This window comes from Rhipicephalus microplus, chromosome 4 (assembly GCF_043290135.1).
Source record: "Rhipicephalus microplus isolate Deutch F79 chromosome 4, USDA_Rmic, whole genome shotgun sequence".
NCBI classification, from domain to species: domain Eukaryota; kingdom Metazoa; phylum Arthropoda; class Arachnida; order Ixodida; family Ixodidae; genus Rhipicephalus; species Rhipicephalus microplus.
Window position 1 is genome coordinate 8,714,022 of NC_134703.1, and position 869,933 is coordinate 9,583,954.

Here is an 869,933-nt window from a genome sequence, read left to right on the forward strand (position 1 = left end):
ATGGGGTTTCTGTTTGGCCTATGTATTGCATATGGCAGGTGCCGCACTCAAGCAAATAGACTACATTGGATGAATCACAAATAAAGCTTCCCCTAATTGTGAAAATGAATTGGTTAGATGTGCTGGTGGCTGTTAATGACGGTTCCATATGAGGACAAACTTTACAACGGGGTTCGTCGCAGCGGCTACAACCAGTACGGTTAGTGGTAGCAAATTTAGATGACGTCAGGCAGTCACCTATGTTTTTTGAGTGCCTATACACTACTCGAGGGGGCTCAGGAAAGACCGCTTTTAGTCTGTCGCTTTGGGTGAGGATGTTGTAATGGTTATGCAGTATACTTTGAACTTTGGGGATGGACGCTGAGTGTGTTAGTACTAATTGGCTGACTGGAGCCAGTTGCTTTTAGGAGCGAAGCTCCTTAAGGCGTGGGCTGTGCGTCCCCTGTATGTAGCCACCTCTCGTTCAGTTCTAAGTATTACGCTAGCCACCGCCCGATCTAAAGGGTACAGCCATATCCATCCGTCCATTCGTCCGTCCGTCCGTCCATCCATCCATCCATCCATCCATCCATCCATCCATCCATCCATCCATCCATCCATCCATCCATCCATCCATCCGTCCGTCCGTCCGTCCGTCCGTCCATCCGTCCGTCCGTCCATCCGTCCGTCCGTCCGTCCGTCCATCCATCCATCTGTCCATCCGTCCGTCCGTCCGTCCGTCCAAAAGATGCAAGATGTTAAAAACTAGACGGCGGTACGTGTAGTTGATTATGAAAGATGCGAGGTGTTATAAAATAGGAATGATGCCACATATGGCGCGTGTCATCGTTCGATATAGTGCGGCGACGTACGCTTGAGGGAGCGTTGCAATAAAATCGAGTGGGCAAAATGTACGGAGGATTCATTGTTTACCAGGTTTACCTCCGGAGCTTCGCCCACTCATCATCATTCACTTCGTGGATATGGCGGCATTTTTTATGCTACCTTTTAAACAGTCCATTCGATCGCGTCCTCTGGCTCGGTGTATCTCGTCGTCAATAATTTTCTCCGGATCATTTCGCTTAAGAAGCTTCTTTTTGAGATCATCGCAGCAGGAATTGAAATCTTGATCTCCCGAGCATATGCGCCTAAAGCGCTGTGCCTGGCTATATGGAATTCCAGTCTTCCAATGGTGCACGTGGCTACTTTCAAAATGAAGAAACTGGTGATTATCGGTTGGCTTTTTGAAAATCTTCGTAATTAGGCGTCCATGGGAAATGGTAATCGTGACGTCGAGAAAGGCTACAGGCAAGGGTGAGAAAGTATGGGATAATGTTATAGCGGGATGTACCTGGTTGAATTTCGCTATAAAGTTTAGAAGTTCTGTTTCACCATGTGTCCAAATAAAAAAATGTCATCGATGTAGCGTTTGAAATGCCCAGGCTTTAGTGGCACACTCTTAAGAAACGAGTCTTCGAGCACTCTCATGAAGATGTTTGCAAATGTAGGGCGTAGCTTTGTACCCATCGATGTTCCACGGATCTGTACGTTATGAGAGCCATTGAATTCGAAGTTATTCAACTAGAGAATGAGCTTCAGCAGTGTGTCGAGAGTTGACGTGTCAATTGGCTTGTCAGATTTGGAGTGGTCTTATGAATCTAAAACAGCCTGTATACCGTTTTTGTGGGGTATGTTAGTGTAGAGGCAGGTGACGTTCATCGTCACCAGAAGCGAACCATCAGGCACGGTTAGGTGTGATATTCCGTTGAGAAAATCGTTGGTATCCTTAACAAAGGAAGTGAATGTGGGCGCAAGAAATTTTATCGAACTCTCAGTGTAACGAGATATCTTTTCTGTTACTGTTCGAATGCCCGAAACAATGGGACGGCCTGGATTTCCTGACTTGTGTATCTTTAGGAGCAGGTTAAATCTTCCGGCAACAGGGCTAAGCGGAATGGGGCTTCGTGCTGTCTTATCGTCAACCCTTTTCTTTTTACCAATGTTTTAATAGTGTCTCTTACGATAACAAGAAAGTCAGTGGTAGGATCAGCGGGGAGTTGTTTGTAAAAAGAAGTGTCAGATAACTGTCGTATGCCTTCTTTTATGTAACTTTTTTGCCCATTATCACAATGAGCCGCCCTTGTCTGCTGGTTTTATGATAATATCATCACGTGCATTCAAACATTTAAGAGCGCCAAATTCACTGGCAGAAAGGTTTTTTTTGAACGGGCTACGCGTTTTGTAAGCGTTGAGTACGTCACGCGAGACAGCTTTGATGTAAAGGTCTAGGCATTTATCCCTTTGCGAGGCGGACGTCCATTGTGTCGTGGACGGTACAGCCAGGCGAGCTCCCTTGTTGCTAGCATGGTCGTGAAAATACTCGTTTAGCCTGAGATTACGAGCAAAATTATCTATATCCTTCATCAACTGAAATTCATCAAACCCACCAGAAGTTGGACAGAAATTCAGGCCTTTTGAAAGAACCCTTTCCTCTGCAGGGAGGATTGCAACGTCAGAAAGGTTAAGTATATTGGCGTCCTGTTGGCTTATCTCAGGCAATGTTTCAGGTTTTCGGAATGAAGCAATTGGCGAATTCCTAATTTTTTTCATGTAGGGTGCTGCTGGAATATCGTCCCGCAATAGTTTCCGAGCATTTACTTTGCCTAAGGCGTTTACGTTTCTTTCTTCATGTACACTCAGCAAATGTGCTTCGTGAGGGACGAGCTGCTCAGATAGGGTAGTTTCTTCTTTCAGAAGCTTAGAAATTGACGTTTGATAGTGATTTATGACAATGCGAATAAGCTCAAGTGAAGCATTGGTCAGCACATTCCGCCACCTAAGCTTATTTGCAGTTGACAGTTCAGAGGTAGCAGGGTTCACATAAAGCCTAAGACCTTTGGGAATTTTGGAAGCATTTACACATTCCCTGAGGCACGCAACATGCAGTTTCATTTCATTTCACTTCCACGCGAATGCATTTTGCAGTCACCTTCCGGCACTTCAGACAACATGCAGAAGCAGTACCTAAATATTGATTACCAGAGAAGTCCTGTAGTCACTGGCTACTTGCGGCTGGATTGTTCGGAGACTTGGAGTTCTGAACGTAGGTTGACGCTCTGTCTCTTGATCTTGAATTCTGTTTCGGGGAGCTTGGGGGGCTGTTCTGTCGAGTGGTCACACCAGGACGACGTGGCGTTAAGAATTCTCCTGGCGAAAACTGGCGGATGTGGCTTGCTATGAGGCTTGACCCCTCGAAGCTGGCATGTAGTTCATCGGCCGCGAGGACTCGATAGGCAGGTATCCATTCGAAACCATGATCGATGAAGTAGACTGCACTTGATCGATGACAGAAGTTGCGCAGCATGCCGTTGAGCTTGCAGGTTTCCAAGTTACATCGTTGGACAAAACCTCGATTTCTGCCACCATATCTCCAATTAGGGCTTCTTGGTAATATCAGGCTGACATAAATCCGGGATATCTTGGGTCGCTCTATCCGAATGTGGTCAATTAATGAGTGCTATTTGTGGAAAGCTGTTTCACCACTCGCGGAAGATAAGTCGTTGGTACCGACATGCAGTACGAGGGTCCTTGTGGTGTCAGGTACGAAGTCTAGCAGAAAGTGCACATCTTCAATTCGGGCACCAGGTTGAGTTATGGAAGCAGGCGTACCTTGTTGATGTGGATTAAAGTACTGATGCACGTACTTCATTTGCGAGTCACCTATGATGGTTGTGTTGGCGGGAGTCTTTGGGTACTGCCAGAAAGTCGTCTTTGCAAAGTCCATTGCGGTATATATACCAGATTCATTGAACGTCATTCACACTGAACCTGACGTATTGTATGCAAGAAAGAGGCGACGAAACTTTCACGGAAGCGTCTTTACTTAACGTTTTCAGCTGGTCGACCAGCCTTCATCAGAGTAATGTGACAAGAGTTCATACACGGCTTTAAAAGCTCATTTCAATAACAGGTAAGCGCCATCTGCGCTGGTTAGCATTACAATGCGCATCAAAAAATGTTGTGTGCGTCAGAAAAATAAAATAAAAATAAAGAGACAAAAATGGGAAAACCAGAAGGGTACACACATACTGAAGACATAAGCGCAGTGGTGTAATGACATTGCATGGCAGCATAAGAACAATCTTAGTGATATGTGAACGCATAATGGAAGCCACTGTGAAATGATTGCATTTACAGTATAGAAGATACATTTTAAAAATAAAAAAGGGCAGACATAGAAGGCGTGATTTAGGTCACTCTTTATAAGCCTGTTTGCCGTCACGTAGAACATGAACTTATTAGTACCTGGCAGCTGACCAAATAGTCCCTCGTATACAACGTAAAGGCACCAAGTCTGCCAGTACGAGACCCTCGTTAATGAAAAAGGGAAATAACTGTATACTTAAGGGCTTGTTTTTTCGTGTTTACACATTATTATTGAGATCTAACAGACAATAATGCCAAGGAAGGTATAGGGGAAGTTATTAGGCCAATTTTATTGTTAATGAGAAGAAAGAAAAGTGGGTGAAAAGATAATTTGCCGTGGGCAGGATCCGAACCCTCGACCTTCGAATAACGCGTTCGATGCTGTACCATTGAGCTGCCACGACAGCTATCCCCACAGCCGCTTTATCGGGTATCTATGTCAATTTAAACGTAGGAGTATCAGTCAGCGCCACTAGTAGCCACGGGGGCGAGTGTGGCACACTTTTTATGAGCCTGTTTGGCGTCACATAGAATGTGAACTTATTAGTAACTGGCAGCTGACCAAATAGTCCCTCGTATACAACCTAAAGGCATCAAGTCTGCCAGTACGAGACCTTCGTTAATGAATTAGGGAAACAACTCTATACTTAAGGGCTCGTTTTTTTTGTGTTTACACAATATTAACGAGATCTAACAGACAATAATGCCAAGGAAGGTATAGGGGAAGTTATTAGGCTAGTTGTAATGTGAATGAGAAGAAAAAAAAGTGGATGTAAAGATAACTTGCCGTAGGCAGGATCCGAACCTGCGACCTTAGAAATATATATATATATATATATATATATATATATATATATATATATATATATATATATATATATATATATATATATATATATATATATATATATATTGTAGCGATGCTGACGCCGACAGGTTAAAAAAACAAGTGTCTTTATTACGGCGAACTTGTGCCCACGATTCTAAAAACTATGGTCGTCAAGTTCGAGTAGCCGAGTGTTGTTGTTGTTGTTTCCCTGTAGAAATGGCTCGTACCCAAAGAAGGGGATTGGCCGATTTTAAGGTGAATTTGCCCTAAACTTTCAGCATTGTGTCATTCCTACAATTTTTTTGTAACTTAATTTTGATTTGAAATACCGATATCATGTTTGCAGAAAAAAAATAAGAAAAATTTTGAGACAGCAATTTAGCAAGAAAATCGTTTAGTCGCAGTGATGTATTCTTGAACGGCGAATAAAACATCCCTGTGGCTGAAACCCAGTGTAGAGGCTCCAAATGAAAGAAGATCAGGCTGTGATAGTTGCAAGCCCAGTCTTTGAAGAGGTGGTGCTAGTATGCTTTGCCTGAATAAATCGAAACGGCGACAATGTAATAAAAAATGACTGATCGTTTCCTCTTGATTACAGTAAATGCACATAGGGGAATTCAATATGCCTGATCTATGCAAGTAAAAATTGAGGGAGGTAACGCGGCAACGAAATTTCGTGATGACAACTTCCATCATCCTTGATTTAGTCAGTTCACTGCGCCAGGGAAATAACAAGTGTTTGTACTCTGGAGAAGCCGTCAGTGCAGGGTCAGATAAATTTTGCCTGATTTTAAGTGTGCGAAATCGCGCCACCGTAATGTATACTGTATGGGGGAAAATAGGAATAATTGGTGTCGAAAGGGATGCCTTCGCAAGAGAATCAGCTATTTCGTTTAACAACAAACCTTTGTGCCCTGGTGTCCAGATTAAATGAATACTTCGGAGATGACAGGGGATCAACGATTTAAAAAGTTTCACTATAGGTGAGTGACCAGATGCGGACAAAGAAGAGCACACTGATAATGAATCAGTTATGACTGCTACAACTGGAATGGAAATATTTACCTTTCGCAAAGCTAACATTATTGCCATGAATTCAGCCAGAAAGACAGGAAGAAAGTCCGGTAAGCGAAGTGAAAATGACCAATCAAGTACGGGGCAATATATTCCAACGCCTGATTTTTCATGTGATTGAGATGCGTCCGTTGCTATAATGACATTTGTTGGCATAGTACTTAAATGGTCCTGCAATAAACCATTTAAAATGCCTGTAGGTAATAGCTTTGCGTGAGTTGGGAAGATATCATGGTAAACAATTTCTGGAGAATTTTGTTGCTCAGTTAAAGGAATCAGATCACGAACGTGTACATTTAGGGGCTCAAGTAACGATTGAACAAATACTATTTGTGGTTTGGCAAATCTGGGCCAATGCACGGAGAAGAATAGGTCAGGATTGGAAATAAAAATAATTTGTTCAAGGTTAAACGGTGCTTCATATAGTCGTAAAAAGGTCTGCACAGTAAGAATGTTAAAGCGACATAATAAGGTTGGTATTCGTGCTTCAAGGTATAACACTGCATTTGAAGTATACTTTGGAAGTCCTAAGCAGAGCCGTAAAGCCTCTCTTTCCAACAGAACGAGCGGCCGAAGTTTGTAGGCTGGCGCACCAGAAAAAAGAATGCAGCCAAACTCCAACACAGGTCGGACATACATTTTATATACAATCAAAAGTGCCTTTCTTCTCATACCTGATCTGCAATTGCTCAACCTCCGCAATACCCCCATCGCACGTACTGCTTTTGTCGCGATGTATTCAATGTGAGGGCGCCAATTTAGATGCTCATTATACATAACTCCAAGATATTTCAATGATTGTACTTGTGGGATATCTTGAAGCTTGTAATTAATAGATATGTGCACGGGATCTTTGATTTGAAAAACGAGAATAGCACATTTACTGGTATTGAGGTTCAACTTCAATCCATCCAACCAATGTTCTATTTTATTAAGATATGTTTGCAATATAGTGTAGAGACAGTGGAAGTCATGTGACATAGCAAAGAAAGCAATGTCATCGGCATAAACATAGGTTTTCACTTCTGGATGAACGGGGATGGTACTAAGCAATATGTTGAATAAAACCGGGGAAAGTACTGACCCCTGAGGTACACCTCGGGTTTGCTTGTGCTTACAGGAAGAGAAACCGCCTTGATAACAATAGAATTCTCTTCTACTTAAAAATTCCGTCACCCATGCTACTATATAAGGTGGAAGTCCATGACTCCATAACTGATTAGTCAAGATAGAATACTCTACACTATCATATGCTTTACATATGTCTAACGTTACTAAAGCCGCAAAGTGCTTTTTGTGACGGGCAATATGAATACGACTTTCCAGATCTACATGTGCATGCCATATGGAATATCCAGATCTAAAGCCAATTTGGGAAGAACTCAACAGTTGTTTCTCGTTAATAAACCTAATTATACGACCATGAAGTACCCTTTCAATAAGTTTTACTACATTAGATGTTAAGGCTATCGGTCGTATGTTGTCTAAATTATAGCCTGCCCCCTGTTTCTTAAGAAATGGTATAATTTTCGCAATCTTCCATTCGGAAGGGATCCATGCTCTTCTAAGGGAATAATTGACGAGACCTAACAGATCATTCGGATATTCCCTGTGAAGTATTTTTAGCATTGTATTTGTTATTCCATCGGGGCCTGGTGCTGCATTTGGCAATCTTTCCATAGCCTGATTTAATTCGGAAGTCGATACTTCTGTGTAGTCATAGATGGTTGTTGTGTAAGCCGAATTAGGAAGATGCGTTGAGAACCTGTTTTCTAATTCTTTAGCCAACTCATTCAAAGATTCCTGTAGTTCCTGTGAGGTGTAAACTACTGAGTCAACGTTTTCTGGTATAGGGGTCTTCTTCCTACCACGAAGGAAGTTGAATAAAGCACGTTTGTTATTTGATTTAGACAGGTACTCGAAATGTTCTTGGTCATATTGCTCTTTCGCTCGCGATACAGTGCGTTTAAATGTTGCCGCAATGAACTGATAATCATTCCAATTTTTTGGACTCTGATTACATATAAGTCTTTTCCATGCGGCTTTTCTTCTTCTATAATCTCGTGTGCACTCATCATTCCACCATCTACTAGGTTGGGCACTTTTGGATGACGACGAAGCAATTACAAATTCTGAAGTGTTCTTGGAGATTTTTAAAGCAGAACAGAGATTTCTGCCGAGGTCTTCATTTTGACCACTGGACACTGCCCTGATGTTGGAACGCAAGCAGTCTTTAAATTTTTTGTAATTGATCAATGTTTTCTTTGTCCTTTCAATAGATTTCACAGCACATGAGATTTCAAAGTATACAGGAAGATGGTCACTGTTTGAAGAGAAATCAATTGTTTTCCAAGACTTTATTGAAACACTTGGGCTGTCGGATCTGTGCCGAGTGGCACAGATCCGACTATCTTCCTCTTCCTCGTTGTTGGAACGTACGAACGCGTGGCGCATGCCAGCCGAGCCGGTTCTTGCTGGTGGTGGTGCCACGATGATTGTGGCGGGCTACTTGAATGTGGCGAACCTGTCGCAGCAATATATTGTCACGTGCACCCATACCTTTAGTCAATCAAGAAGAAGAGGACGATGACGGTTTCCTGGGCGCCCTTAGCTCATCTGACTTGAGCAGACGCCAGCGAGAGGATGAAGAGATTCGACCGCTCATCGACTATCTGGAGGGTCATAGCGCCGTTATACCTCGCCATCTATCTCGCGTCGTGACATCTTTCTGCCTCCGAGATAATGTCCTGTACAAAAAAAACGCCCGTCCTACGAGCCGCGCTAACCTCCTCGTCGTTCCGAAGGACATGCGGGATGAAGTCCTCTCTGCGTGTCATGACGAGCCCACATCTGGTCATCTAGGTTACTCGCGAACGCTCGCCAGAGTAAGTGAGGCGTACTACTGGCCCGGACTTTCTGCAAGCGTGAAGCAGTACGTTAAAAGCTGTCGTGAATGCCAGCGTCGAAAGTCGCCACCAAGCAAGCCGGCTGGATTACTTCAGCCAATTGATCCACCCCACAAGCCATTTGACCAAGTTGGCATGGACATTCTCGGCCCATTTCCTTTATCGTCTGACGGCAACAAATGGGTCATTGTTGCAACTGACTATTTGACCCGCTATGCTGAGACACAGGCGATACCACGGCCACGGCTTCTAAGGTAGCACAGTTCTTCATGTGCCACATTGTTCTGCGCCACGGTGCTCCATCTACAGTGATAACCGACAGAGGAACAGCGTTCACTGCACAACTTATTGATGAAGTTTTTCGACTAAGTAACACTAGGCATCGAACGACGACTGCTTACCATCCGCAGAGCAATGGCTTAACCGAGCGACTAAATAAGACAGTCACAAACATGATCTCCATGTACATCGACGTCCAACACAAAACATGGGATCGCATTTTGCCTTATGTGACGTTCGCTTATAACACCGCCGTTCAAGAAACAACCCGATTTACACCGTTTCGCCTTCTCTACGGCCGCGAAGTTCAGACGATGCTGGATGCGATGCTTCCTTGTGAAGGCGCCGATCAATTAACAACTGACGCAGAAGAATTTGCAGAGCGTGCCGAAGAAACTCGCCAGCTCGCCCGGCTACACATTGGTCAGCAGCAAGAGGTTGATGCACGACGTTACAATATGCGTCACAATGACGTATCCTACAGACCGGGAGACCAAGTTTGGATTTGGACCCCTGTTCGACGCCGTGGCCTCTCCAAAAAGTTGCTCAGCAGATACTTCGGTCCGTATAAAGTATTACGCCGCGTGAGCGACGTAAACTACGAAGTGGTTCCGGACGCTACGTCGTCACGATGGGTACAACGAAAACTACCGACCTCTGACATAGTTCACGTGGTGCGCATGAAGCCCTATTTTGCGCGTTCCTAAAAGACCACTTTTCCTGTGTTTTTTTTATTTGTGCTCCGACAATTGCCTCATCATTGGTGAACTTATCGCGTCTAACATTTCATTATTGGTGCCCTTTTTCATTGTTTAAACTACTTTGTTTTGTTTTTTTTTCAATAACTTTGCAGCATCGGGACGATGCTCTTTTTTTGTTGTTGAGGGGGAATATTGCCACCTCTTTCTAGTAGTGGGTCGTATGCCAAGGTGAAGGCACACACCACAGAAAAGAAAGAAGTGCACGTGGGCCTTCGCTCTGGCAAACAAGTTCAACCCACGCGCTTGGTTAGAGCCCTGTTGCTCAGACGTCAGTAAATCTTGTCGACACCCCCTGGAGTGACGTGACAATATATATATATATATATATATATATATATATATATATATATATATATATATATATATATATATATATATATATATATATATATATATATATATATATATATATATATATATATATATATATATATATATATATATATATATATATATATATATATACATATATATATAGTGAGGAGGTTTATGAGTCGTTTAAGACAGCGACGAGACAGCGTGAACAACCGTCCAGTGATCGGCACAGCAACGAACCGCAGCACGAGCCAAGAGAGCCGGGCGTTGGCGATGCTGCTCGCTGCAGGCACATCTTCTTCAAAATCGCCCCCGCTGAAAAAGGAGCCATCCTGGCGACTTAAGAAGTTTCAGGCAGAGGCTCATGGTACGGTTTCAGTCGGGAAACATGGACGATGTCACGTGAATGCCGGCGCATGTCGTCCGATCGGGAAACTGGTTCAATTAGAAAATTAACCGGAGATGTTTTCTCCAAAACGGTGTAAGGCCCCTCGTACCGGGGGACAAGTTTCGAGGAGAGTCCCGGTGTTTGGTGTGGGATGGCAAGCCACACAAGAGACCCTGGGGCATAGATGGGATCCGGAAGAGAGGTGCTACGGGTTTCTTTCTGGCGTTGTTGCTCTTCCGAGGTGAACGCACGGGCGAGCTGGCGGCACTCTTCGGCTTGTCTAGCAGCATCGGAGATAGGGGGACACTCGGAAGCATCAGGACGGTAAGGAAGTAGGGTATCAATTGTATGGGAAGGCTCGCGTCCGTAAAGAAGAAAGAAAGGTGAGAATCCCGTGGTGGTTTGTATTGCGGTGTTATACGCGAACGTGACGTATGGGAGAACACGGTCCCAGTTGCTATGATCAGATGCCACGTACATTGAGAGCATATCACCTAGCGTGCGGTTGAACCGTTCCGTTAGTCCGTTAGTCTGCGGGTGGTATGCTGTTGTTTTCCGATGAATGACGTGGCATTCCGAAAGCAGAGTTTCGACGACCTCGGAAAGGAAAGCGCGGCCTCTGTCACTAAGGAGCTCTCGAGGTGCACCATGTCGGAGGATAAAGCGTTGCAAAATGAAAGAGGCGACATCTTGAGCTGTAGCGCTCGGCAAAGCGGCTGTTTCGGCGTAGCGTGTCAGGTGGTCAACCGCCACTATAATCCACCGATTACCATCTGGTGTCAATGGAAGGGGACCGTAGAGGTCAACACCGACGCGATCAAATGGCTTGGCAGGACATGGAAGTGGCTGCAATGCGCCAGTCGCACGTGGCAGTGTTGATTTACGTCGCTGGCAGTCAGGACAGCACTGCACGAATTTACGTACGAAATTGTACATGCCGCGCCAGTAGTAGCGATGGCGAAGGCGTTCATATGTTTTGAACACTTCGGCGTGGCCACATTGCGGATCGTCGTGAAGGGAGGCACATACTTGCGATCGTAAAGTGCGTGGAATGACCAGCAACCACCGGCGGCCATCGGGAGCGTAGTTGCGGCGATGAAGAAGTTGATCGCGGATGGCGAAATGGAAAGCTTGACGTCGGAGGGATCGAGGTACTGGAAGGTTGGGCGTGCCAGATAAATATTCGATAAGAGAGGCGATCCACGGGTCACGACGTTGTTCGGTGGCAATCGAGTCGAGATTTAGTGATGACAAGGTCTGGAGGCAAGTGTTTCCGCACGTCTGGTCTGGTGGTAAAGGTGAGCGGGACAGAGCATCCGCGTCAGAGTGTTTGCGTCCGCAGCGGTATACGACGCGAATGTCGTACTCCTGGATGCGGAGTGCCCATCGCGCAAGGCGGCCAGAAGGGTCTTTCAACGTGGAGAGCCAGCAAAGCGCGTGGTGATCAGTTACTAGATCGAACGGGCGGCCGTATAAGTACGGCCGGAACTTTCCAAGCGCCCACACCAGAGCTAAACACTCTTTTTCTGTCACGCTGTAATTAGTTTCGGCTTTCGTCAGAGTGCGGCTAGCGTAGGCTACAACGCATTCTAAATAGCCGGGCTTTCGTTGAGCGAGGACCGCGCCTAGCCCGACGCCGCTGGCGTCGGTGTGCACTTCGGTAGGAGCCGTCGGGTCGAAGTGGCGAAGAATAGGTGGGGAAGTGAGCCGACGGCGCAGAGTAGTGAAGGCAATGTCACATGCAGGGGACCAGGAGGTGAGGTTCACGTCACCGCGAAGAAGCTGGGTTAACGGTGACATGATAGATGCAAAATTGCGAACAAAGCGCCGGAAATAAGAGCATAGGCCTACAAAACTGCGAAGTTCTTTCATGGTCGTCGGCTTGGGAAATTCTGCGACTGCTCTATGTTTTGCTGGGTCTGGTAATACGCCGTCCTTGGACACGATGTGGCCTAGGATGACGAGCTCGCGTGCAGCGAAGCGGCATTTTTTCAGGTTAAGCTGGAGACCAGCGTTGGTCAGGCAACTCAAAACGTGCCTGAGGCAAAGGAGGTGCGTAGGAAAGTCATGGGAGAAAACCACGACATCGTCGAAGTAACAGAGGCACATATTCCATTTGAGGCCACGTAGCGTATTATCCATAAGACGTTCAAACGTGGCAGGCGCGTTACAAAGCCCAAAGGGCATGACGTTAAATTCATATAGTCCGTCTGGTGTAATAAATGCCGTTTTTTGGCGATCGGCTTCTGCCATTGGGACCTGCCAGTAGCCAGACCGCAAATCTAGCGACGAGAAAAATTCCGCTCCGTGAAGGGTGTCAATGGCGTCATCAATGCGCGGCAAAGGATAGACGTCCTTGCGGGTTATCTTATTCAAACGACGATAGTCCACGCAAAATCGAATAGATTCGTCTTTCTTACGCACCAGGACGACGGGAGGCGCCCAGGGACTGTGAGATGGTCGAATGACGTCTCTACGAAGCATATCTTCGACTTGATCGTTGATGACGCAGCGCTCTTCAGCGGAGACACGGTATGGTCTTTGACGCAGTGGCTGGTGTAGGCCGGTGTCAACATGATGTTTGACTTGTGATGTGCGGCCCAGTTGAGGTTGCGACACATCGAACGAACTCCTGAACTCATGCAGAAGATCCAGCAGGTCGGCATGTTCGGTGGGAGTGAGAGTGTCGGCGATGGCGCTGGAAAACGTATCATTGGATGACTCCCCGAGTGCCGATAGTGCTTTTGGGTGGTCGCAGTAGTCGTCCGGGGCATCAAACAAAAACGAAGGGTCGAGATCCTGCACGCGGCCGAGACATTCCCCCGCAAGCAATGTGACAGGTGTGGAAAGCGGATTGCTAACGAACATGTTGCTTCTTCCGGCGGCAAGGTCAATTGTTGCGAAAGGCAGCGGCAAAGCTCGACGACATTTGAAGATATCGGAAGGCATAAAAAGAACTGTAGTGTCAGTGTAGGCGTTGCATGAAACGGGAACAAGGGCGCAGTTTTCAGGCGGAGTATCGGTATCTTCATGAACGAGCAACTTCGGCGGCTGATGAGGAGCGTCCAGTAATGGGACATCACACAAGGGTGAAAACAACTTCGGCGCGTGCGCAGTCTATGACGGCATTGTGGTGGGATAGGAAGTCCCACCCGAGGATGACGTCATGCGAACAGACAGGAAGAACAATAAACTCCACGATGTAAAGAATGCCTTCGATGGAGATTCTTGCAGTACAGGCTGCGAGAGGCGTTACCTGCTGTGCGCTTGCGGTGTGAAGCGACAGTCCGGAAAGCGGCGTCGTTACTTTGCGTAATAAACGGCAGCGATTAGCGGCAATAACAGAAACAGCGGCGCCAGTGTCCACAAGGGCGAAAGTACAATAACCTTCAACAGTTACTGCGACCACGTTAGCAGGAGAGGAGCGAGGGCTTAGACAGTTCGAAAACGGCGCAGTTCTTGCCTCTTGAACTGCGTTGCTTAGTTTTCCTGGTCGGAGGGTCCGGGCCGGCGACGCATGGGAGAGGGCGATCGCCGACGAGGAGAGGGAGCGCGTTGCGGCTGGAAGTCAAGGTGGTCAGTAGGCGCATAGCGAGGTGGCGAGACGGGCCCGTATTGGACAAAGGGTTGGCTGCCGGGATGCGACGACCGGGCATAGTTTCCGAACGTCTGAGGTCGACGGCGGCAGTAGCGAGCAACGTGTCCGGGAGTGAAGCAAGCGTAGCAAATCGGTCGGTTATCGGGCGTCCTCCAGGGATTGGCGACTGGTGCTGCCGCCCAAGGTGCAGTATAAGCAGCCGGGTGTGCGGGCTGTGAGCGCGTGGTGTAGGGTGGTTGCGGGAGCCTAGGTACAGCGTCTGCATATGTGAGTGGCGCGGCTACGGGCTGCATCTCTTGCGAAAAGGCGACAGGAGGAGCCACAGGCTGCGCTGCATACGTTAGGGGCGCGGCCACAGGCTGAACGGCTGGTGGATAGGCGACAGGAGCGCCTACCGGCTGTGCGCCACCCGGGCAGGGACCACGGCTAGGTAGAGGTGGCTCGTAGTGCGCAAGAGGAACAGCTTGTGCAACCTCTTCCGATATAGCAGTGCGAAGCGGGGCAGGTAGACGGGTGGTGGTCTCGTGAGTAAAGGGCACTAGGGAAAGTTGGCGGGCGACTTCCTCATGGACGAAGGCTCGGACTTGCTGGAGCAATGGTGAATTGTCCGGCATGGAGTCGAAACTGGACAGCGACTCATCACCAGGCTTAGGCTGCCTAGTCAGAGTGCGTTGCTTTTTCAACTCGTCGTAGCTCTGACACAAGCTGACGACTTCAGAAACTGTGCTTGGATTCCTTGCCAAGAGCATTTGAAATGCGCCATCGTCGATGCCCTTCATGATGTTTTTCACCTTGTCAGATTCGGGCATGGTGTCACTCACACGTCGAAAGGTCGACGACGTCCTCAATATAGCTGGTAAAGGTCTCGCCAGTCTGCTGAGAACGGACGCGCAGGCGCTGTTCTGCCCTCTGCTTGCGGACAGCCGGCCGACCGAACACTTCAGCACATGACGTCTTGAAGACGCTCCATGTGGGGATGTTGTGTTTGTGGTTATTAAACCACAATTCGGCGACGCCAGTGAGATAAAATATCACGTGGCCCAGCTTGTCGGCTTCATCCCATTTATTCTTGGCGCTCACCAGTTCGTAGTGCTCGAGCCAGTCTTCGACGTTGGTCCCATCTGCACCGCTGAAGACCTTCGGCTCCCGTAGCGTAGGATGGCCAGGGCAGTTGAACTGGAGCAGAGGCGTCGATGTAGTGGCGTTGGCAGTCATGACAGGTGGTAGCGTGCGGCTTCGCAGCTCCAGGGTGTAGCGACGGGGATTAACAGCACCTTCCACCAAATGTGAGAAGGTTTATGAGTCGTTTAAGACAGCGACGAGACAGCGTGAACAACCGTCCAGTGATCGAGACAGCGTGAACAACCGTCCAGTGATCGGCACAGCAACGAACCGAAGCACGAGCCGAGAGAGCCGGGCGTTGGCGATGCTGCTCGCTGCAGGCACATCTTCTTCTTCACAATATATATATATATTCGAAGGTCGCAGGTTTGGATCCTGCCTACGGCAAGTTATCTTTACACCCATATACATATTGCCACGCTGTGTTGGTGGCAGAAGACGAGAGCAAAGAAGTCAATGGCAGCTCTGGCTGAGTAAACAGCCCTCCACTTCGAGTTCCTGCCTATCGTTTCCTCTCGCGACAGACTGGTGGACGTGCTGGGTACTGTACTGCAACGTCTTATGCCTGCTGGTCCTGAACCAGAAGCTACCACCGCCAGTGCACCAGGAACTGCTGATATCTATCGAAGCAGCCGCCGCCTTCAAGGACTACCACCACAGTACGGCCCCTTGGCAAGTTCCGTGAGGACAATGTTTGCCACATCCGCAACCCAAACCGAGCATGACCCACTCGCTAGCGTACCCTGTGTCATCAACACGCCTCGCACACCCAACCCATTCCACGGGGATGCCAGTGAGGATGTCGAAGACTGGCTTGACCATTTCGACCGGGTCGCTGCCATCAACGACTGGGACAATCGCCGTAAGTTGAAGAACGTGTATATCTCCCTCTTAAACGCGGCAAGAGTGTGGTATGAGAACCACGAAACCTCATTCACAAGTTGGCAGGAGTTCCATCGGCAGCTTCGCGAGGCGTTCAGTAACCCCGAACGGAAAGAGAGAGCTGAGCAGGCACTCTCTTCGCGATTTCAAATGCCGAACGAGAGCGTCGCCATGTTTGTCGAAGAAATGTCGCGATTGTTTCGACGGGCTGCCCCCCACATGCCAAAAGACAAGAAAGTGCGCCTGCTAATGCGAGGCGTAAAGGAGCAACTTTTTGCGGGCCCTGTGCGCAACCCTCCTACGACCGTGTCCGAGTTCATACGTGAGGCCACAATTATGGAGCGCATGCTTCGGCAGCGGGTGTCGCAGTATGAGCGTCAGACGGCCATGTCCGCTGCGTGCTCGCTTATACCAGGAGGTGATAACAGGGAGGTCCTCACAGAACTCGTACGGCAAGTTGTACGAGAAGAACTTCGGAAATTTTATGCAGCGTCCCCTCCCAGTAGCGCTGCTCTTACGGACGTCGTTCGGAACGAAATCAGGCAGTTCGTTCACTCTGCACCACCATCGCAAGTCGAACCTCCCACGCTTTCCTACGCGGATGCCCTACGCGTCTTTACGCCACCGACGGCACATATTGTTCATGCACCTACCGGGACCCCCAGACGCTTTCAAAGTCCAGCCCGTCGCCTTCCTTCTCAGACCGATTTTAGTCCTGGCCCGCGGAAGTCCACCGTCTGGCGTGCACCCGACAATCGTCCTTTGTGCTACCATTGTGGCGAAGTTGGACACATGTACCGCGACTGTTACTACCGACGAATAGGCCTACGCGGATTCCACCCAGATGCTCGTTGTCCACGCTATGGTGAGCGCCCACAGGAAATTGCGGATTACTTGGAGAGTAGTCATCACGCCCCTGTCCCGCCGCGACGACCGTCACGGTCACCATCACCCCGTCCGTCCACATCAACGCACCGCGCCCGACCCGCCTTTGGGTCCCCTGGTGTCAGTGGCGCAAGCCCACGCCGGGGAAACTGAAAACGGCGACCTCCGGAGGTGAGGCCGCTGTCACGCGAACCGACAAATACCCTCCGCCGCTGCCTTACGACGTGCCGTTAAAGCCTGTTTGTGAAACCGCCAACAGAACGTCCGCTGCCATTACTGTTTCCGTCGACTGTTATCCGGTGACTGCGCTTGTCGACACGGGAGCTGATTACTCGGTGATGAGTGCTTCATTGGCCACCCGTCTACACAAGGTGCTGACAACGTGGGACGGCCCTCAACTAATCACCGCTGGAGGACACCTCGTATCCCCAATAGGAAGGTGCACCGCCAGGCTTGAGATTTGTGCGTCGGCTTTTGTAGCATCATTCCTTGTACTGCCCAATTGTTCTCGGCCGGTCATTTTGGGCATGGATTTTCTGCAAGAGTATGGAGCGATAATTAATCTGCGTGATTTGTTCGTCAGTTTTGTTAACTGTGTTTCTCCAGATTCCGACATCGAGAACGAACATCGTGGCGTGGCCTTACGCGTAGTCGATGATTGCGTCACGTTGCCACCTCGCAGTAGTATCTTCGTGCTTGTTGAGTGTCCACGGGAGCAGTCGATTACGGGCATCGCCGAAAGTAACCTGACGTTATTGCTTGATAGGGAAGTGGCAATTGCTCGAAGCCTCATTCAACTGCGAAATGGCCAGACTATGGTTTTAGTTACGAACTTCAGTGGAGAACACAGGCATTTTGCGAAACGCACAACCATAGCTTACTTGGAGGCATTGGATGATTTGGACGCCTTCCCTTTGATTACTACGATCTTGACTGAGAACAGCTGCGATACTGACGTGACTAGTCGCCTCAACGTCAATCGCCAGTTGGAAGAACCTAAGAGGGCAAGGCTCCTCAGTCTCCTCTCATCCTTTAGTGACTGTTTTGCCACTACTTCGAAAGTCCGGCAGACTCCTTTAATCAAGCACAGAATTATCACTGAGCCCAACGTGCAACCCGTGCGCCAACATGCTTACCGCGTGTCGCAGAAGGAGCAAGATGCTATACGTCATCAAGTAAAACAAATGCTCGACGACGACGTAATTCAACCATCGACTAGTCCTTGGGCGTCACCAGTTGTTTTGGTTAAAAAGAAAGATGGTTCATTACGATTCTGCGTCGACTACCGCAAACTGAACAAGATAACGAAAAAAGACGTATATCCTCTTCCTCGTATCGATGACTCCTTGGATCGCCTGCGACACGCCCGTTACTTCTCTTCCATGGATCTCCGTAGCGGATATTGGCAGATTGAAGTAGATGAACGGGACCGAGAAAAAACAGCGTTTATTACACCGGACGGTCTCTATGAATTTAAAGTACTCCCTTTTGGCCTGTGCTCCGCTCCAGCTACGTTCCAACGAATGATGGACACAGTTTTATGTGGCTTGAAGTGGTACTCTTGTTTAGTGTATTTAGACGACGTAGTCGTTTTTTCTACAACTTTTGAACAGCACATTGAGCGGCTTGAGGCGGTTCTTCTGGCTATTCGCACTGCCGGCCTCTCTCTGAAACCGGAAAAGTGTTGTTTTGGATATGAGGAACTGAAATTCCTTGGCCACATTGTCAGCAGCAGTGGTGTTCGCCCCGATCCTGACAAGGCTATGGCAGTTGCTTTGTTCCCGATACCGAAAACAAAATATGATGTACGCCGCTTTCTGGGACTTTGTGCTTATTACCGCCGCTTCGTGCCAAACTTTTCGAAAATCGCCGACCCTCTACAACAACTCGTCAAGGATGACGTCGCCTTCGTCTGGGGTCCCAAACAATCCAGCGCTTTCCGCGACCTTCAACAACGCCTACAAACGCCACCGATCCTAGGTCACTTCGACACCGAAGCAGACACAGAAGTCCGCACTGACGCGAGCGACCTTGGCCTCGGAGCTATTCTCGTGCAATATCAAGATGGCGTGGAACGCGTTATCGCCTACGCTAGCCGCACGTTGTCATCTGCGGAGAAGAACTACTCGACGACTGAAAAAGAATGTCTGGCGGTTGTATGGGCCATAACGAAATTCAGGCCCTACTTGTACGGACGCCCCTTCCGAATCGTAAGTGACCACCACTCTCTCTGCTGGCTAGCGAATCTGAAAGATCCTTCGGGCCGTCTCGCAAGATGGAGCCTTCGGTTACAAGAGTTTGATATAACGATGGTTTTCAAGTTTGGCCAGAAACACACCGACGCTGACTGTCTTTCCCGCGCACCCGTCGAGGTCGCTGAAGAAGGCAATGATGAAGACTTCAGCTGCCTTGCTATTCTCGCATCATTAAACGGGGCTGAGCAGCAACGCGAAGACTTAGAATTGCAACCACTGATCGAATACCTTGAGGGACGTCGCCCACAACCCCCACATCAGTTCGCGCGTGATTTGTCATCTTTCTGTTTACGCCAAGGCATCCTCTACAAGCGCAACTTTCACTCAACGAAAACTGTTTACCTCCTCGTCGTTCCTGCTGCTCTCCGCGATGATGTTTTGCGTGCTAGTCACGACGAGCCATCGTCAGGGCATCTTGGCTTCGCGCGTACTCTGGCGCGGATCAAGAACAAATACTACTGGCGGAAACTTACCAAAAACCGTCCGGCAGTACGTCAAGACATGCACAGCCTGTCAGCGCCGCAAAACTCCAACGACGAAACCAGCCGGTCTGCTTCAGCCTTTGCGACCCCCCACGAACCTTTTGAAAAGGTCGGGATGGATTTACTCGGCCCATTTCCGAAGTCTACGGCTGGTAACCGCTGGATTGTGGTTGCCACCGATTACTTGACCAGATACTGCGAAACACAAGCCGCCCAGCGAGCAACTGCTTCCGAGGTGGCTAACTTCTTCATCAAGAACATCGTTCTCCGCCACGGTGCTCCCGCTGTCGTCATCACAGATCGTGGTACTGCTTTTACGGCACAGTTGCTCCGACAGATCCTGTTGCTGAGCGGCACGACGCACCGAACAGCAACTGCGTACCACCCACAGACTAACGGGTTAACCGAACGTCTTAACAAAACGATTGCAGATATGCTTTCGATGTATGTCGCCAAGGATCAGAAGAATTGGGATGAAATCCTCCCGTATATAACATTTCCCTACAATACGGCTTTGCAGGAAACCACTGGTTTTGCTCCTTTTCGTCTCGTTTACGGCCGCGACGTCACCACAATGCTTGAAACCATGCTGCAACCAACTCTGCCGGACACGATCACCCCGGACGCAGATGTATTTGTTCAGCGTGCCGAAGACGCCCGGCAGCTGGCGCGCTTTCGCATTTTATCGCGGCAAAATCAAGTCAAGATGCTCTCCGGTACAACACCCACCACAGAGCAGTAATATACGAACCCGGAGACCTAGTCTGGGCTTGGACTCCTATACGTCAACGTGGACGCTCAGAAAAATTGTTATGTCGGTACTTCGGACCCTACCGAGTTCTTCATCGCCTCGGCGAAGTGAACTACGAAGTTGTCCCAGCAGACACGTCACACCGTTCTCGCAGACCCCGCTCCTCGGATGTGGTTCACGTCTCCAGGATGAAGCCGTACTATTCTCGTTGACTGCAAGACAAGAACCTTGTGATGTGGCAATATCCTTCAAGACAATTGCACATTACTTTCTTGCCTCTTTATTTTTCATCTCGTCCTTTTTCTTTTCAATGGACACAGACATTTCTTACTACCTTTCGTTGTTTTTCGGAGCCATGGCATTCATTCGATGCTTCTTCTTTTTTTTTCATTGGGGAGAGGGTAATACCACGCTGTGTTGGTGGCAGAAGACGAGAGCGAAGAAGTCAATGGCAGCTCTGGCTGAGTAAACAGTCCTCCACTTCGAGTTCCTGCCTATCGTTTCCTCTCGCGACAATATTGTAGTGGAGCATACGCACTAACGTGTATGCGCCTTCCAAAGAGAAGGAAAAACCCCGTGCTCTGATTGCACGAGAACCTGGGCCGCCTTTTGCCAGACTTGTCGTACGGCCATTTTTCGTTGCGACATCGTTGCGACTTCTCCGGTTCAATAAACGTCATCACATTTGGTGGAGGCTGCCGAGATCCCCAAGCAGACCTGGAGCTCCGCTCTCGCAAGTTGCCCGAGAGACCACTGCAAAACATGACTGACGCAGTCGCCAACCAGCCCATCCCAGCCCAGCCAGCACCACCGGCTGTCCCGTCTACCTGCCCCGGCGCTACTCGCCAACGGGACCCACCAATCTTCAGCGGCAGTGGTGAGCAAAACGTCGAGGACTGGCTCTCCTTGTACAAACGCGTAAGCGCCAGCAACAAGTGGGACAAAGACTCTAAGCTCGCCTACGTTATATTTTACTTGGCAGACGTAGCTAAACTTTGGTTTACGAACCGCGAAACCGCCATCGCCAACTGGTCCTCCTTTAAGACACTCGTCACTGAAGCGTTCGGCCGACCAGAGGTCCGCAAGCTCCGCGCTGACCAGCGCCTGCGCCACCGAGCCCAGCAGCCTGGCGAGACATTTACTAGTTACATAGAGGACGTGCTCGACCTCTGCAGGCGTGTGAATCCATCTATGCCCGAAGAAGAGAAAATTCGGCAGATTCTGAAGGGAATCGAGGATGGCGCATTCCAGATGTTGCTAGCGAAAAGCCCAAACATGGTGGCAATCCTCGTAAGCCTCTGCTAGAGCTCTGATGAATTGCGCCGTCAGCGTTCCATCGCCCGACAGAGTGTCCCACCGCCGGATTCGATCTCGGCCGTCACACTCACAAATGCCTACGTTTGCCAAGAAAGTCTGTCCAACCAGATCAAAGACTTCATCAGGGAGGAAGTCGCCCGACAGCTCTCCCTGCTGCCGCATAGCGACGCGCCCACCGCAAGCCTGCCTACGACACTGCAGCAGGCCATGCGCACGGAAATTTGTGATGTCCTCCCTACAGTGCAGACCCCTTACCCATGCACTTCAGTAGCACCTAATCTCTCAGCTGTCGGCTACGCACCACCTGCACCACCTTCACCTCTCAGCTACGCAGCTGTGGTCGCGCGGCCCCCACCGCATCCAGTCGCCTTATCAGCTCCACCTCCTCCGGCGTCGCCTCCAGTTTACAGGCCCTCACCTCGCTTTTTCCATCGATCTAATGAGTGGCGCACCCAAGACAATCGTCCTATCTGCTTCGCCTGTGGCATCGCTGGCCGCATTGCACGCTTCTGCCGCCGTCGCCCCACACCTGCAAACGCATACTTCGGAACTCCTACCTACGCGCCGCAGCAGGCCACCGCATCTGCATATGAACAGAGGCACTCAGACTCGGATCGCCGCCCATCGACTGCTCGTTTCCCATCCCCTCGTCGCCGGTCGCCATCGCCTATGCGTCGTCGACCACCTCCTGAGGAGGGAAACTAATCATTGCAGTTCCGGAGGCAAGAACTGCAACTTGTGCGCAATTCCCAAGGCCTCCGTTTTCGCCGAAAAATGTTGTTGATGTCGATGTTGAGGGAGTCGCCACATTAGCGTTAATTGATACCGGGGCCCCCGTTTCTGTAATGGACGCCAAATTTTGTCGGAAACTGAAGAAAGTGACCACATCTCTCTGTGGCATGGTGCTTTCCACGGCTAGCGCGCAACGCATTCATCCCTCGGCTCTGTGTACGGCGCGCGTCGTCAACCAAGACGTTTTGTACGTCGTACAGTTTTTTGTTCTGCCATCTTGCTCTCATGACCTTATCCTCGGTTGGGATTTCTTATCAGGTCATGAAGCTATTATCGATTGTTCCCGTGCCGAAGTGTTCCTTGTGCCAACATATGAATTTCCACCAACCGACCGGTCTCCTCGGCTCTGCAAACTCATCGCTGACGACGACATCACCTTGCCCCCGGAAGCTTCGGTCCCTGTAAGCATTTCATGTGTGGCGCAACCTGACGCCACGGTGGTGTTTATGCCATCTCCTGTTTTTACTGAACGCAAGGGCATCATTCTCCCATTTGCCATTCTTACAATTGCATCTGGTTTAACCGTAATGCTGGTTACCAACCACTGCAACTACCCCATCAGCTTACTTCGTGGTGAAACGTTGGGATATGTGCTACCTGTCGACCATATCGATGATATTATTCTTCCCGACGAAACGCCATGTCACATTGCCGCAATAACTCATGCGTCTGAGCCATCAAGTTTGTCAGCCTTCGACAATGCTATTGACGCAGACCTTCCCCTCTCGCATCGCCGCCAACTTGTTGCTCTCCTTAACAAGTTTCGCTCTTCTTTCGACTTTCAAGAACCTGCTTTGGGCCGCACCACGACTATCACTCATACTATTGACACCGGCTCACATTTGCCTGTGTGACAGCGTCCTTACCGCGTTTCCGCCGAAGAGCGCCGCGTCATTACGGAGCAAGTAGACGACATGCTTAAACGTGGAGTGATACAGCCTTCTCAAAGCGCTTGGTCATCACCTGTCGTTTTGGTAAAGAAAAAAGATGGCACCGTTCGATTTTGCGTGGACTATCGCCGCTTAAACAAGATTACGAAGAAAGATGTCTACCCGCTACCGCGAATAGACGATGCTCTTGACTGTTTACAAGGCGCCGAGTACTTTACATCCTTGGATCTGCGTTCTGGGTATTGGCAGGTGCCAATGGCTGAATGTGATCGCCCTAAAACAGCCTTTGTAACACCAGATGGCCTATATGAGTTCAAAGTGATGCCGTTTGGGCTCTGCAACGCACCTGCCACATTTGAGCGCATGATCGATACCATCTTGCGTGCCCATAAGTGGAAAACTTGCTTGTGTTACCTGGACGACATCGTAGTCTTTTCGTCTGATTTCCCGACACATCTTGTTCGCCTCCACGAGATTCTGACGAGTCTAACTTCTGTGGGCCTACAACTTAACTCCAAAAAGTGCCACTTCGCAGCACGAAAACTAACCATCTTGGGACATGTCATCACAAGAGACGGTGTTCTTCCGGATCCCGATAAGCTTCGGGCTGTCGCTGACTTCCCGTTGCCCACATCACTGAAAGCCCTAAGAAGTTTCGTCGGTCTCTGCTCCTACTTTCGTCGCTTCGTGCCCAACTTCGCGTCCATCATCGCACCTCTAACAAGTCTGCTCTCCAACAACAAAGGTATATCTGCATGGTCACCTGCATGTGACGACGCATTTCGCCAGCTGCGCCGCCTGCTGACCTCACCACCCATTCTTCGTCACTACGACCCCGCTGCTGCCACAGAAATTCACACCGATGCAAGTGGCATCGGTCTTGGTGCAGTTTTGGCACAACGGAAAGGCACCCAAGCCGAATACGTAGTCGCCTATGCAAGTCGCGCTCTCAAGAAGGCTGAATTGAATTACTCCGTGACAGAGAAGGAGTGTTTGGCCATAATCTGGGCTTTGACGAAGTTTCGCCCGTACCTTTACGGCTGCCCTTTCGACGTGATCACAGACCACCACGCTCTATGTTGGCTGTCCACATTGAAAGACCCGTCCGGACGCCTGGGACGTTGGGCACTTCGATTGCAATACGACATCCGTGTAGTATATCGTTCCGGTCGCAAGCATGCAGATGCCGATGCACTTTTGTGATCGCCTTTAACCCCAGATGTGGCTTCTCTATCACCACTTTTTACCACCTTGTCACCAATAGACACCACTGACATGCTTTCGGAGCAGCGTAAAGATCCATACCTTGCATTGTTACTCGACTACCTTACCGATTCGTCTGCTGTCCCTTCCACGAGAGCGCTACGCCGACAAGCAGCCCACTTTTCCGTGCGAGACAGCATTCTGTACCGCCGCAACTACATGCCTAGTGGTCGGAAGTGGCTCCTTGCTGTCCCAACTCATATGCGCTCTGACATCTGCATGAATTTCAGTGCAGACCCTCAAAGTGCTCACGCAGGTGTCCCGAAAACCTACGAAAAGCTGCGCCAACGATATTACTGGCGAGGAATGTATCGCTTTGTGCAGAAATATGTTCAGTCTTGCACCACTTGCCAACAGAACAAGACACCTCCGCGGCACCTTACTGGCATGTTACAGCCGCTTCCATGCCCGGCTCCCCCATTCGACCGCGTGGGTATCGATCTCTATGGCCCCCTCCCATATAGTCGCTCTGGAAACCAGTGGATTATTGTCGGCGTCGATCATCTGACACGCTACGCTGTGACTGCAGCTCTACCAGCAGCGACCGCCCACGAAGTTGCACTCTTCATTCTCCGCAGCTTCATTCTCCGCCATGGGGCTCCACGGGAATTACTCAGTGATAGGGGTCGAGTGTTCCTGTCGGAGGTCATCCAAGCTATTCTCGCTGAATGCAACATCATCCACCGGAAATCTACCGAACCATCCACAGACGAATGGTCTCACTGAACGGTTCAACCGCACACTTGGCGACATGCTGAAGATGTACACCTCCTCCGACCGCACTAACTGGGACGCTGTCTTGCCTTTTGTTACCTTCGCTTACAACACCGCGACGCAAGCGACTACCGGTTTTTCCCCGTTCTTTCTGTTGTACGGCCGTGAACCATCCCACCCACTCGACATCATACTCCCGTACTGCCCTGATGTATCGGAGTGCTCCCCGATTTCGGAAGTCGCCAGATATGCTGAAGACTGCCGTCAGTTGGCTCGGTCTATGACAAGTGAGGCTCAAGGTCTACAAAAAACCCGACATGATGGCGCTCATCACATAGCGCCTACGTTTCGTACTGGCTCCCTCGTGTGGCTTTGGGTGCCCCCGCACGTTCCTGGCCTGTCTTCTAAACTTCTGGCCCGGTACCATGGTCCATACCGTGTCAATGACGCAACCTCACCAGTGAATTACATCGTCGAGCCCCTAACACAATCGCCAGATTTGCGCCGTCGAGGACGCGAGACCGTACACGTCGACCGTTTCAAGCCCTACTACGACCCCCTCATTGTGCCTACTCCCTGAGTCGCCAGGATGGCTACTCTTCAACCCGGGGGGTATTGTAGTGGAGCATACGCACTAACGTGTATGCGCCTTCCAAAGAGAAGGAAAAACCCCGTGCTCTGATTGCACGAGAACCTGGGCCGCCTTTTGCCGGACTTGTCGTACGGCCATTTTTCGTTGCGACATCGTTGCGACTTCTCCGGTTCAATAAACGTGATCACAATATATATATATATATATATATATATATATATATATATATATATATATATATATATATATATATATATATTGTTACGTCTACGAGAGGGGTTTATTCAGTGGTGGAGGTGCTGGGTACGGCACGTCGACGTACTACGGAGCCACAGTTGTTCAGAATTCGCCGGAGCCGTCGTCTTGCCGGTCTGCCACCGACAACAACCGTCATGGCCGAAAGAGAAGTTCAGGAATCAACTCCCTCGACTTCGCGCATGTCTACGCTGGCTACACCTAGGCATCACTACATGGAACCTCGCCCGTTCGCGGGAATGGCAGGAGAAGATGTGGACGCGTGGTTAACGCACTACAAAAGGGTGAGCCGGTACAACCACTGAAACTCTATCGATCAGCTGGATAACGCAGCACTGTTTCTGACGGACACTGCCCTGGTGTGTTAATAAAGCTATGAAGAGTCCTTGACAACGTGGGCTCTTTTTTCTCATGAACCGAAGAAGTGTTTTTGTGACTCCGACTCAACGAAGAAAAGCGTGGAGCGGACTCTTGCTGGAAGAGCTCAGACTGCTGGAGAAACGTGCACTGCTTATAAAGAGGGCGTTCTTAAGCCTTGCACGATTATAAACCCAAAGATGTCTGAAGAAGACAGGGTCGGACACCTCTTGAAGGGCGTAGCGGAAGACGTTTACAAATTTCTGATAGGCAGGGATGACCTCACCTCTGTCTCCGACGTCCAACAGCACTGCCGCACGTTTGAAAAACTGAAGACTCGTCGCATTGCCCCGAAATTCGGTAGGCCGGCAAATGTGACAACGGTCGCCAGCGTCGACGTGAGCCCGCCCACCGACCTTGCCGCTACTATTCGGGCAATAGTGCGTAAAGAGTTGCAGCGACAAGGTGGTGGGGTTGAAGAAATCATTCCTCATCCACCTACCAATCCACCCTACTACATGGCGGCGCCATTAGCTCCTTTGCCACCATCGGTATGTGTGACAGACGTTAGCGAAACTGGAACTCCGTGGCCACGTCGTGACTCATTTGCGGCCAACCAGCGCTATGGCCAACGCCTTCGTCATGGCCCTGCCACACAGAGGTGGGCAGCCCCTGCTCAGCAAGGTCGCCACCGACCCTTCACAGCTGAGTGGTCTCAGCATTGGTTCGGTGGGCGTCCTCTACCAGTCTGCTACAACTGTGGCTTCGAAGGCTACATTGCCAGGTATTGCAACTACCAGCAGCCGCCAAGGTACGACCGATCACCGAGATATAATCGTTCCGGCGTTACCAGAACACCGACATTCCCGCGAAGCGCGTCTTACGAAATATCAGGACCACTACGAAATCAATCTCCGGCCTCTGACCGCAGTGTGACACCACCGCTTGCCCCTCGCGCCAACCGATCACCGTCTTCTCAGCGCCGCCACTCCACGACTCCTACGAAAACTAGCCGGCGCGGCCGTCGGAGGTGAGGTCGCCGGACAGTCTTCGATTTCAACAGATATACCTCCGTTAGCTTCCATGTTTAGAAATAAGGTTCGAGCGCTTATCGATGGTGTACCGACAATGGCGTTTGTGGGCACAGGTGCAACCGTGTCAGTGATGAGTTGAGTTTTCACCCGCCTCCGTGGACGAAAAGTTATGTTTCGTTGGGACCGTCCTGATACGTTTCGTGGAGTGAGCGGAGAGGTGTTACAACCTGTTGGTGTCTGCACTGTGACTGTTAGTTTGGCGTGCCAGAACTTTGTTGCAGAGTTTGCTGTTATCCCTCATACTACGCATGACGTAATTCTGGGACTCGATTTCTTGAATCTATGTGGTGCCACTGTCGATTGCCGCGCAGGACAAATTACAGTAGATTCCGATATCATAGTTGGGTTTATAGAAAACTCGTCCTGTCAGGAAAGTGCTCTTTGCGTGTCCGTGGACACAACTATGCCGCCATTGTCTGCGAAATGTGTCCCCGCTGTCTGTTCACCTGCAAGCGAGAAAACATTTGACGCAACTGTGGAGCCCATGCATCTCAGTTGTATAAAGAAGGCAGTTTTAATACCCTACTGCTTGTTATCGGTTGCGCAACAGCATAGTGATTTATGGGTGATTAACTGCTCTGACGAACCAACCGTGCTGCCAGAAGGTCTCAAACTTGCAGAGATTCGTGAACACCAAGTCTTCTCGCTTTCCATTCTTGAAGAAAGCAGCAAATGCCAGGATAAGACCACTTGCGATAATCTGCACGCCAGGGACACCACTATTATGGCTATGATTGACAAGTCACTCAGCACCAAGGAACGTAATGGACTGGCGAGTATTCTTCGCAAACATGCCGGAACCTTTGATTTCGCTCAGCACGATGCACCGTCACTTCCTGCTTCTCGTATAGAGCACCAAATCGACACGACACCCCACAGACCTCTCGACCTCGACACGACACCCCACAGACAAAAAGCAGTCTTTCCTGAGCCCCCTCGAGTAGTGTATAGGCGCTCAAAAAACATAGGTGACATCCTGACGTCATCCAAAAATTGCTACCACTAACCGTACTGGTTGTAGCCGCTGCAACAAACCCCAATGTAAAGTTTGTTCTCATATAGAACCGTCATTAACAGCCACCAGCACATCTAACCAATTCATTTTCACAATTAGGGGAAGCTTCAATTGTGATTCATCCAATGTAGTGTATTTGCTTGAGTGTGGCACCTGCCATATTCAATACCTAGGCCACACAGAAACCCCATTCAGAATACGTTTCAACAATCACAAATGGCATGCTAAAACCCAACAAAACCTTCCATTATCAAAGCATGTGAACATGCCCGGCCACTCATTTAGTAACCTCAAAGTCACGATACTAGAATCGGGATTCCGCACCAGCCATGATCGTCAACTGCGGGAATCATATCTCATTCATAAATTTAACACTGTTTCAGCTAGAATCAACAAAAACAAAAAAAACTGACCTGCCTTTCACTAGATTAAGAGCGATGATGCACTGGTTTTAATCTGTACCACCTAAATCACGCCTTCTATGTCTGCCCTTTTTATTTTTATTTTTAAAATTTATCTTCAATCATTTCATAGTGGCTTCCATTATGCGTTCACATATCACTAAGATTGTTCTTATGCTGCCATGCAATGTCATTACACCACTGCGCTTCTACATCTCTTCACTAAATATAAGCATGGTATCACGTCACAGTACATGTAAGGGAATCTTCAACCATGTCTTCAGTATGTGTGTACCCTTCTGGTTTTCCCATTTCTCTCTTTTTATTTTTATTTTATTTTTCTGAAGCACATTACATTTTTTATGTACATTGTAATGCTAACCAGCGCAGATGGCGCTTACCTGTTATTGAAATGAGCTTTTAAAGCCGTGTATGAACTCTTGTCACATTACTCTGACGTAGGCTGGTCGACCAGCTGAAAACGTTAAGTAAAGACACTTCCGTGAAAGTTTCGTCGTCTCTTTCTTGCATACAATACGTCAGGTCCAGCGTGAATGACGTTCAATGAATTTGGTATATATACCGCAATGGACCTTGAAAAGACGACTTTCTGGCAGTACCCAAAGACTCCCGCCAGCACAACTATCATCGGTGACTCGCAAATGAAGTACGTGCATCAGTACTTTAATCCACATCAACAAGGTACGCCTGCTTCCATAACTCAACCTGGTGCCCGAATTGAAGATGTGCACTTTCTGCTAGACTTCGTACCTGACACCACAAGGACCCTCGTACTGCATGTCGGTACCAACGACTTATCTTCCGCGAGTGGTGAAACAGCTTTCCACAAATAGCACTCATTAATTGACCACATTCAGATAGAGCGACCCAAGATATCCCGGATTTATGTCAGCCTGATATTACCAAGAAGCCCTAATCGGAGATATGGTGGCAGAAATCGAGGTTTTGTCCAACGATGTAACTTGGAAGCCTGCAAGCTCAACGGCATGCTGTGCAACTTCTGTCATCGATCAAGTGCAGTCTACTTCATCGATCATGGTTTCGAATGGATACCTGCCTATCGAGTCCTCGCGGCTGATGGACTACATGCCAGCTTCGAGGGTTCAAGCCTCATAGCAAGCCACATCCGCCAGTTTTCCCCAGGAGAATTCTTGACGCCACGTCGTCCTGGTGTGACCACTCGACAGAACAGCCCCCCAAGCTCCCCGAAACAGAATTCAAGATCAAGAGACAGAGCGTCAACCTACGTTCAGAACTCCAAGTCTCCGAACAATCCAGCCGCAAGTAGCCAGTGACTACAGGACTTCTCTGGTAATCAATATTTAGGTACTGCTTCTGCATGTTGTCTGAAGTGCCGGAAGGTGACTGCAAAATGCATTCGCGTGGAAGTGAAATGAAATGAAATGAAACTGCATGTTGCGTGCCTCAGGGAATGTGTAAATGCTTCCAAAATTCCCAAAGGTCTTAGGCTTTATGTGAACCCTGCTACCTCTGAACTGTCAACTGCAAATAAGCTTAGGTGGCGGAATGTGCTGACCAATGCTTCACTTGAGCTTATTCGCATTGTCATAAATCACTATAACGTCAATTGCTAAGCTTCTCAAAGAAGAAACTACCCTATCTAAGCAGCTCGTCCCTCACGAAGCACATTTGCTGAGTGTACACGAGGAAAAAAAAGTAAACGCCTTAGGCAAAGTAAAAGCTCGGAAACTATTGCGGGACGATATTCCAGCAGCACCCTACATGAAAAAAATTAGGAATTCGCCAATTGCCTCATTCCGAAAACCTGAAACATTGCCTGAGATAAGCCAACAGGACGCCAATATACTTAACCTTTCTGACGTTGCAATCCTCCCTGCAGAGGAAAGGGTTCTTTCAAAAGGCCTGAATTTCTGTCCAACTTCTGGTGGGTTTGATGAATTTCAGTTGATGAAGGATATAGATAATTTTGCTCGTAATCTCAGGCTAAACGAGTATTTTCACGACCATGCTAGCAACAAGGGAGCTCGCCTGGCTGTACCGTCCACGACACAATGGACGTCCGCCTCGCAAAGGGATAAATGCCTAGATCTTTACATCAAAGCTGTCTCGCGTGACGTACTCAACGCTTACAAAACGCGTAGCCCGTTCCAAAAAAACCTTTCACCCAGTGAATTTGACGCTCTTAAATGTTTGATTGCACGTGATGATATTATCATAAAACCAGCAGACAAGGGCGGCTCATTGTGATAATGGGCAAAGAAAGTTACATAAAAGAAGCCATACGACAGTTATCTGACACTTCTTTTTACAAACAACTCCCCGCTGATCCTACCACTGACTTTCTTGTCATCGTAAGAGACACTATTAAAACATTGGTAAAAAGAAAAGGGTTGACGATAAGACAGCACGAAGCCCCATTCCGCTTAGCCCTGTTGCCGGAAGATTTTACCTGCTCCCAAAGATACACAAGTCAGGAAATCCAGGCCGTCCCATTGTTTCGGGCATTCGAACAGTAACAAAAAACATATGTCGTTACACTGAGAGTTCGATAAAATTTCTTGCGCCCACATTCACTTCCTTTGTTAAGGATACCAACGACTTTCTCAATGGAATATCACACCTAACCGTGCCTGATGGTTCGCTTCTGGTGACGATGGACGTCACCTGCCTCTACACTAACATACCCCACAAAAACGGTATACAGGCTGTTTTAGATTCATATGACCACTCCAAATCTGACAAGCCAATTGACACGTCAACTCTCGACACACTGCTGAAGCTCATTCTCTAGTTGAATAACTTCGAATTCAATGGCTTTCATTACGTACAGATCCGTGGAACATCGATGGGTACAAAGCTACGCCCTACATTTGCAAACATCTTCATGAGAGTGCTCGAAGACTCGTTGCTTAAGAGTGTGCCACTAAAGCCTGGGCATTTCAAACGCTACATCGATGACATATTTTTTATTTGGACACTTGGTGAAACAGAACTTCTAAACTTTATAGCGAAATTCAACCAGGTACATCCCGCTATAACATTATCCCATACTTTCTCACCCTTGTCTGTAGCCTTTCTCGACGTCACGATTACCATTTCCCATGGACGCCTAATTACGAAGCTTTTCAAAAAGCCAACCGATAATCACCACTTTCTTCATTTTGAAAATAGCCACGTGCACCATTGGAAGACTGGAATTATATATAGCCAGGCACAGCGCTTTAGGCGCATATGCTCGGGAGATCAAGATTTCAGTTCCTGCTGCGATGATCTCAAAAAGAAGCTTCTTAAGCGAAAATATCCGGAAAAAATTATTGACGACGCGATACACCGAGCTAGAGGACGCGATCGAATGGACTGTTTAAAAGGTAGCATCAAAAGCAACGGGCTCCAGTCAGCCAATTTAGTACTAACACACTCAGCGTCCATCCCCAAAGTTCAAAGTATACTGCATGACCATTACAACATCCTCACCCAAAGCGACAGACTAAAAGCGGTCTTTTCTGAGCCCCCTCGAGTAGTGTATAGGCACTCAAAAAAGATAGGTGACTGCCTGACGTCATCTACAATTGCTACCACTAACCGTACTGGTTGTAGCCGCTGCAACAAACCCCGTTGTAAAGTTTGTCCTCATATAGAACCGTCATTAACAGCCACCAGCACATCTAACCAATTCATTTTCACAATCAGGGGAAACTTTAAGTGTGATTCATCCAATGTAGTGTATTTGCTTGAGTGTGGCACCTGCCATATGCAATACATAGGCCACACAGAAACCCCATTCCGAATACGTTTCAACAATCACAGATCGCATGCTAAAACCCAACCAAACCTTCCATTATCAAAGCATGTGAACATTCCCGGCCACTCATTTAGTAACCTCAAAGTCACGATACTAGAATAGGGATTCTGCACCAGCCATGATCGTGAACTGCGCGAATTATATCTCATTCATAAATTTAACACTGTTTCAGCTGGAATCAACGAAAACAAAGGAAAACTGACCTGTCTTTCACTAGATTAAGAGCGATGATGCACTGGTTTTAAATTGTACCGCCTAAATCACGCCTTCTATGTCTGCCCTTTTTATTTTTTTTAATTTATCTTGAATCATTTCACAGTGGCTTTTGTTATGCGTTCACATATCACTAAGATTGTTCTTATGCTGCCATGCAATGTCATTACACCACTGCGCTTCTACATCTCTTAACTACGTATAAGCATGGTATCACGTCACAGTACATGTAAGGGAATCTTCAACCATGTCTTCAGTATGTGTGTACCAACGTTACTAGAACGAGGTCAGTTTAGGAGCTCCCCGTAGGCGCGCGCTCTCTGAAGTGGCCGTGGTGGCCGACGCGAGAACAAGTGGCGCTGCTGTTCCATTTTGCTTCAAGCCGCGCGCGTCGTCTGCTGCAGCGCGAGTGATTCGCATTCTCGTCGCAGCTCTCGTCAGTCGTGATAACCGAGATTCGCCATTGACACTTGAGCGGTAAACTCTACTACTTCAAAAACGAAAATTTGTAAAACATCTGTTTCATAATCACCACTAAAGGTCGGGAGCCTTCCCAAGCGGGAAAGTAATTATTATTTATTTCGTTACTTATTTATTTACAAACAGTGCGCGGAACGCTGTTTTCGGGTGGAATCGGCTGTGCCCGAGAAGCTTGTGTTGGGCGCTAGTTCGCAATACATTATAAAAATAGAGTGCTCGAAACACAAGACGCCAGAATAGAAGTACACAGGACGAGTTGTTAGTATGTGATCGTCCTTCTATATTGGTGGCTCATCTTAAGTGTAGTTTATTTTGTAATCAGCTGTGCATCTTTCACGTTCTTTCCAGTGTTCGTTGGCCTGCAAAATTTTTCAGCTAAATGTCTACTGTGCTATAATGAAAGTACTTTTTAGAAATACAGTTTGCTCAAGGTGGCATTTTTTTATATTGTGCAGTTATCAGCCATCTTTCTCACAAAAGAATTCTCTCGTGAGGGCATTAAAAATTGTAGTTATCATGCCAACTCTCGCGCGAAAGATGGCTAAAGTATTAGCCATTTTTCTCGAATAATTTCGCTGGGTTATTGCCGAACACTCGTTACATTAGTGATGTCATAAATGAAAGCAAATGAGGAAGCTCAGCAAGGGTATTTTCGATTCCCTCATTCGAAACTGCGGAAAGCTTTCGCTTAAGAGCCAGGATCTCCTTATGTTTCTTCCTTTTTGAGGCAGCCGCACGGGCAAACCTCTTCGAGAGGTTGCGAACCTTTTGTTTTCTGGTTTTCACCACCTTTGAAGGCTTTCTGGCTAGCAGTAGCCTCCGTAGGACAGGCAGAGAAAACTAGTAGGCCGCTTTGTAAACACTGTACAGTGTTTACGATGAACACTAATAGTCGTGGGCACAATCTAGAGCTACCACCTCGTTCCACAATAACAGTTTTTTGTAGTAGCAGCTCTTGGTGCAAGATTTCTGCAGTAGAAAAACACCGCACGTCATCCCTGACCCGGCATCATTGATTCATTTTCGGCTCCTGCACGCGGAAGGCAACGAGAAGTTCATCGCTTCATTGAGCGCGAACGGTGCAGCTGACGAGACGTCTGATCTGCCCGGAGATGCGTCGTCGCTAAAATCACTCGACCGACTCCATGACCATAACTTCCATATTTCATTTTCTGGCATGAGCTCATCCCTAGCACGTGTGTGTGTGTGTGTGTGTGTGTGTGTGTGTGTGTGTGTGTGTGTGTGTGTGTGTGTGTGTGTGTGTGTGTGTGTGTGTGTGTGTGTGTGTGTGTGTGTGTGTGTGTGTGTGTGTGTGACCTGCTTGTTCTTGTCGTCACATGTGCCTTCGATATGCACTCTGGCAGACCGGGAAAAAAGCGAGGTAATGTCTTAGGCACTAGCGCCCATTTTCCTCGAGGTGGAAGTATTTCATTTTTCATTTATAATGTACTTATGATATTTGACATTATCGTCCGCCTCAAAATGTTACTCACATAGAGCGGACTTGTGAGTCAGCCGCCCATCCTTATGGCACAGTATCTGTGCCCATTTTTAACGCGACAGCGTGAAAGAGTTCGTTTCGCAGAAATTCTCGCGTCGGCGTTGGTTGTGAGCGAAAAATAATCATCTTGGGCGCGACTGGAAAATTGAGCAAGATGCAAATATAAAAAGTTCTAGGTCTGAGTGGGGGTCGAACCTGGGCAGTTTGCGGGGAGAGCGGGAGTTCTACTACACAGGCACGCGTGTGCTTTTTAGAACCTTTTTATTGAGAAATAAATCAATACATATTCATCAAAACCATTTTGGTCTACTCGAACTACTTTGACGGTTTAAGAACGGTTAATTTTCACCAATTCATCAAAGACCTGCATACGATTTTGAGGCTATATAAACGTTCGATCTATCTTGTGCACATATTATGCATTCAATGAAGTTTCCCGTGCCGATTTTGCTTTAGGATCCATGTGGCTCACGGCCATGCGCTTTATCCAGAGACTGTAAAGGCCCAGTATCCGCGTCATATTATATGGAACACCACCCTCATTCTGTATTGAAGTATAACGTATGCCATGAGGTGTTATCGGCAGATATTTCTTCAGGGTCTTTTGTACCACACCCCAAAAGAATATCGGATCCCAGCACTCACTCACAGCATGTCCAACCGTTTCCGGCTCGTTACACAGAGTGCAGTTTGTGTTCATGCCAGACATAGCCAGGAGGTAGCACACCGCCCCCCCCCCCCGGAAATGTTTTTAGCGATAGCATAAAGAATAACAAATGACCATTTCAAGGAAGTGCCTTGCCCGAAACGAAGCAGGTGCCCCCCGCCCCATTCCCCCCGAAAAAAATTTCTGGCTACGCTTTGCTTGACTCGAGTAGATGCGTTGGAAGCAACAGTACCTTCAACCAGTAGTGGGGCACAACCCAACATCACCCTCCAAACACTCCTCCTTGAAGGACGCGCTTCTTCATCATTTCGTAAATAAGATGAAATAACAATACCCAATTACGCAACATACACGCGATACCCCCCCCCCCCTCACTCTGCGACGCATTTACTCGACTTCTTTCCGCGGGAACATGCGGGAGGCTTTTTTTTAAACTCATCGCCATCCCAGGGTGGCTCAAAGAAATGATGATCAATGTCATTTCCGTAGCCGCTTTTGCGGCCCGGGGCTTAACAATAAGGCATTGTTTATTGGCGCTCTCGTCACATGTTAGAACTCTTTCGTAAGGAACGACAGTTCACTAAATAATGGCGCGAAGAAGCAACCGAGCGCCGAAAACGTGTTGTCGTGTCTAAGCGGCAACACGCGCGTCGCGACGCGCGGCGTGGTATGTGAAGGAAGACGGAACAGCAGCGCCATTAGTTCATGCGTCAGCCGCTCGTGCCGGCGCGCGCGGGGAGCTGCGAAACTGACCTGGTTCAAGTAACGTTGATGTGTACCCTTCTGGTTTTCCCATTTTTGTCTCTTTATTTTTATTTTATTTTTCTGAAGCACATGACATTTTTTGATGCTCATTGTAATGCTAACCAGCGCAGATGGCGCTTACCTGTTATTGAAATGAGCTTTTAAAGCCATGTATGAACTCTTGTCACATTACTCTGACGAAGGCTGGTCCACCAGCTGAAAACGTTAAGTAAAGACGCTTCCGTGAAAGTTTCATCGTCTCTTTCTTGCATACAATACGTCGGGTCCAGCGTGAATGACGTTCAATGAACCTGGTGTATATATATATATATATATATATATATATATATATATATATATATATATATATATATATATATATATATATATATATATATATATATATATATATATATATATATATGCGTTATACGTATCTCTGTATTACTAAGGCGAGAAAAGGAAGGGGAGAAGTCATAGCAGCTTTTTTGGAAGAAGCATGCCCCCCCCCCCCCTCTGGTTTCTAACCTGTGGGAGCGACAGGCCCAACTGTCGCCCCCTTTTATTTCCGGAGCCCCTGCTTTTCGCAGTTGCCCAAAGAGCGTTTACAAAAGGCTCTCTCTCTTTGTTGTCGTTTTGTTCTCGCGCTATAACTATCGTCATGTCATACCAACTAGCCCAAATTGCCACACTTTTAAGCTCTGAAAGACCGCTCTTCTAGCTTTCGCTGTGACTGTGCTGCGCCTTCCACCCAGCCCTGGCGTTTTTTTTTTTGTTGTTGTTTGTCGTATATGGGTCGCTCCACACCAATAGTCTCAAGCATGGCACCATCTGTGGTTTGTTTTTTTTTTTTTTGAAAAAAAATTTAGACCGATCTATCTAAACCCAAAAGTGTTGCCCCAAACCATTTATGACAAAAAAAAAAAGAAATTTGCAGTACTGCGTGCCAGACGTGAATTCTTGGGGAAAGCTCAAATTTATAGCTCATAAAACACGTTGTCAAAAATACATTCCTTTTAAATTAGGTTAAGACGAAATTGTACCCTTAAAACAATGAAAGGCCTTATTCTTAAAATAAGTTTTACAAACATTTACGCTTTCGTGAATTTTTCATGTGGACTCGAATAAGGAGAATATGGTTCATATTTGAAATTTTTTGATAAAAATACAGCAAAACGTGATAGTTCATGTCAGAATATTGTCAGAGTATTTTACTACAGACCACAAATAATCTCAGGCGTATATAATACGAAATAAACTCTACAGGTGGTGACAAGTTTGCTGAAATGTCAACTTTTGCACATGTTTGGTCATGAATTCAGCATTGAGGTGGTCCTAGTAAAAATATGCTCAATAGTAGATTTACTAGCAACCTTTATTGCCTACTCACTCAGCAAGTTTTATTAAAATAGTTTCTGTTTTAAGTGAGAAAACTTTTTTTGAATTTGTGTTACGGCTTTCAGTGTTTGCACGTGTTTATGCGCCATAGCAATGCGTCCTAGTGGTAACTGCACACTGGACGGACGTGACGATCATCTAGACAACATAATCTACTTTTTCCGTGCTTATTTAACTTATTTTCAAGCTAGTATTACCCTACTGGCTAAAAGCTAGTATTACCCTAAAACAGGTCTCGCGTTCTGGTTGAATGGTTTCAGGTAGCATGGTTCATGGTCGCATGGTGGATGGAATTACTGAAAGGTGGCGTTCTTCTTTATTACTATTCCAGTGGTGTCCGTGCGATACATTGTTTTCAGTGGAGTACACACTTTGAATTACTTTGCGTCTCTTCGAGGAACGTTATTATTGCAACTGAATCTGAATCGTACGGCTGAGAGGGGGATACATCCTGCTGCGAGAACCAAATCTAGCCTTCTTTGGTTTGGGGTGAGCTTTCCACGCATGAGTTCCGCGACAGTGCACCAGCAACCTAGTTTAGCACCCCTGCTCGATGTTTCATGTCATAGGTGTAGCCTTGCAGTGAGATGATCCAGCTGGTGAACTTCAGCTTCAGGTGCTGCTGGGCAAACATCTATGCAATACCACAGTTGTACGTCACCACCGGAAACTTGCAGCCAAACAAGTAGTGACGAAACTTCTCGTCCATGATACAGACGACAGCAAAGCACTCCAGCTCGTTCGAGTGATAATGGCGTTCTGTGCCTGACAACTCTGCTATTGCATGAATATCCATATTGCCACGATGTTGGTGGCAGAAGAAGAGAGCGAAGAAGTGAGAGAGAGCTGTGGTGGAGTTAACAGGCGTTCGCTTCGAGTCCCTGTTAGTCGTTTCCTCTCGTGACAGACAGGTGGATGTGCTGGGCACAGTAATGCGACGTCTTATGCCAGCTGCTTCTGAACCAGAAGCAACCGACGCCAGTGCACCAGGGTCTGCTGATATCCATCGAAGCAGCCGCCGCCTTAAAGGACTACAACAGTACGGTCTTTTGGCAAGTTGCGTGAGGACAATGTTTGCCACGTTCGCAACCCAAACTGACCATGAAGCATTCGCGAGCGTACCCTGTGTCATCAACACGCCTCGCACACACAATCCATTCCATGGCGATGCCGGTGAGAATGTGGAAGACTGGCTTGACCATTTCGACCGGGTCTCTGCTATGAATGTCTGGGACAATCGCTGTAAGTTGAAGAACGTCTACACCTCCCTCTAAGAGGCGGCGTGGGTGTGGTACGAGAACCAAGAAGCTTCAATCACGAGTTTGCAGGAATTGCTTCGGCAGCTTCGCTAGGCCTTGAGTAACTCCGAACCAAAATAGAGAGCAAAGCAGGAACTCTCTTCGTTGTTTCAAATGCTGTTTCGCTGTTTCCGGATTTGAAAGAATAAGTTAAACTCACTCGATTGATGAAAACTGGGTCATATATAAAGGTAAGCTAGCCACTCTTGTCGAGAAGTTTATTCCAAAAATCACGTTCCCCGCAAACCGAGATAAGCCAGGGTTTTCCTATACATTTAAGAAATAAAAAAAAAGAAATGTCTATTTCGATCAGCTATACAGTCTAAGCTATCGTCTGCATGGGACAAATATGCTGCTGAAGATGATTATCGAAGGGCTACGCGAAACGCCAAGCACTCTTTTAAAGACGATAGTCTTTCTTGGGGACCTTCCACAAAAAAAAAAAAAAATTTTGGTCTGTCTGTCTGTACATTTGTCTGTTTGTCCACCCTAACGATACCTCAAACGGCACCAAACGGCCAACCCCATCCGCAGCGCCCACCAATGTTTCTCAAGGTTTAGCGCTCATAGTTGTGCGATCGTAAATTAAAAAGCAATATTGCGCATGTCTGAGGCGCCACAACAACGCTTTGATGTTTTCTATGTCAGGAACTGCCTTCCTTACGCCATAGCTGCCATGATTAACCCATCGATGTTTTCCCGATTTCATTAAAAACATTGCATAGTTTTAATTAACACCACTCCATATGTAATATCCTTGAAGGGAGACTTTAAGAAAATAAAGTGAAGTGAACGAGAGCGTCGCCATGTTTGTCGAATAGATGTCACGATTGTTTCGACGGGCTGACCCCCACATTCCAAAAGACAAGAAGATGCGCCTGCTAATGCGAGGCGTAAAAGAGCGGCTTTTCGCAGGCCTTGTGCACAAACCTCCTACGACGGTGTCGGAGTTCATACGTGACGCCACTACTATGGAGCGCACACTTCGGCAACGGTTGTCGCATGGGCGTCAGACAGCCATGTCCGCTGCGTGCTTGCTTGTACCAGGAGGCGATGACAGGGAGGTCCTCACAAAGTTGAATACGGCAGGTTGTACGAAAAGAACTTCAGAAATCTCATGCAGCGTCTCCTCAGAGTATTGCTGCTCTTACGGAAGTCGTTCGGAACGAAATCAGGCAATCAGTTCATTCCTCACCACCAACGCAAGCTGAATCTCCCACGCTTTCCTACGCGGATGCCCCACTCGTGTCTATGCCGTCGACAGCGCCGTTTGATCACCTGCTGAGGCCCGTAGACGTTTTCAAAGTCCAGCCCATCGCCCGGCTTCGAAGGCCGATTTTTGTCCTGGCCCGCGGAAGTCCACCATCTCGTTCACCCGACAACCGTACTTTGTGCGAAGTTCTACACATGTACCGTGACTGTTATTACCGACGAAAAGACCTAAGCGGATTCCACTCAGATGCCCGTTGTCCACGCTATGGAGAACGCCGGCAAGAAATTACGGATTACTTGGAAAGTAGTCATCACGCTCCTGTCTCTCCGCGACGACCGTCATGGTCACCATGAATTGGTCATGGTCACCGTCCGCATGAACGCACTACGCCAGTCAGTGGTGCAAGCCCACGCCGAGGAAACCTAAAACGGTGACCTCCGGAGGTGAGGCCGCTGACACCTAGGCACAGCGCACCAGCACAATGAAAATGTCTTGTTCTTCGCTTGAATCGAACTTGACGCTGTTGGGAACGCTGTGCGAGAACGGACGAAAATAATAAGTGCGGCGCACTCAGTTTGCTTCACTCACTCAGCTGGCTGCGACCAGCTGATCTACAGTATCTAGAAATATACTAGCTAGTGCGCTGAGCGCGTGCATTTCGTACGAGAGAGGGGGGCCCCCATGTGATGACTGCACTCAGATGCCACAAGCGGCGCAGCGTGTCAAGAGGGTGTCGGGAGCCTTCATGTGCGCGCGTCTCCGTGTTTTAGGGTGGTGTCAGCCTTTGACTCACCACTTTCCACCACCCGCTTAAACACAATATTGCCAGTCCTGGTTTCCGTGGTAACAGGCGCCATGTTGTTTTTTTGCGGCCAGGCGTTCCTGCTCCGTCGCATTGCGCCAGCTGCATGTTGGCGCGGGTGTGCAAGCTGCGGTATGAGCTGCGTTTGATTACCCCATAGACGTAGCTTCCACTACGACACCATCCTCGTGCTAACCACACATAAAAGAACTTTGAAGTCTATATGCCAGGGTGCTGCGTGCCACAATGCAAAACCATCTGGAGACCTTCCCGCTTCCCGACTTGCTCTAGCCAACGGAAACGCTGGGCTACACAATTGAAGTGAGACTGCTTGGAGGCGACTACTTCTCGCCGTGTTTGTGAGGTGAGTACCCGTTGTATTGCGAGTGGGTTGAGTATATCACCGCACACTTCCTGAAATGGCTGACTTAGCCATGCAACGAAAAGCAGTTTAGCTAAGTGAGCACGACAACGTGCACAGTATATTAATGAATTAGGCTTCCTTCAGCTACGCTGTGAGAGCGGAAGATGGTTGAGTATGCCTATTTATCCCTGTAGTCGAAGCGCAGTTCCTCAATCGAATGATGTGACTAGTCGAATGTGTGGTCCTGCATGCATTCACTATCTGCACTTTGTCGGTTTCCAAAGCCGTCGCTGCATTCTTTCCGGAAAGCGCCTGGCCCGTAAACCACCTACAGACGCTCCCGTTCGCTTTTTCCTTTTCAAGCAGATGTTCGCATTCTTGCAATTTTACTTTGGTTGCTGATAAAGGGCATTTGGAGAGGTAGACAGACGAGCCGATGAATGCGTTCCCTGTAGGCGCTTGTCTTGCACAGTTGTGTGACGCCCCCGCAAACACGGACGGAACCCCAGCCATTTCAAGATGTTTACGTTCACTTCTTAAACCCACAAAAAAGGACAAAAAACCGTCTTGGTAACGAATAGGCATTCCGGAGTGGAGTATCTGGAAGGATTATTTCTTTTGTCCTCGCCCCTCCCCCCCCCCCCCGCCGCGCAAACACGAGGACCGGGCGGCGCCTTGTTGTCTACAGACAGTGTGACAGTGTATGGTGGCAATAATCCGCGCGCACCCTTCAGATCTTCAGATTTGTGGCATGGGAGAGCAGCAGAGTACCTTTTGATGGTTCGGTGAATGTGACTCTGCTGCAGCGCCTGTGCCGGGTCCGGCCTGACTTTCCGTCAGCCTCCGTGGCTCCAGGGCTCATTACTGCGTTCTGCGCAGATGGCCACCCACGGCGTTGAATGATGAAGAAGCGGCGGCTGCGGAGAATTTCGCGGGAGACACCGAGATGCATGGAGACGTTGAGACTCGTTCTGGACATCGGCTCATCATACCAGAAACCGGGGCAATTGATTCGACCGAAAACATTTCGGCACAACACTGCAAACTCTGGACGTTGGCCATTACACACGCCGCACTTTTTCGGAAGCATCGGGACCATTGTTCGCCCGTAGTTCACGTGTCTTGGGACAGCTCGCCCATCTCTCTCTCTGAGGCTTGAGTTTGTACATTGTTACTTGCTTGGCTTTGTTTGGGAGAGGGTTTTCTACTAATGCGGGCCGCGGGGGCGGCCGTCGAAGATGATACACACCGACTGACAGAGAAATGTGTCGTGTCAACAGTGGTGATTGGTTAGGTGCCTCAGAGGGGCGGAGTCGTGTCATACGAAAAGGGACTACGGAACGGCGATTGAGGAGACGATGTGAAGAGGTACGATGCGATGAGCTCGAGATGGTAGAGAGACGGAATACAAAAGGAAGATAAGGGTGCGAAGAGATAGCGATGAGAGGCGATGAGATGATGACTAGGGCTAAGGACGGTACGATGAGGAACGAATGTTAGGGATATGAGGCGAGTGAATGGAACGTTACGAAAGAGGGCTAAGATGGAAATCACTGAGAGGCACGACGAAGGCGACGATGACGAAGACGATGAAGACGCTGACGAATTGGACAATGTCCCCAGGAAGAAGCCCTGAGCCCTGACTCGAACAGCCAGCTCCGAGGCCCCCGTCAACATGGACCTTTCGTGAGACGGACTTTATGCACATTATTTAGATTAGCTTTGCGAGAAGGGAGGTGGCGTGTTGAGACATTGCGGTTTTCGGTAACTGATAACTTCATCATGTTTGTCGTCATGCGTTTACTTTGTATCGTCGCACCATTGTATTGTCAAAGTTATTTCCCTTATGTACCCTGCGTCGCACGTCGCGAGTGTCTCAACCATGTGCTATAATTTTGTGTAGCGGTTGTTGTAAGCGGGCAGCATGTTCGTCCGCCGTTTGCATTTGGTAGTAAATGAAATGCATCAGTAAACAGAAACAGATCGTAGCGTCTCTTACTTCCCGGCCCCAGCACGGATCCCTGTATGTGGGAAGTGATTGAGACACATAGCCAAGAGGGGACCGGATAGACAAGGGGTTGAGTGGTCTTCCCTCTCTTTGGCAATCGGTGGCGTAGCGGGGGACGTCTCAGTTGCAACGCAACTAACTTTTTGTGTGGCTTGCCATGGGGTATTCGTTCTTCGCTTCTATGACACGCGCAACCACACCGAAACTCGCTCAATAATTGCTAACAGGACTTCTCTTTAATAACATAGAATGCGACAGATTTACTGTTCATGTCCGTCCATCCTTCTGTCCATCTGTCGGTCCTGAACGGAGCAGTATATGTGCACTAAGCAAGTCGGTTGTCAGCCCATAACTCAAATATGCCCTATGTGATGCATCGTTATTTGTGTCGTCCTTTTGTTTCATAACCAGACACACAGATGATTTGATACCGTAAACTCCGCTTTTATTTAGTGCTTGTAGAGAAAATGTGTGTGGACTCCGTATATGTGGTCAGAGCCGTGTATGATTTTTTGTCTTATTGCATTACTCTATGCCCACTGCGAGGACACAAGCTTCCAGCAAAGGAGGCAGGGTGGTTTGAGGACACAAGGCCAGATGCCGTTTGGATGCTGTTTGCAATAAAATCTGACATGGAAAAACTTGATTTGTCCCTTGTTGCTCCCCTTTGCTTTTCGTCTAGCCTAATATATAGGCTTGTGGGCATAGGGGGAGGGCGGTGTAATGTGATTGAATGCCCTACTTTTTCGGGCAATGCTTACAGCTTGTAAGGTTTTTAAGCAGTCATTGTACAGATTTGTTCGAAGGAACTAAACTTGCTGTAGGAAATTATATTACGGAGAAACACAATGTTTAGAGTATGAGAAACAGGCTAGCTAAGCTATTCGGCTTACAGAGAACATCGCGAGCTACCCGGTTGTTTTTTCTGCCTTCCCTGTCGTTACGAGTTCCATCATATAAACAGCATGGTTTCGAGCCTTGCACTAAGAGGCCTTTGAGGTATTTGCAGTGCTAAGGTGAATATGCTTCATGAATGGCGCGCAGGCATTGAAGTTCATTCATAGTGACGTCGAGGTTCTCCCCCTCGCAAATATAGGCTCCCTAAATAACCTCACTCCGCCAATGCGGGGGGTCTACCAATTGGGAGAAACGAACTGTTTTAACAGTATTTTATACAAACTCGAGTCACGAACATGTCTTTTCTGTTCTACCAAACCATGGCTAACTTCAGAACCCTTCAGCATTCAGCACTTGCTATACAAAAAAAAAAAACCCTCTTCTAGTTGGAACCCACGCTGCCGTCAATGTCAATGAGCGACCACTCAGAACCAACATGGCGGGCGGCCCGTCAAGTATGAGGGCCGTTTTAGCCAGTTGTAAGCAACCATTATCGGAATGGTCACCACCCTAAAACACGGAGACGCGCGCACATGACGGCTCCTAAAGAGGGTGCACGAACGCGCTAATTTCCTCTCGTCATGTTGCTGCCGGAGCCTCGCCACGTTTAAAATCGGTCAGTGAGTGAGTGACAACAATTTTATTATGGCCCAGTGCAGACGCTGCGCTTGCCACGCGTCACCCGGCTACTCCCATGTGGAGAGCGGCAGGTCTAGCCTGCTATCTGATTTACTGTTAAGTTCTACGGCGCCATATGTACACTGCGACACCCTGAGATGTTAAAAGTTAAGTGGAAATGCGAAGAAAGGACGTGTATTGTGCCGCTGTGTCGAAGAAGTTTTCGGTCGGACAAGGAAAAGGTGTCTTGTTCCCCGCACTAATGGATCCAGCACAGTTTCCTGGATGAAAAAGTAGGATCAAGAGGGCAGACAGAAAGCTGAATCCGAAGGCTGTCGTGTGAGAAAAGCATTCCGAGAGGGACTCCATCGAACAATCTTTTCGGATTAGGATGAACGGTGTAGAGAACGAAATCGCCGTTTAGGCATAATTTCAAATATCAATTTATCTAGAAAAATTGAAAATACTGTTTCGAATTTCATTCACACAGTTTTTCTCCTATTTCAACGTCGGACTCCCTTTCCAACAACGTTTTGAGTATCATATGCGGCGAGTGTCAGATTGTTCATTGGCATATTATCATTCTTTGTTTTCACTTGAATCCTAATAGAATGCAGGCTAAGAGGTAAAGTTTTTTGGGTCTTCTTTGATAATTCTCTCTCTCAAGAACAAAGCACATTTATAAAATAACTCTAGTAGTTATACTGTCAATGGTTTATAAAATGAATTTCTTTCCGTACTACAACCCCTTTGAGCACCTATCTATCTATCTATCTATCTATCTATCTATCTATCTATCTATCTATCTATCTATCTATCTATCTATCTATCTATCTATCCATCCATCCATCCATCCATCCATCCATCCATCCATCCATCCATCCATCCATCCATCCATCCATCCATCCATCCATCCATCCATCCATCCATCTATCTACCTGTCTGTCTGTCTGTCTGTCTGTCTGTCTGTCTGTCTGTCTGTCTGTCTGTCTGTCTGTCTGTCTGTCTGTCTGTCTGTCTGTCTGTCTGTCTGTCTGTCTGTCTGTCTGTCTGTCGATCCATCTGTCCGTCTGTCTGTCTGCCTGTCTGTCCATCCATCCGCCCGTCTGTATGTCTCTCTGTCTGTCCGTGCGTCCATCCATACATACACCCGTATGTCCATCCATCTGTCTGTGTCTGTCTGTCCATCCGCCCATCCGTCCGTCCATCCATCCGTCCGTCCATCCATCCGTCCGTCCGTCCGTCTGTCTGTCCATCCGTCCGTCCGTCAGTCTGTGCGTCTGTTTGTCTATCTATCTATCTATCTATCTATCTATCTATCTATCTATCTATCTATCTATCTATCTATCTATCTATCTATCTATCTATCTGTCTATCTATCTATCTATCTATCTATCTATCTATCTATCTATCTATCTATCTATCTATCTATCTATCTATCTATCAAATCGCCTACGTCTGGGTGCCCTCACGATCATCCCCACCCCTTTAACTTCGGGTAAACCAAAAGTGTGGGCAGGTAAGATGGTTTGGTGAGTATCACTCTCTAGTCCTAACATGAATAATTTCACAATACCGTGACGTACGCCATCAAACCCTTCTCGCCACGTCTTCTTTTTTAACGCGTGAGCATTAAGCTGGTATTGGCAACGTTGACCCTACGAATGTAAATAATGAACGTTTGTGTCCTAGCAGAAGAATCAAAGCCAAGCAATCTGCGTAGAAATCAAGTATTCTACTACAGTGCCACGCCAGGTCTTCAATATACTTTGCAAAAAGAGCCAAATGTTCGCGAAACGCCAATGCTGCTTCCTGTGTTGACTATCCAATTTTTAGCATATATTTAGCGCCACTTCATAATGTTTCACTTAATAAAAAAATTGGCCCCGTATCTGCATGGAATCTGCAAATGTCGTCGAAAAGCGATAGTCTTGCGTGCGGAGAGAGTGAACAAAACATTTATTTGATGTTCTGCGTAAGAAAATCGGTGAATGGTATTCCGGAGGCGCTGCGTTGGAGTGCGTCGAGCGTGCAGCGGAGGCGAACGAGTGCATCAGGTCACGTCACACGTAAGGCATGAGCGCCATCTGGCAGTTTCTTTTGGAAAACAAAGCGCGTGACCATGCGCGCCCGTCTCAGAGGCAATAAGCTGTAATACACGAGGCGACGGGTAGGTGCTATCACCATCTCGTCTTAGGAAAGCGTTGGAAACACTTCCCGTTCCGTGCAAGTGTTGCATGGTAAGCGCAGCGTGATAAGCGCTACGGTCCGTAAAATTACTTATGTATGCGTTTTCTAGTAAGATATGCATATGCAGAATATATGCGTGTTGATATGGTGCCTCAGACATGTGCAATGCTTTCTTTTTAATCGACAATCGCACAAGCATGAACGCTCAACCTTGAACAACTTTGGTGGTCGCTGCGGATGTTGTCAGCCGTTTCGATTACCCGATGACGGTAAAAGTGGACAGACAAATGTACGCACGGAACGACAGACAGACCAAAATTTTGCGTCAAATGTCCCCAAGAAAGACTATCCAACAGAGTAACCTTGAATAGCATTGATTCCCTAGTTACTTGGGATCAGCCTGTTTTTTTTTTTTTTTTGCGGGCAGTAGCAGATGGCGAAATGTATGCCACAAAATGATCTTCATTTGGTATTGATTGATTGATTGATATGCGGGGTTTAACGTCCCAAAACCACCATATGATTATGAGAGACGCCGTAGTGGAGGGCTGCGGAAATTTAGACCACCTGGGGTTCTTTAACGTGCACCCAAATCTGATCATTTGGTATTGCAAAGCGCCAGTTTTGTGAAAGCAATCGAGTAGTTCTTTACAATAAAGCATTATGTAAAAAACGCCCCGAAAATACAGGAAAATAATAGTTGGCCTCACGCGGCTCGACCTCCTGAAAGCTTCGCAGTGCTTGCGTAGCGCAAGGATTGAACGCAAATGCACCCACTCGCACACCAGCGCACCATGCGGGCGCCGCTGGCAGTCATCAGCTGCGGGGCGATCTCCTAGCCCGCGCTCAGCACACAAGGCACTATATTTCTAGACACTGGCTGTGTTACAATTTTTAGAGAGCACGCAGGCAGTCTACACAGACTGCTTAGAAAACGGCACCGAACCATGCTGTCTGAGATTTGAAACACGTTTAGGCAGCTTTTAAGCGACGATGCGCCACCTCGCGTCGAGAAGAAAAATCTAAAAGAAACAAACGTAACAGTTGTAATTTCTGGCTTATTTTGGGTTGAAATAAAGAAGAAATAAACTTTACTCACATAGAGCGTCTTGGAGAGCGTCTGTTTGTGTGCAGACGGCCATTCTGGCGAGATTTGATCTATCTGGGCGATTTGCTGAGCCACCATCCTGTTTAGACAGCAAAGTAGCCTGCATCGTTTTGTCTACGATGAGGTCTTCTCGGAGCTGTCTACTTTGCCGGCTACGTGAGAATTGGAATGGGACTTAAGATGGCCGCCGTCCATTTAGCTGTCTATTTAGCCGTCTGTGGTGAGTATTGGAACACAGCAACTGTAGTCGATCGGCGCCGGTCTCCAAAGTTCTCGCTGATAACGAGATCCGGACGTAATCCTCCGGTTTTGCGACTTCCGGTCGCTCGCATGCACCCTCTGCCGGTGTGAACATCAGTCGCAGAAGCAGCAAGTGTTTTCACGCAAACAATAAACAGCGACGCTTATCGGGTGGGTCGATACCAGACTATGATAGGACGATTGCGCTCCCAAGTGTCGCACCGCCGTTCAAAATGCGAGAAAGTAAAGTGATTGCTGGAAGAAAAAAAAATGCGTCGCATTATTATGAAAGCAAGCACCACACATGCGTTAAGGAAATCACAGCAGATGCCCAGAAAGAACAGAAAAAGGTCGCGTATCTTTTGGATCAAATAGAATGTGACGGAAGAAAGCATTCAGTGTACCCAGACAATTTTGTAAGGTGGATGTGGTATGCCGCTTTCTGTCACGAAGAGGCTACGATCATGCGCGCACTTCGGGGCTTGTGACACTGCCAGCAAAGTGCACTTTTCATAAGTGTATAGGTTCAAACCCAGCATCATCAGGTATGAGCAATGCCATAAACCATTTGTGCGTCTTCAATTAATAAGAAACTTCTTTTTCACCGCGTGGTGAGTAAAGAAGCGCTGTACGGAGCGGCGGTAGATGGCAGGGTCGCAGTGCCCCCCTTAAAGGAGTGGCGAGAGGCCTGTACTACGGCCGTTGCGAAGGCTGTAAGAAGAAAGCACGCAGGCGAAGCGTAGCCCGGCCATGTAGGTGGCTACCTACAACTACATACATCGAGGATGCATGACCCACGGTTAGGGAGCTTCACCCCTGAAAAATGCTCCCGCTGCACAACCGTTCACTGGCCAACCCCTATATATAGGCTCTAGATCTCGACCTCCAAGGTAGTGCCAATGAGAGATTTCTTCTGTGCAGTGTTGAACAATAGAAATTCGTGGCGTGCACGTTAACTAAAAGTAAACTGCTGTTCTCTGTGTCCAATCCGAGTCTTCTGTCTCATTGCCATTCGCTCTGATTGAAATTTTCCAGTAGGAAACACTGGTCCATCCCTCCGTGATTTACTGCCTCCCCAGGTTTTTCTCCTGCACAACGCCGCGTCAATGAGCGTTAACGCTGCCGCCAGTGTAAGCGTTAGCGACCGCTCTTTCGCATCTACACATGGTTGCCTTTAGCAGGAGATGGTTTAATTTTTATTTCATTTTATATGCTTCCAAAAGTGTTTTCGATTTTGCTTTATTTCACTTTCGATTGTTTTAAAATACGCTGAATTCATTTGGGATGTGGCATTATTTACATCATACGTCACCAGCTTCAGCTTGCACCAATTCTTTTTCGAAGGGCTCTTTGCCTACGCTTGACTCAACATCGAGGTATTATTTAAATCAAGGCTTACTTTCATTACGTCTCTTAGTCAGTACGCATAATGGAAGAAAATGGTTTCACATCTCGAAATGCTTGTCTTAAAACAGAATTCTACACTCTTCTATAACCTATACTCCGCAAGACGCTCGCTGGATTCCGTGCCGATCGGTTGTGCCCTCGCGATCTCCGACGACAGCGCAGCTCTGGCCAACTAGACTTGCTCTACGCCTTCTCCTGACGCCGACAAGAGCTCTCGCAAGTGGGGCCCCGTTCTAGAATTCCTGTGATCGTGTTTCCATCTTTCCTATCTCTCCTATCCTCTCTATATGTCCTAACAATAAATCACATTACGCTGCTAAAGAAATGTGCACACTATGGATTTCGAGGTGTTTTCTTACAACTCATTGAATCATACCTAATGTTTCGGCAGCAGGAAGTAGTCGTCGGCAATTGTACCTCCAATTTACTAAAGATTTCAGCGGGTGTACCACAAGGTAGCATATTAGGGCCTCTGCTTTTTGTATATACATAAATAATATTGTAAAAATTGACACGTCTGTAAAATGTATTATATACGCTGATGATACAACCTTGCTTCTTACTGCTGAAAATTATACAAACTTAATTAATGACGCAAATGAGGTACTGGCGAAGTTGGCCACGTGGACATGCGTTAACTGTTTAAAACTTAACACATCAAAAACAAAAGCTGTATATTTCAGGCCGAAAAATAAACAAACCCCTTGTCGTGTCCCATTAAAACTTGGCAGTTCAGAACTTGAGATAGTACAGCCTATTAAGTGTCCGGGAATAATTTTCGATCAACACATGTCTTGGAACGCACACACTGAAAAACTATGTGGCACTATATCAAGGATTTCGGGCATATTATCCCGGGTGCGTTTCTCGCTACCTAAGGCAGTTAAACTTGTCATCTATAAATCCCTGTTTTTATCTCACGTCAACTACTGTCATCTGGTTTGGGGTACGACAACTCCAACAAATATCCGAAAACTGCATGTCATACAGAAAAGGGCTGTTCGTGCCGTTGCAAATGCTCCATATCACAGTCACACCACTCCCATATTTCACGACATGAAGCTGCTACCTCTACCTGAATACTACCGCGCAATGCTTGTGAAACGCTACCAGGCAGGATTAAAAGGCGACAACCTTTTAGGAACCATTGCCAACCTAAACCACCGCAAAGTTCTTTATAACACGCGTTTCAATCACACATGGCTTATCCCGCGCACGCGCACTAACTACGGCAAAGAAATGCTGCGCTTCCTCCTGCCGTTTCACTTGAATGCCATATCGTCTTCCATTTGAGTGACTGTTCTGATTGTAAGTGTAGTAAGCGTATGGGCACATGCCCCATATTTTTTTTTTTTACTTTGGTGCTAATCTTGCGATCTTCTTTTCTTGCATCGTTACACTCTCTTATTGATATCGTATGTGTGAGGAAATAATTACGGTCATTTTTTTGAGTTTATTACTTTTCAATCTTCATGCTTTATTATGCTTATGCTTCATTATGCTTATGCTTATTATACTTTATGCTTTATGCTTGCTCAAATTTTTGTACATTGTCACTGCAATAAAAGTGTTGCCTATGCTGCCCATTTGTAAGGGGTCGTGGTCCCAGTCAAGCCCATTAGAGGCTTTTTGACCACGGCCCTCAGCATCCCGAATGTTGAAATAAATAAATAAAAAAAACTCACTGAGTTTGCGCATCTTTCTCTATATATATACCTTTAATCTTATCCTTTTAATCCCTCCTCACCCCCATTCCTTGTGAGCTACTGTTGAGGTGTCGCACCATGATGCAGACTGTTCCGGGGCTCACTTTTCTCTTCCTTTCTCTCTTAGAACCACTCCAGAGTTTTAAAAACGACGAACTATGCTTCCATAGAAGTTTTGATTTTGCTAATATACCAGCTTCGCATATACAGTTGCACTCTTCTCACTGTAAACACTTGCATACGGGTTATAAACACTTATATAAACACTTATATATTATAACCACTTGTATGTTTCAAATTTATTTATCTTAGCAGAACGTTGTGGTCACTTATCGCTGCAAATATTTTAATATATTCTACGATTTCTGGCATATTTGTAAAAAACTGATCCAGGATATGACTTCCTCCATTAGATTTCAAAACCGTCTGTCTTAATGAAACAGGCTCATAAATTTGGATATTTCAAATGTGAAACTCGGGGAACTTCCGGAAGCTATGTAGGCTGTACATTCCATTTGAGATCAGGCAGGTGAAAATACCCACCCACAAAGACATAATCAGAAGCAATTTTTGCAGTTGTAGCGATGACTTCACTCGATTTCTCAGCTGATCCAGTTGGCGGCCGGTAAAAGGAGCAGACCGATAGTGATTTAAATTTCAGCTGAGACCAGACTGCTTCACTCCCATCATATGTAATATTTAAGCGGATAGATGGTAGGCGCTGCTCTACCAAGATAAATACGCCACCTCTGTGGTATATGCTGTTCTTTCTATAACACGTAAAACTGCCAGGAAATAGTTCAGCGTTCGCTACATCTTCAGCGAGCCATGACTCAATTACGCTTTGTTTGACCATGCGCGCTAAGTTATCGAAAAGGTCATTTTTAATGCTCCGACAGTTGGTGATGATTCAAATGTGGGGTTTAACGTCCCAAAACCACCATATCCTTATGAGAGACGCCGTTGTGGAGGGCTCCGGAAATTTTGACCACCTGGGGTTCTTTAACGTCCACCCAAATTTGAGTACACGGGCTTACAACTTTTCCGCCTCCATCGGAAATGCAGCCGCCGCCTCCGGGATTCGATCCCATGACGTGCGGGTCTGCAGCCGAGGACCTTAGCCACTAGACCACCGCGGTGGGGCAATGCTCCAACAGGTGACTATCAAAAAGAAATGTGAGGTTAATAAGAGGTTTGTCACTTACACGAAACAACCTTGCCTGAAGGATCCTCATAGGTGTACTTGATGCCGTCTATGTAAATGGTGTCTTTTTTAAGTTGCACACGTGTGCCCTTGCCTTTGTTTGCCTGAGCAAACTGCCACAAAATTCGCCTTCTTTTTCGCGCTGTCTCAAAAAAGTCTTCCTATACACTGACACCTGAATCTTTTAAATGCTTGCTGTTTCTTAAAAAAGAACAGCTTTTCATTCAGTGACCTAAACCCTTCGATCACGGGACACGTTATTACTTTGAGAAATTTCCCACGCTGCTGTGCTTTTTCTATGATTTCGGCGTTAACTCTCAATTTCGTCGAGTATGCCGAATTCTTTCAGAAGCAATTCATATTGTTACCAAGATTCGTGGACACTTGTTGTATTAAATATGCCGTAGAGCACCAGGTTGTGCTGTCTGCTATGATATTCAAGATGATCGATCTTGTCTTAAAGTAACTGTATCACCCTATGCTCAGTATCATGGCGTGCAGTATACACTCAGTAATAGCGGCTTCTAAATTGGACAGCAATGACATTTTTTTTCCCACCTGCTGATGACACTCGTTCAGTGAAGTAATTTATAGCCTCTTTCTGTTCCACTTGATAGGTCAAAGTGGTATTAAGCTTTCGAATAGTTACGTTTAGGTACGAGCGTACATTACCATCAAGCATCAGAACATGTGATTATTATAACGGCTTCGTGGTCTAAAGCCGGCCACCTATTACACATAATGCAGCCATACACGAAAGCTACACGGACGCAAGGCACTTTATATTTTATCGACTAAATTGTAGTAGTTCAAGCTTTGAACTTCTCGAGGAACGTCATACAATAAAATGTACACATTAACTGGTTGAAATATGCACTAGGAACAGGATATCGCACTCAACATTAAATTCCAAGCTTGATGATTGATATGTGGGGTTTAACGTTCCAAAACCACCATATGATTATGAGAGACGCCGTAGTGGAGGGCTCCGGGAATTTCGACCACCTGGGGTTCTTTAACGTGCACCCAAATCTGAGCACGCGGGTGGGGCGAAAGGCCAAGCTTAAGGGTCCTCCAATTTTTGCTTAGTTTTGCAGAACTGCGCCTTAAATCGCTTTTGTGCTGATAGCTAAACAAAAATGCAATTGTGGATGAATATAGAGGATTGAAGTGAATATAAATGATTGAATATGGACATTCCCTGTTGTCTTCACTTCCTGCTGATATATGTACCTTGAGTCATTAGTACTCACATGTAACTTGTGCAAAAAAAAAAAAAACTTAAGAACCAGTTCATGTGAGCACAACGATTTGAGCGTGTAGTGTTATGCAACAAAGGAAAAAGTTAATAGGCAAAAACAGTGTTTTTCATTAGAATGTTCTAACGTGTAATAGATCATGGTTTCATCTTAAAAATTATGAAGTAGAAGTGATAAAATAAACACCAGTGAAACGAATTAGCACGCAGGGTAGCCTGTATAAACGTACAGCTTGTTCACGAAGCTTAACTCGGAGGAAGTCGAGCTTCGCTATGTGGTAGCAGTGGTGACAAATGGAACCGATTATCTAACGAAAAAGTGAGAGAAAGGGGAAAGTAGGTATCAGGTCTGAAACGCTTGTGGCAAGTTCCAGTATTACGAAAAAAAGAAAAAAAGAAACAAGAACGCGGCGTACAAAAACTGCGCAGCGAACTCCTTCCTACCTGGAAAACGCCGGACTCCCGTGAGTGATCCGGGACCCACGGGGTGGCGCCACTTTCTACGCCACCAAGGCGGGTCCCAAAATGAACGCGCTGCTCGATGCTCGAAGCAGCCCGGACTCTGAGGGCCGCAGCCACGGCTGACAGCCGCCTCCGGTGCCGCTGAGCATTCGCCGTCCCGCGCGGCGCGCTTGCCGACTTGGAAACATGCTGCTCCGTATGCAAGCACTCCTGGCTAGGCCGCGTTTCACCTGTGGCTAACTCACGAAAGGAATATGACGTCGATTGCCGGAGTGGCCGTCCGTATGACGGGCACATTGCTGCTTCTTGTTATCTCGATTTCTTGCCCCCGTGTTTTGTGTGAGGTGCTGCAGCACACTAAGATCGCGCTTCCTGGAGCTGCGTTAGCAACGAGGGAAGAGGCGCTCAAACTCAAAGGGCCGCACCGTCCACCCGAGCTATTGGTTCTCGCGCCGGATGACGACATGTTTCCGTACTCGTTGCACAAGGTCGTTCCCGCTGTGATGGTGGCCGTCGAGCACCTACAGCACAGCAGGAACCTGACACTCGTCGTCAATTACAACAACACCAACTGTTCGTCGTCGCACGGTCCACTACTGGCGTTCGACCACTACATCGCTGGAAAGGTGGACGTGTTCCTCGGGCCCACCTGCTCCTACGTGCTGGCGCCGGTGGCCCGCTACAGCGCCGAGTGGGACTTGCCCGTGCTCACGTCTTCCGGCCAGAACGACAACTTCGACATGAAACACCCAAACTACCGGCTGCTGACGCGCATGAACGGCTCTTTCACTCAGGTGGGGCAGCTTTTCATCGAGACGCTGCGTCGCTTCGGTTGGCAAGTGGTCGCCTTCCTGTTCCACGAGTTCCGCGAACGCACCAAGGGCCACTCGGATTGCTTCTTTAACCTGGCCGCCGTTTTCAACGCTCTCGGAGGTGGGCACATGTTTCACCAAAAGTTTGACGAAGAAGATCCCGGCCTGGAGCTCGAAACACTGATGCAACAAGTGGCACGTAACGCTAGAAGTGAGTACAGTTTCTTCATTCCTCGGAGGCAGACTTGCTCTGTGGTTATTACAAAGCTGTAGGCTATGCACCCTGCGTATAAAGGGGTAACTGGGAAGGTAAAGATTTGAGCAAAGTATGCAAGAGTAGGAAGTATGCACCAACAATGTGTATATTTTTATGAATCGTACCCCTCATATTTACAGCCGTTGTGCAAAAAGCTCATAATTGACGCCTTAATGTTTTTGCTGGTGAGTTCCAGTTCGAAAAAAGACGTGACAATTTGTCTCTACTTCAACTACGCACTTTGTAGAGTGGCATTAGTCCTACCGTATACTAGGGCCTGCTCTTAATGGAGAAGAGGAGGGCGAGGTCTCATTCTTTATCATGATTTTTTTTATAAGCAAATGTGTGTGCTTCCTGCCCGCGTGCCCATCGCGTACATATACAGATAAAGAAAAAAATATAAGCCCTGCCATGAAAAGGGAAGCGGTGGAGGAAAATCTGCTGTAGAGATTTGGGTATCCTGTAGTGCCGACTGCTTGCTTAGCCGTATACGTCGTATCTTTTCAAACATCTAGCACAGACAGGATCGATAAGTTAGACAGTCAGGAGACAAAAACCCAGTTTGGCGAGCGCACACAAAGAAAAAGGGAAGGACCGACAATCGCAAACTCTACCGACCTGGTTGTCTGTCTCGGTTCTCACAGACTACAATTTGCCTAAATATTATACCAACAAGATTAAAGGTAACAGAAGGCCACAGTTCTAGTATTTCAAGAGTCTCTTTCCAACGCATGTTTCGATTTTAATCCTAGAGTGAGCTTCTCATGCCTTCGAATGTCTTAATCGTGCCGGTAAATTTTGGGTTTTGTTAAAAACACTGTAACGAGTTTGTCTTCTGCAAAATTACTCGATATGATCGCCAACCATTCATACGTTCATTGCGCAGCTTCCGTATGGTCTCACCGATGAAAATCGCAGGGTTCTTGCGATGTAGATTTTTCTCCAATTGTGTCATGTTGTGTGTTTTTATATACCTATTTTTTTCCTGGTATAGTTTACTACAGTATACCGCCAATTTCGTCGAATATTTTTCTCTGCATTTTTTTTATTTCGGTGGCTAGAACACGTAGTTGAGGAGGAGCGTTATCTTATGATGGTGAACTAAAATTAAATAAGGATCAGGAAATGGTGACCACACTTTATCTGCAGTTCCTAGATATAAAAAATTCAAAACAAGTGACATACCTTCCCTACAGAAATTCTCGTATGACAAGTATGCCTCGAATCTTATAATCTTGTGTGGACACATATCAATCGTACGTGTTGTCGTATGAGCGTAAAAGATTATCGAATATGTGTCTCTTGTAATGCGACATCTTTCGGCAGGCAATATTGTATTCCTTTCGTAAGGTTTATTTGCGACTCGTCAGGGCATGTTTGCTTTCCCGAAAAAAAGACATATAACATTGATGTTCAGGTATATCTTTCATCAATTAGTTTAGAACTCAGCAGTGTGCTAAAGCTTTCTTTTAAAAACCACTAAGTACTCGATGGGCGCTTTATTAAAAACCTGTCGTTTCAAAAAAAAAGGGGGGGGGGGGAGGGCAGGTAAATGAGTATATATATATACATATATATATATCATCAGCAGACAAAGGTCTCTCCCATGTTCCGCCAGTTAACCCGGTCCTGTGCTTGCTGCTGCCAATTTATACCCGCAAACTTCTTAACCTCTTCTGCCCACCTAACCTTCTGTCTCCCCTTAACCCGCTTCCCTTCTCTGGGAATCCAGTTAGTTACTCTTAATGACCAGCGGTTAACCTGTCTACGCGCTACATGCCCGGCCCATGTCCATTTCTTTTTCTTTATTTCAACTATGATATCCTTAACCCCCGTTTGTCCCCCAATCCACTCTGCTCTCTTCTTGTCTCTTAAGGTTACACCTACCATTTTTCTTCCCATTGCTCGCTGTGTAGACCTCAATTTAAGCTGAACCCTTTTTGTAAGTCTGCAGGTTTCTGCTCCGTAGCTAAGTACCGGCAACATAAAGCTGTTATATACATTCCTCTTGAGGGATAGTGGCAATCTACCTGTCATAATTTGAGAGTGTTTGCCGAATGTGCTCCACCTTATTCTTATTCTTCTAGTTACTTCAATCTCGTGATTCGGCTCTGGGGTTATTACCTGCCCTAAGTAGACATAGTTTTTTACAACTTTAAGTACACTATTACCTATATCTAAGCTTTGCTCTTTTCCGAGGTTGTTGTACATTACTTTCGCTTTCTGCAGATTAATTTTAAGATCCACCTTTCTGCTCTCGTTGTCTAACTCCGTAATCATGAGTTGCGATTCGTCCCCTGAGTTACTCAGCAATGCAATGTCATCGGCGAAGCGCAGATCACTAAGGTATTCTCCGTTAACTCTTATCCCTAACTGTTCCCATTCTAGGCTTCTGAAAACCTCCTGTAATCACGCGGTAAATAGCATTGGGGAGATTGTGTCCCCCTGCCTTCCACCCTTCTTTATTGGTATTCTGTTGCTTTCTTTATGAAGCACTACGGTAGCAGTTGATCCCCTGTAGATTTCTTCCAGAATGTTTATATATACTTCATCTACGCCCTGATTCCGCAGTGTCTGCGGAATCAGGGCGTATATGTATATATATATATATATATATATATATATATATATATATATATATATATATATATATATATATATATATATATAGTGTGTGTGTGTGTGAGTGTGTGTGACGCTATGATGAACAGCAGACGTGGCCTGGTTCATACGCCATGTTTATTCTATTCTCCCTTCTTCCTCATATACTTCTAACTCCTAACCGTCGCTACCTTCTTACGTTACAGGACTCTCCCTCCCCCCGAAAGAATGCGTGTGTTGCATATTACAATGCATGATGAACAAGCAGTCTTAGAATACACAAAAAAATGTCCAAATGGGCTGTATTTCCACACCAGATTGAAGGTCCGTAAATTCGCACAAATATTTCACAGGAGAGGGCAGCAATCCGGGGTTAGTACAGCTCTGGTGGGCGAGGCTGACTGTTGCGTTCTGGAAAACACAAGTGCACCTTGAGCGTGGAAACTGATGATGACACTGCTTGTGTTCTTTCGAGGAATGAACGTGGTGTGGTGGCTTTGGAGCACCAGCAGCATAACTTGCGTAGGCGTCGTGATTTTTGTATTGATTGGTACACACGTGGCGCCACCCATTTGTGTGTTTGTTGACCGAGGTTGTTGCGGGGATTTCCGCGTCCTTTCGGAATACAGGGTGTTGGTTTACGCCTTTTCCGTCGACGTATGTCATGTTCTCTGAGCATTGATCTCTGCTGGAGAAAACTTACTCAGCGTCCATTGGGAAAACGTATGAGATTCGATGCTTTCTTTGTCTTTAGCGAGACATCTTGAAAATGGCGCTTTGGTTGAGTCGTTTGTAAACGTCTTTCTTTAAGTCGTGCGTGTTCTTCCGACGCCTGTAGTTGTCCATGTCGAATAACATGGCGCTCAACTTGGTCGATTTCATTGTGCTCGCCTTGCAGATGTTGCGAAAAGTGTTGAGGTGGCAGCCCTTTTGGAATATGACAATTCTTTTCTTGTCAACTTGACGTAGTGTTCAGTTGGTAGCTGTTGCAACGCTTTTCAGGCAGCGAAGTTTTTAAGGCATATTTGACTGAAGGAACATCAGAGGCGCCTGAAACAGCATTCATTACGTAAGCTTCTGGCACCAGACAACCTGTCAGAGTTGTTTCCAAGCCTCTTGTGTTTGGGCTTTCAGATGGATGCCCTCTCAATGGCGACACCACAACAGGCATGGTTTGGTAGAATTCTAGTTGGGAATGGCTGCCTTTTTGAGCAACGAACGATGCGAGTTCTTCTAGTGCATGAAACTGAATGGTAGATCCCGGGCTTGACTGACTATGCCCCGAGCTCCTCTGCTCTATTCCGACCATACTGAAAGTGCGAGACGTGAGGTGGGCGTTGTGAGCGACCGAAGATCCACGCGATGGAAAAGCAGGAGGTGGTTCAATGCGTGAAGACTGCTTTTGACTGTGACGACCGAGTGCGGTTGTCTCTGGATGGTGGGTTATATGCAAGTCTTCGTCGTAGTCATCATTGTATTCTTTAAACCAAACGATCATTTCTTGTTTTATCTTTTCCCATGACTCGTCGTTTTGAAATATGTGGCTGAGGTAGAATTTGAAGGCCTCACCAGAGACGTAGTCGGTAAACTTGGCGACCATCTCCCGTTCCAACCATGATGGAGCGGTAGCGTGGAGCTCGAACAGGTCGAACCAGTCCTGTACAGGTCCATCGTCCGCTGCTCCGGTGTACTTGGGGATGGGAAGGTCAGTCGATGATTCCGTCATGATGCTCGTCGATGTGTACTGCTAGGTGCTGGTTCGGTTGTTCATTTATGGTCAGGGTGTGTTGCGTAGAACCTTGTCGATCATGTACGACTGATGAAGGGGCTGGCAGGTCTCCATCCTGTCGTCTCGTGTGACGCTATGATGATCGGCAGACGTGGCCTGGCTCATACGCCATGTTTAGTCTCCCTTCTTCCTCATCTATTTCTAACTCCTAACCATCGCTACCTTCTCACGATATATATATATATATATATATATATATATATATATATATATATATATATATATATATATATATATATATATATATATATATATATAACCCCGGTCGTCCTATAGTGTCAGGCATTGGCACTGTCACCGAACTACTTTCAAGCTATGTCGATGGCCTGATTAGTATACTACCTCCAACTTGTCCATCCTATTTGAAGGACACTTCTAATTTCCTCGCTGACATCATCGACCTCAATATACCTGCTGACTCATTTCTGGTAACATTAGATGTTGCGTCATTTTATACTAATATTCCCCACAAAGACGGCATTCGTGCAGTAGTGGATGCTTTAACGACTCATCAAGTGACAAATATGTTGATAGCTGCACATTAGCCACATTATTAAAACTCATCCTGGAGCTTAACAATTTTCAATTCGGCGGTGTTCACTACGTACAAGTTAGGGGCACTTCACTGGGCACCAAAATTAGTCCAAATTACGCGAATATAATTATGGGCCAATTGGAAAATCATTTTCTTTCAACGTGCAGACTACAACCATACTACTACAAACGTTTTATAGACGACATTTTTTTTATCTGGCATAACGAAGAAGTGGAACTCATGACTTTATTTGCAGACTTTAACAAGGTTCATCCATCTATTTCATTGTCACAATTGTACTCGAAGGCATCCATCTGTTTCCTGGATGTAACAGTATCCCTTTGCGGCGAAAAATTATCTACTTAAGTATACAGAAAACTCACCGACGCTCACCGATACCTTCACTTCAAAAGCAGACATGTAAAACATTGTAAGACGAGTATACCCTACAGTCAAGCACTTCGTTTCAAAAGGCTTTGCTCTGAACACTCAGACTTTGTTGAAAACTGTGATAAGCTTCGTGATGCCCTAACTGTACAACAGTACCTGCCTCAGATTATCGACAACGCGATCATGCGCGCCGATGCAATGGACCGAAGAGCGCTTCTAAAATCAAATAAAGAACCTGCGCACCGGAAGCACAACAATTTAATTCTGACACATTCTCTGTCAATTCCAAATGCTAACGCGATCCTCAAAAAGCACTACAATATACTAATGCATCCCGGATCGTCCACGAGCAGTTTACCGCCGATCGACAAACCTACAAGACATACTTACGTCATCCAAAACATCAACGCCAGCCCATGTGGGGTGTCACCCATGTAACAAGGCACGCTGCAAGGTGTGCTCCCACATGACCACGTCGCGTATTGTTAAGAGCTCTGCGTCAAACTTCACTCTCTGTATAAAAGGCAATTTCGACTGCGACATGAGCAATGCAGCTACTTGCTTCAATGTTCATTGTGTGACCTCCATTATATTGGTCAAACGGAAACAGCTTTCAGGTTGCGCTTCAATAATCACAAGTCACACGTCTTATGCCTGCCTAGCCTTCCCCTGTCCAAACACCTCGCTACCTCAGGCCACTCTTTCGGCAACATAACTGCCACAATACTCGAATCTGGTTTTAAATCGCACTACGAAAAGGATGTTCGTGAATCTTTTCTTATTCATAAACTTAACGCCATAGCGTCTGGAATAAACGAGAACCCAGGGAAGCTTACGTTTTTACCAGCAAAACAGATAAATCAACCGCCGTAGCCCACATACACGTTTGTTCAAGGCCGTGATTACCTTGCGGTGTCATTGGTGACACATTAGTTAGTTGACCAGAACGCATGCACACTCTGTTACCACATTGTGATATCAATGGTGATATTATGCTCATGTATATTTCATTGACAACGAACGTAACTTAACATGACATTGCCTTCTTTTATTGTTTCTATTCATTCACAAATGTTGCGATATCACAAGTGTCCGTCATATTATTTGTATCTATGTTTTCAAGTCACCTTGCCCTACCATATTCTGTATAGTGCACTGCTGCTCCGCTATCAACAAAATGCTGCGCATGTCTGAATATCTTTTTGTTAACATGTATGTCAATATTGCTAAGAGTGATTATTCACAATTGGGGCCCCCATGCTATGTCCTTAAGAAGTGCGCGTTAGTGTAATATGCACGTATGCCCTGACGAAGCCGGTCCCCGGCCGTAACGTTGGCAATAAAGCATCGTTTTTCGTTTGCTCGTTCGCTTCTTCTGGTGACTTATAACTCGACCCAAATCCAAGAAGACTTTCAGGAAATATAATTTTATATATATATATATATATATATATATATATATATATATATATATATATATATATATATATATATATATATATATATATATATATATATATATATATATATATATATATATATATATATATATATGCCCCGCCGCGGTGGTCTAGTGGTTAAGGTACTCGGCTGCTGACCCGCAGGGCGCGGGTTCGAATCCCGGCTGCGGCGGCTGCATTACCGATGGAGGCGGAAATGTTGTAGGCCCGTGTACTCAGATTTGTTGTCATATTTGCTGTCATATGTTATTGTTGTCATTTGTTGTCAGATTTGTTGTGTGCTCAGTTGTCAACAAGGATAAATATATTTGAACACGTGAACGTGAACAGGAATGATATAATTACGGGACCAAACAGAGTATCTAAAAGGACTTCCCAAACGAACCTAGTACTAACATACTCCTCATCAGCGCCACCAATCAACAAAATACTTCCCCGCCATTTCAACATAATCAGGCAAAGCAAACGACCAACTTCTACTTTCGCGGAGCCACCTCACGTGGTGTACCGCAGGGATAAAAACCTGAAGGACATTCTTGTCAGAGCAAAAATAAACACCCGCAAAATTTAATCAGGGTGCCAACCCTGCGGAAAAGCTCGATGCAAGGTATGCCCACAGATGGTCACAACACGTGAATCCAAAGCGAACTTCTCGGATTTCAAATTCTGCATAACTGAAAGCCTTAACTGTGACTCCAGTAACGTAATATACATGCTACATTGCAACATCTGCGGACATGAATAGATCGGCCAAACAGACACGCCATTTCGGCTGCGGTTCAATAATTACCGGTACCACGCCACTTCACTGCCGAAGCTACCTTTATCTAGACATCTGCGCCTGCCAAACCACAGTTTTGAAAATATCAGCGTAACTCTTTTGCAGTCCGGTTTCTCAAACAGGCGCGAGCGCGAACAGCGTAAGGCATATTTTATTTTCAAATTTCGAACAATAGTAGCCGCCATCAACGAGGACCTCGGAAGACTTTCCTGCCTCCGAGAAGTAATTGGTGACAAAGATTGATAGCTGGAGACCATGCTTGTTTTTTCTGACTGACTCGTACCTGTACACTGTCCCTTCTTTGTTTTTTCTTCTTTTTTTCTTTTTTTCTTTTTTTCACTTGCACATACAAAGTGTTTATGTTCGCCTACCACTTGATGACCATTAAAGGGAAACGGACGAAGTTGAAAGGTAAAGAGCCGACCGACCCATTAAGAGGAAACCCTTTCCTTACGCACGCCGTCACGGACCCCTCCTGCCACCGCGGTGACAATCTTGGGTGGCCCGACACACGCCGAGAACTGACCAGCACGGGATAAGAACCAGATGTGGACGTACACGGACATTTGGTTTTGTTCTAAGTGTTGACAGTCGTTCTTCCTCTTTTTTACCTTCCTTTTTCTTTTTCTTTTTCTCTTCTTTTTTTTCTTTTCATCTTTTTTATTCTCTCTTTTTCTTTCTTTTTTTTGGTTCTCTCTCACTCTCGCAAACATGTTTCAAGGCGAGAGGTACGCGGCACCAACGAAGTTTGGAAGTTCATGTTGGTATAACTCATCCCCTGATGAAGGGAGGACCCCTCCCAAAACTGTTGAGAAATAAATATATTTATCCTTGTTGACAACGCTCCCGTTGTGCCATATCCTATATATACATACATATATATATATATATATATATATATATATATATATATATATATATATATATATATATATATATATATATATATATATATATATATATATATATATGCTCTGTGATAGCTCTAACCAGTGAGCTATCACAGAGCATCGAACGCGTAATTCGAAGGTCGTAGGTTCGATTCCTGCTCACAGTTGGTAATTTTTTCATCCACTTTTCTTTCTTCTTTCTTCTTATTTACATTCCATTGGTTCTAATAACTTCCCCTGTACATTCCTTGGCATTACTGTCTGTTATATCTCATTAATATTGTGTTAAAACACGGAAAAACGAGCCCTTAGGTATACACTTCTTTCCCTTATATATATATATATATATATATATATATATATATAGTCCAGTAGATCCTCCGTGAGCGGTCACAACGTGGTTTATTTCGACGTATCGGCCTAGAGTCTGGCCTTCATCAGGATTAAAGATACAGTTTGTTGGTGCTCAGCTTTCTACAATCTCAAATCAGAGGGCAAGGAAAGCGGAAAAAAGACAGAAAAGAAAAAAAGAAAAGGAAAAAGAAAAGAAAAAGATGAAAAAAGAGAAGAAGAGGAAAAAAAATAACATACAGTGGACTCCCCTCGAGCGCCCCCTTCCACTCTTCCCTCCACTTCTCCCTCATCTCTCTCCCCCTTCTCCCCTTCACCTTTCTGGTGTCAGCGGTCTGTGTAAGTTTCCTTTCACTAGCGCATTCCTCCCAGCCAGACGGCGCTTCCTGGCACTGGCGGTTGGGTGTGGGGCAAAAAAGAGCTTTTTTAGGAAGTTCTAAGCTTTAACTACTCGGAGTCCCGTAAACAATTCTTCGTAAAAGAGGGGGGTGCCGCGTATTTGTGGCAGAGGCTGGTAAGCGGGCATTTTAGGAAGTTTTAAGTTTTTAACTACTCGGCGCCCTGTCAACATTTCGTCGTAAAAAGAGGGGTGCCCCGTATTGCGGTAGAGGCTGGTAAGCGGGCGCAATGCGAATTCCTTACCCGCTTCTGGATTGCGCGTGTAGTGGGGGCCTCCCGGCTGTCTACAGGGTTGCTGTTGGGCATGTCATGCATGGCACAATTGATTGGGTAGTAAAATAAAACAGAAAACAGACGACAGCTGCACTTAGGAAGAGTAGTTACACTTGGAAATTTTTGGGTTGTTTAGTTCTCTTCGCAGCTGCAGTGCCGTGAACTCAGTTACTATTTTCATTGTTGCCGTTATTGTTTTCTAATGCTTTAATTGCTGCAAGTGTACCAGGATTCTCATTTATTCCTCTGTCGAGGGTGTTAAATCGGTGGATAAGGTATGACTCTCGTTGTTCACGTTCTCGATTTCATTTAAATCCCGTCTCTAAGAGCGTTACTGATAGTTTGTCGAATGCATGGTCGGGAAGATTGAGATGTTTTGATAGAGGTAGACTTGGGGCTGATTTCGCATGGGCTCTGTGATTATTGAAGCGAATCCTAAATGGTGTTTCTGTTTGTCCGATGTACTGCATACCACACACGTTGCATTCGAGTAGGTATACCACATTAGAGAAATCGCATGTTAGGTTTTCTCGTATGTTAATCGAAAACTTGGATTGCGTGCTGATTGCTTTGTCTGTTTCTCGCATCGCCTTACATACAAGACATCGTGGCTTTAAACAAGGGCGGCATGAATTATTGGGGGGTGATGTGTTAATTTGGGACTGGACAAGGGTGTCTTTGAGGTTACGTGGTCGTCGGTAAACGACGCCTGGAGCGGATTGGAATGCGCGTTTCACACGTTCACTTTGTTCCAGAATGTTGTAATGTCGTTTAGGGATTTTGTTTACATTGGGGAAGTTTGTGCTGTAAGTCAAGCAGAGGTTTGTTCGTTGTGGGTCTTCTCGTGGTGGTCGCTTCATAAGTAAGTCTTCACGCTTTAGTTTTCTCGCTTTTTGAACAGCGTCATTAATTACATGTGGGGGGTATTTTTGTTTCTCGATCATAAGTTTTAGCCTCTGTGAGCTCGTGTTAAAGTCAGCGTCTCTAGAGCAGATTCGCTTAAACCGGTAAGCCTGGCTGTATGGAATACTGTTTTTGCAGTGGCGTGGGTTATCGCTTTGGTAATGGAGGTATTGTTGTCGATCCCTTGGTTTGCGATATAGGGTTGTAGAGAGCTTCTCTTCTTCTATCGTTATGGTAACATCAAGAAAATTTACGGTAACTTGCGAATATGTGTGTGTGATGATGATGATGATGATGATGATGATATGTGGGGTTTAACGTCCCAAAACCACTATATGATTATGAGAGACGCCGTAGTGGAGGACTCCGGAAATTTAGACCACCTGGGGTTCTTTAACGTGCACCCAAATCTGAATATGTGTGTGTGAAGTGTATGTTCGGATGTACAGCATTGTAAGTGTCGATAAAGCTGAGAAGTTCGTCCTCGCTGTGGGTCCAAATAAGAAAGATGTCGTCTATGTATCTTCTGTATAACATTGGTTTCAGGGAACATTGTGCAAGAAATTCAGATTCTAGCTTTCCCATTTTGTCCCAATTTGGGAGTGGACCCTTGTCCACTCCCAAATTAACACATCACCCCCCAATAATTCATGCCGCCGTTGTTTAGAGCCACGATGTCTTGTATGTAAGGCGATGCGAGAAACAGACAAAACAACCAGCACGCAATCCAAGTTTTCGATTAACATACGAGGAAACCTAACATGCGATTCCTCTAATGTGGTATACCTACTCGAATGCAACGTGTGTGGTATGCAGTACATCGGACAAACAGAAACACCATTTAGGATTCGCTTCAATAATCACAGAGCCCATGCGAAATCAGCCCCAAGTCTACCTCTATCAAAACATCTCAATCTTCCCGACCATGCATTCGACAAACTATCAGTAACGCTCTTAGAGACGGGATTTAAATGAAATCGAGAACGTGAACAACGAGAGTCATACCTTATCCACCGATTTAACACCCTCGACAGAGGAATAAATGAGAATCCTGGTACACTTGCAGCAATTAAAGCATTAGAAAACAATAACGGCAACAATGAAAATAGTAACTGAGTTCACGGCACTGCAGCTGCGAAGAGAACTGAACAACCCAAAAATTTCCAAGTGTAACTACTCTTCCTAAGTGCAGCTGTCGTCTGTTTTCTGTTTTATTCTACTACCCAATCAATTGTGCCATGCATGACATGCCCAACAGCAACCCTGTGCACAGCCGGGAGGCCCCCACTACACGCGTAATCCAGAAGCGGGTAAGGAATTCGCATTGCGCCCGCTTACGAGCCTCTACCGCAATACGGGGCACCCCCCTTTTTACGACGTAATGTTGACAGGGCGCCGAGTAGTTAAAGGCTTAGAACTTCTTAAAATGCCTGCTTACCAGCCTCTGCCACAATACGCGGCACCCCTCTTTCTACGACGAATTGTTTACGGGACTACGAGTAGTTAAAGGCTTAGAACTTCCTAAAAAAGCTCTTCTTTGCGCCACACCGAACCGCCAGTGCCAGGAAGCGCCGTCTGGCCGGGAGGAATGCGTTAGTGAAAGGAAACATACACAGACGGCTGACATCAGAAAGGTGAAGGGGGGAAGGGGGAGAGAGATGAGGGGGGAAGTTGAGGGAAGAGTGGAAGGGGGTCGCCCGAGGGGAGTCCACCGTATATATTTTTCTCTTCTTCTCTTTTTTCTTTTTCTTTTCTTTTTCTTTTTACTTTTTTTTTCTTTTTTCTTTTCTGTCTTTTTTCCTCTTTCCTTGCCCACTGAGTTGAGATTGTATAAAGCTGAGCACCAGCAAACTGTATGTTTAATTCTGATGAAGGCCAGACTCTAGGCCGAAACGTCGAAATAAACCACGTTGTGACCGCTCACGGAGGATCTACTGGTCTATATGCAACGCTACGGCCACTCAACCACCATGCCTGCCTATATATATATATATATATATATATATATATATATATATATATATATATATATATATATAGTGGGCATTCGTCATGCACTTCTCATATATTCATTATCATAATCATTATCATCCGTCTGGGTCTCCGTTCTCATCTTCACAGGGTGTCACCACTATCATCATCGGACGCGTGCGCGCTTGGTCTCAGACTGCCCGTTCGCTGCTGAGCCCTTGGGCTGATTAAACACTATCTCAACCCAGACGTCATACGTGGTGGAGGTGGATGTTTGATCCTCGGTACTCTCCAACGTCGCTCGACTCCCTGGAGCTGCGTTCAGGCCTCCGATTGCCCCACTGTCTGGCAGCATGTCACAGAACGAGCCTGCCGGCGCTGCTGCCATCGCTGCTGCCATCGCTGCTGTCATCTCTCCACCGCGTCTTCAGCCGCGCCTCCTGTTTACGTACACAACCACCTGTTTCTCGCCCCATATCAACCTACGATCAAGTAGCTGCCGCGCCTCGGAACAACGTACACGTGACATTGCCGCAACCATCCTATGCGTAGGTTGCTACCTCTCCCACGGTCAACTGCTGTTCGATGCCACATGACCCTTCTTCGGTCCACCTGAGCGCGCTATCTGCAGGTGCCTATAACGCCTTCTACTCCCCACCCTGGCGCTCGTCCCGCCCGGTCCGCTATTACTGCGGCTATCGCGGCCACATATCTCGTTTCTGCCGAAAGCGCCAGAGTGATGAGCATCGGGGTTACAACGTGCGTGAACGGGATTGGTCTACCGGGGCCTCTTATTAAGGTCAGCGTTATTCGTCTTCTCCGCACCGGTCTCCATCGCCACCGGCATCGAGTGCATGGCGGAACAGCCGGAACACGAGACGCCGCTCGCCTTCGCCCTTGTGCTTTTCGTACAGCCCGCGTTTTTATTGATGGTATCCGCCATCACATTCAGTTTGCCGTTCTGACTGACTGCTCTCACCAAATAATTTCAGGATGGGATTTTCTTTCATTTGCCTCTGCGGCAATTGGCTTTGGCCAACGCGTCATCCACCTCACTGACGCGGACTGCAAGCTCAATGACGACACCCCGAGGCCACTTCGTTTGACAGCTGCGGAGGATACCAAATTACCACCAGGTCAAGAGCGAATTGTAACTAACTATTACCTCCAAAGACATCGACAATAGCGACGTCTTGGTCTCACCAACTATTAGTTGCGTCGGTAAAGGCATCGTTCTCGCTTCCGGAGTAGTTCGTTTTCTCAGTCGTTCCGCACTTGTCACTGCCGTGAATACATCTAAAAAATTCTACTTCCTCAGAACCCCACGGTGGCCTGCGTGACCGATCCCCAGCCTGCGTGCGTCGTGCCACTCATGTCGTCTGTTCCAACGACCATTCTAGTGGTGAGCCTGCATCTTCTTCCGCATTTGCTGCAGCCATCAGCGACTACTTGACACCTTGACAAACGCAACAGCTGCTTGCTTTGTTAAAAAAGCACGCAAGTTCTTTCGATCTTTACTCCTCGACGTTGGGCCGCACTACTACTACAACGCATCGAATCCACACAGTCGGAACATCTGTGGTACGCCGCCGGCCCTACCGCGTGTATCCTTCTGAGAGAAAAATCATCAAAGAAAACGTAGCTGACATGCTCAAACGAGAGGTAATTCCCCCCTCATCTAGCCCTTCGTTCGTAAGAAGGATGGTTTCGTGCGCTTTTGCGTCGATTACAGGGCGCTCAGCAAGATAACTTGCAAGCATCTGTACCCAATGCCTCGCATTGACGACGCTCTTGAATCTCTACAAGGTGGGAAATACTTTTCCAGCCTTGACCAGCGTTCCGGATACTGGTAAATTGCTATGCACGAAGAGGATGAAGAGAAAACGGCATTCGCAACCCCCGATGGGCTATACGAATTCAACGTTATGCCTTTAGGGCTGTGCAATGCGCCCGCTACTTTTGAGCGCATGGTTGATACCGTGCTGCGCGGCCTCAAATGGAAGACCTGCCTGTGCTACTTGGACGACATCATTACTTTTTCGACAACATTTTCTCAGCACCTGCGACGTTTAAATGACGTTCTGATGTGCCTTGCCGCCGCTGTTCTCCAACTCAACACCGGAAAAATGCCATTTCGCCACAAAATTTATCAAGGTTTTGGGCCACGTCGTGACCAAAGACGGAATTCGGCCGGATCCGGACAAAATTGCTGCGGTGCTTTGCTTTCCGTGTCCCGAAAGGCTGAAGGAGTTGCGAAGTTTTCTTGGTCGCGCCTCCTATTTTCACCGTTTTATACGGAACTTTGCATCAATAGCGGCTCCACTGCACCAGCTTCTTGCTTCCGACGTGCCCTTTCTGTGGTCGGAAGAATGTCAAATGGCATTCGACCTAAGTGTGCCCTCACGTCCGAACCTATACTCCGCCACTTTGATGAGGCCGCACCGACTATCCTACATACGGACGCTAGCGGCCGCGGTATAGGTGCCGTTTTGCTTTAACGCGACACCTTTTCACGAGAGACAGTATATGCATATGCCAGTAGAGTCCTAACTGCGACCGAGAAGAACTATACCATAACTAAGCAGGAGTGCTTGGCTGTGGTATATATATATATATATATATATATATATATATATATATATATATATATATATATATATATATAGATGAAATAGATGATCAGAGTTTCTTCCGGCTACCGTAATAAAAGTTATAAACTTCGAAAATAGTGCAGTATAGGAAACAAAACAATAAAATATTTATTTAATCCTAACAGTTTCGGCTGGTGGACCAGCCTTCTTCGGAGGATGTAAGTTAAATGGTACAAGTTCCCGTAGCAGAGGGTCACCCTCACAGAGGTCACCCTCACCTCCAAAACAATAAAAAAAACGATACAAGCGGGCGAACGAGGTAGCAACAGACAAGAAGCAGAAGAAGGAGAGGAACTAGAAAGGAGCGACGGAGAGCCGCCGGAAACGAGCGGGTAATTCTGGCATTGTTACTGCCAGAATTACTGCCAGAATTACTGCCAGAGTTACTGCCAGAATTGTTACTGCCATTGTTACTGCCAGAAGTAACAATGCCAGAATTACCTGGTCGTTTCCGGCGGCTCTCCGTCGCTCCTTTCTAGTTCCTCTCCTTCTTCTGCTTCTTGTCTGTTGCTACCTCGTTCGCCCGTTTGTCTCGTTTTTTTATTGTTTTGGAGAGTCTTCAAATTGTGAGGGTTACCCTCTGCTACGGGAACTTGTACCATTTCACTTACATCCTCCGAAGAAGGCTGGTCCACCAGTCGAAACTGTTAGGATTAAATAAATATTTTATTGTTTTGTTTCCTATACTGCACTATTTTCGAAGTTTATAACAATATATATATATATATATATATATATATATATATATATATATATATATATATATATATATATATATATATATATATATAATGTTACGGGCAATATACACAATGAATATACTGGCGAGCAAATGCGTAACACGCTGCTGCAGTCCGAGCATGTTCCCCACAGCACTTCGTCGTCGTCATCCTCAGGCATCTACTTAGCCCGTGACATTACCCGCCAGCGGCCGAAGCACCGTCCCGGTGCGATCAATTCTCGGGGAGTGAGTAGTATGCTTTAAGCCATGAGACGTGCGCTATATCGGTCGGGACTGAAGCTGGTACTGACGTGGTATGGCGTGGAGCTATCTCATAGGTCACGCTGGTGACCTTGCGTATGACGCGGTAGGGGCCAACGTAACGGGACATCAGTTTTTCGCAGAAACCAACACGACGCGATGGTAACCACAGCAAGACGAGTGACCCCGGAGAGTACTGTACGCCGCGGTGCCGGTTATCGTAAGCACTCTTTTGGTTAAGCTGCGAGGCACATAACCGATCCCGGGCGACTTGGCGGGCGATGTCAGCTTGGGCCAGGGCATCACGAGCATAAGCAGTCGATGAGGGGGCGTCTGAGTGGAGCATGGTGCCCATTGGCAAAGGCGGGTCATAACCAAACAGTAGGTAAAAAGGTGAAAATCCAGCTGTATCGTGACATGAAGTGTTGTATGCGAAGCTAAGGAAAGGTAAGTAGATGTCTCAATCTTTGTGATTCTTGGAGGCGTACATCGCTAACATATTCGTCAGGGTACGGTTGAAGCGTTCCGTGAGGCCGTTGGTTTGTGTGTGGTACGCTATAGTGAACTTGTGGTGGATAGAGCAGCATCGCAGGAGCTCGTCGACTACTTTAGATAAAAAACAAAGGCCGCGGTCGGTGATCAACTGACGAGGAGCACCATGACGCAGAATGAAGTCATGAAGAAGGAAATCGGCTACATCAGTAGCGCAGCTGGTGGGGAGGACGCGTGTAGCGGCATACCGCGTTTCGTAGTCGATAGCAATAGCAATCCACTTATTACCGGTGGCCGACACGGGAAAATGTCCTTGAAGATCGAGGCCGATTCGGAAAAATGGCTCATCTGGTACTTCAATGGGCAGGAGGGTACCAGCAGGTCCAAGAGCAGGTGTCTTGCGGCGCTGGCAGGTGTCGCATGCCGCAACGTACTGTCGCACAGAACGGTGGAGGCCAGGCCAAAAGAATCGGCGGCAAACGCGGTCATACGTGCGTGACACCCCTAGGTGTCCAGCGGAGGGGGTATCATGGAGCTGGGCCAAAACGTCTGAGCAAAGATGCGCAGGAACAACGAGTAAAAGCTCAGCACCATCTGGGCGGGCGTTGTAGTGGTGCAAGATGTCGTTGTGAAGAACGAACAGTTGTAAGGAGAGGTCAGGGTGGGGGGAGTGCAGACCATTGATAATAGCCCGCAAAGAGGGGTCGCGGCGTTGTTTAGACGCTATGTCGGTTAAGTCGGTAATTGAAAGAACGAGGACCTCTTTTCCATCTTCCATCATGTCAGGGGGATCGATTTGGTAACGGGACAAGCAGTCGGCATCCTTGTGAAGTTGTCCGGATTAATAGGATACGGAAAAAGTGTACTCTTGTAAGCGCAGCGCCAAGCGACCAAGGCGTCCCGTAGGGTCCTTGAGTGAGGAGAGCCAGCAAAGCGCATGGTGGTCCGTAATAACTGAGAGTGTTTGGCCATAGAGGTACGGTCGGAATTTCGCAATTGCCCAGACGAGAGCTAAGCACTCGCTTTCTGGGATCGAATAACTTTGTTCTGAGCGTGACAACAGTCGGCTTGCGTACACGACGACGCGGTGCATTCCTTGTTGCCGCTGCGCCAGCACTGAGCCTATGCCGTGGCCACTGGCGTCAGTACGAAGCTCCGTGGCGGCAGATGGGTCGAAGTGTGCAAGGATTGGTGGATTGGTGAGAATGTCAACGAGCGACGAGAAGGCGTTTGCTTGCTGTTTTCCCCAGGTGAATGCGACATCCGCTTTGAGGAGGCAGGTTAGAGGACGGGCTACTTCAGCAAACTTCTCGAGAAAACGACGGAAATAGGAGCACAGTCCCAGAAAACTTCGGACGTCCTTGGCCGAGCGGGGTGTGGGGAAGTCGCGAACTGCTCGCACTTTCGCAGGGTCTGGTTGAACGCCCGCAGCGTTAACAAGATGGCCGAGTACGCAGATTTGGCGTTGCCCAAAGCGGCATTTGGACGAGTTAAGTTGCAAGTTGGCACGTCGGAAAACATCAAGCACTGTGGTCAGACGGGTAAGATGGTCGTCGAAAGTAGTCGAAAAAACAATAACGTCGTCAAGATAGCAGAGACAGATGGTCCACTTCATGCCTCGAAGGAGAGAGTCCATCATGCGCTCAAAAGTCGCGGGGGCATTGCAGAATCCAAAAGGCATCATATTGAACTGATAAAGTCCGTCAGGAGTCACGAAGGCCGTCTTCTCTCTGTATTTGTCGTCCACAGCGATCTGACAGTAGCCTGAGCGAAGGTCTATTGAAGAGAAATATTTGGCACCGTGTAAGCGATCGAGTGCACCATATATGCGCGGTAGGGGATAGACATCTTTCTTGGTAATATGGTTGAGATTGCGGTAATCAACACAGAATCTCCAGCTATTGTCCTTCTTTTTAACAAGTACAACGGGTGAAGACCAGGGACTAGACGAGGGTTCGATTATGCCCTTATGAAGCATTTTATCTACTTCTCGCTGTATAATAGCACGCTCCGGGGCTGACACACGGTAGGGTCGTCGGCGAATGGGTCGAGCGTCACCGGTGTCGATGCGATGGGTTACCACGGATGTCTGGGCCAAATTGCGGTCGCCGAAGTCAAAGATGTCCTGATAAAAAGCAAGCACACGGCAGAAAGCAGAGACTTGTTCAGAGGTGAGCTTAATTGTCAGATAGCATTGGCCTGGAAAGGTCGGAACAGGAACGTGACGAGAGCGACGTTGATGAAAAATCGGGTGGCGAATCGGTGGTTAAGGCGGAAACTGTATGGTCGACCAGTGGTGTCAGATGCGCAAGTGACATGCCGCGAGGTATAACTTGCGCTGAGAAGCCAAGATTGAGGACGGGAAATGAAGTTCGGTTGTCCTTAACGGTAACCACCGTGTTGGGTAGTGCAATATTACGTGTCATGGCCACGTCACAAATTGGGGCAGCAACATAATCACCATTGGGTACTAGAGGATATGGCGAGAGTTGGGCTTGGACTGCGGCTTACAGCAGAAGTCTGAGGGAATCGACAGAGCGTAGACGAGGTGGGCTGGTAGAGACGGTCTCTGAGAAGGATGGTAGTTCGAGCCGAAGAAGACCTTTGGAACAGTAAATGAGCGCAGCGTGTGAAGTCAGAAAGTCGAGTCCAAGGATGAGGTCATGAGGGCAATTTTTTAGTACAGCGAACAGAACTGAAGTTTGATGCTCAGAAATCGTTATTCGCGCAGTGCACATTCCAAGGACAGCAGGATTACTCCCATCCGCTGTACGAAAGGTAGGTGCAATCGCAGGCGTCAGAACTTTTTGGGGGCGGCGGCGGAGGTCTGAGCTCATCACAATTTTTTGCGCACCGGTATCAATAAGAGCAGTTACAGGTAAACCATCAACGAGAATTATAAGAATGTTGCACCGCTGGTAGGGAGTAATCAGAGGATTTGCAGTCCGAGTCGTGTATGCAGCGTCACCTCCGGGGGCTGCACCGGCTAGTTTTCTGAGCGAGGGTCGTAGGGAGACCGAGAACGGCGGGGTTGGGGCGAGCGGGACTGACGACGCACGGGCGATGGCGAGCGGCTGGTCCGACATTCTGAATTATGCTCTGCACCTGTCTATGCACGGTAGAACGGGGCATAAGGTGCACGTTCGGAGCGAGGTCCCCATTCATAGAAGCTCGGTCGAGGTGATGAGGTCCAACGGCTGCGGCAATGCCGAGCGATGTGTCCTATGAAACATATGGGCCGATCATCATGAGTGTGCCATTCAGCTGGGTTTCGTCTTGGCGCGAACGTGCTGTTCGGAGTGGCAGCCGCAACGACTGGAGCCGGGCTGGAAGTAGCAGAGGCATTTTGATGAGGTGGCGAAATGCCCATATTCGCGATCTCTTGGCGAACCATGGCCTGTCTCATTGAAACAGCATCGAGCTTGTGTCCTGGCGCGCTGACGCTAGACATAGCGGGTGCCATAGCCTCGAGTTCCCAACGGATTATTCTGGTGACATTTTCAGGCGCTGGTGGTTGATGTAGTGTGGGCAAATCTTCGCAAGAGGACGTAGCCGCCGTGTTGGGAAGGCAGTCAAATCGGTGAACTATGCGCCTACTTTTCGCCTGTTCGAAGCGACGACATGCTTCGATGACCGACTCCACCGTCGAGCACTCCTTGCACAGCAGAAAATTGAAGGCGTCATCGGCAATTCCTTTCAGGATGTGTCCAACTTTGTCCTCGTCGAGCATGTCCTTGTCGACCTTGCGGCACAAAGCCAACACGTCCTGGATGTACGCGATGTACGGCTCTCTGGATGTCTGGGCACGAGTCGCAAGCTCTTTCTTTGCGGCCACTTGACGTCCGATGGGTTTCCTAAATAGATAGCGCAATTTCTGCTTACAGACGTCCCAACTGGTCAACTCTTTTTGATGTGTGTCGTACCAGAGTTTCGCTGTGCCGTGCAAGTAGAAGATGATGTTCGCCAACATGAGCGTCGGATCCCAATGGTTGCTGCTGCTGACACGCTCATATAGAACCAGCCAGTCATCAACGTCTATGCCACTTGTGCCGTTGAATGGGCCTGGGTCACGAGGTTGCACCACAACGATCGGTTGCGGGGCTGACGGATCTTGTTGACATTGAGTAGCCTGGTCAGTCATCGTGGTAGCTGCAATGCGCCGTCCGCTGTGAATATCCAGCTCGTGGGGCTGTGTAGCGAGTTTTACCCCGCACCTTCCACCAATGATGTTACGGGGAATAAAGTATACACAATGAATATACTACTGGCGAGCAAATGCGTACAACGCTGCTGCAGTCCGAGCACATTCCCTCAGCACTTCGTCGTCGTCATCCTCAGGCATCTATTTAGCCCATGACAATATATAAAGGGAGGTTTATTGGCTATATATATATATATATATATATATATATATATATATATATATATATATATATATATATATATATAACAGCGCAAGGATCAAGATTGCCTCACTGATAGACTTGCAGACTGATCCATCCATTCCATCCACTCGCGCGTTGCGTCGTCAAGCCCACCATTTCGCCGTTCGCGACGACCTCCTCCACCGACGCAATTACAACGGTGACGGCCGCCAGTGAATACTAGCCATACCCCGCAGTCTGCGCTCTGACATATGCGAATTCTTTCATTCTAATTCACAATGTGCGCACTCCGGGGTATCGAAGACTTACCACCGCATTCGCCAACGGTACTTTTGGCGCGGCATGTACCGCTACGTGCATAAATTCGTTCGCTCCTGCATAGAATGTCAGCGCCGCAAAACTTTAATGCACCTGTCGCCGGTAGGTCTGCAACCTTGCCCTGCCAGGCCGTTTGGGCGCGTTGGCATCGATTTGTATGGGCCACTTCCACTAACGTCAGCTGGTAACCGCTGGGACATTGTTGCTGTGGACCACCTCACGCGATACGCCGAAACTGCCGCTCTTCCCGCGGCTACAGCGAGCGATGTGGCCTTTTTCCTGCTCCAACAATTCATGTTGCGACACGGTCCACCTCAGGAACTGCTCAGTGATCGAGGCCGCGTCTTCCTGTCTGAAGTCGTCAAAGCCATTCTCAAAGAGTGCAACGTTGTTCACCGCAAAACTGCTGCTTACCACCCGCAGACGAATAGCCTCACTTAACGCTTCAACCGTATGCTCGGCGACATGCTCTCCAAGTACGTCGCCGCCGATCACACAAATTGGGTAGCCATTCTACCCTTCGTCACCTACGCATATAACACCGCCCCTCAGAGCACTACTGACTTTTCACCTTTATTTTTATTATATGGAAGGCACCCGTCGCACACCATCGACACTATACTTCCGTACAAGCCAGATCCGTCCGGGTGGGCACCTATTCTGCTACAGCCAAGCTTGCTGAAGAGTGTCGAGAGCTTGCAAGAACCTTTACAGCGCATGATCAAGAGCGGCAAAAAGGCATTCGCGCTGACGCCAGCACTACTGCGCCCACTTTCCTCCCTGGAGCGCTCGTCTGGCTCTCGATCCCTACCACATCAACTGGCCTATCTTCAAAACTATTGGCCAAATTCGAAGGCTTCTACCGTGTCGTCGAACGCACTTCTCCTGTAAATTACTTGATCGAACCCTTCGAACCATCTTCGGACATGCGCCGTCGAGGGCGCGACATTGTCAACGTGAAGCGCCTCAAAGCCTACCACGACCCGCTCATAGTAACCAGCTGTTAGGTCGCCAGGCGGCTCCCTCTTCGTACCCGGTGTAATTGTGTCGAAGCCTTCGAACAATGGGTCGTCCTCTCCAGCGCCTTCTAGTGTGTCGTCCTTTTAGCAAAAAGAAGAGCAGCTCGTGCAGAGAGTCGGTACCCGCATTGACTGTCGCTGTCAAGCATCATCGACAAGTGTCCACCAATAAACGTCTCAACAATATATATATATATATATATATATATATATATATATATATATATATATATATATATATATATATATATATATATATATATATATATATGGGTGCTGTCTCTTTTCTGACCGTTAGAATATATATATATATATATATATATATATATATATATATATATATATATATATATATATATTCTAACGGTCAGAAAAGAGACAGCACCCAATCCTGGGCCAGCTGTTCTTATTCTGTACTTCGTCTCCCTCTGCTTTGCTCTAGCTACACGCGCGCCGAAGCGCCAGCTTCTTTCTTGGTCATGACACTCGTCCATGACTGCGCGCGCGCGAAGCTGGCGGCAAAGTTTCTGGTGGGCAGGCTTGGCTGCATCGTGGTGGTCAGCCCGGACCACAATGCAAGATGGAGCGACGGTCTGGGAAAGCGTCTCTAGTGGACGGCACTGGCTGCTTCGAGCCGGTCGCTCTTTTGCACGCCACGATGTCTCTAGGAAAAGTGCTGTGGACTCAGGCGGCCGGCACTGGCTGCCCCATTGCGGCCGACGCTCTCGGCCATGCTGCGATTTGGTCCGGGTATCTGCCAGAAGTAGGTCTGGTGGTCGATACTGGCTGCATCTCGGAGGTCGGCCTCGACCACGTTGGAACTGGGTTCCGGAGTGTGCCATAAGTCTATCGGGAGGTCGAGACTGGCTGCATCGTTGTGGTTGATCTCGTCCAAGGCTCGACGTGTTCGGAAGACCCGGTGAAAACAGCCCTGGTGGGTGGCACCGACCCCCCCCGCCCGGGCCGGACCCATCCAGGCTGTGACCCGGCACGCTCAGACTGCATCTGTTGCCCCGGTCGGCCACAGCGTCGTTGTTGACGTTGGGCATTGGCATTCGCTCGCACCTTGGTCGATGAAGACCCGGGGGCATGAAACTGGCCGTACCACGGTGGTCTGTCCCCACGATGCTGCAACATGGTGTAGAGACCTGGTGGGCTACAGTGGGTGTGTTGGAGCAGTCGCCGCCCGCCGAGTAGACATCCATGTCGTCCGAGTGGGGTGGTGAGGTCTTCATGCACATCCGAATGCCGAGCTGGAAAATGCCCGCACAACAGAGGGAGAGCGCGAGTACCCACCGGCCACCGGACACAATCATGATGCGAGGTGCCCGCAGCCTCCTTGCTGCCATCGCTCCTGTTCTGATAGAGCCGGTCATGTCCCGAACAATCAGGGGTGATCTCCATGGTGACGACTTCATGGGGGTCTGCGCGACGTTCAGGCCGTACGCTGGGAGCCAGAATGGCGTGCTTGTCGTCGTCGGCAAGATCGTACATTACGTTGCCAGAAAGGCAGATGCTGGCTCTCTCCGCCCTGAACGCATCGACGCAGCTCACACGCTCGGCCAATGACTGCCGATGTGGCACACACTGGTCCAAGACTGTCTCCGACAGCTCTCTCTTGGAAATAACATTGGCTGCCGGCACGGAAGTTCGTGAGATGGGTCCCGTTGTGGAACCTGGCATCGGGAGAGCGACGCCTGCATTGGAGCCTGTTTCAGTGTACCCTGCGGAGTGCTCAGCCAAGAGGTCATCAAAGCCCATGCAGGGCACAGCTGCACATTCGGGATGGTTCAGTGTGGGTATGTCGTCTGAGTGACGTCCCTCACGAGGCCCGTCTTCGATAGTGGTCCCTGGCTGAGCTGAACTTGAATTAGACGATGGCAAGAAGTCCGAAAGCTCAAGTGAACTGCAACGCATGACTGCAACCTGGAGGCAGAAACCCTCCTGCGCCTTATCCTCGGTAGTCGTCAGGTTGAACTGGGTGGTGGAAGGGAGATTGGAGAGCGTCCGGCCGAAGGCAGCTATAAGCTTGGAGCTCCACTCCACCCAAGACTGCTGCTTGAAGCCTTCATACCGGTGCCACGCCGCTGCACCTTCCCGAAGACGGTCTACAGCCACGGTCCATCTCTGAGATTCCATCCAGGCCTCGCGCATTGCTAGCGCGTTGACGGTTGCCACCCAGCTGTCGGCGTCGTTCCGGACCCCGTCGAATTCCGGCAGTTCGTAGGTGGACGGCGATGGTGGAGCGGCACGTGAGAATGCGGATATCACTGAGGCAACGCCGTCGAGCTGGTCTGAGAGCTGCAGGAGGGTGCCCCAAAGCTGTCTGCGTTGCTCCAATGGGCTTGCCTCAAGGTCGTGCGAGGCAGCTACGTCCAACACTGCGTTAATGTGACACAATGCTGGCAACATTGTAGGAGCTCGCTCGGAGATTCACGCTGTCAGTTCGTCAGTCTTGACGCGGAGTAGCGCGATGGTACGCCGCAGGTCCGCGGTGCTGTCGGGCATTAAGCCCAAAGAGTCAGTGATCGTGGTCTTTGAGTAAGTAGCAATTGTAGCACTCACCCCGGTGTGGTCGACGAGCAGGGAAGCCTGGACGGCGTTCCGTGGCAGCTCGTTTGTTGTAAGAGTACCGCAACGGGAATGTAGGCCATGGGAAACGTGAGCGGCATTCCCAAGGGACAGGAGCCTGTGTGGATCTCTGCCGTGAAACGGTGGCCGGGTTTCAATCTGGTCACGTCCTAGAACCACAAGGGAGGCCTGGACGCCGTCCACAGGTGGTCTGAAGGGTGGCTGAAGCGGCGGGTGGGACCCTATCGCTAAGGAAGCGTGAACGGCGTTCCTTGATGGAGAAGCTCGCGCTGCCGACGAACCACGAAGACACGTACCGGTGGCTTTCTGCAGAGGGTTCACTTGTCGGACTGCGCCATTGTAACGGAGAGAAAAGAGACAACACCCGATCCTGGGCCAGCTGTTCTTCTGCACTTCGTCTTCCTCTGCTTTGCTCTAGCTACCCGCGCGCCGAAGCTCCAGCGTCTTTCTTGGTCATGACAATATATATATATATATATATATATATATATATATATATATATATATATATATATATATATATTATAAGGAGGTTTATTGACTAAAACCAACTGCCTGGTTCAAGGAGCGTCAGTCAGTGTCACGAGCTTGCTCTTCGTCGTAGTCGTCTTCCAGGCTCTGCGACTAGATACTGCCTCTCTCCCTCTTCCCCACTACATTTTCCCCGGTGGTAAAGAGGAGCCATCCAGGCGACTCACGGCTAAGCAAGCACAAGGGGGTCATAGTAAGGTTTTCAGTGGCTGATGTGGACTGTCTCACGGCCACGGCAGGTGTCACTGGTTCAAGGTGCATTGAACCAAGACGTGCATTGAACCATGCGGTACGGACCATTGTACTTGATTGCAAACTTTCGAGATAGGCCGGGGGACTGGAATGGAACCGAAAGCCATATAAATGAGCTTACGGGGAAGCTGTCAGCAGGCTTGTTTAGGTCAAGTCGTTCTTTTTGGAGACCTTGTGCGACGGACGTAAATGAACGCGCTAATTGGAGGCAGTATTCGGTACACTGAACTACTTCAGAAGCTGGGGGGTATTCTGAAGCATCTGGGCGGTAAGTAAGTATCGTGTCAAGCGTAGAAGAGGGCTCACGTCCGTACAGTAGAAAAAAAAAACGTGAAAACGCAGGAGTTGCTTGTGTAGCCGTATTATACGCATACGTCACGAAAGGGAGCACCAAGTCGCAATTAGAATGGTCGGAGAATATGTACATAGAGAGCATATCACCGAGCGTGTGGTTAAAGCGCTCCGTCAAACCGTTTGTCTGTGGGTGACAGCTTGTAGTGGTGCGATGAATAATATAGCACTCACTGAGAAGCTCCTGGATGACTTGCGATAGAAACGCACGCCCACGTCCTTTTTAACAATGCCCCATTGATGTGCTATACTATCGATGTTTACCTCAACGAACCGTAAATATTTTTCGCGGGGTCATAAAAGTGCTTTCCATAGTAATCCTTTCTTTTTACGCGTACCCTATTTTAATTTTTACGTGGCACTGTAGAGTACACCATCTCAACGCTAGATGGAGCTACGAGGGCTCGACGGCTGTCGCACTCTGAACAAAACTAGCCAGGGAACTTTTTTTCACCACACGACTCAAACACGCTCTATACCATCATGAACTGGACATATGGCAGTACCTAAATCCCAGAAAGCAATTAGACGTATCCAAGCAAGTCTCCACGGTAGCGATTCAACTGCGGTAAAACAGCCGATATTTCCGAGAGCGCCCATAGGCGCTGTGCTTTCTTCTTTAATAAGCTGGGGAACTCGCACTATTGCAACTACGATACTGTAACTCCGGCAGAAGAAAGGTTAATACAGTTGCTACTTGAAACCGTGAAACCATGAGAAAATCAGAAAAGGAGAGGAGTTATGATCGGTTGTCTCTCCGATCCCATAGAGTGACGTGGGGCGCTGCCCCAACCGTGCGGGAAAGCACTTCTCCTGCTTGTCCCGCCGGAATCCTGGGGATGCGTCCGTCCGTGCATCCATCCATGCGTGCGTTCATGCGTCTTTCCGTCCGTCCGTCCGTCCAGCCGTAGGTGTGTCTATCCGTCCGTGCATGCACCCATGTGTCCGATCGCTTTCGAGAATGCAGACGCTGCGCGGGTAACACTGATGAGACGCAAGCCAGAAAGCCGAGCGCAAGGATCTTCAACACGCCCGCCGCTCTGCTTCGTCCATGCCCCACCAACGACCCGCCAGTGCCGCCACGTACGGCGACTACCCAGGAGACTGGGGGTGGCACTCCCTCCTCGTGCAACCAGGCACAACCCACGCAGCAGCCAATTGGAGAGTAGTGGTACAACACCATCTGGAATACCCTCACTGAACTGAAGTTTTTTATGCACTTCTATGAGACAGCGCCGTCTATTATAATGTTCCAAAGATACTGCCTTCTTTTCTTTTTCGCCTCTTCTCTTGGTTTTTCGTCTCTTCTCTCGGTGATGCCACACGCAGGACAAAGTTAGTCTAAGAGGAGCTTCGCCCCTAAAAGAGAAATCAGAGTGCATTTCTATAAATACACTTGTTCGTATCTGATAATAGGGACGCCAGTTAAAAAAATTATGACGCAGAAAGCTTCGTACTTATTACTTTTTGATTGAAACGGATTAAATGCGGATGCAAGTACCTGGCATTTACTAACCAAACACCAGAGTGTCGTTGGTCTGGATGGAGGCTACCAAGCACTTTCGTTGCTCGATGAACCGGGGACCACGGATAAGGGCAAAGGAAATGGCTAGGACTTGGTCGTACGCCGTTCTATGAAGCCCCGTGTGAGCTAGGCTTTTTGCGTGCTCACGTTAGATTAAACGTCGGGCGTAAACGAAGGGCGTGCACCCTTACGGCTCTTTGGTACGCTGCTTCTTGTCCCAAATGGTGTCGTCTTCTCCAAGCCTCTCTGGCGTCAGCAGACTGAAAGGAACTGATGACAGCGGCCATTAGCGCACCCGGCGCCGCCACCCTGGCCGGCCGTAGCCGCGCCCGAAGATTAGAAGATCGGGGCATGTACCACCATAAGCACTCGGGTGGCGTGCGCAATAACCGAGAGGGAGAAAAGAAGCCGCATGAACGTGAGACGTATTTGGCTTCGTAGCGTCAGAAGCCAGAGGCTGCCACAGAACCTGCTCCTCGCTAAGCTTCGTGTGCGCTGCGACGTGACGGCCAGCAGCGCACGCTTAGCACGGAGCGGAGAGTATTTATCGGAAGACCGTATTTCACGCAGGCTCTGTCCGTTTGTTTTGGTTAACCCCGTGGTTCAGTGGTGTTCTGGTGGCTCGTTCAAGGAGGCAGCGATCTTTCCGGCCACTAAAGTGGGTAGTTTTGCATAGCAACGTAGTTCAGAGGTAAATCAACCAGACGTGGATGGACCATGTCTTTGTTGAAAAAAAAAAAACCTGCCAGGTGTAGTTTAGTGAACAAAAGTGAGACGCGAGGCTCACAGGATTAAAAATACACAAAAATTGATGTAGTAAACCTTGAGTAAAGGTATACACTGACCACTTGGATTGCTTAACTTTGACTCTGCTTAGACTGCATAAATCAATGTTGAAACGAAACACCGATGAGCTCTTTTCGTGAACATCCCAGGCTGTCGTTATTTCTTTATTTACTCTATTTTAGAGAAAGTAACGACCATTCCCAAATAAATAATCGCTTCAAGTCAAGATGCTTCGTGTTCTTATAGTCGCCTAACTTACATTTTTTTCACCTTTTTTTTTGCTTTTTTCGAAGTTCTTTTGTGGCGGTCATGGAAAGCCGTTATACAACACGAACTCTGTAATTTTTGCCCCGCTCTCCCGGCCGGGCTCGATGGCTCTTTTGTAAAGATGAAGCACGCCAGCCAGTCAAAAAATGGACGGCGCAAGTCGAAATGATGGTATTGTTTTTTTCCTGAAGTGCTTTAGAGAGAGCCGGCCATTGCAGGCTGTTAGACACACCACGCTTTATCTCCACAACGGTTGCTGCGGCGTACAGAAGGCGTTTATAGCCATGTATGTTTAGGCAACTGTGCATCGTTTCTCAAAATGGCAATCTTTTTAATCAAGTCTGGAAAAAAACACAGCTCACGAAACAATAGCTTTCTTTCTTGAAAGAGCTTGATTTCATCTAACTGTTCCACTTCTTCATTTGAGCCTTCGCTGTAAAATAGAAAGCGATATTTACCAGTTCAACTTGCAGTCGGCTGATCGTACTTCTTATGTGTGCATACTATTTGGAAGAAGCTCGAAAAGAGATTGTTCTTATAAAATGGCCGCTGACTGCGAGCGTACTCTCTTTATCAGGTCGCGCCTAAAGTGCTATATATAGCTAAAAGAAACGGACATTTTTCGCCTTTATTCCTGAATATATCTAGCGCCTCATTAACGGTGCACATAAGAACACACACTTACACTCGTTCTACATTCGTGTGCAAAATAACGGCGTTTAGTTTTCAGACTTTCTTTTAGTTGTGCGTCAGCAAAACATCGGTTGCTCTTCTAATAAGGAGCTTCGGTATCCTACAAATGGCGCACATGGCTAATGAACCTGCTATTCTGCCTCATGCTTCGGGTGTATTAAATTCGTTGTTTGTTGAAATGCTGACTTTCAATTGATATTTTACACCGAAAGCACTTATGAGATCAGAACACGGGTCACCTGCGGAACCGCAGCTGTCCGCCGCCACCGCCGCCGGTGTCCGTTACAAGTATCGCAAGAGCTCTAAGGACACAATAGGATTTGAACCCGGGTTCGCTGCATGCAAACCCAAAATTATACCACTGAGCCTCGCCGGTGCTCGGAACCTGTTCCTAAACTGGCTTTAGGCGGGCTTGATGTCGGGAAATGAATCGCGTTAATATGAGTAATAAAACGTTTTAGAATATCAAAGGAACAACCGGGCGGCACACTATGCTCATTGCGTAACAAGTAATTGTCCAATGCTCCAACCCGTTAAAAAATATTGTTTTTATCACCTATTAACTGTGACCCATACCCACTTCAGGCATAATTCTTCATCGTCGCCAGCCATTGCATAAAAAAACGCCGAAAATTCTTGGCAAGTCTGTAGCGCAAACCAGGTTTAAACGAAGAAGGACGAAAGGTGACAAATGAATGCTGGTCTCTATGGCAGAAAAGTTATGATTTATGGCGTAGGGGGTATCGAGCAAGTGTGCTTTTAGTCAGGGGCTCCGGAAGTGTATGCGAAGTGCGGGGGCGACGAATAAATAATATATATATATATATATATATATATATATATATATATATATAAGGGAAACAAGTGTATACTTAAGGGCTCGTTTTTTCGTGTTTACACAATATTAATGAGATCTAACAGACAATAATGCCAAGGAAGGTATAGGGGAAGTTATTAGACAAATTGTAATGTAAACGGGAAGAAAGAAAAGTGGGTGAAGAGATAACTTGCCGTGGGCAGGATCCGAACCTGCGACCTTCGAATAACGCGTTTGATGCTTTACCACTGAACTACCGCGACAACTATCCCCCCAGCCACTTTATCGGGTATCTATGTCAATTTATACGTGGGAGTGTCAGTCAGCGCCACTAGTAGCCATGGCGGCGAGTGGGGCACACTCTTTATGAGCCGGTTTGGCGTCACGTAGAACATGAACTTATTAGTAACTGGCAGCTGACCAAATAGTTCCTCGTATACAACCTAAAGGTACCAAGTCTGCCAGTACGAGACCCTCGTTAATGAATAAGGGAAAGAAGTGTATACTTAAGGGCTCGTTTTTTCGTGTTTACACAATATAATGAGACCTAACAGACAATATTGCCAAGGAAGGTATAGGAGAAGTTATTAGGCCAATTGCAATGTAAATGAGAAGAATGAAAAGTGGGTGAAAGTATAACTCGCCGTGGGCAGGATCCGAACCTGCGACCTTCAAATAACACGTTCGATGCTCTACCACTGACCTACCATGACAGCTATCCCCCCAGCCACTTTATTGGGTATCTATGTCAATTTAAACGTGGGAGTGTCAGTCAGCGCCACTAGTAGCCATGGCGGCGAGTGTGGCGAACTCTTTATGAGCCTGTTTGGCGTCACGTAGAACGTGAACTTATTAGTCACTGGCAGCTGACCGAATGGTCCCTCGTACACAACCTAAATGCACCAAGTCTGCCAGTACGAGACCCTCGTCAATGAATAAGGGAAACAACTGTATACTTAGAGGCTCGTTTTTTCGTGTTTACACAATATTAATGAGATCTAACAGACAATAATGCCAAGGAAGGTATAGGGGAAGTTATTACGCCAATTGTAAAGTAAATGAGAAGAAAGAAAAGTGGGTGAAAAGATAATTTGCCGCGGGCAGGACCTGAACCTGCGACATCCGAAATATATATATATATATATATATATATATATATATATATATATATATATATATATATATATATATATATATATATATATATATATATATATATATATATATATATATATATATATATATATATATATATAGTGGGAGTAATTATTCATAATTATTCAATGGGCCAGTTAGTCTTCTTGAAGGTATGGGATATGGCACAACGGGAGCGTTGTCAACAAGGATAAATATATTTATTTCCCAACACTTTCGCGACGGGTCCTCCCTGCATCAGGGGATGAGTTATACTAACATGAACTTCCAAACTTCGTTGCGGCCGCGTCCCTCTCGCCTTGGAAGATGTTTGCGAGAGTGAGAGAGAATTAAAAAAAGAAAGAAAAAGAAAAAGAGAAAAAAAAAGACAAAGTAATAAAAGAAAAAAGAAAAAAAGAAAGTAAAAAAGAGGAAGAACCACTGTCAACACTTAGAACAAAACCAAATGTCTGTGTACGTCAACATCTGGTTCTTATCCCGTGCTGCTCAGTTCTCGGCGTGTGTCGGGCAACCCAAGATTGTCACCGCGGTGGTGGGAGGGGTCCGTGACGGCGTGCGTAAGGAAAGGGTTTCCCCTTAATGGGTCGGTCGGCTCTTTACCTTTCATCTTCGTCCGTTTCCCTTTAATGGTCATCAAGTGGTAGGAGAACATAAACACTTTATACGGGCAAGAGAAAAAAAGAAAAAAAGAAAAAAGAAGAAAAAACAAAGAAGGGACAGTGTACAGGTACGAGTCAGTCAGAAAAACAAGCATGGTCTCCAGCTATCAACCTTTGTCACCAATTACTTCTCGGAGGCAGGAAAGTCTTCCGAGGTCCTCGTTGATGCCAGCTACTAATATTCGAAATTTGAAAATAGAATATGCCTCACGCTGTTCGCGCTCGCGCCTGTTTGAGAAACCGGACTGCAAAAGAGTTACGCTGATATTTTCAAAACTGTGGTTTAGCAGGCGCAGATGTCTAGATAAAGGTAGCTTCGGCAGTCAAGTGGCGTGGTACCGGTGATTATTGAACCGCAGCCGAAATGGCGTGTTTGTTTGGCCGATATATTCGTGTCCGCAGAAGTTGCAATGTAGCATGTATATTACGTTACTGTAGTCACAATTAAGGCTTTCAGTTATGCAGAATTTGAAATCCGAGAAGTTCGCTTTGGATTCACGTGTTGTGACCATCTGTGGGCAGACCTTGCATCGAGCTTTTGCGCAGGGATGGCACCCCGATGGAATTTTGGGGGTGTTTGTTTTTGCTCTGACGAGAATGTCTTTCAGATTTTTATCCCTGCGGTACACGACGTGGGGTGGTTTCGCGAAAATAGAAGTTAGTCGTTTGCTTCACCTGATTATGTTGAAATGGCGGGAAAGTATGTTGTTGATTCGTGGCATTGATGAGGAGTAAGTTAGTACAAGATTCGTTTGGGAAGTCGTTTTAGATACTTTGTTTGGTTCCTTAATTATATCATTCCTGTTCACGTTGCGAGCACGTTGTATGGCATCGTCAATAATATCTTCCGGATAATTTTGCTTCAATAAGGAATGCTTTAGGTGTTCTGCGTGGTTGTCCAATTCCTGCATATCGGTGCATATTCTTCGGTACCGGTAGGCCTGAGAATATGGAATACCCGTTTTGCAATGCTTTGGGTGGCTGCTGTTGAAATGTAGGTACATTTGACTGTCTGTAGGCTTTTTGTAAAAGTTTGTTGACAAGCGGTCATTTTTGACCGTGACAATGACGTCCAAGAAGTTAATGCTAGTTTTGGAAATTTTGTGCGTGAATTTAATTGACGGGTGGCACTTGTTAAAATCCACTATGAAGCGGAAAAGACTTTCCTCATCGTGGTTCCATATCATAAAAATATCGTCTAACTATCTTCTATAGTAGAAAGGTTTTAAGGTGCGTCGCTCAATGAATGGAATTTCAAGTGAAGCCATAAAGGTGCTCGCGAAGTTTGGGGCCATTTTCGTGCCCATTGCAGTGCCACTGACCTGAAGGAAATGCTTGCCATTGAACTCAATATGGTTATAATTTAGTGCAAGTTCAAGAAGTGTAAACACTACCTCGCCACTTACACTCGTTGATGAGTCAGATTTTACATATTCAGAAACCATAGCCGCTATTCCGTCATGGTGGGGTATGTTGCTGTACAGTGAGCAGACGTCCATGGTCACCAGAAAACTACTGCCTGGGATGTCGATACTTGAAGTTTCGCCGATGAAGTGATTTGTGTCCTTTAGGTAATAGGGAAAGTTTGGGGGGATGTTTTTTATTAAGGAATTGATGAATTCTGCTATATTTTTTGTTGATGTGCTGTTACTGAATACTATCGGACGTCCCGGATTGCCTGCCTTGTGTATTTTGGGGAGCAAGTAGAATCGACCGGGAACAGAATGGGCCGGTAACATTGCTTTTAACATTTTGCCGGTAATTTTCTCGTCCCGGCGGAGATTATTTAGGGTTACTTTTATATCCCTTTCAAATTCGGGTGTCGGGTCCGTTGGAAGTTTTTTGCAGAATTTTGTGTCTGATAGTTGTCGTTCCCCTTCCTATAAGAAGTCCGACGTGTTTAGAATTACTACGCAGCCCCCTTTATCACCCGGTTTGATGGCAATTTCAGTGTTTTTTCGTAGTTCATCGAGTGCCCTTTGTTTTGACTTTATGTGTTGTTTCGAGATGGCCGATTTTTTTCATACGCTCTGATGATATCTTTTTGAACTGCTGATATATACATATCGAGGTGTTTGTCCCTCTGCTCAACTGGACACCATGATTTGTTACCACCAATCAATCTATTCTCGTCCGTACAATCCTTGCGATCATGAAAGTATTCACGGAGGCGGAGATTATGTGCAAAGTTATCGAGGTCTTGGTACAGTTCAAATTCTTTGAATCTACCGGATGATGGACAAAAGGTGAAGCCTCTCGACAAAAGTTGAAGCTGAGTGGGTGTGAGCGTTGTGTTGGACAGATTGAGGACATTTTTCTCATAAGTTTTTGGCAGCTCTTGGCTATCACGTGGCACGGAAGTGTTAGCGTCATATTCGAGAGTAAGGTTATTTTGATTAGGATTGCACTGTAGTTTCCAGTTCTCATTTTGCCAACCGTCATGGCCGGTCGGGAATCAACTCCCTCGACTTCGCGCAGGTCTACGCTGGCTACACCTAGGCATCACTAGATGTAACCTCGCCCGTTCGCGGGAAGGGCAGGAAAAGATGTGGACGCGTGGTTAACGCACTACAAAAGGGTGAGCCGGTACAACCACTGAAACTCTATCGATCAGCTGGATAATGTAGCACTGTTTCTCACGGACACTCCCCTGATGTGGTACGGAAACCATGAAGAGTCCTTGACAACGTGGGCTCTTTTTTTCTCATGAACTGAAGAAGTGTTTTTGTGACTCCGACTCAAAGAAGAAAAGCGTGGAGCGGACTCTGGCTGGAAGAGCTCAGACTGCTGGAGAAACGTGCACTGCTTATATAGAGGGCGTTCTTAAGCTTTGCTCGATTATAAACCCAAAGATGTCTGAAGAAGACAAGGTCGGACACCTATTGAAGGGCATAGCGGAAGACGTTTACAAATTTCTGATAGGCAGGGATGACCTCACCTCTGTCTCTGACGTCCAACAGCACTGCCGCACGTTTGAAAAACTGAAGACTCGACGCGTTGCCCCAAAACTCGGGAGGCTGCGAAATGTGACAACGGTCGCCAGCGTCGACGTGAGTCCGCCCACCGACCTTGCCGCTACTATTCGGGCAATAGTGCGGGAAGAGCTGCAGCGACAAGGTGGCGGGGTTGACGAAATCATTCCTCATCCACCTACCAATCCACCCTACTACATGGCGGTGCCATTAGCTCCTTTTCCACCACCGGTATGCGTGACAGACGTCAGCGAAACTGGAACTCCGTGGCCAAGTCGTGACTGATTCGCGGCCGACCAGCGCTATGGCCAACGCCTTCGTCATGGCCCCGCCACACAGAGGTGGGCAGACTTGCTCAGCAAGGTCGCCACCGACCCTTCACAGCTGAGTGGTCTCAGCATTGGTTCGGCGGGCATCCTCTACCAGTCTGCTACAACTGTGGCTTCGAAGGCCACATTGCCAGGTATTGCAACTACCAGCAGCCGACAAGGTACGACCGATCACCGAGATATAACCGTTCCGGCGTTACCCGAGCACCGACATTCCCGGGAAGCGCGTCTTAAGAAATATCAGGACTACTACGAAACCAATCTCTGGCCTCTGACCGCAGTGTGACACCACCGCCTGCCCCTCGCGCCAACCGATCACGGTCTCCTTGGCGCCGCCACTCCACGCCTCCTACGGAAAACTAGCCGGCGTGGCCGTCGGAGGTGAGGTCGCCGGACAGTCTTCGATTTCAACAGATATACCGCCGTTAGCTTCCATGTTTAGAAATAAAGTTCGAGCGCTTATCGATGGTGTACCAACAATGGCGTTTGTGGACACAGGTGCAATCGTGTCAGTGATGAGTTTAGTTTTCACCCGCCTCCTTGAATGAAAAGTTATGTTTCGTTGGGACCGTCCTGATACGTTTCGTAGAGTGAGCGGAGAGGTGTTACAACCTGTTGGTGTCTGCACTGTGACTGTTAGTTTGGCGTGCCAGAACTTTGTTGCAGAGTTTGCTGTTCTCCCTCATACTACGCATGACGTTATTCTGGGACTCGATTTCTTGAAGCTATGTGGTGCCACTGTCGATTGCTGCACAGGACAAATTACAGTAGATTCCGATATCCTGGTTGCGTTTATAGAAAACTCGCCCTGTCAGGCAAGTGCTCTTTGCGTGTCCGTGGACACAACTGTGCCGCCATTGTCTGCGAAATGTGTCCCTGCTGTCTGTTCACCTGCAAACGAGAAAACATTTGACGCAACTGTGGAGCCCGTGCATCTCAGCTGTATAAAGAAGACAGTTTTAATACCCTACTGTATGTTATCGGTTGCGCAAGGGCATACTGGTTTATGGGTGATTAACTGCTCTGACGAACCAACCGTGCTGCCGGAGGGTCTCAAACTTGCAGATATTCGTGAACACCAAGTCTTCTCGCTTTCCATCATTCAACAAAGCAGCAATTGCCCAGATAAGACCCATTGCGATAATCTGCACGCCAGGGACACCACTAATATGGCTATGATTGACAAGTCACTCAGCACCAAGGAACGTAATGAACTGGCGAGTATTCTTCGCAAACATGCCGGAATTTTTCATTTCGCTCAGCACGATCCACCGTCACCTCCTGCTTCTCCTATAAAGCACCAAATCGACACGACACCCCACGGACCTCTCCGACAGAAACCATATCGTGTATGGCCTTGGGAACGTGCAGTGATCAATGAACAGGTTTTCGAGATGCTCAAGAAAAATGTAAATCAAGAATCATATAGTCCGTAGGCCGCTCCAATAATTCTATCGAAGTAGATTAAGGATGGGACATGGCGATTTTGTTTTGACTACCGCCGTCTCAACGCCATCACTGAAAAGGACGTATATCCACTCCCGCGGATTGATGACGCTATCGACTGTCTATCATCTGCCTCTTACTTTTCATCTGTGGATTTGAGGTGAGGCTACTGGCAGATTCCAATGCACGAGAAAGACAAGGAAAAAAACGGCATTTGTTATAACAGATGGACTATTCATTTTAATGTGATGCCATTTGGACTCTGAAGCGCACCTGCAACTTTTGAGTGCTTTATGGACAACATTCTGCGTTGATTGAAGTGGGAAGTGTGTATGTGTTACTTGGACGACGTTGTAATTTTTGGGCGCACCTTTTGTGAGCACAACACGCGCCTCGGCCTCATGCTGGACTGCCTAAGCAAAGCTCGATTGGTGCTCAACTCAAATAAATGTTGTTTTGGAGAGCGCCAAACACTCGTCCTTGGACACTTAGTAGACAAAGAAGGCATACGACCAGATCCCGCCAAGACGGTCGCAGTGGTAGCAGTTAAGCAACCTCACTTGGTGAAAGAACTGTGCAGCTTTTTGGGGCTTTGTTCATACTTTCGCCGATTCATCCCTGGCTTTGCCAATATTGCATACCCGCTCACTTGTCTGCTTCAAAAAGGTGCGCAGTTTGACTGGACCCCTGAATGTGAGTCTGCTTTTTCGGAGTTGAAGTTTCTTTCGATGTCTCATCCGATTATTGATCTGAAAAAGATGCTTCTTCAGCGAAAATATCCGGAAAAAATTATTGACGTCGCGATACACAGAGCCAGAGGACGCGATCGAATGGACTGTTTAAAAGGTAGCATAAAAAGCAACGGGCTCCAGTCAGCCAATTTAGTACTAACACACTCAGCGTCCATCCCCAAACTTCAAAGTATGCTGCATAACCATTACAACATCCTCACCCAAAGCGACAGACTAAAAGTGGTCTTTCCTGAGCCCCCTCGAGTAGTGTATAGGCGCTCAAAAAACATAGGTGACATCCTGACGTCATCAAAAATTGCTACCACTAAACGCACTGGTTGTAGCCGCTGCAACAAACCCTGTTGTGAAGTTTGTCCTCATATAGAACCATCATTAACAGCCACCAGCACATCTAACCAATTCATATTCACAATTAGGGGAAGCTTTAATTGTGATTCATCCAATGTAGTGTATTTGCTTGAGTGTGGCACTTGCCATATGCAATAAATAGGCCACACTGAAACCCCATTCAGAATACGTTTCAACAATCACAGATCGCATGCTAAAACCCAACCAAACCTTCCATTATCAAACAATGTGAAAATGCCCGGCCACTCATTTAGTAACCTCAAAGGCACGATACTAGAATTGGGATTCCGCACCAGCCATGATCGTGAACTGCGCGAATCATATCTCATTCATAATTTTAACACTGGTTCAGCTGGAATCAACGAAAACAAAGGAAAACTGACCTGTGTTTCACTAGATTAGGAGCGATGATGCACTGGTTTTAAATTGTACCGCCTAATCACGCATTCTATGTCTGCCCTTTTATTTTTATTTATTAAAATTTATCTTCAATCATTGGCTTCCATTATGCGTTCACATATCACTAAGATTTTTCTTATGCTGCCATGCAATGTCATTACACCACTGCGCTTCTACATCTCTTAACTACGTATAAGCATGGTATCACGTCACAGTACATGTAAGGAAGTCTTCAGCCATGTCTTCAGTATGTGTGTACCCTTCTGGTTTTCCCATTTGTGTCTTTTTTATTTTTAGTTTATTTTTCTGAAGCACATGACATTTTTTGATGAGCATTGTAATGCTAACCAGCACAGATGGCGCTGACCTGTTATTGAAATGAGCTTTTAAAGTCATGCATGAACTCTTGTCACATTACTCTGACGAAGGCTGGTCCACCAGTTGAAAACGTTAAGTAAAGACGCTTCGGTGAAAGTTTCGTCGTCTCTTTCTTGCATGCAATACGTCGGGTCCAGCGGGAATGACGTTCAATAAATCTGGTTTATATATATATATATATATATATATATATATATATATATATATATATATATATATATATATATATATATATATATATATATATATATATATATATATATATATATATATATATATATATATATATGACGCTATGATGAATGGGTGACGTGGCCTGGCTCATACGCCATGTTTATTCCATTCTCTGGCTTCTTCCTCCTCTGCCTCTACCAACCATCACTTCATACGTCACACGATTCCCCCTCCCCCCGAAAGATGGCACTGGTTACAAACTATAACAAATTAAAGAAGTGAATGAGCTAAACAATGCCCAAATTCACAGTTTCACGTCCAGACGGAGTTCTACAATCTCACTAAATCTTCAAGGCCGACTGAGCAGTCCGATGAATTTTATGACAACTCTGGTGGGCGAGGTTGACTGTTGCGTTCTGGCCAACTGAAGCACGCCTTGAACGTAGAACTTACTGATGACACAGCGATTCTTGTCATTAATGAACAAGGGTCGAAGTACTTGTAGCATCTGAGAGTCGGATGTCGTAGGCACGAAGTTCTCCGTCGTACAAAGGGAGCGACAGGCCCCACTGCCGCCCCCTTTTATTTCCGGATCCCCTGCTCTTAGCAGTTACCCAAAGAGTGTTTACAGAAAGCTCTCTCTTTGTTGTCGTTTTGTTCTCGCGCTATAACTATAGTCATCTCATACCAACTAGCCCAAATTGCCACACTTCTAAACTCTGAAAGACCGCTCTTCTAGCGTTCGCTTTGACTGTGCTGCGCCTTCCACGCAGCCCTGGCGTTTTTTTCTGTTTGTCGTATATGGGTCGCTCCACACCAATAGTCTCAAGCATGGCACCATCTGTGTGTTTTTTTTTTTGAAAAAAATTTAGACCTATCTACCTAAACCCAAAAGTGTTGCCCCAAACCATTTATGACAAAAAAAAAAGAAATTTGCAGTACTGCGTGCCTGATGTGAATTCTTGCGGAAAGCTCAAACTTATAGCTCATAAAACACGTTGTCAAAAAACAGATTCTTTTTAAATTAGGTTTAGACAAAATTGTACCCATAAAACAATGAAAGGCCTTTTTCCTAAAATAAGTTTTAGAAACATTTACGCTTTCGTGAATTTGTTATGTGGACTCGAATAAGAAGATTATGGTTCCTATTGGAGATTTTTTGATAAAAATACAGCAAAACGTGATAGTTCATGTCACAATATTGTCAGAATATTTTACTGTAGACCAAAAATAATCTCAGGCGTATATAATACGAAATAAACTCTACAGGTGGTGACAAGTTTGCTGAAATGTCAACTTTTGCACATGTTTGGTCGTGAATTCAGCATTCAGGTGGTCCTAGTAAAAATATGCTCAATAAAAGATTTACTAGCAACCTTTATTCCCTACTCACTCAGCAAGTTTTATTAAAATAGTTTTTGTTTTAAGTGAGAAAACTATTTTTGAACTTGTGTTACGGCTTTCAGGGTTTGCACGTGTTTATACGCCGTAGCAATGCGCCCTAGTGGTAAGTGCACACTGCACGGACGTGACGATCATCTTGACAACATAATATACTTTGTCCGTGCTTATTTAACTTATTTTCAAGCTAGTATTACCCTACTGGTTAAAAGCTAGTATGACCCTAAAACAGGTCTCGCGTTCTGGTCGAATTGTTTCAGGTAGCATGGTTCATGGTCGCATGGTGGATGGAATTACTGAAAGGTGGCGTTCTTCTTTATTACTATTCCAGTGGTGTCCGTGCGATACATTGTTTTCAGTGGAGTACACACTTTGAATTACTTTGCGTCTCTTCGAGGAACGTTATTCTTGCAACTGAATCTGAATCGTACGGCTGAGAGGGGGATACATCCTGCTGCGAGAATCAAATCTAGCCTTCTTTGGCTTGGGGTGAGCTTTCCACGCATGAGTTCCGCGACAGTGCACCAGCAACCTAGTTTAGCACCCCTGCTCGATGTTTCATGTCTTAGGTGTAGCCTTGCAGTCAGATTGATCCAGCGGGTAAACTTCAGCTTCAGGTGCTGCTTGGCAAACATCTATGCAATACCCCAGTTGTACGTCACCACCGGCAACTTGCAGCCAAACAAGTAGTGACGAAACTTCTCGTCCACAATACAGACGACAGCAAAGCACTCCAGCTCGTTCGAGTTGTAATGGCGTTCTGTGCCTGACAACTCTGCCATTGCATGAATATACATATTGCCACGATGTTGGTGGCAGAAGAACAGAGCGAAGAAGTGAGAGAGTGCTGTGGTGGAGTTAACAGGCGTTCGCTTCGAGTCCCTGTTAGTCGTTTCCTCTCGTGACAGACAGGTGGAAGTGCTGGGCACAGTACTTCGACGTCTTATGCCAGCTGCCTTTGAACCAGAAGCAACCGACGCCAGTGCACTAGGGTCTGCTGATATCCATCGAAGCAGCCGCCGCCTTAAAGGACTACAACAGTACGGTCTTTTGGCAAGTTGCGTGAGGACAATGTTTGCCACGTTCGCAACCCAAACTGACCATGAAGCATTCGCGAGCGTACCCTGTGTCATCAACACGCCTCGCACACACAATCCATTCCATGGCGATGCTGGTGAGAATGTGGAAGACTGGCTTGACCATTTCGACCGGGTCTCTGCTATAAATGACTGGGACAATCGCTATAAGTGTAAGAACGTTTACACCTCCCTCTTAGAGGCGGCAAGGGTGTGGTACGAGAACCACGAAGCTTCAATCACGAGTTTGCAGCAATTGCTTCGGCAGCTTCGCTAGGCCTTGAGTAACTTCGAACCAAAATAGAGAGCAAAGCAGGAACTCTCTTCGTTGTTTCAAATGCTGTTTCGCTGTTTTCTGATTTGAAAGAATAGGTTAAACTCGCTCGATTGATGAAAACTGGGTCATATATAAAGCTAAGCTAGCCACTCTTGTCGAGAAGTTTATTCCAAAAATCGCGTTCACCGCAAACCGAGATAAGCCAGGGTTTTCCTATACATTTAAGAAATAAAAAAATGTCTATTTCGATCAGCTATACAGTCTAAGCTCTCGTCTGCATGGGACAAATATTATGCTGCTGAAGATGATTATCGAAGGGCTACGCGAAACGCCAAGCACTCTTTTAAAGACGATATTCTTTCTTGGGGACCTTCCACGGAAAAATTTTGGTCTGTCTGTCTGTACGTTTGTATGTTTGTCCACCCTAACGATACATCAAACGGCACCAAACGGCCAACCCCATCCGCAGCGCCCACCAATGTTGCTCAAGGTTTAGCGCTCATAGTTGTGCGATTGTCAATTAAAAAGCAATATTGCGCATATCTGAGGCGCCACAACAACGCTTTGATGTTTTGTATGTCTGGAACTGCATTCCTTCCGCCATAGCTGCCATGATTAACCCATCGATGTTTTCCTGATTCCATTAAAAACATTGCATAGTTTTAATTAACACCACTCCATATGTAATACCCCTGAAGGGAGACTTTAAGAAAATAAAGTGAAGTGAACGAGAGCGTCGCCATGTTTGACGAAGAGATGTCACGATTGTTTCGACGGGCTGACCCCCACATGCCAAAAGACAAGAAGGTGCGCCTGCTAATGCAAGGCGTAAAAGAGCAGCTTTTCGCAGGCCTTGTGCGCAAACCTCCTACGATGGTGTCGGAGTTCATACGTGACGCCACTACTATGGAGCGCACACTTCGGCAACGGTTGTCGCATGAGCGTCGGACAGCCATGTCCCACTCGTGTCGGACAGCCCCACTCGTGTCTATGTTGTCGACAGCGCCGTTTGATCACCTGCTGTGGCCCGTAGGCGTTTTCAAAGTCCAGCCCATCGCCCGGCTTCGCATGCCGATTTTGTCCTGGCCCGCGGAAGTCCACCATCTCGTTCACCCGACAACCGTACTTTGTGCGAAGTTCTACACGTGTACCGTGACTGTTATTACCGACGAATAGACCTAAGCGGATTCCACTCAGATGCCCGTTGTCCACACTATGGAGAACGCTGGCAAGAAATTACGGATTACTTGGAAAGTAGTCATCACGCTCCTGTCCCTCCGCGACGACCGTCATGTTCACCATCACCCCGTCCGTCCGCATGAACGCACCACGCCCGACCAGCCTTTAGGTCCACTGGTGTCAGTGGTGCAAACCCACGCCGGGGAAACCTAAAATGGTGACCTCCGGAGTTGAGGCCGCTGTTACGCGAACTGACAGATACCCTCCGCCGCTCCCTGACGACGTACCGTTAAAGCCTGCTTCCGAAACCACCAACAGAACGTCCGCTGCCATTACCGTTTACGCCGACTGTTATCCGGTGACTGCACTTGTCGACACGGGAGCCGATTACTCAGTGATGAGTGCTTCATTGGCTCCCCGTTCACACAAGGTGCTGACAACGTGGGATGGCCCTCAACTAATCACTGCTGGGGGACACCTGGTATCCGCTATAGGAATGTGCACCGCCAGGCCTGAGGTTCGTGCATCGCCTTTTGTAGCATCATTTCTAGTACTGCCCAACTGTTCTCGGCCGGTTATTATAGACATGTATTTTCTTCAAGAGCATGAAGCGGTAATTAATCTGCGTGATTTGTTCGCTGGTTTCACTGACCGTGTTTCTCCAGATTCCACCATCGAGAACGAACATCGTGGCGTGGCCTTACGTGTAGTTGATGATTGCGTCACGTTGCCACCTCGCTGTAGTATCTTTGTGCTTGTTGAGTGTCCACGGGAGCAGTCAATTACGGGCATCGCCGAAAGTAGCCTGACGTTTTGCTTGATCCGGAAATCGCCATTGCTCGAAGTCTCGTTCAACTCCGAAATGGCCAGACTATGCTTTTAGTTACGAACTTCAGTGGCGAATACAGACATTTTGCGAAACACACAACCATAGCTTACTTGGAGGCATTGGATGATTTGGACGCCTTCCCTTTTATTACGATGATCTCGACTGAGAACAGCTGCGATACTGGCGTGACTAGTCACCTCCACGGGAATCGCCAGTTAGAACAACCTAAGCGGGCAAGGCTTCTCAGTCTCCTCTCACTCTTTAGTGACTGTTCGGCCACAACCTTGAAAGTGTGGCAGACCCCTCTAATGAAGCACAGAATTATCAATGAGCCCAACGTCCAACCCGCGTGCACCGCGTGTCGCAGAAGGAACAGTGTGCCATCCGTCATTAAGGGAAACAATCGCTCGACGACGACGTAATTCAACCATTGACAAGTTCTTGGGCGTCGCCAGTTGTTTTGGTTAAATAAGAAAGATGGGTTCACCACCATTCTGCGTAGAGTACCTCAAAATTAACAAGATAAAGAAAAAAAAACACCTTATATTGTTACGAATAAATATAGCACCTCGTACTATATAAACTCTTTACTTAGGGCGAACTTGTGCCCGTAAACTCAAATTTTAAAATGGTCAGCCAAAAATGTCTCTTGCTCGCTGACTCCAACTTCGTCGGTCTCTTTCTCTGCCCCTCGAGTCTCGTGCCGGTCCCGTGGCGTAGCATCGTGGCGCGTGCAGGATGGCGTTCCATGGCGTGGCTTTCTTGCTACTTGCTTGGCGGCTGTTACGAACGCGAATTGGTACGCGTCTTCTGCGATGGTCGAGCTGTGGCATTAGTCCCCCTCCTAGCACGCATCGCCCCGATGCGTAGAGCCGGCTGACAGTTTCTAAACAATAGGACTTGTCCTTGTGTTAGACGACGGGAGTCAGTTCACTTGTTCAGTTCCTGCCGTAGTACGGTTTCATCCGTACTACATGTACAACTTCCGGGAGATTCCTGCGTCATGTTGTGCATACTTGATTTTCAGGGATCACTTCGTAGTTTAATGGGCCTAGCCTACAAAGAACCGTGTAAGGGCCCAAATAGCGCCGCATAAGCTTTTCTGATAGGCCACGTGCACGTACAGGCGTCCAGACCCACACTTGGTCTCCAGGGGAGTACTGAACGTCCCTTAGTCTTAGATTGTAACGGTGCGCGTCGACGTACTGCTGTTGAATGATGCGGTTCCGTGCTAGTTGTCGCGCCTCTTCTGCCCTTTCTACATATTCGCTTATGTCAGGGTCCTCTTCATTCGTGCTGTTGATAGGCAGCATCGCGTCTAATGTCGTTATTATTGTCCGACCATAAACAAGTTAAAATGGCGTGAAGTGGGTTGTCTCTTGTGCTGCGTTATTGTATGCAAATGTAGCATACGGTAATATGGTGTCCCAAGTCCGATGCTCGACGTCCACATACATCGCGATCATGTCAGCAAGCGTCCTGTTCAGTATTTCAGTTAACCCGTTAGTTTGCGGATGGTACGCGGTAGTTCGTCTGTGGTCGGTGTGCGTTAGTTTCATGACAGACTGTACTAGCCTGGCAGTGAACGCAGTTCCTTTGTTAGTTATAAGTACTTTAGGTGCGCCATGTCGCAGCACTATCTGGGTCACAAAAAACTGAGCCACTTCATTTGCCGTTCCTTTTGTGAGAGATGACGTCTCGGCATACCGGGTAATGTAGTCGGTTGCTACAACTATCCAGCGCTTCCCAAACAATGACATAGGAAATGGTCCTAGCAAATCTATTCCGACCTGCTCAAACGGGACTTTCGGTGGCTCTATCGGTTTCAAAAGACCTGCTGGTTTTAGGGGTGGTACTTTGCGTCTTTGGCATTTTCGACATGATCTTACGTAATGCTGTACTGAATCCATCAATTTTGGCCAGTAATACCTGTTGTGGATTCTTGCCAAAGTCCTACTAATTCCCAAGTGACCTGCCGATGGGTCATCATGACACGCTTCTAAAATTTCCACTCGCAGTGATGATGGTATCAGAAGTAGGAACGTTTCACCGGTGTGTTGAAAGTTTCTCTTGTAGAGAACGTTGTTGCGGAGGACGTAGGAACGTAGTCCACGGACGAAAACTCGCGATACTTCGACTTGCTGCCCCTCTAAGTATTGAATGAGCAGAAGTAATTCTGGGTCTATTCGCAGATCATGAGCCATCTCCGACACATTCACAGCTCCAAGAAATGCGGAGTCTTGTTCATGCTCAGGAGACGAGGTCTGGACTGGTGCTCGTGACAAGCAATCCGCGTCATTGTGCTTGTGGCCAGACTTGTAGACTATGATGATGTCATATTCTTGTAGACGCCGGCTCCATCTAGCAAGTCTTTCGGAAGGATCCTTGAGGTTCGCAAGCCAGCACAATGAATGATGGTCACTGATGGCTCGGAATGGTCTACCGTATAAATATGGACGGAACTTACTGATGGCCCGTATAACTGCGAGACATTCCTTTTTCGTAGCTGAATAATTATACTCAGCTTTCGACAGAGTGCGGCTTGCATAAGCAATAACTTTTTCTTCCCCGTTCTGCCATTGAACAAAAATAGCACCGAGGCCAACGTTGCTGGCGTCCGTATGAATGTCTGTTTTGGCATCTTCGTCAAAATGAGCGAGTATGGGAGGTGACTGCAAACGCCGTCGTAACTGAGAGAAGGCGTCTTCTTGCTCTTGGTGCCAGATGAATGGCACACCTTCCTTTGTAAGCCGTGTCAGTGGTTCCGCAATCTTGGAGAAGTTTTCAACGAAACGCCTTTAGTAGGCACAAAGCCCCAGGAAACGTCGCATAGCTTTTTGTCTCTTGGTTTTGGGAAATTTTCAACCGCAGTGATTTTATCCGGATCTGGGCGGACACCATGATAACTGACAATGTGCCTGAGGAACCGAAGCTCCCGGAATCCATAGGGGCACTTTTCGGGTTTGATCGTAAGTGCAGCCATACGAATAGCGTCCAGTACCGTTCTCAATTTCTGTACGTGCTGCTCGAACGTAGTGGAAAAAATTACTACGTCATCAAGATAGACAAGGCATGACTGCCATTTGAGGCCGGAGAGCACAGTGTCCATCATCTTCTGGAAGGTAGCGGGAGCAGAACACAAACCAAATGGGAGTACTTTGAACTCGTAGAGTCCGTCGGGTGTCACAAACGCCGTCTTTTCACGATCTCGTTCGTCGACTGCTATTTGCCAGTACCCGCTCTTTAGATCCAACGATGAAAAAAAAGTGAGCATTGCGCAGTTTATCCAACGTATCGTCGACTCGTGAGAGTGGGTACACGTCTCGCTTCGGGACGAGATTCAGTTTTCTGTAATCAACACAGAACCGGATGGTGTTGTCCTTCTTGTTCACCAGTACTACCGGCGATGCCCATGGACTTTTGGAGGGCTGTATGACATCGTCGTCGAGCATCTCCTGTACTTGCTTCTTTATCGCCTCCCTTTCTTTCGAAGCTACTCGGTATGGATGCTGACATACTGTCTAACATGACCTTCGATTACAATGCGGTGCTTTGCTACAGGCGTACGTCCGACTTTCGATGAAGAGGAAAACACTCTGCGAATTTCTTGATCAACTCCACAATCTGGTCTTTCTGCAGAAATGAAAGCTCTCGGTCAATATCTATTTTCTCGAGGACACTGTCCACTTTTGAGGGCGTTGTGGGTACTTTTTCTATGGTGCAAACACCTGAGACTTGTACGTAGTCATGAAGTGATACTATGGCTGCTCCCTTCGCCACATGCTGTACCTCGTTGGTAAAGATAGTCAATAGCACATCAGTATATCCGTTCCGAAGGTTCACTAGACCTCTCGCCACGCGTATCCCCTTTTTGAGTAGCATTTCGATATTTCCATCAGCTAGTCCGGCATATTCACAAAAAACGTCGCTTTTCACAGAAGCTGTCATGCTGCTACGTGGCGGCACTGTCACATCTTCATCCACAATACGAAGAGACAAAACAATTGGTTGCTCCGCATGACACACGGCAACAGCGTTCTCGGTAGAGAAAGAAACTTGGGATTTCTGGAAGTCAATGATGGCACTGTTTGCTTGCAAGACGTCCATGCCCAGAATTGCCTCCCGGGAACATTCGGGGAGAACAATAAAACTGCAGACGTACACATAGCCTCTTATTTCCACTCTCGCAGTGCACAATCCTACGGGGCTTACTAAATGCCCTCCGGCGGTGCGTATCTGGGGTCCGGTCCAATGAGTGAGCACTTTCTTCAGCTTCTTTGCGAGCATGCTACTTATTACTGAGTAGTCTGCACCTGTGTCTATTAACGCTATGGTTTCGACGTCGTCGATTCTGACTTGTAGCTCGGATGTCACGTCACCATTACTGCGCTTGTCCGTCATTGTGTCAGTGTCGTTGACTGATCCGGTTAGCGATGAAGAGTTTTCAGTTTTCCGGAAATCGGCGGCCCTGCCTCCACAGGTCGCTGATTCTAGTTTTCCCGTCGCGGGCTTGGTGAACAACGCCTCGGGAAATTAGATGATGGGTGTGGACTCGGCGACCTATTGCGCATTGGTGCAATCGACCGCGATTCATGTCGCTGAGTGTTTGGAGAGGCATAGCGCGAAGGTAAAAATTCTTCGATTTCGTAAGGGCGCTCACCGTTACGAGGGCAGGGTGCATTCACTGAGAAGCCACGTAGCCCGACCCGACGGTAGTGGCATATCCGATAAATATGACCTGCCTCCCCACAGTGGTAGCAGAGGGGCCGCCGGTCTGCCGTGCGTCATACATCACTTTTGCGGGGTCTCGCTTCTGGCATCGGCGGTGGCGTACTGCGAGGAAAGGTCGGTGGCATAACGGGAGCTTGTGCAAAGCTCGGGCGTCTCATGTCTTGCCGTACGACTTGCGCGTACGACAGCTGTGGCTGAGGTTCCGGTTGCGTGTGGTGTGGCACCTGAGGCTGTGGTTGAATAATTGCTTGCCTGTGGTGGGCTTGGAATCATACCCAGCACCTCCACCAGATTGTTACGAATAAATATAGCACCTGGTACTATATAAACTCTTTATTTAGGGCGAACATGTGCCCGTAAACTCAAAACTAAAAATGGTCGGCCAAAAATGTATCTTGCTCGCTCTGCCCCTCGAGTCTCGTGCCGGTCCCGTGGCGTAGCATCGTGGCGCGTGCAGGACGGCGTTCCATGGCGCGGCTTTCTTGCTACTTGCTTGGCGGCTTTTACGAACGCGAATTGTAGCACGCGTCTTCTGCGATGGTCGAGCTGTGGCAATGTCCTCTTACTCGCATCGATGACTCGTTAGATGGCCTGCGACGCGCCCGTTGCTTCTCTTTTATGAATCTCCGCAGCAGATATTGGCAGATTGAATTACATGAACGGGACCGCGAAAAAATAGCGTTTAGTATACCTGACGGTTTCTATTAATTTAATGTTCTCCCTTTTGGCTCCACTCCAGCCACATTCCAACGAATGATGGACACAGTTTTTTGTGACCTGAAGTGGCACTCGAGTTTAGTGTATTTAGTCGACCTAGTCGTTGTTTCTACGACTTTGGAACAGCACATTGAGCGGATTCAGGCGGTTCTTCTGGCTATTCCCACCACCGGCCTGTCTCTGAAGCCGGAAAAGTGCTATTTTGGATATGAGGATCTCAAATTGCTTGACCATACTGTCAACAGCAGTAGTGCTCGCCCCGACCCTGAGAAGGCTATGACAGTTGCTTTGTTCCCGATACCGAAGACAAAGCATGATGTATGCCGCTTTCTGGGCCTTTGTGTTATTACCGCCGCTTCGTGACAAATTTTTCGAAAATTGTCGACCCTCTACAACAACTCGTCAAGTACAACCTCGCCTTCGTCTGGGGCCCCAACACTTTGACGCTTTCCGCGACCTTCAACAACGCCTACAAACGCCGCCGATCCTTGGCGACTTCAGCACCGAAGCAGACACAGAAGTCCACACTGACGCGATAATCTTGACCTCGGAGCTAATCTCACGCAATATCAAGATGGTGTGGTGTGAGTCATCACGTAGCTAGCCACACGTTGTCATCGGCGGAGAGGAGGTTCTCGACGACTGAAAAAGAATGTCTGGCGATTGTATGGGCCATAACGAAATTCAGGCCCTACTTGTACGGACGTCCCTTCCGTATCGTCAGTGACCACCATTCTCTCTGCTGGCTAGCGAATCTGAAAGATCCTTCAGGTCGTTTCGTAAGATGGTGTTTTCGGTCACAGAAATTTGATATAACGATAGTTTACAAGTCTGGCCTAAAACACACCGACGCTGATTGCCTTTCCCGTGAACCCGTCGAGATCGCTGCAGAAGACAAAGATGAAGACTTCAGCTGCCTTGCTATTCTCGCATTATTAAACGTGGCAGAGCTGCAACGCGAGGACTTAGAACTACAACCAATAATTGAATACCTTGAAAGACGTCCCCCACAACTCCCACGTCAGTTTGCGCGTGATTTGTAATCTTTCTGTCTACGCCAAGAGATCCTCTACACGAGCAACTTTAATCCAACGAAAACAGTTTACCCCCTTGTCGTTTCTGCTGCTCCCTGCGATGACATTTCGCGTGCTTGCCACGACGAGCCATCGCCAAGGCATCTTGGCTTTGCGCGTAATATGGTGAGGATCAAGAACAAACACTTCTGACGGAAACTTGCAAAAAGCGTCCGGCAGTACGTCAAGGCTTGCAGAGCTTGCCAACGCCGCTAAAATCTAACAATGAAACCAGCTGGTCTTCTTCAGCCTTTACGATCCCCTCTGTCACCTTTTGAAAAAGTCGGGATGAATTTACTCGACCCATTTTTGAAGTCTACTGCTTATAACCGCTGTATTGTTGTTGTCATCGACTACTTGACTAGAAACTGCGAAACACAAGCTGCCCAGCGAGCAACTGCTTCCGATGTGGCTAACTTTTCAGGAGCGAAGCTCCTTAAGGTGTGGGCTGAGCATCCCGTCGTAATGGTATGTAGCCACCTTTTGTTAGTTCCGGCCACTCTGGCATTTCAATTTTATCTTCACTTCTCAAGTGTGAATGCGGCGTCAGTGTGAAAACATTCTGGAGCAAACTGATTGGGCAGTGGACACGTACACGTTGCAACTATTATAACGCCAACGGTCTATGGATGAGGCTTTTAGAAATACAGAATTTGAGAACTGCAATAAGTGGAGAATCAACAGGAACAACGCATCTAACTGGTTGAAATGAAACATAGATTGAAGACGGAGCATTACACCAACATTATTAGCCGTAAAGGTAGCAATACAAAAGGACATGCCAAGTAGTCGCAGGCATGCATGGGCCAAACCAAACGCGTTCTTCCAGATAACGTCTCCTTAAAAGTTTCCTATGATTTCAATACATATTTCAATTGCATTGGCGCTAACCTAGCTGGTCAGTTTCGCTTGTCAATATATCCTCCCCCTTTCCCAGGCTGACTGACTGTGATTTCAACCTTGCAGAAATCTCAACAGACAAGGTCTAATGTATTGTGCTTATGCCAGTAAACGAAGCATCTGGTGATGATAGAATACCAGCTAGGTTTATTAAACATGACATCAATTTTCTTTGCGTTCCAATATGTCGTATTTTCAATCATGCGTTTGCCTGTGGTATGTAGCCATCTATAGATTAAAAACTGCCGCAGTTCCTTTGTACAGAATTGGGGACAGATAATCCTGAAAACTGTGGACGAATCTTTGTTGTAAGCAGCCTTAACACACTTTTCGAGAAGCTAATCTTCGTTCGATGAACACTTTTTCTAAGCGAAAGCGACATCATATGCAGACATCAGCATGGATTCGTTCCCGCTAGGTCTACAGCACCCGCTATTCTAACACTCTCGCACAATGAAAACACCACTCTTCACGATGAGAAAATAGCAGTAGCAGCCTCCCCAGAAAGTTATACACTCAAGGTTGTATGATTTCGCACATATCACCATGATACCAATGAGAACATATGTTAAAAGTTTTATTAAAGTCTGTGAATATCAGAAAATTCTCGTGGATTGACTTATTACGGAAGACCATGAAAGTGTACACCATGTCACCCAGCGCATGACGCAAGCAAGTGCGACACTTCTTTATGGTAAATAACGTCTGATTCGCCGAGAGTGGCAGCTTGGCCGCGGTGATCAATCGATTCGCGCGTGGAAAGCCACTAATTTGATCAGCAGCGCTCGCGACAAGACATAGCCCCGAGAGACGCGTCGAGTGCGACATCTGGCGTGAGTAAGCGGATTTGCAACCTGACATGAACCAACTCATTGTCGTTTGTGGCGGGCTGATGGACGACCGATATATACTCTGGAGGGACTTGATGCTGCACACAGCAGGAGGGCTTTTTTTTTCATACCCTTCCTCTGAAACAAAGTACAGGAAGTCACACGCTGTGCGTCAGGGTACTCTGTTATGGCAAACGACACAGCCCCGGCTCTGTTAATTGTGTGCGATACGAAAATTCACTGAACGAAGTTTGGGAATTGACTCATGGTGTTTAACTTGTACAATGCGACGAATAATGTTTATTCAGTTGTAAAATGTCAGCCTTTGCCTGTGCAAGAAAATATTTTCAGTGTCGACCTGCTCAGTCTATTCTGGTGTCCCCGGGCGTAACAAATTTAGGCATTACCATAAAACGAACGACATACGCACGATGGACTAAGGTGTGAGTCATGTCAATATGAATTCAAAATCGAAACATTGATGGTCGTCGCAGCAACAGTGCTGAACTATAGCGCTGATAGCTAAAAAAAAACGAGACATATTGGGTCTCAAGCGCTAAACGTCGGGAAGAGATTGGAAGAACTATGTAATACTTGTGAGAGCGTCCACTGTCTGAGGTTGTAACTAACATCCCCGTGCACACATCTTTAGTCACAGTTGAGGCTAAAACAATGGACTAGCTGAAGTGTCATTGCCATAGTATCGTCAGCGCCGTGGCGAAACTTGCTTATTTAGAGGCGCTAGTTCTCGCTTACAAGATAATAATAATTGTTGGAATTTAACGTCCCGAAATATATATATATATATATATATATATATATATATATATATAGTGGATCTGGTACGTATAAAAAAAAGCGGGTACACGTACGAGAAAGCAAGCAGTTCCTTTATCGATTTACGTTTCGGCCGTGGCATGGCCTTCGTCAGAGAATGAAAAGTGAACAAAGCATATTCCGCTTTCAAGGGCCACTGGTATCTCAAAAAAAAAAAAACGTCAGGAATTCAAAAACAAACATCAGTGACAATTTATTTTGATCTTTTGGCATCACTTAACAGTTCGAGTGGAGAATACAGCTGTACTAGCCTGACATCAACGATTTGCGCCCGAGGAAGCCTTCCTTTAGGAAAATCTTTTAGCTAGTGTAATTGTGTAATCCTTTTACTTTGGTGGTTCAGGTTTCATTGTGGTGATGGTTATTTCTTGTGTTTTCAGTTATGTTGGCATTCTTGAAATCATGTACCTGTTCTTGATCACCTCTGCACATTTCCACTAGATTAGAATACCGTACGAGTCCTTAGTGCCAGTTTACTCTTCTTGGTGTCTTGCTCTACCCACGTGCGGAAATGTTTGCAGAATTAGACTATCCTGTGCTTCCCAGTCTGCAGTTATTTATTGCGTCCGTAATAGATTGTGTAATGTGGAGAACAACTGGAAAAAAGTAGCCGAAATGTTTCTACAAACTTACCTCTTCCACAGCATGTGCGAGTAAAAATAATCGAGTCTGATAATCTTGTTTGCAATCTATACGCGTCTTTAAAAGCAGCCAAGCATAATAAAGTGCAGAATTTTTTTTACAAGGAACCGCGTAGTAAGCTGCCCACTTTATTGTGTTGGTTGTTAACACAGAAAAAAAGAGGCTATAGAGAAGAACATTACTGTCGTTACTGTTTAAATGGAACAACATGACGTAGAACACAGTGCAGGCATGTAAATGCAAGCTCTACTGGTTAAATGAGTCATGCACATGTGCTTGCGTTGTTCCGAATTCGCCTGTGTTGAGACGGAAGGACAACTCAAGGATGCCCGTGTCTCCTTGTGCAGCGTCGTTTTATAACGTATGGCACGGAGAATGCTGAATATACATATTTTTTTTAGGGGCGAAGCTCCTTATGGCGTGGCTTGTGCGTCCCTCGTAGTACGTAATCACCAGTGGCGCATACCCGAAATAGCGGTCCTTACGATTTTGACCTCCAAGGTGGTTCCGGTGAGAGATTTCTTCTGTGCGTTATTGAACAATAAAAGATAGTGCTCAATGCACATGTTAATGGCTACTAAGGGGGAATAAAAGACAGGAGCATTCGGCCTTTAGGTAACGCGCACGCTGCGATCCCCATTAGCAGCTATTGGCATGTACATTGAGCACGATCTGACAAGAAAGGGTTGCTACTTTATACTCGCTGGATGTAACCTCCTTGGTTTTAGAAAGGTTTAGCGAGCGTTGGGCCGCATAGCCATGAATACAATGAACTAGTATATACCATGAACTCGAGGTGGTTAAAGGTGGGAAGTAAACCCGAAGCGCAAGCCGTAAGAAAGTGTGCATGTGCCACCTCCCGTTTAGTCATTGAAATGTCCGCTGGATGGCGGTGCTTATATATGGAGAATATATGATGAAAAGATGCGAGATGGTGGTACTTGGAGTGCTGAATAGATGGACAAATGGACACACAGACGGATGCATGGATGGACGCATGAACAGACGCAGGCGCGGATGCATGGACGAACGCAGGGACGGACGCACGAACAGACGCACGCACGGACGGGTGGATGGACGCATGGACGATTACACAGACGTACGCAGGAACGGACGGAAGCAAGAACGAATGGACGGACGAGTTCTTCGCCCCGCTCCCCATCATTCACTCCGTGGATATGCGGCCATTTTTTTTTCTTTTTGCCATTGTGCGCTGCATGGTAGTTTTGGCGTCATACTTGTGCTCCTAGCAACAATGGTTCGCCACTGATTTCGCTCATTGTTCGCCATGTCTGCCACAAGAAATTTCTCGCGCAAGAAAAGAGAAAATGGTTCATTGTTGCCTTTTGTCGCACCAACGCATTCGTACCGCCACTTTCACGCCCATTATTTAGGCGTTTATACACGCGAGGTACAAGACCTCTTACAACGAAATACGGTGTTGAAAAGCCTCTAGGCGACCCCACCCCTTAAACTGTGCTTAGGCTTTGCCTCAATACTAGCTAGTCTAGCCATCGCACTTCCATTTATCGATGAGTCCCCAATTGTTACTGCTCGAACAACAGCATCCTATCAGCATCGACAAGGCCGGCACCAATGCAGATATTCTCAGGGAAGTAAGAAAAGCTATACTATACATACAAAAATGAATATTCTATAAGATGAACGCTCAGAGGATCTTTTTTTTTTTTGAGAAACGTTAGAAGATGCACACATCGACCGATGCCTTATATTGTGCGTCGCTTGATCCGACCACCCGTCCAAGAAAATTCTACGTAAAGCGAAATTTTAGGGTGCCTATCCGAGAACACGTTTATGTCTCATTTGTTCGGTTCTTTTAAATGTCTTACGTTTTAAATGTGCAGCATTTCTTAGTCACATGATGTCGTGCTTCAGTGTTGGCGGCGCCGTCCACAACGCCACTGCGTATGCTCGCGTCTAGCGTCTCGTGCCACATGATCGCGTCTCGTGCCGGCACAGGAAGATACCCGCAATACTGTCACTTCAGGAGCCATTAAAGTATAATACACCACCGGGCGTTCAGCAAGCCGAGCATGAGCAGTGGGGATGCGGACCTATTCACCTTACCCCTTTCTCTAGAACGCGGGTGGTGTGTATTTAGATGGCGGAGCGCACGTTTGGAATTTAGTCAAGGGTGTCTCTACTTGGCTTTCGCTTGACTTGACGCATTGCTTGACTCGAGTAGATGCGATGGAAGCAACAGTTCCTTCAACCAGTAGTGGGGCACAGCTACAGTGAACTAAAGCCAGGCACAGCCTCAGACCACTCGTTGAAGCAGTGCTTCTCCTTCATTCAAGTAAATAAAAATAATAAAGACGAAATAACAATTCAGCATTCCCAAACCATACCCAATTACGCAACATTCACGCGATACACTCACCACTCAGTGACGCATTTACCAGAGTTCCCACCGTGGGAAGATGCTGGCGGCTTTTTTTTTTTTTTGCATCAGAGGTTTTGTAGCGTTATACTACTCATTATTATAGCGCCCTCGGGTGCTTGCGTGCATGGCCCTGCTCGTCCAGTTGCCGGACCCCTTTATTGTAAAAATCAGTAAGGAAAACTAGAAAGTTGTTATGTAATAAATGAGCATATTTTACTGTTTTATCAACACGAGTATAGGGCTGCATAGAAAATAGGCTAGGGCTCGCAAATTTCTTGAACTGTGGAAAGATAATTTGTGAACATTGAAATATATCTTATTAACAGCCTAGCAGTGATATGTGTTTGCCAAGTTACTACGGCTGGTGTTTGCCCTGTTTTCTTTACCGGTGTTTTTTTGTGCTACAATGACTTCATCAACTATTTCAAACTAACTCATACGTCAGTTACCTTCCATGCAAACAACTGCATTTATTAGATGCAAAGCAGCTCTTTGAATAGCCTATGCAACGCTGTCCCTCCGTCCGCACCGTTCCCCTTGCCGCAGGTGTTGGAGTGGTGCCAAGTATTCCACGGCCTTCCATAACAGTGCGCGGTGACGTCTCTCTTCCTCGCCTGCCGCGAACTTGCCGCATATCAGCTCTCTTTCACTTCACCCTCTCCACCACTCGCAACGCTCGAGCCCACTCCTCACGCAGGAATCATCTCACCTACGCCGCCTTTCTCCATCTGTCGGTGAGAAGAAGCCGTGAGCCGGCGGATGCGCGCGCTGCGCCGACAATGTGGACAGCCTGGATCGGGCACGTGTGATGGTGAACACCACCGCGCGCGCCCGATCCAGGTGGCCGTGGGACAGCGCATAGAGTTTCCTAAAATTAGAGAGTTTTAGTGCTGGGTACCCAAGCGGCTTGCGTACCCAGGACGTTCGAGCGGCGGTATTAGGGAGTTTTAGTGCTGGGTACGCATTCTTTTGGGGCGATGCGGGCTTGGGAGCGCGCGGCGTTGCGTGCCCAACCCATAGCCAACCGGAATGCCTTTTAGTTGGCGCCACGGTGGCACGCACGCAAACGCAAGCCGCACAAAGTTCACACACGCTCGCAGAGCCATAGCGTCTTGTCGAGTAAGTATTATTTAAGTCTTTATATGATTTAAAATGTTAAATTAAACATAAATGGTGATCAGGACACTTTTTTTTATTGTGTACAGTAATCTGGTATACGCAAAAAAAGTGAAAAATACAAGTTTACTGTAAGGACAGTGTCGACATCTTGTGACACTTCGCGCAACCGCAGCCATGAACATGTTGGCCTACACGTAATGTTTATGAGGTGAAAATGCATAAAGAGGTTACTCATTTGTAATATTGTCGCAGCGCAGTTTTTGCACCAGATGTACAATGCACAATGTTTCTGCAATAACAAAGTTGTGGTTGTCTGTTTCACTATGGCCGCGCTAGATGACGCCTCCTATTCAGCTAATCTTGGGTTGGCATATGTTTTTTTAGTTTCTATGTTCCAGGCCACTCTAGCTTTGGAAATCTGGCTGAAACCGTGTAATCGCTATAAGTGCTCGCACTTTGGCTTATTTTAACTCGACGGCTAGAGTATACGCAGTGCGGATACCGTGAGTTCTTGCGAAGGTGGACCGCGTGGACGCATGGCTCCATCGCCCCAGCGATCTTGCGACGCATCTCTTTGGGGTTTCGCGCATGCGCAATACCGCCGCCCCAACGTCCTGCGTACGCAAGCCGCTTGGGTACCCAGCACTAAAACTCCCTATTAGAGAGTTTTAGTGCTGGGTACGCAAGCTCTTGGGGCGTTGCGGGCTTGGGGGCGCGCGGCGTTGCGTACCCAACCCATACCCAACTGGAATGCCTTATAGAGGCGCGCACGCAAACGCAAGCCGCACGAAAGTCACACGCGCTCGCAGCGCCATAGCGTCTTAATTGTCACGTAAGTAATATTTAATTATGTTTACGATTTAAAATGTTAAATTAAACTTACATAGTGACATGAAGTAAACTAATTTCAATAATTCATTTTAAAATAATATGACAGTCATCAACACAAAACAACAAAAAACTTTTTCGTATGCGCCACACTTGCGACTGAAGCCGGCGCCGTTGATGCCAAGCAATCCAGACGGCCGGTCGTAGTCCCACAAGTGCGACGACGAAGCAAAGGTGTAACGTGTAAGTCTTTGTAACTTTTTGCTTGTACGTATATACTTCTTTACGTTAACGTGTTACCGGATACCAGTTTGCGTTTACCGTCCTACCGGAACGTGCCTCTACCAATGTTTTGAGCTCGTCATCTGTAAACATGTATCCCTTTATGTTTTCGCAAACCATAAATGGTGATGTTAACTGCATTTAAACTGCATTTAACTTACAAAGGAATGAACCACCGTTGCGGCAGAATCACGAGACTTCTTTTATCGCAAAAAAAGTGAAAAATGCAAGGTTGCTGTAATGATAGTGTCGACATCTTGTGACACTTAGTGCAACCACAGTCATGAACATGTTGGCTTATGCGTAATGTTTTTGAGGTGAAAATGAAGAAAAGGGTTACTCATTTGCAATAACGCCACTGCGCGGTTTTTGCTCCAGACGTACAATGCACAATGTTTCACTGCCTTCCGACTGCGTGCACGCTCCGACTTCTAGTTTTGACCTCTGTGTTAGAAACCTTATGTAACCCTCTCCTGCTAGGATGGTGAAAAACTGTCTGCAGTATTCCTTAAATAAATAAATAAATAAATGTTGTGATTATCTGTTTCACTATGGCCGCGCTAGATGGCGGCACCTGTTCAGCTGGTTGGGGGCTGGTATATTAGTTTCCATGTTCCTGGTCATTCTAGCTTTGGCAATCTGGCTGAAACAATGTAATCGCTATTGGTGCTCGCACTTTGGCTCATTTCAACTCGACGGCTAGAGTTGTCGCAGTGCGGATACCGTGAGTTCCTCCGAAGGTGGACCTTAAAAGGTGGCCTATGCATGCTATCCCAGGTTTGGCGCCTTTGTGCCATGATATTTGTATAGTGGCTATTTACTATAATATTTGTGCTTAAAACTTATAAGTGAAAGTGGTGGCGCTGGCCAGCCTAGGCTTTGCTCGCCATGAAGGTGGGTGACTTCACAGGCAACATGATGCGCCAGCATGTGCGCGAGGGCAGCTTATATCCGCTAAGAGGCCAGTTGTCGCAGCGTTGTTTATGGCCGCGCGGACGCATCGCCCCATGGGCCCAACGATCTTGCGACGCATCTGTTTGGGGTTTCGCGCATGCGCAATACCGCTGCCCCAACGTCCTGGGTACGCAAGCCGCTTGGGGACCCATCACTAAAACTCACCGCCGCCCAAACGTCCTGGGCACCCAAGTGGCTTGCGTACCCAGGACGTTAGGGCAGCGGTATTACGCATGCGCGAAACCTTAAACAGATGCATCGCAAGATCGCTTAGGCACGCTGGGGCACGTGTCCTTCTTGTCTCTCTGTCGTCGTTTTGTTCTCGTGCTGTAACTATCGCTATAACTATCGTTATATTCTTTCAGCTTTTAATACAAAAGAAAAAAAGTTGCCTGTGTGCCGCAGTTGCGACTGAAGCCGGTACCGTCGCTGCCAAGCAATCCAAACAAGTGCGACATCAGAACAATGGTGTAACGGGTACCTCTGTGTAACTTTTAGCTTGTACGTATAATTCTTTACGTTAATGTTTTACCGGATACCAGTTTCCATATACCGTCTTACCGGAACGCACGTCTTCCAACGTTTTGAGCTCCCCATCCATAAACTTTTACGTAAATACCTAAACGCGTATGCCTTTACGTTATCGCAAACCATAAATGGTGACGCTAACTGCATTTCAACTGCATTTAACCTACAAAGAATCACCGTTGCGATAAAATCACGAGACTTTTTTTATCATGTACAATATCTTGATATACGCAAAAAAAGTGAAAAATGCAAGGCTGCTGTAACGATGGTGTCGACATCTTGTGACACTTCTGGCAACCAAAGTCATAAACATGTTGGATTACGCGTAATGTTTTTGAAGTGAAAGCGATTAAAAAGGCTACTCATTTGTAATAACGCCGCTGCACGGTTTTCGCACCAGACGTACAATGCACGACGTTTCTTCAATAGGGAGTATTAGTGCTGGATACCAAGCGGCTTGCGTACCCAGGACGCTGGGGCAGCGGTATTGCGCATGCGCGAAACCCCAAACAAATGCGTCGCAAGATCGCTGGGGCACGTGTCCTTCTTGTCTTCGTGTCGTCGTTTTGTTCTCGCGGTATAACTATCGTCATGCTATACCAACTAGCCCAAGCTGCCGCACTAGGGCCATGCGTCTGCGCGGTCATAAACAACGCTGCCACCACTAGCCTCTTAGCGCAGATAAGCTGTCTTGTAAGGTCCACCTTCGCAAGAACTTGCGGTATCAGCACTGCGGATACTCTAGCTGTTTAGTTAAAATAAGCTGAAGTGCGAGCACCAGTAGCGATTACATTGTTTCAGACAGATTACCAAAGCTAGAATGGCCTAGAACATAGAAACCAAAAATATGCCAGCCTCCGACAAGCTGAATAGGTGGCGCCATCTAGCGCGGCCATAGTGAGTCAGGTAATCACAACATTGTTATTGAAAAAACGTCGTGCATTGTACGTCTGGTGTGAAAACCGCGCAGCGGCATTGGTACAAACGGTTAACTTTTTTAATCATTTTCACTTCAAAAACATTACGCGTAATCCAACATGTTCATGACTTTAGTTGCCCGAAGTGTCACAAGATGTCGACACCATCGTTACAGTAGACTTGTATTTTTCACTGTTTGCGTATACCAAGATACTGTACATGATAAAAAAGTCTTGTGATTTTGCCGCAATGGCGGTTACTTTTAAGTTAAATGCAGTTGAAATGCAGTTAGCATCACCATTTATGGTTTGCGAAAACGTAAAGGCATACGCGTTTAAGTATGTACGGAAACGTTTACGGATGAGGAGCTCAAAACGTTGGAAGACGTGTGTTCCGGTAAGATGGTAAACGCAAACTGGTATCCGGTAACACGTTAACGTAAAGAATTATACGTACAAGCTTAAAGTTACATAGAGGTATCTGTTACACCATTCTTCTGTTGTCGCGCTTGTCTGGATTGCTTGGCATCGGTGGTACCGGCTTCAGTCGCAACTCGCAACTGCGGCACATAGGAAAATTTTTTTTCTTTAGTGTTAAAAGCTGAAAGAATAATTAGAATGGTTTATTGAAAGTAATTTGCTTCATTTAACTATGTGCGTTAAATTTCACACTGTTAATTGTAAAAATAAGTAAAATATACTTACATGACCAGACGCTATGGCGCTGCAAGCGCGTGTGACCTTCGTGCGGCTCGCGTTTGCGTGCGCGCAACCGTGGCGCTACGGAGGAAGAAAAGGTAAGGAGAGGCCATGACGTCACTCGTTGTGAAGCCGCGATGAAGCCGGAAGTCGGCCATATTGACTAGGCAAATTCTCCTCTCTTGTTTACATGTGAATGCGAAGCAGAAGTCGCGACTCTCTCTCTGTCTCAAAAAGCACGTGGCCTGCGCGCCGCGTGCGTCGGTGCTATCTGAAACCAACGGAGCGGATTTGAACGCGCTGTCTTGCCGCGATACGGTTGACGGAATCTCTGCGTATGGCTGTTGTACTCTTGCACTGTCGGCGTTAACGATAAACACGGCAATTGCACGTTAAGTTTTTTTTTATTTTATGTGTTCTTTGTTAAAATGAAGATTATATTTCGGACATTGCCGCGTGACGAACCAGGCACCAAAATTTGTACAGCTTCTTTCAGATCACTTTTTCCCCTTTTGCGCTTCTCTTTGGGTTTTATAAAATTTCCGGTCAGGCTGTGGGCTAAACACAACGATAAAAAAAAGAAGAAAATGTCTTCCCTGCAATAAACCCGGAGGTCCGTAATTATGCCAGGAAAGTCGGCGTCGGTGGAGCTTGTGTGTGTGGCAGCCCGTTGAGTTTGCGCCGGCCTCTTTGTTTTCGCCCCTCTTTTGTCTGACGCTCACTGGTTCCTACGGATATCCCAAAGGCTATGATTTCATTAGGACAAAAGCAGCGAAGACCACCCGAAAGTACGTGTGAACACGTCTCCAGTATGATTCACGCGCACTAGTAGCTATAAAGAACGGAGACCAGGATCGCGTTAGGGCGAAAGGTGGGAAAGTTAGCCGAAGGAATGCGTGAGAAAAGGTCTGCGGGAAGCTTCACGCGTCGACACAGCCGCCAAGGACGACAGGGAAAGCTAGCCAAATGCGAGGGAAGATGTCTCCGGGATAAGTGTCTAGTCATTAGAGGAAAATAAAGAGAAGGCACTTGTTTCTGTCTTCCTTATCTGGAACGGAGCACAGCGCCAACCGCCAACCGGTAACTGTACAGGAACATGAAAAGCAAGATTAGATTACAGTCTTATTAAGGGCCTGTGGACCGCAAATGCATCGTCCGTTGTCATAAGAAGCAACACCGCATAACTGTCACTAACCTGCAAGGCATTCATAGAACAAATTCTTGAGCACAGTCGTTATCTTCTATGATGGTTTTTCAGCATAATTTTGACGGAAGCTGCAAATTGGGAGTACGTATACGCGCGTTCGTTCCGTGGTTTCTAGTTCAGACACTTGGTTACAACCACCACCGGGGGAAAATCGCGTAGCTAACAATGCGGCACAAAGAATGGATGCTGTCGAACACCTGCAGTACGCCACGGCTTGGTGCGAGGCCCATGAAAACGCGCACAGCACACCGCCGCTGGATCGCCTGAACGGTGCCGCACTGCACTACATCAATAATAACAAAACGCCGCCATTGTGCCTAGTGAATATGGCCGCGCGTGACGTAATTTCCGCCACATTTTTTACGCCCTGCGCTGGCTGGGCATGCCCTCTCCTTACCTTTTCTTCCTCCGTGCGTAGCGCCAACTATAAGGCATTCCGGTTGGGTATGGGTTGGGTACGCAATGCCGCGCGCTCCCCAGCCCGCAGTGCCCCAAGAGAATGCGTACCCAGCACTAAAGCTCTCTATTGAACATGCGCGAAACCCCAAACAAATGCGTCGCAAGATCGCTGGGGCGATGGTGCCATGCGTCCGCACGGCCATAAACGCTGCCACCACTGGCCTCCTAGCGGAGATAAGCTGCCCTGGCGCACATGCTGGCACATCATGTTACCCGTGGCGTAACCGACCTTCACGGTGAGCAAAGCCGAGACTGGCCAGAGCCACCACCTTGACCCTTATGTTTTAAGCACAATATTATACAAATATCATGGCACAAAGGCGTCAACCAAATCTCGGACAGCATGAATCGGCCGCCTTGTAAGGTCCACCTTTGCAGGAACTCTCGGTATCCGCACTGCGGATACTCGAGCCGTCGAGTTAAAATAAGCCAAAGTGCGAGCACCAAAAGCGATTACATTGTTTCAGCCAGATTACCAAAGCTAGAATGGCCTGGAACATACAAACCTAAAATATGCCAGCCCCTGACCAGCTGAATAGGTGGCGCCATCTAGCGTGGCCTTAGTGAACCAGGCAATCACAACATTGTTATTGCAGAAACATCGTGACTTGTACGTATGGTGCGAAAACCGCACAGCAGCGTTATTACAAATTATTACCTTTTTGATCATTTTCACCTCAGAAACATTACGCGCAATCCAACATGTTCATGACAGTGGTTGCATGAAGTGTCACAAGATGTCGACACCATCGTTACAATAGCTTTGTATTTTTCATTTTTTTGCGTATACCAGAATACTGTACACGATAAAAAAAAACTCCCAAGCATTTATTTCCTCGAGGGTGAACATGGTTAAGTGCGAATGCACGGGGTGATGCTATGAGGGGTATTTAATAATTCGCACTATTATATTTATTAATCACCCTATGGTGCCTTTATGGTGTAATGGTTCGTGGGAATCGATATTTGATCACACGGGGGAGTTTACGTTAACTCACTGGCGAATGCCAACGGATTTTAACTTTACTCCCCCTCACAGCATCACCCCGTGCATTCGCACTTAACCATGTTCACCCTCGGGGAAATTCTTGGGAGTTTTATTACTGATGATGATGATTAAAGTGTAATTAATGAATTTAAGTGTTGTTTGTCATGAAGCATTAGTACACAGGTACATTATATACGAAGTATTATTTATTTACACTTCACGATTTTCGTACGATGCATTAAATGCACACATAACGAGCGCGTCACACACACACACAAACTACACTACAGATTAGCACCTATTCGTGGCTCGAACGGCTTCGGGAACGTCCACTCGCCGTTGACGATTGCGGGCGGCGTCTTGACGCCGGCCTTCATCGCCCTTCTCCGCCTGACGCTTGCGTTGTCGTTCCGCTTCTTGGGCCGCGTTCGCGGCTCGATGCTGACGCCTCATATCGGCCTCGCGAGCGCACAGTTCACCATCCGCTGCACGCTTTGCCCGCTTGTCCTCGGCCTCGCGAGCGCGCAGTTCGGCATCCGCTGCACGCTTCGCCCACTTGCACTCGGCCTCGCGAGCACGCAGTTCGGCATCCGCTGTACGCTTCGCCCGCTTACGTTCGGTCTCACGAGCCCTTTGCAGCGCCGCCTTGTCGTCCAACGTCGGCGAAACCACCGCGGTACCGTCACCTCCAACGACGGGTGCAGTGCTGGCATTCGGTTGTACTGCATTCGTTGTTGATGGTAGCGTTGCCTCCGGGACATCCATCGCACGACCCGCTCTCGACGGGAGACTGAGAGAGAAGGCGGGCACGCGAGAGAGAGGGGTGCGCGCGCAGCTGCAGCGAGCGAGGAGAGCGGAGGAGTGAGCGAAGGGGGAGGGGGACGCGCGCAGCGGCGTTAAAGATATAAGGCGCGTTACTGACACCGATATCAGCGTCGCGTCCGTGGCTTATTCGGTAGAGCGTCGCGCTGCGGCCCGCCAAGTCCTCTTTCTTTTAAAGATAGAGAGAAGACTGCGGACGCCGCCGTCGGCGGTGGATGGTTTGGGGTCGCTTATAATGTGTATTCACACTTAAAGGTCTCGTGATTTTGCCGCAATGGTGATTCTATGTTAGTGAAATGCAGTTTAAATGTATTTAGTATCACCATTTATGGTTTGCGAAAACGTAAAGGCATACGGGTTTAAGTACGTACGTAAACGTTTACGTATGAGGAGCTGAAAACGTTGGGAGACGCGTGTTCCGGTAAGACGGTAAACGCAAACTGGTATCCTGTAACGCGTTAACGTAAAGAAGTATACGTACAAGCTAAAAGTTACACAAAGAAACACGTTAATATAGCGCACCAGAATATTCTAGTACGCTATATTCTTAGTACATATTCTTGGTCTACATTTAGTACCCCATATTCTAGTACACTATAACGTTACACCGTTGTTCTGTTGTCGCGCTTGTCGGACTTGCTTGGTATCGGCGATACCGGCTTCAGTCGTAACTGCGGCACATACGAAAAAAAAAGTTTTTCTTTAGTGTTGAAAGCTGTCAGAATAATTAAATTGATTTATTGAAAGTAATTCACTTCATTTCACTGTGTACGTCAAATTTAACACTTTAAATTGTGAAAATAATTAAAATATACTTACGTGACCAGACGCTATGGCGCTGTGAGCGCGTGTGACCTTCGTGCGGCTCGTGTTCGCGTGCGCGCCTATAGGGGAGACCCGCTCAAGTTTGCCCGGTGACGCCAGCGCTTGCCTTTCCCCTGCCAGAAAAAGCGCACAACAGTAGCGTCGTCCGACCCTTCCGCTCCCTTTGGCTTCCATGCATTTGCGAAGCGCGCGCTGCACGTGAAACGTCCCTCGTTCCGCGATGTCACCCCAACAGAAAAGGGGGAGCTATTGCGGCGTCGTCAACAGTCACAATGACCATGCAAACACGAAGGGGTCGACTCCACCAGTGAAATTCTACTGATTCCCAAACCGATGGTACGAAACAAGCAGACGACAGGAGTGGATTAAAGCAGTGCGCCGAAAAAAGTAAGTAAACAATTTTTTCATAAAAATTAGCAGGCGCAAAATGCATTAAAAATAACAGGTGTTAATTTCTGCGTCACCGTTCCTCTAATCTATCGAGTTATTGGGAAATCCACGTCCCCATCTTAAAAATATAAATTTTGAACGTCCGTCTTTAGAGCGCTGTTAAATATAGCGAAGAAATATTTTATGCTGCTACTATTATTCGATATTGTTGGGGATGTAGTAGTAGTTGAAGCTGTGTACACATGTGGTATTGGTGATGTGTTGTTATATATTTTTATATCTACGCAGCGCCGACAGAAGTGTGTGGTTGCCAAAAGCTTGGACAACGATTTGTAGCAGACATTTTGTGAGAAACTGCAAAAATGACTAAAGTCTGCACCCGTCTTATGTGCCAACAGTGTTTCCAGCGGCTTACAAGAAACGGGCACCTCACGCGGAAACGGCGCAGAGGTATGATAGCCAGTGAAGCGCATAACTGTGCATTTTAAAGCATTTTCTGAAAACTCTTGATTCCTCGTTTCAAGCTCAGCGAGAATTCGTTCCGCGTATGCGCAATTATCAAGTCAAGCGAAAATAAAAAGGTTTTGATCGAATATGGCACTTTAGAAGGGCAAGAGTGGGGGCTAGTTGGTTGAACATTGTTGAACTTTTTTACGTAGACATTTTAGATAGTTGACAAGGCTGGATTTGATTAGCACTGATGGGCGCTTTATCTTGGTGGGCAGTGCGCATGTTCACGCTCTTTCTTTTTCTTTTTTTTTTTTTTTTTTTTTTTCTCTCCTTTCAACCTATATATGTGTGTGTCACATTTCCATCGAATAAACAGTTGTTAGTTCGCGCTCGTGTGTGTCCTACCTGTGCTTCAGTGTGTCTTTTATTTGTGTGTTTAATTCCAGCGCGGTGTGAGTCTCAACAATGTTCAACCAACTAGCCCCCACTCTTGCCCTTCTAACCGTCATTTCAAGTACATCGGGCTTCTATGTTCCTGACCTTCCGCCCCTTCAGCGGTTATACTTCTTCGTCAACTGCATTGCTCAAGAGAGAGCCAGAACGCGCACCTTTACTTATGCTTTGTCGCATGGGTTGTCGATGCCCGTCTTGTCCTCATTGCTGGGCAGGATTGCACCCACCGAGAAGACGTCGAGACGACTGTGTAAAATTTTGAGGGCTGAGAGCTGGAGACAAATACGGATTTTTAGGTTGCATATCAAGGCTACTTGTGCAAGACACCTCGTTCCGAATGCGTCAAGCCTGATGTACGCTTTCTTCATAGACACGGCCGAGAACCTGGGGGAACGGTTATGGAGACTGTCCTTCGCGTCGCTTCCCAGGAATAGGAGGAAGTCACCCAGTGTCGCATCGACAGGGCACATCAACGTTTCTGATGTAGAGCTACCACAAGAGGTACGGTCCATTCTTGACAAAGGTCCAAAATTTGCGATACAACCTTGTTGCAAACCTTCAAAACTTTTGAGCTTCGTTCACGACGTGGCACGCAGGGTTCCAGAAGATGTGAAGAATGCTTGCATTGTAGAGGGCATCAAGTGTGTCAACAAACACCCTTTGCGCAGACCGAGAGGCGAGAATGTGAAAAACGTGGTAAAATTTTTAAAAGACCAAAATTTGACGCTACAATTGTCGGACAAGACGGGAAGATTTGTAGTTATGGCGGTAGACCGACACCTGGTTAAGGCTAGAGAAGCGGTTGAAAAGAACTTCTCAATAGTGGATCTCGATGGCGCATCGTTGCAGAATGTTCACAAAAAAGCCGTTAGCTTGTGTAAGCGACTGGGACTACAGAAGCTGGAAAAGGACCTTAAGGGTTGCAACGGGACCACATTGAGACCCTTCTTCACTACCAAAACGCACAAGCAAGACAATCCCTTCCGGATGATCGTGGAAGATAAAGGTACTTGGCAGCACATTTTAGCTAGATTTCTCAAAGGAATGTTGGAACTCATCGCAGTGGAAGACCCTTTTGGGGTGAGCAACTCAAACGGTATTATTGAATTCCTAAAGAAGGGACAATCAGTGACGTGCATATCTATAGACGTCAAGGACATGTACTACAACATCCCACAAACTGAGGCCATTACTACGGTGCAGGAAGGCATTGACACTTACGGGGTTGTTAGATTTCAAAACGAGTGTGGGATTAGTGTTCGTAGTTTTTTGGATTTGCTGCGCCTTTACCTTCAGTCATTGTACGTGGAATTCAATGGATCCATTTTTGTTCAGAACGACGGTATCTGCATCGGCTCGTGCTTGGCGCCGATCTTATCGAATTTGTACATGGCGAAAGGAGATCGTGAATTGCAACCCCGATTGCAAGGGTACGGCGTTGTGGCATGTTTCCGCTACGTTGATGATTTTTTATTATGTTTCCCTAGGTCGAAATGTGCCAACATAAAACCCGAAGTTTTTGTCGCGATGTTTAAAACAACATTTCGTGGTCTTGATTTCACTTATGAGTTGCCCACAAGTTCTGGCATAAAGTTTTTAGACATCATGATTTCGCAAGGTGAGGGACACATGTGCTGGGAATATGACGTTAGAGGTGATAAAAGTTTGTTAAGCTACAGCTCGGGTCACTCCAAGCTTGTGAAAAGAAGTGTTGCATATGCGTGCATGTTAAACAGCTGCCAAAAGTCGTGTGACCACATGGTTGCACGTAGTTTGATGAAGCAGATTGATAGACTTAGGGACAGTGATTACCCTGATGCCTTAATCACAGCCTTGGCCGAGAGGCTTTTAAAAACCATCGGCAGCACGCACAACACGAACGTAGGAATAAAAGAGAAGCCAGAGGAGAGGCCTATTGTTATGCCTTACGTTCACGGCATTTCGCATGGACTGAAAAAAAATTGCAAGTAGGCATGGCATACCCATGACCTTTACGGCACCTCACAAATTAATTTCGCTTTGTCACCAAGTAAACAGCGGCAACCAAGGGAACAACCACATATGTTCGGTTAGGCATGTTAACAAATTTGTTCCATGTGAAACAAATGTTGTATATGGTACTCCTTTGCCTTGCGGAAATTGGTACGTTGGGCAAACTGGTAGGTGCCTTAACTCACGTTTACGCGAGCATGATTATAACTGCAAGCAAATCAGTCACCCCAGTAACTTAGCTACCCATTGCATGAAGTGTCATTGTAAGCCGAACTTTGAAAAGACCATTGTTTTATCCAGATCAGAAGACAAAAGGGAAAGAGAAATCATTGAAGCTTTCATGATGCGCAGGTTTGGTGAGGACAAATGTGTTAGTGTGCCATCTATTCATTTGTCAAACAATGAATATACTTTTTTACGTAGACATTTTAGATAGTTGACAAGGCTGGATTTGATTAGCACTGATGGGCGCTTTATCTTGGTGGGCAGTGCGCATGTTCACGCTCTTTCTTTTTCTTCTTTTTTTTTTTTTTCTCTCCTTTCAACCTATATATGTGTGTGTCACATTTCCATCGAATAAACAGTTGTTAGTTCGCGCTCGTGTGTGTCCTACCTGTGCTTCAGTGTGTCTTTTATTTGTGTGTTTAATTCCAGCGCGGTGTGAGTCTCAACAATGTTCAACCAACTAGCCCCCACTCTTGCCCTTCTAACCGTCATTTCAAGTACATCGGGCTTCTATGTTCCTGACCTTCCGCCCCTTCAGCGGTTATACTTCTTCGTCAACTGCATTGCTCAAGAGAGAGCCAGAACGCGCACCTTTACTTATGCTTTGTCGCATGGGTTGTCGATGCCCGTCTTGTCCTCATTGCTGGGCAGGATTGCACCCACCGAGAAGACGTCGAGACGACTGTGTAAAATTTTGAGGGCTGAGAGCTGGAGACAAATACGGATTTTTAGGTTGCATATCAAGGCTACTTGTGCAAGACACCTCGTTCCGAATGCGTCAAGCCTGATGTACGCTTTCTTCATAGACACGGCCGAGAACCTGGGGGAACGGTTATGGAGACTGTCCTTCGCGTCGCTTCCCAGGAATAGGAGGAAGTCACCCAGTGTCGCATCGACAGGGCACATCAACGTTTCTGATGTAGAGCTACCACAAGAGGTACGGTCCATTCTTGACAAAGGTCCAAAATTTGCGATACAACCTTGTTGCAAACCTTCAAAACTTTTGAGCTTCGTTCACGACGTGGCACGCAGGGTTCCAGAAGATGTGAAGAATGCTTGCATTGTAGAGGGCATCAAGTGTGTCAACAAACACCCTTTGCGCAGACCGAGAGGCGAGAATGTGAAAAACGTGGTAAAATTTTTAAAAGACCAAAATTTGACGCTACAATTGTCGGACAAGACGGGAAGATTTGTAGTTATGGCGGTAGACCGACACCTGGTTAAGGCTAGAGAAGCGGTTGAAAAGAACTTCTCAATAGTGGATCTCGATGGCGCATCGTTGCAGAATGTTCACAAAAAAGCCGTTAGCTTGTGTAAGCGACTGGGACTACAGAAGCTGGAAAAGGACCTTAAGGGTTGCAACGGGACCACATTGAGACCCTTCTTCACTACCAAAACGCACAAGCAAGACAATCCCTTCCGGATGATCGTGGAAGATAAAGGTACTTGGCAGCACATTTTAGCTAGATTTCTCAAAGGAATGTTGGAACTCATCGCAGTGGAAGACCCTTTTGGGGTGAGCAACTCAAACGGTATTATTGAATTCCTAAAGAAGGGACAATCAGTGACGTGCATATCTATAGACGTCAAGGACATGTACTACAACATCCCACAAACTGAGGCCATTACTACGGTGCAGGAAGGCATTGACACTTACGGGGTTGTTAGATTTCAAAACGAGTGTGGGATTAGTGTTCGTAGTTTTTTGGATTTGCTGCGCCTTTACCTTCAGTCATTGTACGTGGAATTCAATGGATCCATTTTTGTTCAGAACGACGGTATCTGCATCGGCTCGTGCTTGGCGCCGATCTTATCGAATTTGTACATGGCGAAAGGAGATCGTGAATTGCAACCCCGATTGCAAGGGTACGGCGTTGTGGCATGTTTCCGCTACGTTGATGATTTTTTATTATGTTTCCCTAGGTCGAAATGTGCCAACATAAAACCCGAAGTTTTTGTCGCGATGTTTAAAACAACATTTCGTGGTCTTGATTTCACTTATGAGTTGCCCACAAGTTCTGGCATAAAGTTTTTAGACATCATGATTTCGCAAGGTGAGGGACACATGTGCTGGGAATATGACGTTAGAGGTGATAAAAGTTTGTTAAGCTACAGCTCGGGTCACTCCAAGCTTGTGAAAAGAAGTGTTGCATATGCGTGCATGTTAAACAGCTGCCAAAAGTCGTGTGACCACATGGTTGCACGTAGTTTGATGAAGCAGATTGATAGACTTAGGGACAGTGATTACCCTGATGCCTTAATCACAGCCTTGGCCGAGAGGCTTTTAAAAACCATCGGCAGCACGCACAACACGAACGTAGGAATAAAAGAGAAGCCAGAGGAGAGTCCTATTGTTATGCCTTACGTTCACGGCATTTCGCATGGACTGAAAAAAATTGCAAGTAGGCATGGCATACCCATGACCTTTACGGCACCTCACAAATTAATTTCGCTTTGTCACCAAGTAAACAGCGGCAACCAAGGGAACAACCACATATGTTCGGTTAGGCATGTTAACAAATTTGTTCCATGTGAAACAAATGTTGTATATGGTACTCCTTTGCCTTGCGGAAATTGGTACGTTGGGCAAACTGGTAGGTGCCTTAACTCACGTTTACGCGAGCATGATTATAACTGCAAGCAAATCAGTCACCCCAGTAACTTAGCTACCCATTGCATGAAGTGTCATTGTAAGCCGAACTTTGAAAAGACCATTGTTTTATCCAGATCAGAAGACAAAAGGGAAAGAGAAATCATTGAAGCTTTCATGATGCGCAGGTTTGGTGAGGACAAATGTGTTAGTGTGCCATCTATTCATTTGTCAAACAATGAATATACTTTTTTACGTAGACATTTTAGATAGTTGACAAGGCTGGATTTGATTAGCACTGATGGGCGCTTTATCTTGGTGGGCAGTGCGCATGTTCACGCTCTTTCTTTTTCTTTTTTTTTTTTTTTTCTCTCCTTTCAACCTATATATGTGTGTGTCACATTTCCATCGAATAAACAGTTGTTAGTTCGCGCTCGTGTGTGTCCTACCTGTGCTTCAGTGTGTCTTTTATTTGTGTGTTTAATTCCAGCGCGGTGTGAGTCTCAACAATGGCACTTTAGCACCATTACATTTTAAGGGTAAGATTAGAATGCGGTTAGTAACAAGCACATTACTTTTTTGGTAGTTTTAGTACAAAGTAATATGAGTCAAGCAATCAATAAATTTTCATACGCAGCTATCTCCATGAAGTTCTTGTATGAAGTTTTTCTGTGCACACAGATGGACACAATTGTAGTTTTTTTAGTGGGGCGTTTTGCCATCGTACATGTTTTTATAGAGTTTGATTTCGTATGCAGTACTTGTTTTATTTTGTGAATGTAAGGCGTTACTAACAGGATCACGGAAACCGCGTCTACTCATTTTCAGACTTCTCGTACATTTTATACTTGAAGATGATAAAAAAAACTATTATTATCTGCCGCACTACATATATGCTCAATGATGATTACCGTATAATATCTGCATAAAAAACAACAACGTATGAACGTTGTTGTGAACGGAACGACCTAATCTCTGCCACAACTTTATTTTGCTTAGATGGAAGCGTCATTCTGTGAGAGCAGCCGGATCATCACAAAATTCTGTGGAGCAGGCTGTGCCCCAAGGTATTGCTCAAGACGACCCAGCAATGCAAGATGAAGAGAACTCTGTTTTCCTCGATGTCTATGACTCGCTTTCAAGTGATTTAGAATCGCTAGAGACGCCAGCGACGCAATTACATTTGCCGCTGGAGATGCGATGCTCCCGCTTGAGTGGACACGACCAAGACAACTATGAAAAAAAGAAAAAAAAATGCATTAGCCGTTGTTGCACGTCCGTTGGCAGATACAGTGAACTAGTTGTTACTGAGTGTGCAGGGGCAGCCCGAACAACACGGTGCATTTTTAATACGTGACCAAGATAAAATGCCTTTATAGCAATGCGCTCTTCCCCTGCAGATTAGACACACACAAAAAAGTTTCTCTGAAAGCTGGGCGCTCATCATGATGGTACGCACGCTGTTCGTGAACTCAAGGTACTCGCGATGAGAACGGTGATAATGCAAGAAAAGACACGCGAGATAGATGTCAATCATTGTTGTGGGTATGAAAGAAGCCCCAAATAGACTATTTTTAAAGTGCTGTGTATATACCGCACGATAACTTGGGTGGGTGCTAGTAAATTAAGGTATCCCAACTAATAGCAGTCACAGCGCAAGAACCGCTTAACCTAAAACACGAGAAGCGGCCTTACCCATGCATCCAGTAACATAGTGCATAGTACGCACATTAAACCAAATAAAACAGGTATATAATTATGAACGTACAGAAAGTTTTATTCACCTCTAACGTCGATACGTCTCCTGACCTCACGTTTACTAAGAATATCATCGAACCTTATTGGCTTAATACACAAGAAAATATGGGCAGTGACCACTATATAATTGAGACCACATTTAAAGCAGGTCCACGTAAAAGAGGAGGCAAAGAATTAAGGATGGTTGAATGGGATAGCTTTAGAAAAATCAGAGAGAAGGAAGCATGCGATGTCATCGAAGACTTAGATGAATGGCTAGGGAACCTTAAGCAAAATATTCAAATCGCAACTAAGACCATACCAAAAACAGAAGGACTAGAAAGCACAGACAGTAAGCTCCTACATGTGTGGGAGGCAAAAAAGAGCCTAGAAAAACGGTGGAAAACACAAAAACACAACAAACGCCTTAGAAAAAGGATAGCCACCCTCAGTAAAGATATTGAGAAGTACGCGGAGCAACTATGCAGACAACAATGGGAGGAAAAGTGTGATGCGATGGAAAAACAAATAAGTCTTTCTAAAACATGGAACCTGTTAAGATGTCTGATAGACTCGGAAGCGAGCAAGACAGCACAACAACAAAACTTTATTAGACTTGTCCGTAAATACAAAGGCACGGAGGAAGAACTGATTGAAGAAATCAGACAGAGATACATTGGGGATACAACCAAAGAGCAATTAAGCTCGTACAAAGGTAAAGAAAATGATTCCCTAGACCGACCCATATTAGAGGCTGAGGTACGATCGGAACTAATGAAACTGAGCACAACATCAGCCCCGGGCCCCGACGGGATCACGAATAAAACGCTCAGGAACTTAGACGACAAATCTATCACAGCCCTCACCGAATATATGAAGAAGTGTTGGAAAAAAGGTAAGATACCCAAGCAATGGAAAACGGCAACAATCATAATGATTCCCAAGCCAGGAAAGAAACTAGATCTTGATAATCTTAGGCCTATTTCCCTGGCGTCCTGCATAGGAAAGTTATTAGAGCATGTCATCCTAACTCGCCTGTCTAATTATATGGAAGACAATGAGCTCTTTCCTCATACGATGGTAGGCTTCAGAGCGAAACTGTCTACACAGGACATTATGCTTAAGATTAAACACCAAATAATTGATTCGGGTCTCAATACACACGACACAAAGGTAATAGTTGGCCTAGATCTTAAAAGGGCATTCGATAATACATCCCATAAAGCTATACTTGCCAATCTTCAAGCGTTAGGGGTAGGAAAAAGAGTATACGATTATATAAAAGACTTTTTAACTGACCGTACTGCAAGAATAATACTAGGCGAAGCAGAATCCCAAGAGTTTAGTCTGGGCAGCAGAGGTACGCCGCAAGGCTCAGTCTTATCCCCCTTTCTTTTTAACGTGGCCATGATAGGTCTCCCTGCCAGACTGAAGGAAATTCCAGGACTCCACCATAGCCTCTATGCAGATGACATTACCTTATGGATAGCAGAGGGTACTGACGGATACATAGAGGAAACTTTACAGACAGCAGTGAATGTTGTAGAAAAATATGCCATCCATACAGGATTACAATGTTCACAGGAAAAATCGGAACTTCTCTTCTATAACCCCACATGTAGGGGTCGGAAAAGCATCCAGGAAAAACCTAACATTAAAGTCTTTGTTGGAAAAACGCAAATACCTACGGTCGAAAGCATAAGAATTCTGGGACTCCGAATCAGCTCAAACGGGCACAACGGAGAGGCGATTAGAATACTTGAAACCAGTGCGCAGCAAACTATGCGTCTACTTAAACGAATTGCAAACCGGCACTATGGTATGAAGGAAAATAATATGATAAGACTGGTACAGGCTTTTGTCATCAGTCGTATTGTATATGTGATTCCGTACCTCAGACTGCAAGTGGCCGAGAGAGAAAAGATTGACAGAATCATTAGACGAGTTTTCAAACAGGCGATCGGACTTCCAATTACTACCTCTAATGATAAATTACTTCAATTAGGGCTTCACAACACATCAGAAGAGCTTATAGAAGCTCAAAGAATCGCACAATATGAAAGACTAATGCAGAGTAAAACAGGTAGAGCTATACTAGAGGAACTGGGTATAAACTACGCAAATCAATTTGGAGCCAAAAAGGATATCCCGTATGAAATCAGGAAATGTTTAGTAATCTTACCGATTCCAAAAAACATGCACCCCGAACATCACAAAGCAAGGAGAGCTGAAAGAGCGAAAAATATACATAACAACGTAAAAGATTTACCAGAAACAACATACGTAGACGCGGCCAAATACAAAGGAAATGACAACATGACTATAGCAGTAGTGGACTACAAAGGAAATCATAAGGTCAGCGGCTCGGTGAGAACGAGCTTTGCAGAAGAGGCGGAGGAAGCAGCTATTGCAATAGCCATAGCATCCACCTCGACTTCACTCATAGTTAGCGACTCGCAGACGGCTGTGAGAAACTTTGCACGAGGGCGAATATCCCAAATAGCTTCAAGAATATTGGTTGGATGCAAAGGCCAACGAACAATAGAAATACCCTGGGCACCCGCTCACTCCTCCTTGCCCGGCAATGAGGCTGCACACCAGACAGCTCGAGGACTTACAGACCGAGCCTCTGGATTGCCCTGGTCGAACGGGGAGGACGATGAGAGATTTGAGCGGATGACCACTTACAGAGATATTACGCAGTATTACAGGCTAAGCAGGAAAATTTATCCTCCCGCACACTCGTCATTGAACAAAGGACAGGCGGTGGCGTGGCGCCTACTCCAGACCCACACGTTTCCCAGTCCGGTAACAATGAACCGCTGCGTGCCGGAACTTCAATCGGACAAGTGTAAATTTTGCCACAACAGGGCGGACTTGAGCCACATTTTATGGGCATGCCCGCAGGCCCCCATGAGAGGCAAATTTCCAGACGGGAGTGGATGGGATGCCGCGCTCCTCAGCTCTGACTCTCAAATACAAGCCCGCTTAATACGGCAGGCCGAAGACGCCGCCAGGACCCATGGGATCATGGCCGTCGTCTAGGTTTGGTCCTCCCTTCTCCTCTCGCACCTGAAAGGGGAAGAAGACCTCTCTGCTAATTAAATAAAGTTTGTTCATCATCATCATCACCTCTAACGTCGTAAACAGGGTCGTCTTTCACTTGCGAAACGCACTTCGCTCTGACGAGGACGGCGTCTTCTGCTACAACTTGCTTCGCTGCCCTTTTACCAAATTGCTGCCATGAAAAAAACTCCCAAGCATTTCCCTGAGGGTGAACATGGTTAAGTGCGAATACATGGGGTGATGCTATGAGGGCTATTTATTAATTCGCACTATTATATTTATTAATAACACTATGGTGCCGTTATGGTGTAATGGTTCCTGGGAATCGCAGTTTGATCACATGGGGGAGTTTACGTTAACTCACTGGCGAATGCCAACGGATTTTAACTTTACTCCCCCTCACGACCCGCTCTCGACGGGAGACTGAGAGAGAAGGCAGGCGCGCGCAGCTGCAGCGAGCGAGGAGAGCGGATAGCGAGCGAAGGGGGAGGGGGTATAAGGCGCGTTACTGACACCGATATCAGCGTCGCGTCCGTGGCTTATTCGGTAGAGCGTCGCGCTGCGGCCCACCAAGTCCTCTTTCTTTTAAAGATAGAGAGAAGACTGCGGACGCCGCCGACGGCGGTGGATGGTTTGGGGTCGCTTATAAAGTGTATTCACACTTGAAAAAATCCTCAATTGCGGCATCCTATTAAACACGGAGAGAGAGAGAATAAACTTTATTGAAGAATTAAAATTACGTGACTAATCCCGGGTGGAGCCCTCTTGTAGAGCCCCACTGGCCACAGCGGCTCGCCGGGCCTGGTCTAGGGTCACCAGTTGGCTCCCCAGTGCCAGCTCGGAAAGCCGTGCCTCCCAAGACCACGTTGTGAGTGTTTGTAGTGAGCGCACCAACCTAGATACTGATTTGGCTGGCCGCTCGGTACATTGGTAGGTTATGTGTGTAAGTGTGGCTGTGTGGTTACTACACCATGGGCATACCCCTGTTGTGTATATTTGTGGAAAAATTGCGTGTAGTTTTGATATGTGGGGGTATGTGTTCGTTTGGAGGCGGCGCCAATTCCGGGCTTGTTGGCTGCTTAAGTTCGGATGTGGAGGGGCGTACATGCGTCTTGTAAGGCGTTGGTTTTCCAATATCTGCCTGCTTGTTACACTTTGCTCTTCATGATGGCCTGTGAGGTGTCCTGAGGAGAGTCCTGCGTCTCGGCCAGTAAGTCCGCGAGCTACGCAGTTTGCCTCCTCGTTCCCCCCCCCCCCCCCCCAGGCCGTCATGCCCTGGGCACCAAGTGACGCCATGTGCCTCCATCAACATGGACCCCAAAATATCAGTGACGCACCTTGGAAGTGTGCCTCTAAGGTATAAGTGACATGCAGCTTGTGAGTCTGTCAAAATATACGCTGAGCGCCCCCTTCTTTCGGCTTCTCTGATTGCCAAGGCTATGGCTGCTGCCTCTGCGGTGGCACTTGATCTGGTGCGTAGGGACGCGCAGGCCAGGACTTTGCTTTGGTTAGTCACTGCCAATGCATATGCTTGTTTTCTGGAGCCTTGTGGTGGCGCGGGATAAAGACTGACGTCGGTAAAGTAAGCGTCTGGATCGCTACTTCTCTGCAGGAGTTTTCGTGCTCGCGCTTGACGGCGCTTTTTGTTGTAGAGCGGGTGCATGTTTTTTGGAACTGGTTCCATGATTATTTGATCACGTATTTGCTTGGGTACAATGACTGTCTCATCGCCACAGTATTGAGGGGTGAGAGGGTATCCCAGCCTCTGTAGCAGTGTTCTTCCCTGGGGCGTAGTGGTGAGTCGTTCTCGCTGTGCGATTAGCGTGGCGGCGGCCAATTCTTCATACGTATTATGCATGCCGAGTCCCATGAGTTTTTCTGTGCTTGTGCTGTTCGGAAGTCGCAATGCTGCTTTGTACGCAATTCTGATGAGTCTGTCAATCTGCTCTATTTCGGGCTTGCGTGTTGATTGAAAGGGAAGAGCGAACGTGACTCGGCTGAGAACGAAGGCATGTACAAGGCGTACCGTGTCGGCCTCTGTCATCCCATCATTACTTCGCGCAATTCTAGCTATAAGGGATGCAATACTCTTTACGGTGTGTTTGAGTTTGCCTATTGCAGTCTTTACGCTGTTGTTTTCTTGCACGTGCATGCCTAATATTCGAGCTACTGGGGTCCTGTTGATGATCTGTCCGGCAATTTCTAGCTGCAGCGCGGGTGCACGGTTGGACCGAGTGCGTGGGGGTCTTATTTGCAAATATTCCGATTTGATAGGTGCGCACGACATGCCTGCAGCAGTGAGGTAGCCTTGAATCATGTCTATAGCGGTTTGCAGTACATCTTGTCGTTCTCCATAGGAGCCCTTTGCTGCCCATAGCGTAATATCGTCCGCGTAAAAGGCACAGCCCAGGTTTGGTAGAGTCTCCAGCTGGAGGACTAGTTTCCGGAGGCCGATATTGAATAAAAATGGAGACAAGATGGAGCACTGAGGTGTGCCTTTCAGTGGGAGGTCATATGGTGATGATTTGGTACCAGCTATGCCAATCTGCGCCTTGCGATTTCCAAGAAAATCAGAGGCATAGTTGAATATGCGTTGTCCGCATCCTATGGCTGCAAGACCGTCTAGTATGGTAGAGTGCGCAATATTATCAAATGCTTTTTCGATGTCGAGTGCAACGAGTAGATTGTTGAGACTACCTGGCGCTGGGTTAAGCACTTCCTCTTTGAGCAGTAAGAAGATATCCTGGGTAGACACTCCTCGCCTAAATCCGTACATAGATGTTGGTAGAAGCCTCCGTTCTTCTGTGTATTGGTCAAGGCGAGTGAGTATAACTTTTTCGAAGAGCTTGCCAATGCATGACGTTAAAGAAATTGGTCGTAGCTGATCAAGGCTTCGCCGTTTGCATGGTTTAGGTATGAGTACAACCTGTGCCAGTGTCCATTCTGCAGGTATCTTTCCACTCGGTGTCCAGACTTCCTGATTAAAGTGGTCTGTGATGGCTTGTAATGCTTCATCGCTGAGGTTCCGTACCATGGCATTTGTAATGCCATCCAATCCGGGCGCTGTATTTCTTTTGAAGCTTTGAGCCGCTGCATAAACCTCCGCAAAAGTTATGGGGGCGTCGAGCTCAGTGTTGGGTTCTCCATTGTATTCTTGACTGGTTGTTGGGCTAACGTTTCGCTTGCGTTCTCCTGTGTAGCGTTGTTTCAGCTCTTCTATTAACTGATCCGAATCACCTTGAAATTCCCCAGCTAGCCGTTGAAGGGTAGCGTTTGTTTCGGTTCTTGTTGCAGAGGGATCCAAAAGACTCCGTAGGATGTACCACGTCTTTTTCGTGCTTAATGTGCCTTTTAAGGAATCGCAGAAGGTGCGCCAGTTGTTGTAAAGTTCCTTTGAGTATGCGTTTACTTCCTCCGTGATTTTCGCTATACGGAGTCTGAGTTTCTTATTTAGCTTTTGTCGGCGCCACCGTTTCGTGAGGCCTCGACGAGCTTCCCAAAGATGTGTCAAGTGGGTGTCAATGGCAGGTGCGTCGGTAGTTGTTTGATATATCTTGGTGTTCTTGTCATAGAGACCCTTAATGTACGATGTCCATTGGGCTATAGTTGTTGGCTTGGGCCCGTCTACTTCCTGTTGCTCTCTATATTTAGTCCAGTTAGTCAGTCTGGCTTTTCCGAGCAGGCGTCGCCGTCGAGCTGTTTCATATGTTATTTGCACAATATTGTGATCGCTGCCCAGATTGTCGTCCAGCACACTCCAGCGCATGGTCGTGGCATTGTTGGTTACGGTAAGGTCGGGAGTGGTGTCCCTGTGGACACTGTTTCCTATACGAGTCGGTATGCCCGGTGTCGTGGGGAGTGTGTAGTCGTAGCGCTGTATCGCTTCTAAAAGTCGCGTACCTTTGGGTCTGTCTGCGCTATAACCCCATGTGGTGTGCCAAGCGTTGAAGTCCCCAGTGATGATCAAGCGGTCGCGTGGTTGAAGCTTGTTGTTCAAATAGTGGAAGATATTGCTGAATTCTGCTTTTCTTTCTTGTGGGGGACTGTATATGTTACATATAACCTGCTTCGGGCATCCTTTCTTCGCTGGCCAGAGCGTTACGATAAGGTGTTGCGTCTCTTCGTTCGGTGCCGTTATGCATGTAGCTGCCAATTCTTTCCGGACGAGTGTCGCAATCTTAGGTGTATTTGGATCCATGTACAGTTTGTAGCCAGAAACTGTTTTAGGCCTGGCTCCCACCTCTCGCAAGCAGATTACGTCAGGAGGAACCAGCGCCGCATTTATGTATAGAGTGAGTGTAGCGTGCTTGTTGTGCAGGGAACGACAGTTCCAGGACCATATAGCGAGATTCTCGTTTGCTATGCGTCGGTTAATTGCCATGATGCGAGGAGGTGGGTGTGCTTTCAGCGTCCGAGGTAAGCATGCTTTTGGCGTCGGACTCCTGGGACCGCGGTTGGCTCTGCTTACGTCGACGCTTCGTTTCTTTGTCGAGGCTTTCATGAACGTATCGCTTCAGGTCTTGAAATTCGACAAAGAACTGTTTCATTTGGGCTTCTGTTTGCTGCAATATGTGCTGTTGCATTAGCTGCAGTTGTTGTTGTAAAGTGAGGTTTGTCGCTGTTTGTTCTCTTCCTATATTGGCTACAGGATCTCGTGGTGGTGTCGATTGCGGTTGGATGTGCCCATTGTCCCGTAGCTTTTCGCTTGGGTGGCTAGTTAGATTTTGAGAGGCCTGGACTGTAGTTTTCGGGGTGGCTCCCATTAATTGGGCCAGCTGTTTTTCGAGCCACATTATTTTGTTCTCGTATTTGTCAAGGCGTTGCTTAAGCTGTTTGTTTTCAGTGATTACTGCTTGATAGTGTACGTTTTGTGTGATGGGGGGAGTACATGCAGACTTGGGAGCCACGGCTTCCGCCCAGCTTACCGGAAGTGATGATGCCTGTTGGATGCATCCTTGATCCCCGCCGTTGCCTTTGGCTCCCCCTCCTGGAGGACTGCGGTGGAGGTTCTGCTGAGCCGGTGCTGGCGCGTGCTTCTTGGATGGCGAGTGCGGCTTTCTGCCCGGGGACCGTGAATGCGACCGGGAACTGTGCTTGTCATCGGCTGACTTGTAGGCGTTTTCTTCCTCTTCGGAGGAGAACCAGCGGAGATTCTTGGTCGTCGGTGGGTCGTTGCTAGTGCCCTGTTGAAGCTTATCACTGTGGCCTGCTTGTACTTGCGGCTGTTTAGGCTTCGGCGGCTTAAGTCTTTTTTTGCAAGTTGGATCTCCTGTGGGGTGAGCCTCCCCGCACGAGGCGCAACTAATAGAACACGGATGTCCATCCGTTGGATTAGTCAGTCCGCACAGCCGGCAAATGGGGCGATCCGGATGCGGGCAAACGTCCGCGCGGTGTCCTTTTTCTCGGCAGACCTTGCAGACTTGAATCGTAGGTCGGAAGGGGTAGCAGCGGAGTTCACCCCCGTAATAGTAGACGGTACGAGGTAGCGTTGGACCGAAAAATGTAATGGCTGCGCTTTTTGTTGTGCCTATCATTCTGGCAGTGATGATATCCACGCCGTGCGTTCTGACACGTAGGTGCGCCATGAGAGTTTCGGTTGAGGTGTTCATCGGTACGCCGTGAATCACCCCTCTCAGAGTATCGTCTCCATTTGCGGCGTAGGCACGGACAGCGTGAGCCCTGCCGTTAAGCACAAGGGCGCGTATCAGACGCACTTTGTCCGCCACTTCCTCATATTTGGTCGACAGAATCGCTATGTTTGACCCTGGGTTGATTCTAAGGATGAAATGGTCATCTCTGATGCCAGCTTGGCATGCCTCGATGATTGCTTGTGCAAGCGTAGGAGTCAGAATGTTTCTCAGCGGGAGGCCCTGGTTTGGACGAATGACGATCTTGTAATCGTCCTTCGGCAACGGCGGTAGCTTTGGCAATTTCTTGAATGTTGGCGTGCCTGTCTTAACTTGGTCCTGGAGCCCTGCGCTGCCGCGCCTCCGCTCCAGTGCCTCTTGCTTGCGTTTTTTGGTGGATTTCGCTGCCTGCCAGCTAGCGTCCTCTTCTGCATGCGATTGAGCGCCGATAGCGTCTCGGCTCACCGTATCGTGGTCGCGCTGGAGTTGATCCATTTGGTCGTCTGCTGTACCATCCTGGTCTAGGAGGTGGTATTGTTGGTCGGTCGCCGCGTTGAGAGCCATAGCTGGATGAAGCTCCGACGCGGGCGTCCCCAGCGTCGGTGCAGCTGCCGGCGGCTCCCCAGGTCAGCGTTTGGTGAGCGTCCTAGGGGTGACGAGCTTTCTGAAGTCCTTTGGCACCTCCAAGTGGCAAGAAATCCTCTTGAGTGGTGCCCAGGCATTCCTCGGAACTTCTTGAAGCTGATAGTAACGTTTTCGAGTGGTTGCAGACGGAAAACACCACTCATTAAACACGGACAGAGCGCATACATCATAACCGCGCGTGACGCAAGACTCTCAAAAAAAATTGCCCGCAGCTTCCCTCGGGGGAACACTGAGGAGGATGCGGACCATATAATTGGTTAACGGGGTGTTAAAGTGCGACTTACTTGGGTCGATGGCTAAATTGGTTAACGTGGTTGTGAAATGGGGTGTTAAATTGCGACTTACTTGGGTCGATGGCTAAATTGCTTAACGTGGTTGTAGGAGGGGGTGTTAAATGAGTGAACACGCACACACGTATGCGAAAGGGCGGCGCTGGTCGAAGGGACGTCGATCATTGTGTTTGTGGATTCGTTGGAATTCATTTCACCGCGACCTTGGACGTCGACGCGCCGTACAAACCAACCGACGAGCGGCAACTGAGCGAGCGAGCGCCGACCTTGAGTATATATACAGCTCGACGGCGCATGCACTGTCAGCTGTTGAATGTTCTCGAAGCGCGACGCCACATGCGCGTCCACTGGAGAATCAGGAGAATTGTAGATGTCGAACGCGGTGTGTAGAGGAGGAAGGGTGCACAGATGGTGGAGGAGTGAAGCGCGCGCGGTGTGTAGAGGAGGAAGGGATGCACAGATGGTGGAAGAGTGGGCGACGGCGCGACGGCGCATGCGCGCGCGTCAGCTGTCGATTGTTCGAGAAGCGGTGCGGACGGCGCGGACGGCGCGGACGGCGCACTACAAGGCGCGAGTATAAGATGCTTCCGCATCTAAAACATGTGCAGAACGCGTGCAGCGTGCGAGCAAAGCAACGCGTTTTCAAGCAGGTTGAATGGGACAGCGGAGAGGCCAACACTCGAGTAACCAGTTTTCTCCCCACATTGACTGACAGCGCCACGCTCCGCAGCGCCTCCCTCGGCGTGGGTCTCGCATGCTCGGGCCGCGCTGCTTTGCTTTGACGCATGCGCGTTTCTGCGCGTCCGGCGTCCCTCCGCCACGAAAAGAGGGAGACGCAGTGTTGTCAGGTTAACGCATCGACACAAAATGCTGCATGTCGCATTTCGCGGTGGTAGTCGTCGGGCCGCGCCGACGGACACTGTTCGCGCCGGTCGCACCTGGCGTCAGACTATAGAATGCTCGCGCTTTGCTAACGTGGCGTCGCTGTGCCCAGCGTGCGCGCACATCAATGCTACATTGGAGTATATTGGGTTCTTCATGATGCGCTCGCGGACATTTCGCTAGCTCCACATATACCAAATTCGGTGTTACGTGACGTCAATGGATGACGAAAGTGTATGACTGGTACAAACATGATAATCCTGGCACGCGCGTCATGTAAGAGCATGACAACATACCACGCTCATAGCGTGCTCGCAGTCGTTTGGCTATCACTACATAGACTAGTTTGGTATCACGGGACGTGAATAAATGACGAAGGTAAACGACACATCCAAACATGATAATAATGACATGGAAGTCATGTACGGCATCATCTACTTCCACCTCGTGCCGTTGCGCTAACTTTAAAGTGACCCATCAAAGTTTCTTATTCATGCTTCGCATATCATCGATTCCCACTGTACGCGGGATCTGCCAATTTTTTTTATATTTATCGACAACTTTTTTTTTTTTGGAATGAAACACCGTGTAGCACAGAGAAACGGTAGCGCTATATTCCCCTTCATATCTAAAGGATGCATAACGTCGAATCGGTATCATTTCTACTGAGGCACCAATGGGCAGAATTGGTCCTGAAGTCGGAGAGAAGGGCAAGGGAGAGTGACGCCGCATTGTTTTTTGGAATCGAGCGACCGTTTGTAGCCGGTACTATGCTCGCCGCTGCCATGCTTGGAGCTTCGAGCAAGGCACGCACAAAGCGGAATGAAAGAGCTGGGATATATCGAGACGGCCAAAGAAAATATCCCTTCGAATTAGCTCAGTGATGCGTTGTTGCGCGATACGTAGTGAGTGGAGCCCAAACGGGATTTGGTGCCATGAATATTCAACTGCTGCAATGTTTGAAGTATGCATTGAGCGATAGCGAACGTTTTGAGTGTATTGTGACAGAATTTCACGCCATCGAGAGCCTAAAAAGCTTCCATGTAATACGAGAGGCGCACATCAAAATAAAGGGCGCGCCCACGGGAGTGCAGCGAGCGAGGCTTCTTCGAGCAGCAGCCCTTTTTCGGTCATGGTTTCCGCGTGAAGAGCTTGGTGAGCAATACTGACGTTGGCATCAGCGTCGCAGTTGCCGTTGTCTGAGAGGCGCTGCCATTTCTACGCGTTCGGCTGAAATCACGCCTTTTGAATATGAGAGAGAGGTGAACCAAAACGTCAGTTGCGATGGGTGCACTCGCTCACACACGTCTGCTATGGGCGTTCTCTAAAGGAAGGTTCGTATACTTATCTTGAACACTTCATTATTAAAAGAGTTTGCATTATTTCAACGACTGAAAACTTAACATTTTAAAGGAAAAGACGAAGAAGACATTCTTGGCTTGTTGGATTTCGCGTGTTTCCACACACATTCATATGAAATACAACAGCCGTCGTTTTACGCCTCGACCAGATTAACAAGCATATAGTGAGGTGGCATGCACTTTCATCACTATATTGTCCGTTAAGAAACCAGTTATTGTTGCTAAACGCCAGTACGTCTGCAGTTGAATGCGCGTAGCCTAAACGGTTGCACAAGAACTCGAGTAAAAATGCTGTTTAGGTTCATAACCAAATGTTTGCGTCTCACATACAAAATAACATCGCATTTCAGCCGCAAGAACGATCTCATGACTGTGATAACAACAAATTGCAATTTTATACAAAATAACGCCTCAAGCTTTTTTAGAAAGTGACCTCAGCGCAAGCAAACGTCTTTAAATCGAGCGAAGCAACTTTTGTGCTATCTGTGCGCTGTTATGAATTCACTGTGTTGCGATGGTAGTGGTAGCCGAGAGCGGCGCAGCCGAACGGAGGTCGCTGAAGCCTTCGTTCAGAGGTGGAATAGGGAGGCAATCGTTTTTAACACAGCCACAAGTGAAAACGTTTACTATTCACAACTTTCATCGCCTAGAGAGGGCGCTAGCGCAAGCCCAACATGGCTGTTTGGGGGATCGTGCAGCCGGCGCACCGGCAGCCGCCGCCGGTGTGCCCGTCGCTTCGAACTGCGTAGTATTTTCAGCTGCAGCCACCATGTTGTCAAGGATTTGCTGAGAAGCTCATTGACTCTGGCATGCATTATATTCGACACTGCGTTCTGAGAAACGCGTGCGTGGCGTATATTGAAGGAAAATAAGTTTTGAACGCCGGGCACATCGTCTGCTGCGGTGTGAAGGAACGCACGTACAGTTTTGTGAACGCTGCTCGTGCCATGGCCGGGGAAGATCAAGCGGCCGCGCTCGTGCAAAGCAGGAAACCTCGCCTTTGACTGCATGGCGTCCGCACAGCGACATCCAACACATTTCGTGATTCTTCTAGCTCAGCAAGCAAACAATAAAGAGTAAATCATTGCTACTACGACTCGCAATACCTGTCCTACTTCAGAATAACCGTAGTAGAAATTGTCAGCGACAAAATATAAAGCACCAGCGAGCCACCTAAGTGAAGCCGACTGAACAATGGCATGGGCTGGCTGCGTGGACATCCCCCAAACGACAGTTACGACGGATGCCGCATGGTGACGCCACCATCTGTGAAAGTTGCAAATAGCAGGTTATAGTTTGTACCAAGCCGGCGAGCACGACGAAGTCAGCGGGGGCGAAAATCCCTCAACCGTGGGGTCAGTACTGCCTTAAATAACGTTTTTGGTTCTTTCTCTGAGAGCAGTTCCCAGTGCTTGGCGGAGAAAGAGAAATTTTTCCCGGAACTGCACGATGGCTCTGTGGAGGAGGCGACGCTTTCCCCGTAACTGCATGGTGGCTTGCCGCTGTCGGCGTAGAAGGTGGCGGCGGGAGGGGGGAGATTTCGCCGGAACTGTGCCCGTTCTCGTAGGAAGAAGCGCTCCCGAACGAGGACCATGCCTGTGGCATAACAGTACCCCCGCCGCCAGACAATGCATCCGGAGTTTCGAGGCGTCTAGCGCGACTCGGAAGGAGGGATGCTGGTTGACTGTTGAGAATAGTAGCTGTTCTGCTCTCTCCGCTCGTGGTGACTTTCATAGCCCCCATAGAGGATGACTGAACGACGAAGTCGAGCATAAAGTCAAACCACTCTGGCCAAATCAAGTGCCTTCTAAATGCTGATCAAATCGCCTGACTAGCAGAAACGAAAATAGTTCTTCGAGATTACGCTGAGCTGATAAATAGCATCACGAGCAACGTATCTCAGGAGCAATACACAATGCGTACACACCTTTTGCTAAGTGTCAGTGCATGAAACTGTTAAACCAAACAGAATTTTTTTTCGAGTGATTCTCAATTTTGATTTAGGCAGATTGGGGGCGATCGAAACATCTGAGCTTAACTTAATTTGGCCCCGAAACTACAATTTAGAATACCAAGCATTTCTGAATCACGCACATTAGCGTCACTTGGAAGCGTCAGACTTTTTAACATAATCAAGTTAGTCCTCCTACAAGCTCTCACTTCAATGCGCGCAGCCAATGATCATCATAAGAGCAAGAACGCTCGAAAAAAACAAGACAATAGTACTGAAAATCAAACTTGCGTGCGTTACACAAAACAAAGTTAAATGTTGACCTACACTGATGCGCTTTCCAACACATAATGCCCAACACAGAGGGTATTTTAAACAGGGACTTTTACTCAGCCTTCTTTGTTAAAATAAATCACACTGTTATGTTATGAAACAATATTAATGAAACAAACATATCAACACCTGCTTCTCCGGTGAAAAGGAACGTAAAACTTACAAAAATTCAGACGTGTTCCTTGCTCATCGGCAGACAACAAAACTAGAAAACCAATTTTCAAAACTAAACACACAATACACTCTCGGTAATGGCAAGATGGCACCCTCTCAGTCGAACTCTGGGGAGTCGCGCACTCCATAAGTTACGAGGGTTGCGGTCTGGACAAGGGGACGACAAACCAACCTGTTCGCCGAAATCAGTAGCAGCGACTTTGGACCTGCAGCCACGGAACTCGAAGAAACAGCCATCTGCGCTGCATCGTTTACTCCTTCCGGTAAACCAGTGACCTTTTTGCCGTGGCGGGGAAGAACATCCTGTGTTACGGCTCAAGCGCTCGCAACGTTTTCCCCACTTGCTTGCGTCTACGCGGCCATGAAAATGGTGAGACCGGGCGATTAATCTGGTGTTCTAATTTCCTTGAAATTTGATTTTTATCGACGTGCTTTCTGCCTAATCTTGAACTCAGTGACAGTCTGAGCTTCAAACATTTCTCAGAGGGCCCTTTCGCGATCCTACGCTTAACCCTAAAACTGGCGTCTTGACTGATGACGTCATGGCACCTAACAGTGGCTTTAGCGCACTTGGCTCCCGTCATCTTTTCGGCGTTACGCTTTCGCCGACGCCACCTTTTGACAGAATGGGTAGGAACACCAGCTGCTTCTTCACACTTAATTTCAAATGCGCTGCTTTGACATTCACTGCCAAAACTCTAGACTGGTTAGCTAGCTTTTCTTCGGGTCCGTTGCTAGCTGTCTCTGCTTGTGACACAACGGGATTCCCGATGCCTTTAAAGCCAATCAACTCGCCTGAATGTGTCTCTTCAGTTCATAAGGGTTCTATCTCCCTTTCCAGGATAGCCCCTGTTCTCAGGCTTTCGTAGTCGGCCTCCTGCTCTCTGACGCGAGTCATCCTGATCACGTGCGCTGCGAAGTGGCTCCGTCTTGCTTTAAGATGCACCTCAGCGTCCTTAGCTACGCGATGGGCCTTGGCCCTACCTTCTCGCGATGCACCTCAGCCTTTGGCTGTGTCCGACACACTTCGGGGTCTTGTACCTTGCGACGGCCCTCAATGTAAAGCGTCTCGCAACTCTCCTCTACGTCCCGCTCTTCCTGGCGCACTTCAGCGGCTTGTGCTTCGCGATGGGCCACAGCCTCCATAGCTTTTCGGCATGCCCAATCTTTCCGCGCTTCTCGACTCCCTTCTACTTGTAGCGTTCTTCGGCGAGCCTAGTTTTCACGCGCTTCCACCTCCATCCCCTTACGCCACGCCTCACCTCGCTGTCTGTGACGCACATCGGCGTCCTGCGCTTTGCGATGGGCCTCAGTTTCAAGCGCTTTGCTGCGCGCTTCAGTGGTGTACTTGTATTCTCTACTTTAGCAGTCGGCAGGACTCAGGGCAACAAAGTGGCCGAACAAAGCATGTTTACCTTATCAAAGTCATGAGCTTCCTCGGCGGATAAGCGCTCCAAAATGCTTGCGACTTTGCACGGAAGCAACGTGGCAAGCTTCTCCGGCCATATGTCTCACCCAACACCAACATCGTCGCAGACCTTTTCAACACTAACAAGAAAAGATAAGATGTTCTCATCCATTCTAAAAAGTTCGAGATGGTATTATGCTCGCTGCCACTTATTCGCTTCAATTTTACGATCAAGCTCTCTCATTTTGAGAGAATGTTCACTCTAAGCCAAAAGAGAGCAACGGGGGTATAGGGGTTGCTCCTTTCAAGGAGGAATCGCATTGCCACTCCCATTACTCCCCTAAAAGGAGTAACTGCACGGGGGCGAACCGTTGCTCTCTTTTCAGTTCCTTATCCGGGTGATAAACAGTTACTCCCTCCAGTTGCTTCCTGCGGACCAAATGTTAGATCCACCAGTTGCTCCCTGCGGAACAAGCATTACTCCCACCAGTTGCTCCCCTAAGACACACGGTTGCTCTTTACCGTTTTTCCCGCATGTACGCAGTTACTCTCTAGGACCAACTGCACATGGTTCCAGTTACTGCTTGTGGATATTACTATTTATCTCGAGTATGCTTGTCACACGCTTAACATATGGCGAGAGCTCCTTGGAAGAGCACTTCTTGGGTGCTTCTAACACAAAAAGTGGACACTATTGAAAGAAAAAAAATGCTTCATTGTTTTTTTTGTTTGTTTTTTTTAGGCCACGTGTGAGCACACGTTGAAGTAGACTTCGCCAAACCAGAAATGCCTACGGTCGAAGGCTCATAGAATTTCACGGCGCTCTCATATGGAATGCGATACCAACTGATGTGAAAGAGGCTAGAAATTTTCCATTGGCCATGAAGCATGCACTTCATGCGAACTTTCTAAATAATACGTCTGCATAGTCATTTAGTATTATTATTATTACTACTATGATTAGTATTATTCTAGTGCTATTATTATTCTGTGCTATAAGTATAGCTATGTTCTGTGCTATGTTTCTTTGTATAGTTCAATCATATGCTTTTTGCTTTTTTCTATTTTAAACATTGTACCCAGGTTGATGTCCTTTGTCGCTGTGTAACCGCTTGCGCAAGTATGTAGGTATGTCACACAATTGGTCCCTCTACTAGCCAGTTAGGCTATGGGACTAAACAAGTGTTTGCGAAGTTTTTTGTTACATGGATGTGAAAGTTACAATAAAAAAAACCACAGCCAGCAGTAAACAAGCGCCATAATACATCAAAGGTTTTCTGCATCTTCCGTGGAAAAACAATCTTGATTTTCTAGCATAGGGAAGTCTGTGTTATCATTGGTGAGAGAAGGGCAACTTCTCCAATTCTGAAGGACTCGAGTTTCGCAGCTGGTGTTTCCATCAGGCTAGCGCAGCGGAATGTCACCGCAGGCATATGTGAAGCATCTCATTGCTGCAAGAAAAAAAAAGAAGTGTGAAGTTTAACATGCCAGAATCAATACATAACAATGAGTCACACACACTGCAGCAGCGCTTACACTCTAGAATGTCTACTGCAAAACGAAATGTGAAAAAAAAATGGTAGGTTCGGCCAAACGTTACTTGGCAAGCCATATAAATGCTGATGTGTATGACGCTCTTCACATGATGTCTCAGATAGCAGTATTCTGGAAGAAAATGTGCAGCACCTCAAGAAGGCATATTTGTAGCAGTTAAAAATACCCTTAGGTTCAGTTAACTTGTTTCCTATACACAGCTGAGTGGCTGAGTGACGATTTCTATGAGCCCACTCACCAATAGGCATTCTAAGCGAGATCATGTGTGTGGCAAATAACACGTACCGTCCGCTCATGTTAAAATACATATTTAGCTCGTGCACATAGTTGCTCTCGATTCTACTATTCTATCATACGCTGCTGCGCCTTGAATTGTGCAATACCTGTAGGCACAAGCCAAGCATGCAAAGCCTGCTTGAAAGCAACCATTTGCAGAGGCTACATGATAATCTTCAGTATATTTCCTTGTACCTGACGCAACCGGCAGGACAAAATTATAGACAAATAAATGTAGACCGTGCTACCTTCAAAAAATGCTTTAAATTTAGGAAACTAGGGTGCACTTGTTCACTCGGTCGACGAGTCACAGCCACGAGATATGTGAACGAAGGAATATATCTTAAGGCATGCATAAATATTGTGATTCTTTATTTGACAGTGTCACAGATAGCTTGCCGATACGTATATATCTGAGCGCAACAATATGTGAAGCTTTTATTAGTGCAACGTCTTGTTGGTTCACAGCCGAGCAGGTTACTGCTCTGTTAGACAAATTGTAATAAGCTCACGGTGGTTTAAAAAAAGCATTATAGAAGTTAGCGCCTGGTGTGAATGTCTGCCTATTTATTTTGTACTGCCTTCTACATGTGCCATAAAGACATTTGTTGAGGATGTGCTAACATTCAAGCCAACATCGCATGCTTGGTCAACGTGATGGAAATATAAACATTAGGAACACTGCCTCCTCTAGTAAGAGCATAACACTTCAGGATCTTGGAACAGCAAGGAGGTGCACGAGAAAGTTAAGCCCACTCTTGCATAACTTTGAACGAGAATTTTTCAGAGTTGGAGAGGTCAACATGCTGTGGCACTTTCTAAACCCACGAAACATCTGCAGAAAACAGGGTAAAGGCGAGTCAAGAAACGCTGTTATAAAGGCCTGCGCATGGACAGCTTTGTGAATGTAGGCCCAAGTGTTATGCTTTCTGCAAGCCAAAACCCGTGTAAATAGGGAAAGCGTTCTTTTAGTCAACGTTTCTAGACTAGGTAAGTTGCAAAACTCCCCGCGTCAGACTACTCGTCACATGGCGCCGGGACGGCTTCTGGTTTAGTGGCGCTGTTGGCGCAACAAGCTTCCGCTAGCAGACGAAAACGCGTAGTCGTCGTGGCAAGACGCCGTGGCGGCCGTTCTGAAAGAGCTTTGCCAACAGTGTATTATCGAGATTTGTTGTGCTGTCGCAGAAACTTAATACTGCGCAATATTTAGCGGTGTAAGGCAAATACAGTATAATTATGGTTCTCTGAACTGCCCACAATAAACAATGCTTGATATATATAGCATAACATGCGAGTTGGTCGGTTAGTTGCTAGTTTAGTGGTGCACGTTCGCAATAGATTTTTAGACGCGAAAACCCAATTACAATGTCTTGCATCCTCTTTTGTGGCTGTGTTTTTCGTGCTTGAAAATAAATTACAACTATGTGGCGCAATCTCGAGGCTTTTGTCTGGTTATGTAGTCAGCTTTTTTTTTCATGTCAGTCACATTTTTTAGCAACTTAGACCGTCGAAAAGCTACGCGTGCGGCCATTTTCTTGAGCATGTCTTGCCTCTGCTTCTTCTGGATTTCCTCTAATGAAACCTGTTAACACAGCTGCAGCCAATGCTTCGAGCAGAGACCGCACTTTGGGGTACCGGTGAGCACTTCTTAGTCATTACTCACGAGTCTGCCTGCTGACGCATGTGACAACATGAACACACTTTCAGCTTTTCTATGTCCTCCAGAAGTTTGGCCAATCGGATGATGGTATCTGCATTGCCGGGTGACTTGGTTAAGCGATGGTGACGGCTGCTAATGGTGACTGTCATGTCTTTTGCGACGACAACGCATTTCTCCACAAATGGCGCTCTTTTTTTTTTTTTCGAGCCCTAGAAACACCACGTCTTGTCTCGCCATTCTCAACAACTTTCCGCCAGCATGCAAACAAGCGTTTTCTATGTCTTGAAGCGAAAGGACGCCACTAGTTGACGGCATGTCGGGTCTTATTTCACTGTCTTCGAGCTCAGTGCTCGGAGATAGTCTATTTTTTTTCGCCGATTATATTCTGGAAAATGCCGGCCCACTCCTATCGGGCAGCTTTCGCTTCTTTGTCATTGGCCCCGCGACAAATGTAAGTGGGGAAATTCGGGAATATTCGTAGAACGCATCTTTTGACGAGGTCCCACTTTCCTCTTGTGATTTGTACCATCTTACCATATGACGTGTGTGAAAGTCTTCAGGATGTCCTTCTCATGAAAGTGCATATCACGCACACGTGAGTAGCTGGGCAGTTTCTTATCCGCAGGAGGAATAGCGTGGTCCCATACCTCTCGCTGCTCAGGTACACGTGGGCACAAAATAAATGCCGTTCTGTTTCTCATTTCCCGTGGCTACTCTACAGCCGAGAACGCAACATATGGGCATGATGGAAGCACGCAACACATACAAAGCAGAACAGGGCGCGATGAAGCACAAAACTGTTCACGCAGAAAGAAGCCTCCACAGATATCGACGCACTGCAACATGCACAGGCGATGGAGGTTACGGGAATGCCACGAGTGAGCATGCAGTGAGTGAATCCGGATGCGACAGCAGCGCCACATTTGTCGCTGGCAGCAGCGGCGCCGCGCAACATCGCTCAGTTTTGCAACTTAGCTAGTTCTAGAAACGTTGCTTTTAGTAGCACCAGCGTAAACAAATCTTGGCAGTTGGCTTTCTAGTACAAACAGCAATCCCTGCAATGAAAGCATAAACATTTTATCTAAACAGTAACAGTGTAAGCACACACACGGGCCAGCGGAGCCATTTCAAATTGTCAGTGCCAGTGTAACCATGTGGCACGATAAACTATTCGCTGGCCAACACATGCGCAGTTTGCCCCTAAAAAGCGATGCTTTCATATACATAGTACAAAAAGTTTGCACTTACCAAAATTCACTTGCTTTCTGTACTTTAGCATCATTGGGGGCATCATTATCTGCAGTATAACCAAATTTGTGTCATACACCTGAAAAAAAGTAGTAAAGGACATGCATCAATAATTGTTTTATTTGGTAGCAGTGAAGTCTGGTTTAGAACAGCCAATTAGAAATCAGCCTAATTATGTGCGCTATTCCGAGTCTCTTCTTTCGTCTTTGAAGTTTGCGCCAACGATGTTCTGCACACTAATTATGTGCATGCAGCAAATCCCAAACGGCGTTATTGAGGTTGTCGAAATTTTCGTCGATTGGTATTAACGTCAAAATGTGACTTCAACGGCTTGCCAAGTTTTCACAGCGCATAAAGATTTCATGATGCAGAATAATGACAACGCTAACGTGAACCTACAGCATTTATGATTGTCTTTCACAATATTCAGTTTTGCGAAGGTTTTGCATCACTAAAGAAATCTGAAATATTTGGGTCATTCCTCCTCCAATTGTTCTGACCACATGTAAAGAGCTCGCTTGATGGTGCGCTTATAAAATAAAACGTTCAGCTTAGAGGTGAAGCAAGTGACGCAGTGATGTGGGCAGGGTTCTTTTTTTAGGCGTGCGGGGAGGGGGGGGAGGGGTCCGCTTATCTGAATTGGAGGCCGGGCAAGCAAATATGATCGTCATATTGGGCTCCCTACGCCAGGCCTAAAAAATTCTGTGCGCCACCTCACGGCTATGCCAGTGAAGTGATGCGACAATGATTTGTTCACTTACTGATTTACATACACTTTACAGCTCTAAAAAATGCGGCCCAAGGCCCCAACACCCAGCCGTTAACGTTACATAAAACTAATAGAAAAGTACCAGTATGAAGGCAGCTACAACCCCGCCCCAATGTTTTTTCAAGCGGGGTATTGTTGCGGAAAGGAACTTTTAACTGCAAAAGTACACTGGTACTTCAGTGGTGACAGAGGAAGCAAGAGGGTGTGCAGGCGGTAATAAGAGAGGTAATTTAGTCCGATACGGCTAGCAATGGATACGGTAAATAAGAAAGAGCAAATCATTTCTCTTTTGATAGCGCAACCACTCAACAATGTATTTGGAGAAAAAACAATGAGCCAGCTGTTCGAAAACTCAACATTTTATACAAACTGTGAACAAGCATGAATTTGGGGTTCAAAACGCCCCAACCAATGTTAGACTGTAATGACCAACACTGTAAGAGCATTAAACGTTGCTGGAAATGCCACTCACCTGCACGCACATGTGCACAGTCCTTTGTGCGACGAGCGAACAGGCTTGCAGATAGCTGAAGACGTGTTTATGTTGTGTTTGTTCCATCCAGCAGCAAAATCCACAACATTGCACTCTCTAAAGATAAATATACACTAACTTTCACCACGATTAAGTAGAAACGCAAATCTGCGACACATACGCATGATAAAAACATAGCACACAAGCTCGTATGTACATGCGCTCGCCGACCACAAACCATATGAATATGAGTAGTGCGAACGCGAACCTAGTTGTGCCGAAAAAAAAAAAAAAAACGTCGAGCAGTGGCAGCACAAGCGTCAGCGCAATGATTTCAGTGTGTTCTTATAATACACCTATAAAAAAATATTTAGGTATACTGAAGCTTATATTTATTTATATAAATTGATTTTAATTTTTATTTAGCGCTTGTACACATAAACATAGAATAATGATCAATTTGTAAATTACATCTCTTGCTATACTAGCGCCACACCTGTCGTGCAGGCGCAGATAGCGCAGATTCGTCATTCTGCCCTCAAACTACACGTTGAAGCGTGCTACTAAGTTTGAAGGCTGATGAAAAGTGCGTCTGGGTCTGTTTTTTTTTTATTTGCTCCGATATATTTGGCGGGGGCGGGGGTCCTTTAGCACGTTTTTGGTGCTTGATCGGCTTTGACGCCCTTCCCTAGCCGACGAAGGGCGTGTCTAAGCTTTTTTTTTTTTTTTACATCCTTGTTTCGCACGTGTTTCGGCGTTTGGTAAGCTTTGACGTGCCAACTCACCATGCTGCTGCGGCGTGTATTAGGCCCTTGCGGCAGCTGTATCCTCAGGCCTTCTGCGTTCAGCCAGCGCTGCTATTTTATTATCTGCGGATGCTAAAATAAACCACTGTTTGGTTTGGTGAAGTTTGGCACACAGAACAAATAATAATCTGGCCCATGAATATCAATGTTGGCGGTATGCATATTCGTGTGCGGTGTCCTCCAGGGGAGTAACAGTTGCTTGACGAAAGCATTTACAGTGGTTCCTCCTTCCGTTGCTCCCTTAGAAACTTCAGACGAACAGTTGCTCCCCCGTTTTCGAACATGTCGGCCATCTTGTTCTGCTTGGTCCTCTCGGAGAGTAACAGTTGGTCTGAAGGACTAAAACAGCTGTTGCTCCCATTTCGGCCGTTTTTTGGCTTAGAGTGTTCCCTCATTTTCCGACTCTCGTTGGCCTTCCATTGTTCGTGCCTTTGAGCTTTGAGCTATTCACGGCGTTTCTCGGCGCTTTGCTCTTTGCGACTCTCCTCGGCCTTCTGTTTTTGCTCACAAATGAGCACCGAAAACTCGTCAGCTTCCACGACCATCACATTTTCTGCCCGCATCACTTCGAGAATAGCTTTCCTTGTTTAATGGACCCTGCGGGAATCCCCGTGGCTCCACAAATGTCAAGGAGGTCCTGCACAAGGTACTGCTTCATCGTGATCTCGTCCTTTATGATGCTCTACTACTGATATTCACCGTACTCTAAAACTAATCTCACGGTTTAAACCACGTGAATATCGATTTATAACCAACAAAAACACAAAACACTCTCCTAACATCTATCTGCCTGCGTTAGAGGCGTTTGGCGAAATGAACAGTAAACGTTGGGCCCAACCAAAGTAACCCAACCAAAGTAGCCGAAGATGGTATAACTCGTGGCTGCCTTCGAACAGTGTCGTAGGAGTCCTCTGGCCTTCAGGGATCCGGTCCAACATCTCAATATTGAGATCCAGGGTAGCTTGCCAAACGATGAGAACAGGGTAGCGTATCCCAGCGTGTCCTAACGCTAATATCAGGTCGGTTGTGCTCGAGCTTCCAGGGGTCCGATCCGGCGTGCCAAACGTAGGGTAGTGTATCCCAGCGTAGCGAAACGCTATCACGGTGGTCGTCATCGTGCTCAGAGATCCGATCAGACTTGCCAAACGTAGGGTAGCGTATTATCCCGCAGCTGCCAACCACCGTCAGGAATGTGGGTTCGATGGCACCCCACCGCTGCCACCACTGTTAGAAATGAGGGTTATGACATCCCACTGTTACCACCACTGTTATCATTCGCTGTGCTGCGATGGTAGTGGTAGCCGAGAGTGGCGAGCAGCCGAACAGACGTCGCTGAAGCCTTCGTCCAGAGGCGCAATAGGGAGGCAATCGTTTTCAACACAGCAACAGGTAGGAACGTTTACTGCAGCAGGTTATAGTTTGTACCAAGCCGGCCAGCCCGACGAAGTCGGCTGGGGCGAAAATTTCTCAAACATGGGGCCGGCACGACCTCAAATAACGTTTTGGGTCCTTTCTCCAGTGCTTGGCGGAGAAGGCGAAACTTTCCCCGGAACTGCATGGCGGCTCGGTGGAGGAGGTGACGCTTTTCCCGAAACAGCATGGTGGCTCGCCGCTGTCTGCGTGGAAGGTGACGGTGGGAGGGGGGAGAGTTCGCCGGAACTGCGCCTGTTCTCGTGGAAAGAAGCGCTCCCTATTGAGCACCATGCCTGCGGCATAACGGCACCGAAAACAGGGCACGCAGTGCAAAAAAAAAAAAAAAATATTCCGCCTAAATAAACGTGGCATGGTCGCGAATAATCGCGGAGACCACGGATGCTTCCTCTCCGCTTGAGACGCGATTATTGGCTTTACTCGCACGCTTTCACGCCGAATACATCATACTGCATCAAGACTTTGTAAGGAACCTCTGAGATGACAGCGACGGCAAATTTGCTGTGGGAGTGTCTTTATTAATGCTATGGCAATAAAAAGTAATTTTCTTTATCTGAGGATCACTCTTATGAAGTTGGTGCACTTAGTAGTTGCATATTGTAAGATATTTAGCGCAACCTAGACTTTCGCAAACACTCACGCAATCACTCATACAACCACCCGAGTAATACAGACAGCTTACAGCGCTCACTACCAACTGTTTATTGCACCGAAAAGACCTTCTTATATACATACAACAGAGTGCGCAAAGCCAACAAAGAACAACAACAAAAAGTACAACAACAAAAATATCTAACAATATGACGAATAAACAACTAGCCCAAAAACAAGTTTTATTACTTTCAGTAGCGTTGAGGCGACAGGGTTGGTTCAATTTTTATTTTGTGGTTGCTCGTCACTCGCTTTACAGATTAGGCTGCCGTGTTATAAATGAATGCCTATACTGCTCATAATGATGCAATGCTTTGTTCTTTTAGCAGCGACTAAATTGTCGCACGATACTGTGCTTTTGTCTCCCTTAAAAATTAGCAAACAAGCCATGACGTTGTTTGAGATCCAAATTTAGGGGTCGAATTAGCGCGACCTGCTTTGTTAGACTTAGCTCCACGAGCAGAGTCATTTAGCTGACACTTCACAAAAACAGTACTTTTATCACTCTTACTGCTCCCACCTCTCTTATTCCAATAAACTTTCCCACAGACATATTCTGAAATTATGGCCTTGCCTTATTTCAAGCTTCTACAGAAAGGCAGGAGCGAATAAAAAAGGAGTCTGTTGAATTTCAATACTTTTTGTCTGTTTGCGTCGAATGTATTTGATTGCAAAATATACTCACTCGCTCATGCGCGTTGGCATTACTGCAAAGTGAGTCTGGCGATTAATACAGCATCTTGTCCGAAAGTTGGCGGTTCAAAAAAAAAATCGCCCTTAGAACTCCACTTACGAAACCTGACAGAAATGAGCTGGCTATGTAAAACTCAGAAGTGATATCCCTTTTGCGAAGACGAGGCGGCGGACAGCTGGATAGATGACTGTGACCTAACTTTTTCTCACTATTTGCATTTTCAAGCAAATATCTTGCACATCAAGACTCCTCTAAACCAGCTCACATACCAAATCGCACATTCGCGGCTGCGCGCGCACAAGAAAACAATAACGTGCCGTGAATCTTCTCTTTCACTCCGGAAAGCTTTAACGCAATGCCAAGCCGGGGGACTCCGAATGTGGCCAGCCGGCGTGGTTGGCGCACTTCGAGGTCTTGGGAACGCCATTTTTTTTTCTGGAATGGCGGGAAGGATTGTGTGGGGCGCAATAAATCGTCTCCTTTTCGCCCCTTGCCTTCTTAGCTGACCTTATAATGCGCGGCAGCTCCTCCGTTCCATTGCCTTATATCCTCATGACCGTGTTCAGCGTGCGCAGCAAGGCAGTTGTGCAAGCTGGGACGCTCGCTGTCCCCCCGCTTTAGTCAGGCGGCTGCACCCGAGGCCGTATTCCTTCCTCTCACCGCCGAGTTCTTTACGGCGCAGTCTGCGGGCACGGTTCGACAGTGGACGCGCAGCACTCTGTTAGCGCTCTCTCCTTCTGCTGCCTCTCTCTCGCGCGTGGCATCATGGAGAGGCCAGCCAGTGCGTGCCACGCGTTCCTGACCGTTCGATAACCGCTCGCAAAGCTTGTTTTCGCACGACGCCACCAGATCAACGTCTATATGAACGGTGCCTCCCGAGATTTGTTGGCCTCGGGGCGTTGCTCTGCAGAACCGGCTCTTGGTTTATTTGAAGCCAACGGCTAGTCAAGTCCAGCGGCGAGGTACTGAAATTGGCGAATATAATCACCCAGCGCAGGCTGAGCACTTCTCAAGGGGCAGCCTGAAAAAAAAAAAAAAGAATGGCCGGATTCCGCGCATAGAGGGAATCGATGATATGCGAAGCACGAATGAGAAAGGTTGACATGTCACTTTAAAGTCAGCACAGTGGTACGAGGTGGAGGTAAATGATGCCGTACATGACTTCCGTGTCATTATTATCATGTTTGGATGTGTCGTTTACCTTCGTCATCTATTCATGTCCCGTGATACGAAATTAGTATATGTGGAGATAGCCAAACGACCGCGAGCACGCTATGAGCGTGGTATGTTGTCATACTCTTACATGACACGCGTGTCAGGATTATCATGTTTGTACCAGTCATATACTTTTGTCATTCACAGACGACACGTAACAACGAATTGGGTATATGTGGAGCTAGCAAAATGGCCGCGAGCGCATCATAAAGGGCCCAGTATACTATAATAGAGAGTTTTAGTACTGCGGAATGGTGCTACGTACGCATCACGCAAGCGCCTTGCGTTACGTGGCATCATTTGCCACTAATCGGCTTTTAGTACGCCGTAGTACCCGCGTACGTAACGATCGTGAAGCGTGTTGCGTCATCTGGTAGATCAAAATAGAAGCACGTGTTGTTGACAGCCAATGTGAGCCAATCCAAGTGTTATAGCCAGATTACGGCCATATTTTAAGCCACAGAGCCCATTTCTCTATGCAGAGCCGGTCGGTGCTTGCCTTCGATGCCGCCATTTTGCAAAACGAGGTCTCGCGCTGTCCCGAACTTGTTCGAGAGCGGCGCGATCAGCTCATACGTACGCACGCACGCATCTCATGCGTGCGTACGTAGCAGCTGCGTACGTAACACGATACGTGCGCGTTGCGGTCTGCGCATGCGCACTACGCAGAACCTGACGTCCTTACGTACGCAACGCCGCCACATACGCAGCGTACGCAGTACTAAAACTCTCTAATGTAGCACTGACGTGCGCGCACGCTGGGGACAGCGACGCTACGTTAGCAAAACGCGACCACTCTATAGTCTGACGCCAGACGATACCGGCGCGACCAGCGTCCGTCGGCGCGGCCCGACGAATACCGGCGCGAAATGCTACATGCAGCATTTCGTGTCGATGCGTTAACCTGACAACGCTGCGTTTCCCTTTTTTCGTGGCGGAGGGACGCAGGACGCGCAGAAACGCACATGCGTCAAAGCAACGCAGCGCGGACCGGTGATTGGCGTGGCGACGCCGGCGTGACCCGACAAATCGAACGCCGGTGAGCACGCGCACCGCGTCACGTCGAAATGTATTGGCGCCTTGACTGTGGCATGTAGCCTTGTTCTCACACGACACGCATCTCATAATGCCTGGCGTGGTGACGCCAGCGTGACCCGACAAATTGAACGCTGGTGAGCACGCGCACCGCGTCATGTCGAAATGTATTGGTGCCTCGACTGTGGCATGTAGTCTTCTTCTCACATGACACGCATCTCATAATTATCATGTTTGCACCCGTCACATAAGTTCCTCATCCATTGACGTCACGTATTACCAAATTTGGCATATGTAAAGCTAGCGAAACGGCTGCGAACGCATCATGAGTGCGGCATGTAGTCATGTTACATGACACGCATGCACGTGATTATTGTTTGTACATGTCATTTACCTATGTCATCCGTTCGTGTCGCGTAATACCGAGTTTGGTACATGTGAAGCTAGCGGAACGCCCTTGAGGGCATCGTGAACATAGGATGTAGTCATGTTGTTACATGACACGCATCTCATGTTTATCATGTTTGCACCAGTAACATACCTTCGTCATCTATTCGCGTTCCGTAATCCCAAATGTGGTATAAATAAAGCTAGCGAAACGGCCGCCAGCACATAATGAGCGTGGCATTTAGTCATGTTGTTATAGGACACGCATCTCATGATTATCATGGTTGCACCAGTCACATACCTTCGTCATCCATTCACGTACCGTAATACTAAACTTGGTATATGTGACGCTAGCAAAACGCCCGTGAGCTCATCATGAGCTTAGCATGTAGTCATGGTGTTACATAGGACTACCGGTAAGCCCTTCAGATCACGAATACATTTTATATATTCTACGTTGTCTCTGCTTTCCGAAATTGATGTGTCATCTTTTGATTGAGCAGAGTGACTTGTTGGGCCAGTTAGTTCATTGATGGCTGATTGTATTACAGAACCTGACAAGACCACCAGAGGAAATATATAACAGTAAAAACATTCCCCACGAAATTGCTATGTAATGGACAAAAACGGAGACAAGTGCCAAGATATAGCAGGCAAATTATTTATTCTGACGACAGGGAGTAAAAAGAGGAGAGCTGTGGCCTCCTCACGAAGCTGTGTACTTGAATGTGTTAGCAGTGCTGGATGGATGGCATATGGCTACCTTTCATTTGTTCTATATTCCTGAGTGGGTAGTGCAAGCCTATTTATTAAATAAAAGCCCATTTCTTCCAAAAGGCAAAGTATCAACATAACGATGTCAGCACAATCGTTGGCGTGCTGTCAATTTGACATTGCGTCTGCCACAACGGAACAGTGGGCTATTACTGTTTCGCAAGAAGCTGTATGTATGTAGAGTTAACTGAAAGCGCGAAAAGGTACAAAAAAGGAAAAAAAAACGAAGCACCGTCTATCGCAAGCTTGTAAAGAATCGAAAAACCGCGTGATTCATCACCCTGGCCGCAGTATTTAGCGTTGAGCTTTCGCGTGTGCGACCATAATGCAGCACGGCCCTCAAGAAACCTATAGCAGTTTTCCCGCTTCCATAAAGAGCCTAGACCTAAAGATTGAAGGGTTGAATGCAGGCGTGGGAAAAGATTGGACTTAATTTTGATTATCTCCTTCCTATTTAATGTGGCGATGCTTGGTCTGCCCTCAGAGCTGAAACGCATCGAAGGGCTTCAGCACAGTCTGTATGCAGATGACATCACCCTCTGGATTACGGGCGGGAGTGACGCTCACATCGAAGAAATTTTACAGCAAGCGGTAAATGCGTTTGAGTGACACGTTGAGACCAAGGGCCTAAAATGCTCCCCCCAAAAATAGGAGCTTCTACTCTACAGACCTACAAGCAGAGGACGCAAGTGAAGTCAAGAACGGCCAAACATGACAATCTTAGCAGGCGGTTACCCAATTCCCAAGGTCCAACAAATCAGAATACTGGGCCTCCGCATATCCGAGAACGAACATAACGGGAAAGCAATAAACATACTGAATAGCAACACCCAGCAGACCATTTATTTATTTTATTCGGTAATACTGTCAACCCTCATAGAGGGCCATAACAGAGAAGAAATACGTAAAGAATGTACAATGTTCATAAAGTTTTTTAATACCTTGACAACTCACAATGAAAACGGGTATTCTCTTAATTAACAACTCAGCATTCAAATAACAATTCAAGAACAATTCAAAATTCACAGTCATTTTTCAAAATATTTGCTATGAACATGAAGTCGCTTACATCACTTGGCACTGAAAAAAAATTAATTTAGCAATCACGTAAATGCGCTTCTACAGCATTTTTGAAGTCACTGACATCTTTCAAAACAAAAATTTTGTTCGGCAGTTTGTTCCACATTTCTATGACATCTGGAAAAAAAGAATATCGAAATGTGTCAGTATTAGAACGGTATGGTTTTATGACGCAATCGTGGTTAGTTCGGGGATTTGTTTTGCCTAGAGAATGTAAATATTTGAGCTTATCTATCTTCAGTTGATCGTGCATTATTTGAAACAATACTTTCAGCTTATATTTATCTCTACGTAGTTCAAAAGTATCTAGGTTGCATCTCTGTAACATCAGTGAGACTGATTCCTTCCTTCGGTATGTTAAACAAATAAAGCGCGCCGCTAGTACTGTATTCGTTCTAGCTTCTTCTTAAGAGTGTCTTGATGGGGGCTCCAAACAACGAATGGATATTTTAGTACTGTCCTAATGAAGGTGGTGTATGCAATATGCGTTACATCGTGCGATGCATCCTGCAGTTTCTTCCTCAACAAATATAACTTTTTATAGGCTTTCGTGCAAACGTTATCTATATGTTCATTCCATGTCAATTTTTGCGTAATTGTTACATCAAGGTACTTGAACTGGGTCGTATTTACCAACAAGTGTTCACCGATTCTATACACAAAGGAATGGATTGTTTTCTTGTTGCTGATTTGTGTAAATGTAGGTTTAGAATAATTTATTGCCATTTTCGTTTTTCTACACCAGTTATTTAGGTTTTGCAAAGAATTCTGAATTTTGATTTGGTCGTCTAGTTTGATAATTGCGGCATAGATTAAGCAGTCATCTGCGAAAAGTTTAACATGAACACCCTCTTCTGCCACACTACCGATATCATTGATGTACAAGAGAAACAATAGTGGTCCCAACACAGAGCCTTGGGTCACTCCGGAAAGTACCGCCAAGGTTTGTGATAAGTGACCATCCGGTTTCACTACCTGCGTACGATGTGTTAAATAAGCTTCAATCCATTTTCTTACGAGTTTATTTATTCTTGCATGACGTAATCTGACGATTAATTGGACATGAGATACTTTATCAAACGCTTTCGTGAAATCCACATATATCACATTAACTTGTTGTCTTATATCTATAGCACTCGGAAAATCATAAATTGTTTCTAATAGGTGGGTCGCGGTTGATAACCCCGTTCTGAAGCCACGTTGGTAAGGGTACAGCAAAGCGTTCTGATTCAGAAATGCGAGTATGTGTTTTGCAATTATGTGTTCAAACACTTTTCAAGCAACGGAAGTGAGTGATTTTGGGCGGTAATTCGTTGCCAGTTCGCGATTGCGGCCTTTAAATACAGGAATGACGAATGCAGTGCGCCAATCTCGTGGCAGTGAGTGCATTGTATAAGATTTCCTAAATATAAAAGTTAGATAATGTGACATCCATTCTGCGTATCACTTGAAGAACACAGTTGGTATATCATCGGGACCACTCAATTTTTTCGTATTTAATGTGAGTAGCTGCTGAAATACCCCATCCCTAACTATTTCGAGTGTTTCCATTGAAACAGTAGGACAAATTATCAAGGCTTCTTCCGTACTTGCTTTAGTTTCTGGCAGATTAAATAAAGACTGAAAAATTGGTTAAAATAGTTTGCTATCGCATCTTTTTTTCGTTATAATATTACTGCCGACATGTATTTCGCCTACTACATCTTTCCTATCGCTAAAATACCCCCAGAATTTCTCGGGCAAAGATTTAAGGAGATCACTGAGAGTTTTTTTTTTAGAATGTTTTTTATTTAGCCAAAGCACGCTTAAGATTAATTATTAGATTTTTCAGAGCCACTGGCAACTTGCTCTTTTTACGCCGTCTCTTAATTTTCCTTTTCATATGAATTATATCTCGGGTGATCTGAGGACTTCTTTGTTTTGTTTTTTAACACGTTATGGAACATAATTGTCAATGCAGTAACTTTTAACACATTTAAATTCTTGCCATAGCTCTTCTACCAATTTCAAACCAGAGGTGGTCTCGAAGTTTTCGAAGTGGACCTCCAAATAGTCAAGAATTAATGTATCGACGGCCCGGGCATAGTTTTTAACATTTACTTGTGTATAGCTCTTCACATATCGCGTTGCTCAAACAGGCAGCTCAAGACAGATCATCCTGTGATCCGATATACCATCTTCCACCGTAATTTTGTAGTTGTTTAACTTATTGTATAGGAACACCAAGTCTAGTAACTACCGTGACGTCGGCGTAATTCTGGTATCCTCAAGCACTATTTGCTTCAGATTGCAGGTAAACGTAATTTCTAGCATTTTTTCAGCGTTTACTGGTTCCCCACCACTCCACGAAAAATGTTTCCAGTTTATATGTGGAATATTAAAATATCCGGTCATTACGAACCTGGTGGTCCCATTTACATGCTCACATAAAAACTTGTGCAATCATTTCAGGCACTCAGGGGAGCTTGAGGGTGGTCGATATACAAATCCAATAAGGAGAACAGTACTGTCACAAGTTAATCTGCACCAGAGAGTCTCTGGTACTTCACAATCAATCAGTGAAGCGTTTATAGAACCTTTAACAACTATACACCCCCCACCTTCCCGTGAGTCTCAGTCCTTTCTAAATATATTGTAACTGGGAGGTACAACACAATCATTCGGCACATTTTCATGCAACCATGTGGATTAGACTGATCCGCAGAATCGCCAACAAGAATTACGGAATAAAAGAACAGAACTTGGTGCAGCTCATGCAAGCCTTGTCAGCTGCATAGTGTATGTGACCACAGACCTAAACTTGCAAGCAGCGGAGAAACTAAACATAGAATACATAATCAAAAGGCATATAACCAAGCACTGGGCTTACCAATCACCACATCTAACGAAAAGTTTGAAGCACTAGGTTTGTATCACAAGCTAGACGAACTTATTGAGGCTCATATGACTGCACAATATGAATGACTATCACAAAGCGACACAGGAAGAACCATGATGCACAAACTGGGCATCACGTATGCAGGCCAAAGTGGAGATAAATACGATATTCAAAAAAAAAAAAATAAGAGAGTGCATCATGATACCGCCGTTACCCAGAAACACGCACACCGAGTATTACCACGGGAGCGGAGGAACGCTTGGGCGAAAGCACTACACAAGAAGGTTCAAAACGATATGGATGTGGTCTAGTGAATACGACGGAGTATTCGAACGGTCGAAACATGGCGTTGGTCGCTTCAAATCAAGCGGGCCACCTGCCCGCCATCAATTCCATTAAATCGGGAAGGTCTCAAACCACTGAGGAAGGAGCCATAGCGTTTACACTTGTGTCTACAACAGCCAGCGTTATAATCGGCGACTTTAAAACCACAGTTTTTATTTTGCTCACGGTAGGGTCTCGAAAGAGGCAAAAAGCATTCTTACCAACTTTCATGGAGAGCGCGACGTGTATGTCTTATTGACGCCCGCTCACTCTTCCCTTCCGGGCAACGAAATGGCGCACACTCTAGGTAGAGAGTTAGTGAGCCGAGCAGGTGCAGGAATGATGGGAAGCCCGCGTGTGGAGAAAGAGCGCTTGGTCTCATGCAATGAAATCCCTAAACGCTACCGATTAGGAAAGCATTATTGCCCTCCACCACATTCCCTATTAAATAAACAGCAGGCAACAGCATGGCGCTATTACAAACAAGCACCTCCCCAAAGCCAATTGCTTACAGTCATTGCTATCCAGATCTCTACTCCGACAAATGTAAACTTCGCAACCAGCGAGCGGACCTCAAACACATTATCTGAGCTTGTCCTAACGTAGTGAAGGGGCCAAACACCAAATATTTCCCTGCACAGCAGTGGGAAACCGCGCTGCTTAGCTCAAACATCCAGGACCAGCTACAAGTGATCAGACAAGCCGAAGATGCCGCTAGGGCCTAAGGACTCTTAGCTGCCATCTAAGGGAGAAAATATAATGCATCAGAAACCTGCCGTTTGGAATAAAGTTGTTTCTCTCTCTCTCTATTGCAATGGAGCGGAAGTCCACTAAAAGAACCTTTTATGTGGGGTGAAGTAAATTATAGAATTGTGTCTGTTCTTTGTGAGCCAATGGGCCCTATTCGCAGAACTTAACGCAGCCACACAGAAGAACGGATATGTACAGGTTTGTGAAGAGCTTGTTGCTGTGGGCTTCAGCGTCCACGTAAGTCATATGTCAGGAATTCGTTGCCTCGAAAAGAAATACCCGACATAACCAGCGCGATTCGCTTTTGACAGTTCGGACATATAATGGGGATACAATGTTTTGTTTTACGCCTTATTGTGGAGAACCTGTGCATATGTGAATGGTAGTAGGTTTTTTCGTACCGAATTTTCGCAGTTGATCTTTTAAAAGTAGGCCTCGTATTTGCGGAACTAGATGACCTTTTTTCCGAGATTGAATACTCAACCATTGCTTTATGACAAGATAAAAAACTTGATCCTGTGACATCACATTATTCCCAAAAACTTGTTTATCGTATATGTATACGGAACCACTACCCCCTCCTCATGTGCTAGCCTTTTCTTGGAACCCAGTCTGTTTGCTTTAATGACCAGTGGTTATGTTGCCTTAGCGCAACTTGTCATACGCATGCCACCACAGCCTCAAGGAAAAATGCAAAACGTTTTCAGCACGTCCAGAAAACACTGCCGATAGGTTGTCGAGGGCTCGGGGAACACGCAAGTCAAATAATATGACGCAGCACGCAGCCTGGAATTCGAAATTACTCAAGTCAGCTAGAAACCGCTCTCATTAGCAAATGAGAGAAATGTCAACAAACCCGCTGTACAGCCTTAAACAACATGAAGATAATGAAATATGGTTTCATTCACTTTGGTAGAATCAGAACCGTGAGCGTCATGAACAGTTTGCGAGGGGGGGGGGGTTGTTGGCATCGCTATCAGTATTAATGAAGGACGCCTTCTCGAAATATTAGAGGACTTCGGCTGGCCGTACTGCGTGCTTCACTTAAAATATCGTCAAAAGACGCCGGCCGTACTACTGGAGTCCTGGTCTCATCCGCGGTCACCCGTGATGCTATTTCCGTCCAGGCATGCAACGGAGGCTTGTTTGAACAAATTTCATTTTACAGCAATACCACTGCTGGCATGCCATGTGTTCGTACCTTTACGACATCTCAGCAATGTTTTGGCCGCGTGTAGTTTTGTATATTCAGAAAGTTTGCAAAGAAAAACCATTTGTGAGACATGAATGTATCGCGTGGAAGGGCTAGTGGCTGTGCGCATGCACTGCTGGGGCGTCGACATAGACGCCTGCCGAAGTAGGCAGCACCATATCGTCGGCACAGGGCTTTTTTGTGCATAGAGTAGCATTTTCATCGCAGCGTAAAAACACTACGACATTTATGAATACGTATCTATGTAATTTCAATAAAGGAGCACACCACATAATACTTACGCAGTGATGTTGCAGTTCAGATATGCGTAATATTTGCTTTTATTGCGATAGCAATTATATGGACACTCTCGGCCGAATTTCACCACCAGAGTTGTCGATGTCGCCGTCACTCAGTATGTATACGTATCTATATATATATGAAAATGCAACAAATAAAAAAAATCCTGAAGAAGACTCCGGTGCGCGCAATTGAACATCGAAAATCTAAGTCATAAACACGAGGCGTTAACGACCGAGCCACAGAGAAGCACGTTCTTCAACTTTCAAACGGCAAGCTATTTATATCTACCACTTGCCTCTGGTGACGGGCATTCCGGGAGGAGACAATTGTGTTTTCAGCATTACCAGCAGGATGGCGCAATGAGCGTGCGGCAGCTCGCGCTCTCATCTCCTACGCGTACCTTGCCCTGCAGAGAGAACGTGGACGCCCGCTCACGCACCCTTATCTCGTGGTGGGGAGTACCGTACGCCTTGGCTTGCCTATGGCTTTCACCGAAACGATTCTGTTTCATTAGTTACTAGGTGCACAGGGGTCACTGCAATCGTTACGCATTTTCTGTTTGCGAAAAGAGCGCGCTTTTCAGACACAGCGAAGTAACAACTGAGCCGCTTATTCGCGTTCATCTGTACATCCCTACTGAAACATTCCGTATGCGAGTCCAATAATTCTATATGTTTCCATATAGAATACATATGTTTCCTATATATTTTCTATATATTTCCGTAAGATTCTTACGGAAACATACGGATTTATTGGGCATCGCATACGGAACGTTTCAGTAGGGATGTGAATGCATTTTGTGCGTTATTTGTGCTTGAGAAACGTGGGACACGCTTGGATCTGCTTGCCACTCTGCGCGTGACCTTCCAATTTGTTGCTATCGCGTTCATTGCATCGTCTTTTCCACAAAGCTGTGATTTTTTTATAGATATGGCTAGATGTTCAGCAAGTGCTCAAACTTGGGGCATGTGGCTGAGTGGATTGACCTGACAGACAGACAGACAGACAGACAGACAGACAGACAGACAGACAGACAGACAGACAGACAGACAGACAGACAGACAGACAGACAGACAGACCAAATTTGTTTTCAAGTATCCCAAGAAATACTATCATCTCTATAAACCCTCGGGGAGTGTTAGGGTCCTCAGTTTGGCGATATCGAATAATACAGATGGTTGGTATTTGCAAAAACAAGTTACTTACGTCTTTATGCTATTAGCAAGGCAATTAATTAAAACTTGAATTGATAAACTGACAAATCTGGTGTTTTGATGAAATCTGGTGTTTTGATGATAAATATAAGTGATGGGTTATCTTAAAATAACTTTTTTCTTAGCTAAAGTGAAGGCGCAGATTCAAGCGACTTTGAAGTAAATTAACTATAGAGTGACGTGTCTGACCTAATCCATTTAAGAGTTCTGATGGGTTTTGTCGAAAGACTGATTTATAATGGGGAATGAAGAGTAACGAACTGAGTGAAAATGTTTTTTTAGCGTGAAAGTGTTTTATGCTGAGATCCACCACGGTTCTGCTGACGTACTTCCGTCACGGAAGTGACGTTCAAAAAGATATACTAAAAATCGCAAAGAAAAAATGTGATTTCGAAGCCTTTCGAAATGACCTCAACAAGAATCCTCGTTGGTGCGACCTCTGGAAAAAGCAACATAACACTTGTAAATATAAAGCAATGAGAATTTCCCGCAACCGCACACATTTATCTAACTACTCACATTCATTGAATTTCGTCCCGCTCGTATACGTCAGTTCCTATAAGTACAGTCGAGTGCATAATTTTAGAGACCACGGGAGCGCGTGCCGAGGCGCGTCGCTGCGCCTTCTGGCGGCTGCACGGCTCTGTCCGAGAGCGCGTACTGCGCACGCTCGTCCCATATCACCCGGCAGCCTGCCCTTTCGCTCGTTTCAATGGCGCGCATCTCGAAATGACGCGGACGGTGCAAGGTGTCACTTCTGTAGTTGCTGTGAAGACAATGAAAGAGCTGAGCGCTAATGTGACGACAGCACATCATTTGCGGGCTTCGGCGCGCTGTACATAGTGCACGTTACTCCTAGGCGATCCGCGGCGTGATCACATTTTGAATGTCGAATTAGGCAATCAATAAGCTCAGCAAGCAGTGTTGCCTTTTGTGCCCTCATTCGCCGAACTAACGCACGTAGTAATACTCAATCCAAATATCATGTGTATATGAGCATGCATGAAACCACCAAACGTCCAACAGCTGCAGAAAAGAGCCGAGGAAGAAAGGTGAAAACAAACTCGGTTTATTAAGGATAAATCCTTTATTAAGGCCGCTGCGGTGGTGCAGTGGTTTCGATGCTCGGCTGCTGACCCGAAAGACGCATCTTCAGGTCTAGTCGCGCATGCCGTATTTTGATAGAGGAGAGATACTTGAAACTAGTATACTGAGTGGACGTTGAAGAACCCCGATTGAGCAAACATTCCCAAGACGTTACTTTGGTGGACCTCTATGTCATATCTATATAATAAAATTTATTTCTCTCTCAATATCGTGGTTCTGTCACGTCGAGAGCCCGCACTTATTATTGGTAGGAGTCGAGCCTCGACACAAGAGTTTGTGGGATTCGAATTTCAGATATGCATGTGTCGTCTTCTACTACTGGAACCATAAAGCCCGATTGAAGTCAACCCATTAATTGGATGCATTATAGTAGATTAAGACAAGTAAGCGTGAATAATGTGGATTGAGACGTGCAAGGGATGTCATAGGCTTTCACTTTCGAGTATTTTCATATTTGGGGGTATCTGGGAATGTTTTTTTCCGGAAACCAGAGAAAATCACGAAGGTTGAAAGGGGCGTCACCGCTTTCAGAATTTCAATAGAACTCTATCCATGACATATGCATGGAACATTCTCGAACGCGAAGTAGTCGGGAATTGAGACCGCCTCCATTAACATCCGTTGCTCGAGCATCAGCTTGTATTCTGGTATTCTAGTCACGTTGTTTTGTAAAATACTGCAGTGAATTACAGGCGAGCACATTTCAGTTCAAAGTGCTCAAATGTTGGAGGCCCCACAAGGAAACAAAAGTTAATTCCTTAAGCTGTTTGACCAAATACCTTGCACGGCGGCCCACCGTTTCTTTTGTACACATTACTTTCTGCGTGGAAATGCGATTCTTTACTATAACTCTCTCAGAAAAATTGGGCACTCAGAAGTTTCATGCGTGCTTGCGACGCAGGCGCAGTACCATTTTGTCATTTTTGTCAATTCTTTGCCTTATTTCGTGGTCTTTCGGGCTTGGTGACGATAAGAAATTATCACGTACAGCAAATGTTGCATGTCAGAATATCGCGGCACAGCCGAGCTATTAGACAGCTATTGGACAGTGCCATTCTCGAAAGATTATAAGATCGGGGGTTTCAAGGCCCCCACATTCGTCTTCAAAAATGTCGCCACGAGTACCAGCTGATGGAAGGAGACGCATCGTAGAGTTAAGCATCGAAGGCTTTTCTCAGCTGGTGATCTGCTGGCTCCTTCAAAGGTCAAGAAATGCAGTGAGTCGTGCCATTCAAGCGTACCGACAAACAGTGGGGATCAGTGACAGAGACCATGCTGGAAGGTCAAGATGGACAGATGACGAAGTTCACAGGCTAATTATCGCCGCCGTTGTAGCTGATCCCCATATAACAGCGAAAGGCATAAAAGATGCATTGCATCTCAACGCGTCCGTCTGGTCTATCCGTAGGAGGTTGGCAGAAGCAGGGCTTGCCAACTGCGTCGCGGCCCAGAATCCCCACATCACGGACAGGCAAAGATTCATGCGAGTGCAGTTTGTGCGTTCTGTGCAGACATGGGGATCAGAAGAGTGGGGAGAAGTCGTGTTCAGCGATGAATCAACGTTTTGAAGTCGCTGGGATCAGGAACGGCGAGTATGGCATGCAATGAACTCAAGGTAACATTTGCGATTTGCCTTCTACATTAATGTCATCCTTGTACTATTTACCATTGAATGTGTAGAAAGAGTAGTGCACAGGGTAAGTGACCGCAGCTGGTAAATGTTAATGGCAGGTCACCCACTGCAGTGCGCCTTAATTACGTTGTGGTTAAGGCAAGTGAAGCCCAACAATTTATTGTCTTCGAACTTGTTGTGGAACGTTGCTTAGCTTTGATTCTCTTTAAGCTGTGTTACTTCTTATCGTGAGCAGTTCGCCAAACTTAAGCAGCTTAGCCTATGTTTGTATATTGTACCTCATTACCTTAGAAAAATACAGTTGAGTTTGCGAGGCCTTCTGGAACGCACTGAGGGTGCCTCACCAACATGTCGAATATTTCGCACCATCTTGGCGATCTCGCATAATTCAAATTTCATTATATGGATCTTAAAGTAAGACGAAATTGTTCGGGGATAAAGTGACTATGTGCCATTGTCGTTCTTATAAATCCGTGTAACCAATCCAGAATTTCCTTCCTCGCCAGGTATTCACCACAGTACACGCAGTCGGTCTTTGCCAGTTGCCGATGCTCTGTGACTGTCTGGGCCGCCATGACCAGGGAAGGACTTGGACCACTGGTTCTTATCGATAGGAATCTTTCAGCCTCCACGTACTCCCTTATAAAAGAGAGAGAATTGCTTCTTTATGTCTTGCATGGACCGTTCAAGAATGGTTGTTTTGTGTACCAGCATGACAGGAGCCCGATTTACACTGCTTGCAGTGTGAAATCTTTGCTTGAGGGCCTTGCTGTTCGCACATTGGAATGGCCACCTGTAGGAGCGGACCTGAATCCCATTGAAAACGTCTGGGGTCATGTGAAACGCCGACTTGCGGCGCGGAATCTTGGAAGTTCAACGTAGGAGACCCTATTCGCGGCCATACAGGAGGAGTGGGAAGCACTTCGTTCACGCCCCGGGATCGTGGCCGCGCTTTACAATTCGATGCCATCTCGTGTGGCGCAAGTGATTGCCGCCGATGGGCGTTTGATTAAATACTGAAAGTAGTGGTCTATCCTGGATATCAGTTACAGCTATCGTTTTCTTTTTTTTACTGGCTTATAAGAATAAACTGTTTATTTATCGCGTTTTCTGGCTATTCATTCTGGACGCGCGTTATTCAGTGGTTTACTGCATACCACTGCACGCGCGATATTAGCACCAAGAAATGGAGCTGGCATAACGTCTCCGAGACAGAGCACGAAATTCATCACTGCAAAATGAGCATATCACGCAACTCCGTTTGAGAAAAGCTGAGAAACTGCATGTTTTGCGCGCTGCATCAAGGAAGAAAGCGTATTGCATGGCACGGTCGAGCCATGCTATTACATTAGAGGCATTTTCGCCGCTATATTATCGCTCGGGCGTACCGGTGCTTGTACAGCGACTGCAGAAGTGGCACCTTGCGCCGTCCGCATCGTTTCGAGATGCGCGCCGTTGAAACGAGCGAAAGGGCAGGCTGCCGGGTGATATGGGACGAGCGTGCGCAGTATACGCGCTCCCGGAGAAAGCCGTGCAGCCGCCAGAAGGCGCAGCGATGCACCTCGGCATGCGCTCCCGTGGTCTCTAAAATTATGCACTGGACTGTACATTGGCATCAATATTACTAACACTCTGTCCTGGTCCGATCACATTGTCTATGTAATATCTAATGCCCCGCCGCGGTGGTCTAGTGGCTAAGGTACTCGGCCGCGGACCCGCAGGTCGCGGGATCGAATCCCGGCTGTGGTGGCTGCATTTCTGATAGAGGCGGAAATGTTGTAGGCCCGTATGCTCAGATTTGGGTGCGCGTTTAGGAACCCTAGGTGGTAGAAATTTCCGGAGCCCTCCATTACGGCGTCTCTCGAAATCATATGGTGGTTTTGGAACGTTAAACCCCACATATCCATCAATATGTAATATCTAAGTGTAATCACTCGTTAGGCTACATTGAACGTAACTTCCCTGTAGCGCCATCATGATTCAAGAAACGGTTATTTATTGGGTCATTCCACACCAAATGTCCCAACTAGGGCGCTCGCCAAAAATCAATTTCAATCAAATAGAATTTAAAAATCACACACATATAAGCATTAGCTCTCAAGTATTTTCCCGAAATATTTCGAGTGTCAAAACTATTGGCGCCCGTGACCACCATTTGAAATTTATGAAATAGGGCAAAACGAGGTACGAAAAGAAATTCCCCTAAAGTTGACCGTTTTGCGCATTGCTTCATTAATTATTTTCATGCGCTTTTAGAGAAATGCGCTTTAATTAGAAAACAGTTGCTCATGACAGCTTGAAAATTTTCGCATCTTTAGAGCGTAGACAAAACTGAGTAAATTGTAGTGTTTTCGAATAATTAAAAAAAAGTCGGCAGATCCCACGTACCTGGGAATCAACGTTATTCGAAGCATGCGATGGCAAGGGGACCGTGTTACAATCTTTTATTGAGCGACACGTCATGAAATGACGCTAAATATATGTACAAATGTTGCGCGTACAGACATATGTTGAAGAGTTGCAGGTGTTCATATAACCAATTGTTTGCACTTGCGCAACGATGCCAAATGGAACACTCGTATTAGCAACACCAGAAGCTAATATAGGCTGATGCTCGCGAGGATGCTGGTCCTGCACACTGCTACATAAACCAACTTCAGCGCATGACAACTAACTACAATCGACGTTAACCCGACGTGATAGCTGTATCAAAGAAGTACATGTGTAATGTTTATAAAATTGGGTAGGCAGCACTGCAACCACTATTTGACGAAGACTAGCGTCTGTTTGAAAAGTAGTTCCGATACCTGGCGTATCTCTATTCAAAAATGCTTTATTGCCACGCAGAATGCTTCAGTTCGATTCCAGCTGGGACTGTGACATTTATTGTTTGCATTCGTCGGGTCCATGCTAACGATGTCGGGTATTTCTTAACGCTCGCGCGTTGAAATTGTCCATGCATGCTCTCGTCGTTCCTGGGTAATAACTAGCTCTGAATAAGCTGTGGCACATACCCGCATACCAGCGGAACATACCCTCTCGTTGGCATGTGCCACTGTCTGGTGGAAAGTGTTTGACGACGTACGTGATGGGATTGTGACATTATTCATTGTCTTGACCAGCGCGTAATATTCGTGAGACCATCTTGCCCTCCTATGCTAATTTTGGTTCACATTAAGTAAGGGCGTGACCACGAGAGCACCCAAACATAAGCGGCTACATTGATAGATAGACAGATAGATAGATAAATACGCTCAAAGTTACCGAGGCTCGCTAAGAAATACTTCGCATTTAATAAATCCAGAAGGCAAGCACCTGTCACGCAGAATCGAACCACCGCCCTCGCGTTTACGATAGGGGCGCGCTACTGACACACGACGCAGGAAAAAATGTGACAGTTGTTCGCGATTGTCCCGCGCTCGTTTCGTGCGTCTTTTTTTCTGGTTGAACAGCGCACTTTAAGTGTCAAGCTGTGGCGGTTTTTGATCCGCGCTTGTCCTGTGATGGTAATTTTGTGTGTGCTTTCTGCTTGAGGTGTGCACTGCAAGTTTCGAGCTGCTTGCCGTTCCTAACGAGACTTTGCAATTTATTGCTTTCGCTGAAACAATGCACAATAAACGCTCAACTACCTCTGTAAAAACACGTTTCATTTTGATGTTATACCGATTCTTATATAGGGGGATCAGCCACGTTTTCCCCCTTTGTCGTCAACTCCCTTCAATAGCGCCAAGCAATCATTAAGCATAGAATGTGAATGCGCAGTGTTGATTCTTGCACGTGTGATTCATTTCTTGTGTCCTTGTTTCGACGTTCTGTCCTTTTTAACGACTGCTTACCAACAACCTTAGGTCTCAGTTATCGCCTACCTAATCTCGCGTTTGATTGAATCATCAACTCTCTGTTATTGTCTAATTATTATTAAATCAAATACTTGATTGATCGATATGTGGGGTTTAACGTCCCAAAACCACTATATGAACTCAACTACCTCTGTAAAAACACGTTTCATTTTGATGTTATACCGATTCTTATATAGGGGGATCAGCCTCGTTTTCCCCCTCTGTCGTCAACTCCCTTCAATAGCGCCAAGCAATCATTAAACATAGAATGTGAATGCGCAGTGTTGATTCTTGCACGTGTGATTTATTTCTTGTGTCCTTGTTTCGACGTTCTGTCCCTTTTAATGACTGCTTACCAACAACCTTAGGTCTCAGTTATCGCCTACCTAATCTCGCGTTTGATTGAATCATCAGCTCTCTGTTATTGTCCAATTATTATTAGATCAAACACTTGATTGATAGATATGGGGGGTTTAACGTCCCAAAACCACTATATGAATATGAGAGACGCCGTAGTGGGGGCTCTGGAAATTTCGACCTCCTGGGGTTCTTTAACGTGCACCCAAATCTGAGCACACGGGCCTACATTTCCGCCTCCATCGGAAATGCAGCCGCCGCAGCCGGGATTCGATCCCACGACCTGCGGGTCAGCAGCCGAGTACCTTAGCCACTATACCACCGCGGCGGGGCTATTAGATTATATACTGACGTGTGTTACCGTTTATATATAAGACAGAAGCCGGTAGTGTTTTTTTACGCATATTATATGGTGTACATATTGTTGTGCTTCGGCGTTGTCTAGCGCATAGTTGCTGCTAGAAATTTTGTGATATTAGTGGCTATTGCTAGACTGCCCGAATTCATTTGACCGGTGATGTTTCAATGGAGGTTAACATGAGCTTTTTCCGGTGCACATAGATTTGCGTGGTAGTTTGGTTGATCAGATGAGTGACGATTGCGATGCGCGCCATTTAATTAACATTGTAACAAACTTCATAAGACATTCGCTGGTGGCTAACTATTATGCTACGTTCCCCTCAAGTCTTACCGCCTACTGTTCACACGTTAATCGTCGTGACGGCTTATGGAAGAACGTGTTTCTCTGCAATCCAAGACGTCAAAGCGCGCCGTCATCAATATGCGCACAGGCGTAGTTGCTCGCAGATTTGTGCAAATAAAACTGCGTCGATAATGGATGGCTTGTTTTTTTTAACGTGCCTCTAATTTATAGTACTCTAACTGCTATACGTCATTTATCCAGGTCCTTCAAAAATACAGGTGATAAAGCAATGACAGTGTGCTCTAAAGAAGCTGCATGTGCTTCACTTCCTCGCACCGTTTACCTTTCAGATAAAGTTTTCCCCTTGCTTTTATGCTGCGTCCTGTTCTCTGACTCGCGTCGGCGCATTTTCTGTGGTGCAATTTCGTTCTCAAGTTATCGGCGCAACCGTGAAATATTTCATCTTTGATATTCTTGTCGCATTCATGCACTTCATCAAACCCTCTTTCATCAAAATATGTCAGCGCAAAGTGAACTTTAGTGTTTCTTGTGATTTCGAAGCGAAGTTGCGGGCATGTTTTCTTTTACTGTGTTATATGTTTTTGTTATGTCGCATTTTTTCTCCGAGCACATAATTTCTCAGTAAGAGCACTCATGTTTTCATTCTCTTCATATTTACATACGCATTTTCCCACGCCATGTTTATTGAGACATTTAAAGGAGAATTTCAATTTATACAAGTCTGTTATTGCTCAGTGTCATGTGTCTTCCCTGTCTTTTTGCCCTCCGCAGTAAGTGGCGTTGCGGTTTTGCGGACCCAAAATATGGTTGATGGTTGTGCAACAGATGCGCAGTTACTTTTAGCTAGCTGACACCGATAGTGATTGCAGTGTACCTGGTGGTAGAAGCAAGTCTTTGAATAATGCATTTGTGAATTTTAAAATGAACGAACTGCCGCTAAATCTAATAATGCAGTGCCTATGATGATCAGCATCATGCTTGTTAGCAATAATTTGTGGACTGAGTTTATCCGATTTTTGTTAACTGAGACAATCAGCTGTGTGCTGTACAGCAAACTAGTTAATAATATCATTTTATTGATTGGTATGCGAGGTTTAACATCCCAAAACCACCATATGATTATGAGAGACGCCGTTGTAGAGGGCTCCGAAAATTTTGATCAGCTGGGGTGCACCGAAATCTGAGCACACAAGCCTACAGCATTTTCACCTCCATCGAAAATGCAGCCGCCGCAACCGGGATTCGATCCCGCGAACTGCGGGTCAGCAGCCTTAGCTACTCGACCACCGCGGCGCGGCAATGATATTATTTGATGTGCACCGTGAAAATACAGGAGCAGTTGTTAGCTGGTACTCCATTACCACTGTGAATTAAAAGAAGCTATTCATAGAGCATGCCAGCGACCGCGTGGTCATATGTTTTTTCATGTATTTTTGTTCCTCAAGTGCTGGCTCTTTTTCTAACCGGAACAGGATCGCGTTATTATCTTTTTGCTTTATTGAAGAAAAAAGTCGCCAGGGGGCTGAGGTGTGTAGTCGCACCCAACATGGGCTCCTGCTCTTATTGCTATTTTCTGTGCAACCTTGCCTGGACACTGCTCGCGTTTGGTGACCTGGGATTCCTCACATTGCAGGCCATCGTTTGACACCAGACTCATCGCAGTGAGTGTACTTTTTTACTATATATTGAACTCTAAACATATTGTACCTGTTCGCTGGGACGCAACATCGCCAAGGAATTCAGAGGCCGCGCTGTACGCGAACGCCGCTGTGGCACGAGGACGAGCCTGCGAAACGAGCTGGACGCCAGCGTCTCGTAAGTGCATGAGCACGCTGCTCGCGCAACACAGAGACGCAGCGTCTGAGGTAAAGAGCTAACGCTCTCATAGAAACGCAGACGTCTAACCCACGTCAAGAAAGACCAAGTACGATGCAAGTGAACAACACGGAGGGTAACTCAAGAACGGCATCACAATGGACGTTTGATAAAAGTAGTGGCAAAACGACAGGCAAAGCCCACATTGAGTGGCTTCAAGCTGGCCGTAAAGGCAAGTCAGCCAAAGAAGATAAGTCAGCTGAAGAACGAGCTACGCAACCTGTGAAGCCAGACGTCGAATCTCAACCGCAACGTCAACGCAGCACTATGATGCGGCCATTCCCTACTGATGACTTCAAAATTGTATTCCGCCCGCAACCAGGACTGGATCTTTCAAAACGAACACTCATCGAGGTTACACATGCCATCGGAAGATCCAGTGGCTTAGCCCAGCAGGACTTCTATGACCATGTGCGAGTGCAGGTGCAGAAAGTAGAGAATGTGATCATCGCAAGCACAGCGAGTACTGAACTAGCTTCCAAGCTGCAAAGTATAAATGCTATACAGCTCGGTGGAGTACTATATAAAGTGAATCCGCACATTCGACACCCCGATGATGTGTGCCGCGGAGTGATCTACGGCCTCGAACCAGCAACGAGCCCCACAGAGATCGTTGCAGGACTTCGCGTAGACCCATGATACCACGTTCTTGGCGCGCACATGCTGGGATCTTTCACAGCTGCAGTTATCACTTTCAACGGGCAGCACGTTCCTTTTTACGTAACGTACCTCAGTGGAGACTACCGGTGCAAGCCATACCGGAAGTCCATCCAATATTGCCGAACCTGTGGCGCCCTAGGTCACCGACAAGACATCTGCCTCAGCCGAAAGCAAACTTCTGCTACAAATGCGGCCATGACAAGGACACAGAACCACATGCCTGCCAACCGATGTGCAAGATCTGCGGAGAAGACCATGAGACTGCTAGAAAGGAATGCACGAAGAAACTCCGCACCAACCCCCCTCCCTGTCAAGTAAGACGCCAGCAGCTCGATAATGCCCGCGCCCGTGAGAATCACTGCAGTACTTGCACCAATGATTTACCCGGGTCAGTTATCACATGAGAAATTTCACGGGCTCCCTCTTTTCTCCCAAAATTTGACCAAAATCGCTCTCGCTCTAAGAAAAAAAGGTCGCTCTGGATCCCGCACGCCATCACGGTCTCGCCCCGTTAGGGGAATCAGTTACGCCGCCGCGGTGACCGGTAGTGACGGGCCCAGTTCTCTAAATACTACAAGTGCCTCGACCATCTCGCCTGCTCAGACAGCGACCATCCGGGCTCTAGAAAATAAAGTCCAAGATCTACAACGGAGGGTACAACAACGCCCACCAGCCGAGTGTAGCACACTAGAACTTGACGACATCATACTAAAACAGATGGAAGCCAGAATAATCAAGCGGGTAGAAGAAAGGCGGCAAGCACATGAAGCGAAGATGCTCGACCTCGTCGAACGACGCCTTGAAGCTTTCGAGAAAGCCCTTACTGCGAAACTCCTCGCATCCATAGACATAACCATAGAGAAAGTGGTTACTAAAATTATAGAAAAGGTAGGCCCACTGACCCGTACTGTAAGCACGCTCGACGCCAAGCTTGATGGCTTCATGGCACAACAGCATAACTTCATAACATATGCATACAAAAATTTCGTTACCCATGGGCAGCTGGTGGAGCAATCAGGGACCAAGCGGAAAGAGCGGAAGGCTTTAGGGGATGAAACTGCAGTAGAAATTCGATCGACAGCACCAAACGACCGGCACCAGGCGGGAATCAACTGCCAGAATGGCAGCTCCCACACATAGACAGTCTGAGCCACTCCACACTCTACGAATTTGGCACAGATCTTACAGACCTCGTTCTGCAAACTTGCAAGAATATGTTAAAACAAATAATCCAGATATGATCGCGTTGCAGGAAACCCACACAGAAAAAAATCAAGCTCCCTGGCTACAGCACTCTCACATGCTCACCCCGCGCCGCAATTCTAGTCAAGAAGACTAACCACACAGGCTCATGAAATTGAAGACATTCGTATCGAACACACCATCGTGGAGATAATTCCCACTCGGAAGACTCAACAAAGCTAATACCTGGCCAACCTTTACAGCCCTCCGCGGGAGCAGTTACACCAATACGACCACTTCGTCCACGAGCTCTGTCAAATGGTTAACGGCAACCGACTCGTCATAGTTGGGGACTTGAATGGTCCACACGCGGCCTGGGGCTATCACAGCACCACCAAGAAGGGGGCGCGTGTTCACGACGCTGCACAGCAACACGGTGGAATGACTGTGTTGAATGACTGTGTTGACGCTGTGGAATGACTTGCTCCATCCAACCCGAGTTGGCAACAGCGTGTCGAGGGATACTAATCCTGATATCACGTTCACTAGAGACGTGCACAACGCAACGTGGACAAGGCTACCAGACACTCTAGGTAGTGACCATCACATAATTCAAATAGAGGCCGAACAGGCTCACCGCTCGCTCAAGACAGGAAAAGCTCGGCTCACGGACTGGACCGCCTACGGGAATGACCTTGATGATGACTCGAGTATCGAAGACATTGAAGCCTGGTTAAACAGTATTGTAAGTGTTGCTGACGGACATACCAAAACGATACATTTGAACGAGGACAATCTGGCAGTCGATAATCATCTCCTTCACCTATGGGAAGCTCGAATATCGCTTATTAAACGATGGCAACGACAAAAGCTCAACCGCAAGCTGAAGCGCCGCATTGCCGTACTCACTAGACAGGCACAGGAGTACGCCGAAAACCTTGCGAGCCAGAACTGGTGGTCCTTCTGCGACAAACTTCAAGGGACATTGAGCAAAAAGAAAATTTGGCGCATTCTTGGAGCCTTGATCGACGACACCCACACCAAAACTAATAAAAAAATACCATTCAGCGGCTCATACACAACTATGAGGGCACAGGGTATCAGTTACTCAAAGACCATGAAGCAAAACTGCGTGGCTCGGTTAACCAGCAAGGTACCTCAGTCAACAATCTGACACCCAGGGAGTACCTAGGGGCACCGAACGAAGCACTAGACCAACCTTTCACGCTGGCAGAGCTACACGCGGCCCTCGCTAAGCTTACGCGCAACACGAGCCCAGGAAAAGACGGAGTGACCAATAAGCACCTACGACAGCTACCGCCCCGGGCGTGGACGGCGCTCCTTCGGCACTATAACGATTGCTGGAGGAAGGGCGAGCTACCACAAGCCTGGAAGCACTCAGTGGTGACCATGGTACCCAAGCCAAACAAGCCAATCTCGATTGCGAATCTTCGTCCCATTTCCCTTACATCTTTCGCTGGGAAACTCTTTAAGCACATGGTAAACGAGCGGCTCACCACACATATCGAAGACAATGGTCACTAACCGAACACCATGTTCGGCTTCCGCCAAATTCTCAGCACACAAGACGTCCTCATGCAGATAAACGAAGATATTCTTCTCCGCTTGAGCAAGCACAGTAAGTCATCTGTTCTAGCTTTGGACCTAAAGGGCGCATTTGACAATGTGAGCCACGAAGCCATTCTGCGTAGCCTGGAAGATGTCGGCTGCGGTGCCAAGACATACGCCTATATGCTGGCTTTCCTCACCAACCGCACTGCCACTGTAGGGATCGCCAATATCACGAGCGACCTTTTTCACCTCCCTAACAAAGGCACGCTGCAGGGCTCAGTGGTATCACCTGTGCTTTTCAACTTGGCCCTCCTTAGGCTCCCACGTCTCTTGGACGCTGTCCCTGGGATACATCAGGCGTTATACGCCGATGATATCACTATGTGGACAAGAGGTTCAGGCACGGGTGAACAGGAGGACTGACTTCAAGAGGCGCTTAACATCACTGAAGGATATCTTAAGACCTGCGGCCTCCAATGTGCTCCAGAAAAGTCGGAACTGTTAGTACTTGCGGCACGCACCCGGGTTAGACCACCAAGCTACGACACTCTTGACCCACAAGTCTTTCTACAGGGAGTCCAAATACCACAAGTTGACACGCTTCGAGTCCTTGGACTACATATTGCCACGTTCCATTTCTCAAGTCCGAGGAGAAGAAGGTCCGTAAACTCATGCGAGGAGTAAAACAGGAACTCTTTGCCGGGCTGATCACAAACCCGCCAAAGACAGTCGCCGAATTCTTTTCAGAAGTATCTGCAATAGAGAAGACGCTCGAGATGCGCACGTGGCAATATAACCGTAGCTTCTCGTTTACCAGCTACGCCGGCATTCAAGCGCTTGGAACCACTGACTTGCGTGAGATGATCCGAGCGATCGTGGAAGAAGAGCTGCGAAAATTACTTCCTTCAGCGCAGCCTCACGTGGAATCCTTCGCGGACGTCGTACGCCAGGAGATCCAGCAATCGCTGGGCATTCCTCAGCCTCAAGAGCCTCAGCTGCAAGCCATGAGCTATGCTGCTGCATAGCTCATGGCTCACCTTCAACGCACCGAAGAAGCCCGACAACTCGCGCGTCTCCGTATCAAGAATCAACAGACGACCAGCAGCCGCAGTTACAATCTTCGACGACGCTCCGTGGAATAGCAGCCCGGTGAACGTGTTCGGGTATGGACGCCGACACGCCGACGTGGACTAAGTGAAAAGCTTCTGCGACGGTACTTCGGACCGTACCGGGTGGTTCGACGTCTCGGCCCACTTGATTACGAGGTTGTCCCCGACGGCATCACGAACTCTCAACGACGCCGATCGCGACATGAAGTCGTCCATGTCGAACGCCTCAAGCCGTTTCATGCGCGTTAACAAACTGAAACAGTGTTTTTTTTATTGTATTGTAATTTATTCATTCTAATTTCTTGCATTATTGCTGTACCTTCATCTTTAGTTAAAGCATCAGGACGATGCCTTTTTCAGAGGGGGGCAATGCCACGTTCCATTTCTCAAGTTTTGTTATCGCCCCAAAACACTACACAATTCTCAGCGCAAAACGCGCGTGCAGTTTTAGAGAAGCTTCCGGACTTTAGTCGATCATTTCGATAAGATCACGCCCACTCTGCGAACTGTACAGATTATTCTGGAACCTACACCACCGCCAGCGATAACGCTAGAACATTCGATGGCAAGAGTATAAATGCCGACGCACTTCGCCGCTTGTCTGTAGTTTATCGATGGCCGACGCTCCATTCGCCGCTATCAGTCCAAGACTGCTACTGTAATCGGACTTTCCGTTTACAGGGCACAGGTTCGCCCAAATAAACAGTTAAATTCCAACACAAAGTCTCCTGTCTTCGGCCACGTCACGACCCCGTGACAATATACATAAAGATGGGTCTGGCTCCGCTGCCCTACCCCGGCTTCAGTACGCTGTGACACAGCTCACCCACTTAATCCGAAGGGTGGCTAACCGCCGCAGTGGCTTCAAAGAGCACGACACCCTAAAAATGGTACAAGCTCTCCTTTACAGCCGCACAACGTACGGAACAACCTGCCTCAACTTGAAAACAGCGGAGAAACAAAAACTTAATCTGCTGATACGAAAGGCTACAAAGCTTGCCCTAGGACTGCCGCCAGCCGCCTCCACTGACCGACTGCTTCGCACGGGACTTCATAATACGTAGGAAGAACTCACCGAAGCACACCTCATCAACCAGGTCAAAAGACTCAAGCTGTCACTCACAGGGCAAGCCGTCCTTCGACGCACAGGATACCAGACCAAACTAGAACCCGACGAAGAACGCAAAGGCAAAATACCGGCACAGCTGCGAGAAAGCCTTGAAATTAATCAGATCCCTCAAAACATGCACCCTCAACATCACCGAAAAAGGCGACTCACTAGGGTTAACATGATCCGGAAAAAGCATGGCAATGACCCGCAGGCGCGATACGTGGACGCAGCCAAATATCTGGGACGTGATGCCTTCGTGATTACCATCGCAGATTACAAGGGCGTGGTACTGGCATCGGCGACTATCCTCGCCAAACGTGCGGAAACAGCTGAAGAGGCTGCTATAGCACTCGCCACCCAGACGAGTGAGAATACCATCGTGGTCTTTACCGACTCACAAACAGCGGCACGGAACTACCTGAAAGGCAGGACCTCCACGGTGGCGATTAGGCTACTAAAGCGCATGGACAATCCCCCTCCCTACACATGCATCGTGTGAATCGGGTCATGAAGGTCTCGAGGGAAATGAAGCGGCACACAACGCAGCCCGCGAATGCGTCAATCGGGCATTCCCATACGAGATCCGAGGCACCTCCCACTCAACGGAATCAGAGGCAAGAGAAGCCATACTACTAACGTACCATGAATTACTGCAACATTATCGGCTCGAACGCAGGTTATACCCTCTGCCATATCCAAAACTCACAAGAGACGAAAGGACTGACTATAGGCGTCTTGAAAGCAACACGTTCACCCACGGCGTACTATTGCACCATATGAGGCCAACGTTGCACAGCTACATCTGCCCTAACTGCAGTGTGGCAGACACTCTGGTGCACCTCCTACTGCAGTGCAAAGTAAGCGTCCAAAGACTACGAGCAGCAGCACCAGATGCGGACCAAGACCTCCTCAGTGAAACTTTGGAGGCTGCGATCTCCCAGCCAGACCTGGTCGAGCAGCGTCAGCTCGTCGCACCAGCTGAGCGGGCTGTCCAAGCCAGAGGGTTCCTGGATCAAGGGACCCTCCCACCTTCACTCACAAGCTTCTTTCAATAAATGTTTTCTCTCTCTCTCCCTATATTGAAAATCTACTTGCCAATAATAATTCTGCAGACCTCACGTACCATGGGAATCAATGTTATGTGAAGCATTCGTACGGAAAATGGCAGTGTTGTAATTTGTTTCTTCAGCGAAGCGTTAGATGGGGAAGTGGAGCTAAAGAGGCGTGCAAATTCACGCGTAGCCGTAAACATTAAACAGGTGTATTGTAAAATAACTTGTTGTTGGGCTAGTTGGTACAACATTTCTAAAAGTTAATTCGAGCGCGAACACACGACACGATCACTCACACACGCACACACCCAGGCATCAAACACACATAGCGCTCACTTCCAACTGATTTATTCATAGCTCAAAGGCTCGAATATATACAGGACACATGTGCGCACTAACACCATAAAAGGCCAACAACATACATTATCAATACTTACAGTTAATCAATGTCATTGTCTAAGAGCGATAAACTGGAATTCGCTAGGTGAGAACTGATAGCGAAGAGGCGCTTACACAGTGAACTTTATTTTTTAGGGGCGAAGCTCTTTATAGCGGCACCCATTCGTCCCCCATATCCGTTGTAGTGTGTAACAAGTCTAACATTTTGACCTTCAAGGTGGTGCTGGTGAAAGGTTTCTTCTGTGCGTTGTTGAACAATGAAAAATAGTGCTCAATGTACATGCCAATAGCTGCTAATGAGTAATGAGAGACAGGAACGGTCGGCTTTTAGTCAACGCGCACGCTGAAATCCCCATTAGCAGCCATTCGCATGTACATTGAGCACTACCTGACAAGAAAGGGTTGCTACGTTATACTCGCTGGGCGTAACCTCCTTGGTTTTAGAAAGGTTTTGCGAGCATTGGGCCGCAGTGCCATGAATACAGTGAACTGGTATATACCATGAACTCGAGGTGGTTAAAGGTGGGAAGCAGACCCGAAGCGCAAGCCGTAAGAAAGTGTGCGTGTGCCACCTCTCGTTTAGTCTTTGGAATGTCCGCTCGATGGTGGTGCTTCTATATGGGGAATATATGATGAAAAGATGCGAGATGGTGGTACTTGGAGTGTTGAATAGATGTACGAACGGACACACAGACAGATGCATGGATGGACGCATGAACGGACGCAGGGGCGGATGCATGGACGAACGCAGGGACGGACGCACGAACAGACGCAAGCAAGGACGGGCGGATGGACGCATGGACGGTCGCACAGATGGACGCATGGACGGACGGAAGCAAGAACGAATGGACGGACGAATGCTTTGCCCCACTCTTCGTCATTCACTCCATGGATATGCTGGCAATTTTTTAGCGGATGTAGATAGGCACTTGGACAATGCTTTTAAAGGCGGGGGGGGGGGGTATAAGGTATTTAGGTACGTTGATGATGTTTTAATTCCTTTAGATAAGCAGGGCGACCTTACATCCCCTGATATTATTTTGAACGTTTTTATAAGGCTAGGACAAGGGCTTTCCTTTGCTGTTGAATTGCCACAAGAAGCTTGTCTGCAGTTTTTAGACTTCAGCCTCACATGGAACAGTGAGCATTTTTGCTGGTCTTATCATACTCGCGTTGAGAAGGAGTTGTTGCCGTACGATTCTGCCCACTCAAGGATTGTGAAGAGGGGCGTTGCGTTTCTTTGCTTGAAATCAGCGCTAAAGAGGTCGTGCCCACACAGCATGAAACTTAGTTTCCTCAATCAGGTGAGCCGATTAGAGGCTGTTGGGTTCCCTCGATCGGTCATTACGACCGTTGCTGAATCACTTCTGGAGAAGTTCAAACGTGAAACACGGGAAGCGATGACTGCTACCCAGCCCTTAAGGATTAGGCCACAAGTTGTGCCACATATCCATCAGTTCTCGCATAAGCTCAATGAAGTCGCGCCCAGCACGGCGTACCGATAGTGTTTTCCGCACCCGAAAAAATAGGAAGACTGTGCCAAAGTGTGTGCGATAGGATGAAGCGCGGCTGCGAGAAGAAACATGAGAGGGCCTTTGTTAAGTGTTCCATGGGGATCGTCTACTCCATACCCTTATCCTGCAGAAAAGTGAACATTGGCCAAACTGAACGGTGTATTAATGGCCGATTTAGGGAACACGCCCAAAAATTAACAAAACGAGATGACAAGTATGCGCACCTGGTTGCGCATGTCATCTTGTGTGGTTGTGACGCACGATTTTCTGAAACTAAGATTCTAGGCAGAAGCGCAAGTAAAACTGCACGTGAAGTGTTAGAGGCCCTTTTCATTAAAAAAAAAAAAGTTCACTGTGTAAGCGCCTCTTCGCTATCGTTGTTACCTAGCAAATTCCAGTTTATCGCTCTTAGGCAATGACATTAATTAACTGTTGATTGATTGATATGTGGGGTTTAACGTCCCAAAACCACCATATGATTATGAGAGACGCCGTAGTGGAGGGCTCCGGAAATTTCGACCCCCTTGGGTTCTTTAACGTGCACCCCACATTGATTAACTGTTCGTATTAATAACGTATGCTGTTGGCCTTCTATGGTGTTAGTGCGCACATGTGTCCTGTATATATTCAAGCCTTCGAGCTATGAATAAATCAGTTGGAAGTGAGCGCTGTGTGCGTTTGATGCAGAGGTGTGTGCGTGTGTGAGTGATCGTGTCGTGTGTTCGCGCTCGAATTAACTTTTAGAAACTTTAAAGAGCCGCACGAATGTTATATATAACCAGTTGTTTACAGTTGCGTAAAGATTGCAGCAGCACCACGAATATTAGCAACAGCCCCGCCGCGGTGGTCTAGTGGCTAAGGTACTCGGATGCTGACCCGCAGGGCGCGGGTTTGAATCCCGGCTGCGGCGGCTGCATTTCCGATGGAGGCGGAAATGTTGTAGGCCCGTGTGCTCAAATTTGGGTGCACGTTAAAGAACCCCAGGTGGTCTAAATTTCCGGAGCCCTCCACTACGGCGTCTCTCATAATCATATAGTGGTTTTGGGACGTTAAACCCCACATATCAATCAATCAATCAATCAATATTAGCAACACCAGAAGCGGTAAGATGGTGCAAAGCGCTGATGCTCGCAAGTGTGGCAGCCCTCGAAACTGCTATGTAAATCAACTTCATTGAACGGCGCCCAACTACAACTTGCATTAACCCGACGTGATGACTGTGTCATAAGATTACACATGATTTGTTTACAAAATTGAATATTCAGCACTGCAACCCCAATTGAAATTTGTCGAACGTTAGGGTCTATTTGAAACGTACTTCCGAAACCTGGTGTGGCTTTGTGGTATAATACTTGATTGTCACGCAGAATGTTGGAGTTCGATTCCTCGTGGGACCCTGACATTTATCATGTGAATTCGTCTGGTCAACGCAGCCTCTGTCATCTTTTTTACGCTCATGTGTTAAAATTACATATGTTTGTTCTCGCCGTTCCTGGGTAGATATAAACTGTGAATCACCTGCGGCACATAATCGCCCGCGGGTATGTGCCACACATCAGGTGGAAATGATTTGACGACGTAGGCAACGGGATCGTGACATTATTCATGTCATGAAGAGCGAGTCATATTCGAGAAAGCATCTCGCCCTTTCATGTAAATTTTGTATTACCCTAAGCGAAGAGGGTGATGACGAGAGCACCCAGGTGTAGGCAGCTAGATAGACAGATACGTAGGTAGACAGACGTTCAAAGTCACAGTGCTGGGCGGAGAAATGCTTCGCATTTAACAGTTCCGGTGCTTCCTTTGACAACGTGGTAATAAGAAAATTTCTTTTGCAAGCACGAAGAAAACATTCTTGCTCTCAGCAGAAGGAGTATTCTTGTCTCTTAACCATGGCTCAACAGTAAACAAAATACAGCGGACGTGCAGGCCTGCTTATTCAGTTAACTATCCAATTATGTCACTACATTGCGCGCTTTTTCATTGAAGGTTCACTCTATTTATCAAAACAGAGCTAACAAGCTTACTGAATGCTTTTGAAGAAACGACTTGTTAAGCAGTTTTTTTGATATTCTTGGTTAAAACGTTCTTTATTGTTTTGGTGACTTACTGGTCTTCTCATTTCGTTTCATTTTTCACAGTCGTCGTCATATGCGCGTCCCCCGACACGGTGCGGGAAATAATGCTCACGGCAGACGACCTCGGCATGGACAACGGGGACTTCGTCTTTTTCTCCGTGGAATTATTCACCACGTAAGTAGTCACGTGTACGTTTCAGTATACGCGTAGGTATATTGCCACGGGCATGGAACGAGATCGATCCATTCCAATGGCTCAATTGGGCTCGTTCCATGCCCGTGGCAATATACACACTGAAGAACTTTTAGGGGCGAAGCTCCTTACAGCGGCACCCGTTCGTCCCTCGTAGCCATTGTAGTATGTAACAAGTATAACATTTTGACCTCCAAGGTGGTTCCGGTGAGAGATTTCTTCTGTGCGTTGTTGAACAATAAAAGATAGTGCTTAATGCACATGTTTATGGCTGCTGAGGGGGAATTAGAGACAGGAGCATTCGGCCTTTAGTTAACGCGCATGCTGCAATCTCCATTAGCAGCCATTGGCATGTACATTGAGCACTATCTGACAAGAAAGGGTTGCTACGTTATACTCGCTGGGTGTAACCTCCTTAGTTTTAGAAAGGTTTAGCGAGTGTTGAGCCGCAGTGCCATGAATACAGTGAACTGGTATATACCATGAACTCGAGGTGGTTAAAGGTGGAAAGTAGACCCGAAGCGCAAGCCGTAAGAAAGTTTGCGTGTGCCAGCTGTCGCTTAGTCTTTGAAATGTCTGCTGGATGGCGGTGCTTCTATATAGGGAATATATGATGAAAAGATGTGAGATGGTGGTACTTGGAGTGTTGAATAGTTGACGAACGGACACACAGACAGATGCATGGATGGACGCAGGGGCGGATGCATGGACAAACGCAGGGACGGACGCAGAGACGGACGCACGAACAGGCGCACGCACGGACGGGCGGATGGACGCACGGACGGTCACACACACGGACGCATGAACGGACGGAAGCAAGAACGAATGGACGGACGAATGCTTCGCCCCACTCTCCATCATTCACTCCGTGGATATGCTGCCAATTTTTTCCCAATTGCCCAAACGTACTTGGGAAGAGATGCAACACAACTTAGCAGTTGTTTTAATTTTATTGCCAACAGTATTGACCAATGGAACGTTCTTTGTCAGGTTTTGTGAACAAGTGCATATGGTCGCAGTTCGCAAATCGCGAAACCTGACGAGGACTGGTCCAAACGAACCATTGGAAATAAAATAAAGAAAACTGCTGAGTTGTCTCATATATATATATATATATATATATATATATATATATATATATATATATATATATATATATATATATATATATATATATATATATATATATATATATATATATTGTAACGCGGACTGAAAGAGCGAGGAAGAAGAAGAGATCGGACGCTCTCGAGCGATGGTGATTCGGCAGTAATGGTAGAGCGCTGACATTTGTCAGTGTAAATAAACCCATCACATCCGTAACAGCTCTGGTGGAGGTGCTGGGTAACGTGCCACCCTGGACCCCGCAGCAGAAGTTCTTCGAAGAAGCAGATGCTTAGCTGGCCTACCCCCGGACAACATCAGCATGAACGACGACACAGCAATTCCACTGACGTACTACGCTGCTGCATCCACCAGTGCCACCGACATGGCACAAGGTGGCCGTCGACCTCGACAACCAGACTACTGTGCACCTGAGCCACGAATTTTCTCAGGTAAAACTGACGAAGACGTGGACGCTTGGTTAAAACACTTCGACAGAGTGAGCCGCTACTATGAATGGGGCGCATCGGCGAAGCTCGTGAACGTAGTATTCTTCCTTGCCGGGACAGCATTGCTTTGGTTTGAGAACCATGAACATGTCCTCCCCACTTGGGATATATTTGTTAAGGAACTGAAGGCCTGCTCTGGGGACACGAGTTCCATGAAAAAGAAAGATGAGCAAACGCTGTCACGTAGGGCTCAGTTGCCCGGCGAGACGTGCACAACCTACATTGAAGAAGTATTGAAGCTTTACGGGATTGTCAACGCAAACATGTCTGACGAAGACAAAGTCGTTCATTTGTTAAAAGGCATCGCCGAGGACGTGTACAATTTTTCGATAACAAAAGAAAACTTGAACACTCCTTCGATTTTCAGGCAGCAGTGTCGCGCATTCGAGGCGTTGAAGACCCGGAGAATTCTACCCAAGTTCGGGCGCTTGGACAATGTTCCCACTGTCGCAAGTATGGACGTCGCCACCTGCGAAGACATTCCGTTCCTCGTACGTCGGGTAGTTCGAGAAGAGCTCGCACGACTTCAAGCAGGTGACGTTCACTACCAATGCTCGTTCGCCGCGTGCCCCGAGCCACCTCCCTACTGGATGCGAGAGCGCCACGTCGAAGACCGACCACGCACAGAAACTGCAGATTTTACCCCGCGGCTTCCGTTTTCCCCGATGGGTCGTGGCCACCACCGGATGTCATCATCTCGACGTGCCGCTGCGGACCTCCGACCGTCGTCAACCAGGCCGCTACCAGAAGATTACTACGCGTCATCACAAAATGTTCCTGCGGAGCACGACCCGTCTCCGCGTACTTCTGCCACCTCTGCTCCTGCTAATGTAAGCCGACAAGTCCCCGTTTGCTACACATGTGGTCTCCCAAGGCATATTTCGCGCTTCTGTCCCAGACGGCCGCCTGCACCGCCACGGTTTTCAACGTATCCGGCTCGTATGTACGAAACGCCTGTGCCGCCACGTTTTAGGGGCGAAGCTCCTTATGGCGTGGCTTATGCGTCCCTCGCAGTACGTAACCACCAGCGGCACATACCCGAAATAGCGGTCCTTACGATTTTGACCTCCAAGGTGGTTCCGGTGAGAGATTTCTTCTGTGCGTTGTTGAACAATAAAAGATAGTGCTTAATGCACATGTTTATGGCTGCTGAGGGGGAATTAGAGACAGGAGCATTCGGCCTTTAGGTAACGCGCACGCTCCGATCCCCATTAGCAGCTATTGGCATGTACATTGAGCACGATCTGACAAGAAAGGGTTGCTACGTTATACTCGCTGGGTGTAACCTCCTTGGTTTTAGAAAGGTTTAGCGAGCGTTCGGCCGCATAGCCATGAATACAGTGAACTAGTATATACCATGAACTCGACGTGGTTAAAGGTGGGAAGTAAACCCGAAGCGCAAGCCGTAAGAAAGTGTGCATGTGTCACCTCCCGTTTAGTCCTTGAAATGTCCGCTGGATGGCGGTGCTTATATATGGAGAATATATGATGAAAAGGTGCGAGATGGTGGTACTTGGAGTGCTGAATAGATGGACGAACGGACACACAGACAGATGCATGGATGGACGCAGGGGCGCATGCATGGACGAACGTAGGGACGGACGCACGAACAGACGCACGCACGGACGGGTGGATGGACGCATGGACGGTTACACAGACGTACGCAGGAACGGACGGAAGCAAGAACGAATGGACGGACGAATGCTTCGCCCCACTCCCCATCATTCACTCCGTGGATATGCTGCCATTTTTTTTTCGACGCTCCCGCCTCGTATGCACGAAACCTGGACCTCTCACCCGGCCGACCACCGTGCCCGACAGCAATGGCCTAACGAATTTCGCAGCGAGTCCCCCGCCTCCGAGCGAAGCCTGACGCCGCCTCCGACATGGTCCCGCCGGTCGCCGTCTCCGCGTCGTCGGTCACCTTCCTCGCATCAGCTGGGAAACTAACTGGTGCGACCGATGGAGGTGCGGTCGTGGGACGGTCAGTTTCGCCAATTCCTCCTCCTGCTGTGATGTTCATGAACAAAGTGCGTGTGTGTATAGACGGTGTAGATACTCTTGCTCTTGTAGACACTGGTGCTGCTGTTTCGGTTATGAACCTTCGTTTCAAACATCGTTTCTTAGGTCACAAATTATGTTCGCGTGGAATCGTGAAGAAACTTTTCGTGGAGTTGGAGGCGAATCGTTATGCCCTGTTGGTATTTGTTCAGTTGTACTCGCGATTGGTGGACAAAATTTCCGAGTTGAATTCCCTGTACTGGCTCGCGCAACTCATGACATCATTTTAGGGATAGACCTCCTTCATGAATGTGGCGCTACGCTTGATTGTGGAACTGGAGAGATTCTTCTACAAAGTACGTTGCCCGCTGCAATAGTTGACGATTTTCCGACTCTGCCCATCGATGCTCTTTCGTTGTCTGAAGATGTGACGATCCCTGGTCGGACAGCAGTGTTTGTACCCGTATGCTCTTCTCATGTCCGCTCAGGACCCTGCACTGGACTTTTTTTATTTTATTTATTACATACTGTAGCCCTATAAGGACCAAGCAGGAGGGCAGATGGGAAAGTTACATGTATCGTATGGTAGCGGTGAATACATATCAATTACCATGCTTTGGTCATACACACGAACAGTATAGATATATAAACAAATACACACATACATACATTTATACAAACATTTTCAGGTAAAAAAAAACGTTGCACAGTGCGAAACTCATTCTAAACTAGAAAGTTGCAACGATCACACTGTCTCTAGGTCAAGCAAAACAAAACCATTATACAGTAGAGATCGTACATTCAGGGGCTTGTGGAGCCTGATCATGCAAACGCCATCAAGAAGAATGTGCTGGTCCCACGGTCTGTCCTTACAGCCATCGACGGACATGCTTGCTTGTGGGCGCTCAACGCAGCCTCAGAGCCTGTTGTTCTACCAGCTGGATTCAAACTGGAAACGTTCGAGGAGCAGGCCACAATTGACGTCAGAATGGTCTCAGAGTCTCCATCTTTTAGGTCAGACTGCACCCAACTACTCAGCCGAGATTAAACGTATGATCAATAAGTCGTTGCCTTCTTCCGAGCAGAATGTCCTTGAGGAGGTACTTACACGCTACGTGGGAGTCTTTGATCTCGCTCGAAACAAGCGTTGTTCCATGTTGCCCGAATCCCGTATGCACCGCCGCATCAACACGGGAGATGCTACACTGATACGCCAGAAACCCTATCGCGTATCCCCGTCAGAGAGGCAAGTGATCGCCGATCAGGTCAACGACATGCTGCAGAAAAGCGTTATTCGAAAGTCAAGCAGTCCCTGTGCAGCTCCGGTTATATTGATAAAAAAGAAAGACAACTCTTGGAGATTTTGTGTAGACTACCGCCGTCTCAACGCCGCGGCAAAGAAAGACGTGTATCTGCTACCACGCATCGACGATGCTGTTGATTGTCTGCACTCGGCCGCATACTTTTCGTCCGTCGACCTAAGGTCTGGATACTGGCAAATACCAATGCATCCGTCTGACAAAGAGAAGACTGCTTTTGTCACGCCCGATGGGTTATTTGAATTCAACGTTATGCCGTTTGGCTTATGCAATGCCCCAGCTACCTTCGAGCGATTCATGGACTCCATCATTCGCGGTCTCAAATGGGAGATATGTATGTGTTATCTCGATGATGTAATTATTTTTGGCAAGACAATCCACGAGCACAACCATCGGCTTAGCGTTGTTCTAGATTGCATCAAACAAGCTGGTCTCGTTTTGAACGCGAAGAAGTGTCATTTTGGTGAGCGTCAAGCCCTTGTGCTTGGATATCTAGTCGACAGGGACGGTATACGGCCAGACCCGCACAAAATCAGTGCTGTCCGAGACTTCAAGCAACCGACGTCTGTGAAGGATCTCCGTAGCTTCGTGGGCCTGTGTTCCTATTTTCGTCGGTTTATCAAAGACTTTGCCCAGCTTGCTCATACCCTGACAGAGTTGCTCCGCAAAAACGCCCCATTCCGATGGACCGTTGAGTGTGAGGCTGCTTTCGAGCAGCTGAAGTATTTGCTTACTTCCGGGACCCTCTTGCGCCATTTCGACCCGGAGGCACTCACAGAACTGCATAGAGATGCTAGTGGTATCGGTGTTGTTTCCGTGCTAATTCAGTATCACGACAACCGTCAGCACGTCGTGGCGTATGCAAGTCGTACTTTGACTAAGGCGAAGAGGAATTATACGGTCACCGAACTGGAATGTCTTGCAGTTGTTTTCGCCGTCCAAAAGTTCAGACCTTATTTGTACGGCCGGCAGTTCAAGATCGTCACATATCATCATTCGCTTTGTTGGCTTGTCGGACTACGTGACCCAGCTGGTTGGTTGGCTCGCTGGGCCTTACGGCTTCAAGAATATAATTATTCCGTGACCTACAAGAGCGGTCGATGTCATGCAGATGCCGACTGCTTATCTCGTCTTCCATCTCCGATTGTGGATGCTGATGAGGATGATTTCGACAACTACCTGGCCGCAATCTCATCCAACTTCCCAAATTTGGACGTCTGCCGTCGCGAGCAACAGCGTGACCCTTCACTGAAACCAATGATTGATGTGGCTCGTAGCTCTAAACGCGCCACGCCATTCGTGATTCATGACGCCCTACTATATCGCAAGAATTACTCCAGCCATCGGTCCACACTACTCCTCGTCGTGCTAGAATGCCTGCGTCTTGCGGTATTCCAAGCCATGCACGATTACATCACGTCTGGGCACCTTGGATTTGTCCGAACGATTCACCGTATCCGACAACGTTTTTACTGGCCTCGACTCTGGAAGACCACCAAGCACTCCGTCGCAAGTTTTGATGTCTGCCAACGCCACAAACAACCTACCACACCATTGGCCGGCCCACTGCAGCCGGTTAAGCCACCGACATCACCATTCGAAAAAGTCGGCATAGATTTACTGGGCCCTTTCCCCAAGTCTACCACCGGCCGCCGCTGGATTATTGTGTGCGTAGATTACCTGACGCGGTATACTGAAACAATGGCGGTTGCTTCAGCCACATCATCTGATGTGTCATGGTTTCTTCTACACACGATCATACTTCGTCACGGGGCCCCTCGTGTGGTGATAAGTGATCTCGGCCGACAGTTTACCGCTGACGTTGTCGAAGAGTTGCTACGGCTTTGTGGGTGTCAGTATCGCCATTCCACGCCATACCACCCTCAGACCAACGGCCTCACTGAGCGCACCAATCGTACCATCATCAACATGCTTTCAATGTGCGTCGCAGCGGATCACAAGAACAGGGATGCCGTATTACCTTTTGTTACATACGCCTTTAATACCGCGAAACAAGAAGTCACGGGTTATACGCCTTTCTTTCTTCTCTATGCTCGTCATCCCCAAAGTTTCATTGACACCATGCTTCCATTTTCGATGAACGAAAACGCCAGTGTCGCGCAGACTTTGTGTCGCGCCGAAGAAGCTCGTCGACTTGGCTCCGAACTCTTACCGCCCACGCACGCGCGAAAGACCGTTACGACGCAAAACACCCGCCCGTGACTTTCGCTACAGGTGATTTGGTCTGGCTGTGGACGCCTGTTCAAAAGAAGGGACTTTGCCAGAAGTTTCTTTCTAAGTACTTAGGACCATTCGTCATTACTCAGTGCTTAAGTGACATCACTTACGCTGTTGCGAAAGTGACAGCTCAGAACCGGCGTTCGTGCAAGACGCAAATTGTGCACAATGCCCGATTGAAGCCCTACAACAACCGATCGCTTCTACTCGCTCGGTGAGCTTCGTCTGGCCCGGAGGGAAATGTAACGCGGACTGAAAGAGCGAGGAAGAAGAAGAGATCGGACGCTCTCGAGCGATGTTGATTCGGCAGTGACGGTAGAGCGCTGACATTTTTCAGTGTAAATAAACCCATCACATCCGTAACAATGTATATATATATATATATATATATATATATATATATATATATATATATATATATATATATATATGTTCTAGAGAAGCCGCCGAACACTGAAATGGGTCGAACTTTCAAGTGCTTTCTAGTGGGTCTGCCCAAAAAGAACGCCGCTCGCGCGGAGAGTCCGTGCTTGGCTGTTACTGTCACCATTGTGTAGACTCGTTGTGTGCCGGCTAATAAAGGCCATAACGAATTGATGGAGAGTGCTACGATCCCCTTCGATGCCCTTGGAACTACGCTCACGTACCCTGCAATCTACCATGTCCCACGACGCCTCTCAACAAACGCCTCCTCCCATACCACCCCCTTGTCCCGGTGTCCCCAGGATCCGCGATCCACCCATCTTCACGGGCACCGATGGCACTGACGTGGAGGACTGGCTCGCCATTTACGAGCGCGTGAGCGTCCCCAACAAATGGGACGAGGACGGCAAGTTGACAAACTTGGTGTTCTACCTTGCGGGCGTTGCAAGCTTGTGGTACACCAACCGCGCGGCCGAGTTCGCATCCTGGTCCGATTTCAAGACTGCTATAACCAACGTTTTTGGCCGCCCTGCCGTTCGCAAGCTGCAAGCCGAGCAGCGCTTACGCGAAGGCGCTCAGCAGGCCGGTGAATCATTCACCAGTTACATTGAAGATGTCCTGGACCTGTGCAAGAAATCCAACGACAGCATGTCCGAATCAGACAAGATCCGGAACGTCATGAAGGGCATTGACGATGATGCCTTCAAGATGCTGCTAGCCAAAAACCCAGGCACAGTAGCTGAGGTCATCACGCTGTGCCAGAGCTACGAGGAGCTCCGCCGGCAGCGTTCGATGACCCGTCGCTCTACACCACGAGAAGCACGGCTTGCTGGCTTAGAGCCGAGATGTGATCAGGTGGCGCTGCTGGCAGACCTAAAGTCCTTCATCCGTGAGAAAATCGCGCGCCAGTTCTCTCTCCTTCCCTTTGTCCAACCACCGGCTGTTCAACAATCGGCAACTACTATTCTTCCACCCATCCGCCGAGCGATTGAGCAGGAAATAGCGGAGGTCATGCCTGCGTACCACCCACAACCACTTGCAGCCCCTGCGCCCCCAAGTTACGCCCAAGTGGTCGCAAGGCCACCTCCAGTCGTTGAAGCGCCTGCACCACTGACTTAGGCCGAAGCTGCCGCACGACCTCCGTTCTTTGCAGCGGGTATGCCGGCTGCGTATGTTGGCGCAACCCCTCAGCCTCATTTTCAGCCCACCATGCAGCCTTTCCAGCCACCGTTCCGGGCGAGACCCACCCCGGCAAACCGATGGCGCACACCCGACAACGGGCCCATCTGCTTTGCTTGCGGTTACGCCGGTCACGTAGCCCGTTATTGCTCTCGACTACAGCCGGCTCCCATTTCTTCTCCTGTTGCTGGCCACCTTAGCCGTTCGTATAACGACGAACGGCCGTCTGTGCCACTGTCGTCTCGCCCAGGTCCGTCTGCTCGAAGGTCGCCGTCTCCACGACGTCGGTCTCTGTCCCCCATGTGGCCAAGTTCTTCTGCTCATGAGCGGGAAAACTAGTCGTCGCAGTCCCAGAGGCAAGGACTGCGACGCTATCGCATTGTGAAAGCCCTCATAGCCGCCCATTCAATGTCATTGACGTGCTTGTGGACGGTGTTCATGCATCTGCTCTTATTGACACTGGAGCTGCGGTATCAGTTATGAGCGAAAACCTTTGCCGCTTGCTTCGAAAAGGGACGACGCCGATTTCTGGACTGTCCCTTCGTACCGCTAGCTCACATCGTATTATTCCTACAACAGGCTGCACAGCTCGCGTTGTCGTTTAGGACGTTCTGTATGTCGCCCAATTCATCATCATTCCTGCATGCTCTCATGACGTCATCCTGGGATGGAATTTTCTCTCCCGCAACGACGCCGTCATTCATTGTGCCGCCGCCGAAATTGAACTCTCGCCCTTCTCGCATTTGACGCCAGAAGACGGTCCCTCGACACTGAGCAAGATTCTTGTGAAAAACGATACTATAGTGCCTCCAAGCACGACGATGGCTATATCGGTCTACTGCACCGGTCTCTCCGACAAAATTGCACTCGTTTCGCCATCCTACCATGCTTCCAGAAGGAGAGGGTTGCTAGTACCTTTCGCGACCGTGCAAATCACCCAGGGCAACGCCGCTATTTTCGTGACCAACCCATCCCCGTACACTGTTACCTTGGTTCGAGGGGAATGTCTCGGCAGAGTGGAACCAGTCGACGACGCACAAGTCCTGGACGCACCCGAAGACTCGCGTTGTCCCGATTCGCGTACCATCAGTGCTGTTTGTACTTCTGACCCATCATCTCCTGATGTATTTGGCCCATACATTGATGACGACCTAACGTCAGTACAGTGTTCCCAGCTTCTAGACCTGTTGCAAGAATACCGTTCTTCTTTCGATGTCGGGCGAAGTTATCTCGGTCGCGCGTCCACTGTTACGCATCGTATCGACACTGGTGCCCATCCACCATTACGGCAACGTCCGTACCGCGTGTCGCCTGCTGAACGCCGTGAAATTAACGAGCAGGTTGACGATATGCTCCGACGCGACGTCATTCGGCCCTCGGACAGTCCATGGGCGTCTCCTGTTGTTCTTGTTGCGAAGAAACATGGTTCTGTGCGGTTCTGTGTGGATTACACACGGCTCAATAAGATCACTCGCAAGAATGTCTACCCACTGCCGCGCATCGACGACGCAATTGACAGCCTTCGCGGAGGCAAATTTTTTCTTCTCTCGATCTGCGCTCGGGGTACTGGCAAGTACCCCTGGCTGATGACGCTCGACCGAAGACTTCCTTCATCACACCCGACGGCTTGTACGAATTCAACGTCATGCCGTTTGGTCTGTGTAATGCACCTGCGACATTTCAGCGCATGATGGACACCGTTCTGCGCAACTTGAAACGGCACACGTGCTTGTGTTACCTCGATGACGTTGCTGTCTTCGCTCCAGACTCCTCCACCAATCTCCAACGTCTAAAAGAAGTTTTCGCACGTGTGAGCAATGCCGGCTTGCAACTAAATCTGAAGAAGTGCCGCTTTGCAGCACGCCAACTCACCATCCTAGGGTACATCGTGTCCAAGGATGACATTCTTCCTGACCCAGCCAAGCTTCGGGCCGTGGCCGAATTCCCAAAACCTGCGTCCGTCAAAGAACTGCGTGGTTTCGTGGGCCTGTGCTCATACTTCCGACGCTTCATACGAAACTTCGCCACGATTATATCACCGCTGACGAAGCTCCTTGGTAGTAACGGGCCCCTCAATTCGTGGTCGTCAGAGTGCGACAACGCGTTCTTGAAGCTCCGCCATTTGTTGACGTCTCCTCCCATTCTCCGCCACTACGACCCTACGGCCCCAACAGAGGTGCACACGGACGCCAGTGGTGTAGGCCTCGGCGCTGTCCTGGCGCAGCGCAAACCAGGATTCCCTGATTATGTTGTGGCATATGCAAGCCGTACGCTCACGAGAGCCGAGACAAACTGCACCATCACGGAAAAAAAGTGCCTGGCGATCGTCTGGGCTCTTACAATATTTCGACCTTATTTGTATGGTCGCCCACTCGATGTCGTCACCGACCATCATGCAATATGCTGGCTGTCATCATTGAACGATCCCTCAGGCCGCCTCGCCCGTTGGGCTCTTCGCTTACAAGACTACGACATCCGCGTGCTCTACCGCAACGGACGCCAGCATGCTGACGCCGACGCCCTCTCGCGCTCCCTTCTGCCCGAAGCTGGCGTGCTCTGCTCAGTATCCTCGGTTGCTGTTTCTGCCATTGATGTTGACATCATCGCTACCGAACAGCGAAATGATAATTGGATCGCCAAACTGATCGACTTGCTCTCTGATCCGTCCGCAACGCCACCCACGCGTGCCTTGCGTCGTCGAGCTCACCATTTCGCCATTTGTGACGGCCTCCTACACCGGCGCAATTACGACGCTGATGGCCGGCAGTGGCTACTCGTGATACCCCGCAGTCTGTGGTCGGAGATATGTGAATCCTTCCATTCTGATCCACAGTGCGCACACTCTGGGGTATTCAAAACCTACCATCGCATTAGACAACGCTACTTCTGGCGCGGGATGTACCGCTACGTCCAGCAGTTCGTTCGCTCCTGTCTCGCTTGCCAACGCCGCAAACCGTTCGCACGCATGTCACCAGCCGGTCTGCAACCGTTACCTTGCCCTGACCGTCCGTTTGGGCGCATAGGTATCGATTTGTATGGACCACTCCCTCTGACGTCCACTGGCAACCGCTGGGCCATCGTCGCCGTAGATCATTTAACGCGATACGCCGAAACCGCCGCTCTCCCCGCGGCTACTGCGCGTGATGTTGCGTCCTTCCTACTACATCGATTCATACTGCGCCATGGTCCACCCCAGGAGCTTCTCAGCGATCGAGGCCGTGTCTTCTTGTCAGAAGTCGTTGACGCCATTCTCACTGAGTGCCATTCTGTCCATCGCAAAACTACTGCTTACCACCCGCAGACGAATGGCCTGGCCGAACGCTTTAACTGCACCCTCGGCGACATGCTGTCGATGTACGTCGCCGCCAACCACACGAATTGGGATACCATACTGCCCTTCATCACCTACGCCTACAACACCGCCCCTCAGAGCACGACTGGTTTTTCACAATTCTTTTTGCTGTACGGAAGGCACCCGTCACACACAATCGACACAATACTCCCGTACACGCCGGATCCATCTGAGAGTACACCTATTTCCGAGACCGCCAGGCTTGCTGAAGAGTGTCGCGAGCTTGCGAAGACTTTTAAGACGCATGAGCAAGAGCGGCAGAAGAGCATTCGTGATGGCTCCGCCACTTCTGAGCCCACGTTCCTTCCTGGATCCCTTGTATGGCTCTCAATCCCGACCTATGTAGCTGGCCTTTCTTCCAAACTACTCCCGAAATATGAAGGTCCCTACCATGTGATTGAGCGCACATCTCCGGTCAACTATCTTATCGAGCAAATTGAACAATCTTCGGACATGCGCCGCCGCGGGCGTGACATAGTCAACGTGGAGCGCCTGAAGGCTTACTATGACTCGCTCGTAGTGACAAGCTGTTAGGTCGCCAGGCGGCTCCCTCTTCGACCCCGGGATAATTGTAGAGAAGCCGCCGAACACTGAAATGGGTCGAACTCTCAAGTGCTTTCTAGTGGGTCTGCCCAAAAAGAACGCCGCTCGCGCGGAGAGTCCGTGCTTGTCTGTTACTGTCGCCATTGTAGACTCGCTGTGTGCCGGCTAATAAACGCCATAACAATATATATATATATATATATATATATATATATATATATATATATATATATATATATATATATATATTATGAAGTCTTGGTAGTCTTGGCTGCGACAGCGTTTATTTGAGGAAAGACCTCGCAAAACGAACGGGCAGAGCCAGCACACAGACAATGAAGATGACCCAGAGTGGCAATGAGGGCAAAAAGACAAGCGAATGATGGTGATTGTGATTATGCAGGGATGGGGACGATGTAAGTGACCAATTCCCACACTAATTCTCCCCACTTGGAAGCGGACACCCTGGCCGCCGTAAGTCAAAGTGACGGGGAACGTCGTGTGAAAGGTTTCATGCGACAAACGTGGACAATCTCTGTGCTGCGGTAGCGGCGGTCTGTTGGGGCGACCAGTGGTGTCACACGATAATTAGCCGGCGAAGTCTACTCTAAAACAATGTATGGCCCGATGAAGCGTGGTTGGAATTTGTCACAGAGACCAGGAGTGCGAATAGGTGTCAAAAGCAGCACCTCGTCACCAGGTTGGAAAGACACAACGCGGTGGTATTCGTCATAGATGATCTTCCGCTCGTGCTGTCTCGCTTCAGTATTGATGCGAGCCTGGTGGCGAGACTGGGCCAGGCGGGTAATGTATTCTTCGCTAGAAGACTGACATGAATTCCCATGGCTGCTAAATTAGGAGACGTCGTGAAAGGTAGTCTGGGTGCGTCCGTACACGAGGTAAAACGGTGAGTAGCAAGTTGTTCGCTGAACGGTGGTGTTGTAAGCGAATGTCAGGAATGGTAAAAGAGTATGCCATTTTTGTGGTTGGGTTGCACGTAAACGGCTATCATGTCTGCAAGAGTTCGGTGAAATCTTTCTGTGAGACCATTTGTCTGAGGGTGGTAGCTTGAAGCTGTCTTGTGAGTAGTTCCAGAAGCGCGCAGTACTTCATTTACAACTTGTGACAGGAACACTTTGCCGCGGTCACTAAGCAGTACACGAGGAGCCCCATGACGCAGTATTATTGCGTGAAGAATAAAGTCTGCAACTTCCACAGCTGAGCCTGTAATAACAGAGGAAGTCTCAGCGTAGCGTGTCAGGTGGTCCACGGCAGTCACTATCCATCGTTTGCCAGCAGATGTGACGGGGAGAGGCCCGTAAAGGTCAACACCTACAACCTCGAACGGCGTTGAAGGGCACGGAAGTGGCTGTAGAGGTCCAGCAGGTGCCGACGTGGGGAGTTTACGACGCTGGCATGGGTAGCAGGAAGCGACGTACCGAGCTACACTAGATGAAAGGCCAGGCCAGTAATAACGACATCGAATGCGGTCAAGAGTTTTTTTAAAACCAAGATGACCAGCAGTCAAGTCGTCGTGGAAGGCTTCGAGCACCTGAAGTCGAAGAGAGCGTGGCAGTACAGAAACCCAGCGCTGACCGTCAGGGTGGTAGATGTGGCGGTAGAGAACGCCATTGTCCAGCTTAAAGTGCAGGAGTTGACGACGGAGTCGCGCGTTTGGTGGATGAGAAACTCCCAAAAGGTGGTCCATCATGCGTCTGCAGTATGAATCGGACCGCTGGCGGGAGATAAATGTTGACTCGTGGTCCGAAAAGGGTTGCGTTATTGATGCGAGTGCATGAACTTTGGTAGATGTGGCGGTTGAGTTCTCACCAACGCTCATATGGGTAGTTGGAAGCGGGCAACGAGATAAAGCATCGGCGTCTTGATGTTTTCTGCCTGACTTGTAAGTTATGTCAAAGTCGTACTCTTGCAAGCGTAGTATCCACCAACCCAAGCGTCCGGACAAGTTCTTCAATGTAGAAAGCCAGCATAAGGCATGGTGGTCCGTAACGATTGTGAAGTGACGGCCGTGGAGATAGGGACGGAACTTCTGGACCGACTAAACTACAGCCAAACAGTCTTGCTCAGTTATGGTGTAGTTCTTTTCAGCAGCGGTGAGTACGCGACTGGCATATGCAACAACTTTCACTAGGGAAGATTTGTCGCGTTGTAGAAGAACGGCTCCTATACCAAGGCCGCTAGCGTCGGTATGGAGGATAGTTGGTGCGGCTTCGTCAAAGTAGCAGAGCAGAGGTTCAGACGTGAGTGCCCGCTTCAACAGGTTGAATGCCGTTTGACATTCTTGAGACCACAGAAAGGGGACGTTGGAAGCAAGTAGTTGGTGTAATGGAGCAGCAATAGAAGCGAAGTTCTGGATAAAGTGGCGAAAATAGGAGGCGAGGCCAAGGAAACTGCGAAGCTCCTTTGGTTTTTCGGGGCGCGGAAAGTGAAAGGCTGCAGAAATCTTGTCAGGGTCGGGCCGGATGCCATCTTTGCTAACGACGTGTCCTAAGATCTTGATAGATTTGCTAGCGAAAGAGCATTTCTTCGTGTTTATTTGAAGCCCGGCGCCGGCAAGGCACGTCAAAACTTGATCCAATCGTTCTAGGTGCTCAGGAAACGTTGACGAAAAGATAATAATGTCGTCCAGGTAGCAAAGGCAACTTTTCCATTTCAGGCCGCGCAGCACGGTATCTATCATGCGCTCAAAAGTCGCGGGTGCGTTGCAGAGCCCGAAAGGCATCACGTTGAATTCATATAGCCCGTCGGGGGTTGCGAATGCCGTTTTCTCCTTATCGTCTTCATGCATGGGCATCAGCCAGTACCCAGAACGCAAGTCGATGCTTGAAAAGAATTCCGCGCCTTGTAGGGAATCAAGGGCGTCGTCAATGCGTGGCATAGGGTACACGTCCTTGCGTGTGATCTTATTGAGCGCCCGGTAGTCCACGCAAAATCGCACAGAGCCATCCTCTTTATGAACCAAAACAATAGGAGACGACCAAGGGCTAGATGAGGGACGGATGACTTCTTGTTTAAGCATGTCCGCAACGTTTTCTTCTATAATTTTTCTTTCAGTTAGAGACACGTGGTAGGGTCGGCGGTGTACAATAGATGTCCCAACAGTTTGAATTCGATGTGCTGTAGTATTAGTGCGGCCCAGCTTAGACGAGCAAATGTCGAAAGAATTTGCATGTTTCTGTAACAATGCGAGCAGCTGCTGCCTCTGTGAATATGTCAATTCGCTGCTGATAGTGGTGGTAAAGGCGGAGGAGGAAACATGCTCACCGAGGCAAGGTGCTTTGGATGCGATGGCCTGAAGTGGCGTGACGAGTACAGGCTCGAAGTCAGCAACACGGGCCACAGTAGTGCCCTGTGGCAGTAAGATCTTCTCCGGTGTAGAGTTGACAGCGGTGACAAGTGCCGAGCCATTGCAAAAACGAACGACACCGGACGGAAGAAGTATACCTTTGCGAACGCAAAGTGGTGACGGTGAGACCAATACGTCCCCGCGATAGATGTCGTTGGACGTAATGCTGACAATTTGCTCTTGTAGTGGCGGGAGATCGATGTCTTTCGCAGCGACCAGACGAAGTGGCTTCTGATTATCGTCGTAAAGCGTGTAGTCGGTGTCAGTGAGGTGAACGACGCGTTATCCACAACAAATCGCCGCGGAAGCAGATGATAGAAAATCCCACCCTAAAGTTAGTTGGTGAGAGCAGCGGGACAGGACAGCAAACTGGACATGATGGCGGATGCCGTCGATGAAAACACGCACAGTACAAAGCGCGGAAGGGCGAATGACGTTCCCCTGGGCAGCAACTAACGTGGGGCCATCGTAAGGCGTCATTACTTTCCTTAAATGTTCACACAAATCAGCACGTATCACAGACAATGTCGCATCTGTGTCCACTAAAGCATCGACTCGCACTCCTTCCACTTCCACAGAAACCATGTTACACGGGCCTAATGGAGGAATTTCAGTTCTAATTCTGAATGCAGTTTTACCTCCACAAACTGAATCACTTAGTTTTCCGAATGAATATCAGAGGTGAATGAAGCGGGCCAAAGTGGAGAAATGGAACGGCGGAAGGGCGAAGGCGAGCGGCGTCTCGTGTTTCGGCTGTTTCGTGGTGCAGCCGATGCAGGAGGAGACGGAGACCGGTGCGGGGGGACGAATAACGCCGACCTTGATAAGACGCCCCGGTGTACAAATCCCGTTCACGCACATCGTTCCGACGCTCATCTTGCTGGCGCTTTCGGCAGAAACGAGATATGTGGCCGCGATAGCCACAGTAGTAGCATACAGGGCGAGACGAGCGCCACGGTGGGGAATAGAAGGCATTCGGGGCACCTGGAGATAGCGCGGTCAGGTGGGCCGAAGGGTCAGGGGGCACAGAATGGTTGTTCACAGGGGTAGCGGCAGCAACTGACACGTAGGATGGACGTGGCAATGTCGCGTGGGCGTCGCTGGGAGGCACGGCACCAACTTGAGGGTACGTGGCTATAGGGTGAGAAGCAGGTGGCTGTACAGGCGCAGAGCCAGTCAGGGATGTAAGTTCCTCCCTGACGATGTCACGTAAGGGCGTTCCCGAAGGCTGTGTAGGTCGCGGTGTAGGAGGTGTGAAGCCCATGGACCGCAATTCTTCGCGTATAATGTCCCGGATGAGGTCACGCAGATGGCCATCTGACGTGGAGTGGTGGTCGCCGATGTCTGGTTGAAGGCGAACGGAGTCCAGCGCATCAAGGCGCTGGCATGTCGCCACGACGTCAGCGATGGTAGCTGGGTTTTGCACAGCGAGGGCATTAAAGGCAAGAGGCCCAATGCCTTTCAATATGTGGCGCACTTTGTCCGATTCCGGCATGGATTGATTGACACGCCGGCAGAGTGCGAGGACATCCTCGATGTATGAAGTATACGATTCACCAGGATGTTGTCGGCGAGTATCGAGTGTCCTCTTCGCGACGGCGGATCGAATGTCTGGTGTCCCAAAGACGTGGCGCAGCTGCTGCTGGAAGGTAGCCCAGTCGGGTAAGTCAACGACGTGGTTAAAATACCATGTCTTCGCGACTCCGACCAGATAAAAAGGCATGTAACGCAGTTTGGCGGCCTCGTCCCACCTATTAGCGGCACTTACGCGGTCGTAGTCATCAAGCCAGTCTTCTACGTTTTCTCCCCGAAGACCAGCGAAGAGCGGGGGTTCCCGCTGATGTCCGTGTATGTAAGTAGGAGGGGCAGCTTGCGGCGGTGCGTGGTTGATGACGCCCCGCCGCGGTGGTCTAGTGGCTAAAGTACTCGGCTGCTGACCCGCAGGGCGCGGGTTCGAATCCCGGCTGCGGCGGCTGCATTTCCGATGGAGGCGGAAATGTTGTAGGCCCGTGTGCTCAGATTTGGGTGCACGTTAAAGAACCCCAGGTGGTCTAAATTTCCGGAGCCCTCCACTACAGCGTCTCTCATAATCATATAGTGGTTTTGGGACGTTAAACCCCACATATCAATCAATCAATCAGCGTGGTTGATGACATCAGTACCGGCAGGCTCGGTCTGGGACATGCTGCCTGACTGTGGGCGCAAGCGGCGGCCTGAACGAAGCTCCAGGGGGTATAGCGGGCTGCGGGAGGTCAGAGGACCGAAAATCCACCTCCACCACGTATGAAGCCTTGGTAGTCTTGGCTGCGACAGCGTTTATTTGAGGAAAGACCTCGCAAAACGAACGGGCAGAGCCAGCACACAGACGATGACGATGAAGATGACCCAGTGTGGCAATGAGGGCAAAGAGACAAGCGAATGATGGTGATTGTGATTATGCAGGGATGAGGACGATGTAAGTGACAAATTCCCACAATATATATATATATATATATATATATATATATATATATATATATATATATATATATATATATATATATATATATATATATATATATATATATATATATATCACCGCGGTGGGGTGCAGTGATATTACTTGATGTGCACCGTGAAAATACAGGAGCAGTTGTTAGCTGGTATTCTATCACTATTATGAAGTGAGGCTATTTTGTACTTTTCCAGATAACATAACTAGTTGTTGAATCACAAATATATCTGTATTGATCAGAGCGCAAATATATAGCTCACCCTATTGTAGGCCATACAGTACAACTACCTATCTAGTGTTCTGTTATTTTTCCCTGGCTTTGCAATATTGCATTATGAAGATGTCGTTCACAGTGTACTAAGATGTGCCACACAGCTTGCTGTGCGCTTTTACTAAACCTTTCAGTCACGGAGTGTAAAAATGTCAACGGCCCGGGATGCCCCGCGTGTTTCATCAAATGGCCTTAGTGTCCACCTTCGTGCAGGCCTCCTGAGCGGACGACGTGCGATCATTTAACTTCATTACGCTGCCTGCAGAAGATCACTTTGCTGGATACATGTTCGACAATTCTTAGACGTGACGCGCTGCAGGACCATTGAGAAAAGTATTTTTTTTTTCACTCGAGACAAATTCAACAAAAAAAAAACTGTGCATGCATTTTTGGCCTAAGAGTGGATTCTTTTTACGCAAGTACTGAAGCTGATTGGTGGCCGAACAATTGAATAATTAGTTACAGACTGTGACGTGGTGTCAGGTTCTGGGCCCAGGACCGCTAGCCAAGAAACAATCGAGCGACGAGTGCGCACACACACACACACACACACACACACACACACACACACACACACACACACACACACACACACACACACACACACACACACACACACACACGCACACACACACACACACACACATATTTACACGGGAAAAGCAACTATTAATGGAACACTTCTACACATAGTCTGTCACATGCAGTTCTATGGGAAATCTCTCACTAATTAAAAGTCCCTCGCCGTTTTTTGCTTGGGCTTGGACGCTGATCGCTCGGGGTGACGTGCCGTCTGTCTCGTTAGCGTCTTCAACGTGAGTTGGCCCACGCCATCTCACGGCCTTCTGCCGCAGTAGCAGCAGGAGGGTAGCGGTCGCTTGGAAGCTCCGCCCTGGAGCAACAGCTCTCAGCCGCCGCGTTCGTTCCAGTAGCACAGCTGGGTCGTGCCAGCCACCCAGAACGGCAGCAGGACCAGCGGCCCACAGCAAACGGGTACTCGTAACCACTCGGAATGGCAGCCGGAATAGCGGAACCTCACCTGGTCCCTGGGCCAGTCACCCAGCCGGAGTCCAGGCCTCGTTCACTGGTTGTGCAGCTGTCAGGAACGGCAGCCGGAACAGCAGCGGATCGCCTGGTCCCTGGGCCAGTCACCCAGCCGGAGTCCAGGACAGTACAGCACCTAGAGGACGCCTCCTAGTTCACAGGACCGGTCGTCCAGCCAAAAACCGTCAGTCCCTGCCCGCTTCGCTGCTTCCAACGCTATCACGCGCTTCCCGATCCCATGCGCTCTTCTTTGTCATCTTCACTCTTCTGCCCATATTATCACACAGACTCATCAACTGTAAATATTGCAACTCGTAGACATCAATTATTGCTTTCATTTTCTTACTTTGAATGTAATACTTAGTGCCTTGGAATTTGACACGTTTCTGAGAGCGCATCATAATTCGTGACTGCAGGGGCTACTTTTACAGATGAATCTGTTGATGCAATGAGGCGAAATGCGAAAAATACTTTGGCTTGCTCTAAATATCGGTGAACAAAGTTATACTGGTTTTGTCAAGCAAACTTGACGCTTCGTATACCTATTTATTTACTTACTTATTTGTTTGTTTATTGTAGAACTGTCGTAAGGCACGCAGCATTATCGAGACTCGTCAGTAATTTACTCCTCCAGCCCAGGGAAACTTGCAACCTTCAGAAAGTGGCCGTGGTGTGGCTTTCTACATTGAAGGAAATGGTCGAAGGTCTGGCATTCCACACTGTTTTATTTTAATTTGCGCTAGCGTGTGCAGATATCTTACAAAAAAGGCGGCGTGCATCAAAGAAACCCTCCATAGCGTTTCACAGTTTAGAGCGCTATACGTCAACTGCATTAACGCTTAGTTTTTTTGGCGATATCCTTAAAAACTATCCTCATTTAGTAAAATCAGTAAAAATTTTTTTCAAGTCTCGTGCGCTTGCGCTGGCCCGCCCAGTATGAAGTTTCTCTTTGATCATTTTTTTTCTATTTGTGCATGTGGTAGTCATCAATACGCGCACAGGCGTCACCAATATGCGCACAGGCGTGGCTGCTCGCAGGTTCTCGTTATTAAGGTCCGCTGTCTTCATGGATGAACACTTCCGTGTGGGTGCCGATCTCTTTTGACGAACAATATTGTTTTGTGCATTTCGATATCTCATACATTGACATTTTTCGACTCCGATTGATAACGCAGAGGGCTTTTTTCTCTGTTCTCTTATGCTTCATTGTATGGTGATCTCAAAATGCTGTAATAAAAATATAAGAATTCTTCATTTCGGCTCTCTGATTGGTTCGCTTCAGGAAAACATTGATAGCGCAGAGATTTTTTTAGAAAGAAACTGTTTATTGCTAATTGTGGTCTCGCATGTGAGCTTTGTTTATTCTAGGTGACCTTATTGTTAAAATACTACTCCATTGAACATTGGGCACTGTTTATTTTGCAGAAAAAACATACAAAATTTCCCTGCGATAGGAAAACACTAAATGTTAAAAAGCCTGATGAGGTCTTGGCCTCCTGATAACATGGAATCGTAACGACATGACAAAGAAGATCACTATCACACACAACACACCTGCCGGCGTATGTGTTCGTGTGATAACAGTCTTTTCATCTGCTTTATCGCGCCGTTCTAAATCCATGCATCCGTAGCAACTCATTGAATTTTCACTGCTGCTTCTGATAACATATACACTCTGCACTAGTGACATGGTACACATATTTTGATAACATATACACTCTGCACTAGTGACATAGTACACATATTTACACATCAGTAACATGTACATGCACAGATCGGTGACATATTTCACAAATATTATACAAATTTCATTCATATGGGTTGCTTGCTTGGTTTCACAAGCTAACAATATTTTTATATATATATTTCAAACGATCATAACATTTAAAAGTTATTTCTGTGACATAAATGCAAGATCACTGCACGGGCCGATTTTTCTGGCTCGGGCCCGATTCGGTCCGAAAGCGCCATTATTCGGCTCGCCCGGGCCCGGACCCTAAAGCATTAGGCTCGGCCCTGCCCGCTTCGGCCAATTATGCCTCGAGCATAAACTAGGCACAATTCGACCTTCAATTACTGCGAAGATACCTGCCACGAACAAGATATTATCTAGAGTGTTCTGAGAACCTGTTTGAGTGTCACGAATCTCAGTGGTACTGTGTATACTTTGAGTTAATTACGCCTGTAACATTATTGTGGAATAAATGCAGGGAAATATAAACTATAGCTGGAGTCATGGTTGTTGGTCTTACGTACTCAGTGCTAACCGCGCAGTATTATTTTTTTGCATTAAAGAAAACGGCTAAATGTTGTACCCCCATAAAGTGAAAAAAATGGCAAAATTTATAGTTTGAGTGTACATAAATTGCATATGAAAAGGCGTTGTTGAATAAGAGTATCAAGTCTTTTGCAAACTGGATTGATTGCACAATACAATAAAATTAAAAGTCGCAACTTTGCCGCAAAGGCGAAGCAATGAACGCGATAGCAACAGATTGGAAAGTCACGCGCAGAGTGGCAAACAGATCGAAACGTTCCCCGCGTTTCTCATGCACGGATGACGCACGAAGCGTACTCACAGGTACAGATGAACCCGAATAAGCCTCTCAGTTGTTACTTCGCTGTGTCTGAAAAAGCGCGCCCTTTTTCGCAAATGGAGGCTGTGCAAAAATTGCTGTGACCTTTGTGTGCCCCGTAACTACAACAAAATTGTTCCGGTAAAACCCAAAAGCTAACCAAGACGTACGATCCTCTCCACTGCAACATAAGGGAGCGCGATCAAGCGTACACCACCTTATGCTCTACGCGTGCCAAAGTACACGTGAGAGATGATAGCCGCCGCGCGCTCACTGTGCCATTTTTCTGATAATGCTCAAAACACGGTAGATATAAATAGCCTGCCGTTTGAACGTTGAGGGAGGTACCTCTCGGTGGCTCAGTGGTGAACGCGTCGCATTAACGATGCGGAGATCCCATGTTCGATTCCGCGCACCACAAACATCTTCCTGGATTTTTTTCTTTCTAGCGACCAGCGTGCCCTCTCTGAACTCCAGTGAGTTTCATTGCTTTTTTTGCCCACCCCTATCTACTGATCCCCAGCATTACTACCAGTCTTGCCTATAGATTAACGTTTACACTCACGTCTACTAAACAGTGTCATTCACTTAAACTCGTAATCGAGGGTTCAGTATCAAAAGGCACCCAGAAGAGCACCAATGGCTTGAGATATTCGTGTTAAAGATCACCGACGCCTTGGAGGACTGATGTGTCGATTGGTTCACTCAGATTCAGATCGATCCGTGAGTGTGCATCTGAATGAGTCCGGATGAGTATTATTTTGGTAAGTTTGAGTCTGAGTGAGTCCTGTTGAAGAACATTTTCGTGAGTGTGAGCCCTGCTTACGGAAATTTTGTTGAGTCGGAGTCAGCCCTGAGTGCAGTGTGAGCGGGCTTCACAATTTTGTCAGCCTATGGTGAGGTAGGTGACTTATCATAGAAGATGACACCAACGGCTCGCAATTTGGTTACAGTTCGATCAGCCGAGTTTAACACGACGCATCACAGACTTGCGCAATCAACCACTTACCTTCTTATGCTGAAGAAGCCTCACTAAGTAATAGCGTTGGCCAGTGGATATTTTAGTGCGTGCACTTAACACTTAATTCAGTCCTTTGCAAACAGCTTTTGTCTCATTTTTTTATGCTGTCTCACCTCTTTTTTTTACTGTAGACCTATGACGCTACAAAAACACCTTGAAAATGAAGTCGAAATCGAAACTTGTGCACTTTCGATTTCGACTCACTATCACCATTATCATAACACAGTAGCATCGAGCATCTTCTTTTCGTGTGTTCCCGCTCTGCAACCTCAGTCAAAAGCGTCAAGTTAGAGTGGCCTAGTCAAGTGTGAGGAGTCGTTCAAGTGTGACCGATAACGACAGCCTCTAATGAAAAAAGCGGAGTACCTCCACGCAACAGCTAAGCATCATCAGTGAGCTCTTGATGCGGATTTTCCTACACAAAATAACGTCCACAGCAGAAACATCTGAGTTCGTAAATGCATTATCGGCGATTTATGGGCGCACTGCATGCTGTTCATTCAGCAATTTCAGCTTTATTTCACCGCTACAAGTCAAGAAACGGCATCTATCAAACGGACGATGATCCTCTGACTTTTCGTAGCCCGTGCACCTGTTGCTCTTATCTACAACAGTTTAGATTTCGTTCCTACAACTGAGGTGACTCAGCAACTAGAAATGGACCTTCCTATTGTGCAGAAGACGCTTCATGCGCTATGCGCTGACACGCAAAAAAGCGTATATGTGCTACACCCTTCGCTGCTAAAGCGGCAAACTAAATGACGTCTCGGCTCTTCCCTACTACCTCAATCCTAGAAGTGCATGAATGTAACAATTAGCAGCAGCACGGCAAGATGATCAGACAACAGACCTCCCCAGGTATGAATCACCATTTGTGCGAACTAGCGACAATAGTCCACAATTGTCATGTACAGAGCTCGCCAAGTTCACCAAGCAGTGGCAGCTCGCACACGACTTCCAGCTCAAACCACCCTCAGTCTAATTGAATAGTTGACAGTGTGGCAAATGCAGCTAAGCCTTCAGTGAAGGAAGCATTGGAAGTTGTTCATGAGCTGCACTTATGCATATTGAATCACAGATATACACCACGCTGGAGCAGAAAGGGAAGCCCGCCTAACTGCTGACAGGCTACCATACCTACTCTGTCGACAACAAACATGCTGCTTAAAAAACCTACCCTGCACTTGCAGACTTAGTAGGAAAAAATAGAATGAACAAGTAACTACTACAGAGAGAAAACATTGGAGCTGCCTTTACTGAAGAAAGAAGACTCCGTTAAAACTGCAACCGTCCACGCCTCGAGTGCCATAGAAAAAAAGCGTTGTTGTGGGACCAATAATTGCCAGATCTTGCAGCATTGAAGTGCACAGTGGCATGCCATAGAGAAAGGAGCACACCTGTGACATGTGCCTCAGTCGTTTGTGTTGTGACCAACGAGAAAAACACTGCAGTTGACCAAATTCATCAGTCGTCCAGACAGTTGCATAAACGTGGTGCTACTTCTACATCTACTACAGAGAAAGCTGCGTTAAGCCATGTGAAGAAGGAATGGCATCTCATTAGCAGCGTTACCTCAGTTGTGTGTAATCTCGCTTGACCTACTCGAGAAAGGGAATCGCAATCGGTAGGTGCATTTGTTCAAGCTGACATAAGGCATACATTCAAAGTGAAGCTGAAGCTAGGCCTTAGACAAATGGCAAGATGACTGCAGTGGTTGGTGTAATTTGTGTTGTGCACAGTGCGTTGTGCAGGCTTGGCATCTCCTTGTTGGCGTCTCCCAGATTTGGTGTGGATGATATTGCGTGTAGATTAATTACAGTGCCCTTTCACGATACTGCAATTTGTGGTTTAGGTTTTCTTACCAACAACACAGTGTGTTTAGCAGGCCTGCTTTCTCCACGTTGGTGTCTCCTGCGTGTATTGTGAGTGATCGTCCTTGTGTATTAGTGTGGCCTTTCATCGTGGTCCAATTTGATGTTTTTATTTGCTTGCAGACAGTATGTTCTGCAGGCCTGATGTTTGCTTTGTGTGCCGTGAATAATAGCTCTGGCAGTAACAGATTAACACACTTTTTTACCATTGTTTCATTTTTCGCTGATGTTCACTTACACACAGTTCTAGAGAAGACATGAAATGCTTTCTTGACGATTCGAGCTCCCAAAAAGGTGTAAGTACAGAGCACCTAAAATAGCTGCTCTATCGCATTTTCGTCAGTCACAGATGCTATCAGATACTTTAGTACTGCAAACAGTTGTCAAGGCAGTTTCGAATCCGAATGGGCACCCTTTTTTGTCTGAAAGCTCAGCCTGTCTATATATTTATTGTGAGTTTGACCGTCCTCCAGAAGTTTCTGCGATCGACCCTCCTCGTCGAATGTTTGTGAAATTTTAGTGTGTGTGTGTGTGTTTTCGCTTCCTCACACTCTTTTTTTCTCTCTCATTCTGTTTTCCTTACTTTTTTGTCTCCCGTCCCCCTTCCCCAGTGCAGGGTAGCAAACCAGATACTTGCTTTCTGGTAAACCTCCCTGCGTTTCTTCATACCATATATCTTTCAAGACCCTGATTTTATTTATTAATATATGCAGTCACAGATTTTCGTCTTTGTATCTTTTGCTCAAATTATTGGATTGTTTTTTATGTTCCCCAAGAGTGAGGTTCTAGCGCCATGGTTCCTATTGGTCCCACTTCCATAATTCTTGCCAATCGTAGGGTTTGTTGTGGCTGTCGCCTTGCGTCATGCAAGCATATAGGTCCCGTTTTAGTAGATCTGTTTTTTTGTATGTTTAACCTCAAGCCACTCTTTAAAACATAATTGAGGTGATGCATCAAATTTCACGCACAGTTTGGTTTCACAACTGCTTGCTCACTTCATAATGCAATGGTTCCAATGCTATTTTTACGAACGCAGTAATAAGTAAAATGTACAGGTAATTTGTATTTTCCAAGTCTGCATGTTTACATGTTGAGATGGAGCCTGTCTACAGCAGGCATTTTGTAGCCTGAAAATTCGGGGTCTTAACCCTTTTAACGGGGGTCCAAAAGGCTTGCCCTTGCAAATCTCTTTCTCACATATAAATTCACTTTGTTTAGTGTATTTAGCTACAGACATAACAGGACAACGCAATGTTTACCACCATGTGATTGTGTTCTCGTGTTTCTTTTTTTTCCAATGCAGTCACTCTGTGTGGAAAATGTATAGTGTAAAGCTATAGAGGCCTAGTCAGGTGACTCATGATGCTGTTTTTCGTCTCCTGCTCTACGGAAATTGTGTATTGTCAAACAAATAAATAAATAAGAACATGGGGTGTAGCTATATAAAGAAATCAGATTCATAGAAGAATTGGTGTATGTTAAGAACATAAGCTGAATTGTTGTTTGTATTGTTCGTGCTTCCTCCTTTGCTTACTCAACCACACTAACTAGCCACTGTCAGCCATTGTTAAAATGAGTACTCAAAGTTGAAGAAGTTTCCATGTGTGTTATTGGATGTTTCAGCGATTATGTTCTCCATGTTGTGTGTATGTTCACTGTTAAACATGATCTTGATGTCTATATATAATGTTGATGCATTGTGATTATTTTATTATCGTTGCCACATTAAAACCATCACGTTAGGTCAACGTGATTACTTGAATGTTGTTGCCTCAGTGCAAACATTACGTTAGGACAACGTGGTTATATCAAAGTTGCTACAACATTAAAACACTGTGTTATGGCAACGTAATACTATAAACGTCGGTGCAATATTATATTTTACTTTCTAACGTTGCCTCACATTCGTACAGTGCATTCAAACCACGTTGATTTAATGTTCTGCGTTACTTGGGGGAAGGGGCGAGTGTGGTGGCCACGTCTCGGTCAAAAGCGTTGAACAGGGTGAGTGTGGGCGGCACCGTTGAAAGTGATGTTTGTCCGGTGGTTGGACAGTGAAGTTTAAATCCATTCTGCCATCTAAGGGTGAGATCAAAAAGGACTCTTCAAAAACAGCCACAGTGGGCTCCTGCGAGAGCCTTCGACGAAATCGTCAAGATGTAGGACGACATTTTCGTCAGGTGGCAATGAATGCTCGCTTGTAAATAATGTAAAATAAACATTTGTGCAGTTTTCTTCATTACTCCTTTCATGCTCGGCGTCTTCCTCCCTAGTCCCCAGTTCCGGTAACGGCAAAGTCCCAACACCTCAACAATGGATGGCAGGTGGTGGGATCTTGTCAAACCCTGAGTTTCAACAACTGTTAGCAGCGGTGGGATGCTGCTGACAATCGAGACTCAACAACAGGCGGTCAGCAGATGGAGTGGACCTAGTGGCATGGCACTGCATTTGCGGGTTTTTGCATTGAGATATACCGGGCTTTAAATTCGGAGTTAATAATTGGAATACCTTGGAAGTAAAAAATCTTTTGATGAAAAGTTCGGTTAGCATAACTAAGAGGGCAAAGCCAACACTTAAAGCACTAACAATGAACCTAATGATGTTCTGGATGGCGGAATTGTTGATGTTGTGTGAGTAGTTGGAACTTGAACTTGATAAAGCGATGAAAAAATCACAGCAAATTTATGGAGTGAATGGTGATGTGTGGTGATGGTGATGTGATGTGATGTCCGTCAGTCCATCCGCGTTTCTGTCCATCCGGCCATCCGTCCGGGCGTCTGTCCATCCATCCGCGCGTCCGTAAGTTTGCGGGTCCGTCCATCTGTCCGTCTGCTTATCTGTCTGTCCATCCGTGCGTCCGTCCGTCCTTCCATATAGTGAACACTCCAAGTACTGCCATCTTGCATCTTTTCATTGCGATCGTATACAGCCGTGCGATCGTCTCTCTCCTTCCCGTGTGGCACATACCCGTCTATTCCCTATCAGGTATGTGCTACCGGTGGTTACGCATGACAACTTTGGACGCAAAAGTCCCCCTAAAAGTGTGAGCTACCGAAAGAAACAGACAATCGTGTTGGCAGTGCGAAAAGCATACAAATCGCTTGCTTGTACCCTTCTTATGGGCCGGTGCGTGTCCGGCGGTGAGGATCGAACCACGCACCTCCCGCAGTCGAGCCAGACGTCCTACCCGTTAAGCCACGACTGTGGTAGAACTTCTTTTAAACAAAGGAGTGACAGGTCGCGAAGTGTGAGAACCTCTTAGGCAAAGATGTGTGTCGCAACGAATGGGTTATTGTAGAGCATGTACGGAACGAGGCCATCGCTAGTCCAGAGCCAAGCAGGAAAGTGTTCCTTGCGGGGCCGAGGCTTGTCTCAGCAGCTCTAAAAGGGTTAATACGGAGCTGGAGACATTCCTCGTGCCTGAGCACAAAACTTACCATCCGAAAATGCAGAGAAAAGCTAACATTGAGCACATCGAGAATGTGATGCTTCAAGAATGTAACAGTACCGTCGAGGAGCGCCCACCTTTAGAAGACACCAGTCATAGTGCAGATAATAGGATTCGACAGTATGGCGGAGCGGAGAGAGGTAGGAAAAGACTAGTGTTGGCTAGTAGTTATCGTGGTTTTGAGAGGCTTTTGCGAAAGAACAGAGATTCACAAAGTAGCGAGCAAAAGAAAGACCCCAGCCTGATGCGTTAGCAAACAGCAACCGAAGAAGTAGTGGCTAGATGTAACGTCATTGTGCACGGAGATGGTTCAAAGAAAAGACCAGAGAGTGGTCCTGAAGAAAACGAGACTGTTTCCAGCAGTCATAAAGGGGTCAGAAGCCAGGCGGACGTGCCTAAAAATTTAGTGGTTCTCTGGTATCCCCTAACGACGCGAATAGGTTAGCATCTAGGCCAGATAAGTGCCCGGTGATTGATAGACCCTAGATTACTATCGCGAAACTTGTAACATAAAGGACTGTGACAACCCCCCCCCCCCCCCCCAAAAAAAAAGGAATGGTATGACCCAGTCCACACAGCAGAGACTTGCGAAAAATTTCTCCCCTCAACCAATAGAACCAAACAATTGGACAGCTACAGCGCGTAGCTCGAGAGAACGTCCATTGACGCGTATGGTCAGGCGCAAGCGGCGGAAGAGGTGAAGCGTCGAGAAAAAATCAACTCGACGACGAAAAGCCACACTACAGGGGAGCGGTGCGCGTACAAGTAAAAAGTGAGGTGAAGGAATTGTTCTTGCCCCACACAGAAGGAACGTGGCATAACTGCCGAACAAAGCGCGGCAACATAGAGAAAGCAAAGTTGAGTGTTTTCTGTAGCTGCGAGCGAACTCGAGCGTCGCCCGGACCAAGACCCCATTTGGTGCGATTCAAAATAATTTGCAAGTTAGGAAGCGGGGCAGGGTCCAGCAGGTTAGCACGCGTGCATAAGGGAAGTTTTGTATTAGTAATTTGAGCTCGACTTCATAAAGTTGGTCATTTAAGATGCGGAGTGAGGTTTTAAGAATAGAGACCGCATGGCACTCAAGTCTGATGAGAGCATTGTAGTCGAGCTGATCATTATACTAGTTTATTCAGAAAGTTTGATATCGCGAAATTCTGTATTTTTTAGAGCTTTAAGTGTTCATCAAACGTTTATTTAAATTGGGTTGTGTTGTCAATGACGTATCCATGCAATGTGATAGATCATTTCGAGAAAAGTTTTAGAATAAAACCGAATTGAGCAGCTAAAATGAGTTAACAACCGCAAGCTTCTCAGAGATGGTTGTAACCGAATTTGTTTGTTCTTTTCTGAATTGTTGTTTGATTGTTCATTTCGGTTTTAAAATAGTTTTTGTGGTATTTCGGCTACTAGATAGTGTTTAGGTGACCATTTTTAGGCTATGACTACTTCTGGTGCACTATATGCTTTTCTGCAAAAGATAACTGATGTGCCATTGCATAATGACACGCACCGGGGCGTGCTTCAGACATGTCCTACAAATAGGTTATGAAGGCAATGTTTACGAGTGGATTTTTCTAGTGATTTCAAACAAATAAAGATATTCATTGCTTGTATTTTACAGGGATTCCAGCGAAAGATTCTTGCTTGTTTATCGTTTTAATCGCATTTGTCCTGAGTGGACGTGAGTAGTATACGAGTTAAAAAGCTCAAAAGAGCTTTGGGTCATTTCTAATTAAAAGTGGTAAGTTATAAGTGTAATGAGACGTCCGTGTATGCATGCATATTATTCCCTCTTGTTTAAATATGTTTGACGATCATGTGATCACATAAGCCGGGAACTGCAACATGTGTCAGTTCAAAGGGGTGGAGTTACGTACAGAGAATTTTACCGTCAGATGATATCGGTTTCGCTATGTGCCCGTAATTGTCAACGTACTACAAGATAAGCCGAGTGCAATGGCTTTCTGAAAAGAAAGAACGCTTGCTCCGAGGGGGTCTTTCCTCCAAAGGTACATCTTTTTCGTCCGGCACAAGAACGGAACAAAAGTAAAAGAACTACCGACGAACGTTCTAGTTTAGTTTTTAATTGTAAAACTGTAGCCTTTTCCTTGATAGGTGGACCGAATGGTTCCCATTTGCGGCTAAGCTATTATGTGTCCTTATGGTTTTTGTCTTGCGTAAGCTTTAATGGGGAACATGGTCACTTGTTTTGTTTGGAGTGCCTCTCAGGTGTCAAAATTTAAGGGGGCTCTAAATTTTGAGTGCTTTATGGACATCCTGTTCTTGACAATTCTGGTGAGTCGAAGACAGGTACAGAGCGCTTGTGCTTGGTGTGGTGTTGTGGCGCGGGATCTGTCTTTGTGCTGTATCCCTTTGTGTTAGGTTCTTAAAGTGGCACGGCTACCGCCATAGTAGACTCCGACACCCCCTCGTCATGAGTATGAAGCCTGGTCGACTAGCAGTGAATTACTGGCGCTTGCACAAAGGAAAAAAGCAACGAGGAGCCAGCGGGAAAGATTTTGTTGAACGTCATCGGCAGTGATTTATCTATATAGATCTATAACATCTATATCATAACATTCATGACATGCACGTCATGATTTTCATGTGTTAACTAGTCGCTAATGCTCCTCATACAGTCATGTTATGTCATACCAATTTTGTTATAAATGCCATTATCCAAACGGCTAGGAGAGCTAAAAGTCGTAGGCAGCTAGCAGATAGATTGATACACAGATACGGCAAACCCGCCAAAGTTCGCAAACAAACGCTTCACATTTAAAACACCTCAATGCTGACAAGTCTGATGTCCACCTGCGGCAACCCAGATTAGTCCTCATGTCTCTGCGCACTCATTTCCAACAGACTTTAAGTGAGGTGGGCCTTTACCCTCTCTCTGCTCGCAGGCGAAACTCGAGCAACACGCGTCCCTGGTACCGGGAGTCGGACACAGCGGAGCGCAACCAGCGCGCACGGAGAGCCTACGAAGCGCTGTTGGTGGTGCAGACGCGAATTCCCGAGACGCCAGAGTTTTCGCACTTCAAGCACGCCCTGCAGGTGACAGCTCGCAAGGAATTCGAGTTCGACTACAACACGGACGAGGTGAGGCGGCTTGCTGTTTCATACGCGCGGCCACTACACACGTGAGCAGCTCGCCCGATGCCATCGGTGGCCGTCACTTAGTCTGCAATTAGGCACCCGCTAACGACAGCAATTAAAGCGCAAAGCCTGACGGGCTGGCTAGTGCGTAACGACTGTTGTGCGTCTAGCGATCATATTTTAGATGCGGAGCAGGTCTTTGACCAGCCTGTGTAACGCTGTCCCTCCGTCCGGACCGCTCTCCTCGCTGCAAGTGTTTGAGCGGGGCCAAGTAGCTCACGCCTTCGTAGCAGTGCTTGGTGACGTCTCTCTCCCTCGCCTGCCGCGCGCTTGCCACGTGCCAGCTCTCTCTCGTTTCACCCTCTCCACCGCTCGCAATGCTCGAGCCCACTCCTCACGTGGGCATCACCTCACCCGCGCCACCTCTCCATCTGTCGGCGAGAAGTAGCCGTGAGCAGACCGGTGCGCACGCTGCGCCCTTTGAGAATCTCGCTGCGCCGACTATGTGGACAGCGTGCCGCTGCTTGCTGCGCGATCACGCCGACGGGCGGGACGCCGTCGTGGCATGCTTCCCGCTAGTGTGCGCGTACTTTTCCCGGCTGTTGTCGTTGCGAGGGTTAGCGAAGCCCATCGCGTTCGCGAATTGCGACGTCAACACCGACGAGGCGCGAGCCAGGGAATCTGAACGCAAGCGTCGGCAGTGGAAGAACAGCAACACCGACAAGGTGCGAGTGAAGAACACAAACGTGTTTGAGAGTACAGATTGCGCGCGGGTAACACCGACGAGACGCGAGCCAAGGAAGCTGAGCGCAAGCGTCTTCGACGCGTCCCGCCTCTCATGTTCTTGCGTTTCAAACAAACGTATACTCGAGTAAACGCTACACCGAGTTTCGTTTCAAACCATTCTTCCAGCAACCGCGTCGACGCCCGTTTCAACCGGGTCAACGCCGTGCGTACCGCTGATGCTTCGCATCCCATCAAGGTTGCTTTCTGGGAGATGGTCCATAGGTTTGTTTTATATAGTACCATCTTTGAATGTGGTTGCGGCAGGTTGGGCGCGCCTTGCCTCTCTGGCGTGCTCCATGATTGCGAGCTCGTCATGCAATCAGGTGTGAAAGACTGGGCTGTGACTGTGTGCTACCATGAGCAGCCTTTCAAGATTGGTTAGTACAAGAGAAGCTGTAGAGCTTTCCGAAGATCTTGTATTCAATGTTACAGAGAAAGGTAGTGAACATTGTGGAATTCGCCTTGTTATAAACGAATGGGCAACTTTCAAGTGTATATACTAAAGATAACCAAGAAGGTTGATTGAGCTTCTTTCATTGAAGTGGGTGGATTATAACAATATTGTCCGTTTAATATTTGGTGCTGATGTAGTCGGGGATTACCCCTTAGAACCGAAGTCAGCCAAAGCTGGCGGGAGATGACGAGCGGAGTAACCGGAGCTGTTAACAGGAACTTTTATCTACAATTTTTTACATTTTAAGGTAGCGTGATTACATTATGGTGGTAGCGTCATCGAAGCTCTCGATGGAAGCTTTATAGAAGCCTCTGGGAGATGGTCGGGAGCATCTCGGCTCTAGCGTTTTATGCTCTGGTCTACCCAGGATTCTCTTTAGGGAAAACATTTGAAGCCAGGACAGTCCAATGAAATTACCATCTTCACCTCCGCCCCCAAAAGAGGAAGGTGAAACACCGCCTCCTTCCCGACTCAACAAAAAGGGAGGAGGCGCGCCCAGCTCGTCTCACGGTGAGGGAGAGACGCTGCTCAATACAAAATTCTATAATATGCACGACACAACACAGCGCCAATATATTGGGTCCTACGTGCAGATTAATTCGGTGATCAGGGCTGCAGTTGTGACTCATCGATAGGTCAGCGGCGCCTGGCACGTCACGGCTTGAAAAAAGCTTTGGCCATGAATTCACCATGGAGTACGTGGCAAACAACCCCGAAGATGGCGATGGGGCATTTTGAGGTACAAAAGCAAGTAGCCTCGACTGCCAACAGCTCTTCCTAATCGGTCTGTAGGTCAGGTGTGTTCAAAGGATTTTACGAGGGGCGCGGAGAGCCCTAGACAACTCGAAGAACGACTTTTGTGTGTTCGCCACTCTTGGCGCATCTCTGGGAGCACTGGCCCGAAAAAATCATGATAGGCTCAACCACAATGCCTAACGCATCCCTGCCTTTCTTTTCTCTCCTGTTCCTTGCCTTTCTTTCTTTCACAATGAGCTGTATGCACAGATGAAGGAAAGAAGCAACAAAAGGGAGAAGGCATGGAAGTTCATCGGAAAGACGTCCGGTTGGCTACCTTACGCGGGGAGATTACTGTAGGCGACAAGAAAGATGAGAAAGATGGGAAAGGAGGAAACAAAGAACAGAAAAAGAACAAGACCGACGGTAAATTCACTGCAGCGTGTAGAACTCCAACGCAAGTCAGAGGCGTTCACACAAACCCATCGTCCTCAAAAAACACAAGACAGCTTTTACTGCATTGTGGGCTGTCGAAGGATGTGGACGGTGCTGTAATAGCACCTGCACATAAAGAGGCTGATCATCCAGTCACCGCAATGCGTTGGCAAGTACTCGCTGTGAGGCGAATAAGCTCTGTGCGCAGGAGAAAAACAAACAAAACTAGTGGGCATGGATGGCAGGGTGGAGAAGGCTTTGTTTAGAAATGCTATTCAAGAGAAAGCGCGGAATGCGAAATGGGTCATTCTTTGCTGTCACCATGTTATAGGCCGCTCAAACCCCGAGAGTACAGATAGAATCACACCTCTCTAGATCAGGGGGGCGCGTGGCTGTTGGCACTGTTGTTGGCCGTGGCTTCTCCCTCGTGGTAGCTACAAGATTACATCATCATCATCAGCCTGACTATGCCCATTACAGGGCAAAGAACTGTCCCATTATACGTCAATCAACTTGTTATTTTGCTTTCTGTTGCCACGTTATACGTGAGAACTTGATAATTTCACCAGCCCACCTATATTTCTGTCTCCCTCTGGTCCGTCTGCCTTCTCTGGGAATCCAGTCAGTTACTCTTATTGACCAGTTGTTATCCTGCCGACGTGCTACGTGCCCGGCTCATGTCCTTTCTTCTTTTTGGTTTCATCTATGATATCCATAACCCCGGTTTGTTTCCTGACCCGCTGTGCTCTCTTCTTGTCTCTTAAGGTTACACCTATAATTTTCCTTTCCATCGCTTGCTGCGTCATTCTCAATTTAGGCCGAAGGCTCTTTCTAAGCCTCCAAGGCAGTACTACAGTGTTTGATATTCGCCTTACGCCGGGTACCTCATGAACAACTAGTGCTGAAAATTAGAGCTGCTTCACCACCTCTTCGACGAAGGACACAAAATCACGTTTCAGTGGCTTCCAAGTCACTGCGGCATATTGGGCAACGAACATGCCGATGCAGCTGCTCGATCAGCCCACGAAGATGGTGAAGAAGAATCTATACCATTTTCAAGGACTGATGCTGCAATGACAATCCGAAAAATCAATAATGCAGAACTAAAATCCCTGTGGAACGCCGAGCGCTTACGGCACACGCGACTGCATAGACTGGACACGTCTCGTCGACTCCGACCTCCGTCTGGACTCTCTCGACTCGAGACAACGGTGCTTTGCCGACTATGGCTTGGTGTCGCCTTCACCAAAGCTTTCGCCTTCCGAATCGGCATGGAAGACAGTGCTGCTTGCGGTCATTGCGGCAGCGCTGAAACTATAAAGCACGTTCTCTGTCACTGCCCTCGTTACAGCGTGCAAAGACAGCAACTAGCTGCTTCGTTAGCTCGCCTTGACGACAGACCTTTGTCTGAACAATCAGTGCTGGAAAGGCGACATGATTTGTGTGCTCACAGAAAATCAGTGAAGGCCTTACTGAACTTTTTGCGTGGCATCGGCCTATTGTATAGACCGTAGCACCCCAGCCCTCCCCCCTTTTTTTTGCGCGCGCGTCTATTTCCCTCTTCGCTTTCTTTCTCATCTTTCTTCCCCATTACCCCTTCCCCTAGTGCAGGGTAGCAAACCGGACGTTCCATTTTCTGGTTAACCTCCCTGCCTTTCCCTCATTTTATTCTCTCTCTCCAGGTTTTCGCTCTGTAGGTACTGCTGACCCGCAGGTTGCGAGATTGAATCCCGGCTGCGGTGACTGCATTTTCGATGGAGGCGAAAATGCTGTAGGCACATGTGCTCAGATTTACGTGTACGTAAAGAATTCCAGGTGGTCGAAATTTCCGGATCCCTCCACTACGGCATCTCTCATTATCATATGGTGGTTTTGGGACGTTAAACCCCACACACTTATCTATCGCTTTGTAGGTAAGTACTGACAAGATGCAGCTGTTATATACTTTCCTGTTGAGGTTTAGTGGCAGATTGCCATCTATGATTTGAGAGTCCTTAACAAATGTGATCCACCCAATCCCTATTCTTCTAGTTATTTCGCTCTCACGGTTCAGCTCCGCGGTTACTAAATGTTTCAAGTAGGCATACTCATTAACAACTTGCAGCGTCTCTCCACCTATCGCGAAGTGCTGTTTTCCGCCGAGACTGTTGCACATTACATTACTTTTGTGCATATTAATTTTCAGACCTACTTTGCTCATTTGTGTGTCCTTTTCAGTAATCGTGAGCTGTAATTAGTCCCTTGAGTTGCTCACCAAAGCAATGCCACCAGTGAATCGCAGGTTACTAAGATGCCCTCTATTAACTGTTGTCCCCTACTCTTCCCAGTCTAAGGTATTGAAAACCTCCAGTAAACATGCGGTGAATAGCATTGGAGATCGGAGAAACCATGTTTTCCTCCCTCGCACCCTTCTTTTCTTGGATTCTGTCGCTTTTTATATATATAACTTTGGTGGCTGTGGATCCTCTGTGGATTTCTTCCAGTATGTTGATGTAGGGTTCCACGATGCCCTAGCTGCTTCCGTAGTGCCTGCACTACTGCTGATGTCTCGACTGAGTCAAACGCCTTCTCGTAATCTATGAAAGCTACGGATAGGGGTTGATAATATTCAGCACATTTTTCTATTACCTGATTGAAAATATGAATATGGCCTATTGTGGTGTAGTCTGTACGAAATTCTGCTTGGTATTTTGGTTGATTGAAATCTAATGTCACCTTAATTCTATTAGGTATTATTTTTGTAAATAGGTTTTGCAGAGAACGGAGAGTAAGCTGATGGGCCTGTAAGTTTTTGAGTCCTTTACGTATCCTTTCTTATGTATTAAGATGATGTTGGCGTTCTTCCAAGATTCTGGTACCTCGCCGTCAAGAGACACTTCGTATATAAGGTGGCTAATTTTTATTACAATTTCTCCGCCATCTTTCAGGAAGTCTGTTGTTACATTATCCTCACCGGTGGCGTTGCCTCTCTTCATTACATTTAGGGCTTTCCTTACTTCCACTGTTGTTACTGGTTGGAAGTCGAATTCTTCAAAAGTATTATTGTTTTCACGATATCATCCTGGTTGTTTTGGCTTCTGTACAGCTCTCTGTATAACTCATCTGCCACCTCGATGTCACACACGTCCCGTTAGTTAGGGAGGCGATCACCGGGCTAATTCCAAGGGCCGAAGTATTGGCCCCCCGAACCGCACCACGAAAACGTGGATAATTTAGAAGTGGTCCTTTTTGGCGCGCCAGCGGATGCCGGTTGTAGCCCAAAGAACAAGTCAGAGCCGAGAGTTGATAGACAAAACAAATATTATATTCTCCCAAAATGGCAGATCGAAAACAATACACAAGAATGCACACTCCACAATAGTTACATACAATACGTCACCAATCAAACAACGTACTACACAGTACAATCAGCTACACTCAAAACAACGGACACAGACAACGATATGCTCTACAATGCAGTCGCATGCATTGAACAACCAAGACACTTAAAAACTAAAGAGATAGAAAACCTATCCAGTCCAAAGTTCTTGGGACAAAAGTCTGGATGATACTCTTCCGAGAATCACTCACTCAAAGTCCAGCGTTGTTGTCGTTCCGCAGCCCTCGAAGTTTCTCTTCCAGGAAACCTCACGTCTTCAATAGGCCACTCTCCAAGCTTCAAACTTCTTCGCCCGAAACACGTCGGCTTCACGCACGCAGTTGTTGCCACGCGTCTTTGCTCGATAGCGGTAGACACACGCTCTTGCCTGTAGCTCGAGCCTTCACCCCTCAGGTGGAAATCCTCTTCATCTCCTGCTTTGTCTCTACGGACAAAACCTTCGCCGACTACACGGCGGTATACCCTACGCGCTCTGGCGCTAACTTCCGTCTACTCCTGCTCTCTCGTCTCGGTTGCTCGGTTAAATACCTTCCGCGCGACATTCCAGAAGGTTCTCGTCATTTCGTCGGCGCGATACGCAGCGAAGGTTGGGGAGAGGCGCGAGACTGTACGAATGCCCTCCGCGATGGATGACTCAACCCGGCGTGACCACGCCCCTTTCGTTCTGGAAATTTCGCGGCCTTGCTCGGCCGCCGATATGGGGTGAGGAGATTCGTCGGCGAAGCCACGCTTCCGAGGGGAGAGCGCGTGCCCGGGGAGCCTTTAGATGTTTGTTTTCTTTTTCTTTTGACCTCGCGGCGCCACTCCAGCGTTTCCTCGCGACAACCCGGCGGCGCGCCCATCCCCAGCGCTCGTTCTGTGACACTGCCCCCCACTTTAAGAATATTATCTCATAATATTCAAAACCACACAAACGAGGAGCGCGAACAGTCACCACACACTCCGAAAGACTGTAACACAAACCGTCGCTCATGACACTTCACATTCGGAATAGATCCTCAATGCAGCTGTACATTGTAATTCAATTCCATGACACATGAAATATAGCCACAGGTACATGACTACAACACTTCATCACACATTCCGAACAATACGAACGTACAAAGTTCTCTCATTACAACAATTACTATACTTACATTATTACTATACATGACATCACCGAAACAAACATTTTGACTCACTCAACATACAGTTGCGACACAGGACAACAAGAACATAAACAGAACATATGGCACTCAGCCCTGCCAAACACAATCCGATTCTACCTCAGCACCTATCCTGTGTATTTCGAGCGGCGTTTGCGCCCTTTCTTGCGGTGCTCTCTCGATCTCTTCTTATTGTTTTTGCTCGTTTTGTTCCGGCGAGCCCCTTCCAAAGACGGTATCTGAGGCGGCGTCTCAGCCATCGTTGTCACTTCCGACACCGTTAACGGGTCATAACGTTCAACGGGTGCTGTCGGTTTATTTACCAGCTTGTTCATGTCACGGTATTGGGCCTGGCTGGCCGACTCCCTCATTTTTACGCTCTCGGTCAGTTGGGGTCGTGCCGACGTACGTCCAGCTGCGCACCACGCGAACTTATTCGACACGATCGTCTTCTCCTTCGCTGTCTCTAGCGCCGCGGCTTCACCTTGGGCCCTAGTGAGATCCGTCACTAAATGTTCCTCCACTGTATCTCGCGGTCGCTGGGTTGGCGAGGGCTCTATCTTAGGGTCTTCTCCCAAACTTTCCAAATCATTCGGTCCTCGCGCCCCGTCGATGGTTCCGATGACAAGGTCGTAAAGGGGGCTCGTCATACATAGAGCGGTAACCTTCCCGCTGAAGTATGGGGTTTCAACCTCAATCTCTGCTTCGGGAAGCATACGAACTGTAGGGTCAATTAGGCAAACCGGTTTTGTTCTGCCTGTCAACTCACTTTCCCGTACCAAATTTCTCCGCACGATGACAGTGGAGCTGCCGGTATCTCTTAACACTAACCTTTTTGTCCGCAACTTTTCCAGGCAGCGTTGGCATTCCCTTCGAAACACCGGTTGGCTGTTTTGCCATTACCGCACCCACAATAGGAATTTTCTCCCCACTTTTCAACTCTACGAATCTATCTGTGGCGGCCTTATCATCGGATTTCGGTGCTGCTAGCACACAGGACACCTGGTGAGTTTGACTCGCTGCGTTTCGACATGCGTCTGCTTTGTGCCCACTCTGACCACACTTAAAACATTTTACTGCCATAGGGCTCGTAAAGTTCGTTCGACAGTTTTTCGCGCGATGACCCACTCGGTTGCACAGAAAACAACGCGGAGTGCTCTCTGGTGCACGCTTCTTTTTTTCGCGAGCCAATTTCTTCGAATCATCGGGACAATCCTTCTTGACCTTGGCCAAATTAGTTCCACCTTGCGCTTCCAAGAATTGATCAGCCAATTCAAGCATGCCTTCAAGTGACTCAGCCTTCCTCTCTTTCAAGTACAGCGACAGGCTTGGGTGGCAACTAGCAAGAAATTGTTCTCTAATTAGGAGCTCTCTAAGTTCATCGTACTCCTGCGCTGTCCCTGAAAGTTCAATCCATCTGTCGAAATAATGGCTAAGTCGGGCGGCGTACTGTGTAGCCGTCTCACCATCTGCTGGCTTTCCTGTCCGAAATCTGTCCCGGAATCCTTCTACGGTAAATCGAAATCGCTTCAGCAAAGCAGCTTTCACCTTTGCATAGTTGGCTGCATTGGTCGGCGTCAGCCTACCGTACACACTGAGCGCTTCACCACTCAAGCAAGTACTCAAAGCAGTTGCCAATTGATGTTCCGGCCAATTCTGGCTCTTCGCAATCGTCTCAAATCGGTGAAGGTACGCGTCAAGGTCGTCCTTCCTTTCATCAAACGCCACGAGCAGCTTGCTTGGGTTCAAGCGGAAGCCATGATCTTCCCGTTCGCTGTTTTCAACTCTAGGTTGGACGGGAGTTTCACTTCGCTGTTGCAAACGGAGTCGCTCGAGTTCTATCTCGTGCTGTCGCTGCCGTTCCCTTTCCTCTCTTTCTTCTTTCGCCCTCTCAGTTGCCAGTCTTTCTCTCTCCAGCTCCAACTTCAATTGCTGCTCTCTTTCTTCTCTCGCCCTTTCGGCTGCCAACTTTTCTCTCTCCAGCTCCAACTTCAATTGCTGCTCTCTTTCTTCTTTCAGCTGTCACTCCTTTGCCTCTCTTTCTTCTCTCGCCCTCTCAGCGGCCAGCTTCTCTTTCTCCAGCTCCAACTTCAATTGTTGCTCTCTTTCTTCTTTCAGCTGTCGCTCCTTTGCCTCTCTTTCTTCTTTCTCCCTCGCAGCTGCCAGCCTCTCTCTCTCCAACTCAGCTGCTTTTTCTTCCTTGGCCCTCTCAGCTGCGAACCTCTCTCTCTCCACCGCCTCTTTCTCCTTCTGGCTTACCCATTTCCGTAGTTCGGCGCCAGAAAGACCCATCTTCTCACCAAGAGCGACTAACTTTTCGAGATCCATTGTGTCTCGCAAATAAAACCTTGCCGCGTGTGAAAAGTATCTGCCTAAATTAGTCTATCGGAACACTCCCCTGCACTGGGTCACGAGAACACTGAACAACACACAAAATCGTTCCGATAGCACTATCAACAACTCGAGGCTCTTTCTCACTACTTTGGACACACTGTGCACCAAAAGGTCCTGTCGCGGACGCCAGATTAATTGTCACACACGTCCCGTTAATTAGGGAGGCGATCACCGGGCTAATTCCAAGGGCCGAAGTATTGGCCCCCCGAACCGCACCACGAAAGCGTGGACAATTTAGAAGTGGTCCTTTTTGGCGCGCCAGCGGACGCCGGTTGTGGCCCAAAGAACAAGTCAGAGCCGAGAGTTGATAGACAAAACAAATATTATATTCTCCCAAAATGGCAGATCGAAAACAATACACAAGAATGCACACTCCACAATAGTTACATACAATACGTCACCAATCAAACAACGTACTACACAGTACAATCAGCTACACTCAAAACAACGGACACATACAACGATACGCTCTACAATGCAGTCACATGCATTGAACAACCAAGGCACTTAAAAACTAAAGAGATAGAAAACCTATCCACTCCAAAGTTCTTGGAACAAAAGTCTGGATGATACTCTTCCGAGAATCACTCACTCAAAGTCCAGCGTTGTTGTCGTTCCGCAGCCCTCGAAGTTTCTCTTCCAGGAAACCTCACGTCTTCATTAGGCCACTCTCCAAGCTTCAAACTTCTTCGCCCGAAACACGTCGGCTTCACGCACGCAGCTGTTGCCACGCGTCTTTGCTCGATAGCGGTAGACACACGCTCTTGCCTGTAGCTCGAGCCTTCACCCCTCAGGTGGAAATCCTCTTCATCTCCTGCTTTGTCTCTACGGACAAAACCTTCGCCGACTACACGGCGGTATACCCTACGCGCTCTGGCGCTAACTTCCGTCTACTCCTGCTCTCTCGTCTCGGTTGCTCGGTTAAATACCTTCCGCGCGACATTCCAGAAGGTTCTCGTCATTTCGTCGGCGCGATACGCAGCGAAGGTTGGGGAGAGGCGCGAGACTGTACGAATGCCCTCCGCGATGGATGACTCAACCCGGCGTGACCACGCCCCTTTCGTTCTGGAAATTTCGCGGCCTTGCTCGGCCGCCGATATGGGGTGAGGAGGTTCGTCCGCGAAGCCACGCTTCCGAGGGGAGAGCGCGCGCCCGGGGAGCCTTTAGATGTTTGTTTTCTTTTTCTTTTGACCTCGCGGCGCCACTCCCGCGTTCCCTCGCGACAACCCGGCGGCGCGCCCATCCCCAGCGCTCGTTCTGTGACACTCGACTATACCATTCATATTCGTTATGACATTTTGATCTGTGTTCCTTAATCAATATATCCAACTCTTGCCTGTGCACAAGTCTGCCTTCGCAGCTTTTAGGCTTCTGCCACTTTTTACAGCCTTCTCAATTCTCTACATGTTATATCTTCTGATGCCGGCTACCTTACGCCTATGGATTAATTTCGAAAAAAGCTCCACTAGCACTGTTTCGTCGGTTGCATTTGGAGCTTTCGTTGCTTGTCGTCTCTTAATGAGATTTTTTTTGTCTCCTGAGATAGTTTTCCAGTTTCCTGTCTAGTGACTGCACCTCCAACTTAAAATGCACACTCTTTGATGATACTAGTAACATGATCGTTCATTGTGTCAACGCAAACGTCGTTTATCTCATTTAGTGCCTCGAATCAATTCTGAAGCGAAACTCTGAATTCCTGTACTTTCCATTTCACCCCTAGTTCATTATTGGCTTTTTGCGTACAAGTTCTTGTTTTTTGATATTTTGAATATAGGTGAATACGAGCTCATAGCATTCTGTGGCCACTGCATCAGATCTTGCCAACAATTACTACATCCTGTACAATGCCTGGGTGCGCGCACAGAATACAGTATATTTTATTTTTAGTTTCGTCATTAGGACTTCGTGACGTCCATTTATGGTTAAGAAGGTATTTACGGTTAAGAAGGTATTTAGGATCCGTAAATTATCACGTTCTGCAAACTCTACTAATAACTCCTCTGGCGTTTCGAGAGCCGATACTATATTTACACACTACATGGTCTCCGCCTTCAATCACACTGGTAGTCCTGGAACAACAGGTGGTCACAGACGTCGCAGCAAAAGCCAAAGTGCCTCTAGAGAAACACACACCAAAAGCCGGCGTTCGCCCCTTTGAACGTGCTTCCGCAATTATCGCGTTGGCGCTTTCGGAGCCACCACACCGCTTGTTCGACGCGCGTTGCTGCAAACTTTTCATATCGCGACCTAACTCGGTGGCTTTGTTTGCAGGATCCACCGACCAGCGGCACTTGCATTCCCGTTCGCAATTTGGCGCAGCATGGAAGGCTGCCGGATCATCGGTACGCAGTTTCTGCCGGCACTCGGTCCCTCTGGCCTGTTTTTATGGCCAGACTGCAGCATCGGCCCGGAGAAGTCGTGCACTTTCAGGTTTCCACTGACGGCGTTCTTGTAAAGTTGCCCGTGGCTTACCCACGTGGAAGCTCTCAGTAGAAACTGTGCGCGCGTGCTCACCGCCACGTCTGCGACGGGATGGATGACGTCACTGACAACGCAGTCAATAGCGTGCGTGCTTGGGTACGACGCTGATTTTGGCGTAACTGATAGTACAGCCGATGGAGACCACTCGTGGCACCGATGTCGAATTGTTTTTCGTTTCTCCTAGCTATTAACAGCTTTCACTGTAATAAGAAAGGAACCCCTGTAAGAAAGAAAGAAAGAAAGAAATAAAGAAAGAAAGAAAGAAAGAAAGAAAGAAAGAAAGAAAGAAAGAAAATGAAAGGTCGCACATTGTTTCGGACCCTTCGGTGGATTGTTGCATGCATCGCCTGTCCTGCCACCTTGATCGCCCTGCCTGTAATTGGGTCTTCCCTTTTCCCCCCTTCAATTTTCTTGTTTTGGCATTTTCACCGCGCTCGCTTTCTTTTCCTTCTTCTTCACTTATCTGCTCGTGAAGCACAAAAAGGTGGGCCAAATGGATTCGAAGCTGCATACAACTGACAAGTCGCCATGGAGAAGCACTCGCTTGCCTCGTCGGCGCCATTGCATCTCAGTGGGCTTCGTTGATATCGATCTCAGCTAAAGAACCCTCTCCACCTGCCCTCACGTCTTTCTTCCCTGAAAGCGGAGTGGCAGCGGAAGCATTTTGCCTCGCCGTTCTACTTCGTCATCCTCGTTCCCACCACTGACTCACCGCCACCTTTACTCTTTCTACACTCTCACACTCGGGGAACGTCCATCTATTGTCCAAAGCTTTATTATCCTTGCACTTGTTTCGTGTGTTTTTTTTTCTTTTTTTCTCCTAACGTTCGCCTACACGTTCTTTTATTTCTTCTGCAACCTACAAAAACCATCAGCCATTACGAAGTTTTCTGTTTTCTAACTTCACAGGCTCGCGAGACGTGTTTTTTAGTTGAGCTTGCTATTCACTGCAGTCGCTCCTTTTCTTATGCAGCCAATTCAGTGTTACCTTCCTTTTTTTTGTGCTTTTTTTACCGTGTTGGGGCTATTCAGAACCGCACTATCTGAGCACTGACACTGTCCTACTTCGGACCTTCTACGACTCCTCAGAACGTTTCATCTCCTCCGCATTTTTGATTCCTCGGCCTCGGCGGGGGCAGTATGCTCCTATTTCTGAACTTTAAATCAAAGAACACACACACACACACACACACACACACACACACACACACACACATATATATATATATATATATATATATATATATATATATATATATATATATATATATATATGTGTGTGTGTGTGTGTGTGTGAGCTGCCTGGGGCCTCGCTTGTAGTTTGTTATTGTCCGGTCGTTGTTAGAGGTTAAGGGATCATGCTGTATTGCCATATATGGCTGCGGACTGCGGTTTTATTGAGTCAACAATGGAAGTATCTTTCATAGACTGTATGTATCAGTGCCTCTAAATCAATTGAGACTGTTGGTAATTATTGGTGTAAAAAACATAATTGATCCATCCGCCATAGGAATCGGTAAAGCAAGGAAGTAAATCGCTCCTTACAGAGTAGTTTGACGTTTATTCTACATTGGCATAAGAAAGCCTGCGCAACATCTATTGTTGTTCGACAGCTATAACGCCGCTTGACGTGGGTGTATCCACGTTAACGCTTAGTCATACATCTATATCCCGATGAATAACATCCGAGAATAATGATTAAACAAATCCTTGTGGGTCATAGCTGAGTTCGATACCTGAGACATCGATCTGACAGACAAAAGAACGTGACTGATAGAACGCCTAACTTGAGCTAAGGTCGCCTACTCGCCGCTTGTTGGATTTATTGAACGCCACGGCCTGACCAGAAAGAAATGCAATGCGCGTTTATTGGCCGGCAACGATTTTTCGCGGGGCGAGCGTAAGCGGCACACGCAAGGTTGGTACATCCAGACGAAATAGGCGCGTTGTTCTTTGCGTTGCAGAGCTCTTTTCTGGTATGGATGTATGCTATGAGTGACACCGACGCTTGGGGTCAGGTCACCACCTGGGGGTGTGTTTGGCGTAGACAAACATTGCACATGCTCCTATTAGAAACGCGCCGAATGAGGCGGACGCTTAGAAACGACGCGTTGAAGAAACTGTTCGCGGATGCCATGGTCAAGAGGCATTACTGCATTTTACCAAGAACGCAGAGAGGAGTGTGGTAGATATAAACGGCGCATACTTGAAGGGTGACCAGGGCGCAGTGGGTGGCTTGCCCGGAATCTTTTGCCGCGGACCCAGAGGTCGCGGGTTTGACCCCCGATCATGGATCTTTTTTTTTCTTTGTGAGTATTTTTTTCGGCGTCACTTTCGTGACGGAACTGCGTCAATGAAATCTTGGTGAGCCCCGGCGTAAAACACTTGCGCGTTTAAGAAATTGGTCGATACCACGTACAGTGGCAATCGGTTACATAAGCGAAGCACAAAAGAGGGAGGTTGAATTGTCACATAAAGTCAGCACAAAATTACGAGGCGGATGTAAATTGTGTCGTATATGACTTGCATGTCATTATTATAGTGTTTGCGCCTGGCATTTGTGCTTGTCATTCATTCACGTCCCGTAATACCGAATTTGGTATATGTGAAGCTAGCAAAACGGCCGCGAGCGCACTATGAGCACTCGCGGCCGTTCTTACATGACACGTATGCTATCATTAATAGGTTTCCACCAGTCTCATACCTTCGTCATTCATTCACGTCTCGTAACACCAAATTTTATATATGTGAAGCTAGCGAAATTGCCGCGAGCAGCTTATGAGCATAGCATGTAGTCATGTTACATGGCACGCCTTTAATGATCATTATGTTTGCACCAGTTACATACCTTCGTTTTTCAATCACGTCCACATAATACAAAATTTGGTAAATGTGAAACCAGCAAAACGACCGCGAGCGCATCATGAGCGTGTGGCCATGTTCCTACATGACAAGCACATCAAGAGTATCATGTTTGCACCTGTCATATCTATTTCTCATCCATGCGCGTCAGGTAACATAATATTCAGTACATGTGAAGCTAGCTAAATGACCGCGAACGAATCATGACCGTGGGCTGTAATCATGTTCTTACATACTAAAATGGGCCGGTTGGTACATGATCAACGAAGCGAAAAAACAGTGCGTAATGCTGGACAGAGACGGAAGAAGCGCTGAACTTACAACCCCATTTTGTAAGTTCAGCACTTGTTTCACTTCAATATTTTTTACATGACACGCATGCAGTGATTATCATGTTTGCAGTAGTCATGTACCATCCTCTTTCACTCCCGTCACGTAATACCAAACTTGGTGTATGTGAAGCTAGCGAAAGGACTGCGAGCGCATCATGAGGAAAGCTTAAAGTCATGGTTTTACATTACACACATATCATTATTATGTTCGCACCAGTCACATACACTGTAAAAGTTTTTTCCGGTGTCGACGCAAAACGCTTGTCCTCTAGTTACCCCTATAATTGGAGTAATTTTTGCTCCAGACCTCCGGAGCAAAGTGTTTACTTTGGCTGACCGGAGCAATTGCGTGGCGCCACCGGAGCATTCTTTGCCTGCATTTGCTCCGGTTGGCCGGATTGATTACGTGGTACCTTCGGAGCATCTTTCGCGGGCTTTTCACTCCAGCTATCAGGAACTTTTGCGGGGTACCTCCTGAGTATCTTACGAATGCCTTTACTTCGATCAGATTGAATTTCAGTAAGATGTTTCAGTATATATTTTAAGTGTTTTAAGTATATATTTTAAGGTGTTGACTGGAATGCACAAGTTGCTGGGCCGCTTAACAGGCCTCTTGCAGAAAATCTGCTTGACATCATGATCAAGTACGATTTGGTTCAGGTAGTTGACAAGCCCACTCGAGTTCAAGGACAAACCGAAACATTGTTGGACTTACTATTTTTGTCACAGGAAGTGTTTGATTATGAAATAAGTATCGAGGATGCAATCTCGAATCATAAGGTGGTCGCAGCAACTCTTAAACCAAATAAAAAATTAGAAAAAATAACCAGAGTAAAGGTGTGCAATTTTCAGGCCGCAGATGATACCTCAATTCTCGATTACTTAGAAATGGCTTTTGACGCTATCCCGCCTACAGATGATGTAAATGACCTCTAGGAATACTTTAAGAAGGTAGTAAACGACTGTTTGTCACGTTTTGTTCCCCAAAGAAAAAAGAGAACTGCAAAAGCTAACCCATGGATTACCAGAAGTATCATTCACCTAAAACGACGACTATGTCGCGCCCGTCAGAAAATACCAAGAAACTCGTCTGTTATTGCTCACATTAGTGCTCAGGTACGAAGAGAAGTCAAGCAATCTAAAAGTAATTTTCTAACTAATATATTGTCTGAATACATATCCAACTCTCCCCAGAAATTTTGGCGGTACCTGTCTAGTTCGCAGTCTGAAATAACTGGGCTTTCTATAGACGGGACCTCCTATAGCGAACCGATTCAGATTGCCGAAGCACTCGATCATTACTTCAGTACTGTTTTTTCTCCAAGTATTGATCATTCAAAAAAGGCTGTACGTTCGATGATACTAGTTCCAATCTTCTTACCGTATCTAAAGAGGGCGTAATGGCATTACTGCTTGAATTGGATCATAAAAAATCACCTGGTCCGGATATGATTCCCAACGAATTTTTGAGGCGCTACTCTGATTGGGTTTCTAGTTTCTTAGTTAAAATTTTTAATTTATCTTTGTGTACTGCCGCTGTTCCGATTGATTGGTTATTAGCAAGAGTTGGGCCCATTTTCAAAGCTGGTGACCGCCTTAATGTTTGTAATTACCGTCCAATTTCTATCACATGCACGGCGTGCAAAGTAATAGAACATATAAATTCAAAATATATATTTCATTATATAGAAAACAATAATCTGTTTTATAATAAGCAACACGGTTTTAGAAAAGGCCTTTCAACCGTTACTCAGCTTTTTGAATCTGTTCATGCTTTCGCTACAGCGATAAACTCAAAAGAACAAGTCGATGTCATAGCAATTGATTTCTCTAAGGCCTTTGATAGAGTATGTCACCAGAAACTTATTCAAAAAATGTTAATACTTGGTATTGATCCCGCAATTGTAAGATGGGTTGAAGCGTACTTGCTCAATAGGTTGCAGTTTGTTGAAATAAGTGGCGCATGTTCTTCTCTTTTACGCGTATCCTCAGGTGTGCCACAAGGCTCCGTGTTGGGACCTCTACTCTTTTTAATTTATGTGAATGATATTGCAACGGTTGTGCCCCCTTTTGTTGATGTAAGGTTATATGCAGATGATTGTCTCTTGTTTTGTCATGTGAAAAGTGTTTCTGATCAAATGCTCCTCAATGATGCTCTTCGATGTATTGACAACTGGTGTGAAAAATGGGACACGAAAATTAATTTTGATAAAACTGTTTGCATGACAATTTCAAATAAAAAATCCCCCCTTAACTATAAATACACAATAAACAATAGAGAAATTAAGAGTTCTAATGAGTTTAAATACTTAGGTGTTACTATATCCAGCAGTTTAAAGTGGGACAAGCATATTGACAACATTACAGGACTGGCGAAGCGAAAGCTGGGTTTTCTGAGAAGGAAACTCCGTAATGCAACGCCCTCTGTTAAATTGTTGGCGTATAAGACTATTGTTAGACCAACGCTGGAGTACGCAGCTATCATCTGGGATCCGCATACTAAAACTGAAATTAACAAACTTGAACGAGTACAAAGATTGGCCGCGAGGTTTATTTATTCAAATTACATGAGAACACAGTCTGTATCACTTTTGCTTGCTAGAGCTGACCTTCAATCGTTAGCTACACGTAGAAAAATAGCTCGCTTAAAATTTATTTATGACCTGTATCATAAGAACTACAAGCTGGATCCCAGTGTATACCTGCGCCCCCCAGGACGAGTGTCGGCTCGTACCAATCACTCATTTTCTGTCCAAGCTTATGTACCGCGGGTGGATGTATTTAAGTTTTCGTTTCTGGTGCGATCTATTGTTGACTGGAATGCGCTTCCTCCCGAGGTACTTACAGGATGTAGATCCTCACAGGATTTTCAACGACGGCTGGACTTGTTTTTTGCCTAACATTGTTTGTGTATTGTTCACCTGTTCACCTCCCACCCCTGCTACAGCCCGCAAGGGCTAGCAGTATTGTAAATAAAATAAATAAAAAAGTGTTTGCTCCCCTCTTTATTTATTCTATGCTATGTCACGCGTCGGTTAGATGAAGAAATTTTTAATTTTGATGCAAGCATTGTAGAGTTACTGTCTCTTTTTTCCACAGAGCTCTAGAAGATGACATTGAAGAACTTCACTTGACGCCTAATTCTGTGATTTATTCAAACTAAGCTGCCATTTCTGGTTGATTAACCAGCATTTTGAAAAATAAGACAAGGAGAAAAGAACACGCAAAAAGCCACGAAAAATAAAATTAAAAAAAAACAGATCACATGAAATTGACAGCACTCAAGTTTGAAGTGCAATGCTTTAAAATGAAGACCAGTATACTGCAAATCGATGCATGACAAACGAAGAAAGTGGGGCCATTGAGAACAACTGTTCAGCATCCCCGAAGGACCATTCATCAGCTTCATTGACGACGCAAGGGTTCAGCTGACTTCTTCCTGCACAACTTAGCAAAACAGGAAATATACATAAGAAATGGAAGTCATGCGACAGGCACAAAACCTGAGGACACTGAAGCCATGGGTACTAGTTAAATCCTGTAAAGTCTGCGAGTACAGGCCTCGACCGGGAACCGACTCCCCCCCCCCCCCCACACGCACACACACACACACACACACACACACACACACACACACACACACACACTTCCGTAAAAACACACTTCCGTAAAAACACACTTCCGTAACGCGAACAAACGTCAAAACGGAGGAAAGCTTCCCATATATTTCTAAATCAATAGCCATACTCTTGTTGAAGCATTTGAACTAATTCTTTTCACTAAAATGAGCGAATTTTGGTATTCTTGAAGACAACATCGGGAATGTCTCTCTACAATTTTTTAATTTTCTCAGATATTGTCGCTGATATTACACGCGCATATTAGTTGGTACTCATCATCATCCTTCAAGAAAATTAGACCCTTTCAGTTTGTATGTTTTTGGCCTGTCTTTAAGAAAAACGTACCTTCATATTCCTCTGTAAAATAACCTTCGAGAGAAGTTGGCACAGTTTCTTCTTTATTTGTACTGCCCACTCTGTATTGCTACTTGGCATAGTGAACATTTTTCAAAGTACAGTTACTGCATGAGCATGTGTTGCTTCAAAACGAAACGCCTCAATCACAAAATAAAGAGGAGTTCACTACAACGTAAAACTATTAATTAGCAATAAAGGTACTAACATCAGACCACGTGTGCCAATCGCATTTTCTTCATATACTGGCAGAATAAGCGAAGGTTGACCAGTTTACCCAACATACACGTCCGTAAAAACACCGTGTTCCGGAGGTAAAAAAATGGCAGCATATCCACGGAGTGAATGATGGGGAGTGGGGCGAAGCATTCGTCCGTCCATTCGTTCTTGCTTCCGTCCGTTCCTGCGTACGTCTGTCTAACCGTCCATGCGTCCATCCACCCGTCCGTGCGTGCGTCTGTTCGGGCGTCCGTCCCTGCGTTCGTCCATGCATCCGCGCCTGCGTCCGTTCATGCGTCCATCCATGCATCTGTCTGTGTGTCCGTTCGTCCATCTATTCAGCACTCCAAGTACCACCATCTCGCACCTTTTCATCATATATTCTCCATATAGAAGCACCGCCATCCAGCGGACATTTCAAGGACTAAACGGGAGGTGGCACATGCACACTTTCTTACGGCTTGCGCTTCGGGTTTACTTCCCACCTTTAACCACCTCGAGTTCATGGTATATACTAGTTCACTGTATTCATGGTTATGTGGCCCAACGCTCGCTAAACCTTTCTAAAACCAAGGAGGTTACACCCAGCGAGTATAACGTAGCAACCCTTTCTTGTCAGATCGTGCTCAATGTACATGCCAATAGCTGCTAATGGGGATCACAGCGTGCGCGTTACCTAAACGCCGAATGCTCCTGTCTCTCATTCCCCCTTAGCAGCCATTAACATGTGCATTGAGCACTATCTTTTATTGTTCAACACGCACAGAAGAAATCTCTCACCGGAACCACCTTGGAGGTCAAAATCGTTAGGACCGCTATTTCGGGTATGTGCCACGGGTGGTTACGTAGTACGAGGGACGCACAAGCCACGCCATAAGGAGCTTCGCCCCTAAAGGGTGATGCAAGGCAGGCGTCATGACGTGTGTGCCAGGATTCTAGGAATTCTTTTTTTCCTTCGTTCCGTTCACAGGCAAGTGTTCTTGCATTGTCCAGTCAAAACTATTCTCGTATTCGAGCACTGTTCATCAGAGAGAGAGAGAAACGTTTTATTTGAAACAGGGCTCATGAAGGAGAACATTTTCACAGTTTTACCTGTTTGGTAGGGAAACAGAACTTCTGTCTCCACGTCGCCCTCTAAAATAATAAAGACTGCATTCATGGCCATTGCAGCAGAATTGGTGGTGGTGGTGGTGGTGGTGGTGGTGGTGGTGGTGGTGGTAGTTAGAAGAAGAAGGCGCCTAATTTCTGCAGCCCTGTAGGAAGCACGTCGCAGTGCCTGTAGTTGGGGAACAGTGGATAGGAAGAAGATTAGAGGTGTTTTTTCTCCCTTCAGGACTGAAAAGCGAAAAAAAAAGCAGCAACGTCGCACTATTCCCTCCCATGATGAACACGGAAAATACGGCTAGTGTATCGAGAAGGTGACCTCTCTTTTGTCTCTTTCACTATCATGTGCCCTCCGTCGAACGACGTTCAACCGTGCTGCCAAATGTGTTTTTTTCTTTATTATCCACCTTTACATGATAAAGTTGATTTTATGTGATTCTTAAACATAAAGGAAGAGAAAAGAAGGCCGCGTAACTGTCTGCATCAGAGTGCGACACCTCAACAGTAGCTCACGAAGGATGTGGGTAAGGAGGGATTGAAAGGATGGGAATTAAAGTATAGAGATAGCGAGGGGGGAAGAAGAGAGCGTGGCGCAGGGACAGCGACAGCCAGAAGCAAGGAGAAGAAGGAAAGATGAACGCGGTCACAGGAGTCCGAGGACGGGGCACCACTCAGCGAGCGCTCTTGTCGGCGGCAGAAGATGGCGTCGATAGCTCCCCAACCCGTCCTGCCAAGCAAGAGTTTTACCTGTCTGCATTGTTTTCGCATTCCTCGTCACTGGTCCTGTCCGATCCTTTCCTCTCTTCCTGTCTTTTACTGAGTTATTTTTTAGGGGCGAAGCTTCTTATAGCGGCACCCGTTCGTCTCTCGATGTCGTAGTAGTAGTCGTAGTGTGTAACCATTATTACATTTTGACTTCCAACGTGATGCCGATGAGAGATTTCTTCTTTGCGTTGTTGAACAATAAAAGATAGTGCTCAATGTACATGCCAATGGCTGCTAAGAGGGAATGCGAGACAGGCGAATTCGCCTTTTAGTTAATGCGTACGCTGTGAATTTTTTATTGTTAAACAACAAACAGAAGACAAGAAAGGGTTGCTACGTTGTACTCGCTGGGAAAAACCTCCTAGATTTTAGAAAAGTTTGGCGAGCGTTGGGCCGCAGTGCCATGAATACAGTGAACTAGTATATACCATGAACTCTAGGTGGTTTAAGGTGAGAAGTAGACACGAAGCGCAAGCCGTAAAAAAGTGTGCGTGTACCTCCTCTCGTTCAGTCCTTGGAATGTCCGCTGGATGGCGGTGCTTCTATATGAGGAATATATGATGAAAAGATGCGAGATGGTGGTACTTAGAGTGTTGAATAGGTGGAAGAACGGACACACAGACAGATGTATGGATGGGCGCACGGATGGCTGCACGGACGGATGGAGGCATGAATGGACGCAGGAGCGGATGCATGGACGAAAGCAGGGACGCACGCGTAGATGAACGTGCGGACGCACGAACAGACGCACACACGGACGGGTGGATGGACGCATGGGCGGCCACACAGACGCACGCATGGACGGACGGAAGCAAAAACAAATGGACGGACGGATGCTTCGCCCACTATCCATCATTCACTCCGTGGATATGCTGCCATTTTTTTCTTGCATTTACATATATGAGTGAGTGAACAAACTTTATTTAACCAGCGGATTGAGACGTGGGCCTAAGCCGTGCCAAGGGCGGTGGAGAGACCCTGTCTCTCAGCCGCCTCCCGTGCTCGCTGGAGATGGCCCATAGTTGATCCGCCCCATCTGAGCTGATCAGCGCGGCTCTCCACCGCGCCCCAAGCTGTTCTGGGGAGACTGCATTGGCGTCCTCTATATCTGGGCGCATTCCCATAAAATTTGCTTTAGGGTGGTGTGTCTCATGCTACATAGCTTACTCGAGTCATCTGGGTATAGCTCGGGGTAGATGCGATTTAGGTGCTTCGGGTTGGGAAATGTTCTACTTTGAAGTCGCCTCCAATCAACCTCCTCAGATCTATCTAATGTGGAGCTAGGTTGTGGAAATCTGTGCCTCGAGCTTTGGTAGAATTGGATAATGTCGCAGAACCTAAACATTCTGTCCTTCTCCCACCTCTCTTCTCCTCCCGGTACCTCATGTGAAGCACCATTGCGAGTGCGGAAAGTGAGACCTCGCGCTATGCGGCGAGCTTCCTCGTTGAGGTTGGGAATGGGGGACGCACACGGGGTGTGGGCTGGGAACCATATAATATACCTTTCTTCGAATTTCTCAAATGATATGAGCTTTGACTTGCGGAGGAGTATGTTGCCTCGGGAGATATTCTTCCTCGTGCATAGTTACGGATTGCCGACTGCGAGTCGCTGATGACCTATCTACACTTTGGGTAATTTATGGCCTGTGCTATAGCCACCTCTTCCGCAATTTCTGAATTATCAGAGCGTATGGAGCACGCGCTTGCGCATATGTGGGCGGTGTTTATTACTGCCGCAACGTAGGATATGTAACTAAGGTACTTCCGCTGCGTCTACGAACAATGCCTCCTTGTCTCTGCCGTAGGCCCTAAGTAGAGTTCTTGCGCGACTTTCTCTTCTGCCCTGATTAAGCTCGGTGCGCATGTTTTTGGACAGATTGGGGACCTGGATCTTTTTCCTGATTACCTTTGGAACCGCCACTTTAGTTCCTTGTTGGCTATGGTAGTTTATCCCTAACTTGTCAAGGATACTCCGGCCTGTGTGCGTGCTGGCTAGTTTCTCCAACTGGACAATCTGTTGCGCTTTTATCAGCTCCTCTAAAGTGTTGTGTAAGCCCAGTTGAAACAGTTTTTCGGTGCTGGTGCTATCTGAGAGGCCTAAAGCTTATTTGTACGCCTTTCTTATGTGTGCATTGATCTTGAGTTTTTCGGCTGTATACCAGTATATATGTGCCGCTACGTATATATTATGACTTATGGAGAATGAATAAATAAGCCTGATGACGCTAGCCTCTTTCATTCTCTGGTGTTTGTTGGTGACTCTCTTGATTAGCCGTATTGCGTTGGTGACTTTGGTTACTAACCTCTTGATGGTTTCGCTGTTTGTACCCTTAGACTCGATGATGAGTTCAAGGACTCTGATTTGTTGCGCTATATGAATAGTCCTGCCGTTTTGGTGTGAATTTGGATCTATTCGTAAGCACGGTCCAGGTTGTATCCCTTGGGTGGTCTGCCTTTAAGCGTGGGGCGATGGAGGAGGAGTTCGAATTTATCTGGCGAGCACTCGAGGCCAGTACCTTCAAGATACTCCTCAATAGTGGTTACGGCCTCCTGTAGCCTCTGCTCTATCTCTCCGTCACTACCTTCACACGCCCAGATGATGATAGCATCTGCATATATTGAATGATGTATTCCGTATATTGAGTTAAGCCACGTCAGGAGTCCTATTATTATGAGATTGGCGATATGACGGAACCCTGCGGGGTACCAGCACTGCCCATAAACCTTTCCTCAGATCTCAGTTCTCCCATTACAATGGATGCTGTTCTGTCTGTTAAGAAGTCCTTGACATAGTTATACGCTCTTAATCGTACGCTTAATTGGCAGATCTGATGTAATATTGCCGTATGCGACGCTTTGTTTGAGGGTTTTGTTAAGCCTAATCCTAAGATCACACGGGTAGACCTTGTTTTGTTGTCTAGCACCTGCTGCTTAATTTGCAGCATGGCGTCTTGCGTGGAGGGCCGTGTGCGGGACCCCAGCATAGGATGTGGGTAAATTTCGTTTTCCTCAAGATAGGTGTTGACTCTGTCCTGAAAACCATGTTCCATCAGCTTCTTAGCACAGGACGTTAGTGATATGGGGCGTAAGTTCGATAGATCGGGGGGTTTCCCGGGCTTGGGGATGAGGATTATTTTAGATTTTGCCCACTGTTTCGGAATAGTGCCCTCGGTCCAGCACTCGTTAATATATTTTATGATGTTCTCTATGGCTTGATTGTCAAGGTTTCGTAGTATTCTGTTGGTGATCCCGTCTGGTCCTGGTGCAGATTTGGTGTTTAGCTTATGTAGCGCAGCCCTGATTTCAGCCACGGTAAACTCCTCATCTAGGAACTCGTTCGGGCCTCCGGTATACGGTGTGTGCTCTATGACGGGCATGGCGGGAATGCACGCGTTGCTAGTGTCAGCGATAAAGTCCTCCTCACTGGCGTTATACCGGCGCACCAGTTTGCGCTAGTTTGTCTTGTGTGCTGATTTGGTGTTATCTGGGTCTAGCAGGTGTTAGAGCACGCGCCATGTTTGGCCAGCATTCATTTGGCCGTCGAGATTATTACAAACTTGGTCCCATTACTGTTTGCTAAGTTGCTTACAATGTTCTTCGATCTCTTTGTTCAGCTTGGCTATGTGCTTGCGCAGGGGTGTGTTGTGACTCTTTTCCCGACATCTATTCTGCAGTGATTATTTGGCCTCCCACATGTGCGGGACGGCTATAAATATGCTCTAGGGGTGGATTTGAAGTGATAGTTCGCGTTGCCTCGCTGACATTGCTATTGACATCTTTGATCCAATCTTCAATATTGCTGATAGGGTCTTGTTTTTTCGCGTTTCTGACTTTGAGAAATATATCCCAGTCGGTCCATCTCATGTGTCTCTGAATTTCTGTGGCAGCCATGGTTTCTATCTTGATGTCTAATATCCAACCATCGAATGTGTTTTTTCATTTAGCGGTCCCCGCGTCACGAACTAACGTTAAGTCTGGAGTGGTGTCCTTCGCGAGCCCAGTTCCCCTACGCGTAGGGGAGTCGGGGTATTGATGAGAGTTAAGCCTGTTTCTTGAATATTCTGCCATAGTGTTTTTCCTTTGGCTCTTGTGTGTCCGTATTCCCAAGCGCTGTGCGGAGCGTTAAACTCTTCACCGATGACGAGTGAATTGGGTCCCGATATTTGTACGGCTTTCTTAAAGAGAATAAGGAAGCGTTGTCGTATGTGTGTGAAATTCTGTACAAATTCAGAATAAATTTGCTCGGAGATTTTTTTCTTGTAGGGGCAAGTTGTTCGAGTACATGCTCAATTTCTGTGATGCGGGTGTCGTGGCAGATTGCTACGAGTCCCTTCCTTACAAGAGTGATTAGTGTTCTAATATCCCCTGTTGTGGGGCCGATCGCCTGATATCCCGGTAGCTTAGCTAAACCATGGGTTTTTTGCAAACTTACAACATCCGGTTTGGTTCTGTCCCTAAGGTGTTGTAGCAGAACTGCTCTCTTCCCCTCATAGCTCCTGCAATTCCACTGCCAAGTAATCAAGTCTCTTTTTCTGGGCTTTTCTATTTTGAGTTGGCTATCGAAGAGGGAGGGGGTGAAAGGAGGCAGGCCTCATGAAATGGTGGATATAGCCGCTGATGTGGTGCCCTGAGATAAGTGTGAATTGCCTTCAGTGCTCATCGGAAGGTTGGTAGCTGGAAGTGCCGGAGGTGTCCTAAGGTTGAGATTGGCTACGTTAGCTTCGAGTTTATCTAGTCTATTCATGATCATGGATATTGCAAGCGAGAGGTTGTTGGTTGCCTCTGCCTGTTCCTTAACTGCTTTCTGTATTTCAGACAATGCTTGATCAAGAGTAGAGGTTTGCGCCGTAGTTTTGTCATTATACGCCTGAGCTTTTCTTTTAAAAGGTGGTGGGGTACTGTCCTCGTCCATTTGGTTATCTGGCATTCCTTCGAGGCGCTTTTCGGCCGTGGGACGCATTTGACTAGAAGTTCTCTCTGTGTAGTTTTTAAGACTTTGAATTTCCCGAGTGAGCTGTGATATCAATTCTCCAAGCTCAGCGTTTTCTTTTTTCAGTTCAGCTGTATCACTGACATTATGCAGTCTCCCCCGAAGGCTCAGGGCGCGTTCCTTTAACCACGTTTCACCAGCTCACCGTGAATGCCGGGTTCCCTTGGTTTAGACCGGGATCTGGAACGGGATGGACTGCGCCTTCTCGATCCCGGAGACTGGGAGGCGTGGCCGCGTGGTGTACTGCAAGACCAGGATCTTGATCTGGACCTAGGCGTTGCCCTCGTCCGGAATTCGGACATCCCGCGTTCGGTTGGCTTCGTAGTAGGGGGGTAGTTCTCCTCGTGCATCTCTTGCAGTTGTCGGAATCACTGGCGTTGTTTTACGATGTAGGGTGTCTTGAACTTGGCCTTGCAGAGTTTGTCGGCTATGGGATGATCCTTGCCACACAGCTTACATCGTGGCTGACAGTGGTGGTCCTTGCTCGGATCTGGCGTTCCACAACCCGCACATAGCTTGTCGTTTGGCCTCCAACACGCGTCGCTCCTGTGCCCAAGTCTGCTGCTCTGTTTGCAAAAGTCCACTTGCTTCATGTATAGCGAACAGCGTGTGAGCACTCCTCTGTACATGACGTGCGTCGGGACTCTGCTGCCGCCAAAAAGAACTATCACTGTCATGGTGTTGCCAAGACGTTTGGCTACGATATCCGTAGGATTTCGGGCCGTAATAATTGCTACGGTGATGTCCCGAGGGGTTTCGGTCAAGGGAACTCGCTTGATTATACCTTTGGCAGTGAGTTCCGGGGCCGTCTCGCATGCTCCCACCTCATACAACTTGCCATTGGCTTTGATGTGCTCAATACCTTGGTATTTGTCTGCATGGTCTTGGTTTGGGGTGCTGACAGCCAAGATTCTCTGTAAGTTATTCGGACAAATCGTGTCCGTCTCTCTTTCTTCATAAGGGATACCGGCTGCTAGCTTTGTCTAGTTCCGTTAAGCTGAGCTTGGATAGCTGCCGTCCTCCTCTTGTCCTAATAACTATCTTGTAGTCGCCTGCCGGCACTCTTGGCATTTTGCTGGCTCTGGTTATCCGGGATATCACATTTGCACCGCGTGTTCTGGGCGTTCTAGTAGGGCTAAGGCTGTCACGGCGTTGCTGGCTACCTTCGTTAGCAAGTTCTCTCTTTCGAACTTCTGTCCATCCGTTACCTATTTCATCTTCCCGTTGGGTGACGTCTTCATTCTGCTGAGATACCTTCATTATTGATGATTACGGCCTGTATGGCGCGAACGCCGAGGCCTGGCTATCGTGAGACCGTCCCAGTCGACGCGGATCGCCGGTTGTAGGAATAGTAGACGCTTCTTGGCGGGAGCTGGTTTTTGGTCTTAAAATATCGAAAAATGATCACCCACCTTAGAATATGGTCTCTTCAGATTCTCGGTGACGAGAAGAATCAAATGGTGTATAAATGGTGTATAAATACGAGCGGTGCCTGGCTGTATTCGCAGCGAAATCATTCGATGAGAACGGAGCCGACGTGAAGGGCGTCCATTCATTCAAAACCGCCTGCCACACACGCGCGCACCGACGAATCATACTCGATCACAGGAATCACATCATTACAGGATCACATGATCGTGCATGGGCGGCAAACTGCCCCCCGTGCACGATCGCACACAAGATAACCAGGATAAAGCACACGAAAAAGCATGCGGACACGCAGAAATCCTCACGCAACCACATTGAAACACGTGCTATCCGCTTCGACGGGTGGAGCGTCAGCGCGCTCCCCCCAAAAAAGCGGCGGAAACGAATTCTGCCCAGAAGCACTTGCCCATTGATGGCGACGCGACGCAAAAGTTTATTTCGCGTAAACGACACCACGTGGCGTATCGAAAGCCCGCCATAACATATGCATTGACTTGGAACAAAAAAAGACAATAAAAAAAAGCGGCACCAGTTCTGCGAATTCCGCTTAATCTTAGTACGCAGAAGAGATAGCGCCTTGTATAATCCAAGGAAGTTTAAAATTCTTTTTAAACCTCCTTACTATAGTCATTATCTCGATGGCATAGAGTTTCTCACAATACTACCTAGAAGGAAAGATGGCGCCTCCGTTTATGCGAATTTCTTAACGGGCACTGTTAGCGCACTGGGAATGACGATATGTGTGTCCGGGGAGGCTTGTGCTGGCTGGTGTTGATTGAAGCTTCAGCTCAAAAGCGGATGCGACTGCGTGAATTAAGCTATCCCAAAACAATACTCTTAGGTGGATCAAATTCACCCATAATATATTTTAAAATAAAAGCTCACGGACCTCCATGGCATAACTAAACGGCGAAAGGAAATACAGACGATGAACGGCAGAATGAACGCTGGTTTTGTCGTCTGGCTTCGAAGTTTAGTAACCATTCGTTACTTTTTACGATTAGTAAAGTATACATCAAAGCAGAAATTTCCGTTGTTAAATAAAACTTGTTTCTGTGCAATTATAAAGAATAAATAGCTTACTGCGTGTTCCTTCGGTAAAAAATCAATAGTTTTGTCGAAAGGAACGCGCGGAAACCACACGTGTCTTCCAGGTGTCCGGGCTCTGCGTTAACCTTGCAAATCTGGGTTGAGTTTGAAGCTCCGATATCCCAGCATTCCAATGCGTCCAACAGCCCGCCGTGCCAGTTTTTTCTCTAGGGAAGTGTAAGAAATTCTGTCGGCGGCGGCCACGACTTGCAATGAATTGACAGTTTTTCTAGACGCACCATGTCAGACAGCTCGCAGCGTTCCGCGTGGAATGTCTGGCTGTGATAGACGCACCCGCGGCGTATCAAGAGAATCGTGTTTTATTTATTAGTTTGCTTGTTTGTTTTTAGTTGCTGCGTCACCGCATCGGTGGGATATTGGAAGAGCATGCTGTTTTCAGAGTTTCTTGTGTGAAGCATTATTTTTGGATATGAACAGGATACTAGAGATTTTTAAAATAATGTACGCAAAGCTTTGCGTTTGTGGCCACAGCGCATATGTCATACGCCAACCTCTTTCGGATTCACGTAAGGTGACCGAAGCTAGCGGGCGACAGAAACGCGCGCAAGCTTTCCGTTGCAATATTCTAGAACTCCCTATTGTGGTTGCATAACAAGCTAATTTTTTCTAGTGTACAACTCAGGTGTTCCTCGTTATCTTTTTGCGTGACGTCAAAGTAAAACTGGATAAGTTTGAGAACGCTAAGAAAGATATATATATATATATATATATATATATATATATATATATCATTACTTTTTTACCGACACGTCGCTGCCACCTCCATCTTGGCGCCGTTGAATCGGGGGTGTGGCTCAAACTGGTGCACGCCGTCAACGCAGTCAAGCTTGCTTTCACACCGTGCCATCATCTCGGTGTCGTAAGGACACTTTATCACTATCAGGGCCAATACGCATTGATTTTGAATCGAAGGTTAGCGAAACAGTGATTGAAAGGTGCCAGACAAAAGCATCTCAGACTACGTCGTGATCGAACCTGTCATCAAGTACGCCCGTGTCAGGAATGTCAAGTTCGTGAACCACATAATGTTTTCCCTAGCCGTGCGAAAAACAGAAAAAAAAGAATACAATGATAATCTCCTCAGCAAATGTGCAGCTATCTGTCGCAAAAAAAGGAAGAAAACACGTAAATTACGTTTCAAAAGAAACTATAGCAAACAGAAAAGTGGCTTCACTCCCGTACCTCTCCGTAAAGAGAGAAACGACAGAGTGCAAGCACCGGAATGTTTTGCCAGCTTCGTGATTGTTATAAACTGTTGTGTAAAGATTAAACGCACGACACAAGTAGTCGAGCTTTTTTTGAAGGTTACGCTAGCTTAAATAAAAAAAAGCGATTGAGCCTTTAAAAAGTTCGATCACTGATGTACAGACGCTGAGATGTCGGTGCTGCCACCACGGGATATTAAAGGGACACTAAAGAGGGAAACGCTTGTTCCTGTATCAGTTAAGTACAGTTTCACAATTCCGGTAACACAACTCTTTCCGGTAAGCGAGAAAACAAGCGAAAACAAACTGCGGGTGGAACGCCACCTTAATCACCACTGTGCCGTCATATATTTTATTTTCCACTAGGTCCGACATAGCGTCTAATCAATAAAATTAAATGCATCGGAATCTGTGGGTGCTGTAGGCTTAACATACTAAGTTTCAGGAAAACTCATCTAGGCAATGTCGCGAAAACACTAAAATACTTTGTGAAATTTGTTACGTCACGCTCAGAGATCTCACGCGAAATTTATTAGAGAGACTTGAACCTTGGTTTTCTCCGATAATAATGAGCTTATGACATTAGAGTTCTCGAAGCGCAGGTTACCAGTGTAAAATAACTCATTCTTTCTCTTTAGTGCCCCTTTAAGTGATGTTTTGCCCCTTTAAGTGATGTTTGTGCCTCTCGTGACGTGCACTTATGATATTGCCAGGAAACATTGAGTGTACCTAACCACCCATACGTCAACTGTAGCAGCGTTGGTTTAGTTGTTCAAGATACAATATTACTAGGTTTTAAATGGATGGATGAACGAAAAACTTTTATTGGGGTCCTTAAGGATTCCACCCCCGTTTTATAGGGGTAGCACCGCGGGCCGCTCCCACGTTGGGACGGGGAGGCCCAGCCTCACCGCCGCATCGTGGGCCTTCTGGACAGCCTTGAGTTGTTGTATGAGAACCGGACTCGTGAGCTATAAATGAAAGGAATTCTCAGAAAATTCTTCATTTTTTCTTTGTAAAAAGGGGTACCTCCAGAGCATGTGGTTAAAATCACTGCGATTCTGGCAGTCCGGACAAAGTTCTGAAATATCGAAGTAGTGGCTATAGGTTTCGAGGCTAGGGTATGTTCCCGTCTGAAGCATGCGAAGAGATATTGCCTGTGGCCTAGACAGCTTCTCGTGCGGCAATGGAAAGGACCTACGGCCTTATTGATAATGCTTCGTGATCTCGTTGAAGGTAGTCAAAATGTCTCTAAAATAAAGGCTGGGGGCTGACTCGTCTGTCTGAGAAGCACAAGTCCCGGCGCGGTAAGTGAAGCTTCGCGCCTTGGAGTGGGCTAGCTCGTTGACATTGGGAAAGCCTCTGACCCTCAAGCCAAGGTGAACAGGGAACCAAATAATAGTGTGGTGGGTGAGTTCCTTGTGAGCGAGAGTTCTCAAAACTTCCTTGCACACGGAACCAGAAGCGAAGGCCCTTGCAGCGGATTTAGACTACTAGGTTTGAAAAGTAAAAAAAAATATTAAATGCGAAGCATTTTTTAGCTAACTTCGGTGACTTTGAGCGTATTTATCTATCTAGCCGCTTACGTTTGGGTGCTCTCGTGGTCACCCTCTTGGCGTGAACCAAAATTAGCATGGGAGGGTAAGATGGCCTGACGAATATGACGTGCTGGTCAAGACATGAAGATTGTTACAATCCCGTCCAGTACGTCGTCAAACACTTCCCGCCAGACAGTGGCACATACCGATAGGGAGGTATGTGCCACTGGTATGCGGATATGTGCCACAGGTGGTTGGCACTTAGTATCTAGCCAGGAACGACGATAACACACACGGGCAATTTTAACACGGGAGCATTAAAAAATACCCGATATTGGTAGCTAGAGCTAGGGCCCAACTGGAATGGAACCCAAGCATTCTGCGTGGCGATGAAGCATTTTACCACAGAGCTATACCAGGTTTCGAAACTACTTTTCATATAGACGCTAATCTTCTTGAAACGTGAATTGTGGTTGCAGTGCTGCCTATCAAAATTTATAAAAATTACATATGCAGTCATTTGATACAGCCTTTATGTCTGGTTAACGTCAATTGTAGTTATTTGCCGTGCGCAGAAGTTTATTTATGTAGCAGTATTCAGGGCCAGCATCATCGCAAGCATCAGCGCTTCATATCAGCCTCTGGTGTTGCTAATACGCATGTTCCAGTTGGCATCATTGCGCAAGTGCAATCGACTGGTTATATAAACATCTGCAACTCTTCAACATATGTGTGTGCGTCCAACATTTGTACATATATTTAGCGTTATTTCGTGGCTTGTCGCTCCATAAAAATATTTAACACGGTCACCTTCCCTTCGCATGCTTCGCATAACGTTGATTTCCCGTTACGCGGGATCTGCCGATTTTTCTTTAGTCTGATATCGCAAAACCACGTTGTGATTGAGGGATGCCTGTGAAATTTCGATCAAGTGTGCGTACAAGGACATCGCGTCCATCTAAACCGCCGCAGCCGCTATTCAATGACATTCACGTCAGCACCCAAGCAACGAACGTACTAGAACATCATGGCGCCTAAAATAAACGGCAAAGTTGACAGGTAATTGTCCACGTTTACCGCGTCGACGGATGTCTGTCATGACATAGGCGGTAGTCCTGGCTCATTGCCTCAGGAGTTATCCTCATTTAAACGGCTGATTTGTGGCAACGGAGCGGTAAAATCTGCAGTGTCGTTGACGGAAAGAGTGCTATACGATGCATCTTTGGGGCTTTGAACGTGCGGAAGTGTTGCATTTATGCGCACACTTAAGTCAAGTTTTCTTTGGCAATGAGAAAGCGATACATATTTTGGCTATGTCTTTAAGAAGATGCCTCACCTGATCTTCTTCAGACACTCTTGGGGTCACGAGTCTGCAGCTTAACAATCTCTTCGATGTAATGTTGGCAGCCAGAGTTCGCGGAATCTGCAGCGCGTTGCGTAGTGACGAGAAACGGCATTACTGCGTCACCTATTCAATGTGTGGTCTTTGACACGTTTGTGTTTCATCATCACTAGCCTCATCGCCGCTTGGTGCTTCGTCCTTAAAAGAACGCCGAGCACACGGAAGGTGGCTCCGCTTTGCACGAGACGTGTAGGGTTAACTCCACACGTCACAGTTTTAATGAATATATAGTAGTGTCATGTTCTGCGTGGCCGAGACCTGCAGAGCACAGCTAAAGACGTAACATAGGTAAAAGTTCTTAGTTCGTGCTTGTATGCATGTGTGTTTTTTTCAGCGACGCGCTGAAAGCACTTCTCGTGTGATATTCCAATTTCTTGCCATCGCATGCATTGCTTTGCCGTTGCGGCAAGGCATTTAGAATTTTTTAACTGTATAAACGCTGATGTTTTTTCATTTTCTTTTTTTCTCATTGAGCCTAGGTGAACCCATTTGTATCAGCATTCTACGAAGCTGTAATCCTGTATGCCTTGGCCATCAATGAAACCATAATGGACGGCATTTCTATCACAAATGGAAGTTACATTACGCAGAAAATGTGGAACAGGACATTTGAAGGTAGGTACACGCTAGTTCATTTGCATTCGAAAGCGTTGTTATCTATAAAGTGTGCTCCTTTGACTGCCCTTTTAGTATTGTGAGATTAATAGTTTCTGCTGGTGCTGTTGTAGTAAATGTAGTAAAGACAAAGGTATTTCTTGGGTTGCGTTGTTTTTAATGTAAGTTTACGTAATTACAGTAATCCACGTAAACGAAATGATTTCTGTGCCCTGGATAAAGAATGTATTTTTAAGAACAAGTAAAATACAAGCTGTGCGAAAGGCAGCTCTTACTGCGGCCTCAAAGATGTCATGCGTGAATGCAGAGAATACGCATTAAAGAGAGTTTCTGAAGGCTTTCTTCTATCTAAAAGGGGACTCGCGCTTAAAACTGACATACCTTGGCAACATGAGAAAACCGCACATGTGCGTAGCTCGCCACGGAAGCACCGCTGACTGTCTTGCGGGCCACGAGCGTCAATGTGAACAGTGTGATCTATGTGCATGCGGTTTGATTGAATGCGCTGTTATGTGCATATATTTATTCATCAATAGGTAAAAACAGTTTGAAGTGCACAAGGACGAGCATTGACACTCAACCAGCACTGTGTAACATCTCCAGCTTAGTATTAAATATTTATCTTTTTTCCTTTAAATGCTAAATAACGTGCATGCACTCCACCAAAACTTAGATATGAGGCAGTACAAAAGTTTTGTTTATCAGCCGCGTTCTAACAAAAGTAATGAAGTTCACCTAAATTCATTAGGTCAAGGGTCGGCAGCCTGCGACACGTGTGGCAGTATTACATCAACCCCCTCCATTGCACACTCCATATCAGATCTGTGCACCGCCACTGAATTCCCGAAAGTGACCACGCTGTCGCCGCTGCCGTGCAATAATTGCGGTGTACCGCCGCTAGTGTTCCCTTTAACCTCTACAGGTAAAATAAGTAGAACAAAATCCAAGGACCCTTCGCCTTTACGCGATTGCGATGTGTTGTCTGTAATTCAAACACTTATTGTTTAATATTTGCTAGCTAGTGAGCCCTGATGTCTGAAGAAGCAGCGCACAGAAGGGCACAAAACAGATAAAAGACGCAAACACCACTGTTGTACTGCAACTGATGATTTATTTCTGAAGTAACCGGCATACACGCACAAGTTCTTATGTTTAAGAGCAGGCGCTTGTGCACAAGTTCTTACTACTTATAAAGGTATCGGTTTTTACGCTGTGTCGTTTATCACACTGAGAAGCTGCTGCACCATGCAGTGTATGCCTTTCATGGTGAAATAATCCGCTCACAGCAGTGCCTGTATGTTGCATTATTGGTAATAACAACGAATTCTGGCTATTGGGTGTGCATGCCTGAAGGTAGCGCAATGCTAAATTCTTAAATATAAAGAAGAAAGCGGGCAATTGAACCTCGTTAGCCATTGTTGCAATGTGCGCGCAGCCGCGTTTCTGATGTACGATATCTATATTTCCAATTATTTTATTAAAGATTGCACGGAGGGTTCAAGAATTCTCTCAATCAGTTCCGAGCAAGCTCCTGCATGATAGAATGAAGGAGATTGCTCCGAACTGATTGGGAGAACCCCTGAACACTCCGTGCAAGTTTTTTTGTGAAAGAATTGAAAATGTAGATATTGTACATCAGAAATGCGTACTCACGATACTCACCTGAAACTACTCCCTTAACTCATAATGAAGCAGTGTCATTACTCAAGACTTGAGCCACGTGCGAAGCCAGTGAAAACTTTCAGACATTAAAATTTTCAGACGGTGCGCAAATGCAATAAGGATATACATACCACAGTTTAGTTTTGTTGCTTGTTATATTGTAGGAATCACGGGAGCAGTGAGAGTAAACGAGAAAGGAGACCGAGACTTGGACTACTCCATTTTAGACATGAATCCAGAGACAGGACAATACCAGGTCAGTGTTTGTCTGCGTGAAAACAATGTGGACAAGTAGTTGTGGCCGTAGTACAGTGGTAATAACTTGTGGCTAAAGTACAGAGAGATTCCTAAAAAAGAAGCTTGTGAATAAGTTCAGCATCGACTGTGATACATCCAGCCTGTTACGAAAGTTTGTCAATGTAACATGTGCACTTGCTTTCATGTGCTGTTACAGCACTGTTAGACGCCTGTCAGGATAACTGTGTGAGTGACTTGGTAGCACAGTTTATACAGCAAAACAAAAGGAACGAAAACACCGTCACTTTGTGTGCTAGATACAGAGCAATGTTCGATGGTATACCCACAGGTGTTGGCGTGGTTTATTGCCTGAAACGAAGTAGTATGAATAGCCATGCGTGTTGCGTACGTGGCGTGTTTACGAGTGCTGTGTGTGCTTGCGTTGTGAACGTGTCCTGGCTGTATTGTTGGGCGTGCGTGTGATATGTGTTTTCTTGCGCGTGTTATGCGAACCTGCGAGTGTGTGTGGCTGTGGAGGTGGGTTGCGTTCTCCTATGTGTTCGCTTACGCGTGTGTTCCCTTTATTTGTGTTGCCTGTGCATTTATTTTGTGTGCTTTATTTTATTCGAGCAGGTTTCTTCATGACATTAAAAAATAATGCTTATGCGTCTTTCGTTTTCTTCTTCACCGCAAGTGTTTTTTTTTTCAACATTTGAGCCTGCTGATTACTAACTAATGGCTGAAATTCTACCCGCCATTTACTCTACGTGCTGTCTTTCCGCCTGTATCCTGATTATGCGCGGCATTTCCGCATGCAGATTAAACTGGAGTTTTCGCTCTTTGGTCGTTCAGTTTTGTATCTTTGAAGCTGTGTTGAAATCGCAAATATTTCTTTACTATTTCTGTGGGTCGCCACAAAATTACGAAGACACAGCACTGAAAGTTTTTCTCGTTCTGCTACCAGGCAACTTCTTCGCTCTTTTTTGCGTTCCTTCTCTTAGAAGGCAAGCGGGACTGGGGCATGCATAATGCATTCTTAATCCCCGATCAAATTTAGATTGCCGCTCAGCGTGAGCAAGCAGCGGTCCCTTGTTTTGTCGCTTTATCCTTATTTCTCCTTCAAGCAGAGGCCTAGACGCGTGAGCCCACATTGGAAACAAAAATTTGCTTTTCAGGGCTTGCTCGAGTACATTCTTGCCCAGTCTCTAGAGGGTCACATATAATTGATGTTTCTCGGCGCCAAGAAGTTGCATGATCTGAATTTTCGGTTTCGCTATGTTGTCATATCTCTTCGGGTGCTTCATTTTAGCGTAAAAACATACAAATGCACGACAGACGAAGAATTTCGATTCCGTGTTTCTTTTTACTTCGGCTAGCGTCAGGAGCATTTCTTGAAGGGGAGTTTTTGATAATTTTCGTCCAACGCATACATGACTGCCAACTTGCAATCTTCCATTGATTCAAGTGGTCGTTGAAGGTACGGGAATGGCCACTAGCATGAATGATTCATTAGCGATGTGCGGCTTGTTTGTTTTAGATGCGCTACTTTAAAGGACTAACAAAATATTTTGCTGCATTCTTTTATATTAGTACAGAAAAATTAAATAGGCTGCTTCCTACGACTGAAATAAACACCTTTTTACGGCAAAAGAAGCGCTTGTGTGCATAGTGTGGTATTACACGCAATACATTTGCAACAAGGGGCGTATATCCCGTCTTCTTGTGATAAAGATGCAATTTACACTGCCGACGTCGTAAGAATCCAGTGGATTGTGTAAGATGATCTAGTATGTAATACGTTTGCACAGCTATCTAGAAGCCACACATCTATCTCCCCTCAATAGCAGCACCGATTTTCCAGCATATGTGCCCACGCCTATGGTAAGTTTTCATACAATTCACCAGCGAGATTCCCTCTCAAGCCGTCCTTATATCACAGCGGCTGGAAGGAAGTGACCATTAGTTTTTTCTTTTTTTTATTCTAAGCATTTCTTCTTGCGTACGGCAGGCACTTTTAGCGTCCGTCTATCTATCTATCTATCTATCTATCTATCTATCTATCTATCTATCTATCTATCTATCTATCTATCTATCTATCTATCTATCTATCTATCTATCTATCTATCTATCTATCTATCTATCTATAAAACAGACAGACAGACAGACAGACAGACAGACAGACGCCTACGTCTGGGTGCTATCGTGATCATCCCCCTAACTTAACCTAAACCAAAATTAGTATGCGAGGGTAACATGGTGTGACGAATACGACTCGCTGGTCATGACATAAATAATGTCACAATCCCGTCGCGCACGTCAACGAGCGCTTTCCGCCAGACACAATATACATGAAAACTGATGGAGAATTATCCAAAGAAATGTATAGGCGTTTTTATTGGAGGTAATTGGAATGGAATTGTGAAGAAGGGAAAGCGGACGAAGGGATCACTCGCCGTGGGGAAGGACCGAACTTGTGACCTTTGAATAACCCGTCCGATGCTCTACCAATTTAGTGGTAGCAGGTTCGGTCTCTGCCAATGGCAAGTTATTTTTTCTCCCACTTTTATTTCTTTACAATGTCATTCCAATTACCTCTAATAACATCTGTCATGCTTTCCTTGGCATAACTGTCCTTCAGTTATCATTGATATTGTGTCTAACAAGAAAAAACGAGATCTTAAATTTGCCCTTCTTTCCTTCCTCCAGACAGTGGAAAATACCCGCGGGCGTGTATGTGCTACAGCTACACGGATATGTGCCACAGGTGGCTGGAAGTTTATATCTACCCAGCAACGGTCAGACGAGACATGAATAACTTTAGAGCGTGCGCGTTAAGAAAAAGCTGATCCAACGTATTCAAAAAATAAATGTCAGTGTCCCGGCGGAAATCTAACCGCAGCATTTTGCGTGGCAATCAAGTATTCTACCCCAGAGCCATGCCAGATCTTTTTTTTTCTTTTACAGTGTAATTATTATAAATGCGGATACGTATATACATAGCGTAGAACATGCATAACCCGCAACGACAGATGCACTGAGTGTTACAAAGCAAATCCCCCCCAACACAATGTTTAAAGGGGTATTGGACGAGCAAGCACACTTCATGAACTCTCTATATCAGCGCGGCTGGCACTGCAGCTGGTCATAAAAGGCTTTTAGCTGCACAGTCATTTGTACAAAGTGGCATCACAAAGACACTGTTGGGTTCGCATGTCTGTCCAAAATGCGAATTTTTCGTAGCTATGCATGTCCATTAGCAGCAGCGTGTCAACTGGCTATCATTGCATTTCGGTAGTACAAGATAACGATTACTATGATAATTTAAATCAAGATGCCGAACTACTTTTCAAATAGATGCTAATCTTCATGAAACGTCAATAGTGGTTCCAGTACTGCCTTCCCAATCTTATAAACATTACACGTGTACTCGTTTGATACAGCCGTTACGTCGGGTTAACGTCAATTGTAGTTAGGTGTCGTCCGCCGAAGTTGATTTATGTAGCAAGTGTCCAGGGCTGCCATCCTCGCGGGCACCAGCGCTCCATATCAGCTTACCGCTTCTGGTGTTGCTAAGATCCATGCTGTTGTGGGCATAATTACGCAACTGTAAACAACTGGTTGCACAAAACATATGCGGCCGTTGAACGTATTTATGTGTGTGCATTTACACATATCTTTTGCACCACATCGTAATGCTTCACTGAATAAACAAATGACATTACGGTCCCCTTTCAACCGCATGCTTCGCATAACATATATTCCCAATGCACGTGGGATCTGCAAAATTATTAAATCACGAACTTATTGATCTTTATAGAACGTGTATGTTACTGCAGTTTATAATGTTACGAATTCGTTATTAAATCTAATGTTTTGTAACGACACATGCGATAGCTGTGAGGAGACATACAAAGATTGCTAGCATCTGTCATCCAGGCTATCACCTTATGAATGCGAACTAAGAGATAATGATACCAAAGAAAGTATAGGGAATGTTATTATAAGCAATTGTAATGCACATTTGAAGAGAAAAAAAGTGCATGAAAAGAAAACCTGCCGCTGGCAGGAACCGAACGTGCAACCTTCGAATAAGACGTCCGGTGCTCCACCAACGAGCATCGGTGGCGGTTATCCTTCCGTCCACTTTATAGTGTGTATAGGGTCGTTTAAGGGTGGCAGCGTCAGTCGGCGTCGCCAGTAGCGACTACGGCGAGCGTGGAGCACTCTTTGCCTGTTTGCGTCACATATCACGCAATGTTATCATGAGCTGGCAGCTGATCAGTAATTCTTTGTGCACTACGTAAAGGTCTGCCAGAAAAAGAATGACTCACACTCACCACCCGGTGCTGCTAGCTAACGCTCCCACGTTTAAACGACCCCATATACCCCCCAAAGTTTACGGAAGGATTCTCAGCGGTGGAGCATCAGACGCGTTATTCGAAGGTCACAGGTGCCTAGCAGGCAGCAAGTTATCTTCACGTGCACATATATTTCTTGACATTAAACGTACAACGTATTAATCATTGCCTGTTAGTTTTCATTGTTCAAGCGTCTTACAACAAAAATGAGGCCTTTCATTTACACCCTCCAAGCTATTACGGCCACACTAAGTTTTGTAAGCAAACGTTGATTGCTCGTGACCTAAAATCAGTCACTCCACAGGTAGTGGCCAACTACCTGGGTGTGCGGCACGAGTTTGTGGACGTACCAAACCGTACCATCCACTGGGCCGGAGGGCGCAACTCACCTCCTCCTGACGTGCCCCGCTGCGGATTCGATGGATCACAATGTGCAGACGGTGAGCGTATACTACCTAGAGCACTGGATAAACCCGCATGCCTACTACTGCGTACTTTATGACTGAGCTCTACAGATGCTTTACGCAAGCGCTACCATGAAATATCTGAAGTTGCCAGGTTGTTTCTCCATATAAGACGGCTTTATAAGTTCTGCACCACCTTTTTTATTATTGTTATTGCGATAGCAATTATATGGACACTCTCGGCTGCATTTTTCCGCCAGCGTCGACACGTCACTCACCGTATATGTATACGTATATATATATATATATATATATATATATATATATATATATATATATATATATATATATATATATATATATATATATATATATTTATATAAATGGGGTAAAGAAAAAAATCCAGGTAAAGACTGGGGCGCGCGAAATCGAACTTGCGTCCTCTGAATTGTGAGTGTGAGGCGTGAACCACTAAGCCAGCGAGGATCACGTCCTTCAACTTTCGAATTCAAAGCTGTCTATATCTGCCACTTACCGCTGCAGACGGGCATCCAGGGGCGGTGGGTGTCGTGTTTTCAGTATTACCAGCAAGATGGCGCAATGAACACGCGTAGCAACATTGTCACGACGCGGTGACCGTGCTGTCATCTTCCACGCGCGCTTTTCGCCGCAAAAAGTAGGGGGTTGACGCACCTCTCGCGCGCTTATCTCGCCGTTGGGAGAATCATTACCGGGCGCACAATCGTTGCACAGTTCACGTGTGCGAAAAAAGCGCGCTTTTCAGACAGAGTGAAGTAGGAACAGAGACGCTTATTCGCGTTTATCTGAACCTGAGAATACGTTTCGTGGGTCATTTGTGCGTGATAAACGCGGAGCACGTTTTAATCTGCAGGCCATTCTGCGTGTGACCTTCTAATTTGTTCCTATCGCGTTCATTGCTTCGCTTCAGCGGCAAGCTGCGACTTTTATTAATAAATCATGAACCTTAAATAACCACTCCTCTCTCTCTCTATCTCCCTCTCCACACAGACACACACACACACACACACACACACACACACATATATATATATATATATATATATATATATATATATTTAAGGGAGAGAAGTGTATACCTAAGGGCTCGTATTTCCGTGTTTTAACACAATATTAATGAGATATAACAGACAGTAATGCCAAGGAATGTACAAGGGAAGTTATTAGAACCAATGGAATGTAAATAAGAAGAAAGAAGAAAGAAAAGTGGATGAAAAAACTACCAGCTGTGAGCAGGAATCGAACCTACGACCTTCGAATAACGCGTTCGATGCTCTAACCACTGAGCTATCACAGCGGCCGTCCCTCCATCCACTTTTTTGGGGGGTTTATATGTGAATTTAGAAGTAGGAGTGACAGTCAGCGCCATCTATAAGCCAAACAACGAGTGTGAAAACACTCTTATTCGCATGTTTGGCGTCACGTAGCACGTGAACCTATTATGAGCGGGCAGCTGATTAATTGTGCCTCTTATACAACCTAAACACACCAAGTCTGCCAGTACGAGACCCTCGTTCAATGAAATAAGGGAGAGAAGTGTATACCTAAGGGCTCGTATTTCCGTGTTTTAACACAATATTAATGAGATCTAACAGACAGTAATGCCAAGGAATGTACAGGGGAAGTTATTAGAACTAATGGAATATAAATCAAAATCGAAAATGCAGCCGCCACAGCCGGGATTTGATCCCGCGACCTGCGGGTCAGCAGCCGAGTACTTAGCAACTAGACCACCGTGGCTGCGCAAGGAACAAAGGAAGACATGTCCACCTAGGTTTACGACGACAAAGTACGCCTCCTAAAACTAAAAGATTAAGAACAGCTGGCCCAGCATAGGGGCGTTGCCTCTTACTTCTTCTTATGACAACATATATATGTGACGTAAGAAGGTAGCGATGGTTGGTAGGAGCCGAGAGGAAGAAGTCAGAGTAGAATAAACATGGCATTTGAGCCAGGCCACGTCGCCCAATCATCGTAGCGTCACACGAGCGTCACACAAGTTGACAGGATGAAGACCTGCCAGCTCCTTCATCAGTCGCTCATTATCGACGCAGTTCCCCACAAGACGCCCTGACCATACATTGACTACCGAATCATCTCCAACCAGGACACAACGACCAGTACCATGATAGATTCATCGGTCTTCTTTGACATCCACAAAAACACCGGGGCAGCGAACGATGAACCTGTGCAGGACTGGTTCTACCTGTTCGAGCTCGACGCTACCACTGCATCATGGTCGGAACGGGAGATGATCACCAACTTCACTGACTACGTTTCTGGTGAGGCATTTAAGTTTTACCTCACACACATATTCGAAAGCGACGAATCATGGCAAAAGATTAGAAAAGAGATGATTGCCCGTTTTAACGACTACGACATGGACTTCCTCATTACCGACCATCTGCACACAACACTCGGCCGTCACTTTCCACGCTCAATTCTCAAGGAACATAGCTTTCCACCAGGCTTCCCTTCGCGAAATCCGGTGCTTTCAAAGTCGTCGCTCCTGCACACGACAAGAGACGTTGCTTACCCACCTAATGCACATCATTCTGCGTCTCGCCTACGTGGTCCACCACCCGGGTTTCAATCACGCGGCTCTTCAAGCGCTCCTGACGCTCACCGTTTGCCTCATAAGGACGCCGCGTTCGCGATAGACGAGCTGACGCACCGGAAAAATACGCTGTCCAGCAATGCTCCTTCCTCACGGGCTCATGCATCGCCGTCCGGTGCATACACACTCAACAGTCGAAGCAACACCGAAGGCTCAGATGCATCGAACGTCGCACGCTGCAATGCGCAAGAGCCTCTCGAAGTGAACAAGGTAGAAGAAGCTTCTGAAGAACTTTCTACCAACTCTGAAGCATTATCTTCATTGCCCGAGCTGCATGACAACAGCCCACAGACTACCAGCTACCGACTGGGCACCACATCAAGTTGTCAAAAAAACCAGCACGATGTTCAAGAGGGGATCCCACCGCAATACGTTCCACAGCAACATCAGCAACGCCAGCAAAAGCAAGTCCAAGAATCGCAGACACTCCAACGGATACACTGACAAGGACGACGATGCAAAGTAAGCTTCTTAAAACAAATTCAAGACGTGAGGCATCTTCGCATAAGGAATCGGCGCCAAAAACGCATTTGGTGCAATAGATCCAGACTTCCCCTACGATTACAGCTCCGAAACCACAAAAAACGATGAAAGAGACGAAAAGGCATCATCTGCAGAACGCAGAGACTAAGACACCATTCCGTCAGCCGCGACCATCGCACTCGCAAACTGGAAGCACATCGTCTGTTCCCGCCACGACACACAAATCGACGCCTTCGACATCTCAACCTGAAATACAACAGGGACTCCCAACTTTGTCCGTTCTTCACAAGAACTCAACCGATGTCATCAACAGTGCAGATCTCCAGGGTGTAGTTATGCCATCCAGGACACAACAGCCAGCCTCCTCCACCCGAGTTCTTTTAGTTATGGACAGACTGCTTCCCTCTGCTGTGGATTTTTTGTGCGAGTTAAGGCACCCCCTTCTGAAATAGAACTACGGTGCATTTTTACATTTTTCGCTTTAAAACGGCGTTTTTCTGGTTAAGTGTCTGACGCGACTTCTTCTGGGGGGAGGGAAAATCATTTGACGTAAGAAGGTAGCGATGGTTGGTAGAAGCCGAGAGGAAGAAGCCAGAGTAAAATAAATGGCGTATGAGCCAGGCCACGTCACCCAAACATCATGGAGTCTCTCTCTCTCTCTCTCACACACACACACACACACACACATTATGGGGTTGGTAACTTTACTTACTACAAGATGCATCTACAGAGGAAAACCGCGCTCGGTGGTCTTGTTACGGAGATGCAGTAAAGGAAGAAGCAGGGCATACGCTGACAAGCGTGGCGAGGCAGTGTCGGGTTCAGCGACTCTCTGAGGCAGCTCTAGCTGATGGACGCCGGTAGCACAATCGATAATAACAGAATGATTCGAAAAAAAGTTCAAGCCTAGGATAACGCCGTAAGGGCAGTGGTCAATCACGGCTAAAATGACAGTAGCGTGGTCGTTTATGCTTAAGCGGGCAGTGCACAGACCAAGAACTATCGGCGTGCCGCCATCGGCCACATGGATCGTTTGTGCAGCCGCTGGTGTCAGAACTTTCTTTAAACACGTGCTTAGGCTTGAACTCATGACCGAAATGCTTGCACCAATGTCGAAAAGTGCTTGTACAGGTACACCGTCTACTTCAACGCCTATTACACTTCGTCTCGTGGGAACGGAGAGAGGATTTGCTGCGGGAGTTGTCAATGCAGCACCACTTCCGGGGGCTGCATCTTTCAGTTTTTCGAGATGGTGCGGCCGGAAGCCACAGGGGAAGAGAAGCGCCGTGACTGCGGCGAACGGGGCGATGGGCGACGTGTTTGCGGAAAACGAGATTGGTGCCCACGTGGTGAAGGCGAGTGGCTGTATCAAGTGTTTTGAGAATGGCCAACGACAATGGACTCATGGGCAGGTGGAAAGGTGCAGGCAGTGCCGTCGAAACGGGTCATATTGGTCGTTGCACGAGGTGCCGAGGACCATGTGTTGCGGCAGTAACGAGCAATATGTCCAACGCGGTAGCAGTTGAAATATATGGGGCGGTAATCTGCAGTTCGCCACTCAGGCAGGTGTCGAGTACGTGGAGAAAACCGTTGGTCGGAGGAGGACATCGCGAAAGCGCGTTCGTTGACTCTGGACGCGGTGACAAGGCACATGGAATGCACTCCGATGTTTTCAAACTCCTGCCGCACGATGGTTTGAACAAGAGGAACAGTAACAAAAGTGGCATAGGTGCTGTGCGAATAAATGCTGAGGGCGCCATTGCTTCCAGTTCGCGACAGGCAATGCGTGTCAGGTCTCCGGGCGGCGATGGATGTCGTGGTGTGTACTGGTTTTTGCAAGTCGATGTTGCAGCGGTGTTTGGAAGTCGGGCGAATGTCTGCAGCAAATGTTTGCAGAATGTGGCGACTTTTCCCTTGCTCAAACTGACGACACTCTTTGATGATCGCGTCCATGGTGAATTCGCCCTTGCACATGAGGAGATTGAACACGTCGTCGGCAATCCCTTTTAGGACATGCCCGACCTTGTCACCTTCTGTCATGTCGATTTCGGCCTTTCGAAGACGGCCAGCACGTCTTGAATGTATGCGATGTATGATTCCGTGTGGGATTGGGCACGGCAGGCCAATTCATTTTTGGCAGCGATCTTACGGCTGGCGGTTTTGCAAACATCTCTCGCATATTTTGTTTGCATTGGTACCAGCTTGTGAGCTCTTCTTCGTTGTTTTCATACCACAGCTTGGCCGTGCCTCTCAAGTAAAACGGCATATTAGCCAACTGAAGTGTCTGATCCCGTCTGTTCGGCACACTCACTCGTTCGAACATGGCCAACCAATTGTCAATGTCGACGCCTTCGGCAGAATGTACCGGGACCCTTAAGTGGTGTGGAAACGTATGGTTGTTATGCCGTGGTCGTCGGAGACGCTGACGTGGACGCGGAGGGCTCAGCATTCGCCATAGTTGGAAAAGGGATGCGACGTCCACTGCGGAGCTCCGTTGCATGATGTTTATCCAGCACCTGTTACCAATATGTTACGGGATCGTTGACTTCTGTACAAGATGCATTTACTGAGAAAAAACCACAGGCAAGAGTCGCAATAGCTGATGGGCACACTCGTGTGCCTGTGAGCTCCTTCTGCCCTTCGTCTTCTTTTACTTCATCTCTGTAACAATATATATATATATATATATATATATATATATATATATATATAAATATATATATATATATATATATATATATATATATATATATATATATATATATATATATATATATATTGTAAGAATACTGTTAGACGCCACGCCAGGGTGATGCAACCGTTTAATGGGCCGAACAGCAGCGAGACAGCAGCCAGCGGTTTCAGCAGCAGCTGCAGCAGCTGCAGCAGCACGAGCCTCTGCCACAACAAACGGCTTCTTCGTCGTCTCCAGCAAGCCCGTATTTTTGTCACTACATTGACTCCCCGGTGGAAAAGGAGCCATCCTGGCGACCTATGGCACAGACACGACTGGTGGGTGGTAGTGATGTTTTAGACGGTCCACGTGCCCAGTTTCACGCCCGTGGCGCCGTTGATCTGTAGGTGGCTGGATAGGTTACACCATGTAGTTGACTGGTGATGTCTGGCGCAAGTTCCTGTACGGACCGTCATGCATGCTTGGGTGTGAACTTTGAGCAAAGGCCTGGGGCAGACGATGGCACGCGGAGCCTCACGATTGTTCCTGGCGCGTATGACAATGGAGATGAGCGTTGGTCCTGGGAGTCCTTCTGGCGAGACTGATCGTGCGTAGTAAGCGCACGTGCAAGCTGCCGACATTTTTTCGGCATATGTGGCGGCTTCGGCCAAAGTCATCGATTCTGAAGGGTCTGGATGGTACAGAAGGATAGTGTCCAAGAACTATGAAGGTTCCCGACCATAAAGAAGAAAGAACGAAGAGAATCCAGTTGTAGATTGAATTGCGCTGTCGTAAGCGTAAGTAACGAATGGCAGTACGCGGTCCCAGTTCGTATAATCATCGGAAACATACATGGAGAGCATGTCAGACAGCGTGCGATTAAATAACTCGGTCATCCCGTTGGTTTGGGGGTGATATGCGGTGGTTGTTCGATGCACGATGTTGCGTTCGCGTAGGAGGGCTTCTACAGCTTCCGACAAGAACGAACGCCCACGGTCACTAAGAAGCTCACTGGGTGCACCATGAGGAAGGACGAGGTTGTGCAGAATGAACAAGCCGACTTCACGCGCAGTGGCCTCCGGAAGCGCCGAAGTTTCGGCGTAACGCGTAAAGTGGTCCACGGCTACGATGACCCAGTATTTTCCATTTGGTGTGTATGATAGGGGACCGTACAAGTCGATTCCGATACGGCCGAAAGGCTGAGGACACGGCAGTGGCTGGAGTGGTCCTGTGGTTGTGCGAGGGGAGCACTTCCGGCGTTGGCACAAGGTACATGAACGGACGTACTGCCTAACAAAGTGGTACATTTCCGGCCAGTAATATCGAATTCGTAGGCGAGCATACGTCTTCACTACACCTGCGTGGGCGCATTGTGGATCCGCGTGGAAGGAGGCACAGACGTCTGAGCGCAAGTGGCGAGGTATCATTAGCAACCATTTGCGGATAGGTAGTTTCGCCGGTACAGAAGACTGTCACGGATGGTAAAATGGTGAGCAGTTCGTCGAAGTAAATGGTTGTCAGTACTTGGAGACGTCTGAGACAGGTACTCTAAGAGAGACGCTATCCATAGATCCTGGTGTTGCTCAGAGGATATGTCGACATGTTCAAGTGAAGAACATTCGCAGCGCGAAACAGACGCTGTAACATAATCGTGGGGAAGTGGCGAGCGAGAGAGAGCGTCGGCGTCCGAATGCTTGTGGCCTGACTGATAAATTACACGAATGTTGTAATCTTGGACACGTAGTGCCCAGCGAGCTAGGCGACCAGATGGGTGTTGTGCCACAGACATGTTCCTCGTTCGGGAGCACGTCTCACAAGATCGAGCCCTGTTTCGACGAACTGTCTCCCCCCCCCCCCCCCTCAGAGCGCCGCCTTCCATGCAGAAGAACCGTGCAGTTCCGGGGATAACGTCGCTTCCTCCGCCGGACCACTTTGCAGTTCCGGGTATGGCTACGTCTCCCCCTCCGAGCCCGAGAACTGGTCTGAGAGAATGGACCAAAGACGCTATTTAAAGCCGAGCCGGCCCCATGTTAGAGGATTTTGCCCCAGCCGACGTTGTCGTGCTGGCCGGCTCTGTACAAACGACAACCTGCTACAGTAAACGCTACTTTTGTTGCTGTTTTCAAAACGGATTGCCTCCCTGCTTCGCCTTTGGGCAACGACGGCTTCAGCGAAGTCCGCTCGACGGCTCACCGCTCTTCGCCACCGCTACCATCGCGACAGAGCAAAATTCGTAACAGTGGTTGGCAGCTTCGGGATACGATATCCTACGTTTGGCACGCCGGATCAGACCCCTGTCCTCAACGTTTTGCTGCTCTGGGACCCGCTACCCCGATCTCAACGGCTGAAAAGTTGGATCGGATCTCCGAGCACGAGGACGACCGCCGTGATAGCGTTTGGCTACGCTGCGATACGCTACCCTGTTCTCATCGTTCGGCAAGCTGGGACAAGCAACCCCGGATCTCAACATTGGCAAGTTGGACCGGATCCCTGAATGCCTGACACTGTTCGACGGCAGCCACGAGTTGGACCATTGTCGGCTACTTTGGTTGGGTGAGTGCTCAACGTTTACTGTTCACTTCGCCAGACCTCTCTAGCACAGGCAGATGTTAGGAGATTGTTTTGAGCTTTTTGTTGGCTGTAATTCAATATTCACCCACTTTAAACCATGAGATTAGCTTTAGAGTACGGTGAATATCAATAGCAGAGCATCTCGAGAAACGAGATCGCGATGGAGCAGTACATTGTGGGGGACCTCTTCGAAATTTGTCGAGCCATGGGGATTTCCACCGGGTCCGCTAAAACAAGGGAAGCGATTTTCGAGGCGATGCGGGCAGAGAATGTGACGGCCGAGGAAGCTGACGAGTTTTGGGAGCTCATCTGTGAGGAACAGCGGAAGGCCGAAGAAGCTCAAAAGCACGAACAATAGAAGGCCGAGGAGAGCAGAAAAAGGAGAGAGCATGCTCTCAGAATGAAAGAGCTTGATCATAAAATTGAAGTAATTAAGTGGCAGCGAGCACAATACCGACTCAGACCCTTCAGAATGGACGAGAACATAGTGTCTTTTCTCGTTAGTTTTGAAAAGGTCTGCGACGATATTGGTGTTGGGCGAGACTTATGGTCGGAAAAGCTTGCCGCGTTGCTTCCGTGCAAAGTCGCAAGCGTTTTGAAGCGCTTATCCGCCGAGGAAGCGCATGACTTTGATAGGGTTAAATACGCTTTGTTCCGCCACTTTGCTGCTCTGAGTGCGGCCGACTGCGAAAGTCGAACATGCAAGTACAGCACTGAAGCGCGCAGCAAAGCGCTAGAAATTGAGGCCCATCGCAAAGCGCAGGACGCCGATGTGTGTCAGAGAGAGCGGGACGCCGAAGAGAGTCGTGAGGCGCCGGACATTGGGGCTCGTCATAAGGTACAAGACGCCGAAGTGCGTCGGATAGAGCCAGATGCTGAGGTGCATCGCGAGGAGTTTGGGGCCGAGGCCCATCGCACGGCTAAGGACGCCAAGGCACATCGCGAAGCGCTAGAGACGGAGCCACTTCGCAGCGCACATGATCCAGATGCATCGCGTACAAAAGAGCTTGACGACGAGTCGCGTCGCAGGGCGCTAGAGGTTGACGCCTGCCGACAAAAGCTTGATCAGGATGCGCGACATAAAACGCTACAGAATAAAGCTCGTGAAAGAGAGCATGAGGCCGACTTCGAAGGCCAGAAAACAAGGGCTATCGACGACAGCGATAGACACCCACCGATCGAAAGCTCTGTAAGCGCGCTTGTTAGCTTCAAAGTCATCGGGACTCCCGTTCTGTCACAGACAGAGACAGCTAGCAACGAGCCCGAAGAAAGGCTAGCTAACCAGTCTCGATTTTTGGCAGTGCGTGTCAAAGGCAGCGCACTTGAAATTATGTGTGTCGAAACAGCCGGCATTCCTAGCCATTCCGTCAAAAGCAGGCATCGGCGAAAGTGTAACACGGTGAAGACGACGGGCGCCAAGTGCGCTAGAGCCGCTGTTAAGCGCCGTGACGTCTTCATTCGAGACGCCAGGTTCAAGGCTAGGCGCACGAAAGATCACCCCATAAAATGCTTGAAGCGCTGATTGTCACGCAGATCAAGATTTGGCGGACAGCGTGTTCAGAAAAACCGACTTTCGGGAAAGTTCGGACAACGAGATCTTCGCCTGGTCTTATCCTTTTCACTGCCGCGTAGATGCAAGCAAGTGGGGAAACGTTGGAAGCGCTTGAGCTGTAACACAAGCGGTTGTTCCCCACCGTGGCGAAAGGGTCGCTGGTCGAACGGGCGGCGTAAACGATGCAGTACAGGTGCCTTCTTGTTCGAGTTAAGCGGCTGCACGTCAAAAGTTGCTGCTACCGAGTTCGGCAAACAGCTTTGTTCGTTGTGTCTTTGTCAAGACCGGATCCCTCGAAAGCTATGGAGTACGCGACTCCCCAGAGTTCGTCTGAGAGGGCCCCTGTCTTGCCATTACTAAGAATGAATATTGTAATCAGCTTTGAAAAATATTTTTCTAGTTTTGTCGTCAGCCGTTGAGCAAGGAATGCGTCTGAATTTTTGCAAGTTTGACTTTCCTTCTCATCGAAGAAGCTGACATTGATATGTTCGTTTGATTATTTTGTTTTTATAATATTTCAAAAGTAACAGTTAGTGTGTTTTATTTTAACAAATAAGGCTGAGTAAAAGGCCTGTTTAAAATGCGTTCTTTGTTTGGCATTACGTGTTGGTAAGCGTGTCAGTGTAGGTTAACTTTCAGTTTGTTTTGTGTAACGCACGCAAGTTTCATTCTTTCGTTCTTATTTCATTCTTATTTCATAATGTCAACTCTTATTGTCTTACTTTTCAAGCGTGTTTTATCTTGTTTTGATCATATTGGCTGCGCGCATTGAAAAGAGAGCTTGTAGGAGGACGGAATTTGTCAAGTTGACAATATGACGCTTGCAGGCGACGCCAATGTGCGTGATTCAGGATTGCTCGGCGTACTAAATTGTAGTTTCGGTGCTAAATTGAGCAATCCTCAGAAGCTTCGATCATCCAGAATCTGCCTAAATCACGATTGAGAATCGCTTGCAATCAAAAAAAAATTCTGTTTGGTTTAGCGGTGTCATGCACTGACACTTAGCTAAAGGTGTGTCCGCATTATGTATTCCTCCCGAGATTCGTTGCTCGTGATGCTATTTGTTAGCCCAGCGTAATCTCGAGGAAACATTTGGTGTCTGCTGGTCTGGCGACTTGATCAGCATTTGGAGGGTGCTTGCTTTGGCCGGAGTAGTTCGCCTTTGTGTTCGACTCCGTCGTTCCAGTGAACCTCTGCAGGCCTATGGAAGTCTCAACGGGCGGAGAGAGCGGAACGGCTACCGATGGTCAACCAGCATCTCTCCTTCCGATCCGCGCTGACGGCTCAAAACTCCGGATGCATTGTCTGGCGGCGGGGGTGCTGTTGTGCCACAGACATGTTCCTCGTTCGGGAGCACGTCTCACAAGATCGAGCCCTGTTTCGACGAACTGTCTCCCCCCCCCCCCTCCCAGCGCCGCCTTCCGTGCAGAAGAACCGTGCAGTTCCGGGGATAACGTCGCTTCCTCCGCCGGACCACTTTGCAGTTCCGGGTATGGCTACGTCTCCCCCTCCGAGCCCGAGAACTGGTCTGAGATAATGGACCAAAGACGCTATTTAAGGCCGAGCCGGCCCCATGTTAGAGGATTTTGCCCCAGCCGACGTTGTCGTGCTGGCCGGCTCTGTACAAACGACAACCTGCTACAGTAAACGCTACTTTTGTTGCTGTTTTCAAAACGGATTGCCTCCCTGCTTCGCCTTCGGGCAACGGCTTCAGCGAAGTCCGCTCGACGGCTCACCGCTCTTCGCCACCGCTACCATCGCGACAGAGCAAAATTCGTAACATGGGTCTTTTAAGGACGACAACCAACACAATGCGTGGTGATCAGTCACGACGTCAAATGGGCGGCCATATACATAAAGTCGGAATTTCGAGATTGCCCAAACAATGGCAAGGCATTCTTTCTCGATGACTGAATAGTTCTTTTCCGCTTTAGTAAGGGTGCGACTAGCGTAAGATACAACATACTCATCTAAGCCAGATTTACGCTGAGCAAAAATAGCGCCGAGGCCTACTCCACTAGCGTCCGTATGGATTTTGGTTGGAGCGTCTGGATAAAAGTGGCGTAAGATAGGTGGTGATGTCAGAAGACGCTGTAACGAGGCGAATGTTTCATCGCATGCTGGGCACCACGCCAAGATGTCTTGGTTGTCGGCAAGTAGCTGCGTCAGGGGTGCGATTATGGTGGCGAAATTGCGCACGAAACGGCGAAAGTATGAGCAGAGGCTAATGAAGCTGCGGAGTTCTTTTAGTGTAGCTGGCCTGGGAAAGTCGGCGACAACGCTAAGCTTGGCTGGATCAGGACGAACACCATGCTTGCTAACAACGTGCCCTAATATGGTAAGCTGGCGGGCAGCGAAGTGGCATTTCTTCAAATTCAGCTGCAGTCCAGCGTCTGAAAGACAAGTCAAGACGCTTGCGAGGTGGCTGAGGTGGAAGTCGATGTCCTTCGAGAAAACGACGACGTGATCCAAATAGCACAGGCATGTGTCCCTTTTAAAGCCTCTAAGGATGTTGTCCATGAGACGCTCGAAGGTAGCAGGCGCATTACAGAGGCCGAATGGCATCACGTTAAATTCATACAATCCGTCAGGCGTTACAAACGCAGTTTTAGGGCGGTCGGCTTCATTCATAGAAACCTGCCAGTAGCCCAATCAAAGGTCTAAAGAAGAAAAGAACACTGCTCCTGTTAGGCAATCTAGGGCGTCATCGATTCTTGGCAGCGGATAAACATCTTTTCTCGTGATCTTACTAAGACGCCTGTAATCAACGCAAAATCTGATGCTACCATCCTTCTTTTTCACCAGTACAACCGGAGAGGCCTGAGGGCTGTCTGAAGGTTGTATTACGCCACGTCGTAGCATATAGTTCACCTGATTATCAATGGCACGGCGTTCAGCGTGAGAAACTCTACATGGGTGCTGGTGCAAAGGTGCATGGCCACCGGTGTCGATTTGGTGAACGATTGCAGATGTGCGACCCAAGGAAGGTTGGCTATGATCAAATTACATCTTGAAACGATATAGTATGCCAGGAGTTGGGTGTGCTGAGCAGCGCGAAGTTTAGGGTCAATCGATAGGAAAAAAGCCTCCGGAGATGAAGTGGGAGCGGTATCAGAGGTAATGGTCTTTAAGTGAGATAATGGCAAGTCGTCAGGTAGGTGACTGGACGAAACAGAATCAATTTCCTCAAGGTGACCGAGGACTTCGCCACGGAATAATATGGCTGGGGAATGAAGCGAGTTCGTTATATAAATGGAGCCACGGGAGTTTTCTACGGTGACAACTGCGAACGGGAGAAGGAAGCTTTTGCGAGAGCCAAAGGCGTCGGAGGGGTAAAAGAGGACGGTGACAGACGGCGCGTCGTCGCAGAAGAGTGGCTCAAGAACACAGGATAGAGGAGGGATGTGAGTGTCCGCGGCCACGGTGACTCGGGAAGATAGCGGCTTGAAAGGTCTTTCAGACGTCGGCGCTTCACACAGGGGCAGTTCAGACATCGTCGACAACTCTAGTTCAGCACGCGCACAATGAACGACGGCATGATGAGCGCAGAGGAAGTCCCAGCCTAAGATGATATCATGCGAACATGGGGAAAACACAACAAATTCGACTACATACAAAATATTTTGGATGACCAGTCGAGCTGTGCACGCCGCAGAAGGTTGGATGTGATGCGCAGTGGCCATGCGGAGAGAGACATCGGAAAGTGGGAGTGTAAGCTTCTTCAACTTGCGGCACAGTTCACCACTTAGCACAGACACGGCAGCACCAGTATCAACGAGTGCTTGCACCGGTACACGATCAATATGCACAGTTATTTCATTAGCAGGTAGAAACGGAGGCCTTGAAAGTTTCAATATGTGCGCTGCTGTTGCCTCGGGAACTGTGATGGTCAGTTTTTCGTTTTGGCGGGTGCTGATCGAGGAAGCATAGGAGAAATCGAACGGCGCCGTGGTGAGGATGACCGATCCCTCTCGAAGCCGCGGCGACGTGGCGGTGACTGTTCCGACGTGAGCGGGAACGAAGACGACGGTGGTGGCTCTGGACGATAGCCGTACGTCGCCTCACCAGCAGTTGGATTATAATCCCGACGACGACAGAGCGTGCAACATGACCGGGAAGATGGCAGAAATAGCAAATCGGCCTGTTGTCCGGAGTGCGCCAAGGGTTAGTTGATGGTAGTGCGGGGTGGCGAACAGGAGGTGGGTGGGGGCGGACAGGAAGACTTGCTGTATCTGTTCTGCAGCGACCTTAATATTATAAGAACTAGCAGTACCCCAGATGACACCCTACGAGTAATGAAAGAAGAAGTCAGAAAAGCTTTGGAGAGCATACAAAGAGGCAAAGCTGCTGATGAGGATCAGGTAACATCAGATCTGCTTAATGATGAAGGACAGATTGTGTTAGAAAAACTAGCCACCCTGTTTACGAGGTGTCTCTTGACGGAAAGAGTACCAGAGTCTTGGAAGAACGCTAACATCATCCTAATACATAAGAAAGGAGATGACAAGGACTTGAAGAATTACAGGCTGATCAGCTTGCTCTCTCTAGTATACAAGCTATTTACAAAGGTAATTGCTAACAGAGTAAAGAAAACATTAGAATTCAATCAACTAAAGGAACAAGCAGGATTTCGAACTGGCTACTCAACAATTGACCACATTCATACTATCAATGAGGTAATAGAGAAATGCTCAGAGTATAACCAACCACTATACATAGCCTTCATAGATTACGAGAAGGCGTTTGATTCAGTAGAAATATCAGCCGTCATGCAGACACTGCGGAATCAGGGCGTAGATGAAGTATATATATAAACATTCTGGAAGAAATCTACAGGGGATCAACTGCTACCACAGTGCTTCATAAAGAAAGCAACAGGATACCAATCAAGAAGGGTGTAAGGCAGGGGGACACAATCTCCCCAATGCTATTTACCGCGTGCTTACAGCAGGTTTTCAGAGGCCTAGAATGGGAACAGTTAGGGATAAGAGTTAATGGAGAATACCTTAGTAACCTGCGCTTCGCCGATGACATTGCATTACTGAGTAACTCAGGGGACGAATTGCAACTCATGATTATGGAGTTAGACAAGGAGAGCAGAAAGATGGGTCTCAAAATTAATCTGCAGAAAACGGAAGTAATGTACAACAACCTCGGAAAAGAGCAGCGCTTCGAGATAGGTAATAGTGCACTTGAAGTTGTAAAAGACTATGTATACTTAGGGCAGGTAATAACCGTAGAGGCGAACCACGATATTGAAGTAACTAGAAGAATAAGAATGGGGTGGAGCACATTCGGCAAGCACTCTCAAATTATGACAGGTAGATTGCCACTATCCCTCAAGGGGAAGGTATATAACAGCTGTATCTTGCCGGTACTTAGCTACGGAGCAGAAACCTGGAGACTTACAAAGAGGGTTCAGCTTAAATTGAGGACCACGCAGCGAGCAATGGAAAGAAGAATGGTAGGTGTAACCTTAAGAAACAAGAAGAGAGCAGAGTGGATTAGGGGACAAACGGGGGTTAAGGATATCATAGTTGAAATAAAGAAGAGGAAATGAACATGGGCTGGGCATGTAGTGCGTAGACAGGATAACTGCTGGCCATTAAGGGTAACTAACTGGATTCCCAGAGAAGGGAAGCGAGTTAGGGGGAGACAGAAGGTTAGGTGGGCAGATGAGATTAAGAAGTTTGCGGGTATAAATTGGCACAGCAAGCACAGGACCGGGTTAACTGGCGGAACATGGGAGAGGCCTTTGTCCTGCAGTGGACGTAGTCAGGCTGATGATATATATATATATATATATATATATATATATATATATATATATATATATATATATATATATATATATATATATATATATTTGTAAAAAGTTTGTTTAGCCTTTTGACAAAGGTGTCCATTAGTCAAAACATCAGGAAGTATACTGAGCCAAACCAACGTGCGTCGTACTCTACTTTTCCTTATTCTGAAAATTGGTAAATGGTATTTTGGAGGCGCTGCGTTAGAGTGCCTCGAGCGTGCAGCGAAGGCGAACGAGTGCATCTAGTCACGTTACAAGTGATACATGAGCGCTATCTGGCAGTTATCCTAGAAAACGGGGCGCGTTGTGTGCGCGCCCGTCTCTGAGGTGATAGGGTGTAGAACGCAAGGCGATGGGTAGGCGCCACCACCATGTCGCCTTAGCAAAGCATTGGAAACCCTTGCTGTTTCGTGCAAGCGTTGCATGATCAACGCAGCGTTATAAAGGCTACGATCCTTAAAATTTCCTATGTATGCCTCTTCTATTAAAAAATACACATACATAATATTGACGTGTTGTTATGGTGCCTCAGATAAATAAAATAATTGCTTTTAAATTCTACAGGGGCCAGCGTTACTTTCTTGCTGCAACTATATATTTATTGTACAGAAATGAGACAGAGAGAACGCCTTCGCTTCAGGTCGGCTGTCCTTTATCTGCTTAGTCTTTGTCTACTTCGCGCCAGCTGCCCGCATGTGAACAACTCGATGTCGATCTTCGTCACTACAGTCGTCCATCCTGCGTCTTTGCATTGGGAGCTGCTGAAATTGTCTGTTGTGGGCCGCACTCCTTGTGCCTCTGCTGTCGGTGTTGTAGACGTCACAGCTTCTCCAGCAGGCGTTGGCACCGTTGGTTGTGAGCGAAAAATCGAGAAAGAAGCAAATAAATAAATTGGCCCCGTACCAGCATGTTACATCGCAAATGTCGTCAAAAGACAATAGTCGTGCATTTGGAGAAAGTGAACAAAATGTTTATTTGATGTTCTGCGCAAGAAAATTGGTGAATGGTATTTTGGAGGCGCTGCGTTAGAGTGCCTCGAGCGTGCAGCGGAAGTGAACGAGTGCATCTAGTCACGTTACAAGTGATACATGAGCGCTATCTGGCAGTTATCCTAGAAAACGGGGCGCGTTGTGTGCGCGCCCGTCTCTGAGGTGATAGGGTGTAGAACGCAAGGCGACGGGTAGGCGCCATCACCATGTCGTCTTAGCAAAGCGTTGGAAACCCTTGCTGTTTCGTGCAAGCGTTGCATGACCAACGCAGCGTTATAAAGGCTACGATCCTGAAAATTACCTATGTGTGCCTCTTCTAGTAAAAAATACACACACATAATATTGACGTGTTGTTATGGTGCCTCAGATAAATACAATAATTGCTTTTCAAATTGTCAATCACATAAGTATTAACGCTGAACCTTGAGCAATATTGGTGGGCGCTGCGGATGGGGCCGGTCGTTTGGAGTATCGTTTGGTCACTTTGGTGTTGTTTAGGCTACCGTTGAGGGTGAACAAACAGACAAATGTACAGACAAACCGACATACCAAAATTTTTTGCGTCAAAGGTGCCCAAGAAAGACAATCGTCTTTAATAAATGAAATTTCCGGTCCCATTGAGGATCGAGCGCGGGTAGTTGGCGTGCCAAGCAGGTGTCCTACCGGAAAGCCATAATGTTGCTTGCAGCTGATGTGGGAAAAACACTACATAAGTATTATGTAGTGGAAGGCGTCTCCTTAACGTATTTTGGTCGACAGGTGTCACGACGAAAACGAGCCCATTCGACGATTTGTAGGCGAATTTGGGAGGCCATCAAAATACGTCGAAAAAGGCGGGGATAGTGCAGCCATCGCTGCTAAAAACACACGGGAACTTTCAAACAGCTCTAAAAATGGACAACTATGTCCATCTAGCGGAAAAAAATATTGTGAGGGACCTCAAGGTCCGCTGGCTACCTGGCTGTCGTGCAGGAACGAGAGACGGAACGTCCGAAAGGAACGCTCTTTAATATAACAATGAATAGAAAAAAAAATACTGATGACTGTGCCCTCGAGCGAGCGGCAGCTCGCGAGGAGCACTCGCGTTGATGATGAACGGCGTGTTCTCCGTTGGTGAAGACGACGTTACAGCATCTTCCCGGGCCCGACAGATGGAGTCACTCTATTTCCAGTGGTTAGAGCATTTGAACAGGGTGGTTGACTTCTGCTCCACCCGACTACTAGAGGAAACAGTAGCGACCTTTCCAATCGCGTCCGCTACGGAGGTATATTATTCTTGCCATCACCCAAACTTGCCAAGGGCGTTGTTTGTCTCTAATGAGAACTAAGTTTCCTTCATTCAACAATTCATTGCGTTTCGCTTCGTTGACGGCGAAGTTTCTCAGTTCGTCCAGAAATTCCTTCAGCCAACGTGCCCAAAAGGTTCGCAAGTCTTCTTCTCGCTTCTGGAAGAGGTGGTTCAGCTGGTTTCCGTTTTTATTATCCTTTGGCATTTCGTAAGGTGGCAGAGATGTGATTCTTCGCTTCACTAGAAAACTTGCTGGGCAAAGTGGGTAGGGCTCGTCAACATCACTGTAAACAAATGTTAAAGGTCCTGAATTCAGCACGGCCTCTACTTCCGTTAAAAGCGTGCTGAGCTCTGTGAAACCCACAAGTCTCCGTCCAAGCATTTTTCTCAAGCATTTCATCTTAGAGCATACTAATCTCTCAAAGAAACCTCCTCACCAAGGAGCACTTGGGCACAGGAACTTCCGCTGAGTTTCCGATTCTGCAAAAAACGAGATTACATCTGGGTGTCGAACAGACTTCCACATTTCTTCAAGCACATTTGGTGTCCTCATAAAGGTTCGGGCGTTGTCGCTATATGTGATTCTACATATTCGTCTTCTCGAAAGAAATCTTCTGACGGCACACAGAAAAGTTTTCCGTAGTCAGTACTGTGGCGGTTGAGCAGTGAATGATTTTTCCTGAGGGAGGTAGTGGACCTTGCAAGTTCATCCCAGTTTAGTGCGCACAGCCTTTAGGTCTTTCCATTTGTTGCACAGGCCTCTCACGTCACCAGTCACAAAACGCCACTAGTAGTCTGAACTGACAAGCAAATAAACAGAGTTATCGCTTTCTCCCTTTTGACAAAAGGGCCGCGTGTCCAATCCAATTTCCTTCATTTTGCGTGTGTCTTCACCGTCTGGAGTTGGAATGTGCTCGTTACAGATGTCCTCCACTTCTAAAGCTTCGATCACAACGAGTTCCTTCGCATTTTCTTCGAAAATGCTCACGCCCTCTCTTCTCATAGTTTTCTGCATCTTGTGACCTCCGAATACCCCAACGGTCACATTTTCTACTTGCAACAGTTGGCAGCCAACTTGGCGAGACGTTTAGATGGTGATGAAGCCACGCTGACTTCCTCCGTAAGAGTATTCTGTAGTTCCTTGATGACGCCTTTCCTGCTAAAAGACTGCAATAGTATAACAGGGCTTGCTTGTTCCGACAGGAAGTTGACCGCTGTCGCTAATGTTTCTTCTGCCTTCTTCCGGAAGCCTGGGTTACATATGGACATGTCGTCAAAAACATCTGTCGCATTTTTAATTTCCTCTACAATCTCTTGCCACATGTCCTTGCTTCAAACATCAAAAACATCGCCCTGTCTTGCTGATCATTTCTTTCTTTTCTGTCAGCCTCATTTTGCTGTCACAGACCTTGGCACGATGCTTTGATGATTCGCAAAACAGACATAGGTCAGGCTCCCCCAACACACTTTGTAGAGACGATATTGACATGGTATGATCCCCAACTCGTCTTGACATCTCTGCAGTTTCCTGACGGATGTCTGGTCTTCTTGGAGACGCATATGTCGCGACAGTTTCTGGTAGTGAAGCTGATGTTCGAGAAAGTCGAGAAGATTTTGTAGCTCTTTCTTGATTTGGTCGTCATATTCTCCGAGTCCATTTGTTCTTGCATCGTGAATACCGCAGCGATCGTTGTCGTCGTCTTGTGGCTCTCATGAAACTTCAGCACCAAGTCTGATGGCATGACACGTAAAAGAATCTCCCGTAACATGAAGGAGTAGGTGGAAGGTTTTGTTCCAAGTGCTTTCAGGCTCCTTACATGGACTTGAACTTCGTTACAGAACTCTCGAAGTTCGGTGGTGCTTGAAGACGACAAAACTGGCTGAAGATCTAAGAGATGAAAAGGCACCATCTGTAAAACGCAGAGACCAAGGCACCATTCCGTCAGCCGCGACCACCGCACTCGCAAACTGGAAGCACACCGTCTGTTCCCGCCCCGACACACAAATCGACGCCCTCGATTTGTGTCGGCTGGAGATCTAAGAGGGTTCGAAGATATTGCTGTATGATAATCCTCTCGCCTCCGAAGCGTCTCTCGAGGATATCCACTGCGTCTTCACAGCACATGCCCGATGCTTGAAGTCGGGATATGGCTGTGGTGGCAGGTCCAGTGACAAGCGTGCTCAAGTAGTTAAACTTGTCGGCAGAGATAAGGTCGTCGTTCTTGTGTACTACCGTCGAGAACTGCATCCAAAATTGATGTCATTGCTGTTGACTGCTATCGAATTTCTGTATCTGTAGTTGCGGCAGCCACGACCACCCACCGATGGAAGCCTGGCTCGTTGTCGGGCGCGATACTTGGGACGCATGATCATTCTAAATAGCAAAGCGAAGATTTGATGTCAGCGTCATAATCTTGTCCCATCAGCCGGTCACGTCTATCATTTTTGTCTCGATCAGCTCGTCGGGCGTCTCATCAAGTATGCTGTCACCGATCTTCGTTATCTTTCCGTATATCGCGTTAACTCGGCCAAGTGAAATGCTAACCTGTGACGACGACAGCTCTTGTTCCCGTAGAAGGCCTTTCGCTTCTTGTATGGCGGCATCCAGTTGCGAGCGGTGGCACTTGCGTTGTTGTAGTAGCCGTTCCATGGTTCAGTCGGCAGCTGGGAACTCCACGCCAAAGGTTCAGGGGTCACAGAGCGATGCCTTGAATCGATGAGGTTGGTGTAGTTTCGACGATCCCGGGTTTCGGCACCATGTGATAGACCTCGAGGTCTGCCGGCTACAGGGCTGTCGTGCAGAAACGAGAGATGACACGTCCGAAAGGACGCTCTTTATTAGAACAATGAATAGAAGAAAGGCTGATGGCTTCGTGCCCTCGAACGAGCGCAGCTCGTGAGGAGCACTTGCGATGATGATAAACGCGCCTGCTTCGTTGATGAAGACGAAGTTACAACACATATCATGCCTTTCCAGAGACGTTGATCAAGCAAACAGTAAACGCTAGATAATGTGCGGCCATCTGTGAGGCATAGACTCTTTATGGCGGCTGAGATGGCGAGTGCGTGGCATTTATCTTGAAGGCCATGCGACTGTTGCTTTAGATCAAAAACCTGTATGTGCCATTCGCGCGCGCGCGCGCGCGCGCGCGCGCGCGCGTGTGTGTGTGTGTGTGTGTGTGTGTGTGTGTGTGTGTGTGTGTGTGTGTGTGTGTGTCATCTGTGAGACATTGTGAACGACATGTCTCGACTACAGCAGAGCGCCGTTTTGGCAGAGAGAAGTGGCCACATTGCACAGTCACTGCATTACTATAGATACGTCGGGCTTGCGCTAGCACGCGTTTGTGTGTGTGTGTGTGTGTGTGTGTGTGTGTGTGTGTGTGTGTGTGTGTGTGTGTGTGTGTGTGTGTGTGTGTGTGTGTGTAACAAAAATATTAATAAGTATGCACGTAGTGGTTGATGGACGCATTAGAGGCCAGATTTTGCTATCGTGTTCAACGCTTAAAGGCGAAGCTTAGGGGTCCCCCAATTTTTTTGCTCTCTTTTCAGGAGTGCTGGGAACTCTCTCCTGCACAGAGTAAGCACACTCTCTCGACTGAGTGCTGGTACTCTGGCTGAACGAGAGTGAACAAGCTCCCTCGCCAGAGTACAGTCACGCTTCTGAAATAGAGTTCATGCAGCCTCTGCGGGAGTAGCGCTACTCTATGACTGAGTTTTACAATCTGGTGAGGCTAGAGTGCATCAACTCTCTCCGAGAGTAGAATCACTCACTTCTGCTGCGCTAGGAGTAACGTCTCAAAAAGAAATGATGTCGCGTATTTTTTAAAAGCAGTGAACTGCATAGATTGCTTCAACCTTATGTCACATATGCAGGACGGACATCGGCATACACATTATAATTCGCAATGCTAACGGCCTATAGGTGGCGCGCTGTGCAATCCAAGATGGTTTTGGAAGGATGATAAACCCGTGAACTTGCATAAGAAAAGATAGGACGCACGAATGTACTCTCCGTGCCGCGTTCACTGGATTAACTCTTCACATTCAAATGAATGTATATCGTGCCAAAGTACTTTCTTAACTGATAGCAACTGCGGATCGATTGCTACATCATTTCTTGCCGCAGTGCAAGAAGTGGTGGTGTTAGCTGATCGACCGTGTATCAACGATGCTTTGCGTAATCCTGTGCGTGCTACAGAAAAATGCGCGAACCAGAGTTCAAGTATGAACTGAACGGCACTCTGAGATTACATGTGTCGAGCCTGTCTGGCGGATTTGCCGCAATAGTAGGTCACTATCGAATAGCGCGCCATCGCGGCTGCACAGGAACGAATGTTCAACGTAACGATGGTTTCCAAACATATTACGCCGTCGTTACTTGCGCTGTGCGCATCATGTAGCTGCTTCTTCAACGAAACACAAGCATTTAACTTCCCATTAAGTATCACTTCTGTCACAGCTATTATCAGAATCTAATGGAACGCCATATCCTGCACTTGGATGTTGCAGGTTTCATCATCGTGATCGAAACAAGGATATTGATACGAATACACGTGTACGCTTTTCGTAACGTCTAAATTGCGAAAAGTTGTCGAACAACAACGTCGCTCGGACGGCACCAGTGAAGTGCAGGAGAATTTAGCATGGACTGTAGCCGTAACTGCACATTTAATTGCTTCTAACCATTTCGCGTCGCTGGTCGAGCTCGAGCGTGTTGGCGGCATGCGGCGTTTTGTGGTATCCACTGCAATTTGGATACATTCAATGCACAGAGAGAGACAAACATCTTTATTATGTAGGTAGAACAAAAAGCATGGGAGGGACCCCTAGTCCGGGGTCCCTAGGACGACTCCGGCGACGTGTCGAGCCCGTTGTATGATGGCTCGCAAAACCTCGGGAGGTCCGTCGCGGAGGGCGTCGTCCCACAGCTCTTTTTTGCGCAGTGGGCGGAGGAGGGGTGGTAATGGAGGGAAAAGGTTTGCCGTGCACTCGATAGTGACGTGGAAGATGGAGGGCGACCCGCCGCAGCCCGGACAATTGTCGGCATAACAGTGTGGCCAGAATTTGTTCAGGGAGACAAGATTAGGAAAAGTGTCGATTTGCAACTGGCGTAGTGCCACTGCTTCCTCTCTCGAGAAGGATGGTGGTGGCGCACGGTGAGTGCAGCGAACGCTTCTATAATGACGGAGAATCTCTCCGTAACGCAGCAAGGGATGCCCCCACCCTGAACTGGTCATTTCACCACACCGGGCCGCCTGGAGGGAAATATCGCGGGCTACTGCATGTGCGCGTTCGTTGCCCGGCAGCGAGGCATGACCAGGGGTCCACATTAAGTGGATGCGGGAAGGTGTGACTGAATAATTTTTCGGGATCTGTTTGAGAATTTGTTGTGCCGCTCTCGGAATGCCATGTCCTGATAGGAACGCCCGGCATGCCTGTTGCGAGTCCATCAGTATATACACTTCCCCTGGGACACGAACGGCGTGTCGAATGGCGAGAGCAACGCCGAGAATTTCTCCGTACGTGGCATTAGTGCCGCGCATTGCAGCAGAGTCCTTCAGGGATTCAGTGCCATCCAACACTACGGATGTATAGCCCTCTTGAGTGCGCGCCGTGTCTGTGTATAGAGCCTGGGATTCTGGGATGTTTTCAAGCATGCGGTTAAGGTATCGCACACGAGCTTTACGCCGTCCTTTGTCATGCACTGGGTGCATATTACGCGGCAAGGGATGAATATTCAGTACCTTATGTAGGGCGGGTGATAAGGTCGTTGGGCGGGCTTCCGGTTCAAGTGGTGGGACAGAGTGCCCTAACCGTGCAAGGAGATAGCGGCCAGTACGTGTGAGCAAGAGGCGCTGGCGGTGACTGACCCAATGCGCCTCTAGTAGTTCTCCTAGTGTGTTATGCATTCGTAAATTAAGGAGACGGTATGTGGAAGTATAGTGCGGTAGGCCATGGGCTAGCTTCGTCGCTTTACGAATGAGGGCATCAACGCGAAGTTGTTGCGCTTGGGTCAACCGCTGAAAGGGAAGATGGTATGTAAGACGGCTGATGATGCATGCCTCCACCAAGCGCAGCAGTTCCTCTTCTCGAAGACCCGAGCGCCTGTTAGAGACCCGCCTGATCATGGCCAGAATTTGCCCAGTTTGTCGGGATAGAAGGGAAACAGTATAGTTAGACCCGCCATCCGCCTGGACGTGTAGGCCTAAGAGGCGAGCACGGCTGACCTGTGGTATGGGCATACCATCCACATGTACAGTGATGAGCGGTATAGGTAAGGGGCTGCGGGAACGAATGATTATGAGCTCCGACTTTTGCGGAGCACAATTTAAGCCCCCTTTTCTCGCATACTCAGAGACAGTGTCGACTGCTTGCTGCAGTCGCTCTTGGATAGCACCGTCGCAACCGCGTGTACACCAGATAGTGATGTCGTCCGCATAAATAGCGTGAGCGACATCGGGGATCTGATCGAGAAGCCGGGGGAGCCCTGCAAGCGCGATATTGAATAGGGTGGGGGAAAGAACAGAGCCCTGTGGTGTACAACGCCCTACAAGGCGGATTGTACCTGATCGATGCGGCCCGATTCCGATGGTAGCTGTGCGATCTCGAAGAAATGCGCGGATATAGTTGTACATACGAGCCCCACAATGCGACTCTGCAACATTGCGAAAGATAAGTTCATGTGCAACATTATCGAACGCCCCTTCGAGATCTAAGGCGACAAGTGCTCTCGTTTGGGCGCGCGACGGTGGTCCTAAGACTTCCTCCCGTAATTGTAAAAGGACATCTTGGGCAGACAGATGAGCTGGATATCCGAATTGTGTGTTAGCAAAGAAAGAGTGTTCTTCCAGGAAAGGTTGCAGGCGCCGCAAGAGTACGTGCTCCATTAGCTTACCAATCCATGATGTTAGAGAGATGTGCCGTAGATTTTCAACTTTTATAGGTTTACCCGATTTGGGGATAAGTGTAATGTCAGCATGTCGCCACGCTTGGGGAAGTGTGCCTTCGTGCCAGTATTCATTAAAGATATGGGTAATGTGGTTGATATCCGCGTCACTCAAGTTACGAAGGGTGGAAAATCGAATTTGTTCCGCTCCTGGAGCCGTGTTTCGTCGTACGTCTTGTAGGACCACCCGCACCTCGTCCGGGGTTATGTCGGCATCCAGCAATTCATTCTCCTCACCCACATATGGGTAATCAGGGTATTTTGGTGGCGGGCCTATGGGATTGAATTGATGTTCTAGTTCTGTGAGGAGCAAGTCAGGATCATCCCGGTACTCGTGCATTAAGATGTGCAGCTGCTGAAATGTTTTTCTCTTTGATGTGTTGGGGTCTGTGAGCGAACGTAGAATCAACCACGTTTTAGCTGTGCTTATTGTGCCTGAGAGGCGGTTGCAAAATTGTCGCCAGTTATTACTAGTGAGGGACGCTGCGTACTCCTCGGATTCCCGTGTAATTTCTTCTATACGTTTCCGAAGTTTTCTGTTGAGGCGTTGTCGCTTCCATCGCCGCGTCAACCCTCTCCGGGCGTTCCAAAGATGAAGTAAATGCGGATCTATGTCTGGTGTCTCAGTTGTGGTACGCACTGTACGCGTGGTGGCCTCAAGATCGTCAGCGAGAGACTCAAGCCATCGTTCGTAGCCCTGGCCCTCAGGCGGGTGTTGGCGGCGTTCCCTGAATTTTGTCCAATCTGTAATGCGCACATTTCGCTCTGGCCTGCGAGCGCCTCGTAACGACAGGATGGTTGGGACAATATAGTGGTCACTGCCAAGGTGCTCTTCTAAAGGCCCGTGCGCTACGACTGGGCCAGTATTGCGGACAAAGGTAAGGTCAGAACAGGTGTCGCGAGAAACACTATTGTTTATACGAGTGGCGTGTTCTGGGTCGGTGAGCAGTGTGTATCGCATGTTACAGATGGAATTCCATAAGCGGGGTCCCTTGGCATGCGATTTAACGTAACCCCATGCGACATGTGGAGCGTTGAAGTCACCACATACCACACAAACCCGTCCAAGGCTGCCAAATTCTTTTAACAGACGGTAAAAACAGTGTGTACACGAACGAGGGGAACTGTATACATTTAGGATAAACAAACTGTCGCCGCGTTTTCCTTGCGTAATAACTTCCAATATTTGATGAGGAATGTCGCTACTCGTCGTATGCATGCGACATGTAACGCGTTTCGAGACTAGGGCTCCCACAAGAGGTGAGACACCCGAGAGCGGGCTGTAACCGGATAATGAAGGGGTGCAATTGGGTTCCTGTAAGAGGATGACATCCGGAGGGTTTGTGGATGTGTCAACGTACTGTTGCAAAGAACCTCGTTCTTGACGGAATCCCCTACAATTCCACTGCCACACCACTAGCTGTGGCGGGTCACGCGACGCCATCATCATCACGAGAGGAAGCAGAGGGGCGTGTATAGGGATGCGCGCGTCGGTTACCCCCGTTAGAGTTATCCACGTTTGAGTGTTGCGGCCGAGAGATGTGGTCGGGTGGCATGCTGGCGCTGTAACTGCTAGGTTCAGGAGTTTGTATGTTATTATCTCGCGTGAAAGTACGTTCTATACATAATTTTACTTGCTCCGTAATTCCTATACGAAGTTCTTCCATCTGCCGTTCGATTCGGTCGAGAGCCGCCTGCATACTTGTACCCATGTCTGCCACCAGCGGGTCCATTTGTTTTTGCAAGTGCTCACAGCGCGCCTCCACGTCACGGCGTAAACGGGCGATTTCTACCAGCGGATAGGGAGCAGAGGAAGAGGTAGTGAGAGGGGACGGAGTAGAAAGTGAAGTATGGGCTATAACGAGCTGTGGGAGATCCGCCGCTCGACTTACCTCTCGAGGTGCCTGTGTGGATGTTTTTTGCGCCGAGATTCTCTGCGTCTCCGTGGGGGCCTGGGCCACCTTGGCAGAGGCGTTGGTAAGCAGGGCCTTCTTGTAGGGTTGTTGTGAGGGTGGTGCAGTTTGGTCAGGAGGGCGTTTCTCGGGCGGCCGCATTGATGCTCCACGGGATCTGGACCGAGACTTGGAACGGGTCTGGGATTTCCGATGGGATCTCGGGCGAGACTTCGAACGCGCTCGCAGTGTCCCCTGAGTCGAGACTTGTGAGTGTCCAGTCGTTGCCTTATCTTTGGAAGCAGTAGATGTGCTGGGGGGCTGCAGTTCACGCTGTTTTTTCTTCAGAGCTTTGCGCACCCACGCCTTGTTCGGTGTCTGGCGAGCGCGCCGTGCGCAGTTTGGGTCGGATGTAGGATGGCTTCCGTCGCAGGACCTGCAGTGAGGGGTGCACGGGTGCGACGGGGCTGGGTTGTCAGTCCCGCATGTTGCACAAATAAGCACGTGTGGCGTGGGACAGTGGTCAGCCCAATGACCGAGCCAGTGACATATCTTGCAAACCAGTTGGCGAGGGCGATGAAGATAGCAGCAGAGTTCGGCGCTGTAGAATCACACATAGCGAGGCACTTTCAATCCTTCAAAGGTGACTAACGCAACGTTGGTCTGCCCCATCATACGTGCTTGAAGAATCTGGGTTACAGGTGTCAAAAGCTTGTCCACTAGCGTGGACGACGGCGTGCCGGGTACAAGACCGGGAACAATGCCCTTGCATGAGTTGTCTGGGGCAGCAAAATACGTTGTCATAGGATACACTCGCCGACCAAGCCTCAGTTCCCGCACCTTGTATAATGAGTCGGCAACATGTGACTTGGGTGTGCTTATGACTGCCAAGTTCTGCTGGGGCCGCAGGCGATCTGACGATCTTCGGTGCTCAAGCCTGCCGCACTGCATAAAGCGTTGGCGAGTTCTGGGGGCGTCCAACTATCGAGGCAAAGTCCGCCGTGGGGTCGCAGAATTATCTTTTCATCGCGTAAAGGAAGCGGAGGCGGATTCTGACTCTGGCTCCGCTTGCGTGTGGTTTGCTGAGGGGCATAAGGAATGCCCGATGTATATTCGGGGGGTTGCGCCTCGACGTGCATATGGCGGGCGCGTCGCCTGTGTTGGACCGTCTAGCAACAACCTCCCGCGTCGTTGTCCGTGTTGTCGCAAAGAGTAGTGTCCTCCTCCATCCTTTCTCTGGGTGGAGTGTCGACTTCAGGTTGTTGGGAGAAAGAATTGGAGACAGCAGGAACAGTTGCCGGCCTCGCATTATTCGCCTCGGGTGTCTGCCCTGCTACCGAGGGACGCGCGTCGGCGTTCGCCGTCGACCACGGCGTTTCATGTTCGTTGGAAACTGTCGTGGAGGCAGTCAAATGCTCCATCGAAACAGAGCGGGTAATAGGCCAAACGCCCTTGGCGCTCAGGTTGAGAAAACGTACCTTGGACGAGCTGGTGGATGGGCGTTCCTGGCTCATGGTAGGAAAAACACGCCTGGACAGCTATGGCCCCAACAGGGGCAGCTGCCTGGGAACCGCTCCAGAGCTGCAGAGACGTGGGCAGCGGCAAAAAGCAAACGCACAGCAGCGAAGTCGTTGGCTGCTTGCGACGAGGAACGCGGCAACGTCGTAGATTCACAGCTGGGGAGCGGGCACGGCGGAACGCGCCGTAGTCGAAGGAGCCGAGAGACCTTCAATGCACAAGAAAAGTATTCTTTTATTTTCAGCTCGATGAAGGAAATTGATACGCAACAGCCGGCACAGCCTTGCTGCATGAAAGAGAAAGACGATGTCGGTTGCTGGTCGTTGATGAACTGTCGTCATCTTGTTCGCCGAGCATGGTCCATCGTATATAATTTTAAAATAAGTTACTCGTAACATCATTAGTGGAGGTGGACGACTCCCGTACCTCGATGAAGACACGCAGTGGTCGCAACACCGGGGACTCTTCGGCTACTTCAACTGCCAGTGCCTCATCACCACCAGCCTCTCCAGCCGAGTCGACAGCCTACGTCACCCTGCCACCCCTGCGAGATCCTGACACTTTCTCCGCTGACGGTACCATCGACGTTGACTCCTGGTTGCACCAGTACGAGCGTGTCAGTGCTACCCACCGCGGGAATCGCACGCTCATGCTCACCAATGTTGTGTTCTACCTCGACGGCACGCCGCGGACATGGTTCGAAACCAATGAAGCCGAAATCACAAGCTGGTATCTCTTCAAAACGAAGATGCGTGGTCTTTTCGGTGATTCATCTGGTCGTCAGCTCGCTGCCAAGAAGACTCTCGCCACTCACACCCACACGTCTACTGAGTCGTACGTCTCATACATTCTTGACGTCTTGGCGCTTTGTAGCAAGGTCGACCAGCGCATGTAGGAAGACGAGAAAGTTAATCACGTCCTCAAAGGGATTGCTGAGAATGCCTTCAACCTGTTGGTTTTTGATAATGTCACGAGCATCGACACGATCCTGACAGAATGCCACCATCTTGAACAGGCTAAAGCCCGCCGCGTCACCCACGGCATCATGCGCCTGCCGAACACAGCTGCTACTTCCTCTTGCAATGACGCCATCCGCCAAGTTCCCCGATGTGACAACCTCACCCGTATCATTTGTCACGAGGTCGAAGCAGCTCAACCAATAGTCTCTCAATTCCCAACGCCTGATCCTTCACCAACCACGATCTCACTGATACAAGACGTCATTCGTCAAGAATTATCGAACGTAGCGCTACACCCCGTTAAACCAGTCTACTCTCCTTAGCCTTTTTATCGCCGTCCCTCCGCTCCTCGCTGTCGTTCCAACTACTGTCGACAGCGCTATTTGTCCGAATGGCGTACACTAGACGACAAGCCTATATGCTTACACTGCCGTGGAGTCGGTCATATTGCTCGCAACTGCCGCAATCATTGGGCTCCGCCGGCACACTATGGGCCTCCTACCCAGGCCACTTCTGTCCACCAGTCATCCTCAGCATTTGATTTTGATTCCCCTATGTCGACACATCCTCTGATTCTGCCGCACCTCTGACGAGACCTCGTTACGCCCGCTCACTATCCCCTGCTCGCCGTCAATTTCGTTCGCCTCCACTACGCCGTCCTACCTCTCTGATCTATTCGCAGTGCCCCCGACCGGAAAACTAGGCAGCGCCGCTTTTGGAGGTGGAGCTGCATTGACAACGACCTCGGCAAGAAATCCTCGTGTAACATTACCGACCACCCGGAATCTGTTGAACGTTACTCTAGACAATGTACCTGTGCTCGAGTTGATCGATACCGGCGCGCATGTGTCCATAATAAGTGCTGCTTTTCGCCGCTGTGAGACGTCCCCGCTATGCCACCGATCGCCAAAGAAAGGGAAGAACACTCAGGCCTGTTCCTATCCGGTTCCCTCTTGGCTACGTGTCTCAATCACGTTCCACATACAGGGATTCGTGCTGGGGCCGGCAAGTAAGAGACGCTACGACCTGTTCCTGTTTACTGATGCATTTCATTTATTACTAACTGCAAACATCGTATGCCCGCATACATCAACCACTACCCAAAATTATAACACATAATTTGGACATTCGCGACGTTCGACACAGGGCAGGCACATAAAGGAAGTAACTGCAACAATACAAGGATATGCATATATAAAGGAGACACATGACGGCACAAATGATGAGGTAGTCAATGAATAAAGCCACGCAATGTCTCAACACGCCACTTCCCTTCCTGCAAAGCTCGTCTAAATAAGGTGCATAAAGTTCGTCTCACGAATCGTCCGTGTTGTCGGTCTTCATCGTCTTCGCCGTCTCTCTCAGCGATTTCCATCTTAATCTTCTTTTATAACGTCCCGAAATCACTCGCTTCCTCGTTTCCCATCTCTAACTCTCATTCCTCGTCATACCATCCCTGCCTCAGTCATCATCTCCTCGACTCTCATCGCTATCTATTCACACCGTTATCTTCCTTTTCCATTCCGTCTCTCTACCATCTCGTTCTCGTCACATCGTCTCCTCGATCGCCGTTTTATAGTCCCTTTTCGTAGGACACGACTCTGCCCCTCTGTGGCACCTAACCGATCGCCACTGTTGACACGACACATTTCTTTGTCAGTCGGTGTGTGTCATCTTCGATGGCCGCCCCCGCGGCCCACACCAGTGGAAAATCCTCTCTCAACCAAAGCCGAGCAAGCAAGAATGTAGACCGTGCTCTGCAAACAAGATGGCGACAGTTCATCAACAACCAGCAATCGACGTCGTCTTTCTCTTTCATGCAGCAAGGCTGTGCCGGTTGTTGTGCACCATAACCCCCCGACAGTATAAGCACCGTCTCGGTGCTTGAGCTACTCGAATGCGGTAGAAGGAGAGTGATAAGGCTTGAGTTGAGCTATGTGCACGATGTCGCTCGAAGCAGACGATGATGACGTTGTATCGGCTCGAACAATCTCGTATGTAACGTCAGTCACCTGACGAACGACGTGGTATGGTCCAGTGTAGCGTGAGAGCAGTTTTTCAGAAAGACTTACACGCCGAGTGGGGGACCAGATATGGATAAGAGAACCCCGTGAAAAGTGCATGTTTCGATTATGGGAATCGTAGAGCTGTCTTTGGTGTTCCTGTGAGGCCTGCAGACGGCTGCGGCCAAGTTGGCGTGCGTGGTCGGCTCACGTGATGGCTTCGCTGGCATACTCAATGACCGAGGGCAGCAAGGTGTCAAAGGGTAGGGCGGGTTCTCGGCCGTATAGAAGATAGAATAGCGAATAGCCGGCAGTGTCGTGACGTGACAAATTATATGCGAACGTCACAAATGGCAAATGAATGCCCCAGTCTTGGTGGTGGGCTGCTACGTATTTAGAAATCATGTCGGTTATGGTGTGGTTGATGCGCTCCGTAAGACCGTTCGTTTGGAGATGGTACGAAGTGGCAAACTTGTGCTTGGCAAAGCAAGAGCGCAGGATTTCATCAACGACAGCTGATAAGAAGGTCCGGCCCCGGTCAGTGAGAAGTTGGCATGGAGCTCCGTGTGCTAAAATATTATCATATACCAGAAAGACCGCCACATCGGTTGCGCAACTCGTCGGAAGTGCTCGTGTGATAGCGTACCGTGTCCCATAGTCAGTGGTGACAGCAATCCATTGTTGTCTGAGCTGGAGATCGGCAATGGGCCAAGCAGGTCGAGGCCAACTCGAAAAAAAGGTTCAGTGGGAATGTCGATCGGCCCAAGAAATCCAGCTGGTAGGGAGGGTGGTTTTTTTGCGGCGCTGGCAGCGCTCACAAGCGGCGACGTAGCGTCGAACGAAACGGGCAAGACCACACTGAAAGAAAGGACGACGTACACGGCCGTATGTGCAAGAGACGCCCAAGTGGCCCACCAAAGGAACGTCATGAAGTTGGTTGAGGACAGTCGCACGAACATGTGCTGGTATGACGGGGAGTAAGTCATGGCCATATGGAACGAGGTTACGGCAATACAGGATCCCGTCTTTGACCAGGAACATTTGTAGAGATGCGTCACGAGGCATTAACTCAAGCTTGTCAATGATGGTTTGCAGGGAAGCATCCCGGCGTTGTTCGTGGCCAAGGTTGAGTAGCTGCGTCACAGCCAGAAGGTCTGGAAAGGTGACAGTATGGGCAGCTTCTTCTACAGAGTAGCGTGATAGAGAATCCGCATCTTGACGCAACCGCGTTGTTTTGTTCGTTACGGTGAACGTGTATTTTTGTAAACGTAGGAACCAACTAGCGAGGCGTCCTGTGGGATCCTTGAGTGAGGCCAGCCAGCAGAGCGCGTGGTGATCGGCGCTTGCTCGCAATGAACGCCCGTATAAGTATGGGCGAAACTTGGCGACTGCCCTTAGAAGAGCGAGACACTCACGCTCCGTGATTGAATAGTTGCGCTCAGCCGTAGATAGCAGTTGGCTTGCATATGCTATAACACGGTCATGTCCACGTTGGTGTTGCAATAGCATTGCTCCTATTCCGTGCCCACTAGTGTCAGTGTGAACCTTGGTTGAAGCTGATGGATTGAAATGAGCTAAAATCGGCGGTGTTGTAAGGAGGGTCGTTAGCTGGGAAAAAGATTAGACTTGATCAGCGCCCCAGAAAAACGGGGCGTCCTTCTTCAGAAGGTTTGTGAGTGTGTGTGCAATGATCACGAAGTCCTTAAAAACCGTCGAAAATAAGAGCACAAGCCCTCAAAACTGCGAACGTCCTTTGTTGACTTCGGAACAGGAAAGTCCGTGATGGCGAGAATTATCTCGGGATCCGGGCGAATTCCTGCGGCATCGACGAGGTGGTCAAGTACGGTTATTTGACGATGAACGAGCGAAGTGGCATTTCGGAGAGTTCAGTTGAAGTCCGGCTCGACGAAAAACTTCAAGAATGGCTGATAAACGATCGAGATGGGAGTCAAATGTGGGCGAGAATACGATAACGTCGTCTAAATAACATAAGCAGGTTGGTTATTTAAACCCTTAGAGCAATGAGTCCATCAATATTTCGAGTGTGGCCGGCGCATTACAGAGACTGAAGGGCATAACTTTGAAGTGATAAAGACGGTCAGGAGTGACGAATGTGGTCTTCTCACGGTCCATCTCGTCTACAGCGATCTGCCAATAGCCAGATTGAAGGTCGATAGTGGAAAAAATTGGCCGCGTATATGCATGTTTGTGCAAATGGCGTCGAAAGACGATAGTCTTTCGTGTGGAGAGAGTGAACAAAACATTTATTTGATGTTCTGCGCAAGAAAATCGGTGAATGGTATTACGGAGGCGCTGCGTTAAGGTGCCTCGAGCGGGCAACGGAGGCTCACGAGCGCATCAAGTCATGTCACACGTGAGCCATGAGCGCCATCTGGCAGTTTTTTTTTTCGAAAACTAAGCGCGTGGCCGTACGCGTCCGTCTCAGAGGTGATAAGTTGTAGAACGCGAGGCGACGGGTAGGTGCCACCACCATCTCGTCTTAGCAAAGCGTTGGAAACACTTCCCGTTCCGTGCAAGTGTTGCATGGTAAGCGCAGAATGATAAGCGCTACGGTCCTTAAAATTGCTTATGTATGCGTTTCATAGTAAGAGATGCATATGTACAATAAACGCGTGTTGTTATGGTGCTGCAGACATGCGCAATAATTGCTTTTTAATTGACAATTGCACAAGCATGAACGCTCAATCTTGAGCAACATTGGTGGTCGCTGTGGATGGGGTCGGCCGTTTCAAGTACCCGATGCCAGTAAGAGTGGACAAACAGACAAATGTACAGACAGACAGACCAAAATTTTTGCGTCGAAGGTCCCCAAGAAAGACTATCGTCTTTAAAATACGTAGCACCGTAAAGGCTGTCTAAAGCGGGAGACACATGGTGCGCATTCGGATGCGATTTGCCGTACGGCTGTTTGTGCCAACAGCCGCATCCGACAGGCGTCCGACAGGATGCGGCGACGATTCGAACGCCGCGCGTGCATCCAACTTGCTGAATGTAGCCGCACGGCAGCCGCGCCGATTTGGCGTCCGCAGCCAATGGCAGCGCCGGAATGTGACAAGGGGTGCCACAGGTGGGCGCCGTCGCAAGTTTCTGCCTCGCCGCTCCGATCGCCTCGTATTTGTGGATAACGCCGTTGCCAGTGGCATAAAAAACATTGGATAGACTGTTTCTGACATGAAATAACTCATCATTGGATAAAGTGATGCTTGAAGTGTACTATTTCTGCAAGGCAACGCCGGTTTCCGAACCAACGACGAGATGTCGAGCCGTGATGGAAGTCCATTTCGCAGGTAAACAAACAGTGGTACCGGCGGTCTCGGCGAACCGGCCCACTTCGTTCCCACACTTGCTTTTTACATCGACGCCGTTGATTAAACCATTGCACGGGCGAAAGCGTCATATAAGTGTACGAGGTTTTATCGTGTAGGTAAAAAGGAGTGCTGGACAATTAGCTCAAGTCGGAAAGAGAGCGGCACTATCGAGAACGTCGGCCTTACTAGGGCTACGCTCGGAGTCGATAACGGATGTGGGCTGTGTCGATGTTTGTCGCTTGCGAAGGCGTAGCTTTGTTGGCGATGTTATCAGACAACAAAGCATGGCTGCTTGAGTGTCTGTATTTTTCGCCTAATAAAAAGGATACAATGTCTTCCGAGCGTGCGAGCTGAGGGGTCGTATGTGGACGGAGCCTGAGCGCTGATGGCTGTTCGCCCCATGTGTCTTGAAACGTCATACGCGGCGTGCGGTGTCGCGCGCCGCATCAAATGCCGAATCGCACCATGTGTCTCCCGCTTAAGGCATCGTCGATTCTAGGCAACGGGTAAACATCTTTCTTCGTTATTTTGTTGAGATGCCGATAATCTACACAAAAGCGCCATGTTCCATTCTTCTTTCTGATCAGGACGAATGGAGAAGCCCAGGGGCTCCACGAGGACTTGATTATGTCTTTTGCAAGCATCTTTTCGACTTTCTGTTGTATGACTATACGCTCGGACGCGGAAACACAATGTGGACGTCGGTGAATGGGACTCGCGTCAGCAGTATTGATGCGATGAGTAACAACACTCGTTCGGCTTAAGGCGGTGCTGGCGAAGTAAAAAATGTCACTATAGGACTCCAGGACGTGACGGAGGGCTTTCGATTGACCAGGAGTGAGGTATGATGGTACCATGTGGTCAACGTCGACGCCCGATAAACGTGATAAAGTTGGGTTATGGTCTGAGGTGCAGCAATCATTCACTCTGAAGGGCTCAACCGTATGGTCTTGTAGGGCAGTAATTTCGGTCATAGAGATACCTTGAAGAAAAAATTGGGCAGTGAGGGCAAAATTGACAATAGGAAGGCATGTGCGGTTTTCAACAATTGTCAAAATAGTGTGCGGAACAGCGACGCCATACGTAATCATCACGACATGAATTGATACCACCATGTAATCGCTGTCAGGTAGAGGTGGCGTAGAGAAGAGGTCGATGTGTGTAACACAGTTAGGCGAAAGGCGTACGAAATCAATGCAGCAAAGACGACTTTGGGTTGTGTTGGTCGGATCAGAAAGTGGAGGCATCTCAAGGTCAAGACAGCCGGCTGAACAATCTATAAGGACCGAGTGAGCGGTTAGAAGATCCATACCTAGAATTAGATCATGAGGTCAATTTTCTATAGGGTTAAAAGAGCAGTGCTTCTATCGGCAATAGTCACACGGGTATAGCACATGCCAATAATGGCAGCAGTTCCCACGTCGGTGACTCGAACGGCTCGGTTCAAGGCGGGTGTGACAATTTTCTTTAGGCATTGTGACGTCCCCGCAAACACGGACTGAACCCCGCCCTTTTAAGATGTTTAAGTTCATTTCTTAAATCCATGCACTGGAAAAAAAGAAAAAGAAAACTTTCGGGGTAACGAATGAGCATTCCGGAGTAAAGTACCTGGAAGGATTCTGTCAACTGTTCTCGCCCCCCCCCCGCTCAAACACCAGGACCGGGTGGCGCTTTGTTGTCTATGGGCAGTGTGACAGTGTGCGGTGGCAATACTCCACGCGCACCCTTCAGATTTGTGGCATGGGGGAGCAGCAGAGCACCTTTTGTTGGTTCGGTTAATGCGACCCTGCTGCAGCGCATGTGCCGGGCACGGCCTCACTTTCCGTCAACCTCCCTGGCTCAAGGGCTCATTACTGCGTTCTACCCGGATGGCCACCCACTGCGTTGAATGACGAAGAATCGGCCGCTGCGGAGAATCTCGCGGGAGACACCAAGTTGCAAGGAGGCGTTGAGACCCGATCTGGACATCGGGTCATCGGGTACCAGAAACTGGGGAAATTGGTTTGGCCGAAAACATTTCGGCCAATACTGCAAACTCCGGACGTTGGTCATTAAAGACGACGCGCTTTGTCGGAGCATTGGGATCATTGTTCGCCCGTAATCCACGTGTCTTCGGACGGCTCGCCCATCTCTCTCTCTGTCGCCATCTTGTTTGCAGAGCACGGTCTATCGTATATTATTTAATAAATAAGTTACTCGTAACAATATTATACAATAAATCAATCGAGGTGACTTACGGGTGCGAAAAAAAAAAACATTAACGCACGACGGGACGTGAAGTTCAACTCTCTGCTCGTGAGCTAGCAGCTGATCGTTCATCGTCGCTGTCACTTTCAGCTAGTCGACAACCATCTACGTCCAGTGAAAAATCCTCGACCTCGAGATGGTTTCTTTGAACATCACTGCTGAAAGTAATCTGAGGAATTCTCTCCGTCCAACGACTTCGCTAGCACCAACAACTGAAATGGTCATACGTTAACATTTAGCTATCCAAAGTGGCTGAAGAAAATCTCGCGAAGCCGATATGTGTACTCTGCGGGCTATAATCGAAAGCGCGAGTGGCCACGTATTTTCACGAAAACTTCGCGTCTTCAAGAACGACTCAGATTTATCGTGTCACGGACCGTCCGGTATATTCATTGATCCACGAAACATACAAAGTGGTTTGTGTTGGTTGCTTGCTAACGCATTAACACTGCGGCTACCACCGCCGAACGAGGAATCATTGGGAGCGTCTGCCTACCGATCATCCTTGAGAGGACGCTCCTGAATTCCGCTAGGCGGCTCGACAGTCTATGAACATTGCGAATAGTACGCAACAAAGCAAACAGCACTGAACATATACTTCTCGTACTACGGACAACCATTTACACAACAACCGGTATTTATACTCATGATGACTAGCCCCTTTCTAGTGCGGGTGGCGCCACATTACTATTACGCGTTTTAAAGAGCAAATATATATCTAGCATGTGTAACTATCTGGGGATCGTTAGGTACTCTGCATGCACATCGACGTTTTATCTTAAAATCACATGAGATACAATGCCGTTTCTAATACTAAATTCCAATTATCTGTTGGTATTCTGTCATATCGGCTAATTGCGGTGAAGTCACTTGTGCACAAGCCCGAAAGATGAATTAGGCGCTTGCAAACACAGTTGGGACGATCTGTCAGCAGCGCTGGCTGAAAAATTCTACAAATGTTACGAAGCGGCGTCCGATCCGACTGGCGATGCCGCGGTGTGTACGTGTACGCCAGAAAAACAATGCTGGTCGGCAAAACCACAACTCAAACGCATCACTGGCAATCCTTATAGTTTTGCTCTCCTCGTCTACAATTTGATACAACAATGGGAGGCTTGCGGATTGCACAAGCGTCAACCTTTGCGAGCCACCTGCGCTGATATTGGTCCAAGTATTTATTAACTGTGATTCGTACGAGTACAACTCCCAGCGAATGTAGGTGTAGCTTACCGGCCGAGTCCATCATATATGCCATCGGCGCTTCTGGGTTTAGTAATATGTTATGCCGACGAGTAAGAATGACTGTACAGTAGACCCTTGTCATCGGTTAACTTAAATGAACCATTGTTTCTTGCGTACGGTGTGTGCACAAAGAGCGATGAGCATCGATGCGACGTGCTTTCAACCTGCGACGCACCGCACACGGGCCACCGCCGACAGCCGCCGAGCGCACTCGTCGCTGCACTTCGCTGACTCAAACGTGCAAACACAGGCTTGTCGTTCAGTGCGCGTTCATAAAGTAACACGATGTGACACTTTCGTGGACATGCAATTCGGTTTTCAGCTATCGGCTATGTATTTCCAGCTATCGGTTTACAGATGCAAATCAGCACACTAACACGGCCGCTGCACTATAGCATATCGTCGCTTGCACACGAAAATACACCTAGTGCAATCAACTACGCGCGTACTTATCGAGCATTACAGTCGATATAAAACTTGGGCACACGTCAGCCAGTAGAAAAAGCGAGTAACGGTTATTGCACTCGGCAGTAAGTCATCTGCCACAGGTTCTCAGTCATTTTTCTATATCTTATTTTCTGTGTTGTGAATTCTGATAGAAACTTGGTGTCTTGGCATTAGTGGCATGTAATGCGTGGGCGCCAGTAGTTCCCGTATCACGAAGACGGAAGGTTTAGTTAGAAACGAAAAGCGCGTATGTGTTCAAACTATGACCCGTGGAGCTGAATGGCGTCTTTTATTTTAATCATTTTTTTAGCGCGCTGTGATCGTGGCACAACGTGGTGTAATGGTAGACTACCCACCTCGTCATACGTAGGTGGCGAGTTCGAACCCCACTGTAGAAGTTCTTTTTAAAGCTTTCTTTACAATATGTGCTGAGGTTTACCTTACCCGATTGATATGTGGGGTTTAACGTTCCAAACCACCATATAATTATGAGAGACGCCGTAACGGAGTAGTAGAACCCCAGGAGAAATTTACCTTACTCACGTAGCAATTACTTTGTGTGGTAAACTAACTCTTGGCGATGCTTCAGATGTTGCCGCTGTTTCTCGCTTAAAAAGTGTTAATAGTGTTGCTTTGGGAACTAAGCGTCCATGATCACACAAGCATGCTTTAGTTATCACTGACAGTAATTATACAATTACTTGACGCATTAAACTTAATCTGGGGCGTCTACGCTCAGAGGCGTATGGCTACGAGACAGTTTTATTGCTTTTTGGCGTCGCTGGTAACATGCAAGCGCTAGGTCAGCAAGGACGGAGCGCCAGATCTCATTAACGTCTCATCGTCACGAGAGTTGCATAGATTGGGAACTCCACTTGAGTAGCAGGGAGTTCGCAGTCTATCTTACTCTGCATTCAACGAAAGAGTATGTTCCGCGGCCAACTCTGCCCTACTCCCCCATGAAGTTAAAGAACTCTGAGGAGCGTAATACAGTCCCGCAGCTCTTGTAGTACCACCTCAAATTCTGTGAGTGTGGTAGCGAGCCTGGCTAGGATATGTACCTCAGCTTCTTTACTGGCAACGGCGCTTAACACGTGGGGAACGTGCGCATACTCGGCCAATGACTGCCATGATTTCGCAGGATGTGGCTTTCCGCTGAGGGCCAAATCTTTAGTGGTTGGTTTTCCATTGTTTGCAGTTTGTTGCGATGAAGCGGGCGTTGTCACAGAGCTGGCCGCCGCCTCCGTAAGTTGTAGAGTTCGTCAACCTGGAGGTCGCGTTGGTGGCCGCTGCGAATAGGAGGTGGTTTCTGCGTCTGTCCGGTATGTTAACGTTTTAGATACTGACGTGGATTCTGAGACTGCAACTGATGAGCCTGGTCATTGAGGAATGGGGAAGCCAGGGCAGGTTGTGGAACTGGCTTTCGGTAAACGGCAAAGTGGAGTTGCAGCCTCGAGGTGGTTCTCTTCCTGGGATCCATCCTCGGTAGCGGTCGTGGAGGTCGCGGTGGTCGTGGAGAGGTGGTGGTGACTTCGCCCAAAAGCAGCTATGAGCTTGGCGCTCTAGTCCGCAAAGGACTGCTGGCGCACGCCTTCGTATCGACGCTACGGCGGAGCACCATTCCGATGGCTGTCTATGGCCATGCACCACTTCTTTTGGTACGCCCAGGTTTTGAAAACTCCCAAATCAATACCTCACCCCCTAATCATTCATGTCGACCTTGTTTAATGTCACGATGTCTTGTATGTAAGGCGATGCGAGAAACACACAAAGCAACCAGCACACACTCCAAGTTTTCGATTAACATACGAGGAAACCTAACATGCGATTCCTCTAATGTGGTATACCTACTCGAATGCAACGTGTGTAGTATGCAGTACATCGGACAAACAGAAACACCATTTAGGATTGACTTCAATAATCACAGAGCCCATGCGAAAGCAGCCCCAAATCCACCCCTATCAAAACATCTTAATCTTCCCGGCCATGCATTCGACAAGCTATCAGTAACGCTCTTAGAGATGGGATTTAAGTCAAACTGAGAACGTGAACAACAAGAGTCATATCTTATCCACCGATTTAACACCCTCGAGGAATAAATGAGAACCCTGGTACACTTGCAACAATTAAAGTATTAGAAAACAATAACGTCAATAATGAAAATAGTAACTGAGTTCACGGCACTGCAGCTGCGAAAGGCACTGGACAACTCAAAACAATTCCAAGTGTAACTACTCTTCCTAAGTACAGCTGTCGTCTGTTTTCTGTTTTTACTTTACTACCCAATCAATTGTGCCAAGCATGACATGCCCAACAGCAACCCTGTGCACAGTGGGGAGGCCCCTACTGCACGCGTAATCCAGAAGCGGGCAAGGAATTCGCATTGTGCCCGCTTACCAGCCTCTGCCGCAATACGCGCATCCCTCTTTCTACGATGAAATGTCGACGGGGCGCTGAGTAGTTAAGGGCTTAAACTTCTCAAAAAAGCTCTACCTGCCTCACATTGAACCGCCAGAGCCAGGAGGCGCCGTCTGGTCAGGAAGAATGCGTTAGTGAAAGGACGCATGTGATATCACCGTATCGCGAAGCGCCGAGTGATAAGTCGGACCGATCCATGGACGGGGAACCACTGCCTTTATTTTGATGGCAATCGCTTATATACAGATGATAGCATTGACAGCGCCCCCTATACACTACACAACACATTCCCCCCTCATAAAAATTAACAACACAACTAAAGTCAGTCTACTTTCGCGCACTCACTTCACAGCACACGTTCACTTCACCACACTTGATGTTCTTGTAGTCAGGTCAGCTCGTAGTCTTGATACCGTGTTGGCATTCTTCTTGTTCGTTCCGGCCTGGTGCGTGATGGTGCTGTGGCTGTGGCCAACTGCGACCGAGATGTGTCCTGCTGATCGGGAACCTCTAATATGGGCTCCGTTACCGTGGTTTGTGCACTGTCAGAATGGTTAGCGCTTCCCTGGGTGTCTTCTGATGGACCCACTTCCGATTCATTCACGACTATAGGGTTTTGTGGCTGAGCCATCTTTCCTATGTGAAGATCCATGTCGTAGGAAAACCCCGAAGATGCATTGCGTCGCGCTGTAACCGCGTCAGCTAGTGCTTGTGCCTGTCCTGTCCTTCCTTTACTAATTACTGTTAACTTTGATGCGTTCCATTTCGTCCCGTTTGCCAGTAGAAACGAATTCGTGCCCACACGTCTCTTCACCTGGATCGGCAAAGAAAACTTGTGTTTCGTCTTCGGTCCGCCTTGTTTTACTTTTACGAAATCTCCTGGCTCAATGACAGACGCTCTGGCACCTCGTTTTTCATCGACGTACTTTTTTGTTCGTTGTTGCTGCTCCTTAACGCGCTGTTTCAACTTTTCCATGACGACACGCGGCTCCTCAAAAAATTCCCTTTCTGGGAGGCCAACAACATCCAATCTCGTTCTGGGTTTTCTTCCATGCAGCAGGTAAGCCGGCGACGCTCCTGTAGTTGCATGCGGGGTGGCCCTATAAACACCCAGGTAGTCCCAAATTGCCTCCTTCAGTGGTCTTCGCTCCAATGCCGCAACCTGCATATACTCCTTGAGAACGCGGTTGAACCGCTCAATTTGCCCATTGCATTGCGGGTAGTACAATGTTGTAACACAGTGCTGAATTCCCCGGTCTCGTAAAAACTGCTCAAAACATGTCGACATGAACTGACGCCCATTGTCAGTCACAATGCTTTTCGGGTACCCTTCTCTCGAAAAAATTTCCACGAGTACTTTCACTACTGCCTGTGCAGTTATTGTGGACACAAATGCCACCTCAGGCCACTTGCTGTGGTAATCAATAATAGTGATTGCAAACCTGCACTCTGGAGGGGCTCGTTCCATCGGCCCAACGATGTCAATTCCAAGCTTTTCCCACGGCTTCTCGGGCCACTGCACTGGCTCCACCGGGGCCCTTACAGTTTTTGCAGATTTATCTGATGCTTTGCAGACAGCACAATTCCTAACCAAAGATTCAACATCACTGTCCATTCCGGGCCACCAGTACTGTTCCCTCAACCATTGTTTGGTCCTTACAATGCCTGGATGCGATTCGTGTGCCATCATGACCAGCCTGGAAGCAAGTGCTGCTGGGGGAACGACCCGTTCAGCGCGAAACAATAGTCCGTCTATAACCGACAGTTCTTCTTGCATACGAAAAAACAATTTTATGTTTTCAGCTAAACAGCCCTTTTCCGGCCATCTGGACATAACATACTGTGCCACCTCATTTAACACTGAATCCTCAGCTGTCGCTGCTTGCAACTCACTCTTTGTGATCATGCTGGAAACCACAGCAACTACTTCCTCCACAGGGTCGTCCTCTGCAGGGGTCAACGGTAGCCTAGAAAGCGCATCCGCAACGACATTGGTGCTCCCCTTTGTGTACTGCACCGTGAAGTTGTATCTCAGAAGTCTAGCAGACCAGCGTTCAATACGCAGTGGCCGTCTTCCAACCCCATTTGTGGACAGCAGTGTCACCAAAGCCTGATGGTCAGTTCGTAAGACAAACTTGCGGCCCCACAGATAAACATGCCAATGTTCGCACGCCCATAAACATGCCAGCGCCTCTCGTTCCCCGGTAGAGTACTTGCGTTCTGGTGGCGTTAGTGTCCTCGAAGCGAATGCCACTGTACGTACTTCTCCGTCGACTACCTGCTGTAGCACAGCTCCCAGTCCATATGCCGAGGCGTCAGTGGTCACTTGTACAGGCAAAGACTCGTTGAACATGGCCACCACCCCACATGACGACAGCATCTTCTTGACCCTGCAAAAACTCTCCTCGGTGCTCTGGTCCCACACGAACTTCTGTCCTTTACGAAGAAGCCGTCGCAGCGGCTCCACCACCTCTGCATAATTGGGGAGAAAATGAGAGTAATAGCCTATGAGCCCAAGGAAAGACCGCAGCGAGACTACATCGGCAGGCGTTTGTGCTTTCATCACAGCATCCACCTTTGACTTAAGTGGGGCCAGACCTCTTGCACTCACGTGATGACCCAAAAAGGAGAGTTCCTTGACAGCGAATAAGCATTTCTGATTCAGCTGCAGCCCCGCCTCAGCGATCCGATGCAATACCTCGCGAAGGTTACGGTTGTGCTCGTGCTTAGTCTTTCCAAAGACTATAATGTCGTCGATATAAAACAACACGCCCTTGCAGCCCTTCAATATTTCTTGCATCATTCGCTGAAACGCGGCAGGTGCCGATGCGAGGCCAAAACAAACTCTGCAGAACCTAAATAAGCCTTCGTGCGTAATAAACGTCGTTATTTCGCGACTCTCTTCGGCTAATTCCACTTGATGGTAGGCTGCAGCAAGATCCAGTTTCGAGAACCATGCTGCTCCGCTCAGCGCATGTAACAGTTCCTCCGTGTGCGGCAAAGGGAATCCATCAATGACTACTGCTTTGTTTGGCTCGCGCAAATCGACGCATAGGCGAATAGTTCCATCTTTCTTCTGCACAACCACTATAGGAGACACCCATTCCGCAGCGCTAACCCTTTCTATAATGCCTGCATCCAATAATCTTGTCAGTTCAGCCGCTACTTTATCTCGCAGCGTCAGGGGCAAGCGTCGAACTTTCGCTGCTACTGGTTTTACGTCTGCGCGCAGCTTTACAGAATGTACAAAGTTTTTCGCTAAGCCCAACTTATCAGCGAAAAGAAAAGAAAACTCACACAATTCAGGAGGGAGCGACTGGGGGCTGGCCGTGACTTGTAGACATTCCAATGTAGAACCGATGATGTTCAACTGTAGCTGGTGCACCGCGTCTAGTCCCAGTAATGCCACGCCCTGGGGAACAACGTAAAAGCGGAGGCAAGCCGAGTTTTTCCCGCGTACAACTCTGGCTGTGAACCATCCCAAGACTGGAATTTTCTTCTGTGAAAAATCACGCAGCGTCGCTGTAGCCGTAGTCAAAGGAAACCTGTTGGCGAACTTGTCTCGGTAGACGTGGTCGGGCAAAATAGACACCGACGACCCAGTATCCACCAGCAACTGAAGTGGCTCGTTCTCAACAACGACGTCAACTACCAAAGTCCGTCGTTCCACTTGTCTGACCGCCAGCACAGTGAGCACGCCTTCTTCGCTAGCGCCGTCGTTCCGGACCGTCCGTACGTTCTGCTCCCTCCTCATGCCACAGACCGCTTGAAAATGTCCCATCTTGTGGCATTTGGAGCAACGTTTCCCCCGTGCTTTACATTCCTGTGAATTAGCGAGGTGCCTTGTAGAGCCGCACCGGTAACACTTGCGCACCGACGTCGCTGTCGAGTCGCCGTCTGGGCCTCTGCCTTGGAATACGTGCTGTACTATGTCCGTTTGTGGCGACCCTTGGTCATAGACCGCAGCGCCCTCCGCTGCCTGCTCGTACGTCTGCAGCATTTCTACAGCCTCTGCCAGCGTAAGTTGGGACCCCTTCACGAGCAGTTTCTGTCGCAACTCAGTGCTCCGTATTCCATCAACAACCCTGTCTCGCAGAGCCGCCTCCAAGAAATCCCCGAAGTCACACGTCTTCGCTAACTGTCTGAGGTTACTGACGAACTCCCGTATAGGGAGCTTGACGACATATTGAGCGCTAAGAGACAGGGACAGGAGAGAGTGGACACCACAATGCGCTAGCGCATTGTGGTGTCCACTCTCTCCTGTCCCTGTCTCTTAGCGCTCAATATGTCGTCAAGCTCCCTTTACCAACACGCCCAAAAAATGGCACTGCTAAAATTTATTCCCGTATAGGCTCATTCGGCAGTTGCCGACGTAAAGTGAATCGACGTCGCTCTACCAGTACGTTGACGGTGCTTGAGAACTGACGCTCCAATAGGCCCAACGCCTCGATGTAACTATCTCTTCCACTTGCCTCCGTCTTATCTTCTGTCGTGCCTGGCGTCCGCGCCGGCTCTGGGCCCAGTGTGCGAAAAATACGGCGTCCCTCGACCCCGAGACATTGCAGTAGAATGGCCTTTTTCCGTGGTGGCGGTTGCGCGTCCATCCCCGTTGCTTCAAGGAAATTTGTGAAATCATCGCGCCACTGCTCCCATGGGATTGTCGCATCTCCAGGAGTCTCCAGAAAAGGCGGTAATGGCGGTAGTCCGTACGTTGCCATCTCGTAGGCGACGCCCCTTAAAACGGCAGGAAACGGTTCGTCGCTAGCTCGCTAGCTTCGCCGACTGCGCCAGAATGTGATATCACCGTATCGCGAAGCGCCGAGTGATAAGTCGGACCGATCCATGGACGGGGAACCACTGCCTTTATTTTGATGGCAATCGCTTATATACAGATGATAGCATTGACAGCGCCCCCTATACACTACACAACACGCATACACAGACCGCTGACATCAGAAAGGTGAAAGGCAGAAAGGGGAGATAGATGGAGGGGGAAGTGGAAAGAAGAGTGGAAGGGGGGCGCCTGGTGGGGGTCCACCCTATATTATTTTTTCCTGTCTTTCTTTTTCTTTCCTTTCCCTTTTCTTCTTTTTCTTTTTTTCTGTCTCATTATATATATATATATATATATATATATATATATATATATATATATATATATATATATATATATATATATATATAAATATATATATATATATATATATATATATATATATTAATATATATATATATATATATATATATATATATATATATATATATATATATATATATATATATATATATATATATATATATATATATATATATATATATATATATATATATATATATATATATATTATGAGACCACCCACGTCTGGTACGGCAATAACCAGGTTATATTTTTAATCCAGACGCACCAGAGCCAGAGAGCCAGCCCGCGTGACATACGATGATGAACACTACAATGGTTTGGTCATACAGATGAAGATGAAGTGCATAGTCAGTGCTCACATTATTTTCCCCCTTCGCGAAAGAGGGCAGCAAGTTAGAAAGGGTTGGGACGCAGAATATATCGTTTCAGTCGAAAGACGTGGGAGATCTCGGTGTGGCGGTGACGGCGATCAGGAGCCGCGTTGACAGGAGCAACGCGATAGTTGACTTCAGATATTCGTTCTAGGATGGTGTATGGACCGAGATATCAGTGAAGGAATTTTTCGCAGAGCCCAGGCGCATGAACAGGTGTCCACAAAAAGACTTCATCGCCTGAGCGGAACACAACAACTCGACGCTTTGCATCAATGTCGATTTTTCTCTTGTCCTGAATGGTAGCAGTGTTGGCGCGGGCGATTTCACGGCAGCGGGTGACGCGAGCGGCGAACTCTTCCGGGAGATATGAAGATGGATTGGAAGATATGGACAAAAAGGTGGTGTCCCGAACAAAAGTCGGTACACGGCCATACACGAGAAAAAAAACGCTGAAATTTGCCGTAGGCTGTATCGCAGTATTGTATGCGAACGTGACGAAAGAAAGCATTGTGTCCCAGTTTTTGTTATCCGGTTGCACGTACATAGAGATGATTGACGGACAAAGTTCGGTGAAAACGTTCAGTCAGACCATTAGTTTCTAGTTGATGTGCTGATGTTGTCTTGTGGATGATGTTAGAGGCCTGGAGGACTTCAGCAAGGACATGTGAAAGAAATGTTTTGCTACGGTCACTAAGAAGCACACGCGGTGCGCCATGTCGTAAAATAATGGCGCGAAGGAAAGAATCGGCTACTTCAGATGTAGCATCAGACGAAAGAGCTGCCGTCTCCGCGTAGCGAGTAAGGTGGTCCACGGCAGTAACAATTCAACGGTGACCGGCTGGCGTAAGCGGAAGTATAAGTCTATGCCCACAAATTCAAAGGGAGTGTATGGGCACGGCAGTGGTTGCAGTGGTCCCGCGGGAAGAGACGTGGTACGTTTTCGGTGCTGGCATGACGCGCAGAAAGCGATGTACTTGGCGACAGAAGTGGGGAGGCCAGGCCAAAAGCAGAGAGTCTTGAGGCGGTTGTAAGTCTTGTGGAACCCTAAGTGGCCAGCTGTTGCATCGTCATGAAACGCTTGTAAAACTTCCAGGCGAAGTGAGCGAGGAATGATGGGAACCCATTGGTTACCGAGAGGATGGTAAATTTGCCTACATAATGTTCCGTCTTGAAGCTTGAAACGGGCAAGTTGTCGTCTTAGGCGGCTGTTTGGAGCACGCAATAAGCCAGTGAGCCGATCGATGATTGTGCTGCAGTAGGTATCGGCATGTTGAAGCGAGGCGAGATCTGTGATGAAAGAAGGTCCGCCGAGGCAACTAACTGTTTCGAAGCAGCAGTCGTCTGTTTGGTTACTTCGGTGGGCGGTGAAGAACATATGAAAGCTGACACTTCGGCGCTTTGCGAGAGCGGGCCACGTGAAAAAGCGTCGGCATCTTGGTGCTCTTCACCCGACCTATATGTGACGCTGTAGTCATACTCTTGCAATCGTAGTACCCAACGGCCAAGGCGTCCCGACTAATTTTTGAGAGACGATAACCAACAAAGAGCATGATGGTCAGTCACTATTGTGAAATGCCGGCCGTATAAATAAGGGTGAAACTTTTGTACGGACCACACTAGATGGCGAGACATTCTTGCTCAGTGATGCTGTAATTTCGCTCAGCAGGTGACAGAGTAAGGCTCGCGTAGGCCGCGGCTTGTTCTTCGGAAGTGTGGTTCCGCTGAAGAAGGACAGCACCGATGCCAAGTCCACTTGCGTCAGTGTGTAGCACAGTAGGTGCTGCAGGGTCGAAATGGCGAAGCACTGGCTGTGATGTGAGGCATCGCTTGAGGGTGTGAAAAGTGGCTTTGCAGTCATCCGACCAGACAAAGGGTGTGCTCGTGGTGAGACGTTTGTGCAGAGGAGCCGCAATAGTAGCGAAATCACGTACAAAGCGGCGGAAATACGACGCCAAGCCAAAAAAGCTGCGGAGGTCTTTGGGTGTGGTTGGTATAGGGAAATGCAGTACCGCGGACACCTTGTCAGGATCGGGCTCAACGCCATGTTCACTGACGACGTGACCTAATACCTTGATGCTGTGACTGGCAAACCGACACTTCTTAGTGTTGAGCTGGAGACCGGCCTTAGCTATACACGTGAGGACTTCATCTAGCAGTTCTATGTGCTATGAGAAGCTGAACGAAAAGATGACAATGTCGTCCAGGTAGCAAAGGCAGGCTTTCTATTTTAGTCCCGCAGTAACGTATCTATCATTTGTTCGAATGTGGCTGGGGCGTTGCACAGGCCAAAAGGCAACACATTGAATTCAAAGAGCCTATCTGGTGTAGCAAACGTAGTCTTCTCTTGATCAGACTAGTGAATTAGAATCTGCCAATAACCAGAGCGCAAGTCGAGGCTTGAAAAGTACCCGGCACCTTGTAAAGTATCAAGAGCGTTGTCAGTGCGAGGAATTGGGTAGACGTCCTTACGAGTAATTTTGTTGAGTGATCTGTAATCAATGCAAAATCGTACCGAGCCATCTCTTTTTTTGACTAGCACGACAGGAGAAGACCATGCGCTTGTCGAAGGCCTGATGACTTTGCGCGCGAGCATGTAGTTTACTTGTTCTTCTAGAAGCTTGCGTTCAGAAGCCGACACACGGTAAGGGTAGCGGCGAATGACACGGGACCCGTCGGTGTCGATACGATGGGCCGCCGCTGTTGTTTGACCCAGACTTTCGGAACAAACGTCAAAGCAAGTTTTGTGCGTCATTAATAACGTTAGCAAGGCATCAGTTTGTGTTGGGCTGAGATGTTCACACAAAGTGGCCTTCAGAGCAGGAGATGAATCTTCCGCTGGCATCCACTTTGAGAATGGCGAAGCAGATGAACCAATGACGACACAAACCGGTGCTTCTTCGGTAATGCTGCCAGCAGTCACGGGAGAACCGCACTAAACAAGATGCGATGGTGATCCCTCGAAAATTGCAGCGCTGTCAAGAAAGAACCACAGCGTCACCATTTAGAATGTCTCGTGACTTGATCGTAAGGACACGTTCTTGTCCGGGAGGCAGGAGGAAATCTGCAGCTGTCACAAGGTTGGGCGACGAAAGGTCGGCAGCAGAAGAAGGCTCAGTGTCCGTAATACGAATGAGGGGCCGACAACACAAAATTACAGCAGACGCCACTGACAAGAAGTCCCAGCCTATGATTATCTGATGAGCGCTCGAAGACAGCCCAGCCAATTGTATGTGATGACGGATTCCATCGATGAGAACACGAGCAGTGCACAACCCGGTCGGGCAAATTGGACTGTCATTAGTGCCGCATAATATGGGACCGGCATAAGGAGTTTGCACTTTACGCAGGCGAAAACACAATTCACGGGAGGTGGACGGATACGGTGCGGGATCGTATACATCGGGTCTCGGGGCAAAGTCTCTTTCGTAGGCTGGGTAACCACGTCGTTAATCCTGCTGACGGCGGCGGCAAAAACGGGATATATGACCCCTTATGCCACAGTAGAAGCAGATGGGGCGCGGAGTACGCCATGTAGAATAGTGGCGTGGCCTTGGCACTTGCGTTGTCATCGCAGCCACATGGTCGCATCCGACGTCCGCAGGCACGGTTGGAACTGGTGCTGGGGCCCGTGATGCAACTTCTGCGTACGCAGGCACTGGGAAGCGCACAGGAGACGGGGCATGTGCAGCGCTTGTCATTGATGCCAGTTCGTCCTTGATTATCTCTCGCAGGTTGGGAGGAGGTGTGTGGACAGACGCAACGGTAGGGTTGCCTGGAATAAGGCCGTGAAGTTCTTCTCTGACAATTGTGCGGATAAGGGCCGCAATTCATGCTCTTTGGTAAAGCGAGCGTCGCAGGAGGCGTGTGGAAGGCGCATGGAATGAAGCGCGTCCAGGCGTTGGCATGTAGTGATGACGTCCCGGACGGTAGTCGGATTCTGAATCACGAGAGCATTGAAGGCCACAGAGTTGATACCTTTCAGTAGATGTCGGATGCGATCGGCCTCCATCATGTCATTTTGTGCTCGGCGACAGAGAGCCGAGCACAATCTTCAATGTAGGACGTATACGATTCGTCGTCCCCATGGATGCGGGTTGCGAGCTTCTGTTTCGCTACCGCAGAGCATCCTGCAGACGTGCCAAATACCTGACGGAGATACCCCGTGAAGGCCGACCGATTGGAGAAGTCGCTCTCGTGGTTGTAATACCAGGTTTTAGCGACGTCATCGAGGTAAAAAGGAACGCAGCGCAGTTTCTGTGCCTCGTCCCGATAATTACAAACGCTGGTTCAATCGTAACTGTCCAGCCATTCTTCAACGTCTTTGTTGCGAAGGTCGGAAAATACCGGAGGGTCTCGGTGAGAGGTATTCACGGTGTAGTGAAGCCGCGTGACATACGATGATGATCACTACAATGGTTTGGTCATACAGATGAAGATGAAGTACGTAGTCAGCACTCACAATATATATATATATATATATATATATATATATATATATATATATATATATATATATATATATATATATATATATATATATATATATATATATATATATGCAGAAGAATAACTTCGGTTGCCGCAAGGTTATAAATATGAAAGTAGATGCGCTTTCACATAACAACTGTTTATTGTGCCGACGTTTCGACAGGAACCCTGTCTTTATATATATATATATATATATATATATATATATATATATATATATATATTTATATATATATATATTGAAGCGGTATGAGCCTTTGGACAGAAGATGAAGAAGCGCGAGGGCCGGGGCAGGAAAGAAGAGGGGGAGGAAGTGAAAAATAAAGCAGATTAAGATGGACGCCAGTTCCATACTGAAGCTTTAATGCTGTTCCGTTATTTTAAGTAGGAACACTACATTATTTTGGCGCAGCCGGCCATCGAAGCCATCATGTGGGTGACGTTCTTCATAGACGAGACCTCCGAGGAGATCATCTTTTCGAAGTACCAAGTTCAAGACGAAGCAGCGGTAGACCTACCTCGTGAGCTCAGCTCGGAAGAACTCGTAAACCTGGTTGTGGAAAAGGCAGCCGTAGACACTACTGAACTACGACGGAAAGGTGCTGTGAAAGTGAACTTGCGTGTGGCGACCTTCAACGACCTAGTTCTTGAACCAGCGCGTCGAAAACACTCAGGATCACGATCTCCGACGGAAGAGGTGAGCCTCGTTTTGAAAGCTTTTCAGCTGCAACAGGAACAGATGCTTCAACAAAACCAAATAATGACATCTCTTATAAGCTCTCTGAATGCTGAGAGACCGACACCTAATTTCGTAGAACCTGATGCTTTCGACGGTGTGTCTTCAAATCCAGAAAGTTGGCTTGATTTCTACGAATATGCCGCTGGAAAAAACAAGTGGCTCTCTGATGAGGCTAAAATCACCAACATGCGCGTTTACTTGAGAGGTGTTGCGCGAAAGTGGTATGAAACATGCATTCTGGAAGACAGTGACGACTCTTGGAGCCAGTGGAGGAAAAAGTTTTTGACTGCATTCCGAAGCAATCCAGTAGAAAGATGGAACACGGCGCTTAATTTCAAGTCTGAGCAAAGCTGCCTTGTCGAGTACTTCTTTGAGAAACGCCGTCTTTTAAAGCTGGCGGAGCCTTTGCTTCCATCTACGGCCGTAGTTGCCTTAATAATGCATGGATTGCACACTAACGTGTTGAAGCAAGTGCAAATACTGTCACCAAAGACTCTAGATGACCTCCTCGCGTGTCTTCAGAACATACCATCAGCTTCGGAAACAAGCATAACCGCCGAGTCAAGCAGCTGTTTCAGTCGGAGTAAATCGGACTGGTCAAGCCGCGCTCAGCGAGAACCGAGCCACCTCGCAACTCGCACAGATAACTTGCCCTGGCGTGTTCCAAGAGGTCGAGTGAATAATATCGACACTGAAGCTCAGGAGTATTCGACAGAAAAAAAACTAATAAACGAGGGTGATCAGTCCCACCCGATGACTCCAAATGAGACTGTTTATTTAAGTTGCTCTAGCCTACTTCACATTCCCGTCAAAGTAGGAAACAAACATATGATGGCTCTGGTAGACAGCGGTGCTTCTGTGTCCATTATAAATGCCAAGCTGGTGGATGCAAATCGCTTGCATAGTGGAAGAATTCTACGAGTACAAGGCTATGATGGAAAAGTAACGTTGCATGATCAGTGGGCCTTGGTAAACATCGAGTTCCAGGGTCAGCAAATAGAGAGCGAAGTGTTGGTGATAGAGGGGGTAACGTACGACTTTTTGCTATCAAGACCAGATATAAAGAAACTAAAGATCAACGTGTACTGGGACGATGTGGTTCTAGTAGAAGGAGTAGCAAGGAACGAGACAAATCAGGGTAGACAAGATAATCTACGAGGTGTCAAGTACACAAAGTCAAGTATAAACAGCCTACGGACACCATGATACTACCTTGCCACTCGAACGTGCCTTTTGAAGTAGTTCACCTGGATTTCGCCGAACTTAACAAGAAACGGGAAGGAGTCAGAAAAACGCAAGCTTTTCTGCTGGCCATAGATGAATGCACCAGGATGGTCGCGGCACGAGCAGGAAAAGAAGATGCAAATAGCGTCATAACCCTTCTCGAAAGGGACATGTTTAGAACTACGCGGACAATCGTATGCGATAACGGCCCCGCGTTCAAGAGTGAAAAGCTAGTAAGATGGGCTCGAGATCACAATGTATCGATCAAGTTCTGTGCGCCATACCATCCTGCGGCGAATGGGCTTGCAGAACGTGCCATACGGGACGTGAAACAATACATCAAGATGTACGATAGTTTTCCTGGGGGATGGAAATGTTCTTTAGAAGCAGCCGTAAAACATCATAACCGATCCTACACAAGTGGCTTGGGGTGCAGTCCACAGTACGCTTCTACAGGAGAGACCCCTATTCTGCAGGCAGACCGTGAGTTGGGACTCTTGGAAAACCTCAAGATTGTCGAGGAGAGGCAACAAAAATCACAGGAGGAGAGGTACCGAAAACGAATGAAAAAGAATTTCGACAAGAGGCATCGAGCAGACATGCCAGACATTCAAGTCACCGACCTCGTACTAGTGAGAAAAGGAATAAGAGATTCCAGTGCCAAATTTTATGGGCCTTACTCTGTGACCAAGACAGCCACCCAGAACGGAATTTTGAAGACTGTCTGGTACACTGGTGAACGTGGATCTGTTGAATGTGCTTCAATTGGGAATGTCTTCAAGTATTACCCCAGGAGGGGTAATTAAAAGAAAGCGGGAAGGGTGAAGCGGTATGAGCCTTTGGACAGAAGATGAAGAAGCGCGAGGGCCGGGGCAGGAAAGAAGAGGGGGAGGAAGTGAAAAATAAAGCAGATTAAGATGGACGCCAGTTCCATACTGAAGCTTTAATGCTGTTCCGTTATTTTAAGTAGGAACACTACATATATATATATATATATATATATATATATATATATATATATATATATATATATATATATATATATATATTGTAACGGAGAGAAAAGAGACAACACCTGATTCTGGGCCAGCTGTTCTATTCTGTACTTCGTCTTCCAGCCATTCTTCAACGTCTTTGTTGCGAAGGTCGGAAAATACCGGAGGGTCTCGGTGAGAGGTATTCACGGTGTAGTGAAGCCGCGTGACATACGATGATGATCACTACAATGGTTTGGTCATACAGATGAAGATGAAGTACGTAGTCAGCACTCACAATATATATATATATATATATATATATATATATATATATATATGCAGAAGAATAACTTCGGTTGCCGCAAGGTTATAAATATGAAAGTAGATGCGCTTTCACATAACAACTGTTTATTGTGCCGACGTTTCGACAGGAACCCTGTCTTTATATATATATATATATATATATATATATATATATATATATATATATATATATTGTAACGGAGAGAAAAGAGACAACACCTGATTTCTGGGCCAGCTGTTCTATTCTGTACTTCGTCTTCCTCCTCCTTGCTCTAGCTATCCGCGTGCCGAAGCGCCAGCGTCTTTCTTGGTCATGACACTCGGCCATGACTGCGCGCGCGCGGAGCTGGTGGCAAAGTTTCTTGTGGATGGAACTGGCTGCCTCGAGCTGGTCTCTTTTTTGCACGCCACGATGTCTTTTGAAAAAGTGCTGTGGACTCAGGTGGCCGGCACTGGCTGCCCCGTTGCGGCCGACGCTCTCGGCCGCGATTAGGTCCCGGAATCTGCCAAAGGTAGATCTGGTGGTCGATATAGTGCATGCATCTCGGAGGTCGGCCTTGGCCACGCCGAAACTGGGTGCCAGAGTCTTCCACAAGTCTATCGGGAGGTCTAGACTGGTTGCTGTTTGCATCTTGAGCGCCAACTTTCTCCTCATGATCTTGGTCAGTGACACCAGCAGTGGTTACCTTGGGCTCTACCGGCGCCATCACCGTAGGCGGTTCAAGCATAGGCGATGCTGGTGTCTCCACTTGCCTCAGTAAAGGTGATATTGGGGCTGGCTTGTCTAACTGAGCTGTATGAGGACTGGTATCAGCATCTTCCACTGACAAGATGGCATCCTGCACCAGCGCGGGTACTGAGAGCAGCAGTGGCGTGTCGCACCTGCGTCTGACGTCATTCGTAGGACAAGTGGCGAAGCTTTCTGTCGCGCGGCTGGAGGGCTCCGAGGAACCTTCGAGGTGTTGCTCCACTTCAGCTTGGTGTGCGAATGGGATTGCGTCGGTGAAGGGCAATGCAGCACAGTCGAAATGATTCTCTGCGGCTGTTTCGTTAGAGCAACGCCCTTCAAGAGGTCCGACTTTGGTAGCGGCCTCTGGCCGCAGTGAACTTGCTTCGGGAACTTCTAGTGTGGTAAGCTGCAGCGCACAGCTGCAGCCTCGAGGTGAAAAGCCTCTGGAGCTTGCTCCTCGATACCAGCCAGGTTGGACGGGGTGGTGGTGGAGAGGTGGTAAGGATTACGACCGAAAGCAGCATGAGCTTGCAGCTCCGCTCCGCCCATGACTGCTGCTTCCAGCCTTCATACCGGTGCCACGCCACTGCACCTTCCCGAAGACGGTCTACAGCCACGGTCCATTTCTGAGATTCCGTCCAGGCCTCGCGCATTGCTAGCGCGTTGACGGTTGCCACCCAGCTGTCGGCGTCGTTCCGGGCCCCGTCGAATTTCGGCAGTTCATAGGTGGACGGTGATGGTGGGGCAGCACATGAGAATGCGGATATCACTGAGGCAACGCCGTCGAACTGGTATGAGAGCTGCAGGAGGGTTCCCCAAAGCTGCCTGCGTTGCTCCAATGGGTTTGCCTCAAAGTCGTGCGAGGCAGCTACGTCCAACACGGCGTTAGTGGCACGCAATTCTGGCAACATTGTAGGAGCTTGCTCGGAGATTGACGCTGTCAGTTCGTCAGTCTTGATGTGGAATAGCAGGATGGTACGCCGCAGGTTCACGGCGCTGTCGTGTGTGAAGTCCGAAGCGTTGGTGATCGCAGTCTTCGAATGAGTAGCGGTTGCAGCACTCACGCTGGTGAGGTTGACGAGCAGAGAAGCCTGGACGGCGTTCCCTGGCAGCTCGTATGTTGAAAGAGTGCGGCAACGGGAATGTAGGCCATGGGAAGCGTGAGCGGCATTCCCAAAGAACAGGAGCCGGTGCGGATCCCTGCCGGGAAATGGTGGCAGGGTGTCAATAAGGTCATGTCCTACAACCCCAGGGGAGGCCTTGTCGCCATCCACTGGTGGTTTGAAGGGTAGCTGAAGCGGCGGGTGGGACCTCATTGCCAAGGAAGCGTGAATGGCGTTCCTCGATGGAGAAGCCCGTACTGCCGACGAACCACGAAGACACGCACCGGTGGCTTCCCGCAGAGGGTTCACTTGTCGGCTTGCGCTGACGGCAGAATCCTTAGCCAAGGACGCGTGGACGGCGTCCCTTGTGAAATGGTACCGGTAACGGGTACTGCAGCCGCCGAGGAGGCCTTGCCGCCGTCCCCGAACGGTGGTGGCAGTGGCGGCAGGTGAACAGCTGCCAAGGAGGCCTTGACGCCGTCCTCAAGCGGAGCTTATCGCAGCTGTCCTGGATGACGAAGCCGGGACGTAAGCCTACTTCTTCGTCGACTGCGCCATTGTAACGGAGAGAAAAGAGACAACACCTGATTCTGGGACAGCTGTTCTATTCTGTACTTCGTCTTCCTCCTCCTTGCCCTAGCTATCCGCACGCCGAAGCGCCAGCGTCTTTCTTGGTCATGACAATATATATATATATATATATATATATATATATATATATATATCATTACACGTGTGTGTCGAAGGATTTGGTCTGCAGAAAGACGACGACGAATTCGCGCTGCTCGACCGAAGCTCTTCCACTGTTTGCTACAGTGTTACTTGCACTGATTTTATTACCGTGACAAACTGGTGGAGCTGCTGGGTACCATCCCGATTCGCTAGTTTTTACTCAAGCTGCTTTAAGCTTTTGCCACCATTTCAACAGTTCTGGAGGAAAATCTGACACTTCGCCTCAGCTGCCGCTTGCTAGGACTACCTCCTGAATTTAGTCGCTTGAGCTCGGCAAGAATGACCACTACAGCGGTAAGTCAGACGCAAGAGATCATTGTAGGCCAACTCACGTCCACCACAGGCGTTGTCTACACAGCCCGCACCCCGAAGCCGTTTCATTGTGATGTATTTGACGAGGTAGATGACTGCCTAGACCACTTCGATCGGGTCGCAGCCGCCAACGAATGGAATGACACCAAGAAGCTTCGCTACGTCTATATCGCACTTGAAGACTATGCTCGCATCTGGTATGAGAACCATGAGCCGTCTATTACCAAATGACAAGAATTTCAGTGACAGCTATGCCAGGCATTCAGAAATCCCGAAAGGAAAGAAAAAGCCGAGCAGGCTCTGCAGAGCCGGGTTCAGAAGCCAAATGAAAACGTGGCTATGTTTGTCGAAGACATGTCACGCTCGTTTAAGTGCGCTGACTCAGGGATTGGATGAAACAAAATACGTTCCATCCTCCTGCGTGGTGTCAAGAAGCAACTTTTTGCTGGACTCATACGCAAGCTCCCAACCGCTGTCGATGACTTCATTTCGGAAGCTACTACCATGAAACGGGCACTTCCGCAACCCTCTCTACAGTACGACCGCCAAGCTTCTATCGCCACGGTGTCACTTTCACCTGTAGACAGGACTTATCAGCACTCCGCGAGCTTGTGCGAAGCGTAATCCGCAAGGAGCTCGAAAAAGTTCGTCCCACTTCTACTCACCCAAGTGCAACAATTTTGGGAGACGTTATTCGCGACGAACTCAAGAATGTGAGCCAACCATTGCTCCCAATGCGTACGGAAGTTCCTGCTCTGTCTTGCGCCGAAGCATTGAGGAGTCCTGAACCTTCTATCGGGTGCCAGCCACCCTCTACTTTTTCACCATCGCCCCATCAATTCGCATCTGCAAACAACTACGAGAGCACTTTCCAGTATGACGTTCTGCGTGAAGCCACCCGTAAATCTGACGTATGGCGCACCTCTGACAACAGGCCTTTTCGCTACCACTGTGGCTCAAGCGGGCCATCTGTACCACCAGTGTGCGTATCGCAGGACCAGCCTTCAGCAGTTTCACCATAACGCGTGTCGACCCAGCAACGAGGAGTGTCCTTGCGAGATTCAGCAATACTTAGCAGCGCAGCAGCCGTTTCCTCCTGCACAAAGCCACCGGCCACGCTCACGTTCTCCTCGGCGCCTCGGCTCACCTCGACGTTACGCCGGTGTACAAAACAGGTCCACAAGTCCTGGACCACGCCAGGAAAACTGAGGGCAGTGGCCTTTTGGGGTGGAGCCGCTGTTGACCGAACTGACAAACATCCTCAGCCACGACACGCTGACGACGCCGATATCTGTCACGAAATTTTCAAAACGCGCCGCAGCAATTTCCGCCGATATTTCTATAACCGTCGACAATCACTCGGCCACCACACTCGTGGATACTGGCGCCGATTACTCCGTTATGAGTGGTGACTTCGCGGCTGCTCTCCGAAAAGTCGTGACGCCATGGACTGGTCCGCAGCTCCGTACCGCGGGTAGTCATCTAGTGACGCCAGTTGGGAGGTGCATTGCCTGAGTACATGTTGGCGCTTCGACCTTCATCGGAACTTTCGTTGTACTGCGGGAATGCTCCAGGCAGGTCATCTTGGGATTAGACTTCCTTCGAGAATATGGGGTTATTATAAATCTCCGAGAATCGCTGGTGACGTTTTCACGTAACGAACATTCTCAGGATTGTGAAGCGCGTATGATGGCGTTGCGCGTATCCGATGATTCAGTGACAGTACCGCCCGTCCCAGTGTTCTGGTTATTGTGCTGAGTGACATCAACCGAACGGCTCTCGGAGTCGTGGAAGGCAATGTGTCTGTGCTCTTGTCTCGTCAAGTATGCGTCGCCCGTCTCGTCAAGTATGGTCTCATAGAACTGACAGAAGAGCCTGCGAAAATTCTACTAACAAATTTCAGTCATGAATACCAGCACTTAATGAGGCAGTGTGTCATCGCTTACTTCGAAGAAATCAGAGATTCGAAAGCCAGCTTATCACTCGCGCCACTCTCTTCCGGTCTTCGCGACGACAAACAGTCTCCGATTAAGCTTGATGTGAACTGCGGACTGTCGACTTCACAGCAAGAGAGTCTTCGCTCTCTCCTGCTTTACTTCAGTGATTGCTTTGCCACGACGTCCAAAATCAAACTGACAGCCGTTGCAAAGCACAGGATCATAACAGAGCCCAGCGAAAGGCCTATTCGAAAACACGCTTATCGAGTTTCTCGCATACAACAGGACACCATCCACGACCAAGTAAAACGAATGCTTGCTGACGACATCATTCAGCCTTCTACAAGCCCATGACATCACCGGTTGTGTTGGTGAAAAAGAAAGACGGCACATTGCGTTTCTGTGTTGATTATCGCAAACTGAACACCGTGACAAAGAAAGACGTTTATCCGCTTCCCCGAGTCGACGACTTATTCAACCACCTTAGAAACACCCGATAATTTTCATCCATGGATCGACGCAGTGGTTTTCAGCAAATTGAGGTCAATGAGCGTGACCGGGAAAAGACCGCCTTCATTACTCCTCACGGGCTCTTTGAATTCAAGGTGCTTCCTTTTGGACTGTGCTCTGCTCCCGCGACTTTTAAACGAATGATCGACACAGTTTTGTCCGGTCTCAAGTGGAAATTGTGTCTTGTCTATTTAGATGGCGTCGTCGTTTTTTCATCGACTTTCGAGCAGCACCTTCAGCGTCTTCGTGCAGTACTTGAGGCGCTACGAACAGCTGGCCTGTCGCTGAAGCCCGAAAATGCCACTTCGGCTATGAGGAGCTCAGTTTTCTCGGTCATGTCATCAACAGTGACGGAATTCGCCCAGACCTTAGGAAAACACTGGATGTCGCTGCCTTCCCAACTCCAACGAACAAACACGACGTACGCCGTTTTTTCGGCCTTTGTGCGTATTATAGTCGTTTCGTTCCGAACTTTTCAAAAATAGCAGGACCCTTAAACCAACTCACGAGAGACAACGTTACTTTTGTGTGGGCCCCCGAACAACACGAAGCTTTTTGCGAGTTACGCGACGCCTCGAGACTTCTCCAATCTTGGGTCATTTCGACGAAAATGCCGACACCGAAGTGCATACAGATGCAAGTAATGTCGGCCTCGAATCCATCCTTGTGGAGTGGCAGGAAGATATCGAGCAAGTCGTACGCTAATCGTACGTTATCATCGGCTGAAATGAACTACTCCACCACAGAAAAGGAATGCCCAGCTGTCGTGTGAGCCATAGCCAAGTTCCGATCGTATTTGTACGGGCGACCGTTCAAAGTAGCCACCGACCACCTTTCTTTGTGCTGGCTTGCAGGCCTCAAAGACCCCTCAGGCCGCCTAGCTCGATGGAGTTTCTGCTTACAAGAATTTGACGTTACGGTGGTTTACAAGTCAGGACGCAAGCACACCGATGCTGACTGCCTATCACGTGTTCCAGTCTAGTCGATTCCTCCTGACCAAAGCTGACGACGAAACTTTTTTCTCATGGCCGTCACAGCCATCGACTTGGCTCAAAAACAGCGTAGTGACACAGAACTTCACCGGATCATCGACTATCTCGAGGACACGCTTGTACAGCCACCACGAACATTCAGGCGCACGATTTCATCATTTTTCCTCCGTGACAACGTCCTGTACAAGTGGAGCTGTGATCTTAACGCTCGAACCGCTCTATACTGGTCGTACCATCTGTGACGCGAGACGACATCCTTAAGGCGTGTCATGACGAACCATCTTCCGGGCATTTAGGGTTTACGCGTACTCTGGCTCGTATCCGCCACACGTCCAAACTACTGGCCACACGTCTAAACTACTGGCCCAAACTGCCCATACCGTCAAGCACAACGTCAAAACCTGCCGAGACTGGCAGCGTTGCAATACTCTGCCAATAAAATCTGCTGGTCTTTTACACCCTGTGGAGCCACCCCGAGAACAATTTCAACAAGTTGGCATGAACCTGCTAGGTCCATTTCCAAAATCTTTACCGGGGAATCGCTGGATAATAAGTGCGACTCACTATATAACCCGTTACTGTGAAACACGAGCACTCCAGCGCGGTACGGCAAGCGATGTCACAGATTTCTTCATTCATGCTGTCGTCCTACGCCATGGTGCACCGGCCGTGGTTCTAACAGACAGAGGCACGGCCTTCACTGCCCAACTGCTGGAAGAAGTGATAACACTCAGCGGCACCATACATGGCCGAACGACAGCTTACCATCCGCAAGCTAACGGATTAACAGAATGGCTCAATAAGACCACCAGAAGCATGATTTCCATGTATGTCGACGTGGATCATAAGAACTGGGACAGTGTCCTCCCTTTCGTAACTTTCGCATATAACTCCGCCGTGCAAGAAACTACAGGATTCACACCTTTCCGCCTGCTTCATGGTCGCGAAGTTACTACGATGTTAGACGCCATGCTTTTACCTGACGCATTTACGACCACTACCAAAAATGCTGACCAGTATGCGCAGCGCGCCGAAGAAGCTCGACAACTAGCTCGCTTGCGCATTCGAACTCAGTAACAGCACGATGCTCATAGGTGCAACCTTCGCCTCAGAGAAGTCACCAACCGCCCCGGAGAAAAAGTATGGCTCTGGAGTCCCGTACGCTAACGCGGCCGCTCTGAGAAGGTCTTGTGTCGCTATTTCGGTCCTTATCGGGTTCTTCAGTGCCTCAGCGATGTAAACTACGAAGTTATCGCAGAGCCCAGCATGCGGTCCTCCCGTCGTGGTGCCCAGCTAGACATCGTACACGTGACGAGGATGAAGCCGTAGTACTCACGCTGAAGACTTGCTCTAGCCTTCATACATCTGAAAGCATCGAGTCGATGCTTTTAGAGAGGGGGAATAATGACACGAGCATATCATGGGTTTCTGGCTGTCCCATGCCTAGTGTCATCATTACTTGTGCGTGTCGAAGAATTTGGTCTGCAGAAAGATGACGAACTCGCGCTGCTCGATCAAAGCTGTTCCGCTGTGTGCTAGTGTTACTTGCACTGATTGTATTACGTGACAATATATATATATATATATATATATATATATATATATATATATATATATATATATATATATGTGTGTGTGTGTGTGTGTGTGTGTGTGTGACGCTACGATTAATTGGCGACATGGCCTGGCTCATACTCCATGTTTATTCTAATCTCACTTCTTCCTTCTCGGCTTCTACCAATCATCGCTTCATACGTCACACGATTACGTCATGCGTCATGTGTCACACACACACACATATATATATATATATATGATGTTACGGGGAATAAAGTATACACAATGGATATACTGGCCAGCAAAATGCGTACAACGCTGCTGCAGTCCGAGCACGTTCCCCAGAGCACTTCGTCGTCGTCAACCTCAGGCATCTATTTAGCCCGTGACATTACCCGCCGGCGGCAGAAGCACCGTCCCGGTGCGATCAATTCTCGGGGCATGAGTAGTATGGTTTAAGCCGTGAGACGGGCACTATATTGGTCGAGACTGAAGCTGGTACTGACGTGGTATGGAGTGGAGCTATCTCATAGGTCACGCTGGTGACCTTGCGTACGACGCGATATGGGCCAACGTAACGGGACATCAGTTTTTCGCAGAGACCAACACGATGAAATGGTAACCACAGCAAGACGAGCGACCCTGGAGAGTACTGTACGTCGCAGTGCCGGCGATCGTAAGCACTCTTTTGGTTAAGCTGCGAGGCACATAAACGATCCCGGGCGACTTGGCGGGCGATGTCAGCTCGGGCCAGGGCATCACGAGCATAAGCAGTCGATGAGGGGGCGTCAGATTGGAGCATGGTGTCCATGGGCAAAGGCGGATCATAACCAAACAGTAGGTAAAAAGGTGAAAATCCAGCTCTATTGTGACGTGAACTGTTGTATGCGAAGGTAACGAAAGGTAAGTGGATGTCCCAATCTTTGTGATCCTTGGAGACGTACATCGCTAACATATTCGTCAGGGTACGGTTGAGGCGTTCCGTGAGGCCGTTGGTTTGTGGGTGGTACGCTGTAGTGAACTTGTGGTGGGTAGAGCAGGATCGCAGGAGCTCGTCGACTACTTTAGATAGAAAACAGCGGCCGCGGTCGGTGATCAACTGACGAGGAGCACCATGACGCAGAATGATGTCATGAAGAAGAAAATCGGCTACATCAGTAGCGCAGCTGGTGGAGAGGGCGCGTGTAACGGCATACCGCGTTGCGTAGTCGATAGCGATAGCAATCCACTTATTACTGGTGGCCGACACGGGAAAAGGTCCTAGAAGATCGAGGCCGACTCGGAAAAATGGCTCATCTGGTACTTCAATGGGCTGGAGGGTACCAGAAGGTCTCAAAGCAGGTGTCTTGCGGCGCTGGCAGAGGTCGCATATCGCAACGTACTGTCGCACAGAACGGTAGAGGCCAGGCCAAAAGAATCGGCGGCGAACGCGGTCATACGTGCGTGACACCCCTAGGTGTCCAGCGGAGGGGGCATCATGGAGCTGGGCCAAAACATCTGAGCGAAGATGCGCAGGAACAACAAGTAAAAACTCAGTACCATCTGGGCGGGCGTTGTAGCGGTGCAAGATGTCGTTCTGAAGTACGAACAGTTGTAAGGAGTGGTCAGGGTGGGGGGAGTGCAGACCATAGATAATAGCACGCAAAGAGGGGTCGCGGCGTTGTTCAGCAGCTATGTCGGTGAAGTCGGTAATTGAAAGAACGAGTACCTCTTGTCCATCTTCCATCATGTCAGGGGGATCGACTGGGTAACGGGACAAGCAGTCGGCATCTTTGTGAAGTTGTCCGGATTTATAGAATACGGAAAAAGTGTAGCCTTGTAAGCGCAGCGCCCAGCGACCAAGGTGTCCCGTAGGGTCCTTGAGTGAGGAGAGCCAGCAAAGCGCATGGTGGTCCGTAATAACTGAGAATGGTGGGCCATAGAGGTACGGTCGGAATTTCGCAATTGCCCAGACGAGAGCTAAGCACTCGCGTTCTGTGATTGAATAATTTTGTTCCGAGAGCGACAACAGTCGGCTTGCTTACGCGACGACGCGGTGCATTCCTTGTTGCCGCTGCGCCAGCACTGCGCCTATGCCGTGACCACTGGCGTCAGTACGAAGCTCCGTGGCGGCAGATGGGTCGAAGTGTGCTAGGACTGGTGGATTGGTGAGAATCTCAACGAGCGACGAGAAGGCGTTTGCTTGCTGTTGGCCCCAGGTGAATGCGACATCGGTTTTGAGGAGGCCGGTTAGAGGACGGGCTACTTCAGCAAACTTCTCGACAAAACGACGGAAATAGGAGCACAGTCCCACAAAACTTCGGACGTCCTTGGCTGAGCGGGGTGTGGGGAAGTCGCGAACTGCTCGGACTTTCGCAGGGTCTGGTTGAACGCCCGCAGCGTCAACAAGATGGCCGAGTACGCAGATTTGGCGTTGCCCAAAGTGACATTTAGACGAGTTAAGTTGCAAGTTGGCACGTCGGAAAACATCAAGCACTGTGGACAGACGGGTAAGATGGTCGTCAAAAGTAGTCGAAAAAACAGTAACGTCGTCAAGATAGCAGAGGCAGATGGTCCACTTCATGCCTCGAAGGAGAGAGTCCATCATGCGCTCAAAAGTCGCGGGGGCATTGCATAATCCAAAAGGCATAATCTTGAACTGATAAAGTCCATCAGGAGTCACGAAGGCCGTCTTCTCTCTGTCTTTGTCGTCCACAGCAATCTGCCAGTAGCCTGAGCGAAGGTCTATTGAAGAGAAATATTTGGCACCGTGTAAGCAATCGAGTGCAGCATCTATGCGCGGTAGGGGATAGACATATTTCTTGGTAATATGGTTGAGATGGCGGTAATCAACACAAAATCTCCAGCTATTGTCCTTCTTTTTAACAAGTACAACGGGTGAAGACCAGGCACTAGATGATGGTTCGATTATGCCCTTATGAAGCATTTTATCGACTTCTTGCTGTATAATAGCACGCTCCGGGGCTGACACATGGTAGGGCCGTCGGCGAATGGGCCGAGTGTCACCGGTGTCGATGCGATGAGTTACCACGGATGTCTGGCCCAAATTACGGTCGCCGAAGTCAAAGATCTCCCGATAAGAAGCAAGCAGACGGCAGAGAGCAGACACTTATTCAGAGGTGAGCTTGTCAGATAGCATTGGCTTGAAAAGGTCGGAACAGGAACGTGACGAAAGCGACGATGATGGATAATCGGGTGGCGGATCTGTGGTAAGGGCGGAAACTATGTGGTCGACCAGTGGTGCCAGATGCGCAAGTGACATGCCGCGAGAAGTAACTTGCGCTGAGAAGCCAAAATTGAGGACGGGAAACGAAGTTCGGTTGTTCTTAACGGTAACCACCGTGTTAGGGAGTGCAACATTACGTGTCATGGCCACGTCAGAAATCGGGGCAGCAACATAATCACCATCGGGTACTGGAGGATATGGCGAGAGTTGGACTTGGATTGCGGCTTGCGGCGGAAGTCTGAGGAAATCGACAGAGCGTAGACGAGGTGGGCTGGTAGAGACGGTCTCTGAGAAGGATGGTAGTTCGAGCCGAGGCAGACCTTTGGAACAGTCAATGAGCGCAGCGTGTGAAGTCAGAAAGTCGAGTCCAAGGATGAAGTCATGAGGGCAATTTTTCAGTACAGCAAACAGAACTGAAGTTTGATGCTCAGAAATCGTTATTCGCACAGTGCACATTCCAAGGACAGCAGGAGTACTCCCATCCGCTGTACGAACGGTAAGTGCAATCGCAGGCGTCAGAACTTTTTGGAGGCGACGGCGGAGGTCTGAGCTCATCACAGATATTTGCGCACCGGTATCAATAAGAGCAGTTACACGTAAACCATCAACGAGAATTGTGAGAAGGTTGCACCGCTGGTCGGGAGTAATCAGAGGATTTGCAGTCCGAGTCATGTATGCAGCGTCACCTCCGGAGGCTGCACCGGCTAGTTTTCCGAGCGACAGTCGTAGGGAGACCGAGAACGGCGGGGTTGGGGCGAGCGGGACTGACGACGCACGGGCGATGGCGAGCGGCTGGTCCGATATTCTGAACTATGCTCTGCACCTGTCTCTGCACGGTAGGACGGGGCATAAGGTGCACGTTCGGAGCGAGGTCCCCAATCGTTGAATCTTGGTCGAGGTGATGAGGTCCAATGGCTGCGGCAATGGCGAGCGATGTGTCCTATCTGATGGCACGTGAAACATATGGGCGGATCATCATGAGTGCGCCATTCAGCTGGGTTTCGTCTTGGCGCGAACGTGCGGTTCGGAGTGGCAGCCGCAACGACTGGAGCCGAGCTTGAAGTAGCAGGGGCATTTTGATGAGGGGGCGAAATGCCCATATTCGCGATCTCTTGGCGAACCACGGCCGGTATCATTGAAACAGCATCGAGGTTGTGTCCTGGCGCGCTGACGCTAGACATAGCGGGTGCCATAGCCTCTAGTTCCCGACGGATTATTGTGGTGACGTTTTCCGACGTTGGTGGTTGATGTAGTGTGGGCAAATCTTCGCAAGAGGACGTAGCAGTCGTGTTGGGAAGGCGTTCAAATCGGTGAACTATGCGCCTACTTTTCGCCTGTTCGAAGCGATGGCATGCTTCGATGACCGACTCCACCGTCGAGCAGTCCTTGCACAGGATAAAATTGAAAGCGTCATCGGCAATTCCTTTCAGGATGTTTCCAACTTTGTCCTCGTCGAGCATGTCCTTGTCGACCTTGCGGCACAAAGCCAACACGTCCTGGATGTACGCGATGTACGGCTCTGTGGATGTCTGGGCACGAGTCGCAAGCTCTTTCTTTGCGGCTACTTGACGTCCGATGGGTTTCCCAAACAGATAGCGCAATTTCTGCTTACAGACGTCCCAGCTGGTCAACTCTTCTTGATGTGTTTCGTACCAGAGTTTTGCGGTGCCATGCAAGTAGAAGATGATGTTCGCCAACATAAGCGTCGGATCCCAATAGTTGCTGCTGCTGACGCGCTCATATAGGACCAGCCAGTCGTCGACGTCTATGCCACTTGTGCCGTTGAATGGGCCTGGGTCACGAGGTTGCACCACAACGATCGGTTGCGGGGCTGATGGCTCTTGTTGACATTGAGTAGCCTGGTCAGTCATTGTGGGCTGCAATGCGCCGTCCGCTGCGAAGATCCAGCTCGTGGGGCTGTATAGCGAGTTGTACCCCGCACCTTCCACCAATGATGTTACGGGGAATAAAGTATACACAATGGATATACTGGCGAGCAAAATGCGTACAACGCTGCTGCAGTCCGAGCACGTTCCCCAGAGCACTTTGTCGTCGTCAACCTCAGGCATCTACTTAGCCCGTGACAATATATATATATATATATATATATATATATATATATATATATATATATATATATATATATATATATATATATATATATGAGATATAACAGACAGTAATGCCAAGGAAAGTACAGGGGAAGTTATTAGAACCAATGGAATGTAAATAAGAAGAAAGAAAAGTGGATGAAAAAATTACCAACTGTGAGCAGGAATCGAACCTACGACCTTCGAATTACGCGTTCGATGCTCGAACGCGTAATTCGAAGGTCGTAGGTTCGATTCCTGCTCACAGTTGGTAATTTTTTCATCCACTTTTCTTTCTTCTTATTTACATTCCATTGGTTCTAATAACTTCCCCTGTACATTCCTTGGCATTACTGTCTGTTATATCTCATTAATATTGTGTTAAAAACACGGAAAAACGAGCCCTTAGGTATACACTTCTTTCCCTTTTATATATATATATATATATATATATATATATATATATATATATATATATATATATATATATATATATATATATATATATATATATATATATATAAGAGAACTAATATACACTGAAGGATAGTACTTGTACGAGATGCACATGTCTTTTCAGTAACAGCATCTACTTTATTCTGACAACTCCCGCTATAACGCCCTCGGATGCTACGGGGCGTTTCATGAATAAAGAACCAGAGAGTCGAAATTAGAGCAGGTGCAAGCAGTGCACCGGAAGTGGCAAGAGTGAAAGAGACGGAGGAGAAACAGAAAGGAGAGCAGCAGGTTGCTTGGAATGCTGCTCCGCAGGTAAAATTTTATGACCGCGGGGTGCGTGGGGGCGGCCATGTCGCTACAGATTGCTCCCCCCATAGAGAGGAAGCTGGTGTGACGAACGATTCTCAGTTGAAGGGTCATCCTAGTGAACGCGCCGCAGAGATGGTGACGGGAGGAACACTGGCGAGGAGGGGCTTTCGTGTCCAGCGGAGGAAGGAACGGCGAGGCAATTAAGATCGGGTGCTTCACTCAACGCTGGCTTGAGCTGCTCGAGTGCGATTGTATCGCGTGCCATTCATGTCGACGAAGTTAGCAGGCCAGCGCTCTAATACACAGAAGGGGCCGAGATAATGTGGTTGAAGCGGGGCGCGTACAAGGCCGTACCACACGAACACGTGTGTCGCTGTTTTTAGGTCCTGAGCTATGTACGATGCACGTGGCTGGCTACGTGTAGGCTGCGGACGAATGTGTCGAAAGACGTCGCGCAGATGGTCGACGTGCTCTGTTGCTTTTAGCTGGGTGGCACTGCCGCTTTCTTTGAAGGAATCGGCAGGCAGGCGAAGCGAAGGGCCATAAATAAGATCGGATGTCGAGCAGGAGAAGTCCTCCTTGAAAGAAGATCGAATTCCGAGTAGCGTGAGCGGGAGGCGGTCAACCCACCTGTCGAGGCAACCGTGTGCTTTGAGTGCTGCTTCCAGGTGCCAGTGGAATCTCTCGTCGAGGCCGTTTATTTGCGGATGGTATGATGCTGTACGCAGGCGTGAAACACCAAAAATTTTCAGGGGCTCCGAAAAGAGGGAAGATTCGAACTGGTGACCCCGGTCCGATACAATCGTTGTCGGGCAGCCAAATTGGGATATCCAGGTAAAAACAAAAGCCACTGCGATGGTAGCTGCAGACATGTCGAGCACAGGAGTCGCTTCGGGCCAGCGGGTGAAAAGATCTACGCATGCGAGAAGGTAGCGATAGCCTTGACATGGGATTAGCGGTCCAACAATGTTAATATGCACAACGGCTAAAGGTTTGTCGGGTCGCAAGGAGGGCTTTGATGGAGGAACGGGGTACCATTGAACTTTGGCGCGCTGACACGATGCACACTCACGAACTCACTCCCTGATGTTGGCGTTCATGCCGGGCCAGACAAAGCGTGAAGAAACTAGCTTTTGGGAAGCACGAATTCCGGGGTGAGAATGACTGTCATATGCGTCGAATATTTTCTTACGGGAAGGGTTGGTTAGAAATGGTTTGGGTGTGCCGTGGAGGTGTCACAAATATTTGGCACATCTTGAAAGGTGACGAGTTCGAGCTGAAGTGATGTGGACGCTTCGCGTAGGAGCTCGATCTTGGAGTCTTTTGATTGGGCTGGAGCCAGATCCTGGAGTTTGAATGAAAAGGATGTTGAGGTGGAGGTTTTAGAGCGACTGCGGGTGATGGCATCAACGCGACTGAGAGCGTCAACTGGAGCGTTGTCAACACCGCTGATGTGGCGTATATCAGTTGAAAACTCCGAGATGAAGGCGAGCTGGCGCACCTCGTGCGGTGTGTATAGTAAGTCAGATTGGCCGATTGAATAGGTGAGAGGTATGTGATCAGCGAAAATTGTAACAGAGCGGCCTTCAAGTAGGTACCCAAAATGGCACACGGCGAGAAAGATGGCGAGCAACTCACGGCCGAAAACGCTGTAGTTTGTTTAGGCAGAGGTCATACGCTTGGAGAAAAAGGCAAGGGGCTGCCACTGATTGTTCACTTTTTGCTGGAGTACGGCCCCAAGTTCAGAACAGGTTGCATCCGTCATGAGCGCTAAGGGGTAACTGGTATTGGTGTGCATCAGTAGAGTGGCTTCTCCCAAAGCGTTCTTGATGGAGTTGAAAGCTTATTCCGCAGTGGTGTTCCATGGTAGTGCAGTTTACGAGGCTTCGCCACAAAGCAAATTGTCGAGCGGCTTCGACAGCATAACACAGTTCCTAATAAATCGGCAGTAGAAATTTACAAGCCCTAAAAACTGGCGCAGCTTGTTTATTGATGTAGGCTTGGGGAACTCGATGATTGCTTGCACTTTGTCAGAAAGGGGGCTAATTCCACTGCTGTCCAAGCGATGACCAAGAAAATGAAGAGTTGGCGCTCCAAACTCACTTTTCGCAGTGTTCACGAATCCGTTGGCTGACAGGTACACGAGAAGTTGACGAAGCTGTTACAAGTGCTCCTCGTGGGAGGAGCTTGCCACCAGAAGGTCGTCGACATAGGCGAACAGAAATGGCAGATCACGTATGACCGTGTAAATGAACCACCGGGACATTTGTGCAGCATTGCGGAGGCCGAATGGCATTCTCAGGAACTCAAAAATATAAATGTGGTTGTAATTGCTGTCTTTGTAACATATTATGCAGCAACAGGAATTAAGTTGATTTTAAAGGACACTGTTGTGCCATGTAGAGCTGATGTGAAATTCTGAATATTAGGCAGGGGATAGCGGTCGGGAGTAGTTTTTGCGTTAAGGAAACGGCAGTCTCCGTAGGGACTTGAGTCACCTGACTTTTTGGGGACGAGGTGGAAAGGAGACCCCCAGCTGATTGATGATGCTCGTATTATTCCGAGTTTCAGTATGTGTTCGAACTCAGCTCTGGCTACTTTGAGTTCATCTAAAGCAAGTCGCCATGGGCGAGCGAAAACCAGTGGACCAGTGATGATGATATGGTGGCGGACGTCATGTTGCACGGGTCTTGTCCAGTCAGGTAGTTGCGTGATGTTTGGGAATTCTCGAAGAAGTGTTGCGAAATGGTCATCGGCCACTGTTATAGATGGGGCGATTATGTTTGAGTAATGGGAAACAACACCATGGATAGATAGCAGTGTAGTAGTGCCTAGCAGGCGTTGTCGTTTCCCGTAAACCAAAAGTCCATGGTGGTTTCAGTACTCGACACCAATGAGGGCACGGCATACGTCCGCGACGAAGAAAACCCAACTAAAGACGCAGCGCAAGCCTAGGTTCAGAGTGAGCGACTACGATTTGTATATGAGAATCTTGCTACCGTTGAGAGCTTGCAGCTAAGAGATCGGAGGTATTGTTCGGTCAGATTCTTGCGCCGGAATAATGCTGACCTCTGCACCAGTGTCCACCAGGTACTGCTGGCCTGTGATTTTGTTCATGACGTGAAACAGGCGACTTTTGGGTTGGCCTTGGCCAGTCATCGCCGTCAATGGTCGGCCTGCCTGTTTCACTCCGACGAGCAAGGTTGGAGGCTGTGACGCGCGTCCTGTCCAAAATGGTGATGGTAATAGCATAACCCAGGTGGTGTGGGGGACCGAGAGCGTTGTGCGTGTCCATAACGCGAGGAGCTTCGGCTGCGGTTTCGGTGACGTGGAGTGATGTAATGACGCTCCGCGGCACAAACCAGTCGTTCTAGGCGATGGCAAAGCGCGTCGATGGGAGTAGCAGGGTCAGATGGTGTTTGTGGAGCGGCACTGACGTTGTTGAATGACGGCGTGAAGTTGCACACAGACGGTGTGGCCACCTCTAAGACCTTGTCCGCCAAGCTGGCCAAACCGTTGAGGTCCAACGTGCACGCAGTGGCTAGTACTATTTGCACATTGCCAGGAAGGCGCTGCAGAAACAGTTCTCGCAACAAGTTCTCGCCAGTAGTGGTGGTGTAGCCGCTCATGAGTTGACGCATATGACGAAGAAGCTGGCTGGGCCGTCGGTCGCCTAATTCCTCCGCGTAGAGCAACTGCTGCATGCAAGAACGCTGTGATGCCGTCGTTCGCTCCAGCAAAACAGCCTTGAGAGTGCTGTACGGTGTGGTGGAGGGGGGTCCGGAAAGCAGGTCAGATACTTCTTCGGCAGCAGGTGGTGACAGCGCCGAAACAACGAGATGGTACTTGCGTTGTTCCATGCGCATGCATGCCAGAAAGAACGAATTGTGACTCAGCTTGAATGAACCAGATCGAAGGTTTGTGGTCTCAGTAAGCTGGTACTCGGAAGGTGATCGCAGAGACGTCATGATCGGTCGTTCCAGTAGCTTCCGTGTTTAGGTGCGTCTCGATGCTATGCATGACTTTACAATGCTTTGGCAGTGCCGCGAAAGACTATGGGTCCCCACTTTGTAGAGCTGGGTTGTACGAGGACACGTCTTTTCAGTAACAACGTCTACTTCATTCTGACAACCAGAAAGTAAAAAATAGAGCAGGTGCATGCATTGCACCATGAATGGCAAGAGTGAAAGAGATAAAGAAGAAACATAGAGGAGAGCAGCACGTTGCTTCGAATGCTGCTTCGGAGGTTTCTATGACAGCGGAGTGCGTGGTCGTGGCCGCGTCGCTACATGTTAAACACAGAAAAAACGAGCCCTTAAGTATACACCTTTTTCGCTTTTATATATACAGGGTGTTTCAGCTGAAAAGCACCAAGCAATAAAACATTAAAAATGAGTGCTACGCGTCTCCGACTAGCACAGCATTGTTCTTAGCTGTGTGTAGCTCGTCAGAATATGTTGTTTGATCTGCCAAGCACAGTAATTAACAAAGATTGCTTAATAAACTTTTAAAATACTGACTGTAGAGAAAAAATTAAATACATGACTTGCAGCTCTTATTCAGAAATAACAAATTTTCAAGTTACGGCAAAATAATAACACTGGTTAATATTTTTTCAGGGGTTCTTTAATGTGCGCAAAAATGAAAAAAAAAATACCACGTGAATGCTGCTTAACGCGAAGCGCTTTTAGTGTCCTCGAATGTAAGTTGAACGAATTAGCAAAGGCTTCTTATGCACGAAGGTCGCTTGAACAGGCTATCGGGGACTGCGAGGTACATTAAGCGATAGTTCAGTGGTACCATTTAAAAAAAAGGGGGGGGGGGGTCGACAGAACCCCCTTTTACGAGACCGGAGGCAGCATTCGGCGAAGCGCAGACGTTTTCTTTTAAGGCCAACGACACCAATTTCTTTTCGGGCTCTCTCCCTCACCATCATGTTTATGTCAATTGCAGTCCATTATATACTAGTAAAAACATATACGGTTAGTCTAATAACGTAAAGTAGTGCATGAATAGGTAACAAGTGGGCAGTAACCGAACCACGGCAGTTATCTTTTCACCCACTTTCTTTCTTCACATTTACATTTTATATATATATATATATATATATATATATATATATATATATATATATATATATATATATATATATATATATATATATATATATATATATATATATGCGTGCAGCAAGGGCGTTGTCTCTGATTTCTCTACAATATATATATATATATATATATATATATATATATATATATATATATATATATATATATATATATATATATATATATATATATATATTGTAGAGAAATCAGACAGAGACAACGCCCTTGCTGCACGCACGCTGGCTGTTCATCTGCCTCGTGTGTCCATTCTTCAACACGTTTCTGGGCCCTATTAGCCCAGTGAAAACCCTTTAATTCTTCGAATAGGATAGCTAGACTAACCTCACTAGATAGCGTTCTAGCGTTGAAGGTAGCTAAGTTCAGATTCCACTGGCGGCCTGTCCCGACCGAGGTATTTTGGGCACCCTCCGCTGCGTCGCAAGTATGACCACCGCCTTGGACAGTTGCTTCGCAGGCGCTGGGGACTGAGGACCAAGGGTGAATTGCTTTAGACATGGGAGGTAGTGGCCAAGTACTGCACCAGGGCGACCAATCCTGCTCTGCTGAGGAAGGGCATTACTGGCAGGTAGCTGCCAGTGAGGCCGCACCCCTGACCTGTGTAAACAGTGTAAACAGATTTATACATCATTGAAGCATACATCTTTATCCAATGGTTTAATTGGAAGGGAGGGGCGAAAAGGACACTAAATGCCTGATAATGCGCCCATCCCCGCCCAGACCAAAATAATGCACAACACTCAGTATAACTGTTTATTCCTTTCGATATATACGATTGGCAATAGTACGGCATCTGCATTCGAAAGAAATTTTGTCATTCTATGCTACGCTGCTGCGCTGTCTCTAAGTAGGGGGTTCTGTTGCACTTTCTTGGCACTGCAGAATACCACCTGACAGCCTATCATCTTCCAACGTCACCTGACACGTACCTTGCCTGACACGTAGCTCGCCTTTTCTCAACTGTCTGAAAGTCGATTAAAAACACGCACGTACACACACGGCGCTGTTTCGAACCTCTGACCTTGCGAGCTTAGCTCGGCTTAGTGCCCTAGATAACCCTCCTTCTCACGCGTTTATTCTGTCCTAATTTCTTCCTGTCTCGTTCAAATTTGACATTGTTGGTTTCGAAATCTCCACAATATCAGAATTTCGCTGATTTTGAGACGTCGCAATCTTACGTTCACATTTCCTGTCAATTGACGAATTGCGTGCCTGTTTCGCGAACTAATCAGCTACTTCTATGTGATTGTTACTTTAAGCGTATACGTCCCGGGTGGTCGCAGTGCATGAATACTAAATGTGGAAAGTTTTTAACTGCTAAAGAATAGACAGGCGCTGCCTTTAAGGCTGCATCCTATTTCGTTGGTGTTTGGAGTAGTAATTATAAGGCTGGTAAATAGATATAGAAGCGGACAGTGGCCCTCAGTCCGGAGTCAAATATACATACTAGTAATTACATCTACGTTTATTCCAAGAACGTAAAGTAATCCATGAAAAGGTAAAGAGTGAATTACTTCCAGTTCTAGCAAGCGGCGAAAGGCAAAGAAACTTTGTTCGAAAGTAATGACGTGTCTGCATCACTCACCACAAACTTGAATTGCTAAACCCCGACGATTTTCTCGGCACCATACTGATACACAAAGATTAGTCCACGTGCCGATATATATATATATATATATATATATATATATATATATATATATATATATATATAGCCGAGAAGGAAGAAGGCACAGTGGAATAAACATGGCGTGTGAGCCAGGCCACGTCACCCATTCATGATTGCGTCGCACGTGTCGAAAGGATGGAGACCTGCCAGCCCCTTCATCAGTCGCACATTATCGACAAGGTTCTTCGCAAGGCACACTGACCATAAATGAACTACCAAACCAGCACCTAGCAGTACACATAGACGAGCACGATGACGGAATCATCGACTGACCTTCCCATCCCCAAGGACACCGGAGCAGCGGACGATGGACCTGTACAGGACTAGTTCGACCTGTTCGAGCTCCACGCTACCGCTGCATTATGGCCGGAACGGGAGATGGTCGCCAACTTTACCAACTACGTCTCTGGTGAGGCTTTCAAATTCTTCCTCACCCACATATTGCAAAACGATGTGTCATGGGAAAAGATTAAACAAAAAATGATCGCTTGGTTTGAAGAATACAAAGACGACAACGACGAAGACTTGCTCATAACCCACCATCCACATACAACCGCACTCAGTCGTCACAGTAAAAAGCAGCCTTCATGCATTGACCAACCTCCTGATTTTCCATCGCGTGGATCTTCGGTCGCTAACAACGCCCAACTCACGTCTCACACGTTCACTATGGTCGGAATAGAGCAGAGAAGCTCGGAGCATACTCATACTCAGTCAAGCCCGGGACCTACAGTTAAGTTTCATGCGCCAGAAGAGCTCGCATCGTTCGTTGCTGTGTTTCTTCTCTTCCCAAGTACGTTTGGCCCATTATAAAACCTTCTTCAGTATATATATATATATATATATATATATATATATATATATAAAAGGAAGGAAGTGTGGACTTAAGGGCTCCAAATTGCCAAATTGCAACGTAAATATGAAGAAAAGTGGGTGAAAAGATAACTTGCCGTGGGCAGGATCCAAACCTGCGACCTTCGAATGACGCGTTCGATGCTCTACCTCTGAGCTACCACGACAGCTATCCCCCCAGCCACTTTATAGGGTTTATATGTGAATTAAACGTGGGAGTGTCAGTCAGCGCCACCAGTATCTATGGCGCCGAGTATGGCACACTCTTTTGAGCTTGCTTGGCGTCACGTAGCACGTGAACTTGTTACGAGTGGGCAGCTGACCAATAGTCCCTCGTATACAACCTAAAGGCACTAAGTCTGCCAGTACGAGACCCTCGTTAATGAATGAGGAAAAAAGTGTATACCTAAGGGCTCGTTATCTTTTCGGCAACTTATCTTTTCACCCACTTTTCTTCATATCTACATTACGATTTGGTCTAATATCTTCCCCTATACTTGCGTTGGCATTATTGTCTGTTAAATCTGAATAATATATATATATATATATATATATATATATATATATATATATGTATAATGTAATAGGAATGTAAATAGGAAGAAAAGTGGATGAAAAAATAACCAGCAGTGAGCAGGAATTGAACCCACGACCTTCGAATAACGCGTTCGATGCTCTAACTACTGAGGTACCACTGCGGCCTTCCCTCCATCAACTTTTTTGGGTTTATATGTGAATTTAGAAGTAGGAGTGACAGTCAGCGCCATCTATAAGCCAAGCAACGAGTGTGAAAACACTCTTTTATGCGCATGTTTGGCGTCACGTAGCACGTGAACTTATTATGAGCGGGCAGCTGATTAATAGTCCCTCGTATACAACCTAATGACACCAAGTCTGCCAGTACGAGACCCTCGTTTAATGAAATAAGGGAAAGAAGTGTATACTTAAGGGCTCGTTTTTCCGTGTTTTAACACAATATTAATGAGATCTAACAGACAGTAATGCCAAGGAATGTACAGGGGAAGTTATTAGAACCAATGGAATGTAAATAAGAAGAAAGAAAAGTGGATGAAAAAATAACCAGCCGTGAGCAAGAACCGAACCTACGACCTTCGAATAACGCGTTCGATCCTCTAACCACTGAGCTACCACAGCGGCCTTCCCTCCATCCACTTTTTTGGGTTTATATGTGAATTTAGAAGTAGGAGTGACAGTCAGCTTCATCTATAAGCCAAGCGACGAGTGTGAAAAAGAGAGGGGGAGTCTGTTCGCTTGTTGGGACACCCTCTGAGCAGGCATGTGGGTTAACGATACCTCTTCGATTTTACAGGCTTTATTATCGAGTCGGGATAAATTGCTGGAAACAGTCTCTGTAACTGAGCAGGGCTGGGAAAAGAAGAAATCTGTAATTTGCCCCAGTCGGTGTTTTTGATGTAATTTTGGGTGATGTGGAGAAAAAATCCGCCTGAAGTCATGATGATACTTTGGGTGTTCTGTGTAGGTGATTCTATATTTTAATGAAGGTTCGATTTCAGCCGTTGCATCTCCAGACGAGGGTACCCTTTGGGCTGCGCAGCGCGTTAAATCTCGTGATAGCACATGGACCCTCTTGTTCGGGTTGTAGGTGGCGGTGTTTGTGTGTGCCGAGAATGAGATTAGATACTTACGTTCCTCCCAACCCATCAGTTCCTGGTTCCTCGCAGGAATCTTTAGGATACTTTGCGAGATGCGTGCACACTCTAAATACCTAATCGCGGCATCTGGGTCGCTAAAAATGAAGCTATGTTTTGTGACGATGGCTATATCGTCAGCATCCTCAATTCGTGTCGTTAAGACATCACAGGTATGTACGCAGTTTCCGGTCGCGTCTACAGCCGCTGCAACATGCGCTCACTTCTTGGAGTACGGGCTCGCATCCATGAACACAGACTTTTCACTAGTCCCGTGTGTCTTGAGTAGTGCTTTTGTTTTGTGGCATCTGCGTTCTGCAGTCGTGGTGGGGTTCATATTTCTACAAAGTGCATTTATCACGACTTTAGAGCTGATACGGGTGGGGATGTCGCATTTCTCGCCACGCTGAACGGGGTCTGTGATACCCGATTTTGCTAATGTGTTCCAGCCCGTTTTCGTTGGGGACAGCCCTTATAATCTTGAGACGCGCTTGGCTTCGGCGATTTCCTCTGAAGTGTGTTGTGAGCGTCTAGTTGCAGGAGTAGTTCCGTCCTTGCATATTCTGGCCCGCCTAGGGCTTGTTTCTACGTTGTCCTGATCAGGGTGTTAATATATTGTTTCTCTTTGTGGTATGCCAATTATGAAAAGCCGCTACGTATGCAACATAGCTACTTACAAACGCCTGTATTAGGCGCATGACACTGGCCTCGCTCATGCCTCGGTGTCTGCAATCCTGCGCACTAAACCCATAGCGTTGGCGACATTGGTTTGTATATAGCTTGTGGATTGTTTTCCCATTTGTTCTATTGGACCCAATGATGAATCAGAGGACTCGTATATGCTGAGCTATGGGTATGATTTTGCCATCGGCCGTGCTCACTCTAATATCTTCGTAATCACGACTATTTACGTACAATTTCGGTGATCTAGCTCTAAGCGTGGGTTTATATAAAAGGAGCTCAGATTTTTTGGCGAAAATCTCCGCCGTGGCTACTGCTTTTTGAAGTCTCTGCTCTATATACACTGTAAACAAAAATATACCCAGCTGGTAGGAATTAGGGAATTATGCTCCTGCTCTGTTCCGGTGACGTCACTTAAACCGGAATGCACTGGAACATATACGTTCGTTTTCCACCGTTTTCCTTCTGTGGGTGCCGGACGAAATAAACCAGAGAAAAACAGGGCCAATCCCCTGATTATGCGCCCGTGGTTGCTCCGGAAATGCTCCAGCACATCGCTTTTACCCCGAAGGATGCTCCCCAATTGCTCCCGCTGATCGCTCAGCTGCATTTATTGGCTGTTCGAGGAGTGACGTAGGCAGCCTCGCCGCCGGGAGGCCGTTGCCCACAAACCAACATGGCGCAGACAGAGCCCGTCCAGTGAGGATTGTGTGGACCATTCAGCCGCGTTGGAGAAAGGGAAATTATTCTGAACACCTTCTGGATATCACAAGCTACAAGCAGCAGCGAAGGTTATCATCGACATAAGCGAGTTGTGCGAACGGTAATCGTGTGATGGTTCCTGGCAGCGAACGACACATTGTGGTCTCGCGAGTGTTCAAGGACCCGGCGGTAGGTGGTGCGGCGAAAAAATGGTGAGTGAGCTCTCTTTGAATTACCTGTATTATTCTTGTCAAATAGTGTTTACATTTGGATAGTGTTGGGCTCATAAACCAAACATGTGATTAATATATGCCAACTTTACAAAACATCAGTGAAAAGACAGCAAAATTTCGATAATGCGTTGTTTGGACTACGGGTTTTTATTTTTCTTAACATAGCTTCGGTAAAGCAAATCGATGAGGTGAGGGAGTTTGTACTGATTCATTATGACATAAATGTAGCATTAAAAAGAAGAGATAAAAGAAAGTGAGCGCCAAAAGCGCTTGTCGTTGTTTACTTTATTGTCCACGTCCTTTTCTGCGCTACATTTACGCCATAATAACTTCGGTGAATTGCATCAAGTGACTGTAATAATTGCATTGCTGATTATATGTGCAACAATGCAAAATAGCACAGTTTCATGTTGATTCTACCAAACGTTAATAATTTGTATAGGTAACCCTGACTGGTTAAATATATTGTGACGGGGCGAGGTCTAGGCTTATAGGATAGCGTCCACCGAGAATCGGCAGCCGACAAAGATGTCTGAGTTGCCTCTCGCGCAAGCGCCTAACGCACAGGCATCTTCTTCAACTTCGCAAAGTGCCACGCTTGCTCCTGTCGATGATGCACCGTAACATCACTCCCCTGCGGCGGAAGCGCCGTCACGGCGCTTAGTACGGCGACGACGAACGAGGAGGGTGATACGGTTTGAGTCTGGAAACGTGTACAACGTCTGTCTGGAGTGAGGGGGTCGAAGAGGCATTGTTTGGGGGTGCGATCTCGTAGCTCACGTCACTAAGTTGTCGTAACACTTTGCAGGGGCCATGGTAGTGTGATAGTAGCTTCTTTGATATGCCGACTTGGCGGTTTGGTGTCCAGAGAAGTACCAGAGACCCCGACGAGAAGTGCACGCTTTGGTGCCGACTGTCATAGCGGTCTTTTTGGTGCGCTTGCGACAAGTGCAGCCGATCACGGACAAGCTGATGGGCTGCATGGGCTCGAGAAACGACATCGCTGGCGTACTCGGTAGACAAGGGGGCAGCCGAAGGAAGGAGCGTGTCAAATGGTAATGCTGGATGTCGGCCAAATAGCAAATGAAACGGCGAATAACTAGCTGTGTCGTGCCGTGAAGAATTGTACGCGAACGTGACAAAGGAGAGTGCTTTGTCCCTGACACGGTGATCTGGCGAAACGCACATTGACAGCATCTGCGTCAGCGTTCGGTTCAGACGCTTGGTCAATCCATTGGTCTGTGGATGATAAGCGGTGGTAAGCTTGTGCTCAGTGGAGCAGGCGCGGAGAATGTCATCCACAACACGTGAAAGAAAGTACCTTCCTCGATCAGTAAGCAGCTGCCGTGGAGCGCCGTGATGAAGAATGACTTCATACAAGAGAAGGTCAGCGACGTCAGTGGAACAGCTTGTCGGCAGTGCTTTAGTGATGGCAAAGCGTGTGGCGTAGTCTGTGGGGACTGCAACTCATTTATTTCCGGAGGTGGACGTAGGAAACGGGCCCAACAGGTCAAGGCCAACACGGAAGAATGGTTCCGTCGGTATGTAAATGGGCTGTAGGAGGCCAGACAGTCGCACAGAGGGGCGCTTGCGGCGTTGGAAGCGGTCGCAAGCAGTGACGTAGCGAACCACAGAACAATACAGTACGGGCCAGAAAAAGCGACGTCGCACACGATCGTAGGTACGAGAGAAGCCTAGGTGACCGGCTGTAGGTACGTCATGTAGTTGTTCGAGAACGCTGGTACGCAGGTGATGGGGAAGCACGAGTAGTAATTCCGGGCCATCAGCGTTGAAGCTGCGACTGTACAGAATGTTGTCGTGCAGTTCGAACAGGCGAACGGAAGGGTCTGTTGGAGCAGAGGTCAGACGCTCGATGATGGAGAGTAACGACGGGTCACGTCGTTGTTCGGTGGAGATATCATCCAAAGCGTGGATGGAGAGAACGCAGGGTCTGAATCAAGGTCTGTCAAGTCGGGCGTTTCAACCGGATAACGGGACAAACAGTCTGCGTCTGTGCGCAGGCGTCTCTACTTGTAGTGGACCACGAACGAGTATTCTTGCAGACGGAGCGCCCAGTGACCTAGACGTCCAGATGGGTCCTTTAGCGATGACAGCAAGCAAAGAGCGTGATGGTCCGTAACAACGGAAAAAGTTCGGCCATACAGGTAAGGCCTGAATTTCGCCACGGCCCACACTAAAGCTAGGCATTCACGCTCAGTGATGGAGAACTTCCGTTCGGCAGGTGAAAGAAGACGACTGGCGTAAGCAATCACGCGGTCCTTCCCGTGCTGTTCTTGGCCAAGAACCGCTCCAATTCCATGGCCACTGGCATCGGTTCGAAGCTCTGTAGGTGATGCAGGGTCGAAATGAGCCAGTATTGGTGGCGTAGTCAGCAGATGGATAAGAGCCGAAAAGGCGTCCGCTTGCTCTATACCCCATGCGAAGGGAACGTCCTTCTTTAAGAGATCAGTAAGTGGTCGAGCGATGTCGGCGAAGGTGCGGACAAATCGACGAAAACAGGAACATAGCCCTACAAAACTTCGGACGTCCTTGGTAGAGCGTGGTTCAGTAAATTGTTGTACTGCTCGCACCTTTTCGGGATCTGGTTGAACACCATCGGCACTGACAAGGTGGCCGAGTATGGTGATTTGGCGACGTCCGAAATGGCATTTTGTCGAATTGAGCTGGAGAGCAGCTCTTCGGATAACATCCAGAACGGCTGACAGGCGTGTTATATGGCTGTCAAAGGTAGGTGAAAAGACGATGACATCGTCCAAGTAACATAAGCAGACGGACTACTTATATCCTCGGAGAAGGGAGTCCATCATGCGCTCGAAAGTTGCCGGCGCATTACACAGTCCAAATGGCATGACTTTGAACTGGTAGAGGCCGTCTGGCGTAACGAAAGCGGTTTTTCACGATCCATGCGGTCGACAGAAATTTGCCAATAGCCGGACCGAAGGTCGATAGACGAAAAGTATTGGGCACTATGGAGGCAATCGAGGGCGTCATCAATCCGAGGCAAAGGGTAGATATCTTTGTGGGTCACTTTGTTTAAATGGCGATAGTCCACGCAAAAGCGCCAGCTGCCATCCTTCTTCTGAACGAGCACGACTGGGGAGGCCCAGGGGCTGGATGATGGTTCCAGTACGTCTTTAGTAATCGTTTTGTACACTTCATTCTGAATTACTTGGCGTTCCTTGTGAGATACGCGATATGGACGCCGCCGTATAGGACTGGCATCACCAGTGTTGATCCAGTGAGTCACTGCAGTTGTTTGGCTGAAAGGGCGGTGGTCAAAGTCGAAAACGTCTCTATATGATGTTAGCAGACTATGAAGGCTGGCAGCTTGCACTGCAATGAGGTCGGGAGCAATCATCTTGTTAATGTAATCTGCAGGCAGAGTGTAATTGAGGCCAAGACAGGGGGATGTAGTATCGGTGTCCGAACAAGTAACGTTGCAGCTGTCAAGTGGAGATAGGGTGGCCAAAGACATGTCTTGCGAAATAACTTGAGTCAAGAGACTCACGTTGAGTAGTGGTATAACCACTGTATTATTAGCGACGGCGACAACAGTGTGAGCAAGGGCGACGTCTCGGGCCAACAGTACGTCGACTATAGGAGTGACGAGGTAGTCACCATCAGGCACATGACGTGAGCACGACAAAGTGACATATGTAGCAGCTTGCGGAGGCAAGCGAACGTGGTGACAAGAGCATAAACGGGGAGAATAGTCAGCTGGAAAATCGGCAAACTGCGGCAGTTCAAGCTGAAGAGCACCAGTGGCACAATCAATGAGTGCAGAATGACGTGACAGGAAGTCCAAACCAAGTATTAGGTCATTAGGACACATTTCAATAACGGCAAACTGAACTAATGTAGGATGACCGGCAATGGACACACGGGCCGTGCACATCCCTTGAACGTCAGGGGTCCTCCCATCAGCGACACAAAGTTAGTGGGAAGCGGCAGGCGTGAGCACTTTATGTAGGCGTCGGCGAAGGTTCGCGCTCATTACAGAAATGTGCGCTCCAGTATCTATAAGGGCAGAAATAGCCACACCGTCAACGTCAACGTCTAACAAACTTTGTCTCGTCGGAAGCGTCAAGAGAGGAGTTGTGGAGGGAGTCGAAGGTGCAGCGTCACCTCCGGGCTCTGCACCGTTTAGTTTTCCGGGTAGGCAGGAGCGGGGTTGAATGGGGACGACGGCCTGCGAGTCTGCGGTGAGCGAGATGACTGGCGACGTCCTGGAGGCGAACGCGACTGACGACCATGCGGTGACGGAGATCGGCTGTTGAACCTTCTGTAGTTGTTCGGCGGAGAAGGCTGCGCGGCAGATGCTAAGCGGGTGCTGTCTTGTCGGTAGTGAGGTTGAGATGAAGTCCGAGGTAGCGAGGACCAGAGGTAATTGCAGTAACGGACAACATGACCGATACGGTGGCAATGAAAACAAATTGGTCGATTGTAGACGGTTCTCCACGCAGCAGGGTCGCGAGATCAGGCCGTAAACTGCTGCTCGTGATAGGACGAGGATGGACGCCATGGAGCTCGCTGTGGGCTGGGCAAAGCGCACAGCGAGGGAATACCTATGCTGGCGAGTTCTTGGCGGACGATGGCTTGAACCATGTTAGCAGTGAGTGGGGTCGTGTCACTTGCAGCGGTGTGAGCCGGAGCAGAGGCAATGGCTTCAAGTTCGCGCCGTACGATTCGGGTCACCTGATCCGATGAATCTAGAGGTGGCGGCTGTGTTCTTGCACGGTCTTCGCAAGACGACGTTGCAGCCGTATTCGGAAGGTGAATAAACACGCTGTTATTCCGCCGGCTCTTCGCTTGCTCAAAGCACCGACATTCTTTTATAATGGTGTCCACTGTAGAAAATGTTTTGCAGATGAGGAGGTTGAATGCGTCATCCGCAATCGCCTCAAGAATATGTCCGACCTTGTCAGCCTCTGGCATCTCGGCATTGGCGTTGCGACACAACGATAACACGTCTTCTAAATAAGAGACGTAAAACTCGGTCGAGGTCTGCGCCCGAGACGCGAGCATTTTGTTCGCGGCCATTTTTCTTCCAATTGACTCTCCGAACAGGTAGAACATTTTCTCCCTGCACACTGCCCAACTCCCAAGTTCTGTTTCATTGTTCTCATACCATGATTTGGCGGTTCCCCTCAGATAGAATAACAGGTTCGCCAGCATAAGAGTCAGGCCCCATCGGTATCGAGTACTCACACATTCGTACTCTGCCAGCCAATCTACAACGTCAACTTCATCTGGATCTCCGGAACCACTGAACATGCCAGGATCCCGCGGGGGTTCGAGCACGAAGGTTGTGGTTGCAGAAGGAGATGTAGTTACCACATCATCTCCGGCCGCAGGAACACCAGGAGCAGATGCAGACGCCGTAGTTTCCGTCATCGTTGTAGAATGACCCTTCAAACGACGGCCGCTGCGAAGTTCCGTTGCGAGGCGCGTACCCAGCACCTCCACCAAATGTGACGGGTTGAGGTCTAGGCTTATAGGATAGCGTCCACCGAGAATCGGCAGCCGAACAAGATGTCTAAGTTGCCTCTCGCGCAAGCCTAACGCGCAGGCGTCTTCTTCATCTTCGCAATGTGCCACGCTTGCTCCTGTCGATGATGCACCGTAACAATATATTAGGGGCGAAGCTCTTTAAGGCGTGGGCTGTGCGTCCCCTGTATGTAGCCACCTCTCGTTTAGTTCTTGCAGTGTCCACTAGATGGCGGTACCGTCTCCCGTACGTAAGAAGAAAGTGAAGGAAACGGAGACTGACATGTGGAGAATAGGCATGATTAAGAAGTCCGCACTAGAGATCTATCGAACTTTTAAGCAGGAGATTGCCAAGGAAAGGATCTATGATAATACTCGGGGTAGTTCTCTACTGTTTGAGGCCAGGACGGGAGTACTGCGAACCAAGACATATCGGGCCAAATACGAAGGGGTAGACACAGTATGCAGTGCGTGTGGAGAGGAAGAAGAAACGGCCGAACACTTGATAATGTTCTGTAAAGGGCTTCATTCACCCTATAGTTCAGGATGATGGCGCAGAGTTTTTCAAAGCACTGGGATTTAGGGACAGCGAGGGCAAAATAGACTTTAAGCGGGTAGACTTAACTAGTAGGAGGTTATCTGATTGGTGGCTAAAGTCAAGGCACGAGTGAAAATTAAACCCTTCACTGCGAAGTACGAATCCTCAACTTCATTATTTAAAGGAAAAAAAAAAGATAAATGTAATGGTTAGTTCACTAAGTATTACGGCTAGGTGGCGTTAGCCGCTGCCCGATCTAAAGGGTACAGCCACATCCATCCATCCATCCATCCATCCATGTCGCCTCCTCTCGTTTAGTTCTTGCAGTGTTCACTAGATGGCGGCACCGTCTCCTGCATGTAGCTACCTCTCGTTTAGTTCTTTCAGTGCTCACTAGATGGCGGGACCTGTAGCTGATGATGAAAAGATGCAAGATGTTATAAACTAGACGGTGGTACTTGTAGTTGATGATGAATGATGCGAGATGTTATAAAATAGGAATGATGTCACATATGGCACGTGTCATTGGTGGAAGGCAATCGTTCGATTTAGTGCGGCGACGTACGCTAGGGGGAGCATTGTAATAAAATCGAGTAGGCAAAATGTACGGAAGATTCATGGTTTACCAGGTTTTCCTCCAGAGCTTCGCTCACTCATCATCATTCACTTCGTGGATATGGCGGCACTTTTTTTTGGTCTTGTCGGTACTTATAAACGGTAACATTTGTCCGCTTTCCATATGAATAAGCGCCAGGTCAAACTCAATCACTGCGTAAAAATTATTTTGATAAAATATGTGAGCTGAAGTTTAAAGTTTGACGGAAGCCTGTCTGGTTGGGATGATACATAATTAAAGGTAAAAACCTAAAAGCACTGTGCCGACCAAAGTAAAAGTTTAAAAAGAAAAAAAACACAGAGAAAAGACGTTTTGACTCCCACACAGAAGCTTTGTTCACAGTGAAATGAAAACATGTGTAAAGCAGTTCGCCTTATGTATGTTTCAGTACATCACGCAGGCAGCGCGCATATACTCACGGCAGATTATAATCGCTCCTGTTTAAAATGCGCGGAGTGGCTTGTATAACGAGTTACTCAAGATAAAGAAAACATGATTTACACATGTTTTCGTTTCACTGTTTCACTGTGAACAAGGCTTCCGTGTGGGAGCCGAAACATCTTTTCTCTGTTTTTTTTTCAACTTTTACTTTGGTCGGCGCAGTGCCTCCAGGTTTTTTACCTTCAACTGAATATGTAAGCGGGACTAATAAAACTTCAATAACTGAAATCAGTGTTAATTTTTTGTAATTGTAGTGAATTGAGGTAGGGCAATAGGTTTTGTGCAGGTGTTTAGAACGCAAACATACACTCATACTGGTGAAAAAGTTATTTTGGTTGGATAAGTGGTATCTGAGATATTGATCTAGACGTATACTGGACTCTTCGGGTGATGTGGTGCTTTCAGGAAAATAAAGAGGGGGACGAAGGAAACTGACAATACTGGGGACGAAGAATGCAAAAAAAGAGGAGTTGTTTGGTAGAATAAGCTGTGCGGCGCTCGACGTTTCTGTGGAAGTGGAGGGGGGGGGGTAGTGAACTTAACCCATATGACAGCCCCGCAAAACATTCCAAGATGAAGGGGACATTGTAGTGGACATTTTAGTGAAAGAGAAAGAGAGAGGAGGAGGCACCCTATTGAAAAACTAGCCGCATTTTTTGTGTTGATGATGGGAGATACTTTTATGCTGCTTCTGCATTTTTTTCTCTTTTCAGTCGTGCTGCCGTGGCTATGACTGCAGCTTTTTTTTTGCGTAAGATGTGGATGTGAACATTGTTGAGACATAGTTTTGACCTGGACAACACAACAACGCTGGCCTGTGAACAGGAGAGGGAAAAAAAAAACTTCTTCAAGCCTAGGACGCTCGTCGTGACCCTTGCACCTGCATCACCTTCTTTGGCCTCCGAAGATTTGCAGGGACCTTTGTGTTGGAATAAACTGGTCGGCCTTTTCTTATTTCTGCGGAAATGCAGTTGGCTTTGGTGGTGTAATGTTGGTGCCTTTTATTGCTTATTTATTTTATTGCGTTGTAGTGAACTTTTCCTTATTTTTGTGCTCGAAGCTATTTGTCTTGAAATACATGTTCATACGATAACTACTTTGAAAATGTTCACAACGACATTCAAGTATCAAAACAGAACGGGCAGTGCAAGTTAAAGCAAAACAATGCCAACTTATCACGAAAATTATTTTCCAAATGAGATGAAGCTACGCTTTCTTCAAGGACAGGCCGCAACAATTCGCACTGTAAGTATGACAATGAGCACGCACTAAAATGCGAATGTAATAATCAGCAATATTATTTGATAAATTTAGGAAATGATAGGGAGGGGCATTCCTGGTGCGATCTGCGAGAGTACCGGAATAAAATTATTTTAGTCTAAAATTGCTTTTGAATGTTTCAGCAAAGGTAGAGCTGTCAATCCAAAAATAAATAAATAAATTATATATATATAAATATAAATATATATATATATATATATATATATATATATATATATATATATATATATATATATATATATATATATATATGTGTGTGTGTGTGTGTGTGTGTGTGTGTGTGTGTGTGTGTGTGTGTGTGTGTGTAAGTGCGTATGTGTGGTCACTTTTAGAAGTTGGTTCTTCTCATAGACTCGCAAACTGTATAGGATTTATTGAGTGTCCATGGCTTCAGTGTTCTCAGTTTCCGTGCCTCTCGCATGATTTGCAGTTCTCATGTATAATAATTTTTTTGCTCAATCATGCTGGAAGCAATCAGCTCAACCCTTTCTTCGTCAATGAATCTGATGGATGGTCCTTCGGGAATGGTGAATTGTTGTTCCCGGTGGCTGCGCTTTCTTCGTTTGTCGTGCATCGTTTTGCAGCATTATGGGCTTCATTTTGAAGTGCTGCACATTAACCTAAGTGGTGTTGATTCAATGGGATCTGTGTTACTGTGTTTTGTTTTTGGCGGCTTTTTACATGTTTTTTTATTCTTGTCTCTTTTTGCCAAATGCTGGGTAATCATCCAGAAATGGCAGCCTATTTTTAAGAAATAAAAGAATAAGAACTCAAGTGTTAACTTGAATTTCATGTGATATAGCTCTGTGGAAAAGAATACACAGTAACTTGGCTGTGCTTGAATGAGAATTGAGAGTTTTTTCATCTAACTAATGCATGAAATGATCAGCATACAATAAATAAACAGCGGAGCAAACACTTTAAAAAATACTGATCCACTTCACTGAACTTCTGTCCGGACGAAGCAAGTACAATCGTAAGATACTCCGGAGGTACCACACAAAAGGCCCGGATATCCGAAATGAAAAACCCGCGAAAAAATGCTCCAGAGGTGCACGTAATCACTCGGAACAGCGGAGGAAAATTCCAGTGAAAATACTCCAGTGGCGCCACACAATTGCTCCTGTCGGCCGAAGTGAAATATCTGTTAAAAACACTCCTCGCACGTCACACAATTGCTGGGCGAGCCGGAGCAAAAATTTCGCTCCGGCTGTCCGAAGCAACAATTGCTCCGAATAGGGAAGACCATAGATGATAAGCGTTTTACAGTGTAGCCATCACTATACCCTCGGCTATCCAGATGGTAAACGCATTTGCGTTTATGGAGTGATGAACTTGGTGCTTAAGTTGCAGCATAGCGTTCTGTGTAGACAAGTGCCGTCTAAAGCCTACCATTGTATCTGGGTAGTGACCGCCATCCTCTAGGTAGTCGTTTACTCTACAGAAAAATGCGTGCTCCATTAGCTTTCCCACTGACGGCGTGAGCGAAATTGGCGTGAGGTTAGGTTTGTGTATCGGTTTGCCTGGTTTAGAAATTAAGATTGCTGTAGCTTCTCTTCATGACTCGGGTATCTCGACACTGATGCAGCACTCGTTTATATAACTCGATTAAAAATTCTACAGAGTCCTCGTTCAGGTTTCGCAGCATGCGGTTCGCTACACCGTCCGGCCCCGTCGCCGATTTTAGATTTAATTCGTGAAATACCGCTCTTATCTCAACCGTTGTGAATTTCTGGTCTAGCATTGAATTGGCGCCGTATGAGTAATCTGGGTGTCGCACAGGTGGAATCTGTGTAAAGGGCATTTAGATACTCGATTAACTGCTCCTCATTTCCCTCGTGATTTCACGTTAACTTGCGAATGACATGATTCTGTTTTGTTTTAGTATTTCTTGGGTCCAAACGGAACCGAAGCAACAAGTTCCACGTTTGAGAAGCTTGAAGCTGCCTGCCTATGTCTCTACAGATATCTTCCCATTGTTGTTTGTTTAGTCGCGTGCAATAAGCCTCATGTCTCTACTTCTTCCATCTCGCTTGAAGTGACTCTTTCGCCTGTCGTAGGCGTAAAATCTTACTGTATAGCCTGTCTATGGGAGTGTCCGTCGTCGCTTCCTCCGTTGCCTGGCGGGCACTCCTTATCACGTTTTCACACCACCTCTTTATATTGGATGTCGGCGGGGAAGATGACTGCCATCTTATCGCTCTGAATTTGTCCTAGTCAACAAGGCGTTTTGTTCCATTAAATGATCTAGTTGCGTCGTTATCGCGCGGTATGGTCGTCCTGAGAATTCTGTGTTCACTACCCAGATCGTTGAAGGTATTGTGCCACGTCGCTCCCGATGCGTTTTAAATGCAAAGCATTTCGTGGCGAACTTCGACGACTAAAAATACTTTGTGAAATTTGTTACGTCACGCTCAGACATCTTGCGCGAAATTTAATAGAGAGACTTCAAATTTGATTTTCTCCGATAATAATGAGCCTATGACATTAGAATTCTTGAAGTGCAGTTTACCATTGTAAAATAACTCATTCTTTCTTTTTAGTGCCCCTTTAAGTGATGTTTTGATATGTTTGTACCTCTCGTGACGTGAAATTATGATAATGCCCGGAAACGTCGAGTGTACCTAACCACCAATACGACAACTGTAGCAGCGTTGGTTTAGTTGTTCAAGACACAATATTACTAGGTTTGAAAAGTAGAAAATAAAATAAATATTAAATTTGAAGCATTTCTTAGCGAGCTTTGGCGACTTTGAGCGTGTCTGTCTATCTAGCCGCTTACGTTTGAATGCTCTCATGGTCCCCCCCTTAACTTGACGGGAACCCAAAATCAGCATGCGGAGGTAACATGGCTTGACGAATATGAAGCGCTGGACAAGACATGAATATTTTCACAATGCCATCGCGTACGTCGTCGAACACTTTCAGCCAGACAGTGGCACATACTGACTGGTGGGTATGTACCGCTGGTATGCGGGTATGTGCCACAGGTGATTGACACTTAGTATCTACCCAAGAACGACACAAACACACATGAGCAATTTTAACGCGCGAGCGTTAAGAAATGCCTGACATCGGTAGCCAATGTCAGGGTCCCAAGTGGAAAATAACCCAAGCATTCTGCGTGGCAATGAAGCATTTTACCACAGAGCTACGCCAGGTTTCGTAACTACTTTTCTAATAGCTGCTAATGTTCGTGAAACGTCAATAGTGGTTCCAGCACTGCCTACCCACTTTTATAAACATTACATATGTACTCCTTTGATAAAACCGTTACGTCGGGTTAACGTCCATTGTGGTTATTTGCCATGCGCTGAAGTTGATTTTTATAGCAGTGTCCAGAGCCAGCATCCTCGCGAGCATCAGCACTTTATATGAGCTTATGGTGTTGCTGGTACGCATGTTCTGGTTAACATCGTTGCGCAAGTGCAAACAACTACTTTTCTAAACATCTGTAACTCTTCCACATATCTCTGTGCGTGGAACATTCGCCGATATATTTAGCGTCATTTAATGACGTGTCGCTCAATAAAAAATTACAATACGGTCACCTTTCCTCCACATTCTTCGCATAACGTCGATTGTCAGGTACGTGGGATCAGCGGAATTTTTTTACGCATGAGCGGTTTTTACACGAATAAGACTAATTGCTGGTAAATATCTTATGCCCTGTTTTGTCAGTGACATAGTTTACGGCACGCAAGCGCCACCTGCTGCACTTAATGCGACCTAAGCTCAAACCATGTTAACTTGGGCCGTGTAGCAGAGGTCATAAATAGTTTATCGCGATCAAGAAAACGGATGCAGATCGCCCTGATCACAATTAAAAGTACCCGTGTGACATAGGTATTAGAGTGCCCTACATTCGTTGTGAAGTGATCACTGCTTTAAAGGACTATGGACTGGTTCGACTTATGTGCACGACCCTTGACGATTCCTTGTTCTCCGCCAGATGTGCTTCTTGGGGTGACTATATAGGCTGATTGAGCCCTTTCAACTATCGTAAAGAAAACAGACTTGGCACTGCGCTTATAGACATTTTTCACGTGACGTCTTATTTGTGGTTGCGTGTTTGTGATTGCTTTTTTTTACTTTGCTCCTCTTATTTTTTTGTTTCCTTCAGCCTTCCTTTCCTCTATGCCTCCCCTTCCGAAGGAGCAGGCAGGCGTTGTGCTCTGTGTCTTTGTGTTTTCTGTGTACACAAACCGCAAATAAATCGCTTCGTTTCGCTTGCTGGCTGTTGAGATCGTGTCAATCCTGCGTTTTTGTTGCACCGCTTGGAGTAATTTGTCGGAAGCGTTAATGCGATTATTGAAGATACGGTCATCGCAAACAAGCGAGATGCGTGCAGTGTGTCTAATCAGTGAGCGCGGCCCGAGCGTGCGTCTCCAGTTGCCTCGTCGCTTCTTGGTCCGGCTTCGATTTCAGAATAATTGCCCAGAGGAAGGTTGAACCGAAAATGATTCGCCGCGGTGTGAATCATCGTGATTTTATATTCCTCAGTGTTTTCATCGTCGCTTGTGGACGGTGATGACAGCAGCGAAGACAATAGGTGGCGAATACATGCCTATACACGAGTGCGCCGAGCATACGAAATGTCAACTAAGAATCGCGTCACCATTTCGTGTGACCACGTGATCAGATGGGGTGGGACTACTGAGGTAACTGCTTGGCAGCGCTGAAAATTGGTGGACTTCGCAGCAGTTTTTAATTGGGTTCGATAAAGGTCATACTGATCAATACATTGATTGTCATCTAGGACAAGCCAGGCGAAGCCGGTCATTGCGTGTGCTTGAGGTGCGCCTGGCGCATGGCTGGGCTCCTAGGCTAGAACGCGGTTCTGGAATAAACCTGTGTCCACGTAACCCAGCCTCCTGCCTTCTCGCTCGTCTCTAACGACTTCAACATCATGAATGAACTCTACATCATGAATGAGCAAGCCGATGAAATCTACGCCACCTTCGCTTTATCCGAAGAAAACTCCAAGAAATTCGACGCCGTCGTGGAGCAGTTCGACAAGTATTTCACTCCGCGATGCAACGTAATCTTCGAACGAGCCAGATTCAACACCAAGCTACAACAAGATGGTGAGTCGGCTGAAGATTTCGTCACTGCGCTTCACACGCTTTCGAAAGATTGCGAGTTCGGTGCTCTTCGAGAGGAGTTCGTTCCTGACCGCTTCGTGGTTGGGATAAAAGACAAGCAGCTATCCGCCAGGTTGCAGCTCTACGCAGAGCTCATACTACAAAAGGCTCTGGATTCCATTAGCCATATCAAAAGTGTCCGTCAGCAACGATTCGAGCTCCAACAGGAAGTGCCATCTTTGAACAAAGTTGCATTCAGTGCGCAAACCAGTCGACGGGCTTCAATGCAAGACAAAAGCGGCAGTTATCTACACGGGGCCAGCAAGCCATCTTCACTCTCCGGTAAAAACAGAGAACAGGAGCCGTGCCGTTGGTGTGGTCAAGAGCGTCACTCCCGCACTCTCTGCTCAGAACGCTCGGAAGTCTGCAGGAACTGCCGGGAGAGATGTCACTATGCCTCGGTATGCCTCTCGCGACGCCTCGATTGTGTCGAAACCGAGCACGGAACTTTAGAAGCAGGATTTCATGTAGCAGTCAAGACGACAGATACTGGAAACTGGGAAACAACAATCTTGGATCAAGGCCAGCCAGTAGACTTCAAAATTGACACTGGTGCCAACGAAACCGTCTTTTCGACGCACGTATTTCAGACGCTCAAGGACAGGCCGCTTCTATCAGCTGCTCCTCGTCAACTGCATGGCTTAGATGGTAAGCTTCTTCGAGCAGCAGGAGTGGCTCAACTTCACCTCATCTACCGCAACCACGGGACTATTCAGGATATATACGTCTTAGATCAGATCTGCACTCCATTGCTAGGCAAGCCAGCCATCAAAAAGCTACAGATTCTGACCTTTGTAAACGCCGTTACGAACAAAGTGAACCCGAAAGAAGAATTTCTAGTGGTGTTCCAAGGACTCGGCAAGCTGCTCAAAAAACACAGGATTCAGCTTCAACCAGGAGCAAAACCTTTCGCACTCAGCTCCCCGAGCTGCATGCCAATTCCATTGTACGAGGAAACAAAGTTGGAACTTCAAAGGATGCAGAAACTCGGTGTCATATCACCTGTTGATGAGCCGACCGAGTGGTGTGCACCAATGGTAGTCGTCCCAAAGCCCTCTGGAGACATGAGAATATGCGTCGACTTTACAGAGCTGAACTGCCACGTTCTCAAAGATTGGCATCCTATTCCTTCCGTGGAGCACACTCTCGGACTTTTTCACGGAGCTAAGGTATTCTCCAAAGTTTATGCCAACTCTGCATTTTGGCAAATTCCACTTTGTGAAGAATCAAGGAAACTCACCTTCATATCACCGTTTGGTGCTTATTCTTCAACCGACTACCATTTTGGATTGCGTCAGGTTCTGAATAAACACTTCCAGGTGCAGATGGCCTACATATTGCAAGACATCTTTCGAGTTGCCTGTCATATGGACGACATCCTCATTCGAGGTTCCAACAGCCAAGAGCACAATGAGACGCTCCGAAACGTGCTGCAGGCCCTTGCAAAGGCTGGAGTGACACTGAACGACAGCAAGTGCGTGTTTAATGTTCGGCGCCTAACATTCCTAGGACACTAGCTCGATGAATACAGAAGAAGACCCGATGAAAAGAAGGTTGAAGCCATAATAAAACTGGAGAGTCCCAAAAACAGAACTGAGCTGGAGAGAGTTCTCAGAATGGCAACATACCTCACGAGATTCCTTCCTAATCTCTCTGATATTCTGCAGCCGCTCACACTCCTGTTGTCAAAAAAGCAAGAATTTGTTTGGGGTTCTCCACAAGAGCAGGCATTCAGCAGGTGGAAGTCGGTGCTCTAATCTCGTCCTGTTCTTGGCGTCTATGACCCATTAAAAGAAACAGTCGTCACCGCCAACGCATCATTCGAACTGGGAGTATTAATCTGGCAGAAGCAAACCAATGGCAAGTTTTCTGTGATCGCTTACGCCTCGAGGTTACTCTCAGAAACTATGAGAGGCTACTCTCAGATTGAAAAAGGTGCTCTTGCTGCTTTAGTCTGGGCATGCGATAAATTCAGCGATTACCTTGTTAGTAAGCTGTTCAAGCTAAAGACGGATCACAAGCCGTTGGTTCCAATCTTCACTTCAAAGAGTTTGACGACTTGACGTCTAGATTACAGTGGCTAAAGATGAGAATGACGCTGTGATGGTTAACGGGACGTTCGTCACTATGCTTGTTGATAGCGGACGAGAAAGCATTAACATGAACTTTTTATTTCATGGCATGGGTGGAACGGCTGACGACGCACGGATACGCTACCATGTGCAGCGCCGTTTAGTCGGACGTCACGGCCAACCCAGCAGTCAGGGTCGCAACTCCGGAGGTCCTGGATCAGGCCACGGCTCACGACGACCACACCCGCTAGGCCTCGCCACGAACCTGCTCCCGGCCACTGCACCCAGGCAGGAGCCGTTCAGCAGGTCTCGGCCTTGGACCTTGAACAGAAACACCGGAGCTCGACCTGGCCGACACGTACGGGTCTCACGTCCGGCTCAGGAACGCTGCCGGGAACTCGTCCTCTCGAGCGGCGCACCATTTCGTCTGCCTTCGTGGCCTCAACTCTCGAGCTGCAGTGGCGGAGATGCCTTGACCAGCGCGACCTCGGACCTCGTTTCCAAGCTTTTGATCACCTTCCGGGCGTAGCGGTTCCACGTGCGGGTTCTGGCCAGCACAGCACCGTCTGTGCCGTGCTGAAATGCTGCTCGCTACAGCTGCGGTGCGGCAGCTCACTCACCGGCGTTCGTCGCCTTGGCCAGGGCACAGCCAGGTACCCTCGGGTGCGCACCTCGTGAGCTCGCGGCCCACTTCCGAGGCTGGCGCGTCGCTCGGTACGGCTCGGCACCACTCGGCGATCCTCGATGCAGGCAGCAACTCTCCTGGCATCTGAATCCTCGGCCACCCTAAACCTCGCCCGGCTCCATGGTCCTCCGTACACACGCCCGCGTCTCGCCCGGCAGAACATCTCGCTCGTCCCTTGCCGAAGTGCGACGCTCTGGTGACACTGGCGCTTGATGGCGTAGGTGCGACTACGGAGCAGTCAACCCGCATAGGAGACGCGATGCTCCATGCGGGGAATAGCCAGCCCGTCCAGCGAAGAGCGTGCGCCGAGACGCGATGCTCGACGCAACCGTGACCATTAGCCAGGCCACGTTCATCGCTGTGTTCAACGGCTGACCGCGGAGACGCCTCGCCGAGATCCGCGATGCCCTCGGCAAGGAAGAGAACAGTAGGCCAGGCCGCGCCCCGAGATGCAGCACTCGTGCCGGCAATGCCGCCCAAGCTGGTGGTTGGACGGCAGCAGCGTGGACGGCCGCGTTCCCTGGCCGGGACCTCGATCGCCTGCGTCCGACGCTTCGGCCCGCTGTCTCCCGTCTGCCGCTGCTCCGGCTCGTCCCCAGCCACAAAGCCTACTGCCACGTAATGGTCGCACGTGGCCCAATCGTGGCACGCCACCTCTATGAGCCATCACTGGTCATCAGCTGATTGGCGCACAGTTGCCTCGTAATCGCACGTGCCTTCTTCTCTTCTTCATTTCTTGTTGTCGCCTTCGTGCCACCTGCTCTCCGCTCGTCTTCTTCGGTTCTGGTTTGATGCTCCTCGGCGTCTTTAAGTCCTTTCCTTACAATATCCCCCTGCTCAAGAAAGTTGTTTAGGGGGAAAACAACTTTTCTCACACAACAATGAACAGACGTTGCTCTTCGAGGAGGAGCCTTTCAGCCTCCATGCGAGCTATTTCACGCTCATGCTCCGCCTGTGCTGCTAGACGTGCCTCCTCTCGATCTTTCGCTATCTGGTTCCTCATTTCTTTTTTTTCTCAGTACTCACCCATGCCAGTAAAGCCTCTCCACTCAGTTCCATCTCCTTCCCTAGCTCAACTAGCTTTCTCTTGTCGTCCATTCTCGTCCGCCACACACAAACAACGTGAGGCTCTCAGAGGTAACGCTAGAGCTTAATCCTGGCAGGCTCGCCATTTATTGTGATGGTTAACGGGACGTTCGTCACTATGCTTGTTGATAGCGGACGAGAAAGCATTAACATGAACTTTTTATTTCATGGCATGGGTGGAACGGCTGACGACGCACGGATACGCTACCATGTGCAGCGCCGTTTAGTCGGACGTCACGGCCAACCCAGCAGTCAGGGTCGCAACTCCGGAGGTCCTGGATCAGGCCACGGCTCACGACGACCACACCCGCTAGGCCTCGCCACGAACCTGCTCCCGGCCACTGCACCCAGGCAGGAGCCGTTCAGCAGGTCTCGGCCTTGGACCTTGAACAGAAACACCGGAGCTCGACCTGGCCGACACGTACGGGTCTCACGTCCGGCTCAGGAACGCTGCCGGGAACTCGTCCTCTCGAGCGGCGCACCATTTCGTCTGCCTTCGTGGCCTCAACTCTCGAGCTGCAGTGGCGGAGATGCCTTGACCAGCGCGACCTCGGACCTCGTTTCCAAGCTTTTGATCACCTTCCGGGCGTAGCGGTTCCACGTGCGGGTTCTGGCCAGCACAGCACCGTCTGTGCCGTGCTGAAATGCTGCTCGCTACAGCTGCGGTGCGGCAGCTCACTCACCGGCGTTCGTCGCCTTGACCAGGGCACAGCCAGGTACCCTCGGGTGCGCACCTCGTGAGCTCGCGGCCCACTTCCGAGGCTGGCGCGTCGCTCGGTACGGCTCGGCACCACTCGGCGATCCTCGATGCAGGCAGCAACTCTCCTGGCATCTGAATCCTCGGCCACCCTAAACCTCGCCCGGCTCCATGGTCCTCCGTACACACGCCCGCGTCTCGCCCGGCAGAACATCTCGCTCGTCCCTTGCCGAAGTGCGACGCTCTGGTGACACTGGCGCTTGATGGCGTAGGTGCGACTACGGAGCAGTCAACCCGCATAGGAGACGCGATGCTCCATGCGGGGAATAGCCAGCCCGTCCAGCGAAGAGCGTGCGCCGAGACGCGATGCTCGACGCAACCGTGACCATTAGCCAGGCCACGTTCATCGCTGTGTTCAACGGCTGACCGCGGAGACGCCTCGCCGAGATCCGCGATGCCCTCGGCAAGGAAGAGAACAGTAGGCCAGGCCGCGCCCCGAGATGCAGCACTCGTGCCGGCAATGCCGCCCAAGCTGGTGGTTGGACGGCAGCAGCGTGGACGGCCGCGTTCCCTGGCCGGGACCTCGATCGCCTGCGTCCGACGCTTCGGCCCGCTGTCTCCCGTCTGCCGCTGCTCCGGCTCGTCCCCAGCCACAAAGCCTACTGCCACGTAATGGTCGCACGTGGCCCAATCGTGGCACGCCACCTCTATGAGCCATCACTGGTCATCAGCTGATTGGCGCACAGTTGCCTCGTAATCGCACGTGCCTTCTTCTCTTCTTCATTTCTTGTTGTCGCCTTCGTGCCACCTGCTCTCCGCTCGTCTTCTTCGGTTCTGGTTTGATGCTCCTCGGCGTCTTTAAGTCCTTTCCTTACAGACGCGATATTGATATGAGGTTGCATACGTACCAGGCAAGGAACTTCTAGCCGCAGATGCACTTTCGAAAGCGCCTCTGCGAGAGACGGGAGACAGCGAGCTCAAAGAAAGTGTGGAAGGTTTCCTGTGCTCTATGACAACCTCTATTCTGTTAAAGCGACATTGTTCACAATGGTTAAAAACATCCCGACATGGATACCCTATTTGCACACAACTTCGTCTGCTGTGTGAGAAAGAATAGCCCTCCATCAGAGACTTAGGACTTAACCTAAAACCATTCTATTACCACCGACACCATTTCACTGTCGAGAATGATTTACTGCTCTATCCATCGCGAGTTGTCGTCCCCGACTCATGCCGAAAAGAAATCATACGACTCTTGCACGAAGGACACTTTGGCATAACGAAAACATTGGCTCGAGCTAGAGCCTGTGTCTGGTGGGGACCATAAGATCTGACGTCTCGTCCCTGGTGAAGCGATGTCAGCAATGCATCGAAACAAGAGTAAACAGAAAAATGCCACTATTAAGCTCCGAATTCCCAAGAGGCCTTGGCAACGCATTGCGATGGATTTGTTTCACTTCAAGAATTAGTGGTGGTTGATAGCTACCGACTATTACTCAAGATACCTCGAACTAGTTCGACTTGAGAAGCGTACTTCTGCAGCCATAATCAGCCACTGCAAGTCAATTTATGCACGCCATGGAATTTCCGAGGAAGTGGTTTCCGACAATGGCCCACAGTTTTCGTCGACTGAGTTTTCACTCTTCGCCCAAAACTATGGTTTCAGGCACATTACATCTAGCCCTCACTATCCTCAGAGTAATCGACTTGCAGAGGCTACAGTGAAAATCATCAAGACATCCATGACGAAAACCAAGGACCCTTACCCGACACTTATAGCTTGCAGGTCGACTCCTTTAAAGAATGGATATAGCCCTGCCAAACTGCTCATGGGTCGTCGGCTGAGATCCAGGCTTTCTCTGTGTTCCACCAAGCTGACACCCCAATGGCCAGATCAAGACAGCCTCCGGAATTTTGAGGAAAGGTACAGACAACGTCAAAGGAAAGACTTCGACAGACGTCATGGAGTCTGTGACCTGCCGGAACATCTTTATGGAGATGCCATGTGGGTGACAGACCTCAAGAGCAAAGGGACAGTACAAGCCCCAGCCGATGAGCCTCGATCTTATTAGGTCAACACCGACACTGGTGCTCGGCGTAGAAACCGGGCGGAGCTAGTCCCGTATTCCCGAAGTGATAACAACGCAGATAGGGCCAGTATCAGTGATTATTCTATAGACACTCGCTCGCGTTGCCAGGACACTTCCCACGGGCATACCAGAAGTGGCAGGAGCGTGAAGCCACCTGCTGCAGCGAACGTCACTCGATTTCATTGGTAGATGTTGTAGATGCTGCCATTTAGGACAAGCCAGGTGAAGCCAGTGACCGCGTGTGATCGAGGTGTACGTGGCGCGTGGCCGGGTACTAGGCTAGAACGCGGTTCAGGAATAAATCTGTGTCCACGTAACCCAGCCTCCTGCCTTCTTGCTCGTCCCTGACCACTTCAACACAGGTCATACTGATCGATACATTGATTCACCCAAACTCGTCCCTTTGTTGTATTATTAGTACCACATCGTCTCTAGGGGATAGGCAAATATGCGGTGGAAAAGCTAGCATTTATTGGCGCTGCTCGCAATTCCTTCCAAACATGGCGTACCTTCGAACTATCCAAGAGCACAAAACAGCATCTGTTCCACTACCTTTTCTTCTTCATCTCTTACCGCAATTTCCTACATCCTCCGCCGCCGTCAATTTCACTTGCATAATTCCAGGGGAGGCAGGAGTTGTATCGGCCTCGTAATCTCGATGTTGTTTGCTCATTGGATTCTGTGTGCCCTAGCATGTGCCTTCGTACCCTCGTATAGCTTACAAATCCTTTCTGTTTCCAAAATGCTATAGGCACTTTGTCATCGCTTATCAGTACAATGTAATCAACACTTAAATCAATTTTCATTGCTTAATCCTTTCTGAAGTGAGCGCATCTGCTGGTAGGTATTCTTTGTACCAGTGGTTCCAGCAAGTGGTTAGCCTGCGCTGACGTTCTCTCCACAGGCGCAGTGTACCTGTGCGTTTCATTTGGTGCAGAAGACTGAGGCGAAAAAAACATATCGTGAAGCAGGAAGAGCAGGAGAGAAGACAGTCCTTTTGGAGTGCGTTTCATTACCGTTATCAGAACGTAATGGTGAAGTAGGCTAGTTTTTCATCGAAGAGCTAACAAATCAGCGGGTGTAAGAACTTCAGGTTCTTTCGCCTTAGCTTAAATGTATGTTAATGGTTTAAAATTGACCACGGTCTTGACTTCTGCTAAAGATGTACTCAGTTGCTCAAAGTAGAAGCTGCACTGTCCTAATGTTTTCCGAAGGCAGCCTTTAACCGTTCGCATAATCTTTCCCCAGAATCCTGCCCACCATGAAGCACGCTCAACAGTAAATTTTCACGTGATGTAGCACGTCGCACTAAAATTCTGGACTTGAACGTCTCGTAAAATTTCGTAGATGGACTCGAATTACCAACTAGCTGCTCTAAACGTTAGAGCGTTATCAGAATATATGACACTTGGTATGCCCCGTCGCGCTACAAAAGGCCGAAAAGCCAGCAGAGATGAATGAACAGTCATATTACTACATGACTCCAAATGAACGGCTCTCACTACTGCACACGGGAACACGACAATCTAGGCTTTCACAGTGTAATTTTCTTTCCCAAACACGGGCCCAGCAATGTCAACGCTGCTGACTTGAAAATGTTGTGACTGGGAAACACTGTCCTTCGGAAGAGGAGCTGATGATGTCGCAGTAGAATTTACACAAAATCGCACGCACACAATACATTTACTAATCACTTTCTTGACGCACTGCCGTTCCCTGAGGAGCCGAAGCCTATCACGTAGCTCAGTTAGTGTAGCACTAACGCCATCATGATTGTCGTTCACGATGAGGAGTGTGCAGTGTTGGTCTTGTGGCAGCAATGCGGGGAATTTCATGTCCGAAGTTTTGCATGATCGAGGCGAGTTTTTATGCGAAGGGTAGCTAAATCGAACTACTGGGGTCTCGATAAGAAGCTCTTCCACGTATACTTCGCCCTTTAATACGGCGCGAAGACGTGGTTTATCAACCGCGAGGCAAGATTGATGACATAGCAGGAGTTTTGCCATCGGTTTCCTGACACCTTTGGTAACGCGGACCAACGCAAAAACGCACATCTTCTTGAGGCACGCACCCAACAGCTGCATGAAATCGTCGCCATGTTTGCTGAGGATATGGTGCGTTTATGCCACCGCGAGGACCCAAACATGCCCGAGGTCCAAAAGCTAAGCCATCTCATAAGGAACGCCTGAGAGCAGCTGTTTGTTGGTCTTGTGCGCAATCCGCCAACAACAGTGGGTGAGTTCATCAGAAAGGCCACCACAATAGAGCGTGCGCTGCAGCCATGGTACCGTCATTGTTATCGCCCGGCCACCGGCGCAGCTGCAGGCGCCGCCGCACTTACCGCAAAAGACGAGTTTTCGCTACGCCACCTGATTCGACAGACTGTGCGTGAGGAGATTGCGAATTTACACATTGCAGCCACAAGCGCTCCCGCAGCAGGAGTTTATGGCTGCCTCCGTCGCTGAAGTCGTTCGCCTTGAACTTGACAAGCGTTTGCCTCTCCTGAGCAATATTCCGCTCCTCCGTACCATCCTAACTCGTATCCCTACGTCGACGCCATTGGCTCTAGAAGTATCCTACCAGCCGAATGGATATAGCTATGCAGACTTTGTTCGTCGACCCACGCCCATGCCAGCGCCGCAGTACCTCGAACCGTATCCTGTGGCAGCCTGGGCTCAGCAGGATTCTGTCAGGCCAGCCTATATGCGGAAGATCGACATCTGGCGCACTACGGACCACCGACAACTCTGCTACAACTGTGGAGAGCCAGGCACAATAATCTTTTTCGCCCACATCGCGGAGCTGAATACCGTGAGAGTACACCTGCCGCTACGCGGCGACAGTGTCACGAATGTCGTGCCCTCATCGACGACGACCAGGTTGGCTGGCGGAAAAGCTCGGCTACCTTCCGGACGCGCTCACCATATCCAGCTTGTTTTGCTTCACCAAGCCACCGTAGTTTGGCTGTCGCCGTCAGAAGTCGGTCTTCCAGCCCACGGCGGGGAAACTGAAAGCAGCAACTTCTGGGGGAAAGATTGCAAACCATCGAATTGCCGAAAATCCCCCACTGCTTCCGAAACACGTGATAGACGACAATGAGGATGTCGCCGAGAAAACTGTGACTGCCGACCTCACTGTCATGATTGATGGCTTTGAAGTGACGACCTTAGTCGACACGGGTGAAGACTTTTCCATCATGAGTGAACAATTGACAGACGTACTCAAGAGAGTCAGGACGGAATGGACGGGTCCTTATAGCCGAAATGCTAGAGGCCAGATAATGAAACCCACGGGAAGGTGTACAGTAAGGCTCACGGTTGATAATCTGGCTTTTGTAGCCACATTTCTGATCCTACCGGAGTGCTGCAAACCTCTGATATTGGGAATGGACTTCTTAAGATAGTACGGTGCTGTGTTTAACACTCGTGATGGTGGGATTACATTCGCCGCTAAAAAGCCTGTGACCCATAATCCAGACCAAGAACACAGGGTGTCACGTGTGGTCGACGATGACGTCTGCGTGCCACCACTGTCATGTGGTCTTGTTTCCGTGTGCTCTGGCATGCGCTATAATGAAGACGCCGTAGCCGAACGCATCACTGCCCTTCTTGTTCGCCAAGGCATTGCCATTGTTCAGAGCATCGTTAGCTTCGTGGATGGGCGTGCAGAGGTGCTTTTGACCAACTTCAAAAATGAGCGCAGGCACATCGGTAAAGGCACGGTTGTGGCATACCTCGAGGAGCTCGACAACTCTCATGACTGTCTTGTTATGCAAGGGGAAGCCACAGCCCGTCCAGCTCCACATACACCACCAGTCGACATCGGTCCGAGTCTAACACCGACAGAAAGATGCCGTCTTATGTAGATGCTCAACTAGTTCAAGGACTGCTTCTCATCGATGTCACGAGTGGGTCGAATGCCTCTGACTAAACATCGCAACATTATGGAAGACACAGCAAGACCAATCCGACAAAACTCATATCGCGTCGCTCAAAAGGACGTGAGGTAATCCAGCAGGAAGTCAGGAAGATGTAATCACCATCAAAAATTCATTGGGCATATCCAGTGGTACTCGTGAAAACGAAAGATGGCAGCTCGCGTTTCTGCATCTATTACCGTAAGCTGAACCACGTTACGAAAAAAAGACGTTTATCCGTTACCACGGATCGATGACTCTTTGGACAGGCTACGGCATGCGCGCTACTTCTCCTCAATGCACCTTAAAAGTGGGTACTGGCAAATATAGGTAAATGAGTGCGACCGAGATAAGACCGCCTTCGTGACGCCAGACTGGCTTTATGAATTCGAAGTCCTCCTTTTCGGTTTATGCTCAGCCCCAGCCACGTTTCAGAGACTCATGGATACCATTCTCTCCGGTCTGAAAAGGAAAACATGCCTTGTGTGCCTCGACGACGTAATTGTTTTTTCGGCCACGTTTGAAGAACATCTAAAGCGGCCACTGTCAGTTCTTCAAGCCATATGGTTCACTGAACTCGCACTAAAACCGCAAAAATGCCCCTTTGTGTTTGAAGAACTCCAGTTTTTCGGACACGCAGTCAGTCGCGAAGGTGTGAGGTTTGACCCAGATAAAGCTGCAGCCGTCGCAAGGTTCGCAAGGCCTCTTGAGAAAGCGGTCATATGTTTCCTTGGTCTCTGCGCATAATACCGGCGATTTATAGCACACTTCGCACACATGAATTCTCCACGCACCCGCCTTACAAGGAAAGACGTTGCGTTTGTATGGGCTGAAAAGCAAGAAGCTTCGTTTACCAGCGGCGGCAGCGTCTACAAACTCCGCCCGTTCTCGCTCACTTCGACGAGGATGCGCCAACAGCCATCCATACAGACGCCAGCAATGTGGCCCTAGGTGCTGTTCTTGCCTAGTGCCAAGATGGTGCGGAGAGGGTAGTTGCCTACGCTAGCAGAACGTTGACACGCACCGAGTCCAACTACTGAACAACGGAAAAGGAGTGTGTGGCTGTCGTTTGGGCAGTTGCGAAGTTGCGCCCGTACTTATATGGCCGCGCTTTCCAAGTCGTAAGCGACCACCACTCTCTTTGTTGGTTGACCAACATGAAAGACCCATCTGGAGATCTCGCACGATGGAGCTTACGGCTCCAAGAGTACGATATGACCGTAGTTTACAAGTCCGTAAGGCAACACTTAGACGCCGGCTGTTTATCAAGGTCACCGATTGAACCCCTGGCTACACAGGATGACAAATGCACAGATTTTTTAGGAGTTGTTGACGCGGCTATCATTTCTCGGCAGCAACAAGATGATCAGTAGCTTAACTCACTTATAGAATTCTTGAACGAACGAGCTGCCAATACACCGAGAGTGTTTTCGAAGACTTTATCATCATTCTGTTTACGGGACGGAATTCTCTACAGAAATTAATTCTCATCAATAGGTAGACGCTATCTGCTGGTAGTTCCTGAAAACCTTCGTCGCGAAATTTTACAAGCCTTCCATGACAAAGCCACGGCTGGCCACCTCGGTTTCATAAGAACACCGACATGCGTAAAAAGTACCACTGGCCAAGAATCGCAGCAGAGGTGAAACTTTACGTCTGAACGTACATTGTCTGTCAGCGGCGCAAGGTACCACCTGTCGAACCCGCTGAGCTAATGTGCCAGTGCCAGAAAATCCGTTTTCTCAAATCGGAATGGATCTGCTGGGCCCATTTCCAACAACGGACAGCGGCAACAAATAGGTTATAGTGGCGACGGACTACCTCACCCGATACGTGGAGACCAAGGCGATTCCAAGTAGCAGTGCAGCTGAAACGGCCCGGTTCTTCATTGAGAACATTGTCCTGAGACATGGTGCTCCAGTTGTGGTCATAACAGACAAAAGTACCACGTTTACAGCCGAACTTTTGCACACTGTGCTTACGCTCAGTGGCACTGCGCATAGGAATACGACAGCTTACCACCCACAAGTGAATGGACTTACAGAACAACTTAACAAGATGATTGCTGGCATGCTTTGCATGTACGTTGGCGTGGAACACAAGAATTGGGACCGAATCTTGCCGTACATCACATTCGCGTACAATACGGCGCCAGGAAACAACGAAAATGACGCCGTTCGCACTAATTAATGGCAGAGAGGTTACTACAATGATTGACGCCATGCTGCCTTAAGATTGCAATGATTCAAAGACACACGCCGCAGACTTCACTGAGCGTGCCGAGGACGCAAAGCAGCTTGCCCGCGTCAGAATAATCAACCAGCAGCAACTCGATGCCCAACAGTACAGCCTTCCCCATCGATTCGTCGCCTATCAACCAAGAGAAAGAGTCTGGGTTTGATTTCCTAGTACGACGGCGAGGCTTCTCAGAAAAATTTTTACGCCGATACTTTGGACCCTACAAGGTTTTGCGCCGTCTTAGCGACGTGACGTACGAAGTCGTGCCCGACGCCTCCTCCTGTTCGAAATTTTGCCAGCAACTGCCTGAGACAGTAAACGAGGTCCGCATGAAACCTTACCGTTCTGAGTGATGTAAACACATGCTAGCCGCATTTCTACCTGGTGACTGGCAGGAGAGTAATACCGCGTGCATAGCTGCGTTTAGCTGTGAGATAGCGACGACAATGAAGATCGTGGATTTGCTCGAGAGGCGCAGCGCCTCTCGACAATCTTAACGTCCTCTTTCTAGAGCATCTCTACAAGTTCTATTCTCCGTGTTCCTAAATAAACCCCCTGTATTTAATAACCCACCGCAATACTAACAGTACATTTTAGGGACACTGCGGAAGAGTTTGGCTTATCCCGAAACATACAGATTTTCCTCCCAAAGCTGCTGCTCTTAGTTTTGTGGGTGTTGGCCCGGGGTCCAGGTAGCTCGTGGAAGGGGTGAAGAGGAGCGGCGCATCGGTAGTGAAGAGCGGCGACGCGGGAAACGGGAAGGATCAACTCCTTTGAGGTTTTGCGGGAACGGCGAGTGGTGATCGTACTGTCGTTATGGTCGACTGTTTGGTATTATCGGATCAGGCATCTCGTATCTTTCTTAGTAGTCGTAACCCCGCCTTTCATCATGTTGACGGCGTCGGCAAAAGTGGGCAATGTGACCACGCATTCGAGAGTTATAGCATACAAATGGAGCTGGGAGGCGGAAGCGACGGTCGTGGTGAGAGACCCGTCATCGACTCGTGAATGGAAAACGTATGGGATGGTGTCGGAGAAGGCACCAGTGCCAAAACCTGTGCATAAGTTTTTATTTTACTTTATTTTTTATTTTTGTTACCCTCAATCGCCAAAGCATTACAGAGGGGAGCGAGTTACAAAATGAAAAATAATACAAACAACAAAACGAAACGTGCTATATATGAACAAGACTGAAGTAAAACAACATCTCTATTCAGTGAAACGGAACAAAATAAATAGAAATGAGAGAATCACAAAGAGAAAATAGTGAATGTGGTAAACTTACACAATACTAGAAAAAATGTAAAGTTAAAAGGGGTGACACAAAAAATAGGAAAATCAAGAACCTGCTGGAAAACGGCAGCATCTTGACCTGTGTAGACAGAAAGTTGTGTGGAGGGGAAATATATGGGATGACTAGGAAAAGCTATCGTGAAGTAGGTGAGCTGATAAAGAAGGAGGAAAGAGGGAGGGATTAGAGATGGAAACGATGTCACCTGGTAGAAGATTCCAATCGTTTGATGTGACCAGTATGAAGGAGCAAGAAAATGTGTTCGCGTAGCAGAAAGTACCTTTAACCTTATGTTTGTGGTTAATGCGAGAAGAATGACATGTATAAGGTATAATGAGGTATAATGAGGTATAATGAGCTTACTACGCAGTACTGGATGATGGTAGGTCTTATGGAAAAGGCAAAAGCGGAAGTACTTCTGACGTAGTGATAAAGGTGGCAGTGATAAATGGTGTTTCATTGCTGCTACGCTTGATTTACGGTGATACTGTAATAGAATAAAACGTGCAGCGTTATTTTGAATGAGCTCAAGATACCTGCACAAGTTTTCGTGGTGAGGGTTCTATATTGCAGCAGCGTACTCCGATTTCTAGCGCACAAACGTTTTATAAAGAAGCATCTTGAGTGAAAGTGGGGCTTTGCTAAAATTAAGACGTATGAATCCTAATCTATGGGTAGCACTGTTCACGATGACGTTAATATGAGCATCCCATGTTAGATTGAAAGAAATGGTAACGTCCAAGTACCGGTATGACGATACTTGGTCAAGAGAAACATCACCCAGTTTGTATGTTGAGGAGCTATTGAGCTGGCGGGAGACTGTTATTAGCTTGCATTTGTTGGGATTTTTTCATAAGCCATTTAGTGCACCAATTCATAAAGATATTTAGGTCTGTCTGCAAGATGTTCTTATCATCATTTGTACGTATATCCTCGTAAAGCACACAGTCATCGGCATACAAATGAACGGATGAAGAGACGCAGTTAGGTAGGCCAATAATATTGTCACGGGGTCGTGACGTGGCCGAAGACAGGAGACTTTATGTTGGGATTTGACTGTTTATTGGAGCAAACCTCTACCCGGTAAACGGAAAGTTCTATTACAGTTGCAGTCTTGCACAGATAGCAGTGAACGGAGCGTCGGCCGTCGATCAACTACTCACAAGCAGCGAAGTGCGTCGGCATTTATACTCTTGCCATGGAATGTTCTAGCGTTATCACTGGCGGTGACATAGGTTCCGGAATAATCTGTACAGTTGGCAGAGTAGGCGTGGTCTTATCGAATTGATCTACTACAGTCCTGAAGCTTCTCGAAAACTGCAGACGCGGTTCGCACTGAGAATTGTGTAGTGTATTGGGGCGATAACAAAACTTGGAAAATGGAACGTGGCATTGCCCTCCTCTGAAAAAGCCATCGTCCCGATGCTTTAACTAAAGATGAAGGTACATGAATAATGCAAGAAAGTACAATAAATAAATTACAATACAGCATTATTACAAAAAGCACTGTTTCAGTTTGTTAACGCGCGTAAAGCGGCTTTAGGCGCGCGACATGGACGACTTTCGGTCGCGATCAGCGTCGTTGAGAGTTCGTGGTGCCGTCGGGGAGAACCTCGCAATCAAGTGGGCCGAGACGTCGAACCACCCTGTACGGTCCGAAGTACCGTCGCAGAAGCTTTTCACTTAGTCCACGTATGCGTATCAGCGTCCACACCTGAACACCTTCACCGGGCTGGTATTCCACGAAGCGTCGTCGAAGATTGTAACGGCGGCGGCCGGTCGTCTGTTGATTCTTGATACGGAGACGCGCGAGTTGTCGGGCTTCTTCGGCGCGTTGAAGGTACTCACTCACATCGAGGTTTTCTTCGTCTATGACGTTGGGTAACATGGCATCGAGTGTCGTTGCGGGCTCCTTCCGTAGATCAATTTGTATGGAGATATCTGCATCGTCTCCTACACCGTCGTGTTGTATGCGAAGGTCACGTATGGAAGAATGGCGTCCCACGTATTGTGTTCGACATCGATGTACATTGCCAGCATGTCGACGATCGTCTTTTTTAGCCGCTCGGTGAGGCCGTTGGTCTGTGGGTGGTACGCTGTAGTCCAGCGGTGGTTTGTCTGGCTGTATGCCAAGATCACTTGAGTAAGGTCAACAATAAATGCCGTTCCTCTGTCGGTGATAAGGACCTCCGGGGCACCGTGACGTAAGACGATATTTTTGACGAAGAACTTAGCTACCTCGGACGCACTGCCTTTGGGCAGGGCTTTGTCTCGGTGTAGCGAGTGAGGTAGTCGGTAGCTACCACGATCCACTTGTTTCCGAAAGCCGACGTCGGGAACGGTCCCAGTAGGTCCATACCAATCTGCTGGAATGGTTGGCGAGGTGGTTCGATTGGCTACAGAAGTCCCGCTGGCCTTGTAGGCGCTGTCTTGCGTCGCTGACAGTGCCGGAAGGCCCTCACATAACGAGGGACGTTGGTGGAAAGACGTGGCCAGTAGTACCTTTCTTGTATCCTCGCGAATGTGTGGGAAACACCGAGGCGCCCTGTCGTCGGATCATCGTGCAGGGCCTGCTGGAGTTCTGGCCGCAGAGCTAAAAGCAGTACCACAAGGAGGTACTTGGCTCGGAGCGGTGAAAAGTTTTTATTTTGGAGAAGACCGTTTCGCAGGAAGAACGACGAAAGTGCGAGCTTGTCATGGGGTCGTGACGTGGCCGAAGACAGGAGACTTTATGTTGGGATTTAACTGTTTATTGGGGTGAACCTGTGCCCGGTAAACGGAAAGTCCGATTACAGTAGCAGTCTTGCACATATAGCACAAATGGAATTTTTATTCAACGAATAACATGTCAATATACACATACACTTCTCGTAACATAGCACGAAGTTGATTTTTTTTAACTTATCAGGAATATTGACAGGGGCGCTGTGGCCGTACATTGTTGCTCAAATGAACAGGGCATGTATTGTTATTCGAGAAATGGTACAAAATAGCTGATCGGTACTGGCGATTCATACTGATACAATATATTGGAGTGTGTCATTATACAATGGCGAACATGTATATAACGACTTAGCATGCAAGCATGCCCTTTCTCTTAACAGTGTTCACCCCGCAGAGTACACTCATGCACAGCCTTATGGCTAACTCATTTAGACTTAGTAAAAGGTGGGTTTGCCACTCTTTTGCCCCCCCCCCCCCAAAAAAAAGGAAAAGAAAAAGAAAAGCCGGGTGGGGAGGGGTTAATAAGGCGTGACTGGGCTCAACAGTCTGCCGTTGTTTAAAAAGAAAAACCTGGTATACCAGCGGCGGAGGAACTTCTCCTCGCCGCTGGTCTCAAGCTCTCTTGTGAAGTGCTGCCACACCAAAAGTCTAATGCGAGATACCGCTGGGTAGGCCGCTCTAACGGTCCTGTGCTTGGCTTCCGCTAGGCATCGCCTTTGCCATATTAAGTAAAGCGTGCAAGCGACCACCAACCTAGCGAATGCACCTTTGTTACGGTCAAGAGCCGGCGTTGGCCGTATGCGGAAATCCCTTGTCACCAGTCGCCAGATAGGCCTGGCCGCAGGGTATTCGAGGAGTGTGTGCTCCGCTGACTCGTCATCACGGCAGTTAGGGCAGCGTGCGCATGGGACTACCCCAAACTAATGGAATGTGTCCCTTGTTGGGAGGACCCCTTAATTCCTCTTCCAAACAAAATCTTGGATCTCCTTTGGTAGGCCGCCCCCAAGCTTCGCCTGTTTCCTTCGCCATTTCCGTACTTTGCTTCTCTCCTCCTCCGACATCTTGCGTCTCGTAACCTCCTCCACTATACGGACCGGTGGTTCTTTGTCGACGTCGCACTCCGCGACCTCCTTGTCGAGCATCTTATTGGTGTTCGCCGCCGCCTTGTAGAAGGGGGAGGGGTTTTCCGCCAACGGACCTGGGTGCCTGTCGGCTCCTAGAAAGCCAATATTGGTGCTGGACCAGTACAGAAGGAGGTTTTTCCCCATGTAGTCTCCCATCTGGTGCAGGGAGCATGCCGTTTTTAAGGCGAGCACTTTGCTGGTAGTTAGCACGTGTGCCAGTGCTAGGCCTCCTTCTTTCGCGGGCAGCTGTAGGAGGCTTCTTTTTACCGGTGCCGGCTTTTCTCCCCACATGGAGCCTGTAATGATGCTGTTCAGCTTACTTGCGGTTGCCGCTGGCATCACTGCCACTCTACTCGCGAAGAACGCGAAGGCACACATGGCAGTTTTTACAATAATGGCCTTTTCTCGGAGGGTCAGCGTTAAATGGTTGGCTCTTTCAGTAACGCTTTGAGCTCTCTCCAGGGCTTTCTGCCACGTTGTGGGTGCTATGCCTTCCCTTGAGAAATAGACACCCAGGACCTTTATTGTAGCGACTACTTCCATGTTACCCATTGCATTCGATAGAAACAAACGGAAAGTCAAAGCCTTGCTTTTCTCCTCGTTGATTCCGGCCCCCACGCTTCGGCGTAGCGGCTGTAGGTGTGTCGAAACCGCTCAAGGCTGCTTCTGTCCCTAACAAACAAGGAGACATCGTCGGCATAGGAAAATACCTTCAATTCCTCATTTCCAGTCTGTGGTAGGCCCCTGAAGTGCGCATCACCTGATAGGCTCGTCAGCAACGGCTCGATAGATAGGACAAAAAGAGTGGGGCCCAGCGGGCACCCCTGCCTTATGCTTCTGGTGTAGGCAAAACTTGCCGTTGCTATGCAATTGACGGCCACGCAGCATGTCAGGTCACTCAATATACAGCAACTTGATAACGTGGATGAAGTCCTCTGGTAGGTCAAATTCCCGCGAGACCACAAACAGGTATTCGTGCCTGACTCTGTCAAATGCCTTTGCCTGGTCAAGCGACTGGAAGGCACCCGAGAGTCTCTTGCTGGCTGCACACTCAAAGGCATCTCTAGTTACTGTCAGGTTTGCGAACATGGATCTTCCGGGGACAGCGCAAGTCTGGCTTAGAGAGATGATTTCTGGTAGGAACCATTTCACACGATTGTAATAACTGTGGCCACAACCTTGTAGTCGATATTGAAGAGGGTTATGGGGTGCCAAGACGATGGTAGGGCCTGGGGGGGGGGCGTCTTTCGGCAGCAGCGCAATTCGACCTACACCGAACTAGGCTGGTTTCCGGTGCTATTTTAGCACCTCGTTCACAAGTGCTACAAGCGGTTCCCCTAAGAGATCAAGAAAGGCCTGGTAAAATCCGGCCGTAATGCCATCCAGTCCTGGGGCCGAGTTCGGGGACATGTTGGCGACTGCGTATCGCACCTCCTCAATTGACGCTTCACCGCACAGGGTCTCGTAAGCGCCTTCGCCAAGTCTGTGGAGGTTCCGGCAGAGATCTGCAACCGGTTGAGAGAGTGAGTAGCCATCTTCAGGGGCGACTTCCTGAAAGAGGGACTTGAAATAGCTTCGTAAAATGGCAGCTATTTCCGCTTGATCATCCGTGGTCGACCCGTCCGGACGCATGGCCTGTGTTATTCTAGAGCTTCCGTTACCGCAAACCTCGCGCAAGTCAGCCGTCACGTCCGTTTCGCCCTCCATGCGTTCCTGACGTCTTACGCGTCCTCTCTTGTAGGAGTCGTTTGTATTCGACTTCCAGGGATGACAAGTAGTCCCTTGTGCAGGAGGTAAGGGTATCTGCGCCTTTTACGATTCGCATTCTGCGTAACACTTCGGCCATTTGTGCCGTCAGGCGGCGCTTTCTGTTCCTTCCTTCGCTCTGCAGGAACCCCTTCCACTCTTTTTTCAAGCTCTCTCAGACATCTGGTGTTATAGAAGGGGCTTTCTGCGCCGACTTTTCCAGGAGGGACCTGATATTTTGCAGGCTGGGTTCGTCCTGTAACAGAGTGGGGTCAAGTCGCCATGCTGAGTCGTCGTGACGAGGTCCGGCTGACCCTTTCACTGTCAACACGACCGGGGCATGATCCGTCATTCTTTCTACCCTGGAGGATAGGGTTGCTGTTTCGCATGACACCACTGAAGGTAGCAGGAAGTCTGGAACATAAATCCTGTCGATCCTGCTCGCGGTGGTCCTGGATACACGGGTCGGTACAAAAAGATTGTCATGAAGGTGTACCCAAGCATCCGTGAGCCCGAGATGACGCAGGATTCTGACTAATTCCATAGCATTGAAAGTAGACCTCCCACTGCCCGGGCCTCTGATGTCCCGTGTCGAGTCCACCACGCAGTTGAAATCACCTAACAGAACGTGGGGTAGTGGTTCCTGCAGGTTGTCGTGCAGCCCTCTGAAGAAGGCATTCGTGTCCGTTCGCGTGACTGGTGCGTAAATAGACATGAATCGGACCCTCCTGCCGTGGATGTAGACGTCGAGCATCAGGGAGCGCCCATCCTCCCCAAAGATACAGTGGGCCTTGCGATGGAATCTTCCCGAGATAAAGATGGCGCCAACACCGCATGACCTGGCACACGTCAGGGAAAAAAAAGCTTTAACGCGGCTTTCTCTTTTAAAGACAGCGACATCGAGTGGGGACCTGAAGTTGGTCTCCTGAATAAAGAGGATGTCAATTTCAAGTGCTTGGGCCACCGCCAGAAGCTCGCGCTACTTTATCTTATCACGAAACCCGCTCATCACGGAATCCACTCACAGCCGCCTTGCCACCATGATGCGAGCGCCCCTGGTGACTTCCTGTCTTTATATTTATCTGCAATATTTGATAGAAGCGAAACGAGCAGCACGAGAGTGCTGCGTGTGCACCCTTACTGCCTTCGAGAGTGGAACTTTCCACGCTGCAGCTGAAACGAGAAAACCTGTTCGAAGGAAGACATACGCCCATGAACACGCCTGTGGGATGTGCGTGTTGAGTTAAAATGCACTGTTAAAGTTTTCTTGATTGGCTGTGGTGACGTGTTCGCACGTGGTGTTTCTTTAATAACTCTCGCAAATGCCCCACATGCGTTTTCAACGCCACGCGCCTTACTTTAGCCATTTTTATCAACGCTGTTATCACGTGCACCGCACTGTCTTCATGCCATGGCCGCTGCAGAGTGAACTCGGAGCAAACTCGTCTGCCCGAGAAGCTCGGGCCATCCTGCATAGCACCCCTAGTTCCGTGACATGCTGAACCAGAACGTTGCTGATGATGGACCATGCACGCTCTGTTGCGCTAGATCTGAGGTAGGCAACAATGCTGTCGTTTATTTTTTTTAAATACGGAGCAATTCTTAGCCCAATGCCTCCTAGAAAAACTATGCCTGGAACGTCTCTCTCTTTTCAATCGGGAGCTTCCTGCCAGCACAAAATCTCGGAGGCCATGCCTCCTGCCGCGCGTTGCGACCGGCCGTCGCGTGGAACCACTCCCCTCCGTACTACTCAGTCATGTGACATTACCGCACTACTCTGTCACGTGATATCAGAGCTGCTTGGAGGCAACTGTGAAAGCAGCGCTGTGCTAGTCGGGGGCGACCACCAAAGGCGTTCGCCTTCGTACCAGAGTAGGATAGTAAAATTCGAGGGTAGGGCGGTGCGTTTGTGGCTCACGTTCCAGGCATAATTTTTCTAGGAAGCATTGCTTAGCCGCACAATATCATTCATCGTCGGCGTCCACACCCCCACTGCGCATGCTCGGCTCACCTCCCCTCCCCCTCCCTCTCTCCCCTTTCATTCCCTCTCCCTTCGCCTTTATCGTTTGACTTTACGCTTTGCTTAATTCGAGTAGATGCGATGGAAGCAACAGATGGCAACAGTGCCTTCAACCAGTACTGGGGCACAATGCAACATTATCGTCGCACCACTCGCTCAAAGCAACGTTACCCTACCCTCACCGTCTTCAGCGTAAACAACAGCAAGCAACGCAGAAGACAAGGCTGCCAAGAAACGAGCATACGACGCTGAACGCAAGCGTTTCAAGCGAGATGCGGATCCCTCACTCGGGGAGCGAGACGCATCTGCGAAACAGCAACCCAGAGCTGTGGATTCCCAACTTCGTTCACGAGAAGCAGCGAGCTTTAAGACCAGAGGTACGTGAGCGAGAAGCGGCGTGCAAACGTCGTCAACGAGAGGCGGCTCCAGAAGTTGCTCGTGAACGCGAGCGCTCGACAAAAGGGGCGGGATGAGCCAAGCGGTTTGCACAGCCGGCCACTCGTTTCAAACGCGACATCGAAGACCGCAGCTTCGGACACAGCTGTAAGGTGTGCGACCACCTGTGCTTCTACAACTATTTTACGCTGGTCAGGAACATGAGAAACAGAGCGACGCAGACCAACGCGCTACGGGTTCTTGGGAGCACGTTTGGCAACGTCGGCTTGAAGGGTGGCGGCGTCAGCGACAACGTTAACGACAATGATGATCACGAGAGACTGCTGGAGCAGTTCAAGTCGTAATGGTGTGCGCATAGTGTAAGGACTCGTTCGTAAGTGGGCACGTACCGTCGATGAGCTTGACCTACGGTTACCGTTACCCGCCTCGACCCGCACACTTACCCGAGATGAACGCTACCCGGTAAGTCCCGTACCCAATTACGCAGCATTCACGAGATACCCCCACCACTCTGCGACGAATTTACTCGTGTTCACCCCGTGGGAAGATGCGGACGGCTTATTTTTTTATTTTGAGGTTTTTTCTACTGGAGTGGGAGTGAAAAGAAAAGCGCGGAAAACAGCCACATCAGAAGTAAAAATAAACGAAATTTGGTCGTAGCGGGGTTGTTGAACAAGTACAAATTAAGAAGGAACTACATACTCGAATAAAGTGGTAGTGGACGCATTAATAATTTTATACAATTGTAAAAAGGGTAGAGAAAAGTAAGCACATTTGTAACAGTTGATGTAAATACAAATATTGGCAAACAACCCAATACTAGGAGGCAATCGTAGAATGAAAATAGAGTGCATTATGTCACCCAGCTTATCATTAAGTGCTAGGTGCATTTTGCAACATTTCTATGAAGCAATCAACTGCACGCTGTTCGGCTATAAATCGGTCAAGAGCATTTCCTTCTCTAATGCATCTAGGAAGAAAGAGAATAGAATATATTGTTGTTACACGAGCATTCTTGAAGTGTGTGATCATTTCTGTGACGTGTTTCTTTCTTCGCCTTGGTTTTCACGTATCTTGCGTGGTCTATCTTAAAGCAATTGTGCAATAATTGACATAACATTTCAGGGGGCGAATTTTTGCTTGACTCAAGAGTGTGGGCAGGTCAGCGTGGCGTAGTAGTTCAGTTGGATGGTGGAGGCTGCGATACTGGTGTAAAATAAATCGAATCGCTTTAAGCTGTACATTTTAAAGCGTGCTGAGATCACTACCTGAGAAGGGGAACCAGATTATGTTAGCATACTCCAAGATTGGCCTGACAAGTGGGACGCATGCTAGATTTTCAGTGTCTTGGTCGGTGTGCTTCAGCGTCCTCTTTAAGAAAAATAATTTTAAGGCCTTTTTGGTTTCTATGTGCACTGTCCAACTGAGATCGTACGTTGGTGAAGCCCTTAGCGGAACGTCGCAAAGCGTCGATGAGAAAGACTACCTGCTAACAGCAAGACTCTCCCATCCGCAGCTGTTAATTAGCACTCGGTCCTACAGCTTGGGGAGTTTGGCTTCTTTGTTGGAGCAAGCCTTGATGAATATTCCTGCTTCAAGCGCTTTGTATCACCGAAACGTCTTCTCTAGATTGCCAACGCGTCTTTGTAACATGCTTCGGTTGCAGGAAGCGCCGCTATGGCCACCGTCATGTTAGCTTTCAATTGATTGATTGATATGTTAGGTTTCACGTCCCAAAACCACCATACAATTATGAGAGACGCCTTAGTAGAGGGCTCCGGAAGTTTCGACCACCTGGGGTCCTTTAGCGTGTACCCCAATCTGAGCACACGGGCCTACAGCATTTTCGCCTTGATCGAAAGTGCAGCCGGGATTTGATCTCACGACCTGCGGGGCAGCAGCTGAGCGTTGGCTTTAAAGAAGAGCCTCGAATGATTAATTTTTTTGAGTCGAGGTAAGGTTTGCGTTACGGTTGATGAGCTGCTCCCATAACGGTTTCCACGTGCTCACGTCCCTATGTGAAGGGATTAATCCTGAACTTTCGCAGCTTGACTTTCAGGCCTTTCAGCAGCTTTTATAGGCGCCCTCCCGATGCGTACTTCGACGGGTGGTGAAAGCACGGATGTATCACTGAGCTGTCGGCGCTTGCTCACCTACTTGCCCACCTTTCCTCTACAAGCCAATCAGTGGGCATTGTAAACAGTAGTATGCTGGTGTCCCTAACTCAGAATGCAGAGCAGTCAAGCCAAAACTTTTGCTGATGGTTAAGAAAAAAACTTCGGTTCGTTGGTAAAATAGCTTCACAATTTTCGTTTTCTTAATTTTCATGTGACGCCTTTTCGTAGCAACTTTCTTTGTGTGTGTTTGTCTATGACACGCGTGATCGGATTTAGCATTCACCTTATTATTCGTCTTAGTTCATTCTCGTGTTTTTTTTATGCATAGCGTTCATCTCATGTGTTGAAATATTGTACGTGCATATTTATCATTTATAATGTTGTGTATTTGTTACTGCGAAGCATATTTATTTATTCATTTTCTTTTCCTAGTTATTTGCTGTTTACTACTTAAGTTGTCGACAGTTCTAAGCTTTATTGTTGGTATTGTTTTTAATGATATTCCCACTCCTGTTTGGGCCCGAGTAGGGTCTGCAGTATTTTTAAATAAATAAATAAATTACTTCTTGAGTCGGTGGCCCCCTGACAATCATGATTTATGAGAAGTCAGCGTAGACACATACGGTCACGGAAGCTTCTGTAATCAAATGACTTTCAGCACTGGTTAAGTAAAAGGTTTGTTATAGAGCGTAGATTTGGATACACGATGGTCTTACCGCGCTTCCCATCCAGAGCGACCTGTTCAGTTTTTTTTTAGCTTTATCGCCTATTTCGCCTGATGACTTTTGAAGCTGCCTGTTTGGCCAGTTCTCTGTTCCTGTAAAAACAAAATGTGTAGTCAGGTGCTAGAAAGATTATTATTTCATTTTTTTGTGCCATATACGTATGTCGAATTCATTTCGGCGTAAAAGGGTAGACGCTCATGAACAAATTTCCCGAGGGAGTCTGCAAGGAGCTGTGATTATCTCGCCTGCACTTTTCTGAAGAAATGGAACGCCAACAGAAAGAAGGTGTAGCGATAAGTGGAGAGTGGCTCTCGATTGCCGCATCCGAAGTTTTCGCCCTGTGTTTTTACTACAAGGACGGTTCAAAACGAAAGCACGAAATGCATTAAAGTAGAAGCTCCTTATTGGTCAGCCAACCCTATCTTTAAAATTTTCTTCTCGTAGGTTTGCGTGTAAATGAAAGTGAATCGCCCATTCCTCTTGAAACGTGCTTGCATCAGAATTTCGGACTATAGTACATTTCTCGTAATGTTCTTTCTTAATGTTTGTACGTGACGGCTGCTAGTTCTGAACAGATGCGTATGACGGCAGTGCAAAGGAGACCCTGCTTTAGAAGATAACTTGGGGTGTATACACCTGCTCAAGCACCACCTGACGTGTATGCGCAGAGCTAGCGAGGATATCATGAAGCTGGAAGTTACGATTACACGATGAAAGTCTTTATTTTTATAGTTAAAGAGAACGATCAAGGACAGTACATACTAGTGCGTCTTAACGACAAAGTGACAAACAAGAAAAGCAAACACACACGTGAGACGATATGAGGTTTTAGTTCTCTATATTATGCCAGCTTTATTGGTACATGTTACATTGCAGTGGGTGTTATAGCAACGTGCAGGTTCTTAGTTAATGGGTGTCCGAGCCGTCGCCCCAGACTCCCACGAAAAGACGAGGCCGTTTGTACGCCACACTTTATACACACGAAAAACGAACACACATAACATGGACAGGCTATTTAAAGAATCCTTCACTGTCTCTGTGAACTATCAAAGTCCTAAACTAACCGTCCCTCCTTTTTAACATGGACACAAGACATGAGGTCGGTCTCACCGAGGTTCGTTGCTACGTCTTGAGCTGGCTCGCGTTGACCGCACGGTCAACCAGGCGACTAGTTGATGGGTAGGCTCCGCCCCCGCAGCCACGTCGCGGCTGGACCCATCTGCTGGAGCTCGTGCCCGTAGCCCGACAGCTCCGCGTTGCTCGCACGGTAGACGAGGCGGCAACTTGAAGGGTATACGCACCACCACCGACCACGTACAGGCCGGACACCTCCGCTGGAACTCGTGCCCGTAGCCCGACAGCTCCGCGTTGCTCGCACGGTAGACCAGGTGGACCAGTTGGCGCGGTAGACCAGGCACTACCACCGGCCGCGTCCCGGCCGGACACCTCTGCTGGAACTCGTGCCCGTAGCCCGACAGCTCCGCGTGTCCTCAAGCACAGGATGCCTTGAAGCCGCAGCACGTCAGCGACACACGGCCGTGGCAGGTAGAACGTGGCAGGTAGGCCGGGCTCGACTGTTACTAGGCTCGGGTCCGGAACCCAACGGCCGAGTCGAGAGCCCCGTCTTCCTCGTTCCTTCTCGTACCTTCGCCGCCGCGCTACTCAGCCCTCGTGCTACCTTCGTCGTTGTCTGCTTCAAGCGCGCACTTTGTATGGCGCGCACTTTGAATGGCGCGCACTTTGAAGCTTCGCGCACGACACATATCACAAAAGCCCCCCCTTAAATGAGTTTTTTTTTTTTTTAAAAAAAAAAAAAACTGCTGACACGTGCGCGGTCTGTAAACCCCTTCACTGTATATGTCCTCTGTATAGTTCACATGTCGAGGTCCAATATTTACTAAACACACAAGAACACCGTTAAATACACTGACATACTTTGAGTGTCCAACACCCAATATCACAGTGCATGAAGTCCGAACTCTTGGCTCACAATCTACTCATGAAGTCCGCACCGGTATTCTCCGACCCTTTTATATGCTGAATGCTAAATGAGTATTCTTGCAATGCCAGGCTCCACCTCAGGACCCTACTGTTCAAGTGTTTGGCTCGGGCTAAGTACTGTAGAGGTTGGTGATCTGTTTGTACAACAAACTGGTTCCCATACAAAAAAAATGTGAAACCTCTGTACCGCCCATACCAATGCCAAACACTCCCTCTCTATGGTAGAGTAATTCTTTTCCCGGGGCAGCAACTGGCGGCTTGCATAAGATACAGGGTGTAACAATCCGTCATGTTCCTGCATTAATATCGCTCCGATGCAGGTGTCAGATGCGTCCGACCGAAGTACAAACCTTCGCTCCGGATCAGGAGCCTTTACAATTGGTCCAGAAGCAAGGGCTTGCTTAAGTGTTTCGAATGCTGCCTCTCTTTCAGGATTCCAACAAATCTTATTTCTCTCCTTTTTCCTAGTTAGTTCGGTGAGAGGCTGAGCTTTCTCCGCATAATGGGGAATCATATCGCGGTAATATCCCGCCAATCCAAGAAACGATCGAAGCTGCTTCTTTGTTTGAGGTTTTTGTGCATTGGCAATCTTCTCGACAGTACTATCCACTGCTCGGATGGTCCCTCCTCCTAAACGATGGCCTAAAAATACGACGGAAGTCATAGCGATTTCGCATTTCTGGGGTTTGATAGTCAATCCTGCTTCTCTCACTCTGTGCAGGAATTGCTGCAATGTGTCTAAATGCTCTTTCCATGTCATAGTAGCGATGAGAACATCGTCGATATAATGCGCTACGTTCGGGAGGCCTTGGAGAAGTGTTCTCATCAAACGCGTGAACACTGCAGACGCAGTTTTGATTCCAAATGGCATGTAGATAAAGTGGTAATGTCCGGTCTGAGTTGAAAATGCGGTTACCGATCTCGACTCCAGTTCCAGTGGAACTTGCCAGTATCCTTTGGTAAGATCGAATTTCGAGAAAAACCTCTTGGTCCCAACCTCTGCGAACATCATATCCGTCCGTGGTATGGGTTCCGCATCTGATATCAACACCTCGTTGATGCGACGAAAGTCTATGCATGTCCGATAAGTTTGATCTGGCTTCTTAATTAGCACCAAGGGGGAATTGTATGGCGAATTGGATCGCTCAATCACCCCGAGCTTGAGCATATCTCGAACTTCCTTTTCAACCACTTCTTTCATCGCCAGTGGTAGTGGGTACTGCGGAGTGCAAATCGGATCCGGTGTTGTCAGTCGAAGCGGGCATTCCAGCAAATTGGTCTTTCCTGGCATTTCGGAAAACACATCTTGGTATTTGGTCAGAATCCGCTGGAGCTCAGCAGCTTCCTCTTCAGCCAGCCCTTCACCTATATTAATTGTCTCCACCCCAGTCCCTTGGTCAATAGTGTAAACTGGTATAGGTGAATCTGCCTCCTCTTCTTCCATCACTACGAATGACGCTGTTTGTGTAAACCTCTCCGGTTCGCGATCCTCGTAACGCTTTAACATGTTGATGTGGAACAACTTGGTGTCACGTCCCAAGTCCAACCAGTAGTCATGACTGCCCTTTTTCCCTGTGACCTTAAAAGGTCCTTTCCATTGCATGAGTAATTTATTTTCCGTAGTAGGGAGTAGAATAAGGGCCCGGTCGCCTACTTCAAGCTGACGTTTCGTGCTTCGCTGATCATAGTATTGCTTCTGTGATTTTCTTGCTCGTGTCAAGTTCTCATGAGCCAACTGCAGTGTTTTTTCAAGACGATCTCGCAGATCCAATACATATCCGTAAGTTGTCTTCGCCTCGTCGCCGATGTGTTCTCCAATCCATAATTCTTTTAACAAACTAAGTGGTCCTCTGACGTCACGCCCGTAAATAAGTTCGAAGGGAGAAAATCCCGTGCTGGTCTGAGGCACTTCACGATAGGCAAAAAGGAGTGGGGCAAGCAACCGATCCCAGGATCTTGGTTCCTCCTGGCAGAGCTTCCGCAACATCTGTTTTAACGTACCGTTAAATCGTTCCACCAACCCGTTACACATAGGATGGTAAGGTGTAGAACTGAGGTGCTTAATGGCCAGTAACTCGTTGACTTCTTTCATCAGTTCGGAAGTAAAGCAAGATGCTTGATCACATAGAATTTCACGCGGGAATCCTACGCGTGAGAACATCTCCACCAGGCCCTCTGTTACTGTCGCCGAATCGAATGCTGGCAGGGCCACCGCGTCCGGGTAGCGCGTGGCGAAGTCCACCATGGTCAATATGTAGCGGTTTCCGTTTCTCGACACAGGTTTTAAAGGACCGATAATATCGATTGCCACTCGCTCGAAGGGGGTGTCGATCAACGGCATTACGCCCAGAGGCGCCTTGCCCACTTTACCTTTTGGATATGCTCTTTGGCAAATGTCACAGGATCGCACGTATCTCTTTACTTCTTCCTGAACTCCTGGCCAATAGAATGATCCTAGTACTCGGTCAATTGTCCTCTTGATGCCTTGATGGCCCGCCATCAGACTTTCATGAGCTAGCTGCAGTACTTGGCTCCGCAGTTTGCGAGGAACAACTACCTGCTGTACTATCTTGCCGGAGGATAACCGATAATGGCGATATAAAACTCCCTTTTGCATAACAAACGAATATTCTGTCGATCCTCTCCCAAAAAACACCTGCCCAACTTTGTTCCTACAGAGATCTAGGCTCTTGTCCTCCGCCTGCTCAATCTTGAAGATTCGTTGGTTGATATTCAAAGCGGTTGCTTTCACCGAATCCAACGAAGTACTTGAATTCTTGACTACGCTGATCATTGGTCTCTCGTAGCGATCTGCTTTCATCACCCCTAATCTCTCCTTGACGCTTTTAGACTTCGTCTTCCTTTCCGACAGTCCCTCGCTCCACCTGCTATCTGGATCATTGGGATCACGGGATCCTGGCACGTTTCCCACGATGACGTCATACAATGGGGAAGTCATGCATTTAACGATCACCGTGCCAGAAAAATAGGGCGAAAATATCTCCACTTTTGCTTCGGGAACTTTTATTCTGCTCCCATCGGCTAAAAATACTGTCGTCATAGCTCCTGTCAGCACTTCGTCGGGCACGAGGGAACGTCGCACAACCGTCGTGTTACTTCCTGTATCCCGAAGAACAGAGACAGGCTTACCAAATAGGAGACCCTGGAGAACTGGCATCTGATATTTCGTTGCCATTTGTTGCGTGTTTACTGCCCCCGACACATTATTCTCGGGCCCGCCGCCGGATGCGTTATCATTGTCTTTAGAGTTCTCTTCGGACAATATACATGAAGCCTTTTTATACGTGGCGGGTTTCTTGGTGCAAACTTGGGTATCGTGTCCTGCCCTACGACAATGCCCACAGTAAGTTTGCTTCGTCCGAGCGCGACAATCTGAGGCTTTATGGCCGATTTTGTTGCAAACAAAACATTGCACTGAAGTTTTTGAGGTCGTGCTCCCACTTTTCACAGCCATGCCGTTTTCAGCCTTTTCTCGGAAAACAAGCAGGTTAGACTGTCGCTGTGCCTCTAAAAACTGATCTGCCGCTTCAGCCATTTCTTCAAGTTTACGGCAATTCTTTTCACGCAAAAAGAGCGCCACTCGATCATGACACTTACTGATGAACTGTTCAGCTACAATCAGGTCACGAACTGACGCGTATTCTTTGTCTACTTTCGACATTTCCACCCATCGGTCGAAAAAACTCATTAATCGTGCAGCGTACTGCCGGCCGGTTTCTCCCTCTTGAGGCTTACTGTGCCGGAACTTCTCACGGTACCCTTCCGCTGTGAAGCGAAATCGCTGAAATAGAGCCAGTTTCACTTTCTCGTAATCAAGTGCATCTTCAGGGGATAGGCGACCAAACACTTTTAGCGCTTCTCCGCTTAGGCACAAACTCAGAGCCGTGGCCCACTTGTCTCTAGGCCACTCTTGCCCTGTCGCCACATTCTCGAACCTTTTTAAGTACGCATCTAGGTCATCCCGGTTTTCATCAAATCCTGGTATAAAATTATGAGGATTGACGTTGGAAGACACCCTTGATGATCGACCTATGTCTGCCCCGACAGGCTCTCTGGCGGTTTCAGTCTGAGTCAGTTGAAGGCGCAATTGGATCGTCCTTTGGGCCTGCTCCTCGACTTGTAATTGCAACTGCATTTGTTCCTTCTTCGCCTCTCTTTCTGCCGCCCTTTCCTCACGAGCTCGAGCTTCTCGCTCATCAATCCAAGTTTTCAATTCCGCACCTTCCAAACCCATGCGCATGGCCAACGCCATTAAATCTGTCGAGCTCATCTTTTCCTCACTAATCGTCAGCCTGACTCAAGCGATACAAATGGCCTCGTCCTGTCACAGCGGACGCCAGTGTTACATTGCAGTGGGTGTTATAGCAACGTGCAGGTTCTTAGTTAATGGGTGTCCGAGCCGTCGCCCCAGACTCCCACGAAAAGACGAGGCCGTTTGTACGCCACACTTTATACACACGAAAAACGAACACACATAACATGGACAGGCTATTTAAAGAATCCTTCACTGTCTCTGTGAACTATCAAAGTCCTAAACTAACCGTCCCTCCTTTTTAACATGGACACAAGACATGAGGTCGGTCTCACCGAGGTTCGTTGCTACGTCTTGAGCTGGCTCGCGTTGTCCGCACGGTCAACCAGGCGACTAGTTGATGGGTAGGCTCCGCCCCCGCAGCCACGTCGCGGCTGGACCCATCTGCTGGAGCTCGTGCCCGTAGCCCGACAGCTCCGCGTTGCTCGCACGGTAGACGAGGCGGCAACTTGAAGGGTATACGCACCACCACCGACCACGTACAGGCCGGACACCTCCGCTGGAACTCGTGCCCGTAGCCCGACAGCTCCGCGTTGCTCGCACGGTAGACCAGGTGGACCAGTTGGCGCGGTAGACCAGGCACTACCACCGGCCGCGTCCCGGCCGGACACCTCTGCTGGAACTCGTGCCCGTAGCCCGACAGCTCCGCGTGTCCTCAAGCACAGGATGCCTTGAAGCCGCAGCACGTCAGCGACACACGGCCGTGGCAGGTAGAACGTGGCAGGTAGGCCGGGCTCGACTGTTACTAGGCTCGGGTCCGGAACCCAACGGCCGAGTCGAGAGCCCCGTCTTCCTCGTTCCTTCTCGTACCTTCGCCGCCGCGCTACTCAGCCCTCGTGCTACCTTCGTCGTTGTCTGCTTCAAGCGCGCACTTTGTATGGCGCGCACTTTGAATGGCGCGCACTTTGAAGCTTCGCGCACGACACATATCACAGTACAACGTCACATGCGCCTAATAACTAAACACAAAAAATAGCCTTCTGTTCCATTTCGATTTGAAAGCCTTAAGCACGCCGGCAAAGGTTGGACTGGGGTGCTTCGATTGTGCTGCCTTGTTCTCTTCGCTGAAGTACTGGTAATTTCTGTAAACGCGGATCCGCATGTACACCGTGGGAAAAAGAATTCCATGCTTACATACGCTTTAGATTTCACTCTTCGTCCCAATTTTCAAGGCATCGAACTTTCACCGTTCGATGGGCGACAGAGAGGGAAGAGTTGCCGAGCTCTTAAAGAGGGGTCGCCGAGACACGAATTATAACCTGCCCATCTCCAATCTCATTCCACCTGGCCCATAGAATGAGTGCAAGTTCATTAGGGGAAGCAAAATTTTTGCGGCATCGACCAATCACAGCAGGACAGGAGGTGTGTGAATGGGAGCCTGCCTTTTGGCATCTGTTGAATGATATCTCTGCAAGAATTTTATTTTCTATGCGGTCGCTTGCGGATTACTGTGTTTTGTACAAATAATTTTTTATCCCAAAGATACAACAGAACTTCAGAAAGACTTACCACTGATTCATAGCTGATGTATCAAATGGAAAATGAATATAAATATAACAAAGTGTGTACATATTTAATTTACTAAAAGATGAAACCATTTCAGTTATGGTATCATCTGAAGAATGAACAGTTGAAACAAGATAGTACGTATAAGCATCTAGGGGTGCTACTATCATCTGAGTGTTCATAGAGGCCTCAGGTGGACATTCTCATAGCGAAAGCTTGTAAGGCCTTAAATTTTATTCAGAAAAACCTGCGATGTTCTCATGTGAATTTAAAACGCATGGCATACACTACTTGTATTAGACCTATCTTGGAATACGGTTGTGTCGCGTGGGACCCCGCCGAGGTAACCTTCACTGCCGCTTTTGCACAAATTCAGAATCGCGCTGCTAGGTTCGTCTTAGGACGGTACGGAAGGTGGGAGAGCTGCACTGCAATGGAGGCTGAGCTAGGATGGAAGTGTCTTGGTGGCCACCGGCATAAACAGAGATTTAAGTTTCCTTATTTGATCTACAATAATAAAACTTGAATTAATAGAGACATTTACCTACATAAACCTCATTACATATCAAAACGTTTTTATCATAGTTGCAAGATTCTGGAATACCAAGCTAAAACGAACATGTATGCCACTTCATTTTTTCCCTATAACAATTAAACAGTGCAAGAAGTTAACTGAAAAGCAAGCACGCAGTCCGAATGAAGATGTATTTTATTCAATGCTGTAATCCCTTGCTGTAAGCTGAACGAATATGCATATATCTGTGAAAATAACTGTATTATGTGTGTGAACAAATGTGTATTTCAGTTATTGATGTATTTTGTGTGCGTACGATGATATACGTCATTCCTTCGGGTGCTGCGGGGTATTCGATGAATAAAGAATAGAGGAGAGCTGACCGATCATAAAGGAAATCTTGCATCCCCTGCTTCGCGCCCCCGATCTCTCCAGGTTAATCTCGTTAAGGCATCCTCGCTTCTTCTGATGTTCTTTGCGAATGAAGCTTTCGGCATAGGCCATGTGGTATGGCGCGCAACGCGCGTCAAGTCGTACTTTCTCCTCAAGCAGACTTTGATTCCTGCCCAGTTAATTTTTGTAAGTGAGAAAATTGAAAGGTAAGCGATTTGTGAATGCATAGCTTCCCCCTCTCCAGTGCAGGTCAGATGTTTCTCCATCTCGTATATCCTCTTTTTCATATCGATTTGCCATGCCACTAAAAATGGGGAACGGAAACGTTCGTGAGCAACCTCTGAGTGTATATTCTCTAAGGAAACATCTTTCGAGTAAACTAGGTATTTTACAAAAGCAAGCTTCCTCATATAATTTCATTATACAAAGAATGCTTGAACCATTCTACCTGGCTTTGTATCCAATATGATCACATGATACATATTTTTTTGTTAATTTCACCGAACGTTTTTCTTCTTGCTTTCAGAGAGCCAAGGCAAATACGTGATCATCACATCAGTACTTGGAACTCTCATGATTATAGTATGCCTCGCTTCATTCTTCGTTTACAGGTAATTACAAAGTGCACCACTCCTGTTCGACCTTTATGACACGTTTCAGTTTATTCTTGCCGAGGTACATTGTTTTCTAGTTAAAAAAACGATGATGAGACGTGTAACGAGTACTTTTTGCAAAAGTTCAACTTTTTCTTCCAACAGTGATCTCTTTTCTAAGCCATTCACACTATCCGCTTTATTGAAGTGATGCTTTTCTGCCTTGATGCACATTTTAAAATACATTCGTCACGACAAGTGGAACTGTATTCGGCTTGCTAAAGATTAACTTGGATGTGTGCGAAGTAAGCATTGTATTGATTATTCCTAATTTGTCGGTTTGTTGTAGCGCATATATTTGACTGTAGTGCAGGTACTGTTTCTACTTTCCCCCGTCTGTTGACTTTTCTTGGATTAAATGTAAAAAAATTATGAGCAACAAGCAGATGGCTACAGCAGCAGTAATGCATGACGAACAAGAGGGAAAATAGACGAACACCCATTCTTGCACCTCTGTATGTTACAAAATAATAATCTGGGGAACGTGAAAATTTACACAAATATAACCGCGACGTCACTTTTTCACGTAAAGAATTTGTACTGAGATAAGTCATGCCCCCATTTTATGCTGCTGTCTACATGTGCACGTCTAATTGGAGCAAATTCACTTTATTGCTGCATAGCGGATAATTATCTGAAGATGTGTCTTCACTCTCATATCGTATATCCCTTTCGGGGGTGGTGCCTGCGTGCAGAAATTTTTATGCTTGTTGTGTCAACGTGTGGTCAAAAGAGAGCAACATGCATTGCTCATTTGATGTACTGAGTCATCTACATAGTCTGTATGTATTGACTAACCTTTAGTGTGCTGAGTGTGGCGGTAATAGAGCATTTTTCTGAAGGTGCTGAGATATTGGATGGGTCGTTCGAAGGGGCTTGCTTTAGGGCCAAAGTCGAATATTTTGTCCCTGAAATGGGTACAACCAAAACCACTTATGCAAGCAGTTTGGTGCAAATGATTTTTTTTCGTGTGAAAATGAGGCGTGATTACTTGAATGGAAATTAAATGTTCAATTGTGCACTAATTTGAAAATTACTGAAAATTGCACAAAACAGCACATTGCTTCATTTTCTTTCTTAGAATGAAATAATGAGTGCTTTGAAAATATGCTGCATGATTTTGACACATTCGCAGACAGTGCCTTATGAATGTCGCCTGAAGTACCAGTCGTCCTGCCCGTAGCATTTGAAATAGGTAACGTCGAATGTATTGTTAACAACACGTGTTTCTTCTCTTCGAATGAACGCAGGCATTTTAAGTTGGAAGCTGAACTTGCGTCGATGACATGGAAGATTCGGTGGGAAGATATTAATGAAACACTCTCCAACAAGCACGGGGCGTTTGGATCGAGAATCAGCTTGGGAAAAACAAATGTAAGTTGCGTTGACCGTTGTACTCGTGTGCACCTACAATGGGGTATACATTGCAACGTTTTGGAGCTTAGAAGCGCCTCTTTCCTCCACGCGCTATTAGATAAATGTTTCACCTACAGCGCCGCATTATGGCAATACGGTGGCCTTGCTCGATAACGCCATTAGCAGTCGCTCAACTGTTGGTGTGCGAATTTGCAATCTAAAATGTCACTACATTTAACAATTATTTCTTTTTTATTTACTTTGTCTTGCTCAGAGGCCACTTAATTTATAGCGATATCACTGCTAATTTTTGTTACATTTTCCTTGCGAAACTCATAAACTGTAAACTTTTTTATAATATCGCATCCTTGTATTGCACTGCAAAAAGGGAAAAAAAAAGATGTAATTTGGCTACTTCTATGCCTGTGAGCGCACGCGCGTGGTACTCTCACTCTCTTCAGAAGAGACGTGAGCATCCCGCGACAGCCGTAAAGAGTCAACGTGCTTCCCTAAAGGAGGCGCTACGCGCGTGTCTCTCACAGGTATAAACGTGGAGTCAATGTTATTATAGTGTAAAGTTAGTCGACTAATGGAAGCACCACATACACTTGCCGCCTGAGACCCTTAGGTCCTGAGACACCGAAAATTTTAGTCAAATACCATATTTTATGAAAAGAATGTCCGAGGAAGGGGTGCTGTAATGAGGTTTGTTTTTTCATCATAAGATAGCTGTTTATTTTTGACGCACGTATAGAATTACGATCAGTGCCGGCATGCATCTAACGTGTGGAATTTAATACAAACGTAGTCAACTTTTGATTCCTCTTTTAGTAGTGGGTGCAATGAAAGTTATCATTATACTTCTGTTAAATACATTGTTTGAACATCTTTTGAATGGAAAGCAAGAGTTTTAATGAGCAAGTGATGCGTTTGAAGTGAAGTAGTGGTCCGTTCGTGCCAATATGTTCCTCGTTCCATACTTCGTTGCATATACTCGTGCTTTTCCCCATTTTGTTCACACCTCGGTTATTGCTGTAAGGCTTGGAACCTAACATACAAAACTTAATTAAGACCTATGTTGCAGGTGCAAAAACATGTTTAAATACTAAGTCTCTCCCGCTAATTACTTCAGTAGCATCCTATTCAATGATCTTCATGTTCCCTCATTTACGGCGCTAATAAATTACAAACTAACTTGCCAAGTTCACAAAATACTGTACACACACTTTTCGCTACTTAACACCATATTCAACTTCCCGCTTGCAAACACCAGGAAAACAAGTCAGTCTAATTTAAATACTTTTCCCTGCACCAATATCTATGGCGAAAGATTGTTAGAATTTTTCGAAGCTCAAACGTGCAACATTGTGCCTCAAGAAATAAAAACTATGCGTAACTTTAGCCTTTCTTCTAAACGCGTTTTCTTGTCAAGTCAATCATAGTCCCCTTTCCATACGTACATTTTACATTGTTTAAACTTCCATATGTAGAAACTAATAATTTTCATGACCAAACATGTGCGTTGCAGACTTTTATGTGCTCTCTGTATTGGATCAGCTACTATAGCCACATAGCCTAAGGGTCTAACTATTATGTACGCATCTTTTTTGTGTGCACGTCTTAGTAAACTCTTTTGATTTGATTTGACAATTTCAGTAAAACTCGTGTTGGTGATGTTTATGTTGTGCAGAGCAGCACGTCGTCAGAAACTCTGGCGCTGCGAAACGACAGACAGATGTTCATTCGAACTGCCTACTACAAGGTAAGAATACAATTATTGACCGGCTACTATGAAGTGGTGTTCATGTAACCATTGCTCGATAAATCGGCACTTGAGTCAACATACTTGCTTCACACCAGACACATCAGTGCGAGCGATTACACGTTCGTTCGCCAAACATTTGCCACTGTTCGAGAGTTTTTCGTGCCCGTGGTGTCTGTTGTACGCACTTTGTCAAAGTGAAAAAAAAAAATCATTCGCAATCTGTAGTGAATATGTCCACGTTTTGCGTATTTACACTGCGTCGCTGTTCGCAGGACACTCTCGTGGCAATTAAGCCATTGAACAAGGCGAGAATAGACATCACCAGGTCCCTTCTACTGGAGCTGAAATACGTGAGTGCTCGTGAATGGTATTATCTAGCGAGAAGAGAAGCCGAAGAAAATCTTATACTTCGTCTTACAGATGGGGGCTCTCCGACTATCAACGTCTACTTTTCTTTTCCTTTTTTCTCTTCCGAGAGTGAAGCCATAAGCGTTAAAAGGATGTGTCTGAAGCCAGCCAGCCGGTTTGCGTCGGCGGGTTTAATTTTTGGCTCGCTGTTTGACACTCATATCAAAGGCGCGTCCTCTATTTGTGTTTATGCAGGATTTCGTAGCCTGGTACCCAAGCTCACTTTGTTCAAGTGCTAACTGCTAGAAAAGTGGAATAGCGCACCCAACAGTTCTTTTAAAATAATAGATTTAAAAAAAGCAGCGCTAGAAAAGTTACCCTTCAATTTTGTGCGTATGTGCGTGGCATGCACTTGGGTTGAAACAGATGCGACCCTCGCTGCTGCGCAAAAACGCGAGCTTCTAACGGAAGTTATCCTTCCGCTTCTCTCGCGTGAAGGACTTTTGCTAGCTGTATTCAATTTCAGAGCTCGCGGGCGACCGACTTGATAAGTGAATCGAACTTTTTTTCCGGCACGTGATGAATTTTAAAATCAAACATCAGGGCTTTTGAATGCTTATTTGAGCTCGGATAGTAAGCACGTGGAAGAATAAAATGAAAAATTTTTGAACGATTACAGCGGCTCCTTATTGTTTGTTACATTAGCTCGTATCTTGCACTAAGTACTTACTCTTACTACCGAAAACATCCCCGCCCTTAGCTAAGGTGCAGCTTAAGCATACAACGTTGTCTTTACATAGCTCTTGTGCTATTCACGGCACCAGCCTACGGTCACTCGTACAAGTCTGTTGTCCTTAGACACGTTAGCAATGCCTTGGTTGCTTCAATTTCCGAGGAATTTTCGAGTGGCATTGGCTGCTGCTCTGCGCTGTGACATTTCTCTCTCCCTGTGTGTGTGTGTGTGTGTGCGTGTGTGTGTGGGTGTGTGTGTGCGCGCGTGTGTGTGTGTGTGCGTGTGCGTGTGCGTGTGTGCCTACTCTCTTTGTTCACTCTTCTTTTCACCTGCGTAGGGTAGTATACTGATTATGCCGAGCTGGTTAACATCCCTGCCTTTCCTTTCTCTTTCATGTTCTTCTTTTGCGCACTGCAAGCATTTTTGTTGGAATCTATCTATCTATCTATCTATCTATCTATCTATCTATCTATCTATCTATCTATCTATCTATCTATCTATCTATCTATCTATCTATCTATCTATCTATCTATCTATCTATCTATCTATCTATCTATCTATCTATCTATATATCTATCTATTTACCTATTTATCTATCTATCTATTTATCTCTCTATCTATTTATCTATCTATCTATTTATCTATCTATCTATTTATCTATCTATCTATTTATCTATCTATTTATCTATCTATTTATCTATCTATTTATCTATCTATTTATCTGTGCGCGCGCGCGCGCGCGCGCGCGCGTGTGTGTGTGTGTGTGTGTGTGTGTGTGTGTGTGTGTGTGTGTGTGTGTGTGTGTGTGTGTGTGTGTGTGTGTGTGTGTGTGTGTGTGTGTGTGTCTCTGTCCGTCTGCCTCTGTCTGGTTGATCTCGCGATCACTAGTAAAATACATACCCACAGGCAGGTGCTCGAGTCCTTCTGAAACAATAGGGTTTCATTCCTACTGGGACCCTGACATTTTTACTTTACATTAGTCCGGTCAACTCAGCCATTGTGAGGATTACCTCAATGCTCACGCGTTCAATTACCCATGCATGTTCTGACCGTTCCTGGGAAAATATCAAGTCTTTATCACCAGTGGCACATACCCATGGGCGATATGTACCACTAAGGATACACTTCATATCTACTCAGGAACGGCGAGAACATACATCGGTAATATTATAGTGTGAATGTTAAGAAACCTTGGTAAATCCCACGTACAGTGGGAATCGATGGTATGCGAAGCGCGAATGACGAAGATTGAATTACCACTTGAAAATCAGCAGAACGTTTCCAAGTGGACCTAAATTCTGCCGTACATGACTTCCATGTCATGATAATCTAGTTTGCGCCTGGCATTTGTACTCGTCGTCTATTCATGTAAAGAAATACCGAATTTGGTGTATGTGAAGCTAGCTAAACATTCGCGAGAGCGCTATGAGCGCATCATGTAGTAGTCATTTTTTACGTTATACGCATGACATGATTATCATGTTTGGACGTGTCAGTTATCTTCGCCGTCTGTTCACGTCATGTGCTGCCAAATTTAGTATAGGTGAAGCTAAAAGGCTAGAAGGGTTGGGCTAGGGTCGTGAGCAGGCGCCTCTTGGGTCGCCGTTGTGAAACGTGTTTTTATAACGCCGCTAGGCGGCACTGCGCTAAGTAGAAGGGTAAAGCTGACATAAACAACTACCGTCCTATAACAGTGACATCAGTGGTCTACAGACTGGCGATGCAGATTATAAAGGAAAGACTGCAGGCATGGATAAAGGATGAGGGGGCGCTGGGGGAACTGCAGAATGGGTTTCGGAAACACAGGAGGTTGGAAGACAATCTGTTCTCACTGACGCAGTGCATCGAAATAGCAGAAAAGGAACACAGGCCCCTGTGGCTAGCATTTTCGGATATCAAGGGAGCGTACGATAGCGTGGTTCAAGAAGAATTGTGGGGAATACTGTACACACTAGGCGTGGAAGATGTAGTCACTAATCTATTAAAGGATATCTATGAAGGTAACAAGGTTATTATAAAGTGGGAAAAACAGGTATCCAAGCCTGCAGAGCTAAAACGGGGGCTTAGGCAGGGGTGTCCCCTGTCACCCTTATTATTCATGATGTACCTACAAGGATTAGAAGCCAAATTAGAGGGAAGTGGACTTGGCTTCAACCTCTCTTTTGTCAAACAAGTAAAACTCATTGAACAGGCACTACCAGCATTGATTTACGCAGATGATATAGTGTTATGGGCGACAACAAGGAAGATTTGCAGAGATTGGTGGACATCTGCGGTGATGAGGGAGATAGGTTAGATTTCAGATTCAGTAAGGAAAAATCAGCAGTCATGATTTTGAATGACAATGAAGGTAGTGAGCTTAGAATACAGGAGGTCACGCTAAAGATAACAAAGAAATACAAATATCTGGGCGTATGGATAAGCAATGGAACCGCGTATCTGAGGGAACACGAAATATACGTGACAACTAAAGGTAACTGGAATGCAGCAGTCATGAAAAATAGGGCACTGTGGAATTACAATAGGTATGATGTTGTGAGAGGAATATGGAAAGGGGTCATGGTTCCTGGCAATGCGGTTCGACAATGCAGTCTTGTGCATGAAATCAGAAGTTCAAGCAAGATTAGAAATTAAGCAACGTGGAATAGGTAGGCTTGCTTTAGGAGCTCACGGGAATACACCAAATCGGGGAGTACAAGGTGATATGGGATGGACATCATTTGAGGGCAGGGAAGCTAGCAGCAAGATAAAGTTTGAAAAGCGATTGAGAGAAATTGGGAAGGAGCGTTGGGCTAGGAAGGTATTCAGCTACTTGTACATGAAGAATGTCGATACAAAATGGCGGAAGCGAACCAGAAAATTGACTAGTAAATACTTGGAAAACAGCAGGGGGCCAAACCAAAAAGAGTTATCAGTTACGAAGAAGGTGAAGGAAGCTGAGACCGAAATGTGGAGAATTGGTATGATTAAGATGTCCGCACTAGAGATCTATCGAACTTTTAAGCAGGAAATTGCCAAGGAAAGAATCTATAATAATACTCGAGGTTGTTCTCTACTGTTTGAGGCCAGGGCGGGAGTATTGCGAACCAAGACATATCGGGCCAAATACGAAGGGGTAAGACGGTATGCAGTGCGTGTGGAGAGGAACAAGAAACTGCCGAACACTTAGTAATGTTCTGTAAAGTGCTTCACCCTATAGTTCAGGATGATGGCGCAGAGTTTTTGAAAGCTCTGGGGTTTAGGGACAGTGAGGGCAAATAAACTTTAAGCGGGTAGAATTAATTAGAAGGAGGTTGCCTGATTGGTGGCTAAAATCAAGGCACGAGTGAAAATAGACCCTTCACTGCAAAGTGCGAATCCTCAACCTCAGTATTTAAGGAAAAAAAAATAAATCTAGTTTTTGATTCATTAGCTATTACGACATGGTGGCGCTAACCACCGCCTGATCTAAAGGGTACAGCCATATCCATCCATCCATCCATCCATCCAGCCATCCATCCATCAATCCATCAATCCATCAATCCGTCAATCCATCAATCCGTCAATCCGTCCGTCCGTCCGTCCGTCCGTCCGTCCGTCCGTCCGTCCGTCCGTCCGTCCGTCCGTCCGTCCATCCATCCATCCATCCATCCATCCATCCATCCATCCATCCATCCATCCATCCATCCATCCATCCACATCCATCCATCCATCCATCCATCCATCCATCCATCCACATCCATTCATCCATTCATCCATTCATTCATTCATTCATTCATTCATTCATTCATTCATTCATTCATCCGAGTTAGAGACGCGCTGACGATCTGGCCCCGCTGCCGCTTGCGATCATTGTTTGCTTGTGCTGGTGCCTGGTTGTGTGTAAGCGCGAGTTTTGTTCGTCTCTGGACGTGGTGAGTCAACGTACGCCTCTTTTCTGCGCTATTGCGGCTTACATGGTATGTGTCCACCGAACATCAACTATGACATTACCGTGATTTCTTCGTATTTTCGAATATGCCTGCTAAGAAAGGCAGGACATGCTTCGTGCCGCAGTGCAAAGACGGGTACAAAACGTTTGCCGAAAAAGTTTTCCTGTTCCGTGCTCCGGCAGACGCTCTTCGTCGAGAAAAATGGGCGAGGAACATAAAACGAGAAGACAGAGTGCTGGACGAGACATGCGTTGTGTGTTCTCATCATTTTGACGATCGGTTCATTGTGAGGACCGTCAAGCTCATCAATAATGGAGAGCTTGTAGAGATAGATCGTGAGCGGCCATCTCTTGCTGAGGACGCCGTCCCAACTATTTTTCCAGACGCACCCTCCCACATGTCTAAGAGCATACCGAAAAAAAGAAAAGAGAGGAATCTAGTAGGGAGTTCCACTCCGGCATCAAAACGCCGAGCTGGAAACAAGCACGTGGAAGACGAAGCTGATCAGGAACCCGAGAATGACAGCTGCCCAGAGTCAACACGGCACCCGTTCAGCGACATCCCACTCCCTTCAGCGCTCGGCAACTGAATGATGCTGCAAAATGACTCTTCTGCGTTATGCTTTGGGCGGCATAACACCACTGGTTTAGACTCTCTTCATGTATAAAGCACATCTTCACGCCCTGCAGAGATAACGTGCATGCCGATACAGCTGGGTACCGTTGCTGTGTGTTCTGTCGCAGCGTAAAGGTAGAGGAAGCTTGCGTCAAAACAGCTGACGAGGCTGTGGCTGCGTTGACAAGGGCTGATAGCATAATACCATGCCCAGGATTTGAAATAGAGCCAGTCCGCGCAGACCAGTGTGTTCGCACTGGAGGCAGAAACTTCGCAAAAAACTGCATAGGAGCTTCAACTCGCGGAAGGCTCTGTTTACGGTGTAAATACACCAAGAAGCTGGTGCAGAACAAGTCATACCGGCTTAAGTAAAAACCTCTAAGTTCCTACAGGCAATGCAGTGCGAAGAAGCCTCTCCAATTAATGCGAACAAGAAGAAAGCTCGCAAGCGTCGAGAAGAGTGTTGCAGAACTTCATTTGATCGACTCCATTGCATACTCTGTTCTAGAAAGAAAGATTAGTGGGCTTCCACCCAAATAACGCCTTGCCGTGAAAGCCTGCTTTGAAGCCGCCCGCAGAAAATCAAGCCGTGGCATGCAGTGTAAGAAGCTGTAGATACTAAAATGCATACTTGTGCATATGCGAAGTCCCAGACTATACGAGCATATCAGGCGGCAGGAGATAATGACACTGCCGAGTAAATGCTGCCTAGATAAGCATATGCAGTGTTTCAAGAGTGCATTTGGCTTCAATTCTAAGATTATTTCAGCTCTGCAGCTGAAGACACAGGGCATAGACAAGTTTAGTTGCCGTGGTGGTCTTGCGTTCGATGAAGTAAAACTTTCAGAAAACATCAGTGCAAAACCATCTGGCGAGCTCACTGGCTTTGTGGACCTTGCTTCATTTACGGAATATTCTACGAAGTCTACAACAAGTGACCATGGCCTTGTCGTCATGTTCCAGCCATTTCAAGGTGGGTACACCTATTCTACAAAGGTTTCAGCACTCAAGCATTGCATAAATTTTCGCGTAGTGTTGTGTCCCCAGATAATATTGTCTTGTTTGTTTTGTCATTTTTTTACAGAACAGCAATAAGGAATGCGGGTGTTTTGCCTTAAAAGCAGCACTTTGCTCCCAACTCACTCTTTTTGGTGCTGCCTCTCACTTTTGCAGGAAAATGGACCAAAATATTGGGTGTATTTGCTACCCATGAAAATGTTAAAGTTCCTGTACTGTCCAAAATTTTGCTGGAGGCCACGCTACTAGCTGAAAGGCTGGGCTCTTCCCCGACTTTTGGGTCAGTGATGGTGCTTCTTGGAATCGCTCCCTCTGGAAACGATTTGGCATCAAAGGTGGGCACTTCAAGTGGTGCGGCAGAATTCGCACTAGCTTGATCCAGTTATTCACAAGGTGCCAACGTGTTGTTGCATTATTACTTTGCAATAACTTCGGTATTCAAACAGCATTATTGTTTTTCCAGCTTCATCGTGGGAAATGAAGTGCGAGGTTCCTCATCCCGTAGACGGAGCAAGAAGCCTACACTTCATTTCTGATTTTCCGCACATTGTCAAATGCATACGGAATGCATTTGTCTCTAAGGGACTCCAGATTCCAAATGGCAATGCACTTGTTGGCGTTATAAAAGAAGCATGGAAATTAGACGAGGACGCATTGACATTGAAAGTCATGCCACACTTGACATTAGTCCATTTGCAGCCAATTTTTTTTTTATAAAATGCGTTTACATTTAGAATTTCAGCTGTTCAGTGAAAAAGTATTGAAAGGGCTTTTTTTTACGAAGACAAGTTGGACAAGGCTTATCGTTCATTTCAACCAACAGAGCAATTCGTGCAACTTATGGAACGATTAATTTTTGTGATGACATCTTGAATACCCTCAAAGGGACCTAGGGAGAAGTCCAAGAGTGCGGCATTTATTGAAGAATATATAGCATTCTTGAATGACACGAAGAAATATGCCGCTCAGCACGAGGGTGGTTTCCTCAGTGCAGGGACTGCACTTGGAATTCGTGTGACACTTGCGAGCACCTTGTCACTACTCGCGTCGTACATAAAAGGCACCGCACATTTTGTTCGAGACATTGCACGTCTGTGTGTGCCGGAAAACTTGTACTTGGTTGCTCTTGATGTGTCCTCATTTTATACAAATATTTATCGCGATGATGGCGTAGCTGCATTAAAAACATGTACACAGACCATAGACAACCTGACACCCCAGATTTTTATACCATTGCAACATTGACGAGGATGGTCCTAGAATTAAATTTATTTGAGTTTGTTCAAGAGTATTTTTGACAAATTAGCGGGACCTCTATGGGTACCAAAATGACACCCAATTATGCCAAAATATTTATGGGAAAGCTAGAATCTTGAGCTAGAATCTTGAACAAAAGTCCTCGAAACCACTCTTATATAGAAGATACATAAACGACATCTTTCTTGTTTGGAGCCACAGCGAGGATGCCCTGCCACGGTGGTCTGGTGGCTAAGGTACTCGGCTGCTGACACGCAGGTCGTGGGTTCGAATCCCGGCTGCGGCGGCTGCATTTCCGATGGAGGCGGAAATGTTGTAGGCCCGTGTGCTCAGATTTGGGTGCACGTTAAAGAACCCCAGGGGGTCGAAATTTCCGAAGCCCTCCACTACGGCGTCTCTCATAATCAAACGGTGGTTTTGGGACGTTAAACCCCACATATCAATCAAATCACAGCGAGGATGAACTTCTCAACTTTATCGACACTTACAACGCTGTACATCCGAACATACACTTCCTACACACCTACTCGCAGGCAACCGTAATTTTTCTTAATGCTACCATAACGATAAAACAAGGCAAGCTTTCTACAACCCTTTATCGCAAACGAACATACCGACAACAATACGTTCATTACCAAAGCGATCACCCTTCCCACCGTAAAAACAGTATTTCATACAGCCAGGTTCACCGCTTTATACGAATCTGCTCAAGAGACGCTGATTTTGACACGAGCTCACAGTGGCTAAACTTATGCTCAATAAACAAAAATAGCCCCCCCCCCTCCAACATGCAATTGATAACGCCGTTCAGAAAGCGAGAAAACTGAAGCGTGATGACTTATGAAGAGACTACCGCAAGAAGAGTCGCAACGTACAAACCTGTGCCTAACTTACAGCACAAACCTCCCCAATGTAAACAATTTTTTTAAATTACATTAAAACATTCTGAAACAAAGTGAATGTCTGAAACGCGCCTTCCCATCCGCTCCTGGCGTCGTTTACCGACGACCAAGCAACCTCAAAGACGCACTTGTCCACCCTCAAATTAATACTTCACCCCCTAATAATTCATGGCCACCTAATTTAAAGTCACGAAGTCTTGTATGTAAAACGATGTGAGAAACAGACAAAGCAAACAGCACACAATCCAAGTTTTTGATTAACATACGAGGAAATCTAACATGCGATTCTTCTAATGTGATATACCTGCTCGAACACAACGTGTACAGTACGCATTACATCGGACAAACAGAAACACCATTTAGGATTCGTTTGAATAATCAGAGCCCACGTGAAATCAGCACCAAGTCTACCTGTATAAAAACATCTCAACCTTCCCGACCATGCATTCGACAAACTATGAGCAATACTCTTAGAAACGGAATTTAAATCAGACCGAGAACGTGAACAATGAGTCATACCTCATCCACCGATTTAACACCCTCGATAGAGGAATAAATGAGAATCCGGGTACACTTGCAGCAACTAAAGCATTAGAAGACAATAACGGTAATAATGACAATAACTGAGTTAATTGCACGGTAGCTGCGATGGGCACTGGACAACTAAAAATACTTCAAAGTGTAACTACTCTTCCCAACTACAGCTGTAGTCTGTTTCTACCTTACTCCAATGAATTGAGCCAAGCATGACAAGCCCAAAAGCAACCCTGTGCACAATCCCTACTGCATGCGTAGTCCAAAAGCGGGCCAGAAATGACATTGCACACGCTTGCCAGCCTCTGCGGCAATACGCGGCGCTCCACTCGTATTTCGCACCAGACGTACAATGCACGATGTTTCTGCAGAAATGTTGTGATTGCCTGGTTCGCTATGACAGCGCTAGATGGCGCCACCTGTTCAGCAGGAGGGGGGTTGGCATATTTTTGGTTTCTATGTTTCAGGCCATTCTAGCTTTGGTAATCTGGCTGAAGCATCGTAATCGCTATTGGAGATCGCACTTTGGCTTATTTTAAATCGACAGCTAGAGTATCCGCAGTGTGGACACCGAGAGTTCCTGCAAAGGTGGGCCATACAAGGCGGCCGGTTCATGCTGTCCGAGATTTTGCGCCTTTGTGCCATCATATTTAAAACATATTGTGCCATCATATTTAAAACGTAAAACATATTGCATACACCACCTTCATTAGGACGATACTAGAATACTCAGCCGTTGTTTGGAGTCCCCATCAAGCGACCCTTAAGAAGAAGCTGGAAAGAATACAAAGACTGGCGGCGCGTTTTATTTGTTCAACATACCGAAGAAAGGAATCGGTCACGCTGATGTTACAGAGATGCAACTTAGATACTCTTGAACTGCGGAGAAAAAAATATAGGCTGAAGGTATTCTTCCAAATAATTCACGATCAACTTAAGATTGATAAGTTCAAATATTTACACCCCCCAGGCAAAATAAATCCCCGAACTAACCACGATTGCGTCATAAAACCATACCAAACAAATACTGACATGTTTCGATATTCTTTCTTCCCGGATGTCGTAGAAATGTGGAACAAACTACCAAACGCAATTGTTGTTTTAAACAATGTCACCGACTTCGAAAATGCTGTAGAGGCACACTTACGAGATTGTTGAGTTTGATGTAAGCGACCTCATGTCCATTATTTTGTAATATGTCAGTGAATTTTGAATTGTTATTTTGAATTCTGAATTGTTATTAATGAAATACCTGTTTTCATTGTGAAGTGCCGAGTGTTACGCAACTTTATGTACCTTGTACATTTTTTATATATGTAATTGTATTGTCCTCTCTGTTATGACCCTCTTGGAGGGTTGACAGTATTATTAAATAAATAAAATAAAATATTTGTATAGTGGCTAGCCACTGTAATATTTGTGCTTGAAACATAAAAGTCAAAGTGGTGGCGCTGGCCAGCCTAGGCTATGGTCGCCGTGAAGCGGGTGACGTCACGGGTAACATGATGCGCCATCATGTGCGCCAGGGCAGCTTATCTCCGCTAGGAGGCCAGTGATGGCAGCGTTGTTTATGGCCGCGCGGACGCGTGGCCCCAGCGATCTTTCGCCGCATTCGTTTAGGGTTTCTCGCATGCGCAATACCACCGCCCCTACGTCGTCGGTACGCAAGCCCCTTGGGTACCCAGGACGTTGGAGCGGCGGCATTGCACATGCGCGAAACCTCAAACAGATGCGGTGCAAGATCGTTGGGGCCACGCGTTCGCGCGGCCATAAACAACGCTGCCACCATTGGCCTCCTGCTGGTGCACATAATGGCGCATCATGTTACCCGTGACGTCATCCGCCTTCCCGGCGAGCAAAGCCTAGGCTGGCCAGCGCCACCACTTTGATTTTTATGTTTCAAGCACAAACATTACAGTGGCTAGCCACTATAAAAATATGATGGCACAAACGCGCAAAATCTCGGACAGCATGAACCGGCCGTATAAGGCCCACCTTTGCAGGAAATCTCGGTGTCCACACTTCGGATACTCTAGCTGTCGAGTTAAAATAAGCCAAAGTGCGAGCTCCTATAGTGATTACATTGCTTAAGCCAGTTTACCAAAGCTAGAATGCCCTGAAACATAGAAACCAAAAATACGCCAGCCCCCGACCAGCTGAATAGGTGGCGCCATCTAGTGTGGCCATAGCGAATTAGGCAATCACAACACTGCTATTGCAGAAACATTGTGCATTGTACGTCTGGTGCAAAACCGCGCAGTGGCGTTATTACAAATCAGTTACTTTTTAAAAATAATTTTCCCCTCAAAAACATTACGCGTAAGTCAACATGTTCACGACTGTGGTTGCACGAAGTGTCACAAGATGTCTACGCCATCGTTACAGTCGCCTTGTATTTTTCACTTTTTTGCGTATACCAGGATACTGTACACGATAAAAAAAAAGGTCTCGTGATTTTGCCGCAATGATGATTCAATCATATGTAAGTTAAATGCAGTTTAAATGCAGCTAGCATCACCATTTATGGCTTGCGAAGACGGATAGGCATACACGTTTACGTATGAGAAGCTCAAAACGTTGGAAGACAACCGTTACGGTAAGACGGTAAACGCAAACCGGTATCCGGTAACTCGTTAACCTAAGGAAGTACACGTACAAGCTAAATGTTACATACAGTTAGACGTTACACCGTTGTTCGGTTGTCGCGCTTGTAGGACAATGACCGGCCGTCTCGATTGCTTGGCATCGTCGGTGGTGGTTTCAGTCGCAAGTGCAGCGCATACCAAAAAGCTTTTTTTGGTTTTGTGTTGATAATTGTCATAATACTTAAATTGATTTAATAAAAGTATTTTACTTCATGTCACTTTGGGTGTTTAGTTTAACATTTGAAATCGTAAAAATATTTAAACAATAGTTACGCGACAAGACGCTATGGCGCTGCGAGCGTGTCTGACCTTCGTGCGGCTCGCGTTTGGGGGGAAGTGATTTTAAATGAAGAGAAAAGTGAGCCCAGTAACTGTCTCTCGGGGGAGGACACCTCAACAGTAGCTCACGAGGAATGGGGGGTAGAGAAGGGAATAAAAGGATAGGATAGGTATGGTTGGAATAAATCGCGAAGACATTTGCAAACAGCATGATTGGATGGAAGTTCAGCAACTGTAGCAACTTTACTAACTGCTAATTAGTTGTAATCTTTTATCTACCGACCAACACCTCCTTTATTTCATTCAATGCTAGTGCAAACGCGTGCTCTTCAACGGGAAGATGATGATGAAAAGCTTTATTACACCTTTTGAACAATGAGTAGAGTCCCTAGTACGGGACCCCATTGGCTTGCGTCCCGGTCCTTGCGTGGGCTACTAGGGCCTCTTGGACCCCCCGGTCCGGGCTGGGCAGGGTGTTAGGTATGGCCAGGCGATTCGTCTAGGCAGACGCCATTGTGCGTACGCCGGTCTACTAGGGAGGCTTTCAACCCCATCGGCGCCCAGTCTGCAAGACGCTGTCCTGTATATGTTCCAAGAAGCAATCGGGTCTCGACGAAAGCTTCGCAGGACAAGCCTTTTGTTGAACGGGCTCGAACAGCGAGAGGGGGGGGGAGGGATGGTACCAATGTGGCGGGTCTCATTAGGTCAACCTCTTGACTCGGCTTTTGTCATCTACGCGAGGCCATTTCAATGCACCGACAACCCGGAAGCGTGGGAACGTGTCAAAAAAGCCATTCACCGGGATCGAGCGTTTGGATTGCCTGGAGCTGAATTTTGAGCTGAATCATGGGCGGAATCATGAACTGAATCTCTGTTGTACATAATGCGGGATCTTTTGAATCTCTGTACAATTCCTATATTTCATCTATAATGTAAATAAGTCTTCGTTCTACTTCTCTTACGCACGCGTCTCCTCACTGGTGGAGATCTGCTATGTGGATGACGGCGGGGTGCCAGCTACCCCAACAAAAAACCCGCCGTACCTGCCATCGACCTCGAGCTCTTAACAACTGGTGGCAGCGTTGGCATGCCATCATCAACTTCCTTACCTTTACAAGGGCCGCGTCCCGCCCATCTCTGCTGAAATCCTTAAATCCATCTGTTCTAGATGTGTTTCTGTGGCACCCTCATGCTATTTGATAGAGTGTAGCTAGATTAGTGTTGCATAGCCTACATGTGGGTGATGGGCACTTGTCAGAGTCTATTTTGGACAGTACGTGTAGGTTGGGATACGACAACGAGACGCCAGGACACCCGTGCAGCTTTACTGAGTGGAGGATGTTGTGGGGGATATATTCTCCGAGCAAGCTCTTGGTTTTGTCATTGTTCAGTGTATGTGGTCAGGTGGGCCGTCTGATCTGGAAAAACTGGAGTCCATGCGCTGAAGTTGGAGTTGCGAGGTAAAAGATCGCGGGCGGAGACATGAGCTAGTTCGTTGCCTCTGACTTCACAGTGGTCAGGTATCCATATAACTTGTTTCCATTTTGCCTCAGAATGACCGCCTGTTGCTTGTAAAACGTATTCTGTATGATAGAGGACTGATTTTGCCTTTAAGGTAGTTACAATAGGCTGCCATTGAGTCCGTAAGGACGAATGTGGACGATGGGTTTCTGAGCGCGAGGGCGATAGCGACCTCCTCTATGCTTGTGACATCATCCTGTGTGGTAGATATGCAGTCGACACATAGCCCTCTGTTTACTACTGCCACCATGCATTTTCCTGTATGTAACAGGGCGGCGTCCACAAAAAAGGCGCTCTCGTCGTCGGAGCATTTATCATAGGCCTTGGCTCTGGCTTCGCGCCTGCCTGCATGGAATGTGGGGCTCATATACCGAGGAAGAGTCTTGATGATGATGCCTTTCCGCCAAGCCTCCGGCAGCCTGTGCTTGTTCCTGACATGCGTTGGTGGTGTGATGTTCAGCTTAGCAGGCACCGTCATAGCAGTTCTGAAGAAGGCTAGTCTGATTATTTGATTTTTGAGGTGAGCTTTGAGTAACTCTGCTGCGGTGTTGTGAATTATGAGTTGTTGGAGTCGTTCTGCGAATGTGCACCGAGGGAGGTTCAAAGCCTTTTGAAGTGTATCGCGCAACTCGGGGCCGATTTTTCGTTCATATGTTCTGGTTATTCAGAGGATAGCTGTATGTTACCAGGCTGACCATAATAGTTTGAAACTGGCGCAGTAGGTCCAGTTCCTGTGCTTGTTGGCAATCCTGCTAATTATGCGTGAGATTCCCAAGTTTCTGAAGTGGCATCGCGTTGTTTCCCTTGCTGTTAAAGGATGCTCCTGGGATTTACATGTTTCCGACTTCCTCAACGTACGATTCTGACTTCGAAGGTGAGCACTTTAGGCCCACGGCGTTACCAATGAACTGAGAGTCTCCGCCGATGGAGGTTGTAGTGACTCCTAATATCGTATGGTCACATCGTCTGCGTACGGGGCGTGGTGGATCCCCGAAATTTGTTGCAAGGCACGCGGTAGTTTAAGGACGACAATATTAAATAAGAGTGGGGATATCACTGCGCCTTGGGGGGGGGTGCCATGGTTACCCATGGTTGTCAAGATAGATCACCTATGTGTATTGTAGCCGTTCATCTTTCTAAAAAAAAGCATTAACGTATGTATATATTCTTGGTCCACAGCCAATTTCGACCAAGTTTGTCGTGATGGTGTGGTGCCTTACGTTATCGAAGGTTTTTTTAAATATCCCATTGCTAGAATGGCCTTTTTCTTGTCCTCATGCAGATGGGATGATTAGGTCGATTATCTCATGCTTGAGCTGTAAAAAAATGTCTTGAACCAAAAGATGCTGTCGGAAACCAAACATAGTGTCAGGAAGAATACGTTGTTCCTCTATATATTCTGTTAGGAGGAGCTGTGTGGCTTTCTACGTGACTTTGCCTGCGCATGACGTAAGAAATACAGGACGTAGATTGTCTATGCAAACAGGTTTACCTGGCTTGGGTCTCTTCAACGGGAGCTGTCGTTCCTCTTTTGTTCATAGAGTTGTCGTGATGCGACGCCAAAGGAGGAGTAGGGATGCTTGCATCACACGCGCTTTCGAGTGATTTTTCACGGAAACGCGATAGACGTGTGTCCCTCTTCAATATCATGAGTCCGTCAGATTTGTTTCTTCGTGATCCTTTTTTGTGGCAGCAAGCAGTGCCAGTGCCACCTCACAACGCTATTTATGCAGTGGCCTCACGGTGCCGTGTCCTCATTGTTACCCGCATAGCGCCACGAACGGTGGCACGCTATCTGAAAACACCGTATCACTTACAGAGTAAGCGTGACCGCCAACATTGTGTTAACGAGGAATGCAAGACGCCGCCCTACGAATCTGTGCACAACTGAACACAAGATAACTTTATATTATTCCCGTCTGGAGGCACTACATGAAGGGCTCTCTTCCCCATGACCGCAAAGCACAGGCGAAGGCTAGGTGATGGGCTTGAGGAAAAGGTGGTGAAGAGCTACATTGGGCTCATCTGGCTGGCATTGGTAAAAATTAGGAGACCTTAAAGCTTGAGCGCGATAGTGACCCTAAAGCATGAGCGCGATCGTGACATCCTGTTTCAGGTGCGTATTTTAACCACATAGTGCATAAAGCTTTTCGAAATTGTTATGCGTCCACTATCCTTAAGGGAATGGGCACAAAAGCGTGTGTGTCTTTTGTAGTGAGATACCATCTTTCAACCGTGGAGCCATTATGCCAATCACATATTCGGACATCCGTTGGCAATGTATGCTTGTACCAAGCATTATTAATGCAGTATTTTCTGTTGCATTGCAAAGCATATATGCAGGTCGCGTGCGTTTATTAAAAATGAAAGCTACTTTCACTGCATTTCGAAGCAGAGGAAGTTCTTTTCACTGTTTTCAAAAGGAGAGGCGTGGCTCAGTGATAGAACACCCACTTGTTACGCAATTGACTCAAGTTCGATCTCCACTTCGACCTAAACAACCCTGGTTCAGTCCCCACTTTGCTCCAGAGTTCTTTTATCATTTATTTTTTTTATTTGCATCATTCTCAATTTTTCGGTCACGCATAAGATGATAATTTTTTGCTCACAACCAACGACACCGACGCTGATACCGGAATTTTCGCTCACAACCAAGGACGCCGAAACCGAAATCACGTTAAAATAGAGTAGGTGCTCCACTAACATTCGTAGAGGCTGCTATGTTACGGCATGGCTTGTTTTCAGGCGGGTTAACGAAAGCAGCGCTCAAGAACGATTCCTCGATAAATCGATTTAGTTCGGTTTTCGAGGTACACGAACAAAAGGAGTGACTTTATTTCCCTCTGCCTGACTGATCGAGGATATGATTGGGTTGCTTGATGAACCTGCACTAATATTTAGTGTGCGGCGTCCTTTTCCGAATGAGACGACAAAGAGACGTCAGCGCAGGGCTTCAACCCACACATCTCGCTAGAGAATTGCAGTGAGCGCTGGCACACTGTGGGTGGGAGGAGGAGTAGTAGGAGAGGCCTTCGATGCGATCGATCGACGCCGAAGGTATCTCGGATCTCAATTTTCGTGCTGCGGCTACGAGCTACGAGCAGGAGTCGTCAGATTGAGTCCGGAGGGTGAGGGGGTGACTGGTTTCACTTTGTATGGAGATGGTGAGATGCCACCGGAAGGTAAGTCAGGCTAGGAGATGTGTTACGCATTTCTTGCGTCGAGGTCTGGCGAGTGAAGGCGGAGATGGAAATGTAACGGGCAAAAGACGACGAGGTATTAACGTTATCGACAACAAACTGCAGGAAAAGCTACATGAAAAAACACCGGAGCCTTTGAGCCCCGGTAGAAGGGTACCAACCAATCGCTAGTTTTTGTATAACAACGCTCTGCCGCGGTGGTCCAGTGGCTGACCCGCAGGTCGCGGGATTGAATCCCGGCTGCGGCGGCTGCATTTTCGATGGAGACAACAATGGTGTAGGCCGGTGTGCTCAGATGTGCGTGTACCTAAGAACCGCAGGTGGTCGAAATTTCCGGAGCCCTCCACTTCGGCGTCTCGCATAATCATATGGTAGTTTTGGGGCGTTAAACCTCACATTAATCGATCATTTTCTTATAGTGATGGCAATAAATAGAAATCGTTCGCTCAAGGTCTCACTGACGGTCCTCACTGATGATCCTCACGCGATCATCACGCGATCTCACTGACGGTCCTCAGTGCGATATCTCTGGAGGCCTGCTCATGCGTAGGTTTCCTTCGCTCGGGCCTAAAGCACTGTTTTTGTATTCGTCGTGGCGCTCACTTCACAGAAGCCTGTCACCACGTCAACCTCTTTTCGCGTAAACGCCTCCGCTTTGTTTGCTGTGTTTCCTGCTTCCCTTTCGTTGAAACGATTGCCCTCCAGGGCGCGCCGACTCCAATCCCCAATTGGATGTATCAATCCCGAGGAGGCCTCATTTGTTCTGGTTTTCTGATCAAAAGCATGCTTCCACTTATTTTTTTTAACAGTGGTTTATGTAAGCAGTTTTCTTGGCTGATAAAACAAGCTTAAGTTGTTACAGGCTGCCAACATGTATTCCACATTTATCCATTTTATCACTTGATTATTGAATTGTTTCCTTAAGTTTTCTTTCGTCGCTTTACATAGTCATATTGCGAGAGTTTTCAAGCAAGAGCTGCACTGGGCCGAGGTTCAGAAGTTTCACGTGGCTTAACGAGAACAGGGCTGTGCATGAGCGAAGAGCAGTGACGTCACTCAGCGCACAGCTGACGCGCTGAAGCCACTACCACCGCCACGCTCCTCTCTGATCTGCGTAATAAAAAGTAGTGACGTCATATCTATTTATTTATTTATTTATTTATTTAAAAATACCTTACAGGCTCTATTACGGAGCATAGAGTAAGGGGGTACATAGGAAAGAATGCTATAGTGGGTGATACCTCTGTCACAATACAAAGCAACTACAAAGCAAAGCAACTACAGAGCAACTAATAACTAATAACTAATAAAAATACAAAGCAAATAATAACATTGGAACTAATAACAGTGGTTGCACAAACGACAAAGAGGGGCTTCAATTAAGCAACAACAAGAATTTCCCAGCCGCAAAAATGAACAAAGAACAAAAACAGAATTCAAAGAGGTTATACAATGCTATTGAGATAGATGTATCATTAATTGCTCGCGAAAATTTTCATGATTAGTTAGATTGACAATGACGTCGGGTAGTTCATTCCAGAGTGCTATGGCGCGAGGCAAAGCTGATGAATTGAATGATTTTGTTTTTCCAAAGATGCGTGTGATGCTTCGCTGATTGTGAAGTCGTTTAGACACGCGCAATGGTGCCGTTAGTCGGAAGGGTGGTGGCCTGGACGCGTGAATATATTTATGAAGCAAAGACAGGAGGGCAACTGTGCGCCGTATGTCTAGATGCTGTAATGAAAGGTCACGTTTTATTTGTGTGACGCTCGAGGGGCGACTGTAAATACGTGAAATGAACCGTGCCGCCCTGTTTTGCACAGCTTCTAGCTGGTTAATGAGATATGCTTGGAAGGGGGACCATATGGGTGATGCAAATTCCAGCTGTTGGCGAAGAAAGGTTAAGTAAGCTTGTTTGCGGACGTTATTTGGCGCGTTTCGTAGGTTTCGACGTAAGTATCCCAGTGTTCTTGATGCGTTTGCAGATATGTAGGTTACATGTGCCCCCCAAGTAAGATTAGAAGTGAAGTGAACGCCGAGGTACTTATACGAAGACGACCGTGACACGTTGGAATTATTTATGGAGTAATCAAATTCAACAGTTAATTTTTTTCGACTAAAGGATATTACATTACATTTTGATAAATTTAAAGTCATTTGCCATGCACCACAACAGTTGGTAATGAGATTAAGGTCTTTTTGGAGGGCAAGGTGGTCATCAGTACTAGTTATAGAACGGTATAGAATGCAATCGTCAACAAAAAGCCGTATTGACGAAGAAATATTAGTTGGAAGATCATTAATGTAGATTAGAAAAAGTAGTGGCCCCTGAGGCACTCCGGAGGTGACATCGCAAATTGGAGAGGAAGAGGTATTAACCAGAGTGAACTGCTTTCGAAAAGACAAAAGGTTACGGATCCATGATAAGGTTAGCGAATCTAAACGAAGTTCTGTTAACTTTGAAATCAGACGGGAATGAGGTACGCGGTCGAATGCTTTAGAAAAATCTAGGAAAATGCAGTCAGTTTGTAAATTATTATCCATATTGAAGTGAAGATCAGTGGTAAATTCTAGTAATTGGGTGTCGCAAGAAAAACCTCGCCTAAATCCATGCTGATTCTCAAAAAAAAAAATTTATTGGTTTCCAAATGACAATAAACGTGCGAAGAAATGATATGCTCAAGCATCTTGCAGCAAATGCATGTTAGTGATATTGGGCGATAATTTTCTGGTGAGTATCTATTGCCACTTTTAAATAAGGGAACTACTTTACCTATTTTCCAATCAGCCGGCAGTTGTCCTGTTGATAAAGATTGCGTGAAGATGTGGTACAGGATTTTACTTGAGCATAATGACGTGTTTTTGAGCACCTTGGAATTAATGTCAATGCCTGAAGAAGTTGATAATTTAAGTTTTCCAATAAGATTCACAATTCCTTCAGTGCTGACGGCAATAGGTTCCATTAATGTAAAATCAAACTCGGGAACTTCTGGCACTCTGGAATGATCTTCACACGTGAACACAGATGAAAAAAATGAGTTCAACACTGAAGCGCTATCTACATCTGATAGAGGCATATGGTTAGCATCTTGTATACTGACAGATGTGGTAGCATTGTGAGGGGAAATTACTTGCCAGAATTTTTTCGGATTAGTATTTAACATAGAAGGCAAATCGTGTGTAAAATATTTAGATTTCGCTTTGCTTACAAGAGAGCAGTACTTTTTCAAAGAACCCTTGTACTTTTCTCAATCTGAAGGGCTCGAAGTGCGTTTTGCAATTTTGTAGAGCCGCTTTCTTCCTTGATCTATGAGACTTAAGCGTTTTGTTAAACCAGGGATTTTTATGGTCGTTAGAGATAGAAATTAGGGGAATATATTTATCAACCAAACTGGTTTTGTTTTTGAAGAGAATCCAGTTTTCGTTGACTGATCGGTACGGGAAAGATGGAAGAAAAACCTGATCGTAAAAAGCCTCCAATTCATCATTTATACCTTCGTAATTACCTCTGTTATAGTCCCGAATTTTTTTAACAGTGCTATGTAATACGTGGGTTGGGAGGCTAAGTGTTATTTGAAGTAGCTTATGGTCACTGAAACCATCTACGTGCAGAATAGAACTAACAGTCTCATGAGCGTTAGTTAAAATTAAGTCTAAAATGTTCGTACCACGAGTCGGTTCCTTGACAACTTGAAACAGGTTATAATCTAGGGTTAGGCTTACAAATTCCAATGCTTCGTGGCAGGTAGAAGTTAGGAGAGACCAATCAATCTGGGGAAAATTAAAGTCGCCGAGTAAGTATATATTATCAGGAGAGCATTGCCGAATTGCGGAATCAACGCTTTTGCGCAGCTCTTCTACAAACGAGTTATCCGAGTCGGGAGGGTGATAGCAGACACCTATCAATATTTTTGTTGCTGATGTGATGCATGCAGCCCATACAATTTCAATAGTGGAGTCTATATTGACGCAAAAGGATGAAAGTGTTTTTTCAATAGCTAGTAGAACGCCACCGCCTCTTTTTTTATCGCGGTCATGCCTAAATATGTTGTAGGCGCTGTTATCGGGGAGAAGCTCGTGGTCGGGTATATCAGAATGAAGCCAAGTCTCTGTTATTGCTAAAATGTCAGGGTTACTATCTTCTAAGAACGAGCAAAGCTGATCGCATTTGGGTATAAGGCTGCATATGTTAGTAAAACATAACTGCATGAATGGTGACTTGTTATAGTAATCTGAACACTTAGGTTCCGTTGCGTGTGCATGCTTTCTTTGCTATGTTTTGTGAAGTACAACGGAATCCGTTGCGTGATCATACATGTAGGTCTCGTCATCAATGCGCAGTTTGTCCACTGACAACTTTATTGGCTTCTTTAAGCGTTTGGTGAATTCAATTAACTTTTTCCTACAATAACGTGTAGATGGCGAGAAGTCCTCACCAATCGAAAAGTCGGTACCCTTTAGTTTATGCGCGGCAGAAAGAACTTTTTGTTTGTTTTTAAAGGAACTCATTTTAGCTATGATTGCCCGCTGCTTATCAGTCTTGTACTTTCCTAGTCTATGTACCCGTTCAAAGTGGTCGTTTGTTAGTGGGATGCCAATTTTTTGAGAAAAGAAAGTTATTATTTTTTCCTCGGATGTTGCCCAATTTTCTTCGTCTTCGTCATCTATACCAAAAAAGAGCAGATTGTCCCGCGGTTGCCTGTTTTCCGCGTCATCACATCTCATCGTTATAGACTGTAGCCTATCAGTAATATTGCGCAGACTCATTAGGCACAGAATCGAGTACAGTGGAATCAACTGCATTCTTTGCGGTTTCCAAGGCAGTAACTCTTTCCGCCAATTGCTTAATCTGCTGGTAAGCCACATCTTGCCTTTCCCGAACACTTTTCAATTCACTGAGTATTATGGCCTGCCCAGCCTCAAGCCTGCCGACAACCTCCAAAACTGTGGCGACCTTGTTTTCCAAGGTAGGCCCAGGGTTCATCTCGACATCGCCACAAACGATGAGCAACAGTTCAATCAGAGCATGGCACAGGCGTGTCGGAAGACAGCATGCTCGCCTCACAGAATCGAACAATGTCGCTGGGCACGACACCGCAATCAAAAAAACGATTGTCGCTCTTCACACAAACAGCACACTCAAGGTAACTAACCTGAAAATACAGTAGTGGTAAGCGACCCATTCTCGATGCGGTGTCGTGCCCAAAGGAAACAGTTGTAGGCGGGCGCTTATAACCGGCGGCGGTGACGATATCAGTTGACGATACCGGTAGCCAGACGAGGGAACTGTTTCCGTCCAAACGTAGCTGTGCACAGAACGATGTCGACTGGAACGAAGCTGGTTCTGATTGGCACTGCTGCCAAGAATCAGGAGACCACGAGCTGAAGCCCATGAGCAGTACAGCCTGAAAATACAGTAGTGGTAAGCGACCCATTCTCGATGCGGTGTCGTGCCCCTCAGCTGCAGACGCTCTGGCGCCGGCGTTGTGCCTAGATGTGTGCCTCCATTGCGCAGTGACCATTTAATGTCTCGCCGGAGCCGCTTAATAGCACCTCTTATTTCGCGTGCATGTGGAGAGATATCAGTAGGTGTGTATATATAGCGGGGCGTTTGCCAGTGTGGTATTCACTAGAGTTACTGTATATGCTACCTTTAGGTAGCAGAGTTGCGCCAAGGTGCGCCAGCTTGGGTTCAAATGTCTTGCGGGAAAGACCCTCACCACCCACGTAGGAGCAGCGCTTGCGCTTACAGCGTTGCTTTCTTTTTTTCTTTCTTTTCTTTATATTTTTTATGATGGTACGAGACAAACTCAGTTGCTTTGCTCACGCCTGGAAGCATTGATTTTATATGTACGCTTTTGGTAAGTAATAATGAAAAAAATAACGTGCGGCGTCAGCTCATTGAACCAGCCACACAATAGCTTCGGCTTCTTTTGCACTGTTTTTCCCATTTACATATACAAAATTATTTTTCACTCTTGATCGCTATCGAGGCAGGGATCGAATATTTTCATCGCGTTGGGCTCATTTGTTAACTGTGTGAGTTAACCAGCCAAAGTTTTGTCGTCTTCAACTGAACCGAGCTGGATAGCGATCGAGAGTGGCCGTGCTACACTCACGTTAGGCGCGCATGTCGTATTACGATCGTATTACAATCGCGGCTCACGACAATTGATGTGAATCGTCGTTCAACAACACTGTCGTGTCCAACATTCTTTTCGATTAAGGTTTCGAAGCTGCAATCAATTCACGCTGTAGCAGCAACACCTTGCCGATTCAAATAGTTCTAGTTTACAATCTCTCTTTATATTTAGCGTTTTAACCGCCAGAGTAATTTTGACGTATGCAGCTGACACACGCTGGTCAGCTCTGTATATATAACGTATTCACAACTGCATCTGTGGTTAATACAAATAGAGCAAGTTTTGCAGTGCCGTGGACAGATAAAAAAAAAAAAGAAGCTAAGAGCATGGACGTCGGCAGAGAAGTGTAAAAGGGGCCCTTGTCCCCCTCAAAGCACAACAGCACTTGCCCTCACCCAAGCTAGACTAGTGCTCTCGCTCTCCCTAAGTCGCAATGCTACAGTGGTTTGCACCACCAAGAGAAAATCCGGCTGACGGCAATGGCCAAGCGTTTATTCCTTCCGAGTGAACACTAATCTTTCTATAGCAACACCCGCTGCACTGGCGTTTATTCGCATGGGCTCTACGAAGTACAATTCAACACAGAATGAATTTGCTACCGTATTTCTCGTGACCAACAGTCAGCATGTATACATTACCGAAAACGTGCGGCGAGAATGACAACAGCCGTTGTCAACCCCACTTGATCTGCCCGGAATCTGCGTAGCGTTGGCTTCTCCGCAGTGCGTTTGAACCACTTATGACCACGTGATGGCGCTCGGCGAATAGGGGCGCTGAACTCCTGTAGGTGGAGCGAGCAGTGCCCGGAAAACAGTGGCGCAACTCTGCTACCTAAAGGTAGCATATACAGTAACCCTAGCATTCACGAGTGAGCGCTCGCCACCTAGCGGCCGTGCCTAAAAACGACGCTAACAGGGTTAATCTTGAACGGATATTCTTACCACGTTGCGCGCGTTGAGAAGCGATCACATAGATCCTTTATTGCACCATGCCGCGCGTGTGAGCCCGAAAAAGATTAAAGTGTTGTCCAGAGACCATTCCAGTGTACCGCAATGTGTGGCATGGTGGTGGAAATTAACGTATGGTTCTCTCACTTCCGGAAGGATGCAGAAGACGCGCGACGGAGAAGGGCGCAAATCAGAAACGCATTGGAAAGAAGGTGATGGGCACTGCGGTAGTTTGTTCCAACAATTCCCTCCCGATGACTTGATTCTTCTCGGTGAGTACACCACTAATTAACGTGTGCGCATTCTTGGCAATATTCGGCGTCTCTAAGCGCATAGTGTCGTTTATATTGTGACGGGGCGAGGTCTAGGCTTAAGGATAGCGTCCATCGAGAATCGGCAGCCGATAAAGATGTCTGAGTTGCCTCTCGCGCAAGCGCCTAACGCACAGGCGTCTTCTTCATCTTCGCTAAGTGCCACGCTTGCTCCTGTCGATGATGCACCGTAACATCACTCCCCTGCGGCGGAAGCGCCGTCACGGCACTTAGTACGGCGGCGACGAACGAGGAGGGTGATACGGTTTGAGTCTGGAAACGTGTACAACGTCTGTCTGGAGTGAGGGTGTCGAAGAGGCATTGTTTGGGGGTGCGATCTCGTAGCCCACGTCACTAAGCTGTCGTAACACTTTGTAGGGACCATGGTAGTGTGATAGTAGCTTTTCTGATAAGCCGACTTGGCGGTTTGGTGTCCAGAGAAGTACCAGACACCTCTGCGAGAAGTGCACGCTTTGGTGGCGACTGTCATAGCGGTCTTTTTGGTGCGCTTGCGACAAGTGCAGCCGATCACGGGCAAGCTGACGGGCTGCATGGGCTCGAGAAACGACATCGCTGTCGTACTCGGTAGACAAGGGGGCAGCCGAAAAAAGGAGCGTGTCAAATGGTAATGCTGGATGTCGGCCAAATAGCAAATAAAACGGCAAATAACTAGCTGTGTCGTGCCATGAAGAATTGTACGCGAACGTGACAAAGGGGAGTGCTTTGTCTCGGTCACGGTGATCTGGCGAAACGTACATTGACAGCATCTGCGTCAGCGTTCGGTTCAGACGCTTGGTCAATCCATTGGTCTGTGGATGATAAGCGGTGATAAGCTTGTGCTCAGTGGAGCAGGCGCGGAGAATGTCATCCACAACACGTGAAAGAAAGTACCTTCCTCGATCAGTAAGCAGCTGCCATGGAGCGACGTGGTGAAGAATGACTTTATACAAGAGAAAGTCAGTGACGTCAGTGGAACAGCTTGTCGGCAGTGCTTCAGTGATGGCAAAGCGTGTGGCGTAGTCTGTGGGGACTGCAACTCATTTATTTCCGGAGGTGGATGTACGAAACGGGCCCAACAGGTGAAGGCCAACACGGAAGAATGGTTCCGTCGGTATGACAATGGGCTGTAGGAGGCCAGACGGTAGCATAGAGGGGCGCTTACAGCGTTGGCAGCGGTCGCAAGCAGTGACGCAGCGAACCACAGAACGATACAGTCCGGGCCAGAAAAAGCGACGTCGCACACGATCGTAGGTACGAGAGACGCCTAGGTGACCGGCTGTAGGTACGTCATGTAGTTGTTCAAGAACGCTGTCACGCAGGTGATGGAAAAGCACGAGTAGTAATTCCGGGCCATCAGCGTTGAAGCTGCGATGGTACAGAATGTTGTCGTGCAGCTCGAACAGGCGAACGGAAGGGTCTGTTGGAGCAGATGTCAGACGCTCGATGATGGAGAGTAACGACGGGTCACGTCGTTGTTCGGTGGAGATATTGTCACGGGCTAAGTAGATGCCAGAGGATGACGACGACGAAGTGCTGAACGTGAACGTGCTCGGACTGCAGCAGCGTTGTACGCATTTGTTCGCCAGTATATTCGCCAGTACGCATTTGCTCGCTTGTGTATACTTTATTCCCCGTAACATCATTGGTGGAAGTGCTGCGTACCACTCGCTATACAGCCCAACAAGCTGGATATTCGCAGCGGATGGCGCATTGCAGCTACCACGATGACTGACCAGGCTACTCAATGTCAACAAGATCCGTCAGCCCCGTAGCCGATTGTTGTGGTGCAACCTCGTGACCCAGGCCCATTCAACGGCACAAGTGGCATAGACGTCGATGACTGGCTGGTTCTATATGAGCGCGTCAGCAGCAGCAACCATTGTGATCCGACGCTTATGTTGGCGAACGTCATCTTCTACTTGCATGGCACGGCAAAACTCTGGTACGAGCCACGTCAAGAAAAGTTGACTAGCTGGGATGCCTGTAAGCAGAAATTGCGCTATCTATTTGGGAAACCCATCGGACGTCAAGTGGCCGCAAAGAAAGAGCTTGCGACTCGTGCCCAGACATCCACAGAGCCGTACATCGCGTACATCCAGGACGGGTTGGCTTTGTGCCGCAAGGTCGACAAGGACATGCTCCACGAGGACAAAGTCGGACACATCCTGAAAGGAATTGCCGATGACGCCTTCACTTTTCTCCTGTGCAAGAACTGCTCGACGGTGGAGTCGGTCATCGAAGCATGTCGTCGCTTCGAACAGGCAAAAAGTAGGCGCATAGTTCACAGATTTGACCGCCTTCCCAACACGGCGGCTACGTCCACTTGCGAAGATTTGCCCACACTACATCAACCACCAGCGCCAGAAAATGTCACCAGAAAAGTCCGTCGGGAACTCGAGGCTATGGAACCCGCAATGTCTAGCGTCAGCGCGCCAGGACACAACCTCGATGCTGTTTCAATGATACAGGCCGTGGTTCGCCAAGTGATCACGAATATGGGCACTTCGGCACCTCATCAAAATGCCCCTGCTATTTTCAGCTCGACTCCAGTCGTTGCGGCTGCCACTCCGAACCGCACGTTCGCACCACGACGAAACCCAGCTGAATGGCGCACTCATGATGATCGGCCCGTATGTTTCACGTGCCATCGGATAGGACGCATCGTTTGCCATTGCCGCAGCCGTTGGACCTCATCACCTCGACCAAGCTTCTATGATTGGGGACCTCGCTCCGAACGTGCACCTTATGCCCCGTCCTACCGTGCTGAGACAGGTGCAGAGCATAATCCAGAACGTCGGACCAGCCGCTCGCCATCGCCCGTGCGTCGTCAGTCCCGCTCGCCCCAATCCCGCCGTTGTCAGTCTCCCTACGACCGTCGCTCGGAAAACTAGCCGGTGCAGCCCCCGGAGGTGACGATGCATACAGGACTCGGACTGCAAATCCTCTGATTACTCCCGACCAGCGGTGCAATCTTACAATTCTCGTTGATGGTTTACCTGTAACTGCTCTTATTGATACCTGTGCACAAATATCTGTGATAAGCTCAGACCTCCGCCGCCGCCTCCAAAAAGTTCTGACGCCTGCGATTGCACCTACCGTTCGTACAGCGGATGGGAGTACTCCGGCTGTGCTTGGAATGTGCACTGCGCGATTAACGATTTCTGAGCATCGAACTTCAGTTCTGTTCGCTGTACTAAAAAATTGCCCCCATGACCTCATCCTTGGACTCGACTTTCTGACTTCACACGCTGCGCTCATTGACTGTTTCAAAGGTCTTCTTCGGCTCGAGCTACCATTCTTCTCAGAGGCCGTCTCTACCAGCCCACCTCGTCTACGCTCTGTCGATTTCCTCAGACTTCCGCCGCAAGCCCCAGTCCAAGTCCAACTTTCGCCATATCCTCTAGTACCCGAGGTTCGAATCCCGGCTGCGGCGGCTGCATTTCCGATGGAGGCGGAAATGTTGTAGGCCCGTGTGCTCAGATTTGGGTGCACGTTAAAGAACCCCAGGTGGTCTAAATTTCCGGAGCCCTCCACTACAGCGTCTGTCATAATCATATAGTGGTTTTGGGACGTTAAACCCCACATATCAATCAATCTAGTACCCGATGGTGATTATGTTGCTGCCCCGATTTCTGACGTGGCCATGACACGTAATGTTGCACTCCCCAACACGGTGATTACCGTTAAGGACAACCGAACTTCGTTTCCCGTCCTCAATTTTGGCTTCTCAGCGCAAGTTATTCCTCGCGGCATGTCACTTGCGCATCTGTCACTTGCGCATTATTTAGAGTCGTTCCCATCACGGACATACCGTAAACAAAAAAGGGTGCACAAACCGTGGATCACACATGAATACATCAAGCTTATTAAACATAAGTGTGCCGTCCCCTCTCGAAGAGAGCGGCCAGGAGCCGTGTTTGCCTTTCAAGTGCCGCCAAACGAAGTTGGGGGGACGTTTAAGCCCTTAATAGGGGCTACTTCTACGTTTTGAAAATGCTTTTTCCTTTGTTATGGCCACTTTAAATGGGCCCCGCAAACGACCTTCAAAGCGTCATTTGTCATCTTCTCTGTCGGCTCACGGAGAAAGTGAAAACACCGGTCGTCGACGGAAGAAGAAATGCCAAGCGGCCGGCAGACTCACCCTACCAGCCCGAGCAACAGCACCGCTTTTTTACGGGGGACTTACTGAGTGCTTGTGAATGTTTGTTGAAATGTGACCCCAATTCCTGTTAATTAAAGTTACTTTTGTTTGAATGTTCACGAGTGTTCGACTGTTAACTGGCTGGATAGCGGACGCTTTGACCCGTCAAATGCGAGCTGCGAGACCAGCATAGTAAAAAAGCGCTTCAACTGCCATCGGCCGCCAACTCAACGTCCACCGGCAATGGGATACGTCGCCACGGCAAGACCCCCGGTTGAACCCAGACACACGCCCATTGCAAGGATTTCATCGCCAAGGAGTTGAGCAGCTGACAGCAGAAGGGCAGCAACAAGGTGGGCTCATTTCATCTTTCAACGCTCAACGCGCAGCTTAGCACCATTGTTTCACATACGTCCGCTCCGAGACAAAACGTGCAAGCAAGAATGGACCAGGACGAGCTGACGCATGAGTGTCCAAATGTCACACCACAAGAGGAAGCTTCCGTATCAAATATTCGGCCGCAAAGAAAAACAACCTTATCGACGAGGGCTAAAGAAATGTATCAAACGAGCCGCGAAGAGCACTGCCGTAAACTAGATTCTGTTTGAAAAAACGTTGAAAGCGCTCTTCAGGCACTGTCACGCGCTAAAGGAGGACAGTTTACTGGCGCCAAAACGCACCTTCGTGCAAGTTACAAGTGCTACGAACGTGCTACCGCAAAATACTCGGCCTTTCTCGAGAAGGCGAAAACGTCTGAAGCCAGGCACGAATTACGGCTCCGACAGGCAATCGATGAAGACCGTGAGGCGATCGTGAGCAAAAAGTTACGAGAGGCTACGCCACACGAACGCGACAAGGCACATAAAACAGCATCGCAGTTCTCTCTATCGGTTCACTCAAGAGCTTCTTCGCGATCACGACGATCGGGCTTCTCCACGATTAGCCTGGCTGCTGTGCAGGCCCGCGCGCATGCAGAGGCCGTCAAAGCAAGAGCTCAGTCTGGTCGTAAAGAGGCCGCAATGCGCTTAGAAAAGGCAAGAATTGAGGCCGATCTTGAGGTACTACAACATGAAAAAGGCAGCTGCTGCAGACGCTCAGGCAAGTGCACTCGAGGCAGCTGTGGAACAGGATGGCGGGGAGTGTGTGCGCCCACACCCACCTTTAGACCGGACACTACAGGTTTCGAGCTACATCACTGAGCAAGCTGCCATACGTGATGCCGAGCTTGCGTCTCTTCAGGCGCCTGTTATTCATCCGAGAAGCCAGAGCTTGGAGCATGCCAAAGTAACCAACCACCTCATGGACTTGCGTGACTATCATCAGCCGCCTGCGTACACGCCGGCACCTAACCTGTTCGAGACAACGCGAGAAGAAAACGAGCGTTCCCTGTCTATAGAAGATTGAGCCTTCCTCGATATCATGGATAGGGAATTATACAAAGACAGGTCAAACAACTGGGCTGCCCCTCTACCTTTCCGCTCACCAAGAAGACGGCTTCCGAATAACCGAGAACAGGCTCTCTCTCACCTGTACTCGCTGCGACACACGTTGCGAAAAAACCCCGCGACAAAAGAGCGCTTCGTGCACTTCATAAAAGGATATAAAAGAAGGCGACGTCGTGCTCATCAGGGACAAAGAAGCAAATCGCAACGAGTGGCCCATCGGCGTTGTCACCCAAAGCCTGCCCAGTGCGGACGGAATGGTGCGCAAGGTGGAGGTGAAGATTGCGAGGAATGGCGCAATAAGGAAACTGCCGACCGATATCGGAAGTGGTGCTCTTGTTTTCGCCATCAACAAACTGTGGCGTCTAACAAGCAGACACCAGACGGGGAGTGTGCCGTCCCCTCTCGAAGAGAGCGGCCAGGAGCCGTGTTTGCCTTTCAAGTGCCGCCAAAGGAAGTCGGGGGGACGCTTAAGCCCTTAATAGGGGCTACTTCTATGTTTTTAAAATCCTTTTTTCCTTTGTTATGGCCACTTTAAACGGGCGCCGCAAACGACCTTCAGAGCGTCATTTGTCATCTTCTCTGTCGGCTCACGGAGAGAGTGAAAACACCGGTCGTCGACGGAAGAAGAAATGCCAAGCGGCCGGCAGACTCACCCTACCAGCCCGAGCGACAGCACCGCTTTTTTACGGGGGACTTACTGAGTGCTCGTGAATGTTTGTTGAAATGTTACCCCAATTCCTGTTAATTAAAGTTACTTTTGTTTAAATGTTCACGAGTGTTCGACCGTTAACTGGCTGGATAGCGGACGCTTTGACCCGTCAAATGCGAGCTGCGAGACCAGCATAATAAGAATAAGCTTTTTGCCAACTTTCTTAAGTCTCGTAACTCGGAAGAATTAAAAGAGTTTAAGAAATTTCAAAATAAGTTGAATAAAGACGTAAAAAAATAAAAAAACGAATATTATAAGCGTGTATTTGACAACGATTGCTTGCGTAGTGGTAACAAAGTGTGGAAAAAATTAACGAGTTGCTAAACCAGAATACCAAAGATTATACGATCGACAACCTCGTCATAAATGACAAAACGATTGGCGGGAGTGAACTCGCCAACCTTTTCAACAATTTCTTTGTTGAAATTGGAAGTAGCACCTACTGTCACGAAGGTGCTAATCGTATCCCGAGACTATCCCACACAATGTACTTGCAGCCAACATCTGTCCCTGAACTAACAATGCTGTATCAGAAGCTTAGGAACAGTCGTAGACGCGATGTGGATGATTTAGAAATAAAACCAATCAAATACGTTATAGACTTAATTGCACCAGTGCTTACACACATATATAACGTCGCTATCTCTACTGAGCTTTTTCCAGACAGCATGCAGGTGGCTAGAGTTTCAGTTATTTACAAGAATGGAGACAAAAATGGCTTAAGCAACTATCGTCCTGTGTCAATATTGCCTATCTTTTCAAAGGGACTCGAGAAAGTAATAAATTGTCGTATTGAAAAATTTATTACAAAATGCAACCTATTAACAGATCACCAATTTGGCTTCAGAAAGGGACGTTGCACTGAGACAGCACTTCTTGTTCAAAAAGAGGAAATATTGCACAACTTTGAATATAAGGTCATGACACTGGGTATATTTCTAGATTTTAGTAAAGCTTTCGATCGGGTAAACCACTCAATCTTATTTGAAAAGTTAGAACATTATGGGTTACGTGGGACAGTGTTACAACTTATTAAATCTTATTTGAAAACGCGCTACCAATACGTTGAACTAAGTAAATGTAAATCACACCTTAGGCCTATTGAATATGGGGTTCCTCAGGGTAGCATACTAGGACCGATTCTTTTCCTTTTCTATATTAATGATATTGTAAGAATCAATGAGGATTGTAAATATATTATATATGCCGACAATTGCTCGGTACTTCTTGAGGGAAGAGACTTGGAGACCATAACACGAAAGGGTGATACATTCTGTCATAACTTACAGATCTGGTGCAAGTTCAATAGGCTTACTTTAAACGAATCAAAAACTAAATGTGTGTTGTTCCGTGCCCCGGGCATTTTAAGGAGCATCGACGATTATATAACTCTTGGGCCATCTCAAATCAAAATCGAGAAACATATTAAATTCTTGGTGTAATTTTTTCAGAAAATATGTCCTGGAAAAAACATGTGAGAACCGTATTGCCAAAATTAGGCAGAGCAGCCGGTGTATTAGGCCAAAATTGTCACACTTTTCCTGTTAGCAGTAAAAGAATGTTATATTTCGCGCTCTTCAACTCTCACTTATATTATTGCACGCTAATATGGGGAAACACAACATTATCAAACTTACAGCAAATATTCTTGGTCCAGAAAAAAGCACTTCGTTCAATAGAAAACGTCTCGTTTCTAGAACACACAGAACCTTTATTCCACAAACATAAAATTATGAAGATTCACAACATATACAAGCATAAACTACTGAGAACATACAAAAATGCCACATTAGGAAGAACACAGCTATTCGAAGAAATTTCAAATCTTCGAGCAAATACTATTTCCTATCCTTTCAGGTATCACCCACCATACCACGTTCCTTCCTCGCGTACCCATCATGGGAAAGAAAAACTTGATTATGTATTCGCAACTACACTAAATGAACTAGAACAAAGAATTGTTGACGTTCTTAACTTTACTAACAAAACCTTACTAGATCTGTTTATGTAGATGTCTTAGAACTACTCATGTTTGTATATTTACAGTAGCTGGTTTTAATAAAGTGATTGTAACTTAAAACATACATTAATGTTTTTTTCATTAGAACACCGAAGTCTACATAACTAATTTTGGTAATCGCATTGTATATACTGTGGCTATATAGGCTTGTTATATGTTTTGCCCTGTCATTACTGCTGTACGGGTGACCAGAGCTTAGTCAAGCTGCGCAAGCGCAGCTTTTTTCTCTGGTCCCCTATTTTCGCAGTGACAATGCGCTGTATTGTCTGAAGCGAAAATAAAATTTGATTTCATGATGATGGTGATGATGACACCACTGGTCGACCATACAGTTTCCGCCTTAACCACCGATTCGCCACCCGATTTTTCATCAACGTCGCTCTCGTCACGTTCCTGTTCCGACCTTTCCAGGCCAATGCTATCTGACAATTAAGCTCACCTCTGAACAAGTCTCTGCTTTCTGCCGTGTGCTTGCTTTTTATCAGGACATCTTTGACTACGGCGACCGCAATTTGGCCCAGACATCCGTGGTAACCCATCGCATCGACACCGGTGACGCTCGACCCATTCGCCGACGACCCTACCGTGTGTCAGCCCCGGAGCGTGCTATTATACAGCGAGAGGTCGATAAAATGCTTCATAAGAACATAATCGAACCCTCATCTAGTCCCTGGTCCTCACCCGTTGTACTCGTTAAAAAGAAGGACAATAGTTGGAGATTCTGTGTTGATTACCGCCATCTCAACCATATTACCAAGAAAGATGTCTATCCCCTACCGCGCATAGATGATGCACTCGATTGCTTGAACGGTGCTAAATATTTCTCTTCAATAGACCTTCGCTCAGGCTACTGGCTGATCGCTGTGAACGACAAAGACAGAGAGAAGACGGCTTTCGTGAGTCCTGATGGACTTTATCAGTTCAAGATGATGCCTTTTGGATTATGCAATGCCCCCGCGACTTTTGAGCGCATGATAAACTCTCTCCTTCGAGGCATGAAGTGGACCATCTGCCTCTGCTATCTTGACGACGTTATTGTTTTTTCGACTACTTTTGACGACCATCTTACCCGTCTGACCACAGTGCTTGATGTTTTCCGACGTGCCAACTTGCAACTTAACTCGTCCAAATGCCGCTTTGGGCAACGCCAAATCTGCGTACTCGGCCATCTTGTTAACGCTGCGGGCGTTCAACCAGACCCTGCGAAAGTGCGAGCAGTTCGCGACTTCCCCACACCCCGCTCGGCCAAGGACGTCCGAAGTTTTCTGGGACTGTGCTCCTATTTCCGTCGTTTTCTCGAGAAGTTTGCTGAAGTAGCCCGTCCTCTAACCTGCCTCCTCAAAGCGGATGTCGCATTCACCTGGGGAAAACAGCAAGCAAACGCCTTCTCGTCGCTCGTTGACATTCTCACCAATCCACCAATCCTTGCACACTTCGACCCATCTGCCGCCACGGAGCTTCGTACTGACGCCAGTGGCCACGGCATAGACGCAGTGCTGGCGCAGCGGCAACAAGGCATGCACCGCGTCGTCGCGTATGCAAGCCGACTGTTCTCGCGCTCGGAACAAAATTATTCCATCACAAAACGCGAGTGCTTAGCTCTCGTCTGGGCCATTGCGAAATTCTGACCGTACGTGTACGGCCGACCATTCTCAGTTATTACAGACCACCATGCGCTTTGCTGGCTCTCCTCACTCAAGGATCCTACGGGACGCCTTGGTCGCTGGGTGCTGCGCTTACAAGAGTACTCTTTTTCCGTATCCTATAAATCCGGACAACTTCACAAGGATGCCGATTGCTTGTCCCGTTACCCAGTCGATCCCCCTGACACGATGGAAGATGGACAAGAGGCCCTCGTTCTTTAAATTACCGACTTCACCGACATAGCTGCTGAACAACGCCGCGACCCCTCTTTGCGTGCTATTATCAATGGTCTGCACTCTCCGCACCCTGACCACTCCTTACAACTGTTCGTTCTTCACAACGACATCTTGCACCACTACAACGCCCGCCCAGATGGTGCTGAGCTTTTACTCGTTGTTCCTGCGAATCTTCGCTCAGACGTTTTGGCCCAGCTCCACGATGCCCCCTCCGCTGGACACCTAGGGGTGTCACGCACGTATGACCGCGTTTGCCGCCGATTCTTTTGGCCTGGTCTCCACCGTTCTGTGCGACAGTACGTTGCGGCATGCGACCTCTGCCAGCGCTGCAAGACACCTGCTCTGGGACCTGCTGGTACCCTCCAGCCCATTGAAGTACCAGATGAGCCATTTTTCCGAGTCGGCCTCGATCTTCTAGGAGCTTTTCCCGTCTCGGCCACCGGTAATAAGTGGATTGCTATTACTACCGACTACGCAACGCGGTATGCTGTTACACGCGCCCTCCCCACCAGCTGCGCTACTGATGTAGCCGATTTCCTTCTTCATGACATAATTATGCGTCATGGTGCTCCTCGTCAGTTGATCACCGACCGCGGCAGCTGTTTTCTATCTAAAGTAGTCGACGAGCTCCTGCGATCCTGCTCTACCCACCACAAGTTCACTACAGTGTACCATTCGCAAACCAACGGCCTCACGGAACGCCTGAACCATACCCTGACGAATATGTTAGCGATGTACGTCTCCAAGGATCACAAAGATTGGGACATCCACTTACCTTTCGTTACCTTCGCATACAACAGTTCACGTCATGATACAGCTGGATTTTCACCTTTTTACCTACTGTTTGGTTATGACCCGCCTTTGCCCATGGACACCATGCTCCAATCTGGCGTGGCCCTCATCGACTGCTTATGCTCGTGATGCCCTGGCCCGAGCTGACATCACCCGCCAAGTCGCCCGGGATCGTTTATGTGCTTCGCAGCTTAACCAAAAGAGTGCTTAACCAAAAAAGTGCCACGCTTGCTCCTGTCGGTGATGCACCGTAACAATATAAACAAGTGCTTTAGAAAATTTGATGTAGCGCTGCGGAAGACGCGCAAAAGGATGAGAGCCGCGTGGCTCGTGATGAGCGAGCCCCGTGGAATTAAGAACGCTCTGGCTCTTGGTCCCGTTGGACGCGTCAGCTGCAGTCGCTTGGTTTTGTTTAGAAAAAATTTATTACCACAAACGGCAGTAACACTCAACAGAACATTTCCGTCTTAGACATACTCTAACGATGATGGGCGAAGCTCCTTAAAGCGGCACCCGTTCGTCCCTCGTAGTTGTAGCTGTAGTGCCTAACAATATTTACATTTTGACCTGCAAGGTGGTGCCGGTGGGAGATTTCTCCTGTGCTTTGTTGAACAATAATAGTTCTCAGCGTGCACGTTACTTAAAAGCCGAATGCTCCTGTCTTTCATTCCCCATTAGAAGTCATTGGCATGTTCCAGTAGGAAACGTTAGTAGAAGCAGAAGTGTTAAAAGCCGACTTCTGCTGTCTCTCATTCCCAGTAGCAGCCATTGTTTACCTCCAACGTAGTGCCTGGTGAGATTTCTCCTGTGCGTGATTAAAGAATAAAAAGCTTTTGTTCAAAACGCCGTTGATTGATGAAATAAACCAACTAAAAACGCTAGATATTTTCTAAAAGCAAAACAAAAAGACGCCAGATGTTTCTAAAGCAAAACAAAAAGAAGGCACCAGCTGCTTAACGAAAGATGCCAGGTGTTTTTTATCGGGCGATTTAACGGTAGAAAATTTCACGGTATTACTTCCAGGAGCTTCGCCCAATCTCATCATCATCCACCTCGTGGATCTGCCGTCAATTTCTTTCTCTTCGCCCGCGTCCCAATATAAAGCTGCGACCACGATATGGCCTCCTCCGCCATCGTCTCGTCTCGTTCCTCTACAATGTGTAGCGTGGGTGCCTCTATTTTTCACATATGTCTTTCTGCGCAAGCCGTAGTGCTACCCATTCTCAAATTAAGCTGCTGTAATTCTTGCTTCCGAACATTTTTGATCTTACATGTGTGCATAATCACGCACACACGCGCATGTCGCGCGCACGTAGCGTGCATGTATGTAAGTTCGTGCGTATAATATCATGTCTGTGCATTGGTGCCGTGCGTAGTGTGCATGAATATGTCTGCTTTGAATATCAGCTACTGCCAACACGAACAAACTAGTCTTCGAAAACACGCAACATTATGTATTAGAAACCTAATATTGCAGATCGGCGAAAGAAAAGAAAAGAGCACTCCTATGACAACCGAAACTACGATTTGCCTAAGACACAGTGGCCCAGCCATAGCTCTGTTTTGTAATCAAGTGAACGGCATGCGTATTCAGCTCCTTACAGGGAAAGGAAACTCAATGAAATACATGCAATCGGCAGCACCAGTCGCAGCGTAGTTACCTCGAAAACTGTTAAGGCCGTGCTTGTAGCAACTCAAAAATTGCTAGCACCTTTTGGAGAGGCCCGCTACACATCAGCAGTTGCCTTCTTCAACTTCGGGCTCGCTAGACAGTTCTTCAGCTAGAAGTAAATCTGATGCTATTCACCGAATGAGCGTGATATTTGCGCGCACTGCGCAAATATATTCGCTGTTTCTCCAGTGAATCCTTTATGTCGACGAAAATTAGTCTGCTTTCGCCTTCGTTGAAGCAACGCGGTCCGGCTCCACAATAAAGAAACTTCAGCTCAGCGCCAAGCGGAAGTACCGCGTTGACCCTATTCGGTGTGAAGCCATCTTTGTTTTTTTTTACTAGTGTAGCCAGCACATAAAGCTTTTTCTAGAGTTGTAAATAGTCATGGAGAGGGAGAGCGAAGTTGCTGTTCGCGTAGACACGGGAGCACCTTAGCGCACGCTGCGTATGTTATTGTCTACTTTGGCAACTTTGAGCGTATCTATCTATTTATCTATCTATCTATCTATCTATCTATCTATCTATCTATCTATCTATCTATCTATCTAGCCACCTACGACTTTTAGCTCTCAAGGTCATTTCGATAATGTTAACAATATCATACTTGGCATGCCGTAACATGGCGTTATGAAGAACATGATTAACTAGTCATAACATGAAAATAAAGACATATATATGTCATTGTCACAGGTCCCGTTAATTAGGGAGGCGATCGCCGGGCTAATTCCAAGGACCGCAATACCGCCCATCCCCGAACTGCACCACGATAGCGTGGACAATTTAGAAGTGGTCCTATTGAGCACGCCAGCGGACGCCGGCTGTGGCCCAAAGAACAAGTCAGAGCCGAGAGTTGATAAACAAAACAAAATTATATTCCCAATTATGACAGATCAAATCGATACAAAAATATGCACACTCGACAATACTTGAATACGATATGTCACAGATCAAACAACGTACTACACAGTACAATCAGCCACCCTCGAAACAACGGACACAAACAATAATACGCACTACAATGCAGTCGCATGCATCGAACAGCCAAGGCACTTAAAGACTAAAGAGTTCGAAAACTTCTCCAGTCCGAAGTCCTTGGAATAAAGGTCTGAATGATACTTTTCCGAGAATCACTCACTCAATGTCCAGCGTTGTTGTCGTTCTGCTGCCCCCGAAGTTTCTCTTCCAGAAAACCTCGCGTCTTCAATTGGCCGCTCTCCAGGCTCCAAACTTCTTCGCCGGTAACACGTCGGCTTCCCACGCGCAGCTGTTCCCACGCGTCTTCGCTCGCTGGCGGTAGACACACACTCTTGCCTGTAGAACGAGTCTTCACCCCTCAGGTGGAAATCCTGTTCTTCTCCTCCTTTGTCACTGAGGACAAAAGGCTTCGCCGAGAAGGCAGAACACCCTACAGCACTCTGGCGTGAAATTCCTTCTTATCCTGCTTTGTCACCGAGGACAAAACCTTCGCCGACGACACGGCGGAACACCCTACGCACTCTGGCGGATACTTTCTTCTCCTGATCTCCCATCTCTGCTGCTCGGTTAAATACCCTTCACGCTAGATTCGAGAAAATTCTCATCGTTTCGTCGGCGCGATACGCAGCGAAGGCTGGGGAAAGCGCGAGACGGTTCGAGGGCCGTCCGCGACAGATGACGCAACCCTGCATCACCACACCGCTTTCCATGGAGAACCTTCCAGGGCTTAATTGCTCGGCCGCCGATGTGAGGAGGTTCGTCGGCGAACCCACGCTTCCGAGGAGAGAGAGACGCGTGCCCGGGGAGTCATTGGATGCTTGTTTTCTTCTTTATTGTTGACCTCGAGGCGTCTCTCCGGCGCTTCGTCACGAGAATTTGGCGGCGCGCCCTTTTTTGAGCACTTGTTTTGTGACACTGCCCCCACTTTAAGAATATTATCTCATAATATTCAAAACCACACAAACGAGTGTGAACAGTCCCAACACTTTCAAAGACTGTAAAACAGTCCGTCGTTCATGACACGTCACATTCACAATAGATCATTCAATACAATTGTACATTGCAATTCAATCTCACTACACATATAATATAGCCACAGGTACATGGATACAACACTTCATTCCATATTCCAAACAATACAAATATACATGAGTCTGTATAAGGAGCTAAATTCCCCTCATGTCGTGGATGCACTGCTATCTATATTTGCACGCGTCGGATTTCCTTCTGAAATCCAATGCGACAACCGTAGTGTCTTACCAGCTGCCTGACCTCTACCTTTTTGGATAAATGTGGAATGAAAGTAGTGCACAGCTCGATCCGTCACCTGCAATCTAGTCTGGTAGAGCGTATGCATTCTGTTCTGAAACGGATACTGAGAACTCTTTGCTACGAGCACAAATACGACTGGGAAGCGTGTATTCCTCCCGCTGTGTTCGCTTTGAGATCAGCTCCTCATGAGAGCACTGATTTTAGCCCTGCAGAGTTTGTGTATGGCAGGAGTTTGAGAACACCATTGCGAATGCTACGTGAGTCCTGGGAGGTATTCGATGAGGCCCCTAATGTAGTTGCGTATGTTCTATACCCCCTTCAGAGGCTTGGCAAGACGAAAGATCTTGTGTAAAGCCACATGAAGGCTGCACAAGTGTTGTCGAAGGAATACTACGACAAATCGGCGAAGAAGCGCAGGCTTGGCAAGACGAAAGATCTTGTGTAAAGCCACATGAAGGCTGCACAAGTGTTGTCGAAGGAATACTACGACAAATCGGCGATGAAGCGCACCTTTGAACTGGGTAGTCAGGTAATGCTTCTGTGGCCGTCCAAAAAGAACAAGCTTGAGGTTCATTGGGAAGGGCCCGCCAAAGTAATGTCGCAGCTTTCTGATACCAATTATGAAGTGAAATTAGGAAGGCGGCCGAACAAAGTTTACCACTGTAATTTTCATACGTTGAACGTATGAAACGATACGTTCAACGTCAAGCAGTCGTAAATCTGCTTTTGAATGCTTCTGTGGAAGAGGGAATAGACGTTTTGGCCTCCAGTGATGTAATTGAAAGGGGATCGGAGGTAATCTTGAAGTAGTTGAACCTAGAGCCTAGGTTAAGTGAAGTCCAGAAGGAGGACCTGAGAAGGATTGTTTCCGAGTTTAAAGACGTGTTTTCAGACCGTCCCGGAAGCACGACGGTGATTGAACACGATATCGAGCTAGCTTGTGAGAAGCCAATCTGTAGCAAGCCGTATCGACGTTCCCCTTTGCAAAAGCAGGTCATGAAAGAAGATATCGATAAAATGCTAGATTTGGGAGTCATAGTACCGGGCGATAGTGACTATACATCTCCTATAATATTGGATTAAGTGCCGGGAAAAGATTTGCGGCCATGCATCGATTATCGGCGTCTTAACGCCATAACTCGAGACCAAACTTACCCAATACCAAACCTAGAGGAAAGGGTAGAAACTGTGTCACAGTCTAGCTATATTTCAACGGTAGACCTCGTGCGAGGGTATTGGCAAGTACCTCTTACGGAGCGCGTTAGCGGCTATGCCACATTAGTTTCTGCATTTGGAATGTATCATCCACTTAAGCTGAGCTTTTGGATTGAAAATTGTGCCATTTTGTTTTTCAGGCTTACTGGACCGCGTTCTTAATGGCCTCTGTGAGTTTGCTCTGCCGTATGTTGACGATGTCGCCATCTTCTCAAACAACTGGGAAGAACATGTCGAGCATTTACGCGTCGTGCTGAACAGGTTGAAAGAAGCTGGTCTTACCGTGAAACCTACTAAATGTCACCTAGGGTGCGGCGAGGTGTCGTACCTGGGACACGTTGTGGGGCGTGGCCGGCATAGACCTTCACAAATTAGGGTAGCCGCCGTCGTGATCTATCAACGACCAAACACAAAATCTGAGATAAGGGCATTCTTGGGCCTAGCTGGATACTATTAGCATTACGTGCAAAACTACTCTACCATTGCCAGCCCTCTAACTGACGCACTTCGAAAGTGCGAGCCGGTTAAAGCAGTATGGGACTCAGAAATGGAGAATGCGTTTTGCCAGCTGAAACAGGTCCTAAGCAAAAAGCCCGTTCTCATGGCACCCGATTTCTCTAAGAGATTTGTGATTCAATGGGACGCGAGTGATCGCGGCATGGGAGCCATATTGTACCAGGAAGACAGTGCTCGTAACGAAAGGCCAGTTTTGTATTTAAGTCAAAAACTCAGCTGCAGGGAAGAGGCATGCAGTACCTCTGAAAAGGAACGCGCTTGCCTCGTGTGGGACGTTCAAAAGCTAGCCTGTTATGTCTCCAGTCCGAGGTTTGTGGTCGAAACGGACGACTGTCTTCTAACCGGGTTAAATAACATGTCGCCTAAAAATGGCCGGTTATTGAGGTGGCGCATGATACTCCAACAGCACAAGTTTGACGTTCGCTACAAAAAGGAAAGCTAAACGCTAATGCAGACGCATAGAGCCGTGCGTTTTAGTTAGTACCTTCTCCACCTTTAGGTTTCTCGCTGGTGATTCGGGGCAACATTTTGTCCTCATCATGGCCTTAGCTGAGCGCTCTCGTCCAGAGTCATCTCAAGCGGCCAACTTGTATTCTATTTCATTACGTTGTTGTACGTGTAAAAATTCGAGTTCTCATTTTAAGAGTCTTGTATCCCACATGTGCCTCTTGATGTAGAGGGAACGAAATTGCGATAGACACGTAGCTAGGTATATGTTGTACTATACTTTGTCTGGTGTTCTGTCGGGTGACCGAGGGCACTTGCTTGTGTCATGCGTCGTCTGTGGCCGAACCGTTCTTGACAAGTTGCAGAACCAGCGACAAGTGCTGACGCCAAAAAATCGTCAGAAGAGACGAGTGATGCTGGCTGACAAGTTGTGGCAACAAGCCAGTGGAGCTGGGATCTGTCCTCAAAGAATGGATGTGTTCACGGAATTGAGGCTAGAGCTACGTTCTCTCCATGGCCCCTGACGCAGACCTGGAGGGACCTGGCGAAGGAGCGTGCCCGACATCCGAGCCATGTGGAAGCAGCTCGTCGTTCCGGTGCATTGTCTGGCGGCAGGGGTGCTGTTACGCCTGCGAGTCCACAACACACATCAATGCCTCTGCAAAGGCAATCTGTGTCAATGCCAGCGGTCGAACCCGCCTGACGCGATCAACTCAACGATGTCATCAAGCGGCGGCGCCGGTGTGTCATGCAACGCACAGCGAGCTCCCTCAGCCCACGAGCCCGTTGAAGCCGTCGGCGCTTTCCAGTCTGGCGAGTCTTACGCAATGCGTGAAAACGTCACTCGTCCTTGGCTGCAACCATGCGTAGCGGCTCTGGATTTGATGAGCATGACGCGGCCTAGCGGTGGGCCCAATTGGAGAATTCTGACATTGCGGCCACCGGCGGTTCTGGTTGGACGGTGGTGACTCAGAGATTCGACCCGGTGCCTATGAAAACAGCCCTGCGGCGCGTCGCCAGCAATAGACCTATGTGTCAGAGAAGCCTTTCGTTGCTTCGAGCCCCTTTCGCAGTCGGCTTGGCCGGTGTCCTTGGAAGCCGCGAGTTACGTGGCGCCCTTCGTAACCTCGTCGGCGGTGCGCTTCGTAACAGGAGTTGAGCTATGCTGCAGAGAGAAGTCAACGGATGCGTACGAGAGAAGACTTCTCGGCTCTTCGAGTCCCTAAGCTGTCGGCCCCAGGGCAGAATTTGTAGCGCCTCTATTTCTATGCTGTACATAAACCTTGCCTGAATTCACTGTCGTCTCGTCCGCTCGTCTATCAGCTCTGTGCAGAAGCAGTCGCAAGCTGAGTAACAATCGCTACCAAACGGCTGGTGACCTTGGCGGCGGAGTACGGAGCAGTGGCGCCTTCGGAACCGTAATGGCGTCTCACCTTCGTAACAACATGTATGCCATGAATGTCATGATTCACATTTCTTTGTCCTGCAGCTTTTGCGGTGGTTTCGTTCACAGGGCATATTTTAAAACTGGTATGGTATGACATGATTGCAATGCGAGCACAAGCGAGAGAGCCTAACATAAATATAATGACATGCGTGTCATGTAACAACATGACTACATGCCATGCTCATGATGTGCTCGCGGACGTTTCGCTAGCGTCACATATACCAAATTTGCCATTACAGTACGTGAATAGATGAGAGGGGTATCTGACAGGTGAAAACATGATAATCATGAGATGTGTGTCATGTAACAACATGACTACATTCCACGCGCATGATGCGCTGGTGGCCATTTCGCTAGCTTCACTTATACCAAATTTGGTATTACGGAACATGAATGAATGACGAAGTATGTGACTGGTGTAAACATGATAACCGTGAGATGCGTGTCATATGAGAGCATGACTACTTGCCGTCGTCAAGGCGCCAATACATTTCGACCTGATGCGGTGCGCCTGCTCGCCGGCGTTCATTTCGTCGCGTCATGCCGGCGTTCCACGCCAGGCGCCGGTCCTGCCATATATTCGCATGCGCGCGCCACGTTGCGTTGCTTTGACGCATGCGCGTTTGAGTGTGTGCGGCGTCCCCCTGTCATGAACACAGGAAGACGCAGTGTTGTCTAGATAACGCATCGACGCGAAGTGTAGCGTGTCGCATTTCGCGCCGGTTTCCGTCGCGTTGCACTGATGGACGCTGGTCGCGCCTGGCAATAGACAATTTAGTTCTTGCGTTTCGTTGACGTTGCGTCGCTGTGCCCAGCGTGCTCGTGCGTCAACGCTACATTGCACTCTATTGGACCCTTCATGAGGCACTCGCCGTCGTTTCGCTAGCTCCACATATACCGAATTTGGTGTTTCGTGACGTCAAAGGATGACGAGATATATGACTGGTGCAAAGATGAAAATAATGACATGCGTGTCATGTAAGAACATGACAACATACCACGCTAATAGCGTGCTTGGTCGTTTCACTAGCTCCACATATACTAAATTCGGTATCACGTGACGTGTATACATGACGAGGGTAACCGACACATTCAAACATAATAGTCATGATATGGAAATCATGTACGACATCATTTCCCTCTACCTCGTAATGTTGTGCTTATTTTAAAGTTACATATATCAACATTTCTCATTCGTGCTTCGCATATGATCTATTCCCACTGTACGTAGGATCTGCCATTTTTTTTCTTGCCACACGAGACTGCTCAACCTCAGCCAATGTAGCTTACGGTACAAAAACAGACAGGCACATTTCAGCACAAGATAACCCGACGACCTTGAGGTTATTTGCTAAATTTCACTCTATACAATAAGGGTTACCTAAATAATGTGCCTCTTATTGATTATTAGGTAAACAGAGGATTTAAACTAATACAGAGCAGTTAGAAGCTCCCAGAGCCCATGGTTTTTCTAAAACTTGTTATGAGAATTACGTTGACCATTTAGTATATGGGATGGCATGGGATAATCTATAAGTTGGTTCACGCTGTTGCCCATCTTCCTATTAGCATGTTTGTGCTGCTGCCTAAATCATGGGAAAAAATTCTCCCACGAAATGTTTGCTTTATGAAATTCTTCATTTTTGCCAAGAGCAGAGTTCCAAATGCGACGTAATCACACGAACACACAGATTATCGAGTAGCAGTACAATTGAGCTCAGCGTCGCCCTTAGTGGGAAGGCGGGAGAAAGCGGTGTTATGCATATTTGAAAATCATAAGAGATTATGACGGCACCCACATATGAGCCACACCTCTGAGCCCATGTTTATGTGTTATACGAATGTTTTTTCCTATACTCCGTTTTAGGGGCGAAGCTCCTTATAGCGGCACCCGTTCGTCCCGCGTCCCGTCGTATTGTGTTATCAGTCTTGCGCTTTGACCTGCAAGGTATAACATTTGACCTCCAAGGTGGTGCCGGTGAGAGATTTCTTCTGTGCGTTGTTTAACAATAAAAAATAGTGCTCAATGTACATGCCAATGGCTGCTAATGGGTAATGAGAGACAGGAACATTCGGCTTTTAATCAACGCGCATGCTGCGATCCCCATTAGCAGCCATTGGCATGTACATTGAGCACTATCGGACAAGAAAGAGTTGCTACATTATACTCGCTAGTTGTAACCTCCTTAGTTTTAAAAAGGTTTAGCGAGCATTGAGCCGCAGGGCCATGAATACAATGAACTAGTATATACCATGAATGAATTCGAGTAGGTTAAAGGGGGGAAACAGATACGAAGCGCAAGCCGTAAGAAATTAAAAGCTGAATCCTCCTGTCTCTCATTTCACATTAGCAGCCACTGGCATGCACATTGAGCACTATCTGACAGGAAAAGGTTGCTACGTTATACTCGCTGGGCGTAACCTGGTTTTAGAAAGGTTTAGCGAGCATTGGGCCGCAGTGCCGTGAATACAGTGAACTAGTATAGACCATGAACTCAAGGTGGTTGAAGGTGGGAAGTAGACCCGAAGTGCGAGCCGTAAGAAAGTGTGCGTGTGCCACCTCTCGTTTAGTCCTTGGAATGTCCACTGAATGGCGGTGCTTCTATACGGGGAATATATGATAAAGAGATGCGAGATGGTGGGACTTGGAGTGTTGAATATATGGACGAACGGACACACAGACAGATGCATGGATGGACGCATGAACGGACGCAGGGGCGGATGCATGAACGAACGCAGGGACGGGCGCACGAACAGACGCATGGACGGTCACACAGACGGACGCATGGACGGACGAATGCTTCGCCCCACTCTCCATCATTCACTCCATGGATATGCTGCAAACTATTTCTACATCAAGTGCAACGCTGTGTAGGCTAGCGAGAATTTTCGCAATGAATGCGTTCGCACTAAGAAATAGTACGATTACTTTTGCATCTGAGACATGATTTATTTTATTTTTTTCTGATTTGTGAGTTCGAGATAAAAACGCCCCGTTTTATGGCTTGTCTTAGTTCTTATTTCTTGATGTTTTACTTGTATTTTTTCTCAACGCTCTGCAGGCGCGTTTGTGCTTGTCTCGCACGAGCGTTTACAGCGATGAAAGCTAAGTGCGAAACGCGTGAAGTCACACATGTTTATGGTCGAACTTCTTGCATAACTTTCACAGTGCTGCACCTGATGTAATCTGTCAACATAGGCGTTCACACGAGGGGGACGCAGTGGGCACCCCCCCCCCCTTGTCCCCTAATAGTTGGTGCGCGAAGTCTGTCCCGTACTATAGTGCCTAGAATGTGCACCCACACAATGTACTGATAGAGAGGGGGGCGCTGTTATTAACCATTGACCCCACTTCGAAGGGGAACCCTCTGCACGTGTGTGTCTGCCAGATGACGCCAGCGATGCTAAGATTAACATTAAGGGTTACGTAGCACCCTGTAGTCACTCAAGGGTGCTTATAAAGTAAGATATATGGTCTAAACATGCAGTGGCTGCATAACGTATAGTTATTTGCTAAACGGAACAAAATAGGGAATTAGCTACTCCACTTACCCCATAGGCGTCTAGCTTATGGGGTAAGTGGAGTAGCTAATTGCTGAGTAAAATGGGCGGAATTAGTTATAACTACGAAAAACACTAACAACGCTAATAAAAGTAAGCAGTTCGTCAGTGGTCGTGTACCCGCACAGTTACTGGCCACAGATGCATGCACGGACGGATGGATGCACGAACGGATGGAAAGATGGGTAGACGCATGGATGAACCGATGCACGAACGGATGAATGGACGGACGCATGGACGAATCCATGGATGGACGGATGGATGGACGGATGAATGGACGCACAGACGAACGGACGGGCGTATGGTCGCACAGATGATGAACGCACGGGTGTACGGAAGCAAAAACGAACACATGGACGGCAGCGCAGACAGACTGACGGATGCTTCAGCCCACACATCATTACGCACTCCGTGGATATGCTGTGATATTTTTTGTATATATACCTTTATTGTTTATGGGGGTATTCATTTAACATCGTGCGACTGGTTGGTTGAGCTACCTGACAGCGGTAATACACGACCGCCGATCTGCTGTGCATGCAATAAGCTCGAGGCCAGACTCTTCTGGCGCGTGAGCCTGCAACATGGTGTACCTCCGCGTGTTATTGGATGTCATCTTCATGTGCATTATTTGCGCCTGTCGGTACGCAATTTCCAATTTGGACGCAAAGACCAAGAAACCTGATACAGGGATCATTAATCGCCAAGTGTTACGGAAAGACGTGGGTCTTGAAAAGTTTTTTATTGTTCATCTGAATTTAATTAGACTTAATACATTTCTTCAGTGATTACTGCAGATTTTGAATCTTTGAGTAGGTTTTCAATAGCTGCATAAGAACAGAAGAATACTAAATATTTATAATATAAAAATAAAATATTTCCTACGGGGCTTTTTGGAAATTTCAACGAGTCCAGCACAAAAAGAAAGTATATATCCAGGTTTCCAGAGAGCTGGTCTAGCCGGTGATGCTAATTTTATTGTTTGAAACAAACTTGATATGTAAAATAAATGAATACAAACATGAGTAAAACTTTCTGCCTTATATTGTTGACAATCATTGCCCCGCCGCAGTGCCCTAGTGGCTAAGGTACTCGGATGCTGACCCGCAGGTCGTGGGATCGAATCCCGGCTGCGGCGGCTGCATTTCCGATGGAGGCGGAACTGTTGTAGGCCCGTCGGCTCAGATTTGGGTGCACGTTAAAGAACCCCAGGTGGTCGAAATTTCCGGAGCCCTCCACTACGGCGTCCCTCATAATCATATGGTGGTTTTGGGACGTTAAATCCCACATATCTATCTGTTTACAATCATCATACATTGCGATTTGGTCAACAACATATAGAAGAAAATAAATAGCATCATCGGTTATATCTATTCAATACGAATGCATTGGTATCAGACTTGTTATTGTGAGTCAATAAAAGATGTCGAAATGCCCGTAAGGCTACGTGATACGTCTAAAATCGTGAAACTGAGATTAATGCATTTAAAGTTTCAGTTTTTCACAAATCCATGTGGAATTGCAGCATAACTATACAATTGACATTATTATGCATCTTTGCCTTTCAGGAGCAAGATAATTTTATAATTACTGCAACAATGTCACAAGAACCATAAAAAATTTGTTGTATTAGCATGCGTAGCCCTTGTAAATAGTACGAGAAAGCTACTACCAAATACTTCACCGTTGTATTTAAGCTTGTATGGGTACACTGTTCCCAGAAATGACACGCTTATGTGGTCTGTGCGGTCGCTATTTGCACATAGGTCAGGGTCACAAAAATAAAAAAGGCGCAAAATAATACTTAACTATCACAATGACAAGGGCTTGAATCTACACTTTACAGCTGGCCAGGACTGCAGGTAGTGTTTGCTGTTGGCTTGCGCCTATTCACGAGCTTCTTTCTCGTGGCATTCCTGGCTGCATAGTCTTGATTGCATATCTAAAATGACGTTATTGATGAATCTGTAGTCACCCTTAGTGAAGCGAATCGCTTATCGCACATGTCGCGCACTGAGCATGCCATCACGAGTTTCACACTTAAGTCCTCTTTTTTTTTTGCTCCTTTGGCACTGTCGCCGCAGTTGGCGCAAATGATAAGTCCGAGAAGGTAAATAAACATGCTCAAATGTACGATCGAGAATTATGTTCCACTGTCAGTGAAGTTCCCTTGTTCCGTGTTGACACCGAAAAGTTCAATTTTTCGTTCAGTTTCCGACTTGAGACCACTTTTTCACGTCGGCCACATTTGCTGCACACTGGCTATTTTCTTCAGCCGATAAGGAAACGTTATCGACGCGTTTTTGATGACACTCGAGGCCTGGACCAACAAAATATACCCGCTAAACGTGCCAAGTTACGTTTTTGTACACAAACTGCCAACTGACGATCCCTGATGCGTTCCGCGGCAGCTCTCGAGGCATGGCTGAACGAGGCGCACGCTCTCGATGTAGTGGACTGCGGCGCTGTATTTGATGCGTCAACAGGTCATTCGGCAATTATGAGGAGTTCCGCACTGGAATTCGAGGCGTCCACGCTGGATGCAGCTGCTTGTTCAATCTGTCCATCGACATGACTCACCGAATTTCGTCGGGCATTTTATGGTCACCGTCGTTTCTTGCCGAATACGCGGCGTGTAGTTTTATTCAAACGAATGTCTTCGGACATTTCAGCAGCTCAATAATCGCAGTAGTTCAAACGTGGTAGTGAAATTGCAGATATGAAGAACGTCGCAGAGGAGCTCAAATCCCGAGCCGAGGGAATGCGCGATCAGAACGCGAGATAGGGCAAAAAAAAAAAAAAAACGTGGTGGAACAGTAGGAGGCCAGCGCGCAGGGTGGGTGCGCGCTTTGACCAATCACGTGCGCGCAAGTGACTTTTGTAAAAGTATAAGTAGCGTCACTTTCGCTGCACCAGTGCCATTTTTAAGATAAAGAAACGACGCACAAAGAAAGCAGCTTCAAAATGACATTAAGATGGCAGCGCCCGGTCGCCGCGTTCAGAAGTTATGAGCACGCGAACTTAGAACATAATTAGCCAACTTTTGATCATTCCGCCTGCACTTAGGCATGCAAAACGCCGTCTTTTCTTAATATTTCTAGATTGAATACGGCTTTCATATTTCAGAGTTTTAGTACTGCGTACGCTGCGTATGTGGCGGCGTTGCGTACGCAAGGACGCCACGTTCTGCGTAGTGCGCATGCGCAGACCGCAACTCGCAGTTATCGCGTTACGCACGCAGCCGCTGCGTACGCACGCATGAGATGCGTGCGTGCGTACGTATGAGCTGATCGCGCCGCTCTCGAACAAGTTCACGACAGCGCGAGACTTCGTTTTGCAAATTCCTCCGTGGCAAGCACCGACCGGCTCTGTGGCTTAAAACATGGCCATAATCTGGCTATAACACTTGGATTGGCTCACATTGCATGTCAACAACATGTGCTTCTATTTTGATCTACCAGATGGCGCAACACGCTTCATGCTCGTTACGTACGTGGGTACTACGGCGTACTAAAAGCCGATTAGTGGCAAACGACGCCACGTAACGCAAGGCGCTTGCGTGATGCGTACGTAGCATCATTCCGCAGTACTAAAACTCTTTATTATTAAATGCTTGAATATCGCGATACTGCACTTTTTTTTTAATTTCGCTTCCTTGCGATGTTTCGTCATTTCAAGACCCGCGTGTCCCCTTAAGTGATTACCTGATGCATACTTTTGAAAGAGCATGCTTTATTCGTTCTTAGCTACATTTGTCTTGCTTTGGAAATGCGACGACCGGCCACGGACGATGGCAAGTAACACTGGTCGAAAATCATGCCGCCTTTTCTATGTTTCTGATAAGATCACTGGCGCTTGCTTCCTAGTCGAGACAGTAGCCCAGGATAGCAGTGTGGCAGCTTGGGCTAGTTGGTATCACATGACGATAGTTATAGCGATCGTGTCCTTCGTGTCCTTCTTGTCTCTGTGTCGTCGTTTTGTTCTCGCGCTATAACTATCGTCAACCCAGATTAGTGTCATCCCGGCCACGTGCGCAGATCGCCGTCGCAATGAACAGGCCTGCCCACTCCAAGCGATCAACAATTCCGCCATTCACACATACGGCCAACGCCATATTACACCTGACCTTAGACTACGTTGTACGTTCTGCTGGATTTACATCCTCACTGACGTCTCGCAAGCCGTTATTGGAGCTGACTTCCTGAGTTTTTTCAACCTTGCTGTGGACATGGTTGCTCATCGCCTCATTGATCTCAACACCCACCTCTACATCTACGGTCTACTCTGTACTTCCTCTCCAACGAGACTGCGAGCTTTCACACCGGCTTCGCCGTATGCAAAAATACTCGCCGACTTTCCCAGCATCACGAAACCGCACACCAGAGAGTCACCGGAGAAGCATTTTATTACTCACCTCATTGTGACCACTGTACCTCCAGTTTTTACACGACCCCGTCGACTATCTGGAGAATGCCTCGCTATCACCCACCGTGATCTTGAGCACATGCTTGAACTCGGCATTGTGCGGCCTTCCTCCAGCACTTGGGCGTTGCCATTCCACATGGTGCCTAAGAAAGGTCCTGGCGACTGGAGACCATGTGGGGATTACCGTGCTTTCAATGCCCACACCTTATCAGACCGCTATCCACTTCCTCAAATACAGGATTTCACGTCGAGTTTGGTGGCTGGGTGCACAATCTTCTATAAGATTGACTTAGTGAAGGCTTACCATCAGATTCCTGTAGAACCCGCCGACATTCCGAAGATGGCCATCACCACTCCATTCGGTCTGTTTGAATATGTGAGGATGCCTTTTGGATTGCGCAACTCTGCACAGACCTTTCAGCGCACTATCAACGAGGTCACGCGAGGTCTCGATTTCGTATTTGCCTACCTTGATGACCTCCTTGTAGCAAGCTCATCCGGCCCTGAGCATGAAGCCCACCTGCGCACCCTGTTCCACCGCCTGGATGATTATGGCCTCGTAATTAATCCCAATAAGTGCCTCTTCGGCGTCGCTACAATAGAGTTCCTAGGCCACCTTGTCACCCCAAAGCGTATGCAACCACTCGTCAGCGAAGTGAAAGCTATTCAAGACTTTCCCCCCCTGACTTCACTAAAGTGACTCCGAAAATGTCTGGGCCTATTAAACTTCTCTCGCCACTTTCTTTCAAAGTGTGCCACATTCCTAAAGCCCTTGACCGACCTATTGGCTAAAAAGAAAGACCCGGCTGCCCCACTGGAGTGGACCGAGGACGCTTCATCTGCCTTCGTTACTGCCAAGAAGGCTCAGACAGATGCCACCATGCTCATACATCCCGTCCCTGATGCCCCAATTCGTCTCATCACCGATGCATCAAGCGTGGCAGTTGGCGCCGTTCTTGAGCAGCATGTATCCGGTTGGCAGCCCCTTGGTTTTTTTTCGCAAAAACTGAAGCCACCGGAGGCAAAATATAGTACATTTTCCCGAGAACTACTCGCAATATACCTCGCCATCACACATTTTCCTCATTTATTGGAAAGCCAGGACTTTTACGTCATTACAGACCACAAGCCCCGGACGTTTTCCTTCCATCGCAATCACACCAATTATACTGCACGGGAGGTCCGTCAACTATTCTTTATTTCCGAGTTTGCTGTGGATCTCAGACACGTACATGGGCCGGTAAAATTTGCTGCTGATGCACTATCCCGCATCAATGCCTTGTCAACCCAGCCACCACTAAACATGGAAGCGCCTGCAGCTGCCCAAAGCAACGATTCTGAGCTGCATCGTCTTCGTTCTTCATCCACGTCTCTATCGTTCACTGAGTGCCTGCTTCCATTTTCTACCTCATTAATAACGTGCGAAATGTCTACTGGTGTCCCTCGGTCCTTCGTGTCTTCAGCTTTTCGTCGTGCAATTTTCGATCATTTGCACATGAGCCATCCTGGTATTCATGCGACGCAGAAGCTAGTCACATCTCGTTTCCTTTGTCCAAGCATCGATGCTGATATCCGAAGCTGGGCGTGAACCTGCCTTGAGTGCCAGCGGGTTAAATTTCATCGTCACGCAGTCATGGCAACATCCCCCTTTCGGCCTCCAGACGCAAGGTTTTCCCACGTCCACCTCGACATCTTCGGCCCTCTTCCATCATCGCAAGGAGCCTGTTACCTGCTTACATGTGTAGATCGCTTCACCTGGGGGCCGGAAGCGTTTCCCATTTCTGACATTACTGCAAAAACAGTTGCCAAGGCTTTCACAAACGGCTGGGTGTCGCGCTTTGGATGCCCTTTTGTCGTCACCATTGATCGCGGTCGATTTCAATCGGCCCTTTTCACCACACTTGCATATATCCTGGGCATTCGACACATCCACACAACTGTCTACCATCCTTCCGCCATTGGCATGGTCGAACGGCTTCATCGACAACAGAAAGCTGCCCTCACTGCTCACCAGCCAAGGCAACGTTGGCACGACCACCTCCCCTTCGTACTTCTGGGCATCCGATCAGCATTGAAAGTGGATCTCGGCTACTCATCAGCCGAACTAGTCTATGGCATTTCCCTGCGTCTTCCAGGAGAATTTTTTGAGCCACCATCGCCACCTTTCACTCAGGATGCCTCCACGTACATCCGAGAGCTGCGCACTATGATTCGGGACCTTGCTCATGTAATTCCTGACGACCGACACCCCCAGTCCGTCTTCATCAGCCAGTATCTGTATGACTGCAGCCACGTCTTCGTTCGGCGTGACCAAATACGGCCACCACTCACACCAGACTATGATGGCTCATTCTGCGTACTCCATCGTACACCTAAGACGTTCACGCTGGACATCAATGGCCGTGAAGACGTCGTGGCTGCTGATGGACTGAAACCTGCGTATATCGCCGCTCTCGCGGCCGCGCGGTTTCCATCTGCAGTCTGGATGCCCACATTCAAGCATGTCCACTGGGCAATTGCTCTGGTGACTCCTACGGCTGTAGATTTACGGGGGAGAGCCCTGTAGTGCCTCATAATGCGGCGCTCGTCAAGGAAGAAGAAGTTTACATTGAGCCGCGCGGTGGGTGCGGCGCGATAATAAAAAAATTGGCCCAAATCTACATGTTAAACTGTAAATGTCGTCGAAAGACGATAGTTTTACGTCTGGAGAGAGTGAACAAAACGTTTATTTGATGTTCTGCACAAGAAAATTGGTGAATGGTATTCTGAAGGCGCTGCGTTAGAGTGCATCGAGCGTGTAACGGAGGCGAACAAGCGCATCTAGGCACGTTAAACACGACCGCCATCTGGCAGTTATCTTCGAAAACGAAGGCATGCGCGACCGCGGAGAAAAATATGCATGCGCCAGTCACGGAGGTAATAAGGTGTAGAATGGAAAGCGACGAGCAGGTGCCACCACCGTGCCGTCGTAGCAAAGCACTGGAAACACCTTCTTAAGCATCGTGTTGCACTGTCAGCGCAGCGCGTTAAACGCTACAGTCCTTAGATTGTTTTGTGTGTGTCCTCTTCTGGTACAAAGGCAGACAAACAAGACATAGACGTGTTGTTATGGGGCCTCAGACATGTGAAATACTTGCTTTTTTAACTGACAATCGCACAACTATGAGCGCTAAATCTCGAGCAATATTGGTGGGCACTGCGGATGTTGTTGGCTGTTCGGTGCCGTTTGAGGTATCGTTAGAGTGGACAAACATACAAATGTACAGACAGACAGACACACCAAACTTTTTCCGTGGAAGGTCCCCAAGAAAGACTATCGTCTTTAAAAATCAGTTCGAAAACTGAACGCTGTCAGGGCTGGATTCCTCGTGTTAGCTCCTACAAGCACATGTAAATTTTCACGTTACAGTATCAATGTTTATTGTTTCTTTAGCTGAGTAAAAGTCGCTCACGGGCACTGCACGGGAGGTCAAAATACTGTGCTATATATATTGGATAGTTCGTTTCCTGTAGTATAGTGTAGCGCGGACGGTCAGTGCTTGCGGTGTTTTACTTTGAAACAATAGTGCATATATATATATATATATATATATATATATATATATATATATATATATATATATATATATATATATATATGTATGTGTGTGTGTGTGTGTGTGTGTGTGTGTGTGCGTGTGTGTGTGTGTGTTCCATGATCAATATACTGCGTTCTTCAGTGCTGATTAAATTGGAATAAACATAAAATACACTCCACAAGTGCAGAATCGCCATTTTTTGCCATTCGTCCTGACGGTTCAACTGTTAGTCCCACTGGATCATTCTACTTGGACCAACACTTAAACCAAGTGGAGTAAGTGCCAGGGGTAATAGTTGAACACTTTCAGTTGCTCCAGCAGTTAGTCCAAAATTGGTTCAAAATCTGTGGCAGCCCATTTAGTCCCCTTGAGGACCAATGGCATACCCCCCGTTAGTCCTTTCCGGCTTGGAGTATAAAGGGTAAATTCTGTGTTGGCGAACCAGTTGGGTTTCACTGGCAGTACGAGGCCTCTTCTCGAGGCCGGGGCTATTCCTACCATGTGCCTTGCTGCAGCTGAAAGCAGTGATTCACTTGCCAAACGTCCGCGACATGAGGTGCGTAGTTGGTGTTCCGGCTGGCACTTATAAATACATTGCATTGAACGTGGAGCTTGTTAAGCAAGGATCGCAGCGAATTGCGGTGATACCCAATTCCAGGTCGCTATCATCATCATTTGCCGATGTTGACCGAGACGACGGCGGCGGCGATGATGTTGGTGACAGAGGCATGTCTACACCTTCAGAAACACAGCTGGACTGACTGCGCTCCTAGCAGACGTGCGCTCCTGTTTTTCGAGGGTAATGTAATCAACTTTATTGATTCATGAAAGAATCATTTGAGGGGGGGGGGGGTAGGGGAAGTGGAAGCAGGATGACGACGGGCCCTCGGGTTGCTGTAGGTGGCCGGACACTGTTGTGCTTCGGCGACCCTTATGGCCCAGCTCACTGTTGGGAGCTATAAACCCGGTTGCGAGCTGTGCAGAGAAGCCTCTCATCGCTCCTGGTGTTCTGAGCTTTGCCACGGAAACTTGGGTTCATTTGGACAATTCAGAAATATGTGCTGGAATTCGGTTCTGGTGCTAGAAAATAAGTTGCGATGAGGCGAGGTTTCGCCATGTGTAAAAAGAGAGAGAAGAAAAGAAGTTTTCACTGTGGCTGTTTGAAGTCTGCGCCACAAAGCCTGGTCACTTCTGAAAAGAGATTTATGTGGTGGGGGATACGTTAGGCAGGAATTTCGGTAAAACAGCGTGATATCGTGATAGCTGAGGAGTCGATCTCTGGCACCTCGAAGCGAGGGCAGGTCGCTGTGAGCCCATACATGACATATTTTTTTATTTGGACACATGGTGAAACAGAACTTCTAAACTTTATAGCGAAATTCAACCAGGTACATCCCGCTATAACGTTCTCCCATACTTACTCGCCCTTGTCTGTAGCCTTTCTCGACGTCAGGATTACCATTTCCCATGGACGCCTAATTACGAAGCTTTTTAAAAAGCCAACCGATAATCACCAGTTTCTTCATTTTGAAAGTAGCCACGTGCGCCATTGGAAGACTGGAATTCCATATAGCCAGGCACAGCGCTTTAGGCGCATATGCTATGAAGATCAAGATTTCAATTCTTGCTGCCAAGATCTGAAAAAGAAGCTTCTTAAGCGAAAATATCCAGAAAAAATTATTGACGACGCGATACACCGAGCCAGAGGACGCGATCGAATGGACTGTTTAAAAGGTAGCATAAAAAGCAACGAGCTTCAGTCAGCCAATTTAGTACTAACACACTCAGCGTCCATCCCCAAAGTTCAAGGTATACTGCGTAACCATTACAACATCCTCACCCAAAGCGACAGACTAAAAGCGGTCTTTCCTGAGCCCCCTCGAGTAGTGTATAGGTGCTCAAAAAACATACGTGACATCCTGACGTCATCTAAAATTGCTACTACTAACCGTACTGGTTGTAGCCGCTGCAACAAACCCCGTTGTAAAGTTTGTCCTCATATAAAACCGTCATTAACAGCCACCAGCACATCTAACCAATTCATTTTCACAATTAGGGGAAGCTTTAATTGTGATTCATCTAATGTAGTGTATTTACTTGAGTGTGGCACCTGCCATATGCAATACATAGGCCACACTGAAACCCCATTCAGAATACGTTTCAACAATCACAGATCGCATGCTAAAACCCAACCAAACCTTCCATTATCAAAGCATGTGAACATGCCCGGACACTCATTTAGTAACCTCAAAGTCACGATACTAAATCGGTATTTCGCACCAGCCATGATCGTGAACTGCGCGAATCATATCTCATTCATAAATTTAACACTGTTTCAGCTGGAATCAACGAAAACAAAGGAAAACTGACCTGTCTTTCACTAGATTAAGAGCGATGATGCACTGGTTTCAAATTGTACCACCTAAATCACGCCTTCTATGTCTGCCATTTTCATTTTGATTTTTTATTTATCTTCAATCATTTCACAGTTGCCTCCATTATACGTTCACATATCACTAAGATTGTTCTTATGCTGCCAAGCAATGTCATTGCACATCTACATCTCTTAACCTCGTATAAGCATGGTATCACGTCACAGTACATGTAAGGGAATCCTTAACTATGTCTTTAGTATGTATGTACCCTTCTGGTTTTTGTACTTTTTGTATTTTTTCTTTTTTTCTGAAGCACTTGACATTTTATGATGCGCATTGTAATGCTAACCAGAGCAGATGGCGCTGATCTGTTATTGAAAGGAGCTTTTAAAGCCATGTATGACCTGTTGTCACATTACTCTGACGAAGGCTGGTCCACCAGCTGAAAACGTTTAGTAAAGACGCTTCCACGAAAGCTTCGTCGTCTCTTTCTCGCCCATATATATATATATATATATATATATATATATATATATATATATATATATTGTGGGCATTTGTAACTTACATCGTCCTCATCCCTGCATAATCACAATCACCATCATCCGCTTGTCTCTTTGCCCTCATTGCCACTCTGGGTCATCATCATCGTCATCGTCTGTGTGCTGGCTCTGCCCGTTCGTTTTGGGAGGTCTTTCCTCAAATAAACGCTGTCGCAGCCAAGACTACCAAGACTCCATACGTGGTGGAGGTGGATTTGCGGTCCTCTGACCTCCCGCAGCCCGCTATACCCGCTTGCGCCCACAGTTAGGCAGCATGTCCCAGACCGAGCCTGCCGGCACTGATGTCATCAACCACGCACCGCCGCAAACTGCCCCTCTTACTTACATACACGGACATCAGCGGGAACCCCCGCTCTTCGCTGGTCTTCGGGGAGAAGACGTAGAAGACTGGCTTGATGACTACGAATGCGTAAGTGCCGCTAATAGGTGGGACGAGGCCGCCAAACTGCGCTACGTGCCTTTTTATCTGGTCGGAGTCGCGAAGACATGGTATTTTAACCATGTCGTTGACTTACCCGACTGGGCTACCTTCCAGCAGCAGCTGCGGCACGTCTTTGGGACACCAGACATTCGATCCGCCGTCGCGAAGAGGACACTCGATACTCGCCGACAACATCCTGGTGAACCGTATACTTCATACATCGAGGATGTCCTCGCACTCTGCCGGCGTGTCAATAAATCCATGCCGGAATCGGACAAAGTGCGCCACATATTGAAAAGCATTGGGCCTGTTGCCTTTAATGCCCTCGCTGTGCAAAACCCAGCTACCATCGCTGATGTCGTGGCGACATGCCAGCGCCTTGATGCGCTGGACTCCGTCCGCCTTCAACCAGACATCGGCGACCACCACTCCACGTCAGATGGCCATCTGCGTGACCTCATCCGGGACATTATACGCGAAGAATTGCGGTCCATGGGCTTCACACCTCCTACACCGCGACCTACACAGCCTTCGGGAATGCCCTTACGTGACATCATCAGGGAGGAACTTACATCCCTGACTGGCTCTGCGCCCGTACAGCCACCTGCTTCTCGCCCTATAGCCACGTACCCTCAAGTTGCTGCCGTGCCTCCCAGCGACGCCCACGCGACATTGCCACGTCCATCCTACGCGTCAGTTGCTGCCGCTACCCCTGTGAACTACCGTTCCGTGCCCCCTGACCCTTCGGCCCACCTGACCGCGCTATCTCCAAGTGCCCCGAATGCCTTCTCTTCCCCACCATGGCGCTCGTCTCGCCCTGTATGCTACTACTGTGGCTATCGCGGCCACATATCTTGTTTCTGCCGGAAGCGCCAGCAAGATGAGCGTCGGAACGATGTGCGTGAACGGGATTTGTACAACGGGACGTCTTATCAAGGTTGGCGTTATTCGTCTCCCCCGCACCGGTCTCCATCTCCTCCTGCATCGACTGCACCACGAAACAGCCGAAACACGAGACGCCGCTCGCCTTCGCCCTTCCGCCGTTCCACTTTTCCACTTCGGCCCGCCTCATTCGCCTCTGATATTCATTCGGAAAACTAAGTGATGCAGTTTGTGGAGGAAAAACTGCATTCGAAATTAGAACTGAAATTCCTCCATTAGGCCCGTGTAACATGGTTTCTGTGGAAGTGGAAGGAGTGCGAGTCGATGCTTTGGTGGACACAGGTGCGACATTGTTTGTGATACGTGCTGATTTGTGTGAACATTTAAGGAAAGTAATGACGCCTTACGATGGCCCCACGTTAGTTGCTGCCCAGGGGAACATCATTCGCCCTTCCGCGCTTTGTACTGTGCGTGTTTTCATCGACGGCATCCGCCATCATGTCCAGTTTGCTGTCCTGTCCCACTGCTCTCACCAACTAATTTTAGGGTGGGATTTTCTATCATCTGCTTCCGCGGCGATTTGTTGTGGACAACGCGTCGTTCACCTCGCTGACACCGACTACATGCTTGACGACGATAATCAGAAGCCACTTCGTCTGGTCGCTGCGAAAGACATCGAACTCTCGCCATCTACAAGAGCAAATTGTCACCATTACGTCCAACGACATCTATCACGGGGACGTATTGGTCTCACCGTCACCACTTTGCGTTCGCAAAGGTATAGTTCTTCCGTCCGGTGTCGTTCGTTTTTGCAATGGCTCGGCACTTATCACCGCTGTCAACTCTACACCGGAGAAGATCTTACTGCCACAGGGCACTACTGTGGCCCGTGTTGCTGACTTCGAGCCTGTACTCGTCACGCCACTTTAGGCCATCGCGTCCAAAGAACCTTGCCTCGGTGAGTATGTTTCTTCCTCCGCATTTACCACCACTATCAGCAGCGAATTGACTTATTCACAGAGGCAGCAGTTGCTCGCATTGTTACAGAAACATGCAAATTCTTTCGATATTTGCTCGTCTAAGCTAGGCCGCACTAATACTACAGCACATCGAATTCAAACTGTTGGGACATCTATTGTACTCCGCCGACCCTACCGCGTGTCTCTAACTGAAAGAAAAATTATAGAAGAAAACGTTGCGGACATGCTTAAACGGGAAGTCATCCGTCCCTCATCTAGCCCTTGGTCGTCTCCTATTGTTTTGGTCCATAAAAAGGATGGCTCTGTGCGGTTTTGCGTGGACTACCGGGCGCTCAATAAGATCACACGCAAGGACGTGTACCCTATGCCACGCATTGACGACGCCCTTGATTCCCTACAAGGCGCGGAATTCTTTTCAAGCATCGACTTGCGTTCTGGGTACTGGCAGATCCCCATGCATGAAGACGATAAGAAGAAAACGGCATTCGCAACCCCCGACGGGCTATATGAATTCAACGTGATGCCTTTCGGGCTCTGCAACGCACCCGCGACTTTTGAGCGCATGATAGATGCCGTGCTGCGCGGCTGAAATGGAAAAGTTGCCTTTGCTACCTGGACGACATTATTATCTTTTCTTCAACGTTTCCTGAGCACCTAGAACGATTGGATCAAGTTTTGACGTGCCTTGCCGGCGCCGGGCTTCAAATAAACACGAAGAAATGCTCTTTCGCTAGCAAATCCATCAAGGTCTTAGGACACGTCGTTAGCAAAGATGGCATCCGGCCCGACCCTGACAAGATTTCTGCAGTCCTTCACTTTCCGCGCCCCGAAAAACCACAGGAGCTTCTCAGTTTTCTTGGCCTCGCCTCCTGTTTTCGCCGGTTTATCCAGAACTTCGCTTCTATTGCTGCTCCATTACACCAACTACGTGCTTCCAACGTCCCCTTTCTGTGGTCTCAAGAATGCCAAACAGCATTCGACCTGTTGAAGCGGGCACTCACGCCTGAACCTCTGCTCTGCCACTTTGACGAAGCCGCACCAACTATCCTCCATACCGACGCTAGCGGCCTTGGTATAGGAGCCGTTCTTCTACAACGCGACAAGTCTTCCCTAGAGAAAGTTATTGCATATGCCAGTCGCGTACTCACCGCTGCTGAAAAGAACTACACTATAACTGAGCAAGAGTGTTTGGCTGTGGTTTGGTCGGTCCAGAAGTTCCGTCCCTATCTCCACGGGCTCCTTATGCTGGCTTTCTACACTGAAGAACTTGTCCGGACGCTTGGGTCGGTGGATACTACGCTTGCAGGAGTACGAATTTGATATAACTTACAAGTCAGGCAGAAAACATCAAGACGCCGATGCTTTATCTCGTTGCCCGCTTCCAACTACCCATATGAGCGTTGGTGAGAACTCAACTGCCACATCTACCAAAGTTCATACGCTCGCATCAATAACGCAACCCTTTTCGGACGATGAGCCAACATTTATCTCCCGCCAGCGGTCCGATTCATACTGCAGACGCATCATGGACCACCTTTCGGGAGTTTCTCATCCACCAAACGCGCGACTCCGTCGTCGACTCCTGCACTTTAAGCTGGACAATGGGGTTCTCCACCGCCACGTCTACCACCCTGACGGTCAGCGCTGGGTTCCTGTACTGCCACGCTCTCTTCGACTTCAGGTGCTCGAAGCCTTCCGCGACGACTTGGCTGCTGGTCATCTTGGTTTTAAAAAAAAACTCTTGACCGCATTCGATGTCGTTATTACTGGCCTGGCCTTCTAGTGTAGCTCGCTACGTCGGTTCCTGCTACCTATGCCAGCGTCGTAAACTCTCCACGTCGGCACCTGCTGGACCTCTACAGCCACTTCCGCGCTCTTCAATGCCGTTCGAGGTTGTAGGTGTTGACCTTTACGGGCCTCTCCCCGTCACATCGGCTGGCAAACGATGGATAGTGACTGCCGTGGACCACCTGACACGCTACGCTGAAACTTCCTCTGTTATTACAGGCTCAGCTGTGGAAGTTGCAGACTTTATTCTTCACGCAATAATACTGCGTCATGGGGCTCCTCGTTTACTGCTTAGTGACCGCGGCAAAGTGTTCCTGTCACAAGTTGTAAATGAAGCACTGCGCGCATCTGGAACTACTCACAAGACAGCTTCAAGCTACCACCCACAGACAAATGGTCTCACAGAAAGATTTCACCGAACCCTTGCAGACATGATAGCCGTTTACGTCCAACCCGACCACAAAAACTGGGACACTCTTTTACCATTCCTGACATTCGCTTACAACACCGCCGTTCAGCGAACAACTTGCTACTCACCGTTTTACCTCGTGTACGGACGCACCCCGACTACCTTTCTCGACGTCTCCTTCTTTAGCAGCCATGGGAATTCATGTCAGTCTTCTAGCGAAGAATACATTTCCCGCCTGGCCCAGTCTCGCCATCAGGCTCGCATCAATACTGAAGCGAGACAGCACGAGCGGAAGATCATCAATGACGAATCCCACCGCGTTGTGTCTTTCCAACCTGGTGACGAGGTGCTGCTTTTGACACCTATTCGCACTCCTGGTCTCTGTGACAAATTTTAACCACGCTTCATCGGGCCATACATTGTTTTAGAACAGACTTCGCCGGTTAATTATCGTGTGACACCACTCGTCGCCCCAACAGACCACCGCTACCGCAGCACTGAGATTGTCCACGTTTGTCGCATGAAACCTTTCACGCGACGTTCGCCATCACTTTGACTTACGGCGGCCAGGATGTCCGCTTTCAAGTGGGGGGGAATTAGTGTGGGCATTTGTAACTTACATCGTCCTCATCCCTGCATAATCACAATCACCATCATCCGCTTGTCTCTTTGCCCTCATTGCCACTCTGGGTCATCATCATCGTCATCGTCTGTGTGCTGGCTCTGCCCGTTTGTTTCGGGAGGTCTTTCCTCAAATAAACGCTGTCGCAGCCAAGACTACCAAGACTTCATAATTTATATATGAAAGAGAGAGAGAGAGAGAGCAAAGCGCTTGACGTATGACTATACTTAGGAATTACATCATAAGTATAGCATTATGTTTACATGTTATTAGCCGCCTCCATTCTTTCTCGAAATGAATCTTCAGTGGATAGATCGCTTCTGTCAGGATGTGTTACGTTATAGAGGGTGGTAGGAATAACATCAAAGGAGATCCATAGCTTCATATGATGGCCACTGTCTAGCTCACACTACAACTGAATAGTGGCCATCAGTCAAGGTAAGAGAGCGAGAGAGGGGATCATTTACACATGTGCACGGAAGGATATAACGTCTCATGGCTCACATTTGATTTAACATCCACGATAGAAGTCGTCACTGAATCTTGAATTCCGGAAATATTTGTCATGGAGGGTAGCTAGCGAGGTAGCCTACGTGAGTGGTTTGCAGCGTGAAAAGCAAACGGTCAGCAGAGGACAAGTGAGCGACGGTTTCTAGAGAAGACAAAGGTTTGTCAATCAAAGAAAAAAAAAACCCTGTTCAGCGCTTCATTTCAGCGTATTGCGGCACTTTTCGCAGCTCCTATTCGACCAGTTTGGCGCGTCCGCACAAGTTTTGGGTGGCACAAGGGGGGCTTTCCGTCTTTATCTCGATCCGTCACCATTTCATCCCCTTTCCCGTGTGTGTTCCGGTTGAGATGTCCTCTTCGAGAGGCAGTTATTGTTGGTGGCGTGGTAGAGAGTGATAGGAATGAGTGAACGCTAACTTGAGAAGCTACATGAATAAAATGAAAGGGTGATTTGGTTATGATGACCGCTCTCAGGCTCAACATTATCACAACTGGAAAAATGACCATCATTGAATGAGGCCAAAGTAAGCTACAGTGGGAGATTATTTACACATGTACACCGAAGGATGTCTCATGGTTCGATTGTGATGCGACTTCCACGAGAGAGTGTGTCAGCCAGCCGCTGAGACAGGACTCGTCGACAGCCTCCAAATAAAAAGTAAACTTGAGTGCTATTGAGCGCCATTGTTCGTCCCTGAAAAGCACCGCGCCGCAAGGGGCAAGGACACGTGAGCACGGTATTTAGAGGCAAATATAGAGGTGTTTAAGTGGAGAAAATATAGTACCTGCTGAATGCCTCATTTCTCCGAACCGTGACAGCCCGCTTTCCTACTCCTAATCCAGTGCGACGGGCCCGCATATGTTGGGGAGTCTGATCTCCAAATCGTTGTCCTTCTATTCCATACTAAGTGGCGGCGCCTTCTGTCGTTTTCGACATTACTAGCAAGATGGGGACAATAGAATCACCACCTTCCGTATCCGAGATCATCACGTTAGTGTGCAAGGTACCCGCGAGTAATTATACATGTGTGCACTGCCGCGAAGTACTATGTAATAAATTGAGAATATTTGTACTTACTGTAGCACAAAATTACAGTGACCTTCAAAACTATGCTCAGGCATTTACATGTCACAAATAAAAATATGTTTCCTTTTAATTCATAAATATGAGATTCTGGGCTCCTCGTTAGCTTCACATCATGACCGGTATTATAGAGTACTTCACTGACGCACCTTCACGTGCAGAATTGTTTCTACAGAACATGAGAACCTTGATAATTTTTCACACGCCAAAAATTGTAGTGTAGAGTCAAATGAGCATCAGTATTAAAAAGCTGGCGCTCGTCACCGATAATATCTCCAATATCTGCATCATTCTATCATACTTTCAGATGAAAGACCTCCAGCACGACCACATCGTTCGCTTCATTGGAGCCTGCATTGACCCGCCGCACTGTTGTCTTGTAAAAGAGTACTGCCCTAAAGGAAGTCTTCAGGTGCGTATTTTCAGATTTTTTAATGGCAATATTGTATCGTAAGGACGAAATCAATTAGCCAAAACTACAGCTGAAGTTGGGCAGTTGGAAAATAGCGTTTGATTTGTGTTAAATAGCAATTATTCGTCTCCTTTACCGTATTTTTGAGCAAAATTTATCTTTACCAAGACACCTGATATAAATCGTTCTTATTTATATGGGCTGCAAGTTTTCCGCACTTTTGATGTCATTTAAAGGTTTTACGTCTTCAACCATACACCCGGGTCTTTTTCCAGCTGTGTTTTGTTTGACACTCTATCAACCGTTTATTTTCCTCAACTCTTGCTTTGTTGGTGTTTCGCACCAATGTTGTAACGAGAGAAAAATAGTGGGTTGGGGGGAGGGGTGAACGGTTTTATTTAGGCACTCATACAGACTTAGTCATAAGATAGTAACAGCGCGAACACTCGCAACAGAAAAGACACGGACACACGAGTGTTCCCAAAAAGATACGAATCAATTACAGTTGCTAACGCGTAATATACAGTTTTTCGCTTTCCATTAAAAATTTGTTGTACTGTGAAACCATCGTTCCTTGCATGACATTTGCGCAGCACAATGCGATCAATTAGGCATTGCTTGATTGAATTTGCAACTTCCGTTATCTTTTCAAACACTAAATTGTTTTATGTCGGAATCCAAGGCTATAACGTATTCCGCAAGGACCGCGACCGAAGAGGAGGAGGAGTTGCGATACTTTTCAAGAACTCATTACATCCGCAACAATTGCCTGATATATTAGAAGTTGAGGGCATATTTTGCAAAGTCTATATAGGCGAAGTTCGTTATGTTATAGGTGCGGTTTATCGTCCCCCGAACTCTTCTGATAGTGTTCTGGATAAGCTTAGAACCTACTTGCGGCAAAATATAAAGCCACATGACAAACTCATCTTGTCAGGAGATTTTAACTTGCCTAATATTGACTGGGAAAATTTTTCTTCTCATTCTACTAGCAATGCTAATCATGAAATGCTAGATATTGTTTTTTCGTTCGATTTACTGCAGGTTGTTAAAGAATACACTAGAGAACTAAATGGTTCAAAACCTATCTTGGACTTATTCTTTTTGAGTGGCTCAATCCAAAACACGGCAATATGTGAAGTCATCAGCGGTATTTCGGATCACAGGGCAGTTTTGCTAACTTTTTTAGATGTGTGTGTTGATCGCTGCTGTACGAAAACTTCCTTTCCGAATTTTTCCCGAGCTGACGATGAATCTATTCTGGATATCCTTGATTTTCATTACGATGATTTTAAACACTCGGGTAGCAGTGTGAATGATCTGTGGCTTACTTTTAAAGATATTGTTTTTGAATGCGTGGAGCGTTTCATACCGAAAATTGTTAAAAAAACTGAATGCCGGAACCCCTGGATTACAAGAGAAACGCTACATTTACAGCGAAAACTTAAACAAATAAAAAGCAAAAGAGCGAAATCTCATGATAAAGCTGCTTATACACCGCTGATAGCTAACCTGTCGGGCGAACTAAAACTGCAAATTGTGCGCGACAAGAAAAGATACCACGAAACATCGCTTCCAACTTTTATCAAAACATCACCCGAGAAATTTTGGAGGCTGATAACGCCAACATCTCGCTCGATTGACTCATTGAGCAACTCAGCCGTTGTTACTAACACAGTGGAACTGCAGAGGTCTCAAGAACCACAAGAAGCGGGCTCATTTCCGCCTCTATCTTGAGACCTTTGAGTTCCTTGTTGCCGTGGTTGCCCTTCAGGAACCCGGCTCGGACGTCAAACTCACAAATTACACTACATTTCAACACAACCCGGAGACATGTATACTTGTTCACAAGCAATATACCGCCCAGGAAGTCACACTCCCCACAACACCGCCTTTCCCATACACAATGGTGTCGGTGCTGCCTATAAGGCGATCTGACCCACCTGTTCATATTTTAAACATTTACTGTCCCCCAAAGCTTAAGAACGTCACGTTCAGCGAAACTTTCACACAAGCTATGCAGGTGGCAGGACGGGACCCCCTCCTGATCGTCGGCGACTTCAATGCCCCAAGCAGGTTATGGGGTTACCCACGAGAGGACACGCGTGGAAGGAAGCTTGCGGAACTTCTTTCTACACTTGGACTCACCCTCCACACTGATCCCGCCAGCCCAACACGTGTAGGCAACTCTGTTCAACGAGATACTTGCCCGGACCTCACAATTACACGCAACATACGCCATGCCGACTGGCTGAACACACAGGACACTCTCGGTAGTGATCATTGTGTATTAAACACAACTGTGTACATGCGTCCCTTAAAACGCCCACTTACACAAGCTCGTATCCCAGACTGGACAACTTTCCGCACCACTCTACCTATTGTAGACCCTCTCCAGTCGGGATACGACACCTGGTCTAAATCACTGACGTCTACACTGAAACAACACGAACAGCTGATACAGCTCACGGAAACTCAAACGGACGTGGACAACCACCTCCTCCATCTTTGGCAGGCCCGCCGCAGCCTCACCAAACGATGGAAAAAACAGAAACATAACAGACGCCTTAAGAAACGCATCCTAGAACTCACGGAGCAAGCTGCGGAATATGCTGCTCAGCTAGCCGACACTAACTGGGTGGACAGGTGCAACACGGCTGCACGCCAGATGTCTGGTCGGAACACGTGGCGCCTGTTTCGCGCTCTCATCGATCCAACACAAACACGCACGGAAACTCAACGTCACTTACATAAGGTCATGCACAACTTTACAGGAACGACAACACAGCTGGCAAACACGCTCAGGGACCGATACCTGTGCACCACCAAGGACCCCCGGACGGCCGCATACTCCTACGCAGGCAAAATGAACACGCAGTTGGACACCCCGTTCCAGCTCCACGACCTCCAGGCGGCCTTACGCAAGATGAAGCGTGGCACTGCACCAGGGCGTGACCAGGTTACGGTCAAACTGTTGGCCAATCTTCCCGACGCAGCCTACGCCACGCTCCTCAAATACATCAATGGCATTTGGGACGGAGAAACTCCTCTCCCTCTTGAATGGAAATCAGCTCTCGTGACCTTCATCCCGAAGGCAGGTAAACCTATTGACGTGGAGAACCTTCGCCCCATCTCCCTCACGTCTTGTGTCGGCAAGCTGATGGAAACGATGGTGCGCGACAGACTCTCCGAGTTTCTAGAAACACAGCACACTTTTGCGGACACCATGTTTGGATTCCGCCCTCAGAAGTCAGCCCAGGATATACTTCTACAGCTCCACCATGACATATTAGATCCTGTTGAATGCCCCCACAATGACAAGGTAGTCCTGGCCTTGGATCTTAAAGGAGCATTCGACAACGTGAAGCATGAGGTAATCCTTGACCACCTCAGTCAGACCAACTGTGGTTATAAAACATTCAATTATGTTAGACAGTTTCTTACAGACCGTCGAGCCTACATACGCATACAAGATGAGGAAAATGGGCCTTACGTCATCGGCTCGAGGGGAACTCCTCAAGGCGCGGTCCTCTCTCCCCTCCTATTTAATATAGCCATGCTTCATCTTCCCCCCAAATTGGCTTCTTTACCAGGGATACATCACGCTCTTTACGCGGATGATATCACGATCTGGGCCGCGCAAGGTAACCTGGGTCACATGGAGTCATGCCTGCAAGCAGCAGCGACTGTAGTCGACGACTACGCAACCTACTGCGGACTCCAGTGTGCCCCGGCTAAGTCAGAATTTGTGCACGTACGTCCCTCCCCTCAGGACACAACTCAGCTCCATATCAGTCTTCCCTCGGGACCGATCCGTGAGGCCAAGGAGATCCGCGTCCTTGGCCTCTTCATACACCACCAACGCAAGGCCGACACCACAATAGCCAAACTTCGCACGGTGGGAGACCAGGTGGGCCGTATGGTCCGCCGGGTCTCCAACAAGCGGGGCGGATTACGAAGCAGGGATGCAATGCGGCTTGCCCATGCTTTCGTAACGAGTAGAATACTCTACGCGACTCCCTACTTGCACCTACGCAAACACGAGGATGATCAACTCGAGGTCATCCACCGTAAAGTTATCAAGCGGGCTCTCGACCTCCCTATCACCACGTCCAACCAGAGACTTCTGGCCCTAGGCGTGGTGAATACCTACCGGGAACTTCGAGAAGCCCACCTCGTTAACCAATACACGCGCCTTGCACAGACCCATTCCGGTCGCCGCCTCTTGGACCGAATACACATCAAACACGATTACTATATTGAGGAAAGGGTGAGAGTGCCAGAACCTTGGAGACGCGCCCTCCGGGTCCGACCCCTTCCCCGCAACATGTCCAAAGAAAACCACAGTGGTCGCCGCCAGGCGCGCGCGGAAGCGTTGCAGCGACACTTTGGTCAAGAGGAACACGTGTGCTACGTGGACGTTGCCGGCCCGCACCATGGGGGGTGGTATACCGCCGCAGTCATACACAACGCAAACACCGTAAACGGGCTCACTTTCAAAGCCTACAGCGCAACACACGCGGAGGAGGTTGCCATCGCTCTGGCTCTCACCTATCCCTCTTCTAAACATATTGTAGCGGCCGGGAATGTCGGCTGCCGGAGGCAGCGAGAAAGGAGACGTGAAGCAGGTTTGGAGTTGCAGGGCAAGACTGTTTATTTCCTCTCCGTGCGAGTGACGAGAGCTCCCCTCGACGAGGGAGAGAAGGAGGCACCCCCGCGTTCTTCTACAAGAAAAAGGAAAAGGGGGCCACCGAGCGAGCAGACGTAGCATGCGGCCGGTCTAATCCCCGGAGCCGGCCCCGACAACACGTTGTTCCCCGAACACGGAGGAGGAGGCGCTGGCGCCGCGAGTAGGCGCGCTGTCGACGGCCGGCTGCAGACGGGATAGAAAAGAATGCGGTGGTGCTTAGCAGCTTCCGCTACAAAGGCTCCCCCCCTAGATTGCGGAGCTTTTAAAGAAGGACAGCAGTTACGGGCTGAATAGTGAAAGGTCACAGTCCAATGGTTAGCACTGAAATCGTACGTGAGAGGCTGCTTGAATGGAAACTTCAATATGAGCAGGCTTGGCGCGGTCAACGGCGACGACTTCTCGTTTCCCCCGCACGTCTATTGCGATGGTTTTGTTAGTACGTCCCAAAACTTTGAATGGGCCATCGTACGGCGGAGTAAGGGGCGGCTTCGTTGCGTCGTGTCGCACGAACACATGGGTAGCAGAGTCCATGTCAGGAAAAGTGAAAACTTTCCTGTTGCGGGCGATGCGAGGTGCTGTTGGCCTGAGTTGCGCGAGCCATGCGCGCAGCTTCTCGATGTGATCGGAGGCTGTTGGGGCGGAAGGTGTCTGGTCGGAGAAGAATTCTCCCGGGAGGCGCACTGTTGAGCCGTAGACCATTTCCGCTGCGCTGAAGCCGAGGTCTTCCTTCACCGTTGAGCGTAGGCCAAGAAGAACGAGCGGGAGCTTCTCCACCCAGTGCTGGCGGTCGAGTTTCGCTGCCAGTGCGGCTTTGAGTTGCCGGTGGAAGCGCTCAACCATTCCGTTGCTGGCGGGGTGGTAGGCGGTTGTATGCTGCAGCTTCGTGCCGAGGAGCGTTGAAAGTGCGGAAAAGAGGTTGCTCTGGAATTGCCGTCCCCGGTCAGTTGTTATGCGGGCGGGGCAGCCAAAGCGGGACACCCATGTTTGAATGAAGGCCTGCGCGACGGTCTCAGCTGATATGTCCGCAATTGGTATAGCTTCGGGCCACCGGCTGTACCTGTCGATGCATGTGAGCAGGTACCTAAATCCTTGGCAGGGCGGTAGTGGTCCCACGAGGTCGAGGTGAACGTGGTCAAACCGCGACTCAGGAGTCCGAAATTCCTGTAGTGCAGCCCGATTGTGGCGAGTCACTTTCACTTGCTGACACGTTTCACATGTCCGAGCCCATCGTCGCACGTCCGCGTTGACTCCGGGCCAAACGAAGCGTTGCGTTATCAGCCGCTGGGTGGCACGGACACCTGGGTGGCTGATGGAGTGGAAAGTGTTGAATACCACTCGGCGAAAGTTCAGTGGGACAAAAGGTCGTGGTGCTGCCTGGGAGGTATCGCAGGTTATCGTGCTCTGGACGTAGGGAAGTGCAACCTCCGAGAGCACGAGTGAAGATCCCCCTCCCTTCAGTCTTGTCAACTCGGGGTCGTCCCGCTGGGCTGCGGCCATAGCTTCGAAGTCCAGGACTTCTGTGCCGGAAGCATTGACGCGAGCCAAGGCGTCAGCTGCTTCATTTTCGACCCCGGGAACGTGGCGGATGTCTGTAGAAAACTCGGAGATGAATGAGAGCTGACGGATCTCTCGTTCTGAGTAGGAGGAACTGTTGTTTTTGAATACGTAGGTGAGGGGCTTGTGGTCTGTCAAGATGTAGAACTCACGGCCTTCGAGGAAGTAGCGGAAATGCTTAATGGAACAATATATTGCGAGCATCTCCCTTCCAAAAGTGCTGTACCGTGCTTCTGCAGGCTTCAGACGTTTCGAAAAGAAGCCCAGTGGCTTCCACTGGGCGCCCTCCTGTTGCTGCAGCACTGCTCCGACCGATGTGGAGGAAGCGTCCACCATGAGGCGTGTAGGAGCTTCAGGCCGTGGATGAATGAGGAGGGTAGCCGCGGCTAGCTCGTCCTTAGCTTTCTGGAAAGCGTTCTGGTGTTCGTCAGACCAACAAAATTCTGGTGCCTTTTGGTCGTCTCGGCGCAGCAGGTCGGTCAATGGCTGGAGCACTCGAGCACAAGACGGAATGAAGCGCCGGTGGAAGTTTAAGAGCCCGAGGAACTCCCTCAGCTTGCGAAAAGATGTTGGAGCTGGAAACTTCTTGACGGATTCCACCCTCGATTCCAATGGCATAATGCCTTCAGCAGTGATGTGGTGGCCGAGGAAGTTGAGCGCCTCTACTCCAAACACGCACTTTTGAGGTTTCAACACCAGACCGTGCTCATCCAAACGCTGAAAGAGCTGGCGGAGGTGCTCTTCGTGCTCCGCAGGCGTTCTGCTGGCCACCAAAATGTCATCCAGGTAGACAAAGATGAAAGGAAGACCCCGGGTGACCTCATCCATGAACCTTTGAAAGGTCTGTGCGGCATTTTTCAAACCGTAGGGCATGCGGACAAACTCAAACAGGCCGAACGGAGTTGTTATGGCTGTTTTTGGTATGTCCTGCGGTTCGACGGGGATTTGGTGGTATGCCGCTACGAGGTCGATCTTGCTGTATATTTTCGTACCTGCCAGCCGCGCGCTAAAATCGTGAATGTGTGGCAGAGGATACTGGTCCGGCGTTGTCGATGCGTTCAAGGCTCTGTAATCACCACACGGGCGCCAATCGTCGTCCTTAGGCACCATGTGTAGCGGCGATGAATGGTTGCTAGACGAAGGGCGAACAATTCCCAGCTGCAGCATATGCTCGAACTCCCTGCGTGCAGCTTGAAGCCTTGTGCTGGACAGCCGTCGTGGCCGGGCGGTGACTGGCGGCCCCGTGGTGACGATGTGGTGAGTCACGTTATGTTTCACCGGCTGTTCCGTGTTGCGGGGCTTGGTGAGCGAGGGGAATTTGGCCAGGACGTGGTGGTAGGCTGATACTGGCTGGAAGGCGCAGATGCCAGATGAGCAGATGTTTGACTCCAAACCACGTACTTTGAGGGATGTGTTGTTATCCTTGAGGCAACGGTCACGTACGCTCACATCCAGGTTGAAGTGGATGAGAAAATCTGCTCCGAGTATGGCGAAATTAACATCCGCCACCACGAAGACCCAGCGAAACAGGCGCCTGAGTCCGACGTCTATTGTCAGCGAGCGGAAGCCGTACGTAGCGATGGCAGTGTTGTTCACTGCCTGCAGCGACGATGTGTTCTTGCTACGTCGGCGATCCTCGGGGGTTGCCGGGACAATAGAGATTTCGGCTCCCGTGTCGACTAGCAGGCGCGAGTTGCTTACGCGGTCGACTACGAAAAACAGGCGGCTGGGTGGAGGGCCGATGTCGTAAGCCGCCGTTAACGACTGGCCGGAGCGTTTCCCGGAAACGAGCAAGGTTGAGTGCAGCGGCTAGCACCCGTGCCGAAACGACGGTGGTACCAGCAAACTCCGTCCTGTGTATCTCGTGCATGGCTTCTCTGGGAAGAGCTTGGATGTCTTGAAGGGGATCGGTTGCGTCGTTGCTCGTCCTGTTGGGGAGCGCCAGATAGCACAAGTTTCTGCATGGTCTCGGTAAGGTGTTGCAGTTTCTCCTCAAGGCGCGACAGTCGATCTGGTTGCTCATGTGTTCTTGCAGCAGCTATGGGCGCAAAGGTTGGAGTTGAGTATTCCGTGATGCGATCGGCAAGTTGCGCTAGTCGATCAAGGGACGTCTCATTTGAACCCGCGAGAACCACGCGCACCGACTGGGGGAGCCGTTGCAGGAAAAGTTCACGAAGAAGTGGGAGCTGGCCGTCCTGACGCGCGTGCACACCGAGTAGTTGCCGCATACGGTGCAGCAGTTGGGAAGGTCGTTGGTCGCCCAGCTCTTCGCGACACAAGAGCTGCTGCAGTCTGCTTTCTTCAGGCGCCTCGAGGCGGTCCAGCACCGTCTTTTTGAGGGTGTCATATTCTTCTTGCGCGGGGGGTGAAACCAAAATGTCGTCGATAGCGTCGGCGATTTCGGGGGGCAGGGCTGCGACGACGTGAAGGTATTTTGTCGACTGCGAGGTGATGTGCCGGAGTTGAAAACGGGCCTCCACTTGGCTGAACCAAACTCTTGGACTTTTCGGCCAAAAATTTGGTAGCTTCAGTTCTGTGGCGATGACCGCAGGCGTGGAGGCAGCAGCGTTGTCGTCGGAGCTCATCGCGGCGTGTTTGTTGAAGCGTTCGGGTCACCAATTTGTAGCGGCCGGGAATGTCGGCTGCCGGAGGCAGCGAGAAAGGAGACGTGAAGCAGGTTTGGAGTTGCAGGGCAAGACTGTTTATTTCCTCTCCGTGCGAGTGACGAGAGCTCCCCTCGACGAGGGAGAGAAGGAGGCACCCCCGCGTTCTTCTACAAGAAAAAGGAAAAGGGGGCCACCGAGCGAGCAGACGTAGCATGCGGCCGGTCTAATCCCCGGAGCCGGCCCCGACAACACGTTGTTCCCCGAACACGGAGGAGGAGGCGCTGGCGCCGCGAGTAGGCGCGCTGTCGACGGCCGGCTGCAGACGGGATAGAAAAGAATGCGGTGGTGCTTAGCAGCTTCCGCTACAATATCATCACCGACTCACGAGGGGCCTGTCGGAACTATCAGCTAGGGTGGGCTTCACCGCTTGCTCAGCGCATACTGGAACCTAGCTGCCGATACGTTAATCCAACTCCGCGAAATCTGGTTTGGGCACCCGGTCACCAAGGACTCAGGGGTAACGAACAGGCCGATCAGGCCGCCCGCGCACTCTCTTCCCGGGCTATCTCCCTGTCTTTGGAAGCCTACTCGCAATCAGACAATTCGGCCCTTTCATTCAAAGATATTACCAATTACTACAAGGAGGAGCACCGGCGCTATCCAGACCCTTGTAAGGGACTGCATCGCGCTGACTAGCGCCTCCTTTTAAAACTGTTTACCAATACTGTACTGTGCCCGGCGGTGCTAAAACATTTCAATTCATCCTTTGATGGCACGTGCCAGTTCTGTGGTGAGGTGGCTGACACCTTTCACATCGTCTGGGCGTGCCAGTCTAATCCATCTATCCCCCCCAACCCCAATCCCACGAGACAGGACTGGGAGGCGGCCCTGCTCGGCTGTCAAGACCTGAAGGCCCAAGAGGCTCTGGTTCAACGTGCGCGGGCGGCGTTGCTTGCCAATGGAGCCCCGGAATAGGGGTTCCACCTAGTGCTGTGAGGGTAGGAGGCCAATAAGGCCCCAACCCAATTACCTCTCTGTAACCATTTAATGGTTATTAAATGTTTTCACCACCACCCATTGACTCATTCACGATAAGCGGCCAAAGAACATGCAATGAAGAAATAGTTTGTTCCGCCTTCAACAACCACTTCAAGTCTGTTTTTACTTGTGATAACGGCATCCTTCCTGATTTTTCAATATCGCTCCCACCTATTCCGGACTTAGTCATTTCCGAGAATGGCATTTTAAACTTACTGCTGAATCTGGATGTTAAAAAATCAACCGGGCCAGATGGCATTCCAAATGCCTTCTTGAAGCGCTACGCTGAATGGTGTTCTCGCTATTTGTTTATTTTGTATACCCATTCGTTGAATGAGGGCCAACTGCCAGATTACTGGAAGATCGCCAAAATTAAGCCTTTACACAAAGCGGGAGACAAGTCATCTATTCCGAATTACCGACCGATTTCCCTTATATCAACATCATGTAAAATTCTAGAACACATTATTCATAAACATATAATTACCTTCCTTAATTCTCATTAAGTATTGACAAACGTTCAACATGGGTTCAGGCGGGGCTTTTCAACGAATACTCAATTAGTGGAAATCACGCATGACTTTGCTCAAGCAATTAACGAAGGGAAGCAGACGGATCCCATATTTATGGATTTTCAAAAAGCCTTCGATAAAGTTTCGCATACTAAATTACTTCACAAATTAACTTGTATTCTACAAAACAAAAAGATCCTTGACTGGATAACAGCATACCTAACAAACAGGCGTCAATTTGTTACGGTAAAAAATACATCTTCTAAACAAGCTCCTGTAAACTCAGGCGTTCCTCAAGGATCCGTCCTTGGGCCTCTTTTTTTTCTGTTATATATAAATGATATCGTCACTGACCTTTCTGTTCACATTAGGTTGTACGCCGACGACTGTGTCTTATATGAAAAGATCACCTCAGTTGACGATCAAATTAAACTAAATCGGAACTTTCTAAAAGTAATTTCGTGGTGTGACAAATGGCAGATGCCTGTTAATTTTGCTAAAACAGTTTTTATGAGAATTACCCTTAAAAAAGACCCTCTTTCGTTCCAGTACTCCATCAACAATACAATTCTGTCAGAAGTAACTCAATACAAGTACCTTGGTCTCTGGATTACAAAAAATCGATCCTGGTCAAAGCACATAGATTTTGTAGTAGCTAAATCTCTCCGTAAACTTTTTTTCCTAAGGCGTTCTTTAAGATCAACCACACCAAGTATTCGTCTCCTCGCTTACAATGCCATTATCCGTCCTATACTGGAGTATGCTGTGGTCATATGGGACCTGTTCACTCAGACTGATATCCAAAAACTTGAAAGGGTGCAAAAAAAGGTTGTTAGGTTCATTTATAACTCGTACGGTCCTACTTCGATTACAAAACTTCTCTTGAAAAGCAAATTTCCAAACATTCCGGACCAAAATCGAATATTGCGCCTAAAATTTTTTTTCCAGTTAATAAAAGGTCACTATGCAGTTGACACATCACATATCGTTCACTTTTCATTGGGTTGCGGAACAAGACAGAGACACAATCTTACTATCTCTCCATTGATGCAACGAACAAATTGTTTCAAATATTCTTTTTTTCCGAGGACTATCGTGGATTGAAACAATCTACATAACGATGTTGTTACCCTAAATACATTGTCTGCATTTGAAGAGTCACTGCAGAAATGATTGTTATCTATGTTTGTACCTTGCTTTTTGTTGATTCTCTTGTCTCGAAGAATCACTGTAGCTATCAGTTACATAAGTTTGTATTACATTTGTTTTTTGATTGTTTGTTTGCCTGTTTCCACTGATGTTTATGTTTATGTTTTGTACCACCCCTGCTATGATCTTGTAAAAGATCGCAGTACCAATAAATAAAATAAATAAATAAAAAAATTGAAATCTCAGTGACGTATTTGGGTCACATCAATGACGTTGAAAAAACACACACAATCAAAACACAAATTTAAAAAGTCCTATCTTATCAATGTGAGTCGAATTCATCACTTCTCTTTCCGCGACAGTAGATGCTGGGCACGCTATCCATTGACTTTTTTGGGGGTTTAAAAATAAGCCATTTATATCAAACACCGTCCTTTCATGGTGCTCTTGGTAAAATGAAGTAAGGTATCATAGCCTTTAGATCCACTATTATTTTCTTCGATGCGTCATTTCGTACTCGTCCGTCCCATTCAGTAGGAAAAACGCATTTCTAATAGAAGTGTGATTTTGTCAACGCCTTAACACACCGCCAGGTGACGACCTTACCATAAACGTCAGCGTCACTCATAGCAACCATCCTTACGACAAAAAAAAAAAAAAACATCAGAGCGTATCCACGGAGTTAATGATAATGAGTGGGGCGAAGCGTTTGTCAGGCCGTCTGCGTTTTCGTCCCTTCGTTCGTTCTTGCATCTGTCCGTCTGCGCGTCCGGCCATCTGTTCGTCTGCGTGTCTGCCTGTCCGTTCGTGCGTCCATCCGTCGATCTAATGAACACTACAAGTACCACCATGTGGCATCTCTTCATCATATATTCATTATATGGAAGTACCGCCAACCACTGGATATTCCAAGGACTAAACGAGAGATGGCTACCTCCTCCCCTCCTCCTCTTCCTACTACTACTACTACTACTACTACTACTACTACTACTACTACTACTACTACTACTACTACTACTACTACTACTAATAATAATAATAATAATAATAATAATAATAATAATAATACTGCTACTACTACTACTACATACATACATTGCGGACGCACGACCCACGGCTTAAGGAGCTTCGGCCCTAAAGGAAACCAGATGTAGATGCGAAGCAGCGGGTGCTAACGCTTGCAGTTGGGCTAATCGCCGCATTGCGCAGGTCATAAACCTGGGGAGGCGCAAAGCACGCAGTCATGTGTCAGTGTTTCCTACCGGAACATGCGATTCGTTGCTAATGGTCCAAGAAAGACGGAAGACTGCGACTGGACACAGAGACCCGCTTTTAGTTAACGCGCACGCCGCGAATTTTTATTGTTCAAGAGCGCACAGGAGAAACCTCCCACCGGCCCCAACTTGCAGGTTAAGATCCAGTGTCTATATATACGGGGTCGCCAGGCAATGGTTGGGCAGCGCGAGGAGACGGTGCCTGTGTCGGCGTTGTGACGCCAGAGGTGTGGGAGCATAGGTGATGAGAGAGAAGGGCAGGGGACGTGCATGCGCTATGTGGGTGCTAATGCAGCTGGGATGGATGTCAAGTAGAGAGAGAAATTGGGAGCAAGCATAGAAAATAAGGGGAGGGGCATGCAGGATGCTCACGCTGTCAGGATGCTCACGCTGCTCACCGAATTGATCGGGATCATAAGAAGCTTGGCGTCTAAATCAGCTCTGCGACGGGTACCTACCTCTATGCTTGCTTCTGGTTTAACTTCGCGTTCCCCACTTACAGTCGCCTTGCGAAAAATCGCGATTGGCCATAGGGAAGACACACACGCGTTGCGTTTCCTTTCCGGCAGTGGTGTTGAATAGAGAGCTTTAGTGCTGGGTACCAGAGCGGCTTGCGTACCTAAGACTTGGTGGTGGTGTCGCTGCGTAAGCGCGAAGAACGAAGCACATGCGTCCACGGGTCACCGGGGCCAAGTAGGGAGGGAAACGAGCTCGAAGACGGATCCCGGATGCTCTCGGCCAATAATTTAGTGCGTCTCGTAGCACGCTGAACAAAGCAAGCAGCCTCGTCTACAAAGAGCTCTTGCTAAGCCGCAGAAACGTCAAAGTCGATCGGGAGTATCGAAATGGTCTGAAAATGCGCGCTGATAGCCTTCATGGGTTCAGAACACGACTGCCACGTCTTCGCTCCTCTAGATGCACTTTGGGGAGCTTTGACCCGAAATGAAGGGCGAAGTTTGCCGAAATAATTTCCTACGTCCAAGCGGTGCCAAGCCGCGAAATAAGATAAATAATAAACATTTAGGTTCACCTTTGTAGGGAGCCCATAGTTGGGGTACACGAGGTACGCAAGAAAGAATCCCATTACACAGTCGCTGCGTAGTTTAATATAGCGCTTCCTACGAAGATGAAGTAAGGTCACTGTTAGGAATGAAGTGTCAAGACAACCCACCACGTTCATGATTGTGGCGATCTTGGGTAGCGTGGTCCTGACTAGAGCCATCCGAGTCCCAGGAGAAGACGAGTGGAGAAGCCGGAAGAGGTAGAAAGAAGCGTTTATGTGCAGTATTTACATCTGTAGAGCAACGTGGAACAACATGAAACAGATGAAGAACACCCGAACGTCTCTGCGCTCACGTTTCATACTCTTCGTTTTCCCAGGATTCCTTGCGGTGGAAGACAATTGAGTCCAGGTCCCTCCAATATGGCGTCTTCTTTCACTCCGCCCCCGGAGAGGCAGTCAAACCTCCTTCTAGGAAAGTGCCAATCACGCAGACCTTGTACAGGGAGGAGCAATACGTCACCTTTGGCTCAGTTGAAAGACCTGGAACTCCTCGCGTAGAATCGACTCCTCCGGTTGGCAAGATTCAGGTTTGACTAGCGCCCCCTCTACTTTTTTTTAGCGCCCGAGCGAACACTCTCTTCAGGCCGTCGAGCGCGCGCTCCGCCTCCGCTCACAGCTGCCGCATGAAGGCGCTGCGCGAGTAGACTATGGGATGCTGGCGCTGAACGGCCGCGCGTATTAGGAAGCTCGCGAATTCATGCTTTCATGCGAGTTAATTTGCAGTCTTGCTTCTTGACGGCTTTCACGCGTGCAGGGAGGATGAAAAGTAACGCGAACATAGCGGCGCGCTGTACTCACTTGGCTCTTAAGGCCGTGCTGCCGGTTCAATATTTCGGAGTTCGAGTTTTATAGAATTAGCGTTTTGTTTTCTCTTTCAAGCGAATGCAAGCTCATCATTTGCATGACTCGGTATATGATACTGCTGTGTACCACTCTGCATATTTCTTGCATAACTTGTGTCCACGCCACGCATGCGAGAAAACGCTGCACGCCGCCGGCTACCAATTTTCGCTTTTGATGAGGCACTTAAAGCCACCGCCTTATGCACTCACTGTATTTCTGTATCTCCTTGAAATTGCACCTTCCGCTGTTGTTCGGGGAGAGCGTGCTTGCAGTAATCAGGCAGAACAATTGGTCTCCTAATGAACCTTCGTGCTACACTCTAATATGTAGCCGTCATTTACAACCCGAGTATTCTATAGATTATAAGCAGTGGTGGCTGAAGACTACCCGTCACGTTTGGCAACATGTCAATTGGTATCACTAAACAGGAGTGCGCTGCGTCCGAACAGTCAACAAATCAGTCTATCAGTAAAAATGCTGCCTCACAATCACTGCCGTGTGCAACACGAACATTACGCCCCGAAGCTGAATGGGAGCCCATGGGCACCAGACAGGTATTCGATCTGCTCTACTCTGCTCGCTACTGAATTAGGAGTCCAGAGGGAAGAAGAAAAAAAATTGAGCTCAGCAGCTGAATATTAAAGCTACAACAATCCGTCCACGAATACGCAGACCAGCTGGCTCAAGTTGAGAGTCGGCATTAGCCTTCGGACTGTTGTGAAGTGTAATCAGAACTGTGTAATACGTAGGCAATGCCTGTTCAAACATAGTGCCTGTGCCATGATCGCAGAAATATGCAATGATCGCAGAAATCGCGCTGCATGATGCAGCTGTTCTTCTTTATTTCTCGATGATTTCATTGTTTTAGCTTTGAAATCGCGAAATCCCCTGCCATAGTTCCTCATTTTCTGACACTTGCTTTTCCTCGGTGGCAACACATGTAATGCTTTGCGAAGGGAACGGATGATGACCTATATACCTGGAAGTAGTCTAATGGCATTTTGTGCTATTTATTGCATAAACTCCTGGCTTGCGCATAATGTGCTGCGCCACTAGATAGTAGCAAGCATCGGAGAACACTAGGGACCCAAGCTTTTCTTATTAGCTCCTGACAAAGGCTTCTTTCTCTCAAAAATCTACTTTCAGTTAGTAAAAAAAAAAGGTAGTCCCACGTACAGTGGGAGTCGATGATATGTGAAGCACGAATGAGGAAGGGTGATATGTCCCTTTAAAATCGGCACAATGTTACGAGGTGGAAGTAAATGATGCCGTACATGACTTACGTGTCATCATTATCATGTTTAGATGTGTCATTTACCTTCGTCATCTATTCACGTCACGTGATACCAAATTTAATATATGTGGAGCTAGCGAAACGGCCGCGATCATGCTATGAGCGTGGTATATGTTGTCATTTTCTTAAATGACACGCCTGTAAGCATTATCATGTTTGAACCAGTCATAGACTTTTCCAATGACATCAGGTAACGCTAAATTTGCTATATGTAGAGTCAGCAAAACGGCTGCGATCGCATAATGAAGGGCCCAATATACTCCAATGTAGCGTTGACGTGCGTGCACACTGGACACAGCGACGCTACTTTAGCAAGCGCGAGCACGCTATACTCTGACGCTAGGTGCGACCGGTGCGACCAGCGTCCGTCAGCGCGGCCCAACGTCATTGGATTGGATAAACTTTTATTTGGTCCTCCAAAACACAGATCACTGTGTTGTGGGCAGCTCCCACGTTGGGACTGAGAAGCCAAGCTCCTCAGCCGCTTCGCGGGCTTGGTGGACAGCCCAGAGCTGATCTGCCAAGGACGAGCTGCGGATTGCCACCTCCCATCTGGCAGAGGTGATGTGCGATAAATGAGCGAATTTGGTGCACTGCCAGAGCATGTGTTCTAATGAAGCTATTTCCCCACAATGTGGACAAAGATTACTTGGGTATAGGTCAGGGTACATGATGTGTAACATTTTTAAAGTAGGGTACATCCGCGTTTGCAAAAGCCTTAATGTAAGTGCTTGGGGCCGGGTTAGATTTTTGTGAGGTGGAGGGAAAATCCTTCTAGACAGGTAGAAATGTTTAGTGAGCTCGTTATATGTTGTATGAATTTCCCGGTTATCCCCTTCACCGGTAGAACGCATCCCCGGGGAGGCGCGGTTGGAGAGTTCTCGCGCCGCCTTGTGTGCTGCTTCGTTGAGATTGGGAGGGGAATCGCTGATTTGTCCAAGGTGAGCTGGGAACCAACTCAGAAGATGATGTGTTATGTTCTTGCCTTGCAGTATTTTCAGCGTTTGTTCACAGAACGTCCCCTTGGCGAACGCCCGTAGTGCTGCCATGGAATCACTGTAGATGACTTCAATGTTATCCATCTTGAGTGCTAAGGCGATGGCCACTTGTTCCGCAATGATTGGGTCTTTCGTCCTGACCGTCCCTGAGTTGACGACATGGCCAGCCCCATCGACTACCACTGCCACAAACGCTTTCCCATTGGCGTGGGAAGCCGCGTCAACAAATACGAGCCCTCGTTCCTCGTTTGAGACTTGACGAAGTATAGTCCTGGCCCTCGCTACTCTTCTTCCGACATTGTGTTCTGGATGCATGTTTCTCGGTATAGGAGATACCGTGATAGTCTCCCTGATGTTGTCAGGGATATCATTGTAATTGCGTCTGATTGCTATTGGGTGTTGGCCCAGCTCCTGCAGGATCATTCTCCCCGACTTTGTAGTAGATAACCTTGCAAACTGTGCTCTCTCTTGGGCTTCTGCTATTTCTTCGAGCGTGTTGTGTCTGCCAAGCTGAAGCAGACGCTCGGTGCTGGTATGTATGGGTAGGCCCAGGACCTTCTTGATAACTTTCCTGAGGAGCACATTCAGTGTCTCGGACTCTGCTCTTGACCAGTCGTGCATTGCTGCCTCGTATGTGAAGTGACTTAGAACAAACGCATGCATCAACCTGATGAGGTTGTCTTCCTTGATCCCATTTCTTTTGTTGGCCACTCTGCGTATGAGGTGCACCGCACTGTCTGTTTTCCGAGTTAACTTGGCTATAGATTTGCTGCTGGCGCCGGTAGACTCTATCAGCATTGCCAGGACTTTGATGGAGTCGACCCTCTGGATGGCATCCCCTTGATTTGTACGGAGGTGGATGTCTATCTGGTTTAACGGCATCCATCCCCTGGGCTTCGGTCCCCGGCGTGCAGTCCGATAAAGCAAAAGTTGTGACTTACTCGAGGAGCACTTGAGCCTGGAAGGGCGAAGGTAGTCTTCTACGGTGTCAATCGCCTCTTGCAGAGCGCTCTCAATCTGCCCCTCGCTTCCACCTGTGCACCAGATGGTAATGTCATCTGCGTAAATGCTGTGCTTCAATCCTTCAATGCTCGATAATTTCTTTGACAGTCCAATTATGGCAATGTTGAACAGCATTGGTGAAATCACTGCCCCTTGCGGCGTGCCCTTTGCTTCTAGTTCGATTGCTGCGGTCTCGATATCTGCAATCTTCATCACGGATTTCCGATCTGTAAGAAAGGACCATACGTAGTCATAGAAGGCTTTCCCTAGACCAAGCTTGGAAATTGCTTCGAGTATGAATGAGTGGTGGATGTTGTCAAACGCTTTTTCTAGATCTAGGCACAGAATGGCTCTCACGTCTCTGGTTTCATTGTCAATGACCTGGTGTTTGATAAGCTTCAATGCATCTTGTGTGGATAGCCCTGCCCTGAATCCAACCATATTGTGTGTATATATGTCGTTATCTTCCAAGTACTTGTTTATCCTGTGCAGTATGGCATGTTCTGCGACCTTGCCGATACATGATGTCAAGGATATTGGCCTGATGTTGTCCAAGTTAGGGGGCTTTCCTGGCTTAGAAATAAGGATCGTGCTGGCCAGCTTCCACTGCTCTGGCACCCTGCCTTCTTTCCATGCTGAATTGATCATATTCCTCAGGGTTTCAATTGAATCGTCATCGAGGTTACGCAGGGCCTTGTTTGATATACCGTCCGGGCCGGGGGCCGACCTGCCGTTGAGATCATGCAAGGCTCTTCTGATCTCCTCGATGTTAAAGTCGCCCTCAAGACCTGGATTTGGCGTGCCCTGGTACTGTCTACTTGGTGGTGCCAATCCTCTTTTGATTGGGAGGTACTTATGCACGAGCTCCTGGACAACTTGCTGTTCTGTAGTGCGCCCTATCTCTTTATGCAGAATTCGAGCGATAACATGCTTTTGATTTGTTTTGGTGGTGTTTTCGTTGAAGAGATGCTTTAACATATTCCATGTCTTGCCATTGCGCATCTGACCATCGACGGAGTTGCAGATTTCGTCCCATTGCTGCCTCGATAGGGCGCGACAATGTTCCTCGACTGATCTGTTTACCTCAGCTATCTTCTTCCTCAGTCTTCGGTTCAGGCTCTGACCCTTCCAACGGTTCAGCAGTGCTTGCTTTGCCTCAACAAGATGAGCGAGCCAGCTATCCATTCTTTCAACCGGAAAATCTGTGGTAATGGTGGAGGAGACGGATTTGATGTCATCTTTAATCTGTTTGACCCACTGCTCTAAGCCTTGTCTGTGGTTATCTTGTTCCCTTTCCATCCTTATCTTCCTGAACTTATCCAAGTCTGTGAAGTGGAATTCTCTCTGCTTTTTACGCTCCACGGAGAAGGTAGTGGCAAGAATGCAGTGGTCACTCCCTAGGTCTACAGCAAGGTTCATCCACTGGGCCTTCTTGATGTTCCTTACAAATGTAAGGTCAGGGGTGGAATCCCTGCAGCAAGATGTACCAAGCCTTGCTGGTAGGTTGCGGTCTGTGATTAGGGTGAGATCAAGTTCACTGGCACTTTGCCAAAGTCGATTTCCTTTCATTTCCCAGTGTTGTACTTGTAACCCCATGTATGATGAGGGACGTTGAAATCACCTGCTATGACGAGTGGACATTCCCCGGCGATATTAACAGCTTTCTTTAGAACCGTCTTGAACCCTTGCTTTTGTTCCTTTGGACTACTGTATATATTAAGAATGAAAATGCTCTGACGGTTGCTGGTACCCGGCAAGATCTCTACCAAGACGTGTTCCAACCGGCCTGCTTCTATCTTGAGGTCGTGGGTTACGTGCGTTAGTTTGTTGCATACGAAGGTGCAGACTCCCCTCCCTTCAGTATCTCCTATTACAGGCCGGAATCCAGGCAACGTTGCTTGCGGTGAAAGGGTCTCTTGTAATAATATAATATGAGGCTTTTCTTGGCTGCTCCTGATATACTGCTGCAGGGTTACCTTCTTTTTAAGGTAACCTCCACAGTTCCATTGCCAGATACGAAATGCTTCACCTAGCGCTGCCATCATGGTTATTACATGGGTGGCCAGAGCCTGATGCTGCACCTGTCGACAGGTTTGGTACCACTAGTATTGGTGGCCGAAGGGGTGAGCTTGGTGCATGAGGAGGCCTTGCTGTGTTGTGCAGATATGCTTCGACCTTTGTAATGCGCAAAGTCATATGCTCTTCCAGTGCCGCCACGCTTGATTGTAGCCTACCCATCTGCTCGCTAAGATTGGCTACTATTTTGCTGAGCGTGTCAAACACCTCTTTCATATCTGACATGGTCGTTTTGTTGGCTTCCACGTGTTCTGCCATGACTGCCCTCTTTTTCGTGGTTCTCGAGTCTTCCACGTTTTCAGCCACAGGGACATCAACTGGCTGAGGCATTGGCTGTGAAGATTGCGCGCTGGTTAGCTTAGTGAGAAGAAGTTTTATTTCCTTTAACTCAGCTGATAGCCTCTCATTCGATTTTGTAAGTCTCGCGTTTTCTTGCTCTAGCTGTGCAATGCTATCATGCTCTGGCAGCTTACCTGTCATCACCTCTGCCCCGCCGTTGCGCACTCGCTCAGCCCAGCTGCCTTTCGAAGTAACTGCAGGCGTCCTCCCCGGGTGTGAAGCCGTGATCTCGAACTGAACGCCAGGCAGCTGGCCATTCGGGTGCCGCCCAGGCTGATCCCGACCCTGATGGTGACCTTGAGAACTCGAGCGCCCCCGTGATTGGGAGCGGGCCTTGGGTCTAGAACCTCTTCTGGAACGCGACCTCCCCCTGGAGTGGGGCCGCCTTTCCTGTTCTTGTGTAGTCTGGATGCTCTGGGTCCCGTAGGCTGGAATAAGCTGCTTGTCGTTGATGTCTGGACTCGATGTGATTGATGCGTCCCGGGCTTCTGCGGCTGCTCGCGATCTTTCCCAACGTCTGCGTCTGACGACGTATGGCACTAAGAACCTGTTCCTGCACTCCTTGTCTGCCGTGGGGCTCGATGTGATTGATGCGTCCCGGGCTTCTGCGGCTGCTCGCGATCTTTCCCAACGTCTGCGTCTGACGACGTATGGCACTAAGAACCTGTTCCTGCACTCCTTGTCTGCCGTGGGATGGTGACCGTCACACAACCTGCATCTTGGATTGCACTGGTGCAGGCTATCTGGGTTCTTGATCTCGCAGCCTCTGCAGATTGTTTCAGCTGGGTTCGGACAGACGTCAGACCGATGTCCCAGCTTTCCACAGACGTAACAAATATCGATGTTCTTGCGGTAGAGGGAGCACTGCAAAAGTGAAGGTCCATATCTCACGAATCTGGGCACCTTGTGCCCTTCGAACGCTATGATGATTGTCCCGGTTTCCTTGATTCTCTTGGCCTGCAGCGCGAGCGGGTTGTTTGCGTTCACAATCTTTCGGGTCAAAATGTCCTGAGTATCGCTTACGGGGATCCCGCGAATCGCTCCTTTAAAAGTATCGTGGGGTGCCGCGGCGTACGCGCTAACCTCGAAAACTTTGCCTCCAATGTCAATTTGCTTGACCTTGAGGTATCTTGAAGCTCTGTCTTGGTCCGGAGTGCTTGCCACCATAATGTTCTGCTGCAAGTTGGAAGAGATGATGTCCTGCATGGCCTCTTCCTCTTTGACGCCGGCCGCCAGTACTATCGCGTCTGCCACGGCTCCAGTGTCTATTCTCGAGATATTTAATCCTTCACGTGGTCGTAGCACAATTTTGCTGAAGTCCTTAGGTAGTGGCGGCATGCGTCCAGCTCGCACGATTGTATGCTTGGTGTCATACCTACTATAATTGGCTCGAGCGTCTCCCGCAACGCCAGCCTTGGTCGAACCCTTGGCAGCAGGAACGCTAACCGCGGTTTGCTTATTCCTTGAGCGTCTCGTTTCGGCTTCCTTCCAACCCATGTCTTCCGTGCAATCCTCTGGAGAGATGTCCTCTCCATCTACTTGGTATTCCATTCTCAGTTGCAGATCCTGTAACGTGCAGAGCGTTGAGTCGCGTTGGCGCCGGGCCGGCGCATCGGCGACAATCGCCTCCTTGGTTAGGCTTAAATCCCCCGGTGGCGTTGCCGTGTAAAAATGTTCCAAAAACGGTTTAAAAGTCCACTCACCAGCACAAAGGTGGTATCTGCTGATTTCTTGAGAACTTAGGCACACGATGGGACTAAAAACTCGGCGACAAATTCGTGAATACCACAGGAAAGCATTCTTGAAAGCAGGAGCCGATCTTCGCGCGTCCGCACTGGTCGGCACCTAGAGCGTCCTCGGCCCAACGTCAACCGGCGCGAAATACGACATGGTGCGTTTTCCGCCAATGCCTTACCCAGACAACACTGCGTCTCTCTCTTTTCGTGACGGAGGGATGCCGGACGCGCTGAGACGCGCATACGTTATAGAAACGCAACGCGGACTGGTGCCTGGCGTGGCAACGCCGCCTTGACGCGACGAAATGAACGCTGGCGAGCACGCCCAACGCGGCACATCGAAATCCATTGCCGCCTTGACTGTGGTATGTAGTCATGTTCTGACATGACACGCATCGCATAATTAACATGTTTGCACCAGTCACATACCTTCGTCACCTATTTACGTCACGTAATACAAAATTTGGCATATGTGAAGCTTGCGAAGCGGCCGCGAGTGCATCACGAGTGTGGCATGTAGTCATGTTGTTACATGACACGCATGTCATGGCTATCATGTTTGAATGTGTCATTTACCTATGTCGTCCATTCGCGTCGCGTAATACCGAGTTTGGTACATATGGAGCTAGCACAAAGGCCGCGTGCGCTTCATGAGCGTAGCATGTAGTCATGTTGTAACATGAAACGCATCTCATGTTTATCATGTTTGCACCAGTATCAGACCTTCTTCATCCATTCACGTCCCGTAATACCAAATTTGGTATATGTGACGCTAGCGAGACGGACGTGAGCGCATCATGAGCGTGGCATGTAGTCATGTTGTTACATGACACGCATGTCATGATTATAATGTTTGCACCAGGCGCATACCTTCGTCATCGATTCACGTACCGTAGTTCCAAATTTGGAATATGTGAAGCTAGCCAAATGGCTGCGAGCAGATCATGAGCGTGGCATGTAGTCATGTTGTTACATGACACGCATGTCATCATTTTCATGTTATCGTCAGTCGCTTGTGTTCGTCATGCAATCATGTCACACTATACCAGTCTTGCAACATGCCATGTCAACTAAACCACCGTAAGAAATGCAGGATCGTGAAATGTAAATCATGACATTCATCACATACATGTCATGATTTTCATGTGATGACTAGTCAAATATGTTCTTCATACTGTCATGTTATGCCATACCAAGTTTGGTTTTGATACCATTATCTAAACGGCCAGGAGAGCTAAAATTCGTAGGCGGCTAGATAGATAGATAGATAGATAGATAGATAGATAGATAGATAGATAGATAGATAGATAGATAGATAGATAGATAGATAGATAGATAGATAGATAGATAGATAGATAGATAGATAGATAGATAGATAGATAGATAGATAGATAGATAGATAGATAGATAGATAGATAGATACGCTCAAAGCGCCGAAGTTCATCGAGAAATGCTTCGCATTTAAAACAAGTCTCAGTCAAGTAAACGCCACGGAGACAAAACGATTTTCCGCCCCGCCGTGGTGGTCTAGTTGCTAAGGTACTCGGCTGCTCACCCGCATGCAGGTATGGAGGCGAAAATGCAGTAGGCCCATCTACCCAGATATGGGTGCATGTTAGAAAACCCCAGGTAATTAAAATTTTCACAGCCCTTCACTATGACGTCTCTCATAATCATGTGGTGGCTTTGGGACGTTACAATCCACATATCAGTCATCATCATCACGAAATGATCTTCCGCGGATTACTGGCATTACTTACACGAACTGAGCTAGGTGTCTAGAACAAGTGCTTTATGATTCTCGTTTCCAAGTTTCTGTTACATCTTAAACAATGCAAATACAGCCGAAAACCGAGCCGTATAGCAGCTTCGAATGCAGCCGCGGGATTCGTTCGCGCGAGAGACGACGTGGTGGCATCTCTACTCCATTTGCGACGCCTGGCGGCGAAACGCTGCACTGGCATCGACGGCCGCTTCCTATTGAAATCAGCTCCTTCACCCGGGCACTGAAAAAAATAAAGGAGGTGCTGGTTTACTCACTCCCAGCTGCTAGCTCCTGGCAGGCAGCGAAGACAATGCACAACCGCCGACCCAGGAATGTGGAAGCTCAGACTGTAATCGTCCCTCCAGGCAGTCCATCGGTTAGGCGTGTCAAAGGGTTTTCAAAGGGTTTTTGGTCTGCGAGCTGACGGCCCATCAGAACTCGCCGCACCACTGCTGTAGTTGAAGCTGCCCATGAATGTCGTTTTACACAGGATGATGATTGCCGGTAGCGACCAGCAGGGCTGTGGCACAACAGCGTCAACGTGGATTCATTCACGGGAAGCGATGCTTTAGGAGTCAAACACCAGTAGACATTGCGCAAGCTCTCTTACATCAGAGTAAGTATTCTACTACCTCCGTGAAGACTCGTGTTACTTTCGTGTCATTCGCAATGCGCACGGGCTATAGGTGGCGCGCCGTGCATTCCAAGATTTCCAAGATGGCTGCGAGAGAAAGATCACATAGGAAAATATAGGACGCACGGACGTACGCCCCATTTCGAACTCTCCATCACCCGGACAAAAAAAAATAACATAAAAATTGGGGGACCCCTAAGCTTCGCCTTTAAGAGTTGAACGCCATAGCGAAATCCGGCCCCTAGTGCACTTTTCAACTGCTAGGTGCATACTTATTCATACTTACACACGCACGCACACAAACACGCACACAGTAGACTGGACCAGCGCGCGCTATTATCGCAGAATAGGCTCGTTTTTGTCGTGACACTTGTCGAACAAAATGCGTTAAAGGGGCCCTGAAACACTTTTTCAAGTAACCATGGGATGAATTCACTGGAAGAGCTTATCGCCTCACGAATTCAACGCCACAAAATTTTAAGAATCCGTCCAATGCGAGTGAGTTACAAAAGGTTTGTCGCATGCTGCAATAGCATTATCTCTTCTCTCGCCATGATGAAAGCGCTGGAAGCTAAGCAAGGAGGGGTGGCAGGGTAAAAAACTACCGCGCCTTGTGGCCTTGACCACTTTTTTTTCTTCGAATGCACAGGCGATTTTTTGCTCACAACCAACGGGGCCGACGCCGGCGGATGTTTTCTGCGAAACGAGCTCTTCAACGCTATCGCGTTATAATACAGGGGGTGACAAGCCGGCTCCTACGTGAAGCAATAGCAGGTGTAAAACCAATTAAACATAAATGAAAAGTGGTATATGAACTACCCATAACGCAAATTTGTTTTTTTTAACACCAATCGGAAAAATAAAGAATGGGCATGGTAACGCATGTGGGTTCTGGGTCGTTGGCTCAGCGAGCACAGAACGTACTCGCATGGGCCATTTATTACACAATCATTGATGGTTCGACGTAGGTGCTATGATATATTGTTGTCCCGAAGTGCCCGAGAGGAAGTCGTGTGCCTTGAACCATGCCTGTGAGGAATCGGTGACTGGTTAGGACCGGCCCCTTGAGCTGCGATGTAGTCTGAAAAACTGGAAAAATATGTGAGGCACACGTAGCATGAAGCCTGGAACATGTAAAAACTATTCCAGCCCCCATATATAAGGAGAGCTTGAGGTGGCCATAAACCTCTAACCCAGCCGGTCATGTTCGCGTCGCGTCTATTTCACGGGTTGTCGTTCTTGAGAATATATTTGCCACCTCATTGATAAAGGTGAACAATGGATTGGTAGTATGGATGATGTGAGGATGAAGATGTGAAAATGATGATGAAAAACTTTGTAATGAATGCAATGTAATAAAAAAAGCACAGAGTTAAACGCGAACAAAAATAAAATTTAAAAGAACGGTCACACCACAGCAGAGCCACACTTGCCCTGCAACGAAAAAGGAAGCAGTGGCGTAGACCATGTGTTAGCCGTTGTGCCTGTTTGTCAACGCACTAGTCACGCTTACTTTAGCACAATGAGGTTGACCCCACCTGTATTGTGGCATGGCGTGTCAGAGTGCATTGCTGTTTGTTCATGCTGTTTCTTTGCGGAACAGGCAAATGTCAATCATTGAAAGAAGTGCATGTGGCATGCAAAAACATTCACAAGTGGAGAAGGTAGCACGCTCGAGATCGGCTGCTGTAAGCACGCACACTCCAGCCGCCTTCCTTGTTGCATGAATAGGAATCAGCTACGGTTACAAGGTTCCGTACCAAGTTTGGTGTGAGACGTTGTCATTGAGTCTATAGTGGAACCCGTCCTAGCGGCTGGACTGTGTGGCAGCCACGCCACTCAGCGGCTAGACTATTAATAGCGAGGCCACGTGGGAAACAGTGGTTACAATCTCCACTGTATAGATAAGCGGGCAGTAGGCCCTTGAGGAAGGCCTCTGCAATAAAACCAGAAGTGCCTGTTTTTGGCCCGAGAAGGCACTTAGATTGTGTGATCTTACAACAAAATCAAGATCTGTCGAGTTCAGGCTGTGGGCGGGCATAATCAGGCATCAGCTGGCCAGTGGTGCACTCAACTCTGATGAGCAACGCCCTATTATTAACTGCCAGAATCGTAGGTAGTCGTCTGGTGTTATAAAGAACTGCGAGAGTGGGCAAGTGCGGCTACCAGTGGTGTAGTGACTGAGTATGCAGTCATTTAGGTATTGAAAAAAGTCAGCGGACCGCGTGCCGCAAGGACACATAGAAATAGGGGCGAATTTGAAACGGTGCAGGTAATAACGGAACCTTCCGTGTCCCGCTATTATGTGTGTGATTAAACGATGCGGTGATAAATATGGCGGTATTTTTTATAGTTTGAAAACCAATGCAACAGTGCTGCATTGGAACGATTTCGAAGCCAATCGGTATACCAAAAGTGATAGATCTGGTCATAAAATTGATGTGATTGATAATTTGGAAAACTGGGTTATACTGAATTTTGTTGCGGACTCAGCGGCAGCATCTGCAAAATATTTACCATACACGTTGCTGTGCCCGCGAACGTGAAACAGGTTTACAGAAAGGTGGGCTTTTAGTTTGCTGAGCTCCCTAATTATTTGCGCCTCCCGTGCGTCTGAACATTCGGGGCTGGCAATAGCCGACAGTAGCAACAGGCAGTCCGTGTATACACATGGACCGGTAACTTTGTACTGACGGTGAACAGATAATTAAGATCCTCTTGAAAGGCCATTGCCTCTGCACAGTAAGCGCCACTGGCACCAATGGCCTTGAATCGGTCCACTGAATAGGAGTCTGCCTTGTCCCAAGAACAACAAATCAAGTGCCGGCAGACCGGGTGGTCTGAGTACACGTGCAGTGCACGAGAGGTGGTCACACGATGAGCTTCTCAAGTTAAACATTGAAATGAATGAATTCAAACATGGTCTGCCGGTTGGTCTCCACAAATGTCACGCACATATTGGATGGATGTAGGCAGGAAATAATTAGGGCCGTAACAATTGGGTTCGCGTAACACGAATAGAGAAAACTCGGCACACACGCGCTCAATTGCTGTTCGGGAAAACGGCATGTACACCCCGTGCCGCTTTCACTGGTCAAACTCTTGATCGTCGAATGAATGTTTATCGGACAAAAGTACTTTTCCAAATGATAGGAACTGCTAAATGTTCGATACCTCACTGTTTGCCGCAGTGCGAAGGGTGGTGGTGTCAGCTGATCGACTGTGCTTCAACAACACCTTGCGTAATCCTGCGCGTCCCACAGAAAGCTGCGTGACCTCAAATTGGCTATGAACTTGTAGTGCCATCATCATCGCCATCATTTCTTGATCACTGCGCCGCGCCTCTCGCGCAGCTAATGCTAGCTCGAGCTGCGCGAGAATTAGAACGAGCTTCTGGCCTGGCGGTTTGGACGTGGACAGCCACCGCGGCTCCACTTCAGGCCTGGAATAAAGTGGCGAGATCGGCACGGCCCCATCGGCCGACTTCGACGTCATCTCACGTCTCTCTTCTCACGCCGCTACATTGGTGACCCGGAGAACACGCCCTTCGCCGAGCGGCCCGCGGCCATGTTCCCGCAACTCTGCCCGCCAGTGCCGCCGTTCCAATCGACCTACCCCAAGGTATGGTTCATGCAGCTCGATGCCGTTCTGGCGGTGAATGGCGTCACGGACCAGCCGCTGATGCACGCCATTCTTCATGACGCCCTTCCGGTAGAGTTGCGTCATCTCGCTGCCACTTCAAGCACCAGCCCGCAGCCTTATGATGCCCTCTGCACTGCGGTGCTCGCCCGCAATGGCCTCACGTACCAACCGCTTCCAGGGGCCCGCGACTTTGGGGTTGTCACTGCGTCGCAACGTGTGCTACCAACCGTGGCCCCACCAGACTGCATGACGGCCACCTTGCCGCCCGCCTCGGAGCCTGGCACAGGTGACCTTTCACCCGTTATTGACCTCCTAACTTCCTCTCGTCTGGCCACTAGCGACGCGTGTCCCGCGTACGAACTGCCTACACCATCTGTCGAGCCAACTGAACTATCTACGACATCTCTCGAGCCAACTGAACTGTCTCCGACCCCTGTCGAGCCAACTGAAGTGCCTACGACATCTGTGGAGCCAACTCAACTGCCTACGACATCTGTTGAGCCAACTGAGCTGCCTACGACGTCTGACCAGCCAACTGAACTGTCTATGACGTCTGGCAAGTCAACCGACCTAACTACAACCACTGTGGAGCCAACTGAAAGCATGGGAACAAGCACTGCCACCAGTCCACCATCGTCGAATACCTCGACAGTGACTGAGGCGACAACTGAACCCGTCTTTCCTGCACAGCCTCCCATGACGCCATTTCCCGTGGTCCGCGTATTCGAAACGGCGACGAAAGAGTCGCAGCCGCTGCCTGCGGACGGCGTGTGTGACTACACCTTCTACGACGGCCTCTACGACACGGGCCCGTTTGACACGCTTTACAGCCCGCACTTTAGTGCACCAGTTGAGCACGTTCTCAGTCACGCGTCGCTTCACAGCGTCACTGAGTACGGCCTCTCTTTCGCCTACAGAAACGCATCACAAGTGGCGCGAGACCTCGAAATTCCAGAGGTGCTTTCCACGATTGAAGACCTCTGGGACCGAGCCATCCGTCATTACGGATTTCTTTCCATCGAGCGCTTACTTCTTCGTCCACTGCGCAACTCTCAGTGTCGCCCACCAGAGGCCCACTGGTTCCCGATGGTCACTACACGTTGACAAACTGGACGTGCCAAAGGAACACTTTATGGACTGCCGTTCATGTACATAGCATTTGTCGCCCTCTTTCTTTTTTTTATATGCCTTCAAATCGCGCAAAGCGCTAGGGGGGGGGGGAGCCCTGTAGTGCCATCATCACCATCATTTTTTCCATCACCGCGCCGCGTCTCTCACGCAGCTGGCGCTAGCTCGAGCTGCGCGAGGATTAGAACGAGCTCACGCACCTGGCGCGTCGGACGTGGACAGCCACCGCGGCTCCGCTTCAGGCGTGAAATAAAGTGGCGAGATCAGCACGGCCCCGTCTGCCGCCTTCGACGCCGTCTCACGTCTCTCCTCCTCGCCGCTACATTGGTGACCCGGACGTGATAAAGTGGCGAGATCAGCATGGCCCCGTCTGCCGCCTTCGACGCCGTCTCACGTCTCTCCTCCTCGCCGCTACAAACTGAATGGCACTCCGAGATAATTTGTGCCGAGCCTGCCTGATGAATTTGCCGCAGTAGTGCGCGCGCCAATAGATGAAAGGGGCTTTACCACCAGCGAGTAGCGTGCCGTCGCGGCTGCATGGGACCGAATCTTCAACCTAGCGGTGGGCTGCAAACATATTACTCCTGCGTCATCACTTGCGCTGTAAGCACCATGGAATCGCTTCTTCAATGGAACACAATGATTTCACTCCTCATTAGGTAGCGCTTGTGTGACAGCCAAGATTGGGCTCTGACAGTGCGTAATTCACTGCACTCGGATGTTGATGATTGATTGATTTGTGGGGTTTAACATCCCAAAACCACCATATGATTATGAGAGACGCCGTAGTGGAAGGCTCCGGAAATTTCGACCACCTGGGGTTCTTTAATGTGCACCCGAATCTGAGCACACGGGCCTACGACATTTCAGCCTCCATCGGAAATGCAGCCGCCACAGCCGGGATTTGAAGCCGTAAGAAAGTGAAAGCCGAATTCCCCTGTCTCTCATTTCCCATTAGCTGCCAATGACATGTACATTGAGCAATATCTGACAGGAAAAGGTTGCTACGTTATACTCGCTATGCGTAACCTCTTTGGTTTTAGAAAGGTTTAGTGAGTGTTGGGCCGCAGTGCCATGAATACAGTGAACTAGTATATACCATGAACTCGAGGTGATTAAAATAGGAAGTAGACACGAAGCGCATGCCATAATAAAGTGTGTGTGTGCCACCTCTCGTTTAGTCCTTGAAATGTCCGCTGGATGGCGGTGCTTCTATCTGCGGAATATATGATGAAAAGGTGCGAAATGGTGGTACATGGAGTGTTGAATGGATGGACGAATGGACACACAGACAGATGCATGGACCGACGCACAGATGGCTGCACGGACGGAAGGATGCATGGATGGACGCTGGCGAGAATGCATGGACGAACACAGGTATGGACGCACAGATGGACGTGTGAACGTACGAACAGACGCACGCACGGACAGGTGGATGGACGCACGGCCGGTCACACAGACGGACCTATGGATGGACGGATCAAGAATGAATGGACGGACGGATGCTTAGCCTCACTCTCCATCATTCAACCCGTGGGTTTTGTTAAGTTTGGCCCGGAAATTTGTCTGGGCAGACGCCATTGTGCGTAAGCCGGTCTACTGGGGAGGCTCTCAATCCTTTCGGCGCCTAGTCTGCCAGACGCTGTCGAAGATTTGAGCAATTACCCAGACCATGCGGCAAGCGAAGGCGAGTTCCGGTCTTTCAAATGCGGGCCCTTTCGTCGTCCGTTCAAGCAGCAGTGGTGCCTGATGACCTCGGCGACTCATCTGGAGACAGGGAAGCTGTTGTGACCCGCGCCAGAGTTGACGGGGGAGCGGCGCTCTTTTAATCCTCAATCATGTAGCCGACCAGCCGGCTGCCTATGCCCGCCAGGCATTGTCCGGAGGATGAGATGTCGTGTCGCCACGACATCGTAAACCGTTGCAGAGAGGAGGACAAAGACAGCATCTTCCTTAGAAGAGACCGTGGCGGCCGCCGCAAATCGCCCCGCTAATTAAGCGAACAAATCGGCGGACCCTTTGATGTATGCTGTCAGGATCGTGGGACCTCTCGACTAGCGGCACACACACGATGAGGAAGAGCCCCACAGGCGCCACCTTGCAGTGCAGTGTTCACGACTCAATATTGGACGTTCACGTGGGCCGTGCATGCTCGTCCTCCTCACCTGTTGTGTGTGTGTGTGTGATTGGTGTTCCACTCGGAGAGGAGGAGCGCGACAGGGCTTAAAACGATGCCGCTGAGTGCTGGACGTCGCTCTGAACTATGTAACGTTCAACCAACACGCTCGTGGTTTGGGAAACGCCTAACCTTTCTTTGCTGTAAATATGTGTAAATAGTGGCATAAACCTGTTTGTTTTTGGTATCCTCTTTTTGTCAGCGTTCGTTTCCTCTACCCGGTTACACCACGCTACCACAAGAGACCGGGTAGACCCCCATTCGCAACAACTGGTGCCAGCGGTGGGATGCCATCGTCAGCGAACTTCCTCCTTTCGACCCTTAACAATATGCTGCCAGTTTTTTTTTCAACCATCAGCTAGATTTCCCAGACTGGCCTACCTTTAAGCAGCAGCTCCGTCAGATATTTGCCAACCGTTCGGTTCGTGCAGACATAGCCAAACGGAAGCTTGCTGAACGTGTCCAGCACTACAGCAAGTCCTATACCTCGTACATTGAAGATGTCCTCGCCCTATGCCGTCGCGTCGACAGCTCAATGGTGGAGCATGACCGCGTTCTCCACCTGCTCAAAGGCATAGGCGCCGTCGCATTTAATGCTTTAGCGGCAAAGAACCCCACTACGGTCGCGGATATCATCAGTACGTGTCAGCGACTCGATGACCTTCAACTTGTACGTTTACAACCTGACACAGCAGATCTCATGCCAACGCATGACAGTGAGCTCCGTGCATTGATACTATCCATGATCCGCGAGGACCTGCAACTCCAGGCCACCTGGTCGTCTTATGAACTCCGCATGACACCTTCTTCAGGCAGCTTCCGCAACATTGTGAGAAAGGAACTAGCGTCCATGACGTGTGAGCAAGTCCCGAGCTCGCATACCACTCCAAAGCCGACGTACGCTCAGTTGGTTGCAGTGTCACCTTCTCAGCAATCGCTACAGTATGAGTCATTTACGCAGCGTTCACTAAATGCCCTCGCCCTAAAGACAATGCCTCCTTCTTTCCATGTCTGGCGTGAATCTCGACTAATTTGCTATTATTGCGGAATACGAGGCCACATCTCACGATTCTGTCGTCGATGCCAAGAAAACGAAAGGCGCGGCTATGGTGACTTCGAGAGGGATGAGTTTGCCCCTACTCCACAACATGACCACCCCTTACCAACTGTACCAACGCCGCTCACCACCTGCACAGCACTTCGATGCAGCCAATACCTTCCGCTCCTCTACCGTCGCTCCCTGTCGCCTATGCGCCGTACCTCGTCACTACTTCGTCCGGCTAACACGGCGTCTGATCATCGCCCAGAAAACTAAACAGTGCAGCTTCAGTGGGGAAAGCTGCATTTTGCGGACTGCATCGAACTCCTGCGGAATGCCCCTCAAATGTACTTTCAGTGTGTGTTGAGGGTATATGGACTGAAGCCTTGGTGGACACAAGTGCATCGCTCTCAATTATTAATGTGGACTTGTGTTCCCGTTTGCACAAAGTGAAGACACCGTATGATGGCCCTCGCCTTCGCTGTGCTAATGCGGTTTTTGTTCAGCCTTCTGGTGTTTGCACGGCACGAGTTTTTATTGAGGGCATCCTCCACTATATACAGTTCCTTGTTCTCTCATCGTGTACGAATGCGCTCATTTTAGGATGGGACTTTCTCTCCTCAGCTTCAACCGTGATATCTTGCCGTCAGAGGGTCATTCACATGTCAGATACTGCGCTTTCGTATGATAACTATGCCCATAGCCAGCGTTTCGTCACCGCTGATGACTGTTTTATTCCTCCAGGTAATGAACATATTCTCACCCTGACATCAGATAAAATCGATACTGGTGATGTGTTCCTAGCACCGTGTGGACGTTACATCTCTGGTGGACTTACCATCGCTCCTAGCCTAGTGCGCTTTCGTGATGGCAGAACATTAGTTACGGCCGTTCACCATACTTCTTTGCCTGTTGCACTGTCCCAGGGCACTAGTGTGGTTTGCTTCACAGATACCGAACCACTTTCTTTGGTGCTCCTTCACGCAGACTCACCATTTTTCTCTACGGGTACTGATGACCATGCTACAACGGCTGCTTAAACAGCTGCAAAAATCCCGATCTCACGTCAGCGCAAAAACAAAAACTTTTGGGTATGCTTCAAAAACGCAGCGCTTCATTTGATGTCAATTCCAAGCTTTTCGGTCACACTTGGGGTCCTTGGGGTCACCCTTAAGCTATTACAAAACTATTTGCATAACCGGTACCAACTAGTACAAATGAAGACAGCCACATCAAGTCGGCTTCAGTTGACCCAAGGAGTTCCGCAGGGTTCTATACTGGGTCCTTTGCTCTTTTTGCTTTATGTTAACGATATTGTATGTATACCCGCCTCACCACAGCTTATTATGTATGCAGACGACACAAATGTATTTTTCACATCAGATCACTTAGAAATACTAGAAAAAAATGTAAATGAATATATGACGTCACTCTCAAACTGGCTTAAACAAAACAAGCTACAGTTAAATGCCAAGAAGACGACATATATTATATTTCGCCCAATAAATAAACATGTTAAATATGACATAAAGATAAGCTTTGACGGGAACATCATAAAACGAGAAAAACATCAAAAATTTCTTGGGGTATGGTTCAGTGAAGACTTAACGTGGAATGTCCACGTTAATCATTTAGTTAGGCAACTTGCGGGAACGGTAGGATGCCTGTACAGAATTGGTTCCCTCATTCCTCAGTGGCTGAAGAAAAATTTGTACAATGCCCTATTCTATTCGAGACTCTGTTACGGCGTACTAGTATGGGGTACCACAACAGCGAAAAATTATAACAAACTCATAATGCTACAAAAGAAAATACTTCGCTGTTATGAAAATTACCAGGGTAGAATAGACCGTTTGAGCACTTCAGTGCTCTTTGATAAACATGAAATCTTAAAGGCAAACCAAATATATTATTTTAAACTGCTTCAAGAGGTACACAAAAATAAGTGGTATAAACAAAAAGAAAATGACCAACGTTATCCTGCAAGAAGAAACTTACAGCGTTTACCGAGAACCAGGACAAATTACGGAAAGCAAACACTGCATTACCAATCAACGCGAATAGTAAATGAATTCCAAAATGGCTTGCAGTTTGACGTCAGCCTAGGGACATTTAAAAAACAAGTTAAACAAATTTTGATCAAAAGAGAAATAACTTATCATCACTAATCTATATTGTGTAAAAAGAGTAGGTAGAATGTTAATGTTAAGAAAGTAAGTAGTTCATTATGGTATACGATGCATCTATTTTATGTTCCTGTTGTTCCTGTTGTTTTATGTTCGATGCATCCATTTTATGTTCGTTTTATGTTCCTGTATTTCTTTTGTTAACACTCATGTGGTACATGACATGTTAGTTTTTGTTGCTTGTTTGTATCTACAAAAAAAAAGGGAAAAAAAAAGAGAGGAAAAAAAAAAAAAAAAAGTGCATCTGTGACGAACTACAGGTGCAGAGGCCTTTGTCAGGCGTATGAAACGCCTTTTGCTTCTGTATCCTTTTTCTTGCCTTTCAAGAAATAAAATAAATTACTACTACTACTACTACTACTTCCGTCGCCGTGCATTCAATTGAAACGGAAGGCAATACAATTGTACGCCGCCGCCCATATCAAATGTCGTCTGCAGAGGACAACGTTGCTGATAGGCTCAAACGAGATGCTATCCGGCATTCGTCCAGCTCGCGGTCATCACCTGTAGTGCTAGTCTAAAAGAAGAATGGTTCCGTGTGATTCTGCGTCGATTATCGAGCACTTAACATCACGCACAAAGACGTGTACCCGACGCCACGTGTCGACGACGCACTTGACTCTCTGCAAGGCGCTGAATCTTTTCCAGCCTCTATTCACAGTCTGGTTATTGACAAATACCTATGCACGAAGCAGACAAAGAAAAAAACTGCCTTTGCGACACCAGACGGGCTGTATGAATTCAACGTCATGCCATTCGGTTTATGTAATGCTCCTGCCACGTTTGAACGCATAATCGCACAGTTCTACGCATCCTAAAATGAAAAATATGTCTATTTTATTTAGATGACATCGTTGTTTTCTTCTCTTCTTTTCGTCAGCACCTTGATCGTTTTGACAAAGTTTTGACATGTATTTCTAATGCTGGACTTCAGCTAAACACAAAGAAATGCCATTTCGCCAACAAGAACATCAAAGTGTTCGGCCACCTTGTCAGCAATAATGGTGTTCGGCCGGATCCTCACAAGCTTGCTGCCGGGATACGCTTCCCTCAGCCAGAAAAGCAGAAACACCTACGAAGTTTCCTGAGCCTGGCATCCTATTTCCGTCGCTTCATCAGTCATTTTGCTGCCATCGCGTCGCCACTGCACAAGCTGCTGACATCCGGATTAACTTTCGCTTGAAACGACGACTGCGAGCACGCCTTTCAAGCCCTCAAGATGCTTTAATATCCGACCCTGTTCTGTGTCATTTCGACGAGAACGCACCTACATGTCTGCACACCGATGCGAATGGCCATGGAGTCGGTGCAGTTCTTCTACAGCGGGATGCCACTTCACGGGAAAAAGGTATTGCGTATGCTAGTCGTGCTCTTATGGCTGCTGAACAGAACTACTCCATAACTGAGTAGGAGTGCCTCACTGTCGTTTGGGCCATACAAAATTTTCGACCGTATTTTTACGGACGCCACTTCACAGTTGTTAGAGACCATCACGCCTTGTGCTGGCTATCGTCACTGAGACAAGTGTCTGGTCGCCGCGGTCGTTGGGTGCTCCGCCTACAAGAGTACGATTTTGACGTCATCTATAAGTCTGGCAAAAAACGCCAAGATGCAGATGCTCTCTTTCGCTGCCTCCTTCCACTGTCATCATCGAGTACGGCAGCTGATTGCTCGTCTAGTGGGCAAGACACTGCGTCACCCCTCACATTATCACACCTTGCAGTTATCGACAAGCCGGCTTCAAATCACTACACCGAGTCCGCCACACGCCAGCGTGATGATCCATATTGAAATCGCATTATCCAACGCCTAAATGTCATATCACCTACTCCTAAAGCTAGATTGCGGCGACAACTACGGCAATTTAAGCTCGATAATAATGTGCTCCATCGTTACATTTACACTACTGATGGACACCACTGGGTTCCTGCACATCCGCGTTCTCTACATCACCAAGTCCTCGAAGTTTTTCACGACGACCCATGCTCAGGCCACTTGGGATTTCACAAAACACAAAGCCACATCAGGAAACGTTTCTTCTGGCCGGGCATCTCTACTTTTGTGGCCAAGTACGTTGCATCTTGCCATCTGTGTCAATGGCGGAAGCGACCAACTTCGTCTCCTGCTGGCCTTCTCCAACCAATCCCGGGTCCCGAGCCTCCTCTCGCCATCGTTGGCATGGACCTACTCGGACCTCTCCCCATCACGCCAGCAAATAATCGTTAGATTGTGACTGTTGTCGATTACCTGACACGGTACGCAGAGACTGCTGCACTAGGCACAAGTTCGCCATCAGACGTCGCAGACTTCTTTCTCAACGCCATTGTATTGTGTCATGGTGCATCTCGCGTCCTCCTGAGTGATCGCGACAAGACGTTCCTGTCAACCATAAACTCTACTCACAACCTATGGCACTGTACATAAGACAACGTCAGCCTACCACCCCTTAACTAATGGGCTGACAGAGAGATTTCATCAGACACTAACAGATATGCTATCGATGTACATCGCACCAAACCATGATAACCGGGATACGATTTTGCCTTTTGTGACGTTTGCCCATAACACCGCTGTTCAAAGAACTACTGGCTACTCGCCTTTCTACCTCGTGTACGGCCGTTCACCGACATTCACCATCGACATCTCTTTCCTAAATGTTCCAACTGACACCTCGGCAACTGTATCAGAGCAGTTCATCACAAGGCTCGAGGAATGTCGGCAACGAGCTCGCCTTAATACAAAAGTCAATCAGCAAGATCGCAAGCAACGCTACGACAGCTCGCATCGTGACGTCTTCTTCAGTCCGGGGGATGAAGTGTTGCTTTGGACGCCCATTCGTACTCCAGCATTGTGCGACAAGTTTCAGTCACTCTTCATTGCACCCTATAAATCATTAAACAAACGTCACCAGTGAACTATCGTGTCACTTCCACCGACCTTCCTTCGGATCGTCGCTGTCGTGGTTCAGAGATTGTCCACGTATTGCGTCTGAAGCCATTCGTTCGACGTTCGCTTTCCATCTAAGACGCGTGCGGGCTAGCCGCTCACGCGTGGGGGGAAAATAAGTGTGAGCATTATTCATACGCCTCATCTTATCTTATCTACATACTCATCATCATCAGTCTGACCTGTGTTGTGGGGCAGACGCTCCGCAAGTAAAAGAAGTGTCTTACAGCCAAAACGTTGCCTTACAATACAAAATTTGGCATATGTGAAGCTAGCGAAACGGCCGCGAGTGCATCATGAGTGTGGCATGTAGTCATGTTATTACATGACACGCATGTCGTCATTATCATGTTTGGATGCGTCATTTACCTACGTCGTCCGTTCGCGTCACGTAATACCGAGCTTAGTACATGCGAAGCTAGCGAAATGGCCGTGAGCGCATCATGAGCGTAGCACGTAGTCATGTTGTTACATGACACGCACTTCATGTTTATCATGTTTGCACCAGTTACATACCTTCGTCATCCATTCACGTACCATAACACCACATTTAGTATATGTGGCGCTAGCGAAACGGCCCCGAACGCGTCATGAGCGTGGCATGTAGTCATGTTGTTACATAACACGCATGTCATGATTTTCTTGTCAGGCTCTGTCGCTTGTGTTCGCCATGCAATCATGTCATACCATAAAAGTTTTGCAACATGCGATGTGAGCGAAACCATCACAAGAGCTGCAGGACCATGGAATGTAAATCATGACATTCATCACCTACATGACATGAATTTCATGTTATGACTAGTCAAATATGTTCGCCATACAGTCCAGTTATGCCATACCAAGCTTCGTATTGATATCGTTATCGGAGCGTGCAGGAGAGCTAAAAGTCTTAAGTGATTAGATAGATAGATAGATAGATAGATAGATAGATAGATAGATAGATAGATAGATAAATAGATAGATAGATAGATAGATAGATAGATAGATAGATAGATAGATAGATAGATACGCTCAATGTTGCTGAAGTTCGATAAGAAATGCTTCACATTAAACAAAACGGTAGGGAGGGGGAGATGGAAGCTTGCAATTAAATATTCTTGAACAGTGATTCTGTCGAGTTGACGTTTTAGCCAGCAGACTTGTCTTCTTTGAGGCTAGAAGAGATTTTTTCAATTATTCAGGGTCCTCAACTGGCCTTCTGTTTTAGCCTTCACAAGACAAGTCCACTTGCCGAAACGTATGTCGGCGTGACAGAACCCGAGTTGACGAATTTTTACTGCGTTCAATGCTGGACAAACGTGCTTCGAACGTGCTGTCTTTACGATTTGACAAGCCAGCACAAACGCGCTGCCTTTCGGCAGGGGGGGGGGGGGGAGCAAATCAAGATCAAAACATGGAGCGTTTGTGAATATAATGCAGGGGAAGCAGGATATTGAACAGACGTGCACAGTGCTCGCGATGTCTCGAATGCTGCACCGTTCATGCCGCAGAAAGCAGTACGTGCATCGCGGAGCTCATCATAGAACAGAACGTGATGTCTAGCCTTTGCGTTGTTGTCATACAGAACGGCGCACTGAAGGGCACAATCAAAAGACAGGAAAAAAGTGCAGACCCTACGTACAGTAGGAATCGATGATATGCGAAGCACGAATGAGGAAGGTTTATGTGTCACTTTAAAATCAGCACAACGTTCCGAGGCGGAGGTAAATATGCCGTATATGACTTCCACGTATTGATTATCATATTTAGACGTGTCATTTACCTTCGTCATATGTACACGTCACCCGACACCAAATTTGCTATATGTAAAACGAGCGAAAGGGCTCCGAGCATACTATGAGCGCTGTAGTCAGGTTTTACATGACACGCGTGCCATAATTATCATGTTTGGACGTATCATTTACGTTGCTCACATAGAAAGGGCAGCGCAAAAACTCGGAAAAAAAAGGACAGTAGGGACAGAGCACTCTGTCTCTACTGTCCTTCTTTTTTTTCCCCGAGTTTTTGCGCTGCCCTTCCTATGTGAACACTATGAACCAACTAGCCCAAACCAAAGTACTTCTCATTTACCTTCTTCGTCTATTCACATCACGTAATACTAACTATAATATATGTTGAGCTAGCAAAACGGCCGCGAGCGTGCTACGAGCGTAGCATGTAGTCATATTTTATATGAAATTCATATCATGATTATCATATGGACGTGTCATTTACATTCATCGTCCATTCACATCACGTAATACTAAATTTGGTATATGTGGAACTAGTGAAATGGCCGCGAGAACGCTATGAGCGTAGCATGTAGTCATATTTTGCATGAAACTCATATTATGATTATCAGGTTTGGACGTGTCATTTACCTTCGTCGTCTATTCACTTCCCATGATACCAAGTTATGTACACGTGGAGCTACCGCAACGGCGGCGAGCGCGTCATGAAGGGCCCATTATACTCCGACGCAACGTTGACGCAGGCACAGGCTAGGCGCAGCGACCCCACGCTAGCAAAACGCGAGCACTCTGTAGTGTGACATCAGGCGTGACCGGCACGACCAGCGTCTGTCGGCGCAGCCCGACGGCAACCAGTGCGAAATGCGACATGCTGCATTTCGTGTCAATGTGTTACCCAGACAACACTGCGTCTGCCTCTCTTCGTGACGGAGAGACAACGTGGATGCTGAAACACGCATGCGTCAAAGCGACGCAGTGCGGCACGCGCCTGTGAGTATATGGCATGCAGATTCACAATGAAAGTCAGTGAGCAGATCCACTGACTTTCATTTTACTCTAGTAGGGAGAAACCGGCACCTGGCGTGGAATCGCCCGCGTGACGCGATAAAACGAACGCAGGCGAGCACGGGCACCGGCTCACGTCGAAGTGTATTGGCGCTTTTAGTGTGGCGTGTATTAATGCTCTTACATGACACGCATCTCATGATTATCATGTTCACACCAGCCACATACCTTCGTCGTCCATTCACGTGACGTAATACCAAATTTTGGCATATGCGAAGGTAGTGAAACGGCTGCGAGTGCAGCTGAGTGTGGGACGTAGTCATGTTGTTACATGACATGCATGTCATGATCATCATGTTTGGACGTGTCATTTACCTATGTCGTTCGTTCGCGTCCCGTAATACCGAATTTGGTACACGTGATGCTAGCGAAACGGCCGTGAGCCCAACATGAGCGTAGCATGTAGTCATGTTTTTATATGACACGCATCTCACTATTATCATGTTTGCATCAGTCACATACCTTCTTCATCTATTCACGTCCCGTAATACTAAATTCGGTAAATGCAAAGCTAGCGACACGACCATGAGCACATCATGAGTGTGGCATGTAGTCATGTTGTTACATGACACGCATGTCATAATTTTCATGTTAGGGGCTTTCGCTTCTGTTCGCCATGCAGTCATGTCATACCATACCATTTTTGCAACATGTCATGTGAATGACACCACCTCAAGTGCAGCAAAACCATGACATGTAAATTATTACATTTATGGCATACATGTCATGATTTCCATGTTATGACTAGACAGTTAGGTTCGTCATACAGTCATGTTATATCATAATAAGTTTTGTATTGGTACCATTATCCAAACGGCCAGGAGAGCTAAAAGTTGTAGGCGGCTAGATAGATAGATAAATAGATACGCTAAAATTCACCGAAGTTTGGCAAAAAATGCTTCGCATTTAAAAACTAGTGTCATTGACACAGTGGGGCTCGAGCCCGGCTCCGCTGGGTGCCAGCCCAGTATTCTACCACTGAGCTACGCCAGTGCTTTTTTTTTTAATGAATGACATTATCACCAGTAAAGTACACAGAACATACTTCATCAGAAGTCAGGCAAACACACACAAGCGTGAAGAACGGGAAGCCACTCCGGAACGGGGTCAAAAGTCTCGACAACACTGCGCACTTGAGCAGTTGCTTTTCGGAAGACAGATTTCGTCGACCGTGGTGGCTCCGCGTGTCTATCGATCATGTGACTTTTCCATAATGAATAAAGTCCTAACAACATAAACAGGTCGTAAGGAGTACTATCAGTCAGACTCTTTTTGAACGGAAGGAACCTAACACCATGCTTGTGAATTGTGACCTTCACCTTGCTCACTGCCTCTCCGTATGCATGCGTATGCATAAGTTGGCAAACTAACCTTAGGCAGGCTTGATGTCGGGAAAGCAATCGCGTTAATGCGACTTTAAAGCGCTTTCAGACAGCGAAAAAACGTCGTCGCGCAATGCGAATAGCATAACGAGTGGGTCGTCCGATGGTCCAACCCAGTACAAAAGCTTGTTCTTGTTCCCCTATTAACCGTGGCGCATGCTTGCTTGCTTGCTTGCTTGTTCCTTTCTTTTGTGGCTCTCACCCACTAAGGGGGATTGGCCAAGAAGCCGGCGGTTAATGCAAGTAAATACCTATAGATTTTCTAGATTAGGGGAATATGAATACTGTGTTTTGACTGTGAAATTAATTTGGCGCAATGTTAAAAAAAAGAAAAAAAAAGAAAAAAAAGGGGGGGGAGAAATAATAGAATTTGTTAAATATCTGTGGTGAAATCGTTATATGAAATTCTCCTGAAAGTTGAATCATTGCAGTGTATCAGCTAAATAGTAAGTGGTAGTGTGACTAGTAAAATTCGAGAGGTGATGGCTGACTCAGCAAGGTAATCTTCTTGTGTTATATATGAAATCGCAGAGAGCCCCGCAGATGTTCCTGGCACTATGTCCCAATGAAATGGCCCCAAAAGACAAAATATTGGGAGTATTAAGTGATATTCCTAATTTTCTGAATAACATTTCGAAGCAGTTTTTTCTTTGATTTTTGAATCGGTGACATGTGATAAGAAAATGGTCGATATGTTCAGGTTCGTTACAGCTTGAGCACAGAGGGGATGGCACCAGACCAGACCTGTCCTCTTGAGCAATAATTCGTCATCGTCGTCAGCCACTGCATGACGAATTGGCACAAAATTCCTTTGAAGTGTTAAGCGGATACCACGATTCTCTGAAGAATGACGAAAAATAGCATAGCGAATGCCGGCCCACTATCGAAAAAGTTATTATTAATGCCCTAGTGGGTATCGAGCAAATGTGCTTCCAGTATAGTTACCCAATGAAGGTTTCGAAAAGGCTCGGAAAGGCCGTTTTTCTAGTTTTCGCTGTGATTGTGCTGTGCCTTCCGCGCAGGCCTGGCGTTCTTATTTCACAAGTCGCCTTTAGCAAGCTGTCCTTGTGCTTGGGGTGGAGTTTGTCGTATAGGACGGGGCAGTCACTCACGAATTATAAGAGCACTTATAATAAGCGCATGTTAATTACTTGACTATGACATGACAAGTGAGTCTGACATGGCCGAGATTTTCCAAATATCTCGGCTAACGCTCCTATTGGTTCGTGGCGAGCTGGTGCGGTGGCAGACGCCGCAAGAATTGGTCCGAGAGCGATTAGGAACCTTCATGAGCGTGCCAAGGAGGCGGCTTACACATGAAGACTCTCTTAGAGTGCACTAGAACTAGTACACTCTACTTAAAGGGCGCGTTCACACTGAGCGTTCTGGCCACCCAAAAGTGCGCCGAATCCAAATCGGCGGCGGCGAGATCCGCCGAAAGGGCTCTCTCTGCGCGCTCTCGGACCAATTTTTGCGGCGTCTGCCGCCGCATCGGTCGCTCTGGACCAATAAGAACACTAGTCAAAGAATTTAGAAAAATGGCGGCCAAGCCCTCTACTCGTCATGTCGCTGTGCCCATAACTCAACATTGTAACCAACAGGAGTTTCACCCACTCGGTGCCTAATTCTTGTCCCTATTTTGTGAAAAAGGTGACCGAGCTTGTTGTGGTGTTGCAAAGAGAGACGAACCCCAACGCCACTAGCGTCGGCGTTTTTTTTTTGTGCTCCTAATGCATTACAAGACAGCGAATCGCCAGCAATGTAATCACTACTGCTTCTTGTTGCATCCTGCGTACCAGAATCATCCAAGTCTAGACCACCAGAGAGGAGGAGAAAAAAAAACTTTAGTTATCCCAAGAGGGAAAGGTGCGCTGGTGGAGTGTCAGAGGAGCCTACCCAGCGTAGGTCTCCGCTACCCTCTTGGCCCAATTCAAGATGTGGTCCTGGGTAGCGTAGTGGCGTTTGCGAGCCGCGACAGCAACCGCCGGGTGACAGCGCATCCACCCACGTTCGCCCCGTGGTAGATGTCATACTCGGCGGCACGGGATGCGTACAGTGCGAGCGACACTGCGTTTCGGCGGCTGGAGAATTTCGCTTGCTGTAGAAAGCGGATGCTTCAGTGTGAACTAGGAGTAAGAGCGATCGGCGTGGAGAGGGCCCTTTTGGCGAATCTCGCCGCCGCCGAATCAGAACCCTTTCGGTGCCTGGAATGCTCAGTCTGAATGAGCCATTAGGGAGTTCGTAGTATCTGTAGCTTAACCATCTGGAAGCTTTCATGAGAAACTGATGCGGGCGTGCTTGGGTATACGCCGCTGAGAACGGTGTAACTTATAGCACAGCCAATGAAGACCATGCGTAACAGCGATGCCGAATGTTTTTTTGTTTCTCTTTGACTGAAGGCCCCGCCTCCGCTCAGGAGGGTCACTTAGCCAAATTTGCAATGCCCGAACCAGCAACGCAGGGAACGTGAACCGTATTTAACGCATGATTCAAAATATTGACGAACAGCCTTCCGATCCGGCTCAACACGACACTGACGCACAAAGAAATACCGAAAACCCGGAACAAACAATCCCCGCAGACTGGTGGTCAATGGGACATACACAGCAAAACAACGGCAGGAAAGCCAGCACAAAACATAACAGCAAGAAATAGCACTCACACGCAACTCACCGTAGACTATGGGCCCCCGGCTCACCTTATAGCCAAGAGGGACTCGCTCGCTGGATTTCGTGCCGACCGGTTGTGCCTTCGCGATCTCCGACGTCAGCGTACATCTGGCCTACTGGACTTGCCCTACGCCATCTCCTTACGCCGAAAAGAGCTCTCGCCAGCGGTGCCCCATCCTTGGACTCCTGCAACCTTGTCCATCGTTCCTTTCTTCTGTTTACTTCTGCCGTTCGCTGTCCCTGCGCCTCACTCTCTCCTTCCTCTCTCTCTGTCTCTTTACCCTTTAATCCTATCCTTTTAATCCTTTCTCTACCCCCATCCCTCGTGAGCTACTGTTGAGGTGTCTTCCCCCTGAGAGACAGTTACGGGGTTCATTTTTCTTACATTTTCATTTGAAATCACTTCCCCCCTTATAGCCGACGTCCCCAAAATCGACGAGGCCTCGCCTCTGTAGTACGCGCGGCAGAAACATCCTTCGCGCCTAGCGCAACCAACGCCGCATCCCCTGCCCCGCCGCAGTGGTCTAGTGGCTAAGGTACTCGGCTGCTGACCCGCAGGTCGCGGGTTCAAATCCCGGCTGCAGCGGCTGCATTTCCGATGGAGGCGGAAATGTTGTTGGCTCGTGTGCTCAGATTTGGGTGCACGTTAAAGAACCCCAGGTGGTCGAAATTTCCAGAGCCTTCCACTACGGCGTCTCTCATAATCATATGATGGCTTTGGGACGTTAAACCCTACAAATCAATCAATCAATCAACGCCACATCCCATCGCTTGCCTGCCACTATCAAAGCCCCTGGGCTCGTCTCGCACCCCTTTTTGTCTCCAGCCGTCTTTTTGCCCCCTGTGGCCTTTTGGATGCTGACGCTCGTCCCGCGCATGTGAAATGCGCCTGTATTCTCCTCGCCCAGCTTCCACCGTGCGTGATACAGATAAGGGCCCATCGGCCCGACACTCCCCCTCCGCCACAAAAATGGACACTCCCCTGAGTGTCATAATCCACCGACTACTAAAGAAATAATCAGCCCTTTAAATAATACAAGGTAGTAAACTAAGAAGCAGTGGCTGATTAGTGTACACAGTTCGTCGGTCATCACAACACTTCATTATTAGCCGCGTGTCCGTGTCGACGCAGTTTGTCAGGTACCACAACACATCACCACTCGTCGCATGTCTTTGTCATGAGTTGCACCGACAGAGCTTGCGCACACATCACATAACTCTTGGTGACCTGTCTTTGTCCTGTTATGACCGTCGTCAGTAGGCGCCATGCTGTCGCTGAGAAGCGTAGCCGGGCAGCGCCCCCACGCTTGGAACCCCGTTTTCTCGGAACCAGCGTCCGGAGCATACGGGGGAGCGGCGCTCTTTTTAATCCCCATACAAGTAGTGGACTGGCCGGCTGCCTATGCCCGCGAGATATTGTCCATGTTAGCCGGAGGATGAGACGTCGTGTCGCCACGACGCCGTAAGCCGTTCTAGAGAGGACAACACAGACAGCATCTTCCTTGGAAGAAACCGCGGCCGCCGCCACAAATTGTCCTGTTAATTGAGCGAACAGATTGGCGGACCGTTTGATGTCTGCTGTCAGGAGCTCGGGACCCCTCGATCAGCGGCATACACACGACGAGGAAGAGCCCCTCTGGCGCCGCCTTGCAGTGCAGTGATCATGACTCAATATTGGATGTTCACGTGGGCCGTGCATGCTCGTACCCCTCGCCTGTTGTGTGTGTGTGATTGATGTTCCACTCAAGAAAAAGGAGCCCGACAGGGCTTATAACGACGCCGCAGAGTGCGGGACCTCGCTCTGAACCATGTAACGGTTCAACCACCACGCTCGTGATTTGTGAACTCCTAACCTCGTGCTGTAAATAAGTGTAAATAGTGCCATAAACCTGCTTGTTTTTCGTACCCCATCTTGTCAGCATTCGTTTCCTCCACTCGAAGTTACGCCACGCTACCACAAAAGACCGGGCAGACCCCGGTCGGCAACAACGGGTGCTCAGCGCTGGGATTCGAAGCGACAACTGGTGAACAGCGCCGGGAGCCGCAACAGTGCCGACGGTTGCACAGAATGTAAAGGGCACGTAGCGCGCGGCGGTGTTCGCAGCGGACTGGGCCGGCGTTCCACGACTTGTCAGCCTTCTGCTTTGTCACTGGCTAGGTAGAAAATCACTAAAGATGCTGCGGGTGATCTGTGAAAGGCAACATTATCACAGCAGTACAACAACAACAACAAGAACAAGAACAACAACAACAACAACAACAACAACAACAACAACAACAACAACAACAACAACAACAACAACAACAACAACAACAAAAGGCACCGCATCCTGATTGGCAAAGAACTACTACGCCGGGCAGCAATGTCGACGATAGTGGGGGAATGGGTATACGCGTCTGGTGGGCACTCGTAGTAAGCTTTGCGGTCACACACGTTTACAGGGGCTGTTACTCGACCACCGCGTTTGTTTTTGAGATGGTATGCTAAAGATTTGCTTTCCAATCACGTAGGGACCATCCCATCGTAATGCGAAGGAGGCAGCAAACGCTTTTGCTGCATTACTGAGTGGGTGCGTGCGGCGGACCACCGCATCAGCGATTGCAAACTCTAGAGGTCGCCTGCCCTTGTTATATTGGCTGCAATGTTCCAGGCGGGCTAGTTCCAAGTTCTCCCTGGCTTTCCGCAAACTTTTGCCCAAGCAACTGCAAAGATTCTGTGCAAATGCCATGTAGTTGCAGCGCGGTGATTTGGAGTTATGGGTGAGCGCATGTTCGATAGGGAATTTGAGCTCGTGACCTAAGAGAATGGCTGCCGGAGTAAAGCCAGTTGAACGATTCATTTCATTTCATTTCATTTATTTATACTGTTAGCCCAGAAGTGGGCCGTTACAGGGTGGAAGTACAAACAATTATTTGCAAAAAAGAAGTACCGTACAGGTCTCGAGATAATTTCTCGGTATTATTGTGACCAGCAACTCGAAGTTATACATAACATACATAAATGGAACACACATGCGATGCAATACATACGCGCAGAACAGCACATGACACATTTGAGGCGGCACTTTTGCACCGCGCTGAAGATTTGAAAGACAACTACTGCAGAATCATGCAACCAACAAAAAGTACACACACACGCAAAAAAAAAAAACATATGTCACTGTTATTCGGAAAATAAACGTTTTAGATTCTGTTCAAATGATGTAAGCGAGGAACAACCAATTATAGACTCTGGCAGCATATTCCAATCTTCAATAGCACGTGGAAAGTAACTGAACTTAAAGCAATCGTTACGTGGGACTAGGGGTGGTATATACATATTATGGCGATGTCTGGAGTGTTCTTGTGTGTTGACCTGGAAGTAATCTGAATAGTTTAGTTTAAAATGATTATGAATTAACTGGAAGAGGAATTTCAGACGCTCAATCCTCGTACTAAGTTCAGGACTATCCAGTCCAGCTTTTTTACAGAGTTCAGTAGGAGAATGATGTCGGCGATATTTATTAAAAATAAATCTCGCACCAAGTCGCTGTATTTTTGTTATTTTATTGCAGTTTGTCTTTGTGTAAGGGTCCCAGACAATTTTAGAATATTCGATAATAGGTCTGACAAGAGTTTTGTAAGCAAGACACTTTATATCAGATGGGGCGGTATAAAGGTTACGTCTAAGGCTATACAATGCCTTGGTAGCCCTGGAGCATACATTATCAATATGAGTGTTCCACCGGAGGTCGGGCGTGAACCATAACCCAAGATATTTATAGTTTTGTACACGCTTGAGGAAAGCATTGCCAATCTGGTAGTTGTAATCTAGAGGTGCTTTCTTTCTAGTTATAGTCATAAAGACTGTTTTTTCTGTGTTCAAACTCATTTGCCATTCTTCGCACCAATCCTTTATTCTTTGAAGATTGTTGTTTAGATTAACTTGGTCATGTTCAGTCTCAATTCTGCTATAAACAACACAGTCATCGGCAAACAACCTTATCGGGACCGTAACGCGGTTTGGTAGGTCATTTATATATAACAAAAATAAAAGGGGACCCAGCACGCCCCCCTGGGGAACTCCAGAATTCACTGCAACTGCTCTAGACTGTTTATTTTTTATTTGAACAAACTGCTGACGGCAGCTGAGATAGAATGAAAACCATTTTGTCAAGTGATTATTTTGAAACGTTAAGTCAATTTTAAACAATAGCTTTGAGTGCGATACTTTATCAAATGCCTTTGCGAAATCCAAATATACCACATCAGTTTGACCACGCAAATTGATTGTTTTTGAAAGATCATGAACAAATTCGATTAACTGAGTTGTTGTAGATAAGCCTCGGCGGAAGCCATGCTGCTTCGAAGATAATAGATTGTGCGTATCAAGATAGGACATCAAGTGTTTGTTAATAATGTGCTCGAGTATCTTTGAACATGTACTGATAAGTGAAATAGGACGGTAGTTGCGCTCGTCCCGAGAGGAGCCACTTTTGTGAACAGGGGTAATTTTAGCCTGCTTCCACGCTAGTGGGAAAGAGCCACTGCGCAGGGACGACTGAAATATTTTTGTAAGGAAGCGAGCCGCCCATTCAGCGTATCTGTACAGAAATTCGTTTGGTATACCATCAGGGCCGGGGGTTTTTCTTGTATTTATATTAAGTAAAAGATTTAGGACACCCTCTTCGCTAATTACCACATCATCGATCGGCCGCTGCAATGGTGACGTAGAAAACTCGGGCAAAATGCCATTATCATGAGTAAACACAGAAGCAAAAAAAGAATTGAAATCATCAACACGTTGTTGAGTAATTTCAGGTGGCCTCGGAGAGCTTGCTGGGGGAGTTACAAAGCGCCAAAACCTTGAGGGGGCTTCCTTCAAGTATTTCGTCAATGTCACATTGAAAAACCGATCCTTGGACTGCTTGATCAGACGTTTCAGTTCTTGTCTCATTGAAGAAATGCAAGCTGTTCCTTCAGGGGTACAATTTTTTGCACAAGATTTCCGTTTCCGTTTTAGTTTTCTTTTTGTGTGAATGATTTCTCTGGTAATCCAGGGATTGGTTTTACAAATGCGTTTTCTAATCCTAGGTACATAGCTGTCTATGCACTTCCCTACAACAATTGAAAAGAAATGCCATAGCCTATCAGTGCTGCAGTCAGTGTTGTAAAGGACCTGAAATTCATCAAAGGACCTTTCAAGATAGTCCAAAATAGACACATCATCAGCCGCCATAAAATTCAATACAGTGCTAAGTGTGGGTTTACCCAAGGTGTCTGGGGACAATGCTAGGTGCGTTACTACCATTCTGTGGTCGGATAGGCCTTCTACAACTTCACAACGGCTGAGTAACGGCAACAGCTTTGGGGACACAAAAACCAAATCAAGGATAGATGACCTTGTAGTCCCTATCCGAGTAAATTCAGTGACAGTTTGCGTTAGCCCGTAGCAGAATGCCAGCTCCAGTAGTTGCTCAGCACTTGCAACCTGTTCCGATCCAGGAGACTGGGATAGCCAATTAATATCCGGAAGATTGAAGTCCCCTAATAATAATACGTTATCTTGGAGGCTAAAATTAGAATCCATAAAATTTCTTAGCTTTGCGATTATATCAAGAGAGGAATTCGGCGCTCTATAAATCCCTCCAATATACACAGTTCGCTCGCTGAACCCACACCTAATCCACAACATTTCTATGTCATAGTTATCATCCAACACTGAAAACCTAATGTTGTCTTTAATAAGAAACGCAACACCACCACCTCTTCCTTGCCGGTCTTTTCTAACAATTGTGTAACCTGTAGGTGTTACTTCAAAATCTGCTACATCCGTGTGTAACCAAGTCTCTGTTACGACCATTATATCCGGTTCATGCTCCAGGATTGCGGCTTCAACTGCATCAGCTTTATTCAGCAAACTTCTGGCGTTTACATTAATAACCTTAACAGATGCGGTCGGTCTCGATTTGCGTCAGTCAGAGCTGGTAATACCTGGGCTAGCATACCTGAATCGCTCGTTGGTAGCCTCATTCCAGCCATAGAGAACGTTGTTTACTTTCAATTTATCGATGATTAGTTTAACCTTTGCTTCCTTTGCTCTTTCATCCGCTGATGAAATCCATAGTTGTTTTCTGATTTCAACTACTCGTTTAGAGTAATCTTCGCTGATACTGAATTGTGTCCCCTTGAGGTTGCGGCAGTTTTTTTACTGCCGCAACCTCAAGTGAATCTGTTGTTCGCCACGCGAACAACAGATTCACTGTTGTTCGCGTGGCGAATGCCATTTCCTGTCGCGGGCATCCAGTCCTTGTGTCGGTCGGTGAAAGCCACTAACGTTGTCTTGAGGTTTCTGTTGAGGCGCTCAGTAATATTGGCCTGAGGGTGGTAAGGTGTCGTTCTTTTGTGCTGTACACCAAGAACTTTGCAAGTGTCCGCAAATATTCTACCTGTGAAATATGCAGCGTCGTCTGTTATTAGCACCTTTGGAAAACCGAAGCGAGTGAATTTCTGCAGCTGACAATTCCAAATTAGCTTAGAATCGAGCAGGCATAACGGAAACACATTTTGAATAATGATCAATGACTACTAACAAGTACCGACCCCCCCTAGCTGATCTAGGGTACGGGCCCATTGCGTCACAGGCAACGATTTCCCATGGGTACCTGCTTTCCACAGATTGCGTGAGGCCCGGTGGTTTGCCTACCCTCGGTTTTGTGGTCTGGCAGCTAGGGCAAGTGCGAACTTGAGATGTGACGTCCTTTCTCATGTGCGGCCATGTGGCGACGCGACAACTTCTCGAAAGTTCTCTTGTCATCACTGTGACCAGCGAGGCCTGTGTCATAAAAGTATGCCTAGAAACTTTTGCGTAGAGTCCGAGGAATGAAAATGCGTAACGGGGGCTCGCCATCACGCGCATCAAAAGAGGGTACATAACGCATAAGCAGGCCGTCCTCGGCTTTTAAGCAGCTGCCTTAAGTGTTTGTGGACCGTGTGTTCCCGGTGACACTGGCTGTGACCAGGCCACTGCATATTTCCATGCACTGGTCGTCGCTTCTCTGAGCGTCAAGAAGCTGTTGTTGTGAGACCTGTGTTCCCCATGCATCTTCATGCATTGTCACAGCCAGGACCTAGGTGGTGGGTTCACCATCTCCGGACAGTGGCGCTCTGGAAAACGCGTCAGCCACTTTGTTGCCGGTACCTTTCTTGTACTCAACTCTGTAATTATATTTCAGAAGAGGAAAAGCCCACCGGGCCAGACAAACGGATGTGTTTTTCATCTTCGACAGCCATAACAGCGCCTGGTGATCGGTTTTAATCGTAAATGAGGCTCCATATTGAGGTACATGTCAAATTTCTTCAGCGCGAATACGATTGTGAGGCACTCTTTCTCTGTTACGGTGCTGATACTTCGTGCGCCCGAGAGCGTGTGGCTCGTAAATGCTAGTGGGTAAAGCATCTTTTGATATTCCTGGAGCGAAACTGTTCAAAGGCCATAGTCACTAGCATCGGTCGGCACAGTGAAAGGCACGTTTAGGTCAGGGAGGCGCAACCGTGATGTATCAGCGATAGCCTTTGAAGGAGCCTGGAATGATGCATGCTTCACGTTAGTCCAAGACCAATAGACACCCTTGCTGGAGAGCTGGTGAAGTGGTCTGGCCAGATCATTACAGTGGGGAATGAAGTGGTGGTAGAAGCCTACCATACCCAAAAAACGTTGCAAGCTCTTGACACCCGTTGCTGGTGGATAATGCAGGATTGCCTGAAGTTTCTGTTCATCTGGTTGTACTGTGCCTCGCTCGATAACGAGAATTAAGAGGCTGATTTGTTTGAGACCAACTGAGCTTTCTAGGGGTTGATGGTGAGCCCTGCTTCCTGCATTCTTTGAAATACAGTGGTTAGGTGGATCAGTGCTCATCGAAGGTTTGCGAAAAGGCTACCACGTCGTCCATGTACGCCATTGCATAGTTGAATTTAGCGTCTCGAAGCATAATGTCCATGACGCGCTGAAATCTGGCGGGTGAAATGCACAATCCGACGGGTTATCTCGTAAACTCAAACGATCCCCTGTGACAAGTAAATGCTGTTTTCTCAGCATCGCACTCTGCTAACGGAATTTTCAAGAAGCATCTGCTGCAGTCAAGGGTAGTGAAGAATTTGGCGGCCTTAAGGGAGTGCATAACAGAGTCTATTGATGGGAACGGGTAGGAGTCTCGAAGCATGATGGCATTTACCCACTGGTAGTCTACGCACAAACGCGCAGAGCCGTCCTTCTTTGGAGCTAAAATAACTGGAAACGCCCATGAACTGTTAAGTGCTCTCACGGCACCAATCATTATCGTCACCAGCCTGACTACGTCGACTGCAGGACAAAGGCCTCTCCCATGTTCCGCCAGTTAACTCGGTCCTGTGCTTGCTGCTGCCAATCTGTACCCGCAAACGTCTTAATCTCATCTGCCCACCTAACCTTCTGTCTCCCCCTAACCCGCTTGCCTTCTCTGAGAATCCAGTCAGTTACCCTTAATGACCAGCGGTTATCCTGTCTACGCGCTGAATGCCCAGCCCATGTTCATTTTCTCTTCTTAATTTCAATTATTATATCCTTAACCCCTGTTTGTTCCCACTCTGCTCTCTTCTTGTCTCTTAAGGTCACACCCACAATTTTTCTTTCCATTTCTCGCTCCGTCGTCCTCAATTTAAGCTGAACCCTCTTTGTAAGTCTCCAGGTTTCTGCTCCGTAGCTAATACCAGCAAGATACAGCTTTTATATACCTTCCTCTTGAGGGATGGTGGCAACCTACCTGTCATAATTTGAGAGTGCTTGCCAAATGTGCTCCACCTAATTCGTATTCTTCTAGTTACTTCAATCTTGTGGTTCGGCTCCGCGGTTATTACCTGCCCTAAGTAGACATACACTTTTACAACTAGAAGTACACTATTACTTATCTTGAAGCGCTGCTCTCTTCCGAGGTTGTTGTTCATTACTTTCGTTTTCTGCAGATTAATTTTAAGACCCACCTTTCTGCTCTCCTTCTTCTAACTCCGTAATCATGAGTTGCAATTCGTACCCTGAGTTACTCAGCAATGCGATGTCATCAGCAAAGCGCAGGTTACCAAGGTACTCTCCATTAACTTTTATTCCTTACTGTTTCCATTCTAGGTACCAGTGGCGAGCATTTATTTGAGGGCAGCGTCCAGAAGTGCACGCTTGTGCACGCTCAGCGGGCGCGGATTGAAACGGATAGGGCGGGTGTCACCTGTGTAAATCCTGTGTTATAATGCATTGACCTTGACAGGAGCCTCTGTGAACATCGCCGAAAAAGGCTTCAGGGCTGTTGTGATTTTAGCTTTTAGCTCTGATGGCCCTTTGAAGCATTCTGTAAGAGTCAAGAAGTCAGTAGTGGTCTCCAAGAACGGATGCACATTTGTTGCAAGCAGATCAGACGGGAGTTCTGGCGAGGTAGGCATGAACGTGAGTGGTTTTGCTTTGATGTCGTGGCTGCAGGTGCCTGTGCGGATATTGGCTAAAAAATTGCGCCCAAGATCACGGGGCAGGAAAGTCGGGGTAAATGTAGGAAACGTTGACGAAATTTTCACCCGTCGAGTGTAACCGCTAAACGAGCTGCAAGTGTAGAAGAGACGACCTCAGCAGAAGCCACACGCAAATTAGATTTTACCCTTCGCAAAGCTAAGCCTTTAACGTCACAGGCTTTCTCGGTGCGATCCCCGAAAACAGATACAGCTGAGCCAGTATTTAAAAGAGCGGGGACTTTTACTCTTGTCATGGAAACCATCACGAATGGTGCTTTATCAGCGTGGGGAACAAGAGAAGGCCGATCGCTCACCGTATTGTAGGGTAGACTGTGGCTGTCGGGTGGGGGGCACTCTGCAGGAGTGTTGGTTTCTTGGTTCTCTGGTAGTTTTCCGAGCGGGGAAGAATGCGGCGTTATCTCTTTGGGCATGTGCTGCTTTTCTGAAGGTTTCCCGCGGCCGTGCTTCCCGGCGGCTGGATGATGCGAAGACCGAAATAACCGGCGTCGGGACCTCTGCGGCACTTCTGGCTTCTCTTGAAGACGAACCGTAGCCTACGGAGGAGGCGTATTAGGTTTTTTAGGACCTGCATAAAGTGAGACCCCCCCCGGGGGGGGGGGGTAGAATACTGGCAAGCGATAGGTGTGCGCTCACCATCACCGGCCCCAGTCGTTTCCCTGGCGGCCAGGGCCTGGTCTGCCTGAACATTAGCTTCTGTAGTGGCCCCAACCTCCACACTGGAAGCATACCAGAAGGTTCCTGCTTGTGCCTCCTGCACTATAATGGGTGGCGGCCGCTACGGGCTGAATTTGGGTCGAGGCGCCCGGTGTGGGTGTCCCACGCTCCTGGATAATTGATGTGAAGGCGGATGGAGCAAACATATTGTAGTGACTGAATGGGTCTAGAGCTCTTAGTGGGGCCGTCGGTGAGGTCATAGGGTTGGTCGGACCATGCCACGCGCAGGACGGCTCTAGAGTGGATTCGGGAGGAGGCTGTGGTTAGTATGCGACCTCGACCAACATCGCTGCCTGAATATCACCCGTTGCTCTAGCGAGACCGTCGAGTGAAGAGAACGAGCGACCCCTTAAGTACGCCTTGAAACGCGGATGCGACTGACCTAACTGCTCGAGTCACTCTTTCCGCGTCATATGCTGAAGGGTATGCGTTGTCGTAAAGCCCCTGAAAGGATCGTACGTATTCTTGGAGGCATTTATCCTCACCCTGTGTACGCCTGCATAGTTCATCTTTCATGCGAATGATGTAGTCGGGGCGAAGAAATTCGGCACGGAATAGCTGCTCAAAACGGGACCAACTGTCGAAGGACCAACTGTCGACGACGCCAGCGTGCGGCAGAGCCAGACAGGGCGACGGGCAGCACGCGTAGCAGGAGAGTCTCATTTGTGAGGACTTGCGCGTCGCGATAATCTTGTAACTTTTGCGAAAAGTCGGCGACTAATTTCATGTCCGCGTATCCCTCGTATGTAGGAATGGCCAGCGGTACATGATAATCACTCCGTCATTAACATATGGCGTCCGATCACGTTGCGGAATACCGAGTTTGGTACATGTGAAGCTAGCGAAACGGCCTTGAGGGCATCGTGAGCATAGCATGTAGTCATGTTGTTACATGACACGAATCTCATGATTATCATGTTTGCACCAGTCAAATACCTTTGTCATCCATTCCCGTACCGTAATACGAAATTTGGTATATGTGACGCTAGCGAAACGGCCGCGAGCGCATCATAAGCGCGACATGTAGCCATTTTGTTACATGACACGCATGTCATGATCTTCATGTTAGGGTCTGTCGCTTGTGTTCGCCATGCAATCATGTCATACCATACCAGTTTTGCAACATAACATGTAAACTAAAGCACCGCAAGAGAAGCAAGGCTATAAAGTGTGCTATAAAGTGGCTATAAAGAAATGCTTCGCATTAAAAAAAATGGCAGCATATCCACGGAGTGAATGATGGCGAGTGGGGCGAAGCATTCATCCGTCCATTCGTTCTTGCTTCCGTCCATCCATGCGTCCATCTGTGTGACCGTCCATGCGTCAATCCGCCCATCCGTGCGTGCGTCCGTTCGTGCGTCCGTCCCTGCGTTCGTCCATGCATACGACCCTGGGTCCGTTCACGCGTCAATCCATGCATCTGTCTGTGTGTCTGTTCGTCCATCTATTCAACACTCCATGTACCACCATCTCGCATCTTTTCACCATATATTGCCCATATAGAAGCACCGCCGTTTAGCGGACATTCCAAGGACTAAACGAGAGGTGGCACACGCACACTTTCTTACGGCTTGCCCTTCGGGGTTACTTCCCACCTTTAACCACCTCGAGTTCATGGTATATACTAGTTCATTGTAATCATGGTACTGCGGCTCAACGCTCGCTAATCCTTTGTAAAACTAAGGAGGTTACACCCAGCGAGTATAATGTAGCAACCCTTTCTTGTCAGACAGTGCTCAATGTACATGCGAATGGCTGCTAATGGGGATCGCAGCATGCGCTTTACCTAAAAGCCAAATTCTCCTGTCTCTCACTCCTCACTAGCAGCTATTGGCATGTACATTAAGCGTTACTTTTTACTGTTTAAGGACGCACAGAAAAAATCTCTTACCGGCACCACCTTGGAGGTCAAAATATAACAATTGTTACACACTACGACCCTACGAGGGACGAACAGGTGCCGCTATAAGGAGCTTCGCCCCTAAAACCTTGTTTGTAAACGCTAGGGCTTCCGGTCATTCGCACTTACGAATGGCTTGTAACGCAAATGTTCCTCTGAGACGCTCGTAATTTTCTTGTCAAGAAGCGTGCCAGTGAAAAGCTATTCAGTGAAGGGGCGTAAAAGGAAGCATTCTTTCGGGCGTTGAGACGTTCTTTTGCGTGCATCTCTGTTTGATCGAACACTCTTTTTAACGCTGTTCGAGATCTTCACCAGGCATCTTTTCTGGGAGCATCTTACGCGTGCAGGAAAGCGATTGCTGCGAGAACCTTTTGTGAACAAACGCGAATGAGTTCTTATTCGAGAGATTATTTTATATTTATCCTCAACCTATTTGCCGCATATAAATTACAATTTTTATAAAGCCATAATGCATTCAGTGGCGTTACTCATGCTAACAAGAACTATTTGCTCACGCATAGTAAAGAGTGGGCAGAAAGTTCCCGTTTCATTCGTTTTTTTCCCTTTTTTGTAGTTGTAGCTGTCCGAAGGAAGGGAATTGGAAGTGTACGTCAAGAAAACGGTAAATGCGGAGGGGTGTCATAGAAATGTTTTTCACCGTTCAGTTGTGCCTAAAATATCATTATGATTCATTTGGAACTAAAAACGAAACATCCAGGCTCCTAGGAAGTTCGCTATGGCGTCCTCAAATTCACCTGCAGAAATGGTCGCTAGGTGAACATCAACTATCTAAATGAGGTAGCCTCGGAAACCTTCTTGTTCAAAAAAAAAAAAAGACATTCAGTGAGATTTGTCGGCATCCTTTCTGGTTTTTGTATGTTCTTTTTTCTGGCCTTCTCGTCTCTGTCCTTGAGTGTCGTGTTGTTTCGCAAGAGACAGTGGCCCACTAGAAACGTCGGGCTGATTGTGTTACCGTGTGAGCGCATCGCTCGAAAGGGGCACATTGTACCGACCTCATAATCCAATTGCGACCTCTGGGAAACAGGGAAACAGCGTTGACGCCTTAGCCTGCCTGAGCACGAAGCGCTAACAAGTAGGTTGGGGCCTTTCATTCAGTTTCACGACAACGACAACATTGATTTTCAAGGCAGAGTGAGAGGCTCCGTGGTCATTGTTCCCTCTAGCTGCGTGCTTGCATGTTCAGATTTTTTTTTTGCTGTGATTACGCTATTTGTTGAATTCGCGAGAACTCACGAGTGATAGCTCGTGCCACAGCTGCCCCTGCCAAAGTAGCCTATCGGGCCGTTCTTTCCAGTTCCGTAGTGTGAATTCAGCTTCATCCTAGATCGGGACGTCATCAGCGGCTGTATCCGGGAAACGCAGCGCGGCATCCGTCGCGGACACTCATCTGTCGTCTAAGCCAGAACAGCTCCGCTATCAGAATGAACATTCTTTCGATGCTCACAGCAAGCTTTCCGCTGCTATAGAATTGCCCGCTGAGAATAATGCGGCCCTCAATATACTTAAAAAACATGGCTGACCCCCTATGTAGGAATTGTTTTAACGAGAAATCAAACTGTGTTGTTACAGAGGTAGTTGAGCGTTAATTGTGCATTTTTTGCAGCAGCAGTAAGACATTTAAAAGTCACATTATAAACTGCAAGCAGCTCCAAACTTTCAGCGCACACCTCAAGAAGAAAGCACGCACAAAATAAGAGAGAGAGAGAGTTTATTTACAGAAAGGTAGAGAGGTCGGCCTAGCTATAGTTTGCTCTGGCCTGCTACTATACACTGGGGAAGGGTGACTGGGGAGTGAAAGAGTGATGAATGACGATGGTAAGGTAGAGAGATGATGTGTTCTTATTAGGCTGGGTAACTCTACAGACGTGCATCCAGTCCAGTGGCTTCTAAGGAAGCGATGACGGCTTGTATAACCACATGTGTGCTGCTGGCGTCAGGCCAAGGACCTAACACAACCTCATCGGTTAATGGTCGACTAATATATCGGCCAATCGAAGATATCAGTTGCTGACGTTCGCTTGCATGTGCTGGACAGTCGCAAAATATATGTTCTAGCGTTTCTGGCAACCGACAGTGACCACAATTGGGATCTGTGTCATTACAGCCAATCAAGTGGGTGTAACGTCTCGTGTAAGCCACGCCGAGCCGAATGCTGTGGATAACGCATGAGATGCTTCGCTTTAACTTGTGAGGCATACGGAACTTCATTTCCGGGTCCCATTTGTGCAGCCGCTTCTGCTGGTGTTCTGGTTTCTGCCAGAAATAAACGTACACAGTACAAGCTGGGACTAACTGTCACATCGCGACACTTGAAGCGCGCTGCTCAAGCAGGAAGAAATACACACGAAATCAGCGCACAAGTATACACAGGACGCGCCAACATCTGTCACACTATGTCGCGTGTCAGCAGCACCGCGGAGGCGGCGCTTCGTGCAGGCGACGTGCTCTGGACCGCGCTCAACGCGAGCAAGTCGCGACATCTCGCTACTGATAACGAAAACGCGCTAAAGTTTCAAGCTCTACGAACTGCGAAACGGTGTATGGTGTGCATACTATATTGCTTGCCGTTAGCGTTTCCGACAACGGACGCTTCGTGGCGTAGTGGTTAGCGCCAAGCACTGGAAATCGAGAGGTTGCTTGTTTGATTTCGCGCGACAAATGCTCGCTTCTGGTTTTAAATGTGAAGTATTTCTTAGCGAACTTCGGTTACTCTTACCGTACCTATCTAGCCACCTACAACGATTAGCTCTCCTGGATGTTTTGATAATAGAATACATACCAAAATTCATAAATTGATATGAGATAACATGGCTGTATTTCGAACATAAGTCACAAGTGATAACATGAAAATCATAACATGTCGGTAATGAATGTCGTGACTTACATGTCATGGTAAAGCGGCTCTTGCGGTGGTTTCATTCACATGATATATTGCAAAACTGGTATGGTATGACCTTACTGCATGGTCAACATAAGTGACAGGCCCTAACGTGGAAATCATGGCGTGCATGTCCCGTAAGTCATGACTACACGTTGCGCTCACGGCGCGCTCGCGGCCGTTTCGCTAGCTTCACATATACCAAATTTGGTATTACGTGACGTGAATGAATGACGAATGTATATGACTGGTGCAAATATGATAATCATGACATGAGTGTCCTGTAGCAACATGACTACATGCCACGCATGATGCGCTAGCGGTCGTGTCGCTAGCATCATATGTACCAAATCTGGTATTACGTGACGTGAGTTGACGACGAACACAGATTTCAGGCGTAAACATAATAATCGTGTTATGGCAGTCATTCACTACACAATTTACGTGCACCTTGTATTGCTGTGCAGATTTCAATGTGATATATCAACCTTCGTCATTCGCGCTTCGCATATTCCATCTCTACGTGGGATCTGCCTTTTTTTTTTCCTCTGGAATTGCTTAGTACATATGCTCCGACGTCACTTTCATGACGGAAGTGCGCCAGGAGTGCCGTGGTTTACCCTGGTATAAAATAATTTCGTGTTAAAAATTCACAGTTTCGGCACGAGTCCGAAGCAAAGAATACCACAGCACACATCGGACTGTTATGCGAATTAAGGCTAGAAAATTTAGGGACCATTTGAAGTGCAGTGAACACGGTCGATTGTGGTTGAATTGACAGCAATGCAGTAAGTACATTATCTAAACAGGTCTTATGAATAGTTGACTGCGTGTCGTCCGACAGAAAACGAAGCCTAAGTTCGGCATCGGGAAATACGACAAGCCCGTGGTTTTCACGTAGAGGTACATCAAAATTTAAGTATCCAGGGACTATTACCGGCACATCCTGTAGGCACACCGCACGACAGGTCTGCAGAAAAAGTTCGTGACGTCAGTCCACAAGGTTTCTGATGAGATGTACACTGTCGCGACGACGAAGCCGTACGATGTTTTAACGACGCAAGCATCACCACAGCTCATCTTGGGCAGAGAGTTGAGTTTGCACATCTAAAGTGATAGTGACGGCGCCCATTTCGATGGGAACTGAATTCACAGACACCCCAGCACCAGCAACTTCCCGAAATGTCGTGGTCTTGATGCGAATCCTGGACTTGCTTCAGGGTGAAAGTGGACCTGGAGGCGTTTTTGAATGCCCAATTCATCCAACTGTATATGATTCGGTGAACCCACCCCTCCATGGATCAAGCCATCGGACACGTCAATGTTTAGAAACATCATGTATGGCTTGTCAAAACAAAGTACACGCTTTGTTAAAGAATGTTTCTTTCAAGTCCATTGACAGTGAGATAGTGATAAACGGTCGGACAGGCCGCCATTTAAATCTGAACTTCGCCACCTTAAACGCTAGAATGATATCTAATGAGGCACATCTAGCTGTGCCATTCGAGGAATGTATCATTCGAGGGTGTTCGATCCCGCTGCCGTGTTAGTGGCTAAGGTACTCGGCTGCTGACCCGCATGTCGCAGAATCGAATTCCGGCTGCGGAGACTGCATTTCTGATGGAGGTGTAAATGCGGTAGGCCCGTGTGCTCAGATTTGGGGGCAGGTTAAAGAACCCCAAGTAGTCAGAATTTCCGGAGCCCGCCACTACGGCGTCTCTCATAATCATATCGTAGTTTTAGAGTGTTACACCCCGCAAATCAAATCACTATCGAAAATGTTAAATGAGATTTAATACGGCTAAGCGACATCAGGAGGACACTTGAAGCCTATACAGTGCTGAAGAATGGAACCGTCCAGTGCTACCGTGGATTAGTTGAAAGAAACAAATTCGCAAATCCCGTGTACTGTGGTAATCGATGACATACGAATCACGAATGGGGAAGGTTGATATGTCACTTTAAAATGAGCACAACTTTACGAGGCGGATGTAAATTACGCCGTACGTGACTTCCATGCCATGATTATTATGCGTGGACGTGCCTTTTAAATTCGTCGTCTATTCACGTCACATGATTCCAAATTTAGTATCACTATGTGATATGTGGAGCTAGCGAAAGAACCACGAGCACGCCATGAGTGTAGCATGTAATCATGTTTCACACGACACGCATATTATGATTATTATGTTTAGACGTGTCATTTACCTTCGTCGTCTATGCACGTCACCTGATATGAAATTTGGTAAATGTGAATGCAGCGAAACCGCCACGAGCACGCTATGAGCGTAGCATGCAATCATGCTTCACATGAAACGCACATCAAGATTATGATGTCTAGACGTGTTGTTTACCTTCGTCGTCCACTCATGCCACGTAATATCAAATTTCGTATATGTGGAGCTAGTGAAACGGCTGTGAGCGCATTATGAGCGTAGCATGTAGTCATGTTTTACATGACACGCATATTAAGACTATCATGTTTGGACGTGTCCTTTACCTTCACCGTTCATTCGCGTCACGTGATACCAGATGTTATATATGTGGAGATAGCGAAACGGCGTTGAGCACGCTATCAGCGTAGCATGTAATCATGTTTCGCATGACATGCATATAATTATTATCAAGTTCAGACGTGTCATTTACCTTCGTCTTCCACTCACGTCACGTAACTCCAGCTTTGGTATATGACACGTATCTCATGATTTTAATGTTTGCTCCAGTCATGTACCTTCGTCATTCATTGCCGTCCCATGATACCCAATTCGGTACATTTCAAGCGAGCGAAATGACCGCGAGCGCACTATGAACATGGCGTGTAGTCATGACATGCATGTCATGATTTCTACGTTAGGGCCTGTCACTTATGTTCGTCATGCAGTCATGTCATACCATACAATTTTCGCAAAATGTCATGTGAACAAATTTACCGCAGGAGCAGCAAGACCATGAATTGTAAATCATGACATTCATTACATACATGTTTTGATGTCCATGTTGTGACTAGCCAATTATATTCGTAATACAGTCGTGTTGTGTCATACCAATTTTTGTATCGATACCATCATAGAAACCGCCAGGATATCTAAACGTCGTAGGCTGCGATACATACATACATACATACATACATACATACATACATACATACATACATACATACATACATACATACATACATACATACATAAATACGTACATACATACATAAATACGTACATACATACATACATACATACATACATACATACATACATACATACATACATACATACATACATACATACATACATACATACATACATACATACATACATACATACATACATACATACATACATACATACATACATACATACATACATACATACATACATACATACATACATACATACATACATACATACATACATACATACATACATACATACATACATACATACATACATACATACATACATACATACATACATACATACATACATACATACATACATACATACATACATACATACATACATACATACATACATACATACATACATACATACATACATACATACATACATACATACATACATACATACATACATACATACATACATACATACGTACATACTATGAAGTCTTGGTTTAGATTACCTTTTATTAGGCCCGAGGAACCAGCAGCCGACAGCTACGATGAATGAGCCAAGATAATGATGCTACGCGACAACGATGAGGATGCATGAGCCACACATGATAATGATGATAATGTACCGGTGAAGAGGATGCGTATACTAAATGCCCACACCAATTCCCCCCACGTGAAAGCGGCCAGCCTGGCCGCGGCAAGTCAAGGGGACAAAGAACGTCGCATGAAGGGCTTCATACGGGAGGCAAGGACGACCTCTGTAGTTCGATAACGGCAATCTGCTAGGGCTACAAGTGGCGTCACGCGATAATTCACTGGTGAAGTCTCTTCAAGAACTGTGTACGGCCCAATAAACCGAGGCTGAAATTTGTCACACAAGCCAGGTGTGCGAACAGGCGTCAAAAGAAGGACTTCGTCTCCAGGTTGGAAGGATACAGCACGATGCGATTCGTCATAAACTAGCTTTCTGTCTTGCTTGCGGGCTTCAGTGTTTATACGAGCACGTTGGCGGCCCTGTGCGAGTCGTGAAACGTATACCTCTGAAGGAGATGGAGATGAATTCGCTTGGCAAGTAAAGAAAGAGACGTCCAGGAAAGAAGTAGGGGAGCGTCCATAAACTAGGTAAAAAGACGAGGAGCCGGTTGTCCGCTGAGTGGCCGTAATGTAGGTGAAAGTGACGAATGGTAGAACAACGTCCCAGTTTTTGTGGTCTGGTTCAATATAGGCGGTGATCATGTCAGCAAGAGTGTGGTGGAATCGCTCAGTGAGGCCGTTAGTCTGGGTATGATAACTAGAGGCAGTCTTGTGAGTTGTGCCGCAGGCGTGAAGAAGTTCGTTCACTAGTTGTGAAAGGAAGGCCCTTCCATGGTCACTGAGCAACACACGTGGAGCACCATGACGCAGTATAATGGCTCGGAGGATGAAATCGGCAATCTCAGAAGCTGAACCAGTAGTAACGGATGCCATCTCGGCGTAGCGCGTCAAACGGTCAACGGCTGTTACTATCCACCGGTTTCCAGCAGCACTGACTGGGAGGGGGCCATAAAGATCGACGCCTACAACTTCGAATGTTGTGGCTGGGCACGGAAGAGGCTGTAGTGTACCGGCGGGAGCAGATGTTGGTAGTTTTCTACATTGGCAGGTAGTGCAGGACCCGACGTACCGAGCTACATACACTAGTGGTAATGCCTGGCCAATAAAACCGACTTCGAAGGCAATCGTAGGTTTTATGGTAACCAAGGTGACCAGAAGTCGGATGGTCATGAAGCGCCCAGAGGACTTCGGACCGAAGCGATCGGGGTAGAACGGGAACCCAGCGCTGACCGTCAGGATGGTAAATTTTGCGGTACAGCACCGAGTTGTCCACCTTAAATTGCGAGAGTTGGCGACGGAACCTTGCATTAGGTGGACGGGAACTGCCAGTGAGGTAGCCTATAATATATTGACAGTATGGGTCAGCCAACTGTCGAGAAGGAAAATCGCGTGGGTCGTCCGAAGGCAGCTGGTCCATAGAGGCGAGAGAGGAAACCGCCGTAGACGTGAACTCCGAGGGCGTGTTCTGCAAATTGATGGCGGAAACCGCGAGTGAAGTCGCTGCTAGTGGGCAGCGAGAAAGAGCATCGGCGTCACTATGCTTCCTGCCGCACTTGTACACGATCTCAAAATCATATTCTTGGAGGCGTAGAATCCAGCGTCCGAGGCGTCCCGACAAGTTCTTGAGTGTCGAAAGCCAACATAAAGCGTGGTGGTCGGTCACAATGGTGAAATGGTGGCCATGTAGATATGGACGAAATTTCTGTACTGACCAAACGATGGCGAGGCACTCCTGCTCGGTGATCGTGTAGTTCCTCTCGGCTGCGGAGAGGACGCGGCTGGCGTATGCAACGACTCGCTCTCGCGAAGAGTTGTCGCGTTGCAGGAGCACGGCTCCTAAACCGCGGCCGCTAGCGTCTGTGTGCAGGAAGGTCGGTGCATCATCGTGAAAATGAGCAAGTACAGGGTAGGTCGTGAGGGCACTCTTCAACTTGTCAAAAGCCGATTCACATTCCTGAGACCACTGAAAGGGCCTACCGGAAGCAAGTAGCTTATGAAGTAGTGCGGCTATGGAGGCAAAGTTTTGTATGAATCGCCGAAAGTAAGAGGCGAGACCAAGGAAACTTCGCAAATATTTCGGTTTGTCAGGGTAAGGGAAGCGAAGCACTGCAGCAGTTTTATCAGGGTCTGGACGAATTCCGTCCTTGCTCACAACATGACCGAGTACCTTGATAGATCTGCTAGCGAAATGGCACTTTTTTGTATTAATTTGAAGACCAGCGCCCGCAAGACAAGTCAGGACCTCGTCCAAGCGTTGCAGATGTTGAGGGAACGTCGATGAAAAGACAACAATGTCATCGAGGTAACATAGGCAAGTCTTCCATTTCAGGCCACGCAGCACGGTGTCAATCATGCGCTCAAAAGTTGCGGGTGCATCGCATAGACCGAACGGCATAACATTGAATTCGTATAGGCCGTCCGGGGTTGCAAACACAGTTTTTTTTCTTTATCATCTTCGTGCATGGGGATTTGCCAATAGCCGGAACGCAAGTCGAGGCTCGAAAAGTATTCAGCACCCTGTAAGGAATCTAGGGCGTCGTCGATGCGTGACATGGGGTATACGTCCTTCCTAGTGATCTTATTGAGTGCTCGGTAATCGACACAAAATCGTACGGAACCGTCTTTTTTACGTACCAGAACGATGGGCAACGACCAAGGACTGGTTTAGGGTCGGATTATCTCCCGTTGGAGCATATCGTCTACGTTTTCTTCAAAGATTTTTCATTCGGCTAGAGAGACGCGGTACGGACGGCGGTGCACAGTGGATGTTCCGTCGATCTGAATACGATGTGCTGTAGCGGTTGCCTGGCCCAGGGTGGATGAATGAACGTCAAAGGAGTTTGCATGCTTTTCCAACAAATCAAGCAGCTGCTGCTTCTGTGAGTCATTCAAGTCTTTGTTGATGGCTGCTGTAAAGGCCGAGGAAGCAGCATGATCTCCAGGATGGACTTTAGAGGAGCCAGGGGTAAGAGGCACAACGCACACAGGCTGCAGATCGGCAACGCAGGCGACAGTAGTGCCCCGTGGCAGTAAAATTTTATCTTGTGTGGTGTTGGTAGCAGCGAGGACAGTTGATCCATTGTTGAAGCAAGCCACACCTGATGCGAGAGCTATGCCTTTATTAAGTCAACGCGGTGACGGAGTGACCAAAATGTCACCAGAGTCGACGTCGTTGCACAAAACTGTAACTAATTGATGTTCGTTTGGTGGTAACTCGATGTCCACTGCAGCGATGAGTTGAAGTTGCCTGTAGGTTTCGTCGTTGAGCAAGTGGTCCGTGTCAGTAAGATGGACGACACGTTGTGCACAGCAAATAGCCACAGAAGCAGAGGAAAGAAAGTCCCAGCCTAAAATGAGTTCATGGGAGCACGGGGATTGCACAGCAAATACTATATGATGAATTTCGTCGATTAGTACACGGGCAGTACAGAGAGCGGAAGGGCGAATCATTGTTCCCTGGGCTGTAACCAGTGTCGGTCCATCATAAGGCGTCGTGACTTTTCGAAGACGGGCACACAAATCAGCACGATTAACAGAAAACGCAGCCCCAGTGTCTACCAAAGCATCAACGTCCACTCCCTCAACTGTGACCGCAATCGTATTGTAGGGGCGCGCTGGAGGAATTGGAGTCCTGTGTTGGAATGCAGTTTGTCCTCCAAAAACTGCATCGCTTAGTTTTCCGAACGCCGATCAGAAGTAAGGGAAGCAGGCTGAAGAGGAGAAGAAGAGCGACGGTATGGCGACGGTGAACGGCGTCGGGTTGATCGGTGAGTACTGCGCAGTTCACCCGATGCTGGCGGAGATGGAAACCGACGCGGCGGTGACGAATAACGGCGGCCCTGGTACAAGGCTCCTGCGGTATAGTCCCGTTCGCGTATGTCACACCCTCGGCGCTCGTCTTGCTGGCGCTTGCAGCAAAAGCGTGCATTGTGACCACGATAGCCGCAATAATAGCAAGTAGGCCGAGTCGATCGATGAGGAGGGTAGTAGCTTGCGCTAACTGCACCGGGAGAGAGAGCAGTCAGAGGGACAGGTGACGGCTCAGGCGGTGGTGATGAAAAGCTCGTGGGAAAGCTTGTGGGAGGTGCGGCAGGAACCGACGCGTACGTTCGTGGCGGGGACGTCGAGCTGACGGTGCCTGGTGGTGCGGCGGCGGTGTGCGGGAACGATGGTAGAGTACGAGAGACAATGGGCTGCAGGTTGGCCATGTGGGTCATGGACGTGCGCTCTTTCAATTCAATTCAGTTTATTCCGACATCACAGGAGACATTACAAAAGTCACAACAGTGATGCTGTGGGGCGAAAGCAAAAAGCCATTAAGGCTTGACGAAGGCTTTCGCACCATTTGACAACATAGCAACAGCAACAGCAGCATGAGATCATCAGTTATTATACAATATCAAAACATGTACTTCAAGGTCATGCCGATTTGCATTTTATTAACACGTTGAAAAACATTTACAGAACGGAGCAGTATAAATGGTTTATTGTAAGAAACTGTTTAAGGTTAGTGGCAGTAAGTAGCTCATCATCTGGCGACCATAGTTAGTACGTGTGTAAGGAATTTTCCAGTCATCGGTAGCTCGTGTGCTATAGGGGCAGGTATAGGGTGTCAAACGCGCTAAATCAGTAAGAAAAGAGTCGTGATTCTTTAAGGAAGTACGATATCGCTTCATTAAAATTGTATTGTATATCTCAGGCATTGGTTGTAAATTAAGGGCTTCGAAAATGGGTTTGGAATGTTCATCGCGAGGAACACCTGTAATTATGCGCACAGCCTTTTTCTGTAATCTATATATTCGGCCTAAGTTCTTTTCCGATGTGGTGCCCCATACTAGATAGCAATAGCTTAATGTAGATAAAAATAGCGAATTATATAGTAAGAGTTTAATTTTTTGTGGCAAGAGAAAACGTAAGCGCGATAAGATACCTACAGTACGAGAAAGTTTAGCATGGACAAACTCAGCCTGATCCTTCCATAGCATGTTTTCGTGGAAAAAAACTCCCAGAGTTTTCACTATCGGTTCAATCCTTATAGATTCTGAGCCAATCACTAATGATAAATCGCAGTTTACGGGCTTATTTATTGGACGAAAGAGCACAGATTTTGTTTTTGAGGTGTTTATAATTAGCGAATTTCTTATGCTCCAAATGTGCAGCAGTTTCAAGACACTATTTGCTTTGTCAACTAGTTTATGCAAATCGCAGTCTTTAAAAAATAAGCTGGTATCATCTGCATAAATAATAAATGTTGTATTGTTATCGATGTTTGTCAAGTCGTTCACATACAGATTAAAAAGCAGGGGACCCAGAATACTTCCTTGGGGCACGCCATGTGACAGTTTTTTAAAACTAGATGCGTAGCCATTTATATCTACTTTTTGCTGTCGGTATTTCAAATAGGTTTTTATGACACTTATAAAGTTCCCCCGAAAACCGTAGTGTTCTAGTTTTTTAATTAATGTAATGTGGTTGATTCTGTCAAATGCTTTTGAGAAATCTACAAAAATTCCAAGTGTATATATTTCCTTTTCAAATGCATCGAGTATGATTTCTTTTTGCATTAGTAGGGCAGTTTCTGTTGAGCGCTGCTTTGTGAAACCAAATTGAAAAGGCGTCATAATGTGGTGCTTGGTTAAGAATGACACTATTCGTTTATGTAACAACTTTTCAATTACTTTAGAAAATACAGGTAAAATAGAAATTGGTCTGTAATTGGTCATGCTATTTTTGTCACCACCTTTGAAAATAATAGAAACTTTGGCTATCTGAAGACGACTAGGAAACGTGCCCAATGAGAAGATTAAGTTAATGATGTATTCTAAAATAGGAGATATGACATGAATAACATGCTTAACTGGACGGATTTCCAGGCCGTCTACGTCACAACACCTGCTATTCTTTAGTGACATGAAATCTGCCGTAACCTCTTGTGTAGTCACTGGAAATAGAAATGCACTTTCGCCTACTTGCGAACCCATGAATCGCGCAAAATTATTGTCGTGTGAGCTCTCTCCAATAGAGGTAAAGAATTTATTGAAAGCTTCAGCAAGGTCATCACCAGTTAGAACGCGGTTGTCTACAATGAGTTTAGTCGGGTATGTGCTATCATCCGAGTGTGGGTGGAGCAACATGTTTAACTTTTTCCAGATGGCTTCGGACGTTTTGGTTTTTTCAGGGCTGAAAAGGTTGCTAAAATATTCAAGTTTGCTTTTCCTTAATAAGGAGTTTGTAGTATTTCTATGTTTTCTAAATGTCTTCAAGTCTTCTTTGTCTCTAGATATTAGAAATTTCTGGTAAAGTGCATTTTTTACTTTTATAGCTTGAAGGCATTCCGAAGTAATCCAAGGCTTTCTTGCCTTGCGTGGTCTGCGTTTTGCTTTGAGCGGAAAGCACTTGTTGTAGGCTTCACTAAAACGTTCGATGAAAACATTATACGCTGTGTCTGCATCAGTTTCACGGAAAACAGCGTCCCATTTTATCTTGGATATATATGCAGCGAACATATCAATTGTGCTAGGACATATGTACCGGAATGGGGTAGGCGGTGGCTTTGCATCCCTAAGTTGAAGCTTCTTTTGACTTAAAATTGAGTAAACAGGCAAATGGTCGCTAATATGTGTCTTAAGGACACCCGAGCAAAGAGGTGCACTTGTGCTATTTGTTATAATGACGTCGATAAGTGTGCAGGATTGGGCATGAAATCGAGTGGGGTGTTTTATAACATTTTTAAATGCGTTTGATTCCATGATATTGCAAAGTTCAAGACGTTGGGGGCTGGAAGTTAGCATATCAATGTTTAGGTCACCCCCGATAGTAAGATTGTAACCATTTTCATTGACCCACGACAGGAAAGTGTCTAAAAACGTAAAAAAGTTGCACATGTTACATTTGGGGGGGCGGTATACCACAGAAAAAATACCCGAAGAACATTTTACAGTCATAATCTCGTAATCGTCAGTAACCACAGAAAAAGCCTCGAGTATTTCACACTCAAACACATCTTTGACCAGGAGCATAACACCACCACCTAATTTATCACTGCGGTTCAAGAAATACGTGGCATAGCTAGGTATACGAAGAACGTCGGATTCATGGCGATACCAGGTTTCAGTAACCATGATGACGTCAAAGGAGAACTCAAACGATTCAAGCAGTATTGCTATCTCATCTGCCTTGTTTCTGGCTGATTGCGCATTTATATGAAGGTAGGAAATGTGGTGTTTTCTACCAGATACCAATAGGCTCAACTGGTGTGGCGTTAAGCAGTCTGCAGCCATTTTCTTTTTGCCCTGTTTTTCTTCTAGCTTTTTTGCTAAAGGATGAAGCTCAACAAATTTAAACGATCTTTTCGAGATCGCTCTCAGTAGTTATCTGAAGCACCCTCGACTTCTCATCCTTTCGCGCAAAAATTTTGCCGCCTTTCGTCCAGGCAAATCGCCATTCGGCTTCCTTCTTGCGCGCTACAGTTTGTCCCAGTAGTTTTTTTAACTGTGAGCATAGGTGTTCATTGACGTAGACAAATGTCTTTCCTGGGAAACCAATATCAGCTGTCGTTAAGCGCAACTTTTTCGCCTTTTCCAGAACTGCGTCTCGCTTAGACCGGTTGTTGAACTGCACAATAATATGAGGGCAAGATGCATCCTTAGCAGTCACGCGATGGCAAATTTCTATGTCATCTTCTTTCACTGATTCGCCGACAGCTTCACCAATCTTCTGAACGACCCTGGTCAACCGTTCACCCTCCACGAAAGGAACATTTTTCACTTCAATATTTCGGTTTCGCGAGTACTGTTCTAGGGCGGTAGTCCTACGTTCATTGTTGAGAACGACCTGCTTCAGCTGACTGCAATCAGTCTTCAGAACATCATTTTGAGCCTTTAGCTCACCGTTTTCTTTTTCAAGCCGCGAGCACAGAGCCGAAATTTCTTCAAACTGCTTATTAAAAAAGTCTAGACTTGTTTTCACATCACGTATTTCCTTACGCAGCTCTCTCTCCAGGGCAGTCCGCATTTCGCGAAACTCTTGTTTCAACTCTTTAAAATGTTTTTCCATTTCGGCTGGCGACATCAAAAAACACTAAAAACACTATGGCAGCAGCAGCAGCAGCAGCAGCAGCAGAAAGCAACAGAACACTACGGAAAGAAACAACGATAGTACTGACCTGTAAAAACAATATGCAATGGTTCAGTAGGCTGTGCGCAGATCCGCTGCTGCTGCCAAAGTGTGGTTCAGTACACCCGGAGATGCTCCGAGCTGAACAGCTATCCAGGTGGCGCTCACAGCGGGGCACAACAAAAACACGACCACGATGATCACAGCCGTGCCCTGATATGATACGGGGCGATGCGTCGAGGCTATTTGAAAGGTCAGCAGTCACTCCCACGATGACCACCGTATTTCCCTTGACACGGGGCAGTGCACCGACGACATGCGCTGCGCGTTTAAAAAAGCACACGCAGCGATGAAAAGCGATGTCAACCTCCAAAGCAGCTGGGACGTTCCGTCAAGAACCCACAGCAACAGCAGTGAAGAACTTTAGTACCTGTAAAAACAATATGCAATGGTTCAGTAGGCTGTGCGCAGATCCGCTGCTGCTGCCAAAGTGTGGTTCAGTACACCCGGAGATGCTCCGAGCTGAACAGCTATCCAGGTGGCGCTCACAGCGGGGCACAACAAAAACACGACCACGATGATCACAGCCGTGCCCTGATATGATACGGGGCGATGCGTCGAGGCTATTTGAAAGGTCAGCAGTCACTCCCACGATGACCACCGTATTTCCCTTGACACGGGGCAGTGCACCGACGACATGCGCTGTAAAAACAATATGCAATGGTTCAGTAGGCTGTGCGCAGATCCGCTGCTGCTGCCAAAGCTCTTCTCTGATGACATCCCGCAATGACGTTGAAGAAGACTGAGTGGGACACATTGAAGGTAGTGTGAATCCCATTGATTCTAATTCTTCCCGTATAATCGCCCTTATCGTGTCTCGCAGGTTTGGATCAGTCGTAATACGGGCCGCGTCACTGTCTGGTTGTAGGCGCATAGACTCAAGTTCTTCGAGGCGCTGACAGGTTGTCGCAACGTCAGCAACGGTAGCCGGATTCTGAATTGCAAGGGCATTGAATGTGACGGGTGCAATCCCCTTAAGAAGCTGGCACACCTTGTCTGATTCTGTCATTGGTGTGTCAACCCGGCGGCATAGTGAAAGAACATCCTCGATGTAAGATGTATACGACTCCCCGATGTGCTGTTTCCGAGTCGCGAGAGCTTTCTTTGCGAGAGCCGAACGAACAGCCGGTGTGCCAAAGACATGGCGAAGCTGATCTTTGAAGGCTGACCAGTCGGGGATGTCGATGAAGTGGTTGAGGAACCACGTCTTCGCGACACCCGTGAGGTAGATTGACACGTGAGCGAGTTTGTAGGTGTTATCCCACTGGTTAGCAGTGCCGACACGTTCGAAATCGTCCAGCCATTCCTCCACATCTTCCCCGCGCATACCAGCGAAGGGATGAGGCTCACGCTGGAAGCTGTTGATGACGTGAGAAGGCGCGGCATGCGGTGGTTCAGTGGGAACGGCTGCAGCACTGGCCTCGTCTTGGTGCGACATATTTCCGGACACCTGGCCCAAGCGGCGACCTGAACGTAGCTCCAGGGGGTAGAGAGGTCGAGAGGATGACGGGGGATCCAACAGCACGCTCCACCACGTATGAAGTCTTGGTTTGGAAGACCTTTATTGGGCCCGAAGAACCGGCAGCCGACAGCTGAGATGAACGGACCAAGATGATGATGCTACGCGACAACGATGAGGATGCATGAGCCACATATGATAATGATGATAATGTACTGGTGAAGAGGATGCGTATACTAATTGCCCACAATACATACATACATACATTCATACTGTAACAAGCGTGTTCTTCAGAGGAGTTTCAGCAAGAAACTCGCCAACGCAAGCAAGACAGCTGCAGCACCGTAAACAGGCGGGCGAAAGCGCGCCACACGAACTTCGTCGTCTTTTCTTTTTCTGGCACAGAGCTAGCGCCGATGTGCACCGGTACGATTTCCTCCCCGCGCAAAGAGGAGCCATCCTGGCGACGGCGACTTGAGGAAAAGACGCTATAGGTGGGTCGTAGCAGGGCTTAAATCGCGTGACGTGAACTGTTTCACGGCCTCGGCAGCGATGATCGGGCGATGGGTTGACCGGCTCGACGACGTAGTTTACGAAAGATGTCTGCTCCAGTATGCGTGGTACCGTGACAAAAGTTTAGTGAAAAGTCCGGGAGTTGTGGACGGGACCCAAAGCCAAACCAGCTTTCCCGGGGAGTAATGGGCATTAGACGCATGTGTCATGACGGAATTTTTGGCGCGACTGATCTTGCGTGGTGTACGAGAGAACCAGTTTACGGCTCTCTTCAGCGTAAGCAGCAGTTTGAGAGATGGGATTGCCCTCAGAGGCGCCCGGTCGGTACGGCAGAATAGTGTCCATAGAACATGAACGTTCACGTCCATACAGGATAAAGAAGGGAGAGAAGCCAGTGGTAGTTTGAGACGCAGAGTTGTAAGCGTAGGTGACGAAAGGAAGTACGCGGTCCCAGTTTGTGTGGTCTTTGGACATGTACATCGCCAGCATGTCGGTGAGGGTACGATTGAAGCGTTCTGTCATGCCGTTAGTCTGAGGATGGTATGCGGAAGCGGTACGGTGTAGAATGCGGCATTCTTTGAGCAGAGCCTCGATGGCATTTGAGAGGAAGACGCGGCCACGGTCACTAAGTAATTCACGTGGGGCCCCACGGCGCAGAATGAGATGACGAAGTAGGAACCAGGCGACGTCTTTCGCGGTGGCGGCTGGTAGCGCAGATGTTTCTGCGTACCGCGTGAGGTGGTCGATGGTGACTATTATCCAGCGGTTGCCGTCAACAGTGGTCGGGAGTGGACCGAAGAGCTCGACTCCGACGCTGTCGAATGGTCGGGCAGGGCAGCACAATGGCTGAAAAGAACCAGCGGTGCTGTGAGTAGGAACCTTGCGACGTTGGCACGCAGGGCACGACTGAACATACCGGCGAATGTATCGATACATGCCTCGCCAGTAGTACTTCAGGCGAAGACGCGAGTACGTCTTGAACGAGCCAGCGTGACCGCACTGAGGATCGTCGTGGAAGGCATTGCAAATGTCCGCGCGCAAATGACGGGGGATCACTAGGAGCCACCTGCGGCCTTCGGTCAGGTAATTGCGACGATACAGCAAGCCTTCACGAAGTGCGAAGTGTTGGACTTGACGACGTAGAGTGCGTGAGGCGGAGTTTGGGACCCGTTTAGACAAAATGTCAAGCAGGGAAGCAATCCAGGGATTTTTGTGCTGTTCTTCCGGCATGTCGGTGATGGCCAGAGATGATGGAAGCTGGTGAACCGGCAGTGTTGGAAGGCAGTGGCGATTGAGATAGGGCGTCAGCGTCCGAGTGTTTTCGTCCAGAGCGATGAATCACACGTATATCGTACTCCTGTTTTCGTAAAGCCCAGCAAGCCAGGCGTCCAGTCGGGTCTTTCAAGGACGACAGCCAGCATAGCGCGTGGTGGTCGGTAACAACATCGAACTGGCGCCCATAGAGGTAGGTGCGAAATTCACCGATTACCCAAACAATTGACAAACACTCCTTTTCTGTGACGGAGTAATTTGACTCTGCCTTTGTGAGGGTACGACTGGCATATGCTACAACGTACTCGCCAAAGTCTGGTTTTCGCTGGGCGAGTATCGCGCCAAGGCCGACACCGCTAGCGTCCGTGTGTATTTCTGTAGGCGCGTTGGGGTCATAGTGGCGCAGAATTGGAGGAGACGTGAGGAGTAGGCGAAGCTTCGTAAATGACTCATCGCGATCGGCGCTCCAGGCTGAGAGGTCGTTGCTGCCGGCGAGAAGCTGTGTCAAGGGGGATATAATGGAGGCGAAATTGTGGATGAAGCACCAAAAATATGAACACAACCCAATAAAGCTTCGGAATTTTTTTAGAGTGCTGGGCTTGGGATATTCGGCAACTGCTTGAAGCTTGGCAGGATCTGGCGAAATTCCTTCTTTGGAGATGACGTGACCTAGGATGGTAAGCTGACGGGCGCAAAAATGACATTTCTTCAGGTTTAACTGCAAGCCGACGTTAGTGAGGCACTGGAGAACTTGTTCAAGGCGAGGGATATGAGAAGGGAAATCTGCAGAAAAAAAACACTATATAATCTTAGTAGCATAGACAGGTCTGCCATTTGAGGCCTCTGAGAATGGTGTCCATCATCCTTTCGAAGGTAGCAGGTGTGTTGCAAAGGCCGAAAGGCATTACGTTGAATTCGTATAAACCGTCAGGGGTGACGAACGCTGTTTTCGGACGGTCGGCTTCAGTCATGGGCACTTGCCAGTAGCCTGAGCGCAAATCCAGTGATGAGAAATATTCGGCTCCTTGAAGGCAGTCCAGGGCGTCGTCTTCGGGGTAGGGGATAAACATCCTTCCGTGTAATCTTGTTTAGGCGGCGGTAGTCAATGCAAAATCTTATTGAAGCGTCTTTTTTCCGCACCAGCACGACAGGAGAGGCCCAGGGACTGTTCGATTCCTGAATCACGCCACGTTTCAGCATCTCATCTACGTTGTCGCTAATAACGCGGCGTTCGGCCTGCGATACCTGGAAGGGACGCTGTCGCAGGGGAGCATGATGACCGGTGTCAATACGATACATCACTGCAGGCGTGCGCCCCAATAATGGCTGGCCAACGTCGAAAGAGGCACGAAAGCGTTGAAGCAGTTGTTGAACAACCCTTGTGCGTCGGACTGGCGTAAGCGTGTTATCGATGCTACACAGGAGGATGTCTTGGACAGGGGAGGTTGTAGCCATGGCGGAGGTGACGGCATTTATCGTCAACGGTGTCTTTTCGCACGTTGCATCCAAAGGGAAGGTGGCCTCAAAACTGTCTAAATGTCAAACACATTCGTCGCGTAACAGAGTTGTCGAGCAGGGAAAAAGATTGCACGCGTAAGCCATGCCGGCACCATGCACAAGGGTAACGACGGCAAATGGGAGTATGAGGTTCTGTCGGCGTGCACAGTCTTCAGACGGTGTAAACAGGGCGGTCAAATCACAAACCGAGTCAGAGGAAACGGACACCAGGATGGCAGAGAACGGAGAAATGATAGCGTCAGCAGCGACAACCAATTTAGGCACCGGGCTCGGGACGTCGACGACTGTGGTACTGAAAGGGGACAAAGCGAGTCGAGCTCCAGCGCAGTCAACGAGCGCATCATGTGTAGAAAGGAAGTCCCAACCGAGGATCACGTCATGGGACGCATCTCGTTGGACAACGATTTCCACAATGTAGAATGCGTCGTTTATAACAAGACGTGTCGTGCACGCCGCCACAGGCTTAACGTGCTGTGAGCTCGCCGTCCGTAATAAAAGATCAGAAACGGGTGTCGTCACTTTTTGTAGTTTCTGAAACGACCACGAGACCATCATGAGCGTAGCATGTAGTCATGTTGTAACATGACACGCATCTCATGTTTATCATGTTTGCACCAGTATCACACCCTCGTCATCCATTCAGGTTCCATAATACCAAATTTGGTATAAGTGAAGCTAGCGAAATGGCCCCCGGCGCATCATGAGCGTGGCATGTAGTCATGTTGTTACATGACATGCATCTCATGACTGTCATCTTTGCACTAGTCACATTCCCTTGTCCTACATTCACGTACCGTAATACCAAATTTGGTATATGTGACGCTAGCGAAACGCCCGTGAGCGCATTATGAGCTTGGCATGTAGTCATGTTGTTACATGACACGCCTGTCATAATTTTTTTGTTAGGGTCTGTCAGTTGGGTTCGCCATGCAATGATGTCATACCATGCCAATTTTGCAAGATGCCATGTGAACAAAACCACTGCAACAGCAGCAGGATCACGAAATGTAAATCATGACATTCATGACATCTAAGTCACGATTTTCATGTTATGACGAATCAAATATGTTTTTCATGCAGTCATGTTATGCCATACCAAGCTTGGTATCGACCCCAGGTGGTCGAAATTTCCGGAGCCCTCCACTACGGCGTCTCTCATAATCATATGGTGGTTTTGGGACGTCAAACCCACATATCAATCATCAAGCTTGGTATTGATACTATTATTGAAATAGCCAGGAGAGCTAAAAGTCGTAGGCGACTAGATAGATAGATAGATAGATAGATAGATAGATAGATAGATAGATAGATAGATAGATAGATAGATAGATAGATAGACGGACGGACGGACGGACGGACGGACGGACGGACGGACGGACGGACGGACAGACAGACAGACAGACAGACAGACAGACAGACAGACAGACAGACAGACAGACAGACAGACAGACAGACAGACAGACAGACAGACAGATAGATAGATAGATAGATAGATAGATAGATAGATAGATAGATAGATAGATAGATAGATAGATAGATAGATAGATAGATAGATAGATAGATAGATAGATACGTGCAAAGTCGCCGAAGTTCACTAAGAAGTCCTTCGCATTTAAAAGGCCATGTAGTAGCGGGAGACCGAGAAAGCTTGTCGACATCAGCGTGTCGTCTACCCGACTTGTAGGCAATGGTGAAGAACTCTTGGAGCCGAAGACTCCAGCGTACGAGACGGCCGGATAGATCTCTCAAATTCATTAACCAGCAAAGTGAACGTTGATCGCTGATAACTGTGAATGAGTGACTGTACAAATGCGCACGTAATTTGATGACTGCCCATACCATTGCGAGACATTCTTTCTTGGTCATCGTGTAGTTGGCTTCTGTTCGGGACAGCGTCCTGCTCGCGTAAACGATCACCTTTTCGCTGTTACCCTGCCACTGTTCGAGTACTGCTCCTAGACCCACATTACTAGCGTCTGTGTGCAATACGATCGGTGCGTCTTCATCGAAGTGGGCGAGGACAGGAGGCGTTTGCGTGTGCTAGAGAAGCTCGTAAATTGCCCGTTGTTGGTCTTCACCCCACAAGACGGAGAAATATTATCTAGTAAGCTGGATCAATAGCCATGTGATGCGTTAAAAATTGGCATAAATCGCCGGTAATAGGCACATAGTCCCAAAAAAGCCCAAAATGATTTTTGATCTGACAGGGTCGGGAAATTGGCCACGGCAGTAAGTTTATCTGGGTCAAGTCGGATACCTTAGCTGCTGACGACGTGCCGAAGAATGGAAGTTCGTGAAAGCCAAAGTGACATTTTTGGGGCTTCAGTGTAAGGGTGGCCAAACGTATTGCGTCAAAAACTGCTTCTAACCTTTTAAGTGCTTTTCGAACGCCACCGAAAGGACAATCGCGTCATCATGGTATACCAGCCAGATCTGCCGTTTAAGTCCCGATAGCACCAGTCCAGTAGACGCTGAAAAGTGGCTGGCGCCGAACACAAACCGAAGGGAAGCACCTGAAATTCGTTAAGTCCGTCTGGCGTGACAAAGCGGTCTTTTCATGGCCCCTCTTATCCACTGTGCCAATAGCCAATTTTCAAGTTCATTGATGAAAAATAGCGTGCGTTTTGCTACTGATCCAGGAAATCGGAATCGTCAATACGTGGCAGCAAATAAACGTCCTTCTTTGTTATATGGTTGAGATTCCGATAGACGACACAGAAACGCAGGCTGCCATCCTTCTTAATAACGAGCGCTACGGGCGATGCCGAAAGGCTGTTGGATGACCTAATAACGCCGTCTTCAAGCATAGTTTATACTTGTTTTTGAATTGCCTCGTGCTCCCTTGGAGCAACGCGATAAAGATTTTGCCGGATTGGTATGGCGTTTGAATATGTGATGACGCGGTGTTTTGTGAGCGGTGTCTGACCAACTCTGGAAGTGGAAGAAAGTAGCCGCGGAACTTGTTGATCAGCTCGATAAGGTGGTCTCGCTCAGTGATTGGTAACCACGGACTAACGTCAACAGGTATTGTTGTTGGAATAGTAGCTGGTGTGCCTCCTACACAAGATGGCAGTCCATTGCGCAAGTTCGTCGAAAGAGGCAATACCAGTGCCCCCAACAGTGTGTCGGCGTTCCTTGCTGAAATTGGTCGACCATACTTTAGCGCACCCATCGACGACAGTGACGACATCCCTGGCTATGGAAATGCCACAAGTGAGTGCTAGCTCGCTAAGGCATTCAGCGACGCCAGTTCTGCTCTTTAGGCTGTCGCAATGCACTAATACGACAAAGAAACTCCATGTCCTTCGTACGCGAAACGTTAGGGAACACTAGAATCACTGTGCGCACTGGCGCACAAGCGGGTTTGTCACGTGGTAATTTTGTATTTCAAGGGTATTTGTATTTAGCAGAAAAACCATAATACCTAACAGATACAAAGTTCAAATCTGTCTAATCGGATGTTTTTAAAACTGATCTATAGCTTTCCCATTGAAGTTTTTATCTATGTTCCTTTCTTGGAAAGTTAGTAAATAAACAAATGTAAATAAACAATTTTTGAGAACACAAAAATAGTCCGACTAATTCTAGGCAATGGTGAGCAACATGCATTTGGTCACGTCGTAATCACGCGTGCCGGCACATTTTTAACCTCTGGCTAAATTTATGTGGGACATGCTGTATATATCTTCTGTATTTCATCTGTCTAATGTGCCTTCATTTTTTTCCCGTTGTTGAGACGTGAGGTGGCGTCGACGTGGTTCTTCGGCTCCGTGAGTTTTTGGGTGTAACTCCCATTTATTTGCCATTGGCTATACTATGCTGAATGCGCCGGTTCTCGTCCCATTTACTTCGTCACATCCTAATGAATGTTTTTGCACGACATTTGTGAAGCCTTCTTGTACGTTTCGAAACTTTTTGTGAAAAATCTGTTCACTAAAACGCCTTTTATTGTGACTTTTGTGGCTCCTCGCCTACGAGAGTTTGACAGCTCTCCGACGCTGTAGACGTTCCGTGCCTGAAGTGTACGTTATGAGCCAGGTCGATGCAGCAGATGGGGACGACCCTTCCCCGGAGGAGATGCCGCATATCAAGACTCACTTCGTAAGAACGTCATCGCTGCCACAGCCAAGGCTGCTTTATGGCAACACGTGATCTCCAAGAAAAACAAGGTGAGACCTCCCAAGCTACTCGAAGATTCATACAAAGCCATATTTCGCATTCGTGGAGGTTTCAACGCGTGCCGCTTCAGTCACTTCCAACTTTCAAAGCTGCTCTCTACGGCGGTCGGTCTTCCAGTGACCGGGAAGCTGCGTCAATACATCGTTACGATCAACCCCACCACTAACACAGTCACCCTGAGTATGGAGAGCTATGTCCACTTGACGAAATATCTCCCTATCAAGTCACTCATGGTCAACGACCAGGAGCACGAAGTCAGCTCTACAGCGTTCCAAACTCCGAGACGTGCAAAGGCAATATCTACATCGACAGTGTATGCCTTGGAGAAGTTATCTACGGAAAAGATATTCTACCTATGCTTCGTGAGTGCAACTCAGAAATGCATTTTTTGAAACCAGGCGAATGGGTAAAACTTCTGACGCAGTCATCGTGACTTTTTTGGGGAACTAAGGTTCCTTTCTGGGTTAAATATGAAATGGCTATACTCCAGTGCAAACCTTTCCGGCAAAGAATGGAAGCGTGCATTCGCCGTTGAACTGTTGGACACTGACCGGATGTGTGCCCTAGAAATAGAAAGGAGACTTGCCGCGAATTTGGAGCTGTAAGTCGTTCTCCAGACTATGCGTGCATTCCGAAGTGCATGCTTTGCAGTGGGCGTCATGAGACTGGTTCCTTGCAGTGCGTACTACCATACAAGCCCAAAACACCTCTCCCCAAGGTCGACAAGACTCCTCTTTCGCCGAAGCCCAAACCACCTCCTCCGACCAAGAAGCAGGGGCCTCCCCCAAAGAAGCAAAAAAACTGGCCCTCTTTGTCAGCTGCTTCCTCTAGCAACAAATCAAGCCCTCCTCAGGTAGGCTGGCTCTCGGTACTATCCCACAGCTCACTTAATGCTAAAGCTCCCTATGCTCCAATCTATGCCCTTTTGCAACAGATTCAGGAAGAAAATCGTGCTCTGCGCAAACAAATTCATGACCTCAAGACCGCTTCTCTCTCCACAAACGTTCCTCTTTGCACAACCATTCCTGCTCCAGAACGCGTTGCTGATAGCCCTGCAACTCCCTCACACCCTGCGAATGATGATCAGACCACAACCATAGACACCACTCTTCCTCCCACTACAGGCACCTCAACAAAGCGCGAATCTAGCGATTATGCAAGAGACGCTTGGGAAGGATACGATAAGCTAAGTCGTAAAATGGCAGCATACATTCGCAACTCCAACAATCACTTCGAGTATCTTGAAAAGCGCATGAATTCCGTCGAAGCTAAGTAAGCTTGAGTCCCTACCACTATCGTTCACGTACTCAGTACCCATATAAGTGCCAAATTTCGCCAGTTGGACGAAAAACTGAACAATGTTGATGATTGATTCAGTCAAATTATCCAAAGACTTGACCAATTACATGGCCACGCCACCTAAGCACTCCGAAATAGTTGTGTGGCAGTAGAATTGCAGGGTATTTTCAAAAAAGAGAGCTATACTGCAACAATACATAAGAAATCTCTCACAAGCACCTGCAGTCATTGCTTTACAAGAAACGCATGGTCACATTAAACTTTCTGGTTACAACACAATCCAGTCCACAAGATTTGAACGCCCTAATACCGCAATTTTAGCCCCAAAGCACTGGACCATTACTTGCTCATATTTTTATGGTATCTACATTGATCACGACTTTGTAGAAATACTTTCTAAAGAGATGGGGTCACCTCGTTTTTACATCCTTAGTTTTTACAGCAGTCCCATATCAAGACACAACCGATTTACCACCATTTTTGCTCGTGCTAAACAGGAAGCCCGGAGAAACCCACTCCTCATTGTTGGTGACTTCAATTCTCTAAATCAGCTATGGGGTCACACAACATCCACGCCGAAAGGACGAGCTTTATGGACCCACATACAGGATCATACATTCACCCTGCACAATGACTTCGACATGCCTACCCGTTTAAGAAACAGCATCTTTGGACTAAAGACACATCACCAGATCTCATCATGACCTCTCGGGTTAACTCAGCTAAATGGGAAAACATTCAAATAAGTTTTAGTAGTGGCCACTACGTCATTCAGACCTCTCTTAGTTTATTTGACACCGAACCCCCCAAACTAACGAATTGCGGCAAATTTCGGCAAACTCGTGCGAATAATTCTCCCACTTCCATAGAAGATGTACAAGAATAGATCAGCCAACTACAAGCGGACGCCCACAAACACACTAGAACTATGCCTTCAGATACTCGATTCCACACAGTTGATGCGAAGTTACTCTATATGTGGGAAGCAAACAAATTGCTATTAAAACGATGGAAAAAACACCACCACAACCGCAAGCTTCGCATCGGTGTAGCTAGGCTCAATCAAGACATACATGCATATGAAACCCAGTATTGAAGTTGTGCTTTTGAAGATCCCACTCACTGCTATCCGTTGCGAAGGTGTCAAACACGTATGCATGTCCATTGATTTCGTCGAAATTCATAGACGGAATAGACCTACGTAGTACGCGCTGTGGTCATCCGAGGTGCACCCTCCAGCACATGCTGTGGCACTGTCACCACTTGCATGGGGGCTCAGGGTCTCCCTCCACTGAGGAACACTGGCTCAAGCTCATCACCAGCTTCGCTAAGGACCAGCAGCTAAGGGCTGTCCTGAGAGTCCGCGAAGTTACGGAGAGCCTGAACCTCCCGGCGCTATCGTGGGCGGGGCCCCAGACGGTTCCCCCTGACGGGGGCATTCTCGTCTTCCCAGGACCAAATTAAGTTCCCTGACCGACCGACCGACCGACCGACTGGGACTTCGCCGCTACCAGCACCGAGGGACTCGGGAAGGAGACACCGAGCATGAAGAGGCAGATGAGGAAAACAGTACAGAGGGTTATTCTACATAATGTTACGAGTAACGTATTTATTAAATCACATACGATGGACCGTGCTAGGTGAACAAGATGGTGACAGTTCATTAACAACCAGCAACCAACGTCGTCTTTCTCTTTCATGCAGCAAGGCTGTGGCCGCTGTTGTGTGTCATAACCCCCGGTGGCAGAAGCACCGCCCCGGTGCTTGAGCTACTCGTATGCGGTAGAAGGAGGGTGATAAGGCTTGAATCGAGCTATGTGCACAATGTCGCTCGCAGCTGACGATGATGATCGGCTGAAATAATCTCGTATGTAATGTCAGTCACCTGGCGAACGACGCGGTATGGTCAAGTGTAGCGTGACAGCAGTTTTCCAGAAAGACCTACACGCCGAGTGGGGGACCAGAGAAGGACAAGGAAACCTGGCGAAAAGTGCACGTTTCGATGATTGGAATCGTAGTTGCCTTTGGTGCTCCTGTGAGGCCTGCAGACGGCTGTGGGCGAGTTGGCGTGCGTGGTCGGCTCGCGTGATGGCTTCGCCGGCATACTCAGTGAACGAGGGCAGCAAGGTGTCAAAGGGTAGAATCGGTTCTCGGCGATATAGAAGATAGAGTGGCGAATAGCCGGCAGTGTCGTGACGTGACAAATTAGATGCGAGCATTACAAATGGCAAATGAACGTCCCAGTCTTAGAGGTCGGACTCTACGTATTAGAAAACATGTCGGTTATGGTGCGGTTGAGGCGCTCCGTAAGACCGTTCGTTTGCGAATGGTACGAAGTGGCAAACGTGTGCTTGGCAGAGCAAGAATGCAGGATTTCATAAACGACAGCTGATAGAAAGGTCCGGCTCCCGTCAGTGAGAAGTTCCAGCCCCCGTCAGTGAGAAGCTCCGTGTACTAAAATAATATCATATACTAAAAAGTACGACACATCCGTTGCGGAACTCGTCGGAAGTGCTCGTGTGATAGCGTACTGTGTCGCATAGTCAGTGGCGACAGCAGACCATTTCTTGCCTGAGCTGAAGATTGAGATTGGGCCAAGCAGGTCGAGGCCCATTCATGCAGCAAGTATGTGGCGGCTGTTGTGTATCAATATTAACAAGCGAGCATTTCTCGCCACAAGGCGAACATATAGACCTCGATGTCGTCCTACGCTGTGGTGATCTCTTCGAAGGCTCTCCCAGGAGCCCACTGCCGCTATTTGTCCCTTCGGAGTCCCTAGACGCCAGGCCTAGGAAAACGGGGAAATACGTTTTCGCCGAATCAGGTCAGCACTGCTGAGGCTTATTTTACCGGCATCGCCTCAAACACACACACACACACACACACACACACACACACACACACACACACACACACACACACACACACACACACACACACACACACACACACACACACACACACACACACATACACACACACACACACATACACACAAATTCCAAAAACAGGTAGTGTTCCGGCCACGCTGTCGCATCCGGAGAAATATGCAGCCAGCAAGCGGGATGTAACAAGTCCGTCGTGTCGCTTTTCGTGCTGACCACCCACGCTGTCGAACGATGGTCACAGGCCAAGCAACTCGAATGATACGTGCTTGGTCATCTGGCGCTGATTTGAGCATTGGTGACCTCTCAGCCAGAGATGAACAGCATGGCGGTCCAAGGTCCATCTTCGGCGGAAACTCGACGTCGTGGCCTCGGTGAACAAAGGTGCCACGTGTCGCATTTCCGTGCCGGCACTAGCGACAGCAGTGCTGCATAGAGTAATTACAATCACGCGCCTCCAAATACATGAAAAACAGCCGGGAGTCCTCTCGTTCATCCTTTTCAGTGGCTGCCTTTCTTCCGTCTCAGCGCCCGCAGAAAAGGCAGGCTCGCCGATCGCAACAGCTCCTCCGGGGCCAGTAAAGTCTCGAATGGCCAGGAATCCGATTGCTAGTCATGAAAAGGAGGTCTCAGAAACGATGATGTCTGCAGGCATGCAGCTCGAAGAACCTCACACGAACAAAGGCAAACAGCAGAAAGAACGATCCCGGCGCGACAACAACGCGCCGTGCACAAGTGCCCGGAATTTGCCTTCAATTGATTGATATGTGAGGTTTAGCATCCCAAAATCACCACATGATTATGAGAGACACCTTAGTGGAGGGCTCCGGAAATTTCGACCACCTGGGATTCTTTAACGTGCACCCAAATCTGGGCATACAGGCCTACAACATTTCCGCCTCTACCGGAAATGCAGCCGCTGCAGCCGGGATTCGATCCCGTGACCTGCGGGTCAGCAGCCTGGTACCTTAGCCACTAGACCACTGTGGCAAGGTGGAATTTGTTTTCAACTGGCCAGGCCCGTCAAAAACAGGATGTTCATAACACAACTCAAAATTTAGAACCTCATTGAATTTCGACACCTGAGAGGTGATCCAAACAAATCAAGTGACCATCCTCCTTCATAAGTTTTACGCAAAAGAGAAACCAAAATGACACCTAATTTGTGAACTGCACTTAGAAACCCTTCAGTCCATAAATCAAGAAAAGGCTAAGAAGGAAAGGCTCTAATTTTACAATTAAAACTAAACTACAACGTTCGTTGGCAGTTCCATTACTTTTTTCCTTTCTAGTACTGGACGAAGAAGTTGTACCTTTGGAGGACAAGACTCCTTCGAAGCAAGCATTCCTCCTCAAAAAGCCATTACCCTCGAACTATCTTGGACTACGTCGACACTTATAGACCCTTAAAGAAAACGGTATCATCTCCCCGTTACGTTCTCTGTACGTAACTCTATCTTTCCTAACTGACATATGTAGCAGTTACCGGCTCCTGTGATCACATCATCATTAAACATCAATACAGAAGCAAAAAGGATTAATCTTTTTGCGTACACAGACGTCTCATTAGTCTTTTAACCTACCACTTTTATTGAGAAGCGCCCTAAAACTCTTCCGAGCCTTTTAACTCGTTGGCTACTCACATCCACTCAGGACACATGTGATTAAAACCGTAAACAAACAAGAAAACTTTCGCATTAACCCTGTAAAAACTCACAAGGAAAAACATTGCTTGCTTACGCTCACTAAAAAATGAACTCCAAATTGTTACCCTTGATGAAACTACGCTTACGCACGCTTCGATGCGTGCTTTATGCGGTGGCACAGATTATCATTAAAAGAACAAGCTACAAAGCTTAAAGAATAGTTGGAACCCTAAACTGGTCACCTAAGCACTATGTCGTAGCCGAAATACCGCACGAAAACTAATTCGAAACCGAATTGAACGGTCAAGCAAAGAAGTAAAAAGGAACAAGCAAATGCTGTCGCAGCCATCTCTCAAAAGCCTACGGCTATTAACTCAGTTTTCAGCCGTACACGTGGCTGTCGTGCTCTGTTGGCCTTTCTTATCCTGCGGGGAATGCAACAATCGCGAAAGCAATTCGCTTCGCCTCGAAACTTCACTAAGCCTTTCGCTGGTGAACCGATTTCCTCCCCTAGTTCGGCTACTTACTGAGGACCAGTGACTTTATACTCTCGATAAAACTTGTTTTTGGGATAGTTGGTTATTCGTCATATTGTAAGATATTTAGCGCAACCTCGACCTTTGCAAACACTCACACAATCACTCAAACAACCAGCCGAGTAACACACACAGCTTATACCACTCTCGCTCCGCATCTATAACCTGTAGTAGAGACGGCGACGGCAGAAGTGTCCCCTTCCCTCTGTCTGCATTTTTGCCCAACCCGTTTTTCTTTTTGTTTTCGCGTGGCGGCTCGAGCACATGCAAAACGTCTTCGGAGCCGATGAAAAACTCCTTGTTTTGCCTACTACCTTTGAAAGTTTCGATCCTTCCTTCAAACGTGTTGGGCTCTTGGTCGCACTCCAGGCTCTGCGAGGCCGCTTCCGTTTGCGCCTTTTCTTGTTTCTCAGTTTCGCACTTCTGCTTTCATCTCACGCTCATCAGCAACCTCGCTGCTTTCGTTACATGTCTCACCCTCACAGCCCGAATAACTTACTGGCAAAGCATTGTCTTCATTGCGTGCAGGACTCACGGACAGCTTAGCACATTTGAAAACAATTGAGCTCTTTCCTCAAAACAACCTAGCTCGCATGCCGGGCCGCTGTTCACAACAGCAATATGCTCTTTACTGTGTACTACTCAGTACACCCTCCCGACCTCTTACTCACTTTCTTTTGATACTCAAGGTTTGAGTAGTCTTTGATACGCCCTTCCGGACAATCATTCACGTGCTCAGGCACAACGAATGTCTTAAACTCCGCATTAGCTCTTTTCAAGTAGTTGAAACAAACCTCGGCCCCGCAAGGAACACTCTTCTCAAACGCCTCTGGCTCTGGACCAGTGACGGCCTCGTCCTCTGGGTGCTCTACATTGACCCATTTGTAGAGGCGCGGATCCTACTTTAACAGGTTCTTGTTAATCGCGACATGCCTCTCTTTTGTCGAGAACGGAAGCTTTATCTGCGTCTCACTGTAGCATCCCGCCTTCTCAACTGAAATACCGAAGCGCTTGAATAACGCTACGTTAGTGACTTCGTATTTTTCGAACTCGTCGTCCGAAAGGCGAGCTAACACACAGGCAACGTCACTTGGAAGAACGTTTAACAAACCAGCAGTCCAAAAGTAATGGTCTAGCTCTACCTCTGCACAAGCACGCTCGAAAGACGTGAGAAAACTTTCGATGTTTTCGCCGGCTTTGAATGCGCGTAGCTTAGACCGCACTTGCTGAACCCGCACATCTTGAATTTCTCTTCCACGACCTTCCGTCTGAACTCTTTGTTAACCTTCGCTCTCATGCTCGCACTTTTCTGTTCTCGCTCACTTGCTCTTTTAGGAATGTCCATTACTTCTCCTTTTACAGCTAAATGTTTTATCTCAATTTCGAGCTCTAACCTCCGAATTTCAATTTCCTCCCTTTCATTTTCAAACAGTCTCTTCACTCATTCCTACCTCAGAGTTTTATGAACTAGTTCCCAAGCGATTTCGATGCTTTCCGCACTACAACCACTATTGCCTATTATTTTCCATAGATCAAACTTTTTCATCCCTTCACCACATTCAAGTTCCAATTCCTCACACAACCAAAACAGTTCTGCCTTCCGCAACTTTATTAGGTTCATCGTTACTACTTCAAACGTTGGCTTCGCCCTTTTATTGATGCTCGAAAACTGCACTTTGCATCAAAATATCTCTCGCTTTCCAGGAATTCAAATTATTAACCCAGAATTTGAAAAGCCAGCCAAATCTCAATGCAAAAAACAAAAGCTCACCCGCAATTGCAGTGCCATGTCAACCGGTCCATCCATCTGCTGACCTCCAGTGGTTCGAGTTTCGATGTCAGCAAGATGTCACCGCTGTCATCCAGTTATTGAAGTCAGGGGTTTTGATCAGGGATCCCACTGCAGCCACCAGTTATTGAAGTTGTGGTTTTGAAGATCCTACCCACTGCTATTCGTTGTGGAGGTGTTGGGACTTCGCCGTTACCGGCACCCAGGGAATCGGGAGGAAGACGGCGAGCATGAAGAGACTGATGAGGAAAACTGTACAGTTTTATTCTACATATCTACAAGCAAGCATTTCTCACCACAAGGCGAACATCTACACGAAGATGTCGTCCTACATTGTGAGGATCTCGCGAAGGCTCTCTCAGGAGCGCACTGCCGCTTTTTCTCGCTTCGCAGTCCCTAGACGCCAGACCTAGTGAAATGGGAAATACGTTTTCACCCAATCAGGTCACCACTGTTGAGAGTTATTTTGCCGGCTATGCCCCCAACACACACACACACACACACACACACACACACACACACACACACACACACACACACACACACACACACACACACACACACACACACACACACACACACACACACACACACACACACACACACACACACACACACACACGCGCGCGCGCGCGCGCGAAACCCAAAACTTAAAACAGGTAGTGTTCCGGCCACGCTGTCTCACCCGGGGAATCATGCAGTCAGCAAACGGGATATAACATATAACGAGTCCGTCGTGTTGCTGCTCGTGCTGACTACTCCCACTGTCGAACGGTGGTCACAGGCCAGGCAATTCCAATGACACGCGCTCGGTCATCTGGCGTGGATTTGAGCGTCGATGACCTCTCAGCCAGAGACGCACAGTATGGTAGTCCGAGGTCCGTCTTCGGCGGAAACTCGGCGTTGCGGCCTCGGTGTACAAAGACGCCACGTGTCGCCTTTCCGCGCCAACACAAGTGACAGCAGTGCTGCATGGAGTAATTACAATCACGCACCTCCCAATACATTAAAAACAGCCGGGAGTCTTCGCGTTCCTCCTTATCGGCGGCTGCCTTTCTTCCGTCTTGGCGCGCGCTGCAAAGGTAGGCTCGCCGATCGCAGCACCCGCTAGTTAGTCAACAATCGGGTCAAATGTGCGAGAGCATGCACTGCAATCTCAGTAGTAAAAAGACTTGGCAATTGCTGAGGCATTTGTACGACCCGTCGACATCGCGTGCGCATGACAATCATTACGCAACTCGGCTACTGCACAAACACAATGGTAATATCCCGCATCTTTTTCAGGGGCTTGCGCAATTGCACCTCCCCCTCATTTCAGCCCACACGCATGTAGATTATGTCGGCGAGGTCAATGAACTTTTTGACGCTCCAATAACGGAAACGGATGTTCGACATGCTTTATTTTCTCTCAAAACTACATTTGCCCCGGGTATCAATAACATAACTAATAAATTATTTTGAAATCTCGACGATTAATTGATCACCGCCCTCACAGACTTCTACAATCACTGTTTCAATACCGGCTCCCTTCTTAACTCACGGAAAACCGCTATGGTTATTTTTGTTCCTAAATATAGTAAGCCCTCCGACATAGCTAAGCTTAGACCAATTTCTTTAAGGTGATGTTTGAGCAGAACTTTCGAGCATGTCATTCTTAATCGCTTAAACAAGTACGCAGAAAATAATCGGTTGTTTCCACCAGAGATGATTGGCTTTCGCCAATCACTCTCTTGCCAGGATGCTATGCTGAGGCACAAGCATGACATCCTTACTCTCAGTGGCAGTAAAGACACCCAAGCCATTCTAGGACTCGACCTGCACGGTGCGTTTAGCAACATAGCTCATGCCTTCAGTTTAGGCGAATTGGATAACCTTAACTTTGGCCAGAAAATGTATGACTATATCTGCGAATTCCTCAGCATCCGCGCGGCTATCACTAGCCTCAATGACCGAAATTCTCCCCAATATTACCCTAGGTAGCATTGGCACGTACACCTCAGGGATCAGTCCTCTCGCCGTTCCTTTTTAACCTGGCAATGAGGTTTATTTTTGAGACGCTAGCTAAAATACCAGATCTCTAAGGAAGGAAGGAAAACGGGAGGAAAAGAACGGCAGGGAGGTTAACCAGTCTATAGGCAACCGGTTTGCTACCCTGCGCGTGGGAGAGGTATGGGGGAGATGAAAGATAAAGAGCAGAGAGGGAAGAGAGAAACACAGCACATTCGGCAGCACACGCACGCACACTCAGTCATAGTCCAGTCTTGTCTCTCGTGGTGTGTGACGTTGGTGTTACAGTCGCTTGTTCAAGCCCGTGTCGCGTAGCAATTTCAACAGAGCTTTCGTCGCCTTCTGTTGCAATGTCTTCTCTCGGGAACTTGACAAAATATTGTCCACAGACATTTGGCTGTTGTCGATGCGCGCAAAAGCGGACGCCAGTGACTGTCTCTGGATTTCATACAACGGACAGTCACACAGGATGTGGTGTAGCGTCTCTTCGCAATGACAGGCATCGCAGAGAGCGTTGTCGGCCACTCCTATGACAAAGGAATAAGATTTTGTAAATGCCACTCCTAGCCATAAGCGATGAAGAAGGGTGGCTTTTCTTCGGTCGAGTCCAGTGGGCATGCGGAGAGCCATCAAAGAGGACAGGTGGTGTTCACGATTCGTATCGATACTTGGTGGGCACCATAGTGAAAAGGTGATTTCACGCGCAAGTCGCCGAAGATTACTGGCAGCATCGGTCCGCGAAAGTGGTATGGCTTCTTTTCGTGTTCCTTCAAGGGCTGCCCGCGCGGCAGTATCGCCATGTTCGTTCCCTATGATGCCGCAGTGACTTTGCAGCCATTGAAGCGTCACATAATGCCCTTTCTCGTGTGAAGTGTGGAGAAGGCATCGAATTTCGAAAACAAGCTGTTCGTATGGCCCGCGACGCAGTGCTGAGAGCACAGATTGTAGGGCAGCCCTTGAGTCGCTGAAAATCGACCATTGTTGCGGTGGTTCGCGATGGACCACATGAAGTGCAGCGCGCAAAGTAGCTAGTTCGGCTGCTGTAGATGCCGTGGAGTGGTCCGTCCTAAAGCTGATGGTAACACCTCTTGCTGGGACAACTACTGCCCCTGACGAAGACTGGCGGTTCGTGGAACCATCGGTGCACACATGTATGCTGTCTGAATATTTCTCGTGCAAAAGAAGAAGAGACAGTTGTTTCAGCACAGGCGACGATAGCTCAGATTTCCTCCGGATCCTTGGTATACTAAGATGCACTGTGGGTCGAATAAGACACCAAGGCGGTATGGATGGTTTAGATGCAGGAGTGAAGCCCGAGGGAAGTTTATCGTTGTATTTCACTATCATTTTGGCGAACGATGCTTGGCGCCTGTCTAAAGGCAACAGTGCAAGGTGATGACAGGGAGCACGTGCGAAGTGTCTGATGTGCGTTCTCAGGACTTCTACAACAATGTGAGTTTGTATCGAATAGTCACCAGCAATTGCAATTGTTGCTTCCGTTGACGTACATCAGGGCAGACCGAGGCACACTCTCAGTGCTTGGGCTTGTACTGCCTGTAGAACACGAACATTTGTCTTGCAGGTAATTCTAAACACGGGCAAGCTATATCTGAGCAAACCGAGAAATAGGGCTCTGTAGAGCGCCATCATTGCGTCTACTGACATCCCCCACGTTTTTCCTGCCAGGAACTTGAACAGTTGAAAAATAGCGGTCAGGCGCTTCTTCATATAGGTCACATGCGGACTCCAACAGAGGTCCCTATCAATAATGATGCCCAGAAACCGATGGGTTTTGGCGTAAGAAATCGGTCGCCCGCAGATTGAGGTGACATAAGGGGTCATTGCTTTGCGAGTGAAGGCCACCAGCGCGCATTTTTCTGGTGATATGCTGAGACCTTGTTTTAACAACTAGTTGGCAGTCGTAGTTGCTGCTTTTTGAAGCCGGAAACGTATCTGAGGACGTGTGACTGCCGAAGTCCAGACACAGATGTCGTCTGCGTATATTGAGATTTTAATGGTGCTTGGAAAGTATTCAGCAAGGCCAATTAGTGCAAGATTGAAAAGCGTCGGGCTAAGAACTCCGCCTTGAGGAACACCCCTGGAAGTTGTGGTGACCCCGCTACTAACTGCAGCGGACGATCACCGCGGGTTCACGCTTAGCGAGCCACAGGGCCGCTACTCCGTTTACTCGCGTGTAGCGCACCGCTCCGCGCGCGCTCAACTAATAAGGCGTTTAGCGCGGCGTGGCAAATAGACAGTGTTCTAATGCAAAAGTACACAACACTTTATTGCCTCTGGCGGCACCCCGAACAACATTACAACGTCCGCTCCCGGGACGCGGGTAGCAAAGGCACCCGCACGCGGACGTTCACAATAAGGGGAAAACCGCGAGCACGTCGCAGCTGGCAATGGCGAGCTTTGACACGCCGGTCGGGAAAAGGTCCCTCGCGGCTATGCTGCGCACTCTCACGATGGCCAATGGGCCTGGTCGCGAGGGTTAGGGCAAACCTTGTACGCGTAGGCCTACGGCAAGTGCGGCTCGTTGTGGTACGACCACTTCAAGCACTAGGCACCGCTCTGGGCTTAGCGTACGCTACCGAAGCCAGCACTCAAGTAAACACGCCTGCCGGGGTGCCTTGGGCAGGCTACAGTCCGCGAGTCCCAAAGGGGACGCGGACGAAGGAAAACACGTGCTTACCCGGCGTCGACCTCGGAGAAGAGAGAGCGCTCCCTCGGCGCGCGCGTACCGCGTGCCGTGCCCGCACGTGGCGCCATCTATCGCCACGTGGCGTTAACAGAGCGGGAAAGCAAAAGGGTGTGGCCGTGTGGCGGAATACCCGCGAAATGGTCGCGGGCGCGCCTCAGATCCCCACAAAGTATAGCGTCGCGTAGTTGGGCCATCTTCTGTTAACACAAAGAATGATCTTGCAGCAAGGTAACTCGAAATCCACCGAAAGACTCGACCACCAAGGCCAACCACCGCAAGAGCACCTAAAATGGCTTCATGTAGTACATTATCATAAGCGCCTCTCACATCTAGAAACAGAGCTGCAGATAGTCGCTTACGGGATCTTTCGTGCTGAACGTACGAAACTAAATCAACGACATTGTCAATAGAAGAGCGGTCGCGTCGGAAACCAGCCATTGAATTCGGATAAATCTTGTAGTATTCAAGATACCACTCCAGGTGGCCTAGTATCATCTGTTCCATTATCTTCCCTACGCAGCTGGCCAGTGCTATTGGGTGGTATGAGGTGAGTTCGAGTGGGGATTTGCCCTGCTTCAAGATGGGTAACAAGCGGCTTACTTTCCAGTCATCAGGAACATTGCCATCCTGCCACGAGATGTTGTAGAGGCTCAACAGTTCTCTCCTTGCACCTTCCCCAAGGTTGCACAAGGCTCGGTATGGAATACCATCTGGGCCCGGAGAAGTTGAACACCTGCAGAGAGCTAGTGCCGCCTCGAGCTCCTCCATTGTAAAAGGGAGGTCCATGTGGTAGTCACGGGAACGGGGGACGTTACCTCTCACTGGAGAATCTGGACGAGTGGCTTGGTTGGCGATCTGCGCACAGAAATCTTCTGCGACATCGATGTCTTGCCTCCTTTGAAATAGCGCGAGCGCTTTGAATGGAAAGCACTGTTCCGTAGGGTGACGCAGACCTTGCACCGTTTTTCAAATGTGTGAGAGTGGCTTGCGAGAGTCTAGTGACTGGCAAAACGCTGTCCATCGTTCCAACGCTAATCTATCCATGCGACGCCGAATCGTCTTTTGCATCCTCCTGGCTGCCCTAAGATCGTGAATCGATTTTGTACGCCGATACCGACGCTCCACCCGGCGTCGCAGTGCTCGGAGTCGCTCCAACTCTATATCAAAGTCGTTTCGTGTGGAAGATATCGTCACCGTGCGAGTGGCGTTCTGCATTGTGCTCCTAATTGTTTGCTCTAACCCAGATCGTAGGCCATCACTGCAAGCATCTTCCATGTCAGATTTGAAGTTGGTCCATTGGACTGCTCGAATGGTCGTCCATGGACCATAACTAGACAAGCCTTTGATGTTAAGGTAGATTAGAATGTGATCACTTCCTCGTGTCTCAACATCTGGAAACCACTTGACGTATCTCGCGAAGGAGTTAGAGACAAAGGCAAGGTCGAGACAGCTGCCGCATGTCACCCCTCGAAGAAAAGTGGGGCTGCCGTCGTTCAGGAGAGTAAGGCCATAGTTGTAGGCGATGTTTGCTAACCTGCGTCCTCTTGCATTTGTCCGCGTACTTCCCCATGCGTGATTGTGCGCATTGAAATCACCTATGATGACCCATGGTGCAGGACACACTCTCAAAATATCTGCTAATCTCCTGGAATCGAGATTATTCGATGGCGATATATAAACGCCTATGAGAGTAAACATGAGTTTGTTCTTTTTCACAGTGATGCAGACATACTGATTGTCATCGTGAGGTGCAATTGGTTGCACAACATACGTCAGTTCACGACGAGCAAAGACGATGATTTTGCTGCACGCACCGTTCGTTGAAGACATGACAGCTTCGTACCCCAACAGTCTTATTGGTTTCGACAAATCGGGTTCACAAATGACGATGATTGAAAACACGTTGGTAAGCACAAACTGACGAAAGTATGAAAGGCGTTAGTTTAGTCCTCTGGCGTTCCATTGGATGATGGATGCAGCCTTGACTTCTTTACGAAATGATGAGTTGTGAGTAGCCATCTTCCTAGTTGAGAGATTCAAGCACTGGGCTTAGGGCGTCCAATAGTCCAAGTGCGCTTCGAGCAGACGGTGTCTTCATGTCGACTAATATCACTCGGATGGCTTCTATGAGGGAACGCAGCACGGAGATCACTTGACGATCAGTTTTAGGCAAATCTTCTATGGCTGGAGACGGCTCTGGTGTGGACACAACCTGCAGAGGTTCCTTGGCAGTATTTTATTTATTTTTTATTTACATAATACTGCAGGCCTAGTGAAGGGCCCAAGCAGGAGGGACGTATTTACAAAGCTCGTAATAAGGACAACAGAAGATCAAGAACATGAAAAGCGCGAATAAGGACATAACTCAAACAATGAATAAGAAAGACATTTAACACTTTAACAATACAGGTCGAAATACAATATGTTCAATTGAGTCTATGCTATTTATGAATAATGCTGGTAATTGATTCCATTCGGTTACAGTGCGCGGGAAAAAGGAGAATTTGAAAATGTTAGTTCTAGCATTGAAGGGCGTTAGAGAGTCGGCATGCCGGTGTCTTGTTCTGTGAGCGTTGAGTGGTTGGATGTATTGTTCTGGTCTCATTGACAATTTGTTATTCTTGAGAAGATAAAGAAATTTTAATCTTTGAATTTTACGTCTTAGTTCTAAGGTTGGGATCTTATGGTCTCTCATAAGTTGGGTTGGGGAATCGCTCGAACGGTATTTAGAGTAAACGAACCGAACCGCTTTATGCTGAATCATCTCAAGTGCATGAATGTTAGTTTTTGTGTAAGGGTCCCAGATTATACATGCACACTCCAATTTAGGTCTTACAATAGATGTATAGGGTAGCATTTATAACACTTGCAGGAGCATGTTTCAGCTTATGTCTTAAAAGCCTCAGTTTACGAAAGGATGACGCACAAATGTCTGAAATGTGCTTGTTCCGACTTAAAGTGTTTGTTATGGTAAGACCCAGGTACTTATATTCTGTAACTTCGTTCAAAGGTTGTCCTGAAAGGTTGTAAGGGAAGGATAGATAATTTTTCTTATTGGTTATTTTCATAAAAACTAATTTGTCGGCATTTAGGTTCATATTCCACTTAGTACACCAGTCATATATATTACAAAGATTGGAATTCAATACTGATTGGTCTTCTCGGCATGTTATTTCATTAAATAATACACAATCATCTGCAAACAGCCTTATTTGAACAGGGCCAGTAATTACATCCACAATATCGTTAACATATATGAGAAACAACAAAGGACTTAAAACACTTCCTTGCGGGACACCAGATGACACGGGGAGGGATTGTGAACAGTCATTATCAATGCGAACGAATTGCTTGCGGTTACTCAGGTACGAAGATATCCAGTTAACTATAAATGCAGGAAGACCAGTAGATTGTAATTTATTGATAAGGTTAACATGGGAAACAACATCAAAAGCTTTGGAGAAATCTAGAAAAATAGCATCTACTTGGTCCGACTTGTCAAGAATGGCGGCAAAACTGTGAACAACCGATGTTAAATGCGTTACTGTAGAGAAACCTTTTCTAAAACCATGTTGAACAGAAGAAAGCAAATTACGGTCATGTAAAAATTTTTGAATGTAGTTAGCTATGATATGCTCAAGAAGTTTGCAACACGATGATGTCATTGAAATTGACCTGTAATTACAAGGGCATGCAGGGTCACCTTTTTTGAAGACGGGTACCAAGCGGGCTATTTTCCAGTCAGGAGGTACAATTGCGGTTGAAAGAGATGCGCGAAACATTATAACCAGAAACTGAGCCAACATCTCGGCATAACGACGAAGAAAAATATTGGGCAATTTGTCCGGGCTTGGGGAAGCTTTTGTTTTAAGGTTAAGGAGCAATGAAACAACACCAGGTAAATATATAAAGTCATCATCGGGAGCTGAAGGCACATGGTTTGTAGGCATGGGATCACTCGATTTAGAAAAAACACTTTGGAAATAAGCATTAAAATGTTCAGCAATATGGAGAGGTTCAACAAGGAGCATGCCACCGCGGTTAAGTTGTTTTATAGGTTTTTTTATTTACTGGACAGGAAACGCCAAAACTTCTGTGGGGCATTTCTGATATAGTTTGGCAAAGTATTTTCAAAGTACAGACGCTTTGAGTTTGCGACTGCGGAGTTGAGAACGATTTGGTTGGCACTAATAGTATTACGGTCAGCCGCTCCTCGTCTTAGCCTTTTGATTTTCCTTTTGATATGCAAAATTTCACGCGTTATCCATGGAGTTGTTTTTCGTACATGTATTATTTTGTTTGGAATGAAGTTGTCGAGGCAATATAAGCAAATGTTTTTGAATTCATCCCATAATTCGACAGCATCAGAACCACAAAACCAGCTGAGGGAAAGGTCGAGATGGTCTAACACACTTTCATCATGGGCCATTGAAAAATTTTTGACAAATACAGATTTGGGCCAAGGCCTGGGTTAGCGTATATTTTCAAAAACACAGGAAAACTCAACAATAAATGGTCAGAAATACCGCTACTAACATTCACGGTAACATTTTCAATTATACGGCTCAGAAAAACTAGATCAAGCATCGAGCTGCTTGGCCCTGAAACACGTGTTGGTTGTGTTACGATTTGGTGCATGTCATGGCTTAACATTATATCAAAAACGTAAGACGCGTGAGTGCTTAATCCTGTACTGCAAATAGTATTTTCCCAATCAACGCCAGGCAAGTTAAAATCGCCTACCAGAAAACTTCTGTCATGCCGAAATGTCGCCATATGGGCATACAAAGGTTTTAAGTACTCCGGTGGGGAATCGGGTGGACGATAAACCGCAAAAATGAGAAAACATCGCCCCCAACAAGATGCTTTTAAAGTAAGGTTCTCATGATTACTTTACTTATCTGTTGCAAAGCAGTACAGTTAATTCCATGTTTTATCAGAACGGCAACACCGCCGCCCTTAGACGATCTATCACGGCGGAATACTTGATAAGAAGGGGGAAAAACAGTATCGTCCTCGATATCACCCCGTAACCAAGTCTCTGTAATAACTACAACATGTGGGTTATGGCCCAATATGATAGCTTCAAGTTGTTCCGATTTATTTGCAACACTGCGAGTATTTATGTTTAAAAGACGGAGGTGCTTATCCTCAGGGGATCTTGGTCAAGCGCTGAATTTCCTGTTCGGAGAAGTGCCGAGTTTAATTCGAGAGTTTGTGATATCGTCCCATACGAATTTTTCTTTTTCTACTCGAAGTTTGTCGTGTACAAGGGCTACTTTCTTTCCCTGCAGTTTTTCATTTTTTGCGCTCGCTCTCCCACAGTAGCCTGCGTTTGCGCAGTGTTTCTTTCGAGTAATCATTTTGGATAGATACCTCGGTACCCTTCAGTTTATTAGCGTTCATCAAAACTTGCTCTTTTTCATTGAAATCCTGAAAGAATATAATCACTGGTCTTTGGTTTCCTGGCTTTCCGATCCTATGTATCCTACAAACTGACCTGCAAGGAATATGAAGCTTTTTGTCAAAGATTTCGGTGAGTACTTTGCGTTTCAAATCGGGCTCGGTTTCCGCAGGATCCTCGTTCACTCCAAAAACGACCAAGTTTGCACGTCTGCTTCTATCTTCGAGGTCAGTTATTTTGGCCTGGAGGGAAGCGATTTTTTTTTTCCAAATTATCTACCCTAGCTACCCGTTTTTCCATTTCCGCGAAACGCAAGGCCCACTCACTCATAAGCTTTTGCATGTCGTCCTGTTGAGCTTTAAGTGCTGCGATTTCCGAAGTTATGTTATTTTGGCCCGAAAAGAGTGTTTCAAACATTTCCTCTACCATAGGGCCCGGATTTACCTCGACATCCCCACACAATACCAACAGGCACACACAGTACACATCATACATGATGCAAAGACACTGCTGGGGGCACGGCAGGACCACGAGACCGCGGAAATCACTTCTACATGTAGTGTAACAAGCACCAACCTGTACGAAATAGAAGAACGGCGCTTTATGCCACATGTCTGCGCAAGGTCCGCCGTGCCCACTGAAGGTGAAGTTGCTGGGTCGATCCGTTATAGGTGATTCAGTTGATGTCACGTGGCCAGATATGGGAGCTGCCGGAAGCACGTCGACGAGCTGAACGCTGCTGAGTCCAGGCAGTAACCAGTGCGTCTCGGAACAGCACGTGTCAATCACGGCGCTGTCCAGCGATGAAGATGCTCCGGCGAAACCAAGCAGCAAAGCCTGTACGAAATAGAAGAACGGCGCTTTATGCCACATGTCTGCGCAAGGTCCGCCGTGCCCACTCACTCCCGATGCGCTCAGTAGAGAGCATCGGGAGCGTGGGCCATTCCTCAAGAGAAGGAGGCTTCTCTGTTTCTTTCGTAGAAGTGGTGGGCCTTTTCGCGGCGCTATTGGATGGAACCGCTAAAGAGTGGGAAGTAGCGTCTCGGGAATGTGCCTTCTTTGAAGACTTTCGATGATGCCGACGTCGACGCCGACGCCGGACTACTTCGGCTGCCTCCCTGTGTGTCGAGTTGTCTCGGGCCATTTGTCTGAGAACCGCGCGTTCCTTTTGGATTCGAGGACAGTCTTTTGACGAGGCAGCATGAGGACCGCTGCAGTTGGCGCATTTCAGAGTAGTCGCCCGACAGGCGTCTTCAGCATGAGGTTCAGCGCAGCGGGGACACAGTCGTAAGTTGGGGCATACGCCCTTGACGTGTCCTAGCCTAAAGCACTGATGACATTGAAGTGGCTTTTGGATGAATAGTCGAACCAGATGACGAAAATGTCCAACTTTAACGTGGGATGGTATGCAATCTTCCTTGAAAAACACTTTTACGCAGCGCGTATTTCCAAGGCGCCGCACTTGCGTAATGACAGTTCCCTCGTTTGCAGGCTTGATGAGGGTAGACAAGTCAGCGTTAAAAATGGCAATGTCGATGCCATAAATTACACCGGCAATTCATTTATCATCCATCGGGATAAAGGGGCGCATTTTAATGCCGCCTAGCTCAGTCATTTGCTGCAGCTGTCCTAGCGCACTCACATCGTGCACGTCTATGGCGAGAATGTTCTTCCTTGGGTTTACTCGTACGTCCTTAATTTCATGTGGCACCGCACATTCGAGAGCAACGGAAAGGGCTTGCCTGTTCAAAAGCCGTAGGTTTCTTGATGGACTTTCGGGCATAAAGATGCTGACGTGCGGCCAGCGCGCAGGCCTTGACTGCATAGTCGCTGTGCTTGCAGGAGCTGATGCTTGCAGGAGCAGATCTCCAATATTCCTTATATGCCGATGACATTACCATACGGATGAAGGGTGAAACCGATGGCTACATTCAAAAAAACCTTACGAGAGCCCCGCCATGGTGGTCTAGTGGCTAAGGTCCTTGTGGGCAGAAATTTGCGTTGACAGTTAACTCTGACGGCACTGTTGCAACGGCAGCATCCATTCGAGTCTCGTCTTCTGAAGAGGCGGAGGAGGCAGTGGTTGCACTTGCCGATTGCTCATTCTTCTGTCATAGTGAGTGATTCGAGAACTGCCATTTACAAATTTGAACGGGTAGGGCTTGCAGGAAAACCCGTATTCATTCTCTCCTGTAATGCGCCATCCCAACTTGTTGCGTCAATCTGGACAGCTGCTCACTTAGGCTTAATTGGTAATGAGATGGTCCACAAAAGTGCTCGAGCTTTCACGATACAAGCGCAAGCTCGCCTAGGGGACGTTTCAGAAACTATTTACCTATTGCATGTACATCTAAAGAAAGATTACTTACATACAAGGACATTTGTGGGCAATCCCACCTCGGTTGCCGAACCCTACCGCCTTTACAGTGCCAGTTCTCCCGCAGACGTGAGATCCTCTGGCGTATGCCCCGCCGCGGTGGTCTAATGGCTAAGGTACTCGGCTGCTGACCAGCAGGTCACGGGATCGGATCCCGGCTGCAGCGGCTGCATTTCTGATGGAATCAGAAATGTTGTAGGCCCGTGTGCTCAGATTTGAGTGCACGTTAAAGAACCCCAGGTGGTCAAAATTTCCGGAGCCCTCCAATACGGCGTCTCTCATGATGATATGGTGGTTTTGGGACGTTAAACCTCACATATCAATCAATCAATCCTCTGGCGTAAACTACAAACCCTAACTTTTCTCTCCCCTACCTTACGCCACAAAATGTACCCGGGAATTTACCCTAATTCAGACTGCAAGTTTTGTACGGTAAGGAAAGTGGACCTTAACCACATTATGTGGCAATGCCGAAATCACTCCCTTCCTCCGAGCATTTGTAAATAAATAAGTAGTCAGGAGCTGCGGGAGGCTGCCATGCGCAGCTACAACCACGACCTTCAAGAGGCTATCCGAAAGAAAGCTGAGGTGGTAGAAGAGGTTTTCCACGAGTAGGATCCCTCGCCTTCTCGCAGCCCCTTTCCCATGAAATGGGATAAATGAAGTAGTTGCTCTCTCTCTTTCCCGTTGTTTACGTGCGCTACAACGAAACTTACTGATGAAGTCAGAGGTACGGTCACTAGACAGGAAACTGGCAATCTAACTCATGAGACAAAAATCTTATTATGTTCAACAAACCATGCTAGGCTCAATTGCAACCGAAAAAATTGAGCTAGTGGAACTTTCGAACTTATTAAATAAGTGTAAAGTAGCTGACATCAAAAGTTATAACATTGAAAGAATTTAGCAGGCTGTAAAATGCGGCAGAATCCTAATAGCTCGGAAAGCAGCTGGGAAGGCAGCCTATGGATAGGCAAAAATTAAATGTATGCATTAAGGAAAAAGGAAGGCTATGTCATAACCAATATGGATAGCATAGTCGATGTAGTGGATGAGTTCTAGAGAGAGCTGTACAGAAGCCAGAAGAACCAGCACGATATCGGAAAAAAGAATAGTCGCGAGGAATTCGACATCCTGCCAGTAACGACAGGGGAAGTAAGGAAAACCCTAGAATAAATCCAAAGAAGCTGAGACGCTGGTGAGGGTAAGGTAACGATGGACCTCTTGAAAGATAGTGGGGAAATTGTGTTAGAAAAAATAGCCACTTACTATACGAAGTGTCTCTTTACGGTGTTACGAATTCGCGTTCAATGGCATCCCACCGGTGCCACTACTATTAGGATCGATGGCATCCCACCGGTGCCACCACTGTTAAAAATTTGCTGTGCTGCGATGTAAGCGGTAGCCAAGAGCGGTGAGCAGTCGAACAGACTTCGCTGAAGCCTTCGCCCAGAAGCGGAATAAGGAGGTAATCGTTGTGAAAACGGCAACAGGTAGGAAGGTTTACTATTGCAGGTTATAGCTTACTATAGCAGGTTCTAGTTTGTACAAAGCCGGCCAGCGCGACAAACTCGGCTGGGAATAAATTCTCAAACATCGGGCCGAGACGGCCTTAAATAAAGTTTTTTGTCTTTTTTTTTTCAGACCCGTTCCGCGGGCTCGGCGAAGGAGACGCAACTTTCCCGGGAACTGCACGGGTGCCGCTGTTTGCGTTGAGGGTGGCGCTGGGAGGGGGGAGAGCTCACCGAAACTGCGCTCGTTCTCGTGGGAAGAGGCGCTCCCGAACGAGGACCATGCCTGTGGCAAAACAGCACCCCCGCGACTAGACAATGCATCCGGAGTTTTGGGCCGTCTAGCGCGGCTCGGAAGGAGGGATGCTGGTTGACAGTTGGGAATTGTAGCTGTTCCGCTCTCTGTGCCCGTGGTGACTTTCACAGCCCTGCAAAGGATCAGTGGAACGATGAAGTCGACTACAAAGCCAAACCACTCTGGCCAAAGCAAGCGCCTTCCAAATGCTGATCAAATCGCCAGACTAGCAGAAACGAAATTATTTCCCCGAGATTATGCTGAGCTAACAAATAGCATCACGAGCTACGTATCTCAGGAGTGATACACAATGCCGACACTCATTTACAGTGTATGACACTGTTAAACCAAACAATGTTTTTTCGAGTTATTCTCAATTGTTATTTAGGCAGTTTGGGGACGATCGAAGCTGCTGAGGTTAACTCGATTTTGCCCCGAAACTACTATTTAGAACAACAAGCACTTCTCAATCACGCACACTGGCATCGCCTGGAAGCGTCAGATTGTCAAACTTAACAGAGTTCGTCCTTCTACAAGCTCTCATTCAATTCGCGCAGCCAATGATCATCACAACAAGAGAAAGCATGCTTGAAAAAACAAGAAGACTGAGAATTAAATTTGTGTGCGTTGCACAAAACAAAGTGAAAAGTTAACCTACACTGACGTGCATAATAACAAGTAATGGCAGACACACAAGGTATTCTAAACAGGGGCTTTTACTCAGCCTTTTCTGTTAAAATAAAATACGCCAACTGTTACCTTTTGAAATATTATGAAAATAAAATCAATCAAACAAACACCTCAATGTCTTCTGCTTTGATGACAAGAAAATTAAAACTTGTGTGAAAATTCACACCCACTCCTTGCTCATCGGCAGACGACAAAACTAGAAAAAGTTATTCTCAAAACTAAACACAAAATGGCAATGGCAAGCCGGCACTCTCTCAGACGAACTCTGGGGAGTCGCGCCCTCCACAGCTTTCGAGGATTGCGGTCTGGACAATGGGATGACGAACTAACCTGTTCGCCGAACTCAGTGGCAGCGACTTTTCACCCGCAGCCGTTGAACTCGAAGAAAGGGGCAACTGTACTGCATCGTGTACCTCGCCCGTTGGACCCATGACCCTTTCGCCACGGTGAGGGAACAACAACCTGTATTACGGCTCAGGCGTAAGCGATGCTTCCCGTCGTCGTGGCCTCTACGTGGCACCGAAATTGATGAGACCTGGCAAAGATCTCGGCGTCCGCATTTTCTTGAAGTTTGTTTTTTCTCGACGCGCTTCCCATCTAATCTCGAACTGAGTGACAGTCTGAGCTTGAAAAATTTCTTCGGCCTTTTCGCGATCCTACGCCTAGCTCTGAACTTGGCGGCTCGACGGATGACGTCACGGCACTTACCAGCGGTTTTAGCCCGCTTGGCGCCAGATGTCTTTACCGCGTTACGTTTACGCCGATGCATTTTTCTCCTGGAATGGGTAGGAATGCCGGAAGCTTCGACACACTTACTCAGAAGTGCGCTGCCTGGGACAGGCTCTGCGAAAACTCTATGCGGCTGAACAAACTTATATTTGTCCACATCGTAAGGTATGTTCTCTGAAGGAGATTAGACCAAGCAAAGATTTTGGCGTCGGAATTTACTTAAAGTTCCTTTCTTCGCGATGCGCTTCGCCTTTGATCTAAATCTCAGCAGTGGCCTGAACTTCAACATTCTCCTATTGAACTTTCACCGGACCTCAGCCCTATCATTGAGTATGGCATCTCGAGAGCCATGGCGTTTAGCCACTATCGCGCGCCTAGCGTTATTCGGCTTCACCTTATATTTTCGACGGCGACTTTTCCCAACGGAACTGATCGCCGTGCTCATAGCACTGGCATTCATACTCGCAAGTACGCTGCCTTCACTTTGGAGCGACAAAGTTCCAGATTGTTTACCTAGATTTTCTTCGGGCCCGTTGCTAGCTGTCTCTGCTTGTGACAGAACGGGAGGCTCGATGTCTTTAAAGCTAACCCCCTCGCCTGAACATTTTTCTTCAGTTTGTAAGGGTCTCTGTCTTTCCAGGATAGCGCTTGTTCCCAGGCCTTCGTAGTCGGCTTCATGCTCACTATGACGTGCTTCAACATCTTGCGCTTTTCGCCACTCATTTTTCTCTGACGCTTTTCGGGGAGCCTCACACTTAAGCGCTACGCGACGTACCGCCATCGCTTTACGGTGCACCTCATTCTATATTTCTTTTCGGCGGGCGTCTACCTCTAGCGCCTTCTGACGCCACGCTGCAGTGCTGTCACTATCGCTCCGAATTCCAGCAGGACTTGAAATAATAAAATATCTTATCAAAGCATATGTAGCATGACTAAAGCCTTCTGCTTTTTCGGCGGATAAGTTAGGCAAAATATGCGCGATCTAGCACGGCAACAAAGTGACGAGTCTCTCCACCCAAAGGTCGCGGCTAACACCAATATTAGAGCAGACAACTTCAAAATCATCGAGAAAATGTGCGATGTTCCCGCCTATCTGAAAGTTGTGGAGCTGGCGTTTCTCTTGCTGCCGCTCAAGTGCTTGATTTGCACAATCAAGCTCTCTCATTTTTAGTGCGTGCTCTCTCCTTTTGCGACTATTCACGGCCTCCCACTGTTCGCGTCTTTGAGCTTCTAGCTCTTAACAACGTGTCTCGGCGTTTCGCTCTCCGCGACTTCCCTTGGCCTACTGCTTTTGCTCACAAATGAGCTCCCAAAACTCATCAGCTTCCTCGGCCGTCACATTTTCTCCCACATCACCTAGAGTATCGTTTTTCTTGTTTTAGCAGACCTGACTTAATTGCTCATAGCTCCACAAATTTCAAGGAGATCCTGCACAAGGTACATTACCATTGCGATCTGGTCCCTCGTGATGCTCAACTGCTGACATTCACCGTACTCTAAAACTAATCTCATGGCTTAAGGTACCCGAATATTAAATTATAACCAACAAAAGAGAAAAAACTATCTCCTGACCTCTGCATGTACTAAAGAGGTCTGGCGAAATGAACAGTAAACGTTGGGCACTCGCAATCAAAGTAGCTGACGATGGTGAAAGTCGTGACTGCCGTCGAACATTGCCGTAGAAGTCCTCTGGCCTTCAGGGATGCGGACCAACTTGCCAATGTTGAGATCCGGGGTAGCTTTGGCGAACGATGAGAACGGGGTAACGTATCCCAACGTATTCAAACGCTGATATCAGGTTGGGCGTGCTAGAGCTTCCAAGGGTTCGATCCAACTTTCCAGCCGTTGAGATCGGGGTAGCGGGTCCCATAGCAGCAAAACTTTGAGGACAGGAGTAGCATATCCCGAAGCTGCCAATCACTTTTACGAGTTCGGGTTCGATGGCATTCCACCGGTTTTACCACTGTTAGGAATTCGCTGTGTTGCGATGGTACCGGTAGCCAAGAGCGGTGAACAGTCGAACAGACTTCGCTGAAGCCATCGCCCAGAGGCGGAATAGGGAGGTCATCGCTGTGAAAACAGCAACAAGTAGGAACGTTTACTGTAGCGAGTTATAGTTTGTACAAAGCTGACCAGCACGACGAAGTTGGCTGGGGCAAAATACGCAAACATCGGGCCGGCACGGCCTTAAATAAAGTTTTTGGTCTTTTCTCTCAGACCGGTTCCCGGGGCTCGGTGGAGGAGACGCAGCTTTCCCGGGAACTGCACTGTGGCTCGGCGGAAGAGGCGACGCTCTCCCCAAAACTGCACGGTGGCTCGCCGCCGTCTGCGTTGAGGGTGGCGCTGGGAGGGGGGAGAGTTCGCCGGAACGGCGCTCGTTCTCGTGGGAAGAGGCTCTTCTGAACGAGCACCATGCCTGTGGTATAACAACGGGTAGGGTACAACAATCTTTTGAAAACGTCAACATATTCTTAATCTGTAAGAAAAGAGACGCCAATGATTTGGAAATATAGAAGGCAATCAGTTTACTGTTCGTTCTCTGCAAACAATTTACGTAAATAATAACTAATAGAATTGAGACGACAATAGAGTTCGATCAACCAAAGGACCAAGCAGGATTCTGTACAGGCTACTTCACAATAGACCATATTCACACTATCAATCAAGTATTAGAAAAATGCGCCGAATGTAACCAATTCCTATACAACCAACCCCTTTCATAGATTACGAGGAGAAGTCGTTTGACTCAGTTAAGACATCAGCAGTAATGCAGGCACTAGAGATTAGGGCATCGAAGAACCCTACATAAACATACTGGAAGAAATATACAGTAGATATACAGCCACCATACTTCTCTATAAAGCACAAAATGTAAATAAAGAAGAGTGTATAACAGGGAGAAAAGATCTCTCCAATGCTATTTCCCGCGTGTTTACACGACGTTTTGAAGACACTACATTGGGAAGATTTAGGTATAGAAGTTAATGAAGAGTGTCTCAGAAACTTGCAATTTGCTGATGACATTGCCTTGATGAGTAAATCAGGGGACGAATCACCGCTCATGATTGCTGAACTGGACACAGAAAGCAGCAAAGTGGGTCTGACAATATTATGCACAAAACTCAAGTGGATATTAATGTACAACAGTCGCAGCAGAAAACAGCACTTTGCGATAGGTGGAGAGACACTGCAGGTCTAAAGGACTGTGTTTTTTTAGAGCAGGTAGTAAGCGTGGAGCCGAACCATGAGAGTGAAATAACTGGAAGAATAAGAATGGGGTGGATCATATTCGGCAAGCATTCTCAAATCACGAATGGTAATCTGCCACTAACCCTCAAAAGAATGGTATATAACAGCTGCACATTGCCAGTACTTACCTACGGTGTAGAAACCTGGAGGCTTACAAAGAGGGTTCAGCGATGGAAAGGAAAATGATAGGTGTAACCTTAAGAGACAAGAAGCGAACGTATTGGGACAGGGAACAAACCTGCGTGGAGGATATCATAGTTGAAATCAAGAAGAAGAAATGGACATGGGCCGGGCATGTAGCGCGTAGACAGGATAACCACTGGTCTCTAAGGGTAACTAACTGGATTCCCAGAGAAGGCAAACGGGTTAGGGGGAGACAGAAGGTTAGGTCGGCAGATGAGATAATGAAGTTCGCAGGTATAACGTGGCAACGGAAAGCACAAGACTAGGTTGACTGGCGGATCATGGGAGAGGCCTTTGCCCTGCAGTGGGTGTAGTCAGGCTGATGATGATGATAATGGTACATAGCTCGCCGTTAGTGAGATATTGTCACGTAATACAAAAGAGGGGGGCACACACCATTATTGATTGAGGGCGAACTTGTGCCCAGGTATGCGTATGTAGTAGCACTAGTAGCACTAGTAGTCGTATGTAGCCCCCTCTCGTTTAGTCCTTGGAATGTCCGCTGGATGGTGGTACTCCTATATGATAGTGGACCAGGGCCGATTATGCCGAGGAGACAGAACCATAAAGCTAAGTAAGATGATGGAGACACCATGGTCCAGCGCAACAAATGTCGCAGGAGGGCTTATATTGACGAAACAAGCTTCAAAAGCAAGGGGGTAATGAAAGCACCCGTTTTTGTCTGTCTTCACTCCATTAACTACCGAACAGTACAGGCAAAGGTGGCGGGCATGGAAGCGAGTTTATTGGCACTTCAATCGACAGTGGAACAACTCGTGGCCGGGGGTGTCGACTTGAAGCAGCAGCTCGAACACGAAGGTAAGGAAACCACCTGCATAGCTGCGGCATGCCTGCCCGTTGAAAATGGCCACAACGAGCATGGTGCTTTGACAGAGCAGGGCGAAGAGCCCAAGCGGGACTTCCAGGCGCACACACAGCTACTTAGAGCGCACATGCAGCTCCAACAGCAACGAAAAGATACTGTCGGCCACCCATGCCACATTCCACCAGCGGGGTGACACCCAGGGTGCGGATGCGGGTACTGACAATGAAGCCGCGTGTCACACTCGGAGAATGCCGAGCCGGAATGTTGTTCGCCTGAGCCTCCTTCTCTTTCTCCCGGGGGCAAGTAAGCATAGTTTAGACGGGAAAGAAAAGGGGCCGAAAGCTACTGAACATCCTCGAACCACAGGCAGTAGCCAAGATGGGATAAAAATCTCACGATGCTCAGCAACCTGGCGATACATGCAGGACAAAGAAGAAGCGGAACTCAGCCTCAGGTCACACTTCACGTGTGATACTGATTGGCGGTGACGACAACACGCCACGCATCGCAGCTGCGTTACGACACCAGTTATCAAGCAATGTGTTGGCGAAAACCCGGGTCGCTAAGGGAAGCACGATGGCTGCGGCGACGCGCGTTATGCGGTGATGCTGGGAGAGGGATGATCAAGATATCCGGTTCGTTGTTTTCTACGGAGGTCTCAGAAACTCATTAAAGGAAAGCCAATCAGAGGATGCCATGCCAGTGCTTAGGGACCATTTGGCTTCAACAGCAGCAGGGTTTCTCATCTGCTAAGTGCCAGAAATGGAAGCCTACGGAAAAGAAGCGCACACGCGAGCTATTGTTCGGAACGATAGGCTCAAATAGCTGTGCTCAACTCCGAAGCCGGAATTCCTCGACATCATGAAGGGCCTAATATACTCCAATGTAGCGTTGACGCGCGCGCACGCTGGGCACAGCGACGCTACGTTAGCAAAATGCCACACTCGATAGTCTGACGCCAGGTGCGACCAGCGTCTGTTGGCGCGGCCCGACGGCAACCGGCGCGAAATGCGACATGCTATGTCTATGTTTATTCATTCATTGCTGAGTACATGAGTACAAAAAAAAGAGCTCACATAATATATACAGCGTCAGGAGGTCCCAAAGTAAGAAACTGTCAGGGGACCTCCTATCGTTAATGGGGTACATAAAAGATAAGTAACAGCAGCAAAAGCTACAAGTGCGAACAAAAATAAAAAGTGCATTCAACACACAACAATAAATAGTCAAATCAAAAAAGCATTTCGCACTGATGCGTTACGCAGACAACACTGCGTCTCCCTCTTTTCGTGACGGAGGAATGCTCGACGCGCTGAAACGTGCATGCGTCAAGGCAAGGCAGCGTGGCGCTTGCTTGCTAGTATATGGTAGGACCGGCACCTGGCGTGGCAACGCCGGCGTGACGCTACGAAATGGACGCCGGCGAGCACGTGCACCACGTCATGTCGAAATGTATTGGTGCATTGACCGTGGCATGTAGTCATGTTGTCACATGACACGCATCTCTTGATTATCATGTTTGCACCAGTCACATACCTTCCTCGTCCATTGAAGTCACGTAATACCAAATTTGGCATATTTGAAGCTAGGGAAACGGCTGCGAGCGCATCATCAGTGTGACATGTAGTCATGTTGTTACATGACACACATATCGTGATTATCATGTTTAGATGTGTCATTCACCTATGTCTTCCGTTCGCGTCGCACAATACTGAGTTATGTGCACGTGAAAGTAGTGAAACGGCCACGAGCGCATCATGAGCGCTGCATGTAGTCATGTTGTTAAATGACACGCATCAGATGTTGATCATGTTTGGACCAGATCATACCTTTGTCATCCATTCACGTCCCGTAATACGAAATTTGGTATAGGTGAAACTAACAAAACAGCCGCCAGCACGTCTTGAGCGTCGACATGTCGTTACATGACACTAATCTCATGGCTATCATGTTTGCACCGGTCACATACCTTTGTCATCCATTCACGTACTGTAATAGCGAATTTGGTATATGGGACGCTAGTGAAACGGCTGCGAGCGCATCATGAGCGTGGCATGCAGTCATGTTATTACATAACACGCGTGTCACGATTTTCATGTTAGGGTCTGTCGCTTGTGTTCGCCATGCTATCATGCCATACTATACCAGAGAGAGAGAGAGAGAATTGTTTTAATGGGAAGCTGGAGAGGTTTGCCTGGTTTTCACCTGACAGGCTACTCCAGTACCATACCGTTTTTGCAACATGCCATGTCAACGAAACCACCGTAAGAGCTGCAGGACCATGAAATGTAAATCATGACATTCATGACATACACGTCATGATTTCCATGTTATGACGAGTCAACTATGTTCTTCATACAGTCATGTTATGCCATAGCATGTTTGGGATTAATGCCATTATCGAAACGGCAAGGAGAGCTAATAGTCGTAGGCGGCTACATAACTATATAGATAGATAGATAGATAGATAGATAGATAGATAGATAGATAGATAGATAGATAGATAGATAGATAGATAGATAGATAGATAGATAGATAGATAGATAGACAGACAGACAGACAGACAGACAGACAGACAGACAGACAGACAGACAGACAGACAGACAGACAGACAGACAGACAGACAGACAGACAGACTCAAAGTCACCGAAGTTCGCTAAGAAATGCTTCGCATTTGAAATGTGGTTTGATCAAGAAGAGGAACCTTAACACAGACGAGGACCTCGATTGCAGCCGAAATAGCCAACGTGGCCAAGTCATCTTTAGGGGCAAACGTTCACGTTATCGCAAACGCGATCAACCCCTGCACACCAACAGATGAACGTGTGCGCCGATGTCGACTCAAGAAGGGAGGGTCCCACACCGCGTACAGGCTGGAACGGGACAAGCTCAACCACCGACTTGCCATCACGCAACGACAAAGCAGACATACCTGCCACACCCTGTGACACTACGGACAAATCCACTGCAGCCCTCTGCTTCCCCAGCAGCCCTACCGAGATTACTTGTCCAGGGGTACTATCCTGGAATGGTGCTGGCTCCACCGGGGTACAGCCACAAGCATGGCGGGATTCCACTGCCTTACTCGCCAGTGCACGCTCCGCAGGCGGAACCAAGAATGGCGATAGCGCACAGCCCGATACCTTGCCAACAGACATATATGCCTCTTTCGCTGACAGCGCAGCAGGCGATGTCGTTGCACACCAGGGTTCATGGCGACATATATCAAATCGTGGGGGTAATGGTCCGTGAACAAGTACTAATGCACGGAATGGTGCGAAACTTGGACAGCCCTAACTAAAAGGGGTGCGACGCATACAGAAACACTGAAAGCACCAAGAACTTTGTAGCGTGGGCTTTCTAAATATTGTCGCGGGTTATAAATTACAGGGTGTTTATTTAAAAACACGGACAGTGGGACTTGTAGAGACGCTCTCAGAGAAGGCCGCTAAGATTGTTGTCTTCTTCACTCTGCTGCGCTGCGCCTCTCGAGCAAATCCGCGTTCTTCGTTGTCCTCGCTATCTCGCCGCTAAATGCAGCTATGCACGCGGCATTACCCTCCCGCCAGAGTGAGCGTCGTCCCGACGCTCAACAGGTAGAGATGCGGCCATCGAGTGTTTACATCACTGAGAGTGGTAAAGTTTCATGCGGACCACGTGCACTGTCTCAGGCAGATGCTGGCGACGTTTGGAACAGGAGGAGGCGTCGGGCACGACTTCGTACGTCACGTCGCTAAGATGGCGCAGAACCTTGTAGGGTCCGAAGTATCGGCGTAGAAGTTTCTCTGAGAGGCCTCGTCGTCGTACAGGAAACCAAACCCAGACTCTATCTCCTGGTTGATAAATGACGAATCGATGGCGAAGGTTGTACCGTTGGGCGTCAAGTTGCTGCTGATTCATTATTCTGACGCGGGCAAGCTGCCTTGCTTCTTCGGCGCGCTCAGTGAAGTCTGCGGCGTCTGTCTCTGAATCATTGTAATCGTAAGGCAGCATGGCGTCAAGCATTGTCGTAACTTCTCTGCCATGAATTAGTGCGAACGGCGTCATTTTTGTTGTTTCCTGGCGCGCCGTATTATACGCGAATGTGATGTACGGCAATATTCGGTCCCAATTCTTGTGTTCTACGTCGACGTACATGCAAAGCATGTCAGCGATTGTCTTGTTAAGTCTTTCTGTACGCCCATTAGTTTGTGGGTGGTAAGCTGTCGTCTTTCTATGCGCTGTGCCACTGAGCGTAAGCACAGTGCGCAAAAGCTTGGCTGTAAACGCGGTACCTTTGTCTGTTATGACGACAGCTGGAGCACCATGTCTCAGAACAATGTTCTCAATGAAGAACTGGGCCACTTCAGCTGCAGTGCCACTCGCGATTGCCTTGGTCTCCGCGTATCGGGGGAGGTAGTCCGTCGCCACTATAACCCATTTGTTGCCGCTGTCCGATGTTGGGAATGGGCCCAGCAGATCCATTCTGATTTGAGAAAACGGGGTTTCTGGCACGGGCACAGGATGTAATAGCCCGGCGGGTTTGACAGGTGGTACCTTGCGCCGCTGACAGTCAATGCATGTTCGGACGTAATGTTTAACCTCTGCTGCGATTCTTGGCCAGTAATATTTTTCTTTGATGCGTGTCAGTGTTCTTGTGAAACCGAGGTGGCCCGCAGTGGCTTCGTCATGGCAGGCTTGTAAAATTTCGCTGCGGAGAGCTCCAGGAACTACCAGCAGATAGCTTCTACCTGTTGATGAAAAGTTCTTTTTGTACAGAATTCCGTCCCGTAAACAGAATGACGATAAGTTCTTCGAAAACACTCTTGGTGCATTGGCGGCTCGTCCGTTCAAGAATTCTATAAGCGAGTTGAGCTCCCGATCATCTTGTTGTTGCCGAGAAATGATAGCTGCATCAACAACTCCTAAAAAACCTGGGAAATCATCATCCTCTATAGCCGGTGATTTCATCGGTGAACTTGACAAACAGTCGGCGTCTAAGTGTTGCCTTCCGGACTTGTAAACTACGGCCATGTCGTACTCTTGGAGCCGTAAGCTCCATCGTGCTAAATGGCCAGATGGGTCTTTCATATTGGTCAACCAACAAAGAGAGTGATGGTCGCTTACGACTTGGAAAGCGCGGCCATATAAGTACGGGCGGAACTTCGCAACTGCCCAAACGACGCCCAGACACTCCTTCTCCGTTGTTGAGTAGTTGGACTAGGTGCGTGTGAACGTTCTGCTAGCGTAGGCAACCACTCTCTCCACACCATCTTGGCATTGGACAAGAACAGCACCTAGGCCCACATTGCTGGCGTCTGTATGGATGGCTGTTGGTGTATTCTCGTCGAAGTGAGCGAGGACAGGTGGAGTTTGTAGACGCTGTCGCAGCTCGTTGAATGAAGCTTCTTGCTCTTCACCCCATACAAATGCGATGTCTTCCCTTGTAAGGCGGGTGAGTGGGGAGGCGATGTGTGCGAAGCCTGCTATAAATAGCTGGTAGTAGGCGCAGAGACTCAGAAAACGCCTGGCCGCTTTCTTATCAACAGGCCTTGCGAACTTTGCGACGGCTGCTGTTTTATCTGGGTCAGGATTCACACCTTCACGACTGATCACTTGTCCCAGGAACTGGAGTTCTTCGAAGTCAAAGTGGCATTTTTCCGGTTTGAGTGTGAGTCCAGCGGACCGTATGGCTTGAAGGACTGACAGTAGCCGCTTTAGATGCTCTTCAAACGTGGCCGAAAAAACGATCACGTCGTCGAGGTACACAAGGCATGTTTTCCATTTCAGGCCGGACAGAATGGTATCCATTAGTCTCTGAAACGTGGCTGGGGCTGAGCATAGACCGAAAGGGAGGACTTTGAATTTATAAAGCCCGTCTGGCGTCACGAAGGCGGTCTTTTCTCGGTCGCGCTCATCTACTTCTATTTGCCAGTATCCACTTTTAAGGTCCATTGACGAGAAGTAGCGCGCATGCCGTAGCCTGTCCAAAGAGTCATCGATCCGTGGTAATGGATAAACATCTTTTTTTGTAACATGGTTCAGCTTACAATAATCGATGCAGAAACGCAAGCTGCCGTCTTTCTTTTTCACGAGTACCACTGGCGATGCCCAAGGACTCTTTGATGGTTGGATAACGTCATCCTCTAGCATCTTCTTGACTTGCTGCTGGATTACCTCACGTTCTTTCTGAGCGACGCGATATGGGTTCTGTCGGATCAGTCTTACTGTGTCTTCCGTAATTATGCGATGCTTAGTCAGAGGCGTTCCACCTACTCGTGATGTCGATGAGAAGCAGTCCTTGAACTGGTCGAGCAGCTCCATAAGACGGCATCTTTCAGTCGGTGTTAGACTCGGACCGATATCAACTGGTGGTGTATGTGGAGGTGGTTGAGCTGTGGCTTCCCCTTGCATTAGAAGACAGTCGTGAGAGTAGTCGGGCTCTTCGAGGTACGCCACAGCCGTGCCTTTACCGATGTGCCGGCGCTCATTCGTGAAGTTGGTCAGAAGCACGTCTGCGCGCCCGTCCACTAAGCTGACGATACCGCGAGCGATGGCGATGCCTTGGTGAAAAAGAAAGTCAGTGATGCGTTCGGCTATGGCGTCTTAATTACAGTGCACGGCGCAACACACGGAAACAAGACTACATGACAGTGGTGGCACGCAGACGTCGTCGTCGACCACACGTAACACCCTGGGTTCTTGGTCTGGATCAGTGGTCACAGACTTGTCGGCGGCGAATGTGATCCCACCGTCGCGTATGTTGACCACAGCACCGTACTCTCTTAAGAAGTCCATTCCCAGTATCATAGGTTTGCAGCACTCCGGTAGGATCAGAAATGTGGCTATAAAAGCCACATTCTCAATAGTGAGTCTTGCTGTACATTTTCCCGTGGGAGTCATTATCTGGCCTCCAGCACTTCGGATATAAGGGCCCGTCCATTCCATCTTGACTTTCTTGAGTTCGTCTGCCAATCGTTCACTCATTATGGAGAAGTCTGCACCCGTATCGACTAAGGCCGTCACTTCAACGCCGTCAATCGTCACAGCGAGGTCGGCAGTCACAGTTTTCTCGGCGAAGTCTTCATCATCGTCTCTCACGTGTTTCGGCAGCAGTGGGGGATTTTCGGCAATTCGACGGCTTGCAACCTTCCCCCCAGAGGTCGCTGCTTTCAGTTTCCCCGCCGTGGGCTGAGAGACCGACCTCTGACGGCGTCAGCGAAACTACGGCGGCTTGGTGAACCAAAGCGAGGCGGTGATGGTGACCGCGTCCGGAAGGTAGAAGAGCCTTCCCGCCTGCCAGCCTGGTCGTTGTCGATGGGGGCACGGCTTTCGTCGAACTGTCGGCGCGTAGCTGTAGGTGCACTACCGCGGTATTCAGCTCGGCGATGTGGGCAAAAACGGTAAATGTGCCCCGGCTCTCCACAGTTGTAGCAGAGTGGTCGACGATCCGCAGTACGCAATATGTCGGTCTTCCGCATATAGGGTCGCCTGACGGAATCCTGCTGAGCCCAGGCTGCCACAGGATACGGTTCGAGGTACTGCGGCGCTGGCATGGGCGTGGGTCGACAAACAGCGTCTGCATAGCTGTATCCGTTCGGCTGGTATGCTACTTCTGGAGCCAATGGACGACGCACAGCGTCGGCATAGGTACACGAGTTTGGACGGTGCGGTGGAGGGGAATATTGCTGAGAAGAGGCAAACGCTTGTCGAAGTTCATGGCGAACGACTTCATCGACGGAGGCTACCGTGGACTCCTGCTGCGGGGGCGCCTGTGACTGCAATGTGTATTTTGCGTTCTCCTTCGCGATCTCCTCACGCACGATCTGTCTGATCAGGTGGCGTAGAGAATACTCGTCGTTTGCGCGAAGTGCGGCGGCGCCTGCAGCTGCGCTGGTGGCCGGGCGATCAGACTGTCGGTACCGTTGCTGTAGCGCACGCTCTATTGCGGTGGCCTCCCTGGTGAACTCGTCCACTGTTGTCGGCGGATTGCGCACAAGACCAACAAATAGCTGCTCTTTGACGCCCCTCATGAGATGGCTTAGCTTTCGAGCCTCGGGCATGTTGGGGTCCGCTCGGTGGCACAGACGCACCATATCCTCAGCAAACATGGCGACGCTTTCATGCAGCTGTTGGGTGCGTCCTTCAAGAAGGCGTTGTGCGTTTTCGCGTCGGTCCGCGTTACCGAAGGTGTCAAGAAACCGACGACAAAACTCCTCCCATGTCGTCAATGTTGCCTCCCGGTTTATGAACCACGACTTCGCGCCGTCTTCAAGGGCGAAGTATACGTGGAAGAGCTTTCCATCGAGACTCCAGTAGTTCGATTTAGCTACCCGTTCGAACTGCTCAAGCCAGTCTTGCGCATCTTCGTTCGGCCGGCCATGAAATGGTTCAGGAATGCGCATATTCTGGACCGTCACCTGTTCAGGACTCCTTGCCATTTCTCGAGTATGGGTGGTTGTCGGAAGTGTTGCTCCCTTTAAAAAGCCAAATTCTGGTTCAAGACCTTGAAGGCGACGGCTTGAGCGGTGCACAGGCGTCTCCACGCGTGGCTGTCTTGTAGGGCTGGACTCGGGGCTTCTCACAGGGGTGCTGATCATGAGGTGGTAGTACCCAGCACTTCCACCAGTGTCGCGGGTTATAAATTACAGGGGGTTTATTTAAAAACACGGACAGTGAGACTTGTAGAGACGCTCTTAGAGAAGGCCGCTAAGATTGTCGTCTTCTTCACTCTGCTGCGCTGCGCCTCTCGAGCAAATCCGCGTTCTTCGTTGTCCTCGCTATCTCACCGCTAAATGCAGCTATGCACGCGGCAATATGAACGGTGCTCGTCATGTGCTGAAGTGAGAAGGGCTATACTGAGCTATGACCACAGAGCACATCCTGCTCAATGCTGTAGCTGAGACCCATCTCCGCGGGCTCAAGGAGGCACCTATTCATGCCGACGGGAGATGGGAAGGCAAGAACGGAACTGGTCATGGTCGAAAGGGAGAAGGTGTGGGCTTCCTGTGGAGACGTGAACAGAAGTGGGAGTGAGAAGACAGGTACTGTGCTGACCGTTTGTGGATGACGGGCGACTTTACGAGGGTACCAGTGGTGGTGTGTGTGGTGTATTGCGCTGTCAAGTGTGTGCACTGTGAATAAATTGAGCACTGTTGGAGTGCGCTCTTGGAGATGCGGAACGTCTGGCGGGCTGCAGGGAAGTGCTCGTCTTGGGAGACTTCAATGGACATATTTCAGAGCTAAATGGCTATACAGATGCGAATGGCAAACTGCTCACTCAACTGGCAGAACAGCTTCAACTGGAAATCCTCAACAGCGCTTCATGTTGTGAGGGCCAAACAACTTGGTGTGCTCGGGGAAGCAGCACGTTCATCGACTATGCCTTGGCGTCAGATGGGCTGGTGAAAGCCCCACGACGACTTCACGTATATGAGAAGAGAATGCATAGCGCCGGGAGCGACCAAAATTGGCTTCGGCTGGATTTATCTAAAGCCCAACACCGAGAGCTAGACTCAAAACACAGATTGACCCCTAATAGGTATCTGCCAGTGAGCCCACTTGAAAAGTTGGCGGAGCAATTCGAAAGGGGCCCAGAGAGAATGCGAAGACATACAAAGGGTATGTGTCAGTACTAAGTCGCATCATGGAGAGGCATAAAGTCACTAGTGGCACAATACGAGCTCGCTACGACCGAAACCTTTGGCGGTACATGGAAGTTGCCTAAGCGTGGCATGCATGACAGGAAGCAAATCGCTCTCACTGTCGAGCAGTCAAGATTAAAGATGCTGTGCAAACTGACGTCTAATGGCAGCGCTGTCTTCAACTCAAGTGGGACATTCAGCCTATTGTGCAGGTGAAGCTTTCTAGGTCCAATGTGCTGTTCCTGCAAAAGCTGAAACGAGAAGGCAAGAACGCGGCCCAGAAATTCTGGAACTATGTTCGAACATTGGACCAAGGGGAGTTCATGCTGAGTTCATTGTAGACAGCACTGTCAACCCTGCCCTGGACATGAAGATTGCCTTGACAGAGCTCCTAAAGACTGCGTATGGGTGACTTGCGTGTACGAGAGGCCTCCAGGTCAATGACAGGAACTTCCAAGGTGTAGAAGAAAATATCGCACAGAGTTTCCAGGAAAAAGTGGCCCCAAAATGGGCAATCAGATGCATCTTTCTAGACCGTGCTCTTTCCTGACTCCGAGCCCACACAGCCCCAGGGCTAGATGGCATCCCACCCCGCTACTTAAGTGCCTTGGACAAGGGGCAAAAGAGCACTTAGCTAGCCTGTTAAACGACATTGTTGTGGGAGCAGACATTCCAGTGGTCTGGAGACGGGGCAGAATCTCCCTCATCCTCAAACGTGGAGTTATGGCACGGAACCTCCAAGACTACCGGCAGCACACAGTCACTAGCACTATGTACAGTCTTTTTACCCAGGTGCTTAAGGGCTGGATCAGTGAATGGGCTGAAAGTAAACGGCAGCTTACAGAGCTGCAAAATGGTTTTCAGAAGGGGCGGCGACTTGAGGACAACCTTTTTGTTTTCACACAATGTGAAGAGACTGCCTAGAAAGAAGGACGTACGTTGTTATGCTGCTTCATGGATGTCAAAAAAGCATACGGCAATGCCACGTGATATCTTCTTCACACGTCTAGCCGCATTGTGTATCTCCAGTCCAGTCTTGGATTCCGCCTGGAGTATTGACTTTGAGGACATACTGTGGCGCCACCTACGTGATGACGTCACTCATAAGATGCCGGGTTGTGTTGTCTGCTAGAACACCGCATTTTCTGTGCTTCTGCTGTGGACACCGTGCGTGCTTCCTTTTGTTTAGAAGCTCAGTGCTCAACGACGTGGTTTAAGACCTGATAATACGGGCAAGTAGGCTACGAATCGGTGCCCCCGGTGGCACTCTCGTGTCTAATTTGCATCGTAAAATCGCGACTAAGAACCGGTGGGTGCAGCCATGCGGAAAGATGCAAGTGGTGTCGCGAAAGCAAAGCTGCCGAATTCCACAACTACTACCCTATTTGTGACGTGCAAACGATAGCAGCGCTGGCCTCTCTAGTGGAGGCCATCGCGGCCAATAGCACAAGCGGAATCGACGAAAACCAATGGCCGCCTGGCGTGGCTTTTGCGGATGACGTGGTATTAATGGCTCAAAGCAAAGCAGAGCTGCATGCTCTTCTCGACATTTGTGCCACATAAATGGTGTCACCGGGTTTACGTTTCAATGACAAAAAAACCAAGGTTGTGCCATTTGCTGGTTACATAGCTGAAGCTGTAGATCTCTAGCTGGGAAGTGAGAACAAGGCCCCGGAGACTACATCTAAGTACTTCAGCTTGCTACTCTGCTCTGAGGCCAGTATGTATAACCACCACGAAGCCCACATCCGCCAGGCCTCAGTGCGTGCTCAGTGCATTCTTCGGCGCAGCATCTTGCGGGGGTGCAACGGCTTCATCTTGGGGTGAGACGTATGGAAGCTGGTGCACGTTTCCTACTTCACATTTGCCAACGCAGTAGTCTGCATGACAGCGTCCACCGGAGAATGGCTGGAGCTGCGACAACGAGAAGTTGACCGCGCAGCGCTTGCGTGTTATGGAAGAATGGCGAACAAGGCAGTTTAGGGGGACCTGGGCTGGTCTAGATTTGAAGCTCGCGAGGCCTCCAGTAAAATACAGGGGTCGCCTTGAATTCATTAGCCAAAAGCACTGGGCAAGGCAGGTATTCGGATACCTGACGGCAACGTGCATGTGTACAACTTGGGTGAACCGGGTGTCATCATCATTGTCAGCCTTACTACGTCCACTGCAGGACCTCCCATGTTCCGCCAGTCAACTCGGTCCTGTGCTTGCTGCTGCCAATTTATACCCGCAAACTTCTTAATCTCATCTACCTACCTAACATTCTGTAACCCTCTAACCCACTTGCCTTCTCTCGGAATCCAGTTAGCTACCCTTAATGACCAGTGGTTATCCTGTCTATGTGCTACATGCCCGGCCATTGTCCATTTCCTCTTCTTGATATCAACTATATCCTTAACCCCCGTTTGTTCCTTAAACCACTCTGCTCTCTTTTTGTATCTTAAGGTTACACTTACCATTTTTCTTTCCATTGCTCACTGCGTCGTTCTCAATTTAAGCTGAACCCTCTTTGTAAGTCTCCAGGTTTCTGCTCCATAGCTAAGTAGCGGCAATATGCAGCTGTTATATACCTTCCTCTTGAGGAATAGTGGCAATCTAACTGTCATGATTTCAGAGTGCTTGCCAAATGTGCTCCACCCCATTCTTATTCTTCTACTTACTTCAATCTCTAGAACCGGGTTTACCAACTGGAAAAAAGAACGTAGGTAACCTTCACAGAACCGGTACAGGCTGAAACTGTTCTATACCAAGGAGGTGCGTGAGCGGGTGCGTGACAAGAAGGAGGAGCTGTGGCAACACGCAATGAGTGGAATAGCTACCCTCGAACTTTGCCGCAACAGTAAAAGCATGATATATTCAGTTCGCATGTATGATAACAGCACCGGGAGCTCGCTTCTGTTCAAGGCTCGAGCTGGGGCACTTCAAACCCTTACGTACAAGCGAAAGATCGGCAGTAAGATGGTTTTGGTGTGGTGTCGCGCAAGTGGAAGTGCCGACGAGACAATGGCACATCTTGGGATTGTGTGCGAGCATATAGGCCGCCCGCGCACGGAGTCATTGCGCACCACACTGGGCTTTGCGGGAACAATGGAGAAATAGATCTACAGGCAGTGAGAGTGTCGATGCGGTGCCTTGAACGCTGGAGGGCATGGGTTGTGGCACAGCGGTCGAGAACACACGGTGGCGCAGTGTAATGGCAACATAGAGGTAGTGCAGTGTCAAAGTGCGGTTGTGTTATCAAGCACCAACTGAGCGCGCCCTTGTGCTTGTGCTTTCTTCTAATGTTCCCCAATCTTTTTTGTTTGTTTCGTTTTCCTCCCTCTTGTTGGGCGCATTCGATGGAATGTTTCTTTTTATTTTTGTTGTTTCTTTTCTTCTTTCTTTCTTTCTTTCTTTCTTTTCTCTCAATCATATTCTTCTTCTTATTTACCATATCCGTGTGCTAGGGTGTCTTTACAACTATTAGTACAACCGCCCTTTGAAAAAGGAACAGCAGCAAACCATCATCATCATCATCATCATTATCATCATCATCATCATCATCGAATATATGATCAAAAGATGCGAGATGGCAGTACTTGGAGTCTTTACTAGATGGACCGACGCACGGGCGGATGCACGAACGGACAGATAGACAAACAGACAGACGGATGGACGGATGAACATATGCACGGACGAAGGAACGCACAGACGAATGCACAGACAAAGGCAGGGGCGGACGGACGGATGGGCGCAAGGACGGACAGTCACACGGATGGACGCATAGATGGACGGAAGCAAGAACAAAGGGACACACGGAAGCGTGGACGGACTGATGGACGCTTCGCCCTACTTATCGTGCACTCCTTGCATATGCTGGGATTTTTTTTTGCATACATTGGGGCAATACTGCTGATATCAGCTTTTCCATAACGCTCACGTGCTCAAATTACCCATGTATGTTCTCGCCGTTCCTGAGTAGATATCAACTCTCAATCACTTGTGACACTCACCCGAATACATGTGGCACATACCCGCCCGCAGGTGTCTGCCCCACGCCTAGCGGAAAGCGTCTGAGATAGACGCTCAAAGTGAACGAGAGCATCGGACGCGTTATTCGAATGTCGCAGGTTCGGTCCTTGCCCACGGAAAGTTAACTTTTCATCCACTTTTATTTCTGGACATTTGCATTACAATTACTTCTAATGATATCCCCTATACTTTCCTTGGCATAATCGTATGTCAGTTCATACTAATATTGTTTCTAACGGTGAAAATGAGCCCTCAATTTTACTTTTCTTTCCTGAAGTATGCAAAGAAGTGCTTGGCATGTAAAACCAGTCCGCAGAAACGATGACCGGTCTCAATCAATGCTAAACGACCGTTGGTGTCTGTGCACGTTTAGTTATTTATTTATTGAGCCGCACGCTTAGGAAATGAAATTTGAATTGCTGGTAAAACGACGTCCACGTCTTTCTTTTCTTTGTCCATCGTATCAAGTTTCGCCTCTCCAAGCAGTGTTAGCTATGAACCAACCGGCTGCGGGCAATGCTGCTTTGGTTGTTGTCCAAAAAATTATTCGTATGGTCGTTTTGTTTGTTCGGAACAAAAAAAAAACGTTTCGCCAACTGTTAAGGCGGCTCGCTTTTCACCCTTATACCGCTCACTTCATATTATGCTTCACGTTTTCCTCATTCAAATAAAAATTTTTGGGCATGAGTAGCACACCAAGTGTTCGTTAGAAAATATGGAGTCATGAATATTTCCTTTTATTCTTTCGATCCCATAGGACATTCTGGAAAATGAGGAGATTAAGCTGGACTGGATGTTCCGCTACTCACTGATGCACGACCTCGTCAAAGGCATGGCGTACCTGCACAACAGCGAAATTCACAGCCACGGAAACCTGAAGTCATCGAACTGCGTGGTCGACAGCCGCTTCGTGCTCAAGATCACAGACTTTGGGCTGCATAACTTGCGCGCCTACGACGAGAACGAGAATGAGGACACGTACGCGTACTGGAGGAGTAAGTATCATTCATTTCATCTGTTCATTCGTTCATAAATTTTGTTCGTTTGTTCCCTTGAAACTTTTAAATTCTAGATCTCATTGGAAACTCCAGGCTTTAAAAAATGGTGCTCTTTTGCTACACAATGAAGATAGTCTCTTCAGTCACAGTGTACACAAGCCCCGCCGCGATGGTCTAGTGACTAAGGTACTCAACTGCTGACCCGCAGGTCGCGGGTTCGAATCCCGGCTGCGGCGGCTGCATTTCCGATGGAGGTAGAAATGTTGTAGGTCCGTGTGCTCAGATTTGGGTGCACGTTAAAGAACCCCAGGTGGTCGAAATTTCCGGAGTCCTCCACTACGGCGTCTCTCATAATCATATGGTGGTTTTGGGACGTTAAACCCCACATATCAATCAATCACACTGTACACAATTGTGTACGCAAGCTTCAAAGGCGCGTTACACGCTGCGTGTTTTTTCAAATGGCCTGAAACTCGGTGCCGTCGCTCCTGCAGGCTTCCTCAGTGGACTAATTTACTCGGGGACAACTTTCTGTAGGAATGAAGGGAAGGCTACGTGGGTGGAGCTACTGCTCTTGTACTCGCCCGCGAACAGACAGACAGACAAAATTTTTATTAGCAAGTGTGTTTGGACCCCGGGGTCCCTGGACTGTCACGCGGTACCGCATCATGTCTACACGGTCATGCCTCTGGCCGCGATGACATCGGCTGCCCTATCACCGCAGCAAGTTGCAACGCCGGGTTCCCTGACGAAAGAAGGATCTCCCAGTCCTTCCAGCTTGAGATGGCAGGCTGTCCCTTGTTGGGGAGGGTCAGCAAGGCAGCCGAATAGGATGTGCAAATGGGTGGCGTGAGGTTCGCCGCAGGGGGAACGTTCCGGAGAAGTGCCACAGTAGTGGGACAGCAGCTGAGAGGAAGAAAGAGTGCGAGTCTGGAGGCGCCTTCATAGGATTTGTTGGGAGTGTGTAAGAGAGGGATTTGAAGGAGGATAGATCCGACGGTTTAAACGGGGTATTCGCGTGAGCTCTGCGGAAGTGTGCGGCCGCTCCTTCGAGAAGCCCCAATTGAGGCTGTCCTGAGCCCGGCAAAGCAACCCTCGGCAGCCTCATTTCCGGGGTTCTCTGAATGAGCCGGTACGCACTGGAGCTCTACCATTCGCGGTGAATATATTGTAGGGGGGTTCAACAACTGCCAGGCAGAGGGGTGTATTCTGCCCTTGTCATAGTTGTACAAAACAGTTTCTGAATCAATTAAGACGTACTGGGCTTCGGATTGTGGAAGGGCTAAGGCGATGGCGGTGTCCTCTGACTCATCAGCTGTAGAGCCTGAGCGGAGGTGCTGAATTAGGGGATGAGGTAGCGTAGAATTGTAGGCTACTACAACAGCTTCCTGCGCTGTACAAGCGGTGTCTACTCAAATGGCACTCTAAGCTTGTCCGTAACTCTTGTGAAGGGCTTTTGCGTGAGCTACGCGGCAAGCGATGTGATGCTGAGGGTGGACATAGTGAGACAAGGGTTTGACTATTATAGAGGCATGATGTGTCTCGGAATGGCCAGGCAGGTTGGTTGAATAGCGGGCATGCTCATGTGAAGGGAGGCGAGAATGTGGCGGCCAGTAGCGCTAGCGAAAAGTCTAAAATAATGTGCCTCAACTTGCTCAGAAAGGGTGTTGTGCATGCCCAGTTAAAGAGGTTTGGCTGTGCTTGTGCTGCAAGGACGGTTCAGGGCTGCCTTAGTTGCGAGGCGGATGATGGAATTCACGCGTTCACTTTCTGTGTGGTTCAGCTTAAGATAAGGGGTGGCTTATAAAATGCGGCTAAGTATGAGAGCAAGTACAACTTTCATGTTGTCCGCTTCGTCTAAACCCTTCTGCATAGAAGATGCGCGGCGTATAAGCTGTAATACCGATTGCGTAGAAGCCTTGAGTGTTTTGAGGGTGTGGTGATTCCGTCCGGAATCCCGCAAGTAAAGGCCAAGAATTTGCAGTGTAGACGTGAGAGGAATAGCTATTCCTCGTAATGTGATTTCGATGGGCGAGTTAGAGGCTGATTTTGGTATCATAAGAAGGAGCGTGGATTCAGAGAGGGAGCATTTGAGCCCACTAGATCACGCGTGAGCTGAGATGGTGCCGGCTGGTTATTGAAGAGTTTCTCCTGTTTGCCCGTCAGAGCCATACGTAGTAGATATCGTTATATCATACGCGTACAAGGTATGCTTTAGGTGTGGGATGAGATTCAGTTTGTGGGCTAAGGGAATGAGAGCAATATTCCCGAGGAAGGGGGAGAGGAGCACGCGTTGAAGAGTTCCGACCTCGCCGAGTGTAAAAGAGTCCGTTCTCAAGTTATCAATGTGCGAGGAGGCAGTGCGCCCAGAGAGAAAGGCGCAAACATAGTTTTAAGTTCTGGGGCCTACTTGTACCGCCTGCATAGTGTCGAATGCTATAAAAGGTCTACCGCCAGGATAGCTTTATTAAGGTGGGGAATGGTATCGTCAAGCACGTCATGAGTAACTGGGAGCAGGGCATCCTGCACAGAAAGATGCGCTTGAAATCCTAACTTACTGTGGGGGAAACGTTGATTTTATTCCATGTACATCGTCAGGCTAGCAAGGATTATGTGCTCGAAGACCTTGGCAAGTTAGAATGTTAATGAAATGGGACAAACATTGTCGATGATGATGGCATTATGAGGTTCAGGGATAAACATAATTTCCGCGTGTTTTCAAGAAGCAGGGAGAATACCAGTTTCCCGACATTCATTAAAGTAGTTCACTAGATCAGATACGGAAGCATCATCATGATTTAGGATGATAGCGTTAGTAATTTGATCTTTACCGGGTGCTGTATTACGTAATTTTAGTAAGGCTGCGCGAAATTTTAATTCTGTCATTAGGGCGTCAAGTTTGGGGTTGGGGTGTTCCAGTGTACTCGGGGTGTTTGGTACAATGACCAGGTGCGGTATAGATGCTTTTAACATGTGTAAGGAAGGCATCGGTGTCCTGCCGATAGTTATGAGTGAGGCGGCGAATGCTAAGACGCGTCTGGTTTTTAGATTGCGTGGGGTCTAGCATGTGGTGCAGCAGATTCCAAGCGCGGGTTGTGGAGAGATTTGTGCGGAGATTCGCACAAATCTGATCCCAGTAAGCTTTGCAAAGGGCTTTGCTGTGGTGTTCTATTTGCACTGGAAGCTGCACGAGTTTGATTTTAGTTCCTGGATGTACTTTTGAGTTTTCAACCTTTGCGTAATGTTAATATGAGCTTCCAGGAGATGGGTGAGCTTACTGTCGATAACTGGAATTTTCAGGGTTGTATCTATCGTTAGGTATTCTGGAGAACGTCCTCCTGTAACTGCATAACCCAGGAGTCAAAGTCAAAGGGGGCCTGTGTTGGCCGCGATTGTCTGAATTTGCAGAGCTGGTCCCCCTTAACTCGCCCAACAGTAAATTTATGCCAAGGTAGTTGATAATTCACTGCGATGCGACTTAGTTGGTGGTCACTGCCTAGTGTGATTTGCTTTCTTTCCCATTGCAAGTCGGTGATATTGCCATGTTTCATTCATCAAGTTTTGTTATCGCCCCAAAAATACTACACAATTCTCAGCACAAACCGCGCCTGCGGTTTTAGAGAAACTTCAGTACTGCAGTAGATTATTTTGATAAAATAACGCCGACTCCGCGAACTGTACAGATTATTCTGCAACCTATGTCACCGCCAGCGATAACGCTAGAACATTCAATGGGGAGAGTATAAATGCCGACGCACTTCGCCGCTTGTCAGTAGTTGATCGACGGCCGACGCTCCGTTCACTGCTATCTGTACAAGACTGCTACTGTTATCAGACTTTCCATTTGCCGGGCACAGGTTCCCCCAAATAAACAGTTGAATCTCAAAATAAAGTCTCCTGTCTTCGGCGACGTGATGACCCCGTGACAATATTTCTTCCAAGCGTGAGGTCTAGACTAGTATCAGCTGTTACACTATTACCAATCCGAGTAGGCAGGCTGAAATCATTGAAAGTGATCAGATGGAGCATCAACGCTTCATTGTATAGGACTGTGCCCCTGTGGTTGGTGCTCTGATAGCCCCAGTCCTCGTGAGCGCAAATAAAGTCACCCATAATGAGTAGGGGATTCATTGCTGCCATTTGTGTAGCGGACTTGAAAAGAGGAGGAAGTAACTGAACAGACTGTCGTGGAAGAAGATAGTAGTTAATAACAAAAAAGGGGGACCGTGCATGGTTGGGGGGTAAAATTTTAATGAAGGTGTGAGTGATAGGGGAAGTGAGTACTGCACTTAAGGTAAGGAGTAACTGATGTATGTTATCACGCGAGCAACATCTGTTGAGTCTGATCGAATAACAGCATAGCCTGAAAGTTGCATGCAAACATTCGCATCTTGAATTGCACTAATATCTGGTGCTAACAAAAAATTGATAATAATATGCTGCCTTTCGCCGAAAGCCCTTGTCATTTTATTGGATGATTTGTAACGAATTACGGCCCGTTGGGGAGGCATGTTGTAATGCGCAAGGACAAAGCAGGTTTTGGAAGTGAGGCTGTGGGAGGAGAGGCTGCTGAGAGCCCAGATGTAAGACGAGCTAAACGCTTTTCCACTTTGGTCATGATGCTCGAGAGGACATTATCCACAATACGGGTAATGATAGCTTCTATCATAATTTGACACTGTGCAGTGACTTGCACCGTAATGTGCTCTGTGAGCCTGGCTTCTAAGTTTTCTGCCAGATCCTGGAATTTCGCTTCCAAGTCCATGGGTTTGGCTGGGCTCTCATCAGGCCTCCTTTTTTTTCTGAGGAGGCTGGTGACATGGGGTGGGTAAAGGTTGGGGCGGTGAAATTGGAGGGAGAGTTGGGGTGGAGGTAGAGGAGGCTGCCCTTAGTTGCTTCACCTCTTTCCGCAGAGCCTGCAGTTGCGTGTCCTAGGAGGTCGCGCCACCCGCTCCGACGGCTCCGGAGGACCACTCAGAAGTAGATGGGTGGGTGTTCCCGAGTGGGGAAAGTCCTTTTTGGTAGGAAACGTTGTCTTTTGAGGTAATGGGATGCTTCGTTTTGTGGCAGGATTCCTCGCCTTGCACGATCCAGTGCCTGTGAGGTACTGGCCCCCACAGAGAATGCAGCTTATGATACAGGAAGGGACATCTTGCTGGTCATGCTTGTCACCGCATCATGAGCAGAGGCTACTCTTGAGGTGGGGGCACACGTCGTATCTATGACCCGGTCGGCGACAGGTTGTGCATGCATCTGGGCTTCTACTGATCCATGCGCAAAGGGGACCAATATGGAGAGGGTCCTACCCATAATGTGGGCATATATTATCAGTGTTTGCGTTACGGATATGAAGGTCCTTCGGTATCTGCTGCGGAGATTCCTCCCAGCAAACTTGCGAGATGACGCCGTGCACTGCAGCGGGTGGCAGTGCTATGTAGGCGGCGACAAAGTAGCTGATCTTTCAGAGAACAAATTCTTTGAGTTGGACGAGGGCGGTTGCTTCGTGACAGCTCGCGACCGTGAAGGTGTTATTCGTAGTGTGTATCCGGAGGTGAAGCTCTCCAAGGTCCCTGCCAGCAACGGTGACCTGCAGAGCTTGCATGAGTGGCTGCGCCATGGCTCCGTTCAAGGCGAGTCCTCCTCTTGGTCGGAAATTGACTCTTATAGTGCCGGGAGGGAGCAAATGAAGCTGTTTATGTCGCAGCGCGATGGCCTATGCCACGCGCAGTTGTTCTTGCAGAGCATGGTAGCTCGGCTTGGAAGACGCTGGGGCAGCGTCGGCCGGAGCGCCGGCAGAAGACATGTTAGGCTTAGCTGAAACCGATAATGAACGAGAGGATAGAACTTGCGTTTGTGGGATTGGCTATTCACCCATGTATGTACGGGGAATAGGAGGAGGAGGAGAAAAATTTTGTTCATCCCAAAGAGGGAAAGGTGCGGTGATGGAGTGTCAGAGGAGCCTACCCAGCATAGGTCTCCGCTACTCTCTTGGTCCAATCCACAAGCTTGTCCTGGACCTCGGGTGCCGAGCTGCACATAGCAGCCTCCCACTGCTCCTGACTAATAATGTGTAGAGAATTGGGTGGGGATGTCGAGTACACCCCCACATGATATGATCTAGGTTAGCTCTTTGTTGACAGAAAATGCACAAAGGGGAGGGGTATATCGCAGGGTGTATAAGATGGCGAAAAGATGGGGTAGGAAACGTACGCGTCTGTAACTGGCGCCATAGTATTTTATGGTGGCGCGAAGCTCCATGGTGTCAGGGGGGTATATAGTGCGCTGTAGGCGGTAGTGATTTGTTATATCGTGAAAGGTCAAAAGACGATCTCTCGCGCTGATAAAAGCCGCGTATTCTAAGGCGCCATCAGAGGCCTGCGCTCGGCCGGTCATTCCTCGAGCACAGGTATGAGCTGCCTCATTGCCACTCAACCTGGCATGCGCGGACGTCCATATGAGAACAACGTCATGTGTGGGAGGATGTTTCTTAAGAATTGAAAGGGCAGCTGATGAGATGCGACATGCACTGAAGTTACGTATGGCAGTTTTGGAGTCACTTACAATCATATTGATATTGGGTATGGATAGACCTAAAGCGATGTCAGCCTCCTCTGCCTCCTCCGAAGAGTTGACATTTATGGATGCCGTTGTGAGCACCTTGGCGTTATAATCGAATGCAGAGAGGGCATAGGATGAGGAGGATGGGTAGTCTGCCGCATCGACACAGAGCACGTCATTGGCTCCATGGAATTTTTTACGAAGAGATTTTGCTCTTTGGATTCGACGCTTAGTATGATATGATGGATGCATGTTTTTAGGAAGGGGCGGTACGAGTAATTGTTTGTGTATATGATGGGGATTGTTGTATTTAGCTTTGGTGAGTGAGGTGAAGTTAATTCGGGTAGACGATAAAACGTGGCGACCTGCGCTAGTGGTCGCAACCCTTGCGTATTGAGCTGGTGAATGGGTTTCACGGATTTCACATAGGGTATTTATGACTCTTGTCTGGTGGAGTCGTGCGTTAGAGGTATTGATTGCAATGCCTAGCGCGTATTTTTAAACTCTGTGGAGGAGGGTGTTGACCGATTCCTCCTCTGTTAACTTAAAGTGAAGGTATCAGAGAATATATGTGATTTTACTAATCACAAAAGCTTGTATTACACGAAGTAGCTCCGACTCTCGGAGCCCTCTATTTTCCCCTGAGATTCTTCCTATCATTCTTAAGTGTTTTTAACGGTATTGCGTAAAGCTTCGAGTGTGTGCGTATTAATTCGGTTGTTTCGGATGGATAAAGCTAGCACATGAATGCGTGATACTCTATGAATGAGGCACCCATTTATGTGAACTTCGATCATTAAAACGTGTTTGTTCCGACGATGAGTTGGTAAAAGGAATAACTCTGATTTACGCGGTGTGGAGTAGAGATCATATGAGATGTTAGGGCTGTTATTATACCTACAGCTGTTTGTAGGGTGTCTTGAATGTGTCCATCTGAGCCTCCTTTCACTCATAAGGTGATATCATCAGCATAGATGGAGAAGTTCAAGTCAGGAATACGTTGAGCAGCATTGGGCATATATAGGTAGCATAGCCAGGTTAAAAAAGATTGGAGAGAGCACTGACCCTGGAGGCGTTCCGCAGCTGCCTAGTATATAGGATGATGAATGTTCGGAACTTAATGTTAATGTAGCTGTGCGGTTTGGGGGATGCTTCTGTTGTAAGAGTACATTTTAGGGCCACAAGAAATGCGGTCGAGGCCAGCATATATAGCTGAGTGGGCTACGTTATTGAATTCTCCATGTATGTCCAGACCAAAGATCGCCTAAGCATCCTGTTTGGGTTAGGAATTATTATGTCATGTTGAAGGCGAAGCATCGCATCTTGAGTCGTTGGTGAGGCCTTAGAGATAATCATTTCTGGAGGCAGTAGTCCATTATCCTCCACGTGTCTCTGGAGGCGTGCAAGCACAACATGCTCCATAGTCTTTCCGAGACATGATGTTAAGGAAATGGGCCTCGGATTTTCAACTAAGGAAGCTTTGTTCGGTTTAGGTATAAATATAACTCTGCCATCTTTCCACGAAAGTGGAAGGGTGCCCATTCAAAACAGTCATTAAAGAAATTAGTCGAAGTAATAAAAGCAATAGGGTCCATATTTCTAAGTAATTTGTTGTTAACGTGGTCGGGGCCTGAAACCGACGTGGGAGTGTTGCGAAGGCGTGCCTAACTTCCGCCTCCGTTATCGGCGCATCTAACGACTCATTAGGTTTTCCTGTGTAAGATGGTATATAATCCTTTCGTAATTGAAGCAAATGCATCGTGCGGAGGTTATCAAAGAGCTGTCCTAAATGGTCATTGTACTCGTGTAACAATTTAGTGATAGCGTGGCAAAGTCGTGCCAGAGAAGTACTGGGGTCTAGCAGATGTCTAAGAAGTTGCCAAGTTCGTATATTACTGAGGTGGTCATGCTTTCCTTCATAAAGCTGACCCCATTGCTGTGCCGCCAATTGAGTCGCGTATCGCTTGATTTGTTGGCCTAGCTTCGCTATCCTAGTGGAGAGTTTCCTGTTGTGGCTCTGGTGTTTCCACCGTCGCAAATGTGACTGTTTTGCTTCCCACATATGAAGAAGCTTGGAGTCAAGAGTAGTTATCGGGTTGTCGCGGGGTAGAGTTCTCGTGTGAATTTCGACATCTTTTTGAAGCTGTTGAGTCCACTCAGTTAGGTCTGAAATACGTGAGGGAACGGTGCTGTTGCGGGTCTCTCTAAATTTGTCCCATTCTCTGAGCATCAGTGGTTTGGGTGCAATGGGTGTGTGTTTTAGTTGTAAAGTAATGATAATAATGTAATGATCGCTGCCGAGATTAGTTTGGGTGTTAGTCCAAACCATTGTGGGAGCATTGTGAGTGAGGGTAAGATCGGGGGATGCATCTTTATTCACAGTCTCCCAAATGAGTAGGCTCCTCCGGGTCGTTGTGCAGTGTAAAACTATGTGCCTGAATATGGAACCAAAGGACTGTACTTTTCGGTGTAGATGCGGTGAACCCCCACGCTGGGTGCGAGGCTTTGAAATCCCCCGCTATCAGGAGGGTGTGTTTGCCTGCCGATGATGTAGCTCGGGCGAATAGGGAGTCGAAGTGGTGGCTTTTCTCTTGTGGTCTACTATATACGTTGAGAATGTATAAAAATGGCGAGTTAAGTTTATCAAGTAGTATTAGGAGAAAGTCGTGCTAAATGTCGATGTCAGAAAATTTTGAATAGGTAACTGTCTGGTGCTTCTGAGTTAAGACATCAGTGTTTGGTTTGGTATCAGCCGGGTTTTGATGCGTTCTATAACCTAGCAGCTGCACTACACCATTTGTTTCTTGTAACGCAATGATTGGGGGAGAGGTAGTTTGTGATTTGATGTACTGCATGAGGTTTGCCTTTTTTTTTCGGCGAAACCTTCTGCAGTTCTATTGCGATACGCAAAGTTCAGTGCGGTTACGAGGAGTCATTTTCGCTAGGTTGATTTGGCTTAGGTTGGGCAAACTCTGAATAGTTAGCGTGGACCGTGTCGATCCACTGCGTGACTTTATCTAGAGTTTGTTGCATCGGTAACATGACTTGCTGTATTGAGGTCACAGATTCGTGTAGTTTCTGCAAGGAAGCTGCGGAGAAGGCAATAAATTTGTCTAGTTGTTCTTCGAGTTCAGTTACTTTTTCTTTAACTTTGTCAACCTTCACTAGTTTCGCTTCGACTTGGCCAAATCGCTACTTGAATGACAATAATGACAATGTGGGAGTCGAGACTTTTCGTTTTTGCGCAGGTGGTTGAGTGGGGCCCCTAGCTAGTGGAGTGGTTGAGGGAGGAGCTGGTGGTGGTGAGATAGGTGTAGGGGTGAGAGATGAGGCGGGGAGTTGTGGGGAGGTAGATGGTTGTTTGAAGGATTGAAGCTCTAGGCATTGTTTTGCATTTTCTGCCCTCAATTTATCCATCTCATCCTGCAATAGTTTGAGCTGCTTTTGATTAGAGCTTTCAGGGGAAGTTACATCATCCTAGCTCACCTCGTGTCCAGGGCCATTCCGGGGGCTGGCGTCCCGATGAATGCTTTTGATACGGCTTCGGCTGCGGCTGCGGCTTTTTCGGCTTTGTTGCCTTGTGATACTGTGTGAGCGTCTTTTAGGGCGTTCTTGAAAGATGTGCTTGGGTCGAGGAATGGAGCTGCATCTTGCTCGAAAGTTGAGGGTGCGTGCTTTGGTTTGGGCTTGTAGAGCTGTGGGCACTGCGGCGGGCCGGTGGGGTGGTCACTGTTGCACACCACACACTTAGGTTTACGTTCGGGATCAAGGAGTGGGTTCGGAATGCCACCTATTGGACATAAACACTGAGGGGCACCTGGGCATACGTCTGGTCTGTGGCCACGTTTGCGGCAGAGAATACAGGCTTCCGTCTTATGACGATAGGGTACGCATCTGGGAATGCCACCCTGATAACTTATGTAGAAAGGCACGCGCATACCTCCGAAGGTGACCAAGATGGACGTTGTGGAACCCATGTGATTTCCGGTAAGGATGAGGCCTAGTCTGTCATAGTCCAATAGACTTGACAAGATGATTTCAGGTGTGTGTTCGATAGGAATATTACGGATGACCTCTCGGCTGGTATTCGATGGATCAGTAATGTAGGGATCAACTTCAAAGCTGCATTCGTCCATCTTGATGGATTTGATACGGTGGTATGCTTCGGTGCACTCCGAGTCCGGTGTGCTTATGAGCAGAATTTTGCTTACGGAGTTGATGCGGTATTGGTCAAGTAGAAAGCTTGTGAGCGCTGCCGCTTTTAGGACGGCATGTATGAGCTTCGCAAGCGGAGTGTCAGCACAGCTGAGGCATCCACGTATTCGTAGGACTATTTTGTAGTCGTCCGCTGGAAGTGGAGGGGGTCTAGCAAAAAAAAGTGGCCACACTACACAGTCAGTGCATTACGTGCGTGTGTGGTGGTGGTGGTGGTGGTGGTGGTGTGTGTGTGTGTTTGTTTGTTTGTTTGTTTGTGTGTGTGTGTGTGTGTGTGTGTGTGTGTCACAAAATATATTGATAAGTATGCACTTAGTGGTTAAAGGGCGCACTAGGGGCCTTATTTCACTATCGCGCTCAAATCCTAAAGGCGAAGCTTAAGGGTCTCTCAAATTTTATTTGATTTTGGAAGCTATCATGCATGACGTACAGGCATGACTTCTTTCACTTTATTTGGTACGTGTGGGAAAAACGAGGATATATATGCAGCGACCAAATGAATAAAACCAGTTAACAGTTTGCGCTCATTCTGTTCACTCTCTTTTTCCTGTGTTCGTTCGATTAAATGCGCGATTTCCATCACAACTACGCAGCAACTCGCCCTACAAGAAGTTCTTCTAAAACAGGTGGCGAAACGTCTATGTTTTCTGAATCTTGTTGTGCGAAGCCAGTGATAGCAAAAAAAAAAAAAAATGTCGAGTACCTTGCCTATATAAACCGCTAGGACTCTGACCTCTGTCTCATTGCTATTTATAGCACTTCAACCATGATGCTTTTGCGTCAAGTTTGCTCAATGTGTGAGAGCTTAGATCAAAGAATGTTGAAACTTGGTTAGTGTATAAAAGATGTTAATTCGAATTTACGTTGTTCGAGGTATAGCGCATCCACGACGGGACAGAGAAGAAAACACAGAACACATACACGGCGCTAACTTTCAACAATGCGGTTTAATCCGAGAAACAGCAATACTTATACCCAAACATGGCACGTCACAACCACGTGCTAGAACCAGAAAACTGATCTACTGCAACTCATGCGACATACAAATAATGCAATTCTTTCAATGATAATGATATTGATGGCTTGCTTATACACGCGTCCCCAAACTTAGCAATGAATTTTGCTTCTATTGTGAGCCTCGTCATTTCATTAGTGCTTCTTCCGATTATGCTGGTGCGATTAAAGAGTGGTTGGCACTCGCATTCTTTGCAGTGAATTGCAAGAAACCTTTCTTTGCAAGAAACCCCACTTTAATCGCACCAGCATAATCGGAAGAAGCACTAACCAAATGATAAGGCTCATCATAGAAGCAAAATTCATTGCTAAGTTTGGGGACACGTGTATAAGCAAGCCATCCATATCATTATCATTGAAAGAATTGCATTATTTGTATGTCGCATGAGTTGCAGTAGATCAGTTTTCTGGTTCTAGCACGTAGTTGTGACGCGGCATGTTTGGGTATAAGTATTGCTGTTTCTCGGATTGAACCGCATTGTTGAAAGTTAGCGCCGTGTATGTTTTCTGTGTTTTCTTCTCTGTCCCGTCCTGGATGCGCTATACCTCGAACAACATGAATAACCAATAAGCCCGCCGTGCAACCTTAGTCGAATTTACGACCTTTGCTAACACGCTGTTGACGGGGCTCCCTCATTGATAGGCTCACCAAAAGTATCGAATACCATAACCATATCTTGTTTACCGGCAATGCTGGCAATGATTGTATACGCAAGTGCCACCAGTTTCTAGGAGGAGCTGTGCATTTCCTGTCGTTGCTTGGGCGTAGTGTATTCAGATGTAGCGCACTGGCCCGTAGCCAGGAAAATTTTCAGGGGAAGGTGGGAAGGGGGGGGGGGGGAGGGAGGACGTGTTGAAGGCCTTAAAACTCCTGTTTTTTATTATAGTCCTCGGTAAAACACACCCATCTATCGAAATTTTATGTCACGTCTGCAAACTTTATGCCATGATTTAACTCTCGCAGGGAAGCTATGGACAGCGCCGGAGCTTCTGCGGTCTCCTGAACCACCCGTAAATGGGACGCAGAAAGGGGACGTTTACTCTTTTGCAATCATTTCGCATGAGATCGCCGTTCGCCAGGGGGCATTCTATTTGGGAAATATCGACATGAGCCCCAAAGGTGAGATTCACAAGCTGTGACACGCACAGTATATTTTTACTTGGAGCTTTTTTTGCCTGTTTTGTTTGAGCCCGCAATCACAGCTCGCTAAGTGCAGGCGCCACTGCATACTTGGTGCCAGAACAATCTTTCAATTGTGCACGAAGTATCAGTTACAAAATATTGTTGTCGCATTCAAGTTGTCTCAATGACAGCTTTTGCACTTAATTACGCACATGTGTATACGAACGCAAGTAAAAGAGCTCATTCAATATGTGAAATATTTGGTCCTCGTTACACGCATTCAGTATTTCAAAAAGTTGCCACTGAAACTCCACATTACCTCCGAAATCAAGGCTTGGAAATTTCTTCAGAGAAATACGTCCCCGTAGCTTTTACAAGCAAGCCTATGAATGAGTACACCATAAGCATCAATGGTCTAATACGCTCGATCGCACAAGTGTTCGGGCGTTATAATCGACAGGAATCTATCATAGAGTGACCACGTCTCGTACATGAAAAAACGGTTAATAGACATCTGTAATCGACTCAAGTTCTTTGCAGGGAAGATTTGGGGAATGTTTCCCCTGCAGCTGTGCAGAGTATTTTTTCTCGGATTTTCGTGGTACAGCTTACCGGCATTGACCGATGAAAGAAAAACAAACCTACATACTTTACATAGTGTTCAGGCCCCGACATCCCGAATTTGGCTAGGCTTGCCTCGTAGCGCCTCGACGGTGGCTTCTACAGCGATCACCAGTGACCACCTCATCGCGACGCATATTGACGTTGAGACACTCATTGATGATTGATTGATTGATATGTGGGGTTTAACGTCCCAAAACCACTATATGATTATGAGAGACGCCGTAGTGGAGGGCTCCGGAAATTTAGACCACCTGGGGTTCTTTAACGTGCACCCAAATCTGAGCACACGGGCCTACAACATTTCCGCCTCCATCGGAAATGCAGCCGCCGCAGCCGGGATTCGAACCCGCGCCCTGCGGGTCAGCAGCCGAGTACCTTAGCCACTAGACCACCGCGGCGGGGCGTTGAGACACTCAGGACAAATACAAGGCATATTGCTCGGGCACCCTGCCACCACCCAGCCTCTTTACCAGCAGACCGACCACGTTCGTCCTTTTCCCAAACGGTAACCACGTATCGCGACTTTTTGCCGACATGCTTCACACCCGCCACCCGGCCTTCGACTCCGCCTTGGTGCCTGACTCAGTCTAACATCAGGCCATCAATACCTGGCATCCAGAAAAAGCAAATATGTCGTCACCTGCTCTTAAGTAGCTAGTTCTGCTCTTGTTATACAAGACGTACCAAGACTGTATATATTTATACACCGACGGTTCCATTTTACAGGATAGTTCAACAACATCTGTTGTGATACCAATAAAGGCCACAAAAAGCAAAGTCAAGACCTTGCACTTTACGACATCGACGGGAGCGGAGCTCACAGCTCTTCTTGCCGCATTGCAAATCACAAGTGATCAACGGCCACAAAACTGAACGATTTTCAGTGATTCCAAGGCGGCACTGCAATCCCTTCTGTCATGTTTACGCCGTGGCCCGCACGAACAATTGGTGTTCGAGATTGCAGGGGGACTCACCTTTTAACTGAGAAAAGACATGAAATAGCATTTCAAGGGCTTTCAAGTCCATGTGAAATAATTGGCAATGAACGAACCGATCTAGCTGCCTGTTATGCTTATACTAAAGGCAATCAAGTATCAATTCCGCTCACCAGAAAAATGGCTAGTTGGGCAAGTTGGTACTGATCCATAAGTGCACTGCGCAAAAAAAAAAAAAAACAGACGGGAACACAAAGTAGAAAGAAGAACAGTCTGCGCTTGTCTGTCCTTTTTTTTTACTTCGTGGACCCGTGTTTTTTTGTTTTTTTTTTTGCATAGTACACTTATGGATCCGCTTTCCAGAACTGACGCTGCACGGAAACTCCGCATGCTTGCTCGCGAGCACACCACGTCGCAGTGAAACGAGCCACATTTCGCGCACGCACCCCAACTCTCAGTCTTAATTCCACCAGAACTTCGCCGAGTAGACGCTACAATACTGTGCAGGTTATAGTTGGGTGTCGCATTTATCGATGCGTTCGCGTTCCGCATAGGAATGGCTGACACTGCAGCATGTGACAATTGCGGCAGTGGCAAAACAACTTGGAATGTTCTGTGCGAACGCCCACAGTACTGCTCGCAGAGGCAATCACTTTGCAATGCAGTAGACTAACTGGACAACCAGACTCTTTTGAAAGAAAGAATACTGCGCTACTGACAGGACTTTATGTCGCAGAATAAGGCTGTATAGGCACTTCTGCGCTTCCTGCGTTCAACCGGTCTCTCCAAACGACATTGATCGGAACGACCTGCATGTGTGTGTGTGTGTGTGTGTGTGTGTGTGTGTGTGTGTGTGTGTGTGTGTGTGTGTGTGTGTGTGTGTGTGTGTGTGTGTTATTTATTTGATCTCTATCTCTTTCCTCTTTTCGACCTTTATTTCTTCACCAATGTACAGGGTAGCAAGCCAGTTCTAGGTTAACGTCCCTGTCTCTTCCTTTATTGATGTCTCCCTATCTTTTGGTCCTCATTATTATGTGCTCCTTGCACTTCGTTGTTGTGAAATGTAAATTACTAGCTAGAAGTTTGCCCTTCCTGCATATTCTATGTTGTACTGCAAGAAGGTACCTTTTTTTCTCATCTGTGACCAAAGTGCCAAATAAGATTACTGCATATCCTTTGAAATAGGTACACGTATATTGTTTATGAACAGTTGTAACTTGGGCAGTTGCTCTGATACACGGTAAACATGCGCTACTTAAGCTTAAAAGACAGTGAAACATTCATGTGGTTACCAAGCTTGGCTACTAAATATAAAATGTGAGGCTCTAGGCGAGGCAGCAATATTTATGTAGAATGCGTAGGGTATAGGTTATATCGAGAAACAATCACCTAATAAGTGCTTTGTTGTATTGTATTTAGAACGACATTGTTCTCATCTGTCATTCGGCTGTATAATTTACATTGTGAGCACCAGATAAATGAAATAGTCGGAGTAAATGTTTTGGCTAAATTGATTAGGTATCATGGTGAACTTCACGAATACCACAATTATTTTGCGACTAATCAGTATGTCCAACTCGCAAGCACCCAAGAAAATCATTTCAATTTGCACTCCTAAATTTTGAAGCTCTTCGCTCGACTGTCTCTGCACCGTACGTTTTCTTAATTCAGCCAACGGCGCCTGGTCGATACTGCCATGTGAGAAATGAACACGTTCGGACAGTTAGAGCACAACAGAAGCTCATTGGTAAATCTAAAGCCTCCTAGACATAAACACGATACAATAATCCAACCAAGTGTGTATTTCCCTCTATAGATTCACTTCCGGCATGTTCAGCGGAGGCGAGTCCCCACATTATCCACAACGGCTGCATTGAACCAACGCGAGTGCCCAGGCTCAGAATGAAGGCCGTTTCTTTAGGTCGCGGATGCTTCTAGGCCATGAATGCGGCGCCCATTGGGAATGCAGGTCTGGGGCACAGAGCTTGGGTGCTCACGAAACCGAGACGCAATACTTTGTCGCCTACGTTTGCAACCAGATCTCCGCGATATACGATGATCGGGCTTTGCCCGTGTCGCCTGCGAAGCCAACAGGGCAGAGCGAGACAAAAACCGCGACCATTTCTCTTCCTTTCCAGGAGCTTCAAGACCATAGCTAAGTGCCAAGATACCCTGATAGCAATGCTTGTCGGGCTGCGCGCGTGAATCCAATCGCACGGACTTGTACATGAACAAGAAGCCGCCTCAAAGTTGATTTTTTTTCTTCCTTTACTGCGCGTCCTATTGAGTGCGTATTCAGACAACAACTGAAGTCTGCTTTCGGAGAAATGTATTTTTGGTGTTACCGCTGTACTAAAATGTTTCCTCCGGAACGGCACCATTAATTTTTGAGGAGGAAGCTGAGTGATCCTTCAGTAAACGTTTGCACAATTAAATTCACGTAAACACAGCTGCGAATCGCTGCTTCAAAAGTTTTGTTCGACTATTTTATAGTTAAGATAACACAATGCATGTGGTTATAAATACTTCGCAATTTAGAAAACTACTTATGCGACAACTATGTACCCACCGTAAAAGTAAGCACCACTGGTGGCACCGACTGAGGCTCCCTTGTTTAAATGCACATATATGCCCCCCCCCCCTCTTAATGTGGGCGGGGGAATGGCTGCTGTGGTAGTTCAGTTGGTAGAGCATCAGACGCGTTAATAAAAGGTCAGAGGTACGGTCTCTTGGCAAGTTATCGTTTCATCCAATTTTCGTTCTTCACGCTTACTATAAAAATACTACAACTACCACTCCCTGTGCCTTCCTTGGCAGTGTTGTCTGTTAGTTCCTCTTAGTACATAATGGTTCGTGGCATGAATGTTTTGGTGCATGCTGTGCAATAGAGCAATATACTATATAAAGAGTGGCCACTCGAGCCTCAGCGAGAAAGGGTCTGACTGACCAACTGCTAGATGACGTACCCATGCTCGCTTTTACTCCTTTGTCAAGACATGTAATAGCTGCCTCAGTAGGTCAATAAAAACCCAAGTTTGGCATCAAATTTTTGTAAAGAATAAACTTAATTGATTTGTGCAACTTTTCGTATTCGCTATACAACGTACCCTCCTGAGAACGTTTCTTGCTTTACCACAAAAATCAGTATAGTCTGACTAGCAGGGGAGGTCTTTCAGCATTTGTTTTGCACAAAGGGTACACATTGATGTGGTTTAGACTTGCTGTACGTGTATTCCCTATGTAGAAGCATGGCTTTGTAGCTTAGTGGTAAGATACTCTTTCGGAGCATGAGGATTCAGGTTCAAATCGCAGCTTCGGAAAGAAAAAAAAATGCTATTTTATTTATGCTGAAGGCATTATCGGGTCTGACCAGCCACTCGTGGCGCTGAAAGCTGCGCACTAGCTCGACCACAGGACCCTAAGGGAGTTCCTACTCTTTATGTTAATATGTTTCTCTATGGCTGTGCCCCTTAACAAATATTGCCACAAGTACATTTGCTGTGGCTTTGACAAATGAGCCTGCATGTCTATAAGGCACAAGTTGACCTTTGGAAGGCTGCTAGCATGTGTGTCTATACATTAGATACCTTACTTCAATACGCCTTACTTCAATACGGCTTCGATCGTAGGATAAATAATATGGGGTGCCGTATTTCGTGAAAAAAAAAAAAAACAACTGATGGCTGTTCCAATCTGTTTGGTAAATGTTTTATGTATGGGGTAAATTGAACGAAATGCCTGTTTTTTTCAGGACCAGATCTACACTAGTTATTGTACACGAAACAACAAGCACATACAAAAAAAAAACTCGTCTGCATGTCCACATGATATACCACGCGTGCCTGAGATAAGCCATGGACTCAATAAAGCCTTCTCTTAAACAATTGGAAGAAAAAAATGGCCCCGTAGCGGCATGCAATCTGCAAATGTCGTCGAAAGACGATAACCTTGCTTGTGAAGAGAGTGAACAAAACATTTATTTTTGATGTGCACAAGAAAGTCGGTGAATGGTATTCCGGAGGCGCTGTGTTAGAGTGCCTCGAGCGTGCAGCGGAGGCGAACGAGCGCATCAAGTCACGTCACACGTGAGACATGAGCGCCATCTGGCAGTTTTTTTTTTTTTAGAAAACAAGCGCGTGGCCCTGAGACCGGCGTGCGCGCTGTCTCAGGGGTGATAAGGTGTAGAAAGCAAGGCGACGAGTTGGGGCCACCACCATGTCTTTTTAGCAAAGCTTTGGAAACACTCGCCTTTTCGTGCAAGCGTTGCATAGCCAGTGCAGCGTGATAAGCGCCACGGTCCTTAGAATTAAACTTAAGTATGCCTTTTCTTGTAAAAGATGAACATGCAGAATATATACGTGTTGTGAAGGTGCCTCAGATATGCACAATTATTGTTTTTTAATTGACAATCACACACATATGAACGCTCATCCTTGAGCAACATTGGTGGGCGCTGCGTACGGAATCGGCTGTTCGGGGTATCTGCTGCTGCTGTTTCGAGTACCCGGTTCGCGATAACGGTGGCCAAACAGACAAATGTACAGACAGACAGACAGACAGACAGACAGACAGACAGACAGACAGACAGACAGACAGACAGACAGACAGACAGACAGATCAAACTTTTTGTGTCGTATGTCTCCAAGAAAAACTATCGTCTTTTGAAATATTACATTATATTAATGGGGTGAAGATAATGAGTAAGGCGAAGTGTCTGCCTGTCTGCCTGTCCGTCCACCTGTCCATCCATCCATCCGTCCGTACGTTAGTCCGTCCGTTCGTCACAGTAGTGCCACCTGCTGATTGAGTCATAGAACTAGGCGGCCACGTACCAAGATATACAGCGGCTTTAGAGGCTGCGCCCCTAAAACAAGTTTTCTGTAACTTTATGTTTTTATTTGAGGGCCGAGCTGCACTCTCTCCAAATTACTCTTATAACATGCCAAATACGCTGTTCTCCTTCCAGAGATCGTAGAACAAGTCATATGTGAATCAAAGCCACCTTTTCGACCTGTGTTTGATGAAATCGACTGCCCGGATGAAGTTTGTCAGCTGATCTCGAAGTGCTGGGCCGGCGACCCAAATGAGAGGCCCGATTTTCAGGCTTTGAAACCGCTTATCAGAAAGCTGAACAAGTAAGTAGAATCCATCTTGTCTTTCTCTTTAGTGCCTCCACAAGCACTCTCATCTCCACGCGTGAGAACTTTCCGCGTTTTTCGTGAACATGGTTGTGAACGTTGCATAATCATCATCATCATCATCATCATCATCACCATAATCATCATCATCATTCATGACCATCATCATCATCATCACAATCGTCCTGACTACGCTCTCTGCAGGGCAAAGGCCTCTCCTATCATCCGCCAATCTACCCGGTCTTGTGCTTTCCGTTGGGCGTTATACCTGCGAACTTTTTAGTCCCATTGGTCCACCTAATTCTCTGTCTTCCCTTCGCGCGTTTCCTTTCTTTGGAAATTCAGTCAGTTACCCGTGATGACCAGCGGTTATCCTGCCTACATGCCACGTGCCCAGCCCATGTCAATATCTTTTTCATTTCGACTATGAAATCCTTAACCACGGTTTGTTCCCTGACCGAATCTGCTCTCTTCTTGACGCTTAAAATTATACCTATCAATTTCTTTTCCATCGCTCACTGCGTCGTCCTCAATTTAAACTGGACCCTTTTTGTAAGCCTCCAGGTTTCGGCTCCGTAGGTAAGTACTGGCAAGATCCAGCTGTTATATACCATCGCTTTGAGGGTTAGTGGCAGATTACCATTCATGATCTGAGAATGCTTGCCAAATATGATACACACTTTTCTTATCCTTCTTGTTATTTCACTCTAAGGGTTCGGCTCGGTGGTTACTACCTGTCCTAAGTAGACATATTCCTCTACAATTTCCAGCGTTTCTCTACCTATCGCAAATCGCTGTATTCTGTCGAGACTGTTGCACATTACTTTATTTTTGTGCATATTATTTTCTGACCTACTTTTCTATTTTCCATGTTCAGTTCAGTAAGCATGAACTGTAATTCTTCCACTGAGTTCCTCATCAAGCCAATTTTACATCAGTGAATTGCAGGTTACTAAGATACCCTGCATTAACTCTTATCCCTAACTCTTCCCAATCTAGGGCCCCCAAAACTTCCTCTCAACTCGCGGTGAATAGCATTCGAGAGATCGTGTCTCCCTGCCTCCTACCCTTCTTTATTTGGATTCTCTGCCTTTTTTTATGAAGAACTATGGTGGCTGTGGATTCACTGTATGTTTCTTCCAGTATGTTTATGCAAAGTTCTTCGATGCCCTGATTTCGTAGTGCCTGCGCTACTGATGATGCCTCGACTAAGTCAAACGCTTTCTCGTAATCTAAGAGGGCTATGAGTGAAGGTAGGTTGTATTCCGCGCCTTTCTATATTACCTGATAAATAGTGTGAGTATGGTCTATTGTGGAGTAGTCTGTACGAAATTCTCCTTGGTCCTTTGGTTTATTTAACTCTAATGCCGCTTTAATTCCATACGCTATTATTACAATGAAAGCTGTTATGAAATCAAAAGTCAAAAGTCGGGTCACGAGCGGCACTGTATTTGTCCACAGCCGTCGCCGCCGGTGTCCGTCACCACTATCGCACAAAATGAGAAAACTATTACCAAGGAAACAGTGGAGCTCGAACCTGGGTACGCTGCGTGCCAGCCCATTATTCCATCACTGAGCCACGCCGGGGCTTGGAATTTGTTCGCAAACTTCCTTAGGCAGGCTTCAGGTCGGGAAACGAATCATGTCATTATGAGTAATAAAGTGTTTTAGAGCAGCAAGAAAACAACCAGGCGTCACACAGTGCGAATAGCGTAATGAGTTGGTCCTTGAATACTCCAAAATGTTGTTGTTGTTGTTCACATATTGTTAGTGGCGCATACCCACTATGGGGGATTGGCCAAGAATCAAGTAGTTTTAAAAATTACTGTTCAGATTTGGAAGAATGGAGGTATGGAGGTATAACAGAAAGATTACCGATAGCCTAGGAAAGTGTCTTGTTCTTGATCCCTTATTACCTGTGGTGCATACCCACTTCAAGCATAATTCCGCATCGTCGTCAGCCACTGCATAAACAATTGGCACAAGATTCCTTGCAAGTGTTTAGCCGCTACCACGCTTTTCAGAAGAATGACGAAGGATAGCATAGCAAATGCCGGTCTACTACCCAGAAATTATTATTAATAATGTCGTAGTGGATACCCAGCAAGTGTCTTGCAGCATTTACGCAATGAGTGCTTAGAAAAGGCTCTGAAAGGCCACTCTTCTAGTTTTCGCTTTGACTGTGCTGCACCTTCCGCGCAGGCCTGGCATTTTTTCTTACTAAGAAGTGCATCGAAAACGAACAGTAGGTTGATAGGCCTGTAATATTTCAAGTGCCTGACATCTCCTTTCTTATGAATTAAGATGATGTTGGCGTTCTTTCGAGATTCGGGTACTCTTCTCGTCAAGAAACACTCCGTATATAAGGTGGCCGATTTTCCTAACGCAATTTCTTCGCCATCTTTCAAAAGATCCGTTCTTACCTTTTCCTCACCAGTGGCTTTGCCTTTTTGCATTCCATCTAGAACTTTCCTTACTTCACATGTCGTTATTGGTAGACATCTGTATTTCTCTGGACTATTATTGTTTTTAACGATATTGTCTTGGTTGGGTTGTTTTATCTTCTGTACAGCTCTCTGTAGAACTTCATGCCACTCCACCTATCCTATTCATACTGGTTATGTCCTTGCCTTCCTTGTTCCCTTATGCATACATCCGATTTTTACCTGTGCACAAGTTTGCCTTCGCAGATTTTAGGCTTCTGTCGCTTTTTACAGCCTACTCAATTCTTTCCATGTTATACTTTTTGATGTCGGCTACCTTACGTATATTAATTCACTTCGAAAGCTCCAATAGCTTTATTTTGTTGGTTGATTTGAGGCTTCTATGATTTCTCGTCTCTTAGAATTATTTTTTATCTCCTTAGATAGTTTGCCAATGTCATTTATACTGACTGTACCTCTGACTTCCATTGCGCACTGTTTGAAGCTAGCAGTCAGATTATCGTTCATTGTGCTAACGCTAACGTCGGTTACCTCGTTTAGAGCCTCGAATCTGGAAAGTCCGCAATTCATGCCTCAATATACTTCGGGGAGTCAAGGTCGTGTAGCCGATCATTTAAATCTAAGTGATCATCACTATCATGAGCTTTTGTGATGTTCAGTGCGACTAGCGCAGTATATTTCCTTTCGCGCCTACATAATTGAATGCGATTTTCGGTGCCCATATGGGCCTGCCATTCAGAGCATCCTGCTATGAAGCCAATTTGGTATGGGTTTAGAATTTCGTGCCTATTAATGAAAATGTGTATGCAAACACATAAAAACCTGTAAATCAGTTTTGCCAGATTTGAGGTTAGCGCGATGGGCCTAATGATGTGCAAAACATATCCCCTACCCGGAGCTTCACGTAATGGTATCGTCTTCGCAATTCGCCACTGTATTGAGAGCCGTGCCATTCTTTGTAATTATTTACATACAAAAATAATGTTATCGTTTCCTATTTATCGTTTTCAGCTAGCCAGTCGTGACGCCATCCGGCCCAGGAGCCTCTAATGGAAGGCAAGCTAACACGTGGGATAGTGCATACCCAGAAATTTCAGTGATTGTTCATCAGCTAATGTATTCAAAGAAGGGGGTGATAATCGAGAAAGAAAACGTTGCTCTAACCTCATATCAATTACTTCTAACAAGTTTTTTTTGTTGTTTCTTGACATAATGAGGGAGTCGGCATTTATAGTCCGTGGAATGAATTACTTTTTACGCAGATATCTATGTAGTGCAACTTTATTGTTATATCTGAAGAGACAGTCAAAGTTTTGAATATCGTAATGTTCTATAGCGTTCGAAACTGTTCATTTAAAAGTAGCAGTGCAAAGCTGGTAGTCTTTCAAACTTCAAGGGCACAGCAACTTTACAATCCATCGAACAATCATCAGTCCAACAAGGAGCGTTAGAGTTATCTGTAGCAGACGAGACCACCATGCAACGAAATTCACATTCGAAGACATTATTCTCCACCATTCCTCAGATCACCAGGAGTGCATCAGTGGTCATTTACTATTCTCTATGTGATTTCTACAAAGAGAATGGTGTTCAGGCCTCCTAAGACACTGAACACAAATTATTCCAGCTAAAATACTTACCTATATCCAAATAACTCGATTTTATTACAATGAAGCTCGTAGAACGCGAACTCAATATGGGGATACTAAAGAAGAGATACAGACAAGCACTGACTAGCAACTGAATTTTTAACAACACGAAAGCGAAAAATATATGTAAGTACAAGAGGACAAAAAGTAAATTGAAAAAATAAAAACATGACAAGATTTTTTCTAAGGGATGGTTACACGCGCTCTTCCAAAAAGGACAATTATTTTGTCGATAAACTGATAGAAGCCATGCTGATGCATGGCGAACCCTTCTTCGCAGTATTGGCGGCTTCAATGATTTCGTGAGTACGCGTGTCCTGATGTCTGCCGATGATTGTGGTTTCTTCAAACAGAGGTGTGCAACCGCAGGATCGGCAATGAATGGCCAAAAAACCTTCTTTGGCATTGCGCATAATATTTTGGAAATAACCCACATTCGTATCCCGCTGTCACTTGTACCCTCCCTAAAGTGAACTTTTCATTAACTGGCAACCTATGAATTCATCTCATTAAAGCATGCCTAATTTTAGAAGGCACTAAAAGAGCCTTCCTGTATTGGGTAACGAAAGAACGCTTAAAATGCACATTCATACGGCGCACTGACAGTGTAGACTTCATTTTTACAGGGAATCTGAAAGCGGCAACATCCTGGACAACCTCTTGTCTCGGATGGAGCAGTACGCCAACAACTTGGAGTCCCTCGTGGAGGAAAGAACCGCGGACTACCTCGAAGAGAAACGCAAGGCCGAAGACCTACTTTACCAGCTCTTACCAAAGTACTCGCCACCGTATTTTTATAAGGCCATACTTATACGAGCTATTGCGACCATGGCCAGCGCAATCATGAAGTGTGACTATTGCCTGGCTGCATCGTCTTATATTCTTAAACCAGCACAGATGTAGCCAAACCTTTATTCGAAATATCTCCCAAAAACCTTAATATATTATTATTTTAACCCAAGTTTGTATGCAACATGTCACTTGTCAACTAAGTTGCTTGGCTTTTTTTCTTCTTCACATCTGTAAAAAAGGGAAGGGGGGCGGGCTAGTGGAGCTTGTACTGGACGCGCAATGATGAAAAGATTGTTGCTGTTTTCTAATTTTTTCTCTTTCTATTTCTTTGTTACTAGCGGGTGTCTATGTTTGTTTCATTGTTTTTTTTCTCTGTGTATCTTAATTTCATTTTCTATTTTGGCCTTTCTGTCATTTCATTTTTTCTTTTTTTTTCTTTTATTGACTTAGTTTTCTTTTTTATTTTTGTGTATTTGTTTCTATGTTATGCCTCACTCTCTTCCCTCTTACTTTCTCCTCAACTTGACTTTCGTTTCACACTCCCCCCCCCCCCCTCGCTATACTATACAAAGTTATGATGTGCTCAGGTAGCGTGGCTGGATAGCCGAGTAGTTAAGGCGCTTGTCTTTCGGTTGGCTTATACGCGGGTTCAAATATCACCTCTCGAGGAAGGTTTTATCTCAAACATTTAACCCTCTAATTCTGTTATCTTTCTTGCTGTCCCTACTCGTTGTCTCAAGGTTAGTATTGCGTCCTCACCGGAAATCGGCGCACGTGTTGCTGGAGCAAAGCAGTCGGCGAAGCAGAGGACGAAAGGAGCGGCGCAGCGGTCACTTAAAACAGCTTTACTGCAAAAAGATGGCTACTTCTCTGCAGTCGAGGACTCAACTTCATATTCTTAAGTTGTGCAATAAACTGAGCAACAGAACAGTTTAAATATGCTGGAAAAGTGTTTTCAGCACTGCACGCAGCCTTCGTATAGTCCGGCTACTAGACAGTGATGGTGGTGGTCTTGCAGAGGCCTTAATTACATACAACGCGCTTTGCGGCCTCAAGTAAATCAATGCCCATCGAAATAAACGCTCCATTTTGGTTATTCACCCATTCAGTGCCAGCATCTCTCATATCTGGCCTCTTTCAAAATAATTGCTAACATTTGAAATTGCAGTCACTTATTAGACGAACGAAAATGTTACGAAAAACTGAAAAGAAACATACGTTGAAGATTCACACCTACGCAGGTAAGCAGCAGTGCGTTTCTTCAGCTTCACTCTGCTCGCTCGGCATGTCCTCGTATTGCCGACTCTACTTAGAGTTCTGCACAGTTCGTGCGCCAGAAAGTGATCTGAAATTACATACGAATTACCTTGCTCTTGTTGCTGCTTTATAGTCTATAATCAGAAAGACAAAACGATTAGTTTTAGTAGAGAACTAGGTCACAGAAAGAGTTGTCTGCGTGGAATGAAGGAAGCTGTTTGTCATTGATTCATGATTTTTTTTTATCGGCGTGCCCAGCTGCATTGCGATGCAGAGATAAAAAAGGGCCATCAAAGTGTATGTACGACTTCTGCGCGGGTTTCCACGAACCTTGCTAACCAATTGAAAGGATGGCCGACACCGCCAACAAAACAAATGAAAAATTTACCTGCTCTGTAAGCTTGTACGTAGCATCAAAATACCGAAAAGCTCCTGTTCTCGCTTTAGTGAACACAAAAGTTTACTGGCAGCCAGAACGTCGCTTTTTTGTGCGTCTTTCTGTACACAGGGTTGCAGAAAATAAGTGTGCACTTGAGGTAATGTTTTCTTTGTTAGACACAATATAATGAGATTCAACAGCTCCCACGTTTAGTGCACAAATATGCCCCTTCAAATGGACGGGTGGATAACCACCGTGGTAGCTCAGTTAGTAGAGCATCGGGCGCGTTATTAGAAGGTCGCAGGTTATGTTCCTCCCTACGTCAAAAAATAGTTTCGTTCGCTTTTCTTTCTTCACATTGACATCGCAACTACTTCTAATAACTCCCTCTGTACTTTCTCCTAGCATGATTGTCTGTTAGATCTCAATAATCTTGTTACGTGAGCAACGAGTCACTTACACAGCAGGCTATTCACCAAATATATTTGCAAGAGCGGTTGCAGCACTGGCCAGTCCGGCTCCAAGCAGCAAGCGACCTTCGTCCTCTTCGTTGGGCGCACAAGCGCGTCGACAATATGCATTTCGGCAGCCTACATGTAGCGTATCCCCGTCGGCGAAGGTGCCGTCTCGGTGCATTAGACGTCAACGTCATTGGGCGAGTGGTGCTGTTTCGGGCGTGTGACGTGTACGAAGACGCTGGCCTGAGGGGTGAATGAAGATGACGAGAGAGCAGCAACGATTTCACAAGTGACGGGAGTCACCGTACGAAGCACTCGGTATAGCCCTTTGTACCGAGAAAGCAGTTTGTAAGACAGGCCAACGCGCCGGGTCGGAGACCATGGTTGATTTATATGTGAGATTTAACGTCCCGAAACCACCATATGATTATGATAGACGCCGTAATGAAGGGCACCGGAAATTTCACCCTCCAGGGGTTCTTTAACGTGCACCCAAATCGAAGCACATGGTCCTACAGCATTTCCGCCTCCATCGAAAATGCAGCCGCCGCAGCCGAAATTCGTTCTCGTCACCTGCGTGTCAGCAGCCGAGTATCTTAGCCACTAAACCACCGCACATGTTTCGGAGACCACAGCAGAACCAACGGATCTGGCGAAAAGTGCACGTTATAGTGTCTTTTATCGTACCGACGCCGTTGGTTTGCTTAGGAGATCGAAAGGCGAGTACGAGCGGCTTCGCGTGCATGCTGGCCCGGCTGATGGCGTCCAGGGCCTATTCAGTGGTCGGAGAGGCTGGCAACGGAGTGACTGTATCGACGGGCAATGTGGGTTCGCGACCAAACTACAGCAAAAATGGGGAATAACTAGCCATGTCATGGCGCGAAGAATAGTGCGCAAATGTCGTGTACGGTAGAGGAAGGTTCAAGTCGGAGTGGTCCGAGGAAACAGACCTTGAAAGCATGTTGGTTAATTTTCGGTTCAAACGCTCCGTGAGGCCATTCATTTGTGGATGGTACGACGCAGTGAGCTTGTGCCGCGTTCCACATGAGCGCGGGATGTCCTCTATGACTTTCGATAGAAATGTGCGGCCTCGGTTTGTGAGCAGCTGCATGGAGCATGAGGGTGCAAGATCACGTGGCGCAGAACATCAGCAACGTCTGTGGCGCAGCTTGTTGGAATAGCGCGTGTGATAGCGTAGCGTGTGGCGAAGTTTGTGGCCACCTGCAGCTTTCCACCTGTGGCCAACAGAAGACAGGGAAAAAGGGCCTAGGAGGTATACGCTCACGCGAAAGAAGGATTCAGAAGAAATGTCGAGTCTTAGGATGCGCCCAGCTGGAAGGGCCGACGGTATTTTGCGGCGCTGACATTCCTCCCACGCCGTGACGTATCTTCTGGCGGAGCGTGCAAGACCTGGCCATTAAAAGTGATGGCCATTTCGATCGTGTGTGAGGGACACGTGGAGATAACCGGCAGTTGGAACGAAGTGAAGTTCGTTGAGTACAGCCGAGCGCAGGTGTTTGGGTATAGCACGCCGCAGAGATGGCCCGTTAAGATGAGTGTTGTGGCGGTATAGTGTACTGGAGTACGTACGAGAGAGGAGATCGGTCCGACGGTGAGGATCTGAGGCGCTCAATGATAGACCGTAAGGATGCATAACGGCGTTGGTCGTCGGCTATGTGAGTCAGTTGGGAAACGGAGCACACGCAGGCGTCGTATACTTAAGACGGTGTGCGACTCGCCAACCGAATAGGGAAAGAGGAAATCGGCGTCCTGATGCAGGCGTCCAAACTTGTATGTCACTGCAAAGGTGTACTCTTGCAGTCGCAGAGCGTAGTGACCAAGTCGACCTGTGGGATCCCTTAATATTGATGAAAGTCAGTGAAGCGCGTGGTGGTTCGTGATGACGGAGAAATGAGTGATGTAAATATGAACGGAACTCTCAGCCCGCCCAGACAAGCACAAAGCATTCTCCCTCCATGATTGAATAATTGCGCTTCGCAGGTGTAAGAAGACGGCTAGCGTAGGAGATAATGCGGTCATGTCTGTGTTGGTGTTGGGAAACAACTGCTCCGATCCTGTAACCACTGGCATCAGTTCGGACTTCAGTCTTGGCATATGGGTCAAAGTGAGCCAATTTAAGGGGCGCCATCAAAATGGTGATGCCACGAGAGCAGGTAGCATGTTGGGTGGACCCCCACAAAAATGGGACGTCTTTATTCAGAAGATAGGTAAGTGGTCGAGCGATTGCTACAAAGTCTTTCACAAACTGCCTGAAGTAGGAACAAAGTGCCACAAAACTCGGGACATTTTTGGCGAATGAGGTGTTGGGAAACTTGTGACGGCTCGAATTTGTTCAGAGTCTGACCGCCAACCAGAAGCATCAACAAGGAGTTACCCAACACTGTAATTTGACTTCGAGCAGTTCGACTGGAGGCCAGAATTGCGGAAGACGTCGAGAATAGCCGACAGACGCTCAAGGTTGGCTTCAAATTTAGGTGAAAATACGAGGACGTCGTCTAGGTAACACAGGCAGATTGACCATTTCAATCCTTCTAGCAGAAAGACCACGTTCAAATGTTGAAGGCCCGTGTGCTCAGATTTGGGTGCAAGGTAAAGAAACCCAGGTGGTCAAAATTTCCGGAGCCCTCCAGTATAGCGTCTCTCATAATCGTATGGTGGTTTTGAAACGTTAAACTCCACATACCAATCAATTCATTATACGTTCGAACGTAGCTGGGGCGTTGAATAGACCGAAGGGCACAACCTTAAATTGGTACAAACCATTCGGAGTAAAGAAGGAGATGTTTTCTTGGCCTTTTTGTTCCACGTTAATCTGTCAATAACTAGAGCGATGGTAATCGATGGATAAGAAGTAGCGTGTGCCATGGAGACAATAAATAGCATCATCTGTCGGGGGGGGGGGGGGGGCAAAGGATGTTTGAAATTGTGCGCGGCGCCGACATAAAGACGAAGAAGAAGGGTAGTGGGGTCGAAGCAGGGCGAGTGGACTGAGTTTGGGTATGTTCAAATAAATACGAGGTCGATGGTGGGTTTCACCCAAGGATGGTGGATCGTCTTTTGAAACCCGGGAGAAAGAACCTTTAGACGTAAGACAGAGTGAACTTTTACGACATCTTGACCACATCTGTAGCGTGCAAGACGTTTGTTGAAGCCGCCGTTGGGTGAATCTTCATGTGCGAGGCCGAACCCTGCCCGTGACTGAGTTCGTGGAGCGTGACTTGTCGATGACGCCCGCAGCTTCATCGTGCGATGATTTGTTACGGATAGCACGATGACGCCTTGTTCACCTCGTGGTGAAGCCGGCCAGTGATTTTCTACATTTCACGACACTTGACCAAATTATGGAGGCCCTAATGGAAAGGCATAGTCCTGTATGAAAGACCGTCATGGAAGCTATCCCCAGCGTCGGAAGTCACCTGCATATGGATGACCCACCAATAAGTCGACAAAGTTTCACAGAACTTTGACTAACAAGTGCAAGAATCTTAGAGGATTTGACAAGCAGGTAGAAAGGGCAGTTGCCATTGAAGGTTTAGAAGCAGAGATGAAGGAAGCTACGATTACGTTCACCAGTGTTTCAGAAGGACCATAGAGACCATAGAACCGTTACGTCTTCAGTTTATTGTTGACAGAACAAGAATAAAAAATATGCAGAGCATGCCCCTGGCCGCTTCTTCTTCCTCGCCTCCGAGCTCCATCTTCAATCTGTTTTCTACATCTTCCCGCTGGCCAGATTCAACCGAAGCAACCTCCGAGTGAATACAACAGTTGAATCAGCCACTTGACTAATTTTCCTACAGTTGTACGAAGCAAGCATGTTCTCACTAGTCCATCCTTGCCAGGGAAAATGTTTTCAACCTTGCAGAGTTTCCACTGTGTTATTTTTCCCGCTTCTTCAAGCAGAAGTCCATCTCCTTCTTGTATTCCCTCTATTTTTCTGCTGGCACACTTAAGCTCCCTCAGGTACATTTTTTTTCCATCTGGTCCACCATGTTATTATTGCCTGTTTTCTTGCACTCCAATAAATCAGCAAACTGTATTCTCCGAGTCTGTTTTCTTCCTGCTTGTTCATTGCTTGTCTGCCTCCTATAACGTCCGCCGGTGTGATGGGTTGTGGCTCGTTAGGATCGTCATACATGTAAGTAAGAGGCCGGTTGTTAATTACTCGTTCTGCTTCAACAACCACAGTCCGTAGATCTTCTTCATCCAAAAGTCTAGCACCTATAGTTTTTGCCATGGACGTCTTAAAGCTTCTGATCAGTCTCTCATAAAATCCTCCCCACCACAGATCTACACTAAACTTCCATTTTATTTTCAGGTTACTGGTATACTGTTGCACCCTTTCATCTTCCATCTTTAATATATTGTCACGGAGTCGTGACGTGGCCGAAGACAGGAGACTTTATGTTGGGATTTAACTGTTTATTTGGGCAAACCTGTGCCCGGTAAATGGAAAGTTTGATTACAGTGGCAGTCTTGCACAGATAGCAGTGAACGGAGCGTCGGTCGTCGATCAACTACTGACAAGCGGCAAAGTGCGTCGGTATCTATACTCTTGCCATCGAATGTTCTAGCGTTATCGCTGGCGGTGGCGTAGGTTCCAGAATAATCTGTACAGTTCGCAGAGTGGGTGTGATCTTATCGAAATGATCTACTAAAGTCCGGAAGCTTCTCGAAACCTGCACGCGCGTTTTGCGCTGAGAATGACGTAGTGTTTTCGGGCGATAAAAAAAATTGAGAAATGAAACATGGCAATATTAATCAACTCTTTTTCAGATTTCTTGAACGCTCTTGCATTATCACTGTAAATAGTTGTACACAATCCTCTTTTAGCTATGAATCTTCGGAATGCTTGTATAACCGCTTCTGATGAAGGCCTCTTGACCAACTGCAGTTATATGGCTCTTGTTACTGCACACGTAAATATCACAATGTAAAACATTGCAATTTTGTCGCCTTTCTCCTCTCGAGCATTTAGCGGTCCAGCAAAACCTATACCAACTGTGTCGAATGGCCTCGTCTGCGTTATCCTGTAAGCCAGTAGTGGTGAAATTTCTTGTGCAATTAGTCTAGAAATAAACCTCCGACATGTGATGCATTTCTTTATAACACATTTCACCATCTGTCGGCCACGCACAATCCAAACCTTCGTTCTTAGATGTGTCAATGTAGCCGCAATGCACTGTGCATTGTCGCTTGATGCGCATTCACAACTAGGAGTTCTGAAAAGTGAATTTCTTTTGGTAAAACAATAGGATGCTTCTCATCAAAGCTCAAATCACTCCACTGAAGCCTCCCTTTTACTCTTAGGACACCTTGATGATCTTCGAAGATGTTCGTGCCGTACAGTTTCATGTTGTCATGTATTCGTGTCACCACATTTTGTAACATTTTCTCTCCTGCTTTATCAGCACAAACTCTGCCTTGTCCAATTATCCTCCTGTGAGCGAACCTCTTTTCCTTTCTTTTGATCGGTTTCCTATATAACGCATCACCCACGCGGTAACTCGTAACGCTTTCTTGTTTGATCGAAACCTCTTCACATCAATGATCTATTCTTGACCCATGGTGGTAGTTAAGCTTGCCACAGTCTTTTCGTCGTCTTTGTTGTCATCACTGTCAGATTCTTGCGTGATGTCACAATCAGGCCTTTGTTTTTCATTCTTGATTCACGTGGGGCCTTTCCACCATAATTCACTGTTCAGACAACGTTTCGTCTTCATCCCCTTGTCATCAGATCCACAAGATTTTCATCACTTTTAACGTAGCCCCATGAACTCTCGTTCAACTTGCTCTTGATTTCTGTTGCGTGGTTGCGAAAAAACATCTTTCGCCGTGTTTGGCTTTATCCGGCATAATACAATTTGAGAGTCACTGCAGAATTTCACACTCTTTAGTTTTCTGATGAAATTCTCAGTTATATGACTGGCCAATCTGACTGATATTGTGGCAGCCAACAACTCCATTCTTCCTGGTGTTATCTTTTTGATTGGAGTGACTCTACCTTTTGCAATGATTCAATTGGCTTCATTACTTACATCGTAGTATTCTAATACAATGTATGCTGCTGCTACATACGCCATTGTACTTGCATCAGAGAACACATGTAGAGTCGATGCTTTCACTTCAGCTTGCCTGTTGTCATAGCATCTGCTAACGGTGAAGTCGTCTAAGCGCTGAAGCTCCTCCGACCAGTCCTTCCGAACTGATCGATGCTGGCTTGGCAAAGGGTCGTCCCATTTCAGTTTTTCCATCCAAATTTTTTGCAGTAATATTTTAGCTCCAAATGAAAATGGTGTCAAAAAGCTTAGAGCGTCATATAGCCTTGCCGTGGCTTGCAAAACCTGTCTTTTTCAGAGTTGTCTTATGTCCTTGTCATTTCGCCATGTACTGACGGGAAAGCTCAACACGTCTACGAAATTCCATTTCAGTCGCCAGTTGTTGATTTGTCCCTCTTTTCTTATCCCTCGATCCAGATCATCTCCTTCTTCATCAAATATTTTTCTTAGTTTGACGTCATTTGAAGTCCATTTTCCTAAATTCATTCCCACATTACGAAAAATGCCTCGTGCTTCTTTGTATAACTTTCTCGATGTCGAGTATTCGTCGGATCCTAGTAAAACGTCATCAACGTAGATTCCTTTCAGTTGTTGCGCTACAACTGCAGGTTATTTCTCTTCGAATTTATCGAATGCCGATGAATTTGGCCGCTAGGAGAAAGCTACTTGGTGTAGTTGCGAATGTAACCCTCGTCATCCTCCACCTTTTTATCATCGGGCTTGGCATATCTTCGTTGGGTATTCTTTCCCACCGAATAAATAGCAGTGCGTCAGTGTCATTTTCGTGAATTTTTATCTGTACAAACGCTTTTAATAAGAAGCATTGCTTAGCGAACTTCGGAGACTGTGAGCGTATCTATCTATCTATCTATTTATCTATCTATCTATCTATCTATCTATCTATCTATCTATCTATCTATCTATCTATCTATCTATCTATCTATCTATCTATCTATCTATCTATCTATCTATCTATCTATCTATCTATCTATCTGTCTGTCTGTCTGTCTGTCTGTCTGTCTGTCTGTCTGTCTGTCTGTCTGTCTGTCTGTCTGTCTGTCTATCTATCTATCTATCTATCTATCTATCTATCTATCTATCTATCTATCTATCTATCTATCTATCTATCTATCTATCTATCTATCTATCTATCTATCTATCTATTTATCTATCTATCTATCTATCTATCTATCTATCTATCTATCTATCTATCTATCTATCTATCTATCTATCTATATAGCCGCCTACGACTTTTAGCTCTTCTGGCCGTTTCGATAACGGTATCAATACCAAACTTGGGATGTCACAACATGACTGTATGAAGAACATATTTGACTAGTCATAGCATGAAAATCATGACATGCATGTCATAAATGTCATGATTTACATATAATGGTCCTGCAGCTCTTGCGGTGGATCGTTCGCAAGACATGTTGAAAAACTGGTATGGTATGACATGATTGCACGGCGAACACAAGCGACAGATCATAACACCCTAACATGAAAATCATGATATATGTGTCATGTAACAACATGACTACATGCTGCGCTCATGATGCGCTCGCGGCCGTTTCGCTAGCGTAACATGTACCAAATTTGTAATTACAGTACCTGAATGGATTACCAAGGTACGTGACTGGTACAAACATGATAATCATGACATGCGTGTCATGTAACAACATGACTGCATGCCACGCTCCTGATAAGCAGGCGGCCCGTTTTGCAAGTTTCACTTACACGAAATTTGGTATTACAGGTCGTGAATGAATGACGAACGTATGATACTGGTGCAAACATGATAAACATGAGATGCGGGTCATGTAACAACATGACTACATGCTACGCTTATGATGCGCTTGCGGCCGTTTCGCTAGCTTCACATGTACCAAACTCGGTATTACGCGACGCGAAATGGTGACAAAGGTAAATGACACATTCAAACATGATGCGCACGACATGCGTGTCATGTAACAACATGACTACATGCCACGCTTATGATGCGCTCGCGGCCATTTCGCTAGCGTCACATATACCAAATTTGGTAATACGGTACGTGTATGGATGACGAAGGTATGTGACTGATGCAAACATAATAATTATCGGATGTGTGTCATTGAGAACATGACTACATGCCACAATCAAAGCGCCAATACATTTCGACATGACACGGTGCACCTGCTCACCGGCGTTTATTTCGTTGTGTCACGCGGGCGTTGCCACGCCAGGCGCCGGTCCTGCCATGTATATAGTCGCCGGTGCGCTCCGCGCTGCGTTGCTTTGACGCATGCGCATTTCAGCACGTCTAACGTCTCTTCGTCACTGAAAGAGGGAGACGCAGTGTTGTCTGCGTAACGCATCGACGCATCTGCGTAACGCATCGGCGCGAATTGCAGCATGTCGCAATTCGCGCCGGTTGCCGTCGGGCCGCGTCGACAGACGCTGGTCGCGTTTGGCGTCAGACTTTAGAGTGCTCGCGTTTTGCTAGCGTAGCGTCGCTGTGTCCAGCGTACGCGTGCGTCAACGCTACATAAAAGTATATTGGGCCTTCCATGATGCGCTCGCGGCTGTTTTGCTAGCTCCACATATACCAAATTTGCTGTTACGTGACGTCAATAAATTGCGAAATATATGACTGGCGCAAACATGATAATCTTGACATGCGTGTCATGAAAGAACAGGACAATATACCACGCTCATAGTGTGCTCGCGGCCGTTTCGCTCGCTCCACATATACTAAATGTGGTATCGCGTAAGGTGAATTGATGACGAAGGTAAACGACACATCCAAGCATGATAATCATGACACAGGGTTCATGTACGGCATCATTTACCTCCCCTTCGTAATTTTGGACTGATGTTGAAGTGACATATCACCATTTCTCATTCATGTTTCGCATATCATCGATTCCCACTGTACATGGGATCTGTCATTTTTTTCCACGTTGGATGACATGGCGATCTTGTGGTGTCGAAAGTTCATCAGCAAATTTGTGATGTCGGGGTTTAGGTTTGGCCCGTTTTCCAAGTTGTCATTCAATGATTCCTCTGGATTCTGGCTTGACGATGCGTCAAAACGATCCGTATCTTTGTCGTGTCTCGGTCCTTCTTCCGCTTGATGCGGCATGTAGTATACAAAGTTGTTCTGTGTATCTGATGCAGCATCTTCTTCTACGTTTTCTGCTATTTCTTGCTCGAAGTACCCTCGGATAGCTTTGTCGTAGGCTACGAGCTCATCTTTATTCTTGTATAATTTTTTTGTCACCTGGATAAGCCTCTTCCCTGCAATGGTGTTGTTGTCGCCCAATGTTACGTTTTCCTTCCATGCTAGCCACACTTTGTATCTTCCTGCCTTGAACTCCATTGTTTGTCGGACGTACTCTAGCTCATGTTCATCGCTCATCTTTTTGCTGGTTTCTTTTTGATGCCCATATTTTCCAAGTCCCAAAATCGCTGCAGTTTGTCCACAGTCGTGTCCGACTTGGCCCTGACCTTGAGTACCATAACCGTTCATGATTTCATTGGCACAGATAGAAGTCCTACAGGACCTTGAACCGTTCTTCCCAACATCGTTTCTATTGTAATTACTTTTGGATGGATCTCGCGAATGAGACCAGTGACTTAGGTCCAGTAATAATCTACTGTAATTAATATCGAAGTTTTCATATTTTTTTCTTTCTTTGTCCGTCTTGTGAGTGTCATCTGCCAAACGAATTTCCATCGATCTTGCTCTTTCGTGTATTGTCAACGGTGGCGTTGGTAGCACGTCACATGATATAACTTCTATCTCCAGCACCTCAATCCTGACTGGCTCCGATGTGGGGTCCTTCCTCATGCTGACCTCGACGACTTTCATGTCTAGTTCCATATCTCCTCCTCCAAATGATCCTACGGCAATTCTTTCGGATCTTTTTACCTTGCAAGCTAGTTTTCTTGGTAGTCTTTTGAGGATGAATGTCCTCTGGCTCTCTTTGTTCAGCAGAATCCGTGCGTAGCATCCGCTGTCTTCTCCCTCCGTCCACGGAAATGCTGTCTGCTGTAGTATGCACTTGTGTTCACCAGACCACTGTGCGTGCATGTTGCAGGACTTGCTGGCGTCTAACCGGTCAGGTTGCGCGATTTTACGCACTTTCTCAACATCATCACTGCTTTGCTGCTGTGCTGACGACTTTCCTGCAGGCGTACGTGGTCAACAGATGGAGGTTGCGTGCCTTCCCTTGCATGTTTTGCAGCGTACGTTAGCGCGGCATATCTTCGCCGTGTGGTGAGGTCTGGTGCATCTTAAACACCTTCGCTCCCGTTGCAAGGCTTCTTTCTTCTGTTGCATAGTAATGTTTTTTCTGCAATCATCCGCGTAGTGTCCGGTCATCTCACAGAAGATGCATTTTTTAATCGAGGTGCTTTGAAGCGTGGATGTTCTAGTCTGCCTCATACTGTACGGTGACTGGGGTCGCGTCGTACTTTTCCTCTCGAGTTTCTTCCCTGTTGCGTATATATATCTTTAAAAACTCTAATTTCTTTCAAACTTCTCGTGCTGTCTCTTGACGCTGAGTCTGATTCCATGGCTACTGGTCTGTTGCCGCCTTTTTCTAGCTCCTTCATTTTCATCTCAATCCTCATACCCACCGGTAGCGCAGATTTTACAACAGGAGCTATCACCGTGGCGTAACTACCCATTTCCACTCCTAACGACTGCAATGCTCATGTGTTCACTTGCGACCTTTGGAATAGTTTCTTCAACCCATCTACATCTTTAGGACTCTTCGCTGCTTCCAGGTTTGCTAACTCTTTTGTGTAGGTCTCTCTTACATTATCTTGTCGTCAGAAGTTTTCTTTCAGAAGAGCAACTGCATGCTCGTAATTCTCATCAGAAAACTGCAAACCTTCTATTAGAGACGCAGCCTCCCCGCTCAGAGACGCCAAAAGGTAATTAATTTTTTTATTCTTCGGCAAGTTCAATATGTTATGCACCAATGTCTCGAACTGATGCCAAAACCTTGGCCATGCTATTTTTCTCCCATCAAACTTGATCATCTCAAGACGTGGCAACTTGACAAGCTCTTGCGTCTCCGAGATTTGGTTAGTACCTTGCACTGAGCTCGCCTGTTCTGTCACCATTCTTGTAGTGAGTTGCGTCGCTTGTTCTAACTCGCGTAATTGCTCCTCTATTTTTGTCGTTGCGGCGACGATCTTCATCTCCTACTGCAAAACTCTTTCAAATTCTGCCTCCGCGCCTTCTTCTTCGATCAGCGGTTCAATCTATTCGTTAACTTGTTTTAGCGTCTGTGACACACGCTTCATCTGGTTTTGAAGCGCCATAAGTCGCGCTCGATCGGCGTCTTCTTCTATCTTTTTATCAATTTTGCTCGTAAGCGTTGTCACATTTGCTCGAAGCATCTTCCGCTTCTTCGATAGAACTTCTTTATTCATTCTTAAAACGTGTTGAAAGAGCTCTTGCCTGTGTTTGTGCGTCGCCAACAGTCATCCGTCGTGGTCCTTTCCTCGACGGTTCGTCGTTCAGCCAAACGCCGCTGCTTTGTTCTTCAACCCGTTGTTGCGAACGGGGTTGAAGTCTTTGTGCCTGTCCTCAGATATCCTGGTCACGGCGCCATGTTTCAGAAGGACCAGAGAGACCGCAGAACCTATACGTCTTCGGTTTATTGTTCACAGAACAACAATAAAAATATGCAGAGCCTACCCCTGGCCACTTATTCTTCCTCGCCTCCGAGCTCCATCTTCAATCTTTTTTCTTCAACCAGATTATTCAAGCGAAAGTTAGAGCAGAGTACAACATCGAAGATGCATCAAAAGCTCGGCAAGTTGATTTGGAATCAATAAAAGAGCGCATTAGAATAATACGTGAAAGGAAAAATGGGCGCCTCGTCTATAGCACTAATACCGAGGCAATGCTTCCTCAATAGTGATATGTCACACAAACGGTTGGTGAGTCGGCTTCTCGACGAATAGAGGAACACACTGAAAGCCGACAGGCAAGCATTCCCTCTACAGAGAGTACCATATCAAAGATCAGCACCGAAGAACAACTTCAGAGGCTAGAGACTCCTTGCACGACTTTATAGAAGTCTCGTCAACCTGCTGCACCCTTGAAGTGAACGACAAGATAGCATCAACAACTCGGGTGTACCGGGCGGGAGAGCCCTATGTGAAGGAAAAGCAGAAAACATTTGGAAATCAATAACTCTATCCAGCAGGTCTTGAAGATGAGTGCCGGCCGAAGACGACAAGTCGCCATCCTAATAAGTCTTCACAGCAAAGCGCACATGGCCTGCAGATATTAAAACAAGGCCAGCTATTCACTCGAAAAGAAGTGGAAGGAAAACTACGAGGACGCTGAAGGAAGCTCGTTATACTGTTCGTAGCCGATGCTCCTCGAGAAATATGCACACTTCAGGGTTGAAGAAAATGCAGACAATACGTCTTCTTTCATCTAAAAGGAAAATTACCGAGGCAGTGTCGAGTTCAAAGGTGGAAAATTCAGATTAATGCAAAGAAAGAAGGCCGATGATTCCAATGCGACTGCAGACAAAATGAAGGACTCGAGAAAACTTTCCAGAAATAGCTCCTGGAGACCCTAATGAAAAAGCCGGTATCACCGGTTTTAATTCTTACAAAAACTGCTCATTGACCACACAAGTCTATCAAGGGGAACACGTTTAAAGGCACAATAGTGAAACAAACGTCAGAAGCACCGCTGGAAGACGAAGCACTGGTGACCAGCCTGACTGACCTGCATGGATTGACTGTGACCTGATACAAGAACTCATGAACAAAAAGTGTGTACTTAAAATTTGTGTGTATTATTGTTCTCCGTCGTCACTCACCACTGTTGGGGCGCAGAGGATGTTTTCAAATATTTAGGATGATACAGCCTGCTCAAGAACATTAGAGAAAGCTAAGCTAATTCTTTGAGGTGGAGGATGTTGGAAATCGTGTGCGGCGCCGACATAAATATGAAGAACAAGGGTAGTGGGGTTGAGGCAGGATGAGTGGACTGAGTTTGGGTATGTTCGAAGAGATCGACGATGGGCTTCGCCGTAGAAAAGGTGGCTTGTCCTTTTCTCAACAAGACACACGTCGTTTTTAGTGATTCAATTTAGATGCCGGTAATTGATGCAAAATAGTCGTGTGTTCTCCTTTTTTAACCAGGACGACGGGTGACGCCAAAGGGCTTGATGAGGGCTAAATAATGCCTGATCTTGTTCACTTCTGCTTGAATAATCTGGCGCTCTGATGTGGACACCTGATACGGTCGATGGTGAATGGTAATAGCATTTTCTGTGTTGATGGGGTGCTGCACAATAACAGTTTGGCTGAGAAGTCGATCAGCAAGACCGAAGATGTGGTAGGAAGCGACAAGGTGGATGAGGGCGGCTGATTGCGCTAGGGGGAGGTCTGGGGCGATCATTGGGCGTAATGCCGGATCGAGGCGTGTGGCATCGGGTAGAGGACAAAGAAGATTGGAAAATACGTCTGCTGCAAAAGTGGTGACGTTGTCATTGGCTAAGGAGAGCAACGTGGGGATTAAGATGCCATGAGGGAAAACGTACTTCGTGAATTCGAAATTTATAACGGAAAGATGTATCCGGTTTGCAGCTGTAGTTTTGAAGCAGTAAAAGATAGTGATGTCACGTGGCACAAGAACGTCATGCATCGGCGTGACGGTGTGGTCCCCATCCAACATGGATGAAGTCGTGGCGAATCCCGCTAAAGATAAAGATTATGTTTTTAGTGTATAAAATATGTGGCGCCGAGACCGCGTTCAAGTTTGGGGGGAATATCCGGCTGAAGAGGAACGTCCAAGCAGAGAGTACCAGCGGAACACTTTATCAGAATGGAATGAGTCAATAGGAAGTTCATCCCTTAGTTGAGGTCATGAGGACAATATGGAGCACCGTGAATTAGACAGGAACGTAGCGGTCGACGATGCTTATGCGAGCTGTATACATTCCGATGACAGGAACAGTTGCGTTATCGGCGACACGTACATCTTTTGTTGCAGGAGGCGTGAGTACTTTTCGTATGTGGTTGCAAAGATAAGCACTGATTAAGGACACGTGAGCCAGTATTGACTAGTACCGTCAATGAAATGCCGTTCACATGCGCTTGGATAAGATTCGCGTCCATAGGAAGTGTCAACAGAGTATTTCGTTTAGACGGAGATTATGCAGCACTATCTCCATGAGCTGCAAGATTTAGTTTTCCGTCGGGTGCGATGCAAAGTTGGGCGGCTACACTCTAAGGCAAAAGGATGTTAAAACAGTGTGTGGTTTGTCCTTTTGGGGACTAATGGGGCAGCCACAACCATTAATCCCTATAAAAACTAACGGCACCGGGCCTAACAGTCAAGGGACCAACATTTAGTCCTCACATTTGCACCTTAGTGAGTAACTGTTAGTCTCACAATTCACCTCAAAGTACTAACATTTAGTCCCCACATTTGCATTTTATAGGGCAACTGTTAATCCCCACATTTACACCTTACCCGGCAAGCGTTAGTCCTCACAGTTGCACTTTGCCGGACAAACGGTTGATCCACTCAAATACTCCAATCGGATGAACTTTTTGTCCCCAGTTCAAACATTGTTTATTGTTTATTTTCCGCCAGGCCTAATACTTTTTTCGCCTGTTTTTCTACGCAGTGAGCAACAAATTGCGCAAAAAAGAACACACAGAAAAGTAGTTAGCCACCTACGTGTAACTGCTTGCGCAGTCACGGCAACAACGAAAGACAAAAGTGAGACGTCAAAATCTTTTATTTTTCTACATACACATGAAGTTTATCCATTCTTCTAAGTGAGTTCATGGTGAAGTGTACAAGTCCAGTTTCGTTGTCAAATCTTGTTCACTCCTTGTGGAGCTCCTCCAATGGAAGTGATAGATGACAGACATTGAGACGCCACCACCCACAGCCTTCTGCATGATGAGTTCCCATGGCTGCGCGTACAATAATATAGTAAAAATAGTTAGACACACATGACAGAAGATGAAGATGCACGCATATGACAAGTACGTGCACGTTAATGTAAAAAGAAGCGTTAAAATATGACACACAATTAACGTTTCCTTCACATTTTGCACAGTCCTTCTGAAGCTGCTCTGACGAAAGAGATGGATGACAGGCATCGCAGACGTCTTCAGTCTGCAGCACGGTGTGTGCTCACTGCTTCACAATAAGTATGTAAAATAGTGAGTCACGCGTGACAGAGTATGAATGCAAATGCATATGAGAAATACGTGTTAGGTGAAATGAAAACATACGTGAGATACAACATGCTAATAATTTCACCGTGATGTCACCATCATCAAAGACTCATTTTGATCCCTGTAGCGCAACAGCTTAGGAGCGGCGGCCGTAGCCACAACTCCGCGAACCAGCGTGCCGCTAACAAGTTGTCGAGTCCTGAGCGAGCGATGTCGTTCAGCTCGAGCAAGCGAACGCGAGACCAAACACGGCGCTGCACGTGGAGTGTCTGCCGCCAGCGAACTTCAAACAGGAGAGCGAGCGTACGCTTGGCCACCGCCACTAACAGCGCCGAGCTGGTTTGGAGCTAGCGCTGAAGAAATCGACGGTAATGCGGCCCTTTACCACAAACAAACTCGAGCGAGTGCAGCGCGAGTCCACCGCCGTGGCCAACGGACGGCGCCGAGCTGCTTGCGACCGACTGACAGGAAAGCCAGCTGTAAGGGCGACCAATTTTCACCGAGTTAGAACACTAGCGAAAGCCCCGCGAGCCCATGCTGGTGCACTTACAGCGCGCTACATACTGCAACCAAGCTCGTAACGAGGACCCGCAACGTGTTTTCGACGACTCCCAACACAGCGATGATGTCTCAGCCTAATATCGTGAGCCAGGAGCTCATCGCGGCGGCGAAGACAGGCGAGCACTCGATAAGCGAGCGTACGGGAGGCCGACGGCAAGGGCGGCCAATTTTCAGGTGGTCGCAAAGCACAGGCGAACTGCAAACGCCCAAGCTGACCTTCACGGTGCATTTCGTGTATGCGATATATAACACGACCGGGCCCGTTGCCGGCAAGCGCGATCCATATCGCACACGTGACGAGTAGAATAAAGAATGATCACCTACTTGCGGAAAAATGCAGCGCTGATTTCTGCCCTGAGTCGGACTGAAGTAATGTATCCGATAGACCTGCTGACTTCTCAGCCGCCATGTTGGACTTCTCAACTGTTGCTGTCGTCTGTTGGTCGTGACTATCTTGGAGCCAGAGATATACAGCGCGGCGTGGTGACGTGTCGAGACTTGCTCCACACTTCATCGGTGCAGCGAAACGCTAAAGCAGCAGCCCACGCTCATCCTAGCGTGCACACAAGCACCACGTCGTAATTCCTAGATCGTCGAATACAGGCGGCCGTGGTCGAGCACTCCGACGTGACGCAGCGCGAACCGTCGCCAGCAAAATGCAGGGAAAGACTGAGCCAGCAGAGGAGGAGAAGGACCTTGGCAACGCTTTTTGCGCTGCCTGCAATGCCCGGGCGGTTCATCCCTTTGGAGCGTGTTTGGAGACTATGTAGGTTCGCGCGGCACGCTTCCCTCTGTGGTTGTTCCTCAATGGTCTATCCGTTCATCGCGTGCGTCCATTGGGCTCCGTTACTCCTTTTTTGGGTAATTTTGCCTTAGAGTTTAGGGATGGCGGCGTAGTTGGGGCGACGGGGAACGACGGCGTTGAGGGGACGGTAAATGAGCAGTTCGAAAAGTTAATTCGAGCGTGAAAACTTGACACGATCACTCCCACACGCACACACCCATGTATCGAACACACAGTGCTGTGTGTTTGATGCATGGGTGTGTGCGTGTGGGAGTGATCGTGTCAAGTTTTCGCGCTCGAATTAACTTTTCGAAATGCTCTACTAACTAGCCTAACAACAACTTCTCTTAGGTAAATGAGCAGGAAGGTGGCTGTTAAGTGTGTCAAAAGCAGGGTCCGTACAGCCGGGTGAATACCGGCTAAGATCTTCATAAGGGCGAAAAGGGGAGAGACATTGGTTCCTATATAACGTCGTCCACATGGCGTGGCAGCAGTGGGAGACATGTCCAATGTAGTGGCACCGAAAGCAGATCGGTTTGTCGTTGTGAGTTCGCCATTCTGCGGGGTTGCAAGATCGTGGAGGAACAAATGGGTAACTTCGAGATGGATTGATGGACATTGGTCGGTAGGAGGGTCAAGAGACGGGGCCGGTGAGAGGGAACCCTAGGTTGGTGAATTCTCACCGTGTGACCATCCGAATAACGGTGGCCGCAGGGGTTTTTGTTATAGTGGCATGGTTGAATGGAGAGGGCTGAAGCGGCGCTGAACTTGCCGCTTCAAGTTCCCGTCGAACGATGCGTTTTACACTCTGCTCAAAGGGTGGTGTGGTGGCGCAATCGGAGCAGGTGGACGTAGCTGCTGTGTTTGACAACAATATCTAAAAACGTTGTTCGCAACCGAGAAAATTGAGGGCACACGACGGCTTTTAGTCGTTGCGAAACGGTGGTACACTTGAATGATGCGGCCTATTGTTGAGACATTGGAGTAAACCAGCAAAATGGAAGGCATCGTGCGCGATTCCCTTCGAAACGTGACCAACTTTCTGAGCTTCAGACATTACTTCGTTCACTTTTCAGCAAAAAGCGAGCACTTCTTGTATGTAGGACACTTCAGTTGGCGACTGGAGACGGGTGGGGAGCTCCTGTCGTGCAGGTGCGTGGTGACCGGTCGGGTCCCCAAAAATGTCACGTAGCTTCTTCTTGAACGTGTCCCAGCTGACGAGCTTGGACTCATGTGTTTCGTACAAGACACGCGAAGTTCCGTCTAAGTAGAAGAGAAGATGGCCGCTCAGTGGCCGCTCTGACTGACTCGTTCATACAGACGAAGCCAGTTGTCGACATCGAGGCCAGGCTGCGCAGCAGAATGTCCCGGGATCACGTTGTGCGGGGTCCGCGACAAAGGTTCTCGTAGAAGCCGCAGATGAAGAAGTGGGTGGGTTGCCAGGAGAAGGCATGGTGGGAAGCTGGAGGATGCTACCGCTCTGAACCTGCGTGGTGAGGACGGGGAGCGTTCCACGTCAACCAAGTATGTTGCGTGCGTAACGGGTCGCTTACACTGTAGCCTATTCACAATATATATTTGCAAGAACGTTTGCAGAGCTGGCCAGTCTGGCTCCGAGCTCGGGCAGCAAGTGACTTCGTCCTCTTCGTCGGGCGCACATGCACGTAGACAATGTGCATTCCGGCAGCCTACATGTAGCAGTATTTACACAGGGTTGGTCAGTTACCACAACATGATCTCCCGAAGATTGTATTAAACGAGACGAAGTCCCTTCATGCACTATCGTGAGCAATATGTGCTCGAACACGCGAGCGCGTGGAAAATGGCCTGGAACCCTACATCGATCGATTCGCAGCGGCCGCTGTCGGAAACAAAGTGGTAAGGGCGCCACGCTTCCGATAGCTGCTGACACTCCCGTCTCGATATCGTAGGAGCAAAACCGGCAGCTTGTAGTACGTCCGAAGCCGCTACCGGCAATATCAATTCATATTGCCGCATGCATGTTGACATTTTGTGGGACGGTGCACGTGTGTGGCTGATTAAAAGGACGAAGAGTGGTCTCCACTTGGTGTCTGGTCTACCGGTCGCGCCGCTGCTGCTTCATTTGATTGATTAATATATGGGGTTTAACGTCCCAAAACCACCATATCATTATGAGAGACGTCGTATTGGAGGGCTCCAGAAATTCTAACCACCTGGGGTTCTTTAACGTGCGCCCAAATCTGAGCACACGCTCCTACAACATTTCCGCCTCCATAGGAAATGCCGACGCCACAGCCGGGATTCGAGCCCGCGGACTGCAGATCAGCAGCCGAGTATCTTAGCCACTAGACCACCGTGGCGGGGCCACCGCTGCTGCTGCTAGTTTGAAATATATTTCATCCACCGCCTAGTCGATACGGCGTCTCTCTTCCGTACCATATTTGGTGGAGGTAGAATATTCCCCGTCCTCACCACGAAGCTTCGCAGTGGCCGCACCGTCCAGCCTCCGGCCATGGCTTCTAATGATAACCCGCCACCGCCATCAGCTGGAGCGCCAGCTACTACGTACCTTGTGATGTCCCACCCCCCAGATCCGGGTACGTTCTCCGCCCAGCCTGGCCTTGACGTGGACTACTTGTTCCGCATATTGTACGAGCGCGTTAGCCTGTCTCACCGATGGGACCCTACCATGATGCTCGCCAACGTAATCTTTTACTTGGATGACACACCACGTGTATGGTTCGACGCTCATGTGGCCGAGCTTACCAGCTGGGACATCTTCAAGGAGCGACTACGCGACATCTTTGGGGACCCGTCCGGTCGACAAACGGCCGCACGACAAGAACTTGCCCACCCGAGTACAGTCATCAACCGAGTCGTATGTCTCGTACATAGAGGACGTGCTCGCGTTGTGCCGCAAAGTGGACGAGCAAATGACCGAGAGCGACAAGGTGGGCCACATACGCAAGGGCATCGCGGACGACGCTTTCAACTTGCTCGTGTACAACAACGTCACGACTGTCGATATCATAATTAAGGAATGCCGCCGCTTCGAAATGGCCAAAAACCGCTGCGTTCGGCCTCATTTTTCACGCCTCCCTAACACGGCTGTCACGTCAACCTGTACCGATCTCGGGGCCGCACCACCCTTGCACGAGAATGTCACACGCATTGTTCGGCGCGAGCTTGAGGCGGCCCGTCCGGCGCTGTTTCATGCACTTCCATTCGGCCAGGGCACCGTGCAAACTCCTCCGGTGGTGTCAGTTATTAAGGCAGTCGTGCGGAAAGAAATTGCTAACCTTGGTTTTCCTGCCGCCTGCTCCGTCTCCCGACCGGACTACATACCGATGCCAATAAATGCACCACGCCACGATTCATACTCTCTGCCCAGATCCCGCAATGCGACGGAATGGAGAACAGCAGACGACAAGCAAATCTGCTTCCGCTGTCACCCAGTTGGCCATGTCTCCCGCTACTGCCGCAGCACTTGGACGCCCCACACCCCCCACCCGTTGGTGCCAATTGCCTTCTTATCCTCGGCCATACGCGGACCGCCGTCGGTATTCGCCCAGCCGTGACTATACTGCTTCCGACGCAAACCAATGGACTCACGAGGCGTCTAAATCGAACTTTTACAGGCACGCTCGCTAAGTATGTTTCTACCAACCACACCAACTGGGATCTCGCATTGCTGTACGTCACATTTGCCTATAATTCTTCTTGCCATGACACTGCCGCTTACTCTCCATTTTTACTGTTGTTCGGCCGAGAACCTACATTACCCCTAGATACAGTTATTCTGTCTATCGCAACACCAACCAGCGAATATGCCCCTAACACTGTCACTCGGGCTGCTCACGCACGCTCAATCACCCGCACTCGCTTTCTGGCCTCTCAAGAAAACCAGCGGCGTTTGTACGATCAACGGCACCGCGAGGTGCACTTTTTACCCGGTTCATTGGTGCTGCTGTGGTCCCCAACCCGAAAAGTCGGCTTGTCGGAAAAACTTCTTTCCCGCTGCACAGGTCTATATCGAGTCCTTCGTGAGGCTACTCCTGTGACATACGAGATTGCCCCTGCTGCCTCATCACCTTCAACTGCCCCACAGACCACCGATATTGTACATGTGGCATGCTTGAAGCCTTACCACTCTCCCGCTGACGTTTACATCTAGATGCACCAAGACAGCGCTTTTGCCGCCGGGGATTATGCGACATGCTTGTTGACATTTTGTGGGCCGATGCGCGTGTGTGCCTGATGAAGAGGACGAAGAGTGGTCTCCACTCGGTGTCTGGTCTACCGGTCACGCCGCTGCTGCTAGTTTGAAATATATTTCATCCACAGCCTCGTCGATACGGCGTCTCTCTTCCGTAACAATATCATCGCGCACAGCTACATCCAGCGTCATGCTCCGCCGTGGTGGTCTAGTGGCTAAGGTACTCGGCTGCTGACCCAAGGTCGCGCGTTCGAATCCCGGCTGCGGCGGCTGCATTTCCCATGGAGGCGGAAATGTTGTAGGCCCGTGTGCTCAGATTCGGGTGCACGATAAAGAACCCCGGGTGGACGAAATTTCCGGAGCCCTCCACTACGGCGTCTCTCATATTAATATGGTGATTTTGGGACGTTAAACCCCACATATCAATCAAATAAATCAACATCCAGCGTCATATCAAATAATGTAGCTGCCACGATATCGGCTGTGACGTAGTCTCCCGTGATGCGCAGGTCATGCTTTTATCAAGTCTAGGTGGTGTTGGCTGGTAATTTTCATACGCTCTTTACATTATTTTTCCTTACAGTAGTGATATCGCGGACAACGGCCGTTTTTGCCTAGTTTTGTTTTAGGTTCCAGTGCCTAAACATGTCACAAGTGTATATGCATAAGTGGGAAAAAGTGGTTCAATTATCACTGAAAGGCTACTCGCAGCGCAACATTGTTACCTTGACAAGCTGTAATCTGAACCCAGTCAACACGATAGTCCAAGCGTATCGAGATGAAGGATGAATTAAGGAGGCGCCACACATAGGCGACCCCGTGCCACATCGTTGGACCAAGATCTGCAAGTTGCTGTAGTCAGCGAGAAGCCATTTTTGAGTGCGAAATATGTGTGCCGTACTCTAGACCTTGCGAATGTAAATGACAGCATAATACTAAGGGAAGCCGCACTCCGAAGCCGCATCTCCGCTCAAAAGCCCCTTCTCGCATGTGCCAACAAAACGGACGGTAGAGGACTGTAAATATGGCATCTTCTTCGACGAATCAACTTTCTTCAGCCGCTGGGACCAGCAGACAAGAGTGTGACGCACGGAGAACACGCGTTTCTGTCCGCAGAACATCAAGGAGGTAGCCGCAAGTGGTCGCACATCAGTAAACGTTTGGGCAGCTATCTCGCGCGACGGCCTAGCTCCCCTTGTCGGAACCTCCGGGAGATTCACAAGTGATGCATATTGCACGCTGCTGGAGCGTGCGTATATGTATTCTATATGTATTTAATGACCCCCACCCGGATGGATGCTATTTATTCCAACAGGACATGTCTCCCGTGCATACAGCAAAGGACGTCGCACGTATTTTATATGAGTGAGGGGTAATGCGCCTTGAGTGATGCGCGAAAAGTGTGGGCATGAACATTATTAAACACGTGTGGGCACGTATGAATGCTAAATTTTCTAGGCTTTCTTTGGACTTGGTGACAGCTGATGAACTGTGGGAAGCTCTACAAGAAGAGTGGAAACATATGAAAGCTAACACAGGCTTCATCAAGGCCCTCTACAGGATTCTTCCAGAAAGAATGGAAGCCGTGATTCAAGCTGGTGGAGCCATAACCCGTTTTTAGCCCAGTAAACACGTATCAAAAGGCAAGCTAGCTGATAAATTGTGTGCATAAAAATATTGTAACAATTTTGGAAGCATCCAATAAATATTTTGAATTAACTACAGCGTGCGACTTTTTTCGGACCACTAGACCAACAAACTGCACAATAGTCATAAACAACAATACTGTTTTTTTTTTCTACGCTAGCACTACAATATCAAGGTGGCATCTTTGCGAGACGTTCTCCGCTAGCAAGTAAAGGGATACAGGTGTGTTTGGCAACGAACCCTAGGCAAGAGATTACGACATTCTGCATGCTTTAATCTCTTATCATTGCTAGCGGCCGATGGCACGTAATAAGCTGCCGTTTCGAAGGAACACCAGAGAAGGGGGAGTGAAAACAGCTAATGGAAGAGCACCCCTAATTTTCCCGCCGGTTTCGGCAGCGCCATACACGTACGATGCTATCTCAGTTTTGAAGATATTCGCCACGCGCTCGAGCGTTCGAGCTCATATTGCTCATGATAGTACATGATTGCAGAACTGACCACTTCTACCTCATAACTGTTGTAGTTTCATTAAACAGTACTTCTTGTGCTCAATCTGATCGTTTCAATGATCCTGTGATATCTCCAACTGCTAACATGTCTCTTTTTTCTTGCTTCCAGATCAGTAGCAAGCCAGCTGATCAAGGGTCAATCAGTTCGTGCTGAATCATACGACATCGTCACTATTTATTTCAGTGACATCGTAGGATTTACATCACTCTCTGCCCAAAGCACTCCTATGCAGGTAACTAAGTGCATTAGTTTTTAACCTCGAGTGCCCGGATTTGAAACTTCGTGAAGCTTTATTCATTCCAACGTTCCAACACTTGCGATGCTGATAGGGCAACGCAGGGGCTACATTTAAATGTGGTTGAAATATATGATTACCCATGCATGGGGTTGCATCACGGCCGCGGTGGTCGCATCTCGATTGAGGCAAAATGATAGAGACCCATGTTGTGTGCGATGTCACAACAGTACATGTTCCGAAATTCCGGAGCCCTCCACTACAGCTTCTCTCAAAATCATATCGTGGTTTTGGGACCTACAGCCTCAGATATTATTTGTTATTACAACTAATTATGTTATTAGTATTATTATTATTAATATTATTGTCGTTGTTTTTATTAGTATTATATGATTTCGACGTGCGTTAGCACCAGTGGTGATCAAAATTTATTTTAGTGCTATACCAAGACGTTTCTCATAATTTTGAGGACGTTCTCACAGGTAAAACCTAGAATTTATTTTATTGAATATGCGACGTGCCCACTCATAGCTTTCTTAATAAAGTAACGGTAAACTATGACCTTACTGCATATCCGCTCCGTCGAAATTTTTTGGAATGCAGAGAATGCCAGAATGCACAATTTACCTAACAAGTCAAGTTTCCTCACAATTTGTGAGTTTTCAATGCGACGCATTTCTTTGCGTAGTGCAAGCATTTCCGGCATCTATCTATCTATCTATCTATCTATCTATCTGTCTGTCTGTCTGTCTGTCTGTCTGTCTGTCTGTCTGTCTGTCTGTCTGTCTGTCTGTCTATCTATCTATCTATCTATCTATCTATCTATCTATCTATCTATCTATCTATCTATCTATCTATCTATCTATCTATCTATCTATCTATCTATCTATCTATCTATCTATCTATCTAGCTATCTATCTATCTATCTATCTATCTATCTATCTATCTATCTATCTATCTATCTATCTATCTATCTATCTATCTATCTATCTATCTATCTATCTATCTATCTATCTATCTGTCTGTCTGTCTGTCTGTCTGTCTGTCTGTCTGTCTGTCTCTTTGTCTATCTATCTATCTATCTATCTATCTATCTATCTATCTATCTATCTGCTGTCTGTCTGTCTGTCTGTCAGACAATGTATGTATGTATGTATGTATGTATGTATGTATGTATGTATGTATGTATGTATGTATGTATGTATGTATGTATGTATGTATGTATGTATGTATGTATGTATGTATGTATGTATGTATGTATGTATGTATGTATGTATGTATGTGTCTCCGCTTACGTGTGGGTGCTCTTAACTTGGCGTGAACCAAAATTAGTATGACAGAGTAAGATGATTTGACCAATATGACACGCTGGTCAGGACACGGATGAACGAAAGCGCGGACGGACTGACGGACGCTTCGCCCCGCTCATCATCATTCACTTTGTAGACACGCCGTGATTTTTTTTTTTGAAATCTGACAAGTTTAAAGTAATACTTGTAATGGCTAATCAACTCATTTTCAACCCTTACCCTCAAGAAGTGAATTAGTGTAATGAGCAAAACACCATCGGATTCATGGCCCATCCCCCAGACAGAGTTGCGCCAAGATGTTGAGAAACGAGCATTGTTTCTTTTTTCTCTTCAAATGCGTGACATGTGTGGACAAATCGTGGCCTCCCATGGCGACCCCAGTAATGGCCCAACGCGACTTGCTCAAATCAGCAAATAGTTAATACTTGGCTTGCAGAGCAGTGGTTTCTTGTGTCTGGAGCGTCATATATATCTCAAAATAAAGAAGAGAAAGCGATTTTGACTGTTCTTAAAAGGATCCACCTACTATTCAAAAGCTACTGACGCAGTAATATATGACTATTCAAATTCCATTCCGTTCACTATTCACCACCTAAACGAATTTACGCGCTATGTAAATGTCATATTCAAACTGTTGCGTCACCACACCTTTAACATCTTTGCCTTTTCTTTTCGTTTACGTGTCTGTCTCCGCTTTACGGTATTCAAGAAAAGCAGTAGCGCTCTCAGCCGCGATCATTTCACATTATCGTGTCTTGTATATTATCCGCAATTATTTTAAAAGCCGCAACCTTTCTCTTTTGCACTTGTACTGTGTGTTGTGAGCTGATTATTATTGTATTTTCATGAGTGCGTTTTAAACGTTCTAATAACACTAATTCAAGGTTTAGTTTTCACAGGGCAATATACCTGCCACAAGCCGCTATTCATGAATGACTGCGATATGCCCTATTTCCTGAAGTGTGGATTCTGCGCGTTTAGGTCATAAAGAGACACTAGCATAAAGTTATCAATTAAATATTCGTGTTCAAGTAGGTTATGAATAACTGAGCTGACTGCTACCAACAAACAGAAATTCAGTTACCCGTAGATCAGAAAAAGTCGCAGCACTACACTTTCAAATTCATATTCATATTTATTTATTTCCAACATGTTTTTTTCTCAACAAGTTGGGGGTCCCTCGGGCAAAAAAGCGGTTGAAAAACTACTTGAGAAAACCTGAGGGCCCACACACACGGCAGCAGTTTGGGAATGCAAGCTTTTACATTTATAGCCGAAGAAATGAACTAAAATTGAGAAGAATTTCACTTTGTGAAAGTTAGTTTTGCTTCTGGAATTGATATCCTTTCATTATCTTTTGTCGCAGGTTAAGCGCTTTTTATGTGTAATAGTAATGATAAGGCCCATGCCGTGAGCGATAAATTTTGATGACCACACCAGACTCAATAGGCTTGCCGGCCAAACTCTTCGGGAGAAGGGGGTGGACTCGATTAGGCAACTTATTCCTTAACTGGGAGTCGAGCACTCTTATTGGTCATTAGTGAGACAACCATATTTTTATTCGTGAGAAAAATTCAGCACTTCACAAAAGTTGTCTTCATGACTTATTAATTATGTGCCCATGTATATTATGCTTAGTAAGTGATTGCCCGTTTTGCATCTCATTTTTTTTAGGTGGTGGACTTGCTCAACGACCTTTACACCTGTTTCGATTCTGTGATTGAAAACTTCGACGTTTACAAGGTAACAATCTATAAATTTCATGTGCATTAAAGCTGCTCATTCATGAAAGAACGGAGTGAAAAAAGAAAAATTCTGGAAAGGAAGTAACAGGGAGCAGAAAGGTTGTCCCGACGTTTTTCTCGAATTTTGAAGCTTGCTGTCTTAAATACCCCTTTTATGTTAACCGACTCGCAAAACAACAAGTCTTACTCTTCAATCAATATTTCAGTAGGTAACTTTAGAGAATTTCTAAAGGCCTTAGATGCATCTACAAGCGCGAAAATTGACAGTCGGCGATGGCGTCCCGCGGTGTCAAGGACAACAGGAGGGATGCTAAGAATTGTCGTCCTCCTTAGGCATCAGGAGGTCGCAGATCTGGAAAACTTGTGGCGTCATTATGACATGATCGTATGACGCTCCATTCCATAACGTCCCATGATGACGTCATCTCGTGAGATCGTAGCTTGGTAATAGGTGGGTCAACTACAGATGCAGTGAATCCTAGAAGGAATAGAAATACAGCAGGCAGGGCTGCGTGTGGTAGGCTTCCCTTCATTGGCGAAAAGGAAAAAGTCACCGTTGCCGTCGACGTAACAGCAGTTTTAGATGCGGAAGCATCTTATACTCGCGCCTTGTAGTGCGCCGTCCGCGCCGTCCGCGCCGTCCACACCGCTTCTCGAACATTCGACAGCTGACGCGCGCGCATGCGCCGTCGCGCCGTCGCCCACTCTTCCACCATCTGTGCATCCCTTCCTCCTCTACACACCGCGCGTGCTTCACTCCTCCACCATCTGTGCACCCTTCCTCCTCTACACACCGCGTTCGACATCTACAATTCTCCTGATTCTCCAGTGGACGCGGGAGAATCGACGCGATCGGACGCGTCTGCACCGAGCTCCGGAGTTTTCCGATGTTTCAGTAGGAAGACGTGCCATAGCTCAAGATTTCTTGTACGAATGGTTTCTGCAAATCATACCGGTCCCGAGGATACAACTTTCCGACAGATATTGGTCACAATTTTCAAGTAAGCTTTTCATCTTTTCACGCCACGCCGGCAAGATCCGCCACTGGACGCCTAAGCCTAGCGACGCTACACCGAACGCCGCTGTCGCGGCCGCTGGGACACTAGCCGACATGGAAATCGAGGTCGACGGCGTCGAAATCTCTCTCGAAGAATGGTCAGACGATTCCTGGACACCACCTCAAGGTTTCCGAGCCCAGGCGAAACGTCACCAGGCACTTAAGCAACAAGCCCAAATGAACGACGCGCAAGTAAGCAAAGCCCCCAAAACTCCACCAACCCCCCGGCCGCCGCCGGAACTGAAACGCCATCCCTTGCCAAGACTGCCGTCGCACACGTACCACATCGTGGGACGCCCCAAGACACCCATTGACCTCACGCGCACATCACCCGGAGACTTGCAGAGAGCACTGCTTAAAGCGGCATCTCTGTGTGACCTGGACCCAGCCAAGCGTGATCAACTACGCATACACCCAAGGAATAACACTTTCACCGTTAGTGTGGCAACCACCGACCGAGCAATCGCGTACCAACGCATCACATCAATCCTCCTCGGAGAAGACCGGCAGATTGAGCTACACATGTACGCCCCGCCACCAGACGACGCGATACGAGGCATTTCTTTCTACGCCCACACGTTCCCCACCGATGATGAGACGCTGAAGGACCTTCAAGACAGCAACCCTGACTACCAAATAGTAGGTGGCCGACGCATGGGAAAAACGAAGAATTTACTTATAACGCTGCTCGGGGACCACCTACCTAGATGGCTTCTACACCGTGGAGGTCTCATTCGAGTATACCCTTTCCATCCCAAAGTAGACGCATGCTTCAACTGCCGGAAGACCGGGCACCGCTCCGATGTGTGCCCTCAACCTAGGCGCCGACGCTGCCCGCGTTGCGGAGAAGACCACGAGCCACCGCCGCAAGGAACGCCACCAACATGCCAAGCACGCTGTATCGTCTGTCAAGGAGGACACATGACGAACAGCTCAAGATGCGAGTACCGCTTCGCCAAAAAGTCTGAACCACTTAACGCAGCACAAGCAGGAAAGACGCTACAAACCGAGTCACCAGCGACGCAGCAAACCTCAAATGACGATAGCCCGCCTGCCTTGGACGAGCGTAACTACCCCAGTTTCGGGACATCACAAACGCCGACGAAACGCGACAGCCGATCGAAGTCACGATCTCGCCAGGGTCAAGCAGCCTCCCACTCTAGGTCCAAATCAAGAACCCGATCATCAAGTCGCATCCCACATGCTGATATATCCAAAGCACCACCAAGCAACCCTAGTGTAGCATGGGCGCCAAGCGCAGCGTCTCCGCTGCCATCATCTCCCCCGCAGCCATCGAAACCGTGCGCCTCAACGCATGACCCGCTCGTCAAGGAACTTACGCAAACAATCAATGCGTTAAAATCCCAAATGGCGACGCAACAAGCTCAGATCGAAGTGCTCCTTGCGCAGAACCGCTCCCTAGAAAGTAAACTGGCAAAGGCCAGCCAGTCCGTGCATAATTCAACTCAACAGCCCCAACCACCCGCAGCAGCCAAACGCAAAGCAACGACTTCCACGGAAACGCTGCAATCCGAAGAGGACATGACGGCGCGAATTATTGAAATGGTCAACGCATCCGTTGCTGAAGCCCTCCGCACGACAGTCCAAACCACGGTCGTCAACGCCGTTCGTGCCGCCGTAACAGAAGCCTTCGCAACCGTAGACTCACGCCTAACGAACATAGAGACACGGTTCTCAAACATGGAAGCCACCGTAAACAACACCGTAGCCGGATTAGAAGCACTCAGAACTGCCACAGACACCAGTTTTGCAGTAATCAAGCAAAGCATGGCCAGAGCACCAGCTATCACACGCAACCGAGTGACCTCTCACTCTTCCACCCAGCACAGCGAACCCACGACGGCCTCAAGTAATGCTCCAGCTGCTGCATCATGGCCAGCACCCACTTGACTATATGGCAGTGGAACTGCAGGGGCTTTCGTAAAAAGAAAGCCCACCTGCAGCTACTCGTACAAGAAACACAACTGCCCAATTGCCAAACGCCTCCAGACGTCATCGCACTACAAGAAACAATGGCTTCTGTCTCACTCCCTGGATACATCGCTTTCCAACAATTCACCGACTCGCACAACCAAGAAGCCCCAAGTACAGGCACGCTCGTCCACAAGAGCCTCACGGCGAAACAACACGACTTAGAATTCTCGGACATTCCACACACGGTCGTTGAAATTCTTCCGCGAAAACGCTCGCACCAATCAGTCTTCATCCTCAACGTATATTGCGCACCCCGGGCACGCGCCGACGACTTCAACCTGCTCTTCCAGAAAACCACATCACTTTCTCGAGGCGCACAACTGCTTATACTGGGCGATTTCAACGCCAGGCACCCTGACTGGGGCTACCTGCAGGCGAACAAACGAGGCAAGAAGCTATGGCAACTCGGTCAGGACCTCCGGCTCACTCTACTAAATGACCTGCAGCAGTCACCAACCCGCATAGGAAACAGCGTGTGTAGGGACACGTCACCCGATCTCACATACTGCAAGAATATTGCGCAGGCCAGATGGGAGAACACCTGTCAACTCGCTGGTAGTGACCACTACATCATTGCCATCCAGGTACAGACGTCCGCTGGCAAGAGAGTACACAACGCCCTCGCTCAAATCACGGAGTGGCCAAAATTTAGAGACATCCGTGAAAGTGAAGCCCCAGAACGCATAACAAACCTCAAGGAATGGACAGCCTCCCTAAACGACCACGTGCGACGCACAACGCGCGAAAGTAAAGCAGCAGAGGAAACGCCTGCCACAGACTCTCGTCTTCTCCACATGTGGGACGCACACGCCAGCCTGCTGCGCAGATGGCAGAAGCAGCGCTACAATAAGAAATTGCGTCGCCGCATACAGGCCCTCTCTGAAGAAATTGAGCGACACAGTACCTACCTCGCCCGCCAACAATGGGGCCAGCTGTGCAGCGGACTCAACGGACAGCTAGGCAACAAGAAGACGTGGCACCTGTTACGCCACTTACTGGATCCCGACGACTCGAAAACAGCCGCACGGCACAGACTTAAGCGACTTGTCCACCAACACCCCGGATCAGACGAAGATCTACTAATTGAACTGGCGGACAAATACATCAACCAAGCCCATCAACCAGCGACACCGTTACCACCCTATGAAGGTAAACCAAATCCAACTCTTGATGCCGACATCACAGAAGCCGAAGTGTATGCAGCCATTCTAAAGCTTCGCACAACTTCGGCACCAGGTCCAGACGGCGTCTCGAACAAAACAATCCGCAACCTAGACGCAAGGTCAGTAACTGCCCTTACTGAATATTTCAATGACTGCTGGCATGCCGGAAATATACCAGAAGAATGGAAGCACGCGAAAATAGTGTTTATACCAAAGCCCGGAAAAAAGGCAGACTTATCAAATCTTCGCCCCATCTCGTTAACTTCATGCCTTGGCAAACTATTTGAGCACGTGGTCTTGGCTCGGCTAGAAACACTTGCAGAAGAGCAAGACCTTTTCCCCCCAACCATGCTCGGTTTTCGCGCCCACTTATCTACTCAAGACGCCCTCGTACAAATCTACCACGATTTGTTGAAAGACCCCGTACGCGCGGGCACGCGAGCAATGCTAGGCATAGACCTACGCAAGGCGTTCGATAACGTAACACATGAAGCGATAGCCCAGCACTTGGCTTCAACAAACCCTGGGGAACGCATTTACAACTACGTGTGCTCTTTCCTCCAAGGCCGTACTGTGGAACTTTCCCTGATTGACAGCAACGCCACGAAGAGACTTGCCCTATCCAACAAAGGCACGCCACAGGGAGCTGTTCTCTCACCTTTCCTCTTCAACCTTGTAATGAGCCAACTCCCACAGTTACTAGACTGCATACCCAATATCCGACACACCCTATACGCGGACGACGTGACGGTATGGACCACTACTGGCTCCGACGGACAGATCGAGGAGGCACTGCAACGTGCTGTGGACACAGTGGCCGGATACGTCGCGTGTGCAGGTCTCGAATGCTCAGTGGAGAAATCTGAACTCCTCCTTCTTCGTCCTCCTGACTACCGTAAGGTTAAACACCCGCCACTACCAACCATCACTCTCAGAATGGCCGGATCCGAAATACCGATAGTGCAGCACATGCGGGTACTCGGCCTTCACGTACAAGCCGGCAGGGGCAATACCGTCGCACTAGAGAGGCTTGCGGTCACCGTCACTCAGACTGCCCGTCTGTTAGGAAGAATCTCCGCGCGGAAACACGGCATGAAAGAAAAGGAACTTCTCCAGCTGTTAAACGCCTTCGTAACCACAAGAATAACTTATGCCTTATCGTACCTACGACTCCTCCAGGCTGAAAAAGAAAAAGTAGACAGACTTATTCGCACAGTCCACAAGATCGCTTTGGGCCTCTCCCGCACCACATCGACCATGCACCTCCTCAGCCTTGGAATTCACAATACAATAGATGAACTTATCGAGGCTCACCGAACTGCACAAATTGAACGATTGCGTGGTAGTAAAACCGGAAGATGGATACTTCAACGAATCGGAATTCCCTCGTCACCAAGCGGACAAGACTTCATCTCGCTACCGCCTCTCCTCAGACAGCGCTTCATTGTGCAGCCGCTGCCGAAAAACATGCTGGCCGGCATTCATGACGGTAGACGATCAGCCCGCGCCAGAAACCTTCACAATACCTATGGTACGAACACAAAAGTGGCTCACGTCGACGCGGCAAGCTACCCAACCCCCAAACAAGCCTTTGCAATCAACGTCTCGTCGAAACGTACCCCAGTCGATATAGAGCCTACCACGAGGTGCGCCGGCTCCATACGCACACAAGACCCAACCGAGGCCGAAGAAGCTGCCATAGCACTCGCCGCAATGGCCGGTTTTGAAACAATTATCAGTGACTCCAAATCTGCTATCATCCGATTTGCCCGGGGCACTGTTTCCCCAACCACGGCGCGCATCCTCCGTCCTCTGCCCCGAGCGGCACGCAACGCCTCAGGCGACACTACTGCCAGCAGCACCGACGATGACGATCCTCGTTTAATCCAACTCATCTGGGTCCCAGCGCACGCAGGAAACCCGGGCAACGAAGCCGCCCACAGACAAGCTCGAGGACTCGTATGCCGAGCGGTGGGCCAGACTTCGGACCACGATATCGAAGCAACTGAAGCACTCATCACCTTTCACGACATCACACAGTACTACAAGCTATCAAGGCAAACCAGACCACCCCCGCACCCGGAACTAAACAAAGCTCAACAAATCACTTGGCGGCGGCTTCAAACGAACTCATTCCCTTCCCCGTACATATACAGGCACATATACCCTGCCTTATTCACATCTACGTGCACCCTTTGCAAGACCCAGACCGCAACCTTGGATCACATCATCTGGGGATGCAGCAAGGACCCTCCCCCACCAAACCTCCTAGGACAGTCACCTTCAAGTGAGGCCTGGGAGAGAATCCTCACGACCACAAGCCTGGACACCCAGCTCCGGGCCATCAAACGCGCTGACGAGGTGGCGACCAGGCATGGCCTGACAGCCCTCGCCACTTAGGAAACCGTCAGCTGCCTTAATAAAGTTGTTTACTACTACCAGTGGACGCGCATGTGGCGTCGCGCTTCGAGAACATTCAACAGCTGACAGTGCATGCGCCGTCGAGCTGTATATATACTCAAGGTCGGCGCTCGCTCGCTCAGTTGCCGCTCGTCGGTTGGTTTGTACGGCGCGTCGACGTCCAAGGTCGCGGTGAAATGAATTCCAACGAATCCACAAACACAATGATCGACGTCCCTTCGACCAGCGCCGCCCTTTCGCATACGTGTGTACGTGTTCACTCATTTAACACCCCCTCCTACAACCACGTTAACCAATTTAGCCATCGACCCAAGTAAGTCGCAATTTAACACCCCATTTCACAACCACGTTAACCAATTTAGCCATCGACCCAAGTAAGTCGCACTTTAACACCCCGTTAACCAATTATATGCTCCGCATCCTCCTCAGTGTTCCCCCGAGGGAAGCTGCGAGCAATTTTTTTCACACATGACTCCGCACGCTGTGAATCGGTTCGGGGAATTACAGTCGAGCAGCACATTTGGTGTTTAACAGAACTCGTATGCAAGCTGTGTGCGTGGTCCTATACACTAAATCTTGTCAACGATGAAGCCACGGTAGTAACGCTATTCTTCTCAAGCAAGACTTCTCAAAGCTTGCGTGAGTGGTGGTGTCGAGCAGTTGCAACAATCTTCGAGCTGCGTCTCGCTCAGCAGCTCATGAATGGCACTTACTGGAATACTAACCATGATGGCCATTTTGTATCTTCGTCCATCAACTTACAAGGCACAAAGGAGCTGTCCCTTTCAGTTGAAGCCTGATATCTCCCATAACATGCATGTAGCTTAGGGCGATTATTCCACTCGTCAGCTACATTGCAGGTACAGAAGCGCCTTGTCTTTAGAAATGGCTGCATTTGGGCAGAGAAGCAGTGGTGGTTTTGTTTGGTTCACGGCAGTTCGAAACCGCTTCAAGTTGCACTCACACTACATTTGAAATCACGATTCGAGCCCGCGGAATGAGTACAACGTAACCATACGTCAGCCATTTCCGCATCCCCGCTTCGGTTCTCGAAGAGTGATTCATGAAATGACAGAGGCCCAAATCACACTTGGGATCATCGGGGCACAATGCCAAAATCCTCGCTTGCAGCGTGAATTTTTAAATGCTAAACATTTCTTAGCGAACTTCGGCGACTTTGAGCATATCTATCTATCTATCTATCTATCTATCTATCTATCTATCTATCTATCTATCTATCTATCTATCTATCTATCTATCTATCTATCTATCTATCTATCTATCTATCTATCTATCTATCTATCTATCTATCTATCTATCTATCCACCTACCACTTTTAGCTCTCCGGGCCGTTTGGATAATGGTATAATACCAAACTTGGCATGGGATAATATGACTGTATGAAGAACGTATTTGACCAGTCATAACATGAAAATCATGACACGCGTGTCATGTAACAACATTACTGCATGCCACGCTCATGATGCGCTCGCGGCCGTTCCACTATCGTCCCATATACCAAATTTAGTATTACATTACGTTAATAGATTACAAAGGTATGTGACTGGTACGAACATGATAATTATGAGATGCGTGTCATGTAGCAACATGACTACATGCCACGCTCATGGTGCGCTCGCGGCCGTTTCGCTAGCCTAACATGTGCCGAACTCGGTATTACGTGACGCGAAAAGATGACATAAGTAAATGACATATCCAAACATGATAATGACGACATGTGTGCCATGTAACAACATGAATACATGCCACACTCATGATATGCTCGCGGCCGTTTCCTTAGCTTCACATACTAAATTTGGTATTACGGTACGTCAATGGATGACGAGGGTATGTGACTGGTGCAAACATGATAATCGTGAAATGCGTGTCATGTGCGAACATGACTACACGCCACAGTCAAGACACCAATACATTTCGACGTGACGTGGTGCGCGTGGTCGCTGGCGTTCATTTCGTCGCATCACGCCGGCATTGCCATGCTTGGCGCCGTTCCTGCCATATACTCGCAGGCGCGCGCCACGCTGCGTTGCTTTGACGTATAGTCGTTTCAGCGCGTCCGCCATCCCTCCTTCACGAAAAGAGAGAAACGCAATGTTGTCTGGGTAACGCATCGGCATGAAATGCAGCATGTCGCATTTCGCGCCGGTTGTTTGCCGCGCCGACGGACGCTGGTCGTGCCGGTCGCGCCTGGCGCGATACTATAGAATTCTCGCGTTTCGCTGTGTCGCTGTCGCGTGTCGCTGTGCCCAGTGTGCGCGCGCGTCAACGCTACCTTGGAGTATATTGGGCCCTTCATAATGCACTCGCGGTCGTTTTGCTAGCTCCACATGTACCAACTTTGGTGTTGTGTTACGTCAATGGATGGCGAAAGTACATGGCTGGTGCGAACATGATAATCCTGACACACGTGTCACGTAAGAACATGACAACCTGCCGCGCTCATAGCGTGCTGGCAGCCGTTTCACCAGCGCTACAAATACTAAATTTCGTACCACGTGACTGACGTGAATAGATGACGAAGGTAAATGACACATCCAAACATGATAATATTTATACGGAAGTCATGTACGACATCATTTACCTCCACCTCGTAACGTTCTGCTGACTTTGAAGTAGCATATAAACCTTCCTCATCCGTGCTTCGCTCATCAGCGATTCCCACTGTACGTTGTATCTGCCAATTTATTTCCTGCCATGTGAATGCTGGCTGCGAAGAGATCATAATCGTGTTGCATGTCACGTGACTGATTCGTCCGCGATCACGTTCGTCGTATATTTAGGTGCAGAAAGCTTCCGGTGGTTGGTCTGGTAGTTGTGACAATGCGTCTACTAGGAAAAAAAAAAGATAATTTTTGCCTTACATGGACTTGTCTTAGTTGAATTATAATGAATCATCCGAGTTTTTTTTTTATTGCGTTGGCAATTATATGGAAACTCTCGGCTGGATTTTGCCGTCGGCGTCATTCACCGTATATGTGCACTATATATATGAAAACCCAAGAAAGAAAAAAAAAACTTGGCCCCGTATCGGCATGTTTCACTGCAAATGTCGTCGAAAAACGATAGTCTTGCGCCTGGAGAGTCTGAACAAAACGTTTATTTGATGTTTTGCCCGAAAAAATAGGTGAATAGGATTCTGGAGGGAGCGCCTCGACGCGCGCAGGGGAGGCGTACAAGTGCATCGAGGCACTCTAGCGTGTAAGACATGAGCGCCATTTGGCAGTTACCTTGGAAAACGAAAAGATGGCTTCTGATATGGTAAGCGCACGGTATGCACGCCTGTCTCGGAGGTCATATAGTGTAGAATGCAACGCCACGGGGAAGCGCCACGTGCACCTTGTAGTGTTAGCAAAGCGTATAATAACGCTTCCCTTTCCGTGCATAGCGTTGCATTCTCAGCGTAGTGTGATAAACGCTATGGTCCTAAGACTTACTTACGTATGGCTCCTCGGGTGGGAAAAAAAAATTGCCCGCAGCTTCCCTCGGGGGAACACTGAGGAGGATGCGGAGCATATAATTGGTTAACGGGGTGTTAAAGTGCGACTTACTTGGGTCGATGGCTAAATTGGTTAACGTGGTTGTGAAATGGGGTGTTAAATTGCGACTTACTTGGGTCGATGGCTAAATTGGTTAACGTGGTTGTAGGAGGGGGTGTTAAATGAGTGAACACGTACACACGTATGCGAAAGGGCGGCGCTGGTCGAAGGGACGTCGATCATTGTGTTTGTGGATTCGTTGGAATTCATTTCACCGCGACCTTGGACGTCGACGCGCCGTACAAACCAACCGACGAGCGGCAACTGAGCGAGCGAGCACCGACCTTGAGTATATATACAGCTCGACGGCGCATGCACTGTCAGCTGTTGAATGTTCTCGAAGCGCGACGCCACATGCGCGTCCACTGGAGAATCAGGAGAATTGTAGATGTCGAACGCGGTGTGTAGAGGAGGAAGGGTGCACAGATGGTGGAGGAGTGAAGCACGCGCGGTGTGTAGAGGAGGAAGGGATGCACAGATGGTGGAAGAGTGGGCGACGGCGCGACGGCGCATGCGCGCGCGTCAGCTGTCGAATGTTCGAGAAGCGGTGCGGACGGCGCGGACGGCGCGGACGGCGCACTACAAGGCGCGAGTATAAGATGCTTCCGCATCTAAAACACACCACATGTAGTATTGCCGTGTTCATCTTGTTCCTCGTATATGCGCAATATTTTCTTTTCATTCGACAATCTCACAAGTATGAACGCAGAAACCAGAGCAATATTTTTGGACGCTGTGGATGTGGTTGGATTTTGGCCGTTTCGGGTATCGTTTTGGTGGACAAGAAGATAAACAGACAGACAAAAATTTCTGCGTCGATGTACCCCAAGAAAGACTATTGTCTTCAATAATCTAGAAAAAGACTGCGGCGCGTGGAATCAAACCTCCCACCTTTGAATTGTGGGTGCGAGGCGTTAGTCACTGAGCCATGAAGGAGCATCTTCTTCAACGTTCCAACCTCAACCTATTTATATCTACCACTTACCGCTGCCGATGGCAATCGCGTGGGAACCATGGCCTCCGAGATGGTAGGCGCTGAGCGTGTTTTTCTCCTGCCGTCCCGATCGCCTCGCTCCCCAGCAAAATGAAGGAGTATCATAATGTGAAAATATATGGGTGCAAAAGGTAAAAGAAAGGAAGCACTTGATAGGAAAGACTTTCAACTTACAACCACGCTTTTGCTAGAAAACATTCATTGCAAGAGAACACCGAAACGCGCAGGTGCAACCAACTATCACTGCAATGTGCCACCCCCCCCCCCCCCACAAAAGGTGTGTTTATCTACTTCAACTGCTCAAAAAAGGCACCTCTTTTTCATTTAGTGCTACTGAAGGAACACTGATATACGTGCTTGCGTTCGCCCTAATTTGTTCTGCTTCCATGATTTACCTGGTCAATCTGAGTTTAAATTTGCCCAGACAGGTGAGAGTCATGAGGCAAGCGAGCGCAAAGCTCAACCCTAAAGCTAATGGACGAAACTTCGTGATAATTGCGGGAAGTCTAAAGGATGTCTTAAATGAAGAATCGGCAGGACTAGCGACCACGCTGGCGAATGGGGCCGATGACACGTGTGCCATTCTTCTCAGGTATAGATAGTAATATGCATGATACCAGATGTACTGGTGCGTGACGGCAACATGCAAAGAGCAGTTGTCGACGCAAACAAAGAGATATGACAGATGTCGAGAGAAACGCTTTGAGGTAGTGGAAATAAAAGAAAGGTGCATAGGTGAGGTGGTTTCCAACGAGGACGACTTTGTGTCGATAGGAGGCTAGATCATGCGGTGGGTTGGTGACTTGCAGCTATAGCCTTGTTGTGGGGCACGCAGGCCCTTCAGGGTCCTGGATAACTAGCAACGAGGAAAACAGCCAAGGGGACTCTTTGACAGATGCTACAGAGAGAAACGATTCCAAAGTGGCACCAATATCTAAGACACGTAGAGCCCGGGGCAGAAATCGACGTAGCCACGAGGGCTGAGTCAATTCAGACGTAGGGTACATTAACATGCAGGGTGGCAGGAGTAGGCTGAAGTGAGAAGAGATGGAAGAACAGCTAAGGGAGTAGAGGCTGAGAGTATATGTGTATGTAGAAACACATCTTAGGGACATGGAACAGCCACCTAACAATCCGAACTACGCATGGGAATATTTTAAAAAAGCAGAAGGCAGCAGGAAGGAGGGTGGCATAGGGGCATTCATTCATAAAAGTACAGACTGGCAAAGGATCAAGCAGGAGTGCAAGGAACATTTATGACTAAAAGGGAAAGTGGCAGGACAAATGGCGTTCCTGGCTTTTGTATACTTTTGGACTGGGGCAAAAGCCAGAGATGAAAACCAAGAAATAGTGCAGTGCATACAAAATGACATAGAAGAATTAGGAGAAAAGTGTGAGGTAATTTTATTGGGAGATATGAATGCACACATAGAAGATATGGATGGATATACTGACGCAACAGGCAGAATGCTAATAGATATGTGTGACAGGCATGATTTAATCATTTTCAACGGTACCGAGAAATGCGAAAAGCAGATAACATGGGAGGTGGGAAGGCTGCAGTCGACAATAGACTACGCAATAATGTCACATAACATGCATGATCGACTAAGGGTGATAAGTGTATGAATATGGGTCCACGAGCTTACGTATAGTGATCACAAACGTATAAAGCCAAGTTTTAGAAGAACAATGAAAATGGGAAGGAGGCATAATGAGCAACCACATAGTAATATTTATTCATAAAGGCAAATAGAAATAGCAAATTAAGAGATTGAGAAAATAATCATCGAGGATACTAAAACAGAGGGGACATTATCAAATCTAACTCAATTGTTTGAGTTAGAGCTTGATAAGGCACGAATCAAATCAACCGGAAAAAGGAGACAAAAACCCAAGAGCTGGTGGCATTAGGAAGTTAAGAGAGCCATAGGAAGACGTCAGGAAGCCTCCAGGGAACACATGTGTGCTAAACAGATGGGTGAACCAGAAGATGATGTCACGAAAATAAATGGCATAACATTTTGAGTTGCAGGAGGGAAGCGTCGAATCTGATCAGTGAAAAAGTTAGAAGAAAGGGGCCCAATGGATGGTTGAAGTAAAGAAAAAAGGATAAAAAGGCAGCTGCAAAGTTTTGGAACCATCTCAATTCTCTGAACAATAGGACAAGCATGGAACAGAGGTTTATGACCAAAGTTCAAGGGGTTATACTAGAAGGGGATGAGGCAATTAAATATATAACAACAGTGATGACAGAAAAATTTTAACACCGAGAAATCGCTGCACGCACCATACCAGATGAGGATGAACCAATTAGTGCAGTGGCTCCACTGGGACAACGTAGGAAAGGGCAGAGAAGGGGGTTCCTAACAGCATATCAACAGGCCGTGACGGCATCTAAAGTATGCTAATGAAGGAACTAGGACATAACTCTCAGCAAACCTTAACACAGGCAGCGAGCGAAGCAATAATGAATGGTGAAGCCCCCAATGGGTGGAAACTAAGCAGGATGAGCATGTTCTATAAAGGAGAGGGGGACAAAGCTGACATAAACAACTAGCGTTGTAGAACAGTGACAACAGTAGTTTACAGGCTGGTGATGCAGATAGTGAAGGCAAAACTACAGACATGGGTGCAGAGTGAGGAGGTGCTGGGAGAACTACAAACTTGGTTCCGTAAACGAAGGAGGTGGGAAGACAATCTGTTTTCATTGATTCAGTGTATTGAAATAGAGGAAAAAGAATACAGGCCCCTGTGGCTGGTATTTTTAGATATCAAAGGAGCTTACGATAGTGTAATTCAAGAAGGCTTGTGGCGAATATTGGACACACTAGATGTGGAAGATGTAGTCACGCATCTTATAAAGGATATGTATAAAAGTAACAAGGTAGATAAAAATAAGAAAGAACAGGTATCAAAACCTATAGAAATACAACACGGGCTTCTACAGGGATGTCTCTTGTCACCTTTGTGTTTTATGCTCTACCCACGGGGACTAGAAACCAAATTAGAAGAGAGTCGACTCGACTTCAGTCTTTCTTTTGCCAAGCAAGGAAAACACGTTGAACAGTAATTGCCAGCATTGATGTATGCAGATGATATTAATAGCTGACAACAAGGCAGATCTGCAGAGATTCATAGACATGTGCTGTATTGAGGGAGGTAGGTTAAATTTAAAGTAGGAAAAAATCGGCAATCATGACTTTTAATGATAACGAAGGCAGCGAGCATAAGATATAGGAAGTCACGCTAGAAATAGTTGATAAATACAAATATTTTGCCATCTGGATGAATAGCAAGGCTGAGTACCTAAGAGAGCACGAAAGATACGTAATGACTTGGGGTAATAGGAATACAGTTGTAATGCGAAATAGGGCATTCTGTAACTACAATAGGTATGACGTTGTGAGAAAAATTTGTAAAGGTGTAATAGTCCCCGGTTTGACGTTCGGTAATGTGGTCTTGTGCATGAGACCAGAGGTTCAAGCAAGATTTGAAATTAAACAACGTGGCATATGTAGAGTGTCTTTGGGAGTATACGGGAACACCCCAAATCAGGGGGTACAGGGTGACATGGGATGGACATCGTTCGAGTGCAGGGAAGCTAGCAGAGAGATAAAATTTGAGGGGTGTTTGAAAAAAATGAAAGAAGAGCGTTGGGCTTAGAAAGTTTCAGCTACTTGTACATAAAAAATGCTGATACTAATTGGAAAAAGCGAACTCGAAAATCTTCAAGCAAGTATTTAGACGATAGCAGAATATGAATCCTAAAGAAACTCGGTTAAGACGAAGGTGAAGGAAACCGAGAGGGACATGTAGAAGATTGGAATGTTTACAAAATCATCAACATAGACCTACCGAACTTTTAATCAGGCAATTTCAAAATAAAAGATTTATTATAATTATTGGGGTATTTCTCTGCTGTTCGAGGCCAGAACGGGAGTATTGCGGACCAAGACGTACCGAGCCAAATACCAAGGCACAGATACATTATTTAGTGCGTGTGAAGAAGAGGAGGAAGCAGCTGAACATTTTCTGATTCCGATTCTTTATTTCAGCATTCATTTACAATAAATGCAAGGACAGGAGCATTTGATAATGTTCTGTAAAGGGCTCTACCCTATGGTCAAAGATGATGGTGCAAAAGTTTTTTAAACATTGTGGTTTAGAGACTGTGAAAGGAAAATAGACTTCAAACGGGTAGAAATAACCAGGAGGAGGCTAATTTATTGGTGGCTATATTCAAGGCGCGAGAGAAATTGAATTCTTCAACACATAGTGATAGTACTTAACTTTATGCCTAGGTGGTGTGAGCCCTCGCCCGATCTAAAGGGCGCAGCCGGATACATTTATCAATTTATACATCCGGTGATCGCGGCAGAAAGCAAAGCGCACAGGATTCTATGGTGTGCGCATGTTTTTTTATTATTATTATGCTGCGTACGAGCAACAATCACCGCCAGAATCTTCTGGCTGAACTGAAGGAAAGTATGTTTCTTTATGTTACTGCATTTATTTAGGTCCAACTTAAGAAAAAAAAACATGGCAGCTGCTGCATTTTTTGATAGGTAATTGTAAGGAGGTATCGACTCGTATGTGGAAGTATTACTTTTTTTTCATTACGCTACGTTTTGTCTCGGCGCTAAATACCTCGATTTAAAAAATATACATGCATTCTAGCATTCCATAATTCTGCAGACTTGTATGGAAGAAAACTGGGCTAATTATCATCGTTCAATCATATTACTCTACTATCCGGACTCAAAAGTTAAATATTATATCGCGTACGGATATTTATGACGTAGTCAAACGAAGCGCAGTTGCACTCAGGATAACTGAGTGGCCTGGTCATTTAATTGAAATAAGGTAGGAGAAGAAATTTTGCCGGAATAAAGGCTTCGATTAGCCAACCTACGTTCACTCCCCACGTCTTTCACAGCGTAAGTGCCTGAGTTGTCAGCGTCTCATTTTTGTCGTTTGAATTTTGATGATATTTTGGTACCAGAATGGCAATACCTGTGTCTTATTCATTTACTGCACTCTCGAGTGCCTAGAGATCTAAGTGTCGCATATGTAGCATAACGGTGTCTTTTTAATGAAAACTGAGTATTCGCCATCGTAGACTACTGAAGAAAGAAAAAGGGCACATTTTCACTGCTATGTAACACTGCAGTGTTTCATACCGGTACATCAAGCTATGAACGCGTGTTGTGTAAGCATTGAACAATTGAAACACTTCGATGTTCGTTCTTACATTGCCCAACGTATCCACTGAACACCGTAAAAATCAGAGTGTGAATAGGCGATTATAAGTGACCAATACGTGCCTGTAACCAGACCGTGGTCGTTGCAGAACCGGCGAACGTTCAGTCTAGACATAGTCGAGACTGAACTCAACTGAACGCCATGCGTCTAGACATATAGTCTAGACGCACGGCGACCACCTTCACCCTCCTCCTTCTATCCTGCTTCTGCGGCTCGACGGGAAGAATCTTGAAACGATTTTACAGTGAAAAGCAATGCTAGTTAAATGAAATGAAAAAAAAAGCAACCCACTTAATCAAGTGTAACCCATGAGCGTAGAACACGGCACTCTTCTGACTTCGCTTGTTGATTAGGCTGTCATTTTTTTCTTCGCCAGTGCCTTCTATACTATACAGCCTGCAAACTTCGAAGTACAGTAAGTTTCCAGCACATGCAGATCTCCTGCAGAAGCATCGCAATTATATGCGCTCAAATAGGGGCGGCGCAAATCAGCAGCAAAAAAAAGAAAGCCCATTTGAAAAATATACGGTGAACCACTGACTTAGCCTCGTACACCTTGGCCCGACATTGCCAAGTGATCACGAAGTTATATAAAAGCGCAAAACCATTTTTTTTTTCTTTGCCACATGCAAGCTCTGCCAACAGCGCGGCAACTTTCCGACCATACGAAGGAGCGCCGCGGTGCGGAGCAAAGAGTGGGCCACTCCCACCTCTTGTAAACACGCTCTCTCTGTGCAATTGTGACGGCTGGAGAGAAACCCGCCGCGCGCCCAGCATCTCGGAGGCCATCGGGAAACTGTCGTCCTTCAGCACTACCAGTGAGATGACGCAATGAATGCGCGTCGTCTAACGTCCCTAGTTGAAGCAAGTTTCCAAGGTAGCGACACCTTTCCCTTTCTTCCTCGCTTGTGTTCCTGGAGCGCCCCCTACAAGGTTCAAATCTTTTATCAAAGAGCAAATGTTTGGGTTCAGTTGCTACGGTGAATAGATGCAAATAAAACAAAATGGAACGAAATGAGTTGTAGAATAAGCGATTACCTTTATGAACATAAACGGTACAGCACAATAGCAAGGGGGATGTGCGTTACTGAACTGGCAACGTTGTGCAATTCTATATTTTACCATAGCCTCCTCTATAACTTTGTGCCCGAGCGGTCGGTCCCTCAGCGCCGTCCCCCGAGCTATTATGGGATGCGAGCGCTCCTGGCGGAGCGCCGAGGCGCAAAACGAGAGAATGGATGGCAGCTATGGAGAAAAAACCGGCTTTGAGTAACTACCGAAAGGGCAAAAATGAAATAAGGAGGGAGGCATTTTACGATAATTCAAGGGGAAGCGCTTTACTGTTTGAAGCGAGATCGGGTTGCCTTAGAACGCGTAGTTATAAAGCAAGATTCAGTAAAGAAGAAGAACAATGCACATGCTGCGGGAAAGATAAGGAAACGGCGGAGCATGTTCTGATTGAATGTGGAGATATCCACCCAGGTGTACGTTTGGGCACGAGCCTACAGGAAGCCTTGGGTTTTAGGGACAACAATGGAAAGCTGAACACACCCGCGATTGAAATAAGTAAGAGACGGTTAGAGTATTGGTGGCAGAAAATTAGAGAGAAAGGACAAAAATAAATATTGGAAAAATAAAATATGGACAGTGCGCCGTAAATGGCAGAGAACTTAAGCTGAAAATTTACCTTTTTTTCCATTAAGATAGAATGACGAGTGCGACGAGTGTGACTGACAAACACGACTTGGCAAAAGATTTTCATGTCAAACCATTGTCTCGAAAAGTGCTCAAGCTTTGAGCGCGAAATCAAATAACAAAGCTCACATTGCATTCTGCATACAGTGCTTGTGTTAAAAATTTGGTGTGTGCGCACTTCTTAACGTATACGCATAATCCAATGCAATGTAGACGGTTTCTAGACCGTCATAAACGCAAGCGTGCATAGGCCGCGTCGTCTGCTGTTATTATGGGATCGGTGCGGCATCTGGCGGCGAGCGCCAAAACTATAAGGGACGGATGGCGCGTATGTATTTAGCGCTAATGCGCGGGCACAAAAAAAATATAGGAGGCTAAATTTACGCCACTAGCCATGGCGTCTCGCGTCCAGTTCTTCGAACGTCTTTTGTTCGTGCTGTGACACAGTAAACTTTTTTTTCAAGTGTATTGATTATTTTTTCTTGCATTTTCATAGGTTGTTCACTAGGTACTCATCTGTATTCTAATGATTTGTTGCCTATTCTTTTCTCTATTTTTTGCTGTCTTTACCAATTACTAGTTATAACATATATCTCAACCTTAGTCTGTATTTAATTTGAATTTTTTTTACTTTTTTCTCGTTTTTGGCGTTTATTGTTTATTTTGCTCATGTAACCCCCCTATGTAATACCCTCTCACGAGGGCCTTTAGGGGTACTATGAATAAAAAAAATAAAAAAAAAAATAAACGCGCTTCTTGCTGCATCCTGTCAGTGACCACTGGGCGTGACGTTGCGACGAGTGATTACAGCCTGCTTGTGCATACGCAACGAAAGCCAACGACCAGACTGGTACGAACGCTTGACGAGCAGCACTGCGATAACAGCTTTTTTTTTTTAATGTACCGATTTTGACAATCTTGATGCCAGGTGATTCTAGTGCGGTGCGTAAATCTTCCTGAAAAGTGAGTGTTCTACTGGTGAGGTGTCCCGAAACAGCGCCTTTCGGCTAGGCCGCGTTCTAGAGAAAGTGGCTACAACTGGTCAAGTGTGAAATGTTCCTAAGATGCGTTGATTACACCCTCCAGCTGCTCTGTACATACGTGCACACGCACAAGTATTTGTAACAACTGGTATGCACTGGACGGGCATTAGATGCGCTCCTGGCTTTTCAATAAAAAATTGGCAGATCTCACGTACAGTGGGAATCGATGATAAGCGAAGCACGAATGAGAAATCTTTATATGTCATTTTAAAGTCAGCAGAACGATACGAGGCGGAAGATAGATGCCGTACATGACTTCCGTGTCATGGCTATTGTGTTTGGATGTGTCGTTTACCTTCGTCATCTATTCAGGTCCAAATATAGTATATGTGAAGCTAGCCAAACCTCCGCCAGGACGCAATGAGCGTGGTATGTTGTCATGTTCTTACATGGCACGCGTGTCAGGATTATCATGTTTGCATCAGTCATATATTTTCGTCATCTATTGACGTCACGTTACACCAAAGTTGGTATACGTGGAGCTATCAAAACGGCCGCGAGGGTATCATGTAGGCACCATGCGCTGATCAGAGCGAGCTGCGTTGCTGGCACTAGCCCATCCTAAGTCTGCTGGCGTTGGTCGTTAGGGGCACTCAGAAAACGGACGCGCGCACGCGTCCCCGTGTATAGCTGCTGCAAACCGGTCACTTACGCGGGCATCGCGTTCCATTTGGACTGACCCCAACCTATTATTGCGTTTGTTCTCCGCTAGGCACTGCGTTCTGGCGCTTCAGTCGCACGAAAAAACTCGACCGTACGATGCCTATTCACCTTTTCATAAACGCCTCCCTTGGCGCCGCCATAGCCCTCCTTGGGCTGGGCGAATTGGCGCGTCCCCTCGAAAACGCACTGGAAACGCTGCGCCCTTAGCCCTTGTACACCCGCGCACAGCCCATCATGGCGGTGTTTTTTCCTTCCTGTGAAAAGGTGTATACTCCAATCTAGCTTTGACGCGCGCGCACAATGGACACAGGGACGCTACGTTAGCAAAACGCGAGAACTCTATAGTCTGACGCCAGGCGCGACCTGCACGACCAGCGTCCGTCGACGCGGCAAACAACCGGCGCGAAATGCGGCATGCTTCTTTTCGCACCGATGCGTTACCCAGCCAACACTGCGTTTCTTTCTTTTCGTGACGGAGGGGTGCCGGAAGTGGTGAAATGCGCATTCGTGAAAGCAACGCAGCGCGGCGCACAGCTACAAGTATAGGCACCGTTAAGTCGAGTTTTCCAGTCTGACTGCAGCGCCAGAATGCATAGCCTAGCCGATGAAAAAAAAAAAAACAAAAAATTGCCCGCAGCTTCCCTCGGGGGAACACTGAGGAGGATGCGGAGCGTAACTCACGCTAGCCGAGGGAACTCGACCGGCAATCAACGACTGCTTGCACGTAGCACACACGACGTAGTCGGCATAGTCGGTGCCCTTTCCAAACGTATCGCAAAGAACCGACAACGCTTTGGAGTTGTTCTGAATGTTGCCGATCCGAGTTAAGTTGTTATCGAACCAAAGACGATCACACACCTTGCAGGTGTGGCCGAAGCTTCGGTCGAGGAAGTCGCGCTTGAAGCGAGCGTTGGGCGTGGCATACTGCTTGGCGCGCCACGCCGCTACCTCGGCGCGCTTGCGCTCGCGGGCAGCATCGGGATCGGCCTCCAGTCGCCGGCGCTTGCACTCGGCTTCCCGTTTTCGAAAGTCCGGGTCCTCTTGTCGACGCTTACGTTTCAAAGCGGCCGAATCCGGTGCTGCTGCTCGACGCTGACGTCTCTCAGCGGCTTCACGTTCTCTAAGTTGAGCATCTTCCGCTCGACGCCGACGTTTACGTTCGGCGTCGCGAGCTCTTCTCCGCGCTGCCTTGTCTTCGGACGACGACTTGGTTGCGGTTCCGCCAACACTTTGGCCGGCGCTGGTCGAAGGGACGTCGATCATTGCGACCTCGGACGTCGACGCGCCGTACAAACCAACCGACGAGCGGCAACTGAGCGAGCGAGCACCGACTTTGAGTATATATACAGCGCGACGGCGCATGCACTGTCAGCTGTCGAATGTTCGAGAAGGGGGAGAAGCGCAACGGCGCACGCGCGCGCGTCAGCTGCCGATGTTCTCGAGGCGCGACGGTGCATGCGCGCGCGTCAGCTGCCGATGTTCTCGAAGCGTGACGGCGCATGCGCGCTACATTATACGGCTAGCGAATGTTCGTGAAGAGGAGAAGCGCACGCGGTGTGTAGAGGAGGAAGGGATGCACAGATGGTGGAAGAAGGAGGAGGAAGCTTGCGGACGGCGCCGCACTACAAGCCTCGAGTATTAGATGCTCCGCATCTAAAAACCTTGAGACGGCATCGGTAAAAATTAAATGCGACGCGCACGCCTCGCGCCCTGCGTATGTCAGCGGATTGTGCCCGGGATATATTGGGGACGCGAGCACGCGTTTCTTTTCTGCATGCCCCTAACGGTGAATGTTAGAAACTTTGAGACGGGACAGTGTGAACAACGCAGCTCTCTCTGGTCAGTGTGCGGTGCCTATATGGCAGAAACGGTGCCTGGCGTGGCAGCGCCGGCGTGACGCGACGAAATGAACGCCCGTTAGAACGCGCATCGCGTCATGTCGAAATGTATTGACGCCTTGACTGTGGCATGTTGTTATGTTCTCACATGGCACGAATCTCATGATTATCATGTTTGCACCAGTCACATACCTTCGTTATCCATTGACGTACCGTAATACCAAATTTTGGCATATGTGAAGCTAGCGAAACCGCCATGAGCGCATCATGAGTGTGGAATGTAGTCATGTTGGTACATGACACGCATGTCATGATTATCATGTTTGGATGTGTCATTTACCTATGTCGTCCGTTTACGTCGCGTAATAACGACTTTGGTACATGTGAAGCTAGCGATACGGCCGCGAGCGCATCATGAGCGTAGCATGTAGTCATGTTGTTACATGACACGCATCTCATGTTTATCATGTTTGCACCAGTCACATACCTTTGTCATCCATTCACGTACCTTAATACTAAATTTGGTATATGTGACGCTAGCGAAACGGCCGTGAGCGCGTCATAAGCGTGGCATGTAGTCATGCTGTTACATGACACGCATGTCAATAGTTTCATATTATGACTAGTGACATATGTTTTTCATACAGGCATGTTATGCCATACCAAGTTTGGTATTGATACCATTATCTAAACGGCCAGGAGAGCTAAAAGTCGTAGGCGGACAGACAGACAGACAGACAGACAGACAGATAGATCTATCTATCTATCTATCTATCTATCTATCTATCTATCTATCTATCTATCTATCTATCTATCTATCTATCTAGCCGCCTATGACTTTTAGCTCTCCTGATGGTTTCGATAATGGTATCGATATTAAAATTGGTATGACATAACATGACTGTATGGCGACTAGTCTGGGTAGTCCTAACATGGAAATATTAACATGTATGTCATGAATGTCATGATTTACAATTCATGGTGTTGCTGCTCTTGCGGTGGTTTCGTTCAAATGATATTTTGCAAAACTTGTACGGTATGACATGACTCTATGGCGAACATAAATCACAGGCCCTAACAGATGAGGTGCATGCCATGAAATTCTTGACTACAGGCCACGCTCAAGGTGCGCTCACGGTCGTTTTGCTCGCTATAATACCAAATTCAGTATCGCGGAATGGGAATGGATGACGAAAGTACTTGACTGGTGCAATCATGATAATTATGAGATACGTGTCATGTACGAACATGATTACATGCCACTTTCATGATGCATTCGCGGCCGTTTCACTAGCTCCACGTATACCAAATTTGGTGTTACGTGACGTCAACGGATTGATTGATTGATATGTGGTGTTTAACGTCCCAAAACCACCATATGATTATGAGAGACGCCGTAGTGGAGGGCTCCCGAAATTTCGACCTCCTGAGGTTCTTTATTGTGCACTCAAATCTGAGCACACGGGCCTACAATATTTCCACCTCCATGACGTCAACGGATGACGAAGGCATATGACTAGCGTCACCTCCATGACATGCGCGTCATATAAGAACGTGACAACATACCGCTCATGATGCACTCGTAGCCGTCTCGCTAGTTTCGGATACACCAAATATGGTATTACGTCCATATTTTGTGAAAAAAGTGACTGAGCTATCGTTAGCCTGACCAAGCTTGTCATGGTCTTGCATAGCAAGATGAACCAACCAACGCCGCTGAAGTCGGTGTTTCTGTTTAGAAAAAATTTATTGCCACAAACGTCAATAACACTCAACAGAACATTTCTTTCTTAGACATACTCTAACAATGATGACAAAACAGACGTCATTTACATGAACATGCATATGAGATGACGTTGAAAGAACATGTACATTCGATGCTTCACACAAACACAACCACAAAAAATACTTCAAGGTAAACAAGAGACACAAATAAAACATAAATATGTACATTTTCAATATTTACATGTTGGCATGCCATTTCTGCCGGCGCATTGACAGATCAGCCTACCGATACCAGGCCGGCCGAAAGACAAGTATCACTCATCCGTCATAGACCGACACAAAAGGGCAAGACCAGTACCGAAGAAATTCCTCTTCACCGAGGAAGAAGAGCTCCTCCGACAAAATAGACAGCAGCTCCGAGTACAATCGTTCTAGGATTGGGTAGAGCGCGCGGCGGCGGCGGCCCGCTGCAACCGCCTCGCAGCGGTTGCGCCAGAGGTAGGAACAGCCGGCAACAATGAGAAGACAAGCGAAGCGGCCTCGCGAACAACGCCCAGAAGAAACGAAGCGATTTACTCTGAGGCAGTGAAATCCGGCATGTACGGCTCTCCAAAAAACGCGAGCAATGAATGACACAATGCCTCAGAAAATGCTGATTTGTTTCCCGAAGGGAGCAGTTCAGACATGTTGCTGACTGGACTATTCTCCATCTTTCGAGGCGGTCGAAAGTGGGAAGCACACCCCATCCCAGGCCCCACATGAAGTTCCGGATGTGTCCAGGCAGAAAAGAAGCCGTTAAGGTGCTCCAAGACACCCGTCTAGAGCGAGCACGGCGGGCTGGCGGGACCAACGGAAGCAACAAAGCAGCAGTTGTCTCAACTATGTGGTTGTTCAAAACATCTATGCCAGGACAGCTCGACTTGACATGGCAAAAAAAAATGCAACAGTTGTTGCATAAAACGCAGGAAGCGTTATTGACTGCGGCCCCCTGTTAAGTTGCACATTGGGCATCAAGTGCCGAAGGTGAGTACCCAGAAAGTAATATGCAAGCGTTCGTGCGGGAGATTTCTCCCCTTGCACTCGGCGCAAAAGAAAGCGCAGTGCAAGAAGCCGACAGCGTATGGACACTGAAGGGAAAGCAAAGCCTCCCTGAGAACGCTGCTGTCCCAGTGCTGCGCGAGAGACCAACTCAGTGCCGGCTGGCTAAAAAAAGGAACACAAAGCAGACTGCAGTGATCGCACGATACGTAAAGATGGTTTCACGGCGTGAGAAAGGTACCAAATGCGACCGCAAAATACAGTCTGCGCTAGGTACCTCCGGTCAAGAAGCGGGAAGTCAAAATCCCGTGCATCCTGAATTTTCAGTCTTACTTCTTCGAGAGCGTTTAACCAAACAGATTCGCAAATGCCGTAGTGGTTGTATAAAATACCTAAAATACGAAAAGACGCGGCCGGCTGAATGGGAAAACCAGCGCTAAGCCTGGAGTTTGGAGAGCCAATGAACAAAAACCGGGATTTGGAGATGTTCAACGCTGCACCTGAAATGTCGCCTTACTGGGAAAATACACGCAGGCTGCGTGAAAGGCTATCTTCATCTGAAAGGTACAAGGTTATATCATCAGCGAAAGCTGTGACTTTCACGACACCGCTACGAGGAAGCGCAAGACCCCGGACACGTGAATCCGCATCAAGAGCACGCAAGTATGGCTCAAGGTTGAGGACAAATAGCACAGGAGACAATGGACATCCATGACGGACCCCATGTGTTATGGAAAAAGCGGCACTTTCCCAGCCATCGAGAACTAGTGTGCTTTTCAGACCAGTGTACGTATTTTTAATCATTTCCACAAACGAATGAGAAAAGCCGAAAGCTGTGAGCACATTAAGGATATACGCGTGCTCTAGTCTGTCAAACGCTTTTTCCTGGCCCAAAGACACAAGGATACCACGCGCAGATCGTGACAGAGTATAGGCTATGATATCCCGTGTGGTATATGACAAGCTGTGTATTTCTCGTCCAAGCACTGATGAAGTCTGGTGATGACCTACCAGGGTGTTCAACAGACCCCTCAAACGTTGAACGGCTACTGCCGCGAATATCTTATAGTCAACGTTGAGGAGCGTGATAGGTCTCCAATCTTCAGAATTAACAGAGGAAGCATCACCCTTTGGAATAAGCACAATGCGTCCATCTCGAAAACTTGATGGAAAGACACCGTCCTCGTAGCATCGCCGGATTACCGCGGTAAAGGTAGCATCAATCTCATTCCAAAAATATCAAGTAAAACTCAACAGGAAAACCGTCTGGCCCTGGGGCCGTTCCACGTTTCATAGATTTCAGTGCCGCCTTTACCTCTTCAGCCAACGGAGGGATGTGCAGGCAATCCGCAGCTTCTTGAGGAATACGGGGCAAATTTCTAAGCATTGGCGGTGTTTCATCACAGTTAGTCCGCATGGCCGAACACGACATTGCTTCAAAATGCGCCAAGAAAACAGATCGATCACGCATAGGAAGCCGCTGCGCAGGTGGTATTTGTGCTGTCATAGAGAGAGATGGCTCTGATTGCCCAAAAAACAAATGACTCGCGTAGCGCAGCACCTCGGGATGTGCACGTGGGTTGTGTCTACAGCGCCATGCTGCTGCTGCCAGGGACGAAGCAGCAGTCAAGCGTTGAAAGCGTTCACGCAGTTCACGCCGCCACGCTCGCAACAGAGGAGAAGGCGTATCGGTGCGCAAAGCAATGCGTAACTTCATCACAGTATCAGCAAGCTCTTCAGAAACGCGTTGACGAAGCGAACGCCCCTCTACTGCGCAGCGCAGGCGCCACTGTGTTTTAAGCGCATCCCAATCTTCAGGACCAGACGCCGTGAGCGACACTCGTACTGCGCGAGACAAATCTGATCTTGAGCGCGCGTCCTGCAGGACCCGAACGTCAAGACGCCATGGCTTTTCCGAAAAAGAAAATGGAACTTCGAGCTTCAAGACAATAGGCCGATGATCAGATACGTACACAGGAGAAGGTGGGAAGGACGGAACGCATAAATTGGAGACAAACGCCTCTAACCCTCATGGGATATAAGCCCGGTCGAGCCTGTGGGGGATCGTCCACGTCGCCATATCCAAACAAAGGTATTTCCGTGCACTACATTGTGCGCGTCTAGTTATGAAAAGTGGTGGACAAAGCGACGCAGCTCGCGTGAATTCCAAGCAGACCGGCCCCAGCCAGGACCTTGTACATCGGTTCGCGTATTTAGAACGCAGTTGAAGTCGCCAATCAGAATGACATCACGACCGTCAAGAAAGAAACACATCCAGGTCTCTAAAAAAGTCACTACACTGTCCAGCTTGCTCTGGCCCATACACACACAGTATCCTTAATCTGAAAGAAAAGTAGCTACTGTCTAAAGCCAAAACCCTGCCCACTCCATCGTAAAAAGCATGATGATCCCGTAATAGAGTTCGATTAAAAATAATAATACCTACTCCCGTAAAACGAGATGTAGCGAAAGAGAAATAACAATCTAGGTTGAACTTTCGTTTAAAAGCAAGCACGTCGGATAGCGAGAAGAAATTGGTTTCCTAGAGGCACAAAACATCACAATTTGCAGCGCGGGTGACACTAATCACTTCAGCCTGCTTTGCCGGACTGCGAAAACCCTGAGCGTTCAATGAAATAATATTGTTACGTGAAAATGACACGAGGCGTGTCTATTTAAAATCTATATTTAAACTGATACGTATGGCGTCGGCTAAGATGGAAGCAGCACGCACAATTAACAGACCACTTCCTCGTTGTTGTCTTCTGACTGCTGATACGTCAGCTACGAAGCATTACCCCCCCGGCGGTAAAAGCGCCGTCTCGGTGCACATTAACTACGGTCTTCAGTAGGCAGGTGGTAAGGTTTTAGTCTGCTGACGTGCACAACATCACTGGGTGTGGTTGCAGGCAGGCTTGTGGTTTCAGATGCAGGAATGATCTCATAGGTGACGTCGGTTACCTGGCGGATGATACGGTAAGGACCCATGTAGCGAGACAATAACTTCTCTGATAAGCCAACTCGACGAACTGGGCACCACAGGAGGACAAGAGAACCGGGTGAGAAGTGAACGTCAGCATGCCGGCTGTCGTAGATGGCTTTCTGGGTGGCTTGCGAAGCCGAAAGTCTAGAGCGGGCGATCTGACGTGCGTGGTCGGCACGAGCAATAGCGTCGCGTGCATATTCGGTTGATGGCGTTGTAGTGGTTGGAAGTAAGGTGTCGAGTGGTAACGTCGGATCACGGCCATAAAGCAAATAAAAGGGTGAATAACCAGTGGTGTCGTGGCGCGAAGAATTGTACGCGAAGGTCACGTGAGGTAGCGCCAGGTCCCAGTCATGGTGGTCGGAGGACACATACAACGCGAGCATGTCCGTTAGGGTCCGATTTAGCCGTTCGGTAAGGCCATTTGTTTGGGGATGGTAGGAAGTGGTCAGCTTGTGGTGCGTCGAGGAAGAGCGCAGAAGATCGTCGATCACACGGGACAAAAATGCGCGGCCACGATCCGTGAGTAATTGGTGAGGAGCGCCATGGTGTAGGATGACGTTGTGGAGCAAAAAGTCCCCAACGTCAGTAGCGGTGCTAGTGGGGAGCGCTCGAGTGATGGCATACCTAGTCGCGTAGTCTATAGCAACGGCGACCTACTTGTTGCCCGATTTCGAATCGGGAAAAGGACCGAGAAGATCTATACCAACACGGAAGAAAGGTTCGGTTGGGGTGGAGATCGGTTGAAGAAGTCCAGCCGGGGGCGCAGTATGTCGCTTCCTACGTTGGCATTTATCGCAGGAGGACACGTAACGGCGAACGGACCGGGCGAGACCGCGCCAAAAGAAGCGGCGACGCACGCGGTCGTACGTCCGAGATGCACCCAGATGACCAGCAGTTGGTTCATCGTGAAGCTCGTGCAGCACGGTTGAACGCAAATTTTTCGGCACGACAAGAAGGAGCTCAGGGCCATCTGGCTGGAGGCTACGACGGTACAGCGTGCCATTCAGGAGGACGTACATGCGAAGTGACGTGTCGTTCGGAGCAGATTCGAGACGGTCAATAAGTTGTTGCAGAGAAGCATCACGTCGTTGTTCATCACGTATCGGAAGAAACTGGGACATTGACATGGCGCTGGGGCTAGGCTCGATGTTTGGTTCGTCGGGCTGATCAACAGTGTAGCGGGATAAGCAATCGGCGTCCAGATGGAGACGTCCACACTTATAAGCAACCGAGTAGGAATACTCCTGTAGGCGTAATGCCCATTGACCAAGTCGTCCAGTGGGGTCCTTCAGACAAGAAAGCCAACACAGCGCGTGATGGTCTGTGATGACACGGAAAGGGTGGCCATACAAGTAAGGACGGAATTTCGAAACCGCCCAAACAACAGCGAGACATTCCCGTTCTGTTATAGAATAATTGCGTTCAGACTTAGAAAGCAGACGGCTTGCGTACGTGATTACACGGTCGTTGCCCCGCTGAATTTGCGCCAAAACTGCACCCATTCCGTGACCACGCGCGTCTGTTCGCACTTCTGTGGGAGCATCGGGGTCGAAATGTGCAAGAATAGGCGGTGTCGTTAGAGCAGTGATTAGCTGAGAGAAGGCGTCAGCTTGAGGAGGGCCCCAAGAAAATGGGACGTCTTGTTTGAGAAGGTCAGTGAGTGGCCGGGCGAGTGCCGCAAAGTTTTTCACGAACCGGCGAAAGTAGGAGCAGAGGCCCACAAAACTGCGAACATCATGGACAGAGCGTGGGACTGGGAAGTTTGTTACAGCGCGTACTTTCGCCGGGTCTGGCCGTACGCCGGCAGCGTCAACAAGGTGACCCAATAAGGTAATCTGACGAAGACCGAAGTGGCACTTGAAGGAATTGAGCTGCAGGCCGGCCCGTCGAAATATGGATAGAATGGTCGAAAGGCGTTCAAGGTGGGTTGCAAAGGTAGGTGAGAAAATGATCACGTCGTCCAGGTAACACAAACATGTCGACCATTTAAATCCTTGTAGGAGCGTGTCCATCATTCTCTCGAAGGTCGCTGGAGCGTTGCAGAGCCCGAATGGATGACCTTGAATTGGTAAAGACCGTCAGGGGTAACGAAGGCGGTCTTTTCTCGATCCATTTCATCTACAGCAATTTGCCAGTAGCCAGACCGGAGGTCGAGAGATGAAAAGAAGGTGGCGCCATGGAGGCAATCAAGGGCATCGTCAATGCGTGGTAGAGGGTGCACGTCTTTTTTGGTAATTTTGTTGAGGTGGCGATAATCAACGCAGAAACGCCATGAGCCGTCTTTCTTTTTTACTAATACCACGGGAGATGCCCAAGGGCTCGTTGAAGGTTCGATTACGTTTTTCGTAAGCATTTTGGCCACTTCTTTCTGAATCACTTCTCGCTCAGACACTGACACGCGGTACGGCCGACGGTGAATGGGCGCAGAGTCACCAGTGTTGATTCGGTGAGTGACAATTTTAGTCTGGCCCAAGGGACGATCATCAGTGTCGAAAATGTCACTGTATGAGGCCAAAACTTGGCAGAGGGCGTCGGCCTGGTGAGGCGACAGCTCCGATCCAATCATGTTTCGAAGAATAGCATCGTCTGATCTGGGTGACCGTGAGACTGCGCTTCGATCAAGAGCAGATACAGCGACAACACTGACATCGTCCTCTGTTATGGCAGTTAGCTGGGCTAGAGACATCTGGCAGGGCAACACTTGAGGGGTAAAACCAAAGTGAAGGAGTGGAAGTAACACACAGTTATCCGCTATGGTCGCGACGGTATAGGGCACAGTAACACTGCGCGTCAGCCAAACGTCAGTAATTGGCGTAACGATATAATCACCGTCAGGAACGGGAGGGGTCGATGACAAAGACACGTACGTGACGGCTTGAGGTCGCAGGCGAACAAAAGTGGTTGGGCTCAAGCGGCTGTTGGGCTTTGCAGAGTAGTCGGAAAAGATTGGTAGATCAAGGCTGAGGGTACCAGACGAACAATCAATTAAGGCCGAGTGTGCCGAAAGGAAATCAAGGCCAAGTATGAGGTCATGAGGGCAGCAGGCTAGCACAGCAAAAAGGACCACGGCGTGACGACCGGCAATGCTGACACGAGCAGTGCACATTCCGATTACTGGTACAGTACCACCATCGGCAACACGTATTGCCTGCGTCGTAGATGGCGTCATAATCTTTTGTAAGCGGCAGCGTAGAGAAGCGCTCATAATAGACAGGTGCGCACGTGTGTCAATGAGGGCGGTCACAGGAACATGGTCGACTTGTACTTCAAGCAGGATATGGTGCGTGGGAAGCGTCAGTAGAGGATTTTCGGCCGTCATTGGTATTGCAGCTTCACCTCTATAAGCTGCAATATCTAGTTTTCCTGCTGCGGTCGTCCAGAGAAGCTCGGCGAGGAAAAGCGCCGAGGTGGCGGAGCGCGGGATTGGCGACGTAGCGGCGACGGGGAGCGAGAACTGCGGCGACCGGACGAAGGGGCGTCAGGGTAGCGGCAACTGAGCAAAGGGGCGTCAGTGGAAGGCTCGTAAGATGACGACGAATAGAAATTGAAGGGTGCGGTGACTGAACGTCGAGGGGTCGTCGGATGCATGAGCGCCGAGGTAGAGAAAGTCTGACGTGGTTGGTTTGACCAACGGCGGCGGCAATAGCGAGAAACGTGCCCAGGCTGGTGGCAGGAAAAACAAATAGGCCGGTCGTCGGGTGTTCGCCATTCCGAAGGGTTACGGAAGGGCATTGTTGGAGGTGAACGGCGAGCGTGTCCTCGGGAGTAGGATGGGGCTTCAGGGCGAGTCAAGGGACATGTTGATGGAAGTCCGAGATTCGCAAACTCCTGCCTCACCACAGCTTGTATTAACGCCACTGACGACTGTTGTTGGTCAGAGGCGAGCGTTGCGAAAACGGGTGGCTCAAGAGGAGCCGGACAGGCAGCTTCGATTTCCCGACGAACAATGCGTGTGACGTTGTCATACGTGGGGGACTGGCGGGCGGCTTCACACGATGAGGTTGCGGCCGTGTTGGGCAACCGGGTGAATCGCTGAGTAATACGGCGGCTCTTGGCTTCTTCGAACCGCCGGCACTCTCTAATGATGGCGTCGACGGTGGCAACGTTGTTGTAAACTAGAAGATTAAATGCGTCGTCTGCTGTGCCTTTCAGCACCTGGGCCACTTTTTCCGACTCACTCATGTGCTCGTCAATCTGGCGGCATAGGGCGATGACATCGTGAATGTACGCGACGTATGACTCCGTCCACGTCTGTGCACGAGCCGCCAGTTGATTCCGCGCTGCGATCTTCCGCCCAACTGTGTCGCCAAAAAGGTCGCGGATCTTCTCTTTAAACGAGTCCCAGCTCGTAATCTCCGCTTCGTGCGTCTCGAACCACACTTGCGGTGGGCCATCGAGGTAAAAAAGCACATTGGCAAGCATAAGAGTCGGGTCCCACCTATAGCTTGCGCTGACCCGTTCGTACCGGTTGATCCATTTGTCGACGTCAACGCCATCCTGACCGGAAAATACACCGGGATCACGAGCAGGAGGTAGAACGACGTATGTAGAAGTCACGGTAGGGGCAGGTGGCGAAGACGATGGTTGTTCAACCTGTGACATGGTTGGACCTATGATGATGCGGCCGTTGCGGAGCTTCGAGATGAAGACGGGGAAGTACCCCGCACCTCCACCAAAAAGATGTTACGTGAAAATGACACGAGGCGTGTTTATTTAAAATCTATATTTAAACTGATGCGTATGGCGTCGGCTAAGATGGAAGCAGCACGCACAACCAATAGACCACTTCCTCGTTGTCGTCTTCTGACTGCTGATACGTCAGCTACGTAGCAATATGCAGTGTAGTAGCCACAATAAAAAGTAAAGACTAACCTGGACGCATAGTTCTAGACGGTGTCCTGGAAAGTGTCCAGGGGACACTTGCTCAACCAAATTACAACGCGATGTTCGACCCTCCAGAAGAGGGTCAAGGTTTTTCGGACCGTTGGGATTTACCACGGCCATCACTGCGTTCATCGGAGCAAGAGCTGGAAGTGTTCCCTCGCTTTGTTTCACATGGAGCTCCCATTTCGACGTCAAAATCGGCAAGGCTAGACAGTCCGATGCTACTATCCAGTCCTAGGCTGAAACCGTCTTCCGAAGACGTGTCCTGAGGAGGTAGGGAATGAGCCACCGGCAAGCTTGGATTTACATCCTTGATGCTGGCAGCACTGTCCACGTCTCGGCAGGCCGGTGTAGGCACCCTTTGTGTGGGCGATTTTTTACGTGTACGACGCGATGTAAAAATGGTTGGAGCGGCCGCAACAGAAGAGTCTGTGGTATTTTCGCCACTGTTTCCGAAATAACATTGCTCGTAGGGTCAACTCCAACAGCAGCAGCCTGAGAACTGGGTTCATTTGCGCACTGAACATCAAGTGGCGTCAGAAAAGAGACGCCGACGCCGTTTTCAGGGCAGTGCGTTGCGTCTTTCAAAGCGCACGGTTCCTGCACCAGCGGGGACGCCGACGCGCCAAGCGTCGCATTGACAATCGCGCTTTCGTTGTGCGCTTCGTTTGAAGGAAATTGTAGGGGTGAGGCGAGCACAGCGTCGGGGACCTCCTCTGCGTCCCCCGAGTCGGTAGTTGGTTCCGTTGCCGGTGTCAGTGGTGGAAAGGCACCAGCGGCAGCGTCTGAGTAAGAGCGGCGGACAGGGCAAACCACAGTTGGGTGGCCGTCCCGCAGAGTCGACACGGGCGGTCACATCCTTCACTAACGTGACCGTGCACACCGCAGCGACCACAATACGGTGTTGTGCACAAGCCTCGTAGATGGTCCCCTGAGCCGCATCATCGACATACACGCTGGAGACCACGGTAGTCAAGCGTAGCACGGTGACCGGAGATACGCAGGTAGTTCGGCACAGGATTAGCGGCGTTCATCTCCATTCGAACATACCGCGTTCCAGTGAGTACGCCGCGTCGCCCGCTCATGAAAGCACTGGTGAGAGTGAGCAACTTGCCATATGGGGATAACGCTTGGGCGAGAGCTTCGTTTGAGACGAACGACGGCAGGAACAGGCAGGCGACGTTGGTCACTTGTGGGCCAACGGGAACGACTTGAACACGCTCACCGCCAATCACCAGGCAGCCAGCATTGACGATTAGAGACATGGAGGCCATGCTCTTCACGGTGACTTGGAAGTTTCGAGCTCCCTGATGCTTCCCGCAGTATACCTCTGAGAGGCCGACTTTTGAGGCCGTTGCATCAACGACGGTCTCGGCACTAGTCCCCGTAGGGACAACAACGTCGAAGACAAGCGCCTTCGAAGGCGTCAAAGACGCGACGGGCACCATGACACGTACTGACGGACGCCCCTGACGTAGAACGATCAGGGACGTCTTTAGCACTTGCAAACCGGGCGAAGCTCCTTATAGCGGCACCCGTTCGTCCCTCCTAGTCGTAGTGTGTAACAATGATTACATTTTGACGTCCAAGGTGGTGCCGGTGGGAGATTTTTTCTGTGCGTTGTTGAACAATAAAAAATAGTGATCAATGTACATACCAATAGCTGCTAATGGGGAATGAGAGACAGGAGCATTCGGCTTTTAATTAACGCGCACGCTGCAATCCCCATTAGCAGTCATTGACATGTACATTCAGCACTATCTGACAGGAAAGGGCTGCTACGTTATACTCGCTGGGTGTAACCTCCTTAGTTTTAGAAAGGTTTAGCGAGCGTTGAGCCGCAGTGCCATGAATACAATGAACTGGTATATACCATGAACTCGAGGTGGTTAAAGCTGGGAAGTAGACCCGAAGCGCAAGCCGTAACAAAGTGTGGGTGTGCCACCTCTCGTTTAATCCTTGGAATTTCCGCTGGATGGCGGTGCTTCTATATGGGGAATATATGATGAAAAGATGCGAGATGGTGGTACTTGGAGTGTTGGATAGATGGACGAACGGACACACAGGACACACAGGCATGGATGGACGCATGAACAGACGCAGGGGCGGATGCATAGACGAACGCCGGGACGGACGCACGAACAGACGCACGCACGGTCAGACAGATGGACGCGTGGATGGTCACATCGACGGACGCATGGAAGGAGGGAAACAAGAACGAATGGACGGACGAATGCTTTGCCCCACTCTCCATCATTCACTCTGTGGATATGCTGCCAATTTTTTCTGCTCGTCAGGCATTACAAGACAGAGAACTGACAGCAAATTAAGCAGTACTGCTTCTTCTTGCTTACTGCGCACGAGAAGAATGGAAGACTAGACCACCGGATAGCCTAGTGGCGTTTGCGAGCCGCGACAACAACTGAGTGACAGCGCATGCATCCCGCGTTCACACCGTGGCAGACGGCATATTCAGCGGCGCGGAGCGCGTCTAGTGCGAACGACGCTGCGTTTTGGCGGCAAGAAAATTTCCGGCGCGGTAGAAGGCGGATGCTTCTGTGTGAACTAGGGGTAAAAGCCACAGCAGAGCTTCCGCCGATCATGGACGTAGGACCACCACACTGTGCGTCTCTGACTGATGAGCCACCGACGCTCAAATCAGTACCAGATGTCCAGGTATGACCCCTCAGAGACGCCTAGACCACGATCGCCATTCAACAAAACCTGGGTGGTTGGCGCGAGCGGCGAGATGACAGACTTGTTTCACCCCGCTCGCTGGAAGCAAGATTCACCGGAGGAGGCAGCGTCGCTGAGACCATACACGTGTTTGGTTTTCGTAGGTGTGTTTGTTGGGAGTGGTGCCGGCATAAAGACACTCGTGTGTGCTGCGGGACATGTTATTGGACAGTGCCGTATGGACCTATTCCCTGATCTAGGCGTTTGGGAAGAAGAGACTGCATTTATTCAGCCCTCGCGGGCTGCTTAGCGTGGTTCACGGAGCCTGTTCAACAGACAGCCTTTTTCAATGTAGAGCTTTCAAGGTAGAGCCTTGGGCCTGAGAGCCCGTGCCATGTAAATAATGTAAATAAACACTGTCTACAAAGTTCAACATCCTCCTGCCTCGACACCTTGATCCCGGATCTCCGCTGCCGCGAACCCCGGTTGCAAAAGCCTGCACAGTATATGACAATATAGAATGGCGGTGCGCCGTTCTGATGTTAATGCACGTCCGCTTCGACAATACTGCTTTCAATCTGTCTTTCATTCGTGGAATCACAGAAGGTTCAACAAGAGGTGCCCGAATGGCTTTATCAAGTGGAAAGCCTTCTACCGATGAAGAAATTTTAAAAAGCCTGCTAACTTTGATGCATTTTACCTCTTTTTTTGTTCATGTTTGTCCTTTGTTTAGTATACAATTTTGTGAATGTTTTATGTACACAGGTGTAGTGAAGAAGAGGAGCTTCAGCGGAATTTCTCGGCGCATCAGGGGCATCGCCATCAGCATAAGCTCGTGCTTGCTGCGCTTGGCCGGACGCTGCTGACTGCTTCGCTTTCTGAGTTCTGCGCTGCAAATAAACCCCGGTACAAGTGGTGGATTCTGCTGGGTTTCGATCACCCTGGAGCTTCGGAATCGCATTTTACCATCCATTATGCCTACCGACGCAAGCGCCGCTCCAACTCCTCCACCGGCACCGCCTACTGTTCTCTGCGCCGGTTCTCTGCGTCTGCGAGGTCCCCCTGTTTTCTCATGCACAGAAGACAAGGACGTTGACGACTGGATTTCAATGTACGAGCTAGTGAGTACTCATAACAAATGGGATGACGCCTCCAAGTTGGCCTACGTCTCCTTCTATCTATCAGACGTGGCCAAGCTGTGGTTTATAAACCACGAAGCGGAACTCCCTACATGGTCAATCTTCAAAACGAGCCTCACACAAGTTTTCGGGTGGCCTGAGGTACGCAAACGCCGTGCCGAACAACGCTTACATACTCGGTCCCAGCAGCTTGGTGAGAATTTCACAAGCTATATTGAGGACGTTCTGGACCTTTGCAAGCGAGTCAACGAGTCGATGTCCGAAGAGCTTAAGATCAAGCATATCATGAAGGGCATTGAGGACGACGCTTTCCAAATGTTGCTTTCTAAGAGTCCTCGCACTGTCCTAGAACTGACCGAGTTATGCCAGAGTTTTGACGAGTTGCGCAGGCAACGTCTTTCCACCCGACGTCCCTCGGTGCTCGACGACTCTTCGTTCAGCCTTTCCAGCCTTGGCATAGGAGAAGACCATGCCCCTCTTCTCTCCAAGATCCAAGAGTTCATCCACGCTGAGGTCGCTCGTCAGCTCTCTTTGATGTCTTGCGTACCCGATCAACCACGCAGATGGACACCTACACTCCGCGACTTCATTCAAGACCAGGTCGCACAAGTTCTTCCTCCCGCCCGTGAACCGCCCCCAGTCGCCGCACCTCTCACGTACGCCGAGGCCGTTGCTCGACCTCGACAGCCTGCGTTCCAGCCAGCGCCTATGTATTCGCCGCCGCCCTTTTCGCCGCCAACCTATTCACCGCCGCCTATGCCGATACCACCTCGGCCGCAGTTTTATGCCTCCCAGCCGCAAGTCGGAGTCTACTCCGACCAATGGCGGACCTACGACAACCGTCCCATATGTTTTGCTTGTGGTGGTGTTGGCCACGTGGCACGTTATTGTCGTCATCGCCAAGCTGCTCAGAACATTTGACGAATGCCCTCTTTCGATCCTCAGTTTTCTTCTACGCCTTCAAGCCCTCCTTCCTCTTCCTTTCCTTCTGATCGTCCACATGGCCCGACCCGCCGCTCCCCATCTCCACGTCGACGTTCGCTTTCCCCTATGCGTCGCCGTTCCGGACCCACCGACCAGGAAAACTAACGGCCGCAGTTCCCAAGGCACGAACTGCGTCCCCGTCGCCATGCGCAAGTCCTCGCCCCTGTCGAGCTAACGTCATTGAAGTGTCAGTCGATGGTATCGTCGTCATGGCGCTTGTCGACACCGGAGCCGCTCTATCCGTCATTCATCCTGAGCCGCAAACTCCGCAAAGTTCTGACGCCATTATCCGGCATCTCTCTTAGAACGGCTAACGCACAAAGTGTAACACCTCTCGCAGCCTGTACCACACGAGTCGTCATCGAAGGGATTGTGTATATCGTCGAATTCGTAGTGCTGCCCTCGTGTTCCCATGACATGATACCCGGCTGGGACTTCCTTGCGAATAATAATGCCGTCATTGACTGCTGTCGCGCTGAACTTGAGCTATCTGCACTTCCTGATGTAGACGCTGTCGAAGCCTCCCTGCCGTGTTATAAACTGTTTGTTTCCGACGACATCACCGTACCACCGCGCTCTTCTCTGCTGGTGACTGTGTCGTGTAACGCTATTTCCGACGGTGATGTTTTATTTACGCCCTCTGCCCTGTTCATTCAACGCAAATGTTCTCCACTGCCCATTGCTCTCCTTACTCTCCGCCATGGCGTCACAAAGACGCTCGTGTACAATACGCTAGAAGGGCCTCTACCTTTATTCTATGGTGAATGTCTCGGTCACGTGCATCCGATCAACGCCTGTCGCATTTTTGACGCTCCATCTAGTTTACTTTCTACGGACCTCAGCGCACTCATTTCTGACTCTGTTGTTGACCAGTCACTTTTTGACGCTTTCCACCGCTCCATCGATGTCGCAACGTCTTCTTCAGAACGAATCCAGTTAGTGAACCTGATGCAAAAGTTTCGTACTTCTTTTGACAGCCACGCTTCTGGCCTCAGTCGCACATCGAACATATCTCACAATATTAACACAGAAAGCCATACGCCTCTACGGCAGCACCCCTACCGAGTCTCAGCGTCGGAGCGCCGTGTTATTGACGACCAGGTTGCTGACATGCTCCTGCGGGGTATTGTACAGCCTTCTAACAGTCCCTGGGCGCCACCGGTCGTTCTTGTTAAGAAGAAGGACGGCTCCATTCGGTTCTGTGTGGACTATCGACGTTTAAACAAGGTCACCCGCAAGGACGTTTACCCGTTACCGCGAATAGACGACGCCCTTGACTGTTTGCAGGGAGCAGAATACTTCTCTTCGCTGGATTTATGGTCTGGATACTGGCAAGTTCCTATGGAAGCATCTGACCGACCGAAAACAGCATTTGTCACACCTGATGGGTTATACGAGTTTACCGTTATGCCTTTCGGCCTTTGTAACGCTCCAGCCACTTTTGAAAGAATGATGGACACTATTTTACGAGGCCTCAAGTGGAACACATGTTTATGCTACCTCGATGACGTAGTTGTGTTTTCCACCGATCTCGACACCCATTTAAATCGTCTCGAGCACGTCCTCACACGTCTCACCGACGCCGGCCTTCAACTCAACCTCAATAAGTGTCGTTTCGGCCACGTTTTGGCAACGACTCAAGAAGTGTCGTTTTGGCCACGTTTTGACCATTCTTGGCCACGTCGTATCGCGGGACGGCATACTTCCTGACCCCGCCAAGCTTCGAGCAGTCGCCGATTTTCCGAAGCCAAAAAACTTGAAGGAACTTCGAAGTTTTGTCTGCTTGTCGTCATACTTCCGACGCTTTATTAGAAATTTTGCTTCTGTATGTGCGCCCCTTACGGACCTTCTTAGCAGCGACAAGGACCTTTCCACCTGGTCACCAGCATGCGACGATGCATTCACCAAATTATGCCACCTGCTGACTTCACCACCCATCCTCCGCCACTACGATCCTGCCGCTCCCACGGAGGTTCATACTGATGCCAGCGGTGTTGGACTTGGCGCTCTGCTCGTGCAACGAAAGGCAGGGTTTGATGGATATGTCGTCGCCTACGCAAGCCGAACTTTAACGAAAGCCGAGGCTAACTACTCCGTGACTGAGAAAGAGTGTTTAGCTATTATTTGGGCCCTTGGAAAATTTCGCCCCTACTTGTATGGTCACGCATTCGACGTCGCCACTGACCACCACGCCCTTTGTTGGCTATCCACACTTAAAGACCCTTCCGGACGACTTGCTCGCTGGGCGCTCAAACTTCAGGAATACAACATCCGCGTTATTTACAGATCTGGTCGTAAGCACACGGACGCCGACGCCCTTTCTCGCTCACCCGTATCGGATGAAGGTGTTTGCCTCTCTTCCCTCGAGCCTGCACTTGCGTCATCCGCCTTGCTCAACATGACGGTGGAACAACGAAAGGATCCCTAGATTAGTGGCCTCATAAGCATTCTTTCTGATCCTCTCACTCCTTCGCAGTTTCGTGCTCTCCGCCGCCAGGCTAGCAACTTTTGCCTAAGGGGTGATCTTCTTTATCGACGCAACTACCTTTCTGACGGTCGCAAGTGTCTACTTGTGATACCCCGCACCTCCACCACTTGTAACGGGGTTTATTTGCAGCGCAGAACGCAGAAAGCGAAGCAGTCAGCAGCGTCCGGCCAAGCGCAGCAAGCACGAGCTTATGCTGATGGCGATGCCCCTGATGCGCCGAGAAATGCCGCTGAAGCTCCTCTTTTTCACTACAACAGGCAATAAATAAAAAAACTGCTGTAGCTCAGTGGTAGAATAGTGGGCTGGCACCCAGAGGACGGGGGTTCGAGCCCCACTGTGCCATTGGTGCTAGGTCATGCCTGCCTAAGGCAAGTTGGACAAGTTACAGCATCGGTGTAACTCAGGGGCAGAATATTAGGCTAGTACCCAGCGGACCCGGGTTCAAGCCACACTGTGTCATTGGTGCAAGTGTTTTTTTTTTCTAATTTCGCGCGATGTGCTTACGGACACCGGCGGCAGCGGCGACAGTGGCAGTGGTGGACAACATGCAATTGCGCGTGACCCGAAAAGTGATCTCATCACAACTATCGCTGTAAAAAAATATTTCGCATATACAAAAGCGCAAAAAGGGAATTATAGAATCAACAAAAGGTAAACTGACAAGCACGGCCACACAGAATATCGACGCAGTGCTTGTTAACGAGGGGAACCCTCTACTTGTCTAAACGGTCTTTCGAGTACAGCCGTTAGAGTTCTTCTGTAGAAGTCCAGACGTGTAAAGAAACAAATACGGCTCACCAGCGGCTCACGCCCATCAACAGTCTAGTAAGGAAGCCACCGTAGTGGAAGTGCGCAAGCTCGGGCCCGTAGCCAAATTGCTCGCTCCCGCTTCGGGTAGACGACGTCATCTCCGGTGCTGTCCTCTGCTAGAACATCAGAACCAGGCTGCGTCAGGAAGTCGCCAACAGCCTCGGTGATTGAATGGTCACCAGGACCTCGTGATTGTCGTCACCGGCTAGGTGGATGCCTTGATGCCTGGGTACTCACACCTGATGAGCTCCCACGCCGCACCTTAGCCACGTTCTTCCCACCACGCGCATGATTCTTCCTCTTCCTGATGTTGATGCTGATGACCTCAGACAGATGGCACTCGCCCACAGAGGGGGATGGGCCAAGAACCTGACAGAGGATACTTAAATAAAACTAAAATGCAATTAAAGCCAATCTGAAAATTTTCTTTAGAGATAATACTGCCAATAAACAAAAATGTATGCTGAGCAAGTGGTCAAATCATCTCTTGTTCCCGACAGACATCGCTACAAATTATAAACTAAAGATCTAAAAAGGTTAGCATTCACTAGCACGATAATCTTTTAGTTGCATTGATGTAATTGATTACAGTGGAGATTATATCCCTGTGGCAGTAACCAACTGAAGTGCCGCCAAGTGATAAAGGTACTGGTAGATTTACTCGTATTCCTAGCTTTTGTAATTGGGCTACTAAAAATCTTTTTCTCTGATATGAAGAAACTGCAGCGGAAATCCGATCGACAGCACCAAATGAGCGGCACCAGGCAGGAATCAACTGCCAGAATGGCAGCTCCCACACATAGACAGTCTGAGCCACTCCCAACTCTTCGAATTTGGCACTGGAATTTCAGATCCTACAGACCTCGTTCTGCAAACTTGCAAGAATATGTTTAAACAAAAATCCACATATGATCGCGTTGCAGGAAACCCACACAGAAAAAATGAAGCTCCCTGGCTACAGGACTCTCACATGCTCACCCCGCACCGCAATTCTAGTCAAGAAGACTCTAACCGCACAGGCTCATGAAATTGAAGACATTGGCTTCGAACACACCATCGTGGAGATAATCCCCACTCGGAAGACTCAAAAAAGCTTATACCTGGCCAACCTTAACAGCCCTCCACGGGAGCAGTTACACCAGTACGACCACTTCGTCCACGAGCTCCGTCAAATGGTTAACGGCAACCGACTCGTCATAGTTGGGGACTTCAATGTTCCACACGCGGCCTGGGGCTAACACAGCGCCACCAAGAAGGGGGCGCGTGTTCACGACGCTGCACAGCAACACGGTCTCACGCTGTAGAATGACTTGCTCCATCTAACCCGAGTGAGCAACAGCGTGTCGAGGGATACTAATCCTGATCTCATGTTCACTAGAGACGTGCACCACGCAACGTGAACAAGGATACCAGACACTCTAGGGAGTGACCATCACATAATTCAAATAGAGGTTGAACAGGCTCACCGCTCGCTCAAGACAGGAAAAGCTCGGCTCACGGACTGGACCGCCTACAGGAATGACCTTGATGATGACTCGACTATCGAAGACATTGAAGCCTGGTTAAACAGTATTGTAAGTGTTGCTGACGGACATACCAAAACGATACGTTTGAACGAAGACAATCCGGCAGTCGATAATCATCTCCTTCACCTATGGGAAGCTCGAAGATCGCTTATTAAACAATGACAATGGCAAAAGCTCAACCGCAAGCTGAAGCGCCGCATCGCTGTACTCACTAGACAGGCACAGGAGTACGCCGAAAACCTTGCGAGCCAGAACTGGCGGTCCTTCTGCGATAAACTTCAAAGGACATTGAGCACAAAGAAGACTTGGCGCATTCTTCGAGCCCTGATCGACGACACCCACACCAAAATTAATCAAAGAAATACAATTCAGCGGCTCATGCACAACTATGAGGGCACAGGGCACCAGTTACTCCAAGAACTTCAAGCAAAACTGCGTGGCTCGGTAAACCAGCAAGCCACCCCCATCAACAATTCAACACCCAGGGAGTACCGAGGAGCACCGAATGAAGTACTAGACCAGCCTTTCACGCTGGCAGAGCTACACGCGGCTCTCGCTAAGCCTACGCGCAACACGAGCCCAGGAAAAGACGGAGTGACCAATAAGCACCTACGACAGCTACCGCCCCGGGCGTTGACGGCGCTCCTTCAGCACTATAACGACTGCTGGAGGAAGGGCGAGCTACCACAAGCTTAGAAGCACTCAGAGGTGACCATGGTACCCAAGATAAACAAGCCAATCTCGATTGCGAATCTTCGTCCCATTTCCCTTACATCTTGCGCTGAGAAACTCTTTGAGCACATTGTAAACGAGCGGCTCACCACACATCTCGAAGACAATGGTCACTACCGGACACTATGTTCGGCTTCCACCAAATGCTCAGCACAGAAGACGTCCTCTTGCAGATAAAGGAAGATATTCTTTTCCGCTTGAGCAAGCACAGTAAGTCATCTGTTCTAGCTCTGGATGTAAAGGGCGCATTTGACAATGTCGGCCACGAAGCCATTCTGCGTAGCCTGGAAGATGTCGGCTGCGGTGCCAAGACATACGCCTATATGCTGGCTTTCCTCACCAACCGCACTGCCACTGTAGGGATTGCCAATACCAGGAGCGAGCTTTTTCAACTCCTTAACAAAGGCACGGCGCAGGGCTCAGTGATATCACAAGTGCTTTTCAACTTGGACCTCCTTAAGCTCCCACGTCTCTTGGACGCTGTCCCTGGGATACATAACGCGTCATACGCCGATGATATCACTATGTGGACAAGAGGTTCGAGCACGCGTGAACAGGAGGACCAACTTCAAGAAGCGGTTAACATCACTGAACAATATCTCAAGATTTGCGGCCTCCAATGTGCTCCGGAAAAGTCGGACCTGTTAGTACTTGCGGCACGCACCCGGGTTGGACCACCAAGCTATGACACTCCTGACCCACAAGTGTTTCTACAGGGAGTCTAAATGCCACAAGTTGACACGCTTCGAGTCCTTGGACTATATATACATAAAGATGGGTCTGACTCCGCTGCCCTACCCCGGCTGCAGAACACTGTGACACAGCTCACCCACCTAATCCAAAGGGTACGTGGCTAACCGCCGCAGTGGCTTCAAAGGCACGACACCCTAAAAATGGTACAAGCTCTCCTTTACAGCCGCATAACATACGGAACTCCCTACCTCAACCTGAAAACAGTGGAGAAACAAAAACTTAATATGCTGATACGAAAGGCTACAAAGCTTGCCCTAGGACTGCCACTAGCTGCCTCCACTGAGCGACTGCTTCGCATGGGAGTTCATAATACGTAGGAAGAACTCACCGAAGCACACCTCATCAACCAGGTCAAAAGACTCAAGCTGTCACTCACAGGGCAAGCCGTCCTTCGACGCACAGGATACCAGACCAAACTAGAACCCGACGAAGAACGCAAAGGCAAAATACCGGCACAGCTGCGAGAAAGCCTTGAAATTAATCAGATCCCTCAAAACATGCACCCTCAACATCACCGAAAAAGGCGACTCACTAGGGTTAACATGAACCGGAAAAAGCATGGTAATGACCCGCAGGCGCGATACGTAGACGCAGCCAAATATCCGGGACGTGATGCCTTCGTGATTACCATCGCAGATTACAAGGGCGTGGTACTGGCATCGGCGACTATCCTCGCCAAACGTGCGGAAACAGCTGAAGAGGCTGCTATAGCACTCGCCACCCAGACGAGTGAGAATACCATCGTGGTCTTTACCGACTCACAAACAGCGGCACGGAACTACCTGAAAGGCAGGACCTCCACGGTGGCGATTAGGCTACTAAAGCGCATGGACAATCCCCCTCCCTACACATGCATCGTGTGAATCGGGTCATGAAGGTCTCGAGGGAAATGAAGCGGCACACACCGCAGCTCGCGAATACGTCAACCGGGCATTCCCATATGAGATCCGAGGCACCTCCCACTCAACAACAGAATCAGAGGCAAGAGAAGTCATACCACTAACGCACCCTGAATTACTACAACATTATCTGCTCGAACGCAGGTTATACTCTCCGCCACATCCAAAACTCACAAGAGACGAAGGGACTGACTATAGGTGTCTTCAAAGCAACACGTTCACCCACGGCGTACTATTGCGCCGTATGAGGCCAACGTTACACAGCTACATCTGCCCTCACTGCAATGTGGCAGACACTCTGGCGCACCTCCTACTGCAGTGCAAAGTAAGCGTCCAAAGACTACGAGCAGCAGCACCAGATGCGGACCAAGACCTCTTCAGTGAAGCGTGGGAGGCTGCGATCTCCCAGCCAGACCTGGTCGAGCAGCGTCAGCTCATCGCACCGGCTGGGCGTGCTGTCCAAGCCAGAGGATTCCTGGAATAAGGGACCCTCCCACCTTCACTCACAAGCTTCATTCAATAAATGTTTTCTCTTTCTCTCTGATATGAGTAACGATGACAGAATAAAAAGAAATGTTTAATTCTTTCAATTTCGTTGCGAAAATGCACAGTGGTGACGCTTTGAGTCGAGCTTTGTTAAGGTAATAATTTAGTTGTGGAACTGTACAGCGCAATCTGGTATAAGTGACCCCTAACTGGCAAGATACACAACACTGTTTATTCCAGCAATACCTTAAATGCTCGAAATATTTAAATTTACCAAATCACCTATTCCTCATTGCAAACAAGCATTTCGGAACTTTAGCGCTGTCACGTAAGCCGTATCTGGCAAAACTGAGATGGTGGGCCCACTCAGGGCACTGCTGCTAAAGAGTCCGCCATTTCGTTCAAATATAATCCGCGGTGGCCTGGCACCCTTTCTTCTATGGGGTGGCTCTAAATTTTGTTTGCGATTTTTTAAAGTTTTTCTTCATTTTAAATGGCTAGTTCTCGCCGCATTGGCACCGGTAACACATTATCAGTAGCCTATCTTGCTGCGCGCAATTTGAAAAACACTTGACTCGTGCACTTCACTCAAAACAAGAGTCCCCTTTTTTGAAAGTTTTGTTTTGTAAAGAAAAATAAACTGAATTTCAATGCGCGACAAGTCACTATGTGTCGTCCATGCACAAAATGTCCTTAACAAACAAAAACAAATTGAAATAGTCACTTGTATTGAGGAAACTTACAAATTTACAACCGGCTCATATAATTGGCGTCGGCATTTTCGGAGCCTTTAATGTGCTCGACTCAGAATGAATATTCTCGTCATGCGAGGCTCCTCCGTAATACCCTGTTTTTCAGGTGTTTTCCCCTTGAGATATACTGCAGTGGTTGGTGATCGGTTTGTACGACAAGTGATGTTCCGTACGAAAAAAAACATGATACTTTTCGATCGCCCAAACTAACGATAAGCATTCCCTTTCGATTGCGGAGTATCTTTTTTGGCGAGGCTGAAGCTGACGTCTGGCATACGGCACAGGTTTGAGGATGTCATCGTGCTTTTGCATAAGAACAGCGTCTGTTCAAGAATCAGAGGCGTCAGACCGAAGCACAAATTCTCTTTTGAGATCAGGTGCTTTGACGATTGGTCCGGAGGGCAAATCCTTTTTGAGCGATTCAAATTCTTCTTTTCTATCCGTGGTCCACGCAGTCTTGTTTTTCTCCATCTTCCTCGTCATCTCGGTGAGCAGCTGTGCTTTCTCAGCGTAGCGGGGTATCAGGTCGTGGTGGTAGCCAGTCAGCCCAAGGAATGACGGGAGTTGCTTCTTTGTCTGAGGCTTAGAAGCGCAACCAATCCTCTCTATTGTGCTTTCGGCGGGCCATATGTTGCCGTCCCCCAATCGATGTCCCAAAAAGGTGACGGTGCTCATAGACACTGCACATTTATGTGGCTTGACCTTTAGTACGGCTTGTCGCACTCTGGCAAACAATTGCTTCAAAGTTGTTAGATGCTCTTCCCACGTCGTGGTAGCTACCAGTACGTCGTCTATGTAATGAACCACATTGGAGATTCGGGATTCCAAGTAATAGCCTCTTCATCAGGCGAGTGAGGACAGCGAATGCCGTTTTGATGCCGAAAGGCATATAGAGAAAATGATAATGCCCCGATTGGCTTGAAAAGACGGTCTTTTGCTGCGAGTGTTTCGCGAGCGGAATCTGTTAATATCCTTTGGTTAAATCAAGCTTCAAGAACAATCTCTTTGTTCCCACTTCGGCAAACAAGTGATCAGTACTGGGTATAGGTTCTGCATCAGATACCAGAACATTGTTCATGCGATGAAAGTCTATGCAGGTCCTGTAGCTATTGTCCGGCTTTTTCACTAGTACCAAAAGAGAATTATATGCATGGTTACTCTGAAGATTCTATAATGACAAGTTTAATCATGTACTGCACTTTCATTTCAATGACTTCCTTCATAGATAATGGCAAGGGGTATTGTGGGGTGTTAATTGGTTCTGAAGTGGGCATTTGTCACTGACACTCCACAAGACTTGTTTTACCCGGGATCTTCGAGAACACGTCTTCGTAGACATTCAATATGTCCCGTATCGCCACCCGCAGTCGCTCCTCTATACCATCTCTGAGCTTTATGGAGTCAATACCATAGCTACCCTGTACTTTGAAATTTGGTATATAGTGGTTTCTCAGACTCATCTTCCTCCAGAACGACCGAAGAGGATGTCTGAGGAAGCTCTTCTTCGCGCCGTTCTTTATAATTTTACAGCATGTTTACGTGCAAAAGTTTTTTGCTGTGTCCAAAGTCCAGCCAGTAGTCATAATCGTTTTTATTTTCTATCACTGGAAACAGTCCTTTCCAATGCAATAATAACTTGTTCTTATTTGTGGGAAGCAAGATCACTGCGCGGTTACTCGTTTTTAGTTCATGTTGCTTGCTGTGACGGTTGTAATACCTTTTTTTGCGATACCTTTGCTCGGCTCAGGTTTTGTCGTGCTAGCTCCAGTGTCTTCTGAATTCGTTCTCTTACATCTAAGACATATCCATACGTCGTCTTAAGTTCTTCGTTTTCTTGTTCGTGAGTTCATAGCTCTTTCAGAATGCTCAGAGGTCCTCGATTATGTCGGCCATGAATAAGTTAAAATGGTGAAAACCCGGATCTTGCCTGCGGGGCTTCTCGATAGGCGAACAAAAGAAGTGCTAGCAGGCAATCCGAACATTTAGGCTGTTCTTGAATCATTTTGCGGAGCATTTGCTGGCGTGTCCCATTAAATTTTTTTACCCTCCCGTTGCACATATGATGGTATGGAGTGCAGCTAAGATGCTTGACCGCCAGTAGTTCATTCACCTCCTTCATTAGATCTGAGATAAAGCACGATGCCTGATCAGCAAAAACTTCTCGTGGGAAACCAATGCAAGAAACCATCTCGAAAAGTCCCACAGCCACTGTAGCTAAGTCGGTTATTCTCAAAGGCACTGCATCAGGCTAGCATTTGGCTAAATCCACAAGAGTCAAAATTTATCGATGACCTTTTGCCGAAGCTGCAGTTATCGGTCTATTGATATCAACCGCCACACGTTACAAAGAGAGGTTGATCGCTGGCATACGCCCTAGAGGCACCTTGCCCACCATGCCCTTCGGTAAGGTTTTTCGACTGGCATCACATGGTCGGACATATCTGCGGATATCTTCTTGTACCCCAGGCCAGTAAAATGCGTTCAGAAGTCGATCTATTGTCCTTTTTACCCCCTGATAACCTGACATGACCTTCTCATGAACCAGACGTAACACTTGGCCGGTCAAGGAATTCGGGACTATGGCCTGTTGAATTCTCTCACCAGGAGACAGGAAGTACTGCCGGTAAAGAATACCATTCCTGACGACGAAAGAAAATGATGTTGAGCCTTTCCCGACAAATATATTACCCACTCTAGCTCTGCAGGTATCAGGTGTCCGGTTTTTTCCTTGTTCTCTGCGAAAATCATTGCGAGACATCTGCCCAGGGAGTTTAGCAGATGTAACCCTTAGCGAACTCTTGAGACCTATCAACCAGTAGAAAATTTGGCCGGTTACTTTCGTCCGCAAAATGAACGTCCTTCTTACTGAATTTATCCCGAGAAGAAAGTTTTCACGAAACGTCTGGGTCATTGGCGTCACGGGAACCCGGTACGTTTCCGACTATGACATCGTATAGTGGCGACGGCATACACTTGACAATGGCCGTGCCGAAAACGTATAGAGATCTGATATGTATGTCCACCTCAGGGACAACAATGGTGCTACCATCAGCCAGCCACAACGTAGTCCTAGTGGCAGTCAGTGCTTCATCGGGTACTAATGACTGGCGTACAACTAACGTGTTGCTTCCGGTGTCCCTTAGGACTCGAACAATTCGTCCCTTTACTTCCCCTGGTAAAACTGGCATGGGACGTTACTTGCATTGCGGTTGCGTCATCACCGTGCCCGTGGTATTGTCATCTTGGTCCAAGCCGTCGCCATCTTTCGTGGACTGTTCTGGACTATTCACGTTTTTGGGTAACATCAAACAAGATGTAGTTTACTTCGAAGTTCTATTCCTTTTCGGACAGCCCTTGAAATCATGTCCCCATTCACGACCGTAAGTGCAATATAATTGTTTCGGCTTACTTCGACAGTCGGAAGTCTTGTGCCTCTTACGACCCCAAACAAAACATAGCACCTCCGCTCTTTGGCTTGAACTCAATTCTGCCTTCGCAGCTGTGCCTTCACATTTATCCTGAACTAATGACAAGTTCTTCGTTGTTTTTGCTTCGATATATATATATATATATATATATATATATATATATATATATATATATATATATATATATATATATTGTGAAGAAGAAGATGTGCCTGCAGCGAGCAGCATCGCCAACGCCCGGCTCTCTCGCCTCGTACTTCGGCTCGCTGCTGTGCCGGTCTCTGCTGGACGGTTGGTTCATCACGCTGTCTTGCCGTTGTCGTTAACTACTAATAAACCTCTTCACATTCGGTGGAGGGTGCTGTCTATCCCCGTCGCTACACCCTGGAGCTGCGAAGCCGCACGCTACAGCCCGTCATGACTGACAACGCCAACCCATCGGCATCGTCGCCCCAGTTCAACTGTCCCAGCCATCCTAGGCTACGGGACCCGAAGGTCTTCAGCGGTGTGGATGGGACCGACGTGGAAGACTGGCTCGACCACTACGAGCGGGTGAGCGCCAATAACAAGTGGGATGAAGCCAACAAGCTGGGCCACGTTATATTTTATCTCACTGGCGTCGCAGAATTGTGGTTTAACAACCACAAACACAACATTCCCACATGGAGCGTCTTCAAGACGTCATGTGCCGAAGTGTTTGGTCGGCCGGCTGTCCGCAAGCAGCGAGCAGAACAGCGCTTGCGCGTCCGCTCTCAGCAGACTGGAAAAAATTTTACGAGCTATATTGAGGATGTCGTCGACCTTTGTCGACGCGCGAATGACACCATGCCCGAGTCGGACAAGGTCAAACACATCTTGAAGGGAATCGACGACGGCGCTTTTCAAATGCTCTTGGCTAGGAATCCAAGCACAGTTTCTGAAGTCGTCAGCTTGTGTCAGAGCTACGACGAGTTGAAGAAGCAACGCACTCTGACTAGGCAGCCTCAGCCTGGTGGTGAGTCACTGTCCAGTTTCGACTCCATGCCCGACAATTCACGATTGCTTCAGCAAGTCCGAGCCTTCGTCCGTGAGGAAGTCGCCCGCCAACTTTCCCTAGTGCCCTTTACTCACGAGACCACAACCCGTTTACCTGCCCTGCTTCGCACTGCTATATCGGAAGAGGTTGCACAAGCTGTTCCTCTTGCGCACTACGAGCCACCTCTATCTAGCCGTGGTCACTGCCCGGGTGTCGCACAGCCGGTAAGCGCTGCTGACGCCTATCCGCCAGCCGTTCAGCCCGTGGCCGCGCCCCTAATCTATGCAACGCAGCCTGTGGCTCCTCCTGTCGCCTTTTCGCAAGAGATGCAGCCCGTAGCCGCGCCGCTCACATATGCAGACGCTGTACGTAGGCTCCCGCAACCACCCTACACCACGCGCTCACAGCCCGCACACTCGGCTGCTTATACTGCACCTTGGGCGGCAGCACCAGTCGCCAATCCCTGGAGGACGCCCGATAACCGACCGATTTGCTACGCTTGCTTCACTCCCGGACACGTTGCTCGCTACTGCCGCCGTCGACCTCAGACGTTCGGCAACTATGCCCGGTCGTCGCATCCCGGCAGCCAACCCTTTGTCCAATACGGGCCCGTCTCGCCACCTCGCTATGCGCCTACTGACCACCTTGACTTCCAGCCGCAGCGCGCACCCTCTCCTCGTCGGCGATCGCCCCCCCCCCCCCCATGCGTCGCCGGCCCGGACCCTCCGACCAGGAAAACTAAGCACCGCAGTTCAAGAGGCAAGAACTGCGCCGTTTTCTAACTGTCTAAGCCCTCGCTCCTCTCCTGCTAACGTGGTCGCAGTAACTGTTGAAGGTTATTGTACTTTCGTCCTTGTGGACACTGGCGCCACTGTTTCTGTTATTGCCGCTAATCTTTGCCGTTTATTACGCAAAGTAACGACGCCGCTTTCGGGACTGTCGCTTCACACCGCAAGCGCACAGCAAGTAACGCCTCTCGCAGCCTGCACTGCAAGAGTCTCCATCGAAGGCATTCTTTACATCGTGGAGTTCATTGTTCTTCCTGTCTGTTCGCATGACGTCATCCTCGGGTGGGACTTCCTACCCCGCCATAATGCCGTCATAGACTGCGCACGCGCCGAAGTTGAGTTTTCACCTTTGTGTGATGTCCCATTACTGGACGCTCCTCATCAGCCGCCGAAGTTGCTCGTTCATGAAGATACCGATATTCCGCCTCGAAATTTCGCACTTGTTCCCGTTTCATGCAACGCCTACACTGATGCTACAGTCCTTTTTATGCCTTCCGATATCTTCAAATGTCGTCGAGCTTTGCCGCAGCCTTTCGCAAGAATTGACCTTGCCGCCGGAAGAAGCAACATGTTTGTAAGTAATCCGATTTCCACACCTGGTACTTTGCTTGCGGGAGAATGTCTCGGCCGCGTGCAGGATCTCGACCCTTCGTTTTTGGTTGATCTCCCGGATGACTACTGCGACCACCCAAAAGCACTATCGGCACTCGGGGAGTCATCCAATGATACGTTTTCCAGCGCCATCGCCGACACTCTCACTCCCACCGAACATGCCGACCTGCTGGATCTTCTGCATGAGTTCAGGAGTTCGTTCGATGTGTCGCAACCTCAACTGGGCCGCACATCACAAGTCAAACATCATGTTGACACCGGCCTACACCAGCCACTGCGTCAAAGACCATACCATGTCTCCGCTGAAGAGCGCCGCGTTATCAACGATCAAGTCGAAGATATGCTTCGTAGAAACGTCATTCGACCATCTCACAGTCCCTGGGCGTCTCCCGTCATCCTGGTGCGTAAGAAAGACGGATCTATCCGATTTTGCGTTGACTATCGTCGTTTGAATAAGATAACCCGCAAGGACGTCTATCCTTTGCCGCGCATTGATGACGCCATTGACACCTTTCACGGAGCGGAATTTTTCTCGTCGCTAGATTTGCGGTCTGGCTACTGGCAGGTCCCATTGGCAGAAGCCGATCGCCAAAAAACGGCATTTATTACACCAGACGGACTATATGAATTTAACGTCATGCCCTTTGGGCTTTGTAACGCGCCTGCCACGTTTGAACGTCTTATGGATAATACGCTACGTGGCCTCAAATGAAATATGTGCCTCTGTTACCTCGACGATGTCGTGGTTTTCTCCCATGACTTTCCTACGCACCTCCTTCGCCTGAGGCACGTTTTGAGTTGTCTGACCAACGCTGGTCTGCAGCTTAACCTGAAAAAATGCCGCTTCACTGCACGCGAGCCCGTCATCCTAGGCCACATCGTGTCCAAGCACGGCGTATGACCAGACCAAGCAAAACTTCGAGCAGTCGCAGAATTTCCCAAGCCGACGACCATGAAAGAACTTCGCAGTTTTGTAGGCCTATGCTCCTATTTCCGACGCTTTGTTCGCAATTTTGTATCTATCATGTCACCGTTAACCAAGCTTCTTCGCGGTGACGTGAACCTCCCCTCCTGGTCCTCTGCATGTGACGTTGCCTTCACTACTCTGCGCCGTCTGCTCACTTCCCCACCTATTCTTCGCCACTTCGACCCGACGGCTCCTACCGAAGTGCACAGCGACGCCAGCGGCGTCGGGCTAGGCGCGGTCCTCGCTCAACGAAAGCCCGGCTATTCAGAATACGTTGTAGCCTACGCTAGCCGCACTCTGACGAAAGCCGAAACTAATTACAGCGTGACAAAAAAAGAGTGTTTGGCTCTGGTGTGGGCGGTTGGAAAGTTCCGGCCGTACTTATACGGCCGCCCGTTCGATCTAGTAACTGATCACCACGCGCTTTGCTGGCTCTCCACGTTGAAAGACCCTTCTGGCCGCCTTGCGCGATGGATACTCCGCATCCAGGAGTACGACATTCGCGTCGTATACCGCTGCGGACGCAAACACTCTGACGCTGATGCCCTGTCCCACTCACCTTTACCACCAGATCAGACGTGCGGAAACACTTGCCTCCAGACCTTGTCATCGCTAAATCTCGACTCGATTGCCACCGAACAACGTCGTGACCCGTGGATCGCTTCTCTTATCGAATATTTATCTGGCACGCCCAACCTTCCAGTATCTCGATCCCTCCGACGTCAAGCTTTCCATTTCGCCATCCGCGATCAACTTCTTCATCGACGCAACTACGCTCCCGATGGCCGCCGGTGGCTGCTGGTCATTCCACGCGCTTTACGATCGCAAGTATGCGCCTCCCTTCACGACGATCCGCAATGTGGCCACGCCGGAGTGTTCAAAACATATGAACGCCTTCGCCATCGCTATTACTGGCGCGGCATGTAAAATTTTGTACGTAAATTCGTGCAGTGCTGTCCTGACTGCCAGCGACGTAAATCAACACTGCCACGTGCGACTGGCGATTTGCAGCCACTTCCATGCCCTGCCAAGCCATTTGATCGCGTCGGCGTTGACCTCTACGGTCCCCTTCCATTGACACCAGGTGGTAATCGGTGGATTATAGTGGCGGTTGACCACCTGACACGCTACGCCGAAACAGCCGCTTTGCCGAGCGCTACAGCTCACGATGTCGTCTGTTTCATTTTGCAACGCTTTATCCTTCGAGATGGTGCACCTCGAGAGCTCCTTAGTGACAGAGGCTGCGCTTTCCTTTCAGAGGTCATCGAAACTCTGCTTTCGGAATGCCACGTCATTCATCGGAAAACGACAGCATACCACCTGCAGACTAACGGACTAACGGAACGGTTCAACCGCACGCTAGGTGATATGCTCTCAATGTACGTGGCATCTGATCATAGCAACTGGGACCGTGTTTTCCCATACGTCACGTTTGCATATAACACTGCAATACAAATCACCACGGGATTCTCACCTTTCTTTCTTCTTTACGGACGTGAGCCTTCCCATACAATTGATACCCTACTTCCTTACCGTCCTGATGCTTCCGAGTGTACACCTATCTCCGATGCTGCTCGACAAGCCGAAGAGTCTCGCCAGCTCGCCCGTGCGTTCACCTCGGAAGAGCAACAACGCCAGAAAGAAACCCGTAGCACCTCTCATCCGGATCCCAACTATGCCCCAGGGTCTCTTGTGTGGCTTGCCATCCCATACCAAACACCGGGACTCTCCTCGAAACTTGTCCCCCGGTACGAGGGGCCTTACACCGTTTTGGAGAAAACCTCTCCGGTTAATTTCCTGATTGAACCAGTTTCCCGATCGGACGACATGCACCGGCGTGCACGTGACATCGTCCATGTTTCCCGACTGAAACCGTACCATGAGCCTTTGCCTGAAACTTCTTAAGCCGCCAAGATGGCTCCTTTTTCAGCGGGGGCGATTGTGAAGAAGAAGATGTGCCTGCAGCGAGCAGCATCGCCAACGCCCGGCTCTCTCGCCTCGTGCTTCGGCTCGCTGCTGTGCCGGTCTCTGCTGGACAGTTCATCACGCTGTCTTGCCGTTGTCGTTAACTACTAATAAACCTCTTCACAATATATATATATATATATATATATATATATATATATATATATGTGTGTGTGTGTGTGTGTGTGTGTGTGTGTGTGTTTGTGTGTGTGTGTTTGTGTGTGTGTGTGTGTGTGTAACGGATGAGACATGGCAGCAGTCAGAACACCAGTTTATTCTGACCCTTCGTCTTCCTCATCTTCCTTCCCCACATTCACCTGTCAAGCGTCATACGTTTCACCCTCCCCCCGAGAGAGCGTCAACTTATTGGGACAATAGTAGCGACGCAGTTTGTTCACGTGCACAATGTCAGTAGTTCTGCTTAACGGAGCTACGCATAGGTCGATCTCATAGTTCACAAGAGAGCCTCTGCGAAGAATTGTGTAAGGTCCTTCCATGACTGAACTGAGCTTTCCTTTGTTCGGGTGCCAAGGTAGAGGATCAATTCACCAGGTTGGAGATCTCGTGGAAGGAATTGTTTGTCGTAGATTATCTTGTTCTTCTCATGATAGGCAAGCGTGTTCTTGATTGCCCTTTTCCTTGCTTCTTGCACACTCTCCATTGGTGCATCTAAAATTGTGTCGTATGAAGGAATTCCATACATTAGGTACGATGGTGGATATCGTGTTACTTCATGTGGGGTTCTGTTGTATTCATCGACAACATCCGAAAGATGTTTGACCCAAGGCTTCTGTGGCTGCTCATTCATTTTGCACTTTAGCCGGGTTACAATATTCTGATTTGTACGTTCGTTCATGCCATTACATTGAGGGTGTTGGGAGGATGTGAACAATTGGTGGACACCATTGCGTTTTAGAAACTGCTTGAATTTTCCAGCTGTGAAAGCTGGTCCACGATCAGATAGGAACTTCTTGGGTTTTCCTGCTGCAAAGATGGCGGTGATGCACGAAATGTATGCGTCACAAGTTTCGTTCTTGTGGGGAAACGCCCAGACATACCGCGTAGCGTGGTCGATCGCCAAGTGAATAAACTTCTTTGTCGAGCCATATCCTGAAAAGCCACCTATAGTGTCCATTGCTAAAATATTAAAGGGTTGTTCTGCAGGTGGTAGTGACTCGAGAGATCCGAATCTCTTGGTTTTCGGCTTCTTGCAACGCTGACATATGTCACAGTGGCGGACGTAGGATGAAACGTCTGTGATGATTTCCGGCCAATAGTAGGATGATGACAACCAGCCCAGAGTTTTCTTTACTCCGACGTGTCCGAACTGACAGTGTGCTTTCTGCAGAAGGCCCAGTCGAAGCTTGAGAGGAATGTACACTTTGCGAATTCCTTTACGTGTCACGATAGTGACCCCGTTTTCCGTTGTGTACTTGCAGCGAGAGTGGTCATCCTGGTAAGTTTGGAGTTCTGGTAATGAAAGGAGTCGAACCATAGGGTTTCGAGAAAATGCGTCCGCCTCAATGTTTTCGCTGCCTTTTTGATGTCGAATGTTGACGTCGTACATCGACAGCTTCAAAGACCATTGAAAGAGCCGGCCATGTGGGTTTTCTTTTATGTTTCTGAGCCATTGTAAAGCAGCATGATCGGTGACAACAGTGAATGGTCGTCCATGTAGGTAGCAGTGCCACTTGTCAACAGTGTCAATTATAGCGAGGCATTCGAGCTCTGTAATGGCATAATTTAATTCGTGCGTGAGTAGCTTACGCGAGTGATAGGCAACGGGGTGTTCTTTACCATCGTGATCTCTTTGCTTCAGAACTGCACCTACGCCTACGAACATGCGTCGCAATAAAGAATGCATGGTTTCTCGCAAGAAAAAATTCGTAAAATGGGTTCTTTGGTCAGACAGTATTTCATGTTCTCAAAGGCTTGTTCACATGAGGAATCCCATTCCCATGGTGTGTCCTTCTTCAAAAGCTTCGTAAGTGGGAAAACTATGTCACTGATGTGCGATATAAACTGGCGGTAAACGTTGGTGGTGCCTAAAAAACGCTGAAGCTCTTTCGGGGATTTCGGCCTTGGGAATCGCAATACAGCTTCTATGTTTCTTCGTATAGGCGACACTGTACCGTGCGACACTCTGTGACCCAGATATTCAATAGAATCTTGGGCAAAAGGGCATTTCTCCCATTTAAGTTTTATATTCTCCATTTTTAGGGCATGCAATAGAGCTTGGAGGTGCTGTAGGTGCTCAGTAAATGTGTCGGAGAAGACTACGATATCATCAAAATAATTAACGACATTCTTTAAGTTACGTTTTTTGATAACTGATTTCACAGCTCTTTCGAATGTAGCAGGAGCATTTCTCAAACCGAAAGGCATAACAAGCCACTCATAATGGCCATTCAGCGTGACAAAAGCTGTTTTTGGGATGTTCTCTGGGTTCATTTTTACATGCCAATAGCCTGATGTGATATCCAATGTCGAAAATATTTCGATTTTCCCAGGTAGTCTAGAACATCGTCTATACGTGGAATAGGTTGGTAGTCAGGCACAGTGACAGAGTTAAGCTTTCGATAATCAATGCATAAACGTGTGCGTCCTTCACCTTTTTTCTCTGCAAGAATGACTGGAGCCGCGTATGGGGAAAAAGATGGACGCACTACACCTTGCTTGAGAAGTAAGTCCACTTGCCTGACAATTTCTTCTTTGTCTGCCAGGGAGCATCGATACGTTGGTCTGTGAATAGGCACGTTGTTGCTGAGGGCAATGCAGTGTCGTTCCTCCGCGATACATCCGAAGTCCATCTGAGACTTTGAGAAAATGTCTTCGTAAATGTGAAGCACCTCTCTCAAAGCAGCTTGTTGTGATGGTGGAAGGAGCGTGACATCAACGGCTTCGAGAGGGGTTGTAGCGGCGCTGAGGACACACTTTTGTCTTTGAAAGGAATTCTGCAAAGCTTTGTTGTCTTGAAGCAAAGTCATCGTGTTTAAATCCAATGACAGGTTGAAAAACGAGGCGTTGTCCAGGCCTAGTGAGAATTCAGTCTTTATGCCTGGTAGAACGTGTGCTTGGACTGCCCGCTTTAACTTCCCTATTTCCAACTGTATGTGCACGCGGCCCAAAGTTTTTGTGGTTGAGGTGACTTGTTGGACACTAATACATGAATCCTTGGGCAACTGCAGCTTGAGTTTTTTGAACACAACTTCATTGAATCGGGTAATAGTCGCTCCTGTATCCAGAGTTGCGTTCACCATGTGTCCGTTCACAAGTGCACCAAAACGTAATAATGAGCCTTTGGGCCGCCCTCTTCGTTTCTCTGGTTGTCAGTTAGAGCAGACACCATTTCACGACGAGGGCACTCATTGTTCCAGTGAAACTGATTCGGCAAACCAGCAGATGCACAATGTCGGCACTCACTGTGAGGGGTGCGCATCAATCCTGCAGGGAGCCATGGTCGCGTCGAATGAGGGTCTCGATGCATGAGCTGCCGTTTTGACGAGTGTTGGGAAGCATCTCTGAGGACAGAGTCTTCCGCTTGAAGCGCAGCAGCAAGCCACTTGGCTGGGGTGGTGAGCGTCAATCCTGCGAGGCGCCTTTCGACCTCTTCAGGTACACCATCAGTCAATCCTGATACTATGTGAACGTCTTTTAAGTCTGCAAGAAGACCAAGGTGTGTCTTCTCTTCGTAGTAGTGCCTGATGCGCTGTTCTCTTTTGAGCTTGCAGTGTATTAATTGGCGGAAAGGGTCGCTAACAGGTGCAGAAAATCGTGATATCATGCTTGTTTTGATGCCTTCCCACGTATCTTCTGCGTCGAAAATCTCGGTGAGGTACCAGCGGAATGCCTCACCTTCCAGGTACTCGCTGATGCAGTCGATGTGATCTCGTTCGGACCAGCTGAAGTTGCTCGCCTTCGTTTCGAGGAGGTGCAACCACTTGTCAACAGGGACGTCGTCTTCAGCTCCGGTGTATTTCGGCAGGCTGATCATCTTGTTTGGTGGGCTCATGATGTTGCTGTGGTAGATCCTGTCGACTTACTGTAACGGATGAGACATGGCGTCAGCCAGAACACCAGTTTATTCTGACCCTTCGTCTTCCTTCCCCACATTCACCCGTGAAGCATCATATATATATATATATATATATATATATATATATATATATATATATATATATATATATATATGACGCTATGATGAATGGGCGACGTGGCCTGGCTCATACGCCATCTTTATTCTACTGTCACTTCTTCCTTCTCTACCTCTACTAACCATCACTTGATACGTCACACGATAGTGACAGCAGAATAAAGATGGCGTATGAGCCAAGCCACGTCCCCAATTCATCATAGCGTCACACGGTAGCCACGTCCCCAATTCATCATAGCGTCACACGAGTCGACAGGATGAAGACCTGGCCACCACTCATCAACCTCGACACATCATTCACGAAGCCACCTGCAGTACGCCTCAACTGAATATCGACCAGAGAAGAGGTGATCTCAGGCGCATACAGTTACCGGCACCATGACAGAACCATCGACTGAGCTCGGCATCCCCAAGTACACCGGATCAGCGGACGACGGACCCGTACAGGACTGGTTCAACCTATTCGAGGTCCACGCCGCCGCTGCATCCTGGTCGGAACGGGAAATGATCATCAACTTCACTGACTACATCTCCGGTGAGGCATTCAAGTTTTACCTGACACACATATTCGAAAACGACGAATCATGGCAAAAGATCAGGGAAGAGATGATTACCCGCTTCAAAGAATACAATGAAGACATGTTCATACCTCATCAGCGGAAGGCTTTTCAACTGACCCATCACAGTTACGCGAAGTCTTCCCGCAGTAAGCCTATTTTCCAAACGAGATCTCAGAGAAAATATACCACCATTGTACCATCATATGACTCTTCCGAAAAAACGTCACGCATTCGAACACCGACTGGTAACGTGTACGTCGCAACAGACAAGGTAAAGCGTCCGTATACTGAAAGGAATCTAGAAAATTTCACCAAAAAACTGAACCTAAACCCGCCTTTCCCAAGTGCAATGAAATCGGCATTTTCAACGTGTTCACTGAACCACAACACTTCAGATTTTACAGAACCACCCAAATGCCTTGATGCATCGTGTCACACACAAGGCCCAAATGGTTTCGAGCGTGTGACGGAATTTACGTGTCACGAGCTGGTGAATCCTCGCAATACTGGCCCCCACCCTGACGTTCCCGACCAGGGTCATTCGACAGACACTGTCAGCCTAACTACGCTGCAAAAAGAAAAACATACACCATCAGAACCACCTGAAGCCATGTCTGTTGTGCTCTCATCGTCAAGTGACAACACACATGGGAGTCAAAGCACTGCAGGAATTTCGAATCCACCAACGCCGGCGCATTGTCAACTGACAGAAGCATTTACAATCAAGGATGACTCACAACCATCTTGGGAGCGTTCTCATCAGCCTGTCACGCTGCTTTCATCGCAGGACAAGCCTGGCAGTACAGTGTCGACTACCGACAATATAGTGATCACATCACCATCTAAAGAAAAGCAGACTCATGTTCCTGAAAGAGGCCCATCTGACGAACTTTCACAAGAAGACGAGCAATTTCAACAAAGGCAACTCCACGAACTCCAAGAACTGCAACGGCTACTCGAACAAGAACAACGATCAAGTGAAACCTCCTCACGAGTACACTTGTGGCTGAAAGATCATCAGAGACAACATCAATTAAAGAAGCAAAGATGAAGTCGATGCCTAAGCCATCTTTTCAGAAAGCAACGTCGACAAAGTTTCCTGCACCAGTTCTCAACGCCGTGTTTACGATTCAATAAACTGAGAGAAGGAAGAACTGACAGTAGAATAAAGATGGCGTATGAGCCAAGCCACGTCCCCAATTCATCATAGCGTCACACGAATCGTGTGACGTATCAAGTGATGGTTAGTAGAGGTAGAGAAGGAAGAAGTGCAGAGTAGAATAAACATGGGGTATGAGCCAGTCCACGTCGCCCATTCATCATAGCGTCACACATATATATATATATATATATATATATATATATATATATATATATATATATATATATATATATATATATATATATATATATATATATATATATATATATATATATATATATATATATATATATATATATATATATATATATATATATATATATATATATTGCCACGTTCCATTTCACAAGTTTTTGTTATCGTTCCGAAACACCACACGATTCTCGGCGCAAACCGCGCCTGCAGGTTTCGAGAAGGTTCCGGACTGTAGTAGATCATTTCGATAAAAATCACGCCCACCGTGCGAACGGTACAGATTGTTCTGGAACCTACGCCACCGCCAGCGATAACGCTAGAACATTCGACGGCAAGGGTATAAATGCCGACGCGCTTCGCCGCTTGCCAGTTGTTGATCGAAGGCCGACGCTGCGTTCGCCGCTATCAGTCCGAGACTGCTATCTGTGCAAGACTGCTGCTGTAATTAGACTTTCCCTTTACCGGGCACAGGTTCGCCCAAATAAACAGTTAAATCCCAACACGAAGTTTCCTGTTTTTGGGCACGTCATGACCCCGTGACATCTGGTGGAGGTGCTGCTTCGTTCATGTACCGGACGCCCCCGTCAAGCCGTGAACCCAGCCCCCGTCGCGGAGAAGACACCGACGCCAACCAAGAGCAGCGAACGAGCCGCCGACAGCAAGGTCTCCCACCGAAGTACGGCCTTCTACAAGACAAGGCGCGGAAGACCAAGACCATGACCTCGACTGCAGCAACAATGACAACCGGCGCGTCCCAGCCCGCGATCGTCATTCATCAACCCAGGGAACCACCAATGTTCCATGGCTCATCGTTTGAAGACCCGGAAACCTGGCTAGAAACATACGACCGTGTGGCCGCCCTCAACCACTGGGACAACGAAGAAAAGCTCCGTCGTGTGTACTTCTACCTGGAAGACACCGCAAGGACCTGGCTAGAGAATCGGGAGTCCACGCTCCGAACGTGGGATGTCTTCTGCGGCGCATTTCTGCAAACGTTCGCAAGCGTCGCTCGCAAAGAGAGGGCCGCTGCTCTACTCGAGACCCGGGTTCAGCTGCCAAATGAAAAGGTTAGAATTTTCACAGAGGAGATGACCCGCCTATTGCGTAACGCTGACCCAGACATGCCTGAGGAAAAGAAAGTTCGTTTCCTCATGCGAGGGGTCAAACAGGAGCTCTTCGCGGGACTAATGAGGAATCCGCCGAACACCGTCCAAAAATTTTATCCGAGGCGACCACCATCGAAAAAACGCTGGACATGCGCACCAGACAGTATAATCGTCGCCTGACCCCAGAATGCGCTGCTGCTCAAGCCAGTGACTCCGATGACCTGCGTGAAACGATCCGAGCGATCGTGTGGGAAGAAGAATGGCGATTTGGGCTAGTTGGTTTGAATTCATAGTAATAAGGGCGGCAGCGCGAGCACGAATGTGCTAGAAGAAACAGACAAAGTCGAGGTACGGAAGGCAAAAGAGGACAACACGAGCGCTGACTACCGTGTGGGAAGAGCTGCGCAAACTGTTGCCTTCGGCGCAGCCTCAAGTGGATTCGATCGCCGATGCAATAAAACAAGACTATCTCGTTAGATGACGTCCTTTTTGGTGGTTTCACGACGCTACCTACATTGTGCGAGAAGAAGTCCGGCAATCGCTTCGAATTCCCGAAACACCGCCGCCCGAGCCAGGAACTATGAGCTACGCCGCTGCAGTGCGCCACAACGCTCCTCCCTGTTCACGCCAAAACGCCGCCCCGTCACACTTCCGTCGCCAGACGCCACCGCCGCCACCACCCCAACCAACGTCCTACCGTTCCTCAGCGGGCCAGTGCAGTGCACCGAAAAAAACGGACGTTTGGCGTGCACCTGACAACCGCCCGCTCTGCTACCACTGCGGCGAGGCCGGGCACACATACCGCCGTTGCCAGTACCGACAGATGGGACTGCGTGGCTTCGCCGTCAATGCACCGCGTCCGCAGCCAGGAGATCGGCCACGTGACATCGCCGACTACCTGGCAGGAACTCAATGGACAGCACGAAGTCCTTCCCGTTCGCCGTCGCCCAGCCGCCGCATGTCACCGCACCCCCGGCAGTACTCTGGCCCAACGCGGGGCCGTTCTCTTAGCCCGTATCCGGGAAACGAAGGGCAGCAACCGATGGAGGTGCGGTTGCTGTGCGACGAACTACCGAATATCCTCCGACGACGACGCCGACGCGACGGAGCTTTTTGAACACAACACCAACCAGGCAAAGCCCTGAAGACAAAAGCTGACTTACCGAAGGTGGCCGGACGACGCAACATGGAAGCAGCGGAACAAGCCGACGCAGCCGTGACCCGACGCCACGCCCTAACTGTAATGCGAGACGGCGAACTAGCGACCTCGACGTTCTTATCGACGGCCACACTGTGACTGCTCTCGTCGATACTGGAGCCGACTATTCTGTCATCAGTGGGTCGTTCGCCGCGAAGTTAAAGAAAGTTAGGACAGCTTGGAAAGGCCCTGAAATCCGCACAGCCAGAGGTCATCTCGTAACGCCTGCAGGAATCTGCAGAGCGAGAGTCACCATTAACGGCCGTATTTATCCTACAGACTTCGTAGTCCTACAGCGTTGCTCGAGAGATGTCATCCTTGGCATGGACTTCTTATGCCTCCATGGTGCTGTCATCAACCTAAAAACAAGGTCTATAACGTTATCCACAGAAGAAGCACTACCGCCGCGCACGCCGTCAGGACACCATGCCTTGAATGTGCTGGAAGAACAAGTCACCATTCCGCCTCGCTCAAGCGTCATTATTTCAGTCGGCGCTCCTAAATCACCTGACTTGGAAGGCGTCGTTGAAGGCAGTCAGCATCTGTTGGTCACCCGAAATATTTGCGTCGCAAGAGGAATTGCAAAGCTGCGGGGAGGCAAAGCAATGGTTATGCTCACGAATTTCAGCAATGAGTACAAACATGTGAACAAAGGAACAACGGTCGCATACATCGAAGAAATTGTCGAAGCCACCAGTGCTTTCGCCCTCGCCGATTCTGCGGAACCTGCTCAGAGGAACCAAGCCCCTCCCATAGCTTTCGACGTCAATCCCAGACTTCCAAACGATAAGCAAGAAAAGCTCAAGGCCCTGCTCCTGCAATACGAAGATTGCTTTCCGTCGTCATCGAAAATTCGGCAGACCCCAATCACGAAACATGGAATCATAACCTAAGAACATGCCAGACCACTCCGTCAGAGTCCGTACAGGGTTTCGACGCGAGAACGTGAGGCCATGAAGAGACAAGTTGATGAAATGCTGCGAGATGACATTATTCAGCCGTCCAAGAGTCCGTGGGCATCCCCCGTGGTGTTAGTAAAGAAAAAAGATGGGACCCTACGTTTCTGCGTCGATTATCGCCGCCTGAACAAAATCACAAGAAAGGACGTGTATCCTCTCCCACGAATAGACGACGCCCTTGATCGGCTCCATAACGCCAAGTACTTCTCGTCAATGGACCTCAAGACTGGCTATTGGCAAATCGAAGTCGACGAAAGAGACCGAGAGAAGACGGCGTTTATAACACCGGACGGCCTCTTCGAGTTTAAGGTGATGCCCTTCGGCCTTTGCTCAGCGCCTGCAACTTTTCAACGCGTTATGGATACAGTACTGGCAGGATTGAAGTGGCAGACTTGCCTTGTGTACTTGGACGACGTCGTCGTGTTTTCCTCGAGTTTCGACGAGCATCTTCGGCGCCTTGAAGCTGTACTTCAAGCCATCAAGACGTCCGGACTCACACTGAAGCCAGAAAAGTGCAGATTTGCGTATGAGGAGCTCTTGTTTCATGGGCACGTTATCAGCAAGTCTGGAGTTCGTCCCGATCCACGGAAAACAGCCGCCGTCGCCAACTTCCCGCCGCCCACTGACAAGAAGGCCGTGCGCCAATTTCTGGGCCTGTGCGCCTATTATAGGCGGTTCGTGAAAAACTTCGCCCGCATCGCCGATCCTCTCACTAACCTTACCAAGGCCGACTCGGAGTTCAAGTGGGAAACGCCACAGGAACACGCTTTCCAGGAGCTTAAACATCGCCTACAGACGCCTCCGTTACTTGCCCATTTCGACGAATTCGCCGAGACAGAAATACATACTGACGCAAGCAGCGTAGGTCTTGGCGCCGTCCTTGTGCAGAGGGCTGACGGACTTGAAAGGGTTATTAGTTACGCCAGTCGATCGCTATCCAAAGCAGAAGCAAATTATTCCACAACAGAAAAGGAGTGCCTCGCCATCATCTGGGCTACGCCGAAATTTCGCCCCTACCTCTACGGCAGGCCCTTCACAGTTGTGAGCGACCACCATGCCTTTTGTTGGCTAGCCACCTTGAAGGACCCTCCAGGTCGCCTCGCACGATGGAGCCTGAGACTTCAAGAATATGACATTACTGTCATTTACAAGTCCGGCAAAAAACACTCCGACGCTGACTGTCTCTCTCGTGCGCCTGTCGACCAAACGCTACCCGACGACTCGGATGACGACTACTTCTTGGGAACGATAACTACCGACGCCTTCGCTGAACGACAGCGGGCCGACCCGGAACTTAAAGCCCTAATAGAATACCTCGAAGGCAGGACCGCCGAAGTCCCGAAGGTATTCAAGCGCGCACTTGCGTCGTTCTTTCTACGAAACGGTCTTTTACAAAAGAAAAACTTTTCACCGCTTCGAGCTAAGTACCTCCTTGTGGTGCCTTCAGCTCTGCGACCAGAACTCCTGCATGCCCTGCACGACGATCCGACGGCAGGGCACCTCGGTGTTTCCCGCACGCTCGCGAGGATACAAGAAAGGTACTACTGGCCACGTCTTACTACCGACGTCACTCGTTATGTGAGGACATGCCGGGACTGTCAGCGACGCAAGACACCGCCGACAAAGCCAGCGGGACTTCTGCAGCCAATTGATCCACCTTGCCGACCTTTCCAGCAGATTGGTATGGACCTACTGGGGCCGTTCCCGACGTCGGCTTTCGGAAACAAGTGGATCGTGGTAGCTACCGACTACCTCACCCGCTACGCCGAGACAAAAGCCCTGCCAAAAGGCAGTGCATCCGAGGTAGCTAAGGTCTTCGTCGAAAATATCGTCCTACGTCACGGCGCCCCGGAGGTCCTTATCACCGACAGAGAAACGGCATTCACTGCCGACTTAACTCAAGCGATCTTGGCATACAGCCAAACAAACCACCGCCGGATGACAGCGTACCACCCACAGACCAACGGCCTCACTGAGCGGCTTAACAAGACGATCGCCGACATGCTGTCAGTGTACATCGATGTCGAACACAAGACGTGAGACACCATTCTTCCGTATGTGACCTTCGCATACAACACGGCGGTGCAGGAGACGACGCAGATATCTCCATACAAATTGGTCTACGGAAGGAGTCCGGCAACGACGCTCGATGCCATGTTACCCAACGTCACCGACGAAGAAAACCTCGATGTGAGCGAGTACCTTCAACGCGCCGAAGAAGCCCGACAACTTGCGCGTCTTCGTATCTAGAATCAACAGATGACCGACAGCCACCGTTACAACCTTCGACGACGCTTCGTGGAATACCAGCCCGGTGAACGTGTTTGGGTGTGGACGCCGATACGCTGACGTGGACTAAGTGAAAAGCTTCTGCGACGGTACTTCAGACCGTACAAGGTGGTTCGACGTCTCGGCCCACTTGATTACGAGGTTGTCCCCGACGGCATCACGAACTCTCAACGACGCCGATCGCGACCTGAAGTCGTCCATGTCGCGCGCCTCAAGCCGTTTCATGCACGTTAACAAACTGAAACAGTGTTTTTTGTATTATTGTTGTATTGTAATTTATTCATTATACTTTCTTGCATTATTATTGTACCTTCATCTTTAGTTGAAGCATCGGGACGATGCCTTTTTTCAGAGGGGGGCAATGCCACGTTCCATTTCACAAGTTTTTGTTATCGTTCCGAAACACCACACGATTCTCGGCGCAAACCGCGCCTGCAGGTTTCGAGAAGGTTCCGGACTGTAGTAGATCATTTCGATAAGATCACGCCCACCCTGCGAACGGTACAGATTGTTCTGGAACCTACGCCACCGCCAGCGATAACGCTAGAACATTCGACGGCAAGGGTATAAATGCCGACGCGCTTCGCCGCTTGTCAGTTGTTGATCGAAGGCCGACGCTGCGTTCGCCGCTATCAGTCCGAGACTGTATTTCTGTGCAAGACTGCTGCTGTAATTAGACTTTCCCTTTACCGGGCACAGGTTCGCCCAAATAAACAGTTAAATCCCAACATGAAGTTTCCTGTCTTTGGCCACGTCACGACCCCGTGACAATATATATATATATATATATATATATATATATATATATATATATATATATATATATATATATATATATATATATATATATATATATATATATATATATATATATATATATATATATATATATATATATATATATATATATATATATATATATATTGTTACGCACAAGGAGGACCAGGACGTGTACGGCTGAAGGGGGCCGTTTATTTTGGTCGCGAAGAGAAGCGCCGGAGCGGCCAACAGGTTGATGATCGCCGTCCCGTCGTCTTCTTTCTTCCTGCAGCTTGGGGCAGCCAGCATGTTCACCCATCTTCGTTTTCTTCCAAGGAATGCGTAACATTCCTCCCCTCGCAGACGAAGCCCGCCGGGCGAGGTAACCGATTCACCTTGGTGTGTACAACTTCAGTCGAGCGGCATGGACTGCTTGGGTTTTAGCGGCTCTTCTACCACTTCTCGTGAGGTGAGCTATTGTGTATGTGACTTCCGTGATTTTGTCGAGAACAACAAACGGTCCGTTGTATGTGGCCAACAACTTTGGGCATAACCCGCGTCTTCGTACCGGAGTCCACAGCCACACTAAGTCGCCTGGGTGGTAAGTTAGAGGCCGGTGGCGGACGTCATAGCGTACCTTCAATTTTTCCTGTGATGCCGAAGTGCGTAGACGAGCAATACGACGCGCTTCTTCTGCAAGGCAGAGGATTTTGGTGACTGAGAGGTTCTCGTGCGCCGAGAATGGCAAAACTGTGTCGAGTGTGTGCCGCGGCGGTCGTGCGTACATCAAGAAAAAGTGCTATAGCCTGTTGTCTCGTGCTTAGCGGTGTTGAACGCGTACGTTATAAATGGTAGCACGTCATTCCAGTTTTTGTGGTCGGATGCCACATACATAGAGAGCATGTTTACAATTAATCGGTTGGTGTGCTCCGTGAGCCCATTTGTTTGCGGATGGTATGGTGACGAGTGACGAAGGCGGGAGTCACTCAATAGAAGCAGCTCTTCTACTATGTCTGCCGTAAATTGTCGCCCACGATCACTGAGGATCACGTGAGGTGGGCTATGTCGGAGGATAACGTGCTGCAGCAGGAACACAGAGACGTCGCTGGCAGTTGCGGTTGGTATGGCCGCCGTCTCGCAGTAGCGCGTGAGGTAATCGACACATACAATTATCCAGCGATTGCCCTTAGCCGACTTTGGAAAAGGGCCCATGAGGTCAATGTCCACCTGTTGGAAAGGTGTGCTTGGACGTGGGAACGACTGTAGAAGACCAGCCGGAGCAGTAGACGGGCGTTTGTGGCGTTGACACTGTGTGCAGCTGGCCACATACGCCTCGACTGACTGTCACATTCCTGGCCAATAAAAGCGTTCCTTAGCACGGTAAAGCGTCCGCGCAGAACCTAAATGTCCGGACGTAGGATCGTCGTGCATCACACCTAAAATCGCTGTCCGAAGAGTTTCTGGCACTACCAGGAGGAAACGTGCGCCAGTGCTGGAAAAGTTCTTCTTATATATGAGTCCGTTGCGTACACAGAAATGGCATGCCGTAGGAGCTGTGCAAAGCGATGATAGCCTGGTGTCCTTTCGCTGTTCATCTTTGAAAGTACTGAGGTCGGGAAACTTTGGTGACACAGAAGCTACGAGGTGATCGAGGTCATCGGCGTCACACTCTGTAGTGCTCAGTGGCATGCGCGAAAGGCAATCTGCGTCGGCGTGTCGTCGACCACTTTTGTACGAGACTATGAAGTTATACTCTTGGAGCCGTAGTGCCCAGCGCGCTAGACGGCCGCAAGGATCCCGAAGGTTGACGAGCCAACACAATGAGTGGTGGTCGGTGACGACTGTAAAAGGGCGTCCATATAGGTAAGACCGAAACCGCTGAATCGCAAATACTACCGCGAGGCATTCTTGTTCTGTGACAGTGTAATTTTGCTCGGGCCTACTCAAGGAGCGACTTGCGTATGCAATCACATGCTCGCGGTTACCATAGCGTTGAACTAGGACGGCACCAATTCCTATACCGCTGGCATCTGTGTGCAGTTCGGTTGGAACTGATGGGTTGAAGTGTTGAAGAACAGGCCGCGACGTCAGGAGGAACTTAAGTTGACGAAAAGAGGAGTCGCACTCCGGAGTCCACTCGAAGGGAGTAGTCTTCCGTAGCAAACATGTCAGCGGATACGCGACATCGGCAAATGTAGGTATAAAGCGGCGAAAATAGGAGCAAAGCCCCAAAAAACTGCGGAGCTCCTTCACAGAGCGCGGCACATTGAATGCTTCAACGGCTTCTGTCTTCTGGGGATCTGGACGGATGCCCTCCTGATCGACTAGGTGCCCGAGAACAAGGGTTTGTCGGTCTCCGAAGTGGAATTTCTTTGAGTTAAGAACAAGGCCAGCGTTTCTTATGCAAGTCAGTACAGTATCCAGACGTGAATTGTGTTCGCTGAAGGTGCGGCCAAAGATGACGACGTCGTCGAGATAGCACATGCAAATGCTCCACTTCAAGCCACAAAGAACAGTGTCCATAAATCGCTTGAACGTCGCCGGCGCGTTGCACAGTCCAAATGGCATCTCGTTGAATTCTAAAAGGCCGTCAGCGGTTACAAAGGCTGTCTTTTCTTTATCTTCAGGACGCACGGGAATTTGCCAGTAGCCCGACCTTAAGTCTACAGAGGAAAAGTAAGAGGCCGAATGCAGACAGTCTATGGCATCATCAATACGTGGAAGTGGGTACACGTCTTTTTTTGTTACAGCATTCAATCGGCGATAATCGACGCAAAATCTCCAGGATCCGTCTTTCTTTTTAACGAGAATTACTGGAGCTGCCCATGGACTTACCGACTCTTGAATGATACCGTTTTCAATCATTTCGTTCACCTGCTCATTAATAATCTGCTGCTCGGATGGCGAAACACGGTATGGCTTTTGTCTAACCGGATTGGCCAAACCCGTGTTGATAGTGTGACATGTCCGAGAAGCAGGGTTTAGGGGCGCTTTGTCTTTCTGCGCAAAGTCGAATGCAGAGACGTGCTTCGAAAGTACATTGACCAATGTTCGGCGTTCACTTGTGCTCAGCGACTTATTCGCCATTGACAGAAGAGTCGTTTCGAAACTGTGACTACGATGCTCTTCCGGCGCATCTATAAGCTCGTTCACCAGTAAGGCCTCGTGTTGTCCACTCACGACGGCTAACTTTAGACCATCTGGTAACATCACGGGTTCTGTAGAGCAATTGACAGTCCATAAACCAGCGCGTCCACGTCTGATCGACACCACACAATGTGGGATCAACACATTCTTTTTCATGCAGTTGGTGTACACTGGTTCTACGTTTACATCAAAGTTGGCGCAATAGCTGTCGCTGCAACCAACAGGTACACGAACGGTTGATAACGGTGGTATGATAGTGTCGCCACAGACACACAATGCCGTCTCACCATCCACAGGGTTTTGCAAGAGTGCTGGCGGAACGTGATTACTCAAGACTATTGTCCCTGTGCGGCAGTCGACAGTCGCACCACACTCCCTCAAAAAGTCCATACCCAAAATAACATCATGTGTCGCCTGCGGAATAATCACGAACTCCGTTGGGATAACGCAGCCTCCGAGAAATACGTTAGCTTGACACACACCAACAGGATGCAGTGCCTCACCACTCACTCCGCAAAACTTCGCAGCTTGATTCCACCTAAATAAAACCTTCCGCCCCAAGGTATCTTTAAAACACGCACTCATGACCGAAATGGTTGCCCCAGTATCCACCAAAGCCATCACAGGCACACCGTCAACAAAAACACGTACTTTGTTCTTGAGCATCAACACAGGAGGTATTTCTGATATTAGCACGTCTCCGGCGACCTCACCTCCATCGGCCGCGCTTGCTAGTTTTCCTGTGGCAAAGAAGACGTGTTGCGGCGCCGTGGTGAAGAAGAACGGGAAACACGAGGCGGTGGAGTCGTCAAGCTCCTGTCAGATGTAGGGGAGTGGTTCCGGAAGCTGCGTGTCCAGTAGTCGTCGTGAGGCAGCAGGTGTGTTGCATTAGGGTCGTCGTACGGTCGATCAGACGATCGTGTGAAGTGTTGTGGTGGGCCATAGTACGTTGCTCGCGGGTCATCGCGAAGTTGTTTGGAAGGCCGTGCAAAGTGTGGTGGGTAGCCATACCGTGGGGCTACACGTCGACGGTTGCAAAATCGCGAAATATGTCCTGGTACACCACAGGAGTAGCAAACTGTGAGAGGTCGAAACTCTCTTTGTTCGTCAATGAATCGAACATCGTCTTCTCTGGCGGAGTGGGTCGGTTCGTTCCGTATATCATAGGGATAGACCAGGCGTCGCGAAGAAGGCGGACGCTGGGGGCGTCGGTCATGGCGAGGAGCTGGAAACCGTGGTGCTCTCCTTGGCTGTGAGGGTGCGCTGTACTCAGCAGCTGCTGCACTAACCATCGATCGCCAAGGGGTCGTAGAAGGCGGCGGCGCAGTCACAGCCTCACGTGGCACATATACCGAATGTTGGTCGTTTACAGAATGGTGATCAACTGCTGAATGCGTCTGTTCTCTATAGCGAAAAAGTTCTTTGCGAACAATCTCTCGAATCGTCGAGGACAGGTCTGGGCAAGTGCTCGTGTCGATGCTGGCAACCGTTGTAACATTTGTGAGCCGGCCGAACTTTGGAGCAATCCTGCGCATTTTCAGCTGTTCGAAAGTTCGGCAATGCCGAATCACGTCGGATACCGAGCTCAGGTGCTCTTTTCCGATGAGAAAATTATATACATATTCGGCTATGCCTTTCAGCAAATGCCCTACTTTGTCGTCTTCTGACATCTGATCATTGACCACCTTGCAGAGCTTCAGCACATCCTCTATATACGTGGTACATGTCTCACCTGGAAACTGCGCGCGTTGAGACGATGTCTGCTCTGCCCGCTTCCTTTTGACGCTCGAGTCGCCGAAACACGCTTTCAGCTCTGCAACAAAAACGTCCCACGTCGTCAGTGTGTCCTCGTGGTTTTCGTACCACACGAGCGCAGTATCCGTAAGGCAAAAGACCGCATTGCTGAGCTGAGCGGCAGCATCCCAGCCGTTGGACTTGCTGACTCGCTTGTACTGGACGAGCCACGCGTCGACATCCTCTCCCGATTTTCCTCCAAAGAGTGGCGGGACTCGGTAGTAGGGCACGGAACCCATTGGAGTTGGCCTTGAAGTGTTAGATGGCTGATCTTGGGCCATTACGATCGGCGCAGGCGGGAGTCCGGCAAGGCGGCGGCTGCGGCGTAGTCAAGGTAGTGAAGCTCCCGTCGTTGGGCTTGTCTTACCCAGCACGCTTCCACCAATCTGTTACGCACAAGGAGGACCAGGACGTATACGGCTGAAGGGGGCCGTTTATTTTGGTCGCGAAGAGAAGCGTCGGAGCGGCCAACAGGTTGATGATCGCCGTCCCGTCGTCTTCTTTCTTCCTCCAGCTTGGGGAAGCCAGCATGTTCACCCATCTTCGTTTTCTTCCAAGGCATGCGTAACAATATATATATATATATATATATATATATATATATATATATATATATATATATATATATATATATATATATATATATATATATATAAATATATATATATATATATATATATATATATATATATATATATATATATATATATATATATATATATATATATAATAGATTATATATTATTGCTTGATTGATTATATATATATATATATATAATAGATTATATATTATGTGCCAACGGAATCTATATATATATATATATATAGATTCCGTTGGCACAAAAGCCAACGGAATCTTTCACCAGCTACATTGAAGACATCATTGGACTTTGCAACCGACTGAACACCACCATGCCCGAGTCGGAGAAGATTCAACACATCCTCAAAGGGATAAATGACGGTGCATATCAGCTGCTCCTCGCCCGTAATCCTGCCACCGTTGCAGAACTTGTTACTTTGTGTCAAAGTTTCGACAAGTTGAGCAAGCAGCGCGCCCTGACTCGGCCATTTTCCTCACACGCCGACTCGCTCTCCAGTCTCCCTTCCGTTCCCGACCACGCACCAACCCTGCAAGAGATTAAAGACTTCGTGCGTGAAGAAGTAGCTCGGCAACTGTCGTTGATTCCCTTCACGCAGCAGCCGCCGTCCTCTCGTCTGCCCTCACCACTCCGCGACGTTATTGCCGAAGAGGTAGCTCAGGCTGTTCCCGTCGCTGCCCACCAGCCACCTGTGGCCGTGACTGTTCCCCATGCGCCGGCTATGCAGCCCGGGGCCGCGCCTCTTACTTATGCCCAGGTAGTACGCAGCAGACCCCGCCAGCAGCTTTTGCCACCCATGCCTGCAGTTGCTCCCCACTCTACCCCTCTTTCGACACCTTGGGCTGCACCGCGAGTCAGCAATTCCTGGCGCACTCCTGACAATCGACCGATCTGCTACGCCTGCGGTACACCAGGACACGTGGCACGATATTGTCGCCGTCGCTTCCAACCACTCCACGACGCTACTCGGCCGTTACCGCATGACCCACAGCCCATGCACATACCTGCTCCCTATCCCTCACCGCAGTATGGATACACTAACTTTCCTGAGTCTCGGTCGCACCAACCTCAAACTCACTCTCCCCGCTCCCCATCTCCTCGCAGGCGATCACTGTCCCCAATGCGTCTTAGACCCGCTTCCTCCAACCGGGAAAACTGAACGCCGCAGTTCCAGAGGCAAGAACTGCGCCGTCGTCGAAATGCTCAAGTCCTCGCACTTCACCAGCTAACGTCGTCGCTATATCTGTCGATGGTGTTTCTACCTTTGCCCTCGTCGACACAGGTGCTGCCGTTTCTGTTATAGCCGCCCAGCTCTGCCGCTCCCTACGCAAAGTGACCACGCCGCTCTCTGGACTATCGCTTCGTACAGCTAGCGCACAACAAGTTCGACCTCTTGGCACCTGTACGGCCCGCATATTCATCCAAGGCTCTATGTACGTTGTCGAGTTCATCGTCCTTTCGGTATGCTCGCATGACGTTATCCTCGGGTGGGACTTTCTGTCAAATCATCATGCCATCATCGACTGCGCACGCGCTGAAGTTCAATTTTCGCACCTGTGTGACGAACCTTTGCACGAAACCCTTGAGCGGTCGCCAAAACTTGTCGTGCGTGAGGACACTGAAATTCCGCCAGCCTCTCTTGCCGTTGTCCCGGTTTGCTGCGATGACTATAACGATGCTACAGTAATGTTTACACCTTCCGACATTTTCATGAGCCGCAGAGCCGTTTCCTTGCCTTTCGCTACACTCGACGTCACTGCGGGCCGAAGCAATATTTTCGTCCACAACCCCCTTTCTGCACCGCTTACGCTACTTGCCGGCGAATGTCTCGGTCGAGTGGAGTACCTCGATTCCTCTTTATTCCTTAACATGCCAGACGAATCGTGCAGTAGCGCCTCGACCGAACTTCATGCCCTTTCCCCACTGGAGTGCTCATCGAGTGACACCTTCTCGAGTTCCATCGCCGACACCTTAAGTGCCCATGAACGCGCCGAGCTTCTTAATCTCCTCCAGCACTTCGCGAATTCATTCGACGTTTCTCAGCCGCAATTGGGTCGGACTTCCGCAGTGCACCACTACATTGACACCGGTTCGCACCAGCCATTGCGTCAAAGACCGTACCGTGTCTCTGCTGCAGAACGTCACGTCATCAACGACCAGGTCGAAGAGATGCTACGCCGTCGCGTTATTCGACCATCGCACAGTCCTTGGGCATCTCCTGTCGTTCTAGTTCGAAAAAAAGATGGATCGATTCGATTTTGCGTCGACTACCGGCGATTAAACAAGGTGACGCGGAAAGACGTCTATCCATTACCGCGCATAGACGACGCCCTTGACAGCCTACAAGGAGCCGAATTCTTCTCCTCCTTAGACTTACGATCTGGATACTGGCAGGTTCCTATGGCAGAAGCTGATCGCCAGAAAACTGCGTTCATTACACCAGATGGCCTGTACGAATTTAACGTAATGCCATTTGGTCTTTGTAATGCTCCTGCCACGTTTGAACGGCTCATGGACAACACACTGCGTGGACTGAAGTGGTCTGTGTGTCTATGCTACCTCGACGACATTGTCGTTTTCTCTCCCGATTTTCCTACGCATCTGCTTCGGCTCCAACTGGTTCTGACGTGTTTAACCAACGCTGGGCTCCAACTGAACCTTAAAAAGTGCCGCTTCGCCGCGCGAGAGCTGTCCATCTTAGGGCACATCGTCTCCAAGCATGGTGTTCGACCCGACCCTGCAAAACTGCGAGCAGTCGCTGAGTTCCCGAAACCTACTACACTGAAAGAATTACGCAGTTTTGTCGGACTATGTTCGTACTTCCGGCGCTTCGTGCGAAATTTCGCATCGATCATGTCACCACTGACCAACCTCCTACGCGGTGATGCAGACCTTTCATCCTGGTCTTCTGACTGCGACGTCGCGTTTGCCACGCTCCGTAGTCTGCTAACATCTCCTCCAATTCTTCGGCATTTCGATCCAACAGCTGCAACGGAAGTTCACACAGACGCTAGTGGGGTTGGTCTAGGCGCCGTCCTCGCCCAACGCAAGCCGGGCTACTCCGAATACGTCGTCGCTTATGCGAGTCGCACACTTACTAAAGCTGAGGCCAATTACAGCGTCACTGAAAAAGAGTGCTTGGCGCTAGTGTGGGCGCTTCGCAAGTTCCGCCCTTATTTGTACGGTCGCCCATTCGACCTGGTAACGGACCACCATGCACTTTGTTGGCTCGCCACATTGAAAGACCCTTCTGGCCGCCTAGCTCGGTGGGCACTGCAAATCCAGGAGTACGACATTCGTGTCATCTATCGCAGCGGACGCAAGCATTCTGACGCCGACGCCCTGTCGCGTTCGCCTTTACCTCCCGACTCGGCCTGCGGAACCACTGGTATCTCCATCGCATCTCTCGACCTCGACTCCTTTACCAGTGAACAACACAAGGACCCGTGGATCGCTTCTCTTTTTAACTGTCTTTCTGGATCGTCAACCACTGCGGTACCACGATCTCTCCGACGTCAAGCTGCTCATTTCGCCATTCGTGATCGGCTACTACACCGACGCAACTACGCCCCCGAAGGTCGTAAGTGGCTCTTGGTTGTCCCGCGCAGCTTGCGATCACAAATCTGCGCCTCCTTTCACGACGATCCCCAATGTGGTCATGCCGGAGTTTTCAAAACTTACGAACGCATTCGCCATCGCTTCTACTGGCGCGGAATGTATAATTTCGTTCGAAAATTCGTTATGGGCTGTCCTGACTGTCAACGTCGCAAATCACCGCCTTTCCACTCGTCCGGTGCGCTTCAACCGCTTCCGTGCCCTGCCAAACCTTTCGATCGGATCGGAATTGATCTCTATGGCCCTCTACCGACAACATCAGATGAAAATCGGTGGATTATAGTCGCTGTGGACCATTTAACACGCTACGCTGAGACCGCCGCCCTTCCAAGTGCCACTGCGCGGGACGTAGCATCCTTCATCCTTCATCGCTTCATATTACGACATGGTGCACCTCGAGAACTACTAAGCGATCGAGGTCGAGCCTTTCTATCAGAAGTCGTCACGTCTCTGCTTTCTGAATGCCATGTTGTTCATCGCAAGACCACGGCATACCACCCGCAGACTAACGGGCTCACGGAAAGATTTAACCGCACCCTTGGCGATATGCTCGCCATGTATGTGACATCCGATCATACTAACTGGGATCGCATTCTTCCATTCATTACGTTCGCATATAACACCGCGGCACAGTCTACCACTGGATTTTCACCTTTCTTTCTTCTTTATGGACGCGAACCATCCCACACCATCGATACTCTCCTTCCATACCGTCCTGACGCATCCGAATGCCCATCTGTGTCCGAAGCTGCCCGAAATGCGGAAGAGTGCCGTGAACTCGCACGCACCTTTACGTCTCGAGAACAACAGCGCCAGAAAGAAAACAACGTCGACTCTTCACAAAGCCCCAGCTATTCCCCGGGATCACTTGTATGGCTGGCTGTTCCTTACCAAACCCCCGGCATTTCCTCAAAACTCGTTCCAAAGTACGAGGGCCCATACCGCGTTTTGGAGCGAACCTCGCCGGTGAATTTTCTCATCGAGCCACTTTCCCCATCTGACGACATGTGCCGGCGTGGACGTGACATCGTCCACGTCGCCCGCCTTAAGCCATATTATAGCCCTCTGCCTCCAGACTCTTAGGTCGCCAGGATGGCTCTTTTTCGGCGGGGGCAAATTGTGAAGAAGAAAGAGCGTCTTTGGCAAGCAACATCGCCACCGCTTGGGTACTGGGTGCTGGGCTTCGCTCGCTCGGCTCGTGCTGATCATCGCCGGCATCTGCTTGACCGTTGCTCTTGCACGATCGTGTTTCTTCGTAGGACCACCGTCGCAACAGTCGTCAATAAACCCTTTTTCAGTATATATATATATATATATATATATATATATATATATATATATATATATATATATATATATATATATATATATATATATATATATATATATATATATATATATATATATATATATATATATATATATATCTGCTGCTTCTGTCATGGTTTCCAGAGTCTTGCAGTTACTCTCCCGTGAGAAGAGCGCCAGCTTACTGCTGCAGTTCACCATGAATTGCTCGGCTACAACCAAGTCACGGACAGAATCGAAATTCCTCTCTATCTGAGACATTTTTATCCACCTATCAAAGAAACTTTGGAGTCTTGTGGCATACTGTCTTTCAGTTCGGCTGTCTTCGGGCTTGCTCTTCCGGAATTTCTCACGGTAGACATCAGCCGTGAAGTGAAAACGCTGGAGCAGCTCCAATTTCACTTTGTTGTATGACAGGGAATGCTCCGTTGACAATCGTCCAAATACTTTCAGAGCCTCTCCACTAATGCCCAAACTAAGAGCAGTGGCCAACTTTTCCCGTGACCAATCTGGACCTGTCGGCACTCTCTCGAACCTGTTCAGGTAGGCGTCGAGGTCGTCTCTTTGCTCGTTGAAAATTGGTATAAAGTTGTGGGGGTTCACTACCGCAGACGCACTCCTTTGGATGCCCGTGTCAGCCACTGTAGGCTCACCGACAGCGGCCTCAGCTTCTCTCAGGCGCAGTTGCAGTGTCCTTTATTCTATCTCTAAGTGTCGCTAACTTGCTTCTCGGCTTTGGCTGTCCGTTTGAGATACTCGAAGACGTAGCTGTAAACTTCGGCCTTCCTGCTCCAACTGTTCTTTCTTCGCGTCTCTCTCCGCGGCTCGTTCATCGCGCTCACGCGCTTCTCGTGCGTCAAACCATGGGTGCGGCTCTGCTTCTTTCAACCACATGCGCTGTGCCAGCGTCGTACACTCTCGCGAGCCAATTTTCCTTTTTTCGTCATCATTAGGCAAATCTACTGTGGTGTCGAACGCTCACGTCCTGTCGAATCGGACGCCAATTTGTTACAGGTTTGGTGAACGAAGCCCGCCGGGTCAGCTGTGAAACGTTACTCTCGGACAAGAAAACGAAGTGAGCGTCTGATTTGCATAGAAAAAACTAGATTTGTACAAACAAAAAAACTCGAAAAGAGCATGATAGAATAAACAAAAGGTAAACTGACAAGCACGACCAGACAGAATATCGACGCAGTTCTCGTTCATGAGGGGAATCCTCTACTAGTGTAAACGGTCTTTCGTGTACAGTCGGTAAAGTTCTTGTGTTAGAGTGCGCGGATGCGCAAAGAGACAGACACGGCTCACCAGCGGTTCACGCCCATGAACAGTCCGGTAAGGAAGCCTCCGTGGTGAAAGTACACAAGCTCGGGCCCATAGCCCAACGGCTCACTCCCTTTCCCGGTAGACGACCTCATCTGCGGCGCCGTCTTCTGCTTGAACATCAGAACCAGGTCGTGCGAGCAACTCGCCAATAGACTCGGTGGTTAAGTGGTCACCAGGACCCCGTGATTGTCGTAGCTGGCTAGGTGGATGTCTTGAAGCCTGGGTACCCGCACTCGTTAAGCTCACACGCCGCACCCTAGCCACGTTGGTTGGTTGGTTGTTCCTCAGAGTCCTGGCGCAACTCTCCAAGGGGAATCGGCCATGAAACGAACGGTACCTACTTTCTGAGATCAAATTGTTTTACCAGCAGGGATTTTTATAAAGGGATGTTTAAACAATGAACAGATTGGTAAACGGTGGATTAGAAATAGAAAAAAATAGAGGTAATAAAAAGGAAACCCAATAAGCTGATAATGTTTGAAATAAAGTGTATTTATGACCCAGCTTAACATCCTATTAGTTTTGATGCCTTTAAAAATCGCATACGGCTTCGCAAACGTGCCTGAGGCTGAATACTTTGTCAGTTGCTCCAAAGGAAAGGACCACCGTAAAGAATCAACTTAAAGCTAACCTACGGAGAGGTTCTTCTAACTGTCCTTTTTTTTATTCGTAAATAACCCACATGTTAAGACAAAATGATGCAAATATTCACTCACATTTCAGTGGAGGCATAGAGGAAACTGTGCCAGACCAGACCTGTGTAAATATATTTTAAGAGAGGGGGGGGGGGGGGGGGGGGCTCGGCATCGTAGTCTCGTAATTGATATCTCCGCCATTCTAGAGGAGCCCCATCAATTTTTCCAGGGGTATTTAAGATGAGAAAACAGAGAGAGAAATAAATAAAAGGAAGAGACAGTGAGCGTAACCTGGAAGAACTGGATTTCTCCCTGTCCAGGGGGGGGGGGGGGAAGGGCCGGAAAGAGGATGAGAAAAATCAGATGTATACTTAAGATAGTACTTAAGATGAGAAAAATCAGAAACCCGAACGAGCAGGTAGCGGTCGGCAGGCCACCGTGCGTAGAGGTTCTTAAAGGAAAAAATGGCATGATATCCTGGGGGTGAATGATGGAGAGGGGGGCGAAGCATCCATCTGTCCATTCGTTCTTGCTTCCATTCGTCCATGCGTCTGTCAGTGTGACCATCTGTGCGTGCGTCTGTTTGTGCGTCCTCACGTCCATCCGTGCATACATCCCTGTGCTCATTCCTGCATCCGCCCCTGCGTCCGTCCATGCGTACATCCGTCCGTGCAGTCATCCGTGCGTCCGTCCATGCATCTGTCTGTGTGTCCGTTTGTACATCTAGTAAACACTCCAAGTACTACCATCTCGCATCTTTTCATCATATATTCAGCATATAGAAGCACCGCCATCCAGCGGACATTCCAAGGACTAAACGAGAGGGGGTACACGCACACTTTCTTACGGCTTGCACTTCTTGTCTACTTCAACCACCTCGAGTTTATGGTATACACTAGTTCACTGTATTCATGGCCGAGCGAGTATAATCTAGCAACCTTTTCTTGTCAAATAGTGTTCAATGTACATGCCAATGGCTGCTAATTGGGAAAGAGAGACAGGATAATTTGGTTTTTAATTAACGCGCACGCTGTGAATTTTTATTGTTTAACAACGCACAGGAGAATTCTCCCACCAGCACCACCTTGCAGGTCAAAGCGTGAGACTGCTTACGTACTGCGACTACGACGAGAGATGAACGGATGCCGCTTTAAGGAGGTTCGCCCCTAAAAAAGGAAGGTATGACCGCGGTGCTGTTACTGCCTCTCTCAGTGTAGAACACCTCCACTGAAATAGTTTTGGCGAGTTAAGCTTTCAACCGGAATGGTGGCATGTTTTTTTCGCTCCTGCTTTCCGTGTTGAAAAAACGTGCACCATGAGAATGGTGGATTCTACCATCCACCATTTTGGTGGATTATGGTGCTGGAAATGTTGGTGGTACGTTGTGTATGGTGGCGTATGGTGGAGCGCATGTTGTGCTCTAGCCGATAATGCTGGAGTGCGAAGCAGCGTGAGAACCATCGTGATGAGCTGCCACTAAAGGAATAATAAAAATAATTGTCTGAAAAACAACGTTGAAAGCGCGCGTGAAAAAAAAAGGTCTGACTGCGCGGATTCGAATTTACCAACTTCGGATTTCCAGCTGACCACACTAACTATTGTGCCATGCCGACAGATGGCAACTTCGGTGTTAAAGAAGTGGTCAACTCACAAACTCACTGTTTAACTTTACTTTTGTTTGTCGCTTACTCGATTAGATGGGATCTGCACCTGCTACTAAAATTCGCACATTTGATAAACACAAAGAACTGCTGCCTGTAACGATTGCCACTGCGATATTGGCAACAGCGCTTTGTTTTTGTTACAATTTACAACCGCAAGAAAGAAACAACTCAGTGCAATGGAGCAGGTAGAGTTTATCGGCGGCTACTGCCAAGTTTAATATCCGTTTCTTGCTTCTTCCAAATGGCGATATCTATTCAGGCTTTGTGATGCTTTTCAAATGTGATGCTTTTGTGATGCTTTGTGATGATATTTCAAACCGCTGCTGCTGGTTTGAAATATATTTCATCCGCAGCCTCGTCGATACGGCGTCTCTCTTCCGTAACAATATCATCGCGCACAGCTACATCCAGCGTCATGCTCCGCCGTGGTGGTCTAGTGGCTAAGGTACTCGGCTGCTGACCCGCAGGTCGCGGGATCAAGTCCCGGCTGTGGCGGCTGCATTTGCGATGAAGGCGGAAATGTTGTAGGCCCTTGTACTCAGATTTGGGTGCACGTTAAAGAACCCCAGGTGGTCAAAATTTCCGGAGCCCTCCACTACGGCGTCTCTCATAATCATATGGTGGTTTTTGGACGTTAAACCCCACATATCAATCAATCAACCTCAGAATCACAATGTGATTGTGAAAGACGCCGCAGCAGAGAGCTCTGGAAATGTTTACCACCCAGTTTTGTTCAACGTTCACGAACATAACACAGTGGACGGGCATCTAGCGTTTCGCCTCCACTGTTTAACGTGACCGTGAACAAGGTAACTTTGCTTATAAATGGTGTTTGCTGTCGTATGGAGTAGCACGGTCCTGAAAGACGTCCTTATTTATGCGAAGACTATCGCATCACATCAGTGGGTTCCAGGAATCTGGGCGTAAATCGTCCAATTCGGCATAGACGGGGTGAAGCGGCTGATTTAAAACTCACCTGAGGCAAGTCGGCCTTCTTTCAGATGACATCAAAATGAAAATACAAGGCAGGTAAGTCAAGAGGCTCCTCAGTGGCGCAGTTGCGCCTATGAACGGATGCTTGAGGAGCAGGTCAAAAACACCGAAAAATGCTGTCCATTATCTTAGCATAATAAGAAAGCTTGCAGTGGAGCTGTAAGTGGATGCACGCCGGGTAAGGCCGACAAATTGTTCCCAACAATAATATTTGCAATATTGCGAACCAATAGCCTACTTGGTACTCCATCTTTTGAAGAAATTTCTTATTTTCATTTCGCACAGGTAGAAACAATAGGCGACGCATATATGGTTGTCTCTGGCTTGCCTGTCAGAAATGGCATCATGAATGCACGTGAGATTGCCCGGATGTCACTTGCGCTCCTCAAGCAGGTGCTTTCATTCAAGATTCGGCATCGACCTGGAGAGCAGCTGAACCTACGCATTGGAATTCATACTGGTATGTGCTAAATTTCATTCATCACTCGATAAAAAGTACTTTGTCGAATAATATATTGGCCTCACAAGGTCGTAGTAGGTGATGCTATGATTTCTTTCCATGGTCCAGTACAGTGCAAAATGTTATAGAGAGTTTGTTAATGGGCCTTTTCCTAGTCTGAACAGCACCTGAAGTGGAGACCACCAAAATCAAAACTGGTGGGTCTCGGACTCCGAGATCGCCCTCCGCATGGCGGTAGGAACTCTCTGAGGCCTGCATTCGCGCTTCTCATTGGGGAAAACATTTGCATGTTTGCGGCACCAGATGTCGCTTGGTCCACACGTGTCGTCACATTTTGGCCACCAAAAATTATGGCGTGTGTCGTACGCGTACCTCCTCGAAGCCGGCGTGCATGCACGGACTACCTACCCGAAAAAGGCCCATTTGGGCCCAAGACATTAGAGAGTTTGAGAATGGGAGTTCCAAGGAGCTTGGGGACCCAAGAAGTTTTCGACACGTCAGGGCGCATGCGCAGAACTCAAGGTAATCTTGGACTCTTGCGTTCGTGCTGATCCATGACCCAAAACCTTTTGTTTCAGCAATATCAAAGCTATGGGGTGTGAGAAAGTCACACAATCACGCAGAAAAAACATAGTCCCAGATATATTAAGTACCTTAAAATTGACCGGGTTGACTAAAATTGGCGTTTGTTAGGTGTATGTAACGCCACATATTATGTGATACGTTTATCGTTCGCATTTAGTTGGTACGCATGAAGATATTGTTTTCTCTTACACACGGTAGCTGCGTTTTCATGAAGAAGCGACCGCCCGCTTCAATCCAAACTTGCTCTTGCTACACGCCAACTGCGCTGTCAGCAACAAATTAATGGGGAAATCCGCCATGGATCGGTTTCTTCTTACTCTGAGGATAAAACGTCAGGTACGTGCTGTCGTTATTACTTAGCCGCACGTAGTAAGACTAACGCGCTGAGGCAGGGCAGGCGCTGCGTCGCCAGACCAAGAACGCTGCATCTTCAAACATCGTACATGCAACATGGCACAGCGTTTCGTGCGCGTCGAATCCTCTTTCGATGGAAACAAAAAAAAGAGAGAAAAGAAGCATTGCAGCGGGAGACACGAAGCCACACGTCGACGGGGAAGCAGTTATACGAGAGCCACGATAAGCGTCGGGGAGAAACGGGCACAAAGTGAAGTGATCCGCCAGCATGAGTGCCTACTGATTTTCAGCATAGGAACAAATCCCCGCTTGAAGTTCCTGGCGTAACTGTGTTTCACAGTTTTACCATATTTTCAAGTTAATAAACCAGCCTTATCTGTAATGAGTGTATTAGAATATTCAGCGAGCAGATGCATTGAAGGAGGTGAGCAGGCGACATGGCGCGAATGAATACATTTGGAGAAGCTAATCGCCCTTTCTATTGGCTTAGGGGCCCTGCAGCTTCCGCAGTGCTGAAGGGTGAGGCGCCAAGGCGTCTTGGATCGCTAGCGAGACGAAGCAGACGCAGCGCGAGCCATGGCGCCGTATGACCCGCGTCTCGCATAACTTCGAATTTGGCCACGGGTGGCTGAATTCGAAGCTCCCCATGCGTTTGACCAAATGCCACCTTCGTTTGACCCAGTTCTCAAACTTTTCTGATTCTGCAAGCTGAATAGCAACTTACACAACGAAGCTTGGAGACCCAGTGTTTTGGACACGAAGCTTGTAGTCGCAGTGTTTTCGGCTCCCAAGTCTCAAACTGTCTACCTAAGCTGCGTTGCGTAGGTTGCTTTTGCGTTCGGAGGATCAGCAGAGTTTAAGAATGGGGCCAAACACAGGTGGGTTGGCTCAAACGCACGGGGTGGCGCACGTGAAAATTATGCAAACGTGGTCCACATTGTATCGTTCTACGCGTTGCGTCTGCTCGTCTCACTCGCAACACTACACTTAAAGACCCACGACAACTTTCTGTGGCAGCACAGCCAAAGCTACGAAGCCCAAGCACGCCCATTTTTTTCTACTCTTCTGCATATATTCTACCAACGCTAACTTTTGTATACTGCGTAGGATAAAGGAAAATGTAAGAAGAAAAGATATAAATATTATGTTCACGTTTGTTCGCATTCTAATTGCCAGATTTCGACGTGCCGGATTTTCGTTCTTTGCTGTTTCTAATTTTTTTGTTTTCCGTGTCACATCAACTTGTTCCTTCGCAGTAAACAACGATGGCCCCACTCAGTTGCAGCAAGTTCACATCGAGTTGTGAGTGAGCATGTGGGTGTGTTCGCTAGGTGATCTTTGTACACCAAAAAAATTGCCCACAGCTTCCCTCGGGGGAATACTGAGGAGGATGCGGAGCATATAATTGGTTAACGGGGTGTAAGTGCGACTTACTTGGGTCGCTGGCTAAATTGGTTAACGTGGTTGTAGGAGGGGTGTTAAATGAGTGAACACGTACGACACGTATGCGAAAGGGCGGTGTTTATTTATTGCGACGAACTTTGAGCACGATGGCTTTTTGGTCGGTAAAGTGAAGAGTGAGTGGATCGGGTTGCGACCTCGGACGTCGACGCGCCGTACAAACCAACCGACGAGCGGCAACTGAGCGAGCGAGCACCGACCTTGAGTATATATACAGCGCGACGGCGCATGCACTGTCAGCTGTCGAATGTTCGAGAAGGGGGAGAAGCGCAACGGCGCATGCGCGCGCGTCAGCTGCTGATGTTCTCGAAGCGCGACGGCGCATGCGCGCGCGTCAGCTGCCGGCACGCGGTGTGTAGAGGAGGAAGGGTGCACAGATGGTGGAGGAGTGAAGCGCGCGCGGTGTGTAGAGGAGGAAGGGATGCACAGATGGTGGAAGAAGGAGGAGGAAGCTTGCGGACGGCGCCGCACTACAAGCCTCGAGTATTAGATGCTCCGCATCTAAAAGGGAGAAACAGAGACAGAGGTGCGTCATGCAATGTTAGATGCTAAGCAGCTCTTTGACTAGCCTGTATAGCGCTGTCCCGTGTGTCCGCACAAAGGCGCCGCAACGCATCCCCTATGCCGCAGTTGTTGGAACGGTGGCAAGTAGGTCACTCAAATCGCAGCTTTGCGTTGACGTCACTCTCTCTCTCACCCGAAGCAGCTGCCAGATCCTCCGCCGCCCCGCCGCGGTGGTATAGTGGCTAAGGTACTCGGCTGCTGACCCGCAGGTCGCGGGCTCAAATCCCGGCTGTGGCGGCTGCATTTCCGATGGAGGCGGAAATGTTGTAGGCCCGTGTGCTCAGATTTGTGTGCACGTTAAAGAACCCCAGTGGGTCGAAATTTCTGGAGCCCTCCACTACGGCGTCTCTCATAATCATATGGTGGTTTTGGGACGTTAAACTCCACATATCAATCAATCAATCAGATCCTCCGCCCACTCGCAACGCACTTCTCCCTCGCTTCACCCTCTCCACCGCCCGCAACGTTCGACCGCACGTCGAGTGGAAACACTCTTTCGGCTCCTCGTTTATCTGTGATGAAACTTACACGAAACACAACCCGCCTTCCGTGTCTTTGCGTTTCCAAGAAAAGTTTACTCAAATAAAGGCGACACCGAGTTTCGCTTCAAACCGTTCTTCGAGCACACGCGTCGATGCCTGTTTCAGCTGGGTCAGTGGCGTCTGCCCCGCTGCTTCTTTCCATCCCACCCTCAGGGGAGATGGTCCATGTATATATATTACCGAGAAAACAGACGTCTGCAAGTGATACTATGAGCGAAAGGGGTACTCCAATCGCTATAACCACCTTGAAAGTGGCACCGGCGGCCTGCCAGTCTTTAGCAGGACCAGATGCCTGAAAGCACAAGTGCCACTGGAAACTGTACATAAAAACAATGATTCTTTTCCTAAATTGTTGCATACGTGGTCAATATTCCGGCTGCCTGATATTGTTGATACGATTACTGTGAAAATCGCGTACTGTTACACCGCACCCGTCGGCGTCTACGGAGAGAGTAGTTCTCGGCCCTTTGTGATGACAGCGAGCTACGAAGATAAATTCCAAAGATTCGCTCAGCATCACACGCGTTCATTTATATTAAGCTGTTCACTGTGCAACAAGAACTTTCTTGGCCAAGCAAAGAGTTTGTTTTATCCAGTTGGGATTTACGAACGATAGACGCCAGCTTATGACCGGTCGTGGCAAAAATTTCTGCTACCCGTCGATGCCTTCGCTTCCTCTAAAAGATAACGTGAGCCTCTCTAGAACGTTCTTGCTTTACCACAAAAAGAAAAAAAAAACAATGCCGACCCAGTATGCACTAAAATTTAGGAAATAGTTTTTGGCTTTTGCGTTGGTTTTGCAATCGCTCAGTTCCTGCTGGGCCATGCCTTTTCAAATGCAAAGCATTTCTTATCGAACTTCCGCGACATTGAGTGCATCTATCTATCTATCTATCTATCTATCTATCTATCTATCTATCTATCTATCTATCTATCTATCTATCTATCTATCTATCTATCTATCTATCTATCTATCTATCTATCTATCTATCTATCTATCTGTCTATCTATCTATCTATCTATCTATCTATCTATCTATCTATCTATCCATCTATCTATCTATCTCTATCTATCCGCCTAGGAAATTTATCTCTCCTGTCCGTTTCGATACTGGTATCAATACCAAAATTGGCATGGCATAACATGATTGTATGACTAGCATAAGGGACTAGTCATAACATAAAAATCATGATATGTATGTGATGAATGTCGTGATTTACATTTCACGGTCTTGCTGGTCTTGCGGTGATTCCGTTCACATGACATGTTGCACAACCGGTATGGTATGACATGACTGCATGGTCAACACAAGCGACAGACCCTAACATGAAAATCATGATATGCGTGTCATGTAAAAACATAACATGCCACACTCATGATGCGCTCTCCACTGTTTCACTAGCTTCGCATATTCGCAATGTTGATAGGCTGTCGTGCCGTCTAGCGGAATTCAGGAACGTCCTCTCAAGGATGATCAGTTGCCAGACGCTTCTAATGCTGCCTTGTTCGGCGAAGGTGGTGGGACAAAACATTTCATTAGAGAAAACGTGCCAGAGAGTTGCGGCATAGTGCATGTCTGAGTGGCAAGACCCTATTCCGGGATGCCAATGGAGTTGGCCGCTGCTCGAGCGCGCCTCGCCAAAGAGTGTTGAGCATCCGAGGTCGAGCAGCCGAGAAGGTACTCCTCCCAAGAGGAGTTGGGATGGAGAAAGGGGGTGAAAAAGGAAGAGGATTGGTGGGGCACGATGCGACGACGGGATCGGTATTGGCCAGGACCTGGCAGGTCGAGCAGATGCCACTTGTTACCGGCAAAAAATGCCTGGCGACCACCGCACTGAGATAGGTGTTCGTCTGGAGGCGTCGTAGTGTTCGCTTGTCCGCTTTCTCCAGACCACGTGCGATATTCGGGTGAAAGTTGCGCGAGGCCCGGTAATAGGCAAGAACTTCACGAAAGTGCGTCAGGTTCGTATTTCCAGATTCCTACTCGGGATATAGAGGGGCAATGGCCCGGATGAGAGAATCACGGGCCGCGGCGTTCGCGGCCTCGTTGCCGGTAAGGCCCGAGTGGTCTGGGGCCATAGTATAAGAATGGGATGAAAGTTAAGTGCCAAGTGGCTGCCTGGAGAATGTGGGCTGCCAGCGGGGCGACGGAACCCGGAAGGTATTGGAAACTGGTTGAGCGTGAGTCTGTCAGGAAGGTGCTTGACGTGGAATGCGACGCGGCCAAACCTATGGCAACCTCCTCAGCTTGCGTCACAGTGTTGGCTCTAAAGGAGAGGCCATTGACGTGTTTTCCCTCTGTGATTACGGCGGCCGTGAAGTGACCCGAAGGAGAGGGGCTCGAGACGTCTACGCAGAAACTACCAGCGCGATCGGAGTGTCACGCCTGAAGGGCCGTGGCACGTGCTAGTCTACGGCCGGGGTGTGGCTCTGGCTTTATGTTGCGGGATAGTGGTTCCACCCATAGTTTTTGCCGCCAAAGTTCTGGTATGGGCGTCGGAGTGTCTTGGTCAGAGATCGCAAGGAGGCCGAGCCTGTGTGATAGGTGCCGCCCTGAGGGCGTCGGCGACAGACGATTAATTTGGCTAACGTGATGAGCTTCGCGCAGCTCTGCAAAGGAGTTATGACGTACCCCACTGCCGCGAAACGGCTGTTGGACGTGACATTGGGAAGGTCGAGTGTACGTTTGTATTACTGAATGAAGGAGGGGGTCCAGCTGGCGCTCGTGATGACGACGCAGGTGAAGGTAAGGTTAGGCGTACAGGACGCGACTGGTCACAAACGCATGGGCCAACCGCATGGACTGGGTACGACGCAGGACGCCGCGCTTGGTAGACACCCACCGTATCATACGGCTCACCTGTTCGCTGGTGCGTCGAAGGTTTGTTATTGTGTCCTTGGGATCCAAAGATGATGTGATGTGGAGCACAAGATTTCAAATTTTCTCGACTGATGGAACGGACCAGACTGAAGCAAAACCTGGGGTGGAGGTAAGTGGCATACCGAGAGAATAGCCGATTTAGCTGGAGAGCGCTCCCACTCAAAGCCAAAATTCGGCAAAGTTAGACAAACTGCAGTCGTTAAACCAACGAACGAACGGTTCGTCCAACAGGGACTAAATGCGGGACAACGCCTATAGTGCGCAAACGCCCGGCAATGAAGGGACTAACGGGGTGGGTAACTGCGCCGCCATCGCCTTCTGGCGAGGCTGCACTGCAATGCTCGGCCCGGTCAGCTATCACGAAAGCGAGTCATATCAGCTATACGCAACTGTGAAAGTGAAGCAGTGAAACGGATGGAAGCGGCTATGAGAGGCAAGTTCAACACGCAGTCAGTGCACACAGCAGCAAGTGCCCTCGCGTTTCCACGATGCCGGCACAGGCGCGCCGAAAACAAGTGAAAGTCTCCAAGCACGGGGAATGCGGATAACTGTCTTAAATGTGCTGAATTAGAACTACGAAGAGCACTGACAGCGCTAATAAAAGTGAGCTGTTCGTCACAGGTCGTGTACCCGCACAGTAACTGGCCACAACTTCAAAGCGATATATAGAAAAAAAAACGCCAGACCTGCGTGGTAGGCGCAGCACAGTCACAACGAAAGCTAGAAGAGTGGCCTTTCAGAGCTTTTTTTCGGAACACTCATTGGGTAACTACTGCAAGCACACTTGCTTGGTATCCACTTGGGCATTAATAATAAGCTATTGGGTAGTAGGCCGGCATATGCTATGCTATGTTTCGTTATTCTTCTGAGAAGCCTGGTATCCGCTAAACCCTTTCAAGGAATTTTGTGCCGATTGTCCGTGTAGTGGCTGAACGAAGATGAGGAATTAAGGCTGAAGTGGGTATGTGCCACAGTTAACAGGGAAACAAGAACAAGATTTTGTAATGGTTTGGAGCATTGGACGGCCCACTCGTTACGCTACTCGCATTGTGCGACGACTGGTTAATCTTTCACTGTTTTAAAACGCTTTATAAGTCGTATTAACGCGATTGCTTTCCCGACATCAAGCCTGCCTAGGCAAGTTTGACAAGTCACAAGCACGGGTGTAGCTCAGTGGTAGAATACTGGGCTGGCCCTCAGAAGACCTGGGTTCGAGCCCCACCGTGCCATTGGTGCTAGGTCATGCCTGCATAAGGCAATTGTGTTAACCTACAAGCATCGGTGTAACTAAAACGTAGAATATTGGGCTAGTACCTAGTGGAGCCGGGTTCAAGCCCCACTGTGTCATTTTTTAAAACCGCGCGATGTATTTACGGACACCGGCGACGGTGGCAGTGGCGGCGGACAACATGCAACTGCGCGTGACCCGAAAAGTGATCTCATAACAGCTGTTAGCTGTGAACGTAGGCTTCGTACGCCATCGGTATCAAGCTGGCTGCCGGTGTGAGTAAATTGCCGGCACACGCGAAGAAAACGCAAGATGATGTTACGGGGAATGAAGTATACACGATGAATATACTGGCGAGAAAATGCGTACAACGCTGCTGCAGTCCGAGCACGTTCCCCTCAGCACTTTGTCATCGTCATCCTCAGGCATCTACTTAGCCCGTGACATTACCCGCCGGCGGCAGAAGCACCATCCCGGTGCGATCAATTCTCGGGGCGTGAGTAGCATGCTTTAAGCCGTGAGACGTGCACTATATCGGTCGGGACTGAAGCTGGTACTGACATGGTATGGAGTGGAGCTATCTCATAGGTCACGCTGGTGACCTTGCGTATGACGCGGTAGGGGCCAAGGTAACGGGACATCAGTTTTTCGCAGAGAACAACACGACGCGATGGTAACCACAGCAAGACGAGCGACCCCGGAGAGTACTGTACGTCGCGGTGCCGGCGATCGTAAGCATTCTTTTGGTTAAGCTGCCAGGCACACAACCGATCCCGGGCGACTTGGCGGGCGATGTCAGCTTGGGCCAGGGCATCACGAGCATAAGCAGTCGATAAGGGGGCGTCAGATTGGAGCATGCTGTCCATGGGCAAAGGCGGGTCATAACCAAACAGTAGGTAAAAAGGTGAAAATCCAGCTGTATCATGACGTGAACTGTTGTATGCGAAGTTAACGAAAGGTAAGTGGATGTCCCAATCCTTGTGATCCTTGGAGACGTACATCACTAGCATATTCGTCAGGGTACGGTTGAGGCGTTCCGTGAGGCCGTTGGTTTGTGGGTGGTATGCTGTAGTGAACGTGTGGTGGGTAGAGCAGGATCACAGGAGCTCGTCGACTACTTCAGATAAAAAACAGCGGCCGTGGTCGGTGATCAACTGACGAGAAGGAAATCGGCTACATCAGTAGCGCAGCTGGTGGGGAGGGCGCGTGCAACGGCATACCGCGTTGCGTAGTCGGTAGCAATAGCAATCCACTTATTACCGGTGGCCGACACGAGAAAAGGTCCTAGAAGATCGAGGCTGACTCGGAAAAATGGCTCATCTGGTACTTCGATGGGCTGGAGGGTACCAGCTGGTCCCAGAGCAGGTTTCTTGCGGCGCAGGCAGAGGTCGCACGCCACAACGTACTGTCGCACAGAACGGTAGAGGCCAGGCCAAAAGAATCGGCGGCGAACGCGGTCATACGTGCGTGACACCCCTATGTGTCCAGCGAAGGGGGCATCATGGAGCTGGGCCAAAACGTTTGAGCGAAGATGCGCAGGAACAACGAGTAAAAGCTCAGCACCATACGGGCGGGCGTTGTAGCGGTGCAAGATGTCGTTGTGAAGAACGAACAGTTGTAAGGAGTGGTCAGGGTGGGGAGAGTGCAGACCATTGATAATAGCACGCCAAGAGGGGTCGCAGCGTTGTTCAGCAGCTATGTCGATGAAGTCGATAATTGAAAGAACGAGGGCCTCTTGTCCATCTTCCATCATGTCAGGGGGATCGACTGGGTAACGGGACAAGCAGTCGGCATCCTTTGAAGTTGTCCAGATTTATAGGATACGGAAAAAGTGTACTCTTGTAAGCGCAGCGCCCAGCGACCAAGGCGTCCCGTAGGGTCCTTGAGTGAGGAGAGCCAGCAAAGCACATGGTGGTCCGTAATAACTGAGAATGGTCGGCCATACAGGTGCGGTCGGAATTTCGCAATGCCCCAGACGAGAGCTAAGCACTCGCGTTCTGTGATCGAATAATTTTGTTCCGAGCGCGACAACAGTCGGCTTGCGTACGCGACGACGCGGTGCATTCCTTGTTGCCGCTGCGCCAGCACTGCGCCTATGCCGTGGCCACTGGCGTCAGTACGAAGCTCCGTGGCGGCAGACGGGTCGAAGTGTGCTAGGACTGGTGGGTTGGTGAGAATGTCAACGAGCGACGAGAAGGCGTTTGCTTGCTGTTGGCCCCAGGTGAATGCGACATATGTTTTGAGGAGGCAGGTTAGAGGACCGGCTACTTCAGAAAACGTACCGACAAAACGACGGAAATAGGAGCACAGTCCCAGAAACCTTCGGACGTCCTTGGCTGAGCGGGGTGTGGGGAAGTCGCGAACTGCTCGAACTTTCACAGGGTCTGGTTGAACGCCCGCAGCGTTAACAAGATGACCGAGTACGCAGATTTGGCGTTGCCCAAAGCGGCATTTGGACTAGTTAGGTTGCAAGTCGGCACGTCAGAAAACATCAAGCACTGTGGACAGACGGGTAAGATGGTCGTCGAAAGTAGTCGAAAAAATAATAACGTCGTCAAGATAGCAGAGGCAGATGGTCTACTTCATGCCTCGAAGGAGAGAGTCCAACATGCGCTCAAAAGTCGTGGGGGCATTGCATAATCCAAAAGGCATCATCTTGAACAGATAAAGTCCATCAGGAGTCACGAAGGCCGTCTTCTCTCTGTCTTTGTCGTGCACAGCGATCTGCCAGTAGCCTGAGCGAAGGTCTATAGAAGAGAAATATTTGGCACCGTGTAAGCAATCGAATGCATCATCTATGCGCGGTAAAGGATGGAGATCTTTCTTGGTAATAAGGTTGAGATGGTGGTAATCAACACAGAATCTCCAGCTATTGTCCTTCTTTTTAACAAATACAACGGGTGAGGACCAGGAACTAGATGAGGGTTCGATTATGCCCTTATGAAGCATTTTATCGACTTCTCGCTGTATAATAGCACGCTCCGGGGCTGACACACGGTAGGGTCGTAGGCGAACGGGGCGAGCGTCACCGATGTCGATGCGATGGGTTACCACGGATGTCAGGCCCAAATTACGGTCGCCGAAGTCAATTATGTCCTGATAAGAAGCAAGCACACAGCAGAGAGTAGAGACTTGTTCAAAGGTGAGCTTGTCAGATAGCATTGGCTTGAAAAGGTCGGAACAGGAACGTGACGAGAGTGACGTTGATTAAAAGTCGGGTGGCGAATCGGTGGTTAGGGCGGAAACTGTGTGGTCCACCAGTGATGTCAGATGCGCAAGTGACATGCCGCGAGGAATAACTTGCGCTGAGAAGCAAAAATTGAGGAAGGTGAATGAAGTTCGGTTGTCCTTAACGGCAACCACCGTGTTGGGGAGTGCAACATTACGTGTCATGGCCGCGTCGGAAATTGGGGCAGCAACATAATCACCATCGGGTACTGGAGGATATGGCGAGAGTTGGGCTTGGACTGCGGCTTGCGGCGGAAGTCTGAGGAAATCGACAGAGCGTAGACGAGGTGGGCTGGTAGAGACGGTCTCTCAGAAGGATGGTAGTTCGAGCCGAAGAAGACCTTTGGAACAGTCAATGAGCGCAGCGTGTGAGGTCACAAAGTCGAGTCCAAGGATGAGGTCATGAGGGCAATTTTTCAGTACAGCGAACAGAACTGAAGTTTGATGCTCTGAAATCATTAATCGCGCAGTGCACATTCTAAGCGCAGCAGGAGTACTCCCATCCGCTGTACGAACGGTAGGTGCAATCGCAGGCGTCAGAGCATTTTGGAGGTGGCGGCGGAGGTCTGAGCTCATCACAGATATTTGTGCACCGGTATCAATAAGAGCAGTTACAGGTAAACCATCAACGAGAATTGTAAGAAGGTTGCACGGCTGGTCGGGAGTAATCAGAGGATTTGCATTCCGAGTCGTGTATGTAGCGTCACCTCCGGGGGCTGCTCCAGCTAGTTTTCCGAGCGACGATCGTAGGGAGACCAAGAACGGAGGGGTTGGGGCGAGCGGGACTGACGACGCACGGACGATGGTGAGCGGCTGGTCCGACGTTCTGGATTATGCTCTGCACCTGTCTCAGCATGGTAGGACGGGGCATAAGGTGCACGTTCCGAGCGAGGTCCCCAATCATAGAAGCTCGGTCGAGGTGATGAGGTCGGACGGCTGCGGCAATGGCGAGCGATGTGTCCGATCGGATGGCACGTGAAACATATAAGCCGATCATCATGAATGCGCCATTCATCTGGGTTTCGTCGTGGCGCGAACGTGTGGTTCGGAGTGGCAGCCGCAACGACTGGAGCCGAGCTGGAACTAGCCGGGGCATTTTGATGAGGTGGCGAAATGCCCATATTCGCGATCTCTTTGGTGAACCACGGCCTGCATCATTGAAACAGCGTCGAGGTTGTGTCCTGGCGTGCTGACGCTAGACATAGCGGGTGCCATAGCCTCGAGTTCCCGACGGACTATTCTGGTGACGTTTTCCGGCGCTGGTGGTTGATGTAGTGTGGGCAAATATTCGCATCTCCTCAGGCATCTACTTATCCCGTGACAATATCATTTCTTTCAAAGAAAATAATCCCTCCTGCATTAAAGGTATGTTTTTTTTCATAAAGGTATGTTTTTTTAAAGGTATGTTGAAGATTAGATGGATCCACATTAAAAGATCGGTGCGCTTCGATGCTACGATTTAGCCCACGTAAATTTTCACGTTACGCTGTCAATGTTTATTGTTTTTTAAACCGACAAAATTGGCCTTCTGCACCACATGGCAGGTCAAAATACTGTGCTATATATATACGGTAGTTCATTTTCTGTAGTGTAGCGCGGGTGGTCAGTGTTTGCGGTGGTTTACTTTGAAATAGTATTGCTATGTATATATACGTGTGGGTGTTGCATGACCAATATACTGCGTTCTTTAGTGCTGAATAAATTAGAATAAACATATACTGGACAAGTGCAGCATCGACAATTTTTTGTATTCGTCCAGATGGTTCAACAGTTAGCCCAAGTGGAGCATTCTACGAGGACTAACATTTAAACCAAACGGAGTAAGTGCTAAGGGGCAACAGTTAAACCCTCGCAGTTGCTCCCACAGTTAGTCCAAAATGATTCCAAATCTGTGACAGCCCATTTCGAGGCCAGAAAGAATACTTCTGTGTTTTACATGATCAAACGCTCCTCTAATATTGAGAGCGAGCACGGCTTTATCGTTACAGCGCATAGTGGTCGGTACTATGATGTCCTGTTGAAGCTGCAGCAAAATGTTCTGCGCCGACAGATGTGGGCGAAAGCCAACAATCGTGTCAGTAAAGGCCCCTCTGGCCTCCAGGTAGACTGAAAGGCGTTCGCAGACCATGGTTTCCACGAGCTTTCCAGCGCAGGAGGTTAGTGAGGTTAATCTTAATGCCACGATGCGGACCGGACTGCTCGATTTGGGCATGAATGTGACAAGTGATCTTTTTTTTTTCTGATGCGAGTGGGGAGCCATCCGATATCGAGTGTATCAGGTAGAGTAGCGAGAGGTGTGCCTCGTCAGGAAAGTCAGCCAGGAGCGGCACTGTCATGCCAACCTGCCCAGTGGCCGGGCCCCGTCGTATTTTCGCCAGTGTAGCCCGTAAATCCGAAAGCGTGTATGGTACATCGAGATCGGCGTTAGGGGTGCTGGAATACGTATATATTGGGCCTATGGAGTCAGTTGTGCGACAGATGTATCGGTCGCACAATTCTCGCGCAAGTTGATCTGTAGTGCCCTGATCGGCATGCAGAGCATGGTGGAGCTGGTGCTGTGTTTCTGCCCGAGTGGTGGAGAGATACAGAAGGCTACGAAATAGCCGCTACATGCCTTTAGAGCTCATCTGGTTTGCCAGCTTCGTGCAAGTGTCAGCCCAATTTGAATCAGCAACCTGCGTGCAGTATGCCGCTGCCTCTGAAGTGATAGCCTCGATGCGTGCGCGAAGTTTTCCATTGAGTTTGTTTGTTTGCAGTGCTTTATAAGCCCGCCGTGAGCGTTCCAGAGATGTCAGATGTGTGGGTTGATTGCAGAAGTCACAGTAGAGGTTGTGAGGGTGCGATTGCTTGCCTGCTGCTTATGAAGGTCGTAGGACGTCCACGCCGCGTAATCGCCCTAGGTGGGGATACAATACAATACAACACAAAATATCGTCAGACTGCTTGGACCCGTAGCCAATGGCTAGTCCTGGGTCCAAAAAGAAAATGTATACAGTGATGCAGGCTTACTGTTACGTAAAAAAAGAAACTAACACTCAGAAACACAGGGTGTTTCAGTACTACTACAAGCATTTTTAATAGATCATAGAAAATGACTGCATCCTGAGTTCAGTCTGTGGGACGGGGCATGCCCCAGTATTGGCGCATTTTCTGCCGCGGTGTGAACAAAATGCGAGGCAAAAAGTGGTCACTTCCCAAAGTCTCGCACAAGTTTTCCCATGTAGCATCGCGAATGGTACGAGTCAGGGAGAGGTGGGGACATATGTCGCGTGTGACAAAATCCGAAATGCTTGGACTGTGCTGGATCGGTAAGCAGTGTGAGGCTAAGCGAGGAGATGAGCTCCTTTAAGTTCTCTTCCCTGGGCCTTCTCATAGTGGTAACCCCAAGGAGGGCTGGGGGCATTGAAGCTCCCGACAATCACCAGGAGTTGACTGTCTGCCTTGCGCGGCGCCCTATGAAACAGATTCGTAAAGGAGGCCACCGCGAAACGTGGAGGACAATACACATTTAATATTTAAATTAGTGGTTGGCCTCTCTGTTGAGACAGCACTGAAATCATACAATATTCGTATGACAGATCCAGATCGAGGTCGCCCTGTATCGCCGTGTATGGCTTACGCAGAAGAAGGTATGCAGTAGTGCCCTCCGCATAGGAGCAGTGTCCAGGAAGAGTTGATCTCGCGCTAGATTATTGAAGTGCCAACACGGCCGGCTGAGAGCTAAGTGAGTGGAGGAAGAAAGAAAGGTGTGAACGCTTTCGCCTGTTCCCAAACCCTGTAGAGTTCTACTCTATGATCTCGAATTTGATGACAAACTTGAAATAGATGTATGGTTAGTAGCCATCATGAATATCCCAGGTTTTATATTCACCCTGCAAGCCTTGCTCAGAGCCTTGAGAGGCGGGGAGCGGTACGGAGGCCAGATTGTCTGACAGTGTGGTAGTGGTAGCCACCTTACGACGACGTCGGGGAGCTGAACCCGTACTGAAAACCAAAGAGTAGCGCATACGCAATTCTTTGCATCAAAACTGGCTGATTTTCCAGGCTTGAATGGCCTGAATGACCTCTACTACTATGCGTTGGACAGAGAAGTTAGCAAAGAAGTGACTGATCGATGCTTCGACGCACGTAAAGCGATCCTCCATGCGAGTGACGCGTTCTTCACCGAGATGAATTGGGTTAGTCGGTAAGGGATCCTGTGGTGCTGCAGTAGCTACCGGAGCTTTCGGAGTAGGTGCGTCGGCTACTGGAGCCGGAGTATTATTCGGAGTGCGCTAGCGCGAGGTACTGGGCTTGTAGGTTGCCGGTGTAGCCGCCTGGAGAGGGGTGGTAGTACCGAGGGGCTTTGTAGAGCCTTGTTATAAGGAAGAAAGTTGCTCAGTTAAGAGTGTGAGCTGTTTTGTTAGGAATTCATTTTGCTTTTAAAGCTGCACAACCTGCTGGCGAAGGGTCACAAGTTCGGGGAAAGGAGGATTTTTAGCTGGGGAACAAAGAGGCTTGGAAGCAGCAACCCTTGCAGAACTGCTCACTTGAGGAGTCATCGCCGGTTCGAAGAGCGGCGGGAATGCTTGAGTGTTGGCCGGTTCTGAAGAAGCCATCTGCTTCAGGCGGGTGCCTTCGTTCACTTGTGACGAAGATGAGGTGGGCCTTCGATGCGATGTTGAGGGCGACTTGGGTTTCCGGTATTTTTCACCACAGCCACTAGTCCCAGTATCGTGGGCGCCATGGCTGAGAGGGCAGATGGGGTGACAATCATGTTCAGTGAGGCCTTCTGGGGCCACACTTGCTGCATTGTATCGGAGTGGGGTGAGGGCACCCTGGCGGCCAACGGCCGATGGTGCCGCACCTTGTGCAGGCCGGAATAGTTTTCTTGTATGGGCGAATAAACTTCACCACGCAGTCGTAGAACAGGAAGCGGGGCAACTTCTTGCCCTCGAAGTCCATACCGCTGCTGCGGAGAATCCAAGTTTTCGAACCGCAAGGATGGTTTTTCGAGGCCAATACAGTTCCGATGTTATCTCTTCCGTTGTTTCAGCAGGGTTGATGGTGATGACATCCCTGCACGTATCTCTTGACGCCTTGGCGTGGCCTCGGACTGGCAGCTGTCGATCACCCACTTGCCATTGGAAGTCACCGAGGAGTTTCTCTGCCATATCCAGCATGGTAGTACTGCAGACCAAGATGTTTTGCTCCCAGATCGACCACACTTGAATCAGTGTGGTCGTCTGGTCACACAGATAACTCTGGATTGCGTCGCAAGCGCCATCAGCTGGGACACTTAAGTGATTCTCAAAGAGAACAGAAGAGAAAAGTGAGCCCCATAACTGTCTGCATCAGAGTGCGACCCCTCAACAGTAGCTCACGAGGGATTAGGGTAAAGAGCGATTAAAAGGATAGGAATAAAGGTAGAGAGATAGAGAGGGGCAAGGAGAGAGTGAGGTGCAGGGACAGCGAACGACAGAAAGCGATGGAAGTAAAGAGGAGATAGGAAAGATACACACAGTAGCAGGAGTCCGAGGGCGGGGCACCACTCAGAGAAAGCTCTTGTCGGCGGCAGGAGATGCTGTATGGCCAGCCAGTCAGCCAGAGCTGCGCTGTCGTCGGAGATCGCGGGGGCACAACTGGTCGGCCCGAAATCCAGAAAGCGAGTCCAGCCGGGACACTTGTGCGCACCTCGATGGGAACGCGTGCTTTTACGATCACGATGTAGTAATCTCGAGAAAGACGAGGCGTCTGGCGCGGACGCCACTTGCGTTGCTTCATTTAGCAGCGATGAGGTACCAGAGAAGGACGCACTACTGGCGGGTTGAGGTGCCGGCGTTCCTTGCACAGCTGGGGAACGACGGGCAGCTGCGGCGTCTGGCTGCTCCTGGAATACAGACTTGGATTGCGCTTGCTTGCGTTTTCATACTCGCACCATGTCCTCGAGATATTAGATGCGGAGCATCTTATACTCGCGCCTTGTAGTGCGCCGTCCGCACCGCTTCTCGAACATTCGACAGCTGACGCGCGCGCATGCGCCCTCGCGCCGTCGCCCACTCTTCCACCATCTGTGCATCCCTTCCTCCTCTACACACCGCGCGCGCTTCACTCCTCCACCATCTGTGCACCCTTCCTCCTCTACACACCGCGTTCGACATCTACAATTCTCCTGATTCTCCAGTGGACGCGCATGTGGCGTCGCGCTTCGAGAACATTCAACAGCTGACAGTGCATGCGCCGTCGTGCTGTATATATACTCAAGGTCGGCGCTCGCTCGCTCAGTTGCCGCTCGTCGGTTGGTTTGTACGGCGCGTCGACGTCCAAGGTCGCGGTGAAATGAATTCCAACGAATCCACAAACACAATGATCGACGTCCCTTCGACCAGCGCCGCCCTTTCGCATACGTGTGTACGTGTTCACTCATTTAACACCCCCTCCTACAACCACGTTAACCAATTTAGCCATCGACCCAAGTAAGTCGCAATTTAACACCCCATTTCACAACCACGTTAACCAATTTAGCCATCGACCCAAGTAAGTCGCACTTTAACACCCCGTTAACCAATTATATGGTCCGCATCCTCCTCAGTGTTCCCCCGAGGGAAGCTGCGGGCAATTTTCGTTTTCTGACGGCATAACTTATCCAGGGGAAAAAATCTCCATCGACACTAGCATTGAGATAGGGCCATAGCCCGTAACAGTGGCGTACCAACTTTTTCGCGAGTGGGGGCTAACCTACCACACTTGTCAGTTATATATATTGTACAGGAGCATAGTGGCGCCAGCTCTGTGCCAGCGTGAAAGAAGACGTTGACATTCGTGTGTGGCTCGTGCTTGCTGGGTTCCTGCCGGTGCCAACTTGTTGCGGCTAACGCTTCTCGAATCGGCCTGTGTGTTTACGCAACCTCACTCGTTGCATTTGGTGGAAACGTTCTGGGTAACGTCCTGGAGCTCCACAGCCGTAAGCTACCATCTCAGTCCACGATGACCGAGCGCGTCGATCCCCCACAAGCCTCTTCCACGCTGCCGCCTGTCATGTGCCCTGGTGTACTTCGTCTGCGCGACCCACCAGTATACAAGGGCACTGAAGATCACGATGTCGAGGACTGGCTGGCAGAGTACGAGCATGCCAGCGCAATTAACATGTGTAATGACCCTGCGAAGCTGACTCACGTAATCTTCTACCTGAAGGATTTGACCGACCTATGGTTCATCAACCACCAAGCCGACATCCCCACTTGGTCGGTTTTCAAAGAGGCCGTGACCTAGTTTTTCAATCGTCCAGCCATGCGCAAGCTTCGCGCTGAACTGAGCATGCGGGCACGGTTTCAGCGAAATGGTGAGAGCTTCACGAGCTACATTGAGGATGTGACCAGCCTCTGTAGTCGAGTTGATGACAGGATGACGGAGGCTGACAGAATAAAGAATATATTGAAAGGCATTGATGACGACAATTTTCATATGATTGTGGCCAAAGAGCCACTGACCGTTACGGCCGTGATTCAACTATGTCAAAGGTTCGATGAGCTGCGCAAGCAGCGAATTTCTACAGGTCGCGCTAATACGAAAACAGCGGATATTTCGGCCTTATAGTGCAAAAGCAGTGGCCCTGACTGCAGTGTGTTAATGCCCCAAATTCAACGTTACATTCAGGAAGAGGTTGCTCGACAGCTCTCTCTTGTCGCCACCATCAACGGGACGCCCACAGCACTGGAACACTCACTTCGCCGTGCTACTCAGACGCAAGTTTCCGAGGCTCTCCCTTCGCCCACGTCCCCAATATCAGGTACTGCACCGCTGACTTATGAAAAAAGCCGTCCGCCGACCTCCTGTCCAACCACCACTCCCTTCACATAGTCCAGCCACCAACACTACAGGTCACCAGTTTACAATTATCCAGTAAATCGACCCTTTACACCACCTCGAGCACCTGTAAACTCTTGGCGTACTCCGGATAACCGGCCCGTCTGCTACAACTGCAGTATTCGGTTCTGAATGTCGCGCGCTACTGTCGTCGCCATGGATTCTATGTTAATTATGCTCAGCATTTCAGCGACACACCTCGGATATCAGAATCGCATGCGATATCTGTAGCACATGACCAGCGCTCACGTCGACCAGACTTCAGCCGACGTCGATCTTCTTCACCTCGTCTTCGGTCTCCTTCCGCCATGCTTCGCCGTTCCAACCACGCCCAGGAGGAAAACTAACAGTCGCAGTTCCTGAGACAAGAGCTGCGCCACCGACGAAATTTTAAAGGCCTCATCTTTCGCCCCCTAACGAGATTGCCATGTTTGTGGACAGTTTCCTGACAACTTCTCTTGTCGACACAGGTGCCGCTATTTTTGTAATCAGTGAAATGTTATGCCGCAAATTCAACAAAGTGACGACTCCACGGGTTGAAATTTCTTTACGCACAGCCAGTTCACAACACGCCCAACCTTCTGCCACAAGCACTGCTCGTGTTGTGATTCAAGGAGTGCTTTACATCGTTGAATATGTCGTCCTTCCGCATAAGTCTCATTAAATTATCCTGGGATGGAACTTTCTTTCCGCTAATCATGCAGTTGTCGACTGCGCTCGTGCTGAAGTCGTTTCCATTCAGCACGACATTCATAGATCTCCCTCGCTCACCCAAAAAGGTGATCGTCACCGCTGACGTCGTCATCTCTGCTTTTTCGGTCGCCCCGGTATCTCTTTTGTGCAACTACGTTCCCGATTCAACTGCCTTCTTTATGCCGTCACAAGAATGCACTCGTCGCCGGAATCTTGTCGCCCCGTTTGTCGTCATAATACTTGGCGATAGCTCCAGTGCCGTGTACGTGTGCAATCCGTTCCCTTCTCCCACTACCTTATTGCATGGCGAATGTATTGGCATTCATGACACATGATAACATCTTTCCTTTCCATGCCCCTTCTGATACGACGCCGATGTCCGTAGACGCTGTCACAGCTGTCACCACGCCCTCACTACCTGACGAAGAGGTTCTGTTGCGCAGCGTCGACACCAGCCTTACTCAAGACCAGCGCAATCAGCTCATTCAACTACTTGACCGTTTCTGCGCCTTCTTCGACCACGGACAACCTCCCTTGGGACGCACGTCAGTTGTCGCTCACCATATTGACACCGGTCGTCATAATCCATTTCGTCAGCGCCCCTACCGCATCTCGCAGGCTGAGCGTGACGTCATCACTCAACACGTCGACGAGATGCTGCAGCGTGGTGTTATTCAACACTCACACAGTCCTTGGGCTTCGCCAGTGGTCCTCGTGCAAAAAAAAAGAATGGCTCCATGAGGTTTTGCGTGGATTATCGTCGACTAAACAAGATCACACGCAAGAATGTTTATCCCTTGCCTCGCATTGATGACGCCTTGGATCGCCTTCAAGGTGCGGAGTTTTCCTCTTCTCTGGATCTGCGCTCTAGATATTGGCTAGTGCTAATAGCCGAAGAAGACCGTCCAAAAACGACGTTTGTGACCCTTGACGGCTTATATGAACATAATGTAATGCCCTTCGGTCTTTGCAATGCACCTGTGACTTTTGAAAGGATGATGGACAGTGTCCTCAGGGGACATAAATGGCACATCTGTCTTTGCTATTTAGACGACATAGTTGTATTCTCGGTGAATTTCGAAACTCATCTTTCCCGTCTGGAACAAGTTCTCCAGTGCCTTACAGCAGCCGGGTTGCAACTAAACTTGAAGAAATGTCGTTTTGGCGCCCGCAAACTCGCAATGCTCAGCCACGTCATTTCAAAAGAAGGAATATCGCCAGACCCTTCCAAACGGCGTGCCGTTGCCGAGTACCCCAAGCCTACATTACTATAGGAACTCCGTAGTTTCGTAGGCTTGTGTTCCTATTTTCGGCATTTCATTCGCAATTTTGCCTCTATATTTGCCCCCCTGACTCAGCTTCTCTCCCGTAGCACGGACCTCTCTGGCAGGAATTCCCACTGCGATGACGCATTCACGGCGCTGCGCCGGCTACTCACGTCTCCACCAGTTTTCTGCCACTTCGATCCCAACGCACCGACTGAAATTTACACGGATGCAAGTGGTGTCAGCCTCGGTGCCATTCTCGCTTAACGCAAGGATGGCTGTGACGAGTACGTTGTCGTCTATGCCAGCCGTACCCTAACAAAGGCAAGGTTCAACTATTCCGTCACGGAAAAAGAGTGCTTGGATATCATTTGGGCTATAGGAAAATTTCGCACTTACCTTTACGGACGCCAGTTTGATGTTGTCACAGATCGCCATGCCTTATGCTGGCTAGCGTCCATGAAAGATCCTACTGGCCGCTTCGCTCGTTGGGTTTTACGAATTCAGGAATACGACACCCATGTTATTTATCGCTCAAGACGCAGAAATTCAGACGCCGATGCACTATCCCGTTCTCCACTGCCTCCTGACCTTGCCTGCTTACCAACTGCCATCTGCGATTCGCCAACGAGGAAACCGCAAGTGGACAAGGAGGAGCCCTAATGTCGAAAATAAGAACGAAATGGGCTTTATAATGAGTGCACACCCAGGCATCGTGCAAGATGTGTAAGTGGTTGGCAAGGTACGATGCAGTGACCATAAAATGGTATGGTCTCGAATTCGCCTAGACTTGAGAAAGGAACGACAAAAACTGATACGCAAGAAGCCAATCAATGAGCTAGCACTGAGAAGGAAACTACAGGAATTCAGAGTCCCGCTTCAGAACAGGTACTCGTCTCTTAGTGAGGAGACCAACCTTAGCATAGATACAATGAATGATAATCTGACGAGTATCATTGCGAAGTGTGCAGTGGACGTTGGAGGCAGGATAGTTAGACAGGACACTGACAAGCTTTCCCAGGAAACAAAGAATCTCATTAAGAAGCGTCAAATCATGAAAGTCTCAAATACAACAGACAAAATAGAACTGGCAGAGCTTTCGAAGTTGATCAATAGGCATAAAGTTTTCGATGTAAGAAGGTATAACATGGAGAGAATTGAACACGCTTTGAAAAACGGAGGAAGCGTCAAAGCAGTGAAGAGGAAACTTGGGATAGGCAAAAATCGGATGTATGCACTAAAGGACAAAGAAGGCAAAATAACTACCGATATGGATAGGATAGTTAAAATAGCGGAGTAGTTTTACAGAGGTCTGTACAGTAGCCGGGACAACCACGACTTTAATACTATAAGAACTAGCAGTAACCCAGATGACACCCCACCAGTAATGATAGAAGAAGTCAGAAAAGTTTTGGAGAGCATGCAAAGAGGCAAAGCTGCTGGTGAGGATCAGGTAGCATCAGATCTGCTGAAAGATGGAGGACAAATTGTGTTAGAAAAACTAGCCATCCTGTTTACGAGGTGCCTCCTGACGGGAAGAGTACCAGAGTCTTGGAAGAACGCTAACATCATCTTAATACATAAGAAAGGAGATGACAAGGACTTGAATATTTACAGGCCGATTAGCTTGCTCTCTGTAGTATACAAGCTATATACAAAGATAATTGCTAACAGAGTAAATAAAACGTGAGAATTCAATCTACCAAAGGAACAAGCAGGATTTCTAACAGGCTACTCAACAATCGACCACATTCATACTATCAATCAGGTAATAGAGAAATGCTCAGAATATAACCAACCACTATACATAGCCTTCATAGATTACGAGAAGGCGTTTGATTCAGTAGAAATATCAGCCGTCATGCAGACACTGCGGAAAAAGGGGGTCGATGAAGAATATATAAACACCCTGGAAGAAATCTACAGGGGATCAACTGCTACCATAGTGTTTCATAAAGAGAGCAACAGAATACCAATCAAGAAGAGTGTAAGGCAGGGGGACACAATCTACCCTATTCTATTTACCGCGTGCTTACAGGAGGTTTTCAGAAGCCTAGAATGGGAACAGTTAGGGATAAAATTTAATGGAGAGTACCTTAGTAACCTGTGCTTCGCCGATGACATTGCATTGCTGAGTAACTCAGGGGACGAATTGCAACTCATGATTACGGAGTTAGACAAGGAGAGCAGAAAGGTGGGTCTTAAAATGAATATGCAGAAAGCGAAAGTAATGTACAACAACCTCGGAAAAGAGCAGCGCTTCGAGATAGGTAATAGTGCACTTCAAGTTGTAAAAGACTCTGTCTACTTAGGGCAGGTAATAACCGCGGAGCCGAACCACGAAATTGAAGTAACTAGAAGACTAAGAATGGGGTGAAGCACATTCGGCAAGCACTCTCAAATTATGACAGCTAGATTGCCACTATTCTTCAAGAGGATAGCTGTATCTTGCCTGTACTTAGCTACGGAGCAGAAACCTGGAGACTTACAAAGAGTGTTCAGCTTAAATTGAGGACAACGCAGCGAACAATGGAAAGAAAAATGTTAGGTGTAACCTTAAGAGACAAGAAGAGAGCAGAGTGGATTAGGGAACAAACGGGGGTGAGGGATATCATAGCTGAAATCAAGAAGAAGAAATGGACATGGGCCGGGCATGTAGCGCGTAGACAGGATAACCGCTGGTCATTAAGGGTAACTAACTGGATTACCAGAGAAGGGAAGCGGGTTAGGGGGAGACAGAAGGTTAGGTGGGCAGATGAGATTAAGAAGTTTGCGGGTCGTGTGTACCCTTCTTCTGACGTCCCTAACAGCAGGTACATTGCTCGTTCACCGTCACCTCAACGCGGCCGTTCCCCATCGCCGCAACCACGCCGCTATCAGTCGCCTGTCAACTATGGATTCTCTCGGAAAGAAAACTAGACCGTGCAGCTCCGGCAGGTAGTGCTGCATCAATTGCAACTTATCCTAATTCTCCGTGGACGCTCCCCACTAATAAGAACTTGATTGAGGTGTATGCGGACGGTATTTCTTTGACGGCGTTAGTTGATGCCAGAGCTCAAGTGTCCATAATGAGTGCTCACCTGTGTCGCCTACTCAAAAAAGTCCTCACGCCTGCAGCGACTAAAGCCATCCATGTAGCTGATAGTGGAACTGTGGCCATCACTGGAATGTGTACCGCTTGTGTTAGCATTGCCGGCCGCCATGTCCCCGTTTTATTTACGGTGCTTGAAAATTGCCCTCATGACCTAATCTTTGGCATGGACTTCCTATCGATGCCTTCTGCCCTGATCGATTGTGCCGCCGGTACTCCTTGCCTAGAACTTCCTCTTCTTCTAGATTCTCACCCTGAACTCCGTACATTCTGTGCACCACTGATTTCATCCGTATACCGCCTAAAGCTCTCACATTCATTGAATTGGCAACACCCTCTCCCGTGCTCGATGGTGATTATATCGTGACACCGACAGCTGATGTTCTCCTAGCGGGTCACATTACTGTCCCACACTCCGTCGTAATCATGGCCTCTAACCGAACATATTTACCCGTTATCAATCTCGGATTTATAAAAGAAGTGCTACCCCAAGAAATTTCAGTCGCCACGCTAAGACTCTTAATTGACGACAACGTCACCTCTTTTACGGCAGACGTATTTCCCGATCACCCACATCACTCGCAGGATGCCACGTGCCTCGATGTGACCTTACGCACTATGATCACCCCAGACCTCAAGCCTGAGAAGTCAGCCGCGCTATGCCACCTTCTGTCTTCCTACCACGGCATATTCAACATCGACTGTCGGCCACTCGGCCAGACTTCACTCGTTAAGCACCGCATTACCACATGTCATTCTCCTCCCATTCATCCGCGACCATACCGGGTGTTTGCCACTGAGCATTAAGTATTTCAACAAGAAGTCACCAAGATGCTAGCCAAATAAATTATTGTACCCTCTTGGAGCCCTTGGCAGTCCCCCGTTGTGCTCGTTAAAGAGAAAGATGGCACGCGGCGCTTCTGCGTGGATTACCGTCATCTAAATAGAATCACAAAAAAGCACGTTTACCCTTTACCCCGCTTTGATGGCGCTCTCTATTGTCTCCATGGCGCCCGATACTTTTCTTCAATAGACCTACGCTCCGGCTACTGGTAGATTGCTGTCAACGAAAAAGACCAAGAGAAGACTGCGTTTGTGACTCCAGACGGCCTATATCAGTTCAAGGTTATGCCGTTTTGGGCAATGCAACGCCCCAGCCATGTTCGAGCGTATGATGGACTCTCTGCTACACGGGTTCAAATGGTCAACATGTATTTGTTATTTTGACGATGTAGTTGTATATTCCCCAACATTTGAGACACACCTTCAGCGTTTGTCAGCTATTATCGACATATTCTGCACTGCAGGCCTTCAATTAAACTCGTCGAAGTGCCACTTCGGACGCCGGCAAATTACAGTGTAGGACCACCTTGTCGACGTCCCTGGTGTGCAGCCGGACTCCGAGAAAATTCGTGCAGTCACCAGTTTTCTGTACCCCCGTCAGCCAAAGACGTCCGGAGTTTTGTAGGACTTTGTTGCCATTTTAGAAGGTTTGTGAATGATATCGCAACCGTCGCTCGAACCCTCACAGAGCCACATTTACGTGGGGTACCGACCAAGCTGCTGCTTTTTCTAACCTAATCACGCTACTGGCAACTCACGACTCACTTCGACCCATCCGCTCCGACAGAAGTCCGAACCGTTGCAAGTGATCACGGAATCGTAGCCGTCTTAGCCCAACGTCAACGAAGACACGACCGAGTTGTCGCTTACGCTAGCCGCCTCCTCACAGCTGCTGAGCGCAACTAGTTCATTACAGAGCGTGAATGTCTTGCTCTTGTTTGGGCAGTCTCAAAGTTCTGCCCAAATTATATGGCACAAACTTCTCTGTGATAACTGACCATCATGCGCTACGTTGGCTTACGTCACTGAAAGATCCTACTGGCCGGCTCGGGTGCTGGGCTCTGCGACTGCAAGAGTATACCTACGGTGACGTACAAGTCCGGACGTCTACATCAGGGCGCAGACTGCCCGTCGCGCTACCCGGTTGCCCAGTCGAGCACTATGTCTGACGCCAACACCGAGCCTTGCATCTTTTCCCTTTCGCAAATGACATACATCGGTGACAAGCAGCGACATGATGCGTCCTTGCGTGCTATCATTGAGCGCCTCGAATCCCCATCTTCCAATCAGTCTCATGGCTCATTCGTGCTCCACGATGGTGCATTATAGCATCAAAGTTTTGAACCAGATTGACCGGTCCTGCTGCTTGTCATTCCGAAACACTTTCGCTCAGAAGTTCTACATGAACTTCATAACCTTCCGACTGCTGGTCACCTTGGTGTGTCACGCACTTCCGACCGAATACGCCGACGCTTCTTTTGACCAGGGCTTGTACGCTCAGTCAGAAGATACGTTGCGGCTTGTCAGAAATGTCAACACCATCGACACTTCCCGCCGGACGCCTTCAACCATTTGATATTCCGTCAGAACCGTTCTTCCGCGTTGGCTCGGACCCACTTGGCCTTTTCCTCTTGTTTTTTATCGGGTAACAAGTGGATAGCCGTGGCCACAGACTAAGCCACGTGTTATGCCATCACACTAGCTCTTCCAACAAGCTGCGCCACAGATGTCGCTGACTTCCTCCTCAAGGACGTGATTTTGCAACACGAAGCCCCACGGCAGCTGCTTACAGACCGTGGCCGCACCTTTTAAATGCGAAGCATTCCTTAGCCAACTTCGGTGACTTTGAGCGTACCTATCTATCTAGCCACCTACGACATTTAGCTCTGCTGGCCGTTTTGATATTGGTATCAATACCAAACTTGGTATGACATAACATGACTGTATGAAGAACATATTTGACTTGTCATAACAGGTAAATCATGACATTTATGTAGTGAATGCCATGATTACACTTCATGGTCCTACAGCTCTTGCAGTGCTTTCGTTCACGTGGCATGTTGCAAAACTGGTATGGTATGACATGATTGCGTTGCGACACAAGCGACAGATCCTAACATGAAAATCATGACATGCGTGTGATGTAACAGCAAGATTACATGCCACGCTCATGATGTGCTCGTGGCCGTTTCGCTAGCGTGACATATACCAAATTTGCTAATGTGGTACAAGAATGAATGACGAATGTATGTGACTGGTGCAAACACAATAATCATGAGATGCGTGTCATGTAACGACATGACTACATGCCACGCTCACGATGCACTGGCGGCCATTTCGCTAGCTTCACTTATGCCAAATTTGGTATTACGGGACGTGAATCGCTGAAATGAGATGTGTGTCATGTAACAACATGACTACATGCTACGCTTATGATGCGCTCGTGGCCATTTCGCTAGCTTCACATGTACCATACTCGGTATTACGTGACGCGAGCGGACAACTTAGGTAAATGACAAATCCAAATATGATAATCACGACATTCCTGTCATGTAAAAATATGACTACATGCCACGCTCATGATGCGCTCATGGCCGTTTTGCTAGCGTCGCATATATCAAATTTGGTGTTACGGTACGTGAATAGATGACGAAGGTATGCGACTGTTGCAAACATGATAATCACGAGATGCGTGTCATGTAACAACATGACTACATGCCATGCTCACGATGCGCTGGCAGCCGTTTCGCTAGCTTCACTTATGCCAAATTTGGCATAACGTGGCATGAATGCATGAGGAAGGTATGATACTGGTGCAAACATGATACATGCTACGCTCATGATGCGCTCGCGGCCGTTTTGCTAGCTTCACGTGTACCAAACTCGGTATTATGCAACGCGAACGGACAACATACGTAAATGACGCATCCAAACATGATAATCATGATATACGTGTCATGTAACACCATGACGACATACCACGCTTATGATGCACTAGCGGCCGTTTTGCTAACTCCACATATACCGTATTTGGTGTTACGTGACGTCAATGGATGACGAAATCTATGAAATGTGCAAACATGATAATCCTGACACGCGTGCCATGTAAAAACATATAACTACGTACCACGCTCATAGCGTGCTCGCGGCCCTTTCGCTAGCTCCTCATAAACTAAATTCGATATCACGTGACGCGAATAGAAAACAAAAGTAAATGACACATACAAACATGATAATCATTACACGGAAGTAATGTATGGCATCATTTACCTCCACGTTGTAACGTTCTCCTGATTTAAAAGTGACATATACACCTTTCACATTCGTGCTTCGCATATCATCGATTACCATTGTATGTGGGAGTCCTGTAAAACGAGACGCAAACTGACTACGTCATACCACCCGCAAACCAATGGACTCACGGAGCGTCTAAATCGAACTCTTACAGGCATGCTCACTAAGTATGTGTCTACCAACCACACCGATTGGGATCTCGCGTTGCCGTACGTCACATTTGCTTACAATTCTTCGCGCCATGACACTGCCGGTTACAATCAATTTTTTCTGCTGTTTGGCCGAGAACCAACATTGCCTCTAGACACCATAATACCGTCCCCTGGAGTACCGACCAGTGAATATGCCATGGACGCTATCCCTCTGGCCGCTCACGCACGCGAAATCACCCTTACTCACCTTGTGACCTTTCAAGAGAAGCGACGGCGTTTGTTTGACTAACGACACCGCGACGTACACTTTCCGCCCAGTTCTTTGGTCTTGCTCTGGTCTCCAACCCGTCAAGTTGGCTTGTCAGAAAATCTTCTTACTCGGTACACAGGTCCATATCGACTCCTTCATGTAGGTACTCTTGTAACATATGAAATTGGTCATTCCACCTCGTCGCCTTCATATGCCCAACAGGCTACCGATATTGTACATGTTGCGCGCTTGAAGCCCTACAACCCTCCTTGTAACGTTGACGATTAGGTGCACCGAGACAGCGCTTGTGTCGCCGGGAGTTTTGCTACATGCATGTATATTGATATTCTAGGGGCCGACGCGTGTGCGTTCCAGACGAGAAAGACAAAGTGCTGTCTCCGCTCGATCACTGGTGAACCGGTCACGCCATTACCGCTACCACTGGTTTTGAATACTGCTAATCCTCAGCCTCGTCGATACGGCGTATCTTCTTATATATATATATATATTGTAGCGAAGCCTCCGAACTCTGAAATGGGTCGAACTCACGAGTACCTTCTAGTGGGGCTATCCAACAAGAACGCGCTGAGAGTCCGTGCTTGGCCGTTACTGTCGCCATTGTGTATACTCGCTGTCTGCCCGCTAATAAACGCCATAACAATATATATATATATATAAATATATATATATATATATATATATATATATATATATATATATATATATATATATATATATATATATATATATATATATATATATATATATATATATATATATATATATATATTTATATATATATATATATATACATATATATATATATATATATATATATATATATATATATATATATATATATATATATATATATATATATGAGATCTAACAGACAGTAATGCCAAGGAATGTACAGGGGAAGTTATTAGAACCAATTGAATGCAAATAAGAAGAAAGAAAAGTGGATGAAAAAATAACCAGCCGTGAGCAGGAATCGAACCTACGACTTTCGAATAACATCGTTCGATGCTTCGAACGCGTTATTCGAAGGTCGTAGGTTCGATTCCTGCTCACGGCTGGTTATTTTTTCATCCACTTTTCTTTCTTCTTATTTACATTCAATTGGGCGCACGTTAAAGAACCCCAGGTGGTCAAAATTTCCGGAGCCCTCCACTACGGCGTCTCTCATAATCATATGGTGGTTTTGGGACGTTAAACCCCACAAATCATCATTATTTACATTCAATGGGTTCTAATAACTTCCCCTGTACCCCTGTACATTCCTTGGCATTACTGTCTGTTAGATCTCGTTAAATATTGTGTTAAAACACGGAAAAACGAGCCCTTAGGTATGCACTTCTTTCCCTTATTATATATATATATATATATATATATATATATATATATATATATATATATATATATATATATATATATATATATATATATATATATATATATGTATATATATATATATATATATATATATGTATATATATATATATATATATATATATATATATATATATATATATATATATATATATATATATATATATATATATATATATATATATATATATATATATATATATGTGTGTGTGTGTGTGTGTGTGTGTGTGTGTGTGTGTGTGTGTGTGTGTGTGTGTGTGTGTGTGTGTGTTACGAAGTCTTGGTTTGGAAGACCTATATTAAGTCCGAGGAACCAGCAGCCGACAGCTGAGATGAATGAACCAAGATGATGATGCTACGTGACAACGATGAGGATGCATGAGCAACACACAATAATAATGATAATGTACAGATGAAGAGGATTGGTATACTGAATGCCCACACAAATTCCCCCCACGTGAAAGCGGCCAGCCTGGCCGCGGCAAGTCAAGGGGACAAAGAACGTCGCATGAAGGGCTTCATACGCGAGACATGGACGACCTAAGTATATCGATAATGGTGATCTGCTGGGGCTACAAGTGGCGTCACGCGATAATTCACTGGTGAAGTTTCTTCAAGAACTGTGTACGGCCCGATAAACCGTGGCTGGAATTTTTCGCACAAACCAGGTGTGTGAATAGGCGTCAAAAGGAGCACTTCGTCTCCAGGTTGAAAGGATACAGCACGATGCGATTCATCATAAACCAGCTTTCTGTCTTGATGTCGGGCTTCAGTGTTTATACGAGCACGTTGGCGGCTCTCTGCGAGCCGTAAAACGTATTCATCTGAAGAGGATGGAGGTGGATCCGCGTGGCAGGTAAAGAAAGAGACGTCCAGGAAAGAAGTAGGGGAGCGTCCATAAACTGGGTAAAATGGTGAGTAGCCGGTTGTCCGCTGAATGGCCGTATTGTAGGCGAAAGTGACGAATGGTCGAACTACATCCCAGTTCTTGTGGTCTGGTTGAATGTACGCGGCGATCATGTCAGCAAGAGTGCGGTGGAATCGCTCAGTGATGCCGTTAGTTTGAGGATGATAACTAGAGGAAGTCTTGTGAGTTGTGCCAGAGGCGTGAAGAAGTTAGTTCACTAGTTGTGAAAGGAAGGCCCTTCCCCGGTCACTGAGCAATGCACGTGGAACACCATGACGCACTATAATGACTCGGAGGATGAAATCGGCAATTTCAGAACCTGAACCGGTAGTGACGGATGCCGTCTTGGCGTAGCACGTCAAAAGGTCAACGGCTGTTACTATTCATCGGTTTCCAGCAGCACTGACTGGAAGGGGGCCATAAAGATCGATGCCTACAACTTCAAATGGTGTGGCTGGGCACGGAAGAGGCTTTAGTGTACCTGTTGGAGCAGATGTGGGTAGTTTTCTACCTTGGCAGGTAGTGCAGGACCCGACGTACCGAGCTACACTAGTGGTAATACCTGGCCAATAAAACCGACTTCGAAGGCGATCGTAAATTTTATGGTAACCAAGGTGACCAGCAGTCGGATGGTCATGAAGTGCACTGAGGACTTCGGACCAAAGCGATCGGGGTAGAACGGGAACCCAGCGCTGACCGTCAGCATGGTGAATTTCGCGGTACAGCACCGAGTTGTCCATCTTAAACTGCGAGAGTTGGCGACGGAGCCTCGCATCAGGTGGACGGGAACTGCCAGTGAGGTAGCCTATAATACGTCGACAGTATGGGTCAGCCAGCTGTAGAGAAAAAAAATTGTGGGGGTCGTCCGAAGGCAGCTGGTTCGTAGAGGCGAGAGAGGAAACCGCCGTAGACGTGGACTCCGAGGGTGTGTTGTGGAAAGCGATTGCGGAAACGCACTAAAACAAACGTTGTCACTCGCATCGCTCGCTTCACGTCGCATAACCTCTCGTATCTGCCTCCTTCACACATTCTTTTACTTTAGCAGGTCGGGACACCCTCTCCTAAAACACCCATTAAGAACGTCCTCTCGCCTGTCCCATACGCACCCTCTGACGACCATTTAATTCCGGACGACGGCGATGAGCAGTTCATTTTCCCCCATGCCGTAACACTGTGGAATGCACTGCCAGATAACATTGTTTCTTGCAGGGACCGCTCAACATTTCCCGAAAAACTAACTCTTTTCCGAAATCTAAATACGATGTCCTAACAGCACATTAACTATTGTGTTTAAAATTGTTCTACTGAACTTCCAGAATTTATTTATCACCTATTATATTTTTATTTTTTGTTATGCGTGTTATTTTCCGCTTGTGTTCTTTATTTGCTCATTCATTGTAATCAGTGTGTACCCTCATATTGTTCCATTGCTTAGGAACTTACAACCTAGATGTACGACCCCCCCCCCTCCCCTTATGTAATGCCTTCGGGCCCTTAAGGTTGAATAAATGAAATGAAATGAAATGAAGCGCTGAGTGGAGCCGCTGGTAGTGGGCAGCGAGAAAGAGCAACGGCGTCGCTATGCTTTCTGCCACACTTGTATACGATGCCGAAATCATACTCTTGTAGGCGTAGAATCCAGCGGCCGAGGCGTCCCGACAAGTTCTTGAGTGTCGAAAGCCAACATAAAGCGTGGTGGTCGTTCACAATGGTGAAAAGGCGGCCGCGCAGATAACGACGAAATTTCTGCACTGACCAAACGATGGCGAGGCACTCCTGCTCGGTGACCGTGTGGTTCCTCTCGGCTGCGGAGAGGTCACGGCTGGCGCACGCAACGACTCACTCTCGCGAAGAGCTGTCGCGCTGCAGGAGCACGGCTCCTAAACCATAGCCGCTAGCGTCTGTATGCAGGAAAGTCGGTGCACCATCGTGAAAATGAGAAAGTACAGGGTTGGTCGTGAGAGCACTCTTCAACCTGTCGAAAGCCGATTCACATTCCTGAGACCAATGAAAGGGCGTACCAGAAGCAAGTAGCTTATGGAGGGGTGCGGCTATGGAGGCAAAGTTTTGTATGAATCGCTGAAAGTAAGAGGCGAGACCAAGGAAACTTCGGAAATCTTTCGGTTTGTCAGGGCGAGGAAAGCGAAGCACCGCAGCCGTTTTCTCAGGGTCTGGACGAATTCCGTCCTTGCCCACAACATGACCGAGGACCTTGTTAGATCTGCTGGCGAAATGGCACTTCTTGGTGTTAATTTGAAGACCAGCGCCCGCAAGGCAAGTCAGGACCTCGTCTAAGTGTTGCAGATGTTGTGAAAACGTCGATGAAAAGACAACAATGTCATCGAGGTAACATAGGCAAGTCTTTCATTTCAGGCCACGCAGGACGGTGTCAACCAAGCGCTCAAAAGTTGCGGGCCAGTTGCATAGACCAAACGGCATAACATTGAATTCGTGTAGGCCGTGCGGGGTTGCAAACGGAGTTTTTTCTTTATCATCTTCGTGCATGGGGATTAGCCAATAGCCGGAACGCAAGTCAAGGCTTGAAAAGAATTCAGCACCTTGTAAGAAATTGAGGGCGTCGTCGATACGTGGCATGGGGTATACGTCCTTCCTAGTTATCTTATTGAGGGCTCGGTAATCGACGCAAAATCGTTTGGAATCGTCTTTTTTTACGCACCAGAACCACTGGAGACGACCAAAGACTGGTTGAGGGTCGGATTATCTCCCGTTGCTGCATATCGTCTCCGTTGTCTTCAATGACTTTTTGTTCGACTAGAGAGACGTGGTACGGACGGCGATGCACAATGAATGTTCCGTCGGCCTGAATACGATGTGCTGTTGCAGTTGTCTGGCCCAGGCTGGATGAATGAACGTCAATAGAGTTTGCACGCTTTTGCAACAAATCAAGCAGCTGCTGCTTCTGCGAGTCTGCCAAGTCCTTGTTGATGGCTGCTGTAAAGGCCGAGGAAGCAGCGTGATCTCCAGGATGGCCTTTAGAGGACGCAGGGGTAAGAGGAACGACGCACACAGGCTGCAGATCGGCAACGCAGGCGACAGTAGTGCCCCGCGGCAGTAAAATTCTATCTGGTGTGGTGTTCATAGCAGCGAGGACAGCTGGTTCATTGTTGAAGCGAGCCCCACCTGATGCGAGAGCTATGCCTTTATTAAGGCAACGGGGCGATGGAGTGACCAAAATGTTACCAGAGTCGACGTCGTTGGACAAAACTGTGACTAATTGATGTTCGTGTGGTGATAACTCGATGTCTACAGCAGCGATGAGTCAAAGTGGCCTGTAGGTTTCGTCACTGGGCAAGTGGTCTGTGTCAGTAAGATGGACGACACGTTGTGCACAACAAATAGCCGCGGAAGCAGATGAAAGAAAGTACCGGCCTAAAATGAGTTCGTGGGAGCACCGGGATAGCACAGCGAATTCTATATGATGAAGAATGTCGTCGATTAGCACACGGGCAGTACAGACAGCGGAAGGGCGAATCATTGTTTCCTGGGCTGTAGCCAGTGTTAGTCTATCATAAAGCGTCGTGACTTTTCGAAGACGGGTGCACAAATTAGCACGAATAATAGAAAACCCAGCCCCAGTGTCCACCAAAGCATCAACGTCCACTCTCTCAACTATGACTGCAATTATATTGTAAGGGCGCGCTGGAGCAATTGGAGTCCTGTGTTGGAATTCAGTTTGCCCTTTAAAAACTGCATCGCTTACTTTTCCGGACGCCGATCAGAAATGAGGGAAGCAGGCTGAAGAGGAGAAGAGGAGCGACGGTAGGGCGATGGTGAACGGTGTCGGGTTGATCGATGACTACTGCGCAGTTCACCGGATGCTGGTGGAGATGGAGACTGACGCGGCAGTGACGAATAACGACGGCCCTGGTACAAGGCTCCTGTGGTATAGTCCCGTTCACGTATGTCGTACCCTCGGTGTTCATCTTGTTGGCGCTTGCGGCAAAAGCGTAAAATGTGACCACGATAGCCGCAATAATAGCACGTAGGGCGAGTCGATCGATAAGGAGGGTAGTAGTTTGTGTTAGATGCGCCGGGAGAGAGAGCAGTGAGAGGGACAGATGATGGCTCAGGCATCGGTGATGAAAAGCTCGTGGGAAAGCTTGTGGGAGGTGCGGCAGCAACCGACGCGTACGTTCGTGGCGGCGACGTTGAGCTGACGGTGCCTCATGGTGCAGCGACGGCATTCGAGAACGATGGGAGAGTACGAGCGACAGTGGGCTGCAGGTGGGCCATGTGGGTCATGGACGTGAATTCCTCCCTGATGACTTCCCGCAATGACGTTGAAGAAGACTGAATGGGACACACTGAAGGTAGTGTGAATCCCATTGATTCTAATTCTTCGCGTATAATCACCCTTATTGTGTCTCGTAGGTTTGGATCTGCCGTAATACGGGCTGCGGCACTGTCCGGTTGTAGGCGCATAAACTCAAGTTCTTCGAGGCACTGACAGGTTGTCGCAACGTTAGCAACGGTAGCCGGATTCTGGATTGCAAGGGCAATGAATGCGACGGGTGCAATGCCCTTAAGAAGCTGGCGTACCTTGTCTGACTCTGTCATTGGGGGGTCAACCCGGCGGCAAAGTGAAAGGACATCCTCGATGTAGGATGTATACGACTCCCCGAACTGCTGTTTCCGAGTCCCGAGAGCTTTCTTTGTGAGGGCTGAACGAACAGCCGGTGTGCCAAGGACATGGCGAAGCTGATCTTTGAAGGCTGACTAGTCGGGGATGTCGATGAAGCGGTTGAGAAACCACGTCTTCGCGACACCCGTGAGGTAGAATGAGACGTGAGCGAGTTTGTAGATGTTATCCCCCCGGTTAGCAGCGCCGACACGTTTGAAATCGTCTAGCCATTCCTACACATCTTCCCCGCGAAAACCAGCGAAGGGGTGGGGCTCACGCTGGAGGCTGTTAACGACGTGAGAAGGCGCGGCACGCAGTGGCGGAGTGGGACTGGCTGCAGCACCGACCTCTTCTTGGTGCGACATATTTCCGGACACCTGGCCCAAGCGGTGACCTGAACGTAGCTCCAGGGGGTAGAGTGGTCGAAAGGATGACGGGGGATCTAACAGCACGCTGCATCACGTATGAAGTCTTGGTTTGGAAGACCTTTATTAGGCCCGAGGAACCGGCAGCCGATAGCTGAGATGAACGAACCAAGATGATAATGCTACGTGACATCGATGAGGATGCGTGAGCAACACATGATAATGGTGATAATGTACAGATGAAGAGGATTGGTATAGTAAATGCCCACAATATTTATATATATATATATATATATATATATATATATATATATATATATAACATGAAGTATGAGCCAGCCCACGTCACCCGTTCGTCGTAGCCTCATATAAATAAATAAATAAATAAATAAATATATATATATATATATATATATATATATATATATATATATATATATATATATATATATATATATATATATATATATATATATATATATATATATATATATATATATATATATATATATATATATATATGTGTGTGAAGCTACGACGAATGCGTGACGTGGGCTGGCTCATACTTCATGTTTATTCCATTGTGACTTCTTCCTCATCTTCTACCCTCAATCACTGCCTTCCTACTTCACAGGATTCCCCCTCCCCCCGAAAGAATGCTCTACAAAGTATGAAGGATGAACAAGTGGTGTCTCAGCATAGAAAAAAAATATCACGAAGTTGAGTAATTCCATGTAACACGGCAGTGCCATGCACTTGCACAAAAACGTTCACAGGAAAGGCAGTCCAGTGACACCTAGGAGACCTCAGGTGGGCGAGGTTGGTTGTTGCGTTCTGGAGAGCATAGCCATGCATGCGACATAGAAAATGATGATGACACAGCCTGGATAGTAGCGAAAAACGAACAAGGTTGGGAGTCCTTGTAGCGTTGGTAGGTTGGATGTCTCATGCGTTGGATTCTGAGTCGTGGCTGCGGCAGATGCATTGTATCTAGAATGCGTGCTTTTTGAGAGATGTGTGCTGACACATGTGTGCTGGTGGCGTGCAAGAAGTGGTTTCGTGTCTTTCTGGGCGTTTTTTTGTGGTGTTGTCATCTGTGTAACCGCAGGCGCAGACAGCGTTTGTGGCAACGTTCATTTATCCGGAACCATCCTACTTCTTCAAATGGCCCTTAGATAAAAGTCTAAAAGTCCTGATTTTGTTTATGTAGTTCAAGTTGTGAGTGTGCTGTTGTTGAAGTTTTCGTTCATCGTCCTTATTTAGTGTGGTGATGGCGCTGAGCAAATCGCGGGTGGTCATTGTCATTGAATAAGGAGACGCTGTCGGTAGTCCCAGCGTTATTTACGTTGGGATACAAGCATAATTTGTGTCAAGGAAAGCAGTAAATACATTTTCGTTTTCATCAGCAAGACTTGCATTCAATGGTGATTGCGTAATGTTTCGGCTTTGGGTTGGTCCAGTTCCCGAGGATGACATCACCGCAAACACGGCTGGGCGTGGTTCCGATCCTGTATGTGTGTTTCTTTGCGGGAGAATTGAGCTAGGCGTTCCTGAAGTACAAACGCTTTCGGAATGGCAGTGGCTTGACAAAGTATGCCAGGTCATCTACCATGAATACGGCGTCCTTATAAGACAAGTGGTGAGCGATAGGGGCGTTTGAAGAACCGCGTGAGGAAAACCCAGGTAGCGGACCACGTATGCGAGACGAAGAGTGAAGGGCATCAGTAGTGTGAGCGACGTCTCGTCTGTTGGTGCGACGACTTCGGAAATGCCGACTTTCGTGCAGAAAGGAGATGCGCTTGATCGTTGAGTTTTTCCTGAAATACGCTTGGTCGCCTGTCAGTGTACTCATGTTCCACTTTGTGTTGTGGCAGTGATCGATTCATGCTGGGCGTCCATAAGCTTGAGGACTGTTTGTGAAATCGACAAGTGAGTGCGATTGCCTGTGGATGGTTGGTTTTAAGGCAGACTTCGTCATAGTTGTCATTGTATTCTTGAAAAAGGATGGTCATTTCTTCTCTAATCTTTTTCCATGACTCGTCGTTTTGAAATATGTGGGTGAGGTAGATTTTGAAAGCCTCACCGGAGACGTAGTCGTTAAAGTTGATGATCATCTCCAGTTCCGACCAGGACGCAGCGGCGGCATGGAGCTCGAATAGGTTGAACCAGTCCTATACAGGTCCATCGTCCGCTGATCCGGTGTACTTGGGGATGTCAAGGTCAGCTGATGGTGCTGTCATGATGCTGGTCATGGTGTGCAGTTGTGATGCACTTGTGTGGTCCACGTTCGGTCACTGCATCTTGCTCAGGTCTTCGATGATGATGGCTGGTTGATGAAGTGGCTGCCAGGTCTTCATCCTGTTGACTCGTGTGACGCTACGATGAATGGGCGACGGGGCCTGGCTCATACTTGTTGTTGTTGTTTCCTGTGCAATTGGCTCGTACCCAAAGGAGAGGATTGGCCGATTATAAGGTGAATTTGCCCGATACTTTCAGCATTGCGTCGTTCTACAAAACGTTTGTAATTAAATTTTGATTTGAAATACCAATTGCGAATTTGCAGAAAAATATAGAGAAAAATAGTGAGACTGTAATTTAGCAAGAAAATCGTTTAGTCGCAGTGATGTATTCCTGAACGGCGAATAAAACTTCCCTGTGGCTGAAACATAGTGTAGAGGCTCCAAATGAAAGAAGATAGGTTGTGATAATTACAATCCCTGTCTTTGGAGAGGTGGTGCTAGTATGCTTTGCTTAAATAAATCGAAACGGCGACAATGTAATAAAAAATGATCGTTTCCTCTTGATTACAGTAAATGCACATAGGGGAATTCAATATACCTGATCTATGCAAGTAAAAATTGAGGGAAGTAACGCGGTCACAAAATTTTGTGATGACAACTTCCATAATCCTTGAATTAGGCAGTTCACTGCGCCAGGAAAATAACAAGTGGTTGTATTCCGGAGAAGCCATCAGTGCAGGGTCTGATAAATTTTGCCTGATCTTAAAGTGTGCGAAATCACGCCACCGTACTGTGTACTGTACGAGGGAAAATAGGAATGATGGGTGTCGAAAGCGATGCCTTCGCAATAGAATCAGCTGTTTCGTATAACAACAAACCTTTGTGCCCTGGTGCCCAGAATAAAGGAACACTTCGGAGATGACAGGGAGCCAATGATTTAAAAAGTTTCAGTATGGGTGAGCGACCGGGTGCGGACAGAGAAAAGCATACCGATAATGAATCAGTCATGACTGCTACAACTGGAACGGAAATATTCACCTTTCGCAAAGCTAACATTACTGTCATAAATTCAGCCAGAAAAACAAGAAAATCTGGTAAGCTCAGTGAAAATGACCAATCAAGTACGGGGCAAATATTACAACGCCTGATTTTTCATCTGATTGCGATGCGTCCGTTTCAATAATGACATTTGTTTGCAGAGTACTTAAATGGTCCTGAAATAAACCATTTAAAATGCTTGTAGGTATAAGCTTAGCGTGAATTGGGAAAATATCATGATAAACACTTTCTGGAGAAATTTGTTGCTCAGTTAAAGGAACCAGATCACGAACTTGTACATTTAGAGGCTCAAGTAACGAATGAACAAATACTATTTGTGGTTTGTGAAATCTGGGCCAATGCACGGAGAATAATAGGTCAGGATTGGAAATAAAAATAATTTGTTCAGCGTTGAACGGTGCTTCACATAGTCGTAAAAAGGTCTGCACAGTAAGAATGTTAAAGCGACATAATAAGGGTTGGTATTCGTGCTTCAAGGTATAACATTGTATTTGCAATATACTTTGGAAGTCCTAAGCAGAGCCTTAAAGCCTCTCTTTCCAATAGAACGAGCGGCCGATGTTTGTAGGCTGGCGCACCAGAAAAAAAAATGCAGCCAAACTCCAACACAGGTCGGACATACATTTTATATATAATCAAAAAAGTCTTCCTTTTTATACCTGATATAGAATTGCTCAACCTCCACAATACGCCCATCGCGCGTACTGCTTTTGTCGCGATGTATTCAATGTGAGGGCGCCGATTGAGATGTTCGTTATACATAACTCCAAGATATTTCAATGATTGTACTTGTGGGATACCTGAACCTTGTAATTATTAGATATGTGCACGGGATCTTGGACAGGAAAAACGAGAATGGCACATTTACTGGTATTCAGGTTCAACATCAATCCACCCAGCCAATGTTCTATTTCATTTAGATATGCTTGCAACATAGTGTAAAGACAGTGGAAGTCATGTGTCGTAGCAAACAAATCAATGTCATCGGCATAAACATAGGTTTTCACGTCTGGCTGAACAGGGATGGTACTAAGCAATATGTTGAATAATACCGGGGAAAGTACTGGCCCCTGAGGTACACATCGGGTTTGCTTGTGCTTACGGGAAGAGAAACCGCCTTGATAACAATAGAATTATCTTCTACTTAAAAATTCCGTCACCCATGCTACTATATAAGGTGGAAGTCCATGACTCCATAAATGATTAATCAAGGTAGAATACTCTACACTATCATATGCTTTACATATGTCGAACGTTACTAAAGCCGCAAACTGCTTTTTGTGACGGGCAATATAAATATGATTTTTGAGATCTACATGTGCATGCCATATAGAATATCCAGATCTAAGGCCACTTTGGGATGAACTCAACAGTAGTTTCTCGTTAATAAACCTAATTATACGACCATGAAGTACCCTTTCAATATGTTTTACTACACTAGAAGATAAGGCTATCGGTCGTATATTGTCTAAATTATAGTCTGCCCCTGTTTCTTAAGCAATATGGTATAATTTTCGCAATCTTCCATTGAGAAGGGATCCATGCTCTTCTAAGGGAATAATTTACGAGACCTAAAAGATCATTCGGATATTCCCTGTGTAGTATTTTTAGCACTGTATTTGTTATTACATCAGGGCCTAGTGCTGCATTTGGCAATCTTTCCATAGCCTGATTTAATTCGGAAGTCAATATTTCTGTGTAGTCATAGATGGCTGTTGTGTAAGCCAAATTAGGAATACGCGTTGGGAACCTGTTTTCTAATTGTTCAGCCAATTTATTTAACGATTCCTGTAGTTCCTGTAATGTGTGAACTACTGAGTCAACGTTTCCAGGAATAGGGGTCTTATTCCTACCACGATGAAAATTGAATAAAGCACGTTTGTTATTTGATTTCGACAGGTACTCAAAATGTTCTAGGTCATATTGCTCTTTTGCTCGCGATACAGTGCGTTTGAATGTTGCCACAATAAACTGATAATCCTTCCAATTTTTGGACTCTGATTACATGTCTTTTCAATGCAGCTTTTCTTCTTCTATAGTCTCGAATGCACTCATTATTCCACCATCTCCTTGGTTGGGCTTTTTTGGTTGACGACGAAGCAATTACAAATTCTGAAGTGTTCTTGGAAAGTTTTAGAGCGAAACAAGCATTTCTGCCGAGATCTTCATTTTGACCACTGGACACTGCCCTAATGTTGGAACGCAAGCAGTCTTTAAATTTTTTTTTGTAATTTATCAATGTTTTCTTTGTGCTTTCAATCGATTTCCCAGCACATGAGATTTCAAAGTAAACCGAAAGATGGTCACTGTTTCAAGAGGAATCAATTGTTTTTCAAGACTTTATCGAAACACTCGAGCTTCAAAACGTAAGATCTAATACCGATCGTGTCCGTCCGCGAATAAATGTAGGCTGTCTTTCATTTAGGCAGGTAAGGTTTTTATTAATCATCCAATCCCACAGAAGAGTACCAGAATGATCTGTTCGAAATCTGTCTGGTGATTTTAAATCCCCAGACAGAAAGAAATCATTTTTGAAATTAGCTAAGGCAGTATCTAATTGTTGAGTATTATGCAAACCCGTAGAAAAATATGCGTTTATAAGTGAAAAAGGAAATAATGAAAGGAAAAAGTGATATATATATATATATATATATATATATATATATATATATATATATATATATATATATATATATATATATATATATATATATATTGTTAGGAATTCGCTGTGTCGCGATGGTAGCGGTGGCGAAGAGCGGCCGAGCAGTCGAGCGGACTTCGCTGATGCCTTTGCCCGAAAGCGAAGCAGGGAGGCAATCCGTTTTGAAAACAGCAACAAGAAGGAGCGTTTACTATAGCAGGTTGTCGTTTGTACAGAGCCGGCCAGCACGCCAACGTCGGCTGCGGCAAATCCTCTAAACATGGGGCCGGCACGGCCTTAAATAACGTTTTGGTCTTTTCTGCGAGACCAGTTCCCTGGAACGGCACAGTGGCTCGGCTGAGGAGACGCAGCCATACCCGGAACTGCAAGGTGGTTCGGCGGAGGAAGCGACGTTATCCCCGGAACTGCACGGTTCTCCTGTACGGAAGGCGGCGCTGGGAGGGGGGAGTCAGTTTGTCGGAACAGTGCTCGATCTCGTGAGACGTGCTCCAGAACGAGGAAAATGTCTGTGGCATAACAGCACCCCCGCCACCAGACAATGCATCCGGAGTTTCGAGCCGTCAGCGCGGCTCGGAAGGAGGGATGCTGGTGGTTGACCGTTGGTAGCCGTTCCGCTCTCTCCACCCGTTGAGACTTCCATAGGCCTGCAGAGGTTCACTGGAACGACGGAGTCGAACACAAAGCCGAACCACTCTGGCCAAAGCAAACACTCTCCAAATGCTGATCGATTCGCCAGACCAGCAGAAACCAAATGTTTCCTCGAGATTACGCTGGGCTAACAAATAGCATCACGAGCAACAGATCTCGGGAGGAATACACAATGCGGACACACCTTTAGCTAAGTGTCAGTGCATGACACCACTAAACCAAACAGAATTTTTTTTTGTTTTCAAGCGATTCTCAATTGTGATTTAGGTAGATTCTGGACGATCGAAGCTTCTGAGGATTGCTCAATTAAGCACCAAAACTACAAATTAGTACGCCAAGCAATCCTGAATCACGCACATTGGCTTCGCCTGCAAGCATAAGATTGTCAAACTTGACAAAGTTCGTCCTCCTACAAGCTCTCACTTCAATGGGGTCAGCCAATTATCATCAAAACAAGAGAAAACATGCTTGAAAAGTAAGACAATAAGAATGAAAATTATAAAATAAGAATGAAAATTGCGTGCGTTATTCAAAACAAAGTTAACCTACACTGACGTGCGCACTAACACGTAATGCCAAACGCAGATGGTATTTTAAACACGGGCTTTTACGCAATGTTCTCTGTTAAGATAAAACACACTAACTGTTACCTTTCGAAATATTATGAAAATAAAATTAATCAAACAAACATATCAATGTCAGCTTCTTCTATGAGAAGGAAAGTCAAACTTGCAAAAATTCAGACGCATTCCTTGCTCAACGGCTGACGACAAAACTAGAAAAATATTTTTCAAAGCTGATTACAATATTCATTCTTAGTAATGGAAATACGGGGGCCCTCTCAGACGAACTCTGGGGAGTCGCGCACTCCATAGCTTTCGAGGGATCCGGTCTTGACAAAGGCACAACGAACAAAGCTGTTTGCCGATCTCGGTAGCAGCAACTTTTGACGTACAGCCGCTTAACTCGAACAAGGGGGCATCTGCACTGCATGGTTTAGCCCGCCAGTTCGACCAGTCACCCATTTGCCACGGTGGGGAACAACCGCTTGTGTTACAGCTCAAGCGCTCGCAACGTTTCGTCACCTGCTTGCATCTACGTGGCAGTGAAAAGGATGAGACCAAGCGAATATTTTGGCGTCGGCTTTTTCTTGAAGTTCCTTTCTTCGTGACGCGCTTCGCGTTTAATCTAGATCTCAGCAGCGACCTCAACTTCAACTGTTTCTTACTGAGCTTTGTCCTGACCTCAGCCCTGATATTGAGTATGTCCTCTAGAGAGCCATGGCGTTTAGCTACTTTGGCAGGCTTGGCGTTATTCGGCTGTGCCTTATGTTTTCGCCGGCGATTCTGCCTAACGAAATTGATCACCGTGCTCAGAGCACAGGTATTCAGACTCGCAAGTATGCTGCCTTCACTTTGTGGAGTCACAGCTCCAGACTGGTTAGTTAGCTTTTCCTCGGGCCCGTTGCTAGCTGTGTCTGCTTGCGACAGAACAGGATTCCCTATGTCTTTAAGGCTAACCATCTCGACTGAAGGTGTCTCTTTAGTTCGTGAGGGTTCTCTCTCCCTTTCCATGATAACCCATGTTCCCAGGCCTTCGTAGTCTGCCTCCTGCTCTATTTGACGCGATTCATCATGATCACGTGCGCTGTGAAGCGGCTCCGTCTCTTGCGCTTTATGGTGCACCTCGGCGTCCTTAGCTATGCGATGGGCCTCGGCCCCTAACTCCTCGCGATACACCTCAGCGTCTGGCTCTATCCGACGCACTTCAGCGGCTTGCGCATAGCAACGTGCCTCAGCCTCTTGCGCTTTCCTTCTGTCCTCATGATCTAACACTTTCCGGCGAGCGTCATCATCAAGCGCTACTCGACGGACCTCAGCCTCCATCGCTTTACGGCGTGCCTCATCCTCACGCTCTTTTCGGCGGCCGTCATCCTTTAGCGCCCTTCGTGGCGCTTCAGCCTTGTCTTCATCGCTCCGACTTTCCTCGTCAGCATGACTTGAAAGAAAAAAAAATATCTTATCACGGCATATCTAACATGACTGAAGTTTCCTGCTTCCTCGAAGGGTAAGCAATTCAAAACATGCGCGATCTTGCGTGGCAACAGCGTGGCGAGCTTCTCCCCCCAAAGGTCGCGGCTAACACCAACATTACAGCAGGCAACTTCAAAATCATCAAGAAAATGCGCAATGTTCTCGCCTGTCTGAAAATTGTGGAGCTGGTATTTCGCTCGCTCCCATTTAAGCGCTTGTATTTTAAGATCAAGCTCTTTCATACTGACTCTCCTTTTTCGACTCTCCTCGGCTTGCCACTGCTCGTGACTTCTAGCCGCTCGCTCTTCGGCCTTCTGCTGTTCGTGCTTTTGAGCTTCGAGCTCTCCGCGGCTTTTCTCGACCTTCTTCTTTTGCTCAAAAACGAGCTCCCAAAACTCGTCAGCCTCCTCGGCCGTCACATTCTCTGCCCGCATCACCTCAAGAATCGCTTCCCTTGTTTTAGCGGACCCGGCGGAAATCCCCATGGCTCCACAAATTTCAAGGAAGTCCTGCACCAGGTACTGCTCCATCGTGATCTCGTCCCTCGTGATGCTCTACTACTGATATTCACCGTACTCTAAAACTAATCTCGTGGTTTAAAGTAGGTGAATATTAAATTATAACCACCAAAACAAAACGAAACAAATCAAAACACTCTCCTAACATCTGCCTGTGCTAAAGAGGTCTGGCGAAATGAACAGTAAACGTTGGGCACTCACCCAACCAAAGTAGCTGACGATGGTCCAACTCGTGGCTGCCGTCGAACAGTGGCAGGCCTTCAGGGATCCGGTCCAACTTGCCAATGTTGACATCCGGGGTTGCTTGTCCCAGCTTGCCAAACGATGAGAACAGGGTAGCGTATACCGGCGTATCCAAACGCTGATATCAGGTCGGTCGTGCTCGAGTTTCCAGGGGTCTGATCAGGCGTGCCAAACGTAAGATATCGTATCCCGAAGCTGCCAACCACTGTTAGGAATTTGCTGTGTCGCGATGGTAGCGGTGGCGAAGAGCGGCGAGCAGTCGAGCGCACTTCGCTGATGCCTTTGCCCGAAGGCGAAGCAGGGAGGCAATCCGTTTTGAAAACAGAAACAAAAAGGAGCGTTTACTGTAGCAGGTTGTCGTTTGTAGAGAGCCGGCCAGCACGAACACGTCAGCTGGAGAAAATCCTCTAAACATGGGGCCCACACGACCTTAAATAACGTTTTGGTCTTTTCTGCGAGACCAGTTTCCTGGAACGGCACAGTGGCTCGGCTGAGGAGACGCAGCCATACCCGGAACTGCAAGGTGGTTCGTTGGAGGAAGCGACGTTATCCCCGGAACTGCACGGTTCTCCTGCAAGGAAGGCGGCGCTGGGAGGGGAGAGTGCTCCCGAACGAGGAAAATGTCTGTGGGATAACACACACACACACACACACACACACACACACACACACACACACACACATACACACACACACACACACACACACACACACACACATATATATATATATATATATATATATATATATATATATATATATATATATATATATATATATATATATATATATATATATATATATATATATATATATATATATATATATATATATATATATATATATATAAAGCTGCTGGTGAGGATCACGTAACATCAGATCTGCTGAAAGATGGAGGACAGATTGTGTTAGAAAAACTAGCCACCCTGTTTACGAGGTGTCTCCTGACGGGAAGGGTACCAGAGTCTTGGAAGAACGCTAACATCATCTTAATACATAAGAAAGGAGATGCCAAGGACTTGAAGAATTACAGGCCGATCAGCTTGCTCTCTGTAGTATACAAGCTATTTACAAAAGTAATTGCTAACAGAGTCAAGAAAACATTAGAATTCAATCAACCAAAGGAACAAGCAGGATTTCGAACAGGCTACTCAACAATTGACCACATTCATACTATCAATCAGGTAATAGAGAAATGCTCAGAGTATAACCAACCACTATACATAGCCATCATAGATTACGAGAAGGCGTTTGATTCAGTAGAAATACCAGCCGTCATGCAGACACTGCGGAATCAGAGTGTAGATGAAGTATATATAAACATTCTGGAAGAAATTTACAGGGGATCAACTGCTACCATAGTGCTTCATAAAGAAAGCAACAGAATACCAATCAAGAAGGGTGTAAGGCAGGGGGACACAATCTCCCCAATGCTATTTACCGCGTGCTTATAGGAGGTTTTCAGAAGCCTAGAATGGGAACAGTTAGGTATAAGAGTTAATAGAAAATACCTTAGTAACCTGCGCTTCGCCGATGACATTGCATTGCTGAGTAACTCAGGGGACGAATTGCAACTCCTGATTACGGAGTTAGACAAGGAGAGCAGAAAGGTAGGTCTTAAAATTAATCTGCAGAAAACGAAAGTAATGTACAACAACCTCGGAAAGGAGCAGCGCTTCGAGATAGGTAATAGTGCACTTGAAGTTGTAAAAAACTATGTCTACTTAGGGCAAGTAATAACCGCTGAGCCTAACCACGAGATTGAAGTTACTAGAAGAATAGGAATGGGGTGGAGCACAATCGGCAAGCACTCTCAGATTATGACAGGTAGATTACCACTATCCCTCAAGAGGAAGGTATATAACAGCTGTATCTTGCCGGTACTTAGCTACGGAGCAGAAACCTGGAGACTTACAAAGAGGGTTCAACTTAAATTGAGGACGACGCAGCGAGCAATGGAAAGAAAAATGGTAGGTGTAACCTTAAGAGACAAGAAGACAGCAGAGTGGATTAGGGGACAAACGGGGGTTAAGGATATCATAGTTGAAATAAAGAAGAAAAAATGGACATGGGCCGGGCATGTAGCGCGTAGACAGGATAACCGCTGGTCATTAAGGGTAACTAACTGGATTACCAGAGAAGGGAAGCGGGTTAGGGGGAGACAGAAGGTGAGGTGGGCAGATGAGATTAAGAAGTTTGCAGGTATAAATTGGCAGCAGCAAGCACAGGACCGGGTTAACTGGCGGAACATGGGAGAGGCCTTTGTCCTGCAGTGGACGTAGTCAGGCTGATGATATATATATATATATATATATATATAGAGTCTAGTAGATCCTCCGTGAGCGGTCACAACGTGGTTTATTTCGACGTTTCGGCCTAGAGTCTGGCCTTCATCAGGAATAAAGATACAGTTTGTCGGTGCTCAGCTTTATACAATCTCAAATCAGAGGGCAAGGAAAGAGGGAAAAAAAGGAAAGAAAAAAAAAGAGAAAAATAATATACGGTGGACGCCCCTCGGGTGCCCCTCTTCCACTTTTCCTTCCACTTCCCCCCTCATCTCTCTCCCCCCTCTCCCCTTCACCTTTCTGATGTCAGTGGTCTGTGTATGTTTCCGTTCACTAGCGCATTCCTCCCGATCAGACGGCCCCTCCTGGCACTGGCGGTTCGGTGTGGGGCAAAAAAGAGCTTTTCAGGGAGTCCTAAACCTTTAACTACTCGGGGTCCCGTAAGCAATTCGTCGTAGAAGGACGGGGGCCGCGTATTGTGGCAGAGGCTGGTCAGCCCGGCTCCTGCCACAATACGGCTTCTCCACATATACCAAATTTGGTATTACGCGACGTCAATGAATGACGAAATATGACTGGTGCAAGCATGATAATCCTGACACGCGTGTAATGTAATAACACGACAATATACCACGCTCATAGCGTGCTCGCGGCTGTTTCGCTAGCTCCACACATACTAAATTTGGTATCGCGTGACGCGAATGGATGACGAAGGTAAACGACACATCCAAACATGGTAATCATGACAAGAAAGTCATGTACGGCATCATTTACCTTCACCTCATATTGTTGTGCTGATATTAAAGTGACATATCAACCTTTCTCATGCGTGCTTCGCATATCATCGATTCCCACTGTACTTGGGATCTGCCTTTTTTTTTTCTCAGTTCGCACTGAACCGATCCAAAAAGATCACAGCATATTCATGGAGTGAATGATGATGAGTGAGGCGAAGCGCCCGACTGTCCTTTCCTCCCTCCCTCCGTCCGCCCATCTGTCTGTCTGTCTGTCTGTCTGTCTGTCTGTCTGTCTGTCTGTCTGTCTGTCTGTCTGTCTGTCTGTCTGTCTGTCTGTCTGTCTGTCTGTCTGTCTGTCTGTCTGTCTGTCTGTCCGATACTGCCGGTTACGCTACACGCAGGACAAGGTTAGACTAAGAGGAGCTTCGCCCCTTAAGTTCTGATGGAATGATGCTCTTCAAACTCACAACTTCGAGCTCCTCACTGGAATATCTTATGGCACCGTTTGAGGGGCCCCTTGAAAAACACACTTGCTCTGCGTTTTTTTTTTTAAATAAAGAGCCCCAGGTGGTCGAAATTTCCGGCACCCATCACTATGGCGTCTCTCATGTTCATATGGTGGTTTTGGGACGTTAAATACCAATCAATTTCCTTTCTTTAAATTCGGAGCATTAGTTAGTTACATGATGTCAGGCTTCGTGCGTCAGCGTTGTGCACATACCCACTGCGCATGCTCGTGACTCGCATATGACTGGGGGTATGACGTGGGCATATGACGTGGGGATGTGGGGACGTTTCGTTCACATGACGTGTTGCAAAACTGGTATAGCATGACATGATTGCATGGCGAACACAAACGACAGACCCTACCATGGAAATCATGAAATGCGTGTCATGTAACAACATGACTACATGCCACGCTCATGATGCACTCGTGGCCGTTTCGCTAGCGTCACATATACCACATTTGGTGTTACGGTACGTGAAAGGATGACGAAGGTTTGTAACTGGTGTAAACATGATAGTCATGAGATGCGTGTCATGTAACAACATGACTACATGCCATGCTCATGATGCGATGGCGGCCATTTTGGTATCTTCACTTATGCTGAATTTGGTATTATGGGACATGATTGAATGACGATGGTATGAGACTGGTGCGAACATGATAAACCTGAGATGCGTGTCATGTAACAAATTGGCTACATGCCATGCACATGATGCGATGGCGGATATGACTCATGCTACGCTCATGTTGTGCTCGCTTCCGTTTCGCTAGGTTCACACGTACCAATTTGGTATTGCGTGACTCAAACGAATGACATAGGTAAATAACACATCCAAACATAATAATCACGACATTCGCGTCATGTAACAACATGACTACATGCCACGCTGATCATGCGCTCGCGGCCGTCTTGCTAGTTTCAGATACGCCAAATTTGGTATTACGTGACGCCTATGGTTGACGACGGTATGTGGCTGGAGCAAACATGATAATCATGAGATGCGTGTCATGTGAGAACGTGACTACATGCCACAGTTTTGGCGCCAATACTTCTCGACAGGACGTGGTGCGCGTGCTCGCCGGCGTTCATTTCGTCACGTCACGTCGGCGTTGTCCCGCCAGGTGCTGGTCCTGCCATATACTCGCACGCCGCGCTGCGTCGCTTTGATGCATGCGCGTTTCAGCGCGTCCAGCGTCCTTCCATCAGGAAAAGAGGGAGACGCAGTGTTCTCTGGGTGACGCATCGGCGCGAAATGCAGCTTGTCGCATTTCGCGCCGCTTGCCTTCGGGCCGCGCCGACCGACGCTGGTCGCGCTTGGCGTGAGAATATAAAGTGCTCGCGTTTTGCTAACTCTGTGCTCAGCGTGCGCGCGCGTCAACGCTACAACGGAGTATATTGGTTCCTTCATGATGCGCTCACGGCCGTTTTGCTAGCTCCATATATAAGCACCTCCCACTGGCTAGAGGGAGCAGCGTTGCTCTGACTGCCCCGTCTTAAAGTTTACGACATCCACCGTTAGGTGCACGCAGAAAAGAGACGCGTGCTCGCGTCCCCAATGTATACCGGGCACAATCCGCCGACAGGGGCAGGGCGCGAGGGGCTCACGTTGCGTTCCATTTTCACCGAAGCCTTCTGAAGGTTTCTTTTTTTATCAACTAGGCTATGTATTCTGTCGCTACAGTCAGCCTAAAAAACTCGACTGAACGATGCCTGTACCGAATTTGGTGTTACGTGTAGTGAATGGATGATGAAATATATGACTAGTGCAAACATGATAATCCTGACACGCGTGTCATGTAAGATCATGACAAGATACCACACTTATAGCGGGCTCGCAGTCGTTTCGTTAGCTCCCAAATACTTACTTTGGTATCCCGTACGTGACGTCAATAGATGACGAAGGTAAACGACACATCCAAACATGATAATTATCACACTGAAGCCATGTACGGCATAATTTACCTCCACCTCGTAACTTCAAGCTGATTTTAAAGTGGCATGTCAACCTTTCTCATTCGTGCTTCTCATATCATCTATTCCCGCTGTACAGGGGATCTGCCTTTTTTTTTCGTTATATTGAATACCTAATAAATGCTCGCTCCTTTATCGGAGGAGTACCAAAGATTGACGCCTTTGAACGTTCCTTACTAATAGAGTCCAACGTAACGTAAAATGGACATGGTTAAAAGGGCGCAACCTGGTACGAGGTAAATACCTACACTATGTTTTATTTATTCTTACAGGAGCATGTGCAGCGGGTGTTGTTGGACTGAAAATGCCACGATACTGCCTTTTTGGAGACACTGTCAACACGGCTTCCAGAATGGAATCAAACGGACTGCGTGAGTATGCTCAATAGAGACATCCGGTAACATGGAGCACTATGTTTTGTTAAACTGCCTATTTTTTGAAGTGCCAATTGTGATCTTTTTTGAAAGTGCCTATTTTTGTGTAACTGACCATATTTTGGGAAAGCACCTTTGTTGCCTGGCGAGCCCCGAACGTTGTCACACACAGGTCCCGTTAATTAGGGAGGCGATCGCCGGGCTAATTCCAAGGGCCGAAGTATCAGCCCCCCGAACCGCACCACGAAAGCGTGGACAATTTAGAAGTGGTCCTTTTTGGCGCGCCAGCGGACGCCGGCTGTGGCCCAAAGAACAAGTCAGAGCCGAGAGTTGATAAACAAACAAAATTGTATTCTCAACAATGGCAGATCGAAAAAAATACACAAGAATGCACACTCCACAATAGTTGCATACAATATGTCACCAATCAAACAACGTACTACACAGTACAATCAGCCACACTCGAAACAATGGACACAGACAACAATACGCTCCACAATGCAGTCGCATGCATTGAACAACCAAGACACTTAAAGACTAAAGAGATAAAAAACCTATTCAGTCCAAAGTTCTTTTAACAAAAGTCTGGATGATACTCTTTCGAGAATCACTCACTCAAAGTCCAGCGTTGTTGTCGTTCCGCTGCCCCTGAAGTTTCTCTTCCAGGAAACCTCGCGTCTTCAGTTGGCCTCTCTCCAAGCTTCAAACTTCTTCGCCGGAAACACGTCGGCTTCACACACGCAGCTGTTGCCACGCGTCCTCGCTCGATAGCGGTAGACACACGCTCTTGCCTGTAGCTCGAGCCTTCACCCCTCAGGTGGAAATCATCCTCTTCTCCTGCTTTGTCTCCACGGACAAAACCTTCGCCGACAGCACGGCGCAATCCCTATGCGCTCTGGCACTAACTTCCGTCTTCTCCTTCATCTCTCGTCTCGGCTGCTCGATTAAATACCTTCCGCGCGAGATTTCAGAAGGTTCTCGTCATTTTGTCGGCGCGATACGCAGCGAAGCCTGGGGAGAGGGCGAGACGGTTCGAATGCCCTCCGCGTCGGATGACTCAACTCGGCATGACCATGCCTCTTTCGTTCTAGAAATTTCGCGGGCTTGCTCGGCCGCCCATGTGGGGGGAGGAGGTTCGTCGGCGAAGCCACGCTTCCGAGGGGAGAGCGCGCGCCCGGGGAGCTTTGGATGTTTGTTTTCTTATTTTTCTTTTGACCTCCCGGCGTCCCTCCCGCGCGTTATCGCAAGAATTTGGCGGCGCGCCCATTTTTAGCGCTCGTTCTGTGACACTGCCCCCACTTTAAGAATATTATCTCATAATATTCGCAACCACACAAACGAGCGCGAACAGTCACCACACTCTCAAAGACTGTAACATAGTCCGTCGCTCATGACAGGTCACATTCACAATATATCACTCAATACGATTGGACATTACAATTCAATCTCACACACATGAAATATAACCGCAGGTACATGAGTACAACGCTTCATCACACATTCCAAACAATACAAACGTACAAAGTTCTGTCTTTACAACAATTATACAACACTATTCATCACATCACCGTAAAAAACATTTTGATTCACTCGACATACAGTTGTGACACAGGATAACAAAACACAACACATTGAGGCTCAACACAGACAAACGCATTCCAATTTGACCTCAGCACTTATCCTGAGTACTTCGAGCAGCGCTTGCGCCCTTTTTTGCAGTACTCGCTCGACTTCTTGTTTTTCCTAGTTCTTTTTCGGTGAGCCCTTTCCAACGACGGTATCTGAGGCGGCGTCTCAGCCATCGTTGTCTCTTCCGACACTGCTAGCGGGTCATGACGCTCAACCGATCCTGTCCGGTTATTCACCCGCTTGTTCATGTCCCGACATTTGGCCCGGCTGGCAGACTCCGTCATCTTTACACTGTCTGTCGGTTGAGGTCATGCCGACGTACGTCCAGCTGCCCAGCACGTGAACTCATTCAACTCGATTATCTTCTCATTCGCTGTCTCTTGCGCCACGGGTTCACCTTGAGCTCTAGTGAGATCCGTCACGGGATGCTGCTCCACTGTATCTCGCGGTCGCTGGGTTGGCGAGGGCTCTATCTTAGGGTCTTCTCCCAAACATTCCGGATCATTCGGTCTTCGCGCCCCGTCGATGTTTCCGATGACAAGGTCGTAAAGGGGGGTCGTCATACATAGAGCGGTAACCTTCCCGCTGAAGTACGGGGTTTCCACCTCAATCTCTGCTTCGGGAAGCATCCGAACTGTCCGGTCAATTAGGCAAACCGGTTTCGTTCTGCCTGTCAACTCACTTTCCCGTACCGAATTTCTCCGCATGATAACCGTGGAGCTACCGGTGTCTCTTAACACCGTAATCTTTTTACCCGCAACTTTTCCAGGCAGCGTTGGCATTCCTTTCGCAACACCGGTTGGCTGTTTTGACATTACAGCACCCACAATAGGAATTTTCTCCCCATTTTTCAACTCTACGAATCCATCTGTGACGGCATTATTATCAGATTTCGGTGCCGCTTGCACACAGGATACCTGGTGAGTTTGACTCGCTCCGTTTCGACATGCGTCTGCTTTGTGCCCAGTCTGTCCACACTTAAAACATTTTACAACCGTAGGGCTCGTAAAGATCGTTCGACAGTTTTTCGCGCGATGACCCACTCGGTTGCACAGAAAACATCGCGGAATGTTCTCTGGTGCACGCTTCTTTTCTTCGGGAGCCAATTTCTTCGAATCATCGGGACAATCCTTTTTGACCTTGGCCAAATTAGTTCCACCTTGTGCTTCCAAGAATTGATCAGCCAATTCAAGCATTCCTTCAAGTGACTCAGCCTTCCTCTCTTTCAAGTACAGCGACAGACTTGGGTGGCAACTAGTAAGAAATTGTTCTCTAATTATAAGCTCTCTAAGTTCATCGTACTCCTGCGCTGTCCCTGAAAGTTCAATCCATCTGTCGAAATAATGGCAAAGTCGGGCGGCATACTGCGTAGCCGTCTCACCATCAGCTGGCTTTCCTGTCCGAAATCTGTCCCGGAAACCTTCTACAGTAAATCTAAATCGCTTCAGCAAAACAGCTTTCACCTTTGCGTAGTTGGCTGCATCGGTCGGCGTCAGCCTACCGTACACACTGAGCGCTTCACCACTAAAGCAAGTACTCAACGCAGTTGCCTATTGATGTTCCGGTCAATTCTGGCTCCTTGCAATCGTCTCAAATCTGTGAAGGTACGCGTCAGGGTCGTCCTTCCTCTCATCAAACGCTACGAGCAGCTTGCTTGGGTTCAAGCGGAAGCCATGATCTTCCCGTTCGCTGCTTTGAACTCTAGCTTGGACGGGAGTTTCACTTCGCTGTTGCAAACGGAGCCGCTCGAGTTCCATCTCGTGCTGTCGCTGCCGTTCCCTTTCCTCTCTTTCTTCTTTCGCCCTCTCAGCTGCCAGTCTTTCTTTCTCCAGCTCCAACTTCAATTGCAGCTCTCTTTTTTCTTTCAGCTGTCGCTCCCTTGCCTCTCTTTCTTTCAGCTGTCGCTCCTTTGCCTCTCTTCTTTCAGCTGTCGCTCCTTTGCCTCTCTTTCTTCTCTCGCCCCTTCAGCTGCCAACTTTTCTCTCTCCAATTCCAACTTCAATTGTTGCTCTCTTTCTTCCTTCAGCTGTTGCTCCTTTGCCTCTCTTTCTTCCTTCTCTCTCGCAGTTGCCAACCTCTCTCTCTCCATTGGATTGCAACTCAGCTGCTTTTTCTTCCTTGGCCCTCTCAGCTGCCAACCTCTCGCGTTCCAACTCAGCTTCTTTTTCCGCTTTGGCTCTTTCGACCGCCAGCCTTTCTTTTTCCAGCTCAGCTGCCTTTTCTTCTTTGGCCCTCTCTTTTTTTTCTTTTTCCTTCTGGGTGACCCACTTTCGTAGTTAGGTGCCAGAAAGACCCATCTTCTTACCAAGAGCTACTAACATTTCGAGATCCATGGTGTCTCGCAACTCGCAAATAAAACCTTGCCGCGTGCAAAAAGTATCTGCCTAATCAGTCTATCGGAACACTCCCCTGCACTCGTTAACGAGAACACTGAACAACACACAAAATCGTTCCGATAGCACTATCATAACTCGAGGCTCTTTCTCACTACTTTGGACACACTTTGCACCAAAGGTCCTGTGTCGCGGACGCCAGATTAATTGTCACACACAGGTCCCGTTAATTAGGGGGGCGATCGCCGGGCTAATTCCAAGGGCTGAAGCATCAGCCTCCCGAACCACACCACGAAAGCGTGGACAATTTAGAAGTGGTCCTTTTTGGCGCGCCAGCGGACGCCGGCTGTGCCCAAAGAACAAGTCAGACGCGCGCCCGGGGAGCTTTGGATGTTTGTTTTCTTTTTTTTTTCTTTTGACCTCCCGGCGTCTCTCCCGCGCGTTATCGCAAGAATTTGGCGGCGCGCCCATTTTTAGCACTCGTTCTGTGACAAACATCTAATGGCCAAACTACGGTACTCCCGCACGCCCAGTAGTGCTCAGTTTTCAGTGGCAAAGCTCATTAAAGGGGCCCTCTAATGCTTTAAAACAATGGTGCCGACTGAATAACTCGCCGTGGCGCTCGTCAGAACTACTGCGAGTGGAAATTACACCCGAAGGTTACCGCTAAATGATTGGATAAATGTAACGTTAAATGTGATCGCGGCATTGTATCAAAATAGGGATTGCTATTGGATTTCTTTTTTCATCAGCATGCTTTTTCACTCAAAGCGACAGCAAATAAAGCTCTCCGACTTTTCCCGCTTGAAAACTTCCATGCTGGTCAAAGAATGCGCCGAACGCCATGTGCTGGAGGAAACGCACTGGACCCGCTCCAGATGCTGTTGTGACGTCCCCGCAAACACGGACTGAACCCCAGTCCTTTCAAGATGTTTTCGCTCGTTTCTTAAACCCACGCATAAAAAAAGGAAAAGAAAACCTTCGGTGTAACGAATGGGCATTCCGGAGTGGAGTACCTGGAAGGATTATTTCTACTTTTCTCGCGGGTCCCCCCCGCGCAAACACGAGGACCGGGTGGCGCCTTGTTGTCTACAGACAGTGTACGGGGACAATAATCCGCGCGCACCCTTCAGATTTGTGGCATGGGGGAGCAGCAGAGCACCTTTTGTTGGTTCGGGGAATGCGACCCTGCCGCAGCGCCTGTGCCGGGTCAGGCCTGACTTTCCGTCAGCCTCCGTGGCTCCAGGGCTCATTACTGCGTTCTGCGCGGATGGCCACCCGCGGCGTTGAATGACGAAGAAGCGGCGACTACGGAGAATTTCACGGGAAACACCGAGCTGCATGCAAACGTTGAGGCTTGGTCGGGACCTCGGCTCATCAAGTACCAGAAACTGGGGCAATTGGTTCGGCCGAAAAAATTTCGGCACAACACTGCAAACTCCGGACCTTGGCCATTACAGACGACGCATTTTGTGAGAAGCATCGGGACCATTGTTTGCCCGTAATTAAAGTGCCTTGGGACAGTTCGCCCATCTCTCTCTCTGATGCTTGAGTTTGTACGTTGTTACTTGCTCGGCTTTGTTTGGGAGAGGGTTTTCTACTGGAAGATGATACACTCCGACTGACAGAGAAATGCGTCGCGTCTACAGTGGCAATTGGTTAGGTGCCACGGAGGGGCGGAGTCGGGTCCTACAAAAACGGACTACGAGACGACACGAGGGGGTCAGAGATACGATGCGATTAGCTCGAGATGGTAGAGAGACGGAATGGAAAAGGAAGATAGCGGTGCGAACAGATAGCGATGGGAGGCAATAAGATGATGACTGGGGCAAGGATGGTACGATGAGGAATGAAACTTAGGGATAGGAGGCGAGTGAATGGAGCGTTACGAAAGAGGAGTAAGATGGAAATCACTGAGAGACACAACGAAGATGACGATGACGAAGACGATGAAGACGCTGACGAATTGGACAATGACCCTTTGTCTCTGTGTCGTCGTTTTGTTTTCCCGCTATACCTATCGTCATGCCATACCAACTAGCCCAAGCTGCCACACCCCAGGAAGAATCCTTGAGCCCCGACTCGAATAGCCAGCTCCGAGGCCCCCGTCAACATGGACCTTTCGTGAGACGGACTTTATGCACCTTATTTAGATTATCTTTGAGGGAAGGGAGGTACTGTGTTGAGACATTGCGTGGTTTTATTTATTGATAACTTCATGATTTGTGTCGTCGTGTGTTTTCTTTATATATGCATACCCACATGTATTGTTGCAGTTACATTCTTCGTGTGCCTGCCCTGTGTCGAACGTCGCGAGTGTCTAAATCATGTGTTATAATTTTTTGTAGTGGTTGACGTACGCGGGTATACGATGATTGCAGTTAGTAATAAATTAAATGAATCAGTAAACAGACACCGGTTGTAGCATCTCTTATCTCCCGGCCCGAGCACGAGTCCCTGTGTGTGAGAAGTGATTGAGACACATAGCCAAGAGGGAACTGGATAGACAAGAGGTTGAGTGGTCTTCCCTCTCTTTGGTTATCGGTGGCGTAGTGGGGGACGTGTCAAGTGGTGGCAGCGGTGGGATTACTGCTGGGGCAATGGTGTGAGATTTCACCCTCGTACTAGGGAAGGAGAGGCGGCAAAATGAACGAGCAGGCTACCAAGATGACCGACAGAGACGACCCACTAGAAATGGGCGCGTTAATGTTAGCGGGCATGGTTCCATCGTTTATGGGAGGTGATACGGGTCCTGATATTGGGGGTTTCTTGAAAATTTTGGAGCAGGTTGGTTGCTTGGGTGGATGGCGGGATAATGAGCTGGTCTGCATAGCACGATGCAAGATGGTAGGCGCGGTGCACGATTTTGCGTGGTGGGATGATGGCGTCGTTGCGGCTGCAACTTTTTCTGAGTTCAAATATTTGGCCCTCAAGAGGTTCAATACGGGGCCACTTATCTTCAAAACGGAACGGTTTTTAAACGCGAGGCAGAGGGCAGATGAGGAGGTGCGGTCATTTGCAAGTCGCTTGGGCATGCTCGGGACCGCCACCCTGGCGAGCTCCGATAGTCAGGATCCGGTGAAAACTTCACTGCGCCGCGAAATTCTAGCCGAACAATTGCTCTTGCAATTTTTATTAGGCCTGAGGGATCCGGTCCGCAGATTTGTTCTTTCTCGAGACCCGAAAACGTTTGACGAGGCCATTGCCATAGCGGTCAAGGAGGAACAGAATGAGAAAGTGTCGAGGAGCCATTCGTTACCCGTTCGATACGTAGAAGAGAACACAGATGTTCATGAGATGCATAGCCGCCTTGACCGCCTCGAAAAACTTGTGGAGAGCTTGGCAGTACGCAATAAGGTGAAACAGAACTGGCAGGAATTCCCGAAGCAGCTCCCTTATCCCGGCGGGTGCTATAACTGTGGCAGGTTTGGTCACTTTTGGCGAGAATGCTATCGGTACCGGCGACGAAATTGGAATTTGACGGGTGACAGCCGCATTCACAAAGACAATGAGATGGTGACAAAATTCGAATCTGAAAACCTAGACGCAACTCCTCCTCACGACGGTGACGCGCAGAGGTCAATCGCGACCGTAAATATTCGCGAGGAAAGAAGCTCCGTAAAAACGAGTCACGGTTCACCATGTGTGGATGTGGTTAATGTAATTTCCGTGATTGAGGAGGATGTTCGCCATTGAGCGAGTGCGTGTTAGGGGAAAACGCTCGCACGCCGGTGCAACTGGGTGAAACAAAAGCTGTTGAGGTTGCTGGAGCGGATACAGACGGTTTAGCTGCGGTTTCTACCTCGAAGGTCCCACGAGACGATGAGACATTACGAGTAGGAGTAGCAGATATGGAGTTGGACGAAAATGGGTTCTCTGAGGATGCAGTTGTCGGTGTCTTGGTCGACACGGTGGTAGACCGAACGTTAGAGAGAGTAGATGAGATTGAGGAATGCCTAGATCGCAACGGGGTGGTTTTTGTGGGGCCAAAAAGGAACTGCAGCACACTCGATGTACAGCGCACCAAGCCCGGGCATGAGCAGCGGTGGTCTTATCAGATAGCTTCGCACATGCCCCACTCCGCAAGTGAGTTGAGTAGGTGGAAGTTTGGATCATTCAACGAGGATCTGGGACTCGGAGTCGGGGAAAAGGTCTGCATACTGGTAGACGCTGAGCGCTCGGTGATCGGCTAGGGTCATAAGAGTCCACAATGTTGTATGTCATTTTATGTTCTATGATTTCTGCTCGGTCATTGTGCTCGTTACTTAAGTGAAGACCTTGTGTCGAAGCATCAGTTTTTTTTATTTTGTTTTGCTTTGGCTTGTGCTCTTGTTTCATTTTGTTGATTTTGCTTTGAAATGAGGCAGGTAGTTTACTCGGTTATTGTGGTTTTGTGTTGCACGGTATCGGATGTTGATCACTGAGTGAGTGGTACCACCTGGGATAGGTTCACACCCAGTGATAGGGAGAACATAGAGTCCGTGAATGTGAGGTTACCTAGATCTCGCCACTTGTCGGAGAGAGGGTGCGAGGGGGACTAGTCTGGGAAATGGTGAGGTTCAGATAGACAAGATATGTGACTGGTATCTGTGGCCCAAGCTAGGCAGATTATGCGAGGTGGTTGGTCGAGATACCTAAATAGACGCTGCACAACATGTGATGAGATGAGACAAGTAAAGATAACAGACAAGCTACGGCGTTTTCCCTACACAATAGTGTCGTGTCTCGATAGGAGGCGGGGAGGGCTGACTTGTGGGAAAAGATGAAGCGGCCCGGTATCGACGAGGCGAGGTGAAAGTTCGAATTGAAATGGTTTCACGGCGTCTCGCCGCACGGAAGTGTCGCGCCTCGTTAGGAGGCAGGGGGCGTCATGATCGGTATTGATGTACAACGCCCAATGTCACAGTTGCATAGGATAGCACATACGCTACGTTCTCAGCCAATTCAAACACGCGATTCGCGTTGAAGGTCCCTTTCCCTCACTGACAGGTGCAGCAGAGGCCGGGCAGGAGATGGTATGCGAGGGTAATTCAGTGTTGCTGCCTGTGTCACCTATGTTCTCCCGCCATCCCGCTTTTCGTTTGGTTTGAGATGTTCGATAAGAGCTTAAAATTTTGTGCATGTGTGTAATGAAAGCGTATTGAAACGTGTGTATCCTCTGTTCGGTTGTGCCGAGAGTGGACGCTGCAGGCGAAGTGTGTGATGTGCTCGCATGGTAGTGAACCTTCCGCACACCTGACTGAATGCTGCGTGCCAAACCATCCGACGAGCAGCTGTGACCAGTGTGCGTTTTGTCCACGCGTCATCCACGAGTTTCTGCGGTGATTCTGAAGGTTTCAAGTGTGTTGTGCGCGGTAGAAACACGGAATCAAACTGCTTTGTGGTGGGTGATGATTCAGCGACAATCACAGATTGGTTCTTCAGTGACGCGCTGCCGCCAGGGCTGAATCACAAGTGTGCTGTGTTCGCGTACCGTATTCCTAAGACTGCCGCAATGTCTCAATTTCGCTGCGCAACCCGAAGGTGATATGCTCCCACATTTCTCTTGTTTGAATTTCCCCGCTGGGAAAATTCTTCTGCAACATGAATGGATTGGGACGTCCTCGCAAACACGGACTGAAGCCCGGTCTTTTCAAGATGTTTTCGCTCGTTTCTTAAACCCACGCATAAAAAAAAGGAAAAGAAAACCTTCGGTGTAACGAATGGGCATTCCGGAGTGGAGTACCTGGAAGGATTATTTCTACTGTTCTCGCGGGTCCCCCCCGCGCAAACACGAGGACCGGGCGGCGCCTTGTTGTCTACAGACAGTGTAACAGTGTACGGAGGTAATAATCCGCGCGCACCCTTCAGATTTGTGGCATGCGGGAGCAGCAAAGCACCTTTTGTTGGTTCGGGGATTGTGACCCTGCCACAACGCCTGTGCCGACTCCGACCTGGCTTTCCGTCAGCCTCCGTGGCTCCAGGGCTCATTACTGCGTTCTGCGCGGATGGCCACCCGTGGCGTTGAATTACGAAGAAGCCGTCGATACAAAATTGCGGAAGCGAACCAGAGAATTGACTGGTAAATACTTGGAAAACAGCAGGGGGCCAAACCAAAAAGAACTATCGGTTAAGAAGAAGGTGAAGGAAGCTGAGACCGATACGTGGAGAATTGGCATGATTAAGTCCGCACAAGAGATCTATCGAACTTTTAAGCAGGCAATAGCCAAGGAAAGGATCTATGATAATACTTGGGGTAGTTCCCTGCTGTTTGAGGCCAGGACGGGAGTATTGCGAACAAAGACATATCGGGCCAAATATGAAGGGGTAGACACGTTATGCAGTGCGTGTGGAGAGGAAGAAGAAACTGCCGAACACTTGATAATGTTCTGTAAAGGGCTTCACCCTGTAGTTCAGGTTGATGGCGCAGAGTTTTTCAAAGCACTGGTGTTTAGGGACAGTGAGGGCAAAATAGACTTTAAGCAGGTAAAATTAACTAGAAGGAGGTTATCTGATTGGTTGCTAAAGTCAAGGCACTAGTGAAAATTGACCCCTTCGCTGCAAAGTACGAATCCTCAACCTCCCTATATAAGGAAAAAAAATAAATCTAGTTTTTGGTTCATTAAGTATTACGGCTTGGTGGCGCTAGCCACCGCCCGATCTAAAAGGTACAGCCATATCCATCCATCCATCCATCCATCCATCCATCCATCCATCCATCCATCCATCCATCCATCCATCCATCCATCCATCCATCCATCCATCCATCCATCCATCCATCCAGCGGCGGCGGCGGCGGCGGCGGCTACGGAGAATTTCGCGGGAGACACCGAGCTGCATGGAAATGTTAAGGCTTGGTCTGGACATCGGCTCATCAAGTACCAGAAACCGGGCAATTGGTTCGGCCGAAAACATTTCGACACAACCCTGCAAATTCCGGACCTTGGCCATTACAGACGACGCACTTTGTCGGAAGCATCGGGGCCATTGTACGCCCGTAATTAAAGCGTCTTGGGACAGCTTGCCCATCTCTCTCTCTGAGGCTTGAGTTTGTACATTTTTACTTGCTCGGCTTTGTTTGGGAGAGGGTTTTCTAATGGTGTGGGCGGCAGGGGCGGCCGTAGAAGATGATACACTCCGACTGACAGAGAAATGTGTCGTGTCAACAGTGGCAATTGGTTAGGTGCCACGGAGGGGCGGAGTTGGGTCCTACAAAAACGGACTACGAGACGATACGAGGGGGTCAGAGATACGATGCGATGAGCTCGAGATGGTAGAAAGACGGAATGGAAAAGGAAGATAACAATGTGAACAGATAGCGATGAGAAGCGATGAGATGATGACTGGGGCAAGGACCGTACGATGAGGAATGAAAGTTAGGAATAGGAGGCGAGTGAATGGAGCGTTACGAAAGAGGACTAAGATGGAAATCACTGAGAGGCACGACGAAGGCGACGATGACGAAGACGATGAAGACGCTGATGAATTGGACAATGACCCCAGGAAGAAGCCCTGAGCCCCGACTCGAACAGCCAGCTCCGAGGCCCCCGTCAACATGAACCTTTCGTGAGACGGACTTTATGTACCTTATTTAGATTAGCTTTGCAGGAAGGGAGGTAGCGTGTTGAGACATTGCGTGGTTTTATTCATTGATAACTTCATCATTTTTGTCGTCGGGTGTTAGCTTTATATATGCATACCCTTGTATTGTTGCAGTTACTTTCTTTATGTGTCTGCCCTGTGTCGAACGTCGCGAGTGTCTAAATCATGTGTTATAATTTTTTGTGGTGGTTGACGTACGCGGGTATACGATGTTTGTGGTTAGTAATAAATTAAATGAATCAGTAAACAGAAACAGGTCGTAGCATCTCTTACTTGCCGGCCCCAGCACGAATCCCTGTAATTGAGAAGTGATTGAGACACATAGCCAAAAGGGAACCGGATAGACAAGGGGTTGAGTGGTCTTCCCTCTCTTTGGTAATCGGTGGCGTAGCGGGGGACGTCTCACCGTCATTTGAAGAAACTAAAAGAAAAAAATGTAAGAGCGTTGATATGTATACGTCATTGCAAAAAGAAAGATCTATAAAGCAACAAAACTAGATGGACGGACGGACAGACATACGGACAGATATACAGATAGACAGATAGAGAGACAGACAGAAGAACGGACGGATAGACAGAGAGACAGGCAGACGGCAGACGGATGGACAGAGAGACAGACAGACGGATGGACGGGTGGGCGAGAAGGTGGACTGACGAACGAACAGACGGACAGCTATGGCTAGCGGGCGGACCATTCACGGTTTACAGGTAAAACCTTCCGAAGCTTCGCCCCACTCATCATCAACACCGGTTCCCGGAATCAACACCGACTCCCCCAGCACAAATACAAGGACGCTACAAATGGCTGCCCTTCTGGTGAACGCCTACACTGCTTCGTGTGGTCTAGAGTGCTACCCAGCTAAGTCGGCTATTCTCTCGGTATATGACTTAACTCAAGCCCAGGTTTTGCTTCCGTCTGGTCCCGTTCCATCAGTCGAGAAAATTCGAGTTTTTGGGCTCCACATCTCTTCATCTTTGGATCCCAAGGACACAATAGCAAGCTTCCGACGCACCGACGAACAGGTGAGCCGTATGGTACGGCGGGTATCTACCAAGCGCGGCGGCCTCCGTGGGACCCAGTCCATGCGGTTGGCCCATGCGTTTGTGACCAGTCGCGTCCTCTATGCCTCACCTTACCTTCACCTGCGCCGTCACCAAGAGCACCAGCTGGACGTCCTCCTTCGTTTGGTATACAAACGTGCACTCGACCTTCCCATTGCCACCTCCAACAGCCGATTCGCGGCACTGAAGGTACACAACTCTTTTGCAGAGCTGTGGCAAGCTCATCATGTTAGCCAAATTTATCGTTATTCACAGACGCTCTCAGGGCGATGTCTAGTACACATGATCGGCATCAATGCAATTTCCGATCAAGACACTCCGACGCCCACACCGGAACTTCGGCGGCAAAAACTATGGGCGGAACCCTACCCCGGAACATGAACCCCGAGCTACATCCCCGCCGCTAACTAGCACGTTGCGCGGCACTTCAGGCGCGACACTCCGACCGCCCTGGCGTTTTCTACGTAGACATCTCGGGCCCCTCCCCCTCAGGTCATTTCACAGCCACCGTGATCACAGAGGGAAAACACGTTGATGGCCTCTCCTTTAGAGCCAACCCTGAGACGCAAGCTGAGGGGGTTGCCATTGCTTTGGTCGCCTCGCATCCCACCTCATGCATCATCCTGACGGACTCGCGCTCACCCTGTTCCCAACTACGTCATCATTCGTAAAGATAGGCAGACACGCGGGGGAGGTGTGGCCATCCTACTTAAAAAAGAGCTTTCCTTTGAAATACTTCCTGAGGTTATCGGAGTCGAGGCAATATTTTGCAAGCTTCTCTTCACTTCTCGCCCAGTATTTGTTGGCTGCGTTTATCGCAGCCCATCTTCAGACAAGGATAGCTTGCAGGCATTGGACACGTATATGCATCGGCATGTACTCGGAGCCAGGTTAATTTTGCTCGGCGACTTTAACCTACCCGATATAAACTGGCGAACATGCAACACAACAGCGCGTGCACGGATGCGCTCATTGACATCATGTCGACATTTAATCTGTCCCAAATCGTAAAACAGCCTACCCGTATCCAAGGGTGCTGTTCTAATATACTCGTCGTGGTGTTCTTAAGCGAACATTTTCCTGCAGATAATGCACAGGTTGAAATTCTTGAGGGTATATCAGACCACGAAGTTATTCAGGGCTCCGTCTCTATAGTTGACATCCCTATACCGTCCAACTCCTTTTCTGCCTATCTTGACTTTAACCATGCCGATGACACCAGTATACTTGATCATCTTTTCCATGAACTTGCTTCATTTGAACTACTTGCGAATGATTCAAACACAAATGTGGAAATACTATGGGCAAGCTTCAAATCAGTCGTAACACATTGCGTTCTTAACTACGTGCCATCTAAAACTAAGATAACACGAAAACACAATCCCTGGATAACGCGTGAAATTATTCATTGCAAGCGTAAAGTAAAGCGCCTCAGAAAAACTTTGAAGGCGAAACCTACTCCACTAAGTCGGAACAAGTTGAGTCAAGCTATTACTAAGATGAAATCCCAAATAAAAATATCCAAAGCAAACTATTTTACAAGTACGCTACCCAACTTTTTGAAAACGTCTCTCCAGAAGTTCTGGAACTACCTTAATCCCAAAAACCGTATTAGGCCCGCGGCCCCGGAAGAAAGCAAAGATAAAGCAAACTCGCTAAATAACTATTTCCAATCTGTTTTCACGATTGATGATGAAAATGTGCCTGATGTTGACATTTGCAACACCCGACATATTGAACCACTTGTTGTGACAGAGTCCGGAGTGCTTAATGTGTTGTTAAAATTAGATACTAAGAAGGGTGCCGGTCCCGATAACTTGCCAAATGAATTTCTTAGGCGATATGCTGAATGGGTAGCCAAATACTTGTGTATACTTTTCAATAAGTCCCTATCAACCTGTTCCATCCCCCAAGAATAGAAAATCGCAAAAGTAGTCGCCGTTCATAAATCTGGTAGCGAAGCCGACCCTTCAAATGTCAGACCCATTTCGCTAACCAGCACAACTTGCAAACTACTGGAACACATTATTCTTAAACATCTAACGTTGTACCTTGACCAGAATCACACACATTATTGCCATTACAACACGGTTTTCGCAAAGGACTATCTACAGTTACCCAACTGGTTGAACTAATTCACGACATCTCCCTCAATGTAGACTGTACAAAACAAACTGATTTCATTCTATTAGATTTCTCAAAGGCGTTTGATCGGGTGCCACACAAAAAACTTATAAAAAAATTAGAAGCAACGATATGCGCAGGCCCACTTACTGACTGGATCGACAATTATCTGAGTAACCGAACAGAGTATGTGCAAGTCAATCGCGAAAGTTCTACCATAGCCAACGTTACGTCAGGTGTACCGCAGGGCAGTGTTTTGGCCCCCATTTTATTTTTGATCTTCATCAATGATTTACCTGCTGGCATTGGTGTTAATGTGAGGCTTTTCGCCGATGATTGTATACTTTACCAGGAAATTAACGCCCCAGAAGATCATGTAAAACTGAACAATGCCTTGCAGTTCATATCTAAGTGGTATGCTCTTTGGCAAATGACCCTGAATGTTAAAAAATCTGCTCTCTTGAGGATAACAAGAAAAAAGCAAGTATCTGAATTTGTTTACGTTATAAATAACTCTCCACTTCCGGTAGTGACTGAACACAAATATCTAGGATTAACTTTAACGCAAGATTTTAGATGGGATATCCACGTTAGTCATGTCACATCAGCTGCTTTAAAACGGCTGTTTTTCCTTCGTAGAAGTCTCGCTTCCGCGCCACCTGAAACGAGACTTCTAACCTACAAAGCATTCGTCAGACCTGTCTTAGAATATGCAAACGTCGCGTGGTTTCCCTTTACAAACAATCTCATAAATGCCCTACAACGAATACAACGAAAAGCGATAAGATTTGTCTATAACAAGTACAGAATAACTGACTCACCCACAGAACTTTTAAAAAAAGCAGGTCTCTTAACAATAAAAAACTGCGCTAAACTGACACGACAGAAATTCCTATATCAGTTAGTTCACAAACAGCTAAACATAGACACTTCAAAGTACATGTCATTTAAAGAAACAAGGCCAACACGACAAAAGCATTCTCAGACACCGAATAAATATCAGTGCCGGACGGACTGTCTGAAATATTCTTTTTTTCCACCAGCAATTCGCGAGTGGAATAACTTGCCAATCAGTATAACAAACAGTCAATCATTGGAAACCTTTTCATCTCTGCTCGAATGTTATTTATTGTCTTCAGAATTGACGAACTCTGTTTTTTTCTTGTCCACTGTTTGAAGTGCTCACTATTCTTTTTTTTCAGTACTAGTTGGAATTGATGTCCTATGCTACTGAAGGTATTTTGGTGGTACTGATGTAGTCATCAAATGTATTTCTGTCGGCTTTGTCTCATTCGTTTTTATAATAATTCAGTGAGTACCCTCTGTATAAATCTTGCCCTTTCACAATGTATGTGCCCTTCCTGCAATAATCCCTCATTGGGATTGGCAGTATATGTAAATAAATAAATAAATAAACAAACAAATAAATAAATAAATAAATAAATACCTTCAGGGTTCCATCACCCCGCTGGCAGCTGACCTACTTCTGGCAGCCTCTTGCCGCTTTAACCCTCACCCCATTCGTATAGTATGGTCCACAGGCCACTCGCGCCTGCTCGGCAACGAGGCGGCGAACGCCGCTGCCCACGCTTCTCTCATCCGGGGCGTTGCCCCTCCATGTCCCTAGTCGGAATCTGGCAATACGAATCTGTCGCGTTTTCACGAAATTCTTGCCCATTACCGGGCTTCGCGCCGCTGGTGCTCGGACCCTACAAGTGGTCTGGAGAAAGTGGACGAGCGAATACTAAGCCACTTCCAGACAAACATCTATCTGAGTCCGGCGGTTGCCAGGCATTTTTTGCCAGAAATCAGTGGCACCTGCTCAACCTGCCAGGTCCTGGCCGACACCTACCAAGTCGTCGCTTCGTGCCCCACCAATCCCCTTCCTTTTTCACCTCCTTTCCCCATCCCAACTAGAAACTTTTCGGAGGAATATCTTCTCGGCTTCTCGACCTTGTATGCTCAACGCTCCTTGGTGAGGCGCGCTCGAGCAGCGGCTAACTCCATGGGCATCCCGGAATAGGGTCTTGCCACTTAATCATGCAATATTCCACAACTCTCTGGTACATTTTCTGTAAGAAAATGTTTCTACCACCTACCACGACCAGATTCTCCTGGGCGTCGTCTGTTGGCAGCGTGGTTATTACACCGGCATAACTCCTGGCGCAATCTTGACTTTCATGTCCGAACGCTTGGCATACACCACAGCGGGGAGTGTGGCAGTCTCGTCGTATATGTCCTCGCATGTGACACCCAAGGAGGTTCTATATGCGTCATTCAGTCGAGTTTTCAAGTCTGACTGCAGCGCCAGAATGCATAGCCCTTGTGACGGCATCAATAAACATTGTGACGGCATCAATAAAAATAGACCTTGTGTCGGCATCAATAAAAATGAAAGGCGACGCGCGCGTCTCGCGCCCTGCATGTCAGCGGATTGTGCCCGTGATATATTGGAGGCGCGAGCGCGTCTCCTTCTTGCGTGCCCCTAATGGTGAATGTCAGAAACATTGAGACGTGACAGTGTGAGCAACGCAGCTCCCTCTGGTCAGTGTGCGGTGCCTATTGAACATCAGGAGTGGCAGTCACGGCCACCGCCAACGGGAGCAAGTGAAGCCGCTGGTGGCTGAATCGCTAGAAGAAAAACTGGGTGGAACCGCCATAGACCACAATGTAATACGCGCTTTGCGCACGTCGGTTTGGAGTTCCATGACCTCGAAAAAAAATGAGATGGAAACCACTTTTGAGGGGAACGCGTCATATAGCCCACCAACAAATAAATGCCTCCTATTGTTTATGAAACAAATTATTGCATGCACTCATTGTCAGCTGCACGCTTTCAGATCAATCTGCCCCGCAGGGGCGCCTGCGCAAGTAGGCGTTTGGTGTGTAGCGACACCACGGACCCGAGCTAACGGGGGAGTTTCGGCTCCCTCCCACGCCTAACCGTGCGTGGCTTTGCCGTGTCCGGGGAAAAGGGGATCCTGGGGGTTGAGCCAATGCTGGTTGATTGGACCTTTAAGGCCCCCCGGCAGAGGCAACACACCCCTTTGACCCCGGCTTCACGTAGACGGCACCCCTGGGCTGGAAATCGGCAGTCGCCTTTTCCTATCTCTCTCTCCCTACATCTTCGTCTTTATCTCTTTCTATTTATCTGTCCTGTCTTCTACTCTCTTCCGTTTACTTCCAAACTTCCTGGCGGCTAGGGTTAACCCTGCGCAAATAGCCTACCTTGGTCTAGGCGCATTGGGTTATAGTGGCGTTGTACGGCTGGCGTCTGCAGGTTTCAGCATCCGCAAACTTGTAGCGTCCCCTCGTAGGGATCCGTGGTGGGTGGCCGCCAACGCTGCTGAACAAAAATAAGAGAGGCATGCATAGAGAATTCTCCCTACTGTCTGATCGTACCGGCTTAAAGCGGGTACGCACCGATGATATAAATTTTTTCAACCAGCCAAAAGAAACATATCCTCACTTTCATGTTATCCGCTGTGAAAAAACTGAAAAGCAAGCCAGGACCGTCTCCCCTTTCCTAGTTTGTAGATGTCTTACCGAAACTCTTGGCACAGGATACAAGGTAACCAAAATGGCTAGTGGAGACCTCCTCGAAATCCGTGACAAAGAACAATTTGAAAAGCTAGACCATCTTTCAGATTTCGGTGGCATACCAATAACCATAACACCACATAGATCAATGAACACAACTCGCGGAGTGGTATCTGACATGGACTTAATTGACTTGACTGAGACTGAACTTTTCGAGGGGTGGAAGAGCCAAAATGTCACTAATGTACAGAGAATCATCATCAGAAGAGATAATAAGGAAACACTGACAAAACACTTAATACTCACGTTTGCATCCAGTAAACTACCGGAATCTATTCAAACAGGGTACACGAATACATCTATCAGGCCGTACATACCAAACCCTCGTCGTTGCTTCCAATGCCAGAGGTATGGCCATGGCTCTAAAACCTGTCGTGGTCGCCAGACTTGTGCACAATGTGGAGTCCTAGGCCACGTGTCTGAGAACTGCAAACAACCGTCACACTGTGTAAACTGCGAAGGGAACCATGCCGCATATTCACGCTCCTGCACATACTGGAAAAAAGAAAAAGAAATAATTACGTTGAAGGTGAAGGAGAACATTGCATTTAAGAAAGCACGGCGAAGAGTCGCTCCATTCTATGGACCTACATACGCTGATGCGGCGCGTCAGGGGGCACCGCCGCACCAGCCCTCGCCACTCCTTCGGCCCGCGCATACTGAGCCGGTGGTTGTGGCACCTGCCCCCAAGGCGGCTGTAGCCCAGGCTACACCGCCTATTCCCAAACAGAGACCGGAGACTCCAGAGTCCTCGGGTCTCAAGGCCTCACCTCACCAGGCGAAAGAGCGGCGTGGCTCCTTGGAGCGCGCCAAGAAAACAAAAAAGCAGATAACAGGGTCTAGTGACGGCCCTGTTACGTGAACTCAAACTCCCTGTCTAAACAGCCACTCGCTTTTCGTACACACAGCACTATTTTACATTCACCATGAACACTCAAATTATACAATGGAACGTCAGGGGCCTTCTCAGAAACCTTGACGACATCCAAGAGCTCTCACACGAACACTCACCAAAAGTGCTGTGTGTTCAAAAAACACACCTTAATTCAAAACACACAAATTTTCTTCCTAAATACGTTATTTTCTGAAAGGACCGTGTTGATGCCATGACATAATCCGGAGGTGTTGCCATCATAGTGAATCAAGGAATTGCATGCACACACTTACAACTCCAATCATCCCTTCAGCCAGTGGCTGTTCGAGCAGTTCTTTTTGATAAACTGATCACAATCTGCACTATTTACATTCCTCTTAGCTATCAGCTGCAAAAACGTGATTTACACTCTCTAATTGATGAACTTCCGGAGCCTTATGTTCTCCTTGGAGACTTTATAATGCGCATAGCAGGCTATGGGGTGACTCTCGGTATGACGCGCGAGGTCGACTGATTGAACAGTTCCTTCTCTCGTCGAGCGCGTGTCTCCTGAATCGAAAAGAACCAACCTATTATAATCTCGCTAATAACACTTACTCCTCCATAGACCTAAGCATAGTATCTCCATCTCTTGTGCCTCTACTCCAGTGGAAAGTCGTCAGTAATCTGTACGGAAGAGATCACTTCCCCGTAGTTTTTAGCACAACTACAGTAACTGAGTGCCCACCACGTTTTCCCAAGTGGCTCATAAATAGAGCCGACTGGGAACAGTTTTATACCATCGCTCGTCTAGATTGGAATGACATATGTACTTTGAACATTGATGTTGCTGTCAACTACTTCACAGCGTTTTTGATTGATGCTGCAACGAAATGCATCCCACAAACAAATGGACACTCCGGAAAACGGCGTGTGCCATGGTGGAACTCTGAATGCCGAAGCGCACGCAAACAGCTAAACAGAGCTTGGAGGCTGCTTCGGAACTCACCGACAGCCGAAAATCTTGACATCTTCAAGAAAATAAAGTCTCAAGGCAGGAGAACGCGTCGGCAGGCCAGAAGAGAAAGCTGGCAGAAGTTTTTGTCAGGGATCAATTCATACACACAGGAGGCTAAAGTCCGGAACATGGTCGGTAGGATAGCAGGAAAACAAGTACACACACTTCCACTCGTAAACACTCAGGGTCATACCCTGGAAGATCAGGCAAACTTCCTCGGTGCACACTTCGAACAGGTGTCCAGCTCATCCCACTATACTGACACTTTCCGAAAATACAGAACAAGAATAGAAAAGCAGAAACTCGAACACAAATGCACTAGATACGAGGCATATAACCAAGCTTTCAGTCTAGCTGAGCTGCGAACGTCTCTAAACTCCTGCAGTACTTCTGCCCCAGGTTCTGACCGTGTGGTGTATGAAATGTTAAAAAACCTACCAATCGAAACACGAAAAACCTTACTTTGTACAATGCTATCTGGTTTTCTGGCACTATCCCTACCTCTTGGAAAGAGGCTAATATTATTCCCATTTTGAAAGAGGGCAAGGACCCTTCTTTACCTTCGATTAATAGGCCTATTGCACTTACAAGCTGCTTGTGCAAAGTCTTCGAAAAAATGATAAACTGCCGACTTGTACATATCCTTGAAACAAACAATTTGCTCGACCCATTTCAGTGCGGGTTTCGAGAAAGTAGATCCACCACAGACCACCTTGTTCGTATCGAGGCACAGATCAGGGACGCCTTCGTCCATAAACAATATTTTCTCTCTGTATTCCTCGATATCGAAAAGGCTTATGATACAACATGGCATTTTGGAATTCTAAGAGACCTGTCCCACCTTGGCGTGCGCGGAAGAATGTTTCACATAATCGAAAATTACCTGTCAAACCGGACATTCCGTGTCCGAGTGGGCACGGTTCTTTCCCAATTATTTGTCCAGGAAACAGGCGTGCCACAAGGTGGTGTACTTAGCTGCACACTTTTTCTCATCAAAATGAATTCCTTGCACTTGTCCATTCCTCGCAATATGTTTTATTGTACATATGTCGATGACGTCCAGCTTGGCTTTAGATCTTGCGATCTGGCAATGTGTGAGCGGCAGGTTCAGTTAGGTTTAAACAAGGTCTCCAAATAGGCAGAGGAAAACGGAGTCCGACTGAACCCACAAAAAAGCACGTGTGTCCTCTTCTCCCGAAAGAGAGGCATGCACTCAGAACCCGACATTGAACTGAACGGTCAACGTCTGTCTGTTAATACGGAGCATAAATTCTTAGGACTAATCTTGGACAACAAGTTGACCTTCGTACCGCACATCAAGTATCTAAAAACAAAATGTTTAAAAGCCATGAATGTTTTAAAATTGTTGTCACGTACTAGGTGGGGTAGTGACAGGCAATGTATCATGAACCTATATAGAAGCCTCATTCGCACCCGCTTAGATTATGGGGCCGTTGTTTATCAGTCTGCGACTCAAAGTGCTTTGAAGATGCTGGACCTCGTGCACCATTTGGGCATCCGCCTTTCTACGGGTGCTTTTCGCACCAGCCCCGTAGAAAGCCTTTATGTTGAGTCAAACGAGTGGTCGCTTCATCTGCAGAGAACTTACATGCCCTTTGTTTATTTCCTTAAGGTGACAGCAGACAAGAAGCACCCCTCATACTCTACTATTAATGGTTTGTCGAGCTCAATTCTGTTTCAAAACAGGCCTTCGATGAGGCAGCCCTTCTCAGTTCGCCTGAAGAGTCTAGCTGAAGAAACTGGAGTCTCACTTGAACACAGTTTAATGGCTCCTGTAGCATACCCGCCACCGTGGCAATGGCAGACTATATACTGCGATGTGTCTTTTCTAGAAGTTACAAAACATGCGCCTATTGCCCATATCCGAACATACTTCCTGGAACTTCAACACAAATACACACGTCCTGAGTTCTTTACAGATGCCTCCAAGTCTAACTCCTCTGTGTCCTATGCTGCTGTCGGCCCATCCTTATCGGATGCTGGCCCTCTACATCCGGACACAAGTATCTTCACAGCGGAAGCTTATGCGATACTTGTGGCGGCTAAACACATCAAGCAATTACAAATACAAAAAGCAGTAATTTATACGGACTCCCTCAGTGTGGTAACGGCTCTGCACACTCTTAAAAAACACAAAAACCCAGTCCTTGTCTCCATTTACTCCATTTTGTGCACACTCTACACACTCAAACAACATGTTGTAGTGTGCTGGGTGCCAGGGCACCGTGAGATTCAAGGCAACGTGAGGGCGGATCAGCTCGCTGCATCCGTCCACAAAAGCACTGCCCCTACACCCATATCCATCCCGGCCCTTGATCTTAAGCCCTCTCTCAAACGAAACCTCAGGGTATACTGGCAGAGCAAGTGGGATACACGCACACAAAACAAACTACACGTTATTAAGCCACACTTTGGTCATTGGCTGCCCGTATCGAAATCGCGTCATACAGATATAATACTAACGAGACTCAGGATAGGACACACATACGCGACACATACTTATATTTTGTCTGGTGACGATCCACCATTGTGTGACAGATGTGGTGAAGCATTAACAGCCCTTCACATGTTAATCCAGTGCAAACACTTAGAAACTCTAAGAAAACAATATTTTCTATTACCCTACCGACAACATATACCTTTACACACTGCAATGTTCGTCGGTAGGGAACCGCTTTTTAGTCATAAATCATTGTTAGCGTTTTTAAAAGAAATTCATATTTTTCATATCATATACCCGGGAATTCTGTAGCACGACCTCTCCAGAGAGGTTTTTGCTGCGGTGGCTACACAAGAAAGCACTTGCCTCACGGCCCTTGGACGCAAGGGTATGAACGAGTGAGGCACTTGTGCTAATGCCATACATATTCATCATCGTCTTTTATTATCACCAACTTTTGTCATCTATTCACACCACACACACCTTTCACGGCATGGTCATGATTTTATTACTTGTATGTTCTTACCCGCCTTACCGCGAGGAATTTTATGGCCCTTATACAGTCGCTTATCACAATCATAGTCCATATTTTTACTAAGATGAACTGGCGCTCTTTGGCCGTGAAATGGCCCTTGCGCCACAAAACATAACATCATCATCATTCAGATCAATCTGTAGTCGATGGATGCTTCGAATATCGAGCTTGCTGGCGCACTATTGCGGTACAAAATGGCTTTGGTATATATCGGGTGTTTTAAGAAATGTGCCTGCAGATACACAAGGTCAAGGAGAGCGCGTCATTTGCTCGCCTTTTTCATATGTGGGCTTGTGTGTATGTCGGCATATTACCGGAGAATATATGAGGAAGTTGAAATATCTTAAGCTAAAGTTAGAAAAGAAAGAGAGGTAATATATAAGGAAGTTGAAATATTTTAAGCTAAAGTTAGAAAAGAGAGGTAATTAAGTAAACTGGGAGCCACCAGTAATTTTTCTACAGTTATCTAATTCTAGCCAACTTACAGGCGGAACCAAAACCGAAGCACCGATGTCACGTGCAACCAATGAACTCCAGGAGACGTACCCCGATTGAGCCGTTTATAAGAACGATTGCAGTGTCGTTAGTTCTGCACAATGTTTATCACCTTCCGTTGGTGACGTGTGTTGTCATGGTAAGAGCAGCATTCAGAGCCCAGAAACGAGGTAGCTTGATGTTTGATATAACGCCACTCACTCATTTTGGCAAATTCGTCTATCGGCGTTTTGGTTTCGGTTTCATCGGCAGGAGAGAATGGATTTGAAAGTTGTTTCATATTGTTTTAGACGCGATTGCTTATTTTCGTGCCTACGTTCAGTTGAAGCTACAGCAAGGAGGTAGAAACTAACAGGGTTTTGCAGATGCGCTGAGAAAGCAGGAAAAATCGAAGGTGCACTGCCAGGCTGCAGTCTGGTTGTCTGCCCCATTCTGTCGAAGCAGCATTTCTTCGAAGTGAATGGAACACAGGTGGTCACCATCCGTAGCCCTCCAACTATTTCTCCGATCAGAACAATCCCAGGCAGAATGCAGCCCACTGTCTTTCGGTAACCTGTAACACGGATAATCACGGCATGTAATTGTTCTCTACTTTTACGAATTCCTCTATAAACGTGCACCAAATTCGATATTCACTCGGCAAAAAAATATGCATGCACGCCGTCAGTCTCGCCTTATAAGACAACACCAGAAAACTTGGAATTCAAAGGGCATTGATACGTCCTACTCGTTCCAATGTTTGCTCCGTGCAGCCATAGACCGCAAGTGATTCGTCCATAAACTTAAAACCTGTGGATAATGTGGTGTCAGCGACCATTTAAAGCTTCAGATTACCTGCCATACAGCTATACGTATGTATTACACGCACGCGCACCTTTCATATTGTTTCTAATTTAACAGCATACGCGAAAAACAGGCAATCGTCAGCAAACGAAGCGAGAATTCTTACACATGAAAAATGAACCCAGCCGCCTTCTTAATGCTATTTGCGCAGCCATAACTGACGCACAAAATCACCATGGCCTTGTAAAATCTTGAACTGCTTTAAAAAAGCATGTCATTCTCCAAAGGCCACTGCGAGGGCCAAGCTACGAAGCGCACTTTGTCGTCTGCTTCCGAGTCTTTCCTTTTCCAATATATCGGCGACCGGCGTCACTTATCGGGATGCACCTTCACTTCAGAAGACATAGTATTGTCACCAGGTCGTGACGTGGCCAAAGACAGGAAACTTCGTGTTGGGATTTAACTGTTTATTTGGGCGAACCTGTGCCCGGTAAAGGGAAAGTCTAATTACAGCAGCAGTCTTGCACAGATAGCAGTCTCGGACTGATAGCGGCGAACGCAGCGTCGGCCTTCGATACACAACTGACAAGCGGCGAAGCGCGTCGGCATTTATACCCTTGCCGTCGAATGTTCTAGCGTTATCGCTGGCGGTGGCGTAGGTTCCAGAACAATCTGTACCGTTCGCACAGTGGGCGTGATCTTATCGAAATGATCTACTACAGTCCGGAACCTTCTCGAAACCTGCAGGCGCGGTTTGCGCCGAGAATCGTGTGGTGTTTCGGAACGATAACAAAAACTTGTGAAATGGAACGTGGCATTGCCCCCCTCTGAAAAAAGGCATCGTCCCGATGCTTTAACTAAAGATGAAGGTACAAAGTAATGCAAGAAAGTACAATGAATAAATTACAATACAACAATAATACAAAAAAACACTGTTTCAGTTTGTTAACGTGCATGAAACGGCTTGAGGCGCGCGACATGGACGACTTCAGGTCGCGATCGGCGTCGTTGAGAGTTCGTGATGCCGTCGGGGACAACCTCGTAATCAAGTGGGTCGAGACGTCGAACCACCTTGTACGGTCCGAAGTACCGTCGCAGAAGCTTTTCACTTAGTCCACGTCGGCGTATCGGCGTCCACACCCAAACACGTTCACCGGGCTGGTATTCCACGAAGCGTCGTCGAAGGTTGTAACGGTGGCTGTCGGTCGCCTGTTGATTCTTGATACGGAGACGCGCAAGTTGTCGGGCTTCTTCGGCGCGTTGAAGGTACTCGCTCACATCGAGGTTTTCTTCGTCGGTGACGTTGGGTAACATGGCATCAAGCGTCGTTGCCGGGCTCCTTCCGTAGACCAATTTGTATGGAGATATCTGCGTCGTCTCCTGCACCGCCGTGTTGTATGCGAAGGTCACATACGGAAGAATGGAATCCCACGTCTTGTGTTCGACATCGACGTACATTGACAGCATGTCGGCGATCGTCTTGTTAAGCCGCTCGGTGAGGCCGTTGGTCTGTGGGTGGTACGCTGTCGTCCGGCGGTGGTTTGTTTGGCTGTATGCCAAGATCGCTTGAGTTAAGTCGGCAGTGAATGCCGTTCCTCTGTCGGTGATAAGGACCTCCGGGGCGCCGTGACGTAGGACGATATTTTCGACGAAGAACTTAGCTACCTCGGATGCACTGCCTTTTGGCAGGGCTTTTATCTCGGCGTAGCGGGTGAGGTAGTCGGTAGCTACCACGATCCACTTGTTTCCGAAAGCCGACGTCGGGAACGGCCCCAGTAGGTCCATACCAATCTGGTGGAAAGGTCGGCAAGGTGGATCAATTGGCTGCAGAAGTCCCGCTGGCCTTGTCGGCGGTGTCTTGCGTCGCTGACAGTCCCGGCATGTTCTCACATAACGAGTGACGTCGGTGGTAAGACGTGGCAAGTAGTACCTTTCTTGTATCCTCGCGAGCGTGCGGGAAACACCGAGGTGCCCTGCCGTCGGATTGTCGTGCAGGGCCTGCAGGAGTTCTGGTCGCAGAGCTGAAGGCACCACAAGGAGGTACTTAGCTCGAAGCGGTGAAAAGTTTTTCTTTTGTAGAAGACCGTTTCGTAGAAAGAACGACGCAAGTGCGCGCTTGAATACCTTCGGGACTTCGGCGGTCCTGCCTTCGAGGTATTCTATTAGGGCTTTAAGTTCCGGGTTGGCCCGCTGTCGTTCAGCGAAGTCGTCGGTAGTTATCGTTCCCAAGAAGTAGTCGTCATCCGAGTCGTCGGGTAGCGGTTGGTCGACAGGCGCACGAGAGAGACAGTCAGCGTCGGAGTGTTTTTTGCGGACTTGTAAATGACAGTAATGTCATATTCTTGAAGTCTCAGGCTCCATCCTACGAGGCGACCTGAAGGGTCCTTCAAGGTGGCTAGCCAACACAAGGCGTGGTGGTCGCTCACAACTTTGAGGGGCCTGCCATAGAGGTAGGGGCGAAATTTCGACGTAGCCCAGATGATGGCGAGGCACTCCTTTTCTGTTGTGGAATAATTTGCTTCTGCTTTGGATAGCGATCGGCTGGCGTAACTAATAACCCTTTCAAGTCCGTCAGCCCTCTGCACAAGAACGGCGCCAAGACCTACGCTGCTTGCGTCAATATGTATTTCTGTCTCGGCGAATTCGTCGAAATGGGCAAGTAACGGAGGCGTCTGGAGGCGATGTTTAAGCTGCTGGAAAGCATGTTCCTGTGGCGTTTCCCACTTGAACTCCGAGTCGGCCTTGGTAAGGTTAGTGAGAGGATCGGCCATGCGGGCGAAGTTTTTCACGAACCGCCTATAATAGGCACACAGGCCCAGAAATCGGCGAACGGCCTTTTTGTCAGTGGGCGGCGGGAAGTTGGCGATGGCGGCTGTTTTCCGTAGATCAGGACGAACTCCAGACTTGCTGATAACGTGCCCCAAAAACAAGAGCTCCTCATACGCAAATCTGCACTTTTCTGGCTTCAGTGTGAGTCCGGACGTCTTGATGGCTTGAAGTACAGCTTCAAGGCGCCGAAGATGCTCGTCGAAACTCGAGGAAAACACGACGACGTCGTCCAAGTACACAAGGCAAGTCTGCCACTTCAATCCTGCCAGTACTGTATCCATAACGCGTTGAAAAGTTGCAGGCGCTGAGCAAAGGCCGAAGGGCATCACCTTAAACTCGAAGAGGCCGTCCGGTGTTATAAACGCCGTCTTCTCTCGGTCTCTTTCGTCGACTTCTATTTGCCAATAGCCAGTCTCGAGGCCCATTGACGAGAAGTACTTGGCGTTATGGAGCCGATCAAGTGTGTCGTCTATTCGTGGGAGAGGATACACGTCCTTTCTTGTGATTTTGTTCAGGCGGCGATAGTCGACGCAGAAACGTAGGGTCCCATCCTTTTTCTTCACTAACACCACGGGGGATGCCCACGGACTCTTGGACGGCTGAATAATGTCATCTCGCAGCATTTCATCAACTTGTCTCTTCATTGCCTCACGTTCTCGCGTCGAAACCCTGTACGGACTTTGACGGAGTGGTCTGGCATTTTCTTCGGTTATGATTCGATGTTTCGTGATTGGGGTCTGCCGAATTTTCGATGACGACGAAAAGCAATCTTCGTATTGCAGGAGCAGGGCCTTGAGCTGTTCTTGCTTATCGTTCGAAAGTCTGGGATTGACGTCGAAAGCTATGGGAGGGGCTTGGTTCCTCTGAGCAGGTTCCGCAGAATCGGCGAAGGCGAAAGCACTGGTGGCTTCGACAATTTCTTCGATGTATGCGACCGTTGTTCCTTTGTTCACATGTTTGTACTCATTGCTGAAATTCGTGAGCATAACCGTTGCTTTGCCTCCCCGCAGCTCTGCAATTCCTCTTGCGACGCAAATATTTCGGGTGACCAACAGATGCTGACTGCCTTCAACGACGCCTTCCAAGTCAGGTGATTTAGGAGCGCCGACTGAAATAATGACGCTTGAGCGAGGCGGAATGGTGACTTGTTCTTCCAGCACATTCAAGGCATGGTGTCCTGACGGCGTGCGCGGCGGTAGGGCTTCTTCTGTGCATAACGTTATCGACCTTGTTTTTAGGTTGATGACAGCACCATGGAGGCATAAGAAGTCCATGCCAAGGATGACATCTCTCGAGCAACGCTGTAGGACTACGAAGTCTGTAGGATAAATACGGCCGTTAATGGTGACTCTCGCTGTGCAGATTCCTGCAGGGGTTACGAGATGACCTCCGGCTGTGCGGATTTCAGGGCCTTTCCAAGCTGTCCTAACTTTCTTTAACTTCGCGGCGAACGACCCACTGATGACAGAATAGTCGGCTCCAGTATCGACGAGAGCAGTCACACTGTGGCCGTCGATAAGAACGTCGAGGTCGCTAGTTCGCCGTCTCACATTACAGTTAGGGCGTGGCGTCGGGTCACAGCTGCGTCGGCTTGTTCCGCTGCTTCCATGTTGCGTCGTCCGGCCACCTTCGGTAAGTGAGCTTTTGCCTTCAGGGCTTTGCCTGGTTGATGTTGTGTTCAAAAAGCTCCGTCGCGTCGGCGTCGTCGTCGGAGGATCTTCGGTAGTTTGTCGCACAGCAACCGCACCTCCATCGGTTGCTGCCCTTAGTTTCCCGGATACGGGCTAGGAGACCGGCCCCGCGTTGAGCCAGAGTACTGCCGGGGGTGCGGTGACATGCGGCGGCTGGGCGACGGCGAACAGGAAGGACTTCGTGTTGTCCATTGAGTTCCTGCCTGGTAGTCGGCGATGTCATGTGGCCGATCTCTTGGCTGCGGACGCGGTGCATTGACGGCGAAGCCACGCAGTCCCATCTGTCGGTACTGGCAACGCCGGTATGTGTGCCCGGCGTCGCCGCAGTGGTAGCAGAGCGGGCGGTTGTCAGGTGCACGCCAAACGTCCGTTTTCCTCGGTGCACTGCGCTGGCCCGCTGGGGAATGGTAGGACGTCGGTTGGGGTGGTGGCGGCGGTGGCGTCTGGCGACGGAAGTGTGACGGGGCGGCGTTTTGGCGTGGACGGGGAGGAGCGTTGTGGCGCACTGCAGCGGCGTATAGCTCATAGTTTCTGGCTCGGGCGGTGGTGTTTCGGGAATTCGAAGCGATTGCCGGACTTCTTCTCGCACAATGTCGGCGATCGAATCCACTTGAGGCTGCGCCAAAGGCAACAGTTTGCGCAGTTCTTCCCGCACGATCGCTCGGATCGTTTCACGCAGGTCGTCGGAGTCACTGGCTTGAGCAGCAGCGCATTCTGGAGTCAGGCGACGATTATACTGTCTGGTGCGCATGTCCAGCGTTTTTTCGATGGTGGTCGCCTCGGATACAAATTCTTGGACGGTGTTCGGTGGATTTCTCATTAGTCCCGCGAAGAGCTCCTGTTTGACCCCTCGCATGAGGAAACGAACTTTCTTCTCCTCAGGCATGTCTGGGTCAGCGTGACGGAATAGGCGGGACATCTCCTCTGTGAAAATTCCAACCTTTTCATTTGGTAGCTGAACCCGGGTCTCGAGTAGAGCAGCGGCCCTCTCTTTGCAAGCGACGCTTGCGAACGTTTGCAGAAATGCGCCGCAGAAGACATCCCACGTTCGGAGCGTGGACTCCCGATTCTCTAGCCAGGTCCTTGCGGTGTCTTCCAGGTAGAAGTACACACGACGGATCTTTTCTTCGTTGTCCCAGTGGTTGAGGGCGGCCACACGGTCGTATGTTTCTAGCCAGGTTTCCGGGTCTTCAAACGATGAGCCATGGAACATTGGTGGTTCCCTGGGTTGATGAATGACGATCGCGGGCTGCTACGCTCCGGTTGTCATTGTCGCTGCAGTCGAGGTCATGGTCTTGGTCTTCCGCGCTTTGTCTTGTAGAAGGCCGTACACCGGTGGGAGACCTTACTGTCGGCGGCTCGTTCACTTCTCTTGGTTGGCGTCGGTGTCTTCTCCGCGACGGGGGCTGGGTTCACAACTTGACGGGGGCGTCCGGTACATGAACGAAGCAGCACCTCCACCAGATGTCACGAGGTCGTGACGTGGCCAAAGACAGGAAACTTCGTGTTGGGATTTAACTGTTTATTTGGGCGAACCTGTGCCCGGTAAAGGGAAAGTCTAATTACAGCAGCAGTCTTGCACAGATAGCAGTCTCGGACTGATAGCGGCGAACGCAGCGCCGGCCTTCGATCAACAACTGACAAGCGGCGAAGCGCGTCGGCATTTATACCCTTGCCGTGGTAGGTTCTAGCTTTATCGCTGGCGGTGGCGTAGGTTCCAGCACAATCTGTACCGTTCGCACAGTGGGCGTGATCTTATCGAAATTATCTACTACAGTCCGGAACCTTCTCGAAACCTGCAGGCGCGGTTTGCGCCGAGAATCGTGTGGTGTTTCGGAACGATAACAAAAACTTGTGAAATGGAACGTGGCAGTATAGAACATCCTTGGTGACACCTTAGGCAAATCGGTGCCTGACCCGGGGCCACAGGAAGGAGAGTGCTCCCTCGAAACTTAAAAAAGTGCGGCAGGTGTTCTAGTACTACGCCTTTCTTCAGTTTCAGTCGCACCACCCTTGTCGTCGATGTCGCGTGGTCAAAGCCCGCGATCGTCCCGTTGTCGTTAAAAACCTCCACGACTTCACCAAAGTCACTCAAAGATTGTCGAATGCTCTCATTCGTGACGGCAAAGTCAACCCAATGGATTTTCATGGTGGCGTCCTTTTTTTAGGGTCCATGATAGCACAGAAGCCATCCTTAACTTGGAGTCCACCTGTTTTAAGTAAGGCATCTTTGCCAGCCTTGCTTCGCATCTTCAACAGCCAGATGTAATTCATCTGGAAGGCTCCAATGCCAGTGATCACCTTGATGAGTCCCACTTTTTCTAATGGACCCGGAAGTGTTCCAACCGGTTTTGTCTTTTTAGGGGCGAAGCTCCTTATAGCGGCACTCGTTCGATCTTCCCTCGTAGTCGTAGTAGAAGTCGTAGTGTGTAACCAGTCTTACATTTCGACTTCCAAGGTGGTGCCGGTGAGATATTTCTTTTGTGCGCTGTTGAACAATAAAAAATTCGCAGCGTGCGCGGTAACTAAAAGCCGAATTCTCCTGTCTCTCATTCCCCCTTAGCAGCCATTTGTACGTACATTGAGCACTATCTGACAAGAAAGGATTGCTACATTATACTCGCTTGGCGTAACATTCTTGGTTTTAGAAAGGTTTAGCGAGCGTTGGGCCACAGTGCCATGAATACAGTGAACTGGTATATACCATGTACTCGAGGTGGTTAAAGGTGGGAAGCAGACACGAAGCGCAAGCCGTAAGAAAGTGTGCGTGTGCCACCTCTCGTTTAGTCCTTGGAATCTCCGCTGGAGGGCAGTGCATATGTGGAATATATGATGAAAAGATGCGAGATGGTGGTACTTGGAGGGTTGAATAGACGGACGAACAGACACACAGACAGATACGTGGACGGACTCACGGATGGCTGTACCAACGGATGAACGCATAAAGCTACCGAGCTTTATATATATATATATATATATATATATATATATATATATATATATATATATATATATATATAAGGGAAAGAAGTGTATACCTAAGGGCTCGTTTTCCGTGTTTTTAACACAATAATAATGAGATATAACAGACAGTAATGCCAAGGAATGTACAGCGGAAGTTATTAGCATTAATGGAATGTAAATAAGAAGAAAGAAAAGTGGATGAAAAAATTACCAACTGTAAGCAGGAATCGAACCTACGACCTTCGAATTACGCGTTCGATGCTCTAACCACTGAGCTATTACAGCGGCACTCCCTCCATCCACTTTTTTGGGTTTATCTGTGAATTTTAGAAGTAGGAGCGACAGTCAGCGCCATCTATAAGCCAAACAACGAGTGTGAAAACACTCTTATGCGCATGTTTGGCGTCACGTAGCACGTGAACTTATTATGAGCGGGCAGCTGATTAATTGTCCCTCTTATACAACCTAAACACACCAAGTCTGCCAGTACGAGACCCTCGTTCAATGAAATAAGGGAAAGAAGTGTATACCTAAGGGCTCGTTTTCCGTGTTTTTAACACAATAATAATGAGATATAACAGACAGTAATGCCAAGGAATGTACAGGGGAAGTTATTAGCATTAATGGAATGTAAATAAGAAGAAAGAAAAGTGGATGAAAAAATTACCAACTGTAAGCAGGAATCGAACCTACGACCTTCGAATTACGCGTTCGATGCTCTATCTTCTTATCGAACGCGTAATTCGAACGCGTAATATATATATATATATATATATATATATATATATATATATATATATATATATATATATATATATATATATATATATATATATATATATATATATATATATATATATATATATATATATATATATATATTGTCACGAGGTTGTGATACACGCAGCACTTGAGAGGAAGCACGCAGGAGTCAGGGCGGTGTCAGGCGAACTGTTTATTGGGCGAACTTGTGCCCAGCAAAACAGGGCCAAACACAACTCATAGCAACAGCGGCGTGAACAGTCGCCGGCCGACGGAAAAAAAGAAAAGACCCCCAGTGGCGCACTGCGCCGGCTTTTTATACACGCGTCGTAACGCGTTCCAGAGTGGCATACAAGATAAACGCGGCCTGCGTTGCGCTTAACAGAAAGTGATAGCGTCTTCCTTCGTAAACCAAAAGAACCGCACGTGTCAATATATATATATATATATATATATATATATATATATATATATATATATATATATATATATATATATATATATATATATATATATATATATATATATATATATATATATATATATATATATATATATATATATATATATGTGTGTGTGTGTGTGTGTGTGTGTGTGTGTGACGCTATGATGAATTGCAGACGTGGCCTGGCACATGCGCCATGTTTATTCTACTGTGACTTCTTCCTCCTCGGCTTCTACCAACCATCGCTACCTCCTTACGTCACATAATTCCACCTCCCCCGGAAGAAGTCACGTCAGACACTTAACAAAACATCAAAAACGCACAGTGTTAAAGCGAAAAATGTCAAAATGCACCATAGTTCCATTTCAGAAGGGAGTTCCTTAACTCGCACATAAAATTCACAGCAGAGGTAAACAGTCCGGCCATATCTAAGAGAACTCGATTGAACGAGGCCGACTGTTGCGTCCTGGATGGCATAACCACACCCTGGAGATCTGCACTGGTGATGACATCGGTTGAGTTCTTGTGAGGAACGGGAAGGTTGGGAGTCCCTGTAGCATTTCGGGTTCGAATGTCTAAGGCGTGGAATTGTGTGTCGAGGTGGGAACAGACGGTGTGCTTCCAGTTTGCGAGTGTAATGGTCGTGGCTGACGGAATGGTGTTTTGGTTTCTGCGTTCTACAGATGATGCCTTTCCGTCTCTTTCGTCGTTTTCTGTGGTTTCAGAGCGGGAATCGTAGGCACAGTCTTGATATCTTGTGCAAAATGCGTCTGTGGCAACGATACCTTATGCGTATATGCCTCACGTCTTGAGTTTGCTTTAAGAGGCTAGCTTTGCGTCGTCGTCCTTGTTGGTGTATTCATTGTAGTGTCTGCGAATCTTGGACTCACTTTTGCTGGCGTTGCTGCGGTTTTACTGGAACGTGCTGAGGTGGGAGCGCTTCTTGAACATCTTGCCGGTTTTTTTTACAAATGGATGTAGTGTCCAGTCGGCAGCTGGTAGTCTGTGGGCTGTTGTAACGATTTTTAGGCAGCGAAGTTGGTAGGACAGATTTGACTGGAGGAACATCAGAGGCACCTTTGACAGCATTCATTGCGTAGGCTTCTGGCGCCTGGCAACCTGTAATAGTTGCTTCCGAGTCTCCTGTATTTGGGATTTCAGATGGCTGTCTCTCAATGGCAACGCCGCAACAGGCGTGGTGTGGTCAAATTGCAGTTGAGAATGGCTGCCTTTCTGTGCAATGAACGATGCGTGCTCTTCTTGTGCATGAAACTGAACTGTAGGTCGCGGGCTTAAGTGAGTACGCTGCGAGCTCCTCTGCTCTATTTCGACCATAGTAAACGTGTGAGACGTGAGGTGGGCGTTGTGAGCGATCGAAGATCCACGCGATGCAAAAGCAGGAGGTGGGTTCATGCGTGAGGACTGCTTGTGACTGTGATAACCGAGCGCGATTGTCTGCGGATGGTGGGTTACAAGCAAGTCTTCGTCGCAGTCGTCACTGTATTCTTTAAACCAAACGATCATCTCTTGTTTTATCTTTTCCCAAGACTCACCGTTTTGAAATATGTGGGTGAGGTAGAATTTAAAGCACTCACCGGAGACGTAGTCGGTAAAGTTAGCGACCATCTCCCGTTCCGACCAGGATGCAGCGGTAGCATGGAGCTCGAACAGGTCGAACCAGTCCTGTACAGGTATCGTCCGCTGCTCCGGTGTACTTGGGGATGCCAAGGTCGGCCAATGGTTCTGTCATGGTGCTGGTAGTTGTCCTTCTAGGTGATGGTTTGCTAGTCGATGTATGGTCAGGGTGTCTTGTGGAGAACTGCTTCGATGATGAGTGACTGATGAAGGGACCGGCAGGTCTCCATCGTGTCGACTCGTGTGAAGCTATGATGAAATGCAGACGTGGCCTGGCGCATACGCCATGTTTATTCTACTCTGAATTCTTCCTCCTCGGCTTCTACCAACCATCGCTACCTTCTTACGTCACACACACACACACACACACACACACACACACACACATATATATATATATATATATATATATATATATATATATATATATATATATATATATATATATATATATATATTGACGGAGCGTCACATCTTTGACGCTCCATCTAGTTTACTTTCTAGGGACCTCAGCGCACTCATTTCTGACTCTGTTGTTAGCCATTCACTCCTTGACGCTTTCCACCGCTCCATCGATGTCGCAACGTCTTCTTCAGAACGAAGCCAGTTGGTCAACCTGCTGCAAAAGTTTCGTACTTCTTTTGACAGCCACGCTTCTGGCCTCAGTCGCACATCGAACATATCTCAAAAGATTGACACAGGAAGCCATACGCCTCTACGGCAGCGTCCCTACCGAGTCTCAGCGTCGAAGCGCCGTGTTATTGACGACTAGGTCGCTGACATGCTCCAGCGGGGCATTTTACAGCCTTCTAACAGTTCCTGGGCATCACCGGTCGTTCTTGTTAAGAAGAAGAACGGCTTCATTCGGTTCTGTGTGGACTACCGACGCTTAAACAAGATCACCTGTAAAGACACTTACCCGTTACAAGTGGTGGAGTCTGCTGGGTTTCATTCACCCTGGAGCTTCGGAATCGCATTTTACGGTCCATTATGCCTACCGGCGCAAGCGCCGCTCCTACTCCTCCAACGGCACCGCCTACTGTCCTCTGCGCCGGTTCTCTGCGTCTGCGAGATCCCCCTGTTTTCTCAGGCACAGAAGACCGGACGTTCATGACAGGATTTCTATGTACGAGCGAGTGAGTACTCACAACAAATCGGATGACTCACAACAAGTGGGAAGTTGGCCTACGTCTCCTTTTACCTGTCAGACGTGGCCAAGCTGTGGTTCATAAACCACGAAGCGGAACTCCCTACGTAGTCTGTCTTCAAAACAAGCCTCACACAAGTTTTCGTACGGCCTGAGGTACGCAAACGACGTGTCGAACAACGCTTGCATACTCTGTCCCAGCAGCTTGGTGAGAATTTCACAAGCTATATTGAGGACGTTCTGGAACTTTGCAAGCGAATCAACGAGTCGATGTCCGAAGAGCTTAAGATCAAGCACATCATGAAGGGCACTGAGGACGACGCTTTCCAAATGTTGCTTTCTAAGATTCCTCGCACTGTCATAGAACTGACTGAGTTATGCCAGAGTCTTGACGAGTTGCGCGGGCAACGTCTTTCCACCCAACATCCCTCGGTGCTCGACGACTCTTTGTCCAGCCTGTCCACCCTTGGAATAGTAGAAGACCATGTCCCTCTTCTCTCCAAGATCCAGGAGTTCATCCGCGCTGAGGTCGCTCGTCAACTCTGTTTGATGTCCTGTGTACCCGATCAACCACGCAGATCGACGTCTACACTCGGTGACTTCATTCAAGACCAGATCGCACAAGTTCTTCCTCCTGCCCGTGAACCGCCGCCAGTCGCCGCAACCCTTTTCGCCGCCGACGTATTCACCGCCGCCTATGCCGATACAACCTCGGCCGCAGTTTTCTGGCCCCCAGCCGCAACTCGGCGTCTACTCAGACCAATAGCGGACCTACGACAACCGTCTGATATGTTTTGCTTGTGGCAGTGTTGGCCACGTGGCGCGTTATTGTCGTCGTCGCCAGGCTGCTCAGAACATTCGACGAATGTCCTCTTTCGACCCTCAGTTTTCTTCTACGCCTTCAAGCCCTCTTTCCTCTTCCTTTCTTTCTGATCGTCCATCCGGCACCTCCACCACTTGTAACGGGACTTATTTGCAGAGCAGAACGCAGAAGGTGAAGCAGCCAGCAGCGTCCGGCCAAGCGCAGCAAGTACGAGCTTATGCTTATGATGACGCTGACGCCGGTGCCAAATTTAGCCAAGAGTGTCCATATAATTGCTATCACAATACAAAAAATTGGCGCCGTATCTGCATGCAATCTGCAAATGTCGTCGAAAGACGATAGTCTTGCGTGTGAAGAGATTGAACGAAACATTGAGTTGGTGTTCTACGCAATCAAATAGATGAATGGTATTCCGGAGGCGCTGCGTTAGTGCCTCGAGCATGCAGCGGAGGCAAACGAGCGCATCAAGACACGTCACACGTGAGACATGAGCGCCATCTGGCAGTTTCTTTTGGAAAACAAAGCGCGTGGCCATGCGCGCCCGTCTCAGAGGTGATAAGGTGTAGAACGCGAGGCGACGGGTAGGTGCCATTACCATCTTGTCTTAGCAAAGCATTGGAAACACTCCCGGTTCCGTGCAAGCGTTGCATGGTAAGCGCAGCGTGATAAGCGCTACGGTCCTTAAAATTACTTATGTATGCGTTTTCTAGTAAGAGATGCATATGCATAATATATGCGTGTTGTTATGGTGCCCCGAACATGCGCAATTATTGCTTTTTAGTTGAGAATTGCACAAGCATGAACGCTCAACCTTGAGCAGCATTGGGGGTCGCAGTGGATGGGGTTGGCCGTTTCAATTGCCCGATGCCGGTAAGAGTGTACAAACAGACTGGTGAACAGACATACAGAGATAAAGACCAAAATTTTTGCGTCAAAGGTCCCCAAGAAAGCCTATCGTTAAAACTGCCACACTCCTATGGAACAGCCGTGAAGAGACACGGCTGTGTGAAGAGACACAGCTTGGACCGACTCAAGCCAGCGTACCAGGAGACCGCCATAGAAAGCCTATCATCTACGCGTGACCTCCCGTTAGACTATCTAAAACACGCCACAATTACACTTCCACTCTACACGGGAGTAGAGCTGTGCTCCGCGGCGCCGCCGCAGCCCGTTTTTGCTCACGCTGTTCGCGCCACCGCCGAAGTTCCGAGAGAGACCACACCGCCGCCACCGCCACGCGCTAATTGCAGCGCGACGCCATTTGCCTTATTTGAACTTGTGTGGGGAACGTGGGCATAAAATACAACACTTCTTGTTATTTCCTGCAGCTTTAAAATGTCTGAGGGGGGCATTTGTGAAGTTTTGACTGCTGTCTTGGGTCCGTGTTTGCATGTCCTCTGTATATAAGGGCTTTCACAGCTTCTGTAGGTACACAATCGAGCGCGCTATTCTTTCTTGGCGTTTCTCGTTTTTTGGGGCCCTTCATGATGTCGAAACACTGATTTCACGTGACATTATTAGGGTTCATAACCTACTTGTACATATACGAGAAATATCAGTTGTAAATTATTTTGTACCCTGTTGTGGTTTGCATTCATCGCACCCTTCCCCAATCTTTGCCGCGTCTCGCATGATTATCACACTCGACGAACTCGTGATTTTGTTACATTTTGTGGGTTTCGATTGCGCAAGTGGAAAGAACAGTGTATCCCCCAAGCTCTAAATACTTATAGGCTCAATGCTTAGCGCCCACATTGCACAGACAAGACATATATGTCGACGAATATGTAGTAATTGTAGTGAAGAGAGTGTGGTGCTGTGTAATGGAGAACGAAACGAAAAGAAAAGGTTCCGAAGTGTTTCATTCCCACAACGGGTGAATTCTTTACAGGGAAGACAACGCAGCTCTCCATAAAATAGGTCAGCCCACTTGGACGGTATTTGATTCCGAGAATAAATATATGAAGACCCTCTACAGGATGATCACCATAATGCTCTGTAGAAAGTCTGAATAGATAACATTTGCACGTACATTGTATGCTGTCCCCGCGAGTGAAACCTCGCATGTGCTAGCGAGGAACATTGCTGAAGCATATATAAATGAAATTAGCTGTCTGCCTCCATCGAACAGAGGGCGCGTGCACTAGCATCACTCCGCGTGCTATGAATACCGTCGAGAGAGAGAGAATGCATTTTATCAAGTACATATAACCAAAGCATGTGAGAGGGAACCCTGGTCCGGGCTCCCAACGATGATCTAGGCGACCACCGGGCCCGTTGAACAAAGGCCTGGAGGACCTCGAAAGGCCCCTCGCAGAGGGAATCATCCCACAGCTCTTTAGTGCGTCGAATGCTCCTCTACTGAAAAGATAGCCCTGTCTGTTATTTACTGGACTAAGGAATATGAAGAGATACTAAGGTAGGAGGCTGCGTCATAGAGTTTCTTAATATACACTAGAGGGAACTCTGGCGCTAGTGTCTATGGGAGCTGCAACACACGGCGCTTCAGCGAGCATGGGAATGATGGGTCGTACACACATTTGTCTAATATTCGTACTTGTTGCCTGCTTTTGGCTCCGTGTGTGTTCGTGTGGCTTGGAGCTGTTTTTTCATGAAAACATGAATTAGCAAATGTTCACCGTTTGCGCTTCAGAACCTCATTCTTTTAGGCTTACCATTTCGAATCAAGTCACTAAGTTCAAAAAGATTTGCTTTTTTCTTTTAAACCAAAACCGTAACCAGCAATAAACAAAGCCGTAAGTACAATTCGCCGCCCGCAAGTACGAAGGCTAGGCAAATGTGTGTACTACCCATCATTCCCATGGTCGCTGAACGTTCGCAGCGCCAGAGTGCCCTCTAGTTAATTTTGGGAAACTCTATGGGCTGCGTGGATTGATTTAGCGTTGATCACAGGCATTGATTATAAGGGCGGTGATAATAAGGCGTGGCCACGAGCGTTGATTATGAGGGCGTGGCCATGAGTGCACGCACTAGCGCGCGCGCTATTTCAGCAGGCATCAGCGAACGGCTCTTACACTTCTACACGATATGTTATCACTGTTCGAATCCGACTTTTTTCCCGGGAGCGGCCATATTGTCATACACCAGCGTTTTGCAGGTTCGCAATATCAGACAAACACACAAAAAAAGAGTTAGCTGCAGCCTAATTTAGTTATGGGGCTGTATGCTCCTATCGCACGGGGTAAAATGTGAAGTGATCGAAGAGTATTCTGACCATAAAATTGTTGAAGATGCCCTAAGCTTAGCGTGTTCTTCTCAAAGACCTGTGATCAAAACTATTTAAAGGATTCTTAAGGTTGATGGCACTTTTATACTGGATACTTTATAGCCTAATCTTTTGAGGAATTGCAATGTTGAAGCCAACTTTGCAATGTAAATGTGCTCCTGCTTATGTTTTGTCATAATTCCAATAAAAGTATGTACCACATAATATATTAAATTAAACCCACGACACTTATACTACCAAAGAGATATAATCCACCTCACTCGTCGCATAAAGTGTTTACGTAAGAATCGACAATAGAACTGTAATGATAATGCTGCTTCATTTCGTGCACTAAAAAGTAAATTAGAAGCCAGAATGAAGAGGCGAAAACTACTACCTTATCACACGTAGCTTTGCTACACTTACAAAAAAAATCTATCTAGCTCCTAGAGGTCGATTACTCCTGCATCCTCAATGTCCTCATCGTTTATTTTTGAAGACCAGTCGTTCTCGAATTCTGAAAGTATAGCAAATGCCTTAAACAATTACTTCAAATCTCTTTTATTGCGATAGCAATTATATGGACACTCTCGGCTGGATTTCGCAGCCAGCGTCGGCGTCACCGTATATGGCGTCAGCCAGCGGCACCGTATATGTATACGTATCTCGAACGTGGGACCTCCGCGTCGTGATTGCGAGGCGTTAACCACTGAGCCACTGAGTGTTTTTTTTTGTCTTATTCGCCCCCCCCCCCCAGATGCCCGCCAACAACGGTAAGTTGTAGATAATAATAGCTTGCCGTTTTAACGTCAAAGAAGGTACCACTCGGTGCCTTTATTAATTATCGCTGTTGGGGAGGGGAACGATCGTATTTTCAGCATTTTCAGCAAGATGGCGCAATGAGCGTGTGGCTGCAGCTCTCATCTCTCAGGCGTATTTTGGCCTATGGCGACGAGGGGAGTGGACGATCTCTCGAGCACCCTTATATCCCGGTGGAGAGGATCACACCTTTTGGCTGACGTTGGGCTTGACGTGAACGATTCTGTTGCAGTTACGGGGCGCACAAAGGTCACTAAAATCGTTGCAATGCCTCCATTAGCGAAAAGGGGGCGCTGTTCAGACACAGCGGAGTAACAACAGAGACGAGTTCATCTGTGTACCTATGAGTAAATTTTGACCATCATTTGTGCGTGAGAAATGCAGGACACGTTTCGATTTGCTCGCCATTCTGCGCGTGACCTTGAAATTTGTTCTACCGCGTACATTGATTCGCTTTTGTGGCAAAGCTGTGACTTTTTTTCCCTACCGATAACGGCACCACTCTTTCATTTTCCACGTGCAGCAATCTAGCTGCCCTTTCTAATTCTGAATTAAGCTCCTCCGAAGCACATAACCTCCCACTAAATATTGAGGTTTTGTAGCGATCTAGCCTAGACAGTATTCCATATGATTCTAAAGCATACTCAAAATTGTGCGCTGATTATCGTAATGTAATATTTGAAAAAAAAAACAATAATCTCTGCAGCAGTTCCCCAGCTGTGAAAATTAGCAAAGGTCGTGTACACGTTTAGGTCCGGAAACAAGCAAATAAAACAATCAAATTTCAGGTCAATATTCTTGCTTTCGACCAGCTCTAAACTATTGGAGCATGTTGTCACATGCTGGAGCTCGAAGAAACGTACAAGTAGTCGCTACTGTCAAAATCTTGGACACAAATAAGGGCGTCTCCGCTGGCACGGGTTGCTCGTCTTCGTATTCTTCGTTCTCTGGCACAGAACTGGCTCACTGTTCACTGGCACAGAACACCAGGTGGCATTATTCCTCCTCCCAAGAGCATCGACCCGATGCTAAACAAAAGTGTGCACAGCAGTGGGTTGAAGTAGACAACATAAACAAACATTAAACAAACTAGCACACGAGAGAACATGCGTCCTGGGCCCGCATCATTATGTAAAATATGGTTTTAGGCAGACGACGTGTACAGTCTCTTGGCGTGGTAACCTGCGCTGGGATGATGATGAGCCCCTGCAGGAACCACTTCGTAGTTCACATCACTCACATGTCTGAGTACTTTGTAAGGTCCAAAGTACTTCCTCAAGAGTTTCTCACTAAGACCTCGCTGCCTAATGGGTGTCCAAACCCAAACTAGGTTCATAATTAACTTCTCAATGGTGGATGTACCGCCGTGCATCTGCACACTGTTGAGTTCTGATGTTCACACGGGCCAGTTAACGTGCTTCCTCAGCGCGCTGAATGTACTCATTGATGTCGGGAGCTAATTGGTCAAGCTTGTCGACGTCCTCATACGAAATCATGACGTGTAGCATAGTTCTGACATCTCTACCATAAACGAGCCAAAATGCTGTGATGTGTGTAGTTTCCTGCGTTGCAGTGTTGTATGCAAATGTCACGTACGGCAGGATATTATCCCACGTTTTGTGCTGCACATACACGTACATAGAGATCATGTCGGCTAGCGTTTTGTTTAGCCTTTTTGTTAAACCATTACTCTGAGGGCGATATGCAGTAGTCTCTCGATAGGTTGTGTTACTCAACCTGAAGATATCATCCAAGAGCTTCGCTGTGAATGATGTCGCTCGATCAGTGATGACATATGACGGGGCGTCATGTCGTAGCACAATTTTATGTATAAAAAAAACTGGAAACTTCAGATGCGGTACATCGTGGCAATGCCTTCGTCTCAGCGTAACGCGTCAATTAATCGGTGACGACAACAATCAATTCGTTTCCGGAAGAAGACAAAGAAAGCGGGCCTAGGAGGTCCATTACCACTTCATCAAACGTTGTAGGGGGTGAATCGATCGGTTGTAGATGGCCTGCACGCTTTAAGGGTGGTGTCTTGCGACGCTGGCATTCACAGCATCCCTTCACGTAGCGTTTGACGCAGGCAGACATTTTAGGCCAGTAGTAGAGTTGACGCACCCGATTCATAGTTCTCGAGTAGCCGAGATGGCCGGATGTGGGCTCGTCGTGGCAAGCTAATATACGTCATCGCGGAGGGCTTCAGGCACGACGAGAAGATGAGATCTGTCACCAGCACCGGTGTTCCTTTTGCATAGGACGCAATTTCATAGGCAAAATGATGGCAACATTCGCAACATCGGACGAGGAATGGGCACGGTGCCACCTTTTAAGTGATTGATAATCAGTCTTAGGTCGGCGCCATTTCGTTGATGAAACACCAGATCCGGCCCGCTGAGAGTTGTCACGAAGGCGCCGTCTTCTTCTGCGCTTGTACTGGAGCATTGAAGAGGTGCTCGTGATAGCGTGTCGGCATCTTCGTGCTTTTTAAGTGTGAATACACTTTATAAGTGACCCCAAACCATCCACCGCCGTCGGCGGCGTCCGCAGCCTTCTCCCTATCTTTAAAAGAAAGAGGACTTGGCGGGCCGCAGCGCGACGCTCTACCAAATAATGCCCCTGACACACGGGCACCCTGAAGTCCTTTCGACAAGGGGACATCTTTCGGAAAGGCGTTCGGGCACAGTGACACACGACAAAGGAGTAACTCCTTTCCGGCAGAGATCCTTTTCGCAAAAGCAGATCCCGCATCTACTTTTCTGGCAGGAAGGGAGTACTCTCGCTACAGTGTGCATAATTGATCAATAGAAGAAAACGTGTCGCAACACTGCGGTGCCCTGTCAGTATTTTTTTGCGCTGAGAAAATGTTTTCATTTTCAGCAGCAGTGCAATTTGTTGAAAAGTGAAGGCCTATAGTCTGTCCATACTCTCAAGCGCCTGCATTACGTCACTAGCGCGATCATGTTAAGGTTGGCAGCGGCAGTTGCTGTGTCGGTGACGTAGTATCTTGTAACAGTGGAGTCGGCTCAGTCGGTGAAGAAAAAACCGCGCGTCCAGTGGACTGAAAAGGAGACCTGGGCGCTGATAAAGCTATGGGAGGACCATTTGGACGCCTTGCAAGGGCAAAATCACAACGGTGGAGTGTACCAGGCGATTGCCGAGAGCCTCACCGACGCCGGTATTCCCCGTACACGGGCGCAAATTCACAGCAAAATTGCCTTCGCAGCGTTTAGCTCATCTTCGATGGAGCCGAGGGCGACAAGAATCAGGCCCACCTCAACTGTTGCTTTATCTCTGTCTCTGCGCTGAGACATCGCAGGACCACGATGAAACGCGGCACGCCGTCACTGACCCAGCTGGACACAGCCATGTAAAAAGCACGACAAAAAACAAAAACAGCATCACACCGACTGTTCATAGTTGCCATACGAACTTAAGTTGCTGCTAAAAACGCAAAAAAGCGAAAGAAAATTACAGGTATGCGCATTATAAGCCACCAGACAATAAAAAAAAAACGGTTTTATGCTCCGTCGTCGCTGAATGTGATGTACATGCGCAGATTCTTTTTAATATTTCCAATCTCGCTGCTTCCACAAACAGCGCCATTTTTTCTGCAGCGTTCTTCTGAGGCACCGCCTAAAGCAGTGGTCCGGTGCCGTGTGTCATCAGCGCCACTCCTTTCTGCAAATGGTCCCCTTAGGTGACAAAAGGGGTTTACTTCAAAGTACTTTACTTTTGCCCGTGTGTCACGGGTATAAGCCACGGACGTGACGCTGATAGTCCCCCTCCCCCTTCGCTCGCTCCTCTGCTCTCCTCGCTCGCTGCAGCTGCGCGCGCACCCCTCTCTCTCGCGCGCCCACCTTCTCTCTCAGTCTCCCGTCGAGAGCGGGTCGTGCGATGGATGTCCCGGAGGCAACGCTACCATCTGGATATAAGGCGCGTTACTGACACCGATATCAGCGTCGCCAACGGATTTTAACTTTACTCCCCCTCATAGCATCACCCCGTGCATTCGCACTTAACCATGTTCACCCTCGGGGAAATGCTTGGGAGTTTTTCTGCCTGACTTGTTCACCATGGTGACATCAAAATGATTGATTGATTGATTGATTTGTGTGGTTTAACGTCCCAAAATCACCATATGATTATGAGAGACGCCGTAGCGGAGGGTTCTGGAAATTTCGACCACCTGGGGTTCTTTAACGTGCACCAAAATCTGAGTACACGGGCCTACATTCTCCGCCTCCATCGTAAATGCAGCCGCCACAGCCGCGATTTGATCCCACCACCTGCGGGTCAGCAGCCGAGTACCTTAGCCACTAGACCACCGTGGCGGGGCTGACATCAAATTCCTGTAGGCGCAGACTCCGTCGTGCTGATCGTCCTGAAGTGTCTCGTAGATTGGTCAACTAGCCCAAAGAACGATGATCAGTCGCCACTTGAAATGGTCTGCCATAGAGATACGGTGTAAACTTTGTAATTGCCCAAATGACCGCGAGACATTCTTTCTCTGATGTGGAATAGTTAGGTTCTGCGCGAGACAGTGTGCGACTTTCATAGGCTATTACCCGTTCAATGCCGTCTTGTAGACCAAAACAGCTCCAAGACCAATATTGCTGGGATCAGTGCGTAATTCTGTGTCAGCATCTTCATCGAAGTGGCCGAGCACGTGAGGGGAAGAGAACCAATGCTGTAGTTCCGCAAAGGTAGTCTGCTGCTCGTCAGCCCAGACAAGTGGTGTGTCATCAAGCGTGAGGCGTAATAGCGGATCCGCAATGTTGGAGAAATTTTCTATAAAACGCCGGCAATACGCGCACAGACTCCGAAATTGTCGACGACTTTTCTTGTCAGTTGGAGCTGGAAAAGCGGCGATGGCAGCAGTCTTGTCGGGATCAGGCCGAAAACCGACGGCGCTCACGACTTGACCAAGAAACTTTATTTTTTCGTAGCCGAAATGACATTTCTAAAGCTTGAGTGTGACATCGGCTGATTTAATGGCTTCGAGCACATTCCGAAGGCGACGAAGATGCTCGTCAAACGTTTCTGAGAACACAACGACATCATCGAGGTAGACGAGACAGCTTTCCGACTTGAGGTCTGCCAGGATGGTGTCCATCATTCGCTGGAATAGCATTGGAGCGGAACAGAGGCCGAAAAGGAGCACTTTGAATTCATAAGGCCATCTGAAGTTACAAAAGCGGTCTTTTCCCGGTCACGTTCGTCGACCTCTTTTTGCCGATAACCACTCTTCAAGTCGACGGACGAAAAATACTTTGCGCGCCACAGCCTGCCCAGAGAATCATCGACTCTGGGCATCGAGTACACGTCTTTCTTTGTGACATTGTTCAACTTCCTGTAGTCTACACAAAAGCAAAGCGTGCCATCTTTCGTTTTCACAAGCATGACTGGTGATGACCAAGGGCTGCTTGAAGGCTGTATCACGCCATCCTGAAGCATTTCCTTAACCTGCGCTTGAATCGCGAGCCGTTCGGTTGGCGAAACACAGTAAGGCTGCTGACGTACGGAATGCGCATCGTCGTAGGTGATAATACGGTGTTCCGTTATCGGTCTTTGACGTATCTTTGAAGAACGGGCAAAGCATGTGTGAAATCCCAGCAACAGATTGCTCAAACGCTGCTTGTTCGCTTCAGAAAGCGTTGGATTGATGTCGACGCTGCCGAAAGGCGCTTCAGCAGTGCCGATGGCCTCGGAAGCAAAACAATCAGTGACATTGGCGTCTGGGTCGGCGTAGCCGATGACACTTCCAGGGAAAAGGCGCCGGTGCCCGTAGCTGAAGTTTGTGACAAAAACGTCGCAGTGATCATCACGAAGGTCAACAAGGCTTCTCGCTACGCAGAGACCCCGAGACACCCTGAGACACCCTGAGACCACCACAGTCCCTCGAAAGTGTTTGCCGCATCTGACGTCCGCCTCGCGCTGTTGTCCGCCGTCCTAGTGCCTGTGTTTTCCCCTGCTGCAACTAACTCGACGCTCCTGTTCCAACCAACTATAGCTAGTGTGCAACACCGAACCATCGTCTTCTCGTTTGCCGTCATCAACTTTTCCAATGGTTCGGCGGTACTTTCTGCGTGCAACGTTTATGCTTGTCCGTACATCCTGCTACGCGGCGAGTGTCTGGGAAGCCTCGAGACCTTAAATTGTATTTTCGAAGACCCGATATATTCAGACAGCCCCGCCGTGGTGGTCTAGTGGCTAAGGTACTCGGCTGCTGACCCGCAGGTCGCGGGTTCAAATCCCGGCAGCGGCGGCTGCATTTCCGATGGAGGCGGAAATGCTGTAGGCCCATGTACTCAGATTTGGGTGCACGTTAAAAAACCCCAGGTGGTCGAAATTTCCGGAGCCCTCCACTACGGCGTCTCTCATAATCATATGGTGATTTTGGGACGTTAAACCCCACAAATCAATCAATCAATCAATCAATCAACCAACCGATATATCCAGACAAGCCATTTTTACCGACTTGTGCCATTACACCCGCAACTGACGCTAATGAACGTATGGATGTATTCCGCAAGTCCATTGATTGCAACCTCACGCCTGGGCAGCAGGAACAGCTGATCAAGCTCCTTCAGCGTTTTCGAGCCTCGTTTGACCACAATAAGCCTTCCTTAGGTCGAGCGTCATCTGTTGTTCACCGTATAGATACCGGTCAAGAGACGCCATTACGGCAGCGTCCATATCGTGTGTCAACTACCGAACGCCGTGCCATCAATGAACAGGTTGACGACATGCTGACACGTGGCATAATCGAACCGTCAAGCAGTCCCTGGGCCTCTCCAGTTGTGTTGGTGAAGAAGAAAGACGGATCCATCAGGTTTTGCGTCGACTACCGACGTCTCAACCGAATCACGCGCAAGGATGTCTATCCGCTTCCACGCATTGACGATGCCTTGGACTGCCTACAGGGAGCCGAATTTTTCTCTTCTTTAGATCTGCGCTCTGGATACTGGCAGGTACCCATGGCAGAGGCTGATCGCGAAAAAACAGCTTTCATCACGCCCGACGGGCTTTACGAATTCACAGCCATGCCCTTCGGTCTCTGCTACACGCCAGCTACTATCAAGCGGATGATGGACTCTATCCTTCGAGGCCTCAAATGGAACGTTTACCTTTGTTAATTAGATGACATTGTCGTCTTTTCAACTGATTTCGCAACCCATTTAAGCCGCCTCGAGAAAGTCCTCGCGTGTATTTCTGCCGCGGGGCTGCAACTGAATCTGAAGAAGTGCCATTTCGCCGCTCGAAAGCTTACGATCCTTGACCACGTGGTTTCAAAAGACAGAATTCTTCCTGACCCTGCCAAACTTACAGCCGTTTCAGCGTTTCCGAAACCGACCACCATGGAAGAGCTCCGAAGCTTCATAGGCCTTTGTTCTTACTTCCGGCGCTTCGTCCACAATTTCGCGACGATCATCGCTCCTTTGACCAAGCTCCTTGCCGGCTCTAGAGACCTTTAAGCCTGGTCTGCCACCTGTGACAATTCTTTCAATGAACTGCGCCGCCTCCTCCCGTCGCCACCTATTCTGCGACACTACAACCCATCGGCACCCACAGAGATCCACACCGGCGCTAGTGGTGTCGGGCTAGGCGCTATTTTCACACAGAAGAAAGACGGTTTTCAAGAGTACGTGGTTGCCTACGCAAGCAGAACTCTTAGCAAAGCCGAAATCAACTATTCCGTCACTAAAAAGGAATGCCTCGGCATTATTTGGGCGATAGAGAACTTTCGACCTTACGTGTACGGGCGACCTTTTGACTTCGTGACTGACCACCACGCCCTCTGCTGGTTGTCGTCAATGAAGGATCCAAGCGGTCACCTCGCCCGATGGGCATTACGCCTCCAAGAATATAATATTCGCGTGGTCTATCGCTCCGGCCGGAAACATTCGGACGCAGACGCCCTATCCCGTTCGCCTCTACCCCCTGGCCCGGACTGCTGCGAAAGTCTAACCTGTGATTCCACTGCCGTCACCATCGCCGACATGCCATCTGAGCAACGCAAGGACCCTTGGGTTGCTTCGATTCTAGACATCCTGGCTGGGCGGACGGCTTCCCCCCCTTCTCGCACGTTGCGTCGGCAAGTCGAGCACTTCGCCACTCGCGACGACGTGCTGTACGAACGCAACTACGCACCCGGTGGACGTCAGTGGCTACTCGTGATTCCACGAGTAGCCGCGGTATATGATAAACGGCGATATATACTACGTATATCGCCTCTTAGTCTAGAAGACAAATATTAGTATGGAATACACGGCGATATATACACACGTAGGTCGCTAGACAGACAGACAGACAGACAGACAGACAGACAGACAGACAGACAGACAGACAGACAGACAGACAGACAGACAGACAGACAGACAGACAGATAGATAGATAGATAGATAGATAGATAGATAGATAGATAGATAGATAGATAGATAGATAGATAGATAGATAGATACTTCGCAAAGAAGCGTTTTGCATTCAAAAAGCAATGGCAAAACGTATAATTTCACATATAGTATGCTTGCTTCTCTACTCTTAGTTCGTGTTCTTAACATTGGTGAATTGTAGGGACCTGAGAAAAGCATAACGAAATCACGAAAATGGAAAGGAAGTTTACACAATAATACGCGTGCGAAAAAACGACGTAGCTTCGTTCACCTAATTTTACATTACAATGCGCCTACAAAAAAAAAAGAGCTTTGTTCACCTAACTTGATCGAGGGTTGTTTTCCTTTAGGACGTGTAAAAGAACAAAGTAAGAATTACAAATGTACTTCTTAAGACTGTGATATGCGTGAAGCATTTAAAAGTGCAGTAGAAAGTAATTAAAATGAAGAAAAACAAGACTCCTCAAGATCACAATGACAAATTGAAACTGAAACAGAAACTTGCTTGGTTTGTTTTGATAGCGACATCTGACGGCGCGCTTATGTTTCACCCCCACCCCCCCCCCCCCCCCTCTTGCTATACGATTAGAGCACTCGGTCACAAATTCCACTGAGCAGCTGGCGATAAATAAGAGTTTATCAGTATGCCACAAGCATTCGAAGGACTGCTTCGGAAAAAACGCTTTAGGGAAGAATGTTATGTCAATTGCGCCACGTCGAGAATGACTTCAATCAAAAGCTGGTTGTCAGGACTACTTACGGTGCACTGACCAATAAAAGAACCTGCCTAGTTTTACTGCAGTGAATGTTTTTGTCTCGAAAAACAGGCCAATTTTTGCCGTTTCCATTGACTCCCATTGTACGATCTTTAACTGCTCTGGGAACAAAATTGAAGCTTACCCCAACATAATCACTGCCGCCTTCTCGTTCGCTTAGGTTCCCAGACGCGCTCTGTTGTCTGCGTTTTTCAACATTCTCCCTCTACAAATAATTTTTTGTGAAAAACTCACTGGTTCCATTGAAAACGCGCTAGCTTCGAGCCGGGAACGCGAGAAGCGCTGTTATGTGTCCAGAAAACCTGCATATGATTACACTTCGCGAAACCAACGTCAAGTACAATTAGAAGAACAATCATTTCAGCGCACCACTATAAGGTGCGTGTCGTGCGCACGTTAGTGGTGGCGTCGTTACGCAACTATGAACAATGGTTTCTCGCGTTTGCATGTTTTCTAGATACGTGAAAGCGTATAAAGTTTCCACACGTGTTTGCAGAGTCCAGCCTTCTAAGATTGTACTCACTTTAAAATACTACATAGCGAACTCCTTTATGCATGCTTCGTACATCATTGATACGCACGGCTCGTGGTATTCGGGAGTTTTTGTGTTATTCTATGCTAGTGAAGTGAACACACAGTTCTTTGACGAGTTAGCTTATGTAGCAGCATACCGAGCATTTGTATTTATATATTAACATGGTGCCATTACAAAAGTTGAGTAAAATATCGACAGTGTACTTGAACAAGTATTGTTCTTTTTCTTTCAGCGCTTAAAATCCACGTGAGTGTATCAACAAAAGAAGTCTTAGATACATTCAAAACTTTTCAACTGGAGTTACGAGGCGAAGTTGAAATGAAGGTAAGCATGGCATATTCCTTTGAAGATCAGTTTAATCCATCTCACTTTTTGAAGGGCGGATTTCCCATGCTATTTTTAGGAGTTTTAGTGCATTCTGAGCACACATTAGAATGACTTTAAAACTGCTTTATTGTGCTGCTTCATTTTACGTTTATCGGCATTTTGAAAAGTGACCTAATTCTACGTTCAAGAATAAGCTTTTTATCAGTGACGTAGAAAGGAAGTGTCACATTGGGCCAGTGCCCCCCCCCCTCAGTTTCTTTCTCGTCATGACATACACAGTGAAAATCACTATTTCTAAAAGGTATCCCCCCTCTTTCTAAAAAAATCATCTACGCTTGTGGTTCGGACTGCTGCACGCACAGAATCCACAGACTGAGCGATACGCGCCGTACTATCACATAACCGTGAGTCATAGGTATTCTGAGTAGTTTCGTTTTGTTTGTGCTACACGACAGATGGACAATGAAACCGAAGCGGTCATACAAAAACTAATAACCTTCAAAAATTACCTTCAAAAGTTGTACGTTAAATCCTACAATGGAGCTATGCTCATTGAGGCAAGTTACTCTATTGTGCAATCTACAGCAGCTATTTCAAATAGATTGATGTTTTATTTGAAACTTCCAGAACAATATTTTTTTTTCTTTTTGTTTAGTGATGTAAATAATGCAAATGATCGCCCTCTATTGTGTTGCATAGAGTTTATCCACGCACGTTTTTCACACCATCGTTATTTCACGTTATCATCATGATCGTTATTTCTACGCCACACCAAAATAATGCTACATCATACGTGAACGTGCAGAAACTGCACACAAACCAAGGCTCGTTCAAAGTTGCCGCATACGTTGCCGCACCTGATAATACCTGCAAGGGCGTCATCAAGAACGTTGACCTCTCCCTTGACAACGCAACGCTCAAACGCCTGATTGTGCACGACCGAAATATCACTGCCATTGAGGCAAGACCCATTAAAAAGACCAAATTTGTTGCAATCCTCTTCGACGGGTTGCGCGTTCCGAGCACAGTGATGTGCGGAACCGCCATGGTTCCCTGCTCGCTCTACAAGCGACAAGTCGATGTTTGCAGAACGTGCGGAGGAGTCAGCCATCGCGCCGATGTTTGCCGGCACACAAACGCGACGAGCAAGAAATGTCACAACTGCCGTGAAACGCTACAAAAAGACGGCGTGTATCACTGAGAGCCGAAATGCAAGGTTTGCAATGGCAATCAACCCACCGGAGATCGCGAATGCAAAAGACGTTTCCACATTCTATACATAATGAGCCCGGACGAAGAGGAGCAGCAAGTATACATAATAACCCGGACGAAGAGGAGCAGCAAGTATTGCTCAAAGCTGAGAACAACCAAACGATACCACAAGTATATACGGTTAAGGTAGTGGGGCTAACGTTAAGCGCCAAGGAGGGCCACAACAAGGAAGCACTCAAGCGCCTTGAAAAAAGCACGAACAATTTTGCAGGGGGCATTGCCAGAATCGCCAACAAGAGAGCAGGCCTCCTAGAAAACAACATCATGAAGGTGTATCACGCCTTTCTCGTTAGTCACGTAGCATACGCGTTCCCGTTTCTAAAACTTGCGAAAGCTGAAATAAAAAAGGTCGACTCCATGCTCCGCAAGGGACTGAAAACGGCACTCCGCTTGCCCAATAGCACGAACAACGAGAAACTCGAGCAACTCGGTCTGCACAACACAGCCGAAGAAATTTTTGAGGCTCAGAGAGTGGCACAGATCACACGCCTGTCGTTGACGCAGGCAGGCCATCTCATCCTACGAGACGCAGGCATTTGCCCAATTTTTAAACCAGAGAAAAGAATCCAACTTGGTAATGACGTGAGGAAACACATTAGGGTTGAGCCAATCCCCCGCAACGTTCATCCAACGTTCAACAAAGGGCGAAGGACGGAAAGAGCGAGGGCGTTCATAAACAAGGCATAAAAAAAAAACACAACACGCACACGCTATTCGTAGATGCCGCCCGCTACTACGGCAGGCAGGCGTTTGCCATAGCGGTCGTGGATATCCACGGAAACCTCATAAACGCGGCAACCGTCCAAACAAGCCATGTCCACGAAGCAGAGTAAATGGCGATCGCGCTAGCTTTGCAGAGCTTCCAAATCTACTCCACAATATACACAGACTCTAAGACTGCGGCGCGAACGTTCGCGGCGGGCCTAGTAGCTACAAGCACTAGAAAACTCGCCATCAACGCAATAAGAGATTACGAGAGCAAAGAAACCCTTATTAGGAAGAGAAAGCTCAAATGTACGTATCCTGGTTCCCAGCCCACATGGGTCAGTTACCGGGACTCGATCACTGCAATCCCAACGATGAGGTCAACCGCCTGGCGCGTGAGCTCACACACCGCGCCGCGGACAACTACCCTCGATGAGTGAGCGGTACGAGAATCTCTGCAGCCAGGTCAATGCACTCACATACCACGAGATCAATTCACATTACCGGGGACAAAGACGTGCCTTCCTAGCACCGCATCCAAAACTTAAGAAAGCACAAGCCCTAACTCTAAGACTTCAAACACGTACGTACATAACACCATTCACCTTACACAAAGTCGACCCCGACACACCACCCACATGCGCCCTTTGCAACCATCCATATTGCTATTTCGAACATATGATTTGGCTGTGCCCTACCCATAGCGCAGCACAACTGAATACCCAAAGAGGCTTGGCAGGAAGCCCTCAAGAGCAACGAATACAAGCAGCAACTACAGGCTGTCCAGATGGTCCGGGACATCGCTACAAGCCTTCGGCTGCCAGCGCCATCCTGGGCGGAGCCTCCAGGTTGAATTAAGGGTCGGAATAGCCCTTTGTCAGCCTCCTTAGGATATGTTTAAATAAAGTCAATCTCTGTGTGTGTGTGTGTGTGTGTGTGTGTGTGTCGGCGTCCCAACAGCTCCATTCTGCGCGAGTGCCTACTTTTCTTTATTCAATGGGCGAGCTTCAATGCCCCTTCGTTATCGTCATCTTCTAGGTGATGCAGTGCTGTCGTCTGCTATAGTCACGTTTAAAAGTTACTACATAACAGATGGCTAGTACACGGATTTGTCTAGTCCTCGTACTTGCGGGCGGCGAATCATACTTGTGGCTTCGTTTAATGCTGTGTTTTGGTTTTGCTTCGAAGGAAAGAACGAACCCCTTTGAATTTTGTGACCTGATTTAAAATAGTAAGCTTCAAAAAATAAGACGGTGTAGCACACCGCTGAACATTTGCTGATTTTTGTTTGGTGAGAAAACAGTTCCAAGCCACATGAACACACACGGAGCCAGAAGTACGAAGATTAGACAAATCCGTGTACTACCCATCATTCCGATGCTCGCTGAAGCGCCGTGCGTTGCAGCTCCTATAGACACTAGCGCCAGAGTTCCCTCTAGTGTATATTTAGGAAACTCTATGGCCTACATGACGAAACAGGGCTGCTCATATAGGCTCTCTCGAGCCCCCGAGAAGCCAGTGGTGTTGCTCTCCGCTCGGTATCCTCGCCGATCACTTTTCTTTGAACCTGTTACTGGGCATGAAAGCTGCAACATTTGAGCGGATGGGTGATTAGCGGTATCGCCACGTAAAAATTGAGTTAGGCGCTATAGGATAAATGCGGATAAGCGCGGGAACGTTGTAGAGAATTATATTTGTTGTAAGGGGGTGGGGAAGCGACGGCTCGATGCGCGAGAACACGAACGCATGCGAAATGTAGGCAGATTATACTTCGCGACAACTTCGTACTTTGGCAGCACAGCCTAGGTAATGTATATTCTAGTTCGCTATACTAAATACGAGTCCGAGGCGCGCACATTTTAAAGGAGCAGTGACACCAAGCTTCAAACTCGAGATAATAATAATATCTCCTTTATTTTTCATCAAGCGTAGGATGAGGGAGGCAGGGAGAAAAAGCTGACGAGCAGCTTGACTAGCTCCGACCCCCCAAAACATGTACACTTCGGCGCATTTACAGCAGGCTGTGCTGAACGCAAAAGAAAAACCAAAAATGACAATCAAAAAGACTGGGTGATATGCTAATAAAACAGTGTACGTATATAGGGCAAGGAGAAAACCAAGAAAATAAATTTTAGAAATAATACAATGCAATTTCATTGAAAACATCACGTAATCACACAGTGCAACATTTCGTATCACATAAAAAGGAAAAAAAAAACATTCCAACTAGAGAAACCAGTGTTGAAATGTATAAGCAGTAAACGAGAAAACGTATGCGTTAGAATTTAAAAAACAATTTTTCTTAAAAAACAATAAATTGTGTCGAAATCTAGCATAGGAATATCAAGGGAAAAACAATTTTAAAACTATGAATACAAGTAACCGTCAATTTTTTTAAGTACGCAGAGTTTTTGTGGATGATCCCTCCGGTGCAATGTTTTAATTGCTAAACAAGTTTAGTAATTCCGGAAGCTTGTATTTTAGCATTTTTGTCCCGTAATTTGTTCGACATAACGTTACTTTCCAAGTCTCTGGACGGCGCACTGAATATGTTTGCATCCCCCTTTCTAAACAGGCTAATTGAGCTAGGAAATGGCCGTTATCTTTAATTTATGATTTGTATGCTATAAAGAGGCGGTAAGAATGCAGAGACGGAATACGTAGAATATGATGCCTATGGAAAAGCGATGCTGAAGGATGATAGAAAGCCACGTTATATATAAGCCTTAGCATGTGACGTATATTAGATGGATAGGTATGCTTCCGTTTCTTTTTCGAAGTATGAACCACTTTCATAACGTAAAAGTTATTTTATTTTGAGCGCAAAGACCGTCAAAGGCTCAACGGCGCGTTGCAGGCCATGAGACATCGACAGTATTTTGACGTGCTCGACAAGGTTACAGGCCACGCGTCAGACATCGAGTGACGATGAGCGAGCAGCGATGTCGTCGGCTATAATAGTGTTTTCATCGCTGCGTCTACAAGTAGTACCGACTGGCGGTATTGGCTGCCTAGCAACGACTTAACTTGCTTTGTTTTGCTTGGTTTATGCAGCGCGTACAGTCGTCAGTAAGCTTAACACCAACGCTCCAACGCATGAGCAGGACTACTTTTACTGACGCCAGCCGCGAAGCACTAGGCGCTGTCGCAAAGGTAATACCTCGGTATGTTTGTACAGTATGTTGGCATGTATGAGTAGCGTCTCGGACGCAGAGTCCAAAGCTACGCGGCGCTACCGTCAAACAAACTGTTTAAAGAGATGCTGTGGAGCGGTCGTGTTAAGTTTGCTGACGACTGTACATGAATATACAGCGTTTTCGTTGTGCCGCTCGTGGTGTTTTGTCGTGAGGTTGTGAGCGAGATTGTGAATATTTGAAGCTATGGTCATCGCGAACAACAACATGCACGCAGCGTTCATATGTTTTACAAGCCAGCGTGGCACAGGCGTGCGTGTCCTCGTCAGCGCTCGGTGTGGCGGTCGGTTTGAGAATCACTCCTCAGTTCAAGAGGATCGAACCGAAAATGATTCGCCACGCCACGAAACGCCGCGATTACATATCCCTCACTGTACCTGTACTTACGTTTCGCGCGTAATTTTTGTTTAAACAGCGGGTTAAGCGTCGAGCTGTATACGTTGTTTGTTAGCTCTCATCTTGTGCACGTTGTTTTCGTGCGTCAGTGCGCGTGAGCAGCGCGCTGCACGTTTCGATCTGAGCGTTCGATCTGAGCGATTTCGATCTGAGTGATTTCGATCTGAGCGATTTCGAGCGTTGCATTCCAAGTGGTTGCTATCGCATTCATTGCTTCGACTTTGCTGCAAAACTGTCATTTCAGAATGCTCTCGGCAAAGTGAAGTGATGCATCATAATCGTGAGATCCACAATTAGCACCTTCAACCAGTCGTTTCTACGCGTTCGTCCTCTCCGGTGCGTTTCCAGTAGTAGAAGTGGAATTTTACCGAGGAATTAAAAGAACCCCAGGTGGGAAAATTACCCCTGTCGTCTGCTTCGCTCATAGCATTCACAAATGAAAAAACGTGGTTGATCCCCCTTTTAAGGAATCGTTATAACACGAAAGCGAAACGTGTACTCGCGCATTCACTGTGCATTGTTTCGCCATACGTAAGAAGGAATGAATGCTGCAGTAACAAATTGCAATGTCAGGCGAAAAACGGCAAGCAGCTCGAAACTCGCAGCGCACAGCTCAAGCAGACAGAACACACTAAATGAACGTGTAAAGAATGACCGAGTGCGGACAAACAACTGTCACATCTCGACGCTTGAATCACGCTGCTCAAAACAGAAATACTCACAGGACAAACGCACAAGTATACGCAAGAGGAGTACCTAGAAACGTTCAAATCTGACTTTCTGAGTAAAGCCCTAACCGCATGCACGCGATTTCCTAGCGACAGCGACAAGTGGCAGCGACAAACTTGCTCGGTCGCACTGTCACGTCGCGACGGCTGCAACCGCATGTCGGCGACAAAGTGTCATTATTGCTTGAATGAAAACTATCGCGTGCATACCCATAAATAGTGAACACAGGTTTAAAAGTTGGTCGAAGACAACGTGCCAAATTTATTACGGTCTTGTGTGGCATAAGGGAGCCACAAGCGCATTTCACGACCTTCTCTTTTTTTTTCGCAATCTTGAGTTTAACCACGACAAGCTGCTTAGAAGCGTACGCTATACGGCGGCTACGACGCACTTCGCACGACGCTTTCGCATTGTAGCAGGCGAACAAATCGTCACAAGCTGACGATGAGAATGTAAATAAGGTAGTCGATGCCTTGCATCCCTTGAAGTACGCGCGCATAACAAGTGTCGAGTGGCTCCGGCTGGGCTGTATTTTCGATCGAGGCGAAAGTACTGTATAGGTCCGCGTACTCAAATTCGGGTGCACGTTAAAGAATTTCCAGACCCCTCTACTACGACGTCTCTCATAACCACCAGGGGGTTTTCGGACGTTAAACCCCACATATCATCTCGAAAGCAAATTGCAACTGACGCGGGACCATAGGCGCAGCCATGTTGTCGAAAACTGCCTCGCTGGCATCCGGGCGACAAGCGATCCTTTTTAGTTTTCTAGAACCGCACGACGTGACAAGCTGCGGCGAACGAGCTTCCACGACAGAAAATCTTGTCGCTCGTCGCTGTCGTTTGTCGCTGTCGCGAGGAGATCGCGTGAATGCAGTTATAGGGCTTGAGCAGCGCGCACCCTTCGTAAACGCGGCCGCGGGAACTGACAGTCATCCTAATTTTATAGGTATGAATGGATACTATGGGCCACGCCGATGATTTGGGTAGGATCGCCACCTGGCAGTGCGTTAAGCTTTTGACAGAATTACACTTCTGGTATTGGAGACGCACTCAATAAGTTTAACGCATAGAAACTGCGCATTGAAGTAAGGAATCGTGGATTCCACGGATCGCGGTGACAATGCATTATTACACTTTACCAAGAGTATTGTGAGAGGGCAGTGGTAATTATAGAAGACGTGTTTTCTTTTCTTCTTACAAAGTATGTGACTGTGACGCAGTGGATAGCATGTTCGGCAGCTGTTGTCGCTGAACGAGAGATTGTAAGTTGGATGACATAACTTTTAAATGCGAAGCATTTCTTGACGAACTTCGGCGACTGTGAGCTTGTCTATCTAGCCGCTTACGTTTGGGTGCTTTCGTGGTCACCCCATTAACATGGCGTGAACCAAAATGAGCATAGGAGGGTAAGATGGCTTGACGAATATAACGTGCTGGTCAAGACATGAATAATCTCAGAATCCCATCGTGTACGTCGTCAAACACTTCCCGCCAGATAGTGGCATATACCCACGGGCGTGTATGTGCCACATGTATGTTGATATGTGCCACAGGTGATTTACACAGGTGATCTATTCAGGAACGACGAGAACACACATGGGCAGTTTTAACGCATGAGCGTTAAGCAATACCCAACATCGGTAGCGTCGACCCAACGAAAGCATAGAATAAATGTCTATGTTAACAAAAACCTGACATAGGCAGCGTTGATGCCCCAACGAATGCAAATAATAAATTTCAAGGTTCCAGTTGGAATCGAACCCAAGCATTCAACGTGGCAGTCAAGCATTCTACCACAAAGCTACGCCAGGTCTCGGAACTATTTTTCGTATAGACGCAAATACTCGTGTAGCGTCAATAGGGGTTGCAGTGCTCCCTGCCCAATTTCATGAACATTGCATATGCACTCCTTTGATACAACCGTCACGTCAGGTTAACGTCAATTGTGGTTAGTTACCATGCGCTAAAGTTGCTTTGTGTAGCAGTGTCCAGGGCCAGAATCTTCGCGAGCATCAGCGCTTAGTATCAGCTTCTGGTGTTGCTAATACACATGTGCCAGTAGGCATCGTTGCGCAAGTGCAAACAACTGGTTATATAAACATCTGCAACACTTTTACTTATATTTAGCATCATTTCATGACGTGTCGCTCAATAAAAGAAATGCAACACGGTCCCCTTCCCTCCGCATGCTTCGCATAACGTTGATTCCCAGGTATGTGGGATCTGCCATTTTTTTTTTTTTTTGTCTTTACTCCGATATTTCAGAACTTTGTCCAGACTGCCAGAATCGCAGTGATTTTAACCACATGCTCTGGAGGTGCCCCTCTTTACAAAGAAAAAATGAAGAATTTTCTGAGAACTCCTTTCATTTAATGCTCACGAGTCCGGTTCTCATACAACAACTCAAGGCTGTCCAGAAGGCCCACGATGCGGCGGTGAGGCTGGGCCTCCCCGTCCCTACGTGGGAGCGGCCCGCGATCCTACCCCTATGAAACGGGGGTGGAATCCTTCAGGACCCCAATAAAAGTTTTTCATCCATCCATTCATCCATCTTCGGGTCGTGTTATTTTAGAGGTCATTTTCTTCACGGAGGTACGTTACTGCAGTCTTGGTGGACGCCGGCATAAAACACTTCCATGTTAAAACATTTCCCCAGAAAATGGTCATCTAAGGGTATGTCAGAGTGTGCGCATGTAGCGTTGAGAGAACGCAAGAAGCAGCGTTTCAACGTGTTCTTAGATGTATGAGAGTGTTACGCCTCGGGCACGCAACGGTGATCCAAAGCATCAGTGTTGTAGAAAACGTGCTTAGGTTCTGAAAGCGCATGTTTGCACGCGGGACATCTTAAAGAGATGTTTAATTCCACCCAAAGGCCTATGACGCACTGCTCAGAGGCTAGACACAATGAGTACAAATCACGTCATTGGAGCATTTGGAGCATTTCAAATAGCTTTAGCCAGTGTAGTTATGTACTGCGTCAGCGCGACAAGTCGTCGGGATTGCTTGCTCTAAATTTTGGACTATACCAGTACGAATGGCATTGTGATAATCAACTATACGCACCTTTCAGGGCAAAGGAAAGATGACGACCTACTGGCTGCTGGGCGAGCAAGAGAGAGACGGCAGCTCCACTGGTCTGCTCACACCGTCGACGGAAGTGCGAAAGGAGACCAAGATATGACCTCTGAAGTGCGTGACCCTGGCAGCGCCGTCGGCCGCTCAATTTGACTTTTCAAGCGCCGAGGACTGCATTCGCCACTGTGAGCCTGGCGATAATTGCTAGCTCCTCGCGGACATCGATGGGACAGGGGCTTGGGTGATTATGTGACGTTCTCATGTACTTTTAAACAAGGGCAAGCTCTGAACACTGCACTGGCTTCGATATGTGACACTCCCCCATGGTGCCACTGAGGACATCATTTTCCAACAGACGTAGTGAACCCTCGTTTCGAAGGCCGGTCAAGGTTTTCTTTTTCGGAAGCCATTGCCCATCATGAGCCACCGATCAGAGCTTCTATGAAAAACCTGTTTGTCGCGAGCTTCTCTACATAAGCCACCTAATGTGGCCCCGATTCTACTGAGCACAGCGGTCGATGAATTATCAGTAGAAGAGTTGCTGGGTATTCTTGGTAACAATGGATTGCCACATTGTTGGAAAAAAACCCTGTGTTCACTCCACGATAGCCTTCAGGAACGCTACATCTAGGAAGCGAGTAAGGCAACATTATATCACTGAAAAGCGAAAGCCAACATGCTATCATCGTTACATTAGCCTACTAAATGAGTCTCAACACATACTGCTTATTCCATCCACAGAAAGCGTTCCGTACACGAGCGACAAACACTGAGGAATGTCCGCAACTAAATTGTTTGTACAGCTAAATATTCTGCCTTGGTTATTTAGTGCACGCTACGATAACACGAAACCGAGGTACTAAAATCTTTGATCACATTTAAGTTCGGACACAAAGGGGCGGGTATGAAAACTGTATGCTCTTGTTGAAAACGAAAGGGAGGTTTAGGCGAAGGAAAGAAAAATGGTCATAACCAAAAGATTGCAATTAACATGTGACAAAAGCATAGCTCTGTTTAGCGCGGACATATATTTCTTACACACGACAGTACGATGTGAGCCTATTTGCAAATTTATATTATTGATATCGGTATTACTTTTGTTCAGACACACCGTTTTATTGTTTTAAAACAGCTTCTTGTGTCTGTTACTGTAAATGCGAGCAAATTAGGTGAACAAAAAATCCGCTCAAAACTAAAAGCCACAAATGAGTTATGTGCTGAAATTCACTGCCGAATTTTCGACACCACCTACATATACTGCCGGAAAACGTTTAAAGGACACATGAAGTGAACGACAATTTTTAAAAAATAGTGTTTTTGTTTGTTTGTTTGTGTGTTTATTTTTTAAATCTCAGTGCTACGTTGATATTATTTGATGCATATAGATGATTTGTATGAAGAAAGAATTTGATGAATTTCTTGATTCAAACGCCTTCAAACTGTTGTCCTGGCCTTCAGACGTAACGCAGTTTTTATCAAACTAGACGCCTTTTTTTATAGCGCAATAGCGGTAGAGAGTTCGTTTCGCTGAAATTGCAGCGCTGGCGTCGGAGTCGTTGATTGCGAACGAAAAAATCATCTTGCCCGTGAACGAATAATAGAGAAATATGAAAATAATATGAATTATTTCGGCAGATCTTCCATAATGTGAGAATCAATGAGGCGAAGTGACCTATGTGGCATTTTTAAAACGACTCCAACGTTACGAGGCGATTGGATGAAGCCCTGCTCAATAAATATAGGTAGACATTTTATATGCATTCACGTGTCTAGAAAACATGCAAACGTGGGAGCTGATTGTTCATAGCTGCTTAAAAACGCCACCATTAACGCGCGCGCTATGAGCACCAGCAGCGGTAGGCTCAAATGTTGTGCTGATATTTGTCTGTGACGTCGGTTAGGCGAAGCCTGACGCTGAAGCGCATGCTGAACTTTTTTTTTTTGTTTTGTGGAAGTTCAAGTGTTTTCCAATATTTTAGTTTCAGGTACAGATATCTAGCAAGAATAAATGGTGTCGCAAAACCTCAAAATGTATCATGAACAGCGTCATCTTCTGGATGCAGTCATACGAGCGAGTAAACGCAAATTACTGCACACTCCATGTGATTTTCCGTTGGCACAGCCGATACACTTATGTGGTGCGCAAGATGCTGCATAATGTTCATCTGCGCCGCATAAATTGAAACGAAGTAACGTAGTTGTGTTATTGTGCAGGGTGCCCGGTGTGAGTGTGGCAACGTCGCAGTTTGATGTGTTCGGAATAGACATATAATTTCACTCGTTTGCAAATTCATAGGGTATAAATTGTTGCGAACTGCTAAATAACTGTTATCAGTTACTATGGAAAGCCTAGACACATTTACTACACTTAGAAAGGCCGAACCAAGTGGTATAGTACCTGTAAGATAGTAAACTATAAAACATTGAGACTAGGATTCCACGTTATTATTCTGTAAGTACAAACTCCCGCAGATACGATTCTCACGTATCAAATTACATGTTATTGTTTGAGGATGTGCTAATGTGTTGAAATATGATGTAACCCATGATACTTGTTAATAGATAATTGTTGTTGAGCCTCACTGAGTACAAATTGGGTGTAAACAAAAGTTGCTGGAGTAGTCTGTCACCCAAATCCTTCTTGAGGCTTGTGCGACTCGCATTTGCTCTGTGATGTGGCGGAATAGAAAATGTGCCTCGTTTACGTTTTCATCTCTTCTTCGCCAGAGATTTTATCTATTAACTGGTTGCCTCATTATTAAAGGGTATGCGTTCATCTTACCCAATCGTGTACCCGAAAATGCGTTCATGCCATTGTGAAAATTTTATTACTTAAGTAAAGGCTCAATTATTGAAAATTAGCTGCCCATGACTCAGTGTACTATATCAAGCCATTTTACGAATATTGCGAGCTTTTCATTAAAAAATGCAATGCATACTCAGAGAAAATGCCAGCGTCTGCAAAAATTTAGGGCTGTGCTCTGTTCTTGTCGACAAGACATAGCGCTTTGGCATTGCAGTATAAATAGTGAAGCTTTGCGTAATTAAAAACCATTTCTACACAAGACATAGGTAAAAAAACACATTACCTGTTTCTTCGTTTACGTGCAATAGCGAACCACAATCACCGAAGAACGTCCTAGACCTTTAAGTGCTTTCTTCGGGAAGCAAGTACAGACATGAAAAAAAAAATATTGAGGCTTAGTAATGTTATAAGAATTATTATAGTAACAAAATTACAATCATCTAGCGTAAGTTATTATGGAAAAGGGCCAGAAAGTTTAATGCGTTCTGTTTTGTTACATCAGCGTGAATGAGTTGCAGGTCACACCTGATCTACTTAATTGAGTGTGTGAGCACACCATTGAGCTTCCACTCTTATGTGCTCGCCTCCTTTTAAAGTCATTTCGCAAAGTTTATTATTTTGAGGGTGGCTTATGATATCTCTTAACTCAGTTATGTTCTTCCACAAATAGTAGGACATTTGGTATACAATAAACTTGTTTATAGTAGCGATAAACTGTGAAAGGAATAAATTATGCGTTTGCCAGCTTTTTGTCTCCTGCTAAAGCAGTGGTGTCTAATTTTAGGATGTTACAACGGCATAGTTTACGATAACTGACTTAGGACTACTGTTTATCAGTATTATTTTTTACGTTTCTTCATTTCCCAGCCTTTTTATGGACAAACACTCGTCCGTTATCTGCAGTACATTTCAAGCACGCCGCGCTTTACCTCGGTGCTGTTTCACTCATTTAATTTGAGTATAGAAGGAGCAACATTGACTTCGGCCCAACTACATGTTCTGCCATTTTATTATATATATATATATATATATATATATATATATATATATATATATATATATATATGTGTGTGTGTGTGTGTGTGTGTGTGTGTGTGTGTGTGTGTGTGTGTGTGTGTGTGTGTGTGTGTGTGTGACGTAAGAAGGCAGGGATGGTTAGGAGAAGTAGATAAGGAAGAAGTGAAGAACGGAATAAACATGGGGTATGAGCCAGGCCACGTCGCCCAGTCATCATAGCGTCACACGATAGAGCGGGCTACACATGGATACTGACAATACTGCTTGAACTGTTCTGGGGACTGAGCAAGGTTGGAACGCATTGTTGCATCGGCGGCTCGTACGTCGTCGGGGTTGTATTTTTTTTTTTCGTGAATGGTGCAATTCCGGTGCTTCTTGCTTTCGTGCTTTTTGACTGACTGTGGCGAAGTGCCTGAGTGCTTGCGGTGTGCAAGCAGTGCTTTTGCGTCTTTCTCGGCGTTTTTTGTGGTGGTGCAGTCGGTGTAATAGCAGGTGCAGGGAGTGTTTCTGGTGACTTTTCTTTGTGCGAAATTGCCTGACGTCTTGAATCACTCTTTGGTTTAGAGACCTTATTTTCTGATGTTCTTTTATTGGTGAGTGCGCTTCCGTTGCATTTCGCGTTCGTTGATGCCCTCGTTGCAGTTTCTCTTGTTGTAGCATGGGTTTATGAACTTGGCTTTGGTTGCTTTGCTGAGGCTTCTCAAGAGATGGCTGTAGTGGTGCCCCTTCCGGAATGGGGCATTCATTTTCTTCGGTGTTTGACGTGTTCTGTCGACAGCTGATGCTTGGTGAATTCGTGTCTTGCTTGTCGGGCATAGTTGGTAATGCATCATCATTGCTAGCAAGCTCTTCGGAGGCTTCGATGACGTGGTTCATTACGCACGCTTCCGAAAGACAACTGTGTACGAGGTTTGATGTATCATGTACTTCTGAATTTGTTCGATTCATGAATTGTTGAGCTCTGCATGTGGGCACCACAGGTGACATGGCATTACTAGGTTTGAACTGCAAATTTTGGCAATTCTGCGGTGCCGTAGAAATGACAGGGAGCTCTTCAGGGGCTTCTTTTTCACTGTTCACTGCGAGTGCTCCTTGCGCCTGGTAGCGTGTGACGTTCGATGCATCTGAGCGTTCTGTTTTGTTTGGACTGTCGACGGTGTGTGCACCGGACGGTGATGCATCAGCCCGTGCGAAAGGAGCACGGCTCGACTGGGTATTTTCTCGGTGTGTGAACTCGTCTATCGTGAACATGGTTTCCTTATGAGGCAAACGGTGAGCGTCAGGAGCGCTTGAAGAGCCGCGTGATGGAAAACCGCGTGGTGGACCGCGTATGCAAGACGAAGAATTAAGAGCATCAGGTCGGTGGGCAACGTCTCGCGTCATAGGCTGGAGTGAGGACTTTCGAAATGCCGGCTTTCGTGCAGAAGGGAGGCGTTCTTGATGGTTAGGTTTTTCCCAAAACACGCATGGTCTTCTGAAAGTAAACTCATGTGCCACTTCTTCTTGAGGCATTTGTCGATTCGCGCTGGACTTTCGAATGCTTGAGGACTGCTTAGGAAATTGACGATAGTGTGCAGTTGTCGCTAGATGGTTGGCAATGAGTAAGTCTTGGTCATAGTCATTAAAACGGGTAATTATCTCTTCTTTGATTTTTTGCCATGACTCGTCGTTCTCGAATATGTGAATTAGGTAAAATTTGAATGCCTCACTGGTGACGTAGTCGCTGAAGTTCGTAACCATCTCCCGTTCCGACCAGGATGCAGCGGCGGCGTGGACCTCGAATAGGTTGAACCAGTCCTGCACGGGTCCGTCGTCCGCTGATCCAGTGTACTTGGGGATGTCGAGGTCAGTCGATGGCTCTGTCATGGTGCTGGTCGTTGCCCTCCTAGGCGATGATTCGGTAGTCAATGTACGGTCAGGGCGTTTTCTGGGGAACTGCGTCGATGATGAGTGACTGATGAAGGGGCAGGCAGGTCTCCATCCTGTCGACTCGTGTGACGCTATGACGACTGGGCGACGTGGCCTGGCTCATACCCCATGTTTATTCCGTTCTTCACTTCTCCCTTATCTACTTCTCCTAACCATCCCTGCCTTCTTACGTCACAGGAGTGAATTTGGACATTGTCTGTTTAATGGCTTCTTCAATTTTTCGTAGGTTATAAACGGTGCCATCTTTCGGGGAGGGGGAATCGTGTGACGCTATGATGACTGGGCGACGTGGCCTGGCTCATACCCCATGTTTATTCCGTTCTTCACTTCTTCCTTATCTACTTCTCCTAACCATCCCTGCCTTCTTACGTCACATATATATATGAAGGGGTTTTACTTGAGGGGTGGGCTATTACAATGGTTTGAAGGGGTAGACGCTCGATCGCTGCTTTGAAGTTGATAACACTGGAGTGGTGCACAACGTGAAGAGGAAAGCCATTCCAGTCTTGTGCAGTCTTGACAAAAAAAGATGAAAGGTGCACAGTAGTGTGAGCACTTGGCGGGTAAAGAGCTTTCCCGTGATTGATGCGGTCTGAATGACGATGGGCTGGCTTGATGATGGAAGTACGAGGTGATCCACGCTAGAACTTGAAAAAAAAAGCCCAGACGAGTAATACAGTAACGTGACGAAAGGGTAGCGAGGTTGGCACGAGATTTAATTTGGGTACGCTTGACTGATATGAATAATCCGAAAAGATGAATCTTGCTGCCCGGCTTTGCACTGTTTCAAGTGTGTTAGTACTGCTACTCTGATTAGGGCTCCAAACGGCACATCCGTATTTAAGTTTTGGTCTGATTAGTGTCTGATAAACGAGTAGTTTGACAGGGGTAGGAGCTAGGTGAAGGTTTCGGCGCTGAAAGCCAAGTGCATGGTTTGCTTCCTTAGTAATGTGAGTTATGTGAAGAGAGCATGTTATATCAGAGCAAAAATGAATACCTAGAGACTTGTAGGCAGTTACGCATGAAATTTGAGTGTTGTTAATGAAGTATGCTGGAGGTGGGTAGTACTGTCGGTGATGAAAATACATTTTGTTTGTGGTAAGGGACATTAAGCACGTTTCGCACCATGTTTCAATTTTACGAAAGTCAGATTGAAATTCTTGAACATCTGATGTGTTGTTAATTGGGCGACAATGACACAATCACCAGCGAAAAGTTTAATATTAGAGGAAATATTATTCGGCAAGTCGTTAATATATATCAGAAAAGTAAAGGTCCTAGAACCATGCCCTGAGGCATGCCTGAAATAACGGGGCGTAAAGACTAAGAAAGAATATTAGCGTAAACGAACTGCTCGTGGTTAGTTTAATGTCACACATCTAATGGAAAACTAACAGGACAAGGTGCAGACGGGAAAGCTTTAAAAAAAAGCGCATATGAGGAACTTTGTCAAAAGCTGTTTTGAATAAGTTTAAAAAGAGCGCGTCTACTGGTATATTTAAATCCATGCTAGTCGTTAACGAAGAGAGCTAGTTGAGTGTCACACGAAACACCTTTCTGAAAGCCATATTGGTTTTTAAGAAAGAAATGAAGAGGTGCGAGAAAGTTGACTATGTGGGAATAGATTTTAGAGCATGCACTCATGAGTGAAATATATAGCATGCGTGTCTTTCGATATTATACATACGCCATGTTTATTCTATTCTGACTTCTTCCTCCTCGGCTTCTACCAACCATCGCTTAATACATCACACGATTCCCCCTTCCCCTGAAAGAAGACATGGATTACTTTTCTCTTCCTTTCTCTCTCTTAAGAATCACTCATACGAACAAGAAGTAGTAAACAAGGAGAGATTGAAAAGCCACAAATGTCAAAATTCATAATCGGTTATATGCTTCAGGGGAGTTCCGTAAACTTTCAAAGACTTCAGGAGATAGGGCAGGAGTCTGGTTTACGCAGGAGTTCTGGTGGGCGAGGCTGACTGTGGTGTTCTGGAGAAGATAACCGCGTCCTGCACAACTACACTGACCATGACACGGCTTCAGAAGCTATGATGAACCAACGAGGCTCGACGTCCTAGTAGAATATGAAGGTCGGACGACGTAGGTGCCGAGTTTTCTGTCGTGGGTGCTGTATTCTTTGTCGTGGCTGAGATAGAAGCATGCTTCAAGCTTGCATTCACGAGAACTGAAGTTGATGATACGATGTCTGTGTACCTGCAATTTGCAAATGGTAACGTTCAGTCTCTTTTGTGGTTTTCTGTGGTGGTATCTCCATCGGTAGGATTGTACATGAAGCCTTGATATCTCGTACGGAAGACTTCCTTGACGTTTCCTTCTACGAATAAGACTCAGATGTTGATTTGGTCTTTCCTTTAGTTGGTGTCGTTTCTGACTACAATCCTTAAGGCACAAATCTGCTAATTGTGATCTCATTTTAGTTCGCCGTTGTGCTTGATGTAACTGCCGTAGTTTCCAGAGTTCTTTGAGTTCTTGATAACACTGCTGATGTTGCGGAATTTTACGAGGTGGTACTCCTTTAGTAACACGAGCCTGCTTTTTCTTGGTAGTTGAAGCGACTAGTAGATAGTTGGTAGTTGTTGGGGTGTCGTTATTCTCGAAAGAAAATGAAGGTGGTGTACTAGAATCGGCAGGGAGGTCTTTGGAGGCTCTTGCAACGCCATTCTTAATAGACGCTACTGGTACAGGGCAGTGCTTGAGAGTTGATTCTTCTGAGCCTACTGTGTTCGTTGGACTCTTAGGTGGCTGGGAACAAGACGGCGACACTGACAAACGCTTGATTTGGTCAGATTTTGCTTGGGATTGTTTCTCTGTCTGCGCAAGTTTGTAGGTTGACTGTTATGATGCAATATTATGGACGGTAGACCCTGGGCTTGGCTGAGTATATTCAGAGTTCCTCAGCTGTATACCAACCGTAGCGAGCGTGTGAGGCGTGAGGTGGGCGTTGTGGGTGACTGAAGATCCACGCGATAGAAAAGCAGGAGGTTGGTCAACGCGTGAAGGCTGCTTTTCACTGTGATGACCGAGTGCGGTTGTCTGTGGATGGTGGTTTATAAGCAAGTCGTAGTCGTAGTCGTCATTGTGTTCTTTAAACCAAACGATCATTTCTTGTTTTATATTTTCTCATGACTCATCATTTTGAATTATATGGGTGAGGTAGAATTTGAAGGCCTCACCGGAGACGTAGTCGGTAAAGTTGGCGACCATCTCCCGTTCCGACGATGATGCAGCGGTAGCGAGGAGCTCGAACAGGTAGAACCAGTCCTGCACGGGTCCATCGTCCACTGCTCCGCTTACTAGGGGATGGGAAGGTCCGTCGATGGTTCCGTCATGATGGTTTCAACAGTGTCCAGTGGTGATGCACTTCTGTGGCCCGCGTTCGGTCACTGCGTCTCGCTGAGGTCTTCGATGATGATGGCCGGTTGATGAAGTGGTTGCAAGGTCTTCACCCTGTCGACTCCTTTGACGCTATGATCAATGGGCGACGTGGCCTGGCTCATACGCCATGTTTCTATTCTGACTTCTTTCTCCTCGGCTTCTACCAACCATCGCTTCATACGTCACACACACACACACACACACACACACACACACACACACACACACACACACACACACACACACACACACACACACACATATATATATATATATGTATATATATATATATATATATATATATATATATATATATATATATATATATATATATATATATATATATATATATATATATATATATATAGGGCTCGTTTTTCCGTCTTTTGACCCAACAAAAATGAGATCTAACAGAGATTATTGCCAAGGAATGCATTGAGGAAATTATTAAACCAATTCTAATGTAAATGTAAACAGATGTGGGTGAAAAGATAACTTGCCGTGAGCAGGAGCCGAAACTTCGACCTTCGCATAGCGCGTTCGTAGCTCTACCACTGAGCTACCATGGCGGCTATCCACCCAGCCACTTTATTGGGTTTATATGTGAATTTAAACGTGGGAGTGTCAGTCAGCGCTACCTGTAGCCATAAAGGAGAGTGTGGCACTCCCTTTATGAGCATGTTTGGCGTCGTGTAGAACGCGAACTTGTTACACGCTGCCAACTGACCAATAGTTCCTCGTATACAACCTAACGGCATCAAGTCTGCCTGTACGAGACCCTTGTTAATGAATAAAGGAAGATGTGTATACTTAAGGGCTCATTTTTTCCCGTCTTTTTGGCATAATAATAATGAAATATTACAGACAACAATGCCAAAGAATGTATAGGGGAAGTTATTACACCAATTATAATGCAAATGTAAACAAAGAAATGTGGTGAAAAGGTAACTTGGCATGAGCATATATAAACACACACATACACACACACACACACACACACACACATATATATATATATATATATATATATATATATATATATATATATATGTGTGTGTGTGTGTGTGTTAACTGCATATATATAATATTGTGATGTTTAGGACGGTTCGAGCACTTACACTACTGTGCAGTGGCGCAGCAAACAGACAGGGAGACGTGTTCAAACGTTTATATAGAAAAGAAAGGATATAAAAAGTCAGTGATGTTGACGCCGTCGGGACGACCACCACGGCACATGAGGAAGAACAGTCCCGTGAACTCATGACTCTCGAACAGCGGTGGCGTCGTCTAGGAGATGCTTGGACCAGCGCAACCTTGGACCTTGTTTCCGAGCTCTTCATCACCTCCCGGGCGTAGTGGTTCCACGTGCGGGTTCTGGCCAGCACAACACCGTCTGTACCGTGCTGAAATGCTGCTCGCCACAGCTGCGGTGCGGCAGCTCAGTCACCGACATTCCTCGCCTTGGCCAGGGCACACCCAGGTACCCTCCGGTGCACAGCTCGTGAGCGGCCCACGTCCGAGTCTGGCGCGTTTCCCGGTATGGCTCGGCACCGCTCGGCGATCCTCGATTCAGCCAGCAACTACCCTGGTACCGGGATCCTCGGCCACCCTGGACCTCGCCCGGCTCCATGGTCCTCCGTGCACGCGCCCGCGTCTCGCCCGGCAGGACGTCTCGCTCGTCCGAGCTCAGAATTGCACGCCTTGGCCCGAACACCGCTAGTGCGCCTCGTGCCACCCGTGCCACCGCGCTCTTCTTCTTTGTCCCTCAGTGCTCGGTGGTCCGCGTCGACGTTTTTGCGATATTTACACGTGACATTTTACCCCCCCCCCCTTTAGAAAGTTGTTTCTCTTCAACAACTTTTCTAAGCATGAGGATAGAGAATGTTCACAGCCTGAAAGGGGGAAAGCGTGCGCATGTTAACAGTTTTTTTACATGCATTCACATGTTGGTTCACACGCAGTTCAGGGAGTTTACATGGAGTTCACAAAGTGTTCAGAAATAAATAAAAGCTTACATGTGCGTAACGCGTGAAGTCTACACTCGGCTCATGTAGTCAACTCCAACGTTGTCACTTCCTTTGATATATTCCACAGTGAAGTCATATTCCATAAGTGTCACACTCCAACGCAGAATTCGGCTATTTGTGTGCTTGGCCAAGTTGATGTTGGCCAGCGGATGGTGATTGCTCTGCAGTACAAGCTGCTTGCCGAAGAGACAAATGTGGAATTTTTGGACAGCCCACACAAGCGCAAGCCCTTCTCGCTCTACAGCTGAGTACCATGACAGCCGCGCGGTCCACCGTGTCTGTCAAAGATGGTCTTTCCTCGTACTTCTTTAGAAGGTTGATGTAGAACAAACTGGTTCGGGTTCCTAGATCAACGACATAGTCGATCTCGCTCCGCTTTTCTCGTACAGTGAATGGGCCTTTCCAAGTGAGAATCAGTTTGTTGGTGTCGGAAGGTAGTAGTAGTAATACCTTGTCTCCGACGCAGAGCTGACGAGGCTTTGCTTTGCGATCGTAGTATTTCTTTTGTGACAGTTTAGCTTTCTGCAGCTCTTCGTGCGCAATTTGACACGTCTCATACAAACGATCGTGAAGCACCATTACGTAGCTGTACGTAGTCTTCATTTGGGGATCCAAGGTTTTTTGCGTCTATGATTCCTTCAGTATGGACATTGGGCATCTAATGCATCGACCATACAGAAGGTCGAACAGCAAAAAGCCGATGCTCGACTGAGGCACCTCTCTGTATGCAAACAATAATGGTGCAAAGTATCTGTCCCAGTTCTTTGGACTTTCGTAGCACATGCGCCGTATCATTTGCTTTAATGTGCCATTGAAGCGCTCCACAAGACCATTTGCCATAGGGTGGTATGGGGTAGTTGGCAACTGTCGGAAAGACAGTAGTCTGCTCACTTCCTGCATTAAGCGTGATGTGAATGACCTGCCGCGATCGCTCACGATTTCTCGTGGTATCCCAACGCGCGAGAACATTTCCACCAACGCTTCTGCTATTGTCGCCGTTTCTACGCTTGGTAAAACAACAGCGTCAGGACATCGCGTTGCGCAGTCGACTATTGTTAAAATGAAAGAATTTCCTTTGGCCGATGTCGGTGATAGTGGACCGATTATGTCAATCGCTACACGTTGGAAGGGTACGTCAATTAGCGGCTTTTTTTCGAGGGGGACACGTCCGACTAAGTGCTTTGGCACAGTGCGCCGGCAGATGTCACAAGAGCGCACAAATCGTGTCACCTCAACCTGCACGCCCGGCCAATAAAATGCTTTTACAATACTATCAGTTGTTCGTTTATTAATGCATTGGTGACCTGCCATAACTCCCTCATGCACCATCCTAAGGACAAACTAGCGGAGGCTTTGCGGGACAACCAGTTGGTCAACTTCCTTCCTCGTTGGCGGTCTGTAGTGTCGGTGAAGTATTCCCTTAAGCAAAACATACTCTATGTTTACTGATCGCTTCGCTATCGTCTTCCCGATTGCCGAAAAACAGCTCTCCATGGTGCGATCTTCTCTCTGCAACTTTTCAAGAACTTGTGGGGTCACATCTAGTTCGGTAACTTCATCTCCCTGGTCCTTCTTGTTGTCGCTGCACTCAAAGTCGGTAGGTCTGGTGACACGCTTGGATATGGAGCAGGCTCCCCTGCTGGTGCGGACTCCTTATGCAGTCTTGCGACATCCGACAGGTGATGTGCCGTGGTAGAACCAGAAAGGAAGATTACCCCGTCAATGTTGCCGAGAACGACGTCATAGAGCGGCTTTTCTATCAGAGTGGCAGTGCCCGTCCTCGGAAGAACGGAGAGTCGATGTATATACCTTTGCCTCAGAAAGCTGCCTCGACGAACTGTCGGGAAGGTGTACAGTACGTGTAATACCGGTGAAATTCTTTTCCGGTACAAGCGAACGCTTGACCACCACGGTATCGCATCCCGAGTCCCTTAGCACCGTCACAGGCTGTCCCTTGAGATATCCGGTTGCCGTTGGCATCTTTTGTCTTAACAGACCAAGACAAAGATCTCTCTTTTCCAATGGTGCATTTTCCTCTGCTAATGAAGGGGTACAATCTAAGTTCTCCTTGTTTCGAGCAAAAGGTGCACGGTCATAGTCGGCAACAGCACTTGACGCCTCCTTGTTGCGGCTCTTTACATTTGGGCACTCGTCCGCTTGATGGCCGTGTTTCCTGCACTTCCAGCAAGACGAGGGCTTCGGACCTTTCGACCGCGTCCAACAGTCTGCAGCGCGATTACCTTGCGGCCTCTTTATCGTGGTTCTTGCTCGCCATCTGCCTTTTCACTTGGTTTTTCCTGTTTCGCTTTCGCGATATCTGTCAGGCCTTGCGCCTCCAGGTAATGGTCAGCCGTTTCGGCTAGCTGATCGAGCGTTCGCATCCTCGCTCTTTCAAAAAAATGGTGAGTTTCTCATCGCATCTTAGCAAAAACTGTTTGGACACACTGCTATCTCTCAATGCGTCATACGTTTTTTCTGTTTTCGCCATCTGCTGCCAATGATCGAAGTAGCCGAGCAGCCGACCAGCAAATTGTCGCCCTGTCTCGGAATTCTCCGGCTTAAATTCGCGAAACTTTTGCCGATATCCCTCTTCAGTGTACCTAAGTCTTTGCAACAAGGTTTGCTTCAGCTTTTCGTAGTCTGTAGCATCCTCCGCAGCCATACGTCCTACAAAACTCAAGGCTTCACCTGAGAGGCATAAGCTTAATGAGAGCACCCACCTGTCGCCTGGCCATCCCTGACTCGTGGCTACCCGCTCGAAGCGCTGAATGTACGCGTCGAGTTCGTCGCGGCTCTCATTGTAGGGAGAAATAAGCTTGTGGGGGCTCCTGAACGCTTCGCTGCTGGCTTCCACGCTCTCTCCACTGGTTCCAACCGTCCCAATCGTGCGCTCAGCAAGACGACACTTAGCCTCCAGCAGACTTTGTTCCGCTGCCAGACGAGCAATCCCCTATTCGTGCGCTATTCGCGATGCGTCTCTATCCTCAGCTCGTCTGTCACGCTCTTTTTTCTGCTGCTCTACAATCCACTCCTTCAGTTTGTTACCCGACAAGCCTCATTGCCATTGGAAATATACTTCTCCCAATCCATTTCTGCCCACTGCACAAAAGAGAAGTGCGGCTCTGAAAGTTGGAGCTAGAGCTTAGTCCTTCGTCACGGACGCCAAGAAATTGTGATGTTTAGGACGGTTCGAGCACTTCCACTACTGTGCAGCGGTGCAGGAAACAGACAGGGAGACGTGTTCCAATGTTTATATACAAAAGAAAGGATATAAAAAGTCAGTGATGTGGACGCCGTCGGGACGACCACAACGGAACATGAGGAAGAACAGTCCCGTACACTCACGACTCTCGAGCAGCGGTGGCGTCGTCTAGATGCCTGGATCAGCGCAACCTCGGACCCTGTTTCCGAGCTCTTGATCACCTCCCGGGCGTAGCGGTTCCACGTGCGGGTTCTGGCCAGCACAGAACCGTCTGTACCGTGCTGAAATGCTGCTCGCCACAGCTGCGGTGCGGCAGCTCAGTCACCGGCGTTCCTCGCCTTGGCCAGGGCACACACAGGTACCCTCCGGTGCACAGCTCGTGAGCTCGCGTCCCACGTCCGAGTCTGGCGCGTCGCCCGGTACGGTTCGGCACCACTCGGCGATCCTCGATTCCGCCAGCAACTCCCCTGGCACCTGGATTCTCGGCCACCCTGGACCTCGCCCGGCTCCATGGTCTTCCGTGCACACGCCCCCGTCTCGCCCGGCAGGACGTCTCGCTCGTCCGAGCTCAGAATTGCACGCCTTGGCCCGAACACTGCGAGTGCGCCTCGTGCCACCCATGCTACCGCGCTCTTCTTCTTTGTCCCTCAGTGCTCGGTGGTTCGTGTCGACGTTTTTGCGATATTTACACGTGACCAATATATATATATATATATATATATATATATATATATATATATATATATATATATATATATATATATATATATATATAATGTCGTTGTACAGCAAGAACCAGAGGCATATAAACGTTGGCACAGCGACTCTCAGCAGCCGAACAGCAAGATCACCTTCTTTATCTTCGATCAGCCAGAGCTCCACTACCTTGTGTCCGCCATATCCCCTTATCGTCGTTTTGGTCCACCAGTACACACGCGTCTTTTGCCCCCCTCCTAACGAGCATCGCCCCGATGCTAAACCAGTAGTGCAGTTTTTTGTCTGTTCTTTAAGAAGTGTCTTGCGCAGTCACTGCCTTTCATAAGGTTTCATACGCACAACGTGAACTAGATTAGGACGGTGCTGGCGAAGCCTCGTACTACATGAACTGTCGGGGACGACCTCGTAAGTAACATCACTCAGTCGTCGCAGTACTAGATATGGCCCAACGTATCTCCTTAAGAGCTTTTCAGAGAGTCCTCGTTTCCGTATGGGCGTTCTAACCCATACTCTGTCGCCGGTCTGGTAAACGACTGTTCTGCGGCGAGAATTGTAGCGACTCGCGTCGTACTCTTGTTGTTTCTGGATTCGCAGGCGTGCTAGTTGCCTTGCTTCTTCCGCTCGTTCTGTAAACATCTCGGCGTCTGGTTGGATGTCGTCACATTCGTGCGCTAGCATCGCATCTAACATGGTTCGTACTTCCCTTCCGTGAATTAGGCTGAACGGGGTCATCCGGGTTGTTTATTGCTTGGCAGTGTTGTATGCAAACGTGATATATGACAAGATTTCGTCCCAATGTTTGTGTTCGACGTCTACGTACAATGAAAGCATTTCTTCAATTGTTTTGTTCAGAGGCTCTGTAAGTCCGTTCGTTTGCGGTTGGTAGGCGGTGGTCTTACGATGGGTTGTTCTATTCAGCATGAGGACTTGATCCAAAAGAGCTGCACAAAATGCGGTTCCTCTGTCTGTGATTACGACGCTTGGTGCACCATGCCGCAGGACAACGTTCTCGATGAAAAATTGTGTCACCTCCGCTGCTGTACCTCTCTGGATAGCCTTTGTTTCAGCATAACGGGTAAGGTAATCAGTCGCGACAATAACCCAGCGGTTCCCAGCAGTAGAAGTAGGAAGTGGGCCCAAAATATCCATGCCAATCTGGTCGAATGGTGTTCTTGGGACCTGCACGGGCTGCAGGAGGCCAGCTGGTTTAGTCGGCAGTGACTTCCGTCGCAGGCAGTCGAGTCAAGTACGAACATGGTGTTTTACGGCTATGGTCAGTCTTGGCCAGAAGTAGTGCTGCCGTACTCTGGCCAACGTTCTTGTGTAACCTAAGTGGCCTGAAGTCACCTCGTGTTCGCATGCTTCGAGTACTTCGAAGCGAAGGGCTGCTGGGATGACGAGAAAATACGCAGATCCTGTCAAAGAGAAGTTTGTTTTGTATAGTACTTCGCCCCGTAAGCAAAATGATGACAGCGCTCTTACGAAAAGAGTTGGTGCCTTCTGAGATCTTCCCTCCAGGTAATTAATAAGGGCAAGTAACTCAGGGTCGCCACGTTGTTGCTGTGCAATAGCAGTCGAGTCAAGCACACCGAGAAATGCTGTTTCCTCCTCATCGGATAGAGTTGCCGATTCAATGGGTGAGCGGGATAGACAGTCAGCGTCCATGTAGCGGTTCCCTGACTTGTGTACGACAGTCATGTCGTACTCCTGCAGCCTGAGACTCCAACGCGCTAATATCCCGGTAGGATCTTTAAGATTTGTCAACCAACACAGTGAATGGTGGTCGCTGATGACTTTGAAAGGGCGGCCATATAAATACGGGCGAACTTTTGTGACCGCCCATACCACGGCGAGGCATACCTTCTCAGTCGTGGAGTAATTAGTCTTGGCGTGTGTTAGTGTTCGGCTTGCATAGGCGATTACTCCTTCTGTGCCCTCTTGCAGCTGCATAAGCATAGCTCCCAAACCAACATTGCTGGCATCAGTGTGTAGCATCGTTGGGGCTTTCTCATCAATGTGGGCAAGCACTGGAGGCGTCTGTAGTCGCTGGCGGAGGTTCTTAAAACCAGCTTCCTCTTCGTTGCTCTATTGGAAAGTAACGTCTTCTCTCGTGAGGCGGGTTAACGGTGATGCGAAGCGTGGGAAGTCCGCGATGAATGGCCTATAATACGCACATAGTCCGAGGAATCGTCGGACAGCCTTCTTATCGGTCGGCACCGGGAACTGTGCAACAGCTGCGATCTTTTCAGGATCAGGGCGAACGCCTGCGTGACTGACAACGTGGCCGGGAAATTGCAGCTCTTCATAGCAAAAGTGGCACTTTTCAGGCTTTAACGTCAAGCCCGTGGACCGTATGGCTTGTAAAACTGCCTCAAGTCTTTTAAGGTGCTGGTGAAATGTTGCGGCGAAAACTACGACATCATCAAGTTAGACCAAGCAGGTTTTCCACTTCAGCCCAGAAAGTACGGTATCCACAAGTCTTTGAAAGGTAGCAGGCGCTGAGCATAAACCGAAAAGGGCAAGACTTTAAATTCATATAAGCCATCTGGTGTCACAAAAGCAGTCTTCTCGCGGTCTCTTCCGTCTACCTCGATTTGCCAATACCCACTCCCTAAGTCCATCGATGAAAAGTAACGAGCATGTCGAAGTCTGTCGAAAGAGTCATCTATACGAGGAAGTGGAGACACATCTATCTTTGTCACCTGATGAGTTTTCGGTAATCTACACAGAAGCGCAGGCTGCCATTTTTTTTAACGAGGACTACAGGTGACGCCCAGGGGCTTTTTGAGGGCTGAATGACGTCATTGTTGTGTTCGGAGTTTTCGGTTTCGGAATGACATGTGAGGATGCCAGGGGGCGCCGCTCTGGCATCCAGGATTTTAAGACGACTGTAAAATAAAACGAGTGTGCGTTGGGTAACCGTGGAGTGCGGTTGTTGTTCTTCTCTTCGGCGCTTCGCGCCAACCCGCGTGTTCGGGCTGGTCAGCGTCCCCGCCAGCCGCGTACGTCTCCGTCTGCCGTCTTCTTCTGCTTCGTCGGGACCAGCCAGCCCCAATACAGCAATGGCGACGAGGACGTGTAAGAACCCATTTCGTTCTCCGTGTTTGTCTTTTTCTTGCTTCTAATGTACCTACCCTGCTAACCCTAGACGCTCGTTGTTCCCAGCAAAGTGGCTGCTGCGTCGCTTCATTCCTTCTTCATTCAGCTATGCCGCCTCTGTCGTCTTCTTCAAACAGTGTACTGGCGTCATTTTCTTCTCGTCTGCACCTCTCCGTTCTTTTTGCTTGAAATGGCGTCTCCTATTCCATCTCCCCTATTTCTTCATTCGCCCGGAGACCCGCCACTTCCGTGGGCAGACTGGAAATTGGTGTTTCAGGCCTACGCAGACGCGGCCGGGGAGGACGCCAGCAAGCCCGAGCGTCGCAAGGCCCTGCTGCTCAACGCGTTGGGCCCTGCCGGATTAAAGCTCTTCTATACTTTGGACGCCACCAACGCGTCGCTGACGCCGGCGTCGGGCGATGCCTTCAAGAATGCTGTTGCTCTTTTCGATGAGCATTTTAAAGATGTCTCGTGCGATTATCTCGCACGCGTAAAATTCCAAGAAAGGCGACAATTGCCTGGTGAGCCAGTCGCCGAGTTCATAACTTCTCTTCGAACGCTCGCCGCGTCGTGCGGCTTCGGCGCGCTCGAGGACGATATGATCCGCCATCAGCTTTTCACCGGGGTAGAATCGCAAAACGTCCGCTGCCGCATGCTTCAAAAAGGCTCCTCGATTTCCCCCCTCGATTGCACGAGAGGACGAGCTTATTCGCTCCCAGTTGGAGCAATTCGCTCCGCATTCAGCGCAGCAACTTTCTGATGCGGGGGGGCCAAGGCGGCGGCTCTTTGTTTCACGGGACGCGTCAACATGGCGGCCTTTCATCTTCGTCTCGGCGCGGCGGCCAACATGGCGGCCCCTCTGCGTCACGGGGGCGAGGAAGCCAGCAATATGGCGACCCCATTCCACCAAATTCTGGGTTTCAGGAACAGCACCGAGCTCCTAACACGCGTTCACAATTTTCTTCTCCAAGCGCAACCGCGCATTGCTTTCGTTGCGGATCGGCTCGGCATTTAGCCAATTTTGCGCAGTGTCCTGCGAGAAACCGCACTTGTCTTGCGTGCGGAAAAATCGGACATTTTCAGTCCGTATGCAATTCCCGTCCAACAAATCTTCCTGAACCAGTTTCTTCGTCCGCTCCTTCGAGCACTGCACAGACCAATACGGTCACTGTTTTAAATGTGGATGGCCTCCACACTACGTCCGAGCCCAGCATCGTTGCTTCTGTGGGCCATGTGCCCTTGTCATTTCTCGTGGACACTGGTCCCTCAGTCTCTTTAATCAGTGCCGCTGACTTTCATAGTCATTTTTCCAACATTCAGCTTTTGCCTTCACTCGTGGTTCTACAAACATATTCCAAGGAAACGATTGATAATTTAGGTCATTTTACAGCTCAGGTCTCCTATCGCAGTCGCACTGCTTCCATTACTTTTTATGTAACTGCCAATGGCAGCTCGCTTTTGGGACGTGATGCCATCAGGGCTTTGTCCATCAACATCGTCGGTGCGTCTATGACGTGTGCTCAAGTAGATTTCCAAGATGATCTTCCGGCCAACGCGCCTTCTGAATTCCATCACCTGTTCACCCGTGAACTGGGTTGTGTGCGCGGTTTTGTGCATAAAGTGATGCGTCGACCAGGTGTGTGCCCTGTGCGTGCCAAGCTGCGCCACATTCCTCTTCTTCTCCGTGAGCAAGTCTCTGCGGAACTGTCTCGCCTTCAAGCCAGCGGAATCATCGAGCCTGTCTCTGCTTCCAACCGGGTTTCTCCACTGGTCGTCGTCAAGAAAAAAGATGGATCCCTTCGACTATGCGTCGACTTACGAGAACCGAACAAGGCGATCGTCGTAGGCGGATTTCCACTTGAAGAACTGCTTCATCAGCTCTCCAGAGCGGTATGTTTCTCCAAGCTGGACCTCGCGTCCGCTTATCACCAAGTTGAACTTTCTGAGTGCAGTAGAGACTTAACCACATTTGCATCGCACGAAGGCTTGTTTCGGTTTCGCCACGTGTGTTTAGGGCTTGCATCTGCCCCTGCAGTGTTTCAGAAAATGATGTCAATTATTCTTAAGGTTTGTAATGGCGCCCTTTGTTACTTGGATGACATTTTGGTGTGGGGACGTACTCGCGAAGAGCACGATGCTAACTTGCATACTGTTCTCAACCGCATCAGTGAATGTGGTATGAAACTCAATAACAAGTGCATTTTTTCTGTGAATGAGTTACAATTTCTAGGACATAATGTCAGTTCCCGCGGCTTGACACCTGTTGAATCTAAAGTTCAGGCCATTGTCAATGCCCCACGGTCTACTGATGCCAAAATCTTGCAATCTTTTTTAGGTCTTGTTGGCTATTATGCCAAGTTTGTTCCTCACTATGCTGATGTTGTTGAACCACTGCGTACTCTACTTCGTCAAGCACAGCCTTTTAACTGGTCAGCTGAAGCTGAGCAGAGCTTCATCCGAGTTAAGTCAATACTGGCCTCAAAGCCAGCTGTTACTATTTTCAATGAGAAGCTTCCCATCGTCATCACGATGGATGCGTCCGATGTTGGACTGGGAGCAGTGTTTCAACAACTCAGAGGTGATCAGCTGATCACTATCGCTTTTGTATCTCGTACATTGACCCCTGCTGAACGCAGATATTCAGTAGTAGAGCGTGAAGCTCTCGCGTGTCTTTTTGCCTGTGAGAAATTGCATGTTTACTTGTGGGGCCGGCACTTCACATTACGTACAGATCACCAAGAACTAGTTGCTCTTCTTTCTGCAGGATCCGAAGGCCGCCGCCCCATTCGCATTTCCCGTTGGTGTGCCAAACTCATGTATTATAATTTCAGTGTTCAATATTGTAAAGGTTCCAATAACGTGGTTGCTGATGCACTGTCGCGCCTTCCTCTTCAGATACCGGTTACTGAAGAGCGGGATGAGGAAGTTGTTTCATTAGTTACTTCCTGCATTACTAAAGCTGAGCTTCAGGCAGCTACAGCTGCAGATTCCGCTTTGTCTCAAGTTCTCAAATATTTACGTGAAGGATGGCCTTCGAAATGTGCTCTTGCTTGTGAATTCTTGCCTTACTTCGCAGTCCGACAGGAACTGTCTAGTGTCGAGGACTTGCTTTTCCGCGATGAACGTGTGATTCCCCCTGCTTCTTTCCGTAACAAGCTAATACAGCTTGCCCATGAGGCCCATCCAGGCATTGTCGCACCAAACAGAATCTCAGAGACAGGTACTGGTGGCCAGCCTTAGACAAGCAGGTCGAGCATGCAGTTTACAACTGCCATATATGTCAGGCAGCTGACAAGTCTGCCAAACCTGCATTTTCTCCGTTGCAGCCAGTCCAGTGGCCTGATCGGCCTTGGCAGAAACTCGGCATGGACATAATCGATCCTTTGCATAATGTTCCGCAAAATGCCCGGTTCATTGTTTCTCTCAACGACTACCACTCTAAATGGCCAGAGCTTTGTTTCACACATACGGTTACTTCTGAGGTCATCATTGAGTTTCTGTCTTCAATCTTCAGCCGGGAAGGTTTTCCTGATGCCATAGTTACGGACAATGGTCCACAATTTCAGTCCCAACATTTTGAGGCTTTTCTTTCACAACGAGGAATTCAGCACTTGTCATCAGTTTTCTATCCCCAATCAAATGGGCAAATCGAGCGCTTTAATCGCGTTCTGAAGGAACATATCCAGATCGCCCAATTAGAGCACCGTCCCCTCAAGCAAGTCTTGACTGAATGTTTAGCTTCGTACAGGTTCACACCACAAGGCACCACAGGAGTGTCTCCTGCTCAACTTCTCTACGGTAGGCAACCGCGAGTTGCGCTCGACATAGTCTCTTTGCCTCATAACATAGCAGTGTCTCCTCCTGATCAAATCCGTACCAGGGTGTTTTCTCATCAACAAGCAATGAAAAAGTATGTCGACACCCGTCGAGGTGCAAAGCAGTCCAAAGTTCGCACTGGCACTCTAGTCAAGGTTCGTGTGCCAGGCAAGCGCCCCAAGTATTGGCGTCCTTACAAAGTCTTGAGCCAGGTTAGCCCCACTTCTTTTCGCTTAAGTGATGGTAACATCTGGAATGCTTCGCGCCTTGTTATTTTTCACACGGAGTCGCTTTCAACACCTAAAAGTCTTCCCCATCACGTTCCGTCCACGCCTTTCAACTATGCATCAGACTGTTACATGTGGCCTCCATGTACAGGCATTTCTTCTTCAAGGGGGGAGGAGTTACCAGTCGGTGTCGCTGGTTCGTGTACACCAAGTCTGACGGGTCACTTCGAACCTTCGAATTCGGCTGAGACCGTTGAACCGGACTCCGGTCCGCAAAATTCTTCCTAAGCTCATGCAGCGAGCTCTGATGAGACCGCGAATTTTAACGCTCATTCAGAGCCTTCACAATCTTCCACTGCTCTTGATGTGTCACATCAGAGCACAAGTGACCAAGGTGCAGAGACACCTGATTCTACACCCAAAAGGGCCCGCCTTAAGCGGAAGCGGCAGATGCCGCGTCGGTTCGAAGACTACGTGATGTAGAACTCTTGTTTATTACTGTTCGTGAACATCATTGTTCTGTGCAAAGGTCCAATGCATCCAAATCAATGTGCATTTCCAGGACTTCCATTGCACATTTTTTCAGTGCATTTTCAGGACTCATAATGTGTGAGTTTGGTGTGCCGTGCTCTGAATTTTCATGTGTTTTAACGTACATACCTTGTATAATACGTTGGTACCGATCATGTATAAATATAAACAGTGTATAGGTGAACTTCTTTCAAGAAGGGGATGATTGTTGTGTTCTGGGTTTTCGGTTTTGGTTTCGTAATGACATGTGAGGATGCCAGGGGGTGCCGCTCTGGCATCCAGGATTTCAAGGCGACTGTAAAATAAAACGAGTGTGCGTTGGGTAACCGTGGAGTGCGGTTGTTGTTCTTCTCTTCGGCGCTTCGCGCCAACCCGCGTGTTCGGGTGGTCGGCGTCCCCGCCGGCCGCGTACGTCTCCGTCGGCCGTCTTCTTCTTCTGCTTCGTCGGGACCAGCCAGCCCCAACACAGCAGTCATCTTCTAGCATTTTGTCGACTTGCTCTTTATGACTTCGCGTTCCTTTGGAGCCCCGTGATAGGGGTTTGGGTGAATTAGTCTCGCCATGTCCTCGGTAATTATCCGACGCTTGGTTAGAGGCGTGCGACCAACTCTTGGTGTTGTCGAAAAGCAGCCTTTGAATTCGGCCAGTAGCTCAAGAAGCCTCTTTCGCTCGTTCTTAGGCAAAGTAGTGCTAACGTCGAGAACTGGTGTTGAATCAAGTTTTGGTGCCTCGTCGACTACTGCCAAGCAGCCTTCTGCATCTGTGATATCGTCGAAGTAAGCGACGGCCATGCCTTTTGCAAGGTGGCGGCGCTCATCACTAAAATTTGTCAGAAGCAAGTCGGTGCGTCCAGCGGTGACACTAACGATACATCTTGCGACGGAAACGCCGTGTGTGAAGAGGAGCGAGGTTATTCGGTCTGCTACTCCTTCGCCGTCAAACTGGACAGCAGCTGCCACAGAAACAAGCGTGCATGACCGAGGAGGGAGAACCACATCGTTATCAGTTAGACGCAACTCGTTTGGTCGCGCCTGTGTACAATCAGGTGCGCCCGAACTGTTGCGGAATGTAATCAAACTGTCTGGAATATTGATGACGGTGCCGTACTCTCGTAAGAAGTCCATACCAATAAATAGATCCTTGCAGCATGCGGCGAGAACGAAGAACGATGCAACGAAATAAGAACCTCCTATGTCAATTCTCGCTGTGCATCTTCCAGAGGGCATCAATAACTGACCACCTGCCGTCCTTATTTGAGGGCCTGTCCACGGCATCTTCACTTTCTTAAGGCGGATGGCGAGGTCCTGGCTGATGATAGAAAAATCGGCACCTGTGTCGACTAAGGCTGTTACTCTCTGGCGGTCAAGAAAAACACTAAGGTCGGCGGTCACAATGACGTCACTCTCATGTCTTGTCGGATTTACAGCGCCGTGCAATAGGGGCTTGTCATTGTCATCTTCATGGTCTGCAACCTTACCCCCAGAGGTCGCCGCTCTCGGTTTCCCAAGCGCGGGCTGGGTGAACTTCTTGCGTTAAGGTCCGCGGAGGTACGTCGAAGTGTTCGAAGAGGGCGGAACGAATCACTGCGGTGCCAGCAATGACGGGAAACATGACCTGCACCTCCGCAGTTAAAGCATAGCGGACGTCGATCGATTGTGCGCCATGCGTCTGTTCTTCGGAGCGATGGACGTCTGAGCCTCCCTTCTTGCGACAATGTCCATGGTGCTGCTGTGGACGCCTGGTGGTACGTCGGTTGGCTTGGCGGTCAGCTCAGGGTCTGCCCTTGCGGCGGTGACCAAGGGGCCGTCGGCACTGGGTGATATGGCGGCGATGTACCAGATGGTGAACGTTGCAGAGTGTCGGCGTAGCTCATGGGACGGTGCTCGTCACCAGGACCAGCGGTAGAAAATGCGTGGCGGATTTCGTCGCGTACCAGTTCAGCGACGGACACATCGGGGGTTTGAGTTACTAGAGTCCGGAACATTTGCAGTTCTTCGCGAACTATATTTCTAATGAGGTCTCGCAGGGAGCTTTGATCTTCAGGTATGGCGGCAGCATTGATTGAGGCGCTGCTAGACATTCGATGATACTGCCTGCATCGTTGATGGAGGGCCCGCTCGATAGCCGTAGCCTTCTTGATAAAGTCAACTACGGTACTTGGAGGGTGGCACAGTAGCCCGGCGAAATTTGCTCCTTAACGCCGCGCATGAGGTAGCTCAACTTCCTATCTTCACTCATGGTCGGGTCAGCTCGACGAAAAAGACGAGTCATATCTTCAGCAAACATAGTAACGCTTTCATTGAGTTTTTGAACCCGTAGCTCCAACAGCTGCTGCGCACGGTCGCGTCGATCGACGTCAGTGAACGTATCGACAAGCTGTTGTCAGAAGTCACCCCAAGTTAACAGACTGGCTTATCTATTCTCATACCAAATTTTCGCACCGCCGTCAAGGTAGAAATAGGCGCGTGAGAGCTTTTCTTGTTCAGGCCACAGATTAATCTTGACGACACGCTCATAGTGCTCAAGCCAGTCATCCACGTCTTTATGGGCGCCGCCACTAAAGTGATTGGGAACCAGCGGCTGAAACATGGTTACCTGTGAAGGCTGTGTCGGCGGGGGGCCTTGGGGCGCCGGTTGCGGACTGGCGTTGGCCTTTTGGAGAAGTAATCAGCACCTGCGAGGTTCCCTGGAAGGAGTGAACTCTGGAGCGAGGCCTATCAGCCGCCGACTGAACCGTTGCACGGGAGTTGCAATGAGTGACAATGCGTCCGAGCTAGATGAACGGCTCCCAGTGGGAGTATGGAGCATTAGGTAGGGTTGCGCCCCAGCACTTCCACCAGTGTCGCGGTACAGCGCGAACCAAAGGCAGATAAACGTTGGCACAGTGACTCTCAGCAGCCGAACAGCAAGATCACCTTCGTTGTCTTCGATCAGCCAGAACTCCACTATCTGGTGTCCGCCAAATCCTTTTATCGTCGTTTTGGTCCACCAGTAAACACGCGTCAATATATGCATAATATACTATATATATATGCTCATATATATGGTAATTTGGCATGACCATATATATATATATATATATATATATATATATATATATATATATATATATATATATATATATATATTGACACAATGCGACTTTAAATTACGTACGCTAGCAAATACTTGTGCCTTCTAGATGATTTGCGACGCACGAGCCTGCGGGACCCAGCTGCGCGAGAACCGTGTTGAAAAAAAGAAGAACGTAGAAGAAGAGGCAGAAGTGAATCCTCGAGACAATCTAGCTGTGTTATTATTCTCGGGCACAAGTTCGCCCTACCTACGTTAGCCTGTTAAAAGAGTTCATTGAAGAGTGCGTTACAAATCTGGTGGAAGTGCTGGGTGTGATGCCAAGCCCCTCTCGAGTGACGGAGCACAGTCCAGAACCACAGCGATTTCGACCCAACGAGCTGACGCCTGTTCATCGGCGCTGCAGTCGACGCCTACGTGGTGAGGGTCCTGAATTTTCACCTTTATCGACTTCGCTTGGAACATCAACGGCTGTGAACGGGTACGCAACCGACATGACAGCTCAGGTCACTCCAGCCAACATTGTAGTAAACCAGCCAATGCTACCAAAGCCTTTCTACGGCGAAAGCTACGAGGACGCAGAGGACTGGCTTGAGCACTTTGAACGCGTCGCAAAGGCTAACGGATATGGGGAAGAGCGCAAACTTCGAAGTGTTTACTTCGCACTGGAAAATAGCGCACGAACGTGGTATGAAAACCACGAAGCTACCTTCCGGTCATGGAATGACTTTCGACGGGAGCTGCTCGCTGCTTTCCCGAACACAGACCGCAAAGAGAGAGCTGAAGCTGCGCTCCAGACAAGAAAACAGCGAAATAACGAAACTGTCGCCATGTATCTGGAAGACATGTCTCGCTTATTCCGCCGAGCGGATTCAAATATGAGCGAAGACAGAAAGCTGCGCTATATAATGCGAGGCGTGAAGCAAGAACTCTTTGCCGGACTAATTCGAAGCCCGCCGCGCACCGTCGACGAGTTTCGTTCCGAGGCGACTACAATGGAAAGGACGCTACAACAGCGAGCAAGGTTATACAACCGGGATGCGATCGTCACTTCCTTGGACATGTTGCCACCAGCCTTCGGTAACGGCATGGAAGCACTACGCGAGCTTGTGCGGTCTGTTGTGCGAGAAGAGCTGCAGAAGCAGCGTCTCGACCAGAACGCTCCAATTCTTTCGTCTCTGGCCGATGTGATCCGTGAGGAGGTCAGGCAGGTGGTACGCGAACCTTCGAGCAACGCACAGCCAGGGCCGCCACTACAACAGAAGACGAGAGTGGCGTATGCTGATGTGCTTCTACGAGGACCTCCAGGACGTGCGCACGTCGCGACGGCTACACATATGCAATACCCGATGCCGCCAAGCACCCTGCAGCCAATGCCAGAGAGGAGATTAAGGAAGAGCGATGTCTGGCGCACTCCCGACAGGATACCGCTGTGTTACCACTGTGGGGAGCCTGGTCATCTCTACCGAACGTGCCACTACCACCAGGCAGGTCTACGTGGTATTCCTGTTAATGCACCTAGACCCCGAAATGGTGAACGTCCTTTCGAAATTGAATAATACCTGGCAGGTCGTCAAACCTCAAGTGGCATCCAACGACACCAACCTCGTGCAACGACAACGGGGTGGTATAGATCGCCTAGCCCCCGACCTTCAGCAAGCTCCCCAAGGTCTCGTTCCCCAAGCCCGCGTCGGGGAAACTAGAGTCAGCGACCTGTGGAGGCAAGGCCGCTGTCGACGCTAATGCAGAAAAACTTCCATTGCTGACTCTGAACGACGACCGATTCAGAAACCGGTGCTTCGATAGTGACGTTGCTTCCGATTTACGTGTGTTCGTTGACGGCTGCGAAGTCATCGGACTGGTAGATACCGGCACAGATTATTCAGTGATGAGTAGCGGACTTTCTAAAATACTAAAGAAAGTGCTGACTCGTTGGAAAGGACCACAAGTTCGCACAGCAGGAGGGCACTCGACCCTACTGGAATATGCACAGCAAGAATCGGAATATGGGGTTTAACGTACGTCGCCAGTTTTATTGTGCTGCCGGAATGCTCAAGAGACTTGATTATCGGCATGGATTTCTTACGAGCTAATGGCGCTGTAATTAACTTGCGAGAATCTTCCGTCTCATTCTCGACTAGGCACGCGATTGCTACCTATGAAACGGAAGAAAACGTATATGACCTTTGTATTGCAGATGATGGCGTCATGGTGCCGCCAAGATCGAGCATATCTGTCGCAGTAAACAACAAAGCATTCAGTGAATTCGAAGGATTTGCTGACAACAACACTGCCTTACTACTCCAAAAAGGGATCTGCATGGCACGAGGCCTTGTTAAGTTACGTGACGGATGTGCAAATGTTCTACTCACAAACTTTGGAAATGAGGTGCAGCACGTTGCAAAAGGTACCATCATTGCCAGTCCGAATGATTTCGTCCAGGTTTCGGAGCTGCGCATTTTCGAAACCAATGAGTCTGATTTCGAAGACGTGAAGTCTGTCCTTGCAGCCATCGACATCGAGCCAGGTCTACTACCAAGCGAAAAAGAGCAAGTAGAGGGTCTTTTAAAGGAATTCGCCGAATGTTTCTCGTTGTCATCTAAGGTTCGACGCACTCCTATCGCCAAACATCGCGTCATTGTCGACGAGTCAGTGAGGCCAATACACCAGCATCCCTACCGAGTGTCACCAAGAGAAAGAGAAGCTATTGGTAATCAGGTTAAAGAAATGCTCAAAGACGATGTAGTCCAGCCTTCATCAAGTCCATGGGCATCACCTGTTGTTCTTGTGAAGAAAAAAGACCAAACCTTACGTTTCTGCGTTGATTATCGGAAGCTGAATGCCGTCACCAAACGGCATGTTTACCCTCTGCCAAGAATTGATGACACTCTGGATAGGCTGCGAAATGCCAGGTATTTTTCCTCATTGGATCTTAAAAGTGGGTATTGGCAGATAGAAGTTGACGAAAGAGATCGCGAAAAGACAGCGTTTGTGACACCGGACGGTTTATACGAGTTCAAGGTACTCCCTTTTGGCCTTTGTTCAGCACCCGCCACATTCCAACGGATGATGGACACAGTGCTTTGTGGTCTTAAATGGCAGTCATGCCTGGTTTATCTCGACGATGCTACCTTTGAGCAACATATGGAAAGGCTCCGGGCCGTGCTCACTGCGATCAAATCAGCGGACTTGACGATAAAACCGCAGAAATGTCACTTCGGCTTCCGTGAGCTCCTTTTTCTCGGCCACGTCATCAGTGCAGAAGGCGTCCGCCCAGACCCTGCAAAAGCTGAGGCCGTAGCAAGATTTCCGAAGCCAACAGACAAAAAGGCTGTTAGGCGATTTTTAGGTCTCTGCGCCTATTATCGACGGTTCGTTAAAAATTTTTCACGAATTGCCGAACCACTGACGCGGCTGACAAAAGAGGAAATGCCTTTCGTATGGCTTGCCAAACAAGAGGATGCCTTCAATGAACTACGAAAATGCCTTCAAAGCCATCCTGTTCTGGCGCATTTTGACGAGGAAGCTGAAACCGATATCCACACGGATGTAAGCAATTTAGGTCTTGGGGCCGTGCTCATCCAATGGCAAAACGGACAAGAAGGAGTCATTGCGTGTGCCAGTCGCACTCTTTCGAAAGCTGAGGTGAACTACTCAGCGACCGAGAAAGAATGCCTTGCCGTGGTATGGGCTATCAGCAAGTTTCGACCATATTTATATGGTAGGCCTTTTCGAGCTATAAGCGACCATCATTCGCTATGCTGGCTGGCTAATCTCAAGGACCCATGTGGACGGCTTGCACGATGGAGCTTGCGATTACAGGAGTATGATATCACGCTTGTGTACAAGTCAGGTCGCAAGCACAGTGATGCGGACTGCTTGTCACGTGCTCCGATTCAACCTGCTGCTTCGGCTTCCACCGAGGATGGTGAAGATTTTATTTTGTTGGGAGCTGTGACACCATCAGAGATGGCACATCAGCAGCGATCCGACCCTGAGATACTCTTCTTGATCAAGTACCTACAAGGACAATCTGTCGATGTTCCACGACCTTTTGTCCGCGGCTTGTCAGCGTTCGTCCTACGAAACAACATCCTGTATAAAAGGAACTTTGACAACAATACAGCGACATTCCTGCTTGTCGTCCCTTCACCTCTGCGACCAGAGATTTTGGAGGCTTGCCACGACGATCCATCAGCTGGACACTTAGGAGTAAGCAGAACTTTAGCACGCATCCGCACTAAATGCTACTGGCAGAAGTTGCTTAGCTCTGTACGACACTATGTCAGAACCTGCCGGGACTGCCAAAGACGTAAAACGCCACCGCTAAAACCAGCAGGTCTCCTTCAACCGATAGAACTACCAGAAGCCCCATTCACAAAAGTTGGAATGGACTTACTGGGCCCATTTCCTACGTCGTCATCGGGAAAACGGTGGATAATAGCTGCGACCGACTATTTAACCAGATATGCCGAGACAACGACTCTTGTTAAAGGATCAGCCGTTGAAGTAGCCGAATTCTTGATCTCCAACATCGTACTGCGGCACGGAGCTCCAAAAGCGTTGATCACGGACCGAGGGACTGCATTTACGGCCGACCTGATGAAATGTATTATGAAATTGACGCACACCAGTCATAGAAAAACGACGGCATATCATCCTCAAGCAAATGGTCTTACGGAATGACTGAACAGAACGCTGGCTGATATGTTGTCAATGTACGTTGATATAGAACACCGTACTTGGGATAAAATATTACCTTATGCAACAGTCGCCTATAACACTGCGATGCAAGAGACAACACGGATGACGCCATTCCAACTTGTTTTTGGCCGGACGGTAACGACACCTTTAGATGCAATGTTACCTATTGACGAGACGCCCGAGAATTACTATGACGTTCACGACTACATGCAAAGAGCAGAAGAAGCCAGACAGCTGGCACGATATCGCATTCTCCAACAGCAGAAAACCGACACGCATCGATACAATCAGAGAAGAAGAGACGTCCAGTACGCACCAGGAGACAGAGTATGGGTGTGGATTCCTGTACGAATACGTGACCTGTCAGAAAAACTGCTTCGCCGCTATTTCGGTCCGTACAGAGTGCTCCGCTGCGTCGGCTCGCTCAACTACGAAGTTATGCCAGAGGGACAGGATATTTCATCCCGACGGCGGCATCGCACGGAAACTGTGCATGTCGTCAGGATGAAACCATATTACGACAGGCAATGAAACACTCAAGATACAACGTTCTTTGACGTTAACGACATCCCCGACGAGGGTTTGTGAATGACTGCCATGCAACCAGTTCGACACAAGCATCGGGACGATGCACTCTAGAAAGGGGGGCAATGACACAATGTGACTTTAAATTACGCGCGCTAGCAAATACTTGTGCCTTCTAGATGATTTGCGACGCACGAGCCTGCGGGACCCAGCTGCGCGCGAACCGTGTTGGAAAAAAGAAGAACGTAGAAGAAGAGACAGAAGTGAATCCTCGAGACAATCTGGCTGTGTTATTATTCTCGGGCACAAGTTCTCCCTACCTACGTTAGCCTATTAAAAGAGTTCATTGAAGAGTGCGTTACAATATATGCCACCCCCTTGTCCCGATGTCCCCAAAATCCGCGATCCACCCATCTTCACGGGTGCCGATGGCACAGACGTGGAGGACTGGCTCGCCATTTACGAGCGCGTGAGCGTCCCCAACAAATGGGACGAGGACGGCAAGTTGACAAACTTGGTGTTCTACCTTGCGGGCGTTGCAAATTTGTAATAGAACAATCACGCGTCCGATTTTGCAACATGATCTGATTTTAAGACCACTATCACCAACGTTTTTGGCCGCCCTGCCGTTCGTAAGCTGCAAGCCAAGCAGCGCTTACGCGAACGTGCTCAGCAGGCCGGTGAATTATTCACCAGTTACATCAAAGATGTCCTTGACTTGTGCAAGAAATCCAACAACAGCATGTCCGAATCAGACAAGATACGGAACGTCATGAAAGGCATTGACGATGATGCCTTCACGATGCTACTTGCCAAAAACCCAGGCGCAGTGGCTGAGGTCATCACGCTGTGCCAGAGCTACGAGGAGCTCCACCGGCAGCGTTCGATGACCCGTCGCTCCACACCACGAGATGCAGAGCTTGCTGGCTTGGAGGCGAGATGTGATCAGGTGGCGCTGCTGGCAGACCTCAAGTCTTTCATACGTGAGGAAATCGCCCACCAGTTTTCTCTCCTGTCCTTTGCCCACCCACAGGCTGTTCAACAATCGGCCACTACCATTCTTCCACCCATCTGCCGAGCGATTGAGCAGGCAATAGCGGAGGTCATGCCTGCGTACTCAACTTCGGGCCCTTGCACTCCCAAGTTACGCCCAAGTGGTCATCAGACTGCCTCCAGTCGTTCAAGCGTCCGCCCCACTGACTTGCGCCGAAGCTTCCGCACGACCTCCGTCTTTTGCAGCGGGTATGCCGGCTGCGTATGTTGACGCGACCCCTCAAAAAATTAGTCGCAAAATTAAACATTTTTAAAAGCTATTTTTTTAAGGTCTACAAACTTGAAACCGTATGAATTCAATTTTAATTAGAGATGCATTTCAGGTAAAAAATATCTTCCTTGAAACAAAAATATTTGTCATTTTATTGCAACTGCAATTTTCGAAAATGACAGGTGACGAAATTGGTGCCTCTGTGTTGGTGAAGTTTGATATTTTTTTCTCGTAAGTTATGCCGTTAATCATAAAGCGAAGTTGACTTTCGGGCTACCTGGTGAGAGGTGCACGAAATATAAAATACTCAATGAAATCTAAAATATGAACTTTTGGAGCCATGTCGATCTCTCGTGGAATCATCCATATGCAGGATAACTATAAGTATGAACAGGGGTAACCAATACAGAAATAAAATAATACATGTGCAGGATAAGTATACATAATAACAGGCGTAACACCTTGCGAAAAAAAGAAGACAAATTGAGAACCAGTGGCACAAAAAGGAACAATGTAAAGTATTCAAATTGAAAAGAAACGAGTGACATTTTGTGTAAATGTTGAGTGGCACATTATGGCGGCGAGATCAGTGGAAAGGCCATTTCAGCTGCACGAAAAAAGAAGGAGGCGGAAAATGTCGTGGTACGGGCACGTGGCCGGCCGACATGAAAGGAATGAGTGGTGTGGTGAGATGTGCGGGCAGGAGGCAAGATATAGGGTGGGTGGCTGAGTTTACTGTGATAGAGCTTGTGGAACAACATGAGGCTGGCAACTCGGCGACGAATGTTAAGGTTTGAAAGATTAGATTATTGTTTAAGAGATGAAACGCTCACGTTATACGAATAGAAGGAATGAATCAATCTAGCTGCTCGATTCTGGAGTGATTCTAGTGCACCGGTTAAGTACGCTTGATGAGGGCTCCAGATAGGCGACGCGTATTCAAGTTGGGTGCGAATTAAATATTTATAAGCTTGCAGTTTTACAGAAGGGGGAGCACGACGTAAGTGCCGCTTTAAGAATCCAAGCGACCTGTTAGCTGATGATATGATATTGGTAATGCGGACGCGACATGATAAATAGTTACTCAAAGTGACTCCCAAGTACTTGTAAGTGGTGACATTTTCCAATACAACTTTACCGATTTGATAAGAATAGGTGGGGGGGCTGCGCCGACGGTGAAACGAGAGGTACTTGCATTGATTAGGGTTTAGTGTCATTAGCAAACAATTGCACCAGTTAAGCACATGATTAATGTCATCTTGCAATGCAACTTGGGGCTGATGTGTTAGTAATAGTACGGTATATTACGCAATCGTCTGCAAACATACGAATATTGGTGGATACTTGGAAAGGTAGATCGGTAATGTATATTAGGAATTATAGTGGTCCAAGAACAGATCCTTGCAGGACGCCTGATGTTATTGCCAGAGGGTAAGAGTTATGTCCATTAACGGTAACGAATTGGTAACGATTAGTTGAAAATTCTCGAATCCAAGTTAAAAATTTTGGGGTCTAAGTTTAATTTCAAAAGTTGTAACATCAGGCGGTTGTGGGGTACTTTGTCGAATGCCTTTGTAAAGTCAAGAAAGATGGTGTCAGTCTGATTGTTATTGTCCAGGTTAGTGTGCAGATCATGAACGAAAAGAGCAAGTTGGGTTTCACAGGAAAAATTTTTTCGAATTCCATTCTGTGCGAAATAAAAATAGTTATTAGAGTCCAAGAAGTGCATGATTTCGGTGTAAATTACGTGTTTTATGAGCTTGCAAGACACGCTTGTTAAGGACATGGGGCGATAATTGAGAGGACATGATCTATCACCTGATTTGAAGACTGGAATGACCTTTCCTATTTTCCAGTTTATTAGTAGGTTACCTGTGGATAAGGACTGACACAACAACAGTGATAAATATATGGCATACATGCGCCTGGTACTTTTCAGAAATTTTGAGGTAATATAGTCTCATCCCGCTGAATAAGAGAGTTTGAGTTTGTCTATTAACGATATTATTCCGGAAGCGATGAAATCTATACTGGGCATTACAGAGACGATGCTAGACGGAAAAATCGGCAGGGGACTGTAAGTTTCGTTTGTGAACACGGAAGCGAATGCTGAGTTAAATACTTCTGCGCATTTAGAATCACTAACTTCCCCGCCCGAAGAATTATTCAAAATAATACCTGGAATTTTCTTAGGGTCAATTACCTCCCAAAATTTCCTAGGGTTATTTACCGAAATCTTTGGAAGATCAGTATGAAAGAAAAAAAAAGTTCTTTTTGCGGTTCAAATGGCATTAAAATAAAAGGTTTCAGCTTCTTTATACCCATCTCATGCGCTGGCGGTAGCTGCGTGGTTACCTGCACGAAAAAGTCGTTTTTTTATTTTCAAGTCGCTTTAAAAGTTTACAAAACCATGTATTTTGTTGATTAGAACGGAAGGTAGTACTGGAAATAAACTTGTTTGTTAGCACCTTAATTTTATTTTCGAAAATTAACCAGTTATTGTTCACTGATCGTTCCCTTAATGTTGTTTCAAAACGAGGTAGGAAGGCTTCGAGTTAGCGTTTATTGCGTTGTAATCCCGCTTGTCGTGCAGACGTATAATTTTACTGCATGGTTTGCATAGTTTCGGAACGAATTCAAAAACAGCATAAATAACTTTGTGGTCGCTAATCTCTGGAAGAAGTGTAATATGTGACAAGCTTTCAGGTTTAGTTGTCAGTATTAGATCCAGAATATTATAAGTTTGATTGATTGATATGTGGGGTTTAACGTCCCGAAACCACCATATAATTATGAGAGACGCCGTAGTATAGGGCTCCGGAAATTTCGCCCACTTTGGTTCAATGTGCACTCAAATCTGAGCACACGGGACTACAACATTTCCGCCTCCATCGGAAATGCAGAATATTAGAAGTTCCACCAGCAACACGGGTAGGTTCTGTTATCAAATGTGTTAGGTTACAATTTAAGCAGACGTTAATGAACTAACTTTTTTGTTCTGGAGTGGCCTGTTATTGATAGATTGGCGTCTTGCCAATCAGTGTCAGGAAAATTAAAGTCACCAAAAAGTAGGATATGCGCGGTAGGATATTTAGTAGTTAGCTGGTTGAGTATATCGCTTAAATCTTGTGTGAAATTTGAGTTATTGTCCGGTGGCCGATAGCACACACCTAGCAGAATTGTCTCCTGTACAGCGCGACAGACTAACCACAGAATTTCCAACTTGTAAGGGATATTTATCAGTGAACAGGATAACTGCTTATCGACAGCAATAATTACGCCCCTGCCAAGTGTTTGTTTCCTGTTTTTCCGGAAAACAACAAACTCTGGCAATTCGGCAAGAACCTCACTCTCTGTGACGTCATCCTCCAACCATGTTTCTGTGAGAACCAGTGTGTTGCTGTCCGATATTGATACAAGGATTGATACTTCGTCGCGTTTTGAAAGGAGACTGCGAATATTAGCGAAGATTACAGAGAAGGAAATGCTTGTTTTAGGTGTTGTAACATTAGCACGTTTTGTTTTCGTTTTTTTTTTTTGGACGACGGGGCGATTGCTAAGAAATTTCGTTTACAGTTTGGGAATTTTCATTGAAAGCGTATCTTTTTTTACCAAGAAACAAAGTCTTGTATCGCATAGAGAAGGGCTCAGATTTCGTACGGGCAAATTCAACAAGGTGCTTTCGAGATTTTCGAAGGGATTCGGAAAAATCTTCCCAATACTGTAATTAGTACCTTTTACTTTGCGTCCATTCGAGAGAATTTCCTATTTGGTTCTAAAAAAAGTGACTTTGCCTATTATGGGCCGCTTGTGATCATGCCGGACCGACCAAGGCGGTGAGATCGTTCAATAAGTTTAGGGTCAAGAGTAAAGCCCAAACCTCATAAGCGCGAAAATGCACGCGACAGTGACGAGCGATGCGACGTAGATCGTCTTCGCGCGATCAGTCGCTAGCGCAGAGAAACCTCATTCACGCGACGGCTTCGGCGAGCGAACTCCACTGTTGCTGGCATGAGGCCGTCTACTCGCACCAAGAAAACCGCGTAGTGAGCAGTATGCAATTTAAAAATAAGATATATTGTTGTGTAATGGAACGGAAAGTGTTTATGAATGCCTTGCAGCACTTTTTTATATGCACATGCGTAAACATTGCGTTATTTCTTGTTGCGCATGCGTGACTCGGGCAGGGTCACGTGCACCTATGAATTCTTTGTATTTTCCGGTTTTTGGCTATTGGCTGCATGAGCCCAGCACTTCCGGGCGATAAGCGATAGTTTCTAAATCTGGAGAACCGAGCGATCGCGCGAAAACGAGCACGCGACACGTCGCGCGAACGCCCTGTTTCGTCGCTGTCGCGTGCATTTTCGCGCTTATGAGGTTTGCTCTTTAAGTTTAGGTGGTCGCAAAAGGGGTTAATAAGTATCTCTTCAGAGTCTGCAAATTTTTCGGACGGATTCGGATCAGGGACGCCGTAAGAGATGAGGTTATTTCTTCTGGAACGATTTTTGGTGTCGTCAACCCGCGCCTCCATGTCGCAGATTTGACGGGCCATTATTGCAGTGTTACCATTAATTGTTTCGACATCGTTCTTAACTGTCACAAGACCTTGGTAGTGAACTTCAAGCTCCGTAATACGTTTAGTAAGATCAGCCATGGCTTTGTTTGTTGTTAGTAGCGCAGATTTAAATCCCTGCACTTCCGCGAGCAGTGCAGACTGACCCGTAGATAACTTTTGCAACTCGGAAAGAACAAGGCTTGCTGGGAGAGGGTCTTTAGGTGGAGGGTCCTTAGGGAAAGAGTTTGGTTCGGGATTGGATTCCACGTCCCCCGACAGAAGTAAGAGAGCACGAGCGACAGTCACACTTTGAACGGCAAGGGCACAACAGCAATGCGGGCTCGGTAGCTGTACTGAAAAAATATTTGCTATTTCTTTTAGTGAAGAGGTCCGATGGTACACTAACCTGCGTTGGGAAGACGAAAGAGTTAGTGGACCATGCGATGGCACAGCCACAGAGCCCACAATGTCTCGGCAGAGTGGAACCAGTCGACGACGCACAAGTCCTGGGTGTACCCGATGACTCGCGTTGTCCCAATTCACGTACCATCAGTGCTGTTTCCACTTCTGATCCATCATCTCCTGATGTATTTGGCCCCTACGTTAATGACAATCTTACGTCGGTACAGCGTTCCCAGCTTCTGGACCTGTTGCAAGAATACCGTTCTTCTTTCGATTTCTGGCGAAGTTCTCTCGGACGCGCATCCACTGTTACGCATCGTATCGACACTGGTGCCCATTCATCATTACATCAACGTCCATACCGCGTGTCGCCTGCTGAATGTCGGGAAACTAACGAGCAAGTTGACGATATACTCCGACGCGACGTTATTCGGTTCTCGGACAGTCCATGGGTGTCTCCTGTTGTTCTTGTTGCGAAGAAAGATGGTTCTGTGTGGTTCTGTGTGGACTACAGAAGGCTCAAGCAGATCACTCGCAAAGATGTTTACCCCCTGCCGTACATCGATGACGCAATTGACAGCCTTCATGGAGCCGACTTTTTTTCTTCCCTTGATCTGCGCTCGGGGTACTGGCAAGTACCCATGACTGATAACACTCGACCGAAAACTGCCTTCATCAAACCCGAAGGCTTGTACGAATTCAACGTCATGCCGTTTGGTCTGTGTAACTGTGTAATGCACCTGCGACCTTTGAGCGCATGATGAACAACGTTCTGTGCAACTTGAAATGGCACACGGGCTTGTGTTACCTCGATGACGTTGTTGTCTTCGCTCCAGATTTCTCCACGCATCTCCAACGTCTGAAAGAAGTTCTCGCACGTGTGAGATATGTTAGCTTGCAACTAAATCTGAAGAAGTGCCGCTTTGCAGCACGGCAACTCACCATCCTAGGGTACGTCGTGTCCAAGGATGGCATTCTTCCTGACCCAGTCAAGCTTCTGGCCGTGGGGGAAATCCCCAAACCTGCGTCCGTCAAGGAACTGCGTAGCTTCGTGGGCCTGTGCTCATACTTACGATGCTTCATACGAAACTTTGTCACGATCATATCACCGCTGACGAAGCTTCTTGGAAGTAACGGGCCCCTCAATTCGTGGTCGTCAGAGTGCGACGACGCCTTCGCGAAGCTCTGCCATTTGTTGACGTCTCCTCTCATTCTACGCCACTACGACCCTACGGCCCCAACAGAGCCGCACACGGACGCCAGCAGTGTACACCTCGGCGCAGTACTGGCACAGCGCAAATCCGGATTCCCTGAATATGCCGTGGCATATGCAACCCGTACGCTCACGAGAGCCTAGACGAACTACATCGTCACGGAAAAGGAGTGCCTGGCGATCGCCTGGGCCCTTACAAAGTTTTGACTTTATGTGTATGGTCGCCCATTCGATGTCGTCACCGACCATCATGCACTATGCTGGCTGTCATCATTGAAGGATCCCTCAGGCCGTCTCGTCCTTTGGGCTCATCGCTTACAAGACTACGACATCCGCGTGCTGTACCGCAACGGACGCCACCATGCTGACGCCGACGCCCTCTCGCGCTCCCCTCTGCCTGAAGATGACGTGCTCTGCTCAGTATCCTCGGTTGCTGTTTCTGCCATTGATGTTGACATCGTCGCTACCGAACAGCGGAAGGATAATTGGATTGCCCCACTGATCAACTTGCTCTTCGGTCCGTCTGCAACACCATCCAGCCGTGCCTTGCGTCGTCGAGCTCACCATGTCGCCATTCGTTACGGCCTCCTACACTGACGCAATTACGACGCCGATGGCCGGCAGTGGTTACTCGTGATACCCAGCAGTCTGCGGCCGGAAGTATGTGAATCCTTCCATTGTGATCCGCAATGCGCGCACTCTGGGGTATTCAAAACATACCATCGCATTCGACAACGTTACTTCTGGCGCGGAATGTACCGTTACGTGCAGCAGTTCGTTCGCTCCTGCCTCGCTTGCCAACGCCGCAAACCGTCACCACACATGTCGCCAGCTGGTCTGCAACCGTTACCTTGCCCTGACCATCCGTTTGGGCACATAGGTATCGATTTGTATGGACCACTTCCTCTGTCGTCAGCTGGTAACCACTGGGCCATTGTCGCCGTATAGATCATTTAACGCAATACGCCGAAACTACCGCTCTCCCTGTGGCTACTGAGCGTGATTTTGCGTCCTTCCTACTGCATCAATTCATACTGCGCCACGGTCCACCCCAGGCACTTCTTAGCGGTAGAGGCCGTGTCTTCATGTCAGAAGCCGTCGAAGCCATTCTCGCTGAGTGCCATTCTGTCCATCGCAAAACTACTGCTTACCACTCGCAGACGAATGGGCTCACCGAAAGTTTTAACCGCACCCTCGGCGACATGCTTTCGATGCACGTCGCCGCCAACCACACGAATTGTGATACTATACTGCCCTTCATCCCCTATGCCTATAACACCACCCCTCAGAGCACGAGCAGTTTTTCACCTTTCTTCTTGTTGTACGAAAGGCACCCGTCAAACACCATCGACACGATACTCCCGTACACGCCGGATCCATCTGAGTGTGCACCTATTTCTGACACAGCCAGGCTTCCTGAAGAGTGTCGCGAGCTTGCCAAGACATTTACAACGCATGAGCAAGAGCGGCAGAAGCGCATTCGTGATGGCTCCGCCACTTCTGAGCCCACGTTCCTTCCAGGTTCTCTTGTATGGCTCTCAATCCCGACCTCTGTAGCTGGCCTTTCTTCCAAACTACTCTAGAAATACGAAGGTTTCTACCGTGTGATCGAGCACACATCTCCGGTCAACTATCTGATCGAACCAATTGAAGAATCTTGAGACATGCGCCGTTGCGGGCGCGACATAGTTAACGTAGAGCGCCTGAAGGCTTACTGTGACCGGCTCATAGTGACAAGCTGTTAGGTCACCAGGCGGCTCCCTCTTCGACCCCGGGGTAATTGTAGAGAAGCCTCCGAACACGGAAATGGGTCGAACTCTCAAGTGCTGTCAAGTGGGTCTACCCGAAAAGGACGCCGCTCGCGCTGAGAGCCCATGCTTGGCCGTTACTGTCGCCATTGTGTATTGCTCGCTGTGTGCCGGCTAATAAACGCCCTAACAATATATATATATATATATATATATATATATATATATCTATATATATATATATATATATATATATATATATATATATATATATATATATATATATATATATATATATATATATATATATATATATATATATCAGGAAAACAAGTGTATACTTAAGGGCTCGTTTTTCATGTTTTAGACCATAATAATGAGATCTAACAGACAATAATATAAACTGGTAATAAATGTGTGAGATAATAAACGTGTGAGCCACTAATATAAACAGATAAACTGGGCTTAGACATGTTTTTTTAGTTGCAAGACGCACAAAGATGAAATGCCGTTCTGGGTAATTATTTCGGAACAAGGTTCTCGGCAAAAAAATGTGGCGTTTTTTCTACAGGAAAAGCTGAATCTCCTTCAAACTAATGATCCATTTCGCACCAAGAATTCTGAGCAGATTGTTAATTTTTTGGTACCGAATGCTAAAACTGTCGTTAGGGCGTTGTCCATAGATGTGAAAGATTTGTACTATTCTTTACCTCATAAAAATGCTTCTAGAATTTGTCGAACAGTGCATACTTGAGCATGGTGCAATGACCTTTCAGAACACTTGTGGTATGTCAGTGAGAGGTTTTCTGGATTTACTGGCTTTGTACTTAACGTCCACATTCGTTAATTGGAATGGGAACACCTATATCCAAAAACAGGGTATTTGTATTGGTTCAGCTATTGCACCCGTCCTCAGTGATAATTTTATGACCCACTTAGATCGATTGATTGATGAGAGGTTGTCGGGAACTAAGGTATTGAAGATCTTCAGGTTTGTGGATGATTATTTGGTTTTTTTTTGAAGTGTGACGCCAAAGAGTTTCAAAGTTTTGCTGTTTTGACACTTGGAGTACTTGAGACAGTTTGTCAGCCTCTGACACTAACACATGAAGTGCCCTATGGTGATCCGCTCAGTTTCCTAGATCTTTTGTTGCAATTTCAGGATGAACACGTTTGTTGGCTTTATGAGCCCAGGAGAAAAAAGCAATTGTTGCCTTTCTCTTCTGCCCATACCAAAGTAGTGAAGAGGTCTGTTGCACGAATGAGCCTTTTTAATTCGTTGAAGAAGTCCTGTTTTCAGCTCATGAAGAAGAGCTTTGAGCAACAGGTTTTGAGACTGAAGGCAGCAGGTTACCCGCAACGAATGGTTATAAGCGTCACTGAATCACTACATAGGGACCTAAAGAAACAAAATAGGCAGCGTATTAACACTTGCCTGCAGCAGCGTAAAACGGCTGTTGTCCCCTATATCCATAGTGTGGCACACAATCTTAAAAAGATTGGTAATAAGGTGGGCGTCCGAGTGGTCATGTCTGCTCCTGAAAAACTGTCCAGAATTTGTCACAAAACTTGTCCTGTTTCAAAAGAAAAGAGGGGTTGCCAAATTAGGCATCGCAATAAATATGTTGAGTGTGCACAGTCAGTTGTTTACAAAGTGCCCTTGTCATGTTGTCTTGTTTATGTGGGAACAACTGAAAGATGCAATAAAGATAGGCTAAAAGAGCACCACAATAAAGCGCAGAAGGGTACCGATGGTTACTTGGCGATCCACTGTAAGGAGTACGGTTGTGTATCTTATTTCCATAACCCGTGCGTGTTATATCGGAACAGAGATTTATTAACCTGTTTGATAGTAGAAGCGGCGGAAATGATACGCGATGATTTTGAGTGTGTTAGTGCACCCTATATCTCGCTCACGCGGAAAGAACCATGTTTTTTGGCTGGGGTGATAGAAAATAACGGATAGTAATGTACGGGACTGGCACGTGTGCTTTTTGTTGTCTACCTTTTTTTATTCTTTTTCTCTTTTCACCCCATTTATAAACCCTGACGTTTGTAATAAACGTTTAGTTGAAGTTAAGCGCTTGTGTTGTGTGCTCTTTGTAATAGTGGCTGCGCTTCCTAGCAAGATGGATCCTTACCAACTGACCCAATACAAGTGTTTATTAAGATTATCTCGCTGACCATCTTCAGCAGCGAGTGGGGCGTGAAGCACCTGTGTGCTTTTACTGCGGCGTTCGTGGACATATAGCCCGCTTCTGCTCAGAGCGGCACCGGTCACCTCTGCCGCAGTATCAACGACCCCCGGCATCCTCACGTCGCGCAAGTACTCGGAGAGACAATCGCTGGCCACCCAAGGGCTACAACCGAAGCAACTTCCAACAGACCTTCCGCAGCGATTCACCGGCAACTGTGCGGAGTGTGACACCACCAGCCTCCTCCCGCCAGCATCGATACCCTTCACCAGGTCGTCGGCCTCTCACTTCTCCTTCTCCACCGGAAATCTAGACGCCGCGGCCGATGGGGGTGAGGTCGCCGGACATTTTTCACTGCGTACAGATATGCATCCGCCAGTTTCCATGCTACAAAATAGAGTCAGTGTTCTTGTAGATGGTGTCCCCACGTCCGCGTTAGTCGACACAGGAGCAAATGCTTCCGTCATGAGCAGAAATTTTAAGACTCGTCCTGGCAATAAAGTGATGTTATCTTGGGGAAGGCATACAAAGTTTTTCGCAGTGAGTGGAGAACCGTTGCGCCCAGTGGGAGTTTGTACTGCAACTGTTAGTTTCGGCACTAAATTGTTTAAGGCAGATTTTGCAGTTAATTCTTCTCATGACGTTATCCTGGGGATAGACTTTTAGAAAGAATGTGGAGCCACTGTGGATTGCGCAGCTGGCGAAGTTTTACTGTCTGGTTTTTGTGAAGAGCCCACGCGATGCCAACAGACTGTCTCAGTCGTTGATGACATAGTTTTACCAGCAAAATCGAAAGTTCAAGTGCCTGTGGAGGTTTGTGGTATCAGAGCAGATAACGTTGACGTTATAGTTCACCCAATCCAGCTGAACTGTGCAAAGAAGGATGTGGTTGTGCCGCACTGCATGATTTTTGCAAGTAGTGGCGAAACTTTGGTATGGTCAATTTGTCTTTCGAGCCGATTGTACTGCCTGGTGGAATGAGGCTGGCTGTGTTTGAGTTCGAAGTCAGGAGCAACGTTAACATTGCAGTCATTAGCAACGACAGGGAAAAAAAATGCGTCTGATGTGGCTTGTCCTAGTGAAGACATGCTAATGGATATGGTGAATAAGTCGCTATCGCCAGAGAAGAGACAAGCATTAGTTCGGATCCTCTCCAACCATGCATCCGTTTTTGATTTCGCACTCAATAGCCGTAGATTTTCTGCACCACCTTCACGCACTCGTCATGCGATTGATACTGGTTCCGCCCATCCCATTCGTCAGAGACCATACAGAGTATATTCGTTGGAGCGTAAAGTTATTGCTGAGCAGGTGGAAGAAATGCTGTCTAGGAAAGTTATACAAGAGTCGTCTAACCCCTGGGCAGCACCAGTAATACTTGCAAAAAAGAAGGATGGGTCTTGGAGATTCTGTGCAGATCACCAGCGGCTCAACTCAGTTACAAAAAAAAAAAAAACGTAAATCCGTTGCCCCGCATCGACGACGTTATCGATTGTTTGCACTCCGCTTCGTATTTTCCTTCCGTAGACTTAAGATCGGGATATTGGCAAATCTTTATGCACTCTGCCGATACAGAAAACGGCTTTTATAACTACAGATGGTTTACTTGAACTTAACGTCATGTCATTTGGTCTATGTAACGCTCCAGCCACGTTTGAGCGCTTTATGGACACAGTTCTCCGTGGCTTAAAATGGGAAGTATGTCTTTTCTATGTTGATGACGTTGTAATTGTTGGCCGCACGTTTGAAGAACACAATCGTCGACTTGATGTCGTCCTCACGTGCCTTGAGAAAGCAGCACTTACCTTGAATTCCAAGAAGTGCCATTTCGATGATCGTGAAACTCTAGTTCTTGGCCATATCGTAGACAAACATGGCGTTTGGCCTGATCCCCACAAAATCACCGTCGTCAGCACTTTTCCTCAACCACGCTCACTACGAGAACTCGGAAGCTTCCTGGGCCTGTGTTCGTGTTTCCGGCGCTTTGTTCCTAGCTTCGCCGATGTTGCTGAGCATCTTACTCATCTGCTCAACAAAGACGTACCCTTCAAGTGGACGAAAGAGTGCGAGTCATCATTTTCGCAGCTGAAGCTTCTACTCACTTCTGGGCCTATTCTTCGTCATTTCGACGCATCAGCCCCTACTGAGGTTCACAGTGACGCAAGCGGAATCGGCATCGGTGCAGTATTAGTTCAGCCTCACGGCGTCGCCTACGCGAGCCGTTCTTTGAGTAAAGCTGAGCGCAATTACACTGTTACAGAGCAAGAATATCTGGCAGCTGTCTTCGCCGTGCACAAGTCTCGCCCGTACATCTATGGCCGCCGATTCTCCATCGTCACAAACCACCACTCACTTTGTTGGCTCATTGGTCTACGAGATCCAACCGGTCGTCTTGCACGATGGGCGCTCCGTTTGCAAGAATATGATTTTGATGTTTGCTTCAAGAGTGGCCGCTTTCACGCGGACGCTGACTGGCTATCGCGACTTCCCCTTCCCACGACTGAATGAGACGCTGACAATTTAGACGACTGTCTGGCCGCTATTGACTCACGTTTTCCCGATTTGGAAGCGTTCCGTACAGAACAACGTCAAGACCGTAATCTGGCTCCTTTTTTCTCATCTGCCGTCGATAAGCCGCATCAATGCCCATTCGTCATGCAGGATGGTATTCTTTACAAGCGAAATTTCCCTGCATAGGGGGCCCGCCTACTTTTGGTTGTACTCAAATCACTGCGACCCAACGAGTTGCAAGCTATGCACGACGATCCAACATCTTGGCATATGAGGTTCACCAAGACCTATCACCGCACACTGAAACGTTTCTACTGGCCCCGCATGCGTCATGCTACTGCTAAATACGTGACGAGCTGTGAGCATTGTCAATGGTACATGAGTCCAACAAGCGCGTCGCCAGGATTTCTTCATCCCATACCACCTCCATGTTTTCCCCTTGAGGTCATCGGTATTGACTTGATGGGCTCTTTTCCACGATCTATCACTGGGAACCGCTGGATTATAGCCTGTGTAGACCGCCTCACTCGGTATGCTGAAAGAGCAGCGATCTCAGCCACAAGAGCCGATCACGTTTGTGATTTCCTGCTACGCTACATCATCCTCCGGCATGGGTTTCCTCGTGCCATCATCAGCGACCGTGGCCGCCAGTTTGTAGGCGATGTCGTGGAAGAGTTGATTCGCCGGTCTACTTCCCAGTTTCGTCACGCCACTACATACCATCCACAGACAAACGGTTGGACTGAGCGTGTCAACAGGACGCTCATTAACATGCTCGCTATGTACGTTGATTCCAAGCATAAAAACTGGCACGAAGTTTTACCGGTTATGACCTACACCTACAACACCGCGCTACAAGACACCACCAGCTTTAGCCCGTTTTACCTTCTCTACATCCGTGAGCCACGTACTACCCTCGACACGATTCTCCCGTTTTCAGATCAAGAAAACTCATCCCTTGCAGAGACACTCTGTCGCGCAGAGGACGCACGGCGCATCGCGCGTCTCCGGACTTTCGCAGCCCAGGACCGTTCAAAGGCTCGCTACGATAAGCGACATCGAAATGTGTCGTACAGCGAAGTTGATATGGTGTGGCTGTGGACTCCAAATCGCAAGAGTGGTTTGTATCAAAAGTTTCTGGCCCGCTATACAGGTCCCTTCGTCGTTTTGTCGCGCCTATAGGTGTTACGTACGTGATATCACGCCTCACATTTTCTGGCCATGGCTCCAGGAAAACATGACGTCGTACATGTCGCCCGGTTGAAGCCATACCACGTGCGACACTAACTCGCCAGTGCACATCGTCTGCAACAGGGGAAATGATACGCGACTTTACGGGACTTTCGTTGAAGTGGGGTGGAGGAGAAAAAAGTGAATGTGTTCTGTGCCAGGCCCGACTGCTGCAACCATCTGTCATGCCACCTGTACAATAAACATCTCTCACCCGTAACAATATATATATATATATATATATATATATATATATATATATATATATATATATATATATATATATATATATATATATATATATATATATATATATATATAAGCACGTCTTCTGTAATAAACGCCTCTTCTGAAACTGATATTTACATGTCGCATAAGTTTATGCAACATATCTGATATATCCACCTATGAAACATTGTTAGTCGGACTTTGTGTTCGGAAACCTAACTCTCTTTTGCCATATTTTGTATGTGCGTTTTGTTCCCAATTGTATAAAACTGTTTAGATATTGTACATCATATGATCATTATGAAATTGCATGTTGCAAAACCGGATAAAATAGACACGTTTTTGCACAGTCTGTAGTATGACGGCGAAAACTTGGATGACGCAGGGGGAGTGGCATGTGACATCGAAAAGGTGTGCGCCTACACTGAAGAGAAAAATCACAAGACTGCTGTGCCCGTCGTCATTGCTCAATGCATGCTCAAGATAGAAACGATAGCTTGTTGGGAGTGCAAATTATTTCCGTTTTTCATAACATCTACTGAACGTTTCCTTTGCTTGCACTATCATTGCATAGCTGATGTTAACTTACCACAAGGTCAACAGCAGGGCTTATAAATTTTCATGTAATTTTTAACACTTTAATGTCTGAATTATGAAACTGCCTAGAAAAATAAAAATTGGTTTCATTTTCGAGCTTTCCATAGCAACTTTTAAATGATTCATCAGTTGAGTTATCTAAAATGCACCTTTAATGCATAGTTTTGTGTATGTCACGAATTCTTCACATGCCACAGAAGCGAGGACCTTGCAAAGAAAAGCGTGCTTGAGAGCTACACAACATGTCGTGTTGAGCGCGTACACACCACATGGTGTGGGCATGCCAGTCAACTCCGCGCCGCACCCCGAAAGCAAGCTCCAGCCGGGTGGTCTGGGAGGCAGCCCTGCTCGGCTGTTCCGCCCTGCAGGTAAGCCAGAAGGCCCTGGTCAACTGAGCCTGAGTCACCTTGGCTGCTAATGGACTTCTGCAACGAGGAGCCCACCTAGAGTGTCTGTGAGGGGTGGCCCGCACCAGGCCATCTCCCTTCTACTCCCTCTCTCTATATAAATAATAAGGATATTTCTCTCTCTCTTTCACCAAAGAAACAAAATTATTGAAAAGAGAACTTGCTTCAGCTATGCGAGAAAAAAACAAAAACAAAGTGAGCGCTCTTGCACGCGCTTGGCCCTTTCCGCAGTCAGCAAAACATTTGGTTCAAGCCTAAAATGAATTTAGCAAAATAGCGCTACATTTTTCATGCTGAGAGTTACGTTCCGCGTGAGTACTTGACAGCTGGTATTAAAGGCGGCACGCATTCCGTGGCTTGTTTGCGCGATGTTTTTCTGTATGTCGTGATGGCGCGACATCAGGCAGTAAAGGGTTAAAAACAATGTAGTTTTGTCAAAGGGTTTTGCGAGCTAATCACTGTCAGTTCAGTAAGCGTGATAACTGTCGAATCACAGTTTAGATTTCTCTTAATTGTATAATATCTAAACCTTAGTCGAATCAGAGTAGAATGCTCTTAACCGTAAAATATATTCACCATAACAAATTCGTGCAGCAATCATTACAAGTGTCCTGGTGCCACACTGAAAACATAACTTATCTTGTCGTTCATGTTTGTCAACAAATTACAATAAAACTACTTTAGTGCGCCACACGTTTTGATGACAAGTTTCCAGAAAACAAAAACGCCAGGCCTGCGCGGATCGCGCCGCACAGCGAAAACGAAA

At 47.9% G+C, this 869,933-nt stretch overlaps 1 protein-coding gene, 1 long non-coding RNA gene and 2 pseudogenes across 2 annotated transcripts; 2 read left to right on the top strand and 2 right to left on the bottom strand.

Moving 5' to 3' along the window:
• Positions 1 to 55,097: 55,097 nt before the first annotated feature.
• Positions 55,098 to 825,575, top strand: LOC119171523 (atrial natriuretic peptide receptor 1). The gene is made up of 21 exons (XM_075892139.1): positions 55,098 to 56,008; positions 185,696 to 185,807; positions 217,492 to 217,687; positions 250,902 to 251,037; positions 252,864 to 252,955; positions 257,599 to 257,734; positions 384,582 to 384,666; positions 385,959 to 386,082; positions 387,755 to 387,826; positions 388,102 to 388,179; positions 452,226 to 452,330; positions 575,275 to 575,512; positions 588,267 to 588,422; positions 594,951 to 595,119; positions 599,842 to 599,991; positions 625,212 to 625,335; positions 628,323 to 628,391; positions 710,482 to 710,656; positions 761,419 to 761,517; positions 812,278 to 812,369; positions 821,742 to 825,575. Exons 1-21 carry the CDS (start codon positions 55,240 to 55,242, stop codon positions 821,850 to 821,852), a joined length of 3,288 nt encoding a protein of 1,095 aa, XP_075748254.1. The 5' UTR covers positions 55,098 to 55,239; the 3' UTR covers positions 821,853 to 825,575.
• LOC119171519 (uncharacterized) lies at positions 329,085 to 335,250 on the bottom strand (annotated as a pseudogene).
• Positions 394,219 to 394,660, top strand: LOC119171351 (uncharacterized). Its single transcript, XR_005109789.2, has 2 exons — positions 394,219 to 394,409; positions 394,610 to 394,660. It is a non-coding gene; the product is annotated as an uncharacterized LOC119171351 (long non-coding RNA).
• Positions 507,084 to 510,351, bottom strand: LOC119171522 (uncharacterized; annotated as a pseudogene).
• Positions 825,576 to 869,933: the final 44,358 nt, after the last annotated feature.

Excerpts from the sequence above, each read along its gene's own strand:
- LOC119171523 (XM_075892139.1), top strand. The coding sequence starts at position 55,240 with ATGACGTCGATTGCCGGAGTGGCCGTCCGTATGACGGGCACATTGCTG. Across the intron at positions 384,667-385,958 it reads GCTTCATTCTTCGTTTACAG|GCATTTTAAGTTGGAAGCTG; the intron begins GTAATTACAAAG and ends GAATGAACGCAG. Across the intron at positions 575,513-588,266 it reads CACGTACGCGTACTGGAGGA|GGAAGCTATGGACAGCGCCG; the intron begins GTAAGTATCATT and ends TAACTCTCGCAG.